This window comes from Ambystoma mexicanum, chromosome 6p, assembly GCF_040938575.1.
Source record: "Ambystoma mexicanum isolate Mex_15411 chromosome 6p, UKY_AmexF1_1, whole genome shotgun sequence".
NCBI lineage: Eukaryota > Metazoa > Chordata > Amphibia > Caudata > Ambystomatidae > Ambystoma > Ambystoma mexicanum.
The window spans coordinates 539,046,400-540,095,945 of NC_090935.1; the positions used below are offsets into that span (position 1 = coordinate 539,046,400).

Consider the following 1,049,546-nt stretch of genomic DNA (forward strand, 5'->3'; position numbering starts at 1 on the left):
GTCTGTATTGTTCGATGGCAAGTTGAAAGTGTTCTAAGAACTCTTGTGTTGTCCTGAAATGTTCGTAGGGGGTGTCCTGAAGATGTTGTCCGTATTGTTCTCTTGCAAGTAGAATGTGTTCTAAGAACACTCGCGGTGTCCTGAAATGTTCGCAAATAAACAAAATGGGGGTGTTCTGAGGACGCTGTCCATATTGTTCGTTGTCAAGTTGAAAGTGTTCTAAGAACTCTCGCGGTGTCCTGAAATGTTCGTAAATAAAGAAAATGGGGGTGTTCTGAGGACACTGTCCGTATTGTTCGTTGTCAAGTTGAAAGTGTTCTAAGAACTCTGGCGGTGTCCTGAAATGTTCGTAAATAAAGAAAATGGGGGTGTTCTGAGGACGCTGTCTGTATTGTTCGATGGCAAGTTGAAAGTGTTCTAAGAACTCTCGCGTTGTCCTGAAATGTTCGTAGGGGGTGTCCTGAAGATGTTGTCCGTATTGTTCTCTAGCAAGTTGAATGTGTTCTAAGAATACTCGCGGTGTCCTGAAATGTTTGCAAATAAACAAAATGGGGTGTTCTGAGGACGCTGTCCGTATTGTTCGATGGCAAGTTGAAAGTGTTCTAAGAACTCTCGCGTTGTCCTGAAATGTTCGTAAACAAAATAAATGGGGGTGTCATGAGGACAATGCCTGTATTGTTCTGTGGCAAGTTGAATGCGCGGTGTCCTGAAATGTTCGCAAAATAAAGAAAATGGGGGTGTTCTGAGGACACTGTCCGTATTGTTCGTTGTCAAGTTGAAAGTGTTCTAAGAACTCTCGCGGTGTCCTGAAAGGTTCGTAAATAAACAAAATGGGGGTGTTCTGAGGACGCTGTGCGTATTGTTCGTTGTCAAGTTGAATGTGTTCTAAGAACACTCGCGGTGTCCGGAAATGTTCGTAAATAAACAAAATGGGGGTGTTCTGAGGACACTGTCCGTATTGTTCGTTGTCAAGTTGAAAGTGTTCTAAGAACTCTGGCGGTGTCCTGAAATGTTCGTAAATAAACGAAATGTGGGTGTTCTGAGGACGCTGTCCGTATTGTTCGTTGTCAAGATGAATGTCTTCTAAGCACACTCGCGGTGTCTGGAAATGTTCACAAATAAACAAAATGGGTTGTTCTGAGGATGCTGTCCTTATTGTTCGTTGTCAAGTTGAATGTGTTCTAGCAACACTCGCGGTGTCCGTAAATGTTCGCAAATAAAGAAAATGGGGGTGTTCTGACGACGCTGTCCGTATTGTTCGATGGAAAGTTGAAAGTGTTCTAAGAACTCTGGCGGTGTCCTGAAATGTTCGTAAATAAAGAAAATGGGGGTGTTCTGAGGACACTGTCCGTATTGTTCGTTGTCAAGTTGAAAGTGTTCTAAGAACTCTCGCGTTGTCCTGAAATGTTCGTAGGGGGTGTCCTGAAGATGCTGTCCGTATTGTTCTCTAGCAAGTTGAATGTGTTCTAAGAACACTTGCGGTGTCCTGAAATTTTCGCAAATAAACAAAATGGGGTGTTCTGAGGACGCTGTCCGTATTGTTCGATGGCAAGTTGAAAGTGTTCTAAGAACTCTTGCGTTGTCCTGAAATGTTCGTAAACAAAAAAAATGGGGGTGTCATGAGGACGATGCCCGTATTGTTCTGTGGCAAGTTGAATGCGCGGTGTCCTGAAATGTTCGCAAATAAAGAAAATGGGGGTGTTCTGAGGACACTGTCCGTATTGTTCGTTGTCAAGTTGAAAGTGTTCTAAGAACTCTTGCGGTGTCCTGAAATGTTCGTAAATAAACAAAATGGGGGTGTTCTGTGTTCTAAGAACACTCGCGGTGTCCTGAAATGTTCGCAAAAAAACAAAATGGGGGTGTTCTGAGGACGCTATCCGTATTGTTTGTTGTCAAGTTGAAAGTGTTGTAATAACTCTCGCAGTGTCCTGAAATGTTCGTAAATAAACAAAATGGGGGTGTTCTGAGGACGCTGTCCGTATTGTTCGTTGTCAAGTTCAAAGTGTTCTAAGAACTCTTGCAGTGTCCTGAAATGTTCGTAAATAAACAAAATGGGGGTGTTCTGAGGACGCTGTCCGTATTGTTCGTTGTCAAGTTCAAAGTGTTCTAAGAACTCTCGCAGCGTCCTGAAATGTTTGTAAATAAACAAAATGGGGGTGTTCTGAGGACGCTGTCCGTATTGTTCGTTGTCAAGTTGAAAGTGTTGTAAGAACTCTCGCGGTGTCCTGAAATGTTCGTAAATAAACAAAATGGGGGTGTTCTGAGGACGCTGCCCGTATTGTTCGTTGTCAAGTTGAATGTGTTCTACGAACACTCGCAGTGTCCGGAAATGTTCGTAAATAAACAAAATGGGGGTGTTCTGAGGATGCTGTCCGTATTGTTTGTTGTCAAGTTGAAAATGTTCTAAGAACTCTGGCGGTGTCCTGAAATGTTCGTAAATAAAGAAAATGGGGGTGTTCTGATGACGCTGTCCGTATTGTTCGTTGTCAAGTTGAAAGTATTCTAAGAACTCTCGGGGTGTCCTGAAATATTCGTAAATAAACAAAATGGGGGTGTTCTGACGACGCTGTCTGTATTATGTTCGTAAATAAACAAAATGGGGTTGTCCTGAGGACGCTGTCCGCATTGTTCGTTGTCAAGTTGAAAGTGTTGTAAGAACTCTCGCGGTGTCCTGAAATGTTCGTAAATAAACAAAATGGGGGTGTTCTGAGGACGCTGCCCGTATTGTTCGTTGTCAAGTTGAATGTGTTCTACGAACACTCGCAGTGTCCGGAAATGTTCGTAAATAAATAAAATGGGGGTGTTCTGAGGATGCTGTCCGTATTGTTTGTTGTCAAGTTGAAAATGTTCTAAGAACTCTGGCGGTGTCCTGAAATGTTCGTAAATAAAGAAAATGGGGGTGTTCTGATGACGCTGTCCGTATTGTTCGTTGTCAAGTTGAAAGTATTCTAAGAACTGTCGCGTTGTCCTGAAATGTTCCTAGGCGGCATCCTGAAGATGCTGTCCGTATTGTTCGTTGTCAAGTTGAAAGTGTTCTAAGAACTCTCGGGGTGTCCTGAAATATTCGTAAATAAACAAAATGGGGGTGTTCTGACGACGCTGTCTGTATTATGTTCGTAAATAAACAAAATGGGGTTGTCCTGAGGACGTTGTCCGTATTGTTCGTTGTCAAGTTGAAAGTGTTCTAAGAACTCTCGCGTTGTCCTGAAATGTTTGTAGTGGGTGTCCTGAAGAAACTGTCCGTATTGTTCGATGGCAAGTTGAATGTGTTCTAAGAACACTCGCGTTGTCCTGAAATGTTCATAAAATCAACAAAATGGAGGTGTTCTGAGGACACTGTCTGTATTGTTCGATGGCAAGTTGAAAGTGTTCTAAGAACTCTTGTGTTGTCCTGAAATGTTCGTAGGGGGTGTCCTGAAGATGTTGTCCGTATTGTTCTCTTGCAAGTTGAATGTGTTCTAAGAACACTCGCGGTGTCCTGAAATGTTCGCAAATAAACAAAATGGGGGTGTTCTGAGGACGCTGTCCGTATTGTTCGATGGCAAGTTGAAAGTGTTCTAAGATCTCTCGCGTTGTCCTGAAATGTTTGTAAATAAACAAAATGGGGGTGTTCTGAGGACGCTGTCCATATTGTTCGTTGTCAAGTTGAAAGTGTTCTAAGAACTCTCGCGGTGTCCTGAAATGTTCGTAAATAAAGAAAATGGGGGTGTTCTGAGGACACTGTCCGTATTGTTCGTTGTCAAGTTGAAAGTGTTCTAAGAACTCTGGCGGTGTCCTGAAATGTTCGTAAATAAAGAAAATGGGGGTGTTCTGAGGACGCTGTCTGTATTGTTCGATGGCAAGTTGAAAGTGTTCTAAGAACTCTCGCGTTGTCCTGAAATGTTCGTAGGGGGTGTCCTGAAGATGTTGTCCGTATTGTTCTCTAGCAAGTTGAATGTGTTCTAAGAATACTCGCGGTGTCCTGAAATGTTTGCAAATAAACAAAATGGGGTGTTCTGAGGACGCTGTCCGTATTGTTCGATGGCAAGTTGAAAGTGTTCTAAGAACTCTCGCGTTGTCCTGAAATGTTCGTAAACAAAATAAATGGGGGTGTCATGAGGACAATGCCTGTATTGTTCTGTGGCAAGTTGAATGCGCGGTGTCCTGAAATGTTCGCAAAATAAAGAAAATGGGGGTGTTCTGAGGACACTGTCCGTATTGTTCGTTGTCAAGTTGAAAGTGTTCTAAGAACTCTCGCGGTGTCCTGAAAGGTTCGTAAATAAACAAAATGGGGGTGTTCTGAGGACGCTGTGCGTATTGTTCGTTGTCAAGTTGAATGTGTTCTAAGAACACTCGCGGTGTCCGGAAATGTTCGTAAATAAACAAAATGGGGGTGTTCTGAGGACACTGTTCGTATTGTTCGTTGTCAAGTTGAAAGTGTTCTAAGAACTCTCGCGGTGTCCTGAAATGTTCGTAAATAAAGAAAATGGGGGTGTTCTGTGTCCTAACAACACTTGTGGTGTCCTGAAATGTTCGCAACTAAAAAAATGGGGGTGTTCTGAGGACGCTGTCCGTATTGTTCGTTGTCAAGTTGAAAGTGTTCTAAGAACTCTGGCGGTGTCCTGAAATGTTCGTAAATAAACAAAATGTGGGTGTTCTGAGGACGCTGTCCGCATTGTTCGTTGTCAAGTTGAATGTGTTCTAAGAACACTTGCGGTGTCCTGAAATGTTCGTAAATAAAGAAAATGGGGGTGTTCTGTGTTCTAAGAACACTCACGGCATCCTGAAATGTTCGCAAAAAAACAAAATGGGGGTGTTCTGAGGACGCTATCCGTATTGTTCGTTGTCAAGTTGAAAGTGTTGTAAGAACTCTCGCAGTGTCCTGAAATGTTCGTAAATAAACAAATTGGGGGTATTCGGAGGACGCTGTCTGTATTGTTCGTTGTCAAGTTGAATGTGTTCTACGAACACTCGTGGTGTCCGTAAATGTTCGTAAATAAACAAAATGGAGGTGTTCTGAGGATGCTGTCGGTATTGTTCGTTGTCAAGTTGAAAGTGTTCTAAGAACTCTGGCGGTGTCCTGAAATGTTCGTAAATAAAGAAAATGGGGGAGTTATGAGGACGCTGACCTTATTGTTCGTTGTCAAGTTGAAAGTCTTCTAAGAACAGTCGTGTTGTCCTGAAATGTTCCTAGGTGGTGTCCTGAAGACGCTGTCCGTATTGTTCGTTGTCAAGTTGAAAGTGTTCTAAGAACTCTTGCGGTGTCCTGAAATGTTCGTAAATAAACAAAATGGGGGTGTTCTGAGGACGCTGTCCGTATTATGTTCATAAATAAACAAAATGGGGGTGTCCTGAGGATGCTGTCCGTATTGTTCGTTGTCAAGTTGAAAGTGTTCTAAGAACTCTTGCGTTGTCCTGAAATGTTTGTAGGGGGTCTCCTGAAGATGTTGTCCGTTTTGTTCTCTAGCAAGTTGAATGTGTTCTAAGAACACTCGCGGTGTCCTGAAATGTTCGCAAATAAACAAAATGGGGGTGATCTGAGGGCGCTGTCCGTATTGTTCGATGGAAAGTTGAAAGTGTTCTAAGAACTCTTGCGTTGTCCTGAAATGTTCGTAAATAAACAAAATGGGGGTCTCTTGAGGACGCTGTCCGTATTGTTCTCTGGCAAGTTGAATGTGTGGTGTCCTGAAATGTTCACAAATAAAGAAAATGGGGGTGTTCTGAGGACGCTGTCCGTATTGTTCATTGTCAAGTTGAATGTGTTCTAAGAACACTCGTGGTGTCCGGAAATGTTCGTAAATAAACAAAATGGGGGTGTTCTGAGGACGCTGTCCGTATTGTTTGTTGTCAAGTTGAAAGTGTTCTAAGAACTCTCGCGGTGTCCTGAAATGTTCACAAATAAAGAAAATGGGGGTGTTCTGAGGACGCTGTCCGTATTGTTCATTGTCAAGTTGAATGTGTTCTAAGAACACTCGCGGTGTCCTGAAATGTTCGCAAATAAACAAAATGGGGGTGTTCTGAGGACGCTGTCCATATTGTTCGTTGTCAAGTTGAATGTGTTCTAAGAACACTCGCGGTGTCCAGAAATGTTCATAAATAAACAAAATAGGGGTGTTCTGAGTACTCTGTCCTTATTGTTCGTTGTCAAGTTGAAAGTGTTCTAAGAACTCTTGCGGTGTCCTGAAATGTTCGTAAATAATGAAAATGGGGGTGTTCTGTGTTCTAAGAACACTCGCGGTGTCCTGAAATGTTTGCAAATAAACAAAATGAGGGTGTTCTGAAGACGCTGTCCGTATTGTTCGTTGTCAAGTTGAATGTGTCCTAAGAACACTCGCGATGTCCAGAAATGTTCATAAATAAACAAAATAGGGGTGTTCTGAGGACGCTGTCCTTATTGTTTGTTGCCAAGTTGCAAGTGTTCTAAGAACTCTGGCGGTGTCCTGAAATGTTTGTAAATAAAGAAAATGGGGGTGTTCTGAGGACGCTGTCCGTATTGTTCGTTGTCAAGTTGAAAGTGTTCTAAGAACTCTCGCGTTGTCCTGAAATGTTCGTAGGGGGTGTCCTGAAGACGCTGTCCGTATTGTTCGCTGGCAAGTTGAATGTGTTCCAAGAATACTTGCGGTGTCCTCAAATGTTCGCAAATAAACAAAATGGGGTGTTCTGAGGACGCTGTCCATATTGTTTGTTGTCAAGTTGAAAGTGTTCTTAGAACTCTCGCGTTGTCCTGAAATGTTCGTAGGGGGTGTCCTGAAGATGCTGTCCGTATTGTTCGCTGGCAAGTTGAAAGTGTTCTAAGAACACTCATAATGTCTGCGGAAATTAAAAGTTTCCATAGGCCATAGTTGATATATTTGACTCTATGGGTGTGATATGCTGCGGTGGTTGTGGCCAGGGCATAGAGTGTTGGGTGCATGGCCATTTGGCCATGCACCCAACACTCTATGCCCTGGCCACAACCACCGCAGCATATCACACTTATAGTTGCTTATAACTTTGGGTCAAAAACACATTCATAAGGAACACAGTTATAAGATACTATGGGTGTGATATGCTGCGATGGTTGTGGCCAGGGCATAGAGTGTATAATATACTTACTGTTTGGTTTAGCAACTGGAGTACATGTATTTCTTGTTCATTTCTGTGATAAAAGAAAATAGCATGTTAGTATTAGTATTTTGTAATGACTTATTACATTGTATAATCAACATTTTTTTTTTACCCCCATATTTAGTATATTACAAACCAGAGTACTGTGCAATTTGTTCAGTTTCTGTGTTCGTTGCTAAAATCATTGGGTCTGTGGGAGAAAAAAAAAATCCATTTTGGTTTAAAAAAAACCTTTTTCAGTTATGCTACAGTTTATTTGTTTGTTTGTTTTCAGTGTTCACTTGTTTCTGGCTAATGGTTTATACATTGGCTTGTTGCATTTTTATGGAGCAGTAACATGTTATTTATTTGTTTGGATAATGTAAAATTTTGGAGCAGTTAGATACCAGTAGGCGTATTCTAACTGTCTATTTTTTATATATTTTAGTGGTATTGATTTATCTGTTTGGATATTGTTAAATTTTGGGACAGTTAGATACCAATTGGCGTGGTCTAACTGTCTATTTTTTTATGTATTTTAGTGGTATTGATTTATCTGTTGGATATTGTTAAATTTTGGGACAGTTAGATACCAATTGGCGTATTCTAACTGTCTATTCTTTGCTCTAATTTAGTGGTATTCATTTATCTGATTAGTTGTTGTCAAATCTTTGGGCAGTTAGATAGCTTTTGGAATATTCTAACTGTTTATATTTTTTTACTACACTTTTACGTATGGTTTAAGTACAGTTTAGTTATCATATTTTGGTTTTAAGAACATTAAATAAGCATTTGTAAGATTTACTGGTAATTTCTGCTTTACAGTAATGGTACTATAATTACATTAAAACCATCCACATTTCTTTTATATATGCAGTTATATATGCAGTGTAGTGCCCTGAATTGGTTGTGGCTCCTGCGTGGTAGATTATGCCAATTGTTATGAAGGTTTTCTTACCAAGTGATATTTGACCATGTGTGAATCCAGTCAGCTTGCAGTTGTTTTTGGTACCATCTGCATTGTAACGTAGAAGCATTAGTATTACGTATTTACTATGTGTTTGTATTACTAACGTGGAGCGATTATCTGAATTGCAGGTAGAACATAATCTACCATGGTTTGCATTTTGTACAAGTTGCTGAAATGGAATGGATTCACAATTAGGTATTAATATATATACGAACCGTTCATTGGGGATTTGTTCTTGTGTCAAATTGTTGCAGAGAGTGCATGTATGTTTCCACATGTATGAAATCTGGAAGATTTCATTTATAGGTATTTTTTTTTCCTGTACTTGTAGTAAGTACATTTGAAATTCTTGTGGATCTTCCTGTGAGTTTATAGTGAATTTCACCATTCCAGCACAGTAGTCCAATTGTTGTCTTATTCCATAAACACTATACATGTTGTCAGGATTTTTTGGTGTGTTTCTATGAAGTACTAACATTTGCAAACACAATAGGTCTGTACTGTGTAAGTAAATGTTGTCAACCATTGGTGGTAATTGAAATAGAATATTCATTGCTACATTTGCGTAGCAATTTACACCAACTATATTTGAGAGTTTAAATGGACCAGGTAGTTCTGTATCTGACTGCTTTTTTTGGAGTTTGTCTTCCTTCTTTGAAGAAGTACCTGGTTTACTTTCCCTAATTGATTATTTTTTGCTTGTGGTACTTGATGAAGTATTAGTTTCTTTTACTCTCTTTGGAGGATTTGCAGTGACATCCTGTTGCATTTCTGTTTGATTTATTTTTCTTTTATAACGTTTTACTTTTTGTGGAAGAGAATATGTGTTTAGATGAGGGGTGTATAGTGAGCAAAGTCTATTGTATTCTAAAATGCAAGGAATATCAGCGTTTACTTTACTTGCATCAAAGTTGATTAGAAATAGACCGTCAAGTGTACGTAAGCGTGATAGTGCTACGTAGCTCATGCCTTCTTTAAAGACTGTGTTCCCAATATCTATCATTGCTTTGTCTAGGTTAAGACCTTGGGATTTATGAATGGTAACTGCATATGCAAGAGTTAGAGAAAATTGTTCTCTGCGTACATACATGTCTTTGAAGAGAAGGAATCGAGCTGTTGAGCGTCCTATCCTTTTTACTTCTGAAAGTTTGTCAAAGAGAATATTGACAAACTGAATTTTGTTGTCACGTGGGTATGTTTGAAAGCCAACAACTGTACCCAGTGCTCCATTAACTAGTCCTTGGTCCACGACAAGGTTACGTTTAAGCATTACTCTGCAATTTAAGGATAATTTTAATATCTTTTCTAAGCCTGCTGTGTTTGAGATTGATTTTTCTAAACTATTTAGTCTTGTTGTGGCTTGGTCACACATGGGTAGTGTCATACCATGTACATCTAGTTTGTCTGTGGCGCTAATTTCCATTATTGGTTGCATTTCTTTACTTGACATTATTTCATTGAATTTGAAACAGCTTGCAAGAGTTGGCATTAAGGCCTTACAATTGACATTTTTGTGGGCTAATTGTTCCATAACATCTGTAACACATGCTTTATCGCCATAAAGTGCATGAATGTGCCGGGTTTTCAATATTGCTTCTGCTTCTTTAGAAAGTATACCAACTCTGATACTTTTTAAGATTTTGGCATAAGTGAGATCTGCAGATTGCCGCATGTTTTCTGTTAATTCTCTGTATTGGAAATGTTGCCAAAGGTTGACATTTCCAATGCTGCTAACAGTTTTACGGCAGAGTTTGTGTCCTAATGTTTTAAAAATAGGCTCACCTTTTACTGGTGTCAATTGAAGAAGATCTCCGAAAACAATAATGTGTTTTCCTGCAAAGAGCTCTTCATAGTTTGTTTTGAGTACTTCTTGTAATCTGAGGTGAATCAAAGCCAACATTACATTGGGGACCATGCTCACTTCATCTATTAGTAGCATTTTCATTTGTTTCAATACTCTGCGTAGTTCCATTGCAGCTTCTGCAGAAAGTTTGTAATAGTCTAATTTGTTTTTGTGTTCTACTGGCAATAGTAGTAATCGGTGTAACGTGACACCACCTATATTGTCGGCAGCTAAACCAGTGGGGGCAGTGACAACAGCTGACAGTTTGTTGTTTGTCAATTGTTGAAGGAACTTACTGATGATTTTGATTAGGAATGTTTTGCCAGAACCAGCTTCACCACTGACGTACAGTAGTATAGGTTTATAATTATGGCAGGAACATTCTTTATTTTCATGTTGTACACCATGTGCAATTTGTTTTGTTACTTCTTGAAAAATTCTATGTTGCTCATTGTTTAGTTTTGATTGTAGTATAGTTAAGTCATCTTTATCTTCATACTAACACATGGTGTTTTCTATTTCTATCATGGCTAATTCTGCCTCATTTATTATTAGTGGTTCTCCCAGTGGTTCTTGGCTTCCTGTTACAGAAGGTTGACTAGTGTCAGGAGTTTCTTTATCTAGTTGGGCCTGGAGTTCTTCTTCGTGTTGCTGTTCATTGTGCAACATTGTTTAGTACTGTGTAAAGTTTACATCAGTTATAGTGCTTTCATTTGCTTTGAAAGCATCTTCATATGAGTCATAGTTATCTAGCATTTCTTCTTCTTTTCTCCATGGTTTAAAGAGTTGTAGCAGGGACATGTAATATACTTCTTTATGTTGAGGAGTCTTTAATGACAATTTGATATGATTAATTAAATTTGGTTTGGTGAGTTTAACTAAGCTGCCTTCACAGTTTGTCACTCTGTATTTACCTTTTTTTTATCAGGTTTTATATTATTTTTGTATGTGTAGTTTTGGGCTATGTGGTATAGACACATGATTTCCAAAATATTACTTCTATTTGGGTAGTATGTGTCCAATAAATTGTTTTTTTAAAATGTCTTGGCTGTTGGGATCACGTTTGGCTATTGTTTCTATATCTTCGTATGATTTTAGAACTCTTTTTCTAGATTTAGCTGGACCAAGACTAAGCCATATATTTTCAGATTTACCATACAATGCAGTATCAGTTAAACGATCAGCTACTTCATATGATCCACATTCTCTATGGGAGAGCATTTTTATGCCCAAGCTGTATAATTTCTGAGACACTGTTTTATCTGATGACAGGTCATTCCAGAGGTCTTGGAGCTCTGTCTTTTCTGCTTTGGTTAAGTATGCTGTGACATATCGTGCAACTGCAGTAGAATTGTCTGCAATGTACTGCACATCTATGTTTGCATTCCATAAGTGGGCAATGCTTGCATTATAATCATTGATATATTTTTCTTCTTCTTTTCTTTTTATGTAATATGTATTTTTAGGTGACTTACCTTTACCACTATGTCTAACTGAAGACATGAGGTTGTTCACTAGACGTGTATTTGTAACTGGTCTAGGGAAACCAAATCGGCATTTGGTGTAGTATTTCCCTTTGTTTTTGTAATTGCGACGACAATATTTTCCACATTTGTGTCTTTGAAATTTTAAAATTTGTGCATGAAGATCACTACTTGTTGCTTCCAATGGAATTTCACAAGTGACATATTTTTCAATGAACTGTAAAACAGTGGCATCACTGTCTTGACCAAATTTAGGAGCATTTCTAATCCATAAAAGCATGTGGATAGGTGGTGCTCCTCTGGCTTGGTATTCTTTTCTCCAAAAGAAGTTTTGCACTTCTCCAAGGGGAGGAACAGTTTTATTACAAATAAAATGTACCATAGCAATGAAGCGATGGTGAAAATATCTTGAAACATTAACAGGATCCAAAGAACAAAGTTCTCCAGGTGTTAGTATATCTATGTTTGTTTTGTTTTTGTTTGATATGCGTAGGAAATCATGTAAATCTTCCCATGCATTTTCTGCACAACTTAATGTAACAAACCAAGTGGGTGGGCCAAGGTTTCTGATCATACAACGTACATCTCCATGACATCGAAACCAGTACTCTTTAGTACCACGCATATTTGCTAATAGATTTGTAATATTTGATTGTAAAACCTCATCCTTTTGTTGCACTTTATGTAATAATTGTGTAGCTGTCATATTTTGAAAGTGTGATCCTGATTTTAATATGTGTGCAACTCCGTAACATAAAGTTGCTAGTTCACTTTCAAAGAGTAGGTGGAATATATATTCCACATTTTGTCTAAATCTGGGATCTTCAGTATACATCCGTAATGTGCGGTATTCTGATGCTGATATTTGAATAGGTCTATCATCGTACCTTCCTCCTTTGCCAGTAGGAAAGAGTAAAGGAAAAGCATGTGCTTCTATACTTTTTTCCCATATGCTGATTGGTGATCCTTTTGTTTGACGCATTTGGTATGTTTCCAGTGCATCTTCTATGGAGTCTTCTATGGTGGGATGAATTCTATAATGGTCTAAAGTATTTGATATTGTAGCAGGATCTAGGAGCTCAAATTGACCAGTTTCTTGTGTTTCTTGATTTATTTCATGTTTATACTTCATGTTTTCTTCAATATTAATTTCTTTGTAATATTCATTATTCTCTTTAATATATTGCAAGGCTTGTCTAACTTTATGTAAATCTACCAGCTGTTGCCATATTTTTTTGTCTTTTGTAGGTACTCCATTTACTAAGATAATTAAAGATTTCTGCATTGGACGTTGCACTCCTAGAGTATGCACATTTTCTTTTAGATCTAATGGTAAATAAACTACTTTTCCACGAATGCCTTTTACCAATTCAGAGGGAGGTAATTTTGCAGTTTTTGATTGAAGGCATATTATTGCTTGAAATGGGTGTACTGTTTGAATTATGATGCTCTCATATAAATAAAGTTGTTGTAGGGATTTTGGTAGTGGGTATAATTCCAAATTATTTGTGATAGCACGTGAAGGAGTTTGGTTGTTGTCAAGTTTTGTAGTGCAGTAACTGCAAAGTATTAAGGGGTCAGTTATTTCATACTTGTTTTCTGCTACAAGGTAGAGAGCTAATTCAAACCATTTAGAATCTTCATTGTCTTCTATTTTGTATGATAGGTCTACAGTTTTTGTGTTACTTTTATAAAAAGTTATGCCGCAACATACACACACATGGTTTGGTACTTCAGCTGATGTACTTTTACATTTTATTATTTCTTTTTTGTATGTGTTTAGTAAAATGTTGCCATGTGTAGAATTGTTGTTAATTTGGTTTAAAGCTATTTCATTCTGTAAGTGGCTTTCACTTCCAAAATATTTTTTCTGTATATAGTCAATTTCTTCAAGTAGGTCTTTTGCTGTACCATGTAGAAGAATGTTATTTAAATTTGCTAGTGCTAAAGCAGGACTTTTAGCATAGTACAGTTTAGAGACTAGATTTCTTATAGTTGAATGATGTGTTGATATCCTTTTGATATCATGGAAGGTGGTTTTACAAGTAGGTCCTGTAATGCAGGACAATGAATGTCCTTGTAGTCCTGTGTACTTGCGCACTGGACAGGTATCCATATTTTGCAGTAGTTTCATTTTGATGTTGTCTTTGCTTTTTACATATTGATTGAGGAATTGGCGTAAAGACTTGAAAAATTGTTTGGGAATGTTACACATTGACGTGCATGGCCATTTGTACACTAGATGTTCTGATTCAGTTGAATGGAGGGGTAATTCTAAGTTTTCAGGGCATATTTTTGTAAGGAGTACTTCTTGTTCCATTATGGTATTATTCACTTTTTCATAACCTCGACCACTGCTATGTATGGCAATTGTATTTTTTTGCTTTTGTTTGTACGCTTCTTCATTAAAGTATGGTTATGTGCTCGTAGTGTGATTCCATTCACCTCCGCAGATACTTAAGAAGTTCTTTCTATTGAGATTTTCGGGTCGATTCATGGAAATAATGTGCGCTGAAATTTTCGGCGCAAGCGTGCGAAAGCGTGCGAATCACAGTGTCAGTGCGAAAATCGCAGCGAAACCCACGCACAGCGATTCATGGAAGTCCGTGCGCGAGGAAATTCCAGGATGTGCGCCAGAATACTGCATGGCGCACGCTGGCGCACACGTCTTCAAACCGCGTGCGCTAAGCGCACAGCGAAAGCACACATAGCGCGGCGCACACAACAAAAGTAGGTGTAACACGGGGCGTGACACGCGGAATGGGGAACAACGCATGAAAATGTGGGCGTCACGGGGGAAGTACAGGAGGCAAGTGCGCGGAACGCCCACATGCTCGCCTACAACACGTATTCATGGAATTGAATAGGGCAAACCAGCGCACGGGCAAAGACGCGCACAGGCCTAAACACGTCCGCCACACGAAGGCAGGCGGTAGCGTCCCTGCGCATGAAAGAAATGTGCGCAAAAATGTGCGCTAACAAAAAGGACGTATATACAGCCATGATGAATGTCCCATACTGTGGCCCTCTAAGACAAATGACGTGCAAAGGGGTACGCGACAAACACTGACACCCGCTGTGTGAAAAATAGCGTGTGCGTGTATTTCGGGGGTACGTGGGAAGTTTCACACGCGATAGGCCTTGGGCGAGCGGGGTACGTGTATTTCAGGTGTGCGCGGGAAGTTTCACATGCGATCTTGCTGTCAGAGCGGGGAACGTGTATTTCAGGGGTGCGCGGGGAGTCCTACACGTGAATTGGCAGGGTGGGTCCCCCCAGGTGTCCCCTCAACCCCCTCCACGACCCCTGCAGGCAGCCCACACCACAGGGGACTACCCTGCACCCCTGGTCATGTCCTGCCGGCAGCCCATCCACCTTGGGCATGCCCCCCAGCCAAGGCACATGTCACCTTGCAATATGATCAACAACTCATGTCCCCCTGCACCCCCACCACCCAGCAGTCAGGGGCAGTTGCCAGCAGGCCCCCACTCATGTCCCCTTGCACCCCCACCCCCCAGCAGTCAGGGCCCCTGCAAGCAGGCCCCCACTCATGTCCCACTCATGTCCCCCTGCACCCCCACCCCCCAGCAGTCAGGGGCACATGGCAGCAGGCCCCCACTCATGTCCCCCTGCACCCCCACCCCCCAGCAGTCAGGGGCACCTAGCAGCGGGCCCCCACTCATGTCCCACTCATGTCCCCCTGCACCCCCAGCAGTCAGGGGCACCTGCCAGCGGGCCCCCACTCATGTCTCACTCATGTCCCCCTGCACTCCCACCCCCCAGCAGTCAGGGGCACCTGCCAGCAGGCCCCCACTCATGTCCCACTCATGTCTCCCTGGACCCCCACTCCCCAGCAGTCAGGGGCACCTGGCAGCAGGCCCCCACTCATGTCCCACTCATGTCCCCCTGCACCCCCACCCCCCTGCAGTCAGGGGCACCTGGCAGCAGGTCCCCACTCATGTCCCACCCATGTCCCCCTGCACCCCCAACCCCCAGCAGTCAGGGGCACCTGGCAGCAGGCCCCCACTCATGTCCCACTCATGTCCCCCTGTACCCCCACCCCCCAGCAGTCAGGGGCACCTGCCACCAGGCCCCCACTCATGTCCCCCTGCACCCCCGCCACCCAGCAGTCAGGGGCACCTGCCAGCAGGCCCCCACTCATGTCCCACTCATGTCCCCCTGCACTCCCACCCCCCAGCAGTCAGGGGCACCTGCCAGCAGGCCCCCACTCATGTCCCACTCATGTCCCCCTGGACCTCCACCCCCAGCAGTCAGGGGCCCCTGCCAGCAGGCCCCCCACTCATGTCCCACTCATGTCCCCCTGCACCCCCACCCCCCAGCAGTCAGGGGCACCTGGCAGCAGGCCCGCACTCATGTCCCACTCATGTCCCCCTGCACCCCCACCCCCCAGCAGTCAGGGGCCCCTGCCAGCAGGCCCCCACTCATGTCCCCCTGCAGCCCCACCCCCCAGCAGTCAGGGGCACCTGGCAGCAGGCCCCCACTCATGTCCCACTCATGTCCCCCTGCACCCCCACCCCCAAGCAGTCAGGGGCACCTGCCAGCAGACCCCCACTCATGTCCCCCTGCACCCCACCACCCCCCAGCAGTGAAATGGCGATTCCATGACACAAACCAAAAGTCAACTATTTACATCAACACATGTCCGCCACACGAAGGCAGGCGGTAGCGTCCCTGCGCATTAAAAACATGTGCGCTATCAAAAAGCATGTATATACAGCTCTGATGAATTTCCCATACTGTGGCCCTCTAGGACAAATGACGTGCAAAGGGGTATGCGACAAACACGGACACCCGCTGTGTAAACAATAGCGTATATTTTGTGGGTGCACGGGAATTTTCACATGCGACTGTGCCTGGGCGAGCGGGGTACGTGTACTTCAGGGGCTCGCGGTAAGTTGGGCTCGCGGGAAGTTGGGCTTGTGTGAAGTTTTACATGTGATTGGGCCTGTGCGAGTGGGGTACGTGTAAATCTGGGGTGGGTGGGGAAGTACAGGAGGCAAATGTGCGGAACGTCCACACGCACGTGCCAAAAAAGACACGCTAATCCGGAAAAACACGTACACCAGCAGGAAGCAGGCGTACGTGGACCCGCGCAGCATAAAAGTGCACGCAAACAACAAGCAAGCTCAGACGCCAGGATGAACATACCGTTCCTAGCAGCAGTGGTCGTGGGATACCGCAGGAGGAGGAGGAGGAGGAGGATAGTCATGCCCAGAATTTTCACACCCAGAACCAGCCTTTTTGGCATGCCTGATGACCAGGTGTATGGGAAGTACAGGTTTCCACCTCACATAATACTCAGCCCCCTGGAGAAGGTCCTCAATGTATTGCACTTTTTGGCCACCGGATCATTTCAGCGGACAAGTGCCATAGTGGGGGGAGTGTCAAAGGCCACACAGTCACGCTGCCTACACCAGGTCTTGGCCATCATGACTGCACGCCCATCACATATACCTGCCCAGAACACCTGCAGAAAGGCAGGCTGTCGTCCAGGATTTCTACAGGGCGGCACAATTCCCCAAAGTCCTAGGTGCCATTGATTGCACCCATGTGGGCCTACGTCCCCCCAGGGCATCAGAGCACATCTATAGAAACCACAAGCACTGGCATTCCATCAACATGCAAGTAGTATGTGATGCCAAGGGAATCATCACCTCAGTATAAGCCAACTATCCACGGTCCACCCACGACAGTTTCAATTACAGGATGTCAACCCAAAACCGGGACCTAGAAGCTGGGCGGCATGGCCATACATGGCTGTTTGGTGAGTATAAATGCCACAGCACATGCATGCATGCCAGATACTGAGTAATGTCACAACCCCACTTATGATACCCATCACCACCTCCCCAGGGGACACTGCCTACCCTCTGAGCACCCACATGATGACGCCAATTCGGAACCCCACCACGCCACCCGAGGTAAGATACAACACAGCCAATATTGCAACCCGGGGCATAGTGGAGCGCACATTCGGAGTGCTCAAGTCACGCTTTCGCTCCCTTGACCGTTCTGATGGGCAGCTGTTATACGCTCCCCCAGTAGTGTGCAGGATCATAGTGGCAGCATATGTCCTGCACAACGTTGCAACACGCCGGGGCCTGCCGGTGGACATGGTGGTACCCCCAAATCCCCAACCACATTCACGCCCGCTGCGCATGGGAGGGGAGAGGGCACGGGGTGAGGCAGCCCGAACACAGCTGGTGGCTAATTACTTTACTTAGAATCACACCCCTGTGGAGTGCACACAGCCCTGCCACATACCAGCTGACAATCAATGATGATGACATGAGGGACAGTCAAATGTCACAACCATACCATCCTGAGATTGGTCACCTGGAAGTGTCACAATGTGTGCATCCCTACCTACAGAAACACCACCAATGCTGTGTCATCAAAAGACACATATGTTGCTAAATGCATGACCCCCTTGCAAAATACAACATGAGAAGAGTGCCATGTCACCCAACCCCTCCCCAGCACCGCCACCCAACACACCATGGCATGTCATGCTATGTGAGAGCAAACAAAGCAATCCCAAAAACCTGACACAAGTGTCACAAAGTACAGTGTCCCTATTGGAAACTGACCACACACAATATGCTCCTAGCAATGTTGAACTAACAACACACATGACCAAATACTTACCAACTAAACAATGCATCTAGACAAGTTCAAACATTTCTAAAACATGACAGTACTAAGTTAAAGTAGTCGTAGTCATACAACCTGAATATGCCACCACATCGCCCCCTTCAAACTGTAGTCTTGCAGCCTTCAAAACTGGTCTGTGGACTGCATACAACATGAACTCCATCTCCAAAGTAGACGGCCTTGTGAAGTCATGAGGAATGAACCTGCAAATTCAGAGGGAGACATGGAAGCAAAATTAATACATTAATACACCATGCATTGTACAATACAACAACAATATACACAAGGAATGTCTACACAGTATTGACTACAGACTGCCCACACAGCTCATGGGAGCCCAACGTCACTGTGTACATCACTGTCACTTGGTCACACCCTTTGCAAGCCCATGGAAACGGGGAGCAGGAGGGGTGTGTGTCTCATGAACCCAAGCATCTAACCCAAACTCAGGACAAGCCTGCATGTGCCCAGCCGGAATACAGTGGATTCCCACGGGAGCCACACAAGGCAACACACTGTCAATTTAAAAAAAAAAAAAACAAAAATCAAAATTCAAAAATCAAAAATCAAAAATCAAAAATAGCCATGTGGGGTCCGGGGGGGGGGGCACCCAGGAGGTCCGAGGACAGGGTGCGCACCAACAGCCACCTGTGTGGATGTTGGGGGAAAAAAAACACCTCCATGGGCTCATGGCCTTCACGGCTATGCCAATGTGGGAGAACTGCTGCCGTCGCTCTCATGACCCTCTGCTGCTGCATCAGGAGGTGGTGGTGCTATGGGAGGCAGCCCACGCAAAGCTCTGGTATGGTCCTCCATGGCAGCAAGCATGCGGGTGTGGAAGGTCTCGTTCTAGAGGATTATAGTGCAGAGATCCCCATGCAACACCTGACATGATGCCCGGATCTCCTCCCGAGTTGCCCGCATCTCAGAGAGCGTACTTGTGAGGTGCTCCAGCCGCTGTTCTGCCCTAAAATTAGCGGAAGTCTCAAGCTCAAGAAGAGTCGGCCTGAGGTTATGGAGTTCTTCACTCAGGGCTTCCCTGTGGGCCTGGGACTCTATTGAGATGGATTGGCGCAGAGTCTCCAGTGCCGCCCGTCGGTCCCTGTTGGACGCCAACATGTCTTCCTTGTGTGATTGGAAAATGGAGTCTGTTGCCTGCTGTAGTTGTTCCATCTGCCTTTCAGGGGGGATAATGGAAGTGGCCACCCTCTCCATTGCCTGAGCCATCATTACAACTAATGCTGCCTGTTGGGTTGCCATAGCGTACATGGAGTTCTCCCATACGCTATTGCCTGGTGGCGTACGGCCACCGCGTCGACGGGCACCACACCTGTTTTGGGCAAGGCGATGTGCACCTTGCTGTGCTGGCACCGCCTGAGGCTGCAGGACTGCATTCCTCCTCTGATCTGCTGGCCCAGGAACAGGATCAGATGCTGTGGAGTGTGACCATGCATCCGTAACCGCCAAAGGCGCCTCTACCAACACTGACATCCCCATAGAGGGATCTACCCCTGGTGCAGGTGGGTTGGACAGAACAGAATCCCTGCCAGAAACACTTACTTGTGACGGCACATAGGTCTCATCATCCGAATCAGCACCTGAATAAAGGTCTGGGGAGGTGCACCCAGAGACACCTTTGGAAAGTATGGTCTGCAGGAGGATTGGGTTCTCACCCACCACCACACCATGTCCCCCGCTGGTGCCCGGTCATTCCTGGGATTCCTCCTGGGTCTGCACCATCTCCTCAACCTCAACAGCATCAAGTGCGTCATACCCTGCAAAAACATGAAAGAGAAAAAATGGAAACAGGCATTAGCACCATAGCACACAAATAGGCCTGTGAAGCTACAGAACCAGTACACGATTCACACATGTCCCACATGACTATAATCCTCCCATGCCTGCACTGTCACAGAGTAGTAAGGGGAGGCAAAAGGCAGACACTGATGACACCAATATTGGAGAGCAACACATTTGCTGCATGCTGGGTAGCACTGCCACCACACATTGGCCTTTGAGTGGCATGTCCAATACACATACATGACACATGGCAGCACACAGATGACATTTAGCATAGCCATGGTACATTTGACAAGTACAGCCATATGTCAGTGATTGAGTACTGTCACCCATCCATGTGAGATGGACATGATGACATGAAAAATGCTGCATACTGTGACTAAGTACACATGTGCCACTCACTGCAACACATGCAAGGTACAAGAAAACAGTAATAGTTGGCTGATCTATTTTTCGTCACATTGACATCACAGGAAACATCTGTCATTTTCCACATGCAAACAGGCACTCATCTAAACATTTGTGCTGGCCAATACTCCATCAGCCTGAATGGTCTCATTGTGTACATAACCAGGTAAAGCATTGCCCCAGTGTGGCCAGTAAACAATGACCGGAGCATATCACATATGTCACAATATGGTTGATAAATGTCTAGCAAAAAAGGGGAGAGTGTAAAATATTATCCTGAAGGCACACTTACAAATTCTGACCAATGTAGTTGCAAGATGGCAGTACAAGGTCAACTGCACAATTGTGGACCTAATAGGATACTGTGGGCAGAAGGGATGCAGTCATAGCCAAATACAAGGCACGTGATCCCATGTGAGGAATGAAATGGGTGACCCATAACACTCTGGAGTACACACCCTCACCTGGCACTCAATCAGAACCCGTCACCCAAACAACATACACATGCACTATACACACACAGGCATGGGCACTCACAGGACAAAGTGTCATAATCAGGTAGTTCTCCCACACCCGTATCTGTTCCTCTGTGACGAAGGTCCTAGCAACAGACTCATGTTCAGTGAGTTTGTTGTCTTCTTGTGGAGACCCACCGCCAGTCACCAGAGTAGCGACATGGTTTGAGGCCAGATTGTCCTTTGCTCTGCGTTTCAGGTCGTTCCACCGCTTGTAGCAATCATCAGCTGAGCGCCTCACAAATCCAAGGGCACTTATGTGGTTGGCGATGGTCTGCCAGTGTGCCTTACGTTGACCAGGTGTGGTCTTGGACCCTGCAGTCACCACCATTTTGTGGCTATTTTGCGACACATATCTCACAAGTGCATTAAGCTCCGCGTCATTAAAGCAAGGCTTCTTTGACGTGCCGGAGTGTGTAGCCGTGCCTGGGGTCGCAGCCTGTCGTGCCAGAGCACCCTTCTTCCTCTTTTTAGAAGGTGGAGCGGAGCCAGAGTGGCTAACGCCGCTCTAGTCAGTAGGGGCAGAATCACCGGTGGACTGGGTTGTTGGAGTGTGCAAATGCACATTGACCATAGGACTTGGTGCAGGCATTGTCTGAAGTGTGATGTTGGCAGGAGGAACATCAGTATGATGGACCAGGACCGACACTGTCCTGGCTGGGAGAGTCAGAGCTGGGGCGGATGGAGCTGCAGCTGCCTCTGCAGCCTCACCACCCTGCATACTTGGGGCAGCAGATAACATAGCCACCCCAGATCCACGTGCCTTGGTGAAAACTTGAACCGCCACATGTGGCCTAGACTTGCTGACCTGGAAGTCAGCCAAGGAGTCATCCTGTGCCAGGTCAGGTGCCACAATGGGCTGGTCCAACAGGGGCCGAGCTGGGATGGTCTCAGCCACGTTTCCCTCAACCATGGGTGTCCCTGATTGGTCCTCCACACATGGGGGTCTAGGGACACCCTGCAAATCGTGTCCACGTCCCCTACCGTGCCCACCACGCCCACCTTTTAAAGGTCGGCCACCTTTGCCTCCCTTACAGCTTGGTCGCCTCCCAACCATGGCACTGATGTTGTTGTGCGTATATTGGAGGAGCATTAAACTATTGTCCTGGTCAATTGGGGGTGAAAGGGGTAGGGTACTAGATGGAATTCGTACCCTAGTGCTCTAACAAGGCTGTCTGTGACCCCTGGGGGAAGATGACGGGTCACGCAATGCACAGGCAGCCCAAAAACAAAAATAAACGTGCACGCAACCCCTCGTAGACCACGTGCATGGAAAAATGAAACCGCACTATGCTGTGGCACCCAGAAACACAAAAATAAGCGTACGCGTAATACACGCAGCCTACAATGACCTCTGAAGGGGAGTGCGACACATGGGGCAAGCACAGTTGCTAACTACGTGCGGAACTCACCGTCTGCCTGGAATAAGAACATGAAAAATAAGCGTGTGTGCGCGTTGGCAACACCCCCGCCAAAAGAAGAATTGTACGCTGTCTGAGGAGACAGGACAAAAGGAGAAGTGAACACTGTTTGAGGAAACAGGCCCAAAAAAAGTAGAAAAATGAAAGCTGTCAGAGGTAACAGGGAGTACGAACTTGAAACGCTGTGAAGTAATCGCGTGTGAACCGACAAGAAGTACAGAATTCACCCACTCGCTCTCCACGAAAAGCACGTACAAGAAAATGGCGTACCTTTTAAACCGGCCCACACGTACACGTCACTTACTCGTGTACGCGTCCTTTCCTCCAATTACACGCGCTGACACTCGGATGTGCAGCTTTTCCACGTGTGGTCTGTCATCACGTGCTATGAGGGAAACACCCACGCGTGTCACGTCACAGACACGCTTACGCGCTAAGGGCCATTGGTCCAATGAAATTGCGTACGTGCGCTGACGCGCTTCCGCGCTAAGGGCCTTTCCTCGAATTACACGCTGACGTGCAAGATTTTCATGTGCCAAATCACTCCGTATCAAGCTGGCCACGCGTTCACACACGGAAGACCACGCTCCTTCCCAGAAGACCAAATTACTGCGCCCCAGAACCCCGAGCATGCTCTCACCTGCCATCTGCTGCTGCCTGATTGCCTGCTGCCCACGTGCCCTGCCATTTGCTGCCCGCACGTCAGCCAGGGGTGCTGTTGCTGTGACCACCCCTGCTGGAACCGAAGACTCCCGACTGCTATTCCATCGCTCCACAGCCCAGCCCCAGGACCCAGTTGCCCACCCACACCTGCCTCTGGGGTTGCCATGTCGGGTACTACACCATCTGGCACCACTGGCAACCCCCAGCCAGAGAGGCAGAGGGGCACCAGCTTAATTGCCACCGAAGTTGGTGTCCTGGTGGACTAAGTCCTGGGGCAGTATGATGCCCTCTTCGGAAGTTTGCGCGCCGACAAGGAAGGACAGACTCAGATTTGGACGGACATGGTGACTGCCATCAACGCGGAGGGGTTGGCAGTGACTGCCATCAACGCGGAGGGGGTGGCAGTCTGCGACTTCCAACATGTCAAGGAGCGCTGGGAGGACTTCAGGTCCAGGACCCTCAACAAGGCCCGGTGCCTCTTGAAGGCAGCGGATGCTAAGGGGCACCGGGGCCACCTGTCGGAACATCAGATGAGGGTCCTGGAACGCATATGCCCAGCACTCCACGTACAGGTCCTTGAGAGGCAGACCCGTCTGGAGTCGAGCGGTAAGTGTACATGCATACTGATTGGAAGCTGAGCGTGTGGTGGTGTGCCAGTAGTGTGCAGGTTGTACATGTGGTTTTGTAGGGCCATGTATGGATGTGTATGTACAGGGCTGTGAGGCTGACACATGCAAGTCTTTTCATGTGTGAGACACATGGATGGTGTATGTGTGGGTAAGCATGCAGGCCAAATGCAGATGTGTGAGCACACATGTTTGGGTTACTGTGTATGTAAGTTGGCATGGTTGTGGTGTCACAAATGGATGTTGTTTCCAGCTGCATGTATCTGCACCGTGTACATGTGCATGTGTGTGTATTTGACAAGGGTGCAACAGTGATGCAACATGGATACATGTCAGACTGATATGTAGAATGATTGCCAGATGTGACATGGATGCCAATCTCATCACTGCGACAGTTGGCGGAGGTGTACACATGCATGTAAGTGTGGTGGCGTGTGTGCATGTCTAGTGCACTCCCTGTGTTTAATGTGATGTCTGGCTCACCTTTGGCTGCTCATGCTGTTGTATGTGTATGGATGGTGCTGGCTGTTGCAATATGGCTGTGGAATAGCTCATGTGTGTGAGTTTCAATGACATGTGTGTTGGGGATTGTGATGCCATGTCTGAAGTTTGACAATGCCACTCATGTACAACTGTCATGTGTGTATGAGTCCATTGTACAGTGCCCTGATGCCTGTCTCCTATCTCTCCCTGTCTGCAGTGTCAACTGATGAAGAGGGCGGAGAAGGTGCTGTGGAGCACAGCGGCAAGGATCGCACCGCCAGCCGGAGACGCAAGGCTCGGCTCCCCTCCCAGGTTGTCATCTCATCGGGGAGTGAGGAGTCCGGTGCGGCGTCCCAGGCTGCAGCTGCCGAGGGGAGGTGCAAGAGGTGGAGGTTGGAGTTGGACTCCTCGGCAGCCGAAGGGGCAGCTGAGACCCCACAGGGCCCGACGGAGGAAGATGGCACGGAGTCATCCAGGTTGGTGGGGGGTTTGGTGGAGGAGGAGGCCGTGCAAGGGACAGAGACGGGGTCTGGAGGTGGGGATTCCACTGGTGCGAGTGGTGCAGTGCAGGGGCAGGGACAGGAGGCAGCACAGGCCGCCGCAGAGGTGCCTGTGTGTAATCCTGTCCCCGATCCTGTGACTGCATCATCTTGCACCAGCAGGGATACCTACGCCCAGACCCGTTCTCAGGGAGGGGATTGGCTTACACCAACTGGCCTTCCTCTCCCTGCGATTGTGGCTATCCGGCACCGGGTTGAGCCTGTCCTGGGTGGGGTGGCGTTGCGTAAACGTGCCATGCGAGCTGACCTGCAGTCTTTTCATGAGGATACTGCACGTCTTCTCGCATGGCTCGTTGACCGCGTTGACCCACTGGGACAGCTCACCAGGGACGGATTCCTCCATTTTCTGGACCTTGTTCCGACCCCCTCCTCAACTGAACCCCCTATGGGCCAGTCGTCCTCCGTGCCATCTTCCCATCCATGTGTCACCTGGGTGCCCTGAGGAGCTGCCTCTGACCCTGCCGCCAGGCTGGTGGAGGACACATCCCTGCCACAGTCGGGAGTCGGACGTCCAGCAGGGGTGACCACCTCAACAACTGCACCCCAGCTGGAGGAGGATGTGCAGACAGCAGGAGCCAGGGCACAGGCAGTGGCACAGCAGCAGCAGCAACAAGGTGGGAGCCATGATGGCTCGGGGCCTTCATCATCGGAGGGGCAGGCATCGGCCGGAGGGCAGGAGGACCCTGGACGGGAAGTGTCTTCCGTGTGGCAGCGGTTGGTCCATGCGATAGATGCGGAGCGGCAGCGGACGGAAGAGGCACGGCTCACAATGATAGGTGTGGAGTGGCAGCGGACGGACGAGGCTCGGCTCACAATGGTCAGGGCGGCGAACTCCATGCGTAGGGCCCTGAGGCGGGCCGAGTGCCTCGAGGCCATTCGCAGGGACCTGGAGTTCCAGATGTCATCGTCCCTGCAAACCCTTGGGCCATGGATGAGGACCGCCTCCGGGACATCGAGCAGGAGTTCGATGATGCCCTGGCCCGGGATATCAACAAGTGAGCCGTTGGACTTGCCAGCTGCCCTTGTAAATAGTTAGTTAGTATTAGGTTTCCTTTCGTTTTTTCTTTATTTTGGACCGCTTGGACAATGGACCACATTTTTGTATATAGTTTTTTTATTAGGTAGTAGTTTTTGGTAGGTTTCATTTCTTAAATTGGGCTCATGGACCCTGGATTCTTCAATTGTACATAGTTCTACATTGGATTCATCTTTTTTAATATTTTTTTTGTGTTCACCATGGAGCAATGGTTTTTACTTTTTATTTTCCCTTGGATTTGATTTTTTGAACTGTGACTTTGGACAACATTGCTTTTTGGATTTCTTTTGCTTATGTTTTCTTGATTTTCATAATTTATCGGACCTGGACCATTTCTTTTGTTATTCCCATTGTTGTTTGGTTAATTTGATTTACGGTAACGTTATCTTTAATATATATTTTGTTATACTTCCATTTGTGGTATCATCTCATTGGTTTCATGCATGTCATGATATGGGTTTTGACATTCACTTGCACCCATTGTGTGTGTGTGAAGGACATGTGTTCATTTACATACTTGCCATTGGGGTTGTATCATGTAATTGGCATTTCTATGTGGGTGGATGCAATACTTGGGTGGGTCTTTGGCATGTGGAGGCTGGCCATAAGGGCCAGGGATCTAGATTGTGATGACGTGTTGGCTGGGGGACATGAGTGGGGGCCTGCTGGCAGGAGCCTCACACTGCTGGGGGGTGCGTGTGCAAGGGGACATGAGTGGGGGCCTGCTGGCAGGTGCCCCGCACTTCTGGGGGCTGTGGGTGCAGGGGGACATGAGTGGGGGCCTGCTGGCAGGTGCCCCGCAGTGCTGGGGGGTGGGGGTCCAAGGGGACATGAGTGGGACATGAGTGTGGGCCTGCTGGCAGGTGCCCCACACTGCTGGGGGGTGTGTGTGCAAGGGGACGTGAGTGGGGGCCTGCTGGCAGGTGCCCCGCACTGCTGGGGGGTGGAGGTGCAGGGAGACATGAGTGGGGGCCTGCTGCCAGTTGCCCCACACTGCTGGGGGTGGGGGTGCAAGGGGACATGAGTGGGACATGAGTGTGGGCCTGCTGGCAGGTGCCCCGCACTGCTGGGGGGTGGGTGTGCAAGGGGACATGAGTGGGGGCCTGCTAGCAGGTGCCCCGCACTGCTGGGGGTGGGGGTGCAAGGGGACATGAGTGGGACATGAGTGTGGGGCTGCTGGCAGGTGCCCCGCACTGCTGGGGGGTGGAGGTCCAGGGGGACATGAGTGGGACATGAGTGGGGGCCTGCTGGCAGGTGCCCCTGACTGCTGGGGGGTGGGAGTGCAGGGGGACATGAGTGGGACATGAGTGGGGGCCTGCTGGCAGGTGCCCCGCACTGCTGGGGGATGGGGGTGCAAGGGGACATGAGAGGGGGCCTGCTGGCAGGTGCCCCTCAGTGCTGGGGGGTGGGGGTGCAAGGGGACATGAGTGGGACATGAGTGGGACATGAGTGGGGGCCTGCTGGCAGGTGCCCCTGACTGCTGGGGGGTGGGGGTGCTGGGGGACATGAGTGGGGGCCTGCAGGCAGGTGCCCTGCACTGCTGGGGGGTGGGGGTGCTGGGGGACATGAGTGGGGGCCTGCTGGCAGGTGCCCTCCACTGCTTGGGGGGTGGGGTTGCAAGGGGACATGAGTGGGGGCCTGCTGGCAGGTGCCCTGCACTGTTTGGGGGGTGGGGGTGGTGGGGGACATGAGTGGGGGCCTGCTGGCAGGTGCCCTGCACTGCTGGGGGGTGGGGGTGCAAGGGGGTAATGCGTTGGTGATCACTAGTGCAAGGTGACATTTTGCTTGGCTGGGGGGGCATGCCCATGGTGGATGGGCTGCCTGCGGGACATGACCAGGGGTGCAGGGTAGTCCCCTTTGGTGTGGTCTGCCTGCAGGGGCCGTGGAGGGTGTAGAGGGAACACCTGGGAGGACCCACACTGCCAATTCACGTGTAGGACTCCCCTGCACCCCCGAAACACACGTACCCCACTCGCACAGGGCCTATCGCGTGTGAAACTTCCCGCGCACCCCAGTAATACACGTACCCTGCTGAAATCGCATGTTAAACTTCCCTGCATACACGTACCCTGCTAAAATCGTGTGTGGAACTTCCCGCGCACCCCAGTAATACACATACCCTGCTTAAATCGCGTGTTAAACTTCCATGCACCCCAGAAATACACGTACCCTGCTGAAAATGCGTGTGGAACTTCCCGCGCACCCCAGTAATACTCATCCCCTGCTGAAATCGCATGTTAAACATCCCCGCACCCCAGAAATACACGTACCCTGCTGAAATCACGTGTGGAACTTCCCGCGCACCCCAGTAATACACGTACCCTGCTGAAATTGCGTGTTAAACTTCCCCGCACCCCAGAAATACACGTATCCTGCTGAAATCGCGTGTGGAACTTCCCGCGCACTCCAGGAATACAAGTACCCTGCTGAAATCGCGTGTGGCACTTCCCGCGCACCCCAGTAATACACGTACCCTGCTGAAATCGCATGTTAAACTTCCCCGCACCCCAGAAATAGACGTACCCTGCTGAAATCGCGTGTGGAACTTCCCGCGCACCCCTGTAATACACGTGCCCTGCTGTAATCGCGTGTTAAACTTCCCCGCACCCCAGAAATACACGTACCCTGCTGAAATCGCATGTGGTACTTCCCGCGCACCCCAGTAATACACGTTCCCTGCTCAGCGTTTGCTGTTTGGCTGCCCTGTATACTGGTCCAGGGTAAGCACAGCCCTTTGCGCTGCCAAACAGCAAATTGAGAATTTTGATGGCTTTTCCTTGCGCAAGGGCGTACTTGGGGGCGTAATTGGCGCTGCTGCAGGGTCGCTGCGCCACTCTGCACCACGGGTGGTTTTGGAGGCTAAAATACATGAATACGCTGTGCGCGGATATCGATTTTAGCACACGCGGCTGGCGCAGACATTCGCACGCGCACACTGTGCGCCAGGCGCGTGCGCCACTTTTGTGTGAAATTCTATGAATTACCCTGTATGTTTATTGAGAAGTCTTTTTTGTAATTTAGTTATTAGTTTTGTTAGTGGTTTCATTTTGTTTAACACTAAAATAAATAACTTTCTTTTGAGAAAAATTGCACTGTCTATCAACGCTTCTAAGATTAATTTCCTACGATAGGTTTTAAGCATTGAAACTGATTTCTCTCCTGTTTTTATAAGATTTTGAAGGACTTTGTGATGGTACATTTTGGCTAAAATACTTGTCTTGGTATGCTTACTTTGCACTATATCAAAATTTAAAGAAGCAGTTTTATCTGTAGTGATAGCTGATTTTCTGTTAATTGTTTTTTGGTTTGTTTTACATTTTGATAGAGGAGGCAAAGTTTTTGTACTTGAAACTTCTTGTGTTTCACTAAATGACTGTATTAGCTGTTTTGTTTCAACTTTTTTTTACAAATTCTGCTAGAGATGGATGCTTATGTTGGACACTTTTATTTTCATTTGCTCTACTTCTGCGTTGCTTTCTACGGATTTGACATTTGATAGGCATTCTTTAGGGTCTGTTGAAAAAATAAAGATAGGTATGGGTTGGGGTGTTCTGCAATGTATGTGTGCTGTGTGCATGAGTGTTTGAGTAAGATGATAAAGATGTATGTAATGGTGTGTAATTGTGCATTGGGAACTACAACTAGTAGGGATGGGTATTCTTGAATTTATGTGCTACTAAACTGGGGTTCAGATGACAGAAAAAAGTAAGCTAGTGGTGTGGAGAAGTTCAAATAGTAAATCTAATGTATACAATTAAAACAGTTGTTTGTTCTATAATATCAAAATTCTAGCGGTTGAGTTGGGTAATTTGTGTGTCCAAAAATAGGAATTTGTGGGCCATTCTGGCTATAAATTGCTGTTTAAGACATGGGGATTTTTGTACAGAATGGTGCACAATCTTTATTTTTAGGCACAGAAATAGCATGAATTAACTTTACAGTGTGTTTGAGTAATGATACAAATAGTATGGTGATATTCTACTTACTTTTTTTCTAAAATGAACAGGTTAGTTCTTAGTCCTTCTTTGTTCTTCAAATTCAGCTGCTTCTTTTCAGGAGAATGGTCTTCACTGCAATTGTAAAAGAAACAAATTAGTAATTTTGTTTGTATATAGCACTGTTTTTAATTTAGACATTGATTTTTTTGATTGAAATCCTCAGCGCCTTCCTCAAAACCATTAAAACTATCTTATTTACATAAGATACGTCGCACCAGTACAATACGTATGATATTTTCTTAATGAACAAATTGTATTGCAATGAATAACTGTAGCAAACAAAATATCTTTACTATGTCTTGTGAAATTCATAATGTACCACTGAATACCGCTGTTTCTGTAACTAAGCTCTTCCAGGTAAAAGTGCCTCAATATCATGCTTAAATTAAAGTAATTAAATAAATACAGAAATAAAAACAATTATGTAATTGTATAAGTATTATTTTTTTAGATGTGTGCATGCATGCAATTTTGTTTGAATATATGTAGTCTATATATTTCATTTAAAAAATGTTAGTTTAACATGATTTCAGTGTGTGTGTGTATAAAGAAAGTAAATAGTATAAAGGTTTATAAGTGACAGTTGATTTTAGGAGATTGAAAAAAGACAGTAGATTAATTTTACAGATTACACAAGCTAAAAGTTAGTTTGAAAATGTGTTCATGTACTGTACAGAAAATATGCATACCTGTAGTTTGTGTTCATGCATATGGATATGCATGGAGCTGCAAGTAGAAATCTTGGAGACTTGTACAGTATTTCTTGTACATGGTACTTGCCAATGATATGACACTTGTACTCAGAAAGATTCACAGTACATTTGCAGTGCTGATCTATGATGATGCAGTTAGATGTAGAGGTCTTGAATGTGATTGGTGGATGGTCATGTGACTTCTTAGCTACATCCAATGAGGGAATGGCACAGAGAGTGAAGTGGAAATTGTAGAAGGGCTGTTCATGTTACGATATGTCAGCGGACATGGCGGTAGTTCGAGGACATCGGGTGTTACATCCAGGGATTTTTGGGTTCAGAAGTCATGCAAAAGAGAATGAGCACTGAAAGGGATTGGTCAGGAAAGTTTAGTGGGTTTGTTCTGCCAGGAGAGAGTTTCTCAGATACTCTTTTTGCTGAGAGAACAACAGATAGCTATGGCTGTGTGTTTCAGAAAACAGATTGTTTGGATTTTGGGAGATTCGTGGTTGAAGGTGCATGCAGAAAGCTGTAGAGTAGCTGTAGATCTTGGATTTCCACATGTGGAAGTACACTGGCATGGAGTACGTGGAATGAAGTGGTTGGACTTGCTACCTCTCTGTGCAACTTTGGAGACAGAGCAACATCCAGACATAATTGTAATTCATTGTGGAGGGAACAGTTTAGGACATGTGTCTGGAATTTCTTTGCAATTTGCTATGAAATAAGGACTTGGGAAGATCATGGACATGTTTCCTAATTCTCAAGTAATATTTTCACGTATTGCGCAGAGACAAATGTGGCTTCGTTCTTCTTCATTTGGTCCACAAATGGAAAAAGCAAGGCGCAATGTTAATAAGGCTGTTTGTGCCTCTCTGAGAGATTTTGGCATGTCCTCTCCTCTTTTCACAATGAAAATATTATGTTTCGTAGTACATACATTTTTCGCAGAGATGGAGTCCATCTTACTTATGCTGCCAATCAGATTTTTCTGAGAAATGTACAAAATGCATTGCAACCTTTTTTAGAATTACAGCATCCATTTTGAAGTAGGTTTTGAGTATTTATAATTTTTGACATACAAACACCTCCAAAAGGCTCTTTTCAGAGCCACCACTTCCTCCCAGAGAAAATTGCAATGGTTATGATAGGGTAGCACCCCAAATTTTTAGATGTCCACGGACTGTCCGCGGACTTCTAAAAAATACAAAGGGCCCTGCTTCATTTTTTTTCACTTCTATTTTTTAACTCTGAAAGGCGGCTCTGAAAAGAGCCTTATTTATTTTTGATTTTTGTTATTTTGTATTTTTTTTTGGTTTTTTTTATACATGACACAATAGGAGAGGATGGGAAAGGCGGATAAAGGGGGGGACACCAACCACAGGGATAAGAAAGGGCGAGCTGAGAGAGGAAGATGTAGAGTGGGTTTTATTTGGGTAGTGAGCACGTCTTCTCATGCTCTGAGACGGTAGTCTCAAAAGCACTGTGAAGTCGCTCCCCCTGCAGAGTACTGTGTCGCAGTACATACATACAACTGTGACCCTCGAAAGGTAAGGGTCATCAGAATTGTGTATGGCCTGTGAGGCAGTTTGAGGAAGACGCTGTCCCACAGAGGTGGTCCTTGTGGTGACAGGATCAGAAACGGAGGATGAAGTAGAGGAAATCAACCTACTACGCTCCTCGCAAGGTACAACCTTGCGAATGGCCCCCGAGTGAAATGACCTTAGGTGTCGCTTCATGGTAGCGGTCCCGAAGCTGTACGAACCATGCCTCTTGCGACTGAGTACCATTTTGCACTCATTGCAGGTGACATGGATCGCACAAGCCTTAGGACCATTCCCATGAATGGTAAACAACCGCCACACCCAAGACTCACGCATAGTGCGGGTAGTAGGGATTTCATCTACCTCATTCTCGTCATCCTCTTCTTCCTCCTCTGCATCCTCACTCCTGTTCCCCTCTTCAGGCCCTTGGGAAGGTGGTGGTGGTGGAGGGGGTGGGGTGTTGCTGAAGCAGGTGCAGCACCAGGTGGCATGGATGCCATCTCGATGATGGTGTAATCTGCAAGTGGCAGGAAAAATAGCTGTGCTCTGAAGAATAGCCAGAAACACAATGAGAATAAGCTCTAGGGCGGGGTCTTTTATAGGGGTGCTTGTATGCGGTTCGCAGACATGCGCGCTGTCCGCGGACAGATCGAACACAAAAAAAGGATCAAAAACTTTCAAAAAGTATGTAGAAACTCAGGATTAGTATGTGGGACTTGTGCTATGGTGAGATTTTATTGAGAAATATTGTGGATTACTTGAAAATGTACTTTTAAATTGTTCGGGGACACGAACAGTGTCCGCATTCAGAACACGCGATCAGCATGGGCAGGGTCACATGATCGCTTCGCAAACATGTTTGCAAAGGTAGCGGCTGTCCGCAGGACACCAAATGCATGGACATTGATTTGCGCATGCGCGTTGATGTTCTACGGACACTGTTCGGGTCCTGAAGTAATTAAAAGTGCATCACACTTCAAACGAACATTTCTGGACACCGCATGTGTTCTAGAATAGTTTGAAGTTGGTAGCGAACAGTACGGACAGGTATAGTGTTCTTCAAGACACCTCCATTTTCATTTATTTATGAACATTTCAAGACACTACTTGTGCTCTTAGAACAGTTTCAACTTGCTAGCGAACAGTATGGACAGGTATAGTGTTCTTCAGGACACCTCCATTTTCGTTTATTTACGAACATTTCAAGACACCAATTGTGTTCTTAGAACAGTTTCAACTTGCTAGCGAACACTACCGACAGGTATAGTGTTCTTCAGGACACATCAATTTTCGTTCATTCACGAACATTTGAGGAAACCGATTGTGTTCTTAGAACAGTTTCAAATTGCTAGCGAACAGTACAGACAGGTATAGTGTTCTTAAGGACACCTCCATTTTCGTTTATTTATGAACATTTCAGGACATCAATTGTGTTCTTAGAACAGTTTCAACTTGCTAGCGAACACTACGGACAGGTATAGTGTTCTTCAGGACACTTTAATTTTCATTTCTTTACGAACATTTCAGGACACCACGTGTGTTCTTAGAACAGTTTCAACTTGCTAGCGAACAGTACGGACAGGTATAGTGTTCTTCAAGACACCTCCATTTTCATCTATTTACGAACATTTCAGGACACTACTTGTGTTCTTAGAACAGTTTCAACTTGCTAGCGAACACTACGGACAGGTATAGTGTTCTTAAGGACACTTTAATTTTTGTTTCTTTACGAACATTTCAGGACACCGCGTGTGTTCTTAGAACAGTTTCAACTTGCTAGCAAACCGTACGGACAGGTATAGTGTTCTTCAGGACACCTCCATTTTCGTTTATTTACGAACATTTCAAGACACTAATTGTGTTCTTAGAACAGTTTCAACTTGCAAGCGAACACTACCGACAGGTATAGTGTTCTTCAGGACACGTCAATTTTCGTTCATTTACGAACATTTGAGGACACCGATTGTGTTCTTAGAACAGTTTCAAATTGCTAGCGAACAGTACGGACAGGTATAGTGTTCTTCAGGACACCTCCATTTTCGTTTATTTATGAACATTTCAGGACATCAATTGTGTTCTTAGAACAGTTTCAACTTGCTAGCGAACACTACGGACATGTATAGTGTTCTTCAGGACTCTTTAATTTTCATTTCTTTACGAACATTTCAGGACACCATGTCTGTTCTTAGAACAGTTTCAACTTGCTAGTGAACAGTACGGACATGTATAGTGTTTTTCAGGACACCTCCATTTTTGTTTATTTACGAACATTTCAGAACACCTGCGCTGTCCGCGGACACCTACTTTGTTCTGTTTTTTAAAAATCAGAAACTAATTAAAACACAATATAAAAATTTAACTTTATTTAACATATATTAATAATTTATGATAGAGAAGGTGAGGCAGAAATGGAAACAAAAACAGGAGAATTAGGGGTTTCAACATGATTGGTATCAGGTGAAGAAGGGATGGAAGTCTTATCACAATATTTTGGGTTATGGAGAGGGTTTGGGGATAATTGACTGGGATATGGTGAGGGGGGACAAGTACATGTGGGACAATGGTATGAGGTTTTTGTTTTAAAATGATCTTCAACAAAAGTTTTCAAATTATTAAAATTGGTCAACAATAAATCCATTTTTTCTTTTATGCTGTCAAGAGTGTTATCCATAACAGTTTCTTCAGAGGTATTTTCTATTTTGGTATGATCTGTACAAAAAAATACATATATGTTAAATGTATATATAATAATAATAATTAAATGGTTTACATTGTAATGTGTTTACCATTAGTTTCACTATCTTCTGACATTTCCTCATGTGGGAAATGCTCCTCTAGCCATTGCAGAGTACTAGACATTTCCGTGAGAAAAAAAAGATAATATTTTTTTTTTATCTAATACAGAAAGTTTATAAATATACGAATAAAATGAAGTACACTTACTATTTCAGGTAGGATATGTTCTAAGTACTCTGTAGGTCTGGTCTTGCTCTTAGTTCTGTAGTGTCTGTGAGGTAATTGTGTTGGAAGCCAATTTATCTTCTTTCCATATATTCCATTATAGAACATATTGTATTTAAATGAATTGTTAGTGTGTTACATATATGGGTTACATTTCTTATGTATTACTACATATAATGTGTATGTGTGCTGCTTTTTGAATTTGTTAAATGTTCCTATGTTATGATATAACAATCAAACATACCCCCCCAGAGTTTTTAGGTAGTGGTACTGTTCTCCAAACATGTCTGCGGACATTAAAAGAGTTCACGGACATCAAGTTCAGTAGAAGGGGTTCAGTATGTTCCATATTACATGTACATAAAGGCAAAGTTACTATTGTTAAGTTGCGCTAGTAAAAACCTATGAAATTCAGTGAAAAAACTTTGTTAAAGGGACGTTATGGTTAAGTTGTGCTACTAAAAACCTATGAAATTCAGTAAAAAAACGTTGTTAAAGGGAAGTTATGGTTAAGTTGCGCTACCAAAAACCTATGAAATTCAGTGAAACAACTTTGTTAAAGGGACGTTATGGTTCCAAGTAAAACCGAAAAACCCTTGAAGTTCGCCAGTTATGGTAAGCTAAGCAAGCCACTCAGGCCACCACTGTGCACTGCTAAGCCTAACACCCAGGACATCAAAGATGACATCACAAATTTCATTGATGACATCACTGATGACATCACATGTGCATTTACCTTTCATGAAAAGTCTGTACAAGGGATTCTTAGTGTAATGTTAATAAAAACAGTGTCAAGGATTATTGGAATAAATATCAAGTGCTAATCAGTGCATTAAGTTATGCATTGATATAAATAGCATTCTATTATTAATTTCAATCCAGTATACTAAGATACTCATGTAGAAACATAGGCATTGTGTGCAGCATACATGATGGAGATGCAATATTCATAAACTTGCCATGTTGAATAGTGAAATGATAACTGTTTTCATATTAGAGTTTTGCGTACAGTGGAAATTGTGATAAGTAGGTAATAAAACCCACTTACTAAATAATTGCATTATTATAGACAAATCACAAAGAGACAACACCACATACAAATATGAATATATACAAGGGTATTGAAGTAAGAAAAGAAAACAGCAATAGTAGCAGAAAGTGTTCATAACCTAACTGATTACCTTTATGCAGAGAAATGATTGCTCTGTTTCAAAGCTGTTACTTACCCTATCTATATATATCACATGAGGTGTCTGGACCCTAAGGAAAATAGTGTGAGTACAACATATAAAAATATGAGCATATACAGGGAAAGTATATGTAATAAAAAAACATCAAAACTATCAGAAAGTGCTGATAACTCTACTGATAATTTGAATGCACAAAAAGGATTGCTGTCTTTCAAGGTTGTGTCTTCCCCTATGTATATGTTTCATATGATATGACTGGACCATAACGGAATTATTGTAAGAACATACTTGAAGGATAAGTCTACGAATATAGTACATTTACAATGTTTAGTTCCTGACTGTTACTGAAGAAAATCATGTGGCCTAGATGAGTCAGGAAAGGAAAAAAGGCTGTTAGGCATAGCAGTGCACGGTGGTCGCGCGAGTTATGGTTGCTTAGCTTACCATAACTGGCAAATTTCAAGGGTTTTTCGGTTTTACTTGGAACCATAAAATCCCTTTAACAAAGATTTTTCACTGAATTTCATAGGTTTTTAGTAGCGCAACTTAAGCATAACGTCCCTTTAACAAAGTGTTTTCACTGAATATATATATATATATATATATATAAAATGGGTTTGGGTGGGGGTTTTGCATTGAGTGGGGGTTGGCGGGGGTGTCCCAAATGGTGAGGAGTGCAGTGAAGGGACATGTTCTTGATTTGTTTTGTGTTGGCTGCATACCTTTCTGTAATTCTAGCAAGTATTGATGGTGTAAATTGTCCGTGTCCTGCAGGCTAAAGATGTGTGTGACGAAATGACCTTCACGCTGCATGAGTACAGGGATGAGCAGTGGATAAACCACCTACACAGCCCTCACACTTGTACAATCCAACAGTGATCCCAATCATAAAGTTAAAACAGGCAGAGCCAAGGGATATGCCTCCTTTGCCTTTCATTGTAAAGTGGGCCGAGTGCTGTCTATTCTATTAGAAGGAGTTTGAATGTTAGACAGCAGAAACCCAAACAGCAATAGTACAACCAATCCAGATAAAGGAAGGTCCAATCAATGCTCTATAACAAAGATATACATACTTTAAGTAAACAAATCAGCCATACAACTGTAAAAACTCACCCCTGCAAAGACAGAACATGCAGAATATGAATGTATAAGATTTGTTACCGGGGAAACAGGCAAGAACATTCAGCAATGTTGTTCAAAAGAATATGTCTTGGAGGAAAAAGGTCCAACATAGACTTAACCAGTGTCTAGGGTCCCGAAATGGGGACCTTGCAAGTGCCAGATTCCAATGTTAGGCAGTTTGATGTTGTTGAACCAGGATTTAAACTGTTGTGCTTGCGTGTCAAACCAGGTTCACAGGCATAGAGTCTCATTGATTCCATGTGGCGAGTAAGCGTCATGTCGGATTCAAGTTGGTTCTCCTTAGGACAACCAATAGTCCGATGACACACAGCTATACCTCAAGATCGACTCCATCAAGGATATCCATGGGCTCAAAACCTGCCTCTCGCTGATCCAGTCTTGCATGTCCAATGCATAATTGAAGCTAAACCTCTCCAAAACTATTTCCTACACCTCACCAACAACACTGAATACCCGGACAAACAGACCTGACTATCAACCATGAACTCTGAGAGCTTCACACTCGAGCTCACCTCCTGCGCCAAGTTCCTCAGTTCCACATCGACAAACACATCTCCTTCGTAGTACCATGATGCCCTCTGGTGAACGATGTGCATTACTAGTATGCATAATATAACATAACTTAACGTACACATAGCTAAGAAAACTCAGACAGCTTGGTATCAGATCTCCCTCCTGCGAAAAGTCAAGCCCTTCCTCCCTCCAGACAGCTTTAGATCCACTGTTCAAGCACTGGTTCCATCCCACCTGGATGGTGGAAATGCATTCCTCAAAGGCCTCCCGTCATCCTACCTTGTGCCACTGAGAAGTGCTGGGCATGCTGCTGCATGCCTCATCAAGGGTCTATGCAGATATAACCACATCACCCCAGCCCTCATCGACTTTCATTGACTCCCACTGTACACACAAATCACATTCAAGTCTTACTGCATCATCTAAAAGGCTGTCACCCTCAAGTCACCAAACTATCTCATGGAGAAACTCAGCATCTCCGGTGGACAGCACACCACCAGAAGCCAGGACACGTTCAGACTTGAAATCCGCCGCTGCAAAAAGGAAAGGACCAGAATACAAGCCTTCTCTGCCTATGCCACAAGACTATTGAACCTCATCCCCGTCAGTATCAGACTCGCCCTCATGCTCCTACAATTCAGAAAAGAACTCAAGAACCACCTATTCAAGGAATCTCTCCTACTCAACACTTAGTCCATTATGTCACCCCTTGCGCCACCTGACTTGCTAGACGACACCTGCCCCTCTGCTCACCGTCACCCGGTACAGCTGTATCCCTCCTCCTCCCTTCTGTATCCTACCCCACGCTGTAATCTGTTCTGTTGTTACCACTGAAAAGCACTACGTTATGCATCTGTAATCTTGTATACCTCTGTAAAGCGCTCCTTATGTATCTGTATTGGTGTTACCTCTGTAAAGTGCTCAGCTGCTTCTTGAAGCTAGATCCGCGCTCAATAAATACAATAATAATAATAAGAATAATAATAATAATAATAATAATAATAATAATAAATAAGACTGGGCGATACATCCGCCTCCCTAAATGAAAAGGCAAAATCACACTGGAATCTATTTCCACCCGTTCTGCGAAATCAGCATTACGATTCTGCTGCAACAAAACAGTGAAACAGTTCTGTTTTTACTCCTGCCCCATGTCACAAAACAGCATGTAGTTTTGTTCCCATGTTGTTTTTGTGCATGGAGATAACCTTTGCACAGGTATTTTTTGATCCATGCTAGTTTTGCACAGCGACACAAAAAAATTTGTGCAGTCTTTTTTTATCTGTGCTAGTTTCACGCAGCAACATGAGAAACGTTGCAGTTTTTTTGGTTTGTTCTAGGTTTGCACAGCGGCATGAGAAACATTTTGTGGGTCTTTTTCGATCTGTTCTAGTTTCGCACAGCTGCATGAGAAACTTTGCATCGTTTTGTTCAATTTGTGCTAGGCTCAAGCAGCATTATGAGAAACATTGTGCTGGTCTTTTTCGATCCGTGCTAGTTTCATGCAGCGACATGAGAAACTTAGCACTGTTCTTTCCAAATCATTTTAGTTTCGCACAGCTCATTTGAAACTTTGGGCATCGGTTTTAAATCTGTGCTAGATTTGCAGAACAACACAAGTAAATTTGGACTTTTTTCAATTTGTGCTAGTTTTGCTCAGTGGCAAGACAAACTTTGCAAAGCTCTTTTCGATTCGGATGAGCACGGAAATTCCGGTCGAGTCTGCAGGCATAGAGGAACGGAAGATTGGGAGGAAGTGGATCGAAATGTGATAGATTTCTTTTTCATGGCTGGCTCATCAGAATGTATCATTTTTTCCCACCTCTAGTGCTCCTTGTTGTTCAAAGGTGGCAATGAATGATGCTGGTTGATGGATCACCATGACCATTTCACCGATTGAGCGTGATTCGAAGCAATGACTACTGTTTCTTCGAGCCAATGATAATGTGATACTCCAGTGGATAAAAGCAAGGCTGCTTTAAGGGGTCCTATACCAGTCCTTGTCACAAGGAACCCCTGCATTCCGATGTCATACCAAGAGTGTCTTGTTTTGCAGCAACTAGCGGGCACAACAAGGCGAGAAAAGCCCACTGAAAAGTAGGATGGAAGCATCCTTCCTGAAACACCCTTGTGCTCCCTGACTGTCCTTACTCTGCCCCTTTCACAGTCTGCAGCTTCAACGGTTCACTAATGTGCAGCCCCCAAGTGCAAGGCAGCCTCCTAGTGCGAGGTAGTCCTTTGTTATAGAATTGGCCCCTTGAAGATAGGCTCTCGGGAATATCCCAAGCCAGAGAAGGCAGAAGTTGTCTTTCTTTCAGAGAGTCACAAGAGGAATGCATCCTACCTTTTATCCCATGCACTGGAATGCAGACAGGTGGCTCATTTCCACATAGCCTCCCATAGCTGTCTGAGCTCACAGGGATGACACTGGTATGCACAATCAGATGTGGCTTTAATAATTATGTGAACTACCACCCACCAAACACAAATATATGTGGCTTATATTTTCAGAATATTCTACCAGCAGGTGGGCAGTTTATCCTAATTGTGAGGGGTTTGGAACAGAGATGTAGACTAAAATGCAACCTCTGCAATGTGGTGACTTGACTGTCAAAGCAGCTGTCAAACAGGGTGTGTGTTACCTCTGAACCTTCACTGTGCCACTGGGGAGCAGAGGCTGCATATCAGGATACTGATGCAGCAGGGCACAGGTGTGCACTAAGCGTTTGGCATGGAGTTCAATGGAAAGAGGGTCTGGTTAGGAGTCTGAGACTTAATTTACCACATCATGTTATTATTCACACCAACAGATGTGTGTGTTCTCTTTAGCAACTGCCTTTCGATTGAGCCCTAGCTAGACACTGTTTCAGAAGTCATTCTGCAACAGTACTAAAAGTTTCAGTAAAGTTGATACGTGCTTTAGGAGAATCAGTGTTATCCACAACCAGGATGGTAGATAAAAGCTAAGTGGATGCTGAAACAAAGCACTGATCAACCTGAAACCCAGGAATTTCATAAGGGTTCCTATCGGGCATAAAGGGCAACTCCTCTTGGAAGGTAGGTTCATTGGAAAGCCACATGTCTAACACCAAACCAACGCATATGTGTACTGAGGAGCATGAAGTCTTGTTTCCCAGTGCTTAGAGGAGGGCTAGCATACATTTGAATAAAGATGGAATAAGCGTTATTTAATAAGTGCAGATGTACCTGATTGCATCTGAATATATGTGTAGTCTAAGCTGCTGATGGTTGTGATTAAATGTCCCCCTGACTGAGCTTGTGCTTTCAATCATCACAGCTGAAAGTGGTGTCTCACAATGAATGGAGGTACACCTTTGGCTTGTGCCTTGATGTCTGGATCTCTACATGATCAATTTCTCACACTGAGTAGCAAACATGTTGCAAAATGAGCTAAGTATTTTTAACCACCATGCATATTTGCTTATTGTGTATTGGAGCAAAGCCTCTTTAACAGTTCCATCTAGTGTAACAATATAATAAAAGGCCAGATGTATGTTTGTCCAATGCAGTAGTTGCACCTGTTGTCACTGCTGAAGGGAGCTGTTGCCTTAGGATACATAGAGACAATGCCAATTCACATAGCTTCACCTGTTACAGTGGTCCAATTCACATAGCTTCACCTGTTACAGTGGTCCAATTCACATAGCTTTGCCTGTTGTCACTGCTAGAGTGAGCTTTAGGCTTATGAATGATAGTGGTCCTACTCTGTCTCTGAAAACCTGCACTTTGTGTACACAGGCATGTACACTATTATAGTCTACAAAGTAAAACTGGTGCAAATGAGTATTTGATCCATTTTGTTTCTTAATGCAACGTTTATAAATAATCGAATTAGATGGCCTGATTTGCTGAGAGTATGCAACACATTAGTTCTTCTGGGGACTGAGTAACGGAAATCGACGCACAGTCCAGGTGTGTGTGGGAGCACACCATGGCGGGGCCATGATATCTGCAGGGGGCACTGGAGATGCTGGCAGAGAGACAGGTCCCCGGCCACTCCATCAGCATACTTGCTTATGCTAATTCTATCTACCTGGCTCCAGGCACCCTGACATTTCTTGTGGAGATGCCCACTGACGGCCGTCAGATGGCGCCAGTAACGCCCTATGAGGCAGTGCACCCTCCTCCCCGGTGTTTCACCCCAAGTCAGGGTTATCCTGACCTTTGTTTCCCCACTCAAAAAAGACTGCAGTCAAAGTGAAGGGTAAGTAACAGAACTACAGTTCCACTACTTTTATTTATTAATGTTAATAATTCCCTACTTTTTTGCAACCATGTTAAAGTTCCAGAGATGTACATTTGACCTTTGAACATGCTGCTTTTTTTACTTGTACCAGGGGTGGGCTGGCCTATAGGGAACTCTGGAGGTTTCCCGGTAGGCCTCTACACCCTGGGCCTCTTTTGTGTGGTAGATCCAAATGTTCTCATAGGAAAAGGGTTAGGCTTCCTAAAAATGTGTAACATGGGGCCACTTCGAAAATGATTTCCAGGGCCTCTTTTGGTTGCCAGTCAAAGGCGTTGCTTAGGGGGGAGGGGGTTGAAGAAGCTATAGCCCTGGGTCTTTTGGTTGTAGCCGCAGATAGAAGCTCAGGAGTTTCAACCAAAAAGGGGATCTATCCCCCAGTCCCGACAGTCCAGAAATTAGCGTAGCCTCGGATCTTTTCCTGACTTAGCAACACCCAGTCCACCCCTGACTTGAACTCTCTTTGAATCGAAGCACTTGATTCGGGCTCCTAGCTGCTAAGCAGTAAAACAATGCGTAAGACCTTCTTAGGTGCCAGAAAACCCCCTGAACTCAGAACCAAAGGAAAACAGTCCTGGAACCCTATTCTTTTATACATCTCACCCACTTGGCTGTCTGCCCACTCGCCGCAACATTCCTGAACATCTATTGTTCCATTCTAGTGCCCTGCCAACCCAATGCCTCGGGGGACACAATTCCACCACTTTCTTTGTTATTCTTACCTCTGGCTGCAGTGGGAGTGAACACTCAATGAGCACTACCTTCGAGGTGGCCCAGTCTAGCACTCTACACCAGCGCCTCTTCGGCTGTGTGCGTGTTTTGATAATATAAGCAGGAGCACGCGCTTTCATGAGGGGGACCACCTACGCAAATGACGATAGCCCATGTCGTGATAGGCAGGAGCCGCAATTGCTTGCTTGCACATAGCCCATGTCGCGATACGCAGCAGACGCAATTGCTTGCTTGCACATAGCCCAGGTCGCGATACGCAGCAGCCACAATTGCTTGCTTGCACATAGCCCATGTCGCGATACGCAGCAGCCACAATTGCTTGCTTGCACACTTAATGGCACAATGTACCATTCACACTAGGGCCGCATTTTCGGGGTCCACTCCGGGAAGCTGGCGTGGCTGCAGAAGCCCAGATGAGACACCCATTCTTTACAGTTTATGACGGCACAGTGATCGCTGCACAGTTGTTTAATATGAAGGTGTGGTAGACACATCACAGCATGCCAGTACTTCATCAAAACGCCAGAAGTCATGGTGTCTGTGTGCGTGCGCGGACGGCACGTTGCCAGAGGGCGTGAAAATGTGACAGAAGATGTGACTGAATAAAGTAGCTCCAGAGATCTTGCTTTACAACACGATTGCGACATAAACAGGCAACTTAGAAGAGGCCCACTCAGTAGTGAATAACAGAGAGTAGGGCCTTCCCCTTCCTACTATAGGAACACATGCTGCCTTCCAAACACTACTCTAAAAGGCACAGAAATATCACTCTGTAGAAAGGAATACAGGGGCCGCCCTGACTTGTTCTGCGCAATAGAGCATGGTGCCGGCCGAAGGCATGCACATGGGTCTTGGGACCCGTCAGTGCGCACAGTAATGGGTTCTGACGTGAAATGGGCTTTAATGCATCTCTTGGCCGAGGCCCTTGACTTTTTTATGAGCGCACATATCGGGCTGACGACCACAGAACAACAATGGAAACGAGCAAGTATAATGATGGCATGCGCAGGGGAGGGGATCGATCTGTCTTCTGACTGCTGCAGATCTTTCCAGAAAGCTTTGATGAATTCCAACAAAGGTTAATTAGAGACTGAAAGACCGTATTAGTCAATACAGAAGAGAGCAGTGGCGGGAGCCGCCTTCCCTTAGGAATCCTTGCACTGTAACGTTGTTCCTGTTGATCCCAGATTTGTAAAAATATCAGTTCTTCCTGAGTACAAAATGGCGTTTTTCTTCAAAAAGGTCAGGTCGAAGTGCAAACCCTTTCTATTTGGGGTGTATTATCTCGGTCGGCGTTTTCTCGTGCCGGTGGACAATGCACGTGGATGCGGGCGCCCAATGTTTGCACTGGTGCAAAGCTTTGGTAATATGGGCCCTGGCTTTCTAGTTAGGCACCCCTCCGTATTATTTGGTTGTGATGTTCGGCGTTCCTGTGCTTAGATAGGCCTGTAGGATACAAGTGACTTGTAAATGCAATCTTTGTACAAACACCAGGCACAGCTAAAGAGTCCTTTGGCACTTCATGTATTCATGCTACTTACAGAAGGTAAGCAAAGGCAAACCCCAGTGTGTAGGGCTTAGCATCTAACATGCTTGTCTCTTTAGTATTAGTATTATATTTGTGCAGTCTCTCCTTTTAGAGCGAGCTGGCTGCTTCAGGGAAGCCACCCTTTAGTGTCTGGAAAGCAGATATACTTGAAGCATGTTGCAGAGATCACTTGAAGCCTGACCATGTAGCACTTTGTGTGCGCGTCCTCTGAGCCTATGAAGTCATGTTGGGCTCTGAATGGCCACCAGTGGATAGCGTTCTTGCCACTGCGACCTGGCCAGCGCCATTAACGCTGAAGATGAGGGGTATGGACTTTCCATGGATCCCCACCTACACCCCATTTCAGTCGCCGTTCTGGGTCAGCCCTAACACATGGCTCTAAAGCTAATGGTTGTGTTGGGAGAATCAGAGGCAGCTGATCCTTCAATGGCCTTACCAGAGATTTCTTAGATGCAGCACAGACATGCAGTCCAAAGGAGTATTCGGCATCAAAGATAACTCCCACGTGACAGCCCCTTTGTGTTGGGAATGTGGGCACACAGAGGGGGCCAGCAGTTCTGGTGATAGGTGGGGCCTGTAGGAGAGCCCGGTGTTCCATGAAGCTTACCATGCTTGCTGGGCCTCCCTCCATAGGGAACTGCACCAGTCGGCAGGATGATGTGATGCCTACACAGCTGATTCCTCTTTGTGTGACGAGTGTAGATTGCAGACATCCAGGACACAATGCTCATTAGGAAATGCTATGTGGGATTCCTCAGTTGGTGTCTGCATTCCTATTGGCAGTTGGCCTCTGTGTACTCCCGAAGCCTAGAGGATCTCTTAAAACTGCACCTGGGAAGGGAAGACTATAAAGTGGGAACGAAGTCTGCATATCAGCCCTTGTGAGCTTTTGGAAAATGATGGCTCTTTCCTGAAGGCTTTCACTGGGCACGTGAAGTCTGCGTGTCTATGGAAACATCGTAAAGACATCCTGCCTTCGGAAGTAACGCCATCTTAGATCGCCAGAAGATCTGCAGGACAGGAGAGAGCCTGGCTCATATGTGAGGAGTAGCCATAACCTTGTGTTGCGCTACAGCAATGTGACGTACATAAATGCACACGTTCTTGTGGTCCTGTGAGGATTTTAACGGTAGGTCTTGCTCATTAAATGCCTCCAATCAAAAATCATCTCCTTAATGGGCAGGTGCTCCAAATACAATATATTATACTAAGGGTCGGTGAGTGTTCTGGAATAATAGGCCAAAGAAAGAATTCCGGTTGACTTCTGACTTTGTAACAGTACTTGTCAATTGTGAGATCATCACTTTGCATTGTGGTGCTTGTAGTCCTGAATCTCTAGTCTGAAAATAAATCTACAAATACTCCACAATAATTCCTCATGGCAGGTACAAACGCCTGGTTTTGAATATTTCAGTCCTTAGAGGGGACAACACAAAAACATTGTTTCTGCACTTTTGTCTAACCAAATTGTGTAAATAAACATCAGCAGATTAGTGTCGAGTTGTTTACAAGTCTTAAAAGTTACACCTTGGAACCCCAGGTAGTCTGCTAAGTGTGCACTACACAAAAACCCTGACACATACATGATTTAGTAGACAACAGTGTGACTTCATATGTAATAGAAGTAACATGGATTATGTATGTAGTGTGTACTAAGGGCTGAATTGTTCCTTAGCTCGCTCTTAGACCCCCTGACAGAAAAGTAAAATGAAGCATACACTACAGCTGTTAATGAAGCAGACTTTGCCTTGTCTTAAACCTATTCTGAACATGAATGCTACCTCTTTAACAGACTGATAAAATGCATGCTTACTTAAACCAATTTGTTCGGTTGGCCATTCATGTTCCACCTCCCCCCCCCCCAATCGCTCCCTCCACTTCTGTTTGTGTCCCATGAGGCGCTCTATTTATTTTTGGAGGCACGTCTTCCACCCCTGTATTCCCAGAGAATGTTCCTTGTATAAAATAAAGATCAGGATTGCTTTAGATTTTATGCAACAACGCTGTGGTTGGCAATATGCTGCCCTCCAGATTTGTTGTCCTACAAGTACTATGATCATTATCCATTGAGTTTTCTGGCTCGGGCTGATGGGAGTCCCTCCACCCCCTTTCGATTGATCCATGGAAGTACATCTTACAATGCAGGCAGTTTGAATTAAAGATGCACTCCCTTAAAACGCAAGCACGGAAGTAAATGCCTGGATGTTCGTGGATGTTACTCAATGTCGCCTTTGCTTGTCTCCCCTTCATTTCCATCAGCAGTCGGATTGCTGCCTATCATTAGCTCTCCCCACATCTCCCCAGCAAGCGTCCCCACTGCTAGACAGGTAGCAATGGGAACATCTGCATAGGCAGGCCAGCAGATGGTGGTCATGCCATGCGCACCACATAACAAAGGGCCAAAGCTCCAATGAATGCCACAGACAGCAGATCCATGGGGAGGAGGGGACAAGTAGAGGGGAAAATGATTAGCAGTGTAGAGGAGGAAGGACTGAAGAAGATGAAAAGGGTAACTGGGGTGGAAAGTGTGAGGAAGGAGAGAAGGCAAGATTAGAAAGAAGAGAGGTGTGGGGTGAGAGCGGAGTAATAGTAGAGCAGTTGCCTGCAGCGAGGATTACAGCGAGTTCACAGCTGTCACCTACTGAAGTGAGAAGGCTGGCCGGCAACCTAACTGGTTAGTGTGCTGCATACCACGCGGATCCAGGTGAGAACCGACTAAGGGAAGAGCAGTTGCCTGCAGGTGAGGCAGGCGAGGCCCTCTGACATTTGACGGGCCGGTGCATCCGTTTACATTCAAGCTCCTTCCTTTCTCCCTCTCATTCTCAATAGACAGACGTTTGCCGAACAAGGATTGTTGAGAAGAGTCATCTAGCCTCCGGCTTCATAGCCACTGTCACAGTAGATGAAAGCCTTCAAGAGGCTGAAGGCCCAGAGCGATGAAAAGTAGACAAACCCGTTTGGGAGTGGCGAGGGGAGGGGGGGGACCAGTGGAGTTAACATCGACCTAACAGGAGGGAAATCCCTCAATTTTTGTAACAGGCATGCATGTATCATTAATCCCTATTGCTGCTGTTAATTAATACCAATAAAAAATATGGCATCGAAAATAACAGCTTATTTTCAAAAATCAGTAGACCATGAGCAAAGACTTACAGAAAAAGAGACGTTATCAGATGAGACTATTGTGGAAAATATGCCGAGAGCTATAGATCCGGAGAGGCTGATTTCAAATGTGTATCTACATACCGCTGCAGCAGCCACTTGCTTGATAACAAATATACCCACACCTCCTGTTAGTTAAATAGGAGAAACAGCTCTAACGATAGGAGGTGTAAGGGCGGGAAATTTAAGAATGATACAACTGCATGCTCAGCCACCCTTGACAACAGAGTTGGAAAGAAAAGGGACTCTGAGTCTGATAAATCTTGAGAAATATGATAAACGAGTTAATCATGGATGAGGAACGCAAGACCAAAGCATTTCTTTGTCTGCCTCTCAGGTTTTGTATCAGGACTCTATTGTGGAAGAAAACAATGATGGTTCTTCATCATCCAAATCCACACCTACTATAAGTAGCCAGCTAAATTGTTCAAAACATCAAAAGACCCACATTTCGATAAGGCTTTATGGCACTTTGAATGAGAAATTAAATGCCCAGGCCACCCTATTGACAACTATACATTCTAAAATGTCTTTCATTTACGGTTATGCAATAGGCTCTCAAAAGAGGGTAAGGGAAACGGTTAAAGCATGTCAAATTTGTGGAACGAATATTGTTAAACCAGGAGAGAGTTCTTATAATCTCAATCCTGGTGGGTTTTTGAGATCTTTTAATGAGGGGATATACCGCTAGGAAATATTACCTCCACAGGGGAATGAACAACATTAATTGATTGTTACAACAAAGTCGAACTGGAGAGGGAGGTCGCATAGTTGGAGGATCTGATGATTGAGGGTACATCTTTTATAGGTGCTCTGCAATTAAATTCTCCAACTACTCATAGTGAAATCGTAAATATCTCACCAGAAGAGCCAAAGGAGATGGCCATGTTAACCCCAAGGAAAAGGTAAAGTAAAAAAAAAAGAATAGAAGAGTCTGTGAGGAAAGAAAAACAAAGAATAAAATAGCCCTGAGAAAAGTATTAAATAAAGGATCAAGAACATTTCTGCGAATTTGACGACACCAACTACCTTGCCAGCAAGAAAGAGATACGCTGCAGAAATGTCGCTATGGAAAAGTAGATCAGGAGGAATCATCTATGGTAGCCTCAACATATAATGATTTTGAAATGGATGATATAAATAACTTTTCAACCTATTCAACAGAGGAATTACAGCTACCTCCAACAAACCAAGGACCATATATGAGGGCAACTTCCTTGCAGTATGTGGCTGATTACAATTGCTTATTAGAGTAACTTATGAAAATGTCACTCAAAACATGGCACAGAAGCCTGCAGATATGATGATTGAAGATACCATGTTCTACACCATACAACAGAAAAGGAACCATCTAACTAAAGTGAATCAAAATGATGTCCTATATTCACATTTAAAAGAGAGTCTGCAAGAGGACCAGAAACCAACTGATAACTGTTTATTGTTGGAGAAACTCCCTATGTGTAAACATCAATTGACATTAAATAGAAAGAAAGTTCTGAATCTGTTTGACTCAATACCAGCCTTTACAAATAATTGAGTTGACAATTATTTACATTACGTTTTTTTACAAGTTGTGTCAAGAACTTGATAAGGACAATGATTTTAGAAAATGCTGCAGCCTTTCAGCCTTTGGGATTTTACCTAGTTGAGGTTGATAGACTGTCTTTTTTAAAGAGTTTATGGCATAAAAGGGGGTTGAAGGGTGAAGATTCAATCTGTTAAAATCTTGCAGAAACCACCCTTACAATAACCTGCTCGGTTGACAACTCCATAACAAGGACAGTGGACAAGCAGATTGGTATAACAACACATAAAGCTGAAATAGAGGATTGGCGATTGGTGGCAAGCGCAATGATAGGGGAAAACTAGTAATTAACTAGTCAATGGAAATCAGTATTGCACCTTACATATGAGTTGCTGGAATACCAGGGGCTTGTAGTGTATTTTGTGTAGATTTGGGGCCTGGCGGTATTTTCTTACTGCCAAAAATAATGGTAATTTGGCAAAGGCTACTCCTTGCATTTAGATTGGGTTTGGCTTTATAGTGGTATAGTGGTGAGCATAATTTCCTATTTTATTTATGGCCCCAATATACAATCCCCCTTATTTTTGCTTATACTGTTTGTGTGATCACTAGAGGCCTCGGACCTACATTCATAGATACCACAACTTTCACATATAGCATTCTCAATCCCCTGTGGTATTATCACTAATTTATTTACATTAGTGAGATTATGTTTCCATAGGCCTCTTTTTGCTGAATCATGTACGCTCAGCAAGAACTATTGCATTATATTCCACTCAGAAGCCACACACACATACACTGAGTGGAATCACGCACACAGCTATTTATAATTGCTAATGACATTGCTTAATCTGTATAGGAAACTTGGCACATATATTATTTGAACATCTTTCCCTTTCTTGCAGGATACTATTTTAGATGCACCAAAGAAAAACAGAAGCAAAAACACCCTTACCCAGACTGTGTGTTATAACAATTTCATTTCAAAATAATACATTACCATTCTGGTGAGACAGTCCTTTCTGAAATAACAGAAGAGAAACAAATGCAATAATACCACGAATTTCACTTTACATTTGCAACAAGAAAAAGACAAGTTACATCAATAGGACAGCATTTGCATTGCACCATTATAACGTGGCAGTTAAACACAGGGATTGCCTATTGCTATCTTTCCTGCCTGAAAAAAAAACACTTCATACACACGGCACACCCTCAATTTTACGTGATAATTACCTGTTATCTGTAGCTCTCTGGCACGCAAAATCCTTTGGCTTTCCGCCTCTGAGAAGTGACCCAGGGTTGCCCTTGTAAGCTTGCAACTTGAAGGGCATGGCAAAAACACACAGTTTTCAAGCCTGCGCCAAGTGACCAGGAATCCCCAGTCTCTGAAGGTAAGCAGTGCAGATGAAACGACTCCTCCCAGCAGCCCAGCAAAGGCGACCTCTTCACAGCAGCTCCGAAAAAATGAACTGACTTAATTCTGTCAGAGCTCGTCCAGCAAAGCTCTGTTGCTTACGCAACCTGTCTTCAGATATACTTCCCTCCAATCATATTAACAGAAAGTTTATTAGGCTGCCACCCCTGTTTCACAAACAATGGGATCTTCATACTGTAATAACTGTTTCTGTTTGATTTCCTGTTGCCTTTCCGTCCTTCACATTTCAGCGCAGCCAGAGAAAATCAGAGAAAAATGCACGTTTAAACTGAATCTCAGAACAGGTCTTTCCTGCCTCCTTTTTCTACATGGAGAGCACATTATAATGTTATTTAGTTAGAACTAGTGTTAATATTGGTTAATTAAGTCAGTCAATTAGATAGCTAATGTGTTCTCCTGTGAATGAGGCATTTCAAATAAGAAAGAAAAAAAAAATATATATATAGTCTGGTGCTTTTAGATTTTCAGAGAAAAACACAATTCTGGTGTGCTTTAGATTTGCAGCCTGTCTCCATTTGCATACCCATATGTTACACTGGCGACATATGGCTGGCTATCTGTGTGCCACATTATAGCAAAAATGTGATCCCATGCAGTGGCGCTGTACTTCAAAACACAATAAATTATACTACAGGCTTTACCCACCTATTAAAACCTTGGGAGATAACATCCTGCAAGAGACATGGCTTCTAACAAAGGTAGACTAAAGTCTGGGCTTTTACTGGCGGTGAGAAAAGGAAAGAGGCTATCTATACATCCTTGGAAGTGCCCTAATTAATTCATCCAAGCCGTTAAAATAGCATGGCACTGTAACACGTATCCAGGGGTGCATACATTTTTATTGTTAAACCTATACTGAAATCCAAAGGGTATAGGTGCAAATGATTTCATTAAAGAAGTTAAGGAATTGATTGAGGAAGCATTATTAGACAGCTCAATTATGGCCACTATAGTCTGCGGCGACCTGAACATTACATGTAAAGATCTGGATGCCCAGTTCCCAAAACAGAGTATGCCTGGGAGCTAATAGAAAAATGGGAAATGTATGGCAGGAGTTGATGAACTCTAGAGACTTGTGTAGACTAAATGGAGCAATAAAGGGTTACTCTCCAGCCAAGGCTACATGGCACAGTGCGAATCAACAAGCTATTTTCAATTATGTTTATATCTCGAGTAATATACTGCCCTATGCAGAGGAAATGCATGTGGCACACTCAAATAAGAATTATCATGATATGCTATATGTGACGTGTAGTTTTCCGACAAAGCAAGAAAAGACTTGGGTATATACTCCTAATTTGGAAATTACCACTGGTCGAAATAAATTATGCTGGTCAGAGTCTCTAGTGAATAAGTGCAAACACACCATGAACCTTTAGTTTGAGCGTTACACCAGGCACACTCTTGATCAAACAGAGGAGTACACATCGGTTCTAAATTTATTTGAGAAAAGTGACAGCACGCTTGGGAGACCCCACTATAAGCACACTCATAGTTATGATGCTGCCGTCCAAAACAAAAACTAAGAATTCAGGAGAGCAATACGTGCTGTGAGGAAATTGAAGCAAGGATTTAAGAACTGGTTGCAATCACATACTGCTCAACTACTCCAGAAAGATGCCGAATCCATGCTGGCCACTTTAAAGTCTAACAATATATCAGAAGTCTGAAAATTGTTGAAGACCCAGATGTGACAAATCAACTTCTGGGGCATCAGTGTTCCAGGGATGAATATTGGTTTCTAAACCATCAATCAGCCTCACACATCTAGTACACCACAAGGGATCCGAACAGATTGGAAACACAAGTCAATTATAAACCTCCTTGTCCAATTTTGGCAACGTGAACGGAACAGCAGGCTTATCTCCCCAAGGTCGTGGATCGTTGGTTAGTTGCAACACAGCGAATTATTACCCAATGATAACAGGGACTGTGCAGTCAAGGTTGTATACAAATATCTACTTTATTATTATTGCAACAGACAGTTATAGCACACTACAAAATACAACCCAGCCTGTAAAGGAATACAGAGGACAAACAATGTCACATAGGAAAGGGAAGCACTGACAGGAGGGTAGTCGGTAAAGCAATCAGTCCTAACTGTTCAAGGTTATATGTTTTCAGCACCAAGGGAGCAAGGGGTCGTAAATGTCACTAGGGGCTTTCAGAGAAGAAACAGGGGGCCAAAATCACAATGTACCTGGTGCATGAGATGTTCTTGATGCTCTACAGCGTCAAGTCGGTTCCAGGATGCTTTGCAGCTCCTGCGACAGAGTTCAAGACGGGAGACAGCTGTGCGTATCAGACAGCAGGCAGTTTGGCAAGCAAGACTGGATGGACGGCTGCTGGCTGGCCTACGCGATGGCTTGGGGGCAAGAATCGCTGTCTGTGTGCTGGTTGGTGGATCTGGAACGCTAGTCAAGGCGTCTCTGTCGGCTTGAGTGACTGCAGCATGACAACAATCAGTGGTGCAGTGGGTCGCGGTTCGAGTGCTCGACTGCCTCAAAAAATGTCCTTAAAAGATGGACGATGCTTGTGTGGCACTCCTCCAAGCTTCTTCGCAGGGCTTGTGGCATCCTTTCAAGAACCTAGCAGGGCACCCCGTGTGTTGGCTGGTTACCAGTTCTGGAGCTGATCGACAGGTCCTCTGAGTCTGGTATCTCCCTCTGCTCCCATGGAGATATTTATGGAAGGGATCTTGCTTCCCTCTTTGAAATCCTGGCCTTCCTTCACTAGTGGAAGATGTAAGGCAGACTGTACTTTCAGGCAGTGTCCAAATGAGTCCATCTTCCTACTCCTTTCGAAGTGGTCAGATGATCTGATAAGTGAGGGGTTCAGCCCTCTTTTAAAGCCAAGTGGGCCCCAATGATTGGTGCAGGCTATGCCTTCCTTAATGAACCAATCCTGGGTCCCCACCAACAATCTTCCGTTATGCGTGAGGTCAGAACCAGAGTGCTCTGCAACAGGAAAAGTAAGGGGTGACAATGTATACTCCTAAGTCCCGCTCATCTTCCTGTCTGTTATTGATCAAAGTGTCTCTCTGGTTAACTGAGCAATCTGTGGCTCATGTCTCTTTTGAAATGTGTGATGAGAGCAGACTTCCTGTTTCCCTTAAATCACATGATTCTCCCTCTGAAAGGGGTCCACTCTGCAGGGGTTACCTAAGGTACTAGTGGACCCAGACATGCCATTCACTTCCCTTCAGACAGAGGGGTCTAAACTAGCTTCAAGTTGACACATTGCATATCAAAGAGGTGTTAGCCCCGCCTTGCTGTTGTCTGTCCTGCGGCCAAGCCCCTTTTACAGGCTTGCCTTAATTTTTTCTCATTAGTATGCACTGCCAACAGCCCAACTAGACAATAGGGAGGCAGATCCGTGGGGCAATTGATATTTTAATTAGGCTGCCCATGGCCGGAGGAGGGCGTGCCTTCCCCCTTCTTGAGATGCTTTGATGTACCCGTGGCTGTTACATTCCAGCTGAACATGACAGGGAAGGACAGTGGCTGTAGGCTGTGTCCTCCCACAGTACACATGACTATGCATTTTGTGCGGTGAACAGGGAAAATGTGTGCAGAATGGCTCCACACATTCTCAGAGGTTGATCTCCCATCATTTAGTTCTATTACCAAAAAAATCAAATAGGCCCAGGCGAGCGCACACTCCCTATGCGGATGGTCGAATTCCTCAGGTACTACTGAACCTTCTCTGTTACCAAATCCGATTTGTGTGGATAGTTGGGTGAGGCATATTCATACTATATTTGAAAGTTGAAGGCAAGAACCCTCGGAACTCACTTCTTGATGAGAGGGTTCTTGGTCCCTGTCTTTTGACAGGGAATACATCAGTGATCTTATCAGGAAATGTAGTGGCTCTAAAGCACCAGGGTCAGACGGGGTATCGAACTGGGTACCAAAAATATATCCTAAGGCATGGGCTGACATTCCATACAAGATACTCAACATCATCATTAATACAAAAAATATCCCAGTTTACCGGAGAATGGCGATAATAATCCGTTTATACAAAAAGGGAGAAATAACTAGTCCTTTGAACTATCTCCCTATTGCACTTTTAGACTCGCCAGGGAAAATCCTTGCATCAATAATACTCAAGGGACTCAGAATTATCATACAACTCTACTCGGACACATCAATATATGTGTGTTTAAAGGGGTTAAAGGGGTTTGTTAACAAAATAAATTAAGACATCTAGAGGATTGAAACCAGGATGCATCCTCTCGCCCATATTGTTTAATTTGCTTGTACCCGACTTGAAAGAAGATATGATAAAAGCAGATGCTTTTCCACCTAGACTGCAGTGGCTATTTGATGCAGATGATCTGGTGGTTTTAGATCAAACCCTGCTCGGACTGCAAAGATCTTTGAAAGCCCTGCAAAGCTATACAGTTTGTATCCACCTAGAGATTAACATCAATAAATCTAATATTACGGAGATTGCCCCTTAGAACATAAGAAAGAAAAACAATAATTTTTGCTGGCAATTAACTAACACTCCCCTACTAAGGGTTGATTTATACCGCTATTTAGGGTATAATGTCACAAATAAAAAAGGTGAAGCAAAATGACCTATCATATTAAGGACAAAAATGAAGTAATTGACCCTGCAAGGACTATTAATCACAAAAACTATGGAAAATGCTCTATATTGCCACTCTTAAACATCTATACAGTCATGGTAGCACCTATCATCTCATATGGAGCTGACATGCTAATCTCTGTGAGATTAGTGGATTGGAACAAGTTAGAAGGTGCTTTTACGAGTATGTTCCCGGTACAGATAATACGATTTGAGCTGGGCCTACTCTCTTTCCAAGTCACAGTGAAATGGAAACAAGAGCATTTTTATAGGAAGTGGTTGATGGCCGATGACTCCTCTTTGTTCCGTGTCTTGGCGGAGATGTTGAAATCAGATGAACAGGTGTTACTTGGGAAATGGCAAAAAGAATGTCACAGAAACATACTGTGAAGAGGAAAACCTAATTACCAATCTCCAAAATGTTTAAATAAAGATGTGGAGAAGGGATTGGATTAATACTCTGGAACAACTTAATGGCTACAAAGCTTTTGAAACCTTTACCAACGAGATAAAATCATATAATCAAGTTCCAGCTTACTTGCTGAAATAGCCTGACAAGACCTATAGGCGGACATTCATGCGATTACGTTTTAACCTCTTACCAACTCGAGAAGTATTAGGTATTAGATCTGTTTGGCCATCAAAAGAAAGCGGTTGCAGATTGTGTAAAAACCCAGACAATCTGGAAACGATAAAACATCTACTGATAGAGTGTTATGGGGTGGCACAAATCAGAAGCATGAGACTGGACAGATTTATATCACAGTAAAGGTTATCACCTGATGGCTGGTGGGCCATCCTTTTGATTGGAAAAACGTGTTACCCGCGCCCCCAGCAATTGTAGCTGCTATGAAAAAATTGCTACCGGAAATGTAAATAATGATTTCAAAGATTAAGATTGTGGGATTTTCTTTATTTTTTATTTTATTTCCGAAGGAGTGTTATACGAGGTGGTTAATTTCATTTAAGAGGGTTTATTGTCGTTTGGTGTTTGATTTTCTAGAAGAACAATATATGATGTAAACATTTTAACTTTATAGTTTTTTTTATAATGCTAAAGGTTTGTAATCAAGCTAAAAGCATGAAAATAAAAAATGAAAAGAAAAGAGAGTGGTACAAGTAGTGAGGAAAAGTAGGAAGGAAGTGAAAGAGGGAGCGGTTTTGAAAGAACCGAAACAAAAGCAAAGAGTGTACTCTAAAAACTTGCATTTCAGTTTTTAACAGGGGAAATTTGACATCATTGCTTCAGATGTACACGTTGACAGTTTAATATGGTTGACTGCATCCCATTAATGTGATTATTTGGATGGTTTTAAAATATAAGGAGGAATACTGCCAGATTTATTGTATTCGAAAAAGCTTTTGTCTAATGACAATGCAAGACACTACCCCTCAGGACACATTGACATGCTTCTGTGTGATTGAGTGAAAGGTTGTGTGCCTTCTTTGCCAGACAGTTATTCGCTTCTCCTGGTGAAGCAAGTTATTCATTCTGAAATAGCCACACTACACATTTTCTGTATGAGAATTTCAGTATCAAATGTGTGAAACTATATAACACTATACTAACAAAATAAACTAAATGCAAGCCACGGTACCAAGTTCTACGAGGAAACGTTTCACGAGGCAGGAGGAAGCACAAAGGAGTTTTATGCTTGGAAAGGTAAGCGTGATGTGAGCAGGATGTGCCGAACGCAGGATGGCCTTCAGAAGGTTTTAAAGCGTGCTGACAACCCCATTCCACCTGCAGCTTTTCTAATCTGAAAACATCAAGACTGTTACATTTGGCAACAAAGCCAATCAGGGGGAAAATAGCTCAGCTTGTTAAGGCTGTGTCTCGGGCTAGACTTTCTGCATGGTTTCGAATCTGAGCAGCTGTAGGCCAGTAAGTGGTCATTAGAAAAAGAGCAGCAAAAGACGGCAGTATTCTTTTTCAAAAACAGGATTTAGTATAATATAGTATAGTGTAGTACTTATAAAGTGGAACTAAGGCCCAAATGCATCTAGGCGGTAGAGAATGATAGACTGGTAGGCCAGAGAGAGAGTCAGGTAAAAGAGATATCTTTTTTTCAGAACACTGCGAAACCGGGCATGATCGTTAATCTCACACAATGAGAGGGGGAGATCATTCCACAAAGAGGAGGCAAGAACTGAAAAGGGTGGTCCCCATGTGAGCACTCTCCGATAACACAGGGTTTGTAATACATTTTGAGAGGTAGAACCTAGGCACCTAGTGTGATGCTAGCAATTCACTTTTCATTGTAAGTACTGTGTGCGCTTCTATTGTGAATTGCTTGATGGGTAGTGCACAGAATCTGAGAGTTCACAGGAAGCCAGTGAAGCCAATGTAACATGGCCTGTGAAGAAGTGTAGAAGTGAGGCAGGGGCATCTAGAGCAAGCCGCGCTGCCGCATTTTGAAGGATTTGCAGTCGCTGGATCTGGAAGGCCGGTTGTCCAAGATACATTCCATTGCAATAGTCAAGCGACCCCATAATAGATGATGTGACCACCTTCATGCCGCAATCAGAAGGAAGAAAAGGAAGAATCTTGCTGAGAATGTTTCATTTAGTGAAGCCGGCATTACATACTGATGTGATGTGGGCATCTCTGGAGCACGATGGCAACATTTTCACAACTATGCTTTTTACTGAGCTACTGGGGGCAAGGCATGGTCCCAAAAGTCAGGCCAGAATTAGTAACTCCAGTTGGTATTAGGGTTAGGGGAGCCGATTACCAGGACCTCAGTTTTCTCCCCATTCACCGTTAACCAATTTTCTGGCATACTGTCCCCAAATTGCTGATAGGCAACTTTTCAGTTTACATGGGCACTCCAAGACCAGAGAGTCCAGGTGAAACACTAGCTGCGTATGATCAACATAAGTGTAAAAATGCACCCAGTGTTGAAAAATTAGATAGGCCAAAGGGCAAAGATACAAATTAAAGCAGAGGCAGAGAAGAAACCTGAGGGACACCACATGAGAGAATAGTTGGAGTAGAGTGCTAGAAACCAAAAGATACTGATTGCAGACCGCCTGACGGGAATTAAGATAGCCATGCGACACAAAAGAATGTCATGATAAACTGTATCAAAGGCTGCAGAGAGGTCTAAAAGGATCAACACACAACCTCTCCACAATCCAGAAGCAGCGCAAAATCATCTAACAGTGAAATCAGGACACATTCTGTACCCAGACTGAAAAGAGTGAAGAAGATTATTAGCTTCCAAGAAGCGAGAAATCTGAGGAGTTACCATCGCCTCCATGAGCTTCATAAGAACTGGTAAAAGGTATATGGGGCAATAGTTGACCGCTAAAGATGGATCTAAATGCGGTTGCTTTAAAAGTGGAGCGATAAGTGCATGTTTCAAAGTGGAAGGAATAGCAACCGAATAGAAAAGAATATTGAAGAGCAGGAGTGAACAGGGGTATGATTTTCTGGGGAAGGGGCTGAAGGATGTGAAGAGGGATAGGGTATATAGGGGATGCTGACTTGAGTTTATTAAGCACAGTCATAACAGTCTCATCAGTTACCAATTCAAATTGAAAGGTTCCATAGGGCTAGTCTGTATGGATAAAGTTTGGATAAAGTTGCACTTTATGTCGGCTCTAGCAGTTCCGATGGATTGTCAGATTCTACAAACTTTTTCTGTAAAAGAACACTGATTACATCACATTGAGCTTGGGAGCCAGTGCAATGATTTCCTTATGAGGATAGTGAAGATAACTCTTTCACAGTCTTGTGAGGAGCAGGATGCAGAAGTGATGCAGTTGGCAAAGAAACAATACTTTGGTTCTTTAATTGCTCCATGATAAGAGTGCACTGCCTGTTTATAGGCTGCTTTAGCTTCAGGATCATATTCAATGTGCCAACTGCATTCTGCCGGCTGACAGGTCTTCTTACAGGCTAACAAATTTGAATTGAACCACAATGCCAAAGGTTTAGAGCGGCATAACCATGTCTAAATAGAGTGTCAGTGGTTTTACTACCCATTCAAAGAATCACAATAAGTTGCTTCCATGCCTAGAAAGTGGGAGAAATGGCTGCCCGTCTTTCGTCTATTAAGCATTAGTGTTGTGTGTATAGGAGAGGACAGGCACAATTTAAACTGTTGTTATAATTAGGTCTTCACCATGGTCAAGTGCGTGTTCACTTCTCTTCCAGGTTTAGACAGATTGTTAAGCGTTCAGAGATTCTTTTCATATTAAAAAAATGATGATGTTCCTACGAAACAGCCTTACCAGCCTGAGGGGAAAATGCCTTCCTGCACCTAAGGCCATTCCACCACTCATAGTGCCTTTTTGTGGTTCTTGGTAGTCCGGAAACACTTAATCAGACTTCTTGGCACTGTGTGAGCCATTTAGTTTAGTTTAGTTTAGTTTATTATTTATAGGGCGCGCCATACCCTGGGGCATCAGGGCGCACAGGACAAGAAAATGCTCGGCTTAGTTACAAGTACATAGTAAGTGGTAACAGTACAAGGTATCATACAATAGTACAGGGTATCATACAATATACAGTATATAGTAGGCATATATATACGCGGCCGGAGCTAGGTCCAGAGTCAGCGCAGTTTTGCAGGTGTGGGTACACTATCAGGAGTATACAATAATATCTACAGTAGTAATATATATACAATATATAGTGTACAATAATATATACAGTAGTAATATACAGGTATCAGGAACATTCTAGTGTAAAAGGGAGTTGATTTAGATAGTCTGGTATAGGGGTGCCAGTGGAGCTTCAGTTAGTATATCAATGGAAACAGTCAGGACAGGGAGGTTAGTTAGTCGTCATTAACTCTCAGCCAATTGATCAAGTTCTGCTTAAATTTCGCAAAGGGCTGGGGTTCTCTGATGCCAAGGGGAAGTGAGTTCCACAGCTGCGCTGCCTTGACTGGGAAGCTCTGTCCTCCTATAGTCGCAAGTTTAAAACGAGGGACTTGTAGGCAGTTAGCATTTGCTGTTCTTGTGGGTCTGGTCGAGGTTCTAGGGTGTAGCCTATCCTTGAGATATGGTGGTGCTTTGTTATTGAGGCACTTGTGGGTGAGGGAGGCAATTTTAAGTTGAATTTTGTCCTGTGTGGATAGCCATTTATGTTCTCTTCTTACCGAGGATATGTGCTCCTTTCTACTAATGTTGAGAGCTGCTCTCAGGGCATTGTTCTGGAGGACCTGGATTTTATGAATAATCTGTTTATTAGCCCCAATGTATAGTCCATTACAATAATCCAATTTGGAGAGTATGAGGGCTCTGGCAAGCGTGATGCAGCTGTCTGTAGAAAGGAATTGTTTGCTCGCTCTGATTAGTTTGCATGTGTATGCGGTAGCTGAGGCTAGGGAGTTAACTTGTTTAGCAAAGTTCAGGGTGACATCTAGGTAGAAGCCTAGGGTCTTCACTTCCTTCGCTACTTTTATGTTGTTCCCATCGATGATGATATTGGCATAATCCGGGCTGAGTTTGGTTATGTATGTTTGGGTGCCTAGGATAATGAGTTCAGTTTTGTCATCGTTCAGGCATAAGCCGTGTGTGGCCATCCATGCCTGAACGATGCTGTAGATTTTATTCACTAAAGCCAGATCCCTGACGTAGTCACCTGAAAGCGGGAGGAGGATCTGGGTATCGTCTGCGTAATTGGTGTAGGCAATACCCAGATGATCCATTTCGTCAAAAAGTGGCTTTGTGAATACATTATAGAGGGTGGGAGACACACAGGATCCCTGAGGTACCCCACATGTTATGGGGATCGGGTCTGCTGAGGCTGAGGGAGAGAAGACTCTCATAGTTCTGTTACTCAAGAAAGACTTGATCCATATTATGGCCTCTTTGGAGAAGTGGGCTGCAGAATCTAGGTGACTGCATAATACTGTGTGGTCGACTAGATCAAAGGCCGCTGAGAGGTCTAGCAATAGGAGAAGGGCTGCTTGGCCATTGTCTCTACATTGATCTATTTGGGCCTTGAGATCGATTAGGGCTGTCTCAGTCCCATGCTGTGGGCGGAATCCGGATTGTCGTGTTCCAAGTAAAAGGTTGGATTCAAGGAAGTTTTGTATTTGCATGTATGCCACTTTGTCTAAGATTTTTAGAAGAAAGGGCACGGTCGTGATAGGCCTAAAGTTAGTAGGGATGGCCGGGTCAAGGGTTTGCTTCTTTAGGAGTGGCAGTACCCAGGACTCTTTTAGGTTATTCGGTACAGTGCCTGTGGTAAAGGATGAGTTGATGAGTTTGGTTATGAATGGCGATAATTCTCTCGCAGCATCCTTGATTAATTGGGCAGGGCATTGATCACCTTTACAGTTGGATGGTTTTAGTCCCAAGATAACTTTTTCTACCTCAATGGTCGATACCTTAGTGAAGCAGAAACGTAGTTCTTGTTTAGGTTTTGGATGTGGAACTGTAGTCTGTGGGATGTGAGGTGTAAGAGAAGCTTTTTTGAGGGCAATTTTAGTTTGTAGATTGGCTACTTTGTTGGTGAGGGCCGACTGTATGCTGGAGCACCAATTTTTATCCTTGGTACAGTTTTCTTGGGGGGCAATAGGAGTTTCCAGTTCTTTAAGGATGTTGAACAGTTCTCTGACACTAGATTTGGATTGTGATATTCTGGTATTGTACGTTTCCTTTTTGGCTAGTAAGATGTCTTTCTTATATTGGGAGGATGCCTTGGCTAGGTTGAGTTTGTTTTCAGCTGAGGGAGAGAGTCTCCAGGTAGTTTCAAGGTTTCTTTTGATTAGTCTGAGCTTTTTTAGGTGAGGAGTGAACCATGAGTTGAGATGTTTCTTAGGTTTACTATTACGTAGCTTGAGCGGAGCTATGTGGTCGAGGGCTGTGTTGATAGTTTCATTAAATTGTTCAACTAACACATTTGGATCCGTATTCGCTGGGAGCGAGTTCAGACGTGGTAGAATGATGGGCAGCAATTTTTCCGCCGTCATAAGTTTTTTGTTCCTCGTGGGCATGGGAGGGGCAAGTGGCGACTGAGCAGTGGCCGCGTTCGTGGCTACTGTGAATAGTAATAGATGGTGGTCAGTCCAGATCTGGGGTATAGTTTCTGTGATGATTACTCCACAGTTATGTTCCGCTATCCAGTCTAGGATGCGGCCTTTGTCATGAGTAGGAAGGTTAACTTTCTGGGAGAAACCCAGTTCTTCAAGGACCAGAGCTGTGGCTGTGGATTGGATATCCTTGGCGTCATTATAGCCTAGGTTGAAGTCCCCTAGCACTATTGTTTGGGAGGTACTTTTTAGATTATTGGATATGGTTGTAGATAGGTCCTCAGCGAAGGTTCCAGTAGGACCTGGAGGTCTATAGATAAGGATGAGGTTCAGTGTTTGGGAGTTAGCGGTGGCAATTTTGACCGCAAGGCATTCGCAAGATTTCGAAATGGGGGTTGTGTTAATTCTCATGTCAAGACTAAGCTTGGCTATGATAGCTAGGCCCCCACCTCGAGAGGTGTGTCGGTCTGCTCGTAAGATGGTATAATTGTCTGGAACTGCTAATGATAGGGCAGGTCCTGCTGCATCATGAAGCCAAGATTCTGAGATAGCCAGGAAGTCGAGGTTGTCTGCAAGAATGATGTCTGAAATCTCTGTTGCATGTGCTACTAGCGACCTAGCGTTAATGAGCGCACCTTTGAGATGATGTTTGTGACTTTCAGGTTTGGGGTTCGTGGTACTGAGACTAGCAGTGGAGATGAATTTGGAGCAGTTTTGTGAGGGTTTTTTGGAATGCTATCTTTCCTGGTATAATCTATAATTGGTTTTGAGAGTAGGTGTTTTTTTTTTTGGTGATTGAGTTGTTCAATTTTCTTAGCTGGTAGTTCGTACAATTTAGGCAGGCGTGCGCAAAGTTTAAGGTTTCTGTCTGTGGTACTACAAGGCCTTTGTAAGATAGTAACTTCCTGATATTGGTTCACTATAGGTTCTATGATTAGTTGTGATATCGGCATGGTGTGGTAAGGGTGGTGGGAATGGAGTGGCCTGGTGCTGTGGGACAGCATGCTAATTTTAGTAGCTAGGCTAAGTGATAGTGCTGCTAATATAATGGCGGAGGTGATGAGGCGAGGTAACTTAGCTATCCTAAGGTTGGCAGCAATAGTTTGTTTCACTGGATTTAGGGAGTACATGCTAACTGGTTGAAGGCGAGCAGCCTGGATGCGACAGACAAGCCAGGTGCGGTTTGGAATTCAGGTGCACGTAAGAATTCTCAGTGCCGTCAAGCTAGGAGCGTCTGACTAGCTAGGTACAAAATTGAGGTATTTTAAGAAGGTTAGGTATGGGCAGGCTCACTGAGGCTAACGGGCATTGACAAGTTTTAAGGTGGCAGGATGTAGATAGACTAGGTGGTATTACACAGTATACAGCATATATATAATATCCTAGATTCAAATATGCAGAATACAGTGCAGCTAGATTTAAAAATCAGGCACATCAGGGAATGCAGTGCAAATTACAATGCAGCTAGATTCAAATATCGGGCATATCAGGGAATGCAGTGCAAAATACAGCGCAGCTAGATTTAAATATCAGGCACATCAGGGAATGCAGTGCAAAATGCAATACAGCTAGATTCAAATATCAGGCACATCAGGTAATGCAGTGCAATATACAGTGCCGCTAGATTCAAGTATCAGGCACATTGGCTAAAGCAGAGAGCGGTATACACCCGGCTGAGGGGTATGCAAAGTTAGGTTGTTAAAGTAAATTGGGCAGGGCAGTGTAAAGTTCAGCCAAGGTGAGTGTACCCCAGTGAACAGCTAAGGCATGTCGTATTAAAACAAAACAGAACAACCTAGGATAGGCGCTATGATCTTATCATAGTATGCTAAAGCAATCACATACATGGGATATGTTCAAAGTACTTTCCAAAGAGTGTGCAGAGGCACTATCAGGTATGAATCCAATATTCACGTCTGGCACTAACTGTGCGGCAGTGTAAGAGATATGAACCTAGATCCAGGATGTGGTTCGCATAGAGAGGTAAAAAGCATTATCTGAGCAATGGCGAGCAGATAGTCACGAGGTAGGAATGGCGGTTATAGAGACTTCAAAGATGCCCATTAGAAAATTACCTTTGAAAAGCGTCCGGCAGCAAGGCGAACCGTGGCGAACAGGGGCAAACAGGGCCTTATCTCCCGTGGGCCTTTGCTCACGGGGCCGGCTTCCGCCTGCCGGCGGATCTTCCGCGCGCTTTACGCCGAGCGGGGAGCGTTGCTAGGCAACGGTAAACAGAGCGCTAGACCGCCATTTTATAGGGGCCGGCCGAGGCGGGCCAGGCAGCGAGTGTGCCGAGATGTTGAAGTTTGGGAGAGTGCAAAGCGTGGAACCAGAGGATCTTGGTGGTTCAAATGTGTCAAACAGTTCTGGAAAACAGCTCCACACAGTTCAATGGCAAAGAATGTAGGCTCCCGGCTATCTTGGCTTTTAGGGTGCTATGAGTCCTAATTCAGGGACTCCGGGACAGGATGAGTCCTTTTCTTGTTCTCCCAAACATGGGGGAGGCTGACAGACAACTGAATGCCTCCTTCAACATGGTGAAGTCCTGGGTACTGCTGTGGTTAGCAAAGAAGCAGGTCTAGTTCCAGCAACAGGTTTACCCCTTATGGTCCCTGGGGATGGATAGGTGACAGAGCTTGCCTCTGACTTGGAACACCTGCCTTCACTTCAAAACTGGAGGACTTTGAAAAGGGTTGCTCTCCCAAAAAGGCCCAACAAAATATTCTTCAAGGGTTACAGTGTAAAATATGGTTCAAATAAGTAGTGTGAGGCCCCTTCTTTTAAAAGCGAAACCCTACAGGTGATTGGACTTCAGTTAGCGTGCTTATGCTGTCTAATTCATGCTCTTGAAAGAAGTGGATTATGCCTTCTAATATCACACCCAGTGTACTTTGTGCTACACGACGTGAGGACAGAGGGCCAGGAAGGAGAGATAGAGGCAGAAAGAAACGAGATTGTGGAACCATCCCCAACTGTACATAGTTCTACCTGTGTACACTATCTCACCCCTTCCCTTTTCAATAGGATCAAATGTCCCTTTGGTATGCAGCACTGTGGCGTGTGGCTACTCTTTTTGAATGGGTGTGCTCCTTTGATTCCTGGGTCCAGGACACCTTCTTCTTGAGTGGTTCTCTATGGAGGAGAGTGTTACCTACCCTCATCAGGAGATCAAGAAACAGCGTGGCAGGAAAAGCCCATCTGACAAGAATAAACATCACCTTCCACAGCTGGGCTGGCTCACAGAAGCCAACACAAGTGTGATTTCAATTGGATGTGGATGCCATGATTATGGGCAATGCCATGCACCATGCCCTATCTCAGACATGGCTTGGGGGCCTGGCTTGGCACCAATGGAGTGAGGAAGCAACACCACGGAGCTCTGGCCGAGTACTCACAATACGATCCTGCAACGGTGTCAAAAAGCACCCTAAAACGCCCAAAAAAGGCACCCCACGAAAGCAGAAGCGCCTTCCAGCAAGGCGCCACCAACAAAAGGAAGAATCGGATTGGCAAGAACAGTCAGCCCTCCCCCGAAACGGTCCCCCCCAGCAACATCCAAAAGGGCGGGCTCTCCTCGAGGGCGCTGTAACTGAGGAGGAGGGACCCGAAGCTCTGCCCCAGCTGAAAGCTGCAATAGTCCAGACACGCCTCAACGGAGACACCCAACAGCAGACAGCGGACAGAAAGCGTCCGAACACCGACAAACGCCAGCGTCAGCGGAGACACCGAGCCTGCAGGCCCAGAAGCCAGCACGGACGCGAAACGGGAGCAAAACCGCAACGGGAGTAGGAGAGGAACAGCCGTACCCTGAGGTAAATCTGACCAAGAACAGAGGCGGAGTGCAGGAGACAGTGAGCCCAGGACACCTGGAGAGGCGAAGTGGAGCGCGAGGAAGCGACGAGGTGCAGGGAGGTGCATGCGAGCTGGCCGCGGCGAGGAGAAGGGGGGAACGCCACACAAGGGACGCGCTGGAGAACACAAGGTGAGACCTCAACCCGGGGCACAGCAGCGATCAGCGACACGGAGCACACACGCCCACGCCACCAGAAGCAATCAAGCAGCCCAGCAGGCTCGGAGTACAGCCCCTGCAGGGCACCACAACATCCACCACTCCCAGCCCACAGACAACCGATCACAACCAAGCACGCTAACCAGCTGGGGCACCAATGTGCAACATACCAGAACTCTCCCCCAAAGGACCCTAGAACACAGAGGCGCACAAGCCAAAGAAAAGACTCAAACGCGCATGAGGGGGGGGAGGAAAACCAAAGCGCCACAAGTACACACATGACCCCCAGGCATGTGTGAAACATAAAACAGCGCCCAGAAGCAACAATCCAAGCTAGCCACAGAGCTGCCCTGGGAAGATAACAGAAGCCACAGCCAACAAGGGACAAAATCCAACCCCCAAGCCTTGAACAACCTGACCGCAAGCCAAACTGTGGCACAGAGGACACGAGCCCATAGTCAGAGCTTACTGACCCACAAGCCAACTAGAACACACAGGAACAGCACTGCCCTCTAACCCAAACAAACGCTGCACCAAGATAGCTGAGTAACTGAAAAAAGTGAAGGGGAGACCCCAGAAAACAGGGCACCAGCATGGCTGCTGCACCTGGACACAATGTCATCCTCAAGAAATAAGGGAAAGGTCACCATCATGGACTTGTTTGCTTCCACCAACCCACACCAGATACCACAAAAAGGAGAACCCACAAACGAATCCCAAAAAGAACTGGAAGATACCAACAAGGACAGCCAGGTATTAGAGGCTATAGCAGCTCTAAAAACCTTCATAGATACAAAAATAGAAGAAGTAAAGATGGACATGCAGTTAATGAGACAAGACGCACGAAACCTGACAGAGAGAGTAACCAACGCTGAAAAAGTACTCCAAGAAGAGACAGAAAACACTGCGGATCTCAAGATCAGAGTCTCAGAACTGGAAAAGAAGGTGGCCACTTTGGAAGCAAGGTATGAAGACGCTGAAGGGCGTGCAAGACGAAGCAATATAAGTATACTTGGAGTTCCCGAGGGAACCGAAGGGTCAAACCCAATGGGCTATGTTGAGACTCTACTACAACAAGAGATTGGAGCGGGCCACCTAACATAGGGCTTCGCAGTTGAGAGGCCCCACAGATCGCTACAGAAAAAACCACCACCGGGCTATCACCCACGACCAATAATCGCAAAGATTCTCAACTTTCAAGACAGAGCGACCATCCTCAAATACTCCAGGGAAGGAGGAATAATAGAAAGGGACAACTCCAAAATCACCATATATCCTGACTACACTCTGGCAGTACAGAAGGTGAGGAACGCTTTTATTCTGATCAAGGCAAGGCTCAGACAACACAACCTCAAATACATGGTCCTATACCCATCCCGGCTGAAGGTAATCCACAAAGGGCGAGCAATATTTCTGGAAACTCCGGCGGCGGCCAACATGTGGTTGGAGCATAACAACCTGGCGGACGACAAAGAAAGTGACACACAGGCATGAGGAACAGCACAAACAAATGACAAGAGCACTGAAACACCGAGATCACACCAAAATGGCCACTAGACGAGCGCGACTTCCCCAACCAAGCGCAAAGCCCCAACCCACGAACCAAACAGTGCGGGCCTGTTGCCGGCACGAAACCGCTCGCACCCAAACCCTAAATGGGAATAGAAAGTGCGAGAGCACTTGAGCACTATGCATCTCATGCAGTTGCTAAGTGCCCCAGTTCTGTTTATGTTACCTGTTATTGTTGTTACACTGTTCGCTTGCCGCAAACAATAGGTGTAAAAGGGGCCAATAGAGCCCACACTAATGGAAACAAGGAGGTACACGACCCAGGACTGGAGGAAACACCCATGAGAAACAGGCTGAACTCAGCAGTAAATAGAAGGAGCGGGGAGAAAGGGGAAACCAAGACAGGACCATGGCCACCCATCTCAAAATAATGACCTGGAACGTGAGGGGAATGAGATCCTACATGAGACGAAACCGAATCAAATCCTACTTACAACGGAAAAAGATCTTGATAGCCCTACTCCAGGAAACACACTTAACGGCAGAAGACACAATAAGACTGAAAGAACGATGGGGCGGCCAAGGGCAAGGAGCGTCCTACTCAAAGTACGCTAGAGGAGTATTCACGTGGCTGAGCCCAGACATCCCACTCCAACTGCTGGGGTACGAAGGCAACAAGGAAGGCAGATACCTGGCGATCTGGGGAATGGTCGAACAAACTAAGGTATGCATAGTGAACTCTTATTTCCCTCACCATGGCATACCCGCACACCTCCAACAAATATGTGCCAAAATGACACACCACAGGGATGGCCTATTCATATGGGGCAGGGACTTCAATTGCGTCAAAAACACAGCCCTGGGCAGATCGGACTCAACACAGCAGAGGGCCAACACATCCACACATGCATTAAACTCAATGGTAGAACAATTAGACCTAGTAGACGCATGGAGAGAACTACACCCCACAGATCGGGGATGTTCCCACTACTCTTCGCCCCACAATTTACACACCAGGATAGATTACCTGTTTATTGATAGAAACCAAATGACACAGGTAGAGAACGCACAATACTTGGGCAGATCTATATCAGATCACTCACCCCTCACTATACAATGGACAACTAGTGGACCCAGACCCCCTATACTGCTGTGGTGTATGCCAGCCATGGCACTCACAGACCCAGCATTTAAGGAGGAGCTTGGGGACAGACTAGAGGAGTTTATGCAAATAAACAAGGATAGCGTAAACAAAACGGCCATGCTATGGGAAACGTTAAAAGTAGTGACAAGGGGGGAGGTAATAGCAGGAGCTATTACCAGGGTTCGGAGAAAGTTGAAGCTTGAACTAGAGGCCAAGGAAGAGGAAATAAAGCAACTAGAGTCGAATGCCCAACCCAACGTGGCAGATGAGCTAAAGCTAAAAGAGATCAGAATGAGATGCCAAGAAGCTTGGGAAAGACTCTCCAAGTTCGATTATGCCACGCGCACACTAAGGGCCCACAAAGAGACAGACAAACCAAGCCGCCTGTTAGCGCGGTTGTGCAAGCGAGAACACCCTGAACACCTGCCCCAGAAAATAATAGACGATAATGGCACAACACATGACACAACAATCAGTAAACAACGCATTTGCCACTTTCTACTCCAAACTCTACGCCCATGACAACAAAGTACCGATAGTTGACATCAGACAAACACTGGAAGAAATATGCCTACCCAAACTATATAGCGAACAGAGAGAGTCCCTAGACAAAAGCATTACAGTAGAGGACGTGTCGGAGGCCATTAGATCCTTAGCCACGTGCAAGACTCCAGGCAGCGACGGTCTGCCGCCAGAGTTTTACAAAGCATACGAGCCAATCCTGGCGCCTGTGCTCCATAAGGTCTTCATGGAGGCGTTCGAGTCAGGGACCTTGCCGGAAACCATGAGAGAAACACTGTTTGTCCCGATACTTAAACCAAACAAACCTCCTGAAGCCTGCGACTCATACCGCCAACTGGCGATGTTGAATTATGACAGTAAAATACTGACCTCTATACTGGCCAAACGGCTAGCAAGAGTGGTGGGATCACTAATACACGAAGATCAAAATGGATTCGTGCCAGGCCGCAACACCACGGCCAATCTCTGCAGGCTACAACACATAATAGCACAGACAGCGGGAAGTGAGGAAAGACTGGCAGTATTGTCGTTAGACGCAATCAAAGCGTTCAACTCTATATATTGGGAGTGGATAGTGGAGTTGCTGAGGGACTTTGGTTTCGGAGAGGGATTTGTGAGATGGGTCAAAGTGATTTTTAACAACCCCCGTGCCAGAGTGAAGACTGGGAACACAGTGTCCAGGTTGTGGGAGATGCAGAGAGGTACCAGACAAGTCTGTCCACTATCCCCCATGTTATACATACTCGGGTTGGAACCGATAGCCATCTACCTAAGAAAACAGCATTTTGACGCGGTATAAAGATCGGCAGCACACACAATATAATATCCCTATATATGCCCCAATGATATTAGAGATACTAGACAACTACGCGCGCTACACCGGGATACAGTTCAGCAAACATAATTTATGCGCATACCCATTGTCAAAACAGAGAGGGGTAAACCCCAAGGACTTACCTGAGGTGGGAGTTGGATGGCAGGCGGAGGGATTCAGATACTTAGGGGTAAACATCAGACACACACAAGAACTCACACACAAAAAAAATACAGTAGCAGTGAAAAATGCCCTACACAAATCCATGAGATTCTGGTCCAAATTACCACTGTTCATGATGGGAAGAGCAGCAATCACCAAAATGATAATACTCCCGAGGTTCCTATATCATTTACAAAACATATGCCACTACATTCGACCACCCTTCTTCAAGAAACTAGAAGCACTGATTAAAGACTTTGTATGGGGCCCAGCCAGGCACAAAATATCGCTGAACACACTTACACTACCATACAAAGATGGAGGAATACAACACCCTGACATAGAGAAATATTACCTGGCAGCACAGCTCAGCCACGTAGCAAGATGGCTATCAGACGAAACAACACCGGAGACTGGTCTCCTGCAGCACCTGATAGCCCGACATACATTAAAGACATACTGTGGAACCCTCCAACGAGCATAACACACCCACTGATGATCATTACCCTGGGCAGACAGATATGGAACAGAACCAAGGCAATAACTCGCATGCAGCAGCCCTATGCACAGGATGTCCCAATGCTAGCAGACGTCTGCAAAGTGCCCACCGACGTACCAGCGATGAGGAAATGGGAACAGGTTGGACTGTACGCATGGGGGGGACATGTTTGACAACGGGGTTTTTAGAGAGTTTGAAGAGCTGCACGAACAGGTGGGGTTGGCTAAAGGACAATTTCTCTGGTATCAGCGGGTCAAGCACACAGCAAAGAAAAAATGGGACGTCTGGCCAGAAGAACCAACACAAAACCCCATACTCACGGTGATGCACAACTTGAGCGACGGCTGGAGACCAGTGTCCAGACTATACCACCAACTAGCGGACAGGCCCAACCCACGTAGCAGCGACCTAAAGGAAAAATGGGAGAAGGATATAGGCGACACAATGTCAGAAAAAGAGTGGGAAAGGGCACTAGCGCACATGAAGGAGGTGTCCAGAAACACCAGATTTAGACTAATCCAACTGAACATCCTACACAGGGCATATATGACGCCCCTCAGGGTTGCAAGCTTCAACAAACAAGCCTCGCCAAACTGCCCCTGTTGCGGAAATGGACATGCAGACTTAATGCGCATGTTCTGGAACTGCCCCAAGACACAAGGATTCTGGGCTAAGATCAGGCAAGCATGCAGAAGAGCGGGAGTGAGCAGATACGACTGGACTCTGCAGGAATGCCTACTGGGCACATACCCATGACTGAGCAAATATAAACACGAAGTGAAATTCATGGACCTGGCATGTGTACTAGCAAAAAGGACAATCGCCATGGCATGGAAAAACCCCAGAGGCCCTCGATACACACTATGGACCAGTGAAATGGAAAGATGGACAATGGCAGAGACCAACACCTGGACTTGAGGAAACAAAGGACCAGACAGTGATACAAGCCCCACCCTGGAAGCTTGGAAGGCCCTAGTTAGAGATCTGTCCCTCACAGGAGACGACAAACCCCCCTGAAAAAGCACAACATCATCACACAAACTGAAAACAGCACAAAGTTAACACTAACGGACAGCCTGGTCGAAGAACCTCCATGCTCACCACAACAGTGCCAACACCCCCACACCAACTGAGCAGCAACTATTAAGAACCCACCTGGGCAGCTGCAGACAGTTGTTGTTTTTTATTGTTTATTTATTGTTTACTGTTTAAATGTTACCTATTATCTAATACCACAGCCACTTGAACACAACTTTGATATGACTGCTCTACAATCTAAAATGTATGTTGAATAACAAATGTCAATACATTTTTTTATAAAAAACAAAAAAAAAATATCAGACATGGCTTATATTTCCAGTCTACCCTGCCACCAGCATGACCTACTCGTAATTATGATATTTCGGACCACGGGTGCAAATGGCAATCCGTCACAACCAGAATGCCATCCAAATATACATGTTCAGGATATCTCTGAAGACTTCATGAAAAGAGTGTTGAAACACAGCTGGGGCCTTGCTGAGGCTGCAAGGCATGACACAATATTCATAGAAGCCTAACTGAGTCCTGAAATCCTGCTTCCAAACATTACTAGCTTGCAGACAAACAAGGTGATATGCTCCTTCCAAGTCCAATTAAGTGTAGATCATTACTTGATATAGTTGGATTAGGAGCGATAGAATCAATGGCAAGAAAATATGTTGTCTAATTCACAACTTTGATACATGGCCTTTGTGCATTGTCATGGTTTCTCTTTGACCTGTAGGAAAAAGTTGAGTTCAACAATCTAGGATGTGAATGGAATTGCCTTGTTCATCCAATTGATCAAACAAATATGTCAGGCTAACCAGGAATAACCCAGGATTATTGGAAAAGATGTATTTTCTATATAAAGTTAAAAATAATGATATCTACATGGCCTGCAGTTTGCAGGGGAATGGGTACTGTGGTGGGGCAGATAAGACCAGAAGTATGTGGTGTTTCAAATATTTTTCAAGAAAATTTCAAATTTCAGTCTTAACAGAACAAAACTCCCAACAAACAATACTTTGATAAGACAAATGGCAAATATCACTCCAACCCAAAACCCCAGCAGCCTCCCCTTATTCTGAGTAGCTCCAAGGTACGACTCTCTTCATCAATCAGAAATATAGACCAGTCATGCTAGCAGCCCCGGGCTCTGTCTGCTGGGGCAAATGAAGTTAAGGTTGTAATGATAAATCACCATGAATCATGCAACAGAAAAGTCAATTTCTTGGACATTTATATTTCCCACATCTTAGAATTATATTGCTCAAGTATAGGGATTCACAAATACTTCCACCAATATTGCTCTTATGAGAAAGGCCTGGACTCTTGGAGATATAGTAGCACTACCATCCCTAGCGCATTCTAAGACACCATTATAGGGATTTCAGAATTAGGAAGACCCTCAGTCTCTCACAGCAAGCACAGCAGTCTATCCCAGAACTTCCTGTTTAGGGAAGTGCCACCGAATATGTAAATAGGTGTCTGCTCCTTCACACCCCCACCAGTACAGATCTTATTGATCTGCTGAATAGAACTTACTTTCAACATACCAGCATGAACTGGATCAGGACTATTGCCCTTAGCCTAGGATGTAGCGCTCAATTAGAATAATTTTTCTTTATTTTCAATGAATTCGAATCAAGCCGATATCCGACCCGTCTCACACCCCCTTTTACAAATACCCCGGGTCACAATGGACCATGAACCAGTGCGGTTGGTGGAAATTCAATATTTATTTATTTTAATCTCAAAGAAATTCACGCAATCTTTATATGGAGCAGCAATCACCAATGGGGTGATAATTACAATGAAAACCACTGAAATGCACTTGGGTAACCTTTTACCAGAACATAGCCAAAGCAAAAATGAATAAAAGCACTTCTTTGAATAGGATAGATAGCTCCCAAGTTAAGGTTTCCCCTGCAATGTTCCCTCAACTCACAATTCTGACCTTCCCTCACAAAATAAGGGGCAAGAAGAGCTGGGCAAGTCTGGTTACTGGATGATGCCAAAGATACAGCGGACATGCAGGTAGTGGGAAAAAATCCGGTCTGGTAACAGGATGCTTCCCAAAAGGGTACCACAGCTTTTCCGCTTTGTTATTGGGATTTTAGTGGAATTTCTGGATCAATGGCCTGGCTGGGATAGGATCAGCTATGCTTTGGCCTTGCAGTAGAGTCTGGAATCTTACAAAGGTGGATCTGGAATGTCAGGCTATGCAGGTGCTGGAAATTCAGGAGAGACCCTGTTCCTGTGAGCTCCCACAGTTAATATAAAAGCGTGTGCCATCACTGGATTATTATTGGGCAGAACTGAGCTAGACCTACCCCCATGAACCGGATAGGTCAGCCAATGTTGGTTGCCTCTTCTAGGAGGGGACTCAGTTCATGAGGTTGTGTTTTATGAGGTGCAAAGCCTTCCCACAGTCCTTTTTGCCAAAAATCATCCTTAACAGAAATTACACATGTGTACAGTTGTGGGACTTTAACAAATTATATAAGCAGATTACATATTTTATACAGAGCACGGTGTTCCTAGATCTGTACACCATTGATTCACCCTTCGAATAATTTTGTTGCAATTTTAGTGAGAACCGCTTCACCCAAAATCCCACAATTGTAGGTGTGTGTGCATATTATCATAGGGCATATTTCTATACATTTTTAACGTTCCACCATATGTACTTTCCCCATGATTTACATTCTCCTGGCATTTGTGTCCCATACATGCTATGGACGGCCGCGATACCTTGTTTAGAAGCCACGAAAATCACATTTAAACTGTACAACTTTTACATTTCTGCGCTGTCCAGTTACAGAATTAACAGTCTTAAAAGTTTATTCATCAAATAGTATTTTGAGACAGATGGTCAGCCTTTGCCCTTCAACTGGGACCATTTTTTTTCTTCAGCTACCACCAACTGTCAGTTCAGACCAAGGTGGCCATGGGGGTTTCCCAGTTTGATTGAATGTTTATTGCCACTTCCCCACTTCACACATAGGTGTCCCAGATCTATTGTCTCAAGCTGAAGCACAGACAAAAGTCTGATGAGCGTGTATTATGTCTTTGTCTTGGTCCATTCAAATTTTTCAAAGGTAGCAATTAACATGCATGTGTTCCGTAACTCCGTTGGAGAGTAGGGCAAAGAAGGATTCATCTGTAGGGTAAAATGGGGTTCATCAGGTGGGTCCTTCTTTCATCGGGGAGTGGTATGCCACAATCCTCCTGTTGTCTCTCGTTGGAGTGTGTAGTGGCACCCACAGCTTCCCCTTAGTACTTTCTTTGTGGTGTTTTAGTGACACCCCCAGATTTTCTTCAATCTTTCTTTGTGGTGTGGAGCGACACCCCCAGATGTGTCTTTGATCTTTACTTTCCAGGTCCCCAGGGAAATCCTCCTTGGTCTATGCATGGGCAGAACTAGTTTGAATCTAGTAAATAAATAAGAACCGGTTACTACATTTTCCCACTGACTGCCTTCCGGAAGTTTGACAGCAGTGGGACACACATGCATGGCAAACATTACAATACTTTAGACAATAAAGGCCAATAATCACTTACAAGACACAGATAACTACTGGTGTTACTAGAATTTTAGGGAATCCTCACGTATTGACAATGAAAAAAATATTCCCTGTTAAATAATTATACCTATAAACCTACCTGTTCTTTTCTAGTTCTTCTTTTTCTTGTTCTTATTTTCCAGATATCTCCACTATTTGATTTTCTCTTGGCTCCTCAATTTGCTGCAAAGTATGCCTGGGGTGACAACTCTTTAACTGATTAATATGGACCCATTTCTCTTCTGTCAGCTCTCCTTTGGGGGTGCAGATTCTATAGGCGACAGGCGTTCCAGATTATCCAAAATAACGCAGTCAGGATAATCAAAGGCAAATCCAAATCAGACCACATCAGTACATCCAGGAAGGAATTACACTGCCTCAAAATTGAGAGCAGAACCCACTACAAGGATCTTACAATAGCCCACAGATGCATCCACGGGAAGGCACCAGGCTATCTAAAATCAAAAGTACATCCTTATGCCCCAAGCCGCGCCTTAAGATCCTCGGATCAAAGTAGGATCGCAGTAATGCCTCACAAACGTAAGTCTGGACTGGGAAAATCTTTCCCAGTCATTACAGCAGGTATCTGAAACAATCTGGCAGACCACATAAGGAAAGAACCCAACCACTTACACTTTCATAAGTTAGTGAAAACGTATCTCTTTAATTGACCTCGCCACCCTTGACCCACTAAACCTTTGATTTCTAGGAACTGTCTCGTCCCATCTCTGTTTGTCTTCGTATCCATGTTTTTGCGCCCCGAAACTTGCGAGTTACGGCCGCATTACAAATAAATAAATAAATAAATAAAAGGACTACACCAGTTCAGTAGAAATTTCCGCTCCTTGGTCTGGTTCCTTTGGAAATTGTAAAAGTTGACCTTGTCTTCTACTTGGTATTCCTTGTTGGTTGTTTTTAAGTCATATTGAGTCTTCATACCCTCTGCAGATTTTTCCAGATTCTGCTGAGCGTGCGCAAAAGCATGGTGAAGATGTTTTCTTAGATTCTCAACATACTCATGTGTTGTGGAGGCGTTTATTAGTGTCTGCTCTTGTGTTCAGTAGAGCTGATGCTGAGGTAGCACCAACCTTCGCCCAGTCATTAGCTCAAATGGAGACATCTTGGTCGCAAAAGATGGTGTAGATCTGATGGCCATCAGGACAAGCGGTAATCGGATGTCCCAACTTGGCCCAGAATCTGCCACAAACTTTTTTAGAATGCTCACAATGGTTTTATTGTACCTCTCAACTCTCCCACTAGAGGTCAGCGGTATGCAATGTGAAGTTTCCTTTTTACCCCAAATATCTCCCACATCTTTGTCATCACTTCGCTGTTGAAGTGACAACCTCTGTCTGACCCAATCCTTTGGGGTAGGCCAAAACGCGAGAAGATGTGGTTGATCATCAGGGCAGCTGCTGTTTCTGCCTTGCAATTTGGGGACGGGAGACATTCCACCCATTTGGTAAACAAGCACGTTACTGTTAACATGTACTTGTTCCCCCCAGAGGAGCGAATCACAGGCCCAATGAAATCTACTTGTAAATCTGACCAAGGCAGTGTCATCCCCCTCTTCTGAAGGGGAGCTCGGTGTGTGAGTGAAGTTGGCTGAAATTGTGCACACACAAGACACCCCTTCAAATATTGGTCGAGGTCCTGCCCCATGTGTGGCCAGTATGCAACCTTCCGCAAGATTTCTAGAGCAGTATGAAACCCCTGATGACCGGGTATGGCTGCATCATGGGTGTGACTTAGCATCAGGCTTCGGAATGAGGTAAGGACCACCCACTGGTCACAACCAGATATATATCTCCTTACGAAAAAAACATCTTGGATTCTGAACATTTTGGGACACTTCATCAACACTCTGAGGTCTTCTTTCCCAATGTAATCGGTATCCGTTAGTGGAAAGTTCTTAGGGTCCTCAATGTGTTGATGACATTTCCCAATAATCAGATCCCCTGTTTGTGCCATGATTAAATCAGCATCTGGGGTCTCCTTGCTCCACTGGCAAGTTGAGAGTTCATTGTGAGCATTTGTCTGGGACCCAGTGACAGCAGTGGCTTGGATTTCCCCCAACAGGGACTCGATCTCAAGGATATACCCCTGGATGGCTCTGGTTTTGGCCAGCTGATCAGCTAGGTAATTTCCAGTTTTGTCTGGCCCCTCTATTATGGAATGACTCTTGATCTTCTTCCAATGGATGGTCATCCCCTTAGAGGTGACCAGATCATCAATATTTTGTATTAGCTTGCCATGTTAAAGCGGTTTGGTATTAGCACATAGCATGCCTCTGGCTTTCCAATTTACCAGGTGCTCCACGAACCCGTTCTGGACATAATCTGAATCAGTGATTATGACCAGTTTGTGGAGTTGGTGTTGGACGTCAGTGAGGATGACCTGATGAACTGCCATCAACTTTGCCACCTGAGTTTTAAGACTTTCGTCATCGAGACAGTTTTCTCTGGCACAATCATGCAAGTCAGACAGACCTTGCGCGAGGCACTCTTCTTGTTTTGGCTATATCTGACCTCCACCAGAAAGCCTTGCATTGACAGAATCCAGGAAGTTATTTTGCAATTACTCACATTTCCGGCCCAGATTCTGTCACTTTGGAGGTATTGCAAAGGCTGGTGTGGAGTCTCCACTATGATGTGTTCCCCCTCAATGAACGGGCTGTAATTCTTCAATGCCCACACCTTTGCCAGGAGTGCCTTCTCACAATCGTTGAATCTTTCCTCCATGGAGGATAAAGTCTTGCTTGCATAGGAGATTACTTTATTGAATGTGTCATGCTTTTGATATAATAGTGCTGTCAAGCATGTATTGGAAAACCCTGTCTCAAAGAAGAACTCCTTGTTTTTGACATGGTAAGCTAGACAAGGTGCTTGTGAGAGACTTCTTTTGAGTTGTTTTACTACCTCAGCTTGTTCTGGACCCCACTCCCACTTGACCTCCCCGTCAACAGATGGATCAGGGGTCTTGTGATCTCTGCGTAATCCTTAATGAACTTCCTACTGTAATTAGTCAGTCCAAGGAGGCTTCTTAGCTCATGCAGAGTTGTGGGGTCTTTCAGTTTTAGGAGTGCTTCCACTTTCTTCTCCTGGGGACAGAGACCCTCAGGAGTTATATCATGTCCCAAGAAGTTGACACAGGTCCTGCACCACTGTGCCTTTTTCAAGGACGGTTTTGCTCCGGCAACCCTTAACTGGGTCAGAACATAACAGATTTCTGCTATGTGTTCCTCCACAGTTGAGCTTTTTATCAGTACATCATCCACATAGGCCAGGTTACCCCTTTCACCCAAGTCGGGTAGGAAGATGTTGAATTTGTTGCCGGAGTTTATGTATCCGAAGGGAGTCCAGGTCCACGTGTACTGCTGCCCCCTGAAGGTAAAGGCCAACTTGTATTGGTCCTCCCTACTGACGAGCACAGTCCAGTACCCATTTGTCAGGTCAATGGCAGTGTATACCTTTGACCCCTGGATCTGGCCAGCCCTTGGTCAATGTAGGGGAGAGGCCATCGGAACTTGTGGACCCATTTATTTAGCTCCCTAAGGTCTGCGCAGAGTCCCCATTGGTCATTTGGATTTAAAATCCCCAGCACCAGATTACTAAAGGTGCTGTGGACTGGACGAATTATCCCACGGGACTCAAGGTTTTTGATTATTTCTGTCAGGGACTCCATGGATGCGAGAGGCAAGCGATATTGCTTCACAAACACAAGGGACATTCCAGGGTCCGTGGGAAATGTTGTTGTATGTATCTCGGTGCAACTGCAGTCATACGAGTCCACAGCAAAGAGATCTTGAAAATCTAAGAACTTGTTTTTGCTTTTGCTCCGGAGTCTCACAGGCATCAGCTAGGTTGACCCACTTTTCCACCATTTGCCTGAAGCCTGGAAAGATTTTGGGTTTTGCTATCTCAGCGGCCTCCTCCAATTGAGTGAAGAGGTCTCTGGATATAGTACTGACCTTGACAGAGGGTTTCAGGTAGGAGAGGCAGTCATTGTGGACCTGGAATATCACCTCATCCTACCTGATGTCACAGGTCACCTCTTCCTCCCTGTAAGGACAGGAAGAGTACACCAGGAAATTCCCCCCTTCCCGGGTGATGATCCTGTCTGGTGGTATATCATTGTCACCGTCATTGTCAAAACAGTCATTGGGGATTGGTCCTGTCAGCTCATTTCCTGGATTCATGGAAAAATGTCGAACATCAACCGCCATTCCAATAATGGTGACTGCGCCCAGAGTGATACTCCTGAGGTCGCTGTTATCCATCAATATTGGAATGGTGTTGTATTCTACATTGACTAATGGCATTGGGTTTTACCCCAACCCCTGCTGTTGGAGATGGGCATTTAGGTGTACATATGTGTCAGGATTTTGCAGTTTCTGTCCTCTTTTAATTTTCAATTCAAGTGGTAATAGATATGTCTGTCCTGGGATGGTGACCTCCTCTCCAATTTGAACCTCAACTGCATACGGCAGCAATTGGGCTGACCAAAATGCTTTTTCAGAATCATCAAAGCCCATGGGATTGCCCCCTAGTCGGGACCAGGCCATGTAATTTATCAGGCCCAAATTAATTGCAAACCGATTGGGAATGTCACTGCCGAAATAGAATGCAGCAGAGACATCTCTCACGACCCAACAATTATGTTCTATTCTTATGTTACCTATAGAAATTTTGAGCATACACCTGCTAGGCAGGAGATGTTTGGAATTGGGAGTTTCCAGGCCCATTTCCCACTTATTGATCAATTTAAATGTGCAATGGCTGGATCATTTGAGAGCTGTCTGAACGTGGCTTCTCTGAGGAAGCTCTTTTCCTTGTTCACACACACTCTGGCGAGAACAGACTCCTTCCCCTCATTTAACTGAATAGGGAGGAACAACTGTACTGTCATTTTCTGAATGTCCACTAAACTTTGAGCTGGTTTCTCATCACTTTGGCTATAGAATTGAGATTGTCAGATTAGGAATCTGTATAAAATTTCAAAGTGTTTGTGTGTGGAATGCCACTTAAAACTGGAATGAAGGTTGATTTTCAGGAATGGAGAGGAGTTTCCATCACTAGTCTGTTATCCTACAATAATTACGGTCACGTCAGGTATTTGATTTTTCTGGAAATGAAACTCAATATGATCAGATTTTGTTCAACCATGTGGCATGTGCCATTTAAACTAACATGGTTGACACTCCGTTTTTATTTTATTGGCTTGTTAGTCTGAGTCCAGAGGACCTTGTTCAAACAGTCTATTAGGGGGGACAACCTGCGCAGGATGTCATTCCCTAGTAGTCAGGGTGTTCCCTCTGGAGTCACGACTATTCCCGGGTGTTCCACCTTGTGTCGCCCAATTTTTATTTCCAAATCAGCAGCCCCTCGACAGGAATTTCATTCCTGTCGAAGTTCTGGAGTTGTCCAGGAAGAGGGATGAAAGGGATCTGGTGTCGCTCCCCCCGTTCCTGAATTTAGCTGCTCAAAGGCCCTTTTTCACAGAAGAGTGTCTTGGGGTTCGGTGACCACCAGTGCTGAAATTGCACATTGCCCTTGCACTTCAACGGGGGCATAAATCTCCCCTCCTTCTCCTCAAGAGGGCAAAGGTAATGAGCATTTCGGGCAAGCTGGGTGGTCAATTTCTTTATTTTGAACTCTGACACGATGGCATTTTGGACTATTTTCTATGCCGGAGTCTGGGGATCTGTAATAAAAATGTGACATCCTGAAATAGATGGGGACTTTGGAATCCTGTTCCCTAATTCTGTGCTGCCCCCTTTTACCTGGAGGCAGTCACTAGGACCAGTTTGTGGGGAGGATCGATTCTTTACTATTTTACTCTCAGAATGGCAATTCTGGGGTTCAGGGATGGGTGACTCTGAATCAGTCCCCACACCCACCCAGTCTTCATTTGGATCTCTCGGGACCCATTTTTCTTTTGGAGAAATTCCCCCATCCCTGAAGGAGAAGATTGTTTCCCCCAGAATCCTCTAAGGATTCTTCCCCTTCAAATTGGAGGACACTAACTTCCTCCCCAAACTGGGCCTTTTTGGGGTCTTTATTTCTCCTACCCACCCTCTGTTCCCCGAGTTTCAGATTTTCAGGGGCAGGAGATTTTAGTTCCACTTCTGGGGTGTCCAGGGGCTTTTCAGGGTAAGGAAGGAAGCTTCCTCTAAGGCTTTACACCCCCTTCCCCGTGCCTCCTCATCTGGAACGGGTGAATTATTGGGCTTCTCTCCCTGTCATTGTTCTGGCTTGCCAGACGCTGGGTTTGAGGGGTTCTGATCCGCCATGTTCATCTGAGGGTTCTGTTGCGACCCAGATCCTGTGTGAGGTTCTGGACTTGGCGCTCCAGTTGTGAGACCCGTTCCGGCAGGTACAGGGGTCTTTGTTCATACCTAGGGGGTTCACAGGAAGGGTAACTATCCCTTCTCCCAGAGTACCCTGTATACTGGGGATTTTGGTAACCCTCCACCCTTGGCCTACCCTCTCCCAGATTGATTTGTATGGGCTCCTGAAACCGGGGAAAGAAAGGAGGGTTGTCCTGCAGGTTTAGGTTTTGTGGATACCGGAGAAAGAAACTTACCCTGGAATTTGCAGGATAACTGCCCTCCTGAGGGAAGTTAGGAGGGAAGTTTCCTGGGAGAGTACTTACCTGGCGGGACTCCCCCTTTGGGCTGGGGGAGCCATACTTACCCCAAGGTAGGTCAGTTGCCCTTGTATCTGGGACTTACATAATCAGGAGAGTTAGGGGTCCCATTGGTGGGATTACTTCCCTGACTGCCCCCTGTTTCTGATCGGCCTTCTTGGCCTCTGATTTTGCAGGTTTTGGGTAGGTACATTTTTAGCCCCCCCCCCATTTCTAGGTCTAAAATGGGGGCAACCTTCACCTCCGCCACCTTAGCAGCATCAGTGGTGTTGGCTGGTTTGGAGTTTTTGGTCTGGTTTTTATTTTCTGCAGGTTTTTGGACTTCACAAATGCGGGTAGCCTTTTATCATGGAAATCCCTCACCAGCTGAGTCATGATATATTTTGAGAGCGCATGATAGTAGGTAGTAATAAGCTCTCTGCTATCCGTGCGCACCCTCCTAGTGGTTTGTGCAAAGGCGCTTTTCAGCTCCTGCACAAATTCTCGGGGGGCCTGATCTTACCTGCACTCCAAATTGTAGGGCCCTTTGCGAGCCTCTTGGGGGTTTCTATGGGCAGACATTTCTTCAAGATGGCCGTCCTGTAGGTGGACTATCTTGAATGGTTCTGGCCTTCCAGTCCAGCAAAGAAGATGGAGTACTCTGGAGAGAATGTACATTTAGCATACTCTATGCAGTTCCGGTTGTCTTTAAGGTGAAAAGTGTCCATCATAGTACCAAATGCTCCCAGACCGAATATTTTGCGTTTTTGTGGTACAGGGTTATGAATCTCCTAATGGCCTTGATCTGCCTAATGGAGTCTTTCGCCATAACTTTCTTTAGTTTATTTGCCTTCTTTGTCTTCTTTGGCCGAGTAACCTGAATCCACTTGCCTTCAGACTCAGAGGCGCTAATGCTTGAGGACCCCACATGAACTTCTATGCGCTCCCTGATTCTGTGAGCTTGGGAGGGGCTCGCAGAATGGTGGGGCCTAGTTTCTTACCCCCTGTGGTCTGCTGACTCCTCCATGCTTCCAGGGTTGGTGGAGGATCCCCCGACCACCATGATTGTTTGGAGGTCTTCAGAATGCTATTTTTGGGCCTTATTTCATTCTGTTTCTCTACAAATTGATCCAACTGGTCCCTTGGAAGGTAGTATTTCTGCATATCTAATTCCCTGACTTTCTCCTCATAGGAGACTTCCTTATGGAGACATCAGCATTAATGTTTTGGTATCTATACAGGGACGCCCGTCCATCAATTTCTGGCGGGCACTGACCTGTCAGATCCATCATACTAAACCTATTGAATTCTGCCGGTCTCATGGTTTCCGGATCATGTGAACTAGTAGACAGGAAGTCAGCTGTGTTCAATGTATTAAATGGGTTTTAGTCCCTTAGTACAGACGTCATCATACTATGATCAGGGGTTGCCTTGCCCCTCTCTACCTGTTCGGGGTCCCTCCAATTTGGATTAAATCTAGCACCCTCTTTCTCCAACCTCGCTAGTTTCTCCTTCTCAGCCCCTACCTCTTGATAATAGGCAAAGATCTGAGCCTTTTGCTGAGCTATCAAGGCTTTACTGCCCTATGAAACATTATTGAGCTAACACCTGCTGGTGGAGCCCCTCTCTCTCCTCTCAGAGGATCATATTGTCTCTCTGCGCTACCTGTATGGTTTGGGAATAATGAGACAATTTCTGTTGCAATAGGTGAACCTCCTTTTTCTGCACTTTTATTGCCTATATGGCCTGCTCTAACTCTAGTTCCATTTGTCATCTATGTCGCATTAATTTATCAAATTCTTCTTTTATACCAGTCAGTACCTGAAGGTCTGCCTCCCTTTTCTCCAGATTGGTTTTTAAACTGCACATTTCCTGGTATAGAGCCTCTTTCTCCTGACACAGAGCACCCCTTTGTTCCACCAGGTCATTTCTTTGTTGTGTTATGGTGCCTAATTTCTGGCGCTCTTCATGAAATTCTGATTGAGAGTGAAGTTCTCTCAGAATTAATTTATTATTTTCCTCTTCCAATTGGTCTTGCAGCATGGTTATTTGTCCTGAGCAGACTGTGTTATATGTTAATTGTTGACTCAGCCTTTGTCAACCTTTTCCCTACACTTCTCTTTCAATGCATCTAATTGGGCCTCTTGAGCTGCATTATTTTGCTGTTGTAGCCAAATCCTCTTTTAACTTTTTGATATAGTTTCCAGATTCTGCATCAGAATCTTGGCTCTTTTACAATTTTAGTTCCACTAATTTTACTCCAGTCTGGATTTTAGTTACTAGTTCAGATTGATTTTGCATAAGAGTTGTATTTTCTTCATGCTTTCCTGCATCACTCCCATATGGAGATACATGTAGGCCATGAATCTGACAATTTTAATCTGCTCCCCTTTAATTTTCAGAGTCATGCACAACTCACTCAAAGCTTGATGTAATAGGCCACCATCCTGCCATTTGTCTATGTTCATGACAGTGACCTGTTGCACCATTTCTTCTAGCCAGACTTTTTCATCTTGTTCTGGACATTCGCCCCTGACAAATAATTTGTTCAGAAGGTGCTCCGTAGCTATATTGATTTCCACTGTGGCCATTTTGAAGAGTGTTCTATCTTTATTCATTTATTTATGCAAGGGTAATCTATATTCTGTTACTTTTTGTCTATTTTTTGGGGTTGATTTAGCTTTAATTTTATACACAGGCCTGGTACTTAGGATTTTTGTTTTGGGAAGGTGCTTCTACAGCGTAACAGTGTTCCACCCACACAAAGTATCACTACTTTGAAAGTTAGTCTGCTGTGTTATGCTGTCATGGGTGAATTAACAAACCCAATCCCCAGCTATGAGCCCCCAATTTGTGAAGGATTCTAATCGGGCGTCACATACTGGATCAGGACTCTTGCCCTTGGCCTAGGATGTAGCGCTCAATTAGAATACTTTTTCTTTATTTTCAACAAATTCTAATTGAGCCGATACCAGACCCATCTCACACCCCCTTTTACAAATACCCCGGGTCACAATGGACCAAGAACCAGGCTGGATGGTGGAAATACAATATTTATTTATTTTGATCTCAAAGGAAATCACACAAACTTTATATGGAGCAGCACTCACCAATGGGGTGATAATTACAATGAAAACAACTGAAATACACTTGGGTAACCTTCTACCAGAGCATATCCAAAGCACAAACGAATAGGAGCACTTGTGAATTAGGATAGATCGCACCCACATTAAGGTTTCCCCTTGCAATTTACCCTCAACCCACAATTACTCGAATTCTGAGTGGATAGAAAGAAGCAGCATGTAGTCAGGGATGTGAGGCAGCAAACAGAATGAAAATACAAAATAAGAGGCAAAAACCCTTTGCAATGGCCTAAAATAACACTCATATTTTAACAACATAATTAATTATATGTGTAATTAAATAATGATATGCATATGTTTTATCATAGTCTCAGGGAGGTTATATCACTAGCAACTATAAGGGAAGGTATCACAAAAGGCATACAGTTCACAAAGCAGGTTGAAATTGAAAACACAGTGTAGTGAAATCACAAATGGAAAAGTTGCATTTTCCTCTTTTTCAGCTTTAAATGTCAAAAACGTTTTTTTATATGGGTGAAAAACACAGAATCGGAATGCGTTTTTTAGGCTGGGTGATAGATGCACATCACAGGGACAATATAAAAGTGAAAGGGTGACTGACTATAGCTAAAGAATTGGATGAGATTTTCAAGGTGAAAGGAGGTTCGATTTTAGGAAAATAAAGCAGTTAAAAAGAGAAAATTGGTTTGGAAAGAAAGGAAAAGTTTAACTTACATGAGATTTAATGGCTAGAAAAGAGGAACGCTACCCGTGAATATAAAAATTACGCTGCAGTTGTAACCCTTCACACAATGTACCTCTTTTCTTTAGGGAAAATTAATGTATTTAATCAAAATATTGCTAAGGAGTTACAAGATGGGATGAATGGATGGCACTAACACTAGGAAATCAAGGACAGGGTGCACAGAGAATTCTAACAGTCTTAAACAAGTTACCAAGGCAAGGATAGGATTTCTTAAAAAGTGGGACCAAGACAAGGTATCAAGATGGGTAGACTATGTGTTGCTAAGGGATGGGCAAATACTCACAATCAGCACTTGAGTTTGGAATTTGGGACAGCCAACCGCATTTGGGACTCAAAGGGTTCTGGTCACAGGAAGGCAGCTCTCCTAACAGCAAACAGCTGGGCAAGTCTGGTCACTGGATGATGGCAAGGATACAGCAGGCATGCAGGTAGTGGGCAAAAAGCTGGTCTGGTCACAGGATGCTTCCCAAAAAGGGTACCACAGCTTTTCCCCTTTGTTATTGGGACTTTAGTGGAATTTCTGGATCAATGGCCTGGTTGGGATATGATCGGCTATGCTTTGATCTTTGCTGGGATAGGATCAGCTATGCTTTGGCCTTGCAGTAGAGTCTGAAATCTTGCAAAGGTGGATCTGGAATGTCAGGATACGCAGGTGCTGGAAATTCAGGAGAGACCTTGTCCCTGTGAGCTCCCACCCTTTATATAAAAGCGGGTGACATCGCTAGTTTATTGTTGGGCAGAACTGAGCTAGATCTACCCCCATGAACCGGATAGGTCAGCCAATGTTGGTTGCCTCCTCTAGGAGGGGACTCAATTTATGAGGTTGCGTTTTATGAGGTGCAAAGCCTTCCCACAGTCCTTTTTTGCCAAAAATCATCCTTAACATAAATTAAACATTTGTACAGTTGTGGGACTTTAACAAATTACATAAGCAGATTACTTATTTTATACAGAGCATGGTGTTCCCACTCCCAGATCTGTACACCATTGGTTCGCCCTTCTAATAGTTTTTGTGATTTTAGTGAAAACCGCTTCACCTAAAATCCCACAATTTTAGGTATGTGTGCATATTATCATAGGGCATATTTCTATTAATTTTTAATGTTCCACCATATGTACCTTCCCCTATGATTTACATTTTCCTGGCGTGTGTGTCCCATACATGCTATGGATGGCCGCAATATCTTGTTTAGAAGCCACAAAAATCACATTTAAACTGTACAACCTTTACAATTCTGTGCTGTCCGGTTACAGAATTAACAGTCTTAAAAATGTATTGATCAAATAGTATTTTGAGACAGATGGTCAGCCCTTGTCCTTCAACTGGGACCATTTTTCTTCTTCAGCTACCATCAACTGTCAGTTCAGCCCAGGGTGGCCATGGGGGTTTCCCAGTTTGATTGAATGTTTATTGCCACTTCCCCACTTCACACCTAGGTGTCCCATCTCGATTGTCTGAAGCTGAAGCACAGACAAAAGTCTGACAAACGTGTGATATTTCTATGTCTTGGACCATTCAAAGTTTTCAAAGGTACAAATTAACATGCATGTGTCTCAGAACTCCCTTGTGGCTCCTGTTGGTGGAAGGCCTCAGTTTAGCCAGCAGAAAAACCTGTTCTGGAGCTTCCAAAATCCAGCCAGTGCATTTAATTCTTTATTTTATTTCATTGTGTTCTGAATCAGAAGCAAGCATATTGAAATAAAACATCCCATATATGTTTCCCAGCAAAACCCCCTTTACATTGCTAGACCAGGACAGGGCCTTATCCAACATTTATTTTTAAAACAGGTATTTTTCTTTTTTTGCAAAAGCACATTTAAACATGTGGGGAAGTCTGCTGGTATGTCCCTTTCAAAAGGTTCTCTCTTCCATCTGAATTTCCCATATGGTTTTGCAGCCCTAGTAATTTTCTCTCATACTGCACTCTGTTTAAGACACAGATCCACTGAAATTGACATGGGCCCTTAGAGCTAGGGTTTCTTTTGAAGCAGTGATTTTTGACATTTTGTAGCCCAGAAGTCCAGCGTTTTTCTGTGCAGCTGAAAGTAGCTTATGTTGATTTCCCAAACTTGATCTGACACAGCCTGCCATTCATAGATAATGCCCTCTTCTGATGGAGCACAATCTGAATATGGATGGGCATTGCAGGGCCTCACTGATAAAAGCAGAGTAATGTAGGACAGATGAAAAGAGCATCAGAGCGGCATCATTCTAAATGTAAAATATTTCCCTTTTTCCATGCAAAGCTTTGGGCTAGCAGCAAAGCAGTGCAGCTTTTCACTTTGTTTCTTTAGTACACACAAGAACACACCCTGGCAGCCTTTCTCGGGGTGCGCCCTGTTCTAACTTACCCAATGGTGCTTGGCAAAACAGTGCATCCGTCCTTATGTAGCTGCGAAACGCAGTTTTGATGCAAGGCCCTGGTGCTCAGAGGAGCCAGCGCTGCCATTTTGCTGGTATTGCAGAAGTGCAGCTTGGTGATGTGGGGAAGAACTGCTGAGTGGGTAACTATATCCCACACTTTATTACTTTTCCTGGTCTTGTACACTAACAGATCATATTTTTGCCTTACATCAGATTCTGCTCCAATATCCCCCCTCCCTTTTTCTCCCCATTCATTTGTACCAGGATTTGGCCTACCCCGGCTGTAAAGTCCCATACCCATCCAGCAGTAAATTGTAGAGTCTAGAGAGCAGGTCCTTAGCATCAATTGCTGAACATATCAATTTCTCAAATTGTGCGCGCTTTCTAGTGGCACCCTGAGCAGATATTTGGTCAACCACCATCGGTGGAGTTGGCAATCTTGAAACCTTTCTGATGCCCTAACCACATATTGGTGCTTGCAATCTTCGGAGGTCAAGATGTACTCTCCCTGGATAAAATGGGCCACAAATTCACAACGCTTATCCATCCAAACCCAAAAGGACTTTTGTCCATAAGTCAGAGTGAAGCTGGGAATGTAATGAATAGGTCACTTGTAAATATATTGGTCTGTAATCCTGTGCTCATAAGCATAGGTATTGAATAACATTCAGTTAGAAAATATGCAATTCATTAAATGGTTAAGAGTATGGCAAATAAATGAATAGGTTTCAGCTTGAATAGTTTGAGCCCTCATGAACTCTGCCCATGAACATGTAGCATCCAGATCAAAAGGTTTCAACTTAAATGTTTTAATTCTGAAAGGAACACTCTTCCATTTATATACAGGAGTACCGTGTCAATTAGTACAAATGGAATTTATTACGTGAGTTAAACTTTTGAGTAGAATATCAAACAAATAGACCTTGAAACCATGTGACAGGAAGTTGCCAAGAGGTGCAAACTCTCTGGAGTCCAGTGTGTAACTGGCCTCTGCTATTATCTCTGGCGTGAGGCAGAGTAGTGCATAGTGCACCCTTGAATCCCTTCTAGGCACTTCTATAATCATCCTGAGTGAGGTAAAATGACATGACCAGGAGCACACCATTTGGCTCTAACCTAAGCAAACAACATGGAACCAAAAACGAACTAAGACAGACATGGAAGATACATGAATGGAAAAAGGACCTGCTGATAACAGACATACATTGGTTTTAAACCACAAGGTAACAAACATTAGATCGACATCCTGAGATGACAACCACTGGAAGCCACAACAAGCCTACTAGAACTACTCATTGTGTCCTACAACTAAGGACAAGCCTAACAAGATTAGTCATAAGGAATTTACAGAGAAATTACAATTCTCATACTTACAACTACTAGAACTATATATGCCAAATTACCTTGAGAAAGCCCAAGAGATAAACGTTTTTGGCCATAGAGTTGGCACACTAGGCGAAATTGTAAAGAAACCAAGTCACTGATTTATTAACACAACTTAACTTCTATGTCACTAAATGTAAATTACTCAATATGCTTTTAAAATAAGCATGTAGAAGAAACATCACATTTGTCTTACAATTGGAAGCTTGCTTTTAGACCTGGAAACTAGTCAATTCATCAATTGCCTGAGTATTGTTCTAGACCTCTAATAACCTATTGTTGGTGCTGAAATGATCTCAGGCTAATGAACTGATATAATGGCCATATGTTTTGCCCACTGGGATTGATCAAGATGCTACCAAAAAGTGCATGTTCTCCAAATGGGTTCTGTGGACAGACATGACAACACTGTCATCAATTGATGGAAATCAATGATCCTGTAGGTCGTTGTTCCTATTTGCTGATTGCTTAATGTGCTTTGCAATCTGAAGTAAACTGCACTGAGCTAAGCCTCGCAGATAAATTAAGTGAAATTGAGAGTAACACGAAGGAAAGGAAGTAACAGAATGAGGACCAGCCAGGAGAGGCAACAATATGGCCATGAAAGAGAACCCAAGTACTAAAGAGAGTGCTTCAGGTGTGGAGTGACCAGTCGCACAGCAAACAACAGTGAGTGTCCGATAAGTGAAATGAAGTTGCCAAATGTCAGAAAAGATGCTACTTTTTCAGAGCACGTAGGAGCATGACAGTGAAACAAGGAGAAAACAAAGGCAGCAACAGCGAAGAGTCAAGACATGGAGCAAGAAAGCAAGCCGCTAAGCATGAGGAACTTGACGGGAAAACAAAAGAGAAAGAAACTCTCAGGTACTGATAGGAATTGGAGGATGAATGTACGTCAGTGAGGAGAAAGATGCATTTTTAGGATGGCAACATCAAGCAGGCCTGGAGATCAAACTGGATCCAGATACTGAGGAACAAGTCAAGGTAGTGAGCAAGAAAAGAAACACAAACATACTTCGAGAGTAAATAGACTGTGCATAGTGTAATTTCGAAAAAGCTCTAAAAACTCAATTGTTTCAATGATTCTTCCCTTTTCTGGTTTAGAGGCCTGATTGCTTTATCAAGATCTGTACCTACATGTAGTTTATCCTGCCTGGTTGCGCTTTACAGATAAAACAAACAAAACAAAATACACAGAAGTATTCAGTAACACCATAGGGACACTAAAAAGAAACAGGATCCACCCTTGTGCTATTGAAGTGGCCAGATTAATATCTGAAGTGGGTTTGCGCTCTGAGCTGTGTTTTGGGTTTGAAGTTATTGGTAGGTACCATTTGGAAATAAAAGGAAGGGGCCTGGGTAGTTCAATTATTACTACGGTTGTAAAATGGGCATTGTTGGATCAAAGTGTGATTAAGCTAGGTATTTATGTGACTATCGACCTATATATTGTGGGTATTTGTCTGGCGGACCCTTTGTCACCAAATATTGGAGAACTATATTGTAACATGGTGAAGAATCTGTCCACCTATTTTCACAAACCAACAAGTAAAATAAGAAAATACCATCTGAACAATAAGGGCTGGTATGATGAAGAGTGTTTACTGGTAAAGCAGAATCTGCTGAATTATCTTAAAACAACAGGTGCAATTGAGAATGGTAACCTTAGGAGCCTGCATGCAAATTTTAAAGCAGTAGTGGCAGGGAAGAAAGCGCAATATGCCAAAAATAAGTGGGATTAACTGTTACTATATAGTAAGAATGGTGACCAGACGAACTTGTGAAGGTTGGTTGGTGGTATTGAAGTGAAATAGTGGGACCCGTTTGTAGCCATATTCGACCGGCTGAATGGTTTAAGCATTTTAGTATTCTCTACAAAAAGGGACAGGGCATTTGTCTGTTCAACCTCAGTAACAGTACTCCAGTAAAAAAAATGAACAATCTCCTCTAGAATTTTCAATAGCCGAAGTGGAAGAGGCCATTGGGGGACTGGGGAGTGGGAAGGCACCTGGGCCAGATGGAATTACCATAGATTTGTAAAAAGATGACCCCTCCATCTGGGCCCCTTTGTTAACCTGTGTATTTGGTTAAGTCACACTAACGGGAGGTGTGCACGAATCATGGGGGGAAGCAGTTATTATCCCACTGTATAAGAAAGGAGACAATAAGTACCCGGGGAATTATAGACTGATCTCTCTGCTAGATGCAGTAGGGAAGGTCTGTGCAAAAATATTGTTGACCCGCTTACAGGTCTGGGTTACTGAGTGCGAACATATACATCCCCTACAGGCTGGATTTCAGCCAGGTATAGGCACTGTGGACCAATGTCTTCGGCTGTATGCTTTTTTGGCTAAGTATATCACCTTGCAACACAATAGGATATATGCTGTTTTCGTAGATCTATTAACGGCATTTGACAGTGTGTCACACAAAGTAAGCTATGGTCAGTATTAAGAGGCAAATGGGTGCCGGGTGCTTCCGTAAGGTGGGGGTTGAGTGGGGAGACCACTGATACTTTCCCGGTAGAGAGGGTGTGGCGTGACAGGGGTGCGTGTTGCTCCCCCTCCTTTTCAGTTTATACATAAATGTGATTATTGAAGAGCTGTTGTCTAGTGGTCTAGAAACCCTAAACTTGGAACAAATGTTTTGTCCCACTCTTTTTTACGCTGATGATGCAGGGCTGTTATCCACCTCCCCTCTGGGCCTAAGACATCATTTAAAAAATGTATTTAAAAATATGAAGAACTGCCGATGGAGCTCAATGTAGAAAAAACGAAGGTGAATTATTTGGCCGCAAAAATAGTACAATTATCAATTTGAGGATATCAGTAGATGCGTGTTCACTGGAGCAAGTATGTTCATATGATTATTTGGGGAGTAGGTTCACAGAAGATGTAACATGGACAGCCCTCTGCACTAAGGCAGTTACTACTTTAGAAAAATATAGCAGTGGAATAGGACGCTTTTTCAGTACACATGGGAGGGATGCAATTTCTCCTGCCCTTAAACTACACAAAGCCCAGGGATGGGGTGCAACCCTTTATGGGGCCGAATTGTGGGGTTATCATGTCAGCGTACAGAAAAGAGTGGCAGATAATGACTTTTTGAGGGTGTTGCTCATGTAACCCAAGGGTGCCCTGATGGCTAGCTTGTGGTGGGAGTGTGGTCTTAAGCCCCTGCCTGAAGTTGTGGCAAGCAAACCATTATTATATTGGGCTAGATTGTGGAGTACACTGGAATTGGCTAAATACAAGGCAGCTATTGTTAGCCCACAGAATGCCCACGACGCAAATTCACTCTCTTGGTTTAAAATTATCTGCACTGGGTATGAGGATCTCAATTTATCAACGTTTTGGTCCAATCCATTGGAAATGTAGACTATATCAAAAATGGTGGTCAAAACAAAATGTAATGGTGTTATGATTAGGATTATGGTCAGGGCTTGTGCTGAATTGAAGACCGTTGTACCATACTTAATGTTGAAACAAACTGAGGGCTTTGAGCAGTATTTAGATTGTGTAATAACTGGGTACGCGCAAGCACTGTTCTTTCAGCTACATACAACACGAAAGGTGGCCTCTTTTACAGCCTAATGGACACGTTTCTCAAACTCTTATTGGAAAGTCTGTGGTAACTCGGAGGAAACAATAAAACATTTTTTGTTTTTTTGCCTGCGTACACGATCTCAGGAAATGTTATCTTGTTCCATTATTAAGGCTAACAGGTGTTAGACAAGTTGAAGCAGCTCTGACACTCTGTAAAAGTACTAATGATGTGAATGCAGTCTATTATGTCACAAAGTTTCTTCATAGGGCGTGGTTGAGAAGAGGGAAGTTGGCACTGTATGAAAATGTAACCAACCAAATACGGAAGTCTGTTTTTTAAATAGTGCAAATACCTTTAGACTTTCGTTTTAGCTGCACTCCAATGTGCACTTTTATTGTATTAGCTGGACATGAATTGTAAATCTTTTTTTTATTTTCCTTTTTCATAGTTGATATTATTGTGATAATATAGTAATGTAAAGCTTTTATGTTTAATATTCCTGAATAAAGCTTGTTTGAACACAAAAGATTACATGCATGAAGTCAAACTGCGATAGAGAGCAGTACCACTGGAACAGAGAGTTATACCAGTAACAGTGACAACACGAGAGGAACTACAAAATCTGTTTGCAAACCTTTTAAAAGAAAAAGTAGTAGCTTATGTTGAAGAGACACTATAACTAAGCCCAGTGGTAAAAACAAGAAGGAGCGGATCAGACAAGCTAAGTATGTGCATTGACCTCAGAGCACTCAACCAAGAAATAGTGAGAGGTAGCAGTCCACTGCCAGCAGTAACAAAAATGACACAATTGCTCCAAGGTGTGAATAAATTAGGAGAGTGAGAATGCTACAGGCATTATGCTATAGTGAATGGACAAACTGAGTTCAAAATTTAGTGCAAATATAAAAGTGCAGTGGATATGCTTTTTTTCATTTGAACTCATTTCAGAAATGTATAGGTGACCTTATTCGCAAAGGAGACTTGCACATTTCAAGGTTGGCTGAACAGTTCTGCTTGGAGTGTATTTCAGAGTGACAAGCCCTCCTGTCACTGTGAAATGTGGCAATAAATAAACATAAATTCATATCATTTTTGAAGGATAGAAATTCAAGTGGGAGAGCAGCCTGCTGTTCTCCCACTTCAAAGAAAATGAACCTACTGTGCAATGGGCCTTCCCCTGAACCTAGCGAAAACAGACGCAATGGGAGATCTTTCATTTTTGTAAATTTGAAAGAGCATCCTATTTGTGGTTTTGAGATGCAAATTGAAATGCACAAAAATTCCCCCTTTTTTCTCAAATGAGCAAAGGGAGTTGAAAAGGGCATCCGAATGTGAGCACCTAATGTGCACACATTTAGATGTTTTTGGTGGATTTGTGCGCATCTTTCTTGGTGCGGATGATGAGATGTGTTAGCTCATTTCATCAGTAGCCCCAAAAAATTTTTGGGAGAATCTGGCCCACTGTGTGTTCTACCACGAACGCATAAAGTCTTATCAGGTTAATTCATCAGAAAATAATGCAGTTGTGAACCATATTCAGGCAGCAGTTTTAGAGCTCTAGCAGAGCACCATAAAACATCCTGGCATGTTTTGTAAATAATGGGCACTAGCTTCTTTGAAACAATGTACTCCTCTCCCCCTCATTGGGTCTGGGGCATGAGCCCCTTTTGTCCCCCCAAAAACACATCTCTGAGTCAGAAGGATGTTGAGTACGGAGGCAGGGCAGTGGTTCGAAGATGGCAGATCCAACAAAGAGTTTGTAGTTCTAGCCGAGGCAACAATGTTCTCACCTAGCATGGTGCAGTGGCAAACAGGTTTGAAAATGCAGTTTGATTTTGAAGAGCTTGGTGAGTGCCAAAGGAAGATCTGGAGGGTCCTTCTATTGTGGTACGTGGTGAACTTGGTACAACAACATGTTAACTGGTTTGATGTGATGAAACGCAGGGCTTTAGGCTGGCTTGGCCATCAGTATGCTTTGAGTCCCACACTGGGGTCTCAGGGATGCATTCAATCCTTGTTCTTGGGCTCCCTGCAAGGGAGGCTGGGGCACACCTTCAGGGTTACTTCAGCAAGTTGAGGTTCTCGCAGCAGTGTACCTGGCAACTATGCCAGTCTTGTTCCAGCAGCAGGTCCATCCCCTATATTCTCTAGGGATGGGTAGGAAACAGAGCTTGCCTCTGCCTTGGACACTCAGTATTCACCTCACTGGTGGACGAATCTGAAAAGTTAACTCTCCCAACAGAGGTCAAATGAAATTCTTCTTAGGTGTTAGTTTCAAAGTGAATCTGAGAAGTGGTGGGAGATGCCTTCTTTTAAAGGCAACAGCCTGCAGGTGATTGGGTTAAAGGTAGCTTGCTTTAGGGTCCAATCCCTGTCCTTGGACTTTGCCTTCTGATGTCACACCCAAAGTGCTTTGTGCTACAGGACGTGTCGTCGACAGAAAGGAAGCATAGAAGCAGATTGAAAGTAGATGGTGGAACCTTCCTCCAGTTGTCAAGAGCTTCCTCTGTCTACACTAACCAACCCCCTGCCCTTCTCAATCGAATTAAAGGCCTTTAGATATGCAGCACCCTGGCGTGAGGCTACCCCTGTCTCAATGGGCATGCACCTTTGAATCCTGTACCCAGGCCAACTTCCTGTGGAGTGGCTGCTCTTCTGGGAAGGCATTACCTGCCCTCACAATAGGAACAACAAGAGGCAATCCCCCAAAGCTACAATCTTGCTAGCAGTAGCTCGGACAGGCTTGTCTGGGAAGAATACACATAGTACTTTCACAGCTGGGCTGGGCTGACAGAAAAGAGATGTGTGATATTTAGCTGTTGTAGGTCTAATAATTATGATACTTATCATCCACCATACTATAACTCAGGTATTTCTTATATTTGAAGATGTGCCTACCACCAGAACAGTAACTCATAATGAAAGGGTTTTGATACAGGGATGTATGTCTTAAATGCCACCCCTGTGCTGCAGGGACGTGGATGTCACGGTAGCTGTCAGATGGGAACCTGTGTCCTCTGAACCTCCTCTGTGCCACTGAATAGCAGGAGCTGCAGATCAGGCTACTGATGTAGCCGGGCACATGTGTACATTCTGCATTTGGCATGTTTATAAAAGGGTAATCTGCCTGGCAGATTACACATCATTTATTTGTTAATATAAATCAAAAAGGTAGGGCATCTACACCCTTGCCACATGGTAATTCCACAAACTTGGCTAATGTGTTCTGGTAGTAGTTTGGCTTGGTAATGGTGATCAGTTTTATATGTGTAGCTTAGTTTGTCGGGGGTTTGATACATTCTGTGACATCATTCCCTTCAGTTGTGTCAGCTCGTTCTAGAGTGAGCATGGATCTTATACACATATTATTGATTGTGTGCAATTATTGTGTCCTGTGCTTTTTGTAACTCACACCATGCAATCAACTGGTGAGTCAAGCCTTTTGATTGTTAACAAAGACTGCCAAGTGACCAAATCTATAACTAGATTGGCATCCTTGCATTTGAATAATCAATTGAATAATTGATTTCAGAGCAAAATTAACACCCCCTTTCTTTGTGATGTCCAGAAAAGAATATACAGGCTATGTAAAACACTTAAAACATTTTTTTAAATGTGGGTTCTCAATCAATTAGCAATCAGAATCAGTCATGCTTTGTAAAATATATCTTAAAGTGCTACAATGTTACCTTGATATTGTAAGAAAAAGGAAGGGAGGGACAGGGCTAAGATTGAAGCCAGGCGTGGCCTGGCTTACACTCAGTAAGGGGGAGGAGCCATCTGCCCCCCACCTTTATGATGTAAGGATGATGGGGTGGGGCAGGGAATTTACTGTGCACAGGCCGCATCTCTCAAGTGCAGCAAGGCGAGTGAGTGGTGGTGGGGCTGTTGTAGAAGAAGCCGGGTCACGTCTGTCAGGTGATATATGATATGATATGATATTTTATTTATATCGCGCTCATACACAAGTGTTTCAGAGCGCGACCAAGCAAAGGGAGGGGAACAGGGGAGAACAAAAATACGATCTTACTAGGCCCAGTGACATTAAGAACGTGCAAGTTCAAGGAAAAGGGAGAAAGGGGAAAGTGCATTGAGGGGTAGAAGTGGAAAGTGCAGACAGAAGAGAGAACAGAATAAATAATACGTGGGATAAATAAATAAATGAAGACAAAAGGTAGTGCAGCCAGACACATAGCAAGTGCATGATTAGTCAAATAGGGTATATCTGATAAGTCCAGAGGAAGAGTGGGGGACTGCATGGGTACAGCTACAGCTCCCAGTGTCAAGGGTGGCCTGGAGGCAGTTCAGGAGGGAGACAGGGTGCGCAGGTACCTGGGCCTGAAGGACAGAGGGTGGCCAGGTGCAAAACAGAGAGAAACAGATTAGCAGAGGAGAAGAGGGGCAAAGGCAGAAGCGAAGAGGAAGGTCTTGAGGTGCTTCCGGAACCGGAGATGGTTCTCCTCAAGTTTCAGGGTGGTCGGAAGGCTGTTCCAAAGGGAGGCCCCAGCCGAAGACAGAGATCTGCCACAGCTCATTTCTTTGAAAAACACCCGACCCTGAGGGAATTAGACTTAGAGGAGCGAAGGGCTCGAGAAGGGAGGTATTTATGGAGGGATAGTTGAAGGTATTTCGGTCCCAGGCCCCAGAAAGCCTTGTGGACAATGAAGACGGTTTTAAATGTAATCCTTGCATTCACTGGGAGCCAATGAAGGGATTTCAGAGCTGGGGAGGTACGATCACAGGGCTTGAGGCCGAGGACAGTCCTGTTCTGGATTAGCCTGGCTTGCATTTGGTAAGGGGGCAGAGACATCCGCCCTCCACCTTTATAAGGAAAGAAGAGGGTATGGGACAGGAGATTTACTGTGCCTGAGCTGTGTCTGTAAGTTGCGTTCCAGGCAGATTTACTGATGCCGGTGGGAGGCGGGGCTGTCAGTGCAACGCTCCTGTGGAAAGCAGGAGCGCAACACTGACAGACCCAGCTGCAGGGCTCTCAGCACAGCACTCCCTCCCATCAGAGGAGAAACGGGCTAAAAGACCTAATTGTGGTGGGGCTGTCAGCACGCGACTCCCGTTCCTCATGGGAGTGCTATGCTGAGAGGGCAGTGACTGGGGGAGTCACACAGCTCCCCCTCTGATTGGCCAATTTACAAGCTAAAATTCGGTCTATATCAACACAATATTCTGTCTGCACCAAATGATCTACAAATAGTGAATAACTGTGTATTGGGGGAAGATGGTGAATTTTCTACAATGTGGTTGTGGCCTTTTTTTTCGTGATTTTGAAGGTAGTTTAGGCATTTAAAAAGTCATCTTGTTTTGGCAAGTGGTTTGAGACTGTGGCACAACTGTTTCCAGGTCAGGCTGTTGCCGCCACGCACTTGTGCATAAGAGTGCCATTAGGTTATTTTTGCTCCTTTGCATGTTTTAATCTTATCATGGCTTCCATGCTGAGGCTTTTATGTTGGCAGAAGTGCCCACGCATTTCCTTTGTAGTCTTCCGAAGCTTGAGACTGCAAGATAGTAAAAATATGTACTCAAGTGCTTAAGATACATTCATTGAAGTACCAGAGGCATTTTACAGGACATACCCGATAAGGTGATGTGCCAGTCTTTCGATTGCACGGCTGAGCCATTATTAAAGTCTGTGGCTCAGATCGGAGAGACATAAATTGTTAAGCCAGGCTTTGCTTAAACAATGATATACTGTAAAGCGTATCATCATAAGCGGTCCCATTAGCAACCCTCCCCAAAAGAATGGCTTCATATCCTATAACGCAATCATATTCAATAGCGTGAAACCTCATGGTGCATGTATGGGAATATTTCCAATGTGATTTTTCAAGCGATTTTCAAACAGTTTTCAACGGCCTGCAGCCTTCCCAAACGTGGGCTGTCTTACAAATTATTTGTTAGAAGTAAGTCACTGTTGAAAATAAAGGACCGACAACAACTGCTTGCAAAGTTTCCTGGTCTTCGAAATATGGTGTAAACAACCTTGTTAAGAAACTTCTCAAAGAAACCTTAAAACATTCTCCTTGCCGGCATGTATTTTGAATACTTTCATTGAATCTCTGTCCCACGGGTGGGAACAAAAGACCGACCTTGCAGATTCCAGGTTGAAAAGGCATCAGCTTCAGGGTCGTCTATTGTTCCAGGCCTGCTACTGGTCAATTCTGCTGGGTTTCAACCCCTGCAGCCCCTCCCCTCGCTGCGTTGTCCCCTCCCTCCCACTGTGGGCTCCCAGTGGCTCCGTTCAGGGTCTGCAGATCCTGAGCCCAGAACCCTGACACACAGCATGTCTGCTTCTGTGCACAACCTTTTGTCCCTCGGGCTTCCGGGTTCATGGTCTGCAGACTGCGAACACATTAATTCAATATAAAGCACAAATGTGCAAAGAGGGATATTGAACAATAAAATATATTTTTTCAGTTAAACAAAATAGCAAAATAAAAATTGCATTTATTTTTTAAATCATTCAATTTTGTCAAATAATCAGGAGATGCAGGACGTGTGCCTATTTCATGGAGCTGAAAGTAGACTAGCTCACTGAGGGCATGAATCACTGCGCCAAATCAGGATGCCCAGGCTCCACCACTATTCTCAAATGGGCCAGGGCGTCCTCGTAGTGCATAATGGGCGCAATGCTGAAATCTCAGCAGCACTTTTGTAAAATAACGACATAATCGTTATTTTACGAAAGTGTGGCCGAGAACAAGGTTGCACAATGCAACTTTTCCTAGCCCAGACAACCAGGGGCTTTGTTTCATGACAGTAAAACAGCAAGAAGGGAAGAGGGCGGAATGGAGATCTTTATTGGGGTGATAAATTGAAAGGCATGCAGAAAAGCCAGAGAACAAGTAGGGTGGATCATAGATACATGCATACCTACCTATTGTGATGTTACAAGAAAATGCTTTTAATATTTGATGGTGCTTATGATATATGCTGCCCCCAGCCCGAGCTGCCAAGTACACTAAACCAAGCTACTGGAATAATGAATGCTCACCCTACCAGCAGCTTCAATGTTCTAACCTGCCGTGACACAGGATACAACGTTGAAGTTGCGTACTTTACTGGTTTGCCCACCCATCTGCACTGCGACTGGCTTCTTGTGGCACTCCTCCATAATACCGGCACCAAAATGGTACCGCATATGTGCGCCACTTAAGCGTACATTTAAAGGTAAAGGAGTACCACAAGAATACCTGTTTTAAGTGGCTGGTAACGAATGTGGTGGTTGCTAGGTTGTTTTCCCACCCATCCTAGCAACCGCCACATGTATTCCGAAAGTGGCACATTTTATTGACTTCGGAAGAATGCCACCTTCAGAATAAGTCTTAAGTATCGAGAAGGTCGTCAGCGCTTTTAACAACCTTTTCGGTACTTAACACCCGCTTGAGAATAGGACCCTGAGTCTGCTTGCCCAATTCCATAAATGTTTGCATAAGTGAATGTATTCCTGATAATGTTCATCGTTAGCAGGACCTGCGTTCCCCATTGAATCCATTCACATAAATGAACCCCATACAGTAAATACTCAGAAGAAAACACTAGGGAGGCCACGCATCCCCTATACATGCATAATGTATAGCTAAACTGAATGCTCTACCAGAGGACAAGGTTAAAAACATACGATATGATATGATATGATATGATATGATAAGATATTTATAACATGCTTAATACCCAGAGGTTTGTAAGCATGGACCCGGGGATCGAACCCGTGTTGCTCCGTGTCGTCTTGCGTCCAAGAGAAACAGGCATCTCCGAATCTGGAAAACTTGAAAGGAGGGACTACCTGGAGGTGGGTTCAATGTGATAATATCCCCGCAAAAAAGTTGCCATACAAGAATGGGGCTTTTCTTTGTGGAAATATTACCATATGGAACCTGGTGGGACACTCCCACATGTTTTTAAAGAGAGCGGGAGACACCCGGCAACCCTTGCTCCCATTTACCCCATATATTGACCCCATAAATAATGTCGCCTATGCCGTTTCCCGGCGACTATATGTATGGCAATGTTATTTATGGAGATAATATTACCTGATACCCTGGAGGTGTGCAGAGCCTGATCTGAGGGTTCTGGTTGGGCTTTAGCGAAAGAACTTGTTTTGGGGGCATTCCTGGCCTTTCTTGTGAATTGTGCGGTGGGTAATTCACATGGATTTGAAGGAGGCCTGTCGGCTGACGGGCAGCCAGTGGAGTGTCCTGAGTGCGGGGTGATGTGTTCTCTGGGGGAGAGTGTGAGGAGGAGCCGTGCTGCAGAGTTTTGAATCTGTTGGATTTTTCTGAGTTGGTATGTAGGCACACCTAGGTAGAGGGAGTTAGAGTAGTCTAGGCATGAGAGGATGATAGCCATGATTGCCGAAACTCTATGGGGTAGGAGAGATAAGGAAATATCTGCTTGGGGATGCAGAGGTGGAAGGTGCACGATCTAGAGACTGCATTGATATGACGGGAGAGGGTCAGGTCTGAGCTCAAAGTGCACCCTAGGTTTTTGACTGAGGTGGATGCAGTGTGCGCGGGTCCTATTGAATTCGGCCATAGGATGGTTTGGGGAAGGAGAGCTATTTTGCCGCACATTAGGATTTCGGTTTTCTGGGGTTGAGGACAGATGATTTGTTCAACATCCATAGGTCAATGTCGGAAGGCGGGATGCCAGGTCTGTGTGGGGTGAGGAGGGGGAGTTGCGAATCTTGAGAATGATCTGAGTGTCGTCAGCATTTCTGTAACAGAGGAGATTGTGGGAATGGATGACCTTGGGGAGGGGTGAAAGGTAGAGGTTGAAGAGGTGGAGGCAGATGGAGATTATCAGCTGAACTAGTCACATCAGGCATATCTTTTGCTGATACCTTGGTCCCAATCTGTTGGCTACACAACCTTTCATGATTTTAATTATCATTTCACCACTGCAGTTGTCCTTGTCTTTGACTAGTGGGCAAGCGCCAGGGCCTTCACAGGTTGTCCACAAGGATGGTCCAGACATCCAGTACTCTGAGTGATGGAGGTAGCAGCAGCTTTGAGTTATGGCTGCCTTACACCTTACAATAGATTTGGAAACAAGTGATGTGATCCCTAATTTGATGCCACAAAATAATGCATTGACCAAAGCAGTTTGATATTTAGTGCCCATACCTTGGGGTTGATTGAATAGATCATTTTGCAACCACGCAGCCACTGTCACCCCGATAAGTATGATTCTGTCCAGTGTTTTTTGTTTTGCACACCCACCATGCACACACAACCTTTTAGAACACACATATTCATTAGCAGCAGTCAAATCTAGGCCCCTTTGTCTGACTGCATATTTTTAGACATGGGGCTCTAGACGCCCATCGGTCCCCACTGTATCTTACATTCTGCCCACAACACATTGCTCCACCCCTGGGATGTTGATTCTTTTCCGAAAAGTCCAGCTCAATGAACCTGATCTCCCGTAGAAGGCCAATAGTCAAGGGCATTTTATCAGATGCTACTTGATTGGATCCTCACAGATAAATGTTCCACAATCTAGAGCTGCAAACAAGGCTGCCTTCCTCTTGCCAGTCCCCCTCCTTGCCACCTTATTTCACACTGAGAATAATAGCTGCACCACAAATATTTCGAGAAACAGACGGCATCCTCAGTACTGGTCAGGACTTGCCATTCCAACCATTCCACGCCACAGCACAGATGCCTCCACTGTCGCATCTGATTGGAGAGGGTGCTGGTTAGAAATAAGGCATGGATGTGGAGATGGGGAACATGGGCAAAGGACTGGGGTTGTGGTTTTGTGTGAATGCAGTAAGGAAAAATTGCCACATAAAATCTTATTTCCATTAATTGTATTGATTTCTTTTTATTCAAGGGTGAGTGAGATCTGGACTGATTTTGACCTGTGGCCTCTAGATTATATTCAAGAAGAGATAGAGAGAGAGAGAGAGAGAGAGAGAGAGAGAGAGAGAGAGAGAGAGAGAGAGAGAGAGAGAGAGAGAGAGAGAGAGAGATATCCTTGTTTTTTTATTCCCTTAAAGCATCTCTCACACCAATGCATATTGATGAGCATACAACAAAGGTCACCTTTTTTCCTGCCACAAAATCTCACTTTTAGGTGTGAATGGATGCGTAACAAGGCAGGAAAATAAATGCTAACATTTAGGGGCACCGAAAAACATGTTAATTTCTGCCAGAAAGAGTGAGCATTTTTTTTTAAATAGGTTTGCACAAGTTCAAAAGATGTTCAGGAGTGAAACAGTTGTGAATTGTCAACACTAGATGCAACCAATTGAGAGTCCACTTCCTATATGATGAAGGCAAGTCCCTGAATGCTCACACCATAGAGAATAAAACTTGCTAGGGAAGAAAGGCCCAAGTCGATCTTGTAAGGATAACAAGTTTTAATCTCATACACAGTTGAGCGAAAAAGCAAAGAACTCTGCTGCTAAGAACGATCTGCTATAAAGTAGTACAAGCAGAATCTTATAAAGAAAAACATAGTCACCGATGACGCAACATATACAGTAGAAATCCACACGACTGGTTGGTGTGTGCCTATACATGATTCGACTGCTTCATGAGAGATGCAAGGTCACTGATTGCAGCCAAGTCTAATTGTCTTCCATCACAGGGGTGCTGCGGTGATCATCTTCTTCACAAGTCGAAGGTCAAAGAACAAAATAACTACACTCCTAACACAATGCTACTTTATCACTGTACTGTGCACCTGGCATGGCATAAAACTGGCACAATTGAGATTCTGGAACACTCTAACCTTCACGCACACATTTCACTCACTCACTCCCTTCCACACCATCCGGCTCCAAGGTCTCCACCCTCGTTGTGAACTATAATTTATCCCTACCAGCACTGTTTGTCCCCTTTGAACATCTCAGGACTTGTTACTTTGGGGTTGGTGGTCAAAGGGCACCTGGTGCCATGGAATTCAGGGATCTTAAAGAGTAGTCAGTTATATGGGCTATAACTCGTGGTCGCCTGGGGATGGGCCGGGTCATGCTGTGGCCAGCGTGAGATAACATACACACCAGGCGCCGGTCTGTGATCACAGCCTTGTAGGGCACATTCCTCTTGAGTAAAAAACACATCTTTGCAACACTGTTAGAACAATGAATAGGTGTTGTGGTGATTGGGGGTGTGGGCTGTCCTCATGGGGACTTGGGCATGGCTGGAGATTTCCCTCGTCTCGCAATTTGGGCATAGTGCATGCAATGCTGCATTCGCCGCACAGGCCTTGTCTTTTACCTATGATTACTAAAATTCTACACAAAATAGCAATTTTGCTTGCGCCCTGTGATACTCTCGGTTTGGTGATTATATTTGATTATATTGAAGCAGGGTCCTTTATATTCAGAGGTGGTCCGTTCACCTCTCCCCCACTCACGGGGCCCATCAAAGTGCTTTGAATACATCTCGCCTCCCTCTAAAGCACTTAGGGGGTTGGATGTGGCTGCCCCCTTACCAACATTGAGCACATTCGCTATATTTGTTTTATCCGACTTGATGATCGAATATGTTTTAACCTGTTCTCCTGCATTAAATTACAATTGCCAGGACATTGAACAACATGAGAGTTCTGTGGTAGGCTTACATTGTCACTCATGAAGGACCTGTGGAGGGTGTTGCATCGCCTTGGGCTGTCTCTCTCTGCCCTGACTGTCTCTGTATGGGCCAGGTCTAAAAGGAAACTGAGGACTGTGTGTGGACCCTGGTGGCATGTAACATTTGACATTAACATTAGCCAAAAGTACAACATAGAAAGTCTTCTACTAGGCCTTTTTAGAGCAACTGTGACAGGACAGCGAGTTAAATGTTTACTCCCTACTCGTTTTTTGATTCAAAATTAACGATATTCGCAGGATAATGTGACTCTTTTTCTTCTCATCCCACACACGTTTTTAACATACATCCACTGTTTCTTGTGAAACATTAATATTGTAAGATCAATGCATGTATGGGTATGCAGTGGTAATCATAGATTGGAGGTGGCATGACGGGCAAAGCCTTCGATCTATTCTGGAGGGCCTCAACTCATCAACTCGCCCGCATGCTATGGTGCAGGTTAGGCCGCCTAGAGGACAGCTCCTGCTGTTCGCAAGTTAAACAAATACTGCTCACAGCAACAGCAGGCACACAAACAAACTCGCTTAAAAGTTCCAGCCACAATCTCACATGAAACAAGAGAGAATACAGAAGGGAAATAACCCCCCAGGACCCCAACAAACCTGGGCCTCTTCCCGCAGCCTGGCTTCCTCCATTAGATAAAATAACATGATCTTGCCTATTTCCGGGCCGTTGAAAATACAATCTGGAGTGTGAGCATTGGATTAAATATACATTTTTGTGATTAAATATTCATTTGTATTGTGAGGTGCTGGGAGGGATAAATTATAGTTCACAACGAGGGTGGAGACCTTGGGGCCGTATGGTGCGGAAGGGAGTGAGTGAGTGAAATGTGTGCGTGAAGGTTAGATTGCCCCACAATCTCAATTGTGCCCGTTTTATGCCCTGCCAGGTGCACAGTACAGTGATAAAGTAGCATTGTGTTAGGAGTGTAGTTATTTTGTTCTTTGACCTTCGACTTGAGAAGAAGATGATCACTGCAGTGCCCATGTGATGGAAGACAGATGGACTGGGCTGCAAACAGTGACCTTGCATCTCTCATGAAAGAGGCGGGATGTTAGCTGTTCATTCTTCCCATTGGAAAACTCTTTGTGAATCAGGCCCATACGCTTTCAATGACGTTTTGCATAAAGGCAAAGATTTCCATAGAGCTAATACCAATCCTTTGCCCTGGGATAAAGATGCATGGAGAGAAAACGTTGTCCTTGTGCTAACATGCAAATGTGCACCAGTGAAAGGTTTCTGCAGTCTGGCCCCTGGTAGCGTGCCTGGTCCACTTCTTAAAGTTTAATGCCACACAAGGAGGTCCAGCACGCATTTGCAGCTTGCATTTTCAGAACACCAGAATAGCCCTTGCGTCGGGGTAATGTTTCATATGGTATTTCTTTTATGTAATCCCTAAAACTTGAAACAGGACATGCTTGAATAAAAGTTGCGAATAGCACGCTTGTGGTCTGATTTATTATACTAGATATAAGCACCCATGTGATGACACTATGGGCCCGATTCATGGAATATTTGCCCGGTTCAAAGTGAATTTGCATTGCTGAAAAGTGACTTTGCACTGCTGACACAAACACTGATTCATGGAACCGTGCAAAGTGTATTTTGACCGTGCAAACTCTGGACAATGTCATTTTGTACTGCATAAATGACTGTGCTGACTTTGGCCGGACTTTAACCGGCAAAAATACACTTTGCACGGTTCCATGAATCAGGGTTTGTGTTAGCAGTGCAAAGTCACTTTTTAGCAATGCAAATTCACTTTGAACCAGGCAAATATTCCATGAATCGGGCCCCAAATGTATTAAACTCGAAAGAAAGAAAGGCTAAATCAGCCCAGCCATGGAATTTGAATTTGGGAAGTTCAAGCGGTCTGCATGACAAAGAACAGCCCTTTACTCGCAAGCTATCGAAGATAAATGGCATGCTGTCAGACATGTTGCAATGGCGGCATGTTGTACATGGCATGAATATGTCGGCATATATCAGTGCACTATAAATACTCTGGAGTAATCATCATGTAGGAATTTATCCTAAAAAAAATTCAATTAACCTGATTGCCGATGCATACATTTCACATGATATATTCAGGAGCTTGCTCCACTCTTAGAAGATGTGACTAATGAAAGGTTTATTGACTGCAAGACAGTGGTTCTAAGAAAATGAAAGTCATTGCATGACCTAAACATGGCAGAGTGGCTAGTAAACATAAGCAATCTGACCAAAGTAGAACAAATCTCACACTGTCTTGGGAATGACAAGGAATTCTTCCAGAAAGTTATCCAGCAGTTCTAGAAACTGTGTGGGTGACTATTATCGTTCTACTAATTTCTTTCTTCATATAGGTTGAATATGGCAATAACCGCCGAGCCGGCCTCTCTCAAGCAAGTAAAACGCATCTATGCCAAACCTTGGAGTGATCCATAGTTGAGCTGGCTTTCATTTTTATGGGCAGCATGTTTCAATGCGGTGGGGCAAGTAGGAAGAGAGCGTGGAAGCAAGAGAAGGCACAGGAGGGCATGGGACATTGAGGTTGTGTGCAGGGGAGGACCAGAGGGAATGAGATGGACCATGGACAGAGCTACAGCCAGAGAGGTGTTGAGAAGCAAAACCATTGAAAGCTTTGTGGACTAGAAGGAATTTAAAAACAGAGTGGTTGCGCATGGAAAGCCATCCAGCATGGTGTTGGTTATTAGAAGTGGTGGTGGATGTGGGTAGGTTATAGAAAGTGTGGCTAGTGAAGCTGAGGACTTTGTTTAGATTGAGGAAGGAGTAGAGAGGAAGGCCAAGGAGTAGGCATGAGCAGTAGCTGAGTTTGCTCAGCACAGGGGTGGGAGATAGAGTTTTCGTAGAGTAGTGAGTAAGAAATTGACACATTTTCTGCATGTTGAGAAGGTTATTAGGAGCAGCAGAGCAGAAGCAGTGATGAATTGCTGCAGTCAGTGGCTGCTGTCAAAGCCTACTCCAAGGTCGCACTATATGCAACATACAGTAACCGTGATGTACAAATATTAGCTGATTTATTGAAAGAATGTGTGTTGTCCGTGAACCAATAGACAGAAATATCAAAAAGGAAATAGTAACAAAGATTTAGAGGAAGGGAACCAACTTGGATGGTCTTAGTTTTTAATTGTATTATGAATTTTCATACCGTATAGTTCCAATGCACAAAGGACCTAAACAACTGGGTAGGTTTCTACCTACTTTGAAGGAAGCCTTGATTGCTGTCTTACATAACGATGGTAAGGATTTGACAAATTGTCTATCTTAGTGACGTCTGTCATTATTAAATTGTGAAGTCAACATTTTAGCCACAATTTTAATAGATTGGAAAAATGGGATCCATCCCTTATTCATGCTGATCAAGAAGGCTTTGTGTTGATGATTAATACTTTTCAAACTCTTTGGACAGATATCAAGTAATGGAAAAGTGTGGACAAATGGACCCTGCTTAGGCCAATAGCCCACTAGCCCACTTGTTATTTGGGATTGGTTATTCGTGACTGTGGCTAAAATTCCATTTATATTGAACCTAATTGATTAGATCAATTTATTATATGAATGAGCCTTTCCAAAAGTTAGAACGAATGTAGTCATTTCGTCACCATTACAGTTATTCACGGGAACCAGCCACTTTTACAGCAACTATTTGGTATTGAAACATTAACAGTGCTGGTTCGACCGACATTTTGCAGATATGCTCGGGGAGTTTAGGATCAGAATAGTTTGACTGCATTATATGCAGGTGATATTTTGTTTATTTTATTTACTTAATATAGTGTGTTTAAGATATTCTTACAAGTAGGGTGCAGGGATACTAGGGGAACAGGGGTGGGATGAGTGATAGGATTATAAGTAGCAAGACTTTCTGATATGCTAATGGATTGCCCCAATTAACTTTTTAGAGATGAGATACACTCTTGCCCGCCTTCACGCTGGTGGAACCAAACCTGTTTAGACTGCAATACCAACAGTTGCATGTAAAGGTGGACACAGGGAAGCCCTTTGGCAGAGTGGGCCATCCTGATGAAAACTCTTAAATCCGTGGGGTTTGAGGAAAACTGTATATAACTCACCTTTGTCAGCTAAGTGGGAACTTGTACGCACATGCAAGTGAATGTGAAATTATCTGACAAAGTTAGATTGGAAATGGTGACATGAAAGTGTTTCCCCCTCTCACTGCTTGCTGTTAAAATGGCACCCATTTCAAGACAGATCAGAGCTGACCCAGGAATCCATGGGATTAGGATTTGGGGAATGGAGCACACACTGACCAAGTTCCCAGTTGATTTGCTGCTTACTGACCTATCTTATTACTGAACTACTACACTATCAAGAGGGATCCAGACTTAAAGTGAACAATTCCAAATCCGAAATTCTAAACCCCTCTCCCACCTGAGGCGAAGGAAGATTGTTCCATTTAAGTGGGAAGATAAATTGTTGTGATATTTAGGTGTCAAGACATCATAGAACTATACAATGCAAGTTATCACATGCTTTTAGACACTGGGAGGAGATTCGTATCCTGGTGAAAACTGTCAATTTCATAGATGGGAGGAATCCAAGCAATACACAGGAAGCAGAGGGAATACTTTGTTTATTTGAGGCATTACTGACACACGCTGCACTTTACAGTTTCCAAAATGATGCCCAGAACGACATTCGAGGATGAGAAAGAGCAAGGATATGGAATAAAATACTAGTGACCATGTGAACTGGACATTTGCAGTGTCCGCCCTTCCTGACATATGATCCGGATTCTCAACTGAGGATCTTGGGGAAATGGTGCCAGGGAGATACTTCCAAGTAGTGCTGGCACGTGGACAACGCAGTGAGCCGAAAATGCTTAGGGAGGATTCTAAGAACCTCACTCCTTCCAATCCCTTCTCATTACAATCCACGGAAATGTGCATTTCTCAACAGCCAATGACAAACATGCAGTAACGAGTTGCAGAAAGAGATTGGTGTATCTCCAATCTCTTCAAGGGGGAAAGAAAGACATATTTTTCAGAGTGTGAATGAGACTTCTGCCTTTCTGAGAAAGGCTGCCTGTGATATCTCAAAATTAGGCCCAGGGTAACGGGTTCTTCGTTGCGCTCTAATGGGACAGCCCCAAAATAGAATTGTTCTAGAAAGAAGTTATGTGTTCAATTTCGGCAGTGCTACGAGTGACTTTTACTTGGGGCCTGGGTTGTGTTGCCACGCTTCCTCATAATCCTCCTATGACTCTCTGGTGGCACACAGTGTGGGACTTGTTGGCCATGGGCTCACTGCCTATTTTAACAAAATATAGCCCAAAGTTAGTAGGAAGTGGCGACCTCTAGCCATATACTGCAGAGAAATGGTTTGAGCCTAGAATGGATTTGAATTGTACACTGATTGAAATTGGATTGACATTGTTACCACTATAGATTTCCTATTTCTTAATGGGAATTAATTCTGACATTACAGCAAGGTGACGTCCCATCTGGCGACCTTGCTCATGTGATTCTAATGTCATTGAAACATTATCTAGTTTCTATAACATTTCTCTGTCCCTAGGTACGGTTACCAGGAGGAGGAAATGTGTGGAAGTCCCAGAGAGAAGTCTGGATAAAAATAATGGCGTCGATACTTATTTTCAAATCATGATGTGGACACACTCAGCTTAAACAGGCAGAACTTTCAAGAAGGAAAGCTATGATCATACAGTCAGTTAGTTTTCTCTGCATGTTTTGACACAGAACCTTTGATGAAGGCATACATGTATCAGTAGTGAAGTTCAAGTGAATTTCGGGGGTCATGTTCAGCCAGTAAGCACAGTTTTCAGCAATGCCTATACAGAAATTCGGCAGGCCTGAGAGTTCTCCTGATAGCGTGGGATGCTATATTTCAAAGCCTCACGTTCAAAATATCTTCACATCTTCTGGCCTGTTTCAGGAATTCAAACCGCTCTTCTCTCCACAGCGGTCAACAGTTGACAGTGAGGTCTTGTTAGTAAAGTGTTTCTCGCAGTCCTGGTGGACAGTGTAGTGGGCTGCAGAGTTTATGCTTACATTACGCCATCGAAATAGACCGAGACAGAGCTACAATGGACCCCTGTAAGTGTTAACAATCTTAAAAGCACCTTAAGAGGTATTTTGTACAGTCAGAGGCCACAGAACACGCTGGCTACCATCACTCTCAGTTGTCTGATTTCTCTGCCTTCCCAGGTCACGAGCTGTTCAGTGGTCACAGCACGGCATGTCAGGACACAGTGTCTGGAGTGCTTGCAACTTAGTTTGTCCCTTCTAGTCAAAGGAACGTGGCTGGTATGCCCACACAATGGCAGAGCTTCACCCACAGAAAAGTGTCCTTGACGATTTGAAGGTGTCTATGAGTTGTCTTGGGTTGCCTTCTTCCATGTTCCTTCCTTGTTCATCCGCTGATTCGACAAAGTATGCGTTGAAACCCATGGGTTTAATAAGAAATGTGGGTCCTTAGTGTGAACTGAGTCTTGCTCACTAGAAACACTGCAGATCACCTCATTAACACATTTCTGAGACTTCTCCCGGGCTTTCACTGCAAGGATGGGTTCTGATCTTCCTCTAGAAACCATGCATGCATGTGGGGTTCGTGTACTTCTTCCCTGCAGCACTCAATCTCTGAGGCAGCTAGAAGCCATCACCACAGGTGTCCCGATGTGTACCCCACTCACTCTTGCAGAACACAACGTTCAACTGTTTGACACATTACTGGATTTTATCCAGGGTTCCCTGCTCAGGACATCTCTGGGGGCCAGCAGGCTGTATTCCAATAGAAATGCACACCGAAACGATGCCACTAAACCAGGAACCCACCAAATCCGACTGTGCAAAGAGACCTGCACAGGAAACTGGGTGCCCTAGAGGCACCCTAACCATGAAAGACTTAGGGTGTCTCCTGATCACATAATGTGATAACATCTCTTTTGAGGCCTTGGATGATGACTCATATGGGAAAGGTAAGGTTAACTAATCAGAAGAATTTAGTAAAACAGTGGCCTCTCACTAGAGGTGCAGTTTAGGACTTTCAGCCTACATTTATGACCTGTGATTACTGTTTCATGCTCTCTCCATTCTTTGAGGCAATTCCTTTTTCTGGAAGTTTTCTTTTGTGAATCATTGGTTCCAAAACATCCTGGTCAATAGGGATAAGAAAGGATTGCCAGATTACTTGATAATCGTCATTAGTCCAGGCGCATTCTTCCATCTTCAAACTGCAATCCCTATGCATCACAATTTAGACTTTCTTAAAGGTATTGATAATCTGCTGGACATCTCTTGTGATTATGACTTGGGTCTGTATATTGGACTGCTTCAGTTCTACTTCATAGTCCAGCAGAAACGAAGCAAGTTGGTTCTAGTTCGATTGGATGCATTTCCGTGTTATGTTTTTGCGTTTTCACCCCTTGTAAATCGCTTGAAGGTCACTGACTTTCTGCCAATAGTCAATTTCCCGGCTGTAAGAAATCCTTCCGTTTCAATGTGATCTTTGTCCTTTTCTGTTGTATGACTGCAGGAGTCTGAATCATTAGTTTTGGGAAGAACTGTGATGCAGCTCCAAATTCCTGAGGCCAAGTAGGGGAGCCTGCAACACCGTGTAGGTGTTGCTGAATGTCTGTAGCGCCACGCCGCAAATTTTAGAGACAGAGACATAGTACCACAGCACCTTGCCAGTCCCACATTTGAATCCTAGTGCCTTGCATTTTAAGGTTTTTTGATTCAATTTCATCTGAAAACATTTCGCTCATCAGAAGGAAAGAATGTTGGTGCAGGACAAGTTGAGCCTACACGTTTCACACTGAACTTACTTCTTTGGGTTCAAGTACTTATGAAGCGAGACATGGCTGGTGGGATCTATGTGATCGCCTCGACGAAAGAATGTCGAGGACGAAAATGCAGATTCTTTCAAATATTTATTTAAACGCATATCGATTCATATATACGCAGGGGGAGACCCCCGCAACCCTCCCCATTCCTGCCCACCTGTACCCGTACTACCCACTCCCACCGATATATACATCGAAATGCGGACGTCTGCTATTTTGGTACTATACCGGCAGGTGCACACATATATTGGGAAAACAGGTCGATGATAGTTTGCGGAGAACTATAGGCACAGAGAGCTAGAGGTGCACACGGTGTACTCCCCACAAGCATGTGTGTGACTGTGGTCTGGATGGATGGAGTTATAAAGTCCCTATGCATGTCTCAATGTTGTCTGTTTGTTTTGCTCTTTTAACCTGTGCCGCCTTTATTTGTGACAGTGTCTGAAAACTAACGTGTCAAATCGTCTAGAACTACCTTGTTGTCCACAGTAAATAGGTCTTCTGAACACTGCATAGTGCGGGTGATTTCGCATTCAGGCTAATGCATGTCCGTTTGACGCATGCATGCTGAACGCCTTGGACTGCTAAATAAACAACTTTTTATATTAATTGTGATGTAGAATATTGCTCCTTCTTGCTTTGGTCCAAGATTATTACTAATCCCTATTAGATATCACAGAGTTGAGAGTAAAACAATGCATCCTTCAAAATCAAGATATGTCTTCAGACATGTTTTGTGGTCGTTCTTTTCATTAGCATTTTGTGCAAATAATTACTGATTATCCACTTGAACCTGTCAAGCTTATTTAACTTCTACCCACCAGTTCCCACCTTAAAAACACGTTCTTACTGATGAGCAACTGCAACAGGTCAGCAGGTCTGTTGATACCTTATCATTTACTCCTAGGTTACTACTTGTCTCATCTAATAGCCCAGATTAGCTTGACATGTTCTGCCGGAATCATAATCATCACATCATAAAAGAAAGCAATATCTTACAGAGCCACAAATCAAGTATCTATGGATGATAACCATACGAATTCCGACATCATTCACTCAGTTAGGGGGCACTTTGGCCTGTCCTTTGATTTAAAGTCCCTTTCAGCCTCCTGTTGTACAAACAAAGTCTTCTCTTTGCATTGCATCATTATTGCAATAGCTTCTTCTTATCTGCCTCCCAAGCTTTCTCGAGTCGGGGTCCTGAGAATGACCAGCACAGTCCCTTCACGCTCAGTCACCTGCGCTTCTCCTCTGTTATGCCGTCTGGATGCTCTCGTCATTGTACATTGTAACTGGTGACCAATCAAGTGCTTGCTTGATACTCTGTGCAATAATCTCCTCATTGCAGCTCCCAAGTCAGCCCCATCTGACAGTTACGTCACTCCCAGTTAGCCCAGGTTTGCAGCTTTTGGGTTGGTGCCGAGCCCCTCCACTTGGAAGCAGATCTCATGTTGCATTGTCTGAGCTCTTAGAACCTGATGTCCTGTCATCTTCATGTTATTCCCAATCCAATTAAATGTCCCACCGGCAATAGAGACACTGGAGCTACGAGCCTTTATTGTGGTTTTAATGACCATCATCTTAGCATTTAAGTTGTTTGTTTTGTCCAATGCCTCAAGTGAGGCCATCGGGACTCCCCCCTACTTTTTGTGGTCCGGCATCTCACAAGATTTTTTGAATCCCCTTCTCCAGATCTGTCATGCCTGAGTCTCTGTATCTGAAGAATTCCTCTTTGTACCTTGGAGCTGGTTCTCCTTTCTTGCCTCCACATATAGCCATGAACACGTTCAAGCCTTGGGTCCTGCTCCTGGTAGTTACTCTGTGCCCCATTGACAGTATCTTGCAGGAATCCCCCTTGGCACTTCTCCCCTTCCACTTCCCTGCACTTGTGCGATCTGAATGACAAGGCCTAGTAAGATCGCTGTTTTGTCCTCCTTCTGTTTCCCCTCCTTGTCTTGTCGCCCCTAGGAACAATTGTGTACAGGCGTTATAAATGCCATATCATATCATATCATGAATGTAGAATGAGGGTCATCCCTCTCCCCACACTTGACAACGTCTTTGGTGCTGATGGCTGATTCAGCAAGGGACTAGTGTAAGAGTGGGCCGCCACGACCACACTTCGCCCTAATGTCTGCACTTGGCAGAGCACATTGCCCTGACCCTCCTCCAATGAGCGTTAAAATTATCTGCTATGCCCCCAGCGCGTCCACAGTTACACCAGCACACCGTTTCCAGGTTGTGACCCTTACCCAGCGCCAGTTGTATCCCATGAACGACATTGGTAGCAGTGGTATTTAACGTATACATTTTCTATTGGCTGCACCAGTCCACATAACAGTAAATGTTTGCATGTGCCGAATTTGTGGCACTCATGTTCTGTCACTGGGCTTTACATTGGCAGTCCCTGTAAATGCTAATCTCACAATACAAGTAAGTACCTTGAGCGCAGGTTTACAGCAGTGTTAGTGTAAGGTGATGGGAATTATTCATTATTGCCCATAGATAGCCATGCATGGAATGTCTACACTTCCAGGTCCAACTTGGGTCCTTCCTATCATCTATCTCCCTCTCTACCTGTGGTGTTCCCCAAGGGTCTAAGCTCTCACCCTGGCTTTTCAACCTATACCTGGCAACTCATGCCCACTGCATTGCCATTTTCTGCTCATATTTCCAGTGATGCGCTGACGACACTCAGCTGATTTTCAGACTGCCCTCGGCTACCTCCTCTCCCTCTCTCATCTCTGATTTCCTAACTGCCATTCAAGATTGGTGTGCCGCCAATGATCTTTGTCTGAATGCCAGCAAGACGGACATCCTTCTCATCGACACTCCTTCACTATCCTTTCCGCTCACTCTCTGGCCGGCCTCCCTTGGCCCTCCTCCTACCCCCACCTGCGAGGCTAAGAACCTCAGAGTCATCTTTGACTCCACACTTTCCTTCTCTGACCACATCTCTGAGGTCTCTAAAAAGTCAAACTTCCTACTGCACCTCCTCAGAGGTACTCTTCCTTTCCTCTCTTCCCCCAGAATCTCATGGTCCCCCAAGCTCTGGTTCTCTCTAGGTTGGACTATTGTATCCGCCTCTTCCTAAATCTTCCTGTCTCTACTCTCCGCCCTCTGCAACTAATCCAGAACAGGACTGCAAGACTTGTCCTTGGCCTCAAGCTCTGGGATCGTATCTATCCAGCTCTGAAATATCTCCATTGGCTCCCAGTGGATGTAAGGATTTAATTCAAAACCCTCTGCATTGTCCACAAGGCTTTCTGAGGCCTGGGTCCAAAATACCTTCAGCTATCCCTCTGCAAATACCTCCCCTCTCGAGCTATTCGCTCCTCTACCTCTAACTCTCTTAGGGTCGTCGTTTTTCAAAGAAACGAGCTGGGGGTAGATCTCTGTCTTAGTCTGGGGCTTCCATCTGGAAAAGCCTCCCTGCCACTCTAAAATTTGAGGAGAACCATCTCTGTTTCCGGAAGCATCTCAAGATCTTCCTCTTTGCTTCTGCCTTTGCTCCCACTCTCCCCTACTGATCTGTTCTCTCTTGGCACTGTGCACCTGACCACCCTCTGTCCTCCAGGCCCAGGTACCTGCTCACCCTGCCACCCTCCCGTACTGCCTCCCCTTGCACTCCCCTTGCCTCCCCTTGCACTGGGGTCTGTATCTGTACCCATACAGCCCCCCCTTTTTTCTTCCTGAACTTATCAGACCTACCCTGTCTGCTGCCTTAAACCCAGCAATAGCCAATTTCTGACTGCACTACCACTGTTTGTTGCCTTTATTCTTTATTTATTTATTATTATTTATGTTTCTCCTTTGCTCCGCACTTTCCACTTCTCCCCGCTTCCATGCACTTTTTCTCTCACCCTCTTCGATGCACTTGTGTGTTCTCAATGTCACTGGGCCTAGTAAGATCGTTGTTTTTGTTCTCCCCTGCTCCCCTCCCCTGCAGAGCTCTGAAACACTTGTGTACGAGTGTGATAGAAATAAAATATCATAGCCAGAGCCCCGGCTAGCCCCTTTTCCATCTTTATTTCACTTCCTGCAGGTCCGCGCTTAGAAACCTCTGGGTATTTAAGCGTGTCATAAATATGTAACTAAGACAACAACAACAACAACAAAACAATCTGTAACAGTGCCTTGATGCCCCAGGGCTGTGTGAGCGCTTTAAAAATGCAAATAAATTAAAAATAAATAAATAAACGTAAGGATGTGCTGCAAGATATCCTATGTGCATTGGGAACTGAGCATGCGCACAGCCATTGCTACCCTGAGGCTCGGCTGAAATGATTCACAGGGGAAGGAAACATTATCTACAGGCAGCCATTAGACTCCAATACAGTGACTGATAGCCCAGCATCCAAATCCTGGCGTTGTCTAAGCCCGGATAAACGCTTGAATGTTACAAACGTTGTGCTCTTAGGGTGAGGGTTGTGACAAAATACATGACCCCTGAGCCCAGTGTGCACCTAGTGCTGGTAATGGTAAATGAGTTTGGCGGTACTAGATAACTGCCAGACTCATAAAGAGTTCCATTGTCACATCAAAGAGGCAAAAACGAATGAGTAATTAATTATTGGTGGATAAAGTCTAGAGGTGTGACACCTCACTGTTGTGTGCTCAAAATTGCAATGTTAAGTAACTCTGGCATGTGAACATTTGAAATAAAATCTGCTCGAGAAGTTTATAGTGGTGATATTGCTTTGCGAGTGCGAGTGCTAAATTAGTGATTATCTCTTTTTTCTCTTGTCCTGTAGACATCCAACTCAAACCTGGGTACGGATGATGAGAACGAAAATAATGGAGAGAAAGAGCGCCATAGTTGTGCCGTGTGCCTTGATGTTTACTTCAACCCATACATGTGTTATCCATGTCATCACATTTTTTGTGAGCCTTGCTTACGGACACTTGCCAAAGACAACCCATCACACACTCCTTGCCCCCTCTGCCGTACACCAATCGCCAGAGTTATTTTCCAGACAGGTAAGGAGAATCCATCATTACATGTGAACATACACAAGCTGAGACAAGCTGACAGCTTTGGCTTTTGCATAGGGATTGAAAGAAATTTGCCAGATGCCTTCACCATATGCTTTAGTACTCACACCATTTGCCAGCTGTTGCCATCTTTTGGTTTTGCTGGTATCATTGAGTTCAATGATGTGTCTGTCTTGAGCCGGATGTCTTTAAATTCTCAAAACTCCTCAAGACTTTCCTCTTCTCCTCCTGCTTCTCTCTCCCTCTAAGCTGAAAACCCTGTTCTGTTTTTTTTCACTCCCTGCCTCCTCTTCCTTACAATATGCTAACTGGCCGCCGGATGTACCCCAGAGTATCACTGGACCCCGGCACCCCTGCCAGACCTCTCTCGCACTTGCCTCAGGGCCCTACACCCCACCCTCACTCAATGCACTGATAATTTAAACCAAGAGAGTGGCTCTCTCTGCACTTATCCCAGTCTCAACCGACCAGGTGCACTTGATCCTCCCCCTCCCTGTGACTTTCTGTGCACTTGCTCGATCTGTATACATTGCGCCTGAAGATAGTCTGTCTTTCTCCCCTGTCTTTACCCCTTAATTGCACTGTTAAAACTGCAAAATCGCCAACAGGCCTATTTGCTGTCTCCCAAATTGTTAAATGTATTTTCATGCACTTACTCTGCCTGTGCAGACTATTATCGTCTCGCAATTTCAAGGGCTCTTTTTTTCCACATGTTCCCACCCTCCTTGAGAGCTTTGAAACACTTGCCTATGTATAGGTGATATATAAATAAAGAATACCACACCATACCATACCAAGACTTTGGGCCTCATTACGAGTCCGGCAGTAACCCTGCCAGTGCTTCTGGCAGTTTGGCTCCAGACTTGTAACATTTTAATAGGACCTAGCTTCCTGGTGCCACCGGAACATAATGTCCCGGCTGACTGGGAAGCTAGGTGCTGGAAAATGTTAGTCCCCATTCCTGTGGAGTCCCATAGGGAATGACTGTTTTTCGCTCTCACATGCGCAATGTCATTTTCTTGACTGCCTCATATATACCACATCTTGACCTCTTAGCATGTAGACACGTTCCCAGGACTCTACCTGGACTTTTCCTTCTTTGGAATGTACTTTATTCTCTTTCGAAAGCCTACGTTAAATTCACTTGCAAACTATGCTCACCCAGAGTCTGCACTCCTCCCTGTGTCCTTCCACTCTGATCCAGGACCAGCCACGGACACTTCCCACTACTAGAGATACCACCTCTCTAAAGCGTATCGCCGGACATACCTTACCCGTCCAGGATATCCCTGTGGCCACACCAGATGGATGCTCCGAGTTGCACACTCAGCCCTCCACTAACCTCCGCGCACTATCACTCTCAACCTCTTCACTCAAACACATTATACACATACCAAATAAGCCACTGACATATAGCATATGTATTGTTTCTAAAAATTGGATGAGGTGCCACCTCCGAATCCCAGTCTCTTCGAATTGTAAGGATAACGCTTCCAACAGACATCAAACAACAAAAAGCTGCACCTCCACAGTCACCTTACATATCACGTTCCCATCCAACTCTTCTTAGCACCATCGGTGCAGAAGATTCTAGTATGGACACAAAGACCTTTATGCTGTCATTACATGACACCTGGAAATAGGCCTTGCAATCTGCAAAAATCAGCACGAGAGCAAAGCTACCTTACATTTTCCCCTCTGTCCCCAACTGACCCGACGCAAGCCCTCTTTCACTTCTGCCAGAGCACCTGGAGATCATGCAAATATCAGTGGTGTGCCCAATACATCCAAGTAACATAGCACACCATAGCAAAGGAGGACAATACTTGCCAAATGTGTGATTACCTGGTTGTATGATCACAATATCCGAGGTCTGAGCCCATGTGTACAGGTGCTGCTATTATATTCTATAAGCAGCCTGAAATAAGAGAATAATGCCATAATATTCTTTGCAGGCTGGGATGGAAGGCACATGCAGAGTCACTGACAAACACTTGGGCAGAGACCCACATCCAGATGCAGGTAGACACTTTCACAAATCCTGGGGTATGTGCACACTAACACATACACACACACACACATGCACACCCACGGATAGATGGGCACACACAAACAGACAGAGGCTCGCTCTGACTGCGGCACACAGAGACTGAGATAGGCACACACACGGATGCACTGCATATTCTTACAGTGAGGCAAACACATGTAGTCCCTCTGCGACCCTGCTTATGGGCTCTGGTGGGGATGGTGGTCTGACTGCTGTTCTGCTGGCTCTGGTAAACATTTGTTTTTATATTGGCTCAAGTACACAGGACTATTGTTTCCTACCGACATTCCGTTTTCAATGTTTAAGGCACTGTGGAGACCGACGCTGCCCCCCAGGAATCACACAATGAATTGCTGATAAACATGTATTTTACGTTTTGCTGGTGTGAACAGAAAACACAATGTTGATGCACACATGCAAAATATAGGGAACATGTTTACCAGCATGTGAAACATAATTTAGAGGCTTCAGCAGGTGAAGGCGTCCCTGAAGGGCTCTACATGTTTTATTCCTTTTTAAAGAATTTCCTGGTGCTATTATACATATGTTTCCTACGCCTAACAGAACTGGGAAGGACTTTTAAAGCAATAACAAAATACCCAGGGGTCTTCGCTCCCAGTCAGGAAACTCAAAACAGTCCATTAAGTGCTGAGCAAATTCAATTTAAATGTTGTTTGGGCATTTGCCAAAAGCGTACGCAACATCCACGCTGTGCAAGTTATGTTTAACCGGAGAGTAATCAGGTCTAAGTTACAAAATATGGAGATTTGTATTCCAATTAAGATGGACATTTGATGACATAGTTCAAAGCACACACCTATCCATTACAAACATGTTGTAAGCCTATTTGGTTGATAAGACCAAAAGGTCACTGTCCTCCTGTCTGGTGTAAGACATCCTAAACCATTCTTTTTCACGATAGGAGCTAGTTTATGGGGTCCCTGGACTCAAGCTCTGCTTTACAGATTTGAACACCACAATGATATATCGCGGAGAGTCAAGGTCTCGCTTTGATCCCATTACTCTTTAGATCTTCATTCCTTAAATGGACACTGCTTTGCTTGATTTTTTTATTTTATTGAAACAATACCATGTCACACCTTGGAGAACAGGAACAGACTTTTAAAACCATCTCACTTAGCTAGTAAAAACACCACTGGCTGCTGAGACAAACAGACTGTTGACAATTTCAGTTTCCCAGGATAAACCTAACACCCACGTGTCTACATTGTAAAGATTGAAGGCATGGATGGAAGAGAATCCTATTTGCATGCCTACACATGAATGGTCTCTCAAATACTGATGCATGCTGATTATCAAACACTCAAGCTGATATCATGTGCTACAATAAAGGAATGTATCCCTGCCTGACATGCTCTTATAGTAATACATTCCTCAAAGAAACAGTGACACCCACTCACTGGGGGAGGGGTGGGGGCGGTGACACCGAACGCAATCTGCATGACAGACCATGTCATTTACATCATAAAAAGTCTCTGGAGCAAACGGTAGGTTGGCCAGACAAAAGGATGCTTGAACGATGGTATTATTGAACACAAGAGTGACATGCGCACTCATAATGTTATATCCAGACACTTTAATAAGAATAAGCATTTCTTGAGCCAAGTGAAATGGATGGTACTTGAAGTTGTCTCAAACATCAAAGAATATCCAACAGCAATTACTGCCTTTTGATTCGAGATTATTGGATGCATTATTCACAATCTGAATCTCCCCTGAGCATGAATGATGAAATAATTTGGAACCTTTTTTTTAAATTCTTGGTAAAATGTACGACCACTTTATGATTACAATAGTACGTTTGAGTTATGATATGATATGATATGGCATTCATAACGTGCCTATACACAAGTGTTTCAAGGCGCAACGAGGCAAGGGAGGGGGAACAGCGGGAAGACAGACAACAATCCAACAAGGCCAGGTGTCATTCAGATCCCGCAAGTGCATGGGGAAGGGAGCGGGGAGAGTGCAGTACATGGGATAGTAGAATAAATAAGATTAATGAAATGGACAGCTAGTGGTAAGTGCAAGGAAGTGCAGACATAAGTGCTGGTAGGGGGACTGTAGGGATACAGAAAACCATCCCCAGGTGCAGGGGTTGCCAGGGGGCCAGTGCAGGTGTGCAACTGGTGGAGCCTGGGCCCAAGATCAGAAAGGGTGGCCAGGTAACCAGTGCATTTTCAGGCAGGAATTCAGCAGGGGAGAGGGGGAGAGAAAGCAGAAGCAAAGAGGAAGGTTTTGAGGTGCTTCCGGAACCGGAGATGGTTCTCCTCACGTTTCAGAGAGGCAGGAAGGCTGTTCCAGAGGGAGGCCCCTGCTGAAGAGAGAGATCTACCACCAACTCGTTGCTTGGAGAAGCGACTGACCCTGAGGGAGTTGGAGGCGGATGAGCGAAGAGCTCGAGAAGGAAGATATTTAGGAAGAGCGAGTTGAAGGTATTGCGGCCACAGGCCCCAGAAGGCTTTGTGGACAATGCAGAGGGTTTTGAACTTAATCCTCGCAGCCACTGGGAGCCAGTGGAGAGATTTCAGTCCTGGAGAGATACGATCCCTGGGCTTGAGGTCAAAGTCTCACAGTCCTGTTCTGGATACGCTGTAGAGGACGGAGAGTAGAGGCAGGCAGATTTAAACAGAGTCTGTTACAATAGTCCAGACTAGAGAGAACCAGGGCTCTGGAGACAGTGAGCTTCTGGGAGAAGGAGAGGAAAGGAAGAATACCTCTGAGCAGGTGCAGCTGGTAGTGTGGCTTCTTAGAGACGTCAGAGATGTGAGGAGAGAAGGAGAGTGTGGAGTCAAAGATGACCCCGAGGATTTTAGCCTTGCAGGTGGGAACAGGAAGAGGGCCAAGAGAAGCCGACCAGAGAGCTGCAGATAAGGAGGGAGTGGGTGTGCCGATGAGTAGAATCTCAGTCTTACTGGCATTTAGGCAGAGGTCATTGGCGGCACACCATTCCTGGATAGAAGAAAGACAGTCAGAGATGAGTAAAGTAGAGGAGGAGGCTGAGGGTAGCCTGAAAATTAGCTGGGTATCATCCGCATAGCACTGAAAATTGGGACAGAGAGCGGCGATGCAGTGGACAAGGAGTGCCAGGTATTGGTTGAACAGCTAGAAAAAGAGGCTAGATCCCTGGGTGACACCACGGATGGAGAAAAAGACATCAGAGAGGAAGGATCCAAGTTGGACCTGGGAGGGTTGGTCAGAGAGGAAAGAAGTCAGCCACGCCAGAGCCTGACCGGTGATACCCAGGTTATCACGGAGACAGTTGAGCAGGATGGCGTGGTTGACAGTGTCAAAGGCAGAAGAGAGATCAAGCAAGATGAGGACGCACGGGGTGTTTGATTCAAGGTTGGAGAGCAGGTCTTCACAGACGTTCAGGAGAGCAGTTTCCGTGCTTCTGGCAGCTCTGAAGCCAGATTGATGATAATGAAAACAACCAACAGATTCAGTGTGGAGATTAAGCTGGGAGATTGCCAGTTTCTCCAGGAGCTTCCCCAGGAAGGTAGTGATGGAGATTGGGCAATAGTTAGCTGGGCAGGAGGGGTCGGCAGAAGGTTTCTTAAGAAGAGGATGCACAAGGGAGTGCTTCAGGGGGGATGGGAAGACTCCAGTGGTGAAGGAGTGATTGCAGAAATCAGCCAGGGCAGGAGCCAGGGAGGGATTCAATATTCATGTGTTAGTCTGTTTTTGGCCTGAGTTCCCTCCATGTAATTTTTAACAGGAAATATGATGCGTTCATAATAGAGCACCAGGCATGTCAATGTAAGGATTACGATACATTTGACTCTGTCCAGGTTAGTGCAAAACTTGTTATTATTGATAGCATGGAGAATTTATATAGGTAACAAAGTTCCTTTTGACAATAATAGTCAATTTGTGATAATTTCAACAGTTGATGAAGGGTCTTATGTGGTAGTGGACACACAGTGTGAAAAGGTATCACTAAAATAAAAACGGAATCCATACTCTTTAAAAATTGTCTTGAAACTGTGTAGCTTCTCTTTAACCAATAAAGGAGGAGCCAAACTCAGATGGAAATTGACCGTGTTCAACAGTATGATCTTGAACTCTAGTAAAACATACGTATATGAACAGATGCCACCCTTTCAGGATTGAATTCCAGGAAATCCTTATATGTGCATTGTCACTTGCTTCTGATTCGACCAAGCACCCGGTGGCCTCGAAGAAGCAGATATTATTTGTCGGTGCGTGAAAGGTATGAGACAGAGCTGAATATATTTCCTGTTTTATGTTAAGGGTTTAAAAACTCAAGAAGAGAATGGGCATTGACCTACCTGAGGAGAGTGCTGCGCTGACATGCAAAAGCCTTGTTGCTCTTGCCAAACTTTGTGAGGAGTAAGAGCTCTTCTGATACATCCTCTAAGTTAGAGTAAATAAATAAATAAACATATATAGATGCATGTATATATATATATATATATATGCATATATATATACATGCATCTATATATATATATATATATTTATGTTAACACATGGAGGATGGAAAAAACCTGCACTCCAGGCACGAGGTCTATAAATCCCAACAAAATGAGAAAAACTCGAATCCAATTAAGAGGAAAAACCGAGTTTAATGGGAGGTAAAAAATACAAGGCAAAAACACACAACAAACAATACAGGACGCCTAGGCAGTGTCCTTAACGACGCGTTTTTCGCTGCCCTGAGCGCTTGATCACGTTAGGAGGACGTGTAGAAAATGAAGGTAGATATTACAGATTGGTCCTTCTTCCATGTTACCAACAAACCTAAGCTCACAACCTTGCATGACAACATGGCGGCCATTTTAGAGTGTAGTCAAAGGCTGCATTAACCATAAAGAGTGCAAGTTTAGACACAGCAGTAAAAATGCAAAGCACATTAAAAGCCCACGTTAGAAATGTGGAAATGTAAAGTAAATACATGAAAGGGGCAGGCAATATAATGAATGTCAATAACATTTGCTGTACAGAAATTAGTGCACATAAGCAAAAATTAAAATTCATATAAAGTCCGCAGCTGTGACATGAAGTACAAATATCTTCCTATGGAAGCTTAGAAGCTAGTCGTACCGGTAGCTAACAAATATAGATACAAAAAATGTAGATGTATGAAATGCAAGTGCATATCTTTGCTAACCATGGCAGTATATAATATATAGTACATGATAAGAACACAGCTCGGATAAACCTATATGGAACCTCCAAGATAAAAACATATAGCAAACTACAATATAAAGTGCAAGTGCATTAGGCCGTGAGCATATCACTCTAACCAAGTAGCCTGGTCAACAAGGTTTACATAAGCATATCATTGAGGATTTAAAAATAATCTATGAAAACAGCCTCAGTAATAAAACATGTAGCAAACTACAATGTAAAGTGCAAGTGCAGTGGATCGAAAACCTGTCGCTCTAGCAATATGGCCTAGTTAGAAAGGTTGAATGGTCATAAAGTGCAAGTGCACTATTCATTGAGAGTTTATCAATCAGTGAATACAACCTTTAAGATGAAAGCATGTTGCAAACTATTGTATAATGTGCAAAGGCATGAGGTCATAAACTTATCATTCTAGCAGCATAGCCTAGTTGAAGAAGGTTAGGTAATCATAAAGTGCAAGTGCATGGCATAATGTTGGAGCTTATTATGAAAAAGGTACAAGCAATTATACAATGGAGGAGCAATATCAACCACTAGAGTTTCAGGGTACAGATACAATCATGTACTCACAAACTTCAAACCCCCTAAACACAGAAGAAAGACTGGGGCAAGACAGCCAAAGTTCACCAATTAAACAATGAGAAAAGTTGGATGATATAAACAATGAAAATTAAAATAAAATGTTTAAACAAACATTAAATAGATGAACAATTCCAGGCCAGGTCAATATACATTTTTACAAATAAGTAAAAAAGAAAAAGAAAGCAAAAAGCAGTATACATATGGCAGAAGGCCAAGATCAGTGCATAAAGGAACTAAATAATTAAAATAATTAAGTTCCCACAAAAGTATATAACTCCTCGTCCACATTGTGCCCATTAGGATACTTAGAGTCAAAATCCAGAATAAACCTGGTTTCAAGCTGTCTCAGTTTTAAAGTGCGATCACCTCCCCTTGGGTCAATCGGTACATGAGCGACAGCAAAAAATGTAAGTAAACGGACATCACTGTCGTGTTCCTGCCTAAAATGTTTGGCCATGGGATACGTGGGGTCAAAGTTTTTGATGGCTCTAAGATGCTGTAAAATGCAGAGCTTAAGAACACATGTCGTGGATCCCCCGTACCATTTCCGGCAGGGACAGGCTAGAACGTAAACCACAAACAGGGTCTCACAGTTAATAAAATGTTTCAGCTTAAATTCCATGCCCGTGACAGGATGTTCAAAAGATTTACAAATGGTTGCATGAGGGCAGACTTTGCATTTTTGGCACTTAGTGAAACCCTTAGGTAAGGCAGGTAGCCAACTAGTCCTGATGGAATTTGTCTGGACAGGGGGCAAATAACTGGAAACCAGTCTATCCTTTAATGAGGGTGCCTGCTTATAGGTTAATGTGGGGCATTTGGGAAGCAGTGGACCAAGGTCTTTATCCAGCCTGAGGATATGCCAGTGTTTTACAATAATCTTACGGACGTCACATGAGGCCTTATTAAATGTAATAATAAGGCAGGGTTCATCCTGATCCTTATTTTTTCTCCTGCTGGCGGAGCCATGTAGTAACATTTCTCTTGAGAGTGACCGTGCTTTAAAAAAGGCCATCTCAATGATCTTTTTTTGGTATCCCTGATGTAAAAAATCGGCTGCAGCCACCCTGCAGCAGTGATCAAATTCCTCAATATCTGTGCAGTTGCGCCGAAAGCGAATGAATTCGCCATAGGGGATGCTGTTTTTACAGGAGAGCGGATGACAACTCGTTGCATGGAGTGGCAGGCCAGTATTGGTGGGTTTTTTGTGTAGGGAGGTATGGATGCCTAAATTGTCCAATCTTACATTAACATCCAAATACACAATATGGGCGAAACTGTGGCATTCAGTGAATCTCAAATTCATGACATTGGTGTTAATGCTGTTCACAAAACATGCCCACTCGTTCTCATTTCCCTTCCAAATGATAAAAATATCATCGATATACCGCCACCAACCAATAACTTGTGTAGATAAACTAGCTAAAAGTGGCTCAGACAAGAAAGTAGCCTCCCACCACCCCATAGTAAGGTTAGCGTATGATGGCGCAAAGGTACTGCCCATGGCAGTGCCCCTAACTTGATGATAGAAAGAACCCTCAAAAAGAAATACATTGTTCGTTAAGCAAAACAAAAGCATATATAAATCATACCATTGTGCCCCAAATAATTCAAAGAACGAGTGTCCAAAAAGTATTTGCAGGCTGCCAATCCAATCGTGTGATCTATAGATGTGTAAAGGGAGACAACATCTAGGGTTGCCAACATTAGACCCTCCTCCCAAGGTATATCAGAGATATGACTCAAAAAGTCCTTGGTATCACGGAGATACGAAGGCAGGACTGACACCAACGGGAACAAAGTCTCATCGATAAATTGGGCCATATGTTCAAGGAGGGAACCACACAAGGTTACAATCGGCCTGCCTGGTGGATGGATCAAGGACTTATGAGTCTTTGGCAAAAAGTATATAGTAGGAATGGTATGACTCACAGGCACAAGAAACTTAGCAAGCTCATCTTCAATAAGGCCTTTCTCGGCCCATTTGGTACATAAGGTGGTGAGCCCCAACCGTATTTCAACAAAAGGATTCTTAGAGAGCCTGGAATAACAGCATCGATCTCGTAGCTGACGATTAGCCTCAGCCACATAACATTCCCTGTCCTGAATAACTATATTGAAGCCCTTGTCGGCAGGTTTTATCACAATATTAGACAGATTCTGCAATTCATTAAGAGCCGATCGTTGTGGGATGGTAAGATTCTGTTTGTTATTACAGGGTTTCTTGCGAAGCTTACGAAAATCATTCACACACAAATCGTGAAATGCCTCAATACAACCACCTACTGAGAATTGTGGGTTAAACTTAGACTTGTTTTTCAATTTAGTACGTACATCCCAGTTGGGATCAATATCAAAGTCAACTGGATCAAAAGTGGAGGGATTAAACAATTCATTTTGGAGACAGGCCAAGTCCGTCAAAGTGGAGATATCAGAGATATGGAGGTCAGTGCGGCCAAGACGTGGCACGGATGGTTTAATTTGAGGAGGGTTGATGGAGAAGAATTTTTTTAGTCTGACTTTACGTAAGAATTTATCGAAGTCCAAACGTGATTGAACATAGTCAAACTGGGTAGTAGGACAGAAATTCAAGCCCAAAGAAAGTAATGAAGCTTGTGAGCCCGTGAGGGTGTGTGAGGACATGTTTACAATACGATGAAGATTCATATTGTCTGTAGTAGCTACTTCGCCCCAGAGCGCATCGACCTGCGCTGTTGTTGTACATCTGAGCCGCTTCCCACGACAGCCTCGACGGGTTTTTTTCCCTTTGACAATTTCTGATCGTTTCCTCTCCCTCTTCCTCTTCCCCTGTTCTTTCCACGGCCTCTGCCCCTCTTTTGGTTTTTGCCGTCTTGACATAAAAGTCTCATTTCGTCTAAAAAATTTAGTTTAGTAGGCGTTTCATCATTTTCTGACACAGAAACATCAGATTCTGAACAGACAGTTTCTGCCTCCCCCAATTGTTTAGAAGATGATTGAATGTTGGAGCTTTCACGCAAAGAATCAAATCGCTTGGCAAAAGTAAAAATGCGACCTGATTCATAGTCAATTTTATCTCTGATAAACTTTCTGTGTTTACGTTGCTTGATCTCCTCTTCATACGTAATAAGATCTTCTTCAATTTTACTGCGTAGTTTTTTACCCTCTTCAGTACTGGGAATGTCACATAAGTCAGATTCCAATTTGTCGAGATGTAAAAGTACAACCTTACGATCCGAATTGGCATATTTTACTAAAATTTTCAAAAACTGCGCAGAACAGTGACTGCTGGCACCTCCCCACTCTTCCAGCATATTGGAATCCTGGTCCTCAAAGGATGGTGTGATCATAATTCGCAGTCCACGGGGTACACAACCCACATCAAGATAGTTTTGTAGGGAGTGCTCCTCCCACCACTTCGATATCTCCTTTTTACGGGATTTTTCTATTTCACGGAGTAATACAACTTCGGTAGAGGTGGTGGTGGTAATTCTTTTGGTCCCAGTGGTGGATGCCACTGCAGGTAAATCCTGCTTCTCGTTAAATAAATCCCTGGCCTGGAGAAGCCGGGCTGCCACGCTGGCGTCCTGCATGCCTGCGCGTGTGATTGCCAGAAATAAAAAGGGTTAAGCTCGAACAACAAGTAATGTTCTCGGCTAGTACCATCCAAAAATATATACTAGAAAGGTATAAACAGGGAACGACCTCAGCAAGGCAAAAACGTCCACAATGAGTCTAATGTGGAACAATATGCAGGAAATGTGGAAACCGGCGTGGAGTGAGTGTTGAAAGTATGCCAACATGTAAGCCATAGGAAGATGAAAAAAAACAAAATAGACACCTACCCTCGAGCCATTGTTCGTGCGTCCTCCGGCACACAGTACATCAGCTAGCAACCAAGGGCTATCAGTTTTAACTCCCTAGAGGGTGCCACACTCGAACTCCAATAAGCAGACAGTCAGCCGACGGCTGCAACGTTAGAGCCCACAGATGCGAGCGTGGAGAAATTGCGCATAATCCACAGCAGAATAGAAGTTCCTGGTGCTGGTTTGTAACATGGAACGCTCCATGTAAAGATAATGTTAACACATGGAGGATGGAAAAAACCTGCACTCCATTTATATATAAATAAATAACAGGATGTTGACCGCCATCCTATACTTAAAATAATAACCAATTGGTATTGAATTCACCAAAATACGATTGCTAATAACTCTTCTTACCTCAAAATCCCCCTTCAGCACAGCCCTTGAACACATACATGCGATCACAGCAGAGAGCAACAATGAGGGCAGAAAGGACAGCGTGGGGGACATCTTCTGGTGGGACGCCGAGTACCACTGTCTTAACTAAGGTTTTTTCGTTACAATGTACATGTGTACAGTCATTGAAAAAACTTTGTTAAAGTGACGTTTTGGTTAAGTTGCTAAACTAACTAATGACTAATACGAAAACAGTCACTCAGATTGCTCTTTTTCAGTTTGTTAATACTGTTATTCCACCTCAGTTAAACTAGATTCAAATTTAGTTTGAACATTATATGGTGATATATGACGTACAATGTGAGTTATAGGGATTCAAACTGCAGATTGGCATATTTGAAGAATGAATTATCGTTATTAGTCAAAGCATATTTTATGGAACTTTCTGCTTCTTTCTCTTCCTTGTTTTTTAAAGTCTCAATTGATGTCAAATATATTTAACTTTGTGTAAAATGAAATTTTAATTGTATTATGTAAACAATTTTGAAAGATTGAATAATTCAGCCAACCAAAATTAAAAAAATTAAAGTAAAAAATTGAAAAACAAAAATATTTGACAGTTATGTTAGGCTGCGCAACCATAACTCATGCCACTGTCAATCACATATCCTGGGAAGTCGCTTTTTTTAGTGACAGTAATAATTTTAAGCAGATGACTTGATCTGGTCATACTTCATAGAAATATATATGTAGACCTTAACCGTGTGCTATGTTTTCGTTCCTTTCCATAGGGTTTAGCCTGAGTTTATGGTGCAAATACATGGAATAATATACAGGCCCCAGACAGACAATACCATTTTTACATATGGTGACAAACTCTTACCTTGGTGTCATTTTCTGGTCATAGTATTTTTTCCACCTTACTAAAGCTTCCCTGTATGTGCCTCAGATTTGCATGCAATGATGCCCTACATATACCAACATGTATGTAGTGTCTCCTGCATTGTTAGCTGTGATTTCAAATTAAATATTTGTCAAGATTATTATAGGCTTGGAGTTATAATTCTACTGGCCAAACATACCAGATTAAGGATACTGTACTTCTAATGTCCATGCTGCAGCCATTGCCTATGTTTATGTATTATTGGATTGCTGTATTAATAACAAAACTTCAGTAGAACATTTCTGTTTTAATAAGTGCATTTTGTGATAAATGGAGAAGTTTGTGCGAGGCCTACCTATTGTCCGTCATATGTATCTAGCATAACCCATGACCCTTGTCGGGACCTTCCATCTGGATTTTTACAGCGTAGTAATGCCATATGTGATGTCATCAGTGATTTCATATATGATGCCATTTGTGATGTCAACTTTGATGTCCTGTGTGTTAGTGTGAGAAGTGTATGGCGGTAGTGAGAGTTATGGGTTCCACAGCTAGCAAATATATTTTGTTTTTAGATTTTACATTGCAACCATAATCTCCCTTTAGTCAAGGTTATTTTATTGCATTTCATAGGTTTTTATGGGGGTGTGGACAGGAGCCGAGCCATGACGGTGTGAAGCTCTGGAGCTCCCACGTCTGCTGGCTGAAAATCCTGCTGAAACATCAATTTTTGGTATGGATCTGACCATTCTGCCCCTCAAACCAGAGTCGGGAGCAGGTGGGGGCAATCCAGATGCGTGTTTTTGTCGTCCTGAACAGTGCCAGCATGCTGGAGAACAGGAACGGCCCACACCACTGCTGGGAGCATGGTGGCAGGTCTGAGCACATCGCAAGCCGCTGATTACAGTGGGAAGCCCCTGCTGACTCCCGACAGTGATGGGAGGTAGGGGGAAGAAGAAGGAAACCCTGTGAGCACACATAAGGAGCCAGGCTGCACACTGCTGGCAGAATGGAGAGAGCGGCCTCCATTGCAGATTGGGCACGGGTAAGCAGTGAAACCTGCATGGGCGCTTGTGTGCCGTGATAAGCAGCAGGTAACCAGCAGAAGTGGCTACCACTGCTTGAGGGTCTGAAACGTGGTGAGCGAGGAAGGGAGCATTCTGGAGGCACTGTGTCATGGAGACAACATTCCTGCTGGTATGGACACTGGTTGGTGTGGACACTGGTAGGGAAACGTCCACAACAGGGAGCTGGTGTCAGGATCCAAGCTAACACACATGGGCTTTCCAGGATATAGCCAGGAGCGGAGAGCCACAATGTGCATTGAGGATTTGTTGCCTTTCAGCACTTGAGCCATTGGGCCACGACTAGTGAGGGGAGCTGTCCAGGACACAAGCTGACACAGGCCCATCCGATTCATTTGGGGTCTGTTATCCAGCAGCCCCTGGGACATTGCGACAAGGCTGTTGATGGGTGGGTGTTAAGTGAGGAGTACCACACTTTGGGAGTAGAGTGCTCTTTAGAAGGCTAGCTAGCAATGAGCCCTGCTGGATCTGCACTGACAGAGAAGAGGCTGGGTGAGCTGCAGAAATGGTAAAGGGCAGCAGAAGATGGATCAGTTTGTGGGGGCACGACACAAGTAGGGGAAGCGCTGACCAAGAGGGGTTATTAGATACCCTGGCGGGGGTTACCATGGAGGTTCTCCTGCTGCAATAAAGAAATCGAGAGAGTCCCTGGAGGGAGAGATCCAAGGAGTCGGAGTAGATGTGACCCTGAAAAGAGCAGACATGCGGAAGATGACTGAAAACGTGACGCAAGTGGAGCAGAGAGTGAGCGATGTTGAGGATGCTCTGGTCCTATTTAGGAATCAAATGAAGGGCCTTATGGTGGCAACCAGGATACTCGAAGATAGGGTTCTATGTCACTTCCTCAACAGTCTTTTTTCGATTGATTTTTTAATTAATATTTTTCAACAAAAACACTCAGCGAAATTGATTTTTTATTTATAGGGGGCTTCCCTCCAACCCCCCCACCTCCTATTGTTTATTCTATTCTCGCCCCATCCATTTCCCCTATATTTTTCTATGAGTTTTCTTTGTTGAAAATTATTTGTAAAAGCAAACATAAAAAATAAGACTGCGGATGAAAGGACCTTGTAACGAAGAGAGGGCTGAAGATGCAGAAGGCTGTTCTAGGAGATGCAACATCCGCCTGATCGGGGTACTGGAGGGAGAAGAAGGCCAATGCATGGAACTGTTTTTGGAGAAGCTATTACTGGAAGACTTTAAGCTGAGAGGACTCTACAAATTGTTTATAGTGGAAAGGACACATAGGCCCTCATTACGACCCTGGCGGAAAGTGACTGACCGGACCGCCACAGCGTAAATAGCGTTTCCGCCATTGCACGAAGGAGCAAAGTGCGGCCCATTCCGACCCATCGGGCACGAGCACCACGGCATGGCGGAAGTGCAAAGTCTGCGATGGCGGAAATGACCCCAAAACGGCCCACACCGCCGCCGTACGGCGCCCTAGGTGCAATACCGCCACCCATCACAGCGGACACCGCAGTGTGCGCCTACCGGTAAATATACGGAAACGGAAGTAGAAACATGGGCCGGGAACGGGAAACATCCCGCCGTACACCTATAAAACCACTAAAACCACACAACCACTAAAAACACTACCCTGAGACACACCCCAACCCGTCATCCACCCTAGCGAAACCAAGAAAAATGGGAAAAGTAGCGAAGAAAGCGTGCGACCGCAAGCGGCAGGTCCACTTCTCCCGTGAGGAACTCACCGTGCTAACAGAGACCCTCCAGGAGAATGCTGCCGTCGTCTTCTGCACACAAATGACCAGGACGGCACTTGCAAACAAGAAGGCCATATGGGCTCTGGTGGCACAGCGGGTAAGTGCGGTGGGGACCGCACCCCGCACCCCACAGCAATGCCGAAAGCGATGGGACGACCTGCGGATACTCGTCCGCAGCATACTCTCTGCCAACCGCAACATTGCCACAGCCACCGGGGGAGGTCCTGAATCACCCATCAAGTTGACCCCCTGGGAAGAAATCTGTGCCTCCACCATCGGAATGGAGAGCATAGAGGGAGTCGGAGGGATGGAGAAAGGAGTGCAGACATCCGAAGATTCAGGTAGGTGGGCCAAATAAAACAATGCTAAATCCACAATGTCCAATCATGTGAAGTACCATGTGTCCACATAGTGCAACAGAAACACATGTCCAGGAGAACGTCCACACACATCGGCCTGATAGCGCACTTTAAAACTCACAATAAATACATAAATAATTAAAAACCCCTAAAACACCCACTACACGTGCAGCAGGCACACCCTAACTGCAGGCTGCCAAACAACTGCACCCTCACTCCACACACAAATGAAAGCACCTCCAAGGCCCCGACCCAAATCACCCTCAGGTACCACCCCAATGCATGTGATACAATGCCATTCCAATACCCACAGACCCATTAATAACCCTCGCCCTCCTTTACTCCACCACAGGGTCCGATCCAAACGACGAGCATCAGGACACCCCTACCAGCACACCTGCAAAGAGGGCCAAGACCAACGGCCAAAGACCCTCCACCTCAGCTGCACGCATCAAGACACGGCAGCAGCACAAATCAGGTGGCAGCACAGAGGAGGGAACATCAACAGGCACCCCAGCAGCCAGCATGCCCACAACACCACCACCACAGGTCCCCCCAACGGATGCCACAGAAGGCACTGCCTCTGGTGGCAGCAGCACCATAGGTGACACCCCATTGATGGCAGCATGCTCCGACACAGAAGACGGGGATGTCGAAGTCAGATCCATCCATGACCTGTCCCAATCCCCCTGTCTGTCCCATCCCGTACAACATGAGGATACCACGCAGGGGCACCCACAAGACGACGACTGGCCATCCCCCACAAGCCCTGTGGCAAGGCAACATGAGGTCAACAGCCCCTCTGTGACACCCCCGCAAATGGCCATGGCCCAGCAGAGGCAACAGTCCCTCGACCAGTTAATCGTGCAACAGCAGCAACTGGCCACGCTCCTCAAGGACCATGCCGATGAATGTGGGGGCACTAAGGCAGACATAGAACCATCAACTGAGACACTTAGGGCAGAAATGGTGAGAAGTACAGAGACACTAAGGGCACAAATGGAGAGTAGCACCGAGAGCCTGAGAGTCCAAATGGAGACTAGCACCGAGAGCCTGAGAGTCCAAATGGAGAGTGGCACCGAGAGCCTGAGAGTCCAAATGGAGACTAGCACCGAGAGCCTGAGAGTCCAAATGGAGAGTGGCACAGAGAGCCTGAGAGTCCAAATGGAGAGAAGCACCGAGAGCCTGAGGGGGGAACTGCATGCGACGTCCACAGACGTATGTGCCGAACTTGCCGCAGTGCGCCGTGTGCTCACTGAGCTCTCACAAACACTTAGGGACATGCATGGACGTGAGCAGGCAGAGACATCATCCGTTGCAAGTTCCGTCCAGGGCAGCCCCCAACGTAGATCTGGGAGGAACCTGCGCTCCACAGGCAGGGGTGCCCCTGATACCCGCAGAGGGGGCTTGCAATAGCGACAGCCCACTGACAATGAGCATCTTTGGACACTGGTGTTCGGGGGGGAGGTAGGAGGGTGGAGGGGGTGTGTTGGGCTCACTTGGGTGGCGGGTCGATAGGGTGTTCAATATGATATCACATATGCCATAAACAGTGCACGATCAACCAATGTGATGTGTGGACAATGATCATTGTGTACTAGGCCATCATAGGCGTACAGTCCATATTGTGCATGTACCAGACACACACAGTGCCACGAGTACCGTGTCCATGTATCAGCCACCAGGCGTGAGTGCTAGAAGCATGCATCAATGAGATGCTGACGAATGTCACGGCCCTCCGGTGCCTCGCAGACTCCTTGAGGTGCTGCCACATCCCCACCCTCATCATGACCATCATCAGGTGCTTGCAGTTCTGCGTCAGGGGGCATGGGCACATTTCTACGTACGCACATGTTGTGGAGCATGACACATGCCATCACCATCTTTGCAACCTTCTCATGGCGGTACAGGAGTGCCCCGCCAGACCTGCTGAGGCAGCGGAAACTAGTCTTCAGTAGGCCGAATGCCTGTTCAATGACTACACGGGTACGTGAGTGGGCATGGTTGTAGTCCTCCTCATGCTGGTCCCGTGGGTTCCGGACTGGTGTGAGGAGCCATCTCTTCAGTGGATATCCAGCATCACCTGTATGTGGACGATAAACGGATTATGTGGAATGCCATTGCTACGTACGCACACCACCCCCCCCCCCTTCCTGCCAGGTCATTGCCGAATCACATACCCCACATTATCATGCATGTAATGAGACTCACCGAGTAGCCAGGATCTGTTCCCTGCGTGTCGCTCCATGTAGCGTGGTATTGTAGAGTTCCTCAAGACCATAGAATCATGGGTTGATCCAGGGAATCGGGCACAACAATGTGTAATGATCCTGTTGGAGTCACACACCATTTGTACATTCAGGGAATGAAATTGTTTTCGGTTGCGGTACTGGGCCTCCATGGCATGTGGGACGACCAATTCAACATGGGTGCAGTCGATGGCACCAATGCAACCCGGTATGCCGGCAAGTGCATGGAATCCCACTTTCGTGTTTGTAATTTCCTGCTCCGAGCGTGGTAGGGAGATGTAGTCGTCTGCGTGCTGCAGGAGGGCATCAAGCACTTGCAATAGTGTCCGTGAGAACAGTGGCTGAGAAATGCCATGCAACTGTCCGACTGTGTGCTGGTAGGTGCCTGTGGCCAGGAAGTGGAGTACAGACACCACCTTCAGTAGGGGTGGAATGGCGGTTGGGCTATCTATCATGCTGACAAGGTCAGCCTGTGTCATGTCCACAATGGCGGCTATGGTGTCCCGGTCCAAACGGTAGAGGGTGTGGATCTGCTCATCAGTGAGGTTGAACGGATGTGCTCGGAGGCGTGGGATTGCGGCCTGCCTGCGTGGTGGTAGTGGCTGTGCTGGCGGCCCTTGCTGGCCCTGCCTTGCCCTCCTCCTCCTCCTGCGTCTCCTCCATGCGGCCGGTTGTAGTTGGTGTTCGTCTTCTTCTTGGAGTTGGAGTACTTGCAGTGCTATCAGGTCCCCCAGGGCCAACATCGCGAGTCCTGCCGGTAGCATTTCGGAGTGGGTGTGGTTGTGGGAGGAGACTGGGTGTGCAATTTATGTGTTTTCAGGCTGTATGGCCTCCACCTGTGGTGATTCATTCCACCTGTGCAAGCTGCTCTCCCCTTTGGCCGAGCACGTCCCGCACACAACGCTGCAATTCGGTAATGGCATCTTGCTATTGCAATCATGTATTTGTACCCGATGGCCGTGTAACATTTGTTGATATGTACATTCGGCTATGGTCCCATTGTTTCACATACAATCTTTGCCGTCGCGAACAGACTTGTGAAGGGTCAGTGGAACGTAGTACTCGAGTAACGGTGGGCCCTCATGCATCACTGTACCGAGTTGCACCGACGGGCGGGGCGTCCCATTTGTGGGTGAAGGCAGTTGCCATTTTCACACACAGCCGCACTAGATGGATTAATTTGTGATTTCAAACGGCCACAGATGCCTTTTCGACGTGATGTTGCAAATGAGGAATTCGAAGGGCGGCGCTTTCGGTTTTCAGCTCGCGGCGAGGAGATGCCCACAGGTCTGACTGCAAATATAACGTTCTATTGTTCAATGTCCTTGAGACAGGGGCCATGGCGAGGAAGCAATGATTGATATGAATAGTTTGGGATGCGCAATAGCGACGTGGGCGATGAGGCCGGACGTTCCCAAATACATGTTACTTCACAACACTGGAATTACGGGCTGGGGCACTGTGGATTTTGCAGGCTGCATAACGCACAGACTCAATGGATATTTCTAATGTTATGTGAGTAAATGTTCAGGCGTTTTTATACCGGGATGAGGGAATGATGAATGGATGCATGGGCAGATGATTTGATACAGAGTTTGCCATGTTCAGGGCTTCTTGGAATCTATCCGCCTCCCCTGCGCTATGTGATGCAGGGCTGCCATAGTGGGACCATCGTCTATCTGGCCTTGTTGAGCCCTCCCTTTCTCGACGCGCCTTCAGACACTTGTGTCCATGCACGTTAACAATCCCATCAGATGGATTCTGTTTTCACAGACGCATGCACAGGTACACTCGTTTGTGATGGTGTTTACACCTCGATATAGATGGTTATGAGTCGCAAGTGGTTTTGGGGTGGTGATGATCCTTTGGAGTGGGCTAGCATGCATATGGCTGTGGATTCAGTGTGATCATTGAAGTGAGTTGTTCGGATGTAGTTCTGATGGCCATTCTGTTCTTTTTCTTTTCTTTTGGTTGACAGGTATCTCCTCCCCTTTTGCCACTGCCATCTGTATGCCACTCCTGCAGATGGCTTTTACTCCCGACACCTGCTGCTTCGTGTTAATCAGTGGAGCAGCATTACGATCTTATGGGACGATCGCCAATGGGCCACATGCCCTTAAGCAGTACTAGTGGCTCGGAGCAACATTTCGGCCTTTCAGCTGGACTAGTACCTCCCCATTGGGACGGCCCTGCGGTTCTGTGCGCTTCCATGTTGCCTTTTCGTACGTGAATGTGGCTCTGTGTACCATGATGGAACAGGGCGTCACACAAGTAGTGGCTGGTCATTTCATGCGGATGCAGCCCACAATGGTGAAATGTGTTTTGGAGTTCATGGCCTGATGGCTGTATGGGCTTGGTGATTTTGTTGTGCATTAAATTTCTATTCTGATTTGGCCCGTGTAGCTTTCTTCTTTGCAAGTGATGTGGCATATTCCTATTTGGGGAGCGATGTATTGTGAGGAGATCTGCATTGGGTTCCAGCTTCGGAGTTTAGTTGCGTGGTACTGTACTGGGCGCGTTTGCCTACGAAGCCCGTGAGGTCAGGGATGGGGGCTGCCAATATGACTGTTTGAATGTTGTCATGCTCAGGGGCGGGGGATTGGGTTTTGTGTAACAGATGCCGGTCAGCCAGGTGGACTGGTGGAATGATGTGATTTTCGGAATATTGCTGGTCACAGGTGCCTGTGTTTGCGTGCGTTTCATGGTGGGGGACTGTGGTCATGTCCATTGGGATGGCTTCTGTATTCGTGCCATCTGTGCCCTGCAGCTCCCATTGGCCCCTCTTGTGTTTCATTTGTTCGTTGGCATGCATGGGTGACTTGTACATTTCAATGGTTGCATTGTGACTTCATTGCACCTACGGGGAGTTGTACTTTGTGGGCAGGGAGCGGTGTACAGGCACTCAGTGGGGCCGTTTACGGTTGATTCGCGATGCCGTACTTCTCACCATGGCGGAATGGTACATTCCGCCATGCTTGATGGCGTTAGGTACATGTCCGCTAGGGTCGGAATTAGCGTACCCTTGCGCCATGGTGGTGTTTACGGTTTGGCATGGCGCGCGCGCGCGTGCTTGGTGCAGTTAGCGTTGGCGTTCACTACGGTGTCGCTAATGGCTTCGTACTTTGCGGTGACGGGTCATAGTCGCACCGAGCGCTATTCGATGGCGGTATTGCATTTCCGCCATCGTTTTCCGAATTCCGCCAGGGTCGTAATGAGGGCCATAGAGTGTTGGGGAGTGTGCCGCCGCCAGGAGTCCCTGCGTGTGTGATTGTGGCAACATTCTTAAACTTTAGTGACAGGGATGCAGTTCTACAAAGAGCTAGGTGCCAGGGATATTTTTTGAGAGACAGTGGTAAAATCCTCATATTCCCAGACTTCATGCAGGAAGTCTAGAGACAAAAGCAGTCCTTCAACACTGTCAAGGGAAAACTGAACAACTGTAATATGCGTCACATGATGTTTATTCCTGTGAAATTGAAAATACTAGCAGATGGCAAATTCTTTTTTTTCTGACAGCGGCAGAAGTCTGGAGCTGGTTGGAAGATAGAGAAGTGAAGGAAGGCAAACAAGAGCGGAAGCATACAGGGGAAACATGAGTCGACGACTGGAGCAGGGAAAACTGTCTGGGGACCAGTTTGACATGGGGAGGTGGTGGTACAATGAACTGGGGACTTTGAAACAGTCAGAGAAGAATTTATGAAACCCATCTGGAGTGGCTGGAGAGTCAACGGAGTCACGAGCGGTGGCCAGGGACTGGGAACCATGGGGCCCTTGCCCTGATGGGGGAAGCAAACGGGGACAGCAAGGCACCGTTGGTTGTAAGAATTTGGGTTTTGTTAAGAGGGAGCAGCGGGATGCTGCTTGATTTATGAAGGGATCAAGGGATGAGTTACAGTATGGGGGAAAAGGGAGGTGGGAGTGGGGATTGTTTGGGGCAGATGGAATGGCAAAAAGGGGTTGCGGAAGGAGCATGGGGAAGAAAGAGGGGGAAGGGAGCATGGGAAGGGTGGGGAAGTAGTTGGGAGGCTACAGTTTAAACAAGTTTGCTGTTTTGTCTATGGTGCAACTATTCTGACCTTGAATATGGTATACAGAGCATGGGTTGAACGGGCACGTCATAGGGTGGAAGGCGGGTTCATTTATGAAGAAGGAAATTACCAGGTGCTTCAACAATTAAGATACGGACCTGGAATGTTCGGAGTCTGGGGAAGCGAGTAAAGTGGGTTAAAGTGGGGGCTTTTCTGAAGCGGAACATGATGCAGATAGCAATGCTCCAGGAGATGCACTTGTCAGGTAGGAATCTCATGGAACTACGTTGTAAGTGGCTGGATAGAGTAGTCGGGTCCACATACTCCTCATATGCAAGTGTAGTCCTAATCTGGATAAGGGGGGATACTCGGATACGCATCACAGATATGAGGGTAGACTTCGAACGCAGGATGTTGATAGTGCATGGGACATTGGAGGGACAGGCCTTCTGCCTGGTGAACTTTAACACACATAACGCAGATACCAAGAAAACAAGACGTTCAAGTCACTGGTGGGGCTGGGGAAGGTAAGGTTTGGGATGTTCATCTGGTGAGGGGGTTTTAATTGCTGGCTGGCCCCAGGTGGGACAAGTCGGGGGCATCTGACCCGATAAGATCAAAGTCCTATGATTTACTTTGTGGAGTGATATAAGATTTAGACATGGTAGAACTATGGCAGGGATCCCATAGGGAGGAACAGGGATACTCTTTTTACTCCCTGGTACATGGTATGTCCTTGTGATTAGATTATTAATTTGTTGGGAGGGAACACGTGGGTACGGTTTTGAATACAGAGTATCTGGGGTGGATATTATCAGATAATGTGCCGTTGGTCACAGAATACAAATGGGCGAGAAGGCCCCTGCCTATACCACTGTGGCGACAGAGTGGAGTGGAGGTGCTGGAGGAAGTGCAATTTAGAGAGATGGCGTAGAAGAAAATACCTCAGTTCTTTGAGGTCAATTAGGGGTCTGCAGAGGATATGGGAGTGATGCGGGATGCCTTCAAGGTAACACAGAGGAGGACATGTATATCTGCAGTGGGGTCAGTACACAGGGCCCTCACTTACTTCTTGAAACAGGCAGAGCAGAATGTTAAATGCCTAGAAACAGAACAAGTTGGTGGGTGCCGGGTGGGGGAGGAATTATCTAGGGAGCTGCAGAGGAATCAAGATTTGCAGGAGACCATCCTCTGATATGATAGCGAACACTACACTATATGGGTACACAGGAAGGGAGATAAGGCGGCCCACCTCCTGGAATGGTTAATTAGGAGGGAGGTGCCCGAAACCACCATTATGCAGATTTATGACTCAAGGGGCATTCTGGTGACATCTCAGGAGGAGATCAATAGGGCTTTTCAAGAGTACTATCAGTCCCTGTTTAGTAGCGAGGGCTTATATGTGGAGGATGAGGGAACTGATGTGCTGCATGAAGTGAGGTTGCCACGAGTGTCAGGGGAACAGTACGAGTGGCTGGAGGCACCCCTAGATGAATGAGACATTTTGGCTGCCATACGTTCCATGCAGACGAATAATTCCCCACGGATCGATGGCTTCCCTATGGAATTTTACCTCACCTACGTAGAGCTGCTAGTTCCCCAACTGAAAAGGTGTTTGATGCAGCGTTTTGAAAGGGGAGCTTCCAGAGTCCATGAGGGAGGTGCTCATTATGGTAGGATGGAAAAAAAGAAAAAGACTTGTGTTACTGTGATTCTTACAGACCGATTTCCTTAAAAAACGTAGTTGCAAAGATACTGGGGAAGGAATTGGCGAACAGGTTGTCCAAGGTAGTCCCACGCCTGTAACATCTGGACCAATGTGGGTTTGTGGGGGGTAGGAATACCTCCATGAATTTGAGAAGGTTGCACTACGTGATGGAACATGTCTGAAAGGAAAAGGGGGTGATGGCCGTATTGTGTTTAGATTCTGTCAAGGCCTTTGACTTGGTAGAATGGACATGGTTTTTCAGGGTCTTGGAGGTGTTTGGCCTGGGCCCCAAAATGAGGCAATGGATCCAATTAATAAATAGAGACCATATGGCCAGGGTGAAAATGGGAGGGTGGGTGTCCCAGCGATGGGTACTGGATAGGGGGACGAGGCAGGGTTGGCTGTTATCGCCACTCCACTTATCTACGGCATTGGAGACATTAGCCTGTAATTTTAGGAAGTGTATGTCGGAAACGGGGATTGAGATGTGGAGTATTCGGCACAGCTTCTTGCTTTATGCAGATGATGCCTTATTGTACGTGAGTAACCCCCAGGTGAATGTACCAATCTTTTTGGAGGTGCTGGTGCAGTATCGGATGTTAAAAGGATTCCTCATAAACACATACAAGTCTGTTTTTCTCCCTCTGGCATCCCCTCTGAGGGAGAGGCAAGAGGAACTACCAGATGGGGGAATTACCTGGGACTATGAGTCATTTCACTACCTAGGAGTGCAGATCTTCCATGAGATAGAGGAAAGAATTGAACACAATACGGAAAGGGCATTAGCGGGCGTGGGTAATGCAACTGAATTTTGGAAGACCTTGCTGATATCTCTGATGGGAAGAGTGGCCTTGTGCAGTATGTTGAGCCTTCCCCGATCGCTTTGTTAACATTGCGTATCTAATAAAGAAAGTATTTTTTTGGATGCTAGACAGTAAAATAGAAGAGTTGCTGTTGTGTAATGAGATAGTGGGTGTCCTTGGGGATGCTCAGGAGGCCACATATCAGAATAGATGGTTATCCCTTCCGGACTACCGGACTACAAACTATATTTTATGCCGACACTGCTGCAGGCGGTCAGAAGATGGGATGATTCGGAAGAGGGGGAAGTGAGATTGTTGTTGGGAACGCTCCCGACACATCGACAGGGAGGAGAGTTGCAATGGGAGCCTATAGGATTGGTGGGATGGGACAATATATATGTATTTTTGAGGAAAGTGTGAAAAAGATGCAAATGTTACTCCCAGGGTTAGAGATTATACAGCCCGGAACTCCCCCTAGGGTTTGATGGCAAATTATGGGAGCTGGTGAAGCATATAGGTTTCTCCAGGCTATGGAGTGGAGGGTGCTGCACACTGGGTGATTTTTTTGAAGGGGCTTGGTTGCTCACTTTTGGAAATATGTAGGGGCGGTGATGAATATAGCGGCTCTGTGGGACAGGATCCTGGAGGAGCCGGACATATACACGGAGTTACATGCCCTATTCACACTGGGAGGGAGCAGAGGGCCATAACATGTTTATATGGGGGTTTCTGAGAAGGAAAATCGAGGTTGGATCTGAAGGTCAAGGGGAAGTGGGAGAGGGATATGGATATGGGGGAGGGGATAACAGAGGGCACATGAATTAGGATTTGGGAACAGGTAAAAAAATATCTAAAAACGCATGCTTCCAGCTGATCCAATATAACTTCTTACATAGGACCTACATGACCCATCAAAGCTGCATGCTATGGGTCGCAGGGACCCTCACACTTGTCCTAGGTGTGCAGAGGGTTTTTGGCATATGGTGTGGGGTTGTCCAGTGATTACTGTTTTTTGAGGAACAGCAATGTAAAAGATCAATGTGCTGTTCGTTATGGGCATATGGGTGTATGCCAACTATTTGCCTGGTGAGGCTATTGCCAGGGAAGAAGAAGAGAGATAGAACCAAGAGAAAAATTGCCCTGTTTTTATTAATACTGGCCAAACAGCACATTGTGATATCCCGGAAATGCACCATGGGATCGGAGGTGCAAGGATGGCTTAGAGATGTTCAGAGGTGGGGATTTGCAGTGAGGTCTGTATTGAGAACATGTATTGATGCCGATGGAGGAGGAGGGGGCATGGATGGATTGGGGGCAAATGCGTAACAATTTGACATCAACACCAGACCTAATACTGCCTTGATTAAAGCAAGGCAGCAGGTTGAGACTCATGGGCACTTGCAAGTGGGCAGGGCGCAAGGGATGGGGAGAGGGTCTTGGGAGCGCAGTTCAGTATCTATCTTGGGATATGCATTGAATAGGTGTCTACTGCTCTGTCAATTATTGATAATACAAACAATTTCAAGAGTACAAATAAGATGGAAAGTGGATGGAATGGGGGAGGGGTGACCCGGTATTGATGAGAAAGGGAAAGAAAAACTCATACTGGTGATTAACGTTTGTAAATGTTTACGACAACATAGTCATGTTATCTGTAACTGTCCTATTGCACCATGAAAATAACTAAAAAGATTTTAAAACAATTATTTCATAGGTTTTTCTTAGTACAACGAAACCATAACATTCCTTCAAGAAAGTTATTTCACTGGATTTCATAGATTTTTACCAGTGCAACCTAATTTACAATCTTAATAAGTTCTCTTTACAAACTATGCACCTAAAAATCATTTCCCCCCCATATATTAGCTGTTATGTCTACGGATAGTATCGCCAGTCCGCGGATGTACAGGAGGACAGGTCATATCAATATTACCCAACATCACAGGGGGACACAATATTCTTTATTTGTTTTAGTATTAAAAGTAAACGTAGAGCATACATGGATACAATGAATACAAAAATGTTTTACATCCCTTATGTGTTTGGGAATGGAAATACTGTTTTTAAAATGATAACACAATATTATGGATTGCAGAATATGTTGACGAAAACAGTACACCCTGTATAAACAATTCACTTCAACACCTGACAACACCTGAGAGGCACTGAAGCACAACATGTGTTGCAGTGAGGAAAACAGTTACAAAACTTCATTAAGTAAACAGTACCTTTTTAATTAATTGATAAACATGTGGTAGGTAATTGTAAACATTGCATATTGTAACAGAAATGGCAAGCACTCTGGAATTGCTAGCGTTGTACTTCCCTATGGAAGACATAACTGAAGAAAAATAACCTAGTAATTGTAAATTATTTTATATGTTTTACAAAAGAATACAATTCTGTTATGTATATATAACAGGGCCTGTGGTTATCGTTAAGTTGTTGATCCCATAGGGAGAGCACTTTTTGGGCATCTTACACTTCACCCGCCCTGGATGAATCCTCACCAAACCTGGCCCCCTTGGATTGGTTCTCTGAAGTTTGGTGATGTATCGTCCAGGGGAGGCAAAGTTATAGGGGGGTCTTAAAATGTGTAGTTGCCCTCATATATGCAATGGAAAGAAAAATTGCTCACACCTACAGGCCGAACTGCTAGATGGATTTTCACCATCTTGTGCCAGGAGAGGTGGCTTGGTCTCAAAAGCGTGCTTTTGTAAATTTGGTGTAAACCTGTCCAGTAGTTTTTGGAAAAACAGCAAAAAAGTAGGTAAAAAGAAATAAGTGATATCTGGGCTCGGTCCGTGAACCCACTTCCCTGACTGGTCCGCGGACATATCTCTGGGCCAATTGAGTCCCGGATTGATGTCCGCGGACACACCCGCTGATTGGATGTTCAAAAACATGAGATCGTCAGACATGTTGGATCCACGAACTCCCGCCATTGTCCCCGGACATCGCAGTAAAAACATATTAAAATACACAACATTGCAACTGTCAAACTAATGAAACTATATCTGGAGAGACCAGGGGTGATGAAGATGGGATGGGATATGACCCAAAAAAAACCAGGTGTTTTTCTTCCATGAAGTCCTCGAACATCTCCGATGTTCAGGGACATCCATGCATTTTTTGTATTACCAGGGTGATGAAAAGCAGTTTTTGGATGGCTTATAACTTTTGCGCCACTCAAAGAAACTGCATGATATTATGTGATGTCGATCAAGACTTTACTTTGAATGGTTTAACAAGGTCTGGTGCTGTTTTGCCAAGAGGGAACAAAATTAGTGGCGGGTCCTAAAATATCTGAAAGGCTAATGTATTTGATGCCGTTTTACAAATGTTTGCAAAAAGATTTAAGACCCAGCTTTGAATGTTATTGCAAAGTTTTGTGAGATCTTGTCAAGAGGGGGACAAATTAGAGGGGGGGTCTCAGCATTTCTAGATGGCTTATAACTTTCTTGCCCTTTGACCAATGGACACCGACGATTTTAGAAGTATTAAACACCCAACCTTGAATGTTTCTGCAAATTCTGAATGGATTTTGTCAAGTGGGGGCTAAATTATATGATTATCGTATGTATGTGTATTTTGACACTTTTCAAAAAATAAAACATGGACGGATTGCAGCAAACTCATGCAAGGAGCATTGGCAAGGATGTGAAAGTATGGTTTTGCAAATATGTCCTGTTTTATTTTTGAAAAGACTCATAATGTAGGTAAAAATAGGGATATACCTTTAGTGACTGCAGTATAGCGTCTGGCCATGGACAATGACCAGATTGTTTGAGTAAATGGCAACAACCATGAACCGGACAGTCTGGCTACTGGCCATGACCACGAGGGACTGGAAGTGGTGTTAAAGTGGGCACGGCCACCAGGGTTCGGCTATGTGGTAACGTTTTTCCAATTACAATTACCTTTAGTGACTGAGGTATTGCCTATGGCCATGGGCAGTGGCCACATTGTTCGGGTCATGGCCTGAGGCCATGACCCGGACAATCTGGTTACTGGCCATGACTATGAGGGTCCAGCAATGGGGTTAAAGTGGTCATGGCCACCAGGGACCGGCCATGTGGTAAAGGTCTTCGAAATTGGACTAGGTTTTGTATGGGAAAACAATTCTGCTCGTGGCTACAGCCCGAAGTGTTGGACTGGATTGCAGCAAACAGTCGTGAGGAGTATAAGCAAGGACCTGAAAGCATGGTTTTGCAAATCTGTCATGTTTTTTATTTTTTCTAAAGTGTGAAAATTTAACTACAAACAATTGTGATATAACTTTGGTGCCTGGGCAATGGGCATGGCCCTGAGCAAGGACAGATGTGTACTCTGATTCTGAAAGCATGCTTTTGCAAATCAGTCCTGTGTTTTACTTTTTGGAAAGTGTCAAAATGTCAAATATTGATATAACGTTGCTGCTGTGGGCCTGGCCCTCAACAGGGACAAATGTCTACTCTGATTTGCCTATTGGAGTATGCGGCATGGCCAAAGCACAGGCCCCTTGGATTGTGGAGACTGGCCATGCAAGTTATAAGCACTGGCTATTGATGACATTATGAAGGAATAGCGGACACTGAAGTAAGATGCTGAGTAGGTGCAGTGCATAACATGGGTGGTTTGGTGGGGGTGGGGTTATGATCGAGCATCGTGCCTTGTGCAATTGAACAATGACTTGTATCCCCAGTATGCACTGGAAATAATGACACACATAAGAATGCGTTGCAAAAAAATATATTTCTTAAAGGAGGTTTATAGTTCTTTGATAAATGTTAAAAGCTGAATTATAACATTATGAAACATTTTCACTTATAAAACCCATTTAATTCACAGAAAAAAACTTTGTTAGAGGGATGTTACTCTATAGGTATGCCAGAAAGGACCAAGGTTCACACTACAAGAGCACAGTTCAAGACACCCAGGGCCCAACTAACCCTCCACCAGCCTACAAACGGAGGATTTAGCCAAGGACAAGTTAGTACTGTCGTTCATTACTCAGACAGGGATCATACAGGACATTGAGAATCTCCCGAAATCACTGCTCCTGAGCCTGTGCCGGGCAATTCTGTTCAGTTATTGCATCACAACATTCCCAAAAAACCTACAAGAGTTCATGATTGGATAGTTCGGGTGGTAGTGCCTATACCCAGCACCTATAGATGTTATGCTATTGGCCCTTGCATGTCAGGTGGCTTGCCTGACCCTTGCCTGAAAACTATCTATTACATTGTTGCAGGGTCACAGGATTATCATTGCCCTTGCCCTCTGCCATCCATCCCTGGATGTGTGTTCCCTGATTGGCTGGAGCTGATCGGGCTATGCATGTGACCCAGCTCTGTTGTCGACTCTCAGTGCACCTTCTCAAGGTGATGAGAAAGACCACTTTGCCTTTGAGAGTGCCCACAGGGTTGCAACGTTGTTAAATAATCCAGGTTTCACTGTTTTTCCCACCGTGGGTGAATGACCATTGTCTGGCTCGGCCGAACCACATGGTCGAGGACACAATGTCAAGCTCTCTGATCTACAATTTGTGAAGATGTATTTAATTTTTCTGCAGAAAGCTCCTTCTCTCTGAGTTTAGGAATGTGCTTCTTGTCTCTGACCTTGGCTGTGAGCCCTGGCTTTTTGCTTGGTGCACCCTGATTCTGCTTTGCTTTGCATTTTTCGTTTTGAGGCCTGTGGCTTCATGTAACCCCACTATGGTCATGCTATAATTGCTATATGTCTATATTGTGCTATTCTTCTTATAGGTTATTATTATCGTGGTCCTTCCAGGTTCCTTATATGATCCTGTGGTTGCATATGGTTAGTTGCAATAAGCTGCTGCAATCTTGCTATGCATCTCTTCCTTGCCTTGGGTTGCACGTTTCTGTATTTGGCTAATGAGGAAAATAATACAAGCTTTTGACAGTATATATATAAATATATATATGTCCTCTATCTATAGAACTGTGTAAGCATGTTCTTCGTGTGTGCACGTGTTTGTCCGTGTAACTTCATGTGTGGATGCAAGTGTCCTTCATGGCTATTGTTACTATGTTGTGGTGTCTCTAATGACATCAGCACCGCAGGATACTTGTCATTTAGTTAATCCTGTCCATTTGGACAGTTGGATCCATGATCAGTGTTCCGGCACCTTTGTCCATTATGATGTTAGGAGAATAGGGTTTGAATGGTTGTCTGAGAGAATATCTGTTTGCATACATATTTGTCACTGGCCCCCCTAGGGGCAGTCATGCTTATGGGGGTCAAGGGGGCATTCCAGGGACCCTCTCTTCAGTCCCCCCCTCTGGTTGACTCATCGACAAACCCACCAAACCTAGTCACTGTAGCCTTTGGTAGCCATATGTTCGTTATTCTTCCAGGATGTCCATAGTAATTTGCATGGTCACTGAAAATCCATGTCATGTAACTGCAGTCTCCTTTGTATTACATCATACCCATTTCACCCAGAATTTGGTGTTGTAAAAGGATAATCAAATGTTATCATCTCAGTCAGGAACAATGGGTACTACATCATTTGTGCTCTCAGGTTATTTCTTTCCTCTACTATCTTGTCTTTTTCATCATTTGTATTTATATCTATTATAACTTTCATCCCTATTGTTTTCTCTGTCGTCTTGTGGCATTGTGTGATGCAAATCTTTATCGCACATTATCCTACTAGTACTAATATTTGTGCTCATAGTAGTATTTTTAGTCCATCCCCCATCCAGGTTGTCATCCATGACCATATATACGACAGCCAGATTTGGTCTTTTCACGTTCCTTTTGCTTCCTCCTCCATTTTGGCGTGGAGTTTTGACAGTCTTGTCACTGCTTCTGTCAGTGTGCCATTTGCTTCATCATTTGTGGGCACAAACGTGCAACAGGAACTCCCGATCTTGGTGCAAACTCCTCCTTCCATTGCTGTGAGAAGGTCTGGAGCATATCTGTTCTGGAGTGCCATCAACCTTACTGCTCTGAGCTCTTCCTTTATCGCATTGAAACCATTTACTCTTGAATTTATTGTCTCCATTAGCTCCTATCTTGTTATCTGCAGCCATTTCCCGTTTGTGTATGTCTGTACAGCTGTAACTACTGATGCAAAGAACATCAGGTGCTTGTCATTTTTTCCCTGTACTGTGTTCACTGGTGCCTCTAGTACTGTATGTGACTTGCTACCTGTGACTCCCTCCTTCCATCCTTCTGCTGTGTGCACCTGGCCATACACAAGCATCTGCGGTCTTTCCCAACATCCTGGTTCTCCTCCTATTTTCTTGGGTCCCTTCTTGGGGCATGGTAATTCTTTCAGTGTTATTGTTTTTATCACACCTTTCTGTGAGCCTTCAGTTATGTATTGTATAGGCTGGTCTAATTGCCAATAATTGTTCATCATGTCAAGTGTCTTTATGTAATTATCTTCATACAGAAATGTTGCCTTGGACATCCATCTCACTGTTGCTGTTCTCCCTTCAAACCTTCCTCGGTTGGTAATCATGGACAGATACATAAGGCATTCTGCTCTTGCTGCTGGTATTTTGGATGCTAAAACCTTCTGGAGGCACTCATGGCATATGGGATTAGGGAGAAGACATAGCAGCTCTCCCCAGTGGTTTGTTTACCTACTTTAATCATGTGGTTGTACCACATGTTATTAGATTCTCGAGCAGTATCAGTGAGATAGAGTTCCACCCCTATGTCTCCATCTGCAGTGTGTCCATCTCTCTTTAATGCACTTACAGTGCTTACCTGTCCACCTGACATAGTCGTTCCACCTGCTGGAGTCGGTGTTCAGTTATTAGAGGATACAGCAGTACTGCTAGCAACATTGGATACTACATGAGAATAAAACACATGACAAAATAATCAGTCTTTTAATAATTACTTCCATCACTTTCACCTCTTGGATCCTTGTGTAGTTTGAAGGGATCAGTTGCCCACCTGAAATGTGCAAAAATGAGCTTTATTGTGTTAAAATTGTATAAATTCAAGGCCAGCGAACAAAATAGTCTGCCATAGCTAGAAGTAATAGCTGTTCCCACATAGCTTTTATTCTGGGGTCATGGAGTACTGATAGTACAGATGGGTTTCCTTTCTCCAGGTGTCGGTACACATGGGACAGATAAGCTATGAAGACGCAGAAATACACATTAGGGTGTCGAGTTCTGGTACTGTTAGTTCTCCTAACAAATTTAACAAATTGGCCTTTCACGAAGAATGTGTGTGGAAAGAAAAATAACAAAAAGACAGTGTGCCCTCTGCTGGGCTCTGCTGCTTCAGAGTTATTGTTTTGCTCTTCTGTTTGTGGATCATTTTCCTGTTTGTTATTGATGCTAGGAAAGACCGCGGCTTTGTAGGGCTTGATGTCCCTAGGTGATTCTAAGTTGTTTTTCTAGCTAGTTTTACCGCTCGCTCAGTCACTAACTCCACAATGTGCGCTCCAGTAAAACTTGGGTGGTCCCACTTTCGATTGAAATTATCTAACAGGACGGTGTTCCCTGGATACACTGGTGGCTGCTTTAAGAGTTCTTCAGCTGCTTCAGTGTTTTTGTTCTTTTTTCCTGGTTCAGGCCTCTCCCTATGTCCCTGCAGTTGGCGAGAAATGAAAGAGGTCCTAGCAATCAAGGAAGCGGTGTATTCGTACATTTCCTGACCCAATACATCAGATACCTTTTCAGCATCTTTGATTGCCCTAGTGGGAGGAGCCAGGGATAGTCACATGCACCGTCCTGTCACCACCTCATGTGGGGTTAAATGGTGGTCAGACACTGGTTTATTGTGCAATGCCAATAACGCTTATGGCAAACAATGAAGTCAACGATTGTTTTTAATTTTGGCTATGCATTCCTTGAGCAAACCATTAAGACGCAGGTGAAAGGCACAAGAAAATGTGTGTTTCATTCCTAACAAGGTTGCGATGTGTTGGAACGTCTCATTGGTGAAGTGATGCCCATTGTCAGACCACAGGACCTCACACACGCCCCATCATGGGAATATCTCCTGAACCAGGAATTCGCCTCTCTAAGGACATCAGGATTGGAGCACAGACCGCCTTCGATCCAATGGGAAAATGGGCATACAACCACAATCATGTAGCAGTACCCTTGCCATACTTTGATCATGTCGACATAGTCAATGTGCAGGTGCTGGAATGGACATGTTGGGTGTGTGGTATGGCTCCTCTCACTACCCTTAGTGTATGACCTGCGGTCAATTGTTTACACATTAGACAATTAGTCATGCATTCAGCCATGTGTTCAGCCAAGTTGGGACAGAACCAGTCTTCTCCTATCTGAGCAGCAAGCACCTCCTTCTCTATTTTGGTAGGACGGTGTAATTGTGGCAGTGCAGTGTGTAATAATGTGAATGGCATTAACACTTTTCCTGTGTTATTTTGCCACCATAAGGCATCTGTCGGGGACACCTTACATCCCCTCTTCATCCATAACTCCTTTTCTTCCCTGGGTTCAGCTCCCTGCAGCTCTATAATCTATACCAGTGGTAATGTGTTATATCCTTCCTTTAGTATCATTGTTCACACATAATTGTGCAGTGGGGATGAAGCATCCATTTCTAGAATGTCCCCAAAATAAGCTGTGTGTTTTGCTTCCACGTCTGCTGCCTCATTGCCCCTGGAGATGGGATCCTCATCCCTTGTGTGTGCCTGGCACTTCACCATTGCCATGCAGAGTGGGAAGTCTATCGCCTCTATCAGTCTGCCCAATAGGAGAGCTTGCTGCACCAGTGACCCATCAGCACGTCTGAAGCCTCTCCTCAGCCAACCTGACAGCCAGAATTCACTGTTGATGTCACGCATGCTGAATCCGTGTACACTCTCAATTCCTTTACTCTGCTGTGCTCTAGTGGCAATGTTAAAGCTACTAATTCTGCTGCTTGTGCTGAAAATGTGATGGTAGACGTGCGCTTGTCACCACCTCGCTCATCCGTCCTCTCTCAATCTCGCTACTGTTGTCCCATTAAGCCTTTCCCCAGTCGTTTGGTCAATTTTTGACAACCTGTTAATAGAAAGCCCATCTCCCCCTCAATTGATAAGATAAATTATATGATATGATATTTTATTTATAGAGCGCCTGTACACAAGTGTTTTGAGGCTGCTAAAAGGCATGGGAAGGGAACAAAGGGAACAAGACAAAGATCTTACTAGGCCCAGTGACATTGAGATTGTGCAAGTGCAGGGAGAGGAAATGGGGAGAAGTGCCAGGGGAAGAGGGGGGTAAACATGCAGGACATAGGATCAACAGAAGCACAAAAACAAAACAAGAAAAGGATGTGCAGCCAGCAGGTGGCAGTGCAAGGGTTAAGTGAGGGTGATTGGAAGCAGGTGGTTGGGAAGTGCTGGTGAGGGGGACTTTAGGGTTACCGATACAGCCCCAAGTGCAGGGATGCCAGGCGGCAGTGCAGGTGTGCAACTGGGGGGGCAGGAACCTTGGCCCAAGGTTCAGAGGGTAACAAGGTAACCAGTGCAGTGACAGACAGGAGATCAGCAGGGAAGAGGAAGTGAGAAGGCAGAAGCAAAGAGGAAAGTCTGAGGAGCTTCCTGAAGCAGAGATGGTTCTGCTCAAGTTTCAGAGAGGCAGGGAAGCTGTTCCAAAGGGAGATTCCAGCTTAATAGAGGGATCTGCCTCCATCTCTTTGCCTGGAAAAACGATTGACCCTCAAGGAGTTGGAGGTGAAAGAGTGAAGGGCTCGAGCAGGGAGATACTTCAAAAGACAAAGCTGGATATATTTTGGTCCCAGACCCCAGAAGGCCTTGTGGACAATGCAAAGGGTCTTGAATTTGATCCTTGCAGACACAGGGAGCTAATGCAGAGATGTCAGTGCGTTCTCCTGTACTTCTCTAGTGTTACTGCATTATTCTAGGTTTGCTGTGCAGTCGTGTGCATAGTCGCTCTCCCTTAAGGGGTCGGGGATGAAAGTTGCTGCATTGACAGTCAGCATCTCATTATCTTGAGAGCTGGGTTTGACACTAACACCTCGTACCCAGAAGTTATCTGTGTTGTCAATGTTCTTTTTGGTCTTTCCAGTATTGCAAAGAGAGCATGCTCCACATAAAGAGTGGTGCTGCATCCCTTGATAATACTCGCTGATTTGTCCACTGCAAATGCAATGGCAGCTAATGCCTGTTTTCATGCATGGTGTCCTCTCATTACTGGGTCTAATTTCCCATTATAGTATACTAGAGGCTTGTGTCCCATGCTTGTCTGTTGGGTCAGCACTGCAGTCATAATGACTCCACCGGAGTGTGAGAATAAGAATAATTTATTTGGTAATCAGTGATCCCTGACACTGGAGCTGTGCATATTGCTTCCTTCAGCTAGTAAAATGCCTCAGTCATTTCTGGTGTCCATTTTAACAACTTCTACCCTCTTTGTGCTGCCTTCAGTGCACTCAGTAAGGGCCTAGTTATTGTGCTGTGTTGAAATGCCCATGACCTGCAGTAGTTACATAATCCTAGGAACTGCTGTATTTGTCTTATGATTGTGGATTTTGCTGTCCTGCGTATTGTTTCTGCTCTTTCTGGTGTCATGTTTCTCCTGTCTTGGGATATCAGTTGTCCAATGTACAACACTTCTGTATGGCAACCTTTTAGTTTGGCCTTGTCACCCTTGTGCCCTTTTTCTGATAATAATGTCAACATGTGTACTGAGTCATTTCTACAATGGTTCTCTGTCTTGCTGCAAATCAATATGTTATCTACGTACTGTATTACCCTGCTCTCCATCTGTCCTTTGCCTAAATCCATTTGAAGGACCCTGTTGAATATGCAAGTTGATTTGCAGTACCCTTGAGGAAGTCTTGAATGTTTCCACTTCTTATTTCTATATAGAAATGAAGTCAAGTTCTGTGAGTCTGGGTGTAATGGTGAGCCATCAACCAAATCTTTGACTGTGAAGTATGCATATTTTGTGGGAATGCTACACAAAATTGTCACAGGATTGGGAAATAAAGGAATCTATGCTTCTGCAATGTGGTTGAGAGGGTGCAAGTCCTGTATAAAATGCCACAACCACCCCAACCCCTTTTTGATAGGGTACACAGCCATGTTGCATGGTGATTCTGATGGCACTAGGATACCCAGCTTCACTAGTGCTGCAAGGGTCTCATATATTCCCTTGTCTGCCTCCCTCGACAGGGGATGTTGGTTAGTTCTTGGTAAAATAGCTACTGGTTTCAGTTTGATTTTCACTGCCCCTATTCCTTTCAGAAGGCCCACGTCATAGGGACGTGAGGTCCATAGGATGCTGGGGACATTGGCCAGGTCCTTCTCCAAATATGCCGCTGGTGCTTTTAGCATCATCGCCATCCTTTGTGGGACCTCTCTGTGATGGTCATTTCGAACACAATCTCGTCTGATCTGTTGTCCTTCAATAATTCCTCGTCTGTAACCGTAGTCAACCTGTATCCTTCTGCCACAGCGATCACTGCTCGCCATGGTCGTCCTTTGTCGTCTGTCCCATGTACTGCTATCCAGTTGCCCCCCCACTATAACTGCCTCCAATTCTACTGGCAACACTGTTCCTTCCTACTCCTCTAACGGTAATTCTGGCCTGAACAAGTACTTATTTGGAAGGTGCCACATTTTTTCCTGAATCCCTGGGAGCCATGCTATTATTATTCTGGTCCCATATTGGAACAGCTCCTCATCTAGTGGCAACCCCCTCTGTACTGTGCGTCCACAATAAGCTTGAATGATCTCCCTCACATTTGGAGATGTATCACTGGTGTGGAACACACTATCCCATTGTCAGTGAATGAAATGGTCATGTTAAGTTTGCTCATGATGTCCCTCCCCTGTATGTTTACTGGTGTCTGTTGAGAATACAGTAGGGGGAAAGCAAAGTCATGTTCCCCATAGAAAATGCAATATCATCTGTAAAAATAACCACTTCATTCACCCCAGAGAACCCTTGAGCATACAGGGGATTGCCTGACATACTATACTCCCCTTAAAGGATGCAGGATCTAGTCGCCGCTATGTCCACAAGAAAGGAAACAGTGTTGTCACCTATCATCACCCCGATGCGAGTTTCCTCCGCAGGGTTGGGTGTAATCAACAGGATGGAACACATGAAGTCCATCTGTGGGCTGTCCTATTGATGGCATAATGACATTCTGTTATTTGAGAATGGGTTGCCCCCACAACTGTGACTCCCACTAGCTTCCTAATGGGAGTTGTCATGGAGTCTGTGCGTGCCACTGTCCTGTTGTTTGGCTGTATGCTGTTCTGCATCTGCGGTATCTGCTGTGCTGTGTATGATTTCTGTTTGTTACCCTGCATCTGCGGTATCTGTGGTGTCTGTGAATAATGCTGCACATGCGTCTGCATCTGTGGTGGCTGTCTCATGGGGTGTTGTGTCTGCAGATATGCGTTTGGTATCTGTCCTTGCTGTTATGTCTGGTCTGGGGCATAACACAAATTCTGCTCCCCTGTGTATACTGGCTGGTATTGCATCCCCCCATTCCGTCGCATTGCACCTCTGCTTTTACATACCATAGAGCAGAGGTCTTCAAACAGTGGGGTGCGCCCCCCATGGGGGTGCAGCCACATCTGGGGGGGCGCGAGAGCCCAGGATAAAATAAAATAATGTTTTTTAAATGTGCATTGGAGGAAATAGGCTGGGATGGCTCACATGGTCGGACTGGAGCATATAAATGTCTCAAACACCAATGAAAAAGTGGACCGCAGTTGCAAATGAATATTCATTACTTACTCATAGACTGTTTGAATAGTATCCAAGGGGGTGTTTTTTTGTAAAAATGTAAGCAAATTGTGATATTTAAAGAATATGTATTCAACAACATTGGTCAAAACTACTAACTGCATAGTGAAATAACTCATCAAACTAGCCCACATTGGCCAAAAAAGTGCTCCATTTTGACTGTCCCACACTAGCATTTTGCATTTTTGGTTCAGGCATTGTCCTATAGGCCAGTCGGCGCCTGGCAGCTCATCCATAATGGGCAGGTGGTGTCCACCCAGTTGCACACTCACCCATTATGGAGGAGCCGAGGAGCCAGCCCAGTGAAACACTGAGCACTCCGTCAGCTGCTTTTTCCAGCTGAGTGAGTGTTCCTGAATGGCTAAACTGTCAAAGGGAAATATGATTTCCCTTTGACAGCTCAGCTGAGTTCCCCAGCCGCACATGCTCACTGAGCCATGTAAGGCTGAGGCGTTTTGCTTCACCAGCCTTGCATAGCTCATTGGAAATGGTGGCTGGGGCACTGCATGTCTGTATGTGTGAGGGGGAGCTCCTGCGCATCCTTGCACATATGGACAGAGCAGCCTGGAGCAAGGGGTTTCAGCACCCACACACAGGCCCCTGCAGAAGGTACATTTATGTTGGTTTATTTTTTATTTAAATATGTGTATGGATGCGTGTATGCTTGTGATATGAGTGAGTGTATGGTGATGGGTGCTCGTATGAATGATAGAGTGATTGCTGTGAGAATGTGTGTGGGTGTTTGTTTTGGTCCGTTGAGCTGATTTCTGCGAGTGGGGGGTGAAGGGGGGAAGAAAGGTTGTACATTTTAAAAATGCCATTGTTGCACAATCCCCCTACCCACCTGCTCTCCTTCTGGGGTGCTGTGGTGCCCAGAAGACAGGTATGGTATATTTTTACTGGATATCTATCATAGATGTCCAGTCAAAAATACCATGATTTCCCCCTTGGCCCCCCAGCGCCAATTTCAAACTCTTTGGCTTTTTACCCATTTTTTTTAAAGTTTGCTTTAAAATGCAACATTTTAAACCATTATTTTAAAAAAATCACGAGGGAAACCGCCCCGATCACCCCTTCATTGGTTCGGGCTCCCTTGCTGCACTCCTTCACTATGGTGTTTTTGTGGGAAATATGTATGCCCCTCCACTTAAAAAAATCACCAGCTGCCACTGGCCCCTGGACTGTGTTCGGAACGGGGTGGGAGTAGCCCAGGGACTGTGGTGGGAGCAGGATGGGCAGGAGCACTGGGATAGTGGTGGGAGCAGGGTGGGAGAGCCCAATGGTGGTCTGTGATGGGGTGGGGAAAGCCCAGGGTGTGGGTAGGAGTGGGATGAGGGAGCCCAGTGACTGTGATGGGAGCAGGTGGGTGAGCCCACGTACTGTACTGGGAGTAGTGTGCAGTGATGGTGCAAAATAGTTCATAGCCATTTGTACATACTGTTCATCTGGCATTTTTGGGGGACCCGGACTGCCCAAATTCTGCTCAAGGGGGCCCAACCCAAAAATGTTTTAAGAACACTGCCCGAGAGATATGTCCTATCTGTCCAAACACCCAGCACTGGGGTGGTTCTCTTATTTGCTTCTGGTACCCTCCAGAGAACCCTTCTGGACCCTGCTGCATTTGTTGCCCATATCTTCAATACCCTCCCTGAAATCCCCCTTGGCCCTGTTGCATCTGATGAACATACCGCATCCCCTTGGTGGCCCCCTCTTCCTCGAAAACATGCTGCACATTCCCCGCCCCATGAACCCCCGTCCCGCGGGCGGCAGTGTGTACTGTGTCTGTGGTGCTCCTTGTCCTCCCATGCTTGTCAATACTGCCCCTCCCATGCATATTTTGGCATATTTAGACAGTTAATTCTGCACTAACTTTTCCTCTCTGTCCTTACACTTTTTCCTTGCATTTTCTTGCATTAGTCTGCAATAATGTACTATTGTAAGTTGTAGTTCTGACCATTGCTTTGCGTCCTTCCCCACCAACTTCTTTAGTTGCCTTTGCCCCTGTTCTGTAACGCTTTGCATAGTACATGATAGAATAATGCCACTGTTTTATACCACAGTTCTCGTGTTTCAAGGAGCCATAACTCTCAAATAGGCTGAATATATTGTAAGGGGTCTTTTACTTCCCCCATTCTGCATGCCATTATTGCACTGATATCTGACGTGTCTGGGTATTGTGCCCGTAGAGCTTGCCATATGGTCACGCGGCAGTTAGCAAACGGCAAACCATTGTGCACCGTATTCTGTGTTGTTACTTCTGGGTTCTCCCGCCCTTTACCATATGTCAGCGGCAGCCTCTCCGAGGACCGCCACTAGTAATCCTTTTACATCCCATACTGCTAATTTCTGTCCTGCTGTAATACTTTCCATTTTGTATATGCATTTCCCTGCACCCGCAGTCAATGAGGGTAGCCTACACATAAAATTATCCTTTTTGATATGTTTCCAGGATATGTACTGAGGTCACCCTGCTCCCTTTTGCATTAAGGGGAACTGGGACAGTCCTGCCCCCATCCAGTCTCCTGGAATCTGGGATTGATATGAGTACCCTTGCTGCTTCCCCCCTCCTTTGTGCTGGAAGGTCTCTAAGTCTTTGCACACATTGGGTTATGTCATCCAGGCTGTGAAATGTAGCCCTAAACTGTCATTGGCCCTCATTACGATACCGGCGCAAAACCATGGCGCTATTAGCACCATGGTTGGTGCCGGTATCGTAACATGTCCGCCATGGTGAAATGGGGAAATACCACCCCATTCCAAGGTTGGCGGCCGGTATTTCCCCATTTCCCCATGGCCCTTCCCCGTTCCCATTTTTACCCCATAGGGCTAATTACGGTTCCGCAAATTGCGATATCGTAATTAGCACCAAGGTCCCTTTGTAGGTCCCTACTTTAATGGCTGGTCTACACCAGCCGTTAAGGTCGGGTCCCGCAAAGAGACCTCGTAATTAGGCGCTAAGTGGTTAACAGCGCCACAGCCTTTTACGGCACCGTTAACCACTTAGCGCCGGGGTCGTAATGACCCCCATTGTCTCTCGTCCTTGTCTCCCAGCACTCCCTGTGTGTCTTTGTCTGCTCCCTACATGGAGCTCTGATCTGTGCTTTTCCCTGATGATCAGCAATCAAGTTTGCCCCCTCCCTCGTCCTCACTCTCTACCAAGTCGTCACCTGACTCAGTGGCTCATTCTCCTCAGTACTTTTGCTCCCTTTTGTTCCCCTTCTATGTCCATCAAGTTCCCAACATCCACTCTCACAGAGAACCCTGTGCTAAATCTGTCTGGCAGTGTAGCTGCCCTGTCACATTTCTTGCTGTGCAATTGCTCCGCATGCCTATCCCTTCCTTCTTTGTTGTCAAAGATGGTCAATCCCAACCTTAGTCTTATGTCTCTCACTCCTCCTCCTCCTTGCATTTGGACTCTCTTGTGAGCCTCTCTAATTGCCACTTCCTCCATTCCCTCTTACCCAAAACTTGTCTTTCCTTTTCATCTTCCTCCCATCTCCTCTCTATGTCTTCTTGCTCTCTCCTGCTCCTCATCCCTCGCTGCTCTGGCTCCTTCTTTTCTGCCCTTATCTTCACCCTTCGCACTTTATTGTGTCCTTCTTGTTCCTATTTTTCTTCTCTCTCCACCTCCTCCATTATCTCTGCCCACCCCTGTGCTCACCTACCTTCCTTACAACCTGCTACTTCCTTACTCACCCCTCCTCGTTCTCCTGCTGTTTTCCCATCTAATTTCAGGAGTATTTGTCCTCCTACCCACTTGTTCAATGCTTTATTCTCTAGCCCTTCCCCTATGCTTGTCTGCGTCTGATTTTGTACCCCTTTTCCACCTGCTGTTTGTCCAGCCCCTTTCTGCAGCCCATCCTTGGTTTATGGTGGAGTTTCTAATATTGGATTTGAGTACTCCTCTGCTGCCTTTAACTCCCCTTTTAGGATATAAGCCCTGTGTATCTGTAGAGAAGGAGCCAAGTATCCCCACCTCAACTTCTTCGCCCATATTGCCTATATGTTGGGAACCAGAGTATGAGACATGTGCGGTACCAGTGAAAATACCGATATCGAAGAAATTCATGGAGGCAAGGTTCCCATTGAGAAAGCCATATCTGCATACGAGACAGTATGAAGGCCATTTGAATGAAATCCCGGAAGAAGCAGGATCAATAAATGGAAGGGAAGAATGGTGACGTTACATGAAGAAAGCTGGCGTACACGGAAGAGATGCAGAGACAAGAGAATGCAGATATTCTATAAGGCATCAAGAAGGTATCAAAGATAAAATATCAAGTTATTTTACATGTGTACAGATGCAAAGAAACACGAGCAGACAAAGTATTGTTGAGGGTAGCTTTATAGTGAATAGATTGCGGCATGCGCCAACATATATATTTTGAACTGAGTAAAAGAATGGATGTTTCCACTACCTATTATAGCATAGTTGGACCAGAAAAGGAAGGCCTTTTTTCCAGTGTGTCGCAGTTAAGGTCTTATTGTGTAAAAGAATTAAACTCTTGTTCAGAAGACATGGACAAAAACAAGGAAGACATCAGAGGTTTATTAGAAAATAGTATTTTAAATACACTAGGGCTGATTTTGTGGTCCTCAGTCACGTGGAAGGATGAAGTTAGACGAACATGATGGTCACACCTATGCATGAGGGCATAGCATGCCTTTACTCCCCTGAATTCTCCAGAGCAAACGAACACTCCCAAGGGCAAGTTCAAGGCCTTAATTGACAGCAGACCACTGAGGTGATGATAGATGAATATGCTAATTGGTGGGAAGCTATGGTTCAGACTATCTCACCAGCACCTGGAAGGCCGGCCTACGTGCTGCTAAATGTAGGTGGAAAAGTACTGATGGAGGTTAGAATGTCAACCAATTGTAGGGGGGGGCACGTGATTAAGGGTCCTATAGTTTGTAAAACCAATGGGACGTTGTGTATTTAGTGACATTCATAGTGACCTGTTTAAGGGGAGGGCTTAGTTGCTCCACCAGATGTTAAGAAACCTATCACTTTTCTTCACTCTCTTAGACGAGTAAGGATCGTATACTTAGATTTTCCTTAAGAACCTATCACAATTGCCACTAGGTTTTTGTAATTTGCCACGTAGGATGACGTTAGTAATACATAGGTTAACAGCTTCAATGACGATGGTTTGCTATAAAAGAATGCTTTTTTAATGCATTTTTTGATGCATTGATATTCTTACGCTGAGACATCCGTTGATGTTGGTTGTACTCCCAGTTTGATATTAAAACAGTAACTTTTTAGCCAACTGCCTGATTATTGATGTTTCAGTAACTTTTGCATCCCCATCCAACTCAAGGGTATTGCTTCTTCATCTTAAAGGGCTGGAGTCCATCAGTTCACATGGTAGTGGAGAGGATGGTTTAAAAGCCATCAAACTAGTAGGATTTGGGGTCCCGGAAATATCGCACAACCTCTGTTGTTCAGCTGAAAGGATGTGAAGCTCCCTGTAGATAGCGGATATTAATTTAAAGCAAGTCTTGCAATCTAGGTTAGACGGGTCCCTTGTTTTCAGGCAGAAACCCCTCCTGGTGTCTACAGGAAGCTGAACAAATGGAAAGTTGAAGAGTCTGATAAAAAGGCACACAATACCGAGAGTCGGAAGTTGAAAAACGGATGGTGGGTAAAACTGAATGAGGTGGCAAAAATGTGAATGGACAGTGGGTGAAGAAAGTGATAAGGGAAAAATGAGTAACGGAGCAAGGTTGAGTTAAAGTAACTGGAGAATGTTGAACATTGAAATATTAGGTAATTGGCTTGAGGAGAGGCCAAGCAATGAAAAGGTATCATGAGGGAAGGTGCCACGGTAAAGGATATGCCCAGTTTCCTGCATTTTAAAGAACATAATGGAAGGAATCGATCCTAGAGCCCTATTGACGGGTGACATAGACTACGAACTCAGTTAAAGATGAGTTTAAAGAGGATGATTCATATCCTAATCATGTTATATTTAGGGGTAGGCAAAGGTCGGTCTTTAGGAGAGGACTGAAATATATGTGGCCGGTCGAGTATGTCCGTTTGTTCGTTTTATGTGACCGAATATGGTGAAAAAACAATAGAGGAATTGATAGATGTGAAAAGAAAACAAGAGATTTGAGAATTCATTATTTATTTGATGGAAATGTAATTGATGGTGTTTAGTGAAAAAGTAGATTAAAGTAAGAATAGAGGGTTTGTAGGATGCGATGATTGGTGCACGCTCATATTGTGCTGTTTTTCTGAAACATATTTTTGAAATCTGCAAAGTGTAAAGGTGAGTATTGACAGTAAAGTGTGTCGAGTCAGAATGGAGAATATTACTCCACTTATGCACCTCTGCAAACAGCTGCTGAAACATGCACCCAAGCTTAGACAGTACAGTGCGAATGGGTTAAAGGAATGGCAGACAGAATGTTCATGCCATGGCCACAAGGGGGATCTTTATCAAAGGTGGTTTTGCAGCATATGACGACAAATTTGCATGCAGCATATATGGGAAAAAAGTTAGATAAACGATTAGCGAGTTTAGAGCTCTGGAAAATGTACCAGGAGGAGAGAGAAGAGCCACCTCCTGAAGACTGGATATTAAATATATGCAAAGAGGGGGGTAAGGAGTCCAACGCGCCTGAAGCAGGCGGCGATAGTAAGAAATATGATGGGTTATACTCATTAAGAGAGCTAAAGGCAGCAACGGGTACACTAATCTGGCATATGAGTCATCTGCGCAAAGCAGTGATGAGGGCCCAGAGAAAATACCCGAGAGAGATGTAATCTCTAAGGTCCTGAGGGACAAGGAGAAACGCGACAAGGAGAGAAGTGTTCAACCAAGTACAACCTAGAGATAGGACGAGAAAAAAATAGGTGAAAAGGAGAAAAAGATAAGACTGATGGGTTAGCACTTGTACAGAACAAATGGATGGGTGGTCAGATTTTGCTCAAACTCAATGGTAAGAGCATCATGACCTAAGGCAAAGGGAAGATTGAGACAAACAGGATAAAAAGGATAGAGAAAGAGAGAGAAGATTTAAAGAACACAGAGTGAAAAGGAAGGTTAGACAAAGACGGGAACAGTTGTATCAAGAGGAGCAGCTGAGAAAGCAGGAAAGAGCAGAGGAACAGAAAAAGTATGACAATAGACAGAGGGCAATCCAAGAGTGAGAAAGAACAGAAAGAAAGAGAGAGGAAGAGGAGGAACAGTAATTAAGGGATCAAAGAATACAAACAGGAGGAGATAGGAAGATCAAATGAAAGGAGAGATATGAAAAGAAAAGAGGAAATCAGAATAAGAGAAGAAGCAAGGAAATGAAGAGAGTTTGATGAGGAATGAGAAAAAAAGGGGGCGGCAGAGAGCATGTGATCTTGAATGTTTGGAAGAGGAATTAGATCCTAATACAGTAGTGACATGGGAAGACATAGAAGAGTTCTTCCCAGCACATGAGCCAATACCAGGTCCGTCTAGAGCAAATCTAGAGGATGGTTTTGACTCTATACGTATTGGGGACGCTATCGAAAAAGTGTATCATGATATGAGGACTAAGAAAGTGCTGCAGGGGAAGGGTAAAAATTATGGACTCGAGAGTACAAAATTGTACGACAAAGAAGGAGCCTCATGCAGTTTTGAGCCAAAGGAGCCGTCTTTAGATAGACTGACTCTGAATAGAGATGAAGAGGACAGATGTCACATGAGTTGGGGACAAAATATGTCAGACGAGAACAGGGAAACCTTCCATGGGGAGGAGGAAGGTAATGCATGTGGTCCTGAAGGGTGCTTTTCAATGGATAAGGAAGTGAGATGGTCGAATCAACCAATCTCGGGCGTCAGAATCATTGATGCGGCTAGATCCACCTAGATGGCAACCCCATGGTGAGCGTGGGGACGCGCCACCTTATGTGAGCAGGTTAAGGTCGCTGCCAGGTAGAAGGCGGAGTGGAACCATTGTCCCTGCTATGGATAGACAGACGATGGGAGACGAATGTGAGTTTGGGATCTCGCAGTTTCCTTTGTTAGAAAAGGGAGGAGCTAGGCCACAGTATATACCTTGGCCACAGATGGATAAGGATAATTTAAGGTGTAAACTCCAGAGTTTAACTTCTGGCGCTGGGAAATGGATACATAAGTTAGAGAAAATGACAGGAGGAAACACGTTAGCGACAGGGGACATTAAAAGTCTCCTGATTGCCATCCTTGGGGAAAGGGCTGATGACGTATTGGCAAGAGCAGGGTATTCTAGCGGGACCACAGTAAACACTGCTCATGATGGGGCACCGTTCAATAATTGTAGGGCAGTGGTCTGGAAAGCACTTAGAGTACTGTATCCGGACAAATCCGACATTGGAGCTATAATGGCAAAGAAGATGCAGGAAGGGGAGGATCCTCTTGTTTACATTCAGAATTTTCAAGAACATTGGGCTTTGGAGACACACAAGGCTTGGGGGAAATCAATAGCTGTATTTTATCATATATTATGTCAAAGGCTGTCAGAAGCAGTACAAAAGCAGCTCAAGAAATTAGTGGGCATGGAATCAAAGCCATGGCCAGTGATTCGGCTGACCATTGCACATTATTGCACGCTTTTGCAAGAGAAGAATCGAAAGAAAGACGATGCTAGGAAAGGCAAAGAGGCAAGGTTAGTGCAGAAAAAACGATCAAAGTAAGCCATTAAAGGGCGATGTTGACTAGTGGAGACGGATCGGGTTCGCAGCAAGTAAGCCGCAGGTGAATAACCAAAGGCAGTTTGATCAAGGTAATAATGAATTTGCACCACAGGGAAGTGGAGGCTTTCGAGGTAGAGGCTTACAGAATAATCAGGGAAACTTCCAGAACCATCCAAGTGGGTTTCAAAACATGCAGAACAATAGTCAAGGCACACAGGAGGGACAAGTTAGGTGACTTCCTCCTCCTATATGTTGGGCATGTGGTATGTCAGGACATTATGCTCGCACAGGTAGAAGTCAAGGATTCTTGCAGAATGGGAAATTCTCAAGAGGGGGGACAGCAAACCCGCTGCATATTCACAGCAGAAGGGACATAGGTTTGCCGAGAAAGCAACAAGATTTTCAAACACAGCAGGCAATAATGAATCCACCACAAGGGCAGTCACAGCAGTCACCTATGCAGATACAGCAGAGTACAAATATGGGTCAGTTAACTACTCTTAGAATAGGAGTTGTCACTGTCAAAGGAGGAGATCCTTTCACGGGTACGAGGATGAGAATGTATCCACAACAGGACAGCTCACTAGGAGACTTGATGTGTTCAATACTATCAGTGATGCCCAATCCTCAAGAGGAACCAAGCGTTGATGTCAATATAGGAGGCAAATCTTTTTCTTTTTTAGTAGATGCGGGTGCAACACGCTCATGTATACAAGAGGGGACATTTTTTCGATGTCTGAAAATGCCAAGAATACTCAAGGGTTCACAGGAGCTACGAGTAGAGTTCCTTTTACTGAACAATTGCTAGTCTCTATAGGAGAGTCTGACTTGTCTGTGCCGTTGTTATACTCAAGGCAGACACCTGGCAATATATTAGGTCGAGATTTAATGACCAAGTTGAACATGACAATTTTGTTCACTGATATGATAAAGGCATAGTGTGTTCAACACCAGGAATGCATTATTTAAACGTGAGTGAATGTATTATGGCATTTGCAGGACAAATGGCCATACGAGGTGTAGCGTTAGAACCAGAAGTTTTTTACTATGTGGTACGCATTCTCTTCACATGGCTGCCATGTTTAGTGGGCAGAACTATGAGAATACCTGATGAATTCTTATTCAGGCCAAAGATACCTATGGATGAAGAGGAAGGGCGAATATTCCCTTTAGAATTACAAATAGCATTAGCGCGAGGAGAAATGGCTTTGCTTGATGGGAATGATTATGAAGGCAGATGATAGTGCACAGTGATTGCCATTGGGGAAGGTGACAGATTGACTGACATCACTGATGAGGATATGTTTGAAGACCATCCATCAGATGACGAAGTAGTATTTGAGATGAGCATTACTTATTGGGTAAGAGCAGTTAAAAGTGAGGTTCCTCAGAAAATGATGTTAGCACAGAAACGCCCTGAGTATTTCGATGAAGGCATGGTGAAAGTGGCAGTTTCATTATGTATGTACAACAGGCCCCTATGATGTAGGCCTATTGAAGGGAGTTGGAGAGGTGAAGATTCAATTGAAACCAATAGCAATGTTACCTTGCGCACAGCAGTATCCTTTGTCTCTAGAGGCAGATGAAGGTATTTTTAAGACGATATCTGCTATGCTGGAAAAGGGCATCCTAGTCACGTCAGAGTCACCGTATAATACTGCAATTTATCCTGTCAAGAAAGGCAAAGAGGCGTCATGGCATCTAATTCAGAATTTATGCCTGATTAACCAGATTGTAGAGGCCGAGTTCCCCCTAGTTCCTAATCCTGCTACGATCTTATGTTATATCCCTGTTAAAGCATGATGTTTTACTGTGATTGACTTGACAAATGCTTTTTACTCAATCCTATTGCATAAAGACTCGCAAGATCTGATGTCATTTACATTCAGACAGACTCGTCTGTAAGGTACTCGCCTACTGCAGGGGTACTGTGAGTCTCCGTCAATTTTCAATAGAGTCCTGCAGATGGACTTAAGCAATATTGGTTTGAAAAGTGTTGTGTTGTAATATGTGGATGCCATATTGGTCTGTAGCACCTCAGAGGAAGAGTGCAGACGCGATTCAGTCTCATTGATGATTATTCTTGCAGACAGAGGATATAAAGTAGACAAGGAGAAATTGCAGTATTGTCAAAAGGAAGTACTATACATAGGTCAGTTAATTTCGCATGAGGGAAAGAAAGTTACTCCTTAGAGGGCTGAAGCTATTTTGAAAACAGTAAAGCGACTCATGACAATGCACATGCAGAGATATTTGGGACTGTGTAACTATGTAAGAGCATGGGTCTTTGATTACAGTTCATACATAAGGCCCTTAATGCAAGCTCTGAAGAAAGCACCGACAACTCAGGAGAACATATTTTGGACTGAGGAAATGGAGGAAGGGTTTGATGAGTTGAAAAAGCCAATTTGCACAGCTCCAGTTTTAGAGATTCCCAATTATGCTGAGGAATTCTTTTTTTTCTGCGCATATGAATGGCACTGTTATAACAGCTGTACTTACGCTGAGAACCAAATTGGGGTACAAGCCCCTTGCATATTACAGTGGGATTCTAGACCCAGTAATGAGGGGTCACTTTCCAGGCGAACAGTCTTTGGCTGCTGCCGCATTCGCCATTGAGAAGGCAGCTAGCATATTAATGGGGTATTCCATGATGTTGTTTGTTGAACATGCATTGTTTGCCATTTTGGAAACACCTAAAGGCATATTGACTTCTCAAAAGGCTCCTGAGTACGCTGAGTACGAGGTAGTCATATCGAATCCATTTATTAAAATAGTCTGATGAACAATAGTGAATCCTGACATGTTTTTAGCAGAACCCCTGGCAGAGGACGAGCATGCGCATGATTGCTCGAATTATGAGTAATTCTTTGATGAATTCCAGAGGGTGAAGGAAAATGCGTTGGCAACAGTGGAGATTCTTTTTATTGATGGTTCTTCTAGAATCGATGAGAATGATGGACAAAGATATACAGGTGCCGCTGTGGTGAAGCACATGGCCAATGGTGAGTTTGAGGTATTGATAAGTGCACGACTACCGTCTCACTTTTCGGCACAGGCTGCAGAATTAGTGGTGCTGATTATCATGCTCAAGAGACACGCCGACAAGGAAGTAACCATGTACAGTGACTCCGCCTATGCGACGTCAACAGTGCATGCAGGATTAGCATGTTGGAAAAAGAAGGCTACCTCTGAGCCGACAGCACTCCAGTGCAACACGCAGCCTTATTGGACAGGCTTATTAGAGCACTACAATTCCCAGTAGCCATGGCAGTAGTTAAATGCACGGCACACACTAAGAGAGCAGACTTTATCTCACGTGGAAATCAAAAAGCAGACGAGGAAGCAAAGCGAGTTGCATGTAGAGATATTATTATGTTGTTTGATCACCTGATGTAAATGAAAGCCTGGTGGGGATGATGAGTGTGTGTGAATGCTATAATAACTTGCCTAGGACTCAATTGGTAGAGATTCAAGGGGAAGCGCCTCAAGATGAGGAAGACTTGTGGACACAGAAAGGGTGTTCTTTAAACCTCTCTGATGCATTGTGCTGACAAGACAGCACTTGTAAACTGGTGATGCCTGTAGCCTTATTAAGGGTGGTGCTGGTACAGCTACACTACCCTGTGCATGACGCAACTAGAGAGAGCCACGCCGCAACTATTGCAGAGGATTGGTTTGTTCCGAATATAGTAAAACACGTTACATTTAATGTAGTAAATTGTATCGTACGTCAAAAGTTTACTGCTGGGCGCACAAAGTGCACAATTAGAGTAGTTATTTGAAGACCTAATGGACCCTTTCAAAATTTGCATATCGACTATGTTGACATGCTGCAAGTATGTAATGTATACAGATATATGATTGGATTGGTATGTCCCTTTTTGAGGTAGATTGAAGCTGGACCGTTTACACACCCAGACTCCGCCTGTGCAGCAACATTTTTAGTACAAAAAGTATTTCCTAGATGTGGAATATGTGAAGTAATATGATTAGATAGTGGCCCTCATTTTGTTAATAAAGTTTTGAACAAATAAGCTTGTTGCTTAGCATAAAGCACAGGTTTTCATCTGAGTATCACCAATAAGCAAATGGATCTGTGAGAGGCTCAACGGCTTGCTTAAAGAGAGAATAACCAAATTGAAGCTTACCCTGAAGAAAGGATGGTTGCATTGTCTACTACTGGCATTGTATGCATTGAGAAATCAACCAAGTTCAGACCACCAAGTTGCACCCCATGAAATAGTGACAGGGAGGCGAATGAGGACACCTCTCACACCTCTGTCTAGAACTAGAAGTGATGCCCAGGCAACTGCAGAATTGTTAGGAAAGGAGCTACGTGATTACTTAACATGCTTGACCTCAAGTATCTCTGTCATTTCAGATCAGCTCAAGCGGAAGGGGTTTGGAGCAGCTCAGAACACAGAAGGCGATGCTACAACAACTGGAGTTGAAAGATAATGGGCCTCATTACAAGGTTGGAGGTAGCCTTGCTGGTAAAATCATCAGGGCTACCTCCAAACTTGGAAGAAAGTCCGGCACCCGCAAATGGGCAATTAACGGGATATTCCAGCCCCACCAGCCCCGGTAATTGCCTTTTCACGGGTGACGGAATTGGGTGTTCCCCATTCTCATTTGAGCCCCGTAGGGCTCAATTGGAATGGGGATGCCTGTAGCACCGCCATGGTTCATTACCATGCCGGTGCTACAGGCCAGCTGTGCTCGCGGGTGCCTTTCATCCTGCCAGGTCATATCTGGCAGAATGAAAGGCACCCAAATTTAATGCTTAACTGTCTCACCTTAAAACGTATAGTGAAAATGGCCATCCTCGCACGAGCCTGACAGAGCCTTTCATATCCATGCCTGAACGGACTTTGAATCCTTTGTTTGTTATCCACGCTACTGGTTCCTTTCTAGGCATGCTCCCATACGTTTGTCATTGCATTGTAACTCCCTTATTGTGCCCTTTACACTACTACCTTGACCACTCCTGAGACTTATCTACATTATAAATAGACTTGATACGTCTCCTCCTCTATGTTGGCCACCTAGCTTTGCATTGAAAAGACGTAGCTTGCCACTTCCTGTCTTATACTGCAGCCCCCAATTCACCTCTCGTGCTTACTAGCAGAGATTGGGGACCTTCTGTCATTACATTTTACATTGTGACCTGTTTGCTAACATTTTTTTATTTTGTACCTTGCTCTGCAACGTGATCAGTTGTACACCATCGTACACTGCCTAGCCTTGCACTGAATGGATTTAGCTGTCTATTGCCTGTATTATACTACAGCCCTCAAGTCATCTCTCATGCTTACTAGCAGAGACTGGGGACCTTCAGTCATTATATTTTACATTGTGACCTGTTTGCTAACATTTTCGTACTTTGCACCTTGTTCTGCAACGTTCTTAATTGTACACCTCTGTTGAACCCATTTGCCTCTAATTTCTCTGCCCTTGCCTGTTTACTCCCCATTATGTACATCTTAGCCTATTCTGCTGCTCTTTACTGATATTCGGTATGTCCATTCCTTTGGCTTCTACACTTACCCACAACTGCATTACCCTACCAACACAGCACACTCACACCAAAAAATCTAATCGCAATTTGTTACGAACAATCAGCTACCGTTCCAACTTGCCACCTTATCAGAGCGACCACTACCCATCTCTTGCCCACCCACTGGCCCACAACAAATCTCAGCACCATTACCATGCATCTGACACTGCGCCCCAATCCTTACCTGAACAACCTTGCCCTATGGTTGGAACACTTTGCAGCCAAACCTACACCCAATCACCCTACACCTCAGGAACCTCAGATTAGGCTCCAGATTCACGCGCACAGCCCATCACAATCCTTCACACGCGCAGTCCATCACCATCCTCAACACCACACCCAAATCACCTTCGTCCTCAAGCATTTCGTCTAACAATGCTAACATACCAGGCAACAAAAATACCTCCCACTTGGTTACGCTCAACATCAACACAATGAAACCCCATTCCACTGTAGAGACTCCCATCAAGGGTGCCCTTGTTAATGCGAGGTCCTTTCCTGCTCACACGCTGGACATCGTAGATTTCATCACAACTCAAGACCTAGATTTCCTAGCGATTACTGAGACTTGGTTACATGCAGCCTCAGGACCCCTACTCTCACTAGCCATTCACAGAGATTATACCATCATAAGATGTGACCGCAACACCAACCAATCCAAAGGCGGTGGGGTTGCCTTTATTCATAAAAGCTCCCTCGGTCTTAGAGTCATTCCTAATGAACAGATCCCTTCCGCGGAGTTACTCTCGGTCAAACTACCCATTTCACCTAACCAAACCGCCATCATGCACATCGTTTATAGGCCACCAGGACCTGCCACCTCCTTCGCGGATGATATTACTTCCATCCTAGCAGACAAAACCAAAATCTTTTAGGGGACTTCAATCTGGGTTTCCAAGACCCCACATACTGCAAAGCACTGGACATTTCCAATACTCTCACTGATCTGGGCTTCTCCCATTGCATTCTTGACCCGATCCATATCAAGGGGAGAACCCTTGATTGGCTAGTGGATTTGAATTGAAGTATCAACCTAGTGGCAAACTCACCTTGCCTGTGGTCTGACCACCACACAATCACCTTTAACATCAAAGCCAATGATTTTTGCTCCAGACAGGACATTAAACCCCCAATTTGTACTAGAAACAAAAAAAGATATAACGAGGGAGAAACTGCTCCCCCTAATCCTACCTATGTTAAACAATACCTCACAGTCATGCACTGACCCTTCAGCCCTTGTGGATATTTTTAACGACACCATGCTTAAAGCAATAAACACCATTGCCCCTACTAAATTGTGGAAACCTAAACCTTGTGCACACCTCAACTCGTGGTTCACACCTCAACTGAGAGTGTTACGCCAAGTAAAGAGAAACTCTGAAGCCCACTGGAAAAGTCACCCATCTGATGCTAACAAGGATAGCCTCATCGTAGCATCCCTTAATTATAAAGTGGCAATCTTCCAAGCGAAAAAAGATACCTATAACAAGCGTATCTTGCAAGTGGAATCCAACACCAAAGAGCTCTTCAAGATACTTAAAGAACTTGAATCTCCCACCACCCCTCCTGATACCTGTAGCAAAGACAGTACATGGTGTTCTAGTATACAAAATGCGCTCCTTAACAAAATTTAAACACTCCAATCTAAAATTAACGCCAAACAAAGCAGCCTTCAGGCTGAATCACAGCCCAACTCTCCCCTTGGAAAGACTACTGTATCTCGCACACTCTTAAACCTTAGAGCTTCTCACCTCTAACTATCTTAGAGGTAGAAAACTTAAACCCTCCAATTGCCTGGGTGACACATGCCCAGCTCCCATCATCAAGGAGGCTACCCATGAACTAGCCCCATTCATCACTGCCCTCATTAATACCTCATTCAGCACTGACATCGTCCCGGATAACCTCAAGGATGCTTCGGTCATCCTTCTCATTCAAAAAAATGTCCATAAACCCGAGCATACCTACTAACTATAGGCCCATCTACACTGTCCCTTTTTTGCTTAAAATCCAGGCCAGAGCGGTTTACCTGCAGATCCAGGACTATCTGGAATCCATGTTTAGAAATTGGTGACAAGGCAGGCACTCTGTTATCAGTCAGGTTTTCCTTCATTAGCTTCTCCCCAAAACGCACATTTTTTTGACTCCATCAATCTTCAGGGAGGCTGTGTTTCTTTGCTTTTTCAGGCGTGTCTTCATTTCTTTTTTAGGTGTGGCAAGTTAATTGACTCTAAGGATTCTGGTACTTGTATTTTTCGCACTTAATTTATCTTGCAGGTGGCTGGAAACAACTCTCTCCCTAGCGCAAATCTCCCCTTGCAAGAAAAATTAAGTGTGAAAAATACAAGTACCAGAAACCTTAGAGGCAATTAACTTGCCACACCTGAAAAGGAAATGAAGACAGCCTGAAAAAGCAAAGAAACCCAGCCTCCCTGAAGATTTATAGAGTCATGAAAACGTGCGTTTGGAGGAGAAGCTAATGCAGGAAAGCTTGACTGGCAACAGAGCGGCTGCCTTGTCACCAATTTTTAAACATTGTTCCAGGAGTCCCAGGCTCAAAAGGCAGCAGCAGCAGGGCCATCATGCCTTACAATGGAAAGCCACAACCATAGTTTTCCCCCTCCCGCCATCAAGGGGAAGATTTGTTCTATGGAGGGAGTTGTTTCCAGCCACCTGCAAGAAAAATTAAGTGCGAAAAATACAAGTACCAGAATCCTTAGAGTCAATTAACTTGTCACACCTGAAAAGGAAATGAAGACACGCCTGAAAAAGCAAAGAAACACAGCCTCCCTGAAGATTGATGGAGTCATGAGAATGTGCGTTTGGAGGAGGAGCTAATGCAGCAAAACTTGCCTGGCAACAGAGCGCCTGCCTTGTCACCAATTTTTAAACACTATCTGGAATCCAATAAACTCCTCAGACTCAGACAATTGGGCTTCCATCCTAAGCACGGAAAAGAAACTGCCCTCATCGATATACAAACCCAAATTGAGGACCTGAAAGACAACGGAAAGTTAGCCCTCCTTTTACGATTAGATCTCTCGGCAACTTTTGATTTAGTGAACCACCACATTCTTTGTTAGCACCTTAAATCAGCAGCCCTTTTTTTCAGATAATGCCACCACTTGGATTAGGTCCTTCTTGGCTAACAGATCTATGAGGGTCTTCTCCCCCTCTGCATCTGCTGAACCAGTACCAGTACTATGTGGGGTTCCGCAAGGATCTTGCGTCTCACCTACACTCTATAACGTGTGCACGAAGCCGCTCTTTGATATTCTTGACTCTCTGGGTGTTATCTACACCAATTACGCTGATGACACGCAGATGCTCATCCCTATCAGTGGAGACCACCTCGTTGATACCAAAGTCCTAAATGATGTTTATCAGGTCATCCAGGCCTGGATGACACAACACGAGCTCTGTCTTAATCATGAGAAGACAGAGCTTCTCATCCTGGGCTCCCATCACCGATTTAGCAGACTAGACCCAATCTTCAAATCTGTTATCATTGATGGAAACACCATTAAGGTTTATAAGAATACTAAAACTTTAGGTATCTATGTCGATTCCACCCTATCTCTCACGAGAAAAACGAATGCTGTCATTTCAGCATCCGCCTACACATGGAAACTTATCACAACATGTCGTCCATTCCTTTCCACTGCAAATTGTACCATATTAGCCAGAAACCTTGTCATGTCCAAACTGGACTACTGCAATGTGCTATACCTACGAACAAGTCAACGTAACCTCAACAAGCTCCAGGTCACCCACAACAACACCATTAGGGCTCCATTAAATATACCCAGGAACCAGCATATAACTGACACTAGACGCAACCTACACTGGCTCTCAGTAGCCCAAAGAGTCTCCCTGAAACCCTTGCTCTCACGCACAAATGCCTGGCCAATCAGGCACCTAATTACCTGGCCAGCCATTTACCCCACACACTACCAGCCATCTGCAGAGAGCAGCACAAGCACACTGCCTCTCTTTATCTAGATTCAAGCTTCAGACAGCTGGGGGTGCCAGCTTCCCGGTCCTGGCCACTAAACTGAGGAACTCGCTCCCCAACCCTCTTAGAACAGAAACCTCCTTCCACTCCTTCAAGAACAAAGCTAAACTGTGGCTCATGGCTCAAGACACTCACAACCACCGCCCCTCACTTGAGCATTAATTCACCTTCCTCGATCACTGACTAATTGCCCTGCATCCTGATTGTAAATTCAGTATAAAGTATCCTGCAACTATATTGTAATGATTGTAAATTCAGTGTAAAGTATCTTGCAAGTATATTGTAAATAAATATGTAAGGTATCTTCCTTATTCTATTTGTGTTCTACTACTCATGCTGTTTCATTATGCCACTGTAACTATGCACCCAGATGCCTTTGGGCCAGGAGCGCTATACAAATAGAATAAATATAAATCAATCCAAATACAAATACCAGCGAGCACAACTCAGAGTTTGCCGGTCTGGATACAATGGTACCGGTAGGCTTACCGGTACCGTTGTATCTTGAATGGAAAACTCGTAATAAGGCCCAATGTCTTCCCAAACATTTCCCTGGTGATTCGGTCCTAATCAGGAATTTCACCAGGAGGTGGCACGAGCCACGTTTCAATAGTCCCTTCATAGTGGAAGACGTGACACTGTCTGCAGTCAAGGTGCAGGGCAAACGTGTTTGGATATTTCTTGGCAATGTGAAAATCTATGCTGGAGAACCTCCTTCGCCCCCACCCCTGTTGGGGAAGAACCACAGCATGTGCAGACTAGGTCTATGATGAGGAAGAAGGACGCAGAAGCTGTTGACTAAAGATAAAGAGTACATTGGACTGTGGCTTATTTCGGGACACTCTTTTCAGTCACTAAAAAAGGAGTTAAGGGAAGCTATTTGTTCCTGAGCCACAGGAGTTTGTTGACATTGGACCGAGACATGTTTAATTCTCGATCATAAAGTAGAGCATGCCAGATTTGGAGTTCCTTTTCAACGACTGGAAGAGGAACACTTCCCTGATTCCTTTCTCACTCAATTTCTTTTCAAAGGTGCCCATGGTGGTGCCCCATGACAACGTTTCACGGGTCGTTCTTGCAGTTTTCCTATTTATTTTGCGTGCATACCTTGCGCTTGTGGGGAGAACTACTAGCATTCATTTGTTCCTGCAAGATCCTAAGAATGGATCAATCACGAGGAGATTGCTTGCAGCTTCCTGAGTACAGGGGGAAAGCGCAAATGCCCCTATCAGCGGATAATGCACATAGACTGGTCACTTTGGTATTCTATTATTTGACTGAGGAATACCCGCATCTGGTTGGAAGACAAACTGATGTCCGTACATTCCAGAAGGATCCGAGGAATAATGCTGCACTTAATGAGATACTGAGAGAGGTCATCGCGCAGGTGAATTTTTACTCTGAGAGAACACTGAGAACTGAATGAGACCTTCGAGGGGAGAGATCCATGACTCTACTGGTCAAAGTACTTTGTTTCATGCTGAAGGAGAATCTTCATGTTGTCTGGTAAAAGGCCAATTTGTGGTATTCACTGGGAACTTTTGTTCATCATCACATAGTCAGCCAGCTGAAGCTGATCGAGGGAATTTATGGAGTAGACTCAGCAGCTTCCAGTGTATTGCAAAATATTGCCCGATTAAAGTTTATTTTTTCCTTCCTTAAAAAACAGTAAAAATGGGCAGCATTAATAGTAATATTATTATGGCAGATCCCGAGAGATCCCAAGAGATGCCCACGATGTGCAAGAAGCTTTTGTTGTAAATGGACTTATCTGTACGTAATTTATTCTTGTATCCTGTTCCTAGTGATATTGCCTTCACTTACAGTACATATTGCTTACTATATAGACGTAAGTGGAGCAAAGTCTCCTGTGCATTCTCCTGTACAGAAGGAGGGGAATGATGTGGCAACTACAAGGCAGCCAAGACCTTATGTGATTGTTCCTACTCTAGAGATACACACAAGGGGAACTGGTCCTGTGATGGAGAAGCCTGGGTTACCTTGTGAAGAGAGGTCACGTGCAGAGATTATAGCAGTCTCCATATGGCCGGCCTTAGCTGCTGCTAAAATGAGGTTTCAGAATAGGAAAATAATTTTAGATCTTTCTACACAGATGGTACATGTAAAAACACCCAGTCCACTGACAAATGTTTCTATGGTTGGTCCAGTAAGGAGAAACTATGCTGACATATTGAATGAGATGATTAGAGAAACTCGTAAGAAAAGAACGAGATTTAAGAGAAATGCTAGGGAGGCTGATCATGAGCTGAAGGATTACCTGGATAGTACAGCACACTTGGGGAATAACATATGGTATAAGTGGGAAGGAGGACCTCAAAGGAGGAATGCTTCGTATGTGCACTCCTGCCCTATAGCATGGGAAGTCTAAGATCTTCATAGCTATTGAAATAGATGTCCAGACACCACATTGTCTTTCACACATAGCACTCTGCCGTACAAGCGGTCAGTTCATGGGCCGAGATGCCTATCTGAAATGGGCAACAGAATGGACAGATCCAGATGAAGATGATTATATCCAATACACAAAGACAAGAAACAAGGCACATATGAAGAATCACGTGATCAGATATAAAAAAAAACCTGGAGTGAAAAGAGCTGAAATCAGATATGAAGTAAACAAAAGACTGGAGAGTCCAGGAAAATCTGCAGAAGAAATTTGTAGATGGAAGAACAGAGGCCAAATGCAGATCTGGGGATCAGTGCTGTCACCAGATGGATGGGAAGAAGGAGTGGAGATCTGCAGAGCCTGGATGGTCATTGGCTGTTATCAACCAACCATTGACATAATGCGGAATGGATAAAAGCCACTATGGCCAAGACTTGCTAAGCTACTGACCTGAGTCGAAGATAGAGGCGGACCCTTGCAGATAGGGCCTCTGGACAGTGCAAAGCTGTGCTTCAGATAAAATGGCACAAGAAAAGTTGGAGAGAATCAGAACTGTGGTGAAATCTTTGATGTACCAGGAATGAAACTCATCATGGATCACAATTGTGCTTGTGGATCCAGAGCATATATGAGACAACCCAAAGATTGGGGAGGACAATGCTCACTAGTGAATGTTCATGTTCCAGCATTGGTGATTCCTAAAAGTGACTTAGTCTTGACAGTTTCTTGAATGTAGATGCTCACCTGAAGAAGATGAGATCTGTGGAGCTGATAAATTGAATGAAGAGGGAGCACTAGTCCTCTGCCAATTCAATAGAAGCCTTTGACTCCATTCTGTATGAGCACAGGCTGTTCAGCCAGACTTCGTCGGTATTCACACTGATCTTCATGCCGAGAATCCAGGTTGGAGCAAATACCAAATGGCTGCAGATTACCAGTTGCTACGAACAATCAACACTACCATAAAAGGATTCAATGCTATCAGGAAAGAGATGAGAGCCATACGACTGATGACTCTTAAGAATAGATACGTCTTGGACATGATTACAGCTATAGATGGAGGTGCTTGTGCAAAAATCAGAGAATCATGTTGCACGTTCATACCTTCTCATGATGACAAAAATGGCACCTTGACAGAGGCCATAGAGATGCTAACAAAGCTACACATCCAGATGATAGACAGAGTAGAAGACATTGCTGATGACAGCTAGTTTGGATCGCTCTTTTCTTGGGTTCCACAATGGATGGCAGACATGGTCAAGTTCCTTGGAGCCCTAATCATGTTGGTATTGCTTGGATTTTGTGTGATCAGGATGGAAGGCCAGAGACTTGACAGATGAAGAAATGTGAGACTTTGTGAAGGCCAGTATCCATGCACCTGAGTTCCTGTATCCAAAGAATCATAAGAAGTATGTGGGAAAGTGGATCTATTGCAGTCCAAGTGGACAGTGCATACCTATGACTTGGAACAGGGATGAGCATGAACAATCAGCTGGGTGCCTGAAGGGAGTGATAAAGATATGGATCCCAAAGACGCATTTCTTCAGACAAGGATGTCTAGATATTAATTAATTAATTTATTTATATTTATTTAAATTTATAGAGCGCACTACAGCCCGCAGGCATCGAGGCGCTATATCAGAGCTTAAGAAGACTTGATTAGGGGTTACAAGGAGCCGCCCAAGAGTACTTGTTTACAGTTCAGCGAAAGTGATTACATAGTATCACAGAATACATGTTAGTGCATGTTAGTGCATGTTGTCAGAAAATACATGTTGACATAGTCAGACAAAGAGGTGAGTTTTGATGGCTTTGCAAAAGGCTGAGTGGGATTCAATGATCCTGATGTGAGGTGGTAGGGAGTTCCAGAGTAGGGGGGCTACGGTGGGGAAGGTAGAGCCACCCGCCTGGGCCTTACGGGTTCTAGGAACAGATAAGAGGTTGGAGTAGGGGGATCTGATGGTCTGAGGGTGGCGGGTTTGGTGATTCTGCATATGAAGGATGATGGGAGAGTGGTCGATGAATCGACCAGTGGGTGGAGTGTAGAGAAGAAGCCAAGTACCCCCACCTCAACCACTTCACCCATATTGCCTATATTTTGGGAACCAGAGTGTGAGACACGTGCGGTACCAGTGAAAATACTGGTATCGAAGAGAATCCTGGAGGCAGGGTTCCCATTGAGAAAGCCATACCTGCATACGAGACACTATGATGGCCATTTGAATTAAATCCCAGAAGAAGCTGGACCAATAAATGGAAGGGGAAAATGGTGACATGAAGAAAGCTGACATACATGGAAGAGATGCAGAGGCAGGAGAATGCAGATATTCTATAAGGCATCAAGAAGGTATCAAAGATGACATCTTGGGATCAAGATGAAGAAACTTATGTTAATTTTAATGTTAATGTTAATGTTAATGTTAAAGGATATTTGTACCGCACACTATCACCACCAGAGTGGTCCCCTGGTGTTCTGGCAGCTCTGGAAAAGGGAAGGGGGAGGGGGGTGATTTAGTGGGAGTAAGGTGGAAAAGTGCAAGAGAGCGGCGATGTGCTGTTGGCAACCTCAGCCCGGTGGGTACGTTGGCTGGGCTTGGGGTGTTTTACCATCGATTTTCATTGTGTGCTGTTGTGTGAATCTATGTGTGGTTTGTCTTGTTGTTGCAGTGTAGTGAAGCTTGTGCGGGTTGCTGTGCTGTAGGTTTGTGGTTGTGTTTGGTAAGAGATTGAGAGGTATATGCAGAGGGGTGAAGTTGTTAGTGGATTGGTTAATTGGCATTGCTGTCCTTGCAATTATGTCTAGGTGTGGTGCTTGCCATCATTCACCATTCCATCTGAGTGTGGCAATTGCTAATCTTCAATATCTGATCTAGATTAGATGCAGACCAAAGTTGAATGTTCCATCTATGTGTGGCACATGATAACATTCATATTTCCATTTAGGTGCGACACAGGATACAGTTGAGCATTCCATCTAAGTCCATCTAAGTGTGGCACATGTCAACATCCACATTTCTATCTGGGTGCGACAAGACTGAAGTTGAGTATTCCATCTAAGTGTGGCACATGCTAACATTCACATTTCTATCAAGGTGCGACGCAGTCTACAGTTGAGCATTCAATCTAGGTGTGGCACATGCTAACATTCGCATCTATCTAGGTGCACATTACTATCTAGGTGCGATGCAGGCTAAATTGAGCATTCAATCTAAGTGTGGCACATGCTAGCATTTACTTTACTATCTAGGTGCGTTTCAGGTTAAGTTGAGCATTCATGTGGCACATGCTAACATTCACATTACTATCCACGTGTGATGCAGTCTAAGTTGAGCATTCCATCTAAGTGTGGCACATGCTAACATTCACATTTCTATCAAGGTGCGACGCAGTCTACAGTTGAGCATTCAATCTAGGTGTGGCACATGCTAACATTCGCATCTATCTAGGTGCACATTACTATCTAGGTGCGATGCAGGCTAAGTTGAGCATTCAATCTAAGTGTGGCACATGCTAGCATTTACTTTACTATCTAGGTGCGTTTCAGGTTAAGTTGAGCATTCATGTGGCACATGCTAACATTCGCATTTCTATCTAGGTGTGACGCAGGCTACATTTGAGCATTCCATCTAAGTGTGGCACATGCTAACATTCAAATTACTATCTAGGCGCGATGCAAGTTAAGTTGAACATTCCATCTAAGTGTGGTGCATGCTAACATTCACATTACTATCTACGTGTGATGCAGTGTAAGTTGAGCATTCCATCTGAGTGTGGAGCATGCTAACATTCACATTATTATCTAGGTGCGATGCAGGCTAAGTTGAGCATTCCATCTGAGTGTGATGCATACTAACATTCACATTACTATCTAGGTGCGATGCAGGCTAAGTTGAGCATTCCATCTAACTGTGGCGCATGCTAACATTCACATGACCATTTAGGTGTGATGCAAGCCAAAGTAGAGCATTCAATCCAAGTGTGGCACATACTAACATTCACATTTGCCTCTGGATGTGACACTGGACAATCTTCACAGTTCTCTCTAGATGTGGCACTAGTCAACATGGGCAAGTAAATAAGTGTGTTATGCAATGCAACATTTGCAGTCCAGCCATGAATAGATTTGGGCTGGTGGTCACAAATCTCTCTAAGTATGCATGGTATAAGTCTATGGCAATCTAGGTTATCGAAAGTAAGAAAGAGTGGTGGGGCTTTCTGAAGTAGAGTAGTTGCTCTACACCCCACCCATGCCACACTCACAGTTTTGTTGGTGTCTGTTGACGTCATTGGTTTCCCACTGCGGACACCTGCAGGCACATCTTGGAACCACCAATGTAGGAGCCACCGTTTGCCGAAGGGGCTGCCCTGGGAAGGTGGGTTATGAACAGGAACCAGCCAATTGGGAAAGTGGGAGAGGGGTGGGCCAGGAGGCAGGAGGAGGGAGAAGGGAGGTGGGAAAAGTCAAGGGAAGCAAGGATGGCTATCGGGGGCAGGGGTGCAGCCACAAAGGCTGAGATGTTGCTCCCCAGGGTCCAGGAAGGTCCTGGGGGGAAATGCACTCACCTGCACCTCTGGTAGTGAAGGAGGTAAGCAAGGTGCAGTGCAGCTACTAGGCTCAACAAGGAGGTAAGCTCCACCAATCAGGGAAGGGGGTGGGCTGGGAGGCGGAAGGAGGGAAAAGGGACACAGGAAAAGGCAAGGGAAGCAAGGATGGCTATCAGGGGCAGGGGACAGCCACAAAGGCCGAGATGTTGCTCCCAAGGGACCAGGAGGGTCCTGGGGGGAGTGCACTCACCTGCACCTCTGGTAGTGAAGGAAGTAAGCAGGGTGCAGTGCAGCCGCTAGGCCCAATGAGGATGGAAGCTCCGCCAATCAGGGAAGGGGGTAGGCCTGGAGGAGGGAGAAGGGACACGGGAAAAGGCAAGGGAAGCAAGGATGGCTATGGGGGCCGGGCGGGTGGAACAAAGGCCGAGATGTTGCTCCCCAGGTCCCAGGAGGGTCCTGGGGGGAATGCACTCCCCTGCACCTCGGGTAGTGAAGAAGGGATGTGACCTAGCAATTCGGGCTTGACAGCCACTTTGAGGTGGGACCAAGCCTGATTTGCATATGGTCTTTCCCCTTCTGTAATGGCTTGGCAGGGGGAGAACGATGGTCTGGAGGGTTTCCCAGAGCAATGCCAGTGGTTAAGGTTAATTCTAAACCTTCCAGCCATCACCTCTTTGTTTTTGCTTTTTCACCCCGAGTGAGACTGGTCTGCTCAGACGTGGGTCCCGCGCGTGCTGAGGCTAGAGGCCCAAGCTACTCCTCACTGATGAGGCCCAACAAGGCTGAAACATGTTTGGGAATGCTTGTGGTTTCCTGCAGAAGGGATGTGACCTAGCAGTTCATGCTGGACAGCCCCTTTGAGGTAGGCCCAAGCCTGATTTGCATATAGTCTTTCCCCTTCTGTAATGTCGTGGCAGCTGAAGTACTATGGTCTGGAGGGTTGCACAGAGCAATGCCAGTGGTTAAGATTCATTCTAAACCTTCCAGCCATCACCTCTTTGTTTTTTCTTTGTCACCCCGAGTCTGACGGGTATGCCTAGACGTGGATCCTGTGTCTGCTAGGCCTAGAGACCCAAGCTACTCCTCACTGGTGAGGCCCAACAAGGCCGAAACATGTTTGGGGATGCTTGTGGTTTAGTACAGAAGAGATGTGACCTAGCAGTTCGGGCTGGACTGCCCCTTTGAGGTGGGACCAAGCCTGATTGGCATATGGTCTTTGCCCTTCTGTAATGGCTTGGCATCCGAAGAACAATGGTCTGGAGGGTTGCCCAGAGCAATGCCAGTGTTTAGGATTCATTGTAAACCTTCCAGCCATCACCTCTTTATTTTGTCACCCGGAGTGAGACTAGTCTGCTTAGACGTGGGTCCGTGCCTGCTGGGCCTAGATACCCAAGCTACTCTTCACTGATGAGGCCCAACAAGGCCGAAATATGTTTGGGGATGCTTGTGGTTTCCTGCAGAAGGGATTTTACCTAATAGTTCGGGCTGGACAGCCCCTGTGAGGTGGGACCAAGCCTGATTTGCATATGATCTTTTTCCTTCTGTAATGGGTTGGCATGAGAAGAACGATGGTCTGGAGCGTTGCACACAGCAATGCCAGTGGTTAAGATTCATTCTAAACCTTTCAACCATCACCTCTTTGTTTTTGCTTTGTCACCCCGAGTCTGACGGGTATGTCTAGACGTGGATCCCGTGCCTGCTGGGCCTAGAGACCCAAGCTACTCCTCACTGATGATGCCCAACAAGGCCGAAACATGTTTGGGGATGCTTTTGGTCTTGTGCAGAAGGGATGTGACCTAGCAGTTTGGGCTGGACTTCCCCTTTGTGGTAGGGGGCAAGCCTGATTTGCATATTGTCTTTCCCCTTCTGTAATGGCTTGGTAGGCGAAGAACGATGGTCTGGAGGGTTGCCCAGAACCATACCAGCGGTTAAGATTCATTCTAAACCTTCTAGCCATCATCTCTTTGCTTTTGCTTGGTCACCCCGAGTGGGACGGGTTTTCCCAGACGTGGGCCCTGTGCCTGCTGGGCCTAGAGACCCAAGCTGCTTCTCACTGATGATGGCCAACAAGGCCGAAACATGTTTGGGGATGCATGTGGTTTCATGCAGAAGGTATGTGACCTAGCAGTTCGGGCTGTACTGCCCCTTTGAGGTGGGACCAAGCCTGATTTGCATATGGTCTTTCCCCTTCTGTAATGGCTTGGAATGTGAAGAACAATGGTCTGGAGGGTAGCCCAGAGCAATGCCAGTGGTTAGGATTCATTCTAGTCCTTCCAGCCATAACTTCTTTGTTTTTGCTTTTTCACCCCGAGTGGGAAGGGTATGGCCAGACGTGGGTCCCATGCATGCTGGGCCTAGAGACCCAAGCTGCTCCTCACTGATGAGGCCCAACAAGACCGAAACATGTTTGGGGATGCTTGTGGTCTTGTGCAGAAGGGATGTGACCTAGCAGTTCGGTCTGGACTTCCCCTTTGTGGTAGGGGGCAAGCCTGATTTGCATATTGTCTTTCCCCTTCTGTAATGGCTTGGTAGGTGAAGAACGATGGTCTGGAGGGTTGCCCAGAACCATGCCAGTGGTTAGGATTCATTCTAAACCTTATAGCCATCATCTCTTTGCTTTTGCTTTGTCACCCCGAGTGGGACAGGTTTGCCCAGATGTGGGTCCCGTGCCTGCTTGGTCTAGAGACCCAAGCTACTCCTCACTGATGATGCCCAAAAAGGCCGAAACATGTTTGGGGATACATGTGGTTTCATACAGAAGGTATGTGACCTAGCAGTTCTGGCTGTACTGTCCCTTTGAGGTGGTACCAAGCCTGATTTGTATATGGTCTTTCCCCTTCTGTAATGGCTTGGAATGCGAAGACCAACGGTCTGGAGGGTTGCCCAGAGCAATGCCAGTGGTTAGGATTCATTCTAAACCTTCCAGCCATAACTTCTTTGTTTTTGCTTTGTCACCCAGAGTGGGAAGGGTATGCCCAGACGTGGGTCCCATGCCTGCTGGGCCTAGAGACCCAAGCTGCTCCTCACTGATGAGGCCCAACAAGACCGAAACATGTTTGGGGATGCTTGTGGTCTTGTGCAGAAGGGATGTGACCTAGCAGTTTGGGCTGGACATCCCCTTTGTGGTAGGGGGCAAGCCTGAGTTGCATATTGTCTTTCCCCTTCTGTAATGGCTTGGTAGGAGAAGAACGATGGTCTGGAGGGTTGCCCAGAACCATGCCAGCGGTTAAGATTCATTCTAAACCTTCTAGACATCATCTCTTTGCTTTTGCTTGGTCACCCCGAGTGGGACGGGTTTTCCCAGATGTGGGTCCAGTGCCTGCTGGGCCTAGAGACCCAAGCTGCTCCTCACTGATGATGGCCAACAAGGCTGAAACATGTTTGGGGATGCATGTGGTTTCATGCAGAAGGTTTGTGACCTAGCAGTTCGGGCTGTACTGTCCCTTTGAGGTGGTACCAAGCCTGATTTGTATATGGTCTTTCACCTTCTGTAATGGCTTGGAATGTGAAGACCAATGGTCTGGAGGGTTGCCCAGAGCAATGCCAGTGGTTAGGATTCATTCTAAACCTTCCAGCCATAACTTCTTTGTTTTTGCTTTGTCACCCAGAGTGGGTAGGGTTTGCCCAGATGTGGGTCCCATGCCTGCTGGGCCTAGAGACCCAAGCTGCTCCTCAGTGATGAGGCACAACAAGACCGAAACATGTTTGGGGATGCTTTTGGTCTTGTGCAGAAGGGGTGTGACCTAGCAGTTTGGGCTGGACTTCCCCTTTGTGGTAGGGGGTAAGCCTGATTTTCATATTGTCTTTCCCCTTCTGTAAAGGCTTGGTAGGCAAAGAACGATGGTCTGGAGGGTTGCCCAGAACCATACCAGCGGTTAAGATTCATTCTAAACCTTCTAGCCATCATCTCTTTGCTTTTGCTTGGTCACCCCGAGTGGGACGGGTTTTCCCAGACGTGGGTCCTGTGCCTGCTGGGCCTAGAGACCCAAGCTGCTTCTCACTGATGATGGCCAACAAGGCCGAAACATGTTTGGGGATATATGTGGTTTCATGCAGAAGGTATGTGACCTAGCAGTTCGGGCTGTACTGCCCCTTTGAGGTGGGACCAAGCCTGATTTGCATATGGTCTTTCCCCTTCTGTAATGGCTTGGAATGTGAAGAACAATGGTCTGGAGGGTAGCCCAGAGCAATGCCAGTGGTTAGGATTCATTCTAGTCCTTCCAGCCATAACTTCTTTGTTTTTGCTTTTTCACCCAGAGTGGGAAGGGTATGGCCAGACGTGGGTCCCATGCATGCTGGGCCTAGAGACCCAAGCTGCTCCTCACTGATGAGGCCCAACAAGACCAAAACATGTTTGGGGATGCTTGTGGTCTTGTGCAGAAGGGATGTGACCTAGCAGTTCGGTCTGGACTTCCCCTTTGTGGTAGGGGGCAAGCCTGATTTGCATATTGTCTTTCCCCTTCTGTAATGGCTTGGTAGGTGAAGAACGATGGTCTGGAGGGTTGCCCAGAACCATGCCAGTGGTTAGGATTCATTCTAAACCTTCTAGCCATCATCTCTTTGCTTTTGCTTTGTCACCCCGAGTGGGACAGGTTTGCCCAGATGTGGGTCCCGTGCCTGCTTGGTCTAGAGATCCAAGCTACTCCTCACTGATGATGCCCAACAAGGCCGAAACATGTTTGAGGATACATGTGGTTTCATACAGAAGGTATGTGACCTAGCAGTTCTGGCTGTACTGTCCCTTTGAGGTGGTACCAAGTCTGATTTGTATATGGTCTTTCCGCTTCTGTAATGGCTTGGAATGCGAAGACCAACGGTCTGGAGGGTTGCCCAGAGCAATGCCAGTGGTTAGGATTCGTTCTAAACCTTCCAGCCATAACTTCTTTGTTTTTGCTTTGTCACCCAGAGTGGGTAGGGTATGCCCAGATGTGGGTCCCATGCCTGCTGGGCCTAGAGACCCAAGCTGCTCCTCACTGATGAGGCACAACAAGACCGAAACATGTTTGGGGATGCTTGTGGTCTTGTGCAGAAGGGATGTGACCTAGCAGTTTGGGCTGGACTTCCCCTTAGTGGTAGGGGGCAAGCCTGAGTTACATATTGTCTTTCCCCTTCTGTAATGGCTTGGTAGGAGAAGAACGATGGTCTGGAGGGTTGCCCAGAACCATGCCAGCAGTTAAGATTCATTCTAAACCTTCTAGACATCATCTCTTTGCTTTTGCTTGGTCACCCCGAGTGGGACGGGTTTTCCCAGACGTGGGTCCAGTGCCTGCTGGGCCTAGAGACCCAAGCTGCTCCTCACTGATGATGGCCAACAAGGCTGAAACATGTTTGGGGATGCATGTGGTTTCATGCAGAAGGTATGTGACCTAGCCGTTTGGGCTGTACTGCCCCTTTGAGGAGGGACCCAGCCTGATTTGCATATGGTCTTTCCCCTTCTGTAATGGCTTGGAATGCGAAGAACAATGGTCTGGAGGGTTGCCCAGAGCAATGCCAGTGGTTAGGATTCATTCTAGTCCTTCCAGCCATAACTTCTTTGTTTTTGCTTTGTCACCCCGAGTGGGAAGGGTATGCCCAGACGTGGGTCCCATGCATGTTGGGCCTAGAGACCCAAGCTGCTCCTCACTGATGAGGCCCAATAAGACCGAAACATGTTTGGGGATGCTTGTGGTCTTGTGCAGAAGAGATGTGACCTAGCAGTTCGGGCTGGACTTCCCCTTTGTGGTAGGGGGCAAGCCTGATTTGCATATTGCCTTTCCCCTTCTGTAATGGGTTGGTAGGTGAAGAACGATGGTCTGTGAGGGTTGCCCAGAACCATGCCAATGGTTAAGATTCATTCTAAACCTTCTAGCCATCATCTCTTTGCTTTTGCTTTGTCACCCCGAGTGGGACAAGTTTGCCCAGATGTGGGTCCCGTGCCTGCTTGGTCTAGAGACCCAAGCTGCTCCTCACTGATGAGGCCCAAAAAGGCTGAAACATGTGTGGGGATGCTTGTGGTTTAGTGCAGAAAGGATGTGTCCTAGCAGTTCGGGCTGGACTGTCTCTTTGAGGTGGGACCAAGACTGATTTGCATAGGGTCTTTCCCTTTCTACAATGGCTTGGCAGGTGAAGAACGATGGTCTGGAGTGTTACCCAGAGCAATGCCAGTGGTTAAGTATGGGTATGGCATGGCTAGCAGGTGAAGAATGATGATCTGGAGTGTTACCCAGAGCAATGTCAGTGGTTAAGTATGGGTATGGCATGGATCCATGCGTAGGTGTGAAAGTCTCATCCTTTCTTGCCTGCCTTGTCACGTGGCTAGGACACCGTGAAATCGGCCTCTTCTTCATGTATTTTCGTGTTTTTGATTTAATTCTACCAGTCTTCTACCATCTGTGGCTTATCTTGACCTTTCTGAACAGGACACTGTTCTTTTCTCTTTAATTGTATTCACTGTTGGCTTTTTCCAACCAGATACGACCTTGGCTCCTTGGCATTGTTACATTCAGCTGGGTTTCGCTCCATCTTAATTTTCGATTTCTTTGCTGCAACGCTCTCCCCTCAAGACCTTTAGTATCCTTTGTTCAATTCTGCTCATGTGTGTAGTGGATTTACACTCATATATAAAGTGCTTTTGAGGTATATATATGTATATGTTGGCGCTTGCCACAATTTATTTACTACTAAGCATAAGCAAGCTTAACGATTTCTTTGCTTCTTGCGGTTTGTTGCATCTGTACACATTTAAACTAACTGAATATCGTCATTGTGCATATGCCATATGTTTCTGCATCTTGACATCAACTGCTTCACCTTAGGCTCAAGATGTCACTTATCCATGGTATTTCGTCTCTTTTTCAGTATTCTCAGGCCATTATATCTTCTATATGTGCGTCAGTCCGATTTCTTAAAACGTCACCATTCGTCTTCCTTTATTATCTTCTTGGCTTCTTCGGGTATTCCATTCTGACAACCACGATTCTGTCTTGACTGTAGATATGGTTTTCTCAATGGGTACCTTACTGCCGAGGTTTTCTTAGATGTCGGTACTTCAATAGGTGCTGTTACTATGGTAGGCACTGGGCAGAGTCCAACAGCTGCTCTTTGCTGGTTTATTTGTTCATCATACATCACATAATTTGGTATGAAAGTACCGGGTACTACGAAGGGGTGGCTGGAATGTGGATGACACTTGGTACTTCCTCTTCAATACTGCTTTACGATTTATTGAAAAGTACATACCTTCAGAAAACAGAGATAATGACCTATGGACAGAAAGCCTATCATTGTACTCTTGTGGAATGCTAACATAGACATTCAATACATTGCAGTTGCAAGATATGCCACAGTAAAGCTGAGAAAACGGAGCTAAAAGGCCTCTGTGATGACATATCATCTGACAAAAATCTTTCCCAAAAATGTTACTGCTTTAGTATCAAAATGCTGTCCTAGAGAGAATGCAGGTCCTGCGAAGCTGCAGATTGTTTAACAGGTACAGACTTATATGGACAATCTCAAAACATTCTCTTGTTCAACCTCGGCCCAGCTCCATTGTGAAAAAGAGTACTAAAATCCTACCAAGAAATCAAATCTATAGCTACAGCCAAAACATCTAAAATAATAATCTGATTGTCATATACTAAACAAACCGAAGTAATGCTTGGGAAAACATGTGCTTTTATGACATAGGCCCAAACTATACATACAAAAACAATGTCAATCCAAATTAGACAGGAAGTCTAGTAAGACATTCCAAATCTAGTCTAATTAACAATGTAAAATTATTCTTTAAATAGGCAGAGCATAGAGAACTTTATTCCATGGACCTACTATAACTATTCAAACCTTGGATAAAAGAGGAAGAATTGTGAGGTGATCATGACACATTAGAAGCTGATTTTAAGGCACATGAAAGCATCCTACAAAATTACAATTTTAAATGGTACAAAGAAATATTAGACAATGAATGCCAAGAAGAAGAAGAAATAGAAAGAATACTAGATAAATACAGTACATTAGTAGTAGTAGATGTCACAGTACATATTGTTGTGGTGATAACTAGTGTGCAGATTGTTGGGGCATTACATCCAAAGTGAGCATAATGTTCTAGCCATGGCCAGTGTTCAAATTGTTGAGATTATTAAATCCAAAATAACTTTTCTGTTGTATGCACTCTGACCTCTATCACTACTACTATTATACTCACACTCCTAAAGTCCTATTCTGCCTCTAGCCAGAGGTCACAAACTTAAAACTGCATAGCTATTAAACCCAGAGTAAGCATACTGTTCTCACCATGGCAAATTGGCTAGATTGTTTAGAGCCTTACATTCAAAGTAAATGTAATGTTGTGGTTATGGGCAAACGCAAAGTAAGCATACTGTTCTGGCCATGCCCAGTGCCACATTATTAGGTGCATTAAAACCAAACTAACTGTACTGTTGTGGCTCTGGCCAGTGGCCAGATTTTTGGGTCATTACACCCGAAATACCAGTACCATTGCAGCCATGGCCAAAAACAAAGTAACAGACTGTTCTGGTCATGGCCAGCGGCCAAATTATTGGCTACATTAAACCCAGAGTAAATGTATTGTTGTGGCCATGGCCATGGCCAGTGGCCAGATTATTGAGAGCATTAAACCCAAAGCATTGTACTTTTGTGTCCATGGCCAAAAGCAAAGAATGTTTACTGTTCTGGCCATGCCCGGTGTCACATTATTGGGAGCATTAAACCCAAAATAACTGTACTGTTGTAGCAATGGCCAAACGCTAAGTAAGCATACTGTTCTGGCTATGGTTAGTGGCCAATTTTTTGGGGACATTAAACCCAAAGTAAATCTACTGGTGTGGTCATGCCCTTAACAATCTGCTATTTCCACAGTCACACTTACTAGCCCCATTACATAAGTATTAAACCCAAATTATTAATTGTTGTAGCATCTAACATAACACCACCTTTCTCATTGGATGTCTGCTGGCATTTGCTGCTGTCTGCAGTCGTCACGGACTGAAGCAATTACTGCGAACACAGCGCCAAACCTGCTAGCATTTTCAGATATAATAACACATACATTGTTCACTTTCTTTGCTCCCCACCCTCCTATGCACTCTTTCATCCTCAACATAACCAGAAATTCATTTTTCGAAGCTCTTTTTACTGCAGTGTCTGCAAACAAAGGGCAATGTTCCCGGATCCAATATGGCAACTGGTTCAAAACGTTTGATGCAGCTCACATTTCTCAATTGACCAATCGGCAGCCGTGTATTATGTCAGCAAACTTTACGCAGCTCCCTGATTGATCCAGGATAGTCTGAGGACACTAAATCAGGAAGTGAGTCTGTGGACCATATAGAGATATTACTTTTTTTAACCTACAATTTGAGCATTTAAAAAAATCTACGGACTGGATTTATACCAAATTTGCAAAAGCATGCTTTCGGGTCCAGGGTGCCGCTCCTCACATAATTTGGGTACAAATCCATCCAGTGGTTCAGGCTGTAGACACAAGCAAACAATTTCCCCATTCAAGTATATCCGAAATTTCAAAAAGTTTGGGACTCCCCCCTACAGCTTTTCTCCCTAGTGACGAATCTGCACGAAACCTGGCAAATGCATTCATAATCGGGTCTTGAACTTTTATGCAATGTTGCGTGTGAATTTCTCAAATGGCACCAAAGTTATAAGCCTCCCAAACACTGCCTTCCTCTGGGAAAGACAAATTAACCACAGCTACAGCGACAGTATCATGTACCCGCTAATACATACACACACACACACATACACTGTCTGACTCGTCACTGTTGCCCTTGATGCAGTGCTGAGCCTTCTCTTAGTGCAGCAAGTGCCAAGGAGATAAGGAGGAGCCGGTCAGGGCAGGCCCTGTATGTCTATAAAAATGCTTCTGTGAAAATTCTCAGAGATGCAAGGACACTCCGGCACTCTAATCCATGCTCATATACTTCTTATTTCAAATTAATTCGAAATGAAAATCCAAATCAGGTGGCAGATCATCCCATATTATCTAACAATGTGTGTCTTCCACAAAGTACTTTTTCCGTGTTGCATAGACATAAAAGAAATCAGTGTGAATACTGATGCAATGTGAGTTTGCATGTGCGTCAACCAATCACAGTCACAGGCCCCCTAAGTGCAAAAGTGTACGTAAACATAATGACATAGAAAACATACTAGCATTGTTATGTTAAAAGGAAAATGTCCACAATGTTACTTCTTACAGTAAAATTGCATGTGCTTATATAAAGCACAACACTTGTTTTTCCCCAGTAACTTCATGTCCAGTTTATGTGACAATTAAGAGATTGTAAGAAAAGCAAAAGTGTCAGAACAGATCATAGAGGGAAGGAAAGAGGAGGAACAAGATGGGGGATATACAGTTGGAGTGTAATCATACTTTTTATCTACTTTACATTAAGGGGACCATGAAAAGGTGTGTTATTCAGGGACTTGCATACTGAGGTGAAAACCAATGATGCAAACTGATTTGTGGAGCGATCACAGTTATATGCTTTAATAAACTTAAGCTAAATATTGTGAGAATATCCAATCTAAACCCTCAATGGGTCCCCACCTTCCTCATAGGGGCAGTAATAATGTTCCCTATTTATGAGGCCCAAGCCAGCTTGAACAGTTACTCAGGTGACATACTATCAACGGAGGACCAGACTCAATAGCTTTCACGGTAAATACATCAGAGTACAAGGCCAGACTTCAATAGATATGGTCTGATCAATTAGGGTCAAATAATGGGGCAATAAGTCAATAAATTCAAAGCTGCAGGCCTACAATCTGTTAAAAATATTCCATTTTACAGTGGTGTTCCACCCAAATTGGCCCAGTCAGGAAACACAAACTACTACTCATGCCAGTTGTGTTCACAGTGTTGTACATGCACATCGATGTAAAGAACTTGCCTTCTAATCTCTGCTGTTGAAGGCTCCTATCACCCCATCTAAGTGAAGCCTCTGTGATATCCATGGCAAGGTATCTAATCAACTAGCCCTACATCCACATTTAATAGCACAATGAGCTGCCACCCTGTTGTTAAAATCCTTGTTTTTAATAGTTGTGTAGCAGGGAAATCATTTGGGAGTTTCCAGGGGTCGCAGCTGTGACACCTGAGGTATCCCTTGCTACTGGTATGGTCTCCCTTGCTACCCCTAAAAAATAAAAAATGTAAAACTTTGTTTTAAAAAAAACGTTTTAAAAAGCTCCTGGGCTGTGACCAACGACATGTGGCTAGGTTTGTTTCTGGAGTGGCTGGCTTTCTTGTTCAGGCCTCTTAAAAAAACAGAGGGTTCCACAAGTTTAACACTTAAGTAGTGACCCTAAATAGGAAAGAATAAGCATAACAATTAATTTTTCTTTCTGGAATTCTATACAATAATTGCTACACTCATTAAAGATTTATTTCAGGTACACTTCAGGGGGTGATTTTTCAACATGAGCTCTTGGCACAATTGTATAATATTGGATATGGTTTATCCGTTAGATTGCCACCTTCTGTGGAGTATATAAGAATATCATCGGCATGCCATATTGTTGTTAGGCTTGGCTCCTTAGTATTGAAGTCTGGAACCTTTCTCTATCTTCTGATTTATTGATCCAAAGGTGTTCTTGCTATGTTGAATAATAAACTTCAAAGAGATTATGTTATTTACTATGAGGACAGTTTAAGGGTCATGACATATAGCCTTACTAGCTCTCAAAAAGAATTTTTGTCCCAGTCATATGTTTGACTGGATGGCACATAGGTATTTCCAACACACCCTCTCATATGCCTTTTCAGCATCTAATATAGCATGGCTAAATATGTTGGTGACATTAATGCACACCTTTAAATTAAGAGCCGGTGTATTACATATAGGGACATTCATGTGTACCTGAACGGGAGAGGGCTCCTTATTGTGCCCCTTTTGCCCTGAATGGAGGGAAACATTAGGCCATGTATTATTCAGATGCACAGCATATTCTAATATTAGGCAGAGAAATGTAAATCCCTGCCCAGAAAATCCCTGAATCGGCGATATCCAGGAAGCAGTAATGTTCTGTAAAAAGGTGGAGCACCCAGATGCAAGCTTTGCTGTTGCCCATTACCCGAGCAGGGAATGGAGGAATAAGAGATCCAAGTTTGTCAAAACCTCTACAGCTACAACCACTCAGATTCACGATTCAAGATTAGGGAAGCTCAGCCAATTTATTGCTGTTCAAGGTACTTTGTAAGAACATTGAATTCTCATTTTGTGAATCTTAAATTAGTTAAAGATTGTATGTTGTTCAACATCCTACTGTAAATTAGCCTTATTAATCAAATGAATTACTTCTGAAGAAGGAATAATTGAATTGATCTTTTACTGTGATTTTAGATGTATATTTACTGAGTGATGTGTCGATATAAAATCAGACACTACTTGGTGGTAAGATTATTGTGCGATGAAACACTCTTTGTAAATGTATGCATTTGCATATCTGTATTGTATTTTGCTTTAGTCTTTCTTTTATGGCACTAAGGCTGAAACAAAGCTTACATTGAGTGATTAGTTGACATAGATTAAGGCATATTATGTTTCTGAAAAGAATGCACATGTTGGCGTTTGACATAGCCTAGTCACTAAAAGTCCCTGTTGATCCACATGGATAATCCTTTTAATTACTGTATTCAAATGATTTGCCAAGGGCTTATAAAACATTCTTAGCGACAATATTAATTACAGAGAATGGCAAAACAAATTGCAGATTGTAGGATGTTTATCTAGTTTCATGAGTAGGGTCCAGTAGAGTTAGTCAGACTATAATTGCACAAGAACAACATGACTGGAGTAAGGAGGTGGCTCCACTTTCTTTACAGCTTTCATACAATCCCACCTGGCCCTCCCTCCTGTCAGATTATTAGTAACATATCAATTTATTCCATAATAAAATGTTTACCAAGGTTTCAAGCATCTTTATTTTCTACTTCAGGGAGTCTGGGATTATCCAGAAAACTGTGAATTACTTCAGTCGATGGTGAAATTTCACATTGGTATACGATTGTGTAATATCTAGGTAAAACCTCTCAACCAGGCCGAAACACGTGTCTGGGGTTGCTGTTGGTACTCTTGTTCAGGTGAGAATTGCCATGCATGTCGGTGCTGAACCGCCCTTGGGCAGAACAAAGACTGATATGTAGTGGAGATTTCTCTTCTGTGAAAGGGTGGGGAGCCAGATACTCTGGTTGAGACTCTGAGATATGGCCGGTAGTAGAGAAACTCCCAGAACCCCCCTTGTTTGTGCATATTAAGTAGCTTTGGGTTTTCACCCTAAATTACAAGGGTAATCCAGACGTGGAACCCTTTCTCACTGTTCTTAGAGAGGCACAGCTCCACCTCACTGATGAGGTCCAACCAGGCTGAAACACGCGTCTGGGATTGCTGTTGGTACTCTTGTACAGAAGAGAATTGCCATGTATTTCGGGGCTGGACTACCCTTGGGCAGGACAAAGACTGATATGTAGTGAACATTTCTCTTCTGTGAACAGATGATGAGCGAAAGACTCTGGTTGAGATTCTAACCCTGGATATAGGCTGCTAGTAGAGAAACTCAGAAAACCCCCTTGTTTGTGCATATTAAGTAGCTTTGGGCTTTCTCTCTAAATTACAAAGGTAATCCAGACGTGGAACCCTTCGTCACTGTGCTTGGAGAGGCACAGCTCCACCTCACTGATGAGGTCCAACAAGGCCGAAACACGTGTCTGGGGTTGCTGTTGGAACTCTTGTTCAGAAGAGAATTGGCATGTAGTTCGGTGCAGGACTGCCCTCGGGCAGGACAAAGACTAGTATGTAGTGGAAATTTCTCTTCTGTGAAAAGATGGTGAGCTAAAGACTCTGGTTGAGACTCTAACCAGGGATATAGGCCGGCAGTAGAGAAACTCCCAGAACCCCCCCTTGTTTGTGCATATTAAGTAGCTTTGGGTTTTCCCCTAAATTACGAGGGTAATCCAGACATGGAAACCTTGCTCACTGTTCTTAGAGAGGCACAGCTCCATCTCACTGATGAGGTCCAACCAGGCCGAAACACGTGTCTGGGGTTGCTGTTGGTACTTTTGTTCAGAAGAGAATTGCCATGCATTTCAGTGCTGGACTGGTGTTGGGCAGGACAAAGAATGATTTGTAGTGGATATTTCTTTTCTGTGAACGGATGGTGAGCTAAAGACTCTTGTTGAGACTCTAACCCGGAATATAGGCCGGTAGTAGAGAAACTCCCAGAACTCCCCTTGTTTGTGCATTAAAATTCTACAAACCGTAGCCTGCTTGCGCACATTTTTTGTAGGGGTGTAATCTATTGAGGGGTGCAAAGGGATATCTTTCCTGCTAATAATTTCACTTCTGCAGTCATTCAGTATATTAGAGATATCCAAAAGGTGTGTGGAATCATCCTGATGTGATTTACAGAGTGAGCAAATGGGAATAAATGAATAACCCCATTGTTGCATTCAGTTATTTTTCATTCCTTTTTTATCTGTGAAAGTGACTAAGACCACCACTTCCGAATTGCAGGCTATTCTTGCCACACTTTGTACCAGAAATAAATAACATGAACACATTCTTGATCCAAGGCAATTCAAAATGTTAAACCATTTCTGGGTCATTAATAGGAGTCCCTTACAGACATTAAGGTCTGGGCTGCTAAATTCATAATCATTCGAAGAACATATTTCTTGGTTTTGTCCCCTTCTAGGGCCTATGAGATTCTAGTATTTTCCTTTTATTAGCAGTAAATGACTATGCATAACTGCCATGTTTCTCTTTTCCAACATTATAAACTCCTATCTGGTAGCCATATTTATCCAGTATTTAATTAATCCTTTTTATAAATGTCATTATTTTATTTGGTTTGTACATTAACTAACTGGGGTCTCTTGTGCCTTATGCATTCTATCAGATTCAGATATCTAAAAACTGTGCATCACGTCATTCTCAACTGGTGATTAAACTGGTCCTGATAACTATGCTGTTTTCTTACCATGCATCAAATCTCCAACGACTAGGAAGCCCCCTCATCACTGAGTGCTTATTACGAATCCTCCTCTTTTTTAAAGTTCCTAGGTGTAGCAAAGCTTGAATAACTGCACACTTCAGCCAGCCTGTGATATCCAGAATATTAACTGCTTTTATTTCCTTCAATTTCTTTACACATTGACATTTAGTATTGAATGATATGTTGAGGCCTCTTCAACTGAATATTGCCAGCTGTGTTTGGGTTCTAAAGTCAGGTATAATGTTTAGCAAGTTGCTATTGTTTCTCTTCAGTCCAGGGCAAATGTTTTTGAACATCATAAATGAGTGTCTCTGGCCGTGTATTTATTTCTCTTAAGTTACAAGTGAATATGTATGTTATTAGGCCTATACATTGAGCAAGTGCACCAGGAACCTCCTGAGTTTAGTTCTGCCCAAGTTAGGGGAACCAGCAGCCCTGTGTGCCCTTTAAATCACCCCATTTAGGTGAATATTTGTATTGTTCTTTAGGAAAGCATGATTGAGAACCTATATTATAACATTTTGTGGGATCTCTGACAGCCTCACACCATTTTGGAATGTGTTCTTCCTATGACAGTTTTCATATGGTTTACAGTTGTGCTTTAGCATTTTACCATGTTGCCCTTTTCTCGGTTACTAATCAAAACATTTCTCAGTGAGATCCACAAGTTTCTAATTCCCATGGATGAATCTTGCGTTTCATCAATATTGAGCATCTGAAAATTCCCCCCATTTTCCAGACACTCCTGAATATGTTGCACTAGCCTGTTTGGCTAATTATAATCCTCTTTGTATTTCCCTTACCCACCCCCATTTCTATTGTGTACCTCTGGGGTGTCCTCCTCTGTCGTGGTCATAGTATCTATGGTAAGTAGTTTTGTTGTGCCCTGTATCTGATTTGCAATTGTGACCTGTCCAATCAAAACTTCAATCTCATTCTGATATGAAACATTTAGAAAACCATCTCACCATTCTGTTAAGTGCTCTGCTATTATTGTGCAGCTATTCCCTGCAGTTCACTCTGGAGCAGGTGGAGTGACCTGTCTCAAGGACAATGTGTTACTATTCCATTCCAAGTGATGGATATCTGGAATCGTTCTCCGTGTTATCGTCATGAGGTGAGGATGGGGCTGAGTACAGCGTCAGGTGCGTGGAGCTAAAGTACCCTCCCACCCCCAGCACAGTCTCCAAGCAGTGACACCGAAACTAAGGAAGGCTGCTCTCCATTGTGTCAAAGGAGTTGACAATCATGAACCCCTTTTTTGCCAGTTCTAACATGACTCGAATTGCCAATGTTTTTGACTTATTCGTGGTTATCTTGGCCCGTACGTTTCCTTCCTCACGTTGCTCCCCGAATGAGGTTTATAAAAGTAAGGGTTGAAGCCAACGGTGCTTTGCCTTTACTGTACTTCACATCCTTAATATTAACAGTGAACACTGTTTCTCTTGTGCTATGTTTTAATAGAGTGGGGTTAAGTAAGGTTTATGACTTCTATTACAGGGGCGTTGAGGTTCTATTTGCTCCACTCAGCACACAGGGAGCTGTTTGTTGCTCAACTTCTCTTGATCAAATTAAAAACAATCTGTGATGCTGAACATCTTAGACTGCTCGACTGCAAGTGTATTCCTCATAAATGGAGTCTTGTTAATACTCCAGGATCCACCCAGTTGGTAGAGCTGAGTACTGATGCTCCTATTGCCTCCGCTGCACATCTCACATTTTCTTTGAATACTCATTCACTCCTCTGTGCCCATATGTAACTCATTGCCTCCATTCCGTCCTATGGGTTTAGATAGGTTAGTAATGTTGTGCATCATACTTCCTTGTCTTTTGCCAGAACTTCCACTCTCCGAAACTCCCATTCCTCTGTTCCCAGCCTGGGTCTCCACCACTGCCTCTTCTTCCCCATAAAGGTCAAGGTTACAATGCTGGGCTTTGCTGATTACAACAACAGCCTATAAAGCTCTGGTGCCGATTGCTACTAGGGTAATGATATTCCATTTGCAACGTTGTCTCTGCATCTACTTCAAATGTGGCTGTAGCTGAATCTAGGACTGTGGGGTTGCCTGTATTTGCACCTTTCGCTGTGTCTATGGCTGTATATTAAGTAGTTCCTTTTGGCGAGTCCTTAATTCATGTTCCTTTTGTAGACATTTTCTGAAGAGAGGTTCTGTAGTTGGAAATGTTATAGAAGGGAACCATTACCCGGTAACCCCGCCCCCCCTTCCCCGGCCCCAGTATAATTAGCTTCATCTCGCTTTAAGACAAGCTGAGCTTCAAAGTGTGCATCTGCATTCCATGGGTTGACCTCTTCCACCATGTTACAAGCATCTATGCAGACCTTCTCTACACTCCTGACACATGGAAAGGTAGCCATCTTGAGCATGGTTCCCACCAACTCTCTGACCCTTCTGGTTTTAATACCCTTACCTACTTTCAAGTAGGCAAGCACATCCAAATGACCAGCCTTTTTCCCTTGAACTGTTGATGAAGATGTCATCGGTATTGGAGTTAATAGGCATGAGTGACGGGGTTATGTTATGGATATTTCTTAAGCGCACGGCCAGCCTAAGGTATCTTGGCGCTAGAGAGTCAGACGAGCATCCACGTAACACCTCTAGTGCTATTGCTGCTACTGCTGATGCTGTTTGTCCTCAAGGTTATTAGCTTTTTCTAAGACCATCCCCCAAATGTAATCCTGGGATATGTATGTCCCTAAACCCCCCTCCCAGCTTCGTTGTTGTATCATTGCCAATGCCCCCTCCTCTTGTGTCCTGAAATTTGACATTATACCATAGTCTTCCACCCCTGGCCAGTCTGCACTGCTTCACCTGAAGGCCACTAACAGTGTCAGGGTATTTGCTATACTTCCATAGCTCACAGAATGCTGATGTTAAGGAGCAACAGAATCGTCTGAACCGTGCACAAGGACTATTGCACGCTCATACTTTTCAGCTAAATGGAGAGGCCCCCATGGTGTTTCTCTCAGCAGCACCTGAAAAACAAAAGATGCATCATGTGTCTAAAATGCACATTCACGGTATGTAAGAATGCTCTGTCCTTGCTAGAATGTGGGCGTGCGTTCCAGTGTTGTTCTAATGCATTAAATCAAAGAATCACACGTGGCTGTCTATCTCTGTGGGGTGCCATCGTTCCTCCAAAAACCCTCAAAAGGCCATCATTGTTATAACTTTCTAGGGATTGATAAAGGGAGAATGCGGACCACTGGGGCTGTACCATTCTTTGCCAAAAGAGTCTTGGGATTAGGCTAATTACGGGGGTGAGCATTAAGGTGTTAGATGGGTCACAATGTTGCTGCAGATTAATATGGCAAAGTTATTTTTAACTAGTACTTTTTTTTACCCATTATTAAGTTGTTATTAATACATTTGAACAGTCCCCTCATGTTATCAGTAGAGATTGTAATCGTACATGAACACCTTAAGGATATCCACATTTGGGAAAATGTGAAATGTGTAGTTGGGGAGAGAATTGGAAAAAAGATAGAATGTCCACTCTTTTTAGTGGCTCCATGGAGTGTATGACTCCTGGAACTATGGGACTATACTTGTCCTGTTTCCAAGTAAAAGGGTTAGGGTATTAGAATCGATGTTCTTCTGATTGACTCATAAGATACACCTCCCAGAGGTGGGGCTAGGACCTATAACTCTGACAGATCAATCTTTGATATTTGTGGCAATAAAAGAGTATTTTAAGGAAAGGAGTAAGGATCACAAACAATGGAGAATGATCATTTCGATTCTGAGTGTGAATCTATTTTTCAGCACATAAAATATGTTTATTACGGACATTGTGAGTCTGGTGCTATCCCAGCAGTAAATCTGCTAATATACCACCACATGGAATTACTGTTACTGCCAATTGGTCTGGCGGTATTATCGCCGGATTACAAGTAGCGGTTTAGTGTTGTGAATCCGGACTCCATGGGGGATTTTGGCAGTAATACTGCCAAAATTAGCTGATTTTGGCGGAAAGGCGGCGGAACTACCTTCAGCATTTTAATGGAGGGTTTTCCTCCGCGTCACTGCCAAACTTTTAGTTGGGTGGTGCGGTAATGTGACGGTAACGGTATTACTGCTGCATTCTTGCTGCACCACCCAGTTTATAATGGGGACCATTGTTTGTATAAACAATGAGAAAGCTTGAGCACATCCTTGCATAGTGTGAGGATGCTTTCAAAGCCACGACTTCCGAATGTGTTACTTCTAATTTCATTTCCAATATGAGTACAAACCCCAGAAAGTATGAAGCGGCTACAGCATAATAGTTTGTGGGGCACTATGGGAAAGATATGGAATAGCTGGAAAGGATAAGTCAGATGATAGGGGATGTGAATAAACAGGGCATAGAGAAGACACAATGAATGGTGGAAGTTACCCCAGGGGGATGTAGCCTGGGCAAGGCTTAGCCAGCGAAGGTTCATCACACCATTAAGCAAATACAGGCAACAAGGGATCCTGTTTCAGGGCAATCAATTCTATGACAGAGAAAAAGAACAAAAAAACACTTTTTCCTAAATTGTATAAAACACTACAGGGCGGATACTCTGCACTTGACTGAATAGACCGGGCTACTAGTGGGTATACATCACAGATCCACCATCAGTACAAAAATACAACAGGGCAGTCGTGTAGGTTCCTAGTCAGGGCACCTGCACCACCCCCCCTGTGGAACTCTCCAACACCAGAAAACTCCTACCTTAGACATTAAACCTCCTTCTGGATCAGAAGAACCAAGCAGTGTTTTGTTTTCCCCCTCTGGAAACATTGGGCCTCATGGTGATCTTGCTGGCATCAAATGCTATTACTGTTTCCATCCCTCGGTCCGGCTGCATAGCCGCCGGATTACGAGAGCCGGAGTGACGGTGTAAATCCCCAATCATGGAGTCCCATAGAAATCCATGAGAAGATTTGCATTCATTACTGGCATCAGCAATACCGGTGCCGGCAATGACAGCGTTTCTTTTGCCCATAGGGCATCTGCCTTAGGTGCCCCACTGGCAAACCTATAGGGGGCCAGTCCGGTAAAGTGCCGATATTCATGAATAACGGCACTTTAATACAGGACCGGCAGACTCGGCATGACGCCCATTGTGCCTTACTAATAGCCTGAAAATTGCATAACGAAATTTAATGTGAAAATCACATGAAATTCCATGCCATTAATGAGAGGTAAACTGCACTGCAAAAAACATCAGCCATGCAAAGCCGCATCAGGGTCAGCGATCACTGAAGGACTCTGACTTGAGAGCCGAGGGTGCAATCGGGTGACCTGAAACATCAGCCGTGGAAAGTGCAGGCCATGGTAGCACACAGGAATCCGCCCACAATCCATTATCTGCAGGCCTTAATCTTACGTAATGCCTCTCTAAGAAGATAGATGATCTGACAGTGTTGGAATATCTTGAGGTCAGGCTTTGCAGAGCTGAATGATGCCATGTTCTTACTCCAGTTCCCATCGGAGAGGGAGTTAGCCCTTATGTGTTAAGAGCTGAAAGATGCCACCATAATACATTGTTATGCTTCTTTGCAAATGGGAAAACTCATGTTTTAATTACATTTGTCTTTTTGATTTGCAGAACTGAACAAATCGACAATATGTTTTTTCCCTAATGAATATTTGAAACGAAAACATACGTTTAAAATAACAAGCTATGCAAAATGTCCCTTACCTTCCTGCAGGAAAGTATTTAGAGTTTTTGGAGGTAAGAAAAACTATACCTACTGTTTTAAAAAATCAAGTTTGCCTTTCACAAGTAAAAGGCTGTGATGATGTTCATGTTTCGTAGTTGTTCACAGCACGCATTGCTCTTTTAAAAGACATTGATGGAGCTTCAAGGAGACGGGTTATCAGTACATAAGATTTCCTAAGCATTGAGAAGTATCACTTTAATGACATTACTTCATATATGTGAACCATCCTTTCTATAGGATCAGCATTGACATAGCCAATAGTTTTGTCTGAAGTAGAGGTATTGTATATTAATGTGTATCCCATCTACAGGTAACTTTCATCAGCATAGCCAATACTTTTCAACTCGTGACATAAAATGTTCCGGTGCTCGCCTCATGCTGAAATGTTAGAGCCTGTACCAAACGGATCTACTGTCAGGTAGGAGAACGTGACACAAGTTATTGCTCAGATGCTCTAACCTGTGGAACCGTGGGCAGGGATGAAAAAGGGAAATGTCTGCTGGGGCTCCCTGTGATGTAGGTCGTCCATGGGCCTCATTAGGACCCTGGCGCTAAGTGTTTAATGGCACCGTAAAAGGCTGTGGCGCCGTTAAACACTTAGCGCCTTACTACGAGGTCCCTTTGCAGGACCCGACCTGACCAGCTGGTCTAGACCAGCCGTTGAAGTAGGGACCCGCAAAGGGACCTTGGTGCTAAGTACGGTACCGCAATTCCCCAGTCCCATTGAGCCCTATGGGGCAAAAATGGGAATGGGGAAGGGCCAATGTTCAATGGGGAATTACCGCCCCGCCAACCTTGGAATAGGGTGGTAATTCCCCATTGAACATTGGCAGACTCGTTACGATACCGGCACCAACCATGGTGCTAAAAGCACCATGGTTTAGCGCCAGTATTGTAATGAGGGCCCATGTCTCCTTGCCCAGTGACCAGTGCATGCTCCTCAGAAAGGGAGCCTTGGAATGCAGCCTTTACAGATGGTTAGAGCCTCAGTTCCAAGCTTGCTGACTGGCTAGAGAAGTGAAGATAGTGTGCAGGATAGAGGAGAAGCATGGGCTGCAGGCTTATATTCATGGCATGAGCCCGAATTCTACATGCACCGATTGTCTAAGAAGGACACAACATGCCCTAATGCATTGTACATATCGGTATCAAGTACTATGTGTTATGTAGACACTGGGTAACCCTGCCCTGCCTCCCAGGGTACAAACCCAAGGAAACGAGGCACACGGAGGAGCTGTGCAAGATACGTCTTTATTATACAGCATATACTTCTGAACTCGTACCCCACGTCGTGTGCTTCCTGTCTTGCTGTCAGACATGGAAACAGGACAGCACTCCTGCAGAACAACTAGAACGCTACACTATGCAATGGCATCAAAAGCCCAAGCGATCACATTTCAAGATTTTATTTTCAAAATCCAAATTATTGTTCACTATTGCCAGCTATTACAATCAATGCCAGGTGCGTTCACCATCCCCATCAAATGCCTAGGTTTTGACACCAATGTTAAGCAGTAAGTTAGCAGAGCCATTGCTAATTTCCACTATGCCCATTTAACATAGCAGTGCTAGGTTCCATTAATTCCAGTTAGAAAAGCAATGACATATTATTTTATATCCAGTTAGCAAAGCAGTGCCAGGATTCCTTATGGCCGGTTAGCAAAGCAGTGCCATTATTCTCACCTGTCCCGGCCAGATTCCAGAGAAATGCTACACATCATAGGTGTGGGCAGCCAAATCGATCCGATTCCGAAATTCAAGTATATTGGGGAGGTTGCGTTGGATGATACAGGTCCCTTTACATATAAAGGCCGAGGCAGTTACAGGATTCATGTGTCCCCCCGGCAGGGTATTTTATCTTGGATCATTGGTTCTTGCTTTGTGGTTTCATGATTGAGGAAGAAAAGCTACAATTGGACCCAGTTTATTCTAAGTCCTGCGTTCCCTTCTAACTCATCAACTGTCTCCAGAGGTCCGTTCAGGTACCTCCAGACCCCTCTAATATACAACAGACTGTTGCCTACTAGAGAGAAATTGTAGAATTAAGTCATGCCCCACATCACCAGGGCATTGGTTATATGTTTAGTCAGAGGCGTAGACAGGGTAGGGACTGAGTGGGCAAAGCCCACCCAAAATCTGTAAATGCCCACTCGGCAGTGCTCCATGGGCATTTATAGACGTTAATCTTAGTGCCACTACGGTCGGCCCAAATACATTAGCTTCAGGACCCACTTTTTAGAAAATACTGGCTACACCTCTGTGTTTAGTGTAGAGAGGAGGGCACGGCCAGAAGCACTCCTAAAGTGTACCCATGTGATGGTTAAGCATGAGCAAGCCAAAACTGCTTCTTTGGGTAGAATCTCTTAGACTAGCTCAAAGCCAGGCCATCAGTGCCCCGTGATCATGGCCTTTTCTGGGCTATCCAGCCACATGACCTGTATGTCTTTCTTGTCATGTTCTCACTGCCCTCTTGATTCTCTGTCTACCCGTCTCTTCCCCCCAACATTACCCATCCTACCCTTCCTACATCGCATAATAGGCACTTTAGGGACTGCAACTGTTTCTGCTCAACCTCATCTACCCCTCTCATCTCCTTCTCAGAATAACCCTAGCCTAACCTCCACCCCACGGACCTCGTCCTTGGGGTCTGGAATGCCCAGTAACGGTGCAATAAAACATCTCAATTGTCTAACAGTGTTGACAGTAACATGGCTTACCCTCACATCACAGCCATGATTACAGCTCTCCACACAAACCCCCCTGCCTTCTCTCACTCTCGCTGTGTGGCCAATGGAGGCAGTGTGGTTGGGCTCAAGATTAGTTGGGCCCCCAATCCGCCCCTCCCCATTCTGACATTCTCCCTCCTCCCTTTGAGTATACTGCAGGTCATCTCCTCCCATCATTCCCTGCTGCCCTTCCCTATTGCCACCCTGGCAGACTCACTTCTTATCCAATCACAGCGTTTACTGGCATCCCTATCCTCTGAGGTCCAGATTGTACTCATGGTGGAACGCAACCTCCTGGAGTTATCCAATGTTCACTGTCTCCAACTTTACTATACCCTTTGTCTGGTCCCGTCCACAGCCTCTCGCCCTAGAGTCGTGACAGCATTCTTTGTTTAAATGTAATTTCTTTTTATATGACAACATTCTTGACCTCATTTATCTCTGCATCTGTTTCCCCCTCCATTGCTCCCGCCTCTGACAACTCCCTCATATACTTCCTCGTGTAGTTTCCCATCTCTGTGTGCCCTCCATTGTCTCCCCCCCCTTTACCTCATTAACCACGGCATGTATTGGAGATGAGATGAAATGCTACTCATGTGTTCGCGTAAGAAATAAGAAATCCCTTTCAGGGAATTCAAGCGAATTTATTGGTGTGCTTTCTTTTATTCTGAAATTAAATGTCATGTCATTTTTTACTGCAAAATACTTTTTCGGTCGCTCTCTTCCATTTATTTGCAGGAGGGCCCCTTTGTTGGGTGCCTTTTATTCTCAAGTCCTTCTATTTAGGAAGTGTAGCAGCATTAGGCCCCAGAGTCTCAAAACAACGCAGGACCCTCTGTCATGAGAGTGGCGAAGCGTGTCTCCCAATCCTGTTTTTTTCCAGGTGGCTAATTTATAGCGGAGCAGGTCAGCCTTACTGCAGTGCTTTTTTGAGAACACACCTGCACCAAATCACAATGCACACCTGCTGCTCACTTCGCCGGGGTAAAACCGCGAGCCTAACGGTTGAGGTAAAGGCAAGTATAATCTCGAGTTTGCATATAGGTGCAAGCTGGATGGGAGTGTTTTTTTATTTGTATTCTCTTACCACGTGTAAGGATCATGGGCAGTTGTCCAATGCATTGGATTAGCGGTCCCGCTGTTGGTGATGGTCTGTGGAGATCAGGTCTCTGTGAGCAGAGTACTTGGCACTTCTGGCATTTTTCAAGTCGCTCTCTTGGTCGTGCTGTCTATTTGTTTTTTTTTAGGAGCCACGTTTTCTGATCTTTTCTTTCAGTCAGAGCCACTGAATTTCTTGTGTTGGTGCTGTAGGTTTTGTTTATAACCATAGCACAATAAAAAAAAAACATTCTTTTTTTGTTGCAAGGGCAGTCTTTTTACCACACAAAAGTAACATTTAAAGTGCTGTTTTCCTTTTAATGTTTGGGGATTCACCAGTATAATACACATACCTGGGTCACTGCAATCATTTTGGTGTGCAAATTAGAAATTAATCTGTTATTTCCTGTCAGGGATATACATGATTTGGGTTATATAGGCCACACCCAGCACTATATAGACCACACCCAATCCTGAGGCCACGTCCCTTGTTTACAGACCCCCTCAATTTCCTGCCCCACTTAAAGCACCGACACCGCCCCCTTCAGTCACTCCACATCAGCATCTTTCCCTTGTCACTACTCTTTTCCTCGCTACTCACGGCCCCTCTTTCACTTGCTCCTCGCAGATTCTATTTCCATTGCTTATACTAGAGCTAAAAGTATTGGCTTTGCCACCGCTTGTTTGTTGTCAGCCATGCACGTGTCTGACCTTTCTACTCTTGCTTTAATATCAGCACTAATGCTAATAACACCATCTAACGCTACTGCAGTAACACACAAACTGCTGCCATGCACACACAATACAATGAAAGACATTCAGGAAAAATTGCCCTTTTTTCAAGTAATTTTCAGATTGCTGTTTCACGAGCAGTGCCTTAGACTCGAGCACACATTGAGCAGAAACCGAATTTTAAGCGTACTTGTACATAATGAACAAGTACATTAAAACACAACTCCTAAGATGTGACACCTAAGGGTTTGGGCGTATAACCAAATGCAATAAATAAATAAATAAAACAAACTTGTTCTATGGTGATTGCAGTGCAGCCCTGTTGACTACATGCGTGTGCTCGTCCCTGTGAGAATATGTCCTTTAGACGGGGCCCATATTTGCTGACGAAGATCACAACACAGCACATGCTGATTCATAGGAAAAATAAGTCTTTTATTTGTTCCTTTTCCACATGCACAGAGAGCCAATAATCGGGAATAATACTACAAATAAAGAATACAGGTCCTGTTTAAAAGCAGCTAGCTTCAAGTTACCTTTTCCTTCATGAGATCTAGACGGAAAGTTTAAAGGTCAAGCTACCGGTGATTTGCCTGTGTGTAAAGGAGTTGAAGCCAATGGCCAATTAAAGTGCTAGGCCCAGTCATTCTGGCAGGGCCTTTGCCATTGAGAATCACTGATTGGCTGCATTGACACCTTGCCCTCCTCCCAGATGCATTACAATGCGAGTTCCTCTGCATTCTGGGAGAGGCTGCCCTACACACCGACTGGGGAGAGGGCTAGTTTGAAGTATGTTTCCTTGCTCTTGGATTGAGTGAAAAAAAGCAGCTCCATTAAAAAAAAAAGCCCTATGTTATGCTCTCATTTGTGACAATATAATTAAAGTTTTACAATATGTCCGTGCATTTTCTTACTGAAACACACTGTTCAAAAGTTTGAATTTTATTATTTAAAGTCTTCACACGTTTTGAGAATTATTATTCGCGTACGTGCTTCCTGGCAAGACTGCTGCCCCCATAAGTACAGTCATGACATGAATTAAATTATGCCTTTTGGGAAGTGCGGTACTGTCACTACAAAGTAAATCAGACTTGTTAGGGAGGGTTAAAGCTGTCTATTGCATAACAGGCAACTTTTTAGTTAAAAAAAATCAAATGAGCAGTGGCTTCATTCCAGGTGAACCAGTGATGAAGGCCATGCAGCTAAACTTGCAAAGCCCCATTATCTCAAGCAATCTCTAGCTTAAAGAGGTGGCTTCAGAGGAATAGCGGAATTATCAACTCTGCATTTGCCACCGAGGTAAGCTATTACTGATCAGCCAGAACACACTCAGTGACAGGAACCCACTGACTGGACACACTCAGTGACAGGAACCCACTGACTGGACACACTCAGTGACAGGAACCCACTGACTGGACACACTCAGTGACAGGAACCCACTGACTGGACACACTCAGTGACAGGAACCCACTGACTGGACACACTCAGTGACAGGAATCCACTGACTGGACACACTCAGTGACAGGAACCCACTGACTGGACACACTCAGTGACAGGACCCCACTGACTGGACACACTCAGTGACAGGAACCCACTGACTGGACATACTCAGTGACAGGAAAAATCAAACAATATGTTCACAACAAATAACCGGAATGAAAGCACGACAGGGCTTATTACCAGTTTGGCATTGCAGTAGAAAATTAGTTTTAAATCCATTACTGGCACTTTTATCACACTGACAAATTCTAAGAATGGAGGTCAAGTGGAGGATTTGCCTCCAGCACATGGCAGGAGGTAAATCCTTCACTCTTTACCTCCAAAAAGCATTAGGTTTACAGTGGGCCCATGCTAAGTCTGCTAAGCCCCCATACAGTCCTATGGACTCTGATAATTGAAATAGAAATGGCCCTTGCACCACTGATGATGGTAAGTCTGTCAGTTTGAGTGGAAGATTCAGTTTTGTGGTAATTCCTCCAGAATTACCACCAAACTCTAATGAGGACCAATGAGTTCAGTGGTTATTGAAATCATTCAGATGAAACCTTCTTTCCTGCTTTGTTCGGTTTTTATCTTTTTTGTGTGTGGTGGTCATGTGCTATGAGCAAAAATAAGAGGCTCTCATTCTGTGACTATTTTCTTTTCCCAATTTCAGCCCCATACATGTCTCTGCATTTGTTCCTGTGAGTAGATTTTTAATAATCAGCAAAAAAACGTCTTGCTGGAGTGCTGCTTCGTCCCCGAGACCCAGGGGCTAGCAGATGACGGTCCCAGATCCTGCGCCTCCATGAGCAGACTGCTTTCAGTGTCTTCTGGAAGCAGTCTTCTCGTCCAAGCGCAGGTTGCTCACATGTCCCTCAGAGCGCAGGGGCTCGCACCGAAATCTGCCAACCGACTCTAATGCTGCATTATCACACTTATTGCACACGAACAACTGGCAAACACGAGTTGCCCACTCACCAAGACTCGGCATTGGGCACTGCATACAGAAACTGCCAAAGCCTCACATTCAGTATTTCAGCCGTCTAAACTGAGCTGGAGCTTCCAGCCCTTTAAGATGAGGTAGCAATACCTTTGAGATGGATGGAGAGGCAGAAATTATTCAAAAATCAATAATCAAAAATACTCAGGTAGTTGGCAAAAGGATAACTGTTTTAATATCAATTATCTAAAACAGGGAGTACAACAGACATCAACGGACGTCTCAGCATAAGGACTCTCAATGCATCTTAAAAACATTCTTTTATAGCAGAAATTCGTCATAGGTGATGTCAATCTATGTATTAGTAACATCATCTTACGTGGAAAACTTCAAACACCTGTTGAAGAAAGTGATAGGGTCTAAGGGAATATCTAAGTATACAATCCATACTCGTCTAAATGGGTGAAAGAAAGTGCTTTGTTTCTTAACATCAGGTGGGGCAACTAAGTCATCCCCTTAAACAGGTCACTATGAACGTCTCTAAATACACAACATCTCATTGGCTACACATACTATAGGACCTTTAATCATGCATCCCCTACCATTGGTTGGCTTCTAACCCCTGTCAGTACTTTTCAGCCTACGTTTAGCAGCATGCAGATTGGGCTTCGAGGTGCTGGTGAGCTAGTCTTAACCATGGCTTCCCACCAATTAGCATATTATCCATCATCAACTCAGTGGTCTGCTGTCAATTAGGACTTTGAACTTGCCCTTGGGAGTGTTCTCTTGCTCTGGAGAATTCAGGGAAGTGAAGACACGCTCTACCCTTATGCAGGTGTGACCATCATGCTCGTCCAAATTCTTCCCTACATGTGACTGAAGACCACAAAATTGAGCTTCTAGTGTATTAAAATACTATTTTTCTATTAGACCTCTGACATCTTTTTGTTTTTGTCCATGCCTCCAGAACAGGAGCTTCATTCTTTCACATGATTTGTTTCCAATGTCAGCTCACCCCAGTCTGATATGGCCTTGGCTTCTTGGCTCATCCAGCCTCGCCTTTCTGAGATTCACTTTGTAATTCACTTGTTTTCTAACTGCCACACACTGAAAAAGAGGCCTTCGTTCTTTAGCCCAGCTCTGCTATAAAACGTTTTGGAAACATCCATTCGTTACTCACTCATCTATACGTATATTAATTGGTGCATGCTGCAATCTATTCACCTTAAAGCTAGACTCAAGAATACTTCATCTGCTTGCATTTCTTTGCATATGTACACGTGTAAAATGCCTCGATATCTTCATCTTTCTGTGACATAAGTTTCTTCATCTTGATCCCAAGATGTCACTTACCTTCGATACTTTCTTGATGCCTTATAGAAAATCTGCATTCTCTAGTCTCTGCATCTCTTCTATGTGCATCAACTGGACTCTGTGTGATGTCACCATTCTTCTTCGCCATTCAGATGTCCTGTTTCTTCTGGGATTTCATTCAAATGGCCCTCATACTGTCTCATATATGCAGGTATGGTTTTCTCAATGCGAACCTTGCTTCCAGGATTCTCCTAGGTATTGGTATTTTCACTGGTACTGAACGTGTCTTACACGCTGGTTCCCAACATATAGGCAATATGGGCAAAGTGGTTGAGGTGGAGGTACTTAGCTTCTTCTCTATAGTCCCCCCTCTGGACGATTCATCGACCACTCTCCCATCATTCTTCACATCTAAACATCCTTGTCTGAAGAAATGCTTCTTTGGGATCCAAATCTTTATGACTCCCTTCAGGCATCCAGCTGATTTCACATGCTCATCCTGTTCCAAGTCATGAGCATGTACTGTCCACTTGGACTGCAAAAGATCCATCGTCGCACATACTTCTTATGGTTCTTTGGATACAGGAATTTCGTACCCTCAGATGCATGGATTCTGGCCTTCACAAAGTCTCTGATTTCTTCATCCGTCAAGTCTCTGGCCTTCCATCCTGACTCAACATCCATCATGATTTTCATCCCTATGGCTTTCTTTGCTGTCTTCTTACATTGTGTGATTATTATCTTGATCACACAGAATCCGAGCAACACCAACACAATCAAGGCTCCAAGGAACTTGAACATGTCTGACATCCATTGTGGTAAAAAAGAGGGGGGGTACCCTTCCTAGTGGACAAGCTCAAAGCTATAGTACTTCACAGGTATAGGAGGGTGGTCCTGCCCACAGATTGATATGTAGGTTGGTCTATTGAGTGATAGATCCAAACCTAAGCTCAAAGGTGTATTGCCTTCTCACTGAGCTAAAACAAAGCAGAGAGTAGCAAGCAAAGATTTTATTTGCTAGTTCTATAGATAAGTATTCAATACATAAAAGTTGAGAACAAATGTTGAAAAAAGTGCAACCTACGTAAATGAAAGGTTAAGACAACATATAATACCATCAATAAAAATTCATAACAAAAAACAAAAGTACAGTATTTACAACAAAGTGAACAAGGAGTACTGTATTATCAATATACAGGTCAATCTTAAGCAGAGTTTTTTTTTTCTATTTTCTTGCATACTAGTGAACCAATTGAAGTGGACACACAGGTCCTTTGTGAAAAAATCCAAGGTTAGAAATTCCTTTATGAATAACCTTGTAAATGGAAAGTTGCTTAGTCGGGTATTACTTTCCAGCATAATGTGTTTCCAGGGTCCTATGGAGAATAAGATATCTTGGTGGCCAACGTGACATAGACTGAATAAACAGGGTCTGATTCAGACAGGAACAGATGAATGTAGCAGTTCCCGGGTGGACACGTTTCGGCGGAAGTGCATTAATGTAGCGTCCGCCTTCATCAGGGCTCCGTAGGGGCGACCCTGGCAGTGCAGTAATCCCAAAAAATCGGTATCCAAATCACCAGAGGGCAAAAAATGGGCCTGGGCAAGGGAAGATACTCAAGTAGGTCCTGTTGAAAAATGAGCTTGCCCAGGGCAGTAGTCGTTGGGTAAAGCGTAGTGCTTCAGGTGGACAAGTGAAAGTTCACTTGGTAGTTGATGGATAGGAATGGTGGCGCAGAGATTCTTCATCAGCGACAGGCGTGGTTACTGCGAGTGGTCCTAGGGGGAACCCTCGCGTATCGGCTCACAAACGTCCAGTCGCGTGTGGTTAAACTCCCCGTCTGGCTGGAGAGAAAGTGGCCGCGAGTGCACAGTGTGGAACCCAAGAAAAGAGTGATCCAAACCAGCTGTCATCAGCAATATCTTCTACTTCGTCTATCATCTGGATGTGTAGCTTTGTTAGCATCTCTATGGCCACTGTCAAGGTGCCATTCTCGTCATTGTGAGAAGGTATGAACGTGCAACATGATTCTCCAGCCTTTGCACAAAAACCTCCATCCATAGCTGTAATCATGTCCAGGACGTATCTATTCTGAAGAGTCATTAGTCGTATGGCTCTCATCTCTTCTCTGATAGCATTGAATCCCTTTATGGTTGTGTTGATCGTCTGCAGCAATTTCCATCTGGTAATCTGCAGCCATTTGGTATTTTCTCCAACCTGGATTCTCGGCATGAAGATCAATGTGAATACTGATGAAGTCTGGCTAAACAGTCTGTGCTCATACGGGATAAAGTCAAAAGCTTCTATTGACTTGGCAGAGAAATAGTTCTCCCTCTTCATTCGATTTATCAGCTCCACAGATCTCTTCTTCCTCGGGTGAGCATCTGCTTTCAGGAAACTGTCAAAATTCAAATCACTTTTAGGAATCACCAATGCTGGAACATGAACATTCACCAGTGTGCATATGCCATTGTAATCTTTGGGTAGCTTCAAATAAGCTTTAGATCCACATGCCCAATAGTGATCCATGATCAGTGCTGTCCCAATGTTAATTCCTGATGCTTCAAAGATACGATCACATTTCTGATTCACTCCGATTTGTCTTGTGCCATTGTTCCTGAAGCACAGCTTTGCACTCTCCAAAGGCACCATCTGCAAGGGTCCTCCTCTATCTTCTACCCAGGTCAGAAGTTTAGCAGGTTTCAGCAATAATGGCTTGCATGGCACCTGTGCATTCCAAATAGTCGATTCAGGACGATTAGTTACCATCCAGGATCTGCAAGGTAACCACTTCTCACCCATCTGGTGATAACACTGATTCCCAAATCTGCATATGGCCTCTGTTTTTCCAAATTTGAATGTCATCTGCAGATATTCCTGGACTCTCAAGTCTTTCTTTCACTTCCCATCTGATTCCTGCTCCTTTCACTCCATGTCTTTTGTATCTGACCACATGATTCTTCGTTTGCTCCCTTAGCCTTGTCTTTGGGTCTTGGATATAATCATCTTCATCTGGATCTGTCCATTCAGTTGCCCATTTGAGATAGGCATCTCGGCCAATGAACTGGCCTCTTGTATGACAGAATGCTATGTGTGAAAGACAATGTTCTCTCTGGACGTCTATTTCAATAGCTATGAAGATCTTCGACTTCCCCATGCTATAAGGCAGGAGTGCACATACAAAGCATTCCTCCTTCGAGTTCCTTCTTCCTACTTCCTTCATATGCTGATGCCAAATGTTGTTCCTGAAAGGCGCAGTACTATCCAGGTAATCATTTAGCTCATGATCATCCTCTCTAGCACTTCCCTTAGGTCTGGTTCTTATCTTATGAGCCTCCATTATCCACTCAAGAAGTATGTCAGCATGGTTTCTTCTCACTAGACCAATCATAGGAACATTTGTCAGTGGACTAGGTGTTTTTACATGTCCTACCTGTGTATGTTCATTCCTAGTCAATCTCTTCCTTTGTCTCTCCTATCGAGCCTGTTTCTGGTGCTCACGAACAATCTCTACAACACTTTTTTCTAGTGAAACAGGTTTGGTAACATTCGTCATAGACCCAGGTAATTTTACACTGTCTAATGGAATAGGAATGACTACATAAGGTCTTGGTTGCTTAGTAGTTGCCACGTCTGTACCCTTTTCTTGTATAGGAGGATACACAGGAATCTTTGCTTTACTTGTGTCTACATATTAAGCAATGCGTACTGTAAGTGAGAGCAGTACCACTATGTTAAAGTTAGTCTCGGGAGGATAGCTCAGTAGCAACGTGCTTGCCTTGGAAGCAAGACGACACTGAGGAACACGGGTTCAATCTCCGGGTCCGCACTTAGAAACCTCTGGGTATTAAGCGTGTTATAAAGAACCTATCATATCAATGTTAAAGGATATTTGTACTGTGCACTATCACCACCGAAGTGGTCCCCTGCAACTCTGGTGGATCTGAAAAGGAAAAAGGGTTGGTGGGGGGGTGAAGTTAGTGGGAGCAAGCGGGATCAGTGCAACTGAGAAGTGATGTGCTGTTGGCAGCTTCAGCTCGCTTAACACTGTTTGCTGAGCTTGGGGGTGCTTTAGCGTTCGGTAGCCGGTGTGTGCTGTTGTGCAAAGCTTTGTGTGGTTTGTTTTGTTGTTGCGGTGTAGTGAAGTTTGTGCGGTTTGTTGTGGTTTAGGGTTTTGGTTGTGTTTGGTTAAAGTTTGAGGAGTGTATGCAGAGGGGTGAAATTGTTAGTGGGTATGTTATAGGCCTCAGTATATAGAGTTGAAATGTGCTCAATTTCCACATTATTTCTAAGTATGGCTTGTGAATATCTCTGCATTTCTAGCTAAATCCGGCCCTGTTTAATATTCACAATCCTGTCTATATATGAAGCATGCAAATATTCCATATTGTATCCAGATGTGGTACTGAACTAGCTCAAGCTTGTCTAGATCCAAATCAAGCTAGCATACATGATTCTATCTAAATATGGCATTGTTAATATTCCCAGTGCAGTTTAGATGTGGCAACGGCTAGTATTCACTATACTATCTAGATGTGGCACTGGCCGACATTCATCATCCTTTCTCAATGTTACGCAAACTAATGTTCACAATTATATCTGAATGTGGCACTTGCTAACATTCCCAATTCTATCTAGGTGTTGGATTGCTAACCTTCAGATTCCTATCTAGATGCGGCACAGGTCAGTATTAATCATTCTAACTAAATGTGGTATTTGCTATCATTCACAATTCTGTCTTGGACCGGAGCAGGCTAATGTCCACGATTCTGTCTCAATGTGGTACTTGATAATATTCATAATTCTATCTAAGTATGGCATTTGGTAACCTACATGAAGTGGGTGAGGTTGTTGGATAGTGTTGGGCATGTATGCTAATTCTGTCCTCATGGGGTTGTCGCTTGTGTTCTGTTCCACGTAGCGTCATCTCTCTTGTTGTTCTAGGAGTTTCCCTTAGTCGGTTCTGGGTGTTGCTTCTGTCATCATATATTCTGTCAATCTGTTCTTTGTCTTTCCTGTTTGATTGTTTAGTTGTTTCAATTTGGTTCTGAGGTGTTGAAGAGCCAGGTTTTAGTCGTTTTTTTAAATTGTAGGTGGTCTTTGGTGTTTCTTATTTATTTTGGGATGTTGTTCCAGGTTTTTGCATCTAGGTGGGAGAAAGAGGAGCCTCCTAGTTTTTTCTTGACGTATGGTTTTGGTTCCAGGTGGATTTAATTGCGTGATCTGAGGAGTCTGGTTGGCTTGTAGATTGTTATTTTCTTTTGTAGGAATTCAGTTCCCTGTCCGCTGATTGCCCTGTGTGTTATGCACATTGTTTTGAAGGTGATACAATGTTTGACTGGGAGCCAATGTAATATTTTTAGTGCTGGAAAGATGTGGTCGTGATAGCAGTCGTGATAGTTTGAGGAGGAGTCTGGATGCATTTTAGATGCGTTGTAGTTTCTTCAGGAGGTATTCTTGTATCTCGAGGTAGAGGCTATCTGCGTAGTCGATTCTTGACATGATGAGGGCGATGATTGTAAGTGTTTTGTGGTTGAAGGAGAGGAAAGGTAGGATTCTTCTTGTTGGCTGAAGGAGGAAGAAGCATTTCTTGATTATTGTGTTTATTTGTGGTTCTAAGGTTAGGGCATTGTCCATTAGGACTCCCAAATTTTTTAGCACCTTAAATGGTGTGGGCACGGTTCCCATTTCCGTCGGCTAGGGAATGTAGGTGTTGTTCTCTTGGTTTTTGGATATAACCATGATGATTTCCTGGGTTGATTTTCAAGTTGTTGGTGTTCATCCAGTCAAAGACTTATTTTAGACATTCTATTATGGTTGCGTGATCGGCTTGAGTATCTTGGATTTTGTAGATGATTTGTGTGTTGTCTGCGTAATTTTGTATTATTTGAAGATCCTGATTACTGGAGTCTGGTAGATGTTGAAGTATAGTGGTGATAGTGAGGATCCCTGTGGCACTCCACAGTCGTTAAGTCATGGAGTAGATTTGAAGGGTTTTATCCATATGGTTTCTGTTCTGTCTGCTAGGAATGATTTAGTCCAGAGTAGTCCCATGTCCTTTATACCTATATCTTCCAATCTTTTGGTTAGGGTGTCATGGCTTACTGTGTCGAAGGCTGCAGAGAGGTTGAGTAGAATCATGTCTGAGGTTGTGTTGGAGTCTGCGTTCGTTTTTAGGTCATCCCAGATGGATAGTAGTGCCGATTTTGTTCCTCTTGCGGGGCTGAAACCGGCTTGTGCTTGGCATAGCAAGTGGTGTTTTTCTACATATTCTTGGATTAATTTGTATATGTACGTTTCTAGGAGTTTTGCTCGGAGGGAATGTTTGAAATCGGTCTGTAGTTGGAAAGGTCTTCCACATCGCCACTTTGTGTTTTCGTAAAAGCGGTGTAATATATGCTGATTTGAAGGATCGTGGTACAGTTCCTGTTGTGAGTGAAAGATTTAGGAGGTTTCTGTAGTATTCTGATGGCGTTCCTTGTGTGAGGATTGATTTGTAGATGTCAGGGGGGCAGGGATCCATGGGTGATCTCGCTTTCTAGCTGTGTTTTACCAGCTTGATGAATGCCTCTGCTGATATTTCAGGAACGTTTTGGAGTTTGTGCTGTGGCTCCACAACAGTAGTTAGGGTTAGTTGGTCTATGAACACAATACAAGTGTAGATTACGCACAGATAAGACCATTTGCAACAATAGCTTCTTGCACATCGTGGACCTCTCTCGTGATCTTCCATAACAAAGTTGCTATTGATGCTGCCCATTTTACTCTTTAAGGAAGGAAAAACAATTTTTAATGGGGCAACATCATGCACTACTTCTGGAAGCTGCTGAGTCAGCTCCAAAAGTTCCTTGATCATCTTCAGCTGGCTGACTATATGATGATGAACACAAATTCCCATTGGATATCACAAATTGGCCTAATACCAGACGACATGAAGATTATTTTTCAGCATGAAACAAAAGTTCCTCGATCAGTAGACTTTTGGATCTTCTCCCCCGAAAAGTCTCATTCAGTTCTCAGTGTTCTCTCAGAGTACCCATTCACTTGTATTATGATGTCTCTCAATATTTAATTAAGTGCTGCATTGTTTCTCGGATCCCTCAGGAAGGTTCTGACATCAATCTGTCTCCCAACAAGATGTGGACATTCCTCAATCAGAAAGTAAAATACTAGACTGACCAGTCTATGTGCATTATCCGGTGACAGGGGCATTTGTGTTTTTCCCCCACTGTAATCAGGAAGCTGAAGGACTTGTTCAATGATAGCTGCTAGCAATCTCCTCACAATTGGACCATTCTTAGGATCTTGCAGTCGTTCACCCCACAAGCGCAGGATAAATTTGCAAAATGACCCGGAAAACTGCAAGAACGATCCGTGAAACATTGTCATTGTACCCCACGATAGGCACCTCTGAAAAGAAATTCAGTGAGAAAGGAATCAGGGTACTTCAACTCCTTCCAGTTGTCAAAAAGGAACCCCAAATCTGTCATGCTCCCCTTCATAATCAAGACTTAATCATGTCTCAGCCCAATGTCAACAAACTCCTGTGGCTCAAGAACAAATAGCTTCCCTTAACTCCTTTTTTAGTGACTGAAAAGAGTGTCCCGAAATAAGCCACAGTCCAATACACTTTGTCTTTATTTGACAGCTTCTGCGTCCTTCTTCCTCGTCATACACCTAGTCTGCACGTGCTGTGGTTCTTCCCCGATGCTTTCTTCCAATGGGGATGAGGGTAAAAGGGGTTCTCCAGCATGTCTCTGAGAAATATCCAAGTGTGTCAGCCTTGCACTTTGACTGCAGACAGTGTTAGATCCTCTAGTACGAAGGGGCTGTTAAAACGAGGCTTGTAAAGTTGTGGGTTAGGACCGCATCTCCGGGGAAAAGTTTGGGAAGACAAAACTTATCATCTCTGGTTGCTCTAACATCTCCATCTGTTTTCTGCGCTGCCCACACCCCTTTCGCTTGAGCTGATCTGAAATGACAGAGATACTTGAAGTCATACACGTAAGATATTCACATAGCTCCCTTCCTAACAATTCTGCTGTTGTCTGGGCATCACTTCTAGTTCTAGATAGAGGTGTGAGGGGTATCCTCATTCGCCTCCTTGTCATTATCTCGTGGGGTGTAAGATGGTGGTCTGAAACTAGCTGATTTCTCAACGCATACAATGCTTTTGGTAGACAATGCAACCATCCTTTCTTCAGGGTCAATTTCAATTTTGCTATTCTCTCTTTAAGCAGGCCTTTGAGTCTCTCCTATGGGTGATACGCCGATGAAAACCTGTGCTTCATACTAAGCAACAAGCTTATTTGTTCAAAGACTTCATTAACAAAATGAAGGCCATTATCTGATCTCAATACTTCACATATTCCCCATCTAGGAAACACTTCTCGTACTAAAAATGTGGCTGCACAGGTGGTGTGTACACAGTCCAGCTTCAATCCACCTTGAGAAAGGACATACCACTACGATCATATATCTGTATCCATTACAAACTTGCAGCATGCCCACATAGTCGATATGTAAATGCTAAAAGTTTCCACTAGGTCCTAGCATAGCTCCTCTAATTATGCGCAATGTGTGCCCAGCAATAAACTTTTGACATACAATACAATTTACTACATAAAATGCAATGTGTTATACTACATTTGGAATGAACCAATCCTCTGCATTTGTTGCAGTGAGGCTCTCTCTAGTAACATGTGCAGGGTAGTGTAGCTGGTCCAATGCCATCCTTAATAAGGCTATAGGCATCGCCAGTTTTCCACTGCTGTCTTGTCATCACAATGCTTCAGAGGGGTTTAAAGAACACCCTCTCCGCGTCCACAAGTCTTTTTTGTCTTGAGGCGCTTCCCCTTCAATCTTTACCAACTGCGCTCTAGACAAATTATTATAACAGTTAGACACACTCATCATCACCACCATGCTTTCATTCATATCCGGTGTATCAAACGACATGATAACTTCTGAACATGCAATTTGCTTTGCTTCCTCGTCTGCTTTTTGATTTCCATGTGAGATAAAATCTGCTCTTTTAGTGTGAGCTGTGCTATTTACGACTACGATGGCTACTGGGAATTGTAGTGTTCCAATGAGTCTGTCCAATAAGGCTGCATGTTGCGATGGCGTGTTGTCCGCTCGGAGGTAGATCCTCCTTTTCCAATGTGCTACCCCTGTGTGCACTATCGACGTCACATAGGCGTAGTCACTGTACAAGGTTACTTCCTGGTCTGTGTGTCTCTCAAGTGTGATAATCAGCGTCACTAACTCTGCAGCCTGTGCCAAAAAGTGAGACGGTAGCCGTGGACTTGTCATTACTTCAAACTCTCCATTGGCCGTGTACTTCACCACAGCAGCACCTGTATATCTTAGCCCATCATTTTGATTGATTCAAGAAGAACAGACAATAAAGGGAATCTCCCCAGCTGCAATGCATTTTCTTTCACCCTCGGGAGCTTGTCATAGAACTCCTCATAGTTGGAACAATCATGGACATGCTCGCCTTCTGCCAGTGTTTCCGCTACAAACATGGCAGGATTCCCTATTCTGCATCTGACTATTTTAATCGCCAGATCAATATGACAACCTCATAGGCAGAAGCCCTTTGAGAAGTCAACGTACTCTTAGGTTTTTCCAAAATGGCAAACAACAAATGTTCAACAAATAATGTCATTGAATACCCCATCACTCTGTTGGCAGCCCTCTAAATGGCGAACGTGGCGGCTGTCAAAGATTGTTCGCAAAGGAAGTGACCCCTCATTACTGGGTCCAGAATCCCACTGTAATAGGCAAGAGGCTTGTACCCGAACTTGGTTCTCTGTGTGAGTACAGCCATCATAACAGTGTCATTCGTGTGCAAAAATAAAAAGAATCTCTCAGCATAATTGGGAATCCCTAAAACTGGAGCTGTGCAAATTGCCCTTTTCAACTCGTCAAACCCGTCTTCCATTTCCTCAGTCCAAGCAATTTTTTTCCGACTTGCCTGGGCTTTCTTCAGAGCTTGAAACAAGGGTCCTATGTATGAACTGTAATCAAAGACCCATGATCTCACATAGTTACACAGTCCCAAAATCTCTGCATGTGTTTTATCGTGATTAACTTTAATGTTTTTAAAATAGCCTCAGCCTTCTCCGGAGTAACCTTCTTTCCTTTATGTGACATTAACTGGCCTATGTACAGCACTTCTTCTTGACAGTACTGTAACTTCTTCTTGTCTACTTTATATTCTTTGTCTGCAAGGATAACCATCAGTTGAACTGAATTGCATCTGCACTCTTCCTCTGAGGTGCTACAAACCAATATGTCATCCACGTACTGCAACACAACACTTTCTAAATAAATATTGCTTAAGTCCATCTGTAGGTCCCTATTTAAAATTGATGGGGACTCACAGTACCTGTGTGGTAAAGGAGTGCTTTTCAGGCAACTTTGTCTGAACGTAAATGACGTCAGATCTTGATAATTGGGCGAAGGTCTTGGATTAAACACCACGACCCACCTTTCCCTTTTTCGGATAGATTGCGGTATTACACAGCGACTCTGACGTCACTAAAATGCCCTGTTCCATCATGGCAGATATCGGGCCTCATTACGAGGTAGAAGGTAGCCATGGTGCTATTAGCCTTAGGTTCTTACTGCATTCCGGGTCCGGGCTCTCGAAACAGGGACATATGGTTGAATGGGAATGGGGATGGAGCTAATAATGGGCCCGCTAATAGTGGTCCCGTTATTAGCTCCCTGGACCCTTAGCGGCTCTCACTAAGGGCGCCTGGCAAAACCAGGCACCCATAGCGGGAGCCGCTAAGGGACCTCGGAATAGGGCGGTAAGGGTTTACTGGCTCCGGTCTCCTTACCGGTGCCCATTAACCCTTATCGCCCACCTCGTAATGAGGCCCATCGTCTTAAAAATACCTTCATCTCCCTCTCGAGACATGGGATACTGTCGTGCTCAAGGTAAAATTGCTCCTGGTTTCAATTTAATCTTAACATCTCCAGCCCCCTTCAATAGGCCTACATCATAGGGGCCTTTTGTCCATAATGAAACTGGCACTTTCGCCATGTCATCATCAAAATACTCACGGCGTTTTCGTGCAAGCATCATTTTTTGAGGAACTTTACGTTTAATTGCTCTCACCCAACAAGTAATACTCATCTCAAATTTGACTTAATCATCTGATGGATGATCTCTTAAGAAATCCTCATCAGTGACGTCAGTCAATCTGTAACCCTCCCTAATGGCAATCACTGTGCACCATCGTCTGCTGTTATAATCAACTCCATCAAGCATAGCTAATTCTCCTCGCACTATAGCTGCTTGTAATTCTAAAGGAAAGACTTGTCCTTCCTCTTCATCCATAGGTGCCTTTGGCCTGAATAAAAATTCATCAGGTATTCGCACAGTTTTACCCACTAAACCTGGCAACTATGTTAACAGAATGCGTAACCTATAATGAAAAACTTATGGTTCTAACAGTACTCCTCGTATGACCACTTGTCCTGCAAACACCATAATAAATTCACTCATGTTTAAATAATGCATTCCTGGTGTTGAGCACACTATGCCTTCATTAGTGAACGAAATTGTCATATTCAACTTGGTCATTAGATCTCGACCTAATATATTGACAGGTGTCTGCCTTGAATATAACAGCGGCACAGACATGTCACACTCTCCTAAAGAGAATGGCAATGCATCAGTAAAAGGAACTCTGCTTGTAGCTCCTATGAAACCTTGAGTATTTATGGCATTTCCAGACATCAAAAATATCCCCTCTCTTATACATGAGCGTGTTGCACCCGTGTCTACTAAAAACAAAAAAGATTTGCCTTCTATATTAACGTCAACCTTTGGTTCCTCTTGAGCATTAGGTGTTATAGATAATATTGAACACATTGGGCCTCATTACAACCCAGGCGTTAAGGGTTTAACGGCGCCGTCAGCGCCGTTAACCCTTAACGCCTGATTACCATTTTAACGCCTGCTTTTAGCAGGCGTTAAAATGCAAGGCGCTAACCCGCCTTGGTGCTAATTACGGCACCGTAATTTACGGTGCCGTAATTAGCGCCTTCCCCACTCCCAGTATGCCCTATGTGGCAAAAATGGGAATGGGGAAGGGTAAATGGGAAATGGGGATTTACCGCCCCACTCACCTTGGAATGGGGCGATAAATCCGCCATCCACCATGGTGTAAACAGAGTTTACACCATGGTGGTAAAGTAGGGAACTTACCGCCTGGGTTGTAATGAGGCCCATTAAGTCTCCCAGTGAGCTGTCCTATTGTAGATACAGTCTCATCCCTGTACCTGTGAAAGGATTTCCACCTTCAACAGTGACACCCCCTATTCTAGGAGTCATTAGTTGTCCTGTGCTGTACTTTGCTGTATCTGCCTGGGTGACTGCTGTGACTGCCCTTGTGGCGGGTTCGTTGTTGCCTGCTGTGTTTGAAAATCTTGCTGCATTCTCTGCGCTTGTGTCTGCTGCACTGTTTGATTCTGAGCAAACCCATCTCCATTCTGCTGCAAATGCGCAGGCGGGTCTTGAGAATTGCCCATTCTGCATAACTCCTTGACTTCTACATGTGCGAGCAGTGTGCCCTGCCATACGACATGTCCAACATATAGGAGGAGGTCTTCTGATTTTCCCCTCCTGCATGCCTTGATTATCATTCTGTGTTTTTTGAAACCCCCCTTGATTATTCTGGAAGTTTCCCAGATTATTCTGGAAGTCCCTCCTTCGAAAGCCTCCCCTTCCCTGTGTTGCAAATCCATTATTTCCTTTATCAAACTGCCTTTGGTTATTCACCTGCGGCATGTTTGCTGCTTGCTGTGAACCTGACCCATCTCCACTAATCAACATGGCTCCTTCAATGGAGTACTTGGATATTTTTTTCTGCACTAATTTTGCCTCTTCACCTTTTCTAACATCATCTTTCTTTCGATTCTTCTCTTGCAAACGCCTACAATAATGTGTGATGGTCAGCTGCATTTCTGACCACGGCTTCGCTTCCATACCCACCAATCTCTTGAGCTGCTTCTGCACTGCGTCTGGCAGCCCTTAGCACAATATATGATAAAATACAGGTATAGATTTTCCCTAAGCTTTGCGTGCCTTCAAAGTCTACTGCTCTTGAAAATTTTGAATGTAAACAAGCGGATCATCCCCTTCCTGCATCTTTCTTGCCATTATAGCTCCCATATCTGACGTGTCCAGATAGAGTACTCTAAGCTCTTTCCAGACCGCCGCCCTACAGTTATTAAACGGTGCTCAGCCATGAGCAGTGTTTATCATAGTAACACTAGAGTACCCTGCTCTTCACCAAACGTCATCAGCCCTCTCCCCAAAGATGGCAATCAGGAGACCTTTAATGTCCCCTATAGCTAACGTGTTTCCCCTTGTCATTCTCTCTAACTCGTTTATCCATTTCCCAGCACCAGAAGTTAAACTCGGGAGTTTACACCTTAAATTATATTTATCCATCTGCGGCCAAGTTATGTACTGTGGCCTCGCCCCTGCCTTCTCTAACAAAGGAAACTGTGAAATCCCAAACTCGCATTCGTCACACATCGTCTGTCTGTCCATAGCAAGGACACTGGTTCTACTTCGCTTTCTACCTGGCAATGACCTTAGCCTGTTCACATATGGTGGCAAGTACTCCCTCTGACAATAGGATCACTATTTAGCTGGATTTAGCTGCATCAATGATTCTGATGCCCCAGATATAAGTAGGTCTAAATCCGACCATCTTACTCCCTTATCCATTGGAAAACACCCTTCAGGGGCACATGCGTTACTTCCCTTTTCCCCATGATAGGTTTCTCTTTCTTCGTCTTACATATCCTGGCCCCAGCTTGTGTGACTTCTCTCGTCATTATCTCTATTCAGAGTCAGACTATCTAAAAACAGCTCTTTGGGCTCAAAAGTACATGAGGCTCCCTCTTTGTCGTACAGCTGCATGCTCTTGAGTCAATCATTTTTACCCTTCCCCTATAATTGTTTCTTAGTCCTCATATCATGATAGACTTTATCGACTGAGTCCCCAATACTTCTAGAGTCAAACTCATCCTCTATATTTGCTCTAAACTGACCTGCTTTTGGCTCATGTGCTGGGAAGAACTCTTCTAAATCCTCCCATGCCACTACTGGATAAGGATCCATTACTTCCTTTTCCATGCGATCAATGTCGCATGCTCTCTGCCTTCTCTTTCGTTTCATCTCATCATCAAATTCTCTTTACTTCCTTGCTTCCTGCCTTACCCTGTATTACTCTTTTCTCTTCACGTCTCTTCTCTCATTTGTCCTTCGTATCTCTTCACATCTACGTCTTTGTATTCTTTTATCCCTTAATCTCTGTTCCTCCTCTTCCTCTCTCGTTCTTTCTCACTTTTCTTGTCTTTCTCATTCTTCAATTGCCCTCTGTCTATTATCATATTTTCTCTGTTCCTCTGATTTTTCCTGCTTTCTCAGCTGCTCCTCTTGATACAACTGTTCCAGTCTTTCTCCATCCTTTCTTTTCGTCCCATCTTCTTTCAATCTTTCCTCTGTTTCTTTTTCCTTTTTGTCTTGCTTATCTCGATCTTCCCTTTGCCTTACATCCTCGATGCTCTTACCATCAAGTTTGAGCAAAATCTGACCACCCATCCATTCATTCTGTATAAGCGCTAACTCATCAGTCTTATCTTTTTCATCTTTCCATCTCTTTATTTCTCATCCTATATCTAGAGATGCACTTGGTCATTCATTTTACTCTTTATCGTGTCTCTCCTTGTCCCTCTGGACCTTAGAGATTACATCTCTCTCCGTTTTTTTCTCTGGGCCCTCATCACTGCTTTGCACAGGCGACTCATATGCGAGGTTACTATACCATTTTGCTGCCTTGAGCTCCCTTAATGGGTACAGCCTGTCATCTTTCTTACTATCGCTGTCTGCTTCAGGCACGGCGGGTGGAGCATTAGGATCATCACCCCCATCTTTGCATACATTAAGTATCCAATCTACAGGAGGCGTGTCTTCTCTCTCCTCCTGATACATCCGCCAGAGCTCTAAGCTTGCTAGTCGCTTGTCTAACATTTTCCCCGTATGTGCAGCATGCAAATATGTCATCATATGCTGCAAAACTGCCTTCGATAGTGATCCCCCTTGTGGCTATGGCATGAACATTCTACCTGCTGTTCCCTTTAGACACTCTGCACTGTACTGTCTAAGCTTGGATGCGTGCTTGGGTAGCTGCTTCTAGAATACCATTCTCCATTTTGACACGTCACTCTGTAAATACTCACCTTTATACTTTGCAAATTTCAAAGTATGTTTTCAGAAAAACAAAACAATATGAGCGTGCACCAATCGTCGCAGGCTCCAATCCCTCTATATCAGGTTTTTTACTTTAATCTATGTTTTCACTAAACACCATCAGTGCAATACCAACAAATAAATAATTAATTCACAATTCTCGTGTTCTCTTTTTCATGTCTATCAATTCCTATATTGTTTTTTCACCATATACAGTCACACAAAACAAACAGACAAACGGACATACTCGACCGGCCACATATATCTCAGTCTTCTCTTTAAGACTGATCTACCCTCTAAAAAATACCCCGATCTGGGATGTGAATCGACCTACTTAAACTGTCTTTAAACAAGTTTGTAGTGTACGTCACCCGTAAATAGGGCTCTAGGTGCAATTCCTTCTATTCCGTTCCTTAAAACGCAGGCAACAAGGGTGTACTCTTTATCGTGGCCTCTACACACAATACCTCTTTAATTGCTTCGGTTCTCCTCAAGTCAATTTACCTAATATTCAACACTCATCGTTCTCAAGTTACTTGATCCCAACCTCCCTCTGTTACTCGTTTTTGCCTTATCACTCTCTTCACCCACTGCCCATTCACACTTTTGCCACCTCACTCAGTTTAACTCAATGGGCCTCATTACGACCCAGGCGGTAAGTTACCGCCTGGGCCGTGACTTTACCACCATGGCGTAAACTATGTTTACGCCATAGTGGTTGGCGGACTTACCGCCCCATTCCGACCTTGGCGGGGCGGTAAGTCCCCAATCCCCATTTACCCTTCCCCATTCCCATTTTTGCCCCATAGGGCATAATGGGAGTGGGGAAGGCGTTAATTACGCCACCGTAAATTACGGTGGCGTAATTAACTCCATGGTCCCTTAGCGCCATGGATTTTAACACCTGCTTAAAGCAGGTGTTAAATCCGCCATGGCGCTAAGGGACCTCGTACTCAGGCGGTAAGGGTCGGCGCTGTTTACGGCGCCGTAAACCCCTTACCGCCTGGGTCGTAATGAGGCCCAATATTCGTGTTTTTCAGCTTCCTGGAGATTCCGGGTGGGGTTTCTGCCTGAAAACAAGGTACCCATCTAACCTGGCTTGCAAGACGTGCGTTACACTAATCCGCTATCGACAGGGAGCTTCACATCCTTTCAGCCGAATGGCAGATGTTGTGCAATATATCTGGTACCCCAAAGCTTACTTATTTGGATGGATATCTAACCATCCTCTGCTACCATGTGAACGGGAGCTTCCAGCTTCCAGCCCTTTAAGATGAAGTAGCAATACCCTTGAGATTGATGGGTATGCACAAATTATTCAAACATCAATAATCGAAACGACTCAGGTAGTTGGCAAAAGGATAACTGTTTTAATATCAATTATCTAAAACAGGGAGTACAACGGACATCAATGAACATCTCAGCGTAAGGACTCTCAATGCACCTTTAAAATAAACTTTAGTTTATAGCAAAAAATCATCATAGGCGATGTCAATCAACGTATTCATCCTACTTCAAAAACCTATTGAAGAATGTGATAAGGTCTAAGGGAATATCTAAGTATAAAATCCATACTCGTCTAAATGGGTGAAAGAAAGTGATTTGTTTCTTAACATCAGGTGGGGCAACTAAGCCCTCCTCTTAAACAGGTCACTATCAATGTCACTAAATACATGATGTCCCATTGGCTACACAAACTCTAGGACCCTTAATCATGCAGCCTCTTACCATTGGTCGGCTTCTAACCTCCGTCAGTACTTTTCCACCTATGTTTAGCAACACACAGATTGGGCTTCCAGGTGCTGGTGAGCTATTCTTAACCATGGCTTCTCACCATCAATTAGCATATCATACATCATCACCTCAGTGGACTGCTGTCATTTAGGACTTTGAACTTGTCCTTGAGAGTGTTCTCTTGCTCTGGAGAATTCAGGGGAGTGAAGGCATCCTCTTCCCTCATGCATAGGTTTGACCATCATGCTCGACCAACTTCTTCCCTGCTCACGTGACTGAAGACCACAAAATCGAGCTTCTAGAGTATTAAAATACTATTTTTCTAATAGACTTCTGACGTCTTTTTGTTTTTGTCCATGCCTTCTGAACAGGAGCTTCATTCTTTCATGTGATTTGAATCAAATGTCAGCTCACCCCAGGCTGATATGCCCTTGGCCTCTTGGCTCATCCAGCCTCGCCTTTCTGAGATTCACTTTGTAATTCACTTGTTTTCTAACTGCGACACACTGAAAAAGAGGCCTTCCTTCTTTAGCACAGCTCTGCCATAACACGAAGTGGAAAGTGGAAACATCTTTTCTGTACTCGCTTATCTATATGTATATCATTGGCGCATGCCGCAATCTATTCACTATAAAGCTATCCTCTAGAATACTTCATCTGCTTGCATTTCTTTGTATATGTACACATGTAAAATGACTTTATATCTTCATCTTCTTCTTGATCCCAAGATGACACTTATCTTCAATACTTTTTGATGCCTTATAAAATATCTGCATTCTCTAGTCTCTGCATCACTTCTATGTGCGTCAACTCGGCTCTGTGTGACACCACCATTCTTCTTCACCATTCAGATGTCCTGTTTCTTCTGGTATTTATTCAAATGGCCATCATACAGTCTGTCCTTAATTCTGTAATGGATGATTTTGCTCAGGAAGTCGACCGGGGGGGTGGGAGCGTTGTTGCTGTTAGATGTGTCTGCCGCTTTTGATACAGTAGACCACCCAACCCTTCTGGCCCGGCTATCAGATGCTTGTATCTCGGGTCAAGTTCTTGACTGGTTCCACGCTTTCCTGTCAGACCAATCCCAGTCAGTATCTTTTCCCCCTTTTTGTTCGCAACCTGGGCTGTTTTGTTCGGGGTCCCGCAGGGATCTGCACTGTCCCCCATTTTATTCAATATGTATATTCTCCCACTCCTGCTTCTTCTTTTGTTACATGGGTTCAGATATTACTCCTATGCCGACGACACACAGATTTTGGTCTGTTTGGACCTCTCCAATGCTGACACTGCTATTCGGCTTAGGAGATGCTTAGAAGATCTGGGCTCATGGATGCCGGCCAATTGGCTGAAACTCAACGGTTCCAAGACTGAGGTGCTAGTGGTAGGCATCTCTAATCCACTTTCCTTCTGGACCCCTGAATTCTGGCCGGTCTCGCTGGGCCCTTGTCCCATGCCTTCTGCCTCAGTCAAAAATATGGGGGTTACATTGTCAAACTCTTTATCCATGGCACCCCAAGTGGGTGCTGTATGTAAGTCAGGACACTTCAAATTGCGCATATTACATAAAGTGCTTCCTTTCGTCCTGGTCCGGTACCACGCTCCTGTGGAGGCCGCGCTGGTGCTGAGCACCACTGAATATTGTAACTCCCTCTTCCTGGGTCAGCCCTGTTACCTTACTAACCAGCTACAGCTGTTTCAAAATGCTGCTGCCCGACCAGTTCTCCTTCCCCACTTTTGAACTCACATGACTCTGCTTCTCAGGCAACTGCATTGGCTTCCCATTGAAAAGAGGATCCTTTTTAAATCAATGTGTGTCGTACACCACATTTTCTGTAACCAGGGTGCAGAATACATCCAGGCTAAGTTTCCCTGCTATGTTCTGTCGTGTCCATTTGCGTTCTCAGTCTGCCCTCTTGGTTTCTGTTACCCGCTTCAGACTCTCTCGCATCGGCGGACGTGCATTTTCCGTGACCACTGCAAAAGCCTGGAATGACCTTCCATGGTCTCTTCGAGCTATCGATGGTCACTTGACCTTTCGTCTGGCTCTGAAAACGTATGTGTACTAGGCTCCTTCACATTGCTGCTTTCCTTTCGCGCCACTTAGCACCATGATGCCCTTTGGCGTACATGCGCTTTAGAAATAAATATAACATAACATACATAACATTCCGCATTCAACCAGTTTCATTCATCCACAGAGCTGGGGCGCAGAGCTTAAAGTATTCTCAACATCATACCCCAACTCCATGCATGAAACCAACTAGAATCTTGGCCTGCATCTAATTTTGCTGTGGTGAAGAGGCATTCATCCCAATGCATCAAACTAACACCTATAGGGTTTTACAACGCCGCTATGCACATATATGGAGGCCAGCCTTACCTTATATGGTGATAGAGGTGTAAAAAGCATATGTAGTGTGATTTGTGATTAGGGTGTAACAAGGCAACAAAACCACTGTATGTCTGCATTCCGATACATCATTTTCACCCCACCACACAACTATCAAAATTGCATGACGATGGCCACAGAGACAAAGGTGTGGCAGCCAATACTCATTTCTGTGTAAATTGGATGTGCAAGTTGGATGTCAATCAAAATAAGCATCATCACGTGACTTACTCATAATTTACAAAATAACTCAGCAGCGCCTATAATTTGAATGTTTGCTGACTTGAGAATGTTTTGCAAACTATTCATTGTAGCGCAGCTTTGCAGTCTAGGTGGCATCAGACTTGCAGTTTTTCATCGCATTTTCTCTGAACAAACGCCTCTTAAAGGGGCTAACCAATGTCGCATGGTGAGGTGTTGACTGTCTGGGGCTGGAAAAACTCAATTATTTCTACATTTGATTTTCGTTCAACACAAAGCATCTCATTATGAGCCAAATTCAGTTAATGTTACTTCTTTAATACTGCCTCATAACTATATGTAAATACTGAAGCTGATATTACTCTCCATTATGGAGTCGGTGCTTAGAGGAATTACCACCAGTGCTAGTTCTGCCAGGTGTAATGCCTCCATTTTGTGCAGGTGCAGTGGTGGAAAAAAGCCTAGCCACAAGCTGGAGAGTGTTTAGCAAAAGGTGGTCGCCGGCACAGAGAGTCAATGCGCCGTTTTTGTGCTGGCGCTCATCTTGCAGGCATTTTGCAAAACAAATTCAAATGAAAGTGCGTGTCTTTCCCACAACCTGCACAGACCGCTAAAGACGCGCACTTCTTCGGCTCCGTTATGAGGTTTCCCTAATTACCATCGAGTTATCTCGCTACGGGAGATTTAGAAAAGAAAACTGGGTGCTCTGTGTGCCTCAGGTTTAACAGCATTGTTTAGATGGTGCAACAACTGGAGCACATGTAAATGCACTGTGTGAACAGCTTTGAGTTTCTAAAAATACACTCGCTACTTAGGAAAAATGAAAAAGAATTAAAAGGTTATGTGGCGTGTGCATGTGCAAAAATATGTCCCAATAATTAGCCAAGGAAAACTGAAAAATCCTCTTTCCAGTTAGTATGTAGTCTACATTTTCTGCAACATGGGAGTCTAAAATTAAAGTTGAAAGAAACGGGACAAGGTAGCTGTCAATCAGCTTTGTAAACATCATCCTGCCTGTTGCGTAGTAATACGCGGTTCTACACATGCGCGGCCCATAACGAGGCTCGCGCATGCGTGTTGGAAATAAAGACGGTCCCGGCCGGCAGTTCACGCCGGAGACCAGAGCAGCAACACGTCTCCGGCGTGTCTTTTAGCGCGCGCTGCGTGTGTGTGCCTACCGGTGGGGCCTGCCATCGCCCCACACCATCACACTGGCAACGAGGACGGCGCTGGAGCAGTCCTCCGCTCCGGTAGCATCCAGAGAGGAGAATGCTGATCCGTGTCGGCACGGGCTCACACGTTTGGCCGGCGGCCATTTTCGATCGAGCACAGAACGCAGTGGTTGCGGCCCGTGAGGGTGCTTGTGCGCCACCTGCAATCCACACCAAGTTCAGTGAATTTTTGGACCGTCCACAGCCTGTGCAGCCACAAGGTTGTGGCATTCTGCCAAGACAACAGAGAGAAAAAAAAAGAAGAAAAGAATGGCACCAGTGAAGGTATTGCGCCAAGGGTGTTCCGGGGCTCAGTCTTAGAAGCAGTTCAACGTACTCCTGTAAGTACCACGAAAGGAAATGGGAGAAGAAGATGAACAGGATGGTGCTCCTGCCCCCATCCCTCGGAGGGTGAGTAGTACACTGGCCCCCATGCCCGAATTTGATACCACAGGCCCACCTTCCAAGTTGGGGCCTAAATGGCTCCTGTGGGTGAAGAGGTTGGAGATGTTCTTCACAGCCTCGGGAATCACGGAGGACGAAGAACGAATTGCAATCATGGTGTACTCGGCAGGGGCCGAGGTGCACAAGATATATGACTCTCTGAACATTCTGGTGGCGACGTATGTGGCACTGAAGCTGGCGCTCCGAGTTCATTTTCTGCCAATGGCAAATGTGGACTTTGATAGATTTGTCATGAGTGCGGAAAGACAGCGAGAGGAAGAGTCACTGGATCAATTCTGTGCACGACTCAGAGTTCTAGCAAGCTCCTGCAGATGGGGAAATGAAGAGGAGATGGTTCGGAACCAGTTGTTGCAGGGCTGCAGCTCTGGTAAACTGAGGAGGCAGGTATTGAGGGAACCTGGCTTGACCCTACAACAGATTCTGGACACAGGAAGGGCCTATGAGCTGGCTGACGCGAGGGGTGCGAAAATGGATGCAGCCACGCATGGGAGGAACGAAGGTGAGGCTTTTGCAATTGGCCGCAATAACCCAGGAAAGTCAAGGTGGGCGTCAAGAGGAGGTGATAACCCGGGGGGGGCCGAGCAACGCCCCCTCGTGCCAATATTGCGGGTATGATCTGCCACATACGGGCGACTGTCCAGCCAAATTGAGGAATTGTGGCCGGTGTAACACCCAGGACATTATGCTAGGGTGTGCAGGGCTTCAGCACCTGTCGCCGCGTCGCGAGGGCCCGAAAGGGTTGCCAGAGGCGGCGCTCGGAGAGTGAGGGGTGTATCATCCTTTGAACAAGGCGTACAGGACCTGAACATCGCCGAGGAGGAGGAGGAGGAAGACAACCCAAGTGCACAGTGAGCATTGGGGAGACACCGACACCGGTCTTGATAGACACTGGGGCGTCCGTCTGTGTGCTGGCGATGGAACACTACAACGCACTCCCTGGTCCACCAGGCCTAGCAGAGTCCACAGCACAGATATACGCTTTTGGAGGACACACACCGCTTCCCATCCAAGGAGTATTCGTTGCTCCAGTCACTCACGGACAAAATAGAATAAGGGCAAGATTCTTTGTCACAGATGTGAGCCCGCATTCCCTTCTGAGTTGTGCTGTGGCTGAGGCATTGGAACTAGTACACTTCTTATTTGCAGTCTATCACACCGACTTGGATAATTTGTTGAGTCGTTTCGAAATGATATTCCGAGGAATAGGGAAACTAAAGGCTGGCCCAATATGCCTCCACATCGATGGGTCTGTGAGACCAACGGCTCTAAAGCACCGCCGCGTCCCTTTCCATCTAAGGACACAGGTGGAACGCGAGCTGCAATCCCTGATAGACAAGGACATAATCGAGAAGGTAGAGGGCCCCACCCCGTGGGACTCCCCGATCGTGGTAGCCCCAAAGCCCAAACAACCGGGGGCGGTACGCATCTGCATGGACATGAGGCTTCCTAACCTAGCGATCAAAAGAGAGCGCCACATAACACCCACCCTGGACGACATCATTGGGGAGCTTCAAGGGGCAAAAGTCTTCTCAAAACTGGATTTGAGGTCTGGGTACCATCAGTTAGAGCTCCACCCTGAGTCAAGATACATCACGACGTTTACGACGCATGAGGGGTTATACCAATATAAAAGACTCAGTTTTGGTATCTCTTCCGCGGCAGAGGTCTTCCAGAACACCATCAGGGGAGCCCTGTCCGGACTCAAAGGAGTGATAAACATGTCGAACGACATTCTGGTCTTTCCCCGTTCCGAAGCTGAACAGCTAAAGCGCCTGGAAAACACACTGGTGAGGTTGCGCGACCTAGGGCTGACACTGCACAAAGAGAAGTGTGAGTTCTTGAGGGACATGCTGGAATTTTTCGGGTTTGTCTTCCACGTCGGGGGCATATCACCTGATCCCGAGAAAGTGAAGGATATCCGGGAAGCGACCCCGCCAACAACACCTTCCGAAGTCAGAAGCTTCCTGGGGATGGTGACGTATTGTGGTCGCTTCATCCGCGATCTAGCTTCCCTGTCGGAGCCCCTGAGAGCGCTAACCAGAAACGACATCCCTGGAAATGGGGGGAGAAAGAACAGAGGGCTTTCGACAACATCAAAAGTGCCCTATCGGAACAAGAAACAATGGCATACTTTAATCCGGATCGGGAGTCCGAAATTGTCGTCGATGCCAGCCCCGTAGGACTGGGGGCTGTCCTCATGCAGGCCGACAATCAAGGAACCATGAGGCCCATCGCATATGCCAGCAAAGCGCTTACAGAGACGGAGAGACGGTACTCTCAGATCGAGAGGGAAGCTCTAGCCATTTTATGGGGGTGCAAGCACTTCCGGATATATATCTTGGGGAAACCGGTCGTGGTGGTAACTGACCACAAGCCTCTCATCTCGATCCTGTCTGGAACGTCATCCAAACCACCGCCTAGAATAGAGAGATGGATGTTGTTGTTAATGGAGTACAGGTCAAACTGCTGTATCGACCAGGCCCTGACAACCCGGCAGACTACCTGTCCCGCCATCCAGGTGCGGGGAGGCCAAAAGACACAGTGGAAGTGGCAGAGGGTGTTGAAGCGATACATCTCGTGGTCAAATCGGCACTGCCCTTTGCCCTATCCCACCAGGAGATCGCAGAAGACTCCAACAGGGACGAGACATTCGCAAGGATCAAGGTTGCCATGGCAAATGGAGAATGGCGTGAGGTACTCCAGGAAAACTCACGAAGGAACGCAGGGGTTCAGAAAGACCTGCAGGCCCTCTGGAAAGTGCGCCATGAGCTCTCGATAGCCGAGGATGGCCTCCTGCTAAGGGGTCACCAGATTGTCATCCCGAGAACACTGGTTGACAAGGTTCTGCAGCTCGCACACAATGGGCACCAAGGGATGGCCAAGATGAAAGCAAGACTGAGACTCAAGGTCTGGTTCCCCGACCTGGAAAGCAGAGTGGAGGAGTTCGTGAGAAGGTGCATCCCCTGCCAAGCAGCCCACCTGGTGGAGAGGGCCCCGCCGATCCAAACCATGGAGAGAAGTGACCAGCCATGGGGGACGGTCCATGCCGACTTTGAATCCACCGGCCGAGGGCTCTACTTTCTACTGGTGACAGACCAATGGTCCCGCTATCCGGAGGTTGAACTGGTGGAGTCGACGGAGAGTGACCACACCATCATGGCGCTGGAGAAAATGTTCGCCACGCATGGTTCTCCGGTGGAGCTCTGCTCAGACAATGGGGTGCCATTTAGGGGGCAACGTTTTGCTCAGTACTGTGAGGAGAGGGGAATACGCCATAGGAAAGTCACACCGCTCTGGCTGAGGGCAAATGGGGAGGTAGAGCGCTTCATGCGAACACTAAACAAAGTGTTCCGCATATCAGCAGATGGAGGCGCAGACCTCCGACGCAACTTAGTGGACTTCCTTCGTGAGTACCGCTCGACCCCCCATCAGTCAACTGGGGTCGCCCCTGCCGAAGCGATCTTCAAGCATGTACCGAGAGGGCTCCTGCCCGAAATGGAAGGCCGCCAGCCGGGGGAGATTGAAAAGGATCAAGTGCGAACGGAGAGGGCAGTGAGGAATGAAAAGGAAACGATCCGGAGGAAGCTCTCAGAGAGGCCGATTGCGGTGGGGGATACCGTATTGGTGCGAAACCGAAGAGTAGAAGGAAAGTTATCGTTAACCTACGAAACCCAGCCCTTGGGGGTGACACATGTGAAGGGCTCGATGGTCACAGCGCCCAACGCACGTGGAACTGTCACCCGAATGTCTCGTTTTTCAAGCAAGTGGGGTCTGCCGAAACTGGTGAAGTCGACCCTCCGGCACCTGAGCTGAGCGATGAACCGCCCCTGAGACCTGATGGACTGGCCGAGACTCAAGGGACACAAGAGATGCCATCGGCCGAGGCATGCAGGTACCCGAGCCGGGCGGGGCGCTAGCCGCCGCAGAGGTTCCAAGACTTTATCATGGACCCTGCCTAGGCATCTAGGTCGTATTGGAACATTTCTGGTTGAAGAACATGTTGTTAAGTTATACTGTTGATCACTGTTCGTTGTTTGGGGAAAAAGGAGGGATGTTGCGTAGTAATACGCGGTTCTAACGAGGCTCGCGCATGCGTGTTGGAAATAAAGACGGTCCCGGCCGGCAGTTCGCGCCGGAGACCAGAGCAGCAACACGTCTCTGGCGTGTCTCTTAGCGCGCGCTGCGTGTGTGTGTGTGTGCCTACCGGTGGGGCCTGCCATCGCCCCACACCATCACACTGCCCCAACCCATTGGACCCATTGCACTGCCGCTCTATATTCCATATTCACCCGTCCTTAAGTATGCCCCTTTAACACGCAAATCAGACTGATGCGCATTGCGTGACTGAAAATGCGCCTCGCACAGCTTGCCTTTACTAAATAAGGCCTTGTGCTCCACTTTCCCTTCAAGTTCTGAATATGACAGTGCAGTAAAAGTGGTGGTAATTCTGTTCTCTCCACATTTTTACCAGGCTGCCATGCTCGCAATGAGGTCTAACCTTGTTGGCCAAAGGGGCCTCATTTCTCCTTACTTTCAACTAACCTTTGCCGAAATTTCCCTCTTGGCAACTGGAACTAAAATGCGGCCCCTTTTATTTTAGTCATCTTGTCAATCTGGAAAAATGAATACCCTTCATTTGAATGATAGACGTAACTTGATGGCCGTGGGCCAACCGTCTTATGCACCAAATTATAGAAATATAAACTGCTATGCTTGACCGACGAGCGGCCATTTTAAATGTAGCAAGAATCGCCATATTGCTTGTTAACCATTGCTCATTGCTTTCTGTCTAGAAACTGCTTTGCAGCTTGCAATTCTTGCGGATTCTGCTTACTCTGCTCAACTGTTAACATTGTTGTCTGAATATGAAAGGACAAGGTCGCGGGACTGAAGAGTTTGCTGAAACTCCTCATGAGTAGCCCAGAGAGGAATGCCCACACTCCCTCTCTGTAGCCTTGGGAGGAAGTTGCAGGGCATTTAATCACTTCACAGCTGCCAGCCAGTCTCGTACGATGGTAGAATATGTTAGAATAATACAGTTAAAGGCTTGAATTATGCTTTTCTTACGGGCCCCCTTTGTAAAACCCTTTAGAACGTGTCGGCTCCCAGGACACGAATAGTACCTCATAGATAGCAAAGCTTGGAATGTGGCTCTTCCCCCGTGTACAGATTGCTTCCAAGAACAGAACCATCATGTTCTAAAAGATGCCTCTGCACTTTCTAAATTGTACATTGTTACTAGAATAGACATCGAAAGCATTACAATCGTCAAACTCGTCGGATATGTCCATCGTCATCCCGAGTTCAAAGGAACTTAATTCAGAGGGGTGTTGAACATGACTTTGCTGATTGTATGATATGCATTTTGTATATATGTAACTGATGTACGTAATTCACGCTCTTGCGTCCCTCGAGGTCTAGGAAACTCACGTCGCGGGGTGTGAGATCAGAATTGGCCAAATGATACTATCTTTTGCTTGCAATAAACCCTAGCATTGGGAATTTGAAACCTCGTGTCTGACGCATCTTTTCGTGTATGGTCATTGCCTTGTTTCCATAGCACGAGGGACCCCTAGGGGTCCCTTTCAAGATGGCGCCCGAACAGGGACCCTCCCCCACTTACCCCATTGTATACATTGTAACGGAGTAAAGGCGGAAGAACGGCGAGGACGGAACGGTCGAGCCGAGATCAAGAAGTGTACGGAGCGCCCTGTAGAAGAGAAGAGAGATTCCTTCCGCAGATCTGCACACATCTGATCCCTGATCAACGTACCGGGCCAGAGGGCAAAGGAGGCGAGGGTCCCGAGACGAGGCAGAAGCCAGAGAAGTGCAGACACGACGTGGGGAGAGGTTGCGTTAGAACAGGCGACTTGTTTTATCAGGTGAGTGATTCCCCGATTCAAAGAGAAACCTGATTTTTGGTAGAGTGTTGATTTTGCAAACTCAAACGTCCAGCTAAAAGTGGCTAACCAAAGGGCAAGGTTAAAGAAACATGCCTGGAGTACTGTCCACTTTAGCGGGGCTTTTCAGCTGCGGTAGACAGTCCTTGGAATATGGCCAAAGTGCACCGCCTGGGGGAACGCCGGCTTATGATATGTATGCAAAATATGGTGTGGGTGCGATAATATTTTGTGAAATTTGGCATAGGCAAACTAGAAAGCAACCCGACCATCAGTGGCCGATTAATGGTAGTTTTGAGATGGGGAGGATAGATAACCTAGAGAGGGTGCTGATTATAAAGAAAGCGCGACCTGAAGCTTTTGAGACCATCAAAGATTGGAGGAGGGAAGCGATGCTCCGACTAAGGAGTAGAGAGAAGCATGCGTGTAGGCACAAAATGAAGCTTGAGATAGCAGAAGAGAAGGAAGAGGAGGAGTGGACTGAGAGTCTAAGACGGGAAGGAAGACGGGACCAGATGAACATAGACAGAATATACCCGCAGCGGGAACTACACATAGCAGATGAATTAATGGAACATTTGTTAACTAACACGGGTTGAGGCCCAAAACCAGAATCGAAACCAAACACGCCAGCAGTGACTGCGCGGGCCCAACCAATAGCTCTCATACCCCCTCCCGCAGCCCGAGCACTTCCCCTCACGCAAGCGTTAACCCAAGCCCCGCCCACAGCGCGAGCACTCCCACAAGCGCAGACCGCGGACACACTATTTCCCAGCACCCAGCAAGGCCTTTCACAGATGCCACCTGTGTCACTTGTCCCATCCGCACCTCCCGCTCCAGAGACAGATTCAGCACCATCCGCCCCTCCTGAAGTCGAGATTGAGACTGGGGAGGCGAGAGGCAGGGCTGAAGGAACAGGATTTGGACGGGTAACTCGAAGCGCAATCAGCAAAGAGAGAAAGATTGAATTACGGCAAGAGGCAGAAATGTACATAGAAGGAAATGATGAGATGGCAGCATTGGCCTCATTTATGGGTACCGAAGAAGAGACGAGAGACAGGTAGTGTTGGAATGCATGGGGGAAATTCTGGTGGGAAAATGGAAAAAGTTGCTCGACAAGTTACCACCACAACGATTGTTAGATTTGAACCAACTAGCATATTGTAGAATAAAAGATGAAGAAGTGAAGGAACATGTGGATAGACTTTTTGATCTTAAAAATGAGTTGGATAATGAGTATGCCGAAATGTTTGCTGCACCGGGGTACAGGGGTTGGGATATTAGAGGAGAGGGGAGAGGGACGGTAGAACCATACATACAGCGGAGACATTCAATGTCATCTGTACAGAAGGGCGAGAAATTGAAAGTATGTATACGAGAAGCGGTAAAATGGGTATCAAATCCTAGTATTCCAACAATGGTTATACATGATATATTTGATGAATATTCCATACCAATGAAAAGAAAGGCACTACAATCGATGGCTGAACATTTGATGGAAAAGGATATAAAAAATAATAAGGCCAGCCCACCTGAGATACTAGCGGTATACAGGAGAGCATTTGAGCGAAGTACAGGAGAAAAGGGCTTATCACTGGACTAATACTATTGAACCTAAGAGAAGGGGGAGGGACCGTGAGTGGGGCATTTCCAATGAGAGAGGTCCCGCCCACGTTTGTACCAAAAGTAGAGATCCCTGCGACGGGTACAGTAGGAGCGCAGGTAACACCAGCCCATTTCACCGCCCAGTATGTGCATGTCCCCTTTTCCAGGCAAGAGGTGAATACTATAAAACAGACGATTCCCGATATAAGAAAGAATCCAGCAGGGTTCTACAAGGAAGTAGAGTCAACCCTGAGATAAGCAGTGCTTACTATGAGCGATATAGATTTGATTTTCCCAGCCATTTTGCCAGCAGATATATGGAAACAGATGAGGACGGTAGATGACGCGGGGGTATTTGGCGCCACATGGGCAGAGTTACTACTGGAGGATAAGAATAGAAAAGTAGGGGAAAATCCAGGAACCCGCATGGCAGATCTACCAGAACGGATAATGTGGAGATTGAGGGAAATAATTCCAGAAAAAAGGATTCAGTCGGACGAATGAACTACATGTGTACAGGGCAAGGATGAGCCAGTAACGGATTATTTCAATAGATTTGAAGGAGTATTCACAGACTTCAGTGGGCAGGATGTGAGGACAGAGTCGGGGAAAAGGCTATTTGTTGATAAATATGTGAGGGGACTAATATCGCCAATTCAAGATATGTTAATGACGTCGGAAAGTTCCTGGGCAGCAAACCGGTGAGTGAGATATTACATATAGCCCAATATTACGAGAACAGGGTAAATGTGGCGAAAGAAAGAGAGGTGAAGGATAGAGTAAATTTAAAAACAAGGGTGTTACTGCAGCTGGTCATTGGATACAATAGAGGTAGAGGTAATGCACAAGGCCGGGGAAATTTGAATAATATGCATGGGGTGTCATTGGGATACAAATCAATGTGCGTACTGTAAGGAGGAAGGACACTGGCGAGCGCAATGCCCGCACCTACAGAACAGAGGTGGGTTTGGTCAGAGAAGGCCTCATAGAGGACATCAGGGGTCAAACGGCCCAAGCAGAAGTAACATGCAGCAGCAGCAGGGATATACCAATGGAGGTACTCAAACCCAATCATATGGCCAAAACCAAGCACAACAGAACCAGACATTGAACCAAAGTGTTTCGAACCAAAATCAGGGCGGGCAGGGCCAACAGAGAAATTATCAGAGTGGAGGACATCGAAGGGGAAATGGGAATATTTTTGATACACAACCAAACACGTATTACAGCAGTAGCGGTGACTACACATCGGACGATGTGTTATTTTCGCGATAGGACAGCCCACGACAGGGGTCGGAACCAGTGTCTATTCCCGTGAATCAGAGAGGACCCTACGTAGAAATGAGAGTCGGGAATAAGGAGCAGCGTTTCCTTGTAGATACAGGGGCACAGAAGTGCTCGATAGACCACCACTTGGTTCCGGAGATACCACTGTCGAATGTTTCTGTAGGGTTCGCAGGTACACCAGTAATTAACCCCATGTCCGAAGCTGTCCCAATTACAATATGACCATTTACGGAACAGTGTCCATTTCTTTTGACAGAAAATTGTGGAGAGAACTTGCTACGATTGAATTTGTTGAGAAAATTGGGGGCAGTCATACATTGTACGCCAGACGGGGTGTTCCTCACGATGCACCGGTGACGGAATTTATGTCAAAAGAGTTGCCAGTAGAGTTAAATAGAGTACCAACTTGTCTGTGGGCAATGCATGATAATGATGTAGGATGCTTGAAAATAGAGCCAGCAAAAATAACTCTGAAAGAAGGTGTAACACTACCACAAATTCCCCAGTATAAAATTTCTTTTGAAGGTGAGAAGGGATTGAAAAGCATTGTTACTGACCTGGTGAGATGGGGGGTGGTTGAGGAAATGGCAGGTAGCACGTGCAACAGCCCGATTCTTCCAGTTTACTAGAAAGGAGGCAATGAGGTACCCTATTGTTTCATAATTGATCTGTGCGCATTAAACAAAGTGGTAGACCCACAATTCCCTTTGGTCCCAGATGTCACAACAATACTGACAATGATACCGGCCACTGCAGAATACTTTAGTGTAGTCGATTTGAAGAACGCATTCTTTAGCATCCCAGTGGATAAAAGCAGTAGATAGCTATTCGCGTTCACTCTAGGAGGTCGATCATTCACATTCACACGCATTCCACAAGGATATACAGAAAGCCCGAGTATTTACAGCAGAGCGCTAAAAGAGCAGCTAGACATGCTAGAACTACCCGAAAGTTGCGTACTCTTGCAGTACATAGATGACTTGTTATTAGCTGCTGACACAAAAGAGATCTGCAAAGAAAGTACTATATTACTCTTGACACATGTAGCGACCCATGGTCATAAGGCAAGTTTGAAGAAATTCCAGTATAATCAAAAGGAGGTGTCTTATTTGGGATACCTACTTTCGGAAGAAGGGAAAAGATTAACACCAGAACGCATAGAAAGTATTTCTAGTATGCCTATTCCAAAAACTCAAAAAGGAGTGAGAGCTGTAATAGGCATGGCCTCTTATTGTCGGCAGTGGATCAGTAATTTTGCGTTGATTGTGAAGCCGATGATAAAATTGACTAAAAAGGATGCAGAGATGCCTTTGCAGTGGGATGAGGAATGTCAGAAAGCGTTTGAGCAATTGAAAGTTGCATTGTGTGCTGCGCCAGTTTTAGGCACTCCCAACTATAAAAAGATCTTCAGACTATTTGTGAGTGAGAGTGAAGGATGTGTATTGGCGGTTTTGACACAGGAACAAGGTGGAAGAAATAGGCCGTGCGGCTATTTTTCTTGCGCGTTGGACCCTGTAGCGTGCGCACTAACACGATGTTTGCGATCTGTCGCAGCGGCTGCTGCGTCAGTAAAACAAACGGAAGGAATGGTATTGGGGCACACTTTAATTCTGATGGTGCCACATGCTATAGACGTTCTATTAAATAGGACGCAGACGCAACACCTCACCTCAGCTAGACTGACAAGATATGAGCTCATCTTGTTTGCACCCCACATCCAAATTATGAGGTGTAGCGCATTGAATCCTGTAGAACTAATGCCACTGCCGATAGCAGAAATGGGTGACAACGAATCACCACCCCATGATTGTTTAATGATCACTGAAGAAGAAACAAAGGGAAGGATTGATTTGAGCAATATCCCACAAAAAGAGCCAGATGGGGAGTTATTTTGCGATGCCTCTTGTTTTAAATTACCTGATGGCACATCAACGGCTGCATATGCAATTACTACCCTAAAGAGAGTTGTAGAGAGCAGAAGGATCCCCTACAATTCAGCACAAGCCGCAGAAATAATAGCACTGACCCGAGCTTGTGAACTCTCTGAGAACGTAAATATTTATACTGACAGCCAGTACGCCTTTGGCGTGGTTCACAATTTTGGCCGAATTTGGGCTGAGAGGGGTTTCTTGACATCACATGGAGCCAGGATTCAGCATGGCCCTTTGATTGTGCGATTGTTGTCTGCGCTCACGTTTCCAAAGCGCCTAGCTATAGTGAAGTGCGAGGCGCATAAGAAAGTAACATGCAGAGTGGGAGAGGGAAACGCGTTTGCAGACAGGATTGCGAAGCAAACAGCCACAGATTTGGGGAATAAAATGATGACAGTACAGACTGAGGAAATACCTTGTATGATAGAGAATGGAGTTGCCACAGTCAAAGAAATGCAGGCTGAGGCCACGACCGAAGAGATTCAGGGGTGGTCTGAGGGCTCTGCTGAGTTAGATTTGGAAGGATGTTGGGTGGACAAGGAAACAAAGAACTGGATGTTGCCAAATTGTTACGTAACTGCAATGGTCATAATGGCGCATAGCCCTACCCACATTTGCGCAAAGAAAAGGGTACAGCATTTATCCACAGTATGGAAGAATGAGCACATAAAAAAGAATGCAGAAAGGCTAGTGCAGAATTGTATCACGTGCCTGCAACACAATGTAGGGAAGGGAACCGTGACTCCAGCAGGTAGTTTCGGCCCACCCTTTATGCCGTTTGAGGTGGTCCATTTTGATTTCATAGAAATGGAAAGGTGCCAGAACTACAAGTACGTGTTAGTGGTACTCTGTGCATTCAGCAAGTGGGTGGAGGAATATCCTTTAAAAGACTGGACTGCCATGTCCACAAGAAAAGTAATGCTGAAGGAGTATTTCTCCCGGTTTGGGTTGCCCCGTGTCCTGTGGTCAGACAACGGCCCCCACTTTGTGGGCGCAGTAGTGCTACAGATCTGTGCAGGTCTGCAAATAGAGAAGCGATTCCACAGTTCCAGGCATCCCAGTTCTGCCAGGCTTGTGGAGAGACACAACGGAATCCTGAAGTCAAAGAAAGCGAAAATTTGCGCTGGGAGCAAGTTGAGTTGGGTGGATGCATTACCCCTAGCGCTGTTGTGTATGCGCACGTCTGTGCAGGCGAAGACTGGGCTCTCCCCCTATGAGATTATAATGGGGAGACCAGCAAATGTATGGTGCGCCCCGCAGCCCAAAAGATTATGTGAGGTCGAGCATCCTATGTTAAGCACTTACTGTGGACTTTTAATACAAAAGTTGCGTTTGATTCATCAGCAGGTGCAGGAGGCATTGCCGATGCGATATAAAGGACCGGGGCACTCACTGGAGCCTGGGAGCTGGGTGTTAATCAAAAACTTTGAATGGAAGACAGCATTAGCACCCAGGTGGCGCGGCCCCTATCAAGTACTTTTGGCAACACAGACGGCCATCCGAGTGGACGGACGGAAGGCATGGATCCATGCGACACATGCCAAAAGATTCCCAGGACTGCTGACAACTTCCAATGGCCAGAGAAAGGAAACGGTCTCAGAAACGAAAGAAACTGTTGCCAGTCCAGTGCCAAAGCATCAGCCTGAGCGATAAGTGAAAGTTGAAACAAAGCCCAAGCGAGAAGTAAAACTCAAAACAGAGTCTGAGGAGGCTGCCAGCAAGGGGAAAGGGCGAAAAGTGCCCCAACGTTGCTCAGCAAAAACAACATCACTGCTAAGCGACACAAACCCTGCATTGCATACACGAGCAGAAACAACGCATGTACCCCTTTGGCGCTCACCAGTTTCTGCAAACGCGCCAAAGAAAGAAACTACATCATTGCCACGACGCCCATCACTGCCCATCATTGTGCCACAGGCTGACACTGAGCCTGATACTGGAAATGCAACGGCACTATTCACGAATCATACAATAGCAGGAGTGAATCGATATAATCTGCAGCCTCGACAGGCAAAGTGATCCACAGATCTTTGGTGCTTTTCTTTTTGGCCTTTGGTTCTACTCACGGACGGAGTAGGAACCAGGGGCGTAGAGGAGAGAAGTGTGAGAATTGTGCAAGTCAGACAATTCAAGACTCACGGCTCCTCGCTGCGCATATAAAAGCACATATGTTAGGAGCCAGAGCAGGACAAGCTGGACGCACATAAGTACTAAGGCTGATAGAGTACATGTGTCCTAAGCCAGAGTGGGACAAGCTGGATGCACATGGTACTCTATCAATAAAGAACTGTTCAGAAATCGTCTGAGCAGTGGGAGGAAGAACAACTAATCTTGCTCGGGAGTGGATAAATGATCCAGGCTGTGAAAAGGCTGGCAGAATTGAACTGTGACATTTTTCGTTGAACTTTTCTGGCATCAAGAACGAGAGACATTCACGACGAACTTCGCCAGCAAGAAGAAGGACGATGAAGAACGAGTCAAGACCGGTTTCATCCTCCTCCTGCACCCCCGCTGAAAAGATAATAGATTTAAAGACTGTAAATTTAAGGAAAAAACATGGTAAAAGGACTAAGGTACTGATTTGGACATTGGTCCTATGTTTTTGAAGTATGATCGTACCTGCAATAACAGCTATTACACTATGGTTCCTGGAGTATGTACACCCATTAGAAACACTTTTGCCAAAAGCAGCTACTGAAAGCACATGAGCCATGCGGTCTTAAAGAAAAAAGATTGCTGGGTTTGCGCCCATTTACCACAGCACGGTGGGAAAGGGTTAGGCTGGTATGCACAACCATTGCAATTGATTTATTCCTGTGAAGTAACGTTAAGTGCAATGTTCTTTGGGAAATGGAACAAGAGCAATACGGGTCAGCTAGATGAGACCAATATGAATGAATTTGAGGAAGTAATCATGAGACCTGTGGGTTGTTCCATATTCCAAAAAGCTCGCGTGTTTGCACTAGAACCTGTGAGAAAGAATACACGAAAAATAACAAGAATAGATAGATTACATAGGCAGAATAGACCAACCCCGCCAGCAGAAAGAACATCAGTAATGACATTTCGGATGAGGGATAAATGGAACAAAGATGCTGTGCCCCCTGCCTATACAGCGGATCACAGCCCCAAAACTGCTCCCCTATGTCTACAGAAAAAGGGTTCCTATAAAGTAGGAACGTTTAGCAACTGCCTGAACACAGTGGTTTTAAAACATGAAATAGAACCCGTGTACGTGGGAGACCCTGTTTATTTTATATGTGGAGAAAAAGCATATCCATGTTACCTAGGAACTGGGGAGGTACATGCTACCTAGGTCTACTGTTTCCAGGAGTGTTCCTCTTGGAAACAGCAGAAGTAGCCAGACGAACAAAAGGTAGAACTTGAAGGAATAGTGAGGATGGAATGATAGCAATGGATATAGCCAAATCATTCATACCGTTCTTGTCCCAAATAGAAAATTCTTACAATATAAGAAAACTGTCTGGAATATTACAAAAAACAATAGATTCCACAACGGATATTTTATTGAATATGACGGTAGAAGAAAAAGAAATAAGACTGATGGCACTCCAAAACAGGATGGCTCTCGATATAATATTAGTTGATCGTGGGGGAGTTTGCAAGCTGGTAAAAACTGCATGCTGTGAGTATATAGATGACTGCTCCCCTACGATATTTAAAGCGATCCGGAAATTACATGTCATAAGTTCCACACTTTCTACTGAAGCAGGGAGTTGGGAATAGAATCCTGGTAATGGGGATTATTGCGGTCTTGGGGATGGAAGTTAATTTCGATACTAATGATGGTACTCGGGGTATTCATAACATGCTGCTGTTGCATACAATGCTTACCAATAATATGCACTGAAATAACTGATGGATGTACTAAGGGATGTATGCACATGGTGTTGAGAGGAAAACAAACACATGGCCGGAATAACAGAGACACTGAGGAAACAAAAATAGTAAAACAATTCATGGCGATAGATATTAATGATGGAGATGATTTAGATATAGATACCCCAGACTCCTCCTCAGAAGAGGAGGATACAATAAATAAATAAGACGTTTGGCACACGGCCAAAAGGAGGGTTTGTCAATCTGGAAAAATGAATACCTTTCATTTGAATGATAGACTTAACTTGATGGCCGTGGGCCAACCGTCTTATGCACCGAATTATAGAAATATAAGCTGCTATGCTTGACCGACAAGCGGCCATTTTAAATATAGCAAGAATCGCCATTTTGCTTGTTAACCATTGCTCATTGCTTTCTGTCTAGAAACTGCTTTGCAGCTTGCAATTCTTGCGGAATCTGCTTACTCTGCTCAACTGTTAACATTGTTGTCTGAATATGAAAGGACAAGGTCGCGGGACTGAAGAGTTTGCTGAGACTCCTCGTGAGTAGCCCAGAGAGGAATGCCCACGCTCCCTCTCTGTAGCCTTGTTAAGACGCTGCAGGGCATTTAATCACTTCACAGCTGCCAGCCAGTCTCGTATGATGGTAGAATATGTTAGAATAATACAGTTAAAGGCTTGAATTATGCTTTTCTTACGGCCCCCCTTTGCAAAACCCTTTAGAACGTGTCGGCTCCCAGGACACAAATAGTACCTCATAGATAGCAAAGCTTGGAATGTGGCTCTTCCCCCGTGTACAGATTGCTTCCAAGAACAGAACCACTGTGTTCTAAAAGATGCTTCCGCACTTTCTAAATTGCACATTGTTACTAGAATAGACATCGAAAGCATTATAATCGTCATACTCGTCGGATATGTCCATCGTCATCCCGAGTTCAAAGAAACTTAATACAGAGGGGTGTTGAATATGACTTTGCTGATTGTATGATATGCATTTTGTATATATATAACTGATGTATGTAATTCGCGCTCTTGCATCCCTCGAGGTCTAGGAAACTCACGTCGCGGGGTGTGAGATCAGAATTGGCCAATTGATACTATCTTTTGCTTGCAATAAACCCTAGCATTGGGAATTTGAAACCTCGTGTCTGGCGCATCTTTTCGTGTATGGTCATTGCCTTGTTTCCATAGCACGAGGGACCCCTAGGGGCCCCTTTCAAGATGGCACCCGAACAGGGACCCTCCCCCACTTGCCCCATCGTATACGTTGTAACGGAGTAAAGGCGGAAGAACGGCGAGGACGGAACGGTCGAGCCGGGATCAAGAAGTGTACGGGGCGCCCTGTAGAAGAGAGGAGAGATTCCTTCCGCAGATCTGCACACATCTGATCCCTGATCGACGTACCGGGCCAGAGGGCAAAGGAGGCGAGGGTCCCGAGACGAGGCAGAAGCCAGAGAAGCACAGACACGACGTGGGGAGAGGTTGCGATAGAACAGGCGACTTATTTTATCAGGTGAGTCATTCCCCGATTCAAAGAGAAACCTGATTTTTGGTAGAGTGTTGATTTTGTAAACTCAAACGTCCAGGTAAAAGTGGCTAACAAAAGGGGAAGGTTAAAGAAACAACATAAATAATTAGTATGTGTGCATTTAGGTGACAGATCTTGATTTACGTAGCTATAAAGAGATCTAGGGGTATTAATGTAAGCTTTCACAACCAGAGTGACTGGTATTAGCAATCAATGAAGGTGGCCATCATTGCCGGTAAAAGGAAACATCAGATGATTGGCAAATGCTGAGTCTTCCCTAATTATAAGTAGGGGTAAGGTTTCCCCAGATAATAGCCAAACAGTATCCGGTATTCAAATTAACATGGGGAGTAACCAAACAGGAATGACATTAGGGAATAAGCTCCAACCTAGGAACTATAAAAAGAGATGGGATAGGTAAGTAGAGGTGCGCAACCTGAAGGAAGCAGATGTGCTTACAGGGGGTAGATTCTAAAATACAAGAAGTCACACAGTGTCATTGTCTGCAAGGAGATATTACAACATTAGATACAGACAAGAAAAACCCAGCTTGGGAGCAGTACAGGTCTGGAAACGATCAAGAGTGATTGTGACCTGGGTAATTGAACAGCGCTTCTCAAAATCATTGGGGAACTGGAATCTCAAACTTTAACACTTTCACATGAAAACCCTTTGGAAACACATAGAGGACTCTGACCCATGGCATGAGGGTGTCATAATTTTGGCTTTCTGAAAAACCCTAAGCAGGACAGAGAAGTACCATTACTTCTGAGAAGCAGCAGGAACCTCTATGTCCAGCAGAGACAGGTCGAAAAATGTAAGAAATCAGAGGTCTTCAAGAAACCTGCTTGGATGGCAAAGATAGCACAAGGTGAGGCAGAAACCTTTCAAGAAATAGATGAAACCCCCAGGTCTGGAATAAACCTGCAAAGAAACCACAAGATCCTATAGACATGTTGAAAAACACAAGGAATCCAAGGTCTGATGAGAAGCAGAAGATCTCTTGAGAAACCTAGGAAATCCAAGGTATGGAAGATGCATGCTGAATCGTGGAACAATGGGAAGGTTTGAACAGATCGACTGAATCTTATATTGAGAAAGCCCACGCTCCGGAGAGACCTACAAGTACAAGTGAAGTGTTTGTTCATCGCTCTGCAACAAAATGATCCTCAGAATGAGGGAGAGCCATTGGATGAGGAACCTTATACAGAGCATCCCTAAACCAGGTACCCGGGAGAGGTCATCTGGGAGCCAGGGAGAAAGCAGGTAGACTGAAGGGAGTCGAGATTAAACCCTAAAAGATCCTTCCAAGAATGTACTGTTTGTTTTTCCTTTGATATGTTAGGGATGGACGTTGAAGAATAGGTTTTGGAGAACTCTTGAGTTGGCCAAAGACTTAAGAATTCTGTGTTAGGCATGCCTGCTAATGGTCTCTGTGCTCACCCTCCCTGATCACGCAGGAGCTGACCAGCATATCGACCGCAGGGGAGCCGGCAGAGGGGCTATCTCTATCAATTAGTAACATCATACTGCTGCAGGACAGTTTTATTTAGGCAGTCTACTGAGAGGTAATGGCGTGAATGCAGTTTTAAAGGCACTATTGTTGCACTACAAATGCATTAATCACGTGTGCTTAAATCCTTGTTGCTTGCACTGAAGTCTTAATGAATACAAGCACTGGCAAAGCCAACAGTTGTGGCTTGTGTATAAGTAGTCGATAGGCATTTGCAAGGCACTGCTATCAAATGCCCAAGTAATCACACTATTTTCCATCTGTTGCCTATTTATGTACAGGTAGTGTCCTTATAGTGGTCCCTGATAAATGCCTATCCCGTGCCTACACAAAAGCCAACACGCAGGACTTTGCCAGTGCCTGTTTTTTCTTACATAAGGATTAGACACATGTAAGTGCTGAAGTGTTGAACTTTTCAGAGAGAAATCACAGCTTGAAAAAGCCTTTTACATGTAATTGTGATTCTGTTGATGTGTTGATGCCTTTACCTGCTATTTGTGGCCAGGCACACGACTATGGCTGCTTCGTTCGTCCTTGGTGGTGCCGGGTTGCGGCACTGTCTGGCTCCATCTCCTCATTGCCAAAATAATGTATAGGCAGATGAGAAGGTAAGTTCAAGTGACTTTATTGTTGTGCATAAACATCCTGGAGGTGCATTCCTCTTACATCCTTCTGTCCTTCAACCATCTCTTTCATGCGCTCCCTTTTTCACATTCGAGACTATATGGCCCAGTTCCAAATGCAAGGAACCAATAACCGGACTGCAACATTATAAAGTATAAGGGACTAGGGTTCAGGCAATGGGGAGTGGAAAGTGGAAAAGGAGATAGCTCCAAAATGTGAGCTGCGATAATCAGCTTGAATTTGTAGATGAGAAAGTATTAGGCCCGCCTGGATTGTAAAGTGGCAGGTCAACAGTACTGTCTTGTATATCTTGAGGTAATTTGTCAACATGCATCCACGTCTTTTGTCGCCCCGAATGGCAGTATCATTATGATGAACTGTAGCTTCTAGCATATTCTGTGCTTTGTACTTGCCTCTTGTAAGCTTGACCTGAAGGCTGTGTGTTTGTCTGTGGGTTGGATGTTCTAGGATTCACCAGTTTCCTCTGAAGTTTTTGATACACCGTGAACGTAAGGGTCTTTGGGTAGCGTGTAATGCAGTGGATGGGAAGGAGAGTAACTATTACACCAAATAACTGAACCAACTCAGGAAGATGGCAAAGGTCTATTGTTTTAATATCAATTGTCTAAAACAGGGAGTTAGAACTGACATCAACGGACATCGCGCAAGCTTTCTCGGCAAATCATACAAACAATGACATTTATATAGCAAAAATTCATCATACATGATGTCATTCTACGTGGCAAATAAGGGAAACCTATGGGGGTTTGTGATACACTCAAGGGGAACATCTAAGTATACTTTCTATTAAGGGTTGGGTTGTGATTTGGTCTCTACTGTCAGGTGTACACCTTTTGCCCACCTCTAGTGCAAGTCATCTTTACCATTATTAAGTACACAGTATGTTATTGGCTCTCAAACTTGAAGGCCCTTCATTATACGGCCCTCTATAATTGATTGGCAAGCTCATGCCAGTCTGGAACATTTAGCGCACTAGCAGCACGTAGGTTCATACCCCAGGTGCCAGGAGGTGGACTTGACTGTACCTCCACACCCAATTAGCCCAACGTGTCACAGCACCCATGCCTTCTGCCATGAAGATTGCCTTTAAACTTGGCCTTGCAAAGTATCCTTCCCTCTAGGAATATAAGGGAGAGCAGGAGCACGCTATCGTTGTTCTCAAATTCTTCGCCCGCTTCTATTTCTATCCTTAGTTCACATGACAGGAGACCACAACCCATTTTACTGCATTTAATTGTTTTTAATGAATAAAACTTGGCACTCATAGTGTTCTTTGTTTGCACCTTAACATGGGATGATTCAGCATCTCACGTTCACTTCCTTCAAGAATAGATAACCAGTCTTGGCTGCTTCAGCCTTGACACCAGGCCAGACAGCCCTTCCAAACTCATCCATGATCTCGGTTAATCCATTTCTGGAACACAGCTCTCGATCCTTCTTTCGCCGTGAGTCTGAGCTTACTAAAGTTGTGACACTGATGTCCAGTGTCTATACAATGGCGGCTTCGCCTGAAGTCTGTTCACTACCCATAGCCAGCTTCTAAGATTACTTGATCTACTTGCAATACAGCATCTGTACATTTATTGAACGGCTTGCATTTTCTGCAGTGCTCTTCACACATGCAATCTTCTTTTGGCATTTGAAAGTTTACTTAATTCTTTATTTTGTCATCAGTTTCTGTAAGGATCATACATTTTCTTCAGCCAGTCTTCTCTGTGTATCACCCTCGCTTCTTGAGACATCACCAGCAACTTTTCTTGCTCTCTTTCATATTCCTTCAGGGATTTTCTCCATGAGATTGTCATCTCTTCGGGAGAACATCTGATAGGGTTTTCTTAGTGGATACCTTTTCTCGAAGATTCGCCGCGGAATGGTCAAAACTGCTGGTGTCAAGCATGGCACAATCTAAGGACTCCAACATATAGGTGGGAGGGGGGGCGGGACTTCCCGTAGAAGCATTTGGCCGCTCCCCTACAAGCGCAGCCAGAAGGGAATCTGCAATGGTTTGCCTAAAGTGAAGGGAAGCAATAGCGTATATTTGACAACATTGTGGGAGCAGCTCAGTGTGAATGAACATAGCCAAATAATATTTTCTCTAAAATGGTTTCTGTTCAGTAGAGTTTATAACCATCATGATTCTCAATGATACTTTATTTCGGCACATAGGCCATAAAAGCAAATATAAAGTCAGTGCAATAAATACATAAGGAATAGAATTTGTTTGGGGTGCCCGTGTAAGAATGCTTAGTGTTATTTTCATGTATATTGAAAGTTCAAATGGTGACTTAATCCTTAAGTAGTTCTCACGCTCATACAATTATTTTCCTCTCAAATTATTCCAGTCTGTGGCCAGTTCAAGAAGCTCATCATCTTTCTGGCTAATGCTCAGTCCATATAGGCATCCTCGATTATCGTCTTACTAACAGGTTTCATCGAGGCTGGGTTCTCCCAGAACTGATCTAACAGTAGTTGATAAAGAAGTGACTTTATATATTTGAGCCAGGGAGGTTTACACATCCCTTTGCAATCCATTAGATCCAGTAGAGTCTCTTAATAGTTTACCCACTCACTGCTTGATCATAGTTAATCCCAATATGGCAATGGCTTAGGTGCTATGCTGTCACTTATCAGTCCTCAGACCTCATAATTCACCCCCATTGATAACCACACCTCTAAAGCAGGTACAACCACATTGATATATGATAGGTTATTTATAACACGCTTAATACCCAGAGGTTTCTAAGCTCGGACCCGGGGATCGAACCAAGGCGAGCATGTTGTCCCTGTGCTATCCTTCGAGACATTATGTGCAATAATGTACAGTACATTATTGTAACATTTCATAGTAAAGTTAAGTACAGCCATACTCTGTTTGGCAAATGCAATATTAGCTTTTTCAAAATGCTTAGACCATTTCACGTTATTACTAAACATAAAACCCTGATAGTCAAAGAAGGTAATCTCATCTATAGGGGAATTTCCTTTCCTGATCGTCCGGTTAATATGCTTTTTCATTTTCTTCACGCATCTTAAATACTTTGATTTGGCTGGATTGGTGGTCAAGCCTTTCCTAGCACAAAATGCGATGAATTGCTGTACAATTCTCTTCAGACCACTGGGTGTATCAGAAATATGGATGGCATCATCTACAAATTGAAGGACATTGATTTTCCACTCACCCAATTTGATCCACAGACAGATTACTCACCACATCATTAAGGTCGATAGAGAAAAGTGACCCCTTTTTCGACATGGAACTTACTGATTGGAGGTTTTACCTCTCGACCCAACTATCACTAAAGCAGTATTGTTTGTGCACTATGAAGACAGTTTATGAGAACAAGATTATCTCTGCCAAAGTCTCCTTCATTCAAAAGGGCATTTTGGCAGCTAATAATAAACCAAAGGAATTGCTCAAAGCCATCACGAATTGTATTCAACCCTCCTGTTTGGCTCTTTTGATTATCCCCTCTCAGAAGTTGGTCCAGGATTGTAATGTTCTCTTTGTTTCTAAAGAAAAGGGCATTCCAGATACACTTTACACATGGCCTAACTCTGCACCAGGCTGTAATCAATTAGTGGGCCCAGGGGCCCTTGCTATTCAGATGTGTTGCAATCATTCAGTTCCGTGTTCGATCTTATACCTGAGGGAAGTGTATGTTACATCATTGTCCCTCTCCCCTTTCGCTCTGCACATGGCCTCCGTCAAGACCATTGAAACTCTTCTCCAGCAGCATAAACCCACTCAGCATGATTTAGATGTTATACCAGCCATTGTGATTGGTAAGATAGCACATCATGTAGCTATAATGGTCATGCCGGTTATTCATCTATCCTTCTCTCAGGACACAGTACCCAACTTGTTCAAGAAGGTTCTAATCTCTCCTCTCTTAAAAAAACAATCCTTGGATCCTTTACTGTTGAATAATTTCAGACCTATTGCTGATTCCTCGTGGATTGCTAAAATCTTCGAGGAAGCTGTTAATGTACAATTACAGGAATATATAGAAAAAACAACATTTTAGATTGTTTCCAATCAAGTGTTTGACATAGGCATGGCACTGAGTTTGCCCTTCTTGTGGTCTGGGACACCATCCTAGCCAAGGCAGACAATGGACAGATGCCTCTTCTGATCACGTTGGACCTCACTGTGGCTTTTGATACCAGGAATCATACTATTCTATTGTCTTGGCTTCAAAATCTGATGGGGATGGCCGAATTTTCCCTAAGCTGGTTCGGGGTTTTCATTCTGAAGGAGTAAATGGTAAAGATTGGTCAATTTAATTCAGAACCCACAAAGCTAGGTCGTGGTGTACGCTCTTCATCCTGTATGTGCAGCCCCTGATGAGTATCCTACACATTTTCCAGCAACAATACCACTCTTACGAGGACGTATTCAAGTTTTTTTTTAAGTATGTGATTCATATGACATAGTCACAGCTTTGGTGGAATGCCTTTGCATGGAGTATGAATGGCTGACCAACAATGAATTACAACTGAGGCATTGCTCGTTGCTCCGAAATCAAAGCTTAATGGTTTGCATTGTACTCCCAACCCTCCTCAACTTTTTTTGGCTCCAGAGACTGCCTCACGGGTGAGAAATGGAGATCTTATGGGACTGGGATTTTTCTTTCTCATCGCAGATCAATGAAGTTTCTAGAGCAGCATTCTTTCGCCTTTGGCTATTGAAATGAGCTCTACCCTTCATTTGAAAGGAATATTGGCACCTTGTCTCCAGAACCTTGATTAACTCTTACATTGATTACAGTAATGCCTTTTATGACTAAAATGCGGCAGAGCGCCTCATCTTCCGGCTTCCGAAAGCTACCTCTATCACACTATTATCAAGAATTGCACTGATACTAGTCCATCAGAAGATAAACTTCAATATCCTCTGCTGGCTATGTAAATACAAACTTGACTTGACCCAGCCTTACCTTAGTTCTATGTTGAAATGATATCAGCCTTCAAGATGCCTAAGGTCGTCCCTGAGCAATCTCTCATGCACGTTGTCATTACAGGGGTGACAGATGCTCTGAAGTCATTGGCCACACAACGCGAGACAAACTCCCCTCGAAGTTTCTCAAGGCTGACACTCTATTGATATTTAGGAAAAACCTCAAAACCTTTCTCTTTTGCTGATTAATCTTAAGGTTCACTTCTTGGTTGACTTATTTGAAATCTGCGCCCAGATCCAGATTCTCCTGTTCGGCTCCTTATGGATTACCGCATTACAAATACAAAAGTACAAATATAACAGGAGGATTGTCTTCAAGAGAAGTTTCGGGATGTAATCATTCATGAGAGTTTCCCACAACTCAGAGCGTGAGATGCCGTCAAAGGCTGTTTTCTGGTCTATGAATAGAACAAAAATTGCTGGATAAATGTATGTATTTGTCAGTCAAAGTACCTAACCTGAAAGCTTGATCTGTTGTGCGGACAACCCTTTAAGAGCATGTTTGAAGGTCACTAATGCAGTTTACCTCAGTTCCCCATTCCTCTAGCCTATTCAATATCAACTTGCCAAAACATTTCCCTGAAGCATCTAGCAGCAACAAAGGGCGATAGCTGGCCAGTAGATTGTACCCTCACTTCTTATATATGCATGCAATCACAGCCTGAGTCCAGGTATCTGGAACTTTGCCAAACTTACCAATGAGATTCATTATGGACTGGAGGCACACAGAAAATACTTTAAACTCCAGTATAAACATTGACTTGTATCATATCCAGGACAGGGGCTTTGCTCACACATTGTGATTTTAAAGCTACCTCCTTGAGGGTAAATTCCAGGCAACTGCACTCAATTTGGTCAGGTGTGACTGGTGGTGCTCTTCCAAATTCCTCTATATCCTCTTTGTATAGCTCGGAGAACTCAGAGAACTTTGTATAGCTCAGAGAACTGGGCAAACCACAGATCCTCTGTGGTTACCACTGCACAGGAGTCACTCTACTACCTGTCCCCTTGTAAGCAAATAGACGGATTTCCTCATTAAGCTTCTCCCATCTCTCAAGTACAACTCCTCCTTTTTTTATCAGTTCTTTATATTCACATGTGTTTTGAGTTCTATTTTATAGCTGCCAATAGTGCTCCGTTTTTGGTTCTGCATTTGCTCAAACCACCCACTATTTCTGTTATTTGCCCCCGTAATACTTTAGGTGTACAGGCTCAGTTGAAATGGTTATGTAGAATCCCTGTTATAGTGACGTTAGCATTGCAAAAATCCTGGTCGTTTGCTGTATCTTGAGTAAGAACTACTTCAAGGGACTGGAGAATTGTAGAGACAATCAGCAGAATGATAGTATTTACCCAAATCAGCCTCCTTCTATTATTTGGGGCTGTTATGTGGCCATTACGAGAACGTCCCTCATGCTTTAAGCCTCCCTTGCTGTTATATTAATGGAGACAGGATATTAGTCACTTTCGCTCCTACCGTAAACATGTACATTTTTCAGCAATTTCCAATGGAGTAAGTCTATTAGAATATAATCGATGTGGCTCAAAACAGGTTTTTTTATATGTATGAAATGGTGGTATATCTCCTGCCATATGGCCATTGTATGCCGTAACTCCCATTCTAAAGGTAGCATGTGTAGTTTCCAGGCCGTACTTATATTGGTGCATTAGCTCCAAACCTGACCTTCCTCTTCAATTAATTCCACTAGCTCACCATATGTTTCGAGCTGTAAGTTAAAATCCCCCACAATCAAAACAGGGTCCCAATTGCTGTTCTGACGTGCCCAATTGTTAACCATAGCTTTGAGCTGTTGCATGATATGCCTAGCTTTTTTCCCATAATGACGGTTATATATATTAGCGAGGACAATATTTAGGGAGTCGCGCAAACCACTGGTGAGGCACATCAAATCTAATGAATTTGTTTCATGCACAGCGATTTGCAAGTTAAATGTGTTTTGTATCCATGCGCACAAACCCCCACTCCGTCGCCCTGTAGCTGGCCTGGGTTTGCTAGTGGGAATTCCAAATTCATTTAAACCACCAGACTCGGGGAATCGTATATCCATGTCTCTTCAGACAAATAAAGGGCTGGTCGGAGATGAAGATGACCCAGTTCTCATGTTCTAAGTTCATATAACCATGTTTTACCTCTTTGTACCTTTCACAGGAGAGAAAAATACAGTTTGAATACATTTTAGACAATTCTCCTCTGAACAATGACTACCAACAACAATCTCAGACACATGTTTCTGCTTTGTTGGTCTTTGTCAGTGAGGTGAGGATGTGTTTATCTGTGGGTACAAAGAGCAGGGGGTCCACATCTGGATTACCCTTCTCACTTAGGATCAAAACACAAGCACACGAAACTCCCCAATATTGTGAGGCCTTGCTACCAAGAATTCACACTGCCAAATAACCTGTTCTCTGGCGAGGTTCCCACTCACAAGGGTCTACAAGCACGTTTTAGCTCAGTCTACAACACAATTTGGCTAAATGATGATGTATACTTGGCGCCATAAATTACTGGGAGTTGGGACCTGTTGCTGTGTAGTGATTCAGAAGATGATGGAGCATTACTTTTGAGTACAAAGATGCTGCTGCAACCACTGAGATGTACGGCTGAAAGTTAGATGTCAAGCATGCCTTATCCACAGCCTAAAGCCTGTATCGGGCCTCATATCTCCTGTTCAGGGGCGAAACAAGGGGGTTTTCTACTGTAAATGTACTTCTTCAGCCAGTATGTCCTTTTTAATATTAGCATGCCTGACTTGTTCTGTGGCTCAGTGGACTAATGCATCCAATACAGAATCTGTGTTTTACCTCATGGTCGCAGGTTCGAATCCTGGCAGATCCATTCAACTGTCATTCTTCCGAGGTCGATAACATGAGAGCCATTAAGTTGGGTAACAATAAGCATCTCTTATCTGTCAATAGCGCCAAGATTCCCCTCTCGTGGTGAGTGGGTGCTCTACACCTGTTATGTTGTGCAAGGATCTGAGTACCAGTACTTCGAAAAGCACTCCTGACTCCGGGGTGGTTTTTCTGATGCTGGTACCTCGACAAACTCTGCAATGTCAAGAATTTGGTCAGTAAAAACTTTGATTGAATGGGGAGCATCCTCGTCTTCATCCTCAATGGTGGTTTGCTTGTCAGGGTTGGGGGCTGGTCAAGGCCTGCATTGCCGTTGGTAGGACCGTTTGCAGCTGCTGGAGAATCCAGAGCCTTTCTCTGAAGAGGCTGAAAGATTGTTGCACCCAAAAACGGAAATATGCAGGACTGGTGGAGTTACTTAATTTCAGGGACAAACACCCAACTAACCTGTGCCACCATTAATTTTATGGAATAGATTCTTCCTAACCTTGACGCGTTATAAGTCATTAAGAGCTGGAATCAGTATATTCCCGTGTGTTTGTCTGTTTACACCCCTCCGCTCGTTTTTATCATCTCACTTTGAACCTGTCACTTAATTTGTAAAGATTACATTAGGTAAACATTGGAAAGTATGACAAAAAAGTTTATTTTTTTTTACAAAACTAATGTCAACAAAAAAAAAAAAAAAAGAAAGATTGGTGCAGTTGAGGACCCAGAATAGTAAGGTACAGGGGCACTGACCTGAATCAGAATCCCATGCAGTGAGGCACAGGAGCCTGGGCTTCATTCTGAGGCTAGGCCACTGGTGCTGTGATTGCAGGGCTTTCTGGGATAATAATAAGGCCTTAAAAATATGTTGTCATGACCTGAGATCTCATAAGTGCCTGGAATATGTCATTGAACCTGTCTTCCTGCATGTTCTGCGATTGTCGTGCACTGGTGATTGAAGATATTGGGGTCTAAGTTGCTGTAATAACAGGGAACCAGAATGGCCGTCTATGCAGAAGGGTCAAGGTGTTGTCTGTGTTGCAGTAGTGGCCTAGGTCAGACAGTCTGGTGCCAACCATGCCAGGTAGTAAAGGAGCCTCATGGCATAGTGGAAGGTAAAGGGATCAGAGACTGATTCTTCAAGTGAAAGACCTTGTCACCATCTCACCTGGAGACAAATCCACCCATGATACCCTTCCAGAGGCCTTCGCACATGTGGGGGCTCAGTATTCTTATGTGCTTCATTAGCACTATCGCTCTTTGCATGCATTTGGTCTGGCACCTTAAGGTGCTTGACCTGTTTCACCTGAAAGGGAATAATCAGGCTTTTCCCTGCTGTTGTGTAAGACCCTTGACTACCCTCGAGACAAATTCTGGGGTCTAGCGACCAAATCCCATAGCATTTACCCAGTGGTTGCAGACGTTCCACTCTCAGGGATATTTTCCCCTGTAGTTCTGTGACTTGACGGCATCCCCTGGGAGTCCTCTCTGGTCACAGGCCCTCATTAACCCTTGGTGGCATAACCACCCATTGCATTAATGCCTTCAGGGCCCGCCATCATGACTCTTGGAGAACTCAAAACACCTCTGACATCTGTGACAGCTACCAGAAAGTTGTCACCTCGGTGGGGTGCCTCAGAAAGAAATGGTACTTACCTTTTCCCAGTGTCCAGTCTTTTATCCTTTCTTTTTGAGTGACAAAGTCATTGATGGGACATGGAGGAGACTCACCATAGAGATCCTTTCTGAGAAACTGTGTACCATTCTTTTGTGACAGTGACCAACCTCTCCTCTCAGGTTGACATGGATGACTGAGCAATACCATGAGTGTTATGTCCACTTCTAGCTGAGCTGTAAAAGAACAGAGGCCAGACCCAAGTTTAATTTGTCTTTTTTTTAAATGTTAGCTAAAGGTGGGTGTTTTCGGACAGATACATTTCAGGTGATATCTTGGAGTATTTAGAAAGCCTGCTAATTCTTCCCTGCCTGAACAATCTTTCTAGGTTGAATTAATAGGTCTTACTTAGTTCTAAGTGGTTGATGTCTCCAAGTGAAGGACCAACAGGATCTTGCCTTAGAGAAGCTTTACCTTGCTGGCCTGAACATTGTGCCAAAGGCACAGCGCAAAGCTCAATCCCACCTAGCAATTGCATGATTTAATGATAAGGCGAGATCTATGTGTTAACTGGAACACATTATGGTCGTGAAATGAGTCTGATGCTCTTCCTAGCTGGAACGGAAGACAGTAGTGACATCTAATTAGGCCTCCTAGTCATGTTCTGGCTAGTGATAGAATCCAGCAGCTTCTGAAATGTGGTAGTTACATTCATTAAACCAAAAGGGCATAACCTGAAATTGGTACAAGTAGTCTAGGGTAGAGACTGCTGATTTCTCCTTGGCATGGTGATTCAAAGGTATTTACCAGTATGTTGAGGGAAAATAATAGTTGGTCTGCTACTGAGCCACCACTAACTTATTCATCAGATCTTCAATTTCTTGGAATGGGGTATGTAATGGACTGGCATTTGGTGATGCTGAGATGGCTTGAGTCATCTTGATTTTGATTAAATACTAGCAGTAGTACCCATTCTATTCTGCAAATGGGTTCTGTAGACAGACTTAATAACACTGATCCTGTAGGTTGCTGTTCAGATTTTCTTATCGCTCAATGTGCTTTGCACCCGGAAGTAAACTGCACTGAGAATGGGTGCACGTAGCTGGCTGACATACCCCGGAGCAGATGTTGGGGGGAGGTGAGAGTTGGTGTGCTGCTGCAAATTGGGACCTTCTGTGCTCTCCCCTCACCTGTCGCCTCACCCTGGTGTGGTGCAGTTCATTGTAGTGCATTGTGGGGCAAATATCTTAACTGTGCAACCTAAGGCCTTGACCTCGATTTTTGTTGCTCGTGTCGGGACCGGTCCTTCTACGAAGTGTGAAAGTGCTGAAAGGGGTTGGGTGTCCAAATGTCATGTAGCTAGTAATGTCCGGAGGGTCCTAAAAGGTAAATATGCAAAATGTGTTGCAGATTGGTGAAACAGTGTGGAATTGTATAAGGAACAACGCTTTGCCACAAACCCACAAACACATGTTGGGCCTCATCACGAGTCTGGCGGTAACCCTTAAATGTGGCAGTAGCGCTATTACCGCCACATTTAAGGGTCTGCCAGATCATGGCTTTGGTGGATTTCCCCCAGCTCTAAGCTGGGGGGAAATCAGAGGCAAAATTGCTGATTTTCGGCATGATTACCGCCAGAGGGAAATCCGCCGGCGGTAATACCGCAAATTTTCCCCATTGGGCCCAATGGGGAATGAGGAATTCCTGAATGGGCCCAATGGGGAATGGGCAATAACCCTTCCACCAAACCCGTGATCCGGCGCTAATAGCGCCGGGGGGTTTGGAGGTAGGGCTATTGGCTGTCCAAATGTCATGTAGCCAGTAATGTCCGGAGGATCCTAACATGCAACTATGCAAAATGTAGTGCAGATTGGTGAAACAGTGTGGAAATGTATAAGGAAAAACGCTTCACCACAAAATCCTACCACAAACAAACACATTTTGACATTTATATATAGAGAGAGATATTAAGAAGCAGGTAATCCATCTCTGAAAGTGTGGTCTGCTGATCAAACACCAATTTCATTAAATGCCATGCCAAAAGCATAGTGTACACATGTGCCCTGCTACATCAGCCTGCTGACAAGGTGCAGAACCTGCTCACCAGTGCATAGAGCAGGTTCAAAGGTCACATGTACTTTCTTGACAGCTGCTCACACATCATGCCTCTGCAGCCAAAGGCTGCATTTAACTTCTGCACCTCTGATTTAAACTCTCATAGTTGTGGCATTATCATTCTGGTGGCCGGGTGAACTCTATGAAAAAGCCATACCTAGATTTGGTACGGTGACTAATACGCGCACTTTTATTAAAGCCACCTCAAATTCGTATCATACAAGTGTCAAACTTGTGAGTCATACCAGCTATGTGAGGGACATGTGGATTCAGAGCAGCCTGGCTGTCTGCACTCTAGTGCATGTGAACAAGACGGGATGCTGCCCTCCTTTTGATTTTCTGGGACGTGGGGTGTGCGCTGGAGCTCTCACAAGGACATCCCCTGCAAATCATACATCAAAGTTTTGCTCACATGACAACAGCCTGCCTCACTATAGGGGCTTGAGCACTAAAGGGCCTTTGAAGCAGCAAGCTTGGGGAGGGGTGCACTCAGTGCAGTCAGATTGCACAGCAGACTTGAGTAAGGGTTGCTCCGTCGTGTTTTTTGGTGGACATTGTTTTCCTTCCTGTCCCTTATACTTACTGCACACAAAACACACACTGGGTTTGATGCAAGAAGTCAAGGGTCACTTGTCACAGGAACAGGAATTGGACCCTTAAATGCAGACTTGCTTCTATCCCTGTGTCCTTTTTTACCGTTAATAGTAAGGGGTATCCCACTCTTTTTAAAATTCTTTCTAGACCTCTAGAATAATTTGACATTGAGATGAATTCAGGTGTTTCCAAGCCAGAAGAGAGCTATGCCCCCTAGCCATGTCTAGGGAACAATGGAGGTGATCCTGGTGAGGACCTAGGCCTTCCACTCTGCTAGCTAACCTCCCTAGGATGGGAGAGGATGTCAAGAACGGACTCACCTTGTCCTAGAGCCCCTGGAGTAGGACTCAGATCACATGAAATAGCCCAAATTAGCCGTGACCACTATTTCATTGCCCTAGTTGCCATCTAAATTATTATACCCTGTCTGGTTCCTTATAACTACACAGGAAGCGCACTGCTGATTTTGGCACTCTCTTCAAACCACTGTTCTGCACCCATTGAACCATTTCAATTCTGCTTTGCACCATCCGAGTGTGTTGCCTACTTCGCTCGAGCACCAGCTCGAGGATGCATACGACTTGAAACCTCTGCAACTTCAGACACTGCATCGAACCACAAAGGTCTTTGCATCAAATCGCGACTCGCCCTTCTGGAAGCATGGTGTAACTCACTGACTCAACCCAGCAGTTCAAACCAGATACATCATCAAACTGAGCCTGGTGGATCTATTAAACCGCATCACTTGGAAAAGCACATTTAACCGCACAATGCTCCACTTTTGAACCAGACTCACCTCTGACTCATCGCCTGGACCTAATAAAATGAGATATCTAAAAAGCTGTGTAAAATAAATTCAAAACTGAATCCTGAATTTAGATTCTTATTTACATATGGTATCGAAAGATATCCTTATTTAATTACCCTTGGAACACAAAACTCAATCAAAAGAAGTAAATAAGAAAAAACAGTGCTTGTATTTGAAATTAATTCTGAATTTCATTAAGTGTAATGACTTAAATATATAAGAAAAACACAATCAGTAATGATTAAATACAAAGAAATGAGCAATCCTAAAAACAACAATAGGAATACAAAGTGATAAATGAGTGCATATCTACAATAAAGAACAACAATGGGGATGCAAAATAATAAATGTATGCATTTCCACAATAATATCAATTAACAGGTCTGCCTACGTAAAGTTTTGCATGAACTGATGTCTAGAGCGGTCTACAATGCTGTCACTTCAAGGAGCAAAAAGTCCCAACTAGCATAGACCTAGTTACTTTTCGGCATCCACCTGTAGGCCATTAATATCAGAAACCGCCTTCCTCGGGGCAATGTATGAAGGGGTAAACCCTACGGGGAAGCAGACAAAGAAAGATTTTCCAAAAAATCATGAAAGGATTAAAATTTCTATATACTTCTCAGTAGATTGAGATCAGTCACCAGTGAAGTAGAACATATTATTTAGTGTAGTAAAAAGACTACTAATTTAAATATATCCAGAAAGAGCCTTACCCAACAATACTGGGGGGATTTCACGGACAAAATTGCTGGACAGAGGCCCAAGTCGTGACGAGCAAGCGTTCCACAGCAAGTAGTAAGATGAAGAACAGCATTCAGTTATACCATCTGTGGGTAAGCAAATTGGTCCATTTCTAACTGGTCCACAGATGGTCAATATTGTGCATATTAAGTGGAAAAGAAAATTTAGTTGAACGCCTACCTGGTTCTGAAAACTCTAGTACAACCATTGCATGGTGAAATCCTGAATGGATGGGTTTGGCATCAAACACCCGATGAGTGGGTGGTATTCCGTGACAGTGTTTCAATTTAGTAAAGTCCATAAACCTGGAATTAATTGTTGAGCTACAATGTCTTAATTGATCAAAAAATACAGATTTATAGAAAAAACAATATTGTAACACCTCTGCTCATTTGCTTACTTGTCATGAATTTGTTGTGAGTGAACCCATTTAGTGAATATAATGAATTAATGCCAGGTTTGCCATGACGATGTCTGTGAATCGGTAGAGGCTGACTAGTCCCATATACGAATAAGAAACCTGTGAGGAAAGAAAGGGAGTATTGAAGGCACGCTCCTACCGGTAGTAATAAAAGAGATCAAACTGTACGGTTTGTTGTGAGTAAGTAAGGAGTTTGTGTGTTGAAAATATCCCATTGTTCGAACAAAACATGTTGGATGTCATAAGGCATACACCGTAATGCTGCACTGTCTCAGTTATCGACTGCAGATTGGACAAACGCGAAGAATGGATAATACAGACTTACCCGCGTCGCTACAAGGCGGACTGCGAAGTGAGGCCGTGTAGCTCAGAATGGCTTGCGGTCCAGGAAACTTGCTAGGTTAATGGTAGTGCAGGATATTTCCTATTTAATGACGTAGCGATTCATGATAAGATGGAAGCGGCAATCCCTCACCTCGATTGTAAAAGCCAGGCTGACATGCTTGAATTTGATAGGGCAAAAGTTGCAAACCCGCTAAGGTTGGCAACCGGTTGCCGTGCAGGATATTTCCTGTTTAATGACATGGCGATTCATGATAGGATGGGGGTGGCACACCCTCACCTCGATTGCAAACGCCAGGGCTGACATGCTCGATTTTGATAGGACAGAGGCAGCGAATCCCTAAGGTTATCCACTGGTTGCCTCGGAAACAAGGCTCTTGACAAAATCCTGCAGGTGCCACATATGGATTAATGGTTTGTAGAGTGAGAAAACTGACGCATCTCATTGTAAGACCCGCATCAAAAGCCGAAAAGGGTTGATTAGCACATTGCGGTCCGGTCCCAACGTAAGGGACTCATGGTTACATGTGTCAAAAATATGTGGCTACAAGGAATTGCTAATTAGTACGCCAAAATGTTCCAAATTTACTGAAATCCATAGCCAAAATAAAAGAAATCTGCCACTTTTGTGCTAAAAGAGATATTGAGCAAATGTATTTCTAAAGAGTTTATGCAGAACCCACTTAATGATTGAAAAGGAGCGTTGCCTTGTTTTGAACAGTAAGAAATGGTGAAATGTTATAACCGGAGTGAAAATAACTCCAGTTTAGTAAAAAACTGAGGAGTGTTACCCCTATTCTAATTAGATGGTCAATCCAATGCGGCAGCAGCTGGGACACACCCATTCGGGTGTGATTTAGCATTAATGTGCATATTTGGAAATAAATATAAAAACATTTTATAAAACTTTTTTTTAAGACATCTATATCTTATAGGGGTGGAATTCATTCTTCATTCAGCCCTTGAGTGTGAGTTTCTATCCGGAAAATCCAATGCGCTTCTTTTTCAAGTAGGCTTTTGGGTGTGTTGGGTAGAGTTCTTTATTACATCCAATACCCACCACAATATTTCATTAGGTGAATGTTTCAGTGTCATGTAATGATTCACAAGGTGTGCCGTAGTAGTTTTGCACCTAATGCGTGAACGGTGTTCTGATATTCTGATATGTCCCGCTCTGCTTGTCTGTCCCACGTACCTCAGTCCACAGGGACATTCAATACAATAAATGACTTGTTTCGTTTTGCAGTTTGTGAGGTGGGGTAGGACCCATGTTCGGTCTCCAATTTTGAATTCTTTCATCTTCCTAGTAAAAGTGCATGCTGTGCATGTACCACAAGGGTAGTGTCCTTTCGCGGAACGCAAGTCCCAGAGTCCTGTTTTGGGTAGTTGTTTTTGAAAATGAGAATGTACCAATTTATCATGAATATTTGGTGCACTTTTGAGAGCAAAGCTTGGAAAGGGTTCCTCAAGCAAATCTAGTCTAACAATACCCCAGTGTTTAAGAATAATTTTCTTCAGCTGGAAGGTTTTTAGACCATGGGTAAGAACGCAAGTCATCTTACTGTTGTTGGGTGTCTGAGTTCTTGTAGTCAATAAAGAATCCCAGTCTGTAAAGTGTGCACACTTCCGAGACCGGCTAATAAGTTTCTTGGGATATCCTCTTTCTTTTAATCTGATGTCCAACTCTTCTGCTTTCTTGTGAAAGTCTTGAATGTCGGTGCAGTTTCGCCTTATGTGCAAATGTTGTCCATAAGGGAGGTTGTCCCTGAGGTGGCGAGGGTGGTCACTGGTATAGTCGAGTAAAGTATTTCTAGCACTTTCTTTACGATGGAGACAGCATTTAAGTCTGCCGTCATCGTGTTTAATTTCGAGGTCCAGGAAGATGACATATGTTTTAGAATATTCTAGGGTGAATTGGATGTTACTATCGATCTGGTTCACGCACACCTGGAAGGTTTGTAGTTCAGCTTCTGGTCCTTCCCACACAAAAATAATATCGTTGATATAACGCTTGCAATTTGTGATGGATTTGAAGAAAGGATTGGCTTCGCAAAGAATATGTTCTGACTCAAATTTGGCCGTAAACAAAATCACCAAACTAGGCGCGAAGGCAGCTCCCATCGATGTTCCTTTGATCTGGAGAAAGAAGGTCCCATTAAACTCAAAGTAGTTCTTACATAGCACCAGTTCCATCAGCCCATGATAAAATTAGTAGGTACCCTTTGTGAGTCAAATTCCGTCAGGTATTCCCGCATAAAGTCAAGTGATTGTATCTGAGGAATACTTGTGTAAAGAGCTGTTATATCCATCGTGACTAAGATTTGTTTGGTAGGGTCAAATCTCAAATTTTCTAAAATTTGGATAGTATTCATGGTGTCTCTCAGATAGATACTTGTTTTCATACTCAAAGGCTTGAAGAAAGTGTCAATAAATTTACAAAGTGGTTCTAATATTGTGGCACAACCCAAAACTATTGGTCTGCCAGGTGGGCTAGTAGGGTTTTTGTGGATCTTGGGCAACGCATATAGGGTGGGAGTGGGACACTAGCTGGTAGTCAAAAAATTGCACTCATTGTCAGACACCCAGTTGCGATCAAAGGCATATTTAACTACCTCATCAATGTCTGCTTTAATTTCTTTGGTTGGATCCTTTTTGAGTTTTTTGCAACTAGCAGTGTCCTCTAATAGGTGGTTCACCATCTCAAGATATTGTGTGTTAGTCATCATGACTATACCACCCCCCTTATCAGCTGGTTTTATAACTATGATCGTGTTTGATGCCAGTTCTTTAAGGGCTCTATTTTCATCAATTGATAAATTATGTGTGATGGACTGTCTGGTGCTTTTGATTTTTAAGTTGTATAAATCCATGAGGATGCACTTCTCAAAGGTCAAAATGTCCTTAGACACCTGGTTGTCCTGTGGTGTAAATAATAATGGGCAATGGAGTCCCGAATCTTGTTCTGTTATTTGATCAGGACAGTCCTGAAAGAATGTTTTCAATCTAACAGTGCATAAGAATCTACGAACTTCCATTTCTAAAGAATACCAGTCCGTCCCAATTGTTGGGACAAATGAAAGGCCCTTTGACAGAACAGACATTTGGGATTGGTTCAAGTTCAATTTAGCCAAGTTAAAAATGGGAATTTGTGGTACTACTGGATTAAGTGAGTTCGGCATCTCCTGGCCCAAGGACTCCGCATTGGTACATATGGGTGGAACCACAGAGGGCCCAATTGTGGCATTCCAAAACCACCTCTGCCTAAAAAAGGGGTGTTTTGTTGGAAATTGCCAAATTGTTGTTGCTGGTTTTGTGTAGATTGATCGTCTGATCCACTACTACTTGTACTCGAAAAAGAAACACCTCTGTTCTTGTTCCCCGGTCCACGTTTGGCCGCCAGTTGTTTGTTAATAGCTTCTAAGTATGTGTCAGTTATGTATGGAAAGACTTTTTCCACTTTAAACTCGCGGATGTCTGTCGCAAGTTTCTTGGTTTTTTTGGTAATTGTTGAAGCTTTAAATTCCTCAACGAGTTTATTGGTGGAATCTAGTTGATCTTTGGCATCCAAAATAAGCGTGTTAGATAAAAATGTAGCCTCCTCAGACTCTAATGTCTTTTGAATTTCAGAGCTTAATCTTTGAGCTGTGGTAATAGTTAAGACCATGAGGTCCCGGCTGCACTTCATAGCGATTTGACTGAAAGTGGTTGTGTACTGTTTATCAGACAGAAAAAGACAGGGCTCGTGGCGTATGATCAGACCTGCCGGGATGGTGTTGGCTTTCAAATATTTCTGTAAAAAATGGCCATGTAATTCAGTCCGAAAATGTTTCTTTTAAGTTTTAATAGGTCTTCACTGCCCGAAGAGTGGGCTGTGTTACGATTAGTTCCAGCTGGGTCAAAGATAGAGGGGCCACTCATAACCTCTGAGATTTGTTCCTCTGTATAACTAAATGATTGGTTCTCAGCCATTGTTGTTTTAAGATTGAAATGCCGGTTGTCAACCCACACCCGCTCTGCACGCCGGCCAACCAACAACTAGGGTTAGTGTCAAAGTCCACTCCTTTTCTCCTTCCACACACATCACTGGTTTTCATTCTAGTGAGCCATAGATACATTAAACGTCTAACCTTTCCTTGTTTGGGGCTTTAAGAAGTGATGTTATTTCTCATGCCTGAGGACCGTTTTAAGCATATTGACATAGAGGGCTCTACAGTAAACCTTTAGTGATCACCAGGAAAAACAAAATCAGCAAAGTTGATTACCTCATCTGTCATTTTAAGGACACCAATTTGTTGATTCAGTCCATTTATATTTCAATGCATTTGGCTTTCTAGGCTCTATCATGAAAGTCTGCTGCCTTTTTCTAACCCATTAGGGTTGCCTTCTGATTCATCCCTTTAAGTGTTCAGAGTCTTGTTCACCTTAAGATGTTTTAGGTACTCCTTCCCATCCCTCCTTAAATAAGGAGAGGATGCCCCCACAGAATGATCGAAAAGAAGATCAAAGAGGCTAAACTAGGCCTGGGCATGACTTAAATTGCTTGACTTGAATGCTTGTTCAAAACCTTGAAGAAAACCCTTGACTTGGCTTGAACCATTCTTGCCTCCTAAAAGATGACTCACAAGCTGAATCGAGCTTTGTCTGGAAACGTCGATTTATCTAAAATCAGTTTGAACCAATTTGGGCCATGGGTCACTTCTGCTTGATTGGGTTAAAAGACCTTCAAAATCAATGTGGATTTTAATAAAGGGTGGGGTAGATTCTTAAAAGAAATGTGGACGCATGTGATGAGATGTGCTTGTGCATCTCATCACTTGTACCAACAGAAATGTGCACCTTATTCTCAAAAGGTGCCTGGATGTGTGCATCAGAGATTTGCACTTTCAGATGCCCATGTTCACCCCCTTTGTGAATTGCCAGCAATAAGGGTGGGTATCTGCATATTTCTTAGCACCTCCTAAAACCACAAATGGAATGCTCTTTGAAATGTGCTGAAAATAGACACATTCCCCTAAGCCTATTTATAATTGCCACAAGGTAATGCAAAATGAGTAATTTCAACCCTGTCCTGCATGTTCATTTAAATGGAACAGCCATGGTATGAACTGTTGCTATCCAATTTGCATTCTATCCCTCAAACAGGGATAGAAATGCATTTTCTTTTATTTTTTAACATTTTCCAATGACATGCTCTTTAAGGGCAAGTCACAGAGAAATGAGCTGCCACCACCAAGGTAGGTGCTGGGAGCCTATTTACAGTCCAGACACAAATGTAGGAATGAGGCCTGAGCAGTGCATTTGTGCGGCTGTACAGCCTCAAAGAAATGTACGTGTCTCAATTGTGAATGGGGTTATCTGAGCAATTCTAAAAGGAACGCAATTTTAAAAAAAATCCTCTATAATTTTTTAATTTTTAAATTCTCGGATACTGGTTCAGTATCTAAGAATTCAGTATTACTAAAGATCTGTAGTTGAGCTGAGTAAAACCATTAAATACTTGTATCTATACGAATGACTCGAATTCAGGTTTGCAACATTTTAACCATTTCAGTCCTCAGCTCCAAATGGTTTGAGTCATGTGAGCCAAGTCAAAACTCTGTTGTTTAGATAGTCTTGAATCTTTTTCGGGCTGGTTTGCACATCCCCAGGCTAAACCTGGCTCCCTCCAGTGGTATTTCCCTATAAGTCAACAGGAAATGTGGTAGCATAAGATAATGTATTCTCCTGAGGGCCTGCTCCTAAGTACCCAGCATGCTATTCAGAATCTTAAGACTCTCAATCAGATTTTTAGTCTGAGGATGATAGACTTCGTTCCTCCACACTCCATATATAGGTATATAGGTAAACCAATTTAGCTAAAGAACGGCGCTCTCCCTCATTTAGTGGCTGGTGCTGGAAAAACGAATTTAGCCAAATTCATATATATAAAGAAAACACACAAGCCCCTGCATGGTTGTAACACTCCAAACCGCATTCTAAAATGTCATTTTATTTAGGCATAATACAGCACATTACAAAAACAGGGGTTAAATAGTTCACCCCTGTGACAGACGTAAGGTGTCACAAAGCACTCACCCCACGGGTGGATGAAAGTCATGCGTTTCATCTCTTGCCCTTGCAGCAGTCACATGACCGCAACACGCACGTGATGTGAAATGCACGGAGACACTCTGTAACTGCTTTTTGGTTTTATACTCCATGATGTGCAAGCCGCATTTGGATTTTAAAAGGTCTGAGGAAGCCTGAGCATTCAAGCGGGACGCGGGACTTTCATCCACCCGTGGGGTGAGTGCTTTGTGACACCTTACGTCTGTCACAAGGGTGAACTATTTAACCCCTGTTTTTGTAATGTGCTGTATGTAGGGTGTCCTGACCCACGTTTAAGCTACCCTGCTACAACATTTGGTGCTGTGGGCTTAGGAAATTCAAGATGGCGGAAAACCCACATGTGCGCCGAAATCCAGGAAAGCTGCGCAGTTGTGCGCACACCAAAATGGTTACCTAACTTGCCACCCACCAGGGTAAAGAAAGGTCTTTGTTAACAAAATCCACTTTTACTGATGTCAAAAAGTTGCTGAAATCGTGACTCATTGGACCACTTTAAAGATTCAACCCTTTTTGTGGGGTTCCACATAACCATCTTACTGTAAGGAGCCCCATCAAAACAATGTTAAGCAAGGATTTACTACCATGTAAGAACCATTCCTGTTTAGAATGCATTAATCCAAGAAAATCCCAAAAATGGGTGCAGTACCAGTACTCACCACTATCCAAAAGCCGGCGTTTTAAAACCCACTGTGTGTTTTTCTGAAGGCAAGCAAAATGCCTATTTCAAACCTTGCAACATGTGCAAAATATTCACTGAACACCAGCAGACATTTGGCAGAATGGAGTTTTGTGTGCCTACAAAATCTGGGAAATGAAGACCCCAAAAACAATGCTTATAACAAAAATGCTATGGAGTCAGCAGCTTAAGCCTAACTGCAACTGGATTTAAAACCACCAAAATCGAAAATGTTAAATTAAATGAGTGACCTATGTTTGGTGTCACATGCCTTTGTAACTGTTGAAATGTCATAGTTTTGCACTTAGAATTAGCATTCTAGCTGCATGTGTAAAATTACAAGTTATTTTAAAAGCAACAAAAAGTTAGCTGAAGGTCTGGCTTAAGGAACTTGATTTTGCCTAGCAACGGATCCCATCAGGAGTGAAACTTGAGTCACAACTATGTTCCCAGGCCAATGTTCCTTTTGCTGCCCACACTAAGGATATGCCATCTATCTGATAATTGAATTTCCTGTGCTCTGCCAGAGAGTGAACAAAGCCCTCTCCACTCAGGCAAAGGTTTTTATTACAGACATCGTAAAAAGTGGCTTCCTCCTGGAGAAGCTGGGAGGGGCACTGCCTGTGAGAAGCAAGCTGGCTTGGCAGAAACTGGAAAGACTGGTTTCTGTACCATGTGACCTGAAAAGACACACCCCTGCAGCAAGGATATGGTTTTATAAAAAGGGGGATAATTCATAGTGCGGACATGTGAAAATTTTATAAATGATACCATAATTCTTGTGATTTTTCTGCCCACAGTTTAAGACGTGGTAGGAACCGGTGGTATGTTCAGGGGGGTTTTAGCGGAAAAGTGGATATTACTCTAAATGTGTGCATGTTAAAAATCTGAAACTTCATCAGTTAATGTCCCTACCCTCTGCACACATGTATGTAAAGTTGGGTCCATGTCAGAAATTGCAAAATCAGTTAAAAAGTGAAATATGTGCCAGTTCTGAATGCAAGCTCCCAGGAAGAGCAGAGTTTGAACAGGGGATACCTCCTGTAATGCATGATGGGTGCATATGATTTTAAAACAATATGTACCTCTGCAAATATGTATTTGTTTCAAATCTAGATTTGTGTGTAAGTTGACAGGAGGAGTGGACTTTCTGCAGGCTGTAAAATGACATCACGCTGACTCACAGTTCATTCCCCAATCAAATGATAAATGGAAGTTTGACCAATTAGAAGCTGAGAGAGAGGTAGGGTCAGTGATGCTAGAACACACCCACATTCTAAACACATAAAAGCAGACAGACAGGACAGATAGGGACTTTCCAAATCCATCTGCAGCGGGACGCTCTGCCGGAAAAATCCATACTTACCTCCATCAACCTCCAGAAAGCCAAACTAGAGACTTCAATCTATCCAGAACTAAGAGACCAGACCAGAGAGAAAGCAGTGCTGTACCCAGAGGGAGAAAGCAGTGCTGTACCCAGAGAGACCCAGACCAGCAGAGAGAGTGACCAGAGCCCAGTCTAAAACCCTGACCAGATCCGTGATGAGGCCCATTTAATTCAAGAATATAGTGTGAGTACCCAGCAGAACTGTGTAGAACCAATCTCTTAGTTTAAATTCATCTAATTCAATCTATTTAACCTAAGTAGAACTGCCTCCTAGCTGTCACCTGTCAATTCTAGTAAAATTTGTCACTTGTCAAAGTGTGCGTTTAAAATTGGCAAAACCAAAAACGACCTTTACTAAATTGCTCATATCTGCTTTCCATTTGCCAGAAATTCGTTTAACCTGTTAACTATCCCTGCATCATTGCTAGTGTGAGCCTGGACTAATATTAACTAGATACCACTCACCCTGAACCTCTAAAAGGGAATTAAAAGCGTTTCCAGCATATTTCTCATTCATTGCCAGCACATATCAAAGCAATTTGGGCCTGTGATTTCAAAACTCCTATCTGTTTTCTGTTGTCTAAGCTTGCTGGGGTGGACTGATTACATCGATTGCATCTTTGAGAACTGTGTGCGTTCCTCCCATTTCCTTGCATTGCATAAAGAGGGGGGGAGTGAATAGCCAGAGAAAAGTGATTACATTGTTTGGTTGAAATCATATTGCGTATTTTCTGTACTGCATTCATTGAATATTGCATCCACCTGAGCTTACATAAAGCATCCTCTACCACATTATACTTTTGTTCCTATTTACCAGTGTGCTACCTTATCCATTTCATGTCAACTCATTAGTGATTAAAGAAGTGTGCTAGCGCTAGATTCTCCGTTGTTAATATTTACCATATCAGATTAAGTGTGATATTCAATTATTAATTTATTAAAAAGTGTGATATATATTTTAATTTATCAAATAAACCTTTTAAACTTGCAAAACAGAATTACTTCTTGGCTCAGTGGGGTCAGGGGGATTCCAAGAGAGGGGTGTTATACAAGGGTAGTCATCCAGAACGCATGAACTGGACCTAAAGATATATCAATAAGGGTTTTCATTCAGTATTCTAGACTAGGCGTTAACTTGGCTGTAGTGCTGAATTGAATCCTCTTACAAAGTGGGGGCTCGAGCCGAGACGTTGGGTTAGATTTACCACTTGTGCAGCTTAATACAGTGTGCTAACTGACGGGATACATACATCCGGTCGGATCACCACGCTGCATTACGCTGTGAAGCATTCCTCAAAAGGGACACTCCAAGAAAAGTTCTGTTCTGCAAAACTAAAATACTAACTTCTGTAAGTCAGGACAGAGACCAATCTCTAGAATGACGACCTTGGTAGATATGAAAATAGCCAGAGAGCACTTCTTACACAAACTATTCGTGAGAGGTGAATGGACTCACCAGGACCAAACAGTCTGGTTGCAGGCCATCATGCAACAGGTCACGGAAACAGGGTCAGATATATATAGAGATCAGGGTCCATTACACGTGGCCCTGAGTGAACTATATATGGCTCCTAAGGCCAAAGATGAGCACGACAAGATTGTTAGGATAGCGGCATATTTATATTTATACATGGGAGCCATACAGAATAAATGTGCTGAAGGCCATGATCTGGCAAAAAGGCAACAGATGGCGTTAGAGAAGGCCCAATCTGATCTGGACTCTTCTGAGCAAAGGCTGCACAGAAGCCAGGAGTCAGAAAATGAGACCAGACAGTACATCACTAAAATAAAGGAGGATATGGATGTGCTGCAAAAGGAAAAGTCAGAACAGGATACCAGATTTCTGGCCTTGCAGAAGGAACACCAAGAAGGTTTGGACTCCCTACTGCAAAGCCAGAAAAAGCTGGAGCAACAGCTAGACTTCAATAGGGCATGTGCTGAGCAGGTAGTCACCCTGCAAGGCCACCTAGATAGAGTGAAGGAGGAGAGCAATAAACTGATTCTGAAAGACCTGGATACCCAGGCAGAGTTTGATCAGGAGCGCCAGAAAGCTGGTGCCTTCCAAAGGCAAAGGGACGACCTGGCGGCACAAATGCAGGCTCTTAGTCAGGAAAGAGACGCCTTAGGCCAGGAAGTCTGCCATTTAAAAAGGAAAATGGAAGAAAATCACCTGGCCCTCCAGGGGCTGGGCGACCTCCAAAAAGAAAACCAGAACTTGTTAGAGCACACCAGGAGGGTGGAGGATGCTCTAGCAAGAAAGGAGCAGGCCAATAGGGACACAGCTCAGGAGGGAACCCTCCTGCAGCAAAGACTGGCCCAGTGCTCCAGGACCAATCAGGAAACACAGAGGGAAAATGAGGCCCTCTGTCAACACAATGATAGGCTCCAACAGCAGGTAGCGATGCAGGAGAGACTGATAGAGTCGAGTAAGGCCTTAACTGAGGAACCGAAGGCACAAATGCAGGCTCTTGCATTGCAACAGGGAGCAGAGGCGGATAGAGATGAGGTTCGCTGGGAAATGGAAACTCCGGAGCATAACCTCAGGAGCCCTAGTACCAGAGGCCCTCATACCTCTCAGTCCCTGGACTCTGCCACCCCCATGTCCCCTGGCGCACATGAGCACAGGGCCACAGGGATGGCAGATTACTATCCAGCCAGAAGCATGGGGCTCATAGGCCAGTACCATCCAGGAATGGAGGGGTGGGCATCCGGGTATGGGCACCCAAGTACAATACAGTTCAGTGGGGAACCCCAGGAGAGTAGGCCCATTAAGGGCATCCTGAAAACCTCTGCCCAGTTAGGTCAGTGGAGGGGGTACCCATCAAATCCTGACAGCAAGGAGGAATCTGAAGACTCCTCTGAACTGCGCAGGACACAGGAGACCAGGTCCCCACATTCTGCCAGCCATTCCCAGGCTCGCAGAATCCGGGAAAACCTGGAAGAACAGACGGGAACCTCTGGGAGCAGTGCCTCTGAGTCCGACGAAGAATGGACAAGGGTTACCCGAACCAAAAAGGCCAATAAGGCAAAAAGGGCCTTGCTCAACGACCCCTTAAAGCAGATTAAGGCGATCAGGAGCGTCATCACGCCTTACCATAAGAACGCTAAGTATTCTGTTTGGGAGCACTTAGAGTTGTTTGAACAAATGATGGAGACTTTCCATTTGAAGGACAGCCAAAGCTGCATTCAATATGTAAAGTGGACCTTCTCCCCGGAATACTCCAGTTTCTTTGCGGGGCTGGAGGACCAAAATCATTTAAGATGGTCCACCTATAAGGCGGCCATCCTGAAACATTTTTCTGTTCACAGAAATCCTCAAGAGGCTCGCAAGGCAGCCTACAATTTGCAATGTGGGGAGGATCAGGCCCCACAAGAATTTGTGCAGGAGTTAAAGCGGGCTTTTGCACAGACCACAAGAAGGGTGCGCACGGATAGCCGTGAATTTATAAACACGTTTTTCCATGCCTTGCCCAAATATATCATGACCCAGCTCGTGAGGGATTTTCACGAGAAAAGATCTTTAGACTGGGTCATTGAACAGGCTACCCGCATCTATGAGGTGCAGAAGCCCATAGAAAATAAAAGCAATGCCCAGAAAAACCCCAAAGCCAACAGCACCCCTGCTGCTGTCAAGGTGGCAGAGGTAAAGGTCACCCCCGTTTTGGATCTGGAGATGGGGGGGCCTAAAAACCTACCTGCACCTAATAATGCTAGGCCCAGAAGGTCCTCGGGCCAGTCACAGACAGGGAGCCAGGGAGACAGCCCCACAAATGGGGTCCCTCGCTCTCCTGACTATGTAAGTCCACGTTACAAGGGAAATCGACCCATCCTGGGTTATGTGTGGACTCCTCCAGCCCAAGGGGGGGGATCCAGCCAAGCACCTAACCCAGGGAACTTCCCTCCAAACTTCCCACAGGAGGGCAGAAATTTACCAAACCCTGGGCAGAACTTTTTCCCCAGATATCCTCCCGACTTTCAGCCCCAAAACCATCCATCCTTCTTTCCCCAATTCCCTGAGCCCAGACCACTGAATCCGGGAGAGGGGAGGCCAAGGGTGGAGGGGTACCCAAATCTTCCCAACCCGGGGTATTACCAGAGGAGGGACAGCTACCCTTCCCGGGATCAGCCCAGGGGAGAAAACAGGGCCCCGTATCAGCCTGAGCGGGTTTCCCAGTTAGAGCGCCAGGTTCAAAACATGGCGCGGGATCTGGGTCACATACTGAGGGCTCAGCAGAACCCTCAGATGGGCGTGCCGGCGCAGAACGCACCCAACTCTGGACCTGGTGCTCCAGAACAATGACGGGGGCAGCACCCCGATAACTCACCGGTTCCCAGGGAGGAGGCACAAGGGGAAGGGGGGTGTAAAGCCTTGGAGGAAGCTTCCTTCCTCACTTGTAAACAGCCCATGGAAACCCAGGAACCGGAAACAAAATCTCTTGCCCCTGAAAGTATGCCTCCTAAGGAGCAGAGGGGGGGTAGGAGAAACAAAAGACCCAAACAGACTCAGTTTGAGGAGGAGGTACAGATCTTCCAATTTGAGGGAGAGGGATCCTCAGAGGATCCTGAGAAAAGGATCTTCTCCTTCAGAGAGGGGGGAACTCCTCCCAAAGAAAAATGGGTCCCTAGGAATGCAAATCCAGACTGGGGAGATGTGGAGACTGAGCTACCGCTGCCCACCATCTCATCCCAGAACCAACAGCAAGAAAATCCCCTGGTTCAAACCCATCCTGGGGACTGCCTCCAAAAAGGGGGGGGCAGCCCAGAACCGGAACCAGGGGAACCCACAATGGCTCTGATCTCCAGTTGCCAAATTTTTCTTTCAGATTCCCGAGGCTCTCCACAGAATTCTGCCCAAATCTCTTCGCTAGCGATGTCCAAAACCCGAAAATTAGCCCACCAGTTGTCCAAAAATGTACATTATCTGTGCCCCCTTGAGGAGAAGGAGGGAAGATATTATGCCCCGGTACAAGTACAGGGGCAGGGTACAATCTCAGCACTGGTGGACACTGGATCTCAAGCTACCCTTCTGTCCAGAAGGGCCTTTGACGAACTGAATGCAGGAAGGGGAGAGAATTACCAAATTCCTCTCACCTCTCTTCCTGGACAACTGCAGAACTTTGACGGGAAGGAAATTCCCGTCGAGGGGACGGCAGACTTGGACATTAAGATCGGGCGACATAAGTTGAAACACCCGGTCATAGTTGTGACCCCAGAGGGCACCCCTTGTTTACTAGGGAATGACCTCCTGAGAAGGTTGTCACCCCTAATAGATTGCGTAAACAAGGTCCTCTGGACTCAGACTAGCCGACCCATAAAATTAAAACAGAGTGTCAACCATGTTAGTTTAAACGGCACATGCCACATGGTTGAACAAAAATCTGACCAAGTAGAATTTCACTTCCAGAACAACCAAATTCCAGACGTGACGGTAATAGCAGTAGGACAACAGACTGGTGATGGGGGGTCCTCTCTATTTCTGAAAATCAACCTTCCTTCCAGTCTAAAGTGGTATTCCACGCTGGAAGGAAACACTCTGAAATTCTATACTAATCCACAATCAGAAACCCCCACTCCTATAGTCCAGAAAGATGTGAAATCAGCTCAAAGCCTGGCTGATATTCAGCAAATTGGAGAGCAGTTGTTCATCCCTGTTCAGTTAAATGATGGGAAGGACTCTGTTCTCGCTCGAGTGTGTGTGAACAACGGTAAGAGCTTCATCAGCGAAGCCATGTTCCGCCAACTCCCAAAAGATCCAGCCATTCCCACCTTCAAACTGATAGACAAATGGGAAATGGACCTGGAAGCACCTGACTCCAAACATCTCCTGCCAAGCAGGTGTATGCTCAAAATCTCCATTGGCAACAAGAGCATAGTCCATAATTGTTGGGTCGTGCGAGACGTCACTGCCGCCTTTTGCTTAGGCAGTGACATTCTCAATCGCTTTGCCATTAGTTTGGACCTAATAAACTTCAAAGCTTGGTCGTATTTCCCTATAAGTCAACAGGAAATGTGGTAGCATAAGATAATGTATTCTCCTGAGGGCCTGCTCCTAAGTACCCAGCATGCTATTCAGAATCTTAAGACTCTCAATCAGATTTTTAGTCTGAGGATGATAGACTTCGTTCCTCCACACTCCATATATAGGTATATAGGTAAACCAATTTAGCTAAAGAACGGCGCTCTCCCTCATTTAGTGGCTGGTGCTGGAAAAACGAATTTAGCCAAATTCATATATATAAAGAAAACACACAAGCCCCTGCATGGTTGTAACACTCCAAACCGCATTCTAAAATGTCATTTTATTTAGGCATAATACAGCACATTACAAAAACAGGGGCTAAATAGTTCACCCCTGTGACAGACGTAAGGTGTCACAAAGCACTCACCCCACGGGTGGATGAAAGTCATGCGTTTCATCTCTTGCACTTGCAGCAGTCACATGACCGCAACACGCACGTGATGTGAAATGCACGGAGACACTCTGTAACTGCTTTTTGGTTTTATACTCCATGATGTGCAAGCCGCATTTGGATTTTAAAAGGTCTGAGGAAGCCTGAGCATTCAGGCGGGACGCGGGACTTTCATCCACCCGTGGGGTGAGTGCTTTGTGACACCTTACGTCTGTCACAAGGGTGAACTATTTAACCCCTGTTTTTGTAATGTGCTGTATTATGCCTAAATAAAATGACATTTTAGAATAGCTAAAGTCTTGTGTGCTGGAATACTTTTTGCATATGCCTGCTGGGCGTTTTTTTGGAGTGTTACAACCGTGCAGGGGCTTGTGCGTTTTCTTTATATATATATATGTATATGCAAAAAAAACAACAGGTGCGAGCGAAAACTCCTCAATGTCAGAATCTGATTTAACAGGAAGCGATACAGAGGAGCCCCAAGTACGCCTACATTTTTTAGACGAGATGCGCCTGCTGCGTCAAGATGGCAAAAAAAAACAACAAACAAAAAAGAGGTGGCAGTGCAAAGCAGGGCAAAGGCCGAGGAGGCCGAAAAAAACGAGGAGGGGACAAAGGAGCAGGAAGTCCCAAGAACAATATCTCGGCCAGATCTCTGCGCTCTGGGAATTAAACGATGAGGACCCACTAAATGATGGGAGTTTCAAGATAATAAATATGTCTGATCACACGCTAAGTACCTCGCAAGAGAAAGTCCTCAGTTTGGGACTTAACTTTTGTCCTAAAGTTAAAAATGACTATGTTGAAACCAGGATAGATTTAGACCATTTCATTAGAAAGGTCCGCCTCAGAAAATTCTTCGCAAACAACAGCTGGCAAAAACGAAAAAAGGAAGCACAGACAGGCAAAACGGAAATCATAATAAAAGATGTGGACACACTCACTGATTTTATGGAACTTGAGAAAGGGCTCGGCATGAGAGAAGAAAGTCTGTCAATTGATCTCGAAGATGTAGGGATCAATACAGATTGGATGGCAAAAAGCAATCTTAAATCCAAATCGAAATTCAATCCAACCTCGAATATGGGGAGTAACATTGAAGTGTTTCAAAGTTTGGTCATAGAGGACTTAAAAAGCCTACGCCGCAAAACCAAAAATACAATGCTCAAAGATAACCTTTCAACGAACGAAAGAAAAGCATTGAAAGATCTGCAGGAATTAAAGAATTGCATCATAAAACCCTCAGATAAGGGTCGGAATGTAGTCCTACAAAACAAAAATGACTACATCAAAGAAGCATACAAACAACTCAATGACAATACTTGCTATATGAGATTGAAAGACAACCCCATGAAGAAATTGGAACAAACGGTGAAGTCCTTTCTCGAGAAGTTTGAAGAAATGGGTATTATAACAGAAGAAACTTTTTGCGGGTTAGTAATGCGGTAACTCCGACAATATACTTCTTACCCAAAGTACATAAGAATCTGAAGCAACCGCCAAGGAGACCGATAGTCTGCCTAATAGGCTCAGCACTAGAAAATGTATCAAAATACATCAATGAGGTCTTGTTTCCGTGTGTGTCTGTGCTCCCGTCTTATATAAGAGACACCACTGACTTTTTGTGCAGAATAGAGGACATTCCCTGGCAAAAAGAATATTTAATGGCAACAATGGATGTCGTATCGTTATACACATCCATCGGACATGAGGATGGCAAAACTGCTTGCCTACATTACCTGAATACTAAATCATTGAACTTTCTAACCCATACCAACATGGTTATGCAAATGATCGACTTATGCCTAACGAACAATGTCTTCCTCTTTAATGATGAATATTTTAAGCAGGTGCAGGGCACAGCAATGGGGACAACGTTTGCGCCATCGTACGCTAATTTGATGATGGGGCTTGGGAGGAACTTGGGGCATGGGAAGATACTAATCATGAATATACACAGAATGTGGTTTTATGGTTAAGGTACATTGACGACCTTTTTATCATCTGGAATGGTACTGCGAAGGGTTGGGCAGAGTATGTCAAAAAGTTGAACAAAAATACCAAAAATCTAAGATTCACAGAAACTCACAGTCGGACTTTTATTACCTTTCTAGATGTAAACATTCAAATCGTCAATGAAAAAATAACCTGTGAACTTCATAGAAAGAAGATTGGCTCAAACACTCCGTTGCACGCACTTAGTGGACACCCAAAAAATGTAATTTGGAGTATCCCCTATGGGGAATTCGTGAGGCTAAGAAGAAATAACACCACGCTAGAGTCCTACGACCGGGAGCGTAAGATCACGGCCGCAGGCTTCAAAAGACAGATGTACCCTAAAAGGATCATTGAGGGGGCCTTCCTGAAGGCCAGACTAATAGAAAGGTCAACTCTACTAGCTGGCAAAAAAAGTAAAGAAAAATCGGAAGGGGAAAATAGCACACGATGTATGCTCACGTTTGATAGCCAATCAAAAAACATCAAACACATTCTGAACAAGCACTGGAGTATCCTGTTAGCTGAACCAGACCTCGAAAAAAACCTCAAACCTCATCCAGAGGTCACTTTCAGAAGAAATAGATCCTTCAGAGATTTGTTAGTTCAAAGCTTTATGGGAAGTGAAGAGAAGAAGGTACCCACAAATTGGCTGACCGCCAAAAAGCTAGGTTTTTACAAATGCACCCATTGCAATATGTGCAAATATGCAATTACTGGTGGAACTTTTAGATATCCGGTGACAGGACATACTGTGTTGATCCAGCAATGGATCACTTGTGAAACGGATCGTGTAGTTTATGCCCTTACGTGTGCATGCCAAAAATGGTATATTGGCAGTACGAAGTGTAAACTAAAAATTTGTATACAACAGCACGTGCGGGCAATTTTACACAACAACGCTAATTACCCAATGTTGAAGCACTTCGCGAATGCCACAATAAGGAAATTGACAGTTTCAGATTCCTGGGCCTACACAAAATCGAATTGGGTCCAAGGGGAGGAGATAAGGAAAAGCTACTCAGACAAAAAGGAAACAAGGTGTATATTGGACTTCGAGAGTAAACAGCCCAATGGGCATAACATTGATGAGGAGTTGTACACCTTTCTGGGTTGCTGAAAAATGAAAAACAAAGTCTCCTGTCACTATACATATGATGTGGTAGTAACACCAGCCTGCAAAAATTCTGTGGAGTGTCGAAATCAGCTTTGACCATTGTTTGAACCTTAGTTCTTCAGAAGATGTTATCGGATAAGGGAAAAGTAAAATACTAATGTCAAATTCCTGTTTCTAAGGAGAATGAGAAATACCCTTACGTTCTGTTTTCAATGTCTCCAATGTTTTAAAAATGTTTTCAACATGTTTGGGTTTATGGTTATTTATGTTTTGCTTCTAATACACTTGTTTTGAATGAGTAACAATTTAAACAAAAAAACTTTGGTGAGGAAAGAAACAGGAGAGGCTTGTGGAGTAGATTTAAGTTGTGACGCTTCCCGATATTGAGGTCTAGGTGAACGTAGACCGTAGACAGTTTGACAAAGATTGATTATAGATTCTAGGTATATATATTTTCTATGCAAATTGAAGAGAAGCATAGTACGAGTAAATCCAACATACTCTCTCTCTGTTTCAACATGTATATTTGGCAATATATTTTTTCAAGAGAAATTGCTGCTATTGCACTTGTCACTTTAATTGAACAACGAAGGCTGCTAATGCACTAAGCACTTTATTATCTGAACAGTGAAAATGACTAGTCACTATATCTATCTTGCAACTATTCTGATCCATATAGATATGTATATATGTGGAATTGTGAACAAAATTAATGCTGCTATTGCACTTGCCACGTTAAATTGAAAAGTGAAGGCTGTGAATGCACTAAGCACTTTATTACGCTGAGAAGCGAGAGATGTATTTGACATTTTTCCTTCTTTTCATAAATTTCTGCATACAGAGGTGGTCTAAGCTTTACAAAGCTATTCTCTATAGAAGAGATAGCAGTAAAAATGCACTGTGCATTCTAAGCAAAGAATTAGCAAAATATGCAGTACACGTAAAACTGTTCGAAATGAATATCTTGTCTTGACCACATGACATTATAAAACTTGCACGATGCACTTTAGCCTTGTATAAGGGAAAAGGTTTAATATCAAACGGACTAAATAAGTCTGAGTACAACCACACCAAAAAACAGAGAAATTGTAACACATGGGCACTTGCTATTGATTGAAATTGGGTATGTCACACCCTAATAGTAGGATGGGAGGAATCAGAAATCATTGCTTTTTAAATGCACTGTGAAGGAAATGCACAAAATGTAGTAGATTCCAAAGTATGACTGGTAATACCTAAGATTGCATGGCAAAATTAACCATTCCAAGATGGACGAGTCAAAGAGGCAAAGTTTGGGAAAGGCGAAATCAGTCCTTCTATGATTGCTACAATTTGTGCTCCTCCTCCTCCAACTACCCCCTCCCCCTGCTTGCCTGTTTTCCTCACGTTTTAAAACGGCTCTGTAACAATGAGGTTAATTGTTGTGAGCAAGCGGCGAGTTGGCCGCGAAACGCGTAAATGCCTCTTCATGAGGAGTGGTGCACTTGGGAGGACCTGGACATTTTGGTCTTTATGTTTGTTTTTTCCAATTTTGGAATAGATTTCCATGGATTTTTAACGTGACTTTTTCCCTGTGAAATGAATAAAGGAACAGTTTGGAACGAAAAACAACGGTTTGGATTTCAACTTCTTGCAATGGTGACTGGTTGTTAAAATTATTGTGGAGAGTGCAGCTCGAAATATCTACCTAACAGGTAGAAGCAAGAATACATATATATATATATATATATGTATATATATATATATATATATATATTACATGGCCACGGTAGTGGCCATGTAGTTATGGTTAAGTTGGTCTTTCCATAGGAAGAGCACTTTTTGGGCGGCTTATAACTTCGCTCTCCCTGGACGAATCCACACCAAACTTTGCAAAAAAAAGTATTTGGGTCACTCTGAATATTTTTGCAAAGTTTGGTGAGGATTCGTCCAGGGGGGGCAAAGTTATAGGGGGTGTCCCAAAACTTTTTTTTTCCCATAGACATAATGGGAAAAAACTTTGCTCACTCCTAAAGCCCAAACCGCTGGACGGATTTACACCAAATTTGCGGCAGGAGCGGCGGCTTGTTCCCGAAAGTGTGCTTTGCGTTATTTGGTGTAAATCCCTCCAGTAGTTTTAAAAAAAAAGGACAAAAATGTAAGTGAAAATAATTAGTGATATCTGTGTTCGCTTCGCGGACATACTTCCCTGTTCGCTCCGCGGACAGGACGGTGATTGGGCAAGCAGCTTGCGTAATGTCTGCGGACATCTGACGTGCTCTCTCATAGGATGCGGTGAAAGCGTGCAGTGCGTCTGGCTTCAGAGACACCCGCCATATTTGTTCCTCGCCGCCTGCACAGTAAGTCTTGTGTCTGTCTCCTGTTCCTCCCACCCCCGCTCATGCCCCGTGTGTCCTTCTTGACCCCCCCACCCCCACTCATGCTCCGTGTCTCCCCTGTTCCTCCAGCCCCCCCGCTCACGCCATCGGCACACAGTGGCCAGCGGAGCGCCGAGGAACAGGATCTGCCGCCTGCACACGAATGCTGTGTGTCTCTCTCCCTCCCCCCTGCCCCCGCTCATGCCCCGTGTGTCTCTCTCCCTCCCCTCCACCCCCGCTCATGCCCCGTGTGTCTCTCTCCCCTTCCCCCCCACCCCCGCTCATGCCCCGTGTGTCTCTCAAAACTCCCCCCCACCCGGCTCATGCCCCGTGTGTCTCTCCCCCTCCCGCCCACCCCCGCTCATGCCCCGTGTGTCTCTCTCCCCTTCCCCCACCCCCTGCTCATGCCCCGTGTGTCTCTCTCCCCTTCCCCCCACCCCCCGCTCATGCCCCATGTGTCTCTCTCCCTCCCCCCCACCCCCGCTCATGTCCCGTGTGTCTCTCCCCCTCCCGGCCACCCCCCGCTCATGCCCCATGTGTCTCTCCCCCTCCCCCCACCCCCGCTCATGCCCCGTGTGTCTCTCTCCCTCCCCTCCACCAGCGCTCATGCCCCATGTCTCTCTCCCCTTCCCCCCACCCCCCGCTCATGCCTCGTGTGTCTCTCTCCCTCTCCCCCACCCCCGCTCATGCCCCGTGTGTCTCTCCCCCTCCCGCCCACCCTCGCTCTGGCCCCGTGTGTCTCTCCCCCTCCTGCCCACCCCTGCTCTTGCCCCGTGTGTCTTTCACCCTCCCACCCCCGCTCATGCCCCGTGTGTCTCTCCCCCTCCCGCCCACCCCCCGCTCATGCCCCGTGTGTCTCTCCCCTTCCCCCCACCCCCGCTCATGCCCCGTGTGTCTCTCTCCCTCCCCCCACCCCCGCTCATGCCCCGTGTCTCTCTCCTTCCCCCAACCCCCCACTCATGCCTCGTGTGTCTCTCGCCCTCCCCCCCACCCCCGCTCATGCCCCGTGTGTCTCTCTTCCTCCCCCCCACCCCCGCTCCTGCCCCATGTGTCTCTCCCCCTCCCACCCACCCCCTGCTCATGCCCTGTGTGTCTCTCCCCCTCCCGCCCACCCCCCGCTCATGCCCCGTGTGTCTCTCCCCCTCCCGCCCACCCCCCTCTCATGCCCCGTGTGTCTCTCCCCCTCCCGCCCACCCCCCGCTCATCCCCTGTGTGTCTCTCTCCCTCACCCCCACCCCCTGCTCAAACCCTGTGTGTCTCTCTCCCTCCCCCCACCCCCCGCTCATGCCCCGTGTGTCTCTCTCCCCTTCCCCCCACCCCCCGCTCATGCCCCGTGTGTCTCTCCCCCTCCCGCCCACCCCCCGCTCATGCCCCGTGTGTCTCTCCCCCTCCCGCCCACCCCCCGCTCATACCCCGTGTGTCTCTCCCCCTCCCGCCCACTCCCCGCTCATGCCCCGTGTGTCTCTCCCCCTCCCACCCCCGCTCATGCCCCGTGTGTCTCTCCCCCTCCCGCCCACCCCCGCTCATGCCCCGTGTGTCTCTCTCCCACCCGCCCACCCCCCGCTCATGCCCTGTGTGTCTCTCTCCCTCCCGCCCACCCCCCGCTCATGCCCCGTGTGTCTCTCTCCCTCCCGCCCACCCCCGCTCATGCCCCGTGTGTCTCTCTCCCTCCCGCTCATGCCCCGTGTGTCTCTCTCCCTCCCTCCCGCTCGCCCCCCGCTCATGCCCCATGTGTCTCTCCCCCTCCCGCCCACCCCCGCTCATGCCCCGTGTGTCTCTCTCTCCCCTTCCCCCCACCCCCACTCATGCCCCGTGTGTCTCTCTCCCCTTCCTCCGACCCCCCGCTCATGCCCCGTGTGTCTCTCCCCCTCCCGCCCACCCCCCGCTCATGCCCCGTGTGTCTCTCCCCCTTCCGCCCACCCCCCGCTCATGCCCCGTGTGTCTCTCCCCCTCCCGCCCACCCTCCGCTCATGCCCGTGTGTCTCTCCCCTCCCGCCCACCCCCGCTCATGCCCTGTGTGTCTCTCTCCCTCTCGCCCACCCCCCGCTCATGCCCTGTGTGTCTCTCTCCCTCCCGCCCACCCCCCCGCTCATGCCCCATGTGTCTCTCTCCCTCCTGCCCACCCCCCGCTCATGCCCCGTGTGTCTCTCTCCCTCCCACCCACCCCCGCTCATGCCCCGTGTGTCTCTCTCCCGAGCCGCCCACCGCCCACTCATGCCCCATGTGTCTCTCTCCCTCCCCCCACCCCCCGCTCATGCCCTGTGTGTCTCTCTCCCTCCCCCCACCCCCGCTCATGCCCCGTGTGTCTCTCTCCCCTTCCCCCCACCCCCTGCTCATGCCCCGTGTCTGTCTTCTGTTCCCCCCGCTCATGCCCCATGTCTGTCTACTGTTCCCCTCACCCGCTCATGCCCTGTGTCTGTCTCCTGTTCCCATCACCCACTCATGCCCCGTGTCTCTCCCTTGTTCTCCCCACCCCCCGCTCATGCCCCGTGTCTGTCTCCTGTTCCCCTCACCCGCTCATGCCCCGTGTCTGTCTCCTGTTCCCCCACCCGCTCATGCCCCGTGTCTCTCTCTTGTTGCCCCCCACCCCCCGCTCATGCCCCGTGTCTGTCTCCTGTTCCCCTCACCCGCTCATGCCCCGTGTCTGTCTCCTGTTCCCACCCCCCGCTCATGCCCCGTGTCTGTCTCCTGTTCCCCTCACCCGCTCATGCCCCGTGTCTGTCTCCTGTTCTCCCCACCCCCTGCTCATGCCCCGTGTCTGTCTCCTGTTCCTCCCACCCCTCGCTCATGCCCCGTGTCTGTCTCCTGTTGCCCCCCACCCCCCGCTCATGCCCCGTGTCTGTTCTCCCCATTCCCCGCTCATGCCCCGTGTCTGTTGTTCCCCCCACCCCCCGCTCATGCCCCGTGTCTGTCTCCTGTTCCCCCCACCCCTCGCTCATGCCCCATGTCTGTCTCCTGTTCCCCCCACCCCCGCTCATGCCCCGTGTCTCTCCTGTTGCCCCCCACCCCCCGCTCATGCCCCGTGTCTGTCTCCTGTTGCCCCTCATGCCCCGTGTCCGTCTCCTGTTCCCCCCACCCCCCGCTCATGCTCCATGTCTGTCTCCTGTTCCCCCCACCCCCGATCATGCCCTGTGTCTGTCTCCTGTTGCCCCCCACCCCCCGCTCATGCCCTGTGTCTGTCTCCTGTTGCCCCCCACCCCCCGCTCATGCCCCGTGTCTGTCTCCTGTTGCCCCCCACCCCTGCTCATGCCCCGTGTCTGTCTCTGTTGTTTCCCCCACCCCCCGCTCATGCCCCGTGTCTGTCTCATGTTCCCCCCACCCCCCGCTCATGCCCCATGTCTCTCTCATGTTGCCCCCCGCCCCCCGTTCATGCCCCTTGTCTGTCTCCTGTACCCCCCCACCCCCAACTCATGCCCCGTGTCTATCTCCTGTTCCCCCCACCCGCACATGTCCTGTGTCTCTCTCCTGTTGCCCCCCCGCTCATGCCCCGTGTCTGTCTCCTGTTCCCCCACCTGCTCATGCCCTGTGTCTCTCTCCTGTTGCCCCCCACCCCCGCTCATGCCACGTGTCTGTCTCCTGTACCTCCCCACCCCCCTCTCATGCCCCGTGTCTCTCTCCTGTTGCCCCCCACCCCTGCTCATGCCCCGTGTCTGTCTCCTGTACCCCACCACCCCCCTTTCATGCCCCGTGTCTCTCTCCTGTTGACCCCCACCCCCCGCTCATGCCCCGTGTCTGTCTTCTGTTCCCCCATCCCCCGCTCATGCCCCGTGTCTGTCTCCTGTTCCCCCCGCTCATGCCCTGTGTCTGTCTCCTGTTGCCCCCACCCATGCCCCGTGTCTGTCTCCTGTATCCCCCCACTCCGCGCTCATGCCCCGTGTGTCTCTCCTGATGCGCCCCAACCCCGCTCATGCCCCGTGGCTGTCTCCTGTTGCCCCCCACCCCCTCGCTCATGCCCCGTTTCTGTCTCCTGTTCTCCCCACCCCCGGTCATGCCCCGTATCTGTCTCCTGTTCCCCCCATCCCCCGCTCATGCCCCGTGTCTATCTCCTGTTCTCCCCACCCCCCCGCTCATGCCCCGTGTCTGTCTCCTGTTGTCCCCACACCCTGCTCATGCCCCGTGTTACCCCCCCAACCCCCCGCTCATGTCCCGTGTCTCTCTTGTGTTCCCCCCACCCCCCGCTCATGCCCCTTGTCTCTCTCCTTTCCCCCCACCCCCGCTCATGTCCCGTGTGTGCCCTGTACCCCCCCGCTCATGCCCCATGTCTCCCTCATGTTTCTCCCCACCCCCTGCTCATACCCCGTGTCTCCCTCATGTTCCTTCCCACCCGCTGCTCATGCCCCGTGTCTCTCTCGTGTTCCCCCTCACCACCGATCATGCCCCGTGTTTCCTTCCTTTTCCCCCCAACCCCTGCTCATGCCCCGTTTGTACCCTGTTCCCTCTCACCCCCCGCTCATGCCCATGTGTCTCCCCTGTTCCCCCCCACCCCCCGCTCATGTCCTGTTGTGTTCTTTATACACCCCGCCTTCCCTTTCCATGGTGGCCATCTTTTTGTTTTTTTTACCACCCGGCGTTCCCACTTTGAGGACATAAGATGTTAGTGGTCTTCATCTATTGAAAAGGATGTTATGGTGAGGTTGCACTAATAAAAACCTTTAAAATTTAGTTAAAAAAAATGTTACAGGGACGTTATTGTTAAGTTGCACTAATAAAAACCTATGAAATTCAATGAAAATACTTTGTTAAAGGGACGTTATGGTTAAGTTGCGCTACTAAAAACCTATGAAATTCAGTGAAAAAACTTTGTCAAAGGGACGTTATGGTTCCAAGTAAAACCGAAAAACCCTTGAAATTCGCCAATTATGGTAAGCTAAGCAACCATAACTCGCGCCACCACCGTGCACTGCTAAGACTAACACCCAGGACATCAAAGATGACATCACAAATGTCATTGATGACATCACTGATGACATCACATGTCTGGCTCACTCTTTTTTCTTTTGCTGACATATCTAGGCCACATGGTTTTCTTCAGTAACAGTCAGAAACTAAACATTTTATTTTATTTGTAGACGTATCCTTCAAGTAGGTTCTTACAGTAATTCCCTTAGAGTCCAGTCACATCATATGAAACATATACATACGGGAAGACACAAGCTTGAAAGACAGCAATCCTTTTTGTGCATAAAGATAATCAATAGACTTATGAGCACTTTCTGATAGTTCTGTTTTTTTATGGCTGTACTTTCCCTGTATATGGTCATATTTGTATACATTGTACTCACACTACTTTCCTTAGGGTCCAATCACATCAAGTGATACATATACCTAGGGTAAATAGCAGCTTTGAAACAGAGCAATCATTTATTTGCATGAAAATAATCAGTTAAATTATTAATTGTTTCTGCTACTACTTGTGCTTTTTTGCTAAATTCACTTTTCCTGTATATACCCATATTGGTATGTGTTCTTGTGTCTTTGTGTTTTGTCTATAGTAATGCAATTATGTAATACATTTGTTTTATTAGCTACTTATTACATATTTCACAGTACACAAAAATCTATTAAGAAAACAATTATCATTTCATTATTCAACATATTAACATTACGAATATTATACCTTCATCTTGTACACTGCACGCAATGTTATGTTTCTGTATGAATAGCTTAGTATACTAGATAGAACCCCATAATAGAATGCTATTTATATCAATGCATCGTTCAATGCACTATTTAGGGTATGATATTTATTGCAATGATCCTTGACACTTGTTTCGCAACATTATAATAAGAATCCCTTGTACACATATTTCATGAAAAGTACATACACATGTGATGTCATCAGTGATGTCATCAATGACATTTGTGATGTCATCTTTGATGTCCTGGGTGTTAGTCTTAGCAGTGCACGGTGGTGGCGCGAGTTATGGTCGCTTAGCTTACCATAACTGGCGAATTTCAAGGGTTTTTCGGTTTTACTTGGAACCATAACGTCCCTTTGACAAAGTTTTTTCACTGAATTTCATAGGTTTTTAGTAGCGCAACTTAACCATAACGTCCCTTTAACAAAGTTTTTTCACTGAATATATATATATATATATATATATATATATATATATATATATATATATATATATATATATATATATTCACTGAAAAAACTTTGTTAAAGGGATGTTATGGTTACAAGTAAAACCGAAAAACTTCAGAAATTTGCTGGTTATGGTAACCTAAGCAACCATAACTCGCGCCACCACTGTGCACTGCTAAGACTAACACCCAGTACATAAAAGATGACATCACAAATGTCATTGATGACATCACTGATGGCATCACATATCTGGGCCACTTGTTTTTGCTAATTGACATATCTAGGCAAGGTGGTTTTGTTCACTGACAGTCAGAATATTAAAATGAAAAAGGTGCTATTTCTAGACGTTAACCTTGTCATATGTTCTTAAAGTACTTTCCTTAAGGTTTGGTCTCAGCTCATGGTGCACTTACATGCGGAAATAAGCAGGCCTCAAAAGCACAATTCATTTGTACACATGAAGATAACATGTTCTGATGATGCTGTTTCTTTCTTCCTTACTTTAGTTTCCCTGTATGTGCCTCTGAATTGTGTGCATTGTAGGTCTTCATATGTATTGTTTGTACTAGCATAAGTTTGTAGTAAGTCTTCAATTGTCAACTAGTTATTACATGTTTAACGTTACTCAAAACTCTGATAAGGTAGCATTCATTATTTTACTATCCAACATTACAAGATTATAAATATTGTACTTCTATGGTGCATGCTGCAGCCATTGCATATGTTTATGTATTATTAGGTTCCTGTATTAACAACAATACTCCAGTACAATGCTGTTTAGATGAGTACATTATTTAATAGATTAAGTATTTCATGATAGGTCTCCCGATCATTCCTGACATCCTGTTACCAACATTCTAAACACAACCCCTTGGAAGGACATTTCATAAAAATTAATTTCACATGTGATGTCATCAGTGATGTCATCAATGGCATTTGTGATGTCATCTTTGATGTCCTGGGTGTAAGTGTTAGTCTCAACAGTGCACAGTGGTGGCACGAGTTATGGCTCCTTAGTTTAGCATAACTGGTGAATTTCTGAGTTTTTTCGGTTTTACTTGTAACCATAATGTCCCTTTAACTAAGTTTTTTAAATTGAATTTCATAGGTTTTTATTAGTGCAACTTAAACATAACGTCCCTCTAACAATGTTTTTTCAGTGAATTTCATGGGATGCTATTTTCCTACAACTTACTAAAATCACACTTACCCAAATATAGCAAAATTTGTGTCCAATTTACAAAGTTTCACATTAAAAACTCTGCCATTTCCCACTTTCTAGCATAATTTTTAAAACTTCTGTACACCTTTTGCAACTTTTTCCACTGTTTTTGCATCCGTCGATGTCCGTGAACGTCTGATGTCATTGCGGACCTTCCGGACAGTGCCACGTGACCATGCCCTCGTGCGTGGCATGATGATGTCTCTGCGAACGTGTCTGCACTTCAAGTTCGGGTCCCTGCTTCAAGAACAGATCAGAACTGCATTTTCTACTCTTCTAGGAACTTTCAAGCTCAAAAAGTACCCTTACAAAGCTCCGACAACTATCCATATTCATTATCCGTTAACAATCTAGTAAAAAGCCCATACTTGGAAGAATATTAGCAAAACTGTTATGTATCTTAAAAATGGCATCAGCTATTATTATTAATAATAATAATAATAATAATAATAATAATAATAATAATAATAACCAATTAATAATAATAATAATAATAACTAATAATAATAATAATAATAATAATAATTAATAATAATTCAACATGCCATCCAATGCCCTTGCCATCCCTCCTCTGCAAGGGCCACCACCACCACCAGCTGGAGGACCTACACAAAAAAAAGCACAGTACTATTAAAGACAATGAATAGGACCAAGAAGATGAGGTAGAGGAAGTGCCTACCTCTAGCACCCAGAGAGAATCATGGGTGGGGCAGTTCTTTACCACTGTTGGGAATGTACCAAAGTGAAATGCACTGAGTGCAACATTGTAATCAATCGCAGACTACCTGGATAGTACTCCTACGGGACCACCTCCATGCGCCGCCACACCAAATTCAACGACCACAATGCTTTCAGAAAGGTTCTATCTTTCTTAGCAGGTAGTAGCCTGTCTTCCTCCAACTCATCTTCCTCAACCAATGCTGTAACCACACAGCCTACTTCTGTGGGACACAAAATCTACCTTGCAAGCAATAAAAGAGGCTGTTGATCCATATCTTTCGAAGACAACATTCCTCTGCATATGCTGCAACACACCAGGGGGAAGCAATTTCAAAATGCTATTGATAGTGTAATCAAGGAGCATGAGAAACACTGCCCCCTACCTTAGAAGTAACACACGCGCAACATCTTCCCCTGTCCACCTGCCCCTCCATAATAGTGCTTGGTGCCCCTTCCCTCATTTCCCTCCACACCTTACGTTCTACCCCCTCCTGCAAAAAGAATACATCAAAAAATCACAAAAGAAAGGTTCCTTTAGGAACCACCTTTCACAGTTAAAAAATAGAACTAAAAAAAAAAACGTATAGACTCCATCTACTTTACTTTTCTCTGTAAAGTACATAGACCCAATAAGATTTTTCAACATTTCCATTAGCATTTTGTGTTAGGCTAATGGGAATAATGTGGCATTCATCCCACGTTCCAGGGACTGGAACTGGGGATAACGGGCCAGCAGCACAAGTTACTGGCCTAAGCGAAGTGAGGGTGGATTACTAGGGCTCTGGATCGCTATCCCTCCAGCCCTTGCAATGGAGGATGAAAGCCATTAGCACCCAAGGCGGGAACCCTGGGTGCTTAAAAAAAGGATTTTTCTTCCTACACCGGTGTAGGAAGGAAAATCCTTTTCCAAGATGGCCACCATGGACAGGGAAAGGGAAGGCGGGGCTCCATACAGAGCCAATCTTCCCTTTCCATGGCAGCCTGCAGAAGGCGAAGAGAGAACCCTAAAACCTTATTACCACAAGCAAATGTTTGTTTCCCTTTCAAACCTGTCCCACTTTCGAATAGCTTTACCACATAGCCGGTATGTCCCAGGTGGGCATGGCCAATTTAACCCCATTTGTCATCCCTCATGATCATGGCCAGTAGCCAGGTTGTCCAGGTCATGACCTTATGCCATGACCCAGACAATCTGGTCACTGCCCATGGCCACAGGCTATGCCTCAGTCACCAAATGTGTATCACTATTTTTTTACCTACATTATGACACTTGTCAAAAAATAAAACATATTTGCAAAAACATGCTTTAATGTCCTTGGCAATGCTCCTTACACGAGTTTGCTGGAAATCCGGCCATGTTTTATTTTAAATACAATAGTCATATAACCTAGCCCCCACTTGACAACATACATTCAGCGTTTACACAAACATTCAAGGATGGGTCTATAATCTTTCTGAAACCTTGTGTCCACATTTGTCAACTGGCAACATATTTATAAGCCATCTAAAAATGTTGAAACCCACCCTCTAATTTAGCCCCCTCTTGACAAAATCCCACCAAACTTTACAAATACATGTATATCTAGATCTAAATTTAAAAACGTTTTGCAAACTTTTGTGCAGGTTCATCAAATGGCACCACATTTATAAGCCTTTACAATATTTTGGACCCCTCCCTCTGACTTTGTTCCGTTCTGACTAAACAGCTCCACACTTTCCATTCAGAATCAGGTCTAGAATAAAATTCCCAAATTTCATGCAGTTTCATGGAGTGGCGCCAAAGTTATAAGCTATCCAAAAACTGCTTTTCACCAAGCCAGTAATGCAGAAATAGGCGGAGATGTCCACAAACATCTGATGTGTTCGCAAACATTATAGGACTTCACCCAAACATCCGGACTGTTCGCGGACGTTGAGGATGAAACCTCCCTGTTTTTTTTGCTTCTCACGGCCATATCCCATGCCATCCTCATCACCCCCCACCTCCCTAGAGATTGTTTGATGAGTTTGACAAGTGCAATGTTGTGTTTTTTAATAGGTTTTTACATGAGTACATCAAAGAGGAATTTCTATCTTTTTATGTATGGGTATGTATGGGATTTATGAAGTGCAAGTCTAGCTGTAAAGCAAAGGAGAGTTGTACACAGGTGCATGCCCTATGGGTTACAAGTGAGGTACACAGAGGTAGTAGAGGAGCATGGATAGGAAGATGAGCACGTTCAGGGTTCCTAGAGGGGATGAAAAGGATTGAGTGGCATGATTAGCGACTGGCGAGATGTTCTTTGAAGAGTAGGGTCTTCAAGTAATTCATGAAGTGTAGGAAGTAGAGGGACATCTTGTCATTGTTGATAACTAGTTCCAGAGACAGAGTGCATAGCAGAAAAAAGCCTGTTTCCTGTTTTTCCCTCTTACAGTTATGTTTTTCTCTCTGGTGATGTGGCTTTTGCAGGTGCGCTGGCTGATATGTTTTCCGACCAAGTACAGTTGTGTTTTGGTTATGACTGCTTTGTAGCTGATCCAGGCAGTCTTGAACATGATGGATACTTGAAGGGTTTGCCGGTGCAGCTCCTTGAGGATAGAGGTGATATGGTTGATTTTTCCTAGTCCTGTTAAGGGGAATGCCAGAAGGCTTTCAGGGGGCCACCGTGGGTTCTGGGGTTCCAAAGAGGAGGGCATTACCGCTGTCCAAGTGGCATATAAGTAGGGCTTAGAGCAGAGGAAGGTAAGTTGGTACCACACTGCTTGGGTCTTCTTGGAGATGTTTGTTTTAATTAAGAGATCATAAATTGGTAAAGCTGACAGACATTGCTCTAGGCGAGAGTTGATGCATGTATTTGCCGAGATTCATGTCAGTCTGCCAATTCTGGACTTGGCAACGTTTTGTTAAGATTCCCAGGATAATTAATTCTGTCTTTGTATGGTAGAGCCTCCAGTAGGTGCTTGACATCCAATCTTGGATGGGGAACAGACAGGATAGGGAACAGACAGAAGATTCCCAGGATAATGAATTCTGTCTTTGTAGGGTAAAGCTTCAAGTAGGTGCTTGACATCCAATATTGGATGGGGAACAGACAGGATGGGGGACAGACAGATGATTCCTAGGATAAGTAATTCTGTCTTTGCAGGGTAGAGCTTCAAGTAGGTGCTTGACATTAAATCTTGGATGGGGAACAGACAGTGCTTGAGTTGATGGGTTTTATTTGGTGCAATTGATATTTATATTTATCAAAAGTTGTCCTCTATGTGTTGCTGTATCTTGATGTCAGTGTTTGGGAGGAATTTACGAAGAGGTTCTATTTAGATGTGTGTGATACTCTCCAGGTTGCTGGGCAGTGCTGGGGTCTCTTGAGGCCCATCTGAATAAGTTGGTCTCTGTTCGAAAGGAATAGGGTGAACCACTGCAGAACTGTTCCATTGAAGTCCATATATGTGATGAGAATATAGAGTGAGCCTTCATGGTTAACGTTATTGAAGGCAGCAGAGAGGTCAAAGAGACTAATAAAGCAGTGGTCTCCTTTGTCCAGGAAGTGCAGAGCATCATCTAAGCTTGGATGCTAGCAGTCTCTCTACTAAATCATGGTCAGAAACCAGGTTGGTATTCCTGTTGCAGAATGTGCAGGTTGATCCTTTCATGCAAGTGGATGGTGACTGCCTTCTGAACTACTTTGCAGAGGAAGTGTAAATGTATGATAGAGAGTTAGATGGGCAGGTCATCAAGCTCAAGTCCATGTATCTTCAGCAGGGGGATATTCTTTCTCAATCCCAGAGCATCTAGAAAGCTGACTGCTGTGTGGTAATATTAAGAAATGGTGTGAGTGTTTAACCTTTGACAACCTTCACAATGGAGGTGGGGAGAATATCTTCTTTGTAGATGGTGGGTTTGAGGGCTGCATGAGTGCAGGGCTGGTCTACTGGAGTAATTGTCCTGAATTTGGTCCATCTTCATAGGTTGTGGGCTGGTATGGGTGGGATGTCAGTGGTGTGTTTGGAGCTATCAATATGTTGCCTCATATTGTATATCTTGACGATGCTGAACCTGTTGATAGTGTTGCGTTTGTCAGTGGATTTTAGTATAGCAGGGCCTGGCAGTGAGTTAATGCAACGCTTCAAGGCTTGGAAGATCACTTGTTACTTGTTGGATGATTCCATGATGGCTGTTGTGTAGTAGTTTGGTTTGGCTGAGGTGATGAGTGTCCTGTATGCTAATTGGATGGTTCTCAGGGTGATGAGGTCTTGTAGCAGGTGCGATTTTCCACAGCTCCTTTACTTTTTATAATTTTCACAAACTCTTCAGTTGGTGTTTTGTGTGGTGTGATATCAAATGTACCAGTAGTGAGGGGGGTAGGGTGATGGGCTGGGTCAGTATGCCAGCGTTGCCTTACACTGATGGCTTTGTTCTCTTGACTCATGATCCCAATTCTTTACGGATATTGATAGATTCCTCTACTAAATGTATGATACATTTGAGATGATTGAAAATAAAGGCCTGTAAATCAGCTGCAATGATTTCCTTCTAGCAAACAAAGGTCCTCTTCTTGTTGATTTCACTACTGGACTTGACCATTTCCAATGGTCTCTCAATTTGACTATTTGGTCTATTTCATCTAACTCAGGTCAGGTCAAACAAACTAATCATATGCTGCAAGCTATCACTGGACCTTTTAAGAATACATTTTAAAACCCAATCCTTGAACTACATTCTCCAGACCTAAAAAGAAAACATAAAAAGTGCAGCTTTGTAGGACAGGTGTACAGGGTTTCATTAAGGGCAATGATCTGCAAATCGATAGGAACAGTTTTCGCAAGAGGATCCTGGCTGTCCCCCAGTCTCACAATAATTATGCCTTTCATCGGGAGCTTGGTCTTCAATTTTTAATGGCTGTGTTTTATTTGGAGCCTGCTGGACTGTGTTTGAAAAATCTTATCAAACCATAACGCTAGTCGACCTAAATCTATTATTGCTGGCATTTGGAATCCTTATGTGATTCTAAGCATCCCGTATTTTTGTTTCCATTGGAAAAGGACTTCATAGGATTCTCCGTTTGGTCACCCTTTCAAGTGCCATCTTTCATGACAGTATTACGATTAATGAGGGTTCACAACCTTATATTACTTGGCCCCTTATGTCAAGCACTGATTTTGTTATGTTTGATTAAACTGTCTGTGGCTGAATTCAGTGACTTCACAGAGTGGTGTGAACCTCCCTAGTAAGGCTTTTGACCTTCCTGCCCCAGGGACGAGGAAACAATACAAACTTCTTGTTTTTTGGCCCCAAGTATAAAAAGTCCAGGCAGTGTTTCTTCATTCCTGTGTAAATTTGGTTTACACTAGCTAATGCCATTCAGCATTAGTTATTTCACTTCCGGCTAATTTGCCTTTGGCTACCTGGGCACTTATTTAATCTGCTTCTACTGCTGTGGTATTAAGACTAATTCTTTCAAGATCTAGATTGATTAATTATGATATATTTAATGAGTCTACTGTTTTATTTACCTGTATTGTTTAACTGTTTTATGGACAAAAGTTTGCAAAAGAATACATTTCTCTTTCGGGTACATCAGTCAGCCACCGGCAGTTAGAGGGGCCCACATGAGCGGGAATCAGAATGTACAGCCAGGCGACAAAAGGACCAGGAGGACACATGTTTTTCATTAGTGTTCTTCACCTGAAGGGTGGGGTGGCAGCAGCATATGGAAAGGTCCAGGCAGGGGCGGAGCATGTTGCCTGCTCAGCACCGCCCACTGCACTGTCTGAAAAGGCAGATGAAGGATGAATGTGAGCTGTTCCAGGGTGTGGGCATACATGTGGGTGGCATATCTGGGTGCTGTGTGTCTTCTCTCCGGCACACGGTACAATATATTTAGGTCCCATTGTTGGTTTGTGGTTGTTTGAATATCTTGTGGATTCATATCTTAGTTCATGAAAAATAAATTGAGGGCTTTTAGTACATTTGATTTATTTGCAAATGCACACACTTTAATTGTGTTTTTATCACAGCACACCCTAACATGTGACAATAGAATATTCAATGACAACTCCAAAACAAAATAACTCTTCAATATTCTCAGGGAACTTGAGTCACCACCTACCGCTACAGAATCTTGCGTGAAAGATGAAGACTGGTGCGGAACAAATTCAAAAAGAACTGGCAGACAGATCTAGAATTGAACTTAAAAAAACATGCCTAAAAAAAACTCAGATGCCACCCTACCCCCCTCTCATAAGACCAACACCTGCCCCCCCTTCTTCTCCCCAGTCTTGGCCAAAGAAGTAGAGATCATCATCAAAGGCCTCAAACCATCCAGATGCCAAGGAGATGTATGCCCAGCTAGCATCATCCAAGAAGCAGCCAACAACCCGGCAACGTTCATCACAACCTTAATCAACTCCTCCTTCATAACCAGTTCAGTCCCCAACAGCCTCAAAGAGGCGTGGGTCATGCCACTACTGAAATAAACCTAGCCTAGACCCTAATAACCCCACTAACTACAGGCCTATCACTACTTTGCCCTATATCCTAAAAATCTTAGATAGATTGAACCATCTGCAAATCCAGAAACATCTGGAGGATAACAACCTCCTGGGCCTCAGGCAATCAGGCTTTAGACCCAGGCACAGAACGGAAACTGCTCTCCTGGATCTTAAAATCCAGATGGACAAGGCAAAGGATCATGGGAAACTAGCCATGCTCCTGCTTCTCGACCTCACGGCAGCCTTCGATCTCATCAACCACCAGATCCTCGCGTAACATCTGGCCTTACCCAAGTGAGGCGTCTGCGTGGGTACAATCCTTCCTATCCAACTGGACCACTAGAGTTTTCTCACCGTCAGCATCAGCACACCCCATCCCCATCCACTGTGGCGTCCCGCAAGGCTCGTGCACATCACCAACTCTATACAACATCTTTACTAAGCTCTTATTCGACCGTCTTGACAACCTGGGGGTCACGTACACCACTTATGCTGATGTCACCCAGGTTCTCATCACGTTGTCAGGATAATATGAAAAGGACACCAAACTGATCAATTACCTCTACCTGGAGATCCAGTCTTGGATGGCTTAACATGGCCTGTGCCTCAACGATGAGAAAACTGAGCTTCTCCTCATCAGATCACAACCTCGCCTAAAAAGCTCGACCCCCGATACTCAGCTATCAACATAGATGGTAACCTGATCAAAGTGGCCAATAACATCAAAACCTTAGGGGTCCACTTGGACTCCACTCTCTCACTCAAAAAGCAAGTAAATACTTCCTCCACAGCCTACACTAATAAGCTCATCAATGCTTGCAAAGATTTCCTCTCACCTACTAGTTGTATCACATTAGCCAGGGCACTTGTGCTCTCAAAAATCAACTATTGCAACACGTTGTACTTGGGCACTTCAGAACGCAACCTGAATAAACTCCAGGTGCTACAGAATAATGCACTCAGAGCAGCATTGAGTATCCCACGCCATGCTCACATTTCCTCCTACAAACGAAATGCACACTGGCTCCCTGTCAAGGACAGAATAGCCCTTAGATCCTTGGTCATCATTCACAAATGTCTTTCAGACGACGCGCCTAAGTACCTAGTAGACAGATTTAACAAACAGTCATCAACCAGACCTACCAGGTCTAGATATTCTCACTGACTCAACATCCCTAAATTCGCTTTAAAAAAAGCAGGAGGGTCAAGCTTCCCGGTCCTAGCAGCAAAACAATGGAACACCATCCCGCACAATCTCAGAAATGAACCTTCCTTCTGAACGTTCACAGCAAAAACGAAATCTTGGCTCGCCAACAATAAATGCGCTACTGTCTGATTAATATGCCTGTAACCTACTACTACTGCGACCACTATCTAACCCGGTCATCTGCACTTATTCCTATGTATTATAGTGTATTTGCTCAAAATATGCTTGTTAACTGTTGTAACTTGTCCTAAATCTCTGGCTCCCAGTTACCCCAGGGTTCGGCACGCGGTACAAATAAAGAAACTAAACTAAAATAAACTAAACATTATTGTTATTTTTGTACTAATATGCTCCTACAAGTCTCAAAATAGCCTACAAATAGCCCAACAGACGATTAAGCTAGATGATGAGGCCTTTGGGTTGCTTCTCCAGCTATTTGCTGAAAATTCAAGATACAGATGTTAGTCTGCTGCTCTTTCTTTCACTGGATACTTAATCCACGGCTCTTGCCTACTCCTGCTTGAAGGCCCTAACAGTAAACTGGTATTAAGGCATGGAGATCGTTATTGACCTCCTCTCGGCCAATCAGAATGCTTGGAGTGTTGTCAATATCTACTGGTATTGACTGTATTCAGGACATTCTCCCTTCACAAGCAGACAGGTAAACAACAATGCAATTACCGGATATTTGTTTCAACAAGACCTTTGCAAGGACCTTTATTTCACTAGAACATTCAATCTAGCATTAAAGAGACAGCTAAAACATTAGAATATTCTTTCATTATCTTTTAGAGAAACAGTTTAATTTTACGTTACTCCTAAAGCATGATCATGGTAAACGTTTTCCAGTTAAACTAAATTTGAAGAGAGCCTTGTTATTTAAATAATACAAAAACAACATCGACATTTAAATGTACTCACACAGTTTGGTATTTACTTTAACTACTGTTGTAACATGTTTCAATTCATCACCAAAACTACAAAACTACATACTGCTAGTACCACCATGTGCTAATATTTAGAGACCTCGGGTGGGGTCATTATCAATTGGGATAATGACATCCCCTCTGTCCATAAGGCCATATTAACAACATGAATACAATGCCCTCGAGTATGGGCTGTGTATCATTATCTGAGCGATTGAACTAGAGGATGTAGTAGGGCTCCATTATGTGGACACAGAGGGCATAAATATGTGGGTACAGTTGGAAGGCGTGACATTGAAAGGGCAATGATAGGACAAGTGCACACTTCCACTGATGTAGGCCATCATGACCTTCAAAAAGGCTAAGCCAGATTCTGTTATTTGGTACTCAACCAGTGACAACGCCTTGGGAAGTAAAGACCTTTTTGAAGTTTGAATCTATCTATGTATATTCCTCAATATGATCTCTAGTTCAAGGTTTCTTTTATCATTTTAAAAGGTCTGAAGTACACTTGCAATTGCCAAAGCGGGCAGGATTGTAATCAAAGGAATCGATAGATTCATGGCTGAGAGAGGGACAGGCAGAGCGAGAGAGGCAGCAGTCTGGCACCCTGGCTCACGCACACAATCTCTCTTTCTAGGAGGCTTCAGCAGACGCAGAGACCCACTCCCCAGAAGACAGTTCCCACATGGAGCGCACAGGCTGGATCCCATTCACCCTGAGGAGGAGATCCATGGATGGCGATTTGATCCGGACATGGTGATCATCTACATTTTTTCGATCAACTGGACCATTGGATTCCTTCTTTTCTGCTTTCTCTGCTATTTCTTCTTGTCTTCATTTTGAACTGAATTTCTCTTTGAAAGAATGCCTGTTCGCCCTAGAGTATCTCTGCGCAAGAAAACTGAACAAATAACTTGATATTATTTTTACAAAAGAAAAAAAATAAAAGATCAAAAATCCAGGAAATAAAATAAAAGAACGCAAGGTTGCAAAGCTGTGGTAGCAGATTCATTGTAACACCATACATTATATTGATGCCATAGACATTGGTACTTGGCTAATCATTTACTAACATGCATTTATGTTGAAAATGCTACCTTGTATTTGATTAAAGCACTATCTGTTTACATATGGTTTGACCATGCAATAATTGTGTTTATTTCACAGACATATAGTTGTGCCAAATTGCATTTGAATTTTGATGGGGGAAAAATAAACTACAAATTGCTTCCCTTGCCTTTAAACTATAATTATATATATATTTTCAGAGCAGTTCAAGCATGTATTTTTTTTCTGAGGGAGGTCATTTTTCTAATGCTTCTGGTGTGAATGTTACTTTACTGTGGAGCATTACGTTAGTGCAAAGTCCAGAATGGTTTAAATACATGAATACAGTTGTATTTCAGAAATGTAAGAAATACACAAGTAAGTAAGTAAGACACATTGTTGACTTTCAAACAAAACATTTTTATTTCCTGAAAGGCATTTATAAACTTGCGTTTGGGAGTAGAAGTCATGAAAAATCAATATCATAAGTTTACTAGGTCCTTATTACAAGTGTGGCATAAATGATCAAACTGGTGGTATTTCTAAATACCGTCAGTTTGATCAATCTGCTGATAATGGGTTTTCTCAAAAATGTGCCTTCTCTTTTTTATTTGTGTCATATAGTCTGGACAAGTAAACCTTAACACAAAAGTACATAAACAAAACAGAAAGAATACATTTGAACAAATATGAATTTCCTTGTAGCTCATAGCAAAATATTTTACACAAGAACAATGTGAACCAAATACTTATGAAGAGCAATTAAAATAGACCTAGAACAGTGATCCACATAAAATCTCTCCCATAGAAATTCCCAAGGATTAAGGACCTGATTCACAGAGCGATTTCCAATGGGGGTTTGCCATTATAAACCCCTTCTGTGAATTAAGCCGTAAGTCTTACTTTGTAAACCACACACTCAAAAATAGTGGTTCTGAAGTTAACCAACACTACACTACACTACAGGGTAGATTTTGCAGTGATTCAGAACGTTTAAAACAGTAACGGCATGTTTATCCCAATAAGTCCTTCTCCTTCCATAAGAATCTATTTTTCATGATCGGAGGAAGATTGAGACGGAACCGGAAAATATATCTAGCGAACTCCCAAGAAGGATATATTAATGAATATGAAGCACTGAATCCAACTTTCCGATGGGTCCTGCAAACGTCCTTATATTTTTTATAGGATTGGATTTTCTCAAAGGTTTGGACCCAGTCATTTTGCCACAGACGTTTCTTTACCTGTAAATTGTTACTCTCTACATCCTCCACACTGACACAATGTTTTTCCAGGTCGGTCCCACATAACTGAACAAAAGGGTTCTGAATTCTAATATGATATTTATTCATCAACTCATAAATCAAATTGGATGGAGGTTGGTACAAATTCCTACGTCGTTGAATTTTTTTCCGTAGAATCCTAGTTTTCAGGGAAGTAAGACCCAGCGTGTATCATATGATGAACATAGGTACTGTCTTTGGAAGGCCCAAACTGCCCTTCCATAAAATACTTTCAATAAAATCAAAGTAATAGTCGTTTAACTAGTGATGGCCTTCCAAGCCATACTATATGACTGTAATTACCTTAGATTCGTGGAATCTTTTTACAGGTTCAAGTGAATATCTTCCAAAGTGAGAGTGAAGAAAGTTCATTTGGCATGACATATGTTGTGCCTTAATAAGAAAGTGCTCACTTAGACATCCTTTTGTTTGAGTACAATAAACATTAAAACCCTAGTATTTGTAGTGTGCCTTCTAGGACATGGAGTTCAATCCTCCTTTCAAAGTGCTGCTAAAGGTTGTATCCGAATTGCAACACATAGTAATTCCACCCGTTCACGCAGAAGGTAGCGGACTCCATGTTTGGGGACAGCAACAATGAAAAGTTGAGTTCCCACCAATAGTGAGTGTGGTAAGTGTAAATGGGCCCGATTGTCACAGCATTTTACATTGGCACAATCCCATTGAATAACGCTTTGTAAATCAGGCGCACGTGAGTTTTGAGGGTCTAAATCTTGCAGTAGAGGCACTTGCACTGTACATGCTTACATGTCTATGTACTTACTCAGCAACTTTATTTATGTTGAGCAAATGTTGTTGCAAGCCAGGAGCTGCGGTATTCTCCTCTTTTGCGTCGGTGAATCCCAGAATTTTAAACATTTCAATAAGAAATATTTCAGAGGAAATTAATGTATTTCAAATATCGTTTAAAGTGTCTGGCCTAAAAAATTCTATAGTAATTCATCTAATCCCCTGCAAAATCCATGTATCATCAAGCACACCTGTTTAAACATCCGACTCATTTGTATTCCTTGAAAAAACATACCAGTCTTAACTTGAAAAGCACGTGAACCATTTTACCAATTGAATCACTGCATGCTGCTGTAATCATAGGATAATGTTAACATTTCTACAATTACACATTCAGTGGACATGTTTTGGCATTTAACTTTCTCATGTATAGTCTCACCTTTATCAGGATCCGATTTTTCAAGGAACTAAAGTCTTAACAAATGTTGTTTGTTTCCTACAAAGATATTATATGATGCAGAATGTTGCTTAGATGTTTTTGATTATTTCATTGGGGTTCATTCCGTGGTTGGTGCTAAGGGAACAACGATGCCGGTAAAGCACTACACACTCCTTTGTACCCTTAAGATGAACCGCAATGTTCATGTTACCTTTTAACTCACTGCGATTAAACATTAATTATAAGAAGCCCCTCAAAAGAATATGCCAGATCCTATTGTCCATTCAGTTCATCAGATCGTAAAGTGGGAAGAAGAAAATACCAAATGTTTCCTGCTAGTTTACTGTTTATGTGATCCCGGCCTCACAAAGGGATTTGGGAACGCTTTCTACTGTCTGGTGCTTCAACACAAAGACATTATGACACATCTAAACAAAGTCTCATGTTACAGGCGATAGGGGGGTTTAAATATTTTGCAGAAATGTTTCAATCACTTTCCAAAATTCTTTCTTCACTAATGCTTCACTTGTGTATAGTTCACGAGAGGGACATTTTAATTAATGCACTTCACAGGAAGATAAGCATATCATATTGCTTGGTCCAAATTCCGTAGCCAATTTTTGTCATGTTGATGAAATGACAGTTGATCAATTGTTACATTGGACATGGAAACGCAGACGCTCTTAGTGTTTCCTGAACATTGTGCCTCGTTTTCAAAATAAAAAACTGCTCATATCAAACGGTGCTTAGTATTTCTTTGATATGTATGTGCTGTGATCAGATGCTCAGGAAACACCCTTTTCATGTCTTCATCCATGTATAAAATACACCATTATTCTTGAGATTTTTTCTTCACTCGTTTCATTAGCCTGTACCATATGCAGAGCACTGATGTTTGGCTAAACTTTCGATTCACGCTGCACTTCCTGTTTTTTCCTATACCTTCTACATAGTTGATTCTGAATACCCATTAACGTTAAAACATATCAACAGAAATACTGGTTCCGTTTCATTTGTGACTCCATTTCAGCAAATACATGTTCACGACAAAGACTTTGAATAAATCATATTCTGTATTAAACTCCTTGGGTGAACCAAAACCTCTTGTAAAATAATATTGCAATCAGTTTCTTGTAAGATCAATTCAAATTCCAAACCTGAGTTGTCTAACCTCAGCACTAGGCAGAAAGTGTATTCTCTTTTCCACAATGGTCACTTTGAATTTGAGAATCAGACATACACTATGTAACCATTCTGATAATTATAGTAAATATAGAATGTCAATTTCCCATGTTAAATAAACATTGCCAGTATATCAAAGACAAAAATGATCATGATTATTCCATAGATCAAACTTAAATATATATATATATTTACATTCTGTGATAAAGAGGTTTGCAAAAAATGGTCCTGAAAGTGTTCCCATTGATCGTCCAGATAATCGTTTATTGTGTTTTCCAAGAAATTGGAAATAACTATTAGAATTGGAAAAACTATTAGTGAGAAGAGAACTCAAAATTCAGCAGATCAGTGGTGAGGCCTGGCCATCGCTGACCCCCAGCCCCCTACTTCCGTTTCTGTGGCCACCATTGATGCCCCAAACACCTCTCAGCTTCACACACCTCTCAGCTTCAACTGCAGCTCCTGAGATGAGCTGAGAGCCTTTAGACAAGCTTTTCCATGGGACCAGGTTGAATATGGGAGAGCATTGATTTATAAATCTTTGGGCAGAGAATTGCATCCAGTATTGCATACCAGTGGTGAGGCATGGACTTCACCACCTCCAACCCATATTACTCAATTTCTGTGACTATCTTTGGTGGCCACCCCCTCCCAGCTTGCTCCGCAGTTCCTGAGATTAATGAAGTTTCATTGGACACGCTGCCTCCACATGTTCGCGACTCAATCGCCATTTTCAGATATGTGTAGGCATCCAGTCATTAGGCAACCAGGCAAAGGTAGGATAGTTAATGGTAGACCTACTTGCTGACTGTTCGCCTGGTGCACCTCCAGGGTCTCACAGGTCCCAGGCTCTCCACCAGTCTTTGCACTTGCCCCCGGGCATCTGCACTCTTCTCACCTCTACTGCACTTCGTTCCATGAAAAGGGTAACCTCTCTGCACTCAACCCAGGGAACTGCTTGACTGTGTGCACGTGTTCCCCCTCTCCCTTTCACTTCCTGTCTGCACACTACATTAGCTAGAATGCACTAGGCCTAGTTTGCCAGGCCTAGTATAGTAGTTTCTCGTTTCTGTATGTTCTTCTCCTTCTCCCCTCCATCACCTCACTGTCATGCACTTGCACTACACTGCTGGCCTAGTACGTTAGTTTATGGATTGTATGGTCACCCTCTCCTCCCCCATTCACCTTCCTTCCTGTCATGCACTTCACTAGTAGTAATACCATCAGGCCTAGTATGCTAGTCATTTTTTTGTTAGATCATTCAGAAACTTCAAGGCCTAAAAATGACTCTGTATTCCCTTGTTCCCTTCCTGCCGTGAAGAGCGTTGAAGCACTTCACTTGTGTATTTGTGATTTATAAAATGCCTTACACCAAGGCGCTGTACAGTGGAACAACTTAATACATAAAAACATGAACACTATAACGGTTGTAGCAAGATTACAATATGAATCATTCAACAAAACAGTGAAAAGAGCAATTAACTGAAGGGGAAAGGGGGAATAGGGGATTGGGACTGGGTAGGTGGGAGGGGTGGTGATGAGTTGGAGGAGGGAAAGGGAAGGGAGAGAGAGGGGAGGTGGGAGAGGGGAGAGAGATAGTCAAGGGGAAAGAATAAGGAGGAAGGGGATGCAGAGGGGGAGGGGGTGTCATGATTCCTGCCCCTCATGTCCCCAGCCCTCCAAGATGCCAGGCTGGAGCCAGGCCACGATCACCTACATGGCCCTCAAGGGCCTCTCCATCCCTCCAAAGACCCACTTCGAGTCAGACTTGGCGCTTGTGGCACCAGACTCACTCACTCCCATAGGATAACATTGGGGATTGGGCTTGTGCTTTGATGGGGACAAGATGGATGCCCCCACATATTTCAGTTCCCAGAACTGCATGTGCAGTCTAGTCTTTTGGGTGTGGTTCAGCCCAGAGACACCTGGGATACCCAGAGACTATTTAAGCCACGCCCAGGCCGAGAAACATGCTTTGTGTTTTCTGCACCTGCAGAGTGACACTCACCGTGTTCGGATCTGTCTCCAGTAGGCCTGCATCTTTCTTCTGCGCTCAGCTTCTGCAAGAACAAGAAAACTGTTAGGAACAGCCTTACCTTGCGGCGCTTCTGCCCATCATTCATCGCTTCTTCTGTTCTGCAGGCATCTTGGGCGGTGTCATTCCCATCCCGGCACGCCGCTTCCTAAGGAAAAGAACAGAAAAAGGCATTAGTAAGCATTCAGCAAATCTTCACTTATTTTTAAAGACTGTACAAGCTTCAAACGCTTACCTGAATCCCAGCCGCTCTGGGGAACTCTGTCTCCGGAACTTCTCATCCATCTGCAAGAGGGAAAAGACACTCCAGGTTAGCGTGGAAACATCTAGAGGTGCTGCATATCATGCTTACTCACCGTATTTCTTCTTCATAACCGGCATCCACGCTGAAAACGTCGCGGCACCTAAAAGACACAGAAAAAGAACTTAGTTCAATACAAATACGAAAGGGTCGCATCGCGCATCGCGCTCTCACTCACCTTCAGCACTACTCATCTCAGCAGCACATCGCCATCCCCGGACGCCGGCCATCATCTAAGGAAGGAAAGGAACAAAGTTAGAGAACTGTTCAAAAGACTCATTATACTTACCTGTCGGACTCTTGCCAGTGAAGTAACTAGGCAGCAATGAGCCCGCATCAATCAACGCGCCCCTGCGCTGAAAGCAGTACGGAGAGCACACTTTCCAAGAAAACAAGGTGAGCTGTGGATCAAAGGGAAGGGTTGGACCCCGGGGAAGAAGGGGTTCAAGCACACAGAGACAATAGTGAGTTAAACTCTACCAATCCTGTGTTTCAGGCCCAGTCTCCAGTCGAGTAGACACCAGGGAAGGGTTCGAGGTCATAAGAGGTCAGAACAGGCGGAGTGACGTCCCCATGGATACCAGGTGAGCGTTACAGAACGAACACAAAGCCTCACATCAAAATCCACCTGGTCGTCATGGAAACGTCAGAAACCGACCAGTTAGCCCACTTGTTGGGGCAGCAACGTTCCGAAGTACATGCAGCCAGGCAGGAGACCAGCACCCTGAGGAGAGAGCTGATAGTAGCCACAGAACGCACTGATGATTTAAGCCAGCAACTTCTCCAGTCACAAGCAGGGCATGCACCATTGCCGGGAAGCGTGCCCTCGATGAAAGCACCATCAGCCAATCCCGTTCAGATAACCCTTCCTGGGGCAGTTCCCTTAGCCCCGCCCGAACGATTTACGGGGGATCCCAAGAGGTTTTTAGCGTTCATGAACCAGTGCCGCCTGCACTTCCTTTGTAGACCAGGGGCCTTTCCGAATGACCAATCATGGGGCGCTTTTTTGCTATCCTACCTGAGTGGTAGTGCAGCGGACTGATCTGTACCCTTTGTGGCCCAAGGCAATCCTTTGCTGCATGACTTCAGGAGCTTTCAACAGGAGATGGAAAAGCTGTTCGCCCGTCGTACTCATGGGAAGGCATTAGACAACGAACTTCTGTCTCTACGCCAAGGGAATCAAGACCTATTTACATACATAGCCACGTTCAATAGACTTGTAGTTGAAGCAGAATGGCCAGTGGAGAAGAGAACCACGTTATTTCATCGAGGTTGCGGGGGGAGTTCAAGGATGTTCTCGCACAAGTAGTGAACCCCCCGAAAGACTGCTCAGAATTCTTTGACCTTGTTGTTCAACTGGATCATAGGTTGCAGGACCGAAGAGCAGATCGAACCAGACCGGACCCTCGCCCTATGTATGTGCGTTCAAAGGACAATATTGCCTGCACAACGGAAGGTTCAGGAGAACCAATGCAATTTAGGGGGGTCAGATCCCCCTTGACTAAAGCGGAAAAGGATAAAAGGAGACAGCAGCAGTTATGACTGTACTGTGGAAGGTCAGGTCATTTCCTTAAAGAGGGCCCTGTGAAGCCACCGAGGAGAATGGTAGGGGCCATGGACAAGGAAGATACCATCAAGGAATTGGAAAACTCCCCAGCCCGGCAAGTGTAGGGGTCCACTTGTCGAGCAAAGAAAGTGAACTACAGACCTCCCATTTTGCTCTATCTGTGGTCTTGATCAATAACCCAACAACCATCTCGGATGCACGCAGTAACAGCGTACATTGACAGTGGAGCCGTTGGGAATTACATCGACCAGGATCTTGATCTTACGGCAAAGATGGGGCTTCCGTTACGCCCTAAATCAACCACTGACACTGTTACCACTGTCGACGGCACGGAAATAGCTTCTGGTCCAGTATCCCATGCACTGCAGCTTTAACCCTTCTATGCCAGGATGGACACCAAGAATCTATCGTTGTCGACCTCATTAAGGCACCACAGTTCCAGTTGATTTTGGGAATGCCATGTTGGTAGCTCACAATCCTCGAATCGATTGACGAGCAAAAGAATTGGCCTTTCCCGAGACTTGCGCCCACACATGTTATCGCCAAGAGAAACAACCAATAGACACCAGAACCTCCATGCTTGTGACTGTGGCAATTGGCACCCTACCAAGTGAATACCAGGACTTTCAAGATGTCTTTCAGAAAGAACAGGCTAATACCCTGCCACCGCATAGACCATATGATTGCCAAATCGATCTGATACCCGGTGCACAAATCCCTTGTGGGCGAATTTACGCACTCACGGAACCAGAAAACCAGCACCTGAAGGCCTATCTTGACCAATACCTGGCCAACAGGTTCATCCGTCCCTCGAAGTCTCCAGCAGCCAGTCCTCTATTCTTTGTACCGAAAAAGGAGGGGGACTTGAGAACGTGCATCGACTATCGCGCACTGAACCAGATGACCGTAAAAAAACGCTACCACCTGCCACTGATCCCTGAATTGCTTGATCAAATCAAAGATGCCCAAATCTACACAAAACTAGACCTGAGGGGGGCATATCACCTTGTTCGCGTAAAACAAGGAGACGAATGGAAAACCGCTTTTCGCACCAAATACGGCTTGTACGAGTATCAAGTAATGCCCTTTGGCCTTTGCAACGCGCCTGCAGCATTTCAATACTTCATGAACGATGTCCTACGGGAATTGACTGATGTCTGTGCTCTAGTGTACATCGATGATATTCTAGTATATTCCACATCAAAGCAGGACCACGTTAAACATGTCTGATCCGTATTGGAGAAACTCCGTCAACACCAGCTCTACGCCAAGCTCGAAAAGTGCTCATTCCACGTCTCTGAGGTGGAATTCCTGGGCTTTATTCTCAGCCCGAATGGAATCCGAATGGATGTACACAAGGTAGATGCTATCCTGAACTGGCCATCCCCAAATTCATTGAATGGCGTTCAAAGTATGCTGGGTTTTGCAAACTTCTACCGCCGGTTCATCCCAGGATTTTCGCAAATCGTGCATTCCATCACGTCATTGCTAAGGAAAAGCAACAAAAAGTTCCAGTGGACATCAGAAGCCGAGCATGCTTTCCAGGAACTCAAAGCAAGATTCACATCTGTCCTAATCTTACGCCACCCTCGCCCTGATCTCCCATACCTGGTGGAAATGGACGCCTCGAGCATGGCTATGGGAGCCGTCCTCTCACAAAAGGACCCCAAAACGGGCCAGTTACACCCTGTTGCCTTCTGGTCGCGTAAATTCACACCCCCTGAACTCAATTACGCTATCACAAAGAACTCCTGGCCATTAAGTCAGCTTTTAAGGCATGGCGGCACTACCTCTTGAGCGCCAGACACACAATCACCGTAATAACTGACCACCGGAACCTCCAGTACCTAAAAACGGCAAAGGCCCAATCCTCACGACAACTACATTGGGCTCTTTTTTTTTTGCTGAATATGACTACGTGATTACATTTCCGCCAGGGGTGAAAAATGGGAAGGCCGATGCCCTTTTCCGTATGGGGGTGGAAGGGCAAGGGTATCAGACCCCTGACCCAATAGCAATCATCCCGAGTGACAAGCTCCTAGGAATCACAGCAACCATAACTCAGAAAGAATTACATGAAGAAATCCAAAAACTTGATGAGTCCGGAGCAATTACAAGCGTGGAGTGCACAAGGAGAACATTACATGATAAAAGATCAGTTGCCCTACTTCAGGAATCGTTTATTCTTACCAAACCAAGAACTTCGAGAACAAGTCATGTCCGGTTATCATGATTCCTTGATCGAGGGCCACCCCGGAATCGCTAAAACCCTAGCTAAGGTAAAACAAAATCATTGGTGGCCCAGGTGGTGTAAAGACCTTATCCAATTCATCCTATCTTGTGGAGTGGGCGCTCAAAACAAGTCATCCAAGCAGAAACTGGCTGGGCTATTACAACCATTGGAAATCCCACCAGCACCCTGGCACACGTTGTCCCTCAATTTTACTACTGATTTACCACCCAGTCAAGGGTTTAACACTATTCTTGTGGTCGTGGACCTATTTTCAAAATGGCACATTTCATTCCTCTTAAGGGGCTCCCAAATGCTTCCACTTTGGCAAAGGTATTTCTTGAAGGCATCGTACGGCTCAATGGGTTTCCTTCAGTTTTAGTCTCAGACCGAGGTGCTCGATTTGTATCTAACTTCTGGAGAAAATGCTGCTCTATGGCCAGATCGACATCCGGCTATCCACCAGTCACCATCCCCAAACGGATGGTCAAACTGAGAGGACAAATCAGACTCTCGAGCAGTATCTGCGATGCATGTTACACCAAGCTGAAGGAAGCTGGTTCAACCTATTATGGATAGCTGAATATGCTCATAATAATTCCCTACACACCAGCACTTGGCAGACATCCTTTTATATCATGTATGGCAGGCACCCACGTACTTCTGAGTTGGACATTCCTACAATCCTGGAAATGCCAGCAGTCAAAACCTTGCACACAACCATTTCTCAAACCTTTAAAAGGGCAGCTGAACACCTACTTCAAGCTAAGAATCGCCAAAAGAAGTTTGCTGATCAACACCGAGCAAAGGCCCCCAACTACCAAGTGGGAGAAAAAGTCTGGCTGGCATCTAAACACGTGTCAATTAAAGGAACCCGAACTTTATGTCCAAGATACCTGGGTCCATTCACTGTCACCTCCGTGATAAATCCTGTGGTGGTCAGACTAGCTTTGCCGTCAAACATGCAGATTCATCCTGTGTTCCACGTGTCTCTCCTTAAAACTGTTCAACCTGGGACCCGGGTAGCAACGCCACCGCACCCAGTAGTAGTTGCCGGGGAGGCAGAATTCGAAGTCAAGGACATCCTGGATTCAAAGTACATCAGATCCAAATTATACTACTTATTAGACTGGAAGGGGTATGGTCCACAAGACAGGACATGGGAGCCTTGTGAGTACATCCATGCACCTTGCTTGCTTAGACGATTTCATCAAAACCATTCAAACAAACCAGGACCAGACAGAAGAGCCACCTTGAGAGGGGCTTTTGGGGGAGTGCTGTCATGATTCCAGCCCCTCATGTCCCCAGCCCTCCAAGATGTCAGGCTGGAGCCAGGCTACAATCACCTACATGGCCTTCAAGGGCCCTCCATCCCTCCAAAGACCCACTTGGAGTCAGACTTGGCACTTGTGGCACCTGACTCACTCACTCCCATAGGATAACATTGGGGATTGGACTTGTAGTGCTTTGATGGGGACAAGATGTGTGCCCCCACATATTTCAGTTCCCAGAACTGCATGTGCAGTCTAGTCTTTTGGGTGTGGTTCAGCCCAGAGACACCTGGGATACCCAGAAACTATTTAAGCCATGCCCAGGCTGAGAAACATGCTTTGTGTTTTCTGCACCTGCAGTGTGACACTCACCGTGTTCGGATCGGTCTCCTGTAGGCCTGCATCTTTCTTCTGCGCTCAGCTCCTGCAAGAACAAGAACACTGTTAGGACCAGCCTTACCTTGCGGTGCTTCTGGCCATCATTTATTGCTTCTTCTGTTCCGCGGGCATCTTCGGCGGTGTCATTCCCATCCCGGCACGCTGCTTCCTAAGGAAAAGGGAAAGGAACAGAAAAAAGGCATTAGTAAGCATTCAGCAAATCTTCGCTTATTTTTAAAGACTGTACAAGCTTCAAACGCTTACCTGAATCCCAGCCGCTCTGGGGGAACTCTGTCTCCGGAACTTCTCATCCATCTGCAAGAGGGAAAAGACACTCCAGGTTAGCGTGGAAACATCTAGCGGCGCCGCATACCGCGCTTACACACCGCATTTCTTCTTCATAACCGGCATCCACTCTGAAAACGTTGCAGCATCTAAAAGACACAGAAAAAGAACTCAGTTCAATACAAATGCGAAAGGGTCGCATTGTGCATCCCGCTCTCACTCACCTTCAGCACTACTCATCTTAGCAGCACGTCACCATCCCCGGACGCCGGCCATCATCTAAGGAAGGAAAGGAACGAAGTTAGAGAACTGTTCAAAAGACTCATTATACTTACCTGTCGGACTCTTGCCAGTGAAGTAACTAGGCAGCAACGAGCCCTCATCAATCAACGCGCCCCTGCGCTGAAAGCAGGATGGAGAGCACACTTTCCAAGAAAACAAGGTGAGCTGTGGATCAAAGGGAAGGGTTGGACCCCGGGGAAGAAGGGGTTCAAGCACACAGAGACAATGGGGAGTTAAACTCTACCAATTCTGTGTTTCAGGCCCAGTCTCCAGTCGAGTAGACTCCAGGGAAGGGTTTGAGGTCGTAAGAGGTCAGCACAGGCTGAGTGACGTCCCCGTGGATACCAGGTGAGCGTTACAGGGGGTTTCAAGGAGGAGAATGGAGGAGGAGAGATTTAAGGGAAGTGTGGAATGAGGAGAAGGTCAGGGTTGAGCGGATTGCGAGAGGAAGGGAGTTCCAGTGCAGAGGCGCTAGGAGTTGGAAGGAGCGGAAACAGGAGGGAGCACAGGGGGATGGAGGTACAGTGAGAAGGAAATGGTCAGCGGATCGAAGGGAATGGAAGGGGGATTAGAAAGAGAGAAGGCAGGAGAGATAAGGGGGAACGAGACCATGGAGGGATTTGAAGACAAGGCAGAGAAAGTGAAATTTAAGTTGGGAGTGAAATGAGATGTAGGTAGTCCAAAGAGTAGGGAAGAGCAATAGAAGAGGCGGGAGAAGATGAGGGAGGAGATTAAGAGTTTGGTAGCGTGGAAAGTGAGGGAGGGACGGATTTTGCGAATATTGAAGAGGTGGTAGCGACAGGTGCGAGAAGTGAGGGAAATATGTTGGGAGAAGGAGAGAGAGGAGTCAAAGAGAACGCCTAAATTGGAGAGAGATAGGGAGATTAGAGGGAGGAAAGTGAATGAATGGGGGAGTAGAGGGAGGGTGAAGAGAGTTGGAGGGAAAGAATAGGACTTCGGTAGTGTCAGTGTTAAGAGAGAGAAAGCGGGAGGACATCCATTTCCTAATGGCAGTAAGGCAGGAAGAGAGTTTTTGGTGAAGGTCAGTTGAGAAGGAGGAGAAAGAGAGAAAGAGTTGAGTGTCGTCAGCATAGAAATGGTGGGAGATGCCAAACTAGGAGATAACAGGGGCAATGAGGGAGGTGTAAAGAGAGAAGAGGAAAGTACCAAGCACTGAACCTTGGGGTGTATAAGCGCTTTACAAATAAACTATTACAATTACAATTACTTGAGCACTTTGCCCTTTCCCAATGCTTCTTGCCCCTGCATCTCTTGTGCACATTTTCTTAGTATTCTCTATGAGCCCCCCACCTTCATCCACTGTCCCATTGAGCCTGAGACAGGTTGTGCTCTATTCTTGACCTCTTCCTAGGTATTCTACTGGCTCTCCTGCCTTTCCCTACCATTGCTCACATTTTTTCTACTTTAACTTTTCCTCCAGTACCACTTCCCCTGCCCACTGCCTCCTTATAGTTCATCCCTCTCCCCACCCTCCTTAGGCAAGCCCGAGGCCTGGAACCTCACATCCCTGCCTGCTTCCTGTCCTTTCCTCCTTCCTTAGCAACCCTTGCACCTCTCCTTCTTGATTGTATCTGTTCCACAGCTGGCCCCATCCCGCTCTCTTCTTGGCACATGTTTCTTTTCTTTGTAAAGGTGTATTCTTCCCTTGCCTTATTATTGGGGTCAAATCCCCCAGCCTCCACCATTTTAGGCCTTCTGCATTTCTATTCTTGACTTCTCCCTTAACTCTTCTTTTTGATCCTTACTTCTCTCTCCATTCCTCTGCATCTTGTGCCTTTTCCTCCATCTGGCTCCAACGCCTTCAGTGACTTCAACAGCTTCTTTCTTCTGATGAAGACCTCCCTGCACTGGACTACTGCCTTCTTTTCCTCTTCATCCTTTATATCGCTTCTAAAACAAAGGACAAATAAATCTACCCATCTGTGTAACCCAGACACGCCTATGCATAAAGGTCAGTGAACTCTCACAGCAATATATGTTGCACTTTTATCATGGCTTTCATTCACAACACACTAAAATGGAAGCTCGGCCCTTCATCCCATTGGTGTTATAAATGAATCCTACATTAATGCAGGCTCCCAATGGTATGCTTTGTGTTCTCATTCCAAGGTGCATGAGATCACCATCAATAAATATAAGGAAGGTAGCATTATATTTCAGGCTCAATACTTCTTACTCAGCAAATTTGCAAAACATGAAAAATGAGGATGTCACAAAGCAATATTGAATACTCCCTGCTAATCATTCTCAACCGGAACAAAAGATGTCCAATTCTGCATTTGTTCACTTTATGGCGGTGCTGGTGAGGCAATCAATGCCCACTCAGCCAGGTATCATCAATTTCCCCTCTCCAACTCACTGCTCATTCAGCTAAAATTACCCAATTCTGAACATGGCTAGCTCCTCCCTAGCCAGTTTAATCCTGAGTACTACAATTCAAGCAACCATTCCCCTTTTTATCTGTTTTGCACCAGGCTCAGCATCCCCTTCTCTGGCCTGGCTCCAACCACTAAGGGAATGAATATCCCCTCCTTCGGAGCACTCATCTTCAGATCTGCAACCAAAGATACAGCAAACATATCTCAATCTATAGAAGACGCCATGGGTTAAATTTTCATTCCTACGCAGATGATACCCAGATCTTTATTAGAATTGTTAACTTTGTGGAAGAATTTAGTAGATTTGGGCAGTATCTGGATGAAGTAAGTGGGTGGATGTCCAAAAATCCATTACAACTTAATGCAGCTAAGACTGAACTTATTTTGTTCCGACCAAGACATCTGTTGACCGTAGCCAAGAAACTGCCCATCCCAACCCTCCTGGGAAAAGAGTTTAAAATTTGAATCCAGAGTAAAGAACTTGGGCTGTGTTTGGCAAGATTATCTTGGTAGCGAAGGTTAGGTGGGAGCAAAGGTTCAGGCAGTGCATTTTATTTTGAGACTCCTACGCCAGGCACTTCCCTATATTACTAAAGAAGATCTGGCGTCTGTGGTCGGTGCCCTGACCACCGCTCATTTGGATTATTGTAATAGTCAGTTGTTGGGAATTCCATCTAAACAAATCCAAAGACTCCAAAAAGCACAAAATGCAGCAGTATGGATGGTCTTTAAGTTGGGCAGAACTGCTCATGTGTCATCATTCCACTGTGACTTGCATTGGTTGTCTATAGAGCATTGTATCAGATTTAAGGCAGCTTGCCTTATTTTCAAACGTGTTAATGACATTGCACCTCAATATTTGAGGGACTTGATTTATCCATACCAGCCTGCTAGACAGCTGCACTCTAGTGACTACCATCTTCTATCTATACCCCATTCAGTGTACAAGTCACAGGGAGACAGAAGATTTGCTGCGTTTGGTCCAAAACTGTGGAATTCTTTACTACTAGAACTGAGGACTCTTCGATCACCCTACCAATTTCGGAGAGCACTGAAAACATTTTTGTTTAAATAGGGTTCTTCTATATTCTTGGTGGTCCTGCATGTGGGATAAGCTGTGTTCTGTGTGAATTATGTCTCGATCAGCACCGCTTTACGGTTTGGTCCGTTCCGTGTGCATTATAAATACCCTAATACAAATACAAAGAATTCAATATCGACATCATCTGCCTGATTAAACCTTGGTTCTCTAACAACTACACCACCTCTATGTCTATGATTGTACCTCATTAACATAATATCCTTGTAAACAATCACACTGGAAATTGTGGCAGACGAGTGGCATTGTTGTTGCTGTCCAACCACAACATCTCACTCATGTAACTGAGCCCTGCTTAGTCCTTTGAAAAGCTAGCCAGCAAACTCCATATCAATAAAAACACTTCCCTCACTTTATTGCATATAGTCATCGAGGCGCCAACCCATCCTTCCTACCAGAATGGTATGAATTGCTTCACTCCTAGTGAAGCAAATGCTCCTAATGGGTGACTTTAACCTCTAGCTTAACTGCCCTTAAAAGAAACTGTCTGTTGCATTCTTTCCGATCGCAAGCAATATGGGTGTCGATCCCTGGGGACTAAACCTACTGACACCAATAGCCATGTCATTTCTATCACCTTCACTTACAACTTCACTCGCAAGAGCATCAACATATTCCCCTGCTATAGCATCATCAAGAATTTCTGCTTTCTGAATGGAATGTCCCTGCACCCACCCCCCTTCTCAGCAGACAGCTCACAAGGCTAGAATTCTCATACAACTCAACAACAAAGTGAGCTACAACAAGACAGTTTGTGTCAAAGACACACAACAAAGCCATTGTTGATCATGGATCCGTATGATGAAAAATGTGAATTTCATGGAAAGAAGTTGACTAGTTTCAGCTAACAGGCTATCCTCTAATGATCCTGTCTTCAACATGAGTTTAGGATCTTAGGTTATCATTTAGATACAACATTTTATGAACAAGAGAGCTGCAAACTTTTTGAAGCATGATTATACTCTGTATGGAAAACCTAGTTTATATATATATCACTATTATACGGCCTTGTGTTTGTGAACTAAATGTTGTATTACATTTTTAATTGCATTTATGCATTTACTAAAACTCATATGTATCAGCTTGTACTGTCTTCATTGTGTACTATTAAATTATAATAGTCTTTTTAATAATCCCCTTGGAAATGTGCTGTTGTTCCATCACTTATCGGTAAACACGATAATTGTGACAAAACGTGTTGCTTGTTTCTGTTTAACAATTATTATGTAAACTATGAACTTTATTGTACATATTAAAACAATGCATTTTGTGATAGGGACATATATGTGACAGAATGAAGGATATAGGGCACACTTTCTAGCATTAAATGAGTAGTCATCCCTGCTGTACACAAAACCAGTGTGGACACACTCTCAGGGTTCACTCACATTCAAGTTTGTTTTACTCACAAGATAATTCTAAGAGTCATTGGGCCACAATGCTATATACAAAGGCGTGCTCAATGCCTAATACGTTGTGATTCCTATATAAATAGCATGCAGTGTATGTATTTATGGCAAAAACCTTGATTATTTACCAAGACAATATATTGATTGTCAGACAGGTTCCATTCATGATTATATAAGACGATCCAATGGATACATGAGAAAAGGTTGGCCATCTAAGCAAAAACCACCTCCACCAGACCCTGGCAACTAATTTAAAGGAGGTGTTAGAAAAAGGAATCACAAATATCAATATAGGGAGCAATTTATAGTAGTAAAACCTTATTTCTAACTTCAAATGAATTTGGGCTTCCAAGAGAAGCCAATGCAGAAAAATAAACATTGAAGACAGTGAATCCAATTTCTTGGTTCCAATGATAAGTTTGACTGCTGAATGAAAAGCTAACTTTAAGTAGTATCTGACACCCCAATCATCATACTGATCCCACCATCAACATGAGACAAAACAAAAGACTGCACTACTAAATTGAACTAGATGGAATATAGTTTTGAATACTTTCAAGAAGCAGCTAATTGAAGTGAACTAACGGAACCTGAAGTCTCACGGTCAACTTAGTGTCTAAAATAAAGTCAAGTGACTTTGCTACAGGGTTTAATTTTGAGTATCATTGCCAATTGAAAGGGATTACAATCACATTTTTCTGAGCCAAATAAAAGAAATTCTGGTTTGGCATTATTGAATTTTAGAAGAGGGGAATCCATCCATTCATTTTTGGCTGAGAAGCAGCGATTCAGACACTCAACATCATCTTCCAGAGACACGGGTAGATATAATTGAGTGTCATCTGCATACTGATGGGTGGAGATGCCGAAACTGGAAACCAAATCTCGCAATGGCATCATCTAGAGAACAAAACTGATGATAAAATGGATCCCAGTGGAACTCTGCATTGCACAGGAAGAGGGGAATGGCTGGATGTCCCAGTGTTAACCACTTGATAAGAATGAAACCAACCCAAAATAATACCCCATATGCCCATGCACTGCAAGATATTTAGAATACCTCATTGGCCCACAGCATCACTACCTGCTGAGAGATCTAGTAAGATTAAGAAACAGACACCACCACCTAAATTGTCATCCCCTCACACATAAAAGCCCAGGTTTGTCCTTTCAGAACCAAGTAAATATGATAAAAAAAATCATTTTATACAACATATTTGCCCAACACACCCCCATCTTGTCAACCACAGCATCCACCTTTTCTGATTACCTACTGATTTAAAAATTGGATCTCGCTGGGGCAGTCAATGGCTCGACTGTTTCCATGGAACAGCCAACACACATAAGATTTGCCCTCTCCATCATACACTTCAGGAAGCATCTAAAGACCCACTATTTAAAAACAAATCACCGATTACTACACTCAACCATACTTTTCCCCTTCTGAGATCCTTCCCTTCCATGCTCCTCTGCCCTTCCCAGCTCCTTTGCTACCCCGGCAATTGTGAATTGTGGTGCTATTCAACTAACGCAGTTATCTGAATCTATGAAAAGGCATTAGTCAATCCACTGGATATCCCCATTAACTTCTTTAATGTACGCTCTGGGTGCAGAAGAATGTACTGACGGGATATACTTACAGTGATCAGCTGTGGAAATAAGGAAATAAGTACTCTACAAGCATCTTAATAACTTCACTGTCACAGGCATTTACAGGCAGGGATATGCATAATGAATGCTATATGGGGTATTAAAGTGTGTATGTCATGTTCTTAGCAGTGTGAACACAGTACCATCTAGGTCAGGGGTCCCCAACCTTTTGTGCGCAATGAGCAACATTGGCATATCAAATTAAATGGTGAGCAACATCCATTTTTCGACAGAATATATCGGCGCACAGTTGGCGGACAAATTGCTTGCAACACAAATTAGAAATGTAGCAAAATTAAAACTGCATATAGAACATTTAATTTGCAGTACTTAATAGTTATCTAGACCACGTGTTATTCTAGTCAAAGAAATGTGCAAGGTCTTTAACTTCATTTGACGTTAAGTGGTGGTTTACAAGGAATGTTGAGGAAATTGAGTGGTCAGTAGTACATTTATAGACATATAGGACCAGTCCAGCTGTTCAAAAATAGAGTAGGAGTAAATAAACATTACCAGGGGTTTCAGGTTCCCGAGCAAAATATTAGTGCAAATGTATGGACAGTAAAAATGGCCACATGAGATTCTGCCTAGGATTTTATGGGATCTCTAATGGCAAATGGTGCATTCCTAAGCATGCAAGACCGGCAATACTGTTCCACAGTCATTGATGACTGTATTGTGGATGTTTTTTTTCCTTCAGGAATGTTACATTTCTTATTGATCAGAGAGTAAACACAATCCTCTTGAGTTCATTTTCCAATGGCCAGGGTAGGCACCACAAAGAAGATAGCTGACAGCCGGAGAGGCTGGTTGGCGATGCCTACGCTTGAAAAGGAGGCATTGGAAAGAATTACTAATTCACAAGAAATTAACATATTCTCTTAAAACTGTTGAACAGTTCAGAGGCCACAAAGGAAAGCGTCAGTTTGTCTGAGTCTTTAGGAGAAACTATCCAGGACAGAGCTATTGGCAAACCGTGCCCCCAAGTTCAGGAGTTCCAGGTTATAGAAAGGGATGCACCATGGTTCGATGCAGAATGTAGAATCTCAAAAAGAAAACTGAACCATGATTTAATGAGGGGTGTGTACACTGCTGGTCAGATTTATAGTTTCAAAATGGCATAAAAAATTGTGGTAAGACAAAAAAAGAATTTGAGAAAAAAATGGAAGCTTTTTTGAAGGATGCCAAATCGTTTTATGTTTATTGTTGTTGTCAAGACAGGCATTATGCCATCCCCTTAGACAAGTATTTCTTGGAACTGTCATGATGTTTACCTCCAAGGAGCCAGGTCCGACCCAGCAACCCCAGAGGCAGGCATCATTTCCCCCAGGGGAGTGCCAGCGGGCCCAAGCTGGGGCCCTTTGGACTCAGTCCTGGTGCCTTAGGCACCAGGCTCATGTTGGACCTCTGTCCTGGCGCCTTAGGCGCCAGGTTCATAAAGCTAGACATGTGTTCAAGTGTTTTAATGTGCACTTACCTGATGCAGACCATGCTGCCACATCCAGGCCCTCTTGAGGCCTGAATAGGAACTACTTTACCTGTGGGACTACTTTCCACCCGGGTGTGGTCGGGGAAGGATACATACCTGATCGGAGGAAGGATACACACTTGGAACTTCTTCCAAAGCTATTTAAACCACACCCGATCAGCAACTCACGCTTCGCGTTGTTCTGCTCCTCGCAGCTGGACGCTCACCGTGTCAGCTCCTGCATCTGGACTTCAGCCACGCCTGTCAGCATCCTGGGTCACCTGCAAAGGGAGACAAGAGACCTACCAGCTAATCTGCACCACGGAGACATCACAGACGATCCTGAAAGGGAAGACATCATTTTTAAAAGCATTTTGTTACGATCGCTGCAGCGCTGCATTTCACTCACCTTTCCTGGGTTCCTCCATCTTCAGCAGCGATCATCCAGATACACAGCCACTTCCCGGAGCCTAGAGAAAAAGACAAGTATAAGAGGTGAGAGAAGGAAGGGAATAGGAAAAGCTCAGTTTCCTTCTAAGACTTACCTGTTGGGTCATTCCCATTTCATTTCGGGTCTTGCTGCTTCCAAGCAGGACCCCGGCCCCTATGGGGAAAAAAGACAAAGACATTAGATGAGCGAATGCAAAAACATTACCTGAGCGCTCATCTAGGATTTACCAGATCTTTACTGGAACTGCACGTTTCACTTCGGGTCGGCGCCATATCTCCGGCATTCCGAACCCCGGCCCCTAAGGGGAAAAGACATCAACATCAGCGCTTTGTTGCAAGAAGTCTCCAAAGGAATCTTCATTCATCACCTGAAAAAAGACAATGAACATTATTATTTAAAGCTTGAACTTTTGAACTTGCAACAGAACTTTTACAGCGCCTTACCAGTATAATCAAGCTTACCTGAACTCCCATCCAACCTCAATCCAGTGAAGTAACTGGGTTCAACGCGCCCCTGCGTCAGAAGCAGGATGGAGAGCTCGTCCTTTCAGACCCTAAGGTGAGACTTCACGGGGAATCGTGGAAGGGTATCGTGGAGGGTTGGAAGAGAGTGGGAGGCTTGAGCATAACTCAGTCAGTAGGTAATACTCCCTTTTCACGCACAGGGGAATATTCCTGCGAGCCGGAGAAGCCAGAGTAGAGGGCCCTTCCTGTCCATCTTCAGAGTCCTGCGCTTCACCATTGAAGAAGCATCAGCACTCGAAGCCAGACCTGCGCCTCCGTGGGAATCAGGTGAGCGTTACAGGAACACCAGCCCCTCAAGGTTATAGGCCAATTCCCTTACTGGACATTGGGGCTTATTACGAGTTTGGTGGCATCTCAACGGTACCTTTACTGCTACTTGGTGCAGTGGTATCACTGCCAGATTCCAAGTGGTGGTTTGGCGGTGTTAGTCCCCAATTATGGAGTCTGTAGCACTCCAGGGTGAATTTTGTCGGTATTTGATTGAAACATAATGTGGTTGGAATTTACATTTTATTGGAGTCTGTGACAAATCTGTGGATGCTGTCCCTTCTCCCCTATGGGGGAGACCATTCCCATGTGGCCAGGGAGGTACATCCTCGGTACAATAGTTCCCCTGAGGGTGGTGCACAGGGAGAGAATCACATGGGAGAGGAAACCCCTTCTGGGACTAGGAACAACCCTACCCTGAGAACGCAATATACTCGCCAATCCCCAGACCCTAGGACCCCTCCCCCCCATTTCTATAACCCAAAGAACAACCCCTTCCCTAGATACGTACTGGGACTATGAAGAGCACAACTGACCCAAGGGAGATCAAGGTTAGAACTACTGAGACGAGGAAGAATGGGGAAGAGTTGAAAGATATGTTATTGACAACCATTGAGACAAATAAGCTGCATGGAGGAATGTAGAGTGTTCTGCATAACCAACATGAGCATTCTAGACAACTTGGAATAAGTACTGGGATGAAGAGGAAGAGCGGAGGCATGAAGACTTCTCCTAAGAACCACAATGAGCAGTCTAGTTGTTGCTGGCCACTCATTGGTCAATGCATAGTAGAAAAGGATGAGGGACTCAGGAAGAAGTTGTCTAGTCCTTCATGAAGGAGCTGCAGGAGCCAGCACGGTGCATGAAAGTGCAAGGAAGCACACCTGGATGCCAAGAGAGGAGCTGGAAGGACAAGGGCCAGTCCACAGTGGAAGGACCGAAAGGCGAGCTGGCAGAGAGAAGCTCCCGGTGTTCCTGCAGACAGGGAAGCACGTGAAAGGAAGACCACGCTGTCCTGGGAAAGATTGACACTGCAGTGTTCCTGGGCAGACCAGAGCCCACTACAAAGGGGAGCACTCAGGCTGGCTGCTGGGTAACACAGTACCTGGCAGGCATGTGAACCATGTCTGTCCCCCAACAAGAGAAACTTAAGAGTCTGGGACCCACCAAACGAAAGCAACAGGAGTCCTCTTCCTTGTGGCGGTACTTGGGAGGAAAGGGCTCCAAGTACTCACACACAAAGAATGTGTCTGGGACCCACTACACGAGAACCACACAAGTCATCTTCCTCGTGGTGATACATGGGAGAAGAGAGCTCCAAGTACCCTCAGGCAAAGAAGGGGGGTTTGGGACCCACTACAGGAGAAACACACAAGTCCTCTTCCTTGTGGTGGTACTTGGGAGAAGAGGGCTCCACAGTAACCACAGAGTAATTTACTAAGGACCACACTTGGCAGGGAAGTAAACCAAGTTAACCCAAGCAGAAAGAGAGAAAGGCAGAGATCTAGGACCTACAAGAGAAGGAACCAGGGCAAAGGAGTCATTGCCCCTGGCTGTGGTCCAATAAAAAGAGAGTTGCCAAGAGAAGGAACCAGGACAAGGGAGTTGTTGCCCAGGTTGCTACGAAGTTTGTGCAACAGAGAAATGTGTAAGAACGTTATGGAACTTTGTTTTATATTTAAGAACTTTGGGTTTGGAACCTGTGTTATTTGGAACTCTGATTGGATCTACAACCTATTCTTCTGAATTAAGAAGACATTTTGTTTTTTATAGGTTAGTAAATGGTGTGAGGGATGGAAATAGGCTTCGGACTTGTGACAGACAGTGGACTATTTACTTTAGACAAGACATACTGGCAGTTTCCTTAGTTTTGGTTAAGGATGGGAAACCCCTCTTAGCTTTAGGGAAAGACAGGAGTTTCCCCAGTCCCCACCCTTTTCCTTTCAATAAAAGTATATGTCAATCAACATGAGCCCACTGTGTCCGAGTCCTACTTCTACATTCTTACAGGTCACTAATGGTTTTTTAAGTCTTATCCAACGTGATACGCAGACATCTCAACATCTGTCCAAAATACAAGATTGTGGAATTATACATTGTTTCCCAACACAAATAAAGGTGACAAGCAGGGATGTCAGTTGGTCCCAATGTATTCCTTCTGGATGTTGATTCTAGTACTTCGCTTAGGAAAGTTAATCCACCCTCCACCTGAAGGGTTCATTTTATAGCATGCACCCTTATGCAGCCTTATTAAATGAATGTAGAGATGAGGGGGCAGTCTCATTTTTATCTGAGCCTAATCTTCTGAAAGAGCAGTGCTTGTGTCAGTAATTTTAATAAGATAGCTGAAAAGGCATCATTCATGATTAAATGGCTTTTTACGTTATTTCAGGTTTGCAGCATTCTGATTGGAGAAGTTGGAGGTATATAAGACAAAGGTCCGCTCCATGATTTTAAGGCCGCAAAATCTAGGGTTGTTAGAACTGTCCTTTCTTGGAGGGGTTGCAAAATAAATTCCTGGGCCAAATAGCAGGTCTCCCTGCAGATACACCTGCTAGCCCCTTGTGAGCCGAATTGAGGGTGTTCAATTTGAGTGTCAGGCCAGTTAAGAATGTTCCTTATTTTTTAAAAGCACATCTGGGATTTTCTGCTAATCATAAAATTTCAGTGCAAGTGCGATTGTAGCCTCCCTGGTGAAGAGAAATACTTGTGGTTATGGTCGGTTGTAAGTCACTGTCCATTTGAATAGGGATACAATATAACTACATTTGGTGCATTAAGCCACCTCAAAATAGCTCCAAAAGCAAGAGCGTTTCCGATGGAAAAAAAGTCAGATGTCCAAAATATACACAGGCTGCCAACTTTAGCCTTATATACAGACTTACATACACATATAAAATGGCAAGGAGAAATCTGTCAAATAAGATTCCCAGAATGCAGGAGGCTGGTGGTAATGGTACGTTTAAATGTACCCACTCCTCAATAAATTAAGAAAGTGTGCAGGAGGAAGCACAAAGTGCGCTTGCAAAATAGGAGTCAAAGATTTGGTTCATTTTCTGTTCATTTGCTGTTGTTTCTGTTTTGCATAAGCGTGGAATGCATGGGAGCTATGCTATATATAATTAATTGTAATGTTCAGACTTGTATATATAGCAAGTTTGATTGTGTTAAAGTTGCTTTTTTATTATGGGCTTGTTCTGTGTGAATTGTATGAAAAATATGAAACATGTTTTTAAATGTTGCTGACTTAATGGAGAAATATAAATATGAATTAGTACTTCAGGTCATTACATGGTAGCCTTTAAAGATCACTTCATTGGGCCTTTGGAGGTTACCTCCTGAGAATTATTTGGGAATGTTATGGCAAATGGTGTGTATTAAAGCTCCAGAAGGCTGTTGCATTGGTGAAAAAGTGGTTAGGAATAAAAATAATACCTTTCTCAATTATTTGGAGCCTATTTACTCTGCCCAAAAGGGATTTTACACAAGACTTAGTGGCAAACATTGGTCAAACCTTTGAGCATTTGATGACCACTTCATAGAGGGGTGTGGTGCTGTTAACTGAGTATTTGAATCAATTAATTGACTTGTTAGTTTAAACCTATTAACAATCAATTAATTGTATTGGAATACAGGGCAAATTAATTATGAAAAATGTGGCATGCATTTACCGTTTCTGCCCATTAACCATGTGCTAGATGGGCAGAGTATCAATCGATGACCATTTTTCTGCTAGGACACTATGTAATAATAAATAGAGGTGGCACCAAAATGAATGTCGATAAATGTACATGGTGGGATCAAACACAAACATCACTTGTACAGAAAGTGTGCATGCACATTATTTAATAAAGGAAAGTTGGGTATGCATACCACCTCCTTGTCCATTATGTTCATACTAGTTGTATCAAAGAACAGAATATGCCAGTTTTCTCCATGACACAAACATGGTTCAAATATTGTACTCATTAATACCTTTGTCAGCTGGGCAAAGTAACTGGAGAGGACAGGGTTTTAGCAATGTCACTACCATAACAAGTAAGGACATTTACTGAAGAAGTATGTGCATGGTGGCACCAAACAAATCTTGCATGTATAAAAATAAGCCAGCTGGAAACACAGCGGCTCATTGGCCGACATTCTTGCACAGTCCAGGACTCTGTCCTGACTACAGTGCTACTGAGGTCTCATCCATTCAGCACCCACTTCTAGGCCTTCACACCATGGCCCAGGGCAACTGGCGAGCAACAATTTAGGGTGCCGTGAGCAACATGTTGCTCCCGAGCTACACGTTGGGGATCCCTGATCTAGGTGGTATGCACTTTGTCAGTGGGAGACTGGTTAAAGACATAAACTTCCTGGTTACATCACAGGCAAGATTGGAGAAAAAGTCGGAAGAACATTTAAGGTTTAGAAATCATTTTAAATTTGAGGGGTCCTCCTTTGTTCGTACAATAGTTTTCCAGCATTATTTGATGTTCCGAGGTCAGCTGAAAGCCCACACAAGAATGCATTTTGGAACTTTCAAAACCATCCATGCTTTCCTAATTAAAATTGAGATTACCGTCATTGACAATGTATGGATTCCAGCCCCTGACAATGGGTAATTGTGTGAATCGGTGAACATAGCAGAACACGCGTTCCGATACAAGGGAATTGTGTTTCAAAACACTATTGTTCAAAACACATTTTACACTTATTCCAGAAAGGAAGACTTAGATTTTGGAGGTAGACTTATCTTGAAACCTTTATATGCCTAGAAGGAATGAAATCCCAGATTGTGAGAAGTCACTGAAGCGATGAAACTGAAGAACTTCACTAATACAACACGTTCATTAATATTAGGGAAAAATCATAAACTTCCCATCAAATGATCCATCTGACCTCATAGTAGATCGCTGACCTCTGACCTTATAGTAGATCTCGATGCAATGAAGCATCCCTCAACTACATATTGAGGCACAGGACAGGCATCCATGTTAATAAGGCATGAATGTTGAAAGGCTGCCTATCTAGCAATAATCGGTATAATGTGGTAGTCTTTATAAACAAAAATCTGTGAAGTGCATGTACAAATCTGCTACATTCATCCAAGTTGTGCATATTGAATAATCTGGCCATTTATGTGGAAACAGTTTCTTTTCAAGGAGCCAAAAGGGAAACTGATATGTGCCTTGTCCAACAACTGCCTTGGATTCTTTATCTAGAGATGCTGGGGGAGTCATACCAAATGTGTATTTCCTACAATCTATAAACAACACAAATTAAGCATAGAAAAAGTCAACACAAACATAATGGGTTAACTGTTCAATAGATGTGTAGGGATAGAGTAGTAGAAACATTTGTTATTACATTACAGATTATTATGAAAGAAATGTGCCTATGAAAAATCTACATGAAACAAGTGCCTGGGCAATGACCAGCATGAAAGGGATCAAAGCAGAAAGGGGTGCTAGCCAGTTTAAGTTAGACTGAGCACCTCTAGCAAAGTTACCTTTACACTTGCAAGTTCTCTTGAAGCTGAGTTTCCGCAAGTGTGAGGGTGGTGGGAGGACCAACGAGTTATCAAGTCATTGGGTCTCATTATAAGTTTGCCGGTCCGGGAACTAGGGTACCGGTAAGCATGCCGCGACTGTCCTTCCTGGACCGTCAAACTATGAATTGTGCTCACGGGTGCCTTTCTGCCCGCCAGGTCGCACCTGGCGGGCAGAAAGGCACCCGCGAGCACAGCATGTTGGATGCACCGGCACCGTTATAAATGGTGCTGGTGCATCTGACCTCCCCATTCCCATTGAGCCCTGTGGGGCTCAGTGTGAATGGGAATGGGGAGTAATGGATTCCAGCCCCTGACAATGGGGACATACAGGGTCCGCCAAGGTCGGAATGGCCCTGTACGTCCCCATTGCCAGAAGCTGGAAAAAATGCAACTCCCGCGGCAGCCGTGCCTGTGTGACAGGCAAGGCTACCGCCAGGGTTGTAACGAGGCCCACTGATTCGACTTGATGTGTCCTTGCGGTGAAGACATTTATTTGTGAAGGAAAGGTCCTGCCAATGATTCTGGGGTCAATGCAGCTGTCACTTCCAGGCAGATACTGTATGCAGTGTGAGGCAGGCCTGGTATCAATAGAGACACAGACTCAAAAGTAACAGTTTGAAAACCTTTATTATAAAACATTGTAGGGTTGGTGTAATACCTAACTGGCCCTAACCTTAATGGGGTTGTTCCCTCAACTGATGCTTCTAAGGGCCATTGGTGGCTGTAAATCCAAAACCAAAGTCTGTCCTTGTCAGAACCTATGCTTGCCCTCACTCTTAAAACAAATGTGATTTTAGGTCTTCTTAAAGAAAAATGGTGATTCAAAAAAAAAATGCAATCTAAGGCTGGTTTCAGGTAGCCTTACCGTCAGGTTTATTTATGCCGTTTAAAAAAAAACAGTTAAACGAAAAAGGGGTGCCCTTGGGATCTTGCAGATAGGGCTCTTGCAGCAGGACAATACAGTTTACAATGTCTCTGGGTCTCTTCGGGTTCCCCTCCCCAAGCTCTGACCACTCCGGTTTCCAAAATGAAGAGTCACAGTTCCTTTTATGCCTCTCAGGGTTCCCTTCCCCAAATCTAGGCCACTCTCTTTTGAACAATGTCTCTTGTAGTTCCGTTTGGGACTCTCAGGGTTATCTTCCCAAAGCCTAGGCCCCTCTTGCCTCAGAAAGTTCACTTAAAAGTTCACAAACATAAAACACCAAAAGTTCACCTTGTCAGGATGCTCATCTCATAGCACAATTCTTTTTTTGTGAGGGTTCCACAGCCTTTTCTTTACTTTGGAGGATTTCGCTCCCACTTCGCTCTTAGTGTAGCTCCCCCTTTTTCCACCTTCTATCAAGTGTCGTTGTACACCTCCTTTGGTCAACACCGGGGCAGAATCAGAGACTTCAAGAAAGCAGGGCTTTTGCTCCTCCCCAATGCGTGACCACTCTGATACCTGACCCCTCTCCTTGCACTCTTTGTCTTCCTTCTGGCAGCTTTTCCCCTAGGTGCCTCTTACACACTTTTCTTTTTCACCTTTTGTCTTTTCCATGCTCTTGCACACTTTTCTGGCATGTTCTGCTTTCCCGTGCCTCTTGCACACGTTCCTGCTTTGCCGTACCTCTTGCACACTTCCTTTGTCTTGCCATGCCTCTTGCACACTTTCTTTACTTTGATGTGCCTCTTGCACTCTTTCTGAACTTTGCTGTGCCTCTTCCACACTTTCTCTCTGTTTGCTTCATCTTGCCTGCACCTTTTTCACTTTTCCTTCTTTCTTTCGGGTCGCTTGCACCCTCTCTTTTCTTATTGTTCTTCACAACTTACTATTTATGCTTTTTCTGCTTTTGCGCTGCTTGCGCATCTTTTCTCTCTTGCTTTCTCTCGCTTTTCATTTATCATACTGCTTGCACCTTCTGTTGACACAGCTCCCACCATCCGCACGCTACTTAGTTTCTCTCTCTCTCTCTCTCTCTCTCTCTCTCTCTCTCTCTCTCTCTCTTTCTCTCTCTCTCTCTCTATCTCTTTCTCTCTCTTTCTCTCTCTTTCTCCCTCTCTCTCTCTCTCTCTCCCTCTTTCTCCCTCTCTCTCTCATGAAACTCAGCCAGTAGTGCGACACTGGTGGGCAGTTTCCCCAGGATATGTGTGTCAAAGGCAGGGTCTCACCACCCGCCCCTCAAACACTTTGGGGACCTGCACAAGTCCCAGGAGAACGAGCACTGGCTTGGATACGGCCAACATGTCAAAGCATTCCCCAATTCCGGCTACATGGTGATGCAGCTCCCTCACCATGCTGCAACCCCTCTGACACACCGGGTCACTGTCTTGGCATCCCGGTCTGCAGTGGATCCTCTGGGCTACTCCTGCTGCCGCCTCCTGTTCCCTGGCTTCCACGATCCATCCTGCAACCCCAGCTCGCTCATTCACTCTGGCAGAACCACACCTTGTATACCCTAACTGGGAGTCAAGAGGGGTCAGGTGTGCATGGTTAATGTCAGGTACCTGACCTTGCCTGACTCTATTAATGGGATTTCCTAGTGGTGTGGTGGAGTATAGTAGGCCTCTACCTGCATCTTCCTCTTCACAGTGTTGTTCCCACGGGTAAACTTTATAACTCTTGGTTGCTGTTTCCACGTCCCAATACATGTTGGAAATGGGGAGAGGGACATGGCATGAGATTGAAAATAACCCCATAAAGGCTGAGAGAGATTATGAGTTGTACAATTGGGAAAGGGGGAATACTGTGTCTTGCCTTTAGACATTCTCCTCCCAATTCCCCGCGGCCCTACACTCAGGTGATCCTCCCTCGCTTGTCCACCAAGGGTCGGGATCCAAAAGCGATGGCCCTTCCCTGGTCACCTGAATGGAAGATCCGGGGGGAGTAGATAGGACAATAACTTCAGTTTTCTCAGAGCAGTCAGAAAATCCACAAAATAGTCACTAATGCAGAGACAGCCCCAAAATGAGGTGTACCCCCTCGCTATGGTTATACTATCATTTCAATCAGAGTTTACGGTTCTGCAGAAATGCTGTTTCACCTCTTGAGTTCTTGGATAATAGTACATTGAGATTATTTTATCTGTGCTCTAGAGGGAGTACACAAAATGTGTGTTACCTATTGAACAAATTCATTTTGCTCTCCACAAAACATTGGGGCGATTTTCTCTCCTGCCCTTCAATATGTCCCCTGGAAGGAATCTTAGATCATTGGATTATAATCTCTTGATTTTCTCAACATTTAAAAGAATGCCTTCATGGCCCCTGCCCACAAACTATGGAATGACTTAATAAATCTTAACCACAACAAACGAGTTGCTGCTAGAAGGTTAGAATTAATCTTAACCTTTGGCATCACCTCTTCTCCTGCCAAGCGATTACAAAAAAGGGGAAAGACCATATGCAAATCAGGCTAGGTCCCATTCCAAAAGGCGTACTCCACTCGAAACGGTTTGGTCACATCCCTCCTGCACCTGAGGCATCTGTGTCTTTTTCTGCACTGGTGCTTGGATAATGGTGGCCAAGGATTAAAGTGAAGCATCCAGCATGGGACTGATTCAACTAATACCAGGCAGATGAAATTCTTCTGCATTATTAAACTACACTTGCTAGTATCCTCACCTGTGCGTTCACGTAAGTTTGTATCAGGGGATACAGCTTATCCACTATGTGAACCTGCACAGCCATGTGCTCATATTTATTTATTTGAATTTTTTGTTGAGTCCTGGCCCTACACCTAGGATCTCAGGGAGCCTTACATGGTTTAAATATTGAAAAGCTGGGCACTGATAAAAGAAGTTACAATGGGTTCTCAGGAAAAAATATAACGATTAGGATAGACAAAAGATAGATGTGGAAGAGGGAGGGTTGTGTGTGTTATTGCTATTGTTATTGTTATTTTGCATTTGTATAGCGCCTTATATACCATTGGTATGGTCTGAAGGCGCTGGTAGGTTGAACGCCCTTGGGAACCGAAGTTCGGGTCAGTGGAAAGATTAGAGAGAGTCCAAAGGTGCGTGTGCGCACCGGTATGTGTGCAGCTGGTGCAGAATTCATATGGTAGCTGCTTCTTAGCGGTAGGTGTGGTGGTTGAGAGATCAGGGATATGTGTTCGGTCTGGCTGGAATTATCCAGACCGAGTGTGGCGGCGTTAGGCCTGAGGAGATACGCCTGGCTGGGGGTGTGAGACCAGCCATGTTTACTTAGAGTGATGGGGGGTGAGCGGCAGATGTTGATATGAGAACAGTTATACCGAATGGTGTCATAGTATCTCTGTGTTCTAGTTGAATGGTGGTGTAAGGAGAGAGTAAGCGTGGGGTGTGATATGCAGTATGCTCTTTCAAAGATTCTTTGCATTCCAAAACAAAATAAGCACGTCGCGCAATTCTGAGCGGTCAGGTCCATTCTATCTTCACATCCGCTCTATGCACTATTCACCCATAACTCTTTTGTTCCATGCGTTCGTTCGTTCGTTCCATACATTCGTTCGCTCTTCGCTCTCCACACATTCGTTTGCTCTCCACACACTCGTTTGCTCTCCACACACTCGTTTGCTCTCCACACACTCGTTTGCTCTCCACACACTCGTTCGCTCTCCACACCCTCGTTCGCTCTCCACACCCTCGTTTGCTCTCCACACCCTCGTTCGCTCTCCACACCCTCGTTCGCTCTCCACTCTCAATTCGCTCTCCACTCTCAATTCGCTCTCCACGCTCAATTCGCTCTCCACGCGCCTCCACTCTGCACGGTCCTCTGATCTGGACACTTCAGCTCTCCACGCTCCTCGCCTCTCTGCACTCAACCTCTCTCTACACTCACTCATGTGCTCTCCACATTCATCTGTCTTCCACATTCATTTGCTCTTCATATTCGTCCGCTCATTACTCTCAGCTAACCTCCACACTCATCCGCGCTCCACACTCGTCCGCCAGCAGCGCTCCTCCTCCCAGCTCATCTACACTCATGTATATGCATTCGGTCTCCTATTCAGCTCTCATCCTCCGCACTCATCCGCCCTCCTCATTTATCTGTTCTCGACTCTCACCCGCTCTCGACTCTCACCCGCTCTCGACTCTCACCCGCTCTCGACACTCACCCGCTCTCGACACTCACCCGCTCTCGACACTCACCCGCTCCCGACACTCACCCGCTCTCCATACTCACCCGCTCTCCATACGCATCCGCTATCCATACGCATCCGCTCTCCATACGCATCCGCTCTCCACACTCAGTCGCTCCCCCCACTCAGTCGCTCCCCCCACTCAGTCGCTCTCCCCACTCAGTCGCTCCCCCCACTCAGTCGCTCCCCCCACTCAGTCGCTCCCCCCACTCAGTCGCTCCCCCCATTCAGTCGCTCTCATGCTTCTCTGCTCTCCACGCGCCTCCGCTATCTACGCTCCTTCACTCTGCGCGTTCCTCCGCTCTGCACGCTCTTACGTTCTCCACGTGCCTCCGCTCTCTGCACATAGCCGCTCTCCACACTCGACTGTTCTCTACACTCGACGGCTCTCCACACTCTTCCGTCCTCCACATTGATTTGCTCTTCAAATTCATCCGCTCTCCACACTCATCCGCCAATAGTATTCATCCTCCTACACTCTTCTACAACTCATCTATGCTTATCCACACTCATCCTTACTCATTCGCTCTCCCCACTCATCTGCTCACGTCCTCCACACTCATCCGCTCTCCACAGTCAGCCGCTCTCCACGCTTGTCAGGTCTCCACGCTCATCCGCTCTCCACGCTCCTCCGCTCTCTACACTCAACCGCTCTGTACATTCATGAGCTCTCAACATTCATCCGTCTTCCACATTCATTTGCTCTTCATCTTCGTCCGCTCTTTACACTCAACCGACCTACACACTCAGCTGCCCCCCACACTCACCCGCCGACAGCATTCTTCCTCCACACTCATCTATACTCATCACAGTCATTCGTAATCCGCACTCGTCCAATCACGCCCTCCACACTCTTCTGCTCTCCACGCTCGTCCGGTCTCAATGTTCATCCGCTCTCTGCACTTTCTACATTCTCAGTGATTTATTCCTATTGTCCACTTCGCCGTTTTTCGATCTCCATTGCTCGTTTTAGTTCTGTTTGTCATTGTAGGTTACAGCCTGGTTACTTTACTCGTCTTGGGAACAGCAGTTTAACTTTAAACCTTAAGAGAAATCCAAAGGACTTATCTGCGACACTGCACTGAAGGTGCAGTGCGTCACAATACAAAAGGTGATACCTATAGAGTTTGTCAGACTCCAAAACCCAAAGAGATCAAATCAGATAAATACATGAGTGAGAAAAAGGTCACTCACTCCAGGATAAAAAAATCTAATGTCCTAAAGACCAGCAAAATAGCTGGGGGTCTAAGGTTGAAGGAAATTAGCAGAGAAATTAGAATTCGCCCCAACAGGCACCACATCATATGTTGCTAAATAAGAAGTGTTTAGCTTTCCCTACAGTGTTTGTTTTTAATACAAGATTATTTGAGAGATCACGTCAACGGCAAGATTATACAGACCTCTATAATGAACAGAAGAACGGAAGCATCCAGATAAAAATAGTTCCATTCCCAGGAAAATGGCACAGGATTGTAGGATGCAATAGCGAAAAGGGCCATTAAGTGAGAGGCAGAGTGTTGGGTAAGAATTAGTGCAGTCCAAATGGTGCGGGACTAGGCAAGATTTACATCCTTGGTATTAGGTAACCCACCTTTAAATGTAAGCATGTACTGCACAATTGGTAGTGTGATGGAGCAGCCAGGCTTATTTTAAGAGGGGTAATGTGAGCTATAGAGCTGTGCAATGAAACCAGTAAATACAAGTATCCAATTAAACACTTAGTTCTATAATAAATATTTATACACAGATATTTAAAGCATTCTTCAAAAAGCAGTAATTAGCTGTAACATTAATCTCAAGTTAGTATTTGATTAAAACAGTGAATAAAGCAGGTGAGTAATTCATTCATATGTTACAGCACCCAGAGGTGACGTAATTTGGAGGTTAGTATAGCGGTTATATCGTGTCATCTGCAATATTGCGTTTTTAAGGAAGGGAAGGTTAGGGTTAGATCAGAACAGGCTCATAGGTTATAAGGACAGTTCAATTCTCTCAAAGGGATTGTTAGGGAGAATTCTCAGAACTGTGCCAATTCTTCCCACCTTAGAGCCCATTCAGCTCTTTTGCTAAACTTTGGGACTTTGAACTTTTCAAATCAATATGTTTTCTGTGTTTCTTTTGGTTATGGAGTCTAACCAACTCCATAGGCATCATCTTTACACTTGTGTCACAAAGCACCTTCAGTGCAGTGCCACAGGGAAGCATTTCCGATTTCCCAAGGTTTAAATAGCATCTCTGGGATCAACTACTTTCCCAGACAGTGGAGTGAAATTGACTTCACTTAGTCCTGTACATTTCTAGATCCAGCACACCCCATCTTACAACAGAGTGCTGGAGGGGTTACTTAGTATCCCCTATGTCCAGTTACTCATGTAACAGTCAAATGTTACCCTTTCCTCCAAGAATGGCTGGTGGCAGTGGTTTTACAATGAACTACCATGATTTACCCCAAACGCGAACTCTTCACAGCTCGGGTAACGTTAAATCGTGGGAGCCATGTTTTTCAAGATGGTGCCTGAGCCTCCTTTGTTAAAACAGTTTCCGGCCTTTTTTCACCATTTCTTTGTGGAAAGGTCCCTCGAGTTTTTCTCTGCGCACCAAACCAGGTTTGGTCTCTTTGTTCATTCACCTTTAGCGGGCTTGAGGCGTGAAACCCGCCTCTGGCTCCAGAGTGTCTGGGGCAGGCAGGAAGTGAGAGAGGTGCCTGAAACTCCCTGTACTTCGTCTCCTAGGAGATCCAAATGCACTCTGTGGTGATTGGCTGACTGTCCGGCAAGGACAGTCACCCTGCTGGGGTAGTGGCAGCTAGGCTGGAATGAATGGGAGTGAACTGAATAAAAGGCGAGTCTCTTGGCTTGGAAGGCAGAGTCGACCACTGGACGAAGGAACCGATGAAGAGCTTGAAGAGGACGGCAGCTCCAACTCCTGGACCGTTGGTTTGCCCGGTGAAGCCCTGCTGCAGGTCCGAATCACCAAGTTCGCATCGACAGAGAAGTCCTGCAAAGGACGACTTCTCCCTTTGAGTTGGTAGGACCAATCAACTCCCAAGTAAGCCACCTAGACACCCATCTCAGAGCTGGTTGCATTTCCTCAGAGTGCTACAGGAAACTGTAGAGCCAGGGAGAGGGACATCAGATTGTGTGCGTTGCTTGAAAGCTGGCCTAAAGCTTTTGGGAAATCCTCTCGACTCCCATGAAGCCGGACTGACCAATCCTGATCCCACCCTCAGTCGAGTGCAGGACTTCAGATGTGGGGAAAATCCACCTTGACAGCCAGTAACCACGCTTATTGCCATTTGCTGTACCGCAAGGCGCTGAAACGTGAAACAGCCACTGAAAGTAAAGTATGCCAGTTAACAGCTTTGACCGAGCCAGTGCAGGAGCCCCCCCCGACATCCTCTCTTGTCCCCAGTACTGAGGCCCAGAAACAGTGAGATCTGTACAGCTGTACAGAAACGGAAGTCTTCAGCTTCATCTTTTTCTTCTTTACTAAAGTACTGTAAAAACTAGCCTAAGAGAACTTACCTCTTACTGTGGAAGTGCTTGTAACTTATGCAACTCACAAATCTAATCAGCTTGTGGCCCTACTTTTGTTTGTTTGTTTATTATTTATAGGGCGCGCTAAACCCTTTGGTAGCTGGGCGCACATCATAACAAGATTACTTATAGCTTAGTTACATTTTCATAGATAAGGTATATACAGGTGCATATAAAGGTACAGTTTACATAGTTACAGGTGTATACATGTGCATGGGTAATAGCCGTTAGTACATATTTACTGACTGAAATGAAAGAAGAGAGAGCGAGCATATGTGGCTATGGTTACTGGTCTTTGTGACATAGCCAGTTGCGGGTGTTGCGCCTGAAGCTGTTATAAGATTGGTCTCTTCTTAGCTCGACTGGTAAAGCATTTCATTGCTGAGCTGCTTTTACTGGGAAGCTATTTCCACCTGTTTTTTGTAAGCGGAATCTGGGTATTTGGAGAAGGTAAGAGTTGGCTTTTCTAGTTGGGTGTGTAGAAGGTTTTCTGGTTATTCTTTCCTTCAGGTATGGGGGTGCTGCATTATTTAGGCATTTGAAGGTTAAAGTGACCATTTTGAGGAGGATCTGATCAGTAATTTTTAGCCAGTTGTGATTTCTTCTGGCGTTGGAAATATGCTCTCTAGTAGGGAGGTTCAGGGCCGTTCTGAGCGCATTTTTTGCAATATTTGTAGTTTGCTAGTGCTATATTTATTAGCTCCTGCATAAAGTGCATAGCAGTAGTCCAATTGAGAGGATGAGGGAATTGGCTAGAATAATACAGCTAGCTGGTGAGAGGAAAGGACTGCATGCTTTGATGAGTTTGCCAGTGTAGGCAATGGATGAGGCCAAGGAGTTTACTTGTTTTTTTTAGGGAAAGTGTGGAATCCAGGTAAAAACCTAAAGTCTTCACTTCTTTGGCAACTGTAATTATATTACTGTCGATTTGTCATTGAGTTTTATTTAAGTTGTTGGCTGAGCCAAGAATTAGGATCTCCGTTTTATCATCATTCAGGCAGAGGCCATGGGTTGCCATCCATGCCTGAATGAGGATGTAGATTTCATTCACTAAGGCTGTATCTGCTGTGAAATTGCGCGTAAGGGGTATAAGGAACTGGGTGTCATCTGCGTAATTTGTGTAGGTGACACCCAGCCTGTCCAATTTATCAAATAAAGGCTTAGTGAAGATATTCTACATGGGGGCGAGACGCATGAGCCTTGGGGGACTCCACATGTTATGACTGGGTCTGCAGAAGCTGCCGTGGAGAAAACTCTCATGCTTCTATTATCAAGAAATGACTGGGCCCAGGCTATAGCTTCACTTGAGAAGTTGGTTGCCGATGCTATGTGTTTGCATAAAATTGCATGGTCCACCTAGTCAAATGCCGCCGACAGATCAAGGAGGAGTAGCATAGCCGTGTTTCCTTTATCGTTAAGTTCATCAATTTGGGCTTTAAGATCTATTAGAGCGGTCTCCGTGCCATGTTGGGGCCTGAACCCTGATTGGCGAGAGCCTAATAGTTGGTTTGTTTCAAGGTATTTTTGAATTTGTAAGTCGGCCACTCTGTCAATTATCTTCAGGAGAAAAGGGACAGTGGTGATCGGTCTGTATTTTGTTGGAATGGATGGGTCTAAGGTTTTTTTAAGAAGGGGTAAGACCCAGGATTTTTTTTAAACAGCTTGGTACAGTACTTGACATAAAGGAAGCATTAATGAGTTTGGAGATCAAGGGGGCTAAGTCTCTGGCTGCATCCTTGATCATTTGGGCAGGGCAAATGTTGCCTTTGCAGTTTAAAGGTTTTAGTGAGGCAATCATTTTTTCCGTTTCCTGAATAGATATTTTGGAGAATTTGAATGGTGCTAAGTTAGGTTTGTTACTAGGAGGGGGGACAGTAGGGGTTTCCGTGAGTGGGAGTGAGGCTCTTTTTTAAAGGCAATTTTGGTTTGCAACGTTTTTGTTTTATTTGCCAAGACATTTTGAAAGTTGATACACCATTGTTTATCTTAAGGTAAATTATTCGGTGGAGGTATAGGGGATTCTAGTTCACGTAGAATCGTGACTAGTTCCATGGTGATGGAAGATGCTTTGGCAATCCTTTCATTATAGACTTTTTTTAATTTGAATGATTTCAGTTTTGTATTTAGTGGCAGAGAGTTTGAGTTCTAATTTATTTTCATCCGTGGGGGTATGTTGCTGTATGGTTTCTAGCTTCCTTTTTTCCAATCAGAGTTTTTTTAAGTGAGGGGTGAACCAGGTGTTCAGGTGGGCTTGTTTACTCTTACAGTTCTTAAGTGGGGCGATCGAGTCTAGTATCTTAGTCATAGTTTCATTATAAAGATCTACCAGCATCTGGGTTGGAGTTACTTGGTAGGGCATTAGTCACTGGAAGGAGACAAGGTAGGAGGTTATTAGTTGTGATGTTTCTCCTTGATCTGGTAGGGAGAGGGGGGTACCATAATAAAGAAGTAAACAAAGAAAAAATTGAGTGTTAGGCTAAATTCAATCAAGAAGTGGTTGGTCCAGGGTTGGGGTGCGATTTTCATGATTCTAGGTGGGCAGTTTGAGGTGGCTACCCAGTCAAGGGTCTTGCCTTTGTCATGGGTAGGGGTGAGGACTTTTTGGGAGAGCCCGTGTTCATTAAGCATGGTGGCTATTGCTTGCGCTCGTTTGTCGCCTGAGTCGTTAAGTCCTCGGTTGAGGTCGCCAAGGATTATTATCTGAGATGATTCTTTAGTATTGCTGGCTATCAGGCTGGAGATATCTTCTTCAAACGAGCCTAAGGGCCCTGGTGGCCTGTAAATGAGGTAGATAGTCAGGGTGTGGCATGGGGATATGGGCAGTTTAGCAGATAGTAGTTGACATGATTTTAGTGGTGGTAGAGTAGAGAGTCTTAGTTCCATGTTAGATTTAGCAATGATGGCTAAACCACCTCCTCTAGCGTTAGGTCTGTCCATTCTTAGGAGTATGGTACTCTTTTGGAATAGGCAATGATGGCGCTGGGCCTGTTGCATCATGTAGCTAAGTTTCTGTGACCGCTAGGAGGTCAAGATTGTCCGAGGTTAGGATATCAGCTATTTTGCTGGCGTGGGCCACGACAGATCTGGCGTTAATTAGGGTTCCTACTATTGTAGTGGTTTTGGGTGGGCATTCAGTGTTCAAAGATGTTGGGGTAGGTGCATTCAATTTAACAGTAGCAGATGTTTGTGGGGATGCTTGTAACAGATTCCTAGAAGTGTTATTGGGGTTGATACAGCGGGTTAGTTGCGTTTTATTAGGCAGTTTGGGTTCGTGGAGGGGGGAGAATCTAGCATGAAGCCTAGTGTTTCTAGACATGGTGGGGCAGGGTGCGTATTTAATTTGGTCCACGATTACCGATGTTAGTTGCAAGAGGAGCAGGAGAGCAGGTAGCAGCAGAGAGGCGCTGACGTACATAATGCGGCGGATAAAGCCGGTTGAAGAGAGTGAGGGCGATAGGTCTGTGGCTGAGTACATGATGTTCACAGAAGGCTAAGCTTAGTACTGGCGCAGAGGAGACAGGGACTGGGGCGTTTGCGGTTTGGGTTGATCCGCTCCATCGTCACCGCCCTCTTGCTCCTAGTCGGTCTCCTCGTTGTCACCTTAGTAGTCGCCCTCGTCGGGTCCCAACCCCGAGGCTGGCAAACTCTACCTCTACCTCTGAGGAAATGTTCGTGCCCTGGAGGACTACCGTATTGCGCCCCCCCCCCTTTCTGTGACCAAGGGAAGACTGTATTTGTGAAGTGTTGGGCATCACCTTCTCCGGAGTCTTTTTGATGGGCTGGAAAGAGGACTCCCTCCTAGCAGGCAGGGATACCCTCGCCTTTGGGCCGTGCCCTGCGAATCCGCCTCGGCGGCCTTCGCGAGGGATGCTGCTACCACTTCGAGGGAAGCCTTTGTCTGATGCACCTGGGCCTTCGCGGTCTTGACCGCATCCGCAGCCTTCACCTTAGGGGGATGGCCAAGACCTTGCTCCCCCTTGGCCTTCTCCGTCGGTTCGGCTTGGGTCTTCTCCAAAAGCTTGCCCGGATGGTCCGACTTCCTCTTTGAAGAACCTGAGCGTTGGCTCGTGGCTGAAGGTGCTGGAGACGCTGAACTCGCCCTGGCCGCCGAGGAGCACGCTGCAATGGCGCTCCAAGAGGCAGTGGACTTGCGGTGCTTAGCCTTATGTTGGGCCGCCTGGGAGGGGCGCCCTCAAAGATCTTAGAAGACTGCTCAGTTTTCTTCTTCTGGGCAGGGGAGGCATGCTGCCGGGTCTCACCCAGAGCCGGGGCCTTGGCCTGCCTCCACTTGTTGAGGCGCTTGCATCAGTCAACCCGCGTGTGCAGCACCATCTCCCGACAAGCTACGCAGTCTTCCACCGCATGAGTCTGGTCCGAATGCAGGCAGTAGAGGCACAAGGAACGTCCATCGTCCAAAAAGACGTTCCGTAGATTGCAGCCAGGGCAAACCTTGAAGAGAGGCGCCGATCCTTCTCCGCCATATCCACACGGTGTAGGCCTCGAAAAAGCTTCTGCAATCCTCCAAGAAGAAACTCGATGAAAATCCACCCTTGAGGGGGCAATGAAGAATCCGAAAGGGGTCGCCGTTGATCGGAACGTTGATCGATGGAGCTTGAGACTCGATTGACCGAAAAAAATTGAGCCAAACTCTTAGGGGAAAAAAGAAAAAAAAACACGCAAAACGAAGTAAATGCTCGAGAGCTATAGCACCAGGACTCCCAACACTTGAAGAGGGGCTTGGATAGAGGGTAGGGTAGTCATTGGCTGGGGTAGTATGACCCAGAGACCAGTGATTGGTTGTTAGGAGAAAGACAGTTCAGAAGTGAAACTGATTTTTTTTTTACCAAGGATTCCCAGCCTGACGACTGGGAATATTCATGAGCATGTGAATCCATGCCAGACCCCATGCTGGAGAACTGGCCAGATTCAGAAGACAATGCACTACAAGTGCTTGAGGTACCCCCAGGTATTGGGCTTCTGCAGCTATGGAAAGTCACAGCAAGTCGGGGTTGCACCAAAATAGAGTTTGTCTCGAGGCTAGGGGAGGAAGACGTCCATTACCTGTCTTCCCTGTCGATTCGAAAAGGGGGTCAGCACAGCTGCAGGGCTTCACCGGCCACTTCGCAGTCCAGGTGGGTGCCTCCGGCGTCTTCTCTAGTCTTCTGCTTTGAATTTTGTTCTCCAGTGGTTGATGCTGCTCTTCCTCCCAAAAACCTTGCTTTCTATGCAAGTTCCGATTCATTCACAGCCCTAGGCTGTCAATCACACAGGACAACCAGCTGGTCAATAGGAACTGGTTTCACTCAGGCACACCAAGAGACAAAGGACAAGGAAGTTTCGGGACCCTCCCTCACTTCTGGCCTTTGTAGACACACTGGAGCCTGTGCGGGCTTCAGGGCTGAAGCCCGCCAAAGGCAAACTACACAAAGGACTCAAAGAATAGAGTAAAAGCCTAGAAGAAACTAACAAGAAATGGCGAAAAAAGACAGGGGCCATTTTGAGAAAATGGTCACACTTGTGTGCAGCACTGCAGCTGAAGTATCAGCCTGCAGATACATGTCTCTAGGTAGTAAAAAAAGAAACCACTAACCCATTCATCATGTAACATTTTGTTACACAAACTCATCTGAATGGCTGGTGGCAAAGGAATTACTATGTAACCCCTCCAGCAGTCCATAGTGTGGTGTGTGCTGGCCCACAAAGTAAAAGGTAAGTAAGACAGGGGTCATCTTACTACTCTTGGGAATAGTTCACCCAAGAAAATGTAGTTCAACATTATGAGAAATCAAAAGGGGGTCCTTAGTGGCACTGCACAAAAGGTGATGTGTCACAATGCAAAAGCAGATGCCTATGGAGTTTACCAGACTCCATAAAACATAAGGAACATTGAAAATCATAGTCGGGAAAACACGAGAGTGTGGGGAAACAGGTATGTTTTGAGGCTCTTTCTGAATGTGTTGATGGATGATGCAGTGCATATTTGGAGAGGTAGGATGTGCCATGCCCTGGGTGCCCAGTGGGTAAATGCTTGTTTTTGTATGCATGTGAGTTTGCAGAGAGGATTGTGTAGATGGTGTTGGCTGACTTGTCTGGTTTTGTATGGCTTGCAAGGGGCCAAGGGTATTGTTGTGGTGAGTCCAGTGAGGAGAGCATTTCCATAGTCATCAGGAGGAAGGATTTGTCTGATTTTGCATAGGAGGTGTAGTTGCAGATTGCATGTTTTAGTGACAGATGCCATGTGGTGTGTGAAGGAAAGATGTGGGCCAATGGCGAAGCCAAGGGGTTTAATAGGTGTGGAGAGGGATATGTGTGGGTTGTCCGTGGTGAATTGTTGAATCCAGGGGGTGGGGTTTGGTTTGTGCCTTAGGGACAGATGAGGAGGTATTCTGTTCTGGAAGGGTTGAGTTTGAGGAAGTGGGTGGCCATCCAGTTGGTGATGGTGGAGAGACAGGTTTTGAGGGTGTGGAATTGTGAAGGGGATGACATTTGTAAGTATATTTGTGTGGCATCTGCATATTGGTGCGAATGTACGTTGTGTTTGCTAAAGTTCTCTCCAAAGGATTCTACATATTAGTTGCAGAGGAGTGGAGACAGGGAGGAGCCTTTCAGGACCCCATACTTGACAGGGGTGGGGTCTGATAGATAAGGGGGCATGGAGACAAAGTGTGTCCTGTCAGTGAGAAAGGAGGGGAACCAGTCGATTACGGTGCCAGAGAGATTCATACTGTGGGCTAGGATGTCTAGTCAATGGTGTTGTTGATGGTGCTGAAGCCTGCAGAGAGGTCGAGGAGTATGAGAAGTGTTGTTTTTCCTTTGTCTGTGATGTTGTGGAGGTCATCGAGTATGTGAAGAGTAGCAGTCTCAGTGCAGTATCCAGCCTGAACGCCAGATTGGAAGGGGTTGAGTAAATTGTGGTCACAAGTTGTTGCAGTTTGGTAGTTATAAAGCATTCCCTGATTCTGGTGAGGTATGGTAGGATAGTAATGGGGTGATAATTTGCATGGAGTGTGGGGTCGAGATATGTTTTTTTGAGGCGGGGTGAGAATTGTCTCATTTTGAGTGGAATGGGAATAGTGCCATGGGAGGGACAGGAGTTGATGATGCTGATCCAGTGGGGAGCTAAGGTGGTGATGCAATTGGATGCAGCTTGAGGTGGGCATGCATCATTCAGGAAGTGCGCAGGTTTTGTTTCGGCAGTGAGGGTGATGAGGGTGTTGGTGCTGATGGGGTGGAAGGTGTCCCATGTGTTGCAATGTTTGGGATTGGGGGTGTGAGTGGGAGACCTAAATTGAGGACTGTTCTGATGTTGTGTACTACAGAGTTGTAGTAGTTCATGAGGGGGTTTAATACTGCAGTGGATGGGGGTGCAGAAGGTGTGGATGTGGGTTTAGAGAGGGACTTGACGATGGCAAATAGTTTTTGAGTACAATTGGTGGCAGACTGGAGTTCTTGGAAGCAATGGATTGATTTGGCATTGCGTATGGCTGTTTTATATTTTTAACGGCAGCATCCTGATTATGGGGCATAGGTTTTTTTGCAAAGGTTTTTCTGGGTGTCTGGCTTCCTGCTTGATCGAGAGTAGGGTACTGTTGAACCATGATTTTTGGTGGTTGTTATGTTTTTTTTGTAATTTGAGGGGTGCAATTTTGTCGAGTGCCTGAGTAATGATGGTGTTGTTTTGGTGTAGTAGGATGGAGGGATGTGCGTGTGGGGAGCGTGGGAGTGGTATGAGTGGTGCTAAGGTTATATGTGTAATGTGTTTTTGGTTTGTCTGGCTCGGGGATCACAGGGGTGTGTGGTAGGCGGTGGGATTTTGTGTAGTAGTGTGAGCGTGAAGGGGATAGTAAAGTGGTCAGACCACGATACCCAGATTTGATTATAGGCAGAGGCATGATTTTTGCTTGCGATCAAAACATCCTTGGTGTTGCTAGAAATGTGTGAGGCGTAGGTGATGAGTTGTGTGAGGTCATAAGGGATGAGTGCAGCGGGGCTCGTCTTCAGAATGGGATTGCTATCTGAAGTCGCCAAGGTAGATGTTGTAGGGAGAAGTGTGGTTGTTAGGAGTGAAGTCAATCCAGTCCGTGTGGAAGTTGGGATTGTAGCTAGGAGGGCGATAAATTAGGTGGAGAAAGGTGGGATGTGAGTGTGTTAGAGGGGAGCATGTGAGAGAGTGTGCTTCAAAGGATGTATATGGTGGTGTGTGGGATTACTAAGTGTGAGTGTGTCTTTATATATGATGGCAACGCCACCACCTTGTTCATATCTGCATAGCTGCATAGAAACTGTTTTTAGTGCTCTGCATGGAGAGTTTGATCCTATTAATTGTATATACTTAGCTTGCCTCTTCCTTGCCCCTCCTGAGTCTTGAATGCTTCTCTGCTGTTTATATAACATTGCATTCTGCATACCTGGCACGTGCCTTTGTTGTGGTGCTCTAAAAAGCAACCCTAGATGCCGGCAATGCTGCTTATTTGTGTTTCTGTGTGGCCTGTGCCCTTCAACCTTAATTGGTGCATACTGGTGCATTGTGGGGCTCACTGATCGAGACCTCTCCTGCATCACTTTACATCCACCTGGGTCTATCAGCAAGACTGCCTGCAAAATGGATGACCGTGAACCTTTCCTCCTGTCTTGGCTTTGCTGAGAGTGATCACTATTATAAACAGGAGGTATAATGCGGCCCACGTGGTCGATGAAGTGTAGACCACAAAAGTACTCTTTTTATATACTCCTTATATAGATGTAGTGTGAGAAAGTGTTAAGATTCTCCATTTGAACAAAACATTGAGAATACTTGTCTTCGGGTAATTCAGCTATGGAGGCCGATCCTTCCTTGTTAGGGGGCATAATCTCGGGAGCACACTACCCCGTGGACTTGGGTCAATAGAGGTCTACACCTTCTTCAGGAAGCACTTGAAAACATATCTCATTTCTGACTGACCCACCACAAAACTCCACCTGGTTCTGCACCGACATTGCTTCTCAGTGCCTAGAGGGCCTGCTTTGCAAGTATACCTAACATAACATTACACAACAGAGGAAGAACACGGACCTGAGCGAAAGCTGGCAGAATTCTGAACAGGCAGCTGATGGGGCGGGAGTGTTTGATTGTATCCACAATGCCAATTTACTAGTCAGATCCACCAGCAAAGTAGCATATGTAGTGATATATAATTAATACTCCACTGGCCCTCTGGACTGAACAGTGCAAGGAGTTACATTGTCTAACATTCATGCTGTTGTTCGAACGGGTAACACTTGCCATCTGGATTCAGGACTCCGCGATTAAACTTCATGGTGGTTTATTGATCTAGAAACAGATCAGCTTTATAGTAAAACCCCAAATGCAGACTTTATCAGATACCCAGCAGGCAGAGAAGCAACCGCGAGGGTCCTACATAAGGCGAGCAGGTCTCGTCCGTTTCATGCAGGCATAATTGATCTTTACCATTTATCATAAAACAAAACAAAAAGCATCTTACTGTCGACCACAAACCCACTTGCAACTAGTTCCAGAGGCCGATAAAAAAGATGCACTGAATTATTAAGTGCCCCATTAGGAAGGCCTTGGTGAACTGCAAATACAAGGCCGCCCTTACATCCATTAGGCCAAGCAGGAGAAACGAGTAGCAGCTCCATTATGAGGTTTAACAGGTTTTGTAAATAACTGGAATACCTTAATGAATGGGGGCATCAGTCTTTTGAAAGTATTTCTTTGGCAGTAGGGGGGCATCAATGCACCCACCCCTGGGCACCACCTAGATCTCCAGCTTCGGGTCCCTTTCTCTACATTCATAAGTCATATCTCTCACAGCATCTTTCCCTTTGTGCGCTAGTAGTGCCAGGCGTTATTGCAATCTGCATTATAATGCAAGCCTGAGTGCCTGAGTGGCTGAGTGCCTGAGTGACTGAGAGTGGATGGTGTCAGTAATGCAGTGATGCATGGAACCGCGGGCATGGCAGCAGTCCATGTCAGTTGATGCTGTGACCAGGTGCATGGATGCATGGTGCATGTGTGTGTCTCCTCTATGTGATGAGGAGACCTGTTCATGATTCTAGTAACTTAAGAATGGAGCAAGAATTAACTGCCATCTTGATTCCTGATGGCAAACTAAACCGTAATCCTTGGTACCTTGCAATATTACCATAACACATTGGTTACAAGGTAAACAAACATTGGTAATGCCAACAGTTTGGGCTTTTGTCTAGGCATGGGAAAGGCACTTGCCAGGCACTGCCGTAGTGGTGTCAACTGGCCATTGATGGTAGCAGGTGCAAAATGATGTGAGTACCTGAGCATCTAATAGCAGTGCCTAGAAAATGCTTAATTCCTATACACAAGCCAAAGCTGTTAGCTTTCCAAATGTTTGTTTTTAACAGGACTTCAGTGCAGGACAGGCAGAGTGCTTATTAAACGAGTGGCTGAAGGCAACCTGGTTAAGACATGTTTGTTACACCAGTAGCGGGTTTACAACTCGAATGAAGTCATTAACTCTCAGAAGACTGCTTTGAAAAAGAATTGCCAGGCATTGCGCTCATTACGAGTATGGTGGTAAATGGTAACTCAGTTACCTCCAATTTTACCACTACGTCAAATTATGAGTTTTGGCTATGAGTTGAAGCTTTACCTCCAGCAAAACCCTGGAGATAAATCTTGCCACTCAACGCCAAAAAAAGCACCATTGGGTCCAATTGACCCAAAATAAATGGGGATTTACACCGCTACCACCACTTGTAATCAGGCGGAAATTCCACCTGACCAAGTGGCGGTAACGTTTGGTGGTATTTCAGAGGATTTTCCTCTGAAATACTTCCAAACTCGTAATGAGTGCAACGTTTGATGGCAAGACTTGTTTAAAGCGAGCTCAATAAGTTTCCATGGGGAGGTTTGGGTGGAGAGGGGCAGGAACTCAGGAACTGGGTGGGAATGGCCATAGGGATTAACATGGCCATGGGCAGTTAATGTGCCTCATTACAGGTCCGGCGGTAAACCTGGCGGTGCTACTGGCAGGTTGCCGCTGGACCCGTAATAATTTACCAGGAAATCAGGCACCGGCAAATTGTAAGTCCCCATTCCCATAGAGTCCCATGGGAGTCTATAGGAGTGAGGACACGGAAGCACTGGCACTGTCACACCTGTCGGGTCAGACCTATCGGGCACAGAGGCTCTGGTAGGCAGACTCATAGTTTACCAGTCCCGAAACAAGGATGCCGGTGAGCTTCCCGGCACCCTTGTTTTCAGGCCGGCAAACTTATAATGAGGCCCAATGAGTGGGCAAATAGCCAAAGGACACGCACAAGTGTCTCTCCTCATATGACATGTCTCCCTATCTGTACTCCAATGCAATAGTTTAAACTTATAGGTGTCGCAAGTGATACCTAATAACCCAAACTAACAAGGCGGCTAGGTGTAGGGGAAGAAGCAATAGCAGTCACACATCGCCTACCCCCCAAACATGACAGTAATAAGATAATATCTATACCTGTATCAGAAGAATACGCAGTGGAGTCCTCGAGGCCATGACGATGGTGAGCCCATATTTGGAGGGTGAAGGGACGGTTCAACTTCAAAAGATCAGCGGTTCTAGGAGACGTGGATACATTGTGATGAGGGGACACTAGCAGTAGCAACTGCGCTGTTGCTACCAAAACTTAGAACACCAAGAAGTTGCAAACAATAACCTTACTTCTACACCACCGGGTACAAGCAGGTGTCCTTGCATAAGAAGGGTGCCAATGGATCATGCTGAGCCAAGTCGCCATGGTACTATTAAGCACTTCAAATGATGCAGGCATACCTGAGGCGTTAGGAGCCCCTGCTAGGTGACTTAGCTAACAAATTGAGATTGGAGTGGTGATCACGGAAAGGACACTACCACAAGTTTGCTAATGTAGGTATAATGGGAAAGCAGTCTAAGTTGCCAGGAAGGCGTGTTACTTAAGCACCTTTATATTGGGGATTTACTAAAGGTGAGGGAGTGCATTCCCTTCCCTAGTGTTCAGTCCTTGCATATTAGCACCAATGTTATTGTATGGCACTCATCCCACATTTATGTGGGTACTTTACTCAAATCAACACCTGCACTTATCAGGCTATTCTAACAAACAGGCCTATCTAGAAAGGCGTTGAGAAGGGAGTGTGAGAGAGGACAGCATGCACTGTGCTGGAATGCAGAGTTCTCATCTGGCTATTGGAGTCTCGAGTCTTGTCGCTGCCATGGCTGGCAGCCTTGCAGGAAGGTACCTTATGGAATGTCATCAATGCGTCAAACTATGGGTTCAACAAGATGTCACGTGACCACACTTGACGAGAGCCCTCTCTGCTAATGACGTCAAACGCTGCTCTAGCAAGGTTTTCTACTCACAATCGTATCCAGGCCAATGCCGATGTGGGTGCTTAATGGCAAATTCCAGGAGCCCCGGCCTCACCACTGCACCACATGGTGTAGCACATATCACTGTGCCTTGAGCATGAGGGGAATAACATATCAAAGGCAGTTTTCCTAGAAATATGCACACATGTTGTGACAAATTGACTTATAATTGAAAGGAGGATGAGTAGAGGCTAAAAGGTCCACTCAGGCCTCATAGTGCTACAAACCAAGAGCCAACACAATAATGTAATGTAATTTGTCATTTGTATAGTGCCTTTTTCCATTGGCATGTGTGAAAGCACTGTAGGTGAACGTCCTCCTGGTACTGAAGTCCAAGGTGTGGAAAATTCATCAGAGGGGTTTAGAATGTGTGTGTGCATTTTAACAAATGCAAAGGTTGTTAGGGATGGCCAAGTCCCTACTGGCTACCCATATCGAGCTGGCAAGTGGATGGGTGCTTTGAGCTCGCGTAGATAGTATGTGAGTGCAGATGACTCATTATGTGACCAGCTGGACCGAATTTTTGTTAAGGGAGATAGCTGCATTCTAATGGCAGAGGTGTTGCGTGATGTGTCATGAAAATGGTGTATGATTGCAGATACGTGCGAGTGGGAGACCTTACATTCAGCTATCTTCCATAAGCATAGAGTGTGATACGTACCAGTGTGTTCTGGCTGATTTCTTGGTTTTGTAGCTGTGGTGAGAATTATGTCCTGTGGTCTGCTGGAGATTCACTGAGTATTTTCATGGAGGGTTTATTGCAGCTCTGGCCTACCACAGAGATGCTTAATCAGCCTGAGGAGGGCGTAGAATTGTCAGGATGCAGGGGGGAATAGTCAGGTCTTGAGAGTCTTTGAGAAAGCAAGAGGATCCGCTATGCATCGGATGCTGAGGGGAATTGAGTTTCACAAGGAGGGGGCTTGGAGGGAGAAGGATGATCTGCATATTCTTGTCAATTTGAAAGGAGGGATCACAATCCTAAAGGTAGAACAGACACAATTATGGGATTTACCTACTTTGCCTTTCGTGGTAACGTGGGCCGAGGAAAGGCTATGCTCGTAAGCGGGTTGTGAATTTGGTTCAGTAGCAACCCAAAAAGCTAACATTAACAGTGCAAAATAAAAGAATGCCAAATCAAGGTTCTATAAAATTATATCATTTAATTAAACACACCATGTACAATAATAACTAACTAGAAAATACCGTAAAAATCCACACCTCTAGAAAGGACACAGACTTGGCAAAGATTAGCAGATTCAGGGGGAGAAAAGGCAAAGTCGACATTGTTTAAAGGCTATGTTCTTGAGGTTGCAAAAGGGATTACAATGACATATCCAGTCTATGGGTTTCACAGATGAACAGGGGGCAGATTATAGTCAATAATACTGCTGCAAATGTCGTGGGGGTTTCTCTGCATTAAACCATGCTTCTCAGCATCAATTGTGGGATGTTTACAGTTCGAAGATGTAGCAGGCGTGGTGGTCCAGCAGCAAGCTCTGGAACTCTTTGTCCCCCAACCTTCGGGCCATAGAAGATCATTTTCTCTTCCAGCATGTCATGAAAACCCATCTGTTATAAATTACTCTCAGCCTCTGTCCATATCCCGCAGCGCCACAATGCCTCCAGCGTATGTGTGCATTATAAAAACTAAAATCAATCAATCGAATCAATCAAGCTGCGGTCAAGTCAGGGTTGAACGAAGATGGCTTCATTCTCGAATCATCTACTCATGCTGTGCACATCAGGTGGTTATCAGGTTCAGTTGGTGGTTGACGTTTCACAGTGGTGAGATGGTACTAGGATGAGCAGGTGAGCTGCGTCTAGGTGGGGCTCGGAGGTCGCTGTTTGGGAGGCACCAGGGTTGGGTTGACCGAGTTACAGCCATGGTGATGATGAGGCAGGTACTTCTGACAGAGACTCCTGCAATGCAAGGCAGCGGTACTTTATTGGTTCGAGCAGAGGCAACGGCGCTATTCAGCTGGTGTGGTGTAGCTTTGCATGGAGTCGAACAGGGAAGCAGCATTTCCAAGGACAATGAACGCCAAAGTCAGTGTCGAAGGGTTCTGATAGTTCACACAGTGTCAAAGGCACTCAAGTCATGGCTCGTAATGGGTCAACATTGAAAACAGGGATCTTGGTTGTTCTGGCTTCCGGGTGCTGTGAGTCCTTCTCCAGAGTCTCAAGGGCCAAGGTTTATCCTTTTCTCTGGCTCCAAACATTGAAGAGGCTGGCACATACTGTGAGGGGTCCTCCAACATGGGGAGGTTCCAGGCAACAGGGTGGCTGGCAGAGATGCATTTTTGGTCCAGCATGGCTAGGGGACAGAGCTTGCCTCTGCCTTGGAACACCTGCTTTTACCTCACAAATGAAGGACTCTGGAAAGGACTGCTCTCGCAGCAGGGTCCAATGAAATCTTCTTTCATGATTGGAGTCCAAAGGATGATACAAACAAGTGGTTTGTGAAACCTTCTTTTAACAGAGAAAATCCCACAGGTAATTGGACCTGCATTAGGGGTTTGATCCCTGCTCTTGAAAGGAGTGCACTTTGCCCTTCTGACATCACACGCAAAATGCTTTGTCCTACAAGTGTAGTGGACAGGAAAGAGAAAGAGAGGCATAGAGAAACAAGATTGCAGAGGTTTCCCAAACTTGTACAGATCTCCCTCTGGCTACACTAACGCCCCCCCCTTCCTTTCTCAATAGAATCACAGGCCTTTAGGAATGCATCACCTTGATGAAAGACCAAGACCTTTGGGAATGGGTGTGCCCTTTGATTCCTGTTCCTGTGGAGTGGCTGTCTGTGGGGAAAGGGTGCTTCCTGCCCTTACAAAGGAACAAAGAGAGGCAATCACCCAAGGCTGTAAACCTGCCGGTGGGCCTTGTCTGGAGTGAATACACAGAACCCTTCCACAGCTGAACTGGGCCCACAGAGCTGACACATGTGTGATATCAATTTAATGTTGCTGGGATAACTCAGAGATGCTGGACCAATACCCTAACTCAGGTATGGCTTATATTTACAGTTTACTGTGCCACCTGGCCAGGACCCCCAGAGTTATGCAGTTTTTCAAACAGGGGTGCATATCTTAAATGCACCTCCTGCACAGGAGAGATTTGGATATCACTGCAGCTTAAGAGGGCACATGTGACCTCTGAACCTGCTCTCTGCCACTGTTAGAGCATACACTGGGAATCAGGATTCTGATGCAGCAGGTCACAAGTACACACTATGCTGTTGGCATTGAGCTCATGAAATCAACAGATTTCCCTTTCAGGGATGGAATTACCAGCATCATTTTATCATTTAATAAAAATCAAAAAAGCCAGGGCTCATACACCCATGCCAGATGGCAATTCCTCATACATGTCAACAATAATGAATTGCAATTAAGTGAGGGTTTGCATACCACTGAGGGCACTCTTGGAGGCACAGCTCCACAGGGTGAGACTTACTTTAACCAGTCATATGTCTGCAATTGAAATGCACGAGTATTTACTATCAGATGATTGCAGTCCATTAATGTGGCTGAGCAGGCATATTTTGCACACATATTTTCAGGGATGTCAATTCACCAAAATAACAGAAGAAGCGGAAGTGACATCACACAGCCGGTGTCATCAAAGGAAGTGTCATATTATCTTTGACCCTTATGATCTCACGTGACATTTAACCCTATGGCACCTCCTGAAGTGACTGATGGGTTAAAAAAAAACATGCATAAGCATCTGTTCTAAGACTTTTTAGAAACAGACATCATTTAGGTTGCTGTCTTGATATGCCATGGCGGAGGATATTTTATGACGGGGTAGACCCAGTAGGATGTTAATGTTAATGTTAAAGGATATTTGTACTGCGCACTATCACCACTGGAGTGGTCCCCTGGCACTCTGGCGGATTTGAAAAGGGAAGGGGGTGGTGAGTTAGTGGGAATAAAGTGAAAAATTGCAAGAGAGCAGTGATGGGTCATTCGGCTGGGTTTGGGGCGTTTGCGGTCGGTATTCGTCATGGGCTGTTGTGCGAGTCTATGTTTGGTTTGTTTTGTTATTGCAGTGTAGTGAAGTTTGTGCGGATTGCTGCGTTGTAGGGTTGCGGTTGTGTTTGGTTAGAGTTTGAGAGGTGCATGCAGAGGGATGAAATTGTTAGTGGATTGGTTAATTGGCATTGCTGTCCTTGTAATTATGTCTAGTTGTGATGCTTGCTATCATTCACTATTCCATCTGAGTGTGGCTCTTGCTAATATTCAATATCCTATCTAGATGTGAGGCAGGCTAGTGATCACGATTTCATCTAGGTGTGGCACTTGGTAACATTAACGTTTCTATCGAGATGCGATGGAGGCCAAAGTTCAGATTTACATCTAAGTGTGCCACGTGCTAGCATTCACATCTCTATCTAGATGCGACGCAGGCTAAATTGAGAATTTCATCTAAGTGTGGCAGATGCTAACATTCATAATCCCATCTAGATGTGACGCAGGCTAAAGTTAAGAATTCCATCTAAGTGTGGCAGATGCTAACATTTATAATCCCATCCAGATGCAACGCAGGCTAAAGGTAAGAATTCCAGCTAAGTGTGGCAGATGCTAACATTCATAATCCCATCTAGATGTGAAGCAGGTTAAAGTTAAGAATTCCATCCAGGTGTGGTGCATGCTAACATTCACATTTATGTCTAGATGTGACGCAGGCTAAAGTTAAGAATTCCCTCTAGGTACATAGACCACAAATATATGGTGTGCACAATGCTTACCTAATTTCTTTCATGAACGGCTCATCTTCTCTGTTCAATGACTGCAACATGTCTGAAAAACAATGGAATACGTGTCATAATGGTAAGGTGTATTCGCAAGGATAAAGGGCAAAAAGTGCAAAATGTCTACTATTTGCAAGGACAAAGGGTAGTTAGTGAAGAATTTACACTATTTGCAAGGACAAAGGGCCAAAGGCTAAATAGTGCAGAAAGTCTACTAGTGTAAATTCACAAGGACAAAGGATAAATAGTGCAGAATTTCTACTACTTGAAAGAACGATGGGACAAAGGGCAAATGGTGCAGAATGTCTACTACTATAAGGACGATGGGATGAAGGGTAAATAGTGCAGAAGTTCTACTATTTGCCAGGACGAAGGGTAAATAGTGCTTTAGTCTCATTGTGAATGCTAGTTCCCATTAGAGTAAAGGCCCATTTTGCTTCCCTCGTAATCAGGTCCTGAATAATAATGGGTTTTCGATTATTCTCACTGAGAATGTCAAACCCCATCAGAGAAAGGCACCAACTTAAATTTTCTAATGGGAAATAGCTAATTTTACGTAAAACTATTATTACTGGAAAGGCACACTTTTGTCCTTTCCCCCTTATCACAGTTTAGTAAGTCATATCTGATGGGAAATATTAGACCGTAAGGTCATTTGATTAATTATAATACAAGCTTTCACAGATATAGACCACTCCCTGCTGCAGAAAAGGATGCTTCTGTGCGTTCAAAAATGTGGCCTATTTATTTTTTCAGAACAGACTAGCTCCCATTAACAACAAGACCATGGGGTTGTCCCAGGTTTGAGGTCTCTTTATCTAATGGGAAATATCAGCTCCATTGTGAATAGGTTAGTTCCCATTAGATGAGAGAACCTTTCTACTTCCCCAGGTTGGAGCTCCATTTCTCTAATGGGGAATAGCTACTTCATTGTGAATAGACTAGTTTCCATTAGATGAGAGGACCTTTGCTTCACTGTGAACAGACTAGTTCCCATCAGACGAGAGGACCTCTTGTTCTCCTGTTTATCATCAACTTGTCACGAATGTACTCTTTCTGACAATGTTCAAAATAACCCTTTATAGCCAAATCTTGCAGTACTGTAACAAACTCCTCAATGGTGTCATAATGTTTCTGTTGTCTGATGGCAAAGTGGTAAGAAGCCAAAATGTTATCCCCCTTTATCTCAAAACGCTTGTTCAACTTGGCTATGCATATATCAAACTGAGTCGGTTGCCCATCTCAATGGATTTAGGTAGTCTTAAGCAATTCTTGTCCAGCTGGACCTCGACAATGAAACAACATTGCCTCTTTCTTTTTACTCGAATAATTAGGACCATATACTGCCAACATATACTTCTTGAATCCTTCTTTCCATTGAATAACCTAGGAATAACTCTGTGCATGTTGTGTTAATAATATCTGAATTTGTTTCTATTGCTTCCCTATTTTCGTACCCTTGGTATTTGTCTCCTTGTTTACATGGACAAATGTCTGGAATCTCCCTTTTAAGGTCAAATGAAAGAAATCGTCTCAGAGTATCAGGCAATTTTGCTATGGCATGCTCCCTTCTTTATGTGTGTGAGTGAAATGCACCACATTCATTTTTCTAATGGGAAATAACTAATTTCACCTAAAACTATCATTACGGGAAATGCACACTTTTGTCCTTTTCCCCTTATCACAGTTTGATATGTCATCTCTGATGGGAAATATTAGGTTGTAAGGTCATTTTATTAATGATAATATAAGCTTTCACAGATATAAACCAATCCGTGCTGCAGAAAAGGATGAGTCTGTGTTTTCAAAAATGTGGCCAATTTATTTGTTCAGAACAGACTAGATCCCATTAACGACAAGACCTTGTGGTTGTCCAGGTTGGAGGTCTCTTTCTCTAATGGGAAATAGCTCCTTCACTGTGAACAGACTAGTTCCCACTAGACGAGAGGACATTTCTGCTTTCCCAGATTGAAGGTTAATTTCTTTAATGGGAAATAGCTGCTTCATTGTGAACAGGCTGGTTCCGATTAGACAAGTGGACCTTTCTGCTTCCCCGGGTTGGAGGTCCATTTCTTTAATGGAATATAGCTGCTTCATTGAGAACAGATTATTTCCCATTAGATGAGAGGCCCTCTTGCTCTCCTGTTTATCATCAACTTTTCTCAAATGTACTCTTTCTGACAATGCTCAAAACAACCCTTTATAGACAGCCATCTCAGTGTGGTAACAAACTCCTCAATGGTCTTATAATGTTTCTGATGTCTGATGGCAAAGTGATAACAAGACAAAATGTTATTCCCCTTCACCTCATATTACTTGTCCATCTTGGATATTGTTGGGCAGGAGATGGTCCTATCCCACCCCCCTCACCATTTCCACAGTAAATAGATCATGTGTAGGCCAAGGGAGGCGAGGCACCCACCCCCACGGCATGCTGTCTTATGATATAACCTAGAGATTTACATTTCTTACGTAGCCCACAGCCCCGACAACAGACGCCATTTTGTATTGGAGCAGACACCATCTTTTTACTAGGCCCAAAAATCATCCCCTGTAAACTCAACTCTCCCTTCCCCAGCACCTCGCACAGAGAATCCCAGACATCGCCACCCCCTGCCATCTCTGCATAGCCATGTTCTCACGGAAGACCAACCATTTATTGTTGCAATTATTTAGTATTACTTTCTCAGAATGCGCTCTTTGCAGAGTGTGAGACCAGAGTAGGCCCCAGCACAAGTGCCCATACATCTCCACTAAACTGCTCATGCCCTCTCAACCCCCACCCCGCCAGGCCATGGCCCACCAGTCTTGGACCCTTCACTCTCTTTCATGGTGATACCCATCTGACCCCCTCACATTGAACATTCCATAACACCCACCATAGACTTAAAGCCTTGCAGCAGTACATTCGTCCCAATCCTAACACGTGCGTCCGAATCATGAGGCATCCGGGAACATAAATAGTAGATCAAACCCCCAGGAGGAGACACCTGTGAGTGGGACCCCTGTATGAATGAGGTCCTGAATGTAGAAGTCGGAATGACAATATATCAGCCCACCTTTTCTAAATACCCCCTTGAAGCAAGGATGTTATGGTTGCCATTATTTTCATATTATCAGCTCCTCTTGTTTAGTTTAGACAGTTAGGATTGTATTACATTTGCCCTGATCTTCACCGAGGAGATGAGACCAGCTGACCCTTGTGCCACCAAACTGGTCACAGCCTGGCAACCCCTATAGAGCAGGCTGTGCTATATGGGCCTACCAATCAACACTTATGATGCAATTGTAACTTATAATGTGCTGCCTGTGTAATTTTTGTCAGAGCGCTCTCGGGCAGCAGAGTTCTTTTCTTGCATACTTTATTTTATATAAAGTTTGTTATCCTTGCAACTTATTTCCTGGTCTCATTCCCGGACTGGTTGTGTTATCCTTATTTCTGCATATTGTGAGGAAGCATGTTGGATGCCCACCTTCAATATGCATATATCTGAGTCAGTTGCCCATCTCAATGAATTCAGGTAGTCTTAAAAATGTCTTGTCCAGCTGGACCACGACAATTACTCTTTCATTTTACTCGAATAATCAGGACCATGTACTGCCAACATATACTTCTTGAATCCTTCTTTCCATTTAATAACCAAAGAATCTCCCAGTGCATGGTGTGCTTGCCAAACTATTTTAATTAGTTTCTATTGCTTCCCTGCGTTCGCTCCCTTGGTATTTGTCACCTTGTTTACATGGACAAATGTTTGGAACCTCGCTTTTAAGGTCTAATGGAACATTTCCTCTCAGAATATCAGCCAATTGTGCTATGGCATGCTCCCTTCTTTATGTGTGCCAGGGCCCCTTTTGGTCTCTATACATTGTGTGTGGTAGGGGCACACCACAGAATGCAGTGCCTGCAGGGAAGTCATTCAGCTTGTTAAGTACCTCTGTTTTGGTAGAGTTTAACACCAGAGAGTGAAAAGCCATCCAATATTTAATGGCAGAGAGACAGTTGAGCATTTTGATAGAAATCAGAGAGTTCAGGAAAAGAGAAGATGATTTGGGTGATTTGGGTGATTTGGGTGTCGTCTGCAAAGAGTTGGTGTGAGAACCCAAAGGAGCATAAGAGTGTCCCAAGAGCAGAAGTCTACAGTATAAAGAGGAGGGGACCCATGCCTTGTGGAACACCAACAGTTAGAGGAGTGAGTTGAGAGGTGTTGCTGCTCCAGGAGACTGAAAATTGGCGAGGTGCAAGGTAGGAATCAATCCAGGCATAGGTTTGATCGCAAATCCCAAGACAAAAGAGTATTAAGGAGATCAGATTGATAGACTGTGTCAAAGGCAGCAGACAGATCAGGGAGAATTAGGATAGAGGATAAGTCTGAGTGCTTAGCAGAGGTGATAAGGTTGGGCACATTCATGAGAGCATCCGTGGAGTGACAGGAGCAAAAACCTGATTGTAGGGGGTCTTGAAGGTTGTTGATGTCTAAGAAATTGGTAAGACACTTGAACACAACCCTTTCAAGCACTTTAGAGAGTGCCCAAGGAGGGACACAGGGCAAAAGTTAGCCAGTAGGTTTGTGTCAGTCCCTTGCTTTTTTAGGAGAGGGATGACCGTGGCTGTTTTGAAAACAGAGGGAATTCAAGCAGAGTCGAAGGACAGGTTGAAGAGTTCAGCAAGGTGAGAAGAAATTATAGGGGCAATAAGCTTGACTAGCTGAGGAGGAATAGAGTCTGATGGGACACAAGAGGGGTTAGCACTCATCACTATAGATAGCGATTTGTCTGTATTAGTGTGACTAAAGTGGGAGATGTCTGCAGTAGGTAATGGTAGAGTGGGAGGAGTATAAAATGTAGGAGTAGGGAGTGTGAGGACGGTCAGGAGAGAGTCTCTAATTTTGGTAATTTATGCAGCAAAGTATTCTGCTAGGTCATTAGCTGTGAGAGTGGAGTTGAAAGTCATAGACTTAGAAGGAGTGAGGGGTGAGTTTAGGGTGCCCTGTAGCTGGTGAGTATGGTTGGAGTGAGAGTCAATGACGGTTAGGTATAATTACCTTTTAGCTCTATTCAGAGTAGACATGAGAGAGTTCAGGGCATAGAGTGAGATTTGCAGGTCCTCATGTGAGTGGGTACACCTCCATTTGCGCAGCAGCCAGCGCATATCTACGATGAGAGACCGTATGTATGTGGTGACCCATGGTTGAATATGCTGAGATTTAGGGGTTAAAGTAAGCAGTGGAAAGTGATAGTAGAATGAGTCATATAGCAGGGATTGGACTTCAGTACTGGCAGTGCTGGTGGAAGAGGTATTGGCTGTGAAGGAGGAGAGTGAGAACTGGAGGTTGGAGAGAAATGGGGGGAGTTGCAGAAGCTTCAGTTTCATTTTAGTAGTAGGTGAAGCAAGTGGTGAGGAAAGGTCAGAGGGTGGAATGAAGATGTTGGTGGAAACAATTGAGTGATTAGATATGGATGGTGTGATAGTATTAGTGACTGAGAGAAAGGTGGAAATGAATAAGAGATCCAAAGAGTATTATCCTGTGTGGATTGGTAGGTTGTGGATAGAGTGGATAGCGTGGTCACTAATAAAAGACTGAAGTTCAGATTTCTGAGAAGCGGTTGGAGAGGGAAGGTTAAAGTCACCTACGAGAATGAGGAGATGTTTAGTGGAAAGACCATCAAGGAGTTGCCCAAGGTCATCAAAGAATGTTCCAGTGGGACCACGAGAACGGTAGATGTAGATGATGTAAACCGAGTGAGGTAGAGCAACAGTAGATATGGTGAATTCAAAGGAGGTAGGGTAGGACGTGGCAATGGGGATTTGTGATGCATTGAGGCTACTTCAAAGGTTTGCCATTTGGGTATTGATTTATAAACAAGTGCGTTTGTGGTTAAGATCAGCTTAAAACATTAAACAGTTTTACAACAGCTTCATAACGTTCTTTATGTTGCATCATCAGACGTTTAGCGATTCTTCAGGGAAAGCGAGATTCCCAGCAAGTTATGCTCTTCTCCGTCTGAATAACCTTTTCCAAAAGGGCAGCCTTCTTGACACTCTTCTTTCCTCACTGCATAAGTAACCAAATACTGACAAGGATAAGGTCTTATTCGGCTTCTTCCTTGGTTTTGGCAATGTGGGATTACACCAGCTTTTGTTATATGCTTCTTGAAATATGGACAACAAGTTTCACAACCTTTGGACATTTCATTAGTCCACTTCTACCTTTGTCAATATTGGTTGGATTGGAATTGCCTTGATTTTGGTTTCTCTTGGCTTGCGCAATAGTTGTGTGCATTATCTTCTAATAATATTGCCACCTCATGTTGCTGGGTTCTCAAAAAACTCACATGCTTAAAGCCAGTCATTTGGTTTTGACAAATACTGTTTTCACCATTTTCTGATAGTCTGGCATTCAAATTTACTTTTAGTATTACTTCCACTCATATGCAAGTGTTTTCTACTTTGTAAATGCCTACCTTGAGCATGCGAGCATTCTCGGAGTGCTCCGGGGTCACAATTAGCTTGTGAACGCACTGGGTAAGGCGTGATCTTCTGATCCCATTGCTGCTCGCAGGTGCTCTGCTTCTGTAGCTCCTCGCGACCTGGTAAACTGGTTCTCCTGGTCCGCTGTTGCCTACACCACGTGTAAAAGGAGCATCCTTTGCCCCAGAGGCTCTCTGGTGCTCGCCGGCCACCGGAGACAGCCTCTTGGGAAGGAAAGCTTCCCTCGGTTTCGCTTCACACGTGCAGCCTCTGCAAAACAGGTCTTCAGAGGGCAAGCTTCCCTCTATCCTGCTTCCCACTGTGCAACCTCTGCACTTAAGGCTTCTGGAGGCACAGACCCTCTCAGGACCGGCTACTGTCTTCTGCTTAACAGTGGTCCTGGTGTCTTCTCCCTCCTCCAGTATTTGCGTCAGTTGCATGCACAGGTCATAATGCTCTTCCTGCTCACTCTGCTCGACAATGGCCTGCATCTCAGGAGGCCTTTTAAGCCTCCAGTCTTACTCAGGTGTGAATCATTTCTTTTTACAATCTCACCACTCCCGCAGCATTGCTCCTCTTTAGCCCTCTTTTTCGTCCCAGTACTTTAGGAATTACGGGCCTTGAAGTCCCTAATGACGTTAGTTTTCTAGCTTGATTTTCTTTCGTAAACTAATTTCTCTTCCTCATAATATACTTTAGCGAAATATCATAAGGATCATTCACCAGACATGATTGTAAAGAGGAATAAAGTTCTTTAGAGTTTAAATTATTATTCACAGACTTCCTTTCACTGTACCTTTGGGAGTAAGGGGGGGTTTTAGCTTTATAAGTCTCCAGGGTTTTGGTAGGGGTTTATTTCTCCCAATGTCTAGGGATTTGGGATTGTTTTTACCCAAATGTATATGTTTAACTTGTGGCACACAACGATTGTTATGACAACAAGCCATTACAAACTTTGGTATAGAGGAGGTGTCTTCCTTAGAGGAAGATAAATACTGCATCTCACCCCACGGAGTCCTGTCATTCTCCTGGGTCCTTTCTCCTCAAGGTGATCCTCCCACAGAACACCAGCCCCAAGGTCAGGATCGGAAAGTGTCTGCCTTTCTGTGGCCAACTGGGAGTAGACTTGTTACACAGCGTCACAGATGGTCTTTGTGGGCACGTACCCGCTTGTGCGGTACTCTTCTTACAGGTAGTTCCAAGATGGATGCCCGTGGGATTCCCCATACTACCTGCAGTGGTCCAGTCTTTGGACGTCTCTCCGACGTACGGCCAAGCGCTCACGTGATCCTTTATCCGGAATCAAAGCGGACGATGCTTCGCGTCGCTTCTGCTTTTGGTGCTCCATTCTTCCTTCAGTCTTCCTCGGCTCATTTCTCCGTCAGACCAATCCGGCAGACCGGAGTGTTTCCCGTTCCTCCTAGACTTCCATTAGAGTAAGTTCAGTCCCTTGAGAGCTCCCCCTTCACTTCGATTAGGATTCTCACCTGTTGATTCCTTCCAGAGTCTCTCCCGCTGCTCCACTAACCATCCGATCTCCAGTCCTGAATATTCTTCCTCCATCTTCGTTCCTTCGATGGTGAGAGGATTATTTTCTGTTTCCTACTATACCATTCTACTTTCTTTCCGTCTCTTACTTCCTCCTGTTTTTCTTCTCCCGTGTACCTAGAAGAAGCCTCCTGTGTGACTTCCTTGTTCTGCCATCGATCCGAGATGCTTCTACTTCAGCCTCCCGATCCGCACGAGTTTGGACTCGACCAGGGTTTTCTTCCCATTAGAGGGTTTCCCTGGCAGTCCTGTCCTCTCCCCTGGGTTATCCTATCCCGGGTCGGAGAAACCAGGGCTGTCTCAGGGGAGCTTTCACTGCTGCATTGGTCCTCCCATTTGGATTCATTGATCTGTCAAGGTGAGCTTGTTGCAGACTTTGGTAGTAAAAGTCTGTTTGACAACAGCTTTATTAAATTGCATACTGCAGTATTAACAGTTAGCAACGCCAAAAAATATTGACAGTCGATATCCCAAATGGAACAACAAATGCAACCACTAATGGCGGCGATGCAGGCCATGTCTCTAGAGATGCAATCCTTAAAACAAGACAATGCGCAACTGTGGCATCAAGTGGCCAGAGCCTTTTCAGACACTCCCCCGTCATCATTACATACTATCATGTATGATGGAGATCCTTATAAACTTAGGGAATTCCTTGACAGTTGCACAATCCAATTTACCTTTAAATCTCGCTTTTTCCCTACAGATAAAGATAAGGTGGGCTATGTGATTTCAGATCTTTCTGGGCCTGCTCTAGCATGGGCAACCCCTCTAGTTACCTCCAACAATGTAATCCTAGATTCTTATTCCCCTTTCACCTCCAGTCTCAAAACCATGTTTGGTAGGAAGGAAATATCGGTGGCCACTCAAGAAAGGCTTCTCGATCTGAAGCAGGGCAGTAGAGAATTGCTATGGTACATTACTCAATTCAAACACCTATCGTCCGAACTGGGTTGGCTGGATGAAGGTCTTCTTACTCTTTTTCGTAGAGGCCTAACTGATGAACTCAAAGATGAGGTCTCTAAGGTCCCTCGTCCAGCTAATTAGGTGGATATGATTAAATTAACAATGCAAATCGATTACCGTATGCATGAACGGTCATATGAGAGAAAAAAGGGGAAAGGAACACGACCACAGCAGGAGTATTCCCCAGCAACTCCGAAATATCATACTCAAACCAAAGAACCCATGCAGATAGGGACCGTCCGAGGACCGATATCTGCGACTGAGAGAGAGAGGAGACGATCATTAAAGCTGTGCATGTATTGTGGGTCCTCCTCTCATGTTCTGAAAGACTGCCACTTAGTCCCTCCACGCCATTCTTCGAACCCAAAGTCGGGAAACTTCAAAACCTTACCGTTAGGGGAAGACCGGTAAGCATACAGACTCACTCTTCTCCATGTCAGACAAGTATGTCGCTAGACAATTCTCCAATAAACCAGACCATGGTGGTAGTTTCTTTGTCTGTGATACTATCAGATAATCTCTTATCTGGAATCCCTGCTTTGATTGACTGCGGAGCAGCTAGAAATTTTGTGGATAATAATTGGGCAAAAAAGTACGGGATTTCTCAGGTATCAAAAACTATTGTCACTCCTATTCAGGGAGTGGATGGTAGTCCCTTAAACTCTGGGCCTATTAAGGAACAGACCGTTCCGCTCACTTGCATGCTGGCAAATCATAAGGAAACCATAGTCTTCGACGTCATTAGGACTGCCCATTTCCCTATCATCCTGGGGCTCCCTTGGTTAAGACTCCACAACCCGTATATAAACTGGTCTGCTGGGACCCTTTTTCTGGGGTCAGAGTATTGAGTCCACCATTGCCTGTCTCAAGAGTCGGTGGGGATCCGCATTCCCTCTGAAGAGACGCTACATCCTACGGTATCCACCATAAATCAGCTGGACATTCCTGCATGTCATTTGCGATACCGATCGGTATTTGAAAACCCCAAATTTCCTACCCTGCCTCCTCATAGAAGGGATGATTGTCACATTGACTTACTTCCAGATCAACCCATTCCTTTTGGTCGTATGTATGTTCTTTCTCAACGTGAAAAGTCGGTTCTGAAAGAATATCTTCAAACCCATTTACGTAATGGCCTTATCACCGAATCTGTGTCACCGGCGGGAGCATCACTATTCTTTATTCCTAAGAAAGACTCTGATGAACTCCGTCCTTGTATTGATTACCAAGGACTCAATAAAATAACCACTGCCGACAAGTATCCCATGCCACTTATTACGGACATCATTGAAGCAGTTCGAGGGGCTTCTCTGTACACAAAATTGGATCTCCGAGGTGCATACCATCTCATACGTATTGCTCTCGGAGACGAATGCAAAACCGCCTTTCGTACTCCATTTGGACATTACGAATACCATGTCATGCCATTTGGCTTGGTCAATGCTCCGGCGATCTTCCAGAGGTTCATGGACCATCTGTTTGCTGACATATTATTCCGTTTTGTTATCATCTACTTGGATGATATCCTTGTTTATTCCATCAACCCGGAAGATCACATTCAACATGTTAACACTGTTTTGGAACGCCTTCAATCACACCGCCTCTACTGTAAAGTCACAAAGTGTGAATTCCATCAGGAACAAGTAACCTATTTAGGTTTTTGTTATCATCCCAGGGAATTTCTATGGATCGTAAAAAGGTATCAGCTGTATTGGAATGGCCCGTTCCAGCTGGTATAAAAGACATTCAGAGGTTTTTGGGATTCGCAAATTTCTATCGGAAATTTATTCCCTGCTTCTCAGAAATTATTTTGCCTATTACTCGACTTCTCAAGAAGGGTGTCTCATTTTCCTGGAATGAATCGGCTCAGAAAGCTTTCAACACGTTGAAGAAGATGTTTACTTCCGATACCATCTTGATCACCCCTGACCAAACCAAACAATTCATTGTTGAAACAGATGCATCTCAGAATGCTTTGGGAGCGGTTCTCTTACAACTATTAGAACAAGGGGATGAAAGACCCGTAGCATACTTATCTAAGACCTTCAATCTGGCAGAGCAGAACTACTCGGTTCTTGAGAAAGAACTGATGTCTATTAAGCGCGCCTTCAAAGAATGGAGACATCTACTTTTGGGATCTCCTTATCCAGTTAAGGTACGCAATGATCACCAAAATCTCAAATTTCTTCAGAACACTTATACCACTAACAGTCGACAGGCCCGATGGGCTTATTTCTTTCTTTCCTTTCGGATTGAGTTCACCTTCTGGCCTGGCAAACATAATTTGAGAGCAGATGCCTTATCCCGTAAAGAATCTCCGACATCCACGTTTAGCTCCGAAAAAATGTTTCCCAATGCCCAATTCATTGCAGTTCTTACTGACTTCCTTCAAGAATTACGAACAGCCACTAATCTAAATAAGGCTTTATGTGAAAGTATCGCCTCTACCCATCATCTTACCAAAGAAACCGAATATTACTTGCATGGAACTCAAGTACTGATTCCCATCCCTTATTTGCAACTAGAAGTGCTGAGGATTTGCCATGACTCACGAGCAGCCACATGGTGGCCATAAGATCAGATGTCCGGGATTACGTTGCAGCTTGCAAAATCTGTGCTCATGAAAAGACTCCTCGATCACCACCTCTGGGGTTATTAGCTAGAATGCCTATTCCAGACCGGCCTTGGCAGATCATATCAACTGATTTCATGTCTGATCTACCCCTATCGGACAATATGACTGCAATCATGGTGACTATTGACTACTTCACCAAACTAGCGCATTTTACACCTTTGCGAAAACTACCCGGAGCACCATTAATGGCAAATATTTTCCTCTCTGAAATTTTTTCTCGTCATGGTTTACCAGATACTATTGTTTCAGACCGGGGACCCCAGTACACCTCTCTCTTTTGGCAAAATGCTTGTCGCATTTTGGGTATCAAACAAGCCCTCTCTTCTGGATACCATCCACAGACTAATGGGCAAACGGAGCACTTGAACCAGACCCTAGAAGGTTACTTACGATGCTTTATTTCGGCAGCTCAGGATAACTGGGTAGAGCTGCTTCCGTTTGTGGAATTTGGTTACAATAATTCCAGACACTCGGCCCTCCAGACCAGCCCCTTTTATTGTTCTTATGGCTATCATCCATCCTTTGTTCCGAATGTGACGACCTCTGATTCTGGCTGCCCAGGGGTGGATTCTCTGATTGCTGATATCCACGAAGGACAAAAACTGGCTAATCAATCTTTACTGAGGGCTCAAGATTGAGCGAAAAGAAATGCTGATCTGCACCGCCGTGAGGCTCGGGTACTTACCGTCAGAGATTCAGTATGGTTGGCGTCCAGATTCCTTCCTCGCCACCTGGTTCCATCACAAATGTCTCCCAAGTACTTTGGGCCATTTCAAGTGTTGTCCAAAATCTGCACGGCTGCGGTCAAACTTTCTTTACCGGCCTCTTGGTCTCGGATTCATCCTGTGTTCCATTTGTCTCAGATTAAACTGGTTGTGCAGGATCGCTTTCTGCGGACTGGGGGACCCCCACCACCTCCGGTTCTCACGGACAGTGGTCCCGAATTTGAGGTGGCAGCTATTTGTGACTCACGCTTCCGACAGGGTCGGTTGCAATTCCTGATCGATTGGAAGGGTTATTCACCTGCTGAAAGGACCGGGGAGCCGGCTTCTGGGGTTCATGCGCCTCGTCTGGTGCAGCGTTTTTTTCTTCTTCATCCGGGTAAGCCCGGGGCGCCCCCCGAAAGAGGGGGCATACTGTTACACATCGCCGCAGATGGTCTTTGTGGGCACGTACCCGCTTATGTGGTACTCTTCTTACAGGTAGTTCCAAGATGGATGCCCGTGGGATTCCCCATACTACCTGCAGTGGTCCAGTCTTTGCACGTCTCTCCGACGTACGGCCAAGCGCTCACGTGATCCTTTATCCGGAATCAAAGCGGACGATGCTTTGCGTCGCTTCTGCTTTTGGCGCTCCATTCATCCTTCAGTCTTCCCTGGCTCATTTCGCCGTCAGACCAATCTGGCAGACCGGAGTGTTTCCCGTTCCTCCTAGACTTCCGTTAGAGTAAGTTCAGTCCCTTGAGAGCTCCTCGTTCACTTCGATTAGGATTCTCACCTGTTGATTCCTTCCAGAGTCTCTCCCGGGGTTCTTAGGATTCATCACACCATCATTGGTTGTAAATTGGGGTGCGTTCTGAGAACCACCTTTTCCCTGTGGAAGCTAATAGACGGTTGTTCTGCACAAAATGATTGAAGCTCACTTATCCAGCAGGCCTGGGTGACAGCAACCAAAAAGATCACGTTCAATGACAATCGTCGCCAATTGACATGTCAAACAGTTTTCTCATGAGCTCCAACAGAACCACATTGCGGTCCCACTGGTTGTGCATTATTCCCCTTAGCAGGTAGTCTCTGTAGACCATTAAAATGTCTCCAAATTGTTTGATTTGCTAATGACAATGTCCACAGTTAGTTGTTCTAATATTCCCCTATTGCTGCCAAATAGGTTATACACATGACCACAGACACACCACTTTCCACTAATTGTGTGATGAAGAGTTCTCATCTAGGCTTGCCTGCATTGGGTTTTATCACTCTGTAAACACCTGTGTCAAATACACCTCCATTTACTTGAGTACTGTGACCTGATGGAATCCTCCTAGTGGCCCTAATGCTACCCATGTTCTTTAGAGAGGGTCCCCGGTGACTGTAACCTAGGTCCTGTAACGATCCTTCAGATGGCGTCACTTCTCCCCAGCGGGTGGGAGTCTCTTTCCAAGAGGCTAGGGAGGTAAGGCTGCTAATCGATAGTCCCCCTAGGGGTTGTAACATGAGGGAGGACCTCATAGGGAGGAACTCCCTGCAGGGAGGAGAGTTTGGGATACGGCGCCTTTAACTCCCAACCACAAGGGATAACACCCAACTCTTCCTTGCACATAATAAAATCAGAGAAAATGTGTTACTGTAGTGTTTCAGACATTCTCCCTGTGATAAGGACTGCACGAAGAAGAAACCAAGAATGCTAAACTCAAGCATGAAGAGTATTCAACCAGCAGCTCTCAATCAGAGTGACGTTACGCTAGGGCAGTCCCAGCTACTTAAGACAAACAATAAAGAAGGAGTAGGAAACCCACCTCTGGAGAGGTAGCTACCACTGGGAGGACACTCTGACAAGTGAGGATGTCACCAAAAAGCCTGCAAGGTGGAAGCAGGGCGTTCTGAGGCTGTAGCGTGACAGAAGGCTGAACTGCTGGAGTTAAACCAAGGTATGCAAGGGAAGTGTCTTGTCAGTTAGTGTAGAGCCAGCAAACCTGAATTCGAAAGTTAGTGCAGTTGTGGACCTGTAGTGGGTGGATCCTATGATCCTAGAACGATGCCCTGACCATTAGAATGAATCTATGGCGGAGCCACGTGGGCAATTGCATGGGAAGTATGAGAAACTGTGGTGGTTGCGAGACCTGTATTTTATTTTTAAATGTTTTTATTGGCATTTATATAGTTACAGTTGTACATCTCTGTTTCCGTTCATATGCCTACATTTAGGTGAACAAAAACAAATAACCATTAACAAACAACTTCCTACACGTCCCGCGTGTTATTTATAACCTCAGTTGGGGCAATCACTTCAATGTTTGGGGCTTAGACAGATCGCTCCTCATGTCGCCAGCTGGGCAATGTCGTTTGGGTGCTAGGGTGTGACCTGGCTGGGCACCCTGCGGGCGATTCCTGTTTTAGTTGGTGCACTCATGGGGGTTTGTCATCAGACGGGTGAAACATGTCCAAGAGCAAGACTTTCCATGCTGCACATTTATCAGTGCCATCAGGTTCCGATCTGTTCGTCCCTCCACCCACACCTTGGTCTTCGCCTCTGCCCAGCTTTCGAATTCCTTGCGCCATTTTCCATATTGTGGCCCTGCAGCAGCTTGCCAGGACATGGCGATGGTTCTTTTGGCTAGTATGCATGCCAAGTCCATAAACCTAACCACGTGTTTGTGTTTGCTGATCCTGGGATAGTCACCAAGCAGGCATTCCTTCAGTGACCACTCATACCTCTTTACTCCAGCCTCCCTACATGCTCGCTCTATGCGTGCCCAGAAACTTTGCATGCACACACACTCCCAGAACATATGTAGCTGGTCAGCATCCTTACCCCTGCACCACAGGCATTGTGAGCTCGCTTCATCATTAAACATAGCTATTCTGTACGGGGTCATGTATGTACGGTACAGCACATTCAATTGTATTAATTTGAAGCACTGGTTCCTCGATACAGCCTTAGTGAAGCCCAGTATTCTCTCCCATTCTTTCTCCGTTATGCTTGCACCAAGGTCTCTCCCCCATTGTTCTTTCAGTGGTGTGCCCTTGGGATTGGGTGTGTCTATCAGCATGCTGTACAGCCGAGAAGTCGGCCTCCAGCTGTCATTTAAATTGTACATCAGGGTCAGCAGTGGGCTCGCCTGCGTTTCCTCTGGCCAGCCCTCCCATCTTTCTTTGGCCTTTTCCCGGACTCTGCGGTACTAGAGAAATTGCTCGCTCGGCAGTTACTCTCTTTCTTGCATTGAGTCGAATTCCCTGAAGAGCTCGTCTTCATATACATCTCCCCATCTGTATATCCCTTTCCCTTCCCATTTTCTTACCACTGCCATATCTGTACTGTCCTTGCATGTGTCTGCTGTTATTGGCACCTCTGGTGAGTAGAGGTTTGTTATTTTCAGTAAGGTTTGCACTCTCTTCCATACCTTCCTACCCAGTGTTATCATCATTGGGGTACGTTCCGGGCACCCTGTGTTACCCACAGTATTTCTTTTAGTTTGGTGGGAGCCACTAGGTGCTGTAGTAGGTGTGTTTCCGAGGTAGTTTCGTCCACCAGCCATTTAATTGCGTGACTGAGCTGGGCTGCCTACTTCTCGAGGTCTGCCTTATCGTATGGTAGAGATAAAATTGCTAGTGGGAGTTTGTGGCAATTTGCGCCCCACAAGAATTCTCAGACCAGCACCTCTAAGGAGCAGAAAAAGGACACCCCAACATAGTAGTGCATGTTGTTGAAGAAGTACAAGAATCTTGGGAGAATAATCATTTTGGTGATGGCTACCCTACCTAACAGTGATAGTGGCAGCTTTCGCCAGAACTTCATGGACTTCCTCAAGCCCTGCACCACCTCTGCCGTGTTATGTTTGTGTATTTGTTCCGGTGTGTGTCTAATGTTCACCCCCAGGTACCTGAACGAGTCCACCTCCTAGTTAAGTCCCACCACTGGTAGTTCGCTGACACTCCTCCCACTCAACCCCGCTAACGGGAATATGCAGGATTTGGTCTTGCTGCAGTGTATCCCTGACACTTTGGTGTAGTTGTCGAGTATGTCTAAGATCACCAGTACATTCAGGTGCGGATCTCTCACGTACATCAGCACGTCATCCACGTAGAGTGACAGCAGGTGTCCCATTCCCCAACCCAGACACCAGCATCGAGGTATTGATTCCTGAGGTATATTGCTATGGGTTTCGGGCCCAGTACGTATAGCATAGGGATAATGGGCTTCCCTGTCTCGTCCCTCTCTTTATATCCCAAATTGCTAACACTATCCTCCCTGTTTTAACCCTGGCCTTTGGGTTTGTGTATAATATTCGCACCCATCGGATGAATCCCTCCCCAAATCCAAATTCCTACAGTGTTGCCACCAGCCATTCCCAGTATATTGAGTCGAACGCCTTTGTGGCGTCCAGGGAGAGTATGGCATAGTGTTCTTGGGATGCCGCCGTTTGTTCGAGTATGTGTTGTAGCCTGCGTAGGTTCAACTCTGTGCTGAGTCCTGGTATAAAGCCATTTTGGTCACTATGTATTAAGCCCCCCATTATTCTGTTCAGGCGCCTGGCCAGTATGGTGGCTAGAATCTTGACATCATAGTTCAGCATCGCTAGCGGGCGGTATGAATCACAGTCATCCATTTGCTTCCCAGGTTTAGGTATCGGAATGATTAGGGTTTCCCTCATGGATTCCGGTAGTTCCCCTTTGGTGTATGCCTCCCGGGAAAGCTCAAGCAACAACAGTGTCAAGGTTGTTTCATATGTTTTATAGAATTCTGGGGTGAGTCTGTCACTTCCCGGAGTTTTACTAGAGGCAAGTGACCATATTGCCTCCATGATATCATCCCCTGTTATTTCGGCATCTAAGGATTCCTGTTGTGTGTTGGGTGTCATGACCCACGTTCGAGTCATTATGCTACAACATTTGGTGCTGTGGGTTTAGGAAATCCAAGATGGCGGAAAAGCCCACATGTGCGCAAGAATCTAGGAAAACCGTGCAGTTTTTGCGTACACCAAAATGGTCGCCTGACCTGCCACCAGTGCGAGCGTGCTGGGTCAGAAGCGCCATGAGTGAAATGTGGTGCCAAAGGAAAAACACCAATGCCATGTTAAGCAAGGATTATATACTATCAAGCAAAATCCCCTTTTTGAAATGCATTAATTCAAGACAGATCCCAAAAGTGGGTGCAGTACCTGCATTTTCCACAAGACAGCGCTAGCGGTCTAAACTCTGACAGGAGAACTGCTACTCCAGAAGCTAATCAGCCTCCTGAGACAGCTGGAAACTTCAAAGCCTCCCTGAAGACAGGCTGATTCAATTAACATTGCAAGAGGCTGGGAAACCTTCTCACCTCATCGGAACTACACACAAGAAGGCAGGATATCACATGGCCATGGTGATTGAGAGGGAGGGGACTTCCTGCAGCCTGCTGAACCCAACACAATAGGCTCTTGCAATTGAATGGAGTATGTTAATTTGGGTGTGGACTGTAAACAGAGCTCTGACAGCAAGAAGAGACATGTGATCCTTGACTCCCATGTTTCTGGGGGCGGATCCAAACACTGAAGTGAATTGAATTGAAGGCAAATATATGTTTTATAAGAACACTGATAACTGATTGTAACCAGATGACAGAAATGTACAATTTGGAGATCCTTAATCTAAGAAATGTACCCACAATTTAAGACTAGACTCAACTCTGTACCATGTTCTGAGGCAAAACCCCGCTAATTATTAATACTACTGACACTGTATGTATGCTAGAGACACGATAACTTAGAATAATATGCTCAGGAAGAGGGTACAGGTCTGTGTAAAGATTTGGTGAAAAACCAATGTTGCAAAAGCTACCAAAAACGAAAATAAGTTGTCATTTTTGAATACAAGCTCTTAGGAAGATCAGAGTTGAACAAGCATGGACCATAAGTAATCTGTAATATGTACATGTAATGTCAAACAACTGTGTATCTCGGAAATATGTGCAGTTATGAAAAATTATTTTCTAAGGTAAAAGCAAAGGGGAGTGTTCTTTCTGTATGCCATAAAGATGACACCTCATGACTCACTCTGACACACAATTCTGTTCTCCAGTGAGAGCACAGACAATTCTTCAACCTATCAGAACCCTGAGTGGGTTGGGCATAGAGAATGAGCCGACCCACGCACTTTCAAAACACATAAAAGGAGACAGTGCAGGACAGGCAGGACATTCATTTTTCACTTTCTGCTGAGTATTTTGACAGACAACTTCACATCCAGACTTCAGACTTTGCATCCAGACTGACTCCAGAACAAAACTCCAAGAACTCCAGAACCCAACAGCTGAACTCCTATCAGCAGGCCTTCAAAACCTAGCAACCAAACCAAACTATTCAAACAGCCGGGCTGAGCTGTCTGATTCTGGCTAGTACCCTGTGCCAGTACCCAGAAAGCAGTGCTGAATCCAGAACCACAGACTAGACCAGAAAGCAGAGTTGTATCCAGAACCAGGGATCCGTGCAGTGCCAAGATCTTTTGCCAGAACCAGAGACCAGACCGCTGTGAGCAGAACCATCAGGAGTCCAGTCCAAACTTGACCAGATCGGGGACGGAGGCCCATTCCTTTCAAAAATATAGTGTGAGTACTCAGCCAGAACCGTGCAAAAACCCAATATCTTAGTTTAATATGATCTAATTAAAACTATTTTAACCTATTGAGAACTGCATCATAGAAATTGTGTCCCTTCTTTTGATTCAAGGCTGCAAAACTGTCATCTGTAATTCTGAACTTTAAAATTTCATTTCAAGCATCTACCTTCACAAAATTGTCCGTATCTCCAGAACCGTTTGTCCTAGGAACGTAATTTAACTTTCATCTTAGAGCTAAGATTCTATGCTTTCCAACGAGCCCTAAACCCTGGTACTCCTCATAGTGCCTCCGTAATCGCGGCCGACGCACTCGGAAAAAGTGCTGCGATTTGCGATTTGGCTCGTGTCACGTGTCAAAATAGCAGCTCCTTGCTTTCCTTGGCTGAAATTCGTTTGCAACCTGACAGTCATCATAGAGCATTGCTAAAGTGATCCTGAACTAATTTAAAGTAGCTATCACTCACCCTGAACCTCTAGAGGGAATAAAAATAATTTTTAGCATATTTTTCCCTTCTTTGCATACCACCTTTAAAGTACTTTGCCTGTGTTTAAAATCATCCCTGTTGATCTAAGCTTGCTATGGGGGAACTGAATTGGGATTGTACTGTGATTGTATTCCTGAAGACTGTGTGTGTCACTTCCACCTCCTTACATTGCATAGAGGGGGGGGTGAATTGCCAAAAGGGGAAAAGTGATTATATTATGTTTTGCTGAAATCATATCAAGTTTATTCCTGTGTTGCTTCTTTTCCACCTTGCATTTCCTTGTACCATATAAAGCATTCTCAGCTACCTTATCCTCTATACTACTCCCTAAGTAATTACCCAGTGGGCTAGTATCACATCATCCATTGTTGATCACTCACTGTCATATGTCTAAGTGTGATATCAATTATTAATTTGTTATAAACGTGCGATATATATATATATATATATATATATATATATATATATATATATATATATATATATATTGTTTGATTCTCAAATAAACCTTTTAAATTTGCAAAACAAACTTACTTCTTGGCTCAGTGGGGTCAGGGGGATTCTAAGAGAGGGGTGTTATATAAGGGTTGTCATCCAGAGTACACGAACTGGACATAAAAATATGTAGTATAATAGGGGCTTCCGTTGAGCAATCCCAGACAAGACACTGACTTAGTGGGAACGCTTGATTGGAGTCATTAACATGTGATGGATCCAGTTTGGGAATCCTATTTCACCCAGCGTGTTTAATATGTCAATTAGTGGCACATGATGTTCATGACTGTAGAGGTGGGTGTAGAAATCTGTAAAGATTTTGTTGATTTCCTTTTGTGTTTTATGTGTTGTGCCTGCTGTATCTTTGATCTCCGTGGTTTGAGATCATGGGAGGTCTCTCGTGCATAGTCACGCTAACAGTCTGCCTGGCTTATCGCCCTCGGCATGTGCTTTTGCGGTTTTCACTGAATAATCAAACTTGGAGAGCTTTCCCCATGCCTCTTGGCAGTCTCCTCGCAATCGTGTTAGTTCCACCTCCTCCTCCCTTGTTCCCCTTGTGTCTGACTCTTTGTTTTTATCTCCTCCTCCAGTTTCTCCAATTCAGCTCTTAGAGCTTTCCGTATGCCCCCCGCACCCGCCATGGCCTCACCCCTCACCACTACTTTCATTGCTTCCCAGACTGTGCCCCATCTTTCAACCCTACCTACGTTCTTTTCCACATATTCCTCAATTTTATCTCGCAGCTCCTCCATGGAGGCCGGATCTGTTAGGGCGTCTGGTGCCATACACCACAGCGGTATGGGCGGTCTAGGCCCCCACGTTTTCCGATTCATCAGCAGCAGTGAATGGTCCGATATTGACCTGCCTAAGTACTGTGCCAATTCTATTCGTGTTTAGTGGCCCTTGGCCACAAATAAGTAGTCAAATCTCGTGTGCAGGGAGTCTGGCTATGAGAAGTAAAGTAACCTTTCTCTGTGGAATGTAGCTCCCTCCACACATCTACTAGTTCCAGGGCTTCCACCATTGTGTTTAGTGCCCGTGTTGCGGCGTCATTTCTGGTTGCTGTCGGTTTAGACCTATCCAGCTCCCAATCCCTAACACAGTTGAGGTCCCCTCCCCATATGAAAAAACTCTCTCAGCATTGGGCTAGTGTGAAAATGAAAGCCGCCACAGACTCCAGGTAAGTTACATCACGTTTAATGTCCAGTTCCTGCACCTTCTTCATACATTAGGATTGCGGGGAACACAAGAACAAGATAGGAAGGAGAAACACTGGGACAGCCCCACACCCCACTAACACTCTTACACTCTGCTAGGCCCAACCGTCACCCGCAGAACTCCACAGCCTTCACATTCCACAGAGATGACACCCTCAACATTCCACACAACCACTTATGAGCATAAGCACACATTATAACACTTCCCCCTCCCTTGGGGAAACAAAGAGACGAGGGAAATATGACCAGCACTCTACCCAAGTCATCACAAGACCAGCACTGAACCACAGAACACGGCGGCCGTCCATGTTAGCAATCACAGCACCCAAAACAGGGAAAACTTTCACAGGGCCAACCGGCCCACTACCAAAATGCCCCACAGGCCCAACCGGACCATTACCAAATGGCCGAAACACAATACAACCAGAATGCCCAACTCCAAGCCCAATGCCACTTTAACTGCATAGATCAATTCTCCCCCAGCTCCAATTCACCACAGCCAATACCCAAAACCCCTCGGTAGGAACCTACAAGGAACAAAAATAACAAATGATGCACTTCCACCATTCCGAACTGCCCCTCGGAACCCAAGACTGCCACTCTCAGATCAAACAGTTCATTACAGAACACAACTACCTACCAAACCCTATACCACCATCGTGCAAACATCCTCCCACTCTGGTCTGCCCCCCAGAATCTCAGAACTGCCACTACCGAGCACAACCCAGCTCAACAGAGCACAACAAATGCCCGACACCACAGAGAGTCCACGCAATTACCAAACACCCACACAACTCCACAGGAACCTTACTAACTGAATAACTAACAACTCTACCACTGCATCTGAACCGGAATTAGGCATAATGACAATGTTAACATGCCCCAACCCAACCAGGTAGTAAAACACTGGGGCAACCCGTACAACTGACATGGCACATACATAGCCATGGCACTGGCACACTTATTGTCTACACTACGCATCTAACACGGCCATGTACATCAGAAATGTATGGACAACATGACCCTAACAAGAGCACAATAGCTACATATAAAATGCAGACTCACTCCGGAACACCAACTGTTCCTACATCCTAAGCAGAAACGACACCGACTCACCACGGAATACCAACTGCTCCTAAACCCTAAGCAGCACAACACCATGCTCAGATAGGAAGGAGAAACAATGGGACAGCCCCACACCCCACTAACACTCTTACACTCTGCTAGGCTCAACCGTCACCCACAGAACTCCACAGCCTTCACATTCCACAGAGATGACACCCTCAACATTCCATGCACCCACTTATGAGCATAAGCTCATAAGCACACATTATAACAGCTAGTTTGGCCCCCAGTGTATCTAGATGTTTCGGGATCCTATGGTTGGGGAAGTATGAGTTTATTATGCAGACCTCCACCAGTTCAATGCATCCTTTTACTATTAGGTACCGGCCTTCGGGATCTGCCCCCCAGCTTAGTAGTTTGAATGGAGTTCCCAGGCTTATCTAGATGAGCACCCCCTGACATATTTTGAGAGGGGGCCCCATAGCATTGCCCATCCCAGTGTTCTGTTACCGCGGCCATAGTCTTCCTGGTCATGTGGGTCTCTTGCAACAATGCAATGGCCACCCTTTTCCTTTTAATGAAGGATTTCACCCAGTTCCTGCGCATATAAGTTCCCAGGCCTTGGACATTCCATGTCAGTACTCTAATATCATTGGCCATTTCGATATGTGGATCCCTGCCAGCCCTCTCGCCCCCCTGGTCTCCCATTACTTTCCCAGGTTTTTCTGATTGTGTCACCCCCCAGGTAGCCACTGCCCCCGTTATATAAGACCACATTCACACATTTCTTGGCACATACCTCGCTCCGTGTAGGGTTCAAATCATTACAAACTCCAAACCAAACCAGAACTAGAAAACTGCACTCAGCTGCCACTTTCCAACCGTGGCGCTCGAGCACCCCCGCATCTGCTTGACTCATCCGGGCTTCAGCATGCGGGCTATGGTGCCCCAGCAACTGGCTGACGCCTACCAGTTTGTGGGGTGTGTCTGTTCGATCTGTTCAAGGTGCTTACCTCGTTCCTGCCGTATTGCAAACAAAAAAAAGAAAACAAAACCCAAAAAACAAAGTGTATTACTGTTTCTTGTCCCTCATCAGCCTTCCATCCGTGGGTGTATCGTGTCCCTCCCCCCTTCTCCTTTCTCCTTTTGTGGCAGCAGTACCTCATGTTACTGCCTCTTTTCCGTCATCCAAGTTGTTGTGTTCCAACCACATTGTAGCCGCTGCTGGCGTTTCCAGGAAAACAGCCCGTCCTTTATAGAGTACTATTAGTCTAGACAGGTGCATCAGTATGTATTTGAGGTTCAATTTCCTGGGCTTCGCTTTACCTGGTACAAACAAATTCCTTGCCCTCTGCACTACCGGTGTATAGTCCGGGTATATGGCTATGCTAGCGTTGTCTCAGCGGATCTCCCCACCTTCCCTTCAGAATTTCAATATTGTTTCTCTGTCGTGGAAATTCAGTACTTTTGCTATCATGTGGCGAAGGTGAGTACCCGGTGGTCTTTTTTTCTGTAGGGATCTGTGGGCCCTCTCTATTACAAACCCTTGTGACAAAACACCTGCCCCTATTTCTTGTAGTATCAGATTTTCAACAAAGTTCATTGGGTTGGATCCTTCCATCCCCTCCGGGACACCCAGCAGGCGTATGTTGTTGTGCGGTGCGCATCCTTTACGCGTCTTCCGCCCGGGCCTCCAACTTTGCATTGCTCCTCGCCAGCTCTGTCAGTCGTTTCTCCAGTTCTTTGGTGGTTTCTGTCGTCTCTCTTAGTTCTGTCTCAGCCGTTGGGACATCCTGCCTCATCAATTGCATATCCAATCTGACCTCCTCAATTTTCGTGTTATTAAAGGATCTTAGTGCTGCAACTGCTTCAAGCACTTGACCATCTTTAGTGGTGATCTCCTTTTCTGGAGGCCCCGGTTGTGCCTCCGAGGCGGTTTGTGGTTTCCCTTTCTGCTTGGCCGTGTTGAAGGAGTCAATGATCGTTGATTCCTTCTTGTTCTTGGTAGAGGGTGTTTCTCTAGTAGTGCCTGGCTATGTTTTTGTGCGTGGACCATTTGATGTGTGTGCTACTAATTGCGTGCCAAAAGTCCTTCTCGTGGGGGGGTCCCTCAGATCAGTTCGGAGGCTAGGCACCCGATTTCTTGTTTGCACACTTGTGTGTTTACTGTTTTGGGTGCTCATCGCTGCTTGTGGAGGTTTGGTTCTGTTGTGTGGTGTCGCTGTCTTCCTCTGGTGACGCTGTTTGTGTGTGCCCCCGCTCCGTGGCTTGGTTGTGCTGTGGGTATCCCCTTACAGTGGGTTGCGGTTCTTTTTCTCTCCAACCGGAGCAGGATCCATTTTGTCATCCCACTCTCACTCCTTGGAGTGCTCCTCGAGGAAGTGCCCCTATTGTAGTGTGCACCTACTGTTGCATTTGTACCATGCCTCTGTTTAGTCACTCACTTATCTTGCTGTCTCGGCTGCATCATTGCCTGCCTTAGTTCCTCTTTAACCTGGTCGCATGAGTGCAGTCAAGTCCGCCCCTGGGCTGCTGGGTCAGATGCGGTGCCGTTTGTTAGTTCACTTGGGCGCAAGGTTGTGCTGTGTTGGGGGGTGTGCTGAACTGTGCTTAATGCTGGTAGGCTGTTTCCCCCATCTAGACGAGGTTGTTCTCCTCGTATCACCCAACGCGTGCTCCGTGCCTTGGGTGCAGTCCCCACAACCTTGCTAATGCTGTGTTGTCCCTCCTCTCATCTCCGGGCAGTATGCTTTATGGTAATGGTACCTGTGGTCATGTGTCCAGCGCTGTTCATTAGCCTCAGCATGTCCTCTTGGAGCTGTAGCTGCGTTCACTTTGTCCTGTCCTGCTTGCTTGGTCACGCATTCATCGTGCACTGAAAAGTGCCAGTGCTCCTGTCGGTGGGCAGTGCCGCTCTGCCCACCGACAGGAGCACCGTTGCCGCCTCCCTTGGTGTGCTCGTCGGCAGAAGAAGGCTGGTTACAGCAAGGCGCATGGTCTGCTATTACTTTTCTTCTTCTTCCCCCCGACCGGTACAGACTGTGTCCCTGGTTCGGTTTGCAGCTTCCTCGAGCGATCCGCTGCCTGGTGTTCTTTTTCTTGGAGCACCTCTGCACTGTGTCGGGTTTCGTCTCCTTCTGCTCCGTGTCTCCGCATTGGTGATATGCGGTTCACTTAGGTCTGGGCACAGCTTCCAGTTGCTTCAGCACCCTGTGATTCTGTGTGGGCAGACCAAGCAGCACCTTCAGTAGGTCCTTTCTGCGGTGGTGGTCTGCGCCCCAGGCACAGAGAGGGGCAATGCCTGCGCTCAGTGGTTCTCGTCTCGCTCAGGCTCCTAGCAGTGCTTGCCCATCCCCCTCCCCGCCAGAACAGTCCCCATCTTGCTCACCCCAGGGTGTATCTTCGGACAGTCGAAACAGCATTTTCCCCGCACCAATTTGCATCGGATTTCCTCTGGGGTTCTGGTTAATTGCTTTGCCCACACTCGTAGCTGGTTTTTGCTGCAGTTACTCATTGATGAATGCAGTATCAGGATCAGTTATAAGGATCGCGGCAGGAACTCAGCTCAGCGACGTCCTTACTCCATAGGCTCAGGCCACGCCCCTGGTTGAGAGACCTGTAATGGGTGGACTGTTTGGTCCGAAACTTGAGCCCTGACAGCAGGTCATAATGGACCACTAAGTCAAGTGGGCCTAAGAAGAGTAGAAGAAGAGAATGACGGACCACAAAGTCTAGCAGACTGAAGTGAAGAGTGACAGGCTGCAAGGTTTAGCAGCCGAATGAGAGTGGAAGAAGAAAGTAGAAGATTGAACCTGTGACCCCTTGCAAAACCGGTCAGGAATTCCCTGAGAGAAGGTAAAAGGAAGAGTGATAAGTCTGGGAGGGGCCTGAGATGACTTATGAACTGGAAATAGAGACAGAAGAAGTAAACCATATTGTGAAGCGATTCCCTGGTCAGTTCTATGAGACTGTGGTACTCAGTAGTTGCAAAAGACTTGGGGAGCTTGTGCCTCGCCAAGTTGAAGGACAGCGTTCAAATAAAGAGAATACCAAACCCTTGGAGGGAATTAAACACGTTGATGAAGGATGTAAAGCTGAAGTATACTTAAGAGGATCTGTGTAAGCTGGACATTAGCTTGAAGGGAGCCATTCTCATAGTTTTGTTACAAGTGTGGAACTTTGTGACCTCAGAACATTACAAGACTTTTAGTTTCCTAGGTTGTCATAACAACTTTTTGGTTAGCTTAGTTGTTTGTGTTGTGGGCACAGGGATATTTTAGGATTTTGACTAGGACGGAATACTTTCTTTTTGATGCAGCACATTTCCAGGCAGGAGTTTTAGTGTTGCTGAGTTAGGGAAATCACCTCCATTTAGGGTTAATATAGGATGTCCATACTGTTATCAATAAATAAATGCTTATAAGAATAACCATGCCTGTTTTTTGTCAGACTCCTCATTCCAGGTCACCACAGACCAGGCCATCAAGGAAAGATGTGTGCTTGGGTACAAGAACAACCCCCTTACTGTTTGAGAAGATCCAACCTCAAAGGTAAGCTCCATGGAGCTTCCAAACTCAGTGCCTTCTGGTTGGAGTACCACAACCTCTTGGGCCAGTTCCGTGAAATCAGGATTAGATGGCTTTTGCTGGTGCTCTTGAATTTGTGAAGGGGACTAGAGGGCCTGGTGGAAAGGTGGAAAGAGTCCGGCCATCTCAAGAGAGGAGAAAGGCATCCTCATGGGAATTCTCGCCCTCCCCTTCCAGGATACATACAGAATACACTTTTTTCTTCTGAGTTGCAAAGAAGTTGAGAATCAGCATAACCCAAGGTCAGAAGATTGATGTAATGTTTTCACATGCTGCTTCCATTCATGGGGGACATATGACTTTCAACTCAGTACATGCCTTCATACATTCTCCGATTTCATTGCAGGCACCAGCCCCACAACGAGTGCGAACATGAAGAGAGGTGCAGACTTCATGCTGCCATAAAACAAGGTTGTTGTGTTGTTAGCATAGATCAACGCGCAGTGACCCTTCAGGTGGCGCAAAACACCTTCAATGGCAAATTGCTCCGAGTTCTAGTAAATTTATAAGGCATGCCTGTTCCTCTGAGCTATAAAGGTCATGGACCTCCCATTGCTCCATTAGGCTCTCCAACCAGATAGATTGAAGTCCATAATGAGGGTCCTGCTCAGGGATGGGTAAGAGACATTCACATAGTCCGGTTGCTTCCCTCCATTCACCCCTGCAATTCCTCATGACTTTGCTCCACCTAAGCCTATGAACACTGCATATCCCTCACTTGTTAGGTTATGTTACCAATATTTGTAAACTGCAGCAAACACCCAAATGTATCTTGGCAATAGCTAGCAGAATGAGGATGGAAAAAGCTAGAAAAGCTACGTTTTTAGTAAACGCCTAAGTCGGAGATTGTTCTCAGTGGCACCTAGAGGCAGGGACGTCATTCAGGGGTGGTATGTGCCTCTTTGTTTCTAGAGTGGCAGCCTTTCTTGTTCAGGCTTCTAAAATAAAAACAGGGGGTTCCACAAGTGTAACACTTTGAGTAGTGACCCTAAATAAGAAAGAATAGGAATGACAAATAATGTGTCTTTCTGGCTTTCTAAACAATAATTGCTAGACTCATTAAAGGTTTATTTCAGGCACCCTTCAGGGGGGAGTCACTGATTTAGTTTGTTCTTAAACACCTCAAATTCACAATGCAGACAAAATCCTTCAAAAAGCATTTAGAGTAGAATAAGCATCCATTTCAGACTATGTATTTTGCTTCTCGCAAGTTGCAGTTTCTGCTGATACATATGGTGATCAATTCTTGTACAAAATGTACATCATGTTACAGTGATATTGTAACCATATTTTTCATAGTGTACTTAGAAACAATGCTATGTGATGCCACTTCCTGTTTTGTCAGGGGGTAAACAGTCGTGTTCCATCGCTTCCCATGAAGTCACTTTGGTGTGGGGTCAAATGACATCACTTCGGGTGATGTCATCAGAGGTCAAGGGTCAGGTGATGTCACCTCAGCTACCCCTGGGATTTTGGTGAAATGACGTCCCTGCCTCGAGCATGGGGAATAGAACTCCAGAGCTGGGACTCGGTGACCGAAAAGGATTGGTCCCCAATACGAGTGGCCTTGAATCGGGAAACAGAAACAAGGCAGGCATGCGCCAAGCGGAGTGTCAGAGCAGGAATGTACAGACAGAATTTGGCCTGTAGATTTTCTGCACCAGTTCAATAAAAGGCATGATGAACTAGACATAAGGCCTTGAACTGAATGTGCTTGGCTATGGGTGCCAATGAAGGTGGCACAGAACCAGAATAATGTGAGCACATCTAGGTGTGGAAGTGGCTACTGTGGCTGCAGAGGTCTGCAGGACTTGAAGGCATCATAAGAGGTAGACAGGTTGTGCCAGAAATAAGGTGTTGCAGTAGTCCATGGAGGACATAACAAGTGGAGACACCTCAGGGCAGGTAACTGGGAAAGGAGAATAGGAAGAACCTTACGAAGGGTTTTCAGTTTAAGATAGACCCTTTGACATACTGCACTTATCTGAGATTCCGCAGACATAGAAGCTGATATCTTTAACCCTAAATCATTCACTGGTGGAACAGTAGAAGGTAAAGGGCCCAAGGAAGATGGCCAAAAATAGGGGGTACAAAAGGCAGTAGAGGAAGCAGGGTCCACCTCCAACACCTCTGTTTTTCCCCATTCAACTTGAGACAGTCAGTACACATCCATGCACCTACAGCTTCGAGGCAGGCCCTGAATCTAGTCACTGTCTTGTGTGAGCGGTCAGTAATGTCAGGCAGACAGTGGCTTGTAGATTTCTCTAAATATGACATTTTATTAAAGTAAATAAATGAAAAATTAAGCTTTGCTTGTCCTACTCTACTGAGGAATTCCCTGCCTACTCTTGAAGCTAAGGGAACAAGCTCTAGCATGAGTAAACTGGCCCTCGTACTAAACAACAAACATACAATGAAATCATATAGCAACACCATAAAATAAACAACATTAACCTAATATCTAAATGACCTTTTTCTTATCCTGGGTAAGATCCCTTCACCAGGTTTCAAAGCCAACCAAAATGTTCTTCAAAGAAAAAGACAGTCTTGAACCAGCTCTTGATAGTTCCAAGTTAAAGAGGTTTATCCAGAAAAATCCACTGGTAGCAAATCTGTGTTTCTGGACGAGAGATCCTCTTCCAGCTACCAGAAAAGAAAAGGCATCAATGGTTGTCCTGGTTATAATAAATTGGCCCTCCTTCAAAACCACTTGTAACACTTTTAAAAGAAGATGTAATATTTACCTTAAGGCTTCTTCATTCCAGCTTTAGTTACAACTGTATAGATGTCTACAGTTCAACTTTAGATAAAACTGTATATTGGTATATTTGTCAGGATGCTTTTTCTTTGCTTCCACTTCAAGAACCACACTTCTACTGTTGGTACTATGAGAAGAGTCACCTTTGTCCCACCGTATGCTACTGCTTCATACCACTTCAATGCGACATCTACTGACAAACTTTTTATATTACCACAGTTTAATTGTTTCTATAGCACAGTACTTTGACTTGTTAGACAGGCTTCAACAGGATACACTTCAACCTCTTCGGGTAGGCAAAGCACTCTTCCATCCTCTTTGCCGCTCCTGTCTTCTGCTACATTATGAAAACAACAGACAGGGAACAAGTTAGTTATAGAGTGATTGGTTTCTCCACCATCATAAACTTGCTAAAGTGATAACACACATGGGATGTATTGTGAACAGATCAGTGAATACACTTCAATTAGGTGTGTGAATACACTTGACGTTGCTAAAGCTGACCCTAAAATGAAGCTCACCCTGACGCTGTCGGGGAATGCTATCCCTAGGTTCACAGTGTTGTGCCACCTATCTAAAAGGAAATAGAAGAGAATTCTATCCCTTGACTAAAAAAGAAACTTAAAAAACACTAACTTGAACAAAGAAGGCAATAATTGAATTACTTAGCAGAGTCAGAACATTCCAAAGGGGAGTTTCTATCCTGTTGATTGCTATATTCACCTACTATGCAGTGTGTTCAAGACCAAGGAGCAGGTCAGGTATGTCTACACAGAAGAAGGTAACAAAACAGTTATTATAAACGCAGAAGCGGTGACAGAGGCCTGCATCGGTAAGTACACCCCCCAACGGGGATTGCTAATGTTGAACAAAGTATCCTGTATCAGTCAAAGGATATCACGAAAAGATGAAAGCGTTGACCAGTTTCAATGACGGAGATTAGTATGTCATCTTCTTTAGGACCAAAGATTTCATTGATGTGTGATTACGAAGTGATCCATAGCTCAGCAAGATGTGGATCTGGCGGCCATCCTGTGTCCTATGAAAGGAAGGGAGACATGTGTACAAGTCATTTCAGAGCGGGTCAGCTACAGGTACCTTAGTGCCGAAAGGACTTGGGCCTCATCACGAGTCTGCGCAAATAGCATTACTGCTACTCTGTCCGGGGAATACGGGCTAACGGTTATTTCCCATTCCCCATTGACCCAATGGGGGTTTCATGGTACTATTAGCGCTAGTGGTATTAGCGCCGAAAATGGGCAGACAGCTGGATTTTTACCTCCAGGAAAAAGCTCCAAACTTTCCGCTCAACTCATAATAGGGCCAGCCCTTAAATGCAGCGGTAATAGCTTTTAAGTGCTACTGCAAAACTCGTGATGATTGCATTAACAGATGTTGGTTTCCGGTAAGTTTTGGTCTTAAAGAATTTACACTCCAATGGAGTAAGACTTCAATTGACTTTCTAGATTTAACAGTTTCATTGTCTGAGAATGGTTTTAAGACCAAAACTTACCAGAAACCAACATCTGTTAATGCAGTACTACATGCAACAAACAGTCATAAAAAGACAGTAATTAATAATATTCCCAAAGGCGAATATATTTGGGCCAAGCGGAACTGTTCAGAGATTATTGAATTTGATGAGGAAAGGTAATTCATGAGAAATTTAAAACAAGAGGTTACAAGCCCCGAGTACTTAATAAAGCGTAATGAGAAGTTTCAAGAATGATGAGAGCTGAATTGTTAACTCTACGTCAAAAATGTACTAAACAAATGAACCAAGTCGGACTGATAACTAGATTTAATGCTGACAGTAATAATAGCTATACAATTTCGAAGCGTCATTGGCATCGGCTACATTTAGATCAAGATTTAGCAAAAATCCTTGAACCTAAACCTGGCATTATCTTCAGCAGAGCTCCAACGCTTAAAAATATGTTGTGTCCATCACACATGAAAAATCAAACAAGAAGCAGTACATGGTTGTCTCATGGTTGTCCGAATGGTTTTCACAAATGTGGGAACTGTAATATCTGCGCACACACATTGGAAGCATCAGTATTAGACTTCGGAACTTTGGGGAAACATATGACCAAATCATTTACCAACTGTAATACCAAGTTTGTATAACATGTATTTGTGGATTATGTTATATTGGTAGTACTATTAGACCCCTCAAAACTCGGATCATAGAACATTTGTCATCCATGTCCAACCGAGAGAGAAAATACCCTCTAGCAGTGCACTGGCAGGAAGTGCATCAAATGGATGACAAACAGGCTATTCGATTTACTGGTATTGCTCAAGTAAGTGCGACACAAAGAGGGGGTAACCGTGAACTCAGATTAAGACAACCTGAGGCGAGATTCATTTGCAAATATAGATTGGTAACCCGAGGCCTCAATTCAGACCATGAATTTCATGTCTTTCTTTAAGTATAACCCACAAACAGAGACAACGTATTATGCATTTTATGTTTTTAACAAGTGGTATTATAACCAAGTTCATGAACTCTTAACTTTAATATACATATGTGATTAATTTGAGATATGCATCTAATTTGAAACAAGTACTTGGATAAATCAGTGATTTTTGTGAACTTTTTCTATTCTATTGATGCTATTACAATAGACTAATGTGAAAACATGGATTGAATTAAGTGTGTGCCATGACACTGTCAAAATATGTATGCCTCAAGCCTAAAGAGTTAACTCCTAATGATTGTATCAATATGGAATTGTCTATTATATACATCCTTGATTTTACTAACACGCAATGATCGAGTCAGCGGGTAATGTCACATCATGCAACAAATGGGCAAATGGTTGTGAGTATATGTAGCGGACTAATAATTGACTATATGAGATTTGAATGTCAGGTTAAGCTTATCCGGACTTTCCGGTTGCCCTAGATGTTGATAATGATCTTAAAGGCTTCTTAATTGACCCAGATAATTAGGCGTTTAATAATCAGATGCATTGTGTATATAATTCAAATATCTTGGTGAGTTGACTGAATCTATATAGATTAGCAATGTAAGCACATTGACTATGGTGAAGTTTAGTTTAGTCAACGGACGATTTGTGTAGGTACTCACTCAAGATGGCAGACATGCTGCACTGGGCAACAGTGCAGTTGCCAACAGTCTAGCTTTAATATAACAAATGAGGGAGACACGACTGTGAGCTCTCCCGCGAAATAGACAGATGCCGAAAGGCTGGTGAGTAAGATGGCTGTTAGTTTTTGCACGGTCCCTGGAGAGACTTTATGAACCTTTTAACATAAATTGGTGGAATCAATGAGTAATTAGGTGCCCGTCTGGGATTTGTCCTCTTCCCCTTTACTTTTTCTGGCTATCCGCAACAATTGTAAACATTGAACACAATCGGGATGTCTGGATGACATATGAAATCGCACACTGGCAGAGTTGGTGCTAATGCACGAGAGTGGAAGGTAATAAGATTTTCTGGCATAAAAAAGTTGTACGGTAATACTGTTTGCTACAGCATGGGTGCTAATTATGAGTGAATTTGACATGATTCTTTGATTTACAGATGATGTGGATTGCTTACATTTATTTTTGGTGGTAAATTACGACTTTATTAACTAAGTGAGAGTTAATAGTAAGTATTAATGTATTAATGGATCTATGAAGTTAGATTTGAAATCAATTGATGCTAATGGGCATCGTTTTTTTATTTTCCATATGTGGGGAAATAACACAAGAAATCAGACTATTGGAACTGGTAATTATGCATTTTGGTTACCTCTAGTATGAGATTTACATGATGTGACACACTGCAACAATGATCATTGAATTGAATGCATTTTGAAATAGACTAACATGTTTTCCATTTTCCATTCTTTCTCTTTTCTTTTTTCTTGATTTACCTAAATGGTATGTATTTTTGGTGAAGTATGACATTTTGTTATATGATTAATTGTAATATGATATGGATTTTGCCATCCCTTGATATACTTTGTGTTCTGCTACCAAAATGGGTTATCAATTGTGTCTTTGATTAACTTTTATTATGCTGAATGCATACTTCATTATGCATATAAATTGATTACATATCAGCCTCAGAAGAAGAGGCATTCTCGAAACATGTGTCAGGCTGATCAGATCTACCATTAAGCTATGCATAATCATGCATTTTTAAAAATATATTGTTTGGCGCAGTGTGATTGTATAGACCTTGCATGACAGTGCTCTTGGACTGTGGAGTGTAGGGCAATACACCCACACCATACTAATCACCCGCAGCTTTATAACAAACAATTAATGAGACTAAGTGCAAGCGCTGGGTGTCTCTTTCCTTATTTGCTCTACAGTCTTTCGACAGATGTATTATACATACATGTCCCATTCAGAAAATCCGTAAAACATCTTTTGAACCAGACAAGTGTTCTGTGAAGAAACACCATCCACATTAATTGAAGCTCTAAAAGTGGTTACTGATGTTATTACTACCAGATCAGGCAGCTGGGTTTCTGAAAACCAAAACCAATAATTGTAAAAAATGACAGATGAGTAAAACATGCCTGTTTCATTTTTTATGTTTCAAATATAAATGACAAATAGAACATGTGAAGAAATGATATCACATGTCTAATAAAAGAAAAAGTTGCAGAAAGATATTGCAAGTCTGAAAACATAAAAAGCCTACAGGGAACATGTAATGAATGGCATGCACTGCTCCTATAGCAGCAATACGCACATACAACACCCAAGATGGCGTCTGGAAACACACCATCACTAAAGAAATGTAGCGGTGTAGTGTTCTATGAAAGAACATTTAATACATACCCAGGGAACACGCTTACACTACGCATTGCATCCGGCATGAGTAAACAAGATGAAAGGATAACGTGAAGTAAGTACCCACGTTGCGATTAGTTTCTTAGATGTATATATAATCTTTTCCAAAAAAAATGAATACAATGAAGAGATGTCTCTAATGTATGGACATTTGATTTATTAAAGTATATATTTTTTTGGCTGACAACTAATGGTTTCCTGCCTCAGTGTTTTGCCGAGATTCCTGAATGCAAAACTGCTTCCTGGAGTGCCTTCCGACTTCCCTGCACTTTTGTACAGGGTCAACCACACACATATATATATATATATATATATTTCCCATTGGAATTGCTTTGTCGGCAACCGCATAAAATATTGGCGGTAAAACATGCTCAATAAAGGAAGTCAGCCCTGAATCTTTAAAAGACACCAGCGGACACTGCGTGAGATTCCCCTCGGAAAGCTGAGGAACATAGTGCATGACACGCGAAGAAACATCTTAAATATCACGTAAGTGTCAAATGCAAGTTTTCACACAAGCATCATGGGAATAAGAGTCTTGAATTAGAAAGGGGCATTATAGAGACATATCTTTTTTCGTTAATAGCACTCTAGTGGTATACGAGTAAGAACACGATTGTACCAGTGAAAATCTCAATGTCATTATGCACATTTTGGTGACTATATAAGCAGAATGGGTAGAACGACTATTAAATGCCTGGTAACATGTATACTTGTAAAACTGTAAAAAATCAGAAATGATGGCGTTATCAAACTGTGAAAACGTTGTGTGATAAATACCTGTTCCACCATATGATAAACGTTGGGACACAAATGGTGTTCCCCTTTTAATGTCTAAATGACATTTCCAAAAGTGCTAAAAACATAAATGCTTTCTGCGTTTTCTTCCCATTAGCGTGATAACAATTACAACTGATGGAGGATCTTCAGAATAATAACATCGGAAATATGCCTTCTCATACGTTTCAAAGGAATTGAAGGTTAGTGCAACACTCCCTCCGCATAGATAATAGAGATGATACACAGGTCTAGTTTTGTTTTTAATGTTGACCATCTTGTTTTTTGCAGCACTTAATGCGAAGTCCATGAAGTCCATCGTAGACCATCTAAACACACCAAAGTCTTCGACGTATGTCCAACGAGAAGTGTCCTGAAGACAGGCCCAAGAAAGTTTACCATGTAGATTTAGCCAACAGTAGACTTTAATTCTTGGACCTAGCAACACGATTAAGTACTCAGTGTTGACACACCCAGTGTTGAATGAAAATAGAGAGGGCAGACATAGTGATATTTGTTCCAAATAATGCCCCTCACTCCTCAATACTAACCTCACTTTCTACCCCTGCACAAATAAGGAGCATGTGTATAAAACTGAGACAATTTATTGCGTTACATCGCAATGAAGTGTATTTTTTACATGTTTTTAGTTTGTGTTAACATATTTCGTATATTGATTAAAACATGAATTGTTTTTTTTGAACATCCTGTGTACGTCTGTCTAAATCATATATGACAGCTCTATGTACGTGGTAAAGTGGGACAAGCACAACTTGACCATATGAAGAGTGGGTAGCCGTATTGTGGAACTGTCTTTGCCTGATATATGTTCTGGTCCTCATCCACATGGCCCCCAAAAAATGAGGACCCCTTTTTTGCTCATTTGTAATACATACTATTCTTTATAGTATAGTTATATTTCTGCTGTTTCCTTGCCTTTGCCCACGGGAGATTGAAAAGTGGCATGATTCGAACTATAGTTTGATTCCCATGGTGTGTACAGCGTATGTACTTCTTCTTTCACAAAAGGGGCCAAGGAGTAGTGATGGAGTCATCCATGGAGTCTCATGGCGCCACTAGGTGACTGCTTAAGGTCTTTTCAGTCTAGATTTTGTCAGTGCTAGATTTCAAATATGTGGCATGCCTGGGCGAATGATTGTGTCCATCAGAAAGAACGTTGCCAGTATACTCCAAAGGTTGACACTCTGTTTGGCCATGCCTAGTGTGCTCCAAAGATTAAGTTCAAATATATTTTAGTTTTGCTTAAATTACTTACTGCACACCTTTTGGTTATTGACAATACCAGATGTTCAGAGTTATTTTTTAAACCACCACTGATGTGGGATTTGGAGAGACCGACCTGCCATGTTTCCTCCACGTTGGACCAAATCCACTGACAAACACGACAGAAAAGTTAGACTTCACTCTTAGGAGCGGTAAGCACTGGTTTAGGGTACAGATCACTCCCAACTTTCCATTTGCTGTGCCAGCCTCCTATTACAGCTCTCCTGTTTCAGTTTCCCCACTCTTTTATCTGTTTACCTTTTGAAGCACTTTTATAACGTACCATAACACAGAAATACATGTGTATACCACACTTGTAAAACAGTGCCTGGATTATATGTGTACACAGAAAGAAATGTGCAGAATTGACAATTCGCAGAATGATATGTTCCAAGATGGCTGACAGGTTGGTAGTATAGATCATTTTCTCCCAAGACAAGGAAACCAATCCACGTGTTTTCTAATTTGCTTTTTGACATCTAGCTTAATGGCAACGTATTTTGTGACTGAGAGACAGTGGCAATTGTTTTCATGTGTTTCTGAACCTACAAATATTTTGGGTGAGTTAATTGATGCAGGAAGGTCTAGTGGAGCGGCAGAGACTTTATGCTTAGATTGTGTTACTCGGCTCGTCAGGCTGGGCCAAATTGTCCCTTTTTTTCTTTTCTTTTGCATACATTTGCTTGTACTTTCTCATTGTTAAAGGTGACAATGTATCATCTAGAAACAACATTTTAGGCTACAATTGGGATTTGATGGGGTATTTGGGCACTGAGTCACTCCTGGTCTAGTTGGATTCGTTGTTGGGTGGCATTGGTGTATTGTTCTGGGGTGATGTTTTTTGTGTTGGGGTATTGGGGTTCCAGGGAATTGTTTTCTTCTGGAGCCTGGCGTAGGGGTGGGGGAGTGTAATACATTGCGAGGGATCACAGTGTCTGGTGGGTGTGGAGTGGTGCCTGTTCGGATGTGAAGAGCTTTGTGTTCAGTATAACTGTAGCGATCATGAGAACATTTTCCATCCAGGCAGGTGTGAGGTGGATGCAGTCTTTGCTTGCAGGCAGTGTTTCTTTGCAATAATGAGGATGTTTTGATGACGAAGTGGGCACTCATTGAAATAACTGAGCCGTTTGAACTTTTATGCAAGGTGCCCTCAACAAAACCATCAGGACTCTTTTTTTTGGTGAACTGTTTTGGTAAATGTTGAATTAATGGTGTATCGCACATGGTACATTTTGCGATGATACCACTTGCCCGGATTCCCAAGTTGAGAGGGAGGGGGCTCAGGTCACACATTGGGGTGGGTGAGGTTAACCAATGGATGGTGGTGTCATGGGTCTTCTGATGGAGAGGTGGTTCCTTGCAGGGGACAAGACTTGTGACTCAGTAAGGTGGGGTTGGGAATAGGTGGAATGGAATTTGGGTGCAGCTGGCACAGAGTGCATCAGGACTAGAGAATGTAAGCAGAGAGGGGGATGATTTCTGTAGGTCAGGAAAGCTAGGCGCTAGGCAAGTAGTGGCTAAAAGGGTCTACGGGGGTAGAACAGTGTTATTGCATTTAAACAAGGGACTGTCTTCCATTGCGCCTTTGAGATGTTATTGGAGGAGGTAAAAGACAAAGGGACTCTTTACAACTTTGCCGGTGCTGTAATAATGTGCCGGTATTAACACATACCGGCACGTTACTGCACCGCAAAGTAAAGGTTTACATTGGGATGGCCTGAATTACCTCCAGCTAAAAGCTGGAGGTAATTCCGCCATCCTACCTGCAAAATTAGCCGGTATTTCTGGCACCGGTATGAGACTCCATGGAATGGGGATTTACTGATGTTACTGCCACTTGTAATCGGTTATTAATTCTGCCAGACCAAGTGGTAGTAACGGTGCTGCTGGTTGCTGGTATCCTGGCAGTAATACCAACAGGATACTGGTAACCTTGTAATGAGATCCAAAGTGATTGATTTTCCTCAGTGTGCAGCTGGCGATGGGTCATGAAAATCTGGAGACACTCACCAGTCTGGATTTATGTGGGTTGAATAATCCAAGAGATGGGAAATCTTGATTGTACTATGAGCTATTTTATGACGTGTGTATGTATATGATAATTTTACCATAATCAATGGTCAATACCCGCTATTTGCGACAGGCCAGTTAACATGCCATTCCACCCCCAGCTTGTGTTCCCTTCCCTTTGATCACTCCATTGTCGGTAAAAGACATTAAAAAGACATTCTGGAACTCCCTACATATATGCAGAGCACATATTAATTCACATTAATTTAACTCGAATTACAACTTACACCTTGTAGTAAGTGTTGGCATGTGAGTCAGTATATAATGCAAGCAAGATTCATAATCTGAGGGTGATTCTTCCTCCACCATTACTAGTGGGGTTCACTAAATTAATTGTGATGGTCAAAGAGTGAGTGTGCGTTGCCCTCCGGGGGTAGTTATGTCCTTACTGTTTGGACATGGAGTGAGCGTTGATGAAAAGGCACCTCGTCCAAGGGATGCTTTCGGCCTGATCTGGATGGTGGTGCTGTCAGGTATCTAGTGTGTGTGTGGTTGTTAATCCTGCAAGAGGCTGTACAGGGTCCACTTGGGATATGAATTGCCTTGCTGGCTCGGCTAGTTGGCTGTGTGAGCTATTTCAATATGAGTTGTAACTTTTATGAGGCTACAGTGACGTATACCTAGTTTATAGAACCTAATATTATTGGACGCAAGTGCATCATATCTCCTCTATACACCTAGCCAGCGCTTTCCCTTCGATACATGTCCAACTCTTGGAGCTAACGCAGCTGTCAGCTGGCTTGGCAATCCCAGTCATCTCCCCTGATACAGGGATTGTTTCTTACAAACTAATCTCGTGAAAGCCTCCACACTGTTAGGACGTGCTTGAGCACCTCTCAAGCCCACCATGCCAACCACTGAACAAATACATCCAGCGCCATGCTCTGGTAGTCTAGATTTTACCAATAGAGTAAAGCTCTGATCTAAACTGAGATGCACATTCCTGAGTCCCCATATCCATGACCTTTACCCCCATTCCAATTGTTTCACTCTCTTAATAGGTTTGTTTTACTTTCTTATCCTTCTTCACTTTCCCCAATTCCATCAGTTCTCCTTTTTCATTTTCACAGACTAAGGTGTGACAACACCCTGGTGGAGTTACACTCACTACACGTGCTTTTCAGACTATGCTTAGAAAATGTATCACATTGAAAAGTGGACTTTTCTTTTAGTTTCAGCTGATTAGTACTTGTTAACCGTAATTGATATCCTATAGCAAATATCCCTGGCCCATTTGAACAAAATACACGAGTGGGCCCTGTGGAAAAGGCCCTCCAAGCGTACATGGCTCCGCAGGAAAGGTCCATGTGATCTTATCCTGAAGCCTCTCTGTGTTCCAGCGAAGGCACTTGCTGTTTCTAATATTAGCACAGAACGAAGTAACAACACCAGCGCTATTATTGAGAATTTGATAGGGTGAATGTGTAAGGTGCAGGGGCTGGATTGACGGATCCCATTAGTATGGCCGTCCTATCAATGTGCGGGGCTGCTAACCACGTCAGGCGTTCCAGATCCCCTGTGCGGCTGGCAGCTCCACTACTAAGCGCCGAGAGGATGCCGGGGGAGGACCTCTGAGGCAGGATCCGGGCCAGCGCATTAAGGACCATTTTACTACTCCGGCGAGACCGGAGCCCTAGCTCTCATTTGGGTAATGAAGCGGCAGACGGTGCCCCGGGAATACAGGCAGAGGGAGTCTTCCGAAGGCTGGCGGCCCTGAAAGCCCTTCACTTCTGAATGGAAAGGCTCGGCGGCAAGACATGGTTGTGTTTTGCCTGCCTCAGAATCGATGCTGAAAGCAAGGCTCGTCAGTATGACAGCATTGGGATATTTCTGCAGGCGCCGGGATGCTGCTGCTGCCGCCGCTGCTGCTGCTGAGGAGAAGTTGAGCTGTTTTTTTGTGTTGCTTCACATTTAGGCGAAGCGTTTTATGGGCGTTTGAAAGCGATGCTGCAAGGCACGACCGCCGCTTCTTCGGGACATACCGTTCTCCTTCAAACTGAAGGTTACCGGCGGCGGCGGCAGCCTTCCCCGGCTCTCTGAAGAGAGGGAGGGGAGCCCGGCCCGGGGCTCCTGGCCACGGTCCTCTCGGATCCGCACGCCCTCGCCCTGTTGTCTCGGCGTAGCCTTGTTTTTTGGTGGATGTGTCTGCATGAGTTCTGCACCGAATGGGCGCAAAACCCGCCCGCGCTCGGCCGGATCTCTCTTCCAGATCAGCGGCAAAGCCTTCCCTCGAGACGCTGAGCGCCGGGGGAGCTCGGAGAGCGCCCACCGGACCCTGCGAGCCCTGGACGTCTGCAAGATGGTGGGTATACCGTGCGAGCCCTTCCCTCCCCCTGGCGTGCATGCATGCCTAGCTGCGCTGCCACTCCCCCCCACCCAGTCTTACTATTCCCCTCACGTGCGGATGCACTATTTTTAAAACTGCAGTCCCCCTCGCCCGAGCGATGATGTGATGTGCGCCTAAATAAACGAGGCGCTGGGGAGAGCCGGCCGGGCACCGCGTGCGGGCTGGGGAGCGTAGCTGGTGGGGCGTGTCAGCATTTCATGGGTAGCAAGGCTATATGTAAAGAGCAGAGTGCACCCTTTTAAAACCATCTGGGCCTTTCATGTCGAATTCTATACATCACTAATCGGAGCAAGGGTGCGTTGGTCGGGAACTGTGCGTGTTGAGTTAATGGCAGGCAGGGCATATGAACGGGAATTGGGATGATGATGTTGTCGTGGCCTGTATTTCTCTCTACTGCAAGAGGAGAGCGTGTTCTTCTTGAAGTGCTTGGGCGTCCTGTGCATTGCTTATTTTCAGCCCGGCTCTGTTGAGTGCAGCGAGAAACGTCACTATCCTCATTCTGACGGGATGTGAGAACACTTGCCTCCGGCACACACTACGACTGTCCCTGCGCCTGCGTGATCCTGCTGCCAACAGCTGGGGCCAGGTCGGCTCGCGGAAGCTTTTGCTGCTGGCAGTACAGCTGCCCAGGGGGGCGCAGGGGGCATTACCCTAGTTCAGGCAACCGGCGAGTGACCCTCAGGGGACACTGTCGTAGTTGGATACTAAATGGAATAGAGCAGTAACCGCTGTAACTGCGCAGCATCTCGCGTTGAGTTGCGTAATAAGTAGCAGCCCAGCCTGGCCTCCACAGTAAGAACTTCCCTGGCTTCCTTCCACTCTGCTGTCGTCCATACTGTGACTGCTACTCCTTGAGCTCCTCCCTGTTCCTCCTTCTCGCCTGTCTCCTAGGTTACAAGGCCCCTTACTTATATGGCGAGGCGCATAGTGTTTAACTGTCTACTGACCGGACAGCAGTATGCAAGTGCTTTAAAGTGACCTACTCTACACTTTGAGCTCAATAAAGTGCAGTGCCACTTTCATTCAGTCTGAGAAAATGCACACTTTACGCCTCATCATTCCAGACCATACCCTATAACTGCTCGCCTGCAAATTATTCATGTCAACACATACAATTCCGATGTACAGTGTGTGTCTGTGTGTCTGTCGCGCGCAGCAATGGTCAATGAGTAGTTTGGTTTATGGTGCTGTTGAACCAAAATAGAAAGATCAAAACGCTCTAGACCAACTAGAGCAGCTTATCAGCACTGCCTCGCCACTCCCAGGTTCAAGCTCCAAAAGGCAGGTGGTAGCAGCTTCCCCACTATTGCCAGTAAACTCTGGAACTCACTGCCGCTCCCCCTCAGCTCTAAGCGCACCTCTTTACTCAAAGCCCAAGTAACTAAGTATTCCTATCAGCCCATCGCGTCATTACCCCCTCTTACTCCTCCCTGAATCTGCATTCTCTGTATATTATGCTCACGTTATCTATCTGTAATGGCATTATCTTATGCAATGTCTGTCTTTTACCTGCTTGTGTAACAATGGTAACTTCTACATTCTGTAAGAAAGCGCCCAGATGCCTTTGGGCTTGGCGCGCTATATAAGCTTCAAAATAAATAAAAATTAATAAATAAACAAAGGTTATTGTTGGCATAACACTACATTAAGCCTGATACTACTTACACATTTTTCTTAACCGTTTGGTAAAAAAAAAAAGTCCCCTTTTCAATTTGGTGAAAGGAAAATGCCCAATTGTGAATAGATGAATGCGATTTTGCTGAGCCGCGTGTATATTTTGCACCATGAATCTAAGGCTACCTGTGTGTTGTGGATTTGTAGCTTAATGGGCCTGCTGATGTCCCAGCTGGTTCGCCCCCTCCCATGCTTTCAGCCTTCTAATTCACTGATGTTCAAAGAGGCTGAAATTATGTTTCATCTCACTGTGCTGTTATAAAGTGTATAGTATAATCCCGTCATTGAATTTGAGATACCCTCAAGGTGACAGTCAAGTTTCAGCTACCAACCTAATGTCAGATAAGGCCTTCACAAGGGAGCAAATTCTCAAGACACACGCGCACACACACAACAAATACATTGGACTTGTCTGAAGGCAAATTATACAGAATATTTCAAAGGGATTAAGGGCCTCATTACACGGACGGCGGTAAGGGTTAACGGTCACCGTTAATGGTACCGGTGACCGTTAAACCTTACCGCCTTACTACGAGGTCCCTTTGCGGGTTGGAGAATTCAATGCCTGCTTTTTGCAGGCGTTAAAAACCAACCCGCAAAGGGACCAGGGAGCTCATTACGGTACCACAATTTGCGGTGCCGTAATTAGCACCTTCCCCATTCCCATTATGCCCTATGGGGCAAAAATGGGAATGGGGAAGGGCAATGGGGGAAGGGGGAATTACCGCCCCACCAACCTTGGAATAGGGCGGTAATTCCCCTTTCCACCAAGGCGGTGCCAGTATTTTACCGGCATGGACCAAGGTGCTAATAACACCTTGGTCCACCGCCGTCCGCGTAATGAGGCCCTAAATGTTTCTGCAATAGAACAAAAGCAGGCATTTCTACTTTTGAACCCCTACGCCCCTGCTCTCTCTTGTGTGCCTGGAAAGTGCAATATGAGCAGGGCATTCAGGAGGATTTAACTAGAAAAGTAATCAAACTCTCAAAGGAACATAATTCCCCTCTGCGAACCATGCTGCTTATTTTTCAATGTACCAGTGGCACCAGAAGGGCAGGGATGTGGGCGCTACACAATCAAAATGCTTACCTTTGTGCAGCCAGTGGTGTTCACTCTCGCTTTATCACTATTAGGGTATGTTCAAAACGTATAATAAAAAGCCTCCTACTTGAAACGGGAGAGTAGAATAGGCCATTTCAGCTAAGTCACACATGCTACAGCCCCACCCAGTAGCCATTCATAGATGTCCACCTCCAGTTCAAAGCCACTGTGTAATGCATTGTGGGTATGTAAATTAGCTCAAACGTATGCCTTTTGCTCCAGAAAACTGGCTTTGTCTTATGGGGCAGCACTATCTTATACATAGCTTCATCAACCCAAGAGAGACAGCTTGCAAAGATGCAGACAGACACATAGAGAAATCTTAAGGTAGATTTACTTTTTATTCAATTTTAACGCGACCATAACATTAATGGTGTTTGATATATAAGCAAAAATAGTCAATGAAAAACACCTAATCAGAAAAGTATGTAATGTCTTTATTGCATTGTTAGGACAAGATACAGGGGCACTTCGGAGGCTTTTCAGCGGGGCATATATATATATATATATATATATATGTGTGTGTGTGTGTGTGTGTGTGTGTGTGGAATAAGGTACCACATACTTTATTTTATAAGGATATTGCAAGTTATCTAAGACATTTGTGCCCAAGTTGAGGACTGAGGCACAAGGCTGACTTGCTATAGAAGGTCACAGAACTCAAAGGTGAATTACAATATCCTTTTTTTGTACGGTAAGGGGTCGTTTCTGTCTTATAATACCTTGCTGCGCCGTCTTCCACTTTAATACGTGGCCTCTTGCTTACAGTAATGTAAACTTTCTTTCAGTTGTTTATTAAAATAATAAAAGAAGTCTGTGTTCGGATGACAGAAATCCCACTAAAATGAGCCTGTAATGTGTTGCAAAAAATAGGTTAAGCATATTGATACAATGCATAGAAAAGCTGTTTTGTGGTTTAAAATAAGAGTTAACGTTACCGAGAAATAGCAGTTTGAGCTCTCAGTTTATGAACACGCAAATGTCTATTTTCACCGCTTTCTTGCAAGAAAATAGACAACATCCCATCCTTACCTCGTAAACATGACTAAACTGCTTCGCCACCAAGGTATGCTACCCTAACACTTCTTTAGACACTCAGCCCCATATCTTGCAAAAGGCCTACATAGACCTTCAGTCTATTCCCGCCTCCCACCTGTCAAAGAAACGTATTATGTTGTCACGAGGGTCCTTCCTCTATTTCCATGGGCCCCAGGTGTCAGATGGTAATCGACTTCCTGGTCATGATGATGATTTTGACGCCTTCAGCGCGCCCTCCTTAGGCGAGGGCCGTAGGTCCCACACCCCCTTACGTACTTTCAGTCCCTGATGTGGGGCTCATTGTCTTTACCGGTTTAAAACAGTTCAGGCCTCACAACAGGTTATTACCCCGAGCTTGTTGAAAAGTCCTGAGCTAAATATCTTATGGGGCATGCATGCACAGTTCCTACCATCATCCACAAGCATTGCCTTAGGCCAACAGGATGCAGAAAACCCCCAACAGAGTCTGCTGCGATTTAAAGAAAAATAAAGAACACTGGGGCCAGTAATACATGGGTGGGGCGAAGACATAGCAAGGGGAAAGAACAGTTCCAGGTAGAAACGCTTTGTACACTCCCCACTAGTTTCAACACCCTTCCCACACCCCCATATTTCCAGCAATGACGTCACTCTACTTCATTATACCTTCTAGGTCGGGGTTTGCGCATGTTCACGTAATGATAGTAAGATAGAAGATAGATTGTTGCTTTCCTGTTTTAAACTCAAGAAGTGCAGAAAATAAACACATTGCTATCATAAACATTCATTTAATGATTACAAAGTGTTCCAGAAATCTGCCCCAGAAAAAAAGTATCAGAAAAACCAGTCAGAGCTTTAACTGTTCCCGTGGTAGCTGGAATTTTGCTTTGTGTTGGCTTATGCAGCAAGTATTGTGATGTCACAAACAATTGTAATACATTATTATAGTTCTGAGTGATGTCATTTTCTTCTTACAGCTGAGTAGTGATGTCACTACCATACTGTAGTAAAGACATTACGTACGTGGATATTGCAGATTGCTATGCGTGTTTATGTATTTATTAGGGTGACTCTGTAGCTATGGTTACGGTGGATATCCCAGAGGTAACACACTCTTTGGGTGTATTATAACTATGATGCCATTCAACGATTCAGCACTAAACATTTCTTTTTCAAATACATGGCCGACTGAATTCTTTTGGAAAGTACGGTACAATTTCGTAAAGGGCAGATGCAAAATTATAGGAAGGTCCTGAAACATATGTCAAAACGTACGTTTTCCAATTCTTCCTTTATAGATACTTTTTTGGTCAACCCTAAAGCCCGAACCTCTGGATGGATTCCCAGGAAACCTTCACAAGAACTTGCGCAATTCTACTTGCAATTCTTTTGTGGTTTGGTGCAAGTCAATCCTCTGATTTCTTTCAAAAGTGCGCAAAAGTAGTCAAGAATCAATTAGTAGTATCTGAGTTTACCTGGTGCAGTCTGCTGACACTTATATTGTCAATTGGCTCCCGGGGCAGGAGAGCCAGCCAATCCGATTGCTCGAATAACGGGCTGAATCCCACAATCTCAGCGTGGGGCGACTACTTCCCCACCCCACCATCTTAGTCCCTCACCCACCCCTCCCCTTGGTCACGATTTCTTCCCATCCCTGCTCCTCTTCCCCACTCAACTTATTGATTTGGTGGCAGTAGTTGCTGCCACAGCTCCAACCTGCTAATGGCAATAATAACGTGTTTGGTGGGCTTTACCGGCCCAGTAACGTCACTGGCCCCTCCGTGTTTAGACCCTTAATTCACTTGGGTGTATAACTTGGGTCCTGGACCATTACCGACCGGTCAGGCACACCAAACCCGTTATTATTGCCATATTGCAACGCTGATTGGCTACTTTGGGTACGGGTCTGTGAATAGACTTCTGGAAGAGTCGCTGACCAAGCAAGGGTAAAGATTGGCTAGTTGAAAAGCATCCAGTTGTATTGCTTTGGGGCTTGGAACATTGTACAAATGACTGCCACTGTGGTTCATGAACATTCAACCCAGTTCTACGGGCACCACACTGCAAACTACACTGCAAGAAAATGGAAATGGGAATATTGCAGGCCTCTGCATGTCCCCATGACGCAAGTGGTGGGTGAGAGGGGGCCACATGGAAAAGGACCCACACAAGCAAATAAGGAAGCTTCATTCAGAATGGACACAGGAAATAGGGTATGTAGGTCAACCAGGAGGTTGACCCACCAGTGTCCTTACCAGTGGCCGTTGTGCTGCCATGAGGGCAAAGTGGCTACTTATCAAGCCAAATGGAAACATTGGATGTCTTGGCGGGGAAGTCATGGTCTGAGCTAAGTAGCCATTGGCCATGGTTATACATAAATACAATATGGAGATCCCATGCACATATGGCTTTTGTAGGGTGGTTTATACTTACCCTTTTCCCTATTCCCTTTTTCCCATTGTGGTTCCCTACATTTACATTTTATATAGAGCATGTCTTGGATCTGTCACTTCTGACAGAACACTTGGTATTCCTAAATTATACACCAGGGATTTTCAGTAGCTCCTAAAACACACTACCTATTAGTTCTGACCACCACACTTCCAGGACTTCCAGAGCACACCTCAAGGCCATCACACAACCATGCTGCCACTCAATCGAGTACTTCTTCCACAGTTGGAAAAATGTTGTGACCACAAGTTTTCTTATGTTCCCTTTCTCTAGATCAGTGTTCCACCCATTACATACTCACCCCCCTGGTATATTCATATTCCCTCTTCCACTATCTCTTTGTGTCTTTCCAATTTGTTAGCTCTGTGCCTATTCTATTTCTGCTTCCCCCTGCCTCCACTTTATGTGCTGTCTTCACAGACTATGGTATTGTTACCCTGGGTGGTGGCACAGTTCACGATTTTCTTGAACAAGGTACAGGTGCCCTGAGTTGTTGTTGTTTTTGTTATTATTATTATTATTATTATTATAATTATTATTATTATTATTATTATTATTATGGCATTTATTGAGCGCAAGCCTAGTTTTGGGAATCAACAGAGTGCTTTACAATCATAGGGGGAAGAACACGGTGAAGGAAGCAGAGAAACAAGAAGCAGGGAGCTAACAACTTGGGAGGCGGGGGGTGGGCATATGCAACCAGGGAAGGAAGGTTCCATGTAATAATGTCCCTGCAAAAATGTCGCCTGGCAAAAAAGGTGCCACAAAATGGCTGTTTTTTGCAGGGAAATTAATACATTGAACAAGCGGGGGACACCCTTGCAAGCCCCATAATCTTTTTGTTTTAAAGCGGAGCGGGGGACACCCCCACAACCCCTGCTCCCCTTGATCCCATATGTATAGTCACCATTTATAATGTCATCACAACCTTTACCTGGTGACATTATGTATGTCGACCATTTATATGGGGAAATTATTACCTGATATCGGAAGGAAACTGGGGGAGCCAATCATCCAGTCTTAGGTAGGGTGGGGAGTTGAAGGTGTGTGGACCTAGGTGTTAGAGGGGAACCATTCCTTAACATGGAGGGTGTTAAGCTCCTTCCTGAACTGTAAGGTTGAGGGGGTGAGTCTGATGTTGACAGGGAGGAGGTTCCGGAGACTTGGGGTGCAGACAGAAAATGCTGTCTTCTTGTTCTTTCCTTCCTGCACTGGCAGAATTCAAGTCTGCACCTGTCCTTAATTCTGATGGATCATTGGGAATTTCTCAGTGAGGTAGCTTGGGGACTTTAAGGTTACAGCCTTGTATACGAAGCAGCAGGATTTGAAGATGCTACTGGCTTGCAGCATGCACCAGTCCAGTTCTATGAGGGTCGGGTGATGTGGTAGAATGTACAGAGTCTTTTGATTAGTTGTGCTGCAGGTCTCAGGGTAGTCAGCGGAGGGCCTACCAAAAGGATATTGCCACCATTCAGAAGGGAGAGGATCATGGCTTTGACAGCAGGTCTAAAATTGTTTTCTGAGATGAAGGGCTTGACATTCTGCAGGAGAGAACATTATTACCATTCATTATTAAAACATTTCTCATAAGCAAATATCAAACTTTCCCAAAGAAGAAATGAGTGAAGATGAAATCTCTAAAGGTAAACAATACATCTTTCAATATAAACAAACAATGTAAATTATGGAGAGCTCATTGAAATAATAACATCTTCTTTTCTTATAATACATAGTTTACATGAAGAAACTACAGCCAGTGCTCCAGATGGGATTTAGGAGTGAGAGTACTTTAGTCCCAATATTTTGAATTAGAGAGTAAATCCAATTTCAAGAGAGTAAACATGATTTTCCTCCTTTGCAAGAGAGTAGAAAGTGTCTGACAACTATCCAATTTGTGCGTAAAATTAAAACGTTGTTTTGAAAACATAAGTGACAAAACAGCTGTATTCCAAAGTGGTTCTAAATAATTTATTGCACCTGTAGAAAACATTTCCCCACACAAGAACCTTGTAGATGCACACTACCCAGCCTAATCTTCATGATACTTGGGCACAGACTCTGTTAAGAGTTACTACAGATGCCAGCTAGTTACATTGGGTGATTCATAAATCAAGTCCCTCACTCTACCAGCATCACTTCTCTGCGTCTCGGGCCTGCTGTTGCTGCCTGGCACTACCTGCTTGACAGCCACTCCATGTTTTTGCTCCATCTCTCCTTCCCTTTGCTGCTTTGTTTCCCCTGTCTCTCACTTTCTGACGCCCTTAAGTGTTGCGATGCCACGTTTTCTGGTCTGTTTCTGTGTCACTCTGCCTCTACCATCTCTGCATTCTATTGTTGCCTTTTCCATCCTATATCTCGCTGTATCGGTTGATATAACTCCTCTTCCTCTCTCATGTCTTTAATCGGGCTATATCTGTTTTTTCATTTTCTCAGTTGTGGTTGCTACTCCTTTTGATTATCTTTCTAGCACTGTCTCTTATGTTATTGGCCTGCCCTTCTCTAGTCTTGCTTTTCTATTTCCATCTCTCCCCACCTGATGTTGATCTGTGTTTTATTTTACTGTCTCCAAATGTCTCTTTTGCTCTGCTTCTATCCCTCACTCCTATTGTGTCTTAACTCTGTTTACCTTCTCACTTTCTTTGTTGCCCTATCATTTACCTCAGTGCTCTCTCTTCCTGTTGCTCGAATTCCTGTTTTGGATTGTCTAGTATGTTCTCTGTCCCTTCACCCCCGCTCCCCGCCTACCTTTGTGCTTCTGTATTGCTTAGGTTCACAGTTGCTCTTCCTCTCCTGTTTTTCTGTTTGTCTTTTAACATAGCACCAATAAATATCCACAAAGCTGAAAATGACTTTTCTATTTAAAAATCTAGTGCAGCTTTACCATTGGGTGCCCCTTTTTAGATGTGTGAAAATCTTCTTTTGGCCATTAGGCTGGGAATTATAGAGTTAGAGGTGTGTCTGTCCAGATGCAGCACTTGCTTGAATGCAGACGCTTTACCAACACTGTATGCCTTTACAAGTACAGCAGCCCATAAGAGATGTGTGTTCTGAGCCATTACAGGTATAGCAGCCCTGAAGAGATGTGTGTTCTGAGCTATTACAGGTATAGCAGCCCCAAAGAGGTGTGTGTTCTGAGCCATTACAGTTATAGCAGCCCTGAAGAGGTGTGTGTTCTGAGCCATCACAAGTATAGCAGCCCTGAAGAGGTGTGTGTTCTGAGCCATCACAAGTATAGCAGCCCCAATGAGGTGTGTGTTCTGAGTCGTTACAAGTATAGCAGCACAAATGAGATGTCTGTTCTGAGCCATTAAAAGTATAGTGGTCCTCATGGCGTGTTCTGCGTCTGAGCTATCACAGGTATAGCAGCCCTGATGAGGTGTGTGTTCTGAACCATTACACGTATAGCAGTGCTCATGGGATGTGCTTCTTCTGAGCCATTACAAGTATAGCAGCCCAAATGAGATGTGTCTGTTCTGAGCCATCACAGGTATAGCAGCCCCAATGAGGTGTGTGTTCTGAGCCATTACAAGCACAGCAGCCCTGAAGAGTTGTGTTTTGAGCAATCACAAGTATAGCAGCCCTGATGATTTGTGTGTTCTGAGCCATTACAAGTATAGCAGCCATGAAGTGCTGTGTGTTCTGAGCCATCACAGGTATAGCTGCCTTGATGAGGTTTGTGTTCTGAGCCATTAAATTGAATGTTACCTGCATCTTAAGTGCATATCTCTGATGCAGACTCATTAACTCACCTAGTGACAGGATTTGAAATAATAGGTTACACAATAATCTCTGCAGCAGGGTTATTGGCCCATCTGAGCTGCCTTTCCCTACAGACTGTTGACACTGAAAGGCACATAGGGTAAGGGCACTGGCAGTTCCATGTGAAGCTTGCCTGACATAAATGGCTTGTCAAAGCTTTAAGTCTGTTTGGACTATCCTACATTAGTCAGGAGATTCATAATGAGGCTTTGAAATGTGCTAGATTGTTGGCAGTGGGACTCAGTAATCGGACATGGGAGAAGCAGAGATTTTGAAAAGCGCAAGACCGAGTGGAAGGGATTGAAGATTATGACAGCAATGCCATCTTCTCACACTGTCGGAGGTTGGTGGGAAGAGCCCAGACGTTGTTCTTGCTCTGTACTTTAGCTCACTGCAGAAAATGACAACACATGTTCATGCTTTCTTAACAGCAACTCTAATAAGAAATGCAGGTACTGTCCCAAAACCTAGCAGTCCTGCTAAGAAATGTGGGCATAGTGCAATCAGCACTGCTGTGAATATTAGGCATTGTGCCATGACATGCGTATGGCATAGCAGCTCCGTTGATAAATTAGGCTACTTTGCCTGAAGATATAGTAGTTTTGTGAAGAGGTACAGGTACAATCTGTGCTACTGAAAATATATACAGCACTGCTTCTACATGCACCCATTATATCTGCTTGCGGTGGATGGTCAGAAAGGGAGTTGAGGTTCGGATCATATGCCTAGCTATGCAATTGGTGTGCTTATCTGATGAAAAGAAAACAAATTATGAAATGCCCATGCTGCTGCAACTGCGCGGCCTATTAATGCCAATGAAGCAGAAATGCAGCCCTTGTTTAAGACAATTTTCATTTTACACAATGCTACCTGTGTCCTAAAGCAAAGTGAAAAGCAGGTGCATGATTCAAGATGCTGTAATAACACTGTAACCTACAAAATGCAGGCAGTTGAACGAAGTGAACGAAACACAAATTCCCTTTTGCATTACTCAGAAAGTATTATCTTGATAGAATTATTAACAAAGGACACTGTTAAAAAAATCAACCGACCAGGACTCATCCCAGTTGCTTCTTTCAAGGAACAGTGTTGATTACTAAAGTAAAGAGTGGATTTGCAAACTGCTGCTAGCCAGGTTGTCACCAGTTAGCGCCATGAATTATGGGGGTGCTGCCATAAATAATCTGTGTAATTGGTACGCAACAAAGAATGAAAAGGGCTGCATTGACAAGATTTCTGTGTGTAAAAAGGCCTATATGCACGTTATCTGGTGCGCTGATCACACCACAGATTAATGATGCAGAATCCCAACAATCATTCTGTTCAACTATACAGAATGAAATAATGAAGTTGTCTTCAAAATTGGATACATTTAGCAATGCCTTTAATGAACTTTTACATTATGTTAAAAATCATGTTATCAGAAATGTTGATTATCACTCTCCTACTTATACCTGGCTCTCTTCCCCCAGAAATAACTCCAGTCAAATTCACAAAACATAAATCAAAGATGCTTTGATGAAACTTCTCTCCCTCCCTCCTGAGATGATGACTTTATTGAAATTCCAAACTCTCTAATTTATGTTTCCCATTCTACTACCCCATCCCTTTCATAAATACATTTATGTTTTCTACTATGAATATCTTGTATATTAATGTGTAATAAATTTGTATTTTTTTCTTTACAACCCTAATTAATAGTGCGCAGACATCACAACTGTTCGGAGGGTCCATTTACGCAATGGGGCATCTGCGGACATCGAGCCCTGTCCGGGCATGTCCAGTTTCGTATGACGCACATCTAATTACTCTGCAGACAATGCGCCAGTTTGCGGACATCTATGTGCATGCACCCTGTATCTCCAGCTCGATGAGGTCCGTGGACACATGTGAACACTGCAGCAGATGCCCCCGGATGTCATCATGTGACCGCACCCATGCGGCATGATGGCGTGTCCACAGACGGTGTCCATCATGGTGGACAGTTTGAAACTGCATTTTTGTGCCAACCTAGGGTGTTTCAAGTTAGTTGAAAGTGTACCCTTCCAGAGCTCCTAGACCCATTCTTTGTTGAGCTGTGAACTTTTTACAACTTTTGGCACGGTAGTCTGCGAACAGTTCCTCTTAAGGGACCCACCCACTACTTTTAGTCATTCTGAATCTGGCACACCAGGAGTGAGCATCTATTGACAGCTGCTTCCAGGAGACTTCCAGTAGTTTAAGAATGGCATGTGTCATGGCCTTCCCACCTTCCCAGGGGCCACCACCATCACCACATGGAGGGCATGGACAGGGGAACAGATGCGATGATGGGGATGATGATGACGATGAACAGGAAGATGAGGTAAAAGAAGTTTCTACCGCCAGCACCCAGACAGAGTCATGGGTGTGTCGGTTCTTTAAAAAAATGTGTAAGTACCAAAAGCTCAAGCTGCTAAGCTTCTATGCATTAAGTGCGGGGTCATACTCAGTCTCAGACAGCCAAGGCAGTACTCTTTTGGGACCACCTCCATTCAATGCCACACTCGCTCAAACCACCCGGGTTTCTGAGAAATACTGCTCCTTTCTCAGGGAGCAGTAGGTTATCTTCCTCTACCCCATCTTTCTTGACCGATCCTGCCACCACATAGGCTACACCTGTGGTGCAGTGGATCCCACCGGCATCCACTCAGGCCACACATAACACTTATGACCCTTACCTTTTGAGGGTCACAATACTCTGCAGGGGGGAGCAGTTTGAGAGTGCTTTCAAGGCTGTGGACAAGGAGCATGAGAAACACTGCCACCGACCTTTAAGGCACAAAATCTTCCCCCGTCTACCTACCCCTCAGTATCTGTGTTTGGTGCCCCTTCCCTCCCAGACCTCCTCCACTTACCACCTCGCCTCTCCTACAAAAAACAAAATCCCCCAAAAATATAAAAGGCAGAAAGACAAAACAAAAAGGTTCTGTTAGGACCACTCTTCACAGTAAAAAATTAGAACTAAAAATAAAAATCACAGGATCTTTTGCAGTCTGCATAGTCCGCGGACAGTACGAAAGTTCACAGACACCTGGCAAATTTCAGGTGTGGGGTTTGGGAATTAAAATCAATTAACCTTTTTTGTTAAAAAATTGTGGCTCTTTAAAAAAGTTTGGACGTATCCATATTTATCGTTGATTGATTTCCCAAAAAACAATCTTCACTGCTGGAAACAGTTCCATTTGGCTTCTGAATATATCCTTCATGGGAACCTGCAAAGATCCTGCAGTCAAATAACCCAAACTGTTGCCTCCACAATGCTCAATGATAATATCTGGGTTTTTACAGTGAGTCATACTGTCACAGAATGTTAATAAAGCTTCCCACTTTAAGCCACAATCCACATACCACAAAACTCTTTTCTCTATGCCACTAGTAAAAAGAGTAAAAGCGGGTGGGTCCAGCTTCCCCTACCTCGCGCCCACCCTCTGGAATGCCCTACCTCCCACCATCCGTGGCGAGGACTCCCTCACCATCTTCCGCAAAACACTGAAAACTACCCTCTTCACATAAGGACCGACACATCAGCACAAATACTTATCATTTAGGTTTGTAATTTACGCCCAAATGCAATATTTGTAACAACAGTATGATTTCCTGTACTACTCATAATGTGTCAACAATCGCTATTATATGTACCATGTAACTAAGTTATTGCAAGTAACAGCGCCTCAATGCCCCTGGGCTGCTTGCGCGCTATATAAATTTAAATAAATAAATAAATACCAGGAAACTCCACTTCGCCAATACAATAGTAGCATAGATGCCAAGAGATTCTGTATAAACCTTTAATGAATGTATCCAAGAATCTCTAGCTATCTTTACTACACACAACAAAGAAAATACTTCCTACCCTGTACTCCTGTACACTTAAACTCCTTCTCCAGACCCACAAAACCTGATTGGCTAGTCTCCAATGTAATCTTTCCATACCAGGCATCTTCAAAAGACCCAGATGGCACGTGCGGGTCTGCAGACTACGGCGGTGTCTGCAGACATGGGGGCACCTGCAACGCTTTTATTCACCTATAGAAACAGCTCCCTATCAACGTTTTTCCACTTCCCCACCCTTTCTTGGCCCTCTTCCGGCCACAAAATCACCCCAAATGTAATTTTCACACCCTTTTCTCACTGTGCTGTCCGCGGACAACAGAGATCTCTGCAGCTCCAACATGGCGACCGTTTCAAAAAATCTGACGCACCTCATGTTTTTCAGCATCCAATCAGTGCGCGTTTTTGGTGTCTGTGGACATCAAGCTGCCTCCTTATTGGCCCACGGGTGTCCGTGGACTCCGAATCAGGAAATGGGTCAGTAGACTGGACCCAAATATCAAAATGATTTTAATCTACTTTTTGACCTTTTTTTAAAAAAACTACTGGACGATTTACACCAAATTTACAAAAGCACGCTTTCGGGACCAAGCCATTGCTCCTTGTGAAGTTTGGTGAAAATTCGTCCAGTGGTTTTTCCATTGTGTCTATGAGGATTTAGAACATTTTGGGACTCCCCCTATAACTTTGTCCCCCATTGATGCAACCGCACCAGACTTCTCAGAATAATTACGAGGGGGACATATGCTTTATTTGCAAGGTTTGGTGAGGATTTGTGTATGGGGGCAAAGTTATAAGCCACCCAAAATGTCTGTGTATATATTTCTTCCTCATTGCCCGTTTACATGTGCACCTCCCCTCTTTTTTAGGTCGTGCATATTTCCCCAGTGTGAAAATCCCTTCTGCCCCTCTCCTATAATACTGTGTCCTTTGCTCGTTCCCCCCATGAGAAACCTTTCTATCTGATCGCGTCTTGCAATTTTGTCAAGGTAATCCTGGGAGATTTCCAGGGTCAAACAAAAATAATTTGAATCAAACGGACCCTCCAGCCCAAACACCCCCCCAAACTCCCCATTTGGTCTACTTTCACCCAATACAACCTTATCTAATGACAAATCTCCTCTTTCTCACCTCCAAATATAATTTTAAGCACTTGTCTTTTTCGTGTTTGCAAATGATTATTGCAGGAATCACTCCCTTCAAGCAAAAAGAAAAAATGGCAGCTTTTAATTGAAAAGGTGCCGTGCTGCATATTAACATTTCTTTGAACCGGAGTCGCCCCCTTCTGTGTCATATTTTTTATAAGTTACTGGACGGATTTACTCCAAACCAGCACACTTAACACCTGCAATGCTTTCTGCCCAACTTGCTCCTTATTTTTGCACAAAGGCATCCAACAGTTTCCCAAGGATGTAATTTAGGGGTCGCCAGAGTTCGCAACTGCGACCTCTGAAGGCTCCCTTGCGAGCTCTGTGGTCTCCCTTGCAACCAGTAAATAAATAAAAACGAAAAAAATTATTATTATTATTATTATTATTTTTTTTTTGGCCATGCAAGCTCCTTGACTGGGGCCAGCACCATGTGGCTCTTTACTTCTGGAGTGGTTGCTTTCTTGTTCAGGCCCCTTAAAAACAGGAGTGCCAAAAGTCTAACACTTTCAGCACTGACCCTAAATAAGAAAGAATAGGAATACCAAATAATGTGTCTTTCTGGAATTCTATACAATAATTGCTAGACTCATTAAAGATTTATTTCAGGCACACTTCAGAGGGTGAGTCCCTGATTTAGTCTGTTCTTAACCACCTTAACTCAGCCTTTTACCCTTCTGAGGTCAATAAATGAGTACCAACACAGGTTGGGTGATATTGGGTGTATATTTTTTCTATATAAAGCGCTTAAGCGTAAGTGCTATATAATAACACATCATTATCATTTGATCATGGACGTCTGCTTGCATTCAAAGTAATTTGGTAATATGGGCCTATACACATGGCGATCCATTCTTATATGAAACGTACATCACATTATCGTAACCATATTTTTTGTAGTGTACAATGCTATGTGATGCCACTTCCTGTTTTGTCAACGGGTGAAAGGTTGTGTTCCATTGCTTCCCACAATATCACTTCGGGGTGGGGTCAAATGACATCACTTCCTGTGATGTCATCAGGGGGTCAAGGGTCATGTGATGTCACTTCCACTACCCCTGGCAATTTGGTGAAATGACGTCCCTGCAGTTTCCGCTGTGCGCCTCTTCAAAGGAAACACCTTCTTCTCTATGGGGAAATGAATGGACTTCGGAAATGCATATTCTTCACTGAATATCTTTCAATCCAATTTCATGACGTCCAGTGCCCATTATTTTCTTTTGAAAAATTTGAGCTGGATCCAGCAATCGAGCAAAAAAGTTATTGCCAATAATTGGAATGCTTGCAAAAGTCAATGTTTCATAGGTTTTATATTAACTATAGTGCAGCCTATAATATATATGCATGCACACATATTGTTGGTGCAGTATAACATTATGATATGGCATAGCCTTCAAAAACATTAAAATTCCGACAGTTAAAGGGGAGTTATGGTGAAGTTGACTCAACAAAACCTATGAAATTGAGTGAAAAAAACATACTTACATTGGTGTTACGGCTGCAGTGCAAAACAACAAACCCCAAATAATCCTCCAGATATGGTCTCTAAAGCACGGGGTTGCAGGTGGTCTCCCCGCATATATATATATATATATATGACCAAGTGTATTCGATGTAATCACTGTTAACCACCTTATACACACAGGAGAAAGAGAGAGACAGAGACTGTGGCCCCTGAACATGCATAATCCATGGCATGTCAAAAAGGCACACAAAGTTGTAGTAGTTCCTGAAGCCAAAGAGAAGGTGTGAGAGAAAAGGCCAAACCACAAGCCTATGAGAGAGTGGAAGGAGAAAATGAATTAGCCCTGGCTGAAGGAAAAGTGGGGAGAGAAAAGGGAAAGGTTTGACAAACAAAAAGGTACACAGACAGACGGCTAAGCTTTCACTAAGGAAAAGGCACAGAAAGAAAAGCAAATTAAGGAAGTCCTTGACAAAAGAAAGGACAGAACAAGCAAAGGCGGGTGGTCTAAACCAAGAAGTGAGACAATACATTGGCAGTAGAGTGGTCTGAGCACTAATTCAGGGAGAAGACAAGAACCTTTTAGAGAGCAAAACCTTGAGAACCATCCTGAAAAGATAAATACATTGTTTAACTTGATTTCGCTTTATGCTTCATTTCTAATGCTTTGTTACTTTGTTGCAAGCCCCATCTCTTTAGAGACCTTTTTCATCTATAGGCCCATCCAGGCTCTCCCCTATCTTGAGGACTAACCTTGACCATGCACGCCCCTTATTGAAAGATCATCATTATCTGTGGACAATTCTTGCCTGAAGGGCCTATTCAGAATGCATTGCCCCTCTCTTTTCTAAATCCCATCTCTGATATAAGGCTCATCCCTTACCCAAAATCCATCTCTGACCAAAGGTCCATCTCTGGCAAGAGCCCATCTCTGCTCCAAGGTTTCTCCTCCCTTGCCTGCAGTCCTTCCCTGCACTGAAGTCGACACTTGTTCCGTGATCCACCCGTACTCCTCGCCAAAATTGTATTGGCAGTAAAGGAGTATAAATGTGGGAAAAGCACACAACGTAACAGGGCAAGCAAAGTAGAGCACCGATTTTCTGTTTTGAGGTGTCTAAATAGAAACATCTAACCCTCATTGGCAGGGATGCTGATGAGTACCTATGCCAGATCTTAAGAAAGGCTTACGGGATTTAAATAGTGCCTATGAAGGTGAAGCATGCAGCCCCTGGGCCTTTCATACTCTGTGGGATATATTTACCAACTCATCAGTACTTCCTCACATCATCCAGCTGCACTTCAGCAGTTAACAGCAAAATGGCTGCGCTGGCTCCTTGGACCACCATTGCCACGCATCAAAACTGCGTTTTACAGCTACAAAATTATAGCTGCACCATCTTGCCAAGCACATATTGGGCAGGATGGAACAAGGGGGCACACTGAGAAAGCCTTCCAGTGTGATTCTTACATGCACCAAGAAGACTATTGAGAAGCAGCACTGCTTTGCTGCTTGATCCAAAGTCCCCTTGAAAAAAGAAATATTTGGCCTTTATAATGATGGCACTCTGACGCTATTTCCATCTGTTCAGCATCACACTGCTTTCATCAATGAGGCCCTGCCATGCCCACCCATATCCAGATTGTGCTCCAGCAAAATAGAACATTGTCAGCCAAATATGAGAAATCAAAAGAAACTTTATTTTCATTCGCACAGGAAAACGCTTGACTTTTGAGTTACAAAATGTCAAATATCAATGCTGCAAAAGAGACTCTGGCTCTCTGGGCCTATGTCAATTTCAATGGACCTGTGTCTTAAACAGATTGTTGTATAAGTGAAACTGACTAGGGCTGCAAAACAATGTGGGAAATTCAGAGACAAAGCCTTTTGAAATAGTCAGCCCAGCAGACTTCACCATGTGTTAAATTGCGCTTTTGCAAATAAGGAAAAATGCCTGTTTTAAAAAGATAATGTTGAAAGAAGGCCAGGTTTTGGCCTAGCAATGTAAAGGGTTTTTTTTGCTGGGAAACATATATGGGATGTTTTATTCAACAGGCTTGCTTTTGATTTAAAACAAAATAAAATAAGAAATAACGACATTGGCTGCCTTCTGAAAACTAGCCAAACAGGTTTCTGCCATGGCTCAAGGCACGTTTGGCTGACAACAGGAGTGGCCTAATCCCCGAAAGAAGGAGCCACCATAGATTCTACAACACATGGGTGATAATTGCTACCTTGGAAAATTTTGAATGGGCCAGAAGGCCACATATCACATGCTCATCAGACTTTTATCTGGGCTGAGGCCTCTTACAATAGAGATTCTGGGACATGGAGATGTGAAATAGGCAATCACACGTCCCTGCGACTTCTACTGGGAGCTTCAAAGCCTACTCAAGAGCAGCCTTGGAACTATGCCCTTATATGGTGAACAATGCTGACCATTTTGGCTCTAAAGACTATTTTATTTATACACTTTTAAGACTTTTATCTTTGCAACAGGACTTTGCAGGAATGTAAAAAATTAACAGTTTAAATGTAATTGTGTGTTTTTTAATTTAAGATGTGGTAGCCTTCACTACCATATTGGGAAAAGAAATGGCAGAGAATTGGACAGTTTGAGGAAAGTCTACATGATGCCACTGTGAAATTCAATCCTTACATGCCTTATGATAATCTATACCCATGTATAAAATTATAGATTTTTAGGTCAAATATTTATCACTGAAAATCACAAAAACTATTAGACTTGTGGAAAAAAAAGTCCCACAAACATGAGGGTGGGACTGCCATGCCATGCTCTGTATAAAATATATATGTAATTTGTTAAGATGCAACAACTGTAAAATGTGACATTCATGCCATTCATGCCAAAACTGGATTTTAGCTCTAAAGTAACTGTGGGATGATCCTATGCATTGTAAAGCCACTTCATAAAGCTGATGTCCCTAAAAATCCAACCAGCTGACAGCAAGGTGGTAACAATCACCCTGCCCAATCCAGTTGTTAGAGGCACGGCCGGCATAAGCCGGCCCCACCATATAATCCTATGATGTCACCATGCCTTATAAATAAGGGAGCCTGACAGAACTCTAAATACACTCTCTTCTGAATTTTCCAGCGCCTGTGTATCCAGATATCCCACCTTCACTCTGCAAGATTCTAGACCTCACTGCCAGAAAAGTGATAGTTGACCCAGACCTTCCTATCCAGACAGGACCACCCTTCAGCACTAAAGCCCCATAGCTAAATCCCACTAACTTCAGGGAGAAAGGTGAACGGTGGCTGAGCCCACTTTGGGTTTCTCCAGTGCTGCCTGCTTGCCCTACTTGCGTGCTCCATCCAGCTGAGGCGTCGCTGTGCCGTGACCAGACCTCTGCCGATCTGTCTTTTGCCAGGAGAGGCCTCGTGTGGTGATCAGAGCCTTTGAATCCAGAAACCGGTTGGCTGTCCCGAAATCCCAAACTTAAGCGCTGATTGTGAGTATTTCCCCTTCCCATGGTAACACATAGCATACCCCATCTTGACCCCTTTGTCTTTGCCCTTCTTTCTAAGTAATCATATCCATACCCTGACAACTTGTCTAAACTGTTCTAATTCCCTGTACACCCAGTCCTTGTTTTTCTAGTGTTAGCGCAATTCTTTCATTCACCTCACTTTGTAACTCCTTAGCAATATTTGGAATCATTTAAATTAATTCCCACATAGATCTGAACACGGGGTGAAAGGGTTAAGATGCAAATTAACCCGGAATCGTAGCGTGCCTTTCTTTAACAATTTAGTCTGAATAATCTAGTTTAAGTAAAAATTGTCCTTTTTCTTTCCAAACAGATTTTCTTTCTTTAACGGTTTTATTTTACCAAAACCAACCCTCCTTTTATCTTGCAAATCTCATCCAGTACTTCAGCTATAGCCTTCCTTTCACTTCTATATTATCCCTGTGATGTGCATCTATCCCCCAGCCCAAAAACTGCATTCCAGTTCAGAGTATTTCACCTAGTTTTCTGAAAAACCATTTTGACATTTAAAACTGCAAACTAGAAAAAATGCAACTTGTGTGATTTGACTATACCGTGTTTTCAATTTCAACCTGCTTTCTCAACTGTGTGTCTTTTGTGATACTTTACCTTATAGTTACTCGTGATATGATAGCCCTGAGACTGTGATAAAACATATGTACATCATTATTTAATTAGACATATAATGTGTAATATAATATAAAATCAGAGTGTCATTTTAGGCCATTGCAAAGGGGTTGCCTTTTATTTTGTGAGAGAAGGTCGGATTTTGATTCTGTTTGCTGCCTCATATTCCTGACTACCTGCTGCTTCTTTTTATCCACTCATTAGATTAATTGTGGGTTGAGGGAACATAGCAGGGGGAAATCCTAACTCTGGTGCTATCTATCCTAATTGAATAAAATAAGTAAATATCGTGTTACCACTCACCGGCCTGGTTCATGGTCCATTGTGACCCAGGGTATTTGTGAAAGGGGGTGTGAGATGGGTCGGGTATCGGCTCAATTTGAATTAATTGAAATTAAAGAAAAAACATTCTAATTGCGTGCCACATCTAAGGCTGAGGGCGAAGGTTCTGGTCCGGTGTGTGACGCCCAATTGGAATCCTTCACAACTCACAACATAAACCTGACCCATCCCTCCCTCTATTGCTACCCGGACCAATGACGGTAATCACACCACCCCACTCAGGGGCTCTCACTGGGAACCACTCCTCTCAGTGAAACACCTGCCGCTCATATAACCTCCTAAGACAGACTAAGGGAGTTGTCAAGCTGGTTTACCTACCTTATGCACCCAGCCTTTTCTGATTGCTACTTTCAACCAGCAGTGAGTCTGGGATGCCCTTCCAAACATACCCGTGACTGACCTCTCTCTGGTTTCCCAGACAGCAGAATCCCTTTTGTGCCCCTCATATTCACAGTTATTCCTGAAGGACCCTAATTCAAATAGAAAGATCTAGAGTTACAAATGGTTGTATATGATATAATCTCTGGAAATAACATATAGGGTACTCAATATTTAAAAGAACAAAATAATAAAAAGGCACTAATGACCCTCCCGAACAAATTTGAAGACTGGTGTATTTATATAAACAAACTCCAGTCCTACAAAATTTAGGGAAAGTGTTGGATTATGGAGGTGATTAAATTGAATGATGATATGCTTATGCCTTATATAAAACAGAGTATCCTAAAGTAAAATAACATAATTCAAAACAAATTTTCTGCAGACAATGAGCAATAGTTTGATAGTACTCACCGGAAAGTGGATTGCTTGCTGCAAGTAGAGATTCTGGTGAAACTGAGTATTCCTGGAGGTGCTGTCTCAGGAAACAGATTGTATTAATTATAGCAATGATATAGCACTGGCAACAAATGTAGACAACATTGTAAATATAATATATTAGTTATGTGATTTTTTTAGTGGTCTTATTAATTATTTATTGCATTTAATTGTACATTTATTTTGGACTTTTATGGATGGAGTTGTATATTTTGGAGATAAATATTATTGGACGAATGTTATTTATTTATTTACATTTATAAAGCGCTCACACAGCCCGCAGGCATCGAGGCGCTGTTACAGGAATTGTTAGTTTTTCTTAGTTGTGTTTTTTCTTTGTCACGTATTTATAACGCGCTTAAACACTCAGAGGTTTCTAAGCGCGGACCCGGGGATCGAACCTGTTGTTGCTTTGTGTCGTCTTGCTTCCAAGACGCGCACGCTGCCGCTGTGCTATCCTCCCGGGACAATAGCAATATGTTGATTTTATTATAATGTATTGTGTGATGCTAATCTTTTTGAGTACATGAATTGTATTTCTAGTGTGAAAGGTTTTATATTAAATTGTAACAGACTAGTAAAACCATAACCCCCTCTGCCCCTGACTCAGACGCTTGACCTCCATGACATCCTATTTCCAGCCTCTCATGAGTAATCTGTCCACAGGTATTCCATAACTCCTAGGTATTCTAGTTTCAACAGAACAGGGCTTATTCAGGTTATTCAACCTAGTATCTTCCTAGTAAGAACTAGCAGAAGGGAAAGAACTGAAAGCGCTGTTGGCATTAAGAAAGGCACCTCAAGATGTCCCTCCATGAGACAGTGATTAGCACGAATAGCAAAAATAAATGTAAGGTACACACCTCACCAGAATACACCAATAAAATGTTAGCAGACTGCTACCTTTGCTTCCAAACAGGTTATAAGAGAACAAACGTATTATTCTTTACCCACTCTAAAAAGAAAAGGCTGCATCTCATCTGCACTACGCTCACCATTGAACAGCTGACAAAATGAACCATTGACAAAGAATCCATGCAAAGGAACAAACAACATTAGCCTACACAATCAGTTGTTATGTCAGGATCTGGTAAGGATCCAAGCTAAGTCCTCCACCCCTGATTCTTTCGAAACAGTTGCATATCTTAATTGCAGGGCCAGCCAGCCATCAAAAAGTCACTTGCCACCTCAATTCTTCATATAGGCACAGCACAGCATTTCTTACTCGCCAAGATCCAATTACACTAGCCAATCGCTAGTGACCAGGGCACATTTTGCACACTGGTAATTGTTTGACAGTCTTTCTGCTCTGACAATCTGCACCCTCACCACTTGTTCACACTCCCAGACCCACAACTGAGGTAAGCACTAGAGGTAACAGACCAAATCTCCTCATCCACAGCATCATACCCTCGTGGGAACAGAATGTGTGTCAAGGAGTTCCCCCCCTTCTCACCTGGGTCCGTTCTTTGCTGGAGTCCTTGGTCGCTGCCTTCTTGCGGACGGACCCGGTCTAGAACAAGTCTGCCCGAGTCTCTTCTGACTCCAGAGTGCATTCAGTTTCCGGGACACGGGTCCAGGAATCCGGGGAACTAGGAAGGTGCAACTAGCACACAAGTCCAGGAAATAGGAGGAAAGGAAGGGGCAAGGAATGAGTAGTTAGACAGGTACAAGGAAACAATACCGCAAGCTACGGGACACACGTTGCATCGCTACTTTGCAATAGCATTTAGATGCGCGGAGCCGCGGAAGGCGTGGTCTATTAATAGAATATGTTATGTCCAGCGCGTGGAGCGAGAAAGGGGTTTCACGCTGGACGACCATGTTGGGAGTATTATGGAGTGCAAGCCCCGTTGTGACAAGGACCAGGAAGTCCAAAAGGGACGTGTTCTGTAGTTCATGACAATGTGGCCGAAAGTATACTGATAACCACCCCTCAACATGACCATTTCTCAGAGGACCTCTGTAGTTAGCTCTTCCTCAACCCACAATTAGGTTGCTATTCTGTTCTGTTATAGAGCCCCACCAAAGACATCTTGACTTATCCTTGGAGGACATTTCCAACAGTGGCATAGCCTTAGAGACCCTAAGTTTGACATGCACAGAAACACATTGGGATACATCAAGGCCCAGTCAGGTAGCAAAATTGCACTGAACATTAAAAACATCTTGAAGTCATTAAACCGGTCTTACCAGCTGCAATGAGCTACACACGCAAGGCAGGGTCCTTCCCTGAATTCACTCTAACATGTTCAAGTGCCATGCTGTCCACTGATGTCTTTACAAATCCTTTGAATAATGGTCACTGAAAGCAGGTCTCATCATCAACACGTACCTGCTCACCATCATAGCCTGCCACTCACCAGGACTGAACTCTAACTTCCTGCCACAATGGAGAGCACTGATGGCAGGTTGTGAAAATGCTTCAGACAAGAATCTTATTAAGTGTGATCTGAATACAAATGTGGGCAGTCTGGGAACCATCCCAGTACAGGATTTGTTGGCCCACTGTTGGCCACAATGGAAGGGGTAGGCGCCAAACCTGATTCACGGCCTCTCACTCTCACAGCTTCACTCTGGATGTAATGTTCTCTTCCAACTATATAATTTCCAAGACCTTGGAATAATCACTCTTACTGGGGGTTATCTTCATTCACCACCTAGGAAAATCACAAAAGAGCACAGACCTGCATTGGGCTCTATTACAATCCGACCAGAGAAAAAAAGTCTCCCTGAAGGACTTTGCTAACCTATTCTCTTTCAACTCAGATGGCCTGTCTACAGTAATGATTCAGAATCCATTCTAAATTACCTTCATTATGTAATGACAAAAATTATGGATGTCAGTAACCCACATCATAAAATATCTGGAGCCTGCAGACATGGCTAGGAATGAATTGTTTAAACCTGAACTAGCCCTCGTGAAAAAAATAGATCAAAAGCTGGTACAAACCTGGACTAAATGCCAAAGTCACATAAAATAAAATGTATTCAACATGTGAAAAACTATACCTACATTGTACAACAGAAGAAAGTTCATAGCTTACACTTTCATATTGAGTCAGCAAGTAATACATCTAAGGGATTGTTTACCATCATATAACTAGTTAACCAATGAAATCCAAACTGCTTCATCTTTGGAACCATTACACACAGTAGGAGACAATGGGCCTCATTACGAGGCTGGCGGTAGCCGTGCCCTTATTAAGGGCATGGCTGCCGCCGGTAATGAAATTTTACCGGGCCCATGGAATGGGCAATTACTGGGTCATGCCGACCTTGGTGGACCCGGTAATTGCTCATTTCATGGGCCCGGTAAAAATTGATCCCCATTCTCATTCGAGCCCCATAGGGCTCAATGGGAATGGGGAGGGAGCTAACAAGGGGCCCGTAAATAACGGGCCCGTTGTAAGCTCCCTGGTCCCCTCGCGGGACCCAGAAAGGACGTCTGGTTTTACCAGACGTCCTTTCTGGGTCCCGCGAGGGACCCTCGTAATAGGGCGGAGTGGGTTTAACGGCACCGGCACCATTACTGGTGCCATTAAACCCATTCCGCAAGCCTCGCAATGAGGCCCAATGTGGTGATCCTCTTCAAAGGTACAGCCGAAGCCATCAGAAGCTCTATTCTGCCCCCAAACCACCCAGAGCCCCCCTAGATCTGTGTCAGAAGTGAAGTACACATCAATCTCAGCATTCCACCCACCCTCCCTCAAAGACACACTGAATACACTCAAAAATATAAAACCTGCGGGTTGTAGCCGAGATGGCCGATGGAGCAGTCACTTGTTGAGAGGCTCCAGGACAACCACTCCCCAAAAGCATGTTAACTCTGCGCTTGTGCTGTTCCTATGAAAATGCAAGGATAATAAAAGGCGAGGACACTGGGGACGGCGATGGATGTGGGAGGGCCTCCAGCAGCACTAACACTCCACAAAACTAAGAAGCATTCATGTAAGCATGGCCCGGCCTGACCTTAAGATGTCATCCACTGCTCCAGGCATGAGAGAAAACCTGCAATCCTAAGTACGGTAGACCGGGCGACCACAAGGACTTGAGGTGAACGGGGGGTAGAGTGCCTTAGTTACGAACCCGCCGCAAAGAAATGCATTAAAAAGGCAACAGGAATCCAAGTCCACTGTGGGCCCCTCACCCACCTGCCCTGCTTGGGACTAATAGGCGGTGACTCAGCACAGAACTTCAAGGGAGGGGCGAACAGCATACTGGGTAAGAGTATAGAATCCCACTGAGTCAGAATTAAACACAGAAAGCACAGCATGAAATACCAGAGTCTGTCCGCTGAAAAAGAAGGCTGGCGCCAAGGTATAACAAAAATGTACAAGCCATTCCAACTGCCAGACTTCTGATGAGGCCCTATGGGTCCAACAAGTGATTTAGTGATCGAAAAGTGAAGCCCATACTGATATTCACCTAAATACAGATTCATTATGATAAAGGTGAACAAGCACATTAAGACCCACTCGTTAAAATCGTTCTTAGAAAAAACAACTCGAATGGTAAAGGAGAGGAAGGCAATATGGCCGCTGATAAACCCTCAGAGGAACATGCTCATGTAGTAACCAGAGATACAGAGCCACTGACCAAAGGTATATTAATCTCTACACTTTGCTCCTTCAAAGACTTCATCTGGGAAGTTTTAAGATACACAATATCATCCCTGAAGGGTGTGTTAACAATGTCTGTCTCAGAAAATAAAAGGGAAATTGTGGCCATCGCAGAAAGAGTAAATCAAAATGTAAATGTGATATGTACACTGGAAAATAAAACCTTGAATATCGCAATAACTGAAGGAGCTTACCAAAAGCTATGAGATTCTGCAGAACAAGTGTCATGATCTCTCAAACAGGTCAAGGAGAGACAATCTCTGAATAAAACGCCTGAAAGAGGGAGCAGAAGCAGAGGATATATAGGGAAGCATCAAAGAGCTATTTAAACGACTACTAAAAATACACCTGAGACATGTGTGAGGATTGACAGGGTCTACCGAGTCCAAACACAAAAAGGAGATCCTAAATATTAATCCACCTAATTCTGTCTGCAATGTAAAGTTAATTTATCATGTGTAGAATATTTTCCAAACATTTGTGAATTATTTAGAATTACCTGAAATGTATTTTTGCAAGAAAAACTACCAATAATTGTAAATACTAAAAGGTAAAAAACATGTTACATTTCGATGCTAGACAATTCATGTGTTTGTCTCCACTGACATACCAAAAAACACAAAAACACAAATGAAAAAATTTACAAGCCAGTAACAAGCACATTAACAATGCATATTGCACAATGACAAAATGACACACATGGTTTATACACCAATGGAAACCAGACACTCATAAATTCTTAGACATGTGCCCATCCTAATTAAACCCAACAGAGAATATAATTTGGGTCTGTCCAGTGGTGACCATACCCTAAACGTTACTGTGAGTTAAAAGAATCTGTTAGGATTAGTCATCTGCCAACTCGAGTTTCGTCTTTCAGGGTTTCACAATTTCTCTACCCAGCCTTCCTCAGGGCAAATCTTATTTCGTCACACGGGAGAATTTGGAATCAAATTCAAAATATAATTTTAAAAAACATTATTTTATATAATTGTACCTACTCACTGGCAATGAGAGCCATACAGTCATTAATTTCATATGTATTTCATCACCGTTAAAACACGCACATGATCATCTATAATTATGTGTGTTAATAATGGAGAACCATTAAAAGAATGTGAACTGTCCCCACAGGGACGGGTCCTGAAGCAAGTCATGTGATGGAAGCAAAAAAATGAGTTGCCATCAGGTACTATAATCGTGGAGCATAATGGTTAACAATAACCCTACAAGGGTTAACAACAGCCCTGCAAGGGTTGGGAACAAACTCAAACATACTACCTTTAGACGTTGAAAAGCTAAAGGTAATCACATGTCACCTGAAAATGCAGAGATAACATTTGAATTACTAATACTGCTGCTAGTCTATAATCGAGGTAGAGTACACAGAAAATGCTATGGCTCTGTACATAGTGTATGCACTACGGGTGGTAAAGGGCATACCGGCTTATAAAGTCAGGCCTGAGTATAGCATAGAGAGAACACAGAGACCAAGGTTTGTGTTCTCGTTTTTAAGCAACACCTGCATTTCATCTCTGGGTCATCATCGCACGGAGGGGCCTCTGACTGGATTTATGTAAACGCATTAAAGTAGACTGAGGGAACTACTACAGCGTAAGCATCTGGTGAGAATGGCCATCCATTCTTACCAGATGGGGAGGAAGGATAGCTCAGGGTCAACACATTTTTCTTGGAAGCAAGAGAAGCGCAACGCAACACAGGTTTGAATCCCGATCCCACGCTTAGAAACCACTGGTTGGCATTAAGCACGTTATAAAAGAACTGTTATAATAATTATCATAAAATCTGTGGCTGCCATCTTGAATGAAACAGCTGTAATTTTACATTCACTAGAGCATGTGCTGGAATACCAGTTCAAGAACCTAAGGCTCATAATCAAAAATATAACGCTAACTCTAGTTATATTGGATGCAGCAAAAAACCTTTGGAGAAATGTTGAAAGCACAAAACACATTGTTCTTAGAAACATAGACCCTCTTGCCTAGGAGTTAATCTCATATGAGGACAGGGAAATAATCCTAAAATTGCAGACCGTTGAAGGTTGTCATTCAGGCCTGTTTGGTGGGTTTTCAAATGGTGAATCCAGATGTGTTCCAATTTAAACAGCCTACTGATCATTGAATAGTTATTTCTGTCAGGTGTTAACTTATCTATAACCCTCCATCTAATATATCGATCATTGTGGTTGTTATCTATAAAAATGTTCTACCAGAAGGGCTGTTAATGTTCTATTGCATATTCTGGAACAATGTTTGCTAATCTGTGAATCTGCTTTGCAGGTTCCAATGTAGATTTTAGGACAGGCATCAAAAACCAAAAAGGCTATAATACCCTCTTTTTTGGTGACGGGGGGGCTTGACTCATGACAGTAGTAGCAAGGAAAATGAGTCAGAGCTACCTCTCCTTTCAAGCGCTAAGCAGAAGTTAACATGTATCTAGAGTCTAGTGGGAACATTAACTCGCACTAGGTGAGCACACAAAATATAAGGAAAAAGAAAATGTATTCTGATTAAGAAATACTGACATAAAAACAGAACAGGTCAAATCAAAATGTTTCACAGTGCAAAATGCATTTTAAGATGTTAAAAGAGTCAGGAGTCAATGCATGGCTCATGGCAAAACTTGTCGACAAGTTCGGGAAAAGTTGAGCATTTCAAATGGAGTTGTTTAGTAACAAAGTTAATAGAGAAAATCCGAACTATCATCAGGACTGGTCGTGTTCTTTAAAACGCAGAGATGCGTGATAATAGTTGATGAGGTGCTGTTCAAAACATCATCTAAAAACAATATGAACAGGATAAAATAAATATGTGTGTTGCCATAATAGTTGGCTATACTCTCGATAAGAAAAACATACAAACATACCTCTAGCTAGCGATTTGGCGCTCTCGGGTTGTGGACGTTGGTCCGTAATGGCAAGCGTCGGGTGATCTAAATAATGCACCAAAAGAACCTGCAGTAGACAGGTGAAGGAAGTTAATCATAGATGTCAGTGGCTGGAATTCTTTTATTCGCTGACAACCCCATTTTGATCTTCAAAGCCCTGTGGCGGCTACATAGATGGCTCAATGCTCACCATGTATGAAATGTAACTCACAGTTACTATTCAGAATAAACTGCTAGAACAGGTACATTTGTATGACTACTTGGGGGTTATTATTAATGTGAACATAAAATGGTCATCAAAAGTGGACAAACATTCTACCATTCTGGTAAGGCAAGGTTGCACCGTCTTGAGACATTATGTTGGCAATGTGATCATTCCCGCTTTGGAGGTGCACAGAGCCCACACTATACTGGCTGCACTATGTGTTCCAGAGATATGGTGATTTCCTTACTTTTCTGGTTTACTGAAGGATGAGAATAAACATTGGAAAATTCTCCTTATAAACTCTGAAGAACGCTGCAACCGTCCATACAAAACTAAAGTTGGGTCTAGATGGCATCCAGCATTCAGTGAATGTGCATACTTCATTGTGTTGAGGTCCTGTATGGTCTGCTCAAGAACTTGCCAGATACAGAGCAGCGGGCTCTTTTTAACTGTGTAGGAGGTGGCTTGACCCCTCGTAGAATAATTGAGTCATGGAACATGTTTATATTTTTTCGTTTTCCGATGAACATTGCAAGAAATTGATGAGCGGGCCAGCAGCTTTCCCCCTGCTTCCTGATAACTTTGTCCCCAATGATGAAAATATTGGAGATATTTTGATGCAAAAGAAAAAGAAACCTTTAAGGACAGAATTGCATGGGAAATTCATGCTAGAATATTTACGTTCAAAATGTGTTGTACGTGTTGTAATTTGTTTTTTCAAAAAAAGCATTCGAATAATACACATTTTAAAGTATATATTCAACTATGGCCCCAAAGTGTGTAGGTTTAAAGGAGGTGTCTCTCTAGGTGCTTTTGGTTTTGATTTACTGCCAGTGTGAGTGGAGACACTATTTTGTTCCGGTAACCCTTTGTTTTGCAAGTTCAGCATTGTAGAAGGCAGGTATGGAGAGGGGGGGTTGCAAGTGGCATTTTTAAACAGGCACATGTGGAGGGGACAGAGACAGGGGCCCTCCCAAGTCCCACAGCCAGCCTCTGAGATGGCACTGTCTTTGGTAGACACCCTTATAGACTTCCTGGCCCAGTTGACCTCCCCACCTTCCCATGTTCCCAATGTCTTTCTTCAGTAAAGATGTGTACATTCACCTGAGACTGGGGATTTTTCCAATTAATACCTATTCCTAGAAATGGAACAAAATGCTGACTATGGTTGAATGGTACCTGTTTGCCATGGTGTCTTTCTCTTTTGCCCCCTTTTCATCAGACACTGACATTTTTTGCTTCATGATAATAATAAAGTGGTCTTGTAAGGATCCCTTTTGCCATTTGCTGGCCTCGTTACTTACGACTCTGCAAGAAAAGAGGAAGGGGATTGTTTGTGGGATAGGAAGGGATGCAGATGGGAAACCTGTGGTGTTGATAGTTGCAGGTTGGAAGTAAACGGTTCCTGTGTGCTTGTGTGCTTTCTATGTTGTTGGAGCTCAAGAGTGTTGCTCATATTTTGGTGATCTTCCTATGGTGTTGACAAAGCCTGTAATGGGGTGTGTTCTAGTGTGGTGTAAAGTGAAGATTCTGAGGGAGCTTGGTTAGCTGGGGGTGGACATATGGAGTGAACATTGGTTAAATGGGGGTAAATATATGGGGGAAAGAGTGGTGGGAAAAAAAGGAAAGAAGCAAACATGCATTTAGGATAGTGGCAGTGGTACTATTCACCTATCGGTGGTGTAGACTGGTTGTTTGTTGCCTATTTCCTGTGGTAGTTGTTACTTTCCCTTTTGGTTACATGCTGTCTGATCCTTGTTGGTTCATTGTGAAGGGCTGTTCAGTGGGGTGAGGGATGGCTCGCTTTCTTTTATGTAGTTTTGAAGGTTATATCTGTGGGACAGTGTTAGGACTGATTTTGTAAACTCTGGCCTGGTGGACAGGTGTATAGAAGGCCACCCTATATTGTGACAGGAACCACTCTGGGGAGCTGCAGCCGAACCAGTTTAGGTAGCAGTGACAGGCGGTCTAGGCTGAGTTCTTCAGACAGGGTGAGCTTGTAAAGGGTCCACAATTAGGTCACACAATCGGAATCACAGATTACACTTAGACAGGATGTATACAAATACAGTTATTTAATTATGGCCAAAACACAGTATAGAAAAATGACTACAAGCAGGTAGACGTATCTCGCAACAATATCAATCTAAATACATATATACATTCACTTGGTTATAGGGAATAATACAAATCAGATACTCCTGCAAAGGAAAGGTTAGACAAGCATGAGGCACAAAACTTTCCACATACATGATCCCTATCTAAAAGTGTCCAGCCCTAAGTTGCCTGGGGCCTTGTGCTCAATAGTTCAGGATACAGTTTCACAGAATTTAGGATGCAGGAAAAAATGCAGGTTTGGGTCTCTGGGGTCCAGTGAAGGGTTTTCAGGGTTAGGGTTCAAGTTAGACTAATGCCCAAAAGTAGCCACAACAGTCAGAAGCCTTGCATAATCAAGCAATAGCAAAGCCAAAAGTGTTAGAAATAAGGTTTATTATAAACCCATTGACTTATAATGGGAGAATAGGGGTAGGTTAGAAACTCTGTAACTTACCCCCTTAACCAAAATCTTCCCCAGACTTGATAGAACAAAGGAAGGATGCCCGTTGTTGCTTTTCCCACTGAAATCCATGGTCTTCGATTCCCTGGAGCTGCTGGTTCGAGCTGAAATCTGGTTGGTGTAATTTGCTGCTGCAAGGACTCATGGTCGAGGAATGCAGAAAAACTCAATGCAGCACCCCTCTCAGGACTGGACTCGGATCAGATAAGCAGTTTTTGGATTGTGCACACTGCATACAGCAATGCAAACAGATTCAGTAACCGCGGTCAGACTGTTCCTACTATCATGGGTCTCCTTGATGCTAGGATGCCGAAATTTGGCAGGAGGTAGTCTTGCAGGACCAGCTGAAGATCCCCTAAATTTCAGGTCGCAACTCAGGTGACACCGGCAGCACGGTAGCCCAAAAATGAAGCTGGTCAGCCACAGGACAGTTCCAGGGCACTTCTGAAGGCTCCCATTGGCAGGGCACAGAGCAGACGTCGGGAATGGATGGTCCCTCCAATACAAGGGTCATAACTCCTCCCAGGACTACTAAAGATCAAGAGCAAGACAGGGCTCCTACAGGACAGCAGCAGAAGTTGGTTGCCTGGTCTCCTTCAGTCAGGTCTCAGGTTTCTTCGCGGGTCTCACAGCTGGATAGGATACTTGGCTCCTTCAGGTTTCTCCAGGATCTCTGTAGAACGTATGCAGGGGTCCCCTTCTTATCCTAAAAGCCAGGTAAGAGTTGAAACTCTCACTAGCCAATAGCAGGACTAGCCCACACACACACCCCAGCAGTGGTCCGATCAGGGCCACTGGCGGGAACATTCATGCATACCACTCAGACACACTGAAATCAGTTTGTGGATTGGACTGAGACTGACCCAGCCCACATTCTGCCAGCAAACCCGCACAGCCCTCCAGTAGCCCGCTAAAAGCTCCTGATTTCCCGAGCACTGGAAGTCTTTATTAGGATTTTCCTGGCCTCTGAAGCCAGGAAGAAGGCTAAAAGACAAGATGTCAAAAACATCTTGTGGCACGGCCATGTTTGACCAGTAGCCACAGTTTGAAAGGGCAAATGCGGTAAACGCAGTAAAGCTAAAACAAAAATCCCCCAAAAGTGCCACCAGCCTATCCTTTTAGAAAACCTAGAGTAACCACAAATACTCTGAGTGTTCGTCTAGGGCAAACCAAAAATGCACCCCATTGTACTGCAGTGTAAACTGCTGTGCACAATGATAAAAAGTTACCACAAGTGATACAAAAGTAACCAAAGTAGTGACATAGTAACTTGACTAGGGAAAACAATATTTTTCAGTACTGATAGCCTGAATAACATATCAGTTTCCCCATAACATAGGAGGAAAGGCCAGTACGGTGAAGCTTAAGGCTTCACTGTACTGCAAAAAGTATAGGTCAGAATTGAAAATTAAAGCAAAACGTTTGGGGTTCCATAAAGATGGAAGGACATGTGCAGTAAAGAGAAATCTTTCCTAACAGCCGGCAGGCAGTTCTGGTCAGTGGTCTTGTGGGATGATCATTTGAAGAGACATGTTTTAGCGGTTTTCTTTTGAAGGTTATGTGGTCTTCGTCTATATGGAAGTTTTTGGGCATTTTGGTTTTTGGTTGACAGGAAGAAGAAGGTGGAGCATCTGTGGCATTTCTGGTTAAAATTAGGTATAAATACAAATACAAATGTTTTTGAGTGTTTTTGAGGACCAGTAGTGCAGGAATTTTCTTCCTGTTGATTCTGGGCCTTTTCCATAGTAAGAAAGTTAGGCGACAAATAGGATTTTGAAGTGGATCTTAATTTTAATTGTGAGATAGTGCTTTGAGCAATGTTCTTAGAAGTTGTGTTTGTGTCTTTTCAGTCTTAGTAGTAATCTCACAGCTGTGTTCTGGACTCCTTGGAGCCTGTTAAGTAGATAGTCTGGTAGTCTGAGGTACAGACTTTTGGCATAATCTAGTATTGATAGAAGCAAAGAGATTACTGCCATTGTCCTCTGGTGGTCAGGTAGGGCATGTTGTGCCATAAGGTGCACAACTGTACGAAATGGCCCCTGAAGTTTGACTTAATCTGTGGCTGGCATGAGGTCGCTGTCCATTCTGACTCCAAGAAAGAGTGTACCATGGCTACTTCCAGAAAGAAGTGGGAAAGGTCCCGTTACATCTAGACAGGGAATTGCTGCACGGTTCACAGGTGTAGTTCCAGTTAACATCAGGTCTGTTTCGGATGGGTTCAAATTAAGTCTGTTGATGGTCATCCTAAAGTCCACCTGTGTGAGACAGGTGTTGAAGTCTGTTGTGTCAATTGTGGCAATATTCATGAGTTTATAGACAATTTGGGGGTCATCTGCATAGTTGAAGCAGTTGATGCCTGTGTTACAGATGAGTTCCAATGTATTTGTTGAATAGGAGGGCAGGGATTGAAATACATTTTTCATGAGCAGGAGTTAAAACTAGCTCCTAGGCATCGGGCATCAGCTAGTAGGCAGGAGCTACCCCAACAGAGCCAAAAGCTAGTACATAGCTTGCCGCAAATGTAACTTTCATGCGAGATGCAGACTCACTTTTTTTCCCTTACATACAATCATTATGCTTTAAATGTCTTCGCGATGTCGCTTATACATCTTTATTCACATTCCCAAATAGAGAAATTTAATATCACATAGGTATGTTTGTATGCCACTAGTGAGCCCTGCGAGCCAAATGTATCACCTGGTAGCTGTTGGTGTTAAGCTAACCGGGCTCTCCTAGTCTAGAAGCAGGAACTAAATAGCGGTTGAGAAGGGTTAAGGGGTTCGAGCCTTGGGGTGCTCCACTTGTAAGGCTGCATGGCTTAATCCTTTCTTTAATGATCAATATCTCTTTATGGATCCTGATGCTATATAACTGTGAAGCTATACCAAATGTTAATATGTTGCATGATGTGCAATTGGTTATATTTCAAGATTCTGGAAGTTTCGAAAAACAGCAACTCAGATGATCTGTTCAGAAGTCGATGAATTTAAATGATACCTATTTATTTGTTGTGCTGGTCTGTTTTAAAGTTCTGTTGATATGAATTATTCGTATTGTTTGTATTACTTGTTATATTGCTGTGTTGACTGTGTTTTTGCTTTTATAGATAATATATCCAAAGTATATCATATTAACTATCTATCTGAACATACTGTGGGTGTTCATGACATAGACCAATCTAGTCAAAAGGCGAAGAGGGCGAGCACGCTATATTGCATTCAGGTTTCCTAGTTATTAGGGATACTGGTTCTTACTATATAACATCCATCCCGCTTCGTGACACTATGGTGGAATGGGATACCTGCGTATAGGTACTAGGATTTCTCTAAAAGGGAAAAGAAAGTTCCTGATATGGAACAATATAAGCAAAATGTGACAGACGGGGGCAAACGAGAGTGCATTTGGGTAAATATTAGGGGAACCGGGATTTCTTTGGATCTTGGATCTAAGTATAGTTTAAGGATTGTCTTAAGCGGCTATAGCGCCTAGATTCCTTCTTGATACTCTCTGGGATATAGAACCGAGTATGCCTTTTGATTCTCAAAGGATGTTTTGGATATAGCACCCAGCATGCTGCTTGACCCACTCTTACTGATGTAGCAACCAGCATGTTTCTTGACTCTCAAAGACAAGCTCAGGGAATTTAGCACCAAGCTCACTACTGGTAATCCTTTCAGGCAGGGCCCAAAATGTACATTCACCACTAGCCATTGCATAGATACTCTTGATGAGTAATAATGATGTGCTTCGTGTATGTGTAGAATTGAGGTGGCAAATTACTTTTTATGTCTGACTAGTAGCGAGCAACTTGAAATGTTGTCTCCTGTTTCCGGGATAAGTGCCTGTCTCGCTTCTTGGGTTCTTATTTACAGTTTCTAGGATATGGTCCCCAGCTCGCTTATTTAGGGATATGGTCCCCAGCTCGCTTATTTAGGGATATAGTGCCCAGCTTGCTTATGTAGGGATTTAGTAACCACTTCACTGCTGAAGGGATGTTGTGCCCCACACACCTCTTTAAGAATATTATGTCCAGCTCACGTCTTTAGCAGTGTAGTGCCCAACTCACTTCTTTCAAGGTGGTGACGCTCTGTTTCAGGACATATAAATCCTCAGCTGTCTTGGGAACTAATAGTCTTTTCAAAACCCTAGGATCTAGTTGGTATAGTTGTCACAAATAACCCTCGCTCGGCAACTTTGGCATGGTGCCTAGCCTCTTTGCCCCTATTCCTGTTCCTTCCCACTGCTTTGAGCAACTTCTGCTTCCTCCTGGTCCTTTCCTCTGCTCCATGGGCCAGATTCCCAGACAATGGGGCATTCTAAAAATAGAGCAGCAGAGGATGCATTTATTTTAGCTGCCCAATTTTTGTAAATGTGCAAATCTTCTAATCCACAAAGGTAACCTGCGCATTACTAGGGCATTACCTGCGCTGGGCAACTCCCTGGAGTACATCTACACTCCCAGCACTAACATATAACCGGCTCTGGGTGCTTGGAGTGTATGTCACACTGGCAGGCTGCTAAAGGGCTCATCATTGTAAAATGTAAATTTAAACAAATCATTATTTTCCCTGTTTGGGGATAGAAATGTAAGTATGACGGCAGTGTTCTGTACCAATGCTTTCACACTTCAGTCAAAATGCATGACAGGGTCAAAAGTGACCCTGTAATGCGTTGGACCTCCACCTGTGCCTGTACGAAACAGGCATAGGGAAATGAGTCTATTTCTGGCACATTTTAATATGACTTCCGTTTTTGGATTAGGAATGCACCTTGAAATGTGCAGAAACAGTCCCTTACTTGTGCTAATGGGAAAGGACGTGTAAAAGAACATCTGAATGGGCACACCCAAGGTGTACATATTCAGATAGGCCTTTTTTGAATTTTGTTTCAACTTTTTTGGGTGCGCATCTCATCACTTGTTTCAAAAAGGCTTTTTGGTAATCTAGCACTATGTCTCTATACTGCCCATGTTTCATTCCCCTGCCCAGACACATTGCCTTACCTGTATAAACCACTAGTCACCAGACAAGAGAGGTTTCCAGAAAACCTCTTACTGGACTTCCGGCACATTTTATCCCTCCTCCTCCAAGCAATAAACCCATTCCTTTAGAGTTTGATCAGGTCTGTGATGCCAATGAATGGAAGTGATGTATGATGACATATTTGCGATCAAGTGTGACCTGATGGGAGGTGGAGACCTCTTTCCATAGGAGTGCTTGTAGTCTCGCCTCCTCAGCCAAAGGGCTAATGTCCTCCACCACCATGATGACACCCTCTTACTTAAAATAACTCATTGTTTAGTCCAGTTCATGCCAGATTGTTCTGCTGGGCTCCAGCAACCACGCAGGGGATGGAGCATACAGTCCTCATCCTCTGTGAATGCTTTCTTCAATGCTTTCACTATGAGGATTTGGGCGACACAATATCTTAGATGTGGCAGATGTTACCGCAGTTCATATGGGTTTTGACCTGACTCCCTCCTGGAAAGAAGCCTCCTTTCATTCTTTCTCCCATACCTTTATGCCTGTATTTATTTACTAAAAGACATATTTATACAGTCCCCACTTTTGCACTCCAATGTGACAACCTTCTCAGTCAATTTTTGTTGTTTTAACCTTTTTCACATATTTTTATTGTGTTACATGAGAAAAGATTTCATGGCAAATGGGCCAACGTGGTGAGGCATTTGCTGCTACCCTAAGATAAATCACATTCAGAATAAGCGCTTGGTCATTTTGAATAGCCCTCATCATCTATAACTCTAATTTGCACCTGGTTAGATTCATCATGCATCTGCAACAACACGATTGATGGATGCAAATCTTCATAATGTAGATTTTCAACAGGTCTGGAGGGTCCATTAAATACTACCACCTCACTCTCGCTACAGCAGCATCGGCAACAGGAAAAGATAACTATCAAAGAAACAAAAAAAGAGTATTATATCCACTGAGGTGGTGATGAAAGGTTGTTCATAGATTTTCATAACCAATCACATAAATTGCATCATGGGCTATCTCAAATGGCTTTTACTCCTCATTGAATATAACTTCCAAAACTTGCAAGCCTTTCTTTACATCTGCCTTAGTTCCGCCAATAACTCTTAACAAGTTATCAACTGAATTAGAACACCCTTAGGCCACCTCAGCTTAAACTCCATGTGTAAGCTTCCTGATGCTGTCTCTTATGTGGGCCAGAAAACATCAAATTGTCTGGTTTCTGTCTGCAAGACAAAATGTATGTCCACTGACTGCACAGACACCACTTCTACAGAGTTGTTCTCCTTTTCGGAGCAATTGCTTACCACGCAAAGTAATTTCTGTGGCCTTCAAATCCCAGCATATTTTATTGCCCGCCAGTACCATCTGGCCTCTTTCTAACATGCTAAGACATTGTAGCTGGGGAGGTTGCAGGTGCCATATTTCCAACTGGACCCAGTACCTAACCCACATTAGTATCCGGCGAGGGTCAATGAGCTTGTTACAAGAAAACCTATTGGCCTTTGCCCGGGCCTTACCTCGCCAAGAAGGCTCGGAAGCCTCTGCTTCACCACCGCCTCTGTGGTGCCTTCCGTGACTTGGCGCCATGGAAAGGGAGAAGGGACTAAACACAGTCCCTTCTCCCTTTCCCTGGCTAAAATGTTTAGTTACATTTTTTTTCTTCGGATGAATGCCCACCATGGAAAGGAAGATGGGACTATGTGTAGTCCCTTCTCCCGATCTCTGGAAGCCATTTTACTTGCTGTTTCTCAACGTTTGCAATAATTCATACGATGTTCAGGGGTACTAACAGCAATATGACCCTCAGAGTGGGGACCATTACCGGTGGGGTAATGCCCCCGGGGGTCAGTTTAACTATGGGTCTAAGGGTCTGGGGGTCTTCTAACTCTGTCTGCATCTCAAGTCACAGTGCAGTTTCCCAACTGGTTGGAAGGAGCTGGGAAATTGCACTGTGACCTGAAATGCAGACAGAGGAATTGAAAAAAACGGTGGTGGCCAATCAAGCATTTATGATGAGATATCAAAACCCAGACCTAGCTATCTGACTGGCACTATTGTTCCACTGAGACTATGAAGCAATCTTAATGAGATAAAAAAAAAAACATGAATGTTTTAAAGGCATGTGAGACCATGTATTTGATCATGGAACATGGCCTATTCTCCTCATGTATATTGTACTGGCATACTAGAACAAACCTTTGTTATTTCTGTGTTGTTCCTGAAACTCAAAGTAGTTAACAGAAAAGAAAACAATTCAACTGTGTCATTGAAATCCATTCTTAACTCAAAATCCGGCTCTTCTGAACAACATCTGCTCTGTACAGCCACCAAGAGGAAACCCACAGATATGGCTATCGTTATGTTACTGTCATTATTTGTTTTATCTCTGAGGTGTTACGTTCACCATGGCTGTGGCAACTGATCTATTATGCTGCATTTCCCATTCCCCTTGTGTAATTCAGGGAGACAATAGTGCATTAGATCAGAAATGTGTGTTAGCTCAGGCAAAGTAACAGTTGCATCAGTAGGTTTAATAAGGTTAACTATAGTCCCATTCTGAATAACTGGGAATTAATGGCTGTTGATGCGAAGCTATAGCTTGGGCATAGCTCTCAGCTGAAAGCCCATTTTTGGGGTGCCTAAAGGGACACTAAGGTGGTTTAGATAAGAATCTTGAAAGACAGTCAATGCCACATTCCCAACTTCCATTTAGATCCATTTAGATCACAAGCACCCTCTTGCCAAGATACTATGTACCAGGGCCATGATTCAACATCCACAGTGGTCACCAATGAGAGAAGTTGTATTTTCCCAACTGCCACCCTTGCCGTGTAGGAATAGACTCTAATCCACTTAAAGAAAGGGAGCCAACCCTCCAGATAAGGTCATGTTTATGCAATGAAATCATGTAAATGCGCGTCAATTATTTTTTCTTGTGTATCATTTATGCAGGCAACACACAGTAGTTTCTTTTGAAGTACTATTATGTATTATGTCCTGTAGGTGGTGATGCAGTTTAACAAGAATCAGGTGGAAGCCTTGTTTGTCAACATGAGAACACCACACCGAAGTTGACTTACCTTGGGGTGGGGGTTGGGGGGTGCTTGATGCTGAGAAGAAGAAAGTATGTTCACTAGAAAGTGGCAGAGCAAAGAAAGACCAACCCCTCTTGCTCCCTTGAATCCTCCAGAAGCACCCCCTTCCTAGACTCCTGTTGTATGATGTCAAGCAGAAGAGCATCGTCAGATATTGCTAAAAGCACAGCTTTAGAAAATGTAATCAGTATCAGATGCATGAGTTAGCCAGCAGAAGAGAATCTTGCATGTGCTCCTGTACTACAATTAGCAAACTGCATATTGATGCACGTAGACCCTGCCTTTGTGTTTCAAAAAGAGTTTACTTTCTGTTTGTCCTGGACAGCAGCAGTAGGGTGAGTAAGGTCAAGGGAGCTTCACACAGGCGCACTTTAGTGTAAGGTCAATGGACTTGCATGTGCATTGCGGGGCCTGGAGAAGGAAACGCGCTTCAATGCCAGTACATATTTGGACTGCTCATTGCTTGGGTTCAGCATAGTGTGTGATGTCCAAAAATCTAAGATAAAATACGGGCAGCTCAAAGGACTTCGACTTGTGGAGCTGAGAAATGCAAGCAGTGTACTGTGTGTCGTGAACATACTCCAGTCAATGCTGAGCTAACCGCTACCTGATACGTGTCCAGCCCATGTCAGTAGTGGGCCACAGCTCCTCATTAGGATTGGTCTGTGTCAGGCTTGGTCGAGGAATATATTGAAGCCAAATGAAGAGTGTAGGGTAACTCCACAGCAACCGAACCAAAGAAAAGCAACACGCTAGGGAAAAAGGCTAGGTGCACCCTTTTTCCAGAAGAACAAGAGCTTTAGTTTGCATACAAAAAGGAAAGGGTGACAGGGTATTATAAATCTGCTGTCATAGAGCTCTCCCTCATTCTTAAAATGGAGTCTGTCTTATAAACGTGCAAATAGTCATTCATGACACTCAAAATACAGTATTCATCCCCCCACCCTGATTGGCAGCCGCCTATGTATATGCTAATAATAATTACATATAGCCCCTCCACTGATTGACCTTGTCATCTTTTACTCCATATTCACCACACATGGGTAACGGCCTCTTTCACCTTGAAGCGCTGCAAAGTAATTGGTTAAACTTGATAGACACCACCCTGTCTTTACTCCCAATCACGTGATGTGCACCTGGTCATCAACATGAACTCGGCAGATAACTTCAAGGTCAGCCTAGTCCTTTCAAACAAAGCAACTCTTTTCTCATCCCAGATATGCAGGCATCCCCATCATGCCTCCCCGCTGTATGGGCATCACCATTGCCTCTCTCTGGTACAAATCATGGCTTGTGTTGTTCTCTGCTCCATCCTGTATCAGTTCCCCCTCCCATAGCGCTGGTGTCCCACTAATCAATCAAATTCACAAAGGATTTAAGACTCATATTCCTGCACCTCTGGTAGTTCAAATAGACTGACCATCATTCTGGGAGCGCTAGTATCCTACATCTTAGGTCATGTTTTTGCAACCCAAGACATCTGCCCCAGCTCCCATGAATATGGCCTTCGAACTGGGCTGCAGCCCTTCACTTATTTGGCTGAGTGCATTCCTACCTAATTGTTCTAAAGCCTAACTAGATACATTTATATGGGGATGTACGTGTGTGTTCCTTGCCGTGCCTGAGAATCGGAATGTGATAATCAAGCAGGGGATGAGGACTCATTGTTCTGTGTCTCCAACACAGCCTGTGAGGATTTGGGCCTACTCTTAAATGCAGTATTAGTTCATGTTATAACCTTAAATGAAGTATTAGCTCATGGTATAACCGTCGCACACATGCTATGTATTCAATATGACACTATCGCAGAGAAAATGGTTAGTTCCCCCCATATTACTTCCCACTCCGGCCAGTTGCTTCCACCCATAAAGTTTCACTCTGCCCCTTAAACCACCCTTTACGCATTCTCCATGATTTAATATATTTTCTGCAATCTAAATCATTTGGGAGGGGTGGCAACTTGAATGTGCATCCCAACAAGAGTATTGCTTTCTTTAGTTTGAGAAGAGGTGGGCTATTTTGTTGAAGACGGTACTGAGATTGGATTTATTTGGGCAGAAAATGAATGATGCTGTCATTCTCAATTAATTCTGTACCCCTGTTGAGCTCTTCTGATACATTTAAAGGAAAGTTTATGGACGTTTTACTGGCTAAGTCCTACAAGGTCATTGTGACATGTCGCAAGCAGCCTCACAGTCACAATCAGGCCTGGGCTCCTAATTTTAAACGTGGAATTTTAAGTGTTTTCCCTACTGCAAGTCCCCATTTTTATTCTGTTGCAAAACGTGTTTCAAGTCTTTTAAGTAATTTTCCAACAGGGTTAATGCAAAGTACTTTTGAGACGTACAGGAAAACAACATCATTCAATACCTCAGAGCTATGAGGAGTTATGAATATGTGTGCACAAGATTTAGTGGTAGATCGCTGCAAATAGACAGTTATAGAAAACTCTTGTCACTCACTGTGCACATGTTTATACATTAATGTGTTTAAATAGTGTACACATATAGTTAAACAATGCTTACTTTTGCGTTAGCACTGCTAGCTAATCAGTCAGTGGACCTAAGAAATACACAAGGTCTTCAATATAAAGGGCACTAGTGGCTGGCATCAGACTTTCAAGCTCTTTGACTCTAAGATTCAGCTGTGGAAAAAACTAGTGGTCTCTTGATATGCCTAGCTTTGTAGCAGTAGATGTAACTCCACAATGATCTACACCATCCTTCAACGTCCCCTACCCCCCACTACCACCCACCTTTCATCTCTCCTCCAGGGCTCACTACCTTGACTACAGCTTTTGCCCCCTTTTAGGCTTTCTTCTCTATTCTTCTCAACAAATAAGTACAGAACTTTGCAACTCACTCACTCTACAACCTCCCACACTCCTCACTCTACAACCATCTTAACGCGGGAGTGCTCATCATACGACATTGATCCCTTTGGTATTTGTTTGTTCTTATATTCAAATCCCTTCATGGTCTATCCCACCCTTACTCTAGTCTCCGAAAGAAAAAACATTTAGGGACTTGGACTGGTAGCTAACATGTAAATAACCCTTATACGTTAACACACTGTGAAGACAGATTAAGTATTTAGTTGTAGTTATTTATATTCTGTTAATGAATACAGCTAATCTTTCCCTACAACCAATCTTTCTAAGCCCTCGTCGAGTGGCTACCCCTAGTTTGTGGTGGTGCACCGCTTATCTAAGGTGAGGGGACAGAAGAAGAGCCTTGCCCTAACTCGTAGGAACAAATTGAAGAAAAGTGCAACAAATGGCTAATATAATCCTTCAACGACCCCCTGCCCCCCACTACCACCCACCTTTCATCTCTCGTCCAGGGCTTACTGCCTTGAAAACAGCTTTTAGCCCCCTTTAGGCTTTCTTCTCTATTGTTCTAAAAAAAAATAAGTACAGAACTTTGCAACTCACTCACTCTACAACCTCCCACACTCCTCACTCTCCAACCATCTTAACGCGGGAGTGCTCATCATACGACACTGATCCCTTTGGTAATTGTTTGTTCTTATATTCAAATCCCTTCATGGTCTATCCCACCCTTACTCTAGTCTCTGAGAGAAAACACATTTAGGGGCTTGGGCTGGGTAGCTAACCTGTAAATAACCCTTATACGTTAACACACTGTGACAACAGATTAAGTATTTAGTTGTAGTTATTTATATTCTGTTAATGAATACAGCTAAACTTTCCCTACAACCAATCTTTCTAAGCCCTTGTAGAGTGGCTACCCCTAGTTTGCGGTGGTGCACCGCTTATCTAAGGCGAGGGGACAGAAGAAGAGGCTTGCCCTAACTCGTAGGAACAAATTGAAGAAAAGTGCAACAAATGGCTAATATAAAAAAACACCTCCTGGGTGTTTGCATGGCCTGATGGGTGTTCTCTGCATCATCACAGCTACCAGGACTGTTGTCCTACTGGTTTAGGAGTCCATCCCTGCATGCAAACACTACTGCCACCCACTCCCAAACTAAGGACAGACTCAACAGAGAACATGATACCACCATGAGCTATTAGCCTAGCTAAAATACTCCATCATTAGATTTCTGCAGCACCTACTGTCATAAGCGTAAACATGGCTAGTCGCTCGCAAACAATATTTACACATCTGATGTTTAACTACAGGTCAGATATCTTGGTGGTATGTGCTTGTAGCAAGTCTATCTTCACATGCTCAAGTCCTTGTCTTGCTGCACTTGCGTGGGAGTGGGGGGATAACTTTGTACCAGGTGTGGGATATATTGACCCACTCAACAGTATTTCCCCAATTCAGGAAGCTGCATGTGCGCAGAAACAGCAAAATGGCTGTGCTCGCTCCTGTGAGCGCTATGGCCTCAAAACTGCATTTTTGCAGCAAGCAAAAGATGGCTGCACCTTCTTGCCCAGCACACAGGGGCAGGATGGAACAAGGGGACACACTAAGGGAGCGTGCCAGTGTGTTCTTACCTGCACAAAAGAAATGGAGTGAGAAGGCAGCACTGCTTTGCTGAAAGCCCAAGATCTCCATTATAAAGGAAATGTTTCACCTTTAAAATAATGCTGCTAACGCTATTTCCATCTGTTCTTCCTCAAATCACTGTGATTAAAAAGGCCCTGCCATGCCCAGTATCTTATTGTGCCTCAGCAAAACCAGGCATTATTTCTGAATGACGGGCCCTGTCAAACCAACTCTGAGAGAAATCCACAAGGAATTTCCCTTTTACTTGCATGGGAAAACGTGTTCATTTCTTTAAAAATGTATCAAAGCTCAGTAATTGAAAAGAGACTCCAGCTATCTGAGCCATGTCAGTTTCAATGCATCTGTGCTTCAGATAAACTACTGCCTAGAAGAAAATAACTATGGCTGCGAAGCAAAATTGGGAAGTCAGATGGAAAAATCAAATTTGAAAGGAAATGCTAGCAGTTTTCAACACATGTGTAAAGATGGGTTTTTGCCAAACTAAAGGAGAACAATGCCCATATAAAAAGTAAACTCTTGAATGAAAGCCTGCCTATTTAGCAATGTGCAGGGGTTTTGTTGCTGGTGAAACTACATACATGGGCTATTTTATTCCAGGACCAAATATCAGAAAATGAAGGTTTTAAACTGCCTTGGCTGGATTTGCAAGCTGTCAAAAACAGGTTATTCTGGTTGGCAGAGTTAAAGCTTCCCACTAAGAAGGGAACCACACCATAAACTTCCAGGATACAAAAGTGATAATTGCTAGCTTGAAAAACTTTGAATGGACCAGGACAAAGAAAGTTCACACGCTCGTCAGACATTTGTCTGTGCTCCAGGCTGAGACAATAGAAGTCCTGGAACACTAACCTGTGAACTGAAGGGGGCCATAAAACCTTAAATCAAACTGGGAACCCCTACCCCACACAGGGCTGAAGTGACAGTTGGTGGCAGCTGAAAAAGAAAAAAAATGGTCCGATGACAGACAGACTGCCATTTGCTTTCAAAGACTATTTTATAAAGCAAGCAAGAATTTGTAAAAATGTGAAAATGTTATAGTTTCAATATAATTTTATGGGCTTTAATTGAAGACATGGTAGAATTCACTGACACTTTGGGGACAGAAATGGCAAAGTATTGGACTACTGCAATACTGCATCCATATTGCAAATACAAAGTATTGTACATAAATCCCTTATGATCATCCATACCCATGTATAAAGTTATGGAATTTTAGGCCGAATATTTCACAGTGAAAATGACCAAAAAAGTATAAAAGGACAAAACAATGTCTCAGAGATTGCAGGATTGGATGGCTGTGCTCTACATAAAATATGTAACCTGATTATGTCAGTTATTAAGGTGGCACAACTGTACAAATGTGTAATTTCTGGTATGACAGATTTTTGGCAAGAAAATGTCTGTGGGAAGTCATTTTACATCATAAAATGCAACCTCCTGAACTGAGTCACATCCCAGGGGAGGCAACCAACATTGATTGTCGAATCCAGTTTTTTAGAGGTGGGTTTAGCTAAACCGGCCCAGCAATATAGTCTATGATGTCACTATACATTATAAATAAGAGTCCCTGACAAGACTCAAGACACACACTCTACATGACGTTCCTGCACTGCGTTCCTGTTCCATCCATCCAGATTCCAGATCCCAACTACAAGGCCAAAGCATTGCTGACCATACTCCAGGGCCCACTCCAAAACCCAAGCAGTGCTGATCCTATTCCCAGCAAGGCCTCAATTCTGTAATCCCACTAAAATTCCCAAATAACCAAAGGGGAAAGCTGTGGTGTTTATGGGAAGCATCCTGATACCCCTAACTGCATGCTCGCTGCTTCCTGCCATCCAGCTGACCTTTAGTATCCAGTGATCAGAATTGCCAGTCCAGAAGTGCCATCCGGTGACCAGAACTGCCCAGCTGTTTGCCAGGCTCGCTGCCGTGTAGTGACCAGAACCTTTGACGGTCCAAAAATCCCAAAACTAAAAAGTGGACTGTGAGTATAATCGCCACCCCATAGAAACCCATAGTATACCTTGGCTTGCCTTTGTCCTTATCCCACTCTATAAGCTATCCTTTCCTTATACTGATAACTTGTAAAACTGTCAGCATTATCCATGCAACCCTGCCCTTGATTTCTAGTGCTACCGCCATCTCTTTAGTAATTTTGTCTTGTGTAAATCCTAAGCCATTAGTCATATTTCGAGTGATGGGACTGGTTTCCAACAGGATTGGGTGCTGGAGTGACGGGGTTGAAGGTGCGAATCAACCCTGGCTCTTACTGTGTCCATCATTGGTGGCCTAGCCTGAATACTCTAGTGTAAAGTAAAACTGTTCTTGTCACAAGTGATTTCCTTTCCCATTCCACGGCTACATTTTACTCAAAGCGCACCTTTTTATATCTTGTATAACTCCTCCAATTTACCAGATAGAGACTTAATTTCACTTCTAGAATATCTCTGGGATATACCTCTATACCGCAACCAAATAACCACACTCCTAATCAGTGTTTTTCACCCGTTTATATTAAAAACTGTTTGGGTAATTTCAGGCGGGAATCAGAAAAAATGCAAAGTTTCCAATGTGTCATTTTGCTGCAATCTGTTTTAAACTTTCCTCTCATTTTTGAACTGTATGCTTTTGGTAATCCATTCTTTGTGATTATTAGTGTCTTTGCATTGTTGCTTTAATGAGGAATTATATTTGCTTCAAGGTTTTTAACACACATTCATTATTTATTTGTCCATTTCCGAGTGTCATTTTGTAACATTGCAAGGGGTTTAAAATCCATTTTTCTCTCTTATTTGGGGAGGGAAGGTCAGATTTGTATTCCGTTTCCTGTTTCTTATTCCTGCTTACCTGCTGCTTCTTTTTATCCACTCAGAATGTATTATTTGTGGGTTGAGGGACCATTGCAGGGGGAAATTCTAACTTGGGTGCAATTTCTCTTAAACCAAATAGTGCTCCTATTCCGCTGTGCTGTGTATATGTTGCACTAGAAGGTTAAACCCAGTGCATTGCTCACATTCTCATTGTAATTATCACGCCATTGGTGATTGCTGCCCCATATTAAAAAGTGTATGATTTCTTTTAAATTTTAAAATAAATAAATAAATATTGTATTTTACCAACCAGCCTGGTTCATGGTCCGTTGTGAACTGGGGTATTTAAAAAGGGGGTGTGATATGAGTGGTGTACAATCTCAATATTGAATCTATAACATAGAAAGATAAGCATTTCAGTCGTGCGCTCCCTACTAGGCCGAGACCAAGGTGTTTGTTTTGTTTGTTTGTTTTATTTATTTGTATAGCGCTCCAGACCCAGCGGTATATGGGCGCTCAAGGATATGGTTACAGGCAGGGTAAATACATTAGAATATATGTACAAGATTTATACAGTTGCAGCAGTACAGTTAATGCAGATGGCAAAGAGACAAAATGTAAGGTAAGCATTTTGTAGTTACACAGAGTTATAGGGCTATGGAAGCTAATATCGCTGTAAGCTTTTTGCTTAAGTGTGCTATGTACAAGGTGGTGGTGGGTGGATGCTGGAGGGTGTGTGGGGTGTCCCAGGGCTGGGAGGTGTTAGTATTTGTTTAGTAGCCAGGTGATGACCTGAGTTCTGAAAGGTTGAAAGGTGGCGATGGATTTGATGTTCAGTGGGAGAGTATTCCAGAGTTGGGCGGCTAGAACCGGGAAGCTGGATCCCCCAGCTCTTTTTAGGTTGTGTTTAGGCACCAACAGGCATAGTGTGTTGGTGGATCTGGTGATTCTGGTAGCAGGTTTCAGTGTGAATTTGTTAGTTAGATAAGGCGGGGCAAGGTGATTCATGGCTTTGTAGGTAAGGCAGATAGTTTTTAGATCTATTTTTTGTTGGATAGAGAGCCATTTGCATGATATTCTGATTGCAGAGATATGATCTCTCCTGGGAATATTCAGAGCAGCTCGGAGTGCGTTGTTTTGGAGGACCTATAGTTTGTTGATAACAGATTGATGTGTGCCTACATATAAGCCATTGCAGTAGTCCAATTTAGACTGTATAAGTGCTCTGGCTAATGTAAGGCAACTGTTAGTGGATAGCAACGGTCTACAGGCTCTGATCAGCTTACCTGTGTAGGCAGTGGCTGAAGCGGTCATGTTGATTTGTTTGGCGAGGTTGGTGTTGGTGTCTAGATAGAAGCCTAGGGTTTTGACACTTTTCGCGATGGGAATAGTGTTACCATCAATGATAAAGCTAGTATAGCTGGGGCTGAGCTTTAGGATGGTGTTAGGGGATCCAACCAGAAGCAGTTCAGTCTTGTCATCATTCAGGCAGAGGCCATGAGTGGCCATCCATGCCTGAATGATGGAGAAGACTTCATTGATCCGGTTAAAATCCGAATTGTAGTTACCGGAGAGTGTTAGGGTGTCATCTGCATAGTTAGTGTAGGTGACACCCAGATGGTCCAACTTATCCTGATTGAAATCCTTGACACAGGGTAGCGCACGTCATTGGGTGTGGTGGCTCCTAAAAGAACCTTTGTTTTTTAGTGTTTTTTTAATTTTTTTATTTTTTTAAAGGTGCTTCCCTAGAAACACTTTTTTTGCGCTTTTCATACGTGAATGTGTGTTTTGAACTGCAGCTCACAATCTTACAGTAGGGTCTTCAGTGCAGTCTGTAGATTGTGCACAAACATTTAATTGCCACTGGCTGACAAAAACATGCCATTTCCCTTGAAAAGGTGTATGTATTGTGAACCAATGTTTTCATTCTCACAGGAGAACATCCCAGCAGCACTCAAGAAGTCACACATGCTTCTATTGATGAGACCCCTTCTGACCTCTGGCTGTGGACAGGAAGCATTGGAATAATCCCAGGCGATTCTCGGCAGTATACATGAGAAAAGCACCTTAGCAGTAGGACAAATACACTGCACTGCTTTCATCAAAACCTCCAGTTGACTGAACACATGAGAACAAGGCATGCAACCAAAAAATAAGCCTCCAAAGTGCACAATATCAACATGTACAGTTGCCGAAGAGGCCACGTGTCGACTTTCTAGAAGCAGTCCGCCGACATAGCATGATTCCATACCACTCCACAAAACATCCACTCCCTCCAAACCTAAATTGCTAGACAAGTCTTCTTGGAGGGCATACACGCACAGATCTTCCACAAAGTAATCAACCACAACGAAAACTGTGTGCCTTGCCATGTTTGCCAGCCGCAGTACACAAAGTTCTGGAAAAGTAAATGCCTCCCTTACCTGTGACGCACACCCAGAGCACCTGATTGGCCAAAGTTCATAGTCCCATTTCCATTGGCCAACATGGTGAGAAGGGCAAAATGTGGTACGTGCCTTTCTCCAATCACAGCGAGGGAGGTGCCCCGGTGAAGCAGGAGGACTTCTTCTCCCTATTGGTGCACTTTTCTGTAACGTACACCCTGACCACCTCATTGGCCAAAGGGCATAGTCCCATTTCTATTGGCCAGCATGCTCACAAACACAGAATGTGGCACGTGCCATTCTCCAAGTACTGCCTGGGCCGCGCCCCAGTAAAGCCGGAGGAGTCCTTCTTCCTATTGGCGTCCGTTCCTCTGACGCACACGCTGAGCAGCACATGATAGAGCAATCGCTACAGTCCCATTTCCATAGTCCAACATGGTGAGGAGTGTTGAATGTGGCACGTTCGAGTCCCCAAGTTCAAGGGCTGGGCCCGAGTATTAGGGAGAATTCTCAAGAATGTGCTAATTTCCCTTACCTTTTGAGACCCCCAGCAACTTTGCTGGATTTCAGGGATTTTATGTTTTACCTGGGAGGAGTATTATATAATATAATTAATTATATATATATAATATATATAATTATATAATACTCTTCCATGTATTGTGTGTGTGTTTTACTTTTGTGTTCTTTGGTTATGGAGTTTTAAAACAACTCCATAGGCATCACCTTTTTCTGTGTGTCACACAGAACCCTAAGTGCAGTGGCACAGGGGTGTCTTTCAGACTCCCCAAGGTTTAAATACCTTCTCTGGGATTGACTACTGTCTCCCAGAGCATGTCAAGTTAAATTGACTTTACTAGTCTTTTTAAATTTACAGACTGAGAACACACTATCTTACTATAGAGTGCTGGAGGGGTTGCCTGGCTTCCCCTGAGTCTAAACACTCATGTAACAGTCAAATGCTACCCTTTCCTACTTTAAATGGCTGGTGGCAGTGGTTTAGATCAAACTACCATGATTTTTCCCGACCGCGAACAACGGTAGCTGAAAATCGGTTCAGCCATGTTTTTCAATATGGCGCCCAAACAGACTCCAGTCATCTTTTTTCGCCATTTCTTTTAGGAAAGGTACTTCTTGTGTTTGTCTCTGCGCGCCAAACCAGATTTGGTCCCTTTGTTCATTGGCCTTTGGTAGGCTTCAATGCCGAAGCCCTCCTCTGGCGCCTGAGTGTCTGGGATGGACAGGATGTGATGGAGGTGCCGAAACTCCCTGTGCTCAGTCTCCTAGGAGACCTGAATGCACTCTGGCGTGATTGGCCGGTTGGCTGTCCGGCAAGGACAGCCACCCTGCTGTGTGAGTGACAGCTAGGCTTGAATGAATGGGGGAAAACTGTTTAAAAGCAGGTCTCTGAGACTTGGAAAGCAGAGTCGACCACTGGAACGAAAGAACCGAAGACGAGCTGAAGGAAGAGGACTGCTGAAACTCCTGGATGACCGGCGAAGCCCTGCTGCAGGTCCAAATTGCCTGAAACTCCATCGACAGAGAAGCCCTTCAAGGTTAACTTCTTACCTTGAGTTTGGTGGGAACAACCAACTCGCAAGCCACCTGGACACCGTCCCCATCCTGGTTGAAAACCGGATAGCCAGGGGGAAGGAAACCAGCTGGTGGACTTTAATTTAAGACACTCACACCTTAAACCGATGTTTTGCCAAGCTTGTGACCTCATCCCTGGGCAGTGCAGAAACCTCCCAACGTCCTCCTTCTTGTCCCCACGACTGAAGCTCCGGAACATCGAGATCTGCTCGACTGTCAGGAACAACTGCCTCAGCTACAGCTTTTCTTCAACACTAAGGTACTGTGCAAACGCGCTCCAGAAATCTTTTCGGCCACGGCAAAAGTTTGTGAAACCTTCCCGACTTCGAAGGCTTGTCCTTCCCTAAACATTCGTCTAACTTTTCGTCTGACCAAATTCTTCTAAGATCCGTGGCAAAGACTTAACCGTTTACTACCAGAACTCTGCATTCAATACAAAGACTCTGAACCATTGCTTTGGCCCAGGCCTAGGAACTGAATTGCTGGTTGTAGTTCACTGAAACAATTTGCCCTGTGTATGCAAGTATTTGTGCTGTTAATTTTTATAACCTTGTCTTTTTACTCCTTTTTATACTATCTGAAGTGCCATTTCGCTCCAATTTAGGGGAGCTGAACTTGTTCAGTAACATATTCATTGTGTATTTGTAGTGCATTAGTAGATGATATTCTACTACTGGAAACGTGGCAAGGTCTTTGCAAAGTGCATGCATATCGACGAAATGGCACTCATACACAGCGTTCCACAATACGTCCACTTCTTCCAAACCAAAATTGCTGTCAAAGTTTCTTTGCAGAGCACAGTTGTGCACATCTATTGCAAAGGGAGCACTTACAAGCAACACAATACGTTTCGCCATGTCAGCCGCTCTCAGTACGCAGAGTATAATGTGCAACAGTTTCACCTCCACTTCCTGTTAACCACACCCACTCTTCTTGATTGGCTAATCCCCACACTGCCATGGCAATTGGGCAAGGTGGTGCAAAGGTGCAGATTTGCCACGTGCACCTCCCAAAGTAGCACGTTGCCCGCACCCCTGTAAAACTGGAATAGTCCTCCTTCCCTTTGCACTATCTTCTCTGCAGCTTTACCTCATTAGGTTACTGGTAAACAGGCACACACGCATCCACCAATCGCATTAAAGGCGCCATCATCGAACACTGTCACTGCTGTGCAACACTTGAAATGTACCATTACACATTCACAGTACAAATGTTGTGCCATTCCAAAGCACATCCACACAAACTTCAATCCAAGTATGCTTGATTTCTCCATCCGCATACATCTACATGGCCACCCAGGCTGCGGCATGTGCTATCCTGAAAGTATCGCGTAATCCACTACCTTTTCGTGATAGTGAAGGGGTGGATGAATGTTAAGCAATATGAAAGTAGGCAGGGGAGTTAGTCTTCCAGCGCATATGTGTGAACTTTTTTTTGTCTGTATTTTCTCTTTGTATGCGTTTCTATTTGCCTGTCCTCACATTTTTACAACATTCTGGTCAATGCTTCTTGCACAGTACGAAAGAAAACGGCATTTCCAATGGCTCTCAAATAAATGCCATTTCTACGGAACCACTGCATATTTTGTGACCTCATGATCTCATAGTGGATGGAAAACATGCCAGCAGTCTGCATAAACCGACGCTAAATGTGTTTATAACACACCTTCCGACCACTGGCTGGGGACAAATTACACTGTCATGGACCCACACTGCTATTGGTGTAATGCATGAGTAAACCACCTTGGCAGTAGGGGAAATATACATCACTGTGGTCAGCAACCTCATTAGTAGACGGATTAATTGTCCACACAACATGTAACCCAAACGTGCACTTAAATAGTGCACCACGACACAGTCCACATTCGTGATGGAGGCCACATATCTGCAAAGGCGAACCATCCCGCTGAAACTGTAGTCACCCTGACAGACCCAGAAAGCGTCCACTCCTTCTAACCCGAATTTACCAGCAACGCCTCTTTGCACGCTACACCTGTGCAGATGGCGCGCAAGGATATCACCAACGATAAGCACAGTGCATCTCTCCACGTTCGTGATGGGCGCCACATATCTGCAAAGCGAACCATCCCGCTGAAACTGTAGTCACCCTGACAGACCCAGAAAGCATCCACTCCTTCCAACCCGAAATTACCAGCAATGCCTCTTTGCACGCTACACCTGTGCAGATGGCGCACAAAGATATCACTGACGATAAGCACGGTGCGTCTCTCCATGTCGACGAGTCTCATGACACAGTATTGTGCCGAAATGGTAATGCCCCATTCGATGAAACACGACCTAAAATCCTAATTGTCTTTTTTCCACAATTCCATTTCCATTTCCACCCTGCTCATAATGGGAGGATGTGCACTTGCGCTTTCCCATCTACAGTGAGGGCCACAGCCCAATAAAGCTGTGCCAATACTTCTTCCCTTTGCACAGTCACTTTTTGCAGCACTCCCCAAATTGGGTGCTGTCACATTTCAAAACACGCATGCACCAATTGCATACAAAACCTCTGCATTGCATACTGTCATTTCTGTACACCACTCCTTTTTTACCGTTCAACACTATCAGTACACGTTCCATTTATTTGCAAAGCCCCTCCACCAGAAATGTCTGCTAAAGAAGGCAGTATTGCAGCATCCACAAACATCCTAATACACCCCCAGCACACCTTTAGGTATGCAGACAACATTGCAACCCTTTCCACACCCACCGCAACACTGCACCTCCAAGCAAGCGACCATGTGGGGACCCAACATTAAGCACAAACGTTACATACGCGTAGCACCAGTTCTACCCATCTCCCTCAAACCATAAAACACCCATGCACGAAAACGTGTTACACTTAGCAGAAGCCACAACCATAGTGCAGCCTGCACCCCCCTACGCACTACCGATCACATGCTATTGTGTCACTGCCAACCTATGCACACCACCTTCACAACATTGGGCCTACCTCAATAAATGTGCACACAGCAGAGTAACCAACCACATATGAGCTGCCCTTCAACCATACCCACTTCCATAGTCACATTATGTACGCACTGCACCCTGTGGCCACACTACCCAACTTCTCACTGCACCATCTCCTGCCGCACACCAAATACTGTGGCATGTTCCAACTATCACCACAACCATAGAATGCACAATTCACACTTTGCAACTAACTAGGTCTGCTGTAGCACATCGACAATGCGCTTCAAACACATTTCCCAAACATCACCACCCGGTGCCGGATGCACTGGCAAACCTGCATTGCTCCAGTGAGTCTGCTCCTTGCACACATTCCCCCCACCGTAATTGAACAATACATGTCAGCATACCACCAACTACCACTATGCACATATGCACCACTGGCACAAGCATTGCACCCCGTGCCCACATAGCGTGACTTTTATCGCAGCAACTCCAACCACAGAGCACCGCCATGGAGGTATGCAGTAACAAATTGTAACAGTTAACAGTTACCATAATGTACAAACAAGACACTCTCTCCTGCATCCCTGTACACTATCATTCACAAACTATTGTGACACTGCCAACCTACCCATAAATCTATTTGCAACAGGGGCCTATAATGGCTGAAATGGGCTCCACACCCATTCCTTACATGTCACCACCCTCTAACTCATGCACATTTCGGCCATGCATCCAGTAGTCTAGGCCTTGAACACACTCACGCCAATGTAATACCACCATGCATGTCTCCATGTCAGCTTCTGCGACAATGCACATAGACACCACTGCCACCAACACTCCTACCCAACATGCCATCACGAACATAGGTCACACTTACCAGAATGCACAAACACACCACATCCTCCACCACCTCTACCCACAGCCATTCACAAAGTACTGTGTCACTGCCAACATACCCACAATCAGTTTGCAGCACTAACGCTACTGCAACCAATTGGCACACAGCGGACTTTGCAAGCACCACCCTGTACCGGATGCAGACTGAAACATGCCTTCCTGTGGTGTGTATGATGCAGCCCTACACTCCTCAGTGCATGCCCTACAGCCTACGGGCTATGGCCTTCGCCCATGCACCCAATAGTGTAATCCTTCCACAGACCCACTGCACCTTCATTCACCCATGCATGCCTCCATGTGCCCAACTACCACTTTCAATCCGCATCGCACCGCCACCCACGCTCCCACCCAACCTATCTCATGTACAATGTACTCCTCATCTGCAAATGAGCTGCCACCACTCACCATGAAACCAGTTCCCCGCAAACAGGTTGCGGCAGAAACTAAGGGACCGCTTCTAAAGCTGCCTCAATCACCACAGAAAATACTAGCCTAAGTATGTCACATGAACCACTTCTCACTCCCCCAACCATTCGTTTCTTTATGGCCACCGACACAATGCGTACGGTACATTTTGTAGACCCTGCCGACCTTGCCGCCGCCGCACTGTCCTCGGATACACCAGGGTGGCTTTCCCAAAAAATATTGATGCACAGCACGCTTCCCTCCAGCTAACCATCGGGGGCATCCAAACATCTCCGACACCACTTCGTACCGCGATCCAATGACACTTCTGTCCGCGGAGCGAACAGGGAAATGGGTCCGCAGAGCAGACCCAGATATCACTAATTATTTGGAACGTACATTTCAGTATTTTTTAACAAATTTACTGGTCTGATTTCCACCGAACACACAAAGGCATGCTTTCTGGCCCAAGCCCCCATATGATGTTTTGTTTATTCATGTTTGTTCACTTTCCTTTGATACATTGTTGAAACACATTACTCAATGCATTTTAATGTTATTGTCCCAAAAGAGGCAGTTACATTAAAACATGTTTGTGAATATTTGTTTGTTGTATCATATATTTGAGGCTGTCCTAATCAATTTGTTTGTTATATTCAGGAGAGTATACCAGGCAGATGGAAGTTGCAAGAGTGTTCATATAAAAATAAGAAAACCCCTGGCAGGAGAGTATACCAGGCAGATGCAAGATGTAAGCATGTTCATGTGAGAAAGACCTGGCAGGAAAGCATTCCAGGCATCATCAAGGTGGACAGTGTGTAATATACAGTACTCAAGGAAGTCCTGATAAGAATACATCAGGACAAGCAAAATGTTGTGGAAACATATTAAAGAGGTGAGAAAACCTGGCAGGAGAGTACACCAGGTATCCTAACAAGATACAGACTAACAGACAAGCAAGTTGTTTTGTATACCAGTTGTGTTGTTGATCAAGAGAAACTTAAGGAACTGATATTTTTAATATAAAACAGAGTGAAGAGAAATCAAGTGGTAGGGAACCACCCTCTGGAACAAGGAACTCTATCCTTCTGGAACTTTCGCATTTCCTTTTTGAACTTTGCATAGTACTAAAAGACAACAACATTTTCCTTTTTCACCTTAGTTGTTTCTTAGAATGTGAGGGCGAGAATAGTACTTTGGACAGAGCATATTCTGCTTTGGACATTCTGAGATTGACTGACCCATAGTTTTGTTTGAGGTAGGGAAAGACCTCTTAGAATATGGAATGAGAGAAGCATTTCCCAACCCCCTTTTCTTTTGTTAATAAAAGGTTATGGTCAAAATCATAAGTCTCTGTGTCTGTGTATCATTCCTAGTTCCTCACACTTACCTTTACATTTGTAAAGGTTATGGTATTGTGCATTTTCCTTTCTACTCTGTTATCAATTATTGTATTGTGTCACTTGTTTAGTTGCTTGCATAAGGATAATTAACAAGGTCCTTCCTATTTGTTAATTGTTAACTCTTAAAGAGTTATGTTACTAGCTGAATCAGGCATATATCTTGCACTCCTTCTCTCTCTCTCCCTCTCCACTCTTTTTCTCTGTGCTCTCTTTCTCTCTCTATCTCACTCTATATCTCTGCCTCTTTCTATGAGGGCGAGAATTGTGTTGTCAAGTACGTTTTTGAAAAAGTAGCTTTTAAAAAAACGAGAAAGTATGTAATTAAACAATGATAATGATAATTTCTAAAGATCACTTCCGATATAAATTTTAGTCCTAATAAAAATATTAGACTTATCATTTTGAACAAAGCATATTATCAAAAACTAGAATAAACACGTACATTATTTTCTAATAGAAGGATATGATATCAATATTCCAAGTCTGGTATGTAACTATTGTACACTTATGAAATACCACTATGAGAAAAGTGAAGAGGATGAAAAACACCAATGTGCACTTCAGCCTATTTTTCATAAAGTCAAAGAGAGTTTTAGGAACAAAAGAATGACCACATATATTTATATTTGACAAATATCTCTGTGATAAAGAGTTGTATTCTCACATTAATATTAAAACGTTTGTATCGTTCAACCATATATGCAGACATTTTTGAAGTTTGGACGGGAGGATCGCGTCGTATGACATCTGTCCTTTTGTTGCAGTTCAAAGGCCATCTAGGAGCTAAATGTAAACTGGTCTCATAATAGGGTGGCTGCACACATCCTCAGTTCCCAATGTACAGGCATCTTAAGATAATGATATATATATAGCATCTTAGTGTTAGCCACACCCTTCCTGTAATTTTCTAGTCCCATCTATATTCACGCCTGTAGTTTTTTCCCCACATTGTTTATATTTATGCGTATTTTACATTATTTCAAATGAAAATTGTATGACTTACAAATTCTAATTAAACTTTTATACTGAAATACCCACATATTTGAAGTACAATTGAAAATTCAATGCTTTGTTCTTAATGGAGGAGTATTTGAGGACTAGTCCGAAATTGCAAACCGAAACATTTGTAAAGCTCTGGAGCAAAATTAAGGAATTTATAATACTTCCTGTTAAATCTTTTTCAGTGCTAACACTCATATTACATTAGTTTCCCTGTGGGGAGGAGGGAAGAAGGGTGGGCGCTGTGTTGAGATCTGGTTCCCTTTGACCAAAACAAGTTATTGGGCCTCATTATAAGTTTGCCGGTCTGGAAATAATGGTACCGGTAAACTTGCTGGTACCATTATTTCCAGACCGCCAAACTACAGGTTCTGTGAGCGGATGCCTTTAAGCCCACCTGGTCTGACCTGGCGGGCGGAACGGCACCCGCGCACAGACCTCGCCGAATGCACAGGCACCATTTATGGTGCCTGTGCATTCGGCCTCCCCATTCTCATTGAGTCCAATGGGACTCAAATGGGAATGGGGAGTAATATTTTAATATTTTCCAGCGCCCGGGAATGGGCAATTACCGGGTCCCATTCCCGGGCGTCGGCAAACTCATGAATTCGGCAGCAGCCGTGCCAGTATTTACCGGCATGGCTACCGCCAGGGTCATAGTGACCCCCATTATGCCTCATTATCAGTTTGCCGGTCCGGGAAACAACGGTACTGATAAGCTTGCTGGTACCGTTGTTCCCGGACTGGCAAACTACAAGTTCTGCGAGCGGGTGCCTTTCAGCCCACCAGGTCTGACCTGGCAGGTGGAAAGGCACCCGCACGCAGACCTCGCCGGATGTATGGTGCCGGTGCATCCGGCCTCCCCATTCCCATTGAGTCCAATGGGACTCAAATGGGAATGAGGAGTAATATTTTCCGGTGCCCGGGAATGGGCAATTACTGTGTCTGCTGGGGCTGTAATGCTCGGTAATTGCCCATTCCCGGGCACCGGAAAATTCATGACTCTGGCAGCAGCCGTGATTGTATTTACCAGCACGGCCACTGCTAGGGTCATAATGACCCCCATTAAGTATTGTATGCATTTGTATGCCTTTTGCTTGTCATTAATAATGTCCTTTAATTTACAACACCAAGCTTAGTTTTTTCTTTTGAGAATTTCCTGTTTCTAATCCGAGTGGTTGAATATTCTCTGAAATGCTGCTTTTCTATCTGTCTCTCTGTTTCCCCCTTTGCAGGTAAGCCAAATTGAAATCAAATCACAGACTATTCTGCTCGCTGCTGCCTGAAAATTTCTGAGTTACCCCACTTTTTTGCAATTCAAGATTGACATTACTCAGAGCAATCTATGCAAGGCCAGGATTGGTGTTTGCAATAATGGGGCTGTGTGTTTTTCAGCTTGTCCAGGAATTCAACACCCAGGTGGCCCTGTACCGCGAGTTGGTTATCTCCATTGGCGATGTTTCGGTGAGCTGTCCCTCCCTACGGGCTGAGATGCATAAGACCCGCACCAGAGGCTGCGAGATGGCCCTGCAGGCCCACCAGAAGCTAGCTGCCATATCTGGGTAGGAATTGCCTGTCGAATGTGCTTTTTAAACATCCCCACCTCGATCTCTGTGTTACTCATGCTACTCAACTTTGTCATTTACTGATCATCCCTTCATGTCCAGGGGCATTAAAGTGCCATAGTTACCATCACATAGAACTTGCACTCCATGCACCATTTCTAGGGATTGAGTTTATGATGTCATCATCAAGATTTATATTCTGTTCCTTTGCAGAACCTTGCCATGACTTGCATGTTTCATCTTGTTAAGAATAAATATTGGAAATTAAAATTGATTATGATTCAGAAACTGCATAAATACTGGAGTTACTTTGGGGTTGTGTAGGTTTCTTTGTGGCCTCGTGGTTTGCTTGGACATTGATGCTAAACTAAGCTGTCATTAGATCAAATTACATTAAACTAGTAGGCCCATCCTTTAGCCAATAAAATGTACACACGGGTGAGACAAAAGTCACACACTAGGCCGCATTACAAGTGTGGCGGTCAGGCAACAAGCGTGCTGGTAAGCTTACCGGCACCCTTGTTTCTGGACCACCACACTACGAGTCAGCCTGCCGGGGCCGCTGCGCTCGACTTGTCTGACCCTGCCGGACGCAGCGGCCACGGCAGGCAGAGTGGCCATGGAAGCACCGGCACCATTAGCAACCATGGAGCTCCACCAGGACTTATAATGTCCCTGTGGCACCAGGAAGTCAGGCAGTGGATCCAGTGTTACGGGTCAGCTGCAACCCGCTGGCCGCACTGGTGGGTTACCGCTGACCTTGTAATAAGGTCGACTGTTTCTTAGGTTACAGTCCTCATCATTTGTGAACTACTTTATGACCAATGAAAGTGCAGAACAAAATGCTAAAAATCTCTCAACCCAGAATTCAATTATCCATCTGGTAGTCATGCTTACAGTTCAATGGCTCTGGCACCAAAAGATATACTATTACACATAATCTGAAAGATCTTGCCGCCGCCCTTTTTTTTGTATGAGAAAAGTGTGTGAAGTCATGTGTGTGGCCAATGCTGTTTTTGAGACAGCAATATATTTATGGTTTGCCCATTTTGGGATTGTGTGTGTTGGCACTTACGTTATGTATGCAGTGTAAGATATGGGTGTCTTAATAACATAATAACACATTTTTCAATACAGTACAGTACTGGTTATATGGGTACCATCTCTCCAGCTGGATGGTTTCAGGTGAACGGCACTAGTAATGGAATACATTTCAAAAACTGGTTAATTACAGTAAAAGTTCATGCTATCTTTCACCATCTCTCAATATGAAAATTAAATAGTGACAAGTTTTGTAGACATGTTTGATAACCACCTTCACAAGTAGCATCAAAATAGATAGGTACATTATTTAACCAGGTGATGAAGGTGGCGACTAGTCTCTTAGTGTGAACCAATATCAATGAAGTATACGGAACATGACCCCCTTCAAATCAGGCCAGCCCAACACTGAAACAATTCAGAAAGCAGTTTGAATCCCCACCGCTTCAAGGAACACTTCTTCCACTTCTTATGAAATAACCTCATTCCCCTATCAACTGCGGCAGCATGGCTGCCATTGCTGTCCCACTCTCCCACCCTAATGCACTGTTGCCTTGCGTTGGTTCTCTATCGTTTATCGTCTTTTCCTCATGGATTCATTTATTTCCTTGTGTCTGCCCAAATCGGAAATATTCTTACCACTGCCTCTGCCTTACTCTAGCATCCTAAGTTCATATAGATGCCAAGGAGACATATTGGTGGAAGTCTGTGATAACATAGTAGCTCAGAGTTTTGTTGCAAAGTACCGGGGAGTGGGTTCCATTGCCAAACGTCAGCAATATGGAGGGAGTGGCGTTTTCAGAGATGGGAGAGTTAAACTTATCTGTTTACACAAGTACAATAGCATTTTTCATGCTTGCAATCTTTCTCATTGGAGTGCACTATGGCTCAGATGGTTCATTATTTCAAAGTTTGTTTAGTATGAATGAAATGGGATTGGCCAATTACGCAATTTGCTTCTGATTGAAAGACGTATTGTATATTTGGGTACAGTAAACGTATATGACTTGCACTTCTGCTCCAGTGAGTGACTGAGCAAAGGTTTTGGGGGGCAAGAATGGTCTCAACCATGTACGTTTTTTTTAGCATTTCAATATCAGTATCTGCATTCTTATGTTCATGGCGAGCATTGCTGAGAAGTCTGTGTAACACACGCGCATGACTTAGACTTCATTCTTCAATTGATTCATGGATTCACATAACTGGATTGTGATTGCCAAGGTTTATCTTTTAAACTGATTTTGAGCACATGTGTCCTCTCTGAATCCTACATCTGTCATCAATTTTGCTTTGTCCTATTCCACTTCCCCTTTGAAGCCTGTTGCCATTTTAAAGGACATTTGGGACAGCATTCAGACATTTTTGATGTGGCTAAGTCAGAGGTTAGTAAATTATTTCTTTGTGACCCAGGTTTATGAATTGAGGTAAAGAGAATTTGTGAAACTTTTCAGGTTTATTCAGATGCATCTGTATAAATAAGAATGCATGCAATTTTCTGTTATATGAAGTGTTTTTATGTGTGACAAATCAAGTGTGTACAATGAGAACAGAGTTGTCATGTTTCATGCTGCCATGTGCTTCAACAGGATTGTCTGTAATATAGAATAATTTGTTTACTTTTTGGTGTGAGATGATGAGAAGAAAGATAGCCAATTAACCCAATAAGAAACTAGGGATATGGAATATGTATATTCATGTGAGCTTTAATATAGCGCCAAAAGACTACCTTTAATGCTCTAAGTGGTTGTATTTAGTTCTTTGGCAAATATCTGAAAGGAAACATTTGGTGTGAAGAAGTAGTTTTGGAAAGACAAGGAAATAGGTCCAAGTTTAGTCAATAAAGATAATAAAGGATAGATTAAGGGGCTGGTAGCCTACAGTGTTCCATATGGTGCCAATATAAAATGGCTGTATTAACCAGAGAGTCTTGCCTGTGTCTTGTATGTTGGAAAAAATAGACTGTGAGAGGGTAACTATTGTTCTATGTGAACATATGCCACAGAAGACGTGCATATATGGGCTACTTAGAAGAATTAACATGGGTGAAATATTAAATATAGGCACATTATCTGGTCACCAATATTATTTTTACCAAAGATAGTGGTGATGACATTATTAAAAGTACTTGTCTCCCAAAAAGTAAATAATCCATAACAATATTTTGTAAATTGGTCTGGAAGGTGTTTATATTTAGTACTCAAACATCCATATGTTTTTGTTTAAGTAAGTTCCAACAAATATAGTTTTGTTAGTAAGTATTGGAAAATTAAAGCCCACATTCGGTCTGCGTTCTCCAAAAAGTGAACTGCAAATACAGATCATGCATATATGATTAAAAGTTACATGTTTAAGAAAGCATGAAGTGCATGATCAGTATTCAAAGTAAAAACAATAGCTCTGAGACGGCATATTCAAAGTGCTTCACATTGTCTCAAATGCAGCGTGCCGTTACCTCAACTGCAGGATTTGTTTATTGTAAAGGTTGTTCTTGATTGGTAATTAATGTTATTGTTATCCTAGTGGGTTACTTGGAAGTAATGCATATCAATTACTGTTAATGTCTGTAAATGATTCACAATGTGTTCTTTGAGTAGGGGCATTGTACATCTAACATACATATGTTTTAACATGCATACAATTTGCCATTTTAATTAGCTAATTCTACAGGTGATTATATATTTATTTTGTACATTTTGCATGCACAATTATTATAATTTTTTATTTAGTGTATTTACGGTGCATTTAGCATCCTTTCACACTACCTTTAAAATACAACACAAAACAGGAATAAGAATATAAAATACAGTATAACAATATATAAAAACAGTTCTTTCTTTCTAAAATAAGAAAGATAATTTCCTAAAACAGAAGTTTTCTTGCTAAAATCAAATCAATCATATCACTTAAAAATTGTGTATGCCATATTTATCTTTAACCAAACATGAAATGCCACAGCAGGAATCACGTAGGATTCTGCACAAAACAGGGTGCTCCAAAACTGTTCGGCACCATAATTGCCAAATTTTGCATATCCCCTTTCATAAAGTTCGGAGTGAGCCGGACAATTGATCAGCACATGACGGGCTATTTCAATTTCAATACCACACAAGCGACATTTGCGCTCCTCTCGCCGGGTTTCCCTTCAAGCTCCTGTATTTGAAAAAACTGGGAGCAAATCAAATCGCACCTGCAGAATAAAGCGTATCAGGGCCGGAAGTAGGAGCGCAACCAGGTACCTCCTCGGTGAGTCCCCAAATAGCCCGTGATGTGTATAAATGGCATATTTGCACATCTTCGACAACCTACCCAGTGAAGAAATCCGATCCAACAATCGATACTTACGAACCAAATTCAACGAAAATAAAGGGACATCCTGAGCCCCTGGTTAGAAAATATCAATATCCTGACAATGGACCTCATTACAAGCATGGCGGTCTGGGAACTACAGTACCGGTAAGCATGCCGGTACTGTAGTTCCCGGACCACCATACTACGTGCTCTGCTCGCGGGTGGCGTTTCACCTGCCAGGTTTTTCCTGGCGGATGTAACGGCACCCGCGATCAGAGCACGTCAGATGCACCAGCACAACTCTGTATGTGCCGGTGCATCCGACCTCCCCATCCCCATTCAGCCCTATGGGGCAGAATGGGGATGGGGAGGCCCTTGATTCTGGCACCCGCAAATGGGCAATTACCGGGTCCGCCAAGCTCGGCATGACCCGGTTCTTGCCCATTTGCAGGTGCCGGAAAAAATGCAACTCTGGCGGCAGCTGTGCCCTTTATAAGGGCACGGCTACCGCCAGAGTTGTAATGAGGCCCAATGACTTTCCGCCAGGGATGCTAAGTCTCTAAAACATATATCACTGGTTAGGCGATCACTATGTGCCTGTGTGCTATATAAGAGAGAGTCAGTTGCTTTCCAGTTGTATCTCATGTCCAGATACAATTTAGAAGCAGCCATTTTACATAGTCGCATAAGTGATTGAAGCCCTAACTCAAGTCTCAGAGCCTCCACAGGCACTGCATTAGAAAAATTCAACAACGAGCTGTGTATTTTTGCTTCCAGTTTTGGTAGCCAAAGAAACTGCCTTGTCGGTGTAATGGACACCCTATACACAATACACATTGCCTAAATGGACTTACCGCCATTTTGAGAAATAACCTTTCTTATCACCAACCATTTACACCAAGACCTGGTCACAACACTTTCCTCCAAAAGGATACATGAGGATGTTGCCTGTATAAGCATTCCGAGATACTTTTAGACTGGTACTTGTTTGAGACTTTCCCAGTTCAACACCCACGTAAAGGAATCATTTCTATAGGCCTTCCTACCGCAGGTCCTCATTTTGGTCTTTTTGATATTTATTGTCAGGCCGTTTATTTTGGAATAATGTTGCAATGCGATCAAGGACTGCTGCAGTCAGATTGCCATCCTATCCATAATTACTGTATCATCAGCACACATTAGGCATACAGTTTTAAATTTGCGATATGAAGTAGGAAAGTTAGTTGCAGCTTTTAGAGCCATGTCTAAATCAGACACATATAGGTTATAGAGTACGGGTGCCAAAGCGCATCCCCGCTTAAGGCCCACGTTTGTGGGAAAATGTCCTGATAGTGCACCTGCCAGGGAGAGGCTTACTCGCACTTTTCTATCCCCATATACAAGTTTTATAAAATACAATAATTAATTATTAATACCCCAAGCCTCCAGCTTCTCCCATTGAGGCGATTCACACTATCAAAGGCTGCGCTGTAATCTACAAAACAGACACACAGCAGAGCCCCTGAACCGCGACAGGCATCTGAAACAAGGGTCTGGAGTATCCAAATGTAATGGGAGGTATTGGACCCCTTTCTAAAACCAGACTGATGTTGGCGCAAAAGAGAATTAGCCTCAACACAGGAGGGCAACAGTTGCAATAATAGACTAGGAAAAAGTTTAGAGCTGCTATCCCGCATAGCTAGAAGATGATAACAACCAGGATCCTGGCTTTACCCTTGCTTAAACACCAGAATCAAGATTGAACCACGCCAAAGATGGTATTACAGAGGCCATCAGGACCAACTACTCAGGAAGGTTTAGATTTCATAATCAATTTCTCAAAATCTGACAAAGCCATATGTAAGACAACTAGAGAGTTGGTCATCGATCTGACAATCTGAGGAATGGTAGAGACCTTAGAAGACCAAAATCGGTCCTCAATAAATCTATCCCATTCAGCTACAGACACAGAGCTCACTTCTCTCGCCTCAAGTCCAGCACAATAACTTCTAAGTATAAACCAGAACTTTGTGGCATCCGTTTTAATCCAGCTATTGATAAATTGCCATCTGGCTGACAAACAGCTGGCTTTATGTGCCCTCAGCCAGGCTTTGTACTCATTTTTTATATTATTTGTTTGTGTTTTCAAAATCTCAAATCCACTAACAATGTCCTGCTTTTTCCGCTGTAAAGCAGTACTGACTTCTCTCTGTTTGGCAACTATAACTGCATAATAAGGGGCCTCAGGCTTATCACCTCTGATCGAGTAATCAGTCAACTAGCCCCCTCCAGCCAAAATACCTTCACCAACTGACCTAAGTCCCAATTACAAGATGGTAGTAACTCCTCACCATACAACTCCCTCATCCTAAGTGCCCCATTGAAACGGTCAATATTCAGGGTAGACCTGGGGAGACTCTCTCAAATAATCTGGGGTTTTAGTTTGTGATTTATTACAGCTCATTCGCATAATGACATGTTCACTCATGTCAACACAATAGGTCTGCAATGATGGCATCAAGTTCAATATGGCAGAATTAACAAATATAAGGTAAGATTCTGAGGCAGGTACAAGCAAAGGCATGAGATCATATTCTATCAGTATCTCACAGCAAACACATACCTCAAACCCCAGGTCATAGAGGGATTTCACGTTTTTACAAATGTGCTCAGATACAATGGATAATATGTATGCAGAATATTAATAGCGTGTTTTTAAGTCTTGCTTTGAATGCAATTTTGAAATCCTCAGACCATGTAGTACTTCTTGTGTTTTTAGATGTAATAAGCGTGTGCCTAGATTATTTTTGATTCAAAGTGCTCACTTTACATTTTATTTTGTTAATCCATAATGTATTGTTTTCAGTATTGCTTTTTATGTCAATGTCTGACAATTGTCTTGTAAATGGTATGACAGTGAATATTGTATGGTTTGATAAGTTTAGTTGTGTTTCTTGCAAGCCCTCTATATTTTATTGACATTGTTGCTTCTTAGTTATAGGAAAGTCGGTGTGTTCCCATTCTGCAACCCGTTGGAATGCTTTCAATGAAATGAGATCATTGCAAACCCTGTCTTTTAATTCATCTTCAGCATTCTCAGTCTACTTGGTTTTGATATTTGTGGGTTTAATGGAATTCTCTTTGATTCCTAAACGTTCAACATAAAGTATATTTTTGATCAGTTTGCATGAAGCACATAGTTCGTTTCTTTCAGTTTACACTACAAGATGTCATATATAGTGTTATGCTCAAGATAAATCGTCTGCTGCAGTAAATGTGTTTTGCTTATACTATATTGCATGGGTAGAAAGCTGCCATATGGACTATTGTTAGACTTATGCAAGATACTCTTCTACATTGCATGTATTGTCATTCCAAAATAAGTGTGTTGTTGATTTGAGCCACCCTCAAAAGGAGATGTATTCTTAAAAATGATGAACAGCATCTATTTTTTGCAGTGGTACCCAGAATACCTGCTTTAGCTGGAATTTCTGGGTGGCAGATGTTGAGCATGCTAGGAGTTTCAAAATGGTGGAAGTGGCCCTACCTGGCCCTGAGCTCCCTCTCTGCCTTTGCTCCACCCATGTCCTGCTTCCCTATGAAAGATTGGACCGTAAGTGCATGTACTAATCCCTAAACATACCTCCTGTACATTCTCCAAGAGCCTGATCAGTTCAAATACAGGAAGTCACCTTCTCACACATATATGAGGTGTGAAAGTGCCACTTGATGTGGCAACATGTCCCTGCTGGTTTGGGCTGAAGCCAGCTGGTTTCTGTTCTGTGAGACGGGCTGCAGAATAAACTATCCAAAGTGATTGGGTGGGGTTTCTCAAACTGAACACTACCTCAGCTCTAATAAAATACAGGCATGTTTTATTTTTTTTAAGTGTCAAAAAGGACACTGGACTAAATAATACAGTGTCTCCTCTATCCCATTGCATCTTCCTTCAGCACTATTCTTTAAATTTATGAGCACTAACCTTCCAAATTGTAAGCTGATAGTGCCACCAAATGTGACACAATATTTAAAAATGCTAATGGGTTTTTAAATTGGGGTTTCATTTAGAAAATGTTCCCCATTCCGCAAAGGCACTGTAGAAGTCATATAGATTGGCATTATACTTTTTCTGATTGATAGCTTTTCTGCAGGTAAGGTAAGTGGTGCCAATTGACAACTGTTTAATAGTGTCTTTATTCTTCACTAACCGAACAAGAAGAGCAGGGTCATCAGCAGGTATTAATTTATGCCCGGTGAGATAATATTTAAGTTTGTGAACAGCCCTTTGAATATTTTGAAATTCGAGGTTTAAGGTGGCGTAGTTGCTTTCCCATGGGTAACACCTTCTACTGATGTATAACATGCATGTTCTAACCCATGCCCTACCTGCAAGAGCATGGTTCCACCGATTTGTTAAACAAATAGGTCTAAAAAATCAGGCTTAATGATGAGGAGGGTCTGAACCTGGGATTTTTTCAATTGCCCCAAATCCTCCTCTGCTTCAATAGTTCATAACATGCAGTTTCTCCTAGCTCCCTTCAGTGGGTCTGTACTGGGTCTGAGCAGAGAAGTTGGGGATCCATTGGTTAATACCCTATCATTTCAAACACCACCCATAAGCTAAAACGAATGCATTGGAGTAACAATAGGAGAGCAATGGGATGTAAGGAGAGACACACACAGCCGGTAGGTCTTCCTTGGCTATTTACCCACCCATTGACAGGGAATGGCCATGCCAATCCCTGAGACATTCCCACGCACTAACAGCCCCACAACACTAAACACACCCTTCTGGGTTCTCTTTGAGCTAGCTCTGTCATGCAGTAACATCGAACTATGTGCTGTATAGGGCCATTGTTATTTATAAACAGTCTTCTGAGAGTTAATGGCTTAATTGCCACTGTAAATGTGTTCTTGATGTAATGAAATGGCGCAATCAAGTGTGCTATGCATGTGCTCTCATATGTTCCTTGAACTGGGGTCCTTTTCAAAAAGGTATTAGCAAAGAAAACAGTTTTTGATTTTGTATAGGTATTAGATAGCCAGACACTGACACCATATGGCCAGGTTTTCAACCATTTCCCAGCTATTGCCATCTGATGTGCATGTAGTACCATTACGGCAGTGCCAGACAAATGCCTATACCATGCCTACAACTAACCCAAAAAATCTGGCCTGGCCAATGATTGTTTCGCTGTGGCAAAGGGATTCTTCTAACTGCTTCCACTTGTCCAACTGTAGTTGCTGGTCCCCTGTTTTGACGCCAAGGTGTTAGACAGTCATCAAGCCGAGATGCCACTTCTCTGGGCTTGATTTAATTCCAGCTTTCATTGAACTCTTGGTGACCAAACACAAGGGTTCCATGTTGTCGGCTAAGGACTGATTAAAGATGACAAAGTCATAGAAGTAGGCACACGCATAGGCTAAATGGGGTTACAGAGTATTGTCCATGATGCATTGAAAGGTAGCAGGGGCCCAGTGAAGACCAGATGGCAGGCCTGTGAAGTGGAAAAGGCCTGCCATCTTATCTCAATCCTCTGGTGCCACTGGAATTTGCCAATATCTCTTAGTCCGATCCAACGTAGAGATTAATATGGCTGGCCCCATTTTTTCAATCATTGCAGGGATTCATTTTCCTACTAACATGATGGGAGATGAATTGTTGCCTGAGAAGGTTCCATTAACCCTAACTCCAGCATCTCCTGAGCTTTGTATGGGCTGAGTAGCATTGTGCCTTTGCTGGGTGATAAGGCCATAAATGTACTGCCTTTCCTAGTGATATCTCAGTGTGGTGCAAAAACCCTAGATGTCTTCCTGGTCTGTTCACCAATACTTCTCAGAAGTGATGAAAGGAGCCCCAGAGTTCATCTTCAGTATGGGGGATATTCCCGAGACTGGGTGTATATTTTTGTGGCTAAAACTGATTGGTCTTCTATTCTTTTGTAGAATTTGAGCCAATGTACGTGACACATCTGTGCAGCCATCCATCAATTATCTTGTTATATTTGGTAATTTACTTCTCGATGGACTTCAATCTTCTTTTATGGCCCTTGCCACTTAGCCAAGAGTTTGTTCTCCGATGTCGGGTGTAGTACAGGTACTTGGTCATTCACTTTAAACTAAGCAAAGTGGGTTTGCTGATCGTACATACAATTCTCTTGACGCCTTTATATGTGCTGGTGAACTAGGTATCTTACCAGTCGGATTTTTTTCTGGAATCTTTTACAATTTCTGCAGGGTTTTAACATATCTCAAAGCAGGCGGACCTCATAGGGATCCATTTTACAACTACGCTTACAACCTCCCTGACATGGTCCAATGTCGGGGAAAGTTTAATTCCAATTGGGAACACTGCTTACCATGTGTCCATGCTAAGCAATGTTCCCAGTTCACGTTTAATTGCAAGCACGGTAAGCAGTGCTCACACTGAAAAGTAAACGCTCCCTGGCATGCAGGCAGCATTTACTCTCTTTGCACTGTGGAGTGCAAATTTGAAGGGCAAAAGGTGGCGTACATGCTTGTAAGCTGCCTTTTTCCGTTTACAATTGCACTCCGCAGTGCAAATGACGAACATTGTGTGGCAGAAACCCACTTATGTTACAATGTAAACTTAACAGCTGCCTGCCACAAAACTACTTACTGCAAAGAAGGCCCAGGGTAGAAGATGATCCCAATTCCTTGTGTCCTTATTGACTAGCTTCTGCAGCAGGCTTCTAAGGGTTTGATTGAAACTCTCCCCTTGGCTATGCATTTGGGGTCCATTTATGGAGTTGCAGAAGGTTTCATTATGAAAGAGGCTCAAGGTCCATTATATGTTTTGACTTAAAGGTGGAGCCCTGGTCTGTCAAAATTTGAAGAACCTCACTCTAAAAAAGTAGGAATCTAGGCCCTCGTTGTGAGTTACCTGGAAAACTGCTAATAATTCTGGTGTGCCAGTAGTACCTTTACTGCCAAACAAACCACCAGAATTACCGGCATATTACAGTTCTGCTGGTGCGTGCTTCCGCCTTGCCGGAAATGTTACTACCCTCATACCTGAATTACCTGCAAATACTAAAAACTATTGCTGATTCTGGCAAACATCAATGACCATGAGATTAAGGTACTAAATGAGGGACTATCCTTTGCTCTGACTAAGTCAATCGACTATATCAACACACAAATTGATCTCTTTAGATTTATGAGAAAATTAAAACTCAAACCAACTTTTCACAAGAAACTATTGGATAGAGCAAACATTGACACCTTAATATCACTGAGTGCCTTTACCTTTGGGGAAATTAGGTTGCTCTTATTGCGCCATGTTTTTGGCGTTATTAGCACCGGACATGGACTTGTGATGCGGCTATGTTTGCGCCTCATGTGGCTGACTGTAATTGCACCAGATATAATAGTGCCGGCTGTAATTGCGCCGGCTGTGATAGCATGGCTGTAATTGCTCCGGCTGTAATTGTGCAGGCTGTAAGAACGCTGGCTGTAACTGTGCTGGCTGTGATAGCGCAGGCTGATTTTCTTGTGGGCGGTATTTGCACTGGTTCATGATCTGGCAGAGCGGTATTATTGCCACTTTTAAGGGTTACTGCCGGACTTGGGCAAAGGCCCATGTCTTCATCACTAAAGGTGCCTATAATACAAATATTTGATTTAGAAATGTGTTCTGTTTCTCATTAGGTGCACATGGCGATATTACATGACCAATTCACAGTTCAACAATGTAATATCCATCAAGTGCCCACCTTCTAAATCCCTGCACATAGCACATTTCATAAAGTGAATTCACTTGCCCAAGAAGATAGCAATCCCTCAATTCTTAACCACCGTTAGACATGAAACATTGCCTCTAGAGCAATGTGTGCTCCAACCGCTGTTCATCATGATGCAAAAGATGAGTGTCTCGAAGAAATTCTATCAACACTTTAATGTGAGAAAATCTGCAGAGGGTCGATTTCTGCTTGTATGGAAATTAAAATTGTTAGGGTAATTCCCAGGTAGGCCAGAGGTCATCTTGTGGTCCGCCCGACGCTCAAGGGCCCAACACCCTTCCCCAGAATAAACAGAGGACTCAGCCAGTGGCAAGTTAGAACTCTGGTTTATTACAAAAAACCAACAGGGATCATACAAGACAATCAGGATTCTCCAGTACTTCTCAATTTAACAATGCATGTTCCCCAATTTTGTAGTGATATTACGTCATCACCTGGGCCCTCCCCCGAAAAACCTATCATCACAAATGATTGGGTTTTGAGAGTTGTAACCCTTATGGAAGTACCCTATAGAGGTTATTCTACTGGTCCTCACATGTCAGGTGGCTGGCCTGTCCCGTTCCAAAGAGACTATCTATTACATTGTTGCAGAGTAGTGGGATTACAGTTGGTTCTTGCCCCTTGCCATCCACCCCTGATTTTCTATGTAGTGATTGGCTAGAGCTGATCTCCCCAGGCCTGGGACGCGATTTGGTTCTCAGCTCTCTGTGCGGCTCTTCAAGGTAATGTGAAACGATTATGTGTCTTTATTGAAACTGCTAGTGTACCACCTTTGCCTATGAGAGTGTGCTCTTACATTTCAACACTTGTTTCATCCCTTGTCTGGTTTGCTGGGATCGGCTCTGCTTTCCCACGACTGGTGAATGCTCATTGTCTGGCTCGGCTCCATCACATGCTTATAGACCACATAGTCAAGATCTTGAGCCTGTATTTATGAGGATTTATTCCCTTTTTCTGCAGCTGGTCCCTTGTCATCTAATGTTTGGAATGTGACCATGTATCTCTGACCTTGGCTGTGAGCCTTCTTTGCTCTCCGTGCAGCCTGAATCAGCTCTTCTTGTTTTGTGCTTTGTGGCTTGAGGCCTTCTGTAAGTTTCCTTAGACTTATAATATGATTTCTACATGCTCTTGTTATGCTAGGTAACCTGTAAATTAGACACACATGGTCCTATCAGGCTCCATATATACTCCCGTAGTCCCATAGGGTTAATTGCCTTAAGCATCTGCAAGTTTGCTCTAGATCTCTTGTTGCCTTGCATTTCTGCGTTACTGCATTTGGCTAATGAGAAAAATAATAAAGGATTTGACAGTTTGTATATGTATCCATCCTCTAGCTATAGAACTGTGTAAGCAAGTTCTTTGTGTATGCGAATGTGTGTTCGTGTCAGGTAGTGCAGGAGTACGAGTGTGCTTCATGTCTAACGCTGCTATGTCGTGGTATCACTAATTACATCATCATTGTGGATTCTTGGTTTCAAGACTGTCAATAGGGTATTCCCATCCACGATCTCTGTTGTTTCCCGTATACCCGTAAGAATATGCACCGATTGCATCTGTATGGTTGATTGAGGGGATACCTTTCTGTGTATGTTTCAGCAAACAGTTGGGATTCGTCTGAAATATGCTATGCATGTAATTGACATATTTGCTCTAGTAAGCTGGGCTATCGGTTTAGAACTCACAGAAATGCACAAAATGTTAAATTATCTGCCCTATGTATACACCCAAGATTATGATTGTTTGAAAGGAAAACAAATATTGCCCTTCAAGCTCCATGGATGATTTGGGTGTATTTCATTTAGTATCTTCTCATGTAAGCACAAGACCATTGGTGAAATTGTACTTATTTCCAATTACTTTGGGGAATTTTCACACTCATGTTTAATACATTATTTATGGCAAAAAGGAAGCAGAGACCTTCAAGAGTTTACAGGGTATTCCCAGTCAGCAGGTCCCTTCTGATCTCTTTTTCCCCTGTAGGGAAGCTGGTCTGCCATAGGTACAGTTTTCCTTGTGGATATGGCCCAATCACCTCCAGATAATATTCAACCTCAGTTCCCATCCATTTGAGCAGGTGTTACCCTTCTCTTCAGCCTTTCCAGAGCTCTCGTTATTCTCTGTCTTTCTCTACTTTTATAATTGGAATTATTCCCACACCATGTCATTGTGACCTAACAATTTTTGATTGTTCAAGTCTTTCCATTGGCTTGCCTAATAGGCAGACACTCCCGGAGCACACACCCCTTAACTTTCTTAAGTTGATCATATTTTTAACATGTAAATGGAGAAGCTGTATGCTCTGCAAATGTTTTATTTCAAAATCATATTTTATTTCATTTGTTGTCAGCAACATAACACATTGATGAAAAATGTCCTTCTTTTTTACATATTTAAAAACCTTTGTTTTGGTTGAAATCCAACCCTTCAAATATAGACATTCACATAACAATTCTTTTTACATTCTGTTTACCTCCATCTTACTAAACAGCATAATCTACATCCTCACTTACATGGATCATACATTAAAAACGAAAACCATACAAATACAATTACATTTATATCAGAAAAAATAAGATAAAATATTATATATTCCAGTTACAATCATAGAAGAAATGGTAGAAATAGTAGGTTAAAATCATATGTTCCAAGTTCGTTCTCAGTTCCAAGTTTATACCGAAACATAACGTTACAGGTTTTTTTATTCTTTTGTGCGGTTGTCGTTATAAATCTAGTTTAAGCAAAAAGTGTATTGTTGCTATGTTCATAGAAACCGGGTGTGCATTGAATATTTTACACCACAATTGTTTAGGCGACAATATCCTGAATCCTTGAAAAAACCTACAAAAGAACTCCTTCCTCATGGAGGTCAGACTTGAGCAGGAGATCAAAAGATGTTCAAGACTTTTGGTTACCATTTCATCATTATAGAATCTACACTAGTAGGAAGATGTTGGATCCTTTGATCTCAAAGCTAATATGGATTTGGTTGGCCATAGATTAAGGCAGAGTCGCATGAGGTTATTTCTAAATTTCATATCTGGGAATTTAAAAAGGTATTTTGGAATTTGATTCAGCGATTTAGTGTTAAAATTACCATTCATTAATGACTTGTATTTTTGGCAGTTATCCCACAGGATATCCCAGTCAGACTGATGTAGTTTTACTTTAGCTCGATCAGATTTTCTATAAGTAATTCCTTGTCAATATTCACTTTTTTCAAGCAGTGCCTCTTCCACGAGTCTAAGGATTTATCTTGTTTTTTTGTTAAGCAATTTACAATAGTTTGAATTAAAGTTAATCGATGATCTGCATATATTAGACATTTCCTATATAGGGCCAGTGTTTGCCAATCCACTACCATTTGGAGGGAGACCAAACCTAGTTAAAAACTGATTATCTGTATGGGAACACTTTTAGGGAGTGATAACATTTTTTTCCAATAGATCCCTTCAAGATAATCTCATCTGGGAGGATTTCTGGGGAGTTTTGATTGGGCTCCATAGGTGACTACTGGTAGCACTTTCTTTGCTATGCATCAGAATTTGCGATGAAGACTTTCCATTTTGAATTTAATTTCTTTTTTATATGGCGTTTCGCAGTTCTTGTTGTTGATATTCTGGCCTAAGTAGCACCACTCATTAAATGATTCCAATTGTTCATTGCATATGCACCAGTTGTAATTAAGCTTTTTCTTCCCCTTGGTAGCTGATAGGGTCAAGATGTTAGATTTAGTTATATTTATGACCAATGAGTTTGACCTGTGTTCTCTGAAAGACACAGGGGACCCCACACTCTGGGTAGGAGTGTTAATATAGTAATTAATCACAGAAAGACATCCAGAGGATACAATTCAAAGGTTTGGTATCAAGGGTTTTTATTAGACCTGATACAATTTAAATGTATGAATCAAATCATGATTTAATCTGCACTTTTAGCAGCAATTTACATAGCAGGAAAAAACATTTTAAATGAGTTTGACCTGACATATGTTTGTAGAGCATGCAATTGCCTCATCAATCCAACCGGAGTCCGAGCCAGGATAACTAGATGAACTCTGGAAAGGAGCCAGGAGATGACACTTTCAACTTAAATTCAGGATTCCCATGGCCCCCATAAATGCAGAAATACCTGACTTGAATATGTGCATAGAAGTATGCAACAGTTATTAATATTTATAATCTTACAATTCGGCAATTTTGCTTGTGTGTGGAAAAATCTGTGTCATGTATGGGGCACTATCCTAAGGTGAGCAGGTAAACTACCTGCATCCCCAAGGGGCACCCTTTTCATGGTAATTGAAGAAAGCACAATATGTAAATGAGGCAATGCATTATTCTGGCACCTCTCACTTCAGATTCAGGTAGACTTCATGTCTCTTTTCTTCTCCACTACATCCCCCACCTCACCCCTGTTTGCCCAAGCTAAAACAGCCCTCCTGATAGCATTATTCAAAACTCTTAGAAATAACCCTTATGTAGTAAACCATATCAATCCAAATTCCAAGCAATATTGAATCTGAAAAACTAGGCACAAGTATGAACTGCTCTGCAAAACACAATAACTGAATTTATGTGATCACTTTATGTGACTTCAGAGTTTGTAGCTTTGCTGGACCTACATTCGCGGGATTCCATTTCCTGGACTACCATCCCACCCAGAGAGCCTCATTTTGTTGTCATGGTTCTGCTCTTATGGCACTTCTGCTGCTTGGGCAATAGAAGGGCTACTGTACTGCTGCTTTCTCCTCACTGTAGATGGCATACTGGTGACTGTTATATGTGAACAGCAGCTGTCAATGATGAACCCACTGACATTTGCTCCCAGTGTCTTGGAGCCCACTAGTTACCAACCTCCAGCACTCCCTCTTTACTCGATATGACTGTGACAGGTATTGAAGTAGCTGGATTGTTGTGTCTCTAAAAGAAATGTCCTTAGATTGCCTTGCCTCTGTTGTTAATTACTCCTTCTCCTGGAAAAAATTCACTCAAGATACGACATCAGATAAGAGAAGTTTAGCCTGTTGATTTGAAGAATCACACTCTGAGTGTGGTGTGGTGGTGTAACAACATTTTGGTGCCATTGTGCAAGAAGAGGATACTTCTTAACAACCTCTATATTAATTGCTCCAACTCTTGAACCAGGTGCAGGGGACCGAGACCGGCAACCGGCAACTGCTCGCTTCAATCAAGCCCATCAACCAGGGGCAGCTCCGGCCACCCAGGTCACCGGGCAAAGTCTAGCTGAAAACTTCCCACTTGCCCACTGAAGGCCCGCCAACGCAACAGATCCTATCAGGCCCCTTTGGAGGCCTGGTTCCAGATTGTAGCTACTCTCTCTTCTGCAGTGGCCACCTGCCTCAATACAGTCCACAGGTACTTTGGCTCTCCAAGCAGCCCTAAATGGCACTGTCACAGTTGCTATCCCTCCCCTTATGTGAAAACATTTCCTAACCTCCACTGCTTATAGGAGGGATTAAGGAGGTGTCAGAATGGCAGGAGAAGCATGCAACAGCCTCCCTGCCTCTATGAAACCTGAGCAGAACCATCTCTGCGTCCGGAAGCAGCTCAATACTTTCCTCTTTGCTTCTGCCTACTCTCTTCCTCTTCCCTGATGATTTCCTGTATGATACTGCACTGGTTACCTGGCTACCCTCTGAACCATGGGCCCAGGTCCCTGCCCTCCCAGCTGCACACCTGCACTGCCTTCTGGCAACCCTGCACATGGGGCTGTATCTGTTACCCTACAGTCCCCCTACCTGCACTATCTATCACTTGCTGTTTTGCACTTAAGCTTGCACTGCCACCTGTTGGCTGCACTTCTTGATCCTTGATGTTTAGATCCTATGTCCTGCACTTTCTCCTCCCCCCCTTACCCTCAGAAAAGTTTCCCCATTCCTCTCCCCTGCACTTGCGCGATCTCAATGTTACTGGGCCCAGTAAGATCGTTGTCTTGCCCCCTCCCCCCTTGTTGCCTCCCCTGCCTCGTCGCGCTCCGAACCATTTGTGTATGGGGACACTATAAAGAAAATATCATATCATGTGTTTTACCTCCTACTATGACGTAAGAAATTAAAGGAGTGCACTTCTGCACAAGCTGCTTGCTTCTGTGTCCCATCGTCTTGTATTCTACATATTACGTGATTGATTACCCCACAGAAGGGCCCCATGAAAAATGTGGCGAGGGGCCCCAATGATACGTATCTAGTGCAATGCTCATGCCTTTGTGCCATCTGGGGCCTTCTTCTGGTGGGGGCTCCCCTTCTGTCGTATGGTCTGCAGTCTTCTCCTGTACGCCTCTGCTACGTACCGCTGTGCGCAGCAAAGCCACGAGCACCCTCTGCCAGGCTTCAAATCTTGGGAAGGTAACACTGTACAGGTACATGTTTATTCACACTGTGACTACAATTTTACCCAGGGCTGCCTGTGCCGGGAATCTTCCCTTGGAACATTTACATGAATACATGAATAAAAAAGAATGCTACCACACATCAAAATGCATTACTCAAATGGAGGTTCTGCTGCGCCAGTGACTCAGCCACTGCACATAAAAGGGCGGCAGCCACGTGGCAACGAGGGCCTTATCTAAAGCTGGAACATCTGCCAGGGAGATGAGTCTCCACCAATGGACGCCCGAAATGGCGAATTGAAAATAGGAAATATTGTTGCACAGTTTGTACATTGAAGAAAACTATCTCCCTTGGCTGATGTGGAAGACGACCAGTCATTTAAAAATGTTATAAAGCGTTGCCAAGCTCAGCATTTTCTTGCAACGAAGGACGTCATTCCCCTCAGACAATGTTAACAAAAAGGCAGTTTCACGCCATTCAGTTCTTTAAAGCTCAGAACTGCACACTTCTGATATGTGTTCATTGATTCAAGCTTGTGTATGGCGCCCCTTACAACATGCATACTTGCCAAACTATTTCACTGACTTAGAAATCTGGTTATCATCCTTGGGGTGGGATAGTCTACTTCCGTTCAATACATGTTAGTGAAAGTGAAGGATTAAACTACGACTGGCTTCAGGGGCTTCAGTCACTTTACCACCTCAGAAAGCTTTGAGGCGTCCACATATGATAACGAGTGGAGTCTAGGGCCTCCATTTTCCTCCGCCTCGCTTGACTTCTAGGTGTTTGGCTCACAAGCCCACATTCCTCTGTCCAGAAAACGCTTCCCTTGTGTTATCTAAACTGCTTTTGGTTTTGGAGGGTTTTCTTTTCCAAAATGTCTTCAAAGTTCTGCAATGGCAATAAAACTGCCACTCGTTCAATGTTTGCATTGCCCCTCTGATGTGGCTTTAAGTGACCTTTGCACATGAGCCAGAGTGGCATGACGTCAAGGGGTCAAAGGTAATGTGAGCCAATCAGTCTGCAGAAGTGCTCCCCATTTGCAACGTGTAATACATTTATCCAGAACAATGTTTTCCAAATCCATGAAAAGGCATCAGAGAAGCCAACTGAATATGCCTCTGTAGATAAAACCGGTTAAACAACATGTAGGCGTTGTTCCTTTCCGAACTATGTGGTGCTTCAACTGAGGAAATTTGAAGAGCAAAATGGATCTGTTTAAGGATGAAAGACAAAAACCTACAAGAGAAAAAAGATAAGGCCGTATTAAAGTATATTTTGGAGACATGTAAGCAAGGCTACATATGAAAACGTGGGCAAGGAGGCGCGGCTGGCAGAAGGCGCTCCATGAAACCCTAATACGATGAAGAACTGACTGGCAAGGCTGACACACTCACTGTGGCAGCAACTTATCATCGAGGTGATGGTGGCTGGACACAGCCTAATTCTGGACTGTAATTAAGAACATCTTTTGGACATATTGCTATTTTATTCAGCCCAAAAACGCTGTTTCATTGATACATGCCACCACTATTTGGCCCCAAGATATCTTAGCACATCATGGGGCTGGTAAAGCTCTGCCAGGCAGTGTCAACTGTTTCTCGAGTAGGTTTCTCCTTGCCATTTGGTAAGGATCGTTCAACAGGGTTCCTCATGGCTGCGCATGTAGGCTCTCGCCACATGCTGGCGCTTTGTCTTACGGTATGTACATTCTCTGGCACACATGGTGTACCAGAGGTTAGATACAGCATTTAACTGGAAGCTGAGCAGTTGTGGCTTAAATTCCCCTGGGATTCCACCATTTTCCTCTCCCCATTATTAAATATAATAATGATGCCATGCAATATAAACGGGCATTTGCTTTTTCATTTCATCCCAGTTACTTCTCACTATGTGACTGGTCAAGATTTTCTGTGCATTCTGGGACTGAGGATCTTGCATTTATAAAGAGGAAATTGGCAGTAAGACAGCACATTTTAGCTGGGCAAGCATCAACAGGATGAAATGGCATTTCCATTTCTCTGCTCTGATCGACTGGAGGCTTGCAGCATTCAGACCTTTTTCCCCACTCTTTTCTCCTTAATTTATAATTCTTTCTTTTGAATTATTTGTCCTTTCACAACCTTTGGTTTGGCAATACGTTTCCCTCTTCTAGTTAAAAAATATTTGTACCATCTTGTATTTCAGCAGGCACTTTTCGATCGCGGAGCCGAACCCCTTGTTTTTGCAGTGCCTAGGTCTGCAGCACACTTGGCATGCGTACCCTTGTCTTGCCACTTTACCAGTCAGAAAACATATTTGAAGGCTTTGTCTCTGGGAGAAGGTTTCAGATGGTTTCTCTGCTCCACTTGCAATAATTCATCAACACAAATTAAAAGTAGAAGGTCAATGATCCTATTTTTAGAGCACCGCTGACTGGTGGCCTCTTTCAAGACGCAGCTGGCTCCAGGAGGGGACTTCGTGGACCTTGCAAGTCTACCCATGCGTTCTGGGGAAACCCTGAGGTTTACCATCGAGGGGTTTATTATTCTACCAGCAAAGCCCAGGGGATCTCCAACAAAGGGCTAAGACTGGTCACTGGGCAATTGACTGAGGATCCCCTTTTAGCGGAGGTAATTATGGAAGTGACCCCAAGGCACCCAAATGGCAAGCCATTTTTGGGTCTTCTGTGTCTACTTTGGTATCTCTTTTGAAACTTCTTTCATTAGAGACCCTAGGCCTCCTCAATCCTCACCACCAGTGCCTTCTTTGAAAGGGATCACTTGTCACCCTTCTCTACTGTAATGTGTGTGCCCCTAGCTCAGTTGCCCTTCCTGAAACTCGTGCCTGTGGAATTGTGGTCTCATCCAGCTCCTCCTCCCGATCAGTGCAAACCATTCTAGCTAGTGCCAGTTGTTACAGCCTTGCCACCTACAATATCCTCTGTGCCACCTATTGTACCACAGCTGGGGGCTCCTCCTCAAGATGTTCACCCTTTTCAGACTCCTCTGGTTCCTTCAGGGTACCTGTTGCTTGTTCCTCCTCAGCCCCTCACCCTGCTCATCCCTGTGGAAACGGCTCAACCTGTCATAGGTATAGACCCTTCAGATCCTCAGGACAACACAGGTGATAAAATCCCCTCATCAGCACGAGCATTCCATGAGTGCACTATAGGCCTAATGGAATTTTCAGATACTCTGTTGTCAGACACCGCAGAAACCGAACCCACGGTATTGGCAGGGGTGTTCCCATTTAAGACAACTCACTGATCAGGCATTCCCTTACCGAGGGATCTGCTCAGTGAGGCCCATAAAGTGTGTTAAAAGCACCCACTTCTTAAAGGTAGTCAATGAAAGAATTGATTTGTGGAATCATTCGTAAGCTTCTGAAAAGATATGAGTCACCTCAAATCCTCAGCGAGATTGTGTTCTAAGTTATCTCCTTCTGAGTCAGCAACCCTGGCCTTTATTACATAGTACCTGATAGTACCTGATCAGGAAAAAGGTGTATCAGAGTTTGGATGCTCTCCTAACAGCGGCTAATCAGAAACTATAGAGGGAGATTTCAAACTTTGATGAATTCCTTCCTGATGATAAGATGGACCAGCGCATGGCAGGATTGGTTGATGCATGAATAATAGCACAAGATATTTCCGAATTGGCCCCTCAGAACGTCAATACCGCTGCTTGTGAGATGTACTTGGATGCAGACATTAAACATCAAGTATGTCTTCATGCCAACATGTTCAGTTCAGATTAGTCAACTCCCAGACCCTTACTATTCATCTAATTTATAGACCCCCTGCCCCATCGGGACTTTTGAGGAGGACAAAAGTCAACAATCTCAAAACCTCCTCTCAATTACTACTATTAGGTGATTTCAACCTGGGCTTCAATGACCCAATGCATAAATATGCCACATCCACCGCCAACATCCTGTCCGAAACTCGGCCTAACCCAAAAAATCAGTGCACCTACTCATAACAAAGGGAGAACCCTTGACTGGGTGGCTGATTATGACTGCACTGCTAACATCACCTCCATCACCCTGCGACTCTGGACGGACCACTCCCTCCTGTCTTTTTCGCTCACAACTACTAGACCACTTCCCCTAGTTGCCCCCACTGCCCCACCTTGCCTAACGAGGAACAAAAAGAATATTACGGTGGACAAACCTATTCCCGCCATTCTCCCCACCCTCGACTCACTTGCGGACAATCTAGATCCAGGAACGCTTGTTAACGTGTATAATAAAATCATGCTAACATCGCTTGATATTATTGCCCCAGTTAAACTTAGACCAAGTAAGCCCAAAACCCAGGTGAACAAGTGGTTCACCCCACAGCTAAAAGATTTAAGACAAAACAAAAGAAAATGTGAAACCTCCTGGTGATTACTCCCTTCAGAAGCTAATAGAATCAAATTGACTGAAATCTCATTCCAATACAAAAAGGAAATTTGCCTGGCCAAATGTAACTCCTACAACAAACGTATCTCTCATGCTAACTCCAGTATGAAGGAACTGTTTACAATCCTAAAGGAATTAGAGTCCCCTAATCCCATACTTGACATCTGTACCAAAGATAAAACCTGTTGCTCAGATATCCGGCACTCTCCAATAAAGTAACTACCCTCCAAAATAAAATAGGTAAATAAAAGCCTCCCTAAACTGTCTATCACCGCCCAATAATACTGACCTCCCCCCCAAGGAAACGATATGGGACACCTCTCCTGCCCGCTTCAATTTTACTAAAACCTCCACTCTTGAGGTAGAAAAAAGTTATTCTTTCTCTTAAACCATCTAATTGCCAGGGTGACCTCTGCCGAGCCCAGCTTATAAAGGATGCAGCGAGAGAACTTTCCCCTTTTATCTCCAAACTTATCAATGCCTCATTTGCATCCGGCACCATTCCTTCGAACCTCAAACAATCTTGGGTGCTCCGACTGTTAGAAAAGCAAACCCTAGACCGACTTATACCAACCAACTATCAACCTATTACGACAGTACCCTTTCTATTAAAAATACTTGACACGGTTGCCTACCTTCAAATCCAAAAATATCTGGAACTTCATCAACTCTTAGGAGCTCGACAATCAGGCTTCCGCCCCCAACATGGAACAGAGACTGCCCTTATCGACCTGAAGACCCAAGTCAATGAGCTAAGGGAAAAGGGGAAAACAGCCCTCCTTCTCCTCCTTGACCTCTCAGCTGCATTTGACCTCGTGGACCACAAGGTCTTATGCTGCCACCTAGACTCAGCTGCCCATTTCTCCAAAGGGGCCATAGTCTGGATCAAGTCTTTCTTAAGTGACAGGACTGTGAAGGTCTTCTCTCCCTCAGCAGTGGCAGACCCCATCCCTATTACTTGTGAGGTGCCCCAGGGCTCTTGTGTCTCCCCTACATTGTACAACATATTCACCAAGTCCCTTTCCGACGACATGGACCATCTTGGTATCACCTACATTAACTATGCAGATGATACTCATATTCTCCTCCTACTTTCTGCGGATTACGTTAAGGATTTGGGCTTGTTGAACAGGGTGTACCTCATCATCCAGGCATGGATGGCGACCCATGGTCTATGCTTGAATGATGATCAAACTGAGCTCATCATCATTGGTACCCACACCAACATCAATAAATTAGGTCAGGATTACTCATCTTTCATAATCAATGGTAACCTCATCAAAGTTGCGAAGGAGGTAAAGACCCTTGGCTTCTACCTTGACTCCACTCTCTCCTTCACCAAACAAGTAAATTCCATGGCCTCGGCCACCGCCTGCACGTGTAAGCTTATTAGAACCGGCAAACCCTTTCTCTCCGACGGCATTATCCTGCCCAGAGTCCACATCCTCCTCTCTAGGCTAGACTATTGTAATGCCCTCTACATTGGAGCTAATAAATCAATTATCAGAGGATCCAAATCCTCCAAAATAATGCCCTCAGAGCAGCCCTCGGTGTGGCTAGAAGAACCCATATATCTGAGATTAGGCGTCAAAACAACTTGCTCTTGACATACAACAAAATCCATCTAAAAACCACATCCCTTACCCACAAAGCCCTGAACAACGCTGCACCTAGTTATCTCACAGACTGATTCTGCAGAAGAAACTCCAGCAGCCCCAAGAGTCTAGCTAACACCAATTGCCTCACCACCAATTAAGCTTTTTCTTCCCCTTGGTAGCTGATAGGGTCAAGATGTTAGATTTAGTTATATTTATGACCAATGAGTTTGACCTGTGTTCTCTGAAAGACACAAGGGACCCCGCACTCTGGGTAGGAGTGTTAATATAGTAATTAATCACAGAAAGACATCCAGAGGATACAATTCAAAGGTTTGGTATCAAGGGTTTTTATTAGACCTGATACAATGTAAATGTATGAATCAAATCATGATTTAATCTGCACTTTTAGCAGCAATTTACATAGCAGGAAAAAACATTTTAAATGAGTTTGACCTGACATATGTTTGTAGAGCATGCAATTGCCTCATCAATCCAACCGGAGTCCGATCCAGGATAACTAGATGAACTCTGGAAAGGATTACCAGATTTGAGCTTTCAAAAGTAGATGGCTGTAGTTTCCCATTCAAAGCGGGCCAACTTTGGAACTCCTTGCCACCTTCAATTAGGGAAGATCAACCCTACCTGAACTTCCGACTTAACTATATCAACTGTTTCAAGTCCACCGATCATTAGGCCCGCTCTTCCCCCACCCTACCTGCTATACCGACCAGACATTCTACCCACAGCTAACACACAGCTTGCCAGTTTTTGCTTACTCCTCATTGTATTTACCAATTTATACTTGTTTACTGCACCTATATATGCCCCTCAGTATATTTATTGACTTATACTTGTTTCTGTGCCTGTACTATTGCTGCTCATCATGTGTAACATCTTGTAATCTAAGCTTTGTATATTCTGCGCCCTGATATCTCCGGGTCTGGCGCACACTACAAATGAATAAACAAACAAACAAAACAAACAAACAGACAGGAGTTGCCCAATAATGTACTTGATTTCCCTTTTGAGGGGATTGATTTTTTTCATAGCTCAACTGATGATGGGCTTACAGGAAGAAGGCAAGTACCCACATGGCCAAATACTCAATACTAGAACATTCTTTATCAATGAAACAGGCATCTCACCATGGTGGTTCCAGATAATTATTTGTCTGATAGGCTCTTGTGTCCTGGCAGTTCAGTTTGCCCATGGAATGATGCAGAAGCTTCTGCTATTTTTATGGACACCCTGGTCTAAAAAACATCCAAACCAAAATATACAATGTTCATGAGTCCTCCAACAACCCGGCTGAATCTCCTGTGGTGGTGCTATGCAGGCAACTTGATGGTGGGTATATCCCTTTGTAGATATTCCATCTTTAGTAAGCAGTATGACCAACTTGTCTCATGTGGGATTTGCGAGCCACCAATGGCAACCTTCAAGTTCATGATCTTTGATCCTCAAAGTATTGTCAGTGTAATATTTGGTTTAACTCTGCTTTCCTATGCTTAGCCTATTGTGCGTGTCATAGAAAGTTGTGATGCGATATATTTAGAACCTCAGCAGCTCGGCCATCTACCTTTGGCAGTTTTGCCAGTTGAAACCTGCCTTTCAAGAATGCAGTGGTATTGCTTTTTTCTGTCTTTTCCTATTAAAGAGTCTTACTGTAGCAACTATGAACCTCATGAACTTATTTACAACAGTTGCAATAAACTGATCTGGCCAAGTTAAAAGCCAGTAAGAGGCATGCAGAACACATCTGGCTTAAAGAGAAAAGTATGGAAAATAAGGCGACTTGAAGGATTTTAGAAAAAACATATAAAGACAAGATCATTGAAGCTAAACACAGCTACTATAATGATTAGATTGAAAGAGCTGGTGATAAAACGAAGGAACTTTTTAAACTTTTTATATTATGGGAAAAACCAAGAGTGCTTATACAGACCATCACTCCGACACAGGAAGACTGCACGAGAGTCCAGAAGGCCTTCTTGGATAAACTGCGGTGTGCCCAAAACAAGATCAGTGATGAGTTAGAGGGCCTGAAATCTGGTACTGATGCCACCACTACGGGTAATGTCCATGCCAGTAATGTGGTGGGTTGTTCGCCCCCTAATACAGGAGATTGGACATTCCACCGGGTTCCGTTTTTATAAGCTGTCCGTTGTAGAAACTAAAAATATCTTGAAAGCTATGCATCCAACAAGCTGTCCTGGGGACCTTCTTCCTTTAATGATAATCCTGAAATACCAGGACATCTTTTCACCCTATCTATGTAGATTTGTTAATGCGTCGTTCAGACACTGTATAATTCTGCAAGAAATCAAAGATGTGACGGTGACTCCTTTATTGAAGAAAGTAGGTCTCGATCCAAATAATACTGCGAACCTTCGACCCATCACAAACACTCTGTTCTTTCTAAAAATGATTGATAAAGTGGCTGTGACCCAGTTACAATCCCACATGGAAAACTCTGGTACGCTGCATAAAAAGTAGTCAGGTTTCAAACGCTTTCATGGCACGGAGAGTGCACTGATTTATCTTCAGACCTAGATGCTGACTATGCTGGAAAAAAAGTAGATTGGGGCTGCTGGTGTTCCTGGATTTATCAGCAGCCTTTGATCTGCTGGACCACAAGATCATATTGGAATGGGTGGTTGACACAGGGGGCCTTTCCAATGAGGCAGTAAAACTGGATGAAATCATTATTGGAAGGCAAAAGATCCAGGGCATATTGGGGAGACACTTCGTCGGAGGCTGAAATCATGGATTGTGGTGTCCCTGAGAGGGCATGTTTGTCCCCATTACTTTTTAATATTTATATAGTACCTCTCTGCATAAAGTTAGAAGATTAGTACTTTTTTTCACGAACAATGCGGATGGCTTCCAGCTGGCCATGGTGAGTACCGGAAACTACAAGGAGGATCAGGATAAGCTAAATAAGGTTTATCAGATTATAATAAACTGGATGGCCACCAATTGGTTATGTTTGAATGCCGGGAAGACCGAACTAATGATATATGGGTCAAAACAATCAAGGGAGAGCCTTGATCTGGTCTTCGCTGGCTTTCAGATCGAGGTTAGCCAGCTAGCGGTTGCCACCAGAGTGAAAACCTTAAGCACGTACATGGAAGCCACCCTGAATGCAGGTGCACAAGTAGATGCCATCGTAAAAAAAGGAAGTTTTAAGACAGGTTGCTCACATGATCTTCAAAGACAATCGGGCCAAGCTGGTCAGAGCGGTCATTCTTCCTCACCTAGATTATTGTAACTCTCTTCTGGGTGGCGCAAGCAAGGAAGATATCCTTAGGCTGCAGAAAATCCAAAATGCTGCTGTACGTATTGTCCACGGTATGACACAACATGAACCGACCTCTGCAGCCAGGAAGGCATTGCAATTGCTACCTGTGTCAGCTAGGATTTCTTTCAAGCTGTTGACACTTGGCCACAAATGTATCTTTGGACGCACCCCCAGATATCTCAAGGAAAATGTGATTGTACATCAGCCAACCAGGGTCCTGCGATCCGCCACTGCCCACCTCCTCAGAGTGGATCATGTTAAGTGAGCTCATGGAAATGGACACTCCTTTCCAGTGCTGGTGGCATGTGCATGGAATGAGCTACCTCAAGCACTAAGAAGGGAGTAAAAACACCTGGTCTTCAGAAAATCTTTAAAGACCAGACTGTTCATGTAAAGTCTTGGGGCCTCATTACACGGTAGGCGGTAAGGGTTTACCGGTACCGGTATTTTACCGGTACCGGTAAATCCTTACCGCCTTACTATGAGGTCCCTTTGCGGGTTGGGGAATTTAACGCCTGCTTTTTGCAGGTGTTAAAAATCCAACCCGCAAAGGGACCAGGGAGCTAATTACGGTACCGCAATTTGCGGTACCGTAATTAGCACCTTCCCCATTCCCATTATGCCCTATGGGGCAAAAATGGGAATGGGGAAGGGCAATGGAGGAAGGAGGAATTACCGCCTTCCCAACCTTGGAATAGGGCGGTAATTCCTCTTTCCTCCAAGGCGGTACCAGTAAATTACCGGCATGAACCATGGCGCTAATAGCGCCATGGTTTACCGGCCTACCGTGTAATGAGGCCCTTGGTCTGTACGTCTACGCTTTTCAATTTTCCTGTTTCAGCGCCAGGATGCCCTAGGGCTTTGGCGCTATACAAATCCAATAACATAACATAACGTAACGTAATTCTTCTGGAACCAGTGTTTCTTCCTCCTCGCTCATAGATACCTGATAGTAAAGAAACAGAGGGATGGTAAATGGAAAAAGAGTCCAGAGTTTGTGCACCTATAAGCTTTTCCTGTGTCCCAGCAATATCACCCAGCCCTTTTCACACGCAACCCTCCCCTACCAATCAGCGATATTGCACCTGTTAAAAATGTCCATTAGTTGAGAGCTCATTTTTTACTTGACTAATTATTTGCATTATTAGACTGCTTCGCAGAGTACATGCTTCTCCATCATGAAGTGAAATTTCACTTTGGGATCATCAGTGTCACTTTGCACAAACTTCATCTCTAATTCAATTTGTGTTCCCCTGGCTCAGTTGCCCTTGCTGACACCTGCCGTCTGTGGAATTGTGGGATCATCCAGCTCTCCTCAGAGCTGACCATCTTTGAAGGATGGAATTTTCACAAAATTCCCAAACCTCATGCATATGATCCTGTTAAAACCTATTTTGGGGTCATCATAAGGAAGGTTATGCCTCTAGCTCTTCAATAGTGCCAGTGGTTACAGCCTCGCCTCCTACAATATCCTCTGTGTCACCTAGTGTATGAATTGAGATTTCGGAGCGATCCTGCTAGTAAATCACTTTTGCATAACGATAAGAGGAAAAGAAGAAAACCCACTGAAGCCTGTCATACAATTTGCAACAGTGTTTGGGTGTCCTTTTGGCGTTCAGTGTGAGAAGTCAGAAGTGAGAAGCTGACACAAAGAGCTAACATTCTCAACATTAGCCATTTTATTAACAGAAAGGGATTTGGATGAAGGCCTAACTTTCCCTATCCTAACACGAATGTCCTTTCGTATGAAACTTAAGCAGGATGACCTTGTGTCTAAACTCAATCTGATCCTCACACTAACATATACAAGCAAACAGTGCAATGCAAATGTTTCAAAGTTCAACTTAATAGAAAAGTGCAACAACTCAAACATATAACTTCAAAAAAACACTTCAATCCAGGGTTGACCCCTTCCCCTGGATTACTTCAGGTAAATTATTGACAATGCATGTGTATCAAGACCGGTCTCTTAAAGGCATTACAAATGTCTCTTTCACACAAACCCTTCATCATGATGATAAAACAAATGTTCCTTTCACAACTCTGGTTAGGATCAGGCAAAGAAAAGTCTTTACTACTTTTCAGGATGGCAAAACAATGTATTTTTCATAACAGTGATTCATGTATGGCACAACGCATGTCTTTTCAAAGCTTCTTGTTGACAAAGATGTTCAATTGAAACAACAACTTAATATGACCAAGTCTCTTTAAAACACTAACTTAAAGTAAGTTTCTTGGTACACACTCCTGCCAGGACACCTCACAACTACAACTGAAAACTCTTCATATCCCAGTTTACTCTCCTGCCAGGAATATCCGTCATTTGATTCACCTAGATCACCTGGTGTACTCTCCTGCCAGGTCTCCTTCCACAAAGGTGTCACTACCTGATGCACTTATCAGGCTTCTCTGCAACATTCACTCTCTTTTTAGGTATGTTTACAATTGCACCTCTTCAGCGGCACAGCCCTTGTTGACTTCAGTTAGCACTTGCATCAATTCCCTCATACTGGCATCCCTTATGTGAGGGTTTGTTAAAGCTCTTTCTGTCAACTTCTTTTATACTGTCTCTTGGCTCTTGGCAATGCTTGTTCCAGGTTTCCCCCAATTGACATCTCATGTCTGGAGAATTGCACACATTTAGCCTCTTCATTTCTCTTACAATCTCTTTTGGCTCTTGGCAATGTGCGTAACAGGTTTCTCCCAACTGACCAATGTCAGGAGAATTGCACCATATTTGCCCTGTTGTTCCTTTGGCAATATCTTTTAGCTTAGACAATGCTGGTCACAGGTTTCCCCCCAACTGACATCTCATGTCAGGAGAATTGCACAATGTTTGCCTTTTCCTTTACGTTATACTTAATCCGTATTCAAAGGTACTTTCAAAATGCTTTTTAGCACATGCGCACGTCCTGGGGCCCCCTCCAGCGTTAGGCTGACTCAACAGTTCACCAGTTCCTAGTGATAGCCTCGACATCCAAAGCATCGAATGCAAAAGCCAACAAAAAAAAATGCATTGATAAAATGCATTTTATTTTTCTTTTTTTTTAATGGGGCGGGGGTCCCCCAACCTCTATTTTTTACCCCTTAAAACCCATTTTAATACAAAAAAAACTTTACCTACAAAAATAATGCATTTTTCGATGCATTTTTTTCAAGGTTTTGGCATTCGATGCTATTTATTTGAGGGAATCACTGGATACCCAGTTCACCATGTGTCGGCTTGTGAGGGACCAGCTTCCTCTTCTGGGCAGAGTCTCTTTGGGTCTCTGCATCGGCTCTCCTGTCCTTTGCTGCCAAGACCTGCACAGCTCTGCCGGACTACGTCTCCCGTTCCAGTCCTGCTGCACACCTCCTGCTCTCTCTCTACCAGGGTTCCTCTCCTCCGGTGCTGAGCGATGTCAGCCTGCTTCTGGCTGGCGTCTCTTCTAATCGACTGCACGTTGTTTTAAAAGTCATATTTCCTCCACATGAACTTCTTGTGCCTCCTCCTCACCTCAGTACCTAAAGCTTTGTGGGACTTTGCGTTCCAATAGGTTTAAAATGATTTTGGACCACTTTGTTGAACACTTGTGTTGTAAATACAATCAGCAAAAACATCAGATGTTTCATATGCTCTTGGTTCATCATGTATACATTAAGATTGTTGAGGGTTAAGTTTAATCAGAGAGTTTCTCAAAGTTTTAACATCAGACGATTGTGAATGCTGGCAGCAAGTCATCAACACTCTGGAATTAAATGATCTTCCTCAAAAGAAAGAGGAGTATACCACCTGTCTCCAGTTAGAGTCACTACGCTCCCCTGACAGCCGTCTTCTCCCATGTGATCCACCCTTAGAATACCATCCCCAGGGTCTGGATCAGGTAGCAGTTGACTTCCCCTGGCCACATGGGAGGAGGCTTTAAGATGGGGATCAGTGTTCACTCCGCAGGATTCATCAACTCAGTCACTCACTAGCATCTAAGGAATTGATTAGTGGCTGCTAAACTTTACAGAAATATTTCATTATTTATTTATTTATTTATTTATTTGAATTTGTAAAGATCACACCAGCCCAGGGGCATCACAGCGCTGTTACAGTGGGCTTGCTTGGTTACAATTATAATTACATGGAATAGGAGAAAAAGCATAACAGAAAAAGCAAAACAGGTATTACCTAGTTATAGTGGTTGTAGACAGGCGCTGAGGTTTCAGGAGGACCAGGAAATATTTGCATGTAGGGCTAGTTGAACAGCTTGGTTATGAGTGTTTTTCAGAAGGCTGTGATGGAGGTTTCATTCCAGAGCGTGATGGGTAGGTCGTTCCACCTTTTGGGTGCTAGAAATGGAAAGCTCGGCCCCCCAGCTTTGGCTCTATTGACAGTCGGGACGAGAAGCTGGTGGGAGTGTTGGGCTGTCTTGGGTCTAATAGAGGTGACTCGTGAATTTTTTCTTCCAGTTAAGGAGGGGCTGAGAGGGAGAGGCACCTATGAGTGATGGTCAAGGCTTTGAATAGTATTCACTCTTCGACAGGAAGCCAGTGGGCTTGGAGTCTGGCCTGAGAAATGTGTTCCCTACTAGGGATGCTTAATGCCGCTCTAAGGGCATTATTTTTGGGTGATTTGTAGTTCTTTGAGGTTTTTTGTTGAGGTTCCTAGAAAAAGAGCGTTGCAATAATCCAGCTTGGCCCCAATACTGTCTCTAGCTATGGTGAGGCAGTTATTCGGAGAGAGGTATGTTTTGACTGCGTTTATGATGTTTCTGGTGAGTGCTGCTGATGAGGAGATGGCGCTGATTTGGCGAGTCATTGAAAGGGTGGAATCCAGGCAGACCCCCAGTGTTTTGACTGCTTTTGAGGTTCTCATTATTGAAAGATTTATATTGGCTGTCAAGTTTATTGAGGGTTTCCTTAGGTCTCACTAGAAGGATCTCTGTTTTGTCTCCATTTAGACAGAGTCCATTAGCCGCCATCCAGGCTTGGATGAGGGCATATGTTTTGTTGAGTGTGGCCAGGTCGAGATCGTAAGAGCCAGAGAAGGGGATGAGAACTTGGGTATCATCGGCGTAGTTGGTATATGCTATGCCGTTATTATCCAACTGAATGAAAAGTGGTAGGGTAAATATGTTGTATAGTGTTAGCGAGGTGCAGGAGCATTGTGGAACTCCACAGTTGATGGTGGTTGGGGTAGCACAGGCCTGATCAGAAAAGACTCTCATAAGTCTTCCTTCCAAAAAGGAGGTGATCCGCTTAGTGCTGAATCGTTGACTCCACTCTAAGTAATTGATAATTAGCAAAGATGTATTATTTCAGTTCATTTTAGTAGTTTATCATGTTGATCTATCATGTTATTTTGTTTTGTTAATTGATTACATTAACTCATTGTGTTAGCTTGTTGTGTCAAACCTACACTATTAAACATTAAAAAAGATTCCTGCCATATTAATTCTTTATCCAGGCATACAAAAAGTCAAACATTCTATGACCATGTTAGTGATAATTTCATGGTCAGATGCGCTAGTATTCACGTAAGTGATATGATATGATATGATATGGCATTTGCAATGCGCCTAAAGACAAGTGTTTCAAGGCGCAACGAGGCAAGCAAGGGGGAACGGGGGAGGAAAGAGACAACAATCTTACTAGACCAAGTGACATTGAGATCACGCAAGTGCAGGGGGTGGGGGAGGGGAAAAGTGCCAGGGGAAAGGGGAGGGGGCAGTGCTGTACATGGGATCAAACCAATAACAAGAAGTGTGGCGAACACGGTGGCAAGGGCAGGTTTGAGTGCAGACAGCAGGTGTCCAAAAGTGCAGTTAGGGGGGACTGTAGGGTTACAGATACAGACCCAAGTGCAAGGGTTGCCAGAGGCAGTGTGGGTGTGCAACTGGGTGGGCAGGGACCTGGACCCAAAATCAGAGGGTAGCCAGGTGACCAGTGCAGTATCGGACAGGAAATCAGCAGGGGAGTGGAAGAGCGAAGGCAGAAGCAAAGAGGAAGGTCTTCAGGTGCTTCCGGAATCAGAGATGGATCTCCTCAAGTTTCAGAGAGGGAGGGAGGCTGTTCCAGAGGGAGGTCACAGCCGTAGAATGAGATAAACCACCAACATGTTGCTTGGAGAAGCGACTGACCCTGAGGGAGGAGAGAAGAGCTCGAGTAGGAAGGTAGTTACAAAGAGAGAGTTGGAGGTATTGAGGACCAATGCCCCAGAAGGCCTTGTGGATGATGCAGAAGGTTGTAAACTTAATCCCTGCAGCCACTGGAAGCCAATGCAGAGATCTCAGTGTAGGAGAGATAAGATCCCTGGGCTTGAGGCCAACGACAAGTCTTGCAGTCCTGTTCTGGATGAGTTGCAGAGGGCATAGAGTAGAAGCATGCAGATTTAGAAAGAGGCTGTTGCAGTAGTCCAGCCTAGAGAGAACCAGAGCTCTAGAGACAGTGAGCTTCTGGGGGAAGGAGAGGAAAGGAGGAATACCTCTGAGGAGGTGCAGTTGGTAGTTTAACTTCTTAGAGACGTCAGAGATGTGAGGAGAAAAGGAGAGTGTGGAGTCAAGATGGCCCCAAGCTTCTTAGCATCACACATGGGGCAGGAAGAGTGCCAAGGGAGGCCGGCCAGAGAGTGACAGGAAAGGAGGGTGCAGGTGTGCCTTTGAGGAGAATCTCTATCTTACTGGCATTAAGGCAGAGATTGTTGGTGGCACACAACTCCTGGATAGCAGACAGATAGAGATGAGAGAATGAGAAGAGGTTGCACAGGGGAGCCTGAAAACGAGCTGAATGTCATCCGCATAACACTGAAAGTTGGAGCAGAGAGCGGCAATGCGGTAGGTGAGAGGTGCCAGGTATTGGTTGAACAGCCAGGGAGAGAGGTTAGACCCCTGGGAAACACCACAGGTCAAGAGTGAGATAGAGGAAAGGAAGCACCCAAGATGGACCTGGGAGGGCGGAAGTGGAAATTGTGGGACACAATTACCCTTCACTGAATAAGTTGGTGGCCATTTCCTACTCGCCAGAGCGTGGAGTAAAGAGATAAAGGTGCTATCTATAGCAAGGAAGTGATTAAGGTAGATGTGAAGGAAAAGAAACAAACAATTGCTAAGTAAAGGACAGCAAGCGTTCATAATTCAACTGGGGATAGAGCCGGTTTTATTTGTGGGAGCTCATGGGAGCTCATTGCATTCAGCAAATGCCATGAACTGCCCAGCAAGAAAAGTGATATGCAACAAATGTAATTGAAGGGCATTTTGGGTGCCTCAGGAGTGTAAGCACAGTTTAGGACATGCAGAATGAATAAGGAAGTGTGATAGACAAAGTAGATAAGGAGGATGATGATGATGATGAAGATGAGGGGTATTCGTTGAGTGTTCAAGAATTACTACTGATTCAACTGCAACTCGGAAAAGGCATTACGTGCATAGACATATTTATAACAAGGTCAACTGTGACGAATCAACTTCCGGGGCACCAGTGGTCCAGCGATGAATATCGATTTCTAAACCGTAAATTATCCCCACACCTCTAGTACACCAGAAGTGATCTGAACAGATTGGAAACACAAGTCAATTATAAACCTTCTTGTCTAACTTTGGTAACATGGATAGCATGGCAGGCGTAGCTCTGCAAGGTTGTGGATCGTTGGTTGTTAATACACAGCGAAAATTACAATTATTACCCAAGGATGATAAAAGGGACTGTCCAGTCAGGGTTATATACAACTATCTACTTTATTATTATCACAACAGACAGACCTAGCACACTACAAAATACAACCCAGCATGTAAGGACTGCAGAGGACAGACAGTTTCAAAGAAGGAAAAGAGATGCACTCTGGATACTGACAGGAGGGTAGTCTGTACAGTAATTAATCGCAGTAGTTCAAGGATACTTGGTTTCAACACAAAGGGAGCAGTGAGTCATAAAATGCCACTAGGGGCCTTCGGAGAGGGACCAGAGGGACAGAACCACAATGTACCTTGTGCTTAGGTGTTCTTGGTGCTCGACAGGGTCTGGTTGGTTCCAGGGTGCTTGGCAGCTTCATGAAAGGTGTTGGTATCAGGTGTCAGGCAGTGTATTTATTTATTTATTTATTGGATATTTGTAAGGCACCTATACAACAGATGGTGTTTCAAAGTGCCACATGACAAAAAGAGGGGAGGGACAAGGGAGAAAGATAACAACGGGGCTACTAGGCTTTGTGACATTCCGATTGTGCAAGTGCAGTAACAAGAAGGGCGGGGGGGCAGTGCTGGTTTATGCGAAATGCAAAATGCTAGGGTCTGAAAGGGAGTGCACAGCAAGAGGAGAAAGTGGAATTGAAAGGAGGGGTCGAGCAGGGGGCCTACAGGGGCTAGGTGAGTGCTTAGGGGAGGCCAGGGATTGTATGGGGTGCAGTGGGTGAGGGTCCACATGCTAACTGCGCGGAAGGGGGTGGACTGGGCGGGGGGGGCTGGTACCCTGTAGAACTCAGAGGGAAACCAGGTAGCCAGTCACTGCGGCAGATGGGGGTGTTAGCAGGGGATGGGGAGAGGGAAGGAAGAAGAGAAAAGGACGCTAAAGGGAGGATAAAGGAAGATTGAGGAAGAGGCTGTTGCAGTAGTGCAGCCTAGAGAGGAGCAGAGTTCTGGAGACATTGAGTTTCTGGGGGAAGGTGAGGAAAGGGAAAATGCCTCTGAGGAGGTGCAGCTGATAGTGAGCCTTCTTGGCAAGGTCCCTGATGTGAGGAGAGAAGGAGAGCTAGGAGTCAAAGATGACATCAAGGTTTTTTGTCTCACAAGAGGTTGTGGGGAGGAGACCCATAGAGGATGGCCTGAGGTTAAGAGGGAAGGAGGGAGCTGGGGTCCCAATGAGGCTGGACGGATGGCTGCAGGCTAGCCTACACTGCAGCTCGGATCAGGAATCATTGTCTTAGTGCTGGTCAGCAGTTCTGAGGCACTGGTTGAGGCATCTCAGGCAAGGTTAGCGACTGCACCACAGCAACAGTGAGCGGTGCAGTCGGTTGCAGCTTGAGGGGCTCGACTGGCTCAAAAATGTCATTTAAGGTGGATGTTGGTAGATGCTTGTTTATGCACTCTTCCTACCTTCTTCACAGGGCTTGTGTCATCCTTTAAGGCGGACAGCACAAAGCTGAGGAGAGTGTTTTGCCTGCCTCTGCCTTGTCCTTGGTTTGGTTCAGAGACTCTCTGGCACTTCACACCTAGGAATATCTCTGCAGAGCCTAGCAGGGCATGCTGTGTGCTGACTGAGTACCAGTTCTGGAGCTGCTGGAGGGTCAGCTGGATTCAGCATCCCCCTCTGTTCCATGGAAGATGTTTAGGGGAGGGATCTCTCTTCCCTCTTGGAGATCCTGGCCTTCCTTCACTGGTGGAAGATGTAAGGCAGACTGTACCTTCAGCCAGTGTCAAATGCTGAGTTTTTCTTGCTACTCCTTGCAAAGTCTTCAGATGCTCTGCCCATAAGAGGGGCTCAACCCTCTTTTAAAGCCAAATGGGCCACAGGGATTGGTGTAGGCTAAGCCTACCTTAATGAACCAATTGTGGGTCCCCACCAACAATCTCCTGTATGCATGAGGTCATAACCAGAGTGCTTTGCAACAGAAAAGGTAATGGGGTGAAAACATGTAATAGTAAGTTCCACCCATCGTCCTGTCTGTTGAAGATCAATGTTTGTCTCTGGTTAATGGAGCTCTCTATGTTTCCTGATTAAAGCGGCATGTCTCCCTTAAAGCTACAGCAAGAACAGACTTTCTGTTTCCATCAATCCACATACTCGTACTTTCTGAAGGGGGTCCCCCTGCGGGGATTGCCTGCTGTAAATACATAGTCCCAGACATGATAGGTTGCTGCCCTTGATTGATACTGAGTGGCAGGAGCTGGCTTCAGGTAGACACAGCGCATATCAAAGGTTGTTGGGGGTTTCCTGTCTTTTGTTAGTCATGCGACCAAGTCTCCCTTTGGCCTGATTGAATTAACTATGGTTAGTATGCCAAGCTGCCAACAACAGGGCTAACAAAGTACAGGGCAGATCCTTGGAGCCTTTGTTAGTTAATTAGGCTGGCCATGGCAGTAGGAAGGTGACAACTACTGAATGAGAGTTAAAATAATAAAGTTTATGACAAACCTCATCATAAGCAGTCTGAGAAAATAATTGCCAGAGCTCCAAAATAAGTGGCAGGTCTAAGCCCTGGCAAACACCCCAACAAATTAGGCACTGCTTGTGTATATTGGCACATCCAGCATAAACGTTTTCTTACAGTGGAATTAGTGCATTTTAGGCAAAGCAAACATGAGTGTATTCTCATGTGGCAATACTTGCATATATTGGTACAGCCAGCATGGACATGTTTTCTTACAGTGGAATTAGTGCAGATGCAGCAAAGCAAAGATGAGTGTGTTGTCACATACACTGGCATTACTAGCATTAGGCACAGCAAGCATTAAACTGTCTTCCTACAGTAGACAACCGACCCTTTTTGTGGGATACTCATCCTGAACAGGCTCCTGTGTCCTAGCAGATATTTGATTTTTTTAGTTGAAAAACGATTGTAAATTGTATTGCTGTATACGCAACTATTCATGACAATTGTGTTGTAAAATACCCACTTTTAACTTATTATTTGAAAACATTTCTCAGGGAAGTGCCTTCCACAGTGTCCACTAGCTTGCCTAAAACTCATTTGTTACGTTCAGTTAATTGCGGCCTTTTGTAGGAAATATTTACACTGGACACATTTTATATTCATCATACAAGAGGAACAAATGTCATAAAAAGCTAGGCACATGGTAGGTGTATCAGGTGGTACTGCTGTTGCATATAGTAAGCTTCAAATAAGATCAAATTCCAATCATTTACATTGATCCAGAAGAATGTGGAGTCGTATCGTTCTAAGCTTATCCAGTTTTGAGGTGATCCCTCTCCTGGGTGGGAATTCCGGTTTAAAAGACCAGTATTAAAGGCAAGTCATATGCAAAACACAACGTGTTACTGTTTTCTTGTTCAAAAGGCAGAGATTTGAACTGGAGGAGGCACAAGTGTTTACATTATTTATATATACACTGACCGCATCACTAAAGCAAGAAATACAGAGACTGCAAAGAGGAAAAGAGATACACTTGGTGGGGTACTGATTATACCAAAGAGAGGAACGCGCCTAGATGGAATATAAAGCTGCTGTACTTAAAAATAAATTTATAACGTGCAGGATTGGGTTGCCCGCCAGGAATTCCCTGGTTGGGTACACTCAGCAGTGGCAGGAGATCCAGGTGAGTCATAGGGCCTCATTACAAGGTCAACGGTAACCCGCTGGGGCTACTGGCGGGTTGCTCCCGACCTCATAAAACTGTTTCTGCCACTTGATATCCCGTTGCCACTGGGATGTTACAAGTCCCGGCAGCCCGGGATGTCAGATGGCGGGAACTGTTAAGTCCCCATTCCCATGTAGCACTCCACGGGAATGGGGATCGGAAGCCCTGGCACCGTTGGTAACAGTGCCGGTGCTTAGGTGAAAACCATGCCTGCAGGGGCCTGTGCTCCCGGCAGGACAGACCTACCGGGTGCACCTGCCCCTATAGGCTTTCTCATAGTCTGGTGGTCCGGAAAGGGTGCCGGTACGTTGCTACCGGCACCCTTATTTCCGTATCGCCAGACTTAAAATCAGGCCATACTGAATCTGTCTCTCCTTTGAGTTCTGGATAAGCAACATCCGGTCCTGTTCATCCCTCTGACTCCGAGAACACACATAGTGTTACCAAATCTCGTTCAAGAACCCTACGTACACACAAAAACTCCCCTGCTCGCAGTATTTCTCAGAGAGGTTGAGTGCGTATGCAAAGACCAGGAAATGGACCCATTACAGTACCAACAGGAGAGTTAGCTATCAGCATCAACATTTCATGGCAGCTCCTCGTGGGATTCATAAAAAAAAGATATAAACTGTACTTGATGGGCCTTAATGGAACTCTACTGCCTTTCCTGCTGGAAATATGACCCCTGGGGCAGAATAAGGGGATCCGCCTTTCACTAGCAACATTTAAACGACCCTGCCGAGCACTTTCGGACTCTTCGAAATGTACAATATTGCTCGTTAATAAACGTGCATGCATAAACAGTCATAATTTACAATCATTTTGCGTCTGTTTTGCTGTGCAACACGTTTTTCCAGGCCTTATGATGACTATGAAAACGGGCCTGTTTAGTATAATAGAGATGAAGAAATGCTCCCCATAGAACGCCCTCCTCTCCGTGTTCTACTCACATAGAATGGCCTTTCAGTGTAACCCCTGCAGCTGTTGAATTGCTAACCCTGTTGTCCGGTTTCAAGGTGGCTTAAGTTCTGAACTGCAGGGGAATAACATTGCAGTGAGAGCGATGCGACGGTGTTTCTTTGTGTTGCCTATGTCTTAGTTCCCTGGTAGAGACAGTAGCTTCCACTTGATCGTTTGAGTAGCGCTCAACATTTGGTGGGCAATATGTGGTACTTTACAGGCTCATCTGAATGATGTGCTCCAAACTAAAACTTCTGCCCATATCAATGACTTCTTAGCAAGGCCCCTGCTTGCTTTTTTGTGTGTTTTTTAGAGGGACATTTGGACATATTATTCATTTTTATCACTCAAAATGGGCACATTATTCACACGCAGCAGCATTATTTTGGTGCCAAATGTGTGTGCGATAAGGCTCCCAACAGCCCTACCAGAAGCTGAGGTCTTTCCTTGTCATTCCACTTGGGTTATTATGTTATGTTGTTATTGTGGGATTTATACTGTGCATAACTGTCATTTTCATGGTTTCCAGTCCTTCTGGCCAATCTGAAAATAAGAGAGGGGTTGATTTATTAGTGGGAGGTCGAAGTTCAACGTCGCTAAGTGAGTCAGACGGTCTCTTCACTATTCATTTTTCCTAGAGGATTGAACAGAGAGAGCTAGCATCCCACTGCACCATTGCGGAGCACGTTCTAATGCATACGATAATGGAGTAAGAACATTAAAGCTATGGTAACAATTACCACATGCTACTTGATTCAACCAACTGATGACTCAGATTTTACTTGTGAAAGATGAGGTTTGGCGCAGTAAACTTTGCTGCTGAAGCTATGTTTTTGATGCATTGCCTAAAAAAGGAATAGTGGAGACACTGTCTGGCTCACTTAGCAATGTTGGACTTCGAATAACATTGACTACAAACTGAAAGAGATATACTCCAGTCAATTGTAATATTAGAGAATGCACATATAGTGTCCTAGCGACACTTAGGTCCCCTTTGGTTGCATTATCTGCTGCCAATAGTTACACCAGTTAGGCTAACTATATGGTCTGTTTACTTTTGACTCTTTTTCACCTGAAGAAGTTCCCCAAATAGTTTTCAGTTAATAGATAAGGAGCGAAACAGGTTGGGTTTTACATAAACTCCTACATTGAAAAGTGTTTAGAGATCAGCTCATGATTGAGGCTATTTATGATGTTGCTAATTTCTGCACTCAAGATAAAGACTTGATTAATCTTTGAGGAACTGCTAAATCCAAATTTGGGGACTTTTTAGAAGGTATCATTTGTTTTGCTAATACTTTGTGTATGATTGTTAACACATTATATTTTGGATATGATTTTTTAGCGTTTTTCCCGCACGAGTCACTTTAGAGGTAGTAGGCACTGGTCATTTTGTTTAAGCACAGGCCACTTTCAGATGTTTTTTAATTGAAGTGTTTTATAAATGTATAAAGAATAAAATTGGTGTATGTTTCAGAAATGGTGTCCTGCTAATTTAGGTTGAATACTCCTGATATTCAGGGTGTGCTGTTGGAATGGAGTAAGAATACAATGGCATTGAATGGTTTGAACTCCTAGGTAGTCTATACCATAGGGACATAGAGGTAGGGAGCACCAGAGAGTATATGTTCTATTTGTATCCAGGTATGCTCCTTACACTCATATCCCTTATTGTTAGTTGCATTGTGTTCCCGCTTATGCCAGCAAATCTACCCTCTCTCTACAATACATATGACTGCATCGATGCCCATGCACTTTTCAGGCACACAAACGTTCAGGCATATGTTACTGCCAGAACATTGCTGGACCAGAATTTAGCACATTGTGAGTACAGCCACACACGTTGGGTATGAGCCTCATCACCAATGCTCTCCTTTAACTATAAAAGAAATCATTAGTCCAGCCATTTAATGTGATATCAAATATCTATGTATGTCAGTAGGCTCAAGGAATCATCATGGGAATAGCATTCCGTGCCTATGCTGCATGACAGTTGATAATGCAACATGTTGAGCATGGCTAATCCTTTACATTTGGGCACTTCACTTTTTTAGCAAGTGCCACAGAGTGGAGAGGATACTTGTGCAATTTTTCATTTTTGATGTATCCATGATAGGGGAAAAATAAATACACAAATGTGCCTAGCCAAGATACATCATTCAAATAGCTAGGAAATAAAATAACCAATGTTTCCAGTAGGTAAATTCTATACATAAAAAGAATGTAATAAGAGGCGACCTAAAATAAATGTCATGACCTGAGTGTATAAATACACAACAATATATATATTAATGAACACAGGATCCTCAGACAATGCAGGATCAAAGATGAAATAGAGGTAAGATTAAAAAAAACAAGGCCAATTCGGGGTCATTACAAGCAATGGTATTTGGCACATACTGCTCTTTTTACTGCACCTAACCCAGGGGTAGGATGCAAATATACTTGGAGGAAATCCTAGAGAACACAGGCAGAGGCATTTCGAATCAAATTTTGCAAACTGAATTGTGCCAATTTATACATCCACCCGAGAGGTGCAGAAAAACATGTGAAATTGACCCCAACATATGTCTAACTTTCTTCCCTGTACTGAAGCAGAGACAATCCCCTTCAGTACAGCAAAAACAATGGTTGCATTGTGCCAATGGAAAAGGGTGAGAAGGTGGACATTTCTGATGCAGTTCTCTCGCCACTTTTTATATTTAACGCATAAAAGGGTCAGAAGTGATCAGGGTCAAAATGTGCGGTGGTGATCTTAATTACTACTTACTGTACATTATTAATTTGCACTATCAAATCGATGGCGGAAATTATTTTTTTTTAAAGTGGTAATTTTGGAATGCAGCTGCCGATATTCCAAGAATAACTCTGCACTATCACTGGGCCTGGTGTTACCTCTGATTAGGTCTATTTTTGGGAATATATAGAGTCCATTGTAAAAAAAATATATATATTTCAAAAGCATTGGACTCTTCTGGAAATTATCCAGCCTTTATATAATGACTAAAATGTCTAATGGGCAACTATTAGTCCACCAGTTGTTCTTACACAACATTTATATTTATTGCAACTTAAAGTGAGTCTTGCATAAATTCATCAGTTACTATAAATCAATCAATCTCCTTTTTATCCTGCATATAGTTTTCTTGAAACACATTTATTTCGAACATTGATATTATTGAACGATGGTATAAACAAAGAAAAAAGAAAGAAGAATAACAAATCAACATTTTCCCTTTTTGTGATTGTGTTTCCTTTCATTTGTGTGAACCAATATTTTGCTCTATGTGTTTCGGAAAAATCCTTCCACAGGAGCTGGCTAACATCAACTTCACCTGAAGACATATTCAGTGTGATATAAACATGAGGAAAGGCACATTTTGTATCAAATTAGAAATAAAGGATGTCATTTTACCCATCAAAAAGAAAAGAATGGAGATACGGTAACATTTTCTGCTGTGAAAACAACAGTGAATAAATGCATTCGAAGAGGCAACATATCAAGACTCATTTAGAGAGCATTATTCCCGAACTGAACATATCATTGTAGTTGATATTAGTCCGTTCCTGAGGAAGGAATTTTTTGAAACATGTAGCGCAAAATATTGGCTTCAGGAAAATTATGTCAGATGAAAAAAGACAGACTGATTTTTAATAACATGAATTTAAGCAAAAAATACTTCAAGTGGCAATGAATATACATGTTAAACAAGAGAATCTGGCGTATATTTTTACTGGCAAATCAGACATTTTAGTAATTATCGGGAACATATAAAGGACGGATCATTTCCATTCTGCACACTGTATTTTGGAGGATCAAGTGCAGGTTCTCGAGCATTAGCACCAATACATTGATTTTAAAAATCATATAAAGAAACGAACATTTGACAAGAAAAAGGAGTGCTAACTTGACACACATTGATTTTTAGGAATACCAGCGGTAGAGTGGGTATTTTCCTCTTGCAGTAGTTCTGTTAAATATCCCCTGACACCTAATGAACCCCTGAGCTCAAGCAGCGAGGTACCACTTCCTGAGAACACATCTTGGTCGGCTAACTGCATCGGCTTTACCAGAGTGGACTTACAGCTGGAATCCATCAGGGGGATCGACCTCACGTGCAGATGCAAACGCTTTTTCCACAGAACCCGTTCATTGAAACACATGGGCTTCTGCGCAGTGTGTAATTGTCCTTTTTGTGTAGGCACACGTATGGAGCATAGTGGGATGGAGTCATGTTGCCAAATGATTTAGATGGGGACGGCCCAGCTTGTGCTGGCAGTTGCTTCTACCGATTCTCCGGGAGGAGAGGACCATGGTGCTAAAACACCATGGAAACTGCCTCAGCTCTCTCGGCATGTGCCAGCCGGAGGAGTGAAGCCACACGCCAAGTAGCACTGAAAAATGCCAGACACCATCCAGAGAGATATGAAAGCATGTGCTGTTGCTTACCTGGTGAGGTACTCGCATAGCTCACAGCCATGCTGTCGGAAGGCCCAAACAGACTTCCTCACCCTACAATCATCCAACATAGCAAAGACTCTCCGTAGCCATGATGCAGGGCTACACAATAAAGTCATCATTGTGTTCTCATTATATGACAGAAAAACACCATGCTTTCACAGTACCGCCAAGTGCCAATCTAGCACTGTGTAGGGCCCAGCAGGAGAAAGCACTCAGGAACACCAACTTCCACATGGCAAGCTCACTCTCAAGCACTGGTGCAGGGGGGCCCCCGCAGCACCATGCTGCCCATGCCCTGTGGGGGAGGCAGTGTGCGGTGGGGGGTCCCCTTAGCAGGGCTTGATGGGGGGGGGCCCACATTTTGTGTTACGTCACTGCTCTCAAGGGTGCCCTTGGGCTGCCGGAACAGATATGACAATATTAAAATCCCAACTTGGAACAGCCAGAAGGTCCTTGAAAATACGAGTTAGCAACATAGTTCTTCAATGAAAAACAGTCAGCAAGATCAGCAGGGAACGTAAAGTGGCTGGGTCACACGAATGAACACAATCGTGAACCACATCAACTACTTTTTAATTTGTGCAGCACTTTCGTGATCCGTGGCTGCCGAGAAAAAAGCATAGGCCCTCATACCAGCAGAGGCCCGGTGGATAGCTCAATCGAAATGCACTGGCTTTGGGAACAGCAGGATGATGCTGTGTGACATGTATTTGTTACACCAGTTGACCCGACTAAGTCATTCATCCTCATGAGGTCGATAAATTAAGAACCACAATTCCAGTGTCTAAGTGCTGTAATCAACTGGTTATTATAGCACTTAGAAACTGGAAAAATCCAGTATGACGTAAGCACTATACAAATTGCTAAATTATTATTATTATTGTTATTGTTGTTATTGTTGTTATTATTATTATTATTATTATTATTATTATTATTATTATTATTATTATTAGCTAGTAAAAAGGCTTTACCTAGTGAACTTGGTTTGTGACCCATCTATCACTTGGAGTTGAATTCAGAGGCAAAGAGGTCTACCTCATGATACCTCCACTCCCAAAACACAAGGAGAAATATGTGGTCATAGAGGGACCACTTGTGTGACTAGTACAATAGCTGGCTCGGAGCAGCTTCCCTCGTGTTCATCACTCCTGCCAATTGCTGGTCACCGTGTCAATTCGCAGTAAAATGTCTCATTTCCACACATAAGCCACTGGTAGACAGAGAGGGAGAGAGATGGCTCGGTGGCCACCCATTGTCAACCCAAAACGGATCCATAGGAACCCCTAACCATAATCTGAAGAGTTGATTATCAGAGGCACAGACTCTTCAGGGCCATGAAGAGGATCCCCACCAAGAACATTGGCACTGTCCACCCCCCATTCCACACCTTCCTCAATAAGGATAGGATTTGAAGAGGGTATTTTTCTTGAACCAAGAGGGATACCAAAAACAGCTGCATGTGAAGAATCCTGATGCTAACGTTATGTGCCACTTAGATTGACCAGGCAATGAATTCAGCGCTCTCTGGACACACTATGCTAGAGCCACTCCCTGGGAATGGAACCAGCGTAGGTCCTAGGGCAAACCCATGACCCTGGCCTCAGGGACGGTGTTATCTCAGTAGATGAACCAGACCTTTTGTAGATGAACTTGGGTACATTGACCTCAAGACCCATGGTGAAAAAGAGAGCCGTGAGTCGACATATGACCTGCATATCAGAGATAACCTAGCTCTCTGCAAAAAATATCCCTTAAAACATAAGATACGTGTTAGCCTGGTTCTCCAGTCTGGGTTCTAGACTAAAGTGGAACATGAGCATCAGTGTTTGGTTTCAAGGGCCAGATCCATCCTAGGTCCCACCGTTACTTTCTGATGTAATCTCTGATGCAGAGCAAAAATCGTGCAACTGAGAAGGTTACAAGGCTGCGTACGATCACAAGGTGAGCCATCTTGTCAGACGCATCCTGTTCGGCACTTCTTTTCTCAATGAAAATGCTCACACCAGCCCAAATCTGTTTCAGTTCTTGGTGAGGTCTCACCTTCCATGGGCATTCACACTGACTTTGGGTTGTTCCTCTCCAGGTTCTATTCAGCTTTTTTGGGACTTCTTCTTAGACTACTCATGGCACTATGTAAGGTGCCTAGTAAATGTTCCCATATTCTTCCCAAGATGTAAGACAGCCACATCCACATTCAGAACCTCTTATAAGCACCATATTTGGTCCACTGGTCCTGAATATTCCAAGTGCTGCCAACTGGCTTTGAATCCACTGGCTCATGGACCTCCAACCACAACCTGATGAGGATTCTCTTCACAAATATTCCCTAGCCAGGCAGGCAGGAGACACTGGGCCTCATTACACGGTAGGCGGTAGGGATTTAACGTTACCGGTAATGGAATACCGGTAACGTTAAATCCCCATGCGAATTATGACCCTGCTCACCGCTATTAGCGGCACCGCTAAGTACGGTGCGACTAATAGCGGGCAGGCCGCGTGCGCACGACCCTCCATCCCATAAATAACGCCATGCCGCTAATAGAACACCATCACAAGCCGAGCGGACATGCCAATAGCGGCATGGTAAAGCCCCCCTAATCCCTTACCGCCATGGCGCTAATACCGCCATTGCGAACCACCCGTTAAGAGAACGGAGCAGTGTTCCCACCTGCCACAGGTGGACACAATCAGCACAGTTGGAGGCAATGGAGACTCTGGCAGCACAAAAGGAGCACACCACACCCCTTCCCACACCAAGATGGTCCCAATACTAGCAGCATTACATGGGCTGTAGGACATGATTGCAGTGCAGCAGCAACAACAACAGGCAGCACAGAGGAGACACAGGAGGAGGAGGAGGAGGGCAAGACAGGCACAGCAAGCACCACCACGGCACCTAATCATACCACAGAGGCACCCACCAATCCCCAGGATCAGAGCTAGTCCATTTAACCTGACCCCTGAGCAGATACACACCCTGTACCGTCTGGACCGGGATACCATCACCAGCATCGTGGACCTGATACATGATGACATTGTGAGCCTCATAGACATCAGAACTGCCATCCCCCCTCTACTAAAGGTGGTGACCGTGCTCCACTTCCTGGCCACAGGCACCTACCAGCATACAGAGGGGCACATGCATGGCATCTCACAACCAGTATTCTCACGCATGCTGAATCAGGTACTCGATGCACTCCTGAGGCATGCACCTGAACACATATTCATGCCACGGACTCCCCAGGAGATTGGAAACACCAAAGTTGGCGTCTTTTCACGGGCAGGCATCCCAAGTTGCATTGGGACCATCGACTGTACCCATGTGGAATTGGTGGTCCCACATCACAATGAAGTTGTCTACCGAAACAGGAAGCAATTCCACTCCATCAATGTCCAAATGGTATGTGACGCCAACAAGGTAATCACACATTGTTGTGCCCGTTTCCCCGGATCAACCCATGATTCCATGGTCTTGCGGAACTCAACCATCCCTCGCTACATGGAGCGAAAAGCCGGACAACGTTCGTGGCTACTTGGTGAGTAGCAGGGCAAGCACATGGCAGTGTAAATGGGGGGGGGGAGATACATACTCCAACTGGGTGTGATTGGGGGGGGGAGACATACATACTCCAACTGGGTGTGATTGGGGCGGGGGGAGAGATTCATACTCCAACTGGGTGTGATTGGGGGGGGGGAGAGATACATGTTCCAACTGGGTGTAGCTTGTCGTCCATAGGACAAATGCACGTACAGATGGACGCCAATGTCCATCTGGGAATGCCGCAATCTACCTGAGATGAACCGACATGCAAGTATAAGCTACACAACATAGAGAACAATCTAGGTCTAGAAACATTAAACATCCATCCACATCCACATTACACAACATTCAACACCATAAGATACACAAATCTCCTACATGCCGTCAAGATAGTCATACAGATTCAGCGCTGCACAACCACAATAATGCAATGTGCCCCTGAATGCATGCAAAGGGATCACCCCTACCCATAGCATTGTACCACGCACCTATAGCACCACTGAAGTTATGCCTCTCAGCATGGCAACATAAATGTTTGAATGGTAGTACACTAGCAGTGTGGTACCAATTCTGCCTGGGCCCAGGGTCATGTAAAACCTGGTCTCACCCAGGACATTTCAATTACTTTTGGAGGCATTAATGGGGCATGGTCACTTGCAGGGTCGAACTCAACTTTGCACATTGTAGTCACACAGATCTTCTGCATGCATGCTGTTAATTGTGGACTTCAATCACAATGCAAAGTCAATTTGTGTGATATGAACAGACCGCTCTTGAGGTGAACAGTAACCAGACCACATTCATCCCCCCATACAGGTGCACATACCCGTACCCGCATCGTGATCGAGCAGAATTTTGGCCATTTGAAGACACGGTTTAGGTGCATTAGCAGGTCTAGTGGTGCTTTCCAGTATGGCCATGAGAAGGTGGCCAAGATCACCATGGCATGTGTCATGCTGCACAATATGTGTATCAGACGGAATGTGCCACTGGACCCGGATGCAGAAATAGAAGCACCTGATGAGGATGATGATGGTGATGAGGACGGAGTTGACGGGGATGCAGGTCACGCAAGATGGGATGGCCAGGAGGGACATGCTTTGAGACCGCATCTGATCAACCAAATATTCTGAGTTACATTTTTTCTTTTTGTGGGAATGGATATGGGCAGTTATGCACTGGTGTCTGTTTGGAAGCGCACAATGGACCCTTGGCCAATAAAACACACATACACAATGAAGAAATCCAAGCCTGTGTATGGATCAAACACCAGTGTATTGAGAAATGTAAAGTTGTAAAAGTGCATGTCCCCTAACATCCCCCCACCCTTACCCCCCACCCCCCACAACAGTCCCAAAACACCCTTCCCCCCACCCCCCACAACAGTCCAAACACACCCTTCCCCCCACCCCCACAACAGTTCAAAAACACCCTTCTCCCTTCCCCCCACAACAGTCCAAAAACATCCTTCCCCCACCCCCACAACAGTCCAAAAACACCCTTCCCCCCACCCCACAACAGTCCAAAAACACCCTTCCCTCCACCCCCCACAACAGTTCCTCATGTGTCTGCCACAAAGTTTTTGTCCAGCCATACACGCGGAAGCCTGACCATGCACTCCCTATTCGCCATTGCCACCACCAGCATTGGGAGGCGGCCTAGACCTGCGCCTGGTGGTGCATGAGGAGCGGCGGAGGGTGCTTGTCTGCCTCGAACTGGCGGATGAGGAAGTGGCTGACTGTCCAGGTGGTGGTGGTGGTGGGAACTGGCAGTCCATTGCGTCCGCTATCCGTGTGAGGACCTCCCTAAGTCGGACATCTCCCCACACAGCCTGTCTGTACAGGCCTCCATCCCCTCCCTGGAGTGCCTTGCTGTCTCCGTAATCTCAGCCCTGAGACGGGCAGCCTCCTCCACATGCTGCCCAACCAGCACAGTTATTTCCTGTTGCCGCTGGCTGATGCTGGCCAGGTCGAGGGCAGTGTTGCGTTCTGGTGGTGTGGCTGCTGTGCCCTCGGATGCAACCAGGTCAACAGGTGAAGCCACCGGAGGGCTACTAAAACCTCCCACGTTGTCCTCGCCAGTCACACTAGACCCAGGTGTCTGCTGTGGTGATGCCTCAGGGATTCCAGGGGGGGTTGGGGTGTGCATCTCCATGTGGAGAGTGGTTGTATCCTCCACATCAGAGAGTGGTGCAGTGGCTGCCGCCTCTCCTGCGGAACTAGCTGCAGCTGAAGGTGGGCCCTCCGTGGCTGGGATCGGTGGTGGTGGGTTCACCTCCAGAGGTGGGGCAGTTGTTGGTGGTGTGGACACTTGCGTCTTGGCAGTGGCGCTCCACCGATGTTTGCCACTCTGCATGTGGACCCTTCTACCTTTGCCCCTTGATGTTGTGGGGGTGTCCTCTGTGTCCTGTGCCCTTGATTTCTTACTCACAGGGGGTGCCTGAGATGCAGTGCCAGCATCCTCACTGTCTGTATGTGAGCCTGTCGGGGACAAAGAGGGGGATGGCATTGGTTACGGTTATATGTACTTAATGCAGTATACATCAATAATGCAGTTGTGGCCATTTTGACTTCATTGTTAAGGATGCAGGTGATGTGTCAGTTCAGTGGCTCATCCATGCATGGTTGTGTGTGGCACTTGTCTCTGGTGATGTGTGCATGTGTGTGTGTTTGGGTTTGACACTGACATAGCCAGGGTTAGATGCATCTGTGGATGTTTGGCCATTCATGAGGTGATTCTGGCCTCACATATGGGGGGACCAGTAGATTCACATTGCATACTTTCATGTGTACACTCACCTCCATCTGAAGTGGTTGTCACGCCATGCTCCATCGTCCCGACTCCCTCTATGGATTCCACTCCAATGAGGTTGGCACAGGTCTCTTCCCATTCCTTCAAATTAATAGGGGAATCAGATCCACCTTATGTGGCAATGTTGTGGTTTGCTGATAGGATACTTCTAACACGTAGGCGGTGATCATCTCACCGCTTTCTGCACTCACGCACATTGCGGGTGGTGGTGGCCACAGCACTGACTTTCAAGGCAACATCAGCCCAGATTGCCTTCTTTCTGATTAGTGTCTCCCGACGCATGTCGCTGGCAAAGACCACGGCAGCATTGGCAGCAAGGGTCTGGGTTAGCATCATTAGCTCCTCCGTGGTGAATTTTTCCTTCCTCTGCTGGTCGGTAGTTTTTTTACAGCCTTAGGCATGCCGAGGGTGTCCCTGTGGATTTCATATTGCACACTACTCAGAACAGGTCCAGGGGGCAGAGGATGGCAATGGATTGTGTTTTTAAAGATGGCCGCCATGCTCTTTCCCGTTCCTGTGCGATGACGCTATTTCCGGTTCCGCTATTTTATAGATTTTCTTCTGGAAGTTCCTGCCCTCCCTGCCTGTAGGTGCAACTACTGTTGTTCAGAGTCCTTGACCTCATTTAGAGCAGCAAACGTTCTGAAATACTGTTCCCGCCACAGTATTATTCTGCTTGTAGCTGTTCACCAGATGAGCCTCATCACGAGTAGGGAGGTAGGCCTTAAATGAGGTGGTAACAGTGTTAACACTGCATTTAAGGGTCCGTCCAATCACGAGTCTGGCGTGTTTACCCCCAGCTCAGAGCTGGCGTAAAAATACTGGGGAAATGTCAATGTTTGGCGCAATTACTGCTGCTGGTATTACCGCATGGTTATTGCACCAGAAATTCCCAATTGGGTTCAATGGACCCCATGGGGAGTAACGGTTAGCACCCAACCCATCATCTAGCAGTATAACGGGTGGGCACTAACTCAAATAAAGTTGGGAGGTATCCCAAGCGGGATACCGCCCAACTCGTGATGAGGCCCTTGGTCCTCTACTGTACAGAAACCCTAATAGAAAGAAAAAAAACAAGGATGCCCTGGCATTATCTTGGCAGCCACAGGAAAACACATCCAAACTCTGCCTGGTGTAAAAAGCTTTGGCAAAGGGAGTTAGTTGGTGCAGAAGGGTGTGGAGAAGGATGTTGCAGCCATGGGCACGGGCGCAGTCTTACATGCAACCTGGACATGGCATGATTCCGGAGGAAAGGAGGATAACACTTACCCATATTGAGAGTAGCTACAACTTGTGCGAAAGGCTAAGGAACGCTCTTTCACTTCAAAAAGAGTTCAGAGTCAAAACTTAGATTAGTATACTAAGTAATACAATATTAAGAAACACAGGCATTAGAGAGGGAGCCTGCACAGGACACTATGACAAGAAACCATGGACAAAGGTTCAATGTTAAATTGAGCAGCGCGCATTGTCTGATGTTACAGCGTATTTCCATGTCTTCACCAGTACAATATAATAATCCAGGGACATAACCCTCCTCAAGTCGCATGCCACTCACTTATCACCTAGACTATGTGAGTTATTGGTAAACAAATGCATCCCTCCCCACCAGATGATTTAGAATGTGTTATTAAGTGGTAGGACAGCAATGTGAATTTGCAAAAGCTTGAAGAGTTTGGGATCACAGTCTCTCTTACCTGGCCAGTCCCAAGCTTGCATTGCTGGTCCACACACTCAGGAGTGGACTGGCCTATTGGAAACTCTGGAGATTTTCCATGGGCTCTGTTCTGGATTTGTTTATTCTTTTACAAAGACCACACTGGAGCCGGGCACACACTTTTTAATCCTTTATTCTCTATATGTCTACTGCCTTCCCTCCTCCCTCGCCCCTTCCCTTTCCTCCCCTTCCAGTCTCTTCCCGCGTCCCCTGGCTCCCTTTCTTAAAGGGGCCATGTTCTGTTCACCCGCAACACCCCCTCCTTACTTATCACAAGAGTGTGTGGCCTACATCTTTTTGATGAGGCGTGGAGGCTTGTGGATGGTTTGGTGGGGCCGGCGTGGTGCTCCAAGACTCTCTTCATTGAGTGCTCTCGGCAGGGGATCCTCAGGTGGTTCCTCGCTGGGTTCTTTTTCTTCCTCTTCATGTTTCTCTGTCTCCATGTCCTCTTGGAATATCTTATGAAATAACAAATCATTCTGGGTTATCTCTCCTTCACGTCCCGTGGCTGTGGCCTGTACCTGGTGTCCGTCTGTCTGTTTTGTTTCTGTCAGACAAGTACAACTTCGCCCACTGGGATTTGGTGTTCTTCGGTTTTCTGCTTGCGGTCTGTCCATTCTTTAGCCTTCTTTCTTTTCTCTGCCTCTCTTTCTCTAATCTCCTCATCTTTCGCTGGTGTGTAGTTTTCCAGCTGCGGGAGCCTGGGTTTGTATCGTATCATGAGCTTGGTGGGGGTGCATCCGGTTACTTCATGTGGGGTGTTGCGGTAGCTCCTCAGCAATTGTGAAATGGCTTGCGGCATGAACATGAGGTCTGAGGTTGCTTTTTGTTGAGTTCTTTTTATCATGGCCATGAAGCGCTCCACCATGCCATTGGCCTGCGGCCATAAGGGTGTGATCCTCTGATGGTGGAATCCTAAGTGTCCTGCAAATGTCTTGAAGACCTGTCCTTGTAATGGTGGGCCATTGTCTCTTTTCACTATGTTATAGATCCCCCACTCACTGAATAGCTCATCCACCACTGTCACCATGTGGTGAAAGGCTGTGGATGGGACGTGCTTGACTATTGGGAACCGGGAGTATGCATCTATGGTTACCAGGAGATGGCCTCCTTCTTCTAGTGGTCTGTAAAAGTCCATTGCCACCCTGTGCCAGGGCCCCTCGGGTAGCGGGACTGTTTGGAGTGGACATGGTGGTCTGTTTAGCACAGTCACTTGGCATGTCGCACATTGTTTCAGTGTGTCTTCCACTATCGCGTCCATTTATGGAAACAACTCTGGTTCCGCAGGATTTTCTTTGTATTTGCGATTCCCCTAGCCCCTCATGTGCTATGAGGACCAAGACTTTCCTGAGACTCTTAGGGGCTACTAGTCAGCTGTCCCTGAGCAGTGTTTCTTGTACTGTGGTAGCCAGTTCACTTTGTATCCTTGCTATTCTGTGTAGGTCTCTCCTGACCACCTCCCCGTTTTCAAAGCGTTCCATGTCCATGTGCCGCCACCTGTTGTGTTGGTTAGTTGGATGGCCGCTTGTATGGTGGGGTCAGAATTGCTCTTTTCAGTGAATATGTCTTTTGTGATGGCTGGGGGGAGGGCGTTGAGGGACAAATATGCTATGTAAGCTTCTGCCTCTAGTTGCATGCTGTTCTTGGGTGTCCCTCTGGGTTGCCATGAGAGATAGTCTGCGGGGTTGGCCTCTCCCCCAGGTTTGTGGATTATGGTGTAGCTGTACTCCAGCAACCGAATACCCCATCGTTCTATGCGAGGTGGCATCTTTAACTTGGGGTTCCCACAGAGGGAAAATGGGGCCTGGTGGCCCATAACAAGGATGAATGTTCTCCCAATGACAAAGTGGTGAAACTTCTTGCATGCCCACATTGTGCCTCGCATTTAGCCTGAGAGTAGGCTTGCTCGGTGAGCCCCCTGCTGGCGTAGGCTACTATACACCCATCTGCTTTCCCTTTCGGATCTATCTGAGCCAGAATAGCTCCAAGCCCCACTGGACTGGCATCCACCGTAAATTCAGTGTCCCAGTCGGGGTCGAAGTATGCCAGTTGGCGGTCGCTGGCCAGTCACATTTAATCACATGGAAAGCTGCTTGACCCTCCTCGGTCCATGTGAAGACGAGAACATGCGTGAGGAACTGTCTGAGTGGGCTGGTCTGCGTTGCATAGTGTGGAAGGTAGCAGGCGCAATAGTCTGCCACGCCCAGGAATGACCGTAGCTCCGCTACATCCTTCGGGGCCTCTAAGCTTAGGATGGCATTGATTTTCTCGGGGTCCGCTCTTATGCCCTGGTTGGAGAATATGTGTCCAAAGATACGCAGGCTGTGCATGTTGACGGCACACTTTGGGCCATTGAGTGTGAGGCCGCTGTCTTGCAGGATGGTGCAGACCTGCTGTAGTGCATCGTCATTCTGTTCCTGTGTGAGGACGAATACCAAGATGTCATCACTGTAGTTGAAAGCATTCGTAACTGGTGCGATGAGTCGTCGGATGGTCTCCTGAAATATTTGGCTGCAGAAGATATGCCGAAATTGAGATGTTTTTACCGGAAGAGGCCCTTGTGGGTTGTGAAAGTGGTAATGGGTCTGGATCCTGGGTCGATGATGAGTTGGTGGTATCCTTGGTTCAAATCTAACTTTGAAAATCGGGTGGCTTGGTTAAGTCTGACCAGCATGTCTTCAATCTTGGGTCCTGAATGTCATTCTCCCTGAATCGCTGTGTTGGGAATCTGCATGTCAACACAGAGACAGAGGTACCCATCTGGATTTGGTACTACCACCAACGGGGATACCCATGGGGTGGGTCCATTGACCCTTTCGATTATGTCATTGTCGACTAACAGTTGCAGCTCATGCAACACTTTGGCTTGAAGATGAAATCCTATTCTCCGGGGGTGTTGTGGTATGGGTCGTACCGTGGGATCGATGTGCAGTCAGATAACAGTGTCCTTTAGCATGCCCATTCCTTGGAATAGGCTCGGGAATGTATCTTTCAGTTCGTTGATGTCTAGCTCCTTTTGTGACAGGGTCCTTACAGTGTGGACCTATGGAGGAGTGCCTTTTATTGTCTCCGATTGGTTGTATCATATGTTGATGAGTTGTAGAGCGGTGGCAGTCTTATAGCTGAAAAGGCATCTCCCGGTCACTGGGCTGTTTATGACGTGTATTGCAATGGGGACGCATTGCCCTCTATGAAGCAGGTTGCACCAGAACTGCCCTTTGGATTGTAAAGGTATGGTTGCACCCCATTGCAAGATGCAGGCTTGGGACAGCTGTAGAGCGTACGTGCCTGCTATGGTAGCATATGCTTTGTCGTTCATCACATTTACGGTTGCTCCCGTGTCTATGAGGAATGGGCTATGAAGCACTCCTATGTGTACTTTCACTTTCGGGGCAGTGCTATCATCAGACGTGTCATATTTGAGTCTGACGTATTCTCTGCTGTACCTGTCGTATTCATGGTATTGTTCGTTACTCGAGGGTTCCTCTTCAATTGGGGGGTTCTGATACGGGTCTTCTACAGAAGTCTCTCTTCTGTATCTGTGGTCTTCCTCCTGGTATGATTGCGAGTGGAGCGTGTGGTCTGGTGACTCAAGTGATCCGCTGGGTGCATCAGCTTGTAGGTTTTCCACTGCTCGTATGAATCCTGGCTGTGTCGGGTATGCCGCTGTGTTTCTGCTGAAGTTGTCTCTCTCTGGGTATAGCCGTGTGTTGGAAGGCCTCGGTATGTCATATAATGTATGACATACCTCTCCTGTTGTTTGATGACTGCAGTACGGGTCTGTATGCTGGCAGTAAGGGTGCTTTCTCTCTGCACATGATCTGGAAATGGTTTTCCTGGCTGCACCGCATGCACATTTGACCAATGGCTGGGCATTGGCCCTTGTGTGGGAATTCAAACCCACATCTGTAACATTGACTTTCGGGTGGGTTTCTACGATTGCTGTTCCATGAGTCCTGTCGGGTTGCCATGCTTGAGTGCCGGGCTTGTCCTTGTGGGTTGGATGTCATAGATGCTATGGAGTCTGTTTTTTGGGGGTTTTCGATGGCTGCTTGTGTGTCGCTAGGTCTGCGACTTCCTTCAGGGGGAGAGGTTTTTTGAGGAGGTGTTTACGGAATTGCGATGAAATACACCCCTCTATCACCCTTAGTCTACTGACTTCAACGTCGCTAAAATTTGTAAAGTCAACGTATGTGATTTTTCTCTGGAGACGTAAAATTAATTGACCAATGGTCTCATATGGGGGGCCTGCGTGCACTGATTGAATATGTATAGTTTGTAGTCCCGATTGGTGAACTACTAGTTGTCCGTTGATAGCAGTGATTAAGAGTTGGTATGTGGATTTTTCTTGAGCCAGTATGGTTTTAATGATACCCTTTACTTCCTTCCCTAACAGGTTTGTAAATATGTCCAGTTTATTGGGTGCATCCTGGTTGCCTACTGCTCTCAGGAACTCCTCAAATTCTTCCAACCATTCTTGCCATCGTTGGCCTTAATCCTCATGTGGTTCGAGTTTAAAGGGGTTTGGGTGGCTTAGGAATGTATTGGGGTTTGTGGGCAACCCCCTGCTTCATTTGGAGCTGGCGCAGCTGCTCCTCCTGCGCCACTTTGGGACATGGTTGTCTGTTCTTGTATCATGCCCCCTTTAAGATGTTATGGCATTGGTCGGTGAGGGCCTTATTGCTGCGTGTCGGGTGATGACCAGCAGCTGAACAGTGTGCTGCACGTGGCTTTGAGCGCTCGCATGCAAGACCCTTTAATCTTCATTGTAGGTTGCACTTATGGGGTTGGAACAGTGCCTACGTCGTCACAAGCACGGCTCTTGCACCGGGTATAAGCTCTGATCCTCGCTTTCAAGTGGATGTCTGTTTCATTGTTTGATATTTTCTGGTGGGTTCATAACGTGAATATGTTATATTTTAGTCTGTTATCCTCACTTTCAAATGGGCTTATGCACGTAATATTGATGCCTACGGCGTTAGTGGGTGTAGTTGTGTGGGCTCCTTACAGCGCGTCCTCAGCATGTGTCCTGTCCCATGTGGCATGACTCAGCTCTCCCTCTTGGGTCGGTAGCTGACTCACTTTCCGTCGCGGGCAGCCATCCTGGATTTCCCGGTCTCGCCGTCTTCTTCCACTGACTGTGCTATTGCCAGTGATCCTCCAGCAGCCCGGGGCAGTTCTCCTTACCGCCGTCTGGATCCTGTGAGACCTCCTCATAGGGCGTGCAGCTTTTTTGGCCACCTCTGCAGGCCGTGCTCGATCCAACCTCCTCCTCACACTTCAGCAGCGTCGGTCACCTCCGCAGGCCACGCTGAGTGGGCGTCTTCCTCCTCCATCTCTGGCAGCCTCGGCCACCTCCACTGGACACGCTGGATCCGTTGCTAGTGTCTCCTCCGTCGCCTGGACGCGAGTGGTGCACACAGGCAGGTCGACTCTCCTCTCTAGACCGCGTCCACTCCTCTATGGGGCGGCGGGCGTGGCCCGTAGCCTTGTTGTCAGTTGTTGTGGATTTGTTTATTCTCTTACAAAGATCACACCGGAGCCGGGCACACAATTCTTAATCCTTTATTCTCCATATCTCTACTGCCTTCCTTCCTCGCCCCGCCCCTTCCCTTTCCTCCCCTTCCAGTCTCTTCCAGCGTCCCCTGGCTCCCTTTCTTAAAGGGGCCATGTGCTGTTCCCGCAACAGGCACCGTCACCCTTGGCCTCGTTTCTGTGGTTAACTATTTTTTTTTCAAATGTTCTCATAGGAAAAGGGTTGGGCTTGGGGAAATTGTGTAATAAGGGGCCACTTTGAATGTTATTTCCAGGGGCTCTTTTGCTTCCCAGTCTACCCGGCACACACTGGCCCCTGCTCTGTAGCGTTGCCAAAGGTGTGTTTGCACACACAAGCCCAGTGCAATAATACTGATGGTTACAGAAGTCGATAAAAAAATAAGCAAAACGCGGAACAAGGCACGAGAGTGCACACGAAGGAAATAGAAGGGACGACTAAACATTGGACACCACATTTACATGATGTCAACCCCTTTTTTAGGGGTGGGAATGTAAGAATGAGAGGCATACCGTGCAGGGTGCCTGCATGCCTCTGTTTACGACACTGCCTGGAAGGCAAGAGGTCTGTAAAGCTTGCTTCTGCCTTGGCCTTGCTCGAGCTACTTGACTACTCCAGGGGTGCGCATAACCGAACACTCCCCTCTGAGAATCATGGGTGTGCCCGGGAATGCACTTAGCACAGTCCACACTGCATTGCAGTTTATCACCTCATGTGCCCTCTTATGGAAGGAAACTGTGTGTGTGCGAGGAATGAACTAATTAACCGGAAACCATTCCAACACAAGTGGCATCAAATGACTTGATCTATTTGGCTAATGGCTGTAAGACAGCCACATCCAGATAGAGGCAAGTTGGCAGGATAAATCTTTCTGAGTAGAACAGATATCCGTTGATGGATGAATTTGTGTCCGCTCCTGCTTTTAAAATTCCCTGATGCGTCGTGTCAGATGGATACAAAGAGTGCCAGCGCTGACACAATATTAATGCAACCCTTTGGCCACCTCTGCCGGTTTTCTAGTTCTAAAAGCCGAGCAGAGATTGTGCACCTCAGTTTAGTGTTGCCTCTCCAAGACCAGGCCGCTCTGCCCTTCTCTGCCTGGGTGCACCCACACTCCTGTGCGAGGAGAAACAATCGAGGTCCCATTTCTGGCAGCAGGTCATGAAGAGTTGTGTCATGTGTAGGCCCCTCTGAAGACGTGGGCTCAAGCTCTGGAATAATGAAATGGTCGTGCATTTTTCTTGGAGTTTCCCTCCCATTCTTAATGCTCGTGATTGTTCGTGGCTTCACCATCACACTTCTCGGTTCATTATGCGTCACTCTTCTATTTTTATTTTTTTAACATGATGTTGTAATAATCGCTTTGCCTTTTAGGACGCCCTTTCCTTTTCCCCTCATCGCCGGAGCGCTGCTTCGGATTGGAGCAGTCAGTAAAGACAGCGGCCTATCAGGAAAGAGCTAACTGGGTGGCAGCTAAAGGCGGGTTCTCACCTCGAGTCACCCAACAGGGACATTTGGGATCGGAACGTTTACCCTGATTGGACGAATATTCTCAGTGGGATAGAGCCCTCAAACAAGGTTACGTGTTGGCATCTTTCATGGGGCCAGGCTGCACTTAGCAAGGGATCATTCTGTGCCTGGGATTAATCTACGTGCATCCGTCTGAGATAAATGGGGTGCTAATAAATGGGAGAAATAAAAGCTCCTCTTACTACAGTGTTTAGTAGCAGGGGGAAACTGGCGTGAAGCTCCACAGATAAGAATACACGTTATTATTATTATTGCTGTTAATAAAGATGGGTTCTAGCTCAGATCATTTCCCAGAACCCCAGTGAACGTCCGACATATGCATAGCGTTTTGGGGGAATTACCCGGTGGAAGAGCCCAGAATTGCCCGATTTGTTGCACAGTTGTCCTTCCAAGGGAGGTCGTCCTTTCGTTGAGGAAATGAGCCGTGACGGATTTGCAATTGTATGACCCTGGGATGGAGGGCTTTATTGCCGAAGCGAGAACTGTACATGGTCACCGGAAGAAGCATTATAGATGTCGGTGTCCAATGCTGAAGGTGTTCGTTTCTCTCCCTTGCATCAGCAACTTGCCTAGTACTTGAGATGTACGGTTCTGCAACACAACCTGGGGGTTTCCGTTCGTCTTGGAATTTTTTTTTCTGTATGTACATACTAAAAGTGCACAGAGTACATAGAACATTTTCTGTGCAGGGTCTTCAGCTTTGCAACGCCCGCCCTCCTGCCCCCCATGGAGATCTCTGGTATCTCAGAGATATGTTATGTGGTATTTGCATAGTGCCTAACTGCCATGTGTATGGCCTCGAAGTGCTTTGGGCTGTCTGGTAGTTGGGTACTTTCATGCTAAAACGTACTTTACAATGCATGAGAAAGACAATTACATGGTTATTTACATTAATGATTGCATGCAAACGGCAATTTTGTCAGAGGTAAGTAGTACCTTAACTGTATATTTAACAGATTCCTATGTGGAGTGTGGGGGTGCTGTATGATTTGCTATGTCAGTGAGTGTGTGTTTGTCGTGAGACTCAGTTTAATATGGCACGTGTTGCTAAAATGTTGAAGGAGCAGCATGTGACTATCCCAAGGGCTCTGCACTTGCTGTTGAGTGCTCTCCAATTGCAGGTTAGACATTACTGTAGTGTTCATCAAACCCATAGGGAGGCGGGTTGGCCAGTAACAGCCCGATAGCTGTAGCCATGGAAGGCCCGAGTGAGGCAAGGGCCTCCATAGGGACGGGGGTCCAGGGAACTACTGAATAGGGCCACACCATGAACCGGACAGTGTTTCCAGCTGGCTATAATAGCCAAAAATGAGCCGAGCCAGAAAAAGACTGTACAACACATGGAATGGAACGTTTGGCCAATCTTGGACATATTTGTACAAATTAGAGCTATTGCTTGCAAACATATGTGGTAAAGTGCCTACATATCATGCTGGGCTCACATGTCGTCTTCACCACTTTGTGTGATCCTGGGCAAATCATTTAATATCACCGTCTTTTATACCAGAATTGGTAGGCCCTGGAAGTGATTCGAGTCTTGGTGTGAGGACCAGCAACAATCCACGTGAAGTAATGTGTCTGGTTACAATGCCATCTCTTGCAGGTACCATGTGTTTGGATATAGTCCCTCCATCAATTTGAGCTGCAATGTTTCTCTACAGTGCTAACCATCTTGTAACTTTGATTGTAATCGTCATTTATATAGTGCCCCTTCCCCATATGAATGGCCTCAATGAACTTTGTGGTTGGAACGCCTTCGGTGATCGAAGTCCATGTATGGGAGATTGTAATAGTTTACGATTTGTGTGTGCATTCTGCCATGTTAGGACTTTGGGGGGGTTGGCTGTACCCAGTAAGCAACCACAAGGTCTGGCATGTGGGCGGGTGCTGTTGGAGGATTAGGATAGAGTGCTAGTGCAGGAGATTTGATGTGTGCCCACCTAAACGGAATTGTTTGCGTAGGTTGGTGCTGTATACTAATGGCAGAGGTGTTGAGGTACATCAGGGCTTTCAGTGTGGATGGCTATGCGAGCTGCTACGGTTGAGGCCCTTATGCGCATGCGTGGCGTTTTTACGGGAATCTTAGCTGCCGTGGGGTGAAAGATTAATCACTTTCTGCCTTTCAGCTGAAGTTTCGCAGTGCAAGAGCCTGCCTACCTGATCATCCTAGCAGGCAACGCCTATCCAGCTTCCACGTAGCAGTAGCCACCCCTTGTCTTCCCTATAATAAGCCGGGATTCTTGAAGATCTTGGGACAAAATCAGGCCACATGGTAGAGGACCATGGGACATCCTTCCACGCTTATTTGTCTAAAACATCAGCTGCTGTATTCCAGTATGTGTACATCATCCTCCTGATGAAGACGTTGTATAAATTAACATTCTGTGTCGAAACGGGTTGAGAAAAACTCAAAGGGATGTGATCTGAACTGTAGCTGTGATCCACCTTTTCAATTGATTTGTTTAATAATTTCTATTGTTTTCTGTACAAACCATTAATGTTTTATTGGGGAGAAATCATGAACTGCGCTCCTCCTAGGTTTATAATTCTATTTGTCTGGTTTTTAACAATTTGTATGAATGTTACTGATTGCTGAGGTGTGTTTGAATGCTGCACTATGAATGGAAAGTGTGTGTGATTTTTACTAGCCTTTTTAGGCAAAACAATGTTGCTACGCTGCTGTATTTCCTAAAAATTATGTAGTGTTTAATAATTTGTGATTCATTCACTTTTTCTAATTTTTGTATCATTTGAAATACATTTTGATATAATTTTGTTAACAAATTTCTCTGGACAATTTTTTCTGCTATACTATGCGAGCTGCTAGACCAGATTTGCATAGCCATAGCTGCATTCTAGATTGCATAGATGAGGAGCCTTGCATACTGAATTTGTCCACAGACGTGGTGCAAGTTATGCATACCTTAGTTACGGGCAGATTTTCGTTCCATGTCTTTTTCTTCGGTCACTCCCGATGGTAGATTGGTCGTTCGAGTGCATCTATCGTGCTGTTAACATACTACCTTTGTGGAGGACTTGACTGGTGCCTTTCTTTGAGTGCAATAAGAAATACCTTAAATTAAATAGATTTTGCCACCATGGCAGAGACCAATAGTATTGTTTCCGTCCCTGAAGGGAAGAACCATCTAAGTGCTTCTTAGTGTGTCTCTGTTTCCACCCCCACTGCTATTAAAGAGCATTCCGTTCCCAATAGCCCTGCTTGAACTCGCGCATTTCCTCACTACCCCCAGTGTGAACTATGGGTTTAGCATTCTATGTGCTTGGGTAAGCCCTGTGATGATTAGGTAGGGACCTCCAGCTGAGTGCGCCTGTTCAAACTGATCCTGCTACCATTGCTCTCTACAGTGATCCGTCTGAATGAGCATTCCGTTCCTTTTAAGTTGCCACATCCAAGGTGCATCAGATGTACTGGCATTGTTTAGTGACCAGATTGCATCGGTTACAGAGTTGGTGGTTTGGGCGTGGGCGGAGAAGGGCTTGGAGATATACAGTGAACTATGATCGTCTGTGGGGGAGTTCAAGGACCCCACGGTCTGCCGCTACCAACGCTGCCGGCCTCTGCAGTGGAAGAGTAGGTGTTTAATTGGGTCTGGGCCAGTACTTGAGTGCATGGGGCAGGAAGTGAGTGCACGTTTCTCCTGATGTGCCACTGCGAACGCTCCCTCCAAGAGCCCAAGTACATGTGGCCATCAGCCTGCTTCTGCCTGCAGTTCATGGGCTGTCACTTTGGTAAAGCTCTGATTCTTAACAGCGTCGGGCTATAGCCCCTGTTGTGGCCCTAGCAGGCTCACACCTTTCCTGACTCTCCCAGCTCTAGGCCTCCACAAGCGCTTATTTATGTTATTGTTGTATTTCATTGTGTAAGGGTACGTTATTTATAAGGGGCTTTTTTAGTAGAAGTAGTTTTTTGTTTTTTTTACAAGCGTGGGTCGGGATTCTAACCTCTGTTTGCTCAGTGTGGTCTTGCGTCCAAGACCCACGCGTTGCCACAGAGTTATCCTCCCGTCCTGGGACGGGAATGGCTCAGAGCCATTACTGGCCAATACCACCCTCCAAATCTGAAATTAATGCTATTGACACTAGGGGGCACCCGGCAGTGTGCTATTCCTTTTTTAAAAAGTAAAATGGGACCACGCCCCCAATGCTAGCCTGATTTCCTCAAATGAAATTTAAACCAAGAAGGCGCATATGTCCCTTTTCTATGTTGCTGATGGTCATTTCAGCAAACGGAACAGGCGGCTTGAGACCGGCGCATCGGCTGGCATGTAAGTGTGGTAAAGGGGTGGAGAAAGACGGACCAGACTGCAGAAAGAGTTAATGTAGGTTGGAGGGGCGGATTCAGAGAGGAAGTGGGGATGGGATGGCAGCATGGCAGAGTAGCACAGGAGGCTGGAAAGCAGCAGTGCAGGCCTGCGTTACTTCTCTTATTGGCTTGCTGCACTCTCCACGGTGCAGTTTTACATTCCGCGACATCTAGGGTTGCAGGTGAATGATAATTTTGGCAGAAGTGACTTCTGATTCTGTTATTTTCTAATTCTGTAAATACTATTCATTCTGTTTTAAGGACCGGAAGGATAGCTCAGAGGCAGCACGTTTGTCTTACAAGCAAACACCGCAGAGCGACACAGGTTCGAATGCCGGACCAGCAAGTAGAGACTGGTCTGTGTAATAAAGGGTGAATTAATTCAAGCATGATCAAGCAATGCTCATGCAAAGAGGCATTATAGTTAGCGTGTTGAGATTGAAAACATTATTACAAATCAAATTGAATTGATGAAAATCAAAGATGAAAGCCTCTTACAGATAAGCGCCACTGGTATGTTAAAGCTCTTGTAAGACATACATAATTGAGACTCAATAGCCTTTTCTAGGTTCAGTTTCCATATGCATGGGCAGTTAAAAAGAAGTCAATATAGACATTTCTGTCTCTTTTTGTCTGTGCTCCGATAAGTGATGGAAAGACTAGCAAAAGCATTCACTCTGCCGGAATATGCCAGGAATCACATTAACTGTAACACTTCAAATGAGATTTCGGAAGCGCAATTGCGCTAAGTGGCTTCAGCATAGTCCGCATTATGCAAAGAGAGGAAGGAGCCTTGCCACAGATCTGTCTGCCTCTGATTGTGGATACTGAGAAGAACATCTGAGAGTGGGTTGTGACACCAGCCACCCATGCCCACAATTAAACGTTCACACACGTATGATACACATGGCCCTGACAAAGTGGCGTAACAGAAAATGCGGGGGCCCCCTGCGAGCCACGCTGAGCCCCCCCCCAACTCAGCAACAAATCACAGGTTGTGCTACACTCTGAGCCAGCCTCGATTATCACGCTTGCACAATATGCATGAACGTGCTGCTGAAGGGGTATGCCGCACACTGTACTAGCAGAAGGATATAAATATGTGCTTTAATGCAATATACAGCACACTTTCTGAGAAAAATTGGCTAAAAAGCCAGAGTGTTTGCAATTATTTTGTAGGGTAACACCAATCCAATACATGCAAGTCACCAACAGTGCACAGGAACATTAATGCTTTGCTATTAAAAATGCCATGCCACATCGAAAACATGTCCCACTGGCTGCACAATGTAGACCAGTGTAGACACATAATAACATTACAGTAAAGCATGCCAGGCGATATTTAGACATACCTAGACTGGTTGCACAAAAATGCCAGTCGAAGCAATAACACTCATCAATAGGAGAGCACACCTTTAAGCCCGGGTCTCTGCGGCCTCTAACAACATGGTCAAACTCTTTAAAATCTGCACAGAACTGGTAAATCCTGTTGCGGTCTCCACCTCTCCTGTTCCCTCCCAGACCCTCTGTAAGGCTCTGGCCTCTCACTTCTCTGCTAAAACTCAGGACATCCTGTCCACTATCTCCTTTTCCTCCCCCTCTTCCTCTCTCTGCCCCCCTCTGGCCATCTCTGGCCATCTTTACCTCTCCTCCTTTCTCCTCTTTCTCTCTGACAACATCCGACAAGGTTTCTAGACAAGTCCGATCCATGAAAGTGTTGTCCAAACAGGTTCTCCCCTGCTCCTCCAGAACCATCAAGGACCATATTGACCCCCTTGCTGCAGCCTTGGCCGATTTCTGTAATCACTCTTTCACCACTGGAATGTTCCCCTCTCCCCTTAAGCACTCCCCAAGAAGCAGCCTGCCGATCCTACCTGTCTGCCAAACTATCGTCCAATCTCCATCAGCCCTTTCATGGGCAAACTCTTGGAAAAAAGCTGCCCATCTCCCAGCTTACTCTCCACATTGAATCTGTTGGTTGTCTCCATGACCATCAGTGTGGCTTCAGAGCTGCCAGAGGCACGAAAACTGCTCTCCTGAACACCCGTGAAGATCTGCTCTCCAACCTTGATTCCAGCATTCCTTCTGTCCTAATCCTCCTTGATCTTTCCTCTACTTTCAACACAGTCAACCACGCCCTCCTGATCAATCGACTATGTGAGAACCTGTGCATCACGGATCAGGCCCTGGAGTGGCTGACCTCCTTCCTCTTAGACTGCCCCTCCCAGGTCCAACTTGATCCCTTTCTCTCTGCCACCTCTATCTCTACCTGTGACATTCCCCAGGGCTCTATCCTCTCACCTTGGTTTTTCAACCTCTACTTGGCTCCTTTAGCTCACCTGATCTCTACCTTCTCCTCTAACTTTCAGTGTTATGCGGATGGCACTCAGCTTTCCTTCAGGTTCCTCTCATCGCTCGCTCATTCCTGACTGTCTATCCGTGATTCAGGATTGGTGCGCCTCCAACTATCTCTGCCTTAAAGCCATTAAAATGGAGATCCTTCTCATTGGGACCCCTGTCCTGCTTTCCCTCTCTCACTCAGGCCCACCACCTTGGGCCCTTTTCCTTTGCCATCTTTGACTCCACTCTCTCTTTCTCTCCTCGCATCTTGGATGACACCAAGAAGTGCCACTACCTACCAACTGCTCCTCCTCAAAGGGACTCTTCTCTTTCTCACTTTCCCCCAGATGCTCACTGTGTCTAGAGCCCTGTTTCTCTCTAGGCTGGACTACTGCAACAGCCTCTTTCTCAAGCTGCCTTCCTCTACTCTCCGCCCTATGCAACTAACCCAGAACAGGACTGCAAGACTTATTCTTGGCCACAAGCCCAGGGACCATATCTCTCCAGCCCTGAAATCTCTCCACTGGCTCCTGGTGGTTGCAGGAATCTAGTTCAAGACCCTTTGCATTGTTTTGGGTCGGGCCCACACTACATCCAACACTCTCACCAAAATACCTTCTTTCTCAAGCCCTTCCCGCAGCTACCTGCAACTCTTTAAGGGCTAGACACTTCTCCAGGCAGAAGTTGGGGGGGGGGGGGTTAGATCTCTCTCCTCTGAAGATGCCTCCCTCTGGAATGGGCTGCCTGCCCCTCTCAAACTTTAGCAGATCACCTGATGTTCCGTAAGCAGCTCAAAATGATCCTCTTCTCGGCTTTTGCTCTCTCCCTCCCCTACGAACCTAACTGACCTACCTGTCTGCTGTACCAACTGTACCACCACTCAGGGGCTGTAACTAACCCTACAGTCCCCTTGTTCTCCTTGCACTACCCAGAGCCGCACTGCCCTGGCTGCACTTACTCAGAGCATTATTGCAGTTTTTTCCCTCCCTTCTTCCTTGCACTTACCCCCTCCCTTTCCCATTGCATTTCTCATTCTTGCACTTGCACAATCTGAATGACACAAGGCCTAGTAAGATCATTTGTCTTGTCCTCTCTCTATCTTCCCTCCCTTGCTTGTCGCACCTAGAAATACGTGTACAGGCATGTTATACTAGACTTATATAATATAATTTTATCAAAGATGTCCAAAAATATATACAAAAAAAGTCATACCAAACTGAGGAATAACTAGACTGGCTGCACCAAAATGCCTCTCTAGCCACTAATACAACATATCATGCCTGGTTAGCCTGGCCATGGGCAACCATTATGATTTATCACACAATCTCGCCCCCACACATCCCCTCTCCCTCCCATGCCCTACCCCAACCTCCAAAATCACCTCCTTGGCCCAGAATTACCTTGACATCCCTCTTCCTTGTCCCAGAGCTTACGTTTGAGGCTCCTTGCCTCATAGGTAAGTACTGGTATGAGAAAGAGTGGATTAGGAGTAATGAAGATACAGGTAGCTAAATCAGGCATTACCTCCATGCACCTCAACCTCATCCCAGTACTTGTGTATGAGGCATTATGCCTCATACACAAGTACTGCCTCATACACAAGTACAGGGACGAGGAAGAACAGGGCTAGGAGTAATGGAAATTACAATATGTAATTAAGGCATTAAACACAAGTAGGGGCTTAACAATATTGAGTTGACTGGGTTTCAGCACTCACCCCCAGACATTTTGGGCTATGTTGGCTCAACCTGGCTGACCTTCAGAGCAATTGCCAGATAGAACAGGACACAAATTTTAAACAACACCTGGGTTTCGCTGTTAATAAGGGCCCAGCAATTACTAACGTGAAGCATTTCACTGTTAGTACCTGCAATCAAATGCCAAATCATTTAGGCATTTTAAATTGTGACGTGGGTCTAGTACTTTCATGCCAGGGAAATGATTTGGAGGGTAGAAAGGGAACAGGAGACATTCTAACAGCAGTTCATAAGTGGGTGCTTTCATACTTAAAGGAGAGAGTTAACTATTTGTAACATTGAAGCTGCACTAGAGTAGTCTCATTAAAATGTGTAAAGAAGTTAGATGCCCCCACACAAATAGGTTTTCCTGTCCCCCACTGCCCGTGAAGTTACAGCCTCTCCCAACATTTGAAGGATCAGTCCCCCAAAATGTAGGTTTTGTTGTGCCCTTGAACACAAGCACACACACCATTCACCCTATACATGCATGCACACCCAGCCATCCAAATATTTAAGTGTGCACTCTTTCACCGTGCAGGCACACCCAGGCAGCCATCCATACATTTAAGTGTGCACCCTTTCACCATACAGGCACACACACCAAGGCACCCACCCATATGTTTCAGTGTGCACCTATTCACCATACACTCACACAGGCAACCACCTATACATTTGTGTGCACCCTTTCACAATACACTCACACAGACAGCCACCTACACATTTAAGTGTACACCCTTTCACAATACACTCAAACACGCACACGTCATGGGGTTGAGGGGAGCCCTATTACTTCAAAAGTAAATTGTTACTTTTTGAAATCACTCTGACTTCATAAATAAATTATTTCCGTTAAGGACAGAACCATAACGGAAATCATTTCTTTATGAAGGCAGAGTGACTTCAAAAATAAAATATTTATTTTTGAAGTCATGAGGCTCCGCCAGCCCATGACATGGAGGCCTCCAGCCGGGGGTCTTCCATGTCATGGGGTGGGGGAAGCCCTCGGACATCAAAAAGAAAGTTTCATTTTGTAGTCACTGTGCCCTCATAAAGACATTATTTCTATTACAGAAATAATGTCTTTATGTAGGCAGCGTTATTTCAAAAAGAAATAAAAAAAAGATGTGAAAAAATATTTGTTTTCATTTTTTTTCTCCAAGTGGGGCGCCCCTCCCAGGACATGTGCTAGCGGGGCCCCCCGCACCGCGGGGGATGCGGGAGCCCCTGTTATGCCAGTGACCTGACAACCTGCTAAGGCCCTATATGGCCATATCAAGGACCTGTTATGTCTCCCACCCTGAACGCTCTGTAAAGAAATGTTCTGCTAAAGGCAGGCACATGCATACAAACATGTTCATAGGATGAGAGCTAGGGAGAGAATGCACAACTACAATATTCAGCACAAAATGCGCCATCCCAGAAACGCATATAGGTGAAGCAGTCCACACAGGATCCCCACCTCAGCACAACATGTTTATCTATCCACTAAGGAACCCCAAGAGGATCCCCAGCTGAGCACAACATACACCATCAATCATCACAGAAACACATATCTGTGAAGCAGTCCGCACAGGATCCCCAGCTCAGCACTACCCCAATAGGATCCCCAGCTCAGCACAACATGTGCATCTATACACAAAGGAACCCCATTAAGATCCCCAGCTGAGCACAACATACACCATCAACCATCGGAGAAACGCATATAGGTAAAGCATCCACACAGGAACCCCAGCTCAGCACAACATTTGCATCTATCCACAATGGAACCACAATAGGATCCCTATCTGAGCACAACATACACCATCAACCATCACAGAAACGCATATAGGTGAAGCAATCCACACAGGATCCCCAGCTCAGCACAACATGTCTATCTATACACTAAGGAACACCAATAGGATCCCAAGCTGAGTACAACATACACCATCAATCATCACAGAAACGCGTATCAGTGAAGCAGTCCGCACAGGATCCCCAGCTCAGCACAACATGTGCATCTATCCACAAAGGAACCCCATTAAGATCCCCAGCTGAGCACAACATACACCATCAACCATCACAGAAATGCATATGGGTAAAGCATCCACATAGGATCCCCAGCTCAGCACAACATGTGTATCTAGCCACTAAGGAACCCCAATAGGTTTCCCAGCTGAGCACAACATACACCATCAACCACCACAGAAACACGTATTGGTGAAGCTGTCCACACAGGATCGTCAGCTCAGCACAACATGTGCCTTTATCCACAAAGGAACCCCAATAGGATCCTCAGCTGAGCACAACATACACCATCAACCACCACAGAAACGCGTTTCAGTGAAGCAGTCCGCACAGGATCCCCAGCTCAGCACAACATCTGTATCTATCCACTAAGGAACACCAATCGGATCCCCAGCTGAGCACACCATCAACCATCATAGAAACACGTATTAGTGAAGCTGTCCACACAGGATCCCCAGCTCAGCACATGTGCTTCTATCCACAAAGGAATCCCAATAGGATCCCCAGCTGAGCATAACATACACCATCAATCATCACAGAAACGCGTATCGGTGAAGCAGTCTGCACAGGATCCCCAGCTCAGCACTGCAAGTGTATCTATCCACAATGGAACCACAATAGGATCCCTATCTGAGCACAACATACACCATCAACCATCACAGAAACGCATATAGGTGAAGCAATCCACACAGGATCCCCAGCTCAGCACAACATGTCTATCTATACACTAAGGAACACCAATAGGATCCCAAGCTGAGTACAACATACACCATCAATCATCACAGAAACGCGTATCAGTGAAGCAGTCCGCACAGGATCCCCAGCTCATCACAACATGTGCATCTATCCACAATGGAACCACAATAGGATTCCTATCTGAGCACAACATACACCATCAACCATCACAGAAATGCATATGGGTAAAGCATCCACATAGGATCCCCAGCTCAGCACAACAGGTGTATCTAGCCACTAAGGAACCCCAATAGGATTCCCAGCTGAGCACAACATACACCATCAACCACCACAGAAACACGTATTGGTGAAGCTGTCCGCACAGGATCCCCAGCTCAGCACAACATCTGTATCTATCCACTAAGGAACACCAATCGGATCCCCAGCTGAGCACACCATCAACCATCATAGAAACACGTATTAGTGAAGCTGTCCACACAGGATCCCCAGCTCAGCACATGTGCTTCTATCCACAAAGGAATCCCAATAGGATCCCCAGCTGAGCATAACATACACCATCAATCATCACAGAAACGCATATGGGTAAAGCAGTCTGCACAGGATCCCCATGTCAGCGGTGCAGTGAGTTGCAGCTGGAGCGGCTCAACTGGCTCTAAAATGTCCATTAAGGTGGACACTGGTTGAGGCTTGTCGATGCACTCCTAGCTTCCTCAATGGATTCTTGTCACCCTTTAAGGTGGACAACCCAAAGCTGAGGAGAGTGTTGCAGGCAATGGACTTGTCCTTGATTTGGTTCAGAGACCCTTTGGCACAGCACTTCCCACCTAGGAAGCTTGCTTGCAGAGCCTAGCAGGGCACGCTGTGTGCTGGCTGAGTAGCGGTTGTGGAGCTTCTGGAGGGTCCTCTGTATTCAGTATCTCCCTCTGTTCCATGGGAGATGTTTAGAGGAGGGATCTTGCTTCCCTCATTGGAAATCCTGACTTTCCTTCACTGACAGATGATGTAAGGCAGACTGTACCTTCAGCCATGGTCCAAATGTGTTATTCTTGTTATTCCTTGCAAAGTCTTCAGATGATCTGGCCAAAAGAGGGGCTCAACTCTCTTTTAAAGCTAAATGGGCCCCAGTGATTGGTGTAGGCTAAGCCTACCTTAATGAACCAATAAAGGGTCCCTACCAACAATCTCCTGTATGCATGAGGTCATAACCAGAGTGCTTTGCAAATGAAAAGGTAAAGGGGTGAAAACATGTAATTCTAAGTCACACCCATCATCATGTCTGTTATGGATCATAGGGTCGTTCCAGTTAATTGAGCTCTCTGTGGTTCCTGATTAAAGCGGCAGGTCTTCCTTGAAGCTGCAGCGGGACCAGACTTTTGGTCCCTGCCCAACCACATACTCGTACTGTAAGCGATATTCAATCAACACTACAGCTAAGTCAATGCCTAGTCTGGGATGCTGAGGGAAACCCTTATTGATGTATTTTTATGTCCAGTTCAGTACTCTGGATGACAACCCTTGTATAACACCCCCCTCTTAGAATCCCCCTGACCCCACTGAGCCAAGAAGTAGGTTTGTTTTGCAAATTAAAAGGTTTATTTGAAAAATTAAACAATATATATGTGTCACACTTTTATAACAAATTAATATCTGATAGTACACTTAGACATATGATGTGGATCCACAATGGGTAATGTTACAGTGGTACACTTGATTACTTAGGAGTAGTATAGAGGATGAGGTAGCTGAAATGCTTTATGATTTCAAGGAAATGCAAGGTGGAATAAATGCAGTACAGAAAATAAACTGATATGGTTTCACAAGAGATAATATGTTCACTTTTCCCCTGGTCGCAATTCACCCCCCCTATATGCAATGCAAGGAGATGGAAGTAACACACACAGTCTTCAGGAATACAATCAAATACAATACGGAACTCAGTTCCCCCCCAGCAAGCTTAGAGGAAACAGGTAGAAGTTTGAAACACAGGCCCAAAATGCTTTTAAATGTGATGGCAATGGATGGGAAAATGTGCTAACTGATTTTAATTCCCTCTAGAGAATCAGGGTGAGTGAGAGATGCTTGTTGGTATTAGTTCAGGCTCACTTTAGCAATGCTCCATGAGTTATTACCAGGTTGCAAATGGATTTTTAACAAAGGAAAGAATGGAGCTGCTATTTTGACAAGTGGAGAAATTGAGCCAAATCGCAAATCGCGGTAAATTTCGCGAGTGCGTAAATCGCGATTGCGGAAAAAGTATAGGGAGTAGGAAGTCGGTTCTAGGTTCGTTGGAAAGCCTAGAATCACAGCTTTACATTTTGTTCCTAGCCCAAACGGTTCCAGAGATACGGACGATTTAATAAAGGTAGATTTTCGGATTTAAAGTAAAACTCAAAATGACAGGTGACAGCTTGCAGCTGCAGAATTGACATGTGACAGTTGTGCAGCTTTAAAAATGACAGATGACACGATTTCTAGGAGGCAGTTCTACTTAGGTTAAAATAGCTTGAATTAGATTATTTTAACTAAGAGATTGGTTCTGCACAGTTCTGCTAGGTACTCACAATATAAATTTGAACTAGGCCTCGTCACGGATCTGGTCAACACGTCCGGCGGCGGTTCTCTCTGCTCGGGGGGTCGATCAGGCACCGGTTCTGCTCACAGCAATCTGGATCTCTGGTTCTGCTCACAGCGGTCTGGGTCTGGTCTGCTCTGCTGGTCTAGCCTCTCTGGATACAGCGGCCTCTGGTTCTGGATACTGCTCTGCTTTCCGGTCCGGATCAAGTGGATTCTTTATGTAACACTGCTTTCTGGGTACTGGCAAAAGTTCTTGGCAAAAGAATTCATACAGCTCGCCCGGCTGTGGAATAGTTTGCAAATGATTTTAAGGATGCTGAGGCCTGCTGAGAAGAGTTCTCAGTTTGTGGGTGTAGGCCCTTGCTTTAAGTTCTGAAGTAAATTTCTGGTCTCTGAAGATTGATGGATGTGAAGTCTGGAGTCGCCCGGCAGAGCTTCCCGCAGAAAATGGAATTGAATCTCTCTACCTGTCCCAGCAGTCTCTTTTTATGTGTTTTGGAAGTGGGTGTGTGTGTGGCATAACTGAGCCTGCCCCTCTCTACTTGTCATTGGCCCAATTCTCCCCTCTCCCATGATTGGGGGAAGGAGATGGATTGTCATCATGATGAGGTCTGTTTATGGGTCAGAGGATCCTCCCCTGGTCAATTTGCCCACAAATCTATATTTGATTCAAATACATATTTCCCAGATGGACAATTTGTTGAAATGACCTGTACACATTATATATTCCTTATGGTCCATGCTTGTCCGCCTCTGATCTTCCTGGGGGCTTGCATTCAAAAATGACAACATTTTGCGCTTTTTGACTAGTTTACCAATATCGGACATCTACCAAAAATTACACACATGTGCGCAAGGAGTATGGACATTAATTGATGAAGTGTCAGATTTTTAACATGCAGACATTTGGAGTGAAACCCTATTTTCCGCTAGCAACCCCCCAGAATACACCACAGGGTCCTAACGCCTCTTAAGAATAATGATATTACTTATATAATTTTGACCAGTCCGCACTATGAGTTATCTATCTTTTTAACTTATGCCCTGGTCAAAAAGGGGTGTGGCTTCCCACATCACATAGTGGAAGAACTGGTTTATCCACTTCCCCCAAGCTCAGCTGGCTCTCACAGGCACTTCTCCTCCCACTTCTCCCAAGAGAAAGCCACTTTACGGCCCCCCCCAATATAACATTTGCCTGAGTCCATTGTTCAGTCTCCTGCAGTCCCGAGGTAATTCAATCAGAGAGGTGTCACCTCCTTTTTGTGGGGGCAGCAGAATGCAGCCAGGCCTGGGAACACAGCTGTTGATCCAGTTTCAACTCCTGTCGGGGGTAGTTGTCAGGCAGAATCCAATTTCATTAAGCCAGGTTTCAGCTAAATGTCACTTTTTGTTCCCAGTTTTCTACATTCAAATCAAACTGACAATTTTTACACATGCAGCTAGAGTGCTGATTCTAAGTTCAAAACTATGACATTTCAACAGTTATAAACTATGTGACACTCAAAAGTAGGTCCCTCATTTCATTTAAACATTTCGATTTTAGTGGTTTTCAGTTCAGTTTAACTTAAGCTGCTGACCTCCACAGCTCAGCCAGTTTTGTTATGAACATTGTTTTGGGCTCTTTTTCTTTCCAGATTTTGTATGCACACAAAACTTCATTCTGCCAAATGTCTGCTGGTGTTCAGTGAGATTTTTGAATATCCTGCAATGTTTCAAATAGGCATTTTGAGCTTGCATTCAGAGAAACCAAGGTGATTTCAAAGCGCTTTTTAAGCTAACAGGCACTGCTGTTTTTCCTTTGGCACACATTCCACTGATGGCACCCCTGGCCCATCACGCTCGCACTAGTGGGTGGAAGGTTAGGCGACCATTTTGGTGTGCTGGATTTTGGCGCACATGTGGGCTTTTTGGCCATCTTGGATTTTCTAAGCCCACAGCACCAAATGTTGCAGCTTAATGACTCAAACGTGGGTCAATACACCTGACAGTACCTTCTGAATGGGGTCCCCTTGCAGGGATGACTACTGACATAGTTCCAGACATGACTGGTCATAGCCCTTCATACTGAGAGGCAGCAACTGGCTTCAAGTTGACACAGTGCATATCAAATGTTGTTGGGGTTTTCCTGTCCTTTGTTATTCCTGCAACCAGGCCTTCTGTGGGCCTATTTGAATTAACTCTGATTAGTATGCAAGGCTGCCACCAGCAGCTAACAAAGGAAAGAGTGGATCCATGGAGCTACTGTTAGTTGATTAGGCTGGCTATAGCACATGGAAGGTTTTGCTTTCCCCCTTCTGAGATGCTTTGATGTACTCTTTTCTGTCATATTCAAACAACACAGGTCTATGTATATGTTGTGCAGTGAGCACAGGAAAATATGTGCGGATTAGCCCAACACATTTTCCAGAAGTTGAACTACCATCATTCAATTTAATTTAAAATTTAAAAAAAGCCCAGGTGAGTGCACACCCACCATGCAAATGGTTTAATTCCTCACATCAACCATCACAGAAACACATATAGGTGCAGCTGTTCACACAGGAAGCCAGCTCAGCACAACTTGTGCAGCTGTCCACACAGGGTGCCCAGCTCAGCACAACATACACCAACAACAATCACAGAAACATGTATAGGTGCAGCTGTGCATACAGGATCCCCAGCTGAGCACAACATGAAGTGTCACAGAAACACGTATAGGTGCAGCTGTCCACACAGGATCCCAGGCTCTACGTAACATACACCATCATCCGTCACAGAAACACATATAGGTACGGCTGGCCACACAGTATTCCCAGCTAAACTAAAAAGGACAAGCCACGAAATAATTATTTTTGAAAATAATAATTGTATTATTTAAGTGCAATAAACATAACCGTATAATTTAATCTTCATGGGCAAACGACAAAAATAAAAATACCTCAAGTCGGGTTAATTTCCCATTGTCAGGTGGGCAGTGGCTATAAAGTTACCTGTGCCTTGATTTTTTGGGATCCCTCGCAGTTGTTTGATATCCATAAACAGTACCATTCTCATAGCAGATCCAAAGTTTCTTGAGTTTAATGACGGGGAAGAACAAAGCAGTTGTTCCCTTTAACATCGAACGAAACGCACACCGAAAATTTCATGAGTAAATTTATAAGTGTATTATAAACACGTGCCAACAGAGTGAGTGGTCCTCTCGCAAAGCAGGCAGAAAAAAGTCAATATGAAGCGTAACAGAATAGAAGCCCGTGTGAGCAGGGAGGGTCCGTGATTAGCTCCCCCGAGCCGCCAGATCTGTTGCTGCCAATTTCCTACCCTCTCTCTGCCCTGATGCCTCACTGCTCCCTTTTTCTGGTTTTTCCTCATTGTGTTCTTCCCCCCATGATTGTAAAGCGCTCTGTTGCTTCCCAAAGCTAGGTCCTTGTTAGGGAGAATTCTCCAGAATGGCTAATTTCCCTTACCTACTGAGTCCCTCAGCAGCTTTGCTGGATTTCTAGGATTTATTTTGTTTCACCTGGTACGAGTGTGAGCCTTTTTCCCCACTCTTACATGTGTTTTGCTGTGTGTGTTTTACCATTCTTGTGTTCATAGACTGTGGAGCCTCACCTACTCCTTAGGCATCATCTTTTTACTGTGTGTTACACAGGACCTTCAGTGCAGTGACACAGGGTTGCCTTTTAGACTTCCCAACTCAGACTCTATTTTCTGGGACTGACTACTGTCTGCCAGAGCATGTAAAGTTGCCATTGACTTTATTAGTCTCTTTAAAAATCCACAGACCCATCTTACATAGAGTACTGGAAAGGGTTAATACTTATCGGTTTTTGTCTGTTTCTCTAGGAGCATTGTTTCACTCCCTTTTCATCAAGACTTGGCTGGTGGCAGTGGTAACTACCCGATTTTTCCTACCGCGGTTATCTTAAATAACCTTGGTATTGTTTTAGGCTATCTTGGTAGCGTCGAACTTAAACCCGCTGGACCATATACGTTTTTATACAGTTCCGGCTGGGTTTATTCACCATTTCTTTTTGAAAATGTCTTTCTCGTGTTTTACTCTGTGCGCCGAACTAGGTTTGGTTCCTTTGTTCACTGTCTTTTCGCAGGCTTCTCTGCAGAAACCCTCCTTAGGCACCTGAAAGTCTGGGTAGGCAGGATGTGAGGGAGGGGTTTTAGGACCCCTGCCATGGGTTCCCTTGGTAACCCAAGTAGCACTCCTGTTTGATTGGCTAGGTGACTGTCCCGCCAGGACAGCCACCCTGCTGTGTGATTGACAGCCAGGCTGTGTCAATGGGGGAAAACTGCATAAAAAGCAGGTCTCTGGGATTGGAAAGGCAGAGTTGCCACTGGAACGTAAGACCCGACAAGGAGCTGACAGAAGAGAACCCTCTACAACGACTGAACCACCTGGTGAAGCCCTGCTGCAGGTCCGAATCTTCAGACTCCAACAACAGAGAAGATCTACCAGGAATCTTCTTCCCCTGAGCTGGTGGGACCAACCAGTTCGCCCAAACTGCAAGCCAGGACTCCCTCCTCTGGTCGAATTTGCTGTACAGAGCTACAGTGAACCAGATAGCTAGGAAGGTCGGACCCTGCTTGGGTTTTAAGGAGCGCATCTTTTATTTGTTGCTTTGCTCTGCTGCTGATTTCTTCCATGGGCAGTGCAGGACCCTCCAGTCTTCCTATTTCATGTCAGTCCGACAGTCGCTTCAGGAACCATGAGCCTTCAGGACCTGCCAGGAACGTCTGCCTCAGCTACAGCTTCTTCTCCATTTAAAGGTACTGTGCAAATCCGGTTGTTCGTTTCGTCCAGCCGCGGTGAAGGTGTGTGAAACTTTTCGCCAATCCGAGGGCTTGTCCTTCTCTACTCTTTGAACTAACTTTTCTGCTGACCAACTTCGTCCGGAACTCTTGGCAGAGACTTAACCATGAACTACCCTGAACTGTGTGATCTTGAGCAAAAGACTTTTGTCCTATTGACTTTGGCCCTAAGCCTTTTTTATTTGATTCCGTCACTGTAGTTCCTCTTTCTAGATTGCCCTGCTTACTTACCTGTTGGTGCTGCTCAATTTTTACCTAACTTTGTCTTTCCCTCCCTTTTTAAATTACTGGAGTGCCATTTTGCTCATACTTAATTTTGAGTTTAACTTGTCCAGAATCTATTGGGAGTGGTGTGGTGTAATAAGAGTGTGATTTTACAACTGCTTTACTTTAGTGAGTTGTTTACAACTGATGTGTAAATAAATGTATGTTCTTTTACTCATAAACCTTGAGTCGGTGTTTGTTTGAATCATAGTAATTGCTGTCCTTTGTGTAACTATTGCCACTGCTCACTTGCTCTTGAGATAAGTCTGGCTGCTCAGCCATCGCTACCACTTTACTGTGTAGTACGGGCTTGTACCAAAGGTGAAATTGTACTGTCACAGTCCTCACTCAATAAATACCCTAATAATAATAACCCTGATAATAAAGAGGATTGAAACCGTCCCTTACCAAGAGAACATGTAAAGTATTCAGCATATGATGAAATTGAAATGCAAGTCAGAATAATGTGCACACTTATGATATCAGCAAAAGGCGGTGTCTTACACGCAGAGATGTGGGCTGGCAAGACCATGCTTCATCTAATGAGTGGTTGCCCATTTGATGCTTTAGGAACACAAACACAGGTCCTGGTCCCGATGGAACCACACATCATGACTCTGGGTCGTGTTGGAATGATCTCGCAGGGACACTGCAGTTGATATGTTGAAGCGCCGTAGGGTCATGGTGAGTGTGAGTATCCAACAAACCGATGCTGACTCTTAGTTAATCCAACAGAAGCTTCCAAGAATCACATGGGACACTAGATTACACTGTAAATCAATCTCAAAATCTGTGTAGTAAGTTGCAAGGGCTTTGGAACATCAATGGAACCACATCAAATTCAGCTGAGACACCTCCACAATGTATTGGCACCAGGCAGCCAGTGGCTGAACGTCCAACCACACACCTGTGTACGGAAGGAATAACTGAAAACATGATACTCAATCTAAGCAGCAGTATTGACCTCCCTGATTCTTTTTGTTGTTTCGCTGCCTTATGGCACCCATTGCTGTTCTTTTGGAAAGTGTTTATAAGCACCCCTAAAAGGATGAACTCCTTAATTGTAGAGGGTGGATGCAGCTACATCCCCAGCAATATCTTTGAGTTGTAGAGGATGTGGATCTCTACATCCCTATATCCTTGCCTCACCTGCTAGTTAGAAGACACACACTGAGTCAGAAATGCCACACTGCAGTTATGTGGTTAAGGACCCTATTATCTGTTGTTGCCAATGAATTACTCTATAGAAAGGAGGCCCCAATGAAGACAAGTATGCAGATGAAATCCTGAAGAAAAGATGCGTGACCATTGGATGCTTGGTGGCTGTAACTAACCAAAGTATCTGGCAAGCTGATGCTCAAAGAAAACTGAAAAAGATGCTGTCAGATGGGTCTTTGTTCAGGACTCCGTGCCTCAAAGTCTCTGTAGGGAAAAATTGTCCAACATTTCACAATTAAGGTTGACATGTAGCTTCCAGTGGGGCAGCTAAGCGTCCAACTAAATTGTTATGGATCTTGTAAGCTGTGAATTCCTCCTACCCCCCTTCCTAGAGTGCCCTCCAGCTTATTTCGACGAACTTAGGTTCCAATATGGAATGTGTCCCTCTAAGTTCCTATTCACACTCGTCAGACATTGGGTCCTCTCTAGACCTTTTGGGGTGTTAGAAATCATTGTGACTCTCCTGCATACTCACAGTTTGTAGGCTACTCGAAGTCAGGAGGCCCCTACCTCAACGTTGTTCGGAAAGTTATAACTTTCCAAATTCTGAATTATTTTTTCTGTTCTTACATTATGAGCAAGTTATTTTCGTATAAGCCCTTTAAAATAACTTCACCATACTAAATTCTCGTTCTTTATTTTAGTATGTGCACCCACCTCTATATCATTTAAATACATTTTTAAATGTAATTTAATTTTTAAAATGTTTCACTGATGATGCTTATTAAACTTAACTCCCCTTCACATTTGAAGGAGTGCTTCTGCTCTGTCAGCCATTAGCAGTATTCATTGTTCTCGCTGTGGTTGGGTATCAGGGCTTGAGTTTTACAGGGGTCTGATGCAAATCCTTTTATCCCCTTACGGATTTTCCAATGTACTAAAGGTCAAGAAAAACCATCACAGCGAAAAACAAAGTTATGTGGAAAACAACCTCCAAGATGAAATGAGTAGAACACTTAGTGCAGAAAAACCTCCAATGCAGTCAGGCAAAATCTCAATTATTGATGCATTTTATGACTTATGTAACGGGCTTAAAGTGAGCTCCGCACAGAAAAGGCTCCTGGTTGCTGAGCAAACTTCCGCAAGAAGAAATGCATCGAAACAAGAGCAGAGTACATGAGCACGCTTCACTATACATGTTCTTAGGCGGGATTGAGCTGCAGTGCAGATGGAGCCAGCAAGGTACACAGAAGAGCAAAACAAAGCAAGCAAAGATGCTAGCTCAAGCACAGCATGCTTGATTTAGGAGGAGTGCAACAATGCAGTGTGAGAAGGGATAGCAGCACTCTTCAGGGCCGACTCAGCCCTTTATTCGTCCAAGATCGAAAAATCAAATAATCACATTGATTATTAAAGGCCTTCAAAGCAATCTGTCTGCATAAGGCGCATGCATATGTTACGTTACCAGGGAAAGGCCATGAACATTTAGTGAATCCAGTGTCCTTGGCACGTGAATAGCAGGCATGAGGTTCCGAGTTATAGGACGTCTTCCAAATGTGTGATTTTTGTAAATGTGGCCCCTGGAACACATGCAAGACAATCAGCTATCAAACCAGGGAAGCATCGTGAAACCACATGCTCTTTACATTCATCACATTGAATGAGACTCAGCACATAGTACTTCATGCTGATTAAATTTTGTCGTCAGTGGTTTTGATGGTTTTCTGAGGAGGGCAATCCACATTTGGGCACCTTCGTATCGAACATCTCTTTGGGGATTTTACTAGAAGTATGATTGGCTCGCTGCCACTTGACCATTTTGAAATGACCACATACTAAATAGCAGACCTTTACTCATCACTGTTACTTGCCTTGAGTTCCTTTATAGGAGCAAAGGAAATATGCTGTTGTGTTGTCCATTCTGCTATCATTGGCTGAGCAGGATGAGCAGGCTTTTTAGCCATTACAACGGAATTCCGGGAACCTGATCTGGGTATTTTCTCAGTATGACATTATTTGTAGAAGGCCAAATGTGGATTTTGACAAAATAGATATGCTGTTGGTGCCCCCTTACATGTTATTCACTGGTGTGTCAATGAAGCTGGTTTGCCTCAATATCAGCATATGCCATATTCTCAAAGATCAGTGGTACTTTTGCCTATATCATAGCTCTTTATGCCCTACCGCAACTTAGGCCTGGGCCAGAAACATAGCTCAGGGGCAGTTCATTTGTCTTGGAAGCAAGACAACGCAGAGCAACACAGGTTCGAATTTCACTGCTGTGCTTTGATACTGGTCTCCAGTATTGAGCACATTATAAAAGATGCATTCATTAATTATTTTTGTCACTGGAAGGTTCTGTGTACATTTAGAGACTCCCAGGACCCCCTTGTTAATTTGCATAATTTACATAGCTTTGGGTCTCACCCTACGTTACTAGGGGAATCCAGATGTGGACCCCTTGCTCACTATTCTTAGAGAGGCACAGCTCCACCCTACTGAAGAGGTCCAACCAGACCAAAATACATGTCTGGGGTTGCTGTTGGTACTCTTGTTCAGAGGAGAATTGCCTAGCATTTTGGTGCTAGGCTGCCTCAGGGCAGGACAAAAACTGATATGTTTTGGAAATGTCTCCTCTGTGAAAGATAGTGAGCTAAAGAATCTGGGTAAGGCTCTCGTAACCAGGAATAATGTCTGGCAGAGAGACTGCCAGGAACCCCCCTTGTTAATTTGCATAATTTAAGTAGCTTTGGGTCTCACCCTAAATTACTAGTGGAATCCAGATGTGGACTCCTTGCTCACTATTCTTAGAGAGGCACAGCTTCACCCTACTGATAAAGTCCAACCAGACCGAAACACGTGTCTGGGGTTGCTGTTGGTACTCTTGTTCAGAGGAGAATTGGCTAGCATTTCGGTGCTGGACTGCCCCAGGGCAGGACACTGAAATGTTTTGGAAATGTATCCTCTGTGAAAGATAGTGAGCTAAAGAATCTGGGTAAGGCTCTCGCAACCAGGACTAATGTCTGGCAGAGAGACCCCCCCTAGAACCCCACTTGTTAATTTACGTTCAGGGGAAAGGTTAATGTAGAGCGGAAGCATTGAAGACATACATTTAAGTTACATTTCAAACACTCAAATCCATTGATGTGCAAATGGCAGATACCAATCATAATGGATGTTTGTGTGAGAGTTAAGTGGGAAGGCCGCTAGGAAGAGTAGGGTTTTCAGCTGTTTCCTGAACTTACTGATGGTGAGGTACCAGATGGTAAGGAGACAGGCTGTCTTTAAATTATTGCATTTTGTTTCCAAGTCATGATCTGGTGGGCTTCCATTGAATCAACCTGTTTGGGGCGGCTGAGCATAAAGAACTATTGAAGGACTATAGGCCAGACTGCCTCTGATGTAATTTGTACAAAGGTACAGTTGGCTTTGCAAGTGATGCATAAAAGATTCAATATAATCTATTGTTTTGCTGCCAGCCAATGAAGAGACTGGATTCTTTTGGTTATATGATTGCATTTCTTGAGACACAAGATCATGAAAACGGACCTATTTTGGATTACCTGGAAATGTTGGAGTTCTTTTTTGGGAGACCCATGTAGAAGGTATTACATTGGGCGACTTGAGAGAAGAGCAAGACTTTCACTAATATGATCTGTGTTTGTGGTCCACGAAAGTAAGGATTATTTTTAAAGCATGGAGTTGGTACTGGAATTTGTTGGTGACTTTGCTGATCTCTTGAGTGAAGTAAAGGTCATGATCAAACAGGTCATTTTAACTCTTGACTTTGTGCACTGGGACGAGGAAAGTAACTTGAATGGGAAGCAAAGAGATGGGAAGCAGAGGAAAGAACAGGAAGCAGCACAGACGGGTCTCCATTTTTGAGTCATTAAGGAAGAGACAGCATGTGTTTATCCAGGCCTGACCCTTTCACGATTTCATGTCACTTTATAGAGGTCGATACATATTTGATGAAGTCAGACTTGTAAGTGGTCACAAAAGATGAAAGGGGAGTTTTGTGTTGCCATAGAGGTAGACAAGGGCCTCATGCTGGCAGCAACAAGTCAGTATGCATTGTCATCTCCATACCTTCAAGTGAATTCTCTATTTTCACTGATTCCTCTGTGATCTAAATGGGTGCAAGCATTAGAATATAGCACCTGCTCTAGGGCTCACTGTTCTTTGGAGCTTACTACCAGATTCATTTCAGAGAGAACAGGTGTTACCAGCAACGTCCTCACTGAGGATACTCCAGTCCCGGCCTACACTCTAGACACCCATCATCCCTGCTACCAGGATCCATCCCAGGGGTCTCTTGAGACACCCATTATCCCTACTACCAGTATCCATTCCGAGGGTCTCTTGAGCTCGAACCCCAGGGGCTCCACGTTGATGGGCAAAAGCCCTTGTGCCCTCACTCTTCAGGTCGCAGTATTCACAACATCGCCGATCAAGAGAAGATGATGCACAGGGGGCGCAAAAGTATATCAGGGAGCATGTACCCACCTTTCCCAAGGCGATACCTGCCAATGGTTCTGACCCACATGTCATTACCCCTGGGTTGCCAGCATATTTTTCACTGTGGGAGCTGGATGCAAGGTCTATGCCCAAAAGCTGTGAATCTTCAGTGCCTATGCATTCCTCAGTGCCACAAGGTTTGTTCATGCCATTTTCAGTCCAACAACTGGAGCACTTCTTATCCAAACTTATCACCTGCACCTTCATCATCTGCAACTCCTCCATGAACTCATGTCGGATGGGTTCCATCTATATCTTCTTAATGAATTGCTCCTCCTTTCATGCCACCAACAACCTTGTTGGCTCTGATGACAGCTACCACTCTCAGAGCATTACCAAGAACTGGTTCTTCAAAAGGTTTCAGACCCTCATGAGGTCTAGAACCATGACGGAATATGTTAAGGGGATTATTGAGATGATACTTCTGCCGCCTACATCTCCTGTCGTCCCGTCACACCAAAGCCAACCATGACTACTCTTACGACTATGATTACAGTGGTGAAAAGCCTCCCCTAAACCCGTGGCCTGCCCCTTATAGCTACCAACACCAAAGCCAATCAACTCTCTGCCGACAACACCAATACAACTACAGTCTCAGAGATTCCGCTGCCGCCTCAGCAGCTATTTACTTCGACCACAGGTCTTTCCAACTAGCAGTACAAGGATTTGGCAAGCGAAACCGAGGACGATGTTCCTCATTCAGGTAAGGCATTCTGCGGCAGATGCTCGGCCTGTCGGAGTTCCTGGGAGTTCCAACTCCTGAAGGGCCTCAATAAGAGTCAGGCATCCTCTCTGAGGTCCTGGCCCTCCGATCCTCCAATAGATCCAAAGGATATTTTGGCAGAAGCTTGCAAGATTTGGCAAAAGCCACCAACAGGAGACTTGAGGCATGTTAGAAGCCCCTCACCTTTGAAAAATTGTGGCTCACCATGCAACCATAACCACACTCGGCATCGCTTTACACTAAGCCTTCTACATCAGGCAGTTCCTCTACTTCTCCAGCCTTTTGCAAACTCTATACAAATGCCTTGTTGCACTTCAGACAGGCCAATGCTGACATTCTTCTGGCCTCTGCTAACCAAAAGCTTTGTAGGGAAATTAGCGATTTTCAGGATTTCCTCCCCACTTTAAAAATACAGACCCTATCTGCTTCTGAGCCTTACACTATTTTCAATAAAGACAATGTGATTTTATGCACTTACTCTTTCTTTTGAGCTAAAGTAGTCCTCAGTCTATATGAACGAGGAGGTGGTCCTGCCCACCTTTTTCCTGAATCCTCACATTAACGTCGCTCTTTTCTCTCTCGATGTCGGGGAAGCTCTCAAATTTTACTTGCATTGAACTAAACATTTTAGGATATGAGACAGCGTTTTCATTACTTCTGGCAGTTGGCACACCCTAGAAGGCCACTGACGTCAGGTGACTAGTTTCAAACATCAGACACTGCTGCTTCATGCAAAAGCACAAGCTTCCTAAAGTCATGCATGTTCATGCCATCAAAGCCTTCGCCGTTGCTTTTCAGTGCAACGTCCCTTGGGATGTTATTAGCAGGGCACCACATGATCTTCACTATCTGTTTTTGCAAGCATTATTGTCTGTGCACCAGTGCCAGGGCTGAGGACAGTGTTTTGACCGACTATCCTGCACACCTTGTTTGGGAGTCAGTAAGGTTTACGTCCTCCACAAAGCTCCTTCTTGCTGTGAAATCTCACATTAGTGTGGAGGAAAGGGAATGGTACTGGAAATAGTTCCTCACTGTATGTTTAGTCCATAGTCCTTTATCCTCCATACAACCCACACTTCGTCCCTTGTAAACTGGTTTGATAGTAGTGGCAGACGAGCAGTCATGGACTGAAAGGCGAGGCTGGTGGGAGGAGTCAGCGTGGGCAGGTGCGCCAAGACACGTTCGTGCGTGCAATACACTTAAAGGAGAAGTTGGTTTCTTGCAATGCAAAATGACTGCGGTCCCATCCTCGTGGGACGGACTCCCTTCATATGGAGGAAAGGGGACTATGGACTAGGAGTACAGTTGTCACTATGGTGAGTACCTATTTCTAAATGTGTGACTACTATAGACATATTTAGCTAATAAAGTAAAGTGGCTATTTGAGAGGATGAGGTCATCAACAACAGAATGGCAAGGAGAGTTTGGCTTTTGATGTAAACCAAAAGGAAATGATTTACAAAAATGGAAGAGAGGCTGAGAGGACTTTTACTCCCTGCCTGTTAAAGTTCTGTGCCATTTGCATCAGCTTGTCACTTTGGGACCTTCACGAGAGGGGCTTGCATGTTAGTGGAATAGTAAGAGGAGACGCAGATTGATTTTGCTAATGTGGTGGTAAGAGTCAGATCAAAGATACTTTGAGTCAGATTAGAGATACTATGCTTTGGTGCAGGTAGGAATGGAGTTGTGGTGTGTGTGTATGTGTGTGTGTGTGTGTGTGTGTGTGTTGTGTGAAATCAGAGAGTTAACAGTTGCTTAATGTCGGATGGTACTCGAGCATCTTATTCGCCTGCATGTGGATAATCTTGAGGAGCAGTTGGCATGTCAGTGTGAGCTGTGACAGGCAAGTAAAGGTTTGCGGGTGAGTGGATACGCTCTACACTTCAGTGGTAGATTAATGTTAGGTGGATGAAGGATGATGCTAGTAATGTATCTCTGCGGGGTGCTAGTATATAGGAATGTGGTGTCATTTACGATTAGAGGATGAGAATTAGATGTCAATGTTTGGATGTCCATCCTCCTTCCACTGACCTATGCAGACTGTATTTTCACCACAGTCACAGTGTTTCTGTTTAAATGGACCAGATCTTCACTCCCTGCCAGCCCAATTGGTGACATGTTAGGGGAGTCCACTTGGAGGTCAGACTCTATAAAACTATCCCTTGGTATGCAGGTCCCCAACTCTTACTATAAGTCTGTACTACCTAAAGGATTGGTAGAATGGCAGAGCAGCCAGGCTTATCTTATGAGGAGGATGTGAGCTGTAGATAAGTACACTGAGCCCAGTAAATACAATAGTCCAAAGAAACTCTTACACACTTAAAGTTATATTAAAAATATATACGTTTATTCTTATATACACAAGGCAGGTAGGTAAATACTTATTTCAACTAACCAAAACACATAGGAATTATTAACAATACTTTTCAACTGTAGTTGATCACGGTTACAATTGTTACAGAGAATGGCACTAATGACAGTTCTGCCGAATTAATAGTAGTGCAACGCACTAGCATTGGTTACAGATAAATGGTAATTGCATTCATTTAGTAAAGTCACATCAGACAAAGTCAGTGAGAAGGAAAATGAGGGTTATTCACACTTTAGCAATTCCCTTGATAGTAACTCTGTTCAAGGCTTTAGTAGTCCAAGCCATAACTATCCAAGAGTTCCTCAAAGTCAGTGTAGGAGTGGAACAAAAGCTTTAAGGAGCAGCAGGAAAGGCAAAGTGAGTCACTTCAATAAAAATGCTTAACAAGATAACACTTGTTATAAGGACCCTGCAAAGGACTCCATTGGACTCCCAAATAGGACACAAGCTGTTAAGCCTGGGCCAGCGGTATGATTAGACACCCAAACACCTTTTCACCCTTCTCCAGTCACACAGGAGCCACTAGTTGGCTTAAGGTAAGTTCTACCTTTAGCCGCAAAGTACCTTAGGGTGGATGGTGAAAACATGGCAGGATTCTGTCCTGTGCAGCAGCGACATACCTCGTCTCCTGATTCCTCAGTCCGGTGGTGAACGGAAGGACTCTGAATGGGATGTCACAGCTGCAGTCGTGATCGAGGAACCTCGGAAAGGATTCCTCTGGTTGCCCAATTCGGTCTGCAGTTTTGGCACCTTTTTATCAGCTCCAACAAAGAATGGTTACGGCCCGGTCAATCTTCCTTGATTCTGCAGTACTGCACTCCAGTGAGGGCGATTAGATGGGTGGGATTGTGCCCTTGGACGTCCAACTGGATCTCACCAAAATTCTGAGCCGGTTCATCCACGGCAAGAATTGCAATGCAAATGGGCCAGAGGTCTCCTTATATTCGTGGTTTGCAGCCCTGCAAGGGTCACAGCACTTTGGGACATGGCTTGATTGGCAGTTTGTCTTGGGGCTGGTTGGAACCACCAGCAAAACTGAAAGAGTCCTCTTCGGAGCTTCTCTGTCAATTAGAAAACAGGGTCAGGACAGCAGTGGTCGCTTCATGGTTGCTGGAAGGGTCGGCAGGCATCTCTGGTTGTCTTCAGCTTCAGAGCTTATGTTCCAAGTGTCACCTTGGATTCTGCCTGAGGAACCTCACCTTTTTATTCAATTTTCCCATTCACTCCTCTGCAAACTCTTTGAGCAGTTTACAGAAAGGGGCGGAAGTCTGTCCAATCAGGAAAGTCACCCCCCCCAGTGGTAACTGGTTCCATTCAGGCACTCTAGCAGACAAAGGAAAGGGGAGTCCTCGCAGACACACTGGAGCCTAGGCAGGGACACCCAAGGGTTACCACCAAAGACAAAACTCCCACACAGACCTCCCCCTCCCAGAATAGAAGAAGGGCTAACAAAGGACAGCCATATGAGAAATGGTGAAAAAAGAAAGGAGCCACCAAGGTAGAACATAGGTGACCCTATTGTGCATAGCCAAGGCTGGGAATTGAGTCTGTTGCTAAAGAAAATAGCACAATAGTTGGCAGAACATGTCCACTACCACCAGCCATAACTTTATGGTTGTCACTGTGACTAAAATGTCACAGAAGCAGAGAGAGGGCGATACTAGTGTCATGATCACCAGCAAACCAACCCCAACCTTCACCAGCAAATCAATCCCCCTGCACCTTAGTAGGCGCACACATCTTGGGAGAATGACAGAACGCTAAGTTTATCCCTTCCATATGGCCAGGACCTCCATGGCTGCCCTGTGCAGCCGTCTCGCCTACATCCAACATGGCTGCCAGAGTGACCCATGAACAGGCTGCTGTACATGCGGCCAGTTGCATGGGTGTGGTTACTATATGACCCACACCCCATGCCTTTCTTCTTGCTCTGCGTTACACTGCTTTCGCAGCGTAACATTTACCAACAGCTCCGGATCATCAGTGCCAGCACCCCGGTCCCTGAATCAACAGAAGGGAAGAAGAAAAGCAGTTTAAATCAGAGGCACGCGAGAAAACCTCAAGGGCCAAAGACCTGGATAAGAACTGTCATACTCACTGTTCCCATGTCTGTCCCTCACTTCACGCTCCTCGGAAACAGCATCTGTCCCTCAATTCTAGGACAACTCCGCCGCACGACCAGACCTCCTGCTGTTGGTATCAGCGTTGCTTGGCCTGAAAGAGACAAAAAAGTAAGAGAGCTATATATAAACCCTAACAGCGCTGCTTGAAAACTACTGGAACTGAAAGCATGGGCTGCAAGATGCACAGTAAAGCGAGTTGCTAGGGAAAGACTTAAGCAGGAAAAGGGAAGAAAGTGGTTCCAAGAACAGACTCAAGGGACCCTTACTCCCAAAAGACTATTACTGCATACTGCAAAGAGTCAAAGAGACAACCAGAGACTATAACCAAGAGACCACTACCCGCCTCGAAAACACCACATCCAGCTAGCCACTGCCGGTCCGGACAGCACCAGTGACACAACTGGCACAGAGGAACCCAGGAATCCTCACACCTGTGCAGTCAACAGGTGTGTTCAGCCTTCCTCTGGGTGAGGGTTCTACAGGGGTACCCGCTTGCAGAACATTGACCTATGTTATTCGCCCCTAGGATCCCCGTACCCGATTCCTGGCAGTCCTGGATAACAGTTCTACAACACATCCCAACAACACATCCCATTCATTCCCTTGCTCCCCTCATTCAGGATAGAAAGAAAAAGGTCCAGAAGTCCCGCAAAAAGTGCTGGGAGCCTCGCAAGGAGAGGGGATTAAGCATAAAACTGATAAATCTCCCTAACACATGGAACGACCAGACTGTAGATAGACCTGTTTTGCTGTAGATTGGGAAAATGTCTTTTGGCAAGTGGACCTAATCTCTGCACTACTTATGAAAGCACACATAGGAGGAAATGTTTGCCTCATGCATCTTGCAGCTGCCTTTTGTACTGGGCCATGGCAAACATTTTCACAAGGGCTCCAATTCACTGAAGGTGACGGAAAATGAATGTAAGCCTCTGCTGTGATCCATTGCGAGTCCTCTGATTCCTAAAGCGCCAAAGTGTGGAGGGGGAGCGACAGGCTGTGAGGGCAAGGTGCGCAGAGCCTTTTTGTCCATGCATACTTAGGTTTCGGGCACTTATGCAGTGATGGAATGGCGTTCTGCTGCTCTGGAGCTTGGCCCGCCCTTCTAACAATAAAATGAATAAATGGCACATCTGGGGTTTAGAAAAACTGAAGGGCTGATGCCTCCGAAGGCCTGCCTTGGCCTGTTTTATGGGAAGAAATCTAAACCATCAGTAGGACTGCTCATGCTTTTAAAGTGCCTAAAAAGAATACAATTATGATATTGTTGCTTGGTTGTTTGTAAATATTAATCTTCTTTTGAATGTTATTCTGTATATTTTATGAAATGTACTGTGTTGTATAGGTGAAAAGTTTGAATTAAAACTATATGGCATAATAACAAATAAATAAATATTGGTGAAAGTGCAATCTCTGTCATGAGCCACCCAACTGCTAAGAAAAATGATCATAATGGGAATCCCATCCACCTAGGACGAGCAATCTCGTCCTTAGCACTTAGGCTAGGTTAAACAAAAATAAAATGCATTGTTCGTTACTCTAGATCCATTCAAGCATTCATTCGTGTTTTGCATATTATTAAATGTGCTGTCAAATGCTCTGCGGTTAGCTTTGCGTTGGTCCACCGTGGAAGCATCATTCTAGAACACACGGGCTTTGTTTTTCTTTTTCAGCTGCAAAGAGCGACCTCCTCTTCCGCGTGCCACCTCCTCGGAGACCACAGCACGTCTTTAGTTTCCTCTTGCCGGGAGATGGTAGTTACCGGCGCAGAGCTTAGCAGCCGAGAGCTTTCCGCTGGGGAATCTGCCCGCCCGGGTCCCCGTGCTCATATTTGCAGTAGGTGAGGTGAAGATTCGCAATCTGGAATCGTTCATGTGGTTCAGCTGCTTTCGGATGGAGCGGATATAAAGCTGTCTCAGCCAGCCCCACCAGAAGGCTGCTGTGCCAAAAAACCGTTCAATGCCCTCGTTTGATTTCACTCGGGGGACTGTTGCCCCAGAAAGCAAAACGTGTGTACCTTAATGATCTGGCTCTCTGGGCTGCTTTTCCGCGTGGATCAGAAGCGCGCGCTGCCTCCCGCAGGTCTGCTCCAGGCAACCCGTCTCCGGGCCTGACAAAGGAAGCGGAGGGACGCCCAGGGCCAGCGCGTCCACGACACGCACTCCAGGCAGTTCCCCAACTTGCCTCCACGATACAGCTTGCGTCGGGGATACCGGCAGGTGGAAAGGCAGTAGAGAGGCTAGAGTTTCCAAGTAGCGTTCGAGCAAGACTTGTTTCTCTTAGAAGTTGTACATATTCTCGGAGAAAGTAAGTCTGTTTTGCCTCTTTGGAAGCAACTACGATGGAGGACATTTGTAATCCTGTGCTTCCCGTGGACAACAACAACACGTTCTGTCCTTGATAGTAGCCCTGAGGGTGGTAGGGCTTGTGGTTCAAAGAAGCATCTTCTTTATTTGTTTTACTAGTGCATTGTTTTTCTTCGCTGCACTAGTGTTTAAATGTATTTGGAATAGTCACACCTGTGTTTTTGCATGCGTCATGTGTTTTTATTTTCTAGACACGACACACAAATATATATGCAAGATAAGAACGGTGGAGCATGTTGCTCTTAATTGGAAACGGTGGTATTTAGTATGCAGTGGCTCAATTCTATAGAACAATGCATAGGGCCTCATTACACGGATGGCGGAGAACCATGGCGCTTTTAGTGCCATGGTTCATGCCGGTAAAATACCGGCACCGCCTTGGCGGAAAGGGGAATTACCGCCCCATTCCAAGGTTGGCGGGGCGGTAATTCCCCCTTCCACCATTGCCCTTCCCCATTCCCATTTTTGCCCCATAGGGCATAATGGGAATGGGGAAGGCGCTAATTACGGTACCGCAAATTGCGGTACCGTAATTAGCTCCCTGGGCCCCTTTGCGGGTTGGCTTCTAACGGCTGCAAAAAGCAGGCGTTAAATCCCCCAACCCGCAAAGGGACCTCGTAGTAAGGCGGTAAGAATTTAGTGGTAGCAGTATTTTACCGTTACCGGTAAATCCTTACCGCCATCCGTGTAATGAGGCCCATAGTTGCCTTCCCCCTAGGGGCAGAGCAACCCATCTTCCGTTGGCAGGGGATCTTTGGTGTTGCATGAGCTCCCAGAATATGCACACCATCATACTTCCAGTGGCGTCGCTAGGGAGGGGCCTGGGGGAGCCGGGGCTCCCCCTGTGAAACCCTGTGCCCCCCCCTTGTACCTCCCCTACCTAAGACGAGCAGTGACCATGTTCTCCCTATACTTTTGTCTGTGCCCCCTTACTTTTGTCTTTGGCCCCCTCTGTGCCCCTCCTGAATTTGATTCCTGGAGACGCCACTGCATACTTCTGGTTCTAAAGATTCTCAATCTTTGTGGTCTCTAGCAAAAGGGAGCCCGGACCCCCAAAAAAGACTGTCCACTAATGGTGGCTGGTGAGTTATTTAATTGGAGAGGCATAAATATTTGCCACAAACATACATGAGTGACCGAGCGTAACCAGGGGTGGACAGGGAATCAAAAGAGGCCCTGGAAATAATTTTCAAACTGGCTCCATATTACACATTTCCAGCAAGCCCAACCCTTTTCCTATGAGAACATTTGGAAATAAAGTAGGTAACCACACAAAAGGGGCCCAGGGTATAGGTGCCCACAGTGAAATCTCCAGAGTTTCCTATAGGCCAGTCCACCACTGATTATAGCGAGGGAGTCCAAACCGACCAATAGGAACATTGGAAGGGGGAATTATGGGTTAAAATGGTGCATTATACAACACACTGGGCCTCATTACGACCCTGGCGGAGTGGGTTTACGCCAGCGTTATTCGCGGCGGACCCGTCCGCCCTACTACGAGTTCCCGTAGCGCCATGGAGCGTTTTCCGCCTGGTTTTTCCGGGCGGAGAAATCCATGGCGCTACGGGACCTTGTTGTTAATTACGCCACCGTATTTTACGGTGGCGTAATTAACGCCTTCCCCACTCCCATTATACCCTATGGGGCAAAAATGGGAATGGGGAAGGGTAAAATGGGGAATGGGGATTTACCGCCCCGCCAAGGTCGGAATGGGGCGGAAAATCCGCCAACCCCCATGGCGCTATCGGCAGCTTTCCGCCGTGCTCCATGGTGCATTTTGCACCGCGATTTCCGCCAGGGTCGTAATGAGGGCCACTGTCTGTGAAAAATTGGGTAACAGCTTGCAAACGGTTTTCTATGGTAATGCATGAAAAAATAGTACATGTACATTTTCATGATGCCTTCACTCACAATATATACCAGTTCAAAAAACGTTTCCACGCTGGCTGCACCAATACATTTCTATATGGGCTGCACCTATACATGCCAGCATTCACATATAAGAACATCATCATATTTGCTATGCTTTGTTCATATTACTAGTAATGATACTATATGAAAACATGTACATGCTGGCTCTGTCAATATATACCAGTACATGCCAGTACCTGCACATAAGAACATACTCCTGTTGGCTTTTCCATTAAAAATGCCATGCCACAATAAAAAAAAAAATGTCCTTCACGTAATAACACTTATGATTGCTTTATCATAGATACCCATTAAAAACTCCATCCTAGAGTAAGAAATGGCTAGTCTGGTTGCACCAAAATGCCAATCAACCCACGTAATAAAACTTACCATATTTGCTATATCATAAATGGCCAGTGAAACATGTCATGCCACAGTAAGAAACGGCTAGTTTGGCTGCACCAAATGCCAGTCTAGCGACCTCATAGCACTTGTCACGCTTGCTTTATCATACATGCCCAGTAGAAAATGCCATGCCAGAGGCAGAAAACGTAACCCGAATGGCTGCAGCAATGCAGCCCAGTCTAGCCATGTAACAATACATGAAAACATAATAAGTGTTGTTACATGGCTAAACTGGACTGCTTTGCTGCAGCAAGTCTAGTTACGCTTCATGCCTCTGGACATCATTATAAAATCAAATGATGTTAGCTTTAACATTGAAACCCAGTAAAAAAAAGTGCCCCCTCATCCCTCAGCCTCATCACCAAATCAAAGGCCTCTGATTTGCAGGTGTGGGGGAAAGGAATGCCTCCAAATCAAAGGCCCACTAACCAGCATGCTGCTTTGCAATTACAATCCTATGTAAAGATATAGAACCCTAGTCTCTACTTGCCAATCTCCTTTGAACAGGTACTTCTTCCCCCTTGCTTGGGGTAATTGTCAGAGTTAGATTTGTAGAATTGTAAAATCCAGATATATCCATGTATATTCACCATCTGGCCTTTCAGGTAGTCAGTGCCGTCATTGACATAAGGGTCTCTCTTGGTCACCGTGTCATCCTCTGCCCTCTTTCATGTGTGCTAAATTCTAAGAATCTGGCCCAAAATCTCAACCATTTTGAACATGTAGCAAACGGAACCTTTGGAAAAAACTAAGAGCATAGTGGTTACTTCCATGTAGATCGAGAGAGGAATTAGCCCAAGGAGTTTGCTTTGTATTAAATTGCATATTTTGTTCACAGTAATGATGAAAAGGACATCCAGTAAATGCAAAATACAGATAGATGCTCGCATGCCCAATAATATTGTAATAGAGCGAAAGTGTCTTTTTGGAATGCAGTCATTTCGAGACCTGATTTATACTTTAAGGACACAATTGGAATGTGTCCACTTATTTAACTTTTGACTCATTACTCACTAAGAAAATGTAGAAAAAGGCAGAGGGAACTTGTAACCGTGAACATGTGGGAAAGACAAGGTCCACAACATTCCAGTGCATTTACCTTCCAAAAGAATTCAGATTCAGCAGCCTCATAATGTTTGTTGAAGAACATGACACGGAAACAGGAAAGACTGGTATTTCATCACCAGTGCAATCTTCTTGGATTACCAGAATACAAAGAAGATCCATTTGTTCTATGAACATGCCCTGTGAAGAGAAAATGTATCTGCAGTTTAAATATGATTTGTATTCAATTACCATAGAATGCAAAATGATATAAAATGTAAGGTCTACTGACGTCTCATGTGAGGCATCAGTGTATTTTGTCCTGCCAAGACCTAGCCATGTGATGGCTGAGGGCAATATGAAACTGCAAGAGTTCCCCTTTCTGAAGCTCCTGCTTAGGAATGCAGAATATGAAAACATGAAGAGGCCATAGAAAGACCTTGTTTATCATCAGGTTTTGTGTGAGTTATGAAGAATATACAAACAAAGACACAAGATGGTCATGGACCCTGGACTTCAAAGTGTCTTGTCAACATTTGTCAAAAACATTTCCCTTAAAAACTTATTTGCTGAATAGCGCAGCAGTTGTCTACTCTCCATGAGAAGCCAAAGACATTCTGCCTTGAACACATTCCCTCTCCCCTGCTGATCTGTTCTCTATTGGCACTATGCACCTGGCCACCCTCTGTCCTTCGGGCCCAGGTACCTGCTCACCCTGCCACCCTCCCACACTGCCTCCGGGCCACCCCTTGCACTGGGGTCTGTATCTGTACCCATACAGCCCCCCTTTTTCTTCCTGCACTTATCAGCCCTACCCTGTCTGCTGCCTTAAACCTAGCACTTGCAAATTGCTGGCTGCATTACCACTGTTTGTTGCCTTTATTATTTATTTATTGTTATTTATCTGCTTCCCCTCTGCTTCGCACTTTCCACTTCTCCCTCCTTCCATGCACTTTTGCTCTCCCCCTCTCCCATGCACTTGCGCATTCTCAAAGTCACCGGGCCCAGTAAGATCGTTGTTTTGTTCTCCCCTGTTCCCCTCACTTGCCTTGTCGTTCTCTGAAACACTTGTGTACGAGCGCGATAGAAATAAAATATCAATCAATCAATCAATCATTGGTATGATGTAAAAGGGGTATGCAGGAGATGTATCAACAGTGCCACCTTCAGGCCAAAGTCAGCAACTCTGCACCAGAAAAATAAGCAGTAAACAACACTTGCAAATAACAAAATGTAATCTTAAAAAAATCGTAACTCTGTGAATAACACCAAACATTTTGTAGCTAGAAATTATATCTACCAAACCATGTAAATATGGACATAGAATGTTATGTAAAGATTATGTGAAAAATGGCAAAAACACATATATCCGGAAATATTTGACACACAGCGATGTTCCACATCTTCATTTGTGCATACTGATCTCTAGATCACAGTGATCTATATTTTATTAATTTCACATGTTCACATCTTAAGTTAGATCAACAAAAATGAAATAGCCATTTTAATATTAGGAGTGGATTCACCTGTGTGTTTCATGAGACTGGTAGAAACCACACCAAGTCACAGAGAAGAGGAGGAGTCAAAAGATGTATAATGCACACAGAACATAAGGGAATATTGGGAGGAAGCTGGTAGAATTTTTACAAACAAATGAAGATGGTTGAGCAGAGCTGAAACTATTTGTATGACTGACCCCATTGAGACTGGAGACCAGCCCATTAAGAGAGGGATGGCCAATTAATGCTGGACATTCGTTTCCATATAGCCATCTGAAATGCAAGCTTTTTGATGGAGTAATTCCAAATTAACTTGTTCCTTGCTGATTCTCCAAAATAAGGCATCACCTTCAAAAAGGTAATCAAGACCCCGATTGTAACTCCCAAATTCTCCATATAGACTGTTCAAGCTAAATACCGGGCAAATAGAGGGCTGCGAGTCCAGAGGAAGGAATCTTGAGAACAGGAGCACAGGTGCAGGTAGTCAAAATGCTGTGTTTTCCCTTTTGCATTGAACATAAAGTAAGATCATTTCCTTAAAACCCAATGCAATTTTGTATTGAAAGGGTGAGATTTCAAATAGAATGTAACTTTGGTGCACTTAATTTCAGACTGCTTTTGTAAACTTAAGCACCACTAAATATAATCCATTATTCACGCGGACAAAGAGTCATCTGGTCATAGTGAAGTCGACCCATTATCACTTAGTATGATGTCATGCAAAATTTCGTAGCATAGGGTAGGTCCAGCCATAAACAATATATTTGTGAAAACTGAAATTAGCACTGAAAATTCATCCTATACTTAGATAATTGTGCAAACCCTTCAGTCCCTTATCTTGCAAGAAAATCAAAACAGGCAGATAGATCCTTGTATCCTTTCGGTTTTAACAATGTACGTATTACTGAGGAAGATTATCTCTCCAGTCCACACGCGTGGAGCTGAAGGAAAACTCAATAGGCATAGATTGAAAGCAATACACAGAGGTGTACTTAAAGTTACACATATGTATTCAAAGTCACTCACACGTATATATTGAAAGAACCACACTCATGTTTAGAGAAAGGTGCACACCTGTTCAATGAAAGCGGCACCTACATATTCTGAGAAGACTACATACATGTGTTCATAGCAGAGTAAGCAAATCTCTGATAACATTACTTTTCTGCAGGAGACAGAAGCAAGCGGGCCATTGTCTATTTGTAAATGACCTGCACATTGGCTGTACATTCACTAACTCACATTTGTACTGGTACATTGGGAGCCAGGGTGAATGTAAATGTGTTGATCAATATATGTCCAAGTAGTTTTTCTCTGCCACCTTACTTTTCTTGATACTGGAGTAAAGCAAGTGTCTGGAAATTGTTCTAATCGACAAATGCTACACTGGCAGAAAAGCAGCCATGTTAACATTGAGAAAGATTTTGTACTTAGATAGAAGCAATAGAAATGTTTAGAGTGCCTAATATCCTTTAGAATATATAGCTTTATATGAAGTTGGTTTGATTGCTTGTGTAACAACAGTAACCAGAGTCTTATAGGCATGTACAATGTGTTTGAATGACAAACTGCAATTGCACCTATAACATTGTAATGATATTCATGGTGTAAAGCTGGAGACCACCTTAGTTGAAGGTACTTTATTCTTGTGTGAAACACATTGGCTATTTTATTGTCTAGAATTGTGGGTTGTAACTGTATTAGTTGGGTATGCTATATTGGAATGCTATACTAACAAGTACCTATAATTAAACACATAAAAATATAAATATTCTGAGGGTGACATGGCTTGGCGGCCATGCATTAGGCAGCACAGCTTTAGAGCTCCGTGAAGCTCCTGTATGTGAATCAGTAAAACTAGCTAGATTTGAGCAATAAACATTGCGAAAATACAACAAGAAGGTGGCTAAGTGTCCAGAGAATGCCTAGGAAGATTTCCGTGGAGAATCAGAGCAAGAAACGGGAGAAAAGAAATGGAGAAGATCATAGCTGCCGATTCCAAGATGGTGGACGCATGCAGCGCCACTCTCTAAGGTAGACCCTCGCAGTGTGGGAGCCGAAGTCGGCCCGGAAATGGATGAGAGGCGAGTGGTGGTGCGACTAGCGAGGGCAGCCGCTCCACATACAGTGTCCACAGAGCACGGCGAGAGCAGCAGATCGACGGCGGAGCTTCAGTGGGAAAAGGGGCACCTAGTTTGCCCAGAAGGCACAGATGACACCGAACACCAGCTAACGGCCGATCCGGGTGCAGAACATCGAGCGCGCCAGGGTAGCGGGCAGGCCCTCACCAGCGCGTGCCGTGCCTCGTGCGGTCCCTGGTCCCCAAGTGCAATGAAGAGATTCGGGACCCTGGCAACTTCTCCCCTCCCCCACAGGGAGCAACCGTGATTCATGGTAACCCCAGCAGCAGGAGCCGGAGAAAGCAGCCCCCCGGAGGTGGATGCAGATTGTTGCCTGCCTGAGCCACGACATACAGACACAGTGTGACATCAACTCCCACCCTACACAGCGAGACCAGCCTGGAGCTGCAGCAGAACCAAAGCGCAATCCATGCCTACCTGGCCACATCACAGCAATGACAGCACCCGCAGGCCCTGCATGGGGGAGAGAGATGGGCCCGCATACAGGGGCCACTGCAGCACCCAGGGGGAAGATGGAAGAACCAGCAGATCCCGCTAGACCAGCAGGCCCACGTGAAGGTGAGAGATGCCATCCCCAAAAAAGGCACCGGAGGGCAATATAACCACAAGGACCACAAAAGGGGACACAGCACCAACAAGATTTCGGACTCACCCAGCAACATGGGAGGCCACAATCCACTGCAGTATTGCACTGGGTTAGACGCTGACCAGGACAATCGACCCAGGTCCACGGAGTCAGGCCAGGGGCAGACCGCTGAGGCAGTAAGGCGCTCCCTGGCCCGTTCAGAAAGGACAGAAGATTCCATTTGTGGATGCTGAACAAATCCACTGCTTGCAGGCAGACCACTGCGCGGAACACCCAGAGGCATATCCGGGCTTGCAGGACTTAGCGTGGACCCCCCGTGACACCAGGGTAGAGTTAGCGAGAATAACCCTTCACTGTGAGAGAAGAATCATCAACACGGTGCACTGAACAGCTGAGGCGGATGATACAAAGCCATAAGGGGTCCTAGCCAAGGAGGATGACTATCTCTGAACCACTACTGGCATAAACACCTGAATCAAGTGCAAATATTTGAAAGTTGATGCATGGGAGGGCGTAATCCATGGTGTCCCCAAGGCCACCTGAACTATACGTGCACCGCCTGGCCCGGCGGATAGTGGACAAGTGTGCCTTATGAGCACACAACCCCATTGAGTGATGACAACAAAGACCAAATAAGCACGAGAAAGAGGAGAGCGCCCTGTACCAGAGAAACACACCTGTGACACGTGATACCCAGATAGACATAGCAAGCAAGACATTGAGTGAATCCCCAGAAGGCCTCAGACAACAGCGACCAACCGAGCCTATGAAAAAATAAAAGGGTGAGGGGAGACCCTAGTCTGGTCTGACAGTAAGGGTGGCAGAAAACCCATACACAGTACCACCAAAGAAGACCCTGTAACAGGGCAGAGACAGCTTTAGACATCCCTGCAGGGACGCCACCAGCGGGAGAGGGCCTGCCCCAGACACTAAGGAGCCAGTCGAGTCTCGCATCACACCAAAGGGAGCAGAATGCCAGACAAATCAAAGGGCGGAAAAGGTAAACAGACCAGCATGGAATCTTTCGCTAACACGGTACGTTCACACATATAGACAAAAACCACAGACATTCTACCTGCCCAATCCTAAATGTCAGATGTATTGCAACGAATAAAGACCCTCGAGCATAGGGCAGAAGATGCAGAGGGGAGGGCTTGACAAAATATTGTCCGGATTGTCGGATTGCCGGAGGGGGCGGAAGGCAGAGACCCCACAAACTATATTGAAAACCTCTTGCTGCAAGAGATTGGAGCAGGAGTGCTGCCTCAGAGCTTCGTAGTGGAGAGAGCCCACAGGGCCCTGACTAGGAAACTTCAACCAAGAGCCCCCCAAGACCGATGATCACCAAGATCATGAACTTTAAGGAGCGGGAGAAATTACTGATATTCTCATGGGAAGGGGGGGTTGATATCCAGAAACTCCTCTAGGGTAGCAATCTACCCGGACTGCACAGCTCCGGTCCATAGACAACGGGCTTGATTTGGACCGACTAAAGAATGCCTCTGGGTAGCAAATATAAGATATATGCTACCATACCCTGCTAAATTAAAAGTGATGCAGGAAGGCAGATTGCACTTCTTTGAAATGACGGAGGAGGCCCATGCATGGATGGATCAACAGGGCATCCCCCAACAGAGAGCCAGAAATGAGAACAACAACGGGAATCCAACCCAGTGAAAATACGTGCAGGATTAATTTCGAATATGGACATCGCAGACAGCACTGATATGACGCAAGCCAGACAAAGTATGAATGAAGGAGCGATGAACCTTGGTCCTGCCACAGAAAACAACGGGACACCAAACACTACAGATTTCCACAAGTTCAGATGCCAGTTTTGAGGCATCATGCTGCAACAGGCCTGCCCCAACTTGGGAGGGCAGAGCAAGAGAAGCAGCAGTGCCTGAGCAGGGGGAGGGAAGCTGGGCGTTTGTTCAAAGTTAAAGTGATTTGTTCAGAAGAAGGTACATGAAGTGGAGGGTACATTACATGGATAAGATGACAGGAAGGCGCAAGAAACGAAATGAGTAAAAGGAGAAAGAGAGGAAGGTCATGCATTGCACCACCTAGCTGTAGGAACTTTGTAAGAGCCACAAGGCATGGAGGGGGCATAGACACCCGAGGATGGATGACGCCAGTAAGCACTAAACTCAGCGACATAAGGACAAGAGATCAGGACACAAGCAAGAAAATCAAAACAGGCCCATGGGAACGGATGGGAGAAGAGAGGACACAGTGATATGAACTCTGAGGAACTCACAATAGCCACCTGGAACATCTGAGGGCTGAATGCCTATGTCAAGAGGCTAAGGGTGCACACCTGGCTCAGCAAATCAAGAGTCAAAATAGCGAAGTTGCAAGAAACCCACTTGACGAGACACAAACAGTGCAAGGTAGCGACCAAGTAGGGTGGACAAATGTTCAGCTCGACCTATTCCACCTATGCCAGAGGGGTGCTAACATGGATAAATCCGGGGGTCCCCTTTCAGTTGCTAACGCAAGAACATGGCAGGGAGGGCAGGTGGGTTTTGGTGCACGAGATGCTAGAAAACAAGGAAGTGTCCTTGGTTAACACATACGCCCCGAACCAGGACACAACAACGTTCCTCCACAGACTAGCATCACGGCTGGCCCCATACAGGGAAGCAGCATTCATTTGGGCGGGAGATTTCAACTGTGCCTTGGACCTGCTCCTAGATCGATCAGACGACAAGTGCAAGAAGCTGGCCCCATCGGCGAAAGCACTGCAGAAAAACATGGAGCAGCTGAAATTGGAAGACATTTGGATAAGGCTGCATGAAGATAAGAGAGGATAATCCTATTATAGCGCCCCACATGGTACATTCACACGTATAGATTACATCGTTACTGGCAGTGAGACACTAGGGGAATTCACCAGTGCGCACCTCAGAGCTAGGACACTTTCAGATCATCATACCCCGGTGACAGCAATATGGGCATACACGCAATGAAAGGCCCTCATACCGACCTGGAGGCTGAGAGCAGAGACACTGCAGGAGTGAGAGGTCCAGGGGCATTTGCAGGACATAATAGATGATTATTTCCAACTCAACACACGTAGCGTAGACAGATCGGCTATGGTGTGGGATGCCTTCAAGGTAGTAGTCAGAGGTGCAGTGATTGGGAAGACAGCGGGACTCAAAGGAAGGGCCCTGACAGAACTTGGGGAATCGAACGAGAGATAGAGAGGATGGAATTGCACGCAGGCTCATTGGGGGAGGAACCACCTGAGCCTCTGTCCCTCAAGATACAGTGCAACACAGTCTGGGAGAAATTGGGGAATCTATACTATTAGAAATTTACACAAAGACTGCATGCCAAAGGGAATAAACCAGGGAGGCTCTTAGCCTGGCTAACCAAACAGAAGGTTAAGAAAGTCCCAATCAACGTGGTTAGAGATAACACAGGAGAGGCGGTGAGGACCCAAGAGGGAATCAACCAGGTTTTTTCGCATTTTTATGAGGTCCTATACTCGAGCAGTCGAAAAGCAGACAGCTCAGACATTGCTGACGCCCTTGACCATATTGAACTCCCAACATTGGACGCAGAGCAGGCGCAGTTGCTCAAGGCCCCCCTAACGGTAGAGGAACTGGAAGCGGCAATAGACAGCCTCCCAACATCCGACACCCCGGGACCCTACAGACTATCCGGAGAGTTCTACAAAAAATACAAGACCACTTTAGCTGCCAAATTACTAGATGTGTATGAGGAGATGTTTGAGAGAGGCCAGTTACCAGATAGCATGTGAGAAACTATTATAATACCCATCCTGAAACCGGGAAAACCACCCCTGGATTCTGGCTCTTACAGCCCTATTTCATTGATAAAGCAGGACTGCAAAATCATAACAGCAGCTCTAGCTAATAGGCTAAAAAGGGCTATACACACGCTGGTGCACTCGGACCAAACAGGCTATTTCCCGGGCGCAACACCACGGGAGATAGAATGTAAATAGAATGGAATTTGCAGAGGCTACACCATGTGGTGAATCAAACCAATGACCAGTGGGGAGAAGGCGTAATAGCGTCCTTAGATGCGGTCAAGGCCTTCGATTCTGTGAATTGGAATTGGTTACTCAGGGTGCTGGCTCATTTCGGTATGGGTGAGAGCTTTCTTAGATGGGTCAGGCTACTGAATAAAGACCCCATAGCCAGTGTTAAAACAGGGAGGCATATCACAGACGTTTGAGGCACAAAACAGGGCGGCTGCCTGCTATCCCCAATGCTTTATATATTGGCATTAGAGCCCCTGGTGGTCTTCCTACGATCAGCATACACCGACACAGGAATACAAATAGACAACCTCTCACATCTAGTGTCACTGTATGCTGACGATATGCTTCTCTTTGTCACAAACCCTCGAGAAAACCTCCCTGACCTGCAGGAGGCAATAGACGCATATGCCAGACTATCAGGCATTTCCACAAAGAAAAATCTATCCTGTACCCCCCTGGCACTCGGGCAGGTTCCCATTGAACATTTGCCACACCTGGGTCTCATGTGGGTGCAATGCACATTCCGCTATTTGGGCATAGACATACATCACGATCCCATAGAAACACACCTTGTCAACATGCAAGCAGCCCTAGATAAAACAGAGAAGTCCATGTAGTTCTGGAGGACATTGCCACTAGGGATGATAGGGAGGGCAGCATGTTGAAAATGACGGTTCTTCCCTGTCTGTTATATTACTTCACAAACAAACCCCACAACATACTTGGGACATTTTTAAAGAAATTTAACATGATAGTGCGAGAATTCCTGTGGGGAGGTGGACGGAACAGACTAGCCCTGCAGGCTTTACAAAGGGACTACCAGTCTGGAGGAATCAATGTGCCTGACTACGAGAGATACAACTTAGCAGGGCAGCTACAATTCGCGGTCCAATGGCTGGGGAACAAAGAATCCATAGACTCACTACTGTTTCAGCCAGCACTACATACTTGCTATTTACGAGAACTCATCTGGATGGGAAAGCCCTGGACCGAGAGACTGCCTACCCTGCTCAGATTGGGGCTAATGCTATGGAAGAGGGCGTAGAAGATCCAAAGAACCCAAACCCCATGTTCCTTGCAGATTCCCTGGGCGGGACTTGCGGGCACCCGACAAGAAGCCCTGGCTGCATATAGGACTCATTGGAAAGCCAAAGGAGAAGCAAAGGTGGAGACTTGTCGAAAGAGGGTAAATGGGTGAACTTCCACACCCTTAGAGAACAACACGAAATACACAAAGGACAGTTCATGCTGCACAATAGCATGGTGCAAACTATGAAGAAGAGGTGGCCAGACTCACCGGAGAGGGGAAATCAAAGGAAGACCTAGACACATGGTATGACATCTTCGAAGGAAGACACAAGACATCCAGGCTTTACGAGCAGCTTATGAAAACCAATAACACTAAGGAACTGCACAGATAAGATAAATTGGAGACGGAATTCCAAATGCCCTTTACGAATCAAGAATGGTCAAGGGTCCTGCGGTATACAAAATCAGTCTCGAGAAGTGCAAGATTCAAGCAGACGCAGCGCTATGTCACCCACAGAGCATACCTCACCCCAAAAAGACTATCCAGGATGGGGAATAAAGACACTCAAATGTGCCCCAGATGCGCCGCAGAAAATGCAGACATGCTTCACATGTTCTGGGTGTGCCCAGTAATACAGACATTACGGGAAGGCATCAAGGCAAGGGCGGGAGTGGACGGATTACACATGCAACAATGGACGCCAGAAAGCTACTTGCTAGGACTGTTCCCAAGGGGAGGCAAACAAAAGACACATATAGCCAAGATGAAGGACGATGTGCATCCTGGCAAAATGCTGGATCGCAATGGCATGGAAGGCCGACACAGGGCCCAGCAGAGAAGCATGGTGGGCCGACCTGAATCGTTGGACACTGGCAGAGACAACAGTATGGACCAGCGCAGTACAGAAAGGGTCAAGAGAAAGTAGTGACAAAATAGTGGCTTGGAACACACTACAGGATATGCTGGGATTCAGAGATAACAGAGACACGAAGGACCCCGGCAGGTCAGAAAGTGAGGTTACGAACCAGATGGACCAAGAAGAAAACCCCAACGAAAATGCCTAACCAGCGTGGGAGCTACTCGAACCCAAGCTCAAAGTGTTTGATGAACTGATAAGCAGCTAAGAGGTAATCCGAGGACTGTGTGCATAGATATGAGAAGGAGCCACGACAATTCCAACGGTGAGAGACTCCACATAAGCAGTGCCATTCTGTATGTTATGTTATGATGTGTGTTGTATTGTTGTTTAGTGTGCAATGTTATAAAAAGAAAATAAAGTGTTTAAAAAGAAAATACAATATTCCACAACACACACACTCCTTGAGCCATCTAATCATCGTTTTTACACCCATCCCCCACTTTCCCAGAAAGTATTTTGTGCACCCCAATGTTCCACCTGAAAGAATATTAGCGTCCTAGTAGTATTAAACTGACCTGTGCAGGCTTCCCGGGATGATCTAATGAGGAGTTTTTCTCCTTCGCAGTAGCATCATTTTGTAGACTTTTGTTTATGTTTAAAGGTGTCTTCTGTTCTGCTGCCACTAGCTGGTGTGCCTTTCAGAACCGCAAGAAAAGGCAAGACTTGCTTCGGTGGGTCTGGCAGCAACTCTCTCTTGCCAGCTATTAATTAAAATAATCATCTCTCTCTCTGCATATCTTGCATTATGATAGCATCGAATGGGTTTGATTTATCAACATTTTTTAATATTTTTGTCATTTGCAAAATACTTACAAAATTAATCTTGAACTGCTCCGTAGCGACCATTAATAAACCACTACGTTTACGTGTGTTGAAATACTGCATGTATGTCTCAGAATACATAGCACTCCTCTGCATTCGGTTCAGTCCTGTTTTTTGTTTTGAAAAGGCTGCATCCATCGCCCAGAGCAGTGGTGTTTGTTCACCTTCTCTTCTTGCTACTGCCTTCCTGGCATTTTCCATGAACCAAGAGAGCCCTGTTTAAGATTTACTTTAATATCATTTCTTTATAGGAGACAAGACAGCACCACATTTAAATTGTTTTCTTATACAGCTCTTTTCTTTTAATGTGTTCGCTCAAAGATCATGGTAGGAAACTACCATATAATGAAACCAGGTCCATAGCATAAATACCAGTAGCTAAACTAAATACAGGCCAATACAATGTGTACATCAACACATTACTTCTCAGACAAATAAAAACAAAATTTGAGAAATGCATCATCACCTTGAATGCAATGACATGTACACGCTTTCACAATCACATAACCCAGGTGAGAATGCATTGATTCTAAACTGTAATATCATGGAAGAATTAACCATCTATGTGACTGTATTTCAATGGACCCACCTTTCCACTGACCAGCAATGTCATACCCTCTTGCACATCTATAAACATTTATAGGTGCTATCACCTTCATTGCCATAGCATAGACCATGTCATGTTTTTGTTTTTCACTGACTTGGTAATCTTATGTCACATCGCATTTTGAATTTCAATAGTTATGAATGAATTCAACCAGGGAGTTATTTTCCTTAGTTCTGGCCACACCTGCGGTCACAACCTTACCATGTCAGCAAATGTGGCACTCCACATCAGCATTTGAAACACATTTTCTTTGGAGTGGTCTCATGTATGCAATAGTTGCACAGTCACATATCCTCTGTGCAATACATTATACTGAATTTGCCTAAACCTCAATTTATGGGCCACCTCATGGGTATCTAGAAATGTTTGCTGCTATTCAGCATCAGCTAGTTCCCTGCCTACATTGTTCGAACATTATTGTGACAGAGGCAAGTCTGGTAATAGATTTAACATGAGATCCCCTTTCCAGCATTGCTGGATGCAGTTGTGTTTCTTTAGGTTCGTCTGGAAAGACTGGCTGTTCTCCCCACAGCCCAGCTGCGAAGCTGCAAGTGATAACTCGGGTGGCTATTAGATTAAACCATAATTCCCACAAAGGTCATTAAGTTCCAGCAGTGACATGCATCTATTCATTATATGCACCTGGTCTCTCTCGGACGACAGACATCAATAGAGTGAGCAGCTGTCGCAAGCATAGGCAACAACCATTTGGATTATACAGGACTATCATTAATCCTGATATGGGCTTATTCTGATGATATTATGTTCGAAGTGATCAGAGGGAAGTTAGTAAACCCTTACACCCAAATACTTGAATAAAGAATAGGCAGGATTTGTTACGATGTATCCGCCATCCGGAACAAAAACCATAACATTCAATGATTTCTAAAGCTAAGGGCATGTTTTGCATAAGGTATTGGAGAAGAAGAACAAACAATTAGCTTAGAATGCCAAAATATTCCCCCTGCCCCTGACCTCTATGCCCCTTCCTTAACCCATTGAGAATTTGGTTAGCCAGAGGCTCCATCACAATGCCAAAAGGGAGAAATCACGGGGGAAAACCGTGTCTGGTTCCACATTCCACCCCCTACTCTTCTGAGACAATGACTCCCATCAAGACGCTATATCACGTAGTATGAAGGCACATCTCACCAAATTCAATGCCCTTTTAGCATCTAAAGACAAGGGATTCACACATGGATTTAGGTACTAGTTTTGAAAAAGCCTCAAGGAGTTTGGTAGCCACTACATCAATATATTCAGAACAGAATAATTCGGGCACATCTGCACTGCTGACTGGAACACATTTCAAAGTAGTGTGCTTTAACTGTGGGGTCACAATTGTATTTTTATTTCCCCATTATACATGGTTGATTTCTAGCTTTATTTATTAATTCAGTGGCTCTTATAATGTCTCCACTTTCCTAATGAGCATATTCAGTTCATACATGGTGCACGTTCTGATTTTGTCTTTTCACCTTGATAACCAGCAACACACCAGAGTAAGCTTTAGGTTTTGTCATTCTAATATTGCAAGAATGGTTAATCAATTTAGCCTTAGAATGATAGGGACATTAATAAGTTAAAAGCATACATTTAAAAACAATCTTTCCTAAAACAATTATTCTTACTTGTGTTAGGGCAAGACCTGGGACTGTCTATGTAAAGGAAAGGACAATGAAAGTGATCCCAGGACCATCTTTGGAGACATCCAAACAAAGTGAATGACACACATGCTTCCAGGCATACTTCTTTAACCAATTCTAATAACAATACTTGAATGCCTTATATTTTTGAGTTAAACAAGGAAACTAGCATTATGCCTAACCTCCTAATGCTACTCAACCTCAACAGACAAAGTTAGAAATAAAAACATCACCCAAACCCATAAAGGCTGATGTCGGAAAGGGGTTTAGCCTTCTGTATTGATCCCACTACCTTATTTTCTTCTACTGCTCTGCCTCAAATACAGCCCTTCTCATCATCCTCTGTAACATTGTCACAGAACTTAATCGTGACCCTGATACAATATCCTGCATCTCGACAAGTCAGCTATAATGCATTTATTTCTTTCCCCATTGTTTATTTGCCTAAAACAGAAATAACTCCACCCTTCTATCTTCTCCTAGGCTTAGTGCTAGGCTTAAACCAAACTGGCCATCTGCAAGTGCGTAGCCTTACCTAAAATGTGACATTATCTTAATTACGAATTAGTGGATTTGGTAGTTGACTCTCAGAAAAGCTGTGTAGTTACTGAAGTTCTTAAAGTTCTTAATCCATAGCTCACAACCCATTGGCAGACTATCACTAAAGTACCAACATATAGGATATCATTTAAGGGTATGAATTCCTATGTGGGTGTATTACTGTGTGCATGTATTCCTGAGGCCAATAGTACATCTTTACATCAATGGCCAGTGGGGATTTTATTGACTTGAATCAATGGAATACATCAAAATATCTAACATTGGACTATTTTTACGGGGAAATGCCCCTCGTCTTACGTTCCCCACCACAAATGTCCCACCATAAAATCTGGGACAAGAAATAGATTATTTTTAATATGAATGTGCTGTGTTATTTGAAATAATAACCGAAAAAAATTAAAGGCAGTCCCTAACTTTGAAAGCTGGACAAGTCACTCACGGTTTTATACATACATACAGGCAGCTTATCTTTAGAAAAGAGACACAATATGCCTGCTATTATCTTTCAAATTTTTACATTAAAAATGCACACACACATCCATAAATATAAAATAAATTTGAATTACTTTTCCAGACACAAGAGTTAAATTGTCTCCTATATAAACATACAACTTATCATTGCTCGGATTCACAAGAAAGCCAAAACCATTCTCGGAGTCACATTGTACATACACCATGCTCACAAACCCTGATAGAATCTGCTGCTGTGAAAAGTCAGGGAATTAATTAATAACTGTCAGACACTAACATGCCCTGAGTAATCTAGATTCTAGTAGGGAATTTTATAAATATGCTTCCACTAAATGGCAATTACAGGAGCACTCCCTCACTAGGGACATAGTTTGCAAACAGATATCTGCCAAAATACATTCAATTGCCATCTGGAATGTAACCAAATATTGGGACATTTTTCTAAATGCACTGGTGTCTTTATCTTTCAAAGGCCCAGGACAGGTACATCCATCAACAGATTATGGCATTCTGCCAGGTAACCCTTTGCTTTCAGTCTGTTCCCCAACTTCCAATTCCTTCTCAGGCAACCTGATTCTGTCTTGGTAAAGATTTCTGCATCAAGCCAGCTCTAGAAAGGCCTTTCTAAAGATGAATGTCCATTTTCCACATCTAGGTGCAATCCCAAATATCTGTTGTTCTGGTCGGACAGGCTCTCTTGCCCTAGCTTTCTCAAAACATCACCCAAATTCATATGTGTTTAACCTTAAGGACACAACACAAGCCACCCCCACAGCATTATCTGATGCAGCAATTATGGATTGGAGAGATCCTGTGATAAGTTCCTTTTTCTTATACACACCCACTTGTATCTTTCTCTTTGCTTCAATTCCACCCCTCAGGAATTATAATCGATTGGCAGAAATATGTCTTTCTCTAAAGAATTCCATGTATGAACCTGCAGCATTATTGAGAACTGCATATGCCGAATCACTTAAAAATTCAGAATTCATAGACAGCATTCATGTTTCTGTATCAAAACACATAACAGTATTATTAAAGTATGCACATTTGTCAATCATGCATACATTTTAATATTTCTTTTTTATATACATGTGATCGGCCGCTTCAGTGATTTCAAGTCTAGTCTACAGTTTTGAATCAAGCAAAGGGTTAAAAAAATTAGAGCCCATGTGTTACAATATATTTCACTCTAAAGTCATTTCTGTGATGTGCATTACATGTTTCTGTTTCATGGGAACTTGATAGTAACAGAAGACATCTGCTCAAACATATCTTGGGAAAAGAAGGGATAATTTTAATGGGGTGCTTTTCATGCATCCGATATATAATAGATGAGGCTGTATTGCTCTGCTAGGTCAAGGTTCAGGGTGTGTGTAAACATCCGTACCTCTGAAGTGGGTAGTTAGTTTACCAGATTTCTCAATTTTACTGGAATTTTAAAACAAGGCCTTTGTTGACTATTTCAAGCTACATGTAAAAAGGAAACATTCTCTTTGTGTATTTGTTGCTATTAACAGCTATTTGAGAAAGTGTAGGCATGTTCTTCATGCAACATGGCTGCATAAACAGAAACTCTTTTGCATCAGCTATTTTGTTTTTAAGCAACCTTATTCCTGTTCTATTTAACATTAGGTTACTGTCATGGGTACAAGCCTAAGCAGTACTACCAAGTCACCTTCATATTTGGATGGCAAGGGGGGAAACTGGCAGGAGTAATGTGGGTGAGAGCATGGCGAGCACGGATAGGGTTAATATCCATTTCACCCATTGGTACCCCCAGCACCCATAGGGTAACATGAAACTTCCTGTTTTCACTAATATGGATCCTTTAGTGCCAACTCAGAACTAGGTTGAATGCTCTAGTCTTCAGGCGTGGCTATCTATAAAAGCCACACCCAATGAACAAGCCATGCTTCGTATGCATTCTGTAGCTTTGAGCACATGCTTACCTGGTTCCTGACTCCAGAGGCTTCTACAGCATTTCGCAGCTCTCGCGACCGGCCGGTCAACCCTCTTCACTGCGGAGACTCGCGCCTGAAAACAGAAGGTCAGAGACTTTAACTGAACAGACCCACGTTTTTCTACTCACCTTTCCAGCGGCCGCCCGGATGTTTCCGCAACTCCTTCTTCTACTCGCGGACCAGCAAGTCATTCGAGCTTTGTCTTCTCTGCAGCCGCCTCCGGATTTCAGACTCCGAGCAACTTTTGACAACCTGCAAAAGAGAAAAGCAAAGAAAAAAACAGGTTAGAACTTGAAGAGCATTGTTAGCAATAATATCCATAGATATTATTAACCTGAACTTATCACACGCTCTAACCCAGTGGAGAAACTGGGAAACCACAGACATACAGCACTTACCTGATCCGATTCTAGCGATCCAATTGTGCACATCTGCCATTCTGACAGTGCGAAGGGTCCAGTGAGGTAAATGGCCATGGGGACAATCTTCAGGAGAATCACAGAACTCCGCTAACTAAATAAACGGCAGTGCTTAACATTGCAGTGCCAGCGCATCAACCAGCAAAACCAGTACCAGGCCAGCGCATCAGCCAGCAAAACCAGTACCAAGCCAGCGCATCAGCCAACTGGTCCCGCACCATAGTGCCCCTGCAGATGCAGGACAGAGAGCCCATCATCCTAAGCTAAGAGGTGAGCCCCCAAGACACTGTATTCCAGCACATAGGGAATTGGGGAAGAGGGTTCCCTGGCTTTAGGTAACGCCACTCACTAACCCGTCGTTTACCTACAGGTAGAATTCCCACTATTCCGGGTGAGGAGAAAGCAGGGCAAAGGTCGGCGGTCTCCATCGCTCCTGCAGAGATTCAGGTCAGCGTGACAGTTACATGATATTTCAATACAAAGTCATTCAAAGGGCATCTTGTTTAATGAAACACATTCCATGCTTGTTAAATAGTAATTACAGGAGGAAAAACAAAAAGAAATGAAAGAGCATTGATCGCCACAGAAATGGAATCATTTCAGCATCTGGAGGGAACACAGTGCCCAGTTTGGATGGGAGAGGTACAAACCCTGAAACTGTTTTTCAGAAGAGAGCACAATGCTCTAAAGTGCTAAAAGGAGAACATAACAGAGCTGCTAGGTACACTGTTGGTAACTGGAGTGCACCCTTCACTTACTCATGCAGTAACTACTTTTCTTTGGCGAACCAGACTCCAGAGGGGCATCACCAGAGCTTCTCCACCAGACTTAGGCATTTTGAACTGTTGGTCCTCCTTTCTTGAGGTTCAGCTACAAAAGCTATGGTGTATTGTTGTTTCTCCACAACTAAACACTGCACCTGCAAGGGCCAGAAATCCCAGCACTGAAGAAAGTGTGCAACACATTAATATTGGAAACTGCTTTGATGAAAAGAGCAGGATGTTCAAATGTGCTTGAAACAGAAAACTCGTTTCCAGGTACACTTTTGGCAACTGGAGGGTGACCCACACTAAACGATTAACATACCATACATGGAGAGGCCACCAGGGGGCACACAGGCAATGGCTGCCTGAGTGCACAGCTCCCGTCTTGACTGGGATATCGTAGGGGATTGAGCCCCCTCCTGATCTCCCTGGCAGGCCCAACTCGACAGATCTGCCTGGGGACCCCCCCGGGCACCCACCAGGCGAAAGAGCGGCGCTCGGGGTCCCCGGAGAACCGAGGATCGGGACCCGGGCCTTCTGAGCGATTTGCAGGGCGGCCGCGGAGCCGGAGGAGAGGCGGTCCCCTCTCGCGCCCTTCTGGTCCCTTGACTTGACCTGTCCCTCGCCTGCGGCCTACCCCCTCGACGGGAGCGGAGGTCCGGCCTGGACGGAAACCGGACCCCTGAAGGCCAGGAGACACCGCGGCAGCCTGGGGGACGGGACCCCCCCGCCCTCCGCCCCTCCCCCCGACCCGGACAGCACCACAAAAGGATCCCTCAGCGAGGCGGAGGACGGGGACTCACTTAGCACCTGTAGGCCCGGCACGGCGGGTCCGGTGCCCCCCCTCAATCCACGTGGACAGCGCAGATCTCCCCCCCCTCCGGGGACCTCGATCGCGGGCCGGCGCGGCCCTGTGGAGTGACGTGGCGGCTGGGCCACGGAGTGCCCGAGACCCCTGGTGGGCTTCGGTGGGGGCCGCAGAACCTCAGTGGAACGCGCAGCCCCTTCCCCGCACACAGAAACTGGGCCACAGGCCCCTGGAATTACCCGGGAGCGAGTCCCCCACCTGCAGAGGGTGGGGTGTGTGCCCGCCTGGAGGTGGCCCCTCCACCCCCCTACTTTCTGGAGAACAGGGTTCGGCCAGGTTGCCGGGCCTCTGCGGGCCGGGTGCGGGAGTTGAGGCTCCTTTCCCTCCCTGTCTGCTTGGACGCCCTCCTTTTTTTCCTGGAGACATGAAGCCAGCGCACCTCGACGTGGGGGATACCCGGGTGTGAGGCCCCTGCCGGCCGCAGGTGGGGCGTGTGCCCGCCCGGGGGTGGACCCCCATCTTCATATCTAGTGTCCACTGGCTGAGGGTGAGGGCCTCGGACCCTATCCCCCCACCCAACGAGAAAAATCTGCCTGACCAGGCCACGGGGGCCCTCCAGGGGCCATCGCCCCCCTCTCAGGGAGACCAGAGGAGGCCCAAATCGGGCACGACGAACTTGACCAGGGTGTGAGGCCCCCGCCAGCGGACAGGCGGGGCGTGTGCCCGCCCCCCCAGACTACGAGACTCCTCAGGGGGCATCGGTGAAGACCCCAACTGGGCGAGGGGTGACCTGACCGCGCCTCCTCTTCCCCAGCACGCCCCCCCGAGACGGTCCATGTGGGCGACCAAGGACTGGTCCCCCGCCCCCGCTCGGGACCGCGGAGCATTGGCCTGCAGAGCACAGGGAAGCATCAGATGAGCTGGAGGGAAGCCCTACAGGGATACCGCTTCCAGGACACCGCAGGGGGCAGCGGGGGCACGAGCCTCAAGAGGACCATGGCCCATTCGGAGGGTGCAGCCCCGTCCTCGGCTGCAATGGAAAGGGGCTTTGCCTCGATTTTACATGAAATCAGGGACATGCGGTCCGACATAGCCCAGAAATTTGAGAAAATGTACCAAAGTGTGGACAAGGTCGAGGACAGACTGCTGCAGGTCGAGACCATCCAATCGTCTTCAGCAGCCCAGGACGTACAAACATACATGAGGCTGGCGGCCCTGGAGAAGAAGGACGAGGAAAGAGCTCCGCAAATGGACGATTTCGAGAACAGGGAGAGGAGAAACAACCTCAGAATTTTCGGTGTGCCCGAGACAGAAGGGGAAACGGAGAGGGACATCACCCGAGTGGTCCGCAAGATGATTACCCTCTTGTTCGCAGAAGAGATGACAACCAAACCCACCTTCGACAGGGTACACAGAGCGGGGGGCAGAGTGGGAGCCCCCAGATTGATTCTGGTCCGGTTCCACTACTACACAGAGAAAATGAAAGTGCTGGAGGAGGCCAGAAAGGCTAGAGAAATCACCTACAATAACGTCCAGGTCTCCATATACCAGGACCTCTCGGCCTACACGCTGGCTAAGCGTAGAATGTGCCGCCCCCTCACACAACTGCTCAAGGAAAAGGGCATACGCTATAGATGGGGCTATCCGTTCTCCCTAACTTTTGAATACATGGGCCAACGCTCGACCCTGACCACGGAAGAGGATATAAGGGGGGCTATTCAGGAGTACACAGTGGACTCGAACCCCAGGAGGGGCCCAACGAGGCCGGAGCATGGCAGACCTAATGGCCCTGGTCCGTCCGGTGAAAGAAGAAAGCGCACCGGCGCGAGGAAATACAGGAAAATGAACACCCCCTCCCCAGCGAAAGACGGAGAACGGAATGACTCAGAGGACTGATACGGGGACGACCGATCGGGTCCTTAACAGATGTGCGCAGATCCTGAGATTTCACTATTTACATCGTCCTACTGAACAGCAAGTATGATGGGTTCACACGCGGGACGCAGCTGAGGGGATATTCTGGGGGGCTCAAGGGGATGAGCATGTTACGTGGATTTCCTGGCCGAGGTGGGCAGGCTGGTGGTTCGGCCAAAAGCCAGTGATGGCGGAACTAATTGGCTGGACGCCGGGGTGGGGGGTACACAAAAGTTGGGGTTGTTCAGTTAGGGTTTGGGGAAGGGGGGCAGTTGGGGCTTCGTTCTAGGCCCACCCGGGGGGTAGAGGAAGGGGGCGCAGGGGAACAAAACACTATCCAATGGGAGCATGCAGGGAAGAGCTATGGGAAGAAGTTGACCGAGAAAGAGGAAATTCTAGATCATGGCTGATAGTCTGCCCGCCCTGGGGGTGGGCTCCCTTAACATACGAGGCTTGAACACCCCTACGAAAAGATCCCTGGTTTGCAGGGAATTTAGACGGGCAAACCTCGATTTTCTCTTCGTTCAAGAGACTCACTGGCCATGGGGGAAGGAGCCCAAGATGCGGGGAGGAGGGATCGGGGAGGTCTTCAGCGCTTCCCACAAATGCAAAAAGAGGTGGGTCGCCGTCTTAGTAGCGAGGAACGTGGATTTCGAGAATGAGGCCACTCTGAAAGACCCAGGGGGCCGCTATCTGCTAGTGCGAGGATCCCTGCAGGGGGCCCCACTCACCCTTGCCGATATTTACGGCCCCAACGAGGGCCAAGCACAATTCTGGGAGGAGGTGAACGATAAACTCAAGCATTTCGTCCAGGGCACGGTAGTGGTGGGGAGAAACTTTAACATGGTCCTGGACCCTGTCCGAGATAGGAAACGTGCAGGACCCCAGCCCTCCAGAGCGGCAGACGAGATCATGGCTCGTAACTTCCAAAGGGTCAACTCAGAACTGGGCCTGATGGACACGATTCCGACCCCCAGAACAGACGCCACCTCTTTCGCATATTATTCTGCGGTCCACACGTCTTTTTCCAGGATAGACTACATTCTGGCAGACGAGATCCTGCACCCATTCATCTCGGGCCACAGGGTTCACCCGGTCCCCTGGTCCGACCATGATCTAGTCCGCATCACTATAGCGAGGGGAGGGCTAAGCGATCGCAGGGGGAGGTGGAAGTGCAATGACTCCTTGTTGAAAGACGAGGTCCTAGCCCAGGAGGTTCTCAAGGCCATCACAGACTTTTTCGAAATCAACGATAATGGGGAGGTAGGTTCGCATACCTTATGGGACGCCTTCAAGGCTACCCTTCGGGGAGTCCTGATCAAAATGGGAGCCCAGAAAAAAAGGGAAAGGGAGACCCAGGAAAGGGTTTTGAGGGTGTAGATTGCCCAACTCCAACCGGGTGGCCCTCCCTCTGACCCCTTGGACCGTGCTCACATGGCCGCTCTGGCCGACTACATGCTCCAGCTGAGGGATCTCCAGACAGAGAGAAGTCTCCAACTGGTCAAAAAAAAGTATTACGAAAGGGGGGACAGGGCGGACAGGATCCTGGCTTGGAAACTGAGGGAGGTTTAGAGAAGTAGATTGGTGAAGGCAGTGAAGAACGAGGCGGGTGTGGTGGGCCACGATACGCCCCACATTGGCGAGGCCTTCCGCTGATACTACGAGAAGTTATACTCTTCGGAATACAATGGAGGTGAGGCAGAGATTGAGGGGCTCCTAAACTCTTTACAGATCCCGGCCCTGTCCAGAGAGATGGCGGAGGGGTTGGAGGGTCCGGTGACAGAGGACGAGGTGGAACGGGCGATCCGAGGTATGAAAGTGGGCACTTCCCCGGGGAAGACAGTTATTCGGTCTACTTCTATAAGAGGTTCTGCTCGACCCTTTCACCCCACTTGGTGAAGGTGTTCAACGTGGTGCTGGAGGGGGGCTCCCTCCCGGACTCCATGATGGAGGCTATCATAGTGGTTCTCCCCAAGGAGGGCAGGGACCCCGCGGAGTGTTCCTCTTACCGCCCAATTTCTTTGTTGAACACTGACGTAAAAATCCTGGCCAAGGTGATAGGGGGGCGGATGGAGGGATCCTGCCGAAACTGATACATGGTGACCAGGTGGGGTTCATCAGGGGAAGACAGGGCTTCGATAACATCCGTAAAACTATTGATCTACTCCACTATGCCCAGGTGTCTGACCTAGACGCAAGCGTCCTGTCCCTCGATTCGGAAAAAGCGTTCAACAGGGTTGAGTGGAGATTCATGGAACTCACCCTCCAGAAAATGGGCTTTGGGTCACACATTAGAGAATGGGTGGCGGCGTTATATATGGCCCCAAGGGCTAGGGTCCAAGTGAACGGCAGGTTGTCAGAACCATTCCCCCTCTCGCGGGGAACAAGGCAGGGTTGCCCATTGTCCCCTTTGATCTACGTCCTCTCCATGGAACCCCTGGCATTTGCGGTCAGAGCTCACCCGGACATAAGGGGGATAAGGCGAGGCGAAGTGGAATTCAAACTCTCCCTGTTCGCGGACGATATCCTGGCCTACCTGGTGGACCCGGTGTCCTCGCTTCCCCCCCTCCTGTCCCTGATGGCAGCCTTTGGTCGCCTCTCGGGCCTTAAGATTAATGCCTCTAAATCAGTTCTGCTCCCCATGAGATCCCCGGACCCGGTCTTGGATCCGCTGGTCAGCCTGGAAGGGATAACAATAGGGAAGGTCTCCATTCGAGACCTGGGAGTCCTTCTTACCCGGGACCTGTCCAACCTCACCCAGGCCAATTATGATCCCGTTGTATCAAGGGTCACTGCAGATCTTAGGAGGTGGGGGGCAATGATTCTGTCATGGTACGGTCGGATGATGGCGGTGAAGATGAACTACTATACCTCTTTACCGCCCTCCCGACTAAAGTCCCCGACCAAACCTTCAGGGTCCTCCAGAACGCGGTGCGGGAATTTATATGGCAGGGTAGGACCCCGAGAACCGCAAAGGCCGTCCTGACCTTGCCGAGGGAAGAGGGAGGGTTTGGGCTGCCAGACTTTCAACTCTACTTCCACGCTGCCCAGCTGCGCGTAATTTTGGAACACATGAAAGAGGGGATGGGCACATACTGGTCGTACCTAGAGGACATGGACGCTCACCCGCTTAAGGTTCGGGACCTCCTGTGGGCCCCAAGCAAATTCATCCCGAGTAGACTCAAATCACACCCAACTTTGGGAGTCCTCTGGGCGATCTGGAAGGAAGGCCCCCAGACGGCCCACTTAACGACATGGCCGTCACCAATGTCCTCGCTCTGGGGTCATCCCCTCAAACTGGGAAGCAGGGGATTCCGCAACGCACAGTCCTGGTCCGACTCGGGGATGGAGTGGGCAGGGCAAGTGTTTAGGGAAGGAGAGTTTCTGCCCTATGAAGATTTGAGGGAGGCCCTGGGGCAGGGGTCCCTCACCATATTTGAATATCTCCGCTTGAAGGGAATTCTATGCGATCAATCCTGAGGACAGAATTTGAAAAGACAGCTGACCCCCTTTGAAAAATTCCTGGATACAGAGGCCACCAGGAAGGGGGCGGTCTCAGGGATGTACAGAATACTGAACACTGTTAACCTGGGGGAAAGGAGGAGATTCCGTGCTTTTTGGAATGACTTGGCGGGGGAGGAGATCTCTGAAGACGCCTGGGCAAGGATATTTAAAATAGCCTTCCATGGGAACCTATTCACAGCGGACATGGAACACAACCTCAAGATCCTTCAGGGGTGGCATAGAGATCCCGCAAAACTGTCAAAGATGTTTACGGGAGTGTCCCCCGCATGCCCGAGGGGTTGCGACCAGGTCGGTACAAGAGGGCACATGTGGTGGCACTGCCCGAAAGCACAGGCGTACTGGGTGGAGGTTAGAGGCTGGATCGCGGAAGTCTCGGAGGAACTGCTCCCCCTAAACCCTCTAACAATGCTACTGGGCCTCCCCCCTGAGGACGCGGACATAGCCAGATACCCAAGAATGTGGGAAACAATGCTGAGGGCGGGAAGGGTGGCCCTGGCCCAGGATTGGGGAGCCCGGAGACCCCCTCAAAGGAGGACTGGTTAAAAAAAGTTAAAAACATGTTCCTGATGGATAAACTCACGGCAATGATCAACAATGGTCTGGGCGCATTCCAGGCCAACTGGTACGTGGTACAGCAGACATGGGGATCGGACGTTCACTGATCCACAGGGTAGAGTCACGGAAGGAACGGGCACCCACGCCCCGGGAGACGGCAGACATTACACAGCCACACATGCAGTCAACGCTCAGGCTCTTTCTCAAGCTCCGGATACATTGAGCTCTCTACGCATCTCCTTAAAAGAAGCAGGCGTAAAGGGGACTAAGTTTGTTTGGGGGGTGGGTTCGCGGGGGGAGTGAGTGGGGGAGGGTCACCGGGCCTGTTATAAGTATAATTTTTTATCTTTGCTGAAAAGGCTTCATGCCCGTTTGTTCTATTATGAAAATGCTAATAAAACAAAGTTTTTTTAAAAAAAACATACCATACATACATTGTTTCTCAAAAAAGTAGCAGTGATATATAATGCTCCCCATGTAACAAAGCCCTTATCTAAAATGCTGTTAGTTTTGAATCTGGCGGGCAACCTTTTCAAGGAAGGGGTGGTCATTGTGGCCGCAGGTTGTTCCTACAAGGTTGGGCAACACAGACCATGCACACACAGAATGTTCAAATACAGAACTCCGACCAGCAGGAATTCCAGACTCGCAACGGGGCATACCGATGGTAAGTGTACCCTTACCTGTATTTAATTTATCCCCACATAATTTGAGTAATACAGAGATGTCAATATTACAATGAGGCCTCTCATTTCTACCAATGCAAACTCCGAATGCAATGCACTGACTAGTGAGATAATGCAATTCTTGCGCAAAGTGAGACTGAAAACCTTCTTTGCCAAAACGGATATTGACTTTGAACAGGATACTACTGGCCTGGCTGTATCATCCACTTTTACTCCTAATGCTGTTCTCAGGGATCTCAATAAAACTGTCTCCTCCCATCATCATGCCTTCTATCCTAACTTAACTCGTGATGAGTTCCAGGCCATTGAGACACTGTCCTGTGAATAGGCAATAGTGATAAAAGGTGCCAATAAAAGTGGAGGAGGTGACTGATGGAGGGCAGTATGACCAAGAGGTCTACATACTGTTGGCCATTCCTGGCCACTATCTGAAACTTAGCCTTATCCCTTCCGGATCCATAAGATTAAAAATACTGAGATGGAGTGAAAAGTGTCTAGAAGAGGGGTTTCTATCGAAAAAAGAATATGAATTTATCAACTATTCAGCCGATCAACATTCCCTCTTCTATAAACTTCTTAAGATCCATAAAGACACTCAAAACCCCCCGGGATGGCCTATTGGGTCTGGATGTGGTTTAATTCTCAAACCATTGTCCAACTACATTGATTTATTTCTTAATGCAATTGCCATGACAACTTCAACTGTCTTGTTAGAGACTCCAGAGATGTCATCATTAGAGTGGAAGGGGTGGGTTTGAACCGTCTAAAGAATTCTTGATCACTATGGACATAAAGTATTGAATACACATATTCCTCAAGAAGAAGCAATACGCAGTATAGAGATCATGTTAAATATATGTCCGATACCCCATGATGTACCAACTGATTTTTTGACTGCATGTGCACATTTAGTGCTGGAAAATAGTTTCTTTATGTTTAAGGATGACTATTTTTTGCAGTGCAAGGGTGCGGCTATGGGCTGTAATTTTGCTCCCAATTTGGCCATTAGCTATATGGCTTTGATCGAAGAACAGTTGCTCTTAAATGATGCAAATCCTTTTCTCCAAACAATTTTTTTGTATCATTGGTACATTGACGATATCTTAATTATCTGGAATGGTAACACAGAGAATTTAAGTCAATTTGTGGAGTGGATGAATAAGATGAATCCACACTCCACACTCCACATTCCACACATGACTACTCACCACAGAGAATATCTTTTTGGGACATGTCAAGTTTTCATAAAGAAGGTAGCCACCAGGTAGAACTGTTTAGGAAGGCTACTGAGATAAATACCACCTTACATGTTGGCAGTCAACATCCCAAAATTGTATTACACAGATTGCTTTATGGCATATTTTTGCTCTTACGGCAGAACTGCACAGACACTTCCAAATTCAATGCCCATGCAGATATTTTACAGACTAGATTGCTGGAACGGGGATAACCCAAAAAAGTAGTCCAACATTGCTGGAAAGGGGTGAGAGTCACAGATTAGGACAGTTTACTTCTTCCAAAAACAAATACCTCTTCGATGGACCGGATGGTTTGTTAATCCACGTTTTGCTACCATTGCATGGCAATTCAGGGAGCAATCTTAAAAAACTGGAGAGTGTTGAGTACTATAGGAATTAAGATGGACAAACCTTTGTTTGCTTTTAAAAAAAGTAAAAACTTAAAATAGAAGCTTACAAAGGCAAGACGATTACCTGTTAGACGTGCAACCACTCTCAATGTTCACCATGTCCAAGTGATTTGACACTACCCTGGTACCTCATATGTAGAACGTAGATACTCAATGAAAATTCAATCTTTTGAACATGAGGGGAAAGTATGGCCACTACGTGCACTGACGACCTGTAAAAGTAAGAATGTTGTGTATGCTGTTTTATGTCCATGTAATAAGATCTATATTGGCAAGCCATCTAGAGAAGTCCACCACACAATCAACGAACATCATTCCAAAATTCATACAAGGACACCAAATGCCCCGTTGGTAATTCATTTTTTAGAGGTGGGGCACAAATTAGAGGTCCTGAAGTGGTTTGTTTGTTTGTTTGTTGGTTGTTGGTTCTCTGTGGATAAAGTTTAAGAGGCCACTGTGGCTCAAGAAACACAAACATTGGCCTATAAAGAACAGCTTTGAATCTTTAACCTCAAGGCATTTGAGAGAGGTTTAAATTCCATGAAAAAGTATGGAACATAACTCCCCCCAAAATCCATCTTTACATATTCGCCAAGTGCAGCTAAAATTGCTCTGCTTTGCAGCTCAGTTGAGCTACCTTCTTTAAATATTAACATCTAATGTTTAAATATTAACTTTCAATGGTAGAATCGGAGTATAGAATATAATTTCCCCCAAAATCCATCTTCATATATTCTCCAGATGCATCTAGAGGTGCCCTGGTTGTCATCTTAGAGGAATTGTCCTCTTCAAATATTAATATCCAATGGTTGGTACACGCATATGGAATGACCATCTTGGTGTGGTCTCTTGTAAAGTATTGAATAATTCAGAACACAGGGCCTAACACTTTAGTCAACCCGTGTTCCTGTGATAACAGCATGCATTGTTTGTGGTAAATATATGGACTGACACATTAAGTGGGGATCAACAGGTTGAGCTCACATGGTAAAATATTGAAAATTGAACTCCCGCAGATAAATGGCCTTCCTCGCCCTCCTATTCCCCAACTGAGGTTGCCTTAATAACAATATGTAGTACCTAAGACTGGTACATGGGCCTACAAGGCTCCGACAACAACAACATGCCGTAGGTTCCTCACCCTTTCCCCCCAACTGAGGTTCCCACAATAACACTATGTAGTACCTAAGACTGGTACATGGGCACACAAGGCTCCGACAACAACAACACGCAGTACCTGAGACCAGTTTGTGTGCTGTTTACTATTAATGCGAATCACCCCGTTAGCCTAGTATAGCTTGTAATTGTACATATGAATGCCCAGTCCATATTAGACTGGTGGATTCAAGTCTTGTAGTATTCCCTTAAATTGAATATGGCCATCATACGTTGCACATACCAATATGGTCGCTAAAGTAATTATGTCCTTGGGTCCTGACTAGGAGGATGTAGTTTACAACATTACGGGCCACTTCCTTATAGGTGTCTGTTTTTTGTTTATGCATGCCGGGTAGATGTGACAACACAATCTATCACTACCAGGTCATGTGACTAGCACGTTCATCTGACACGGTAGATAAAAACGTATGGGTTGGATGTGCAAATATTGCTATAATCGGGATCCAGCAAGGATCGCTGGAGTGGAAACGAGCTTCCTACAAAATTAGGTAAGTGGCACAAATAGAATGAGAAAGTTATCTTACACTCATTGAGCCCCGCTGTGTGTGTTTGTGCCATTGGTGAACAGTGGACACCCATTCAGGTGATACTCTGGCATGGGTAAACAGTACAGCTAGACCCATGTTGCTCAAAATATAACGAGCTAACACATGCAATAGAAACATATTTTTGTTAAACATTTCCATGTTGCAAAGGTAGCTGATGAACGTATATAGTTGATCTGTCGGCATTGGACAATATTCCATCTATAGCTAGTCCCTTGCAGTATTTAGGTGAATGGTGGGCCCTCCTTGAGGTGTGTCATTTTAAAGTCACAAAATAAAAAACAATTGTCATTTATGAATTCAACAAAACATTTAATTAGTTTCATTCCATTTTGACAGAAATGTGGTCCGGAAACGTCATGAAATGCCTCAGTGTGAATCCAATACTGCATGTTTATTCAGTACAGCTAGGAGTAGCAGATATGGGTGTTGTGTAATGTGGAACTCACTCATGCCAGTAATACAAAGTTCATGATCAGTTATTTACCAGAACTATAACACAATGGGACGATTGCTCGTGCTACTAGCCATTAATACACTGCCAAGAGCTAATGGTGTCTTTCTGTTATCTAGGTCATATTAGATCTAGTGCCTTAGCCACATATACACAGCTATGGAACAGAAGCCCCCATGCTGGGTAAATTGTCCTTCATTTAAATAGTGATGGTCTGCACAGATAACAGGAGATGGTGTCGGGCACTCTGCTGGCTGTGTGTTCGCTCTGTGGGGCACGTCTTGCTTTTTAAGGCATTTTAGGTTTTCTCAGAGACTTTTTGAATGCACTAGATGCTCCTGAGCATATGGATTAAGGGTGATGATTGGTATCCATGCAGTATGAATGTTTTTAAGAAATATGTGTTATGTAGGTTTATGATCTATTTTATATGTTAATGTTTTAGATGAAGACGTGGTCAAATTGTGCCTAATACATCGCAATTAATTGTAATTGTCATTTGTTATTCATAATGTGCTTAATACCCAGAGAGCGCGTACCCAGGGATCGAACCTGTGTTGCACTGTGTTGTCTTGCTTCCAAGGTGAACGCGTTGCCCCTGAGCTATCATCCCGAGACTAATCGTAACTGGTCGGTCTTGTTCTAAACACCTGGAAATGGGATTATGAAAATGAACTAATATCCGCTCCAGGGGAAAGATAGAAAAATGGTCAATAATTGTGATGCTTTCCAGAAAAAACGTTTTATGTGTGTGACTGTGACGAGTGGATGCAGATATGGATATGCTTGTTTAGATTGAGGCATTATGCCCAGTGTGGATGTAAGAGATAATTGTCTTTTTATTTTCTTGCATTCAGTTATTGTTCTTTGATTTGTTCTTGATTTATTCAACATTTTTATATTACCTAAATAAATAATTGTTTCACCTCTGGATTCTTTCTTTCTATAAAAAATGTGCCATTATTTGACTGAACTGGAAAAAATATTTCTATTGGACAAATGATTTTTCTTGTCTTCAGTGGTGACATGTTGTGGTTTTTTTTGGGGTTTCTTGGCCAGTCACCTACTGACAAAGACTTTGGTATATTGAAAAAAGTCATATCTGTTGTAGGAAAATGAATATGAGCTCCTTAGTGGGGAGGGCCACCTGCATATTCCCAATGCTGCATTCCTGATCATGTTGCATTTCTGAGCGCATATGAACCTACGTTCAGCCTAAGCCGCCTGTGCGCATTATGGACACAGCATGCATGTGCAGGCACTGTTGACTGACAAGGAGACACCAAGTGATGAAACGATAGAAAACTTCTTGCATGACGGTATCAGCTGCGCCTTAGGGATATTTGTGGCTGCAATAGTGGCAAGATGTGCTGATGAAATTGCTGTTTCTAGTGTGAAAACAGAGCGGAATGCTCGAATGTTGCTCTCAGTGCGCTAGGTACTGTTCTGTGCTGTTGGCATATCTTTGTTGCTTTCCCTTTCAAGCTCTATTTCTCTTGAGTGATGACGTTTTTCTATCTCTCTAGCACAATTCATGTTTTCTTGTTTTGCAGTCCAATTTTGCTTGACCTAATTCTGATTTACACTTTGGCTGACCTTTTCTTTCCAGCCTGAAAGGCTTTGTGGAGTGTTTCCATGTTGCTGTGGTACCTAGTCGCCTGCACAGGAAGTGGAAGTGGAGAGCAGTATACACCTTTAGCGAACTTCCTTGAGGTTGGCCTGCCAACGTCTGCTCGTCTAGGTTTCTGAGCCCAACAGGATAATCCGTGGGCAACTGTGCATGGCACAGAACCTTCCTCTTGCTCCTGATGAAGTGGCATATGGTGACAATCATGGGTTGGATTGGAGCTTCTGTCGTGTGGCCCAACTGTCGCTCTGGCAGTCTCACAATACCCTGTGTATAGCGGATGAGGGAGGAAATTAAATGAGGAGTGAAGGTTTAAATCAATAGGAAGGGTGCTAACATTATCCTCTGGAGACATGAACCTATTGCATGGGATTCTTATTCAAATGCTTCCATCGCCTATTGGCTTAGGGATGAACCCGTCATCTCCTGATCATGGAAGACAAGATGCAGAGACAGTCTTGGACAAGAGCATGGACCTGGCCTTCAAGACTTTAAGCTCACATCTGGATGCGTCCATCAATTCTCTTGGTGCTCGCTCCTAGACCTTGTCTATAGTCAGATGTATACCCATTCACACCCTTGTCCCTGGTGTTGTTCTCTCTGTCGAGAAATTGAGACCTGAACCGCTGTCTTTATTGAGGACTTTGTCCCTAAGGGGCTGAAGGCTCAAAAGAACAAGCACCTTTTCATTTTTCATGGAGCACAAACATAGCAAGCCTTTAAGGAGGTCTGAATATCGCTAGGGGTTAAGGCATACCTTAGTCAGTGTGGGAGAACAGTCCTTACAACACAACTGTGAAGCTGGAGGGAAGCAATAATGGCTATTAAGGTTTTTCGTCATTGTTTATCGTCATACACGATTAGGAGTATTCAAAGTCCTTTTTATCTACCATCTTAGAGACTTAAATTGCAAATACAGCTTGTAATGAGACTACTCAAAGACTGAGACGACGGGTCATCCATTTATTATGATTGAAACACTAATTGTGTTTGATTGCTTGTGTTGTACAGTAGAACTGAATTTAAACTGCTGCAGAGCAACTCCAGCGGACCGCTTGAGACTCCAGCTCTCTCATCTGGTTGGGAACAGGTGCAGTGCCAACATGAGTCAATTGGCTTTCAGCTGTAATCCGAAATCCCTGCAGGCCACTTCATTGAATAACACAGAGAACTTGGAAAGCCGGTTATCCTATGCCGGGGAGAAATAGGCGCAGACAAATGAGTGAAGTGGGTAACACAATGGTGCATTTTTATCTGGGGGTTCACTCTGAACACTGTAGGAGAGTAGGGAAGAAAATGGCTACATGTGCCATATATATTATATAATATTGCCATATATATTATTTCAACATTTATTTTTTAACATGTAGTGCAATTTGTTTATTTTGTGTTTTCTTAGGAAATGTAAATGTCATATTGAAGTCTAAGCACGGCCATATTACCACAATTGCATGCTTGCACTTCCTGTACACACATGCATAATTGTGCAAGTTACCCAATTCACAAATGGGAAGATACATATTTTGTTATGTGATCAGTCTGGAATGCTTGTGCCTCTCTGGGATCGTACTGTGATTATTAGCCTGTGTCGCACCCTTAGAAATGTGTTCATATTGATTTCAATCACACCTAGAAAGCACCACACCAGGATAGTACTGTGAGTATTAGACTATCCCTCTCTGGTATAGTACTGTGATCATTAGCCTGTACCTCTCTGGGATAGTACTGTGATTATTAGCCCGTGCCTCTCTGTGATAGTACTGTGATCATTAGACTGTGCCTCTCTGGGATAGTACTGTGATTATTAGTCTGCATTGCACCCTTAGAGATCTGGTCAAACTGATTTGAATCACATCTAGATAGCACCACAATAGAAGAGTACTGTGATTATTAGCCTCTGCCTCTCTAGAATAGGACTGTGATTATTAGCCTGCACCTCTCTGGGACAGCACTGTGAATATTAGCCTACATTGCTCCCTGGGAGAATTGTTGATAGTACCTTGAATCACATCTAGAAAGTGCCAAATTGGGATAGTGCTGCAAGTATTGGCCCATGCTACACAAAGATAGTACTGTGATTATTGGCCAGTGCCATACTGAGATGATTCTGTGAACTGTAGCCGGTGCTGCAGCCTACTGAAATGCTGGTGTTGCCTTGAGTCACACCCAGAGAGTGCCACATTGGGACAGCATCTGAATTGCTCTTTGGAATAGTACTGTTATTATTAGCCTGTGTCGCACCCTTAGAAATGTGCTCATATTGATTTGAATCACATCTAGAAAGCACCACACCAGGATAGTACTGTGATTATTAGCCTGTGCCTCTCTGGGATAGTACTGAGATTATTAGCCTGCATTGGACCCTTGGAATGTGTTCCTATTGCTTTGAATCACATCTAGAAAGCACCACACCAGGATAGTACTGTGATTACTAGTGTCAAGTTGGGAAGCACGAGAGGGCTGCTTACCTGGTTTCTTGGTCTTTGATCTTGCCGAGGTCGCCAGTCTGTATCCAGTCGAAAGATGAGCTTGTGGCACGAGAGACCAGCCTCTCCGCCACCCAAAAACTGATACTGGGTGGAGGATGGGCCGATTCCCAATGTCACGGAAAGCACTCTCCTGATTAACGTGATGAAGGGACTGTGCAAGCACAGGCAGGAGAGGCTACGGTCTTGTTGCAGATCACGGGCTGGGATGGAGTCCGTTGGAATAAAGTCCAAAGTACGTGAACTGAAGCAGAGGTCTAAGATTCCGGCGTGGCAGGTATATTCTTGGTCCACAGGAACGGATGAAGAAGGTAAGGCCGGACAGGAAAGGAAGGAACCAAGGCTGAGTAGGAGATCTAACTGAAGGAGCCTGAAAGGTTACTCTAGGGCAGCAATTGCTGGGGACCTTGGTCAGTGTATGCTGGCAGACCCAGGGAGGTCCAGGTAAAAGTATGCCGGCAAATCCTGAGTTTATTCTGGTAAGTTGCTGGCAGAGCCAGGGGAACCCAAGTATGGTACGCTGGCAGGCCCAGGGAGAACCCAGGTAAGGTAAGCTGGCTGGCCCAGGGAGAGCCCAGGTAAGGTAAGCTGGCAGGCCCAGGGAGAACCCAGGTAAGGTAAGCGGGCTGGCTCAGGGAGAGCCCAGTTAAGGTAAGCTGGCAGGCCCAGGGAGATCCCAGGTAAGGTAAGCTGGCAGGCCCAGGGAGAAATTCTGGTAAGATATGCTGCAGGCCCAGGGAGGAACTCAGGTAAGGTAGACTGCAGGCCCAGAGAGGAATTCAGGTAAGGTAGCAGGCAGCCCCAGGGAGGAACTCAGGTAGGGTAGACTGCAGGCCCAGGGAGGAATTCAGGTAAGGTAGCAGGCAGCCCAGAGCAGGCTCAGGTGAGTGGCAGGCAGCCCAGGTAGGAAGCTCGCAGAACGAAGCAAACCGCATTGAGACGTGGCTTGCCTCGAACTGCGGCTCCTTTTATGGGTCGCCGGCGCCCGTGAGGCTTGGAACGCAAGCCGCTTCACCTCCGGGCGCCGGCGTATCCAAAGCGAGTCCTGGAAGGCAAGCCCTTCCTAGGGCTGGAGACCAGTCCACGGCGCATGCGCGGAACCGAGACAGAGGTCTTCCGCGCATGCGCCGTAGCCCTCCGGCCCCGACACCCAACGCTCTCCCTCTGGCGAGCCCCCAAGCGCAGAAGCGCGGGTAGACTCGCCAGGAGGTGAAGGGACGGCGGGCGCGGTGGACCCCGGTCTCCAATGTGGCGTGACACTATGCCCCCTCCCAGGAAGGCCTGGGGCCCCGGGTTTCCAAGGAAACTGTCTATAGAACTCACGCACCAAGCGGGGAGCGTGAACATGTCGATGTGGTTCCCAAGTACGATCACAAGCTGGGTACCCTTTCCAATCCACCAAATAGTGGAGCACCCCCCTGCGATAACGAGCATCGCAGATCTCTTGAACCTCAAATTCCGGGACACCGTGCACAATGACTGAGGTTGGGCAAGGGCAGGAGCGGCCGTAGGTATCGACAACATAAGGTTTCAACAAGGAGACATGGAAAACTGGGTGTACATGCCAAGAGGGGGGTAACTGGAGATGGAATGCTACTGAGGACAGCCGCTTGGTAATAGTGAATGGACCAAAATAACGGGGAGCCAGTTTGGTAGGCAAATTGCGAAGCGGCAGGTTCCTAGAGGATAACCAAACCTTGTCCCCGACTTGAAAATCTGGTTCCACACTCCTCTTCCTGTCCGCCTGAGCCTTCATCCGATCCTTGGTTTCTCTCAGGATCTTGCGTGCCAACTCCTGTTGCTGTTGGATGCTTGAGACCAGGGAATCAGCAGATGGAACAGTACTGGTGGGTATGGGATGGAAGGGCAGCACTTTGGGATGTTGGCCAGTTGAGCAGAAGAATGGACTGACCCCAATGGAGGCATGAACAGTATTGTTATAGGATACTTCAGCAAGGTCTAACCCAGCCTTCCATTTGGACTGAGTAGCGTTAGCAAAACAGCGGAGGTATTCCTCCAACGTCTGATTAGTCCTTTCGTGAGCCCATTGGTCTGTGGGTGATAACCCGAGCTTAGAGCTCTATGAATTCCTAGATGGCCACACACCTTACTCCAAAAAGAAGAGATGAACTGGGAGCCACGATCTGAAATGATCTTTTCCGGAAGGCCATGTAACCGATAGATGTCATGCAGAAACGCAGAAGCCATTTGGGTCGCCGTAGGAATCTTGTTAAATGGAATGAAATGAGCTAATTTAGTGAAACCATCCACAACAACCATTATGCAGGTAAATCCTTCGGAAGGGGGCAGATCCACAATGAAGTCCGTGGCGATGGTATGCCACGGGTAGGGTGCCACTTCAGTAGGTACCAGCAATCCCAACGGCCGTCTTCTCGGAATCTTGCACTGGGCACAAACAGGACAGCTTTCGACGTATTTCTGAACTTCGGTAGCCCATCCAGGCCACCAAAACTGTCGGGATATTAATTCTCGAGTAGCTCTCATTCCTCGATGTCCTCCGATAGGTGAATCGTGAAATCCATGCAATATGCTTTCTCGGATTGTTCCCTTAGGAATGTACAGCCGTTTCCGGAAAAACAAGAGCCCATCATGTTCGTACACTGACCGACGTCTAAGAAGGGCCGACCTTTCAGGATCCGTCCGGGTGGCGTCAGCGATTGACTCAAGGTGAGGTGACAAAGTCAGTAAAAAATGCTGAGGGGAAATCAGTGGCTGATTCGAACAGGCCGTCTCTACCTCTTTCTCCAGGGACCGGGAGAGAGCATCTGCTTTCAGGTTGGAGGTTCCCGGAACGTAAGTGACATGAAACACAAACGGAGAGAAAAAGAAGGCCCACCTGGCTTGACGAGGCGTTCGACATTGCAAGGAGCGTAGGTACTGCAAATTGCGATGATCAGTCCGAACTTCCACTGAAAAACGAGCTCCGAGTAGATGATGTCTCCATTCCTCAAAAGCGGTCTTAATAGCCAACAGTGCCTTTTCAATAACCGCGTAGTTTCTCTCGCTGGGATTCAATTTGCGAGAGAAATAGGCTACTGGATGTTCTACTGACGTTGCTGGATCTTTCTGTAGGAGAACAGCTCCGACAGCGAAGTTGGAAGCGTCGGCCTCCACAATGTAGGGTAGATCATCCTGTGGATGGTGCAGAATCGGGGCTGCCATAAAGGCTGACTTCAAGGTGTCAAAAGCCTGCGAAGCAGAGGAATCCCACTTGAAAACCACTTTACTACTGGTCAGCCTGGTAAGGGGCGCTGAGATCTGAGAAAACTGTGGAATAAAGCGCCTGTATAAATTGGCAAATCCCAGAAAGCGCTGAAGAGATTTCACGTCGTGGGGTGGTTTCCACTCTTGGATTGCTTGCACCTTCTTAGGATCCATCTCTATCCCATCCTGGTTAATCATAAATCCTAAAAACTCGATACTAGGCTGATGAAAGCGAATAGATGATTACAGGACAACCGGCGAAGGACCTCCCGAACTTGTTCCACATGCACTTCTAAGGATTTGGAGAAAACCAGGATATCATCCAAATACACCCAAACTGACAAACCAATTAGATCACCAAAGATGTTATCCATAAACCGTTGGAAGATAGCGGGGGCATTGCATAGACCGAATGGCATAACTCTATATTCATAATGCCCAAAAGGTGTCTTGAAAGCCGTTTTCCATTCATCTCCACTCTTAATGCGGACCAAGTGGTAGGCCCCGCGGAAGTCCAGTTTGGTGAAGATCCGAGCTGTCTGTAAAGTTTCTAGGATACTGCGAATCAATGGTAATGGATAACGGTCCTTTGTAGTTATGTCATTTAGTTGCCGATAATCCACACAGGGTCTCAAGGTGCCTTCCTTCTTCTTCACAAAAAACAAGGGAAATCCTGCGGGCGACTTGGACGGAACGATGTATCCTTTCTGCAAGCAATCTGACAAGTAATCCTGCAGTACTTGTCTTTCATCCCGGGTTAAAGCATACAGTTTCCCATGAGGAATGACACAGTCCGGTAACAACTCGATGGAGCAGTCGAATGAACGGTGTGGCGGAAGAGGTATGTCGCCTGGTTCAGAGAATACCTGTTCAAAGTCAGCGTACTCCTGCGGATCAGAGAAGGGGCACAAAGACGGACCCCACTGCCATATGTTTCCAGAGCGGTTGAGAAAACCTGGGTAGGAGCTGATAATTTGCATTTCTGGGCGCAAACTGCAGAGGAAAAGGTCAAAGTCTGTGTTCTCCATTCTATAACCGGGTTATGGTGTTGTAGCCAAGGTAACCCCAGGACCACCTTATAGGTAGGAGACTTGATAACATCCAAGGCGAGTTCCTCAGAATGACCGGCGATCTGGAGGATTAGACCCACAGTAAACTGTCGGACAGGCCCGGAGGACAAAGGAGTCCCGTCAATGACCTCAACTGGTAGTGCACTGAGTCTAGACAAGAGCGGAATCTTGTGACTGGAAGCAAAAGTCTTGTCAATGTAATTACCAGAAGCTCCGCTGTCCAACAGCCCAAACACTTCCAGATTCTTATCAGGCAACTTAATTCGGATTTTCAAGGTCTGTAATACCGCAGGTTGCATGGGAAGAAGTATAGAACAAAATGTGGAAAGGTCTGAAGATGGAATATGACCTGTCGCTGCCCTTCCATTACACGACAGGTCTTTTAGTTTCCCGCCTTCTTCTTCTGTGGTCGTAAAGGACACGTACCCAGATAATGCCCGGCAGCTCCACAATAAAGACATAGGCGTAATGTTCTTCTCCGTTTCTTCTCTTCCTCAGACAATGGACCTCTCATGGCTCCCAACTGCATTGGCTCTGATCCTGATTCAGTAGGACCGAATGATCCGGCGGGTAAACTAGTCATTCTGGCATTGTTTCTTTCGAGCCGGCGTCTTTCTGCTTTCCGCTCGGCTAGCCTCTGGTCAATGCGGAGCACCTGATCAATCATATGTTGGAGACTCTCTGGTTCAGGGATATGGAGTAACTCGTCCTTGTACTCCTCTCTCAAGCCTCGACGAAACAGGGTCTTCTGCGTGATCTCAGGCCACTGAGAATCGGTTGCTAATAGTCGGAAGCGGCTGATATAGGTTATGATGTCGGCGCTTCCCTGTTTGAAGTCCATCAGTTGATTCTGTGCAGCAGAGGCCAGATTTGGCGTTTGGAACACCTCCAGGAATGCCTTTTCAAAGGCTGCAAAGTCATTCAAAATAGGACTGTTTGAAACCACAAAAGGAGTTACCCAGGCTAAGGCATTCTCAGTTAGGTTCCCCAAGATGTACCCGATCTTGGCCTTATCATTGTTGAAATGAGTCGATCTGAAAAGAAAATGAATTCGGCAGTGGTTACAAAACTCCGACACCCGTCTAGGGTCTCCATCAAACTTGATTGGTGTTGTATGAGCCAAAGAACCCTCCGCCTGTGAAGTACTCATTGCTCCTTGGGTTATCATTTGACGTAGCGTCTGATTCTCCTGACGCATGGCGACCATCTCAGCCCTGAGTGCTTGTAAATCGTTCCGCAGGTCTTGCGAATCCTCCATCTCCATGTCTGAAGGCAGGCGTCTCAATCTGTCAAGTTGGGAAGCACAAGAGGGCTGCGTACCTGGTTTCTTGGTCTTTGATCTTGCCGAGGTCGCCAGTCTGTATCCAGTCGAAAGATGAGCTTGTGGCACGAGAGACCAGCCTCTCCGCCACCCAAAAACTGATACTGGGTGGAGGATGGGCCGATTCCCAATGTCACGGAAAGCACTCTCCTGATTAACGCGACGAAAGGACTGTGCAAGCACAGGCAGGAGAGGCTACGGTCTTGTTGCAGATCACGGGCTGGGATGGAGTCCGTTGGAATAAAGTCCAAAGTACGTGAACTGAAGCAGAGGTCTAAGATTCCGGCGTGGCAGGTATATTCTTGGTCCACAGGAACGGATGAAGAAGGTAAGGCCGGACAGGAAAGGAAGGAACCAAGGCTGAGCAGGAGATCTAACTGAAGGAGCCCGAAAGGTTACTCTAGGGCAGCAATTGCTGGTCAGTGTATGCTGGCAGACCCAGGGAGGTCCAGGTAAAAGTATGCCGGCAAATCCTGAGTTTATTCTGGTAATTTGCTGGCAGAGCCAGGGGAACCCAAGTATGGTACGCTGGCAGGCCCAGGGAGAACCCAGGTAAGGTAAGCTGGCTGGCCCAGGGAGAGCCCAGGTAAGGTAAGCTGGCAGGCCCAGGGAGAACCCAGGTAAGGTAAGCGGGCTGGCCCAGGGAGAGCCCAGGTAAGGTAAGCTGGCAGGCCCAGGGAGATCCCAGGTAAGATAAGTTGGCAGCCCAGGGAGAACCCAGGTAAGGTAAGCTGGCAGGCCCAGGGAGAAATTCTGGTAAGATATGCTGCAGGCCCAGGGAGGAACTCAGGGAAGGTAGACTGCAGGCCCAGGGAGGAATTCAGGTAAGGTAGCAGGCAGCCCCAGGGAGGAACTCAGGTAAGGTAGACTGCAGGCCCAGGGAGGAATTCAGGTAAGGTAGCAGGCAGCCCAGAGCAGGCTCAGGTGAGTGGCAGGCAGCCCAGGTAGGAAGCTCGCAGAACGAAGCAAACCGCGTTGAGACGCGGCTTGCCTCGAACTGCGGCTCCTTTTATGGGTCGCCGGCGCCCGTGAGGCTTGGAACGCAAGCCGCTTCACCTCCGGGCGCCGGCGTATCCGAAGCGAGTCCTGGAAGGCAAGCCCTTCCTAGGGCTCGAGCCCAGTTCATGGCGCATGCGCGGAACCGAGACAGAGGTCTTCTGCGCATGCGCCGTAGCCCTCCGGCCCCGACACCCAACGCTCTCCCTCTGGCGAGCCCCCAAGCGCGAAAGCGCGGGTAGACTCGCCAGGAGGTGAAGGGACGAGCGGGCGCGGTGGACCCCGGTCTCCAATGTGGCGTGACACTATGCCCCCTCCCAGGAAGGCCTGGGGCCCCGGGTTTCCAAGGAAACTGTCTATAGAACTCACGCACCAAGCGGGGAGCGTGAACATGTCGATGTGGTTCCCAAGTACAATCACAAGCTGGGTACCCTTTCCAATCCACCAAATAGTGGAGCACCCCCCTGCGATAACGAGCATCGCAGATCTCTTGAACCTCAAATTCCGGGACACCGTGCACAATGACTGAGGTTGGGCGAGGGCAGGAGCGGCCGTAGGTATCGACAACATAAGGTTTCAACAAGGAGACATGGAAAACTGGGTGTACATGCCAAGAGGGGGGTAACTGGAGACGGAATGCTACTGAGGACAGCCGCTTGGTAATAGTGAATGGACCAAAATAACGGGGAGCCAGTTTGGTAGGCAAATTGCGAGGCAGGTTCCTAGAGGATAACCAAACCTTGTCCCCGACTTGAAAATCTGGTTCCACACTCCTCTTCCTGTCCGCCTGAGCCTTCATCCGATCCTTGGTTTCTCTCAGGATCTTGCGTGCCAACTCCTATTGCTGTTGGATGCTTGAGACCAGGGCATCAGCAGATGGAACAGTACTGGTGGGTATGGGATGGAAGGGCAGCACTTTGGGATGTTGGCCAGTTGAGCAGAAGAATGGACTGACCCCAATGGAGGCATGAACAGTATTGTTATAGGATACTTCAGCAAGGTCTAACCCAGCCTTCCAGTTGGACTGAGTAGCGTTAGCAAAACAGCAGAGGTACTCCTCCAACGTCTGATTAGTCCTTTCGGTGAGCCCATTGGTCTGTGGGTGATAACCCGAGCTTAGAGCTCTATGAATTCCTCCGGCCCCGACACCCAACGCTCTCACTCTGGCGAGCCCCCAAGCGCGGAAGCGCGGGTAGACTCGCCAGGAGGTGAAGGGACGAGCAGGCGCGGTGGACCCGGTCTCCAATGTGGCGTGACAACTAGCCACTCTGGGCTAGTACTGGGATAGATACATAGATAGTACTGTGATTATTAGCCCATGACTCCCTGGGATAGTACTGTGATTATTAGCCTGTGCCACCTAGGATAGTACTGTGATCGTTAGCCTGTGCCTCTCTGGGATAGTACTGTGATTATTAGTCTGCATCGCACCTTTAGACATTTGGTCAAACTGATTTGAATCACATCTAGATAGCACCACAATAGAATAGTACTGTGATTATTAGCCTCTGCGTCTCGTGGGATATTACTGTGATTATTAGCCTGTGCCTCTCTGGGATAGTACTGTGATCATTAGCCTGTGCCTTTCTGGGATAGTACTGTGATTATTAGTCTGCATCACACCCTTAGAGATCTGGTCAAACTGATTTGAATCACATCTAGATAGCACCACAATAGAATAGTACTGTGATTATTAGCCTGTGCGTCTCTGGAATGGTACTTTGATTATTAGCCTGCACCTCTCTGGGACAGCACTGTGAATATTAGCCTACATTGCACACTGGGAGAATTGTTGATAGTACCTTGAATCACATCTAGAAAGTGCCAAATTGGGATAGTGCTGCAAGTATTGGCCCCTGCCACACAAAGATAGTACTGTGATTATTGGCCAGTGCCATACTGAGATGTTTCTGTGAACCGTAGCCAGCGCTGCACCCTACTGAATTGTTGGAGTTGCCCTGAGTCACACCCAGAGAGTGCCACATTAGGACAGCACCTGAATTGCCCTAGCTATATAACCGCGACAAGACCTTCCCCACAGCCACCAACTACACATATGGCCTCATTATAACCTTGGCGCAATGGGTAAATGGGTGCCGCTCATGGAGGCGGACCCGTTAAACCCATTCCGCCTCATTGCGAGGTTCCCTTGCGGGACCCGGTAAGGCTGCCTGGTAAAACCAGGCGTCCTTACCGGGACCCGTGTTGGGGACCAGGGAGCTAACAACGGGCCGGTCGTAATCGGTCCATTGTTAGCTCCCTGCACCCATTCCCATTGAGCCCTATGGGGCTCAATGGGAATGGGGAAGGTCCGGGCCCGGGTTCCCTGAAGGAGGAATTACCGGGCCCTCCAAACTTGGAATGGCCTGGTAATTCCCCATTCAGGGAACCCGGACTCGGCTTTGGTGGCAGCCATGCCCTTATTAAAGGCATGGCTACCGCCAAAGTCGTAATGAGGCCCATAGTCTGTCTCACATTAGCCACCTATTGAACCAGCCACTAGTCATCTAGCAATTGTGCCACCAGACAGAGCCCTAGCTTGTATCGGATAAACCCACCTCACCCAGACTAACTCCATGAGATAACCGAAATAAGCACGAAAGACTGACTCTATGTAATGACAATCAACGCCACAGCGTACTGCCAAACAACACAAAAATGCTGTGAAAATAAATTGGACCAAAAGAAAGACAAATGGCAAAGAGAACAAACCCAACTGAACGCCACCAAAGATCCACAACTGCAGAACACACCCCCATCGACAAGAACAAAAACAGAACCATTGCCGAAAGGAGACAAATGCCTATACCTAACACCATACCTCACAAACAACCACTCACCGGAATGAAACGACCAAACAAACGAATCAAGAAAGACCAACAACCAAACACAACCATGAGGAAGAAGAACAGACAAAGCTAGAGGTAACAAGAACACAATTGACACCCTAACCCCATACATCACCAAAACAAGAGGACCTTCCCTTCAACAGCTACAAAATTTAGAAGAGGAACCTGATGAAAACAAAAACCCAAGGCTTAACCTAAAAAAGCTATTCGACGACAACACAGATACAAATGTACCAACACCACAACCAGAGATCGACTTGGAAGGAAATCAAAACACCAGTCAGAAGACAACGCTGATAACGAAGCACAAACCAAATTATACAATTAAAAACCACTGCAACCTAATAAATGCAAGATCTATGTCCAAACATTCAACAGAGCTCTTCGACCTGCTCTATGACAATGGTATCGACATCCTATTCATCACAGAAACATGGCTGGACAACAACTACAAAATCACACTCCAAAGCTGCCTCCCCACCAACTTGCCTTCAGTTAAACAGGAAGAAAAGAGTAGGCCTCGCAATAGCATTCAAAGAACAACTGCAAAAAAACAGACAAACCTCTAAACATCATGAACTGCAAATCCATGGTCATACACCTATCAGCGAATCCAAAAACAAACATTAAATTCATACTGGTTTACATACCACCAACATAAAATGTAACCTTCGTCGACAACTTCATAGAAGCCATCACCAACATAGCCATACAACATGAGCATCTGATAATCCTGGGGGACTTCAACATATGGTTCGAAGAAAAACAAGCCAACTCACAAAACGTACTAATCGGTCCACTAACAACCAGCTGGTCAAAGGAGCAACACACTCGGCAGTACTGCACCACTAATACAAATACTTTGGAACAACCATCTCATCATTCTATTTGTAATCACGCTACCGACCAAAGCTACCATCCACCCCCTCAAACTCCCAAACACCACCAAAAGGAACTGGAAAACCATCAAAGCAAGCAACCTAATAGAACAACTCGAGCTGACCAAACCTTCCACGACTGAACTGGAGAAGGCAGATCAAGATGGGAAACTGGAGCTACTTCATAATGGATTGCTGATACAATCGAAAACATCTCCCTGGAAAAACTGTTTACCCCCTCAAGAAAAGGATGCGTATGCAAACTAACCCATGAACATGTAGAAAAACACCAGCTGCTAGACCAAGCACAAGTTGGTTTCAGACCCGCAGGAGGAACTGAATAAGCACTCCTATCCATCTGGGACAAACTACAAACAAACGCTGACTCCAACACAACCTCAGCCCTGATTCTGCTCGACCTCTGAGCAGCTTTTGACACAGTATGCCACCATGAGACCCTGATCAAATGATAAGAAGATAAAAGGTATAATGGACATGGCACTAGTCTAGATTAAATCATACATAGGAAACAGAACAGAAACTGTTTGGATAAACCCCTTCAAATCTACTCCACGAGTTAACGACTGTGGAGTACCACAAGGATCCTAACTATATCCACTGTACTTCAACATCTACCAGACTCCGCTAGTCAAGATTTTTAAAAAATACTTATGTTACATGCTACAACTACACAGACAACACTCAAATCATCTACAAAATCGAAGATACACAAACAGATCACTCAACTCTAGGAGAATGTCTAAGAGAAATCTATGACTGCATGAACGCCAACAACCTAAAAATCAACCCAGGAAAGACAGAAATCATGATTATGTCCCAAAACTAAGAGAACAACACCTACATAGCCTGGCCGATAAAATTGGGAACCATGCCAACACCATCAAAGGTAGTCAAAAACCTGGGAGTCCTAATGGACAATGCACTAACCTTAGAACCACAAGTAAATGTGACAATTAAGAATAGCTTCTTCCTCCTTCACTGAACAAAAAGAATCCAACCTTTTCTATCCTTCAACCACGAAACACCAACAATCGTCGCCCTCATCATGTCAAGAATTGACTATGCAAACAGCCTCTACCTCAGTATGCTGTAACACCTCCCGAAGAAATTACAATGCATCCAAAATGCAGTAGCTCGACTACTCCTCAAACTATCTAGAAGAGATCACATCACTCTAGCACTAAAAATGTTACACTGGCTTCCAATCAAACAACGTATTACGTTCAAAACAATGTGCATAACACACAGGGCAATCAACAGACAGGGAGCAGAATTCCTACAAAAGAAAATAACAATCTACAAGTCAATGATACTCCTCAGATCAAGCAATGAAATCCACCTGGAACCAAAACCATACACCAGGAAAAAACTAGGGGGCTCCTCTTTCTCCCACCTGGCAGCAAAAACCTGGAAAACCTGGAACAACCTCCAGAAAGAAATAAGAAATACCAAAGACCACCTACAATTTGGAAAACTACTAAAAACTTGGCTCTTCAACTCCTCGGAACCAGAGGAAAACAACTGAAACAATCAAACAGGAAATTCAAAAGAACAAACTGACAGAATCCAGAATCCAGGACAGCACAAACAACACCGAGAACCGACTAAGGGAAACTCCGACAATAACAAGAGAGACAATGCTAGGTGGAACCGACCACGAGTGACAACCCTATCAGGACAGGTCAATAGAAAACAAACCTAGCACAAAAGGCAAAACTACCAACCTACCCACTCAGACAGGGCGTTGGGTACGGGCATAGGTCACACGTAGATTAATCCAAGAGGACTAGCTTGCACCAACCACAAACTGGGATGTAGCGACTGCCCAAAACGAAGAAAGAAATACAAAGACTTGCTAACTTAACATAATGACAGAGAGATGAGAGGCAGCTTTATCATGCTGAAATTAGATCACTGAAAGGAAAACGACCTTGTTCAAATCCCGAAAGATACACAATAGGAGTGTACAGTTCTCAGGACAACAATGCTACTAACCAACCCTTGAAAAACATCCAAAAACCTCACCCCTCTTCGCACACCTCTCACACTTTAACTAAACACAACCACACCTCTTACACTGCAGCTACCCGCGCACACTTCACCACACCACAACAACAAACACACCACACAGACCCTCACACAACAGAACACGACGCACTCGGACCGATTACAACACCAAAAAGCCCAGCGAACAGTGTTAACCGAACTGAAGCTGCCAACAGTACATCACAGCTCCCTTGCTCATCTCCAAGCTTTATCCTACTAACACACCCTCACCTACCCCCCTTGTCTTTCAGATCCACCAGAGCGCCAGGGGACCACTCAGGTGGTGATAGTGCGCGGTACAAATGTCCTTTAACATTAATTAACATTAACATAACATATGTTGCATTTTAGAAGCACTGCTTTCTGTCCAATTGCTCTAGTAGTGCTCACAACCTCACTGGCACAAATCTCCCAAAGTGGAGATATTTTAAAGATTTTGAACTATTGATAATTCAAGTTTCAAGTTTATGTTACAACATGACTTGAGTGGGTTATGGAACACTGTACAAAAATACAAACGCAATATACAAAAAGTAAAAAATAAGAGGGAACGTTCCTGATGGAAAAAGTTGATCTGAGAGTGAGCCCAGAATAGGGGCAGCTTAGTGTTGAGGGTAGAGTGTTGCAAGTCTCAGAATCCACACGCGAGAAACTGTGTCCTCTCAGTGTAGTGTGAAACACCTTTGGCACAGCGAGGCGCATGCCCCCGACCACCGTGGTCCGTGAATATTTGCCTTTGTGCACAGCACACGGACAGCCCATAAGATGGCATTGCCCATTTTCATGCATAAACAGCCGGTATCCAGTGCAGAACGTGCTCAATGTGGTTAGTGTGCTCGAAAAGTGCAATATGTTGCAGTATTCTAGCAACAGGCACTTCTCCCTCAGGGACAGCGAGAGAGCGGTGTGCAGCCGACTGAAGCGAGCTGATAAGGATGATGGAGGGTCAGGATGCCGTGCTCTGGAGCTACATTGTGCAAGGAGAGAGGCAGAGACCTGTAGATGGGAAACTTAGCAGGTACCTCCTGGAAAGGTAAACGGTAAGTGAGGGAAAGCAACCTATGATAAAGGCAATAGGACAGGCGATAGCTGCACTGCTTACATGAGCATCCCTGTGTTCTTGAAAGTGAGGGTGTGGTCATTATTGGGCGGCACCTAGATTTTTTCAAGAGACTGGACACGGACCTTGGGTGCCATTTGTTTTCTGTTCTCTCTACACTTTCTCTCAGAAAGCAACCACACGAGTAAAACACCCACCCTTTGAAATTCAGGGTTGGGTTCAGCACCGCGTCTCTTTGCCCCTTTATAAACATAGATAGAATCTGGACTTTCCATTTGCAGTAACACTTTCGTATGGGTCTAATGTAGTATTCAAACAGACCCATTTACCCAGGGTACAATATGCACAATTTCAAGCACAGCGAACGGCCCGTTTTAGTTTTGGCTATTATGTGCCGCTAGATCTCCACTTATAAGCCAAAATGATGGCATTAGAGTACAGCTAGAGAGCACTGGCATATAGGGAGGGACACACAGATTGTAGGTGTTGTTTGGTTACTTACCCACCCATTCATTGTCCATGGCCATGCTAATGCCTATTCTATTTCCATTCCCACCCACATCCTGCCCCTCCTCCAGGGATCTCTTTGAACTCGCTTTTTCAAGCCTTACCATCAAACTTTGTGCTCGCAGTTGTGTTTTCTCAAAGAAGCCTTCTGGGAGTGAATGACTTAATTGGAGCTGTAAATGCGCTGCTGGTGTAATAAAACTGTCAACCAATTCTGCCTTGAGCCAATTGTTTTTAAACATATGTGTTTCCTTACTAAAGTCCTGTTAAAAACAAGCATTGATAAAGCCAAAGGTTTTAGCTTTTGCGTACGTCTTATGCATTTGCCAGGCACGTCTATTGTATGCAAAGTACTTGCACCATTTTGCAGCTATTACCATCAATGGCCAGTTAATAGCACTACAGCAGTCCCGGGCAAATGACTTTCCCATGTCTGCACAAAAGCGAAAACTGTTGGCATTGCCAATGTTTGTTTGGATTGGTGGTAAAACAAACACACTTTAGAAGCCCCCAAATAAATGGTGTCATTAACATTCACCAGAGAAACCCAAACGCAGCCACCAACAGCTGCAGTGTGCTGTGGTTTTAACTGAGAAAATAGGTAAAGGAGTGCCTTTCCCCAACAGAAAATACTATGCGCCTCATTATAATGGCCATAAATCTGCCAAATTACCACCAAACTCGATTACCGTTACCGCCTCTTTTCCAGTGGGGTTAATGCTGAATTACAAGTGGTGGTCATTTTTGGAGTCCATTGGACTCCATGTGGATTTTTGTCGGATTTACCACCGGCTGAATTACTGCACAGTAAATCTGCTGATTTTTGGTGGTGAAGTGGCTCATTAGCTTCCAGCGTTTTGCTGGTGTTAAATCCTGCACTTCACTTCCAAACGCATAATTCAGTGGTGCAGGAAAAACTGCAGTAATTCCGGCATCCTCCCAAAAGGTGTCAGTAATGGAATTGCCACCACTTTTTTCCTACACCGCCGAACTTGTAAAGAGGCCCTATGCAGGCTTTCTTGTTTTGGTCCTATGTCACCTTCCCAGTTTTGTACTGTGCACCTGCGGTCCAAGGGTTGCTATAAGGGTGGGCCAAACATCTTTCCTTTCTATTCATTATTCAAGCCAGTCCTGGTGGGAGGACAGGCTTCTTTTTCTCCAACTCTCTGTGGGCATGCCAAAGATTCCCCCGTGCGGGCTCCCTTTATTCCTTTTCTCTTTTATATATTTTTTCTTGCCGGGAGCGATGGAGAGGCCTGAGTGGTAGGTGCTTCTCTACCGCTCCAGCCATGTGATACTCAGCAGCCTCACAGAGGCAGCATTTTCGTTCTTTTATGCTCCTTGTGTTTCAGGGAGCGAGGCCAGGATATGAACAATCTCTTTTTTTTTCTTCTCCCATTTCTCCTCATACAGGGTAGCTGAAATGAGGGACTTCCAGGAGTCAAGGTACATTTTCTTGGTAAGTATTTTCATATAAAAATAGAGGCCCTCCTGTTGCAGATGGATGTGGCAAACAGAAGAGGTGCTCACTTATATACAGTGCTGTGCGACCCTATGAAAGTTCCACGTCTCCTGGGAGACCACCAAACATGTTTGTTATGATTTGTTACAGAAATGGCAATAACAACAAGATGCACATTTAAATTCAGCATGAGATCGTAACATGTTTATGCGTACAGTTTATACAAGTACCACAATCTGTTTATTTATTTCAGTTACTTCAGAATGTTTATCCCCTTACATGATAATGGTATCAAAATAGGTTTACTATTTAAAGTTTCTAATTACAAGTTTAAAGATGCATCTTAAGTAAAACAGATACTAATGACCGTATAAGGAAACACATGTGTATTATGAATAATACTGATGACCTTAACAATTGTATATATAAAATAAAATATGTATTGGAATCAATATAACAGTAGCACAGCAGCAGACAGAAAGACATCTATCACAGGACTTCCTAGCCCCCGGGAGCCCCACTGCAGAACAGGCTGCTTTTCGGTTTTTCAACACCTGACAGCATGGACATCCGGATATGGGCCTTCTCATTGTATGACGAAAGGGACAGTCCAGCTCGAACTGCTAGGTCACATCCCATCTGCATGAGACCACACACATCGCTAGCCATGTTTCAGCCTCTTTGGGCATCATCAGTGCGGAGTAGATTGGAGCTCTAGGCCCAGCAGGCTTGGGACCCACATCTGGGCATATCCGTCTTATTCAGGGTGGCTGAAGCAAAACCAAAAGATGATGGCTGGAAGGTTTTGAATCAATCATAGCCACAGGCACAGCTCTGGGCAACACTCCAGACTAGAGTGTCTAGGTCTCACAGTTGTGGATGACAATCTGATGGAAATTGGGTTCCTTACATGTGTGCTGTGGCTTTGTGTCCCAAAGAGTTCAGGCACACCTCTTCTCAAAGACATACTGGAGGAGCCCGCAAAGGCCTAATTTGGTTACCCCAACAAACATAAAAGCTAGAACGGAACTTGAACAGCTGGTCTCTGAAGAGTCAGGGCGCCCTAACCCATCTTATTCGGTGGTGGAAGGAGCCTGCGTCTTTTCTAAACCTGCAGTTGGCTCTGGAACCTCTTCTTTTAATGCCTCTTCTTCCCCACCAGATAAAGGGCCTGATCACGTGTTGGGCGGTAGCCCTTAAATGCGGCGCTAACGCTAATACCACTGCATTGGAAGGCTGGCCTGATCACGAGTTGGGCGCTAAACGGGCTGTGTTACCTCCAGCTTTTTCCTGGACGTGAAAATCCCATTTAGCGCCCCGTTTTCAGCACAATTACCAATGGCGGTCTTAGCGCGCTGTAATTGCTCTTAAAATGCCCCATTGGGTCGAATGGACTCAGTGGGGAAGGGGGATTTCCCGTTATCGGCCAACCCGTGATCTGGCGCTTATAGCACCGGACCAGCTGGTGCTAACGCAATTGACGTAGGGCAATATCGCGGTGGTATTACCGCCGGGATATCACCCACCTCGTGATAGGGCCCAAACAGTAGAAACTGCTAGATAGCTTAGAGAAAAATGTATATGACACCAAAGCCTTGCACATGCAACAGGCCAATGCCATTACATACTGGCTGCTTCAAATAAGCACATGTGGAAGGAGAATCAGATTTCCAAAGAGATCTTCCACCAAGCAGCTTCTGCCCAGACATGGCAAATGCCTGTCTGATTTCTCATTACTTGTTGGAGGTATCTGTGCAACGTAGTGCAATGACAGCCAGAGATATGTGTTTGGTTGAGGACATGTGACACATGGGCTGGTTATGGGTGCCTAAGCTCATCCACATGTTCATAAACAGAACCTGAATCTTCTGTTAGAAAGCTCAGGGGTCTTTCATAACAACACAGACAATCCACTAAGAAAATAATATTGGCGCAGACTGCTAAGTCCTCAGTAGTGCTAACAAAGCCAGCACAAGTGCCATTTCAATATTATTCAAGGGCAAGGCAGGATGGCAGCTTCTTGGAGCGCCTCACTATTCCCCCAGCATGCCATGAAAGAAGCAAGGTAGAGTTGTTATGCCAGCCTCCCTCCTCGTGGCTGTTTAGAAGCCTATGTGACATCATCAGAATCCAGAATTTCCCTGTTGGAGTCTGCATGTCTGTCTTTCTAGCAGGCTGAGAATTAATTTCTTTTTTACCGTGGATACTGTTTGTGGTCTCAAGGGATTACATGCTTTCCCTTCCCCTTTTCCACAATTCCTCACTTTCTCTTTTTCAAGCGGACTTGACTTCTCTATCACAAGTAGTGGAGAATCTATTACAAATGTGAGCCTTAGAAGAGCTTCCTACCCAGGAGAGAGGTCTGGGTTTCTGTTCCAGGCGTGTTACCATCCCTAAAAAGAACAAGGCTTTGCTGTGGAGCACCCTGACCCTATTTCCGCAGTGCCTTGCTTTCCTAAATGACGATGGCCAAGACTGCCAAGATTCAGTAAGCCCAATGGATCCTAAAGGATGCTTAGTTACATGTGCTAATTTGACCTCCACACTCAAAATTCCTTTACCTGTCCCTGGCGAGAAGATGTTACCAATATAGGGTCCTTTCTTTGTCGCTAAATGCAGCCCAGAGAATGTTCACCAAAATGATTTTGGTGGTGGCTGCCCATATATGTTTGAAGGTGATCCACATATAACATCTACCAGTACATGGACCGCTTGCTGGTCAGAGCCCCCTGGGCAGAGGTAGCGCAGGGCTCACTCGATAATGTTTTGGCTTTCCTCTGTGACCTCGGCTTCTCAATTAGAGTTAGCACCAAAACGATTGATTCAGTTCATCAGCTTTGTTGGAGCCAGGTGTTTCTGGAGAGAGTGAACGACCCGAAGGAGGCAGCATTCTTCTGGCAACACGTTCTTCTCATTCATTGGACAAGCATGGCAGATTATTCATGCCCTCCTGTGCCATTATTCCACAGTGTGAAACAGTCCCAGAGATCTTCCCTCATACTGGTGACTCCTCATTGGCCATCAAAGTTTTGAGACCTCAAGATCTTGATGAAACAATGGCCAACATGTCTCTCAGTGGTTTTACATATTTTCTCTGAGAAGAAACGTTCTTCACCCCTCCCCTCAACTACTGAACTTGGCTGTCTGGTTCCTGAGGATCTGGAGAATATGAGGATTATTTGTGAATATACACAGAACCAGTAGTTGAGCCGGTGGCTCTGATTCTGTCACTGATCCCTGGGACCTTCTGTGTTCTTAGGACGAAATACTCTCCTTTATCCGTCACTTACAGGTGTTGGATATAAACATTGACTCATGCTACAATTATTTGGCACCCGTTAGTTTCTGAAAAGAGCTTGTCCTTTTCAACTTTAAATCCTGTGACCGGATGTCATTTTGATGGGCTGACAAGGATTTGTCTGGCAGTGCGAGTCCAATCCTCCTGCATGTGGCTAGAATATAGTGTTGTTGGCTCAGTCACACAAACCATCTGATCCCATGGCTTTAAACAACATCAAATTAGTTATTGGGATATGACCTCTTTAGTGGCAGTGAAATCAGCTAGATATATCAGCGAGATTCCGGAATTATCTGCATCAAACCCTTGCATAGTCATTCCGCGGGATAAGGTGGACTTGTGCATGCATCCCTCCTTTTGTTCCTACAGTAGCCTTTTCATTTTTTTCAACTAAGATTTTTTACTGCCCATATATTTTCCATCTCCTGAGTCAGGCCGAAGCATACCCTCCACTCACTAGGTATTCACCATGCTCTTAAATGCTATGTGGATAGAATTTGGAAATAGCAATAACCGTTTTGTGAAATGTAGTGGTTTCCAACCAGAATGAACGCTTCTAAGACATCTATTATCCAATGGAAAGTATTATGTACCATAGGATATCAAAGACTGCAGGGCAAGGTTCTCCTTCAAGGTGCCCATGCTCATGAGGTCAGAACTAAAGGAATGGTTCTGTCTTTCCAAAGACACAATCCTTCGGAGGTAATTAGCCAACTGTAAACTTGGGCTTCTCCCTTGAACTTTTTCAAACATGACTGTATGGAATAAGTGCTAGGTCAGATGCCAGGTTTGATCAAGCGGTCCACCAGATCCTTTTTGCCTCAAGTTCATCCTCCTCCCTGGTATTCTCCCATAAATATGGAGGAATGGGGACAGGATGTAGGCGTAATAAAATATTCTCAGGCATTCGACCTTTCATAGACTCACATGTGCATTGAATATCCCTACACATCAACGGACTCCTCCAGTTAGAAATATGCCAAAATGTGTATGTATTAGTCCTACACTAAGGTCTTTCCTCTAAGGTCAGTAGAGCTTGTTTTAGTCCAACTTCCACCAGCCCTGCTGACTTACTAACTCCAACACTATCCCCGCAAACTGCAAGAATTCTGCTGCAGGAATTACTTTTTGAGGAGGAACCTGAGATGTGAGGTGTTGCTTCACTTTTATTGCAAAGGTTTGGGATTTCTAGTGAATCAGGACTCACAAATAGAAGAGCCTCTTTAAGCATCGTGCCAAATGTGGGCAGATAAATGTCTCAGATAAGGTCTCTCACTTGTAGTGTGCCTATTGTCACTATCCGGACCGTGACGTGCCAAATTGTGAAATCTTCCAAACATTCTCAGCAATAATAAGAAAGGAGAGGGCATTGGGGGTGTCGTATGCAAAGGCAGAACAGGAAGGCTCTGAGAGGCCTGGGGAAAAACCTACAGTTCCTGAGAAGGTGAAGGTGCATGAAAACACAGCATTTTCACTGTGGCACAGTCTGGGGAGGCGAGAGAGGTTGGAGATAAAAGAATTAGAAAGCACTCCTGGTGCTCAGTTACTCCAGCCCTGGGGTTTGTAATCTGATGGTTGTCCCATATATTGAGCATTCATTGGTTGAATATCAATGGATTTCCATCAGTTCCGTTGTTGATTCACTGGGCACCTCACCCGTTGCTATCAAAATATTGCATGCCAAAGCCATCTTTGTCGACCAAGCTAAAGTCAAAGGCTGTAACATCAGCAGCTTCAGCACCATACTCTCATCGACATTACTTATTCAGCCTTGATGCCAGTGGCTCCGACTGCCTCTGCCTACAGTAGAGGATAAGGCATCGCATAGGACTTCAATCCCAGTTGCTACTTAAATGCAAAGGATAAGATGCTGGAGGAGTAAGGTAATGTGAGAAGGAGCTGGAACAGAAAGCTAAGAGGAGATATAAAAAAGAACATACAAAGACAACTGGAGAAGGAGAAAGCTAGACAAAAAGAGAATTAAGCTCAGAAAGAGAAACCAAGTTCTGTTTGGCCTACTTTAATGTTAAGACCATAGCTTCTATGAAAGCTTTAGTGGGTGAATAAGGGGTGAGCAAATCACTGCCTGTACATACTGTGCTTAGGCATGTGGTACATTTAGAAGAAGGAGAAATGTCCCCTTCAATTGAGGGGAAAGAAAAAGGCGAAGATAATGATGTAGTGCCAACTTATTGGCACTACAAAGAGTGACCAAAGGATATCTTGGATAAAGAGGATCCAGTGCGAGTTCCGTGGAATGGTCCTTGTGAGGTCTGCAAAACACCAAATTATGTCTCTGATCCCTGACCCAAAACTCCTTTGAGGAGTGCCTTCATTGCATTAATGCAAAGAGTTAGTTTCACTTTAGGATAACCATGTTCTAAGCAAACAGAAAAGGATCCTGTTTGCTTAGAACACAAGAGAAACAGGCTTCTCAACCCATATTGATCGATATGTATAGGAAAGGGTTTGAAAATGTTTAAGATGCCCATTTCAGCCCTACCTTTTCCCCTTAAACTGATTAAAAAATAAAAGACGAGGGAGGATGCTCTCATGTGTTTACTTGGACTAACCTCACCTGATCCTGTTGTGACAGAAGACGCTAGAAGGGTGTCTAATCCAGTGGTGGTTACATTTCTCCAGGTAAGAAATCAAAGAAACAAAAACGTCTGAAAGGGAATTTTCCTCTACATTTTCTCTCATGTTTATGGCAGCGAATGCTGCAGTGATGCCGGCCAGGTTTGACCGAGATAGTGGAAAATGGCAAAGCTCTTGGCTTTCCTGCCAGAAGATAAGCAAAAAGAGTCTGCAGGCATTTTAAGGGGCGGCAGATTTCGCCTCTAAGCATTCCATGGAGAATGAGACAGCCCTTGATGTAGCAGACACTGGATTCCACAACGTGTACAACAAACAGGTCATGCACAGGCAGGCCTGGATCAAATGTTTAGATTGCTGGCACGATGACCAGGCTAAGATTCTTAATTGCCTTTTATTACAACTATTGTGGCCGAATTCCGAGTTTGGAGGTAGACATGGCAGACTCCGGTCTGGTGAAGGGAGTAATTACCGGTCCAGTCCGAGGTCGGCGGGACCGGTAATTCCCCATTCACCAGAGCCATTCCCCATTCCCATTTGAGCCCCCATGGGGCTCAATGGGAAGGGGGGAGGCGTCAATAACGGTACCGCAAATTGCTGCACCGTTATTGACCCCGGTATCCCTTTGCAAGTCCTGTCCATAATGCCTGGTAAAACCAGGCGTTAAGGAAGGGACCCGCAAAGGGACATCGGAATAGGGTGCAAAGGGATTACCGGCACCAGTGTCATTACCGGTGCCCGGAATCCCTTTGCGCTCAGGTCGTAATGACCCCCATGTGTATTTTGTTAAGCGCTTTGGATAAAAGTGCTATATAAGCTTTGTAAATAAATAAAAAAAATAAATTAAATAAACTATTTGGAGGGGCTGTGAAAGCAGTGTTTACAGGTATCAGAATGGACACTGAGAGAGCTAAAACTTGGGCACAGACCTTTCAAGGCAGAAAAGGAAAGCTGCATGGAGCCTGCTAAACATGTGTAGGAGAACAGCAGAGGTCCTATCAGACCTATAAACAGTATATAGTAGATATCGCCAGAAAAATTCCCAATGCAGCCAGCAATCTTACGGGATGCCCAGAGATCTTGGAGGGGGCAATGCCACAAAAAACATCACAATAAAAGTCTTTTGAAATGAATTTCAAATTATGAACTTCTTTTAAATTCAATAGTTGAGTTATGGGTGAAAATACATGCAGGCTTTCCGATTATAGCCTTAACTGTCATCAACACAAGAATGTCACCCAGACAACACCTATGGGAACAATGTTTGCACTCTCCATGTTTTATGCTCGAAAGGCATACTAATGATTTACAGAGGAGCACAATATTATTTCATTAACAAATTGTAAAGATGCATACACTTCAAAGAAAAAATGATGCTTGCTATTAAATTGGTTTCTCATGCTCTATGAAAAAGGATGCCATCTTCTGTCATGGCCAGGTCTCTTACTCTAGTCTTGAAGAGAATATGATGTCCAGCGTGCAACAGACTCCTCAGAAAACTGGCATGGATCGAGGATCCCTCAAATCCATACTACCACTATCAAAATGCACCTGCGCACAACCTTCAAGACCCAGCCAGCAACAATAAGAAGGGACTGTTTTCCCAAATAGGAGTGGAATGAGCTATCCCCTTCAGACGCTGATTAGGAGATCAAACATCCACCCCACAAAACCCATACTGGATGCAGTGTAGCTGTGTGGTAGCAGCAGCAAAACTGAAAGTGGCATAGATGTATGGAAGACCCAGCAACACTCCCCAAACTCTGTTTGAACAGTAATTTATCTAAGGCAGGAGAGAAACAGAGAGCAAACACCCCTCTTGCCACATGCATGTCTGGAGAAAAATGAAGAATCAAAATGGAGCAGGGCTAGAGGGCATTTTGAAGACTTCCATGGGAAGTACCATCCCTCAAGGATATAGGGTCTGTGGTGACTTGGAATGTGTCTCAATTTTTAAGATTTGTTTTATGGAGAAACATCCCTTTTCTAGCCCCCCCCCCTTCATTATGACCATTCCACCCCAAAGTTTTGGGACAAGAAACAGATTGCACCAGGTCTATTGTACTTCCTTTTGGTTTGTCTTTTAAAGTCCCTGGACAGCTAGGTACATCAACAGCTTCAGGCAGCTCCAGAGTATCACCCTCATTCAAAATCCCCCTCAGACAACCTATTTCAGTCTTGAGAAAAGGTTCTGCCTTTGGCTCCCTTTGGAAAAGGTGTTCTTAAGGAGGATTTTCATCAAGTACATCCAGGTCGAATCGCAAATCAGCACTTCTCCTGTCAGACAAGTTTCTTTCTTCTGCCATTTTCTCCAAGAACACTCTCAATTTCCTATGTGTTTGCCTTAAATACTTGATAAACTGCACCCATGTAGTATAATTTGATGCAGCATTTTCTGGATTGGGCCTATGATAGGTTGGCTTCATATGTTGGCCCTCCCAATTGTCATTCCTTTTATTTAGGTTGATCCAATGTATTTTGCCATTTGACAAGGTGAGGGCTTCCTCTACACAAGAATTATGATCAAGTTGCAGCATAATATATTATTATAATATATAATAATTGGTCATGTATAACACGCTTAATACCCAGAAGTTTCTAAGTGATCGAGCCTGTGTTGCTCTTTGTCGTCTTGCTTCCAAGAGGAGCACACTGCCCCTGAGCTATCCACCCGAGATAGCTGAGATAACATCCCCTTATAATTTCTGCTACCGACCTGTACCATTATTGAGACCTACATATTTGAGATTGCAAGACAATTCAGAGTTTGTAGACATTCTTCTTTTTCTAATAGTTGGTAATATGAGAAAGTTACTGAAGTATGTAAATGTATTAGTAATTCATGCATATTAATATATCATGTTTATGGGCAGATGATGTGAAGTATTTTGCTGAATTCAAATTTTTCAGTTTCTAAATCCAGCAAAAGAGTTCAAAAGTTATATGACTTCATTTTGATGCCCTTCAAATTAATGTATTTACTTTGTTTTTCATCAAAGGGATCAGAGTTGTATGGCGATCTAATCTTTGAAGCATTATTTTACTGATTAAGCAAGCCTATGAATGTTTGGCCCTGCTTGCCTCAATTTCTTGTATTTTTAAGTTTGAAATATATGCTCTAAATACCTGCAGTTGTGTCTATCGACCTCAGCAAATAGATTTGTTTATGATTAATGGTGTGTCTGTTTTACCACAAAGTTGACCTCTGAACCTTCTGCCTTGAGAACTGAGCTCAGATAAACACAGGCCAGACTTACAAGGCCCAAACTGCATTGACCATTTTTAACTGAAATGCATTTTAAAAATCAATGCTAATGTACGTTTTACTTGATAAGAACTTAATCATGTAAGCCTTATCAGCACATTTAACTCAATATGCGTAATACATGATATACACCTGCTTGTCATTTCTCACGGCATATTAAAATACACATTATGGGTCCTTTGTGAAACAGGGCTGCACAAGTATTCACTGATTCATTGGCCATTTGCTGCAAACCATTTCGTTTTTTGACCTTAACGTTATAGGGATGACACACCATGCAAATTAAACACTATATTGTGAAATATGGTGCATTTGTATTAAATAAACATGACACACAGACAGAGATTGGCCATGGGGAGCAGCCGACTCAGGGAACCAATGTAGAGACAGAGATTCTGGGAGGAGGGTGGAGAAGAGAGGAGACAGACAAGCAAAGTGAAAGGTAAGAGATGGCCATCAAGAGAAGCAAGATGCCACGGCATTTAGACAACCCCACTAAGTCCTGCACAATGTCCCTGAGGGAGCCATATATGGAATGTCTACAACCTTAAGGCCTCCCTAGTGCATGGGAGAGAATAAGACGTAGGGGTACCACGACTGCAGAAAAAATTATGTTTTAGCACACTGTTGTGGAATTGGGATCCTGCCTGACGAATGTGGGTCTTTTCAAGGTTATGGGAAAGGATGCAGGTCCCATCCCTAGACTGGGAACCCGAATTGTTTTTTGTACACATTTTCAGAACATAAGTTGAAACTGTTTTTTTTTTAATTTAGTGGTTCATTGAGCACCTTGTCACAATAATCACCTCTGCGTCCGAGGACTTATGCACAAGGTTGAGTTGATGTCTTCATCCTGGATCAGTGTATAAATATGCAGTCGAAAGATCTGACCCTTGTCCCAGAATAGTTTGTGTAGACGAGACTGAAATATGGTGAAACATCTATCCTTCCTCTTTGCAGGTCTTGGAGCATGCATCACTGCAAAACTCTTCAAATATATGGTCAAGAGAATGTATCGCTGAAATTCTCTTCAAGTATTAGGTCGACCGTTAGGGAGTTTATCCATAGTTGTCAAGGTTGAATTGATGATCAGGTGGAGAGATCATTAATTATTGTTTTGGACACCAAAAGGGATTCTGCATACAACTGATGTGGCATTTATTTACATGATGCACATGGTGGTGTACATCAGGTTTAGCCTCAAGTAGGATCTGAGACAGCCCACTGCAGACAAAGAAGTAATGTATATTGTCTGCAGCTCTTTCATGAGTCTCCCCTCAATTCTGTATTTAGGGCTTTTTGACAAAGCATGTATGACCTTGAGGCCCCCACATTATTCCTTATCTCGTGTTTTTCACTATCCTATTAGCATGACTGAGCATGATCTGGTAGAGGCAGCAGTGTGTCTTGATATTTTTGCACCAGGAAATACGGGGAAACTTTGGATCATATTTTATCCCCCATTGTCCCTATCTACTTTTCTATTAATGATCAAACATATACACAAACATGCATACACAAATATTATATGTTAGGACAAAGTGATGAAATCAGGAATCCTTCTAAGATGCCCCTCGCTTTCTCGCGAATGCATATAAAGAAGGGGAAGTTTGATGATATGTTACATCATGTCCAGTAGTGAAATGGAAGGGCAGAACTAATTTCACCTCCCTCATGAATATGATGCAGGTGGGTCTCAGACTGAGGACAGCACGGAATAAAAAGAGGTGGGCGGGTAAGAATATAACATTGTAGCTGGATGAAGCATGGTCATGTTCACAAAGAATTCCTACAATTATTGAGGTGAAGATGCTTCACATTGTTTGCACATCAAGGGACCCACTATCATTCACACGTGGATGTGTGGCAGGTCATTACTCGCACCATGACACTCGCAGAGTTGTCATACGTTTGTGTCAGATCATTATGAGAACATGCTAATGTGCAATATTCAGGTAGGATTCCCATAGCAATTAATACAGCATTGGTGATTACTTTCACATGAAGGGAACAAAACGAACAGTGTTGCAATTACTACAGGATTTCAGATAATATATACTAAACAATGTACCCCTAACTGTACATTTTAGAGGTAGCATACAAAGTAATGAGATTGGTGACATTTTGGCGTAGAACTCCAATGAGATTTATAATATCCTGATAATGTACATGTAATTGTGTCCGTTGGTTCAGTGAATTTGTAAGAATGTTTTAGAGTTTGAAAGGGTGCCTTTTCTTTTTGCAAAGGCAGCTGTCTGTGTGTTACTGCACCCAGGTATTTTCATGACAATGCAGAACAGGCCTCCTCGGGTTGCAGCTCTCTCTCCTGGGCCTCCCGTGCACTGGCATATCAGTGAGTGGTGTGCAATGAAATTGGCCTTTACTGATGTCACAACTAAAATATTAAAATGTTTTTGGAAATGTGCGATGTCACAATTAGGGAATAATTATCAAAAAACAAGAGGTGTGCACATAGAATTGCAGGTGGTTAGGTCTTATCAGAAATGTTTTTGGCCAAGGAGCTCCAAGAGACATCATAGACAGTGAGAATCAAGCTCAATGTGTCTATCCTCCCTGAAATAGAAAGCAACCCTTTGTTGAGATTCACGCATGTACATTTCTGGGTTGGGTGTGGCCCAAATGCTCCATTCCCACCCTTGGGCTGTCTCTATAGGCAATATGTAAATTAAAAAATACCTGGTAACCTGCCATGCTTCTCCTACCACATTACCATCTTCATGAGTGCCCTTACTCCCACAAAATGGCAAATAAATAACTGACCCAGTTTTGCCAGCACTTAGGGACCGTGCCAGTCTTATCTCTTGCACCCCTTCCACAACAATAGAACAGCAAACTATACCTGCTATACAGGCACACTCCCTTCATGAAAAAACATATCTGCAATACTGTAACAATCGTTCGCTCGCTTTATTTGGTCATAGTCCCCTCGCCTCACACTACCAATGTTCTGCTCCACCAAGAGGGAATGTGAGTTTCTGGCCTGTAACATTGACAGGCCTCCTACTCATGCCATGTCATACCATGGAGCAGTACATGGTGGTGGGCCGTCGACCTCGAAAAGCCTACTGATGCGACGAAAACGATTGTGTTGCAGAGTAAACATAAGGATGGGCTTTCTACTGAGCATGGCACTGTTCCAGCTGTGAGTGTAAGGGCGCGCTCTGCTCAGTATTGGGCCTTCCACTCAGAAAGGCCCAATATTGGTCGCAGGGCACCTGGTTTGTGTTAAGGCCTTGTGGCCTTTGGAAAATGAAGGACGCACACCAAGGAATGAACTAACGTCTTCTTTATTCAGTATCTAACAGCGTACTGATTAACTCCCCTCAGACCTCCTCCCACCTCCCACATCATGGCCCACGTGACCCAACCGACCTGGGCCTGTTTCTCTCTTAAAGAGACATAAGTCATCTAACAACACCCCCGGACAAATGTCCTTGCTTCTGCTCAACATTCTTCAACAAGTCGCAGGGGCTTCCTGATGATCCTTTGTGGGCGACCACTGGGACCTGCACTTGGACCCGCTTCAGCACTATCAGCCACTTCCGCCAGGAGTCGAGACAGTGACCCTGTAGGGATCCAAAGCTCATCCCTGGCCTCACGAGGCTCTGGGTCCGGTTCAGGAGGAGTTCACAGTGGTCACCATTGTTCTTTTGACATCCCCTACATGAAATTCTTTTGGTCGGGCTCCTCTTCTTTCATCAGTCTCTCCTCAAACCCTTTCTTTCCGTTCAGTGTCTCTCCTTATGACTTCCTGATCTGCTTCCGGTTGGCCCACAGGGTGGCTTTTAATGTGAGTGTGAACTTGATACTTCATCATCAGCTCCGCCGGGGTCTTATTTGTGGCCTCGTGAGGTGTGTTGCGGTAGTCCCGTAGCAGTCAACAGAGCGCTTGATGTGGGTCAGTGCCTTTAAGGCAGGCCCTATGCATGGTTTTCTTGATCTAGGCCATGAACTTCTCCGCCATCCCATTGACTTGCGGCCAACAAGGTGTGACATTTTGTTAAGTAAACCCCATGTGTTTTGCAAAGGCTGCAAACTCATGGCCGCTGAAAGGTGGACCATTGTCTGACTTAATGGTCTCCGGTATGCCCCATTCACTTATGACTTCATCAAAGATGGCGGCCACTTGGGCAAATGCTGTGGAAGTCTTTTTTACAATCGAGAATCTCGAATGTTCGTCAATAAAGAGTAATAGATACTCTCCCGATTCAAAGGGACAATAGAAGTCCACAGCGACCTTCTCCCAGGGGTGTTCCAGGATCTGTGTCGGTTGTAGCAGTATCGGAGACTCAGCACAGGCCGTACACTGGCATGCTGCACAATTTCTCACCCATAGCATCCAAGAAAGAGACCCACACATGGCACCGGAGCTGTCTCTTGGTGTTGTCAGCACCCCAGGAGCCTTCATGGGCTGTCTTGATGACTTTGGCCCAGAGGGTCGCTGGGATGAGGCGTCTGCACCCCCTCAAGAGAATTCTTTTGTCCTTGACGGCCAGCTCAGCATGCACCTTGGCTAACCTCTCCAACTCATCTCTGCACGCACCTGGGTGGGTGGGTCAATACAGCCCGGAGGTAGTCCTTTCATCTATTGTTCTCTGTGAGGCTAATTGCCAAAGCCATGGAGGGGTCCGCAGCTGTGGCTGCAGTGACAGTTTCGAGCGAGACAGCCGGGGGAAGTGCATTTGATGCCAGGTAGCTGTTGTATTCGGTGTCACCCGGTCTAGGGACGGGCTTGCCTGTGCAGTGTCTAGACAGGTAATCAGCCGCGTTGTTCTCACCCCCAGGTCGATAGTTGATTTCAAAGTCGTATTCCTGGAGCCTGATGCACCATCACTCAATCCTGGGAGGCATCTTTGTCCTTGGGTTCCCAAAAAGTGACATCAGGGCCTTGTGGTCTGTGATCAGGGTGACCCTCTTCCCCATAATGAAGTTGTGGAAATGTTCGCACACCCACACAGCTGCCCGACTCTCCTCCTCGGCCTGTGAGTAGGCGGATTCAGGTGGGGCTACCGCCCTGCTGGCGTATGCCACGATGTGTCTCGGTGGGCATCAATCCCATTTGTCTGCGCCAGTATGGCACCCACCCCCACTGGACTAGCATCCACAACCATTTCCATGTGCCACTCCTGATCGAAGTAGGCCAGCCTCCTGGTTTTGGTCAGAGCCTGTTTGATGGTGTCAAAGGTTACCTGGCAGTAAGCTGACCATGCAAATGGAACGTCCTTCTGCAGCAGACACCTTAGCGGCTCCGTGATAGTGACGTAGTGTGGGATATATCTGGCACAGTAGCCTGCCATCCCCAGAAATTATCTCACATCAGCTGCCTGTCCTGGTTCTTGAAGGTTGAATATGGTGGAGACTTTGTCTGGGTTCGGTGCCATGCCTTCAGCGGAGAAAATGCGTCCGAAGTATCTTGTTTTGCTGAAGCGGCATTTGTCGATATTGAGGGTCAGCCCTGCTCCTTGGACAGTAGCACAGGTTGCCCGCAGGGCAGTGTCATGCTCCTCACATGACTTCCAAACACTAGGATATCGTCACTGTAGTTTAACGCCCCTCGGACCAGTCTGATGACCTGCCTGATGGCATCGTGGAAAATCTCGGCCGCCAACGAGATGCCAAAGTTTAGGTGCTTGTAGAGGAGTAGGTCGTCATAAGTAGCAAAGGTGGTAATGCCCCTTGACTCAGGAAGAAGGTCCATCTGATGGTACCCCTGATTGAGGTCAAGTTTGGAGAAGAGGACAGCTTTGTTGAGTTGGACGATAATGTCCTCTATACGTGGTATGGGGTGTCGCTCTCTCTGAATGGCAGTGTTCACCATCCTCATGTCCACGCAGAGTCTCAGTCGACCCCCTTCCTTTGGCACGATCACCAGTGGCGAAACACATGGAGTCGGACCTGTTGCAGACTCGATGATTCCATCCTCCAGGAGTTGGTCGAGTTCCTTTGACACAGCAGCCTGCAGATGAATCCCGACTCTCCTTGGGTGTTGTGGAACAGGCTGGACTGCTAAGCCTATGTGCAATTTGACAGGGGGACCTTTCATCTTGCCTAGTCCTTTGCACAGGAGCAGAAATGTGTTCACAATTGTGTCTCTCGTGATGGTGTTCTCGGGTGATTGACTGCTCCAGATGCTGCAGACTTGGTCTTTTGCCTCAATTGTGGGGGCTGCCGAGCGAATGGTGTCTCCTTCCTGGACGTGATTGTCAATTAGGCCCAAACAGGATGCTGTCCGGTAGCTCAGAAGGAACCTTCCCTTGGTCGGGCTTCAGATCACATGGATGACTGTTGTCGTGGACCGGTTGCCGTGGATGAGCCGGTGCCTGAAGGATCCGATGGAGTGCAGAGGGACATCAGCTTCCCACTGAAAGATCTTGGATACCGTCTGGGCTAGCGTCGATTTGTTGGAGATCTGGTTAAATTCCTTCTTGCCCATGATATTAACAGTGGCCCCTGAGTTGACCAGAAAACAGAAGTGTCTACAACAGATCTCCACTGGTATTCTGGCTGCTTCTCTGGCTTCTTTCTCATCCAAGATAAGGTTCACATATTCATTTTGGGTGAACTGGTCGCACTGGTCACTCTCATTGTCCACCCCTTGGGGTGCCATCACGTAATATCCTTGACGCAGTGGTGGCGGTCAATCATATTCATCTCGAAACTGTGGCTTCTGGTCATGGGTCTCGAGTTCTTGGTTATCTTCTTCACGGTAGAAGTCTTCCACAACCCTCACATACCTTCTCGGGCCTTGCTGATATGGGCACATCTGGTATGTCTGGTTCTGCGGGACCCCGTTGTATGTCTTGTACTGTGGCGATGGTGACATGCGCGGTGTGGGGAAGGGTCTGCCTTCCCTACAGGCAGACTGGAAGTGGCCTTCTCTTCCACAGTTTCCGCACCTCTGGGTGAGTGCGGGGCACACCCCTGAGTGAGGAAAAGCCACCCTGCACCGGTAGCACTACCGCTGCATCCTTGGAGTCGTCGGGTATCCGGGTCCAATACTCTTGTCTCCTGCTCTTGCGTTGCTTGGTTGGATCGCCGCAATCAGGTCACTTCTGTCTTGTTTGGGCGTGGTGGTGCCCAACATCTAGGTGACCTGTATATCACCTCTCTCGAAAGTCCTGGCCATTTCACTGACCTTATCAATGGTGAGCGGTCGTCCAACGAAAAGGCGTGGGATTGGCAATGAGCTCCTTTGACTTGCAGACGAGTGATGAATTCATCTATGGTCTCATCAGCTCTCTGGGTACATTGATTGAACATGTACCTTTTGTAGTCTCTGTTGGGCTCGAGTACCAGTCTCTTATTGAGGGCCGTGAGCAGCGTTGCAAAATCAGGATGTTCGGCTGCTGGGATAGTCTTAATGAGTGTCTTTACTTTGTTACTTCGTTATATTGAGGAACATGCTGCGTAGTTTCGGGGAGTTTTCCTCACCCGCTGCTGCAATGAAGTTGTTAAAGTCTTCCAACCATTCTACCCACTGCAGGTCTTTGTCAACTTGTGGGGTCATAGAGAATGGTGGGCGCATATGCCACACAGTGGCAGTGGACCTCATGGGAGGGACTTGCACCGCCTGAGGCTGTCCTGCTTGACCAGGGGGCAAACTCATGATGGCTACGGGAGATAGATGTTGTTTGTGCCGCATTGTAGGTAGTCCTGGCAGTGCCATTTGCCAGGCACTGCTGTAAGGTCACTGTGGACACCCCACTGACTGGTGGCTGCAGGCGAGAGATAGTTCGATTTGGGCCTACACACGGTGCAGCAGGGAGCACACGAGTATGCAGGGAAAGTAGGGCCCAGTAGGGGAGGCCCTGGGGTGGGGGCTGGTTTGGACCAGCTCAGGCAGTGAGCTATCCCACATGTGAAGCTAGCGGGCGTGGCACCGCAGGAACAGTGGGGGAGGGGAAGCCACCCACCAGCAGGAACACGTGGACTTCAGGAGCTGGAGCCCGACCGCTGGCTGATTGCCGTGCAGTGGTGGGACTGTGCGCGCTCTTGTCTCCCGAAGGACCATGCATAGCAGCAGCAGGCAGAGGATGAAGGCGGGGTCCAGGATCAGGTCCTTCACTGAAAGCGGGCTGGCTTGCACACACGTAGCAGTAGGAGGCGGAGGAGGATGGCGGGGCCCGGGACCGGGTCCTTTGGAGACAGCAGACCGTCTTTGTAGACACGGCCGTGGACGCGGTCTGGTTGCGGCCGAAATAGTAGACACAGTGTGGGATGATCGCATGAGTGTCATATGGAGGAGGAACCTGGCACGCGAGTAATGGCCTTGACGCCCAGTTGTTAAGGCTGTGTTGCCTTTGGAAAATGAAGGAAACACACCAAGGAATGAACTAACATCTTCTTTATTCGGTATCTAACAGCATACTGATTAACTCCCCTCAGACCTCCTCCCACCTCCCATGTCATGGCCCATGTGACCCAACCCACGTGGGCCTGTCTCTCTCTTAAAGAGACATAAGCCAGCTAACAGTTTGCTGTGCTTCTTATGTGTCTTGGAAAACCTGGGAAGGCTACGACAATGCGTATTTGGTGCAGGGTTGGGTAAGAGCTGCGGTGGAACCTGGCATTTGCAGCACCTGTGGCGGGTGGAAACAAGTGTGCGAGTAATCTATTGCTAGGGACCTCAATGGCCCTATGCGTTAAGATGTAAAACACAATAGCATATTCAGCAGTGAGTGGTTTTAAAAAGTGTACCTTGAGAACTAACTGAGTCGCTCTTACAAACTGAAAAGATTGAAATATTAAGAGAGTGTCCATTTTTAATCTTAGTCAATATGAGATTAAATGAGTTGCCCAGGATCACACTCTTTTGTGCAGTGGTGAAGCAGGGATTTTGAGCACACTCTATCTACAATTTCAGCAATTGGCCTCTTGTTGCACAGTCTTGTGCAGTGTAGCAAAGTGGTCTGTCCAGGATAACAGTATGGTCCGGTGCCCAGGGTATGGGCCTTTACACTATTTCCACTGCATCACAGTTGGCTACCTGATCACCTCTTGTGAGTAACCATCATGCTATTCATCTTCCCTGTTTTTACACCTCTTGTTTAGAGGGACTGAGTGTTAAAACCCACACCTTACTGATGCATTCTAGAGAAAGTGCCTAGTTGTCTAGCACACTGATATCATCACCAACGTGTATGCACTAAAGTTTGTCAAGCCCAGAGGGAGGATGGGATGAGTGTGCCTTGCTAGAATGTGGAATGCGATCAAACATGTGATCAAACATCTCTAGCACAAGTGCTTCACACACTAAGCTATTTTCTGAACCATTGTGGCACTCAAACCTGTCAATATTCAGTTCAAATTTGGTTATTTGACGTGATTAATGTATTGCCAAAGATAGGTGAAAACAATACACACGTTGTACGCCAGTGAACCCAAATATTGTATTTACAGCAATGAATACATTATACATTGCAGGTTTAATTATTCAGAGCGGAGCTCATTTGGCAGCAGGCTCTGAGTCTCAATAACACGCTATACAACATGATGACATATTATTAATGTTTTATACAAAATGTGCACTGACTCATTTGCGTCAAACAGCTAGGCGGGGACCCCTATTAGGGTGGGGCAGAATGCACGTCCCCCTTTTGCCCTCCAATGAAGGTGCCTCTGATTACCAACATTATTGATGCAACTTTCCTAAAGTCCATATTAATTAATCATAATTAAGTTTTAAAATCACTTTAATATGTTTGTCGTGGAGTATCACTGGGAAATAAACCAAACCTACAAAGGGTGCAACTTTATTATTAAATAAATATGACAACATTCTGTTTGCAGTGGCATGGATAGTAGCATCCCGTGCAACTCGAGGGCTTTGAAATGCACACAACTATGACTGCTAAATCAACTCAATGGATTTCAATATGAGTCTGGCGGTAGCTGTGCCGGTAAAACCGGCAGTCTGCCACTGGACTCGTGAATTTTTCCGTTGCCTGGCTTCCTGGAATAACCAGGTGATTACGACCCCGGCGTTCCAGGAAGTCAGGCGCCGGAAACATTAAATCCCCATTCCCAATGGGAATGTGGATGACGGAAGCACCGGCACCATTAATAACAGTGCCGTGCTTCCGTGAAAGTCTGCCAGCGGGTGCCGTCCCGCCGCCAGGTCAGGCCTGGGGCCGGGACAGCAGCCACTCATAGACTCGTAGTGTGCCGGTCCGGTAACAACATTACCGATAGGCTTACCGGCAACAGCACCTTTGTTACCAGACTGGCACACTTGTAATGAGGCATGTTTAAGGCACAGGGGAGGGAACCACTGATGTTTATCCGGGGACGTAAGAGCGCAGATAGGATGGGCAGATTGTTAGAAATGTACAAGAAATACTCAGCTGCAGACCCTCCCTGGCCCATACTTGGTCTCCCTTTCCCTCCATAAATTATATCCCCAATGTGTAACATTCTTTAACCCCTTTCCATATCCCTCTACTGTTCCCTTAACATTTCTTCTTTAATGGCATCCAGATATGTGTATCCTGTTACTGTGTCCCCTCCAACATACCCTTGACATTCTGCCGTATTTAACTATATCTATATTTGTGTACCCTGTTACTATATCCCCTTTATCATACATACCCTTAACATTGTGTCCTAAGTAATGGGATCAAGATGCTTATATCCTGTTACTGTATCCCCATCACCATACCCTTAACATGATGTCCTATTTAATGGTATCCAGGTGTGTGTATCATGTTACTGTATCCCCTCCATCATACTCTTACGATTCTGTCATATTTAATGGTATCCATATTATCGTGTCCTGTTACTGTATCCCCCCATCATCCCCTTAACATTGGGCCTCATTCCGAGTACGGCGCTAACCAATGGCGCTATTAACGCCTTGGTTGACTCCGTACCCGGACCGGCAGAGCCTTGGTGGATGGCGGAATTACCGCCCCATTCCAAGGTTGGCGGAGCGGTAATTCCCCATTCACCAAGGCTCTTCCCCATTCCCAAATGAGCCCCCATAGGGCTCAATGGGAATGGGGAAGATGCAAATAACGGTGACCGTTCATTACGGTCACCGTTATTGGCTTGGAGGCCCCTTTGCGCCCTCGACTTTAACACCTGCTCAAAGCAGGCGTTAAGGGCGAGGGCGCAAAGGGAACTCGGAGTATGGCGGTAAGGGATTACCGCCACCGGTCTCGTTAACGGTGGCCGCTATCCCTTACCGCCATACTCGGAATGAGGCCCATTGTGTCTTATGTAATGATATCCAGATGCTTCTATCCTGTTACTTTATCCCCTCCATTATACCCTTAACATTTTGTCCTATTTAATAGTATCCATATTCTTGTATCCTGTTTATAAATGTTTTATTGTGTAACTGTTTATTGCCCTTCCTCAATATGGGGAGTTCCTTCCCTGCCCAAGCCAGATGTCGCTCAATAAACTGTTTAACTGTAGTTACTTATTCAGCCCAATTTCAGACTTATATAATGCCCCATGGATTCCACCCCCTTAGCTACCAATGAGCCACCTTCTTTGTGGCTCACAATTAAACTTCTTGTTACATAAATAAATCACACAAATTGGTTAGAAAAATACAAATCACAATACTTTGCTTTCGATTTTCCTGCATGCTTAAAACGCTAGCAGTTTGGCTTATGGATTTGTGCAAATGCATGTGGCAATTATTATTTCACCCACAGTTTTGCTTTAAAATAAACATAGGGTGATTTAGCAGTTGGTTATTCAGACCTCCCTACTTTGGATTGTGTTGGGCAAGTCAGACTGCAAAAACTGGGATAATTTAACAATTGTGGATTTCAGACCTCCCACCACTTTAAGTACTGTGTTGGAGAAGCTGGACAGAAAAAATGTGGATAACCTGAGAATTTTAGATTTCAGAACCTCTGTGGAACTCTGCCAAGGGAAACTAATTAAATTAATACTGTTTATTAAATAGGCTAAGGATCTACACAATTGTGTCCCCCCCCACCCTCTGCCCACTATAAAGGTAAAGGATTTAAGGCAAGCAGATTCCCCCACATTTTGGTGTGAATAGGCTCAATTCTACTTGCATTGAAAACCTCTACCCTCCACCAGCATGGCAGTTCGCAAATTCCGGACATGTTCGGTGCAGCCAGGAACTTAGCTGGCCATTACAATGCCCTAAATCACAGGTGGATGAATGTTATTTCAACAAAATCGCCTTGAAATTATATAAATAATTATACAGAAAGGAGGGCAGTATGATATATGGTTGCTGAGAAAAATGCATAAGTTATAACAGTCTTTTAAAATTAATAAGAAACCTTTGTGTTCATGCAAAATGGAGCTCTCCTGTCTACAGGCTATTTGCCTACAAACCAGAGTTGCTTTATTTTTTTATTAGCCTCTTGGTTGTTTGGAGTTGGTAGGCTACTGTTCATAAATACTTGGGATGCACCAGCCAAACAGATGTCCCCCGCTGCAGATAATGAGCTAGGCTGGCCCTCTGATGTCACGATGCCCTGCAGAAATTTGATATCATGTCCTCTTTTCTGAAAGGGACCACCATTTCGATCTGAAAAGTTTCTATGTGCTGGTATTTTTTTCAGAGTTCAGCCTTGATTGCAACCCCTGTTTTTATAACTACTCCCTACATTCCAGTCATGCACTGGCCATGCCATTTGCCCTGCACGGAGATGAGCTTCCAGAGACACCATGTCTGGGGAAAGTTTGTTTTTAAGACCTCTTAGCAGACCACACTTTATTGCAGTTGTAAACAGCTGGAATGCAAGCCAGGCTTTCAGTGGGGGAAGCCATTTGCGCAGTCTGCCCAACAACTAGCCAAAAGTGTCTGCCTCTGGCCTAAATGAAATCTTCATGTGACTCATGGAACAAAGTTTTTCTTTTCACTTCTTGCCGGTATTTTGCACATGAAGCATAATATATATTACATCTTGTCAACCCACATTAAGTATTTTCCCTGACATCTTTATATTATCTGGGGAACATTGTTCTCATGCCTTGCTTTCAAACTGCAAACGCACATGAAAAGCCATTTTCGTGTCAATGATTGCAAATTCTGCTTTTCCTGTGTAAGGCTTTTCCTTTTGTAATGACAGATAGGCTGTTTTCGCCTTGCACTTCCTTGTGTTACTTGCAGACCCCCCACAGTCTGCCTTAATAGGCCCATTTTCAGTGTGAAGGTTTTGTTATTTTTTCATGACGACTGGCAGGTCATTTTTGCAGTGGACCCCTTAGTTCTGTTGGCTTGGGGCCTTTGATTACACCCCGCAATTGTTTAGAGCACAGATCTAACTTGAGAGCAGCGGAGCACTATACAGAATGTGGGTAGCCAGGGTTTGGGCTAGCATCTTTTAACAGTAGTGCAGTACTGTGAATTTAGGTTTGTGCATCACTATGTGCATCCATTGAAATAACTTCTTGGTCAGGTGTCATTGAAAAAGCCATGTGTTGAGAGATTTGCGAAAAAGGAGAATTGTGGCAGTATTCCGAGCCGACACCATGATTGATTTCCAGAGGGTGGGTGAGTGACAAGAGAAGGATGGTTTGTGGGTCCTCTCTTTGTAGACAAGTTGTGATTGAAGCCGGTTAGTCAATTTTCTGTGCAAGGAATGTGTGCCACCTGATATGTGGAGCCTAGCCACCATGTACGCTTGTGTACTACGAGTGACTGCTTTATAGAGGACCCATACAGTCTTGAACATTATCCTGGCATGCAGAAGAAGCCAAGGTATTGCACATAGGACGTAGTGATTGGGTCAAAATTATGTGCACCACTAATTAAACGTACTGCAGCATGGTGGACGGCTTTTACGGGAGCCATGTGAGCAGCTGGGAGCCCCATCAGGAGGGCATTTTCTCAACCTATGTGCAAGACCACAAGTGCCTACATTACCGTCCTGAATTCATGCAGCAGATTAAAGGGTTTCTGGAAAGACAGGCTACTGTCAATGGTGAAGCCTAAGGATTTTGCAGAGTCCAAGTGTTGTGAACCAAATCCTTCTAGGTGCATATCAATCATAGTGGGTGGACTGATGTGGACGAATTCAGTCTTGGATAGGTTTAGTTTGAGGTAGGCAGTCGGCATCCAGGACTGGATTATGGTTAGGTACTGTTATTGTATCCCCTCCATCATACCCTTAACATTTTGTCCTAATTAATGGTATCCAGGTGCTTTTTCCTGCTGCTGTATCCCCTCCAGCATGCCCTTAATATTGTATCCTTTTAATTATATCCAGATTTGTGTATACTATCATTGTATCTCCTCACTTTACAGCACTCTTTGGCATCTCGGCTACAACTAGATTCTTGCTATATAAAACGAAACACACAGCTATGCGTTGCAGTCAACTAGAACAGTGATGCCACTATACCTTACTTTCTATAATTATTTTGTACCCACAATGCCAGTCATTTAATAATATGAACATCAAATCAAAATATCTTTATTTTGGTTAATAAAATGTTCCATAAAAGTGCACATATAATGCTCCCTAATACCATGGCCAAAAAAGGCAATGGGCCTCATTACGACCCTGGCGGAAGACCATGGTGCTATTAGCACCATGGTCCATGCCAGTAAGTTACCGACTCCGCCATGGAGAAAGGGGGAATTACCACCCCATTACAAGGTTGGTGGGGCGGTAATTCCCCCTTCCTCCATGGCCCTTCCCCATTCCCATTTTTACCCCATAGGGCTCAATGGGAATGGGGAAGGCGCTAAGTACGGTGCCGCAAATTGCGGCACCATAATTAGCACCAAGGTCCCTTTGCGGGTCCCTACTTTAACGGCTGGTCTACACCAGCCGTTAAGGTCGGGTCCCGCAAAGGGACCTCGTAATTAGGCGCTAATAGGTTAACGGCACCGCAGCCTTTTACGGCGCCGTTAACCCATTAGCGCCTGGGTCGTAATGAGGCCCAATGAAACACAGTCCACACAATACAAAAGACCACATTTCTTTTTCTCTGTAAAGCCCTTTCTCTTACTTTCAATGCTACTCTTAAAATATGTAGACAGTCTAATTCCAAGCGGAATACAGTCTGAAGTGTGTACATTCCTGAGGCTTTAAAATAAGGAGTGTAATTTGCATTTAATGTGTGAGTAAAAAGAACAGAATAGGATAGTATATTTTTTGCCATCTAATTTAAAGAAAATCGGCAAGTATTACCTGTTACATCATAATCCCACTACATTAAAAATGTAGTGTTAGTCAGCAAAGTGTTAAATCTAAAACGAGTGACAGTCTACAATGATATAACCAATTGCACTTTAGCAGACTCTTTACAGTGGAATTAGCGGAGGCTATTTGTCTGTGGTTTCTATTGCTATTGTTATACATTTCAGAATGCGCGTGGCTCTTAAATTAAGGTTAACTAATTTAATTGAACAACTAACTGTCATGGTGATTGAAGCTGGAGACTCAAGCCAGATTCTTAGGTAATCAAATTCTTCAACATTCGCCTGCTGAGAGTCATTTAGGGCAAGCTCTGGCAAAGACAATATTTTTGGCCTCTGTGTAGGCCTTATATAGGCATTTTCCAGGTGCTGTCATAATGGTACTGCTGGATCATAAAATGGCAACAGCTGGAAAACAGTGTTAGTTCCTGGGCAAATTATGACAGTGCCTGACAAATACCTAGCTAATGCTTATTCACGAGCAAACAACTATTGGTTTTGCCATTGCTTGTTTTTAACAGGAATGTAATGAACCTATGAAGGGACACATATATTACACTATATAATAAAAATACCATATGTATGTTTGTCCGAAGCCATCCAACCCTCTTTGCCTCTTATCACCACTAGAGGGAGCTGTTGCCCTATGCATACAAATATAAGACGTCAAGCTCATCTTCCAGGCCAACAAAATGTGTATTTCAACAATGATAACATACAATTAGCTGCAGAAAAGGCCCAAGACAGCATACTTCAAGTTGCATGAACTAAGAAACTATATACATTTTTTTTTAAAACCATATAAACAGAAATTCATTGGATTAAGCACTATTTCTCTAACAAAATAAATTACCTTTTTTAATGTATGTATGCATTATGTAATTATTCATTGTAATAGTGGTGCCATTCTCACTTAATAGGAACTTAGCAGCATATGCCTTATCAACAAATGGAACTCCATCAGCTTAATACATACATGTATCCACTTGCCATCTTCTCCCCGAATATTATACCACACTTTATGGGTTAATTGTGCATAAACACTGTTTGTGCTAAGAAATACTTTATTGTGTGTCACTTACTATTTTGGGGATGAAAATCCATGCACAATGCAACTCATTCAGCTAAATCCATTATATTTGTAGTAAATAAACATGACACTGTGCTAAATGATGATACTACAATAAAGAACACGTGTGAATTATTATCTGTGATCTCAGTTTATGCTGACCTCGGTTTCCTCTGACAAAAAGAAAGTGCACTTAGCACTGTAAATGCACTGCTAACAAATCTCCAGATCCAGAAGCACAACCATTAGGCCATATTAAAGTGGTTGGGGTGTTTTGAGTGCCAGCAATTCTGATCTCATCAGTTTTATAATAGACACCTGAGCTATGGCCAAAAATGATGCTCCTTAACTTCGAGAAGGGGGGATGAAGTGGACCTTCTGTGTCACCACTCTATTTCCCTCCTTTATTCATCTAACAAATAGTTTGGCAGGGCAATTTACAACAGAGTTCTGGAATGGCTGCACGGCTCTTCATGCATCTGTAAAGAGATGGGTACAAATGCACAAATGTTAACCCTTCACATTATTGTAAGTACAAATGTATAAGTCCAGGCTAGGAGGCTCTATCTGATCATCATGGACTGGATTTCACCTTTTGGCTCTGTCATCAGGGCAACATCATGGGATGAGCTCGCTCACCTGGGAAGGCCCCTTTCCCTCTGGGATGCCTCTTGATCTCATAATGTTGCTTAGTTACAAGCCAGCTGGTGAGACAAATCCTCTTTCTCCATCAACTAGTGCTGCAATCCACGAATGTGTTTTAGCACCCCAGCTTTTCAACGTAAGTAGACATCTTTTAGAAGACGAGTTGGAAGGAGTGGTATCGCATGCACCAGACTGCAGGAAGTGCCTAATTCATATAATCTGTGTGCAGCTGATGGGGACAGGTCTTGGGACTGACTGAAATTGGACAAAAAGCTACCTCCACTGTCATTCTGTCCCTTGCGCAGAATTCACCTTTGCACGTGGTAACATATTTTTTTTGGTAATCATTTGTATGGGTATGCGAACATTTTGTCCTTCCACCTTCTCTTGCATTTGTATATGCCGAGTACAAAAAAAAAACACCAAAAAGCTTACAATGGATTTGTTCAGCACTCAGTGGCAGACTCCCCAGGAATTATAAGCAGAATCCACCGATTCTGCGCTGCTAAGAGAACTTTCCCCCAGCGTTTTCCCCAATAGCCCTCCAAAAGCTCACAGATGCCCGTCAGCCATACAAGAGAAGGGCGGAACTTGAAATGAACATATTAAAGCTATGTGTGGAACACCTAAGCCCCAAATATAAAATGCTGCGATCAGATGTGCTACCCTGCAGGCAAAACCTCATTCTTGCATGCACATATGGAGGTAACTCAATGCTCATGACCCATTCCCCTACAGGCCCCCAAAAAGCTCACAGATGCCTACACAGCACACAACAGGAATAGAACATTGAACTTGAATCCATCAAAGTCTTGTCTCCTGCAACATGGCCCCAGCATAACATTCTGAGCTCAGCTGTGCCCCACTGCAGTGAACACCTCGTTCCTACACTCAAATATGCAGACAATGCAGTAATCATGGCCCAGTCAAAAAGCATGGCGGATTGCTCAGAATCAGGAGCTTGTGTCAACTAGAAGTAATATGGCAAGGTGATGCCCACTGATGGCCATGACTAAATATATATAATGCCAAAACAGCCTGGAGAAGGGTTTACGATATATATCTAAAATGGAAGATGATTTTTTTTCACTGTTTTATTCTCTGTTCTCTCCTCTTCTCCCTTCTCCCTTCTCCCTTCCCTCCTGCACTTTTTTCTGTGCACTCACTCTATCGGAATTGTACCTGGACCTAGTAGGATAGCACCAAATGTTTGTCTTCTCCCCCTTCCCTTATTTGTCCCCCCGCCCCCAGCACTATCTGAAATGTCGTCAGGCCTAGTACGGCAGTCGCTTGTTTTGTTCCTCTTGCTCCTTTCTCCTCCCTTCTCCCTCACCTCTTGTAATACTCTGGCTCTTCAAGAAATGTCATCAGGCCTAATACGGTAGTCACCTGTCTATCCCATTTCCCTCTCACCCCCTCCTTCTTATCTGTGTCAAAGCTCTTGCACTATCTGAAATGTCGCCAGGCCGAGTACGATAGTTAATTTCACATTCCTGTTTTTCATGGCCTATAAGAATGTCATTGTATTTTCCCTTGTTCCCTCTCTTCCTTGAAGCGCTTTGAAACACATTGGGCCTCATTACAAATGTTGTGGTAAGGCAGCAAGAGTGCCGTTGTTGCCATTTGCAACATTACGCATTTGATTGTGGGGGCCACTCTGCACGCCGGGTCAGACCAGGCGTGCAGAGTGGCACCCGCGAGCAGACCAGGATGGTTGCAACGGTACCGTTATGAACGGTACCGCTGCTACCATCCTCCCCATTCCCATTTGAGCCCTATGGGGGCTCAAATGGGAATGGGGACGTATTGGCTCTGGGTCCCCAAAAGGGAATTCCCGGGCCCTCCAAGGTCGGAATGGCCCGGTAAGTCCCCTTTTGCGGGACTCGGACCCGAGTTTAGAGCTACCTCCAAACTCGTAATGAGGCCCATTGTGTATAGGCACTATATAAATAAACTATCATATTATATACAAAACCACTTCACCTGTTATATATAGAGATGCCTTCATAGTAAGGCGACTGTTATTTCTGATGACAATTGGCAAAATGATCATCTCCCTTTAACCAACGTGCTTATTAAAAGCAATCTGCAAAGGGATCATTTGAGCAAAATAAAATGCTTAATGTGCTCGAAGGATTTGTTAGGCAAACATGGGTTGTCAAGTTGATTTAAAAAACAGAATGTACCCATTATCCTGCGAGGCAATTTCTTTGGAGGAAAAGAGACAGAAAGAGAAAGCCTATCATTAGTTAAAGCCTCTCCACGTCGTTATGCGTTGTTCAAATTGAGTGGCGGAATGGCCTACTATCTGCATTAGTTGCATAATGGACAAGCAAAAAACATTTCCGACTAATTTACACACAATCAGATGTGTTTCTGGCAAGTGAGGGTGAACCTCAGACTGACTTTAAACATGGCTGTAATGATAACTACTTGAATCCCTGATACTCTGTTTTGCGCTGTTCGCACTAGATTCAGGGAATAATATTGTACCCTCACTCAAAAGAAATGCGCATTTTTCAAAGGGTCGCCAACTGCGCCCGTTTGCACCTGCTCATGATACTAGACCCATTTTAGTTTAATCTTGTGCGCCAGACTGATCAGCATGTAATGGCCTTCTGACATCCTAAAGGAATGTAAGCATGGCATACATTGTCCGATGACATCTTTCTACCTGTAGCATGCACTGTTTTATTCCTGTCCGATTGTTTGTTTTACGATATGGTGGACTGGGAACCAAGAGTGGTCCGGGAAATAATGTTCAAAGTGGCCCCATATTATACATTGTCAGCACGGCTAACCCTTTTCCGAGGAGAACATTTGGAAATAAAATAAGTTACCACACAAAAGAGGCCCAGGGTGCAGAGGCCTATTGGGAAGCCTCCAGAGTCCCCTATAGGCCAGTCCACCTCTGCAGGGTGCAGAAGCTTAGCAGGAAACCTCCAGAGTCCCTTATAGGCCAGTACACCTCTGCAGGGTGCAGAGGCCTAGTGGGAAGCCTCCAGAGTCCCCTATAGGCCAGTCCACCTCTGCAGTGTGCAGAGGCCTAGTGGGAAGCCTCCAGAGTTCCCTATAGGTCTGTCCACCCCTGGCATATGATGAGGCATTCTATAGTTGCATTTTGTGGCGAAGATTTTTGTATCTAAAATAAAGTAAATATTGATTGACTGATTGACAGCGCAGCAGGTCTAAAAAGAGGGCATCCCTCATCGTCTGCCTCTTTAGAGTTGGAGGACCCTGGGGAAGGTTCGGAAACTACTTGTTTGCTTCTGTGAAGCCACACCATTGGCCATCAGTTTTAGCTTTTTTTCTGGTGTGGCGTCACATCTGTGAAATAAACCATCTTAAACTGTCTGTTGGCTCAACATAGAGTTAAGTACCAAGAAATGCATTGGAAATTGAACTGTCCCGTCAAAAAGTGATTGTATGTTTGAGCGACCCGTGTTCATAATTGCCCCCTGCAGACTAAGGAATGACATAATTATCTTACTGAAGTAGTCAAACAAAAAGCATTTAGCACATACGCAATAGTTGTCAAATATGAATCTGCATCGGTTATCCTTGAAGGCACAGAAGATGTTATGGGGAAATGTAAATACATCTTTCACTATGCACGGCTGAATTGGCGCCATCACTCGACCCATTTCGTGGTATGGAAATATATTCCAGTGTGCCAAGCCACACTGGTCAAGGGCCCATACCATAGCGTGCTCAGTGATTGTCCAGTCTGCCGCCCAACCCCCTCGCATGATTTGTGCACCCTGCGCTGTGGAATCGGTCACTCGTGCGTGTGATGTCGTCTCTTTAGGCGGACACCAATAGGCGATTATCTGGCTTCGTTTAGCAATAACCACCCTGCATATCTGGCACCCTGCGCTCTATGTCACATCATCCCTCTTCTAAAGCTGGATGCGTGGAAAAAAGGAACTGAAAACGTGCAGTTAAGCGCACCAAAAGGAACGGTGCATCCTGCATGACTGCAAACATTCCAAAAAGGGCACTTTCAGTGTCATGGAGAGGAGGACTGAGGTTATCCTATGCGAGTGCATTGGGCCTGTGGTTCGTTGCTCATGTTATTTATAAAACGCTCACTCCTGCGCTTGGAACGCTCATCCTGCACTTGGAACGCTCATCCTGCACTTGGAAAGTAGGCGCTTCTGAATTTGCACACCCTGGTGGAGAGATCAAAACAGATGTGTTTTTAGCTCATTCCTAAAGGGGCAGCTCAAGGCCAATGGGTACTCTGGAAGATCCTTACTACATTTGGTGTACTCACTAAAGTGGGGGCCTGACACGCACCATATATCATGTGCCATTTAAATATTTTGCGCTCTTAAGGTTGTATTCAGGTTTATAACTACAGACCTTGATCTTAATCTAAGAAGGGGAGTTAGGGAAAAGGCATTTGTGAATTACGCCTTAGTGCCTTGAGCGGCAGGAATTCATAGACATCAGGTGCCTAGAAGCCTGACTTAACATCCAAAGCAAAGGGAGAGAGGCCAGGAGCCTTTGCATTGACTCTGCTGGGCACGCAAATACCGGGTAATAGTGTCTGGAATTTGCTCGGAATCTTTGTGCCCGGTTGGCTGAGCCAATCAGAATGTTGCAGTCCAGGTTTACAGAGCTGTAATTCACATTTTAATAGACAGCCGGTCCAACATTTTGACATACATGCCAACATTCCGAAGCACCTGGGAGGGAGATATAAATTCCCCCACAAATTGGGGCTAGAATTATTTTAGGCGGGAGAATGTGAAAAAGAACAATATTTTCACAGGAAAATCAGGAGTCTCCCGCCTAAATCGGGAGGGTTGGCATGCATGTTTACCAGTGCGATCCCCATAATAGGGTTATAAACAAACAATGTTATTTGAACTGTTGTTTGACTTCTCTATAAGATTGCAAGGCCATTTGGTCTGAACAATTTCTTAGTGCTTTCAGGCTTTGTCATTCACGAACTGGCTTCATTTGTGTAACCTGTTATGTTATGCATGTTATGTTACGTTAACAGAATTTATTAGAGCGCACGTATGCACAAGGGCATTATGGCGCTGAACCTAATGCTAGCACTGCGCCTTGTCTCTATTCTTTCTGTCTCTTCCGTGAAGTTATTTATGAGAAACCAGACGAGAGCCCACTGGTCCGTCTCTGGTGTCTGTGCCGCAATCCGCTTGACTCGCTTCATCAAAGAGCCGAATGAGACCCTGATCTCAAGTCTGAGAACCTTAAAGTAAAAAGATCCCTGTAAAATATCTCTGCAAGCAAGAGGTATTGCCTAACCACAACAAGGTGCCCACCGCCAGAAGAGGCACTGGAGTTGGTATCTTGTGTTTGCAGCAGGGCTGAAGTCGAGGGTACACGTGGCTGGACAGAGTATACACACTTTTTTCAGAGGGCACCCTGTTATGCTAATTTCTGGTGATGCCCCATTCAATGGGTATGTTATTGAGTCCCCCCACTTTTTCTTTAGGACTTGTCCCCTGGTTAGCAGTTATGGACAACTTTTGTGAAAGTTAATGTCCCCATTGTAATTAGTCCATTACAGAACCATAGGAGGGACTGACCGGGCAGCAAGAGGATCACAGCAAGCATCAGCCCTGCATGTGGGGCGCGGCTGAAAGTTGGTGTTTGGCAACGAGGCGAGTTACCAACATAGCGTTTCCCACCCTTGAGGCACTTGCACTGAGCAGGGCCTAGAGTCAACCAACCTCAAAAGCTTTGCCTCTTCTGGATACGGGGTGAAGATGAAAGAACATTTGCACAGATAATATAAGCAAGAAAGTGCCAATGCATGAGTATATTCGTAATCCTCCCAGTTTTCTCTGCACCTGTGAAATCATTAAACCAGTGTTTTAAAAGAGATTCGCACTATCACACTTGCAAGTCCCAAAAAAGATGAAAGCAGCTGCGAATACTGGTTCAGCATTAACCCCTTGCATTTCTGTAATTGTAGGCTGTGAATTCCGCTGTTGCTATGTTAAAAATATTTATATGCAAAATGCAGGTGTTTTAAAGTGAAATGTGCCCTATGTTTGCATTCCAGTGTGAGCAGAATTCCTCGGAAATAGATCATATTGAGCCTCATTACGACTTAGGTGGTAATTCCGCCATAAACCCGCAGAAAACGAATTACTGTTACCGCAACTTGGTCAGGTGGAATTTCCGCCCGATTGCAAGTGGTGGTAGAGGTCTAATTCCCGACTTATTTTCGGACTATTGGACCCAATGGGGCTTTTTTTGGGACATTTTCCACGGCGGAATTACTGCTGCTGTCATTCGGCCAATGTAGCCTATTTTTGGGTTTTGAGTGGGAAGATTTACCTCCAGGGTTTTGCTGGAGGTAAGTCCTCCACTCAAAGCCAAAACTCATAATTTGGCATACTGGTAAAATTGGCCGTAACTCAGTTAACGCCAATTTTACCACTTACCGCCCAACTCGTAATACCGCCCCATGTATGTAAACATATCTGCTATCTTCCAATAGTATAAGATGCAATCAGTTTGATATTTGTGTTACTGAAAAATATGTTGAGTAGTTTCACAAGATAAAGCAAACGTTGTGAGTTAAAACATAGCAACCTGAGTGAATTTGATGATTGGTTCAAGACAACGCCATTTAAATTAGTTCATTTTGTGACTATATATGTGTGAAGGATTAACATCTAGCAATGGTGTAGAAGCGCTAACTTTTTATATTTTGATGAATCATCCAAGATCCAGGTAATCAATTTTATAAAGGGTGGTCTGCTAACCGGCCCCCATTTTCATATAACGGCATGCTGAAAACATATTGTCATAGTTGTGAACCGATGCACGAGACACCTGACAGAGCTGCACCACTGGCTCTCTAGTGGCACAGACACGGTTTAAAGGTCACATGCGTCCTTATTACAGCTGCTGGAGCACAAGGCACCACAGGCAGAGGCTGCATTGACTTCAGCACCTCTGGATTAAAATATAATCATGGATTTATCAGTCGGGTGGCAGGGTAAACTATAAAAATAAGCCATATTGATTTTAGTATATTGACTGATAGAAACATAATTATAGAAGCCACATCAAACTGTGATCATACAAGCATCAACTCTGTGAGCTGAAACCAGCTATGAGAGGCCATATGGATTCAATGCAGTCTGATGTCTGCATTCCAGTGAATAAGACAAAAGGCAGTATATAGGTCTCTGTTGGCTCTTTGGGAGGATGTGTAACTCCTCCCTGGCAAACATGGTAGCTCCCACCAGGAGGCCTCCTGAGAGCCTAGCTTCACATAATGACTTTCAAATCCAAGAGCCACTTCACTCTAGGGGGTTGCACACCAAATAGATGTTAAAGCTGTAGGCTTGGGAGAGGTGCAGACTTTGGGTAGTCAGAGAGCACAAGTGGGCTCGAGGAAGGGGTTCCTCCATCTTGCTTTTCAGTGGACTTTTCTTTCCTTCCTGTCCCCTCCACCTCATGCAGAACCAGACACTCTTAGTATGACATCAGGAGGCAAGGGTCACTTGTATCAGGAACATAGATTGGACCACTTAAAGCAGCAAGCTTCCGTCCAATTTCCTGTAACCATTTACCTGTAAAAGAGGGAGTCTTCCACTCCTGCTTTGATTCCCTTTTGGACCTTCAAGAACATCATATAGAATCTGTCTGGACCCTGTTGGGAGAGCAATCCTTTCCAAAGCCCTCTGCCAGAGGTGAAGGTGGGTGTTCCAAGCCAGAGGAAAGCTCTGCTCCCTACCCATTCACAGGACACATTGGGATGGCCTTCCAATCTGCTCACAAACCTGCCTTGGCTGGGAGAGCAAAGATTGAAAAGGGTATTCTTGTCCTGGAGCCCCCTTCATTGGGTCTCACGGCATCCAGAGAAGCCGAAGCAGCCTAATCTTCTATTTTCATTGCTCCAACCACTTCAAATCGAATTTGAATTTGAACCCTTTTTGACACTTTCGAGCCAACAGGAAACAACAGGACCCACGGTGCTGCCTTTGGCACTTGACTTCACTTGCATCCTTCCAGCTGGTTTGACATTGAATGGGGCTAGCAGTTTCCCTCACCCATCCAGTTCAAGCACTAGCAAACTGTGCAGACGTCTTTGGACTGCATATTGAACAATCTGGACTTCACATCGAACCTCAAATCGAACCTATTAGAAGAAAGCCCAAGAATGACCTGCAAAGGTATGGAAAAATTTGCCGGATCCTGGAGATGCTGATAGTGGAACAAAGCCTCAAAAAGCATCCAATTCCCTTATCTTAGAACAGGAAAGTTGTGTATTTAATGGGCAAATCCCAATCGGGAAAAAACCCCAAGCAGAAAAAACCCAAGCGGGAAAAAACCCAAGTTCAAATGGTGTGTAGGAAGGTAGCTGAAGTTCAGAAGGAGAGACAGTGATCAGCTGTGCAGGGAATTCCACTGGACGGTCTTCCACCGAAAAAGCAGGGGACAACTGAAGAGAAGGCAGAGCCACCCGACAGCACAGCATGCACTGCAGGTTGATGATTAGCGGAGCCTGGAATTCACAGAACGGTAAACCGCAAGCAGAGCAGAGAGTAGAGTATGGTCGAGGGTAAGCAAGAATGCGAGGGATAACAGATGTTGAGAAGCAAGGTTGCAAGGTGGTGGTCAGGAACAGGGAAGCCAGCAGGAACGGTAAGTCAAAGAAGGAACAAAACAGAGAATGGGAACAGAGCCGGCAAGTAGTGCCAGAGAGAGAAAACGAAGGCACACAAATATAAGGAAAACACAGCATATGGCTTAGCAAAGTGAAGCAACGTGAGGAGTTACCTTCAGGCTGTCATTAATACAGTCCGATCAGGGGTACTCATCCCACAAAGCAGCGTGGCTCCTGGTGGCCATCTTGGGAAGAACAAGAACACTGATTACTGTACCAGGAAGCACAAAAACAGAGCTCCATCTTGAGGGTGAAAAAAGCTAGCTATGATGTCTTCTTCTCCATCCCTGCCAATGGAACCAGGCATTGGTAGGAGCCCTGACAGAACCGATGGGGCATCGCATCACTCATTGACTCAAACCAGGGGTATTAATCATTTTGAACCATGATTGTCAAAATGTCCTGGTGATCTATTGACCTGCATCACTCGATGACACATTTGAACTGCATGAAGCCCCGCTTCAAACCCAACTCAACTCTGACTTGTTGCCTGAGATCAAGGCGACTTGGATGGTAAGCTATGAAGTCACCTTACCAATGTTAACATTCATAAAGAAGAAGAAGAATAAAGCCTTGTAAATATGTATTTTTTTTAAAACAGTGATTCAATATTACTTAGATGTAAACTTTGCAAAAATATTGACCTTCCATGCCAGATGAGAGCAGATCGTGAGATGATTTCTGAATATTATTTCAATGGTAAATGGTACATCTAGGAGGCAGTTTGCGCCCTACAAAGAGGCTGGTTAACTTCAACCGAATGCCTCAAGAAAAGAGTGACCTATGTTACATCGTAATCATCCATAGATTTGGAGGCGTTGAATTGAATGGTACTCCTTCAGGGTGAACCAGAGTGACCCTGGACTTGGAGCTTTGGGGTAATAGAGGTGCAATGCCTCAGCCACATCATGTGAATGGAAATGGAAACATGTCCACTTATAGATAGTCTTGAACTAAAGATACACATTGCAGGGAATCTGATGTACATTTAGTCAGCAGGACAGGAAAGTAGATTTTTAGGCCAGGACTCTCACCAAAATTAGACTCTGCTCAACCACAGGCACAATTAGTGTTTGTGGATGAATTGGTCATTTCAAATTGCTGTGGCCGATTTAGCTGACTTCTTTGCAGCGTTTTGACTAAAAAATATATGCAGGAGGTATCCCCCCGCAGCACCCTGCCCCCAATACCCCAGTATTATTTATTACCACAAACCCACACCCCCACATATATTTTCGGTCAAAACGGCTGCAAAAAAAACCAGCCAATTTGGTCGACTGCAACTTGGCTAATATAAAAATTAACACCCTGGGGGGGGGAGCAAACCAATCAGGAAGCTAGGAAAGCGGGTGGGTGCTGCCGATCTAGCTCACGTTGCAAGCCCAAGCCGCCTGATGGCCGGCTTGCCTGCACGCAATCTTCCCCCACCATCCGTTCCCTTTTTCAATTTTCCCTCCCCACTTACCTCCTGGAAGCGGTGGCAAGTGCCGCCCGAGCAACTGCTGCTGCCACTCCTTCCTATCTTCCTCATTTGGCTGCACTGGAAATGGAGGAGGGGCTCTGTACGGAGCCCCGCCTTCCTTCTCCATGGCAGCCATGTTTGTGTAGTATTTTATTTCCGTGAACGGGACGCCCCAAAGGGACCCGTTCATGGAAAGAAAATACTTTAAATTAGCCCTGGCCCAGCCTATGCTAATAGCGTTAACTTGCTATGCTCGGGCCGTTACCTCAGACCCCGGGCCGTTACCACCCATTTCAGCTTGTGGAATGAGTGGTTAACATTTAATAAAAGAATGGCTCTTTAAAGTGAAACAGTCTCAGAATGCTGGTAGCTAGCTGGCCACCAGCCCTTGTTATTAGCCATTGGGCACTAGTTAAATAACACATGTATCTAAGTGAGAAAAAGTCGGTGAATTCCTGAAGCACTTCAAGGCATCATTCAGAATGTACCACTCCCTTAGGTCAGATTGCTGGTCCTCCCAAAAGGATCCTGAATGATTTTCAATTTCCACCAACTCAGACCTCCTTCCCTGATCTGGGGTCTCCAACTGTAGTGGCCTAGAAATGTCGCACTAGAAGTCAGTCCTCTCAAAATGCCAGTTCGGGCTTAGCTTTTAGGAACAAACCAAGGGAAAACAAAAAGTAGGTGTCTTGCAGAACCAAATAGAATTAAAAATAATCTAAATCCATGTTTCACATGGACATCATTAGTAGGTTAAAAGGGAAATTATAAAAACTACAAGTCAATTTAAAAGGCGTAGCATAAGGTGTGGACTGTAAGAATAATTTCTAAAAAAAAAAGCATAATAAAATGTGTCAATGGCTACAAAAGACATACATTTTATCTCTTTGTAAGAAAATAAGTCTAACAAATGAAAAAGCTTTAGGGACCTCCAGTGAGGCCATTAGTGAGGTAACGTGACCATAACACATTGTATGGCCCGAACTACGCGTCTATAAAGCTATGAGTACCCAAAGCAAACACTGATTTTCTCAGCACTCTAATGGCAGATATGGGAGTTGCCTCGCGACAAAGCCACCAGTGAAAATGAGATGGCTTTATTTGGAGCCTACAGCCACCGGGTGTGGTGTACTAAGAATGGCTTTATTCTTATGTCACCAGAAGCTGTTTAGGCTCAGGAGAAATCTTTAGGCTATACTGGTTCGTAGAGCCCACAGACTGGCCAATAGAAATGTGGAAAGTGGGAGAAGATAAAAAGCCGAAATTACTATTACTGAAGGATAGTTGCCAGCCCTCAGTCCTATCCAAGGTGAATTTCCGGGCCATAGGTTAAATAAGGGCCATCGTCTATGTGCTAATGACCTCTCTAGCCACTTGCTAAGTTTTATCATCATATGCTTAGCTCTGTTGATCGCAGTGTGGGTGTCCTGATTGCGTCATGCATGTCTACCCCAGACTGTTTATTCTGTTTTCTGTGCATTTGCACTATTTGGCACCAGATCTCTACTGGGCAGCGCTACATCACTGCTTTATTGTATCACATTGTCCAAAATGATGTTTTCAGCATCTTAGCCACATGGCCAATGGCTTGCGTTCTGATGTCACCGGTCTTACTCGAGTACCTCTTCCTTCCCCAGGTCAATAAACAGTAACCTTATGTCACCTACAAATTGTACCATGACCTCAAGTGACTATGACTCTGTTTTTATCTCAATTGTACATAGTCAGTTAGATCGCTGCTGTATGTACAAACGCACATGAAGAATATTGGTACAATCTAGTTTGTTTCTGCATCAACATCTTATTCCTTAGTGTTTTCTTCTTTGTGACTGTTTGCGTCTTCATACATATTATCAGAATATCTTTCTTCATAAAGCAACTATGATCCATGCATTCTAATTGGCTGAGAGGACCAAGTGCTAGTAGGCTTTATAATCAATTTCTTGATATTAACTTTGTTCTTCTAGCCCATGCGCCATGAGTTGTTCTAGTGAACCATGTAAAAATGACATGTTACATATGTTAAGGGCGGGCGAATAGTCCCCCACCCCAACTCAGTGGCAGAACCGGGGTGGCCAGGGGGAGGTTGTCACCTCCAACTCCTCTCAGGAACCTTCTCAGTGTGCGGTGCGCCCCCCTGATTGCCATAGGTCTGGTGCTACCTCTGTGTGTTTAAATAAAAAAATAAAAAATAAAGCTCACTTGGAGGTGTTCCCAGGTTACTAAACAACTAACAAGTTGAGTTGCCGTCCCTATCCATGAACCACGCATTTAAGTCCTACTCGGACGGATCAGCGCTGACAGAATTTGTACCCACACAGCGCCTGTTCCTCGCCAGGACTGGAGACAGAAGATTAGGGAAGCAGTTATTTTTCAAAAGTGTTTTTAGCTATGTCTGTGTGTTTGAATGTAGTGCATACAGTGTGTGTGTGTGTGTGTGTGTGTGTGCATGCAATAGGTTTGACTAAGTCTTTGGTGTGTGTGTATATTTGTTAGTGTCAGTATGAGTCTCTGTGTGAGCAAGAATCCAAACTATTTATTTGATTTGTGTTGAAGGGAAGGAGGGGGTAACAATGCTTATATTTACTGTGGAGTCAGCTTCATAAAAATGATCCATAGTAAACATTACAGACATAGATTGTCTGCAACCTTATGCAAACGTTTTGTGGTCCCCATTACTGTCATAGATTGATTGCACCCGATGCGTCTTGCAAGTGATGTACAGTGACCATTTCTGGTACAGATTGTTCGTGGCCACAGCATCTTGTCATAGAGTAGCTGCAGCCGCATACACGCGATTTACAGACTGTATATCACCTTCACGAAGCTGTGGCTATTGCTGGCATATATATTTGTGGCCACAGCTTCATGCAAGTGATTTATATATTGATTTGCAGAATTATCTCTAGTGGTCGACCAGATACACTCCAATATACTTCCAGGTTGTATTTCCAAATTAGCTCAAAAATATTAGAGCATGCAAGCTCTGATAGTGGTATTCATTCATTTTGACTTGTTTTTTCATATTTTAAAAACAGGCATCGTGGCTCTAGTAAACACAGATGGGCCATTAAAGTGAATGCGATGGGCTTTCAAAAGAGCCGAATTCTGCACACATGCACGACACCAGGTGAACTGAAGATCACAGCTTAGGTTCCCAGGATGTCAAAACTACATGAGATATATTCTGTCCCTTTTAACAGAAAAACATGTACTTTATTAAACTGCAGTTAAACAATACGTGATCACTCATGTGATTTGTAAGAAACGTTCTATCTATCATTGCTCTGTACAATACTAACATTCAGGGTGCATGGTTCTGAATGTACCCTTTCATACTTTAAATGACCTTTCCTGGTGTTCATTGAAGCCTACAACATAGCATGTAGTTCCTGTGACTGTGACTCTGTATTATCTGTTTAACATTAATTACTTGGAATTTCAGTGGAAGATACAATCTGAGCTGCCATTATTTAATGTAGTGCATTCCATTGCATCAAAGAACACCCTGTATGATATCCAGGTCTTTTTGTCCATGAACAATGATGTATTGCAGCTTCACTTTCCGACTTCAAGTTCCAACATGCAATGTTTTCCTTTAGCACTCACCTTTATGGGCCCTGACTCCCACGTCCAGCATGCCATTTTTCCCTTCAAATGTCACTTGCTGTTTAGGAACTCCAAATGCAAGTTCCTGCATTCAGTGTGTCTGTTTAACTTTCTTAATGTGCGTTAGTAAGAGCCATTCCAAGTTCCAGTATGCAGCCTTATCCTTCATTTCACTTTACTGTCTAGGAGCTTCAAATGCAAATGCCAGTGTGCCATCTTTCTCTTTAATATCACTTTGTCTTCACACCTACGAGGTAATCTCTCACTGCAGTTGGCATATTGGTACCACCTGCAAACCTATACCTACACCAGGAGGGGCACAATATGCCACTATCCAGATACGTCTCTGCACTGTAAGACCACAATGGTGGTGATGGGTGCAGTATAAATGCTTTTTAGCATTGCCTACCATATGATGATTATAATAGGTATATGTGTGCATTATTGTGGCATACAAGGCTTCACATACCATGTGGGTTATACTTTAGCATATGGTGACTACACCAATGATTTGGTGACAGTAATCTCTGACATGGTCAGTAGTCTGACCGGTATCAGGTAATATTATCCCCACCAATAATATCGCCATATATATGGTCATCGGGAACGGCCATAGGCGATATTATTAGTGGGGATACTTTTTGGGGTAAATGGGAGCGGGGGTTGAGTGGGCGTCCCCCGTTCCGTTTAAAATAATATGGGGGTTGTGGGCGTGTCCCCCACAGGTTTAATGGGTTAATGTCGCCGCAGAAATATGGCGCCGTCTTGTATAGCAATATTTTTGCGGGATATTAACACATGGAACTGTCTGACCTTGTCAAGATGGGATGGGACCCCCTTTCAACCTGGGTAGGGAGAAATCCAGAACCACTCCTAACCCAGAGTGGGACAGTGAAAGGTAGGTGCGGGGCCCAGTTGCTGTGTCCTCCCTGTGTGCCCATTTATTTTATGTGTAGTACCCTTTTGCATCACCCCATACCTGTGACTTCAAATGCTGTTCTTTCCAGAAATGACATAGACACTGTCAAAGATTACCCACAATAGTGAAAAAGATCAGCACCCCACACAAAAGCATTTGAAATCCCTGCTGGAGAGGGAGAGTCAGCCAGGAAAGAACCAGAGGGGCTGTGCACTGGCACAGACCACCATGCGAACAGCACACAGACACTGCCTAAGGGTAACAAACAGAAATGGCAGTCAGAGCTCCTACGCTGCTGCTGATCACCTCGCACACCACAGGTCAGCCTCAGCCTGCCTAGTAAGGATGCTGGCATAGCTCACCTAGACCATCAGGGACAAAGGGAAAAAAAATCACACTCATGAGAGACTGGATAAATTGCTCATGCACGGCCAGGCCAGACCCCCTAAAATGAAGTTGAACATTGTACACAAACCACCATTTCATAATGCAACATGTGAAAACTTTGTTTTATGGAACACCTCCCAGACAAGGAAGCCAGGGCTAGATTGGCCTGGGACAGGAGAGTACGCAAAAAATGTAGGGGGTTATAAACAACCCCAGAAAGCAGAACATAGTGAGTTGTTCAGTGAGATCAGAGGAAGAGGAGGTGGCAGACCAAAGACCAGCAGGAGGTATGGTGTGGAAGTGGAGTGCGGAGGTGAGCTTATGGCCCTTTTTAGGAACGTGCATATGTAATGGATGGGTTCCTACCAGAATAAATCTGAGTCCAAATAACGGAAACAACTCAGGAAGATGGCAAAGTACTGTTTTATTAACAATTATCAATGGACATACGCTCAGTCTCTCAATGATGTCTTCATAAAATTTGTATGGTTTTTATATGAAAAATACATCAGAGTGACATCATCAGGAGTTGGGATTGGTTAACGGAGACATCTAAGTATACTTTTCTATATGTGCTAGGATTGCTATTGGTTGTCCATTATCAGGTGGACAATGTATGCCTACCTCTAAAAAACATGTAATTTCAGAAACATTAGATACACAGTTTCTCTTTGGTCTTCAAACTATAAGGTCCTTCATTATATGGACTGATATAATTGGTTGGCATACTTGTGCCATGTCTAGAACATTCGGTGCATTTAGCAGCACGTAAGCGAAGACCCTGGTGCAGGAAGGAAGGACATGAAGCTACCTCACCACCCAATTAGCCCAACATCTCTCATCGCCCATGCCTTCTGCCATGAAATTGTTCTTGTACTTGGCCTTGAAGAATATCCTTGTCTTTGGGAATTCACAGGAGTGAGGGCACTCGCTATCATGTCTGGGGCGTCAAGTACAAGCTCTAGTTCCACCCTGGGCTCACGTGAAAGGAGACCACGATTTGGTCCATTTTGCAGCCTTTAAATGCTCTAAATGAATTAAAATGTGACATCCTTTGTGTTCTATCTTGCACCTTAATGCAAGAAGGTACATCCTCTGCATACTCTTTCTTCTTCAGAACAGATAGCTTCACAAGCCTATTATTCTTGCTGTGACACCATTTTCTATTCCGGATTCATGGGTTCTGGCCTACAAAACTCATGATACCAATGTCCAATTTCTATACAATGGTGGCTTCACCTGTATTCTATTCACTACTCATAGCCAGCTTCTATGATGACTTCATCTATCTTGCTTTTCAGCAAATGTACATTTACTGAATGGTTGTTCTTCTGCAGCACTTCATGCACATGCAATCTTCCTTTTCTATATTGGGAAACTCACTTGATTCTTTACTTCGCCATTCGTTTCTTCAGGATACATACATACATCATCTTTAGCCAGTATCTCGAGACGTCGTGCACACTTCTTATGGCATCATTAATTCATTGGTCAACTTCTTTTCACACTCCTTCAGATTTTTCCTCCTGCAGGTTATCATCACGTCGAGGATACATTCAGTAGGGTTGTCTCAATTGGTATCTTCTTTTGAACACTTGCTGTGGTATTGGTATTATGGCTTGTGTTAGGCACGGCATGATTTAAGGTCTCCAATACACAGGAGGTAGGGGGGCAGGATCTCCTGCAGCAGCACACAGCTGCTCCTTTACAGAGGCGATTCTTGGAGCAGGTGAGGTGTTGGTTAGTGACTGCAAGTGGTACTGCATTGTGAGTGTGCGTGAAAGAGTGATGACTGTGCTTAGGAGACGGAGTGTAGGGAGTGCATGTAAGGTACTCATGGAAGGGGATTAGTAGTGTGGAGGAGTGAGCAGTAGTGTGGAGGAGGGAGTAGTAGAGTAGTGGAGGGAGTAGTCACATTAAAGGGTGGAGGCAAGACTTAAAAGGAGTGGGAGACATCACAGGGACAGAGAAGAAGAGGAGAGGGTACAGTTGGAGGGAGGTGAGTAGTAAGAAAGAAACATCAGAAATTTAGAGGGAGAGAAGCACAGGGTGTGATAGGAAGGAGACCAAATCGGACAGTGTCTGAAAGGCACAACCCATGATCCCTTTGCATACAACTAACCACTGGATAGCATAGGGTCAGTCTAGGAAGTCCCTGAGGGAGGTTAGACAGATAAGGCATGAGGACTGGTGCATTCTCGATGAGAGAGTAAAATCCCTAAGGCCCTGAAAAAGCAAATAAGAACTGTTGAACTTTAGTAAGGTACACACAAAAATTAATAAATGGGTCCATTTAAATATTCATGTCGGTACCTTACTATGGTTTGTGTACTTTTCAAGCCATCTTTTATAAACACAGAAATACATAACATATTTTTATAAAGCTTTGCCGACGGATAAAGCCAGAGGCGTCTTTTCCGACAAAGCTTTATAAAAGATGGCTTGGATTGTTTACTTTCCCAGCCATATTTATAAACATAGAAATATGCAAAGATGGCTTGAAAAGTACACAGTTGACCCTCTGTGAACATGGGGGCTCCAGGTTTGCCGAGGGTCAAAGATGGCTCGTTGACCTGGGAAGGGGGTGGAGAAACAAAAGGACTGTAACTTCCTTTTGTGACCCCTGAGAAGTGCCAGCCAGCCACAGCGTTGCTGGATTTGAGCAACGCGGTGGCTGGCTGACACTGCTGTCAGCTTGTCTGACTTGAAAAGGGCAGGCCCATCTCTTGTCGCGGCTGCGGCCGTGACAGGATAATATGTTCCGCCTTGGCATGGTGGGACCGGCGGCCCCAACAGGGCTCCGGCTCAGCCCCATTTTTGGAGACTTCCGGGCTGGCCTCGGCCCACTTAAAGCACTGCCAAACATAAATACATGAACAACCTTGCACAGAAATAAACCCCCGAACAGAACACTTCTGCACAGCTCAAGCAACTTATGTATCCAGCCAAAAACACTATCTATCAACTTTGGCAACAAAAGACTATCAACTAAGGTCCAGCCCTCCGGAACAATCTCCCATTATCAGTGAGACTGGATGAGGACCATCAGAGGTTCTGCAATGCCATACAAACTCAAATATCACAGAGAGCCTTCGACTGACATTGTGGGACATTCCCTGGTGCTCTAAACTGTGGCTCTGATGCTATGCTACCTCCATACGGTCCAGAGTAGGGCCTTTTTCTAGGCTCTGTAGGCTGCCACTTATGTAGGACCACGTTGTGCCCAATGGTATTTTACTGTCATATCATTAAATAATATGCTTAACGTCCTCCCAGCGTCTATATATGGGGGATCAGATCCTACTCAATGGTATCTTACTGCATCATAATTAATTAATATGTATTTACCTTGCTTGCTCAAATGTTGTCCACGTTGAAGACTGTGCAGGTGTTTATAATGGATTTGACTGTCACAAAGTATTGTCGGGCGGTGCTCTCTCACTTCCTCACCCTACTTCTTTCCAGCTTCTCCCCCCTACCTCACCCACTCACCTCCACCTCTCCTAGCTCCTCAGCCCCATTTCTCTTGCGGCGCTCTGGGTCATCCATCGGCTGCATGTAGCAGGTTGTAATGCCCTGTATAATTAAATATGTAAAATCCTGCGTTTTAAACATAGGGCGGATATATGGAAACTATGCTCCGGCAAGTAGCTATAGTATACTGTAGCTAAATGCTTGCGGAGGAGCCTCAGGCAAAATAAGGCAATCCTCATCCAGGCCACCATGATGGAGCGAGGCCATGGATGAGCAATAGACCATGCATCAGGATATGGTGCGGGAACATTAATTTGGATTGAATCTTTCTTTGAAAAACCTGATCAAAATGTTCCTGAGAACACGCTGTGGAAGGATTCAACACGACACCTGTGTAATGGGACGTGTCAAGCGCCTAGCAAGCATACGTTCATATAACATATGATAGGATCATCATTTCAGCATGGGCGACACTTGTGGCCAGCGTATTTACATTACAGAAAAGTTGTCACCAACGTAGGGCAATTTTGCACTGATGCAGGGACATTTTGCAATGACTTTTGCAGCGACTTACTAGCGCAAAATAAAATGTGCATTGACTGTCCAGTGCAAAGATGACATTTTGTTCTGGTAGTTGAGTGCAAATGACACTGTGACATTTTGAAAGGCGCTGGAGCAATGTACATAATCTGGCCCCTTGTTGGTATACATAGGGATGAAGAGCCTGTAGACTGTTTCCTGTTTAGTCATTATAAGGAACTATTTGATGCATGTAATAAACAGGCAAAAAAAGAAAAGGGTAAATAGTGTGAAAGTAAAGGCAGGAAAGGAAGGGTAATGAGAATAAAGAAGTAAAGGAAAATAATCAAAGACAACCCAATACGTTTTAAATGTGGGCAGTCTCCTGCAACGTCTCTCACACAGGAGCTCTCTAATTGGCTTGCCAGCACAACAAGTGCCCAATCGAGTCTCAGGGAGGCGAGAGCCGGCCTGCGAGAGAAGGCTCACAGACAAGGCTCAGATCCTGACTGAGGTGACCGAGCATGGCCGTGCTCGCTGTGATCCGGTGCTCGCGGTAACCAGGTGAGATGCTCGCTATTCCTGCAACCCATATGCTCACCTGCTAACCTCCCTCCTCCATTCTGCAAGTCCCCACATTGCGCGTGCTGTTCACAGTCTGCTCCCCTCCTAGCCATAGCACAGCCTGGTCTACCCAAGTGACTCTCTTCACTGCCAAGTAGCACGCAGCTAACTACATGGCTGTGGGCGCATCCCCCCACTAAAGAATCACCGCCTACATCAACCCATGCCCACATGCTAAACGAAACTCTACCAACGCAATGAACTTCTAAGGCATCCAATGCTATCGTGCACAGAACTGAACTACACCTCGCATTTTGGACATGCTAGTTTGCTCATCAAATGGTGTGCACTGTATTTACAGCTAAACATTCCATGCCCTGCCTCGTCGTTGATGTTTAAGTGTTTTACCTGGTCTATTGTCTTACTGGCCAATTCTTTCGCTCCAATGCATATTTGCCTGCATCCACATGGTGTGCACCATAGAAATGATCATAGACATTGTATCGGCATACTTGTAATTTGAATCTAGGCATTGTGTCAGCTTACTTTGGAACTTGAATCGAGGCATTGTGTCAGTTCACTTAAAATTTGAATCCAGGCATTGTGTCAGCTTACTTTAAAATTCGAATCTAGGCATTGTGTCAGCTTACTTTGGAACTTGAATCTAGGCATTGTGCCAGCTTACTCTAAAATTTGAATCTAGGCATTGTGTCAGTTCACTTTAAAATTTGAATCTAGGCATTGTGCTAGCCTACTCTAAAATTTGAATCTAGGCATTGTGTCAGTTCACTTTAAAATTTGAATCTAGGCATTGTGTCAGTTCACTTTAAAATTTGAATCTAGGCATTGTGTTAGCCTACTTTGGAACTTGAATCTAGGCACTGTGTTAGCCTACTTTGGAACTTGAATCTAGGCACTGTGTTAGCCTACTTTGGAACTTGAATCTAGACATTGTGTTAGCCTACTTTGGAACTTGAATCTAGGCACTGTGTTAGCCTACTTTGGAACTTGAATCTAGGTACTGTGTTAGCCTACTTTGGAACTTGAATCTAGGCATTGTGTCAGCTTACTCTAAAATTTGAATTTAGGCATTGTGTCAGCTTACTTTAAAATTTGAATCTAGGCATTGTGTCAGCTTACTTTAAAATTAGAATCTAGGAATTGTGTCAGCTTACTCTAAAATTTGAATCTAGGCATTGTGTCAGCTTACTTTAAAATTTGAATCTAGGCATTGTGTAAGTTCACTTTAAAATTTGAATCTAGGCATTGTGCTAGCCTACTTTAAAATTTCAATCTAGGCATTGTGTCAGTTCACTTTAAAATTTGAATCTAGGCATTGTGCTAGCCTACTTTAAAATTTGAATCTAGGCAGTGTGTCAGCTTACTTTAAAATTTGAATCTAGGCATTGTGTCAGCTTACTCTAAAATTTGAATCTAGGCATTGTGTCAGCTTACTCTAAAATTTTAATCTAGGATTTGTGTCAGTTCACTTCAAAATTTTAATCTAGGCATTGTGCTAGCCTACTTTACAATTTGAATCTAGGCATTGTGCTATCCTACTTTAAAATTTGAATCTAGGCATTGTGCTAGCCTACTTTAAAATTTGAATCTAGGCATTGTGTTAACACACATAGCATCTAAGCTTTTTATTGTGCAAAATGTACCTACCAGGCATCTACTCAATTCTGTTGAGAACTATTCTCCACCTTATAAATCCTATATGTCTTCATAGTTCCACCCTAAGCTCGGCCACCATAGGCACCACCTCACCACCCCCCACAGAGCCCCACGCCACAACCATGCTGATCCAATTCTTCCTACCATGCAGCTTCTCTAAAAGAAATACCAGACTACGGTCCAGACTACCCAAACTGCACAAGCCTCGAGCCAGGGACTCTATCCAGTCCAAACTGACTAACCGTTCCACTACCATTTGCACCTGTGCCAATCTTACGCCGGAAAGACCCAAGTCCAGCCTACCCAATACTACACATAATCACAAGACAGCCACCAGCCCCACCCCCACTAAAACTACTACTGCACCTATAAAAGGCACCCTCATTAATGCACGCTCCATAATAGCCCATGCTACAGATATAGCAGACCTCATTATAGCAGAAGATTTAGATCTCTTAGCCATAATCGAGTCCTGGCTCCACGTAGCCGCAGGTCCAGCCCTCTCGCTAGACATCTCCGACGACTACATCATCCTCTGTGCGGACAGAACAGAATCTAGAGGCGGTGGCCTGGTGTCATGATCTCTGCTTCCAAAAGGTCAGGGTTTTCCCAACTCCCTTGGAAGCAGATCCATAACCCAGGTTCCGAGTGCCAACCAGTCCCAATTGGACCTTTTGGACCCAGTCCTGGCGCCAGTGGCACCAGGCTCATAAATATGCCCAGTCCCAGCGCTGGAAGCGCCGGGCTCATAATGCTTGGGTGGACTTACCTGCAGCAGACCATGCTGCTTACTTGCCTGCCAGTTGAGTCTCTGATCCTCTTCTGTTTGGGACTACTTTTCCTGTTGGGTGGGGCAGGAGCCACGCCCTAGGTTCAGAACACTGAAACTCTTCTGGAAAGCAGGAACTCTTTTCTTACCTAGGCGTGGCTGTGGAAGGAGACACCTAAGCACTACAGGAGGCTATTTAAACCACACCCGATGGATGAATCTTGCTTTGCGCTATTCTGCATCATCTGCAGCAGAACGCTCATCGTGTCTTCTGCATCTGATCCTGGGCCTAAGGAAAAAGGCTTACCATCCTGAATCCAGTCTTCAGCAACACCTATAAAGACAAGAAAGAACAGGTTAGCATTACGGTCTTCAGTGACATCTCTTCACTTACCTGGTCCATCGGCTGTCACCAACGCCTCGCGCTGCATTCCGGCATCTGAAAGACAAAGGCTTACCTACTCTTCGTGCGCTCCGGAGGTCTTCACACTGCATTCCGGCATCTGAAAGACAAAAGCTTACCAACTCTTTGCACGCTCCGGAGGCCTTCGGCGCTGCATCCCGCATCTGAAAGACAAAACAAGGTGCGTTTAAAGACATTGGGCAACTTTAATACTCACGTGCCATTACTCCTTTCCACATTTAACCCAGTGGGTATTCCGGCACCCTGCAGCCGCTCCGAACTTGTACCTGCAAAATAAAAAGACAGTTAGAGCGCATCGTGAAGCAGGCAACAAGCGCTTACTTACGTGCTTCCAGGCGCTTCTATTCATCACACGGGCTCCATCTTCAACTCACTTCAGCCCGTCATCCGCCATCGCCAGAACCCTGCAAAACAAGAAACATCATTACTAAAGACTTTAAAGACATTAGAATTACTCGAAACTTACCGTTCGTGCAGTAAACGACGGACAGCAGTCCTCTGAAGTCAAGAGGCCTGCTCCCCGTATCCAGTGAAGAAACTGGTTACAGCACCCTGCCCCGAGGCAGATGGAGAGCACGGCGTTCACTTACCTAAGTTGAGAGCGTTAACCTTTGGGGTTCTACAGGAGAAGAGAAAGGGAAGAAGAGAGAGACATTCAATAACCCAGTTCCTTAATCCCATATTTTCTATCTGCAGACATCTTACCCTTCAAGTCAGACATACAGTGCACAGAGGTCCAGCCCAAAGAGCCAGCCGTGTGTTACACATCACCTTTGCAGATACGGTATACGCCCAGTCAAGACCGGCGCCTCTGCGGGAATCAGGTGAGCGTTACACCTGGCCCTAATTGCCAAAACACATCTCACATCAGACTTGACTCCTCTACCCACCTCCCATCATGCAAAGCACTCACAGCTAAGCTGCCTACTACCAAGCGATAACCATTCACTTACTCTACAGACGTCCCAGACCCTTAGGATCCTTCGAGGAAGACCTCAGCACCATCCTTACCAATAACCTAAAAAACACCTCCCAGAGCCTCCTCCTAGGGGACTTCAACTTAGGGTTTAAAGACCCTAAAGATCACCAGGCCACCCTCATCAACAATACTCTCTCTGAATTAGGCTTTACCCAAAAAGGAAATGTCCCCACCCATAACAAAGGGAGAACCCTCGACTGGGTAGCAGACTACAACTGCACGGCCTCCACCACCGATAACTCCCCTCAACCATGGTCCGACCACCATCTCCTCTCCTTTACCCTCAAAGCCTCAAGCCCCATCATCAACAATACGCTAGCCTCAGCCTAGCCTCAGCCGTCCCGACGAGAAGCAAACAAAATATCACAGTGGAAAAACTGATCCCTCTCATGCTCCCCACACTCAACCAACTCCCTGCTACCTCCAACCCCTACGACCTTGTAGAAGGCTGCAACAAAACCATGCGCAGAGCCTTAGACTCCATTGCACCATTAAAACTAAGAAAATGTAAACCGAAAAAACATCTCAACCACTGGTTCTCTAGTCACCTAAAAACTCTTAGATTAGAAAAACGCAAACATGAACAAGCCTGGAGACAATCTCCCACAGACCATAACAAAATATTGCTCAATAAAATAACATCTATCTATAAAAAAGAAATCGTAGCTGCCAAAAAAAAATCTTACAACCAGAGAATTGCACAATCCAACTCCAGCACTAAAGAGCTGTTTACGATCATTAAAGAACTGGAAACACCTGTGCCAACTCCAGACACTTGTGTGAAGGACAAACAATGGTGCACCAGTGTCCAAAATGCCCTAAACAATAAAGTCACAGGCCTAAAAACTAAAATTAAAAACAAGAAAGATTCCATAGCTCGACCAACCAACCCTACCAATACGACCCCGCGCCCCACACCCCAACACCCTCCTCCCAACCCCAATCGCTTCAGCTTCTCCTTAGTCTCCACTCTCGAAGTGGAAAAAATCATTCTCAGCCTAAAACCATCAAACTGTCAGGGCGACCTCTGTCCCCCACAAATTATTAAAGATGCGGCAAGAGACCTCTCACCATTCATCACCAGACTCATCAACGCCTCCTTCACCTCAGGTACCATCCCCAGCAACCTCAAAGAGTCATGGGTCCTCCCCCTACTCAAAAAGCCCTCTCTTGACCCCTCTACCCCCACCAACTACAGACCTATTACCACCGTCCCATTCCTGCTCAAGATATTATACAAGACAGCCTACCAACAAATCCAATAAAATAAACCATCTCCTCGGTATTCGGCTATCAGGCTTCAGACCCCAACACGGGGCAGAAACGGCCCTTATCGACCTGAAGGCTCAAATTGACACTCTTAGAGACAAAGGGAAAACTGCTTTATTGCTTCTCCTTGACCTCTCCGCGGCATTTGATCTAGTTGATCACAAAATCTTATGCGATCACCTGGATTCAGCTGCCCAGTTTTCCCAAGAAGCCATCGGCTGGATCGAGTCATTCCTCAGTAACAGATCCATGCGTGTCTTCTCCACCACAGCTGCCGCTGACCCCATTCCCATCACTTGCTGAATTCCCCAGGGCTCATGCGTTTCCCCTACACTGTACAACGTGTTCACAAAGCCCCTGTTTGATGATCTAGATGGTCTGGGTATCACCTACACTAATTATGCCGATGATACCCAGATCCTCATCCCATTGACGGGAGCTTACAACCATGTTTTGGCCTTGGTGAACAAGGTGTACCTCATCATCCAGGCATGGATGGCAACTCACAGTCTATGCCTGAATGATGACAAGACTGAACTCATCATACTTGGCTCCACCGCAAACCTAACTAAATTGGACCTTAACTACACCAGCTTCCTTATAGACGGGAACCCGATCAAAGTAGCCCAGGAAGTGAAAACCTTAGGAATATACATTGACTCCTCCCTCTCCTTCCATAAACAAGTTAGCTCTATGGCATCCTCCATGGCCTACACATGTAAGCTTATAAGAGCAGCCAAACCCTTCTTATCCACCCAGAGCTGCATTACGTTAGCCAGAGCCCTTGTATTATCAAAACTTGTCTATTGTAATGCCCTCTACATAGGAGCTAGCAAATAAGTTAGTAGCAAAATACAAATGCTACAAAACAACGCTCTCAGAGTAGCACTTAGCATCCCCAAGAGAGAACACATCTCTAACATCAGGCGAGCCCATAACTGGCTCAACACTACAGATAAAATCCTACTCAAAGTAGCCTCCCTAACACACAAATGCCTCAACAACGCTGCCCCTGCTACTTAGTCAACAGAACCGCCAATGCTAATCTACTCACGGTTCCCAGGTTCAAACGCTCTAAAATGGGTGGTAACATCTTCCAAGTGAAAGCAGCCCAACATTGGAACTCCCTACCACCCTCTCTAAGGACTCCTCAAACCTACACACACTTTAGACGCAACTACATACAATGGTTAAAGAACAATGACCGCTAATACCATCCAACCCACCCCACCGTTATAAACGATGTAAATGTGTACATTTGTAAATCTGTAAAACTCTTGCCTTTATCGTGTCTGCTTGTCCCATTGTAATTACTGTAATACATTGCAACGTGTAACCAAGCAGTGATTAACCTTGTTGCTCCTGCGCCCTCAAACCCTCGGGTCTGGTGTGCAATACAAATGAATAAACTAAACTAAACTAAACTCTTATGTTTGGACCTGAATTCCAATGAAATGTTCTCATTCCAATGACTATGCGTGCAGTTCTAGTCTGGATTGCTGGGAGTTTGGGGAGCCCTTAGTTGGGAGACCTACATACAGTCTAATGTGATAGTAAAATGTACACAGTGCCAAGGTTTACATATCCATGTTTCTGTGTTTAATTTCCAGTGCTAGCAGGATTTTCCACAACATATGCATTTGTAGCTTGTGTGGTTAGGGCAACTGTTTACGGAATGAAAGACAATTAGCACCGAAGACGAGCGAGCAGCCAATCAGATTCTATGAAACACAGGCTGATACCGCTAATCTCAATCCATGTTCTATGGAACCCGCAGGCTGCCTGCCCTGTCGTGAGCCATCATATTGCCCCCCCCTTTTCTTATTTTTGTTACTTTTCCCAACCCTCTCTCCACAGTACCACTTACCTGATTTTCGCAACTTTCTTCCTTGCTTTTCTGGCCACCATGGTAATATAAGAGAGGCTCTGTATGGACCCACACCTTCTACAACTAGGGCGGCCATTTTGGATAAGTATTTTCTTTCATTGAACGATGAACGAATGGAAATACTGTTTTTGTTAGCACCCCACGTTAATCCTTTTGTAACCCAGGGAGCTGGGGCGTTAGCACAACGTTCCAAGGGCTGTAACGGGGTTAACAGCCCAGAGGCCTCATTAACGGCCTTCACTGCACTTGGGCCGTTTGCAGGGGCTGCCGGGTCGTTACCCCCCGTTTAAGCCCTCAGAATGGGTGGCTAACGCCACAGTTTTGGTGGAAAGTGATACCTAGGTTCCAGACCTTGGTTGTAATGGTGGAAAGGTGTCCCAGGGATGTAAACCATATTCCTGGAATGATGGTACTGTGATTGTGTTCTCATACATTTTTTTCAGAGAGTTGTATGCCATCTACAGAAGTTCCTGGCCTCATTACGACCCTGGCGGAATTCGGAAAACGATGGCGGAAATGCAATACCGCCATCGAATAGCGCTCGGTGCGACTATGACCCGTCACCGCAAAGTACGATGCCATTAGCGACACCGTAGTGAACGCCAACGCTAACTGCACCAAGCACGCGCGCGCGCGCCATGCCAAACCGTAAACACCACCATGGCGCAACGGTACGCCAATTCCGACCCCAGCGGACATGTACCTAACGCCATCAAGCATGGCGGAATGCACCATTCCGCCATGGTGAGAAGTACGGCATCGCGAATCAACCGTAAACGGCCCCACTGACTGCCCGTACACCGCTCCCTGCCCACAAAGTACAACTCCCCGTAGGTGCAACGAAGCACAATGCAACCAGTGAAATGCACAAGTCACCCATGCATGCCAACGAACAAATGAACCTCAAGAGGGGCCAATGGGAGCTGCAGGGCACAGATGGCATGAATACAGAAGCCATCCCAATGGACATGACCACAGTCCCCCACCAAGAAACGCACGCAAACACAGGCACCTGTGACCAGCAATATTCAGAAAATCACAACATTCCACCAGTCCACCTGGCTGACCGGCATCTGTCACACAAAACCCAATCCCCCGCCCCTGAGCATGACAACATTCAAACTGTCATATTGGCAGCCCCCATCCCTGACCTCACGGGCTTCGTAGGCAAACGCGCCCAGTACAGGACCACGCAACAAAACTCCGAAGCTGGAACCCAATGCAGATCCCCTCACAATACATCGCTCCCCAAATAGGAATATGCCACATCACTTGCAAAGAAGAACGCTACACGGCCCATATCAGAATAGAATTTTAATGCACATCAATATCACCAAGCCCATACAGCCATCAGGCCATGAACTCCAAAACACATTTCACCATTGTGGGCTGCATCCGCAAGAAATGACCAGCCACTACTCGTGTGACGCCCTGTTCCCTCATGGTACACAGAGCCACATACACGTACGAAAAGGCAACATGGAAGCGCACAGAACCGCAGGGCCGTCCCAATGGGGAGGCACTAGTCCAGCTGAAAGGCCGAAATGTTGCTCCGAGCCACCAGTACTGCGTAAGGGCATGTGGCCCATTGGCGATCGTCCCATAAGATCGTAATGCTGCTCCACTGATTAACACGAAGCAGCAGGTGTCGGGAGTAAAATCCATCTGCAGGAGTGGCATACAGATGGCAGTGGCATAAGGGGAGGAGATACCTGTCAACCAAAAGAAAAGAAACAGAATAGAATGGCCATCAGAACTACATTCGAACAACTCACTTCAATGATCACACTAGATCCACAGCCATATGCATGCAAGCCCACTCCAAAGGATCATCACCACCCCAAAACCACTTGCGAATCATAACTATCTATATCGAGGTGAAAACACCATCACAAACGAGTGTACCTGTGCATGCGCCTGTGAAAACAGAATCCTTCAGATGGGATTGGTAACGTGCATGGACACAAGTGTCTGAAGGCGCGTCGAGACAGGGAGGGCTCAACAAGGCCAGATAGACGATGGTCCCACTATGGCAGCCCTGCATCACATAGCGCAGGGGGGGCGGACAGATCCCAAGAAGCCCTGTACATGGCAAACACTGTATCAAATCACCTGCCCATGCATCCATTCATCATTCCCTCATCCCGTAATGAAAACGCCTGAATATTTACTCACATAACATTAGAAATATCCATTGAGTCTGTGCGTTATGCAGCCTGCAAAATCCACAGTGCCCCAGCACGTAATTCCAGTCTAGTGAAGTAACATGTATTTGGGAACGTCCTGCCTTATCGTCCACTACGCAATTGCGCATCCCATACTATTCATATCAATCATAGCATTCTCGCCATGGCCCCTGTCCCAAGGACATTGAACAATAGAACGTTATATTTGCAGTCAGACCTGTGGGCATCTCCTCGCCGCTAGCTGAATACCGAAAGCGCCGCCCTTCGAATTCCTCATTTGCAACATCACGTCGAAGAGGCATCTGTGGCCGTTTGAAAACACTAATTAATCCATCGAGTGCGGCTGTGTGTGAAAATGGCAACTGCCTTCACCCACGAATGGGACGCCCCGCCCGTCGTTGCAACTCGGTACAGTGATGAATGAGGGCCCACCGTTACTCGAGTACTACGTTCCACTGACCCTTCACAACTCTGTTCGCGACTGCACAGATAGTATGTGAAACAATGGGACAACAACAGAATGAACATATCAACCAATGTTACACGGCCATCGGGTACAAATACAAGATTGCAATAGCAAGATGCCATTCCACGAATTGCAGCGTTGTGCGCGGGACGTGCTCGGCCAAAGGGGAGAGCAGTTTGCACAGGTGGAATGAATCACCACAGGTGGAGGCCATTCAGCCTGGAAACACATAAATTGCACAGACAGTCTCCTCCCACAACCACACCGAAATGCTACCGGCAGGACTCGCGATGTTGGCCCTGGGGGACCTGATAGCACTGCAAGTACTCCAACTCCAAGAAGAAGACGAACACCAACTACAACCGGCCGCACGGAGGAGACGCAGGAGGAGGAGGAGGCCAAGGCAGGGCCAGCAAGGGCCGCCAGCACAGCCACTACCACCACGCAGGCAGCCCGCAATCCCACGCCTCCGAGCACATCCGTTCAACCTCACTGATGAGCAGATCCACACCCTCTACCGTCTGGACCGGGACACCATAACCGCCATTGTGGACATGACACAGGCTGACCTTGTCAGCATGATAGATAGCCCAACCGCCATCCCACCCCTACTGAAGGTGGTGTCTGTACTCCACTTCCTGGCCACAGGCACCTACCAGCACACAGTCGGACAGTTGCATGGCATATCACAGCCACTGTTCTCACGGACACTATTGCAAGTGCTCGATGCCCTCCTGCAGCACGCAGACGACTACATCTCTCTACCACGCTCGGAGCAGGAAATTACCAACACAAAAGTGGGATTCCATGCACTTGGCGGCATACCGGGTTGCATTGGTGCCATCGACTGCACCCATGTGGAATTGGTCGTCCCACATGCCATGGAGGCCCAGTACCGCAACCGAAAACAATTTCATTCCCTGAATGTACAAATGGTGTGTGACTCCAACAGGATCATTACACATTGTTGTGCCAGATTCCCTGGATCAACCCATGATTCTATGGTCTTGAGGAACTCAACAACACCACGCTACATGGAGCGACACGCAGGGAACAGATCCTGGCTACTCGGTGAGTCTCATTTCATGCATGATGATGTGGGGTATGTGATTCGGCAATGACCTGGCAGGAAGGGGGCGGGGGGGGGGTGTGCGTACGTAGCAATGGCATTCCACATCATACGTTTATCGTCCACATACAGGTGATGCTGGATATTCACTGAAGAGATGGATCCTCACACCAATCCGGAACCCACGGGACCAGCATGAGGAGGACTACAACCATGCCCACTCACGTACCCGTGTAGTCATTGAACAGGCATTCGGCCTACTGAAGGGTCGTTTCCGCTGCCTCAGCAGGTCTGGCGGGGCACTCCTGTACCGCCATGAGAAGGTTGCAAAGATGGTGATGGCATGTGTCATGCTCCACAACATGTGCGTACGTAGAAATGTGCCCATGCCCCCTGACGCAGAACTGCAAGCACCTGAAGATGGTCATGATGAGGGTGGGGATGTGGCAGCACCTCAAGGAGTCTGCGAGGCACCGGAGGCCCGTGACATTCGTCAGCATCTCATTGATGTATGCTTCTAGCACTCACGCCTGGTGGCTGATACATGGACACGGGACTCGTGGCACTGTGTGTGTCTGGGACATGCACAATATGGACTGTACGCCTATGATGGCCTAGTACACAAAGATCAATGTCCACACATCTCATTGGTTGATCGTGCACTTTTTATGGCATATGTGATATCATGTTGTACACCCTATCGACCCGCCACCCAAGTGAGCCCAACACACCCCCTCCACCCTCCCACCTCCCCCCCGAACACCAGTGTCCAAAGATGCTCATCGTCCGTGGGCAGTCGCTATTGCAAGCCCCCTCTGCGGGTATCAGGGGCACCCCTGCCTGTGGAGCGCAGGTTCCTCCCAGATCTACGTTGGGGGCTGCCCTGGACGGAACTTGCAACGGATGATGTCTCTGCCTGCTCACGTCCATGCATGTCCCTAAGGGTTTGCGAGAGCTCAGTGAGCACACGGCGCACTGCGGCAAGTTCGGCACATACGTCTTTGGACGTCGCATGCAGTTCCCCCCTCAGGCTCTCGGTGCTTCTCTCCATTTGGACTCTCAGGCTCTCGGTGCTACTCTCCATTTGTGCCCTTAGTGTCTCTGTGCCTCTCTCCATTTGTGCCCTAAGTGTCTCAGTTGATGTTTCTATGTCTGCCTTAGTGCCCCCAGATTCATCGGCATGGTCCTTGAGGAGCGTGGCCAGTTGCTGCTGTTGCACGATTAACTGGTCGAGGGACTGTTGCCTCTGCTGGGCCATGGCCATTTGCGGGGGTGTCACAGAGGGGCTGTTGTCCTCATGTTGCCCTGCCACAGGGCTTGTGGGGGATGGCCAGTCGTCGTCTTGTGGGTGCCCCTGCGTGGTATCCTCATGTAGTACGGGATGGAACAGACAGGGGGATTGGGACAGGTCATGGATGGATCTGACTTCGACATCCCCGTCTTCTGTGTCGGAGCATGCTGCCATCAATGGGGTGTCACCTATGGTGCTGCTGCCACCGGAGGCAGTGCCTTCTGTGGCATCCGTTGGGGGGACCTGTGGTGGTGGTGTTGTGGGCATGCTGGCTGCTGGGGTGCCTGTTGATGTTCCCTCCTGTGTGCTGCCACCTGATTTGTGCTGCTGCCGTGTCTTGATGCGTGCAGCTGAGGTGGAGGGTCTTTGGCCGTCTGTCTTGGCCCTCTTTGCAGGTGTGCTGGTAGGGGTGTCCTGCAGCTCGTCGTTTGGATCGGACCCTGTGGTGGAGTAAAGGAGGGCGAGGGTTATTGGTGGGTCTGTGGGAATTGGAATGGCATTGTATCACATGCATTGGGGTGGTACCTGAGGGTGATTTGGGTCGGGGCCTTGGAGGTGCTTCCATTTGTGTTTGGAGTGAGGGTGCAGTTGTTTGGCAGCCTGCAGTTAGGGTGTGCCTGCTGCACGTGTAGTGCGTGTTTTAGGGGTTTTTAATTATTTATGTATTTATTGTGGGTTTTAACGTGCGCTATCAGGCCAATGTGTGCGGACGTTCTCCTGGACATGTGTTTCTGTTGCACTATGGGGACACATGGTGCTTCACATGGATGGACTTTGTGGTTTTGGCATTGTTTCATTAGGCCCACCTACCTGAATCTTCGGATGTCTGCACTCCTTTCTCCATCCCTCCGACTCCCTCTATGCTCTCCATTCCGATGGTGGAGGCACAGATTTCTTCCCAGGGGGTCAGCTTGATTGGTGATTCCGACCCTCCCCCGGTGGCTGTGGCAATGTTGCGGTTGGCAGAGAGTATGCTGCGGACGCGTATCCGCAGGTCGTCCCATCGCTTACGGCATTGCTGTGGGGTGCGGTCCCCACCGCACTTACCCGCTGTGCCACCAGAGCCCATATGGCCTTCTTGTTTGCGAGTGCCGTCCTGGTCATTTGCGTGGAGAAGACGACGGCAGCATTCTCCTGGAGGGTCTCTGTTAGCACGGTGAGTTCCTCACGGGAGAAGTGGACCTGCCGCTTGCGGTCGCACGCTTTCTTCGCTACTTTTCCCATTTTTCTTGGTTTCGCTAGGGTGGATGACGGGTTGGGTTGTGTCTCAGGGTGGTGATTTTAGTGGTTGTGTGGTTTTAGTGGTTTTATAGGTGTACGGCGGGTTGTTTCCCGTTCCGAGCCCGTGTTTTAACTTCCGTTTCCGTATATTTCCGGTCACCGTACTTTACGGTAGGCGCACACTGCGGTGTCCGCTGTGATGGGTGGCGGTATTGCACCTAGGGCGCCGTACGGCGGCGGTGTGGGCCGTTTTGGGGTCATTTCCGCCATCGCGGACTTTGCACTTCCGCCATGCCATGGTGCTCGTGCCCGATGGGTCGGAATGGGCCGCACTTTGCTCCTTCTTGCAATGGCGGAAACGCTATTTACACTGTGGCGGTCCGGTCAGTCACTTTCCGCCAGGGTCGTAATGAGGGCCCCTGTCTTTTGGGTAGGAATAGATAGGTTGTGTAGTGAGATTCTTAATTATGTGTCATTGGCAAATATATTGTATGGGATGAAAAAGTGGTCATGAAGGTGGTCCAAAGAGTAAATGCAGATTGAAAACCCAGTGGGAGAGGGATGAGCCTGGTGATGCCCCACATGTGAGGGTTGATTTGTATTCTGAGAACAAAGCAATTCACGTAAAGGCTAAGAAGCTTATTCCCACGTTGAGACGGGCCAGGGAAATATCATGATACACATATCACAGGCATCCAATAGGTCCAAGGGTATGTTAGCTGCTGAATGTATGGACTCAAAGACCTGCAAGGTCCCTTCACATGCATAAAATACGCTGTGCTTCTACATAGGCAAATGCAGCACTGTTCCTCATGGAAAGGAAAAAGAGTTGCTCCCTGAAGTATTGCAATTGTGTTGTCTATTCTGTCAAGATTTTTGCCTGGACAGTTAGTGATCCGGTGGTAGTCGTTGAGAATTGATGGGTCTGTGTTCAGTTTTGTATCATTAAAATCAAGACACAGTCCTTGAGGATGGCAGTGACTTGTCCATATGCAGGGGAGGCATTGCAGGGAGATGTTGAAGGGGAGATGAAGTTGGTTCTAAAACATTTAAATAGGTGGACTGAATAGGGCAAAACTTGAGCTGTAGGGGATTTGAGTTTGCACGCAATCTTGCAGATTTCCTCTTCCTGCACAATGCAGAACACGGTGGCAGATTCAGTCACATGTCAAGCATTCATGATGTAGACACTTTAGTCAAGTATGATTGCAATGTTATGAGTTCTGTACCTGGGGAAAAACAAATAACATATTTATACTGTGGGCGGCCTACGGGTTCAGGGAGCCCCATACATGCTTCCAGCACTAAATGTAGGCAAGCACGCTGGTAGGGCATCATTTGAGCTGCAGCATTGCCCCCAAGGAAATGCGCAAGCCACCTTTGTGAATAAGGTGACCTGCACATTACTCAAATGAATGCAAAGAAAAATGTTCATCCTCTGCACATTTTGTATTTGCATTACCTTTTGGGATGCATCACCTATTTGATTTTTATAAAATTGCAATGTTTTGGTCAGCTGCTAACAAAGAGTTAATTTTGGTTTCGATGTTAAAGAAACAGGCCGGTGCAAGACATTAGTCATTTAGACATTCTTTGACAATCCCTGGCAGAAAGGTTTGTGAACATTTGGCCTATTCCATTAACTTTATACTTGGTTTGCTTTGAACATATGCTGGCAGGACAAGGTCTGACCTCTGCCACCCAGTGTTTACAGCAACTCTTATGCGCATGAATTGCCAGAAGCTTCACCCGAATCTGCCATCCAAATATCTTAGAGGTTCGCCAAACCTAAATCACTAGAATACAGTGAAAATGTGGGTGATATGGGGTTCGGACAGATGTATGAGCTCAGGCTTATTCCTGGCCACTCTTACCTGTTATGGTGTGTGTCAGACTTCCACATGCACCTGCTCTTGACAAGCCAGGAAGCAATGAAATTCTTCCCAAACTTCTACATCTTTCAGCATTGAGTGTGCCAATGTGTGATAAGTATCTTCCCCCAAGTTGCATGTTGCTAAATGGTGTACCCATTTTATGGATCTGGGGGGCGTGCCTCTTCGTCCATTACATAGGTATCTGATGTGTGTAGAACCCTATGGCGATATTAAAAAATCTACTTTGAAGAGGCCTAATTTTCACAGAGACTGCCAGCAGCCCCCCGACTGGATCTAGCATGATAACATTTCCAATTATTGGGCAATATCGGATCCTATATTATCCCAAAAGGACCTGCCCTCCATTCAACCTCAAATTAAACAATACAAAATGACATCTGGGGCATGGCAGCTGGCACATCTAGGTTTGTAATCAGAGCTATAAACGTGTTTAAGGTAAAGCGTGACGTAACATCACATGCATACTTAATCATATGATGCCTCACATTAAAGGAGACCTTCTTGGACAGTATATACACTGCCCTCCATATTCCACTAATAATATATATACCTGTATCTTTGCTCTCCCCCTCCTGACATTTTGTCCATGCCTGTATGCAATAGCACGATATGTTATGGTATGTTATGTTACTTTGCATTTATATAGTGCCTTATTTACCATTGGTATGGTCTGAAGGCGCTGGTAGGTTGAACGCCCTCGTGAACCGAAGTTCAAGTCAGTAGAGAGAGTAGAGAGAGTGAAAGGTGCTTGTAAGCACCGGCTATGTGTGCAGCTGGTGTGGCATTCATGTATTAGCTGCTTCATAGTGGTAGGTGTGGAGGTTAAGAGATCAGGGGTATGTGTTCATTCTGGCAGGTTTAATCCAGACCGGTTCTAGCTGTGTTAGGCCTGAGGAGATTGCCTGGCTGGCGGGTGTGAAACCAGCAGTGATTAGTTAGAGTGATGTGGAGTATGAGGCAGTTGTTGGTATGAGAACAGCTATACCGAATGGTGTCATAGTATCTCTGTGTTCTAGTTGAATGGTGGTGTAAAGAGGAGAGTAAGCATGGTGATGTGATAGGATGGTTTATATGCTTTTTCAAACGTTACACGCACTCCGAACCATTCCACGCACTCTGAACCATTCCGCACACTCCGAAGCATTCCGCGCACTCCAAACCATTCCGCGCACTCCAAACCATTCTGCGCACTCCGAACCATTCCACTCACTCGCTCTACGCACTCATCCGCTCTATGCACTCACCCGCTCTTACGCACCTCTCTTCCCTTCCGCACTCATTCGATCTTATGCACTTGTCTGCTCTATACATTCCTTCGCTCTACCCACTAGTCTGTTCTATACACTCCTCTGTTCTTACACACTCCTCCGCTCTACACACTCCTCCGTTCTGCGTACTCCTCCGTTCTGTGCACTCCTCCGTTCTGCACACCCTTCCGCTCTGTGAACCCTTCCGCTCTGCGCACCCATCTGCTCTGCGTACTCATCCACTCCGCACACCCATCCGCTCCATGCACTCATCCGCTCTATGCATTCAACCGCTCTATGCAATTGTTCTTTCCACGCACTCATCTGCTAAATGTACTCGTTAGTTCTACAAAGTCGTTCGCTCATAGGCACTCATCCGCTCCGTGCACTCATCCACTCTATACACTCATCTGCTCTATACACTCATCCACTCAGTAAAATCATCTGCTCCTGCGTTCTAAACACTCCTCCGCACTTCTGCACTCATCTGCTCTGCAGCTACGCCCGCTCTACACACTCATCCGGCCTACACTCTTTCACCTTGCACATTCATCTGTTCTATGCACTCCTGCGTTCTAGACACTCCTCCGCACTTATTCACTCATCCGCTCTACACAATCATCCACTCTACACACTCCTCCGCCCAGCACACTTATCTGCCCAATACACTCATCCGCTCAATATACTCGTTGGTTCTATACATTCATCCGTTTTATACACTCATCCAATCTACACACTTATCTGTTCAACGCATTTGTCCACTCAGCATGCTCATCCGTTCCGCGCGTTACATCCATTCTAACGATTTCTTCCGCTCCATTCACTTTGTTCATTCATCAAGCATTATAGATTAAGGCCATGTCACTTGTCATACGCACTGGATCCGTTCCGTGCTCTCTGTCTATTTCATGCACTACTCTCGTCTCGGGTACATGAATCTTTAATTCTGTACTTTCCATTTATGCCATGCACTCATGCGGTCGGAGTCATCTGTCTGTGTACTCATCAGACTCTTGTATTCATCTTTCCATCCTTTTCTCTTTATTCATTTTGCCCGTTTTGATCATTTTGTCCATTGCACTCATTACATCTCTCATTAATTTATACTTCACTACTGTTATTGTATAATGTATTCTTTTATTCACTTCACTGCTTTGGTCTATTTTACTTGTTCTATTCTGTTTGTTCTTTCAGTTTACATTAGGGATTATTAGATGTCAATTTCTCACATGGATCTTGATGTTGTATTGTTATTTGTGTTATTGTTATTCAGGATCTAGTAGTTTGTTGGATTGGTGTCATTGCCCTGCTTTTATATTGTTTGGGCAAGTTTTCGTACGGGTTGGTTTTTAGGGGAAGAGCCAGGTTTTCAGTAATTTGCGGAAAGACATTAGATCTTATACCTGGTGGGTAAAGCCCTCACAATAATCTGGAGAGGAATAGGAAGTCCACGGCAGAGACAACGTCACTGTTCGGGGTAACTAGTTACCACAAATGAATGTTCCAAGGGGCAGAGATAACCTGAATTGTGGCACAATATGACGAGTCAGCTGGGTCAAACACATCCATGTAGTGCCCAACTGGGACGGCAGGAGTGGATAACCCTTAAAACTGGCTTATTATGTTGAGCCATACTCGACGGAGTTCCTCCAGAATGGGACACCCTGGGTGATCTTTATGTGGCTGATACCTACAGATCTATCGACTCTGTTGGGTGGCAGGTCTTGTACTGATGTTAATGTGTGAAGGAAGAGCAGGCAGTTTTTCCCTGATTTCATGAAGGATTGACCACTGCTCTCTTTTGCCCTCCAGGCAGGGGTATTAAAACACAGATGAGTAATCTTTATATCATGCTTTTGCATACAGACATGGACAGTATACAAAATGTCAGGAGGGAGTAGAGCAGAGATACAGTGATAGAAATGCCTTATCCATCTTTGACTATGAGTCATGGACGGAGGACCAAAATGTATATTGCTGACTGTTTTAAAGTAAGCTGTACATGCATCCACCAGATTAAGAAATTGCATTTACTTTTTCACCACCTGAGCAGCCCTTGGAGGGAATCGCACAGTGACTGTTGATGTTTCAGATGCTGGATCCAACGCAACATTTCCATTCCCAGCCATTGCCACTGAGTACACCTGTGAGTTCTGACACGGCCAAATAACATATGGAAATCCAGTACATCTATATTGGGGTGGTATATATTAACACGCATATATTTCTTCCCCGTCTAGAATCCTCTTTTCCACAAAAGATCTAACATCAACCCCAAAAACCACATTTTCTGACACAAATGAAATGGACCAATGCACCATTAAAACAACCCTGAGAGCACTAGAGCCGGGCAAGTCAACATGACTTCCTATGGACTTCTAATGCATCACAAATCTGTCATGCTCCATCTTAGTTATATCTCTGCTCTGCAGGAAGGCCATGGTAGTTTTGTACCTCAGCAGGTAAGCCAAGACCTTACATTGAGTGATATGTTTATTGAGGCCACTCACATTCCATATCAGTAGCCTTATAATCTTACTGCCTGTCACATCAGCTAGATCTAGGATGGTGGTTCTTTTGGATGATGATGTGAGTCTGATTTCGCCAACAACATCAGCAGTGATTGGTCCAATCATGCTGCCAGACTACTGAGCCTAAAATGTACTGCTCCTTTCTGCAAAACCCTAACGTCCTCGCACATGTCTCCTACGCATTCACCCCGTCTGCACCTAAACCTTTCAGCTGTGCCACTTCTCACCCCTGACCCTACACCCATCCCAAACAATGTCCAACCTAGGAGTTCACTTTGTGATACTTCGCTATGCTCTGGGAGAACTTAACACACACAAGACTGTTCGTCATTGAAACGTGAACCCCAGCCACAGCTTTTTCTTTAAAGATTCTTAGTATCGTGGAATAGTTTGTGTACACCCGAACTTAGCAGTCATCACCTCAGCCTGTCTGCTAACATGACCAGCCACCGGCCGGACCAGAACACTGACCTCCTAACCCCACTCTCCCAGACTGTCCATCCAATTTGCTCACACAAGCCTCTCCCCACCAGTGCTAGATTCGGTACACCAATCCTTCCAGAGCATGCCATCTGGTTCAGCCGATCTACTGGCAGCCCCTACGACCCCACCCCAGTACAGGAACAATGTAGCATGCCCCCCGGGAGCACTTTACACGTCTACATCAGTAAAACTGTAGTGATGTGAAACATGGGGTGCCCACTGCATTCTCATGCATAAAAGAAATCTCATACAAACAAACTATTCCAGAGGGGCTGGAGAGCCCCAAGTTCCAATGATATTTAGGTTCTATGTGATTTCATCGAGAATGTTTAATTGTGGGAGAATTCATCTATTTTATTTTTACCTTTATTATTACCCTAAGCCACCCCACACATTCATTTGCAGCAAAATGCAAAGGCACGTTTATTATTTTCCATCAACAGTAATGTCTCCCTTTGCTGACATTGGCCTATGTATCGCATCAATGTCCCTCCTCTCCGGGGTTGGGCAAGATCCACAGGAGCTGTGTGCCCATTCCACAATGAAGACATTGGACAGTGTAGCCACCTGGAGGGCTTGCCAATCAGACCTCCTACCACATCTTCCATTGGTCCCCTAGGACTTGTTGTGATGGATTGCTATTTGGTAGGTGTGTAGAAGCCCTGGCATTTTTGATTTGTACTAAATTAATTAAATGATGCAGGTATTTCCATCTCTGAAAGGGAAATCTGCTGATCAGAGTCCCCTTTCATACGCTCCATGCCAAAAGCATAGTGTGCATCTGGTTCCTGCTGCATCAGTGTCCCGATTCAGAGGGCCTGCTCTAGGAGTGGTACAGAGCCGGTTCAGATGTAACAGTTGCCCATTGGTCATTGACAGTGACCGCAAAATCTCTGCAGTGCAGGGGCTGCATTTATGATATGCACCCCTGTACCAGAACTATGATTCTCATAAACAGCCCATAGTGATGGCATGATAAACTGTAAAATAAAGCAATGGCTGAGTTAAGGCATGGTGCATGGCACTACTTATGATCATTATAGCCACATCCAATTTGATATCACAATTTGAGTACAATGAGGTAACTCCGCCTGCCCTGGGAATCACTACACTGGGATACGACCCATGCGTCAGAGGCGGCCGTTCTAGGCTTTGCGGCCTGACGTTTGTAGGTGTTAGCTCCCAGATGCTTGGTCCTTTCCTCTAGCTTGACTGTGCAGAGAATCCGGAGCTTGGAGACTCGCTCTGCGCTTTTTCTTGATGGTGACAGTGGAGCAAATACTGCAGTGATGAATGCTGGAGACCGGATGGTATTGGGGGATTCTGTTCCTTCGCCATATGCTTGCAGGATCCACTGTGGTGCCTCACTGAGCCCTGCAGTATGCATCACGCTGCTCAGAGGTACGCTGTGAGCCCGCTGCATTTCATGGTAAGTGGTCGCCTTTTTTTTCCCTCTTTCAACTGCAGTGCTCCTGTTCTGCCCTCGTTGTTCTTAACTAATTTGTAAGAGCTATGTCACTCACAAGGTCCTACACCCTGAATAATATGGGAGAGAAGTCAGACCTGCCTACGGGGTTTGTCCCTGGGACATTGCTGTATTCCAACCCACACATTGCTTTAAGAAGGGTGGAATCCTGTCTACAGCCTTTACAGCTTACATCTCCTGTCTCTTGCAGGAGTAGTAGCCGCCTGGCGGATGTTTTGGCCTTAAGTGAAAAAAGGAGACAAAGGGTTCATAAAGCCCCTCTCCCCGGTATGAATACAGCCAATGAGAGTTTAGCCATAAAAGCACCCCCCATACCCACATATAAGCAGCCACTGAGTGTGGCTCCATCCTCCTATGAAGCTCATGCAGGGGTACATGGGGTTTCATCAGAGGGTAAGGGACCTGTTAATTTAGAGGAGCCCGTGTCTACGTGTGCTTCGACTACTCCAGGCCGTTGGCAAAATTAGGGGAACTTACAGGAGAAGTCTCCTCTGAAGGTTCCGGCAAAGGTTCTGGTGATCTTAACACTCCAGGAAACTGGCTGCTCCTTAAGGAACATATTATGCGGGAACTTGATGCATGTCTAAATGCCGAGGATTTCTGTGATTGGGTTTCTTTAGCCTCCAAAACTTTTTTGCGACACCTACTGAGCCTGGATAAATCCTGTCAATCTGAGCTCAGTGGTGAGGAAAAGTCTTATCAAACTTTGCATACTCTGATTTGGATTCATACAGGCCCATAAACCTGTCCTGAAGAGTCTCTTCATAAAGGATTGAATCCTCTGGTTGGTGTAGCTAAGCCTGTTTTGGTTCCTCTGGTGAACCTTCCACGGGTGGTACTCTTTCATCCACTAAACCAGTTACTCTACCTGATCTCCCATCCTTGAAGGATATTCGCCTTAATAAGTTATCTATGACAAGAATTGCTGACACTATCTTAAGCAATGTTGCCATGGATCCTCGAAACATCATTATTACCAAAGTGAACAAGCCTAGGGAATACGAATCCGGGGAGGCACTTAAAAATAAATTTTTAGCCTGGCTCAACCAAAGAGTGGGTCAGAACTGTATCAGAACTCAAGATCTGGGAGTCCATCGAAGAATACAGATCGATAACTGATGCTCTCTTGACAACACATACTTTATTATTATTGGATGTGGTTCAAGTAGTTTACCCTCATTTGTGAACAAAAGAATAAAATCTGTAGAATATGTTTTCCTTTATCAATTTAAAAATTATTGTGAACTGATTTTTATGATTTTGCATATTTTTTATTAATTTCCTTGTCATTGATGCTCTTATATGCCTGATTAGTATATGTATTTTATGTTATCCTGTGCATTTTTGTTATGTTGTGATTTTTGTTAGCGCACTGAGGCCTACAGGTTTGTTTTGCTTTACAAGAAATAAACTAACTAACATGTGTCAGACAGGTGATGTGTACTCTGGCCAGACAGGCCGGATCTGCCAAATGACAAGACAGGAACCTGAATGGTCATTCCTCATCTTTGATCTCTTTATGAGGGTAAATAATGCCCTCTGCCAGAAACAGCCGACCACCAAGCAGCTGCCCTGGGCCCAGCAATCAAAGGAGCACAACCATTCAAAGGGAGTAGCCTCACACCAGGGTGCTGTATACCTAGAGGGATTTGATCCTAGTGAGAAAGGAAGTCAGGATTTCCAGGGAAGCATGATCCCTCCCCTAAACATCTCCCAGGGAACAGGGGGAGATACTGAATACAGAGGACCCTCCAGCAGCTCCAGAACCGGTACCCAGCCAGCACACAGTGTGCCCTGCTAGGCTCTGCAGCAAACTTCCTAGGTGGGAAGTGCCAGAGAGTCTCTGAACCAAACCTTGGACAAGGCAGCTGCCTGCAACACTCTCCTCAGTTTTGGGCCACCCGCCTTAAAGGATGACATGAACACCGTAAAAAAACTAGGAGAAGTGCATTGACAAGCATCTACTGATGTCCAACTTAAAGGACGTGTTTGTGCCAGTCAAGAGCCTCGAGCCGCAACCGACTGCACTGCTGACTGTTGTTACACGGCAGTCCCTAGCGCTGTCCCAAGACGCCTTGAACAACGCTTCAGACTGACCGACCAGCACTGAGATGATTCCTGGCCCAGAGCCTCGTGTAGGGGAGCCTTCAGTCGTCCATCCAGTCTCGCTCGCTAAACTGCCTGCCGCATAATACCAACAGCCGTCTCGCATCTTTAACTCTGTCGCAGAAGCCACAAGGTGCCATGAAACCGACATAAACTTGTCGCGCACCAAGAACATCTACAGCACAACGTACATTGTGGTTCTTTACCCCTAGTCCTTTTCCGAAGGCCCTTAGTGACATTTTATGACCCATTGCTCCATTTGTGTTGAAACCAAGTATCTTTGAAATATTGCTATTAATTACTTTACCGACTACCCTCCTCAGTATCCAGAGTGCATCCCTTTTCCTTCTTTAAAAATGTCTGTCCACTGCATTCCTTTACAGGGTGGGTTGTATTTTGTAATGTGCTAGAACTATCTGTTGTGAAAATAATAAAGTACATATTTTTATACAACCTTGTCTGGACAGTCCTTTTTATCATTGGGTAATAATTGAATTTTCGCTGTTTTGCAACTAAGCAGCGATCCACAACCTTTTGGAGATAAGCATGCCATTCCATCCACGTTACCAGAACTGGACAAGGAGGTTTATAATTGACTTGTGTTTCCAATATGTTCAGATTCTTTCTGGTGCACTAGAGGTGCAGAAGGGTAGTGGAAGATGACAGGAAGACAGCATGAGCAGTGTTTCTCACCAACCATCCCACGGGGAGAAAGTGTGGTTTCTTAACACTCGGTAATGCCCCCCGGCCCTTTGTTAAGCTCTGACTTGTGAATATGGGCCCCAGGGCCATTACCGGACCTCTAGTGAGGTGAGGTCCCAGGCCTCAGCGCAGTTTCTAAGTGGCCCAGTAATTGTTCCGGCTGTTAACGAGGAAGCAACTAGAAAGCTCCTGCTCGAGGGGAGAAACAGCGGGACATGATCACCATAGAGCTGCACAAACTGGTACTCAAAGAGAAGAAGGAGGCCAACATATCTACCTCTAGTGAAAGCAGCAGTAGTGGCTCAAACAAGAGTGCCTGGAATAAGCCCCGGCGGCACATCCCCAAAGATTTAGCGTAGGCGTAAAAAGTGGGAAAGGATATTTTTGACTGGTTTGAAGTGCTCAAGCTGGCATTTCAGCTGAAGGAGGTGGATGCGCTGATGAGTCACTTAACAACACCAGCGACTGATTCAATTTGTTGCTGTGTTGCAACTAACCAACGATCCATGACCTTTCAGAGATAAGCCTGCCGTTCAGTTCACGTTACCAAAGTTGGACAATGAGGTTTAGATCCCTTCTGGTGAAATAGAGGTGTGGGGCTGATTGATGGTTTAGAAACCGATATTCATCCCTGGACCAGTGGTACCCCGAAAGTTGATTCTTCACAGGTATAGCTCTTAACTGTGTCAGTTTGGCTATTGGTTTATTGAAGTGTGAGGGCTTAGTGGGCAGTTTCCCCCTACTCATCCTTCTACTGTTGCAGAGCAGAATCCAATTCTTCACTCTTATTTCTAGGACTTGTATGTTGCCAGACCAGGCCCTACTTTCATGGTCCGCTGCACCTACCACAACCGCTTTCAGTGCCATTTATCTACGTTCCTTCAGCATGGTGTTATTTTAATCAGTGTTCCTGATCTTCCGCTCTGCTTCACCCAATGTATGTGCAGTTCAATCAACTTAAATGTGGAGGTCTATTTTGACAGAGACCTAATTTCAGGGCAGGTTGGGTGTCAGGTCTTGCTGTTTTGGTTTGGTGGAGGGGACTGCATGGCCCTTGGGGCCAGTTCCCTTGGTATCGCTTGTCACTGACTTTGCAGGGGGGAAATCTTACCCTCTTCTCTATTTTGTATTGAGTTTCCCCATCGCAGACAATTCCTAAAAAATGCAGATAACTGCACGCTGCTTTCTTGCTGTTGAAGGGCTACTGATATTGTATTGTATTGTATTTGGTTATTTATATTGCGCTCTTTCCCCACTTGAATTTCAGGTGCTTTGGCTGGGCAGGATCTTGAACCAGAGCCATCTGCTGAAGTCCCTAACATTATGTGACTCCTCAAAAAATGTTCATAAACTTGTGAACTCTCAAAACACAGAATCTCATTTTAAATTGTTTTGCTCTTAATGCAAAGTGTAGCAGGACTGTGAAATTGTAGACAGTAGATATTTTTTTTTAGTGATTCATATTAACCAAAATTGTGTTTTCTTCATCCCCCTAGTTATGGATTTGTATTTATTTGTTTATTTTTTGTTATTTGGTTAATTATTTTATACTGCAGTGACTAGGCCCTAAGGTAGCGTCGCGCGTAACTGAAAACTGTGTGGTGGCAAAAGGGGACTGTGAAGCAAGAAAGACTCAGGTGCAATGGGAAAACAGGGAAAAAATGTTTTAATTTAGTGTGCAAATAAGAGTTTTTTTTCCCTAAAAATGATAAGAAAGGGGGCTAATCATAAATCCCTGATTCATGGAATTATTTGCGTGTAAAACAGGGATTTGCGTGCCATTCTGCCCGCAAATCCCCATTCGTCAAATAGGAATTTGTGGGCAGAACGGCACACGCATCTCTGTTTTTCATCCACATAATTCCATGAATCAGGGCCCAAGGCAATTCCATAAGCCTGAAAAAGCAACAGAACAAGCTCGGTTGGAAATTCTGGCTGTTCGTGCTTTAGGAATATTCATTTGTAAGGTCTCCTTACTTCCGGTGGAAGGTCTCCTTACTTCCGGTGGAGCGGGAGCTGCCGGCTATCTGAACCCTATTGGCAGCTAGGCCATGTGACAGAGCACAATGGCCTTACAAGCCAGCCAGCCAACTTTAAAATGAATTCTGTCGTCCGGAGGAAGCCAATGAAGTTCAGTCAGGATGGGGTTCCGGAAATTTGTTGGCCATTTTAGCAGACAGGGTTTAGTGGTGATTGCTGGGTTCAGGTGCACAGAATCTATGCCATGTTAGTGAGAAGCTTAAAAAAAAGCTGTGGCGGAGCTTTGCGCTGGATGGCGATCCGGCGAGTGTGTCAAGTTCACCCAGGGCTTCACAAAGCATTGCACAGTGAACTTGTAGCTGGAAGACCGTTGGGGAGGTTGGGTGATAATTAGTTATTTATAAAGTCTTTAATACCAGAGAGGTTTCTAAGCGCAGACCCGGGATTTGAGCCGGTCTTGCTCTACGTCCTCTTGTTGGGTGTCTTGGCCCACGTTCAAGTTATTATGCTGCAACACTTGGTGCTGTGGGTTTAGGAAATCCAAGAGGGCGGAAAAGCCCACATTTGCACCAGAATCCTGGAGAACTGCGCAGTTTTGCGCACAACAAAATGGTCCCCTGACCTGCCACCCACCAGTGGAAGCATGATGGGCCAGGGGTGCCATGAGTGGAATGTGTGCCAAAGGAAAAACAGCAGTGCCTGTTATCTTAAAAGCGCTTTAAAATCACCTTTGTTTCCCTGAATGCAAGCTAAAAATGCCTACTTTAAACATCACAAGATATTCAAAAATCTCAATGAACACCAGCAGACATTTGGCAGAATGTATTCTTGTGTGCATACACAATCTGGAAACAGAAAGAGCCCAAAACCATGTTCAGAACAAAACTGGCTGAGCTGTGGATGTCAGCAGCTTAAGTTAAATGGACAGAAAGCCACTAAAATCGAAATGGTTAAAATAAATGAGTGACCTACTTTTGAGTGTAACATAGGTTGCAACTGTTAAATGTCATCGTTTTGAACTTAGAATCAACATTCTAGCTGCATGTGCAAAAATTGTCAGTTTGATTGGAATGTAGAAAACTGGGAACTAAAGTGACATTTAGCTGAATTCTGCCTGACAAGTACCCCCAACAGGAGTTGAACTGGATCAACAACTCTTCCCAGGCCTGGCTGCATTCTGCTGCCCCTGCCAAAAGGAGATGACACCTCTCTGATTGGATTAGGGGAGGAGCACCTGGGGACTACAGGAAACTAAACAAAGCATTGTCCCTGGCTCAGGCAAATGTTATATTAGGGGGGTCGTAAAATGGCTTCCTCTTGGGAGAAACTGGGAGGGGCAGTGCCTGGGAGAGCAAGCTGAGCTTGGGGGAAGGGGATAAACCAGAAATTCCACCGTGTGCTTTGGAAAACCACACCCCTTTGGGGCCAGAGCATGATTTTAAAAAGATGGATAATTCATAGTGCGGACTTGTCAGAATTATACAAATAACATCAGCATTCTTGTGATTTTTCTGTGCACATTTTAAGAGGTGTTAGGACCCTGTGGGATGTTCTTGGGGATAGTAGCGGAAAAAAGGTTGTTACTCCAAATGTATGCATGTTAAAAATCTGACACTTTATCATCTGAAACCCATACCCCTGGTGCACATTTGTGTAAAATCTGGAAAGGTTTAGAGGTCGTTATCTGGATGAAAAGGGGAGAATTCTGTCATTAAGTGGACACGACATCGTACAAAGACAGGGATTGGATGGTTTGGTGCTACAGAAAATATGTTAACTGGACCTATAATATTAGAAAAATGTTACATAGATAAATATGTATTTGGGTCAGAAATAGATTTGTGTGCAATTTGACAAGGGGAGGTTCCTCTGACCATAAAACCTACAGCATCACTCTGACACTCCATTTCTTTCCCCCAATCAAGGGAGAGAGAAAGCGTGGCCAATGATATGTGAGAGGGGCAGGCTTAGCTAGGCCCAGGCACACACCCATTTTCAAAACACATAAAAGGAACATTGAAACCAAGGTAGAGACACTCACTTTCCACTTTCTTGCGGGACGCTTTGCCGGGAGACTCCAGACTTCAAATCCATCAATCTCCAGAGACCAGAGATCCAGAGAGATCCAGAGAGACCAGAGATCCAGAGAGACCAGAACTGTGCAGTGCTGAGAACAGAACCAGAGACCAGATCGCTTTGAAGAACCGCTAGCAGAAGTCCAGCCAATCCTGACCCGATCGGTGACGAAGTCGCATTCCTGTCCAAAATCTAGTGTGAGTACCCAGCTAGCACTGTGCCAAAACCAATCTCTTAAAATAATCTAATCCAAACTATTTTAGCCTATTAGAACTGCCTCCTAAAATCGTGTCTTTCTGTCATTTTTAAAACTGAAAACTGTCATCTGTCATTCTGAGCTTTAAAATGTCAAATCCGAAAAACTACCTTTACTAAATCGGCCGTATCTCCGGAACTGTTTGTGCTAGGTTTTAACTGTCATCTTAAAGCTAAGATTCTAAGCTTTCCAACGAGCCTAGAACCGACTTCCTAGTCCTTATAGTGCCTCCATAACTGTGCTCGACACACGTGACTAAATTTGCCGCGATTTGACATTTTGCTTCATTTCAGCCACGTGTAAAAATATTTGTCCTTGCTTTCCTTGCTGAAATTCGTGTGCAACCTGACAATCATTCATAGAGCATTGCTAAAGTGATCCTGAATTAATTTAAGTATCTCTCACTCACCCTGAACCTCCTATAGGGAATTAAAAGCATTTTTCGCATATTTTTCACTTAATTGCAACCACATCAAAGTATATTGCCTGTGTTTAAAACTCCTACCTGTTTTCCTCTAAGCTTGCTAGGGGGGAACTGAATTATATTTGATTGCATTCCTGAGAACTGTGTGCTTTCCTCCATCCTCTTTGCATAGAGGTGGGGGGAGGGTGAATTGTCAAAGAAAAGTGTTTACATTGTCTTTTGTTGAAGCCACATCAAGTTTATTTTCTGTACTGCATTTTCATTCATCATTGCATTGTCCTTGAAGCCATAAAAGCATTCTCAGCTACTTTATCCTCTCTATATCACTTCTAAGCCATCAAAAAGAGTGTACCACTGTAACATTATCCATTGTTGATCACTATCATCTTCACAAGTGTGCTATCAAACATTAATTTATTATAAAAGTGTGATATATATATATATATATATATATTGTTTAATTTTCAAATAAACCTTTTAATTTGCAAAAAAACCTACTTCTTGGCTCAGTGGGGTCAGGGGGATTCTAAAAGAGGGGTGTTATATAAGGGTTGTCATCCAGAGTAAACGAACTGGACATAAAAATATATCAATAAGGGTTTCCCTCAGCATCCCAGACTAGGCATTGACTTAGCTGTAGTGTTGAATTGAATCCGCTTACACTCTTGCTTCCGAGACAATCGTGTTGCCACTGAGCTGTAGTACCCGTGCAAGTTGTGGGGTGGAGTGGCTAGTGGGAGTAAATAGGGGTGATTGAACGGGAGGATTCTGCAGAATGGATCGGTACATTGTTAGGCACAGTGTGGTCGAACCTTTTTTTCCAGCCACAAGACTTGGCAGACTATAATGAGGATTTGACGAGTCGCAAGACACATTGAGAGGCCCCACAAATGCTAGCAAAGATCAATGTGGCACAAATATTACCACTTAAACCGCTTAAACTAAATTGGTCATTTAGGAGGCAACTGTTTTTCTTCTTTCAAAATCCTTCTTTGTGTGTTGCCACTAAAATGCCCCAATTACACAATGCCAACATAGTTCCGGATAGGCTTGTGTAATCAGATGCATAGGGTACTGTGGATGACGAAAAATAGCGGTAGTTTGTAAGGTTATGCTGGAATTCTCATCTTAACCTGACATACTGCACAACTTAAGTTTGGATTGTGACCCTAGAAGAGCTATTTTTGTTCTTCCCAAATCTCAGCACTTCTGTGTAACTATGACGTGTAGCAGGGGAGATTGTGAATGTGTTACACAATGAGCATGTCCCACCGATGAGCAAGCTTCCACACCATGCTTGCTTTCATCACCATTGTTTCTATTCTTTATGCATGCACTCTTTCAGTTCCTCTCTTTTCCTCAAACCATTTTCTCCTTCCTTCCTTCCTTCCTTCCTTCCTTCCTTCCTTCCTTCCTTCCTTCCTGTTTTGTCGTTGTAAAAGTTTCGGTGTATGCGCATGGCTACAGAACATTTTCGCTGTAACGACTGTAGACCCTATGGCTTGCATTAAGGACCGGAAGTGAGATCCGGGGTAAAATAACCTGCACCTTCTTTATAAGGATAATCCGAAGCAATGAGTTATGGACTTCCGAGGGTTGGCTGGTAGACAGGGGCGTAGCCAGGATTGTCTAACAAGTGGGGCCTGAAGCTAATGTAGTTGAGCCCAGCGCACAGACATTAACATCTGTAAATGCCCACACAGTGCTGCTTTGTGGGCATTTACAGATTTTGGGTGGGCCTTGCCCTCTCAGGCCCTACCCTGTCTACGCCTCTGCTGGTAGTCGACCTGCTGTTGGCACCATGGTCCCGCATCGTGAGCACACTGAACAAAAGTACCGCATTGATAACTGTCACATTCCTGACAAACCGCTTGAAGGCTGCAAGTTTGCAAGCCAGAAATGCATTGGCAGGCATTTGCCAATATTACTGTGTAGCACCATTAGACGCTTTTTTTAACAGCCTGCCAGCGTATGACAGAGAAGATGTATGAAGCGCGTGAGCAACGTATTACTGGCTCCGATTGGAGAAAGGTACCCTTTAGCAAAGACATATAAGGGTTGTCTGAACCTGAGACTTAGAGATCCGCACGTCTCTCGGATGATTTTAAATATATGCCGCAGGTAGACAGACTACTTGAGAACCTGTAGTCTTCATTCTGGCTGAAAGAGAGTGATTATCCCAATTGTGAGTAGTTGTTTTGTACGCAGTCTGGGTGCCGCAGCGCCAGAAGTCTGGCTCACAAAAGGTTGCGCCAAAAGTCCCGTGCCCCGGGCTTACGGCGCAGCGGCACACAAAGCTCCCAAGGGGGAGTGAAGCAGACAGCCGGAGAAAGCATCAGGTAAGTGCGGGAGGAGGTGGGATGGGGCACTGGGTGACGCATAGCAGCGGCTGTTTCGCGGGGACCCCCGACATGGAGCGGAGGAGAGTTGCACACAAAGGTTTTCCCCTGCAGAATTGCGCCCTTTTGTGCTGCAATCGTGGGTGCGACCTTTTGTGCGTGGCCAATAGACATAGAACCAGTTCTTTTGCCTTCTGGATGATTTGGGGTCTTACTCACAGTGCGTTTCACCATTATAAAACACTTCTGTGAATCAGGCCATTTGTGGTCCCGAATCTATGTGAAAGGTGATAGAGGATGTTCTTAGGAGGAATGGTGAACAACAGTTCTATGATAAGCGTTACATATTTTATTGGCGGTGAAGTTTCACTCAAAACGGCCTGGCACGTGCTTGAAACTGGTACAACCGTTTCCTCTGGGCGTTGTCACAAAGGCAACCCTTTGCGATTATGAAATTTTATAAAGTGTTAGGCTGTCCTTTATCTTTGAAAGTGCAGTTTCATATGGAAATCTGAAATCATATATATCAATGATCATCTGTGGTCAGCCATTTCAGAAGATTATAGTGTGCGTGCCGGGCAGCCTACATTGTCCTTATATATCTAAGGCCCAATAGTTTACCCTAATGCTTGGTGCAGCCCTGCTTTGTACAATCCCAAAAGTGTGTATATTTCTGCATTTTCAACAGTTGCCACCTATTTTACTGAGAGACGAGAGAGTCAGACTAACCAATAGAATCAGCGTTTGTAATAATAAGAATATGTGGTGTTTTCTATACCGCCACATAATAGAGATGTCAATTTCATAGTGCTTAGCAACACCTGTTGCTAATTACCATCGTTGTTACCCACACTCAATTCATGACCTCAGATGCCTGAAGGCATGAGTGACCCGGGAGGAGTATGGAAGGTTGCCCCAGCAGCAATTCCTCCTCGTCGCTGGATTGCTGTTCACTCCTGGGATCTACAGCAGGGCAGGAAAAGAAATTTGCTACAGGGCAAAAGTTGCTATCAGAAACATTGCGCATCAGCTGGGGGATATCCACCATTAAACCATTTATTGCGAGATACAAAGCCAGAGTAACACTCTGTGGCAACGAGACTCATTGCTGTTTCTTAGTGAATATTCAATCAGCATTTTGTGCCAATCAATGAAATACCATTACCGCTCCTGTCATGGTTTGCCAGGATTCTTAAGTCTCACGAAGATGCCAGTGAGCTTGAATCAAGTGCAAGCTACCAAGATAGGGAGTCACTCTGGTCTTCTGGTTCTACCACAGTTAAGAATTAATCAGAAGTGAACAATCCCTCAAGAAATGAACCATATGTCCAAAACAAAAAATTGATGAACAATATGAAAGTGAACAGATATTCAATATCTGTTAAAAAAAAACAAGACACATGTATCTTCCTGATGAACTATAATGTAGTAAAACATAGTTACATGTCTTTATACCGAGATATTGTATACCAAATGCCCATATAGAGAACATATATCTTGAAAACCTTAGTATTGAATGCATTTGTGGTCGGGGAGGCCCCCAAACACATGTTTCCAACCCCTAAAAACCCATCCTGACCGTTTCCCAAAAAATGTTAACCCTTTAGCCCACCCTAAATATATTCGTTATAAAGGTTTTCAAGATATACGTTTAGATATATGTGGAATTTGATATACAATATTCAATATAAATACTGTTTACCATGAAACACCTGCCAGAGATGTTGGAGATTTGAGGCCAATCAGAATGTAATGATCAAAAGAAGATTCAAGATATAGATACAGACCAATACATATTTTCCGATTTGCAATGTAAATAGATAATATAAAATGGATCAAGAAAAGGATTGAACAAATTGAAAAATCAAAGAGCTGATACATACATCAAGTTAAGAACTGAGAACCTCCAATAATCAAGAATTAAGAACCACAGATTAAATAACAAAAATATTAATTAAGGAACAAAGAATTGAAAATATCACATTGTATATTGGATCAAGAAAAAGGATTGAACACATTGAAAAATCACAGAGGAGATCCATACCTCAATTTAAGATCTGAGAACCTGAAATGATCAAGAATGAAGGACCTGCAATTTACTATGATAATTGTCATACTGACTCCAATTGACATATTGGCTCTATATTGCATATTGATTTTTTTTAATTTAATGTAATACATCTTTGTTTATTGATTTATTTATTGGGCATTTGTATGCCGTCTATACACAAGTGTTTCCAGGTGCCCACATAACAGAAAATGGGGGGCAGGGGTGAAGAGGAACAAAACAACAGTAACAGTCATACTAGGTCTTATGACATTCTGACCATGCAAGTGCAGTGACAAAAGTGCAAGGCGAGGGTGAAAGAACAGGGCGTAAGGGCTGGGATGAGGGAAGGGGGAACAGGGGGGAGTGCAGGAGGAGGGGGCCCAAGGAGCTGAGAAACTACTAAACGGAGCCACTGAGGGCAAGTGCAAGGGGAAAGAAGAGGGGAGTGAGAACTAGTGCGATGCACGGGGTGGACCAGATTCAGGCTAGTCCGGGAAGGGTGCCCGAAGGCAAATGCTGGTTAGGGGTGCTGGGGTAGACTGGTCGAGGAGAGCCTGGCCCCTCTAAGACTCATAAGGGACCAGGCACCAGTCACAGTGGCATGTGGACATTAGCACAGGAGGGGGAGAGGGAAGGAGGAGGAGAAAAGAAAAGTCTTTAGAAGTTTCCAGAACTCAGAGACGTCTGATCTGCAGAGAGTTGAAGCTAGAGGACCGAAGACCATATGGAAATACTGCATGATTTCTAGACAATATTGCACATTAACGATTTAATTGAATACTGTATATCTACTAGTGGCTGACAAAAAATCTTAAAGATATCCTAATGCTAATCGACATCTTTTTCAATGTACTGCACTACTAGTCATAAAAAGCTCAAATCAATCAGGATTCTGCTCTTTAAGGCCATACACATTCAAGTGTACCCTAACTAGTTGTCTGTCTCACCTAGTTTATGGGGTACTCAGCCTTTATAGTGTACAGAATGCGATCGCTGTATCTTGAGCACTCCAGATGGAGTACTGAGGACATAGGGAAGAATTTGTCCCCGTCCCATTTTGAGAAACTCTGGTGTAGTCCATCTTTTCCGGTCCAATCTGCCTCTCCATAGAATAGTTTGTCTATGGCCGTCCACACAATTGAAAACAAAATGCAATTCAGAGAAAGACTCACGACACCTGTATTGACTTTGCAATTTGAATGATCATTTTCTCATCCAACTTTTCTCCAGCATAGCTGTCCTTTTCATTATAATAATAGGTTTTGTATACAGCATTTCATGCTAGATTCCTACCATAGCTAAGTACTGTAATGATAGCTGCTACAATTTAATAGTTCTTGATGTATTGAGCTCGGTAGGGTGAAGAGTCAAGTCGAGCATGTTGAGTTTTAGACTGGCGAAGTGCAGGCTTGCACCATGTCAGAGGCAAAACCTAAACCTGTGAACTATCGAACAGAAAGCTAATAATAATTCTGGTGTTTTATATGACGTCACTCTCACCTGGAATCCCGTTTTGGAGCACTTGGTGTATAATGTTACTTATTATTGTCTTCATTACCCACAATGTTGTACTCAGTTTATGACCCTTCAGGATTGGAGGTAAAGGGCAAACTGATTACACGAGTTATCATCTTGTTTCCAAGGTGAGCACGTTGAGCTTGAGCTATCGTCCCGACTAAAAACAGTGTTCCATTGTTGATTGAGTGGCTTCCAAACATCACTTGGTGTCTGACTACAGCCTTGGTGGTAACAACAAAACAGGTAGTATTTACACAATTCTGCCTGTTAGTAAATCATCTACTCTTACCATTGGTACGGTGCTATGCAGTAATTGCGCTAATTTACCAGGTCACCATCAGCAGTATTTATAATAACCATTGGTGAGAATCCTCAAACAAATCCTCAAAAATTCCAACACAGCTGGCGCGCGGCCTCAAATCAGTTGTTGTGTAGTGCGTGGACTTGCCAAAAACATTGTTTAAAAGGAAGTGAAAAATAACCTTACACTGATAAACCTTCCCATTAAAAATATTAGATTATTCTTTTTTTTAAAATGTTTGTTGTCTTCCCTTAACCTTTAAGGAAGGAAACGTTTGGAAGTGTCGAGATGTGCATGTGTTGTCTTTCCCCCCCAAAAGCAATTCTTTTCTGTCCTCTTATGAACGGGTGTATTTGATATCCCCTGTGAGAATCTGTCCTAAACATGAGTGTTGGTGGAAGTCTAGGTGGGTAGTGTTGGAGACGCTTGGGTATGTTCCCTGCAGAGTGACAGACAGCACGATTGAACAGTTGAAGTCAGTTCTGCGAAGTTCAGACTAGCCGCACGTGTGAGGGTGTTCAGGGCAATAGGACTAGAGTAATGGGGCAGTGGCATTGCTCCGTTAATGTAGTATGCTGATAGCTTACTACCCTCTGCTAAGGCTGATTGTGTGAGTAGTGCAAGGTGCATAGATGTGAGGATGAGCCAGTTAGTGGAGGAATGTGCAATTGTGCAATCGTTATACAATGGAGTAATTCTTTGTCAAGTAAGTTTAAATATATGTTATCACCAAAGCATATATCTGCGTGTATGTTATTCTTAGTTGTGCCTAGTTATCTATGCAGATTAATCGATGCAATTTTGCCTTCCAATTCTTCTTCGTATCAGGAAGCAGGATCGCACTGCTAAGCTGGTACCACTGATCCGAACATCTCTGTGGAGCTGTCTGGGAGAAAGTAGGGGAGCGGCCCCATTTGCCAGTTGCTTCCTATTTTTGTTTGGGAGTATTTTCTACTCCCAACTTTTTTTTATGTTGAGAGTATTTTCCATTTTCTAGGAATGAGTAGTGGCCAGTTCACTGCTTATCGATCAGGATGGTTGAAATACAGTGTGCAGGTTTATGACATATTCATGAAACTGAGCAGAGGAAGTTCCATCTGGTCAATGTTACCTAACGTGTCCGCATCTTAATTGAGGTTTGAATAGCAGTTGAACAGTGGAATAGCAACATTGTTCGGTTTTTACCCGGAAGAGCAGGTTGTTTTCTTCTGTGCACACACATCTGGGCACAGAATGCCATCGTTTGAGCAGGACGAGCACGAAGAACCTCTGTGGCATTTGCAGTCTGACATGGCCACTAAATTCCTGTTGCGGGCCGAAATGTATTGACTGGTTTGTAGTGGATGAAGGTTAATTAAAAGAGAGGAGAGGAGGTAATGAGAAGGTCTCTCACCAGCAACATCAGAGCCGCTCATCTGATAATGTAATAGTGAGTTGTTTGAATTTGCCTCAATTGATATGTCTCATCGAATGTTTCTTTCTTTTATGGCTATTGTATGTCCCACCCAACGTGTATCAATTTGTCTTCGTCCCGTTGCTTACATTTAGCAAAGGATTAAACATATTTAAAAATACACCCATACACAAGGTACAATTTAAAAAAGGAACATCCAGATATTAGTGTGCAAAATAATAATAGAAAGAATCTTCCAAAATAAAGCAAGTATCTGCTGTCAAATGAATGAGGGCCAGGGGCAGGGGTTGCAGGAATGGAGAGGGGCTAAAATGAGAAGCACGGGAACAGGAAAAGAGGCAAATGGGGCCAAGCTACTTTGGTGGAGAGGGGCTAAAATGAGACAAGCACAGGAACAGGAAGAGAGGCAACTGGGGCCAAGCTACTTGAGAGCGGGGCGTGGGCAACAAGAGTTGGGGCACCCTTCATTATGAGGTTGGAAACCAGGAGAAAAGCGGGGAAAGGAGTGAGCCACAGGTGTTCCAAAGGCTGCTTACAAGGAACTGGGAAAGTGAACAATCAAAGAGGGTATACAAACAGGGGCATTACTGAAGAGGATAAGGCTTCAAAGAAGCGAGCATCGGTGTAATGCTGACAATTAAGAAGAGGGCAGAGAGAAAGCTGACGCTGGAAACACGTAGAACCTTTTTTTTTTTTAAATATGCTTTTACTGTAATGCCCTCTGCCAGTGTTGCGTTGCCTGGGTCTCTCCAGTCATGCCTCTCAGGTGGGGACAAGTGTCAAACAGTAACCTCATTAAAAGCCGCTGTTCACCAGGGCTCAAGTCGAGGGATTGCGCGTGTGAACCGCGCCCGCCTCCATGTGTGTTTTAAGAAAGTAAAATAATAATAATAATAATAATAATAATGATGATGATGATGATGATGATGATGATGATGATGATGATGATGATAATAATAATAACAGGCTGCAGTGCTTCGGCCAGGACTCGCACCCTGGCCTCGCACCTATAAAAGGAGATACGTAACCACAAGACCACGACAATCGTGCTTGGTGGAACTGCACACTGTCTCATATATGACATGTTACCCTACAGGGCATGTTTTCTTAAGGTTCTCACATTAAAAAGATGTGTACATGTTATACTTAAGCAGCAAGGTAATATCAGAATCTGTTCTCTAAGTAAATGCTTTTTTTGTCGTGCGTGGTTTTAACAATCATGAAAGACAAGCCTAAGTGAAATTTGCATATTTCATTTTGATGTCCCGTGACATCACTCCCCAATGCGCGTCAGCGGCGCCCTACTTTTTTCGAGGCCTATCTTCATCATATAACATGTATGGCTGCCCTGCAACACCACCGCAGCCAATTGCCTCTCACTCGCATGTGCCCAGCCTTGATGGTCTCTGCATCATACCTAGTGCTGTGGACAGCGGAGGCCCTATAGTGCTGCTGATAAAAGTGACTTTTCATGCGCAGCTTCTTCTACTGGCCGCCTGTTCCCACCCCCCAACTACAGCAATCTGACCTTTCATTTATCCACCAAATGTATTGAGTGACGTGTAGATTTAGTTCACTTGAATTGAATGAAGTAAGGGCTCTAATAAAACAAAAGTAGTAAAACAAAAATAGTAAAACAAAAATAGTAAAAATAGTAAAACTGCAATAAGGCCTGGAATAGGGTGTCATGGACTCTTATAGCAACCTTACTGCGGCCTGGAGCAGCAACATGTTGAAACATAAAATACTATATAGTCTCTTGTCTACTTAATTTCATAGCATTATTATCATCATTTTAATTAGTGTATTTATTGACGGAGAACCTAGCTTTGGGAAGCAATGGAACGCTTTAAAGATCCTAGGTGGGTGGGGGGGGGGGGGGGAACTCAGTGAGAGAAGCAGAGTAAGTCTGGAAGTGGTTTCAGCTAGGCCATGAACCAGACTTCACTACCAGTGTCTCAGTTCCACCCAGCCCAATAGGCAACAGGTCATCTTGGAGCATGTCTGCCACTTGGTGACTCTTCGTAACTTCTAGGGTCCCTTCACCCCATCACCACATGTGACCCTTTTCACTAGAGCAATCAGTGGCACTTTGTGCCGATATTTTCTTCCCACATTTGCATCTCAGGGTAGAAAATATAAACTTTAACAACCCTGTATACAGTCCCAACAACATAAAACAGGACTCATTTGCGATGTAATGATACATTTTCCGTGAAGTGCATTATGCACTGCGATCGGAATTTACAAATCATTACCTGCGCTTAAAAATGTCCAATGCTTCTTGTCCTTAATCTATGTATGTCTACTTATGTATTGTCCCCTGATGACTTCCATTTAGTCCCCTCCACAACCTGGTCAGAATGTCTCTCAAACTCATCCCCTTGTAAGAAGCTCACTGCTTGCCGTCAAATCTTTCTTTTGTGATCAAAAGAGCATTGCTCGTCCTGTATATAAAGTAATAGATAAAAATGAACTGTGGTGCCCTTGTATGCAGCTCAGAATCATAAGGGGCTTCAACCAGTCAGTGTGTGTCCTTGCCGTAGAGGGGGTCTTCCCTGTGAACAATCAGGAAAGGACCCCTCCCTTGACTTCCAATGCCGCCTTATTGAGCTAGTACCCTCACTCTGCCCACTCATGCTGTGCAGATGCCCCCCCCCCACCCCCGCCAAAAGCAACATGAAAAGATCTAACGTGCTGTCTAGGCACTGGGAATTCGCCAAGGCACAAGGATGGCATCACTTCACAATATTTCCAACTGCCCATGGATGGATCGTTGTCTATTCATCCAAAGGGACGAATATCCAGGTGTGTCTCATCAGGAGCAGTACAAGTAACGTTAAAAGGAATATGCCAGCCCCGGTGTGGCAATGCCCTTTAAATATATATATATATATGTACGTGTGCAACAACGAAATGAAAGGCATGCTGTGCAGGCATTCAGGTTCCTCATTGCATTCAGCTTTTGGAACACAAATTGACAGCTTTTAAGAACATATTAAAAAAGAATAAATAAAGACTGCATTGTATACGCTAACATTTATAAATTACACCTCTATAACAGTTGCTTTCTACTTTGCGTCTAAATCAGTTATTTGCCTGTTTATGCATATTTGATTGGCTGGACAACCTCCTCCTGAAACAATGGTTTTGAAACATGTATAATAGTTTACAATCAGTACTGCCAGCTTTTCATTGACAAGGGCAAGTCACTCTAAACCCTTATTACCATAACCACAATTTGCTTGACATTTATTAAGCTATAAGCCCTAAACCGGCGGGCCATTACAGTGTTCGGTAATGCCCACGGGGCCCATAGTAACAAGTCAGAGCTTGAGAAAGGCACTGGGGGCATTACCGGATGCGGTACTGGGTCGCCGACGCGGGGCTTATTGCCATTCGTACCTCAATCCGTTAGACCGGGGTACTATGTTTCGCAGCTGGAAAAAAAAGGCTGCCACAAACTGGGAAACGTCGTCTGTTTTTTCTTTTCGTGGCAGCCATAGTGAACAAAGAAAATGGCAGCGATGCAAGGGGATAAGTCCCTTCACCCCTTCAACTTCTCCCCTTCCATGGCGGCCATTAAAGTAAATGAAAGAATGTAAACAAAAAGGGAGTCCCTTTTCCCTTTCCATGGTGGCCTGAAGAGAAACAAAAGAAAGGAAGACCTATTTAAGGGACATTCCGCAACGTGTGGGGCCTTACCGGTAAGGTAAGGCTTGCAAAAGCATCAAACTGGGCTTTTGTTTCAATTTTCATTTGGCGCACCGGGTACTAATGTCCATTATATGCATCATTTTTTGCCCATGTCAGATGATTTTTAATATTTTACATATTTAATTGACACATTGCAGCCCTAAAAGAAAAGGAAGAAATGCATACCACGTACAACACTTGCTGAGAAATCAAACCCAGGTCCAACTAGCCTAATTAGTTTAGGCTATAAGGTGGAAGCACCACCCATAAGACAGAACTATTGCATTAGACTAGATAAAGGCAGAAATGGCATATGAGGAGGGACACAAAACAAAGGTGTTCTTTGGTTATTTGCCCAACCATTGTCTGCTCATGGCCATGCTAATCCCTATGGCCAGGCCCGCCAGGTCTGCCCAGTTCCTGCTCCTCCACACCCATCACATCCTCCTGGGATCTCTTTGAGCTCACTTTTTCAAGCCTTACCACATTGGGGTGGCATCCAGTTTCTATCGTGTAGGACAGTAAATAATGCAACACAGTGAGCATAGTTAAACCTGAAGAAAGGCTTTACCGAGCCCCCAGTTTCGCCGAGGGAAGCTGGGGGCTCCATGATCTAATTGCTCTGTGCTCCTTTCCCCAGCCGTCATCCGCGTGTTTGCAGATTCTATTTGCTCGGCCTGTTTCTTTCTTCTGGCCTGAAAGGGACACCAAGGGAATCAATGGGCCGTGACTATCACTTGGGTGGGGGCCATCACTGTTACAAGCAGGCTTTCTACATGCTGGGCACACTATTGTTTTACAAATGTGCACCTTACACTTTCATAGAAAGAACAGTAATTTCCAAACTCAAACATGATGCTTTAAGTTGCATTCACATACAGATACCCAGTAAGTTTCGTGTCCCTTCCTTTGTGTTTTATCACAGGTTATAGCTATGAAGATGTTATATGCTTGTCAAACTACTTAATCACACAAAAATACTTCGGTTGTGCTGACAGCAGTTATTAGATTAAAGTGTAAACGTTAGATTTTTTACTACACGGACAGAAATACTCCCCACCTCTGCCCTGAATACAAGCAAGCAAGCAGCCAGACACATTTTATAGCACTTCTTTTTTATAAGGAATTGCAAAAAGTAACAGAATGTACCACCAGTTTTAAATATACAACATCGGCAATGGTCTCTGAACCTGCTGAGCAACCCTGGCAGCCTTCTACCGTAAAACGGGTCTATGGATCCCTTAAGGTACTAAAAATCACGGCATTACCAACAGTATTTTGGGTGCACCACTGCCATGTAAGTGATTTAAAGTTGAATTGGTGTACATTGTGGAGTTTGGAAAGAAGCAGCATGAAAGAAATTACACAATTTTAAAACTATTATTTTGAACATTTCCTTTGAGCGGAGTTCAACTGCCAGCTCCGCCCCCTCGGAACTCTTCCCCCTTCTCGAAATTCCACTCCCACCCCAGCGCCTTGTAGGATCCCCTTTTGCATTTTTTCCATTTCCGCCACTGACCACAGGAACACTACATACCAAGTAGCATGCAAATGCTTTGTTGGTCAGCACAACATGCCACAGGGCCAAACAGAATTAGAGAACTATACCAAGCCGCAGTCAAGTAACGCACTGAGGTTTCACACAAATGAGCAGCAGGGATTTTCGTCTATGCCAATAAATGTGGACTAACCGAGACTAACCCTAGCATATGTTTGCCAGCAAGATTCTGCAACACAAAGTCATGAATTAGTTTCAAGTGAAAGCAGAATCACACTGTGTTGACCTGCCACAGCACAGGGACCACTCTGACGAACATTTATTTTCTGGACAAGGGTCCTGAACACACTCAAACTCTCTCTTGTCTCCGATAAGGTTGACTACATGACCTTTCTTGGCAGAGATAGAAAATGGAAGTGTTGTCAGGGATGGCTCTATAGTGGAACCTATTGATTTGTCCAATCAAAGTTTCTGTACTGGTCAACGACTTTTCACATGTCACCCGAATGCACTCTTTGGCCTTATACGAGACCTGTTATCTGGGCTAGTGACCTTTGCGTTATTTCTTTTCATCTCTGATAAGCTTAAAGCAGAATTAAACCTCTTCACTCCCGTCACAATGTAGTGGTAGACGAAACTGCACTGTCCTGACACTAAGGGCCTGATTCATGGAATATTTTGCACGGTGCAAAGTACTTTTCACTGGTGCAAAGTCACTTTGCACTGCCAACAAACACCCTGATTCATGGAACAGTGCAAAGTGACTGTTTACCATGCAAAGTCACATTGCAATGCAAAAATACACTTTGCACTGCATCACCCTGATTCATGGAACAGTGTGAAATGCATTTTTTTGCTGTACAAAGTGACTTTGCACGGCAAAAATGCACGTTGCATTGTTCCATGAATCAGGGTGTTTGTTGGCAGTGCAAAGTCACTTTGCACCAGTGAAATGTACTTTGCACTGTGCAAAATATTCTGTGGAACTCACTCCCCTCACATATTCGACACACCCAAGACTACATGGCCTCCGCAAAGCTCTAAAAACCTGGCTATTTCCATTATGCTGATTAAGAGCATCTAAGGCTGCTGAGACCTTGGAACCTGCTGACAATTGTTCAAAGAGATCCCAAGCAATGATGCCACTGAATGCTCCTATTAATTCACTAATAAGTTTACCCTGAACGCAGCAATCACAAATGCGCAATTGAAATCCAGAATAGTGAGCTTGTTAGATCAAAACCTCCACCCAGACACTCACCTCTCCTATCACTACGATCACTCTATACTCTACACCAACACACAATAGAGTGCAGCTACTCCCTCGATCAATTTCAGCCTAGCTGCTCACATACGAACAATACTTTATGAACACCTCAACATTCTAAAAAAACGCGTCTATACCCCAGAGAAATCGGCCTAGCTGCACACATAAGCATCCTACACCAACCTCCAGACTGCACACATGCAACCGATATCAAATACCACCACACCCAATGCTAGGATGCAGCTACCTTCAGGCAATCGCATCAGCTGCACACATAATCGGTGCACCCAAGCACCCTATGACACCTTACTTACTCTCTCGACTGACCTAGACTACTGTCCTCGAGGGCATTCAACCCACCAGCACTTTCAGGTCTTACCAATGATATATAGAGCGCTATATAAATGCCAGATAACATAACATAACGTAACAATGCCTGGATTATGTAGCTCTAAGGACACAGCGTGTACTGTACACAAATAGTAACTGTATTTTAAGTGTGTTGCCTTTCTCTTAACTGTGTAGCAGATTCTTGGCTGAGGGAGGGGCACAGTACACTGAAGCCAAATACATACAACTATCCTATCTGTGTAGGCGTATGGATGCATACTGTCCACTAAATATGGTGTATGTTTGTATGCTAGCAACCAAGTGCCCTGACAGTCCTGAGATGGTGTAGGAGAAAACTGTCCCCCAAATGAATGGAGCAAAACAAGTGGCCTGATAACAGTTTAGACTGAATGCCGCCATTGGCCAATCATGATGAGGTCACAGCTGGTGGTGAAGATAGTAGACCCATCCATTGACAATATCTTAAATGGTACAATGTTGAGCAAGAAATATGCGGTAATGAGCCGATTTGGGCAGGGTAAGAATCACCGGCTGCAAAGAGATGTGCAGATGTGAATGTGTAAAGGAGGTGGTCTTCCAGCATGTTGCTGACAAGATGGGATATTGCCATCAACCCAGATTGGGTGCAAAGCCATAATACTTGCGCAATCCAGGCCTGTCATCGTAATGTACTGTTGATTATATTCATTGCAGCGTTTTCCCAGAGAGAGGATTCCTCATGTGGCAGGAAACTCTCCCCCACTCCAGTAACTACATATTTCCTTGGTTTGACCAATGAATGGTGGGAGCATATTGTTTGAAGAAACTTGTTGGATGGAGGCAGATGTGAGTAGCTGGGTTCACTGCGTGATTCTCGTTATGTGACCAGTTTGGATCTACATCAGGTTCAGGGCCAAGAACAGAGGGCAGAAAGGGAGAATGGAGGGTGGACTCAGGAAAAACAAATCGTCCCCCGACAGTGCTTCCTCTTTCAACTGAGAGGAGATCCCCAAGAAGGCTTAGTGCTTCCCAAAGGCAAAGCCTAGACAGTTTCTCTGAGATTTACCTACTAATATGCAAGAATAAATGAGACTCAAAGAACGAGGCATCACAGGACATTTCCCCATAATGTCAAACTGACCCTCCCCCACTTCTACAGCCTATTCTGCACTTCTTCAGCACCTATTCCTTTATTCCAAGAACCATGAGGGAGTGTGTTGCCCATTAACATTCCCAAGTCACTACAAAGAAAGATGGGGGAGAAAATCCTCACATTTTGACCAGGGGTGGACTGGGAACCAAAAGATGCCATGGAAATAATGTTCAAAGTTGCCCCATATTACACATGTTCTGCGAGCCCAACACTTTTCCTATGAGAACAATTTGAAATAAAAGAGCATACCACACAAAAGAGGACCAGGGTGCAGAGGCCACCGGGAAATCTCCAGAGTTCCCTATAGGCCAGTCCACCCCTGATTTTGAGCGAGTCATCTTTTCGTTTCAGATCCTACTATAGTTAATTTGGTGTCTAGACATTAAGATCAAAACCATCACCTGCTTGCAATACCATTCTGAAATGGAAGTCACAGAAGGTAAACCCTTGAGCCTCATGTTTGATGTGTGGGTGAATGGCCAAGGGCTCCATAGTGATGCTATGGGGGGCATAGAGGGGGCAAAGTGATCAGCTCTGTTTAGTTAACCAGATAGTTTGGAAAATCTTATATTTGACTGAGAGGCACCCAAGAGGGGCTGGGTCTAGAGATTTAAAATCATTTTAAGCATTGTTCTGAAACACATTTGTACACGGTAAAGGTCGCGTAGCCCCACGCCACCTGATTAAAAGCCAATTCTACATCAGTTAAGAAGACAGTGTGTTCTAGTGACAATCTATCATATTGCTTAGCACCTGCATAGAACCCCGATCCAGGCTATAAGAGGTATAAGGCAGCACACATGCTTCTCATGCCTTATGCCTGAACCTGTGCCCCAACTGAGATCAGTGGTGTATGTGTAAAGATAAAACAGGTCGAAAGTGAAGTGTATTCCTCCTTTGCCTCTGCTTTGGTAATGTGGGCAGAGGGCAGGTTATCCACTTCAAGGTTGCGAGACAGTAGCAGAGGCATTTAAACAACAATAGTACGGCAATTGCCAAATAAATAATTGTCTTAAGCAAAGTTCTATTAAATATGCACTTTACGTAAGAACAGACAACAACAAAAAAAACACTAAAACTCACCTCAGGAAGGGAAGTACGCATATAAAACAGAACGAGATACATAGACTATACTCTCTGTATATTATTTTATTTCTTTATTTATTGTGCATGTGTAAGGCGCTTATACATCAAGTAAATTGTGTTTCAAAGTATCCACAGGCCAACAGGGTGGGGACATGGGAATGAAAAGCAACATAACAATGAAAGATAGAGGCGGACCTACTACGCCCTGTGAGCATTCAGAACGTGCTGGTGCAGAGAGAGAGAAGGGCTGAGGGACTGGGGGTGTAAGTATGAGATGTGCCAAATGGGATAACTGCTAGGTGTACCAAAGGGGGATGTTCTAGGGAGTAAGCAGCTGTTAAGGGACTTGGCAAGAGTGGTCAGCTGCCAATAAATAAGTGCAGGCCTGTGGTGGCATAGGCCAGTGGGTGCCAAGGCAAGTGCGGGGAGTGGGCGGAGGCTGAAGGCCATTGGGTGTGGGTGGCCAGGACCCAGGAAGACATGTAAGGGCCTTGGTCACACATCTCAGCAACTGTGGGGTTTAGAAGAGGAGGGAGCAAGGGAAGGAGGAGGTGAAAAAGAAGGTCTTGAGGAGCTTCTGAAATTTGAGGAGATCCAGCTGAAGTCAAATAGGAAGGGGGATGCTGTTCCATAGGAGGGAGCGTGCCGAGGAAAGAGGTTGGCCACCAGCTCGCTGTTTAGCAAAGCGCTTGACACACAGAGTGTTGGTGCTGGAGGAACGTAGAGATTTGGAGGGAGAGTATTTCTTTTATTTATTTATAGTTTATTTATACAGCGCTTACACACAGGTGAAGTCCTTATTTAGTGAGCGCCAGTAGTAGATAGCATGGACCCGGCCAAAAACAGCCTTATGGATGATGTAGAGGGATTTGAATTTTATCCTTGCAGGAACCGGGAGTCAGTGGAGAGATTTTAGGGTGGAGATATCCGGCCCCTGGGCTTGAGGCCAAGGATACGTCTTGCTGCCCTATTCTGTATTAGCTGGAGAGGTTGTAGAGAAGAAGAGGGTAGATTAAGAAAAGCCTTTTGCAATAGTCTAGCCGAGAGAGAACCAGAGCTCTAGTGATATTGAGCTTCTGGGGGAAAGTAAGTAAGGAAAGGAAGAATTTGTTTGAGGAGGTGGAGTTGAAAGTGGCCTTCTTGGCAAGGTCCTGAATGTGAGGGAGGAAAGAAAGAGAGGAGTCGAAGATGACTCCAAAGTTTCGGGCTTCAGATGAAGGAGAAGGGGGAGAGCCCATAGAAGATGGCCAGTGTGAAGGGAAGAAAGGGGGAGCAAGAGTCCCAATAGGAAGAATATCAGTATTGCCGGCGTTGAGGCAGAGATCATTGGAAGTACACCAGGACTGGATGGCAGATAGGCAGTCAGAAATGATGGAGGAAGTAGGGAGAGGATCAGAGGAAAGTTTGAAGAAGATGTGTGTGTCATCTGCATAACACTGAAAGTTGGGGGAGAAGGTGCGAATGAGGTGTACAAGTGGAGCAAGATAGGTGTTTGTTAGGCAGAAACCTGTGCAGTTCCCTTGGGGAACACTGCAAAAGATTTAAGACTACAGGTATAGCAGTAAACCCACTTGGTAGCAGTCCGCACCACCCAGATTTACCTGGTAGCTGTGGCTGAGCAGTCAGACTTCCCTCAAGAAGAGTTAGGCAGTATGTAAAGTATACACAATAGGTACTCAAATACAATAGCACAAGCAAACACTGACCAGAGCTTGGTTTCAAAAGTATATAGTTATCTATTTATTAAACACACATAAGTTGAAATCACTCTAGCAAAATATAGTAAAAACACTTCAAACACAGTTATAATGAAAGCAGTTTCAACCCTTACTCCTATCTAGACAACTCTAAGTTAACACCACATAATTAAAACAGAGGTGAGCGCTTAACGTTAGATGACACTCTAGTAGGTTCAAGAAAGGGGTAAAAAGAAACAGAAATGGGTTAGACACACCACTCTAAGGTCCAGAACACTTGCAATAGGCTCAAAGAAGCACAAAGTCACAGGTGAGCAAAAGTCACTAGGCAGGGCCCACTCTTAGAGTAGCCGGAGCAAAAATGTGCCCAAGATCACACTGGTATTAGGGATTCAAAGTCTTGCAAAGAGTTAGAAAGAGTTTAGAGTGGCTTAGAAAGTTTAGCCAGGGTGTCCCAGGTACTCCCAGGGTCGAAAGCCGGGGGCTAAGTCTACCCCGTACAGTCGGTGGCAAGGGAAGCCAGGCGGAACACGGTACCTTAAGCGGAAAGGATCCTCCAGCGGTGGCAGTTGTTCCAGGCAGTGGCAGCAAGGCTCGACGTCGGTCAGGGGAGAAGAAGTTCTTGCTGAAGAGCAGAAGAAGAAGGTCGTTGCACTGCCCGGGAAGAAACCAGCCGCGGAGTCCTCCGGTTAAAGGGTTGTACTGACTTTCGCGGTTAGGGGTAAAAGTGTGGTATTCCGGTTGCCGGGGTGCTTGGCACGGGCAAGGCGGCCACGAGATACCTCGAGAAGCGAAAAGAAGGTGAAAACTGGTTGTCCTCACCAGTCAAGGGAAGGAGCCACTCCGTTAAGAGTTCTCCTCGGTCGTCGGGAAAAGTGGTGAGACGGTTCAGCAGGGCTCCACCGGGTGGTGTCGTCGAAGCAGGTCGGCTCAGCTCTTCCCTCGTCGGATTCTTGGTCCTGTGGCGACTTCTGAAGTTCCAGTCCCCAAAGCCCTGCTTTTATGCAGCAAACCCCCATTCACCCAGCCTAGCTGTCACTCAAACATGCTAAGTGGTGAGCCGGCCGGCTCACCACTTGGGCCAATCAGGACGGAGTGCGACTTGAGTTACCAAGGTAACTCAGTCCAGGGTGCCTAAATCCCCCTCCACCCCTCCTAAGTACCCCAGACAGAGTGGCACCACTTTGGAGGGCTTCTGTGGAGAAGCCCGCCAAAAGTGGAACAAAGGGCTCCACTTTGGGTCAGAGTTACAGAGGCGAACGCCAACGCCATTTTAGAATCAAGTTTTGGCAAAAAGTACCAACCGGAGTTATAATAATAAATATATAAACCGGCGGTATGTTTAAGGCTACCGTAAATAAATAATTAAATGTGTTAGCCTAAAACAATGGGAAATCCCATAGGGAAATATTCGCGGTCGAATATAAAAAGTAGTTTCCACTGCCACCAGCCAAAACTCGATCAGGGGGGACGGAGACGTGCCCCCTCGACTAACAGACCCTGGGGCAATCGAATTGCCCCAGCCAGTACGTCCACAATATGATGGTTTGTACTGGTTCTGTTCAGGATTCAAGACTAGCAAAGTCTTTGGTGACTTTACATGCCCTGGGAGACAGTAGTCAGTCCCAGGGTATGGAGTCTATGTTGGGGAGTCCCTAGGACACCCCTGGGTCACGGCACAGAGGGTGCTGTGTAACCCATATCACAAAAATACATGAGGCCCTATGGAGTAAAAGACCCCATAGCCCATTCAACACAAGGTTTAACCAAGAAAACACACTTCAACATGTCCAAGAGTGAGGGTAAAAGAGTCTCACTCTTGGCAGGAGAAAAAAAGAAACCCCAGAAATCCAGCAAAGCTGCTGGGGGACTCACTAGGTAGGGAAATTCAGCCCAAACAGAGAATTCTCCCTAACACTCGCCCCCCCCAGACTAAGGGACAGGAGGATTTAATCCACTCCTGGATGAACCTCATACCTCTAGTCGATGATATACATCCTAGAGAGTCCATCAGCATTTTGATGGTGACACCCTGACCTGTGCTCAATGGTGAAATCAAACCCTTGCAGGCAGATTGACCATCTCAATAGTTTTGGGTTTTCCCCTTTCATTTGCATTAACCATCTCAAGGGTTGGTGGTCAGTCTGAATAACAAAAGTAGAACCATATAAGTATGGCCTAAACTTCTTCAGTGCCCACACAATAGCAAAGCATTCTCTTTCAATAGTTGCCCACCTTGTCTCAGGATCCTTCAGTTTCCTACTGATGAAGCAAATGGGGTGCTCCCTACCCTTCTCATCCAGTTGGCTTAGAACTGCACCTATACCTACATTGGAAGCATCAGTTTGTACAATGAAAGGTTGGTGGTAGTCAGGAGCTCTCAATACTGGAGCTTGGCAAAGAGCTCTCTTCAGTTTTTCAAAGGCCTGATTGCACTCCTCATTCCATTTTACCTTTTTAGGGAATTTGGGAGAGGAGATTACATTCAGTGGAGAAGCTATGGTCCCATAGTTCTCAATGAAATTCCTGTAATATCCAGTGAGGCCTAGAAAAGCTCTCACTTGGGTTTGAGTAGTTGGTGTTGTCCAATTTTGCACAGCTTCAATCTTGCTGGGCAAAGGCCTTATTTCTCCACCTCCTACCTCATGTCCAAGGTAGACCACTTTACTTTGACCAATCTGGCACTTACTGGCTTTGATTGTCAAATGGGCCTGTTCCAGAGCCTGCAACACATGTCCTAGGTGGTTCACATGTTCTTCCCAGGAGTGGCTGAAGACTGCAATGTCATCCAAGTATGCCATGCAGAAATCTTCCATCCCAGCCAGAACTTGGTTCACCATCCTTTGGAATGTGGCAGGTGCATTTTTTTAGTCCAAAAGGCATGACCTTAAACTGGTACAAGCCAACTGGGGTTGAAAATGCAGTTTTCTCCTTGGCATGGTCTGTCAGGGCTATTTGCCAATAGCCTGACGTTAGGTCAAATGTGCTGAGGTACTTGGCTGCACCAAGTTTATCCACCAACTCATCTGTCCTGGGCAAAGGGTGGGCATCAGTCTTGGTGACTGCATTTAGAGCTCTATAGTCCACACAGAATCTCAAGTCTTTGGATCCTGCCTTTGGTACTAACACAACTGGGCTAGACCATGGACTGGTAGAGGGCTCTATTACCCGAGATCAAGCATCTTCTTGACCTCTCCTTTGATGTGGGTTCTGATATGTTCTGACATTCTGTACCCTCTGCTTTTGACTGGCAGACAGTCACCAGTGAGTATCTCATGCTGGCCCCAAGGGGTCAAGCCTGGTGACAGTGAGAACAGGGAGGCAAACTGATTTAACATAGATTTGCACTCCTCTTGTTGCTCAGGTGTCAGGTCTGAAGAGAGATTGACTCCTTCAACTTTTTCATCTAGAGGCACACCTCTGAGGAGATCAGGGAGAGATTCACTCTCTTCTTCCTCTGCAGCTGAAGCTAGAAGCAAGGCTCCTACATCAGGCCTGGAGATGTATGCTTTTAGTCGGTTGGTGTGGAAGACTCTAGGAGCTTCCCTGGGTCTGCCCAGATCCACTAGATAGTTGACCTCTCCAAGTTTTCCCACAATCTTGAAGGGTCCCATCCATTTGTCTTGCAAGGCCCTCTGCCTTGTTGGAAGCATAACTAGAACTAGCTGGTCTTGAGTAAACTCAACCATGTTAGCCTTCTGGTCATGCCAATGTTTGACCAGGGCTTGACCAGCTTTCAAGTTGTCACTTGCTTCTGCCATCATGTGCGACATTCTCCTCCGGAGACCTATCACATAGTCAGTCACTCTGACTGGCTTGGGGGGAGGAGCACCTTCCAATCCCTCCTTAATCAGGGCCAATGGACCTCTGACTGGATGGCCATAGAGAAGCTCAAAGGGAGAATAGCCTACTCCCTCCTGAGGGACTTCTCTATAAGCAAAGAGAAGGCATGGCAGTAGAAGGTCCCACTTTTTCTTAAGGGGTTCCTCTAAAGCACCTATCATGCTCTTCATGGTTCTGTTAAACCTTTCAACCAACCCGTTTGTCTGAGGGTGGTATGCTGTTGAGAACTTGTAAGTAACTCCACAGGTTTTCCACATGGCTTTCATGTAGTGGGACATAAAGTTTGATCCCCTGTAAGAGATTACTTCCTTAGGAAACCCAACCCTGGTGAAAATACCAAGGAGGGCCTTAGCCACAGCCGGAGCTGTAACAGTCCTCATAGGAATTGCCTCAGGGTACCTAGTAGCATGGTCTACTACAACAAGTATAAACATGTTGCCTGAGGAGGTTGGAGGATCAAGGGGACCAACAATGTCAATCCCTACCCTCTCAAATGGGACTCCCACAACTGGGAGAGGCACTAAAGGTGCCACATTCTTGGAACCAACCTTACCAGAAGTCTGGCAGGTATGGCAGCTCTTACAATATCTATCTACTTCAGCCCCCATCTTTGGCCAATAAAAGTAGAGTGAGAGCCTTTCCTTGGTCTTCTTGAAACTCAAGTGACCAGCCAAAGGTATCTCATGGGCTAGTTGTAAGAACTGTTGTCTGTTCTCTTGTGGGACTACAAGGCGTTTGTAGTCTCCAGGTTCAGACTCAGTCGGTTCACTGTAGAAGAGGCCATCTTCCCAGTGTAACCTATACTTCCCAGGCTCTTGCCCATCAGCTTGAGAAGCTGCCTGGTGGCGGAGACCTTCCAGAGTTGGACATTCTCTTTGCCCCTTACGAAAAGCTGCCCTGCTAGGCCCACCTTCTGCCAGTAAAGACTGCAGCTCAGGATGGTCCTCAGGGTCCAGATCTCCAATAAGGTTGGGGCCTCCTTCTAGCTCTTCCTCAGAGTCTAGCTCAACCACACAGGGTTGTACCTCCCTCTCAGCCTCAGCTGGAGGTGGAGTTACAGGTGTAACTTTGGACAACCTAGGGGAAGTCCTTGTTGGAAGCACTGGAGTGCTTGCTGCTGGCTTTTTCCTAGGAGTCTTGGGTTGCCCCTTTGCTCCTGATCTGGTTGATACTGCAGTAAGTTGCTCCAGTGGGAGAGGAGTGATTTCTGTCATCATCTCCTGAGATAACCCTCTCAGGGTTTTCTCTCTTGCAGGTTTTGTGAGCTCCTGTAACCTTTTGCTAGGGGGCTGGGGGTATGTGACACAACTCCAAGAGCTTTGAGGTCATTACCCAACAGAACCCTACCTGGCACTTCACATTGTACACTGACAGGTATTTTTACAGCCATATCATTACATTGGATGAGAACTGGTAACTGGGGACACATCTGCACAGGCCCACCAGCTAACTTGGTGAGGCATTTGGGTGCCTTAGCAACATCCTCTGCCTTGAAAAATGATTCATCCACCACAGTTATGCTGGCTCCAGTGTCCCTAATGGCAGGAGTCTCCTGACCATTCACCTGGACACTGTCCTTATAATACTCTTTAGTATTATCTGGGATAGAGTTATAGACATCTAAATTCTGTTGTTCCCACAACCCCAGAGAGACTAAAGAAACACTAGCTGAGACTCCAGTGGGTTCATCAGCTAGTAATAGAAAGTTTCCACTTGCCATATGTACTTCCTCTTCTGGAGCGAAGGCTAAGGAGGCAAGCTGGACCCCTGAAGGTTTACCCTTACATCTGGGATCTCCTTTCACATGGTCAGTAGCCTTACAAACAAAGCATGAGCCAAAGGCTCGCTGGAATGGAGGCTTGTTCTGACCTCCTTCTGGTCTGGGACCAGGAGGTACACTAGCCTGATTTGGTTTCCCTTGTGGCTTACCCTTATAGTTTTGTTTGGGGCCCTCTTTGGAATTTGTAGTATTAGAATTCTCTTTGGAGTCCTTTTTGGGCTGTTTCTCCCCATCCTTCTTCTGAGTGACCCCAGAATCCTTGTGAGTGGCCCTGTTGGCAACCCACAAGCCAGCAGCCTTAGCTAGTTTCTGGGAATCTAATTCCCTGGAATCAGCCAAGTGTTGTCTGAGCTCAGGAGAGCAGGCATCATAAATAGTCTCCAACATAAACAAATTCTTCATACCTTCATAAGTGTTCACCTTGTAACCCTTAATCCATCCCTCTAAGTTTTTCAAACATTCACTCACCCAGGTAGCCCAAGGGGTACCATCATGCTTTTTGAGGCTCCTAAACCTCTTAAGATACTGGGAAGGGGTCTTCCCAAACCTAGCTATCAAAGCTAGTTTCACACATTCATAGTCCTTCCTATCCTCCTCCCCCATCTCCATTACCACATCAGTTGCAACAGGGGGAAGCCTAGAGAACAACCAGGTGAGTAAGTCATTTCCTGTGATGTTCTGGAGCCCATGATTATATTCAAACAGAGACAACCAATCCAACACATCCAACTTAGGCTCATACATACCAATCAATTCTTTAGGCATCCGGGGTCTTTTAGGACTGGAACTTCTAGAGGAGCCAGAGAGAGAAACATTCTCAACAGATAATTTCTTCATTTCTAAGTCATACTTGAGCTCCATTTCCCTTAGCCTTAGTTCTTTGTCAGTTTGAGCATTAAGTTTCTTATACTCCAATTCTAGTTTCATTTTCTCCAGTTCAAAGTACTGAGGACTAAATGTGGGACCTGGTAAAGGTCCAGTAGGTACAGCAGGTAGAGCAGGCAGAGGCCTAGGGGGGACAGTCACAACAGCCTCACCCTCCTCTTCTGACTCTTCCTCAGAATCATCAACATTTTGCTCCATGTTAACTTCAATACTGTCATCTACAGTTGCTGGAGTGATAGGTTCCTCTGAACCATCACCCAGACTTTGGTTAGCTAACAATCTTTCAATCAGCTCCATTTTCTTGCCCTTAGTCAGGAGATCCTTATGTTTACAGAGCACTCTTAAACAATCAGCAGTTTTGGCTGCAAGGGACTCTTGACTATAGCTTTCTATAACTGACATGTTAGAGGTTTACTTTTACAGTGCTAAGCTTTGTGGTTAGTTGCACTAAGGTACTTAAAGCACAATAAAATGTATACTCAATACAAATCCCACCGCTGTACACCAGTGTTAGGCAGAAACCTGTGCAGTTCCCTTGGGGAACACTGCAAAAGATTTAAGACTACAGGTATAGCAGTAAACCCACTTGGTAGCAGTCCGCACCACCCAGATTTACCTGGTAGCTGTGGCTGAGCAGTCAGACTTCCCTCAAGAAGAGTTAGGCAGTATGTAAAGTATACACAATAGGTACTCAAATACAATAGCACAAGCAAACACTGACCAGAGCTTGGTTTCAAAAGTATATAGTTATCTATTTATTAAACACACATAAGTTGAAATCACTCTAGCAAAATATAGTAAAAACACTTCAAACACAGTTATAATGAAAGCAGTTTCAACCCTTACTCCTATCTAGACAACTCTAAGTTAACACCACATAATTAAAACAGAGGTGAGCGCTTAACGTTAGATGACACTCTAGTAGGTTCAAGAAAGGGGTAAAAAGAAACAGAAATGGGTTAGACACACCACTCTAAGGTCCAGAACACTTGCAATAGGCTCAAAGAAGCACAAAGTCACAGGTGAGCAAAAGTCACTAGGCAGGGCCCACTCTTAGAGTAGCCGGAGCGAAAATGTGCCCAAGATCACACTGGTATTAGGGATTCAAAGTCTTGCAAAGAGTTAGAAAGAGTTTAGAGTGGCTTAGAAAGTTTAGCCAGGGTGTCCCAGGCACTCCCAGGGTCGAAAGCCGGGGGCTAAGTCTACCCCGTACAGTCGGTGGCAAGGGAAGCCAGGCGGAACACGGTACCTTAAGCGGAAAGGATCCTCCAGCGGTGGCAGTTGTTCCAGGCAGTGGCAGCAAGGCTCGACGTCGGTCAGGGGAGAAGAAGTTCTCGCTGAAGAGCAGAAGAAGAAGGTCGTTGCACTGCCCGGGAAGAAACCAGCCGCGGAGTCCTCCGGTTAAAGGGTTGTACTGACTTTCGCGGTTAGGGGTAAAAGTGTGGTATTCCGGTTGCCGGGGTGCTTGGCACGGGCAAGGCGGCCACGAGATACCTCGAGAAGCGAAAAGAAGGTGAAAACTGGTTGTCCCCACCAGTCAAGGGAAGGAGCCACTCCGTTAAGAGTTCTCCTCGGTCGTCGGGAAAAGTGGTGAGACGGTTCAGCAGGGCTCCACCGGGTGGTGTCGTCGAAGCAGGTCGGCTCAGCTCTTCCCTCGTCGGATTCTTGGTCCTGTGGCGACTTCTGAAGTTCCAGTCCCCAAAGCCCTGCTTTTATGCAGCAAACCCCCATTCACCCAGCCTAGCTGTCACTCAAACATGCTAAGTGGTGAGCCGGCCGGCTCACCACTTGGGCCAATCAGGACGGAGTGCGACTTGAGTTACCAAGGTAACTCAGTCCAGGGTGCCTAAATCCCCCTCCACCCCTCCTAAGTACCCCAGACAGAGTGGCACCACTTTGGAGGGCTTCTGTGGAGAAGCCCGCCAAAAGTGGAACAAAGGGCTCCACTTTGGGTCAGAGTTACAGAGGCGAACGCCAACGCCATTTTATAATCAAGTTTTGGCAAAAAGTACCAACCGGAGTTATAATAATAAATATATAAACCGGCGGTATGTTTAAGGCTACCGTAAATAAATAATTAAATGTGTTAGCCTAAAACAATGGGAAATCCCATAGGGAAATATTCGCGGTCGAATATAAAAAGTAGTTTCCACTGCCACCAGCCAAAACTCGATCAGGGGGGACGGAGACGTGCCCCCTCGACTAACAGACCCTGGGGCAATCGAATTGCCCCAGCCAGTACGTCCACAATATGATGGTTTGTACTGGTTCTGTTCAGGATTCAAGACTAGCAAAGTCTTTGGTGACTTTACATGCCCTGGGAGACAGTAGTCAGTCCCAGGGTATGGAGTCTATGTTGGGGAGTCCCTAGGACACCCCTGGGTCACGGCACAGAGGGTGCTGTGTAACCCATATCACAAAAATACATGAGGCCCTATGGAGTAAAAGACCCCATAGCCCATTCAACACAAGGTTTAACCAAGAAAACACACTTCAACATGTCCAAGAGTGAGGGTAAAAGAGTCTCACTCTTGGCAGGAGAAAAAAAGAAACCCCAGAAATCCAGCAAAGCTGCTGGGGGACTCACTAGGTAGGGAAATTCAGCCCAAACAGAGAATTCTCCCTAACAGTGTTAAAGAGCCAGGGAGAAAGGTTGGAGCCCTGTGGGATGCTGGAGGTGGAGATAGAGGTGGGGGAGGAGAAAGAGCCCAGAATAACCTGGGATGGACGAACTTTGAGGAAAGAGGTCAGCCAGTCCAGTGAGGATGGAATGGTTGACCGTAATGCAGATGAGAGATCAAGTACAGTGAGTACAGCCTGAGAGTTGAAGTCAAGAGATGCAAGTAGTTCCTCACAAATTTTCAGAAGAGCAGTTTCCAGGCCTCTGGATTGTTGGAATCCAGATTGATGGTCGTGTAGGCAACCAAGAGGTTCAGTGTGCTGGGTCAGTTGGAGGAGGACCAGCTTCCACAAGAGTCTCCCAAGGAAGGTGGTGATAGATATGGGGCGGTAGTTGGCTGGACAAGACGGGTCTACAGAAGGTTTTTTCAGCCGGGGGTGCACAAGGGAGTGCTTGAGGAAAGAGGGGAAAGATCCAGGAGCAAGAGAGTGGTTGCAGAAATCAGCAAGTGCAGGGGAAAGAGAGCCAATATTGTCCATAATGGTTCTGGAGGTACATGGGGAGACCTGTTTGGAGGAGACCTTCATAAAGCGGACAACTCTGGTGACATCATCAGGTATTATATGAGAGAAGGAGCAGAGAAAGGCATGTGTCGGATGGGAAGCCATAGGAGGCAGGCGGTGGAGAGAGGGAGGAGAGGGACGCAATGATGGCCTGAGTTCAGCAGTGTTGTTGGATGCACCAGAGACATGAGACTGGATGTGGGCCCTTTTTCTTGAAGCAAATGGAAAGTCAGTATTGCTGTTGGAGCAGGCAACAGGTCAATCTGTCAGAGGGTGAGCCTGAAGTCTGCCACTTTCGTTCTGCAGATCTACACTTGCGTTTCAGGACTGCATGTTGGGACCCGTACCATGTGTTACGCTTGGAAGAATGTTTCAGGCGGATCCTCATGACTGGGGCAAGGATTTCAAGGATATTATTGATGGCAAGATGGAGGTTGCTGAGAGCGTAGTCAGAGGTAGAGTCTGTAGTGGGGATAGAGGGGATTGAAGGTAGATGTGAAGGCAGTAGCTGGCACTTGTTTAATTGGATGGATGTTCGTGAACGAGGTTGGCAGGGCTGAGGGAGGTGGGGTCAGAGGGCAGAGGGACCTAGGTGAGAGGAGAGGAGAGAATGGTCTGACCAGGAGAGTGGTGTGATCGGTGGGGGGCAAAAGATCAGTGTGGATGAGGGCATCAAGAGTGTGTCCAGCCGTGAGGGTAGGACCAGAAGGGAGAGGTGCAGAGGTCATTGAAGAGAGTGGATGCCATGGTTAAGTAGTCAATGTGGATGTTGAAGTCACCCAGGAGAAGGGGTTTAGAGGTGGTTGTGAGGAGGGAGGAGAAGAAATAAGCCCATTCAAAGATGAACAGGTTGGGAGAGATGACCAGCTTGCAAACCAGGCTCTCAAAGGAAGAGTAAGGCTGGGTGAGTATGAGGGAAGAAGGGACCCACTCAGGGAAGATCAGAGCAACCCCACTGCCAGGATTGTTAGGGCGAGGCTTGGAGATGATCTTATAGCCATCAGGGAGAAGGGAGTCAAAGGCTGTAACTGAGCTGGCATTGAACCACGTCTTGGTAAGAGCAATGATATCAAGATCAAGGTCTTCAAGGAGTGGGCAGATGTCGGCAGAGTGTCTGATGGCAGAACGAGCATTAAGCGTGACTAGATGCAAGAGGTCACCAACTTTGAAGGTTTTCTGAGGAATTGTGCAGAGGCGTGGTACACCAATGGGACGGGGGGCAGAGAAAGTGGAAGAAAGGAGTAGCAGATGTGGGAAGGAAGTTGATGAGGGATGGCAGGAACTTGTCAAAGAGGAGGGGGTTGGGTTGAGGACCCTTAACCAAGATGGTGCCAGTGTGATAGACATTAATGATACACCTGGATGATGTGAAGCCCACCAAGAGCACTTCCATCTAGTGCCACCATTAATGGGTGAAGATGTGAGAGAGGAAAGAGTAGAGATGAGATGAGGAGTCCATAGATATGGAGAGGGCACAGAGAATCGGATATCCGTGAAGATCTGTCTGAAGTTGTGCTGACATAGGTGTCTGCGATAGTTAGGCCAAGGTTAGTGGCCTGGGTGTCTTTCTTAAGCTTTTTTCATCCAGACTTCGTCGGAGAGGGATGATAGGTAATAGTATAGTAATTAGAAAAGATGGTGAGTGCCATAGGGGTGGCAGAGGATAGGAGGAAGAAAGAAAGTGGAGGGGCTGCACAGCACAGTACAAGCACAAACTCACCAGGCGGCCTAGAAGCCAAGGGATGCCAGAAAACAGATGCACTGGGAATACTTTAATACCGCAGATGGGTGCAGAGATGTTAAAAAACACACCAGGCTTTGAATTTGCACAAGAGAGACAAAATGCAATGCAAAATGGGGTGAGAAGATGTTAAAAAATAAACCAGGCTTCGAATGTGCACACGAGAGACAAAATGCAATGCAAAATGGGTTGCAGAGATGTAAAAAAAAACACACAAGGCTTCGAATTTTAACAAGAGACACAAAATGCAATGCATAAAGGGGTGCATGGTGTTAAAAAACATACCAGAATCCGAAAGTCCAAAAGCACAGTAAAACAATGCAAAATTGGTTGCACGTTGGTAAAACACACTAAAATCTGAATTTCCAGAAGCACAGCAAAACAATTCAAAATGGCGGTAAAACATACAGAGAAAGGTTTAAGGACAGAGGACTAGGTTAGAAAAAAGGAAGAATGGTGAAGGCACACTCAAGTTCAGGCAGGACGTGTTCTGGCTCCCCTCATATTAAATGTGTATGTCTCTGACTTTGGTGATGCCTTTCAAGAGAAAAAGAATGTGATTCCTAGATTGGATACAGGAAAGTTGGTTGGCTTGGATACGCTGATGATCTGATTATATTTGTTAACACCTTTATGGGAATCTGCCATAGTGTCCAAGCAACCATAAAAGTATGCAGAATTAAATGGTTTTAAGGTGAACTTAAAAACCAAATGTATGGCAGCCGGTAGGAGAAATAGAAATAGCCTGGGGCTGGTTGAATGGGTAACTAATTAAAGGTGCCTGGGCTGCGACTTAACCACTGAGAACAATAATGAAATACTGCTAAAAAATAAAAGAGCTAAAGCTCTATCCTCTATGTCAGCTATAGCCCAGTTTCCTAAAAAAAACTGAGGGTTACAGTCTTTTCGGAGTCATAAATGTATACAAACAGAAATGAACAGCAGCCTTTCTCTACACCCTCGAAACATCAGATGATGATATAGCAAATTGGGTGGATCGATTAGAGGGGCTAATATGGAGAAAGATATTGAGTCTCACAAACTACACTCCAATTGTGGCGATACGCCTTGAATTGGGCCTTATCTCATTGTCTAGCTTAGTGCCTATTAATAGCGGTAAACTATATGTTAAGATTCAGCTGGCGCAAAAAAATACATTACATTCGGCATGCCCTAAAGCATAACAAGCGTGCTGTACTACAGGTGTACAAAAAGCTAAATTAGGCTTTCTTTACGAACATTTCTTGGAAGCGTCATTGGGACTATAGAGAAGGTTCACTGCTGAAATCTCTTAAAAACAGTGCGGAAGAGTGGGATTGGTCAAATAGGCCTGTAAAAGTGGCCACAAAGAAATCTCCTAGTACGTTTGCAAAGATGCACTTAAGTTTAATAGGCCACAAAATTACACTAATTTGGTTCCCTGCCGTTAGGATTTAATAGGTTGGAGGTTGTAGATGTTAAAGGTGCATGGTCAGGTCTTTTAAAAGAAAAGCGCTCATGCAGGCTATGTGCAAAGCTGAACAGCAAGTAGAAACGATTAAAACATCAGGCCCCGCCCCTGCAATTCATTCTATGTACAATATTTGAACTTGCATGTGGAAAACTTAGAGGGAATCACAAGCAACCTATTTTGGCTGACATGTGTCTCAGGCTGAAGCCGAGGTTTGTTGGTAGCGGTAGTTCAGATTTGAAGAGGGGTAGAAAGGCAATTGGTGAATATAGATGAAGCGGGATGATCTTTATAAACACATGAATTGTTTTAAGTGGAAGTAGTGTTGATGATATTATTGATTTGTATGATGATTTTAGGGTAATGAATTGTATTATTCTGATGAATTATTAATGTTTGATTCATGTGTTGATTGTGTTAATGTATTGGGAAGTATGGATGATGAATTGTTTTGTATATTTTGATAAATGTATATGAAAGTTTATACGAACTATACATAATAAAAAATAAAAACATATATAAAAAGTAATTGAGAGTCATAACCCTGTTCCTGTGTATACCAAAGACATCTCATTTGGAGGCAACCTTCTTTGGGTTGGCGGGTATCTACCCGGGCTGTACTCCTAGCAAGTATTTCAAATGCAAATGATACGCCTATGTAAGTTAACAAAAACAGCTGGGAGTTCACTTTAAAAAAAATAAAAATGGTGATTGGGCCTTTAAAACTGCACTATGTGGCCTAGGCATGCAGGCTTTATTAGGTGTAATGTTGCAAGGCAAGAGAGGAAGCAAAAAAAAAAAAAACTAGTGTGCCCAGGTCCAAACGTGTTGAGCCAAATCGTGCAAATTGCTAGAAATCCACCCCAGCTGACCCGTAATCAACCCCAAAAACCATCACAGTCAGAAGCTGGGTATAAACAATATAGTATACATTTAAATTCAAGCCAAGCGATAAACAAACACATAATCACAGCATTGTACCACAGAAGACACAACCCGGATATTAAGATAAAAGAGATATAATTTACAAGGCAGCAGTGCAGTGTCCACTCCATGCATTCATAATCCCCAAGGAAGCACTCTGCTTTGGTGCTGTCTCTGAAAGCCTATGTTTGTGTATCCACCATTAGTGTAAAAGCTGCAGGGTAAACCATCTCTACAGTCTCCACTGACCAGCCACTGCTTTATGCAGTGTGCTGAAGAACAGCATGTGTATTGCCTTGCTCCCCAGATGATGCCTTTTGTTTCTCCTTCACCTCTCTCAAACAGTGGTCGAAGTGTGCGAAAAGAAGTAGTGGAGCTATGTTCTCTGCTGGTCAGCCCCTCTCCCCACAAACTCCATCCCTGGCTCTCCTCCCACACACAATCCAAACCCCCAAACAAACACACCTGCTATTTATGGGAATGTGCAGTGCAGTGCACTGAAGTGCAAGCTTCAACTTCTTCCTACACGTTTATTTTAAAACTAAACCATTCCAGAACGGTGTCTTTTTAAAAGCAAAGTATAGAAACTGTGAAACTTAAAAATAAAAAGTATGAGAGCGCCGCTCCCACCCACTTCGACCTCTGCTCTCAAAACCGTCTCCTTTACAGGGAACCTGAGAAATGTAACTAGAGATAGTCTGCAGTACTTGGCCCTCTTTCGGTTCAAGAACTCGGGCGGGAGCGATCATCCCCTTCAGCTTCAAGCTGCTTTCCTGTGTTATGTTTTTCATCAGTTCGGGGATAGCCTTCTGGAGAAACTAAGCACACCTCCACTTTTCAACTCCCTCCGGAAATTCTGTGACCCCTGTGTTATTGGAACTCGGGTAATTCTCCAGATTAGAGATCAGGATGTTGGGAGCTTGAAAAACTGCCTCACTGTGGTCAGGTTCCTCTGTCCTTTTCTGGGCTCATGTATAGTCTCTTCAAGTTGTTCCATTGATTGAGTGACCATGTACCTGATGGCCATGTTTATCTTCATTTGCAAACAGCTCCAGAGTGGTTATGCCACTCATCTTTGTTTCTTCTAGTAGGGCATGAGCTGCCATTTTACAGGCTCAGTATCCTTTTTTTCACCATCACCGGCACTTGAACTTGCGAGCCAGAAACTACTCTGATGTTCCGTGCCATGGCCTTGTTGCTGTATGTTCTATTCTGCAACCATTCTTTGGCATGTTCTATGTTCTCCCATTCTTTTCGCCTAGTTCTATTTGTATAAGTCGATTCACAGAGGGGCATGCTCTTTCCTCATCGTCTTTGCTTGGTCACGGAACAGCAATTATTCTTCAGTTGCTACTTCTTTGTCATAGCATTGAGGGTGGGATTGGCCATCTGTTTGCAGTGTGTTACCCACATCGATGTGTGCTCTCTGGAATATCCTTCCTTAGTGATGTCACTATGTCTCTCCATGTTGCCACACATGTTTCTTCTTCTTTTTCGTGTTCACTTGCTTTGCGCATTGAAGGTTGTGAAAGGAAAACAGGAGAGAGCTAATTGCGATTGCTAACTTCGACTATATAATATGTTGTAATTCTCATACAGTAACAATACCATGTTTTTATATAGCACTTTATGACCGAGTCCACCCTCTCGTAAAATCTGCAGTAACCTTCCTTCCGCTAACCTACTATTGCAAAGCACGCCTGCTGTGATTTTGCTTATACAATGTCTCAGTCTGAAGTACTGTCTCCATAAGCAAATCATTTCAAAATGATAAATAGCTGCATTTAAATGGTACTCCCTTGCTCAACCTGTGAACGAGAAAGGCCGGAAGTGACACTTCTGGGACTGGACCATGTGAATGCAGGTTGCACACAGGTGTCTGAGACAAGCACACAATTCGCCCAGCCATCTTCTTGGTAGAAACGTGTGTCATGTATGTGTGAAATGTATGACAGATGTTTGTGTATTTGTGTTACAGTTGTATTCTGCAATTGTGCAGTATGTTTCGGTTGTGTGGCTCTTTACTATAGTAAAAGAAAAGTTCAGCTGAACATTTAGGCCCTGATTCATGGAACGTTTTCCTATGGGATTGCGCCATTATACAACACTTCCATGAATCCAATGAAGGCCCTTAGATGCTTTTCATTAAGCCTGATGGCAGTGCCTACAGGAGCATGTGAGTAAACCCCCCGCCCCGCTTCTAAGGTTTATTTAAAGCAGCAGTTGCATCATTTAGACCAGCAAGTGACCTGCTTGACTGAACTCCCAGGGTGCATCCTTCGATCTAAAAAGAGTAAGCACAATGCAGCTTCTTCTCTTACTTGACTCCCATTATCTTGGTGCTGCACAATGGATCCCAAGACATGTCAGCAAGAAAGCACACCATTGATTTTAATTAAAGATGCCCATTTAGCTTGAGCATCCTGCTGTATTGTGGAAAGGAGGCTGATTGAGGCTGCCATGTTGGAGATGAGCCAAGTAAACACTTAGACGGTCCACGTAGCCCACCCCACCGCGGCTCCAAATTCCTTATATAATGATCTGCCACATGAACAGTGCACGCAAAGCCACACAGCAAACGAAAGTCCCTTCCTTGATAGGTCCGGACTCACACAGTTAATAGGCATCATTTAATCGCTGAGTTGATCTTTTCTTTTGATTTGAGCTTGATCTTTAGTTTCTACAAACTCAAGAGCCTCGGTTGCCCACTTAAGCCAATGTGGCAGCAGTAACAGTAGCACATTCATTCTCCTCAGCTTTGGCCTGTTTTGTTTTAAGGCTTTTTAATAGGCATCACAACAAGAGTAAAGCACAAAACCGACAAAGCATAGAAAGTAGCTTCCACCATGGCATCTAGGCATTTTTAACATCAACTTGAGAATCGTAAGTGATTATTAGGGAGAGATAGAGGAGAAAACGTGGGCCAGGGAATGATAGTTTGAGAAAGATAGAGAGGGGATGAAAACAGAAGGGGATACTGAAACAAATCCTGCACAAATCCTAGATATCTAAAGAAATTAAGGCCATTGGGCCTCAATATAAGCCACCGGAATCCTGGCAGGAGATCCACATGGATACCGGCAAATGTTAGTACAGTTTCCGGCACTCAACGCCAACAGATTGTGAGTGGCGGAGTGACAGTGTTAATTCCCATTCATTAGGACTCCATGAGGGGATTTGCCAATACCGGTGCTGGTAATGACATCTTTTTCTGCCGGTGCAGTGCTTTTAGCTGGAGGTAACCCAGGTAACCCAAACCTGTAGTCAACCCGTCCGGTAATGTGCCAGTATACATCCATATCGGCACTTGTTTAATGGACCGGACAATTTATAATGAGGCCCATTGTACTTCCTTACCATACCATAGATAGGTATATATTTTTCCAGATCAGTTCATACTTATTATGCTTTCAGCATTATGGAATTGCTTTTTCCAGTTGTGACAGATACATTAAGTCCTCCAACCAAGTTTGTTTCTTCATTTCTAATGGGCCCAATTTTGCAATACTTCTCTCTACACACTTGATTTCATATTCAAAGTGATCTCTGAATTTTTAAGCTGCTCTTAGGACTGGGCCCTACAGCCTTTTGATTCTCCACAGGTTTTTCACCAGAACCTCCATCAGTCCTTGTCAGCATAGTCAGTGGTGAAGCATCATAGGAGTCATGCTCCAAAACATCTGAAGAGCTGCAGGTCATAGACCCCTGGACTACAGCAATACAGAACATGGTGCCCTCAGAACATATAAAAGTCATCAAATAGCAATTCTGCCATTCCAGCTAATGTCTTAGTTAACAGACTAAAAAGTTAAATAAGGATGTCAGTTGCATCCACTACTTTATTTGGATCACGTGAGCTCCAGGTCTAGCTTCAAATTTCTCTACGATTTTCTGAAAGTTATGTACACATCTCCACGTGGCTTTTCCATTTTGTTTCCATTTTGTTTCATCCGGTCCGGCAGTGTGTTTGCACAACTAGCTGAATTTGAGGTTCAGCGCAACAGAGTGCAAAAAGAACTTTCTTGCACAATCACAAGGTTCCAGTCCAGTTTAGTCTACCATTCAGAGAGTTTGCATATCATGCAGAATTTTTCTCACGTAACTTAAGCCTCTCGCAAAGGCTCTGACATGCCGTGGCGAAAGGACTTTTTCTCTGCAGGAGTATAAGGATGAGTAGTGGCTAAACCGCCTATTCAGCCCCCATACTTCTACAAATCAACAGTGTGATGAATTGGATTCTGCTACACAGGAGTACAGGGTAAGTATTGGTAAAATGGCCCACTCAGCCCTCACACCTAAACAAACCAAAACACAATGCAATCATAAAGGTAAAACAAGGGCATTTAAGAGATATACCTCCTTCGCATTTTGTGGTAACTTGGGCAGAGGGAATGCTATACTCTCAAGAGGGATGTGAAGGTGACCCGGTAGTGATCCAAACAACACAGTATCACAGTGCAAAATAAAGGGAATGTCCAATCAAGGTTCTATAAAAATATGAACACTTTAATTAAAACACACCATCTGCACGAAGAATGAAAAGAGATTACTACAGACACAAAAAACACCCCAAAGGAAGAACAGAAACGATGCAACAAACCGGAGACAGGAGTGATCGTTACATAACCAGTACCTAGGGTCCATATGGACTGAAGGGCAAGTACAAAGTCCACAGTACTTGCATTCAGTTCTTGATGGTCTGATGCAGTCATACCCGGGGTTGAACGTTGATGCAAGCTGATCAGGCTCAGTTCAGGCACATAGGATTGTTGAGGCCCCAGCAGCAAGCGGGCATTGAATAGGGGTGAATGTGGGTGCTCTGTGTGGTGGAACGGCAGCTCTTCAAGAATGCAGGTCGGGGCAGTCCCAGAAATGGGTCGCAGTTGACCAGGCCGAGTCAGGCTTTAGCTTCTGTGAGGGGTCAATGAGTGGCGCTCCAGCGGTTCGAGTTGGTAGACAAAGATCATCAAATTCGTGAACTTGGGTGCACCGATGTGCGATGATGAGATGGCAGTTTGAGGGATAGCTAGGTGGAGCTATGATTGAGGCCCCAGGTTAGAGTCGGTGAGTGACTCTCCTGTGATTTGGTTTGGGTCGCGCTACTGAGCAGTCGCTTCAGGCCTACCAGGTTGTCTGGGACACAATGCTGTGTGGAGCTTATCGAAGGTGCAAGCAAATGTTCAATTGGCGGACGAGCACAGCAACCAGTGCTGGTGACTGCCCTCTTTTTCCAGGTGTTGTGAACATGGAGCGACCCTGTTGGTGTGGGGAACAGGGATGTTCAACTAGTCTGGCCCTCCGGTTGCTGTGAGGCCCTTCCAGAGGGACTCGAGGATAGGATGGTTCCATTCAGGGCCTGCTCTCCCAGCTCAGGGGATTCGGGTGCGGAGTGGTAGCTCCTGATCCAAAGCAGAGGTTACTCCCGCCGTTCCTTGGGAGTGGCAGGGTACAGATCTTCCTTCTGTCTTGGATGATTCCTTCTTCACCTCAGGCTGAAGACTTTGGAGAGTGCAACTCTCCCAAAGGGAGTTCAGTGAGAACTTAAGAATTAATCTGTAGCCTTAAAAGATCTGAGAGGAGCTAAGGAAATCTTTTGAAGGGATGGAAGAACTCTTCTTTTGAGGACACAAGTCCTGAGGTGATTGGACTACCTTAGTGGTCCAATCCCTGTTCTTGAACAGAGTGTACTTTGCCCTTTCCTATGTTACACCCGGAGTCCTTTGCTCCAGAGGAAGTGGAGGGGACAGGAAAGAGAGAGAACAGTGAAAATCAAGATGGTTGAAATTAGAAAATTAGAAAATCAAGATGGTTGAAGTCTCCTTCCCTTGACAAGATCCTTCAGCCTTTCATGATCCTGCCCCCTTCTCTTCTCACTGAGGACAAAGGCATTTGGACATCCAGCACTCTGGTGTGAGACTACTCCTTTGGAATGGTTGTCCTCCCTTGATGCCCGGGCCATGGCCAGCTGCCTACTGTGCGGCTGTCTCGGGTGGAGGGTGTTACCTGACATTACAAAGAGATCAAGGAGGAAGCCTGCCCTCCAGGTTCTCGTCCGGCCATTTGGCAGGCTACACCCGGCTGACTAGAATACACATCACCTCCCATAGTGGAGCTGGCTCACATGTGCGATATCAATTGGAATGTGGCAGTTATGATCATAAGTAGCACCATGCACCATGCCTAAATGTAGGCATAGCCTTTATTTAGAGTTTACCCTGGCACCAGCATGGGTGACTCATGATCACTGTAGTTTTGGGTATAGAGGGACATATCCTAAATGCTGCCCCTTTGCTGCATGGACTTGGATGTCTATGCGGCAGTCAAGTGGGAATCTTGTGACTTTTGAACCTACTCTGTGCCACGAGTAAAGCGGGTGCCGCAGATCAGGCTACTGATGCGGCCGGGCACACGTTCACTATGCTTTTGGCATGGAGTCAACCGAAAAGGGAAATCTGATTGGCAGGTTATCCCTTTTTGAGACAGAATTATCCTCATCATTCTATTTGTTAATAAAAATTAAAAAAGCCAGGGCGTTGCACCCTTGCCAGATGGCAATTCCTCACAAACAGTGATCCCAATCAAGGGTTAAATAGGCACAGCTAAGAGATATGCCTGCTTCACCCTTTGTGTTCTGAGGAAAGGATACACTCTCATAAAGGGTGTTAATGTGTTCCATTAGAGAAATACAGCAGTCCAAAATAAAAGGAATGCCCAATCAAGGTTCAATAAAAAATATATATATGTACTTTTATTAAACACACCAGTGTACACATAACTATAAAAACACTATAAAAACCCACCCTTATAATGAAAAGAAAGGGAAATGCAGAAAGTAATTGTGCAGCACTCTGGGTTTCCATCATGGAGGGAAATAGCCAAGAATGCAACACATAATTTAAAAAGGATATGTTCTTGTTGGAAAAGGATGCAAAAGGGAGTTGGTCATTCTCTAAGGCCCCAAAAGGTGGTCAGTGGGATATAGTCAATTCAAAGTACCTTAACCCAATATTCGGCAGTTTGACAACATTGAACCAGGCTTTGAGCTGTACTGAAGTGCACGTCGAACCAGGCTCAGGTGCAGAAAGATCCCACTGCATCGAATGTGCTGAAAGTACAAAATGTGGCTCAACCGGTTTGATGTTATAGATCAGTGATCCTGGCTGATCTGGTTGACCGAATGCTGTGAGACCCAATGCATGGGGCACTAGAACAGGGCAAGTCTTTTCAGGTTCTGCTCTTCCAGGCTAGGGATGTTTGGTGCAGAGGGACAGGTCCTCGCTCACAGCAAGAGTCACCCCCTATGTGCCCTGGGATTGGGTAGGGAGCAAAGCATGCCTCTGCCTTTGAATCCTCCATTTTCACCTCAATGGCTGATGGCTTTGTAAAGGTAAACTCTCCCAAAAGATGCCCAAATGAATTCACCCCTAAGTCCTGGATTGTACAAAAGTATGCCAAAAAAGATATTGAAAAACCTCCATTTTAAATGCAAAAGCCCACATCTGATTAGGCAGAAGCAAGCCTGCTTTAAGTGGTCCAATCCCTGTCCTTGTGACAAGTGGTCTTTGCCTTCTTACATCATAACCATAATGCTTTGTGCTAAAGGAAGTGGAGGAAGGAAGGAAAGGTGCAGAGAGTTGGTGGAATTGTTTCCTAACTGCTGAGCTTTGTCTGTATCTACTAATTCCATCACTACTTCTGTCTGAGACCCATAGCATCAACCACCATTTGGTATACAACAACAAGAGGTGTTACCCGACCTAACAAAGGATCAAAAGAGAGGCATCCCCTTTGGCTATGGCCCTGCTGGCTGCAGCAAAGACAGCCAGTCTGGGTAGAATACACACTGCTTATACATGGCTGACCTGGCACACACTGTTTACATGTGTATGTTATAGTTACAGGTCTGGCATTAATAATTACAATAAATACCGGCCACCATACCCCAAACACAAGTATGACTTAGGTTTAAAGATTAAAACTGCCACCAGGAAGATGATTTCTTGTCATTATGTAGTTTGGGAACAGGGTTGCATATTTTAAATGCAGATCTTGTCCGGAAGTGATTTGACTACCACTGCAGCTGTCAAGTTGGCACCAGTGACTTATGAATGGGCTCTGTGCAGATGCTGTGGGGTGCTGATGCAGCAACCCACAGGTGTTCACTATGCTTTTTGCATGAAGTTTGCTGAAAGGGGGGTCTGGTTAGCAAACCACTCTTTCTGAGAAAAAATTGCCTGCTTAATTTTAATTTAATATTGAAACAAATTAAAAAAGGCAGGGCTCCTACACCCTTGCCAGACAGCTAAACACATGCACAAAACCATCCTTGGTGGCAACATTGCCCAGAGTACAAACAATGTTGCTATTTTTAGACAACAGTCTTCTTGCTTTTCCATTCAGTTCAATTCTTGTGTTTCTCTGTAGCAGCTACCAGTTGTCTATGCATGTGTCCTCATTAAATTGTGTATTAGAGAGCATCCATTCTTTTCTAGCATTGGTGATTGTCTGAAGCCACATATCATTTGCTGCAAAAGGCTTAGAATAATATTGTGATTGATATCGTTCATGACTACCGAATTTAGCAAAGTCAAAGATGGTACATCTGAATTGTCACTTCTTTTCCAGGTTTCTGCTTGATCGTGGCCAGATGGAACATGTTTAAACCTCCTAACAGTGGTCAGTTAGGGATATTTTGTAGTTTATTTCATCAAACATCTGGAAATGTGCATGCCATTGTTCACATTGTATAGCAGATGCAGTAAGCACATTCATCTTTTGGCAATTGGCTATCCCCTTAAGACTATCTAACTTCTTGCCCCCAGATCCGACTTGAGTTCAACCATCATCTGATCCAAGTTTGCATCCACTAATTTAATATTCCCAGATATTTTAACACCTCTGTTTACCACCTCGTCAGCTCTGCATTGAAATGGCCACAGAACCATTCCTTGGAAAGAGTTTGTATTTCACATTTTTGTTGATTATTCAATCGAAAACTAATAATGTGTCTCCTACATACACCATTAATTAATATTTTTTTCCCTACCATTTGTGCACCTCCGATGCCCCATTGTACCACTTTGAAGATGAAGCGAGACATTCCAATGCCAAATTGAAAAGTAGATGCAACAGCAAACAGACTTGCCATGTTCCACATTTCCATTCTGCACTTGTTGACTGTAACACAGACTTTTGGTTGATAGTATATTATTACCACCATCTTGAAGAACCCTCACTGAACCATATACTTGCAAGGCATTGAAGAGAAACGCCCATTGAACCTGATTAAAAGCATTTTCAACAAATATATTGAAGCTGTAGGACCGTACAGGTTTTCTTTGAGGTTCTGTGTGTCTACCCGAAACCTGATGTTATGAATTCCTCCTCTCTCTCAGGTGAAGCCTACCTGTCACTTCTTTGTGGATTTCTGTTGGAATCTCTCTTTCTAGCCAATTATCAAAGGACTTAGTATATAAAGCAATATTTTCTGATAACTCTGATTTCTTCTTTTTGTGCATTACCATTAATAAGACCCGATTTTGGGTTGCCAGTAGTGATTCACGTTTCGCAATTTCTCTGATTGCCTACAAAAGGACTAAGATATTCAATTTTGGAATTAATTACAAAATCTACAGGCAGTTACAATGAAGTCCCCTGTCTTAGCCTAACTGTGAATGAAGGGATCGCCAAGATTACAGGTTCTGCCACAAACCAAGTGATGCCGAGCCAGGGGTGGCATGGGGAGAATCTTCTGGCTAACATGCCATCTGAGTGTGGCAAAAATAGCCACATGGTGCCAGTATTTGATTTAGTCCATTCGGAGCATCAGGAGTTGGCCTTTAGAGTTCTGCCAAATTCCTTGGGGAAGCAGGGAAGGGCCCGCAGCCCCTGTAATAACACATTTGCCACTGCAGCAATTAGTCAGAAGAGAAAAGTCTTAGCAGTTGATCTGAAATGCAAAAGCCCACAGCAGGAACAATTTCCTGCCAGCTTGATTAACGTGTACAGTTCCCACGCTGCAAGGGGGTTGTCTGTGCAGAGAATGAGTGAGTTGTGGTATGCTGCACAAGTGTCAGAGAAGAGCTGCACAAGCACTCCTTTTCACCCCCTTCTACAGACTGAGTGGAAAATGAAGATGGTTACCTGGTCACTTGATAGCAAGTCCTCAGGCCCACTGCTGGATGTTGAACCCCATTACCGCCAGCCGGGAAACCCATTGTTCCAAAAAGCAGTCAGCAATCAGCATGCACCCAATTTCAAGTCTGTTCAGGGGATACAGGGGACCCACTGCGGGAGAGAATGCGTGTGTTTGGAGGAGGAGATTAGGGAGAGCATGTGTGACAAGAGCATGGAGGTGAGAGTTAGGAGGTTGGAAGGAAAAGGAGACTGGAAATTAGAGAAGAGGAGTGAAAGAATGCAGAAGAGAGTATATGGCAATATGACCGCAGTTAAGGAGGTGGTAAAGTGGAGATCGGAGATGGATGATAAGGGTAAGAGAAATAGCTGACTAAGCGGAGAGGGGAGGGTGTGGTCAATCGGAGAAAATCAGAGGGCAATAAGACGGAAGAGGAGTATGCATCTAGGACGAGAAAGAAAAAGCTGCTTAAGAATATGGTGAACAGGTGCTGGAGGAGGGCAGGAGGGATCATGAGAAAGCAGTTGGGAAAGCAGAGGATAAGGCAGAAAAAGTGAAATCAGGAAGAAGATGACAAAGAGGAGGAAAGGTAATAGTAGAAGGAGGTGACTGAAGAGGCCAGACAATAAAAAATCAGGTGGAGTTTGTGAGCAATATGTATAACGAGAGAGACAGAGGAAGGAGAGGAACATCACCTAGGCAGTGGGGAAGGAAAGATGCCAGTCCAGTGCTATGGAAGGTGAAGTAGAGTGAGGGGAAGGGTGCATATGCCTAGCTGTATGGCAGAGAAACACTATTGCATTAGCTGCATTTTTAAAGGCATTGTTACTGTTGTGCTTAACCATGATATAATGATATAAAGTCATTCAAAATGCACCTTGTTTAATGAACCACATTACATGTTTTTCAACTAGTCTTTACAGCAGGGATCCCATTATTATTTACAACAGGAAAGAGAGGGGCCTGAATTATGGCGGAGTCTTGACAGTCACCCAGCCATCGATCTGCCATACAAGGCCTCCACTTGCATATAGTTAAAAACAATTAGGTTAAGGGAGTCTACACAGGGACAGGGTTGGGACATGACAACCAGAGATAAGAACCTCTAAGTGGAAGGAATAGCCGGCCTCAAGTTTCACATCAGAAATAAAAGCCATTGTTGGGTGAGGTCCACCATCAAATACCCACATCAGTGACATCAGGAGATACATCTGAGTCCCTGTTCCTCAGATACAGGCTATAAGCTAGGCCCAAGGTGTAGCAAGCAGAGGCGTAGCCAGGATTGTCTAACAAGTGGGGACTGAAGCTAATGTAGTTGAGCCTACCGCAGTGACATTAACATCTGTAAAGGTGCACACAGCGCTGCTGAGAGGGCATTTAGATATATTGGGTGGGCCTTGCCCACTCAGGCCCTTCACTCTCGACGCCTTTAGTTGCAAGCACGGAGAGGACCATCTAATGGGAGGGATGAGCCAATCCCCATATCAGGAGGCAGAGCCCAAAAGCCATTTTCCACCCTATCTAACACGTCTGAAACCCCTTTCACCAAAGAGTGTCTAGAAGGCCAGCACACAGCATTATAAGTAAATAGTGATGATGGAGCTTTTTCACGCTTCATCTTTGAGTGCGCCAAGTATGCAATCCTTTTCCTCTTTGAAATTTATTTATTGCATTCCACATAACATATGCTGTCAATAGACTTTGTCTATCGATGTCCAAGAAATGTTTTGTTTGGCAGGAGAAAGTAATTGAGTTTGCCTTGCTGGGGTCGTGTAGAGGAATAGGTGGGGCTGAGGTTCGCATGTGGAAGCACATGATCCATTATTGTAGAATTCTCAAGTAAACATTCAGACAGTGCAGGTATCAGGTTTTTGGAGACAAAATGGCATCGATTCTTGAGAAGGATTTCTTTGTTAATGAAAAGGAGGAATAATAGGTGTCCTGATTTCTGGGACATTCCAGTATTTATTCTGTCACATTTCGGATCCATCGCTGTGTTGTGTTCTGCTGTCAAAAGGACATTACCACAGTTAATTTCAAGTAACATTTGGGAGAACAAGTTAAAAACATTTGCGTCAGCTTTTTACAGTGTTTAGGCTATGGCAATCATACCATTTGTTTCATCTAAGATCATTTACATTGATACAATCTTGCCCTCTGTTTCAGTGCATTGTTTGATCATTGAATGTGATATAGCTTTACAAATCAGGATACAAACTCAGTGGAGCTGGTAGAGTATGAGTTATAAATGTTATCCATGAACCATTTATTCAATCATTTGTCTGCCTCATCCGGAGATAGGAGTGTTTCCTGACTTATTCCCACATCACATTTATTTCTTTTCCATGTAAGATATATTTTTTCCTTTAAATTGACTGGTACAGCCTATTAAAATATTACCATATTGGACTATAATAATTTTTGGAGCTCTTTATAGTTGAATGTACTGTAAATTCTAATTAAGTAATCAGCATGTAAGCGCAGATTCTGCCATTTTGTTAATAAGTAGCGTGAGTACCGGATCTAAGAAGTACATTCCTAGTTTGAAAGACATTTTCAATTGGTTTAGAAATGAGGTTATTGAAAGGGTAAGGAAACACTGAGAGGGTTGATATAATGGCAAGCAAATTGCATGCGGATTCCCAGCATTTGTAGCTAGATAATTCAACATTTCATTTGCTGTCTTCCAACATAATATGCACCCGTTTTCAACCCTTGGGCTATGTTCTCGCTGCACCTAAACTAGCATCACATATGTGCATGTGTAATATTCCCATTTTGTCTGGTGAACACAAAATGAAATGGTCAGTGACAAATCTGTACTACAAATATGTTATATTCCTTTTTTGTCCTTCTGTGGCACACCCACTGTAAAGGGGAGATACAGCCATATATTTAAGCAAGAACCCTGAGACGTGGGGGCATTACCGAGTCCGGTAAAGCCCTGCGGGTCATAGTTACAGACCAGAGAGAAGGGGCCTATTGCTATTAGTACCCTGGCCTGCAAAACCGGGGTACTAATAGCATTGTTTTTCTGTTCCAAAACACTCTGAAGGAAAAGAAAACAAAACAAAAAATGTTAACAAAAATGTCCGCCGGGGAAGGGAAAAACGGAACCCGTTTTCCCTTTCCATGGTGGCCATTTAAAGTGCATTGAAAAAGGTAAATAATTAAAATGGCCACCACTTTCCATGGCGGCCATTGAAAAAAATAGAACAAAAGTAAACAAACAATAAAATGACCACTTCCTTCTTCCTTTCCACGATCGCCTGTAGCGGATTGGGAGCGGACGTGCTGGGGGCAGAGGTGTTCCCAGCAAGTCTGCTCCTGAAATGGACCAAAAAGAAGATTAATGGGATTGGGAGGGCGGGGAGGGGATTGTTTGGGGGTTGAGGGGAGGAGGGTTGGGGAGGGAAAACACTTACCTCACTCCCCGGTGGGGGAGGGTGGCAGCCTCCAGCCGTGTGGTGATTTGGAGCGGGGATTACCCCGTTCCGAGCCTCCTCATTGGCTGAGGGGCTGCCACACCCCTCTGCCAGAGACAAAGGAAAAGAACGCCAGGAGAGGGATTCCCAATCGGGTAAAGCCCCGGTGAGGGCCAATCAGATTGCATGTTACCATCTGATTTTCCCTCGCTGGGTACTATATAAAGTGCCACAGAGAAACCTGCTGCTTTCTTTTTCTAGTAAACATGTCCATGCCTCCTTGTGCCAAACAACTCAAATCTTCCTCAGTACCTAAAATGTGATCTGGTCCCTGGTGAGGTGGAGCTTTTACTCACCCAGCTTTGCTTTGGAAATCACTACCTCAATATCTGAGAAGGTTTGAAAATCATAGATCTTTTATATGTTTGTGTTTGAGATTTACACATGTCAATCGTTTGCTTACCAGCACCCAGCACCTGGATGCCTATGGGCACATACTTCCCTGATAAAACATTTAACCATTCAGTCTAAATAGTTCACATGACATTATCAGAATGATCCAGATGCAGATAAAACTTTCCGGACAGGGTGAACAAAAAGAAGGTTATTACCCTAATGTGCCACCAAATCATTTGGCTCCTAGATCTGAAGCAGCAGGATTCTCATCAAGGTCTGCCTGAACATCCTTGATGGAAAATGTATCTAGTCTTAAAAGTACTTGCCCATACCGCCATTGCTCCAATGCAACCACTCCTTTTTGTCTATTCCCTCCTATCCTGCCTTGTTGTTGTAGTCCCAGTACCTACTCCTCTCTTTGTGACTCTGTTTCGTACCAGTCTATTTGCCTCTAGTTTTCAAGTTCCTGTCTCAATCCATCATCTATTATGGCTGCTGAAGGCCCTTCCAGCCCTCTTCAATTAGTCCTCTTCAATCATTCCTACCTGTTGAGAACATTGACCTTCTCTCATCGTCTGTTCTTAGTCTTTCGACTAATCTTTCAGTCAGCGTCATATCCCCTCGACATTCTCTGCAATCAGATTTATCCGGAAGCCTCCCCCTTTCGGTTTATCCATCTCCTTTCATCTAGTTGCAACCTCTCTGCTAACCGAGCTGACAAAAGCATCATTTCTCCTCTACTCCCCATTCTCAGTCTCCATTAGCCCTGCTCTGAATGTGTTGGTTCTTCTCTTTGTCTATCCACAGCCACTGGAGTAGTTGCTGGGTGCTCTTACTCTGGATTGGAGTATCCTTCCGCAGGTGCCAAAGGATAGCACCCATATGGTGGTGGCACAGAGGAACCTTCTGCGCCTATCATAGTTGACCCCCTTTCCATATCTCGGTGGGTCCCCTTTTTCTAAAATAGTACATTGCTTTCCTTATTTAGAATCCTTTTACTGCGTTACTAAAAAGGTATGCATATTTTCTAACATCCTTTTATCAAATGTCCCTTCCTCTGGCCATGATTTAAACATTTTCCCCATAGTTACTTGTACTCATTCCCTGAAGTACTTTAAAAATGTCACTTTATTACCTGGAAGCACCTGGCACAAAGCCAATTCTTCCCTCCCAATTTCTTTAAATATTTCCCCCAATCATTCATACACTTCTTAGTTACACCACAATTGTCTCACTAACTTTTTTTCCCTGTTCAATTCAAAGTCACTCATACACAAAATACAACATGTTATTACAGCACCATGGCCAAAAAATCATCTTTTACCCCTTCATCTCTTTTACATTGCTCTCGCCTACAACAATATATTTTGTTGACTTCAGAAGGATTCCCATCTCTACTTTAGACTAACCAATAAAATAAAATAATAAACAAAGTATAAAATAGAAAAAATGGAAAAACATACAACATATAACAATTCATTCACTCCTGCCACCCTATCTAACTCCATACATATGCATCCCAAATTATCATTTCCCAAAGAAATACAATACATAACCCGATCAAAAGACCCACCTGATTTCCTGTCAAAGTGCATTTAAATAATCTAGACGTCTCCCCGAAGCTCTCAGAAGTGGTGCTTCTCTCAATTGTCCTGCACAGCTGGGCAGCAGCACCACTTTGGGCAGCCAACAGGCCTTTAACCAATATGGCGCATGAAAACGTCTCTCTTAATCTTAATATGCGCAATAACTGGTCCCCTCATAAATGTGCCGCAGCCATTATGTGCGGACAGGAAACTCCCAACGTCTTGCGGAGCCTGGGGATCACGTTGGTCGGTCACCAAATGTCATGGCTGGACTCGGATCTCTGTACTCTAAAAACATCCCACGTCTCAAAAAGTGAATGCACATTGTCATTAAACCAAGTTTATTTTCCAGTGGCCGCTGGGAGAGAGGCTACACAACTCCATAGAAATTGAACCAACCTGAGTCTCTATCTGAACCACAGAACAGATACAATATATATATACATTTCCAGAAAACTTAACACACCCCCACATTTCCCTCATGTTCCCTTACAAGTCATTCCACAAAATACAAATGGGTTGGCGCTATACAAGGAAATCTAATCCCCACAATCACATTGGCTGCCTACGAATATGGCACCATCCCCTTGAACATAGCGTTGCAAATATAAGCCCAACCTTATTCTTTGGTTTCTTCCTGCAAGATACACAATCCTAACATGGCAAACAATACATTTTTAGTACAGCTTCCACTTATCATAGACCTGCAATGCTAAATCCGACATGCATGGTTTGTGTATGGACACTTTATGAGGTTATAGAGCTAACAAAAAACCTCCTTTGATTGAGCACTAACACGTTTCTCCAAGGACTCTGACATATTTATTCTCGGTGTTCTCTCGCCTTTTCATTGTGCGCTACAACCAGTTCATCGCATCTGGCATCTGTTCCCATTATAATCCTTTTCCTGCTAATCTGTCTAACTGTCTCGTAGGCCCATGGTCATCTTCGCTCCGAGTCGCCCTGTTACAAATGTAGCTACTACCTCTATATTGACAATGTCAGGTGGCAGATGCTTCTCTAGCTACTCGCTTAACAATTTGCAACCTGAAAACCTGGGTTATTCTATTTTAGCTCTAAATAGCCATTCCCATATGGTTTCAGCGGTCACCCTGCCTATCACTTCCGTGGCCAGCCAATTTCCCTGAAAAGAATGTGTGCATGTTTATTTTTATATACATTTATATGTATGTGTGTTCAAAAACTACTGCTGCTCCTTTTCATTCAAGAGCTTTTTTCTATTTTATTTGAAGCCTTTGTGCTTTAAATTCTCATCGTGCTAAGTTGTACAATGTGCTTCCATATTCTTTTTACACAATTTATGTTGTTTCATGTATACAAATATAAAATGTATCCAACTAGACACAAAATAATACTAAAAGTAACCTTTTAACAAACCTCCATTATCTATCCTCGATAGTGCAAAACTGAAACATTGTAATAATATCGCATCCATTTTGTCCTTTAATATGGTACGCACAACCTGAATTTTTCTTTTTCATTTGGTTAATATTGATCAACATCAACAATTTCTGTGTGCACAAGTGAAACTTAAATATTTGAATTGTCGTAAAATAGTTTTGAGCCTCCAGCAGAGCTGCATTCATTTGGACAGCACCTCCACTGTGTCGTTAGAAAGTATCTTTTCAAGATCTAATGATATTGGGGAGGTCCCCACAGAAAGAAAAACATGCCTACAGCCTCCTGGGAGTGTCAGGCCTTCTGCTGCTGGAGGCTTGAATACATTTAAGAACAGATAATTAAACTTTGTTTTAAATGTTGGTTGTTTTCTTAGGGATAGGCAGTGGGCATTTCGTTAATTTCTTTTAATGGGCTACCTGGTTCATTGCGCAAAGTATTCTTTCTTTGTCTAATTGATATTCTGTACAAAAATGAATAAATGCTCATTGAGGCTTCCTTCCTCTTTAGTAGCATTGAACTAATTTTATAAGTATTCATTGACACTTATTCAAATGTTGATATTTTACATGGAATTGGGATTTCTACTATTTCTATGCCCACAAGCAAAATGTAAAATAAATATCAAAATTATCATGAGGTGTCACTTTGTAACTGTATTTGCTGCTGTAGAAGGTACTCACTCCAGAGTGCTTTGGAACATCTTCAATTAACACCCAGATTATGGAGCTCGGCCCATCAGGATGCAATTTTTATTTTTTTAGAATGAAGCAATATGTTGTATATAGTAGCTAAGTGATAATGGACTGATATTGGCGATAGAGAAATATTTGTGTGATTGTGGTGATATATTTTGAAAAAAAAATGTAGTTTTAATACAGAGCTTTAAGTGAAGCACAGGCTCAGTACCACTCTCATTGAAAAAGTATTTACAGCCAGGACTCATTAAATTGACTTTCATCTTTAAGTTTTTTTATGAGATGTATCAGTAATAAGGGTGTTTTTTTAGTAGAGGATGTTAGTTTTAGTTTGATTTAACAACACCAGTTGAAGGAATTCGAGATTGGATGTTTTAAAGGGATTTGATTTTGTGTTGTGTTATGTTGAGATGGTGCCCTTGGGACACCTTTGATTGCTATGTATGGGATTATAGGGTATATGGAGCCCTATTGGTAAGAGTCTTTATTATTGAGTATTTTTGTTTTGGCCAAAAGTTTATGTATGAATAACCATATTTGGAGCACATTTTTTCACACTAGAATTTGTCACCATTCATTAACCATATATGGATTAAATTGGCCTCATTATATCATTTATTTTAAAAAATTACACAAGTCACTTCCCATTTTTAAGGTTGTATTCGTTGTTTTAGATGTTATTTAGACCTATGCCAGGTACTTTATTTTTAGGACCTGATAATAGACATTATATCAGTACACATCAGAGCCCTGCACCCATTTTTTAAAATCAAATTTAACATCATAGGTACGTTCATAGCGATAGATGGTTCATTTTTAAAATGCATATACTGTATGTGTGCACAGGATAGTCACACAGATAAGGTAGAAAGGCATGTTGAGCAATGGAAAGAAACCATTTTTAAAGTTTAGGCACATTATTGAAAAGTAAGTTGGAAAAGGGAAAGGTGCATTACCCAATGGTTTTCCAATATATAATGAATGAGCACAGGGAGGTGCCTCCCAAACTTGTGTTAAGTAGTATCAAAATGATTGCAAGAGCTGTAAGGGCTCTTAGATGTGTCAGTACATTATCAAAAGGAAGAGCAGATGCACACAGTATATTTTCATAGAATTCGTAACAATAACAAAATAAGGAAGTACGTCAGAAAAAGGAAATGAGAAAGTAATTGAGGAAGAGAAATGGTGGTGAGAAAGGAAACAGGCGCGGGAAAGCAAGAGTGAGATAGAGATTGCAATGAAGACACAGGAGAGTGCTACAAATAACCAGACAGTTAGGACACTGGTCAGAAGAGTAACCGAGGACAGAAAGAGGGGGGACAGCATATCTCCCACTGCATTGCACAGAATCATTGAAATAATATGCCCAAGATCACACATGGTGCCCGGCATGTTCTGAGAATGCAAGTAAAATTATAAATGCAAATTATACAACAGAGAAGGTTAATGCAATAGTAAGTGACACCAGATCAGGCACAGCAAGCACTTACATGAATACAGCAGGAATTAACAAGATTATAAGCACTTTTTCAGAAGTGCCATGAAATGCGCATGCACTGACACAAACATTTGTATTCAGAATGGAGGGAAGTAATAGTAATGAGAGAGAGCACTCTCACCAGCACAATACTGAAGTTACAGGTGGGCATGATCGTTTTACACCATTATTACATTTCTTGTAACATATTAACATATATATTGGGGAGAGTTTTGAGTAAGTGAACAGGGGATAACATGCACTGTTTTAGGGGTTAATTATGTAATTACACAAGAAGTCAGATTAGTATTTTAAGGCCATGAAACCTTAAGGGTTGTGCCATTAGGCAAAGAAGTATTTTTTATGGAGTACACACCCTGATTAGCATGGCTTTCAAGAATAAAGGGTTGATTGTTAAGATTACTTATATAGTTTTTGTTTAGATAAAACATACCCATGGATGAGAAAGAAGGAGAGTAAGTAACAAGAACATTCTTTTATATGTGTTTATGTAAAAATGTTCATTTATGTTACAGATAAAAAAGTATTACATTTAGAGATAGAGAGATTATACAACCTGTAATATGATGCAATGAGTCAATCAGCGCAAATTAGCACAAAAAGACTTTATTCTAGGAAGATAACATTTAAATAAAATTCTATAAACAAAAGACAGTTCATACAGAACAAATAGTAAACAGGACACACCAAATGTAGTGTGCAATTCATATACTAGATACAATAAAGTGACTATTGACCTATCTAGGTTCTGAAACTCTTATAGATAGAGCCAGTTATTGTTTGAGGGAGATATATTATGTATGGTCTCCAAAAGGTATTAGTAACACTGTGTAGTTGGAATTTATACACACATTACCTCTGCTTTTGGGCTTTGGTGCATTCTCAACATGTTTATGTTCACGTTTCAACAGATGTTGGGCTCACTAGTAATCGTAGGACTCTATCATTAGGAGTCCCATCAGTCTCTAACAGGCATAGAGTTAGAAATAGATAAGGAAGGGGAATTAGCCAATAAGAAACTAGACAGCTTAATCAGTGACCTTGGCAGTTGTCTGGAGCATGTGTCATTTCCAAAACCTGTTTTTTCCATTTTTAAGGTTGTGAAATATATCTTGTGGTTTGGTGAAATTTGGAAAATAACAAAGTCATGCTGATTAACAAAAAATAGGTCATTGTGACAGGAAATTATCATGTGTTTCAGGATGTGTTTATATCCAATAAAAAGGGTCAGTACAGAAATGTGACCAATTGCATTATAAGGTTCATATTAGAACAGAAATTATGGAATATCTTAAAATCTATAAAACCATGATGGATGCAAAAATGCAGTGAGGTCTTCTTTTTGTCAGCCTGTAAAATGGGTGATTAAAACAAAATACTGCGAGCTAGTAGTTATCTGTGTCTGTCTTTTACACATGGTAGGTTCCCTACCAGGGTGGCTGGCAGCAGGAAATTAATTATCCTAAGAAATTGACTCTTTAACACCATTGGAGCTTAAACATACAATCATTTCCTGGCCTTCCTCTTTAGAACTGTCTTGAAAATCAAATCTATGACTTGTTAGCCAATTTTGGAGTTACAAATGTGCTTGAAAATGCATTGTCTGTCCCATTTCCTTCCAGAAATATCTTGAGAACAGGACACCGCTCTCCAGAGAAATGTTGTTAAAGGTTACCCTGCTCACTCTACAACTTGAGCGGTTGGTTGTTCGCACCCCCTGTTCCTTTCACAAGCGTGGGTGTTGTCCCTGACTGAGCAGGTTATTGATTTTGACAAATGTTTGTGGCGCACCACAATATTTGCTGAATCCATAGTTATAAAAGAGAGAGGGGAGCGGTTCTGAACTCAGAATATCTGGTTGCCATAGCAACCGGCAACGCCACAGCATGAAAATACCATATTACTCAAGTTTAATTTCCCTAACAATATTTGATCCAATCAGCAGCTTTGTAAGAAGCAAGTTGGGTGCCAGGCGTTCTAGTTCCCTGACATGCATTGATTTTAAGGTTGTGATAGTGGGCTATTTTGGGTTGTTCTCTGGACAATTGGGCTTCTAAAACCCCATTTTGCGAAATTACGTGTGTGTGTGTGTGTATGTTAGGCAAATTTTGATGGCAGATCTGGTGTTTTAGTCCTCCCGAGGCTGCCTCTCTACACCCAGCCACCCCACACCCTCCACGCCACCCACCATACTCCCACTCTCTCTACCCCCACCCACCTGTCCCACCCCAATAGATGTGCTGGTCGAGTTTTGTTTTTGCTATTTTGGCCAACTTTTGACAAGTCTTCCTGGGGCTTCTTTGTTCTTCATATTTTCTGCTCCCCCACTCCTCTCACACTCTCTCTACTCCCACGCACCCCAGTCTCCACTCTCTTTACCAACACCCTCCCACCATAAGCCACTCTCTCGACTCCTACGCTCCCACCCTACCTCCACTCTCCCTATCCCAAACCACCCACTGTACCCCCATCCTGCCTACCCAAACCTCCACTCTGTCTACCCCATCCATTCACCCACCCCAACCTCACTCTCTCTACCTTCACCAATGCCCACCACCACTCTCTCTTCCAACACCCTCCCACCATAAACTGCTCTCTCTACCCACACCCTGCCAACCTACCCGCACTCTTTCTTCCCCTACCCTGACTCTCTCTATCCCCAGTCAACCACCCTATCCCCACTGTCTCTCTACCCCCAGTTACCCACCACCCCCCAACCCTCTCTTCCCCATTCACCCACCCTACCTATGACTCTCTCTAACCCCCAGTCTCCCTGCCCACACCCAGTCTCCCTAACCCTATCCACCCAACCTAACCCACTCTCTCAAGCCCCATTCTCTCTGCATACCCACCCTCCCTCTACCCATCTCTTTACTCCAACCTACCCTCAAATCCCTCAACCCCCACAACCTCACCTCCACTCTCTCTATCCTTACCCACTCATCCTAGCCCCACTCTCTAGCCGAACCCACCCACCCTATCCCAACTCTCTACCCCAACCACTTTTTCTACCCCCACCCACCCTACTCATTCACTCTCTACCCCACCCACCCATCTTACCCCCTCTCTCTCCACCCACTCCCTCTTCCAACCCCCACAGAACCTACCCCCTCTCTCTATCCCCACACAACCTACCCACTCTCTCTCTCTACTCAGCCTTACTCATCACTCTCTATACCTCCAACCATGCAACCTACCCCCTCTCTTTCTAACCCCACCCACCCTATACATTCTATTCCCCAATACCCCCTCTCTCAATCTCCTCCCATCCATCCACTCACACTCTTCTTTGTTTTTTACCCTCTGACTCTCACTCTTCTTCGCTCATATTTCCTCTTTCTCATCATCGATGGCACCTTCTCCCAATGTCTTCCTCCCTTGCTCTATTCCTCTTCTCATTCTCGTGCACACCTGCACCCCTTATCGCATCCTCCTTTGAAACTTTGCACTTTCTTCCTTGCATCCTGGTGTCTATAAATGCAAAAATGCAAAGAACAGCAGTAAACTATTGCCATTTCCAATGTTTGGTTTTTGTTTGTTTATGAAAAATATGACAGGAAATGGTGAATACAAGACCTAAAAACCACTGCTTTTTTGGCAATTCGAGGATGCCTATTAATCACACATTTGTCCCAGGTCTTCGAAACACAATGTGGAACATGCCATTTATTTAAATATGAAGTCTTGTGTGCAGCACTTCACACCAGTAGTACTTTTTATTATTAATTTAATTAACCGACCTGCAAATATCCTGCTTCCCGACTTGAGGCCTTCTCTTAGTTAAGAAGTGTTGATATCCCTCCCAGAGTTGACCGATGACAGGTATGTCACTTTGGAAAAGAGGAACAGCAGTGCACACTTGATTAGATCTGGGCAGCCGGCCATGCAAGGAAGGAGCCATGTTTTAAAAATAGCTGGACATTGATAACTGTTAATACAGTTTTGGAAATGAATGTGGCTCACTCTGTGAAATTGTGGTCACATTTCAGCAAAAGGATGCACATTTTCTCACTTTGTACCATTACTATAGTCTGTTCCCACCACATTTGATGTTTACATTATTTTCCATTGATACCTATTCTGAAGTCCAATGTGGGCTGCCCGGGATTTAGGACGCCACACAGTGTCTCATGCAATAATGATGCGGACACCGGGTAACATGAAAAAAACCTCCTTTAATAACTACCGTATTCTAATTGAATGTTTTCCTGTGTTTCTGTTGTGTCACTTCCCATCGCGTTCCCTAGGTCCCACCCCAACCATGACTACACTTTCCATCTTTACCCGATGCTACAACCCCCCCAATTTAAATGTTAACTGTCTCTCTTTACTCCATTTCTTCAATAAGTCTATGGGGCCTTATTCTTGCCCTTTGATGTCGATCATATCTCGACTCTGAATGTCCAGCTCTAAGCACCACTGCAGGGTCATCGTGCGCAGCGCCATCAGTGTCCTCACCATCACCCTGAAAGGACTCATCCGAGGAGTAGATCAGCTTAGGTTCAAAGGTCTGCTCCTCCATTACTGGTTGGTCACTGACACATTTTTGGAGTGTGACGAGTTCTGCATCACCTGACGCCAGTTCTTCTTCAGCTGTGATCATGGACCCCTTCTTTCCTGTGATGACCAATAGGTCCTCATGAAACGTGGCAGTGTGTTTGCTGGTTCTGTGCTGTTTCACAACTACCACATCTCCAGGTGTCAGTGAGGATTCCGTAGCCTGCCTCCAGGTGTCAGCATACCTTTCATCTTCTCCTTAGCAGCCAAGTGCTTTGCTCTCATCACACCATCCTTCACATGTTTCTTAGATTCCGTATTGTGTTGGGACATCCAAATGCGAAAACTGCGACCAAACATTACCTCTGCAGGGCATTTCCCTGTAGAGCTGTGTGCCGTGCTCTGGTAATCTCGCAGCAATTGATGTAGCACCTGTTCATATGGCTGTCCCTTCACATGAAATATTTGTAGAACTCTCTTTAAGTTGGCCATAAAGCGCTCAACCATCCTGCTAGCCTGGGGCCATAACAGAGTTATCTTTCTGTGGCTGAACCCCATATTTTCAGCGAATGTCTTGAAGTCTTGGCTTGTGAATGGGGGTCCATTGTCTGACTTTACCTGTCTCGGAATACCATAGACTGTGCATATCCTGTCCAGTACTGGAATAACACGGTGGGTAGCCGTGGAAGTGGCCATCTGTGCTTCAGGGAACCGTGAAAATGCATCCACAACTACTAGCACATATTTCCCCCTTCAATCAGTTCAAAGAAATCAACGGCTACTTCCTGCCACATTCTTTTTGGAAGGTCAGTCATTCTTAGTGGTTCAGGGTGCCTTGTGGGTGAGGTCAAGCAACATGTGGGGCACTCTCTCAGTAGGACTCCTACCATCGAATATAGGTGTGGGAACCATACCTTCTGCCTCAACATTCTTTTGGTTGACACAATGCCCCGATGCCCTGCATGTGTCAATTCCACTACCTGAGTTTTCAGCGGCATAGGCACCACCATCTTATTACCCTTCAGCAGTAACCCTCCATCTGATATGGACAGTTCTTCCTTCACTTGCAAGAGGCTGTCCTCTTCTCTCTTCACTTCTTCAGGATCAAGCCGGCTCCTATCCTTGACTCTCCTCCACTTCCCTGACTGGAGAACTTCTATGATGAAATGAATGACTGTGTCACTGTCTGCCTCCTGTGTTAGCCTCACTGGATCCACGCCGTGAGGAATTGCTTGTTGGACCAGGGATCTGATGTACCGATCAACCACAGAGGGTTCCGACACGTCCTCTGATTTTGGATGACGAGATAGAAAATAATCTGGATTGCCCTCCTACCCTGGCCGGTGAAAGATATTAAATGCGTAGTCTTGCAAAAACAGGCCCCAACGAGAAATGTGAAGAGGCATTTTTCGCCTAGCGGTTCCTTACAGAAACAAAAGGACCTAGTGGTCTGTAACTAGCCTAAATGTCTTCCCGTAGAGAAACAGATGAAAATGTTCACAGGCCTAGACAACGACCAGGCTTTTCTTTCAACCTGTGAATATGCTTGTTCAGTTTTCGACAGATCCTGCTGATATATAAAACAATATCTCTTTGTTGGGAGTTGTCTGGCACCTTTTGGGCCAAAATGGCGCCCAGTCCTATAGGGCTAGCATCTACAGTCAGCTCAGTCTCTCTCTCTGCATCAAAATAGGCCATGTTGTCAGCCTCTGCTATCTGGTCCCGAATGGTTGTAAATGCTGCCTGGCACACTGTCGACCACTGGAATGGTACTTGCTGCTTTGTGAGGGCCCTCGGTGGCTCACTAAAGGTAGCAAAATCCTTGATATATCTCATGCAATAACTTGCCAGCCCTAGAAAACAGCGAAGCTCTGAGACCTATGTTGGAGGTGGTGTTTCATTAGGGGCGGCAAACTGGGGTAATTTCTTTCTCTAAGAAGATGTGCCAGAGAAACAGAGGTTTCCCTTCCAAAACTCACATTGGTTCCAGTTTAAACTGCGGTTGGTTGATTCCAATACCATGCATACTCTTGAGAGGGAATCATGGCGTTTTTCTGCAGTCGTACCAAATACTAGAATGTCATCACTGTAGTTGATGCAATTTGGAATGTACTTTATTAATTGTGTATTTCTGCCTGGAATATTTCCGAATACGACTAAACCCCAAAGCTCAGGCGCTTGTACCTATATAGCCCAAGATGATGCGTAACAAACGTGATAATATAGCGGCTTTCTGTGCTCAGGACCAGCTGGTGATAGCTCTTATTCAGGTCTAGTTTGGAAAATACCTTGGCATCATTTAAAAGGTGTACCATGTCTGTGATGAGAGGGGCCAGATGTCGTTCCCTTTTGATGGCCTAATTAGGCCGTCTCATGTCCACTAACAGCCAGATAGCTTCAGAGCCTTTCCTTGGTACGGGCACAATAGGTGACACCCAAGACGTGGGCCTGCCATTGGTTTTATATAATGTTTTGTTCCAGTAATTTGTGGAGTTCTTCCTCCACCTGTTGTTGTAATTGACAGGAATGCATCTTTAGTATTATGCCACTGGCTAAATGTCCTCATCAATATGAAGCTTGATCTGTCTGTTGCGTAGTTTTCCTATGCCTTTGAAGAGTGTTGGAAATAGCTGGTCAATCTTGTCCACAGTGTCAATACATTTGTTCACCATTAACCTGTACATGACATGAATCAAACCCATGTCGACAGCGGTTCTAAAGCTTAGGATGCACCCACATTCCATTGATTTGGAGATAACATTTTCCGGAATCCTTCTTTTTTGCGGCTTATATTGGAATCTTGCCTCAAATTGACCTAGGCACCTCACTGGGGTTTTGGACCTATACGGGTATATATCCACTTCAGATGGGAAAAGTATGGGTGCTTGTGGGAGATTCTGGTATACTTGCTCACTTATGATGTTCACTGTGGTATTGTACGATATTAACTAATTTAAAAGTCTGACTAGACAAAAAGTCCTAAAAACCTATGTACCAAAGGTTTATTTACTAAAAGTTCGACCTACCTTAAGGTAGGTAAAAGAAAACAAAAGACTGCAGGGGTGTCCCCTGCAACATCCCACTCACCATACTATACAGTATAGTGAGCGGGGGTTGCGGGGGACACCCACGCAGCACACCAGACAAAAAAAAAATTGGGCTGCGGGTGTGTCCCCTGCAACACCCCACTCACTATACTGTGTAGTACAGTGAGCGGGGGGTGCAATGGACACCCCCGCAGCACTGCCGAGAAGAAAAGAAAAAAAACAGGGGCTGCAGGGGCGTCCTCCGCAACACCCCACTCACTATTCTTTACAGTATAGTTAGCGGGGTGTTGCAGGGGAAACCCCTGCAGCTGCCTGAAATAAATAAATAAATAAAAGGACCCTGCAGCACCAGTTCCCAATCACGGAAGTGAAAGGGAACTGGCGCCGCAGGGACACAAGGCATCTTCAAAGGTAAGTAGGGTTTAGTTATGTTGGGGGTGTGGGTGGGGGTGTGTTGTGGGTGTGGATGTAGGTATGTAGGGTTTGGAAATGTATGTTGGCAATGGAAATGTACAAAACCTTTGTGGTGCGTACATTTCGATGCAAACCTTTCCGTCGCTGACTTTTCCGTGACCGAAAAATCACGCAGATCCGTTCACTGTAGCACCAGTGTCTCTGCCTCTCGTTTAGGTGCATGAGCAGCACCAGGCAGTGTTCCGTTGCTTGTTTGTTGGCTAAAACGTATGGGTATCGTTTCCTCCATTGCTCTCCCTCTGATAAACTCACTTACATTTCAGATGGCGACTCTTCAACCAAATATCATACATGGCATCTTGATCGTCTCTCTGGTCATGAGGACAAGTCTCAGTATCTGCTCCGGTCTCTAACTTGCCTGTCCTCCCTATGATCTCTTCCGGGTTTTTTGTCTACTGAATTGGGGTCTTGTCGACCCCCTTCTCTGTGTTTTTTGTGTATTTGGGTCACACTTTGGGAGGCCTCTGAGGCTGTGGTTGGTGCCTTCTCTCTGGACCTGGTCATGCTTCCAACTTCACTATCTCCGTTCTCCAGACTTCTGGACATCCAACACACTGATTTGAAGTGGTTATCCCCCCGACACACTGAGTACCTCTTTCCTATCTCCAGGCACGTGGCGTCATGGGGCGATTCATACCCACATCTGTAGCAGAACGGCTCAGCTTGGGTCATTTGCGCCTCCATAAGTTTTTGATTCATCTCTGGGTGCACTTGCGAGCCCTTAGGATTTCCCATGGCTTCCACTTGGGTTCTGTGTGATTTCATTGACTGACTTTTCATCGCGGGGTTTTTTGCAGCAGATTTTTTTTTTATATTCCCCTAGACACACACCAAATGTATTTAATTTTTAACCCCCAAAAAAAATCAATGTTTTTTTTCGAAAAAAAAATCACGGCAAAAAAACCCGCGATGAAAAGACCGTCGATGAAATGACGGTATACCTTCCACTTGTGACTCCACTGCTAGTTGTGCTCTCGCCAACATCAGTATTTCCTCTAGTATCCTGGATTTCTGCAGTAGCTTTCTCCTGAAGTCTTGAGATTTACACCCTGCAATTATCTGAGATTGCAAGACCTCCATGTTCACATAATGAATAAAGTCACAGTGATTTAACTTCAGGCGTAGTCTCATCACAAAGGCATCCATAGTTTCACCTTTCTGCTGTTTGGTAGCGTGAAAAACATGTCTCTCATAGTCCACATTAGTATGTTATATGACATATATGGCCAGAGCAGTTTTTAAGCCTTAAATAGTGTCTATGGAGTCAGCTCAAAGTTCATCTATAATGTCCCTGGTGGCTGGACCTGTCACCAGCTTCAATCGGCACTGTTGTCTGTTGTCTTCCATGTGCCCCATGGCACCACATACCGGTCAAAATCCCTGATCCACCGGCCCATCTCGACCTCATTTTGCTGATATTGGTAACATCAAACACCCCCGGCAGCTGCACTGCCAAGGATTCCTGGACTCTCTGTTGTGCTTGCTCCTTCAGTGTGACAGGGACGGTGGCTGGAATGTCCTGATCAGAAATTGTTAGAACAGATGATCACCTTTGGTAGAAGACTGAGATATTTTGGCAGAAAGAGAAATTTGAAAACCTGAGCGCTTGTACTGTCATATTAGAAGTGAATTCGGCTGCGGGCAAATGCAAGGCGTGGGTCGCCTGCCAAGCTTGCCACAATTTGTAAGTTATAGAGCAAAGGTTGCATTCACACTGTGCACAAATCACAAAAGTCCATGCGTAAATTCCATGTATTTAATTGATTGTAGGTCAGCCTGACACGTGTTTCGAGCTATGTGATCTTCGTCCTCGGCTAAACATATCATATACAAAAGAGTTTTAAAACCACGTCAAAATAATATTTCCCTTGAGGTAACACATACCAAAAGACAGTTTAGCAGGGCAGAGAACCATAAGCCGCATGACAATTCATTCGGGTTGGTGCAAATAAAAAACAATAATAATTTTGGAATTATACATTCACAGAAACATACAATTTTACCCATCCATGTAAGTATTGCATGTAATATAAAAAGGATATCAGGTGGCAGATATGCACATAAAGATGAAGAGATGGAAGAGATGGGTAGGGGAAAAGCAAACACAGAATATTAAAATTAATGTTTGTAAACAAATCATACATGGTTCAGTGTGCGCACTGTATCCAAGCCTTGCAAGAGCCTCATTGTATATAATAATAATAAAGGGAGTATAACTTGTGTAGTCTTGGTGTCAATCACTACCACAAAAGAATACATTTACTGGTAAATAACGTGAAGCTATCACTGGTTAGATACAATTCTAACTAAAGAGTGGCTAAATATAAATACTGCCTCTTACCAATTGTCGAGTGACCATGGGCGCACTTATTGTGCAAGCTGTCATCTGAAAGTAATTGTAACAAACAATACTAATTAGATTAGACACCCTTTCGGTTTTAAATTGCAATCAAACTCATATTGATAAATTTAAATTGCACATACCTATATAAACCGCTCTTGCGTGATTCAATTTAATAGGTAATGGTAATTCCAGCATTCGTGCAGCATTAGTAAACAATAAGTGTCCAAATGTGTATCCACACGTGTAGCCATCAAATCCATGATTTCCATGCACACAAAAGTAATAGAAATGTGTACTCTGTTAGCTTAATTGGTTAATACCATCATTATCCACATCACTTGTGCGAGGATAGACCCCATTAGACCACCAGGGGTCATATAGAAAGACTCCTTACTCACCCAGCCTTTCGGCGTGTGATCCCTTCTGAAGCAACTCCATTACTGCTTGCTGGCTTGACTATATCCAATGCATGGTGCCGGCTAGTGAAAACACAAGTGTGTGCTCAAGTAGCCGCCATGTTGGATGAGTAATTCTGATCTCAAGAGTAATGTCACATATATAAAACACTCAATAGTGGTAGCGGATATGTACCCCAACTGAAAAATAGGAAACATTTTTTTTTGTGTTGCAATTGAGGCTGTATTAGCCTGAAAAAGAAAAATAAACACCAATATCGAAACGCGCATTACACCCTACTTTTAAGCGCGACTAACCATACTGTTTCCTGTCAACATACAAGGTCAATTCCAACGCTAGATGGCATCAAATGTGGTTGCAACCTCGTTGTTAATGCTGCTCTTGCAAAAACTAGTCAGAGCGCACACACATCCCCATGCTGCAGATGTATATGTAACACTGGCACTGAGTATTCAAAGCATTGACATTAAACTATGTATAGTGAAGTACTGCCTCTTAACTATAAAAATGTGAGGTCATGCATCTCCAACAAACACCAGTAGGAGTATGCAGGGTATCACAAAAATACCAATAATTCATGTTCTGTATTGAGTCCACACAGGGCTGTATGATATTGGCAAATATGTCGTGCTTCCAATTGTCGAAGTTTCAATACAAGGTTGCCCCCTGTCTGAGGTAAGGTGACTTTTGCCAGACCCACAAATTTAATTGCTTTCTTGTCATCCATTTGGTGTACCTTTTGCCAATGTATCGCTAATGGGTATTTAGCATCCTGATTTGATATAGTCGACAGGTGTTCCCTTATTCTGATTTTAAGTAGCCAAATCGTGCTCACCATGTAATAGTCTGCATATACATAAGATGCAACAGACACAGAATTTGGAATTGCAATTGTTAAAAGAATTCACATGGTGTGTTCCCAAGATTCCAAAGTCAACTGTTTTGGTTTCCAAGGCATAGGCACACGGCTGCCTCTGCATTTGTAGAAACCTTTGTTCTGTGCCAATTGCAACCAGGTTTGTTTTGATTGCGCGTTGGGCATAAAAGAAGAGCTAAGTATGTTCTTAAGAATACTCGCTTTGTTATAAATGAAATTAAGATATGGGTCTAGCCATGTACTGATGTCCTTGTCAGAATGGAGCAAATACCAGGGTCGTTTCATGATTGAATATATGTTAGAACTGTTTGCATTGTAACGTGTACTAAATCTCAATGTATTACTGTAAGTAGTCTTGGTGCGTAATTTGGGGGTGAGCAGATCCTCTCTCTTCATATTGTTCACTTCAAGAATCACTGTGTTATGGGTGTGATGGTCGTAGCCTCTTTATAGAAACCTCTTGGTTATCAATTCACATTCTGTTTTGAAGTCACCAATATTGGAACAATTTCTTCTGGCCCTAATAAACTCCCCCTTGGGGATATTGGTGATACCCGACTTCCTGTGGCAACTCTCAGCATGCAGTACTGCATTGACCGAAGTTGACTTGTGAAATGTTGTGGTTGCAAATCCTTTGTCTGACATAGAAATTGCTAAGTCTAGGAAATTAATACACGTGTCACTATATGTGTATGTGAATTGGATTCCCCAATTATTGGTGTTAAGGTATTTCACAAAATCAAGCAAACATTCCACCGTACCAGACCATACCATGATCACATCATCTATGAACCATTTCCACACATAGATATGCTGTAGGAATTGCACATTTGAAAAGACAAATTGTTGTTCATATTGATGCATAAAAATGTTCACCTGGCTCTCATAGTCCACATTAGTATGTTACATGACATATATGGCCAGAGCAGTTTTTAAGCCTTAAATAGTGCCTATGGAGTCAGCTCGAAGTTTATCTATAATGTCTCTGGTGGCTGGACCTGTCACCAGCTTCAATCGGCACTGTTGTCTGTTGTCTTCCATGTGCCTCATGGCACCACATACAGATCAAAATCCCTGGCCCACCTGGACCCCATTTTCTTTTTTATGTGGTTTTAAAACTCATTTGTATATCTTATGTTCAGCCTCGGACGAAGAACACATAGCTCGAAACACGTGTCAGGCTGACCTACAATCAATTACATACATGCAACTTGCGCATGGACTTTTGTGATTTGTGTGCAGTGTGAATGCAACCTTTGCTCAATCACCCTTGGTAGACGTCACAGGCCTGAGTAGTCAAAATGATGGCAAATGAAGTAGGCAACGTGGTGCTTTTAATAAGAATAGAAAATGTGAGGTCTTAGAATAACTGGATCATCATTGGGGAAATCTGCATTGCCCCTCTACCAACAAGTCATTCGGCCAGACAGTTTCTTGTCCCCCACGCTCACCTTATATGCCAGGGAGCTAGAGCACCCTCCAAAATGGCGGCTGCCTATTAGACACGAGCACCACCTGTCCAGCGTGTGCACTGTTTGCCTCTAAATATTCGAAATCAGCACTGCAGCACCATGCTTCAATTTGACAGCAAACACAACGCTGCAGCACCGGGCTGAGTAAAGTGCACCCGCTTGCCATGTGCAGGCCGCACTAATCATTGCACGCCCAGGTGCATGTAAACATGAACAGCGACCCACCATAGTGATCTGCCAGACAGTTATCTCCTTCATCACCAGTGTGACGTCCAATGGGGGCTGCTCGGGACTTAGGATGATGCACTGCATCTCATGCAATAAGGACACGGACATCGGGTAACATGCACAACTTTCTTTAATGACTTCCAGATTCTACCTGAATCCTTTCCAGTGTTTCTGTCTCATCACTTCCCACCCCGCTTCCTAGGTCCCGCTTCCACCTGTGACTACACTACCCAGCTTTCCCAGAGGTTACACCTATGTACAAATGTTATCAAGCATCACCGAACTACAGTCTGCAGTCCCATTAATCAAGCATGTTGTAAAGATCAACACTTTCCCTCAAATGCTATTCATATTTTTGGCATTTACTTGTCTGTATATGCTCAAGTATCGGTATATTGTTATTACTTCACCATTTGAGGATTGGGAGGAAATGGACATCTTATCATTTCATATGTTCTGCTATCTTCAATAACTATAAATACAAAATACAAATCAGATTTAGAGAGATTACAACTAGTTTGGCATTCAGTAAAAACATTGCCCTTTATAAGAAGGGCATATTTAAGCAATAAGCCCCGAGCCGCGGGGGCATTACCAAGTCAGGTAGGTAATGCCCCGGCTGCGAGGGGCTTATTGCTATTAGTACCCTGGCCCGCAGGACCGGGGTACTTTTTCTGTTCTGAAACGCTGCAGCATTTTGGAATAGAAAAATTAAGTTTAAAAAAATGGCCACCGCCAAAGAGAAAAGGAGTCTGTTTTCCCTTTCCATGGTAGATATCGGGAGCGCACGTGCTGGGGACAGAAGTGTTTGCAGCGCTTTTGCTCCCGAAAAAGGACCAAAAAGAAGGTAAGTGGGGTTGGGCGGGCAGGGAGCAGATTGTTTGGGTGGGGGTTGGGGAGGGAGGGAGGGACAAAAGACTTACTTGAATCCCTGGTGGGGGACGATGGCAGCCTCCAGGTTTATAGTCATAATTTCGAAATCAAAAATTTCGAAAGTCAAAAAGTCGAAAAAAAAATGTCGAAAAAAATTATGTCGAATTTATTTTTTATGACGTTTTTTTTCGAAATGGGGGGTTCCCCCCCACCCCCGTTTTTTCTTTTTTTTTTGTTTTTACCTATTTTTTTATATAAACTAGAGCCCAAAAAAAAAATATCGAAAAAAAAAATAATTCGACATTTTTTTTTTCGACATTTTTGATTCGACTTTTTTGCCATTCGAAAATTTGTATTCGATATTATGACTGGACACCCAGCCTCCAGCCGTGTGGTGGCTCGGGATGGGGATTACTCCATTCCAAGCCTCCTCAATGGCTGAGGGGCTGCCACACCCCCACCCTCCCAACCGGGGACAAAGGAAAACAAAGCCGGAGAGGGATTCCTGAGCGGGTAAAGGCCAGGCGAGGCTCAATCAGATTGCACTTTACAATCTGATTGTCCCTCGCCGGCTACTGAGTGAAGTACAACAATATAAGTGCAACCTTTCTGTTTTACTGTTCAGTCTTAAAACACTCACAGGGATGAATGATCAGACACTGTGTTGCTTTGAGAGCAGTCTAATATACCGGGTACAAGTGATGAACATAGTCCCATTCACCTTGGACCATATCAGATTACGCTGTGGATTTCCTCAGGGCTTACCTCTATCACCCCTCCTGTTAATGTTTTCCTTCAACCATGAATGAACATCTTTTATAATTTTTATGCAAATGATATTCAAATGTATGTTAAAGTCTCAGCCCCTTCTGATACCTTCTCATTACTGGAGGGACTTAGCTTAGCGGGGTACATAAATGAATGTTAAGTAAATGGTAAATAAAGACTTGCAGCTCAATCTTGCAAAAACTGAAATACTTTTTGCTAGGACCCAGACACCGGCTTAGGGACCCCCACTGGACGCTAAATCCTCCATGTCTCTTCGGTCTCCCTACCATATTCAAGCCATAGGTTAGTGTGACAAATCAACTTCCGGGGCACCAGTGGTCTAGAGATGAATATCATTTTCTAAACCATCAATCATCCCCACACCTCTAGTGCACCAGAAGGGATTCGAACAGATTGGAATCACAAGTCAATTATAAATGTCCTTGTCCAATTTTGGTAACATGGACAGAACGGCAGGCTTATCGCTGCAAGTTCGTGGATCATTGGTTTGTTGCAACACAGCGAAAATACAATTATTACCCAATGATGAAAGGGAATGTCCAGTCAAGGTTGTATAAAAATATCTACTTTTTTATTATTACAACAGACAGTTCTAGCACAATACAAAATACAGCCCACCCTGTAAAGGAATGCAGAGGACAGTTTCAAAGAAGGAAAATGGATGCACTCTGCATACTGACATGAGGGTAGTCAGTTTAGTAATTAATCGCATTTAGTTCAAGGATACTTGGTTTCAACACAAAGGGAGCAATGGGTTGTGCAATCTCACTAGGAGCCTTCGGAGAAGAACCAGGGGGACAGAACCACAATGTACCTTGTGCTGTAGATGTTCTTGGTGCTCGACAGGGTTGAGTAAGTTTCAGGGCCCTTTGCAGCTTCTGCGACAGAGTTCAAGACGGGAGACAGCTGCGGGTATCAGGCAGCAGGCAGTAATCAAGCAAGGCCGGACAGACGGCTACAGTCTGGCCTACACGGCATCTGGGGTCAGGAATTGTTGTCTCAATGCTGGTCGGCAGTTCTGAAGCACTGGTCGAGGTGTCTAGGACGGCGTTAGCGGCTGTGGCGTAACAGTCAGTGGTGCAGTCGGTTGCAGCTCGAGGGGTTCGACTGACTCAAAAATGTCCTTTATGGCAGATGCTTGTCGATGCACTCCTCCTAGCTTCTTCAATGGGCATGTATCGTCCAAGCATGGCCCAAAGCTGAGGAGAGTGGTGCAGGCAGCTGCCTTGTCCTTGGTTTGGTTCACAGACGCTCTGGCGCTTGCTGCAGAGCCTAGCAAGGCATGTTCTGTGCTGGCTGGGTGCCGGTTCCGTAGCTGCTGGAAGGTCCTCTGGATTCAGTATCTCCCTCTGTTCCCTGGGAGATGTTTATGGGAGGGATCTTGCTTCCCTCTTGGAGGTCCTGGCCTTCCTCACTGGTGGAAGATGAAAGACAGACTGTACCTTCAGCCAGGGTCCAATGCTGAGTTCTTCCTTCTTCTTCTGGTGAAGCCTTCAAATGATCTGCCAAAAGAGGAGCTCAATCCTCTTTTAAAGCCAAATGGACCACAGGGATTGGTGTAGGATAAGCCTACCTTAATAAACCTCTCCTGGGTCCTGACCAACAATCTCCTGTATGCATGAGGTCATAACCAGAGTGCTTTGCAACAGAAAAGGTAAAGCGGGGAAAACATGTAATACTAAGTCCCACCCAACTTCCGGTCTGTTGTGGATCAAAGGGTTTCTCTGATCAATGGAGCTCTCTGTGGTTCCTGATTAAAGCGGCAGGTCTTCCTTGAAGATGCAGCGAGACCAGACTATCTGTCTCAATCCACCTGTTTGAATTAAACTCTGATTAATATGTGAAGCTGCCACAAACAACAGAGCTAATCTAAAGGACCGGGCTGATCCATGGAACCTTTGTTAGTTAATTAGGCTTGCCATGGCAGGGGGAAGGTTTCGGCTCTTCCCCTTCTGAGATGACATGGTGTAATCCTGGCTGAGCCAAAACCCGAAACTAGCTTTCTAAAATTGAGCACGATTTTTAAGGTCCAAAGAGAGTTTTTTTAAATATTTAAACTTTAAACGTGCCTTGGCCATCTAGACCTCAATAACTGAGAAGCCCCTCCCACTTGACGGTTCTCCTCTTAGACAACACACTTAACGAATTGGAAACTACTGGCAAACTGGTGGATGGAGATGCTGAGGTCAGCAACCACATCGCCCAGCTATTCCACTTCCGGATAGTATGGATTACATAGTTCTGGAGACAGAATAGACCCCTCGCACCCTCCACGCATTACAGGAAAAAGAGCCAACGGAGAGTATTGTTGTACTAAATATGAAATTATGGGAAAAGCTATATTTTAGCTGCTGTACCTGTGGTTTTTAAAAGGACATCCAGTGTAAAATAAAACAAACTGTGTTGAAATTAAAAGACACACATTGAGAGCATAAGCATACAAGCGGTAATGCACCCTGGAAGAAGTGGTGCTTAGACCACACCTTCATTGGCTGGCATCAGTGGCTTCACCACGATCAAAGGGTCCTACGCCATGTTGTAGATTTAGTTCTGACTGTCAGTGTGTGATATTTAAATTTCATTGGGGAAATTCATAATGTTTCACTGCACAAAATTGCAAAATCATGAATTTATTTCTAACGAGCACTTGGATTTGGATGCTGGCTGGGAGTAAGTCAATTGGGCGCCACAGAACTTTAACTACTTTAACTCGGGCCTCAGGGCGTTACCACCCATCCCAGCCTATGGAACGTGTGATTATTGCAAACGTACAATAAATAGATATTAGCAGTGTAACTCGTATACTCCTGTATACTACGATGAAAGTATGAAACTACAAGGACCTACAACAAGTACACAGAAGACATCTGGAGAAGCATGCAGTGACAATGAGCATATGCTCAAGAGAACCGAAGTTGGGAAGGGAATATCCCAATAAACGCGTTTTTGGCAATGAATACAGTAGGTTATATTGTTTAGCTGAAGATGTTAAATAATGTTCCCAAATCATTTCAAGTTACAGCAAATAAAAGAATCAATAGCAGGTTTATCCAACAGCAAGTACATGGGGAATAGTACATTTCCTGGCTCAAGACCTCATACTTGCAATTAGTAGAAAGAAGAGCATGCCCTGCTGGCATTCATCCCTGCTGGCATTCATCCCTTTCGGCTGATTCTTGTAGCATGCCCTGCTGGCATTCATCCCTTTCGGCTGTTTCTTGTAACATGCCCTGCTGGCATTCATCCATTTCGGGTGTTTCTTGTAGCATGCCCTGCTGGCATTCATCCCTTTCGGCTGTTTCTTGTAACATGCCCTGCTGGCATTCATCCCTTTCGGCTGATTCTTGTAGCATGCCCTGCTGGCATTCATCCCTTTCGGCTGTTTCTTGTAACATGCCCTGCTGGCATTCATCCATTTCGGGTGTTTCTTGTAGCATGCCCTGCTGGCATTCATCCATTTCGGGTGTTTCTTGTAACATGCCCTGCTGGCATTCATCCCTTTCGGCTGTTTCTTGTAGCATGCCCTGCTGGCATTCATCCATTTCGGGTGTTTCTTGTAACATGCCCTGCTGGCATTCATCTCTTTCAGCTATTTCTTATAGCATGCTTGCTGGCATTCTTCTCCTTTGGTTGCCCCTTGCAACATGCTTTGCTGGCATTGTTCCCTTTCAGCTGTCTCTTGCAGCATTCCTTGCATGCCTTGCTGGCTTTCTTTCCTTAAGGTTGTCTCTTGCAGCATGCCTTGCTAGTATTCTCCCCTTTTGGCTCTCTCTTATAGCATGCGTTGCATGCCTTGCTGGCATTCTTCACTTTTGGTTGTCCTTTGCAGGATGCCTTTCTGGCATTCTTCTCCTTTGGTTGTCCTTTGCAGCATACCTTGCTTGCATTCTTCACTTTTGGTTGCCACTTGCAACATGCCTTGCTGGCATTCTTCACTTATGGTTGCCACTTGCAACATGCCTTGCTGGCATTCTTCACTTTTGGTTGTCCTTTGCAGCATGCCTTTCTGGCATTCTTCTCTTTTGGTTGTCCTTTGCAGCCTACCTTGCTGGCATTCTTCCCTTTCAGTTGTCCCTTGCAGCATTCATTGCATGCCTTTCTGGCATTCATCTCCTTTGGTTGTCCTTTGGAGCATGCCTTACTGTCATTCTTCCTTTTCGGCTGTCTCTTGCAGCATGTACTGCATTCCTTGCTGGCATTCTTCTCTTGTGGTTGTCCCTTGCAGCATGCCTTGCTGGCATTCCTCCCTTTAAGGTTTGCCTCTTGCAGCATTCCTTGCATGCCTTGCTCTCATTCTTCCATTTGGTTGTCCCTTGCAGCATGCCTTGCAGGCATTCTTCCCTTTCAGCTGTCTCTTGCATCATTCATTGCATGCCTTGCTGGCATTCTTCCCCTTTGGTTGTCCTTTGCAGCATGCCTTGCTGTCACCCTTCCCTTTCTTTCAGCTGTCTCTTGCAGCATGCCTTGCATGCCTTGCTGGCATTCTTCACTTTAGTGTGTCCCTTGCAACATGCCTCGCTGGCGGTCTTCCATTTCGGCTGTCTCTTGCAGCATTCCTTGCATGCCTTTCTGGCATTCTTTCTTTGAGGGTGTCTCTTGCAGCATGTTTGCATTCCTTTCTAGCATCCTTCCCTTTTGGTTGTCCCTTGCAGCATGCTTTGCTGGCACTCCTCCCTTTCAGCAGTTTCTTGCAGCATGCATTGCATGATTTGCTGGCATTTTTCTCTTTCAGCAGTCACTTGCAGCATTCCTTGCATGTCTTGCTGGCATTCTTCATTTAAAGGTGTCCCTTGCAACATGCCTTGCTGGCATTCTTCCCTTTTGGCTGTCTCTTGCAGCATGCCTTGCTAGCATTCTTCCCTTTCGGCTGTCTCTTGCAGCATGCCTTGCTGGAAATCTTCCCTTTCATCTGTCTCTTGCAGCATGCCTTGCTGGCATTCTTCCCTTTCGGCTGTCTCTTCCAGCATGCCTTGCTGGCATTCTTCCCTTTTGGCTGTCTCTTGCAGCATGCCTTGCTAGCATTCTTCCCTTTCGGCTGTCTCTTGCAGAATGCCTTGCTGGAAATCTTCCCTTTCATCTGTCTCTTGCAGCATGCCTTGCTGGCATTCATCCCTTTCGGCTGATTCTTGTAGCATGCCCTGCTGGCATTCATCCCTTTCGGGTGTTTCTTGTAGCATGCCCTGCTGGCATTCATCCCTTTCGGCTGTTTCTTGTAACATGCCCTGCTGGCATTCATCCCTTTCGGGTGTTTCTTGTAGCATGCCCTGCTGGCATTCATCCCTTTCGACTGTTTCTTGTAGAATGCTCTGCAGGCATTCATCTCTTTCAGCTATTTCTTATAGCATGCTTGCTGGCATTCTTCCCTTTTGGTTGCCCCTTGCAACATGCTTTGCTGGCATTGTTCCCTTTCAGCTGTCTCTTGCAGCATTCCTTGCATGCCTTGCTGGCTTTCTTTCCTTAAGGTTGTCTCTTGCAGCATGCCTTGCTCGTATTCTCCCCTTTTGGCTCTCTCTTATAGCATGCGTTGCATGCCTTGCTGGCATTCTTCACTTTTGGTTGTCCTTTGCAGGATGCCTTTCTGGCATTCTTCTCCTTTGGTTGTCCTTTGCAGCCTACCTTGCTTGCATTCTTCACTTTTGGTTGCCACTTGCAACATGCCTTGCTGGCATTCTTCACTTATGGTTGCCACTTGCAACATGCCTTGCTGGCATTCTTCCCTTTTGGTTGCCACTTGCAAAATGCTTTGCTGGCATTCTTCCCTTTTGGTTGTCCTTTGCAGGATGCCTTTCTGGCATTCTTCTCCTTTGGTTGTCCTTTGCAGCCTACCTTGCTGGCATTCTTCCCTTTTGGTTGTCCTTTGCAGCATGCCTTGCTGGCATTCTTCACTTTTGGTTGCCACTTGCAACATGCCTTACTGGCATTCTTCACTTATGGTTGCCACTTGCAACATGCCTTGCTGGCATTCTTCACTTTTGGTTGTCCTTTGCAGCTTGCCTTTCTGGCATTCTTCTCCTTTGGTTGTCCTTTGCAGCCTACCTTGCTGGCATTCTTCCCTTTTGGTTGCCACTTGCAACATGCTTTGCTGGCATTCTTCCCTTTTGGTTGTCCTTTGCAGGATGCCTTTCTGGCATTCTTCTCCTTTGGTTGTCCTTTGCAGCCTACCTTGCTGGCATTCTTCCCTTTTGGTTGTCCTTTGCAGCATGCCTTGCTGGCATTCTTCACTTTTGGTTGCCACTTGCAACATGCCTTACTGGCATTCTTCACTTATGGTTGCCACTTGCAACATGCCTTGCTGGCATTCTTCACTTTTGGTTGTCCTTTGCAGCATGCCTTTCTGGCATTCTTCTCTTTTGGTTGTCCTTTGCAGCCTACCTTGCTGGCATTGTTCCCTTTCAGCTGTCTCTTGCAGCATTCATTGCATGCCTTGCTGGCTTTCTTTCCTTAAGGTTGTCTCTTGCAGCATGCCTTGCTCGTATTCTCCCCTTTTGGCTCTCTCTTATAGCATGCGTTGCATGCCTTGCTGGCATTTTTCACTTTTGGTTGTCCTTTGCAGGATGCCTTTCTGGCATTCTTCTCCTTTGGTTGTCCTTTGCAGCCTACCTTGCTTGCATTCTTCACTTTTGGTTGCCACTTGCAACATGCCTTACTGGCATTCTTCACTTATGGTTGCCACTTGCAACATGCCTTGCTGGCATTCTTCACTTTTGGTTGTCCTTTGCAGCATGCCTTTCTGGCATTCTTCTCTTTTGGTTGTCCTTTGCAGCCTACCTTGCTGGCATTCTTCCCTTTCAGTTGTCCCTTGCAGCATTCATTGCATGCCTTTCTGGCATTCATCTCCTTTGGTTGTCCTTTGGAGCATGCCTTACTGTCATTCTTCCTTTTCAGCTGTCTCTTGCAGCATGTACTGCATTCCTTGCTGGCATTCTTCTCTTGTGGTTGTCCCTTGCAGCATGCCTTGCTGGCATTCCTCACTTTAAGGTTTGCCTCTTGCAGCATTCCTTGCATGCCTTGCTCTCATTCTTCCATTTGGTTGTCCCTTGCAGCATGCCTTGCAGGCATTCTTCCCTTTCAGCTGTCTCTTGCATCATTCATTGCATGCCTTGCTGGCATTCTTCCCCTTTGGTTGTCCTTTGCAGCATGCCTTGCTGTCACCCTTCCCTTTCTTTCAGCTGTCTCTTGCAGCATGCATTGCATGCCTTGCTGGCATTCTTCCCTTTAAGGTTTGCCTCTTGCAGCATGCCTTGCATGCCTTGCTGGCATTCTTCACTTTAGTGTGTCCCTTGCAACATGCCTTGCTGGCGGTCTTCCATTTCGGCTGTCTCTTGCAGCATTCCTTGCATGCCTTTCTGGCATTCTTTCTTTGAGGGTGTCTCTTGCACCATGTTTGCATTCCTTTCTAGCATCCTTCCCTTTTGGTTGTCCCTTGCAGCATGCTTTGCTGGCACTCCTGCCTTTCAGCAGTTTCTTGCAGCATGCATTGCATGATTTGCTGGCATTTTTCTCTTTCAGCAGTCACTTGCAGCATTCCTTGCATGTCTTGCTGGCATTCTTCATTTAAAGGTGTCCCTTGCAACATGCCTTGCTGGCATTCTTCCCTTTTGGCTGTCTCTTGCAGCATGCCTTGCTAGCATTCTTCCCTTTCGGCTGTCTCTTGCAGCATGCCTTGCTGGAAATCTTCCCTTTCATCTGTCTCTTGCAGCATGCCTTGCTGGCATTCTTCCCTTTTGGCTGTCTCTTGCAGAATGCCTTGCATGCCTTACTAGCATTCTTCCCTTTCGGCTGTCTCTTCCAGCATGCCTTGCTGGCATTCTTCCCTTTTGGCTGTCTCTTGCAGAATGCCTTGCATGCCTTACTAGCATTCTTCCCTTTCGGCTGTCTCTTCCAGCATGCCTTGCTGGCATTCTTCCCTTTTGGCTGTCTCTTGCAGCATGCCTTGCATGCCTTACTAGCATTCTTCCCTTTCGGCTGTCTCTTCCAGCATGCCTTGCTGGCATTCTTCCCTTTTGGCTGTCTCTTGCAGCATGCCTTGCATGCCTTGCTGGCATTCTTAAGCCCTGGTTAACACTGCAGATTTGTCTGGGCGTTGGGATAAATCACGACCTGCAGGACTGCCCAACACCCTCTTTCATTAAGCCTCCAAACCCAACTGCACGAGGCACATAAACTGCTTCATTGCCATTGTGCACCAAATAGCCCAAGCGAAACAAAGAGGCAGAACACAACAGCTCGCCTGTTTTTTACATTCAGCCTCATTTTCATGGGTTTTCCTGGATGGGACAGTGACCCGGAGCATAAAGTCCGCTCTGCCCGTTCCCCATCTCCGAAGGGACACCACCAGCGCCTCTGCATGGATCTAGTTTGGATCATGCAGATGGGCAGGCTTGAATCCTTAAGCAGGTGGATTGCGTAGGGTTTTGATGTAGGCATGCCTGTACATGGTGCCTGGCATTACCACCTCCTTTGTTGACAGCATGTACAAATGCACGGCAGCCCAAAATCACCCGGGTTCTCTTGCCTTTTAACAGCCTGAACAGACAGGACTCAGTATCCCATGGAGAGGGCCGCTGACCCCAGCGAGTCAGTGTATGCAGTCCTTCCCCCGGGATTTATACCCCACTCAGAGAGAGCAGCAACGTGGAAAGCCACCAGGGTCGCGGAGGAGTCTTTCCTGCAGAACCCTTTAAGAGGGCTGCGGAGAAAAGCAATTGACATCCCAAGCCCAGTGCTCCATAGCAGGCACTGCGGAAAATTGATCAGAGCAAGAGACATTTTCTTTTAAATTGTCACGTTCGAATGAGGGTTTTAGTTTGGCTTTTGAATGTATATTGATGTATTCATAATTATGGAATATATATATATGAAAGATATATTCTCTCACTTTTGATTTGTTGTTTTTGTTGCTTAATTTGACATGCGGCCACATAAACTTTGAAATAGCGTTCACTAATTGTATTTTCCTTTGGGAACTTCTCCTGCTGAGAACCTTTTCGAGGGTGCCCTAGTTGCCACTCCAATGGGGGCAGACAAAGCTGCGAACACAATGGAAGCGAGACCGGATGCTGATACTGAATCTGCAATCCACTGCCGCTCACCCAGACCGAGGGGCCTGGTGAATGGCTGGCCTCTGTCATTTCCGTTCCAGCCTCTATCCCTAATTCGCGGATCCAGTGTGTTTACTTAAATGTTGTGCCGCACTTTTCCTTCGTTTTCAAGTGTTTAATTGAGAGGTTAATTTCCGGCGAAATCATCTTGTGGTCAGAATTTGAGGCAGACGGAAAGGCCGAATTCAGGTGATTGGGTTCAGCAGAAGTTACGGACATGCAAAGACATCCATTAATGTAATACTGCCCTCTATAGGACTCCCAATACATTGTTAGGATTTACACCGTTTTTATGTACACTAAAACCTCATGGGCGGTCAATGTGTCATTCGGTACAGTTCTTTCTTGTGTACAATCGATAGAAATAGTGTATCCATCTGCATCTCTAAGAAATAGAATATGCGATTCAACTAAGATATACTTAATTTTGTGATCCGTCTTTATTAAGTAACCCATTTTTCGAATTGGGCTTAGTGTATGGTATAGATCTTATATGGGCATATGCAGCTTGGACATTTATATATTACCATCTTTCAAATCATTCTCTTGCTGACTGGTAGTTCTATCACCTTTTCCCCCAAAAGGAAGCAGTTGAGTGGCGATTATCCAGAGACGGTTCGTGTGTGTTTTTCACTTGTACATTGGGATACAAATAATCACCCCATCCAGCCCCTGCGATGCAGCTGAACCCCCTGAGCCAAGGTCTGTCAATTTCTTGGGATGATATGGATATCAGAGGCAGCACTACAATGTGTAGGGGTGCACACTCCTTTTGTGTTAAGCCCCTATACTGCTATGTTCCATCCAGTGCTTCAGATAAGATTTTGAAGTGGCCTGTTTTTTAAAGTTGGGAGTAAAGTGACTTTTTAGGGAGTACAATTGTAAATTCAATTCCCAATGGGAGTATTTTATAAGCGAATAAAAATATGTTTTAATTTTAAAACAGGAATCTTTTTATAATTGTTCCTTTGCACCTAGTTATTCATAGACATTAAAAGATACATGTTTACTTCTTCCGATCAGTCAGTAATAATAGTAGTTTCTTCCTGTGGTGCTACTCGCATTACTGGTGCAAACGTATCCATGCGCTGTGTGGGTTAAAGAAGGGGCGCCAGGTCCTACGTGTTTGCTTCCTATTTTTTGTTTGGAGTATTTTTACTCCCTATTTTTATTTTTTAATATTTGCCTTTTTTTATGCAGTAAAAGTGGCCAGTACACTCCTTATCTGTAAGGCTGGTGCCATCCCTGTTCCCCCTTATTCTTTGGAGTAACTTGCGCCATTTTCACGAGTTTGAATCCTCAACTGTCTTTTTTTCTAGTGCATCAAATTTTGTTTTTACTAAAACAATATTTAATGCACCAGAAATAAAAAAGACAGGCAGGCACTCTAACTAGGGTCCAGTGGTTGAAGTGGCTAACCCTTTCCCATGGCACCACGGGAATCCCTGGCAATCGCAGTGCTCTTTGACATGTTGTTTAAGGGCTCAAGTGGTCTATTTCCCGAGCGGTTTTCACTGTGTCTTTGCCGTGCTGTACACGGCAAAGTGCAGTGTGATTAGCAGAGACTTTTGTTGTTCAGTGATGTAGGACTAGCCTATTCGGAGTGCCTGCCTTTTTTTTGTTTAGAGGCTTTATGTGGCAAGCAGTCTATTGAATAAAACAAAAGCAATCCAGCACCGCCCAAATAGCACAGTGTTGTGCTAATTCGTAGGTGCTGGATTTTTTTGTTTCATTTAATAGACTGCTTGCCACATAAAGCCGTAATAGGCTTAATGTGGAAAGCAGTCTATTGAATGAAAGAAATCCAGCACCTCTCAAATATCACAGGGGCTTGGCACAGGAATTTAAAAAAGTTTCTTTTCTTGCTGTTGGGAGTGGTGGGTGATTATATTTAATATGCATTTAAATTACCACAACTAGTGTGTCGTTGCTCCCATGGAGCAGGCTGCGCCACCAAAGCCATGTGCCCATGAATGGATCCCCAATCACGGCTCCTGGGTCCTGCGCATTTAAGAGGAAGAGATTGAAATACAATGACAGAAAAATAACAGTAAAGCCAACCTTGGTTAAAGGCAAGGCCCTCAGATAACAATTTAGAGGACCAGATAATAATCCAGAATCATGGCCTGCATGCCTTTTTAATCTTCTCCCATGACTGTAAAATGCAAGAAAGACTCAATTGTGATTCAAAAAAGGTACGATTGCAGCATCTTGGGAGTGGCGCAACTGTCTAACCACGAGCTCGATCTCGTCAACAGGACGGCCGCTGCCTTTTAAGGAGCACCACAATAGCCACACTTCATTATTGCAGGGTGTCCAGTGACTCTAGAGCCCCACGCATCACTCCCATACAAATTCCAGCAGAGGTCTCCCTCGTTTGGCTCCCAACTTCTCTACACTGAGATGACGAGTTGGAGTTCAACAAGCAGAATGGGCAGGGCTTTCATTGGACTAGGGGTTGGCCAGGGCAGAGCCCTGGCAGTCTTCCAAGAGTGTTCCCGAGCCCGGATTCTGCCGTGCTCAGGACTAGCCCCCGACCCTTGAGACGCCAAACACGTCAGGCTGCCCTGAGCCGCATGGTTAAAGGGCTGCCTGCAAGGTCAGAGCTTCTAATTTGAAGGCAGCCCTTGAACCACAAGGCTTTGTTTAGTTAAGGGCTGCCTGAGAGGTTTAGCGCCTCACACAAAAAAACAAAAGTAGAGGCACTGCAAGTCTTTTGGTGCGTCCTCTTTTGTTTCTTTATCACCAACTCAGACCACGTTCGAGCCTGTGATAAACAAAACAAAAGGAGAGGGCACATCAATGCTCCACGCCGCTCCTGCTTGCCTCTGACTATGCCCCCCATGCCTCAATCTCTCCAAATCTCCCCCATCACCACTCAAACTTAGGCCACGCCCCCTCATTAGAGCCCCCCTCAAAACCTTGCCTCACTTATAGCACTGAAGACAATCCCATTCACGTATACATACATACAGAGATGGAAGTGTAATATAAATCATTGGTACGCCATACCTCTAGTTCTTTTAAATTTTACATAGTGTAACTTTAGTTCAAAGACTCAAGAAATGTGTCCTTGATCTTTATCTTTCTCCTGAGCCAAATATAGTATCGGCTCAGGCTGGACATTCAAGCACTGCCAGTTTCCCAAGTGACAGCTAGGCAGACACACGCCGTACGTGGCTCTGGAATTCGTTAAGGTTCTCAGGTTGCAAACATGTCTTTATCAGCGGCAGAGACTTTCATATGCATGATGTAGCATTTCCAACTCAAAGAGCTCACAAAACACTAACTACCTTGCACATCTGTGCTAGCTAATGTGAGCAACACAAAGCGCCCAATAAATATGTGTTTATATCCATGAAGTCTACTATCTTGATATGCAGAACAATAAAGTTGCTTTAAGTGACTAATCAATGGTTTTCAACATCATGAATAACAACAAGCTGGAGTTTTGTGACAAAGATTCTGCATATATATCTGAGTTTATTACACAACTTCTTTTATTGTGTGTCTTAAATCACTAAAAGTATTGTTTGGTTAGCTAGATTGTTCCGGTCTGCATTATCTTGCATTCTGGGACTTATAGTTTACCATTCAGGATGTGAAAATTAAAGCCACAATGATATTCTTTTGGCTTAACATGTTGCTATAAGGATTTAAATGCTGCCATGTCTCTTTATTATGCAATTTATTTTTTTCTAAGTAAACTCTATGAGACATTATTGCTGTAGGCCTTGAAATCCAACTATTTCAGCTAAAGTTTGTGATGCTGGTTACCCCCCTCCCACGCCCTCCACCCACTCTCCCCCCCCCCCGACCTCCCGGTCTTCTGTCCGACCATCCCACTCCCTCCTTTTTGGATGCAGCCAGCGTGCCACTAGTTCTTTTTTCCACTTCCACCGCTGCATAAATACATGTGTGCTGACACACACGTGTACGTGGAAAGTGTTTCTGGACTTACCTGCTCAGGTCTCCTCACCTTCGCACTAGAAATCACTGAGTGGGACCTCGCCCTCTCGGTCTCCTGCGCACAGGTGAGAGGCAGACTCCTAATGCCCCTCCGTCCTTTCAGTGCTGCGCTATGGCTTCTGCGTGGCGCCCTTGGCGCAAAGGCCCAAATCTGCACAGCGAAGTATACTCCACCGCTAGGCGGCAGGCCGCAGAGTTCCCATATCAGATGAAAGATCAAAGTTTAGAATTGTAATCTAAAATCACATTCATTCTCCTAAAACAAGATGGCGGCGACGTAGCGTCCCACCTCAGCTGCCACCAATGGACAGATACATCGAAAAGTAACTTCCCTTGAATAGAGTTGCCTGGCACTAATTAAGCACGCGGAACTTTTGCTATGCTCCACAATGCCAGACGTTGCTTGATATAAAAAAAAGGGACGGCAATTCATAATGCGGGCTCTTAAGCAAATTGCACTGTCAGCGTCCTCCATGTAAGCACTTGCTTGGCCTTTACAGAGGGTTGTTGGCAAAGTACGACTCTTTCGTCTGAGTGTTCCTGTGTAAATGAATTAAGGGGGCTTACTCCTTTGCAGAGGATTGCCTCACTGAGGAAAATGGTGCCAGCTGGGTAATCAATACCCAAACCAAACAGGGCTGATTTAGTGCTCGTGAGGTTGATGCATCTGTTCTTTTCCATTTGCCTGGGCTTCAGATTCTTGTTAGGTTGCGATATAATGGCGCCTATGTGAGCTCTGTGAACTCGTGCCCTATCGCTTGCGCAAGTCCCTGTAAAATATGATATCATGTGGGTATATTTACGAAATTTAACACACGTTAAAGGAAAGGCCGGAGTGTGCTCTATTGCTTGTTTACAGACAGTAAGTGCGCTTAATCGAAATGTTCTGTGTTTTTACTATTTGGTTAAAGTGTTAGACAGTGTCTGCACATTTTCTGCTCAGTACGCCATTCCAAAGTTGCCCCCTGGCATCATGTCGCAAGATTTTCTGTGTGCGCCTCTGCTCCTCCCACGCCCCCTGTGCTGTTCTGGCCCCGTGCGTGTCGTAGGCCCAGAATACAAACCAATCCCCACAATAAAATGCCAGTCCAGCCATGTAATAACACATACCTTGCTTGGTTCATCATCGAGTCCCAGAATCCTCTCATGTTTTGCTATTCCTTTTCTATGTAGCGGCCTGCAGGGCCAGCATGCACAATGATCTTAACTGAAAAGCTACAACTAGAGGATGGCGACTGGCAAGGGTACTGTGGCTGTTGTGTGTGACCCTCCCAAGTGCATTGCCCCTTTAAGAGGATGTGTTTCTCCCACGTTTATTGCCCCTTTAATCATGGCCCAAGCTAATGAAAGGAGCTCTTGCAGGCACGTAGAACAGAACGGCTGCAGACTCCAGAAGAGGAACTCCTGAGTCTGTGTCTCATTGCATGTAGGCTGCAGGCCTACACGTGGAGGCCCAGGCCTGCAGGCCCTGATGCCGTGGGAACCTCGTGCCAGGACGGTGGCAGAGGTCTGCATGGTCAGGGGCCTGGCAGGCTGTGGCCCCACCCCCGATGGTGCTGGTGCCCCATAGCACCATGGGGCCTGCCGGGTGTCCATGGCAGGCCCCAACTCCCACAGGTTGGCAGGCCTGCTGTGTGCTGATGTGATTAGCACCAGGGGTGCCTGCCGGATGTCCATGGCAGGCAACCCCTAACAATGGCGACAAGGAAGTCAGACTCTTATTTTTGAAAAGGGGAGAGAGGACGTCAACGAGCCCCAACAATCTCTCGTGTGTGTTGAGAGAGGAAGATGAGGAAACGAGCACCAGACCCCACCATAAACCAGGAGTGGCCGGTGCCCCTCCGCCTGAATCATGGTGGAGGCCCGGGCCATCCTGCAGTGAGGTGTGTGCCGCAGCACCCAGCCGCAAAGAAGAAGACAAGCGCCCATCGGCGCAAGAGAGGGCATGCAGCGCTGCTCTGCAGCTCGCCATGAAAAGCCGGATGGCAAGAGACCTGCAGATGGATCCTCCCCGGCCGCGGCACTCTTGGAGGAGGTTGCTCGTGCGGCCGGGGAGGGAGCCATCCTGCCCCTGTAGCATCCGCAGTGCAGCGATCCCCTGCGGCTTCCGCCATGTCGCACCTCCGGCCCCAGCACATCTGCCGCTGCGCAGGAGAAGTGACAGCCTGCTGTAGTGGAGAGGTGCGGGGGAGTCCTGTCACGCGTCGCTCTGGCCGCGGCCCTCACTCATGGGGGTGCTTGTGCAGCCGGAGTCGAGCGTGGGGACAATTCTGCTCCTCTGCAGCATATATGGCCATCAGGGGGAGAAGAAGTTGAGCGGCCATAGCCACGTGAAGTGAGGGAGAACCCTGATGGTGGACACCCAACCTGGCCGCTGCCCCGCTGCGAGGGGAGTGCTCGCGCGACCAGGGGGAGGGGCAAGACACTGCCCGGCAGTGTCTGCCGCCAGTAGACAAAAGAGAACAGGACCACCTGCCTGTGGTATATGACGTGAGGGAAGACGGGCTGTGATGTCCCCCGCCCTACCGAACGAGAAGAATGTTGATCTCTGTGCCGCAATGGGGATGGGGGAGCCCTGCCGGTGTGTCCTCCCTGGTTGCGGCCCTCTGCGAGGAGGTGGCTCATGCTGCCAGGGAGGGGGGCGGCATGTGAATTCCTGTGGCGTACGCCGCCATCGGAAGGACAGGAGGTGGGTGCCTCGCAAGGGCAACACCATCCAGAGTGGTAAAATGCTGCTGCCGGAGCTGTGGGATGTTTTTACCCATGCATCCAAGCCCTACCATAAAACTGTGCAGTACTGGCATGGAAAACATCATATGGCCAGAACTCCCCAGAGAGTGCACAGGGAAAACATGAAGAATAGGCTGCCACCCATTTTTGCCTATGTTGTGAGCACAGGAGGGCACCGCCTAAAACCACCATTGGGCCACACACACAGTAGCCTGAAACCATTGGGAATGGCAATGCTGATTGCCAAAAGCAACCCAGAACTGTGGGGAATTAATTTTCTTAATAACAAAAATGGATGCAGTACCGGTGCTCACCACTATCAGAAAGCCGGCGTTTTAGAACAATGAAAATAGGCCTACCATCCAAGGACTCCCCTTAGTCTGTTCCAGCTGGAACCTCCCGTAAATTCAACGGATCTGCAATGCAGCAAATGATTAAGAAATATTGCAAGTAAAGAAAACGTTTTACCAACAGTGCTACAAAGCCACAGTGGGAGTACATATACGCTATGCCAATGAGATAAATAATGCTTTCTAAAGTGATCATCCAGAGACAGAGTCTTTTTAGTTTTGGCTATTAGGTGGCGCTACTGGCCTGCGAAGTGACGAAAGGCGAGAGATGGGATGTGAGGCGGGACGCATCGTCTGGGTGTTCTTTGGCGTTTGACGGCCCATGGCTACGCTATTCCCCAAGGTCGTTGCCATATTCCGGCCCAGAATATATCCCTCAGGGATCTCCCTTCCTGGTGGCAACGCCCATCTTTCAGTGACCTTTGCTCCCTCGAAATAACAATGGCAAACAAATACAATTAAACTGAAAAGGAATTTTAAGCAATATGCTTTGAGGTCTAGTTTGAACAAATGCTGTGCATCAGTACATACTGATTGCCCATTAAATACTACAATCCATATCCATTCTACAATTATACTAAGTAGCACTAAATATAACTCCTTCCTACTTGTAGTAATGATGCAACTTCCAGTTAAAAGAATTTGCATTGATATGGGAATGTTTTCTTTTCAGTCTTGTGCATGTACAATCAAGAAAGCCTATTAAAAGTGGGCTGTGTTGCATAATAAAAGACTCACTGTTCTTCCTCTGTGACATACATGTATCACGTGGCTTCGCTGTCCCATGCTTCAATTAGTGAAGCCCCCAGGAACCCCCAAACGTCCATGTGCTTTGATGTGGCCAGACAAACGAACATTGCCGAGAAACGTCCAGTTGCAAAGTACATTCCCCTTAGCCTTGTCTTTGCTACATGTCTGCCGTGTCAAACCCCACCCTCCACGTATCTGTGCTGTTCTGGCCCCGTGCGTGTCGTAGGCCCAGAATACAAACCAATCCCCACAATAAAATGCCAGTCCAGCCATGTAATAACACATACCTTGCTTGGTTCATCATCGAGTCCCAGAATCCTCTCATGTTTTGCTATTCCTTTTCTATGTAGCGGCCTACAGGGCCAGCATGCACAATGATCTTAACTGAAAAGCTACAACTAGAGGATGGCGACTGGCAAGGGTACTGTGGCTGTTGTGTGTGACCCTCCCAAGTGCATTGCCCCTTTAAGAGGATGTGTTTCTCCCACGTTTATTGCCCCTTTAATCATGGCCCAAGCTAATGAAAGGAGCTCTTGCAGGCACGTAGAACAGAACGGCTGCAGACTCCAGAGGAGGAACTCCTGAGTCTGTGTCTCATTGCATGTAGGCTGCAGGCCTACACGTGGAGGCCCAGGCCTGCAGGCCCTGATGCCGTGGGACCCTAGTGCCAGGACGGTGGCAGAGGTCTGCATGGTCAGGGGCCTGGCAGGCTGTGGCCCCATCCCCGATGGTGCTGGTGCCCCATAGCACCATGGGGCCTGCCGGGTGCCCATGGCAGGCCCCAACTCCCACAGGTTGGCAGGCCTGCTGTGTGCTGATGTGATTAGCACCAGGGGTGCCTGCCGGATGTCCATGGCAGGCAACCCCTAACAATGGCGACAAGGAAGTCAGACTCTTATTTTTGAAAAGGGGAGAGAGGACGTCAACGAGCCCCGACAATCTCTCGTGTGTGTTGAGAGAGGAAGATGAGGAGACGAGCACCAGACCCCACCATAAACCAGGAGTGGCCGGTGCCCCTCCGCCTGAATCATGGTGGAGGCCCGGGCCATCTTGCAGTGAGGTGTGTGCGGCAGCACCCAGCCGCAAAGAAGAAGACAAGCGCCCATCGGCGCAAGAGAGGGCATGCAGCGCTGCTCTGCAGCTCGCCATGAAAAGCCGGATGGCAAGAGACCTGCAGATGGATCCTCCCCGGCCGCGGCACTCTTGGAGGAGGTTGCTCGTGCGGCCGGGGAGGGAGCCATCCTGCCCCTGTAGCATCCGCAGTGCAGCGATCCCCTGCGGCTTCCGCCATGTCGCACCTCCGGCCCCAGCACATCTGCCGCTGCGCAGGAGAAGTGACAGCCTGCTGCAGTGGAGAGGTGCGGGGGAGTCCTGGCACGCGTCGCTCTGGCCGCGGCCCTCACTCATGGGGGTGCTTGTGCAGCCGGAGTCGAGCGTGGGGACAATTCTGCTCCTCTGCAGCATATATGGCCATCAGGGGGAGAAGAAGTTGAGCGGCCATAGCCACGTGAAGTGAGGGAGAACCCTGATGGTGGACACCCAACCTGGCCACTGCCCCCCTGCGAGGGGAGTGCTCGCGGGACCAGGGGGAGGGGCAAGACACTGCCCGGCAGTGTCTGCCGCCAGTAGACAAAAGAGAACAGGACCACCTGCCTGTGGTATATGACGTGAGGGAAGACGGGCTGTGATGTCCCCCGCCCTACCGAACGAGAAGAATGTTGATCTCTGTGCCGCAATGGGGATGGGGGAGCCCTGCCGGTGTGTCCTCCCTGGTTGCGGCCCTCTGCGAGGAGGTGGCTTGTGCTGCCAGGGAGGGGGGCGGCATGTGAATTCCTGTGGCGTACGCCGCCATCGGAAGGACAGGAGGTGGGTGCCTCGCAAGGGCAACACCATCCAGAGTGGTAAAATGCTGCTGCCGGAGCTGTGGGATGTTTTTACCCATGCATCCAAGCCCTACCATAAAACTGTGCAGTACTGGCATGGAAAACATCATATGGCCAGAACTCCCCAGAGAGTGCACAGGGAAAACATGAAGAATAGGCTGCCACCCATTTTTGCCTATGTTGTGAGCACAGGAGGGCACCGCCTAAAACCACCATTGGGCCACACACACAGTAGCCTGAAACCATTGGGAATGGCAATGCTGATTGCCAAAAGCAACCCAGAACTGTGGGGAATTAATTTTCTTAATAACAAAAATGGATGCAGTACCGGTGCTCACCACTATCAGAAAGCCGGCGTTTTAGAACAATGAAAATAGGCCTACCATCCAAGGACTCCCCTTAGTCTGTTCCAGCTGGAACCTCCCGTAAATTCAACGGATCTGCAATGCAGCAAATGATTAAGAAATATTGCAAGTAAAGAAAACGTTTTACCAACAGTGCTACAAAGCCATAGTGGGAGTACATATACGCTATGCCAATGAGATAAATAATGCTTTCTAAAGTGATCATCCAGAGACAGGGTCTTTTTAGTTTTGGCTATTAGGTGGCGCTACTGGCCTGCGAAGTGACGAAAGGCGAGAGATGGGATGTGAGGCGGGACGCATCGTCTGGGTGTTCTTTGGCGTTTGACGGCCCATGGCTACGCTATTCCCCAAGGTCGTTGCCATGTTCCGGCCCAGAATATATCCCTCAGGGATCTCCCTTCCTGGTGGCAACGCCCATCTTTCAGTGACCTTTGCTCCCTCGAAATAACAATGGCAAACAAATACAATTAAACTGAAAAGGAATTTTAAGCAATATGCTTTGAGGTCTAGTTTGAACAAATGCTGTGCATCAGTACATACTGATTGCCCATTAAATACTACAATCCATATCCATTCTACAATTATACTAAGTAGCACTAAATATAACTCCTTCCTACTTGTAGTAATGATGCAACGTCCAGTTAAAAGAATTTGCATTGATATGGGAATGTTTTCTTTTCAGTCTTGTGCATGTACAATCAAGAAAGCCTATTAAAAGTGGGGTGTGTTGCATAATAAAAGACTCACTGTTCTTCCTCTGTGACATACATGTATCACGTGGCTTCGCTGTCCCATGCTTCAATTAGTGAAGCCCCCAGGAACCCCCAAACGTCCATGTGCTTTGATGTGGCCAGACAAACGAACATTGCCGAGAAACGTCCAGTTGCAAAGTACATTCCCCTTAGCCTTGTCTTTGCTACATGTCTGCCGTGTCAAACCCCACCCTCCACGTATCTGGAGGGGTCTACGTGATCCGACAGCGGCTGATTTTGCAGCAGCCGTGATGTTCGCATGTGAAATGTCTGAGCCACAAAAGGTTTGTACATTTCCCATGCAAAGACACGTTCAAAACCCCTACGTACCCACACCCCCACCCACACTCACCACACACCCACGACACACCCCAACCACACCCACACCGCACTTACCTGTCATTGCGTCACGCTGTTTCCCTTCTTCGCCAGTTCCCTTTCACTTCCGTGATCGGGAACCGGCGCTGCAGGGTCCTTTTCTTTTTATTTCGGGAGCTACAGGGGTTTCCCCCACAACCCCCCGCTCACTATACTTTAAAGTATAGTGAGCGGGGGGTTGCAGGGGACACCACCGCAGCCCCCGTTTATTTTTTTTTGGGGGGGTTGGTTTTTTTTTTGGGTGTGCTGCGGGGGTGTCCCCCACAGCACCCCGCTCACTATACCACACAGTATAGTGAGCAGGGTGTTGCGGGGGAAGCCCCCACAGCTCCTGCAGTGTTTTAAAAATGTGTTTTATACTTACCTACAATGCTACCACCAAAGGTTCGAACTTTTGGTGGTAGCATTTTTCTGACTTTTTGTACGGTCAGACCTTTTGTTTTCGGTCCGATCGTACAATTCCATCTGGATCAGCCCCAGTGGAGGCACTCTCAGTCTAAAGTTGTACCGATGCTCGTCCCCATTTTTTGAAAACACCCCCTTTTCCTTGTTTTTAACCTTAATTTTTCCCCCCCTTATTTCAGAAAACAAGGAGGCGGTAACGTCTGTTACACCACTCTTATGCGTGAAAATGCAGAGTGCCACACATTTTTCTTTAGGATTCCTTTTTCTTTGTAATATACAGACTGGCCTTACTTATAGGCCTACAGGCTTTCTTTCCTTTGATTCCTTTTAATGAAAATGGTCCAGGTTGGGCAGTGTGTCATGCTGCCATGGAGCAGGTGTGAACATTACAGAGGGAGGGGGCACGGACGTTGTGAGGGGACAGCTCTGTGTAACTGTGAGGAAATTGGACGTGATGTGAGAAAACACAGCACCTCACTGCGTGAGAGATGGGGCCCACTGCGGGGCCCACTGATACGAGGTGGCGACTGACCGGGCTGTGCGAGGGTGGGGAGTATTATGTGAGCAAAGTGGACACTGTGTGAGAAAAACAGAGATGAGTAGGGACAAGCATTGTGTAAAGGGACACTGTGAAAGAAAGGCGTCCTATGCTAATCAGAGGGATCAGAGTGACAGATGAGCACTTCGTGAGCACAATACGAGGCAACAGGAGCAGTTTGTGGGGGGTCACTACCGGTCACATGTATTACACCAAGCCCCAAGTGCAACTTTTCCCAGGGCCCTTTCCCAAACAACTGTGCCCCCGGGCCAGGTGCATGCTGCATATCACGAACAGTGTTATGCTTGCACAACTTTATAGGAAGTCTGGTTTGCACCAGGCAATCCTGTGTGGCCTGTAAGCAGTGCAGGTCCAGACTATGCTCAACGGCTACTCACTTCGAGTAAAGTGGGGTTACGCACAGAGGCTATAACTAACTTTGCACATACATTTTTTTGTGGGTGGAGGGGGCTTAAACGCTCATTTAAGCCACAGTATGTGGGGGCAGGGCAAAGCAGAGGGATGTTCCCCAGAGAGAATTCTGTAACAAGTGCATAAGGAGGTGAGAGTTCAAGCTAGTTTTTAGCAATGGCCACTGCTGCTGCAAAACATAGCACATAAACAATAAACATAGTATACCACCAAAATGCTTTGGGAGGGAGAGGCGGGAATAAGACGCATGCGGTTGCTTTTGACAAAATGGCCCATTTTCTAGAGACCTGAAGGCTATCCAGCGTACACACTAGTTACCTCCTAAACAACGTTCTAATACATCAAAAAATACTGTCTTCGCCCCTCTCGTTAAGAATAATAGCAATCCACTTGCAGCAACTTTGTTGTTATAGTTTGTTTTGCTTGTGAACCTATGACCTGCATATGAAACACAGATCACAGCAACAAGCACTCAACCCACTTAGCTACCTTACCAAATAAAGATATTTAAATCCTTTCTCACTCCTTTCCTCAGCTGGAGCGCAGTACTCTGCGTCAAAACGTTTCTCCCACACATGTATATTTGACGTGACTGCCCCCCCGCCGTCCACCAGCCATACCACGAGGACACGCATCATAAGCGTGTCCTCACCACTGTGCATTCCCCACTCCCACGCCATGATGCCTCAAGTTGTGCATCACTTTGCCCCAGGTCGGGGCAGTAAACAAAAGATTTCCAATGAAATTCCCGTTCGATTGACAGTGCCTGGGGCCTGGAGAAAGTGCTCTTTTTTTAATTTCAGCTCTAATCGAACACCACTGCGGAAGTGAGACCCGTGTGGTATTTGCTGAGAGAGAAGTCAGCTGCTCGAAACCGTTTGCAAAAACGGAGTCATCGGGCTGTCATGCGAGCTGCATTTGGATTAAAACGTAATAAAGTGCAAGTTAAAAACCAACATGTATCTAGCAATTTAAGGCTGAAATAGCAGCAATAAACAAGCTTTGATGACACATCGTCAACACATTGTTTTCCTACAAATACATTCAACCGTGTGCCCAGGCAGGTGTCTGCAATGAGAGCATACCTCCTGGGGCGCGGGGCATCGCCATTGAAAACTAAGTATGTACCTGGGAATTCTTCCAAATTAAGTTTGTAGGGACTGACTTGAGTTCAATGATATGATTGGTTATTTATAACGCGCTTAGCGCAGACCCGGGGATCGAACCCGTGTTGCTCCGTGTCATTTGGAGCACTTTGCCCCTGAGCTATCCTGCCAAGGAAGCAGAGGAGGTCCTGCAACAATCTAGACAACAATTTAAAAGCAGGGTGCCAATTTAAGCGAATTGCCTTCAACCCGTGCCCCACACTCTGGCTAGCTGAAGTGGTCTACAGGAGCCAGCAAAGCGAGCAGCAAAGTCATCAAACCAGCCGAACAAGAGCTTTCACACAGAGGTATCACGCACAATTCCAAGAGTCGAGTACTTACTCGCCAGGAAGTTGCGGGGCGGTCTACAAGCCAGGTCCACAAGATAAAGCAAGGCCTGAGGGGCTCAAGGCAAAGGACACACCACGCACGTGCCTCTGATCCCTAAACTGAAGAACAGTGAGAAAGAAGGTGGCAACGCATGCGTGCGCGCCCATCACTCCACCACACTATAACGAATTTCATTGGTTGGCAAACAGCCAATGAAAATTCATACAATCTGTTACTCCCTGTTACTGTGCTATATGGAAGGTACAGCCCGGGCCTACAGCCAATGTTTGCAAACCTCTAGGTCCACACCTCAACCACCCACCCACCCATAAACACCAAAAACACAGAGAGGAAGAAATAAACGGCACCTTTTCCCTTGAAAATCGAGGAAGCACATCTCCTCGATTTCAAGTGGAAAAAGCACCCCTTTTCCGCGTTTCTGGAGACGAACATGCGTGCCATAAATATGGGTGAGTGCCATCAGCAGGGGAGCAGCCTGCTGCTTAAAACAGCTCCCCCATCAATGTCACCGTAGGTCTCACAGCCAGGCAGGTATCCTCGAACTAGTGGATATTGTGGGACCCATATTATTTGGCATTCACTAGATGGCGAAATAAACTGACAGATGGTGATCTAATCCTCAAGTAAATAACTGCAATGGGTGCTCTTCGTCATACTCCTGAGCATACAGGGCCCCCTCCTGGCCTTCAACTGTATCTTCACCCATTAGGTCTCGAACCCATGCAGAATTCCTCAATCTAATGAATAACGTGGAATCCGCGTTATGGGAGACTCAGTCAGAGGCGGCTCGCCCATCATTTTTTAATGGCAAAGCCAACAGGAGTTTGTTCTTACATGGGCTACTACCCAGGGGAGCAACTACCAATAGGGCGGAACCAATAGTTTACTTTTGGGATTGCGGTATTGAAGTGGTTCAACAGCATTACTTCAGAAATGTATAGCCTAGTCACTGTTGCAAAGTGAATTAGCTGTTTACAGTGACAATATGTTTGCAACCTGCAGGAAAGAATGAAGGACCTGTCGCCTGTAGAAAGGATGGATTCAATGCAGACTGGCTTTCACTTCAGAAGGTTGAGATTTTGAGAGTAGTTTTTACCTTTGAAAAGCATGAGCTAAGGGGAGTCACCAAACCACATCACCCAAAGATTAGGAGAATCTAGGAGTTTGCCTATGGAGAGAGAATTATCACTTGTCCCATAGAAAAAACACTTAATTTCAAAAGTAAAATTCTAGATATTGGGGCTCAGTCCAAGTCCGGCAGTAACCCACTGGTGCTACCGGCAGGTTGCTGCCAAACTTTAACACTGTCTCCACTGCCTGAGATTACGGTGCCACCGGGACAAGTCCCGGCAGCCCAGGATATCACGCGGCGAAAAAATGTTAGTCCCCATTCCCATGGATTCCCATAGGACTCAATGGGAATGGGGACTCAGAAGCACTGGCAACGTTCCTATCAGTGCCGGTGCTACCATGACAACTGTGCCTACCCGGGCCGTTTCACCCAGAAGGTTAGAACTGCCACATGCAACGGTGCTTGCAGGCACTGTTGTAGTCTAACGGTCCAGAAAGGGTGCCGTTGCGTTGCTACCGGCACCCTTATTTCCGGACCAGCAGACCTTTAATGAAGCCCATTGTCTCACTCAGAGCAATGAAAGATACCACTTATTTACCTCTTGAAATAATGGCTTCGGGGGAATTGCCAGGTCTGCAGAGCCACCCCAGAAGAAGGCATGGCCCTACAGATTCATTGAGGAAAAGAGAATCTTTCCCCTGTAGGAAGTGGAGATTCTGGTATTTGCTCAGGGACAAAAACAACCTTTCCCTTGTAGGAAGTAGGGATTCTGGAGATTCACCCATGGACCCATGGACAACACGCCTGTCAACGGCAGAAAAGGTGGATTGGTGGGGTTTGCCCAGGGTAAAGAATCTGCCACATGCCAAAGGAATGCGCTCTATCGGTCAGCTCGAAGACAGGAACCCTGTCAATACAATTTGCAAACTGCACAATTAAGGGATATAAAAACACAAGTGTATTGTTATGCTGGGAGAATTGGTTCTGATGATTAGCAAAGAGGTGGCAAACTAATCACCTATAGGACGGATGGGTTCTGGGGTGCGGTCCCAGTGTAAACAAGTACTTGTGGGTTGATTGGTTTGGGGGGATTCACCAGAGACAGAGAAATTGCTTGTTTGCATTAAGGATGAGTTCTATGGATTCAGTCAGAAATCGAGAACCTATGAAAAACCAACCGGGAACATGGCTGTAATTTAATGACTCGAGCAGAGCTCCCACAACATCCTATTCAACCAACCAGTCAGAGACAGGTCAACAGCCTGTGCTAAGTACTCCTAGGTTACAAATGGGAAGCCTAAAGTGAGCTGAAAACCTATTCCTGCCAAATGGGCCATGGATGAATGACTCACAATTACAATGACATTAAGAATAAAAAAAATCCTACAGATTAAGAATGTATTCATGTGATTAACACAGGGAATACATTTAGTCACTTGTGGGAAGGATGGTTTCTGGGTTTCTGGGATGCGCTCACCCAGGGATATAAAATATGTCACTCAGATGAACAACCTGTTCTGCTGCTTCAAAGAAGGTCATGTGTAGTATGGACAGCTTCTGGGGAGTCACCCAAGGATATGAACAGGTAAACTGTACTAATTGCCGGTTCACACAGATGGGAAAACTGTTAACCCTAGAACAGATTAGGTTGATGCAGCAGGTGGAGGGTCTCCATATGAAGAAGGAATGGGTATGAGCATTCTCTCCAAAGGCTCAGAACTTTGTCTGAAGGAAAGATGACTGTCTCAGGATTCACCATGCGGAAATAGAACTGGTCACATGCAGAAAGGAACATTTCTAGTAATTATGTCAATCAGACCAGCTGGCAAGTTAAGCATTTGCCTTAGACATGTGTTTTAACCCAGCAAGGGAAACTATGAGGTCTATACATTGAGTACAATTACAATGGATAATAACAACACATACTATTACATGACTTAGAGGTAGGAGTAAACCATTTTGAAGTGCTACACAAACACATTATGCCAAAACAGTTCAGAATTCTGGAATTCTGGAATTCAGAATTCTGGAATTAGCACATGCATGCAAAGCACTCCATCCCTCAGGCTTTGTGGTCCAGGTACTGTTGCAGCGATAGAAAGTCTCCCCCTCTACAGAAGAGTGGACTCAAATGATTGCCCAGGGACACAGATCATTCCACTTGCAGGCAGTGCGGTATGAGCTCAGTGGATCAGTGCAAGTGTGCAAAACATTTCACTTCAAACAGTGGATAGGTCCAATAAGACCGGGCAGGAACAAGGATTTAACAAAATAACAGAACTTCCACTGTATGAGAATTGATGGATTCAAAGCTGTTCCCAGTAACATGTGGTTTAGGAACTGGCACAGGTATCGAGGACCATTTCAACACCTTCCTAATTAAGAGTGTATCCATGCATATATGGGCAACGCATGGGGATGCCTAATTCAACACCTCACACACTGAAATGTTCACATCAGGGATTGATCAATACAGTGCTTTCTGGTTTCTTTCTGGAGTCCTTCCATTGAGGTTGTTGTGTTTACCTGATAGTCCATTCTTTGGCGTCTCTCAAAGGGTGTGAAGTCTCCAAATGACTTTGGATGTTAAGCCAATGCAGTACCTGGCCTATTACAGCAAATGCTCCTCTTAAGATAATGAATTCTGTATTCATTCCAATTCAAGATGTGTCCTCTCTGGAGAAATCGTTTCAAAAGGTGAGATGCACACTTGTTTTACTCATATACCCCTTGTATGAAAACACCAGTGGGACACCTCTCCTCATCACCTTTGCCCTCTCTGACATTTCCCTTTATCTACCTGTCCACCCCTTCCCATGATCCCTCTTCCATTGATCTATCACCATTAATCTACATGCACTTCCCTGTTCCAATCCAGTTGAGCGGTTCGGGTATAACTACTGTAGCACTTTATTTTCCTAACAGACTTACTTTATGAGTTCACCTCTAATTACGGATGTCAGCAATTCATGATCCATGGGGGTACAGAGACCCAGGGAAGAACATGTTCTTATGAGAATCCCCAAAGTGTTTGATTTGGTCCCATAATGTCCTCCTGGAGACTTAACGAGAGTAAGGGATGCTTAGCTTAAGCAGTGCTTTGTGGGTTTGGAATTTGGAATGTGTTACTTTCTACTGGAGGATGGGTTGATGTTTGCTAGGCTGGAGCTGTGGATTGTGTGGCCTCTGCCTCAATCTAATGTCTGATAATGTGTCTCTCGATCCCTGGACTACTGGCCTGGCACTGATGTGTGGGCACTCTTAGTGAGTGGGCTAGCAGCTGTCACCTGAATGCCAGCAGATTGTGCTGCATGATCTTGCCCAGCTCAGAAACATGTATATCAATTTTGCTTGGGCCAGCCTGTTGCCATGGCAGGCCTCTGTGCAGTGTGCTGTGTGTTACGTTTGTAAAGCAACAGTCACCTGAAGCAGTCGAGGCACAACAAATGAAACAGACATCATTAGTCATATATAGGAAGCAGCACTTTCAAAGGAAGATGATTGGAACAATATGAGCATGTGTTAAGTCCAGGCCAGCAAAAGTCTTTAAAGAAGATTAAAGTGTGCGCACAAGTAACATAACATAAAATGAGGAGTCCTCCCAATCTCCTTATAGAAGTGCATACTGTGCCGCAGACTCCCAGGCCTGAATGTTATGGCATGTTCCCAGTCAATAAGGCCAGAGAACACCACATAGTGCTGCCCAAGGAACCGTTAGGTGCTCCCCGAGTTTCTGATCCCTCAAAACACAAATGTTTATGTGTTTGCAGGGTTCATAAATCTGGATTATAAGAGTCCAGAGTGTGTTCAGGTCTGTGTACCTGTGCAAAAAAGTCAGCACATTCATGAGAGAATTTAAAAATAATCAAAAATACAACCATATTATAAACAGCTCACAAGTAGTTCAGGCAGCCAGACAACAGATCATGTCACTATGGGAGCCAAAAAAGAAACCAAAATGGATGCCAGCTTTTATGTGGCATAAGGCCTGCTCAATGGCATACCTCATGACCCTGGGCTCACGGCCCAATTAGGGATTAAACCAACCCCTTCAGCCCAGTTGCAACCAATGGTGCCATACATAGCCAGGGTGATGATAAACTGCCCTTTAAAAGCTGCCAGCTCAAGCAGGGATTGTCAGTCTGTAGGAGACCTGCCATCAAGAAGACTGATGATCCTGGAAAACCCCAAAGGTCAAGACTTGGCAAGAATTTAAGGTGTATGGAAAAGCCTTTGTCATCTGGTACTAGTTTGCAGCTATGTGAGAGAAGTGTTGGGAAAGTTGGAGCATTTAAGGGTATTGAATCTTGAGGCTGAGGATGGCTTTGTGGGAAAAGTTATAGGTCTGGATGGGAAAAAGTTCAACTGGGAAAATAATGGAAATTGGAGTTAGTGATAAAAGGAAAAAGTAATTTAGAAAGATTGAAGCTGGGATGCAACCCCACATTCAGAACCCCTAGGGAAAGGTATGCAGGCTTTTGAGGTGGGCATTTGTAGACCAGGAGGAATAGATCTGGTTTGGAATGGAGTTGCTGAATTGGAAAGTGATGAGTTGGAGTCAAGGATAGTGAAAGAGAGGTTTAATTAGTGCAGTGATAGACACAGATGGATGCTACCTGTAAGAGATAGATGAGGAGAGGCACATGGAATGAGGATGAGAGGACATGAGTACAGGAGAGAGAGAGAGAGAGAGAGAGAAAAAAGAGAGAGAGAGAGAGAGAGAGAGAGAGAGAGAGAGAGAGAGAGAGAATATAAGAGAGGCACAGCACAGATTTTGTGAAGAGAGGGACAGTAACGGCTTTGAGAGGGGGAAGAACAACATTGTTAGCCACTTAACTGCAGAAGCGGACAGGGCCTAAAATGATTCCATATGTAAATTCAGGAGGACTATACTCGTCCTTAGCACTTAAGCCATACCAGAGGATGCAGAGGTAGATATTACAGTTGACGACATAAGGGAGAGAGTACAAAATAGGCTAGAGAGGAGAATACCATCTGGGAGATGAAAAGGCAAGGTATTCAAAGAGAATAGGTTGTTGTGAAGAAAGGAAAGAATATGACAGGAAGTTGAAAGAGAGTTGGGAGGTGAAAGACAGTTACCTTCAATAGAGGCAATGAAGGGTTCACAGCCTATAGATTGGAAGAGGCTGAGACCCTCAGAAAGCAGACAGAGAAGAATAGAGGTGCTACCCAGACAGAGGAGACAGGAATGTCTATGAGACCATGTTGATTCAAGGAATAGTGAACAGACAAGTGGAGGAATCAGGAAGCCCAATTACACTGGGGGACAGGAATGACAGCCCAAGAATTGAAAGGGCAGGTCAAGCGTCCAGGGTAAACTGCAAGAGGAGCATTGGAAGAAATGCGAGACTAGCAACATGCTTCTCCATTGAACCCCGCCTGGGTGCAATAAACCTTTGCTGAGGTGCCATCCTGAAGCACAGCCTGGCTCTTGGTCTTATCTGGTCTGTCAGAGGGCTGCCACACTAAAACTGCTTAGGGGGCAGAAATCAGGGGTGGGGGGGCTGCAGCATCAGGCTGCCCAAGGGCTGTCGGTCTACGGCAGAAGCATGTTTACAACCATATTTAATGGATGTGGGCTGGAAAAAAAACTGGCATGACCCCAGGATGAGCAACAACACCTTCTGTAAACCTTTTGCATTGACTTTTCCATTTGTTAAGACTTAAGGATATTCAGAGCATTTTGTTTTGCAACTTTTGCTTGTTTTGTATTATTTTGAAGTGTTTCCTGGAACTTTGGGGAAACTGACTATTATGTTGAGGAAACCTTTGGCTTAAGAGGGAGAACCGTGTTTTTAAAGTGACTGTCCCCTCTTTTCTCAAATTATCCTGACTCTTGTAGACCATATCATCCTGATGTAAAACTGTTATCCTGACAGGTGGGACATGAGCATCATGACACTATGCTATATTCTGAGTACTTCAGTATCCTGACATCTGTTGCTTTAGGATCATATATGAATGGGTAATAAAACATTGTCACAGTCTGTCACACATTGGTTGTTTTACTGACATGAAGACACATTTGCAATTAATATGTTTATTTTTATTAAGAAAAACAAGTGCCTGAGCAATGGACAATGTTCCAAGAAATCGTCTGTCTGACAGGATTCGTGAGGAAAGCAACATGTTCCTCGGTGAGTCCAGGGTACAAGTCCCTACAGTAGCTGGCTCAGTTTCTATAGTTTCTGCAGCAAACTAAATGAGACTGTGACAGAGATCAATGCTCGTGAGCTGCCCGGATGAGATCTTCAGAGGGTAGATGGCCAGTGGAAGAGACATGATGGGAAGTTGGTGTGGAGCAAAGGATACACCTACCTATGTCAGGGAGATCCCATGGAGCTGCCGTCGCGAAAGGCAATGCAGAATCATTGGCTGTCAGAGAAGGAGTGCAACCGGTGCCACTACAAGAAGCACCACTGGAGCGAAGCACAGATGTCAGAGGAAATGACCTTCTTGTAGTGAGCGGAGAATCTCCTGGTAAGTCTGTAAAGAATCGTCACATGCCCAATGCCCCCAAAACAGTGGCTCCATGACACACATACTGATCTCATGAACATCCCATCCAATGGTTGGGACCGTACCATTAGCCGTTCTTGTGTTTGTGGGTAGTGACAAATGTCTTCAAATCTTCATCTGCTATCTGAGTCTCCTTTCTGAGAAAATTTTGGTAAACTGACATTAATTCCAGAGAGAGAGTGCCAGAGAGAGCGTGACTGCACGTGCAGGGTGAGAGAGAGAGTGACAGCATGTGCCGAGAGAAAGTGCGACAGCATGCACAGCGAACAACAGAGAAAGCAACAGCGCATGCAGGGAGAGAGTGACAGCGCATGCAGAGAGAGAAAGGGAGTGACAGCGTGCGTAGGGAGAGAAAGAGGAACAGCACGCGGACAAAGCGACAGTGCAAAGAGTGAGAGTGCAACAGTGTGCACAGAGAGAGAAAGTGACAGCGCATGTGGGGAGAGCAACAGCGCACATACAGAGGTACAGCATGCAGACCGAGAGAGCCACAGCATGCGGAGAGAGGGAGAGCGACAATGTGCATAGAGAGCACAATTGTTGGAAAAATAGCAGCGCTTTTCCCACATAAATGAACCCATGGCCAGGAGACATTAGGCAACATTAGCTGCATGCACATTTCTTCAGAGCTCTGGAGAAAGCAGCCAAGCACTGGGACTCCATTTTGGCAAACCTTGGGATACAAGACATCAACGTCTACCTTTCAGCTTAGCAGAGATTTGGAGAGGGTTCAGACCACAGAGGCTCCTCAATTTGCACTAATGCATTTGCCTTCCTGATTCAATTGGCTTGGAATAACCTCTGTATGATAATGACTCTGCCAAGGGAGCGCTTAGTCCTTTGTCTATGAATGTACTCGGCATGGATTGTGGGCTTTGCGTGAACCTTGCAATAGGAAAGGCATCTGATTACCACTGATTCCGATTTCATCAGAAACATGCCCTTGTATTTTAATTTCTGCTTGCATTTGACAAGTGCAACATAGATGTACTACAGGAGAAAAGCCATGTGCATATTTTAAACAATACACTGTATTATTAAATACGGTCTACTACTAACATTGAACGCTAAAAACAATACCACCACTCTTTTCACAAGACAAGGTTGTATTTGGTTTACAGGTGTTGAGTACTGTGTATTGCAGTGCTTACAAACATGTGCCTATGCTTCTTCCTATAGTATTAGACATAAAGGTTGCGCCTTTCATCCATCCAAAGTCAATGAACTGAGAATCAATAATTAGGGTATATAATAACTAATGTTTACAGAACTATGAAAGGGTAATGAATGACTTAAGTAGCACTATAGAAAAAACAAGTATTATACATTGTGGGGGACTCCATCTCGCAAGATCTGGCACACGAGATCTCGCAAGATTTGCATCACGAAGCCCGCGAAAGACGGGTAAAGGAAAAGAGAACCCGCCGGAGGCTGCAGCGGCGAATCAGCCCCGGTGCTTCTTCCACCTGAGGCCTACAGCTAGTGCAGGGCCTGCCCACAGGAGCCCAGACAGCCAGAGCGTAATACCAGGATGAGGGCAGCCTCCTGGGTGCTCTGGCTGTCATGAGTATGTGAATCCTAGCACACTTATGTGCAGTGAAGTCAACTGCATGACTGGACTGATCCACAGTGAGTAAATGCCCCAGCCTTGCCCAGAACTCTAAATACCCCAGAACTGATATGATATGATATGGCATTTTGTAACGCGCCTATACACAAGTGTTTCAAGGCGCGACGATGCGGGGGGGAACAAGGGGAGAACAGACAACGATCCTACTAGGCCAAGTGTCATTCAGATCGCGCAAGTGCAAGGGTAGGGGGGCTAGGAAAAGTGCAAGGGGAAGGGGAGAGGGGAAGTGCAGTACATGGTTAGTAGAATACAAGATAAGTAATAGGGCCAGCTGGTGGCAAGTGCAAGGAGAGTGCAGTACATGGTTAGTAGAATACAAGATAAATAATAGGGCCAGCTGGTGGCAAGTGCAAGGTAAGTGCCGGGAGAAGGGGCTGTAGGATACAGAGACAGTCCGTAGTGCAGGTAGGCAGTGCAGGGAAGAGTGGCAGGGCCAAGGACCGAGATCGGTGAGTGGCCAGTTGCAGATTCAGGGCAGGTTTAGTGATTTTAGCAGGGGAGAGAGGGAGAGAAAGCGGAAGCAAAGAGGAAGGTTTTGAGGTGCTTCAGGGAGGCAGGAAGGCTGTTCCAGAGGGAGGCCCCTGCTGCGGAGAGAGATCTACCCCCAGCTCGTTGCTTGGAGTAGCGGCTGACCCTGAGGTAGTTGGAGGTGGATGAGCGAAGAGCTCGAGAAGGAAGATATTTAGGAAGAGAGAGTTGAAGGTATTTTGGCCCAAGGCCCCAGAAGGCCTTGTGGACAATGCAGAGGGTTTTGAACTTAATCCTCGCGGCCACTGGGAGCCAGTGTAGCGATTTCAGTCCTGGAGAGATACGGTCCCTGGGCTTGAGGCCAAGGACAATTCTCCCAGTCCTGTTCTGGATGAGTTGCAAAGGGCGGAGAGTAGAGGCAGGAAGATTTAGATAGAGGCTGTTGCAGTAGTCCAGCTTCGAGAGAACCAGGGCTCTGGAGACAGTGAGCTTCTGGGGGAAGGAGAGGAAAGGAAGGATACCTCTGAGTAGGTGTAGCTGGTAGTGTGACTTCTTAGAGACGTCAGATATGTGAGGAGAGAAAGAGAGTGTGGAGTCGAAGATGACCCTGAGGTTTTTTGCCTTGCAGGTAGGAGCAGGAAGAGGGCCAAGGGAGGCCGGCCAGAGAGCTGCAGGGAAGGAGGGAGTGGGTGTGCCGATAAGTCGAATCTCAGTCTTACTGGCATTAAGGTAGAGGTCGTTGGCGGCACACCATTCCTGGATAGCAGAAAGACAGTCGAAGATGAGGGAAGGGGAAGAGGAGGCCGAGGGTAGCCTGAAAATGAGCTGGGTATCATCCGCATAGCACTGGAAGTTGGGACAGAGAGCGGCGATGCGGTGAGCAAGAAGTGCCAGGGATTGGTTGAACAGCCAGGGGCAGAGGTTAGATCCCTGGGGGACACCACAGGTAGAGAAAAAGATGTCAGAGAGGAACGAACCCAGTTGGACCTGGAGTGTCGATTGGAGAGGAAGGAGGTCAACCACACCAGAGCCTGACCAGTGATACCCAGGTTATCACGGAGACGGTTGAGCAGGATGGTGTGGTTGACAGTGTCAAAGGCAGAAGAGAGGTTGAGCAAAATGAGAACACAAGGGGTGTTAGAGTCAAGGTTTGAGAGCAGGTCCTCACGGATGTTCAGGAGAGCAGTTTCCGTGCTTCTGGCAGCTCTGAAGCCAGACTGATGGTCATGAAGACTACCAACAGATTCAGCATGGAGATTAAGCTGGGAGATGGCCAGTTTCTCCAGGAGCTTGCCCAGGAAGAGAGTGATAGAGATTGGGCGATAGTTAGCTGGGCAGGAGGGGTCGGAAGAGGGTTTCTTAGGAAGGGGGTGCACAAGGGAGTGCTTGAGGGGGGATGGGAAGACTCCAGAGGCGAAGGAGTGATTGCAGAAGTCAGCCAGGGCAGGCACCAGGGAGTCGATGTGGTCCTTGATAGTTTTGGAGGACAGGGGTGGACCTGTTTTGACGAGACTTTCATAGATCGGACTTGTCTCGAAACCTCATCAGCAGAAAAAAGGGGAAAGGCAGAGAAGGAGGGGTGGCTGCAGAAGGGCCAGAGGGAGAGCAGGGAATAGAGGAGAGGAGGTGATAGGAGGAGAGTGAGGACAGGATGTCTTGAGTTTTTGAAATGAAGTGAGAGGCCAGTGCCGTGCAGAGGGCCTGGGAGGGGACAGGAGAGGTGGAGACTGCAGCAGGGTTGGCCAGCTCCTTGCAGATTTTAAAGAGTTCGGCCGAATTGTTAGATGCCGCAGAGATGCGGGCTTGGATAAGGGCTCTCTTCTTAGTGAGAACGGAGAGCCGGTATTGCCTTTGGAGCAGGCGGCAGGCCAGTTTGTCAGAGGATGAACATGAAGCACGCCATTTCCTCTCTGCCACCCTGCACTTGTGTTTAAGGGTGACGAGATCCGAGTCGTACCAGGAGTTACATTTGGCTTTGGGCTTCAGGCGGATTCTCATGACAGGGACAAGGATATCAAGGGTATCAGATATAGCAGAGTGGAGAGTGGAGAGGCCTGTGTCAGGGTGGGAGTCAGCCGAAGGGGGAGGGGGGGCGAGAAGGTGGAAGCGAAAGCCTCAACTGACACGCGCTTCATGGGTCGGATGACCGTGAAGGTGGGTGGCAGTGATGAGGGTGGCTTTGCCTGTGGGGTAGGGAAGGTGAGGTGGGAGTATAGGAGAAAGTGATCACTCCAAGAGAGAGGTGTGGAGAGAGGAACAGAGAGGGGAAGGTCAGAAGAGATCAGAGCATCAAGAGTGTGCACTGCAGAATGGGTCGGCCCAGATGGGAGAATAGAGAGTGAGAGAGAGTCGCAGAGGTCGCGAAAGAGTCCAGAGGGAGGACAGGAGGCATCAAGGTGGATATTGAAGTCTCCAAGAAAGAGGAGTTGAGTGGTTGAGGACAGGAGTGAGGAGGAGAGGTCAGCCCACTCAGAGAGGAAGGAGGAAATTTGACCAGGTGGCCGATAGATAGTAGCCACGGTAAGGGAATGGCTATGAGAGAGAGAGAGTCGGCAGACAAGGCATTTAAAGGAGCAGTAGGTCTGCGTAGGGGTGACAGTGGCAGGAATCCACTCAGGAAAGATAAGGGCCACACCCCCCCAGCACGGTTGGGCCTGGGCAAGGAGAGGATCTTGTAACCGTCAGGTAGGAATGTGTCAAAGCTGGTGACAGAGCTGGCTGTGAACAATGTCTCAGTGAGACCGAGGATGTCAAGGTCCAGTTCCTCAAGAAGGCGACAGACATCAGACAAATTTTTGACGGCAGAGCGAGAGTTGAGAGTGGCAATGAGGAGAAGGTTGCCATCCTTAAAGGACTTCCGGGGAGGGGTACAGATCAGAAGTACGCCCTGAGGAAGTGAAGAGGAAGGGGCAAGAGAGAGGGCAGGGTGAGAGGGTGGAGGCAAGGTAGCCGAGGACAGAGAAGAGGGGACAGCAGGAGAGGAAAGGAAGTTGATGAGGCGCGGGAAGCGTCTATCAAAGAGGTGGAGGTTGGCCTGAGGGCCTTGGACCAAGACGGTCCCATTAGCATAGACATTAATGATGGCCTTAGAGGAGTGGAAGGGGGCCAAGAGGACATCCCAATGGGTGCCACCATTAATGGGAGAAGAGGAGTAGGGGAGAGAGCACAGAGACCATATGAAGGGTCCATTGATCAGGGGAAGGCACGAAAAAGAGGATGTCAGTAAGAGTTTCCTTGGAGGAGGCACTGGTATAGGTGTCAGCGATAGGGAGGCCTGGGTTGGAGATCAGGATATCTTTTTTAAACTTCTTCCTACCAGATTTAGTGAGGAGAGCAGGATAGTCAATGGAGAAGCAGTGTGAAAGCGGCAAGCCCTAGTTTACCACAATTACAGAGCAACAGTAGCACAGTAAATACGAATTAGGTACCCAGTGGAGAGGCCACCTAAGTTTGAGAGTCCTGCGAGGGGAGAAAAAGCCCTCGTTTACCACAATTAGCGGTACACACTGAAGTGTAGAAACCATGTGAGTGAAAAGGAAAGGAAGGTGTAGGAAGTTGGGCTGGGCAGCAGGTGGAGCTAACCAGAAAGAATGACGGACTGGCACCTGGCGTCCCCTGCGGACACCTGCAGACACAGGGAGCTGCAGCCTTAGGAGCCGCCCTTTGCCTAAGGGGGCCCTTAGCCGAGGGGGCTGCCAGGCAGGGGGGCTGCCCAGGGGGGTGGGAATTTAAGGCAGGAGTAGAGGAAGGGGAGGGGGGTGTGGGCGGGCAGGGAGGCGGGAAGGGAGTGGGGAGAGGAGGACCAGGAAGTGAGGTGGGGAGGGGGCAAGGGGAAGCACAACGCGCTCGGAGCGCCAACAAACAAACAAAAAATGCCTGAATTAAACTTACTGCAGGCCCAACGGGGCCTGGAAGGCAGCCTCACAGCAGGCCACACAGGGCTACGGGCGACCGCTCAATCCCGCTCAGGCTCAACAAGAAGCGAGCGTGGAGAGCGGTCGTCGCGTAGTCCTGGAGGGACTACGAGGACAGCCAATCAGAGGGGGTTGTGGGCTTACAGGGAGGCGGGAAGGGAGCGGGGAGAGGAGGACCAGGAAGTGCGGTGGAGGAGGAGGGCAGGGGGCAGCACAACGCGCTCGGAGCGCCAACAAACAAACAAGAGGTGATGTTACAAGAGGTGCCACAATAAACCACCGTGAGCACAATCTGTGCCCTGTCGTTTGTCCAGACCTCTACATACATACATTGAGCGCTGAATTTAAATATTGAAAATGAATGAAAACAGATGAAGGCAACATTAGCTGCCGAACTCAAAATCACAACATTTTAGCTGCCGAACTCAAAATCACAACATTACATATTGTGACGATGGGAGACCATTTTGGTGTCATTTACACTTGTTTTAAAATAACATTGGCTGAGATAAAAGGATGATAGCGGATACAAAACCACAGATTTCTAAGGCATTACAGAAGGATGTTGCTATTTCTTCGAACTGTCAACCCCAGTGTAATTCTATTTTGTGGGGTTGAAGAAAGATAAAAGGATTTGGCATTAAAAAGCACCCCAGACACTACCCAGAATGCTCACATGTGTATAACGTGCTTGTAAAGTTTAATTATCTCAATGGCGGCTGAGTGTGATGTGAAGGTCACGGCCGCTTCCTCGTTTTCCTTCATGGTTGCAGACCAATGATTGCCCTCGGGCACGCACAAACCCTGGGAAAGAGCCCTTTAATGCGTTCCTTTATGAGGGTTTCTGTATGCCTGCGGACTCTAGGTTTCTCTCTGCCGTTCATAGGCTGAACTGTAGAGAGAAAAAGAAGGAATATCTTGTTCTTTTTTCATTCCGATTGAGATCCTTTTCACTTCACGTGACCATTGCTCTGTGGAGCACCATGTGTGAGGCCAAGGCGCCTTCCAAAACAGCTGTGCAACAGGGCGCACAATATTTTCAGAACATAAAAATATATATATTTACATTTTAAAAAGCAGACTGCTGCTTCGCCTTGTGTCTGCAGGTCTTGGGGCCTCCTGCGCCAGTCTCAGACAGCTTCTAGGGAGCCTGTTCCTCTACCGTAAATCACTGCTGTGCACCCATTTCGGACTTTGCCGCCAATGGAGGACACGCTGCATTGTAACAACAAAGGCAGCTCGCCTGCCTCACCGCCGATGGAGGATGAGCTGCATTATACAACAAAGACAGCTCTCATGGATGCCTCAGTGTCCGTCTCCGAAGAGATCACTCCACCGTTGAAAGTCACAAAGACACATGACATGTGACAGTACTCGTGAATGGACGAAAATACATTAAACATGCCAATACTGGATTACCTCCTTTTAGGCAGAATTACATACAGTACCCTTTGGGAACACTACACACAATTAAGACTACAGGTGTAAGCACAATCTCACCTTTGGTACAAGCCTGTCCTACACCGTTATGTGGTAGCAGTGGCTGAGCAGCCAGACTTATCTCAAGTGGGATGTGAGCAGTACAAGATGTTACACAAAGGACTTGCACTCACAGTAGTTCAAACAAACACTTACTCAAAGTTTCTTGGTAAAGAAATATACATTTATTTACACATTTAGTTAGAAAACATTCCACTAGTAATAAGCAGCTCAATATCACACACCAGTACACTACAATACTAAACCAATACGTTTCTGAACAAGTTTGGCTCCCCTGAAGTGGGAGCAAAATGGCAATTCAGTAACTTTCAAAAGGGGTAGAAATACAAACGTTATAACAATCAAAACACAGTTACTTTCATAGGCAGGGCAAATAGTTTCAGTTCACTACAAGAGGCAATTCAATTCAATAGGCCTGGGCCAAAGTCAATGGTTCAATGTCTTGGATAGGATAGCACAGTTCTGGTAGTAAATGGTTAAGTCTTTGCCAATGTTCTTGGAAGTCGTTTGCAAGAAGAAGAGTTATATGTCAGATTAGGAGCGAACAAGACTCCAAAGTTTGGAAAGTTTCACAAACTTTCACCACGGCAAAAAGGATTTCTCTACCGCATTTGCACAGTACCTTATGGATGAAGAAAAGCTGTAGCTGAGGCAGTTGCTCCTGGCAGTTCCTGCAGATCTCGCTGTTCTGAGCCTTAGTCGTGGGGACAAGAGGGAGGATGTCGAGAGGTTCCTGCACCGCACAGGGAAGCAGCCACAAGCTTGGCAAAATGTTAGTTTAAGGTGGGAGTGCCTTAAAGTCCACAATCTAGTATCCTTCTCACTGGCTATCTGGTTTTCAACAGCACTCTGATGAAAATTCATACAGTATGGAGATGGTTTCCAAATGGCTTGGAAGTTGGTTGTTCCCACCAGCTCAAGGGAAGAAGTCGTCCTTGAAGGGCTTCTCTGTCGAGGGAGTTTCAAGCAATTCAGACCTGCAGCAGCGCTTCACCTGGCAGACTAACGGTCCAGGAGTTGCAGCAGTCGTCTTCCTTCAGCTTGTCTTCGGTTCTTTCGTTCCAGTGGTCGACTCCACCTTCGAAGTCCCAGATACCGGCTTTTTAGACAGTTTTCTCCCATTAATTCCAGCCTAGCTGTCACTCAACCAGCAGGGTAGCTGTCCTTGCTGGACAGTCAGCCAGCCAATCACGCCAGAGTGCATTCAGGTCTCCTAGGAGACTAAGCACAGAGAGATCCAGGCAGCTCCCTCACATCCAGTCAACCCCAGAAACTCAGGCACCAGAGGAGGGCTTCAGCACTTAAGCCCGCCAAAGGCCATTGAACAAAGGGACCAAACCTGGTTTGGCGCGCAGAGACAAACACTAAAAGGACCTTTCCAAAAAAAAATGGCGAAAAAAGTCGATCAGAACCTGTTTTTGTAGAAGGGGCTCAGACGCCATCTTGAAAAACATGACTCCGGTGGATTTTAGATACCAGAGTATTTAAACGGGTCGCGGTTGGAAAAATCATGGTAATACCACTGCCACCAGCCATTCTAAGAGGAAAGGGTAGCTTTTGAGGGATATATGAGTTTTCAAGGCATAGGGAATACTAGGTATTCCCTCCAGCAGTCTGTTGTAAGGCAACGTGTGTTGGGTCTAGCAATTTAAAAAGACTAGTAAAGTCAATTTAACTTTACATTCACTGGGAGACAGTAGTCAGTCCCAGAGAAGGTATTTAAACCTTTGTGAAGTCTGAAAGACATCCCTGTGCCACTGCACTGACGGTGCTGTGTAACACACAAGAAAAAGATGATGCCTATGGAGTTATCTAAAACTCCATACCCAAAGAACCCAAAAGTAAAACACACATCAAAATACATGAAAGAGTGGGAAAAAAGGCTCACACTCTTCCCAGGTGGAAATTAAAGTCCTAGAAATCCAAGAAGTTGCTGAGGGTCTCGAAAGGTAAGAGAAATAAGCACATTTCTGAGAATTCTCCGTAACACCTCTACGTAGTAATACAGGAATGAACACTTTGTGCATCAGGGGATTTTATGGCACAGCATTTCCAGTTGTCATGCCAACCACCAAGACCGCTTCTTGAAACCCCTTTCTTCTTGTAGCAATGTTTTGGTAAAATTTGTTGACTAATGCCACCAAAAAGCACCAAACTAAAAAGAGGCCTGTAGCATCATGCGATACCATCATCATCAGACGGGTCGATGGAAATGACGGGTCATGTGACCCAGGATGATGCGCGCGCATCGCACGCGAATAAAGTGTATTTACCGCTCTGCATCCTGGTGTCTAGGTGTTTGAGGGCACTCTCGCAATGATCGGCCCTGTGCGCGCCGAGCCCCTAGCTGGCACCGAGGATGGGATTCGACCCGCTGATAATCAGTGGATCACATGTGTGGGATGTATTAACCCACTTATGCTCTGCCCTGCGGCATCACTATGTTCTGGTGGTGCCAGAATTATCAAAATGGCTGAAAAAACCCTTGGGTGTGCCAAAAACTATGGAAATCGCGCTCTACAAAGCACAAAAAGATGGCTGCCAAATCTACCAGGCATGTTGTCAGTGGTGGAACAGAGAGCGCACTCCTGAAACATGTCACTGGGCTGCCCAACAAGTGAAAATGAAGCCTGCATGAAAAGCAGTGCTTTGCTGAAAGAAATCCAGAATCTTGTTTTAAATCTTTTTCTTGGTTGCTAAAACTGCAGAATGCCGGTACAAAACACCATCAAACATCCAATATTCTTGCTGGGTGCTACAATTCACTGAGTTCAAGAAATCAGTATGAAACGATAATGTCCTGAAAAGTTGAATTTGTCATGAAAACATTCACAGCAAAAATGTGCCTGCCTGTGAAATCTGTCAAAATCTGGGCGCAGTCCCCGTGGCCATCTGTCAGAAACCTGCTTTAAAACTGTAAACTTATACAACTGAAATCTAATGTCTGAAATCAAAGTTACCTGTTATTGAGAGTAACCTAGGTTGTAACTATTTCTGGAATAAGTGTTCTAGCTACTTGTTTGGAAAAAAAATTTAAACCAAGAAAAAAAATGTAACAAAATGACATTGAATTTAAGACTGCCTCAAAGCCATTTAACCAGTCCAACAGCTTCCCCCACGGAGGCCAGGCATCTCCCTTCTGCTGACTCCACCAGGAAATCACACCTCTGTGATGATTAGATTAGGGGAGGAGAATTTGGTCTGCCAGGGGAAGAAGACAATGGACTTCCTCCAGTCAAAGGAAGGCTAAGTGTGAAGAGTCGTAAAATGGCCTGGGCCTCTGGAGGAAATGGGAGGAGACTGCTTCTAACTACAGAGAGCCAGAAGGAGGTGGAGATAAACAGCCATTTGGGGCTGGACATTCACAAAGAAACATTTTGTTAAAGACATATAACTCACCACGTAACATTTTTTAATTACAAAAATCACATATTTGTGTATCTAAATTCTGACTGTACATTTTAAGAGGCAGCAAAACCGTGTGACATGTTCTAGAAGCAAATGGCAGAAAAGATGGTTTTACACCAAATGTATTTGTGCCAGAAGTATGAAACATTATACCCTTATGCCCATGTTCAACGCGCATATTTGTACAAATCTTCGGATAAACTGGACATTGTGTTCCGGTCAAAAAGGGTGAAATTCTGTCAAGAGTATCTGCTGCACAAAATATGTGATCTATATATGTTATTGTTATAAAGATTGCACACATGTAAATATGTATTGTGTAAGCGATATTCAATCAACACTACAGCTAAGTCAATGCCTAGTCTGGGATGCTGAGGAAAACCCTTATTGATGTATTTTTATATCCAGTTCAGTACTCTGGATGACAACCCTTGTATAACACCCCCCTCTTAGAATCCCCCTGACCCCACTGAGCCAAGAAGTAGGTTTGTTTTGCAAATTATAAGGTTTATTTGAAAATTTAAACAATATATATATATATCACACTTCTATAAATAAATTGATAATGGATATTACACTTGTGAATATGAGCAGTAGTCAGCAAGAGGTAACTTATGAATAGGAACAGAAGAATAAGGTGGGAAAGAATGCTTTATATGGTTCAAGGAAACGCAATGATGAATGAAATGCAGTACAGAAAATAACTTGATATGGCTTCAACAAAAGACAATGTAATCACTTTTCCTTGACAATTCACTCCCCCCCCCCTATGCAATGTAAGAAATGGAAGGAGAGCACACAGTCTTCAAGAATCCCAACAAAATGCAATACGAAATGCAGTTCCCACCCAGCAATCTTAGAGGAAAACAGGCAGAGGTTTGAAACACAGGCCCAAAAATGATTTGAATGTGATGACAATGAAGTGAGAAATGTGCTAAAAATGCTTTTAATTCCCTCTAGATATTCAGGGTGAGTGAGAGATGCTTGTTGGTATTAGTTCAGGCTCACTTTAGCAATGCTCTATGAGTTATTAGCAGATTGCAAACGAATTTTAGCAAAGAGAAGCAAAAAGCTGCTGATTTCTACAGATGTAGAAATCGGACCAAATCGCAAATCGCAGTAAATTTCGCGAGTGCGTGTCTCGTGATTACGGAAAAAGTATAGGGAGTAGGAAGTCGGTTCTAGGTTCGTTGGAAAGCCTAGATTCTAAGCTTTCAGGTTCCGGAGATACGATGATTTAATAAAGGTAGATTTTCGGATTTAAAGTAAAACTCAAAATGACAGGTGACAGCTTGCAGCTGCAGAATTGACAGGTGAGAGTTGTGCAGCTTTAAAAATGACAGATGACACGATTTCTAGGAGGCTGTTCTAATTAGGTTAAAATAGCTTGAATTAGATTATTTTAACTAAGAGATTGGATTCTGCACAGTTCTGGCGGATACTCACTCCTAATTTTGAAATGAATGGGCCTCGTCACGGATCTGGTCAACTGGACTGGACTTCGGTTCTCTCTGCTCAGCGGGTCAATCAGGCACCGGTTCTGCTGACAGCGGTCAGGATCTCTGGTTCTGCTCACAGCGGTCTGGGTCAGCTCTCTGGATACAGCGGCCTGTGGTTCTCTGGATCTCTGGTCTGGTCTCTGGCAATTGTTCTTGGCAAAACCATTCAGACAGCACGCCCGGCTGTGGAATAGTTTGCAGATGATTTTAAGGATGCTGAGGCCTGCTGAGAAGAGTTCTCAGTTTGTGGGTTTAGACCCTTGCTTTAAGTTCTGAAGTAAAGTTCTGGTCTTTGGAGATTGATGTATGTGAAGTCTGGAGTCTCCCGGCAGAGCGTCCCGCAGAAAATGGAATTGAATGTCTCTTCCTGTCCCAGCAGTCTCTTTTTATGTGTTTTGGAAGTGGGTGTGTGCCTGGCATAACTGAGCCTGCCCCTCTCTACTTGTCATTGGCCCAATTCTCCCCTCTCCCATGATTGGGGGAAGGAAATGGAGTGTCAGAGTGATGCTGTAGGTTTTATGGTCAGAGGAACCTCCCCTTGTCAAATTGCACACAAATCTATTTCTGATCCAAATACATATTTAAATATGTACCCTTTTTCTCATATTATAGGTCCAGTTTACATATTTTCTGTAGCACCAAACCATCCTATCCCTGTCTTTGTACGATGTCGTGTCCACTGATGAAAGAATTCTCCCCTTTTCATCCAGATAACGACCTCTAAGCCTTTCCAGATTTTACACAAATGTGCACCAGGGAGATGGGTTTCAGATGATAAAGTGTCCGATTTTTAACATGCATACATTTGGAGTGAGACCCTATTTTCCGCTAGCAACCCCCCAGAATACACCACAGGGTCCTAACGCCTCTTAAAACGTGCACAGAAAAATCACAAGAACAATGATATTAATTATATAATTTTGACCAGTCCGCACTATGCGTTATCTATCTTTTTAAAATGATGCTCTGGTCAAAAAAGGGTGTGGCTTCCCACATCACAGGGTGGAATAACTGGTTTATCCACTTCCCCCAAGCTCAGCTGCTAGCAGAGGCACTGCCCCTCCCAGTTTCCCCCAAGAGGAAGCCACTTTACGCCCCCCCAATATAACATTTGCCTGAGCCAAAGAAGGCCCATTGTTCAGTTTCCTGCGGTCCCCAGCTGCCACTCCCCTTTCAATCAACAGGGCCATGTGACTTCCTTTTTGTGAGGCAGCAGAATGCAGCCAGGCCTGGGAACACAACTGTTGATCCAGTTTCAACTCCTGTCGGGGGTAGTTGTCAGGCAGAATCCAGTTTCATTAAGCCATGTTTCAGCTAAATGTCACTTTTTGTTCCCAGTCTTCTACATTCAAATCAAACTGACAATTTTTACACATGCAGCTAGAATGCTGATTCTAAGTTCAAATCTATGACATTTCAACAGTTACAAACTATGTGACACTCAAAAATAGGTCCCTCATTTAATTTAAACATTTCGATTTTTGTGGTTTTCAGTTCAGTTTAACTTAAGCTGCTGACCTCTACAGCTCAGCCAGTTTGGTTATGAACATTGTTTTGGGCTCTTTTTATTTCCAGATTTTGTATGCACACACAACTTCATTCTGCCAAATGTCTGCTGGTGTTCAGTGAGATTTTTGAATATCCTGCAATGTTTGACATAGGCATTTTTAGCTTGCATTCAGAGAAACCAAGGTGATTTCAAAGGTCTTTTTATGCTAACAGGCACTGCTGTTTTTCCTTTGGCACACATTCCACTCATGGCACCCCTGGCCCATCACGCTCGCACTGGTGGGTGGAAGGTTAGGTGACCATTTTGGTGTGCGCACAAACTGCGCGGTTCTCCTATTCTGGCATGAATGTGGGCGGCGATAGCTCATCCCCACATCCACCCAGTCTATTGATTTAGTTTGTTCTGGGATAGAATAATGGGCGGCAACAGCTCATCCCCACATCCACCCAGTCTATTGATTCAACATGGGTCAAAACCCTTGACAATTGTACCAAAAGTAGATTTTATGTTCAAAGGGACAAGGGGAGGATTCTCTAACTCATAAACCCACATCATCGTGGTGACACCCTGTTTTCTTCTCCAATCAAGGGAGAGAAGAGACTCTAGCCAATCGCCTGCCTAAGGGGGCGCGCTTAGGATAAACCAGCACACACCACTTTATTATAAGCATAAATAGAGACAGCTCAGACTGAAAAAGGACAGAGACAGATTCACCCACTAACCGATTGCTGGCGGAGCACCCTGCGAGAGAACCATCCATTTTCCTTGCTTCAGACTCCAGAAACTTGGCAAGCAGAAAGGCCCATTCCATTAGTTGAACCATTTTCAACTAGGCTTGAATTTCCACAACCAGAAAGAATCCCACAAAGCTAAGGGGAACCAAAGAAACAGCCGGGCTGTGTTGTAACTGCTTTCCTGCTAAATAATTATCTTGGAACCAAGAAGGGCAGATTAAACCCAATCCTGTGCCGTGCTGTGCTGATCCTGTCCAGTCCTGCCGGGCGGTGACCAGAGCGCATTGCTGATTGCAGACCCAGTCCAGTCCGGTGTGCCCAGCAGTCTGTCCCAGAACCAGAATCCCTGACCAGAATCCCTGATGGTTCTGTTTGAAACCCATATAGTGAGTATTTATAGAATAGAACTGTGTCACTAGCATATGTACTGTCCATAGTCCAATCCCTATCTAAATCCATCCTATCTTGTCTTTAGAACCTGATATTGTTAGGAGTAGTTTGAATTGTCGGAGCGTTTCTTGCACTGAGTTCTCTTATTTGTATTCTAAAATCATAAATCAATAGTGTTGTGAATAAATAAATTGAATCCCAGAAATAAATTGATTATCCACCACATGAAGGGTCCCTGGCCAGGATTGATGGAGATTCATGTGTGGCATTCTCTTTTTCTATAGTTATAATCTAGTATAAAAAATCCCATTTGTGTTTGAAAAGTGTATCCCTGTTTTCCCATTCTTGCGCCTACCTCAGAAAAACGACCTCCACTAAAAACGTCTATAAATTCCTCAAATATTATGATAAAAACAAAATTCTGCTTGTAGCTAACATCCTCAGCTTTCCATAGAACTGAAAACCGCATTCCAAATCCATATACGATTACTGCGTGCAGAAAAGTTTGCTGCAAATTTAGTTTTAGGAAATTTCTGACACGTGTAAAACAGCTTTTGATTGCACCCAACCTCAATTTTAAGTTTGCACATTGCTTATTCAACTCATTGCTAGTGCTTGTCTAAAACTATCTAAAGTGGCTCCCATTAGAATTTAAACAATTTCAGCAATTTAAACCAGATTTAGTGTTTTACCCTATCCATTCTCAGATAACTTTAAAACCATTTTGACAGTTTGCCAATCAGTTCTATTTCTCTTTTGTGTTTGCTAGGGGAAATTGGGATTGACATTTGGTTTGAATCCTGCATTCCTAAATACCTGCTATCTCTCCTCCTATCTCTTTACATTGCCTGTTGGGGGGCTGAGGGGTGTGCAAGGGGAAATAGTAACCACATTGCTATTTGTTCTGAACATACACATAAGTATTATTTCTGTTCTGAATTGTTTTTGCTCATTATTACTCATCGTAATTAAAGAGATTGCTTAGTGTTACATCACCCCATTGGTGATCATTGTATATCCATTAAACATAGTGTGATTATATTGTGAACTACATAAATAAATATTTGAACTTTGCAAACCAGCCTGATTCCTGGTTCAGTGTGACCGGGGGGGGGTTCCAAGAGAGGGGCGTGATATGAGTGGTACATCGTTCAGAATAAAAGAACTTTTAGACACAAAATAAATAAGGATTTCAGTTGTGCATTACACGCTAGGCGTTGACTTAGGTGAAGTGCCGGATTGAAATCACTTACATATGCGGAGTGCCACGGTACCCAAAAGGAAGCAGATGCCACACGGAAAACGAAGGAGGGACCGACAAAGTGGTCTGTGGCCCATGGTGAGTGCGCAGAGCACATATAGCACCATCAAACAGCCTGGAACACCCATAGATGCCCCAGTGCCCAGCATGCAAGATAGGCTCCGGAAGGTGCATTAGTCTTCCAGCACAACAGAAAAGGGTAATTTTCGCCTAGACACACAAGCAAAGTATTAAAGGCCAGAAGACACCATGTCAGACCAGGATCAGAATCCAGCCGCACATGCCCACACACAAGAGCAAAAAGGGAGAGATGCATTCCCTGTATCGTCAATACTGCCTTTTGACACAGGAGATACCACCAGTCTGGGTCCACAATGGACTAGGTGGATGAAGGAGTTTGATGCTTACCCGGATGCAGTACACCTTCAGGAGTACCAACGCATCATTGGCGTACTCACAGTCACTGCAGGTCCGGAGGTATGTGACATCATTTTTGAATTACCTGAAGATGTAGAATACAAGTTCGATAAACTCAAGAAGATATTAAAAGAACACTTTGCCAGGCACCAAAATGCGGACTAGGAAAGGCACATCTTTCACACCACCACACAGCTAAAAGGGGAGAGCATGGACACATTTGTCACACGATTAAGTGCCAGAGTAAGACACTGTGAATTCCACTTATACAATAAAGAGGAGGCTATAAAATCCAAAGTGATAGCAGGTTGCGAGTCACTGGTGTTAAAAAAGAAGTTGCTGCAAGTGCCGCATTTTTTGGTGGATATACTCGTGCTGGCGAGGACATCATCAGCCCTAGACCTACAAATCTCCACATTGAGCAAGGCACACATCACATTGCCTATCATGAAAACGAGGAGATGATAAACAAGATGACATCACAGCTGACAGCCTCATATGACATCAGACAGGAAAAACTGCAGTGTTTTCGATGCAGACACGACCTTCCCCATGACGGGTCACATCCGGCCATCGGTCAGACATGCGGTGCCTGAAGGGGAGAAGATCGTGCAATGTGCCAAAATCCAAAAGCAATGAGGACCACTTCCACAGATCAAAGACTGCACAGACATCAGTCCCCACTCTGATATCACAGGGAGGAAAGAACAAGAGACACTGAAAGGAAATACCACAAGGAGAGACCACACACAAGAGGCAAGCACTCAAAATCCCTGAGGGTCACCGAAAAGGGAGAAGAAGAATACAAATACTCAATACTACACAAGCCCAGCAAGGATGAAAATCCAGCGGACTTCTTCTCTCGACATCCACTCACTAGAGGTACGACTTCACGTGATAGGGCGGATGGATATATCAATTACATAATTCACCACGCAATGCCACCCACCATTGCAATGACAGAACTTGCAAAACACACAGCCGAAGATGCCACGCTAGCATTAGTGCCGTCCTTTATTAGAAACGGAAGAGACATTCAGGCAAGTCTGGCGCTGGGTGAGCGGTTGTTCAAAACACTGGCAAAGACGAAAGAGGAACTATCCATATCACTGTCGGCTCTACTATTAAAAGGAGACAGAATAATAATACCAGAAACCCTCCATCAGAAGGTGATAGAGATAGCACACGAGGTTCATCGTGGGATTGTCTACACCAAACGCATGTTATGAAGCAAGGTATTGTTCCCAGGAATGGACAGGCTAGTAGAAAAAACGCTAAAATGCTGCCACATCTGCCTGAGCTTGCAAACCACAATATTCCTGGAGCCACTACGCTTGTCAGAACTCCCTGATGGAGTATGGGAGGAAGTGGCAATAGACTTCTTTGGACCCCTAGGATCAGGGGAATACGTGCTGGTAGCACTAGATGATCATTCCTGCTACCCCGAGACAGAAATTGTGGTGTCCACAGCAGCCACTGCACTGATACCGGCACTTGATCGAATTTTCTCTGCATTTGGAGTACCAAAGATAGTCAATTCAGACAATGCCCGACATTCACCAGCAAAGATTTCCAAAACTTTGCAAACTATCTGGGATTCAGACAAAAATAAATCACACCCCTGTGGCCCCAAGTGAATGGAGTGGTAGAGTGCTTCATGGCCAACATCAAAAGGGCAAGCCCTCTGCCAACGCCTAAGAGACTACCGGAACACGCCGCATTACTCCACAGGGAAATGTCCATCAGAACTCATGTTCGGGTGCCCCATCAGTTCAAGAGTACCACAGGAGGATCAGGAAGTGGAGGCGGGCAAAGAGATGACAAGGACAAGGAAAACAGATAACAGAGCAAAAGAAAGAATGCAGGACTACGCAGACCGGACGAGAAGTGCACGAGCGGCAGACATATTGCCAAGGGAACTAGTGCTAGTAAAGCAAACCCAGGCCCACAAGGACATGCCACTGTTTGATCTTAGGCCCATGAAAGTATCTCACATCAAGGGATCCATGATCACTGCAGAAAGAGATTGATGGTTCATAATGAGAAACAGCTTCTTCTTCAGAAAAGCAGGAGAGCATACCATCCAGACATATAGGCAGGGAATGAAGATGAAGCAAAAAAGCAAAGGGGGTCAGGATACTCGGCAGATGAAGATGAGCCAGACAAAGAAGAACGCAACAGCATGGAAGAACACATGTAAGCGACAGTTTCGTCTCCTCGACAAGGAAGACCCTGTCGAATCATCCAAAAGCCTTGACGCTGGATCGAGGAAACGGGATAGGACTGTAATTATTTTGAGGGCAGATGTGCCATCGCAGGATGCCACTGTCATCAAATGTGTCGATGGAAATAAAGGGTCCCAGGATGATGTGTGCGCATCGCGCGCAAATAAAGTGCAGTTGCTGCTCTGCATCCTGGTGTCCGGGTGTTTATGTGCGCTGCCGCCGCGACCGTCCCTGCGCGCCGCTGGCCCCTAGCTTAGACATCACAGGGCCCTTGCCTGCAAAGTGGTGCCGCTGCTTGTAAAAGTACTGAACTATTTGACAGAGTGTGTCAGAGGCTCTGAAAAGCCATTCGACACAATGTAATGTTAAAGCAGGCTTTTCTCATTTTTCCAAACATGGATGTCATGTCCTTTTTATTTGTGATAATCTTACGCTGAGAAAACAAAATGAGAACATGATATTTTAAAAGTAGTGCAATTGCAAGTGAAGCCCCACTGAAGTGAATTAAGTGCCCGCCTTCTCAAATTAAAGATACGCTTTCTCGGTTCTTGTTGCTGCTGCGATTACAATCTAAAACTTGTGCTTGTGTGCAAGGCTCCTGTGTGTGGTTTTGCTATAGCTTTCATTCATTAATAGGGGCAATTGTAGATATACCTTTAATGCTGTGACATGTGTCTGTTTGTTACCTAATAATGATGACGTGTTTACAGCTATTTTTTAAATGACTTATTCTATTTTATTGTGCTGTGAATAACAAGATTTTCAAGAAGTTTAGCGTGGAAAGATGAAGTACATAGTGCCCTGTAGGGGCTTGATATTGTGATCTGCACTGTGAACACAGATCTCAAGCATCTTGCCAGAAACTCACTGAGCTATGTTACAGCTTTATTTGAATGTATTTCCTAGGTGTGCTGATGTATCAACTGCACATGGAACTTTTAGTGAGATTGTAAAGAGTGTGAGGTAACCCGAGCTAGTCTGGAGCTTGTTTTACCATATATACCATACTGCAAAGATGCCTTGTGCAACAGTCCTGGTCGCTTCAGGATTGCAGTTGCAGTGTGGTATTATGGAACAGCTCCATGCATCTAAGTTTGTTTTTGCTGCAAACTTACATGTGCTGGAATGTGGTTGTGGAAAGGCCACATGTTGCATTGTGTTTGTTTTTTGGGGAAAGGCTGCATACATTGCAATGTATTGATGGGGAAACTGGGGATAAGCTGTACACATTTCAATTTGTTGTGAAATGTTGCATACATTTCAATTTCATTCAGTTGTAAAATAGCTACATATGTTGGAAAGTGTTGGTGTGGGAAGGCTGCGTATGCTGCCCTTTGTGTTTGGGAAATGCAGCATGCATTTTTATTTTCGGTTTGATTCAACGGTTGGCTTTGTCAGAGGGCATTATAGCATATGAAATGTTTTTTTTCTATTGTGTTATTATGGTTAAATGAACCTTTTTACACATGTATATTACAAAACACAGAAATAAGAACACAAGGATAATAAAAATGAACATTTAGGAAATATAAAATCATGAAACAACATATAATTGTCATAATAGCTACACACACTGTAAAATACCGTACAAAATCTAAAAAAAACCCAGTGGTTACAACCAGATCCATTAAGCAACCACCTTCATACTAATAAAATGTATTCAATTGCTTCCAGCTTCTAATCCTAGATTAACCCTCAGCAACCAATAGCCTATATATTTTCCGACTAGTTATACATTTAGAACTTTTTTATCCAACGCATTCTGGATTTGCATCCATATATGGTATACTGTTAAATTCAGTACTGTGGAGTTACCTGAGAATATTAGTCCCCAGGATTGGTCCGATGCAAAATACTTCAATTCATATTTTATTCTAAAATAACTCAGGTTATGTATTATAACCATTTCACAACATTCGGTCAATAGATGTCTTGTGGTCTCAATCTCCACCTTACTTAGCCAGCATAACCTTAGGTGATACCCAATACCCTTCCACGCTCCAGTTCTCGAGAAAGTGGGTAGCCAATCGAGTCTCAACATCATAAGAAACCTCCTCAGCCCTATATTAAAATGAATGGTACGGTACAAACAAGGGGTATTAACCGTGAATCCCTGTTTAACATAGAGTGCATATTTTCGATGTTTAGCAAGTTTTGTTATGTTAGCATCCCGGTCCCAAACATGGGCCAGTTTTGTAATTTGCTTCTCCATAACAGTGATCGGTATTTCCTTATCCATTAGAAATCCAATTTTATTAATTTCATTCACCTGAAATTGTTGGCCCAGATTAGGCCTTTCCTTAGCAGATCCAACTGTGCGGCAATTGCAAGAGCAATTATTGGGGCCCGCATTGACTACTGCTCCAGCCTTCTTCAGGGTATTGGAAAAGCGGAACTGGCAAGACTCCAGGTCATTCAAAATAACACTGTGAGAGTGGTGGAGGGTCTCAAACGATCGGGCCACATCTCCGCTGCCAGACAAGGTCTCCACTGGCTTCCAGTGGAAGAGTGACTGACCATTCGGACACTCTGTATTACATACCAATGCCTCCACTGAAATGTCCCTAAATAACTTGCTCAGAAAGTGGTCCGGTTGCCAGAGAGAAGAGTCCTAAGATCAAACATCTCTAATCTTCTGCTCATTCCCAAGGCAAGACTGGGCATGGCTGCACAGAACTCCTTCGCCCACAAAGCCCCCAGGCTATGGAATGATCTTCCTCCTGACCTGAGGGCTTGTAGCAGTTTCTGAAATTCAAAAAGGCATTTAAAACACTCCTTTTCTGCTAGATTGTTTGCCCACACTTGCCCGCCTTTCGTCCAGATATGTTTTGTCTTATATGTCTGTCCCTGCACTCTTACGCCTACGGGCTGTGTCGATGTGCATTACAAATAAAATAAATAAATACAATTTTAAAAAACAGTGTATCCTTTTTACATTGATACAGTGCACAACTACTGCTATTATTTGTGAGAAGCGAGCAGAAATTGGAGAAGAGGGACTCATGATCCTCACATTTGAGTAGCATTCGTACAAAAAAATAGGCATCTTTATTTTCATTTGCGTGTTAAGATGTATCAGACCAAGTTCTAAGAACATGCCTTTAATCAGAATATTCTTCAGGAGACACATTATCCTAGACTGAATTTTTCTTTCTAGTTTTTTAAGCCAAAGACACTCTTTCACCATACGTATCTCTAAACCATAGCACCTACAGTGAATAAGGCGTGTTTTATATAGTTTTAGCAAGCCTTCCACAGAGAAGCCACTCTTGCATACATCTTATGAAATTGGATACTGCTAGAAATTTCTTTTCAATATTTTGACATACAAAAGTCTCAATCACTGACACATTCAGGGTATCAGATTGAATAATTCCCAAATATATGTATAAATGGACCACCTGGATTTTAACATTCTCTATTTCCCAAAAGCTTTTAACACATTTCTTCTTTTGGAGACAGATTTCCATAATTTTTGTTTTACTGTAATTTACTTTTAAGTTATAATTCTTAGAATATAGAGCTAATCTGTCCATACAGAGTTGTAACCCAATCAGTGTCTGGTCTAGCAGGCGGGTATCATCAGCGTGTGCCAGCCAATTTATGTGTTGTTTTCCAATTCTGGGCGGAAAGTTATGGCATTCCTTAAGAAAAGGACCCAAATCAGAAACATGCAGGTTATAAAAAGGTGGGAACAAAAGGGCAGCCCTGTTTTAAAAGTTAGTTGTAACTATTTCGCTCAGGCAGCCCTCCTGATTCAAGCATATCTGTATCACATTGTCAGAATATAGCTTCTGCATGAAGTCTAATAGCAGAGCATTAAGGTTCCATTTTCTCAATCTATCCCATATCTCTCTGTCTACAGTATCAAATGTCCCCTTAAAATCTATATAACTTAATAGTGATTTGTCTCTATCTTTCTCGTGTATTGGAGAATGTGCCCATACCTTTTCTGAAACCAGTTTGATGTTAAGTTATTTAGTTTGGTCAACAGCACTTGGGCAAAAACATTTGAGCAGGCATCTGACATTGCAAGCAAGCAGTAATTATTTGGGGTATCTTGCTCACCCTTTTTAAACACTGGGATACGTATAGAAGCTTTCCAGCTAATAGGGATAAAACCAGTGTCAGCTATCTTGGTAAATAAATCAGAGAACAGACTTGCCCAAAATATCGGCCTATATTAGGAATGCCATCAGGGCCAGGCGACCTGGAAGGCTTTAATTTGGAGATTATATTTCCTGTAGTCTCAACTTCCAAGTTTAAAATGTGCCAATCTACTTATTCAATTACATAAGGCCTCTTTACACCAACACCATCGGGTCTATAGTATAATTCGCCAATATGTTCCATCCATACCAATTCCTTAACACGGTTCATCTCTTTTTGGCCACTTTATTACAGTGAGTTTCTTATAGATCCCAGAATCTACATCCATCAGTATATTTGAGAATGTTGCGAAAATAGAAACAATCCCTGGGTCCCTAACTTGTTTTCTTCGACCCACAATTACTCTAAACAGCTTGTATATTCTTCAATGTTCATCGTGGACCAATATATTCTATTACGCCCCCATATTTATTGTATTACCACTCGATGTGAATACCTTCACCACAGCCTCAGTTTGTAGGGACAACCCCTTAACTACATGATCACTAGCTGTACTGGGTATCAAGCATAGGGGACCCACAAAGTCAAGAACAGATTCAGAGAGTAAAATATAATCAATCCAGGATGAGCTATTCCTCCCACTCCATGCATAAGGGCAACTAGCCATCTCTAAATTTTCAACATATAATTGGCTTAACCGGTTAGCCTATACAAACTGTTCCCTAAATCCATATGCCTAGGAATCTCTTCCAATTCTTGCAAAAGAGTAACTCCCAGTCGGATTTTTTTTGTCATGACAAAAGGAGAATCTAAATTGGGAACACCCCTGTCTTGCATAATTAACATCACCCATAATCAGATAATGGGAATTAGAATTAACTCTAGTCCACTCATCAATTATTTTCTCCGGTGCCTCAATGATCATGACCGTATAATGATTATTAGGTGGGTTATATACATTAATCACCAGTATCTTTTGTTCTAAATTGTTTAATTTCATTCAAGTGTGGCAGCTAACGCCCACTGCAATTAACCACTTGGGCAATATTCTTGTAATCTTAGATGTTTTTTTGCACCCAACAGCGAACCTCCGGCTGGGCGTCCCATTTTAGATCTCTTTGCCTTACACTGGATAATTTGATATTTAAAGGGTAATTCATAGAAATTCGCACAAAAGTGGCGCACGCGGCTGGCGCACAGCGTGCCCGTGTGAATGTCTGCGCCAGCCGCGTGCGCTAAAATCGATTTCTGCGCACAGCGTATTCATGGATTTTCGCATCCAAAACCAGACGTGGCGCAGCGTGGCGCAGCGACCCTGCAGCAGCGCCAGTTACGCCCCCAAGAACGCCCTCGTGCAAGGAAAAGCCTTCAAAATCCCCAAATAATCGCAAAGGGCTGCGCTAACCCTGTACCAGTTCACAGAGCTGGCAAACAGCAAACGCCAAGCGGGGAACGTGTATTTCAGTGGTTCGCGGGAAGTTCCACACGCGATTGTCCTGTGTACGTGTGCATCAGGGGTGCGTGGGAAGTAACACACGCAAAAGCAGCAGGGTACATGTATTTCAGGGGTGCGTGGGAAGTATCACACGCAAAAGCAGCAGGGTACGGGTATTTCAGGGGTGCGTGGGAAGTATCACACGCAAAAGCAGCAGGGTACGTGTATCTCAGGGGTGCGCGGGAAGTATCACACGCAATTCCATCAGGGTACGTGTATTCCAAGGGTGCGCGGGAAGTATCACACGCAAAAACAGCAGGGTACGTGTATTTCAGGGGTGCGCGGGAAGTATCACACGCAAAAGCAGCACGGTACGTGTATCTTAGGGGTGCGCGGGAAGTATCACACGCGATTCCATCAGGGTACGTGTATTCCAGGGGTGCGCGGGAAGTATCACACGCAAAAACAGCAGGGTACGTGTATTCCAGGGGTGCACGGGAAGTATCACACGCAAAAGCAGCAGGGTACGTGTATTTCAGGGGTGCGCGGGAAGTATCACACGCAAAATCAGCAGGGTACGTGTATTTCAGGGGTGCGCGGGAAGTATCACACGCGATTCCATCAGGGTACGTGTATTACAGGGGTGCGCGGGGAGCACCACACGTGAATTGCACGTGTGGGTCCTCCCAGGTGTTCCCTCTACACCCTCCACGGCCCCTACAGGTGGCCCACACCACAGGGGCCTACCCTGCACATGTCCTGCAGGCACCCCATCCACCATGGCCATGCCCCCCAGCCAACCCACATGTCACCTTGCACTACTGCCCACCAACGGATGTCCCCCTGCACCCCCAGCCACCAGGGGCAGCCTCCACCAGGCCCCCACCCATGTCTACCACCACCCCCAACCCCCAGCCACCAGGGGCAGCCTCCACCAGGCCCCCACCCATGTCTACCACCACCCCCACCCCCCAGCAGTGCAGGGGCAGCCTCCACCAGGCCCCCACTCATGTCTCCCACCACCCCCACCCCCCAGCAGTGCAGGGGCAGCCTCCACCAGGCCCCCACTCATGTCTCCCTGCACCCCCACCCCCAGCCACCAGGGGCAGCCTCCACCAGGCCCCCACTCATGTCCCCTATCACCCCCACCCCCCAGCCACCAGGGGCAGCCTCCACCAGGCCCCCACTCATGTCTACCATCCCCCCACCCCCCAGCCACCAGGAGCAGCCTCCACCAGGCCCCCACTCATGGCTCCCATCACCCCCACCACCCAGCCACCAGGGGCAGCCTCCACCAGGCCCCCACTCATGTCCAACTCATGTCTCCCTGCACCCCCACCCCCCAGCCACCAGGGGCAGCCTCCACCAGGCCCCCACTCATGTCCCCTATCACCCCCACCCCCCAGCAGTCAGGGCCAGCCTCCACCAGGCCCCCACCCATGTCTACCACCCTCTCACCCCCCAGCATTGCAGGGGCAGCCTCCACCAGGCCCCCACTCATGTCCCCTATCACCCCCACCCCCCAGCCACCAGGAGCAGCCTCCACCAGGCCCCCACTCATGGCTCCCATCACCCCAATCCCCCAGCCACCAGGGGCAGCCTCCACCAGGCCCCCACTCATGTCCAACTCATGTCTCCCTGCACCCCCACCCCCAGCCACCAGGGGCAGCCTCCACCAGGCCCCCACTCATGTCCCCTATCACCCCCACCCCCCCAGCAGTGCAGGGGCAGCCTCCACCAGGCCCCCACCCATGTCTACCACCACCCCCACCCTCCACCCACCAGGGGCAGCCTCCACCAGGCCCCCACTCATGTCTCCCATCACCCCCACCCCCCAGCAGTGCAGGGGCAGCCTCCACCAGGACCCCACCCATGTCTACCACCACCCCCACCCCCCCAGCAGTGCAGGGGCAGCCTCCACCAGGCCCCCACCCATGTCTACCACCACCCCCACCCTCCACCCACCAGGGGCAGCCTCCACCAGGCCCCCACTCATGTCTCCCATCACCCCCACCCCCCAGCAGTGCAGGGGCAGCCTCCACCAGGACCCCACCCATGTCTACCACCACCCCCACCCCCCAGCAGTGCAAGGGCAGCCTCCACCAGGCCCCCACTCATGTCCCCTATCACCCCCACCCCCAGCCACCAGGGGCAGCCACCACCAGGCCCCTACTCATGTCTACCACCACCCCCACCCCCCAGCCACCAGGGGCAGCCTCCACCAGGCCCCCACCCATGTCTACCACCACCCCCACCCCCCAGCAGTGTAGGGGCAGCCTCCACCAGGCCCCCACTCATGTCTCCCACCACCCCCACCCCCCAGCAGTGCAGGAGCAGCCTCCACCAGGCCCCCACTCATGTCTCCCTGCACCCCCACCCCCCAGCCACCAGGGGAAGCCTCCACCAGGCCCCCACTCATGTCTACCACCACCCCCACCCCCCAGCCACCAGGGGCAGCCTCCACCAGGCCCCCACCCATGTCTACAACCACCCCCACCCTCCAGCAGTGCAGGGGCAGCCTCCACCAGGCCCCCACTCATGTCCCCTATCACCCCCACCCCCCAGCAGTGCAGGGGCAGCCTCCACCAGGCCCCCACTCATGTCCCCTATCACCCCCACCCCCCAGCCACCAGGGGCAGCCTCCAGCAGGCCCCCACCCATGTCTACCACCACCCCCAACCCCCAGCAGCGCAGGGGCAGCCTCCACCAGGCCCCCACTCATGTCTCCCAGCCAACATGTCACCACAATGTACATCCCTGGCCCTTATGGTCAGCCTCCAAATGGCAAACACCCACCCGAGTATTGCATCCACCCACTTAGAAATGGCAAAAACATGATAGAAGCCCAATTGCAAGTTTGGAAATGAACACATGTCCCTCACATACACCCAATGGGTGTCAGTGAATGTCAAAACCCATATCATGATATGCATGAAACCAATGAGATGATACTACACATTGAACTTTGAAGAAAAAATATGTATTAAAAGCAACATAAATTGAATCAAAAATAAACAAACAATAATAGAAATTAAAAAAAAAAAGCAGGTCCATGAAATAATGCAAAACCACAAATCATAATGCAAAGGAAAGGTGTCCAAAGTCACAGTCCACAAAAGTAAATCCAATGGAAAATTAAAATCGAAAACCATTGCTCCATGGCGAAATCATCATAAAAATTGAAAATCCAAAAGTCAACTCTGTACAGATAAACAATCCAGGGTCCATGATCCCAACCGAAGAAATGAAACCTATCTAATAACACTACCTTAAAAAAATAACTATATACAAAAATGTGGCCCATTGTCCAAAAGGTCCAAAAAAAAATGCTAAACCAAAGGAAACCTAACACTATCTATATAACTATTTACAAGGGCAGCAGGCTAGTCCGACGGCTCACTTCGGGATGTTCCGGGCCAGGGCATCATCGAACTCCTGCTCAATGTCCCGGAGGCGCTCCTCCTCCATGGCCCCGAGGGTCCGCAGGGCCATCCACATGTTCCCCCCAAACTCCCTGCAGATTGCCTCGAGGCACTCGGCACGCCTCAGGGCCCTCCGCATGGAGTTCTCCGCCCTGACCATCGTGAGCCGTGCCTCTTCCGCCCGCTGCCGCTCCGCATCTATTGTGTGGCCCAACCGCTGCCACACGGAAGACACTTCCCGTCCTGGGTCCTCCTGCCCTCCGGCCGATGCCTGCCCCTCCGATGTGGAAGGCCCTGAGCCATCATGGCTCCCACCACGTTGCTGCTGCTGCTGTTGCGCCTCTCCCCGTGCACTGCCTCCTGCTGCCTGCACATCCTCCGCTGGCTGGGGTGCAGTCGTTGATGTGGCCACCCCTGCTGGACGTCCGACTCCCGACTGTGGCAGGGATGTCTCCTCCACCAGCCTGGCCGCACCGTCAGAGGCAGCTCCACAGGGCACCCAGGTGACTGATGGGTTGGAAGATGGCACAGAGGACGACTGGCGCATAGGGGGTTCAGTTGAGGAGGGGGTCGTAGCAAGCCCCATCAAACGGAGGAATCCGGCCTGGGTGACCTGTCCCAGTAGGCCGACGCAGTCAACGAGCCATTCGAGATGACGTGCAGTCTCCTCATGAAAAGACTGCAGGTCACCTCGCATGGCCCGTTGACGCAACGCCACACCAGTCAGGACAGGCTCAACCCGGACCCGGATAGCCACGTCCGCAGGCAGAGGAAGGCCAGTTGTCGTGAGCTCATCCCCTGCCTGAAAACGGGTCTGGACGTAGGCATCCCTGCTGGTGCAAGATGATGCAGTGACAGGATCAGGGACAGGATTGCACACAGGCACCTCTGCGGCGACCTGTGCTGCCTCCTGTCCCTGGTCCTGCACTGCACCACTAGCACCATTGGAATCCCCACCTCCAGACCCCGTCTCTGTTGCTTGCACGGCCTCCTCCTCCACCAAACCCCCACCAACCTGGATGACTCCTGCCATCTTTCCCCGTTGGGCCCTGTGGGGTCCCAGCTGCCCCTTCTGCTGCCGAGGAGTCCAACTCCAACCTCCGCCTCTTGGACCTCCCCCCGGCAGCTGCGGCCTGGGACGCGGCACCGGACTCCTCACTCCCCAACGAGATCACAACCTGGGAGGGGAGCCGGGCCTTCGTCTCCGGCTGGCGGTGCGATCCCCACCGCTGTGCTCCACAGCACCTTCTCCGCCCTCTTCATCAGTTGACGCTGCAGACAGGGAGAAATAAAACACAGGCATCAGGGCACTGTACAATAGACACATACACACATGACAGTTGCACATGAGTGGCATTGGCAAACCTCAGACATGGCATCACAATCGGCAACACACATGTCATGTCAACTTGCACACATGAGCCATACCACAGCCACATCGCAACTGCCAGCACCATCCATACACATACAACAGCATGAGCAGGCAAAGGTGAGCCAGACATCACATGCAACACAGGGAGTGCACTACACATGCACTCACACCACCACACTTGCATGCATGTGTACACCTCAGCCAACTGTCGCAGTGTTCCGATGGGCATCCATGTCACATCTGCCGATCAGGCTTCCAACATGCATCCATGTTGCCTCACTGTTGCACCCTTGTCAAATACACACACATGCACATGTACACAGTGCTGATACATGCAGCTGAAAACAACATACATGCGTGACATCACGAACATGCCCACTTACATACACATTCATCCAAACATGTGTGCCCACACAACTGCATTTGGCATGCAAGCCTACACACACAAGCACCATCCATGTCTCACACATGACAGCCCTCGCATGTGTTAGCCTCAATGTCCTGTACACCCCCACCCATACTCGGCCCCATACAAACAGATGTGCAACCGGCACACTACTGGCACATCACCACACGCACAGCTTACAATCATGATGCATGTACACTTACCGCTCGACTCCAGACGGGTCGGCCTCTCAAGGACCTGGACGTGGAGCGCTGGGGATATGCGTTCCAGGACCCTCATCTGATCTTCCGACAAGTGGCCCCGGCGCCCCTTAGCATCCGCTACCTTCAAGAGGCGCCGGGCCTTGTTCAGGGTCCTGGACCTGAAGTCCTCCCAGCGCTTCTTGACATGTTGGAAGTCGCGGACTGCCACCCCCTCTGCGTTGATGGCAGTCACGATGTCTGTCCAGATCCGAGTCCGTCCTTCCTTGTCGGCGCGCACACTTCCGTAGAGGGCATCATACTGCCCCAGGACTTGCTCCACCAGGACACCAACTTCCCTGGCACTGAAGCTGGTGCCCCTCTGCCTCTCTGGCCGGGGGTTGTCAGTGGTGCCAGATGTTGCAGTGCCCGACATGACAACCCCAGAGGCAGGAGTGGGTGGGCAACTGGGTCCTGGGGCTGGGCTGTGGAGCGATGGAATCCCAGTCGGGAGTCTTCGGTTCAAGCAGGGGTGGTCACAGCAACAGCACCCCTGGCTGATGTGCAGGCAGCAAATGGCAGGACACGTGGGCAGCAGGCAGTCAGGCAGCAGCAGATGGCAGGTGGGAGCGTGCTCGGGGCTCTGGGGGGCAGTAATTCAGCCTTGTGGGCAGAAGCATGGTCTTCCGTGTGCTTACGCGTGGCCAGCTTGATACGGAGTGATTTGGCACGTGAAAATCCTGCACGTCTGCGTGTAAATCGAGGAAAGGCCCTTAGCGCGTATGCACGTCAGCACGCATATGCGATTTCATTGGACCAAAGGCCCTTAGCGCGTAAGCGCGTCTGTGACGTGATGCGCGCGGATGTTTCCCTCATTACATGTGATGACAGAGCACACGTGGATTTCCACCAATCGCGTGTGAAACTTCCTGCGCACCCCAGAAATACACGTACCCAGGCCAATCGCGTGTACGCTCACTTCCCTCTGATTACACGCGATGACACTCGGACGTGCAGTTTTACCACGTGTGCTCGCATATGCGATTTCATTGGCCCAAAGGCCACAATGCGCAGCTGTGACGTCACGCGCATGGCCGTAGAGAATGGCGCGTGTAAAAATGAAGAGATACACGTCCGAGTGTCAAAGCGCGTAATTGGTGGAAATGGCCTCATCGCTTATGCGCGTCTGTGACGTGTGTATAAAAGGTACGTTTAGAACGCCATTTCCTTGTACGTGCTTTTCGTCGAGAGCGAGTGGGTGAAATCTGTACTTCTTGTCGGTTCACACGCGATTTACTTCACAGCGTTTCCAGTTCGTACTCCCTGTTACCTCTGACAGCTTTTTCTCTTGTCCTCTTTTTCCTGGGCCTGTTTCCTCAAACAGCGTTCCCTTCTACTGTTGTCCTGTCTCCTCAGACACCGTACAATTCTTCTTTTGGCGGGGGTGTTTCCAACGCGCACACGCGCATATTTTTCACGCTTTTGTTCCTGGCAACGGTGAGTCGCGCACGTATTTAACATCTGTGCTTGCCCCGTGTGTCGCGTACCCCTTCAGAGGTCATTCTAGGCTGCGTGTGACATGCATACGTTCATTCTTGTGTTTCTGGGTGCCACAGCGTAGTGCAGGTTCATTTTTCCACGCACGTGGTCTAGGAGGGGTTGCGTGCACCTTACTTCCCTTTTTTGGGGTGCCTGTGCGTTGCGTGACCCGTCATCTTTCCCCAGGGGTGACATACAGCCTTGCTAGAGCACTAGGGTACGATTACCATCTGGTACCCAACCCCTTTGACCCCCAATTGCCCAGGACAATAGTTCACATCGACTCCCATACGCACAATAATACCAGTGCCATGGCTGGGAGGCGACCAAGCCGTAAGGGTGGCAAAGGTGGCCGAGCCCCAAGTGGTGGCCGTGGTGGATCCAGTAGGGGACGTGGCCGTGACTTGCAGGGTGCCCCTAGCCCCGATGTGTGGAGGAGCAGTCAGGGACACCCATGCCCCCCCTCCTGGTTGATGTTAACGTGGCTGACAACATCCATGCTCAGCCCTTGTTGGACCAGCCCACTGTGGAACCAGACCTGGCACAGGGTGACTCCTTGGCTGACTTCCAGGTCAGCAGGTCTAGGCCACGTGCGCCGGTGAACGTTGGTGTCATCAGGCCACGTGGATCAGGGGCAGCTAGGTCATCTGCTGCCCCGCGTAGGCAGGCTGGGGAGGCTGCAGGGGCAGCTGCGGCTCCATCCACCCCACCTCTCACACACCCAGCCAGGACAGTGTCGGTCCAAGTCCATCATGCTGCATTCCCCCTGACACTATCACACTTGAGCACATGACCGCAAAATGGTGATTGTTGCAGGATCCAAGACCACACCTGCACAACGTGAGGCACACTGGCAGACCATTGCGGACATCATAAGTGCCCTTGGAATCGTGAGGCGCACAGCTAATGAATGCTACAAGTGCTTGAATGACATGAAGCGCAGGGCAAAGAATAAGCTGGCCTCAAGTCATGCCGCAACTCTAGTGACTGGAGGTGGGTCTCCAGCAGACGACATAGAACTCACTCCACATGAGCAGGTTGCTGGGACCTACGTCACGGAGGAACAGATCCAAGGCGTGGGAGAACTGGCAGATTGCGAGGCATTGTCCGGTGAGTGCACATGCATGTGTGTGTCATCCATGTGCATGGTGTGTGTGGGAGGGCTTCTGTTTGGGTGCCAGGTGAGGGTGTGTGTGCCTGAGTGGTTTGGGTCACCCATGTGCCTCTTCCTATACATTCTTGGCACCAGCATTTGGGTATAGCAGCATCCCTTCTGCCAACTTTAGACATCCAGCCCAACACCACGCCAGTTGCCCTTGGAGTGTCATCTTGCCACAACATTGTTGCTTATTTACCTCTGTTTATTCAGGCAGATTGTTTGCATACCACCACTTTTACTCGGGATTTCTCAGTCCTATTGTCACATGTCTGACATGGCTATGGTACAGTGGACTGGCTTAGTTTCCTGGACATGATTAATTTAGACATGTCCCTGTGCTATAGGACCATTTTGGACTGGCAGCTGCAGGTTAAACATTTGAACCATTTCAATGAAAAAATCAATTATATGAGCAAACTGGACTGAATGAACAATTGGTGACCTCCTCTCCCTCTTCACTTCATGGCTAGGGTACATGCCATCTGTGTGATGGCATGTGTATTTGACCTGCCAATCACTGGCCAATGTGTGATGCCACTGCTAGGCAGCATGCAGCAAATGTGTTCATCTTCCATCTTGTTGTCATCAATGTGTGCCATCTGCCTCCCCATCACACGCAGTGACGGTGCATGCATGGGAGGGTTTTAGTCATGTGGGACATGTGTCAATCAAGTACTGTTTCTGTAGCCTCTCAGGCCTAATTGTGTGCTATAGTGCTAATGCCTGTTTCCATTTGTTTTCTTTTATGTCTTTGCAGGGGATGAGACTTGATACTGCTGGGGTTGTGGAGATGGTGCAGACCCAGGAGGGGTCTGAGGGCCGACCGACCACCAGTGAGGGACGTGGTGTGGTGGTGGGTGAGAACCCACAACTGCTGCAGGTCGTGCTCTCAAGGGGTGTCTCTGGCTGCACCTCCCCCGAGCTGTATTCAGGTGTCGATTCGGATGATGAGACCTATGTGCCGTCGCAGGTGAGTGTTCCTGGGAGGGATTCTGTTCTGTCCGACCCACCTGCACCAGGGTTAGAACCCTCAATGGGGATGTAAGTGTTGGCAGGTACGCCTTTGGTGGTTACGGATGCAGGGTCACACTCCGCGACATCTGATCCTGTTCCTGGGCCAGCAGATCAGAGGGGGAATGCAGTCCTGCAGCCTCAGGCAGTGCCGGCACAGCAAGGCGCAGTTCGCCTTGCCCCAGACAGGTGTGGTGCCCGCCGACGTGGTGGCCGTCAGCCACCTGGCAATACCGCATGGGAGCAATCCATATACGGTATGGCAACCCAACAGGCAGCATCATCAGAGATGATGGCTCAGGCCATGGATAGGGTGGCCACTTCCATTGTCCCCCCCGAAAGGCTGATGGAGCGACTACAGCAGGCAACCGACTCCATCTGCCAGTCACACAGGGAGGACATGTTGGCGTCCGACAGGGACAGGCGGGCGGCACTGGCGACTCTGCAGGAAGCCATTTCCATAGAGTCCCAGGGCCACAGGGAAGCCCTGAGGGTGGAACTCCTTCACCTCAGGACGACTCTTGTTGAGCTTGAGGTTTCAACAAACAGAAGGACAGAACAGCAGCTGGAGCGTCTCACATGTACGCTCTCAGCTGAGATGCAGGCAACTAGGGCGGAGGTCCGGGCATCCCGTGAGTTGTTGCATGGGGGCGTCCGCACACTTATCCTCCAGAACAAGACCTACCACACCCGCATGCTTGCAGCCATGGAGGAACAGACTAGGGCTTTGCGTGGGCTGCCTCCCATAGTGCCACCACCTCCTGATGCAGCGGCAGAGGGTGAGGAGAGCGACAGCAGTGATACTCCCACAATAGGGTAGCCGTGTAGGCCATGAGCCCATGGTGGTGTTTTTTTTTTTGCAAGATTCACACAGGTGGGTTTGGTGTGCACCCTGTCCTCGGACCTCCTGGGTGGCCTCTCCCACCCCCCTGGCCCATTAATGGCCATTTTCTTTTTTTGGGACAGTGTGTTGCCTTGTGTGGCTCCCGTGGGCATACGCTGCATTGTGGCTGGGCACATGCAGGCTTGTCAGGAATTTGGTTCAGATGCTTGGGTTTTTGTGACACACACCCCTCCTGATTCCCGTTTCCATGGGCTTGCAAAGGGTGTGCCCAAGTGACATTGACGTACATGGTGACATTGGACTCCCATGAGCTGTGTGGGCAGTCTGTAGTCAATACTGTGTATACATTCATAGTGCATATTGTTGTTGTATTGTACACTGCATGGTGTATTGATATGTGCCTCTGCATCCATCTCATCCTCCTAATTTGCAGGTCCATTCCTCATGTCTTCACAATGCGGTCCACCTTGGAACTGGAGTCCATGTTGTAAGCAGTGCACCTACACTCTTGCGTGGCGCTAACACTGTATACTTGGAAGTGTTCGGAGGGCTGGCATCATCAGGTAGTGAGGCTAGCAAATGTTTAAGTGTGTAATGTCATGTTTAAGGTAGGTTGGCGGTTGTGTAGGTAATTGGTATTTTTGGTAAGTATTTGGTAATGTGTGTTGTAGGTCCTGCATTACTGTGAGCATTTCATGTGTGGACATGTTTCCATTAGGGACACTGTAGCTGGTGACACTTGGGGCATGTTGTGGGGATTAATTTCTTTCCTCTCACATTGCATGACATGCCATGGTGTGTTGTGTGGCCGTGCCGGGGAGGGGTTGGGTGACATGGCACTGTTTTCATGTAATATTTTACGAGTGGGTATTCATTTCTGCAGCATGGAAGTGTCTTTTGATGACACTGCATTGGTGGTGTTTGTGTAGGTAGGGATGCACACATTGTGACACTTCCACATGAACAATCTCAGGCTGCTATGGTTCTGACAGTTGACTGTCCCTTTGTTCGTCTTAATTGTCAGGTCGAGTCATCATTGCTTATCAGATGGTATGTGCCAGGCCTGTGTGCACTCCACTGGGGTGTGATTTCTATGTGAAGTAATTAGCCACCAGCTGCGTACGGGCTGCCTCACCCCGTGCCCTCTCCCCTCCCATGCGCAGCGGGCGTGCATGTGGTTGTGGATGTGGGGGCACCACCATGTCCACAGACAGGCCCCGGCGTGTTGCAACATTGTGCAGGACACATGCTGGCACTATGATCCTGCACACTACTGGGGGCGCATATAACAGCTGCCCGCCAGAATGGTCAAGGGAGCGAAAGCGTGACTTGAGCATTCCGAATGTGCGCTCCACTATGCCCCGGGTTGCAATATGGGCTGTGTTGTATCTTACCTCTGGAGGCGTGATGGGGTTCCGAATTGGCGTCATCATGTGGGTGCTCAGAGGGTAGGCATTGTCCCCTGGTGAGGAGGTGATGGGTATCATTAGTGGGGTAGTGAAATAACTCTGCATCTGACATGCATGCATGTGCAGTGGCATTCATACTCACCAAGCAGCCATGTATCGCCATGCCGCCCAGCTTCTAGGTCCCGGTTTAGGGTAGACATTCAGTAAATGAAGCTGTCGTGGGTGGACCCTGGATAGTTGGCATATACTGAGGTGATGATTCCCTTAGCATTACATACTACCTGCACGTTGATAGAATGCCAGTGCTTGCGGTTCCTATAGATGTGCTCAGATGCCCTGGGGGGACGTAGTGCCACATGGGTGCAGTCAATGGCACCTAGCACTTTTGGGAATTGTGCCACACCGTAGAAATCGAGGGTGGCAGCCTGCCTTTCTGCAGGTGTCCTGGGCAGGTATATGTGCCTACGGACTGATGGGCGTGCAGTGATGATGTTCAAGACCTGGTGTATGCAGCGTGACTGCGTGGCCTGTGACACCCCACCCACTATGGCACTTGTCCGCTGAAATGATCCTGTGGCCAAGAAGTGCAGTACATTGAGGACCTTCTCCAGGGGGCTGAGTGCTTGGGAGCACAGGGTGGGTGATGTGAGGTCATCCTCCCACCCACTCACTGACCAGGTCCAGTATTATGTGTGGTGGAAACCTGTACCTCTCATGCACCTGGTCATCAGGCATCCCAAAAAAGCTGGTTCTGGGAGTGAACATTCTGGCCCTCACTATCCTCCTCCTTCTCCTTTGGTAACCCACGGCCACTGCTGCTAGGAACGGTATATTCATCCTGGCGTATGAGCTTGTTTGTTGTTTGCGCGCACTTTTATGCTGCGCGGGTCGACGTACACCTGCTTCATGCTGGCGTACGTGTTTCAGGATTGGACCATTTATTTTTCGGCACGTCGTAGGCGGACGTGTGAATCTTCCCGCCCACCCCAGGAATACACGTAGCACGCTCTCCCAGGCCCAGTCGCGAGTAAATATTCCCGCCCACCCCTGGAATACATGTACCCCACTCTCACAGGCCCAGTCGCGTGTGGAAGTTCACGCGCACCCCGAAGTACACGTACCCAGGCCAATCGCGTGTGGAACTTTCCGCGCACCCCAAAGTACACGTACCCAGGCCAATCGCGTGTGGAACTTCCCGCGCACCCTGAAGTACACGTACCCAGGCCAATCGCGTGTGGAACCTCCCGCGCACCCCGTAGTCCATGTACCCAAGCCAATCGCGTGTGGAACTTCCTGCGCACCCCGTAGTACACGTACCCAGGCCAATCGCGTGTGGAACTTCCCGCGCACCCCGTAGTACATGTACCCAGGCCAATCGCGTGTGGAACTTCCCGCGCACCCCGAAGTACACGTACCCAGGCAAATAGCACGGCTGGGGGTGGGGGTGATGGGAGACATGAGTGGGGGCCTGGTGGAGGCTGCCCCTGGTGGCTGGGGGGTGGGGGTGATGGGAGACCTGAGTGGGGGCCTGGTGGAGGCTGCCCTGCACTGCTGGGGGGTGGGGGTGATGGGAGACATGAGTGGGGGCCTGGTGGAGGCTGCCCCTGCACTGCTGGGGGGTGGGGGTGATGGGAGACATGAGTGGGGGCCTGGTGGAGGCTGCCCCTGCACTGCTGGGGGGGTGATGGGAGACATGAGTGGGGTCCTGGTGGAGGCTGCCCCTGCACTGCTGGGGGGTGGGGGTGATGGGGGACATGAGTGGGGGCCTGGTGGAGGCTGCCCCTGGTGGCTGGGGGTGGGGGTGGTGGTAGACATAGGTGGGGGCCTGGTGGAGGCTGCCCCTGGTGGCTGGGGGGTGGGGGTGGTGGTAGACATGGGTGGGGGCCTGGTGGAGGCTGCCCCTGGTGGCTGGGGGGTGGCGGTGATGGGAGACATGAGTGGGGGCCTGGTGGAAGCTTCCCCTGGTGGCTGGGGGGTGGGGGTGATGGGAGACATGAGTGGGGGCCTGGTGGAGGCTGCCCCTGCACTGCTGGGGGGTGGGGGTGATGGGAGACATGAGTTGGGGCCTGGTGGAGGCTGCCCCTACACTGCTGGTGGGTGGGGGTGATGGGAGATATGAGTGGGGGCCTGGTGGAGGCTACCCCTGGTGGCTGGGGGTGGGGGTGGTGGTAGACATGGGTGGGGGCCTGGTGGAGGCTGCCCCTGCACTGCTGGGGAGTGGGGGTGATGGGAGACATGAGTGGGGGCCTGGTGGAGGCTGCCCCTGGTGGCTGGGGGGTGGGGGTGATGGGAGACATGAGTGGGGGCCTGGTGGAGGCTGCCCCTGCACTGCTGGGGGGTGGGGGTGTAGGGAGACATGAGTTGGACATGAGTGGGGGCCTGGTGGAGGCTGCCCCTGCACTGCTGGGGGTGGGGGTGATGGGAGACATGAGTGGGGGTCTGGTGGAGGCTGCCCCTGCACTGCTGGGGGGTGGGGGTGATGGGAGATATGAGTGGGGGCCTGGTGGAGGCTACCCCTGGTGGCTGGGGGTGGGGGTGGTGGTAGACATGGGTGGGGGCCTGGTGGAGGCTGCCCCTGCACTGCTGGGGGGTGGGGGTGATGGGAGACATGAGTGGGGGCCTGGTGGAGGCTGCCCCTGGTGGCTGGGGGGTGGGGGTGATGGGAGACATGAGTGGGGGCCTGGTGGAGGCTGCCCCTGCACTGCTGGGGGGTGGGGGTGTAGGGAGACATGAGTTGGACATGAGTGGGGGCCTGGTGGAGGCTGCCCCTGCACTGCTGGGGGTGGGGGTGATGGGAGACATGAGTGGGGGTCTGGTGGAGGCTGCCCCTGCACTGCTGGGGGGTGGGGGTGATGGGAGATATGAGTGGGGGCCTGGTGGAGGCTGCCCCTGGTGGCTGGGGGGTGGGGGTGGTGGTAGACATGGGTGGGGGCCTGGTGGAGGCTGCCCCTGCACTGCTGGGGGGTGGGGGTGATGGGAGACATGAGTGGGGGCCTGGTGGAGGCTGCCCCTGGTGGCTGGGGGGTGGGGGAGGTGGTAGACATGGGTGGGGGCCTGGTGGAGGCTGCCCCTGCACTGCTGGGGGGTGGGGGTGATGGGAGACATGAGTGGGGGCCTGGTGGAGGCTGCCCCTGGTGGCTGGGGGTGGGGGTGGTGGTAGACATGGGTGGGGGCCTGGTGGAGGCTGCCCCTGGTGGCTGGGGGGTGGGGGTGAAGGGAGACATGAGTGGGGGCCTGGAGGAGGCTGCCCCTGCACTGCTGGGTAGTGGGGGCGATGGGAGACATGAGTGGGGGCCAGGTGGAGACTGCCCCTGCACTGCTGGGGGGTGGGGGTGATGGGAGACATGAGTGGGGGCCTGGTGGAGGCTGCCCCTGCACTGCTGGGGGGTGGGGGTGATGGGAGATATGAGTGGGGGCCTGGTGGAGGCTGCCCTGGTGGCTGGGGGGTGGGGGTGGTGGTAGACATGGGTGGGGGCCTGGTGGAGGCTGCCCCTGGTGGCTGGGGGGTGCGGTTGATGGGAGACATGAGTGGGGGCCTGGTGGAGGCTGCCCCTGGTGGCTGGGGGGTTGGGGGTGATGGGAGACATGAGTGGGGGCCTGGTGGAAGCTGCCCCTGCACTGCTGGGGGGTGGGGGCGATGGGCGACATGAGTGGGGGCCTGGTGGAGGCTGCCCCTGCACTGCTGGGGGGTGGGGGTGATGGGAGATATGAGTGGGGGCCCGGTGGAGGCTGCCCCTGGTGTCTGGGGGGTGGGGGTGGTGGTAGACATGGGTGGGGGCCTGGTGGAGGCTGCCCCTGCACTGCTTGGGGGTGGGGGTGATGGGAGACATGATTGGGGGCCTGGTGGAGGATGCCCCTGGTGGCTGGGGGGTGGGGGTGCAGGGGGACATGTGTGGGAGCCTGGTGGAGGCTGCCCCTGCACTGCTGGGGGGTGGGGGTGAGGGAGACATGAGTTGGACATGAATGGGGGCCTGGTGGAGGCTGCCCCTGCACTGCTGAGGGGTGGGGGTGATGGAAGACATGAGTGGGGGCCTGGTGGAGGCTGCCCTTGCACTGCTGGGGGGTGGGGGTGATGGGAGATATGAGTGGGAGCCTGGTGGAGGCTGCCCCTGGTGGCTGGGGGGTGGGGGTGGTGGTAGACATGGGTGGGGGCCTGGTGGAGGCTGCCCCTGCACTGCTGGGGGGTGGGGTGATGGCAGACATGAGTGGGGGCCTGGTGGAGGCTGCCTCTGGTGGCTGGGGGGTGGAAGTGGTGGTAGACATGGGTGGGGGGCTGGTGGAGGCTGCCCCTGCACTGCTGGGAGGTGGGGGTGATGGGAGACATGAGTAGGGGCCTGGTGGAGGCTGCCCCTGGTGGCTGGGGGTGGGGGTGGTGGTAGACATGGATGGGGGCCTGGTGGAAGCTGCCCCTGGTGGCTGGGGGGTGGGGGTGATGGGAGACATGAGTGGGGGCCTGGTGGAGGCTGCCCCTGCACTGCTGGGGGTTGGGGGTGATGGGAGACATGAGTGGGGGCCTGGTGGAGGCTGCCCCTGCACTGCTGGGGGGTGGGGGTGATGGGAGATATGAGTGGGGGCCTGGTGGAGGCTGCCCCTAGTGGCTGGGGGTGAGGGTGGTGGTAGACATGAGAGGGGGCCTGGTGGAGGCTGCCCCTGCACTGCTGTGGGGTGGGGGTGATGGGAGACATGGGTGGGGGCCTGGTGGAGGCTGCCCCTGGTGGCTGGGGGGTGGGGGTGATGGGAGACATGAGTGGGGGCCTGGTGGAGGCTGCCCCTGCACTGCTGGGGGGTGGGGGTGATGGGAGACATGAGTGGGGGCCTGGTGGAGGCTGCCCCTGCACTGCTGGGGGGTGGGGGTGATGGGAGACATGAGTGGGGGCCTGGTGGAGGCTGCCCCTGCACTCCTGGGGGGTGGGGGTGATGGGAGATATGAGTGGGGGCCTGGTGGAGGCTGCCCCTGCACTGCTGGGGGGTGGGGGCGATGGGAGACATGAGTAGGGGCCTGGTGGAGGATGCCCCTGGTGGCTGGGGGGTGGGGGTGCAGGGGGACATGTGTGGGAGCCTGGTGGAGGCTGCCCCTGCACTGCTGGGGGGTGGGGGTGCAGGGAGACATGAGTTGGACATGAGTGGGGGCCTGGTGGAGGCTGCCCCTGCACTGCTGGGGGGTGGGGGTGATGGGAGACATGAGTGGGGGCCTGGTGGAGGCTGCCCCTGCACTGCTGGGGGGTGGGGGTGATGGGAGATATGAGTGGGGGCCTGGTGGAGGCTTCTCCTGGTCGCTGGGGGGTGGGGGTGGTGGTAGTCATGGGTGGGGGCCTGGTGGAGGCTGCCCCTGCACTGCTGGGGGGTGGGGGTGATGGGAGACATGAGTGGGGGCCTGGTGGAGGCTGCCCCTGGTGGCTGGGGGGTGGAGGTGGTGGTAGACATGGGTGGGGGCCTGGTGGAGGCTGCCCCTAGTGGCTGGGGGTGGGGGGTGTGGTAGACATTAAAGGGGGCCTGGTGGAGGCTGCCCCTGCACTGCTGGGGGGTGGGGGTGATGGGAGACATGGGTCGGGGCCTGGTGGAGGCTGCCCCTGGTGGCTGGGGGGTGGGTGGGGGTGGTGGTAGTGTTAGGACAGTTTTTCTGAAGTCCAGTTAAGGGCCTAGTAAAACCATTCAACTGAGGCAGTACAAGACTCCACTCTTAGTATAAGACTGTACCACCTGAGTACATGGTAGCGTAGGCAGAGCAGCCAGGCTTATCTTAGGAGGGAGAGAGGGCAGTAGATACAGTACAAGTGAAAATTGTAATACAAATGATCCAAAGAAACACTGAAACACTATGTATTATAAAAATAAAGGATTTATTTAAATACAAGTAGGCCCAGATAAATCTAGGGGTTATGTAAATACTGAAACATTATATGAAATCACAATATAAAACACAACACTATACTTGAAAGTACACAGACCCAAGTATAGACCTTATTTGGAACACCTAACAGTAGTTCTAGGGAAGTCAAAACCTTGTTATACACATTTAGTATAGGCCAAGCCTATTCTTTGGGAGTAAAAGACCAATGGTTACTTTTAGATTACTTTTGGTAATACAAGGACAGTAGGCCCTTCCAGTTGTACAGTGAGTCTTGGAACAAATCACACAAACAGTCAACTGGACAATATACTTTTGGTGAATAGTGAAACACTTATTCTAGGTGCAGTAAAAACCTATAACTACTTTTGTCATAACACACCGTTATACCAGGTGAGTAATACCTATGGATGTAATGTACAATTACAGATGCTTTGGAAATCAGGGAACCCCAGATTGAGATAAGCAATAACTCTTGTAACTTGTTTTGGATGGCACACAGCTAACACAAGGTAAGTAAAACCCACTTACTTTAACTTCACAATGAAGGGGAAAGTAAAACCCAATGTCACACTTTACTGGATAGATATTCTAGGTAGGCAACAACCTAATGTAGACTTATTAAAGACAGGCTAGCAGCAAGTCAGGGGAAGCAAGACCCAGTTGGGGGACACTCATACAGTTATCCTAACAGGACTAACCTGGTGATACCAACAGTTGGAGGACACTCATACAATTACCCTTCAGGAATAATCTGGTGAAACCACCACATTACTTTTGTAAAGAGGCACAACCTAATCACAGGAGAGTAAAATACCTTCACATCTACTTTCTTTTAGACTGGCAAAACAGTGGCTAAGGAAGGAAAGATGTTAACCATACTTTTAAGAATAGTGCATCACACATCCAAGATCAGTAAGAACTTTTGTAACTGTTCACTCTTAGAATTAGAGTTACCAACCAACTCTTTACAAGTAAGTAAAAACACATGATTTCTTTTCTAGGCAGAAGTCCCAATCCCTTCAAAGTGACCAACAGGCAGTGTTAGAATAAGTTCTTTAGTAGCAAACGTCAGAGTTTCCTGAGGAAAACTGGCAAACAAGTGAGTACTTTTACTTCTAGGGTTAGAAGAGGGTCCAGGGGCTTCACAGAAGACACCCCAGCAGGATTCTAGCAGTGGGACTGGGTGTACTGGACGAGGGACCTCCCAATCACAGAAAACACCCCAGGACTACACAGAAATCCCAACAGGCTTAAGGTAAGTATATACCCAAGCCAACACAGTACCTCAGCAATGAAGAAGAGATTGCAGCAGGAGAACTTCAGGGACTGCAGCCAAATACCCGGTCACTGGATTCCTGGTCCTGGAGACTGAACACAAGACCTCAGAAGGGATTTTGCAGCAGGGATCGATGAAGAAGGCTCTAGGCAAGATTTCTCTCGCGGCTGAATGCGGTTCTGCGGGTTTGGCGCCTTTTCAAGGAGCACAGAAGAAGACAGAAAATCACGGTTGAATTCTCGTCGTTTAAAAGGTCCAGCACTCTTGTGCGGGAACTTTTTGGACTCGATTCGTGTCTCTGGAGATAGACCAAGATGCCCACGAAGTTTCAGCGACATTCGGAATTCGGAAGACCGTGCACCGCACAGTGGCAGGCGGTCCCAGGGTATTGGGGTATTGCAAGAACGCAAGGTCGCAGCAACCCGTGGGATGGCTCAAAATGCATGTCGTCTTGAGTCTAGTGGGTCTCACTAGGCTCTGGGTTCGGGTCGTCGTTTTCGGAGACTTCAGGTCAGTCGGAAGGAAGGGCTGCAGCAGGCTCTCTGGCCGCTGGAAATCATTCCCGCTGCTTTTCTTTCGTCATCCTCTTCGGTTTTCGGTTCCAGTGGTCGACATGACTTCAGCTTCCAGGTTTCCAGTATTTATCAGGAACTGCAACACAACCTCTGCATTCTCTCCCCGCATTTTACAAGAAAGGGGCGTTTGGCTGTCCAAACAGGACAGCCAACCCCCCACTGGGATCTGACCCAGTTGAAGGAAGGCCTAAGACAAAGGAGGGGGGAGTTTGGGACCCCTCCCCCACTTCCTGTGCTTACAGACTGACTGGAGCCTGGGCGGGGTGTCCAGGGGACTCCCGCCAAAGACAAAACTCAAACAAAGGATTTTCCGGCCCTGGATGTCAGGGGAAGGAACAAGAAACGACAAGAAACACTAAAATAGCAGAAAAAGAAGACAGGGGCCATTTCGGTAAAAATGAGCACCCTTAGGTGCCTTTACTGCAGCTGTGATTACAGCACGCGGTAAAAGTGCAACAAATTAGTAAAAGGTATCACTGCCACCAGCCATTAAAGGTAAGCTTGTCACTGTAACAGAATTGTTACAGTTTAAATGTGAAAGGGGATACATTGTATCTCCCCAGCACTCCACATAAGGTGGGGTGTGCTGGTTTCACAGAATAAAATGTAAAAGGGATCCAAAGATCCTTTCTACCCTTGGGAACTGTAGTTCACTCAAGGTTAGCACAAGAAAGTTAAAGGGGGAGCCCCTAGGGCAACCCAGCAACAACAGGCACTTATTGCCAATAACTTTAAAAAGACACTATGGAGAGTCTTAAAAATGACACCCATAAAAAGAGTTAAAGACAGGTGAGTGTGGAAAAAGGTTCCCACTCACTGAGGTATTAATGGAAAATATCTCACTAGAAAAGCAAAAAGTTCTGGAGTTGAACCAGGCAAGGAAGATTTACCAGCCCTGTGGAAATCTTACCTAACAGGTAGACATGGGTGGGGGCCTGGTGGAGGCTGCCCCCGGTGGCTGGGGGGTGGGGGTGGTGGTAGACATGGGTGGGGGCCTGGTGGAGGCTGCCCCTGGTGGCTGGGGGGTGGGGGTGATGGGAGACATGAGTGGGGGCCTGGTGGAGGCTGCCCCTGCACTGCTGGGGGGTGTGGGTGATGGGAGACATTAGTGGGGGCCTGGTGGAGGCTGCCCCTGGTGGCTGGGGGTGGGGGTGCAGGGGGACATGTGTGGGAGCCTGGTAGAGGCTGCCCCTGCACTGCTGGGAGGTGGGGGTGATGGGAGACATGAGTGGGGGCCTGGTGGAGGCTGCCCCTGGTGGCTGGGGGGCGGGGTGGTGGTAGACATGGGTGGGGGCTTGGTGGAGGCTGCCCCTGCACTGCTGGGGGGTGGGGGTGATGGGAGACATGAGTGGGGGCCTGGTGGAGGCTGTCCCTGCACTGCTGGGGGGGTGGGGGTGATGGGAGACATGAGTGGGGGCCTGGTGGAGGCTGCCCCTGGTGGCTGGGGGTGGGGGTGCAGGGGGACATGTGTGGGAGCCTGGTGGAGGCTGCCCCTGGTGGCTGGGGGGTGGGTGTGATGGGAGACATGAGTGGGGGCCTGGTGGAGGCTGCCCCTGCACTGCTGGGGGGTGGGGGTGATGGGGGACATGAGTGGGGGCCTGGTGGAGGCTGCCCCTGGTGGCTGGGGGTGGGGGTGGTGGTAGACATGGGTGGGGGCCTGGTGGAGGCTGCCCCTGGTGGCTGGGGGGTGGGGGTGGTGGTAGACATGGGTGGGGGCCTGGTGGAGGCTGCCCCTGGTGGCTGGGGGTGGGGGTGATGGGAGACATGAGTGGGGGCCTGGTGGAGGCTGCCCCTGCACTGCTGGGGGGTGGGGTGATGGGAGACATGGGTGGGGGCCTGGTGGAGGCTGCCCCTGCATTGCTGGGGGGGTGGGGGTGATGGGAGACATGAGTGGGGGCCTGGTGGAGGCTGCCCCTGCACTGCTGGTGGGGGGGTGATGGGAGACATGAGTGGGGGCCTGGTGGAGGCTGCCCCTGGTGGCTGGGGGGTGGGGTGCAGGGGGACATGTGTAGGAGCCTGGTGGAGGCTGCCCCTGGTGGCCGGGGGGTGGGGGTGATGGGAGACATGAGTGGGGGCCTGGTGGAGGCTGCCCCTGCACTGCTGGGGGGTGGGGGTGATGGGGGACATGAGTGGGGGCCTGGTGGAGGCTGCCCCTGGTGGTTGGGGGGTGGGGGTGGTGGTAGACATGGGTGGGGGCCTGGTGGAGGCTGCCCCTGGTGGCTGGGGGGTGGGGGTGATGGGAGACATGAGTGGGGGCCTGGTGGAGGCTGCCCCTGCACTGCTGGGGGGTGGGGGTGATGGGAGACATGAGTGGGGGCCTGGTGGAGGCTGCCCCTGCACTGCTGGGGGGTGGGGGTGATGGGAGACATGAGTGGGGGCCTGGTGGAGGCTGCCCCTGCACTGCTGGGGGGTGGGGGTGATGGGGGACATGAGTGGGGGCTTGGTGGAGGCTGCCCCTGGTGGCTGGGGGGTGGGGGCGGTGATAGACATGGGTGGGGGCCTGATGGAGGCTGCCCCTGGTGGCTGGGGGGTGGGGGAGATCGGAGACATGAGTGGGGGCCTGGTGGAGGCTGCCCCTGCACTGCTGGGGGGTGGGGGTGATGGGAGACATGAGTGGGGGCCTGGTGGAGGCTGCCCCTGCACTGCTGGGGGGTGGGGGTGATGGGAGACATGAGTGGGGGCCTGGTGGAGGCTGCCCTGCACTGCTGAGGGGTGGGGGTGATGGGAGATATGAGTGGGGGCCTGGTGGAGGCTGCCCCTGCACTGCTGGGGGGTGGGGGTGAAGGGAGACATGAGTGGGGGCCTGGTGGAGGCTGCCCCTGGTGGCTGGGGAGTGGGGGTGCAGGGGGACATGTGTGGGAGCCTGGTGGAGGCTGCCCCTGCACTGCTGGGGGGGTGGGGGTGATGGGAGACATGAGTGGGGGCCTGGTGGAGGCTGCCCCTGGTGGCTGGGGGGTGGGGGTGGTGGTAGACATGGGTGGGGCCTGGTGGAGGCTGCCCCTGCACTGCTGGGGGGTGGGGGTGCAGGGGGACATGTGTGGGAGCCTGGTGGAGGGTGCCCCTGCACTGCTGGGGGGTGGGGGTGGTGGTAGACATGGGTGGGGGCCTGGTGGAGGCTGCCCCTGGTGGCTGGGGGGGTGGGGGTAATAGGGGACATGAGTGGGGGCCTGGTGGAGGCTGCCCCTGCACTTCTGGGGGGTGGGGGTGGTGGGAGACATGAGTGGGGGCCTGGTGGAGGCTGCCCCTGGTGGCTGGGGGGTGGGGGTGATGGGAGACATGTGTTGGTGATCAGTAGTGCAAGGTGACATGTGGGTTGGCTGGTGGCATGGCCATGGTGGATGGGTTGCCTGTGGGACATGAGCAGGGGTGCAGGGTAGTACCCTGTGGTGTGCGCTGCCTGCAGGGGCCGTGGAGGGTGTAGAGGGAACACCTGGGAGGACCCACATGGCCAAATCACGTGTAGCATTCCCCGGCACCACCGGAATACACGTACCCTGCTGAAATCACGTGTGAATCTTCCCGCGCACCTCGGAATACACGTACCCAGGCCAATCGCGTGTGGAACTTCCCGCGCACCCCGAAGTACACGTACCCAGGCCAATCGCGTGTGGAACTTCCCGCGCACCCCGAAGTACACCTACCCTGGCCAATCGCGTGTGGAACTTCCTGCGCACCCCGTAGTACAAGTACCCAGGCTAATCGCGTGTGGAACTTCCCGCGCATCCCGAAGTACACGTACCCAGGCCAATCGCGTGTGGAACTTCCCGCGCACCCAGGAACACGCGCACACGCTATTTTTCACACAGCGGGTGTCCGTGTTTGTCGGTGCCCCTTTGCACCTCATTTGTCCTAGAGGGCCACTGTATGGCCCATTCATCATGGCTGTATATGGATGCTTTTTGTTAGCGCACATTTTGGCGCACATTTTTTTCAGTCGCAGGGGCACTACCGCCTGCTTTCTTGTGGCGTACTTGTTTGGCCCTGTGCGCGTCTTTGACCATGCGCTGGTTTGCCCTATTCGATTCCATGAATACGGGTTGTAGGCGAGCGTGTGGGCTTTCCGCGCACATGCCTCCTGTACTTCCCCCGTGACACCCATATTTTCACGCGTTGTTCCCCATTCCGAGTGTTACGCCCCGTGTTCCGCCTACTTTTGTGATGTGCGCCGCGCTATGTGCGATTTCGCAGTGGCCGTGGCGCACGCTGTTGGATGACCTGTGCGCCGGTGTGCGCCACGCACATTTTTAGCGCACATCCAATGTTTTTCTCCCGCATGGACTTCCATGAATTGATGTGCGCTGGTTTCCCTGCGATTTTTGCACTTGCACTGCGATATTCGCACTTTTACTGCGATTCGCACGTTTTGGCACCTCTGCGCAGTAATTTTCGGCGCACATTATTTCCATGAATCGACCGAGTCACGCACGTTTCTTGTAGACCAAATAGGTCAACATTCAACAGAAAAGACATTCCATTAATATTGTACACAAAAGATTGAAATCCTCCAGTATTCCATGTCAGGAATTCAATACCTTTGCATATACCAAAATACATTCCGAGACAATTGGTGAGATCAAATGTAGTATACCCCAATTTGTCTCCTTAGTAGTAACGGGTGTTTCTACTAATGTAATGTCCTATGAAGTTATCGTCTTCAAATATTCTACTTGGTGCAAAAGTTCCAACATATTCATCCTATTCAGCAAAGGACTTTCATTAGAGGCATACAAATCCATAATGTTGATCTTTGTGGTTCTTAACCCTAAGGGACAAAGAATATCATTTAAACCCGGCTCTTTATCAAGACCTCTCATACTTGGTGCAGGAGCTAATTCGTCAAATTCATTATCGTCCAAATCATCTATTATATCCAAATATTCAATGTCAGACTCATACTAAGGGATTTGCTCCAACTTCCAGTCTATCCTTTTTCTTATCCATCCAGGTCACAACTGACTCTTGATTCCCAGAGACAGCTCTCTTATCAAGTGCTTTCTTTCCCATTTGGGTTTTATTTTTGGATAGAGCTGGTCGGGTATGGTTTGTTAATGTGCCTTCGTCAGATGGTTGGTATTTATCCTGTGATTACGTACATGAGATTTTTTTGGCCAGAGCTTGATCTACTCTTTTAATCGTCTGGTTTTGATAAAAAAAAATCTTTACATTACTCAATTGTTTTATTTTCTTTTGTGGTTGTTTCCCAGCCCCTTTAGGTTATTTGCCTTCAGGTGCTTTCCCAGCCACCTCAGTAGGGGCAGGTGAGGTAACATGCTGCCTGTAAACCAAGCTCTGGTCATGCATCTTGAGTATTGAGTCCTCAGGATTCAAGCAATCAGGCGTAAACTTCCCCCTTTCACCTAACCCTACTGTACCAATCTGTTTAGAATTCAATCCTGCCAAAACTTCGAAATTCGGGAGAGAATCAGCAATTTTATCTATAACCTCCATCAGCCTACCAAATGCTTCTTTTAGTAAGCGTTGATAACTAAATATGGAGCTACACATGGTAAATAAGGCTTTCAGTATTTTAAGGTGTTCAGACTCCCCAAATATATCCTCCTCGGAGGAGGACTCTCGAGTCGAAAAAGAGGAGCCCTCATCTATATGTTATGAGAAAAAAGCTTTTGCTGCTATTTCATTTAGGTCATGTGTTCTATCTATGTTATTGATTGGGTCTCATCCCTGAAGGAATGACCGCTGCTGCACAGGGAGTCTGCCCATTCGTTGTCTCAGTGACCTTCTTTAATTTTAGGCACATATTTAAAAGTGAGTTTTTGTCGTCAATAGGCGCACAATCAGGCAGATGCTCATGTTCTAACGGGGTACCAGCCTGATGCACATCTACCACCATTACAATCGCTGTAGCTAATTGTCCATTACTCGGTTTAAGGTAAGAAGTAATATTGTCTTGTGCCAGGTGAGTTGCAACCGGAGCTAATCCAATCTGTGTTTTATTATTAATAATTTGTTTTTGTTTAGCAATCAGTTTGTGTGCCCTCACCACATGGTGCAGCTTTTTCTCAAAGCATCTACCACTGCTTGGTAATTGATACTTCTTCATGGCAGCCGGCATGGTCTAATGATAACCAATTAGACCTGTACCACCTAAATGTGCATTAAAGTACAATATCAGGCACCAGGGAATTACAACTTTTCTAATTGGGAGAAACAAAATATGTCCTATGACACACTACTGCACCTTACTACACCAACACACCACTACCACCCTAACAGCCTAACAGTACTCAGAGGGCACTCTTAGTTGTGCTGATACTGGTACACGCGCTCGTCTGGATTTAAGTTGTAACGGAAAGTGGGGGGCGTGGCCAAAAAATTTAAAGCGAAGTTCACTGCAATTTCTCCAAAATAAAAGCAAATCTAAAGTATAAAACAGAACAATATATTAGACTTCAAGGTCTTTAGAGTCCAAGGGCCTCATTACGAGTTTGGAGGTAGCCATGGTGATATTAGCGCCATGGCTGCCTCCAAACCCTAGTCCAGGTCCGGGTAGTCGGAATGGGGACTTACCGGGTCATTCCAACCTTGGAGGACCCGGAAAGTCCCCATTCTGAAAACCATTCCCCATTCCCATTTGAGCCCCCATAGGGCTCAATGGGAATGGGGAAGGAGCTAATAACGGTCCAGCAAATAGCGGGCCCGTTATTAGCTCCCTGGTCCCTTAGCGGCTCCCGCTAATGGCGGCTGGTAAAAACCAGCTGGCCTTAGTGGGACCCGCTAAGGGACCTCGGAATGCGGCACTAGGGGGTTAATGGCACCGGCATCCTTACCGGTGCCGTTAACCCCCTACCGCCGTACTCATAATGAGGCCCCAAGTCATTATAGTTGGATGTAGGCTCGATATAGCTCAGTAGCAATACCTCATGGACCGACAGCAGTTGAACAGTAATGGAGGCTCAAATGTCTGCCGCAGTCTCTCCCAGCCTAACATCACTGAGAGGGCACTTTGAGGTGCACGCGCTCCTCTGTATTTAAGTTGTAACAGCAAATGGGGGAGTGGCCAAACAATATAAAGTGAAATTTGCCATAATTTTTCCAAATTAATAGTGAATCTCATGGGCCCACAGCAATTGAACAGCAATGGAGTCTCAAACGTCCTCCATAGTCTCAGCCTAACAGCACTCAGAGAGCACTCGGAGGTGGGTGAAAATTGTACATATGAAATGTTCAAATGTGGTTGTTATTTCTGGATCTCGTGGTCTATCCAGGCTCTGTGTTGAGCATGTGATAATGGTGCTGAGGGGTAAAGAAGTACTGAACTTCTGTTTTTGATATTTTGTTTCATGTGAAATGGTGTTTAGCATGTTCTGGAACATGTTTGTATAAAAAAAAGATTCGGCTCACTATTCAACTCAGGCCGAATATGTAGGCCAACTATTCTGTATTCGGCTGAATAGTAAATGTACTATTCACCCCTATGTTATATACCTCAACTAAAATTGTTGCACTGAGCTTAAGTCTCCCCATGAGTGTGCTGCTGCAGTGTTCTCCATACTCACGGTTAGGAAGGAAAAGATAACTCTTTCGTTATCGTGCTTGCTCATGGAACAACTCATATATCCTGAAATGGGGCACAACAATATTTTCACCACATTGAATAAGAATTGGCATCTGTCAACTCCAGGAAGCGATCCCCTTCGGATCTCTTTGACTAGCTGGTGGCCTTCCTTGCAGTGATGTGTGCAGCTACTTCATTCTCTAACACGTTCCGTAATCTCTGCAGTCGAACCAAAATCTATCCCTCCAGCAACAGAATTGAATAATCCAAGTGTTCTTGTCTAGAAACTTCCATGCAAATGAATAGGTGCTCAAAGGTTAGCAAGTCTTTAACGACAAGAAACAGTGAACTCAGCACTCATCTCCCTGTCAATGTGTGTACCTTCAGTAGGTCAGCCCAGATCGCAGCTAAAAGAGGAGACTGAGTGCACCATCTCTAATGCTGATTTCCTTCATCTATTGCTGAAGTGTCAAGCAGTGGCTGACCACTTGGCCATCCCTCAAACGCAAACATGGAACGAATTTGCCATGGACATTGGGACATAACCCTGCTGGCAGCACCTGGAACAATCAGCTTGATCTTTACTGAGACTAGAACTGATGCTACGTTTTTTTTGCTTCTTTATTGTATTTTGCTGTATGCAGAGATTGAGAAAATATGCAAGGGAGCACAATTAAAAAATCAGTCAGGCCAAATGTGGCCTGGAAACTCTGCTGGAATCTCCATACAGGTGCAGTTTGGTGCTGCTCAATTCTCTCTCTCTTTCCCACCCGCCCCTGCCTACTGTCGCTCTTTAGGGCCGATTTACAATCATGTTTTCAATAGGACTTTCCCATATTAAAATGTTTCTAGAAATCAGGCCCTTTGTGTCCTCTATTGTTTTATATCTGAACTTGCGGTACATAGGTCTTTCTTGTATCGTGCAGGGTCCATGATGGCATTTCCCATGCCTTTCAGTGGGCTGAGTGCTTTTGAGTAGAGAAGCAGGGGGTGGCTACATCTTTCAGCAGTGCAGGCATATCTCCTTGTGTGGCCCAAGCGGGCTGAGAAGATTTCAAGTTCCCTGTAGCAGTGCTAATGGGGATTCCTGTGCTCCTGGGGGGGGGGGGTGGAGGGTGCTTCTTGTGTCCCTTCAGATGTACAGATGGTGCTTCCAGTGCTCCCAGGGCTGCAAAGGTGGCTCCAGTTTCCCACAACGGTGCAAACATTGCTTGCTGTGGTGTCTCCCCACCAGTCCAGAGGGGACTCCCTGTGCCTCCAAGGATGTAGACCTGATTTATTGTGTACCCCAAGAGTGATGAAGGGGCTGTCTACACCTTCCAGGAATGCAGTGGGTCTAAAAATGCACTGCAATGGTGCAGCAGTGGCTCTCTTTGTCTTCGGGGCATGCAGAAGGGGCTTGTATCAATTGCACCTCTTTGACTTCCAAGTGTGCTGTTCATGTTCTGCTATGTCATGCTCTGGAAACTGGTGGTGCTTGTCTGTGCCCTCAGCGGGTGCCTGACTATATATTGCTTTCTAGTCATGAGTTGCTAATTGCTTTACAGTACAAGACATACGTTAGTTTTAAAAAATTGATTAGCAGAGTTTGCTAATTAAATCTGTTTTGATTAGCAAACACACCCATTTGATTAGCAATTTTGTACTAATATTGTCCATGTCACCAGAAGTCATTTGTACCCAAGACATGAAATGAGCAACAATACAGCTGTTTTGCGTACCGCTGAAATAAGACATTAGCCAGAGGAGGACTTGCATATTCTTTAAACTTCAGCTAGACCTGCAGGTTGTGTAACTTAGATTACCTATTCAACCCAAGAGAAATGCACTCTACCCATAGCAACGGAGGACAACAAATTTAAAATGGGATTTCTATAAAATGATGCATGTCACAACAAACCCACTTTATGTTTAGAACACTGCTGCCACCCAGAGGCCAGCCATGCACAGTGCAAAGTCAATGTTAAATAAAAGTTTCAAACCTCTTCATAAAGGTGTCCGGTCATTTGGTCGAAAATAAATGGTCGAATGACCATTTGATCGAATCAAAATGGTCGAAAAAAAAAAGGTCGAATTTATTTTATTTATATATTTTTTTTTAGTTTGGTTGCTTAAAAAATATTTTTTAATAAAGAAAAAGGGGGGTTGTGGGGTTAACCCCCCCCCTAAAAAAAAAAATTAAAAAAAAAAAATCGACCTTTTTTTTCCGACCATTTTACATCGATCAAATGGTCATTCGACCATTTGGTTTTCGACCAAATGACTGGTAACCCTTCATAAAATCTACTCGACTATGCGAGTGGGCAAAAAGACTTTGCGAGCCATAGATGAGTTTCTGTAAAGTGTAGGTTAGCTGCATGAATGGACAAAAATACATAAGATAAAAAGGCTCTGAAAATAGTTTGGCCAGCTGCCTCCTGCAGGTAGTAATATAGAATACAATCATAATCAAAAAGCAAAGCAAGCTCTAGAGGCCAACTCAAGTGTTTGGTATTGCAGTAGAGTTGTAGATGTACAGACTGGATGGAACTATTGATCAATACTTTGTGTAAGCATCTAGTTTGCTTTGTGTATTCGTTATATAAGAGGTAAGAAAGAGACTAAACAGAGTGGATTGTGTAGCTGGCAGACACCTGGGCAAACTACGTGGAATATTGTGGTTTTGTGGTCATCTCACTTTCAACGGTACCTGGAATAAAGGAACAGGGTGATAATATAGAATGTCATAGAATGTCAGGGAGTATGATTTCACTCATGGTAGCACCGGTTGCAAGATGTATGCAACCTGCAGGTTAGAGAACTAGGTTTGCCATGAAAAGCATTTGATCATGTACATTTTCAAAGTGTTCACTTTTCAATTTGATGCATCTTCCCCTACAAAAAGTAGTATAGTTGACACTATGAAATTTAGATAACATTAACATAAACCTTACAGTAAAGCATGGAGATGATGCAGTATTTTACACCATCAATACTGTAATTATGCATTATGTAACAACTTACATTTTAGCAATGGAATTGCATGATTGTCTTTAAAAAAAATATAAAGTTGACACATAGTGGTCTTTACCAGACAGGATATTGAACGCTTAATAAATGTATCTTCCTGGTTACTTCTGGTTTGCAATTATTTGAAAAAGAAATGCTTGCCTAGCACTCCCGCACATGCCTTTGGCACTTAGGAGCGAAGGAGATGTTTACTTCTGCACTTTCTCTCCACTAGCACATGAAGTGAACAGGGAAAAGAGATTGAAGAGAGCAAACAGGACAGAGGAATGTAGGGCGAGCTGTGCTTTAATTGAAGAGGGCAACTTAAGTAGCTAACTTTGCTATACAAGTGCTCATTTGCTGATTGCTATGCGACACCGCTTATTTTATGCCTTGCAGTATCCACTGTGTAAAGGCCAGCGGAGCGGGAACAGCTGCTTTTCTGATCCACTGAACCCCGTGCATTGGGAGTGAGGGTTTATTGCGTATTCAGAAAGGAGAAGGGGTTTCCAGTCCTCTGACAGGATGTGTAAGCAGTGTTTAGGTGCAGAAGAGAAGGAGACTCCGTAGTTCTAGCCCAGTACCAAATCCCTGGGGCAGGCAGCATTTCCAGCTCTCAACCCCCAACACTGCTGGTGACTCTCCTTCCTCCCTTCCGGTTTCACCCCAGAGCCCATTTGCCTCACTGCACCCTCTACTTGTTAAATGGTATCCTCGCGCTGCGGTGGTACACACAACCACTGAGCACCCATACACTACACATGCAGCCACACAATATGCAATGTTGATACACAGCACTGTATACATATATGCGCAGAATGTACATAGAGCCGCGCACTGCCGCGTGCTCGCACTGCAAATGCACACTAATTCTGCACATACACTAATCATATTCAACATACACCCACAAAATCCACATACCCCTTCACACTGCGCATATGCCCACATGCTGCACAAATGACCACATTCTTGACATATAAGAAAACGATGCACGCACGCCCACACATTATTTAATGCCTATTGGTTGTGTCGATGCTTCTTTTACTGAACAGGTTTATAGGGCACGAAAAAGGGCATTGTCGAAAACGATGGAACCCTCTTGAAATACGTGTCTAGATTCGATCAAAAACATGGTTCATGTTTAAGATAACACGGCGCAAACTGTGTTTACGATTCTCAGAATATATCTGTTGCTCGTCGTGTCTTCTTTCTCTCCCTCTGAATATCATTTGGCTTCCACTTCACGACCCAGATTTTGTTTTATTCTGTTTCACACTGTCGAGTTTAAAAGATGAAATGCTTTTATTTTCATCACGCCTCTTCCATTCTTTCCCTAAAGTCGCACGTTATGTGTTTTCTCACCAGGAAAAGTGTGTTGCAGATAAAGGTGTTGCTTTCAAATTATGCGTGTCCCTAACGGGGATCCAATGCTAAATAGGCAGTCTGAACACCTGTTTCTCCAGAGCAACCTTTTAGGAGCCCCACTGAAGTCGGAGGGGGTATTTGTTTTATGGAGATTGCTGTGAGGAGGAGTGTATTGGGGTGGAACCGCTCTGCTTTAAGGTGCTTTAAAGTATACTGCAGCGGACAGTCAATCGGAACATTGTCACGCTCCCGGAGGCTGCAGCACGCAGGGCCCCCCTGCAGAGCATGATGCACAGATGTAGCTCACTGGTGTGAGTAAAGGGATTTATTTCAAGGCCTCCAGACTCTAGGCCAGGGGTCTGCAGCCTTTGGCTCTCCAGATGTTTTGGACTACAGCACCACGGTCAATGCTAAGGAATCTAGGGAGTTGTAGTCCAAAACATCTGGTGAGCCACGGGTTGCAGACCCCTTCTCTAGGCTAACAGGGAACTACTGGAATAAAGAGCAAGGGCCTATCTGCTGCTGCCAGGAAGAGCATCACAGTGCATTGTGAAGGTGTCTCACCCACTATTCGCCGGGACTCTGTCATCCAGGTGGCCAAGACACGGCCATCGCTATTGGAACCAGTTCCTGGGGGTGGACCAGTGCGGGAGGATCCCCTGGATGAGGGGTCTTCAGGGAGTGGAAGTGGGACACCCAAGGGTGAGAGGCGGTATCCCTTCCCTGTAATAACCTTTCCCCATCCAACCAGGTAGGATACCTAGAAGCTCAACCCCCCTTTCCCTACACAAACATTTTATCGTGGACAGTTCATCGTGAGCAACAACGGACTAACACTAGAGCCGTATACCTGACATGTCCCAACACCATGTTCAGGCAAGGTCAGGCAATTACAGATCATTACACACACCTGACTCCCATCACACTTCCCCACATGGATAAAATACGCAGCACGAAAGCACACTCTGAGCAAGGAAAAGCACTCAAGGAAGCAGCAGTTCCAAGGTGGTGGTTTAGCACAAGAAGAAAGGAGGCAAGACCAGAGAAGGTTGCAAGGAAGGAAGTACCGTTGACCTCTAGAAACCGTTATTTTCACGAGCCTTGGAAAGTGAGAAGCCTAAGACCGGGAACTGAAGCTGAACAATCCTACACTGTGTGTCAAAGGTATCCGGGGCATTCCTGTGTCGATAACCCAGGCCAGGCCGGGAGGAGCGATTGCTGCAGTGGTACTGTCCTTGGCTCATGCAAGAAAGCTGTGCCAGTAAAAGCAGCACAGGGGAGTCAGGAAACTGAGACAGAATCAGCTTGTGTTTAAACCAAAGTCGCAAGCGGCAATATTGTATGAAGAAATCCACAAAGAACAGTGTTTGAAGCAAATGTAATGAGAGGCTCTAACGCGCAAATGTAAATAGAGGCTCCATGTTTAGGCAAGGTCAGGCAATTACTGATCATTACACACACCTGACTCCCATCACACTTCCCCACATGGATAAAATACGCAGCACGAAAGCACACTCTGAGCAAGGAAAAGCACTCAAGGAAGCAGCAGTTCCAAGATGGTGGTTTAGCACAAGAATAAAGGCGACAAGACCAGAGAGGGTTGCAAGGAAGGAAGTACCGTTGACCTCTAGAAACCGTTATTTTCACGAGCCTTGGAAAGTGAGAAGCCTAAGACTGGGAACTGAAGCTGAACAATCCTACACTGTGTGTCAAAGGTATCCGGGGCATTCCCGTGTCGATAACCCAGGCCAGGCCGGGAGGAGCGATTGCTGCCATGGAACTGTCCTTTGCTCCTGCAAGAAAGCTGTGCCAGTAAAAGCAGCACAGGGGAGTCAGGAAACTGAGACAGAATCAGCTTGTGTTTAAACCAAAGTCGCAAGCGGCAACATTGTATGAAAAAATCCACAATGGACAGTGTTTGAAGCAAATGTAATGAGAGACTCCAACAAGTGGAAACTAAAGGAGTCAATTTACTTTGAAAAAGCCAAATAAGATACCGTGTACAGAGTGGTCTGGCGCCCCATGGTTGCTCATTCAATGGTCTCCGTTAGGTATCCAACTAAATGGCAACTGCACTGTAAAAAAGGGACTTTGTATCAAAGTGGTCCTGCAATGGGTCAAGCAAAACCCTGTGCACATTTGAAGATCTTCGATAAGTAAAAAGTGAACTGCAATTGGTCTGAGCCCTGCTGAGGGAGACTAATTGAAAGTGGAAAAGGGATATGAGCCCGGATGAGGGGGATCTGCAGTGAACCGTGAGTCACCCGAAAAGGAATGTTTTTGGAACGTTAAAATAAAGGGATCTGAGCCCGGAAGAGGGGTATCCTCTTTAATGGAAAAGGAATGTGAGCCTGGAAGAGGGGGATCCACCGTAATAGAAAAGGGATCTGAGCGCAGCTAAGGGGGATCCAGGGTGAGGCACCCGAATCACATAACTGTATGAAGAAAATAACTTTCTGTTTGTGTTTTGTACATCAGGCCCTTTGAAGGGTTCCATGTAATAATGTCATCACAAAAATCTCGCCATGCAAAAATATCGCCGAAAAATGCCCGTTTTTTGTGGCAACATTATTGCATGGAACATGCGGGGGACACCCCCGCAACCTCCAAACTTATTTATTTTTTCTTTTTTTTAACATTTTTTTTTTTGCCCCTGTCCCCATATATATGGTCACCCATATAATATTGCTGCGACCTTTCCCGGCGATATTATTTACGGTGACCATATATATGGGGATAATATTACCTGATACCCTCTGAAGCTAGAGACTTTGATGAGAAAAGAGACTTGGGCACAGAAGACCCCGATGCTGGAATTGGAACTGTATCCTCGTGTCGAGGAAGCCAGAGTGTGTGCTTGGCTCGAGTCAACCGCCTTGCCCCATGCTGAAAACGCAAGGAAGGGAAGCCAATGCCCCGAACATCCTGACTTATCATTTTCTGAACACTTCTTTCTTTTGCATGAACATTCCCCACACTATTTGTAAATTAGCGGTAAGGATTGGCAATAGGTATTTTTAGAATAGGCCCTTTTATTTTGACAAGACTCCACTAGGACTAAATGGGCGAGTGTCGCACACTGAGACATCAGGTATCAACCTGCAATGACTTAAGGAGCCCTGACTCCAAAACCTCCACTCTCCAAGCAAGCAAGGACATTGTTGGGCACTACCAGTTTGCTGTTCACCCTAACCCCCACCTACCCAAGGACACCCACCAACCAGCCATGATAAAGACCTTTAATGATATTGGTCGGCACCTCATGTTAATCAATACCAATATACCTGGCACCACATGTTAATCAATGTCAATATTTCTTGACAACTAACTGTACAGAGGATAGTTTAGCAACTTACCAAGAAAAAGACGAAAGTCAACAAATAATAAAAAATGAATGAAAAACAATGAATTTTGTGGACTCTACCTTCCTACTCAACCAAGTAGGCTCAAGCTCTTTCATATCACTACTCCACTAGGACTGCATTATTATTATTTGATGGACGTAGCTTGCTCCCATCTGTAGATTTAGTTTTAGGTAGGCATTTTTCACCCCCTTGTTAAAGTTCAATAAACACCCTTGAACTGTGGTCACTTGTGTCTATCTTACTTCGATCCCAGGCCTTCCTTAAAGCGTAAGAAGGCAATAGATCTCTATGTGATCCAGTGACACACCACACAAATGTACCGCCCCCTGAAAAATGTGGTGAGGAGCCCCTTAGATTCCTACAAACCAGATCCATTATAAAAGCCCTGGGCCGAGTAGGGAGCTATCGTAATAGCATGAGCTTCCCTGAACCACAGATCCTTGTTACTCAGTACACGCTACCCCCAATGTCATTAACTCACTTTAGAGGAACAGGTGGATTCATTTTCCCTAACTCCTGCTCCCTCACCATCATCATATTGGAACAGTAAGAGAAGAGCCCTGTATGGGACTCCATATGTTGTCCCTATACCGCATTGAGTCTACGAAAGATGATATGCACTCAGACAACTGTATCGAATGTATCCTCACACTGAGAGAGTGTGAAGATATTGCGTGGATGGATGTCAGCTTGCACCATTGGACATCATCGAGGCCAAGAGGAACAATGACACCCAGCATAATTGAATCAAATAGCAGTAAATATGTGATTGAAATGGAGACATTTGTGGTGTCTTCACACGTGATTCAGAAGTCGAAAACAAGGGCTATTCATTAAGCTAGTGATGTGCTTACACTCCCTCAAATGTTCTAGAACAGAGGGCAGGCTACAAGGTCAACTACAGACGAGAAACGTTGGCTCATGGTCATGGGCATACTGATGGGAGATGATGGACTAATTGGGAAAGTGGGGAGTAAACTGAAGTCACTCAAACACCTAGGTTTCCTTCCACTTACGTACTGCTAGCTGAGCCCAGGATTGGGTGGGAATGCCAACCAATCTGTGGGTGAAAGGGGAAACCTGCTATACAATGTTGCGTAGACCAATCTGCTGCCATTTTGTCAGCTATTATCAGTATTATATGTATTTAGAGGTAGTTCGAGGCATGCCTCACAGATAAGAGACAGCCAATGAAGTACTAGCCCATATATACTCTATAAGTAGAAATGTTTCCCTAACCAATCCCTCCCATCAATAGGTTAAATGGTTTGCCACATAGGATGATATCATAGATGATGCATATTGGGATACAAAACCTCTGTGTAATCAAGTGTGTGCATGAGTGTGCGTGCATCAGTCCGATGTCTGCTAGTTTGCCCTGCTTTATTAAATTGAGAATAAAGTAGTACTTTGCCATATTCTTTGAGTCTGTCGGTTATTTGGTCTGAGACCTTTATTGGTAATCCCATCTAGCACAAGAGATGCTTCAAAGTTCTATAGCACATCACCAAGAGCTAACACATTGAAGGCTTTGAGTGGGTCACAGGGTCCATCAGTACAACGCTACCAATTGGCCAGTATGTATCACTAGCTCTTATCTTTAAGGGGACCCAATTTTTCCATGTCAGTGAAGTACCTTTTATCTGGCCCTGGGCTTCCCTTTTACCAATGATTAGTATCAGGACTAATTTTATCAAAGTTACCTAAACCAGTTGCAGAGTTAGTTTATTGTCATTGCAATGCAAGAATCCAACCGGTTGGAGTATCCTCATCTGACTAAATGAACCCCAGAACAAATAAAATGGCCTATTTGTATACCTTTTTCACCTCTAACAAAAAGCAGTTTATTGCATTGGACCTATCTCTTCTCATGGCCTTGCACATATTTCCCTCATCTGGGGAGAGAACCGCTTACACATCCTCTCTTCATACAGTCTTGCGTATCCTCTCTAGAGTACACATCCCTGCTTCATCTGCTCATGTGCAATAATACTCATTCTATACTCCATCTCCATATTACCTCTTAGACCATGCCACTTCTAAACCCAATGCCTTGTGGGCCTTGCCGCTTCCCAGAGCAAACAAAAATGGCTACCCTCATAACATACTGGAAATGGCTGTTCATGTGACATCCTGCTTCCACAACTGTGCTATTGGTGTGTTACTAACATTGAGTCATGTGACCGGCCAACATCTACCCTTTATTAGTTTTGCCAGGGGACAGCAATCAAGAGATCTGAGAAAATTGCCTGGATGAAGTATGGCATCCCAAACTTTCCTTGTCCTGTGTAGTTTTCTCCATGAAATGTAGTGCTCTGCATAAGGATTCTTAGAGCAGTGCATGGTGGTTAGTGCATACTCCCTTAGGCGGGAGGGTGTGCACCTACAGGAAGTTGGAGGTGACTTGCAGATGAGATATTTTTTTCACTTTCCAAACCAGCTTCACAATACCTTGCCAATAGTGCAAGCATGTGCTTTTTTGATAGGAAAGACTTGGCTTTTGATGTCAATCGCTGCTATGAAATAGAAATACCTTTTTATACAATGTGAGTACCAGAGTTAATGATGTTTGCAGTGCTTAATTTGTGTGGGTGTGTGAGCCCTGGCACTTATTTACGAGCCCCGGCACTTATTGTCTCAGACACAGTTTCATTATGATGTGGTGTTTTGGCAACTTTATTATTTTAACTGCCAGGCACATAATAAACACCTATAGAATCAGAGCAAAATGTAAATGATGATTGTAACTGAGAACATACTTAAGTGTCTCATTTCAAGGCACGACAAGTATGTTATTTTATTTGTATGTTGATTGGCATTTGTGAATCACACTTCTGCCGTAGTGAGTACATTTGTCAACCACAATAAGCCGGTGAGAGAATGCTCGGACTGGCCAATAGGGCAATAGGTCCGAGGGCGAACCAAAACTGCAGAACGCTGGTGTGGGCCACTTTTTGTGGTCAAATTGGACCACTTTTTTGGCCAATGTGGGCCAGTTTGATGGGTTACTTCACTATGCGACTAATATGTTTGACCAGTGTTGGTCAATAAATATTCTTTAAAATGCAGATTTTGCATCACATTTTATCAAAAAACTCCCCCTCTTGGGTACTATTCAAACAGTGCTACAGAAGGAAAGAATTGGCATTTGCAACTGTGGGACACTTTTTAATTGGTGCACGAGACAATTCTATGGGCCAGTCTGACCCTGGGTGGGAGTTGCAGCTTTAACCCCATATATGTTGACAGCATGGGGAGCAGCCGTCGGTGGTGGCAACAGTGGATGGAGAGCTGCCCATCCTGACCTGTCAAGGGCACGTTAGAAAATATTTGAGACCCGGCACTTATTGTTTTACAATTTGAGCACTGTGGTTGTATGTTTGTATGTGATAGCAGCAGCGAGCACCAGAGCGGCAGAGCCAGTGCCTGCACCAATTACGGTCTTTAGATCGCTTACACTAAAGCCTCATGCACAAAAGACTGCATCACTTTGCGCCACGCAGAGTACAGCGGACTTCAGGGAAGTGGCCCTAAGAGGGGGCAGAAGAGGCCATGGGGGCTAGTACAGGTACGCAGCAGCCGGGACCCACTGAAATGGCCGAGGGGGAGGCATAAGACCATCCTTGTGACGGCGGCCTTCGCAGGCAGCCTACTGCAAAGTTAGTCTTATGTTTGTGGTCTTGGGACCTAGATCCGCCTGCACTGCTAAACAAAAGAACGAACTATTTGCTATGTCAATGCTGGTCTTATATGATTTGTTCGATCCACACTAAATTGTAACAATAACCTACAGTTGAGAAAAGGTGGGAATTGTACCATGGATGCGGAAATTGATTAAAACAAGGTTTTGAGGAAAGGAAGCGCATTTACTCCAAACTATTTGTCTTGTTCTTCCATAACATGCTCAACCAACCCAAGGTACCAGTTTACTACAAATACATTGTACAAATACAATATGTACTTTTCTGGTGGTAATAATGAAACAGAACCAAATGGTGTGTATTTTCTCTTATTTTAGTTCACAAAGCCTGTAAAACGGGTAGATTATGCTAGAAGGTTAACAAAGAAGTAACTTACCTCACTGTGCAAAGACAGGGATCCCTCCCAAATGTTAGCCTGCAGCTGCCGGTCACTAGCAATCTACACCCCATTTTATAGTAGAAAAGGGACCCTTCTAGCGTAAAAGTAACATGGCCGCCGAGCTACTGGAGAGCAGCACATGCGCACATTGCCAGTTTCTAAACTTCTTTTCTCAATACCAATAGTTCTCATCAGAGGGTGATTTACTGCATCAATAAAGCCACACCAGAAACCTTTCTTCTCACACATGAAATCCTATATTAATACATTCTGAGTTTAGGGTTGTTTTGCGAAGCGAGCAGAGAAGTAATTAAGAAGAACATGTAATGATCCTCAAAGGTACACCTCGCTCTTTTCCACGTTTTCCTCAGACCCGCTCAGTCTAAGCTTATAATTTGTTTAAACAGACTCACTGAAAATGGTTCATTTGTAAATCCCAAAAGGGATCAGAGAAAATTGGTTTGCAAAATGTTTTGTTCAGAAGGAAACCATTGTGAAGTAGAGCAGATCGCAGGACATTTAGATTATTTTTGCATTGGTTTTGGGAAACTCACAAATTTAGATGTCCTCTAGCAGAGCAGTACATGGCGGGCCACAGCAGGCCTACTATAGATGGAGCAGGGGGCCGGAAAAGCCTCTCTCTAGTCGAAAGTGATGCGCGTGCCGCCCTAGACGAACATCTGGATAGTTCTGGTAACCTGGTCATGCCTTAGCTCCATGGATATTGAAAGCAGGTCCCTAAATCTGTGTGACATTGCACGAAAATCATGTTTTAAAAGAAATGTTCTTCTTACTTGGAAACCAAAGCTGTTAGAGGAGTGGATGATCTCCTAGAGAATGCTCTTAAAGAGAGATCGTAGTGAGCGGGAACTATTGAGAAATGAGTTCCACTACTTTTATGTTTTACTTTTAACAGTCCCACTACTTTTTCCAACCCTTGTCACCATTCTGAAATTGTTATTTTTGAAGTTCAAGTGTACCGCTTTATTTTACCCTATATCAGTTACTACAGCTAAGCTGAAGCCTCTTTAGCCGTATATTTAGAAAGCGTGGATGACATGTCCGCCTGGATGGACTGTAGCTGGTTCATCTTTGCCAGAGGAAGATGGAGGAGGTCCTGCTCACAATAAAGAGAAATCGCTCTTCACACCCCTACCTCTCCTGTTTTCGGAAAACGTGTCAAGTTGTTATCTCCGCTTAAATGCTTAAACGTTAAAATTGATGAAGGTCGAGGCCGGTCACAAGGGAAGCTATATTGGTTCAAGTTGGCTCCATGGGATTGTTCCCTTAATGCTAATAGAAAAGTGTGTAGTTGTAGTAGCCGTCTTAGTGACTCTTGTAACGCCCTTCTATGTGGTACTTCAATTAACCTTTTTTGGAGACTCTGGGTTGCTTAAAACTGATTGGTTTCTGGACGTATTGAAAGTGATCATGTCCAAGCATCTTACAGGAACTTCCTCTGACTCCGAGTAATGTAAAGAATTGAGTTTAACATTCTCTTCACCAACTTCAGATGCATGAATGGGTCTGTTCTTGCCTACCTTAAGGAGAGTATCACACTGTTGATCCCGGTATGGAAGCTTAAGTCTATGGTGGACCACAGAGTGTTCATCCCCAGGAGACTCTGCTAGACCAGAGGACATAAAAGTCTGTCGGTCTCAGGACCAAGGCTTTGGAACATTTTACCTAATCCATTCATGACACTGCAAGCATTTTTAGTGTCAGGTCCCTGTCGAAGCAGCATCTGTTTAGGTTTGTGTTCGGTGTGGGTTCCAGCGGAGTTAAGATTAGAGAAAAAAGGCATTGATTTCACAAATGCACTAGACACATCTTCTAGTTGACTGACAGAGAAAGAAATGGAACAAACAAAGGAGGAGCTCCTTCTTGTACCAGTTCCATCCACTTGCTGTCAACATGTTCTGGTCGGAACCACTTGACACATGCGTTGTACCATGCCCCTGCCTGCCCCATCCCCTGCCAGGGTCTCAGTTCCACTACCTTTTTGGGTACACTTCTGTAAACACGAATACTTGAAATGCAAGCTCCCCTTGGGATTGGAACTAATAGATGCCTTGAAAGGATTTTAAGTATATTCATTGAGGAAGACGCATTTTAGTGCTGAGGGCTTTTGTTTTTTAACTTTTTCTTTGCTGGATTTAACATGATTGCAAAGTAACTATATGTTAATCTAGGACCTTTCCTTCCTTTTTGGGATTTTATTGGACAATTCTGTGTGAATTCCTATTGGTCATCACGTGCATCCTTAGTTGATGGTTATTGATCTACTAGGATCAGAGGTGGCATCTGGGGTGATTTCTTTGCAACTTTATCTACCACTCGTTTGTTAGTCCTCTATTTGCAGACACTGACCACATTAGGTTATTAGGTCTCGTATAGCACATCCTTAGAGCTTAGGGAAATGGCTTGATTTGAAAAGTGAGTTGCTGCAGAGTGACGAGGGAGAAAGTGAGCTATATGCAGATTCGAATAACCAAGACTCTTTGCTGGTAAGCGTCTGGGTGTTTCGGGGGGGCACAGTGTCCCTTAAAACTCAAGACCATGGGTGGGGTTTGTTTGGTATCTGGACTGATTCTTATGGTCAGGTTCGTGTACACAGGTCATGTGTTGCGGTTGCGATTGTGGGAGTTTGGCATACAGTTTCTGGGATATGGCTTTGTGGAGGGATGTGGCGTCAGTCGTGATGGGATGCTAAATGTTTTTTTTTTTATAGTTAAAATGGCGTTTGGGCACGGCAATGCTTCCGGGCGCTGCCATCCAGTATTTATTTATTTATTTATTCATATTTGTAGAGCGCACATCAGCCCAGAGGCATCGTGGCGCTTGTTACAGAGAATGAGCATACTTAGCTACAGTACCTGCCATCTCTTTGTGCAACCAGGTTAGAATAGTGTATTTCATTGATGGTGAGCCTTTGGCCCATGTATACTTTGCACATGGGTTGTAAGGTAACATTGCATGCCAGCTACCATAAAGACATCAGCATACTATTGTAGACTATCCCATGCCCACACTTGTCAGCATAGTATTGCTGTGCATGCGGTGGGCGTGGTTGCAATGTGGTGTGCGGTGGCTGTGTCAGTTGCTAAGGCATTGTGTGTGCCCTGTCACATTGCATTGATACCCCATGTATGGCAGAGTTTCTGGGAGGTGTCGGAAGGCAGTCTGAAGGCAGGTGCTGGCAAATTCTCTGGATTGTATTCCCCCTTTCCTGAAAGTTAGGCAATGCATGGGAACTCGGTGCCTACTCCATGATCTACATGGCACCATCTATTTGTGCAGTCCTGCATGTGTGTAAGGATGCTTTGTGATGTATATTTAATGATATCTTCACGAAAAGAAAATCACGCTTTTGACACCTTTTATTGGACTAATGGAAAATAAAGTGCACAGATAATAAAATGCATTAGGTTTCAAAATCCAATCTTATTCTTCATCAAATGGTAATAAAAGCAATAATAAAAAAAATAAACCAGCCATGCTGGGCATGCCTTTAAGAAAGAAAAAAGAAAGAATCTTCCGTTTCATACCCCATCGGGTGCGGGAGGAGCATGCATGGCTTGCATCCTGGCTTGGCTAGTTATCTTCAGAGCAATAGGTCTGATACAGAAAATGAAATATCAGTGCTCACTGAAAAAGATTCGCAATAGGGGCTGTGCTGGGGCTGCCATGTTAGGAAGGTCACCATTGCTCACACAGAACAGAACAATGCTGCACTTATTAAATTCACAATGGTAAGTGCGCAGAATCTTTATATACGATCGAGCAAGTTCCAAAAAGCATTCATGGCACTCAAGAGAAACCCTCATATGTGCTATTTAGGCTTCCAAGATTGGCATTGTTCATACCTCGTGTCCGCACATTTCATGCGTTCTAAAAGGTGATGTCCCCCAGCTATTGGTGGGAGGTGGTAGAGTTTGTGTCAGTCGGCTGTGGAGTGATGACCCACTGCTGTTGCTGTTTTGTGGTGTAATATGCTATATCATCATGTAGTTCATCCCAAGTCCCACCCATATACTTTCCTTGCTGCCATTGTTTGTATTGAATGAGGGGTGCCCGGAAATCATGTCAAATGTGTGCAATTATGTTTCACAAATTCTAGTACCTGTTTGTGATATAGGATTCTGAAAGTATCTCCTTTGCCTCTCAAAGCAGAAATCGAATGTTCAAATAGTTGGCATGAAACTCCCTAGCTATGCTTATCTTTATCATGGAACTAGTCTCAGTATTTGCTTCTTTGATCATAATAAATGTGCAGCAATATTTACAATATTACTGATATTATGTGAATACCCTGATTAAAACAAGACTGTTGGGATTGTGAATGACTTAGTTTGGCCATTGTCCCTGTTTCGTTGATTACCTGTTCCTTTAGGTAGCTTCAACGATAATCATCTATTTAATTGCAACACTTGTAAACTATATACCCTGCATACCTTGCAATGTCAGTCCTAGCTTTTCTTTTCCTAGCATAAGTGTGATCCAGTTTAAAATATGCAACTTCAGGGATCGGTGGGGGGCATTTGAAAATTAGCAGCTTGCTCCGCCTGGAAGCAGACAGATAGCGTTAATTGCCCCGGGATACTGATAGATTGCAGCTCGAATGCAGTGATCTCTTACCACTCTTAGACCTCACCAGCAAGTCCTGGATTGTGTAAACAAATTCATTCATCAAATATTAATCCTCCAAAGAAATAGTGCAGCTCATATTAAAGTGAGAACATAGCTGTATGCACGGAGGGAGGAGGAGAACATGGGAACAGGGAGTAGACTACGATGTAACGTAATGTGGATGGCCTTTTAGTGCTCTGTGCTTCGTTTAATTGAGGGGGAGGGAAAATGACTGTGGTAGCAAGGAGAGGTACATCTGGAACTTGAAATGTTCCTTAGGTCTGACCAGAGGAACCGGTGTGCTGTTTACTGGTATGTTTCTATTCGAATTGTAGTGAGGGTATTCGGCAGGGTCATCCAGAGGGAGCCCAGATGTGGATATCCTGCTCTGTCTGCTAGGAACAAGGCCTGCGTTGCCGGAGGGCCATCTGTGACAAGCTGGTTGGAGATGTGAATAATTAGAATGGTGTTAGTGTTTGCAGGTTAGAGGTGTGTAAGTAGCTAGACAATGTGTGTATTCTAAGGTGAAATTAAGAATGGTGAGGGGTTTATTTAGGGGCACACACAATCAAGAAGGCACATATAACAAGAGATAGCATGGTAGCGGAAGATATGAAAAGGCACAACAAAGCATCAAAAGACATACAGTACCATGTATGAAAAGCTATAACAAGGCACAGCATGGTCTAATCCCCACACTCCTATCGCTGAGCTCTGGAGGCATCTCTGATTTTCTCTTTCTACCTTTGCCACTGCCAAGACCGCTCTCTCTACCTCTTTCGCCCTCAGTCTCTGTTTGTCTTTCTTTCTCTTTCTCTCTCTCTCACTCTCTTTCTCTGTTTTTCTGTCTCTATCTCCGTCTTTAATTTAGAGTGTCTCGCTCTCAACTAGATACATTAACACTGGCTGCTACACAGAACATGGAATGGCAGATTAGGAAGCTGTACTCGCTAGGGCCTCCACTCATGAGCCTAAGTGAAGTGTTAAGGGTCCTGGCAGACATGAACCTGTATAAACAACAGGCATGGATTCACTTTCCTTACTATGTTGGTTGACAGGGTGGGAGACATGTCAAACCTCACTCTAACTTCTTCAGGTGCTTTGTGCATTGTGGCATGCTGAGATGTTTGCCCATAGGGGCACTGCCCCATGCCTGAGTCAGGTGACCTTTTATCCCAGAAATCTAATCCATTGTCTGCGGGAGACCCCAAACCGTTCTCACGCACACAATCACATGCCCAAACGGAACCCTCACACACCTGGCATTGAGGCAGCTCCATAAACCTCAGTTTCAGACTGCCACTGAGACCAGGCAGCATGTTCTTCAGAGGGAGCTTGATAAGATGAGGAGTAGGGAAGATAAAAGGGCCTGCACTATCCCTTAGCCTAAGGTGAAAGAAATGGGGGAGGGGAGTAGAATGCTCAATCCAACAACACATCCATTTCAAATCAGCCCCAGTTCCTGATCTCTGCCAAGCTCATTGGGCAGCTCTACTAAAGAGAAAGAAAACAATAACCCTGTCATAAGACTCTAGGATGGACCGTTCACTTACAAAGGAGACGAGAGATAGGTTGCCCTACAGGCTGACCTCTGATATCTGATCATAGATGCGGTCACCGGTGCAGCCGGTAACAGACAAGATGTCTTTTTATCCTAGGTCCAAGAGTATGTCTGAAGCTATAACGAGTGCGTTGTCATTGTTTCCCAGGGAGCAGGGTGCATTATCATTCGGCCTAAGGATCCCTGGTTCTCAAAAGAAACATTAAATGTTTCACAAGTGTACCGTATTCCTCTAATTGCAAGGAGAGGTCCTTCCAAGGGGATTATGGAGTAGAGGTGTGGAGGGCATGTCCCAATCTACAAAGAGATTAGGAAAGATCTTCAGGGTTTATGATCTATATACGGCATGAACGGTTTCCTCTGGGGTTGGCTTGGGTCACCCAAAAAAGACTACTCGAAAATTGGTGAGCAACCCCTGCCTTTTTAGACTAAATCCTTGCAGGGTCTGTGAATGCTAGTTTCTTGATGTCAGAGATGACACAGAAAATACTTCAAGTCTCAGAGACGGTTCAAGTTTTTGTTTAAATTAAAGTTGGCTTTGTGGGCCCTAGGGCCATTCCTCTCTCTCATCTCTGATGACGTCTCCTCCCATACCCAGGCACCTGTATCCCCGGTTAGTGCTACTGATCTGTAACACTACTACTTTTCTATGCTAGAGATGTCTCCTTAAGACGCCAGCTGTCTACACTCCCTCGAGAAGTTACTAGCTGCCCCTACTCTCTCCAGTTGTTAGTATTCTAATGGGGTTTGGGATTTGTGCCCTGCACTTTTTCTGTCTGACTCAGGCTGGTTCTGTAACACTCTAGCTCACCTCTGCATTTTTACTCTCACCAATAGATCCCTCATCTTGCTCTTCCTACCGCTCTGCTGTCTCTCCGATCTTTCACTCCTCCTGGCTCTCGTCTCTATCCTTTGATGTTTCCTCTCCTCCAATTCCACTTCTGCTCCTGCTTTCACCACTACTTTCCTCCATCCACTACTTCCTCCCACGTCTTCCCTCCCTCCACTACTTCTCTCCTCCTTTCACCACTATTCTCCTCCTCCAACCACTACTTTCCTCCTCCCACTATTACGCTCCTCCTCCCGTGGCTACTCCCCTCCTCCCACTTCTACTCCCCTACTCTAACTAGTACTAAACCACCCTCCTTTTATCCAGTACCATACATTTCACAGTCACTCTTTACAATATACTCTCTACTCACTAACCACACAAACAAGCATATTCACACTGCAGAGCCACTGTCTCTCCCAAGCCAATACTCGCATTCTCCACAAACCTCCTCCACAAACCGCTGCTCCCTCCATCCTCCCGCCGGTCTCTCGGTCCACCTCCACTTCCACTGCTCATCACCCAAATAACCCTTACTTCCTGCTTCCTGTCGCTTGTCTGAGGAATACTTCCCATTTTCTGATTCGCCATCTTTTGCTGCCCATTCGACCTTGCCTTTGCTTGTATGGCACTCGCTGTTGTCTAAATTTAAATGTGGGCTTCATCACAACATCATGCCACTTTAATGATTACAGTTTCAAAGTATTTTAATGGTACACCGTAAACATGTGCTTTCATTGCTACATAAAATGCATTATGGGGCATGTAGTCTTAGGGCACTGCAATGGAAAACACGTACATAGACACTTTCGCTTAATGTAGTTATCAGCTGCTCATGTTTCCCCTTCCCCACATTGTGTCCCCTGCATTTAAATGTCTAGGAGTGGGAAGCTTTGCTCATCATCCTCTTGATTTACCTTAATAAAAGCCACCACACGCCAGTAATAAAGGCCTCGTTTCCGGATGGGCGCCGGCATATAAAAAAGGCTCCATAGCCATCACAAGGAATGCTTTCTCCCCAAGTGGAAACACCACTATAATGCACCATAACTGTTGGTGTATGGAGCGTATCATATCTGCTGATACCTATAAAGGGAGACTCTCAATTTCCTGATGTTCTGTCTGTCTTTGCACTCACCAGCTGCTGGCTGGGGTCCTTGGTTAAATGTTATAGTGTGCCAATGTTCAAGTTTAGGACTGTTGTGGGCCATTCTTGCAAACCTACAGGGAGAGATGCAAAGGCAGCACATGGCCGAGTCTTCGATCATCTGCACTGCCAGTGCTGTGGCTGGGAACCTCCTACTGCTGGCATGAGCTCACGTGCTACAAGCTCCTGGTGGCATTCCTGATGGTTGCTGGGGTTTTTACTGGATGGCTGCATTTTGGTTAAGATGTAAAATGTCATGTGGAACCCATCCAGTGAGCACCTATAATTGTACATTATTATTTTATTATGACTAGTGATACAAGTAAATTGATAGCATGAGCCCTCGGCTTTGGTAGCTACTGGCTTTCGTAGCCAAGGGTATATTCCTCTGCAGTCGTGCCCTCCAGATAATCAATCTGTGGGGTTTTTTTGTTTCCGTTTTCCTTTTATTGTTGTCAATTGTTTCTATTTGTTGTATCACATTATTTTGTACGTTGTGAGAGGCAGGCTTAAGTGTGGGCTAACCAAAGAAAGACTCTTTTCCTAGCAACCCATTGATGTGCAACGAGAACCTTGCATAACAGCAGCTGAGCAGGCGATCACTTTACTCCTCCATTTTAGCACATGCCTTTAACAGTACCCTTATTTAGTATCTTTTGTTTTATTTTGTAGTTGGCCAATCTGTCTAAAATGAATAGGGCACATTCAATTAATCAGTGTGTTTTAATTGTAGGACGCTTTTGAGCGACAGTCCTTGTAAAATACTTTTGCACCAACAGAGAGATTTAAAACCAGCTCACATGCCCGAACTATTTTCTTCTGATCACCAAATAAATCTTTCACTGAGAGATTCTAACCAAACTCTCAGCGCTGCTCCCAATTTCATTGCTAGTACCCAATCCTCTATACTACTCATGCTGTGGTAATGAAGCACGTTCAAACGTATATAAGCGTATGCATAATACTATAGATGACTATGGGCCTCATCACGAGTTGGGCGGTATCCCGGCAGAAAATGCGCGGGATACCGGCCAATGCTATTAGCGTAACCGCAACTCGTTCTGGCGCAATTTGCGCTGGATCTCGGTTTGGGGTGGCGCTGTTAATCCCAATTTATATGGAGTCCATAGGACTCTATTGGGCTTTTCGAAACTATTATCTTCAACTCTCCGCCCAAACTCAGGATTGGGCGGAGCAGTAATATTGCGATAATAGCCTTACTGCCGCATTTTTACTGCTTTGCCCAGCCCCTGATGAGGCCCATAGCACCATCTCAGGGACGCCATTGAGTGCCTGCCCTGAGGGACAGCAGATGGTGTGACATATTAGGTGTGGTGAAAATGTTGCACCTGGGCAGTGACATTTGTGTCTTGCGCACACCGGGGAGAGGTGCAGTTAGTTTGCTTTTATGTTTATCAGAAATGTAGAAAAGCAAATGAAATGTATGGGAGATGTCGCACCAAGACAGAGGGTATTGTATTGCATGAAAAGGTCCACCACGTGACAAATTTTACAAACATCCATGACCAGTACTGTAGGAAATGCCTGACAATATTTCATTACTTGAATGTGTCAGCTCTGTAACAATGTTTCTATTGTGTGAGTACTTTGCCTGTGTGTGACAACTTGGAGCTGTAGGATGCAATGACAAGTGATTGTGAATAAATCACTACATTGGCCCTCATTACGACCCTGGCGGAGTGGGATACCGCCAGCGGTAATCGCGGCGGACCCGTCCGCCGTACTACGAGTTCCCTTAGCGCCATGGAGGTTTTCTCCGCCTGGTTTTACCGGGCGGAGAAAACCATGGCGCTAAGGGACCTCGTTGTTAATTACGCCGCCGTACTTTACGGCGGCGTAATTAACTCCTTCCCCACTCCCATTATACCCTATGGGGCAAGAATGGGAATGGGGAAGGGTAAAATGGGGATTGGGGATTTACCGCTCCGCCAAGGTCGGCATGGGGTGGTAAATCCGCCAACCCCCATGGCGCTATCGGCGGCTTTCCGCCATGCTCCGCGGTGCATTTTGCACCGCGAATTCCGCCAGGGTCGTAATGAGGGCCATTGTCTTATAGCAGAACATTATCAGTGCCCATGTTTTAACATTGAGATGTGTGACATTTAGGGCCTGATTCATGGAAGCATTTTATAATGGCGCAATCCCATAGGAAAACGTTCTGTGAATCCGGCCCTAAATGTAATGATGCCTTATAGTGAATGAGTGTCTGAATTATATTATGGGAGAACAGATTGTTTTTGCCATATAGTGTTTTCAGTGGTACACAAGAACATATGACCCACGTGTCAGATACAGCAATTCAGGGCATGAATAATGTTCCTGAAGGGGTAGAGCGAGATCCAGTCTGGCTTTGATTGTTTGATCTCAAAACTTTATACATGGAAAAGGAATTAAGTTACCAATCCAACACATACAGAACATTACCTGCAAAACAGGAAGTACTTCAAATGTACCATCCAAATAGAGTTGAAAGTGCCCAAATGTGGCTTCTAGGGACATCAACCACCTCCCTACACACAGAAATGAATAAACAAATTAGAAATACATGTTGTTATACTAGTTAGGAAATTGCTTAACATAAGAAACATGGTATTGGTTACATTAAACTGAAAGAGTGCCATCTTAATTCATCTCCCAAAAATACAATCATGACAATAGTTGAATTAGGAAGAAGAACAATGGCAGAGTTTACCTCGGATTATTACTTCAAAAAGTGCCATTTGGTTTTACACTTGAAGCATAATAAGCATGATAGTATGACAGTCATTACAATAACAGGATTCGAAAGTGAGGGGAGCTGGGAGCTATTTAGCTCCTGCTTGTAGCCTAGCAGATCCTGGTTAGCTCTACACCAACAGCAACCAGGAGCTACTTTTAGATCACCAGGCCAAACGATGCAGAACAAACACACCTATGTGAATTCAACTCTGTTAATTTGGAACAATCTATAAGTATACATTCAGACACCTCTATACAACATTTAAAGCCTAAAGGGCAATAATACATGCACAAAATCATACGTTTCCATCGTATGTGGAAGTTAGATTTGTGGAGCACTATGTAGATACTCCCCGTTCCCCAGTGGTAGCTCCTGGTCACTGGTTAATTCACTGGTTAGTCACTGGTTTTTTAAAGAGATCCAGTGTTCACTGGTTGACGTCACTTTCATCTGTTTTTGTCTTGGGTTGGTTGAAAACTTTTTGCATGTCATCCGAGTACAGATGGGAGGCTTGATGAGAGTGGCCAGTGGTTTGATTGCGCAATTAAAAGAAATGGAGATTGGTTTGATTTTTACAGTATCTCCATCTTCAGAGCTGCGAGGGTCGATGTGAAATCACCCAACGTGATTGAAGTAGAGCAGTCACTCAGGTCAGAATCTATCCAAAACAGGACATTGCCTGCCTACTAATATTATTCTGAGGTCTGTTCAGCAGGATGGAGTGGTCCACAATATCAGAGGTTGCCAACAGGTCCAGGAGGATCAGTACTGAGAGTGTATTATTGCAAAGGGTGTGTTGTATGTGTCCTCTCATTAAAACCACCGTGGTTCCTGTGCTTCTGCAGGGTTTGCAACTAATCCAAAAGCACGTAAGACCCACCATATTTTGAGAGTTGGAGGTGAGGTAGTTTAGACATGTATGGCATGGTAGATATTGGGTGGTAGTTCTGAAGGTTTGGTGGGTCTGCAGATTTTATTTTAAGAGTGTCGTAATCCCACGCTTCTCGGATTGAACCACAGATAATGGAGACACTGAAGATTCTCGCCAACGGGGAGGTTATTGGGCCAATACATTCTCAAGCATTGAAGCTGGACACGGTTCAACTTGAGATCCTAACACTTTAATGTGCTGAGCCAGTTTAGCAGTATCCTTGAGAAACATTATGAAGCCCTTTAGCAAGGTTGCAGGGCAGCAAGCTTGGTCCCACTCAGTCAGTAATCTGGTCTGGACCCTGACCTTTGTTTAGGGTGTTTAGTTTGTATCATCGCCATTTCAATTTGGAGTGGAAGCATTTAATAATAAGCAGTGGCAAAAACAATAGGATTGGCTTTGGAAATATCGAGGCCGGGGTAAAACATGTTGTCCTGTTGGAGCAAAATCGTAGCATTTACATTTGCAAAGCCACCCCTATTGGCTTTCTCCGTGGTTGTTTAGGTTTAGAAAGATTGAATACTTTGGAGAGGTGGAATTTATGTCATGTGATAAGTACTTTCTTGAGGAATAGGGATGTGGGGGCAATGTATTTGTACTTCAGAGGCTCTCTTCTGACCAGGGAGCAGTAACAGCACAGGTGCACCTTGTTTTAAAGGCATCAACATAGATCTGTCATAGTCCAAGGTCTTCAGGTTCACCTTCGTTCATTCCTGGATTTTTGTCTAAAAGCGCGTTCCACGGTGGTCTCGTAGTGCCATGCTTGAATGGAAAGAGTGGAGGATAGCTCAGGTGCAACGTGCTTGTCTTGAAAACAAGACGACGTGGAGCCGGGTCTGTGCTTAGAAATCCCTGGGTATGAAGCAGTTATAAATAACCCATTACATTAAATTACAACTCCCAGGATGCAAAGTACATTCAGGCAGCCCTGGTGACATAGGGCAGTTGGCAGCTCCAGGCGTGGGTTTTCTTTCTTTCCTACTTTTAAGGGTGGACTAGAATGAATAGAGTACAGACTAACATGCAGAAGTAGATGAGCTACCCAGAGCTGACGTAAGGTCTCGGAATCATCAAAGGATCTGTTTCTTTGGCATTGTCTAGAAGTGGGGTGAGGAGTGAGCACGGCCTTCTCCCCAGAAGCCTAGAAGTCCAGATATCCTCTCCTCCACTACCCTGGCCTAGCTGTAATGCCCCATTCTAGTCCTCCAGACTCCAAACCAGCGCCGCTCCTGTATGAAGCCCTGCGTTCAGACCACAGCATCCAAGAGACAAGAACGAAACATGCCCCCGTGTCCTAATGTTTCAAAGGGTCCGTGATGTGAGCTGTAACTACATTTGCAGAAACTCTTTTCAATAAGCTTGTCTCCGTCAATTTATTTAAAAAAAAATTTCACTGAGTACCATAAATATCAGCCAATGGAGCGTTGCCTTAATGATGAAAGCAATTCTTTGAAGAACTGTGAATGCGCTCGCTGCAAAGCGCGAATAAAACATACGTGTTTCCAGGTAGCTTATTAGGGTGGTAACCCCTCTCTCTGTTTTCTTCTGTTGTTGCAGTGCTGAAGACGGCGAGATCCATCCTGAAATTTGCAGACTTTACATCCAGTTGCAATGCTGCTTGGAAATGTACACTACGGAAATGCTCAAGTCAATATGTCTACTAGGATCTCTACAGCTTCAACGAAAAGGTAGTATGCGAAGTTCACGTTTAGGGGAAATAGCTAAATGCAGACATATCAGGGTACCTGCACACAGTTTCAGTAGAATCAGTGGGATGCTAATGTATGCAGATACATGCACAGCTGTGTACCCATTCACATGATTCAGAACTAGCACCCTGGGCGGAGGTTCAGTATCCGGGCTGTACCTAATGATAAAAGCCTGCTTTGTAGGCTGCTCACACCCACCTTCTGTCTCCTTCCAGTCTCGCTGCCCACTGGGCCCTTCAGTTCCCCTGCCGCACCACCCCAAGCATCCCCTACACTTCACCCAACTAATCCTCGGCCTTACATGGACTTTTTACTGCACGCTAGCTCCCCTCTTCTCTGGCTGTTGATCCTACAGTATGGATGTCTTTTCCACGCCTGCTGCACCCTGACATGCAATGCAAATGGATGAGGGGTTCCGCACGGAGCTCCGGCCTTCCATGTCCGTGCACATCCTTGGTGTATTTGTCCTTTCACTGAAACATTGGGGCACATGCTAGCTGCAGCTCTTTGCTTCACACAAGGTCCTTTGCTATACCAAAATGGGTGTTTGGCACCAGATGTTAATAGCCACAACATCCACATTCTGAGGGCCGTACCAGGTGGCGACATCCCACAACCTGTGATAAAGATTGTTGCCTTGATCATGCCTATTTATGTGGACTCCGGGGCATTACGACACAGTCTTGCCCTCAGATTGAAGCATTTTGGTTAAATAAGGCAGGGATAGTTCTACATCAAGGAAATTAATGGAGAACTCCTACACCACCAGCAAGAGGGTACCAGTGAGGCTCGAAGGCTGGAAATGAGCCTCAAAGACAGCAGAGAGACTTCATAGGATGACAAAATACTTGAATTGATCCTGCATAATGGTAATTCTGCTTAGGATGCTTTTTATAATGCATGTTCAGTTTCCGTGGTCGGCTAGGCCGACCTGGCAACCATTTGCTTAAATCCTCATCCAGAACCAAGGCATTTAATGGACTGGTGCTTCAACCTCAGGTTAGGAGCAACCAGTCATCAGTGGATGCTTTCTTTGCCAAGTTCCAAGCCCTCATGTATTCAGATCCAAAAAGGACGGAATAAAGGAAGGGTTGTGGAGCAAGAGTGGAGCCTATCGATACTCTACTAGCTAATTTCACACTGGTGTTGATCTAGGCATGCAATTCCACAAACATTGAACATAGCTTCATAGACTTTTAATTTGTCCTTGGGAACGAGAAGAGTTTTCTCATTGGCTGCCAAACTTGCAAAGTTAAAGGTCCCTTGATCCATTGCAATAGAAGGTTTCTTATTCAAATTCGATGCCTGCAAGGTCACATACTTTACACAGCCATGGCCCTATAGATCCACTGAAGGGCATGCAAGCATGCTGGTCCTTGAAACCAGGTTCAACATTGCTACAGTCATGGTGGGGCGTTGGAGGCTAGGTACATACTTAGGCCAGACGCCAGGTCTATCGTCTCAAAGACCTCCTACCATAACAGCAAGGTTCTGCTGTATCTTCAGAAGAAGTGATCCAAAGAGTCATGGCTTCCCCTGGTGTTCCCCATTCATGACAGTCTTTCAAGTCGATTTTAAAGAATCTGCTTGGAAGCTAGTAAGCACAGAAAATACCCTTTGCACAGGGAATTTCAATCCCACATCGGCTCTGCCTCATTTGTTCTTCCTGCAGCTGGTCTCCCAATCCGACACATTAATGTTAATACCTAGATCATTTAAATTTGGTAACAGATCTAAATCTTGATTTTACATTTTGTTGGTTCTTTGGCGTAGTTTGTAAAGGTCTCATGCAAATATATTGTTGCATTACCACGGCATGTCCCTTACATTCGAATATGAAGTACCTAAGTCCTTTCTTGGAGGCATTGGCCCACGCATCACTTTTAAAAGGACCCTCTCCCAGAAATCTACGGCACCAGTAAAGTTTCCTATTGTATTGCGTGATAGTTGGATCCCCCACAGTGACACCATACCATTGAGTAGGACACGCCATTATTTCATTGGAGCGCACTCCCTCCAAGTCCTAACTGTAAACATCATCGTGGGCGGGGCAAGGATATCTTGTATTTTTGCTATCTAATAAAAGGGACCTTAAAGGAAGTGGCTTTGCCTGGGTCATCTGCACATCCAACTAGTCTGGACCCTGATCTGTATGATATTTGAGCCAGCAATGCAACGCCAGCATTGTAATTGCTCTGTAATGATTTAATGTACTCCTACATCCTATTACCTTTCCTCCATACTTATTGGACATTCCCTTCTTCAGGACAGGACTGGAGTGTTTTTGGTAGCACCACAATTATTTATTTTACCACTATTCTTATGCAAAGCTGCACAAATACACATCATTGGACTTTGCCTCCCCAAGCACCGCCTCTGTGCCTCACTCACCTCTCAATGCCTTTCTCTGGGCCTTCGGGATCAGATATTTGCGATACCAGGCATTTTTCTTTTTACAGGCTTCATTTTTGTCCTCCACATGATCGTATCCCCTCATTTTGGGTGTCGCAGTCGATTTTCCTCCTGCTTAGCTGTAACCCGTTGGTCCTGCAGGCGTCACTACGTGGCAGCAGATCCATTAATTAATGTATTTATTTTATTTATTTGTGTTTTTAGTTCATTATTATAAACTTTACAATAAATGTTCAAATGGAGAAAAGCAAGAAAGAGAAAAAAGAGAACCTATTAATAACTATACTTAATATATCCAATTAAAAATAATAAAAAGAAAAGGGAAGAAGATAAATGGAAAACAATGGGAGTAAGGAAAATACAACATGTCCACTGCTGCAGACGACTCATTACAGGACAATTATCACCGTCATTATTCCCAAAATGTATTTCAATTCTTTGACATATATGGAGAAGAGCAGGATGAGTTGCCACAGAATCAGTATTTAAACAATAGCTCCAGAATTCAGTCGTCTTGATTGATTGCCAAGAGTAGTCATGTAAAGAGGCCCCAATCTGGGGCACTCCGTGAAGGCATGCCTCACTGATTCCATATTCTCATGGCATTTACATATACAGCAATATCTTGCATCATCCGTAAGACCCAATCACATACCCCAGATAGATCATAGAGGTAGATGGTTTATCCTAGTCAGAAGGCTTAACTTACGCATCACTGGATAGGGGCATTGGACAAGGTATCGCTGAGGTTTCAGTAAAAGGTGTGAAACTGTACCAAAAGGTGAATAATTACTCAGTGGGCCTCGTTACGACCCTGGCGGTGACGGTATGAATGGTGCCGGTAAGGAACCAGCACCGTTCATACCGTCCCGCCGCATTACGAGTCCTGCTGGCGGGTTCCTGACAGCCCGCCAGGTATGACCTGTGCGACACCCACGAGCATAACTCGTAATTGCACCGGCACTGTTATCAATGGTGCCGGTGCATCCATGCTCCCCACCCCCATTCTGCCTTATTGGGCAGAATGGGGATCAGGAGGCTGACAATACCGCCACCTGCGGATGGGCAATTACCGGCCCATTCATCTCATAATGGGCCGGTTATTGGCCAATCACGGGAGGCGGTGCCAGTAGCGAGCATGGCAGTAGCCAGTAGCGAGCAGGCCCCAGTGGGCCTCATTTTGAGTAGCGTGGTAAAAACGGGGCCATTACCGGCATGGCGGAACGAGCAGGTCCGTGCTTGTATGACCCTGCTAATAGCGGGTGATTACGAGTGCGCGAGCATGCGCAAACCCCTATGCTGGTAATGACCATACCGGCATGCCGCAAAAGGCCCTCCAACCCCCCGATAGCGGCATCATGGGATCCGCCGATACCGACACCGCATAGGAGGAACCCCTAAATACCGACCCGTTAATACCAACATGCTAATACCGATTTCATAAAACCAGACCCGGAAATAACGTCATCGCATCGGAACGGGAAATGGCCCGGCGGCCATCTTTAAAAATACAATCCATTGCCATCCTCCATAACCACCAGTTGATACCTGTTGAGCACTGTGGCAATACCTTGAGGATGTCCAAGGCTACCCAGAAGACCACCGGATGCGTAAACAGCGGTTCTCCGACGCAGAACTGAATATGTTGACGGACACTCTAGCTGCACACCATACCTCATAAAATCACACGATATGAAGCGTGAGGTCCAGCAGAAAAAAAAGGAAATCTGGCAGGAGGTTGCCCGGAAGGTGTCGGCCGTGGGGACAACCCCACGTACTGTCAGCGACTGCTGTAAGAGGTGGGATGACCTCCGCTTGAGGGTCCGCAAGATAATGTCAAGCAACAGGAGGGCGGCCATGGCCACAGGCGGGGGTCCCCACTCTCCCGCAAAGATGATGCCCTGGGAGGAGACTGCTAGCAGCTTCATTGATCCTGAGTCGATTGAGGGATTCGGGGAGATGGAGATGGGTGCGGCATCATCCTCAGAAGGAGGTAAGTGACCCTGCACAACCCTGTAGGGGAAACCATGACGTAGCACAAGTGATGTAGAATAGAGACTAGGCAAGGCAATGTACGTTCCTACACCCACATCAACATATCCAAGTCCAGATTGCGGCCCAAACCCGGCCACACAGAAATGCATGCTGAGTGCCAATCCCATAACCAACAGACGGCCAACACACCTGGACCGTGCCCATGTAACACATCACACAAACCCCAAATCAACGGCATGCCCCCTGCTATGCAGTGAATGCCAAAATGCCCCCTCAGAACACCCTGTGTGACACACCTGTAAGACATAAATGAATAGATGAATGAACATTGAACAGCACTATTGTATGCCTCTGGCATGTGACACCATCACTGATGCCCTGCATCTCTTCTACCCCCCAGGCACCGATGAGGAAGATGACAGGCAGGAGAACACTGGGAGGGCATCCACGTCGCACCAAAAGAAAAGGGCCACCGCCAGCTCCACCTCCATGGCAGACAAGCAGCCAACACCCACAGGCAGTGTGCCTGAACGAGTGGAAACACAGCCGACAACACCTGCTGCCAGTGTGCCGGACACACATCAGACCCAGCAGCCCACACCGACACCAGTTGTAGGGGAGTCCCTACATACGCCAGCAACCACCGAGGATGACCAGGATACCAATATGGACCTTGAGGGAGTCACAGTAGTGACTTGTCCACCCACCCCAAGACCCCCATCCAGTCTCCAGCCCCATATAGAGCCCTCACCCACCAACAGCACCTTGGATCCCTGCCTCCGAGACTCGGACCCGAGCTCCATCGAGCAGGAAAGCACCCAGAATACAGGCCCCGTCAGTGCACCACACACCACTGCAGCTCCCACCAACACCCTGGAGTCGCGTCTGTCGAGGGTGGAGGCCCGACAGGAGGCCATGTTGGACCTCCTGCAGCAGTACATTGCCGATGGAGAGGACACAAGGCAGGCAATTGCAGCTGCCATTGAGGGGACAACAGCGGCCATTGCAGCGAACACAGCCGCTGTGAATGAATCAGCTGTGCTTATGAGGGACTGCCTGGGGGCAGTGACACAAGTACTAACTTCTATCCTGCTCCACATGCAGCGGCCACGCCTTGGAGCAGGCGTGGAACCTACCTCTGAATCATCTACAGCCACCACACATGCATCCTCAGTTCCCACCAGCCCTGTGCGCCAGACCCGGAGGAGTGCACGGTACTCCGAGATGCCACCCCTGGACAGCAAAAAGTCCCGGAAGTAGTGTGGGCAGACAATGGGAGTGGGACACATGGTTGGGGGTGAAGGGGAGCATTTCTTGTAGTATATTGGGGGTGTTTTTGGGGTTTGTTGGGTGGTATGGGAGTTCACTGGGGGGTTTTGTGGTTTGTTGGGTGGGTATGGGAGTTCACTGGGGGTTTTTGTGGTTTGTTAGGTGGGTTTGGGAGTTCACTGGGGGTAGGGGGAGTGGTCACATTTTTTCCTGTTTGAACAAATACACCCGTTGTGTGCAAATAATTCAATGGCTGGACATAGTTCATTTTGTGTATATACATTTAATGTGTGACGGTGTTCAGTAGCCAACTCCCAACAATCCCTGTGTGCATGTCCACATGAACCCAGCGTGTCAATGACACATGTATATCATAGTCCCTGTGGTTCAGAAGTATTCGTGAATCAGTGCTTGGCGTACTGCATGGCCATCCTGTGCATCACGTACTGGCAGGGGGACTACTTCACCTCTGTCTCCATCCTCATCATCCTCACCCGGTGCATGCATGTCAATGTCAGTTGGCAGTGGTACATTTCTCCGGAAACACATGTTGTGCAGCATGACACAGGCCATGGTGATCTTTGCCACCTTCTCAGGACAATATAGGAGTGCCCCACCAGACCAGCTTAGGCAGCGGAAACGCGCCTTCAACAGGCCAAAGGTCTGCTCAATCACAACACGGGTACGGGTGTGCACACGTTGTACTCCTCTTCATGGATGTTCTGCGGGTTCCGCACAGGGGTAAGTAGCCACGGCCTCAAGGGATATCCTCCATCTCCTGCAAGCAAATACAAATAGGTGTGTGTCACTCTTAGCTGCCACCTTAAGGAAGCACAGTCATGGCCGCAGCTTTTTGGTGTGGGCATGCACATGTCCCTGTATGTATGCAAGATTGTTACCTAGATGCATACTATACTGCTATGAGGTGTGGTAGTCTGGATGGCGTTCAATAGATGATGCAGGGTGTAATAATGCATGCTGAGGCGGATGTATTGTGGTTGTATGACAATATTTGGCCTCCCATTGATGCTGTGTATTCTACACTGTGCATGGTCACACTAGCCACATTGGCACAGTTGCAATCCTGTTCAGTCATGCATTGCTTGACCTACCCATGGTGGCCTGGTCGTGGCTCTTACTTGTTGTCTTCAATATGCATTTATGGTCAAATTTGTGCCGGTGATGTGTCATGTTCGGTTTGGGAGGTTCAGGTCAGGAGTGTTTAGCTTTGCAAGCATTCTCCAATCACCGACAAATGCCACCCAGCTGGAGTATGCATCCCCCCTTCCCACCCAGGGGGAGTATGCATCCCCCCTTTCCCACTCAGGTGGAGTATGCATCCCCCCCTTTGCCACCCAGGTGGAGTATGCATCCCCCCCTTTCCACCCAGGTGGAGTATGCATCCCCCCTTTCCCACCCAGGTGGAGTATGCATCCCTACACATCAGTACACCAAAGCACTGCCATGGGCCAGTTGGCCAACTCACAAAGCAGCCAGGCACGTGGTCCAGCATGTCGCTCCATGTGATGGGGTAGTGCGGAGTTGCGCAGCACCATGGCATCATGTGTTGATCCAGGAAATCGAGCGCAGCAATGTGTGATGATCTTGCTGGAGTCACATACCATTTGCACATTGATGGAGTGGTATTGCTTGCGGTTGCAGTACACCGCCTCTATGGCTTGGGGGACTACAAATTCCACATGGGTGCAGTCCAGGGCACCAACACAATTGGCCATGCCTGCAAGTGGATGGAAGCCTACTTTGGTGTCGGCTATCTCCTGGGCAGTCTGTGGTAGGGATATGTGGGTGCTTGCGTGCTTCAGGAGGGCATCCAGCACTTGGTGCAGCATGCATGAAAATAGTGGTTTTGAAATGCCATGCAGCTGACACACTGTGTGTTGATAGGTGCCTGTGGCCAGGAAGTGGAGCACAGACACCACCTTTATTAGCGATGGGATGGCGGTGCGTATTTCTATGAGGCTTGCAGTGTCGTTGTGTATCATGTCCACTATGGTGGTGATGGTGTCCCGATCCAACCGGTACAGGGTGTGGATCTGCTCAGGGGTTAGGTTGAATGGCCTGGGTCTGATGCGAAGGATTGGTGGCTGCCTACGAGGCACTGCTGGCTGTGCTGGTGGTAATTGCTGGGCCTGTCTCGCCCTCCTTCTCCTCCTGCATCTCCTCTGTGCTGCTTGTTGTTGCTGCTGTAGTTGTTGTTGGAGTTGGTGTTGTTGCTGTAGTTGTAGCAGTATAGCGCCATAATTGCAACAGCTAGTGGTAGCATTTTGGTGTAGGAAGGGGTGTGGTGTGTCGGTGTACTCCTTTTATGCTGGGCCAGACTCCATTGAGTGCACCTGTGGTGATTGTGAGCACCTGTGGCAGTTGGCTTGATTGCTGATTGCTGTTTGTGGGTGGTCCGCAATGCCTGTATGGCCGGCATCATGCAGCCCGTGATTACCGGCTTCTGTATGCCAGTATTTGCATGTCCGCGTGGGTTGTGATGTCCTCCTATTACCGGCATGCCGGTATTTTCTCCCCGAAGGGGTGCGTGTACGTGCATATGCCGCTATTAGAGGCACCGTTATTTGGAGTGCCGTTAATAGCGGGTTGCTGGGTCATAATAGACCGGAGCGGTAAGCGATGCCGGTAATCCTTTACCGGCATAATTTTTCCCTTACAGCCAACCTCGTAATGAGGCCCAGTGTCTCCAAATGCAAGTAGTTATTGGTCCAGTCCCACCTTGTTAACCTTCTAACAAAAGCATCCCTCACAGCTTCGAATTGTTGGCCTTGCGTAAAATCTGGGAACCAATCTAGTGAACTGAATAACCTCAGCCCTTTAAGATGAGTAGCAATTACCCTGGAGATGGATGGGGATGCAGAAGTTGCTCAACATCAACAAATTCGTTTGATCCTCTTAATCAACAAAAGTCATAAAAAAATGGTACTTTTATATTCAAAACTTGTCATCATTGGCGTTGACCTACGTCACTACCAACATCATCCTGTGTGGCAAACTACAGAACCTATTACTAACTATGATAGGCTCTGAGTGAACCTCTACATATACGATCTATACTAGTATGGGATAGTAAGTGTAAGTGATAGGCTTCTTAACATCAGGTGGGACAACTAAGCCCTTCCCTCAAAATGGCCACTATGGATGTCACTAAATACACAACGTCCCATTGGCTACACAAACTATAGGACCCTTAATTACGCGGTCCCCTACAATTGGTTGGCACTCTAACCTCTGTCAGTACTTTTCCACCTATGTCTAGCAGCATGCAGATTGGACTTCCAGGTGCTGGGGAGCTGATCTTACCGCAACTTCCCACCAATTAGCATATCAATCTATCATCACATCAGTGGTCAGCGTAATCAATTAAGCTTTGAAGCTCGGCCTTGAATTTGTTCTGTACTGTGGAGAAACAGGGGAGTGAAGGCACGCTCTGCCCGCGTGGGTAGGTGTGAACATCTTGCTCATCCAACTTCATGCTTCCACGTGACTGTAGGCCATAATTTTGAGCTTTTACTGTCTTTTAAATACTATTTCTTAATAGACATCTGACGTCTTTCATGTTTTGTTCATGCCTTCTGAACAGGAACTGTTCTTTCACATGATTTTGTATCCAATGCTAGTTAACTGCATCCTGATAAGGCCTTGGCTTCTTGGCTTGACTTCATGGTTCATTCAGTCTCGTCTTTCCGAGATTCACTTTTAATACATGTGTTTTCTTACTGCGCCACACTGAACAAGAGGCCTTCAATTTTTTAGTCCAACTCTGCTATAACACGTAGTGGAAACATCCATTGTTTATCCTTAATGCATTTATGTATATAATGGTGCATGCCGCAATCTATTCACTATAAAGCCAGCCTTAAAAATACTTTGTCTGCTTGCGTTTCTTTTGCATCTGTACACATGTAAACTTAACTGGATCTCTTCATCCATTTTATGGCATAAGCTTCTTGACCTTGATCCCAAGATGTCACTTATCCTTGATACTTTCTTAATGCCTTGTATAATATCTGCATTCTCTAGTCTCTGTATCTGTTGTAGTTAAGTCAACTCTGCTCTGTGGGACTTTACCATTCGTCTTGTCCATTCATTTGCTCTGCTTCTTCTGGGATTTCATTCAAACGGCCATCATATTTTCTTCCATTGTTTATCCTTAATGCATTTATGTATATAATGGTGCATGCCGCAATCTATTCACTATAAAGCCAGCCTTAAAAATACTTTGTCTGCTTGCGTTTCTTTTGCATCTGTACACATGTAAACTATACTGGATCTCTTCATCCATTTTATGGCATAAGCTTCTTGACCTTGATCCCAAGATGTCACTTATCCTTGATACTTTCTTAATGCCTTGTATAATATCTGCATTCTCTAGTCTCTGTATCTGTTGTAGTTAAGTCAACTCTGCTCTGTGGGACATTACCATTCGTCTTGTCCATTCATTTGCTCTGCTTCTTCTGGGATTTCATTCAAACGGCCATCATATTTTCTTGTATGCTGGTTTTCTTAATGGGAACCTTGCCTCCAGGATTCTCTTAGGTATCAGTATTTTCACCGGTACCGCACGTGTCTCACATCCTGGCTCCCAACATATAGGCAAGACAGCTGAGGTGGTTGAGTTGGGGGTACTTGGCTCCTCCTCTACACTAAAATGCAACATAATTAATTATTCAACTTCAGGAAGTAATGCTTACTACCATGGGCTTCTAAGCTAAGACCACCACCAATCACTGCCAGTAATGGGCACTTAGGTTTTATTTGTGACTTAATAAACAAAATGCTCAGTGTCTTCGGTCCTAGACCTCTCAGAGAAGTTAGATCTAGCCCGAGGTGCAAATAATCCATGGGCATGGATTGGGGGAGGCCCAAAATTCTTCCTCAGTAGGCCCCCTCTAGTTTATTGAGTCAAGAAAGGTCCTGCATTGCTAGAGCTTCTAATCCATACAGGATAGAGTGGCAGCACCATTGTTTGTACAAGGCCAACATTCCAGATAGGGAGCATCCTGCATACTGGTTTGCAAAGTTACTTAATAATGCTGTCCGCTGCATAGCTTTCCTTATTTTTGCAGTGTTGCTCATAGCATGCAAGCTACTGTTGGCGATCTCTAACCCCAGGTATTTATACTATTCAATGTATTCAATTTCTCCTAGATTGGTGGACATAACCGGTCTGCTAACCTTCTTGGAGGAGACTAACATAACTTTGTTTTTTCCCAAATTGATCTTCAACTTATTCTCGCGGGCATAACTTTATAGCACATTTATCATCCCCTTCATATCTGTAAATGTCTGGCTAAAGGTGATCAAATCATCTGCCTAGAACATTGCAGATACTTTGGTAGATCCAATTCTTGGGGGATATTTAGCGCAAAGATCCAATTGTGCTATTAGGTCTGCCAAGAAGAGACTGAACAGTAGGGGCACCAAAACGCACTCCTGTTTTACTCCCCGGTTCAAAGACATAAAATCCAAGAGCAGGCCCCCATTTCCCAGTCTAATGCGAGCCGAGGTATTACTGTGGAGCGCGATTACAATATCCAAAAACCAAGGCAGACAACCCATTGCAGCAAGCTTCCTCCATAGAATTGAGCGAAATATCAGGTCAAATGCTGCATTGAAGTCTGCATAAGTGATGTTAAGTGTTGGATTTTGCTTCATGCTAGCTCTCAGGATAAGGGCGTCCAGGATACAAATGTTATGATTTGTGCTTGCTCCTGGGCGAAAGCCAGTCTGAAATGGATGCAACAGATTATGCTTTTCAGCCCATGTCTGTAATTCAGTAAGCACATTGGACGCAAACACCTTGCCCGTGACGTCTAACATGGACAGGAGCCTATAATTCCCCAGGCAGAGCTTGTCTCCTGCCTTGAAGACTGGGGCCATCAATGAGGTCTTCCAGGAGTCAGGTACTTTACGCTCCTTACACACTTAAGTAAATAGATGAAATAGTATTGTGGACCACCTCTCCGGGTCTTGCTTTAATAACACAGCCGTCAGCCCCTTGGGCCCTGGAGCTCTGGACTTCTTCAGATTCCTAATACTTTCACAGTGACATTGCCAATCCAAGACCAGAGGACAGGGTTTCTGTTCCCTACAATAGGGTTCCTTCCACCACACGGCTGCTTCCACACAATACATTCTCCCCCCAATAAAACGCTTCCAGTCCTGATCAGCGATTGGATTAATTACAAATGTGCTCTCGTCACCCCTTGCAATTGTTAAGAGCTTCCAGATAGTGTGTGTGATTCCACTATATAAGACACCCATCATTTTCTGCCAATTCAAATTTTGCATCCTGGCTTTGTGCCTTTTCAGCCAATTCCTGTAGCCGTTTTTCGGTTTCTTAACCTCGTTTACATGATTATTGATATGGCTGGTACGGCTATTTATCAGCCGTATTTCCATCCTAAGTTTTCGTTCGCTGCCTGGGTCGCTAGGTCATACAGGCGTTTTCCTGCTTTGTCAAAAAATCCAATTTGGGAGTGCCGGGGATAATTCCCGCTTTATGTTCCATATTAAAAAGCCAGGTTTCAATTTCAGCAGCTGTGGATTTGAACAGATTTAAAGGGGGATCTGAGGCAAGGGAACATCCAATGACTCAGCATGCCTTGTTTATATTTGCAGTCGACCAGATGATACGGTTTCCAGTGTGATTTACACGGGCTTCCCCAATCCCCAAGTCTCTGTTCACTTTTTACATGTTTAAAGTCAGACACATTTTCCAGCAGAGCATGACTTCCACAAATGTTATCAATAGTAGCAGACTTAGTTCCCATCTCCCATGTACATTTTCCAGGAGATCGCTCAATGTCCTGCCATTTGGGCATGTTAGTTCCCAGTCAGATAGAAACAAAGCCAATGCATGCCCTGCCTATTACGTCTTTTCGAGGCCGTTGTCCTATTCTGGGCCACATTCCGAAAAAGACCAATCGGCAGGGTCTCACCACATCAAGTGCTCAGATCTGCTCCCAGTAATATGGTACCTCGCTCACCGCAGGGGCCCCAGTCTGTAATTATCTCATCAAAGCAATCAAAGATCTCACTGGTTGTGGCCCCACCCGAGGGGTCAAAGATGTTCAGGAGCAACATACGATACATTGCTACAATCTATCTTGGGGGCACCACTTTAGAGCACAGGTCCGAACTTACTCCAATAATCAGAACCCCCAAAGTTCGACCTTTTGGGCCCTTTTCTGCAAGTTGTTGGTATATAGTATACCCATCCAAGCAAATAAGGTGCCCATAACCAAGTTTCTTGCAGCATACCAATCTTGAATTTTAGGTGCCAAGGTAGAGAAGGGCCCTTCACAAAATGAGAGTTGCCCCGTGTATTCCAGCATGCAATCTTTAACTCTCAATCTGTGTTTGGCCCTAATTCTCCCAAGATACCTTTCAGATAGTTTCAGCCGTTTCCATCCCGTTGTATTGTCATAGACCTCTTGGTTGTTTCCATGCGGTTTGCTGAAGCATCTTTGTACGGGTAATATAGTGGAGATTTAGCATGTACAACAAACAGGCGCGATGATTCGAGAGGCCCTGTCAAGCTCGTATCCAAGATGGGGTATGGACTCTTTCTGCGCTCGTATCATTGTGGCAATTCCAGGGAGAAGGCAGTGAATTTTAGTCATATGGCCATGATTAATCCCCAATGGCTGGATGAATTCAGAGTCTCTTGTTTGTAGCCACGCAAAGATGGTATTTTAGTAAACAGTTTCAGCAAGTCAGACCGATTTATATTAAGTCGTTGGAAAGTATTTGGCGCTTTCGGGACTGTTGACACTATTCGTGAGTCCAATTGTTCACTATGCACCTTTTTACTCCCCAGCAGTAGATATGTTTTCCTCATCTTGCCTGCTTGAATGTTACAGCGCAACGTCCCCCCTGGAGGAGTGCTGGTGCCTCCAGTTTCACTATTGGGACTCCATCAGTTGATTCATTGTTATTGATCCCTTCTTGTAACTGTCAGCTGGTTAAAGTTCCTGCGACTGATGCAAGCCTTCTTTCGGGCTCTCTTTGCTTTAGTTTTGCCCAAGACGCATGACAAGATCGTGCAGTTCATTTGGGTTTGACTATTTTCTTGTATCACCCTGGGGCACTAGCCTCATTTGTGCCCACCAGGCTTTGCTGTCGAATTTGTCTTTGCCTTTATTTTTGCGTTAAGTAGCTTAGAGGAGACACAGGAGGGGGGGAGAGTGTGATGGAGCTGAGATACTTTATGGTAAGTCGGGGTCTTCTGTAGTAATCACTATCGGTAGTTGTACATCCTCGTGATTAGGCACCAGCCCGACCTTTGCTTCCCCTCCAGTTTGTGATGTTTGATCTTTCATCTGCATATATACTTGCTGAATGCATTCCCCTTGTTTGAGTAGATCTTCATGGACCCCTCCACACAGTTTTAGCAAGATCTTGAACGCAAATTACAGGACATCGTTATTGGCCGACATCATAGAGTTGCTCGTGGATGTAGAGTCAATCAGCTCTGAAATTCCTTGGCTGCCGTCACTATGTTTGGCTTCGTTATTACAAGAAGTATTTATGTACAAATTCGGAGATGCTCACAGACATGGATCTGCATAGTGCACCAGTTGTTGAGATTCCACATTACCTACGAGTACAGGGGCACATGCAGTAATGTTTTGCTGCGCTATTTGAGTGTCTTTAGGTGGGCGTTCAATATTACATGCAGAATAATGTAGGTCCAAGAGTGAATTATTGTCAGTATCGCCCAGGGAGTTCATAGTAGTTTCTTTCTGGAGCCCCCCCAACTGGGTATCACGTTCTTTTCCTGGGCCCTGGTCATCCGTTCTAGGGACCACATCCTGAGCTCGTTTGGTGAGGCGGAAAACGCCGGAATTGTATTTGACCTATTTTCAATAGGCGGCACCGACACAACCCCTGTTCTTTGTGGTCTAGTTCCTTCCGTTTCACTCGTCGTGTCAGTTACATGTACTATGCCCTGCTTTCCCCTGCTAGCTTTTACTTGAGTTTTTAAATTTACAGAGGTTATACTTCCTCGTGTTAGGGGGTACTTTAACCAGCATTATTAATCCGCCGGGAGCTCGGAAGCTAGGGCTGGGGTGGCCTATTTTTGAGAGGGAGATGGTCTGCACCAGTATAGGTCACTCTACCTTCCGCTCTGCGTTCCGCGGATCAAATGGCTTTGAAGGTCCTCTGGCACCGGCTGCACACAGTGACCACTCCCCCACACAGAAGACACTGAAGTAATACTTGCAGTTAGGAAAAAAGTGTAGGGACCACGACAGGACCACTTTCACTCGACTTTCTGCTCTGAGTGTCTGGAACCAGTGCCCCAGTGAGACGCCTGGGTCTATTGTGACACACTTTTGGTTCGCGCTTTAGTCATCAACTTCGTCCCTGGGAGGAGGTTTTTCATTGCCTGGATCGGAATCAATTTCAAGACTTCAGATCAGAGTAAGGCTGTGACCGGTAAATTATTTCTTTTATAGATCACTCTGGGTTTAGGATCTCCACTCAAGGACTTCTCCAGAGGATCCCAGGGGCATATGTGGATGCCCGAACTGGATACCTGAGGCTCCCTGCTCAGGAGCTAACGTTGATACCAGCAATGTAGAGAATCTCCACTTAGGGGCTAATGATAGTACAAACAAGGCAGAGGATTTCCTATTGGTGGCTAACAATACCAGAGCTCACTCCGTAGTTTACCGAAAACTTCCATCGGTGGCACAGAGGTTCCACCTTAATGGGCCAACATTGCCAGGACTCTTCCAACGTCTCCTTCGTTGAGGGTTAATCATATTACGTGGCCAAAAGGAGTTCCCACTTCAAAGGATAATAAATCACAGACTATATATCGAGAGGACCAGAGTCTCCTAAGACTGTTGCATCCAGTCAGGCTTACTTCAGGAAAAGCGTCTGTTGTGACAGAGTAATTCACCACTGGAGTAATTGACTCCTGTCAAAATATCCTACAAATTACCGGAGTCAGGTGACACCACAAGTTCAGAGTCTTCCTCATCCATTGTGGGTTCATCTGGCTCACTACATGAGTATACCCTTAGCGCCTCTGGGGTGAGTTCCGTTTGATCCAAGAGGAAAATGGTCTGTACCAACACGGATGTTGCTCCCGCCAACCGTGTCTTTAGCCCCCAAATCGGCTCCACTGTATTATGTGTATCCATGGCTGACTACACTGCCCTGGCAACCATTCTTTTGAATCCCAATCCAGGCTTAAGGCATTTCAGGAATTTCTGATTCACCCTCAGGTTAGGAGCAATCCTTCATCAGCGGATGCTTTCTTTGCCAAGCTCCAAACCCGCATGCAGATTCACCCATACCCATGGAAATGGTACCAGAGTAGCCTAAAATAGTCTTGATAATGGTTCAACCTCTTCTTCCAATACCTGTATCTAAGGACCTGCCTTCAGATCCCACAGATCATCACCCTCTAGACTTCTACAGGATCATTTCATTACAGGCTGGTGGATTTTATGGGCTTTCTGGATATTCTCATCCCAGAATCTCCACCTACAGAAGCTACTATACTGGCAGGAGCCATTTCAGTAAGAGAGAGAGAAAGGCCGGGTGCTGACCAACAGTAAGAAGTTCCCGTTGAAGAAAGAAAGGTCTGGTCAAAACCTCACTCAGTTACTCCCAGAAACAAAATATTGATGTGAGGTATTGACTGATGCAGGATGAACAAGTCTCATGGAGTCCTTGTCCCCAACCATCCTTTTGGAAAGTGGCATCTGTCACGTTACATTAGAGACTGGCTTCTTCCTTTGCTTCTGCTTCAAATATTTTAAGTGAAGAATACCGGATCCTGGAAGCTGCAGCAAGTAAGTTTACGCTAACTCTCTACTGCACTTACGCCAGGCTAATGCTACAGCTTTACTGGCAGCGTCTAATGAAAGATTCTGAAGAGATCTGCCAGAATTTGAAAAGTTGATTCCATCTGAACATCTTGAACAGTTTAAACATGATGTAGCGGATACTACAGTGGTTACCCAGGTCCTTCTAGAAGCATCGGCTCATAACGTGGACGCTTCTTTGAGGGGAGTCGCCAGAGGTGCGAACATCTGTAGGCGGCTGTGGCATCACGCAAAAATGTTTGCAAAGAAGATCCTTGATCTCGCCATACCACAGATGGTTAACTTTTAAAAAAGAACAAATACACCCTCACTAAGTCTCACTGTTAAGACACAGGTTTTCAAATCTGAAATACACAGGATACAGAATACAATGCCTTAGATTCTTTGGAAAGGATTCAGACTGGTAGCCGAAAAAGGATACACTTGGCGTCTCCTTGTAACCATATGATGGGAGAAGTAGAACGTAGTGCAGTCAATGAAAACCTTCTAACTAATGCCACTCTTGACTGGTAATGATACAAGTCAGAGAGAGTAATTAGAGGGAAGGGCGTGAGTGGACCAAGTTTCACCAAGCTGTAGACAGAGAAAAATATGTATCAGGATAGTAGACTATTGAGAAGGACAGTAACAACCTATCTATTAAGCACTAACCTTTAGTAAGCCATTTGGAAGTCCAAGGAAGTTCGAGGAAGTCCAGGGAAGCAACGAAAAGGAAGGGTAAGTGAGGAAACGAACCCGTACGGAACGAGGGCCGCACTAGAGCTGGGTTGGTGCACCCAGGAAAGCGTCCAAAGTTCAGTGCACTAGGTAGGAGAAAAATAGGAGGAGTAGGTGAAGAACTTGATCCAGGAATGTAGTCCTTTAGCTGAAGATTCCTTATTAGGTTGGAGCAGATGGAAATGCCACATGGGCACGTTGCTGTAAGTCCCGTGTAGAACCTGGCTCGGAGTTGCAAAGTGTCGTGTGGGACACGACGAGGAAGCAGCGTGATGTTAGGCGTCGCGTGGAAGACACGGCTGTGGCTGGATGACAGGATGCTCTGCAGGTAATTGGAGCGGAGTGTTGTTTGGGGCCGCGTAGGAGACACGGCGTTGACTGGAGACTCCGTGGGGAATTGGAGCAGAGTGTTTGTATGGTGCCGCGTAGGATACACGGCAGAGACTAGATGCTCTGCAGGGAATTGGAGTGGAGTGTTTGTATGGTGCCGCGTATGAGACACGGCAGAGGTTCCGTATAGAAAACAGAGCGGAATGCCAGGGTGTCGCGAAAGAACGCAGAATAATCACCCCGTGCAGAGGAAAAAGGCAAGGAAATAACGTCTGCTCGATAACAGCAGAAGTGAGCTCCAGACTCAATTACGCCAAGTAATGCGATCAGAAGCACCGGTGCTTAGGATCTGATCAGCTAAATGGTGTCAGCTGATGTACACCTGACCAACGTGTTGACGAGACGTTGGTCAGGTGATCCTGGCTCGAAATCCAAGAAGTGAAATGGCATGCAAATATGATCGTAGCCCCGACCTTAACTGCTCCTCCCAGATAGCTTCCATTGTGTATAGAACGGTCTAGCCGTTCTGAAAGCCGAAGACGCTGGTAAGCGGGAGTGTGTAGGGATTGTGAATGAGCCAGATGATGCAGGCACAACACTCACCTAGCTAAGTCTCTGTCAGTGTTTATAAAACTGTCAATTTCTAAGCAAACCTCTCCTTTGCGGTTGGACCCATGATCATGCTCTTTTTGCAGGATGTCACAGGTTCCGGGAGAGAAAAGCCAGGCAGTAGGACAGCAGGTCTGCCAAAGAAAAAGCAGCAGAAGTCCTCGGCTCGAGTGCTTTTTCTACTTCTCTGACCCAACTTCTAAGCCTCCCCAGCCTTAGCTGAGAAGCCCAATAAATGATGGGATGGATTTTTCCCACCGTATGCCTGTGGGGGGAAGAATTCCCTTCACTTTAGTTCCTGGCGGACCACAGCTTCTGACCCATGAGTGATTTCAGTGGCCAGCAGGGGGTTCAAATTACTCCACACCCCCTGGCCTCCCTTCCCACCCTACCCTAATACATGTTGGATCCCCTTCCTTTAAGGAAGAGATCTCCAAGTTACATGAGATGAAAGCCATAGAGGAAGTGCTATTCCCGGAAAGAATGTAATGATTTTTTTCGAGGCTCTTTACAGTGCCAAAATCCAACCAGTGAGAAGTGTGCACCATTTTGGATTTGGCGAATTTCAACCTATATCTTCCCCTTGAAAATTCCAAGAGGATCACTCCAGCCCAGATCCAGTCTGCCCTTCAATAAGGATACTTGATCTGTCCAATGGATCTGAAGGACGCTTCTCACCACATCCTGATTTGGGCCCCTCACTGCATGTATATGCACTTTTTTCGGTGGGGGTCTCCACTTTCAGTATTGATTTCACCAAAATGATCTCGGCCTTCCTTCCCCTCCAGGCGGTCCCTGTATATCCTTAATTGGATAAAGGTCTGAAGGTGCTGCAGGCTAAAGTGCATATTTCGGTTATTAATGGTAGTCACATTTGGGGCCATGTCAACTGCGCAAGTTTGAACCAAATGCAAAATCATTTTTTAAGCAAGGTGCCTGGCTTCTCGTCAACCGCTACAGGCGAGGTGGTGAAGATTGAATGGGGAGTTCACAGTATTACTGTTTTAGCAGAGCGCTGTAAGAGATTCTGTTTTATTAAGGTAAATTCGGGATTGGGTGGTATTTTCTTACCATAATTCTTTTGTGGTAAATAGGTGGTAAATTGACCTTACATGTATAGGTAGTTTGGTATTACTCTATTTTAGTGATTATTTATTGTTAGCTTATGTTGGTGGTAATTTTAGTGGTATTTTACTTTGTGGTATTTTCAGAATTACCTTATTTTTGTAGCATAGTGGTGAGCATGTTTTTTTATACTACAACCCCATCATAAAACAAACCTTTCCTTTTTATTAGAATGTCCTTTAGTCGCCTGTAGAGAGCCCCCAGACTTATGACACTTCAGAGAACCCAATGAGTTTATTCAGAGCACCACCTATGGTTTGGGGCTGATATTACAGGCTTATGTACATCCAGTAATCTATGTTTCTGATTTGACACTCCTTCTTTATAGCATGCAAAGAAGGGATCACTCGCAAAACACTTACACACGCCTTTCTACCTTTCAGATATTTATCCACTCTTCCTTGATTACTATTTTAACTACAGTGGTCAATTGGTAAATGCACTACTGCTCTGATATAAACATCACCTCGGTGCTTCCCCTACATAAATGATTCACAGATGCATGAATGACACCAAAGTCTCTGTTTTTTTTTTCATGCACTCTGTATCAAATGACAATTACAAACAGCAAAACATCTTACCACATGATCATTACAGCATCACCTGCAAGATACAAAAGAAAACAGAAACAAGCAGGCATATTGCAAAAACGAATTTAGGTTCAGACACCTTGAATATAGAGAGAAAAATAAACACACAATTGTTTTTGTTTTTTTTCTAAACTCCCTGCACTACTAGTAAATTGTATCAACACACGTTCAGCAATCTATTTTTGTTTCCTCACTTGGCACTAATCTTACCAAGGCCAGTGAAATCTGAAGTCCCCGTACGACCTCGCTCTCTTTGCAGACCCAGACACAGTGCCAAACTCCTTCGTATGTGTGTGGGGAACTGCCAGTTTATTAGATTCATAGCCAGCGCTCAACCCACATGGAGTTCAACATATATGGCACCGTCCGTCTCCTTGTCCCAGCACCAACTGAAACCTCCCTTCTCTTCATTCCTTAAGAAAACTCTAATTCAGCCCTCTGTTGACGTGGCTTATCCACCTACAACCCCTACCAATCAGAACAACAAAAATGTGCCCTGTTCCAGCCTTTGTTTTTCCAGGCAATGAAGACTTCATTTGGAAAGCAACTGTTTCTACTTTCCTTTCCTGCATTTTACAAGATGAAGAAAATAAATACTAGTGTGCACCTCTTCATGGAAAAATGAATTTCAAACTGTGACTGAATTTCATTGTGCACAGAAAACTGCATTATAATGTTAGAGAGGTTGAAATTAGTACTTTAGCAGGGCGATTAGTACAGAATTAATCAGTTATGTATTCTAATGCAGTTTTCACATATGAAACATCCAACATAAAATTGTGCACCTTTTTTTTAACCTGGCAGTACACAATGCTAAAAACGTGTCTGCTGGCTGTTACTGGCTGTCACTGAAATAATGCCTGCAGTTTGAAAAACTGGGCCTGTCTGTGTTTCTATGCTGCATATTGTATGCTGCCAATAAAACCCCATATATATATCCTTACATATGGCTGTATTCCATGCTGCATGTTGCATGGCAATAAAACCCCACATATATCCTTACAGCGCACCTTTTCAGATTTCTTTTTAAAAACACAATACATTTTAAGAACCCTAGCATCACAAATACAGTAGGGGAAATATTTTCTCCTTCAGCCAAGGATAAATATTTGTGGTTTAAAAAGGGTGAAGATGTAATGAGGAAATCTGAATCTCAACGTAGCCTAATTCGGTACTTAAAGATTGAGCAAATAAGTTAGATCACACCGCTATGATGAAGTGTGTTTGCAATTTAACTTCAATTACTTTTTTTGTAGTTTTTTGCTCGATTTGAGCCAAAGAAAGTGTTATAATAATTCTGACGTCTAAAGAGAATGGGAGCATTATCCTTATGATTAGACCCAATATGTTACCATTAAATGGCCAAATTCGTTGTCATGGGGCTACTAAAGAGTGTGCCTGTTGATCAGGTTTTGAGTATTTATGACATTTTATGTTAATTTGTCCTGCTGTCTCTGATCTTCGGAGGCATAATAGTAGGGTGACTAGAGATCTTTTTAAGGTGATTTTACATATGTGTTGTTTTAATTGAGGGTTTATTAGGGTGTGATTTAAATGTTGGGAGTGTTTGTTGAATGATTACATTATATGGTTGTGTTGTTTTAAACATGTTAAAGGAATAGTGCACACAAAAACATTATTGTCCCAGAAGATGGGCAATAATCCAAAACATGCATTAAACATAATTTTAATGGAAGTTCCTATGTAAGCTTTTGAGCAAACGAGGCTCAAAGCGTTTACATGGAAGCATCCATTTTGCCATTTCAGGCAGCTCAGCTCATGTTAAGGTCTGCCCAGGCGGCACTAAACAAGCAGCAAAAGCCCCCTATTGGTAGCTTGTGCTTACTGCAACCAGAGCAGAGCTGCATGAGCTGATGATGCTGCCAGTGCCTTCACTTTCATTTTATGTTTTCGGTGCTCCCCAAGACAAGGGAAGCACAGAAAACATAAAATGAAATGCAAAAAGCAAAGGCGCTGCAATTATAAATACAACAATGTTGTATTTCTAACAGCGGCAGCTTTCGCTTTGAGTCTCCTGGGCTCCCCCGAGTCGGCAAAACCCAGGAAACTCAAAGTGAAAGCAGCCACAGTCAGAAATACAACGTTGTTGTATTTAAATATGCTGCGGTTTTATGTAGAAAGAAAAACGCAGCATTTTTAAATACAACAATGTTGTATTTAGATTTGCTGTAGCTTCAGCTTTGAGTCTCCTGGGTTCCCCCGACCCGGGGGAGCACAGGAGACTCAAAGTGAAAGTCGTTGCAGTCAGAAATACAACGTTGTTGTATTTGTAAATACCGCAGCATTTACAAATACAATGTTGTATTTCTAACTGCAGCGGCTTTTTCTTTGAGTCTCCTGGGTTTCCCCAACTCGGGGAAGCCCAGGTGACTCACAGTGAAAGCCGCTGCAGTCAGAAACACAACGTTGTTGTATTTAAATATGCTGCAGTTTTCTTTCTATGTTTCCCGGGCTCCGGGAAACGTAGAAAGAAAACTGCAGCATTTTTAAATACAACAGCATTGTATTTAGGTTTGCTGTGGCTTCAGCTTTGAGTCTCCTGGGCTCCCTCGACCCGGGTCGGGGGAGCCCAGGAGACTCAAAGCTGAAGCCACAGCAAACATAAATACAAGTTATAAATGCTGCGGTTTTCTTTCTAATTTAGAAAGAAAACCGCAGCATTTATTTTCCGGTGCTTTTAAAAAAGACATTTAAAGGACTTACCAGCAGCAGGTTGTGTTGATCTCTGCTCTCTGGGAAAAATGAAGCAAAAGCCACCTGCTGGTAGCTTTTGTGTATTACAGCTGGCTGGCTTTTGCTTTATTAGTGCTGCAAGGGCAGAAATTAACACAAGCACAGGAGGCTCATCCATTTCACAAAATGGATGCCTCCTAGTGCTTTAAATCCGTGACGTTGAGCCTTGTTTGCTCAAAAGTTTACATAGCAACTTTCTTAATGATTATTTTTTATATATATATTTGATGATGGCCCATCTTTTGAGCCAATAATACTTTTGTTGGCACTACCCCTTTAATGGCTAAGGCCAAATAAACTTGCTTGGATGACTAGTTGGTAAACACAAGGTACCAGATATTGATATTGATATTTTATTTATATCACACTCGTACACAAGGGTCTCAAAGCGCAACAAGGTGAAGGGAGGGGAACAGTGATCTTACTAGGCCCAGTGTCATTGAGCACGCGCAAGTTCATGGGCGAGGGAAAGGGGAAAAGTGCATGGAAGGGGGGAGTGGAAAGTGCCGAGCAGAGTAGAAACAGATAAATAATAAAAAAATAAAAAAATAATAATAAAGGCAACAGACAGTGGTAGTGCACCCAGCAAGTGGCAAGTGCTGGGTTTAAGGCAGCAGACAGGGTATGTCTGATAAGTGCAGGAAGAAAGGGGGAGGGACTGTATGGGTACAGATACAGACCCCAGTGAGAGGGGTGGCCCGGAGGCAGTGCGGGTGGGTGGCAGGGTAGGCAGGTACCTGTACCCGGAAGACAGAGGGTAGGCCAGGTGCATGGTGCCAAGAGAGTACAGATCAGCAGGTGGAAGGGGGCGAAGGCAGAAAAAAAGAGGAAGGTCTTGAGGTGCTTCAGGAACTGGAGATGGTTCTTCTCAAATTTCATAGTGGCAGGGAGGCTACTCCAGAGGGAGACCCCGGCCGAAGACAGAGATCTGGCGTAAGCACAGCACACTTGTCTGCTGGATCTGCTGTTCGATCTGGGCCTGTCGGTCAACTGGAGGAAGTCATCCTTAACAGTCACATGTGACGTTTATCGGCTTCCTTTGAGATACTTAATTTGAATGAATTTTTCCAACGGCAGAGGGAATCACTGACTTTCAGAACACATGCTCCTTGTTCCTGAACACTCACACTATGAGTGTGTGATGGTTGTAGAGCCTACTCGGTCTCATGACCTCAGTAGTACAGTCTCCTCCTCTAGACAGACTGAAAATTAACAGATTCCAGATGACTTTAAGAAAATCTCAGTCTCTGGCCTCTGATTCTCAGAGCAAACAAATTTTGATTCATCACACTATAAGGCAGGACATGATTTGGTGGTCAACCCCTCAAAATATACTGTCAGGTATTCCTTTTGTGGATCTCATGCATCAGGTTAGCACCACTTAAGATTCTTCCCTCATACGTTGGACAAATCAACCTTGTCAGATCTCTGTTCTCAGCAGCATCAGACTCAACACAACGATTTTCTGAAACTAATGGTGATATGCTTAGCTCTAAATACCTTCTTGCCGAATACCCAGAACAAAACTATATCAATAAAAAGAAACAATGCTGTGTCAATATTTTATATTACTAAACAGGACGGCACAATGTCGAGATATCTTACTTCCGTAGCATTTGAGATCTCGGAGTTGACTTTACAGCACAACATCTAGATCCTGGTGGTCCTCGTACCAGGAGTGTCCAATGCAGTGGTAGATTGCATTAAGGGAAGGCCAGGGCCAAATCTCCCTGTGAAATGCTCTAGAGATATTGTGTGCAGACATGATGGTTTACGTTTCCCCACATCCTCTGTAAGGCCTCTTCACCCCAGTAGGGCCTTCAAAATGGTCCTTACTGCTCTTTGTCATAAACCTTTGAAGCCTACGGCATCATCACACATTAAGTTAATCTCCTGGAAGCTAGCTTTTCTAATAGTGATTATGACTACCAGATGTGTAAGCAAGTTTCACGCCTTCTCAACTGAAGACAAAGTTGTACTCTTAACTCATCTTTCTCTTTTACCGAAGGTGGTGTCAGAGTTCTCTATCGAGTCCTTTTTCTGCCTGCTTTCCTTTCCAATCGGACCGCCAAGGGGTGGAGGGGAGAGGGTTCTGCACTCACTGGATATAAGAAGGGCCTTAACATTTTATTTGTCCAGAACCAAGGATTTTAGGAAATGAACAAGGTTTCCCCAACATCTAAAGCAACTATCACCAGATTGGCAGTGTCTTGTATCCTTGAAGCCTATGCTATACAGAAGCTGCCCCAGCCCAATGGCCTGCATGCGCATTTGGTCAGTGCCAACACAGCTTCTGTGACTTTTCAGAGACACGTACCTTGGAATCTTGATGTGAAGGCAAAGAAACAGAACTTTTTGGAAGAAAGAATAGCAAACACCCCTGTCAAGTCTAGATATGCCAGTTGCATAAGGTAGGCTAAAGCCTCACTTGGGCACTTAATGGTGGTGATATAGGTGGGAGAGTCTCTGCAGGTCCATCATTCCTACTCCTGAGAGTGACAGGTGGATGATGAATGGATGAATGGTGATGAGGAAACATCCCTCACGGAACAAAAAAGTCAGATGGTTGGAAAATCCCTCCTTGGTTTGGTGCAAAGTAAGCACATTGATTTCTGAGGTTACTGGAGATGTTGAGGTCGGCCAAAAGAATCTGGATACACAGGAGCAGAGATCTCAAAGCAGGACAACAAGGAATTGGGAAAAACGCAGCATCAATGACCAAGCATTGTGAAGCAGGAGCAAGTGCCACAGGACCAAACCTGGAGAAGTGCTCAGAATGAAGAAATCAGCATGGGAAGGGAAACAGAAGTCAGCAGGAGGCTGGAAAATAGACCATGAGGGCTCTAGTTGCAGTGGAGTGCAAGACATGGGGGCAGAAGAACATAAAACACCAGTGCACAGAAGGCAGTTAAGATGCAGAATCGAACAGGACAAGGTGAATTTCATCCTGTGTATCAGTGCACATAGGTGCCTGACACACCTGTGCCATGATCTTGGGTGGGGTTGCATTCCCTGGTTTCAGCAGCTACCAATTCCACACAGGTGATTAAGAGACCCATAACAAAGCCAAAGCCCTCTATAGCTCTGCCATGAAATCTTGGGACAATCTCACATTCACAGAGGTCTGACTACCTTTCCAGCATTAACTTCTGTGATACACAACAACTCACACTTCTTCCCACCCTATATGAAGCAAAATGTTCAGTTATGGGAGAGAGGTGGGTGGATGTAAATGTGTCTCACACATGTTTTAGAAGAGAGCTAAATAAGTTGTTTGTTTATTTTGGACTTACCTTGCATGAAGAGGAGTAAATGCACTACTTCCAAGGGAAGCATTGGTTCATTCATTGATAATTGAATATAAGAGCCACTGGGGATTTCATACGGTTTGAGAATGTGATGTTGATGGTATATGGTGCAAAAGGCTTAATTTCAAGCTTTAAAAACTTTTTAACTTTATGACCTTTTAAAAGCCCAATGGACATGTTAGGGGTTTGAATATGGTTTCACAGATGGTCTTTATAACACACCAACTCCCAGAAACTGTTCAAGAGTTTTCATTAAGTTTCTTGATATGGGTTCTAAGGGAAGACCCTCTCTCTCTCTTGTCTAGAGAAAGCAAGACCCTCTCTAATCCAGGTGTCCCTATTTCCCAGGTTAGTAGCTACTGCTTGTTTACTCCTACTGTCTAGTTTCTGCCTTGCTATTTGTGAGGGAATCAAGCCTCATGTATCTAACCTATTGCTGTCATTGGTCAATGGTGACAGCTGGTTTTATTTGTGTCCCTTTAGTCAGGGCGTTACCTTTTGATAGCTAAAGGGTACACATTGATTTCTCAGAGGATGTTAGTGATGTGGTATCAGACAGTGGTGTCTTTCTGAACATAGCAGACCTAAATAGTACATACATAGGAGTCTGGAACATAATAGCTTGTGTGGAAGTGGCATATATATACCATAAAATTATAATTTCAGTTATTATTATTGTTATTATTAGGATAATTACTGAGCAGGGACCTAGCTTTATGAAGCAATGGAGCACTTTACAATTATAGGGGGAAGAACATGATGAGGTAAGCAGCGAAACAAGGGCAAGGGGAGCTAGCAACGGGGGAGTGGAAGGGAGGGAAATTTAGCATCTAGAGAGCTTCTAGAACCCTGGGGAGGAAACAGTGGGGAACAGATCACCCAGTCTCAGGTAGGGTGGGGAGTGGAGGGTGTGTGGTCCTATGTGTTAGGGAGGATCCATTCTTTGAAGAGTAAGGTCTTGAGCTCCTTACTGAGCTGTAAATGCAGTGGGGTCAATTTGATGTTGACAGGGAGGAGGTTTCAGATGCTTGGGGTGTAGATGGAGAAAGCCTTGCACTGGCAGAGGTAAAGTCTGCACATGTCCTTACTTATAGTGGATTGCAGGCCTCCAGATGTGCTGTGTTTCTCAGTGAGGTAGTTTGGGGACTTCAGGTTGATAGTAGTGTGACCTAGTAGATGATACCACAGGATTCAAAGATGATATGGGCTTGCAGACGAAGCCAGTGAAATTCATTGAGGGTGGCATCATGTGGTTGAATTTGCAGTGTACTTTGATGAGTAGTGCTGCAGCATGTAAGTCACATCTATGGGGTGCTAGAATTGTCGCCGGAAAACCTTCCAAAAGGGCATTGCCACCATCCTAGTGGGAGAGGACCAAGGCCTGGGCAGCAGATCTCAAGTTGTTTTCTGGGATGAAGGGCTTGATTTTACACAGTAGAGAAAGTTGGTAGCAAGCGTTTGTGTCTTCCTTGCTATGTGCTGTTTGTCGATGTCAAACGCAAGAGACTTGGTTCAGGTGACCAGCTGGGGTATGAAGCCCTTGAGGTTAATAGCAGAGAGTTGTTAATGTCAGCAGTAGGCATTCAGTCTTGGAAGGGTTTAGCTTTACGTAAGCACTTGATATCCAGAACTCGATTAATGTGAAGCAGGCCTTGGACCTGTGGATGTCTTTGATGGGGATATCTTGAGGAAGAGCTGTGTACCATCTGTGTGTTGGTGGAGGAGGTAGAGCGGAGTGTCATCTGCATATTGGTGGATGTGAATGTTGTGTGGAGTCAGAAGGATTATGAGTAGTTCCATATAAAACTTGAAGATCAAGGGAGAGATAATGGATCCTTGCAGACTCCACAGGTTTTGGGTAGATATGGTGATCTGTAGGAATCCATTTGGACACATTGGTGGCAGTTAGCAAGTTAGAATTTGAACCAGCTGTGGATGGTCTTGCTGATTCACAAGTGGCGATGTGAATGTTTTTTGGGTTGGGGAGGGTTCCAAGTGGTTCCATGTAAAGATTGAAGATCACAGGGGCAGGATGAATCATTGCGGGACTCCACAGGTGATGGGTGCAGTTGGTGATCTGAACTAAACCATATGTACAAACTAGTGGTGATTAGCAAGATAGGATTTGAACTAGCTGAGGATGAACTTGCTGATCACCATGCAGCGATGTATATTGTCGTTGAGTGTTTTGTCATCTACTGTGACAAATGATGCTGAGAGGTCAAGGTGAACCAGGAGGTAAAGATGGCAATTATTGAGGATTGTAAGGGCTTCATCGATCAACTTGATCGTAGCTGTTTCAATGCTGTATATGGGTCTGAAGACAAATTGGTAGGACTAAAGGCTATTGGCTTTCATGTTTCAGAGGAAATGCATGGCTACTGCTTTCTCAAGGTATTTACCTAGGAAGGAAAGATGGGTGATGGAAGTTGCTGAGGACGTCAGGGTCCAAAGATGGTTTCTTGAGCAGCAGGAGGATGTGTCTGCTCTAGAGGGTCAGGGGAAGAGTGCCTCTAGTTAGGAAGCTGTTGATGATTGTCAGGTAAGAGAGGAGTGCTTCAGGTGGAAGGGTCTTCATTACAAAGGTAGAGAGGATGTTGCCCACATACGATGTAGCCTTGATGGATACAGGGTGGCAGCGAGGTCTTCCATAGTGAGTGTCTTAATAGTTGTCCAGATAGTTGTGGTTTTGCAAGATGGAATGTGTAGTGTGCTATCAATTGTGGCATTGCTGTCTATGCGTTGGTGGATCATGCTGATCTTGTTGATGAGGAAAGAGTTGATGGCAGTGAATCTTTCAATGGAGAGGAGTATGGTGGGTAAGACAGAGGGTTGATGCAGTGCTTGATGGCTTTGTTGAGGGCTCTCTTTTCATTGTTGGCCTTGGCTATGGTGATTTGGTACAAGTTGGCCTTGGCAGTTTTGATCAGTCTGCATGTAGCACGCAATCCCTTGAATAGGGCGAGGTTGGATGTGCTGCAGGGTTTTCACCAAGTCTTTTCTTGTGTTCTGGTCTTTTTTGTTGAGGTTGACTTCTTGATTGTACCAGGGTGCGGAAGGTTTAGGCTTGACGGTGCACAGTTTCACTGCGGCATGGCATTTGACGTTGGTTGTGAGGGTGGTGTTAAGTTCTTGGAGAAGCGAGTTGTATTCTTGTTTCGTCAGAGGTAGATCAGCCCATTTGAGGTGCAGTTTGGTGAGGTCTTACATGAGAGCCTCCACAAGGAAGTTCTTCAATGATCTTAAGGCTTGTTTGTTGGGTTTCCAATGGGTTTTCTTGACTGTTGCGGTATGACTAATGTCAAAGGGGATTGCCAGATGGTCTGGCCAGTCGAGCACAATTGTAGAGCTGGAATGGAGGGTGTGCAGGGCGGTGATGATGAGATTGAAGATATTACCTTTCCTGTGAGTTGGTCTTTCGTGTGCTGCATGAGGTTGAGTGTTCAGTAGACAGTGAAGATTTTCCTTCATTGATTTGTTTGCTGATTTGGCAGGGAAGTTGACGTCTCAGAGGAAGATGGTGTTAGCATGCGTGAGAGACATGGTTATGACCAGATCTGTGAAGTCTCTGATGAACGAGGTGTTGGACTTGTGTGGTCTGCAGATGAGGTGAAAAGTGACTGTGTCCATTGGGGAGAGTGGGAAGTGGCAAGAAATATTTTCAAAAGAGCCAATGGTGGCGATGTCCAGGTAGGTGCATGGCCATGATGCCTTGTGATTGATGGCAAGGCCTGTGCCGATCTTGTCTGGATTGGCTTGTTGTAGAATTCTGTAGCCATTGAGGATGAGGACATCTAGGTCTCAATAACGAAGATGGCATCCAAGTCATGTGTGATGATGAGGCCGGCGGTGTCTGTTGCATGATTGACTGCTGAACGGACATTGGTGAGCATCAGTTTTCATGCAGCGGTCAATGATGGAGTGCTTATGGGGTCTACGGTGATGTGGGTGAGGTTGCTGATATGCAGTGTCTATGATGTTGCTGGTGAGAGACTTGGTTGGCGATGAGCGATGATGGTAGGGCTGAACTGTTGGGAGGGAGCTTACCCGATGAGGAGCAAGTGTTCTGGTCCTTGGTCCTTTTGGTCAAATAGGAATTGCCCTTTTCTTCATCTGCTCTTAATTTCGGATGCCTGGGAAAGAGTTGCCGTGAGTCTTAGAGTTAAGAAAGGGGCAGAGCTAAGTAACAATGTTAGGCAATTACTAGGGGTGCGGATGCTATTTAAGAGCTATGTACAGAAGCACCGTCAGGGTTGTACTTGCCTCGTTAGGCACAGTGCCTTAGGCACATTGAATATCTGAAGGAGTAAGGTGATTAAGGCTGAGCTTTATGATCTCTTTGTGGTGGGTGAGGCTGCTGGCTAACTTATTTACGTTTAGTATGGAGGGTCTTACGATTACAAACAGCTGCAATGGATATTGAAAAGGAAATTTAATGGGGGTACTGGATAGAGAAGGGGTATTTTGTAGCAGATGATTGCTTTAACTATTGAAAGTAAAGTTTTGTTGTATCCCCATAATAATTTTCCAAAGTAGTTAAAGAAAATGTAATTAAAATCTAAATCTCTAACTTTGACACAATAAAAGTAGAGTGATCCAAAACTGTTTAATGGGATGGAGTTGATTGAAGCAAAAGGCCACATACAAAGGATAGAAATTCAATGCCATATCTACTGCTAGAGCAAAATCAGCATTTAAAGTAGCCATGTTTCTGCTTAATAAAGAAAATATCATTAAAATGTCTTGTACGTTGCATTCGTTTTTTGGGTCCTCTGTATGAAAAATCTTCAGAAATGTCTTATCTCTAGAAGAAGACAATCTCTAACAAATAACAGTAAGTTGTGTTACAGTACAGTTCATTTGTGCATTTCACTAAATTGAATTCTAATACTGAAAGCAGATGTTATGCAATGCAACCTAAATATGTTGCTTTTCTTTTATATACTTTTAAGGGAAAGAAATGTGTTTGGTCCCCAAGATTATAGACTATAAAATGGAAGAGAGTTCTGAAGTTCCAATTTTAGAAGATACATCATCATCACCACCAGAATCTCAGCAGAACTCATGGCAGGTTGACGCGGACATTGAAAACACTGAAAGGTATGTTCTCCCTATATACTCAAGGGTACAACTTTAGTTGCTTGGACATTAAGGTAAGAACTTAAAGCACCAAAACCTCTGAAATTCAGCTAAAGCCACCTTACCTTTGTGCCCCCTGTTGCGCAGCCCTTGAGCACAATGATGACATCACAGATCACATCACTGATGACATCACTAATTAAATTACAACAGTAAGTGGCATTAAAGGTGGGCAAATATATTTTAATACATTAATGGGTACTAATCATGGCATTCAGTCATGGACACTGGCCACATTCTTCACCCATGTGCACTGTATATTTTAAAACACTAACAGGCCTCGAACCTGAGACTTTGGCCTTCACCAGTGGCTACAGCTTTCAGCTGTGTCCACTGTACATTATATACACTGATCAGCCACTAGCCATGGGCTTTAGCACAATACACGCCAGTGGCCACAGCCTTTGCCTGTGCCCACTATATCTAAATGGGCCACTAGCCATGGCCTTTGAGCATGAGCAGTGTGTACATCTTTTGGCCATGTCCACTGTATATTTTAAAATACTAGCATGCCATAAGCGATGGACTTCGGACCTGCCCACTGTGCATTATACAACACTAACCAGCTCCTATCTATGGCCTTCCGTTATGCCCGCTGTATTTTATATACACTAACCAGCCACCAGCCATGGTCTTCAACACAATACTAGCCAGTGGCCATGGCCTTTTGCCATGCTGACTGTATATTCTAACATATAATTGGCAATAGCTATGACCTTTAGCTGTGGCCACTGACTAAAGCTTTGAATGTTGCCCACTGTATATTTTAACCATACAAAACTGCAAACATCCGTGGATATATGCAACACCCTCCACTCATTAATAGTAAAATTCATGCGTAGGGACGCCACATAATCCCTTCCAAAGGACAACCCTACTTAAAGGGTATACATTCTAAACAAAAAACAGCATATATGGAAATTCATTTGTTTTATTCATTAATCAAACATAGTCATGGAAAACATTTACAAAAAAATTCGCATAAAAACACATTAATACCACATCTATAAAAAGATTTTTTTTCAAATATAAACAAATCAATAATTCATAAAACACATATCTCACACCAACAGACAGCTCACATCTCACATACTCTTTCATCCCCATTCATACAAAACACCACTCGTACCTGTGCAAAGATTGCAATTTTGATGATTCTGTTCTGTAATCAGAACACCTAATTTAATTGGGTTTATGCCTTATTCAATCAAAAGGAGTCTGTTTGGCAATGTTTTTGAAAACCAAAGACAGGGTAAATGTTACAAAGTGGTTGCTCTTAAACATACATCAATCTACCACATTTTTTCTGTATGAACCCAAGTTATAGCCAACTCTGGGAGGAGTAGGCTCTATGGTAGTGTCGACTCGAGTTTCGGGCACTGAGACGGCTTCGACAAATTCCATCCCATACACCTCATCAGGACATATACAATACAAAAACATACAATTCTCCTTATGAGAAATCAAGTTGGTGTGAATTAAACAATGTCCATTGTTCAGTGTATAAATTCTTCAATTTTTCAGGATATCAAATTTCTGTGAAAGATGTTTCCATGAGGGCCACCAGATTGTCTTGTGCTGACTTCCACTGTACAATCTTAATGAGGTTTTATCCAAGCCACACCAGGTGGAAAATTCCTTCTTGATGCTGATGCTATTTTTCTCTTGCAGTTGTATCACTTGTCACCCATGCAAGTCTTCTTCAAAACGAAAGAGATTAATATAAGCCGAATAGTTCTAAGCGATATAGCCATCAAGGCGAGGGTCCCCGAGTGTTCGGCCAATTTTGTATATAAAAGGGTGTTTCTGTTTCACACTGTTAGTATCATCAAACATCAATAGATTAGCCGGCATTCCCGATCCGCCGTACACGGTCTGCGTTCATCTGGATCCGCTGTCCCTAAAAACAGTGACGGGCCACTAGGCATGGCTTTGGTATTTTGTAACAATAATTGACCACTAGCTATGGTGTTTGGTGATGGCCAGTGACCACAGCCTTCGTCATGCAAAAGTCCATGGCCTAAATTGTTATTAAGAAAAAAAATCAAAGTTTTTACAAGCTAATTTATTAATCAGGGATGTCGCACTAGGGATAGTATTACTGGCACGCCCTAATCGACATCCCTTTTTGAGTTTTGAAAACAACAACTGTAATACTCTCCAGCTTCCACTAGATGTCGACCTATGCAAGCATGTGAATCTAAGCAGATATAAGCATCAGAAATACGATTACGGTGAATAATGTATTCCATATACAATGTAATTAGTGTTGTCACTAGTGATGCAATTTGTAATATTATCAGTGTTGTCCTACATGTAATTAGTGATGTCATCAAAACATGTAATCTGTCATATAATCATTGTGGTTATAGGCTGTGCAACAGGGTGTGCAAAGTGAAGGTGGCTTTAGCTGAATTTCAGGGGTTTTGTTGTGTTAAGTTCTCACGTTAATGTCCATGCAACCAAAGTTTTTCCTTGAATTTCAAGTTGTTTTTACAATGTATTCCTTGAATTTCAAGGATTTTGTTATTCCATAGACTTGCCCACTGTATATTTTAGAACACTACCAGACAACTACCCATGGCCTTTGGGCATGGCCACTCTATATTTTAAAACACTTGCAACCCATCACTCAAAGAAGTTCATCAATCCCAAACTGATTTTGACCCGTTTTAACAGTGGTATTGTTATGTTTAAAAGATTACAGACTTTGAGAACTCACAATGTTTTTGGTCAATGCACAGTGAGATTAAATGATCTGCCGAGGATCACACACTTTGATTTAGCAGCGAGCTACAAGCCCCTAATTTTATGGCTGCTCTCTTGGTGACTGTAGTGATACTTTGCACAACCCAACTAGTCGCATTTAAACAGCACGGAAAAGGGGAAAAAAATGACCAGCAGCAAGAATAACATATGGTCAGGTACTTTTGCCCCATAGCGAAAATCAAAAGCTGGCACCCATGGATATATGCACAGTAAGTGAACATATATTTTAAAGTGAAATATACAAATGTAGTTCAATTGACCTTCTCCTTAAAAGAAAGTGCATAAGACAAATTAGCATTGGAAAATAACCTGCGAGAGGAAATCTTCCAATAAATATGCTGGAAAAGTATAAAAGGTGCTCACCTTTAAAACCCAGCAATCTGTCATGAAATAGTCCCAGGAAAACCAAATCCCAATACAAAATAAAATGTGCTTGTGGTCTTGTGGGTAAGCGTCCGCACTGGGAGCATGACAACCTGAGTAAAATCCTGGCTGCCAAACAGCCACAATCAGGGGAAAATAACTGTACCAGTGTTCAGGAATACAAGCTCTCTCAGCACATCATGGGCAAAAACTCATGATTTACTTGCTCTCTCATCATTTCCCCTCCTCACCCAGATGTCTGGCTTTCAACAATACTCTGCTTTATAAAGATAACTTGAAAAGTACACATACCATAGTGTCACTCAAACATTTATATCTGTGTAGAACTATGTTAGGCAGAAAGTGTCCAGTTGTGGCCTTATTCCACTCACCTTGACTTTGAGACTAGAAATCCCAGAATGCAATTCAGCAAAAGGCAAAGAAATTGTCTCTGAGTGCAAAACTTTCAAGGACTGACAGTGGCACAGTTTAAAAAAAAATAATGTGGATGCTGTGTGTTATGAGGTATTTAAAACTAAGAAAACACACAGCATTCGGGCCGTGGTCTATTTCCCATCCATGCCGTAACGGGGACCGACCCTGCTTAGTTTCAAAGTGAGGAAGCATCCAGCTCCCTTAGGCCATGTTGCTCTAAGTGGTCTGTAAGGTGGAATAATTCATTAGGCAACATGGCCTTATGGGCCTTACCCTTTCCTCACTTTGAAGCTAAGCAGGGTTGGTATGTTATTGACTTTGGAGACTACAAATACCAGAATGCAAATCAGCAAAAACCACAAAAATGGTCTCTGAGTGCAAAACGCTCAAGGACTGACAGTAGTGCGGTTTTATCAAAAAAATAATTCAGATGCTCATTTGGTCGCCCATCCATGCAGTAACCGGGAATGACCCTGCTTAGCTTCAAAACAGAACTGACCCTACTTAGCTTCAAAGCAAGGAAAGGGCCAGCCCATTTCTCTAAGTGATCTTGTAACTTTGGCTCATTTGTCAGGCAACATGGCTTGAGGGGTTGGCCCCTTCCTCACTTTGAAGCTAGGTAGGGTCTGTCCTGGTTACTGCATGGATGGGAGACCTGGATGTCTATCCTGTCTCTAGAAATGCTCTTCTGCCATGGCCAATGATTGTTCACCCCCAGTGTCACTATAGCTGTACAAATATCTTTAAAAAAAAAATAGCTGTGAATATCGAAAAAAATTGCCAAAAAAAGAAATTGATTACTGCCCCCAAGGACCTCACCAAGTACCTCTTCATCTGTGCCAGCTCCTCCAACCCCCAGATGGCCTCCTCACCTCTCCCTTTCCCCCCCAACACACACTGTTTCTGTAATGCAGTTTATTTTTAGATTTCAGCTATCCGAGGCTACAGAAAGCTTTGTGTTGCAAACTCAGTGCCTAGATCCCCCTCCAACTACCACATTTCACTTGGTGTCCTCTAGTACCCCTCTCCCTAGCCTGATGGCGTTTGCATATTTTTTGACCTGCAAAGCTTTTTTCCTGTTTCATTTTCCCATATCCTCAGCTATATACTCAGCTATCTCTCACATCATGAGAAAAACAAGATGGCGGCTGTTTATGTTCTAAAAACCCCAGGTCCTGGTAATTTACCCAAGATATAGCTATCAATTTTTCTGAAGGGGCACCCCCTTCTCTGTCAAATATTTAAATAACTACGGCACAGAATAACCCCAAACCACAAACAGAATACTTCTAATCGCTTCATGCCCAGATTGTTTTGGACCTGGATCAAATCCATCCAGCAGTTTGGGCTGTGTGCTTTGGCAAAAGTTGACCTTGTTTGTCTATGGGAACAGAATGGGAAGTCGTCCATAACCTTGGAAAAAAAATAGTTTTTGTCTTCTTAATAAAATTTTTGTTTTTTAATGGACCTTTACGAAACTTTGCAGTCTGGGCAGTGTGGGGTCTGGGCGGGGGAGGTGCTAATCTCTAATCACTTTCGAACTTTTGACCAAATCCATTACTCGAATCAAAAGTTATTAACAATAGAATTTTAAGGGGTTTCTGTGGGAGTCCGACTCACCTTAACTATCCTATAATATATATAATATATATTTCGAATAGATTGTGTCCTCCAACGTATTCCACATCTTTGACATGTAATGGCCACAGCTGTGCACTTCGGAAACTTTTTTTCGGCAGAAGGCATCCTGCGTCGATGATGTCGGGTCGATGTCCCTCGAAGGCCTCCATCGAGGGTGACGTCAGCGGATGTTATAAATAGGACGCACAGCGCCGGTAGCCTCAGTTTCGTTTTTTCCCACAAACGTGTTTGTTCAAGAACTCGGCGCGCCTCGTGTGTTTCATCGTAGAGATGTCTTCTTCTTTGACCCCTCCGACTCTGCGGTCTGGCTTCAAGACTTGCCTGGGACTGCAAGTCTAAAATGTCGATCACCGACTCGCATCGCATTTCTTTGTGGTGCTTGGGCGAGAGGCATGACACTAACGACTGTTCAAAATGTCAGTCGCTGACTGCCAAGGCCTTGCAGCAGCGTAAGGGGAAGCTTCAGGTAGGCAGGGGTTCTAAGTCCATTAAGTCACCGAAATCGAAATCCAAAGGGGTATCCACTGATGGCTCGAGGGGTGACTCTCTGCGTCGGGCGGAGGCCCGTGGTTCTCGGTCCCAGAGTGGTTCCCGCCATTCTTGTTCCTCATCACGGCATTCTCGAAGTGCTGTCACTGGTCGCCTTCCCCGTCCTTCTCGGAGGATGGAGCCACGAGGAAAGTGGCATGTTGGTGATTTTTCAATCGCAGAGCACGTTCCGGACGCGCCTTCTAATGAAAACGGCAGGAAACGGTCTTGTACCACGGCTCGCATGCCTTCGGACTTGGGTCCACGACGCGACTCGCTAAGGGCTCGAAGCGTGCATCGACTCGTACGTCAAGGCTTTGCCTTCTTATCAGCCATCGGCACCGTCAGCACTATTGTCGACGCCGAAGCCTTTGGCGCTCTCGATGCCGATGCTGTCGACGCCTTCGTCTCCCAGGATCTTCTGTGGTGGGCCAACGAAGGGAGCCTGATGAAGGGGGAGCCGTTTTGGCAACCATGGCCGGAGGTGACTGTAGTGACGGATGCTTCCCTCACAGGATGGGGCGCTCATGCCAACGCCTTGACCGCCAGTGGTCGTTTGTCTCCATCGGAGTCCAAACTCCACATCAACCTGCTATAACTGAGGTCCGTCAGGCTAGCCCTGAAGGCTTTTCTGCCGTCTGTGCGGGGGAAGAGTGTCCTGATCATGATAGACAACACAGTGGCCATGCATTACCTCAACAGAAAAGGGGGTGGTACGGTCACTCCTGTTCTGCAGAGAGGCAATGCAGCTCTGGTTCTGGGCCATGGAATTTCGATCTCGGCAGTTCATCTGACCGGATACAAAAATGCAGCGGCGGATGCTCTGAGCAGGCAGAGCACAGTCTCTCACGAGTGGGAGTTGGCTCAGGAAGTCTTTCATAAGATCTTCACCCATTGGGGAACCCCGCAAGTGGATCTCTCCACCACCAGTGCCAACCGGAAGTGTGAGAGATTCTGCTCAAGGGAATTTCCTCCGATAGGAGTCTTAGGAGACGCGTTCATAGTGGATTGGTCTTTCCCACTGCTGTACATGCTTCCTCCAGTCCCCGTCATTCCGGAGGTTACGGAGGTTCGGGTCCCACATGATCCTCATTGCTCCAGATTGGACCAGGAGAGCATGGTACCTGGACCTTCTTGAAATGTCCATCTGCCCTCCATGAGAGGGGGGTCTGGTTCTCCATCCAGAGGTCAGGACTCTCAACCTTCACGCTTGGTATCTGAAAGATTGAGATATAAGGATTGGGACCCCCCAGATGATGTGATAGAGGTGTTGCTTTCGGCCAGAAGGCCAGCAACAAAATCCCTGTATCGTTGCCGTAGGTTTTGTGACTGGTGCAGAGGACAAAATGTTGATCCTTTTCAGTGTTCCATTCCTATGGTTTTGTCTTTCTTCCTTTCTTTGGCCCACAGGGGCCTTCTTGTAGGTACCATTAAAGGTTACATGTCGGCACTGTCTATATTTAAGCTCTTGTCTGAAGAATGCTCTTACTTTAAGATTCCTTTGATTTCTCAATTTCTTAAAGGACTGACTAATGTATTCCCACCGTCCCCTTTCCAGGTGCCGGTTTGGGTTTTGAACTTGGTTTTGAATTTTCTCATGGGTGCTCCGGTTGAACCTTTGCACTCTTGTCCTTTGCGATTGTTGTCCTTCAAGACAGTGCTCTTTTTTGCGGTTAATTCCGCTCACAGAGTGAATGAATTGCAGGCACTTTCATCTAAGCCGCCCTTTACTGTGTTCCACAAGGACACGATTGTACTACAGGTACGGCCTTCCTTTCTACCTAAGGTAGTGTCTGAATTTCATTTGAGTCAGAAAGTGGTTCTTCCTTCTTTCTATCCTCCTCCTCATCCTGGTAAGGAAGAGGAGCGACTCCATAGGTTGGATCCTAGGAGAGCTCTGAGCTTTTATATTTCTAGGATGTCCAGGGTCAGAGGGGACAATCAACTCTTTGTGGGATATGCTGGACACCAATTGGGCCAGGCTGTTACCAAACAGACCTTGTCCAGGTGGATTATTCTCGCCATTACTGAGTGTTACCGAATGGTGGGTAAGGACCCTACCGAAGGGTTGTGAGCTCATTCCACTAGGGGCGTGGCTACTTCCACCGCCTTCCAACTGGGAGTTCCTATTAGGAATATTTGCGAAGCAGCCACATGGGCTTCTATCCACACTTTTGTTAAACATTACTCCCTGGATACGATCCATGGCCCAGATATGGCCTTTGGTAAGGCGGTTCTTTATTCTGCCATCTGATTGGGTACTCAGTTCTTTTCCCTCCTCCATTTTTCTGGTACTGCTTTGGGAGTCTGTCAAAAATGTGGAATACATTGAAGGACACAATCCATTCGAAGAACAAGTTACTTACCAACTGGTAACATTCTTTCGACTGGATGTTCCTCCAATGTATTCCACATCGCCCTCCTGACCTGCCCCTCTGGAGAATTTCCTATGCGATTGCAGCTTACGTTTCCGCAAGGCTATGTGCAGTCCAGCAGGCATTGAATTGGTGTCATACATTCTGGGGGAAAAAAACAGAAATTGAACAAAACAAAAAAAAACAGAACAAAAGGTTTGAATGCAAAAGGTTTGAATTTTTCTTATTATGTATTTTTTTTGGGTTTCCGTATAGGTAAAAAAAAGTGTTTTTTACCACAAAAACGGGAGTTGGGCGGGGGACCCCCCCAAAAAAAAAAAAATACCAAATAAATTTTGAACCTTTTGTTTTCGGTCCTTTTGATTCGAACCTATTGTATTATGAACCTTTTGATTCGAACCTTTAACATATAACCACTACGGGTGCGTGCGTCCTATTTATAACATCCGGTGATGTCGCCCTCGATGGGGGCCTTTGAGGGACATCGGCTGACGTCATCGACGCAGGACGCACTCTGGCGAAAAAGTTTCCGAAGTGCACAGCTGTAGACATTACATGTCAAAGATGTCAAAAGAACGTTACCAGTTGGTAAGTAACTTGTTCAACTGTATATATTCACTGAAAAATACGTTGTTAAAGGGAAGTTATGGTTGAGTTGCACTAATAAAAACCTATGAAATTCACTGAAATAACTTTGTGAAAGGTATGTAATGGTTAAGCTGCACATATAAAAGACGATGAAATTCAGTGACATATGACATCACATATCTGAGCCACTTTTTTTTGTTTACTGACATGATTAGGCAGCTTTTTTGTTTTTGCTGATAATAAGAATTTGAGAAATGTAGAAGGTGCTATGTATCTACACATTAACCTTTTTATATGTTCTCAAAGTACTTTTCTTAGAGTTTAATCTGAGCTAATAGTGCACATATAGGGGGCAATAAGCACACCTGAAACACACAATTAATTTGTGTACATGATGATTAACTCTAATGTTATTGTCATTTTTTGGTTCTGTTGTTTCTTTCTAACTTACTTTAGTTTCCTTGTATGTGCCTCTAATTTGTATGCATTGTGTGTTTCTATATGTATTTATTCTACTAACACAAGTGTGTGGTAAGTTTTCAATTGTTACCTATTTATTCCATGTTCAACATTACTCAAAACTCTGATAAGGTAGCGTTTATTATTTTACTATCCAAAATTACCAGATTAGAAATACTTATATGGTACATACTGCAGCGATTGCCAATGTTTGTGTATGATTAAGTACCTGTATTAACAACAACACTTCAGTATAATGTTTTGTTTAGATGAGTACATTCTTGAATACATTAAGTAGTTCAGGATAGGTCTCCCGATCACCCCGAACATCTTGTTAAAAACATTAAAAACATAACCCCTTCTATGGACTTTCATCAAAATAAATGGTATAAGTGATGTCATCAGTGATGTCATCAATGACATCTGTGATGTCATCAGTGATGTCCTGGGTGTTAGTCGTGCAAGTTATGGTTGCTTAGCTTACCATAACTGGTGAATTTCTGAGGTTTGTTGGTTTGTTGGTTTTACTTGTAACCATAGCATCCCATTAACAAAGGTTGTTCACTCAATTTCAGAGGTTTTTGTTAGTGCAACTTAACCATAATGTTCTTTTAACAAAGTATTTTCAGTGAATTGCATGGGTTTTTTAACAGCGCATGCTAATTTCCTACAACTTACTAATATCATACTTACCCCAATATAGCAACATTTGTGTCCACTTTACAAAGTTTCACTTCTATACACATTTTGCAACTTTTCCCACTGTTTTTGCATTCGTCGACATCCACGAACGTCAGATGTCATCGCAGGCTTTTGGACAGCATCACATGACCTCGTGCGTGGCATGATGACATGTCTGTGAACGCATCTGCACTTTGCAATCAGGTCCGTGCTTCGCGAACAGTTTGTAACTGCATTTTCTACTGATCTAGGAACGTTCAAGCTAAAATGTACCCTTGCACAGCTCCTACACCTATTCATATTCATTATCCATTAACAATCTAGCACAGAGCACACACTTGGAAGAATATTAGCAAAACTTCTATTTATCTTTAAAATCCCATCGGCTATTGCCATTCTCCCTCCCCAAGTGCCACCACCACCACCAGCTGGAGGACCTATACAACAAAAAAAGCACAGCACTTCCAAAGACAATGAAGAGGACCAAGAAGATGAGGTAGAGGAAGTGCCTACCTCTAGGACCCAGAGAGAATCATGGGCGTGGCAGCTCTTTACCACTGATGGAAATGTACCAAAAGCTAAAGCTACAAAAGTGAAATGTACCAACGTGGACTACCTGGACAGTACTCCTACAGGACCACCTCCATGCGCCACCACCAAATCCAACCACTGCAATGCTCTCAGAAAGGTTGTTCCTTTCTTACCAAGTAGTAGGCTGTCTTCTTCCACCTCATCTTCCTCAACCAATACTGTAACCACATAGCCTACTTCTGTGGGACACAAAATCCCACCAGCTACATTACAAGCAATAAAAGAAGCTGTTCGTCCATATCTTTCGAAAACAACAGTAGTCTGTATATACTGCAACACACCACTCTGCAGGTGGGAGCAATTTCGAACTCCTTTTAAAGCTGTAATCAAGGAGCATGAAAAACACTGCCCCCTACCTTAGATGTAACACACGCGCAACATCTTCCCTGTCCACCTGCCTTTCCAAATTAGTGCTTGGTGTCTCTTCCCTCATTTCCCCCTGTAATTTACTTTCTGATCGCTCCTGCAAAAAGAAAAAAGAAATACAAAAACAACAAAAAAAAAGTTTCTTTTTAGAACCACCTTTCACAGTTAAAAAATAGAACAAAAAATTATAATTTTATAGACTCCATCCACTTTACATTTCTCATTAAAATAAATAAACTCAATAAGATTTTCCAACATTCCCATTAGCATTTTGTAGTATGCTAATGGGAATAATGTGGCATTTATCCCCGTTTCACCGGCTGGAATGGGGGCGAAGCATGGGCAGATAATGAGGGCTCTGAACCGTAATCCCCCGTTCCAGCCCCTGCAACGGGGGGATGAAGGCCATTACCTCCCTGAGGTTGCCACCGGGGTGCTAAAACAAAAAGGATTTTCCTTCCTACAGCGGGAAGCTTGCAGCGTCCCGCTGTAGGAAGGAAATTCCTTTTCCAAGATGGCCACCATGGAAATGGAAGGCGGGGCACGTACGTAGCCCCTCTTCCCTTTCCATGGTGGCCTGCGGGAGGCAAACAGAAGGAGCGAATCTGGCGATGGCACCTGCTGCTACCCAAATAAGGTAAGTAGGTGAAGTGGGGGGTGAAAAAAAATGAAAAATGGGACAGAGAGTGGGTAGTAAGATGGTAGCAGAGAGCCGGCTATTAGACGGCCTGGAATGCAGGTTTATGCCGGCGGTTCAAGACTGCGTTCATAGCCACCTGATTGGCTACCTCGCCCACCCAGAGTGCTAATGTACAATTGTATATTAGAGAACAATATAAAATGACAGAAACAATTTTCTGTCCCAAATACTTTTCGCTAGCATACAATAAGGACCATAATCGATGGACCTTTATAACTATACACGGTGTCCACAGTCCCTTTTCCACACCATGGATCATTAAAAGACCTGGATGGCAAGTGCATACCATCGCACAGGGCAGTGCTTCTACCATTTTAAATTTTATATTTGTAACAGTCACACGTCTATCCAACAATCACTTCCAAAAACTGGACGTAGAACCCTATGACCATATTAAGCTTCCACACACCAACTGCCACTTAACACTCTTTTACAAATCTTTTGCATCTGCGTTCCCCTTGCTTATACCAAGAAATTGTACACAATGCTACTATAAATGCACATGTGCATTGTGCAGGGAGAGGAGTGCATACATGGAAGGGGCAGTACAGATGGGCAAGTGCTTATGAGAACCCAGAAGGGAAATGCCAAGGTGGGACGCCACAGGGTAACAATTGGAGCAGAGGTATCCCAAGGGTCAGCTGCATCTTAACCATAACATCCCTTTAACAAAGTTCTTTCTGTCAATTTAATAGGTTTTTATATGTGGAAATGTTTCACAGTGTTACATCACTGTATACACAGTATTAATAATTCTTATTTTCATATATGTAAAAGAACTATAAACCTTTAAAAACATATTTTTTGCAACACATACTTATGTCTGTCGTTAGCAGCACATGCTGGGGATGGAAATTATCATTCAATTGCCCCCGGCATAAGGCTCCACCATGACCCCAGCCAAACCAAACCACCCCTATTATTCACTGCACCTATCCTGCATCCTACCTCAGTGTCCACTATACCCTAATAATGTAACCAAAGGTCGGTACTCATGGCTTGCAGTCATGCCCACTCTCCAAATCCATGGGGCATAGGCTTCGGTGATGCAGCACTCCGCAATAAGCAAATCAGAGTACACATTTACATTTGCCGAGGGGCAAGCCCACTATCCAGACATCAAATGTAAATCACTAGTTTTTCACCTTACATTCTTACACTTTCAAAAAAAATAAAACACAAGCTTTCATGTCTTTGTTAATGCTCATCATGCAGGTTTGTTGTAATCTAGTCCACCACTTCAAGCTGTAACCGCAAGCAAAATATTTTTTCCCATTCAAACCTACCGCTTCGCCCATGCTGCATGCCCCAATAGGCAAATTACAGTACACATTTCTCCTTGCGGACGGCCAGGCCCATTGCTCAGACATCAATGTTATATCACTGTGTTGTGTACTTATATTTTACACTTTAAAAAAAAAGAAACACGGGACATATTTGCAAAACCATGCTTTGGAGTTCTTGCTGACCCTCCTCCTGTATATTTGCTGCAATCCCATCCAGCACTTCAACCTGTATCCAATTTTTTCCCCCTTTCAAACCTATCCCTATTTCGAAAAACTTTATCACATAGCCGGTGCCTGGTGGCCATGCCCATTTTAACCCCATTCCTGATCCCTTGTGGTGATGGCCAGTAGCCAGATTGTCCCAGTAATGGTCTTATGCCATAACCCAGGCAATCTGGCCACTGCCCATGGCCACAGGCTATACCTCAGTCAGCAAAGGTATATTACTTTTTTTGTACTTACATTATGACACTTTAAAAAAAATAAAACTCAGACACATTTCCAAAACCATACTTTCAGGTCCTTGCCAATGCTCCAGCCCCGAGTTTGCTGCAAATCCACCCATGTTTTAGTTTTAAAAAGTGTCAAAATGTATGTACATACAACAGTCATATAACTTAGCCCCCACTTGACAAAATCCATTCAGATCTTGCACAAAAATTCAAGGTGGGTCTATAATCTTTCTAAAAACTTTTGTCCACATTCGTCAAACGGCAACAAATTACCCCCTCATGACAAAATCCCACCAAACTTTCAAAAAACATTTATGTCTAGATCAAAAATCTTTTTTCAAACCATTGTGCAGATTCATCAAATGGCACCACATTTATAAGCCTTTACAATATTTTGCCCCCCCTCTAATTTTGTTCCTTCTTGACAAAACAGCACCACACTTTGCAAAGCCAATCACAATCAGGTCTACAATAAAATTCCCAAATGTCATGCCGTTTCATTGAGTGGCGCCAAAGTTGTAAGCCATCCAAAAACTGGTTTTCACCAACCCTGTAATGCAGAAATAGGCATAGATGTCATCGAACATCTCAGATGTTCGCAAACATCACAGAACTGCCCCGGCAACCAGACTGTTCGTGGACATTGGAGAAGGAAAATCACAATTTTGTGGGCCTTTTTAAGGACATATCCCATCCCATCCTCATCACCCCTACCTCCCCAGTGATTGTTTGATTAGTTTGACAAGTGCTATATTGGCCCTCATTACAAGTCAGGCGGTGGACCATGGTGCTATCAGCACCATGGTCCATGCCGGATTCCGCCATGGTGGATGGCGGAATTACCGCCCCATTCCAAGGTGAGTGGGGCGGTAATTCCCCATTCACCTTTTGCCCTTCCCCATTCCCATTTTTGCCCCATAGGGCATAATGGGGATGGGGAAGGCGCTAATTACGCACCGTAAATTACGGTGCCGTAATTAGCACTTAGGTCGCTTAGCGCCTTGGACTTTAACGCCTGCAAAAAGCTGGCGTTAAAGTGTGAATCAGGCGTTAAGGGTTAACCGCGCCGACGGCGCCATTAAACCCTTAACGCCTGACTTGTAATGAGGGCCATTGTGTTTTTTAATATGTTTGTTCCAGGTTGTTTGCGGGCACCAGCCCTTGTCCACGAATCCAGCATGGCAGGCTTTTCCACAAATATCACGCACCTCGCGCTTTTCACCATCCAGTGAGTGGGCACGTCTGATGTCTGTGGACATCATGCCGCCCTCTGGACCAATCAGAAGGCCGTCTATGGACCGGACTGAACCCAGATATCACACATTGTATTTACCTACTGTTTGGCCATTTAAAATAAAAACTACTGGATGGATTTACACCAAATATACAAAAAGCATGCTTTCGGGACCAAGCCGTTGCTCCTGCTGCAAATTTAGTGAAAATCCATCCAGCGGTTTGGGCTGTAGGCGTGAGCACATTTTTTTTTTCCATTGCATCTTTGGGAAAAACTACACATTTTGGGAGTCCCTTATAGCCCCCCTGCACGAAACCACACCAAGCTTTTCAGAATCAATTGTGACGGGGCCATATACTTTTTAGGCACATTTTCGTGAAGATTCATCCAAGGGAGGCAAAGTTATAAGTTGCCCAAAAGGCGCTCTTGCTATTGGTTGAGCAACTTAACCATAACTACAGGGCCACGACCGCAACAAAAGTTTATGGCCCAGTCAGATTGATTCTACGAAGTATGGTGATGTTTCATTAAGGCGGGGGCAAAGTTATAGCGGGGACCCAAAATGTGTGGTTTTCCCACAGAGGCTATCGAAAATATTTTTTGCTCACTCCTACAGTCCAAAACACTGTACGGATTTTCACCAAATTTGCAGCAGCAGTGGTGGCTTGGTCCCGAAATTGTGCTTTTGTAAATTTGGTCTAAATCTGTGCAGTAGTTTCTTTTTTAGAACAACCAGAAATTAGGCAAAAAGAATATTGTGATATCTGGGTTCCGTCCGCGACTCACTTCCCTCGTCGGTCCATGGACGAGCCTCCAACTGGCTCATGCGACTGCGTGAGGTCTGCGGACATTGGACACACCCGCTGATTGGATGGTGAAGAGCATGATGTGCGTTATGTTTCTGGAAACGCCTGCCATGTTGCATCCACGGACAGCCACCGGTGTCCTTTGACAGAGCGCCGGGGGAAAAGGGCTGGAAACACATTTGGGGTTATTTGGTGGTGGAAAGAGAGGCTTGGAAGGGTGGGGGAGTGGGAAAAGGATGATATGGGGCTATTTTGTAGTTAGAAAAAGGTTGGGTAGTTGTTGTAGCTGTCCGTGGACACCGCAGTTGTTCACGGACAGCACCGTGGACGGACATCTTGCAAAAGACATTTGAGGTTATTTGATGGCTTAAATAGGGCATAGAAATGGTAGGGAAGCAGAATGAAGTTAATGGGGAGCTGTTTTTATAGGTAAGAAAGGGTTTGGAAAAAGCTGCCGGTCAATATAATTGTCCGCAGACATCATTTCAATTGCAGGGGATCAGGGTAAGTTTTATTAGTTGACGGTGTATGGTACGTACTTGCTATTTAATTAATTGTATTGTGGTGGTTGAAGCCAGTGGCCATATTCTGGGGGCATGGCTGCAGGCCATGGCCCCAAGAATAAGTGCACTGTGCACAATCACCATAGTAGTGATATGTGTATAGTAATTATAGGTAATGTAGTGGGAGTACAAAGTGTTTGTATTCCGGAGGAATGATGCAATTCAACTGGATATGGTACATATGATTGTAGTACAACTGAGGATTGTGCTCATAAAATATGTATTTGATTATAATTACTGTTGTTACTTAGTTTTGTAGCATTATGAAGCTGGAATCTCTAGTTTATTTTCTGTGGAAAAAAAAGTACAATTTATTAAGCAGGATAGTTTAAAGGCTGTCGTTTTATACAATTTTTTTTAGACCGTCATAAACAGTACTTTCTAAGTACTATGTTTGGTACAACATTAGTGTAAGACACACTGTTGTTGTTTTGACATTAAATCATCATTGCGTCATTGGGAGAAAAAAATCCTACTGGATAAAAAAAAACAATTACAGTTATGTGAGTTTAAGGGTGATGGTATGTTTGTTTGAAGTATGTTGTGATTAAGGCAATGCTTAAAGTAGTTAGATACCTGTTGGCGTATTCTAACTACATTAGAGGTTAGAAGATGTTTTGTCGTATAAGAAATGAGATGGCGAAGTTTGAAGTGTTTTGGAATGAAGGTTGTTTTACAAGTAGTTAGATACATGTTGGTTTATTCTAACTATTAATGTGCTATAGTTTAGTGACTACATTTGGGTTGAAGGAATAGTAAGTAGGCATTTTTTAAATTTGCTGGTAACCTATGTTTTGGAGTAACTGAGTGTAACGCTCACCTGGTATCCACGGGGACGTCACTCAGCCTGTTCTGACCTCTTACGACCCCGAACCCTTCCCTGGAGGCTATTCGACTGGAGACTGGGCATGAAACACAGGATTGGTAGAGTTTAACTCCCTATTGTCTCTGTGTGCTTGAACCCCTTCTTTCCCGGGGTCCAACCCTTCCCTTTGATCCACAGCTCACCTTGTTTTCTTGGATAGTGTGCTCTCCGTCCTGCCTTCAGCGCAGGGGCACGTTGATTGATGCAGGCTCATTGCTGCCTAGTTACTTCACTGGCAAGAGTCTGACAGGTAAGTATAATGAGTCTTTTGAACAGTTCTCTAACTTCGTTCCTTTCCTTCCTTAGATGATGGCCGGCGTCCGGGGATGGCGGAGTGCTGCTGAGATGAGTAGCGCTGAAGATGAGTGAGAGCGCGATGCGCGATGCACCCCTTTCGTATTTGCATTGAACTGAGTTCTTTTTCTGTGTCTTTTCGGTGCCGCGATGTTTTCAGCGTGGATGCCAGTTATGAAGAACAAATGTGGTGGGTAAGCGCGGTATGGGGCACCTCTAGATGTTTCCACGCTAACCTGGAGTGTCTTTTCCTTCTTGCAGATGGATGAGAAGTTCCAGAGACAGAGTTCCCCAGAGCGGCTGGGATTCAGGTAAGCGTCTGAAGCTCGTACAGTATTTAAAAATAAGCAAAGGTTTGCAGAATGCTTACTAATGCCTTTTTCCTGTTCTTTTCCCTTTTCCTTAGGAAATGGCGTGCCGGGATGGGAATGACACCGCCGAAGATGCCCGCAGAACAGAAGGAGCGATGACTGATGGGCAGAAGCGCTGCAAGGTAAGGCTGTTCCTAACGGTGCTCTTGTTCTTGCAGGAGCTGAGCGCAGAAGAAAGATGCAGTCCTACTGGAGACCGATCTGAACACGGTGAGTGTCACACTGCAGGTGCAGAAAACGCAAAGCATGTTTCTCAGCCTGGGTGTGGCTTAAATAGTCTCTGGGTATCCCAGGTGCCTCTGGGCTGAACCACACCCAAAAGACCAGACCGCACATGCAGTTCTGGGAACCGAAATATGTGGGGGCATCCATCAATGCACTACAAGTCCAATCTCCAATGTTATCCTATGGGAGTGAGTGAGTCTGGTGCCACAAGCACCAAGTCTGACTCCAAGTGGGTCTTTGGAGGGATGGAGAGGCCCTTGAGGGCCATGTAGGTGATCGTGGCCTGGCTCCAGCCTGACATCTTGGAGGGCTGGGGACATGAGGGGCAGGAATCATGACACTGAGGTATTGTTACATTCAAACCAACCACTTCTTTTTTTTACACATGCAGTGTAGAGTCCTGAAGTATTATATGCCTACTGTTGTGAAGGTTTTATTTGCAAGAGATACTTGGCCATCTGTGAAGCCTGTAAACTTATAGTTATTTGTGGTAGCATCTGCAATGTACCTTAGAAGCATTATTATGGCTTATTGGCTATCTGAGTTTATTTGTATGGCGGAAAGATTGTCTAAATTGTAAAAAGGGCATAATATGCCATGATTTGCATTCTGCAGAAGCTGGTGAAATGGAATGGATTCAGAATTTGGTATGGATACATATTCACATCGTTCATTATGGCTGTGGTCTTGTGAAACATGGTTGCAGAGAGTGCATGTATTTTTCCACATGTATAAAATCTGTAATATTATAAAGATACGTTTGGTTTCTAGTACTAAACACATTAGGAATTCTTGTGGATCTTCCTATGTATTAATGGTCCATGTTACCATTCCTGCACAGTAGTCCAATTGTTGCCTTATACCTCAGACACTGTAAGTGTTGTCAGTATTATTTGTGGGATTTTTGGACGAGCATTTGTAAACACAACTGGTCTGAGCCGTTTAAGTAAATGTTGTGAACAATTGGTGGCAATTGAAAGAAAAGATTCATTGTCACATTAGCATAATAATTTACTCCAGTTGTGTTGTTGAATTAATATGGACCAGAGAGTTCTGTTTGTAGATTGTTTGATGAGCCTGCATATCTTGCTGGACAAGAGACATTTGTGTCTTTCTTTTCCGATGGATGTGCAGTTGACTTTGTACAAGACAGTTTTGTGGTTGTATTGTTTGTGCAGAAGTTGGTCATAGTTTTTTAGCGGTATTGTTGGTAGATCTGCTATAGCTTCGGTTTGTATTACTTGTCTTTTAAAAGGTTTCTTTTTTTGAGGTACAGGGTACAAATCTAGATGAGGTTGTATAGTGCCCAGAGTCTGTTGTATTCCAGGATGCAAGGAATGTCAGTGTTGACTTTGTTTACATCAAAGTCGATTAGGAATAGACCATTGAGTGTATGAAGATGTGAAAGTGCTGCGTAACTCAGACCTTCTTTAAAGACTGTGCTGCGAATGTCATTCAATGCTTGATCTACGGTTAGACCTTGTGATTTGTGACTAGTGACAGCATATGCAAGAGATAGAGAAAATTTATCTCTGCGTACGTACATATCTTTTAAAAGAAGGAAGCCTGCTATTGTCCAGTCATTTTTTTAACTTCTGCAGTTTTGTCAAAGTGTATGTTGAAAAACTGAATGTTGTTGTCATGTGTATATGCTTGGAAGCCAACAACTGTACCAATTACTCCATTGACTAAACCTTATTCTATGTCAAGGTTATGTTTTAAAATTAGTCTGCAAAGTCAATATTTTCTCCAATCAGGCTGTGTTGGAGATACATTTTTCTAAGCTATTTAGTATTGCTGCTGCTTGTTGACACATAGGAAGTCTCATGCATGCATTTCTAGGTTGTCTTTGGAGCTTATAAGAAGTATGAGTTGCATTTCTTTTTTCAACATTGTCTCGTTGAATTGACTACAACTTGCAAGGGTTGGCATTAAGGCTATACATTTTAGATTTTGTTGAGTTAATTGTGCCATGACATCAGGAGCAGATGTGTTTCGTCCATATAGCTCATGGATTAGTGTAGTATTTAAGATGGATTTTGCAAGTTTAGTAAGCAGACCAGTGCTAATGATTTTTTTTAAATGTTAGCATATGTGAGGTCTGCAGTCTGATGCATGTTTTGAGTAAATTCTCTGTAGTGAAAATGTTGCCAGAGATTTACATTTCCAATGCTGTTGAATATCATTGCGGCATTGTTTGCATCCTAATGTTTTGCAAATAGGTTAACCTTTCACTGGTGTTAACTGTAGGAGGTCTCCAAAAACAATATTATGTTTTCCTCCAAACAGTTCTTCATGGTTCATTTTAAGGACTTCTTGCATTCTGAGTTGAATTAAATCCAACATGAGGTTGGAAACCATGCTTACTTCATCAATCAGGAGCACTTTCATTTGTTTTTGAATTCTGCGTACTTCAGTAGGAGCTTCTGCCGATAATTTGTAGTATTCTAATGTGTTTAGGTGTTCAATGGGAGGAGTAGTAGTCAGTGTAAAGTTACACCTCCAATGTTGTAGGCAGCTACACCTGTGGAGATGTTACTATAGCTGAAAGGTTGTTGTTTGTTAAGTAGTTTTGTAAACATTTCTCTGATTATTTTAATTAAGAATGTTTTATCACAACCAGCTTCACCACTTACAAACTGGAGCAGAGGTTTATCATTTTTACAGCTACAGGTTTCAGTTTCATGTTTAAAACCATGTTAAATTTCTTGAGTGACTTCTAGATAAATGGTAAGTTGTTAATCATTTAGATGTGATTCCAGCACTGGCAAGTCTTCCTCAGATTGTTTATATTCATACATGGTATTTTCTACCTCTGTTGTGGCTATTTTGGCTTCATTTAGAATTAGTGGTTCTCCAAGTGGGTCTTGACTTCCTGTAAGGGAAGGTTGACTGCCCTCAGGAGTGTCTTTGTCTAGTTGAGCTTCAATTTCTTCCTTAAGTTGGCATTCATTGTCCAACAATTGTTTGTATTTTTGGAACTATTGTTATTTGTTATACTGCTTTCATTTGCTTTGAATGCAGCTTCAAATGAGTCATAGTCACCTGATAATTCATTTTCTTTTCTACAAGTTGTAAAAAGTTAGAGTAAGGTGATGTTATACAGTTCTCTATGTTGTGGAGATTTAAATGATAATTTTATATGATTAAGTAGACTGGGTTTAGTGAGTTTCACTAGGCTTCCTTCACAAGTTGAGACGGAATATTTGCCAGTTGACTCATTTGGTGTGGCATTGTTTTTGTAGGTGTACTTTTAGGCAATGTCATACAGACACATGTTTTCCAAAGCAGTTCTTCTGTTTGGGTAGTATGTGTCAATTACCTTGTTTTTTCAAATGTCCTGGTTGTTGGGATCATTTGTGGCAATGTTTCCTATGTCTTGGTAGGATTGTATTATCCTTTTTCCGGATGAAGCTGGTCCAAGGTTCAGCCAGACGATGTGTTCAGATTTGCCATGAAAGACTGTACCTATTAAACGGTCTGCAGCTTTGTAGCACCCGTATTCTCTATGGGAGAGCATTTTTATACCAAAGCTGTACAATTTCTGTGATAGTGTTTTGTCTGATGATATGTTATCCTAGAGGTCTTTTACCTCTGTTGTCTTAGCTTTGGTTAGGTAGGCACTGACATACCTTGCAAGTGCAGTGTAATTTTCTGCAATGTATTTGCCACATTTATGTTTTTGGAAGCGTAACACTAGTGTATGTAGGTCACTATCTGTGGTTTCTGACAGGATGTTGCAGGTAATGTATTTTTCAATAAACTGTAAAACAGTGGCGTCACTATCATGGGCACATGTTGGAGCATCTTTTATCTAAAAAAGCATGTGGATGTGTGGTGCTCCTCTGGATTGATTTTCTTTTCTCCAAAGGAAGTGTTGCACTTCTCCGAACTGAGAGGAAGTTTTATTGCAGATGAAAATGCAGCATGGCAATGAAGTGATGGCGAAGGTACCTTGATACATTGCCAGGGTCAAGAGAACAGAGTTCTCCTGGTGTTTTTATATCTATTCCATCTTTATTTTGGTTTGCACTCCGTAAGAAGTTGTGCAAGTCATCCCATGCATACTCTGCACAACTTAAAGTAACAAACCATATGGCTGGGCCTAGGTACCTTAGCATACAAAGTACATCAGCATGACATCAGAACCAGTATACTTTTGTACCACGCATGTTTGCAAAGAGATTAGTGATACTTGACTGCAAAACTTCATCTTTGTCTTTTATTTTTTGAAGTGGCTGTGTAGCAGATATGTTAAAAAAGTTAGAGACTGTTTTTAATGTGTGTGCAGCTCCATAACTTAGAGTTGCTAGTTCACTTTCGAAGAGGAGATGGAAAATGTATTCAACATTTTGTCTCATTCAGGGGTCTTCAGTATACATTCTTAAAGAGCGAAATACTGATGCACTGATTTGTGCGGACGTTTCATCATACCTTCCTCCTTTTCCTGTAGGAATGAATAGAGGAAAAAAATGTGCTACTACACTTTTTTCCCATATGCTCATTGGGGATCCTTTGGCTTGATGCATTTGATATGTTTCTAATGCATCATCAATTGTCTCTTTGGAGTGTAGTAGGTGAATTGTATACTGGTCTAAAATGTTGGCTGCAGTAACAGGATCTACACGTTCGAATTGGCCAGTTGCTGGAGACTCTTGAATAATTTGGGTGGTTTCTCTTAAGTTTTCCTCTATGTTTATATCTTTGTAGCATTCATTGTTTTCTTTTAGCTATTGTAGAGGCTTGTATAACTTTGTTTAAGTCAACTAGTTGTTGCCGAATTCTTTTGTCTTTTGTTAGCACACCGTTAACTATTACAATCAAAGATTGGTCTATTGGGCATTGTACTCCTAGAGTTTGAACATTTTATTTAGTTCTAATGGTAAATATACTACTTTGCCATGGATGCCCTTTAGTAACTCGGATGAGGTAATTTTGCTGATTTCGATTGAAGGCATTTTATAGCTTGAAATGGGTGCACTGTTTGCATTATAATGCTCTCGTCCAAGTTAAACTGTTGGAGAGCTTTCAGAAGTGGGAATAAGTTATCAGTGATAGCACGTGTTGGCATTTGATTATTGTCAAGCTTTGTGTTGCAGTACGTGCAAATTGTTGAGGGGTTAGTTATTTGGTATTTAGTTTCTACTGTTAGATGTAAAGCCAATTGGAACCATTGGGATTCTTCATTCTCTACAATTTTGTAGGCTGGATCTACTATTTTTGTGTTCTTTTTTTACAAAAGTTGTACAACAAAATACACATTTGGTCTGGTATTTCAGCAGATATGTTTTGAAACGTAGCTATTTCTTTTTTGTCTGTCTTCATTAGGACTTTGGGGATTATGAGATAATTTATATGGCATACATATACATGGTACATTAATGTACTTACTTTGTTGGATGCGAAGGGTATTTGTTTTTTGGTTGTTAATTTCAGTGATGTGCTTCTTTTCTGTAATTGTAAAAGAAAGTTAGTGGGGATATGTGGTAATTGCAAAGTAAGCAAGGTTCATATTTATAAAGGAGTAAGATAAGTGGTGGGGAAAATATTGATAAAACTGGTGGATGGTTAAAAATTGTTGCTTTTAGGAGCATTTAAATGAAAGTTAAGAAATGCGTATGTGCATTTATAGAAGCTCTGTAGTGTTTTGTAAAAGAGAAGAAACGTTGATGGAAACAATTTGTAATACACTTTTAAATGGCAGTTGGTGTGTGGATGTTTAATATGTTAGGAGTATATGCATACTCACCAACATGATGCATTCTAATCTATAGGTGTTTATGGGGCACTAGATTTTTTGTTTGCGTTCTGGGACTTGTATTTCAATGTTTCTCATTGTGAAAGTTGGAGTGCAAGTCACAGATTGTAGAGAAAAACATAGAACTGCATAAGCTGCTAAATATTGGAATGGGTTAAGTTAGAAAGTATACATTAACTATCAATATATTGAAATGCACACAGTGAGTGACAATTACAAATGATGTATAGATCTATTTTATCTGCTTTTACTTTCTTTTATGAAAAAGTGACACAGTGCTGCTATAAATGCAGATATCCATTTCTTAACTTGCTTAGAAATGCTTCCAAAAATTATTTTGAAAAGCACAGCATTTTATATGTTTATTTGATATACATGTTACAGTCATGTTATTTTCTTTGCATTCTGGGACTTGTAGTTTGAATTTTATAATGGAAGAAGCAGAATTGGAAGTGACAGAATGCAAAGTAAAAAAGAAAGACTTAATAAGCACTTATAGATGTTGGGATGTAGGTATGTGCTGCCAACATTTTAAACTGGCAGAAACCAAGTGCCACTTAAAAATGGTCTACACCTCTGTTTTATCTGCTTTTCCTTTATTTTATGAAACAGTGACACAGTGCTGCTATACATGTACATATCCATGTTTTTACTTTCATCACAAGGATTGTAAATAGAAACATTTTGAAGCACAGAGCATTGTAATTGTTTGCTGTGTCATATGAGCAGGTGATGAATGCTGCAATGCATGGCATTTTCTAGAGTGGTTAAAAAAGAGAATATGCTTATCGAGAAGCTTATTACACGGTAAATAGCAGGAACCCTGTATATATATTTGTGAAAGAGATGATTTTTTTTTTTTAAATGTAAGCATACCTTTACTATGTTTTGTTAGATGCATATCTTGTTGAATCTGGAAATAGAAATCTTGGACAGTCGCACGGTACTTTTTGATGCAGATGTCTTTCATTAACAGGAGATATGTACTCTGAGAGTTCAAGTGTACATCTGAAGTGTTGAAGTGAGATGGCAAGGTTAGGTGTAGAGGTTTTGGATGTGATTGGTGGATGGATGTGTAACTCTTTGAAAGCAGCCAATGAGAGAGTGTTGAGAACATGAAAGTAGAAGGGCTGCTCCTGTGTTACGGGGTCCACGGCAATTGCGGTAGACAATCACAACCATGTGATTAAAAATGTTCCCTATGACTGTCCTTTTTGCACCTGTCCCCCTTGCCCATAGCAATTATCCTCAGCAAATTCTGAACATTTTAAAGACGCTTTGATGAAACCTCACTCCCTTCCTCCCCTCATAATTATTGTACAAAGGTCCCTGATTCTGCCATTTATGTGTCCTATTCCAAAACCCTGCCCCTTTATTGAATAAATATATTTTTGTACTATAAATGTTTTATTTATTTTTGTGTGATATTACCTTTTTTTTTTTTACTCCCATTATGAGTACATGTACCACGCAACTGTCAGGGGTGTCCACACACAAAATGGAGGTGCCGCCAGACAGGTTAAATGTCAATTTTCGCATGACACACTTTATCATCATGTGACCGCACCCAGGCAGCGTGACTGAGGTGTCCCAAAACGGTGTCCGTGAACAGTTTAAAGGTGCTTTTCCAGCTAACTTAGGGTGTTTCAAGCAGACACTTTACCCTTGCACAGCTTGCAGACCCATTCCTGATTGATCTGGCAACTTTTTGCAACTTTTCAAGGCCTTTTTTTGACTCAGTTGTCTGCAGACAGCACAACTGTCCTCGGAAGGTTTCTCTAAAGGGACCCACCCTTTACTATTCCTCATTCTGAATTGGGCTATCCAGGAAAGAGCACCTGCTTGCAGTTTACACGTTCCTGCTTTGTAGATCTGTTTTGTGGACAGCACCTGCTACTTCACTGCTCTGCATATTGGAGACCATGACATCTCTCATGGCCAGTGCTTCTGCCCAGCCATCTACCTCCCCCACCACTACCACCATCATCATCTGGAGAGCCTGGAGAGTGGAACAGGCGCAGTGATACAGAAGAGGAGGATCAAGAGGAAGAAGAGGATGAAGTGGAGGAAGTCCCTGTCACCAGTACTCGGAGGGAGTCCTGGGTGTGGCAATTTATTACGACCGTTGGAAATGGCCCAAAGGCTTCTGCAAGCAAGGTTCGATGCACTGAGTGCAAACTAGTACTCATTCCTGGAAATCTGGCTTGCATTCCTAAAGGACAACTTCCATGAGGCGCCACACCAAATCTACCCACCGGACTGCTCTGAGAAAGGTGATACCTTTCTCAGGTAAGAGCAGGTTCACTTCCACCATCCATGATCTTCTTCTGCTCCTGTCACTACAAAGGATACTCCTTTGGGGCCAAAGCATCCCAGTGGTGGCTTCACTAGCCATACATCACGCTGTTGACCCTTACCTTTCGAGGGTCACAGTGCTATGCATGTACTGTGAAGCACCGATCTGTAGGGGGGTGCCGTTTCGGAGGGCTTTCAAGGCTGCAGTCAAGGAGCATGAGAAACACTGCAACCTACCTAATTAAGGCCAGCCCAAATTCTTCCTCTGTCCACCTGCTCCTTTGTCCCTGTGGTTGGTGCCCCTTCCCCCTCATCCCTCCCCTACCTTGCCTCACCTGAGCAAAAATGCCAAAAAATACAAAATTGAAAAAATAAGAAAAAAGTTATTAAAAAAAGCCACGGGCAGCATGCATAGTCCGCGGACAGCGCAGTAGTCCATGGACATCTGGAAAAAAAAGATGTGGGACAATTGAAATCATTTTAATTGTTTTCCATTCAAAAGGGGTGGCTCATAAAAGAACCTTTTTTTGTGTTTTGAGCTTTTATATTATTTTTGAATTTTTGGTTTGAACTAAGAAACATTTTACTCAATGAAATTAATTTTTCTCCCTTTCTCCCTTTCACAAAAACTGCTGCAAAGCATTTTGAATGTTTTCCACAGAAATCTGATTACCCAGTTAGATGGATCCCCTCTCGCCACAAAATGTTGGCCCTATCAAATTTAATGTTGTCATTTATAGACATTGCACCTCATTTGCAGACCAAATGAACTGGAAGGCATCCACAACTGTCTCTGGGCAATGCATGAAAAAATTATTTTGGAGTTAGGGAACATTTCCTTCAACTTTCCCTATGTCTCCTTGAAATTTCAGTCACATTCCCCAAACTGTTCCCTCCACACTGAACGATAATGATGTTCGGATGTTTCACGTCAACCATATTTGCATAAATGGGGAGCAAGTCCACCCACTTCATGCCTCACGCTCCATACCAGAACACTTCCAATTTAGGGAATCCAAGATTTTTGGCTATTCCACAATGCTCAGCATACACCTTCAACCAATGGACCCACAACACTCTGCCTGCTGAAAGACATTGTCATGGCCATTTTTAATCCTCTCACAACTCCTACTAACAGAACTCCTACTATCCTCTCTTACTGTATACAACACCCAGGAACATGATTGGCTGATCCTCCCATGTCTGTGTCAGATCATCCAATTAGAGGCAGTGGGGAGGTTAACACTTAATTTAAACAATGTATTGTACAATGGTGGCTCTTAAAAGAGCCTTTGGGGGGGTTCAGTTTTGATTTTTCTTTTTCTTTTCTGTTTTTTTTTCTTAAAACTACTTACAAATGTTTTCATATGCACTGTACATCTCATTCACATAACATTTCTCAGTACATTTTGAATATTTACTTTGATTCCAAAAATAAGTCAAATTCACTCCATCACTTCGAAAATAGTTTTCACCATGCACCATCCACCTTGATGTTTTCATTTTCCAAAGATGCTATGGCCACACCATTCATAAAAACACATACACCTATATTTGCAAGGTTCCTACCCTGTTCTAGTTGTGCCCAAAACACATTTGGGCATCTCCACACTTCCTTGGACATTTGTGATGTCATCTTTGATGGCCTAGGTGTTAGTCTTAGCAGTGCATGGAGGAGGCGCGAGTTATGGTTGCTTAGCGTACGATAACTGATGAATTTCAAGGGTTTTTCGGTTTTACTTGTAACCATAATGTCCCTATAAAAATGTTTTTTCACTGAATTTAATGGGTTTTTGTTAGTGCAACTTAACCATAATGTCCGTTTAACACATTTTTTCCAGTGAATATATATATGTTTGCAATAAAATCTCTCCATTTTGAGATCTTCTTTAATAATCCTAAACTCTGAATATTTCCATCTCTGTTCCCAGAACACTTTATAATATTAAGGAGAAAAACTTGTTAAATAATAAAAGAAATAATGTTTTTCCTATCTGGAAAGGAAACAGAAAGGTATTTATGTTAATATACATTGATATTGTCAGGATTGTACAACAAATGGTAGGTACCTAAACACCACCACATACACTAAAAACTCATCAGTATATGTCTTCAACAAAATGTTCCATATAACATATTTTAATATTCAAGAAAATTCAAAAACATTCAAAGCTACAAGACCCTGACAATTAGATCTAAAACATTTAAAAAGCATATGCACATGTTACAATACAATATATACAATGCAATAAACAACAAATTTAGACATTTAAAAGACACAGGAAACAAAAGTTAGAACCTGAAAAACCGAGTACAGTGCCAAATTAATTGTTATTGTTACACACTGTGCCCAACATAGCCCGACTTATATAAGTTTCTGTCCTTAATGTTATGTGTTAACTGGACATTCCTCAGGGGCAATCATATCTCTTGTGCTCTGAAATGGCGGTCTTTTTCCACTCAAAATAATATTCTTAGGTTTCAATGTTTCAAACACCAGTACTCCAAAATCTGTGGGTGCAACAAAACAACACAACCATATCAATATGTGGGCGTCCCAGGTTTGCATTACTCCACCTAGCCCTACCCCTCAATACCAAAAAGGGAAATGAAAACGGTAGGAAAATATAAAACCAATGACCAAAATATCAAAATTGGAAAAAATGCATGACGGAATTGTTTGATGCTTGCTTACAGTGGGCCCTTTTTTCTGCCCTTTTATTGTGTTTTTGTACAGTGGGATCGTGTGCACTGTTGTTGGACAGGACGACCAGTGTCAACAGAACTGAGGAGTTATCACCTTAATTGGCCTAAGAAAATTGTTCTCTTGGGACGAATTTTTCAGGTAGAGATAGAGTTATATTTTCCTACCGTTTTCATTTCCCTTTTTGGTATTGAGGGGTAGGGCTAGGTGGAGTAATGCAAACCTGTGATGCCCACATATTGATATGGTTGTGTTGTTTTTTTACGCCCACAGATTTTGGAGTACCGTTGTTTGAAACCTAAGAATAGAATTTTGAGTGGAAAAAGACCGCCATTTCAGAGCACAAGAGATATGATTGCCCCTGAGGAATGTCCAGTTAACACACAACATTAAGGACAGAAACTTATATAAATCGGGCTATGTTGGGCACAGTGCGTAACAATAACAATTAATTTGGCACTGTACTCGGTTTTTCAGGTTCTAACTTTTGTTTCCTGTGTCTTTTAAATGTCTAAATGTGTTGTTTATTGCTTTGTATATATTGTATTGTAACATGTGCATATGCTTTTTAAATGTTTTAGATCTAATTGTCAGGGTCTTGTAGCTTTGAATGTTTTTGAATTTTCTTGAATATTAAAATATGTTATATGGAACATTTTGTTGAAGGCATATACTGATGGGTTTTTAGTGTATGTGGTGGTGTTTAGGTACCTACCATTTGTTGTACAATCCTGACAATATCAATGTATATTAAGGATGAGTACTCCTCCCTTGTTTGTAATTTAAATTGATTATATCCCCACTTAGAAGGAGGGGTCAATACCAGATTTGTATGGGGCAGTACCCCTGTAGAAATATAGGTATTTATGTTAAACATATCAAAAGAACTCTTTCGCTTTAAGGGAGACGGACTGCCGCAGCCACCATCATGCAATGTAGTCCCAGTTAGTCAATGCATTTTTTTGGTTGTGGAGCAAGGATCCCTGGACAGTATCTGACCTTTTTGCAGATATGTAACTAAAACGTGTCTATGTTGATGAAGTCTTTTGTGTTCTCTCAATGTTTTTCATTGGCCCTGGCCCTTTGAATGTTTTTTTTTCTGAAGGTAAGTAATTTTTTTAACCATTTTATTATATTAAATTACATTATTTTCTTTCCTTTCAGTCATTTATGCCTCCTCAGCTGACTCTTTTTGTTCATAATGCTTACTGTAGTGAGGAATAATTAACTCTGTGTGTCCTGCATTCTCACACTAAGAAATGACATGTTTTTGAGAAATGTATTTTGGGAGTTTGAAGGAAATTTAGGTAAGCTAGCTTGGGGCCATGCTTTCTTGGAACACTTCATGACTCCTTCATAGTCATAGGTATGGAGATCGCAGTCTTTATAAAAAGTTTTAATCCCCTACATTGGCACCTTCTTTGACCTGTTCTGACACCTTCGGGGTGACCACAGAAATGTAACATCATTAGCACTGTCTCAGCCAAGTCTCAGCCTCAACATTGAGAACGTCTTCAACATTAAAAAAAACCCTGATGTTTACAAATTATTGAACAGTGGCAAATCCTTGATGTTAAGAAACTTGTCAACAGTTGCATACCCTTGATGCCGAAACTCCTCAACTTAGACAACTCCTTGATGTTGAGAAAGTCTTCAACGCCAGGGGAGCTTCGACGTAGGGAACTGTCAATGTTGGCAGTCCATGACACTGAACATAGATGTCGTAGGTTCATACTGTTCAGATGCCAGGCCACTGAGAGGCCATAATGTTGTGAGAACACATCTTACAAAGAAGGGGTTACAGGCTATCTCCCTGATCTCGCAGATTCCAATCATATACATAGAGCAAAAAAACATTCATCAGGTCAGTTGTTCAAATAGACCTTAAGTCTATCTGTAGGAATACCAAACCAAATGATTTCAAAAAAACATAACTAATTTATTAATTAGTTTGTTTTAAAAGTTTAAACATGTACACAGACAACCACATAGGTTACATATAATTAACATATAGCATAGCACATAGTCCCTAACCTACAGGCAATCATAAAGCAAAAGTCACTCTAAAGTGCATCAAAGAAATGTTTTCTTTAAAAATCATCAGTGGACCCATATGTCACTCACATTCTACTGTAAAGGCTCACTCCCCGACTTACCAATACAAACTCATAAAGTATGACACATCCCAGTAGGGAATGAGACCAAGAGAACAGGTTTCAAGATTAGTAAGTCTTTATATAAAGTTGGCATCCAGAGAACTCTGCTGCCTCGAGAGCGCTCTGGCAAACAATACATGAAAATGGAACTATAAACCCAAACAGCATCATTGATGACATCATTAACATAGGGTACTACATTAGAACAGGATTGGTTGGGGAGTGATGTTAAATAGGTTACTTTAGGTGCTGCTTCTTCCGGATAGGCTGCCCAGTTGGCGGGAGGGTGAGGTTCACAAGGTCCAGCTGCCGTGTCCAAGAGGGATGAGGGTTAGGTCACGACGAGATAGAGTTGAAACTAACTAAACTGGCATGAGAAACTACCATTAGACATATAATAAATGACAATCATTAATACACCTTTGAGTAAATCTTTGCAAACATATAAATTGCATTCACATGATTACATCGTCTTTCATTGGGACGTTTATGAGATACAGCGCTTAGGGGTCTTGTTCTCTGTAATAACCTGGGTGACTGGGGGGGTTCTTGGCACATAAAGGCAAGTGGGGAGTATAATTGAGATATGTTCGTTTTAGGACACAATATACTGCGACAGGGGTCTTGATTTAGTGGGGGCACTCAAGGGTGGGCTGCAGAGCAGGGTCACACTTCTGGTACATCAAGAGAATACCTCAGGCGGGCACTGGGTTACGTTGCAATCATTTTCCAACAGCGGGGGTAAGAGGGCAGGAGCAGGTTTGTGGAGATTGATGAGCTACAAGTCATGGTTCGAGCCGGTTCACACACAGGACAGTGATCACAGAGGAAGAGTGAGATGATACACTGTACTATTTGTTTCAACTATCCCCAGCACATCCATGAGAAAGGGATTTGTGAAGCTTTCAGACAGTGGAAGAAAAGGTGGGGCCCATGAGCGCACTCTGCGCAGCACTGCAGAGGGGAGAGAAGCCTTTTCGTAGTATCAGAGTGAGGCCTAGTCCAAAGATGGTGTCGTCGGCACACAAAATGGAGCCAAGTGTATCCTGCACTAGCCCCACTTATGCTAATGTTAGCATGAGGTTAATGGAGGCGTCCCTTGCTAGTGCGTGAGCAAGTGGTCCATATCGTGCAGAATGTATGAGGGGGGCCCAAACGGCCCACCACTCCCACACACTACTAATGCACACAGGAATATAGATCAGGACATTTCAACATTCGTTGAATTAAATGTCTCAGGGTACCAAAATTCACATTTCTTATGAAACCCCTTTTAGCTCGGTGTATCATATTCTGCATATCTTTGGCCTATTTAACAATGTATATTAATGACACTGTATAAAAAATGTATTGTTGACACATAGGGTTTAGGCCATATGAGCAACTATGTGAAGTTGAGACACATAGGGAGCCATGACATTAGCATGACATTTAGTGGCTCCCATGCTGACAGGCATTGGGATGACATTGACCAGCTCTCACAATGGGAGGGGTGAGTTGAAGTCAGACTGCATCGTATTATGCTACTCTGGGATGGTTTGTCAGGCAAAGACATTAGCCAAGTCGAAAGCCAACACGGTAGCCCAGAGGTATGCACTTGTGTCAGTTTACACAGCTCCATTTTGAATCTGAGCAGGTTGGTAATTTGTGCATACTCGGAGCCATGCCCTTGTCAGGCTTTTATCTTGCTTGGCTCTTCTTGTTACCAGCCCATGATAGTGTAGACAGCCTGAGTGGCTGCCTGTAGAAGGGTGCATTTTTTAATGTTAGTAGGGGCCTTGAATCAACTACCCCACATTTTGCAACCGTTGTTTTCCTAGAGGTTCCTTTGACTCCACTCAGTGTCATCCCAGGAGCTAACGATTCTTATGGGCCGAAGAGACACTGCAAGGATCAGAAGCTTGGCAGGAATCTGTTTTTCAAGGCAGTATCACTGCATAGACTTTAGAGATATGCCACCACAGATGTTAGGCTGACTGGAGAAGACCCTGGTCAAGTCCACATCTGGACTTGACATGGGTTGCCAAGTTCTGCCATAAAAACCAAGGAAGAACCCATAGAGATCAAGCTTTTGAGTCTAGGTCTACAAAATTAAATGCTCGAGGAAGCTTCCCAGGAATGTAAAGGTAAACCCACAGATCTCAAATATCATCCCAACCTGAACCCGGATGAGGAAGGCATGCCTGATAGCCCAGCCTGAACTACCTACACCACAGTTGATGCGAATCAATCATGTCACCTGCCTTTGACGGTCCAGGGAACACCAGCCAAAGCCCTGCTGCATTCAGGAAGCAGAAGGACTGCCATTAGGACGGACATGAGAACTATCAAAGAATTCAGTCCAGGACCCATGTCCCAAATAATATGTGCACACAGAGATGCTGATTATACCTGCAAGCATCTGTGGGTATTCAGGTATTTGGGAATCATCTCTTCATCCCTATGATAGTCATGCCAGGAGGACACCCTGAAGTGGTTCTCGTAGGGACAGATAACCCTCTCTTTGATCTATGCTCAAGAAGGTTACAAGGCGTGAAAAGGCCAAACGTAGATTTTCTTTCACAGTATACGTAGGTAGTTAGATGCCTCGGGAAAGCTGGGTACTCAAAAGACAGGGGGAGGTGTGTGACAGGGTCAAGTATTTGACCCTGTCAAGGGAGGATGGAGACGCCTCTAAACCTGGAGTGGGAGGCCTACCAGGGTGTTTGTCAGTGCCAGTCCTGCTCCAGACATGGGGTGTGGGAGTTTTGGAGGGCAGTCTCTGTCCCCACCACATGTGAATGACTTTCATTTCACTTGCATTCCCCGATACCTCTTCATACCTCCCCATATCTCCCTTCTTCAATGCTCGCCAGTGTTTTCTCTCTTCATTCACAGGATTTCTGGATCCCAAAATGTGTGGGCAAAGCGCAAAGCATACAACCCACTAGCGAGAGATGCAGCAGCTAACATCCAGCAGGAGGAATGTTGCTCGCTGCAGATCGGCAATCTGGACGCTCATCTGCAATGAAATACGAAACTTTGAAGTTGACTTTTGTGCAGTGGGCTGACATTGCGAGATGCCAGCACAACCCTTTTCCAAAGGGTACATAGTTTAATGGACGCTTTATGGTTTCCTGTCTTTGTAATACAGTACAAATGTAAGGGGGAGGAATACCATCAAAAGGCTCAGGAAGAATGCAGTAGAGTGGGTTGTTCAGGTGAGATTAAGGGAAGGGGAGACAGACCGAGAGACTAGATGGAGGTAGGACGACGGGGCGGAGTATGGCAGAGACTTATAAAGAGCATGTGCAAGGTGAGGCATTGGTTGGTGAGAGAACGGGTGGGTATGGTCAGTGAGTGAGACTAAATGGACGTATATGGGGTGAGACTGAGTGAGAAAGATATCTGGGAGAGTGAAGGGATGGTGAGTGTGTCTGCCGGAAGGGAGAGTAGGTTGAGTGGAGAGTAGATGGAATGTAGAGTAGGCAGAGTTGGGAGAAGTGGAGTGAAGAGCAGTGGGAGTGGAGATTAGTGGGAGTGGAGACCAGTGGAACATAGCGGAGACCCAAGAGGGGAGCATAAATGAACGTAACATCGGATGAACAGAGAGAGAGAGAGAGAGAGAGAAAGAGAGAGAGAGAGAGAGAGAGAGAGAGAGAGAGAGAGAGAGAGAGAGAGTGTGTGTGTGTGTGTGTGTGTGTGTGTGTGTGTGTGTGTGTGTGTGTGTGTGTGTGTGTGTGTGTGTGTGTGTGTGTGTGTGTGTGTGTGTGTGTGTGTGTGTGTGTGTGTGTGTGTGTGTAAGAGAGAGAGAGGAGTAAAGAATAGAAGTAGGATATGGGAGGAGAGCCAAAGAAAAGAAAAGGAAGGTTTTTGGGAGGCACCCATCCTATTGTCCTTCTTCTTGTGGGACCATAGGTTAGGATGCACCTAGAAGCTCCCACAAGAAGTAAGAGAGTTAAGTATGTTGCCTTTAGCCTCTCACCATTAGTCAACCAGATTTTAGATAGTAGGGGTCACCAATCTCTACTGACCATCTTGGGATTTATGGAAGTCTGGGCTAGGGTTGAGGGTGACCCAAGAAGAAAGTGAGTTTTTATTAAGAACCTATTCAAGTTCTTAATAAAAACCCTTGAACTCTTTGGGAGCTGGTGTGCTCCTGAAGCCATCTGTGACAGTAGTCATGTGTAAGGCCTGTAGTACAGCCCAACCAGAAACAAAGCTGGCAATCAAATTCATTAGGTCGCAAATGCTCGAGGGAAGCAATAAGCTATGAATACAGACAAAGCGAGTGAGGCCAAAGACAGGCACACAAGTTGCGAAAACGATGTGCTATAATTCATGGTGGAAAATAGGAGGGTGGTGTCTTGACCCAGGTATTTGGAAGACTACACAGAGTAATCACACACACACACACACACCCAGCTCAAATCCAAAGCTGCTGCTCATTTTATTAGATCAAGAGCGGGGAGATGTGTAACACAACAGCTTTCATCTTTGCAGCTTGGATCCTCTGTAATCTTGGTTGAGCAAGGGAGGAGGTTCAGAACCGACTGCCCTTGGTGGGGCCACCAGATGTACAATAAAAGACATTGGGCCTCATTAGAAGTTTGGCGGCAGCCTTGCCGGTAAAACTGGCAGGCTGCCGCCAAACTTCCCAAAATTTTCGGCACCCGCGAATGGGCAAATTACCGGGTCCTTTCGGCTTTGCTAGGTGTTTTCTGGTGGAAGGGAGCCTCATGGACTTGTCCACTGCTTAACTCTTGCAGCTCTTATAACTGGTATCTTATATCACAGGCACTATGAAAGGTTTTGCAAGAGGAGAAGTCCTCAAGGGCTGCACACTAGAAAAGGGCTCATTTTGGAGTTCTCTGTAATTTGGTGGCGGGGAACTGTTACGCTGCCAAATGTTGGTCATTTGCACAGCAGAGTGCAAATGTGCAAGGCAAAGAGTGGCATACAAGCGGGTATGCCGCCAATCGCTGTGGAATACGCCTGCTCTTTGGTGGCGTATAAAGCTAGCAGGCTCCATAGGGATCCCCAGCATTAGATGTGGGAGAGCCAGGTGGGGCTTGAGCCAGCTCAGGCTCTGGGGCTGATCCCAGAATAACCCTAACAACGAGGCTATGGGCACTGTGGCCCGAGCTGAGACCTGACTGTTCTCCCCACCTGCCATATGACGAAATAAAAGAATGAAAACAAAAGTCTTTCTTGGTCTGGGTCAAGGCAGTGTCTGTCTGACACTAGCTTGCGCCCAGCAGGGATTCATTCTCCTGGAGGGCTGCCCCCGGCACGTGTAGCCCCCTCCTCACTCACCTGTGGACACAAATGCAGGCAGGCGGGCGTCATGGCCAGGCCTCAGTCATCCACTCTGGGACTAGTCTCCATATACAAATCTGTCAAGTATTATTTTAACTGATGAATTACCACTTCTTTCGGTATATGCTAACATGCTTCTTTCCATGGAGACGTTACTAGATCAGCCTTGTTGTTTTCCTTTGCAAGTGCTGGATTTCACCATCAAATATGTAGGACTACAAGTCTCAGAATATAAACAAAAAATAAGACCAGTACTGGACTATCTTATCCTAAATAGAATGGAGCATGTTGGCATGTATATGATGTTGTTACTTGATATTTGTGTAGTATTTAGTATCATTGTTATGAATTTAAAGCCTGGTATAGTGAGTTGCAGGCTTGGCCTCCCCATATAATCGGAGGCTCCGCCACCTCTAGCCAGCATTTGCGCTAAAATAAAAATTCACGCCAGTGCAAATGCCTGGGCATTTGTATGGTGAGGCGGCATGAACACAAGCTGAAACTATTCCGCTGATTCTGGCAGGACATTCTTTTCTCAGCACCTGGTCTTCTCCGGGCTGCAAAAGGTTTCAGATCATGCAGCCAGTGGCATGGTTATATAAGGTAAACGAGGCAACAAGTGTGTACTAAGCTCCCTCAACACTTATGCAAACTTCTGGATTTACCTAAGCAATATAACCCTCGCAGGGGGGGGGTGCATAACTTAGAAGCCTGAGCAAAGCAAGGGCTGTAACGTTAGCCCTGGTGAATTACCTTACCGGTACTGCGCACCCACTGCAAGGGTTATATTGCTGTTAGTACCCCGGCATGATGTTAAAGGGTACTAAGGGTGTTTTTTCTCAAATTGATCAAAACAACAAAACAAGATGCCTGCCATGGATCGTGGGGTAGGGAAGTACACGTAGTCCCTTCTCCCTTTCCATGGCGGCCATTGGGAGCGATGTACTTGGGACGGCAGGTAAGTGGGATGGGGTTGGGGAAGGGTCAAAATATGTGGAAAAGAGGGGCAGTGGTGGGGGAAAGGGGCACGGGGGCCACTTACCTTGGACCTGGCGGGGGAAGATGGTGGCCTCCAGCTCCGAGAAGGCTCAGAGCAGGGGTTTTACCATGTGGTAAAGCCCCTGTTCAGAGCCTCCTGATTGGCTGTAAGGCCGCCACATCCCCCTCACTGGGTACTCATAGATAATATTCTGCTGCCGAATTAGGCACAAAGCAAATTAACAACTGGGAAAGCGCTGACGGATGGAGGCCTTCACGGTCTACTGTTTAATTGCATGAACTGTATTGTGCTACGTAGCTGAAAGTTAATTAGATAACTGTTGCACTTTAGTATGGAATATTTTAAAGTCCCTCATCTCTGACGTGGTTGCACTGTTCTGGTGTAAATAAGCAATGGGTTAACTGACTAGAGTAGACATACTCTTTAAACGTTATTCCTATTCAGCACAGACTTCATTGTACACTATGCTAGAGCTAATTTGTTTGCAATAATGGAATGCAATACATTATCATACGTGCTTTCGTCAGCCATACATTTTGCCCACCTTCAGGCGGGCAAGGCCTGGAGAGGGAGCACCTGTCGTTATTTCTGAAGTTTGCCACTGTTTGCTGCTTTTTTTAATTTATTTCACTTGTCGTTCCTACAGAGATATGCGAGAAATGAAAAACCTTTTGAGCAAGCTCAGGGAGACTATGCCTTTACCATTAAAAAATCAAGGTACGTGCTGCTATCTCTGCCTTTGTATGAGGTGACATTGCGGCTGGAGGGGGTGGGGGAGTCTGAGCTTGCATTTTGGAGCTAGGCATGAGATTTCTATGAAGACGTCGACTGGAAAGGCAGCTCGTTACTGGAGCAGATCAACAATGCCTTTCATAGGCAGAGCGGCCTTCCCCGGGCTGAGCGGCGCTCGGGGAACGGCTTGTCAGTGATAAAGTGAACTTCCTGCTCCCTCAATGGCTTAGTGGCAGCCATCTGCCAGCCTCCAAGGAAACGGAATGTTCATAGTTCCCAAATTGCTGCCACGGCTCGAAAATGCGTTGCTGTAAAAGGAAGTGTCATGCACAGGTTTTTATGGAATTTAAATGTTAGTATTTTTGCATTGCTCTTTTGAAGACATAGCAAAGTCACACGAAGTGGCCTAATTAAAAATATGCTGTGTGTGTTAAATCGCATTTCTGTAATGTTGTGCTGCAGTGTTGCTGGTTTGCGCAGTGAAATAGTGAGCATGATGTTGCTAAATTACCCTGGTTTATGTCCTCCACTTGTTAATTTATTTTTCCTTGAACTTATTTTACTAAACATATTCTATATATGGCTTATATCATCAACACACGTAAAAAATCATTGGCAACGCCCATGGGGTTTGGGGTGTTTATGCCAAGTGCAAGGTCAAATGCTCCATTGATGTCATCAAGATGGCATAGTCACCATATGACAATGTATCATCCAACTTTTGCAGCTGCTGCCATTTTATGCCATGTCCAGCCTGAAATGCCGTAATAACCTGCTGTATGAAGTTACAAACTGATAAATCTATGTACAGGCATTTCGGGAATCCTTGAATAATGTGTAAGTCAACACAAGTGCCCTTTCGCAAGAAGTGTGTACTGTTGCATTTTTGGTTGACAATATCTTGACTACTAACTATGAAGAAATTCACCTTTGAAATCAATAAATGTTGCCTCAGGAACCCAGAGGGAGAAAGAAATCGCCTTAACACCCGCCGACCTGCCAACTACTTTGAGTGTGTGTCATTCTCATGTTAGAATGCTCAGCTTTTTAATAGAGGGCTTTGTAGAACCCCCTGTGCAGAAACCACGTACTGCTCTATTAAAAAGAAGAACAAGTGACATAGACGGTGGTGTGAAGTGTAGCATCAGGGTTTAGCAGTCTAGTTTTGGGAAGGGGGCGACCGACACCCGGGGAGCGGGGAGGGAAGGGAAGTGACGTTGCGAGAGGAAGGGTTGGTGTACGTCACCACTGAAATTGTATGCGTAGCAATTCAGTAGATGTACAAAGACCCATTTGTTAGCAAATGGTCAAGTGGAATTTCCACCAGGACCTCCTGCTTTCTGAGACAACAGGAGTTGGTTACAAGGGTTGGGATATCTCAAATTGTGTCGTGTCAGCTGCGAGTAGCTCATTGAACTTCCCATCTTAGTTTGAGATCTTTCCACTCAGAACACGTGCCTTGATTATCGGTCTGGCTACTGAACTTACTATATCATCAAGGAATTGTTGTACTGTTTGTGACAGGCTTGAGCTGCACCGCATGTAACAATACCTTATGGTGAATGAATCGGGGCATTATGAAATAGAAGAGCATGTTCATGTACAGAGGAGCTTTTTCGCAAGCTGGTGTGATTGTTTCCATGATGTTTTACATAGCTGCTGGCGGTGACTAGAAAAGGGGATCACTTTGGATAGGCATCCTGTGATATTCCTTATTAGCGTATTGTACTGAACACGCTTTTCCAGTGTGGTATGTGTTTTTGAAGTTCGGATGCCAATAAAAGGATGGGCACCAACAGTTAACTGCCTGTGACACAATGGGAAACTCAAAACATGTAATAAGGAGCAAGTAGGGCTTCCTCAGTATTGTGTGCTGCCATAATAGTGCAAAAAAGCTACTTTATGGTTAACACCAATATTGAAACAAGCATTGGCAATGCCAACAGTTTGGAATTTCGTGTAGGCATGGCAAAGGCATTTGCCAGGCACTGTCATAGTGATATTAACTGGCTATCGCTGACATCAGGTGCAAAATGGTGCAAGTACCTGGGCATTTAACATCAGTGCCTGGCATATGCGTGATACATATAAACTAGCCAATACTGTTGCCTTTGCCAATGCTTGTTTTTAACAGGACTTCAGTGAAGGACACATATAGCGCTCATAAATCAAGTGGCTGAAAGAAGACCTGGTTAAGAAATGTTTATTACACCAGTACTCTGTTTACAGAAACCGTTCAATCATTAACTCTCAGAAGACTGCTTTGAAAAACAACTGGCAGCACATCTCGCCCAAAATCTGATGGTAAGTCTTGATTAAAGCAAGCCCAAAGAGTTCCCACGAGGAGGTGTTTTGGGCGGGGAGACTCAGGAACTGGGTGGGAATGGCCATAGGGATTAGCATGGCCATGGGCAGTGAATGGGTGGGCAAATAACCAAACAACACCTTTGTGACCCTCCTCAAATGCCATTGTCTCAGGAGGATAGCTCAGTGGCAAAGCGCTCGCCTTGTAAGCAAGACGACGCAAGCAACACAGGTTAGATCCCTGGGTCCGCGCTTAGAAACCTCTATCTATTAAGCGTGTTATAAATGACCAATTCCAATGTCTCCTTATCTGTACTCTAATGCAATAGTTTCTGCTTATAGTTGGCTCTAAAGCGCCACCTAATAACCCAAACTAAAAATGCTGATAATGTACTAGGGAAAACTTTCCATATGAATACAGTAATTGTGTGGTCAGATTTTTCATATATACAAAAGAAGTTCCAAATGCAAAGGAAACAGACAGAACAGAAGCCAATGCATTTCAGACCGAGTCTGTCGTCAGGGAATGAACTGTGTTACTATGTGACACATGAACATCTGAAACACTTCAGTGTCAATCTTTTCTGCCAGTGCCGGAAAAGGTGCTTATTTCAATGTACTATAAATGCACACACCGGCCGTAATCTTTGGGCCAGTGGAATCAACTTCCAGATGTCATCGTCGGGACAAGTCACAGCACCTTCTACAAGACCAGTTCTTTGTTCCCCTTCTGCAATTGCTGGAAGTGTATTCAATGGTAGGTTGAGTAGCCTCTACCTTGGCTGATAGCGTGTCCAGTTTTTGGTCCTTCTCTGTTGTTATGCCCTTCAATTCTTGCAGCATAAAATTCAGTTCCACATCATGATCGCTTGGGTCTAACAAGGCTGCCTGGGGAGGGGCTTCATTACAGGGCTGGCACGGCATCCGGTTTCAATGGATTTCCATCACGCTTGGATTGAATTTTGTTGCTTTGTGACCCTGACATGATCAGATCTGAGGTTACCAGTCAGGATGGCAACAACCTCAGAATCATAAGTGTGTAAGGGAGGTCATATGCTGAGAGTGACCGGAGGGGTGTCAGATGTGTAGCTAAAGCTCAGTATGCACTGCAGAGATACAGTTCAAGTACAGTCAGAGTCTGCACTTAACCAACAGTGCCAAACTCTCAGGCTAGCACTCTCCATGTGTGCTTCTGAAACATGGACACTTCACTGTGTGTACAGTTGTGGAAAAACAGAAGGACTCGATCCCAGGTGAGGTTGGTTCATCAAATCTTTAATATCAGCACTGCAGGTTGAACACAGACTAGATGAACAAGCAGGTCCTCTTGCAATCCCAGACTATGTACCCCGCGCCCTGACTTCACATATCTTTATACATTTTCAAATCGATTGGTCTCAGTGTGATGAGTGGAAGAGTTCATGATGTCACCAGAGAGGGTTTCCCTTAATTAGCGCAATCGCTGGGTCTGTGAAACCAGGCCAGCTTAGAACCCCAGGGTAGTTTTGAGATATCTCACTTAGCTGTCTTCATTAAATGTGTGAGATCGGGTATGCCCAAACGTGGGTCCCTTGCTCGCTGCGCCAGAGGGGACCAAGCAGCACCTCACTGATGAGGCTCAACAAGGCGAAACATGTTTGGGGCTGCGTGTGTTTCCATGCAGAGGGGACCTGGCCTAGCAGTTCAGGCTTGGCTGTTCCCATTGATGGCAGTACCTGACTAATTTGCATATGGTTGGACCCCTTTTGCAATGGCGCAGACGTCTACAAAACAGTGGTGTGGAAGGTTGCCCAGAGAAGTGCCAGCCGTTCAGATGTATTCAAAACCTCCACCCATCATTGTTTGGTAATAATGTGTCTCCCTGTGTGAGAGATGCTATGCCCAGATGTGGGTCCCTTTTGCACTGTGCCATATGAAACTAAGCTGCACCTCACTGATGAGGCCCAACGAGGCCGAAACATGTTTGTTGTTGCTTATGTTTCTGTCCGTAGGGGACCTGTCCTAGCAGTTCATGCTGGGCTTCTCCCATTGGTGTCAGTACCTGACTGATTTGCACATGGCTGGACCCCTTTTGCAATGGTGCAGACGGGTTATAAAACAGTGGTGTGGAAGGTTGCCCAGAGCAGTGCCGGTGGTTCGGAATTTATTCAAAACCTTCCACCAATCACTTTTTGGTAATACAATGAATACAGTCAAATCTTACGTCTAAGATCAATCGCCTGAAGCTAATTTATCAGAGTGCACTACTATATTTTTGGCAGTTAAAAGCACATCTCTAAATTATTTTGCTAGTGCAGCAGTAGCAGACTACACATGTGTGAGTAAATATGTTAATTGCCAAGCTGCCTTTCTCCATTCTGCTTGCAGGAACACACCTTCAATAGCTGCATTAGGCCTACTATTACGGATGGTGTAGTATTTTTCAAATCAATGCACTATATGTAGTTATATTAAATTCACTTATATTTCCAATCAGCATTCTTAATGCATATATTTGCATTTTTCCCGACAGATCCCCTCACACTGTTAACTGTTCAGAATAATCAGCTCCAAGAAGCCATTATCATTTTCAAAGACTTCTTCAATTGCTTTCATGAACATTAGCCTCTCCTGAACATTTGAAGCATTCACAGTGATTTTATTTCCAGGCAACAATATAAGCATCTAATTTGTACATAGAAACAGTACATTATTAAAAAGATAGCAAACACTAAGAAGAGACTGTGGATTATGGGGGATCCTTATGATCCAATTGAATCAGCAAGCCAGGACCTAAGAAACCAACCACAGTAAATATTCTTTTCAAAGAGCAAAGGTCAGATTTTCTAATATTAGAGAGAAAAACTGGAAGGTTATTTGCATAATCTGAAACAAATGTATGGTATTCTGATCAAAAAAGGGTACAAACTTGTGATGCCAAGATGGTGTCTCGGCCCATGTGATTTTGCAGCACAAAATTACGCAAAGCCACGCATTCATGGGTTATAAATAACACTGATACTGAAATGCCATTTGCCACCTTTGCAAACAGCAGTGATAATTTAAGAGTCTTGTTACAAGTGCATTTGAGACCTACTCCATGAATCAGATGTCCAGGAACCAGATAGCCCATGCCCATTCTAATTATCTTTTATCTCTTGGGGAAGATAGCAATGTAGTCTAGTGTCTAATAGCAGGTAGCACATGTCCAATATACCAGCTTCCACCGCAACTCATTGAAATCCAGCTATAAACTGAAACTGCACGTGTGATACAAGTAGCATGTAAATTGCATAGCAAGAGACAACTTTGTCAAACGAGAAAGAACCCCCATTAATAGTAACTGTATTTGGGGTAGCTAGTGTTTTCAAGACCTGGTTCACATAGACACCGAGTCATGAGCAAACAAGGCCCCTTTCAGAATACTATGCTAATCGGAATGCAGTAGATAGTTTGTGGAGCTGGTTAGGAGGGCATTTTGGGCAGACCTATCGCCAACGCAATCAGCGCTTCCTCTACTCAGTCCAGCACAATTTGGGCCGGATCACGAGTAGCGGCATAGCTGTAATGTCCATTACCCAACGGATCGATTCAACCCAATGGGGCAGGGGGCACTATTAGCGTCGGTGCAAATTGTGCTGGCGCTAACAGCGCTGAAAATGCCATCTCCACTGGCACATTCACCTCCAGTTCACAGCTGGAGTTGAAAGCTAATAAATTCAGTACACAAATGGGGATGCAGCTTGTGCGCTGCGGCGTCTGGTATAATGAGAAGGCCTATTATCTTATCAAAGTAGAGTTAGCCTTGCCAGTTTACTTTGATCACATCTGCTGGAACGGAGGGGTGCACATCACGTGATGGTTTCAATTTATTAATGTGTCAATAAGTTAAAACCACCAATCCCGTACCTGGATTCAATAGTGACGATGTAGTGGATCAGGTGTCTAGGGGAATGGGTTTAGATAAGGTTTGGCCAATTGGCCCAGGGACTTTAGGGGGAAATTAGCATGTTCTATAGGTGGTAGCCAAAGAGGGTGGTGAGATAACATTGTTACCTATGTATTCAGATTTTGCAGTTTACTGCTATATAAGCTATAACTTCTTGGGAAGTGACAAGCTCTGTATCAGTTTGGTTCCATGGGACCGCCTGAGAACTTTTTGCATGTAATACACCTTGTTTTCCCTTGCATACGTGAGCGATTACTTGGCCTTTTTGATCATTTTTACAGTGTTCCAAAAAAAGGACACATGCAACCCTTTTTTAGTGTCCGGTTTTATACAGACAATCATGTAATCAGGACACAGCCGCACAGACCGGAAATGGCTGCTGCTTCCATAACGCAGGGCATTCCTGAAATATCGCTGGGCCCGCGTCTTTGTGTGGAAAATCGTATTCACTGTTGTTGCTCTCGCTTTTCCTCTCTTGTGTGTGATGGCTGTGATGTAATTTTATTCATGGTTTCTTCTATGGCCGGCGTAGATGAGATTTGGAGCTTGCTCATCGTAGAGTCGTTCTGGCTAATGATAGTATTTCTGTCAGTGTGTGAGGTTTCTGTAATAGTTTCTTTTTAAATGACATGGACTCCACCCCCATCTACTATCAGTGATATGATAGCTTTGTTATGCAAATATAGGTGGAAATCGTTGTGTTACAAATTTGTCCATCATTTCTCCTTCGTACTCTATGGTTGTGTGGAATAAATGACGCTCGTAGTCAACATTTTTGTGGATTTATTTATTTTATTTCATGATTATGTTTTTGTTTGTTATTTGTTATATGCCCAGACCCGGAGGTATCACGGCGTAGGTTACAGAATGCTTACTTATCTGGTTGCAAAGCAAAGTACATACATGAGTTACAAGATGTTTACGTTTCTGGTTACTGGTCACAAGCAATACGTGAGTTACAGTTATTTATACATGCAAAATGTAATAGTTCTTGAACAGGGCCCAGAACAGTGGTGATGTGTTCATTTAGGTGTTTCTATACGTCAGGGTGCGTGTGAATCGCATCTTCCGGAAATTCAAAGATGATGCCATGTACCTCGGGGCCTGCCGTTAGAGAGAGGAGGCCGCTTATCCTTTCATCTTCTTGAGGCCCTAGCGCATGAAGGTAAACATCAAATTGCTGGATCCACCGTGCCCATCTGGGTCCCAGATTGGTGGTATGCGTCATGTCTAAAGGCAATAACGTAGGTACGGGGAAAGTGTCCGTTGTTGGCTGCATATGTCCTACTGGGGCTGGGCCTTGTCCTCCTTGAGCCTGCTCCTGGACTGACATTTTTTAAGGTTGATTAGCAAGACTTTATGATTCAATGCCCCTGCCGCAGTGTCTATATGGGGGATTCATTTGGTGATGGGCTTTCTTTTTGGAGTGCCCCATGTCACTCCTTTTATATCAGGGGCATTCGCTGGCATGTGTGATGCCTTGGTGTTCCCTTTATTGTCAGCCTCACCAGGGAAGCTGGATCCATTACGTGGTGTGGGGCATCCCTCCCGTGTGATCGGAGTGAAAGATGCGGCCTACCTGCTGTTTAACAGAGTGATCTGCAGTTAAGTCCAGTGGGCCTTTGTCACGTTGGGCCTCTGTCGTGCCCGCTGGCTTCAGCTGAGGAGTTTCTCGCCAGTGCAGGCCTTCATGAATAGAGGATGCTGTCACGCCTGCCTTGTGGTCGCCGGGCTGGGCCTAACCTCCACTGCCTTGAGTGTGCATAAATGAGCGGTGACTGTCGGTAAGGCACTACACCTTTAACTACACAAAAAATGCCCAACTTCTCTCTCCCTTCACAATGTGAGAGAAGTGTGAAAACTCAATCTGGTAAGGATTACTAAATATTGAACAAAATCCATTTCCAACCTCTAAACCAGGTGGAAATGTACAAATGCACACATCTGTAGAAATACCACATGTATTTCTGACAATCCCGCATCTGTTACCGCTGTAAAGACAGTATTCTCTGAATGAGGTGGCACTCCAATTTTACTGCAAGGGCGCCACTACAAAAACATATGCTGTGTTGAGGCAATTACTGCATCTGGCAATGGGAAATTAAAATCCTCCAGAATTATAATGAAGGCTCATTACTCTGAAACTGTGTCCCAGTAGATGATGTGGAGGAAAGCAATCAGCACAGTGAAGTGGTGCTTTATGAGGCCCAGTACCATTATATAGCTTTCACTCTCACATCCTTCCCATAGACGTGCACTTGCTCCTGTTTATTTATTTATTTGTTGATTTATATAGCTCTACCGATCTGCAAACTACTTCAGAGCACGCAAAGAGAGAGGGCATGGTTGTTATAAGGCCACACAGCCTTGGATTGCGATAGCCCCTGGTTCCCCCTCAGATGGACCCTCACACGGGTATTCCCTCCGGGCTCTGCCTGCACTCTGCAGCGCATGCACGACACAACCCCATTTATTCTCTGTGACAGAGTTGCATTACTCCGTTGCGGGCTTAACGTGACCACGTCACTTCATTTATCCTTTTCCTAACAATGAACACAATATAGACACCAAACTTGTTATCAATCTAAACACATAACAGCAATGCAGTTAACTTCAACAATTTACCGCACCAGTTTCTGGTTCCTTCCGGTGAAACATTGACAGCATGTTAATTTTCCACCATATAGTCCTTCAGTTGTGAGGTACGGCACCTGGACCCCTGTAGGGGATACCTTCTACCTGTGCGCCCTCAGATTCTTCTTCTATCTCTGGGCCAGGATCTGTTGGCTCTGACGGGCTCCATGCTTGATCAGTGTATTGGTCAGTCTCACTCCGTACGGGGCTCAGTTCGACTGGATTCCTGCCACTTAGCCTCTTGAAAAACTCGAGTTCCTGGTCACCGTCGTCCTACCATCGGATGCAATCACTATGGACTCTTTGACTCCTACCACATCCAGTGGCTGTGGGTCATAGGGCAGCGGGATCTTGCCTTTCAGTGCTGGTTCCTTTCCATCACTGCATCACCCAGAGATATGTCTGCTGGACAGTGTCCTCCTGATGTTCTCCCTATCGTTGCACATCCTTCGCTCTTCGACCACCTGCTGTTCGTCAATCACCCCCTTTTCTCTGTCCTCGCTGTCCGGCAGAAACCCACACGGGCACCTTCTGAATAGCGCTTCTGCAGGGGCAACTCCTCTGGAGCAGTGTGGAGTGGCCCTGTTTTCCCTCAGAAATTGATAGAGCGCTTGATGCATGGACTGCCCATGGGCGATCCTGAACACTTTGTTCAGCATCCGCATGAAACGCTTAGCCTCCCAATTAGCCCGAGGCCATAGCAGACATATTTTCCTGTGCTTGACTCTGCACTCCTTCAGAAAGTTTTCAAAGCTCTGCCCCTGAAATGGCGGGCCATCATCGGTGCACACTTCTTCCGGGAACCCGTGAGATGCAAAAACCTTCTCCACCACCGGTATGATGTTCTCAAATGATGACGATTCCATGAACTCCACTTCCGGATATCTACTCCATTTGTCAATGGCCACTAAGAAGTACACGTCTCTCCCTATCGAAACAAAATCCATGTGCACCACTTCCCACGGTCCATTGCCCCTTGGCATCGACTCGGTTCGGGGTCCTCTCCACACGGGAGCTGCAGCCTGACACTACACACAATTCCTTACAAACTCATCCACAAGCAGTTCCAAGTTGGGGACCCACACCTTCATACTCAATCTGGACTTGGTCTTGGCTGACTCCTGATGCCCTTGATGCGCCAGTGTTATGACTTTTGTAACCATTGCCTATCATACGACCATCCTCTGGCCTTTCCCCAGCAGCAGAGTCCGTAAATGACAGTTAATTTCTTACCTTCCATAGCTGTTCTAGTGAAGCATTTGCGTCCTGTGTGTGTTTTTCCAGCCCCATCAGAGCACACTTCCACTCTCCTTTATTAAGGGACTCCCGTAGTAGGCAGAAACACTTGTCTCCGGTGGAACTATCCGCCAGCTCCTGCACGAACATGGAGTTCGGAACATTGGATCCCACTACCTGCCTGACAAATTCTTCGACTTCCATCTCTCCATTACCAGACTCTGCTCCAGAATTCCCAGAATGTCTGGACAGGTAATCAGCTATGTTGTTAGCCCCCGGCTCGTACACCAAACAGATGTCATATTCCAATAAGGCTAGCATCCTCTGCTCGATCCAAGCTGGTGGCTTAGATGGCGATCCCGCCATGATTCGTAATAACGGTCTCCCCAACACATAGGGCCTCATTACGAGTATAGCAGTAATGGGTTAATGGCATTGTAAGGATGCTAGTGCCGTTAACCCCGTACCGCTGAATTCCGAGGTCCCTTAGCGATTCCCACTAAGGCCCGCTGTTTTTACCAGGCGCCCTTAGCGGGAGTCGCTAAGGGACCAGGGAGCTAATAATATCGTGCTGATATCCTCCAGCTTCACCAGCTTCATGCACTCGTCCATTCTAGAAGCCCTCATGCCCACCAGCTCATGGGATTGCCCCAATTCCAGAATCCGCACCAGGGTGAGCCCCGGTGTTTGGGAGAATTCTCCAGAATGGCTAATTTCCCTTACCGGTTGAGTCCCTCAGCAGCTTTGCTGGATTTCTAGGATTTATTTTTTCACCTGGTAAGAGTGTGAGCCTTTTTTCCCACACTTACATTTGTTTTTTCTGTGTGTTATACATTTTTTTGCTCATGAACTATGGAGCCTCACCTACTCCATTGGCATCATCTTTTTACTGTGTGTCACACAGCACCTTTAGTGCAGTGACACAGGGTTGTCTTTTAGACTTCCCCCTTTAAACTCCATTTTCTGGGGCTAGCTACTGTCTCCCAGCACATGTGAAAGTTTCCATTGACTTTACTAGTCCTTTTAAATTTACAGACCTAGTACAACCTATCTTCCAATAGAGTACTGAAAGGAAAGGGTTAATAGTTACCCCTTTTTGTCTGATTCTCATAGAACATTATTTTGTTCCCCTTCTCTAAAATTTGGCTGGTGGCAGTGGTACCTACCATTTTTATTCTACCGCTAGCTATGAAAATAGCCTCGGCAACGTTAGAGGCTATGGTGGTAGCCTCAAACTCTAACCCGCTGGACCCCATTTATTTTTATTTGGTTCCGGTCGGCTTTATTCACCATTTCTTTTTGGAAAGGTATTTCTCGTGTTTTACTCTGCGTGCCAAACTAGTTTTGGTTCCTTTGCTTGCCGTCCTTTGGTGGGCTTCTGCACTTCTTAGGCACCTGAGTGTCTGGGTGGACAGGATGCGAGGGAGGGGTTTGAGGCCCCCTGCCCAGGGTCTCCTTGGAGACCCAAGTCGCACTATAGTTTGATTGGCTAGGTGGCTGTCCTGCCAGGACAGCCACCCTGCTGTGTGATTGATAGCCGGGCTGTGTGAATGGGGGAAAACTGCTTAAAAGCGGGTCTCTGGGACTTGGAAGGCAGAGTCACCACTGGAACAAGAGAACCAATGAGGAGCTTAAGAAAGATGACTGCTGCAACTACTGGACATCCCGGTGAAGCCCTGTTGCAGGTCCGAATCACCCGAAACTCCAACGACAGAGAAGATCTGCAAGGAATATTCTTCCCTTGAGCTTGGTGGGACCAACCAGCTCACCAAACATCAAACACCGGCCTTCTTCTCCTGGTCGAATTTGCTGTGCCTCGCTGCAGTGAACCGGAAAGCCAGGAGGAATGGAACCTGTTTGGATTTTAAGGAGCGCACCTTTTATTCAACGCTTTGCTCTGCTGCTGGCTTCTTCCTTGGGCAGAGCAAGACCCTTCAGTCTTCCTCCTTCTTGTCACCGCGACAGTCGCTTCAGGAACCCTGAGCCTGCAGGAACTGCCAAGAACAACCGCCTCAGCTACAGCATTCTTCTTCTTTTACGGTACTGTGCAAATCCGGTCATTTGTTCCGTCCAACCATGGTGAAAGTGTTTGAAATCTTTCGCCTCTTAGAAGGCTTGTCCTTCTCTTCTCCTTCGAATAACTTTTCCTCCGACCAACTTTGTTTGAACTCTTGGCAAAGACTTAACCGCGAACTACTCTGAACTGTGTGATCCTCTGCAAAGACTCTGAACCATTAACATTGGCCCAGGCCTGTTGACTTGAATCCTAGTTGTAGTAAGCCTTTTCTAGATTGCCCTGCCTATCACTTGTTGGTGTTGTTGATTTTGGATAACCTTGTCTTGTCCTCCCTTTTAAATTATTGGAGTCCCATTTTGCTCACACTTCATTTTGAGCCTAACTTGTCCAGAATTGATCGTGGGTCATTGTAGTGTATTAAGATTGTGATTTTCTGCTGCTTTATAATAGTGAACTGTTTTATAACTGATGGTGTAAATAAATGTATATTCTTTTACTCAGAATCCTTGAATCAGTGTTTGTTTGAACCATAGTAATTGTTGTCCTTTGTGTAACTTCTGATACTGCTCACTTTACTCTTGAGATAATTCTGGCTGCTCAGCCATCACTACAACTTTACTGTGTAGTAGAGGATTGTACCAAAGGTGAATTTGTACTTACACTTGTAGTCTTAATTGTGTGTGGTGTTCCCAAAGGGTACTGCATATGATTCTGCCTAACACCCGGTTCCCTCAGGATCTGTCGCCACAACTTTCCTGAGGCACACCCCCGAATTAACTGATTGCACACCATCTCCTCCTCACTGAACAAAGCGCACAGGGCTGCTAGTTGCCTGAGCCTTCCGTGGAAAAAGTCCAGCGACTCGTCGTACTTCTGCTTAGCCGCGTACATTATGAATCTCTCGTAATCCAAGTTCACCAACGGGATGAAATGGTCCCTCAGAGAGTCCTTGGCCGCTCCATAGGAGTCATCCACAGGCCACAAAGTCTCAAAAAGCCTCAACAACGCTGGTCCCGCAGCATACAGAAGGATTGACGTCTTTGACTGCTCATTCACCTCCCCAACCGCCGCAAAGTACATCTCCATGCGCTTCAACCCAAAGTTCCATCTCGGGCCCAGAGCCGCTGGTGCCACAGATACATCAAATTCTGGCATGGGAGCCAGTGCCCCTTGCTGGAGATGCACATGGACCACCGCCGGTGCCCCTGCGGCTGCCACCTGGTCATCTGCCATGCTGGCACATCACCGCACTCGGCAGCGTCACACTGTGCGCACAGGCACCCCCCCGTAAACAGGGCCTCAACCCAGCGTGACCGCCTAAGGGATCCATGCAGGGGTGTCTCCAAAGATCAAGCAGTAGGCACAAGGCTTCCAAACAAAATTCAGGAGGGGGAGAAAAAGAAAAGCTCACAATACTCCTGCTGCAGAACAGGAGAAAAGAGAAAAATAAATTCTCTTTTTTTTTAAGTGGCGCACTCTCAGGTGCTCCAGAAATTGTCTAGGAGGTCCACCTGTACTTCCCTGGCTGTGAAGCTGCAAACTCTTGCGGCGTGTCACAGGGAGTGTCTCACAGGGGGTGTGCCGACACAACTGCCGAGCGTATTGATCATTTCCTGATACCACCGTTAGCACAGCTGATCCAGCACGTGGGTCCCGGCAAGCGACCTCCTTGTCGCCATTGTTATAAGGCCAGACGGCCTTTCATTGCGATAGCCCCTGGGCCCCCCAGATATGGACTCTCACGCATGTCTATCCGGGCTCCGCCGGCACTCTGCGGCGCATGCGTGGGACTGCCTCATTTATTCCCTGCAACAGAGTTGCGTCACTCCGTCGCGAGCATAACATGACAACATCACTACAATTGGTGAATCTCTAGAATGCCGGACAAACGTGGTCAAGACTTTAAGAGGCTTTTAAAACAATTCCGGCCTGCCTTAGAAAATTAAAGAATTAGTATTGGGTTCATACATTTATGTGCAAATATATAGCCATTTATGTTCAAATATACAGCTATTGAAAGAGGCATTTGCAATAGTCTACTTGGGATAACATCAATGACTGAACTAGTTGTATTTTGTGGTTCATTTCCAGTTTTGTGAGAGTTCTGTGTAAATAGGATGTAATAGCAGCTACTTAAGATTTGGGTTCAGGGTAGGGTGCTCAGTCATATCGTCGGGATGTGTTTTTCTGGTTTGCCACATATCGGAATTCCCGTTTTCCCCCCAGAATTTAGCTACACTGACTTTCACACATGCAAGTATGCTCAGCAGACAGACACTCTGCTTTTAGTTTCTTGCTGATGATCCATAGTTTAAGAGTTTTGTCAGCATAGATATTGAAATCTAGTAGGCATGTAAGTGGTCTTGCAGGCTCATTAAACAGCCATAATGAGGGGGTTGACTCCAGTCCCTCTAAACGGAAATGTGATAGATTTTGGTTTGTAATGTCACCACCTCACACTGGCTCAGCAGTTTTCCAGGAGGGGTTCAATCCATGTTAATGCTGTTGGATCCCGGTTTATAGATCACGATAGACCGGCCTACTGTGTCATATGCAGCGCAGAGGTTCAAAAGATTGACGCCCAAGGTACAGTTGGCGTCAAGACTTATGATGTCCCCTCTTGTGTCTAAGACACTGGGCCTCATTACACGGTAGGCGGAGGACCGACCAAGGTGCTACTAGCACCTTGGTCCATGCCGGTAAAATACCAGCACCGCCTTGGAGGAAAGGGGAATTACCGGCCTATTCCAAGGTTGGTGGGGCGGTAATTCCCCCTTCCCCCATTGCCCTTCCTCATTCCCATTTTTGCCCCATAGGGCTCTATGGGAATGGGGAAGGCGCTAATTAGGGTGCCGCAAATTGCGGTACCGTAATTAGCACCCTGGTCCCTTTGCGGGTTGGTTTTTAACACCTGCTAAACAGCAGGCATTAAAGTACCAACCCGCAAAGGGACCTCGTAGTAAGACGGAAAGGGTTTACCGGTACCAGTGCCCTTACCGGTACTGGTAAACCCTTACCGCCGTCCGTCTAATGAGGCCCAGTCTCTGTGCTTCTTGCTGGTCTAAAGACCAATCGCTTAGCATGAAAAAAGCTTGTGACTCACTATACACTTGATGTTCAAAGCAAGAAGCAACTGAGATGGTACCGGTTCCTGTTAGTCTCACTTACACATTTGCACACCACTGCACAAAACGATGATCACTAAACTTAGTAGATCGTACTCAGTTGGGTCTCACGTCCCTGCTCTATTCTTCAAACACAACCCAGAACAAAGACTCTGCCCCCTTTTGGATAACAACATCACTAAAAATCCATTCACAGATCAACAACAGACAAATGGCCTCATCAGGGCCTTGGCAATATCCCAGCGGTAATCCTTACAGGATACGCCAATGCGAATAGCATTACCACTACTCGGTCCGGCACTATTAGCGCTGGATCCCGAGTAGCAGTGCAGCGGTAAGTTCCCATTCTCCTTTAATGGACCCAATGGGGCTTTTCAGTGCAATTAGCATTGTGTTAATATCACCAAAACCATGCAGAATGTGGAGATTTTTACCACCAGCATAAAGGTGAAGGTAAGACTGCAAACAAACCACCCAACTCGTGTTTGGGCCACACCTTAACTCCTGATGAGGCCCAAACTCTGACCATTTAGTCTAGCATTAAGAGAACGTTACAGGAGTGGTCACTAATCCCAGCCTCCCTCTTCTCTCCAACTCACAGACTAACCTCTAAATCTCCTAGCATCTTACAAAACACACAGACCACCACACACTCTGATACTTCATGCCTTCTAATGCCAGTTTAAGCCAATGGAGCTCACATCTTTAGCTTTATTATCGCGCAACTCCCTCCCCGCCTCCAAGCCAGTGGCTTACGGCCATCTTGCAGCACTCTGATTTATTAGCTCTTGTGTTCTCCTTTCCAGATGATCAAATACACGCCAAAGTGGTACTGTCCAACCACAGAGAGCGATACTGGCACTCAGGACTCCGATACTTCGCCCTGCATTCATCAACACCGCAGGTTTCGCACCTGCCTTTCCCTCTATTGCATTAACATCCCTACACCATCTTACAGAGCCACTCAAGAGGCAGCCAAAATGGAATCCCACCGCTTTACATACAATGACATTACATATACAAATGTCTAATGTTGATTATCCTTAATCTATGTATGTCCACCCATTTATCATTGCCGGTGATTGCTATTCCCCTCCCCACCCTCATCTGAGTATCACTCGAACTCAATCCATTGTAAGAAGCTCACTGCTTCCCATCCAATCTGATATCTTATCCATTGTGCATTCTTTTTTTTCATCAAAAAAGCATTGCTCCTCCCTGGATATAAATAGAATTCATTATACCATTACTGAAAATTGACACGTTTTACATTTTATTGTTAGGTAGTATCGTCTTCGGATGTCCACTAGGTGGAGGCCTTGTATTCATTTTTTATGAACTGCAGCTAATTTTCATATTCTGGTTTCTCGCCCAGAGCAGTCTTCTGTTCAGGAGAGATCTGTTTCACTACAGTCTGTCAAACTTTAAATTGTATTACCTCAGAAAGGGTTACCCTCCAAAGTAGTGACATAGAAGTTCCCCTTATCCGCACTCAATACGTAAAAGGAGCAAACAGTAATGAGTTCTTCGCTCCCTGGACGTCCAATGTGTACAATTCGCATTTGCAGTGACTGCCGCAATACCCAGTATTGCTGTAAGAGATGTTTTGTATACACACATGTGCCTATTTAAAATAGAGGCCTTCTTTCTGCATTTTTGTAATGATACAGAACGTTGGCCCTCATTATCAGTTTGGCGGTAAATCGGTAGTAAATCCACCAATTTACTGCCAACCCCATTTCCTGTTCCTACCACTCTGTCCCTTGGCATTACCACCAGATAAGGAGTGCTGAAGAGAGGTGTAAATCGCTCTATTTGGAATCCCTAGAACTCCCTAGGGATTTTGATGGATTCACTGTGAAAGGTAATACAGTGCGGTATAATTGCTGATGTTTGTAGGTAAAGTGGAGGATTCATCTTCAGCCTCTATCTTCAAACTCTGAATGTGGCGGTGCAGTAAAATTGGCGGTAATTCCGTTACCTGTCAAAAACAGTGGCGGTGTTCCTCTGAACTCATAATGAGGCCATTTAGCTTGCTATTTCTTTTCCTGTTTAAAATTCATCTATAAACTTGATTTTGCCTGGCCTTGCCATGGCGGTTTAGGGCCAAACCTGATTTGAAGAAACCTCTGCTGGAGGAGAACAGCAACAAAAGAGCACTGCTGCTCCTTCCAAATTCAGAGAAGCTATGACCCTGCCTCCCCTTCCCAGAAGCGCCTCCCCTTCCCAGAAGCGCCCCGGCCCTCTTCTTGGCACCCTTTCTGATATTATGAAAATAGGCCTCTGCTGCTTATTGCCCTCTCAATTGAAATCTCCCTGTCACCCCTGGCACCCGCCACACCTGCTCTCTTTGAAAGGAAATGCCCCAGCCAAGCTTCACCCTTGCCACGGAAATATATCCAGCCCCATCCTACCCCAGCCCCACCCCTCCCTCTAGCTGATATTAGTACTGGGTTTGATGAAAGTGGTGGTCCATGGCCTTCTATCAAAATAAGCCTTCTCTTTGATTTGATGGGAGGAGAGGGCAGAGGTAGAAGGGCCTAGATCACGAAGCAATATTTATGCAAAAGGGATGAGGCTGGGCATTGCCCATTTCCAATCTGCGGCTCTAGTGCCATTGGGCAGAAAGGAATCAGAAAGACACAGGGAGCACAGGAAAGACACACTCTAGCATCCCTGTACCACCTTGGGCTGCCTACTTGCTCCTTTCACCACCCAGTTGAAGACTGAACTCAGTTGGGGATCCAAGGTCATGCAGGTAACCGTTTCTCCCAGGACCAGCGCCCCTTGCCTCAATTTGCTAGAAACATTTTCTGTGTTGAATTTGTATACTTCAGTCTGCCCCTACTAGGCTGACAGGGCATACTGGAATCTGTACTTACAGTGGGGCGGTTTGGGAAGTGGTGCCGTTAAGCGGGTAGGGCACGAAAAGCACAGGAGCATCATCCTCTGACATCCCGGCCCTCCCTTATCCTCTCACTTCCTCAGTCCTGCTGGGGGAGTGTAGGGACACTGCACTCTAAAAGCCAGCTTTCCTGCCTCACTCTGCTAATTGGCCTTACTGAGCTGCATGGGCAAACTGGAACACTGTGGTGTCTTGACATATTGCAAGGAGTCCAGCACTGCCGTGCATACCGTGAATGAAGACATCTTGCAATCAAATCTTACATTCCTTTGTTAACTGGACCTCTGGAATCCGCCCCCACTCTGATATATAGTGCGACTTTGCTAACTAGAGCTATGGAATATGGCCCTACTATGCTAAATGTGCCTAATGAGATATGGTGTGCAGTGATTATAACGAATAGAAAATAACAAACAACAATTGTATCCAAACATTTATATCGAAACAATACAGATTTTTATAAAATATATATATGGGGGAGTGGGGTAAGCCCGCTGCGAGGGGCGCCTCAGAGAGGTACATATGCACTGTCCGCAACATCAGCGCCGTTCCATGGGCTACTGATGCCTGTGCATACACTATTTGATTCCATAGCACGCCACGAGGAGCGTGTTCCACCTAAGATGGCCGCTGCTGGGATCGTCATGGAGACCGCAATGAAAACAAAAGCTGAACGACCCAATTAGGTCCCACACCTCACGCCGACCTCCCCTCCTGCCTTAAATGGAGGGGAGGCACGCCGCAAGGCGAAGCCGCCGAGGGAAGGTGAACAGGAAAGGCCGTCGCCCCTCTCTGCAGCTCTGTTGCGAGGGGAGTCTCAGAGAGGTACATATGCACTGTCCGCAACATCAGCGCCGTTCCATGGGCTACTGATGCCTGTGCATACACTATTTGATTCCATAGCACGCCACGAGGAGCGTGTTCCACCTAAGATGGCTGCCGCCGGGATCGTCATGGAGACCCCAATGAAAACAAAAGCTGAACGACCTGTTTGGGTCCCACACCTCGCGCCGACCTCCTCTCCTGCCTTAAATGTAGGGGAGGCACGCCATGAGGCGATGCCACTGAGGGAAGGCCAACAGGAAAGGCCGTCAGCCCTCTCTACAGCTCTCTGCTGCTCGGAGCTGCTGGACGCTGGAGACCATGCTTACCACAAAGGTAAGGGTCTCACTGCTTGTCTCATAACATCTGCCCCTACTGCTCACCCCCACAATGTCACACGCAGAAACAAGCACCTTCGGCTGCACACTACTAACCTGCACCCCTGCACCTACTAGCCCAGCGTCGCTATTCGGAACGCCCGCCTCAGTATAAGGTGTGCCCTGCGACGCCTCGTTAACCGCTGCGCTAGCCTGCTTGTCTGCAGGATCATCTCCAATCTCCTCTCTGACGCTGGTTGCTATCCCAAGAGGCCGCCCTGTCACAATCATCTTGCTCTCATAGATGCTATGAGTCCTAATGACTCAAATACCTCACCTATAGCAACACCGGAGCGCTCCCATAAACCGCACACAATGCCCCCAGACCTTATGGTTTCTGCGCGACCTGAGGCCGTAAAAAAAAATAGCTACAGACCTCCAGACATTGGAAGAGTCACTACTGTACACGCCCCTACATGACTCTTTCCCACAACAGACCCTTGTGCGCGTATCCACAGCCATACAAAAAGGCTACGCAAAACAATGATGTACGTGCTGAATCATTGCCTACAGCACAACCTATAAGGGTATTCTCGCTGCCTAATGCAATGTTTGTCACTGATGCAAATGATTTAATGCTGATCACTGATGCCCCTGGTGCCATGCTGATCACTGATGCCCCTACTGCTATGTTGGTCACTGAGGCCCCTACTGCTATGTTGGTCACGGATGCCCCTAATGCCATGCTGGCCATTGATGCTTATGATGTTATGCTGATCACTGATCCCCCTACTGCTATGTTGGTCACTGAGACCCCTGATGCCATGCTGATCACTGATCCCCCTACTGCTATGTTGGTCACTGAGGGCCCTACTGCTATGTTGGTCATGGATGCCCCTAATGCCATGCTGGCCATTGATGCTAATGATGTTATGCTGATCACTGATCCCCCTACTGCTATGTTAGTCACTGAGGCCACTGATGCCATGCTGATCACTGATCCCCCTACTGCTATGTTGGTCACGGATGCTCCTTTAATTAATTAATCTCGGAAAAAAGATCCAGAGGGTACAATGTAAAGATACAGTATCAAAGGATTTTATTAAACCTGATACATTTTTTTATATGAATTGAATCACAATTTAATCTGCACTTATGCAATAGTTTACATATCAGGAAAGTTAAGATCACATCAATTAAATAAAATGCATACTGTTAAATCATTCAACCTTTGTAAGAGGATTCAATCCAGCACTACAGCTAAGTCAATGCCTAGTCTGGGATACTGAATGGAAACCCTTATTGATATATCTTTATGTCCAGTTCATGAGTTCTGGATGGCTACCCCTATATAACACCCCTCTCTTGGAACCCCCCTGACCCCACTGAGCCAAGAAGTAGTTCTGTTTTGCAAGTTTAAACGGTTTATTTGAGAATGTAAACAATATATATATATCACACTTTATAATAAATTAATAATTAATATCACACTTCAGAACATGAGCAGTTAACAACAATGGGTAATGTTCTACTAATAAACTGATTTGATTACCCAGGAGTAGTATAAAGGATGAGGTAGCACGCTTGGGAATAGGAACAGAAGAATAAGGTGGTAGAGAATGCTTTATCTAGTTTCAGATGGATGCAATGTTGAATGAAAATGCAATACAGAAAATACTCAATATGATTTCAACAAAACAATGTAATCACTTTTCTCTGGCAATCCACTCCCCCCCTTATGCAATGTAGGTTAATGAAGAGGAGAGCACACAGTTCTTAGAAATGCAATCAAATGTAATTCAGTTCACCCCAGCAAGCTTAGACTACAGAAGATTGAAAAACAGGCCCAAAATGCTTTTATATGTGCTGGCAATGAAGTGAGAAATATGCTGAAAATGGTTTTAATTCCCTTTAAGAGGTTCAGGGTGAGTGAAATATACTTGGGATGAGTTCAGGCTCACTTTAGCAAGGATCTAGGAGTAACTAGCAGGTTAAACACATTTTTGGCAAAGGAAAGCAAGGAAGCTGCTGTTTTCACACGTGGCTGGATTTTTAACCAAATCGCGAATCGCGGCAAAATTCGCGAATGCGTGAATCACGATTACGGCAAATGTATAGGTCGGTTCTAAGCTTGTTGAAATGCTGAGACTCTAAGCTTTCAGAGGAAAGTTAAACCAAGTTCCTAGCCCAAACGGTTCCAGAGATACGGACGATTAAATAAAGGTAGTTTTTCGGATTTGAAATTTTAAAAGTTCAAAGCGACAGGTTACAGCTTGCAATGACAGCTGACAGCTTTGCAAATGACAGGTGACAGTTAGGAGGCAGTTCTGGTTAGATTAAAATAGATTGAATTATATTATTTTAACTAAGAGATTGGTTCTGCACAGTTCTGCTACGTACTCACAATATATTTTGAAATAGGCCTCCCCACGGATCTGGTCAGGTTTTGGACTGGACTCCGGTTCTGGTCTCGGCACTTCACAGTGATCTGGGTCAGTTCTCTGGTTCTGCTAACAGCGGTCTGGGTCACTCTGGATCTCTGGCCTCTGGTTCTGTATACTGCTCTGCTTTCTCTGGGTACAGCACTGCTTCTGGATCTTTCTGCACAGCTTTCTCTGGACCCAGCGCTGATCTGCACGGCTCCTGGATGCTGCTACTGCTGTTAGGTTTGCTGGATGCTGAGGCCTACTGAGAAGAGTTCTCAGTTTGTGGGTTTAGGCCCTTGCTTTGAGTTCTGAATCAAGTTCTTTGGAGTTTTAAAGTCTAAGTGTTGAATCTGGTATCTTCTGGATGTTGTATGGTCCGGCAGAGCGCGTTGCAGCAACTGGATTTGAATGTCTCTACCTGTCCCAGCAGTCTCTTTTTATGTGTTTTGAAAGTGGGTGTGTGTGCAGCATCACTAGCCAGCCCCTCTCTCAACTGCCCATTGGTCAAGCTTTCCGCACTGCTTTGATTGGGGGAAGGAAATGTGTGTCATGGTGATGCTGTAGGTTTTATGGGTCAGAGGATCCTCCCCTGGTCAGTTTGCCCACAAATCTATATTTGACCTAAAGACATATTTCATAGATACACAGTGGTTTGAAATTACATGCACCCATTGCGTATCACATGAGGTATACTCTGTTCAAACTCTGATGTTTCTAAGAGCTTGCATTCAGAAATGGCAACATTTTGCGTTTTTTTAACTGGTTTTGCAATATTGGTTTTTCATTAAATATTATACACATATACACGGCCTGTCCTTACATACTCCAGTAAATTCCCACGTCTCTAGCTTAAACACAGAGACTGTAGTATCCATAAATAGCGGGGTTTTGCCCCAGAACATCACACAAATTCCCAACGCGTCTTAAAACGTGCACAGAAAAATCACAAGAATTATGGTATCATTTAAATAATTTTGACAAGTCCGCACTGTGAGTTATACATCTTTCTTATAATCATATTCTGGCCAGCAGGGGTGTGTTTTTTCAGGTCACATGGTGTAGAAACCAGTTTATCCAGTTTCTGCCAAGCTCAGAGACCCTGCCTCTCCCAGCTTCTGCCAAGAGGAAGCTATTTTACGGTCCACCTAATAAACCATCTGCCTGGGCCCTGGAAGGCCCATTGTTCAAGAGGAAGCCATTTATGGCCTCCCCCCAATAAACCCTCTGCCTGGGTCCTTTGTTTAGTCTCTAGCAGTCCCTTGGTAATTCAATCAGAGAGGGGTAACCTCCCCTCAGAATGCAGCCAGGCCTGAGAACTGCTGTGGATCCAGTTTCACTCCAATTGGGGGGAAGTTGTCGGGCAGAATCCAGTTCCTTAAACCAGGCCCCAGCTAATGTCACTTTTAGTTACCCAGTTTTCTGCATTCAAATAAAACTAACAATTTTTACACATGCAGCTGGAATGCTGATTCTAAGCTCAAAACTATGACATTTTAACAGTGACAAACTATGTGGCAGTCACAAGTCTGTCCCTCAGTTTATTTACACATTTCGATTTTTGGTAATTTTAAATCCAGTTTCAGTTTAAGACGCTGCAGACCTGCAGAGCTCAGCCAGTCTTGTTATAAACCTTCAAGTCACTTCAGAATATAACTTTACATTGTATCCACCTCTTAGTAAGTCTTTCTTTGGCCTGCTTTGGGTTCATTTATTCAGTTTTACACAAGTCTGGTGGTTTTAAAACGTCGGCTTTCTGATAGTGGTGAGTACTGGTAATGCAACCATTTTTGGGATTTAAGAAAATGAATTCCCCACAGTTCTAGGTTGCTTTTGGCAATCAGCATTGCCATTCCCAATGGTTTCGGGCTACTGTGTGGGTAGTCCAATGGTGGTTTTAGGCAGTGCCCTTCTGTGCCCATAACATCGGCAAAAATGTGTGGCAGCCTATTCTTCATGCATTTCCCTGGGCATTTTCTGGGAAGCTCTGGCCATCATGATGTTTTCAATGCCAGTAATGCACAGGTTTTTTTTTTTTTGGTAGGGCTCGGATGCATGGGTAAAAACATCCCACAAGCCCCCCTCTTGCGATGGCCATTCTGTTTCACTGATGGAACTCGCAAGATCTGGGATGTTCTCCTCATCTTCTTCCAATAGATGGCACAGTTCAGCATCTTTTTCTCCATCCGGTCGGATCGATCGGTTCTCCTCGCCGGTCCTGATGGGAAGATTGGGCGGTACCCCGGGCCCCTCGGGTCTCTGCTCCCGGTCTCCGGATCGTCCTCCTTGGCCAGTCTCCAGGTTTTCTTTCTCCTAGGACGACAAAGGAAGAGCGGCAATACCTATTCATGGACATTTCTCCCCCACCATTGATATAGTGGGGTGGCATATATATTTTAGAACTCAACAGATATGAACATGCACATTTTTTTAAATTAAGCGACAGGAACACATAAACTTGAGAAACACAGAATTTGATAGGTTATATGTAGGATATTTTAGGGTTGGAATTTAATTACTCTGGAGCGGTACCCTCTGGGATTGCAGAGGACTCCTCCAGTTGCTGCAAAGTGTGCCTGGGATGGCAACACTTCAACTGGTTAATGTGGGCCCACTTGTCTTCCCCCTCTGCCAAAGGACCTTTAGGGATGTGGATCTTGTAGGCCACAGGGGAGATCTTGTCTATAATCTCATAGGGTCCCTTCCATGTAGGCAAACATTTTCGCTGTTTCGCCTGGTTTCTTTGGAAGTTGTATAAATAGACCCGGTCCCCCACCTGATATTCCTTCCTGGAAGTTTTCAGGTCATAGTGGGTCTTCATGCTATCAGCTGATCTTTCTAGATTCCTCTGAGCATAAGCAAAAGCATGTTGAAGGTGTTTCCTTAAATTCTCCACATACTCATGAGTTGTGGAGGCATTTATCAACATTTGCTCTTTGGTTCTGTAGAGCAAATGCTGAGGAAGCACCATCTTGCGTCCAGTCATCAACTCAAATGGTGACATTTTGGTTGCAGATGAAGGGGTAGATCTGATGGCCATTAGGACCAGAGGTAATCGGATATCCCAACTTGGCCCAGAATCTGCCACAAACTTTTTTAAGATGCTCACAATGGTTTGGTTATATCTCTCTACGGCCCCAGAAGAAGCTGGCCTGTAAGCAATGTGTAACTTTCTCTTGACCCCCAGTATCTCCCACATCTTTGTCATCACTTCACTGGTGAAGTGGCTACCTCTTTCTGACTCAATCCTTTGAGGTAGACCAAAACGGGAAAAGATGTGGTTAATCATCAGGGCAGCTGCTGTTTCTGCCTTGCAATTTGGGGCCGGGAGACATTCCACCCACTTGGTAAACAAGCATGTAACGGTCAACATGTACTTGTTTCCTCTAGACGAGCGAATCACAGGGCCGACAAAGTCGATTTGCAAATCTGACCATGGCAGTGTCATCCCCCTCTTTTGGAGAGGCGCACGGTGTGTGAGGGATGATGGCTGAAATTGTGCACACACAAGACACCCCTTCAAGTATTGGTCGAGGTCCTGCCCCATGTGTGGCCAGTATGCAACCTCTCTTAAGATTTCCAGTGTTGTGTGAAACCCCCTATGACCGGCGGTGGCCGCATCATGGGCGTGACTTAACATTAGGCTTCGGAATGAGGTAGGAACCACCCACTGATCGTGGCCAGCTTTGGATTTCCTTACCAGCAAACCGTCTTGGATCCGGAACATTTTTGGACATTTCATCAACACTCTTAGGTCCTCTTTCCCAATGTAATCGGTATCCGTCAGGGGAAAGTTCTCAGGGGCCTCAAGGTGTTGGTAAAACTTACCAATAATTGGATCCCCCTTCTGAGCTGTAATCAAATCAGCATCAGGGGTCTCCTTGCTCCATTGGGCAGTTGAAAGATCATTGTGAGCATTTGTCTGGGACCTAGTGATAGCAGTGACCTGGATTTCCCCCAACAGGGACTCAATCTCAATTAGATCACCTTGGATGGCCCCGGTTTTGGCCAGCTGATCAGCTAAGTCATTTCCAGTTTTGTCTGCTCCCTCTACTTTGGAATGACCCTTGATCTTTTTCCAGTAGATGGTCATCCCATTCGATGTGACCAGATCATCAATGTTTTGGATCAACTTCCCATGTTTCAAGGGTTTGTTGTTAGCACATAACATGCCTCTGGTTTTCCAATTAACCAGGTGCTCCACTAACCCGTTCCGTACATAATCAGAATCTGTGATTATGACCAGTTCGTGGAGTTGATGCTGGGCAGCAGTGAGGATGGCCTGATGCACAGCCATCAATTCTGCCACCTGACTACTTCAGGGACCAATTTTGTATCCAGCGGAGGGTTCTGGGAACTCCTTCACCCATGCATTCCCTACGCCAGCCACCAGTTCTTTCTCCCCGTTGTTGTCAACATGGTAAGAGCATCCATCCACATAGACAGTGGGCATTCCCTCACACTTGTCCTCTTCAAAGACTTTGTGTGGGGAATTGAGGTATGCCTCCGTGTTGTCCTTGATTTTTAGACTTTCGCCCTCGAGACAGTTTTCTTTGGCACAATCGTGCAAGTCAGCCAGACCTTGCGCGAGGGGACTCTTCTTGTTTTGGCCATATCTGACCTCCTCAGGAAAGTCTTGCATTGACAGAATCCAGGAAGTAATTCGGGAATTACTCACATTTCCGGCCCGGATTCTGTCACTTTGGAGATATTGCATTGGCTGGTGTGGAGTCTCCACTATGATGTGTTCCCCCTGGATAAACGGGCGGTAATTCTTCAATGCCCACACCGTTGCCAGGAGTGCCTTCTCACAATCGTTGAATTTTTCCTCCACAGAGGATAAAGTTTTGCTCGCATAGGAGATTACTTTATTGACTTTGTCATGCTTTTGGTATAATACTGCCGTCAAGCACGTATTATAGAACCCTGTCTCCAGGAAGAACTCCTTGTTTCTGACAGGGTAAGCTAGGCAGGGCGCTTGTGAGAGGCTTCTTTTGAGTTGTCTTACTGCCTCGGCTTGTTCTGGACCCCATTCCCACTTGACCCCCCCCTTCAGGAGATGAATCAGGGGTCTAGTGATCTCTGCGTAGCCCTCAATGAACTTTCTGCAGTAATTAGTCAGTCCAAGGAGGCTCCTTAGTTCCCGCAGAGTTGTGGGGTCTTTCAGTTTCTGAAGTGCTTCCACTTTCTTTTCCTGGGGACAGAGACCCTGAGGAGTAATCTCATGCCCCAAGAAATTAACATGGGTTCTACACCACTGTGCTTTCTGAAAGAAAAGTTTTGCTCCGGCGGCCCTCAACTGGGTCAGAACATAACGGATCTCCGCTATGTGTTCCTCCACAGATGAACTTTTGATGAGGACATCATCTACATAAGCCAGGTTACCCCTTGCACCCAGGTCGGGCATGGCCTTGTGTAGGAAAATGTTAAATTCATTGCGGAGTTGAGGTATCCGAAGGGAGTCCGGGTCCATGTGTACTGCTGGCCCCCAAAGGTAAAAGCCAGCTTGTATTGGTCCTCCCTACTGACAGGCACAGTCCAGTATCCGTTGGTCAGGTCTATTGCAGTGAATACCTGTGACCCCTGGATCTGGGCCAGCCCCTGGTCAATGTAGGGCAGAGGCCATCGGGAAGTATGGACCTGTTTGTTGAGCTCCCTGAGGTCGGCGCAGAGTCTCCACTGGCCGTTTGGCTTCAATATTCCCAGCACCGGATTATTGAAAGTGCTGTGGACTGGACAGATTATTCCCCGGGACTCAAGGTTCTTAATTATCTCAGTAAGGGACTCCATGGATGCGAGAGGCAAGCGATATTGCTTCACAAACACTGGAGTCATTCCAGGGTCAGTGGGGATTGTTGTTGTGTGGATGTCGGTGCGACCACAGTCATATGAGTCTACCGCAAAGAGATCTTGGAAATCCAAGAAAACTTGTTTCAACTTTTGCTTCTGTTCCAGAGTCACACAGGCATCAGCTAGGTTGACTCTCTCTTCCACCATCTGCCTGAAGCCTGGAAAGACTTCTGGTTTGGCTATCGCAGCGGCCTCCTCCAGCTGGGTGGAGAAGTCCCTGGTTAGAGTGCTGATTTGGACTGGAGGCCTCAGGTGGGAAAGGCAACCCTCATGGACCTGGAAAATCACCTCATCCCTCCTGAAGTCACAAGTCACATCTTCCTTACCATAGGGGCAGGAAGTGTACACCAGAAAGTTCCCCCCATGCCGGGTAAAAATCCTGTCTGGTGTTGTATTGTCATCACTGTCACTGTCAAAACAGTCCTTGGGGATTGGTCCTAACAGTTCATTTCCTAAATCAATGGAAAAATGTCGGTCATCAACCGCCATTCCAATAATGGTGCCTGCGGCTAGAGTAATACTCTTTAAGTCGCTGTTATCCACCTCTATTAGAATGGTGTCATGTTCTATGTTGACTAATAGTGTTGGGTTTACCCCTAGCCCTTGCTGTTGGAGAGAAGCATTTAGATGTATGTAAGCATCAGGGTTTTTCAAATGTTGTCCTCTTTTAACTTTCACTTCCAGGGAGAATTGTCGGGTCCTTTCTGAGATAGTGACTTCCTCTTTAATCTGAATTTCAACTGCATAAGGTAGCAATTGAGCTGACCTAAATGCTTTTTCTGGATCATCAAAGCCCATGGGATTATCCGCTAATCGGGACCAAGCTTTGAAGTTTATTAGGTCCAAACTAATGGCATAGCGATTGAGAATGTCACTGCCTAAGTAAAAGGCGGCAGTGACGTCTCGCACGACCCAACAATTATGGACTATGCTCTTGTTGCCAATGGAGATTTTGAGCATACACCTGCTTGGCAGGAGCTGTTTGGAATTAGGTGCTTCCAGGTCCATTTCCCATTTGTCTATCAGTTTGAATGTGGGAATGGCTGGATCTTTTGGGAGTTGGCGGAACATGGCTTCGCTGATGAAGCTCTTACCGTTGTTCACGCACACTCGAGCAAGAACAGAGTCCTTCCCATCATTTAACTGAACAGGGATGAACAACTGCTCTCAAATTTGCTGAATATCAGCCGGGCTCTGAGCTGATTTCACATCTTTCTGGACTATAGGAGTGGGAGTTTCTGATTGTGGATTAGTAAAGAATTTCAAAGTGTTTCCTTCCAGCGTGGAATACCACTTTAAACTGGAAGGAAGGTTGATTTGCAGAAATAGAGAGGACCCCCCATCACCAGTCTGTTGTCCTACTGCTACTACTGTCACGTCTGGAGTTTGATTGTTCTGGAAGTGAAATTCTACTTGGTCAGATTTTTGTTCAACCATGTGGCAGGTGCCGTTTAAACTAACATGGTTGACACTCTGTTTTAATTTTATTGATCGGCTAGTCTGGGTCCAGAGGACCTTGTTTACACCAACTATTAGGGGTGACAACCTTCTCAGGAGGTCATTCCCTAGTAAACAAAGGGTGCCCTCTGGAGTCACTACTATGACCGGGTGTTTCACCTTGTGTCGCCCAATTTTAATGTCCAAGTCTGCAGTCCCCTCAACGGGAATTTCCTTCCCGTCAAAGTTCTGCAGTTGTCCAGGAAGAGAGGTGAGAGGAATTCGGTAATTCTCCCCCCTTCCTGCATTTAGTTCCTCAAAGGCCCTTTTGGACAGAAGGGTAGCTTGGGATCCAGTGTCCACCAGTGCCAAAATTGTACCCTGCCCCTGTACTTGTACCGGGGCATAGTATCTTCCCTCCTTCTCCTCAAGGGGGCACAGATAATGCACATTTTTAGACAACTGGTGGGCTAACTTTCTGGTTTTGGACATTGCTAGCGAAGAGATTTGGGCAGAATTCTGTGGGGAGCTTTGGGAATCTGAAAGAAAAAGTTGGCAACTGGAGATCAGAGCCATTGTGGGTTCCCCTGGTTCCGGTTCTGGGCTGCCCCCCCCTTCTTGGAGGCAGTCACCAGGATGGGTTTGAACCAGGGGATTTCGGTATTGTGGGTTCTGGGATGAGATGATGGGCGGCGGTAGCTCAGTCTCCATATCTCCCCAGTCTGAATTGACATCCCTTGGGACCCATCTTTCTTTGGAGGAGTTCCCCCATCTCTGAAGGAGAAGATCGTTTTCCCAGGATCTTCTGAGGATCCCTCTCCCTCAAATTGGAAGACCTGTACCTCCTTTCAGGGGTAGGAGATTTTGTTTCCGGTTCCTGGTTTTCCAGGGGCTGTTTACAAGTTGGGAAGGAAGCTTCCTCCAAGGCTTTACACCCCCCTTCCCCTTGTGCCTCCTCCCTGGGAACCGGTGGGTTATCGGGGTGCTGCCCCGTCATTGTTCTGGAGCACCAGGTCCCGAGTTTGGGGCATTCTGTGGTGGCATGCTCATCTGAGGGTTCTGTTGAGCCCTCAGTATGTGACCCAATCTCGTGCCATATTTTGGACCTGGCGCTCAAGTTGTGAAACCCGCTCAGGCTGATACGGGGCTCTATTTTCTCCCCTGGGCTGATCCCGGGAAGGGTAGCTATCCCTTCTCTGGTAGTACCCCTGGTTGGGAAGATTTTGGTACCCCTCCACCCTTGGCCTCCCCTCTCCCGGATTAGGTTGTCTGGGCTCAAGGAATTGGGGAAAGAAGGATGGATGATTTTGGGGCTGGAAATTGGGCGGATACCTGGGGAAAAAGTTCTGACCAGGATTTGGAGAATTTCTGCCCTCCTGGGGGAAGTTAGGAGGGAAGTTCCCCGGGTCAGGTGCTTGGCTGGATCCCCCCCCTTGGGCTGGAGGAGTCCACACATAACCCAGGATTGGTCGGTTTCCCTTGTAGCGGGGACTTACATAGGGGAGCGGGGGACCCCATTTGTGGGACTACCTCCTCGACTCCTAGTCTGTGACTGGCCCGAGGGATTTCTGGGCTTAGGATTATTAGGTGCAGGTAGGTTTTTAGGCCCCCCCATCTCCAAGTCTAAAACGGGGGCAACCTTTACCTCTGCCACCTTGGCAGCAGCAGGGGTGCTGTTGGTTTTGGGGTTTTTGGGCGCATTATTTTTATTTTCTATGGGCTTCTGCACCTCATAGATCCGGGTAGCCTGTTCAATGACCCAGTCTAAAGATCTTTTCTCGTGAAAATCTCTCACGAGCTGTGTCATTATATATTTAGGGAGAGCATGGAAAATGTATTGACAAACTCTTTGCTGTCTGTGCGCACCCTTCTGGTGGTCTGCGCAAAAGCACGCTTTAATTCTTGCACAAACTCTTGTGGGGCCCGATCCTCCCCACATTGCAAATTGTAGGCTGCCTTGCGAGCCTCTTGAGGATTTCTGTGAACAGAAAAATGTTTCAAGATGGCCGCCTTATAGGTGGACCATCTTAAATGATTTTGGTCCTCCAGCCCCGCAAAGAAACTGGAGTATTCTGGGGAGAATGTCCATTTGACGTACTGGATGCAGCTCCATCATTTGCTCATAGAGCTCCAAGTGTTCCCAAACAGAGTACTTGGCGTTCTTATGATAAGGCGTGATGGCACTCCTGATTGCCTTAATCTGTTTCAATGGGTCCTTAAGCAAGGCCCTTTTTGCCTTATTGGCCTTTTTGGTTCGGGTAACCCTGGTCCATTCATCCTCTGACTCAGAGGCACTGCTCCCAGAGGTTCCTGTCTGATCTTCCAGGTTTTCCCGGATTCTGCGAGCCTGGGAATGGCTGACAGAATGTGGGGACCTGGTCTCCTGTGTCCTGCGCCGTTCAGAGGAGTCTTCAGGATTTGATGGGTACCCCCCCCCTCCCACTGACCTAACTGGGCAGAAGTTTTCAGGATGCCCTTAATGGGCCTATTCTCCTGGGGTTCCCCACTAAATTGCACTGTGCTTGGGTGCCCATACCCGGATGCCCGCCCATCCATTCCTGGGAGGTACTGGCCTATGAGCCCCATGCTTCTGGCTGGATAGTAATCTGCCATCCCTGTGGCCCGGTGCTCATGTGCACCAGGGGACAAGGGGGTGGCAGAGTCCAGGGACTGAGAGAGATAAAGGCCTCTGGTACTAGGGCTCCTGAGGTTATGCTCAGGAGTTTCCCTTTCCCAGAGAACCTGGTCTCTATCCGCCCCTGCTCCCTGTTGCAATGCAAGAGCCTGCGCCTTCAGTTCCTCAGTTAAGGCCTTACTAGACTCTATCAGTCTCTCCTGCTTAGCTACCTGTTGTTGGAGCCTATCATTGTGCTGGCAGAGAGCCTCATTCTCTCTCTGCATTTCCTGATTGGTCCTGGAGCACTGGGCCAGTCTTTGCTGCAGGAGGGTTACCTCCTGAGTCCCATCCCTACTGGCCTGCTCCTGTCTTGCCAGAGCCTCCTCCACCCTCCTGGTGTGTTCTAGCAAGTCCTGGTGTTCTTTTTGGAGGTCACCCAGTCCCTGGTGGGCCAGGTGATTTTCTTCCATTTTTCTTTTTAAGTGGCAGACTTCCTGGCCTAAGGTGTCCCTTTCCTGACTAAGAGTCTGCTCTGTACCGTCAGGTCGTCCCTTTGCCTTTGGAAGGCACCAGCTTTCTGGCGCTCCTGATCAAACTCTGCCTGGGTATCCAGGTCTTTCAGGATCAGTTTATTGCTCTCCTCTTTCTCTCTGTCTAGTTGGATTTGCAGGGTGGCTACCTGCTCTGTGCATGCCCTGTTGAAATTGATCTGTTGCTCCAGCTTTTTCTGGCTCTGCAGCAGGGAGTCCAAACTGTCTTGGCGTTCCTTCTGCAAGGCCAGAATTCTGGTATCCTGGTCAGCCTTTTCCTGTTGCAGTATATCCATGTCCTCTTTTATTTTAATGATATACTCCCTACTATCATTTTCTGACTCCTGGCTCCTCTGCAGCCTCTGCTCAGAAGAGTCCAGATCAGATTGGGCCTTCTGTAATGCCAGCAGTTGCCTACTCGCCAGATCTTGGCCTTCAGCACATTTGTCCTGCATGGCTCCCATATGTAAATATAAATATGCTGCTACCCTGGCAATCTTGTTGTGCTCATCCTTGGCCTTAGGGGACATATATAGTTCACTCAGGGCCACATGTAAGGGACCCTGGTCTCTCCATATATCTGACCCTGTTTCAGTGATCTGGGGTGCGATTGCCTGCAACCAGACCGTCTGGTCCTGATGAGTCCACTCACCTCTCACAAATAGCTTATGTAAGAAGTGCTCTCTGGCTATTTTCATATCTACCAAGGTCGTCATTCTGGAATTTGAGTTCCTTCCTGACTTACAGAAGTTTGTATTTTATTTTTGCAAAACAGACCTTTTCCTTAGAGCGTTCCTTTGAGGAGTGCTTTACAGCGTAACACAGCGTGGTGATCCGACCGGATATGTGTATCTGGTCAGCTGGCACACTGTATTAATCTGCACAAGTGATAGATCTAACCCAAACGTCCGGCTCAAGCCCCCACTTTGTAAGAGGATTCAATCCAGCACTACAGCTAAGTCAATGCCTAGTCTGGGATACTGAATGGAAACCCTTATTGATATATCTTTATGTCCAGTTCATGAGTTCTGGATGACTACCCCTATATAACACCCCTCTCTTGGAACCCCCCTGACCCCACTGAGCCAAGAAGTAGTTCTGTTTTGCAAGTTTAAACGGTTTATTTGAGAATGTAAACAATATATATATATATCACACTTTATAATAAATTAATAATTAATATCACACTTCAGAACATGAGCAGTTAACAACAATGGGTAATGTTCTACTAATAAACTGATTTGATTACCCAGGAGTAGTATAAAGGATGAGGTAGCACGCTTGGGAATAGGAACAGAAGAATAAGGTGGTAGAGAATGCTTTATCTAGTTTCAGATGGATGCAATGTTGAATGAAAATGCAATACAGAAAATACTCAATATGATTTCAACAAAACAATGTAATCACTTTTCTCTGGCAATCCACTTCCCCCCTTATGCAATGTAAGTTAATGAAGAGGAGAGCACACAGTTCTTAGAAATGCAATCAAATGTAATTCAGTTCACCCCAGCAAGCTTAGACTACAGAAGTTTGAAACACAGGCCCAAAATGCTTTTATATGTGCTGGCAATGAAGTGAGGAATATGCTGAAAATGGTTTTAATTCCCTTTAGGAGGTTCAGGGTGAGTGAAATATACTTGAGATGAGTTCAGGCTCACTTTAGCAAGGATCTAGGAGTAACTAGCAGGTTAAACGAATTTTTGGCAAAGGAAAGCAAGGAAGCTGCTGTTTTCACACGTGGCTGGATTTTTAACCAAATCGCGAATCGTGGCAAAATTCGCGAATGCGTGAATCACGATTACGGCAAATGTATAAGGGGTAGCAAGGTGGTCCTAAGCTTGTTGAAATGATGAGATTCTAAGCTTTCAGAGGAAAGTTAAACCAAGTTCCTAGCCCAAACGGTTCCAGAGATACGGACGATTAAATAAAGGTCGTTTTTCGGATTTGAAATTTTAAAAGTTCAAAGCGACAGGTTACAGCTTGCAGCTAGAAAATGACAGGTGACAGCTTTGCAAATGACAGGTGACAGTTAGGAGGCAGTTCTGGTTAGATTAAAATAGATTGAATTATATTATTTTAACTAAGAGATTGGTTCTGCATAGTTCTGCTAGGTACTCACAATATATTTTGAAATAGGCCTCCCCACGGATCTGGTCAGGTTTTGGACTGGACTCCGGTTCTGGTCCCGGCACTTCACAGTGATCTGGGTCAGCTCTCTGGTTCTGCTAACAGCGGTCTGGGTCACTCTGGATCTCTGGCCTCTGGTTCTGGATACTGCTCTGCTTCCTCTGGGTAGAGCACTGTTTCTGGATCTTTCTGCACAGCTTTCTCTGGACCCAGCGCTGATCTGCACGGCTCCTGGATGCTGCTACCGCTGTTAGGTTTGCTGGATGCTGAGGCCTACTGAGAAGAGTTCTCAGTTTGTTGGTTTAGGCCCTTGCTTTGAGTTCTGAATCAAGTTTTTTGGAGTTTTCTAAGTGTTGAATCTGGTATCTTCTGGATGTTGTATGGTCCGGCAGAGCGCGTTGCAGCAACTGGATTTGAATGTCTCTACCTGTCCCAGCAGTCTCTTTTTATGTGTTTTGAAAGTGGGTGTGTGTGCAGCATTGGTCAAGCTTTCCGCACTGCTCTGATTGGGGGAAGGAAATGTGTGTCATGGTGATTCTGTAGGTTTTATGGGTCAGAGGATCCTCCCCTGGTCAGTTTGCCCACAAATTTATATTTGAACTAAAGACATATTTCATAGATACACAGTGGTTTGAAATTACATGCACCCATCGCGTATCACATGAGGTATACTCTGTTCAAACTCTGATGTTTCTAAGAGCTTGCATTCAGAAACGGCAACATTTTGCGTTTTTTTAACTGGTTTTGCAATATTGGGTTTTCATTAAAAATTATACACATATACACGGCCTGTCCTTACATACTCCAGTAAATTCCCATGTCTCTAGCTTAAACACAGAGTCTCTAGTATCCATAAATAGCGGGGTTTTGCCCCAGAACATCACACAAATTCCCAACGCGTCTTAAAACGTGCACAGAAAAATCACAAGAATTATGGTATCATTTAAATAATTTTGACAAGTCCGCACTGTGAGTTATACATCTTTCTTATAATCATATTCTGGCCAGCAGGGGTGTGTCTTTTCAGGTCACATGGTGTAGAAACCAGTTTATCCAGTTTCTGCCAAGCTCAGAGACCCAGCCTCTCCCAGCTTCTGCCAAGAGGAAGCTATTTTACGGTCCCCCTAATAAACCATCTGCCTGGGCCCTGGAAGGCCCATTGTTCAAGGGGAAGCCATTTATGGCCTCCCCACAATAAACCCTCTGCCTGGGTCCTTTGTTTAGTCTCTAGCAGTCCCTTGGTAATTCAATCAGAGAGGGGTAACCTCCCCTCAGAATGCAGCCAGGCCTGAGAACTGCTGTGAATCCAGTTTCACTCCAATTGGGGGGAAGTTGTCGGGCAGAATCCAGTTCCTTAAGCCAGGCCCCAGCTAATGTCTCTTTTAGTTACCCAGTTTTCTGCATTCAAATAAAACTAACAATTTTTACACATGCAGCTGGAATGCTGATTCTAAGTTCAAAACTATGACATTTTAACAGTGACAAACTATGTGGCAGTCACAAGTCTGTCCCTCAGTTTATTTACACATTTCGATTTTTGGTGATTTTAAATCCAGTTTCAGTTTAGGCCGCTGCAGACCTGCAGAGCTCAGCCAGTCTTGTTATAAACCTTCAAGTCACTTCAGAATATAACTTTACATTGTATCCACCTCTTAGTAAGTCTCTCTTTGGCCTGCTTTGGGTTCATTTATTCAGTTTTACACAAGTCTGGTGGTTTTAAAACGCCGGCTTTCTGGTAGTGGTAAGTACTGGTAATGCAACCATTTTTGGGATTTAAGAAAATGTATTCCCCACAGTTCTAGGTTGCTTTTGGCAATCAGCATTGCCATTCCCAATGGTTTCAGGCTACTGTGTGGGTAGTCCAATGGTGGTTTTAGGCAGTGCCCTTCTGTGCCCATAACATCGGCAAAAATGGACGGCAGCCTATTCTTCATGCATTTCCCTGGGCATTTTCTGGGAAGCTCTGGCCATCATGATGTTTTCAATGCCAGTAATGCACAGGTTTTTTTTTTTTGGTAGGGCTCGGATGCATGGATAAAAACATCCCACACCATTCATCCACATACATCCAACATACATCAATCCACTCATACCAAACAACAATAGGTATTAGATTAAAGCCTATAAAAGTCATAACAAACAATTCATTGTCAATTTAATTGTTATACAAAAGATTTGCAAAAACGCATGGCCACAGTAGATTATAAATGTGGTCAACAGTTGAGATGGGTCCCAGAGATCTTCAAATACGACCTCATCTCAGATTTCTCTACCGGTTTCGACATATCAACGTTATTTAAGTAACGTCTTCATCAGGATATAACAATTACATTCTAAAAGAAGGGGGAAACATAAACTCATAAGTTCCCTGTTCTTGAGTTTCATCATAAAATTGAATAACAGAATGGAAAACAAAAATAAATTGACAACAATCATATCATTGTTAAAAACCAAATTCTTCACATAAACAACAACCTGCTCTCACCCCGAGTTCTTATCTCTAAGGTGGACCATAGGTGTCTGACAGAAAGTGCTTCCATCATGGAGTGGTGTCCCAGGGTGCAGTGGGGAGAGGGTCATGGCAATCAAAGATACCAATAAGTTAAAGTGCAAATGCATTCATCACATAGTGCCAAGCTGCCCTTAGGAAATAGAAAGTGGCACAAGTGTGTACTCTTTCTATGGAAAGTGGCTCCCAAAGGTGGAACAAAAATGTGCTCATGTAGGCTAACCTTAGCACAAAAGAAGAAGGAAAGCAATGCATAATTTCTTTTATGGTGGTCTGGAGTCACTGCCTTAAAAGTTGACAGCATCCAGATATAACTTCCTGCACAGCTGCTTGCTGGGCTAGCAATTGAACTCCAATCTATAATGTAATGGCATACATTTTAAGTTTAAACAGCTCATGCTATACCAATCAAAAGAAGAGAATGGACCAAAGATTTTGCAAGTGATCTTACCCAATTGTTGGGAAAATGGAAGGGAGGATGTTCTAACTCCTCCAAAGATCTTCTGACCAACCGGGATACAGTCACAGGTCACCTACTTCTCTAAACAAAAGAAGAGAGACCAATCAACCAGTTGTATATATATGTCAATGGACATGTTCTATAATGGGCGAGCCTCACGTTTGGAATACACTAAGTATGACAGCGGTGTCTAACAATCTACCAAGTATCCCTAATACAGTTTGAAACAATACAACATTGAACCTTATCACTAAAGGTTCAAGGATGGTATAATTCCGCAATATCGTAATCCGACAGCACGTGGTCAATGTATCACAGCATGAGTGTGTTTACCTACAACAGATGGTCGAGTTGACTCGGCAAGCAGTCCGCGGGTGGAAAGCTTCAAGCAGACAAGCCGTGTGCACCCGAAAGCTCAGCAGCACAACATCGCTGCTAGGGTGAGTGTAAATAGTATTCAAAGGGCCCATGTGATCAGACATTTAATCACGTGACCTCGCGAGTAGCATGCTGCCATGGAAAATCTACAAGCAACGCAAGAGGTACAAGGATAATGCCCAATCACTGGATTAAGGTTGGTATATCGAATGGAAGGAATTTTTAATATGGTTCTGCTGGCACGAATAATTTTTTGTGTCAAATTCGTACTTTTTTTTAATGCAAACAGGGGTTTGGGCATAGTAGTTCCTGATGCATTAAGAATGCACCAGTTTTTCAATATAATGCCTTTAATGACATTACTTTGTTGGCAGAAAGTTGAGACACAAACCAGTTCCTCTTTTTTATCAGTGTCACACTTGGGTAACAATAGCAGGTCCCGATTAGCATATCTTATTTTCCTCGAATGCTTTATAAGCTTTTTAGGGTACCCACGTTCCAATAGTCTTTTTTCCAAAATGATGGTGTGTTTTGTAAAGTTAATAATGTCTGCGCAGTTACGGCAAAGTCGTAAAAACATGCCATATGGTAGATTGCGGAGTAGGCTGGCAGGATGTTGACATTCATATTTTAATGTGGTGTTTCTCCCAGTCATTTTTCACTGATGCCCTTACTGCTATGTTGGTCACTGATACCCCTACTGCTATGTTGGTCACGGATGCCCCTGATAACATGCTGATCACTGATGCCCCTACTGCTATGTTGGTCACTGAGGCCCATGTTGGTCACGGATGCCCCTGATGCCATGCTGGCCATTGATGCTAATGATGTTATGCTGATCACTGATGCCCCTACTGCTATGTTGTACACTGAGGCCCCTGATGCCATGCTGTACACTGATGCCCCTACTACTATGTTGGTCACTGATGCCCCTACTACTATGTTGGTCAATGATGCCCCTACTGCTATGTTGGTCACTGAGGCCCCTGATGCTATGCTGGGCACTGATGCTTATGATGTTATGATGGTCAATGATGCCCATGTTACTATGTTAACTAATGCTGTTACTGAAAATAGCAATTCTACACTGCCTGTCGCCCTACCTGCCATGGTCACTAACCAAAGGCCCACACAACCCTCTGCAGCCAAACCATCTAGCCTCTCCTCCACACGCCTTACCTGTGCCCTGGTGAACGCCTGCTCTATCCCAGTGCACACTCTTGATGTGCATGATTTTATCACTAGGGATAAGCTTGACCTTCTCTTTGTCTGTGAGACCTGGCTACAAGACACCTCTGGACCTGCTCTCTTGTTGGCTGTCCCTTCTGGCTATACCATATTTCGGCAGGATCGGGTAGGACAAAGGGGGGGGGGGCGGTGTGGCCATTATAGCTAAGGACACTCTTGACATCAGAAGAATTCAGGGGGAACTAGGACACAACGCTGAATACCTCCTCATCAAACTCAAAACTTTACCCAACTCTACCATTGCTTTCCATCTTGTATATCGCCCTCCAGGCCCAACAGCTGACTTCCAAGAAGGCCTCATCCACTCTCTCTCATACAACCTGAAAAAAACAACCAAAGTAGTAGTACTGGGTGTCCTCAATCTAGGGCTATCCGACACCCACAAGGCCAACGCCGCCGCCCTACAAAAAGGTCTAGCTGCACTAGGGTTTGTCCAAGCCATCACCAAGCCTACTCACATTAAAGGGTGTACCCTTGACTGGGTTGCACAGCCCCATTTTCCTCTCTACCATCTCCCCCATCCCTTTGTCAGACCACTTCTGTATTAACTTTCACATCAACACCTCCACGGGACCATCTAAACCCACCATCCTTCTCCCTGCCATACTTTCAAGGAGCTCTAAGAAGCTGACGAAAGATACTCTCCTACATCACCTGCTTGTTCCAGTTCTGCAACCACCATTCCCCAGTGATCCTGTCCTCCTAGCTAACACCTTTAACCAGGTCATAACTACGGCAGTAGATACCATCGCCCCTCTTGCTGCCAAAAAAGCTAAGAAAACTAAGCATTCTAATGCTTAGTTCTCTCAAGGACTCATGGATCTCCGCTCCAAAAAGAGGGTATCGCTTGCCACATGGAAAAGAAACCCTACCGAACCTAACAAAACTGCTTTCAAGACCATTGCCAGAGAATATAAAACAGCCATCACACATGTCAAAGCTGAATCCTACAACACGAGGATTAACAACGCCAATTCAGGGACAAAGGAAATCTTTGCGATTTTCAGGGAACTGGAGTCGCCCTCAGCTCCCCCATCCACCATTGTCAAAGACGAGACATGGTGAAACCAAATTCAAATAGCTATGCTTGACAAACTCCATTTCCTGCACACCAAAATATTAGCTCACCAAAAAGCTCTCTCATCCCTATTAGCCTGTCTCACGGCACCCCCAACCTGTAACACATCTGACCAGGTACCAAAATTTGAATTCTCTGACATGAGCGAATCCAAAGTCATTGCCCTCATAAAGTCTATTAAGCCTTCCAACTGTAAGGGGGATGCTTGCTCGGCTCACATCATCAAAGATTGTGCTCCAGCCCTTGCCCCCCTCGTCACTGCCTTCATCAACTCGTCCTTCCAATTGTCCCATGTACCTACTTCTCCCAAAGAAGCCTGGGTCCGACTACCACTAAAAAAAAATCTCTTGACCCATTGATCACTGGGAACTACAGACCCATTACTACTGTCCCTTTCCTGCTAACGATTTTGGACAAAGCAGTTTACCTGCAAGCTCAAAAATGTATTGAGGACAACCACCTTTTGGACTACGCCAGTCCAGCTTTCATCCTCATTTCATGGCACTGAAACGGCTCTACTTGACCTAAAAGATCAAATAGATGACCTGAGAGACGCAGGCAAACCTGCGCTCCTTCTGTTCCTAGACCGCTCGGCGGCCTTTTGCCTGGTAGAGCATAAAACTCTATGCCACCATCTCTCCTCCACAGCTAACTTCTCCCCAAAGGCGTGTGAATGAATTAGCTTGTTCCTTCAGGAGAGAGTAATGAACGTCTTCTCGGACTCCTCTAGTGCCATCACCAGTCCTATCAAATGTGGGTTCCCACAGGGCTCCTGCATATTCCCTACCCTGTATAAAATCTTCACCAGATCCCTGTTCAGAATCCTTGATGCACTGGGCATCTCATATGCCAATTATGCAGATGACACCCAGGTGCTCATCCCTCTCTCTGGGAATTATCTAACTGATACAAACACCCTCAACTTCATCTACTCAACCATTCAATCTCGGATGACAGACAATTGGCTCCGTTTAAATAGTGAGAAAACCGAACTCTTGCTGATTGGGTCTCCATTCACATTGACCAAACTTGACAAGGAGTATCGCTCTTTCACTATTGACAACATCCCCATCACAGTCTCCCAAGCGATCAAGACACTGGGTGTGTACCTTGAACCAAGCCTTACCATGGACAGGCAGGTCAATGCCATCGCTTCCTCTGCAGCATATCACTCTAAATTGATCAATGCTGTCAGGCCATTCTTGTCCCAACAGAACTGTATCACAATAGCCAGAGCCATCATTGGCTCCAGACTGGACTACTGCAATGCCCTCTTTATTGGAACCTCCCAAAGAAACCTGGCTAAACTTCAGATAGCCCAGAATAATGCCTTAAGAGCTGCAACAGGCATCTCACGCAGGGAGCACATTTCAGGGGTCAGGAGGCAGGTACACTGGCTACCTATCAAGGAAAGGGTTGTCTTCAAAACACTTGCATTAACACACAAATGTCTTCACGGACTGGCACCTAGGTACCTAGAGCAAAGGATCACCAAACAAACAGCATCCAGACCCTCCAGGTCCGCCTATGCTAACCGTATCACGGTTCCTCACACGTGCAGAGTGCGTGCTGGAGGCTCGAGTTTCCCAGCAGTGGCTGCTACCCTCTGGAACCCCCTCCCAGCCCAGATCAGATCAATCGACTCTCATGCTGCCTTCCGCAAGGCTTTAAAAACTAGGCTCTTTGTCTGAAAGGGCTTATCCCTATGAGTTCTATTTTGCATATGTTACTTCTCATCAACCGGTATACGGTACTATGTAATATATCCATGTAAGCAACAGTCTTGAAGCTTTATTCTGGGGGCGCTTATTGTAACCCTCAAGCAGGCCTTCTTAAGTATCTGTTATACGCCTCGATGCCTGTGGGCTGCAGTGCACTCTACAAATCCAAAATAAATAAAATAAAGGTGTTATAAAGGTTGGGGAGGGGCTCGGGTTGGGATTATAAACTAAGGGAAACAGGGGTTTGTGGAAGGACCTCCCAAATAAAATAAAATCAGTATTTCTTTTGTTAAAAATGTTTATATAAAATTGTTGTTCATTATTTTCTATTCGTTATAATCACATGTAACAATGGCATAGTTTATTGAATGGGATACATATGAGTTATTTGCCCCATGCAGCACTTTCTATGCACCCTAAGCAGTAAATATTTCATGTGATCCTAACTCATAACTAATTAGTATTTTTGAAATAGCAGGTATTCACAACATGACAGGTTTCTAGAGTTCCCACCTAATCACAATGAGGCCGGGTTGTAGGCCAAGAGCTGAGATTGGCCAGAATGAACGTCATGAATTCACATATGCGGATAGCTACCTGATGCAAGAATGTTTGCAAACCAAACTGTCCCTCTCAGGCCGGGAGCAGGTTGCACCAGTGGATTTGTGAAAACCATCACCAGCAGTCTACTACCCTACACATCTGCAGTGCATCTCCCTGATGTGCAAACTACTATAGGGCTCAAAACATAGGCCAGCATTCAAGAAGATTCAACCAGTTATGCCACAGCGTAAAGCATTGACCGCGTTTTGTTTCCAATGCCTTTTGCTGCGGATTTAGTGTCATGCTCCTGCACTGGTCAATGTTGCTAGCATGCTCACAGTACTGCTGGTGCTTTTGAACCATGCTACAAGACCCAGACTGGGAGGCTCGTGAGGCCCACTAATGCAAGGAACACAGGCCAAGGCTACAACCAGATTCATTGGCATGCTCAATGGCTATTGGTAACCCACAGGCAGAGTAGGGCGAGGAGAACAGCAAGAATGACCCTGGAGTTGCAGAAGTGTAGGGGGGCATTCCATTATTTTGCAACCAGTACCAGCCAGGAATTGAGGGCACTGGGTAGAGAGAGCAATAAAGAAAGAGATAGGGCGAGCACACAACACACACTCACACACATGCAGCAACAACCATCATCCACCAACAGCCAAATACAATCAGGATACAGCCTAATAACATCAAGGCACAAGAACCATTATTGTGATAAAAAAAATATGTTACAAAAGTATAAAAACTATCACCAGAAATCTTTTTCCAAGCAGAAAACCATCAACCAACAAAGTTGCTTTTTTATGCGTAATGTTTCATGATTCCATGCGGCATTGAGCAGCAAAAAAAACAATAATGTACCAGATAATTAACACAATCACTCATCAAAATGGTTTGTCTTTAGCATTACCCAAAATCCATTGTCAACCAGAAAAACAGTAGCATCATCATTAAACACATTGGGCCTAATTATAAGTTTGGCGGTAGCCTTGCCGGTAAAACCGGCAGGCTGCCGCCAAACTTCTGAATATTTTGGTGCCCGCGAATGGGCAATTACTGGGTCATTACGGCCCTGCCGGACCCAGTAATTGCCCATTCGTGGGCGCCGGAATGAAATGCTGCCCAATCCCATTGGCTCAATTCCCTCATAGGGCTCAATGGGAATGGGGAGGTCGGATTCACAATGGTGCCGGTGCCTCCGACATGCTGTGCTCACAGGTGCCATTCCTCCCGCCAGGTCAGGCCAGGCGGGAGAAAAGGCACCCACGAGCATATCTCGTAGTTTGCCTGTCCGGTAACTACGGTACCGGCAAGCTTACCGGTAGCATAGTTACCGGACCGGAAAACTTATAATGAGGCCCAGTAACAGTACAATACGAGCAGCAAATCCTGGAGAGGTAACATTGTAAACTTAGAAATATAAGGGAAACAGTGAATATTTTCTAGAAGAATATCAAGGGTATCTTACACCCCATCATATGAAACCTCTAGCCTATCTACACAAGTAACTGAGTCCAAAAATAAAGACTGACCAGAGAGAAGGAAGACCCACAACCCAGGACCCGCCTGCCCAACAACAAAAAAGAAAAGGCCCCAGACGAGGCACATCTCATAAACCTTCTTTCCTCCCCACCCTCGTATAAAACTGGACATAACCAAAAAAAGACCTAAAAAGAGGGTGGGCCACAGTGGTGCCTTTCTCATTGACACTATTGGCACTGCCACCATCAGAACCATTGCAGCAGGTGTAACACCTGCCCCCAAATGCGAACAACAGTAGAAACGTTGTCATGAGCAGAGCAGCAAGCCACACCACCTATGAATCCTCCTCCAACAACCCTTCCCGTTATACAACTGAGAACAATCTCAGATATTTTCAAAGGGAAAGGGCATATGCTCACTAAAGACTTAAACCCTCCCACTAGGTTCTCACTTGCTGAGTCCACACTGGTGGAGACGAACTCTGAACCCAACATTAGGTTATTACCATCAACACCTTGCAGGACAGCCTCTCAGTACACTCTCATTTATTTGGTCCCAATAGTAAAGTAGGGTCCTGAGGAAGAACAATGACCTCCTTACTTCCTCACCTCCACCTAGCAAACTGCACCTAACAATAAACAATAAATCATGAAACGTCCCCAAACGATAAGAAATTGCTCGCTCACCTACCCCCGACACCCTTGAAAAGCCTGCCCAACATGAGGTTTGTAGTGCGGAGCCAATTTCACTACTGCTGCATATGTGAATTTGATGGTGTAGGCAGGAGGAGAGTGGAGTTTACCCAGGGACATAATTTGCAATCACTAGGGGGTCGCAACTCTTGTGCGACACCTGACACTGCCTCTGCAACCTCTGGTTAAGGGTTGCAGAGGCAGAGAGAAACCACAAAGTAGAGGAGTCAGATGAGGGCCCACTCTGCATTCATTTCTTTTTGAAGTCACTCTGACCTCAGAAAGAAAGTATTTCCGTTAAGTTGTTCTGTAAGGGAAATGATTTCTTTTTGCTGTCAGACGGACCTCAAAAAGAAACGATTTCCTTTAGAAGTCAGAGTCGGCTACTCTGCTCTAAGCAAGACAGGAGGTCAAGGGTCGTGTGATGTCACTTCTGCATCCTCTGACGCTTTGATGAAATGACTTCCCTGACTTGGCCATCCTCAGAACTGTTGTGATGGCTGTGCCAACAAATACAAACACACCCACATGTAATGTGCTCTGACTTGGGGTGACCCAAACAGAGCATTGGCTCCATCATGCAACCACCAATTCAGTAACACGTGTGGGACGTCCAAGTTGCTCCATCGCATGCTGTGACTAGTAGGCAGGATTTAGAAGCTGGAAAGCAGCCTCTGCACCACATTCAGCTTCCGGGGTCTAATTGCACTTCAGGAAAAGGAAATCTGCAGGGGGTCCCTAAACGGGGTCATCTCTAATGACCGCCTTCTCACCATCCTAGTGGAACTGTCTTCAGTGTTGTTCCATCTTCAAAACGACAGTGAAAATGTATCCGAACATACATTGAAAAATGATAATTACAGCTTTTCTGAAATATCACATGCAGTATTTCTGTATATGGCTGTATGTATAGTATACTTGTAACCGGGTCCATTTCCCAGAATACCGTTGGCGTTATTGGTAATTACTGCATGCTTAAATCCGGCCCAAAAAATGGGCCCAACTCGTAAATGAAACCAAGCCTGTTGCAACTTTAGATACATATAGGCCTATTTGATTCTCGTCATTGCTAATTAAACGTTGCATGCCGGTTAGTGTTTGCGCCACGCACCGTATTTTTAGTATGAAGCTGCATGCATGGCCTTTGTGGATACTGCCTTGGGCTTTTACATGAACAAACAAGGAAAATGAACAAAGACCCTGAATTCCAGCCAGTATGGCTGCCTATCTTCTCTTCCGTGACTCAGTGTCCCCCCTTTTGTTCTATTTCAGATGACAGCAGCCTCCTGAACCTGACTCCGTACCCACTAGTCAGACGGCGGAAGCGGAAATTCTTTGGGTTATGTTGCCTCGTCTCCAGCTAAATCACCCCACCCGGAAATACCAAGAAATCCATCACTCTAACCCTTCACATTTAATTTGACTTTCGATTTCATTAAAACATATTAGATGTTTGTTATTGGCCAGCTGTGGCAAGCAAAACAATTGCACAGTTTTGCAAAAAAAAAATATCCAATGCTGACAGACTTGTTTCCAATGCGTGATAACAGCTGCCCGTGATCTGTCTGCTGTGATCTTTCTCCCGTGCTGCCAGTAGCTCATACCACAGCGGTGCATTATGGGTTGTTGGTTTGACATTATGCCTCCACGATTTTCTATGGTGCCTGTTCTCCTACACTCCACCTCGACGCGGCCTGTTCACCTGATCGATTCATGGAGGGAAATGAAAAAGGTTCCATTTTGAAAAATCAAAGTGGGAAAATGTCCTAAGTGGTTCTGAATGTTTTTTACAGACTCCTTTTTTTATTTAATTTCACCCTGCATGCTTGCATTCAACGGTCTGACGACTAGAACCCAGAGTTATGGATGATAAAGTGTTCTAAGGTTACTCTGCTTTATGTGCAAACTGGACATACTATTCATGTGCAATGCTCTAACTGCTATATATGCCTCCGCATCCTGGTGAAATGTTACCCTATTATAAGAGAACCATTTACGTGTGTATCTAATAAGGAACAGAAAATGGTGGCTACTTCCAAATGAGGTCAATAGACCGAAATATTATTAAGTCTGGAACCAATCGGAAAAAGGCACAAATTATCCCATTGTGTTTTATTCCTATCATTCTTATTTAGTCTTCCATTCTGAAGCGGGATGAAACCAAACCCTAGACTAAAAGATAAATACCTTAATGTATACCTGCATATTTATTTTTGGTTGGTATTTATATTGCGCTAAAGGGCCAGAGTATATACGAAGATATTGTATGGCTTGTAAATATACTGTAAGCATAACTATAGCATACATATATGTATTTTATTTCCTTTAAACCCAATGGCATATTGTTGACAGACAGAATTAAGTCAATGGGCCTCATTACGAGTTTCCCGGTACAGGAAAAAAGCGTGTATAATTGCCAGTAGTTACAGCACCAGCATTTTTCCGTACCGGGAAAACACAAGTTTGCTGGTGGGGCCACGGATCTACCTCCAGGCCTGACCTGCCTGTAAATCAGGCCCCCACAGGTAAAAAAGGAGCGCAATGACCGTCACTTGTAATTCTGGTGCCGCTAATTGCAGCACTCCCCTCCATGGAGTCCTGTAAGACTCCATGTAATGGGCATTTACCTGCGTTTACGCCGCCTGGAATATCACAGTAATACCGGGATATCAGGCAGTGGAAATAGTAGGGGCAGCTTGTAATGAGCCCCAATCTGGTGTCCACAAGTGTACAAGTCCACAAAAATGTAAATCAAAATATGATCACATTTTGTTTCCCCGGACAGTTAAAAGCATGGTGTCTGCACAGTAACATATTGTTAACTCTTATAGGGCATGCTGGATTTAGCTCAGACTGTAATATATATAATACATTTTACATTGTTAATAAATTCTTTTTAGTTAAAAAAAAATCCTTTGTGGTGATTTCGAAAGTCAGGGCTTCATTTAAAAGAAAGGCTGAATCACTAAGCGGCTCATTTAAAAAAACATCCTAATTGCCCGGAGGGGAATGCTTGTGATTGAACTTGCATGCAAACAGGTCCCCCCCAGGGAAATTTTCACCATTTGCACTGTGGATTGCAAATGAGAAGTGTAAAGAGGTGGCGGAAGTCTCTTTACACCTTTCATTTGCACTCTGCAGTGCAAATGGCGGCTGGTGACTTCGAAAGGTGGTGGGGCGCAGGTTTAGCAGGGCAAATTTGTGAGCGAGCCCGACTCACTTCAAGGGAGGCACGAAAACCTTGGAAAAAGGGCTTCCAAAATGTGCAGTTTACTGCCCAAATCCACGCAAACATGGCCTAAAAAGCATTAGGTTTTGGGTACTAATGATGGTACATTATTCTTATGTGTGCAAGTATGACGATGCATTTTACAGCAGCTTGTATGGAGAATAGTTGGTACTATGTTGCATGCATAATGAAATTCATTATATAAATACCCAGTAATGCTGGAAAAATAATCATTTTGAGGTGTACCGAGACCAAAACTTTGGGTGGGGGTAGGGTAGCCCTTGGAATGTTGGCAGAGGGCCTAACTTCAGAGACTGTAGGGGAGGGTAAAACGTACTTGTGTGGGGTATCTAATTTCTTTGCACATTCTACTGAGACTATTCAAATGCAGCTTCAATGTTACAAGCAGTTAACACTCTGCTTCACGTCTGAACCACACACTTAAGAATTGCTGTAAGAATGAGCTGTCTGTTGTCCCCCTTAACCTCCCAATCATTCCCCTAAAATGCAAGTGTTAACACCCCCATCAAGATTTCAATTGTCAAAAAATGTATGCATGCAATGCAGGTGCTAAAAATGAATTGCTTTATATTAGGAATTGCTGGGCCTCTGGGCTACCTGTGAAGCTAGAGGACCCTGCTTATTGTCTGTGCCCTGTCCTTCCACGGCTCTGTAAATAAGTCAGGTCAAGTAAACATAATCCAAAACTTCAGAGAGGGGGGGGGGCTAAAGCCCAATCTGCCCAATAGTTATTGCACCACTGTGATGCTGAATCACCTACATCTTCGACTCAGAAGAATGCAATCAATGTATCATACATAACAACACGATTAAATTATTCTGGCCTGCATGACCCACGAAAATGTACATCAGGTCGCATTTCTCAACGTGTGTCCAGCTTTGCAAGAAAGGTTGTTTTCGGAAGTCACTGGGACAGCACTTCATTTTTACTTTATGGGCGGAAGCACAACTTATTTTGTCTTTTTACCTCTAATGTTTTGTTATACAATGAACAAGAAAAGTGAGCATCAGCAATCGTTTGTAGTCCCTACCTGAACTGTCATCAGAACATCAGACTTCATTTTGCTCACATTAACTGTTTCTTTATTACTCTGATTTATGGGTGAGTTACTTTTGGCTCAATTAGTCATTGCTGGTTCCATGGCCTTTTCAGTTCCAAGAAGTGTGCTCAGTGGGCATTGTACAAACGCTTCTGACAGGCTGGCGAAGTTAAGGAGATGTCATATTTTATGGGAGATAACTCTTTTTAAAAGAATGTAGGAAGACAGAAAAGTATGACAACAGATCACTGGTGTCTTTTTTTTATGGGGGTTTGCCATCTGAATTATCTTTAACCCATAAGCACTCGCTGACTTCAGTGATACTACTAGATTTTTTTTTCAGCCTCATTTTGTCTCCCACCCCCATGTTTATCTAAAACATGTCTTGCTCATTTCTTTAATGGCCACTGCAGAAAACGTTAGACAAACTGGTCTAGCGCAGCTCACTCCGCTACACATCAAAAGGAATTCGAAAGATAGACATCTCCCTGTTATTCACAAATTAAACAACACCCATAGGGGCAAACATGGCACATGCGGCAGTAAAACGTTATCCCAATGGTAGGATCATATAACGTACACTTATTCCTTACCACCATTCTGAATTCGGACTCCAAGGTTTCTCCATGAATTACAGCAAGGCCACAGCACACGGTAGAGTGAGGGAGGCTGTGCTCTGCTACTTGCGTCCCAGAACAGACACGCCCTGGCTGGGAGCTCTGCAGATTGCAAGTGAGAAAGGGGGTTGGGGCACACATCATCAACCCACCACCCACTGGATTGTCATTGGCTGGCAAACAGCCAATGACAAGTCTATAAATTATGTTTCTATCGGAGCTCTGCGATGTTTGTGCAAAAATTATACTGGCAGGGCCAGCCTCCTAATTGCCTCACATGGAAATGACTTACGTAAACTGCGCAGACCCTACGAGCTCTGCACAGTAATAATATAGAAAAAGTGTGTAAAATGGGACTCGCCCCTGTGTGTCTGGGTGATTACACTGACCAGGCCCAGTTTGACATGCAGATTGATTTATGCATGCTGCCCAGCTTAACAAAAGCGATTACAGAGAGAGATAAAAGGGAACACTATTTTCTTTTCTCTGTACTGCCGGGAGCTGTGGGAGGGAGGGCGGCGCCCCCATGGCCTAGAATAAACACTGCCGGCCATTTACGCCTGGCAGGCCGTGTTTACAATGATTTCCCAAGGAAGCGCCAGCTTTTTGCAAAAAGTAGGCGGTTTCCATAGGACATCATAGGTTTTGCGTTAGCATGAAAATCTCATGCTTGCTGAGAGACAGGCATGGTATCGAGAGAGACACATGCTCAAAAGTAACAGTTTGAAAACCTTAATTGTCAAACTTTGTGAGGTTGGTGTAATGCCTAGCTCGTCCTAACTATAAGCGGGTTGGTCCTTCAACTGATGCGTCTAAGGGCCATCAGTGTCCGTAAGTCCAAAACCAAAATTCATCTGTGTCCAAACCTATAGGGGGTTTTCTTAAAGGAAAAATTGTGGCTCAACAAGAAATATAAACCACAGCTGGTTTCAGATAGCCTTACCAATAGGTGTAGTTCTGCCAGTTTCAAAAATAAGCCCTCGGAACCTTCCACATAGGGCTTTTGCAGCAAGTCAATAAAGTTCACATTGTCTCTAGGTCCCTTAGGGGGATCCCTTCCCCAATTCTTTGATTCTTCCAGTTCCAAACAAAAAAGACAAAGTTCCTGTTAGGCCTCTCAGGGTTCCCTTCCCCATGCTTAGGCCCCTTTGATTCAAAAGGAAAAGATAGTCTCTTTCAGGCCTCTCAGGGCTCCGTTCCCCAAGGTCTAGGCCTCTCTTATCTTTATAAGATTTCTTTACAATTATCTATGGGATTCTTAGGGTTCCCTTCCCCCAAGATTTGGCTCCTTTTGGTTTTTAAACAAAAGGTTCTCATTGTTACGATGTACCTTTCAACAATTCTCTATGGGCCTCTCAGGGTTCTCTTCCCAAGAGTAGGCCCCTTTTGGTCTTGAAACAAAACATTCTCCTAGTCAGGACGTACCTTTCAATTTGTACTTCTTTTAGGGGAGGTAGTATCAGAGACTTTTGAGAATGCTGGGCTCTTTGCTCCTCCCTGGCATGACCACTCTGACTTCTAGCCCCTCTCCTTATTCTCTGCACCTTTCTTCTGGCACCTTTTCCCTTCTGTGCCTCTATCATTCTGTTCTTTTCTACTTCACTGTGCTTCTTACACACCTTCTTTTCTGTTGTGCAAACTTGCACCCTCTTTTCACCTTGCTGTGCCTCTTGCCCACTTCTCTTTACTGTTTCATGCACTCTTGCATCTTCATTTCCCATTCCGTGCTTCTTGCACACTCTGTTTTGGTTACGGGTCACCCGCACCCTTTTCCTGCTTTTGGTTTGTTTGTACCCATTCTTTGGTTTCGGTTAACTTTCTTTCTATCTCTTTGGTTTCCGCACTGCTAGCGCACTTTCTCTTTCTCTTTCTGTTTTTCGGTTTCCGCATCCCAAGCACACTTTCTCTCGCTTTCCTTTGCTTTCTCTCGCTTCCAATCGTCGGCCCACTTTCCCGCTTCCACTGCTTGTGCTCCCGCTCCAGCCACCCGCACACTACTGAGTTTCTCTCTCTCTCTAATTTGTGAAACTCACCAAAGTAGCATGCCGCTGGTGAGCAGTTCTCCAGGGTCTTGGATTGAGGTCATGGTCTTACCATCTGCCCCTCACGTACCCCTGGAACTGGCACATGTCACTGTGAAAAGAGCACTGGCCTGGACACGGCCAACAGCCTGCAATTCGTCTCGCTCCTGCTCCTTGGAGACACGGCTCCCTCGCCCCGCTGCAGCCCCTCTGACACAACGGGCCAGCGTCTCAGCGTCCCGCACTGCACCAAATCTTACCGGCTCCTATTTATGGCCTCCAAGTTCCATCCAGCAACCCCAGCTCGCTCATTGCTTCTGGCAGAACCACACCCTTCATTAGTGTAATGGAGAGTCAAGTGGAGTCAGGTGTGCACAGTTGTAGTGAAATGCCTGACCTTGCCTGACTCGATTAGTGAGGCAGCCTAATGGTTCTATGTAGTAGGCCTCTCTTTGCCTCTCCATGCTGTTCCTATGGGTAATCATAATTGTCTCAATCACATCTTCCTCGTCCCAGTACTTATTGGAATTGGGGAATTGAAGATGGGGTGAGATTGGAAATACCCTATACACACTGAGGCAATTTAAGATTGTCTCATCCTCTTTTCAGTCCCAGGTGTGGGGACGTGTTGGGGTCTATTAAGGTGAGTGATGTTAAATCCCTTTTTTTATTGGAGGGGGATAACTGGGAGGAAAAGGGTGGGATTCCAGCATATCCTCTGGGTTTTGAGGAAGGACAGACAAGGGTAGTGTCAAGAGTTGTGAAAGGGTTTGTTCTCCCTAGCTGTCCAAGATATTTTATCTTCTCTTTTCGTGATGGAAGGTCAAGGGGTAGGGCGGGACTCGGGTGACAATATCCCATGAACAACGAGGGTGGATAGGATGAATTGGGATAAGGAAAGGGGGAATACCATGTCTTGCCTTCGGACACCCTCCCCGTAGTCCCAAGGACCCCTCACCCAGGTGAACCTCCCTCCCTTGTCTGCCCCCAGGGTTGGGATCCAATCCAGTAGCAATGTTCCTTCCCTGTCCACCTGAGCGATGGATCCCCAGGGAATAATTGTGAGAACGCCCTCAGGTTTCTCACATGGCATAAAACCAATTTGGCAGAGGGCAAACTGGAAGTGAAAGATAGCTCCTGTGCTGACACCTCCCTGCGGCTTCAAAAACAATTAAAATCCCCTGTGGTGTAAATGGAGGCATTCAGACAGGCGTTACACTATTACACTTCTCTTTAGCAGCAACATTTATGCCACAGGGGCTTGAAAAATAAGGTCCTAATTGTTTTGACTTTTCTCATGGGATTTTGCTTAGCTATTATGGGATGGCTTTCAGTGCAAAGCACGTGAATGCCATGCTAGTGGACGCATCCTTGCCCTATAAATAAAGATGGTGATATTGTTAGCCTTACAGGCAGCTGGAACCCTGGTGACCCTATTGCTTTCAATGTGGATTTTCTTATATTTTTGAATCCAATTAAAATTAAATTTCTATCTACATACATTTGTACATGCTGCTGCCAAAACCAACAAGCACTGGAAAAGCGAATGTGTAGCTGTGTCAAAGGGACCTCCATCGCCTGCCACCTGATCCCAGGCACAAAATCAGGGAGGTGGACTGCTTGACCAACAGCGCACCACTACCAGGTGCTCATATCGTAGGCCAGATATTGCCATTAAATGGTACTTTAGTCATTCCCTGGGATTGTATTCAAATGCCCAGGTGCTCACACCATTGCCAGAGATTGCCATCAATTTACCAGGTACTAATAGTGCATTGCCATGTTCTGCTACTTACCAGCTATTGTCATCACACTATGCCCTCACAACATGTCAACTTACTGTCATTAAATTCAGAACAAACTGATAGGCCAGGACTAGCCATCAAATACACAGATATGCCTTTTGGCCGGTTTCTTTAACATCCCAATCCCTGGGTAAAGGAGTACAGCCTTGCTGCTTCTTTTTCTCCTGGCAGGATTCCTCCAGAAAAGGAGTTGGAGAGGCTTGCTGCACGGGCATTGTTAGGACTGATTTGCTATACTCTGGCCTGGTGGACATATGTACAGAAGGCCAACCTATATTGTGATATTGTTACAGGGACAACTCTGGGGAGCTGTAGCCAAACCAGATCAGGTAGCAGTGACAGGCGATCTAGGCTAATATCTTCAGAGGTGGTGAGCTTGTAAGGGGTCCACAATGAGGTCACACAATGGGCATCACAAATTACACTTAGACAGGATGTATCAAAATACATGTATTTATTTATGGCCAAAACACACTATGAAAAATGACTACTAGCAAATAGAGTTATCACACAAGGCTAATACACTAAATACATATATACATTCACTTTGTTATAGAGCATAATACATATCAGAAACTCCTGCAAAGGAAAGGATAAATCAGTATTATGCACTCAAGGTCTACAGAAATGATCCCTAACTAAAATTGTCCAGCCCTAAATTGTCGGGGGCCTTTTGATCAATAGTTCAGGTTAAAGTTCCACATAAATTATGAAGCAAGAGAAAATGCAGGTAGGTTCTTTGGGGTCCAGTGAAGAGTTCTTAGAGTTAGGGTACAAGTAAAACTAACTACCAAAAGTACCCCCAATTTCAGAGGTCTTGCGCAAGCAAGTAATGGAAAAGCCAGCAGTGTTAGAATAAAGGTCTATTATAAGCCCATTGACTTATAATGGGAGTATAGGGGTAGGTTAGAAGCTTTGTAACTACCCCCTGTACTCTGATTCTTCCCCAGACTTGGCAGGACAAAGGAAAATTGTCCGATGTTACTTTTCCCACTGAAAGTCACAGTCCTTGATTCCAAGGGGTTGAGGTTCGAGCTGATCTCAGGTTGGTGTCTTTCACTGTTGCAAGGACTCTCGATGGAAGATTGCAGCAAAACACGATGCACAACCCCTCTCAGGACTAGACTCGGGTCAGGTAAGCAATTTCGGACAGTGGTCACCAGAGCATGGAAACGTAAATGACTCAGCAGCTGCAGTCGGACTTTCCCTCCTATTTCTTGTCCCAGCGATGCTAGGACGTCGAATTTTCGCAGAGGTAAGCCTTGTAGGGTCAGCTGCGGATCGCCCAAGTTAGAAGCCGAAACTCTGACCGGTGACGCCGGCAGCACGGTAGCTCAAAATCAAAACTGGTCAGCCACAGGACAGTTCTGGGTCACTTCCAAAGGCTTCCTTTGGCAGGGCACCGAACAGACGTCAGGAATGGATGGTCCCTCCACTCCAAGGGTTGCAGCTCCTTCGCAGGACTGCTAAAGATCATGAGCGAGACAGGGATGCTCCAGGACAGCAGCAGAAGTTGGTCGCCAGGTCTCCTTCAGTCAGGTCTCAGGTTTCTATGCGGGTCTCACAGCTGGAAAGGATACTTGGCTCCTTCAGGTTTCTCCAGGATCTCTGAGGAATGGGTGCAGGGGTCCTCCTCTTATCCTTAAAGCCAGGTAAGAGCTGAAACTCCCACTAGCCAATATCAGGACTAGTCCACACACACACCCCAGAAGTGGTCCAATCAGGACCACTGGCGGGAACATTCATGCATGCCACTCAGACACACTGAAACCAGTTTGATGATTGGGGCTAGACAGTCCCAGCCCAGATCCTGCCAGCAAACACACACAGACCTCCAGTAGCCCGTCAAAAGCTTCTGCTTTCCCGGGCACTGGAAGTCCTTATAAGGATTTTCCTGGCCTCTCAGTCCTGGAAGAAGGCTAAAGAACAAGATGGCAAAAAGACAAGTGAAAAATCTTGTGGCGTGGCCATATTTGACCAATAGCCACAGTTAGTAGCCAAACGCGGTAATGCAAATACAAAAATTCACAAAAAGTGGGAAAAAGTCATTGCTGCCCCCAGCTTATCCAATAGCACACCTAGAGTAGCCAAACATCCTCTGAGTGTTAGTCAAGGGCAAAACAAAAATGCACCCCATTGCACTGCAGTGTAAACTGCATTGTACAATGATATAAAGTTACCACAAGTGATACAAAAGTAACCAAAAGTAATAACAATGTTTCCCAGTACTGACAGCCTGAAGGACATGTCAGTTTCCCCATGACATATGAGCAAAAGCCAGTGCAGTGAAGCTTAAGATTCAAAAGGTCAGATTCAAAAAATAAAAGCAAACGGTTTGGGAGTTCCATAAAGATGGAAGGAAAGGTACAGTAAAGAGAAATATTTCATAACAGACGTGACAGCAGCAATGCTGCAGTCCTCTACCACATCAACCAGACTTTAGAATAGCAGGCGACCTCTGAGGAGAGGAGCATCTCTTGGGTGGCCTGTCCCTTTTCACATGCCTGTTCTAGTTGCCTTTCACAGTGGGACAGAGAAGTTGGATACGTCTCATGTCTGCAGGTGTAAGCCATTTCAGGTTATAAGGCAAGATCCATGCGTATCCTAACAGAAGCAGGTCACAGCAGCTGCCACTTGAGTGATTTGATCATGACCTATTTAGCCTGCAAATCATGTTCTCTTGTAAATAGTGCCTTCAATTACCTATAGTAATCTATTGCTTAGAGCCAAGGGCTGTATCACATGACTTCAGGGCTCTCTTCTCTCCTCTACCATCTCCTCCCCCCCCCCCGAGTCTCTACCTAGGCAGTGTCATTGCTGGTTCATAATACACCTTTCCAGGCCCCCATTTCTCATACTGCAAATGGCTAGTGGGACAACTCTATGCAGCAGTGAGCTGTGCCATCACCCAACTTTCCATCTTCATTTCCTATCATTTTCCGGAGTCATCGTCTTGGCCTACACTTGGCCCAGGAGGTGCACCCTTCAATCTGTTGTACTAAAACAGAAGGTTCAAGCTCTCTTTGACCACACTAGATTAACTTCTCAGCTCTAACACAACAGACTCCTTGAATCTTGCTGGGTGCTGCACAGGTTCCCCCTTAATATAGACTTTGGGGACCTCATGTCTGCTTCACAAGCTATAACGGTTTATTGAGAAGCAACCCTCAACACAGGGAGTTCCTTCCCTCCCCACTCAAGTGTCTATGCAACAAATTGTGTAACAGATTATTTTTTAGCCCTATCTCAGACACATAGCATGCCCCTTGCATCCCTCTCCCCTGAGCTAACAATGAGCCAAGAACCAGGCCACTTTATCCGTGGGACAACACAATCAACTTCTCTCAGCATAAATAAATCACGAAAGTGAAATTAAAAAGAACACAATGGCCGCTGAGTGGAGAGCACCGTGATTCATGCTCTCCTGACCCTTGGGGGCCTCCACAGTTTTATCAGAGCTAAAGTGCCCTCCCCATGCAGCATATTAGAGACGTGGAGAGCCCGGACCGACGGGGGACAATATTCCCATGCCTTGAATCCGAACAGGAACACCCGGAGGTACGAGTGCCAGCGGACCCCAGGAGGCGGTCCTGCCTTGAGCAAGGAGACGTTGTGGGAGGCTCCATTTGGATGCACAGAGCAGAGAAAAGAGGACCGCACAGAGAAAATAAGAATCCTCAATTAGAGTAGTGGAGTACCCCAGGTGAATACAGAGGATCTAAGAGATTGCAGCAGTGCAAAGATCCTGGGCTCTCCGGAAGAGGGCGAATTGGCCGATACAGAGAGTGCCGTGTGAGGCCCCGAATGGGGTGGGAGAAGAAGTATTGAGAGAGGAGCTCATCGGTGCCCAGGTTTTAGCCAAACAGACCAAGCGGAAAGCAAGCAGTGGTAAGGAGATGAGGGAGAGCATCCAGCCCGGTGGGAGCAGAGCTGGGGCACAGCTAAGGCCAAGGGGAGAGAGGCAACAATGAAACCCCCTGATTAGGACCGAGCCGGACCTGGGGAGACTCCATCAGGAGGATCCGATCTGTACCACATAAAGAGGCAGGGAGCGAGTACCAGACTGGAGGAGGGGAAGTGACTGGCCCGGGGAACCTGTGGGCCTGCAGGGAGGGGAATCAAATTGAAGGAGAGGGGCGTGACCACTGAGAGAAGCCTAGGTTTCACACTATGGAGCATTAAAACCTGGGGGGATAAGGTGGAAGTGAGAATCCTACTCCATGCGCCCAGGCTACTGGGGGAACACCAGCCAAACTCGAGGAGTGGACATGATATGATATGATATGGCATTTGTAACGTGCCTATACACAAGTGTTTCAAGGCGTGACGAGGCAAGGAAGGGGGAACAGAGGGAGAACAGAGACAACAATCTTACTAGGTCAAGTGACATTGAGATTGTGCAGGTGAGGGAGGAGGTGAAAAGGGCCAGGGGAAAGGGGAGGAGGCAATGCTGTTCATAGGATCAAAACAATAACAAGAAGTGCGGCCAGCAGGTGGCAGGTGCAAGGGTAAGTGCAGACAGCAGGTGTCAAAAAGTGAAGGTAGGGGGAATGTAGAGTTACAGATACAGACCCAAGTGCAATGGTTGCCGGAAGGCAGTGCGGGTGTGCAACTGGACGGGTAGGAACCTGTGCCCGAAATCAGAGGTAGCCAGGTGACCAGTGTATTATCAGACAGGAAATCAGCAGGGGAGAGGAAGAGAGAAGGCAGAAGCAAAGAGGAAGGTCTTGAGGTGCTTCCGGAACCGGAGATGGTTCTCCTTGAGTTTCAGGGAGGCTGTTCCAGAGAGAAGCCCCAGCCGAAGAAAGATATCTACTACCAACTCGTTGCTTGGAGAGCGACTGACCTTGAGGGAGTTGGAGGTGGAGGAGCGAAGAGCTCGAGTAAGAAGGTATTTACAAAAAGAGAGTTGGAGGTATTGAGGACCCAGTCCCCAGAAGGCCTTGTGGACAATTCAGAGGGTCTTGAACTTAATCCTTGCAGCCACTGGGAGCCAATGCAGAGATTTCAGTGCTGGAGAGATACGATCCCTGGACTTGAGGCCAAGGACAAGTCTTGCAGTCCTGTGCTGGATGAGTTGCAAAAGGTGGAGAGTAGAAGCAGGCAGATTTAGAAAGAGGCTGTTGCAGTGGTCCGGCCTAAAGAGAACCAGAGCTCTAGAGACAGTGAGCTTCTGGGGGAAGGAGAGGAAAGGGAGAATACCTCTGAGAAGGTGCAGTCGGTAGTTTGATTTCTTAGAGACGTCAGAGATGGGAGGAGAAAAGGAGTATGTGGAGTCGAAGATGACCCAACGTTCTTAGCCTCACAGGTGGGAGCAGGAAGAGGGCCAAGGCAGGCTGGCCAGAGAGTGGCAGGAAAGAAGGGTGCATGTGTGACGATGAGGAGAATCTCTGTCTTACTGGCATTAAGACAGATATCATTGGCAGCACACCACTCCTAGATAGCAGACAGACAGTTAGAGATGAGAGAAGGAGAAGAGGTGGCAGAGGAGAGCCTGAAAACGAGCTGAGTGTCATCTGCATAGCACTGACATTTGGAGCAGAGAGCCGCAATGCAGTGGGCGAGAGGTGCCAGGTATTGTTTAAACAGCCAGGGAGGGATGCTAGACCCCTGGGGAACACCACAGGTAGAGAGTGAGATAGAGGAAAGGAAGGACCCAAGTTGGACCTCATATGAGACAGGGGACCAAGACCATTCTCGAGCCAGGAGGTGGAAAATAGAGGGTTATTACCCAAGGATTAGTTCTGCGGGACACAGGGAGGCTCTCACAAAAGGCAAGCCTTACAAAGGTCGGCGGAGACCCCGAAGCGGGGAAGCATTAACCCATCTCCACACTGACATTTTAAAGGGGCACAGTGAGACAAACCCCACGCATCAGGAGGGAATCTGGGAGAAGTCTCCATGTGGCAGGCCTAGGGACAATAGAGAACGGAAAACATCAGAAGAAGAAACACAATAATTGAGAATGGGCCTCATTACGACTCGGACGGTAAGGGATTACCGATACCGGTAAGGGCACCGGTGCCGGTAATCCCTTACCGCCCTATTCTGAGGTCCCTTTGCGGGTTCTCCCTTAACACCTGGTTTTACCAGGCGTTAAGGACAGGACCCGCAAAGGGACTTTGGAGCTAATAACGGTACCGCAATTTGCGTTACCGTTATTAGCGCCTTCCCCATTCCCATTTGAGCCCTATGGGAGCTCAAATGGGAATGGGGAAGGGCCCTGGTGAATGGGGAATTACCGCCCACGCCAATCTTGGAATGGGGCGGTAATAGCTCAATTCACCAGGGCGGAGTCGGTATGGGTTTGGAGGCAGCCATGGCGCTAATAGCACCATGGTTACCTCCAAACTCGTAATGGCCCCCAATGTCCAAGACCATGGGAAAAGACCAGCTGCTCTTACCCTCGAAGGGTCCAAGGAAACCCCTCGAGAGCAACTTCCAGAATATGTGGAGTAAAGAAGTGACTTCCCCCTAGGGAACTCCAGTGGGTCTTGAGCAAAGGGACCAGGGAGAGCCCCAACTGGAGGAAGTTCAAGACCATCAGGTGACGCACTCACTCCTCAAACAATATTTCACAGACATTTGGGGTTAAAATTGCGGACACGGTCAAAAACAAATTATCATAATGCGGGAAGATGTGGCCGCTCTGTTTCAAGCATGAGATAAAACAAGATGTGAACAAAATGGAGGAAAGGGTCAACGTGCATGAGAAAGCCATACAATAATTGACAGTGGACTCAAGGAAGATAGAAACGTGGGCAGAGCAAATGGCAACAGCAACCAGAAAATTTGTAGTTTCAGACTAAGACTTAGAAAACAGATCGTGAAGATAAAACATCTGGATCAAAAATATGCATGAGGATGTGCTAGATAAAGACCTCAAAGTAGTTGTAAAAGGCATCTTTGAAGACCTACTTGACTCCAAAGAGAAACCTGCAGTGAGACTGGACAGGATTCACAGAGCCGGCCCCCATAGAGGGGAACAAGTGGCTCGCCCCAGAGATGTTTAGAGAGAAGGATATTTGTTATAGATGGACATTTCTATTTGGTATGGTGTTTGAATGGCAGGGCAGGGAGCAGCGGATCACTTCCATTGGAGAAGGAGCAAGGATCTTGGGGATTGAGGAGGAAGAACAGGAGACTGTGGAGCCGCAAGCAAAAGCCCAAGTGGGGCATCAAATTTAGAAACAGTGAATGGTCGTGAGGCCAAAAAGGAACAAAAAGGGGGGATATCACCCCCAATTGAAATGCGCTGCTATCTGAATCAACGAGGAAAGGGACAACCATTAGGGAAGGGCAGAGCTATGAGAGAAGCTCAAAGAGGTACAAAGGGCTAATCAAGTACTACACCTGGGGAGGGTGAAAAGAGGGCGAACAGAGGTGGTCCAGAGGAGAGGGGCCAGTAGGGAAGGAATCCAGAATGGGCTGGGGAAAACCCACTGGGGCTCAGGCTGGGGTGTCTAATGAGCTCAATCACCGATGGGGAGATTCAGGGGGTGCTACAGGCTGGTTGAGTTCCTCCAGCCAAAAGGAGGGGCAGGGAACGGAGATAGAGAGGGGAAGGGGATAGGTATGGGGGAGGGTGGGAGACCGACCAGCGGAGTGGAAGAGAACACAGAAAAGTTGAAAAAACCTATGAAAATGACTAGCCCCAATAACTTAGGAGTGATAGCCTGGAATATAAAGAGCCTGAACTCCATGGTGAAGAGGAGAAAATTGGAGAGATAACAGAGGGAGGATCCAGAAATAATCACATTGCAGGAAACCCACGTACGGACATGGGATAGGGATCACCTAAGGTTACAAGGATGTCCCAAAATGTATCAGCCCACGGACAGGAATAAGAGGGTGGGGTGTTAATAGCTTTGCGGAACACTCTGCACCTTACCGTAACGGAAATGGACAGAGATGCCCAAGGGATATACATAGTGGTAAACCTGAAAGAGAGAAAGGAGAGTTACACTCTAGCCACCATCTACGTCCCGAATACGGGTCAGGATGCCTTTATGCAAAGATCCTTGGTTAGACTAGAGAAATTCATGAAAGGCCCCATAATACTAACATATGACTTTAACATGACATGGGATCCAGGAAAAGAAAGATCGTCAAAAACCAAAGGGACCCAGGGGAGACCCTCGAAGGAATTCGTAGAAAAAGTCGAGAGACTAGCCCTAGTTGATATATGGAGGGAGAAAGAAGGGGACAAAGAGGGGTTCACATTGTATTCACATGTTCAACATTCATCATCCCGAATAGGCTACGTGTGGACCTCCAGGAAACTCCTGGGCTGGGTTAGGGCCATGGAGGTGGGGGCAATACTGTTATCTGACCATGCTCCTTTGAGGGTGCAAATAGCCAGAAGGTCAGGTCCCCCGGGTCTCTAGAAATTGAGGTATCCAGTGCATTTTTTTAAGGATGAGACTTTGTGTAGGGAACTGAATCAGGGGGTGACGAGTTTCTTTGATGACAATAAATTGCGAGAGACCTCTGGGCAAACGAGGTGGGATGCCTTTAAGGAAACGATTATGGGGAGATTTGTCGCAATCAAGGCCAGTAGAGACAGGGAGTTAAGGCTGCTGGAAAGAAACCTATAAGGAAAATTAAAGAGTGTAATGGCCAGAATGGGCGTGGGAGCCAGCGAGGCAACGAGAAAGGAATACAGAGCAATAAAGTCTCAACTGGACATTATACAGTCAAGGGCGGCAAAAAAAGCACTGCTGTTTTTAAAACAGAAGGTCTACATCAAGGCCAGTAAAGCCGATAGACTTTGGGCCAGGATTTTGAGAAGGGAAGAGAGGCCTAAAACAATCATCACAATAAAGGTGGAAGGGGGGAGGCTACTAGTACAGACATCAAATATATTGGTCGGGAGTTCTCGTGGTTCTATACAGAACTCAGCAAATCCCACAGAACAAAGTCAACAGGAATACGTAAAAGTAAGGGATGTAGTTCAAATTACAACTCAAGGAAGGGAAGGGCTAGATATAGAGATCACATCAGAAGAGGTGCAGAGGGTTATCATGGCCCTGCCGAATAATAAGCCCCAGGACTAGATGGCTTTACTACAGAATTCTATAAAATATTCAGGGAATCATTGATTCCATATTTGGTCCCACTATTCAACTAAATGGGGCGCAAGGGGAAAATAACAGCAACCATGGAAGAGGCAAAGCTTGTCCTCCTCTCTAAAGAAGGCACATCAAGGTTATCAATAAACGGTCACTTATCTGAACCCATTAAGGTCCAAAGAGGTACAAAACTACGCTATTTACTTGGAGCCACTCTTGGAGGCAATAAGAACGAATGTCGAGATAGCATTTGGGGGAAGGTTCCATAAGGTAGCCGCATTTGCTGACATGCTATTGACTCTGAGGGACCCAGAGGGCTCCCTGAGAGCAATGGAAAGAGAGACGAGATGCTTTGTGAAGGTTGCTGGGTTAAAAATGAATCCCCAAAAAACTGAATTACTGAACCTCACAATACCAAGAGAGACCGAGGAGGGACTCAAGGGTAGCCTCCCTTATAAATGGGTCAAGAAATATATAACTGACCTGGGTATAAAGCAAACTAAAACTGTGGAGGAACTATTTGACGTTAACTACACGCCTCTGTTAGAACCAATCAAAAACAAGCTAGTGCATTGGGGTCCATTCACGGTTACATGGATGGGTAGAATTCATGAACTAAATATGGAAATTCTTCCACAAATGTTGTATTATCAGTGAAGAAGGAGCGAGGATCTTAGGGATTGAGGAGGAAGAACAGGAGACCGTGGAGCCACAAGCAAAAGCCCAAGTGGGGCATAAAAGTTAGGAACTGTCAATGGTCATGAGGCCAAAAAGGAACAAGAAGGGGGGATATCACCCCCAATAGAAAGGCCCTGCTATCTGAATCAACATGGAAGGGGACAACCATTAGGGAAGAGCAGTACTATGAGATAATCTCTAAGTAGTACAAAGGGCTAATCAAGTACTACAACTAGGGAGGACGAAAAGAGGGAGAACAGAGGTGGTCCCGAGGGGAGGGGCCGGTAGGGAAGGAATCCAGACTGGGCTAGGTAAAACCCACTGGGGCTCAGGCTGGATTGTCTAATGAGGTCAATCCCAGAGGGGGTGATTCAGGGGAGCTAGAGTGAAGAGGGAAAATCTGAATTTCCCTTCCCTCCTGACTGGGCCCCCAACCAGAAGAAGCCCTCCCGATGAATACCGACATCGACTATCCGAGATTGCATCCGGTCTCACCGCTCCCAGCGTAAGCTCACATCACAAAAGACATCCACCCATCTGCCCATGTAATCCCACGATGGCACGAGCCCTAGCCAACACAAGCAACGACAACCAAGACCGAGCTGGAGATGACTATATGGACCAAATCGATTGATGTCCCGCAAGCCATGCTGCAGGTCGTTAGAGACTTCATGACGACATGTCTGCGTTAGACAGGAAGCACACGTGCAGTCTGCACAATCGGGACACTCACACACCAAACCACATGAAGAACATACATGTACAGTTCTATGAGCTAGAGGACAGCAATACACACACAATGTCTACACGATTATTATTTTCCATATAGGCTCGCTACCGCACCGCAGAAACGCAAGATGCCTGAAGAGGTTGTGCAATGCTTGCGGATGCTACCCGCTATTAACCCTATGGATGGACAGGAGCACTCAAGGGACCTGATCACCACGACATGCTTTTAACCTATGAACAATTATATTGAAAGTATAAACAGAGTTGAGGTAGGCCTCAGACAAATCCAACACACTTGAATCGTCTCACAGAGATCCCGAAGCTGCAAGCTACTAAGCGAGCAGAATAGCCCTGGCAGGGACTGCCACTGCCAAGGCCACGATATTGCAAGTGACATTCCTCATTCACTGTGCCACGATGAGCCCAGCTACAGAAGAGAATACCCTGAGCTAAAATACAAATAAAATCGAAGTAATTCGGCCTCACCAGCAGTCTCCACACAAGTGATCTGGCCGACCTGACATGATGCCACGGCCTGGAAGCTGGGAAGATGCAGCCGCCTCACATGGAGACTGAGCCTTGCAACAAATTGCAACAATCCACCTACAAAATGGACGACATTAGCAAAGACACCATTGTTACACACTGTCACATAGTCACACCTTGTTGATACACATTGTACAAGAACAGGTGTCTCGCGGGCTGGGAACAGCGGTGGTCCCAGGCTTGGGGGCCCCGCAGCCTGACCAATCAGGACACTGGGGGATAGAGACTGACGGCCGGAATCTCCAGCCAATCATTAGGGGTTCTCATGTAACAATTCTCAGGTAGCAATTTTTAGGGATGACCCAAGCATACCACCTGACGCAGTGACCACCAATAACCGAGCAATCTATATGTCCCTATACTGGACCTACTACTCTGGGAGCCAACCCAGAGTGGCGTTAGGTTCAGGGATGGATTTTTGGTAAGTGACGCTAAATGTGATGTCACCAAGATACAAAAATGGCCTGCGAGCCCGAAATAGATGAGAGGTGCTTGGTCTGGATTTGGACTTGTATGTTATCCCGGCTCGTTTGTCATAATAAACAGCAGTTACCCTTTGCTCCTTGTGTGGACCTCGACTTCTTTAGGACATTGGAAGGAGTTAGGGCCTTCTGTGAGCTGGAGGTCCACAGACCCTAGGTATGGCTCTGCCAACCCCAGAATTCTACTAACAAGTTGGAGGCACTGCTGAGATGTGCTCCTGAGACCCCAGCAAGATTGTTTGTGACGTCAGCTCGGCAAGGTGCGGCCCCCTCTGCCGTCAGACCTCAGAGGACTGCAGGACCCTCACGAAATTGCAACACCACCGGACAGCGCAACCAGAGATTGGCCGTCAGGAGCCGACTTAAAAAATGTATCCCGCCCGTGGTTAGCGAGTATCCACACGGAGTCCAGAAGAGGCGAGACGAGCCAAGTGGGAGGGAAGTCAGCAGCTGAGCAGCACCAGCAGACGTGCACCTAATGTAAGTGTGGTCCACACGACGAGCCAACAACCTATTGTAAGGGTGGGTGGAGGATGGTGTAACATTGCCATAACGTTCAGTACCAAGGCGGTGGTTGGATCGTCTATGACTGTAGGCAATTTTTTAGTGCCCTTTTGTGTTGGTGAACGTCTCGGGGCGGGACAGCAGGTCCCTATGTGATGGAAGGGTTGTTGCACCAATAGGTCTGGATAGTGAGCATATGGGTAAGGGCATGGTTTTCCTCTGAATCGATGTTGTAGTTTGGTGAGTAGATGTGGCTTTCCTATTAACTGAACGTTCTAGTTCGATAAATAGATGTTGGATTCCCGTACAAGTTAGCGGATTGCGGAAGGTAGTTCACTGGTTAAGTTTCCAGGGTAGGAAGCGTATTACAAGTCAGGCGAATAGACGGGTGCAGTTCAATTACAAGAAAAATAGTTGGTTGATGACGTATACTCCACTCTGGGGGAGGTGGGAAGACAGCTGTGGGGATTGTGTATTTTACATGTGGAATTAAAATGGCAGACATATGTGTATAATACGTGCACGAAGTGTTGATTGTGAAGGGTTAGCTTGGTGAAGTCACCCATATGCCATTGTGTGATCAGCGTGCACAGAGCTCGCAACTCAGCGCTCAAACTACAGAACAGGTGGATCAGCAGCCGTGCACGGACAGCGCCGGCACATGATCAAGGGGATCGCTGAGCGGTGACAGCCCAGTAGAGGTGGGGCAGTACCAGAGTATGCCGCACTGGTGTACGGCAATACAGAGGATACACATTAAAGGGGCTTGCCGGGAGGCTGCAACCCCTGTGGAAGCGGGATACACCACGTCAGGTATAAGGCCGCAGGGGGCCATAGACTTTGGGGGAGTGTGCCGGATCATGGTAGCTCCTTAGAGGCGGGGCGGTATGAGAGCACGCCTCGCGAGAGGTGTGGCTGTTAAGGGCCACACGTATCACTAATTAAACATTGAACTACATAACAAACAATGTTCTACCCTTGTTCTAATAACGGATAGTCAATTTGAGGTCAGGTAAAAACTACAAGTAAAAAGCAATGATGTACCACAGGGGTGGGGGAGGAGCACCATACGAGGTACACGGGACAGTACTGACCCAATCCAACACATCTGTAAGACACTGCTTACTTAACGAGACAAAATTGTAAAATACAGTGTAGAATGGACTAAGGGATGGGAAAATAACGGTGCCATGGCCACCCAACGGCAGTTTCTCGAAGGATATATTACAGTCACTACTCACTTACACAATACATACAAGGGGAAGAAATTAGCAAACCGCATGGAAATAGTTGAGCTGTGGCGAATGATCCAGGGTTATTACCCTGGGATGTTAAGCCTACAGGAGAAGAAGAGGAACGCGTTAGTGACACAATTAGAACAGAAGGAAAGGAAATGGGAGGTGCAGCTAGAATTGGAAAGGCAGGAGAAGGCGGAGCATGAAAGCAGGGAACGGGAGGAATTACTGGAGAAGGAAAGGAAAGAGATGATGGGGAGGATAACAACGGGAAGGACGAGCAAGGTGAGTACGGAAGCGAAGGGGCCTAGCACACAAGAAAAGGAAAGGGTTGAAGCTGGCCGAGAAATGGCATTTTGGAGAAGAAAGATATTGCTGGTAAGCACACGTAAGTATGAGGAAAGCAGTCTGAAGGGGTTAAGGTTAGCTTTAACAGCGGGAGCACGGAGTCAGCGAGACGAAGACGAAGAAGTGCTACGGAAGGTACACAAATAAGAAATGGAAGAAATAGATCGGAAACGAGCGGACGAGGCAGACTGAGAAGAGCACCAGCCCCGACGGGTACCGACAGGACACACAGGGAGTAGCGTGGGAACAGCTGAGGTGCATCAGACAGAGTCCATACCACAGAGCGCAACAGGAAAAGAAGATATTGATGCAGCAAATTTTATAAACATTGATCTCTAAAGCTTAATGGTACGGTACCCAATCCCACGGAAATTGACATTCTCAGACGGATTCTGCAGTGAGGAAGACGAAGATAGCAATGGTGTAGGAAAGGAAGAGCTAAGTAAACTGTATATTACACGAACAGGCACAGCAATCTCATGGGAATGTAGGACTCAAAATTAAAAGAATTGGGTCAGCACACTGGCACGACTACAAAGGATATGGCAACAACAGTAGCACCACACAGACCCTACACGAATAGACTCCGAGACCTCCCCGGGTGCAGAAGAGATGGGGCAGAAGTAACACACAACAGGGGACACACATGTCAGCGGGGCAGGCACATGGGACCCTAGGATGCCTCACGCGGGGCACCCAATATAGACATCACAGACATCAGGGCAGACATGGAAGATGAGAGAGGAACAATCCAGATACAACAGCATATACGGACACCTGAGGAAAGGGATGAATATTCACAGATGCCATTATTAGAGAGAGGGGGAAATAGGCCACAATATATACCCTTGAAGCACGCAAACAGGGAGAACATTAATAGCTTTCCATCACTCAGTATAGGGGCAGGAAAATGGATATATGAAATGGAAAAGCAGACAGCGGTACACAGGCTGGCAGTGGGGGACGTGAAAGGGCTGCTAGTATCCATACTGGGTGACGCGGCAGATGACATCTGGAAGAGGGCGGGGTTCCCAGGGGTAAAAACACAAAGCACCACACATGACGGGTCCCCATTTGAGAATTGCAGGCACGCAGTATGGCAAGCACTAAGGATACAATACCCTGATACATCAGACATAGGGGCAATTACGTCACACAAGATGTATGAAAATGAAGATCCCGTTAGTTACATTCAAGAGAATCAAGAGCTTTGGCACCTTGAAACTCAGGAGCTGTGGGATAAAGCAATAGCTATCTTCTATCACATCTTAATACAAGGGTTGCCAGAATCTGTGCAGAGACAGCTGAAGAAATTAGTGGGAATGGAGGCTAAATCATGGTCAGAAACACAACTAACAATAGTACACCATTGTAGGTTATGGCATGAAAAGATGAAACAGAAGGCAGAGGATAGAAAAGCAGACAAAGTTAAATTAGTGCAGAAGAAGTTGTCAAAATACACCTTAGAGGGAGCACTAATAACAGGCGCTGCACCACCAACTCAGGCAGTAGTGTCCCAACCCCAACCACAACTACAACAACAACTGCCACAGCAGCTGCCACAATACAACACAGCCCAGCAGTACCAACCACCAATGGGGGGATACATGTGTATGGGCAGTTACCAGCAAACATTTAGGGAAAGGGGAGGGGGATCTAGGGGGTGGGGCTTAGGGCCACAAGCACACTACCCAAGAGGAGGGTTCAGGGGTTACACACAACAGGAATGTCAAGGCCAAGGAGAGGGAGGAGGAGGATTTCCATGGCAAGCGTGAGAACCGCCCCAATGTTCGACATGTGGACTAGTAGGTCACATCTTCCGCACGTGCAGATACAGAGCAGCACAGCAAGGGTGGGGTGAGCAAGGGCAACAAAGCTACCAGGGGGGCCATAATGGGTGTTATCAGCAGGCAGAACAACCACACATGGTGCAACAGCAAGGCATAACTCAGCCACAGGCACAACATCAAACAGTACAAGGGACATTACAACCACAACAACAGCAAGCACTACTGCAACAACAACAAAGCGCACTGACAGCACAACAACTAACACAGTTACAGGACGGCTCACAACAGGTCATGCATACGGCAGGGGAAATAAACATTGTCAGGGGATGCCATGAACACGCAAGGATTTTCTGGGGCTCGATAAGTGGTTCCATTTACTGATAAAATCCCCTTATCCACAGGAGATCATGATTTATCACTACCCTTACTTTACTCGAAACACACGGCAGTAAACATCCTGTGCCGAGGCATAATGAGTAGACTGAACATGACCATCTAATTCACTGACAAGGGTATAGTGTGCTCCACAGCAGGCATACACATGCTCACGACAAGGCAAATACTCCAGGCGTACTGTGGGAAAAGCATGCAGAGGGGGGAGCCTGTAGACCCAGAAGTATTTCAGTACGTGACAGACCTGGCATTGGCATGGCTACCAGGAATAGCAGGTAAAGTATGGAGGAGACCAGGTGAGTACCTTTTCAGGCCGAGACGCCCACAGATGACAAGGAAGCGCGCCCCGGAAGTACCAGAAAGTGCCTGTTTTCACCTGTTCTTGTGTTGGTAAGCGAGGCAATACTTCGAGAAACAGACAGAGCAGGAGAGATATGCCCCGTTAAGATTTCGGTCGGGGTGAAAGTCGGGTGGTTTCTCCTAAGACTCACGTGCCTGTGAACCGAACACAAGTCTGTGAAAAAAGAGAAGCCTGGACAATATAAACCACTTGCTCCGTTAAATATAAATCAACATTGCAATCCACGGCTGTTTCCACATTTTGAATCAGAGGACACTTATCCTCCAGATTCCAACCATGATGTATGGAAATTGAATACTACATCCTGAGATTGTAACTACGCTGTATTGAAATTGAATTCTACATCCTGCCCCTCCTGACTCCATTGGATAGGAGATGGTGTGGCCCATGCCAATATTTCTGCTTGAAAAATGGGTTGTTTTGTCCTGAAGAAGGTTGCCGTACAGAGAGTACCAATGGTGATGCTCGCAGAGAGCAACTGAAACACGTGTCGACGTGGATCTGTGTAAATAAGAGAACACAGACTGTTATGATACCCCAAATGTGTGGGGATAGTTTATAATGAATTATAATTACATTGAGTTATAGCAGATGTCAACTGTTTTTTATAAACCATTTTTCTAAAAAATGAACTGTGGAATGAAAGAGTGATGAGAATTGTATGAATGTGAATGAATGGTAAAACGAATGGGCCATAGTGTTGTAAGTAATGTTTAATATGTTTTTAGATATAGCATTTATGCTGGAATAAAATAAACTAAAAATCTTGGGAATTCAAACCAAGTTAAAAATTATTTGTGCACCTCGTCATCCTTAACCCTGTCTACTAGTTCTTTCTCTTGTATATTTCCGTTTATGTCAATAGACATTGACGGGATAGTGGCATGGTAAGATTGGATTGCGGTACACGCCTTAGACGATGAAGGAAAGGCATGGACGGCAGTAATAGCACTCTCAGAAGGGTGTAGATTGACGCAGGTATCTGATGAGGAACTATTCTCACAAGAAAAGGGAACAAGTGAGATGATATTGAGAATGAGTGTGTACCTTTAGCTACGTTTAACATATAGAGAGGTGGCCCAGAAAATGGCCATGGTATTAGAAGCACCCCTCCCAGCACCGCCCCCCTTCTGCGAGGAGGACTTAGCAAAGGTACCAACCTCATTATGGACAACAAGTCCCTATTATGTAGGGTGCATAAAAAGCATAGGGGAAGTGAAATAAAACTGAAGAAAGGAGCAATTCTGCCCAGGGTTAGAGAATACCCACTGTCGAAGGAAGCAGATGAGGGCATTTATGAGACAAGTGCCCTCATCGAAAGAGGCATCCTAGTGCCATCGGAATCCCCTCGTAACACTGCAGTGTACCCCGTCCGCAAGGCCAATGGCGGCTCATGGCGTTTATACAAGATTTGAGATCCCTCAACAACATTGTGGAGGCAGAATACCCAGTAGAGGCTAACCCAGCTACAATACTCTGCGGCATTCCAGCTGAGGCCACACGGTTCACTGTGATCTACCTCAAAAATGCCTTTTTCCCGATAACACTACACCCAGAGTCGCAAGACTTAACAAGTTTCATGTACCGAAACACAAAATTAAAAACACACAAGGTTGCCCCCAGGGTATGCGAGTCACTGTCTATCTTCAACAGAGTAATACAGATGGACTTAAGCAACATTGAGACAGGGAGTACGATACTACAATATGTAGACGACATTCTTATTTGCAGCACCATGGAAGCTGAGTGCAGGAAGGACTCAGTTCAAATGCTCACTGTAATAGCAGAGAAAGGATACAAGGTAGACAATCCAAAATTACAATACTGCCAGAAGGAGGTTCTGTACATCGGCCAATTGATATCCCAAAAGGGCAGACACATAGCACCACAGAGGGTACAAACGATATTAAACATACCTCAACCACAGACGGTAAGAGAGTTACAACAGTTCCTCGGTCTATGCAACTGTTGCAGGGTATGGGTGTTTCATTACAGCACATACATAGGTCCCTTACTTACAGGCCTCAGGGAAGCACAAAGGGGACAAAAGACGCTGAGGTGGACACGGGAAATGACCGATGCATTTAATGAATTAAAGCAGGGTACCTCTGATTATACAAAGGAGTGTTTTATATTCTCACACTCTGATGGGGTGGTAATGAAAGCGGTACTAACACAAAAGACAAGCATGGGCCACAAACCAATTGCATACTACAGCGGGCAATTAGACCCAATGATGACAGGGCATTTTCAGTGCAAACAACACTTGGCTGCTGCAACTTTTGCTGTAGAAAAGGCATCAACAATAACAATGGGATGTTCCACAACACTTCATGTGGAGCACGCCCTCTTTGCAATCCTGCACAAACCAAAGAGCACACTAACAACACAGATAGCAACATGGTATGAAATCATCCTCTCACGTCCAGAACTAAAAATAGTAAGATGTAAGAATGTTAACCCAGCACTTTTTTTGGCAGAAGAAGTCGAAGAAGGAGAATATTTCCATGATTGTACGAAAGCTATTGAATACTACTCAGAAACGCGTAAAGTAGAGGAAGATGCACTTGAGGGGGGAGACGTACTATACATTGACGTGTCATCCTCAATTGACCAAAGTGATGGGGTGAGAAGAACAGGGGCAGCAGTGGTAAAATTAAGAGAAGACTGGACAAGCGAGACAGATAAATGCATTAAACTGCCTCCCCAATATTCGGCCCAAGCAGCGGAACTGGTGGCTCTGATACTAGCCCTTAGAGAAAGTGCAGGAAAACGGGTCACTATCTACTCAGACAGTGCCTACGTAACATCAAAAGTACATTCTGGTTTAGCAAGATGGTTGGAAGAGGGTTTAGACAGGCAGATGGCACACCAGTACAGCACACTCTCCTCCTAGGGGAACTGATAGAGGTTGTAACAGACCCAACAGAACTTGCATTAGTGAAGTGCCAAGCACATACTAATGGGGAAGACCCGGTATCAAAAGGAAATGAAGCAGCAGATTTCTATGCAAAGCATGCCTCATATTTTGGGGAATTATGGGACCTCCAAGAAAAACAAAAAGAGAGGGGAGGGGTGAGACAGATGCTCATGAAACAAGGATACAGTCACTTACCACAGACACAGGTAATGGAGCTACAGGCAGCAGCCCCAATGGCCGAAAAGGAACAGTGGGTAAACAGAGTATGCTCAATGTCCCCCACAGATGCCCTGTGGAGACAAAACAATACGGGTAAAGTAGTTATACCCCTTGCATTATTAGAAATAGCACTAACACAACTACACTATCCTGAACACACAGGGAAAGAGGTAATTATGGCACCTATTCAGGAGTCATGCTTTTGCCCTGAATTAAATGCCCATGTTTCAAATTTTATTAGTAATTCCCTCACATGCCAGCAGTTTACTGTGGGTCACACGCTTAAAGTAATCAAAGGAGTAATACCAAGACCCAAAGGCCCTTTCTTACACCTTCACATTGGCCATGTCGATATGATAAACGTATGACAAGGCTACCCCTACATGATCGTGGTAGTATGTCCCTTTTCCAGGTGGATAGAAGCAGGCCCATGCTCCCATGCTGATGCATTATGGGCCGACAAGTTTCTTGTTAGAGAGGTGTTCCCATGGTGGGGTGTCTGTGAAGTCCTACGATCAGACAATGGACCCCACTTTGCCAATGAATTGTTCCAACATATAACCACATTGCTAGGTATCAAGCACAAGTTTGCTTGTGCATATCACCCGCAGGCCACATCGTTTGTGAACGCCTCAATGTCCCTCTGAAGGAGACGATTGCGAAAACGCAACAGACAACTAAAAAGAACTGGCTTTACTGCCTACCCCTGGCTCTATTTGAGCTGCGGAATAAACCAGGGTCAGACCACCACCTCACGCCCCATGAGGTGGTGACGAGTCATCAAACGCACCTCCCACTAGCACCGCCCACAAGAGCCACCCGTGACTGTGAAGGGGCTGCCGAAATATTTGGAAGTGAAATGCATGACTACGTTTTTTCACTGGTTACTAGTTCTTCGTTAATCTCTCAACAGATCCAACGAACACAGGGGAGATCAAAGAAGGATCTACAAGAAACCAGCGACCCCCATTAACCAGCAAAAGCATTACCCATCAAAGAAGGAGACAGCATCCTCCTACAAAACTATTGCAGGAAGTCGAACACCCCCAGACTCACAGGACTGCATATTGTCGAGGTAGTCGTGGATAGAGCAAAACAAATCAAGGGTAAAACAGTTTGGCATCATACCCATGATGTTAAGCCCTACAAAGCATCGACCTAAGCTCAGCATCGACAAGGCCAACGCTACAGTAACGACAGATACACAGGACAGCAACAGTGCCCCATTAACGATAACACAAAAAACAGACAGTCCTTTGAACTCAAATGAACAAGAGCATGTACATCATCCGATGACACGATGCTCACAAACACTTGAACCCTTTAATTGAATAAATAAACTGAATATCCTTTATTAAATAATACAGAACTGCACAAGAACTACCCACCGGAAAATGTATGATGCTTGATGCTTTGATGTAGACACGCCAATACAGCATGCATACACCCAGTAGGAATACACTGTTTTAACACTGTGTTAGCATAGTCTCTTTTTTACCGCACATGCAGGGTCCTGCATCCATGTAAAATGTATATGCATAAAGGTTAGAAGTAGGTTGAACATTTATTTTGATGTTACCCCCCTTTGAACACCTTGAAGCACTGTCCCACCAACACGTTCATGTGATACGAAGGCTTACACACTTCCAGCCAAGACCACCACGCATTTACTATATTGCTTTCATAGAGTACATAGAACAAACGTACCCACAGCTTCACAACACCCTACCCATACTTAGAATAGATCAATACGGAAAACATGGGAACAGTTGTTTGCATGGGCATTAAATGATTATTTAGTAAATCGGGCTTGAAATACTTACAAGTACTAACATAAGTAACACTTTTTATCGCAATTTTCAGGCGGGCAACTTTATCATCCCATCAAACAACCGGACAAAGGTGGTAAGAAGTGTATAGCTATACTTACTCATGGCTAGGATAATGAAATTGCTTTTGACAACCGTGTGGCTCATGTTATTCACCGGATTACTAGCCGCTGTCATTTGGCAGCTGTACTTAGCACTACTTGTCTCTGTAACTCCCAATACTAATGTTCCCCCTACCAAAGCTGCAAGGAGCACTGTGTCAGGTGGTACGACCAGCACGGACGGAAAGGTAAGGAGAGGTAAGCGTAGTGTTGGTACTGATGTTAATGGGGTTGACACATATCTCACTGGCACAGCACACATCACAAACAACATGTGGTACAAACACATGTCAAAAATTTGTAAGGACACAACACGGGACAGCTACTATTTCTGCTCACTGATCCCATATGCCATAAGTGCTTCCAGAACCTTTGTAGCCACAGAAGTGCCAGCAACAACGTCACAATGCCTCCTATACCTCGCGTTGTTCCAAACACAGGGGAGATTCCAAGGGAAAACAGTAATACTCCGGTGTAGATCAAAAGCAACATACCCTTATGAGGATAGCTTCATCAAGACATTACCTATGTTCGACAACTACTGGCAACACACTCAAGTGCTACGGTATATAACTAATGGACGAGAGAAAGGCGAAACAAAGGATGTGATGTTAGACTATCTGCCATGCAAATGGAACGCCAGAGAAACAGGCGGAGAACCCGGTTTCTGGGAACACCCCCAAATGTTGGTGTCTGGGAAAGTGTATACGAAAGAAGTATGGGTGGATGAAGTGATGGGAAGCAAGCCATTATCATTAACAAAGTTTGCAGTGAACAAGGTCCAGGAAGAAAACAAGTGTCTCAAGGAATAGGCCAAGAGTGCAAGTTTGCTGACATTTCTGGATAAGGAAGATGGACTACTAACAATCATTCCTCTTACAACACCAACCCTATGTTGCCAGCATGACGAGATATCGAAGTGGGGACAAAAGAGGGATGCAGGAGGATAGAGAAGATAGGAGACATGGGATCAGGCACAGTGGTACTGATGGACCATTATTGGGCATGTGGGGCAAAAGCATACAATAAACTACCACCTAACTGGGGAGGGATCTGCTCCCTGGCACATGTCAACGTACCATCGCTAATAGTGCCTCAAAAACATGTCAAAATGGATGACTTACCGAAAATGGATGAAGGCAATAAGCGGAGGAAACGATCACTGCCACCTACCACACTACCATCTGGCCATGACATCACCAAAGATGCCACATTACAGAGAGTAAAACGACAGGGAAATTATTTATGGGGCAAATCAGAAACTGCACTCGAGGAAGTACTGCCATCACATCAGCTGTTCAGCAGGACTGCCATGTTCTTCTCAGCAATAATACACCAAGGGTTCCAGACATACACAAATGCAAAATGGCTCCAGATAACACGGTGGGAGCTAATGATGACAATAAACTCAACAGTGAACAGATTCAACGCAATCAAAGAAGAGCTCCAAGCTATACGATTAGTGGCCCTACAGAACAGGTACGTTCTAGACATACTCATAGCTATGGAAGGAGGAGTATGCGCAAAAATAGGAAGCTCCTGCTGCACGTTCAATCCAGCAAACGATGAAGATAACGGAACATTATCAGAAGCAGTGTCGCAGTTGGCAAAAATGCACACTAAGATGGAAGAAGAAACAAAAGGCACGAAGAAAGACGGAAGCTGGTTCTCATATCTCTGGTCATGGATGCCGTCCTGGGTAGCTGATGGTCTAAAAATACTAGCAGGGGGCCTGATCCTGGGGTTGGCCTCTCTACTCATGATAAAAGCGTGCATGGCCAAATCAAAAACGACTGCAGAAGAAAGGATCGGGATGAAGCTACTCTTACCTGCAGAGGATGACCTACACACAGACATAATACGTATGGAACAAGAGAGACTATGACAACAGCTAATGGAATCAGACATGTACCCACCATCAATGTAGCTAGAAAACCCAATGAATCCCAAGATTTATGTCGGAAAATGGGTCTACTGCAAGCTCGGAGGGGGGTGCGTGTATATCTACTCGTCGTTCGAAGATCATGTGAACCACTGTGGGCATCTAGCGGGAATTACGAAGGTATGGCACCTGAGGGAGGACAAGAGAAGCAATAATTTTGTGGTCGACATGTCGACCAGAGGGGGGACTGAAGAGGGAAAATCCGAATGTCCCTTCCCTCCGGGCAGGGAGATGATGGTAATTCTTCCACAAATGTTGTATTATTTTATGACGTTCCATATCCAGGTCCCAACCTATTTATTCCGAACAGTCCAAAAACATACAGGAAGATTTATATGGCATAATAAAAAACGAAGGGTAGCCATGAAGGTGATGATGATGTCGAGAAATAGAGGGAGATTGGGGAGCCGGATCTGACAAAATACTTCAGGGCACCTCAGGTAAGGATAATGAGGGACTGGCTGAAAGATTATCGGGAGAAATATGGAGGTCAATGGATAGGGCAATAATAGGAGAAAACATTGAGGAAGTAATGTGGAAACTGAAGGGGGACAGGCCAAAAAAAAAAAGTACTACAGTAGGATATTGACGGTGGGAGGCTAGTCCTGGGACAAAGTGATAAGGCATGCCCAAATTACTACATTTCCGTCACCATTTACCTCGATCTTCGATAATCCAAGGTTTACCCCAGGGCACTAGGAAAGAAGCTTTGGGGCATGGTGGGAGGGGTGCTGCTTAAATATTTGAGACATGTTTAAGGGAACAGACATCAAGTCAATTCAAGGAGGACTTTGGACTGAAAGAATCTGAGAGATACCGATGCTTCCAGGTAAGGCACTGGGTCATGCAGCCCTCTATTAAAGGGGCAGCAACGTGCGACTTAACCCCCTTCGAGAAATACCTAATATCTGACTCTGGAGATAAACACATAGTGGGGGCCATCTACGCTCTGATTAAACAAGGGGAAACACCAGGGGAAAGGAAATACATGACGCTTTGGGAGGGGGTCACCGGCCAAGAAATAGATCTAAGAGACTGGCAGCAGTTGTGTGCTAATACACCAAAGATAACAAGGTCCATACAGATCCAAGAAATATGGATTACATTTATGTTGCAATGGCAGTTAACCCCAGAGAAATTACATTTATTTTATCCCTCGGTGACAAATCTCTGCTGGAGACAATGCGGAAAGGTGGGGACCTGGAACCACATTTGGTGGGAATGTCCACTCATCCAGGAGTATTGGAAGGTAATAGGGGAAGCATTAGGTGAAAAATTGAGTTTGAAGGGGAGTGCAACAGAGGTTTATCAATACTGAGGTTGGGAGGAAAACTGCAATAACTATCATCCAGAGCAGATCACACAAATTATGTAATTTTGATGATGGCAGGGGCACTGGGTGTGGCACAAAAGTGGAAAGCAAAAGACCCCCAACCGAATGTGGAATGGGCCACTTACTCCCTGCATGGCGATCAGCAAGGTTTTAGGGGGGACTGGGAAAGGGCCATGGGGTTTCTTCAAAAGGGGGCGAGGGTGGAATGATTCTGGTCAACTGCTGTCAGGAAGTTATGACTCAATGGACTTTAAAAAAAGGGAAGCCTCTCCATCGAAGGTCAGACTCTCGGGGGGATCAGGGGTGACACAATTGTTTGTAAAGGTTGAGAAAATGTCAATAAAAGTTATATGGAAAAAAAACACAATCACAATTCTTCAATTTCTGCAAATTTCAATTTGCAAAATAACTAGACTGATCAATCACGAAGGCAATTATTATGTAATGTTGTGTGATTCTGGTTTTCCTGCAGGCTTAAAAGGCTAGTAGTAGGATTTCAAGATCAGTACAAATACATATGGCAATTATGATTTCACCACCACTTTTGGTTTTTAAATAAACACAAGTTGATTTAGCGGTTCCCCTCCCCCCCTTGCTTTGATCTAAGTCAGACAGAAAAATTTGAATGATTTGGGGAATTTTGGATTTCAGCCCTCCTTTACTGAAAGGCCTGTGTTGGGGAAGCTGGCTAAAAAGGTTGGACTGATTTAAGAACAAAGACACCCCTCTTCCTTAAAGAAGGTGGTGTCAGCTGGACAACAAGGATTACCCAATTAATGTATAGGCTATAGTTTTCAGCACACACTGCAAAGTGAGCTTTGTTAATTTCGAATTTTAACAAAATTCACCAGTAGTATTCTGCCAAAAGGGGAATTAATTACATTTATATTTTTGGTTAAATAGGCTAAGGATCTACATGGTTTGCCCCCCGCCCACTTTAAAGGGAAAAGATTCATGACAAGCAGATCCCCCCACCTTTTGGTTTCCCAGGGCTAACTTCTACTTACATAGCAAGCCTCTGTTTAAGGTTCAGGAAAGCCAGCCCATCTTTCCAGAGTGTCCTGCACTCTGGAAAGATGGGACAGGAGTCTGGTCACTCCACTCCACCATAGGACCCAGTCAGCTTGAAGCCTTCCTGGAGATAGATAGCTCTACCCAGATGCACTCTCAGCAATCTCCTCTGGTGTCTCCTAACAGCTTTCAGATGGTAAGTTTCAGCAGCCTTCCTGATGGTCTGTCTCTTCTCTCTGTCCTAGTGCAGTCCCCCTTATATAGCAGCAATGACACCACCAATTTTACAATCTTGAGGAAGTACCCTTCAATAATTCCTGCCACTAGGATTGGACATTTACCCTTCTCTCTCCGAAACCCAGCCTCCAAGTCAGGATTGGTTTAGGGGTCTGGAGCAACATATGGCAATTCCCATTTGTAATCGCCCTGTGTTCTCCTTTGAACTTTTTGGCAAAAACTAGTTATGCATCACAACTTCATAATTTGGCTAGCAACTGCCAAAATAAACATATTTTCTGATTCAACTAATCAGGGAGAATTAGATAAGCTGACCACCAAATCTGTATCATGTAGCACAGCCACGTGGCACGTTTCTGCCGTTTACATAAAAAGCACAATAGTCATGAATAAGTTATTAAGCATATTCTTAATTTCTTTTTCCACCCACTCACCAACTCTCACATTTGGAACATTTTCAGATCAGCCAGAAAGCTAGTTTAACAGGCCATTACAGTTCCCTGAGTCACGGGTAGATGAATTTTATATCCCCAAAATTGCCTGGACACTACATAATAAATGGTACATAAATGAAATCCATCCACCTTATGATGGCTGAGAAAAAGGCCTAAATGATAATAGTCCTTTTAAATGAATTGTGAATCTTCATGTGAGACAAATGGCCCTCCTGACTTCCGGCCATTGGTTTTCACTGGTCCAGCCTGTACCCAGAGCTTTTTTTTATCAGTCTCCTTTGTGTTGGAAGCTTGCTCTTTGAAGTGGGTGCCCCCTTTTCACACATATTGGTCATGCTCCAGTCCAGTGTAACTTTTCTTGAAGTCAATGCTTTCAGAGCCAGTAGGTCTGGAGAACACTGAATTTGGACACATTTAGCAGGACATTTCATTACTGTTGGTCATTAAATCGGAGATGAGACATCCAGGCTGGGAATGGGTTATCTCCTTGTGAGGATTTTCCCACAGCCAGCAAAAGGGTCTACCTGGGGCTGACATTTTCCATGAAGACAAAGTAGCTTTTAAAAATTTCACTGGAGTTTTGTAGGTGAATCATAATATAGATTGCTTTTTGTCAACCTGTACATCATGTTCTGTTTTCCTGACATTTTTCGGAGAGCAGTGATACTTTTTTTTCCTTATGTTTTCAAACTGCTTTTATTTGCAGACAACTTTTCAGGCCATTTTGTTTTCAATATTTAAAAATCCTGTTTTCCACGTGTCAGGCCTCTTTCATTCCTCATGGATCTTATCCTTTGGTTCTTATCCTTTGGTAATGACAGTTAGGCCCCTTTCCACATGGCTCTGTAATTGTGCTTGAAAAACAAAAACAATGGCCCGGACGTTTTTGTTTCAGTGTTTAAAATCCTGCCATTCATCTGAAAGGGACTTCTGTTTGGGGCCTTAAATGCACACCACAAAGCTCACAACCCAGTGGACAGTGTTTTGTTGTCTGTATAGGATGAGGACGTTTCACCACAGGAGTCTAAGTGGTAATGGCCCAAAATGTCACCATCATAGTTGCGATGGCCGAAATGCCCGACTACATTCTTTAACACCCCTTTACACCACATATATATGTGGGGGGTATGGGATATTATAGTAATATGGGGGGCTGCAGGGGTCTCTCCAAGCATTTTTATGTGGTGCAAAGGGGGTTTAATTAAAAATAAATCGGCATTTTCGGCCGTCACAATTATGTGTGACCTCAGTGATCACATAGATCCATCTCAGTTATTGCAGGAGGAATTTCTAAACACCTAAAGAAGACCAGGGCGCCATGTCCCTCACACACTACACACTACACTCACACTACACAAAGTTTTAAGCCTGGCAGACAGCTTAAACAAAATATGAAGAAGGTAGTCCTCCCCACAATTCTCACTTTATTCAACATTTTCTTTAAGAAATCTTCAAATCACAGCTTCAACTTTTACATCTTTTGAAAGCTAAAGCCACATGCTTTTCTAATATGCAGTTGGGAAGTTTCTACACTCACTGTGTGCTCCCCTAAGAGGAGCATAAGCTTACTCTGTGTTCCTCCAGGAATGGGTCCAATAAAGTGCGTCTTCCTCTCCTCACCATGACTGATACCAAAACGAGAAAGAGCCTGTCTAAAGCCTCCTCTACTTGCAAACTAAAGAACATCTATGTAGATACATGCATGAAGAGTGTATTTACTGTCTTAACCTTGACCACTATATGGATTCTTGCTCCATTTGTCAGTCTTTCTCTAACAAGAAGTTAAAAGATAGGCACAGAATACTAGATGCCTGACTTGATGAAGGCACTGTGGCCACAGGTTCTTCTTCAGTGAAGACGTGTGCTACACTACATCCTAGAAGTCTTCCACAAATAGCTATCTATTTGGGGAAAAAAGAGCCAGATCCCATGAGGAAGCATCCAGAGCGAAGATGGCGAAGAAGTATGATTCCCCCATGCTTATAAGGGTTCTGATAAACCCTCCATGTCTGAAAAGCCTGCCTCTTCTTCCTCGCACAAACTATCACCATAGCCAACAAAGGACTTATCAGTGAAAATCTTGATGACAACTGTCCATTAAATCCTGTACAACAGCACGGTCCTGGAGACATACAGCTCAAGGCAATGAATCGGTCTACAAGTAACTCATTGTCGCCTTTGTCCATGAAAAAAAGACTGTATACGAGACCATTAACTGCCATATACAAGTCTTCATTGATGGCACCAATGACGAGCGTGTCCGCTGTCATCCAGTCCTCCATTGCTTTGTCGACAACCTCTTCTATGCACCTAAAGAGATATAAAACAAGCTACTTTAAGGGTAACATGGACTGAACCAGAGGCATTGCTGGGGGGGGGGGGTTGAGGGGGCTATAGCCCCAGGCTATAGCCCCAGGTCTTTTGTTTGTAGCCTGAGGTAGAATCTCAGGGGCTACAACCAAAAGGCTAGCTAGCCCCGAGTCCCAACGCTCCCGACATTAGTGTAGCCCTAGATCTTTGCCAGACCTAGCAACACCCCTGGACTGATCCCTGAAGTAGTGAGAGATTGTTAACATTAGTGACATAAGGGGTGATAACAGACTGTAATGAGGCAATGAGAGCTGCAAGGGCATCATAGGTCTTGCAAGAAGGGGTCAAAGCGAATAGAACTTGTCAATTCGGACCGGTTGATACTCAAAAAGTGGCACAACATCGGAAGTAACTGTGGCTTGGCTGGGCCAATCTAGAGGGTCTAATCTATTAAAGGAAATCTCTTGTTGAATGCCAGAAATCTTATCACAGAAAAAAGAGTTAAAGTCATTAAATTTACTTTGAGAGAACATAACCGGATTATTAATGCAACCTGTGCACAAAATGAGTCATCCTTGCTTCTCCTTTCAAGAGGTATCTGAAGAAGTCTGTGACACTGTGCTTAAGATGAAAACAGCATCGTGCAAAGGGGATAGCTTCCCGGCCTCGCTGTTCAAAGTGTTTCTGAGCTTCCTTGTGCCTTGGGTGACTGTTTTTGACAATAGTTCCTTTTCCAAAGCCTCTGTTCCTGACACTATCAAGGAGACTTTGATCTCGCCATTGCTGAAGAATGAGAACTTAGATACCAGTGATCCTGGAAACTTTCAGGCCATTACCAACGTTCCATTCTTGTTGAAAATACTGGACAAGCTGGCTTTTAATCAGTATCAAAATTCTGTGGAACAAAATGACATCCTTGCTACCGGTCAGTCTGAGTTCTGGAACCAAGACCGCTTTGTTGGATCTTAAATCTAGCATTATGGTCATAATTGACAAGAGCGGCCTGGCATTGCTACTTCTTCTTGATCTGTAGGCCGCCTTTGATCTGGAGGATCAGGCCCTGTTGGCTGATAGACTGGTCAAGGTTGGTGGATGCAACAGTCGTACAGCTGGCTGTTTTAGATAGTTTCTCGGTCCGAGGACTGAATGAGGTATTTGGTGCTATACAGTCCTGGATGGCCACTAACTCTCTGGCCTTGAACAACAAGAAAACAGAATTATTGGTTGTGGCACTCCAATAAAGCTAAATGACCTTGATTCATCTTATAACAGTTAAATTTTCTGATTAAGTAAAAACTTTGGGGGTCTATTTTGAATCCCACCTATCCTTCAAAAAACATGTCTTACATCTCAAATGTTCCAGCTTGTATTTTATCCACATATTGTGGCTGATACGTTCATACCTTTCGGAGACTAATAGGACTATGATTGCGTCAGCCATTATCAATACCAAAATGGATAACTGCAATAGCATGCTGGTTGGTTCTTCTCAGGCAAAAATTAAGAGTCTTCATGTTACGGAGGCCAGTAGGAAACTGCACTGGCTGCCTGTCAATCAAAGGATCAGGTTGAAAGGCACTACTCTAATCTATAAGTGCTTGGCAGGAGAAGCCCCTGTCTATCTCGCAGCCAGAGTTTCTAGGGTGCCTGTTAGGTGTACTCTTCGTTCCAATAAGGACATCGGGCCTCATTACGAGAAGTGCGCAAATAATGGGGTCATTACCGGCATGCTGGAACTAGCGGGACGGTGCTCGTATGACACCGCTAATAGCGGCTGATTACGAGTGCGCGAGCACGCGCAAACCCCCATGCCGGTAATGGCCATACCTCCATGCCAGTAAAGGCCCTCCAACCCCCTGATAACGCCATCACGGGACCGGCCGATACCGCCTCCGCCTAGGAGGCACCCCTTAAGATACCGCCTCCGCCTAGGAGGCACCCCTTAATACCAATCCAGTAATAACATCATGCTAATACCGGGCTCGTAATACCAGACCCGGAAGTTATGTCGTCGCGTCGGAACGGTAAAAGCGCCAGCGGCCATCTTTAAAAACACAATCCATTGCAATCCTCCCAAACCACCAGTGTTGCATAGGAGAGACCAGAGCCTTCCAAATCAACATGTCCAAGGCAAGCAGAAAATCTAACCCCCGCCTGCGCAAGAAATGCTTTTCTGATGAAGAACTAAACATGTTGGCGGACACCCTCGCTGCCCATGCTGAGGACATAAATACCCATAACCTCAAGAGGGAGGCGCAGCAGAGAAAGAGGGAGATATGGGAGGAGGTAGCCCGCAAGGTATCTGCAGTCGGCACCACCCCACGGACAGTCAAAGACTGCAAAAAAAGGTGGGATGACCTCCGCCTTAGGGTCCGCAACCTCTTGGCCAGCAATCAGAGGGAGGCCATGGCCACAGGCTGGGGTGCCCACTCCCCAACAAAACGAATGCGCTGGGAGGAGATCCTTAGTACCTTCATCCAGATGGAGTCCATCGAGGGCTTTGGTGAGATGGAGATGGGTGCCGCAACATCTGGAGATGAAGGTGAGTTACCCTGCAGACCCCAGTAGATGAAACCATGACTTAGCACAAGTGATCTGTAATAGAGCCTAGGCAATGCATGTCCCAACACACACACACATCAACATATCCATGTCCAGATGGAGGCCAAACCCTGCCACACTGAAATGCATGCTGAGTGCCAATCCCATTACCAACAGACAGCCAACACACAGGGACCATTCCCATGTCATTCATCACACAAACCCCAATACAAAGGCATGCCACCTGCCATGCAGCATTCCTGAATTGAGACATCACGGCAAATGCCAAAATGCTCCCTTCAAACTGCCCTGTGTGACAGACCTGTAAGACATGAATGCATGATAATTGAAAATCTCCACAGCACCATATAATGCATCTTGCATGTTACACCGTCACTGATGCCCTGCATCTCTTCTACCCCCCAGGCACCGATGGAGAAGATGCCAGTGAGGAACCATGCACAAGGGCATCCACGTCCCGGGCCAAGACAACTGCCACAGGCAAAACCCCCTCCGGCCCAGCCTCGCATCCCACACCAAAAGCCAGGCCGAGTGCCCAGACCATGCCCGCACATGAGGGCCCCACAGCTACGCCTGAGAGCAGAAACACCGAGCTGGCAACACCAGCAGAAGGTGAGGCCAGTGGCACCCACTCTGCACAAACAAGTTCCGTGGACGAGGAAGGCCTTATCCATGTGGAATATCCACGCACCTCAACCCCCCTTTCCTCCCCCCAACCCACACTCAGGCCACACCCTCCAGCACCATTGCGGATCCTGCTCTCCACTCTTCAGACCTCAGCACCACTCCCAAGGCCAGCCCTGCAAATGCACGCCTGGTCGTAGCACCCTCAACACCTGCTGCTCCCACAGACCTTGAGGCAAGGCTAGCAAGGGTGGAGGCAAGAAAGGACTCCATGCTGGAACATGTCTGACAATATGTGGTGTAGGGAGTGGACACGAGGCGAGAGATAGCCCAGGCCATAGAGGGGGATACAGCTGCCATTAATGCCTCTGCGGTGATGATGCGAGAGAGTCTGGGGGCCGTCACGCAGGTCCTGACCTCAATCCTGCTGCACATGCTGCAGCAACAACCTGCACCAGCCGTGCCAATCACCACGGCTTCCACCCCATCCACCACACCCCCATCCTCCACACCTGCTTCCTCTGCACCGGCCAGCCATGTGCGTCAGACAAGGAGGAGTGCGAGGCAGTCAGAAAGGCTGCCCCCGGACACCAAGAAGGCACGGAAATAGTGTGAGACAACAAAGGGGATTGGGTTAGATGGTGTTGGTGGTGTGTAGGTGTATAAGGGGGTGTTCATTGAGGGGTATGCAGTGTTCATTGGGGGCATGGGGAGTTCATTGGGGGTATGGGGTGTTCATTGGGGGCTATGGGGCGTTCATTGGGGGTATGGGGTGTTTTGGTGTTGTTGGGGGTAGGGAGTAGCACATTTATGTAGTTTACATTAATACACCCGTTGTGTGAACAATCATTCAATGTCTGGACATTGTTCATTTCGTGTGTATTCATTTTATTCATGACAGTGCACGGTGCCCAACTCCCCACATTCCCTGTGTGCATGTCCACATGGACCCAGTGTTCAGTGTAGTACTGACACATATCCATCAACGTCCCTGTGGGTCAGAAGTAATCGTCAATCAGTGATTGGCGTACTGCACGCCATCTTGTGCATCACATACTGGCAGGGGTGCTGCTTCTCCTCCGCCTTCATCCTCATCATCCTCACCCGGTGCATGCATGTCAATGTCAGGTGGCAGTGGTACATTTCTCCGGACGCACATGTTGGGCAGCATGACACAGGCCATGGTGATCTTTGCAACCTTCTCAGGCTTATAAAGGAGTGCTCCACCAGACCTGCTTAGGCAGCAGAATCGCGCCTTCAACAGGCCAAAGGTCTGCTCAATCACAACACTGGTATGGGTGTGGACCCGAATGTACTCCTCTTCATGGCTGTTACGCGGGTTCCGCACGGTGGTAAGTAGCCACGGCTTCAAGGGATATCCTCCATCACTTGCATGGGAGTACAGAGAGGTCTGTGTGAGTCATTCTGAGCTGCCACCTTCAGGATTCACAGCCATGGCCGCAGCAATTTGCTGTTGACATGCACATGTCCCTGTATGTATGCACAAATATTATTTAGATGCATTGTACACTGCAATATGGTGTGCTAGTCTGGATGGCGTTGAACGGATGATGCATGATGATTACTTGCATGCTGATGCGGATGTACTGTGGATACAGGACAATGTCTTGCCTCCCATGATTTCTGTGTATACTACTCTGCATAATCACACTAGCCACATTGGCACTGTTTTAATCATGTTTGGTCATGCATTGCTTGACATACCCATGGTGGCCAGGTTGTGCGTCTTACATGTTGTCATTGATATACGGCATTGGTCCAATGTGTGGTGTGATGTGTCATGTTCGGGATGGGAGGTTCAGGTCAGGAGTGTATATCTCTGCATGCATTCTCCACTCACCGGCCATTCCCACCTTGGTGGAGTATGCATCCCCCCACCTCACGACCCTGATTCACTGCCATGGCCAAATCAGGCAACTCACCAAGCAGCCAGGCACGTCATCCAGCATGTCGCTCCATGTGACGGGGTAGCGTGGAGTTACGCAGCACCATGGCATCATGTGTAGATCCAGGATATCGGGCGCAACAATGTGTGATGATCTTGCTGGAGTCACATACCATCTACACATTGATGTAGTGGTATTTCTTGCGATTGCAGTACACAGCCGCTATGGCATGAGGGACTACCAATTCGACATGGGTGCAGTTGAGGGCACCAACGCAATTGGGCATTCCTGGCGGTGCGTGGAAGGGTACTTTGGTGTCGGCAATCTCCTGGGCAGTCCGTGGTAGGGATATGTGGGTGCTAGCGTGCTTCAGGAGGGTATCCAGCACTTGGGTCAGCATACGTGAAAAGAGTGGTTGTGAAATGCCATGCAGATGGCCCACTGTGTGCTGGTAGGTGCCTGTGGCCAGGAAGTGGAGCACAGACACCACCTTTAGTAGCGGGGGGATGGCAGTGCGTATTTCTATGAGGCTGACGATGTCGTCATATATCATGTCCACAATGGTGGTGATGGTGTCCCGGTCCAACCGGTACAGGGTGTGGATCTGCTCAGGGGTTAGGTTGAATGGACTGGGTCTGATGCAAGGGATTGGTGGCTGCCGACGAGGTACTACTGGCTGCACTGGTGCTAATGGCTGGGCCTGTCTCACCCTCCTTCTCCTCCTTAGTCTCCTCTGTGCTGCCTGTGGCTGTGGCTGTGGTTGTTGTTGTAGTTGTTGTTGTTGCTGTAGTTGTAGCAGTATGGGCATGTCCTCCAGCCCCATGATTGCAACAGCTAGTGGTATCATTTTGATGTGGGAAGGGGTGTGGTGTGTGGGTGTACTCCTTTAATGCTGGGACCGGCTCCATTGACTCCACCTGTGGTGATTGTGTGCACCTGTGGCAGTTGCCTTGACTGCAGGTTGCTGTTTACTGGTGGTCCGCGATGCCTGTATGGCTGCCATCATGCAGGCCCTAATTACCGCCTTCGGGATGCCGGTAATTGCATGCCCGCGTGAGTTGTGATGTCCTCCTATTACTGGCATCCTGGTATTTACTCCACGAAGGGGCGCGTGTACGCACGCGAGCCGGTATGAAGGGGCACGGTACGGGCGGTGGCAGTATTGGCGGGTTGTCGGGTCGTAATGGCCCGGACCCGTTAACGATGCCGGTAATACCATTCCACCTTCCTATTTTCATTACCTCCATTCTCGTAATGAAGCCCATCATCTTACATCAACCTCGAGTCCTCTTGAAAAAAATTGATGGTTCTGGCTTTCATGCTTGGGGCCCGAGTCTTTGGAATCAACTCCCTTCTGTTTTGAAGGGTTGTGAGTCGAGTGCCCAGTTCAAGAAACATTTTTAAACGTATCTTTTTGATCTGGGTACATGCTAAGCCTCTTGTTCTATTCTGCTTGACCATGCGCCTCTTAACCTGATTCCAGTCTTCCGCATCTGACATGTTAGTTTATTTTGTTGTTATTGTTATGTGAGCGCCTTGAGGCCCATGGGCATATGGCGCTATATACAAACTGAATAGATAGATAGATAAAAAGGGCTCTAGATTTAATATAAGAACGTTTAATTTGGGATAGAAGAAATTCCCCCTTAGCTTTAACATTGGCTGCCTTATTAGCCTTTGTAGTTGGTTAAATAATACAAGTTGGATCTTTTTCACCAGAAGATTTAAGAGACAAGGAGCACCATGGGGTTGATGATGTTTTAATAGATTTTCTAGAACAGAAGGGCGCGGAGAGATTACAAGTGGAAGCAAGGGTTGTCTTACAGGCATCAAAGTTTTCAGAGCAGGACTACATCTGTGAGAAGGGAAGAAAGGAGGCAGATAACTTATCATCCGACATCTCCAGAAGTTTACTCCTACTGCACAAATAGAGAGTTACAGATTGAATAGCCTTATTGCTATAAACGAAATGGACAGGGATATATATATTCGCACTGAGGTAGTGCCTCCAGATAGTCCGGGTACTTACAACACGGTCTATATCTGTAAGTATAAGCCGAGTTTCATCCAGCCCCCTGGGTCACTACCCTAAGTTGCCATTTTGTTTCTGCTGCCACAACGGCCACTGCTTCCCCCACCCTTCTCTGCCCTTTTGCTTTCCAACTCCCTCCACCCACCAATGTAATTAAAAAACAGGTCACCTACAAAGGTAACATTAACCTAGAGGGGCATGGGTTTTGAAGTAAAGAGGATTCGGTACAAACTATATAAAATTACACATGAACTGTGTTAAGAGCATACACCTCGCTGTGCACGTACCACTCTCCCAACATCTCTCCTCTTCACTCTCTTCTGCATGGCCAGGCTTCAGAAATAGTAAAAGTACTAATGTCCTTTTAAAATTACTGACTCCAACCATGTTCGTTTGTATTATTTAAAAAAAACGAATAGGGCAGGTGCGATACACATGTTCCCGTTTTCTTTTAAATAAAATATATTAGCACTCTGGAACGAAAACTTTAGCAGCCTGAGCTGAGGGAGGTGTTAGCCTGTAACTGCCCTGAGACCTTGCCCTGGTCCGAGCAATGGCTGGTCCCAGGGTCACTAACGCTATAGTACTGCTGATTAAATATAGGGAAGATTTATGTGGCCTGTAAGTTGCTCCAACGATATGATGCAGCTGTCCCTAATACATTGCTGGAACAAGTAGAAAGACCACAAACACAAGGGCAAGATGGTGAGCAAAAGAAGTTTAAATCTGAAAGGAACTGCACGCATTTGAGTGTCATATCAGTCTTGTTTTGTGTCATTTACCATTTAGCCAATAGGAGACCATCTTAAGATTGGCATTGCACACATAATATTGCAAAGTTGAGCCTGATGCGTGGTAGGTGAGAGGGTCGCATGTGAATCTATGAGAGATACCAATGCTGGAGAACAGGAGTTACAGGTAAGTAACGTATTCCTTCTCGGCATTGAATGTTTCCTAGATTCACATGCCTGAATAGATCACGAAACAGGAAGACATTCATTCATTTGCACATGCGCATATGTACGGAGGAGGAGGAAGCTTGCAAGGACTGCCTGTCCAGCTCTGGACTCCTCCTCAGAGTACTTGTCAATGCAGAAGAACTGGATGGTTGCCCTGCAGATGTCTGACAAAGGCACTCCTGCTAGAAGGGCGACAGACGAGACTGCTCTCGTATAATGTGCAGGAAGCCGACCAGGAAGCGGCCTGTTAGCATATTGATGGCAGAAAGCAATGCAAGCTGCAAACCACACGGAGATCGAGACCTTAGAAAGACCATTGCCACTAGTAGTAGGTTCAAAGAGTAGCAATGATTTTGGAAAGGCCTTGGAATGATCAATGTAGTATTTGAGCTCATTCATGACAGCTAGGGAGTGAAGAGAGCATCAGCAGGTGTCGTTGGAGAGCTGAAGAAAAGAGTTAGGACCAAGGGCTCATTCAGGTGAAAAGAGGATGGCACCTTGGGCCAAACATTTCGATTGGTCTATAGGACGACGTAGTCCATGCAGAAAGTAAGGTAAGGCAGTTGAGGGGAGAGTGTCTGAATCTCAACCACTGTTCTGGCCTAGGTCATAGCCATTAAAAAAGCTTTGTTACCAGAGACACCTTAACTTGGCTTTAGGCATGAGCTTAAATCGGGGCCCCATTAACTTGGTGCGAACAATGTTTGGTTCCCAAGAAGGGGCTGGCTTGGAGGAAAAGTCCCAAAAAGTCCTATCATGAATTCCTTTATGAGTCTGTGTGTGTAAACACAGCAAAGGGCTACATATGTGCTTATAGCAGGAAACAGCAGCTAGATGTAATTTGATGCAAGAAAAGGCGAGGCCACTGGCACCGAAGGAGAGCAACTATGGTAGGATTTGCTGTGGCTGTAAATCAAGGGCATTCCCCTTGTGATAACAGGGCATGGTGGGAGGGCCCGAGCACTGGACAGGACATGGCTGCATTGCTGGGGCATGTCGATTTCGTCGAATTCTAGGGATGTAGGAGCCAGGCAGTGAGGTTGAGTGAGGTTGAGAGAGGATGGGGGAGGCTGAGGAGAATCACCACTCTTTGCTGCTGTTGACTGGCTGTGCAGAGCCCTCTTGGAATGAGTGGAAATGACAGAAATTCATATAGGAACCTCCAGTCCACTGGCTAAGAGAAACTGCCGGTGAACCAGTTGAACTTTGTAGTAAACGGGTCCACGCTTGTCTTTCACCATGTGATAACTTCCACATGGCCCTTAAGAAGACACACATCATTGCAGGAGCAGAGATTCCAGCTTATGGAATCGGCACAGAGTTGTGTATGCCCAGAAGGTGAAATGTGTCTGAAGCATTCCCGAGCCGGTTCCCACATCCACAGGGTCTGAACCTTGGAGGATAGGATTTGATATCTCGTACCTCCTTGTTTTCAGATGTAGAACATTGTCATTATCTTCTCGTACCTCCTTGTTTTCAGATGTAGAACATTGTCATTATGTTTTCCTTGAACACCCATAATACTTTGCCCTGCGGCTGGGGCAGGAAAGGGTTGAGGGTTCAGGACACTGCCCTGAGTTTCAACACATTCATATGCAGAGGCTTTTCATTCATTGACCAGTGGCTTAGGGCATGCATATTAGAAGTGTGGACTCCAAACCCCTGCATAGAGGTGTCCATTGTCACATACACTTGATGATATGGAATAGTGAAAGGTGTCTCACTGGTAAATTGGGCGCTATCCATCCACCAATGTAGAGAATTGTAAAATGAACTTGCCAGAAAGAGTTGACCCCAACGGAATTTACATCCATAAATTCTTGTATTAGGAATATGTGTATCCTGCACTTTTTGATGAGCAGAATGCATGAGGACATCATGCCCAAAATGGAATTGATCACTCATCCTGAGGAAATCTGTTATAGCGACAATGCCCGAACCATGAACAGTATTGTGCAGACCATGTTGGCAGATGGTGTTGCAGTTGTGGTGTCCAGGTGTGCCCCTAGAAACACCATTTGATGAGGTAAAAGCATAGATACTTTCTTGTAATTGGGCATGAACCCCAACAACGTCTGACAGACTTCATTGACAGTTGTGTTTTGTATGCCTTGTTCGAGTGATAAGGGTCAAAATAAGGGTAGATGTGTATTCCTGACTTGCACCATGGCTGGGGCAAGGTATTTTGTAAACACGCTTGGAGCGGACTTGAGGCCAAATGTGAAGACCTTGAATTGAAAGTGATGGCCTGCTATCACCAAGCACAGGAATTTGCAATGACGGTGGTGAACGAGGATGTCTAAATAGGCCTCCTGCATGTCTAGGGATGATAGAAAACTCAACTGGCAAGCTGTCTAAGAATCTTTTGCAGCATAATCATTTCAAATGATTGGAAGCAGAGGAAGCGATGAGGTATCGAAGGTTGAGGATGGGTCTCCATCCACACATCTCATTTGTTCTGGACCTGGAAATAGCAAAAGTAGATACCATGTTTTTGTTTTTAGAATGAGGGGTTCACGCTATAGCATCTTTGGACAGGAGCAAGTGAACCTCCATTTGAAGCACATGAAGATGTTTTTCTGGCTTGCCGGTAGGGGGGTTGTACGTGGCCTCCTCGACAAAATATAGGGCGTGGCCATGAACCACCATTAAAAGCAATCACTTGTCTGCTGTATCTGCCACCATTAGTGCAGAAAAGCAGACAGGTGCCCTTCCCTTGTGGTGCAGAAATGTGAGGGTGACAGCTGGACAGGAGTCAAGCTTCCTTGTTGGGCTGGCCTTTGGGCTGAGACGATCCTAGGCTTCATGGACACCTCTGTAACCCTGTGATCAAACCTTGTACTTCTCGCCTAAGGCGTATAATGCTTCCCTTTATGACTGGGGGTGGTATGTTGAGTGGTAGTGTCTGCCAGATCTTGAAAAGTGGTGTTGCTTAGATTGAAAGCACTAAAAGGGACACCTTTGTTTCCAAAGCATCTGGTTGTGTCTGTGTCAGTTTAAATGTTTTGCTGAGTATCATCGAACTTGTTGTCTATCTGTGCCAGCACATTTGATCTAAAATGTGTGGCCTTTAGGCAGCCTTAGCTGTGCAGGAATGCATTGTTGCCCTTTTGGCAGAATCCTCTGTTCGCAATATCGCCAGTCACTGAGATGGCATGGTCAGAGGCAGATTCACCTTCTCAAAGTAGGGTAAAGGCCTCATGTTTCTTATACTCAGAGAGGAACACAAGCATTGGACCAATTTTAAACAGAGTTCCCAGTCATATTTCACTAGGATGGCCAGTGATTTGGCAGCGTGGTCACTACTACAGATATTGCCCTTTTGCCAAAAGCATCAATATGCCTACCGCCCTTGTCTGGGATGTAAGGGAGGCATAGTATCCCAAATATGACACTGACACAAGAGATATAAGTTCAAAACCTTTATTCAATTTTCGGGGGTTTGGAAAAACCCTGCTTTACCTTATAGCTATGATCGGAGTAGTCTCTACCATCAACAAATAATGAAAACACAGTCCTAGTCAGTCTTTGTCAAATGAAAATGGCCTATACTAACAAAACCTAATGCCTGCCCTATCTTTTGTATAAAAAGTGGCTAAATGGGGAAAATGTATACAAAGGAAAATCAGTGTTATAACATAAAGGATCAAGAAGGCTGAGTCAGCTCTCCTCCCCATGATGGACAGCATGGACAAATGGTGGCCCCCGTATACAGGATGCAACACTCTGGCTCAGGTTCTGAAAATAAAGGCAATTTAAAACGTGGATCGGGGCCCGCCTGGCCTTCCACGTTAAAGTCACTTATTCCAGTGTTGCAAAAGTTCTTTGATAGTTCAACCAAAAAGTTCACGTAGGTCTCCCTCATTCAGACTCAGACCTCTCAAAACTTTAACAGTTTACATAGGGCTCCCTCAGCCGGACTCTGACCTCTCAATGTATTAAAAGTTCACGTAGATCTCCCTCAGTCGGGCTCGGACCTCTTTTTACAAAAAGTACCTGATTCAACGTAGGTCTCCCTCACCTGGGCTCGAACCTCACAATCACAACACTTGCAGGGGATTCCTACCCCAAGCTTCATTCACATTTGTTAGGGGTTTCCTTCCCCTAGCTTATCACACATTCTGTCTCCCTCGGTCAGGCTCAGACCTTTCTCTGATGTCAAAGACTTTTGAATGTGTAAGGCTTTTACTATAGACCTTCACAGGACCACTACATCTTTCTCTTCAGCTCACACTCTCATATTATTTGCCACAGTGTCTCTTCATCTTGGTAGTTCACCACCATAAGCACAAACGTTCAAAATAAATGTTTCTCTTCAAGTATTCACGTCTTCACTTCCACTTTTGCCAGGGTTAATCTTGACCATGAAGTATTTGAGAGTTTGTTCCCTTTGCCACTTCATAACAAAACATGTCACATTTCACAGATATTTTCAAGTGGGCTACTGTCTTTCGCCAGACCACTCTACTACTCTGTATCACTGGCTTCACAGTAATCAGCCACTTAAAAGTTCCTCTCTGGTTAGCTGTCTTTCGTGTCTCATCAGCATGTGTGCATTCTTCCCTTGTGAGATACACTGTTGTGGCTTCAATTTTTCCTTGACACAAACCGGCCTTTCATGTCTTTCACTAACTCAGTGGTTGTGCGCGTTCCTTTCTTGACTTTGCGGCTTTGACTCACGAGTCAAGGTTTAATACCACAGGCTTGGCCTTGCCTCCCCAACTCTGTTGTTCACCCGGGAGGGTCGCTGACATCCTTGAAACACAATGCAGGTTTCTTCTTGTCTGCGATTTGGCTTTCTCTGCCTCTCCTTCATGGCTTCCCGGAGTCAACGACCTCCCGCAGGGAACTTCAGGTTTTCTTTACCCTTTGCTCTAGTCCCTCGATCGGTCGTCCTACTCCAGTAAGTTCACCTTCGCCCTGGAAGTTCTGCACCTTCTCGTGTTCCACGTTGCTCAGAGTGTGTCTCTATGTTCTGCCTTTTATCCATGTCGGGAGAGCTAATGGGTATCAGATGTATGTGATTAAAGTCAAGTGCCTGACTTTGCCAGACCCGATTAGTGGGACATGTCCAATGAGATATGTAAGGGTTACCCTCTTTACTCTCAGTCGCCCTCTTCCTCAGCCCAGTGTTTGTGCAGAAAGGAGGGAAGTTGGGATGTTGGAGGATCCTATAAAATAGAATGGGATACAGGAAAGGGGTGAATACCGCATCTCACCATTGGTTGGCTCACCCCCAGTCCCCGAAGACCCCTCTCCAGATGATCCCTCCTCCCACACTGGTCCACCCCCAGGGGCTGGATCCAAAGGCGATGTCCATGCCCTGGCCTTCTCACAGGGGGGACTACAAAGAGTGATGAAGGATTAGCCAATCTCTTTTTAGCCACCACAGAGCTAGGTTGTGTGAGCAGTCATTTTGGGGCATTATCTGGTGCTCTTTATTTTTTATTGAATCGGTTCTTTTTTTGGTGGTGCAGAGAAATAATTTCATAGCTACTAGCCAATCTTCCCAAATATCATCCAAGAGTGGGTTGGACACCACCAACCTTCGTGAGTTCTCTCTCTGTTGGTAAAGGAAACTTTATTTCCTCTGTTCAGTGGGAAAGAGGTCGAAAATTGTTGCTGCTTTAGTCACAGTAGTATGGAGAGCTCCGATCTCATCTAGAGGAAAAACTCTTGGCCGCAGCTCCACCTGCTTTCCATCAGTAGGCACTAGGTCATCAAACGAGTCAATGCACAAGGAGTGAGTGGAGGCTGTATCTGGATGCATTTCATCCTGGGAATTCTGAAGGGGCAGCTATGGGTTGGTGAGGTGGTTGATCCTCTGGAGGATGTGGTCTCGGATGGTGGAAGGGTAGAGCCCATGGCTGTGGTGGCATTGCAGGTGTTGCGTCTGGTCATGGAAGAATAGTTGGAACCCTTGTCTGGAGCTCAGGCACTAGAATCTGTGAGCTGCTCAAAACGTTCATAGACAGGTAATGCGCGGCGCACCCAAGCACATGTTATGAAGAGCCTGGTTGATCAATAGGCGCAGATTTTACTAGAGATTGGGAGGACTATGCTAGAAGCAACCTAGCTAACTCCTCCACATCCTCGGAAAAAAAACCCTCTGGGATTTCAAAGTCAGTCGGTCGTTTAACTTTATTACGGCTCAAAGCCATGAAAGTTTTCACATCACAAATTATAATAATTTCAAACACACCCAAAACAAATATTGTCACAAATCAGGAGTAAAGAAACACAAGTGTCCAAGGGACCAAGGCCATGCTAAGCTACTACACAGATGTCTCCTTCAGGTATTGTCATGAAACCCATTATTAACCATTGGTCGGGAGAAACCCATGTGTCTTGCCCCCGGTGGAGCAGCATTTGCCCCCATCAGGACCATTGCTACTGGCAGATTTCCATAGAGAGTGCGGCCCATAACAATGGCACTGTTTATCACAGGGTTACATGGCCATGCAGAGCTCAATATGCCCATGGCCATTTTTGGGGTTTCTTAGAGTTATCCTGACAGAGTAAGAGTCATCCGCCCCAATCTTGGGTATCCTAGCACAGTCTACAATACGGTCCATAGTTAAGAAAAGACATCCTCTCACGAGGGCAGCCAGTGCAGGCATTTATTTCTAAGTGCTTCACTTGGTTCTTTCATTTAGGGGACGGTTTCGGTACTCTGTGCAGGAATTGGAGCATAGTGGATTTATATGAAGAATTAGACAACTCTTTGGCCGACCTCCTGGCTGTATTCACTGTTATCTTCATTGCCCATGGGATTTTGTCAACCTGCAGTCCTTGATTCGGCCCCTTTTTGGGGAATGCTTTATTCCCATCATGACTCCCACTGGGACCCTTGTTTAACTCAGGGAGAATGGTTCAAAGGCCAAAAGCGGGCAGTCTTACAGGTTTCGGTTCAGTGGGCCTGACCCAGGTTCAGTTTCATCCCCCGGCAGGCTGGTACAGTAGCTTCTTCTGCTTTCTTTCCGACCATTGCCATGAGGGATGTAAGGGGATTCAATTCAACACTACAGCTAAGTCAGCGCCTAGTCTATAATACTGAATGAAAACCCTTATTGATATATCTTTAGGTCCAGTTCATGCGTTCTGGATGACTACCCCTATATAGCACCCCTCTCTTGGAATCCCCCTGACCCCACTGAGCCAAGAAGTAGTTCTGTTTTGCAAGTTTAAAAGGTTTATTTGATAACTTAAACAATAGATATATATATGATACTTTATAATAAATTAATAATTGAATATCACACTTAATCTGATATGGTAAAGATCAACAACGGAGAATCTGGCACTAGCACACTTCTATAATCACTAATGAGTTGACATGAAATGGATAAGGTAGCACACTGGTAAATAGGAACAAAAGTATAATGTGGTAGAGGATGCTTTATGTAAGCTCAGATGGATGCAATGTTCAATGAATGCAGTACAGAAAATACGCAATATGATTTCAACCAAACAATGTAATCACTTTTCTCTGGCTATTCACTCCCCCCCTCTTTATGCAATGCAAGGAAATGGGAGGAAAGCACACAGTTCTCAGAAATGCAATCAATGTAATCAGTTCAATCCAGCAAGCTTAGACAACAGAAAACAGATAGGAGTTTTGAAAACACAGGCCCAAATTGCTTTGATATGTGCTGGCAATGAATTAAAAAATATGCTAAAATGCTCTTAATTCCCTTTTCAGAGGTTCAGGGTGAGTGGTATCTAGTTAATGTTAGTCCAGGCTCACACTAGCAATGATGCAGGGATAGTTAGCAGGTTAAACGAATTTCTGGCAAATGGAAGGCAAGCAGCAGCAGTTTTTACATGTGAAGAAATTGCAAATCGCGGTAAAATTCGCGGATGCGTGTTCCGCGATTGCGGTAAAACTATAAGGGGTAGGAATGCGGTTCTTGGTGCGATTCAAAGCTACGATTCTAAGCTATAAGAGGAAAGTTACTGCAAGTCTCTAGCCCAAACGGTCGCGGAGATATGAGCGATTTAATAAAGGTCGTTTTTGGGTTTGCAAATTTCAAAGTTCAAAAAGACAAGTGCAGCTTGCGACTAGAAAATGACAAGTGACAGCTTTACAAATGACAGGTGACAGTTAGGAGGCAGTTCTACTTAGATTAAATAGATTGAATTATATTATTTTAACTAAGAGATTGGTTCTGCACAGTTTTCTAGGTACTCACACTATATTCTTGAGTGAAATGGGCCTCGCCATGGATCTGGTCAGGGTTTTAAACTGGACTCTGGTCTGGTCTGGTCTGGCCTCTGCACTTCACAGTGATCTGGGTCAGCTCTCTCTGCTGGTCTGGGTCTCTCTGGGTACAGCACTGCTTTCTCTCTGGTCTGGTCTCTTAGTTCTGGATAGATTGAAGTCTCTAGTTTGGCTCTCTGGAGGTTGATGGAGGTAAGTATGGATTTTTCCGGCAGAGCGTCCCGCTGCAGATGGATTTGGAAGGTCCCTATCTGTCCTGTCTGTCTGCTTTTATGTGTTTAGAATGTGGGTGTGTTCTAGCATCACTGACCCTACCTCTCTCTCAGCTTCTAATTGGTCAAACTTCCATTTCTCATTTGATTGGGGAATGAACTGTGAGTCAGAGTGATGTCATTTTACAGCCTGCAGAAAGTCCACTCCTCCTGTCAACTTACACACAAATCTAGATTTGAAACAAATACATATTTGCAGAGGTACATATTGTTTTAAAATCATATGCACCCATCATGCATTACAGGAGGTATACCCTGTTCAAACTCTGCTCTTCCTGGGAGCTTGCATTCACAAATGGCAACTTCTAGCACTTTTTAATGTGCTAAACAACATTGGATCTTCATTAAATTTTATACAACTGTTCCTCACATATCTACCCACATACCAATGCATTTTCGTTTGTCTAGCTGAAACAGGGAGTCTGTAATATTAATAAACAATGGGGTTTTGCCCCAGAACATCACACAAATTCGAGTTTAGTCTTGAATTAAAGGTACATTTTTTAAATTAAAGCTCTCAAAGTTATACATTTCTGTCATTTGATTACAAAGAGTTATCAGTGTTTTTGTAAAATATATATTTTCCTTTCAATTCAGTCCTCAGAGTGTTGAGGTCCGCCTCCAAGACTTGGGTGGGTCAGTCCTCTGGGCAGGCAGGGCTTTGTTGACAGCAAACATTTCAGAATTAACATATTCCTTTCAGAGGAAAGGGGCCATTGTGTGGTCTCTGGGAAGCTCCCAGCCAGTCTGCCTTCTATCAATCAAGAGGTCATGTGAGATTCTAACTCCTGGTGTGAAGCTCTTGAGGTGAGAGGGTTTCCCAGGCTTCAGGCCTCTGGGAACAGCATGTGGCTAATTTTTAATTAAAATGCAGCCTTTGAAGTCAGCTAAGTCAAATCCCTTTGTCAGCTACTGCACTCAGTTCTCCTGTCAGAGTTTAGACCGCCAGCTCCCCCTTGAGGATTTTGTTGGTACTGCATGCAATTTTGGGATTTTCTTGGATTAATGCATTCTAAACAGGAATGGTTCTTACATGGTAGTAAATCCTTGCTTAACATTGTTTTGATGGGGCTCCTTACAGTAAAATGGTTATGTGGAACCCCACAAAAGGGTTGAATCTTTAAAGTGGTCCAATGAGTCACGATTTCAGCAACTTTTTGACATCAGTAGCAGTGGATTTTGTTAACAAAGACCTTTCTTTACACTGGTGGGTGGCAAGTTAGGTAACCATTTTGGTGTGCGCACAACTGCGCAGATCTCCTGGATTCTGGGATGAAATGATGGGCGGCGACAGCGCATCCCCATCTTTACCCACTCCAATTATTTATTTTTGTTCTGGGGCAAAATGATGGGCAGCGACAGCTTAATCCCCATATTTACCCCGTCTAATGATTCCACATGGGTCAAAACCCTCTACAAACCCCCCCGCCCGACTGCGCTTTGACTTGAGTCGATGGGGAGTCGGTTGCAAGGGAGGTTTTGAACCCTGGCGCTGGTATGTCCACATTATCTTCTTCCAACTCTGTAGATGGCACAGTTCAGCATCTTCCTCTCCATCCGGTACTGATCGATGGTTCTCCTCGCCGGTCCTGATGGGAATATTGGGCGGTCCACTGGGCCCATTGGATCTTCGTTCCCGGTCTCCGGATCGTCCTTCTTGGTCATTCTTCATGGTTTTCTTTCTCCTAGGACGACAAAGGAAGAGCGGCAATACCTACTCATAGACGTTTTTCCACCACTGTTGAGATGGTGGGACAGCATATGCATTTCATCATGACGAAACATTACATTCTTATTTTGATAAAGAACAATATAACTAAGAGACAGTTTCATACAAATCACAGTATGTTAGAGACTAGATGTGGTATGTTTTATGATTGGAACTGAATTAGTCTGATACAGTACCCGCTAGGATTCCAGAGGATTCCTCCAGTTGTTGCAGAGTGTGCCTGGGATGGCAACATTTCAACTGGTTTATGTGGACCCACTTGTCTTCCCCCGCTGCCAAACCGCCTTTGGGGATGTGGATTTTGTAGGCCACAGGGGAGATTTTGTCTATGATCTCGAGTGGTCCCTTCCATGTAGGCAAAAATTTTCGCTGCTTGGCCTGGTTCCTTTGGAAGTTGTATAGATAGACCCGGTCTCCCACCTGATATTCCTTCCTGGAAGTTTTCAGGTCATAGTGGGTCTTCATGCTATCAGCTGATCTTTCTAGATTCCGCTGAGCATAAGCAAAAGCATGTTGGAGGTGTTTCCTTAAATTCTCTACATACTCATGAGTAGTGGAGGCATTTATCAGTGTCTGCTCTTGGGTCCTATAGAGCAAATGCTGAGGAAGCACCATCTTGCGCCCAGTCATCAACTCAAATGGTGACATTTTGGTTGCTGATGAAGGGGTAGATCTGATAGCCATTAGGACCAGAGGTAATCGGATATCCCAACTTGGCCCAGAATCTGCCACAAACTTCTTTAATATGCTCACAATTGTCCGGTTATATCTCTCTACTGCCCCAGAAGAAGCTGGTCTATAAGCAATATGCAGCTTTCTCTTGACCCCCAGTATCTCCCACATCTTTGTCATTACTTCACTGGTGAAGTGGCTACCTCTGTCTGACTCAATCCTTTGAGGTAGACCAAAACGGGAAAAGATGTGGTTAATCATCAAGGCAGCTGCAGTTTCTGCCTTGCAATTTGGGGCTGGGAGACATTCCACCCACTTGGTAAACAAGCATGTGACGGTCAACATGTACTTATTCCCCCTAGCCGAGCGAACCACGGGGCCTACAAAGTCGATTTGTAAATCTGACCATGGCAGTGTCATTCCCCTCTTTTGTAAAGGCGCCCGGTGTGTGAGGGATGTCGGCTGAAATTGTGCACACACAAGACAACCCTTCAAATATTGGTTGAGGTCCTGGCCCATGTGTGGCCAGTATGCAACCTCTCTTAAGATTTCCAGTGTTGTGTGAAACCCCCTATGACCGGCGGTGGCCGCATCATGGGCGTGACTTAACATCAGGCTTCGGAATGAGGTAGGAACCACCCACTGATCGTGGCCAGCTTTGGATTTCCTTACCAACAAACCGTCTTGGATTCGGAACATTTTTGGACATTTCATCAACACTCTTAGGTCCTCTTTCCCAATGTAATCGGTATCCGTCAGGGGAAAGTTCTCAGGGTCCTCAAGGTGCTGGTAAAATTTACCAATTATTGGATCCCCCTTCTGAGCAGTAATCAAATCAGCATCAGGGGTCTCCTTACTCCATTGTGCAATTGAAAGGTCGTTGTGAGCATTTGTCTGGGACCTAGTGATAGCAGTGACCTGGATTTCCCCCAACAGGGACTCAATCTCAATTAGATCCCCTTGGATGGCCCCGGTTTTGGCCAGCTGATCAGCTAAGTCATTTCCAGTTTTGTCTGGTCCCTCTACTTTGGAATGACCCTTGATCTTCTTCCAATAGATGGTCATCTCATTTGAGGTGACCAGATCATCAATGTTTTGGATCAACTTCCCATGTTTCAAGGGTTTGTTGTTAGCACATAACATGCCTCTGGTTTTCCAATTAACCAGGTGCTCCACGAACCCGTTCCGTACATAATCCGAATCTGTGATTATGACCAGTTCGCGGAGTTGATGCTGGACAGCAGTGAGGATGGCCTGATGCACAGCCATCAATTCTGCCACCTGACTACTTCGGGGACCAATTTTGTATCCAGCGGAGGGTTCTGGGGACTCATTCACCCATGCATTCCCTACGCCAGCCACCAGTTCTTTCTCCCCGTTGTTGTCAACATGGTAAGAGCATCCATCCACATACACAGTGGGCATTCCCTCACACTTGTCTTCTTCAAAGACTTTGTGGGGGGAATTAAGGTATGCCTCCATGTTGTCCTTTATTTTTAGACTTTCGTCCTCGAGACAGTTTTCTCTGGCACAATCATGCAAGTCAGCCAGACCTTGCGCGAGGGGACTCTTCTTGTTTTGGCCATATCTGACCTCCACAGGAAAGCCTTGCATTGACAGAATCCAGGAAGTAATTCGGGAATTACTCACATTTCCGGCCCGGATTCTGTCACTTTGGAGATATTGCAGAGGCTGGTGTGGAGTCTCCACTATGATGTGTTCCCCCTGGATAAACGGGCGGTAATTCTTCAATGCCCACACCGTTGCCAGGAGTGCCTTCTCACAATCGTTGAATTTTTCCTCCACAGAGGATAAAGTTTTGCTCGCATAGGAGATTACTTTATTGACCTTGTCATGCTTTTGATATAATACTGCCGTCAAGCACGTATTAGAGAACCCCGTCTCCAGGAAGAACTCCTTGTTTCTGACAGGGTAAGCTAGGCAGGGCGCTTGTGAGAGGCTTCTTTTGAGTTGTTTTACTGCCTCGGCTTGTTCTGGACCCCATTCCCACTTGACCCCCCCCTTCAGGAGATGAATCAGGGGTCTGGTGATCTCTGCGTAGCCCTCAATGAACTTTCTGCTGTAATTAGTCAGTCCAAGGAGGCTCCTTAGTTCTCGCAGAGTTGTGGGGTCTTTCAGTTTCTGAAGTGCTTCCACTTTCTTTTCTTGGGGACAGAGGCCCTGAGGAGTAATCTCATGCCCCAAGAAGTTAACACGGGTTTTACACCACTGTGCTTTCTGAAAGGAAAGTTTTGCTCCGGCGGCCCTCAACTGTGTCAGCACATAACGGATCTCCGCTATGTGTTCCTCAACAGTTGAGCTTTTGATGAGGACATCATCTACATAAGCCAGGTTACCCCTTGCACCCAAGTCGGGCATGGCCTTGTGTAGAAAAATGTTGAATTCATTGCCGGAGTTGAGGTATCCGAAGGGAGTCCGGGTCCATGTGTACTGCTGGCCCCCAAAGGTAAAAGCCAGTTTGTATTGGTCCTCCCTGCTGACAGGCACGGTCCAGTATCCATTGGTCAGGTCTATTGCAGTGAATACCTGTGACCCCTGAATCTGGGCCAGCCCTTGGTCAATGTAGGGCAGAGGCCATCGGGAAGTATGGACCCGTTTGTTGAGCTCCCTAAGGTCGGCGCAGAGTCTCCACTGGCCGTTTGGCTTCAATATTCCCAGCACCGGATTATTGAAGGTGCTGTGGACTGGACGGATTATTCCCCGGGACTCAAGGTTCTTAATTATTTCAGTAAGGGACTCCATTGATGCGAGAGGCAAGCGATATTGCTTCACAAACACAGGAGTCATGCCAGGGTCCGTGGGGATTGTTGTTGTATGGATGTCAGTGCGACCACAGTCATATGAGTCTACCGCAAAGAGATCTTGGAAATCCAAGAAAACTTGTTTCAACTTTTGCTTTTGTTCCAGAGTCACACAGGCATCAGCTAGGTTGACTCTCTCTTCCACCATCTGCCTGAAGCCTGGAAAGATTTCTGGTTTGGCTATCTCCGCGGCCTCCTCCAGCTGGGTGGAGAAGTCCCTGGTCAGAGTGCTGATTTGGACCGGAGGCTTCAGGTGGGCAAGGCAGCCCTCATGTACCTGGAAGATCACCTCATCCCTCCTGAAGTCACACGTCACATCTTCCTTACCATAGGGGCAGGAAGTGTACACCAGGAAGTTCCCCCCATGCCGGGTGAAAATCCTGTCTGGTGTTGTATTGTCCTCACTGTCACTGTCAACACAGTCCTTGGGGATTGGTCCTAACAGTTCATTTACAAGATCAATGGAGAAATGTCGGTCATCAACCGCCATTCCAATAATGGTGCCTGCGGCTAGAGTAATACTCTTTAAGTCGCTGTTATCCACCTCTATTAGAATGGTGTCATGTTCTATGTTGACTAATGGAGTTGGGTTTACCCCCAACCCTTGCTGTTGGAGAGAAGCGTTTAGATGTATGTAAGCATCAGGGTTTTTCAAATGTTGTCCTCTTTTAACTTTCACTTCCAGGGAGAATTGTCGGGTCCTTTCTGGGATGGCGACTTCCTCTTTAACCTGAATTTCAACTGCATAAGGTAGCAATTGAGCTGACCTAAATGCTTTTTCTGGATCATCAAAGCCCATGGGATTATCCGCTAATCGGGACCAAGCTTTGAAGTTTATTAGGTCCAAACTAATGGCAAAGCGATTGAGAATGTCACTGCCTAAGTAAAAGGCGGCAGTGACGTCTCGCACGACCCAACAATTATGGACTATGCTCTTATTGCCAATGGAGATTTTGAGCATACACCTGCTTGGCAGGAGATGTTTGGAATTAGGTGCTTCCAGGTCCATTTCCCATTTGTCTATCAGTTTGAAGGGGGGAATGGCTGGATCTTTTGGGAGTTGGCGAAACATGGCTTCGCTGATGAAGCTCTTACCGTTGTTCACACACACTCGAGCGAGAACAGAGTCCTTCCCATCATTTAACTGAACAGGGATGAACAACTGCTCTCCAATTTGCTGAATATCAGCCAGGCTCTGAGCTGATTTCACATCTTTCTGGACTATAGGAGTGGGAGTTTCTGATTGTGGATTAGTATAGAATTTCAGAGTGTTTCCTTCCAGCGTGGAATACCACTTTAGACTGGAAGGAAGGTTGATTTTCAGAAATAGAGAGGACCCCCCATCACCAGTCTGTTGTCCTACTGCTATTACTGTCACGTCTGGAATTTGGTTATTCTGGAAGTGAAATTCTACTTGGTCAGATTTTTGTTCAACCATGTGGCAGGTGCCGTTTAAACTAACATGGTTGACACTCTGTTTTAATTTTATTGGTCGGCTAGTCTGGGTCCAGAGGACCTTGTTTACACAATCTATTAGGGGTGACAACCTTCTCAGGAGGTCATTCCCTAGTAAACAAGGGGTGCCCTCTGGGGTCACAACTATGACCGGGTGTTTCAACTTATGTCGCCCAATTTTAATGTCCAAGTCTGCAGTCCCCTCAACGGGAATTTCCTTCCCGTCAAAGTTCTGTAGTTGTCCCGGAAGAGAGGTGAGAGGAATTTGGTAATTCTCTCCCCTTCCTGCATTCAGTTCGTCAAAGGCCCTTCTGGACAGAAGGGTAGCTTGAGATCCCGTGTCCACCAGTGCCGAGATTGTACCCTGCCCCTGTACTTGTACCGGGGCATAATATCTTCCCTCCTTCTCCTCAAGGGGGCACAGATAATGTACATTTTTGGACAACTGGTGGGCTAACTTTCTGGTTTTGGACATCGCTAGCGAAGAGATTTGGGCAGAATTCTGTGGAGAGCCTTGGGAATCTGAAAGAAAAAGTTGGCAACTGGAGATCAGAGCCATTGTGGGTTCCCCTGGCTCCGGTTCTGGGCTGCCCCCCCCTTTTTGGAGGCAGTCCCCAGGATGGGTTTGAACCAGGGGATTTTCTTGCTGTTGGTTCTGGGATGAGATGGTGGGCGGCGGTAGCTCAGTCTCCACATCTCCCCAGTCTGGATTTGCATCCCTAGGGACCCATTTTTCTTTGGGAGGAGTTCCCCCCTCTCTGAAGGAGAAGATCCTTTTCCCAGGATCCTCTGAGGATCCCTCTCCCTCAAATTGGAAGATCTGTACCTCCTCCTCAAACTGAGTCTGTTTGGGTCTTTTGTTTCTCCTACCCCCCCTCTGCTCCTTAGGAGGCAGACTTTCAGGGGCAAGAGATTTTGTTTCCGGTTCCTGGGTTTCCAGGGGCTGTTTACAAGTGAGGAAGGAAGCTTCCTCCAAGGCTTTACACCCCCCTTCCCTTTGTGCCTCCTCCCTGGGAACCGGTGAGTTATCGGGGTGCTGCCCCCGTCATTGTTCTGGAGCACCAGGTCCAGAGTTGGGTACGTTCTGCGCCGGCATGCCGATCTGAGGGTTCTGCTGAGCCCTCAGTATGTGACCCATATCCCGCGCCATGTTTTGAACCTGGCGCTCTAACTGGGAAACCCGCTCAGGCTGATACGGGACCCTGTTTTCTCCCCTGGGCTGATCCCGGGAAGGGTAGCTGTCCCTTCTTTGGTAGTACCCCTGGTTGGGAAGATTTGGGTACCCCTCCACCCTTGGCCTCCCCTCTCCCGGATTCAGTGGTCTGGGCTCAGGGAATTGGGGAAAGAAGGATGGATGATTTTGGGGCTGAAAGTCGGGAGGATATCTGGGGAAAAAGTTCTGCCCAGGGTTTGGTAAATTTCTGCCCTCCGGTGGGAAGTTTGGAGGGAAGTTCCCTGGGTTAGGTGCTTGGCTGGATCCCCCCCCTTGGGCTGGAGGAGTCCACACATAACCCAGGATGGGTCGATTTCCCTTGTAGCGAGGACTTACATAGTCAGGAGAGCGAGGGACCCCATTTGTGGGGCTGCCTCCCTGGCTCCCTGTCTGTGACTGGCCCGAGGACCTTCTGGGCCTAGCATTATTAGGTGCAGGTAGGTTTTTAGGCCCCCCCATCTCCAAATCCAAAACGGGGGTGACCTTTACCTCTGCCACCTTGGCAGCAGCAGGGGTGCTGTTGGCTTTGGGGTTTTTCTGGGCATTGCTTTTATTTTCTATGGGCTTCTGCACCTCATAGATCCGGGTAGCCTGTTCAATGACCCAGTCTAAAGATCTTTTCTCATGAAAATCCCTCACGAGCTGGGTCATGATATATTTGGGCAAGGCATGGAAAAACGTATTTATAAACTCTCTACTATCTGTGCGGACCTTTCTTGTGGTCTGTGCAAAAGCACGCTTTAACTCCTGCACAAATTCTTGTGGGGCCTGATCCTCCCCACATTGCAAATTGTAGGCTGCCTTGCGAGCCTCTTGAGGATTTCTGTGAACAGAAAAATGTTTCAGGATGGCCGCCTTATAGGTGGACCATCTTAAATGATTTTGGTCCTCCAGCCCCGCAAAGAAACTGGAGTATTCCGGGGAGAAGGTCCACTTTACATATTGAATGCAGCTTTGGCTGTCCTTCAAATGGAAAGTCTCCATCATTTGTTCAAACAACTCTAAGTGCTCCCAAACAGAATACTTAGCGTTCTTATGGTAAGGCGTGATGACGCTCCTGATCGCCTTAATCTGCTTTAAGGGGTCCTTAAGCAAGGCCCTTTTTGCCTTATTGGCCTTTTTGGTTCGGGTAACCCTTGTCCATTCTTCCTCGGACTCAGAGGCACTGCTCCCAGAGGTTCCCGTCTGTTCTTCCAGGTTTTCCCGGATTCTGCGAGCCTGGGAATGGCTGGCAGAATGTGGGGACCTGGTCTCCTGTGTCCTGCGCAGTTCAGAGGAGTCTTCAGATTCCTCCTTGCTGCCAGGATTTGATGGGTACCCCCTCCACTGACCTAACTGGGCAGAGGTTTTCAGGATGCCCTTAATGGGCCTACTCTCCTGGGGTTCCCCATTGAACTGTACTGTACTTGGGTGCCCATACCCGGATGCCCACCCCTCCATTCCTGAGTGGTACTGGCCTATGAGCCCCATACTTCTGGCTGGATAGTAATCTGCCATCCCTGTGGCCCTGTGCTCATGTGCGCCAGGGGACATGGGGGTGGCAGAGTCCAGGGACTGAGAGGTATGAGGGCCTCTGGTACTAGGGCTCCTGAGGTTATGCTCCGGAGTTTCCATTTCCCAGCGAACCTCATCTCTATCCGCCCCTGCTCCCTGTTGCAATGCAAGAGCCTGCATTTGTGCCTTCAGTTCCTCAGTTAAGGCCTTACTCGACTCTATCAGTCTCTCCTGCATCGCTACCTGCTGTTGGAGCCTATCATTGTGCTGGCAGAGAGCTTCATTCTCTCTCTGTGTTTCCTGATTGGTCCTGGAGAACTGGGCCAGTCTTTGCTGCAGGAGGGTTACCTCCTGGGCAATGTCCCTATTGGCCTGCTCCTTTCTTGCTAGAGCATCCTCCACCCTTCTGGTGTGCTCTACCAAGTTCTGGTTTTCTTTTTGGAGGTCACCCAGCCCCTGGTGGGCCAGGTGATTTTCTTCCATTTTTCTTTTTAAATGGCAGACTTCCTGGCCTAAGGCGTCTCTTTCCTGACTAAGAGCCTGCATCTGCGCCGCCAGGTCGTCCCTTTGCCTTTGGAAGGCGCCGGCTTTCTGGCGCTCCTGATCAAACTCTGCCTGGGTATCCAGGTCTTTCAAAATTAGTTTGTTGCTCTCCTCTTTCTCTCTGTCTAGTTGGATTTGCAGGGTGGCTACCTGCTCTGTGCATGCCCTGTTGAAATTGATCTGTTGCTCCAGCTTTTTCTGGTTCTGCAGTAAGGAGTCCAAACTGTCTTGGTGCTCCTTCTGCAGGGCCAGAAATCGGGTATCCTGGTCTGTCTTTTCCTGTTGTAGGATGCCCATATCCTCTTTTATTTTAATGATATATTGCCTACTATCATTTTCTGCCTCCTGGCTCCTCTGCAGCCTCTGCTCAGAAGAGTCCAGATCAGATTGGGCCTTCTGTAATGCCATCTGTTGCCTATTTGCCAGATTTTGGCTTTCAGCACATCTATCCTGCATGTCTCCCATATATAGGTACAGGTATGCTGCTATCCTGGTAATCTTATTGTGCTCATCTTTGGCCTTAGGAGCCATATATAGTTCACTCAGGGCCACGTGTAATGGACCCTGATCTCTATATATATCTGACCCTGTTTCCGTGACCTGTTGCATGATGGCCTGCAACCACACATCCTGGCCCTGTTCGGTCCATTCACCTCTCACAAATAGCTTATGCAAGAGGTGCTCTCTGGCTATTTTCATGTCTACTAAGGTCGTCATTCTAGAGATTGGTCTCTGTCCTGACTTACAGAAGTTAGTATTTTATTTTTGCAGAACAGAACTTTTCTTGGAGTGTCCCTTTTGAGGAATGCTTCACAGCGTAATGCAGCGTGGTGATCCGACCGGATGTATGTATCCCGTCAGTTAGTACACTGTATTAAGCTGCACAAGTGGTAAATCTAACCCAACGTCTCGGCTCGAGCCCCCAATTTGTAAGGGGATTCAATTCAACACTACAGCTAAGTCAGCGCCTAGTCCATAATACTGAATGAAAACCCTTATTGATATATCTTTAGGTCCAGTTCATGCGTTCTGGATGACTACCCCTATATAGCACCCCTCTCTTGGAATCCCCCTGACCCCACTGAGCCAAGAAGTAGTTCTGTTTTGCAAGTTTAAAAGGTTTATTTGATAACTTAAACAATAGATATATATATGATACTTTATAATAAATTAATAATTGAATATCACACTTAATCTGATATGGTAAAGATCAACAACGGAGAATCTGGCACTAGCACACTTCTATAATCACTAATGAGTTGACATGAAATGGATAAGGTAGCACACTGGTAAATAGGAACAAAAGTATAATGTGGTAGAGGATGCTTTATGTAAGCTCAGATGGATGCAATGTTCAATGAATGCAGTACAGAAAATACGCAATATGATTTCAACCAAACAATGAAATCACTTTTCTCTGGCTATTCACTCCCCCCCTCTTTATGCAATGCAAGGAAATGGGAGGAAAGCACACAGTTCTCAGAAATGCAATCAATGTAATCAGTTCAATCCAGCAAGCTTAGACAACAGAAAACAGATAGGAGTTTTGAAAACACAGGCCCAAATTGCTTTGATATGTGCTGGCAATGAATTAAAAAATATGCTAAAATGCTCTTAATTCCATTTTCAGAGGTTCAGGGTGAGTGGTATCTAGTTAATGTTAGTCCAGGCTCACACTAGCAATGATGCAGGGATAGTTAGCAGGTTAAACGAATTTCTGGCAAATGGAAGGCAAGCAGCAGCAGTTTTTACATGTGAAGAAATTGCAAATCGCGGTAAAATTCGCGGATGCGTGTTCCGCGATTGCGGTAAAACTATAAGGGGTAGGAATGCGGTTCTTGGTGCGATTCAAAGCTACGATTCTAAGCTATCAGAGGAAAGTTACTGCAAGTCTCTAGCCCAAACGGTCGCGGAGATATGAGCGATTTAATAAAGGTCGTTTTTGGGTTTGCAAATTTCAAAGTTCAAAAAGACAAGTGCAGCTTGCGACTAGAAAATGACAAGTGACAGCTTTACAAATGACAGGTGACAGTTAGGAGGCAGTTCTACTTAGATTAAATAGATTGAATTATATTATTTTAACTAAGAGATTGGTTCTGCACAGTTTTCTAGGTACTCACACTATATTCTTGAGTGAAATGGGCCTCGCCATGGATCTGGTCAGGGTTTTAAACTGGACTCTGGTCTGGTCTGGTCTGGCCTCTGCACTTCACAGTGATCTGGGTCAGCTCTCTCTGCTGGTCTGGGTCTCTCTGGGTACAGCACTGCTTTCTCTCTGGTCTGGTCTCTTAGTTCTGGATAGATTGAAGTCTCTAGTTTGGCTCTCTGGAGGTTGATGGAGGTAAGTATGGATTTTTCCGGCAGAGCGTCCCGCTGCAGATGGATTTGGAAGGTCCCTATCTGTCCTGTCTGTCTGCTTTTATGTGTTTAGAATGTGGGTGTGTTCTAGCATCACTGACCCTACCTCTCTCTCAGCTTCTAATTGGTCAAACTTCCATTTCTCATTTGATTGGGGAATGAACTGTGAGTCAGAGTGATGTCATTTTACAGCCTGCAGAAAGTCCACTCCTCCTGTCAATTTACACACAAATCTAGATTTGAAACAAATACATATTTGCAGAGGTACATATTGTTTTAAAATCATATGCACCCATCATGCATTACAGGAGGTATACCCTGTTCAAACTCTGCTCTTCCTGGGAGCTTGCATTCACAAATGGCAACTTCTAGCACTTTTTAATGTGCTAAACAACATTGGATCTTCATTAAATTTTATACAACTGTTCCTCACATATCTACCCACATACCAATGCATTTTCGTTTGTCTAGCTGAAACAGGGAGTCTGTAATATTAATAAACAATGGGGTTTTGCCCCAGAACATCACACAAATTCGAGTTTAGTCTTGAATTAAAGGTACATTTTTTAAATTAAAGCTCTCAAAGTTATACATTTCTGTCATTTGATTACAAAGAGTTATCAGTGTTTTTGTAAAATATATATTTTCCTTTCAATTCAGTCCTCAGAGTGTTGAGGTCCGCCTCCAAGACTTGGGTGGGTCAGTCCTCTGGGCAGGCAGGGCTTTGTTGACAGCAAACATTTCAGAATTAACATATTCCTTTCAGAGGAAAGGGGCCATTGTGTGGTCTCTGGGAAGCTCCCAGCCAGTCTGCCTTCTATCAATCAAGAGGTCATGTGAGATTCTAACTCCTGGTGTGAAGCTCTTGAGGTGAGAGGGTTTCCCAGGCTTCAGGCCTCTGGGAACAGCATGTGGCTAATTTTTAATTAAAATGCAGCCTTTGAAGTCAGCTAAGTCAAATCCCTTTGTCAGCTACTGCACTCAGTTCTCCTGTCAGAGTTTAGACCGCCAGCTCCCCCTTGAGGATTTTGTTGGTACTGCATGCAATTTTGGGATTTTCTTGGATTAATGCATTCTAAACAGGAATGGTTCTTACATGGTAGTAAATCCTTGCTTAACATTGTTTTGATGGGGCTCCTTACAGTAAAATGGTTATGTGGAACCCCACAAAAGGGTTGAATCTTTAAAGTGGTCCAATGAGTCACGATTTCAGCAACTTTTTGACATCAGTAGCAGTGGATTTTGTTAACAAAGACCTTTCTTTACACTGGTGGGTGGCAAGTTAGGTAACCATTTTGGTGTGCGCACAACTGCGCAGCTCTCCTGGATTCTGGGATGAAATGATGGGCGGCGACAGCGCATCCCCATCTTTACCCACTCCAATTATTTATTTTTGTTCTGGGGCAAAATGATGGGCAGCGACAGCTTAATCCCCATATTTACCCCGTCTAATGATTCCACATGGGTCAAAACCCTCCACAGGGACAAGAGCACGTTTTTCAATAACGAGAGCATGGCCAGCACTGCTAAAGCAGCACTCCCTTCCCTCTGGACTCCCCTCCCCTTTAACCGCAGAGATGGCATGGGTGGCACTGCATGCTTCTTCCATGTTGGGTACTTAGTGACCATAATTGACAGTGAATTTGGCCTACTGCCCATTTGAAGGCAGGATTGAGGAGAGGGAAACAATGGGGAGTTCCTTCTGGCAAGGACCGGAGCTGATAAGAATCTTAGTTGGGACTTGGTCAGCCTGACCCTGATTGTTTAGAGGGCCCCATGCACACAACTGTTGATCTAAGTGGTCCGGGCAATCCAGAAAATCCAATTGGGCATGTGAGATCGAGAAACCTGAGACAGCATTTGCCATGCCGGATGAGGTCCCAAAGGTTTACCTGCCAGGGCTGAATCTTTGGTTTCAATAACAGTATCGATGACGGTAACAGTGTCAGTAGTTGCCCCCCTCCCTCCTTGGAGCAAACTGTTGATGGCATTGGGAGTGCCCAGAAATTGTTGAACTTCAGAAATTATTAAGTGGGAATTATCAAAGATCATCAGGTCTAGTGGGGGCCGCTAAGTCAACGTCACCCCCGGGGAAGCAGGGCAGAATTTTTAGGTTTGTTTTGCTTTAGGGCCAACATTTTCCTTTTAGGTCCCACGCCAAGGCCAAAACCCAGACCAAGCCCGGGTCCGAGCATAGGGAGGGGGCTAGTTGTCTCCACAAAATGCTGCACTTGTTCCAGAGTCATAGACATGGTGATGTCGGTAAGTGGAACCAAGGGCCAAGGGTTAGAAAACGGAATTGCAAAAAATAAATATAATGGCACTGTTCCCAATGTTTCTGAAGTTCCAATGCATCTGGTGTCAGTGTCGATGAAAATCCAGGAAAACACAAATTATAAAGAGAGTTTTTTAACAGGTGTGTTACCTGTTTTAAAGTCCCCTGGCTTTGTGGGTTCACAGTGCCGAAACCAAAGCTACATCAGCTGGCAGTGCAGAGCAAGAGATATCTCCCAGGTTTAGGCACTGGTGCGCTCAATCGACCGGCAGCAGCAAGCAGCGGTCTTCTGGCCCAGAGTAGGACTTGATGGCATGGTCTTCAGAGAGGTGGGGCACGCACCCCCACGGGCCGAAAACATCCCGCAACCTTGAATCCCTGTGGGCGTCACCCTTGCAGGGAAGCCGGGGGGAGTTTTAACAGTTTGGCAGGCAGGAGGGAGGGGCCAGCAGGATGGCAGCAAATAGCAGTGGAAAGAGAATCCAGCCCCAGGAAAATCCCAGTGCCCTATACTCATTGCAGGCTTCACCCTTGTGGGGAAGCTGGGGGAGTTTTAACAGTTTAGCAGGCGAATGGGAGGGGCAAGCAGGGCGGCAGCAATCAGCAGTGGAAAGAGGCTCTAGCCTCCAGAAAACACCACTCTGCCTTGACTCCCCGACTCAAAGTCAGTATCAACGGTGTGCTCCAGGATTTCCTCTGGAGGAATATTGGAAGGCTCCAACAGTGTGGGCGGTGCTAAAGGTTGAAGTGTGAAAATGGGTTGATTAGGCCTTCAAGGTGATCTGAGCAGCAAAGGATCAGTGTACGGACGCGCTGACGAAAGATGTGCGAATGAGGCCATCGACGAAGCAATTCTAGATGGGATGGCCGTAAACGAGGTTGTCGGCAGGGCCATCAAAAATCTGGATGTGAGGGTCATTGGTGAGGTTGCCATAGCGCAGGGAACTGTTTCGTACTGAGGACACCAAGTGGGTGGAGGTAAAAAGAGCCTCTCCACGCCAAAGTCCAGGTAGTGATCCATTGTGATATCACCACTACTCAGACACAAATGAAAGCTTTGTGGCCCTAATGGGTTACTCCAGGAATTTTATCAAGGTATATGGGACAGTTGTCTTTCTTCTTAACAGTGTTACCACTAAGAAATTGCCAAAGAAGGTCACCTGGACCCTTGCCTGTCAGGGATCCTTTCAGAGCTTGAAGGATGGCTTGTGCAAGGCCCCAGTTCTAAAGATCCCAGACTATGGGCAGGAATTCATCATTCAGACAGATGCATGTTAATTCGGAATTGGTGTCTACTGGTGGAGGTCGAGTAACCCAGACCCACTCAGTGGTTATATGAGAAACATCATCACAAAAGGTTTTGTACGGCCAGCGTCACTGATAAATTGGGTCTAAAGCATTGCGGAAAGAGGTGCCCAGTGCAGATTTTTTCGTATAATAAAAAGTGCATATTTAAGAATTTGATAACATATACTGTACTTCTACGCCCCTTTCCTCCATACTAATGGGTTGTTCCTGAAAATGGCATGAGACTAGATTTTGAGGCGGAGCAGGAACTATTAAAAATAAAATGAATGCAGGGCACATATGCAGCACCCATGCAAGACACGCCGTGAGAATTATCCCCACCGGGACTGCGATTCATTTTCTCCATCTAGACTAAGAAGGACCTTTGCAGGGGCATGCGTGTAGTGCATCTTAAATTCTTTTTTCTTTTTGGACCTCCTGGCCTATGCCCAGTTTGACGGGCTTTAGAGAGTGGGGGTCCTGTAGCAGACTTTTGTCAGTGAGGGACACTCACACTTTTGCTGGAATGCTTAGATCTAGATCACAAGTGGGGCCTAGTTTTTACTGTGACCAACTTTTGGTGCAGCCCCTACTGCACAGGTTGAGACGTTGGGACGCCGTTTTACACTCTGTTCTTCCCCAACAGATCACAGCCTTTGTGAAAACAAAATCTAAGTAAACTCCTGTTTTCGCAGGTGCAGGTCAAAGTGGTATGTTCCCAGGGCATCATCCACTCGGGAGGGGGAGTCTTCTGATTCCTCACTGCGCCTCAATGTGCATTTTAGCAGGGATCTTACGGCCTTACCCCAGCCTTACCCACCCTCTGGGCATAGAATAACAGTTTGGCATAGCAATCCGACCCATGGGAAGACGTATGCTTCTTCCTACGGACCAACCCGTCACTCTGGCCAAAAAGGAATCGCAGAGGACGCCCACTTCCGGCAAGGATCTGGGGCTCTGTGGAGCCTCTCCTGACAGATTCACACAGTTACTTGCTGGTATTAGAGGACTCTTCAGAGTCGTTAACGGTTCCTCTTACGAGCACGTCGGTAGAAGCTCGGAGGTCACGTGCACCCTGTAGGGCATAGCTCTCAACCATTTTTATCACAAAGGCGGGTGAAAACACCCGATTTTATTTTTGGTGGGTGAGAGCCCCATAGAAACGAATGGGCGTGCAGGAGGCTTGGCGGGTGAGTCAGCTGTTTACATGGTGGGTGACACCCGCCATAATCGTGTGAGTTGAGAGCTATGCTGTAGGGCGCATGTACAAGTGTTCTCCCTTGCCGGGAAGGATGCTTCCCAGTGCTCATTTCGGAGTCCGGCTGTCTCGCATCACCATAAAACAGCAACATCGGCTAAGAAGGGTGAGCCTTTGAAACACAAAGAGAAAACGGAATTGTATATTTGTTTAAATAAAAAATAACCAGTGGGAGATTTAATCGAACATCGTCTGTATGAAAAATGACTACAGCCAACATTTCGAATAAATACCCCATTCGGTGTCATTATAGTGGACAAGGGCCGTCGGGGCTGGGAGGTTGTCTCCTGCGCCCTTGATCACTATGATGCCATCAGGGATCCCCTGCACCCTATTGATTAAAATTTGAAGGGGAAAAAAAAGAGAACCCTGCTGGCACTGCTCCCATTCACGTAAGTGAAAGGAACCAGCGTTGCAGAGGGAAGCAGGAGACAGCGGCACACAAGGAAGTGTGCTGCCAAGAGTTAAGTAATGGGGTGGGGGGCAGTGGGATATCAGAAATGCTGGGGGGAGTGAAAACCGAAAGTCCATTTTTTTCTCCCTCGAACATTTTTAATTCGGTAAATTCACGGTAATCCAGAGAAAACACCAAAGCCATCAGCCAAGCTGGGTAATCAATAAGTCCTCATATCTCACAGTAGTCGGTGATTCCTGGGGTTTTTGAGGATTTGGAGTCGGATGGGCATGGTTGCTTGCCACTGGCAGTCTTCTCTATATACCGCACTTTATTACCACAAACATTGTGTGAGCCTACAGTGGTGCCACGACACCCGGTTTCACTTACCATGCTGGATAGAAAAAGGGTTTGCGCCTCGGGCCGATTGGACTTTCCCTCTCCAGAGCCCATACTACCTTTCCTTCCGACTCAAATTGCACTTCAGGAAGCCAGATCCCTTAGCTTCCAGTGGGTAAATGTCCAGCTTAACCCAAGCACCTCTAGCCTCTTTGAGGAGCAGTACTTCACACAAGGAGCCAGCTCTGGCTAATGTCTGGCAAACACTGTTCATGGCTATGACAGAAAAATGTTGCAAAAGGCTCAATTAGCACATAAACGGAGCCACCCACAAATATACCAAGAAAGGTGAAAGGGCCAGCCCTTTCCCTGAACCATAGGTTTGTGCCTCTCGTAACCTTAGCACTTTACTTATTGTAATGAATGGAGTCTCCAGACTGCCCCCTCACACATTCTCAGATCTGTGTTGCACATGGTGTACTATGTATCTTTTTCAGAGACCTAAATCGAGAAAGAGAGCAAGGAGAGCGTTTCAGGAACATTCCAAATGTGCATACAAGCAGAGTAAAGTAGTGTAATTTAGTCTAACATCTCATCCTATGAATAGTGCATTGGAATCTACAATAGGGTCCAGTAAGTAGGAATGTATTATCAGCGAAAGTAAATTGATGAGGAATGAGTGGTAAACACGTTGATTCTGTGGATGTTTAACATATACATAAATGCAGAGTTAGTTAACATAACATAAATGATTCATAACACTCTATAAGGTGGCATTTTTGGTCCAAATGTATTCTCTCACTGTCATGTATAAAAGTGAACATTTGTTTGTGGCGTGATTTGTTGCAAATCGTTGTTCCTTAGACAATTCCACACCATTTCACCAATCTGCACCACATTTTGCATAGTTGCCTGCTACGACCCTGCAGACATTACTAGCGACATGACATGTGGACACCCCACCCCTTTTCCCAGATTTCAGCAAAAGTCAAAATGTGTTTGTTGGTTTCTAGGTTTGTGGTGAAGCGTTGTTCCTTATACAATTCCACATTGTTTCCCCAGTGTGCACCAAATTTTGCATAGTTATCTGTTAGGACCCTCGGGGCAGTACTGGCTACATGACATTTGGACACCCCACCCCTTTCCCCGGATTTCAGCACAAGTCAAAATTTGTCGTTTTGTGGCTTTGTGAAGCGTTGTTCCTTATACAATTCGACACTGTTTCACAAATCTGCACCACATTTTGAAATATTACCCATTAGGACCCTCTGGATATTAGTGGCTAGATGACATTTGGACACCCCATGCCTTTTGCCAGATTTCAACACCTTCACACATTAGCTAGGTGCCTGAAATCGGCGAAACATCAATGTGGTCATAGACGGACCGTTCCCGACACGAGGAATAAAATTCAAGGTCCAGGCTTTAGGATGTACAATTTCCAAGATATTTGCACCACAATGCACCACAATGAAATGCACCATGCCAAGGTGAGGCAACATGTGGGGAGAGAGGAAAGAAGGTCCCACTATGCTGCAGCACACCGACTCTCACATCCCCCCGTCTGCTCTGGGGTATTTGAGCCAGCCACACACGCCCATTCTCAGTGCAGTTTACTTCAGGGTGCAAAGCACATCAATTGATAAGCGAATTGGAAAAGAGACCTGCAGGATCAATGTTATCATGTCTGTCTACAGAACCTGTTCGGAGAACAAGTACTTTTGCTACTGTGACATACAATAACATAACGTGAATAGCACATACGACTCTATAAGGGGACATTTAGAGGTCAAGTAGTCACTATCTGCAAAGTATACAGATCAGGGAGGCTACCTTAAGAGTGTGAGCAGGACATGTTTAAAATCACATAATTAACGAGGTGGCAGAGTTATAAAAAATAATTGGTTTCCCCCAAACAGGCCACTCATATAGGGAATTTGACAATGAGTCTGAAAGCAGAAACCCTATCCATCTCATCTGCTGGGGGCAGAGGTAAATCTCATGAATGCAGGTCATCTGCCATGCATGGTGGGGTATTGAAAATGCCACCCGAAGATCCACATCAGAAGGTATTACACAACCTTTCATGGGCAAAGTCAAGCTGAATGCTTGGAGACATGGTTCAAGGCTCTACAATCTTCCGAGCGACAATCAAAATGTTAAGCTCAAATATCCTAAAATATATTTGATTTCATAGCATTTGAAACCAGCTTCAAATGTATGAACATACAATGTTGACAAATTATTGGATTAGAACCCAGCAAGTGGCCATTCAGTTGATGCACTCTGAGGGCTGGTGCACACTCCCTGCTCCTTTCCCCCTTTCCCATCCACCGCATTCATCTTGAACAAAGTCCACTGTGGGTTCCGTGACCTCTGACAGCTGGCTGGACAATCCCAGACTTTCAATCTGGCACCTGGTAGGTTAATATAGCGCCTAGCAGAGAAACAAGCCTCCTTACTTCAAAGGTACTCTGGAGCAAAACTCAAGCCCATCATGCAACCACATACTGACGAAATGACTAGTCGTGTATAGCACCAGAAACTAACCTCATGGGTAAACACGTGTGTTGTGTCTTTTGAGCATTAGGGGTTAGCTCTTCACTGATACTACAGGCATGCCCACTATATAGTCTTCACCCGTACCTTCCATCCCCTCTTACCTGCATGCATCTTTCATTTTTTGTTGAACTCTTCTCAACCCTTCATCCTTCCTCTCCACTCCTCTGATGCACTTTTTCTCTCCTTTGCTGACTAACGTCTGGAGAGTGCTTGGAGACAAAATATGCTACTTTCTGGACAAGTCTTGGCACCCTTAGACTGCTGTGCTGATGACTGCCGCAGCATTAAGAAACTATGCGCATAATGTAACCTCAGGCCACAGGACTAACGTGGAATACCGCTGCTACCATACTTCAGATCACCCTTCTCCGTTGTTCTACTTATGCGTCTGCTCCTAATCCCCATTGCACTCATTTTACGAAGTTGCAATCTAAGAAGACATTCAGGAATTCTTTCACGTTCATTTTGCTTTAACATTGCCTCTACTAAAAGTCCAGAGAGCAAGGTGTTCCAAAACAAAAAAAAAAATATATATATATATATAGTATTTGTCCAAGGGGATTGGGATCTATGCATTACTGACCAGGAATTATACTTTTTAGACATCCAAACCTAGGAGAAAACACTACAGACATAGGGACATAGGATGACATGGAGCATTCTATGCTTCAAATAACTGAAAAAGTGATCCAAATGGACTTGCATGTAATAGATCACACATGATTATTAACGCTATAAATATAACACCTATGTGGAAATGATGACTGGCAAATAGGGCGTGGCCTCAAGATTTTTAAAAAAAGTACCACATTAAAGAAAAGATTAGCACTATGGCAGGGTTTACCTCCAATAAGTGAGGATATGAATTCATGGTTCACCCATTTTATGATACACTCTAAAGAGAAGACTTTAAAACATTGATGGTGGCAGACAGTTGATTTTGTCTTGCTCTCCACTATCCAAACTAGCAACAGAAGACATGGCAGTGCTAGAGTCGGTTTTACGGCTGGCAGGATTCACAAGATCTAGAATCATTCAACTCTAGGACCTCATGCTTTGGGTGCTCAATTCAATCAGGCGGGCTGAAGCTTTCAAAGCTTGCTTGGTATTTAATTGGGGGTCCTTATGTTGGGAGCCCACCCATCAGCTCTGCTGGAATCCAATATTACACAAATGCTTGAGCCAGAAAGATACCCAAACACTCTGCAGGGGGTGCAAGGATGGAATCTGCTGTTTAGAAGAAGGAGTCAGATTCATGAAAAGCCCTATGGGTGATACAAAGGACCTCAATGTAATGCACTTGCGAAAAGGGAGCCACTGGCACTTGGCTAATAAAGGTTTAGATGGTGTACCCCAAGGGGAACCAGTAACAAAGCAGGGAAGTCTGCATATAAGATAGTTTTGCCAGCCTAAGTAGGGCATTGCCACAGTCCAGGGGTCACAGAACAAGGACAGTCGCTCTAAAAGCCAGAGATAAATGAGGCAAAACTAATTTAGGGTTTTTGGAATCATGAAGCAGCTACTATAAATCGATTCAATTTGTGATTGTAGTACGAAATCTTGATCCAACCAGCAATGGGATAGGACTCAGCTCAGTGGGCCAAAACTGTGGCCGGTATACGTTGGTGTTATCTACCATTAAGAACTCACCATCCACTCGTCTGTAGCTTTAAGATAGTCAACACAATTAGCCTGATGAGCACCCAGGACCTGGTCTAGACTGATTCGCATGTCTGTGTCATCAGCATAGGAGTAAAACTGAAAGCAGTGGCTGTGAATCAGCTGAGACGGGGCGGGGCTGGACACAGAAGAGTAAAAGTTGAAAAGACAGGTGATAGGATCAATGAGAGGTAAAGCAAATGTTTTTAGTAATTTAGCGGGAATGGGATCGGTGGGTGACCACGATTTAAGAAGCTCCAACAGATATAACATTTTTTATGAAGCAAAAAAAGGGAATGTAATCCAGGAAGGTTCAAGGATGATAAGTGGAACTTAAGAAAGAGAAAGAGGCGACATGAATAGGATAGGAAGCTACAGTGTCGTGAATGGTCTGAATTTATTGATAGAAAATAGGGATATTTCGACAACCAAGTACTGTGAAGAATGCGGAAGCGAGGAGGTGGCATTGAGAGCACTTTGACTGTTTTAAAAAGTTCCTTCCAGGCATTATCAGTGGATGGCATCCTGTTCATGTAATGATTCAATGTGGCTGTAAGAATATCCACATGATAGGATTGGAGGGCTTGCCGATAAACTAGCATTTTATCTGGATGACAATTGCTTTCCAAAATAGATGCTATCTTTTGAGAAGTTTTAAGAGAGCTGTTGAACCAGGTAGTGGATTGGTGCTGCTTCAGTATTTTAATGCTACTGATTGGGGCAGAATGGTCAGCTTCCATAAGTCAGCCAAACATCAATGTTTTTGAACATGATAGTGCTATCGTCTCTGGGGTGGCGGGCATGATGAATTTCCCTGCCTGATCTTTGGGTAAAGTGTGTGTGGCTGCCCACTATGTGATGCTAAAACATGTAGACAACAGATAAGCCTCAGGCACCCCACAGTTTGAGGTTAATCAAGATATGCTCTTGGCTTTGTATGTTCGGGGCCCTCACGTGGGCAAGATCATCAGAGCGCCACCAGTCACAATACCTTTACTCCTTTCCTTGTAGTTTGGTCGAGTGTGCATTGGTTGCAGTTCAGAGGAAGTGAGTGTCAAATCCAGGGAGAGAGAGGACTGTGCGTGTGAGCAGTCTGATCTGTGCAAAACAAACTGTAGTTCAAGATCCAAGATGGCGGCAGAGGCAGGTATCAGCTTGGCTCACTGCGTAATGTGCCAGCCAATTAAGTGAAGCATATACCTATCAATGCATAGACTGCCTAACAAATCCCCACAGAGACCTAAAAGTGTCACTCAGTGGTCCACAATTTTAAGGAGGAGGGGCTAGAGAGAGAAGGGCATATTCCAGCAGAGTGAGGATTTGTAGAAACACTGCAAAGATTGTGAAGAGTGCCAGAGACAGAGGCAGGTGGAGGAAGCTTAACTGTAGCAGGGGAAAGGAGGCTGCAGAACGGGAGTGGTAAATATCAAGAAGGAGGGGGAGACAATGTAGGTGGTGAAGATCGAGTAGGTGGCATAGAATAACGAGTTTGGGAATGCTAAGCACGTGTGCAAGTGTAGGAGGAGCCAGAGAGAATGAGGGCATTGAGAAGTGGAGAAGAGGAGGAATATCGCACACTCATAGGCTGCAGCACATTACTAATGGACTTTGATGAAGGGTGCCATACCTGGTCATACTATATTGCGGTACTCCTCGAAAACAATAGGAATTGTCAGCAACCACGTTTCCTCACCACAGCCATCAATAGACATCCATTATTCTTAGTCATGCCCAACCCGTCAGAATCTGGGGTGCACATAAGAAAAATTCATCTTTGTCGATCTCCAGAGAATCTTCATAAGAATAGTAAAACATTTACAAAACCAAGTATGGAAATCAAGGAAATGCAAGTGTGATGTTAAGAATGTTAGTCTTCATGTTATCAATGGAGCGTGGTGTGTGAGATGCTACAGGACTTGTAAATGTGAGATAGAGTTGATCCCACTATCATGGCTTCTTGCAGTGTTGCATAACGAGATACATGCAAATATCTCATTCGTCTAGTACTGCTTTGCTTTCTTGTAGTGAAGCATCAGCTGTCTATGAGGTTCACCCTCACTCTTAATTGCTATGTAAAGTATTATTTAGCAGTGCCCACAGTGTAGAAAGAATTTGCCAGCATACAATTCTTAAATAAAGGTACTAGAATCAATATCTGGAGAGAGGCTCTTGGCTGTATTAGAAATGGGAATTTCTCCTCTTCTGGTCTGAATGCATAATTATTTTTTTTAAAACATGTTTATTTGCATTTTTAACACAACATTACAAATAACCATTTAAACAACAACACACATCACACATTTCTACTGCCACTTTCGTATTGGAGTCCTTATCTATCGTTTCTTATCTGCTCGATTCACGGCAGGGCTCCTCTTCCACCGTCCATGACGGTCCTACACCATATTGTGCATTCCACCCGGGTGCAAATGGGTCGGCATCGTCTCTTTCGGCTCCTCCTGGTCCGTGATCTCAAAACTTCCTCCGTCGTCCATACCTTTCTCGCTCATGCTGTCTCTATCATTGCTTCCGAACAGTTTCTGTACGAGTGCGTTCCATGCTAAAATAGCAGCCCCACTATTGCCTACTCCTCTCTGCGTTGCCCTTGTCCACACTGATGTTTCGCTATTGCCCATTTGTTCAGGTCTGCCCACTATGCCTCCAACAAGGGGCCCGTGCTTGTATTCCATGCCATTGCTATGCAGCGTTTTGCCAGTATTGTCATCTGGTCTTTCATTTTTGCCAAGTCTGTTCTCTGCTTGTCTCCTCTCGGGAACAGGCCCAGCAGATAGGAGTCTGGCGACCACGCCTGCATCTGGATACCTCCCTTCAACGCTCTTTCCTTGATAGTGTCCCAAATGGTTGTTATTCTCGGGCATGACCCTCTAAATGCATAATTATGGTTTAATCTATTATGTGCATTATTGGATAACATATACCTGCAACCAAGGGATGTTGGATTCCACTTAAACTGTATTTAATGGGTTCGTTGAGACCTTCTATGACATGTCTTTGAATGCAACATCTGTAAGCTTTAACAAACATTGAAGTTTTAAAAATGTTTGCCCAGTAGAGCATAATGAGTTGACTAGACAGTAAAACAAACAAATTAAATCAATAATTTCATATACATTTACCTGCAATTAAGGAGGTGCCAGAGGTTTGGGGGCAAGTTGTCTATAAACATTTATAAATCACAGCATATTCTCAAATGGATATTAAATGTAGGACACAGGTCACACCCTTTATACCCGTTCTTCCCTTTCACTGTACAGAACTGATTCTTGACAGCACTGTAAGTCATGGCAAGAAGAACTACAGTCTGGCTGGGTGAATGACGACAGTATTTCAAAAGACAAAAGACAGTTACTTAATTGGTTGCGTGAGAAAACTCCTTTGATAGTTGTAATGATTATCATTGGGATAATTATCTCGATCATTGGGATTTGGGTCTTTTAGACCATGCCTGGGATTGGAATTTACCGAAATTTACTTGGAAAAGAGGAAGTAATAATTCTAGAATCGACTTTTTCTATGTTTCAAATAGCTGGAAGCAAGCCTGTGGAAAATTGATACTTATGGAGGTAGAATTGGGTGATAATATTCCCTTATGTTTTTCTCTTTCCATTCCCAATGTGGGTAACGCTGTGTGGTCTAAAGGCTGGAAATAATGGGAGAAAGGTTGTATGGAATAAGAAAATAATTACGAAATTCAATAACCTGGTTTTGGGTAACCTATCCAGAAGGTTGCCTCATATTACTAGAGGTGAAGACATCAATTTGGGGGGATTCTACTATAATACTATATTGTCATGTGTTTATAAAATTAGTAGCACCTGTGATAGGGAGGTCATAAAACCTAGGATGAGGGCGGGCGACTCCAGAATTCAAACCTCCAAGCGTAATAAATACAGTGAAATTAAAGCCTTGAAGAAACTGCCCATTCCCTTTTTCGAATTACAGAAAGAAAAAAATTATATTGAAACACAAAAATCTGATCAAATAACTGAGAATGGATCAATATCATGAAGCACATCAATTGATGATGCATAATCTTTGTAAGGGCAGAGAATGTTAAATTCTGGGCAACTATTAACTCTATGCTCATGCCTGCAAAAGACAAACTTGACTGCCCGATCCAAGCAGAAGTGTGGAGTGCCTTCTATAAGCAAAAGTTTGCTTTACCTGTTGACTTTACAAGGGAACAGGACTTGGATTTAGGTCCCCCCGTGGTGGAAGACTGTGGGTGGGATTTAGAGGATATTAAATGGGCTATTAATAAACTTAAACCCTTAGAGCACCAGGCCCGGATGGCATTCCCCCCTTTGTCATGAAGACATCCCCTGGAATATGGGCTGATTTGCTCAAACCTATATTTGATGATATTTTTAAATACCATACTATTCCTAAAACCTGGGCCCAGAGTAATATTGTCCCTATATTTAAAAAAGGGGACGTTCTCAATCCCCAGAATTATAGACCTATAGCCCTTTTAGATGCAGCTAGTAAGGTCTTTGGCATTCTACTTTTAAGGGACATCAATAAATTTACTAGCAGGAATGCCTGCTTCAGTAAATTTCAGGTTGGCTTTAGAGAAGGTTTGGGAACAGACCTGAACGGAAATATTTTGGCTCATTTAAGAGATACAGTCCATCAAACTAAAATGGGCGAAGTCTATATGGCATCCTTGGACCTCTCTAACGCTTTTGATGGGGTCATTAGAGATAGACTGTGGACCAAAATGTTAGCAATGAATTTTCCACGTAAGACTGTTCAACTCTTGGCTCTATTACATAGAAACACCTCTGTCAGGGTGCGCTTATCTTACGAAGGTTCCCTTTCTGATGCCATAGAGACTGAGCTGGGGGTTAAGCAGGGCTGTTCACTTGCACCCACGCTCTTCAACCTGTACGTCAGCGATGTGGAGGATATGTGGCGGGGTCCTTCCATCGCTCCCGTTAGGATGGGAAGTTTGGTTATTGAGTGGATGGCCTTTGCGGATGATTTCATTCTTTTTGATCGTACCCCACGGGGTCTTCGTAGAAGGATGGATATTTTCTATGGATATGCTATGATGAATAATCTTTCCCCCAATGCATCGAAATCTCGAACGATTGTAATCTCTAAGAAGAGAGTTGTCAAATCTTATGTCTGGAAGATGGGGGACAATCCGGTGGAACAGGTGCAGGCCATAACATACTTAGGCTATAATTTTTCTAACAATTCTAGCCTAAAGAGGTGGAAATTGAGTCTTGCAGAAAAAGCGTCTAAATTAAAGACTCAAATGAAATTTTTGAGGGTTCGAGTATGTAAATTTTCGCTCCTACCCATTAGACGTTTCTACCTTGCTAAATGTGAGCCGGTTCTTTTATATGGTCTGGATATTTGCACCATGGACATGAGTTCCTATTTAAATGTGGTTCAGGGAAAAGTATGGAAGGAAGTAATGGGCCTTTCCATGGCAATCCCCCATGCCATTATCCGGCACGAACTATGTCTAGTCTCACTCAAAGTTATGAAAGGAAATGGAGTCAACAGCTACCCTAGTCATTGACGCTTACAGTAAAATACTTTTTAAGAGGTCACAGTGGAGCTAATTTAGCACATATCGATTAGCTCATAACATAAAACACGAAAGGGTATATATATATATCTCTTTTAAACATTGAAAAAATGAGATTTATTAGGTTTACACAAGTAAAAGACCTTTACAAGAGTCGAAAAATTAAGTATGCCATCCTTGGCACAAGAAAAACAATTTGTATGTACAGAAAATATGCAGTAAATTTTTGCAAACTAGTTTTCCATACTGCCATAACGTTAGCAGTATATGTAATCATAATCATTATTGCTGTACGAACCCACCCTTGCAAAAATTTACTGCATATTTTCTGTACATACAAATTGTTTTTCTTGTGCCAAGGATGGCATACTTAATTTTTCGACTCTTGTAAAGGTCTTTTACTTGTGTAAACCTAATAAATCTCATTTTTTCAATGTTTAAAAGAGATATATATATATACCCTTTCGTGTTTTATGTTATGAGCTAATCGATATGTGCTAAATTAGCTCCACTGTGACCTCTTAAAAAGTATTTTACTGTAAGCGTCAATGACTAGGGTAGCTGTTGACTCCATTTCCTTTCATAACTCGTTTCCTTACCCTCTGGAGTCAGGCCCCCTATAAAAAAAGAGGGTTCCCTGCCTTATCCTATACACTAGTCTCACTCAAAGCCAGATATTTGTGGAGACAGCTTTCCTTTTTTAGAAAAATGAATGATCCTCTTATAAATACTATGTATGAGTTGTTGAATAGGGTGACTAAATCTGGGTCAGTCCAATCAATTAAGGGATTCAGCGACAGAATGAATTCTCTGTTATATATTTTAGGCTCTAGTTTAGACGACTTGGTGCAACGACCCGGCCTAGTTAAGAAACTGTTATTCAAGGCAGATTGGGTGGATACAGTCAATGAAATAGAGTCCTATCCAACCTATAAGGAATATGCTAAATTTGTACATGCAAGGGAATGTACCCCCCTCTATTTACTTAGATTCCCCTGTTATAGGGCGAGAACTACATTTATGCGTTTTAGACTTAACCAGATGCCGACCCTAGAAAGAATTAATTATTGGATACATAAAGAAAAGGTGCTTAATTATATTTTACCTAGCCTTACATGTCGTTTTTGTGGAGAAACTGACATGTTAGAAACTCTCAAGCACCTTGTCTTAACATGTGTCCATTTTGGGTCGAAACAAGTTCTATACCTCACCGATAGATTTGATGAGGATTTAGAAATGTCGAAAAATCTGTTCTGGAGTCGCTGCATGTGGGGTGCTAATATCTCCCTAACTCTCGCTTTGAATTTATTGCTTCAAAATATAACGGAGGAATTGGAAGCCAAAAATAAAGAATGAATTGTGTAGGTACCTATAGGGTAAAAACGGGTTATGGTATTAACAAGGCATATAACTTCTATGTAATCTGATTTTAGGGGTGGGAAGGAATCTTTTAAGAATTTTGTAAAATGCCGATGTCTTAGATGTTTTAGATGAAATTTCTTTCTTTTTCTTTTTGTGTATGGTATGATAACTTTTTCTCCATCTTATATATTAGTGCATTCTTATATGCTTATGTATTGGTTGTATAAAAGGTATAAATGTGTTTTTCTTTTGTGTTATATGTTGTATAAGGTTTTATGCAAACTAATAATACAACAATAAAAAATTTGAAAAAAAAAAAATGATTATCATTTACGAGATTGATGGACTATCTTTTATAAATACTCATCACATCTCATGTGGACCATTTTCCCAAATATTTTGATCAGTGTTGCTTTGCTTCTAAAGTTGAGAGGATTTGACATAAGGAAGCATGTACTTGAGCATTATGCGCATACATACAATATTCACACCATTATAACTCTATTAAATGTGTCTGTGGATACAACACAGAAGAGCCCAGCAAGGAAATATATTGATGGGAGATACTGTGTCCAAGTGTAGTCCTGGCGTAACAAATACAAATATTAACATAGGGACATCACAGAGAAGGGTTTAGGTTTTACTGGTCAACATAAAAGTTTAATATATTTTTGCAACTTGAACGTACATTCTTAACTCCCCTCAGAAGAAAGCAATGTATACTTTTAATGGGTATTTTGAAGGTTTAAGTATGCGGTCAACAATATCGTTTACGGCTACTGGTTGCCAGGGTCCGATAACTGGTTGCACAATGAAATACATGCCAGCTTGGGAGAGGTTATCCCGGGAATATCTTTGTTGAGATGAATTGTTGAGATGAAGTTTGTTCAGAGCTTATTAAGGGTTCTTAATGGAGGGGATGATTTGGTGGTCCAAGCTGCAAGTTGAAAGAGAAATGTTAAATAATAATGGATCAAATTAAATTTGCTTATATCAAAGGTACTTTCAGGTCAAGACTGTGCATTAATGATGCAGGACAAGTGCATCTTTGTAAGGAGCCCTTCTCTTGATATGTTCATTAAACTAAACCCAGTTTCACCTAAAAGTCATTAAAGGAAGTGTTCTCAAAGAACCTTTCACAGAAGTTAGAACTGTGTCAGGAAGGAAACATTGAGGCAGGTGGCTTTTTACTGTAGTTACAAAAGGAACTTGAGTGTGATCCAGTAGCCTCACTTCAGTATACCTACATGAGAAATTCAGAAAAATGTGCATGTCTGCGATCTGGAGATGTAGGCACCCAATGGAACTGTGTTTATGCAAATGTACACAAACCTTTCTCTCTAATATATAATATAGCATAGGCAGAAAGATTGTTGAGAGGCACACAGACAGCTACTATAAACAGTGTAACAGTCTCAGACAACGCCCCTGTTGAAGTTAGCATACAGTTATGTTCTTTGAAAGCAAAGACTAGAAGCTGAGAGGAGGTAATTGCATATTCAAAGAAGCACTAAATAGAAAAGCAATCATAATACAAATTCAAGAATATTAAGGTTAGGGTAAGAGGCCGAATAACAGCAATAAAAAGCGATCATTGTAATATCTGCTAACATGAAACTGAAACATTGTTTTCTCCAGTAGAAGCTACAAATTGAACTAAAGCAAACTGGAAAAGCCACACAAAAGCAAAAGCTCATATAATACACTAACAGGAATGTTTAGCATTCAAATAATTTTATCAAACAAACAATTTAAATCATATTAAAATTTGCCATTTCAGTATTAAACACAAATTCAATAATAGAAGTAACAAATTAGATAGAGTACTAGCCCATTGCTTAAAGGCGTGCTTTATCTGAAGTATGTTAGAGAATTAATTTAAACATGAGAAGGAGTCGGGTTATACATAGAAATATCATTGCTGGAAGAGTTCTGAGAATTCGGTCAAACCATATGTTGCTCGGGGGTAAAAAACAACAGAGGCAAATACAATATCTAAAGGTATGACAGATCTAAAAGGAGAACACTCTTAGTATAAGTACAGCAATCAAGCAAATAAAGCTCAAGGCAAAATAGACTTATCACAACTTCACACAAGACATTCACACACTCTTTGATGGGATTGTACACTGTGTTGTGTATCTGGGGATGTTAAGATTAGCATTGGTAGCAACTAATATTGCATTCATTTCCAAAACAAACAAGGACCCTGAAATGATTTCCTATATGCATATTGCATTCACAAATATGAATGGTTTGAGCTTTCTTGCAAATCATATCTCTTGCTAATTAGCCGTGACAATTTCTAGAAACCTGAAGGTGTCTCACCGGCTAGTCCCCGGGGATCTGTCATCCAGGATATGGCCATCGCTTTTGGATCCAGTTCCTAGGGGTGGACCAGTGTGGGAGGATCACCTGGATGAGGAGTCTTCGGGGAGTGGAAGTGGCACACCGGATGGTGAGACGCGGTATCCTCTTCCCTCTAACACCTTTACTCCATCCTACCATGTAGGATACGTAAGAACTCAACCCCCCACACTTTTCCGACACAAACACTTTCTCAAGGACAACTCACTGTGAGGGAAAATGGACTAACACCCGACCCATATACCTAACATGTCCAAATACAATGGTCAGACATGGTCAGGCAATTACTGATCATTACATACACCTGACTTGCATTACACTTCCCCACATAGATAAAAGGCGGAGCATGAAAGAACACTCTGAGAAAGACAAAGCACACGAGGAAGCCGTAATTCCAAGATGGCAGTTTAATACAAGGCAGAAGATGGCAAGACCGAAGAGGATTGCAAGTCAGGAAGTGCCCTTGACCTTTTCACTGAAAGACTGCATCTTTCATGAGCCTTCGAGAATAGGAAACGTAAGACCTGCAATTAAAGCTGAAGAATCCTGCATTGTGAGTCAAAGGTGCCAGGGACTCTCACGTGTCGATAGTCAAGATGGGGGGAAGAGTTTGCCGCCGTGGTACTGTCTTTGGCTCCTACAACAAAGCAACACCAGTGAAGTCAGCACAGCCGGTGAGTTGGAGAGACTGATACCAGACCGGTCTGTGTGGAAACCAAGGTTGCAAGCAGCAACATTGTATAAAGAAGATTATTAAGACAGCAGATGAGTGAATTAACTTTGAAACTAAGATATGGTACCATGGACAGAGTGGTCTGGCATCACGTGAGTTTTCATTCGAAGGTCTCTGTTAGGCATCCAATCGAAAGCGTGCAAACGTTAAAAGAAAGAGAATTGTAAAATCAAAGTGGTCCTGCAATGGGTCAAGCCCAACACAATGCACATTCGAAAGTCTTCGATACTTGATGTCAAATTGACATTGGTCCGAGCCCTGCTATGGGAGACTAATTGTGTTGAAGGGATCTGAGCCCAGCAGAGGGGGATCCAGGGTGAACTGTGAGTCACCCGAAAAGAAAGAACCTCTGAACATTGTGTGATAAAGTGAAAGGTGAAAGACAGACTGAAGCCCGGCAGTGAGAAGCCTCTGCAAAACTTTATGCTAAAAGGATCTGAGCCCGGCTGATGGGAATCGGGGGTGGATAGTGACTCACCCGATGTGAATACTTGTGAAAATCTAGAAGGGAAAGGAACTTGTTGTTTATTTGGTTGCGTCGGGCCCTTTGAGTGAAGAGACTTTGAGAAGCAAGGAGACTTACACTCCGAAGGACCTGATGCTGATGAGTGAACTATAACCTCATGCTAAAGAAGGCAGAGACTGTGCTAGGCTCGAGCGAACCGCCCTATCCAGTGCTGAAAACGTGGGGATGAGAGGCCAATGGCCTGAAAACCTGACATATCATTTTGAACACTTCTCTCTGTTTCATAACATTATTCCCCACACTATTTGTATTTAGAAGTAAGGATTGGCAATTGGTATTTTAGTATAGTCCCTTTTATTTTGACAGGACACTCCTAGGACTGCGTTATTATAATTTGATGGTCGCAGCTTGCTCCCATCTGTAGATTTAGGTTTAGATAGGCGGTTATCATACCCATTTTGAAGTTCAATAAACACCCTTGAGCTGTGGTCACTTGTGTCTATCTTACTGTTGATGCCATGCCTTCCTTCCTTACATGTAGTGTGAGGCGTGGGATGTGACTTAATTGAAACAAATTGGGGTAATGTAAAATTCCAGAAGCTTAGTCATAGAGCCTTGATATCTGTAGCAGCAGATAAACTGCTAGCCCACTAGGGAAAAGAGGAATGATTCCCACAGACTTAGTTTTGATACCCCCTCCTGAGGATTGGCCCCAAAATCTGGCCTAACTTGGATGTTTGGTCTACACGTTCTGGTGGGCATCACAGATACTGATTTCTGGGGAGATTTAAAGGTTCTCTTACAGAACTATGGAGAAATTCAGTTTGAGGTACATCGTGGGGACAAAATTGCACTGGGAATTCTTGAAAAGGCTCTATTTCCTCACTTTATAGAGAGTGAACCAGAATATACTGGGAGAGGTACCTCAGGCTTTGGGGAAGCTGATGAACCTTCTACAACTGAAGAGAAAAGGGAAGAAGAACTTGCCATCTTTCCCGACCTAGCCTTCTCTCAACAAAATGACCCAGCTCTCACTGAGCCTTTCTTACAAGCAATTCCCGTAGGAGAGGGAGTAGAAAAGGGAAGTCCTTTTTTTCCTAAAACAAGGACTACTGTAAAGAAAGGAAACATCCACAGAAGGCCTGAGTAAAACTCAGTTAGTAATCCCCAAAAACCATCAGAAGATCGTACTAAAAATTGCATATTCTCATCTGACAGGGGGACACTTAGGACAATCTAAGACCCATGAACATATCAGTGGGAAGTTTTACTGGCCGGGTATCCATGCTGATATAACAAACTATTCGGACATGTGAAATATGTCAGAAAACCAGTGCTCACATTCCCTTGATTGCCCCTCTGAATCCTTCACCAATAATAGAAGTTCCTTTCTCAAGGATTGGGATGGATATCATTGGACCTTTGGAAACCTCTAGACTGAGTAACAAATATGTACTTGCGATTGCCAATTATGTGACCAGATATCCCGAGGCATTTCCTATGCGGAACAACACCACCCAGCAGATTTTAAAACACCTATTACTGTATTCGTCCAGAGTTGATTTTCCTAAGTAAATCCTGACGGATCAAGGATCCAATGTCATAAAGCAAGCTCATGGCTGAAGTCAAAGAGCTACTCCATATCACCACCTTAAGAACTATCCCCAAACAGATGGATTGGTAGAAAGATTCAACAAAACACTCAAAATAATCCTGAAAAAGTTGGTAGATAAGGATGGGAAGGACTGGGACCATATGATCCCCTGGGCAATGTTTGCTGTAAGGAAAATCCTCAGGAATCAACTGAATTCTCTCCTTTTGAATTACTCTATGGCAGAGAACCCAGAGATGTCCTGGTCACGCTCTGAGAGACCTTGGAAGAAAGAGAAGAGGCACTCATTGCCCTTTTGCAAACTGCTACCCGATTGCGAGAGCATATGAAACTTGTTCAAAATCTACTATAAACACGTATGGAAAAAGCCCAAGCACAACAAAAGTCCACTTATGACAAAAAAGTTACTCTGAGATCATTTTCTGTAGGACAAAAAATATTGGTCCTCTTACCCACTTCGGAGAACAAACTTGCCTCTAAGTGGCATGGGCCATATGAAATATTGGAACAAACAGGAAAGTGTACTTATAAGGTAGCACAACCCGACAGGAAACAAAAGACCAATCTATATCACGTAAATCTCTTAAAAGAGAAGGAAAATCCTTTAGCCGCCAATGCCACGATACAATGCTGTTTGGTACCAGAAGAAATACAAACATTTGAATTAATTCCCCAATAGTTATCTAATCAACAACAAGAAGATTTAAAGGATTTAGTTGTATGATTTCCTGATGTATTCTCGGAGAAACCAGGAAGAGTGAAGGGCACCTATCACAATATTAGAGCACATAAAGGAAAAGTGGTCCATATGAAACTATATAGACTCCCGGAAGCCTGTAAACAGATAGTGGTTTAGGAAGTAAATAAAATGTTAACGCTGAATATTATCGAACACACTTCAAGCCCATGGTCCTCCCCTATATGGTCATCAAACCGGACTATTCCTGGAGGTTTTGAATAGATTTCCACCAAGTTAATTGCATCTCCAATTTTTATGCTGACCCCACGATTGATAAACTCGGAAATGCCACCTTTCTATCCACCCAAGACCTAACCAAGGGGTACTGGCAGGTCCCAGTGCATGGACCTGATAAAGAGAAGGCAGCTTTCTCAACACCCCTGGGGCTGTTTCAGTTAAAGTCCTCCCTTTTAACTTTCACAGGGTCTCTGCCACTTTCCAACAATTTATGAACCGAATATTACAACCCTACTCTGATTTCTGTGGTGCTCATATTGACTATATAGTAATTTATAGTAAAACCGTGGAAGACCATCTTTCCCACCTCTTTACTATTTTGAGGGCCCTCAGGGAAGCTGGCTTAACTGCCAATCAATCCAAATGTAGGCTAGCTCAATCAGCCGTGAAATACCTTGGTTTCTTTGTAGGGAATGGTAGAGTCCAACCTCAACGTGAGAAAGTGAAGGCTGTCTTAGATAACCCTACGACCAAAACCAAGAGAGACCTTAGAGCATTCTTAGGCTTAATTGGTTATTACCGTAGGTTTATCCCTATCTTCTCAGACAGGACACCTAAAATTACAGACAAATTAAAGAATGGTGAACCCCAGAAAATTCATTGGACTGACGAGGACAATGTATGTTACACCAAACAAACAAACCCTATGCCAGAACCCGATCCAAAACATGGTAGATCTCTCAAAAGAGTTTGTATTACAGACATACGCCTCCCTTGCAGGGTTAGGAGCAGTCTTGTCACAAATTTTCGATGGGTTGGAACATCCTATTTTATTTACTAGTCGCAAACTCTTTCCACTTGAAAAGAATTACTCTGTGCTGGAATTGGAGGCCCTTGCCATCAAGTGGGCCATTACCCACCTTAGATATTACCTGCGAGGATGAAAGTTCACACTTGTCACGGATCATTCTCCACTAGTTTGGATCACTAAACGGAAAGATTCTAAGCCTCGAGTCATGTAATGGTTCTTAGACCTGCAACCCTACTGTTTCACTGTGTATCATGGAAAAGACAAATATTAAGGGAACGTGGATTTCCTTTCTCGGTTCCCTTGCGAAACAGATGTGGATACATCGCATAGGGGAAGGGTATGTGAGACCCGCTAGACCCTGTCATCAGGTGACCAGGACACAGCCATCTCTTTTGGATTCATTTCCTGGGGGTGGACCAGTGCGGAAGAATGACCTGGATGAGGGGTTCTCAGGGGAATGGAAGTGAGATACCAGATGGCGAGACGCAGTATCCCCTTCCCTATAACACCTTGACCCCATCATACCAGGTAGGATACGTAGGGAATCAAGCCCCCCCCTTTTCCATCACAAACACTTTCTCATGGACAACTAACTGTGAGGGAAAACGGACTAACACCCAAGCTTTATACCTGCCATGTCCCACTACAATGGCCAGGCAAGGTCCGGCAGGGTCAGGGAATTACTGATCATTACACACACCTGACTTCCATCACACCTCCCCACATGGATAAAAGGTGGAGCATGAAAGCAAACTCAGAGCAAGGCAAAGCACACGAGGAAGCAGCAGTTCCAAGATGGCAGTTCAATGCGAAACCGAAGACGCCAAGACTGAAGAGGATTTCAAGGAGGGAAGTACCCTTGACCTTTTCACCAAAAGACCACATCTTTCATAAGCCTTTGAGAATAGGAAATTTAAGACCCGGAATTAAAGATGAAGATTCATGCATTGTGTGTCGGAGGTACCCGGGGCTCTCGTGCTTCTATAGTTAAGGCGGGGAGAAGTGTTTTCCGCTGTGGTACTGTCCTGGGCTCCTACAACAAAGCACCACCAGTGAATTCAGCACAGCTGGTGAGTTGGGGAGACTGATATCAGAGCGGTCTGTGTGGAAACCAAGTTTACAAGCAGCAACATTGTATAAAGACAATTATGAAGACAGCAGATGACTGAATGAACTTTGAAGCTAAGATACGATATCGTAGACAGAGTGGTCCGGCATCACG

General features: G+C 45.2%; 2 protein-coding genes and 1 long non-coding RNA gene across 3 annotated transcripts; 2 read left to right on the forward strand and 1 right to left on the reverse strand.

Moving 5' to 3' along the window:
• The first annotated feature begins 70,390 nt into the window (after positions 1 to 70,390).
• On the forward strand, positions 70,391 to 301,601 carry RNF180 (ring finger protein 180). Its single transcript, XM_069626490.1, has 4 exons — positions 70,391 to 70,645; positions 117,068 to 117,293; positions 201,651 to 201,776; positions 301,399 to 301,601. The coding sequence occupies exons 1-4, from the start codon at positions 70,391 to 70,393 to the stop codon at positions 301,599 to 301,601; spliced, it is 810 nt and encodes a 269-aa protein (XP_069482591.1).
• A 92,745-nt stretch (positions 301,602 to 394,346) lies between these two features.
• Positions 394,347 to 961,544, forward strand: RGS7BP (regulator of G protein signaling 7 binding protein). The gene is made up of 6 exons (XM_069627344.1): positions 394,347 to 395,164; positions 454,650 to 454,816; positions 845,439 to 845,569; positions 876,523 to 876,670; positions 914,159 to 914,229; positions 959,906 to 961,544. The coding sequence occupies exons 1-6, from the start codon at positions 395,012 to 395,014 to the stop codon at positions 959,995 to 959,997; spliced, it is 762 nt and encodes a 253-aa protein (XP_069483445.1). The 5' UTR covers positions 394,347 to 395,011; the 3' UTR covers positions 959,998 to 961,544.
• On the reverse strand, positions 716,059 to 848,203 carry LOC138511576 (uncharacterized). The gene is made up of 3 exons (XR_011280633.1): positions 847,982 to 848,203; positions 842,656 to 842,741; positions 716,059 to 716,392 (listed from the first exon to the last, which is right to left on the reverse strand). It is a non-coding gene; the product is annotated as an uncharacterized lncRNA (long non-coding RNA).
• Positions 961,545 to 1,049,546: the final 88,002 nt, after the last annotated feature.

What these genes read in the sequence shown, in the direction of transcription:
- RGS7BP (XM_069627344.1), top strand. Translation starts at nt 395,012, where the DNA reads ATGAGTTCTGCACCGAATGGGCGCAAAACCCGCCCGCGCTCGGCCGGA. An exon ending in AAGCTAGCTGCCATATCTGG is followed by an intron (nt 454,817 to 845,438) that starts GTAGGAATTGCC and finishes CTGTTGTTGCAG; the next exon opens with TGCTGAAGACGGCGAGATCC. An exon ending in GACATTGAAAACACTGAAAG is followed by an intron (nt 876,671 to 914,158) that starts GTATGTTCTCCC and finishes TCGTTCCTACAG; the next exon opens with AGATATGCGAGAAATGAAAA.
- RNF180 (XM_069626490.1), top strand. Translation starts at nt 70,391, where the DNA reads ATGGCTATCAGACGAAACAACACCGGAGACTGGTCTCCTGCAGCACCT. An exon ending in CGATGAGGAAATGGGAACAG is followed by an intron (nt 70,646 to 117,067) that starts GTTGGACTGTAC and finishes CTTGTCCTGTAG; the next exon opens with ACATCCAACTCAAACCTGGG. An exon ending in CAGAGTTATTTTCCAGACAG is followed by an intron (nt 117,294 to 201,650) that starts GTAAGGAGAATC and finishes TTTGATTTGCAG; the next exon opens with AACTGAACAAATCGACAATA.